General features: G+C 37.1%; 1 protein-coding gene and 1 long non-coding RNA gene across 7 annotated transcripts; one reads left to right on the forward strand and one right to left on the reverse strand.

Annotated features, from left to right (window-relative positions):
* Positions 1–114,031: 114,031 nt before the first annotated feature.
* LOC127029470 (uncharacterized) lies at positions 114,032–119,387 on the forward strand. The gene is made up of 3 exons (XR_007768201.1): positions 114,032–114,070; positions 118,062–118,152; positions 118,601–119,387. It is a non-coding gene; the product is annotated as an uncharacterized LOC127029470 (long non-coding RNA).
* A 49,818-nt stretch (positions 119,388–169,205) lies between these two features.
* On the reverse strand, positions 169,206–857,769 carry PCDH9 (protocadherin 9). Of its 6 annotated transcripts, none has more exons than XM_050901157.1 (8): positions 854,734–857,769; positions 851,495–851,516; positions 661,244–661,265; positions 559,947–559,973; positions 500,401–500,423; positions 487,600–487,607; positions 416,571–416,772; positions 169,206–169,579 (listed from the first exon to the last, which is right to left on the reverse strand). In XM_050901157.1, exons 1-8 carry the CDS (start codon positions 857,767–857,769, stop codon positions 169,206–169,208), a joined length of 3,714 nt encoding a protein of 1,237 aa, XP_050757114.1. The 6 variants fall into 6 exon arrangements, with proteins under 6 accessions (XP_050757114.1, XP_050757106.1, XP_050757124.1 ...); XM_050901149.1 differs by lacking the exons at positions 487,600–487,607; positions 559,947–559,973; positions 661,244–661,265; positions 851,495–851,516 and adding exons at positions 447,942–447,949; positions 550,892–550,908; positions 670,868–670,895; positions 785,966–785,980 and having other exon boundaries at positions 500,401–500,414; positions 854,714–857,769; XM_050901167.1 differs by lacking the exons at positions 487,600–487,607; positions 500,401–500,423; positions 559,947–559,973; positions 661,244–661,265; positions 851,495–851,516 and adding exons at positions 522,251–522,270; positions 689,209–689,236; positions 744,131–744,167; positions 758,889–758,905.
* Between the last annotated feature and the right edge of the window lie 295,664 nt (positions 857,770–1,153,433).

A 1,153,433-nucleotide genomic window follows, 5' to 3' on the forward strand; every position in this document is an offset into this window, starting at 1 on the left:
CTTAAAGAGTGAATGTCATTGTTCCTTTGTGTCTCTTGCAAAATGTTTTCCTTAAGTGGTATTTAAAATAAATTGCACATTCTAATCTTAAAGAAAGGACAGGGCACCCTAATTAATGCTAGAAAGTGCATGTTTTCTTGTTCTGTTTTGGTTTTCTTTTAAGGATCTATATCAATAACAGATTCACATAATTGGCCTTGTACTGTAGTGAGGGAAAAAATTCTAGTTCCACATTGCTGTGGAAAAGACCAGATAGATCACCAAGGTCACAGCCCCTTGAACCATCCTCACTTTGTGTATTATTTTTCTCTCCTGACAAGCTTGTCCACTAAGCTACATTTACCAGGAAACATCCTATCCGTATGAGTGGGAGATCTGAATGTAATTCTCAGGATAGCCAAAAGGGGTTAGGCTGCTAAGCAACATTTCAGTATTCAGGAAAAAAAGAAAAGAAAAAAAAAAGCAAAAAAAGAAAATCAACAGGAGAAGCATAGAAATAGGGAAATGAAGAACTGATTTCCACAGAAGTATAGGGTTATTATATAGAATAACCATGAGTATGTTGTCCTCATATTCATCTTTGCTCAACTTTATACCTCAGCAACTGCTTTTGCTAGACTAGGTTCTATCATCAAAAACATTGCATTCTTAGCTTCTCTTTGTTCTGTTAACCTCCAGAAGGCTCCAAGTTGGGAGATACTGGTACTTTGGTATAGAAGAGATCATTTCAACTTTAGATCAGCTAATTATTCCCACATGAAATTGCCCTTAGTGGAGGTCATGATTTAACACAGGGCACATTGAATTCTGTGTGTCCAAGCTGAAATTCAGTGAAGTAGTGTAGTTAGCATTTCCAAACTTCAGACATTGAATGATCCCAAGTGATCATAGTCCTAACATTTAACTGTTCCTACAGAAATACACAGCTCTGGTAAGTTGGCAACTGTAAAATACTGTACTGTGGTATGGCTCATTATTGCCCCAGAGAATAAAGGCTTTCCATCAGAGATTGCATTCACATAATGTTAAGGCAGGAAAACAGTTTCAAGTCAGTAGTCCAAGCTACCTACCAATCCCAGCTGGTTAATGTTAGACAGCAAAGCTCCTCGGAGACACCCAGGTCACACAGAATTCCCTAGAATAAGATATATACCTGTTTGGGTCAGACACAATGTACCTAACCCATTTCAAACTGCAGATAACTAACGCAGTGAGGATCTGTAATAAATAACAGCACAGGCTTGAGTTTCCTATAAGGGAACCTGAGGGTCACTTGGCTGTGGGTTTAGTAAGTAAAACATAGCCAAGGAATGTATTTGAATTTGAGCCCACACTCATGCTCAAGATTTGTGTTCATAGCCTGAGTGCTACCCCAACACATCTTATGACACGTTCCTAACCTGTTCTGACAACTGATGTTTAATGGCTTCACTACAATGTTATGAGAGTACATTATGGTTGACAGGGAGTTGAACACGACCAGCCAACTAATTAGTAAATACCTGGTTTGGTGTGTATCCTAATTCCGAAAAAGCAGCATTACACTTCAATGTTCAACACTTCTTTACAGATTCAGTTGTCTTAAACCTCCTTAAGAGCTATTAAAATGTCATACAATTTTGCAGCAAGTTCTTTAAATTCTTATATCAGTAGTACAGCACAGTGCAAAGTGTTACCATTACTATGTATCTTCATATTTCTTAAAATTTCCTGCGTGTAGGTATCACTGTATTTCTGGATAACAACTGTTTAAATACTTGCACATTAAAAATGTTAAGAAGTCATACAGGCAAAGTAAACATAAGAATTTTTTTTGCAGGGTCAATAAATTCTTCCCCATTCCTGTAGATTGTGTGGCTATTTTGAATTTTTTTTTTTTATACATTTAACCACTAAATAAGATATAGTCTCTGTGACTCTTTGTGCAAAATTCTAAACTATAATGGCTTTTTTTTTTTTTAACTTAGTGCTATAAATCCCCGAAAAAAGAGAAAGGAAATTTTTCATGGAAATGCTTTCAGAGCTTCAACTACAGCAACTCTGTGACATTATTATGTAAGAATTAAATAAAAGTGCCATCTCTCTGCACTGTGAAATGTAGAATTCCCAGAGGGGAGTTTCAACTAGATCACCATCAGGTGTTGGGGAATGTTCATTGATGATGTGAGAATTGTTATTCACAGGCTCTTTCAGCAGATCTTCTCATCACTCCAGAATTTTAAAATCCTTATTTATGTCAGCAGGTCATTGAAGTAGAACCACATTTCTTAGGGAAGAGGTGATATATACAATAAAGTGGATGAATACATTCCACTGAAGACTAATGCAACTTTTACAGTGCCATCTTTTTTCACATTAAGGCATTTCTGTAGATTATGAATGCTAAAGTCATTCCTCTTAAGTCATGATAAATGGAGACCGTTTACAGTATCTGCACCAAGACCTCTTACTAAATTTTTCAGGAAAGAACATCAAGTAAACCAGTAAAAGCAATTTTTACAGTTTCACTTCTAAAAGTTATAATTGCTTACATACTGCAATAGAACCCAGAATTCCTATCTGACTACTGGAATTTCTTATGCTAGGCAATATATAAATAATGTAAGATGAGTACAAAAACTAAGATAGTTTCCCCACCATCACCACATGCACAAGTAGAAGAAATGGCCGGAGAACCTTATATAATCCTGATTGAATTCTTTAAAAGATTACTTTTCATCATCTGAGATGAAATTATTCTTTGTATGTGGGCTTTTACACTATTGCTATTGAAATCAGTACAGATAAAACCATGGAAAGTGTTCAAGTGAATCTGTGTCGTTTTAATTTAAACAGAAGTATTCATATGGTCACTCACAGTGTTTCAGCCAAGGGAGTGGCTAACAGCATTCCCAATGCATATCTGATCATGCCTAAAATACAGAAAAAAAAAAAAAAAGAAAAAGTGGGCACAGATAGGGAAGTACAACCTTTTTGATCTTTCAGTATTCTGTACAAAATTGAATTGTGCTTCCTTATGGACAAAGATTTACTTCATCTTCATCCTGGAGGTGAAAAATTCAATATTGTGTCATTGGCAGTGTTGATTACAGAGAGAGGAGTAAGGTTTGGAAACCTAAGTGAAGGGGTTTGAAACTGTCAATAAGGAATGATGGGAGTGGAAAGGGTCAGTGGAGGTTTGTAGGCTTAGAAGGAGATAAGAGAAGCAGGGTCCAGTGGGGTAAAGATAAGTGAACAGGAGAGGTCAGTCCAATCTTTTTAAGGATGATGGTGGCAAAAGGAGTGTTGGGTGTCAACAGGGATTTGAAGACCTGCGGATCTGGGATGGAATGATGCTACAACCTTATATCTTCGATTGAGGAACAAGCATCCTGCTTGCCAGCAACTGCTTTCTTCACAAGTATTCCCTTTGGCCCTTCCTCTTGCACAATTTTGTCTATACTTCCTAACCAACGTAGCAGCTCCTTCTCAAGCTGCTACTATTTCAGTAGGGAGGATCTTGCCTGATGTCTGCTACCGTTGCAATGATGAGATGAACTGGGAGAAAAACAAGCTGTAGTGTCAGGCCAAAGATCCAGAAGTGAGTGGCTGATCCTCCTACTGCTGTCAGGGCGTGAGATGGTGAAGATGGCTGCAAAGCCTATATCCCTCCTCCCCAAACAGAAGTCTCTGCTCCCCAGACCTCAATCTCTCTCTCAGTGATGGTAGAGGATTATGCGGATGGCACAGAGGAAAAGGGCTTTTCAGGAAGCGCGTGCTGATCACACAGATGATCTTTAAGCTTCGTTGAAATGGACAAAGCCAGCAGTCTGCCTTGGTTAGGCTTATCCACGAAACCTGCAGAAGATGTCCTCTTCATCAATATTGAGCAGGAAGGTAGGCAGCAATTTTGAAACCCCAGTACCATAGTGATGGACAAAATGTGAGAAGGTATTAAGAAAAAGAAAATTAAAGCTGGAAAATCACATATTCTCAAAAAAAAAAAGAGGTAATATAGACTTAGCTAGATCAAACCCCCATGTAAATTCATGGTGTCAACTAGATAAATATTTAAACAGCAGGCCAAGTAAAGAATAATACTTTTGTATTATTTGTATTAAACTCCTGACTCCTCTGCAATTTGCTGCCTTTTTTTTTTAAGGTTTAGATCACATCTAAACATCATGTTTAATTGCCCTTTGTTATGACTTTGTTCATTTTTTTTCTGAACACTTTTTTGGTTTTGCACATGACAACAAGTTTTAGGAATGAGTTCTCCACTTTAATATGCTTTGTGTGACAGTCTTTTCTTTAATTAATAATATTGGCTGCTTGTTCTCATTTGGTGTCATCCAAATCTTACACAGTAAATTTCCATTCCTTATCTATCATCTGTATGTCATACATTGTATCATGGATCCTTATTGTATCTTCCCCTTTCTCTTCCACCTTTCTCCCAGCAGCCTTAGAAGTCCAAGGTATTTCATGTTTCTTTGTACAGAAACTGTTTCAGACCTTTCCTTATCTCTCTGTTTGTGTAGTTCTATTGCTTATACTTCTGTTATGTAATATTCTATGTATATTTTACATCTATATCTACTTATATACTTAGAGAGAGGAATAGAAGACGTGAGGTCATCAGATCTGCATATGATATTCAAGGTGTAAGCATGTGATAGCTTTATATAATGGCATATTATGTTTTTGGTTAATTCTTTGTTTAACTGTGTTTCATAATCTGTTTCACATAGGAGTAAAAAGAAAAACAAAAGGCAATCAATTGTGCCACAATTGCTAGGTTGACTGCACTTATTCCACATAAATGCCAGAATTCTGCAAAACTTCCATGTAAGTTTCCTCCTCTTGGCAAGGGCAACCAAGGTCTTCTCCTTCTGGATTGGAAATTTATGCCTCAGTCTCCAAAATTTATAATGATTTTAGTTATTCTGTACCTGTACTCCTGTCTTTTCTCAGGGGTTAATAGGGAATTATTTAGTGAATTAGCTAGCTCTCATAAAACAAAGTTAATTTTGAACAAAAACAAACCTATAAAGCCTACCACAAAATAAAAAGAGATAAAATTTAACATTCTTAAACAGATAATCTCTCAAAAATTTAGTCAATCTTAACCAATCAGTATAGGTAGGACTAAACCATTTTGTTGTCTTGGCCAGAGCCCCACATCATTTGTTGAATTGAGTGTGATCTGTTCTGTCCGTAAGTCAGCACTGCCTCTTAATGCAGTTTCAGGTTCTTTGTGTTACCAATCTTTCTGAACATTATAAAGGACAAAATGTTATTCCTATTGGCTGTAAAACTTCAAGGAAATTGAATTCATTGATACAGACTTGGGAACTTGTATTAATTACCCTTTCCGTGACTCTCTTCCTGAAAATGTCCTTTGTCTGAACCATTTAGGCAGGAATACAATTGGAAGCAGATAAATAAAAATATATCTGTCATAAAGAACAACTATGCAATAGTCTATGAATATTCTATGCTTCCAAAGTATCTGCAACTAAAAATTATAAAAAGAGCAACTTGAAGTTAAGAGCCATGAAAGCAGAAAAAAATTCTAATCTAAGCTTTGGTTCACAGATGTGAGGCTCCTGGGCACCAAATGTGGTACTCAGAAGTAGTATAAGTACCAAAATTCAGGTCTATAATCCTCAAAACATCCTGAGAAGAGATTACTGACACATAAGATTGCCCTAGGAAAATTCGCAAGTTGCATAGCATGCTGCTGTCATGAACGGCCAGGGCTGCTACCATCTTGGCATGGCTGAGCTACTACACACCTGTTTGATACTTAGCCCCATTAGTAATCCGCATAGTCAAGGCCTCAGATGGAATGGGAGATATTCTTTAGTACAGCTAAAACACACTAAAGCATCAGGTCAACACAACATTCAGCAGCCATTGCTACTTTAATTGAAAAATGTGGAAGTGAGGATTGAAAAAAGGAAGATATAGTTATCCTTATTAAATATCATACCATTTTTGTACTCATTCAGAAACTAGGAGATACAGCCTCAATATCCTTCTCGGCATGAGGATGTTCAAACTCAGAATTCTCATCCCAAGCTTGAGGCCAGTGGCAAGGATCAACAGGTTAATTCATTAGAAGCTTCTGAGGAACCTGTGCTGATGAAAAGTAAAGGATGCTATGCTGTTCATTCAGTTTATAAAGCTTTCAAACTAAAAACAACAATCTGTTTTCTTTTCCGGTCATACAGGCTGACTGGAAGACCAACGAGAAATACGGTCAATTCCCATAGAATAAAAAGGTAGTTGTCAGTATCTATGATAAATTGGACATATCAGCATTTTCCCCTCTTTTTCTCCTTAAACCTTTATAGTTTTATAGTCTTTTTCTAATTGCTTCAGCTAACAAAGAAACATTTACTTTTTTAATTCTGAACAAGAATCTTGAACAACCTCTATCTAGACTATTTATGGCCATACCGGTATCATGTAGAAAAATAAACTATTCCAAGAACTTATACGGATTGCTATATTCTTATTCTGTTTCCTAGGCATCCATTATTAAACATATTTAGTACCATGATACTGGGCTAGAGATCTGGTACACCTGTTCTTACAGTTCCACAGGAAATACTTTTCCTCTCTCTGAAAGTATTTATTAATGCACTACTGCTAGTATCCAAAGGATAATATTCATAGAAGCAAGAATGCATTTTTTACTTTTTTGTTTTCACGTGTCTAACTTGACTGATTTGTTAAGTAGTTTATGATTAATTTATGTGGAAATTACAGGTATATTCTATTCAGTGGGTATTAATTTATTTTATAACTACATCTACTGTAATGGTTCTATTTAATGTATCTTTCTCCATCAGAGAGAACTGGAACTGAAATTCTATCGGAATGGATTCCGTCAGGATTTCCTCCACCTTTTATTTTAATCTTTACCCAGCCCTATCACTGTAATCCCATTCCCCCAGAAACATCAATAAAGATTTTGGTTTTGATGAGGCCACATCATAGTTTAACAAACATTTTTCTTGTTTCTCTTTTAACCATTGATGTGATGCACTTTGTATTGACAATCAGTGTTTTTATATTTATAAATTTGCAGTTAGAAATTAGTTGTTGGTTATGAGGAGCATCTGTTCTACCTATATTTGGCATAGCTGTAATTGGGATAATATTTGCTAACTGAGGAAGACAGGGTAGATTACAGCAGAACAATTCTGAGACCGTACTAGCTGTCAAACTGAGTTATAAACCAGTTTTCAGTGTCATTGATCTTTATATGAAACTTCCATCACTCAGTAGAATCACTAGGGAATGCAACTAACCTAAGAAAAAATGATACTCTTGTCCCCCTACTTTTTTTTTTCTTCATCTGACACAGTAGAAAAGTCACCACTTGCTGTATTTGCAGAAGCATGCACGAAACGAGGCATGTTCACCTAGTATTAAGGTTCAGCATTTAGCATATTGGTAGGTAATAAGTTTGTGTTAGCTACAAACATATTCTAGTTCATGTATACCCTGCTAATCCTTCATTTGCTGATCCTTTCTATGAGAAAACTTCTTTGCAGTCAGCATAAATTCCTTTAAAGTTGAATTAGAAGGTAAAGCAATTTACTGGAAATATATTTAATATATATATCTAGTTGTCCATTAATTAACATATTGGCACCTTTACAAATTTTCACAATTGTCTGCTTATTTACACAGTTTTATAAAATACTTCTGCTGTTTATTTAGCTTAAGAAAATATGCAGACATCAATGACAGTATCCATAAACAAGCAGTAGTAATGAAGAAAACAAAAGAAGTTTTGGGGCAATCATTCATTTAAAACCAAAACAAAACAAGCTAAATCAAAGGACAGTTGGAAATCATCCTGAGTAACACTCACTTCATCTAAATTTAGGAACTATTTATTTCTCTATACATTTACAGTACCCAAAGATGTCTGAGACATCTTCATGGAGCTGGTAGACACTAAACAACACTAGCTGAAAACCCGTTTTCTATGTCTGAAGAACAGAAGAGCTACACTAACAGCATCTTGAATGGCAATAGATGCCTAGTTTGATCATCTGAACTCAGCACTAGCTGTCTGAAATGTCTAAATATGAGCAAGGTGTCTAATTTCTCATTATAGAAGGTCCCTTATGTATTATACTTCCACAAACTCCTTCACAAGACATGCCACAATGACTTTTCAATTAAGTATAATCAGTTTTGTCTGATTAGGTGATTGATGCCACCAAGTACAAAGTAAAGGGTGGAAAGTAGGTAATGGGACCATAAGTCATGCAGGTAGACTAGGAAGAAATGAAGCACTAGTTATATCAATACTGCCAAAAGAAATTATGAACATAAGAAAATGTCCAAGCCAGAAATTCATATCCCCATTGCCTTTATGGTATATCTGTAGCTAAACAGGGGGTATTTACAATTTTACATTGATAGCCCAGCCTGAGACTGCCTAAAATGCTGTCTGTCATGTAGACACATGATAATTATGCCTTATAGGGATGATCCCACAGACAGCTAGTTAGTCAACTTGAGATTCGTCACTTCAGACCCATCAAAATATGTGGTGACTGATTAGCTAATCTTAGTGCTCACAGTGTAGACAGGACTGTAACAGGGACTATGATAAAGAGGATTATGCACATAAAGTGTTTGTGCTGGATTGTCTGACAGTCCCACAAGGGCTAAATCTGAGTACTGGAATGAACAAAAGTACAGTAGATGGGATGACAGGTTTCAGTTCAAAAGGCATTTCAGACATAGCCACTTGACTCTCCCACTTTAGCCAGCTTCCTACAACTTAGCACGACTCTAAGTACAGATACTGTCTGCTTTTTCTATCACATTCATCTGCATGTGGGGTGGAAAAGATAAAGAGTGAATAGACAGAGGTGAGGCTTCACTTTCTATAGCTAAACCAATGAAGAAAAAGATGTGATCAGCAGTATATCTCACAGATATAGGCTTCCATTTCTAGTCCTAAGTGGGTTATTTCTAATAGCTATATATTCACACTTTTACGTCTAAATAAAACAAAACAGAGATAATTTTTCACCTAGTGACATGGTCCAGATCGCACAATCAAATTCGGCTCTCCTTCCATTTGCCCCTTATAGTGAGTAGCCACATCTACACATTCTTACTATTAACAGTACCTGAAAGGCACTCTGCTAGGAACTGTACCAAGGTATTTTCTGGAAAAGTGCTAAGTGAAACAGGCCATTTCTTCCCAGAAGTTTGATAATGATTGAACAAATGCTTTGAGCCTGCTTTATGTAGATATCTTGATTACTCGTCCCAGTCACATACTGGTAAGCCCAGCTGTAGTTGGTAACAGCCACAGAAATGTAAAGAAAGCTTTTCTTTGAGATAAAGATAATACTGTTGAAACTAGTGGTCATAATCAGTGTCCTTCATTTAATACTGTAGAAACAATAATGCTTTCTGAAACTCAGGTATCTGCAGTAGGCAAAAGTCTGTGGTCAGGCAAAGGTACATGAAATCTGCTCAAGAATATGACCTAAATGGAATGAGAGCATCACTGAAAATTTCTAAGTTTATCTGTAAGTGCATAAGTAGAAGTACCAGCAGAGAGAGAAAGCAGAGAAATAATGATGGGTAAGTGCAGAAGCCAGGTAGTAGCAGCAGAATTTGGGGCAGGGGGGGACAGGGGCAGGCTTTTCGGGAACTATATGTTGATCAGTAGAAAAGATACAGGAAATAAAAGTGAAGTCCCTTGTTATTTGAGTCATCTTCCATTCAGGGACAAAAAAAATGTACATCTCTTTTCTAAACAACCACAATTGCATCAGAAACTCCTGATTCAGTTTAATAAATTTCTTCTACTGGAAACAATGCAGTGAATCCTGAACTTTGACTAGTTGCTCAGGTCAAATGGGGTTGTATTATAGACTGCTTCCAAAGCATTTTTTAAAAAGCCCTGATAGTTAAAAACAAGACAACAGATGAATAGCAAAAGTTTAAAGTGTTCTGCCATGAAAGCAGGCAGCTTATTGATTTGAACTGTATTTAAAATGAAATTATTACTGTAGCTTATTTGCTGCATTTGGGTAATTTTGATTGGAAAAAAAACGGTAACCAGAAGTCTTATATTATAAGTGAAAGATCTTGAAAAGATCATATTGTCTTTCTCACTGAGCACATCAGCAGCAAAATTATTCTGCCCAAGGCACAGGAAACAAATATTGTTAAGTACAACACTATTCCTGTTATGATCTCTCTACTGTCCTCAAGGACTGTCATGTTTCTGATATCAATTTCTTGATATGTCACTTTTTGTAACAAGTCTTTGTGCCCTTGTACACACTCAGCCTGTTCATCTGCGTTCACAGCTATGGACTTTCAAGACTGGAGGGACAACCAAGGACAATAGTTCTTCCTGAAGCTCTAGTGCTGTACTAAGAATAAACTACCTCATTTCCTAAGAACGCTGAGCCTACTTGCACACTAGGATTAGACAATGAAATGAAATGTATTACTGTCTTTGACTTATTCTCAGTAAAATTCAAAATATCTGAATTATAATTATCTGTTAATAACCTCTCATATTTATGTACAGTCTCATCTTGTGCTTCATACAAAAGCCTATCACTCAGACTCTCTAAGGAACAGGGAATGAATTTCACACTTGGTAAATATTAGCATTAATAGAAAATATAGCTATATCATTATTACTAATAATCATTTATATAAAACTATAAGATGTGCTATGCTTTACAAAGAAAGAAACATTCTGAGCTGCTGAAGTTACTTAAGCTAAACAAAAGACAAAGTAAACTACTGCAAACCAAGGCACAGGACAGCTCTCATGAAAGCTAAGGAGTGTTAATTTTCACAAAACAAGGAGAAATAACATATAATATGTATTTTAAAGGAAGTCTTTAAAAAAACCCATATAGATAAAAACAAGGTTCATTCTAGTTGTACAGATGCAGTGTGTACAGTTGGTGATTCATATCTCCAGTTTTACTTGTTGATCTCAATTGATCTCATCTAATTTTAGGTAACAAACATGTATAATTGAAATCACCCTACTTAGTCTTTTAAAACAGACATATGTCTCCAAAAGGTGAACCAGGTCTCAAAAAATTCCAGAAACACATGCTTTTTTTAGATGGAAAACCTTGGCTAATCATAAAAATATTTTTTTAATATGTTTTCTATTTTCTTCTAAAGTTTATAAGCCTACAAATATATATTGGTAAGCACGTCATATACTTTGGTCTGTATGGCAAAATGAACTATTAACTTGGTCTGTCTTGCTATCTAAAAGAGGGCTAGGGAGCAATCTAGACTGTGGGTTCCTATAGAAATTGTCTGTCTATTACTACTTTGTCAAGAACTCTGAATTTAACACTGACCTAATTTAGCCAGAGCCTTCTAGGCATTGCACTTGTATTGCAGTACAACTGCTACATAACCAAAGATTCTTCCTGGTTTCCTCCTCTGACAAAATTGTTACTATTTATAAACTAATTGATCCAATAAAGTATTGATGAAAGATTCAATCGTATTCTTGGTAGTGGGGTGGAAATTTATCCTTACCCTAAAAATAATTTATTTGTGACCTGTTTTCACCTGAAGCTATGTGACTAATATTCTGTTACAGCCTACATATACCAGGACAACATCTTGGCAACTATGATAAAAGCAAGTTTACAGAATTTCTGGATATCTTTCACATTCACCATGAAGTGCATAATGCTATTTTTACTAACCAATAAAAATTTAACAAATTTTTAAAGGAGTTGGAAACTCCAAGTCCATAATTGTTTATGTATAAATAATACTTAAAGCCAACAGTATATTAGATTTATTATAGCTAATAGTGCTGAAAGTACTTAATCAGGGTTGACTCTCCCATAGGGGTCTTTATGGGCATAATTAATATCATGTAAGAAGACTCGTTCTGGACTTTATTACGTATGATTTTAATATACTAAAAAGCTAGAACACAAGAAATGATTAGTGAGAGAATTTAAAAAGATTTATGCATCTCTGGTGAGTACCAAGATGTTATATCCAGCAGTCAGCTTGGTCTCCAGAAAATGCATTATTTTGCTACTTTTCACAAAAGTGAAGTGTTTAAAGGTTGTTTGTATTCCTTTCCTCTAGTCCTCTCTCACACACAAACACATACTACACACACTCCCACACAGACTGCTTTGCAAGGATAGTAAAAAATAATCATATTGAAACTAATAAGTGAACATATAAATTTTTAAAAAAAGTGAAAAAAAATCCCATATTTTGTCACAGGTAAGTTTCTGAACAAGGCAACCATCAGTGGGTTTAAATACTTTTATAGTATTTTAACGTTTTCTTGAAAAGATTTTTTAGTATTTGGTATCATGAACACATCCTGAAACAGCAGAAACAAATTATTTTATGTGATACAGCCATCAAAAAGATTAAGTAAAACTAATAACTCTTAGTATAGGAATAGTATATTTCATCCCAATGGTTTCAAGGGCATCTACATCAATCAAAACACATGTTTAAAGGGCTTCAGCATTATCGTTTTTATGGACTCATTCTCCATTTATAATAAAACTTAGTTTTTTCCTCAGAAGGTCTTGTATTAGTTCAAGCTTTGTTTTCAAAACTCGTTTTTTCATAAATTCTGTCATAATCAGAACTCTCCTCTTTATAAAAATGAAGAGAGTGTAGGTACACACATATATATGTAGAAAGATGCAGACTTACTCTGCATATGCTTCAAGCCAGTCGGCTATGAACCAGCTTCACTTTAGAAGGCCTACAGCCACATCAGCCCAGCATATAGACACATCAGAGTATAGAGAAACTTGCATCTATCTGCACACATCCATGCACCAGTGCTTTCAGATACTCTCAGAATGTAATTCACATAACAGGGAAGAGTGAGGACCATGATGTATCTGAAATTATACCCATTTATATTTTACCACCGGGTAGGTGGAGGTAGCCAGATTTCACCAGCCTTATTCCCTTCCTGGAATCAGGCATGAAAGCCCTCTCTTCAAACGACTGAAGATTCAGTCCTTTTTCAAGAATTCACATAATTCCAGTCAGCTTCAGCTTCTTTTTCCAATAAGCCAGTGGTGGGATTCTTCTGCCCTAGCTTCAGTTTCTAAAAGTTAAGGTCTTGATTCAGCTGTCCATTTGCAGTACTGTTAAAAATGCAATTGGCTATCCTGTCTGTGTTCCAGTTGCTACTCCAGGACACAGGTCTCCCACAGTTCCCAAGATGTATTTATCAGCCACATGTGGAAGTCTTGGATATCCTACAGCATTTGAAACAGGACAGAAACTTGTGTGTTGGATATTTAAGTCTGAGAAAATCACCTCCAGGTTCATTTAGTTTCATCCTAAGATTGGTGTCTCAGACTGTTCAGATCAATGCCTCTGGAGAAGATTATTTCTCTACACTGAATGATTGTACAAGAAGTTTAAAGGCCCACAGATAAGCATCTTTGGAGAACCTAGGGTATCCAAAACATCCAAAATGTGTTGGTAGATATGTCAGAAGACCTGTGGAAGACATATACCCTGCTTGAGTCTGCAGGTTATGCCTGGCAGACAGGTAGCTGAAGGGCATCACAAATGACATTTGATGAATATGTGTGAATTGGTCTTCAGAAGAAAACTCTCAGACACAGATTGCTAGCTTTTAGAAGTCAAGGGCAGAGTTAGACAACATAGGCACCTGGTGCCACTACGATGTCCAAGACATCCACCGAGGCTGATAGATATGATGCAGCTAGAGGTGAAGTGAGTTCCATGGGGCATCTAAAATTACATGAGACTCCTGCATGGGAGTAAATGAAATTAACAGATCTCTAAAGTGAAGCTTGATGGCTCCAAATTCTATTGAATTTTTTTATTTTGGGATCCATTCAGTTACCTAAATTTCCTTATCTGATACTGTTTGCAATGTCCTAGGGTACTTAGGACACCCAAACAGGCTGGCAAATAATACAAGGGGCTTACAGGAGGTACACTCTAGAGCATTTTAGAGGACACTAGATGCTAACAGTCAGGCAAGTAAAAAGTGTGTCTTGAGAAAAGCACCTGAGATGGTAATCCAAAGAAATTCTGATGGCACCTATCAGATTCACAGTACTCTGTCTGGAGCTGTGTTAACTGGTGAGTCCATGATTCATTTGATCTTGATGCTTTTTTAAAAGCAGATACTTGAAACTTTTGGCCTGATTCTCCTGTAAGTAATGATCCCTTTGAACTAGTCTGTAGCCTATGAAGGATGCATAATCAGTTCACAAACTGCCTGGCAGAAAATTCCTTGGCAACTGTCCATGGAGTCCATAATGTTCCATGCTTTTCTGGCAAAGGGCCCACCAGAAAGCTTCATAATATAGAGATGCCCATTACCAACAGTAACAATCCACGTTTGCAGAAATTTTACCACTTGCACCAGCATAATACATGCCAGCGCACTTAAAACTCTGAACTTATACCAGTATAATTCTCCATGTCAACATTTTTATACCAAACTAAGTGTGGCTTTTTGGTTTACCTAAAGCTATTTCCCAGGCAACACAGGATATTCCTATTCTGTGGCTTAGAAGCTATTTCAGAAAGAAATTCTGTGGAGTCATCTTTGTAAAGTAAGAGAAAGTCAAAACTAAACAATTCTTAAGTATAGTTTTCTGAACTGAGACATTTTGCCACAAAGCTTGGTGAGAATGACGTTTAAAAACCCTGCTTTTGTATCTGATAGAAAGAACTAATAGGGAAAAGAACATAGCAGATGCTTTATGTTCCAGCAGCTATAAATTGCACTTTCCTTTTGGCATTGGGAACTCATTTTGAGAATTAAAGTCTTCCTGAATGCTCAGATGCCATGGAAATTGCTACTGTTATTTAAATATGAAATCATGCCTGTTTAGATAACTTTCAAATACTAACTAATAATTTTGGTTTAATTTACTGACTTTCTAAATTCACATGTAGATATCAAAGGTAGTTTTGAAATGTATGTTATTGTGACTAAAAGATTACATAATTACCATCAGAATTATTAATTGTAATTAAAAAATCAAATAATCAAAATATGTAATAACCATCCTCTACTTACTGTAACTTTACATCATAGTAACATTTTCAGAATGAAATTGCACTGATGAGGAGTACACGAAAGGTCTACATGATCTAGCTGCCTGTGGTACTAGAGAATTCTATTCTAGGCTTATATTTGTATGTTATCTTTTGTCAAAAAGAAATAAGTGTACAGAACTCAAGCCAGTAGCCTAAACAGAAGCTTGAAGTGTCATTTGAGTTCGTCTGAGATATCCAAGGTATAAGAAGCTGGCAGATATAATACAGAATCCATGGGAGACCTGTGGAATAGCAGCTAGTGACTATTGGGGATACCGTTGGTGATTCTAAATGGTAATATGGTTGGGAAAAGGAAATGAACCCTCTTTCTCTCCTACTTGCCCCATTTGTATAATTTCCCTTCATTTGGGGAATTGGAGGATGAAATACAACTGTCAGCTGAACCATAGGATTTATGCCTTAGATATATTTATACAGAATCTGATATTTCATGTGCTTTTGCCAAGTACTCTTTTATTTCTAGTTTTCCATTGTACTGTGAGAATGTTGTGAATATCATTTTTTATCTGAATTCAAAGAAAAGGATTCTTTGTGAATATCTACATCAGAAAAGAACTACGGACTGCACTAGATTTCAAATCCAGAACAATGTTATTTGAATTATTGTATGGTAAAGATGAACAAGTAAGCTTTTGAGCTGCCAGAACGCAGGAGATCACCATAGGCTGTGGCTGTGGGAAGTAAATAAGGAAATTTTATCAGAAATACTAAAACTGTCTGATAAACAAGAATTCTGTTTCACATATATAATGTCAAGAGGTTGAAATTTATTTTCTTTTTCCACCAGCATAAAACTGAAATTTATCATAAAGCAAACAATCCCTTCAAAGACATGGAAGCATGTAGGGTACTTGATTGACTTTAGGAAGAGCAAAACTTAATTCTTGCTTTAAATAACTTAGTGTAGACATTAAAATTTCGCTCACTCTTGAGATGATTAACTGAACCACTAAGCCTGTGGCTATTCTGTGGAGTGGCCTTCTATAATTAATAATTTCACCCTGAAGCCTAGAAAGTTTTATCATAACTAGTATTTTCCATGAAAACTTGTGACTTCCATGAAGAAGTACATCTTGGCAAAAAAGAAAAAAGTAAAATAATCTTAACAAGCTAAAGTGGAAAAAGGTTAGAAGAAAGGTGAAAGAAATCTCTGGCAACAGTTATTAACAAGCAAGAAGAAATGAGTAGATGAGCAAAACATCAAAAACTTTTCCTGAGTGATACTTCTGTACATTTTGGTACAATTTGACTTTTGGTGCAATACAGCTGTATTATTCCCACTGGCTAACAAACTGCAGAAGAACGACACTAACTGTGACCAGGCTGAGACATCTCAATTATCACAGTTCTACATGACTAGGCTAAAGACACTAACCACCCCCGCCAGAGGAACAGATGATGTTCCTATGATGTTCTTATCAGATGGTGTCTAATGAGAGTGCTTCCTCTATGTAAGGACTGTATTTAGGATTCTACAGGCAATGGATACTTTATGGAGCTTAGATATTGTTTTACGGAAGTGAAGGGCTGGCTGTTGCTGAGCATGGAGAACATAGCAACCTGCTGAGAAAATTTAATAAGTACCACAAGATAAAATCTCATAACTGAGTTGGGTGGCAATGATCCTGGGAAATGCAAGCAATATTTCTGCTGGACATCAAAAAAGGTATTTTCTAAGCTCTGAGCTTTCCTATGTTTCTATATACAATGAACATACAACAGAAGAAGGAGAAAGCCAAAACTGACTATGAAAAGAAATTTGCATTACTGTATTCTCACTCTGTATGGAACCTGACTATGCTAAGACAGTGCTAAAGATGAGTCTCACTTGAAAACGTATACAAACATGCACACACATATTGCCTTGGTTTATTAATTTTGGATTTTCAAAATTCAGTACATTATTCCCTGCTCCTTTTCCTGTTCTGGGGTTTGGTTTGGTTTTTTTTTTTCCTTGTTTTATATGGGCACTATGCTTACAAGTGAAAACATATTTATGCACATGTAACATAAATGCATATAAATGTGCATATTTATACTTTGGGGACACAATGATTTTCCCCAGTTTCTTGATGCAGACTAGACTTGGTAGTGTCTGTTAAGTGTTACAGGAATGCCAATATTTTAACCAGGCTTCTCGTTGCTGAAGCAGATTCCTTTGTCTTTAATTCAACCAATCTTTTTATCCAGGAAAGCTCCTTAACTCGTTATAGTTATCAACATTAACTAGATCACCTGAAACAGTACTAGTGTTAACTGTACAGGATTTCCAGCCTATTACAAAGCATCTCTAAATCAGATAGATGTAGAAAACTAATTCAAAGCTAGAGATAAAAATGATCATCTATAAGCAATATACCTTCAGTTTTGTCAAATTACAAAAAATGTACAACTCATAATTTTTTAACTTACTAGAACATTTCATAAGAATCTTTTTATGAATAAATGCACTAAATCAACTTGAAATACTAATTTGTAGATAAACAAGAAGAAAAGGAAGAGTAATCAATCTGAGATTGTTTTAGATGTAATGAAGAAATTATTAATGAAATAACGTTTTATAATAATAAACCTTTTCGCTAAGTGTTGTATAACTTTAATTAACACTTCTGATATGAAAATGAGTAGTGTCAGCATCATGAATGATAACAGTATTGAAAAGACATGTTGAAAACTAAAGATATATGGAAATGACATCCCACAAGACTTCCAAGTAACATTTTTGTTTTGAAGTTTACTAAATTCTCAGTATGCCAAAGACCTAAAGAGTATACCTGTGGTCAAAAATGGGAATGACATGAGGTATCCTTACTGATTCTGGAAAGTTGCTCTACAGTATCTCTCGACAGAGAGTTACTCTACAGATCTGAAGGGAGGGAACCTAGTCAGAATGACTATCAGATTGAAGGAATGCATAATTTTAAGCAAGGGAATATGGCCTTTGATTCCCCCAGATAAATAGCTAACGTTTTTAACTACAATACTCTGAAAACTCGTGAGAAAACCCTTGTGTCTTCCATTGCATTACCTACAATAACCTGAACCAAGAAACGAATTAGTCAGGTGAACTGTTCCATCAAAATACTAAAGGGTTTTAGCTTTACTATGCCTTTGCTCTTTTTTGTCAAGTTCCTGCTATTAGCAATCTGTGGCAGATAACAAGTAAGAATAACAATCAGATAATAAGAATGATAACTATATTCTTATCACTTCTATTCTACTCAGCTAACCTTGATGCTTTTGTCAGAGGAAACTTGAATTGAGCTCACAGATTGACATTGCTAGTTTTGTTGCTCTGTAAAACCTAATCAGCTATCTTTGAACTGCCTACTGGAGTATTTTTCTCATTTTCACCTATTTATGCAAAAGCAGGAAGAACTTGAAATTCTGGAAGCTTTGAAATCAACAGGATAAAGGTTTTAGCCTTCCAGGTCCTGTATAATGAGCATCTAAGGGAATTAAATTAAAATTTGGGGGTATATAACACTTGCTTTTCTGCTTTAAGGACAGAAAAAGATGTACTAAGTAGAGTTCTCTTTCCTTAATATATAAAAAAAGTAGAATCGGGGAAGGTATCTGAAAGAAAGAAAGAGTGGGAAGTAGCATAAACAGTAACAATTTTAAAGTAAATAAAATTGGGCCTACACATCTCCTCAAAAATAGTACTGTTCTTGTGTCCAAAAATGAAATTAAGTGCCATTTTGAAAAAAAGTAGTCAGTCTTTCAAGTCGCTGAAATTAAATTCTCATTTATGTGTAATACCAGAAAAAAAAAAAAATCTTAAAATGAGTATTCAGTTAATAGGTAATGCCTGTGTACCAGCGTTCAACGAGATTTTGCCAAGCAGCAAGTCTGAAGAACTATTTTATTATTTAAAAGATCTGTGATGAATTCTGATAGAAAGTCCTAAATTTTTAAAAACAATTTTCAAATTAACTCATATACTAAGAAACAGATTTACTTATTTATTACTTTACTTACAAACAGATTGGAAGTTCTAAGAAAATTCTATCCATATTCAAAATCTCAAACAGTAAATGCTGGTTGTAAACAGTGTAATTTTGGGGAGTACATGGTGTATTTCAAACATAACAAGTACATTCCTGCTTTAAGTGCAAAACTGCCCTTCATCATGAAGCCACTGTCAATGCCTTTCTGCTCTCTTTCCTTCCTTTGTTTCATTGATTGGAAATGGGCACAGAGGAGGAGTGGAAGAGAACAAAAAACAGATAAGTAGTTGATTTACATTTTAAAAACATGATATTATTATATCTACATTTCACATAAAGCCTTTCATAGAACCAGGTATTCTCCTTCCTGAACAAATCCAGATAAGAAAATAAGAGCATCCATACCATATCTGTAAACTGCAGTCCAACCCAAATTTTACTTCTGATGATAGTATCCAGTAAAGGATGCTTAGAGAAAAAGAAATAGACAACATAAAGAATTCTGTTTCCATGGAATGTTCCCCTTTTCTGGTTAGAAAGAAAAAAAAAAATATTCCTTTTATTTTAAACTGACTCTTTATGCATATCTAATTTTCCTTTCTTTCTTGTGCCCTCCATTCTCTCTTCTTTTTCAGTTACATGCAAAAAGTATATGGGTGGCAAATTGACCCAACACAGGCACATAATTTTATTCAGAGTTAAGTTCTTTCCAATCACATTTAAACAGCCCCCTCCCACTCCCACAAGCCTTCACCCTTTCTTTTCACCAGTTAACTGTCATCTAAGTGAAGTATAATTAACAGAGAGATATGAAGACAGTGCACATCACAGAGTAAAATGCTTAAGCATAAACAGGAATTGTGCCATATCTGATGTTTAGCCCATGTATATAGAGATTGTGTTACTGGGTTAGCTATACTGTAGAATGATAAACTTATTTTATTTCATAACTTGAGGGGGGATAAGAAAAAATCATTGCTGTAGTCCTCTGGGGATGCCTCAGGCTAGATAAATTGCTTTAAGACTGACAAAGACATTCACAACTACAGTGACCAAAACGGAAATACTGCCATTAATGCCCCCTTACTGACCTTAAATAGTAAAAGGAATGAAATGGTAGTGTATATTGTGACTCAGAATAGGTGTCGTGAACAAATAATGGGTTATTACTTTTAGAGAGAAAGACTCATAACAGAGATACAACAGCTGTTACCTTAGATAATGCATCTTACAATGAGAAAGGAAAAACAAATACTTGATAATATTTGGAGAATTATTTGAAAAAACAACTTTCAAAGTTTTCCACGAGGAGTCACCAAAGTCTTTATAGAAAGTTTCCATAACATGCAGAAGACATAAAATCTGAGTGGCATATTTTGTTTATTATGAAGGCACTTTGTGTGCAAAGTAGGGGTGTTTGATGTTTAACTGATGTAGAAAGCCAGATTTCTTAAAGGAACCACTAGTGCTGTGTTTGTACTCTGAATAACATGGATTAATTTAGTCACTGGAAAGGTGTTTTTGATATGCATAATCTGTGCTTTATGTTTCAATTAGCAAGACTCTACGACAAATACATACTGTAATAGCTCCTGTACAGCTGTATAGAATAGAAATGTCACCATCCGCTTTTTTTAGTAAGTTGAAGAAACAATGATGAAATGAAAGGCTTTTGAAAACTGAGGAGTTCAATTAGTTTTAAAAGCCAGGCATGGCTTTGATTTGGACCAAATAACAGAGGAAGACTGCCCAGTGAAAGAACGAAAACTGTGTTCCTCTGTGCTATGTGCCTGTTTTACAATATTTAGTGCATCTCTGTTATCTAACTGAAGCAGTTATATGCCATCTTAGTTGTTCTTACCAAAACATTATGTTCTAATACATAAATTTGGCTTACCCACCTCCACATAATACTGACATTAGATAAGAACTAACACATACAAATTCTTCTCACTTCTCTACTCTTATTCAGAAATTATGTCAGTAAGCTTCAGCATAGTCTTCCACTGATATTCATTATATTACATGAAGTGGTTAACAAATGGTTTTGTAAAAACAGCATAACAAGCAGAAGCTTTTACCTCAGCATTTAGAAAGATCACAACAAATAAAACATACTGGAATAAATACATAAGGTATTTAGGCACTTATTTAAAATGTGTAATCATATTCATTGAAGTTCAGATGCTAATTCTCCATACATTTGATTAGTGGTTGCAGTGATTGTCTGTAAATGTAAATGTACTTAACCTACCAGGATATTCTGGGAACTTTTCTTTAAAAAAAAAATTAGTAAATCTTGACCTGTTTTAGCTTTTTTTTAGGATGCTTTTAGCTTTAAAATAGAAATAGATACTCCACAATCCTGAAAAAGCTCCAACCTCTTTACTCATTCAGAATGGCAAGCTTTTGTTTTATCTATGCACATAAAAGTTTGTAAGTATCTGTCAGTTTATTCATCTGTCCAGAAAAAAAATGTACATCTACAGGATCTATCTTATGTACTGACAACTTCTTGCATATCCCATTTTAAAATCTTTTTTAGTTTTTCTTGTGTGTTGTGGGTTTTTTCTTTTCTTGTTTTGGATGGAGAACTTTAGAAGAAAAATCTAATTTTATAATTTTGCCCCTCTGGAGAAGAAGGTTATTTTGCTATCTTTCTTATTTTTCCTTTCTTCTGGATCAATAATCCTTCACCCAGGACTTCAGGTGAAATCCTGCTTTTAACCTCTAAAGCTACACAGGAACTATCACATCTGAACAAATACAGCCTCTTGGGAATGTAAATAGATGCTTAGATTCTCATTATCTCTTTATTTTCCTAGCTTGACTGATTTTGCCCATGCATGCATGGTAGTGGGAAAAGGGAAAGATCTTTCAGAATTTGATCAACACTTCATTCAATATACAACAACCTTAAGCACAAAACAGCACTTACTTAAAAAGGGCTAAAAATTACTTACCCTATAGTACATACGATTCTTTAAAAAATTTTCTTAAAGAGCCTGTACTGTTTGTGCATCTATCCAAGACTGGATTCCTCATGAATAACAATTTCCACCATACAGCAAGTCTTTCATAACACTTAGTACATTACAAATAAAAATGGAAGGCAGAAGAAAGCTCAAGAAAGTAGTTATTCTAAGAAAACCATTCTTTTTTCTTAAAGTGATTGTCCAGACAAATTTCATCTCTGGTAACCAGTATATAATTCTTTCCGCAGGTGTTAGGTTATCTCCATTTGAAGATAAAGTTCAGGACAAGCCTATTAAACTAATCTAAATCTGCACTTCTAGACCAAAGGCTTAGGGAACCTGGGAGAGGGACCTGGCAGGGGGACCTGAAGGTGATAGTATTAACCCACAGTTTGATAGTATCAAAGACAGAAATGTTTCTGAGAGAGTCCACAGATGGTAATGTTCCCTCTCTGAATGTGCTTTTAAATTACATTTGCTGTCACACCTTTGGTACAAGGCAACAAGCTTTGACAGAACTTGTAACCCATTTATAGGAATATCTCAGGACAAGGAAGCCATGAGAGTAGAAATCATTCTAATGACTACCACAACTTTCTGTAATGTATATTGTTTCCAAAATGCTTTATGTTTTCAAAATCTCATATGAAAATTATCTTTGAAAAGACATGAGGGATTTAGAAGAAATATGCCATAATTCATTCTTTAATATGTCTTCCTTGTTACTTGGCTCTTGAAGAAGATACTGGACATTTGGACCCAGATTCCTTCTGTGCAACTGGAGAAATACTTTAGATTAGAACCTAAGTCATATTTTTGTCCAGAGAGAGAGAAGGAGGAAAAATCTTTCAGAAATGATGGTCAGAGGTGGACTGAATCACTTGTAGGAATATGCTATAGTCTTTCAATGACCACAGAAATAGCTTAGGGTGACTAGAGTCCTAAAATAGATACAGTCTCAAAACACTTTGTTTGAATCAGGTATCTGAAACCAGAATAAGCATTCTGGGGGAAAGCACCATTTTCCCCCTTTCTGTGTCTGTAAAATGGAAGGTAGCTTGATGGGAGATCCTGTCTATATGTGGTCAACTGACCTGATAAACTCATTTGAAGTCTGAGATGCTCTTAAACTTTGTCATCAAGAGGTGATCTGTTACTTCATGCACTTGGAAAAACAGAAGCTAATTACAGTATTCCTGAGAAACAAAAACTGGGTGTAAGAATTACCAGAGCTCTTTTTTTCTGTTGTCTTCAAGGAGAAGGATAGGAATAAGTGGAAGTACTAGATCCTGACTGTTTTCAAGGAGGTTTTGTACATCATCATCACAAAGAACAAAAGTCAATTGCTTCTCATAAATTACTTTAGATGGGATTTTAATCCACAAGTAAAATTTTCTCCTATTCTTTTTTTTTTTTTTCTTTTTTTGGCCGGTATGTAGAATTAAAATATTTTTAAATATTAAAAGGAAGTCAATGCTAGCAGTCAACAGTTTAAAACTGGTATCACCCTGATCCCAATGGGGAAAAATTGAGTGGCAGAGTCTCTAATATTCCCAAGTATCAGAGAGCCAGAATAAAGGTGTATCTACTGAATTAAAATTCATTCATTCCTTTTGGGTCAACAATAAAAGTGGAGGCTATGCAGGCAATCCACTCAAAGAAATAAATGGCCTAAACCCAGCACTGACATCCCAATACACATTTGAAAAACCCTTAACTGGCAGAATTGTTTCTTTTGCATTGAACGTATTACCACTGGTTTCAAACTTCTTTTCCTCATTTTAGACATCATAATCAGAAATAAATAGAAACTCAATACAGCAAAAACAACTGATTAAAGATTTTAAAGTCAACATATAATTATGTGTCTTAAGTAGCTCTTTTCTTCCACCCAAACTTTGCATTTTGCCTTTCTGTCTCTCAGGGTTCAGCTCAGCTCCTCTTTGCACACACAGATTCTCTCATATCCTCTTAGAGGTGCCTAGGCTGTCCACAACAATATTCTTGTTGCCTCTTGAAAATACTGCTATTGTCTTCCACATGTGCATGTTTCAGGGCCTGTTTCTCCCTTGTACTGATGAAGACTCCTCACACAGCCCTCAGCTTGACCCTTCTTTATTTCCTTGACTTGTTACATTTTCATTCTTGTAGAGATTTCAAGATACATTCATAAAGTGGCATAGTTCTTAACCTACAGATCTCTGTGTGATTCTCCTCCCCTTTTGCTATAACTTTCTCAAACTCTTACATTTCCTAAGGCAACTATTGTACAAGAGTTCATAAAGGTGTGGAAAGGTAAATATAAGAATGGAATACAGGATGGTTTCCTGAGAAGGAAAATACCTGATTGTTTGGCATGTAGAAACTATAGTGATGTGTAGATTTGCAGATTTGTAGATTTCAGTGATGATTCAGTCTATACTGTTGTCTGGCACAGTTTACACTGCAGAGGCAGAACAAAGCATATGTATCTCATGACACGGTGTATAGATAAGCAAAAAAGTACTTTTGAACTATAGAAATTCTATGTAATTCTTGGAATGAGGAGGAATAGAAAGATATTGCTATGATGAGAATTGAATAAGATTGTATGATAGTTCAGGCTGGAAGGACTTCAGGAGGTCTCTGGCTGAAAACAGGGTCAGCTATGAGACCAGATTAGTTACTCAGGGCTTTATCCAATCTGGATACTCAGTTGCAGTCCTGTACTATTTTAACAACTCCTTTGATCAAATAGAAAATAATTTACAGTTCAATCTAGTTAAATGACATTTTTCACTGAATGAAGTTACAGAAAACTATAATTTGCAAAGTTTAATACTGGAATTACAAAATAGTCATAAAATAGGTTTGGACATAACTTGGGATACCAGCATTGTGTATCTGAGCTGTACAACTATCAGAAACACCTCTTGAACTGTATTTTTAGTCTTTAGTTCTGCAGAGATTCATGTATGAGCACAATCTTCTAACACAGCCACAGAGAAATGGTTTGTAATAAGTGGCTGGGTTGTCCCAGTCCCCTTGTATTTTAAAGTTTGATGCTTTACTGCTTAAGTACTCCTGCATGTTATTCTCTTTCCCTCTGAGTTGTCAGTGAAGTTTAGAAATAAATCCGTTCAAACTGAAAACCATTTACTGCATCAATAATAGTCAGGTTTTTGTCTGAAAACAGGCAAAATACGTCTTCTATTGTATTACTGGTTTTGAAATGTCTTTTCTTTTTCTGACATTTTAATACACTTTTCTGGTCAAAAATCCTAAACTCTACAAAAATGCTATGAAAGGATCAGATCAGAAACTAGATCATACTGCTTTCTCTTAAGGGGTTGAATGTCCAAGGTATATTAATGAGTGAGGTAGTTAATGCTCTACTCTAGACATACAACAAATCAAACCTCATCCTATGGATTTCAATATAGTGCAAAAAAACCAGGAATAATATAGTATAAAGAAGTCTAGAAGTCAGTCACAGTATTTCTGTGACTCTATTGGAGGTCCATATGCAAGTTTTTGCTGACATCTGCATTGAAACCAAGTGTAACATCTCTCCTCAAACATATGCATAGGATTGGATTAACCTTAATAACTTTAGACTTCTGCTATGTAGATAGCCATATGAACTAATCATCTAGACTCCCTTAAGAATTCAGGATGAGAAATAGGAGTTTTCAGGATGTACTTGACTTGACCTATCTTAAAGCTCTACCTCAAGAGTAGAAAAAATGCTGTCTGGAAAAAGTCTTTAATCCAGACTCATGACAAAACCAGAATGCTGCCCGTAGTGGCTACATTTGGGATCCGTTCATACACACACACACACACACACACACACACACACACACAAACCCAACAAAAACCCAACAAAAAACAGCATAAAACAATTAGAGGCTTTTTTGTGATTTTTTTTTAAGATGTTTACTGCTTTGTATGTAACTACCATTTAAAAGTAAATTGTTTTTTAATATTTGTGAATTTTTTTTCTATTCTATTCTCATTGATGTTAAAGAATTCTGCTGGCAGAGTTATAAATACAAAGGCTTACACATTTAAAAAATTCTGATGTTAGTCACTTTGTAGTATAGATACATAGAAATCAACTCCAAACTAAATATGAATATTTGGAAAGTGACTCAAACTTTGAATCTGGTGATTGTCATATCAGATTTTCAGTGACTCCACTCATTCCCAAGTTCAGAAAGTTAGGCATTAGGTGTTTTGAAGGTGCAGTAATTCAATTAGTTCAGTTTCTAGTTCATACAGAAGCCTGATGGATGAACAGGAACAGGCTTGGAAATCTGTAGAAGCTCATTCACATGTGTCAATTCTCTGGAATCCCATTTCTTACAACTCTAGCTCCAATATTTTTATTATACGAAAACTATTAGCACTGTGCTTTTTTGCAAGGGGGTCTAATTATTTTTTATTTCTCAGCCACAAAAAAAAGTGTGTGCAAGTTGTTTAGACAGTTTCATTACATTTATTTTGGAAGAAATGTCTGTGTACACCTGAGTAATGCTTTACTTCAGAAAAACAGAATACTTTCCATCACACCTCATAAAAGGGGATGTATAACATGGGTTACATGGCTGAGTAACACCCTGGAGTTACATAAATTTATTCAGCATCTGCTGCTTCAGTGGTATATCCATATTAATATCAACCTGTTAATGTGTGATTTAGAAATCAAATATCAATTGTCTAATTAAAAATAATTACTAGACATAGCCCAGTAAAAAGTCAGATACATTGGAAATCATGTATTCTAGTAAAGAAATGTGTCATGTCTACTCCAGCTCTTTATGCCCATTATGATATAATATAAATTTTTATTATACATTCATATATAAATATATATATAAATTTATATAATAAAAATAAAAATAATATTAATATAAATTTTATAATGTGCACTCATACTTCATCAGTAGTTGCTGTTATTACAATATAATATAAAATGAAATAATCTCTAGCAAAACAAGATAAAATATAAGCAAATGTAAAAGACTAGTGTTACATTAAACATTCTGAGCCAGCAGATGTACTGTAATGTCAAATGTCATGCAATATCTTGCTTTCTTCTCTGTGAATAACCTATAGGCAGAGAAACATGGAAAGACTATTATTGGTCAGAAAGACTAAAATAAATTGAGTGCAAAAATTATCATTTTCGTATATTAAGGATAGGCTAATAAAACCACATCGCGTTTGTTTATCATGTATGTATCATTATGTGGTAAAATTAATCCCCTATTCATGTAAATCAATTTGCATCAAAAATCAATATTGAAGGTTTTTTTTCTCTCTTCTCAGATCCACTAAAGGTATTATTACCCAAATCAATTTGAATCACACTCCATAGAAAAGATATTGCTTCAAATAGATAAAATCTAAGTACAAAATTTCTGTCACATATGACATCCAATGATTGTACACTGGAAGATGGAAAAACTTTCTTCAATTTTTCTTTTTCTTACTCTCAGTAATGTTTCATCACCATGATTTTAACTTCCAAACATATTTTTTGATATGTTATAGTGTTAAAGCTCATTAAAGTAGCTTTTAAAAATCACAGTTTTGTGTAAACCTTGATGCTGCTCAGAAATTAACTAGAACATCATTAAATTAGGCTTCCATTTCATGTTATCTAACTTTAAAGCTCCTGAAAATAAGGAGCTTAGGCTGAAAAACAAAATGTCTGTCAATAGAGAAAAAGATGCTCTTTCAGGGCACAAGTGATCCCATCCAAAGTTTTAGTATGAGATGTGTCTGTCTTCCTAGAGAGACCTCTTTCCATCTGTTTTATAGGAGGCATAGACACCTAGTTTATGATAACTGCTTATCTTTCAGGTACCTGATGTTAGGATAGATAAAGCCAAGGATAAGTGACCTGTTTTGAACAACACATTAGGTTTAGGCAGTTATATCTTCAACTCATGCCACTGTTTACTTACTTGTGACGGCTTACAACACAAGTTACTCCCTCATCAAGGAGAGTGACCATGCTATTTCAGAAGAGCAGCAGTCTGCCTTACACTGGATTCAAGTTTAGGTGGCTTACCACCAGATTAATTGTCCATGCAAGATTATACTGATGTTTTTTTAATGAATACTCATTCATAAATCACAGTCCAGCTGTTTTTCACAGTAGGATGCCATATTACTGAAGAGCTATTACCAGGCTGGCACCTGCCCTCGTCACTTTACATCTTACAAAGTCATTTTGATTACAGTTACTGTCATTTATTTTGAAGTAGTTTACATGCAGAAATGATATGCAGATGACCAGAAAGGTCTTCAGAATACTCAACTCAGTTCTAGTCATATTATGTAGGTCAAGGAACTATACATATGTAAAACTCTTTTCAAATACTCAAAAATCCTTGCTATACCCCAATAAATAACCACTAAAACCGAACAGGAAAGTTTAACAGAGAAATTAGTCAAAGAGTTCATTAATATAAGCTTTCATATATTACAAATAATTGATAAACTGCTGCTTTACCTGACCATGATTTTTTATGTCAACTTGAGCAGCTTGTAATCTTAATTTTTAAAGTGCATATTTGCAACTAAATAAAGATTTTTTTTCTAATCTCTTTTCACCTTTATAGTTTACATGGAAGACAGAAGAATCTGGGGAGTTTTCTGAACTCTAACAATTATCTTTATAGTTCACCATATGATTGTTTTTTATGTACACACATGAAGGACCAAAGTTATCCCACCTAATATTAGAAAACTAAACTTTCCATTTCTTGTGTAGTCAGTGGAGAGAGACACACAGCATCTCTATTTGATCCAGAGCTCGGGAACACCAAAGAGCCCTTTGGATTTATATCAGCTAGAAAAGAAATTTAGGAATTCTTGCTTGGTGCTCAACATTAGACAAAAAGAACCTGAGCCTAAATGTTCGTAAACATGCATCTAGGCTGCAGGACATGTGAGATTCATTCTCCTAATCCAGGCAGATCAGATCAGACATTATTTGCATCCCTCCCTGAGTGAGCACCAAGGTTTCCTTACAAGAAAGATCACAGAGAGGAAGGAGGAAGCTGCACACTTTGTGTTGAGATACAGTCAGGTTATAGTATCTGACAGTATAGGACACCCACATTAAAGAAATGCATAACTAGACTGGCTGTAAAGCCTTATTTGGTCTGATAATAACCCATATATTCAATTTTCCACACAAACATGAACTGATATAATGTTATTTTTCTATAAATCCTTGAAAATAAACAAGCTTTTTAGAAATTATGTGCACAACACAGAATGAATTCCAAAAGGAAAAATCTTAAACTTCTTACAGCCCATTTTCATATGTAAACACTTCAAATTGCTTAGTTTTTACAGTGGAATCATCTCAATCAGTAGAGTTTTGTTTAACTTCACAGTCAACAGGAAATTGCAGGAGGACTTTTTTATTATTATTTCATGTAATTTAGACAACAATTACACTAACTCATTTACCACTGTTATTTTCTTTCAGTTTAGAGGGAAAATAGTTTGACCTACAATACAGATTCTCTTGGTATTTTGTCAAATTTATTTTACGCCAACAGCAGTCACTGATTTTAATTGAATGGAAACAACAGCTCTCATCCTCTGTGTCACATTGCTGGATTTTGTATCATTGAATTTCAATCTGGTTTCACTGGGACCTGCTGAGTGTGGCTTACGCCAACCTCTGAGTCTCCTTGCTGTACTCCTTTCCAGAGCAGCATTGTTTGCCTTTTGTCTGCTCTCTGATTAAATTGACACCATTTTACCTTTTGTGACTCCTGTGTCATTTTCTGTTGACAGCATCTAGTAATGGTAACAGACCAGTGTCCTTGTGGAAGGGGTAGAAACCATTGATTGTCTGGGTGTATTAATGCAGACCCTTTAAAAGTCATGCAGACATGGCTTTGTGCTAACTGGCAGTCGAATGGGGGCTACTGAGAGATGTTATTAACCACAGATAGCAGTCAGCACCTTCTATTCACTAGCAATGTCACTTTGTACCATTTCAGGAACAGTTGGTAGTGAAATTTGTTAAAGCAATTCTTCCCCTCCCTATACACATCCTGGACTGAAGCTATTTAAGGCAGAAGAGTGGAAATAGTGTTCTGATTAGACTGATGTTGGTAGGATGCTCATATAATTTCCAGGGAGCTGAAACACTTAATTCAATCCATCTGCACTTCACAGCTAAAATCTCTTTAGGACAACAAGATAGGCCCTGCTGACATGAGAGGTTAAATGTTTACCATGGATAGGGAATTTATAATTGCCTTTTTAGAAATGAATGATTAAAAGTGGTTACAATAAGCACCTGGTTATGTAAGTCCTATCCATAAAACACAAGGGAGATCTAATAATTATGTCAAATCCTCCCACTATGATCCTTTTAAATGGAATAGAAAAATGAAAATACCAAAGCCTTAAAATTATGAACTTTACAAAACATCTGCATATAAATAAAGTGTCTGAGAAGTGCAGGATGGTCTTTGTGCAAGCTTATATGCTGAACATGAAGCACTTATTCAGCCCCACTTCTGTTCAGCAACAAAATCAGACTTGTTTTTGTCATATTTTCAAGATTTACATACAAATTTCAGTGTTTTTTCTAGATTAAGGAATTAGCCAAGAGATAAAGTAGAAACTACAGTGGGAACTTTGTCTTCCTTCTGCTTAGTTTACATTATCATGAATAGCATAAACTAACCAATGTAATTTGAATTTTCATCAGCATTCTGAAAACGTAACTGTCCTCATATTTTCCTGAGAAACTGATCATTTCATCCTAATTCTAAGTCATCCTGTGAACAAATTAAAATGCTGACGGCAGGTCAACATTTCTGACAAAAAGTTATACTGTATAGTAGGGTATACTAGCTCATGCACAATGCCACATCAAAGTAACTGGCTTCCACGCTATACCTGTCTCACATCCAGCCACCTCTAAGCACTACTGGAATAAATTCAGCCTGTCTGCATCCACCCATTTAAACATTTCCTAATTATTGCAATACACTGTAGAAGCTGAGGGGCAGTGCAAATCCCCATTGATTCTTGTAATACAAGTAGGACCCACATGTATATAAGCAGGACCTACAAATAAGTACTGCCATATGATTAAGCCAAAAGATGGTATGTGTTGTATGTTATTTTAAGGATAATTAAAATGCCACCTGCTGTGACATTACACATGTACTAGTCCATAAACTCAGTAGAATGATATTTACTTTATTGAGTGCTTTTCTTCACAACAGTTATTGTTTTGCTCCACTGTGGCACAGTGCTGCCTGCTTAGGTTATTATTCACTACCTATGGTTTTCAGAAAGATATTTCCCATTATGAACAATGATGTCATTAGTTTCCTTTTTTTTTAGATTTTTTTTTTTTTAAATAGCAAACAGAGAGAGTTTTTATATGTCGTAGGGAAAAAATTCAAAACAAAAGGAATATTATGTCATTTGTATTTATATTCACCATAATAAGATTCATTCCAGTTTTGACACAGTGTTTTGCTCTTTATCAGAAAAATATGTGGCAATATACTGCAATTCTGTATACATGACCATAGACTATTACTAGACTATTACTAGAATGCTATTGCAGAAGAGCTCTTCAGTTGAGATGCAGCATCTCAACTGTGGGGATTTCAAACATGAATTCAGTGGTGTGTATGTTGTCTCCACATATATGCCAAAAAGCAAGTATTCAGAGCATCATTTTAAGTAAACTACGTCATTAATTAGGCCTTTGTATGGTGACATTTTTTACTGCTGTATTTGAAATACCCCATTAGATATCTAAAAATAGATATCCCTACAGTAATAAGGATATTGCAACATTTTTGGATGTTTGGGTGACATAGATGAAATAGCATCTGGTTGCAATCATAACTGATATAGATCTGTCAAACTAGCTCCTGATGGATATTTTTGTTGCTGTGTCTCCAACTCTGAGAGAACAGTGATGTCTATGACACTCAGAGGTTGCTGTAATTAAACTCTCAGTCCATCTGTGCAGAAGATTTCATAATATTTTCAAGAATAGAATGTTTTTAGTATTTGTACATCTTTATTTTGGCTTGTTAAGGGACACATTATCCTGTGTAACTTTCAAGAACAGTTTGTAAGGAAGTTTCCTTCAGAATGTTTTGCTGAAGCAGAAGGCAGCAACTACCTACAGTATTTAAAGGTTAACTCAATTCTTTTCCCTTTACAAGACTTATGTGCAGACTGCAGGATGCTTCTTCTGTAAGAGTTAGTGACAGTATTAGAACATAAAGTAGAGCAGAAAGCTTTTTTTTTCCTTTTCTTCTCTGGCATTAAATATTCTATAGCTATTAAATGTGTAGGCAGTGAAACTACACTAGGGCTAGAGGCCAAAGAATTGTAAAGGTGGAAGAAGACATCAGAAAAAAGAATTCTACTGATTCAGTAGAGAGCTGCGTTTCACTTTTTGTATGAGAAATCATCTCAAGAAAGCTGTACTACTGATTTAAACAGCTGTAGCAAAAGATATTTTGCAGTCATGAGCTCATGAGTTGGCAGATATATATAAAGTCCTCAGAATGATGGAAAACACTTTTGGACCTCAAGTAGGAGTGTATGTATTCAAAACAACTTTCAATGAGCCTTTAAAGGAAAAAAATATTAAAAAACCCTTGGAAATTACTGTAAAAATAACACCAGAAAGTAATGCTGACTAGAGAATGACTATTCCATTTCCCTATAAACTTTTAAAGTCTCAGTATCTGTTTAATACCATGTTGGGAAACAGCAAACAAACAAACAAACAAAACCACCAACACCCCCTCCCAAAAAAACTGCAACAAAAATAGTTTTCTGTCAGAAAATGAAGTACATAGAATTGTAGCATCAATGTTTAGTACTATCAATATAAGATGTTATATTATAAACATCTGCCTGAGCTTCCTGTCCACATAATTGAGTTCAACCCCTTGTACTATCTCATTCAGTTATGCTTTCATCATCCCAGGTCAATTTGGGTCATGCAGAGTACAGATGTAATGCTAGTTTTCATCATTATTGCCTAATGTCTTACAAAGAAAAGTGGAAAGTTCTTGGGTTTGGTTGAAACCGTCAGCTTTCTGCTAACTGTTTCTGCTTCAAAAATATATTTCACCAAATATATTCTAAATTCTTCCATTCATGAAGGAATAATCAAATGTGAGGTAGTCTGTTGCTTTTCTTGTAGTAAAATAAATTCAGAAAAATCAAAAAAGATTCTTACATTAGAGGAAAAAGACATTATTTTCATGAGAAAATTAGAAAGAGTTGAAAAACTTGAGAGCTGTTTTGATGAGCAAAGAAGTTATGGGCAGGGATATTTAAAAAAAATCACAGATAACTATTTTATCAATTCTAAATACTTCGTCAATAAGGCAATGCATTCCTGAACATAGGTGTTCGTAATTCATTATTTGATAGTCATCACAGTTGTGAATTTTTTGGAGGCCTACAAAGATTTTTGCCTACCTCACTAACCCATCTGTCCTCTCTTCTTCTGTGTGCTCAGTGGCACTCCAAACTTGGCTGCTGCTTAATGTTGCAGCTGCTTTTGAGCTCCTTACAAACTGCAGTTCTGTACAGCTGCTAGTGTCATCATTTGTCTGCCACCAGCCCTTGCAGCCTTGTGTAGCTGGTCACTTCCACCATAAGATTCAATAAAGGGAAGGAGGAAGTAGCAGGAAAGAAAATTATCATCTGAAGACGAGGAGCTACAGCCGTCACTGATTTGTCATTCTGTATTTTCCTACTTAACAAAAGGCTACACAGCTAATGAGAAACCAGAATTTATAATGTAATATGCACAATCAATTACCAGATGGAAATTATGTCCCTAGTATCTAAATATATAATTAAAAATAAATGGTTTTGGGGGGGGGGGGGGGGGGGAAATGTTCATAAGCAGTCCACAGGAAGAATTGTCTACATCAGTTCCCAATAACTAATTTAAACTGTTCTATTTCATCACTTTTTCTCTTCATATTTTAGGAAAGTGTATTCCACTGAAATCTCACTAGTTATTCCTCACTACATTTGACCAGGTTTTTAATACCATCTGTAAAGTTAAGATACTTATAACAGTTTTTCAAGTTATGTTGTATTGCAGTAAATCAGTAGAACCCGAAAGGAAGCTAAAAAAACAGCAAATGAAAACCAGATTCAGGTTGGTCCTCAGGATATTTTGGATTTATTAAACTACATCACAACATGCCAAGAGGTGAGAGGGTAAGTTAAAGAAACAGCACAGATAAAAAAGGAATTGAGGAATGCAAAATCAGGTTTAAGATTCCTATGGGTATTCACAGAAACATAATCTGACACTTTGCAAAAGGCCACTGTACTTCATAAAATCATAAGTTTAAAAGGGACCCCGAAAGATACGGTATTGCATCAAGTAGATGTAGTCACTACTGACACGTTTGTCTGCCCTTCTGTTAAAGAGTTCTAATGATTAAGGCTCCTAAATCCCTGGAATAATCCATTCCAGGGCTTAGCATTTGAATTATAAAAATTTTCCTACTGTCCAGTTTTCCTTGGTGCAATTAAACTTCACTACTTCTTGGCCTATTCTGCTTGGAACAAAGAATGGAAAATTATTGTGTTCTCTCTTACAGATGCCTTTTTATGCATATGCAGCTGCTTACTGCATTCACTCCTCAGCCTTCTTTTTCTCTTTTTGAACTGCACATACTAATTTGTTGAGGGTTTCCTCATTTGATCCTGTAGACTAAACTTTTGATGTTTAATTCTGCTTTTAACTATGTCCAGGCTATTCCCAGTTGCTCAAATATTTCTAGAAATATGGTGCTCAAAACTGGAAGTAGTATGCCTACTGAGATTGTACAGCACTGAGCAGAGTAGAGAGGTTGTTTCATATCTTCCAGGTTATAATTCCTGGTTACATCTGCCTATTATGCTTGCATTTTTTGATGGCCTTGCCCCATTTGATTAAGACTTTACTGAAATCAAGATGTTACCTTTGTTGTTCCTCTGTTTACAATTCCTGCATCATTTTATAAATAGAAACTGGTTGATTTCTAATAAATCCATATTAGCTGTAATTCATCTCCTTGTTTTTGTATAGGTGACTCCAAATATTTATTTCAGTATTTGTCTTGCATGTCAAAGTTAAGGTGACAGGTGTATAATTCCCTACTTTCCTCTTTTTGAAGATGAGACCAAAGCTGCTTTCCTTCAGACTTTTGATAGAAGATCATGTATTTTCAAAAAGACTTCAAGAGTTCTCAAAAATAATTGCTAATAGTTCTGAGATTCCATCAGCTAATACTTTAAATAGTGTGGGCTGAAACTCATCAGTCCCAGACAATCTGAAAACCTGTAATTTGTTAAAGCCCTCTCTAACCTTTCTTTCTCATTCAAGGATGAGATCTGATCTTGTGCTGATGTTATTGACAAACTTTATTAACCACTTGATAATAGATGAATTTTTTGTTAAAACAAATAGAAGCCCCCACAACTTTCCAGCCACATCTCTGATACTAAATAAAATATGGCATGGGACACCTATTGTTCATATTGATAACTGTTTACACATCGTTTGGCACTGATTTGGCTTGCTAAACCTCATATTGTGTGAGGCAATATGAAGGCACAATTCAGTAATTTGAACAAGACTGTATCACATTTATTTCCCTCAGATTTCTACAGTTCCCCAAAACTATTGCAGTAAGCTTTGCACTGTCCATCCCTACTACATAGCTTCATGTCATATACTGCAGCCAACAGTGCATATTTTCAGACTATATCTATAAATTCAGATATGCATAGGACCAGTCTCAGACACGGAAACACAATTCTCTGTGCTCACAAACTGCCAGAGAATCCCCTGTCAGGGTTTTGGCACATCCGAGCTATCACTGGCCTTTCATGAGCACAGTTTAGGAGTTATAACTTTGCTGTCGCCATCTCCAATAGAGAATTTGCCTGCATCCACAGTTTTGGAAGTTCAGTTTGCAAACTACACATAAGCTATATGGTGTTAGTTGGCATCAGTGCCAGGAAACGTTCCTGGCCAGGTTTACTTTGCTGGTGTAGACACAGTCTCAGTTTCCCGTATTGCAACAAAGTCCCCATATTATATCAGATCCAGAGCTAAGGGCTGTATATTGCTTATGTGGCCAGCTCATTCGTGAAAACCAGAGAACAGTTGCTAGCTCATTTTAGTTAGCAGTCTTTTATTTCATTTCTTCATTTTTGTTCTGTGTTTCCACACTTATTTTTGTATCAACATGACAGTTTCCATTTTCTGAATGTTTTCTTCTTTGTTTGAGATCAGTGAAAAACATGCAATTTAGCCAGGTTTATCACTCATAGCACTTCAAATTTTCCTCCACAAGGTGACAAAGATTCCAAGAAGTCTTTTGTACAAATTCTTATTTCTCTTCAAGTCTGCCTTCCTGTTTCAATTCTATTGCATTTCCTCTTTCGTATTCTGAAGACTATGAATGTAACCATTTCATACTTAGTCTTCCTAGCTAAGTCCCACCTCGATATTCCCAATCAGTTCTTCTCTATTAATTAGAATAAAATCTATTAACTAGAATCACATCCTCAAGATGTTTTCTATGCCTTCTGTACAACTAAATTGTTATTAATGCCTTCCCAGAATTTGTGGATCAGTATGGCCAGGGGATTCATCTTATCCAGCTGTTGAAAGCAACAATGCAGACTAAGAAATCTGACTGTGTCATTCAAAGATTCAATTATAGTCAGTGGAGAAAAAGAGGCACTTGGAGTATATCATTCACCGGCTGCATACCAACTGAGGGCTGCTCTTACCAATCAGGCCAATCGATTGAGGAAATAATTTTCGTTGAGGGAATAGTTTTGGTCCATTCACCAGTTGGATCTTAAAGGAACTACAGCTGCTCTCATCGCAGAATGTGTGAAATGACTTTTGACTAAATAAATAACTGTGGATTGCTCACTGGAAAGCAGTGAAGCAATTTAGGGTTTTCATCCTACCATACCATATAACAACTTTAATTTACCTGATTTCCTTGTAGGTGTCATTGTACAGAGACACTGATCATACTTAACTTAGTTCAAATTTATACATTCATCTAAAATTTTTAAACTGATGGTGACTGTTATTGTTTTTCTGGTTCTCTCCTATGCTACACCTGAAAGTTAAAAACATTCTAGTTGCAACATTTCTGGAAATGGTTTACTAGGTTTGTAAACAGCTGAACATTTCTGTTGTTCTAAAAGCCTACATTGGAAAAGAGTACTTCATTTTCATTTGAGAAAATGCCAACTGTGAAAGCAGGCAACATGAGCAATTAACCAAGGGGGCTTTGACTTTTATTTTTGACTGTTTGTCAAAGAATTTACCACCCACAGCCTTCTCTGTGGGTGTATGCACATGCACAGGGTATCTTTCAGGGCTGCTCAAATTCTGCTACTAAGATAGCATGGGAATTATATTTTTCATTTGCTTATTCTTTTATTCTCCTGATCTATCCATTAAAAGTTCTTTACACAATCAAGAAATACACTATATACTGGGATTAGGAATTCTAGAATGGTATGGGAACAATGTGCTTCTGCTTTTATTGAATGAAGATTTGTGCAGCCTGCAGTTAGGGACAGATTATTTTAATAGGATCAGAAATTTTGGGTATTCAGTAACTTTGGCAGATTTTCTTTCAATGGCAGTGGATCTGCACTCCTCAACCTTTCTAGATTTACTGTATATATTTGGTCTATTAGAAAATGTTACGCACTCTTACCACACTCTACTATATGAGATACTCTTCTAAAATAATAAGTTTTGGTAACTAAATATCACTCCAATACTTAAAGTTCCACAATAACGTAATAAGTGCTGGCATTTTCATAGGCTGGCATTTTTAATTGTAGGCTAAATCAGGCATCGATACCTAGATTGGTGGGAATGAAATAACAACGTTGTTATTTTTTGCTTGTCACATTACCAAGAGACTACAAGAGTAGGTCACTAGCAACATATAGGCAGATATCTCCATGGCATCAGAGAACTAATCATCCAAGAATAATAAAAAGGGATGATAGTAAGTGAGGCTTAAGCGAACAATTTCTAAAAGTTTTAAATCTCACCAGCTAATATTTATTTCTAACTAAAATAAAAGTTACCCTATAAACGCAAAAGGTCAATAGTAGACCTAAATCAGAAAAAGTCAATATAAGATTCCTTGGCTAAAGGCTAATTGCAGAAATCTCTGCATGAGTTCCTATGGCCCATGTTATGCAAGAGGTCAGACTAAATTACCATAAGATTTTCTGAATCTGCATAAATAGATGTTGTTGCCTTTTACAGTATACAACTGTAGCTTCCTAAATATATTTTTTATTCCACAGTTTAGCTTTGAGGTCATACTGGAAGCTTTTTCTCTTCAGACTGTAAGAAAGTGATTGACACTTTTTCTTATACCTTCTATCTTTGGGTATACCATTACTTTTAAGTAAAAGAAGGGCAGTGTGTGAATTCACATACTGGACTACTGATTGACCACCCTGCATCATCATCGTGGTGGGGTGACCTTGGCCAGCTGCCAGACACCCACCCAGCTGCTCTCTCACTCCCCACCTCCTCAACACAACAAGGGGAGAAAATAAGATGAAAAAGCTCATAGGTCAAGATAAAGAAAGGGAGATCACTTGCCAATTACTGTAACAGGCTAAATAGACTCTACTTGGGGAATATTAATTTAATTTATTGCTAATTTAAAACAGAATAGGATGGTGAGAAACAAAGACAAAAACTAAAACACCTTCTCCCACCCACACCTTCTTCCCAGGTTCAGCTTCACTCCTTTATTTCTGAATCATCTGCCTCCCCCTCCTGAGTGGCACAGGGGAGATGGGGAATGGGGGGTTGTCCATAACTGTTTCTCTCTGCTGTTCCTTCCTCCTCACACTTTTCCCCTGGTCCAGCGTGGATCTTTCCCACGGGCTGCGACTTTCTTCAGGGCATGTTCATCTGCTGCAATGTGGGGTCCTCCAAGGGCTACAGTGTGGATATCTGATCCACAGTGGTCCTTCATGGGCTGCAAGGGAATCTTTGCTCCGCTGCCCTCCCTCCTCCCCCACCTTCTTCTCTCACCTTGGTGTCTGAAGGATTGTTTTTCACTTTTTTCCTCACTCCTCACTGCCTGTGCAGTATTTCTGATCTTTCTTAAATATGTTATCACTGAGATGCCACCACCTTGGCTGAGAGGTTCAGCTGTGCCTTGCAGTGGGTCCGTTGGAGCTGGCTGGAACCGATTGTGTCCAGCATGGGGCAGCCCCAGCCTCTCTTCACAGAGGCAACCCTGCAGCCCCCTGCTGCCAAAACCTTGCCATCTACACCCAATAGAGTCATTATCATCTTCCATGACCGTTTTTGACTGTTCTAATTTTTTTTTTTTTTCCTAGAATGACCTGACTGTAATGAGAGATGAGATGGAGGATGCCACTAGAATTCAGAAAAGAATCACCATTCCTTGGTCCTCTTTTATTTAGCGGTGTTGTCAAATATCACTCTTCCAGTGTCATGGCTTCTTCCATTTTGTTCTCATGGCTAATAGCGGGAGGTGATACAAATCACTAACATGCATTCTGTAGTCCTTGTACACCATCCTTTCATTTAAATAAACTGAGTAAATGGAAATAAAGGACTGTGATGGACTGCCTAACACAGTAATATAGTGCCTCAGTTCATCCTGAAGCATTGTTATAATTTGAAACTCAAATCAATATAAACAGGTAATAATGCTTGTATCTCAAATATCTGTTAAAAGTAGAGAAGTACCAATAAATGTTTCATGCATTTTATTTTTTAGATAATGTCTGCAAGTTTTGCAGTTTTGTGGTTTGAAGATGGCTGAACTTGTAGCAAAATGAACTGCAATCTGCTTCTCTATATAGGGAAAAAAAGTCCAAAACCAAACAAATTTATCTAAATTAATCTAGAGACTGGATCTCCCCAGCAAAATAACAGGTTTGTTTTCTCTTATCAAATGAGTCTGAAACTTTCTACAGAGATTTAGTTTTTCTTTTTTTTCCTTTTCTTTTTTTTTTTTTTGGAAGTTGAGTGGTGTAAACAGCATTACCATAGTTTTGTAGCAAGTATTTCATCTGTTCAAGTACTAATTTTGAGGTGAATGTCTCCCTGTGGGACACAACTCAATTATGCATCAGTTTTACTTGCAATTCCTACAAACTGTTCTATATTTTACTTGAAGTTATTAAGTTTCTGTTTCAATATACCTTCAAGCTAGAAATATGCTTTTCTTCTTTCGCCTAAGTACATAATTGATTCCCATGTGATTTTTTTTAAACTGCACATTTTTATTGTGTACTGGGATTTGGAGCATGCTAGACTCCAGCATGGGCCAATCGGTAACAATTCCATTAGGAGATTCCACACTGGCAGCCAGTGGAAACAGTTGGACTCCAAGTTGCTGGTATGGCTAAAGCACTACAGTAATACTGCAGAGGAAGAGAAGTTTTCATCAGACCATAAAAAGCTGTAAGATGCCAGTTGGCTCACTGTCCTAGAGTATACACTGTTTCTCAACACATTCTTCTAGGTCAAAGAATTTGAAATACTTTGGGCAAGAAAGGCTATCATCAGTACTGCCATCACCCTCATCATCGTGGGGTTGCTACTCTTAAACAGTAACACATTTCTGCCAGCCTTCTAGCACATGAACACTCCCTTAGAATACACAAGATTTTGTATTTTAACTATGAAAATCAATAAAATAAAACTGTTTTGAACTGAATCACAAAACCTTACATTTAGGCTTCTTTCTTCTTCCTTCTTGAAATCAAGAATTCAAAATAATCCTTCAGGCTAAAATTCTCATCTGACTCCAGCCATGTAAAACTGAAGAGCCTAGTCTAAAATAATCACTTTAAAAATAGATGGTCAGCATTACAGGACAGTTCTACCCATCACATCTGCAAATGGCTGCCTTTTTCCTACTGGCAAAAGAATGTACCAATACAACTCATGTAAACTAAATATTTTAACTTTAGACTGTTAAAGATGAATGTGAAAAATATAATTTGCTGTCTTAAAATGCCCACAGTAGAAAAGGACAAGCTGCTTCATCACTGACTCAAAAACATTCTGTAGCTTGGTTGTTACAGCAATCACCTGCCAAGATTTTTCCTGTTTCTTCTGAAGTTCATATCCATGGTTTTGCAGATTCAGAGATATTTATAGCAAATAGTCCCATCTTCCAGGAAAGTGTTCTAGCCAATAGTTTATATTGCTTCATGACCTAGCCTCTCCAATACCGCTGTTACTGTTTTATAAAATACTTGGATCAATTTTTTTATTTTTTTAAATATTTTTTCCCCATGGGAGTTAAAAGAGAACTACTACTGGAGAGTTACAGTGTGGCTTTGTTGTTTGCTTTTTTCATTATATCAATGGGCTTTGCCACTATGCTATAACCTTAAGCAATTTGTCCCATCCCTTACTTCTTTGCCTTTCCTTTCCTTTTCCTTTCATGCCTCTGGAAGTCAGATTGTAGCTCGTGGCACTTTGAACAGTACTGTAGTTCTTTGATCTGGTGCTTAGCCAGTGAATTTACACTGCATGGTGAACTGAAGCAAACTGCCACAATATCCTTAAGTCAGTAAAATCCCAGGAGTAAAAATGAACTCCATTCTCCCATTAGGCTGAGCATGTCGTCTAATGGGAAAACAGCATCTATTTTATAACTATTTTAGGAAGCCTAATAAGATGCTCACTGTAAAAGAAATAGTTCTGAAAGTATGAACGTGTCTGAATTGAAAGTACTTATCACAAACTCATTCCTATTTTCTGTGTGAAACTGGTATTTCTTTCAGTGCTTCTCTCTTTATTATTTTCCCCTCATGGAATTTCTGCTTTTCTTGGATCATAAATCCATATGATTGCACAGATCATCTGGGTGCCTTGGCAAGTCTGATACTGCAAAAATTGGGTTAGCCTGCTTTACTTAAGCTGTTATGAAATGTATGTGAAGCCTACAGAAGTCTTTTAGGAGATAGCTGTGAGCAGTTCCAATATCATAAGCTTACAATCAGTTACTCAGTTTAAGGTTACTTTTAAAGGTCCTTTGGATTCACTTTTTGTTGATAGACTTTTTCATATTTTTCATATTTCAGGTTGTCAGTAGCTCGCACTAAAATATTATGGTTCGAAAATGCAGTCCCTGAACTCAGATATCAGATTATTACTCTGAGTTTGAAAGCAAAACATGACATTTTCCTAGATAACAAAGGAAGAGTCCTACATTATTGGACAAATCTTTCACAACGATGTCCTGTGTTAAACAGGAGTTTGGAAACACATTGTTATTGTTGTAGGGCATCATTGACATGTTGAAATTATAGATATTGAAGCACCTATTTTTCAATTACAATCGTAGACAGTTTATTTACTATTTACAAATATGAATAGAATTATCCACTGAAATTAAGGAAAAATAAATCATGACTCTTATGCAGATCTGTATATGCTTCTGTACAAAGTGTAGAGGACCTACTTATCTAAATGAGAGGATTGTGAAACCACCTCACTATTTTTCCAGCATACTAAAGAACATCCTGTTGACTTCAGTTAATATATGCTTCAATGAATATTCAGTACTCCTAAGAAGTTATTCACTCCTCTTTCAGACAGGTTGCCCCATAGATGGGCAACATAAAAGCACAGTATTAATATTTCTTGATGACAATAAACTATTTAGGAGATATTCACAGGAGAAATATACAAAGGCTCAAAACTAAACAATTTGTGAAAATCTCTGAAAAACAGAGGATTTATAAAGTTTAGAATGTTGTCTTCCAGACTAGTTGTCATTTTATTATGCCTTGAAATGTCAACTATTAATTGATCCAATATTCTAGGGAGACAGACTGAATTGTCCTTCCATCTGAATTTCTGCTCAAGAATTTCAGATTAATCTATATAGAGAAAGAACTCTGATACCATCAATAGATGATCAATATATTTTGCTTTCTTTAAACTTTATGTTTATTTCTCATAGATATCTGTACTGCACTTTATGCTAGAATTATATGTGGTGTTTATGCATGTATGTTTTTTTATATGTCAACTAGACCTTACGTGAGTGCTTGTCTTGTAGTAGCTGGTTGCATTGAGTTTGCGTGGCAAGGTTTTGGTAGCGGGGGGGGGCTACAGGGGTGGCTTCTGTAAGAAGCTGCTAGAAGCTTCCCCTATGTCCGATAAAGTTAATGCCAGCGGGTTCCAAGACGGACCCACCGCTGGCCAAGGCTGAGCCCATCAGTGATGGTGGTAGCGCCTCTGTGATAACATATTTAAGAAAGGGAAAAGAAGTTACAGGGGAGTAGCAGTTGCAGTGAGAGAGAGGAGTGAGAATTTGTGAGAGAAACAACTCTGCAGACACCAAGGTCAGTGAAGAAGGAGGGGGAGGAGGTGCTCCAGGCGCCAGAGCAGATTCCCCTGCAGCCCGTGGTGAAGACCATGGTGAGGCAGGCTGTGCCCCTGCAGCCCATGGAGGTCCATGGTGGAGCAGATATCCACCTGCAGCCCGTGGAGGACCCCACGCTGGAGCAGGTGGATGCCCGAAGGAGGCTGTGAGCCCGTGGGAAGCCCAGGCTGGAGCAGGCTCCTGGCAGGACCTGTGGACCCGTGGCCCCATGGAGAGAGGAGCCCACGCTGGAGCAGGTTTGCTGGCAGGACTTGTGACCCTGCGAGGGACCCATGCTGGAGCAGTCTGTTCCTGAAGCACTGCACCCCATGGATGGGACCCATGCTGCAACAGTTCGTGAAGAACTGCAGCCCATGGGAAGGACTCATGTTGGAGAAGTTCATGGAGGACTATCTCCCGTGGGAGGGACCCCACGCTGGAGCAGGGGAAGAGTGTGAGGAGTCTTCGCCCTGAGGAGGAAGGAGCGGCAGAAACAATGTGTGATGAACTGACCCAAACCCCCCTTCCCCGTCCCCCTGCGCCGCTCGGGGGGAGGAGGTAGAGAAAATAAGGAGTAAAGTTAAGCCTGGGAAGAAGGGAGGGGTGAGGGGAAGGTGTTTTAAGATTTGGTTTTATTTCTCATTATTCTGCTCTAATTTGACTAGCAATAAATTAAACTAATTTTTCCCCAAGTGGAGTCTGTTTTGCCCGTGACGGTAATTGGTGAGTGATCTCCCTGTCCTTATCTCGACCCACGAGCCTTTCGTTTTATTTTCTCTCCCCTGTCCAGCTGAGGAGGGGGAGTGATAGAGCAGCTTTGGTGGGCACCTGGCATCTGGCCAGGGTCAACCCACCACACTGGTCTTCAATGGATTAGACTCCTCAGACTTTAAATCATCAAAAGACCAATGAAATTCTTAAGTTTGATTCCTAAGCTGCACTCATGTTTACAGGTTACTGAGACTTTATACACCAAGTTATGGTATAATGTTCTACAGGGAAGATGATAAGATTAACATAGGACAGACTAACAGCTTGTAGGCAGAAACACAAATTCTCTTCAGTTGAGCAGGCAGCTATCAGAACAAGCCAAAATAAAGTAAACCAGGATGCTACCTTGTAAAATGTATTTATTTGAACCCTGAGCAAATTTAGAACAAAATCGATTGTTCTGCTTGAGGAAAAGAAAACAGGTGGAAAAAAAATGCTACAAGAAACATCCTTCAAACCAAGATATACAGGTTAAAATACTGGGCTGGGAGTGAGAAATGCATCCAATGCTAGAGAGACTATGCCAGCTCTCTGAACTACATACTTATGTAATAAAAGAAATCTGAGATACAGAAGACATCCAGATCCCTCAAAAATGACTTAATGCAAGCTTACACAATGATAATTTTCAGTACAAACTATACTTCACAGACCATAATATCTACTAGAAAATATAGGAATAATGCTCTGAAAAGTTCTCCTCTGTAATAAATTTTTTTCAGAATTCCATTAGCTCTTGATTTTGACCTTCACTCAATTCTCTGAACAGTCAATTAAAACAAAACCTACCCCTACATATGTCTTTAAATTGTACCTCCTTTAAACAGCCTCAGAGATGTTAATTTAGGAACACAATGTCAGATACACGTACACACACACACATATATATAGCAAAAAACTAAGCTGTACTTCCTTCTGCTGTTCAACTCTGTCTAAACACACCTGCTTCTGAAAGTAAAACTTGCATTTAAAATTATCTTTTCTTTCAGAATTATTGAATACCTTTTCATTCCTTCATTGTGTGATATACCTTCAAGGTTAATGAACTGTCATGGTTCCTTTTTATGTCACCCATCACCTCCATTGTATTTTTGATGTATTATTTAAACACAGTACCTGAAAACCTGATCTTTTTTTCAAGTTAAAATTCTTATTGTCCTCTTTCCTATTAAAATAATGCATTTGCAAGTCAAAGCTATTTCATCTTCATTCCTAACCAAGGAAATAGGACACTATTTTACTGTTAGTAAACTGGAAGGCAACAACTGTAAGAACGCAATGAGCTTGATGAACATGGATTATGAAAATTCCAAAATAAGAATGTATGCATTGGATGGGAGAAATGATGGTAAGAAATCCAACCAGCTAGCCAGAGTATAGATTAAAGTTCCGATTTATATATGTTGTTTGAATATCACATTATTGTATTGCAACGCAATCAAAATTATTCCCAGCTCTGATGAGATGGAAATAAATCTGAAGATACATTTTCGAGAAGGAAACACATAAGAACAGAAAATGATGATTTTTTTTTTAAGTTAATAGTACAAATTCTTTGTTCCATGTACATGAGAAAATTGAAGTGGGAAAAAGTTCTAGAATTAGGCAGTTACATTTGAAATCAACAGGCACTACACAGATACAAAGAGAAAAGTGACAACAAACCTTGAGTTAAGTGATAGGACAGGGGCAAGTTCTCCGGAATGTTGTATGTAGGTGACTAAATTTAATTTTGGCTCTGCTAATTACCTGAATTCTTCTGTGGTTCTAGATGTACTTACAATTATTTTAAAAGATAATTATTTATTTACTATTATTGTAAAATTGTTACACACTTAATCACAGGTGAGTTACGAGTGGCAGCATTACAATACTCATTAATATAATGTTGAAATTCAGAACCAGATATTTTATACCTTCTTTTAATATGTACCCCAATATCCAGCAGTGACCCCCTGAAGGCACACACATTCAAGTTATGAACTTTCAACAGCATTTATCTGTAAAGAGAATATTTTTTTCTTCTCCCAGTGTACCCAACCCATCATTTTAGCTGTTCTCATAAAAGAGTTTGGGATCATCTTTAGCAGAAATGCGAAGGCAGAGACAGTTGTATATGTAGCAGATGGAAGATTTACGCTCTTGTAAACCACACCTGGTATCTCTGTTAGGGGTATCATTTCAGAAAAGTCTTGGAGGTTTTACCATTTTTATGCATAGTAAACCAGGTGAAAAAATGATTTGTTTCTTATTGCTCTGAAGTTTTATGTGAAAAACAAAGAAAATGGTTGCTTAAATACTGTTATATTGTAGACTTTTAAATGGGTTGGTTGATAAGCATTATTTTCTCTTTCTATTTTTTTTGCCTTATACTGCTAAACATAACCCACAATTTATTCTGTGTTACATAAGGCTCACAGTGCATAACTACATATTTATTGGTAAAAAACAGATCAATACTGTGTTCACTTTGGTCATTCTCTTTCTAATCAGTCTTTTCTTTCCTGTATACTTTATCATCTTATACGGAGGCAGAATTCAGATTCACACACATTAGGCAGGATTTAGTTCAGCTGCCTACACACAGGATACTAGTGCCATTTTTGGTGTTGGGCGTTTTTTTGTCTGTCCTTCAGTTTCTGTTTCAGAACTGTACAGGTCTCCTGAAAGCATTGTGACCTAAGTACCATACCTGTGAGATGGGGTGTATACTCAAGGGCAAGCAAAATTGCAGTAGGTGCCTACATTTAAGTCAACTGATTAAATTTATGGTCAATACAGTCACTGAGACTCAAACAATTTGCTCAAATGTGTTCATCTCATGCCATTTGCAAATCCTCCAGCTGCCACTCCAGGAAGATATTGGTCTGCTTTATGTCCCATCAGTCACTTCTGTGTGTATACGTCTTGGATATCCTAGCATATCTTGAATGGCACCAGGAGCCTATATTTAGGCAATTGAACTAAGCCTTTACAGGCTAGAAAGCTATTCAGCTGACTACATTTATGTGTCTCCTAAAGGTTGAAGTGAATGATTCCCTAGATTTCCTCAGCTCCACTTTAATATACACTTGATTAATTTTTCCAAGATAGGCACATAAGCCATTTGAAATGCTTTGTCGTGTCCTGTTAGACCTCAAGTTCCAGTACAGGACTATACAGGTCTCCCATGCAGGTCTTTTGCTATACCTGCTAGCTCCACACAGACACCTTGGACATCATTAAAGATCTCATCTGACACTAAACACCTGTATGAGGCAAGTGACCAAATTTCCAGTTCCCCACTGAGTATAATGACAGCATACACAGCTCACATATCAACATGTGCATGTGGACTACTTTACTACAGTTACTTCAGGTGCTTATACATAAGTGTCTGGGTGGCATAGGGAACTCACTCTGGTTTGCTTTTATTGGTGCCAAAGGTTACATACTTTTCTGAAGGTCTTGTGTCATAACTGTTAGCCCAATGGGTATCTCGACTACTCCAGGATGTCTCAAATGCCAGCAGGTATCCATATTTAGGCAAAAAAACCCAGTCCCATCTGATTACACAGATGACACCAAACTGAGGAGATCTGTTTATATCCTAGAGACTAAGGCTGCTAATCAAAGGGACCTCAACATGTTCAAGATACTGTGAACAGAAACCTAATGAAGTTCAAGAAAGACAAATGTGAAGTCCTGTACCTGGGATGGAATAACACGATGAAACAATACAAGCTGGGCACCGTCTTGCTAGAAAGCAACTTTACACATTTTGGTGGACAGTAAGATGAACGTGAGGAAAGCGTGCTGTTGTAGCAAAGAAGACCAACAACAAACTGGCAGGTATTAGTGAGAGTCTAGCCAGCAAGTCAACAGAAATGATTATTTTTCTCTATTTGGCACTTGCAAGAACACATCTAGGGTAGTGAATCCAATGGAGAGGCACTGCAACAATTAGGTGCCTGAAGCACAACATATAAGGATAGAAAAGAAGGTTAGGGGAGATCCAACTGGTGTCTTCAGTTACTTGAAAAGCATTTATGGGGAAAACAGAATCACAGTCTTCAGAGTTGTACAGCAAAAGGACAAGAATCAGTGGACAAAGTTGCAATAAGTTATATATTAGGAAAAGTTTTTTCACAATGAGAGCAGTCAAAGTCTGGAATAGGTTGCCCAGAATCATTGAGGAATCTCTGTTCTTGGAGATACCCAAAACTCAACTGGACAAGATGCTGATGCACATGCTCTAACTTCAAAGTCAAATCTAGTTAAGAAGGAATTTAAATCAGATGATGTTTGCAGGCCCCTCTGTCGTGGTTTAACCCCAGCCAGCAGCTAAGCACCACGCAGCCGCTCGCTCACTCCCCCCCACCCCTGGGATGGGGGAGAGAATCAGGAAAAAAAACTCGTGAGTTGAGATAAAGACAGTTTAATAGGACAGAAAGGAATGAAAAACAATGATAATGATAATAATAATAATATGACAATAGCAATACTAAAAGAATTAAACTATACAAAGCAAGTGGTGCACAATGCAATTGCTCACCACTCGTTGACTGATACCCAGTTAGTTCCCGAGCCGCGATCCCCCCTCCAGTTAACTCCCCCCAGTTTATATACTGGGCATGATGTCATATGGTATGGAATAGCTCTTTGGCCAGTTTGGGTCAGCTGTCCTGATGGTGTCCCCTCCCAGCTTCTTGTGCCCCTCCAGCCTTCTTGCTGGCTGGGCACGAGAAGCTGAAAAATCCTTGACTTAGTATAAACACTACTTAGCAACAACTAAAAACATCAGTGTGTTATCAACATTATTTTCCTACTAAATCCAAAACACAGCACTATACCAGCTACTAGGAAGAAAATTAACTCTGTCCTAGCCGAAACCAGGACACCCTCACAAATGAAATTATTAAATTATTCTATAATTCTTGAATCCCATGATGTAAACCCAATCCTGTAAAGGAATTTTCAAAGTGTGAGCCGTCATTCCTTTACATGATGCTGGTGGAAGAAAATTGATCAAATTCACCTTTCCTTTCTTCTTATGGGTAACTTAGAAACAGGTAAGGCACTCAGCACAGCTTTTTTGTCATTTATTTACAGACAGGACATCTTACCTTGAAACCAGTGTATTGTTCATGAGAAAACATGAAAGAAAGACAGGAGGACTGGGTTTTGTCTTTTTTTTTTCCTTTTGCCTTTTTTCCTTAGCTCAGCAATCCTGTACTTGTGATTAGGTGTATCAGGAAAGCTGTCCTTTCAAATGTTTTCTGTAAGGCGTAAGGAATATTTTTATTGCAATATAAGAAAAAGAGGATTCCTCTGAATTTCAGTGACTATCACTTGAAAGACACATAGTTTTAAGACTCCATTAGATCATTGAGTTATTGGCTTTCTACTTTTTTGTATTAAATTCATAAGTCTCTGTAAGTTGGGCTTAACTCCAACTAGTACCATTGACAGATGGGTGCATATTCTAGCAGTATTTGACTTAGTTGTACCTGAATGACTTTATAGTCCTCTCTTACTTCCCAGTCACAGCAGGGGTACCTGCCCATGATTGTGGCAGCTAGATTACCTAAAGATAAGCCTTTTGTAAGCGTAAAGTGTTACCATCCTCACAAAGTTCAAGATGTTCATTACAAGAAGGAATATCAGTAAACTGTATATTGTTCACTACTCAAAGCAGGAATAAGTCATCTACAAGAAAGAATGTTAGATTCCTATGCACTGTACAAATTTTATAGTAAAGGACTCTAAGAGGAAGAACAACTTTGCTTTTTGGCTCAGTTACCGGAGACAAATGACAGAGGGCATCTAAGATAACTCAGTCTAAGCTTTTCCTCTGTAAGATGCTGTGAAAGCAATAGGGTATTTAAAAACAAAATTATGGAAGTTCTTGGTATTGTGGAGATGCAGCCCAATACTCTTCAGATACACAGGGTAGCTGTGCATATAGCAATGCTTTATGAGCTATGCCCCAGAGTTTTTAGCAGGACTGAAGCAGTTGGAATCAACCCATACAGTTAAAACTAATCTTGGGTGGGATTTTTGAATCTGTTCCATTTTGAGCTATGGTAGACAGTGTCCATTGGGGTTCTTAACCTGAAGTTCTCATAGTTTAAATTAGAAGAAAACACTGGTCAGGTATTGGCCCTGCTGACTCTGAAATTTACTTTCCTATTTGAAGTACTAGATCCTGAATACCTTAACATTCACATTTGCTGTAACCATGTCATTATAATTTGATGTTTGATCTGCAGAGCAAGTAATTATTAGGGCAGGAAGAGTAGTGAAGTGAGTGATATTGAGTATTTTATTATCAATAGTAACATTAGCTAGCAGTGCTCAAAGCATGAACATAGCTTAGGAGAATAAGAAATGCCTTTAAGTACAATTGCTCACATTTATGAGTTCACACTTCACTGTCTAGGCATATTCTCTAATACTTGCTCAGAATATGATATTTCAACACAAGTTTCAAACAGTTAACTCATCAATGGAATATTTATATATAACAAATAAAGAAGCGTGCATTTTTGCAAAACCAAACAATTTCTTTATTCAGGATGATCTGAAGTATTTGTTCAATTTTTGTTATTTTCCCTAACAGCAAAAATACCATGTGTATAGTCAACTGGTTCTTTACTTTCAGTGCATTTTTTCTGAGCTTTATGGTCAGTCATGGCCCACCTTCTAGTACCACAAAAACCTTTTGAGACGTGACAGTTTTTAAAATTGTTGAACATAACAGTTACAGCAGTTCTTCAATTAACTTTCTCTCTTTCATAAGTACCTGAGAAAGAGTCCTTATTTTCTGAATGGATCTGGGGTTTAACTGGAGCCTACATACTTCATACTGCTGTGTCATAACTAGTATCATCTTCTGTTCCATGCAGATTTAGACAACTTTCTATGATTTGTAAATATAAACGGTATGATTCAGTATAAATGATTCAGTTTCCCAAATCTTTTGGGGATGCACAGAAGATATACAAAGGAAATGCCATGACCCTAGAGCGGCTGACACAAGGACATGAGATGAGTCACAGGCATGATGAAATTCACTTCTGAATTTCAGATACCTGAACATTGGCATCTATAGCTATCTGAGATAACCTATCATATCTTGTCCTATCACAACTTTCTCTCCTGTCCTGTTATGCTACACCATTCAGTATGTGCTAGTTTTTACCATTAAACTGCTGTGCAGCTTTACCATGGATCTAATCTATCTAAACTTTAGGTTCCCAGTCATTCTAAAGTAAGTGTGAAGGCTTTTAGAAATTAGTGGGAAAAGGCAATATGTGTTTGATGGCTCCCAGAAAGAGGTACTGTCCTCCTAAATTTAGTTTAAGAGAATGGGATTTTCCCTCTCTAAGTCTGCAAAGAAACCACATCTTTACTGAATGCACATTTATTGCATGACACATTCACTGCATGACACATTCACATTCACAAAGCTTCTAAAATTCTAAAAAACGGCCCCAGGGGAGCTGACATGGGGTCCTGGGTCGGGGTGGGGGGAGCCCCAGAGGGGCTGGGAAGGGGCAGTGAAGCCTGTGAGTGCCCTCAGGACCTGGGAAGTGGAGCCCAATCTATGTTAATCTTCAGCAAACCAAATGCAATAAGTATAATACATTAGGGTGGTATTAATTTCAAATCTATCATGTCTGTTTGGAAAGAAGTCATAAAGGAAGGGATCTTCTTGGGAAAAATAAAAATTTTAAAAAGATTTAAATGAAGAGAGGTGTTTGGCATATGAGGAAGTTAGCCTAATAGGAGGTAAATCAGAGAAGAAAAGTTATCAAATAGCTAGACACTTCATTCTTTGAGATTGTTTTCCCACATCTTCACTCAGGAAATGAAACCCATGACATGCATATGAAGGATTCCCTAAATCCATCTACCAGCTAATCTGATTTTTACACATGTACTGAATTTGCAGCTTTACTCTCGTTCTTTGGAGTACTTCCTTTACCATGTAATTTCTCAAGAAACGCTCCAAATGGCACAATGCATGTCAGTGTCACAGTGAATGTCAATGGCACAATGAAGCCAATGTACATGGCTATATCCAGAAGTAAAAAGCCTCTTTTTTTGTTCTTTTCCTGCAATCAATGTTTATGTCTTCTATCTCCAACCCAGAGTTTTAATCATTGTTTGGTACAACCAGGCTACTTGCAAAGTGAAGTTCTTTAGAGCAGCATGAAGCATAATCCCAACGCATTTTAAATGTATATCATTTCATCTGAAGAACAAAAAGAAACATTAAAAAAATGTAACTGCCAGTACCATTATATAATCATGTTTCTCAGTTTTCTTAAACTTATGAAAGAATGATCTTACAGAGACATACACTAAATTTGGAATATGCAACCACATACAAAAAAATTTTTTCAGTAACTTTAATTTCGCTGCTTTAAATATAGTAGTTTCCTTTTTTATTATTAAAATATCTCAGAAATATTAAAGAAATACTGAAAATTTGAAAGAGCTACAGGTTTCAGAAACATTTGGGGGCAGCCCTTTCTAAATTTTTTTGCTTCCATTTTAGTAGTGTATTTAGGTATGTGAAGCTAAATAACTAAAACTAAATGAGACATGCATTTGACACTTAGCTGAGGAAGGAATCAGCCTTCTGATGCTGAAAAGCTGCCAGGAATAAAGGAGGCCCTATGTTTATTAATCATACTTCTGACAACTGAAGAATGAAAATGCTTCTTGAAAATACCAGAGCTATTTTAGGTAACACTAATCGTCCATGATATGGTAAAGCAGGCATTCACTGACAGCCAATGATCCTGCCTCACATCTTCCCAACACTGCTGTTCTGGAACAAGTAAGAGAACCAATGTGGACTTCATCTGGTGTGCAGTCTACCAGCAGATCAGTATAACTCTTGCTTAATATTCGGATTTTCATAGAGCTTCACAAAAGACTGAAACACTGACAACTACTGTTGTTCTCTTCCCAAAGTCACAAAAGACTAATTAAGCCTTTTAAAAGAGAGGAAAAGAAAACATAAATGTTAAGGTTAGGATATAAATCCTTTGGAAACATAATATTTCATTGAAGAAATATATAAACTGAAACTAACCCATTTAGCTGTTGCCCATACTGATCAGAGAGACAGACCTACCTGGGAAAAGAAAAACACTGGCCAAGCAGTGGGGTTTTTATTTGATTTTTTTGGTGGTGGTGGGGATTTTTTGTTTGTTGTTTTTGTTGGGTTTTAGTTTTGGGGTTTTTTTTAATAGCAAAGAGAATGATGGATATTAGCGTAGGGGTTTTTATAGAAGTCCTGCCTGTTTCTTTCACTGTACAGTGTATGTGTATATGGACTAGAGACCAGTCAGCTATGCCTTTATTTAAAATGCTGAGCTGGCCAGGGCACAAGTCCAAACTATTCAACAGTTAACATAGCTTAGGTCCAGGTCAAGCAGTGCTTTCTTGTAAAAAACTCGGGTATTCCTAAGACTTAGCATAAGAAAGCACTATTGCTAAGATGTTTGTTCCTATCTATTTCAACAGAGCCAACCTGTTTTGCAGAGGAAGAGATTATAGCTGTAAGGATGAAATTATTTCCATGTTATGTGGCCTCAGGGCCAAAGAACCATGCCATTCTTATTTTGCTAGGATAGATGTAGGTCTCATCCCTCCAAAGCCATAAGACACCAAATTCGTTTGCAGCCTATTTCAAATCTAATGCTTAATATTTTGCAGAAAGATGTCTGTCAGCACATCAGTAGGATGTGTTTTGCCTTCACTAGCCAGTTAGCAGAGAACTGATTCTGCTGGATAACTAATTCTAGTAAAGAGAAACTTAAGAGCTGTAATTTTACTTTGTTTCATACATTGTATTATTGCATGCACTATTCCTATATACTATGTGACTTGCAATTATGAACACAATATTGCAGCTGCTTCCACAAATAAAAGTCTGTGTCAGGAAAACAATAATAATAAAAATTGGCATCTGAATAATATATCAAGTAATGATATATGGAGAATTTTCAGTTTAGATAAGTGCTGCAACGTACAGATGTGTAATAAGAGAGTCTTACCAAAAATATCTGCCTGCTGGGCCAAATTTTCCAGCTCTGTATAACGTAGCTCTGCAGTCAATTGCAGACAAAATGTATATTCAATAAGAATTCAATGTATATCCAATGTGATACCAAACTGCTCAATTTGGAGTCATATGTACTGTTATCAACTGTGCCTTAAGCTAAACTGTAGGCCAAAAATTCAATGGCATGTTGTCCCCCTCACTGCATCTAGATTAGGGAACTCAAAAATGCTTCCCAGCTTCTTTCTCTTTCTCTGCTTCCACTCCTCAATGGAAGTTGTCGTCCAACACACTAGACTCCTCTGCACCACATATATCTATGGTTTTCTCAAGGTTGCTAGATATACTGAGGCTAAACGGAGCTAAGGCACCCAAAGATTGCCAGTCTGGATGACTAGTAACCTGAGGCACGCTGTGGCACAGCTCAGAAACTATGGACATGACCTGTGAATGCCTATGATTAGACAGAACATCAAATGCCTGTGATTAGACAGAACATCAGCTCTCTCGTGAGCGTTGTAGTTCTGTCTTTTTTCTGACAGATTACCAGTACCACAGGAATATTGCCTTAAGTAATGTCTGGACAGTTCTGATTCTTACCAAATTTATAGCTAGCAGGAGTGTTTTACATAAGTGGAATAAATTCTATCAATATGTATTTGAGCTTTCAAAAAAGAGTTTGTATGAGATTTGTTTGCAAAGCATTCCTTTTTTGACAAAATTAACTCAAGGAGTCCACCAGTCTACTGTACTTATACTGCTTTCTACACAATTTATCACTAAAAATGAGTAACAGCAAGAATAATGATGTAATCATTATATGATTTAATTTGAATTTATCTTAACTACAGTAGAATTAATTTTCCTTTTATTTGAACCATCTGCAGTTTGCAAAAATAAGATCTCTAAAGCTTGTGATGAACAAGTATAATGAAAAGTCTGCTGTTATGCTCAGATGGCATTTTCTAGGTACTTAAAAATAGTCTTTCCTTTTCTTAGCTTTTTTTTTTTTTTTTTTAAATTCATTGGCTTACATTGGTTACAATTTAGAATTTGATAGATACGATAGCTCATCTGAGCACCTACGGAATACCAGAGAGTTAAGTATCATATAAAAGAGGAAAATTTAAAGAAACAATCTTATTGGTATTTTCATGAAGGAAGCATTGTTTGATGACTGGCTAATAAAAGTCACTTTGTAATGTAATCCAAACATATTTTGCATTTTTAAATATTCATACAAAGCTTACCATAGCTGAAATACTCAACATCTTACCAGGCCCTTAAACAGTCTCATTATTGCATTATGCATTTCCCAGTTTGCATCTATATTATTATTAAACTAAAGTTATTTCAGAACTATTTTGTAGTGTTGCATTCCTTTTAAATATTCATTTCTTATTCATGTCCTTTATCAATATCAGTACCTTCTAAAACAAGTAGAAGGAATCATCTTTTGTGATAAACTTCACTTTGAACTTTTTCTGATATGAGGGCCTCCTCTACTCTGCCTAAATAAAAAAGTTTTATTTTTATTCTGCAGAGCTTTTATAACATTCCCAAGAAAGTCACTTCAGTTCTCTCTCTCCCAGATCAAATTAATTTGATCATGCATAATTTAATTAGCATTATTTATTGTACATGCAATGTACAATAAATGAGTACATCAATAAATAAGTACTTCAAACATCTAATCATATGCTATGAACTGCACTAACAAAAAAATTGTGTTATACATTTGGGCTTAAGCAGGGATATATTGTTTTGACTTTAAATGGTTCCTTTCCTTTCTTTCTCCTTTATTTAGCAGTCATTAGACATGGCTCTAATGCCAACCCTTTTCTTTTGTATCCCTCCATTTCCCTCATATGCACACACTCCAGAGTTTTGTAGTGCATGTTTGTTTACCTTACCTCTGAAGCTTATCTCTAATAAGCTTAATTGAAAACCCAAAGTCTGACCTCCTTTAAAATTAAAGAAAAATATCTGAAAAAAACAGACTTTGAATTTCCAAACAGTTTATAGAAAAATGAAGTATGTTCTTAAAATTTTCCCCTTCAGAGGCAAGAGAAAGGCAACATGGAAGACTGAATTCAGTCAGCACAGACTAATAATGGATATTTTCTCTTCTCTCATTGTTGAAATTCAGCTATGAATTGTTAGTATAAACACAGAAACTTTTATTAGTTTATCCTGAAATTACATTGTTTGCATCAATGAGGCAAATGAACAATCAATTGGGAACAGCTGAGCAGAAGTAGATATCTGGTAAGATATACAAATATTTCCACCTGTAGTGAAGAGTGTCCTTATATTTTTCTCCCTAGTATACATATGTGCGTGTGTCATACACACACACAAATGTATATGTGTCTGTGTGCACACTATGTCTGTGTATGTGCATGTGGGTGTGTGGGACACAAGCAAAGTACCCTAGCAATTGAATTGTTCCCAGGTAATTTGTTTACTAGATGTTACTCCACTTTTTTTTTTTTTAATCTGATGTGTGTAGATTTACAGATGAAATCAAAGTGTTATTCTAGTCATACCAGCAAATGACAAGGGTACCCTCCCTTTTTGTGTAATTAATTCTTTATTAAGTGTTCTTGGCACACATAAAAGAGAAATCAAACAGTATTTTTCACAGTATTTCTCTGTGTGCAATCCTGTTGTATGAAAGAACTCAAATGTCTAAGAAACAGTGTAAAATACAGACATATCCTGTCTTTTTCACCTCTCCTCACATTCTGGACATATCCATGAGTATTTTTTGTTTGCCTCTTTTCCAGTTACCAAATGATGTCATCTATTATTATCTTTATCTTTAATACTACAACTTATCCACATTTTTTCTATACTAATATTCTTGAAACAAGATGGCTACCTTATATCTTCCAGTGAATTACTTTAATTCTATGTTACTCATATATTAGAAAACCACAATATAAAAATATTATTTCATAGAACATTAAATGCCTTAACAGCCTGTATAAAAAGCAGAGAAAAAAGAAATTCTTTCACTTAATTTCATTATGTCTTGTCCTTCAAGAAAACTTTTTTTTGAAAATGTCTATCTGAAATTAAGTGATTTATCATTTTCAAATTATTTTTACATCCCAAGAGACATTAAAAAAACCCTAAAACTGGAAAACAAGAAACTGGAAGTCAAGTTACAAAAAAACCTACAATGATGTACGTGACTTAAATTATTATGCCCAAACCAAAACATGCCCTTCATCTTTTAAAAATATACATCAAGGATAAAAGACATTGTGGTGGTATTTCATACATCATTATAAGAGATCTTATTTTTGACAGGCAATCTGAAACAAAATTCTTTCTTTCATGAAAGCAGAAATTCTTCTTAATTCAAAAAAATACATTGATCAGCTCTCTGAAGGTTATTCATTCTCAAGGGCAAATAATTTTACTTTTATCTCCAGAAATATTCTCTATATTGAACTTTGGTGGTTTTTTTTTTTTAAATGTTATCCCTGAAAATGGATTGGATTTGTCTGTTAAAATGTAGACTTTTTAAGCATGGACAATTTAGCTTACAAAATGGTTTAGGACATTGTAGAGGTCTGAAAACCAAACTTCAAGTATATCCTTTGAATGTTTCTGTCAAGCAGAATGGATTGGGTCACACAAAAATGCAGACTATGGAAAGGGGCAAGAGGTGTGCTAAGAGAAGAGCAGTTTCAGCTGCTGATTTTTACAGTAATTTATACTGCTTCCTGCCTGTAGGCAGCCTAATAACTCAATCAGAGATGAAGCATTTAAAGTAAAAGGCCAATGGACAAACCCCAGGCTACTCTATGTAATTCCCAGCAGTCTTTCTTAAATCTAATACTGCTATGAGACATCAAATAATCAGCTCTGCTGCTCTTCGAAAATAGTACCAACTTACAAAATTTGAGAGGAGTGGCAACTAAGTTTCCTTATGCATTTCTAGTGAGCCAAAAATCCTGGTGTGAACTGAAAATGAAGGTCTAAATATCTACAAAAATATAGGCTATATTTTCTAGTTCAATCCTCCACTGCAGGACAGCAAAGAGGTGACAGGAGACATAGTAATAACTTGAGGAGGCAATACATTAAATCTAATTCCCGTTGATCTGCAGAAATCAAATGTTTCAGGTATTCTATTTTAAAAAGTTCTATATTTTCAAATTAGTTGTTCAGTGCTCTAGCAGAGGATTATATAATAAATCAGATCCTATGCAACTTTTGTACTTTTAGGAATAAGAAATACAGAAAACAAAAGTAAAATTTGAATATTTTATTGAATTTGATTATCCATTTTCAAAATAAATCAAATTAGTAAATTTATGTAATATGAAACGTTTTATTTCAGGATCTTGGTTAGCTCAAACTCTTTAAAAGTTAGAACTTCTCTAACTTAATTTTGATTGAACTGAGTTAGGGAGTGATTACACAAGCAGATCGCAGGGCAGATCTGAGGGTGGGGTAATGTCTGGTGGGTGGAGAGTAGGAGATGAGCAGCTGCTCTTGAAACACGAGACAGCCTTAGCTGACTGTCACCACTGTTTGTGCCGAACAAAACTGAATTTTTTGCACTTAATACTGTACAGAAGGAAGGACAGAAGACAGGAGGGAAGGATAGGATGTGAGGGAGAGCAGGAGGATGTTCTCAAGTACACTTTTAAGCAGTTGATCTGAGACAGAGGAGCAACATACAGTGGGGTTTATTTTAAATCCATGTCAATGAAAGGTACCAGACAAAGTAGGTAACTTGAAAACATTGACAAACATTTCACTCGGTAATTATTCAGTATAACACTCAGACTTTTGCATAACTAACTGAAGTCTGGAGAGCACATTGGTCACCTGTAGTTTCCTTAATCTTTATCAAATACCAATCAACACTGAGGTATCAGGGCAGGGAGAGGGAGGACAGGGGAAGGGTGAGGGCAGGCAATCCAAAACCAAGGTACTAGTGCTTGTGTTCCAACAAAATACCCTTTTCTCTTTCTTTTCAACATGGCAAGGATGATGTTTCCATGCCAAACTGTCTTCATTTTTTGAACGTATTTTTCACCCATTTCTTCACCAGTGCAAACAGAGGTCGCTATGACTGACTTGCCTTAAGTTAGAAATTAAAATGTAAACCTCTAAAATGTCAATAAAGCTGACATAAAACCTTTTTGGTTATCTAGGATAGAAGGTAGAAAGATTGTGGCCTCAGGGCAATATACTGTGCCTAAAGGCTCACGGAGTCTGCTGTCACACATTGCATTCGGATATTATTACACTGTGTCTATTGACATTATGCCCTTGGGATTTTCATAGGCCTTTGAACATGATCTCCAAGATTGCTCACATTTTAGCTATTGCACACTAATATACTGCTATAATACTCATGGGTAGGTAAAAAAATGCAAGTCTTTTCTTGCATTGGCTAGTAAGAGTGTCAAATTACCAGCCTAAACCAAGCGAAAGGGAATGCTAATTAAGAGGGCAGGATGTGTTCCAGTTGTTCTAATCAAAGAGAGCTTAATCCCTTCATAAGCTGGCTGGCTTTGTTGGAGGAAATTCTGAACAACCTTGTTACTTTTGATAACTGTAAGCCACTGACTCATGGCCCCTTGACAGCTAGCTGAGCATGTAATAACATTTCTCTGTATTTGGGGACTGGCTTAGCTGGCTTTATAATAGATTATTGTGGATGTTAAAGTGAAATGTTAGTCTTTCTTTAAAGCTCTGTATTCCCTGGTAATTAAGGTTATAAAAAGGGCACTGAACACAATGCAGCTTCAAGGTCGCCAAACATGGATACAAAAGTCTTCAGTTTGTGTAAATAAGGTATTAACCATAGGTTTATTCTGCAGCGCTAATAACTGAAAGACGGTTCTTCTATTACCAGTACATGACAAATTCACTGAAAGCTATTTTTAAGTGCAAACAAGTGCCTTTCACTTCAATTAGAAGACCCAGTAAATTTTAAGTACTTTAATAAGTAGACAGAAAAGGTGGAAATACGTTGAAAGAAAAAAGGAAAAAAAAAGAAAACAAAACTCTCAGGTAAGCAGAACACTACTGGACAGAGCACAATCAAATGACATTGCACAACTACATCTGCAGAAGTGAAGGTTACTTGGTGTAAAAAGAACCTTAGTGAAATCTCAGCTTTTGGCATAGCAAGTCTAGAGGGACTGTGAAAACTAGGATTTCATTTTAATTTTCAAGGCAGTGATGCTTATTTGTAGTTTATGTTTTCCAATCTGTGTATTCCACTGTGAATGTAAATGCTTGAAGAAAGCAGTCTCCTGTACTTTAAGTATTAAATTCCTAACAGGTAGGAGAGTAGGACAACAAGAACTACCTAGCCTGAGAATTCAAAACCCTTTATAAAAATAGGTTAAAAAAAAAAAAAGTTTTAAAATAAAGGAGTCTCTGGCATTTTGGTGAAGAATGATGGGAGGATGAAAAAGATAAAATGATCTCTAAAGGCAGCCATTAGGAATGACCAGTGTAAATGCACTCTGAGATGTCTGTGTGCACCTGCATTTATTAAAAGACTATAGCTTTGTTTTTAACAGAGCCAACATAAGAAATTCCTTACTGCTTTGTGCCCTGATCAGGAAACTGGTGCTACCTCTCAGGTCTGCTAATTCAATTGTCTGTTTGACAGTACTCTAAGAAATGTGTGAAATTACTTTAAAAAACCAGCTCCAAACATACATGCACCAATACTTCATATAAGCACTACGTGAAATGCAATGGGCACAAGATAAACCAAGAAAGGATCAGATTTGCTAGAAGGAAAAACTTTTTCATGATAAGGAAAGCAGTCAAACAATGGAGTAGTTTGTCCAGAGAGACTGTGGGGATTTTCAAGACCCTACTGAATAAAGTCCTGAGGAACCTGATCTGCCCTGTGGCTCCTTGCTTTGGTAGATTGGCCCAGAATCTTACTGAGATCCCACACAGCACTTAAATATTTACTCATAGTGGAACGGCTTCTATAAGAATGTAAGCAATTTTTAAACCTTTGATCATTGCTACAAACATTACCTAAGTATGAAGTTTTTAACAAAGCAGGTTAACTCAAGCAAAATTCAGACAAAGCACTGAAGTCCTGTTTCTTTCCTACGAGTTTAAAGAGACAGAAAGAAAGAAAATGAACTATGAAAAAGAAATATATAAGCCTTTAACCTACAGATAAAGGAGTACTGTGTCAGAAAACTACTTAAATCTTAACTATTTGGCAAGTGAAGACAAAAATTACATGTCTGGCAGATATATAAAGTTACATCTGTAGATCCAAAATTTAATTACAATGTTCACAAAGAAGACAAATAATCATGAATATAACTTAAAAAACACAATCCCCCAACATCATGTAATCATCCAAAGTACTGTTATCATGAAAGTGTATATATACATAGTAATAACAATACATTGTGTATTTATGCTTAGTTATTAAGAATAATCACCTTCTCCAAACAGAAAAAAATGCTGTCTCATTCCTGAAGTGTGCATACAAGACCTGATCCTGCTCTAAATGACTTCAACAAAACAAATTAAGTTGTACAAAGACAAAATATTGTTATGCAGCACAGTATAGATGTAGTTGCTCTGAGAACTGCTGTGAGCACATAACTGGTAAGCACATAAAAAGCGAGTAACTCTTTTTGGAACACTCTAAAAGGAAAAGGTACAGCTGCATGTTGTGAAGGCCTCGGTCTTCCTGGTAGGCTTGTTCTTAAAAGGCCTGGTAGACTGAGTCCTTCAGGGGACCTGGAGTCCACCCGATTTCAAAATCTTTTTTGAGACTAGAAGCCAGGCAAGCAAGCTGCTGTGTTGCAGGCAAATTTTTGCCAAATTATAGGAGTAGGATATAGTAGAAGGTTAAAACACCTGAATTTTGGTGTCTCCATATGTGCTGACAAATGCACATATGCGTATGTCATATTTCCCATTCAGTGCTTGCCCTGCCCTGAGCTCCAGGGCACTCTCTTTCCTGTGGAGCATTTCAGCTGAATCAAAGTCCTGCGACCAGGTAAAGACAAACAGTTTGCTGCTTTCTCCACTGCTCATCATCGTAACTATTGTAATAATAGTGCTTACAAAATATTGAGCACATAGATACTTAAATGGCAACCTATGAAAATTTATCATATGTACAGTACAGTATAAAGTAAGGTAGTTATCTTCATCCATCAGTTTTCACTCATCAAGAATTTTCCATTGCTTAGAATAAAGCAACACTTTTTGAAGGGAGAATAAGTCAGCAAAACGTCTTTTTCTACATCAGCTGAAGTTACTATACATTCCCAATTATTCATCCATTGTATAGCTCTAATTATAGTTGTGCATTTCTAAACTCTGCCAGTGTAGACTACATTTCCCATTTTGCACTGAAATAAAAAAATCCCAGTCTGAATTGTTCACAGCAGGATATCAATGCACCAGGCTTGTAGCAATTTGCAAATGCAATGTCAGGTAGTATCCCAAAACAGATACAGCTTCTATGATATCAACAGCCAAGCCTTCAACTGCTATAAACAGGCATTTCATCACTGACTTTGTTAGACAAAAATCAGTTTACACTAATGCAGAATTTGGCTGGAATTCTGTGAAAACTATTTACACAGGCTTTTATTTATGTAGCTGGTTTTATATGTTTTGATATTCTATCAAAAGTATAAGCATTAAATTAAATCTACTTATAAAACCAACACTTGGCAAGATAATAGAATATTCACTCTAAGGAGTTAATGAAGAATTAAATGATTCAATTTGTACCTAATAGTTGTCTACAGAATCTTCATAATTTATATTTATGACCCAGGTACTCATTAGTCAGTTAATAATGATTTTTTTCCCCATGGGAAATTCATCAAGAAATAAAGAGACAAGCAGGGAAATACTAATGAAAAGTTTCAACAGATTTAAGTTTTCCTAAAGGCTAGGGTAGGATAATTATTAATTATTTCTACCACTTTAGCCTGTGTGAGTTTGCGCAAAGAAGATCAGAAAATCAGAAAAAGAGGCCGGGAAGCAAAAAAAGACATTTTGGGGAGTTTTGCTTAGCCATTCTCTTAGAGTGTTATGAAAGCTTTTAGGCCTATAACTGTATCATTCCCTTTCCTCTCCCATTACTAAACTGAAGCCAAATGCCCGCCTTCTGGCCCAATCACTATTACCGAAGTTCATGATCTTATTCTTCTCCTCAGATTGGTGCTTGTACTTTTCTCTAGAGCTATGGTTGCAATTTCTTGGATTTTTGTGAAAAAGCATAAAAATACAAAACATTCAGAATTTCTTTACAGTGGGACTTTACAGATGGCTCCAACACTTTTTCCTTTAACTACATAATTGAAGAATGTCTCGTAACATTTTTGTTCTGCATCAAGATGTGACACAGATGGGAATATAAGGATTATATAAACTTACTGTGTGAGGTAATATTAATAGAATCATATTTTACACCTTCTTGAACCAAATATATTCATATTGTTAGTTCCCAAGAGAAAAATAGTGTAGCATCAAGCATAAGCATGAAGAGTGCTACATTTTGCTTGCATATTAAATTTGAACTCTGGGCTTTGACACAGCAACTTGCTGATTACACACCATTATGTCAGTCATGACAATCTGTTAGTTCAGCTGAACTAATTAAACAAATTTAATATCATTATATAAGCATAGATGTATAAACATATATGTAAATATTTACAAGACTCAAATTTTATTAATTATTGTTTTTAAAACCAATCACCCAAAGAGTTCTAACTCCTAAGAAATTAATAAGCAAAGGATGCACCATAGAAAACACCACTCCTGTAAAGTAAAAGAACAAGGAGCTTCTGGCTTGAGCTCAACACCCAAAGAGCTCACTTCCTCTTCTCTGAGGGAGGCAGCCTTGATCTCTCTCAAGAAGTGGCAGTTAATACTGCATCTCAGCTGGCACTTCTCAGCTAAGCACGGAGTCCAGCTGTAGAAACAAACCTCTTCCCCACCATTCCTGCAGGGTAATAGAAAATGGTACACCTTCACAACCACAAGAAGTGCTTGCTGCTTTCCAGGAATGAAGGAAAGAGGTGCGCTCTGTCAGCAGAACTCCATATTCATCTAGGAAATAGCAACTGATAGCAATCTGGCATCCCAATTATGTTCTCAGATATGTTTAACTTCCTGTTACCATAATACCCCTCAGTACATTATGAAGATTCCTCTTTGACCCTGTATGTTCCAGTGTTTCAAGGAACCATCTAGGATATATCTAGGGTCTAGCATTTTTACACTCAGTGGCACAACGTATGTGCAGTGTGCAATTTTTAAAATTTTAATAACTTACTAATGGAAAGGAGAAATATCTTTCCATATTTGTACATCTTTATTTCAAATCATCACTTTTTTTCTTTTCTGAAGAGCATTTGGTTTAAAGTTTATACTTACCTTATTTGTATATTATGGCTATGCCCAGAAGCCAATGAGGCTGATTTTCCGTAACATTAGAAACATTAGAAACTTCATCCATTTTCTGAGAGGACGATGTTTCTCTGTTATCCTGCCAGCCATCCACCCTAAACCCTTCTCTTTCCTTCTCACTTTCTCTATTCTTTTCTTCCCCTTACCTATATCTTTCACATTCTCTTACTTAAATCCTTTTAAATGCTACCTGTTCCAAGGAATAGTTCTCATCCTGGTATTTCCTTCTGTCTTTTAACTGTATGGGATACCCAGTCATCGTGGTTTAGGCCCAGCTGGCAAAAAAGCACCACGCAGCTGCTTACTCACTCCTCCCCCGACAGCGGCGCAGGGGGGCGGGAATGGAGATTGTGGTCAGTTCATCACACGTTATTTCTGCTGCTCCTTCCTCCTCGGGGGGAGGACTCCTCATACTCTTCCCCTGCTCCAGTGTGGGGTCTCTCCCACGGGGGTCAGCCCTCCACGAGCTTCTCCAACACGAGTCCTTTCCATGCACAGCAGCCCTCCATGAACTGCTCCAGCGTGGGCTTTCCCAGAGAGTCACAGCCTTCTCTGGGCCCAGCCACCTGCTCCGGCATGGGGTCCTCCATGGGCTACAGGGGAATCTCTGCTCCACCGTTAACCTCCACGGGCTGCAGGGGGACAGCCTGCCGTCTCACCACGGGCTGCAGGGGAATCTCTGCTCCAGCACACCTCCTCCCTCTCCTTCTTCACTGACCTCGGTGTCTGTATGGTTGTTTCTCTCACATCCCAATCCTCTCTCCGCTGCAGGTTTTCTTTAGCAGCCTTTCCCCTCCTTAAATATGCTATCACAGAGGTGCTACCACCGTTGCTGACTGGCTCGGCCTTGGCCAGAGGTGGGTCCGACTTGGAGTGGGGGAAGCTTCTAGCAGCTTCTCACAGGAGCCACCCCTGTAGCCCCTCCCCCGCTACCAAAACCCCACCACACAAACCCAACACACCAGTGTAAGAGCTTAAAACAGACCTGTTTCCCCTTCTCTCTCAAAACCCTTTTTGATTCCTCAGATATTATGTGAAATTATTGCCAATTACTCTGTTGTGCAGTAACAAAGCCTAGAGTAACTCCATTTTGTATGACAACCTAATCCAATAGGTGCATGCTAAATGCACCATTCTCAAAATGCTTCACAGATTGAACCCTTTAAGGAGCGTAGACATTTCTCCAGTTAATTTCTGGAAACCAACAGGGTTTAGGCATATGGCTGCTCAGCATGGGGCAGGTTTTGGCACGTGAAGAGGTACAGTTCTAAGAATTTGTATTTGTGGAACTTAGCCGTGCCCTGAAATTTAGGTAGCAGTCATCTTGCACATGTATTTTGGGGGAAGAAAGGAGAAAATTTTGGACAATCTTTCTAAACTAAAAGTTTAACTCTTACATCCCTCATTAAAAATAAAATAACAATAAAATATTCAGTATAATCCCTCCAAAAATCTGTGTTGTGTCACATTCAGAATTTATTTTTAAAATACTGCCTATCCTGCTGGAATCAGAAAACATTAGAAATATCATGTTATTAGAGTATATGACTTACAGAAAGATTTCTCAAGCAAAAAGTCTGTATAAATACAGTACAACAATAAAAAATCTGTGAGCCTTTCTGGCACAACCTATAACCAAAACAGCCTGCTATCTGCAATCTCATTATAGTGAAGAAAGTGGGAAGTTCTACTTCCTTACAAAGTAGTGTAAATGAAAGTGTAGTTATTAACATAAAACAGGAATGATACCCTTGAGTGAAGAAGGGGCAATCAGTAACAAAGGATAGTAATAATATAACAATCATGTTATCATCAAATGATGACTGCTTGATTGTGATAGATTAAACAATTGCAACATTTTATTACTTCATATCCCTCCTGCAGTAACATTACAGCAGCAATCATGTCATTTTTTTCCTGTAAATTTGGCACCTGCTGACTTAAAGTCATTTATAGGATGTTGTTAAGTTGGTTTCTTAATGCAGGTGCTAAGTTACCATTAACACACTTAATGACCACAAGGAATATGAAATTGGATCAATTAAAAGAGGGGGTTAGCCCTCCCACAGTTTCTAATCACATGTGGACAACCACTAATGAATTGGAGCTCTCTTGGGTATCTATTCTGAAAATCAAATCTTCTAGACAGTTAATCAATTGAGATAGATATCAATTGAGCTTGTGCTCTGCTGGATTCCACTGCATCACTGCTACTTAGAGAAAAAGAGGCCAAGTGAAAAAGGAGTGGTGGTGGAAAATAAGTTTAAGGGCGTTTATCTGCAGTAATGTATAGTAAGCAATTATGCTTAGTGTTATTCCTGAAATGCCATGAATGTTCAAATAGAAGGACTTTTTAGACTTTCTGCTGATATTTTCCATGCAAAAATAACCACAAAAGTCCACAAGCAAGCAGGATCTATTCCATTGCTCTCAGATCTTGGACACTAATACTGCCATGAAATAGCTGTTGGCTAAACATCTTTTCTGGCACAAACACAGTAAACATTCTTTTTTGCTTCCAAAATATCTACTGCCCCATATTGCCAGATGTATGCAACTCTACTAATGCCAGGACTACAGCAATGATTTTCTTATTTCCGGACTTAATTGTATGTCACAAAAAAGAGTATGTCCTGATTTAAGGAAAATAAGATGAAAAACACATAAGCCCTATAAACCCCCAAAGACCTCTGAGATTAAAAATATTTTAGTGCTTTATCTTGGACTGTACTCTAATAGTGAATGCTAATTAGAGCTGCCAAGTTGTGCTTTCAAGATTTGCTATTCATATACTACTTTATCCACTGGCCTGAAAATAAGTGTTTTGCCACTACGTTGCCTCTGCAAAACCATATTTTTTTGAAAGTATGTGTTTCAGCAATGTCACATGCACAGACAACTAGAAAGCAGTGACTGCTTATGCTGCGTGTGCGGTCCATCTCAAATCTCACTGTATTATACCAGCTTCCACAAGGGACTATGGCTCCAGTCTCATTCAGTTTATTTTTCCTACCAGTATATATGAAATACCAACCAAAAACTCTGAGAAAGAAAAGATGGTGGATTAACTGGCTATGCAGAGGTGATATACCCAGACCATTCCACATGAAAAGCCTTCCAATCTCTGTGGAGATTTGCCTCTGCAAATCCCCATTCTTGGAAGATTGACTAGCACTGAAAATTACTTGGTGAAGGGAAGCTCAAGAGTACATAAATAAGCTATCCCAAAAAGAACATATGACTTTGCTTCTCAGCCAAGAGAGTGCTACTCAGCAAAAAGTGGGAATACAGCTCCAGATGGCAGCTTTTCAAATTTGAAAGATAAAGATATTTCTCAAATATCTTGCAGGACCTGCCCACTATCTAACAGATTGGACTTCAGACTTTCAGCACTACTGCTTCTGCCTCATCAGGAATACAATGAATCTTTAATCATTTAAGTAATTAAATAACAAAATTGATACTCTTCTGACTCATCCCAAATTCCATAAATAATTGAAGTTTTTGAAGAATTTCAGTCAATAAACGCAATGGATTCTTCCTTCATTACTGAAGATGCTGAAGATGCAGCCATTGTTTATGGCTTTCTGGGAACAAGATAACACTTAAAAGAGGTACCACCAGTCATCGTATTTCTTAACTTTCAAAAATCTGGAACTGAGGAATTAATTACTCTTATTTCCTCAATATCTGAGGTCAAATCATATATCAGAATTGTTGGAATTAGCAATTCATACCTGCATTGTCAAAGCTTGCTTACTGATATTTGTGATATTGGAGGCAATACATACATATCCAGTATCAAAAGTGTAATTTTTTTCAGGTATACATTTTACCCTGTGATCAGATCAGTAAAAGTCATCTCTTATCAGAACGTTTGTGTTTCTCACCTTGAATACATAGTTCATGCCATTTTTGTTTAATAAATTACAAAGATAACAGCAGCAGGGTACTCTGCTGATCTTTGTTACATGTATAGATACTTGCCTGAAAAAGAGTATTTATATTCCCGTGGATAAGACAGTTGATACTCTCAGAGTCTTGGCCAGTGTGGGCCATGAAGGAACGTAGGTCTTGCTGTTCAAATGTCACAATGAGTTCAATGGTTTTTTTCAATATATCAAGACTACCTTATATCTTTGATGTGAGTGAATTTACCAAATATCATCTAGATAAGCATCTTATCTCTCTAAGGTCAACAGTAAAGAGTGTATGCTATACTGACATGGTACAATGTGTATGCATTCATGCTCACACCTTTACTAGGCAAAAAGAAAGGGGGGAATACCATTATATTTCCAGAATAATTTTTCTTCTGTTTCCCAGTCTCTGGTTTCCTAGCTAAGGATTAGCATTTGTTTGCTTTAAAAGTTTTTCATCTGGCTTTTTTACAGGAAGTTATCCACAGTCATTCTAGTCAGGTTTTTCTTGTACTCTTTCTAGTATTTGCTTAACCTAACTAGTGTTCACAGCTAATGCAATAGCCATTGGTGAGCGTGAGCTGAAATAACCTGCAGAACTTCCTGCAGCCCAGTCTTGTCAATGTCTGGTTAAATCCAGCTCTGTGTGGCAATCACTATTGAAAGGTCATTGTTGCCCATCATTTCAGTTTGTCCATCCTTTCTAATCTCCTTCTCTGACAAGGTCCTCATGAAATTATACCAAGATGCAGGATTTGAGACACAGAGATAAATTAGAAAAATAGTCCTTTAGAAACAATTATTGCAGGGAGGGGGCGGGGGTGGGGAGAGTATCTGATAAGAGCAACAAATACTGCACTGATGCCAATTCCTTCTTGCCCTCCGTACCTCCATTTAGAGAAATGAGCAATGTACATAAAACAGACATGCTAAAAGTAGAAATGGTATCATCTCAATATCTCCTTCCAGAATGTTTGAAGGTCACAGACAAGATAATGAACAAGAAATGCCTAAAAGGGTCAAACTGAAAAACTCTCATTAGAAACTACAGTCTCAAAATTACACTATTGAGGTCTAAGGGTTTTCCCCTTGAGCATTTAAACACCGTGAAAGAAGTATGTTATCTTAAAGTATTATAAATACCAAATCATGGTTACAGAGAACAAAGGGAATTCAAGAAGGAGTCTAAGCTTTCATTATACAGACAGCAAAATGGCAATCTACATTCTGCAATGGTAATTAACTGTGGTTAGTGATATCCTAAAGAGATGTGATTAGTTTCTAATGTATTCGGTACTTTAAAATATGTTTTTATTATCTTTATTTATTATTTATATTGAAGAGCAATAGTTTATTTTCTTCAAAACTAATCTCCAATTCCCAGAAACAAACTGACAATGATATCCATAACAGGTGAAAACATAATATACGTTAGAGGCAACAAGCAACCACAGTCCTTGGAGTAGGAGTTTAGCAGAATTTAGACATCATAGGCTGAACTTGTTAGTTCCTGAGCATCTGTCCCCTCAACTCAGTCATTTGACCTATATTAGTACTTTCCTTTTATCACTGATGCTCACCTAACTATTAAAGCTGCACCTCTATATACATCTCAGACTTATGAGTCTGAATAGATCGAAGCCTAATATCGTTCAGAACCTACAAATTACACAGCAAGATTGGACCAAAAGGAGATGATTTCAATGTTTGTTATAGTCACAAGTTAGGACATTTTCCCAGGGAGCAGAATTTAATACAGGTTATATTCTCTTTCAGAGAGAGAGAGAATTGCCTTTTGGTCTACTTTCACTGAAACAATTCCAGATTGTCAATTCCAAGTGGCGGTCCTGTTGGCAAAAACTTAGGAAGAGATACAACTCTGCCTCTATCTTTTCTTTCCTGAATGTTGTTTTCCAGATCCCATTTTGAGGTACCTGGCTGTCCTGGTATTCCGCGTAGGTGTTTGGGCACCTAAATCAGAGATGTGTGTCCCAATCCAGAATAAAGTTAAATACTTCAGAAATGAATTTTCAGAATCCTCACATCCTTTATTAGATAAAACCATTGATATTTACTAGAAGACATACTCATTAGCTCTATTTATTAGTCAGTAGTATAAATAATAGTAATTTTAATGAAAAATATCTATCTATGAGGACAAATTCCATGTAATAAATACTGTAGTTTGCAATATCAGTCATGCTGAATTTCTTTTAAACATCTTTAAATAACCACCGTTAATATTCTATGACAGGGGAACAAGAAAATATGTGGACTTCTTTGAAATTACACACAAGTTTTATCCTCCAGTTTAGTAGAAGGTTTGTAGCATGTAAAATACAGTAACATAACATATACTGGGCTGAAAATTAAAAAAGATCAGGACAAATTGGATGACATAGGAAGAAAATATTTAAAATATTTTAGATGCATGTGTGATTCTCTGCTCTCGTATCTGGATATTCAGCAGCAGAAATGTTGCACTTGCAAAATAACTGCTAGATCTACCCTCGCATTTTATCAGCAACATTCATAAAGCAGACCTTAACTGCAAGAAATTATAGACTGCAAGAAATTCACTTTACTTTGAGACATAAAACATACCTCTGGAATTTCAATCTCATTCAATGTGAGAAATTCTGTCCTATATTCCTAGACAGGGCACGTCTACCTATATAAATGTAATCACATTAATTGAAACATCTGTCTGACAGAGCAATTGATTAAAGTTACAAATCAGAGCCCTACAGAATTTTCCATTGCGCACCACTAGATAGAAATTTGCCAAGGGATATCTAACTGCCCATCAAGGAATTACGAATTTGTAAAGGTTGAGACAGGTACGATAGATGGGTGGGCATGCAAGATGGAAGGGAGGATTTATTTTTAAACGGTTTAAGCATAAAGAATTGCAGTAGACGTAGGCAATGCTGTTAAATTTTGTTCTTTCAAGGTTATCATATACATTCATCATTGTACCAAGCTACAAAAAACATCCCAATCTATTCTGTGGCAAGATAGATAGGTGAAATCGATTGGAAAATTTTTTTTTTTCTAAATACATTTTAGTTTGTTGTCTTGTTTCACAGAAATGTACAATCAAGCACAAAACAAAGAATATTTCCTGTTTCACCTGTCACTGCACTCTAAGAAATCTAGAAAGCTCTAGCTGGTTTGCTTTTTGTCTCCACTTTCTTTTCTCCTAAGTTTTCTTTTCATATGATTCACTCCCTGGCTATGACATGCCAGAGGGTACTTGTTGAGGTATCAGCAAAGTAGAAAGTTAATGCCACTTGCCTTTCCCAAGGAGAGATTCAGAAAAAAAGAAAAAAAAAAAAAGCCAAAAAAGGCCACAAATTGAGAACTGTTAGATTATAGAAGTTTGTACTCATTTATAGATTTTCTGACCAGAAGGGATCATTGTCTTAATCTATTCTGACTTCTTGTACAACTAAGCCCATTGGAATTTCACCTGAAAATTCCTCTGTCAAGTTCATATCTTCACAATGAGACAAAGATTTTTCAGTGAAAAACTGGCTTTCTTGTATTAAAGACTTCAGGTGAGAGAGAATCCTGCACATCCAAGGGTACACTGTTCTAATGATTAAAAAACAACTATTAAACAATTGCCTTTTAGTTCTATTCTGAATTTATCTAGGTTTACTTCTTACTAGTGGATCTTAGAAATATTTTCCTTATTACATTGAAAATTTGTATCTTAGAAATATTTTTTTCATGTTAGGTACTAATGGAGTGTAATCAGCCTTCTTTTAAGGCTTAAATAAATTGGTCATCTTCAGTCTTTTGCTCCAAATCAGTTTTCAAAACCTCAGTAATTTTTCATCTGTTGCTTCAAATATTTCTTTTTTTTTGAGAATTCATTTATTATTTAGATTGTAGAATGGTGCAAAGTATTAAAAAAATTATTGTGAAGCAGTCACTTCTTTCCAGTCATTCATAACTGTGGAGTTAAGTAAATCACTACTTTTGCCGTGAATTTCCATAAGTTGATGGTCAAATTGTCTTTCTAGGTACAGGGATATGCCACTTGCATTTCCATGTCTACATCATAATAAAACTGACCTTCAACAGCTGACAAACATACGAAAAGAAAGCTAAAAAAGTATATAAAATAAAACTCCAGTATCAACAGAAACAGAAAACCACTAATGAAATAATAATAATTTTTAAAAAAAGAAGCAAAACAAAAAAAAACCTTATGATAAAAATACTTTCTGCAACCTGCTTAAAATAATAATTTTACTATGAGGACTGCACATAACTTTAATGCTTACACAGTGCTATGTCTCTACTTACACACATATAAATATATAAATACACATACATACACACATATATACATATAAATATATATATATAATGTACCTGGAAGAGTTTTAATGCTATGAAACCTTATACTATCATTTAACTTGCATTATGTTAATAAATTTTGAAACTTACAGAGGAAGGCATATTCCAAAAGTTCAATGAATCATTCAATTTCCAGATGTACTTCCTCCATGTATCAGTAGATTCCTAGTGTCATGCTGTCAAACTCTGGAAGGTTGTGTTAGAATTAAACACTCCAACTCACGCTTTAACACAGGATGGAAAGCTTATCTAACTTGACAGTACTCTAGAAATAATCGTTCTGACTTGTCAAAGATGGTACATGCCAGGATCTTTACATTATTTAGAAATGAAGGAAGTTAAAAAAAAAAAGGCAGGGGGGCGGGGAAAAGAAATCTTATAAAGCCCTATGGTCAAATTTGAACTGTGGCAAAGGAGAGACACATAAACCAAAACAGAAACAAAAAATGCACAGAATCCCACAATATACATCATTTATGACTCAGAGTTTGGCTTTAACCCTTAGCTACATCTAAAATCCTATTCAAATTGAAGGAGTAAATGATAAAGAAAGATGATATGTCTCAGCAACATTTGTCAGCGAGGGGCAGTTTATCATCTGTTAACTGGTTGTAGCTGCCTTTGCAGAAGCAGCCTACAGTTGACTCTGGACATCTAAAATGTTTTTCAAAGATGAAAAAGCTTGTCCTATTCTATTGTTTATAATGCATTTAGTGGAAAATGTGTGAATTTTAAAACAAATGTCGCCTTTTCATGATGAGGGCAACCCCTATTCTAACAGTCTCATAAAATTAAAAAAAAACCAAAAAAACCTCCAAAACTTCAAACAGAAATTTGCTAATGATATTATTTTCTTCCAAGTATCTCTTATTCTGACCAGTCCTTTTCTGTTTCTAAATATATGGTTGTTTTGGTATAAACAGAGGGTCACAGCTGTGCCAGAGACACACTGATTCTCACTCTTAGATGGGAGGCAACTTACTTGAAAGCAATTAGTTCTCTTGCAAGGTTCTGTTTGCTCTTCAAACAGTAAAATGCTTAAGTGTATGCTCGGTGTGTATCTAATCATGTTGACTATGGGCCATTGTGCTTTATCAAGTACTTCAGTATGTTGGAATATTTTTTTACTTCTATGTACTCAACTAAATAATCTAGATGATAACCCCCTTTTGAATTTAGCTAATCTTAGCTAACCAAAAGGATCCCTGGTCAGACTAGTGAATCTCTGTACCAATTTTACTCAAGTAATTACTGTTGCACAGAATCCTGTCTTGTGCTTTTGTAATTTAACTACATTACATTTAAACTATATAAAATATTTAGACATATAGATTGATTCAGATGCCTAAACATGGGCATGGAGTGCCTTTTGAGACATACTAGGGTAGCCAAATAGCCATATAGGACTATTATATTTGACACAGGACGTGCAAGAGAGCTGCACCCTTCTGAACCAGCAACTAAAGACATACAAAAATACCCTAGGACTTCTCAAATGATGGTAGACAATTAAATTAAAGCAACTGAATAGAACCCCTGGTGTCTGCATTCAGGTGAAATTGCTCTTTAAGCTTTGTTGGCTGTATTGGCTGACTATAACGGAAGCTTAAACACATACCTTGTATAAGGGCCCCTACACTGTATATGCCTGTATTTGTGAATCTGAAGCGGTCTCCCAATCTAGGTGGGAAATTGTTGGAATATATACTTTATTTCAATATTTTACCTCCTTTCAGTTTCACTGACCACTTCACAACAGAAGGCTTTTTCATGGGCCACCTTCCTGCCCAGCAATCTAATCACTTGTTTCTTAGAGACAATGTCTAAATGTCATGCAGACACTCTCTTACAACTCCTACAATCTCATTCTTACTCTTCTCCACACTGGGAGACAGACTGGTTCCCACTGTGCCTTCTGGTTTGCCTTTGTGTAGACCCCAAAATAACCTGGTGGAAAGAGGCCAAAGAAAGATCTGGGAAGAATAGCTGTCCCTGGGATAGTTCGGTGTAATTTGTATTCAGTCTAACACAGTGTTAATACAGACCAAGTAAGCCCATTCAAAGATCACAAAAAAGTAGGAAGAAAGAGCAAGTGAGGTGACAGATGTCAAAACCATAAGACAGGAGAAATAAGGATCAATACTGAGGCAGGCATGACAAGACCCCTGACTGGACAAATGAAATCGGTTTTGTGTGATAACTAGCAGCCTATTAAGGATAAAGACAGAAGACAGGAGAATGGAGAAGAAAACAGAAGAAAGAAGGCCTTGACCTAACAACACAAAGAAACAAGGCAATCAAAAATAAGCTTTACTTATTTGTAATAGATGATAAGTATGGTTAGTGTAGTCCCATATTAGTTGGCTGGTGGTATGGTGTGTTATTCTGCATCTGCTTGAGAGTCTCATGATAAGCTGCAGTAGCTATTCACCCTCAGTGTGAGGCTGGCCTTTCTCAGTTCCTTATAAGCACTGACTGGTGAGCCCACTGGATGTTCCTTGGTCAGCTTAGTCCCTTTAGTAGATGGTGAGTGTCCCTTCAATCCCTTGGTGTTGAATAGGGGAGACCTGCAACTAGTGTGTAGCATGTGTAACGCCAAAAACAAGATTGCTTTTAGTGGAAATGAAGGCAAGGTGAGCAGTGATTCACTCCAGTGTCATTCTGGATATACATGGGCATAGTTGTAATGCATGCTGGGAGTCTGGGTTTTTTTATATTCTTCCCATAAAATAGTTTAAATAGTAGTTTGCAAAAATCATGAACAAGTGCATCACAATCTGAAAATCAGTTGCAGATGCAAATATGCCGTTTAAGGTGCCTAGCATATGACAGGCAGACCTAGAGATGAGGAGTGTCTTTAAAAACCTCATCTTAAATTTACTTTAACGATGGTTGTTATACCTCAGAAATGTTAACTTGGGCATTTTTCAGATCTGGAATGGCTCACCCAGACTTATTAGTGGTTTTTAACCTCACTAAATAAAATAAAAATTGGCTAGATCAGTACAGTCAAACTAATACTTGCAAATTTAACTCATTTCTGTTTATAACTTGTTTATCAAGGGTTCCTAATTTTACAAGTTTATTTGTCTAATGCCTTTGTGTATACGTAAACTGCCTATTTTCTGTGAATGTCTGTAATACGTGTGAGAGAAATTTTGGTGTTAAATTCACAACAAACATGAAAAGAAATTCTGAATAGTTTTTAAAGATTAAATCCGTTCAATAATTATTCTTTCTGTATGATGACCCGTGGCAAACTCTGGGAATTCTGCAAGGTCTGAGAAGGTCTGTCTCTAGACCGCATTCAGATCTTGCATACTTTGGGGCTTTCTTTTAAAGCTGCTTTTTGAAATTGCAGTAAAAAATACCCATTAATTATCTGGCCTGACCAGTATAGATGCAATACCACACACTTGAGGAAAAGAAGACGACACATAGGTCAAAACCAGCATTACAGAGTAGGCAAGGCTGAGAAATGTCTGTAATTTAAATGAGTAGAGAATAGACATAAATACACTTCCCATCCACTCTCAGATAAAAGACATTTTGCAACTCACAACTCTTGGAAATAAAATGTTATTGCTACTGTATCACTGTAGGGTCTGGGTGATGGTGTTCTTCATCATTCCACTCCATTCCAAAGGAGCCTGGTTTTGGGAGTCTTACATTTTCTACACTTACCAAAATACATCATTAAAATGGAGGCAGATTAGTTAAATTGTTCCTCGCTGACTCTTAACATAGTCTGAGTAACACCATCCCTAATCAGGGGAAGCCCTCATTGATCCTCTTTATATTTTAGTACTTCAATACAGAGATACTGTATAGGACACATACAGCTGGTTCTTTCACATTGGCAGTGATCCAGCAATATGTGTCTAATGCCATTTTCAGTGTCAATAAGGCTGGCCTGCTCCTCAGCTGCTGATCCAGAATGATTTGGGTTTTTCATAGGCTCATGCCTTATTTCCAGTTCTGGAACCTCCAGGGGAGGTTTTAGATACCTTAAAGCATTTAAAATGGCACCTGAATCACTGTTTTTGCACTAACTTGCAAGTCTTTCGTGTTATATACTTTTTTTTTTTCTGTGTTATTCAGCACTGATATAACTGGCATCTTACCATATAACAGATTTCTAGGCTTTATGGTAATACTAGAACAAATTATTATGATTAATAACAAAGAAGAAAATTATAATAAATAATGATAATAATAACAAACATTATAAGATTAGGAAGAAAAGAGAATGTATTGGTATAAGAAATGTGATTTGGCTGCATATATATGAGAAACAAGATAGTCAAAGTACAATACAAGTAATAGTCATATCTGAAATATATAATTATCAGAAATTACACTAAAGTTTTGTAGATTGAAGCGTGATCTGAATCAAACTATTTGCTATTGATCTGTTATCTAAATCAAACTCACTACATTAAACAGAGACAATTCCCATGACTTCAGACAGTTCTGAATGAAGACAGCAGTGCAGGATAGAACTTGGTATTCCAGTTCTGTTGGCCTTTGTCATCACCTGCTGTCTTTGTTATACACTGGAGAAGCATTGGATAAAAAAGGCAAAACTTGAGAAAAATAACTTAAGGAGATAGGAAAATATTCATTTATTTTTTTCCCTTTCCAGCTGAATGGAAAGGAGAAGGCTCGAGGATCACATTTTCTATCATCATTTTAACCAGGCCTGTAGTGATAGCAAAAGGGGCAACAGTTTGAAACTGAAAGAGGGTAGATTTAGATCTATGTAAAGAAAGACATTCTTTACAATAAGGGTGGTGAGACCCTGGAACTGTTCAAGGTCAGACTGGATGGGGGTTTGAGCAACTAAAGTTGATCCAAGTCTGGGCATCCAGACTTCTTAAAGGAGAAGAAGGCCTAAAACTCTGGGCTCCTTTCTGAGAGAGTGACCTAGCCACTAAGTGGGTGTGCAAAGATCACCAGTTATACAGAGAGAGACTGAAATGAGTTCAATAAGACTCATCTCAGCTGTCTGAATAGAGTTTTGCAAGGCTATGTATTTTTTTTTAATCAAACTGTCTTTGGTTGAAGAAATTAACACAGTAAAGTTGAAGACTACACTAAGAATGCACAGTGGTTCAAATTTCAGCCTGCAGGGAAGGTTTTGACAGAAGTCTTAGTTACCTAGGGCATATCAGGTGCCTCTGGAGTCTAGGTAGCACATATAGATTGCAGTCCTGAATTTAGGCTTATAAGTAACATTTCAGGCTCTGTAAATTACCCTAAAATGTTATCCTAGTGGTATGCATTCATCTAAGCCCTAGCATGTACCAATTTAAGCACATTTCTACTCCTCCTTCAGAAACTTTTGTTCTAGAGCACAGAGCTGCTATGAATGCGGAATTACAAAATCTGATCCTGTAATTATATTATCATGCACCTGGAACAGGGAGCCATGAGAAGTACAGCACTCGGAGCTTGTTGTTTTCAAAAATGCTGCCAAAATAAGAAGTGGTGGTGTCCAGATTTTCCAAAATAGCCTTCCAACTAGTTCTCTTCTACAAACAAGCAGTTAATCTTTAACTGTTGCAATACTTGTGTCAAGTCTTTTCCTACCTAGTTTCTAAATACTTCAAGAATCTGGGCCATTTGGCTTAGCTGGAGTGTGTTGGGATCCAGAAGCAAACCGCAATAAACAGAAAAATATGTAATGATTGAGGGGGGGGAAGTCTACAAAGGGAATTCGAAGGGAATCTTGAGTGTCAATTGGTTATTCATTATCTGACATGGAAACGCAACTTTGGTGTTACTTTCCAATGATTCATATACTTAACAATCTTTCACTGAGGTGATGTCTCATCTGACTTTTATTCCTTCCCCTTTTCTTTTGTCTTCCCTCAAGACCTTCAAAGACATTTGTGCATTATGAATTCACCCTGTATGCTCACCAACTACCTGAGTGCCTGAGGAGTTCTCAGGTATCAGTTTGAAAGGATTAAAAAAAGATGAAGCAAGGCTGTCCCTTCCAGCTCACAGAAGCAAAGGGTTAGCTTGGAGTTAAATTAGAAAAAATAAGTGCAGTGTAGACTGTTTGGCTGCTAAATCAATCTCTGTTTAACAGAAAAGGCCAGAATTTAATCATGTGACTTTGAGCACTGACCAGAAATTGTTTGGCAATGGTTGTCTATGGCTGACAATGTCTTATATAAGTAGTATTGTCATCTCCGTCTGTGTCTTTGCCTGCGTGTTATCTAACTCAAGGTCATTAGAACCTAGATCCAGTTTCTATTAGATTAATAAAATGAAATAAAATAAAATATACACCCTTGTAGGAAATTATCTAGCAAATGAGTTCCTTCAAATTCTAGTCTCAGGAGAAATATTTCACTCCAAGGCATAACTAAATAAACACCTGTTAACAGACTGCAGTTAACGCTAGTACTTTAACATTCCCTGATAGCAGCCCTAAACAGTGCTCAGAGAATTGAGATGAAACTGATTAAAAAAAAAAAAAAAGGAATGGACTGGAACTCTCGTAGCACAACTGAATTGATTAATTGCACCCTTAGAGTTCTGTATTATATATATCTGAAACTTCATGTGATCAAATATGCCACCATATAAGGATATTAAATCTGGGTAGGTTTATCACTGTATCAAACCTTGGTACAAAACTTAAAATGAAATAAGATTCAGTGCATTAGCAGCTATTATATCATTACCATCTGCCTACACAATACAAGATTCACTAACAATTCTTTTCCTGTCTTATTTTAACAGGAATTTGTACTTTGCACCTTGATTAGGTTGTTCCATTTTTTCATATTGCAAAAGCATTTTCACTATTTTCATTAGTTTTCCTCCTCTCCCCCCCAAGTATATTTTTGAATTTTAATTACTCAGGGATTTTTTTTTTTTCCAAAGGACAATCGTTACTCTTTGTAATTCTCATTGTGATGGCCTTTTAATAAATGGTTTATTTTTCCATACCAGCTTAGGGAATCTAATTCTCCAACTAGCTGAAGCCTCTGTTCACTACTTTTGTCTTATGATGATAAGTATTTGGGTAAGCTAAGGACTAGAGAAGTGAGAGTTTCCATTTCTGGGCATTTTTTGTTTTTATTTGCTTTAGATTACCCTCTTATTTCCTGTTTTATCAGAACCTATGGTGTACTATTCCTATATTTCATTATTATCTGTAACTACCACCCTTTAATATTTAATATAACCTTTAATATTACATATTTTTATCCCCATAAATAGATTTAAAATGCAATGCAATTTTATTTTAGCTAAACTAATTTCCTGAAAGATAATATAGAGATTATTACTACTTGTACAAATACATACAACACATTTGGGGAATTGAATGGTGGTGAAAGATGAAACACTTACAGATTATTTCTTAAAGGTAGAACTAATTAAATAAAATAATAGCATAATAATGCACACAGCTCCTCAGAGGAAATCTATCTGATATGTATAGTCTACACGTAGCCTTAACATGTTAACAATATTCATACTGTTAACTTAAGATAAATGAGCATGGGAAGTCTGTGTATTCATATACTATAAAAATATTTTAAAATATATATATAGTACATAGGGTGAAACTTACATAAACTGTAATTCGTTTGATGTTGATAGGAATGTGAATGTGTGTTAGTGTGTGCGCAGCAATTCCTTTTAAAATCTATTCAGCATTGTCCAGCCTGCTGTGTTTAATTTCAAAATCTAACATTTTCATAATGTAAATTGTTTGTTCACTTCTGCTTTATATTGCATGAATTCATATCCAACTTAAAAAATAATTCAGATGGAATCATACTCACAGGACTGTAGCAATTCAGAGCATTGGTCTTTTAGTTGTAATTTCATCTTTTTATTTAGTTTTCTATAATTAAACAGGACACTTTCAGAGCCTTCCTGAGGTTATGACAAGACACGACCACACTTCATGATATCCAAAATAAAGGCATCCATCCAGGCATGCGAAGAAAAAAAAAAAAATATCAGGACTAGTCCATGAATGAGAGAAATCTGTCTGAAACTCAGCTCAGACCAAACTGACATGATACTGATGAGCTGGAGAAAACACCTGGAAATTATTGCAGAATTTATATCAGCATATTTAAATGAGTGAACGTGTCTGTTCTCATCACTGGTGGTCCCATTTAAGGTTTACACCAGACCCCCAGCTGCTGGTGAATGGCCATAGTTCAGTAATAGTTAGTCATCTCTTCTTGGCCTCATGTCTGAGAGGCCATACTTTCTCCAATTAAATTATCATTATGTCTGATAGAAGGGCCATACCTGACTATAATTAGGACAATGAAACAAGCCACATGCAACAGATTACTTGTTGAATGGAGCCTCTACTTAAGGGCTTATGAGAGCAGTGCTCTGAGAAGCAGAGTAAAAGCTAGATTTATTCCATCTATGTAAGCAATGGACTAAGAGTTATACTTAATGAAAGCTCCTTTTAAAGTAAGTGAAGACTGATTTCCTTTCAAAAGACAAGGCAGATCTTAGTCGGTTTTACTCTCTGGACATTTTTAGCTGGATATCTTTAGGCTGAGCACTACCATGACACTTCTATGTCACATGAGACACTAGAGAGTCCCAAACTAAATTAGGGCTAGACTCAAAACTGGGGATCAGTTAACCTCTGAAGTAAGGCACTAACTGAACATAATTAGGCGGGGGGAGTCTGGGACCTGACTAATTTAAGTCTGCCCATACAGTTTAGTATCTAGTTGGTTTATCCTTTCTGAGGAGCAGTTTTTTACCTAAGTAGTGATTTTTGAATACTTAAAGGATCTGATTAGAAACTCTTCATTACAAAGAAGAAACTAGGAAAACTGAGGAAAAAAAACCTTTCAATGCAAGTGTGAAAACTGATCCCATATTTGGTCTGAAGCAGAACACTAGGTATTGAATTTCAATCTCACCAAAAAAAATAATCCCAAGCAAGAAGAAAATCAAGCATCTTGGACTTGAAGAGTTTAGTGCCATTTGAGATAACTTACAGTATTCCCTTCGGCACCCAGTTGCTGCTCTAGAAGCCTTTGGGTATCCCAGAAAGGTCTGTGCTGTGTATTGCAAATCCTGTGCAGGTGTCCCAGACATTTTCAGGCATATAAAATGACTCTAGATGACTATGGTTAGACAATTAAATGGAACCTCTCATTTTGGATGAGTGTTTTCTTTGTTTAGCATAAATATCCAGACAACTTTTATTCCCGTGGCTTTTTAATTTTATTGAAAATTATTAAGCCAACATGGAAACTTGGTACTTTTTGATTCTGTTTTCTTTAAAATTGAGCTTAAAGATTAAGATCTAGTGGTGCCAAATTTAGGGAACTAAAGATTCAGCCAAAAGCACAGGGTCTTTAATGACTGAGTTTTTGCCAAGAACAGGTTAATACTTTCTTGTTTCTGCAACAAATAAGAAAATGCACAAATTTAAAAGAACACATGTCAAACAGTTCCTGAAGGTCACCTGATACAATAAACACATTTCTTCATTCATGTATCCACTTATTCAGAAAATTTTCATTACCAGAGCAATGGAAAACTGATACTTTAAAAAGACAGTATTCCACCAGGCCCAGGATTTCCCTCAAAATCTAATTTTTCTTAAAAATGAATGAAATAGTTAAATAAAGGAAATGATTGGGGAAATGGCTCTTTGACCACTATGATGGTAGAGAAAAGACTTTTGTAAGGTCAGTTTTATACATACACGCTAGTACATCCAATTCCATGATTGATGCATGACTGTCCTGTAATGGTTCTGCTGTTTTCAGAACAACTCATCTTGTAAAAGATGACATGCAGCCTCCCTCATCAGGAGTCTGCAGAGCCAGTTTAATGAAGGTGAAAGTATGTGTGTTGCAGCTGGGCAAGCTTTTTAATGTTGTCACCAAGAAGACAGAAAAACCTGAAAATTCTGTGTCAGTCTTTCAAAACAATAGTCGCAGCAACAAGAAAATCAACATCTGTTGTGTATTTTTCCTTTGCTTCTTCTAATCGATCCATCAAATCTTTGCCAAACATTTGCACAGTGTGCCATAGAAATGTCACTTGAGGGTGAAAAAGAGTGTCACTTTATAAGTAAATGTCATTTTGCAAGTAAATACCATTGAGCAGGGAAAGAAAAATGACACTAAAAAAAGAAGCTCAATGGCTAAATGGCTGATGATACAAACAAGAAGCAGAGCATGTAATGAAGATTCCAGTTAATTTGTACTCCATCTGTCTGATGACTTGGTAATAGTAGATGGTAAAGGAAGTGATAGTCGTGGGTTTCCAAATCATCTCAACACTGGAGCTCTACCATTCAACAAGCATCTGCAGCAAGCAATAGTGTTTCTACCTTAGCCAGTCATGTCAATTGAAATGCCTCTCCTTTTCAATTCCTTCTTCTCCTTTCATAGAGTTTCATGTTTTGTAGAGCTCTCAAGTAATCTCTGCCTCTGTTGTCCTAGCCTTGCCTCTCCTTTTGCTCCCTTCACCTCTGGATCTTCTTTGCACTCACTTATCTACCCTAAGCACTGAGGTCCAGCTGATACGTTTGTTCAGCTACATTACCTTTGAACATTTCAACATCTCTACTGTGCCATCATTCCTATCTCCACCTCAGAATCCTGGCTACTTCTCCACCATCTTTCTGTATGCACTCTCAAAGAGGTGAAGGTAGACATTTATTTACCCTTACCAGCAAATTAATCACAAAGCTTGCTAAGGCTTGGCAAACAGAATTCATGTCTTATGCATTTAGTAGACACAGAAGCTCTTTGAAGCTTTGTAACTCTTACTTTATTATTTTAAGACTGTCTACACAAAAGCTACTTGGCAAAGCATGTATAGAATCTACGTTCAATGAAATTATTGACAATGAGTATTGATATTTGATTTAGCTTTTTGGATAGAAATAACAAATTAATAACATGAGCTTAAATAGTTTGCATAAATTTGTAAAGAAGAATGTAAATGAGAAGTTTCTGTTTATCTCAATTAATCTCCCTCTCCCGTGCCCCCTTCTGTTTCCTTAAAGTACCATCTTACTCTTCTATCCTTTCAAACCTTCTATCTAGGTTAATTGTTGCAGATTTTAGGAACAAGAACTTGTAAGTTCTCAAAGTGGAATTGGTGTCAGTATTATCCAGAAGAAAGAAATAAGTCTGGAAAGGAGCTAGCAACACACACACACACATACAGAATAGTTAGTATCATATTTAAGGCAAATTTAGTCTGCAGCTATACTAAGGAAATAATATGTATCTGCAGTGCTTGAAGAGATATGAAAAAATGTGGAAGTTCTACTTTCACACTAACTTTTCCCTAAGAATCTTGGTCCTTTATCTAGTAATTTCCACACAAATATCAAAATCAATACATCTGTCTTGTGATTTTGTTTTCTGACATCCAGCCTTCCAGTCAGTTCTACACATTTATTTGTTCTTTGTATCTCCCACTTAAACCTTTTCTCCTTAAACTTTCACCTCTGCTCTGTACTGCTTACAATCCTGGAGTGAAATTTTCTCATACCTTGGGATTGCTGTAATCCAAGCTCCTCCTCTTCCCAAAACCTGGTATGTTTGGGGTAGAGAAAAATTCACATTTCGCACAGAAAGGAATGATTTTTTTAAAAGGTCTTTTTGTTCCAAACTCCTTTTTCTCCTTCTTTGGTAAAAGTCAACAGCAGAAGATGGAAGCAGTGTCCTTGCTTCCTGCAGCAGTTTTCATTAGCTCTTCTTGCCTTGAGTGTCAAGCAGAGAAGGCAGCTTACAGGGTCTGGCTTTTTTTCTCTATGGCCTCTTTGCAGGTTATATTAATAACATACTCGCCTAGGAAATTTTGCTTTCTATAAATTTTATTTCCAGAATCTGCCATTTGGCTCACTTTAAACAGCATGCACATGATAAAATGTCTGTTTGCACAAGGGGAAACCATATAATTGGCAAACTGTAGGTTTCTACATAAACTATGCCAAAACAAAACGTATTCAATATTTAGTGCTGCTAGTGATATTCCTGAATTACACATCTGTTCTTTTGATTTACATTCTAGAGGACCAGGCAGCAGATGGAAAGAACAGTGAGACATTCAGAAGAGGACTATTCTCCCTTATAAATCTATGTAGGACCTACTAAAAATACTGACTACTGACAATCACACAGGATAGCACTGTTTATAAGTAAAACACTGAATGAAATAAATACATTGCTATTTAGGCACTTAGCAATACCAATATATTTCTGGTATGGATGATAGGTAATTTGAAGACCAAATCAGTCCAGCTGTAAGTTCTCTTACTTCTCTGCTACAAGAGGATATTTACTTTATTCTGACAGTTCTGTAAACTTGTGTGATAACCCGTCTAAGTCACCAGAAAGAGGGAGCTAAGATGGGACACATTAAAAAAAAAGTATGATTTATTAAGCACATTTAGAAATTACCTTTAAACAATTTACTGAAAGTCATGCAGTTTTTTATTTAGATTCATCCAGATCTTAATTTTGTGTATTATTTCAGTCTTTATCCATAATACACAAGGGTGTGATCCTCCACTACTGATGATGATAATGGGATTCTTGGTTATCCACCTTCAGTATGACTTGAATACTTCTGCTAGTGCTGCAGGCAAATTACTTGGCCCCTAAGGGATAATGCACTTCCTCTTCATTTCTGATAGAGGCTTCTAAAAAAGAAATAATCTCATCCTGGTTTCAGGAATGGTTTCATGACAAGATCCAAAGTATTGATTATATTTTGAATAGTTATTAACTTTAGTCAGTAGTTTTCAGACTTTGACTTTTAACTCCACCGTCCCCCTCAATTTAAGGAATGTTTTATTTAAGAGTTTAATTTTTTTAGTTACATTTGAATGCATAATATGCCATCAGTATCCACCTTAATTCCATAATATGAAAACTTTAAATAGAGCAGAGGATAGCTTATTTAAAGGTTACTGTAGTTTGAAATGTAAAATTGGAAATTACAGTGTAACATATTTTAACAGTTTGGCATCATTTGCCTTAAAGCTTCCTTTTGCTGTTAGCACGTGGTATTAAACCTAAACAGATATCACGGAAATAGAATGGATCTTTAGAAAAGGAGTAGTTATCATATATACTGAGCACGCACAAGTGAGAAATATGAGTGTATCAGCAAAGCCTTGGGAGAAAACTTGACCCTAACTCTTATGTTATAGTTTAGGTCCTCAAAGCACAATAAGAAATTAGTTTTACTGCTGCACTACGTAACCTTTGTTTACTGCCAAATTGGGCACATCACCTGATATCAGTTCAAAACACAGTACACTAGCATGCAACACCAAAAACTATTCTTGTTTACAACTTCAGCCCTAAGCTCATATAGCATTTGAAGTATGTGCCACTATGTCAGTTTAAGATTGAGATCTAGCCATATGGCTTCATCTGCCTGCATAGGACAAAACGTTTATTGAAGAATAGTAGTGTATAAAATGAAAAGGATGAAAAAGCACCATGGTCTAAAAGACCATATCGGTGCCTTCTTCTGACAGCAACATAACAGGGAATTAACACTGTCGGAAAACAAATTTAATATCAATATTTATAATCAGGAACTTCTTAAGACAATGAGAAAAACAGAATTTAATATGAAAATTTACTTCAACTATTGTTATCATTGTTAAAAGGATTAAAAAACTATAAATTTGGCTCTTCAATCTACAAAATTAATCGTATGAAAGAGTTTTCCTACAGATTTTCAGTTCTAGTTTCTACTCAGACCAGGAATAACACTTCTAAAAAAAAAAAGAATTAATATTTTTCCTTAATTTTCTATTTTGTCATAGCTTTAAAAGGACTTGAAGACACTTCTTTCTTTCTGTGGATTACTTTTGATACTCTTTATAGCTGGGGAAGTTGTCAATGTATGGTATTTGTCATCCAAGTTTTCTTTTCACTGTCTTTTAGTGTAAAATTTGCATTTAGTAAATAGTGTTACCACATTGCAATAAATTCTGTAACTCTTATTCAAACTTTGTCTCTCAGACATACAATACCACTGGAAAGCTCATTTGACACACTATCCTCATAGAGAAAGCTAGTTCATATAGTTGTCTCTTTAGTTAATGTGTTGAATATCTGAGGCTCTGTGAAAAAAAAAGCCAAACAAATAATAATGCAGCAGTGCAAAACCGCTGATGAAAAGAAGCCAAGCCAGCACCTAAAGTGAAGCTAATTGGCCCAGATGGAGTGTTTTAGATGAGATTGATCAAGCTGTGTCAAAGTCTTAGAAAATTGTTACAGAACTCACATTGACCTTTGGACATATCTGATCACAATGATCATTCATTTGTACAGAATTTCAAGTGACTAACCACTACATTTTTCCTTCAGCTCGATGTTGTTAATGGAATTGATACTTCAGCACCAGATCTGCAACTATCTGTGGAAAATTTCCTTAGTAAGCAAACAGTTCATCTGTTCCAATAAAATTTCCAACTTGTCTCAAAAATTCATTTTATAGAGCTGTGATTTGTGTGTGTGTCTGTGTGTGTGCGCGCACACGTGCGTGCACATGTGCTTCTGTGCACATCTAAAGGACTGGAATAAATTCCTGTAATGAATATGTAGCTTTCTAAAGACGGATGCAAGTTTAGAGATGGAGTTTAATCAGACTATTTGTTTTTCAGACAAGGAGTTCTGTTGCTAGCCTAGTAACTCTGTAAAAAGGGCTGGATATTTTCATAGAATACTTAAGTCACTTTACCGCTACAGTGTATGCAGATAATAATAAAGTAATACTAAATATGCTTGTAGGTGCAAATGCATGTACAACAGGTAAGCCAGCCTTTAAAAGGACCCCCACCACACAAATAATTGAAAAATAGGCTATGCATAAGATTTTAGGGGTGGTTGTGGTTTAACCCTGATAGGCAGCTAAGCCCCACACAGCCGCTCACTCAATTCCCTGCAGTGGGATGGGAAAGAGAATTGGAAGAGCAAAAGCAAAAAACCTCATGGATCAAGCTAAAGATGGTTTAAGTGAAGCAAAGCCATGCATGCAAGTGAAGGAGTATAAGGAATTCATTCACCGCTTCCCATTGGCAGGCAGGTGTTCAGCCTTCTCCAGGAAAGCAGGGCTCCATCATGCATAAAGGTTCCTTGTGAAGACGAACGTCATAAATTTGAATGTCCTCCCTTCCTCCTTCGTCCCCCAGCTTTTATTGCTGAGCATGACATCGAATGGTATAGGATATCACTTGAGGTGAGCTGTCCCGCCTGTGTCCCCTCCCACCTTTTTGCCCACCCCCAGCCTACTCACTGGTGAGGCAATGTGAGAAACAGAAAAGGCCTTGAGGCTGAGTAAGCACTGCTCAGCAATAGCTAAAACATCCCTGTGTTTATCAACCCTGTTTTCATCCCATATCCAAAACACAGCCCCATACAAGTTACTACGAAAAAAATTAACTCTGCCCCTGACAAAACCTGTATGGGGGGGTAAGGTTAGTTTTATGAATATATTTGTACTTTATTAGTTTCTGACTGAATTTGTTGGGTAAAACCTCAGTATAAATCTCAAACTAGAAATCCAGTTGGGTGGCTTCTTAGAAAAGAAATAGTAGTTTCTCTTCTCAGCATTTGTTATTCTGTTAACAGAAAGAAAAATAGACAAAAAAGTAAGAGATAATCACTACATAATCTAATAGACTCGTAGCAGAACTCAGCAACAGTTGAGAATCAAGGACTACATCCTTCTCCCTTAATCCATATGAAATAATTATCTAGCTTCCTTCCTCTAGTGGACAGAGGAAAAGAAGAACTCAGGAGGGTGATTCATGCTGTCATCAGAGAAGTGTCATAGGGGAGGAATTATCTGGCTTGAGTTAAGTTCTCTTCATAATCAGTGGGGAAAAAAGAGAAACATCCATAAAACCATTTATCATTGTACCATAAATACCTGAGATAGCTGAGGTAACTTATGCTCTGACAGCTATTATATCTCTGCATTGTTTATAACTGCGACTAAAACAATGAGCTAAGACTTAGACATCTGAGACAGATATGTTGAAGCAACAAATACCACCCTAATTGCTCTTATTACCAAGAGCGACAAACTATGATGTATATACAAAATTAACAGTTAAAATATAATTCTCCGTTATATCTATTTCTTTGTTTTAATTATCTACTTTATACTACCATAATCCATATAAATCTGTGTTCAAACAGGGTATGTTTTGTTTGTATATTCATCTGGATGAAGACCACCTTTATCTGAGTTCTTGTACTGTCTTATCCTGGGGAATATCTTAATCTCTAAGTGATACCGACGTTACTGCAATCCTTGCTATTCTTACTCCAACCTCTATGAGACTAAGGTCATATCCCACCGCTTTCTGCCCTGTAATGCTTCATTTCTTTCTCTACATTACATCAATTGCTACAGAGCACATCTGTCTTCAGAAGACAGCTGCAAATGTTTATTCTGTTCACAACTATCAATCTTCTCTTGAGAATTCACCGGTGATCAACTTGCAGTGGTAAGTATATTCTCATAGTGATCTACTATTTGGTAAAGTACACCTTGCCACTTGAAAGCTCTCCTCTGTGCTCCAGACACACCAGAAATCCCCTTTGCTTTGTGCCACCTAGTCAAGTGGGAATGCTCAGTCAACATGAAGGTACCTACAATTATCAAAGAAAAAGAAACTGCTTAAATGGAGAAGCCATATATTTTATTGCAAAGAACATTCCCATTCCAGTTCTCCCACGTTACTTTATGAGCATACAGTCATTTAAAAGATTCTCTTTCAAAGGTTTCACTCGGTTTTAGTTACAGTATCTAGTCCCTTTGTAAATGAAGACATTTATACCTTTGCTACTTATTTCACTAATACCGGATAAAAGATTTGCTGTTCATGTGTTTGTACAGACCTTGTCATTTTATATTATGACATAACATGACATATTGCCTCTGTGGTACATTTTGATAATGTCAAATAAAAGTACAGAAGACTGGAATATGTAGTTAGACTTTTTTTTCTCTTTCAACCTAAAGGCATGGAACCATTCAGACATGCAAATTATTTGTGAGAAAAGATTTTAAATAGGGTTTAGCTGACATCTACAAACAATAAGATAAAACTACAAAAGATACATTTCTTCAATGTGCAGCATAGGGCTTACCTGTTGGTTACAGTGTTTGCATGATGATGTTGTATTATCTTGTCATCTTGATCATCAAAAGCTAAGCTGTGCATACAAAAGAAACCAATCACAAAAAAATAGTTTTATCAAATTAATTATTCACTAACAGCAGTATGCTCAACAGAATACCTTTTAGATTAATATATCTGTAAAGAGAATATATTGTCTTTGTACTAAACCAAAACATGCATAAAAGTACAAAGAAGACTCTTTAGCAAAACCTAATTGAGGATAAACCTGTCACATTAAAGCCTGTTCTTGGCAATAAGGTTATGCACAAAACCTTTATGTGATTAATCTAAAAGTTTAAGCTAAAGAAGTACTGTATAATTGCTTATTATCATGAGCTTCTTACAAAATCTTAAGGGAGAATATAATTTGCACAAACATATGCTCCTTCTTAGATTACTAAATATTTCTTAGGGGAAAACGGTTAGAATATTAATGAATAATAACAACAGATAATTTCATTACATTTAACACAGTCATAAGCATTTGTTTCTGTATCAGAAATGTTAATTGCCACAATACATGAGAAGCAGTGATTTAGAAATGTTTTTTGTCTCACGTGTTTTAACATTTATTCAACCTGGCAAAAAATGTATTGTGAATCATTAGACTGATTTCACTCTTTTTAATTTTTTTTAAAAATTCACATGTATACAGGGAAAATAAACGTGTCTTATCAAGATAAAATCATTGAATGTCACATAGTTTTCCTATTAAAATAAGTTAATAAAATGTATGACATGACGTTTAAAATTTTCATAATTTAATAAAAGTAAACATTCAGAGGCATAAGGAAAGAGATGGAAAGTAACATTCCTTGAAGTTACAAGAATAAGAAATGTAGGTGTAATACTTATGTTACTAGGAAAAATGCCTTCTACTACCTGATTGCATTTCCTAATCTTTTTTGGTTAGTAGAACTGAAAAAATAAATGTATTTGAAAACAATCTTTTGAAGCAAATCGTGTCAGACTGCATCATCAACATCTGTTTCTGTATGTTTTATAGTAAAAGGTAACCTTCTATAAACCATTTGGTAACTGATACATGGGATCAGTTGGTTTTTTTAATGTGTCAGCAATTTTCTCATTAAGCAAATGTCTACCTAGTAGGACAAGACAGCAATACTAAAAAGACTTTCTATATCAATGGTCAATCCTTTTTTTCAATTTATTACTTAGCAATAGCAGATCCTACATGCTATTTAAAAGATGAATTCCTTTTCATACATTTAAAAGGCATTGTCAGCACAAATACATTTCCAATCAGTTAGAGACTGGGTTGACTCAGTCTAGTTTTGACATTTCTTTTAAGGCTGAATAATTTGTATTCACCAGAGTAAGAACAGACCAGAGCTGCAAAGGTATTAGTAGGATTTACAAGAAAAGTAGGCTTTTACTTCCTGAAAAATCTAGATACTTTGGAAGGTTGCCTTACATACTTTTGGTTAGAATTCTCCCTTGGGATGTGAGACAGATGAAAGACCTCACTGAACCTAAATCTAAGTGCCTTCCATTGGTCTGTCTAGAACAATATACTATCTTTGACAGTGAAAGTGTCTCAGGCAGTTGTTGTTGTTGTTGTTGTTATTGTTGTTATTATTATTGTGGGAGGGAGATGTTGTTCTTGAATGAACTTGGTTCCTCTCTTTATCTCCAGTTTTGAGAAGGTATTCCATCTTGTATGTATTACAGTTCCCAGAATATTTTTCATTGAAAAATATATGAGGTTAAAAAAAAGCTAAATCAACTTTTTTCTTATTGAAATGCACATTAAAATACTCTTGAAAATCTTCACTATTCAGGTGCTCTAGTATTAAGACAGATACACCAGTGAGAGATAAAAAATAATTTGGTGTTATAAATTCTACAGAGAGTCTACTGGAGCTCCAGGCAATAAATGGCCCTGTATGAGCATGAGTGCCAAAATGATGAACCTATTTTGTTTTAATCTAGCTATTTGCCAAATCCTGTTTCTTTACTCACTTAAACTGGTTTCTAAATCATTAAATTCAACACAGTTTTCCGTATCTGTTAGCCCTAAGTTTCAGGAAACTTGTAACCTTAAACTTAGTGATAACCCCTCAGTTATTTAGGGACTACACCCTCATCAGTGAGGTCACTACTTCTTCCTACACTGAGCACCTCCTGGTTTGTCTTTGCAGAGCAGCCCTCCTTCTCTTGCTGCTGCTTGACAAAAATTCTAGTCCTTGTTCTAATGACTGTTTCAGTGTATTATATTAAGTATTAATTATTTAACTTATCAAAGTAAGTGTTTGGGATGATGTTCTAGATACCTGACTTTCTAAAATACATGTTTTATTTTATTTGTAGATAAAGTAACATTCAGAGATGCTTACAAAATTCAGGCTCTCATGGTGTTACAACTATAGATATGGTTATAAGATGAGCGATATCTGATTCAGAACTTAACTTTTACAAAGACAAGGTAGGTAAAGTATAGAGAAATCTCATTTTGCAGTTAGAGAAATAAAGCATAGACCCATTAAATTATTAAGCAGTGCCTGCCATGAACTGAATCCAAAGATCTTAAAGATCAGAGCACTTTGTATGACCAGCCTTCTTTTGGAAATATGTTTGTGTATACCAGAACTATAGATTCATTTTTTCAGGCCATTTGTAGCTATGATGAAAAAACTTTTTTTTTTCCCCAATCATCTCATACCTGCACCAAATGTATTGCTACCATCCAATACTAATAGCAGGGTTCAGTTACTGTACTAAAATCTCTCTAAATATTAGCCATTGTTCAAAGCTATTCCTTTTTCTTTTCGATCTTACAAATATTTTAACTCAGCTTTTTTAAGAAATACAGAATGAAATATCAATCAGGAAAAGGACTCCAGGGAATTTATGATTCTGAATGCCATACTACAAAACAACAAATCTTCATGTATAAAATTGCATCTCAAACAAATCATTAATTTGGGCTTCAGCAAGGAGCTATGTCTGTTGAATAACAAAACATCTGTACAACTTGTAGCAAATACAAAGGAAAAATCAGTAGGCACTTGTTTCCTAAGAGACAATTGCCTTTCTTTATGTCAATGCTCATTAATTTGCAGACTTTTGCTTTCTTCAGTCAACATGACTCAGTAAAGATTTTAAAGATTCTGTAGTCTTTTATCTTACTACTTTTCAGCAAGATCATAAGACACTTCTAAAGCTTCAGAGTAAGGACTTTAACTTTTTTTTTACAATACTATGTGGCAGTTAATGATATCAAATTAGGTGTATGGGCCAAGATACTTATATCGCAAGAGGGCATTTGTATACTGCTATAGACCTGTATAAGGAATACAACAGGTCCAATCATTTTTTGTAGATAACAATGGTCCAGTCTCACTTCCCTTCATATCCATTTATGCCTCCTTGTACTATAGTGCACGGTAGACTGAAAACAGTAACTAGGGATGACACTGTCTACACCGTTTAAGACTTTATGTACATCAAATACATTTTAGAATTGTCTATATCACAGCCCTTTTAAATCAATGGCTTTTAGGTAGATTAGACTGTCACAATAATATTTTATTTTTCAAAATATTAACAAGCAACCCATATTATATTACAATTCACTGTGTCTTTGGTCATAGCACCTACTGTTCCTCACGTCATTATTTATACTGTTCTTTACCATTGTCTTCTTATTCCATTTTTACAATTTCTTTATGTACCTGCTGTTTCTGTATACAATAACACTATTTTAAAAATGCAGCAAAATAAGTGGACTGTGGACTGTGGACATTTGACTTTATTGTGTTCTATTATTTCAATAATTGACGACTGTTGCCTTAGTCATTGGCTAAAATTCAATCTAGATTAGGCAAAAACTATTCCATGTTGGGCTGTTAACACAATGGTTTAGGAAAGTAATCATTTACTAAATCCTAAATCTTTCAATTTTGTCTCCATTCTACAGCATGCCTCAGAGATTTCCCAATTAATACCAGGGAGGTTGAAATAGGTTGAAATCAAATAATCCATAAGCACAATCTTGTTAACCTAACTTGCCCTCCTTATCTCTTCATTCAAGTTTTCATTTCCGTTTCTTTTTCCTGTCCTTGGAGGTTCATTGTACGGTGTACCCGTCTTATTATCACTTTAATACTCCTATGTATAAGCTAGCTTATTTCCTGAAGTTGTCAATTCATTTCTTCATGTGCTTCATTTTTCCTAACTTGTAAGAGTACAATAAAACCTGAACAAAAACAATCTTTCTTGGGAAACTTTCTGCCATAAGAGAACACTCTAAAGAGTATTAGGTGATTATATGGGATATAGATGGTTTTCCCTAAACGATATTGCCTCTAGAACGGATCTAAGAAATCATGTTGTTCTAAATTTTCTGGAAAATATTTAGCTTTTAGATTAGATTCAAATACATATTTTTATTTCTTCTAGACACTGATATTTGGTTGCCATTGTGCTGAATCTTCATCCTATCACTCACTGTTCAGAATGTATGTCTTATGGCTTTTTTATCATGGCTTTTGTTTTAGGGAAGAGGAGACAATATCTCATAAGAGTACTCTCCGACTTGCAAACTGACCAGAGGTCTAAACCCACAGAAGCTCACAAATACAACTCCCTTGAACACTCTCAAAACAAAAAAGACTTTCATATATAATACTTTTATTTTGCAGATGAGTTGGGTTTTTTTTCCCCATGTGGATAATAATACCTGCAAACAGAAAAGCCAGTGTTACAAAAATTTTCAGTTCAATAGTATTTTGATAAAAATTGGTAGCCAGTTTTGACCTCTACCATGATACGATTCAAGACAGGCACACAAAAAACTGAGTTCAAATACTCTTTGGCACCATTCCATCATAAAACTACAGCCATTGCTATACCTTTGATTAGTACCTAAGCACTCATTTCCCTTTCCTTTCCAACTCTGAGAACAGAGTTCAGTTTCCTATGAGAATGCCAGCTTGTAACCTTTCCAGATACAGCAAATGAAGCACAGCTCAAAACGGATTAAAGAAAGTAAGAACAGACTACAGAGAAAAGAGACTATGCCTATAATCCTCCAGCTATCTTCTTTTATTCTGACCTCTCTTTATTTTCAAGCACCTTAAAATGGTAAAGAAAAAGGGCCAAATCCTGCCTCTATACTATATACATTTCTCACTGTAGTTTATCTGAAGGTAGAACTCGGCCCAAATTTCTTACAGTAGAATCTATTCACATTTAATGTAGGGCATCTCCCTTTCTCCGCAGGTCTTATTTCTCAAATTTAATCAAAATCAGTTTTTTAAAAATGTCTTATCTTATCTTCTATCTTTTCACATGAATGCCCTGACTCTGGCATTTTGCCCCTATCTAATTCTGTTATTTTCATTGTCCATTTCTAACTTCTGTGTACATGGTTTCATCTGTTCCTTCACTTTCTAGACTGTTTTGCTTGTCCTTGTTTTCCTTCCAGCTGTCCTAGAAGTCCCCAGTACAATTGTCAAAGCTCCTCCTTGTGGAATCCCAAACGTCTAAATTTCCCTGCTAGTTACTTGTTAATTTTAATTAATGTTTTTAGCTGCCCTAGAACTGAAAAAGTCACTAAGCAGTCATGCTTAGGTGCTAAAGCGTTTATATTATGTTGCTCTTTTGCTAACTCTAATATGCAATTAAAGTATTTTGTGTATTTAAAACAAAAAACCAAACAAAGTACAAACAATTTTTAATAGTATATGTTTAAAAAATGGACTAAAGGGAAACTTGTAAAAATATATATTCCTACTCTCAATAAGTTCCTTTAATATAGTACCTCCTCAACACTTACAGAATCACTAATTGCTCTGTGAAAACAATAAGAAATACGGCAATAGCTTATTCTTATTACATTCTACAGAAGTAATGTTTATGTAATGTTCCATAATTACTTTTTAGACATTTAATTTTTTTATGTTTGTATATATATATAATTTTCTGCTGCAAACAAGCTTTTCTTCCCATCTAGAGAAGGCAGGTAAGGAAGACTGAGAACATTTCTGAGATTTCTGGTATGGTAATTTGAAGATGCATTTCTTCTGTCAGTAGACACCACCAATTGCTGTAACTGATGTTTGATCCATCACACCAACTCAATTTCTCAGACAATAGATAATTAGCTAGACTCTACTTCTGGATGATTATTTCTATCTTCCAAGGCATCTCATACTATAATGGACAAAATGTCATGAATAATGAGGAATTATGCTGGTGAAACCTACATCACTAAACCTAAAAGTGTATTGTCCCTTGTCTTTGAATAAGAAGGAAATATATTTTTATGCATCAGTGGTCTCAGTTCTGTTTCATCTCTTCCTTGAGAGAGAATGTTAACATTACCTAGAAAATTAAAAACTGAAGACAAGGCTATATAAAGCTCATCCTGTATCTGAAGAAGAAACTGAAATGAGTGACGCAATTTTAAAAATCCTCAGTATGGTTAAAGTTTGTTATTTAATCATGCATGAAGATTTTTTGCCTCTGAAATGGCATGTTATAAAGTTATAATTGTATTAGGTGACTCACATTTATGCAATTACCTTAGGATATTGCATTATATTTCCAAGGATATATTTTTACTAAGTGCTGCCTATTGAGTTTATTCACATTATCTCATAGATATAGATGAGACTCTTTTATTGTCTGTTTTATGTGAGATGCTTAAAGTACAGAAATAGGCACCTTCACCACGTGCTGCGCGGTATCTACACTGCACAGCATCCCCTGAATCACTGCACGTTTTACACACAGAACAGAAAATGTGGAATACTCTCTCTCATTGTCTTCTGAACTAGTGAACAACAGGAATGTATTTGTGTTCAAAGATGTTTCCACAGAGGCTGGTACCACTGAGCAAGCAGCAAATGAAGCCAAGCCAATGGCAACGATTAGGATTTCACTCTGTTGAGTTCTTGTCACCATGTGGCACGTGACTTTTACTTGGAACTGTTTGCAAGTCTGAAGACTTGGGGGAAAGCCAGCAAGAGAGAGAGATTTATTACTGGAAATATGTGCCATTGGAAACTCCTCTTGACTTTCACTTCATTCCTTGACAATTTTTGTTCATTTTCATGCACTTCAGCACCTGGGGAGCTATAGGTGTTCTGTAAGGGATTTTGTGTGTGATATACAGATACTAAGATCCCATCTAATAATATAGGCCCTAGGTATATTTAGCACAGTTTCCACATCCATAAGGATTTCAAAGAAAACGAGAAAAATAATTTTCTGACTATATCTTAATAACTGACCCACTTTGGCTAAGAGCCTTGCTATTCTACAGAAGCATAGGTGCCCCCAGAAGATGATTCATGCAGGGGTAAGTTCTTAAATTAAACGAAATATCCCAAAACTGTGGGTGGTTCATTGCTGGATAGTATCCCAGGATAATCCATACGTGAACCTGGGCAATTTCAAGGTGACTATTGCCAGGATGCTGCACTGGCCAGCTGTTCCCTGTGGGCTTGGTTGACAGGAGCAGGGCAGCCAGGGAGCATCAGGGGCAGCCCCAGGCCTGGGCATTAGGCACCTCTCTGGGGATGGGGACAAGGCAAGGCCAGGCCAGGACACGGGCCCACGGGTGGGCCTGGCTCAGCGGGGCCCATGGCCGGGCAGGGCAGGGCTGTGGGGAGCTGGAGACCAGCCCTGCTGTGGCATCACTGGGGCAGGGGCTGATGGTCCAGGGGGTAGAAATGGGGTCCTGGGCCCTGGGAAGGTTGGGGGATCCCCGGGTGGGTGGGCAGGGGCAGTGAGGCCTCTGAGTGTCCTCAGGGCCCTGACACTATTGTGGGGCCAGGGCTATCTTGCCAAAATGAATAAGGTTTCAACGTTCAGCTAACATTGTTAAGTAAACCAACACTAAGGTATTGACAAAATTACCTAACTAAAGATGCAAACTAGCAGAATAAGGGTGAATGCAATGAAGTAGCGAGTCGCTTGGTGGTGGGCTAAGTGATGATGGAGAAAAAATGAAACTCAGCTGGCATAGTCCTTCTTTTACACCCCAAACGGAAGTGTCGTCATTGCTCACGAGTGCCAAACAGACAAGTGCCCAAAAATGTTATTTACTATAACCCATGAGATGAATGTAAATCATGAGGAGAGCGTGTATATGGTAATGTCTCAAAGTAAAGAAATGGTATTGCCTAAGGCTCACTCCAATATCTGTCCCTCATGCTGTAAATGTGCAGGTTACCACACATGCCTGCCTTCTCCCTTCTGTCTCCTCACACATCTTCCTTACATATCCAACCCTCAAACACCTTTTAAAATACTATACCAAAATTAAGACCCTAAGCATGTGGTATACACAAGCTAAACCCCTGAAGTACTAGCATACCCTAGAGATTACTCCAAAATAGCAAATCAAAGTATTTGGTGAATATCTGAGATTTTATTTTCTCAAAACTTCCTGTATTCACAAATGTTTGGATTTTGTTCTTTTTTTTTTTTTTTTTTTTTAGAATTATTGTCCCATTTAATGATTAACAATTAGAATTTTTATTTCAGTGGAAGGAGAATTAAGAAGTACTTAGATGCCACAGCTGAGATACTTAATAATGTATGAGTGTTTTGTAGTCTAATGCTTCTAACTTGACTCTTGTAATGGCTTCAGGCTTTGCATTCTTTTGTCTTCATGTCTTATACTTATAAAATGGAGAACATCCTTTGTTGAGTACTTTCTTTGCCAAGCAATGCTTTCAGATGGTGCTCAGTACAATCATGCTGTCTCTTTTAACGGTTATATCCTTCAAGAAAAAAAAAAAAAGATTGTATTTTTGGGATTTTTTTTTTATTTTTCATTATTCTATATGTCCCATTCCTTGGATTCTAGACAAGTAAACAAAAACACATTGTATGCTGCAAAGTAGCCTCAGACTTGTTTCTGACTGGAGATTAAAAGCAATGCCCAGAACATGAATGGAGCTTTTTTTTTTACCTTTCTTTTTTAAAAAAAGTGTTTTTAATGATGTATCCTTCTCTTTCTTGGTATTTTCCTTCCTAATTTGAAAACAACTGTGCACATTGAGGCCCATTCCATATTATCCTGGGACCCATGAATTGGTGGATGATGGTTTTAGAAGTAACCAGCAGTGCCAATTATGAAACTATAATGTCCAGTGAACCACACAGGCTGCAGCTCAGCAAGCTGAGTCACTGAATGCTGCGTGAGTTTAACAACAAACAAAGACTCTTTTTGTAGCCACTGAACTTTTTCATTCGTTTCTTGCTCATAAATCTTCATAGTGGCAAACAAGGATTTTAGTAGTGCATTTCCCATTGACTTTAATGGGAATCACATAGCTAAAACTCATTGCATAGATTTAAAAACATACCTGATCTTGGATGGTATTGTATGGCAAATAGTTAAACAAAATTCAGACCACACACAAAACAATTCTATATAATTAGAATAAAATAGAAAATTGTAGATAAGATTGAGACAACAAGCAACAAATATGGTAACAGAGAATAAAAATGTTTAGAAATACATTTTAATTTGGTGAAAAATATTATTCCGCTGACTTCAGCAGAGCTATGACAAATTATAGGATCTGACCCATAGATTTATGTGTCTAGAGACCCTTCTTATTCACTAAAACTATGCCTTTGTAAATGTTTAATGGATTTATTCCATAGGTGTATTTCTTAACTGTATAAAGTTAAGTTCATTAATTTTATGAATAATAAGGTGCATGTGTATAACTGACTTTTGTATTAATGTCTGGTTTTTCATTTTTAGTGAGCTCAGGATTATACTTTATAAAATAAGCAATGTTAACATGCATAACAAGTAAATACCTGAATATCCAGTACTGTTAGTGGTATATCCAGCACTGTTACTTGTACATGTAAAATCTATTTATAACTTTCTAAATATATGTCTATAAAATTTGTATTCACCTAAAGAATTGATACTGGTTCTTATATTTTATGCTTCTTTTCAGTTATTGTAGATTCTCTTGCTTTTATCTTTTTTTTCTCCCTTTTTGGGTAATGAACTTATAGACATGAAATATTACAAATTATTCTTTTATGTTTTTCAGAACATAAACATTTGTAGAGCTCAAAACTGTGTGGAAAGATGCATGTTAAATAGCAAAAATACAGCATATCTCAAAGATCTTTTTAAAGAAATATTAAAGCTCTATGCTCAGGCAAGTGTTCCTATTCCTTCTAATCATATCTGCACTTACCTGAATTGGCAAGTCCTAAGGGCCTAAAAGTTGAGAAGATTTGCCAGACCTGGCTTTATGTGTAACTGTATTGTCTCTTTAGGTAGACTGAGCTCAGACTAAGTTCATGCTACCTACAATTTCTCTCCGTTCTTTTATCAGGAAACATCAAGGTCTGCCTAGGAAGGATTTAGATGGTCTGTCTCCCAATGCCAGCTATGTTATACTGTCACAAGGACAATTGGCACAGGCAGGCTGCCAAATCAGAAAGGGAGCAGTGGGACACATCTACAGTACGTGGGGGAAATCTGTAATAATATAATTAAAGCAACCAAGAATCAGCTGGTCAAATGTAAATGTCTACTTTAGGGTGAGATTAATTGCTCCCTGAAGTCTGCTGGCTGTACTGACGAGCTAAAACCAGCCAGGACAGGACAAGCTCAGACAAGTGCTGAGACCCTGCAGAGTCAGGTCAGTGCAAAGTTTATGGCCTTCTACTACTAATGGCAAAATCATATTTACTGGGATGCACCACTATTTATGTCCTCAACTAAAAAAAGCATTAAATCTGTGATCTGAGCAGTGACCAAGTCAGCAGGAGCATTTGAATTATGCATTACTCTTTAAACTATGTACTATTAATCCCAGCTGCTTTGAAAACGCGATAAATGGTGGAGACTTCATATGTTGGGTGGCAATTTAAAATCTGGTCACTTTGATGACCTGACAGTGGATACGCAACCTGACATGTCCACCATCAGAATTCAATGCTGACAGCCTTTGCCCTAGTTTTTAAAATTTTATCTTTTATGGAAACCTTTCCGTAACTCAATTGTTTCCCCCCCCCCCATGTATGTGACATGCTGAAGATGGCATCTTTATAGGATAATTCATAATAGCAGTATTATTTTTAATTAATATTTCTTTTGTCCCTCTCTATGCTGAGGGTTTATACACATTTCATAATGATGCCTAATATAGCTATTATTAGTATAGAACAGATTGATATCCATCAGTAGTTCCCATTCTTAAAAATATTGATGACCTGTTATGTATCCACTTTAGCTTTGTTTTCACAGTATTACCCAGTAACATACATTGCTAGCTCCTTTTGAAGATTATTATTGACTGGTTTTGTTACAATTTCAATACTCATCCTTCCAGATCAAAAGACGTATTAAATACACCAAGACATCCAACATATCACTTAATCCAATCCAAGAATGAACCCTATAGAGAGCAACATTAAGCTCTTCCACCATAACAATTTGAGACTTTAAATAGACCAGATTCTAATCATATTCTAGTCCATTTTTAAACTCTCATCATGTGATCACTGAGAGAAAAAATTAGAAATACTTTAGACATAGGGGTGGCAGGTACATACTATTGATATTTTTGGGAAGAAAATTAGTACTTCTTAAAGCTTGTATTCATTGTTCTGTTGATAGGAAATAAATGAGCTGAAGAGGCTTTGTTTGCTTTCCTGTTTAACAAAAAAAAATGGCAAAACATACATGTTACATCCTGTCATCTTGGAGTTTTGCTGTTCTTTGTGCCCTCCTCTTTTCTTTGCTTTTCATTGTCCTTTGTTAACTGACAGATAATGTAAATAATTTGGTATGTATTTTTCAGAACTATTTGGTTATTGGAGAGATGTAATCATCATTTGTTACTTCAGTGGGGGATATCCACAAGTTTACAGATTTTTTTTTTTTTTTTGAAGTACAACATCTAGAATTAATTTTCTGAAGTTGTAATATATGTATTTATGACTACTAAATATTTCTGTTACAAATTTCCCCTTGGTTATATCTTACATTTTTACTTTTAATTCAGATTTAATGTAGATTTTGGTTATGCACTTAACTTTTTGACAGAATACCAGTAAAGAACATATTTTTACCATAAGAAAACAGAGTTAAACACAACATATATTTTCATGCTATATATCTTATATAGCTATACAGTATACATAGAGGAAGAAGGAGAGAAAGGAAGAGCCAACTACAGACCCTATATCACGTAGGTTGTGCAGGTTTTCTTCAACAGAATGCACTGTTTTCAAACCATATCTGTATAGTTGCCTTTTTTCCTCACTTTTTCTTTTTTTAATAAGTTGCTGTAATTACATATTGCTTTTCTAACAAAGGGTATTTTTTCATAATCTTGGAAGAATATTTAAATCATCATAAAGCCATATGTTCTAGGTAACACCCCTTAATTTATTAAGAAATGAAAAAGCAGCTGGTTAGTGTGAATGACATTTTCTGTTATGCACCAGATTTGCAAGCCCTCAAGTATTTATTTCAAGGTTGTATTTAGAGATGTCTTTGTTATTGTTACAGATCAAAGAACTTCACTAGGGGTAGAAAATATTTAATGTCTCAGTTTCCTGCAAATTGCTCTAAAAACTTCACTAATGATACATCTTCTCCTTTGACTTTCTGTTCACAGAAAGACTGCCATCCTGATAATGAGCATAGATTAATTAAAGTAATGGACTAAGACTGACTTTTGGCAACAGCTGTGAGAATCTAAATTGTGCAATGTACATAAACAGGAGACTCAAGGTGTCACTGGTCTTAATTAGTACATACAAAATTTATGTATTTGTCGTGGTTGAGCAGCCTATTTGTTTTAGTATACTTAAACTAACCTGAAAGGTTTTTTTTGTTTGTATCTTTCTCTTATCCTTTGCAGCTCCTTTGGTATATGTCTCTGGTGTGATCTTCCACCAGTTATATCCTGTTTAATTTGTTAATAAAATGTCTTAAAGTTGTGGATTTCAAGTGAGCTACCTGTTTTCTTTCATTTTCTTTCAGACAAGACTGTCAGGTGAGTCTTTACTAAGAATTAATAATTCTTTTCAGTAGTGGCTAATAAAAGATAACCTTCCATCCCTTCGTAGTAGTGATAGATCATCACATTTTGACATTCTCCTGGAATCTTGTTAATATTTGGCTTTGTGGTATCAGTACCATAACAATAAAAAATTAAGCAAATTCGGAACGTGGCATCTCCTTATTTATTAAAAAAAAAAAAAATCACCACCCTATCCTCACAGAACACTGCTTAATGTGATGACTCTTGAAACAGTTATCCTGTACCAGCCACCTTCAAAATTAATCTCTGTTGATCTCTAATGCCTGAGATATCTCATACAGTATGTCTGCCATAATGATGACTTGCATTTACAACTGTTTTCTGTAGGAGCTGTCAGTCTGACAATAGCGAGGAAGTTAAAAAAATAGTGGTACAGCACTTCCTCAACAACAGGACCAAAGCTTTATCTGACCAGACTAAAATAAACCTAAATTTAACACCCTTTCAATTAAAATATAAACTTCTCCAAATATTACTGAAGATGGCACTGAGGAATGGAAGAGTAGTTAAAATAGAAGATGAGAAAAAGAAAGATGTGTTTTAAAACACAATAAATAAAAATATATTCCCAGCGCTAACTGCCTTAAGAGAAGTAGAGAGAAAAAATTGGATCATTGACCAGTTGTTAGAGCAGTTACTATTTCCTCAGTGACACTTAGATGCTGTGGTGATATATTCTATTATAAGAACTAGAAACTAGCAAGCTAGCTAGAAGAAATTAAAATAATATATGACCTGACTTCAGTGGCAGCAGGATTAGATCTTGAGTCAGTAGGTGTCTGATTAGAATTTTTTTAAGAGCTGCCTGTTTAAAATTTATGTTTTAATTTATGTTAATTGCTTTTTTGTACCATTTTGTTATTTAAAGATGATTGTGAATAAGGTTAGCACATTTAAATTCATTATTAAGGGTCAGTTCATGGTCATTTTGCAGAAAGCAAGTGAGATCACTTTTAGATTTTGATTCCAAACAGAATGCAGCATTAGAGTGAAGATATTGAGAGTGAAATCTAGTGCACCTAATTTGGCAGCGAGGCAATCCAGGCCACCTAAAGTAAGTTTCTAAGTTTTCAATAAAGCTAATCTAGAGATATATGCATTTTGTAGACCTGCAAAGTGAAATTCAGGACATCTTAGTCAGCTGCTTACCTCTTTTCATTATACACATATTAAGGCTTGGCCACCAGAGGATGACTCAGTCTAATCTTTCTTAATGTAGGTTGGATGTCCTTCAGATGACTACAAGGCTAGACAGACCTAGACACATATGTCCCAGTGCAGATGGGATTACATGGACTGATTCCCACTTTTGTTTTACAGTTCAGTGGCTATGACACTAACCTAAAATGGGGAAAAAGACAACCCTGAAACACAGACGATCTACTCAGTTGATATTTAATTATGTTTTTAATGTGCCATACTTCAAATAGAAGTCAATGAGAGACATTTACTACAGAGCACTCAGTGGAGTGCTTAATGGCTAACACACTCAAGTGAGGATGAATACTTTTCCCAGTAAATGACTCCGGAGAGTGAAATGTTTAAACACTCACATATTCCTAAAGATAGTCAATACTGAAAAAGAACTTGTCTAGCTGTATTACATTGCATGGAAACTACATTTGACATAAATTTGTTCTGAAGGTGTTATTGTCTAAGGAGTCATGTTCATCTGCTAAGATAGGTGGGGCATCATTATTTAAAAATCATCACTATTTGATATCCCTCAAAGCTTGATCTCTGCAAACTCATTATAAAACAAAAATGGTCTACTGTCATTGGCTACATCTATACTTTTGAGAAAGTCATGGTGGAAGTTCAAGCACTGATAATCCACAGTACTCAGCCAATGTGAGCTTAATTGCTGAGCACAATTTTGCTCCTGTCAACAGGAGCTCCCAGAAACACAGCCAAAGCTCTGATTGGGGGATATCAACTGCAAGGGACCATTTTCAAGGGGAAGTATGATTGGAACAGGGTCTGGCTCCCTTAGTGTAACACACTCTTCCAAAACTATCTCAGTAGACTTTGCAAGCAGGATATAATTTCAGTTTCATACCATAAAAATACCACTCTGTTGAACTGCATTATTATAACATTATATTGTGGTTTAACTCCAGCCAGCAAGTAAGCGCTACGCAGTCGCTCACCCCTCCCCCCTCCCAGTAGGATGGGGAGGGAGATTGGGAAAAAAAAGTAAAACTCGTGGGTTGAGATAAGAACAGTTTTATATCTAAAGTAAAATAAAATATAATACTACTAATAATAAAAATATTATAATAATAATAATTGTAATCAAAAGGAATATAACAAAAAAAAGAGAGAAATAAAACCCCAAGAAAAGACAAGTGATGCACAATGCAATTGCTCACCACCCACTGACCAATGCCCAAGCAGCCATCTGCCCTTCCTGGCCAACTCCCCCCTGTTTATATACTGAGCATGTCGTTATATGGTATGGAATATCCCTTTGGCTAGTTCAGGTCAGCTGCCCTGGCTATGCTCCCTCCCAGCTTCTTGCACACCTGCTTGCTGGCAGAGCATGGGAAACTGAAAATCCTTAACTTAGGATAAGCGCTCCTTAGCAACAACTAAAACATCAGCGTGTTATCAACATCATTCTCACACTAAATCCAAAACACAGCACTGTACCAGCTACTAAGAAGAAAATTAACTTTATCCCAGCTGAAACCAGGACACATTATTATAAATATTTTACACGAAAAAAACATGCACAAAATAGTGTCCTATGGATGTGTGGGCTTCAGCTGGGATCCAAAGCAGACCCAGACTGAATTGAGTAAGTGCTAATGCATCCAGTTTGTCTTCGCTCTGTGACAACGTGCTCTAAGCATTGTTGATGAAAGCCAGTAATTTCCACATGAGCTCTGAGACAGGGATTAGTCCCTGTCTCTCCTTTCTTTTGAAGTATAGACATAGCCTTTTTCTGTGGACTCAGTCAGGAGTTAGCATCAGTACCATGCATTAACTCCATTTCCACATTTGATTCAAGTATGCTTGTCAATTCACATGGTCCCACGGAATTCTGTATACAGAGAGGCTTTACTATGAGAGTAGCTTATTGCTTCTCCAGACAGGAAAGTGTTTATCTTTCAAGGGATAGTGATTTCCTAATAGTTGAGTCAAGTTTAAGATATGACAGTTAGTTTACCAAAGGGCTCTTAGAATTTCTAAAGCAGTTAGGACAGTACACAACCTGAGGTGATATCAAAGGCACTAAATAAGTAAAAGACCATTTTTTAAAAGAGGAAGATATCAATAGAACCTCAAGAAAGGGATGCAGTACAGAAGGAAGCCTGATTTACCAAAAGTCTGTAATTGCAACCCATGGGAATTTGCATAATGGATTTGGGTAAGCATCCACAATCCATCAGTTGTGTACAGAGAAGGGAAGAGAAAGCTTTGGAATTGGATCTTACTTTAAGAAAAGTGTGTATATTTTAGATTTTATTTCTATCATAGCTGCCACTTGGCTGTACATCTTATGCTTTGGATTTTGTAATAAATATTTTCATTTCTTTTAACATATCTTGAGATAAGGATGACTTTGATCTTAAAACAGAGTAATGTTCCAGCATTCTAAAGTTTTGGATGTGCTAACTCATAATTGGAATCAGTCTAAATTATGCATTGCATCATCTAGAATTTTAATACTTTTTTGAAGAGAGTATCCAAATGGTAGGAGGATGTTTCCCAATTTAAGCTATATGGATTGGGAGCTGGTGTGATTTCAATCATTAATTACTCCAGTGTCTGATGGCACTGATTTGATTAAAGCCAGGGAGCATGCCTGACATCTGACAGTCACAAATATGGGTTTGGTAGATTGCAACTTGGTAATGAAGATTTTAGATACTGACCAGTCCATACAGCAGCTCAGTGGTGGCATTAAGGATGTCAATATCAACCAAAGAGTGAACACAGGCATCTAAAAAGCTTTGTGGCTTAACCTTAGAATGTGTTGCATATTCTGATGAAAATGTGTGCAGATTAATTTTAATATTAATAAAATAGCTGTTGTGAATTTACATAACTTTTTCATAATTAATTTTATTATGCATGCACTATTCTGACAATGTAGCATTGATTTCAGTAGGTTCCATATACAAAACACATTATTCTTAATCCACATTGACATTTTACAAAAAAAAAAGAACTGTTAATATGGATGATATCAATACATATTACATTTAATTCACCAGTCATCCAAATCTGCAGTATTCATCTTAAAATGCATTCACATTTTATGCATTTGAGATATTTACTCTAGTGGCACAGAAGGCTAAGCTGGGTGCTGTGACTGTATGTACAGGATGGTGCTGGAAATATGCCATAAATTGCCATAAAAGACTGAGTTTCAATTATAAGAATACAGCTGACGTTCAAAATAGTGAGAGTTTTGAGAAGGGAATTGGTGCTCTATAACCAGAAATGAAGCTACACATTATAAAACATTTTCTAGCGCTTAGACATATCTGCTATGTACAAAATACTCCAATAACACCAAGCTTTCTGCCATATCTTTTTCTATCTATCTCCCACATGCTATCTACTTCCCTTTTCATTTTTATTGCATTGTAATAAGTGTATTAGTTTAATCTTATAAATCTCTAGATTGGAATTGCCTTGATATTTGGGAATTCATAGGCTGTCTGGAATGAGCAGGTGTGGCCCCTAATTTAGGAATCTTCACTAGAAATCATCACTAGGCAGAAAGAATGGAGGTTTCTGTCTTCCAGATATCCCTCCATGTTAGGCAGTTCAATAGGATTCACTGTCAAAAGGTAGTGACTGGGGCATCCTCCGTATTGCCGTTGCCTCAAGAAAAGCTAAGCTAAGGGTTATGAATTATGACTTTGTTTCGTTGCACCCACCTCTTACTAGTGTGATGGGAAATTCTGATGGTAGAAGGAGAATTTAGCCTGATAACTATAGATTAGGGGGCAAGACTGTATCTCCAACATTCTCATTGTGGAGATCTGCAGTGATGAACACTTTTAGTGTGACTTGAAACCTACACAACCTCTTTGACATCAAACATGTACAGAGGTTTGCCTTGTCCCTTGTACCTTTGCCATGTACTTGTATGGCTGTAGCAGAACACAAATAAAATATGCTTCAGAAATGGATTTTCAATTAATTGGAAGGAGTACAAGATCCAAGCTTTATAAATGCAAATAGCCAAAGATATAATCACAAATATTTAGCTTTTTAAAAAATACATTAGATTTTAAAAATATTTCTTTAGTAAACTATTTTTACATTGCAAGTCATAAAAATTTCAGAATGATGAGACAGATGGCATCACTGATTTAAGCAGTTATCATAATACCCAATTTGGAGAATAAAAGGTTTGTTGAAAGTGGCTAAGGACCGTTTTTTTTTTCCCCACAGACAAGTAAGCACCAGCTTTGCAGCCATCCACAGCATCCCTATATTAGTTTTCACATCTCCATTATGTCAACAGCAAAATGTAGTAAGAAAAATCTTGAAAATAAAGCATACTTGTTTCCAGACTGCAATAAACTAGTTTCCTAAGAGAAAGAAAGCAAAAAAGTAGGTCTGTGACTCACTCTAAGAAGTCCAGTGGCTTGTAGTGTGATATATGGATTGTATTAAGACGCTCAGATGCATTTGGTTTTACGGTATCAGCTCTCTAAATTGTAGACAAATAAGTTTATAAACAGGAGTATTGGCTTACTATATCATGCAATAATTTGAGATTTTTCCCCATTTGGACTCAGTCTAACAGCTACCTCTTCCGTAAGATTGCTCCAGTCCTTCCCCTCACACATGTTTTTTTTATTTAATGGGATAACACGTGTTATGGAAAGATGAGAAATTTCTCCTTGCAGCTCAACTTTTTTTATAACTAAAGAAAGAAAAAAAAAAGGGGGGTGAGGGGGAATGTAACCCTGATAGCATTCATTTTTTTATTTCTATAGGCACTGAAGAGTTGGTTTATTGGTTTTGCTGAATATGTTAAGAGAGAACAGTTATCGTTAAGAATGGCTTTCTGCTTGTCTTGGACTCCTGAGGTTGTACAAATAAGGTCCCAATCAGCTAAATTTTCCTGCTCTAAGTACAGTTTTGACAAGATATTGAGCCAACAATCTATTCAGGATGGTCTGTATTTTTGGCACAGGACTTTATTGACATGCCACCTTACATGTATTATAAAAAAACCAGAGATTCTCATATAGGAAATCAATGGCCATTACATTTAAGTAGGTACATAGCGGAGTTATCTACATACTGCATTTTCACAGGCAGATTGTTCTGCTGTTCTTATATGGCTGGCAACTTGGATATAAGAAAGAGTAAGTAACAAAGATCACAATAAGCTACAAATCTGAAACGCCTAACAACTGCATCAGAATCACAGAAGTTTATAACAAACACATTTGAACTTTCTAGCTCCCATGTATAATTCCCACATATAAGACTTTTTCTAACTGAATTATGGGATCTGAGTAACTAATGTCCTAATTGTATAACTAGCTGCTATTATTACCCAAGCTGAATCCCAGTCTGTTCACCTAAATCTGTCTGTCAAAGCACAAAGCATAATTACTACGTAAAAGTCATCATATTCTACTGTTAATTTTCCTTTTTCAAAGATCACACTACAAATTCCAGCATCATTAAAGAGCTTAGACTCTTATGCACTTGCAAAAACTGCCAACCTAATTTTGAAAATGGATATAAAATGCTCTTGGGAGAAAAAAAAGAGTAATTTCCTTTAAAATATATAAAAAGCCTAGAATCATTTAGCTAGAAACATAGGAATATTCTTAACTGCCAAGTAACAAAAAGATTGTTCAAAAGGTTTTCTTAAAAATGAGGAAGATATATATTATTTTCTGCTACCAATGCTTTTCCAGTGCTTTCGAGTGTGAGTTTATAATGGGGAGTGAAATTCAAACCTCAGAGAAGGTTCACGTATTCATTGATTATCAGGCCAGAAAGGATCATTAGAATATCTAGTCTAACCTTCTGTATGATATAAGATTTCATGCAGTTACTCTTGATTTGAACCCCATAACTTGTGTTTGTCTACAGTGTAGTTTTCAGAAGGTTGTCTTGGAGAATGCAGTTACAGATCATATCCAAGAATGGAAAGTTCTTATTAGAGGCTGTACTTGCAAAGACTTTTGAATGGCTTCTTGAAATGTCCATCTCAGTAACTGAAAATCTTTGAATCTTTATGTCTTTTTATGTAATAGGTCAATGTTAGAGAGAGAAGTCACCAGTTCCTACTAAGGATCCTGGAAGAAATTGCACAGCACTGTGGTAACCAGACTTAGATTAACAGAAAATTACTGTGTTTCTACATACACTACTAATAAACTTACTGCTTAAAATCATGTGTTTTTGCAGTTTCTGTGGCACAGATGTTTTTATTGCAGTGCATTGACTAGAACTAATCAATATTTCATTTGAGCAAGCTAATACAGCTGTAGTTTAAACACATATAGATCTTTAAATGTATATTTCAAGTATTTTGCTTAGTCCTAGTCATATATGGATATACCAGATGATAAATTCTGCTGTATTTCAGAAGTCATAACAGAGTTTTAAGAACAAGCACAAGACTTTCTTTAAATTGAGATCACAAAATATTATCTTTGGAGAGTTGTGGTTTTTGAGGAAAATGCATTAAAAAAACCAACAGTCTGTAAGTCAGATATAAAAGGGTTAGTTCTACTCCATTGTTGAACCAGATAGCTTCATACTAAAAGAGATAACTGAAATAAAAATTTCAAGAACAATACTTGAAACATACAAAATAAAATTCTAGTTTGATTTCTTTAGCTGAAACTCCTTCATTGATTTATGATTTGGGATTAGGTCTAAAGCTGACTGGAGTCTCTCTTCAGCTTCTGTTTCCACAAAGGTAAAAATCAGAGTGCCAATATCCATAATAATAAAATTTTAATCCAGGATGTTGATAGCTTCAGGATAAGATAAATTCTTTTAAAGTTTCTATGCACTGGGGTTAAGCTGTTGTGACAGCAATTTCCAAAACCTTGGAACATCTAAACTCTATCCTTGATCTGGCCTTGAATCCAAGCTCTCATTTAAAAAAAAACTGGATCCTAACATCATCTTATTGACCCATCTTTTGATGGGCTGACTTCAGCTTGGTTATATGCTGTAACCACATTAGTTTAAAATTCCCACAGCTTTTAAATAAATGTTTAGTAATGACACCTACTCTAGTGAAGCATGCACCATCTGGCTACGGTATTTTGGCCGTACCCATGAAATATATCTCCATCCCTTCAGCAAAACCATAATAGCATACTCTCCTTATTATTAAAGCACACACAGTTTGTAACTCTGTATGTCACATAAACCTGGCAATATAGCATGGTTACACTGAATAAAACAAGAGCTTATGCTATTAATCTTTCAAGCATGTTTTCCTCTTCTTTTTAGATAAAGTCTTATTAAAACCTCAACAAAGTCTATCGGAGCAACACCTTTACAGCATAATGTGGAAGTTCCATTAATGAGTTCTTGCTGATCATCTCAAGAGGGAACAGGTGAAGGAGTTTTTCACTATACTATTTTGCATGCTGCTGCCAGCACTCTGATAACTGACACACTAGTTCAAAATGGCTGCTTCTGGCTTTCCTGGACAACAGGGATTCTTTTTCAAATGATACCTAGAAAATAGGTAAGCTATTTAAAACTGTAAAATGAAGATTTCCATGACACTCTGAAACAGACACTGAGATACAGGAAAAAAATTCAGGAAATGGATTGTGGAGAATGGCCTCCATCTACTTTAGATGACATATAATTCTCTGAAGATTGGATATCTGAAGAATCTTTTAACTCTGTTTTGTTAGTTCTTATCTAGAGTAGATCATCAGTAATATTTTTCAGTAATAAAATGATTCGAATAAAAATTGAGGTCTTAGTCTTAAATACTTAACGCTGAGTTGTTCAGTGTACTGCACTTTATAAGATTCTTGTATTTAGTTGAATAGAGCTGAAACAATAGATAAGCTTTGTGTTCTGAGATCATGGTGCCTTTTAAAGTTTAAACTTAATAATGAGTAAATGGGTAGAAGTGAGTCAGTTTAGAATTTATGTTTTCAGAAACCTATATTCATCTTGCAAGTCAAAGGAAAAAAGAAAAATCTGATTCAAGGAAAAAACTAAGGCTCTTAAAAACTGCTGTGTCCCAGCTATAGAACTGGCATTCCTCCATTGCACCAGAGATGTGCTTTTCCAGATAATGGAAAGAATGTCTGCAGAGATTGCAGTAGAAGGTAAAAAATCTGTGGGTGCCTTCCATGTCTTTTTGTTACAAAGAGAGGATGTGTGGGTCAAAGTAATACGATTACATTCCATATAGACATACTGGTAAATTTACTGGAAGGAACTTCAGAGAAGAATATCTGTGATTGAAATCTCAAAGGTGCAAAGACTGCAAAAAAAGTAAGTAACTTTTCCTGTGAGAACTTCCTCAGTCATTTAACATCTGAAAACTAACCTAACCAGATGGAGCCTCAAGTTCTGAGTAGAATGAAGGAACACATACACAAGTATCTACACAACATTGGTGTCCTGGCTCAGTGACTGCACACATGCACATTTTGCATTTTCATTTTTTCAGAGTTGGCTTTATTACTTTTACAGTTAATGTTACTTTAAAAGAATGTTAAAATAAACATTAATATTGCTTAAAGGAAAAAGAGGAAAAATATGTGAGAAGTTGTATTTTGTTATTGATCATGGTAAAACAGTGACAAAGTACTGAGCTGCAACTTGACTTATTTGGCATAATGTGTTCGTGAAAGTGATTGGCACAAACTAGTATGCCTAAAGAGAGTATCAAAAACCATGTAGGAATTTATAGTTACTAAAACTTCATTCCTTCATTCACTATAAAACTCTGCTTAAAAAATCTGTTTTAAAATGTTGTAGAAAACTGGTGTCATATTTTCCTCTCAGGCTTTTAGCAGCGTTTTTCAGGTAGCATCTCTTACTTGCCTCTCGCCTAAGATTTATTGACAGTAGGGACTGTTCTACCTTGTTTGATATAGAAGAGTTTACATTACACAGTATTTGTGCTTGTTTGCTACCTTATACTGCACATACTTCTCAGCTATCTCTTCTCTCTCTTGCTAGTTTTACATTGCTATCTTCTCCTGGTCCAGCCAATACATAACTCAGTTTGAACTAAAGACGGGTTCTCATTTACCAAACATACTGAAAGCTAGCATGACTGCAATACCATCAAGAATAAAACAAGCGTATGCTTATGAAAACAATCATGGAAGTGAAGAAGCCTCTGTGGCAGGTGCACCTGCCCCGATAAAGGCCGAAACTTCTCAACCGCGGGAAGGAAAGAGTTAAACTGGAAGCCGCGGTTTGGGGCCGAGCGGGGCAGCAACTGTACGCACAGTGCCCCAAGCCGCGCGCCCCAGGTACCCCAGCCCGCCAAAACCACCTCGGCCAGTGAAACCCCTCGGTTGAGAGAAGTTTCCAGACCACTGACCATAGATGACCACGAGCCCCGATCCGACCTCGGGTATAAATGGAGCCCCGCCGGAGGGCACATGGAGTCAGTGCTCCTCGGAGCAGCGGGTCTGCAGCTGGGGGCTCTCCCCGTGGGTTGGGACGGCGCCCACGGAAACTCCTGCAGGGTGAGAGCCTCGCCTTATCGGTGAGTGACTGCGCATTTTGAGTCGTCATTCTAAGCTTAGCTTTGGTTACGGTTCGTGTAGTACTAGTTCCCAACTGACATCCTGAACCTGTAAACAAGTTGTGTTTGTCGCAGTCTTATGACCTAATATTCCTGTTTCATCTGGTCGTTATACCTCAGTACAACATAGCATTCCTGTTGAATTTGACCGTTACATATTGATGGCATTAATGAAAACTGACTTTCAAAATATGTTGCTATCAGTCTAGTGTTTCTGCGACAGCCTTACATCAAATAAATATTTGATCTGTTTTATTGTCTCCTTTTTTATATCTACTTGTGTGGTGGGTTGTCCATTGTTTAGGACAGTTCTCTTCCAGAATATGTGATTACTCAAAATGATACAATCTTTTCAGTGTACAAGCACAGGTAGAATTAACCTAAAAAAGTTTATCTGCACCAGTGTTAGTTCTGTGGTCAAAAGCTGTCATCCAGACTCCCTCTGCACTTGTTGGACAGAAATAAACACCTCCAGACAGTGATTCATTTGGGGTTAGGCTTTTTTGGTGGTTTTTTTGTTTGTTTGTTTCTTTGGTTGGTTTTTTTGGTAGGTTTGGGGTTTTTTTTAGATTGGAAAGTATTAAGCCAGTAGGATGATAAATCTATTACCAAAAGATTGTTTTTAAGGGTATAGTTTGCACCACAGAATATAGCAGGAATCTGGATAATTTTAAAGTTTTTAATTAACTTTTAAATCTTGAAGTTATGAAAGACTTTTTCCATTCCACCTGTTTTTTCTTAGTAGCTACCCCTGTAGTTACCCCGTACAGTAAGCAATAAAGGTGCCATTACTGTTGTTATCGTGAGAAATATAAATCCTGTATTGCTCCCATCTATATGGTTGGTCTGTTATAACAACTTGGTCTGCTGATGTATGCAGCATCATGTATTAAAATTTTTAAAGGAGCATTGAACACAATACATCAAAAATTAAAGGTGCTATCTTGCTTAATTAATTAAGTTCTCTGTAAATGTAAGCATTTTTAACTCTAAAGTAGGCTTTATCAAAGCCTATTCAAGATAGGCTTTGATAAAAGCCTATCAATACAAGTCTCAGCTTCTGTTTCACCCTCTGTCAGCTCCATCTTTATTTCCATATTCTCCTAACAAAGAAAGTGTTGAACTAGTGGTTAGCAGATGCTGTACGTGTCCTAGGACTGGTTGCTTTGGAGTTCTTTGAGTAGTCCTATCTCCAGGAAGCTGAGAAATTTTCAGGAAAGCGTGTTCTACATACTGTACACACTTATTTCCAAGCCTGACTTGATCAAGTTTCATATCACTGTCACTGAAGTTGTATGTGAACAAATCCATCACATACTACTTCAGTATTCCACTTTATCATTCTATACAGTTACCAAAAGCCAAAATGTATCTTTAAAAAAAAAAATCTTCTTATATGAGATTTATCATCCTACTGGATTAATATTGCCTGTTATAAGAAAATTTATAGGACTAACAAACTTGGGATCCTATTTCATGCCTTGATTGAGCTCTTTTTCATCTTATGGAAAGAAAATCCATTTGTATATTGCTTCTGTCCTTATTCCAGCCTGATTTCATCCCATTTCCCTTTGAGCTACTTCTCCCTTACCATCCTTGTTATCTAAGAAGTCAGAATGTCCCTTCTTCAGTTCTGAACTGAACACAATCTTGCTTTACTCCCCTCACTGTCTGTAGCCTACCATGAGGTTCAGATACTATAATCTTCCCTGCATGTCAGATAGATTTCTCTCAGCTCCTTGTAGCCTGTCTGATAGACTACGTCTATACTGCTAAGAAGGGAGTCAGGGATTCCCTTACTGCTACGGAATTGTTACAACAAGTTAAAACTAGCTCAGCCAAGACTAGGTCAGAAGAGTTCTGTGCATCCTGAGGGCTGTCAAGTCAGTACAAACACTATTGCCTTTGATTAGAAATGGAAATATGTTATTTACCAGGATGCAATTTCATTTGTAAATGTACTTGAAACTGCAAGTGATTTAATCAATTATATGTTTCAAAAGCTTGCTAAAGAAAGTAGGTTCAATTTGATGCACAGCACATGAAAGCTTCATCTTGAGAATTTGTCTAGTCAGGTATTAATTTACGTATTTTGTAGTTCTAAATATTTGGAGAAAAGTAGTTATAAACTGAATTACTGAACAAAAATCTGGCACAAATGAAAAACATGAATTTCTATTTTCTATATCTAAAAGGTGCTTTTAGGTCTATTTCAGACTAATGCAGAACTTGAAGATTTATTTGGAAGCACTGGGTAAAAAGAAACATGAATGAGACCTTCAGTCAAATATTTTAAGTGTTATCCGAAAATACCAAAGTATTAACCTCAATAGAAGCAATATAGTATCTCATGTGTAAGCATATTATAGTGTCCTCTGTCATGTGTGGCTGTGGCACATTGATCTCATGGTGAAAGTGTCACAGAAATACAGAAATTTCCTATTTAAAGGAAAACATCTTTGAAATTCCTCAAAGGGAAAACTGAAATCATCCTGCAGAGATCTCCATGCAGCAGTTCCAGACTTTCTACAGAAGATAGGCACTGTAAAGAAGTGGAAGTGCAACATTACCCTTTTATCTGGAGTTACTATGTGATATATCAGATGAAAAGTCAGTGCAGTTCCTCAGAAAGTAGTGGCCTAAGAATTCAAAGGTGAGAGATTAAATTTAGTCATAGAAAGCATAAGCCTGGTAAACATGCTAAAAGATAACGTAGATACTCACAAAGTAGCATATAAAACAATGTGGTTAAAAAAGATGGTGTTGTGCTTAGAAATGCTATTCTTTATGATTTCATATATCAGTGTTGTTAAAGATATTACAAAAACTGGTAGATTTAGGATGATACTGTTTCCAAGATAAGGCCTTTCTAAGATAAGCCTTTACGGTGAGACATAGTACACATACAAAAAACCAAAATAATAAAAAACACTTATATCTCTTAATAGACACTTTAATATAAAGGTAAACTTTCAAAATTTAAACTTTCAAATGAATTTTTTTTCAGGAAGTTTAATAGTTTGACAGCTAGTATCCACATTGTACAACCTGAAAATGCGTAATCATTTTCTTAACATTTATTAAAGACTGCTGTATCAGAGAATCTGATTTTTTTCTTCAAATGGATCTCTAGGATACTAAGACTTACCAAATCATAATGCAACTCATGTAATTTGTGTGCAGATGTGCTTATATGTCCAACAGTCTGTCTGTGTGTCCCTCTTCGATGAGGTGTGAACCCAAAAGACCTTGAATGTAACATTATAAATGTATCAGTCTGGGGAAATGCTTTGATCAGTGCTCCAGATGCATAGGGCACTCCTTTTTGTTAGTTACAGGGCTTATACATCTACTTGTTAAAGGAATATTACAAAATAAAATAATTTTAAAATACAAGGTTCCATTCAGTGCTTTATCAATACAGTATACTCATTATTTCGCGAAACACTGTACATAACAATTTTTTTCTATACATCAGAATTGAGATTATATCAAAAGTCAATTTGTAAAAAACCAGCATTTCTGGGAAAAAAAAAGAAAAACAAACAAATAAAAACTGTATACATTGAAAGTAACATTAGGAAAATACCAGGTACATATTTAACTGTGTTTACATTGATCAACCTGTTGTACTCTCTGGGGGAAAAAAAAAAAACAAAGAGAAACAAAGCCACATTGGTTTCTTTTAGCTTCTGTTTGCTTCTCTTTCTCTCATTTCTCATCCTTCTGTTGAGGCTGCCTTTTTCAACCACATCTTTTCTTTTCCACATTTCTACAACCATCCAGTTCCACTAGCAAACCCTAGTAGCAATTAGTAAATGGGCTGCACTTCCAGAGGGACTGTCAGCAGTTCCTCAGCAGGGCCTTTTTTGTTTGTTTCTATCCATATTGATACAACTTTTTTTTTTCCCCTCTGTCCTCCCTCCTTTTCCCTGCCCCCTCTTCCCCAAAGCATCTTCATCCATGGACAATCCACAATAAAGACCTGGAACTTGTAGAAGCAACTGGAAGCAAACAAGAGCCATCACTGTTACACAGGGCAGGTAAGTGGAATATTAGTGTCCTTCTATATACAGTGACGCTTCAGGCCTTTCTCAGTGCTGCATAATCCCATTTTTCTGAAAAGGTTTTAATTCATAATTTAATTCTATTAGTGGAGGAAATAGATTGATGTGTTTTCAAGCAGACGACAAGGAAAGACAAACTATGCTTATGGTTAAAACTATACCCAGATTTAAAAAAAAATATTCTGTCATTAAAAACATTAGATTGCAAACTGGAACATAGAATTACTAAAATATTACTTGATAAGTGACAAATTTATGCTGCTCATTGATCACAAACCATTTCCATCACAATTTAGAATGAAGGATACAAATCACAATTATTAAATGATATGTTTCCATGCAATAAACTTAAACTATCAGGCAGCACATATAAAAATAATACCTGACTTCTAAAGCCAGTTGTTCTGATTCTCATTTCCTTCAGGTGAATAGAGAGGAAGAAGGCTACACTAATGGCAGATATTCTTCCAGAGACTCCCTACCTACGAAATCAAGCAGAGGCAGGCATAGACAGGCATACCTGTGCTGGATTTCTACCTAAATAACACGAGCAGGAATGTGTCAGTCCATAGCATCACTGTCATGGAACAGTGAGACATACCTGTGCCTGCTGAAAGTGTTGCAGAAAGAACCGCTACGGTTTTTATACTCACATAAGCCTGGAAGCTGAGAAATATATTTGCAAATACAATGGACTTTTTCTTCCAATAAACCATTCTTAGTCTTTCAAAGAGCAATATAGACTTAAGTAAAATTCTCTTTAGTATTTTCATTAAGTGCTATTTTGCACCACAATTCGCACAACAAATAATTAAGTCCTAATATCATAAACACATTAAGTTTTCCCCATCTCTCTCATATATCTGGATTTATGATTTAGAGTTCTAAAAGGGCAGTAAATACGTCTGGAACACCTTTTCCCTTTGAGTAGGTCTGTCAGAATAGAGAAATAACCTAGTTTGGTAAAAGACAAGAAAGTAAAGCTATTCAGTCCTTTCTAATTACACTAGTTGTTTGTAACTACAGACAATTTTTTCCTAATCACGGGAAATGGAAGTTTTACTTTAGTTTCATTCACATTCATATTTATTTATTATTGCTATTGTTGTCTTGGTATAGAATCCTCAACCCACTCATTTCTATTACAGAAAATTTCCTTAGAACTTTTATTTACATACAAAGAAATAAAAACAGCTTTTGATCCAACTGCATTATCTGTCATGGGTTCCTTTTGTTTCCTGATTTGCTTGGATTTTTTCTTTCCCAAGGTTTCTTCATTATGCCTGAAGCATGTCCTTGTTTCCAATGTCTGCTATGTAACTCTAATGTCCCTCAACACAGTAGGACAGGCCTGGGAGTCTGATGTTGTATTTACTGCATGAACAACAACTTAATTAAGTCGTGCTTTAGAAATATCATCAGTGCTTTGTTGCTAGTATTGCACTTGGGCATGTACCACATTGTTCTGACAAACGTGTTGGGAGAATTGCTTTGTAGTTCGTCTTGTTTCTGGAGCACTACTGGCTAAGGACCCTGGAACAAATTGTTTCTATTGCACAACTGGGGATAACGCTCGCAGTTCCAAAAATGAACACAAAAGAGTCAGGATGAGGACCAAAGTTCTTTCAAAGCAGTACACAGTCTGAATCAGAATTAGACCTACTTCATTTTCATTGATATCTTATATGCCTGACATAGGAGATTATATTTCTTTTTTCCCCCTACTTTAATAATACAGAAAACCCAGGATAAAATTCCTTCTTCCATTCCTCTTTATATGTACAGCTAGGCAAGGCAGGAAACTAGAGAAGAAAGTACTTTATTATGCATTCTATGAAAGCTGGACCAGCGTTTTGTGTTCTGTTCAATTGCCTTGCACTCTGGGTGGTATATTCACTTGCATCACGTAGGTGTAAATGAAACCAGTTGGGCTTGATTCTCCATCAGTTTTCAGCAAGTGTAATTATTTGTACCTTTGTGAAGTAAGTACAAGGTGAATGTGAACTAAGATAAAAAAGACATTTTCACAATTACTGTCCTTAGATAATGTGAACAGACTGCAGTGCTAGGAGCATCAAAGTGGCAGAGCCCTAACGAAGGAAGACTAAAGCTAGTGTTCAGAGATTACTTAAATTCCATAAAAACGGAATGCTGTAATAATTATATGGGAAAACTTGTGGATATTGGAAACAAGGATGAACCAAAACCACGAGATTCCTAGCACTGTAAACCCACAACTGCTAACAGAACAGATAGCAATAAAAGGTTTCACAAAGTAGAGTTTAAACTAGATGTTACCTTCAGAACTAATTCTGTGCAGTTCATATCTCTTCATATATAATTAAATAAATTATTTGAAAAGTCTACTTAAAATTTCTGTTCTAAAGTCTCTTCATGTATTTACTGGTTCTTTACATGTTATTGTTCTAGTTGGAATACTAGACTCATAGAATATCCTAGTTTAGGCTGGGGTAGAGTTAATTTTCTTCTTAGTAGCTGGTACAGTGCTGTGTTTTGGATTTAGTGTGAGAATAATGTTGATAACACTCTGATGTTTTAGTTGTTGCTAAGTAGTGCTTATCCTAAGTTAAGGATTTTCAGTTTCCCATGCTCTGCCAGCAAGCAGGTGTGCAAGAAGCTGGGAGGGAGCATAGCCAGGACTGCTGACCCAAACTAGCCAAAGGGGTATTCCATACCATGGAACGTCATGCCCAGTATATAAACGGGGGAGTTCGCCGGGAGGGGCAGATCGCTGCTCAGGCATTGGTCAGCAGGTGGTGAGCAATTGCATTGTGCATCACTGTTTTTTTTTTTTCTTTTTTTTCTGCTTCTTTTTTTTGTTATATTCCTTTTGATTACTATTATTATTATGATATTTCATTATTACTATTGTTAGTATTATATTTTACTTTAGTTACTAAACCGTTCTTATCTCAACCCAGGAGTTTCACCTTTTTTCCCCGATTCTCCTCCCCATCTCACTGGGAGCAGTCAGGGAGTGAGCAAGTGGCTGCATGGTGCTTAGCTGCTGGCTGGGGTTAAAACATGACATAGAATCACAGAATGGTTTGGATGGGAAGGGTCCTTTAGAGATCGTCTAGTCCAACCCCCCTGCCATAAGCAGGGACATCTTTCACTAGATCAGGTTGCTCAAAGCCCTGTCCAAGCTGACCTTGGACACTTCCAATGACGGGGCATCCACAACTTCTCTGGGTAACCTGTTCAATGTCTCACCACCCTAATTGTAAAAAATTTCTTCCTTATATCCAATCTAAACCTACCTTCTTTCAGTTTAAAACCATTGCCCCTTGTCCTGTCACTACAGACCTTGGTAAAAAGTCTCTCTGTATCTTTCCTGTAAGCCCCTATGTGTTTTTTTTTTTTTTTTTTTCTTCTGTCTCTAAGTAAGCATCTGCTCAGTTTCTGGCTATCAGCTTCTTATAAAGATAAGATAGCCTCACACAATTATCCATATACCAAGCCCTTGTTATATTCCTCTGAGTAACACTTATGTTGGTAAATGTATGTGAAAGGAGTGTCTGCTCTTTTAAGGGTGTCTAGGCAACAACCTTTTCAATGCAAAAAGGGATAATAAGTAAAGTAGGAAGCCATAAACAGGAACATACAGAGCACAAACCTCACTGACAAGTGATAGGAGGGGCCATAGGAGAACCAAACCTGGTCAGTCACACTAATTGATAAGGGTATGTGGGATTGTGAAAATGTTTATTTCATTAAGATTGTCTGATCAAGAACATTATCAAATGGTTTGCTAGGGAAAATGGGGAAGCCATTAAAAAAAAAAATGTACAGAGACACAAACCTGACAGACAAACATAATGGAGACAAAGGCAAGAAACAAACCTCGCCAGTCACAGTGACTGATGGGCTATCAACAAACTGTAGGCAAACCAAGACTTTGCAGCTGATAAGGATGCAAACCTGAGGGTCCAGGATATTGGGGGTGGGGGTGTGCGGATCAGTGAGGCTGTGCCAGCTGGTGCAGGGAAGGGGGATAAGGGAGGAACAAAGCAGGAACAGACAGAAAAAGGTATAAAAGGGTCCAGTCGGGTGCAAAATGGGGCCCATCAGTAAGCTTGTCTGGTTGAGCCCTGCGTGTGATCACCACAGTCTGTCCTGTTTTATTAAATCCTTTCTTAATGACCTCTCTGTGTAATCTCACTCTCTATCCCACGTGTGCCAGTGCTGCAAGGACTCAGTGCCAGCTGCTGGGGGGACCAGCGTGAGGGGAGTGCATGCCAACTGCTGGATTCAGACCAGGGGTGTGGGCACCCCTGGCCTGTGGTGTCAGCTACTGGAGCCAGCGCGGTCTTTAACCTCTAGCCCCTGGGGCAGGAACGGTGTGTGTCCTGAAAAACAGCTACTAGAGGGGACCGGGATGAGTGAGGGGCTCAGCGCTGGAGCAGGAGCGCAGGTCACAGCCCATGTGCCTGGTGCCAGCTGCTGGGGGTGAGGGTCTATACCCTCCCCAAACTGGATGTGCATAGTGTGTGCATGTGGATTCGCTGGCAAACTCCAAGCTGGACTAGCTGGCGAGTTGGGGACCTGTGGGGCAGGTAAGGGGGCCGGGATCCAGGCAGGGTGCCAGGCAAGCAGAGGGGCTATGCCAGTGCTCGGGGGATCCGCGAATGTGCGTGTGCTTGTGAACTTGGAGAGTGTGGTGTGTGTGCTGCACTGGTGACCTTCTGCCTCTGCCAGCCCAAGAGGAGGAGGGGACGTGGCTGTCTGTGCCTGTGTCTGGTGTGAGTCCTGAATCTGGGTGCTGCTGGAGGCAGTGCCTTGTCTGAAGCCATCTGTGTAGCTACAAGCTGTGGCCATGTCTGTGTCCTCTGTGTGTGTCCGTGTGTGTCCGTGTGTGTTTCCTTGTGTGTGTCTAGGATACACACTCAGTACTGCAGCAGCTTCACTAGTGCAAAGGGGACAGCAGCAGCCACATCCCTCAGCCTGGCCAGAGTCCCCGGGTCCCCGGGCACCAAGCTGGGCTCCAGCAGCTGGGCAGGAGGGTCCTGGATAGAGGCAGCTGGAGGAGGTGGCTGCTCCTAACTTCTCTTAACTATATACTTCAAATCTGACTGGTTTCTGGCACTAGTACTTCTTTCCCTAAGGACGCTATGACCAAATAAATAAATACTGGTCCAAACCCCTCTTTCAAATTAAAACACAGTTTGTTCTTTCTCTCAGAGGCTGAGTTTAGTAATACAAATGTTAGACCCAAAAAAAGCATTCCTATGTCAAAAGACACTGTGGTTTTCACAGCAACTAGAGAGTTTTTATACATATTTATACATGTTTGTGACTGATGCAAAAATCATAAGCCATAGTGCAGTGATCTGATCCCAGGTTCTCTTCCTTCCATAACCATGTTTTCATCAGCAAACCAAAGAATTAGACTCTTCTTTGCTCAGTTTTCTCCCCAGTTTCTTCTAGCCAGTGCTGCAACCTCAACAGAAGAGACAGAGAAATGCTTTCTCAAGATTGCTACTAACCTTATGTTCAGGACAAGTACCTGAGGAACAAGACTTGCCATGAGCTTCAAGGTAAAGTTGCTGAGGAGGGCCCCAAACCTTTCCCACATTGTAAGAAACTGCTAAGATCACTACAAAAAGTAGTACTTAGGGGACTAACTACGAGAGGATGACTATTTTCTCCTCTGTATAGATCCTACCTTTCTTCCTATCCTGATGATCTGCACTCTGTAAAGATGCCATTATTTGTTGACTGTGGAAGAAGATTAGATGAGATTGCTGTACACATAATATTTAGATGGTGAAAACCTGATGGGTGATGACAAGAATCCAACCCTAATGTTCTTAATCTTTAGTAGTTAAAGATAACTGTTCTGCGGTTCAGTAAGTAGAGTTTCCTACATGTAATGGCTCCCTAGAATCTATAAAAAAGGCTAAAAACCTTGTATAATCACACCATTTGTCCAATGTCTCGATAGTCAAGTAAATGTAATACTACTCTGTAGTCCTATTACTACAGAATAATTTAAACTCTGTCTCAGGTAGCATTTCTGTTACCAAGTGTGTTACCAGACAAAGAGCTAATCATTGAAATCTATTTTTTTGTATGTCTTGAAGATCAACATGTCACACTGATGTTTCAATACATAATAAATATGTTGCACCTATTTGATAGTAGCCTTTAGTCCCTAAGGCATAACATTTGTATTTAACGTTAACTAGCACTAGACTATCAGACTGACTCTTAACAGGGGGACCGTGTTTAGGGAACTTGGGGCCCATGCAAATTAGATTTCCTTAATGTTTTCTGCAATTGTTTCCCTGAGAGGCTTGAATATTCTACAGCCTGTCTATTGCCATAATAGCAATACAACCGTAGATATATCAGCAGAACCCATGTGTACAGAAACTGTATGCCAAAAAGGACTTTTTTCTGTTAGCAAATTTGCACAATTTCCCCATGTAATATTGGTTAAACCAATAAAATATCTGGTTTTAACAGCTCAGACATTTTGCTCCAAAACGGCTGTACTAGCAAAATTATACAGTGTAGTCCAGGTCTGAATTTACTATTTAGGTTATGGTACAGATATTTTCTACCAAAAACATGATATAAAATATTAAAATATTTAATCCATGTAATGCTAAATGATGCTATTTTTTCCTTTCCCTCATTAGATCTTTTGGTTGTAGAAACATCTGCAATGTCCTGAAGAACAGCTTCATTCTTTCCATGGCTTGGATTTATTTCATGTAGCTTACATTGTCTACACTGCAGAAGTCTCTGTCTGAGCTGGTATCCCTGCCATCCTTTTGTACTTAATGAAGGGAAATAGCCATGCATATGTTGCAATATCTTTTATTTGATTTAGAACTCTAAATTAGGTCTGCAATTTAAGAGTACCTATTTCTCTTCATTGTCTATGATGGGAAACTAACTCCATAGAGCCATTTATACTGGAGTATAAGTGCTTGAATTTTATCATATGAAGTGCACACCTTGTAACAAACATTATATCCACCTATTCTGTGTTCACAATGCCAGCTCTGTAGAGAAAGGACAATTGTCTCGATATGTGTTTGTACCATGTGAAAACCAGTAAAGTCTTGATCCGTGGCAAATGTTTTTAGGCACCATGAGTAATAATACAGTGATAAATAGTATTAATACTTAAATGAATAGGTATGGACAAGTATTCTGTTCTGTAATATATACTGGGATGCAGGATCCATGAAAAATAAGTCTACATAAATTATGATAACAATCTGTCCAAAATTCGCATTGAAATCAGTGGATATGGTTGTTATATGAATTTATAGAAATGGATAAATGACACACTATAGAAAAAAAAAGTATAGAGCAATTTTTTTGGTCATGGGGCTGAAAAATACTTGTTAGGATTTTCTGTCAAACACTGCTATTTCTGTAACACTATTTCTGTATTTCTTTAAGAGACTGTAGTCTATGTCAACAAGCCTATGGGGCATTTCTGTGAATAAACAAATTCTAAAAAGAAATGTAGTTTTGACAACTGTGTCATTGCTTTGTCTTTCAGACTTGATCATCATTTCAGCTTTATATTTGGCCAAAAGCATGAAAATAATTCTTTCAAATTGGAGAATTATATCCTTTTAAGCAATCCTAGGTAATTATTTTCCTGGATTTCTTATGACCTAAGTGGTTGTGTCAGAGCCCCGTGCTTTGCTGAAGCACAAAAGCAGAAATTTTTTTAGCTGACGATGTTTTGTCTCACACTATATAAACAAAATACACCTATTTTTCATTATTAGTACTTCTTCTATTCATTTCACAGGTACTATAATAACTATAGAATAAAATATTGCAGTATCAGCACTTAAAAAGTTATTATTGTATAAAAATATGAAGTTGATTCCACAATATTAATAGTCATTTTGCAAAGGTAATATTTTCTATTTCTCTTTCTGCTTTGAAATATGATTCTAGATTTTTTACCCATATAGTCATTAAGATTTACCAGAAAATGTAACTGCTATTAATTGTGGTGTTAACTTTAGGAGGGTAAGTTCCCCTTTGTACACCTCCTGATTTGTGAACCCTGAACATTTTTGATCTCTTAGCCATAATGTAGTGCTAATAGTGCTGTAGGGTATTTTTAAGCATTAGTTGTTACAACACACTGCAGCAATTACTAAAATTATGTGCTTTTTCTTTTTTTCCTCTTGTCTTTTTTTCTTTTAAGCTGTCTGGACAGATCTTATGGATGTATTCAAACATGCACCAGGGAATGTTTGCAAAGCTTTTATGGTGTGCTTTAAGCAGCTACACATTTTTGGTTTTGAGAGAGAGTTTTGCCCTGGAGGAGAAATGCTTCAGAGATAAGAAGAAAGGGAACACAAGGACTCAGAAAAAAAGTTTCGCAAATGTGGAGAATGATTAGTACAAAGGAAGGAGGAGGAGACATCTGTTGATTAAATGATTTTTAGAGATAATTAAGTGCATTCATCCAGAAATAACAAACATTACACATCGTTTGCAGGCACACATGGCTTTCTTGAAAACAAGAGAGAATTAAACAGAGCCTACAAAACAATCAGCAGCTTGGGGCCAGTCAAAACTGTGTCACTGACATGACCTTCCAGATTTTGTACAAGCTTTTGTAAAGTAGTAGTAGCAACCAGGTGCTGTGCTAAATTAAAAGGGTCTAAATATAGATGTAGGAAGCTGAAATGAGGCAATCATTTTCAAAACTATTGTTCAACTTTTCATTTCTCAAGTAATCAATTAATATTCACCATTAATCATAATTCCATTTATTTCTGTCATTCTCACCTCAAAAAACTGACGTCTGTTTTCCAAAACAGGTTATGTATTTTTATAAAGAATTCTTCCTGCTGAGAAGCTTCTGATACTTTATCTAATATGACAGAGGTACAGAGAAGAATTCAAGGACAAGATGCACTGCAGTTCAGAGGAGCGATGTTCTGTGAACTGCAGAGTTAGGGTTACTATATATCTTAAAAAGCAAAGAATAAACAGAAAGCTATGTTAGTGTGATTTTTTTTTTTGCCACCATCATTTTTACTTGGAGTATTTGTGATTATTACTATGTTTGATACCTATTTATACTATGATGTCACTTAAATAGTCAAAAATTGTTGGTTCTTCAAGAGAAAGGACTTCTGGTCAGAGTGGTCTTCAGGAGTTCATGTTTCAGAGTTAGCACTTGGAAAGAACTTACTTCCAAATGACCTGACATTGACAAATATTTGAAATAGTTACCGTTGCAACCAAGTTTCACCATGTAGAAAAGCCATACAAGAATTTTCACCTCTGCTTTTCATTCCAGTCCCTCCTTACACATATTTACGCTCATGTAAGTCTTTGACTCTGGGCTCTGTCTTCTGTTCTTGTAGGCCGCACAGAGAGCACCAATAATAAAACTGAGAGGAGAGGGGGGGAACAAAAAACCAACAAAACCATTTATACCTGTAGCTAACATTTAATCTCTAAACTTACACATTTTCTGTATGCAATGCTAGTTTGGGATCAGATTCTATGAAGCAAGACGTGTTTTGACTAGAGTATTGTCTGTGGATGTATTTGACCAAGGTAGACACATGGTGGACAAGTTTGACCTTAGGTAAGTCACTACTGACCCTTTTTCTGACTGGCACTTTATGAGACAGTGTGGTGGGTTGACCTCGGCTGGCCGCCAGCTGCCCACCAAGCCACTCTATCACTCCCCCTCCATCAGCAGGATAGAGGGAGAAAATACGGCAAAAATCTCATGGGTCGAGATAAGGACAGGGAGATTACTCACCAATTACCATCATGGACAAAATAGTCTTGACTTGGGAAAATTAATTTAATTTATTGCCAATTAAACAGAATAGGATAAAGAGAAATGAGAACAAATCCCTCCACCCCTCCCTTCTTCCCAGGCTTAACTTCATTCTCAATTCTTCTACCTCTTCCCCCTGAGCAACACAGGGGGATGGGGAATGGGGATTGCGGTCAGTTCATAACACTTAATCTCTGCTGTTCCTTCCTCCTCATACTCTTTCTCTGCTCCAGCATGGGTTCCCACCCACGGGAGACAGTCCTTTGTGAAATTCTCCAACGTGGATCCTTCCCACAGGCTGCAGTTCTTCATGAACTGCTCCAGCATGAGTCCTTTCCATGGGGTGCATTCCTTCAGGAACAGGCTGCTCCAGTGTGGGTCTCCACGGGGTCACAGGTCCTGCCAGAAAATCTGCTCCAGCATGGGCTCCTCTCCACAGGCCACAGTTTCTGCCAGGAACTTGCTCCAGTGTGGGCTGTCCATGGGCTGTAACTTCCTACAGGGCACGTCCAACTGCTCTGGCATGGAGTCCTCTGTGGGCTGCAGTGTAGATATCTGCTTCACTGTAATCCTCCATGGGCTGCAGGAGTACAACCTGTTTCACCATGGTCTTCTCCATGGGCTGCAGGGGAATCTCTGCTCCAGCACCTGGAGCACCTCCTGACCCTCCTTCTTCACCGATCTTGGTGTATGCAGGGCTGTTTCTCTCACATATTCTCACTCCTCTCTCCCAGCTGCTGCTATACAACATTTTTTACCCTTTCTTAAATACGGTATCACAGAGGTGCTACCAACATCACTGACTGGCTCAGCTTTGGCCACCAGCAGGTCCATCTTGGAGCCAGCTGGAACTGGCTCTGTCCAACATGGGAGCAGCTTCTGGTGTCTTCTCACAGAAGCTACCCTTGTAGCCCACCCCCCTGCTACCAAAACCTTGTGACATAAACTCAATACGGAGAGCTAAAAAACCCACATATTGGGGTGAACAGATGAACTTATGAGTCAGGCCACTGCTGGTATTAGAGATGACTAAAGCTCGACGAATCAGCAAGAGCCCATGCAGACGCTCTGTTTAGCAAGGCTGAAGGAATGGTCATACTGATACACAGCGGTAAGCTACAGGGGAACTTTTCTCATATGGTTAGATTGGCCAGAATCAAATCAGTTTTCTATTAAATTATTTGCTTGTTTAGTTTAAATTTCTCCATTGCAAAACAGGAAATAAAAGTAGTGCTGGTAAGGCAGCTGTTTACTTTGCTACAAGAAGTTACAGAAAATCCCAGAAGTGAGTATCCGGTTCATCCAAAAGACTTCAGGAGTAAAAACTATGGTAGGAGAGTGTTGGCATTCAACATGTAACCAAGTGCTCCTGCAGATTCCAGGCTTGCAGTCCTTGAACTTCAGGAAAAGACATAAAATAGGCCAAATGCTAAATAGAATGAGCTAATTCTCTGCCTAAACCAGTTCTTAAATAGACCAAGGGATTTTGTTATTTCCCAGCCGTAAGAAATATAACTGCTCCTTTTCCCAAAGACTAGACTCTTCTGTGTATACATATGGCTATTTTCAAATATGTGCTAAGTAGAATGTGTCTTCCCTTTAAACACATACAATGTACCAGTATTTTCCTTACCTATTGAAGACAATGTGTTACCATAACCAAGCCAGTATGTTATCATAATCTTTACTGATTAAGAAGGATCAGAATGAGATTACAAATAGATTAACAGATTTTTAAAAAGCATCTAAAAAAATATAAAATTTTTATTTTCACAGATTTGAGGAAAGGATAACTCATTTAAAAAAAAAAAAATCCAAAACCTTAGACCTCTGTCTAAGCTCATAAAAAAGATTGAAGACAAATAAGAGACTTTAATTTTATATTTTCCTATTCTGTTTCTCTACTGCATCTGTTATCCCACAGTTTTTACTCTCCTGTTTTCATTTGTCAGGTACCTTTATTTATTTTTTTAGCACAGGCCAAACTCTTCTTCCCTTTTTCAGAGAGGTAAATTTGTTTGCTTTTTGACTGAATATAACCAAATTTCATATGTAATATTCTATCATACTGTAATATGAGCCAGATGTGGCCATTTTCCCAATTTTCTTCATTCACGTGTATTGATACATGTCAATACATGCCAATGTACTTGTCATGTATTAATACACTTTCAGCTCAGGCAAATGATTACATATTTACTAAATCAAGATATGTGCATGTTTATTTACCTGAGTTCCTTCATGTAATGAAATACCACTGTAGGTAGAACACAGACCTTCTAATTTAGGTAGACAATTTAAACACTCTTGTAGTAAAAATTTAGATGCCTGCAAGAAGAGGAGTAATCAAATTCCCTACAGAGGCAGTAAAGATTCAGATTCTAATTTCTGCATAAGAACTGGTAAGAAATGCTAGGGAAACACACCATGTTCACCTACGTGAATCAGTTTTTTCTTATCACCTTCAGAGGATAAGACTTAATCAAGTAGGGGTTTTTCTTTCTAATAGAAAAAAACAAAACAAAACAGAAGTTGAAAATAGCATCTGAGCCTACCATGGTTTTTGTAATCTCTCTACAGATAGTCCCATCCCTACATGTGAGCCCTAACTGTTGTATAAGATTAGTTTGCATTCCTCCTAACTCCATTACACTCTCATCCGTGACTGCACAGTGATCTAGCCTCAAAAAATGTAAGATCTCCTACTGAGGATACTCCACAGATTGGTTGTCACAGCAGTGCCCTAGGAGATGCAAGTTCAAAGCCTTTCCATCTGACAGGGTCAAAAAAACAAGCTTACAAATTCCTACTTCATGCTTAAGCTACATCACAGCTATCAAATGAGACATGACGTTCATACACAAATTTGACAGTGGCAAATCACATTCATGTTTTGGGGTTTCTCAGTGGACTTGGACCATGCATATGAGTCACATCTGAGTTCCAACCTGAAGAGAAGTACCTGTTCCCTCAAAACAGGCACTTCTGAGCAGGCATGACAAATTAACTGTCATTGGCAAGTGAGCTTTCAGGCTAAGAAGAAGAGTAAGTAGTGAATTTCAGGGCAAAGCAGTCCTGGAAAGTAGGCAGACTGAGATGCTGTGTGGCACTGAAGAGGGTTATAGGTGACTAAATTCCAATTAATGAGGATTTTTGTCGATTGAACTCCATGACATGAACAATCTTGTCCTCTTATTTGGAATCACAAGACAGTCTAAGCACCCTGTATTTCTTACTTGATTCAGCCTTAACATATACTTGTTTTTGGCTTCATTCTTCCTCTGTCTCTAGTATCTATGTCACAAAATCAAGAGATTAGAAGCACTTTCTTTTTAAATAGCCATTTTTTCCTGCCTTTCTTATCTGCACAGAGTTATCCCATGTATTTATGCTTTGTCCAGTTTGACTTAAATGATCCCACTAATATAGCTTTTTCCTACTACAATTATAGTCTAATACATCAAAATCTCAGGCTTGGAAATTTCTGATCTTCGCATCAACTTTGACTGCTTTAATTTCATTTTATTGTTTTCCTACCACATATGTTTCCTACACAGAAAACACTACTGTTTTCTGTGATCCTTTCCATTTCTATCTTTGGTATGTACATCTTTGAGTGATAGCCAGAGGATTATCATGAAGCTTTTTTGCTGTCTCTTAGCGAATCTGTGAATACTTACATTCTTTTAGTCTCTGCTTATCTTAAGTCAAATCAGCTTAATTCCCTGACCACTTTAGTTGCTTCATTCTTCTCAATTCATCAATGTATTTCTGATAAAAAGGTGGCCGATGTGAATGCAGGCTTGAATCTTATCACTATGTATTTAAAGTAGTTGTGTGAGATGATAGGTTTTGAATCACAATGAGACATCAGTCAAACTAACATATTACGAAGGTTACATTAGCTCCTGAAAAATTTACATTTGCCTACAAAAAAAGAGGGATACATCTTAGAGTGAAGAACTGTAACTCCTGAACAAAAGCAGATAAATCAGACTTGATGTCTTCTAACGCCTGTAACCTACACAAGTTGAGGGAGGACCTCAGCTGTAAACTCCAAGTAGTTTCAAAAAAATGAAGCCATAGTTTTTAAAAGTTAGTAATCAAAAAATACAGGAAAGGGAAAAAATCACTAGAAATTACATGAGTACTGCCATAGTAGCACTTCAACTTCTGAGATGCTTGGGGACCTCATCTCTCATTGAAAATAAAGGTGATTGATCAGTTTAAGAAAAGGACCTTATTAGATCACTCTGTTTTGTCACCCCTGCATATAATTCAAAAGATATGAATAGCTTAGCTAGTGTCCCAGTTTTTAATTCCATTTCACGCCTCCAGAAGTTCAGGTCCCCTTCAGAAAGGAAAAATAAGACTTTACATTTGTTTGATTCCTAAAGGAAAACATTTATATGTAGGTACATATTCTTCCAGACTAGAAGTGGAGCTTATCTGTACCTACTGGGTTCAGTTTTCTACTCATCTATCAATAATTTAAGTATTTCAGAAGTTCTCTAAATCAGGAATTTTTCTTGTGTGTCTCCCTCATACCTATACACAAAGAAACCTATTTACAAACTAATAAATTGTTTTTGCGAGTATCAGGCTAGAAACAGAAGCCTAGTAACTGCTTTTACTATTGGAATCACACACACACGTGTGCATGCAAATATATAGAAATATGTAAGCATATATACCATATATAAATGTATACAAAACAGATATGTAATATGTATATATTTTAATATATAATTTATATTAAAATATACATATAATTTATAAATTCTATGTATATTTAAAAAATAGCATAAAAAAGAAGTCTTTGTTCCCTTTTAACAATGTTGTGATGCAGGGACATATCTGTGACCAGTGTTCTATTACATTTAAGCTCATAAATGTAAGCATTATTCATTTTAATGTAGCAAATGCCTTTTCTATAATAGCTATGTAATTGATGCTAAACGAACTATGCTGATGGCTGTGCTTTTTTTTGTTATATATTTTTCAAAGGTGTGGAGAATAAAATCCACTCTTTATGACCTTTTTTTCTCTGTTTAAGCCTGCCAATCAGTCATGCCAATGAGTGACAATTAGTATGTTTTTTCTTGTTTATTATAAAGATTTTATTTTCATTTTGGCTGAGTCCGCAGATTATTTCTGTATCTACCTGTCGTGGTTTAAGCCCAGCTGGCAAGTAAGCACCAGGCGGCTGCTCACTCACTCCTCCCCCCACCCCAATGGGATGGGGAGGAGAATTGGAAGAAAAAGGTAAAACCTCGTGGGTTGAGGTAAGGACAGTTTAATAGGACAACACAAGGAGAGAAGAAGTAATAATAACGATAATACTAATAAAAGAATGTACAAAGCGAGTGATGCACAATGCAATTGCTCACCACCCAGAATTCAATGCTCAGCCCATTGCCAAGCCACAATTCCTCCTCCCCCCAGTCAGCTCCCCCAGTTATATACTAAGCATGACGTTCTATGGTATGGAATACCCCTTTGGCTAGTTTGGGTCAGCAGTCCTGGCTGTGCTCCCTCTCAGTTTCTTGTACACCTGCTTGCTGGCAGAGCATGGGAAACTGAAAAATCCTTGCTTAAGATAAGCACTACTCAGCAAAAACTAAAACTTCAGTATGTTATCAACATCATTCTCACACTAAATCCAAAACACAGCACTGTACCAGCTATTAAGAAGAAAATTAAATTTATCCCAGCCGAAACCAGGACAGGTGTCTATGAGGTTGTTTCGGAAATGAGTCCTGTTATCTGACTCAATTCTTTCTGGGGTACCCTGTCGTTTTTTCAAGGCCCAGGATAGTGTTCCGGGTGGTGGCATGGGGCCTGGGATATGTTTCCTGCCATCCGGTGGTTGCTTCCACCATTGTAAGCACATGGTGCTTGCCTTGGCGGATTTGTGGGAGTGTGATATAGTTAATCTGCCAGGCCTCCTCATATTTATATTTCAACCATCACCCTCCATACCACAGAGGTTTTAACCGCTGGGCCTGCTTGATTGCAGCGTATGTTTCACATTCATGGATAACCCGTGCAATAGTGTCCATGGTCAAGTCCACCCCTCAATCACGAGCCCATCTGTATGTTGCATCTCTTCCTTGATGGCCTGAGGTGTCATGGGCCCACCAAGCTATAAATAATTCACCCTTATGTTGCCAGTCTAGATCCACCTGAGCCACTTCAGTCTTAGCAGTCTGATCCACCTGCTGGTTGTTTTGGTGTTCTTCAGTGGCCTTACTCTAAGGTATGTGGGCATCTATGTGACATACTTCTACAACCAGCTTCTCTAACTGGGACACAGTATCTTGCCACAATGGGGCAGCCCAGATGGGTTTGGCTCTGCACTGCCAGTTGCTCTGCTTCCATTGCTGCAACCACCCCCACAGGGCATTTGCCACCATCCATGAGTTGGTATAGAGATGGAGCACTGGCCATTTTCCTCTATCAGCAAAGTCTAAAACTAACTGGATGGCTTTCGCTTCTGCAAACTGGCTCGATTCACCTTCTCCTTCAGCAGTTTCTGTGACTTGTCCTATAGGACTCCACACAGTAGCCTTCCACCTCCAATGCTTTCCCACAATGCGACAGGACCCATCAGTGAACAGGGCATATTGCTTCTCATTTTCTGGCAGTTTATTACACATTGGGGCCTCTTCAGCACGTGTCACCGCCTCCTCTGGTGATATTCCAAAATCTTTGCCTTCTAGCCAGACCATGATCACTTCCAAAATTCCTGGGCAACTGAGGTTTCCTATTCGAGCCCATTGTGTGATCAGTGTGACTCACTTACTCCACGTGGTATCGGTTGCATGACGTGTAAAGGAGACCCTCCCTCTGAACATCTAGCCCAGCACTGGCAGTCAGGGTGCCAAGAGGAGCTGTGTTTCAGTACCAACCACTTCCAAGGCAGCTCGAACTCCTTCATATGCTGCCAATATCCTTTTCAGTTGGAGTATAGCGGGCCTTGGATCCTCTGTATCCCCGACTCCAAAACCTTAGGGGTCAGTCTCAGGTCTCCCCAGGTGCTTTCTGACAGAGACTCCAGGTAGGGCCATTCTCCCCGGCTGCAGCGTAGAGCAGATTTTTAACATCTTGTCCTGCCCGGACTGGCCCAAGAGCTACTGCTATTTTCTGTTTAATTTGTTCAGAGGCTTGTCGTTGCTCAGGGTCACTTGATAGAGAGGGTTTACAATTAGACTGTAATCTGGAATATGCATTCTCCAAAAACCCACAATGCCTAAGAAAGCTTGTGTTTCCTTTTTGCTAGTCGGTGGAGACATAGCTGCTATTTTGCTGATCACATCCATTGAGATTTGACGATGTCCGTCTTGCCATTTTATTCCTAAAAACTGAATCTCTTGTGCAGGTCCCTTCACCTTACTTCGTTTTATGGCAAAACTGGCTTTCAGAAGGATTTGGATTATTTTCTTCCCTTTCTCAAAAACTTCTTCTGCTGTGTTGTCCCATATGATAATGTCATCAATGTATTGCAGATGTTCCAGAGCTTCACTCTGTTCCATTGCATTCTGGATTAGTCCATGGCAAATGGTGGGGCTGTGTTTCCACCCCTGGGGCAGGTGTACTGGATGCCCCTCCAAGTGAAAGCAAACTGTGGCTGGCATTCTGCTGCCAAAGGGACTGAGAAAAATGCATTAGCGATATCAGTTGTGGCGTACCACTTGGCTGCTTTTGACTCCAGTTGGTATTGAAGGTCTAGCGCTTCTGGCACAGCAGCACTCAGCAGCGGCGTGACTTCATTCAGGCCACGATAGTCTACTGTTAGTCTCCACTCTCCATTAGACTTTCGCACTGGCCATGTGGGACTGTTAAAGGATGAGCAAGTCCTGCTGATCACTCCTTGGCTCTCCAGTTGACGAATCAGCTTATGGATGGGAATCAGAGAGTCCTCGTTGGTGCGATATTGCTGCTGGTGCACTGTTGTGGTAGTGCTTGGCACCTGTTTTTCTTCAGCCTTCAGCAACCTCACAACAGTAGGGTCCTCCAAGAGGCCAGGCAAGGTGGACAGCTGTTCAGTTTCCTCTGTCTCCAAGGCAGCTATACCAAAGGCCCACTGGTACCCTTTCGGGTCCTTGAAATACCCCCTCCTGAGGTAGTCTATGCCAAGGATGCACGAGGCCTCTGGGCCAGTCACAATGGGATGTTTATGCCACTCATTCCCAGTTAGATTCACTTCAGCTTCCAATACAGTTAGCTGTTGGGATCCCCCTGTCACTCCAGAAATACAGATGGGTTCTGCCCCTTTATAGCTTGATGGCACTAGGGTACACTGTGCACCGGTGTCCACTAGAGCCTTATATTCCTGTGGGTCTGATGTGCCAGGCCATCGAATCCACACAGTCCAATAAACCCGGTTGTCCCTTTCCTCCACCTCACTGGAGGCAGGGACCCTCTAGTTCTGGTCACAGTATTCATTACTCACTTTTTGTAAACATGAACCAGAAGTCCCTTCAAGAGGATCAGAAGTGAGATCAGCCTGTCTACTCTGTCTGGGGAACTTCCTGCTGGAAACTGGAGTGGCATTTTTCCTGGAAGAATCCCCTTTTGTGATTGTTTTTGCTTGCAACTCACGTACCTGTGCCTCTAGGGTACCCCGTGGTATGTATCATCTTCTGTAACATCTCTCTTGAACAGAGGAACGCTTACTCCTAATAGCTGAGATATGCGGAGTAGGACATATCCTCTTTGAATTGCTGGAACTCCTGGAACAGTTTCTCCACAGCCAAGATGCAGGCCTGTAGGGAGGAGGAGAGACTTCCTTCATATTGCCAGAGTTGGCCAGCCACTTCATCCACTGTTTGTCCCTCACCTTCTTTCCAAGGCCCTACTGTCAATTAGTTGGCATACGACGGTGGTGGACTTTGTTGAAACTTCCACCACATGTGATGTGTGCGTTGGACTTCATCTGGATCTGTAGGTAACTGCTCGTTATCTGGATCATTATAAATCACCTCCAGCATGGCTAATTCCCTCAGGTACTGGGTACTTCTCTCCATGGTGATCCACTTGCCTGGGTGACATGTAACATCTTCCTTGAAAGAGTACCTTTCCTTCACACCTGACAGAAGTTGCCTCCAGAGGCTGAGGGCTTGTGTCTTTTTTCCAATCGCCTTGTCAATGCTCCCTCCCCTAGACAGGGATCCCAGCTGCTTGGCTTCCCTACGCTCTAATTCTAAGCTACTGGCCCCGTTGTTATCCCAGCATCGGAGGAGCCACGTAACAATGCGCTCGCCATGATGGCGGCTGAAATCCTTTTGCATATCTCGCAGCTCCCTCAGGGATAGGGATCAGGTGATTATCTCTGGTTCTGCTTCTTCCTCCTGTTCTCATGATGACCCTGGTTCACCTTCATCCCTCACTAAGCGAACTGATTTTTTTGTGTATTTCTTCTTCTGTATAGGGGTGACTGATACCGGCACAGGCTGGTTCTCTGGTTCAGCTGCAGTGCCTGTTGCCAGGGTTTGAGTAGTCACAGTGCCTGTCGCTGGGGTTGGGGTAGCTGCAGTGCTTGTCACGAGGGTCGGAACAGCTGCAGTGCCTGTCGGTCTGTTTTCCCTCCATTCCCCCTGAGGGTGCTGCATAATATTGAGCAGTGTTTGGTAGATACTGGCCAGGGCTCAGCACAGTGCGGTAAGTTGTGCTTCTTTGGAATAGCCATAGCATTTTCCTTTCAAATATTCTATCTCTTTATCAGGGTCCTATACTTGTTCAGGAGTGAAGTTCCAAACCATTGGATGTGAAAAGTTCTCTAGATACCTGCCCATATTCTCCCGAATGACATGCCACCCATGACTATCCAGCCTTGGGGCAGATCTCTGGGTGGTATTCCCTAGAAATTTTTGTGTAACCCTAAACAAGACCTGAGACACATTCAGAAGACATAGTAATAAGAGCATGCTGGCTTGAACATCCCAAGGATATTCAAAATTCTCAAAAGCTGTTGTAATTACCCTGAAGGAGAAAGGTGAGGTGAAAGAGCTGGAGAAAGTATCCCCATCTTCCCCATAGATTGGGTGCAATTACTAATAAATTCCAAGAGAGGGCGCCCGAGGTATGGACATGACAACAATGCTGCCTACAAATACCAGCTTAACCTCATGACCAGTGATGTAATCATATCATAAGCTGACATTATCCAGTACAGCAAAATGATAGTTCTGATCTCTCTCCCATGGAACACATAGGGCATATAAGAATTTACATAACACCACCATGTGAACAAATGAACTGACATTGTGACCAGCAACTATTTAACTAATATAAGAAATGCATATAACAAATCTGTTTTAACATGCTCTGGTCAGATCTGTCATTATCTCAACCCTTCGTGCCCCACGTTGGGTGCCAACAAAGGACTGTTGTGGTTTAAGCCCAGCTAGCAACTAAGCACCAGGCGGCTGCTCACTCACTCCTCCCCCCACCCCAATGGGATGGGGAGGAGAATTGGAAGAAAAAGGTAAAACCTCGTGGGCTGAGACAAGGACAGTTTAATAGGACAACACAAGGAGAGAAGAAGTAATAATAACAATAATACTAATAGAAGAATATATAAAGCGAGTGATGCACAATGCAATTGCTCACCACCTGAGCTTGATGCTCAGCCCATTCCCAAGCCGCAATCCCTCCTCCCCCTGGCCAGCTCCCCCAGTTATATACTGAGCATGATGTTCTATGGTATGGAATATTCCCTTGGCTAGTTCGGGTCAGCAGTCCTGGCTGTGCCCCCTCCCAGCTTCTTGTGAAAATTAACTCTATCCCAGCTGAACCCAGGACACTACCTCTGAATAGCCCTTACACAATAAGAACTTTGACTTAACGCAGCTCTAGGCCAGATTGCATTCAGTAATATGGAAAAAGGAAAATTTGTAGACCGCTGCTAGTCCCAAATTTTCAGAGTTCCACTATTCCAATTACTGGTTATGAGACCAGATTATTTGACTGTTATTTCTATAGAGAAATAAAAGTGTTTTCAGTCATTCAGTAAAAATGTTCACCTTTGTGAAATGTTAGTGACATTTTTCATTGAAGGAATTGCTTTTTTCAACTGGTTCTAGTGTTCAAATAAAGATAGAGTTCATAGACTACACCTGAAGCCCAAAACAAGCAAAAAGAACAGACACATAAGACAAAACAAATTAAACCAAAATGAACATGTTACATCATGTTAGCCATTAACACAATAACTAGAGCATTCACCCAGGATTTGGAAAATGTATCCTTTCTACCTGACAGGGATTTGAATGCAGATCTCATTCTTCTGGTAAAAAATGTAAGATCCTTACTAAACACTTTTTTGAAACTCTAAGTGGGATCTAAATAGTGCATAGTCTTGTGTTGACTGTATGCACAGCAGTGCATTTACCCATCCAGAAGAAAGTTTATAAAACTGATACACTAATTTCCTTGTTAATAATACAGAACCTAGTTGTGTTATTTCCACAACTGAAAAAAAAACCAAACCCATAAGTTGCTCCACAAAGAATGAAATAAATTATTAATAAGATTATGTTAATATTTAAAGAGCAAAAGCAGTGGATTGGACAGTAATGTGAAACAACATATGAGAAGATCCAGAACAGCAACGGCGATGTACAAGAGTGTCACCAAAAGAAAAGATGACAGATTGATAAAGGTGGTTCTGGAACGGTTGCCAAAGCCTGACAATCCCATCAGAAGGGACTAAACAGAATTGCAGAGAGACAGAACCTGGTAGATAATCAAGAACAGCAGGGGTACAGACTGACCAGATACTGCAGAAGATGTAAGACAAGGGGAGTCTTGTGTCCAGCAGTGGATTGATAATGGCAGATATGCTAAAAATATGTTGTATTTGCATTGCTAATTCAGTTGTATGATGCTGCCATATTTGATTAAGCTGTTTCATACTGAGTCTGTCTCACATATTCCAACTTCATGTGGTTGTACACAAGACCATGAAGAGACATAATGGAACAGAATTATTTTTTTCAGATGGATTTGCTGTTAGTTTGGATAAAAGATATTTATGTGTAATCTCACCTTGTGAAAGACTATATGTTAATGTAACAAACAGGAAATACATTCAATTACTCTAATAAGTCCGTTGCCCAAGTCACTTTCTTTTTATCTAGGTCTTGGCCAGGTACAACTCACAATGAGTCCCCTGGGAGCATTGTCTGAGTGAAAGCTATAAAAGCAGATTCCTATGGTGAGTGAAGTCAGTGGGAAGTTTTCCAATGATTTTAATAGAATTCAGATCAGGCCTTCGAGAGAGACGACCATTACGTATTTCATCATTTAGCTTTTATGTACGCAGATGTTAGCAGAACCTTCAGCCCAAATGAGGCACTCTGTGGTTCATGCAGGTATCTTTTGTCGCATTATCACAAAAAACCTAAAAATTCAGAGCACTTAACTGAGTTATGAAATATCTATTTTCTTGAGGTTACCCATGACTAGAAACAAAAACGTGATCATTAGTATCCTACAACCTAGTTAAGTGTCCTTAATAAGCTAGTGTTGGAAGGAGTTCACTGGCTCCCATTTGGCCACAGTCCTGCAGTGTTATCAAATGAGCAAATTAATGTTGTATTCCTCCAAATATGTATTTGTAGACATTGTTTCTAGGCATATTAATACTTGTTTAACTTTAAGGAGGTGCTTAACTCCCACTGACTTCGATGGTACTCAAATTAAGTAATCAGTTTGAAGCAGGTGCTTATATGCTTCCCCGAATTAAGTCATTAATTAAGTGCCATTTTTAGATTTTATTTTTTAAGATTACATTATTTTTATCTTCCAGTTTCAAATAAAGAATTAAATAGTCAATATATCATTTGGAAAAGGAATTATGGCAATGACTGTTGTAAATTAACCCCACAAAAAAAATCAAGTCCTAGTGAAACATAAAGTTTTTGCAAAATTGGACTTCAGATTGAACCTTTTAGTTCCAAAATGAAAGTTTAAACACTAACAAAAAGGTGGCTATGTAAGGCGTAATTTTTTCTGTTGATGCAGATACTGAAAATTATTCCAAGTCAGGACTCCTAGAAAAAGCAAAATACCTCACAGAACTGTAAAAACAAATGATAGCAAATAACATTTTAGAGCTTATCATGAACAGTTTTAACGGGTCTCTTTGTTTTAGAAAGTCAAGGATAAAAATGACAACAAAGCACAAAGCACCTAACACATTTCTCAACCCATCTCCTTGCCTCTATAAAAGATAAGAGGAAAACACCCTGCTGATACAGAGATTTAATTTGAAGTAAGATGCATAAACTTTGATACCTCCTCACGGGTTTCTTAACTCTGCCACAGACCTGCTATATTCTGCATACTGTATAAACACAGTTCTGAGGGTAATTCTCACACTAAAATTAGAAAAAAGAATAGCATGCATATTTAATACCTCCCTGAAGTGTTTTACTTCAGCAATAAAGCATAGCAGTGAAGTAAGAAAAAGCTTGCAGTTGCTTTCCTGAGCTGTTTGCCTGAAAGGGATCACATTGCAGCATTTGTTTTATTATGTAGAAGTGGATTCATTTGAATAGAAATGCATTTTTCCACACCCTTTTCTATTTATAAATGAGAAACAAAACAAAAAAAAAAGAAGTCAGACAGCTCAAAGATGCTCATAGACAGAGCTGATCTTTGGCAGTTTGGATTCAGAAACAGTAATGCTGTAGAAAAAACAATTCTACAATTCAAAGTATAGTATATACTTTTAACAAGCCTTCATTTTTTGAAGCAAAAGTGAAAATAAGTAGATGGTTACCTTACTGGTTACTGTAATATTTCAGCCAATGTGATTTGATTTAAAGTTGAAACCATATAGACTCATACATATTTATTAATCATTTTTTTCTGGACTCATTAGTGAACTTTCGATGAGGAAAGTGCTAATAAGACCACAGTACAGTGATATACTGTTCCCTACTATCATATTGTCATCATGAAATTACATCTAACAAGTAATTGCAATTTCTTGCAATTCCTGACGCAAAAGAAAAAAATACTATGGAAGCTTTAATCTTGCAATTTTGCCCCTATACTGACTTTTACAGGTGCAAATATCAATTACTAATAAAAGTAATGCCTATCCTATTTAGACTGTTGCAGAAGATATTTTACATTTTGTAGTAGCAAGAGTTATATTTTAAATTCATTGGGCAAACATATCATGAGATGTAACAAAAGGAAATTGAAAGACAATTGTGAATTCTGTGCTCTTACTAAATGCCAGTTCAGAATCTAAGTATAACTGTTTAATTTCTTTGTACTTTTTAAAAATTACATTCTGAAGTGTGATATACAAGTAAAAGTGTAGTACTTTGTCCTTTCCTATGTATTTTGTGTCTTAGCAGACTGCAAAGGATAGCATTCACTAAAGTAACAAAAAAATTACAGTAAATATTTTGAGGGTCAAATTTTGTTTTGATTTACACCATTTTAAGACAACAGATTTATTCCATAAGAAAGTGGAAATCAGAACAAGACTGAGACAAGAAATATAATTTAAATGCAGTTCTTCAAGCATCACATGCAGTAGTATCAAATCTATTGGCTGATTTACCACGCCACGTTTGTCTTCAGTTGTGGTGGTTTAATTTTTTCCTATGCCATTTATGCTTTGTTCAGGTTGTGTGATATATGTTATGAGCAGTATATTAATACTGAAATAAAGATATGAATTATATATGTGTATGTATAATTATGTTAAATATATATGTATATGAATATATGAATTACTGAAATAGGAACACGCCAAAAATAAGCATGAGGGTGGTTTTGGTGTAGCCCACAGTGCCTAAGTTAGACATGAAAGTTCACAAGTATCTTGAGCTTTGTCAGTTTTTTAATAGCCTAGATTCAATTATAAGCCAATGAAGTCAGCCAGGTGCTGACCACTAAGTGTAGATATTAAGTCAAGGATTGTCTTCATGAATGAGGGGACGTTTGGGTCTGCATTAATTTGAAATAAGACTAAGCTCCACTTAAGTCAACTACATGAGTTCAGCAAATCACTGAAACTTTGTTGGATATCAAGTCAGTATAATTTTTTTCTGCTGTGGATTTCAACTCTGGTAACATATGGTACCTGAAGGTATTTTGGTTTGGTTTGGTTTGGTTTTTTGTTTTGTTTTTTTCCTCTGGTGGATTCTGGCAACAATTTGCCCTCTTGAAGTACAAACTCCTCTAATCAAAACCTAAAATTATAACCAGACCCAGAGAAAGCAATGGTAACTTCTTGAAGTATGAGAGCTGTTTTCAGTTCCACATAAAAATTTCTAGAGCATTTTGAGGTTGTTGACTGTCAATATTCTCTCTGGGCATTCTCTGGACTTAGCTAATGGAAAGTTTTAAGGTTTCTGTAGTGACAAAAATATTCTTCCATTTAAGACTCTTTCAGAATCCTAGGATATCAAATGAATAACTTTGGTTTTGACACACTCAAATCAGGCCCTCCTTTCTCTTATGTTTTCTTATGTCCATCATGCCTACCTTTTACCTTCTGATAGCCTCAATATGGATGTTTCATGTACTCTAAAGACCCCACCTTCTGAGGCCTATAAAATAACTGCATGAAGCTCTTTTGTATTTCTTTACATAGAAATCTATTTGGTTAAGAATAATTTAAGTTTTAAATAATACTCTGACTTACTGAGAAGTATTCATAGCACTGTGAACAGATAAAATGCTTGCAAAGTTATACAAACATTTCACAGTGTAAACACCTCAATTCTTGTTTTGAATTGTGCTTTCAGATTGCTACTGAATAAAAAAAATAGATGAGTGACAAGTACTAGTTAAAAGACTAAAAGCAAATAAACTTTTTATCTTAATCACGTTACAAACAGATACCTATAAATAGAATGCAGATACATTTCAAGGAACCTGACCAACAGCAGAATTATACTTGGATCCTTAACATTAGTTTATCTTGCAACAAAAGCAAAATGTGTCTCGAAAGTAAGGTAAGCAAACTGTAAAGAACCAAAACATCACTTTTGTAAAGGAATTGTCAATTTTATTACATATGAAGTGGTTAGGATTGGCAAAAATATTTCATTCCACATGTTGCAATATTTAAATTCAGTATTTAATTCAAGTTTGAACAAGATTTTGAACAAAGGGATATGAATGAATAAAGGAATAGACTTTAAAAAGTGGGCTATTTAAAAAAAAAAAAAAGGAAAAAAATATATATGTAGGCATGTATAAGCTCTGTTATTTTTCATTCTGTTGCCCTGGACAGTCAAGATTCAGAATCACAGCAACATATGTTAGTTTATAAATATGCCAGGTGCAGGCGATGCCTTCTGATCTTCCACAAAATCAAGGGATCTCTGCTGAAGGGACAATAGCCACAGTGCCAAGTTACAACTGTGAAGGAAGTGACAGCATCACACAGCAGTACTTCTGGCCCTAGCAGAGGTCAGCAAACACAACCAACACTGAGGAAGGAAGTTCAGCTTCATTTGCTTCTTGCAGTTTAAATAAATGAATGCTCAAGAGCATGCTACAGTATGATCTGTAAACAGTTCACCCTTTACCATATGGATTATAAGCTTTTCTCTTCTTTACAGGAGAAAATATATAATAATATTTGGACAGTTTTTGACATTGAACATGAGCTAACATTTATTCAGAGTAATTTGTCTTAAGGAATAATGCTGAAGGAAAAAAGTGTGTAATTTTGAAATGGCAATTGTACTTTGTGTATCCAGCACTACAACAAAATAGGCTATGACTGTATTTTTATTAGGTGAATTTAATCTTCTGGCTTTATCTGTGTAACTAAGCTCATATTTTGCCTTTTATAACCCAATAAATTCTTCCTCCAGCAGAACAAGACAGGTACATTTGCAAAATAATTAAATAATATCATTAAATGATGATTTTTTTAAAAAGTGACAAGGAGAAAGCAGAGACTGACTCAGCGTGGTTGCATTTTTTTATTTGCTTTTTTTTTCTCTTATAGATTTTTAAGCTACATATGTGATTTGTCTAGCTTCAGTTCAAATTAATTCTCTTTTCCAGAAATCTTGCCCAACTACACAAGCAAATGTGAAGACAGCTAGTATCCTATTATTGATTTTTTTGCTGTCATTGGAAACTGCTGTCTTTTCGTTTAGCTTTCAGACCATGTAGTCTTTTCTTCTTTATAGCTTCTCCTTTTGACCATCAGCTCTCTAGTAAAAAACCCAACAAAACCAAAACCAAAAAAACCAAAATGAAAACCCAAACCATATTTATGATTTTTACAATACTTTTCTTGTTAGGTTATCAGAGTATTTAAATGTTAGGTATGTTAGGTCGGTCTCAGAATAGGTTTTTAAGGATAATGAGTCTAAGGGTCAAATTCTCATGAGTCTGTTTATGTTAATGAAACCATAGTCTGCTAATAACATACCTAGGCAGTGAGAGAGTTGGGACAGAATCCAGTCCTCCCTTTTTTGGCCCCTGTGAGCCAATACTAAAGCACAGTTTCACCTTCCTCCCTACTATCTGTCAGCTAAACGGTCTTTACTATCTTATGACTGTAGTGTCCAGATGCCCCAACGAAGATACAAGTAATACTTTTCCTGGTCCCTGCCTTTCTGAACAATGCCACATACATGTTTTGTTTGAGACACATGTTGTCTCTCTTTTTATTAAGTAATGACAATGATTGTTTTTACACTAGTCCAAGATGATGATAGAGAAAAGTTGCAAGTATGTGAAGTAGACCTTACTTCTCCCTTCCTTGACTTCATCAGTCAGTGTCTTTTCTTTCTTAGAAGCCATAATGAACATCCTATTCTTCCTATTATTATTTATGCTTTACTCAGTTTGATGTTCATTCAACTGACACTCATTCAGATTCTTACACATATTGTCATTGATGCAGCCACATCTAAGAGCATAAAGATATGTGTCTGGGAATGCTCAGGATGCTCATGTCAATTAAACTTACAGTGCCATAAGTTTTTCAATATAAAATAGATAGTTTTTCAATATAAAAGTTTTTACATATAAAATAGATAAAACAGAGATAGTTTTTACAGGACCATAAAAATGAAAGCTCTATGGGATGAAAGATATCAAATGACAGCATTGTCTGAGACCTGCTTTTCCTCATGAAAGTAAGAAAAGGGAAGTTGTCAGTTTACTCAGTGGAGAGAAACAGTTCTAAAGCAAGATTCATCTCATCTTAATACAGAGGTCTAAAAGAGACTGGCTTACTGACTCTGTGAAAGTGTCTATTTCTCTCCATTGACAATAAATTATGATCGAAGTTGTTAGCTCAGATTTGGGTGTTTATGCTATAGAAATACAAAGAGATTAAATTAATGCTATATCAAAGTATTCTTCACATTCCAAGTGTTCATTTATGGATGGTTTTGTCTTTATTTTCTTAAAAATGTTCCAGCATATGTGTTATAAGGCATAAATGGGATTGTACTTACTAATCATTAACTAGTCAACTTGTTGAAGTTTGCACTTTGTCCTTTGGTCAGGCACATTTCTCCTGGTTAATATCTTCATCCTCTGTGCATTATTTGTTCTTAATTGTTTTTATAACACTTCCTAGCAAGAGTCTGGATAAGTGTATGCTTATGCTTATTGTTACATGAGACCTTTCTTTTCTGCTACTTCTAGCATCATTTCTCAAGAAACTCAGACATCAATATTATTTATTTCTCCTCACAGCTACAACATTAAGGGCTTAATTCCGTTGCCTAAACACGAAGAAAACTACTGTTTTTTAAAATACTCTAGGTTACCTGAGATATCCCCTTAGGGATGAAAAATATAGCATAGTATCTACAGGAGTCTCATACTTTCTGGGAAAGGCATTGGAAATCAAAGTAGGCTGCATAGGGCAACTAGCATGACTTGCTGATCTCTTGAATGGAACTGAACTCTGTTAGCTCATTGGCTCTATAGCTATGTGAATTCTCATCAGCATTCTTTTCAGGTAAACTGGTTAGATTAGAAGTGCTAGATTTATTCTTAATTTTCTTCCTTTAAATACAAAAAATAAATATGGAACACTACTTGGCCTTCTCCATCAATCTGGTTTCTGCAAACTCATGTAATATATCCACTATAGGAGATAAAATTCCTTTTTTGGAATTGGCAATAATGCAAGCTCTGACACTTAGCCTGCATACCACAGACAAACAGACACCTAAAAGTGGGTTAGGTGTTAGCTCCAAACCTAAACGAGTTTGGAGCTCAGGCCCAGTCTTTATTTCATGCTTATTTTCATTGTTGGACTTTGTACCAGATACTGTAATACTTTTACACATCCAGGTTAACACACTAGCACCTACAGGTAGGGATAGAAATACACTGAAGACAAGAAAGATGGCCAAAAAAAAAAGCAAGCATCAAAAATTTAGGTTTACAGTTTCCTTTCTTGACAAAGTTATGTTCAGAATCACTAAAAAGTAGAAAAGCCGACACTGCCCTCAACCTAACAATGAAAACTATGGTGCTCTTTCATATGAACTTAAGCAGTATCTTTTTTTGATTTTGAATTTTTCTGCTTCTTAGGCATGAGCAAACCCAGAGTGCACCAAAGACATGTGCACCCAAGGGAAAGCCAGACAAAGTCTGAGTCTGCTTGAGCACTTTTGTCCTATTTATCACTGCTCTGTGAAGAGTCAAAACTACTCACCTCAGTCACTACTGCAAGGTCCTACAGCAGCTAGCGCAGGGCGGAGGAGCCCTTCATTGCTGAGGGTCCAGTCTGAACTCAGGAGCACAGCACTGTAAGTAGTTTTACTATAATTTCAGTATCCGCTTCACTTACACCAATCCAAGATATCATTGTACCTCATTTCAAGTATGTTTCATGATTCATATGATTATTTCCTCAAACAGTAATTTTTTTATTTAATCACTACTCTTCTGCTAAATCACCTTGGGCCTTAGATCGGTATTGAAAACCTGCACAAATGTTGAGGTGAACAAGTCACTTCCCTCACTGTACCTCCATCTCTTTGTCCATAAAGTGGGAAGTATAAAATCAATTTCCTTTGCACAGAGATCCAAGACTGACTGATAAAAGCAGTATGAAAGAAGTAGCTATTATTACCATTATTAAAAAAGGGTGAGAAGAGTTTTCTCCCTTTTGGATGGCAAATGATGATTTGTAGACACTCCTGTGGTGTTTTTCAGAATTGCTTAATAGTGGGTGAGATTTTCAAACGTACTCAGCTCAGATCTAAGTATGATTTCATTGAAGTCAATGGGAAAACTCCTGCTGACTACTATTATTGTTCTTTAATACTTACTGCTGAAGTTGGAAGAATAAAAGTTGAAGAGCAAAGCACCAGAAAAAAGATCTCTGGCTTTTATATGCAATTGGTGTACAAAAACGCACTTTTTTTGGAAGTAAAAGTTAAATGAATAAATTTAGCACTTGAAAACAAAGAAAAAAGTAATTATTAAATATTTTAAATAATCAGCACTGTAAATATAGACAAATCTGTAGAAATATATTACACCTGGAAATAATGACGTAAAACTAAAACTTAATGATTCAGTTATTGACCACATTGAAGCAGATACAGGTGATCTTCAGTTTCCATACAGTGATTTACCACGTTATTAGAGTGAACCCCAAATTTTTACATATCATTGTAGTGTTTCTGGACACTGGATCCACTTTATGAGCTTTCTGGAGAGAAGTATGCATTCAGATCCATAGGAAAAAAGCGTATCTGTCATTTTGGGTTTTTTATTGCCTTTTTATCCAGTTAGCTTAAATAGCTTGTGAGTGTACCAGCATACACACACGTGTACTTTTTATGCACAACTAGATGAGCCCAGATGTTTTGAGACTTGCAGGAAAATGAAAAAACAACAAAAATACAAGATAGATGAGAGAATGGATAGTAATGAGAATGAAATGCTCCAAGCTCCAGCTGAGGCAAAACTATGGTTAACATATACATAGGCATTTCTAAAAAGGAGGAAGTAATGTGATAATAAGAAAATAACCTGACAAAATAAGTAGGATGACAATGCAGGGGTCTCTGAGTACAAAAAAGCTTCTATGTAGTATCATAGAAAAAAAAATGCAGAAGAAATAACATCAGAAAATTGTGCTTGAGAATATAACACTTGTCTATTTTTACCATATTTACCACCATCCTCCACAAAGATGAATGGTGTCCTCATTACCATTTGTAATGTTCCTGTTAAGAAGAGGCAGTATTAGACATATTAATGTGTTTGGTTCTCCTTTAATTTATGATTCTCTCCCCACTTTAATGAGATCTGCTCTACAGCCCATAAAATAATTGTTATGGTAAACTGACTTTTTAAAATTAGCTACACACCAGTTGGTCCAGAAACCTATTCCTCTGGACTATTCATGCACAAAATACCTTTGTGTGAAGCTCTTTCCAAATGTGTAATGACTGGAGTAAGTCCAGAAGTTTGCCTGCAGAGTCTCTCTGCATGATTGCCATTGCAAACAGTCTTACAGTTTCTTTTCCCAACAAAGTTATGGTCAGGGTTACTGCAATGTAGAAATGCTGACACTGCTTTTGGCCTTAACAATGAAAACCATAGTGCTTCTTCATATGAAATTAAAGCACTTTCCTATTAAAAAAAAAACTGTTCTAAACTCTCCGTTCTACCCTGCTAGGTCACAACTTTCTGCTACAGAATTTTTACAAGAAATCTCAGAAGGGGGAAAAAATTATCAGATTTCCTGATTCTCTCTACAGTCTCATTAAGTTACTTCAGTGTGATACAGCACTGCTGTTTGGCCCCCAGACCATGTGTCCCACTGAGACAGTTATTCTATCCCAATGATTTCCTGCTGGGAGTGTCAGTTTAGGTCACAAACACTGTTTACCAACAATACTTTCTAATCAGCCCTAGGAAAAAATATTTTCCATTCCCAGAAAATAATGCATCGGGGAAAAAAATCCCCAAACCCAAAGGCAACTGAGCTATATCATATTTTAGGGGCTACATAAAATAGAGATATTGAAGAAAGTTTAATGATCAAGGCATGCCAATAGGCAAACTTCATCAGATATCTATATCGTATAAAACTGTGCGTATGCAGTTCTGTTGTCACTCGTCAAAATATGAAAGCTTCTCTGTGTGAGAAGTGGAACAAAAGCATAATGGAGAGCTCGTTTTATATCCCAGTGAAGGAGACAAAAATCTCTTCCCACTGTAGCTCACACTTTTCTTGCTCTTCAGCTCTTACAATAACTTCTGTAGAAGACAGTGGCTGCAGACAAACAGGGAGCTGATCTGATCGAGGCCTCAGCAGTCCTCCTAAATGGCTGAGCATTTTGACTTTACTGCCTGACAGCTCTACTTTCCTTTCCTTTCTCAGCAGAGGAATTTTTAGACAGGAGTTGTGATTGAAGGTGGTGCAGGGAGTTGGAGTAGTCTGCTAACGCTTCCAGAGCTTCAGCGTTTGTAGGGTTCTCAGCAGAACAGAAATTAGCATTCTTAGCATTTTTTCCTTTGTGTTTGGTTGTTTTTTTTTTTTTTCTGTAATAAAGATCAGGAGTATATGTTTGAATTGAACAAGTCTTAATCCCTGTTATAACCCGCTCAGAAAAGAACCAAACCTGATGCCTATATACTACATGTGCACACTAAATTGTACGGCTCAGCTCCTGGCTCATAGGACTGTTGCAACATTTTATGACATATAACTGTAGAATGTAAAATGAATAGTGTTTCTGCATCTGGAAGCAAGGTCTCAGTCCCACCCAAGAAAGTGCATTAAACGTTAGAATATAGAGCTATAGATCATTTCATGCTTGAGCATCTCATGTTGGTCTATATATATACACAAGATGAACAGCAAAAAGAGAGAAAAACATCCAATTTGTTAAACAAGGCACTCTCCTGGCCTCCGTCTCTTTCAGCAATGTAAGACTGAACACAGGCTTTAGTTTTAACTCTGTTGCTGTTGAAGAGGAAAAGAAAGACGGAACGGAGGGTGAAATGTGTTCCTGAAAGAGAACCCTTCATTATGCACCTTCATAATTCAGGGGTGGTTGGATCGTCTGGGCTGCTTTAGGGGGATGTGTTTCAGGGATGTACCAGCTGGCAGAACTGGCACAGGAAAATCTCTGTAGTTCTTGTTGAGTCAGTAGAGATAAGCGTAAGGATCAACATTTCCCCACCTCTGTAGCAACATGACCTACAGGAAATAAAATGTTTCATGCCTTTCTTGAATCTGTCAACAGTTTATTTCAGCAACAGCATTTCTTAAATTGCACCTTTTTTACATTAAAAATCTATAGGTATCATGCATTTCCTATAGTCAGAGGAAGTAATAATCACCCTAATAAAAACTTGCCTCTTATTTCTATAAGTAATGGAACTTCCCTATGATTTTTCTCTGAAAAATCATAAAAATTAATGGATTCACATCAAAGCAAAAATAAACTGCTGTTTAATTTCTCAGTTATACAATTTTTGTTTCTATGAATCTACTTCTCTCCAAAAGAGCAAACAGTTAAAATCAGAGCAAAAGGCTTTTGGAGGTGAAAGTGTTAAAAAATGTATCCACTACTTAAAGGAAAAAAAAAAAAAGGCAAGGAAAAAACCCCAACCACCCAGAAAAAACGTACCATGACAAAAAAACCAAGAAGTTATTTGGAAATGCTCTCCCAGTAGGATGAAGATTAGCAAAGTACCACAGCAAAAGCCCTAGAGAAACCTTCAGTTACTGGGAAATATTCAGGAAACGGGGTGGGGGGTGGGGGGGAAGTATTGTAAGATTACCCAAATTGTCAATAAACATAAACATGCAGCACTCTTACCCAACAAGACACAAATCACATCACTAAATCTCTAGAAACACCATACAATGACAGTAATCTGTCATCATACTTTTAAAAACTGCCTTAAAAATGAAACTCAAATGAGTCAGGATTTTTATCATCTTCAAGCAATAAAAGAATTGGCGAAGTGACTCAATGAGACATTTGAAATTTTTCTCATTTGAATTGCCTGAGCCTTGAAAGCTGTTTAAATGTATAGAGTATCTGCCTTCTCTGAAAATCTTAATGTCAAAATGTTATGATTGAGAAAAAAGCCCATCTTCAATCCACTCAGAAAGTCTGTTGAGATATATAAAATATATTAAATATTCAACTGTAAGTAAACATAGTTTCAACTCATTTAAAATGGAGGTGCTCCTCCCCTCTCTGAGGCAAGGAACCTCTCTTCACTTAGTGTAAAACTGGCTGATCCATCAAGTCTATTGCATAGTCAATCAGCACAAGTTTAGTTCCAGATATGCTATCTTTTGCTCCGTAGGTCTGTCATAGGGGATATAGGAAAAAGGCTTAGGGAAAAACAGGTGAAAATTTGTGAAGGATTAGGCTTCAGTATCTCCCTTCCTCATGAAACAACTATTTCATTTTCCAAGGGTACAATTTTTCTTGGTTTCTGGAGCAAAAATAAACTATTGAACTTGATATCTGAATTTTGTATTATCTGAAAAATGTGCACAATCCATCTATATTAAGTTTACTGTAATATTAATAACTAAAAACAAAGTAATAGAAATTTGTGACATAGCTGAGGTAGTAGTACTACAGTGACTGTGACTTTTGAACAGCTATGCTGTATTTTAACTCTAAAAACTTAATCCTTGCTCTAAAACAGAAGCTTAGAAAATAACACTTAAAGAATTTTGGAGAGCAGAGTCAGTCATAATACCCCAAAGCAGTATCAGCTAGACCTTTGCTCATGTCTACACAGACATGCCATTAAATGATTAAGCTCTGACTTTTTCTTGACACAGATCAGGCATCAGAAATGTATTTGTTAAACCTATGTAGATGACCTGTGATATTCTGCAGTTAACAGTGCAGTTCCCCTGTAGCATATTTTATTTGTGCTGTAAATTTCTGGCACATCCTCTGAGCATATTTTAAAATTAGAAACAAACAAATATATACAGAGAAATTTAAAATTAATAAATCCTTAGGGAGAAAAATAGACTTGTTGCATACTTAGAGGAAGGATTTAAATTCATTTGAAGTATTTATATTTGGAAGTCCTTTCACTCACTGCTGGTTTTGGTCCTAGGAGGATGGATGGGAAAGGAAGGGAAATGTTATTTACAAACACTTTTATTCATTACTTATGAGAAAGAGACTCACCACTGTATAATAGCAATATTTAATGGAGAGTAGAATACAGAGGATAGAACTTAATTTTGTCTGTGTAGCCACAAAAGGAGAAAAAGCCTGAAAGTTAATGTGGTCTCTGCTGGAGTAAGCAGTTAATGATTTATTTTATTTTTTTAAGAAGCGCTTTGTTTCTTCTTTTCTTCTGTCAACTCACTTTAAATTTTACAGAGAGTACGAAGTGAGTTAAATGTTTCTAGCCATGCCAACAAAATAATAAAGACAAACTAGTACATATACTTCCTTCAGAGTCTCAAGACATCATTTTGTGGACTTTCTATGAAGCCTTTAAGGAGACGCGATTAGGATGAGGATTAAAGGCTATTGTGGATAATGTGCTGTTTAGGAGATAAAACCTCAGAGGGGGAAAAAAGATCCATTATCAGACTGGAAATAAGCTTACACTGGGCATTATTAGCACTAGCATTATTTACTAGTCTGGACAAGATGGTAAACAATCTGATGCCCACATCTGAGGAATGCATGCAGATGGTTAAGACTATGGTACAGTCATATTCACGGAAAGAACTGGAAGCGATATATTACCTTTCAAAGAACTAGCCAAGTATGAAAAACAGTAGCAACCTAATTGACCCCATCTACTTGTTAAGTCAATTTAATAAAACACATTGAGTTGTATGCTTACATCCTCAGAAAAGAATACAAAAGACAAAAACTTCAATGGGAGCTAATAAATTTAGACAAATGAGGAGGAGATTCAGTGAATAAAAGATAAGGTATGTTATAGGCAAAACACATCATAAAGAATAATTTGAGTTGAATTACCCATATATGTTTCTGGGTTCTAAATTAAGTGTAGTCACTGAGGCTAAACACCTGGGAAGCTCACTGGAAACATATGTTTAGTTTGTAATTTAGAATTTTTAATTTGTTTTTAAAGAAAGAAATCTTAAAATAGAAAATACTGCAAAAGAGAAAGTACTATGGAAGCAGTATGTGATTTAACAGTGCCTTCACCTAAAACATCAGTCAGCTCTGATCATCCGCAGTCATATACATTATAACCAGGGAAAAAAAGAAAAAAAAAAAAAAAAAGAAAAAAAAATAGTCCAGAAGAAGACAACACAGCTACTCAGAAGAAATTTTCCATATGAGAAGTTGAAAAGCCTAGCACTGTATAGTTTGTAACAGACCTGAAGGAAAAAGGTACTTTCTATACTAGTAATGAATTAGTATAGCGTAATTTGAAGTTGGGAGCTCTCTTTTACTCTCTTCCATAAAAACAGATAAAGGAGAAATTCCATCATCCATAAATAATATTTAGCCTTTCATTCCAGCAGGCTATGGAAAGGCATGGACAGAGTTTCCAGACTTTTTTTCTCCCTTTCTTTTGAGGATGGTGGGTCCACAAAAAAGCTCACTGTAGAACTGAGGTTCACTGCAGAACTAACTGCTCTTCATCCATCTGGCTGGCAGAGGGCTTACCACATCTGCGACCTTAAAACCAGACAATGACAATGAAATAAAGGTTTTGAAACCTAGCCCCATGTGATCTTGAGCTTCTACTGGTTGCCCTTTCCTTGAAGGCAAGGGTATGGAAGGAAGGCAGCTGTTGAGATGGAACATTCCCCTTATGTTACACGTTTTCTCCATAGACAAAGCAAAGAGGGGAAATCTCATAAGTTAGCAGATGTGGTGGGGGTTTTGTTTGTTTGTTTTAAAATTTTCCTTTTTTTTGGTTATCCTGAACAATATGAACATGAGAGATAAGCTCTATAATCTTAGTTATATATAGCATTTGTTACATATAAGCAGATGTCCTCTGTCAGCATCAGCCTACTTGTTTATCTATACACTCAAATTCATAAGACATTTAACTCCCTGCTGCCTGCTGTGATCAAAGTCTGGCCCATATATGAGGCACTTACGAGTTTACAGCAATAAATAAGAAACACAAGTGCACTGTACCTGCTAAGTACTGACTCTTAACACATATGTGAAGTAGGTAAGTGGAATACTCTCTGTTTTAAACAATGGAAGCCAGACTAAAAAAATCCCAAACAAACCTTTAGAAGAAAACAATAATATTCCCTTCCCATCATTCTTCTACTATTTTCTTTTTCTTCTAAAAAGTCAAAGAAAAAATACATCTTTTTGTACTGCACCATGAGGTTCAGGAGGCAGGCTACTCTGAGGTCAAATAGCAGCACAATGTTAAATGGTAGATCACATTAAGAGTCTATAAAGCAGCACTGTTATCCAATTTGCTGAATGGTTTGAAGACATGGACTAGTGATGACATATATGACTCCTAGACAAATGTCATCTGCACCATCTGTGGACCATATTGTGCGTCAGATGGCAGGATAAAATTTTCAGTAAGAAAGTTTCAGAGCAGAGCTATGTTCCAGGGACTGTAGCCATGATCATCATAGAACAGCTGCACTGGGCTGGTCACACATCTAGGATAGAAGACACTGGCATCCTGCAGCAGCTGGTGTGCTGTGGAGTTGAAGAAGCAGCATGTAACCAGGACAGACAGATGAACCACTTCAAGGATACACTGAAATACAACTTCAAGTAATAAAAATTGCTAAGACGGAAGACGGGTAGGATTTGTACACCACAGTTGAAGTTGAAGAGACTCAGCTGAATCTAAACTTACTAACAGAAGCACGCGTGGTCTTGCTAACCCGTTATCAAGGACAGAGGTCTCCAGTTAAGAGGTCATTATTGTTCCCTGCTAACCTGTGTTTGGTTTCCTTACAGAGTACAGGCAGGAGAGGCTAATATGGCTGGATCTGGTTCCCCTATGGAGGCAGAATGCAAATCTGAACTTGGCAACTCAGAGGCATTTCTGATGCTTGTGATCCTGCACATCTGAGCAGAAGTATTGCATCCATAGTAAAGAAAGGAGGCATCAAAGAAAAAACATATATCAACAGCAACCCTTAGGACTACACATGAAACCAATGAGGAAAAGACATCCCAGTAATGCACTGTGTTTGGTTTGGGTTTTTGTTTGCTTTGGTTTGTTTTTTTTTTTTCTTTTCCACCCCTTACAATATTTCAGGACAATACCATGAGAGGTATTCTCTTCACTCCTGAAGGACAATGTAACAAAAAGAATTTGGTAAATGTCAGAGAAGGGATTCTTTTGTGAAAACCACCTAGTAGGTATTGTTTTGCACTTAAGTTGACAAGAAACTCAGTCTTAAGTGTCTACATCAATTACAGTTGAAGCAACAGAAGTTAAATGTTTAGATACTAATTTCAAAGCCTCACTTTAATTAATAAAACTAGTCTCAAGTTTTATTTTTAAATACTCAAACTAATGAATTAGTTCACAAAATTATTTTGATTTCTAAGTGGTGATAGAAAAGGCTTAATTGACTTCAATAGATTTGAGATCAGGCTTTCAATATCTCTGAATTCCTGGAAATAAATTATATGTTTACGTATGCCTTCAATTGCATTCTGGATTTACTCTTCAATCTAACAAATAAAATAAAAAGTTTCTATGGCATTTTAAAAATATTCAACTCAAATTAGCCAGTACAGAAATGAATATATATTCTTTGTACTGTATGTTATTTATTTATTCGTTCATTTATTTATTTACTTTTACATTTTGGCTTTGAAATTCTTATTGTGAAATTAATTATCAGAGGTTTGTCCTTGTCCTTCTGACAAGGGAGGAGAGGCAAGTTACAGTTCAGAGAGGTTAGGAAAGTGGTGATCTAAGTATATCAGGATGTCCATCACCTTGGTTGGTGCTGGTTGTGTTGGAGTATTGTTACATTCAAGACATCCTGGCCTCCTCAGACTCCAGTGGAACTTGTGAGTTTTGAGGACAGTGTTGAAGTCAAGAAATACTTCTATAAGTGAAAGCCTCCCAGCATATTACCACCTCCCTTCTGAGCTAGAATTATCACTACCACAATAATTCTAGCTCCTTCCAGCAAGGCTGCATTGCTAGGTTACCAAGCAACATCCCAGAGTTCTGGGGAAGAGCTTCACTTACAGCATATACACAGCAGTCCACATGCTCCATGGGTCTGACAGCCCAAAACTGGACTGCATATTCCTTCTTCTTCGGAGTTATTTCCCTATTCTTCCTCACTTTTTTGGGGGGGAAGAGTAATAACATCCGCATCAACATTTACAAGGTCTAGTACTACATCTCATGTGTCACGCATAATAGTCTCAGACATCATAGAGAGACATTCCCCAAGAAGCCATCCATCCTGATCTTGGCTACAGCAAGCACAAACATCAAGTATAACGTCTTTCTTTTCTCTTTCCCTTTCTTTACAGACAGTCAAACTCATCCCATCCTATCCTGGCTCCTTGCTCCTTTCAAAAACCCTCATACTTAGTGAAAGCAGCTGCTCTGCATAATTATCTACAAGTGTACACCCTGTGACACCCTTGAAAAACAGGATTTTCCCCTCAAAATATGGAGGTATTGCCTGCACTGATGTAAAGGTAATCTACAGCAGTGAGCAATCATCATCTGGGTGTTGCCTGAATCTGGGTTCTAAGGGAAGGAAAAGGAGTGGCCTTTCCACCAATGCTACAAAGATTCAGAGAGAAGGAGGTCCTGCAGGATTGGGAGGTTTATGGTTTGCTAAAATGTGTCACTCGCCCTGGATACCTTAGGAGATTTTGCAGCAGAGCAAAGATAGGTAGGAACAGTGAGACACTACACAAGAACATTGACATCCATTTCTTGCAGCCAGAAGGCTGAAATGCTACTAGAGTAAGACCGGGAACAAGCAGGCAGATTATATCAAAAGAAAAATGTGCTAATTTCACATACCAGCAGAAATTAAAGGTGGTAAAGAAATACATTTCACATCTGAGGAGGACTCTCAGGTGAACCTTTTACTATTTTTTTTTCATTCTCCAGTGGCAGTGTATGCACTCCTCATGGAAGTAGAGTGCTCTGGCTTGAAGAGGACACATCAGTCTGTACTCCTATGCTCATCCTAGCTTTTTGAAAGTGATTGTAGGGCTCTCGCAGGATGTCTAAAGGGGTCAGTTGTCCCCAGTAGTAGCAGTGGAGGTGCTAAGAGGTCCCTCAGTAGTGGGAGTGTAGAGAGGTCCCTTTGGCACAGCTGTGTTGATGTTCAAGGATGGGCTAGAAGAAGTCAGGGGAGGTCCTCCCACATGTGACACATTGCTACCTACACTACAGCCCTCTGCAGAAGGAGCTCATGTAACAGCCTATTGTAGGCTTACTATTTGGGGACTAATATAGCATAACACCTCTATGTAATGCTAAAGAAAGTTGTAGAGTGTTCTTGCCTCCTACATTACCTATGCTTGTTCCTAGGCAGGGCTAAAATGCAAGCTGAGGACACTCTTACTCAGTTCATAGTGCTCAGCCTGATCTTCAGAATGTCTGTTGGCTGGAAGGCAAATGTTGTGATTTAGCTCTCACCGTTCTCCATTTCTTAGGAAGAGATGAAGATGTTCCCATTCACTTGCAATTCAGGCTCAGGTGTCCTGTTTTGAGGATAAGAATCTAATTGATTTTATCCAGTGAACATGTTGATGAAGCCAGCATTTGCCTAAGTCCATGAGCAGCTTGTCAGATAGAGATGTGTGAGGAAGTTATGAACATGTGCAGAGACTACTCTGTAAGCACTAAAAAAACATTAAAAGTGATGGAGGTCAACCTTTAATTTTAGTGCCGATGGGAAGAGGTAGTGCTGATGTACAGTTGGGTGCTGTGTGGTAAATCTGCAACTACATACTGTAATTTAGGCAGTCTGAATCTTTCTATGTTAAGATCGTTGTTCGTCTTTACTCCTCTATGTAAAGTAATTGTCGGTTACACAGCAGGATTACTTGGGAGCATAAGAATTTAAGGATTTTACAATGTCTCTGATTGACATATCCTTTCATCCTTATTTGGTGTAATGACCGCTGACATGAAAACTACTGCTTGAGCTAATCCGTCTCCCACTGAAATCAAAGGGAGTTTTTAATACAGGGACCTTTGCAGAATAAAGACACCTTCAAGAAAAAAAATGCAAGTTTCACAAAATTTTACAAATTCCTCTCTAGACAAAACTGCCAGCTATTTACTTTTGGCAAAATACCAGCTCCACAACCTCAGGATCTGATCAGCTGCTGCCTATCACACAAAAAAATAAGGTAGCAAATGCAAGAGAAGGGCAATGAATTCAGAATAGCTCCTCTGTGCCCATGGCCTATTGTCATGTTTATTCTAGCATAATCACAATGCCATAAACATTCAAAATACAAAAACACTGTCACAAATGGCAGCTTTAGGTACTCTTTAGATACAGCAGCAACCAGTCCATAATAAAGCCAGCCAGACTGTTGGAAACTAGTCAGGAAATAATATTTTGGTAGCTGCATATCGTGAAAAATGCAATTTCATTCTCATTTCTATTTGTTTTCATTTTTTAATGCTTCTTTTGGTTGGCAGTTTGTTGATTTATTGGTTCAAATACCCAACAGCATCAATGAGTGTTAAACAGAATTTCTGTAATTTTGGAAATATACAGACTGAGACCTCATTAAATCAGTAGTATCCCTTTTGAAATCATCCATGTCTACTCCCAATGCTAATGTAGTTGAATTAGTAATTATGCAATTGTTCAGGACTAAAGAATTACAGAGTCTGTGACTGCAAGCTTATTATAAATAGTAATCATGCATTTGATATTCTAGAAATGTAGAGAAACTCAATTTCTTTGTACTTCCCGTACAAGAACCATATATTAACTGAATGCATATTTGTGTAGAATAATTGCTTGTAAGTTTATTGAGTTTAGCCTTTAGCATGGTAATTGAACCATACATAGTAGGGCATCCAAAGAAAACGCTGTATTAGCAATATACTTCCCTGCAGCTACATGTTTTACAAAGAAAAAAAAACATCTAAAAATCTTGAACGTATCTTTCCCTCATCCTTCCACAAAGTTTGTTTGCTTTCTCTTTTAACCAGAGGGTGCACATATTAGCTTCAATCTCTCTTTCACTGTTGTTCTGCTTATAAGTTTTCAAGTCTTCAATATTAGTGATGGGTAATTTGACATGGCAAAGTATCCAGCAACTTTGCAGCTGTCAAAGTTTGGAATAGGTTCTGCACTCTCATTCTCCATAAAGCAGAGAGCTAGTGTGTCTAAACTTGGGAGTAAAAGGTTTCTTTCTGGAGATCTTCAAACATAGCTGTTTACATGTTAGGGAACTTGAGGTTATTTTAAAAGGTTGCTCCACTATGCACCCAAAACTAAGGAGCCAGAGACCTACCTAAGATTGTATTCCCCCAAAATCCATATATCAAGAGGCTCCTCATGTTTCAAATCATTTTCAGAATGAGGTTTAGACCCACCATGAGGCATAACTGTTCACAATTTCATTCGGTGGTGTTCCTAAAGAAGGAAACAAACGGTGTGTTGCTGAATCAGTCAGCATCCGTAAGTAGGTAGTTCTGGCTGAATAAATAGATACCTGTAAATTTTGCTTTCGTAACACCGTACAGGCTTTTTTGTGTGAATAAAACAATTGTCTATATGTGGCTGCCTCGTTTTCTTTTTCTTTTTTCTCTTGGGGTCTTAACACCACATGGTGGACAGTAATTATGCATGATCTTTATCAATAATGTAGAAGAATTTGCTATTGAAGATAGCTGAAGTGTCCTAGGAGTACAAGATCATGCAGTAAAAGCATAGGCCTATGCCATTCCCTGTGGTAAATAATACTCCTGAAAAAATTCTTAAAAAAAAAACACCAAAAAACCCAAACATTGTAAACAGAATTCAAACTTTCTCTTCCCAAAAGAAAACAAACTACAAACTTACATTATAAAAAATAGAAAGTAATATATATAATCCTGAAGAATACTCTCTTTAAAGAATCTCCTTACCCAGTACTAAGAAGGATATAGTGCTTGTTACATAGTGATTAAATAGTGACTTGCAATAGAAAAAAGTAAATAATTAATTTTTCTGTTAATGTGATATTGGATTTTTGGTTTTATGTGACTGAAGTTCTTTAATCTCACATTGAATTAATTTAAATATCAGATGAAAACACAAACATCTTCACAACCCAGAGCTTTCTGCAGAACGTTGCACATGAAAAGAAATCCACCACTCACTTTATGACATTAAGCCTGTATCTTTATCAGCTCTGCCCTTTTGTGGGGGTGGGGGGTAGAAATGTCAGGAGTGTAATCTTTTGTGTACTGTCTTTTTTTTTTTTCTTTGCAAATTGGTAACAGATAATTTCTTATTCATTTGGGCCTATGGATTATTTGCAAGCTATCTGTAACTAATGATTTTTTAAGCATTTGATATTAAAAATTCACTAGTCAAACTCAGTGCTCAGTTACTGAAATTGTGTGGTATTGTTTATGGTCTCTATATACATGTGGCAGGCAGAAGAGCAATGTATCAAAAAAGATAAGCATTTCTTAGAAGGAATGTGAATACCAAACGGAAGAAATTCAGCAGAAGAATGGTACAGCCTTGCTATAACTCTGGATACCCGTTTTTCACAAGAAAATAGTGTTAAATATGCTGTGTGTACACAAACCTATACAGATAGGAGGGTCGGTTTTTACAGTGTTACAGAGATATGAAGACTTAGAACACATTTTTAAGGGCTTTCATAATAATTTTCCTCGTCAAATTCAAACTTACTCTTTTCATTGTTGCCATAGTTTACTTCTTCCCTAACAGGTACGGCCTTCTGCTATCCCCGTATGTTCCTGTCTGTCTGTTACACTCTGTCTCCTGTCCTCCATTGTGAAAGCAATGAGGTCAACAGCCTTCTTTGCTGTTAGTACCCATATGACAAGATGTCAAAAATGTCTGCATAGCTGCAGGACCACACAGATCCCACTTTCAATTCTCTACCTGAAAAGAAGCAGAAAAAAATACCTCTCTACACCCTAGGAAGGCTGTGGTACAGGTAAATATAACACAGCAACAGATCTAGCTTGATGTTGACATCTTTGAGGAGTACAGGTGGGTTCTCAAGCGATGCGAGAAAAAGCAAATTGTAGGAGGGAGCCTTAGGAAATGGCTGGTGGGAATAGTGCCCATCTGGCATCCCCTAAAAAGTAACCAAGGAACTTAAAAGAACTGTCCAGTTTGGGTAGGCACTAGGAACCCTCAACTGTCTCAAGTCCAGTCTACCATTTTATGGCACTGCAGCACTTACCTCTCCAGAAAACATCCAAGGCAATAAGGTGGGAGGGAAGGGAAGGGAAGGGAAGGGAAGGGAAGGGAAGGGAAGGGAAGGGAAGGGAAGGGAAGGGAAGGGAAGGGAAGGGAAGAATCTTTCTATGGAATATTGCAGCAAGTGAAAAGAAAGCAGAAGATGCATTTCCTTTGAACAAATACACATTTAAATGCTGGTGAAATACTGACTTTTTGAAATAAAGAAGAAAATTCCCATTGACTTTGATATAACTAAGGGTTACCAAAAACAGTTCCCAGTTTTATCAACAATAAAAGTTTGAGCTCCTCAAAGAGGCGTGCATTCTAGTTGATCCTCTCTACTAAGCAAGGATGGAAGCTGACTGTGAAACTTGAAAAAAACACTCTTTAGTGTACAAGATTTCTGACTTATCTTCTGTTAAATCAGCTGTTCTAAATATTATCCTCTGAGTGCAGAGTTTCTCCCTCTCCCATCTGAGGCTTAATATATCTTTACCTGAGAAATTAAGAATGTAGGTTCACTTATGATAGCTACAGTAAACAAACCCTAAGTACTGTATTATGCATTTATTTTATGGCTGATTTAAAGTACAGATGTCATACTAATTTCACTTGTGAATAAAGGTAAAAAGACATTTAAAAGCCATTGGAGCATTCAGAGTTACATGAAGAAATGTTATCTCAGCTTTCCTTTAAATTTGGACCATGTGTAAGGAGATAGTAAACACATAAAAAGACACATTCTTAAAACTCAGATCACTAATAAATATTGTTATAGGTATATATTTAGACAAGAAAAGAAACAGTTATAATTCCCGTACAGTACTTACCCATTTTAACATTATCACATGGTTGTACAAACAGGATTATAACAAGCAAAAGAAAGCACTTTATTTAATGAATAAATAATCAAAAGCATTGGTGAGGGTAGTCTTAAGAATATGCTGCTTCATACAGTTTAAAGTACATCAAACAACAAAATCCATAGTCCCAAAATTCCATTAAATAATACTGAGTACTTATGTGATTGATAATATTTAGTATATATATATAATCTATATATATATATGTGTATATAATCATATCATTATGAGTAATTAAGGTATCTATTTACATGCCATGCAATATTAGAATGTGTTGCAATACCTAGGCACAACAGGTGGATTTAAGAATGGCTGTGGTAAAAAAAACAACAACTTATTTTTGAAAATGAGGGATATTACTTTCTTTCAGTTCTTTCTTTTCATAATATACAGTGAGAATTTGAGATCCTTTCTGGTAGTTAAAGACATACTTTTACTATTGTACAATTAGGTAGCAGTGTAAACTTAAAGCTGTGGTTAGAGCCATGAGATGCTGCAGTCAGTTAGAAAAAGCATTCTTGCTTCAAAACTTAGCATATGACATGCATGTCTGTGATATTCTTCTCATTATGGACCCAGTCCTGTGAAATGCTGAGTCTACAAGAGGATGCTTACTGCTGTGTTCTAAAGAAATTAAGTGCATTCAGTGTCTCAAAAGAGCTGCACTGTATTTGGCAGGATAAGGATACATATCAGCACATAAGTTCTACTACAGTCCAGTGATGTGTCTATATCAATTAAAAAAAAAAAAAAAAAAGAGCTTCTAATTCTGCTTTTATTAGCATTAATTTCAGTTTCTAAATAAATGACATGGTGTTTTAAAAACCTGTAAATTACAAATTTGCTTCTTCTCAAGCATTTGCTAGTCCACTGCATACTAAAGGACTTGCTATTTCTGTTACTAATTATGGGACAGGTCCTGATACTTTGCTTCGTAAGAGGTTCAATAAAGCCTGAAGGATCAGAATCTGGCCCTCTGTTACAATCTTACTATGCTCAACTGATTGAAAACAAAGTATAGAATGGGCTTTCACAAGAAAAGCAGTTTATAATATAAGCAGCTGTGTTATATGAGGTATTATATTTCAGAGGAGTCAAACTGGAAAAAATCAATCCACTCAAGTAATGTGTGAAAAAGGGTATCTTATAATTTTATAAGGAAGCATCTACCAATGAGAGTTTTTTTGGAACAAGAGGAAAAGTCAAAGGTGGTTTTGGATTATGGGGTAATTTCATTTGATGGACGTGTCCACTAAGGTGATCAGCAGTGAAAGTTAATACAACTAATATTAATTGAGTGAGAGCTTAACTGTCCATGATATTACGGAGTTGATTCACACCTCTGGGTGATATTGTATCATGTTTTCTGTATACTAAAACGCCTTGCTCTGCTCTAGAATTGGTTTCCATTTTGAAGTTTTTCATCACAGCAGTAAGGACTGCGAGCATATAAATTAAATAAAGTCAAGACTTTGGAACACAGTTCTGCTGAAGAAGTGTATTAAACAGGAAAAAGTTGAGCATTCAGAGATAATGCCATGAGTACTCAGTTGCTTTCGCTGTCTGAACTGGCACATTTGAGCACATGTGCTGTAGAGAACTCTCAATGCTTATTTTACTCTCTGGCAAGGATACATGCCATAGAAAGTTTTATCAGCTGAATCAGGTAAATATTTTGTAGTCACAGGAAATCAGTCATCACAGACTACTTGTTCTTCTGTCTGAACTGGATATGACACCACTGCTGTGCTCTCATGCCAGTAGGAATACTTTTGTAACTTACTTTGAGGTATCAGACACTACTGCCTAAGGCTATTAGAACCTACCACTATGCCTTTTGTCATGTCATGAGTTCCATGGATCCCCTGACATCACCTATTTCCATGTCCCATGATTCTCACTGTGTCCTTCTCTTTCGTTAAAGCTACTAGTGCCTTCCTTTGTTCAAAACATCCCAAGATTAAGCTTCTGATCAATGTTGTGATCCTCTTTTCCCTATTTCTTTGTTTTCTCATGTCAGCTACATCAGTCTTTATCACTCCTGTTCTTTCCTCTCACACAAATATACATCTCCTGCTTTTATGCCATTTATGTATCCAAAGCTTCCTGAGTTTCTCCATTAGAGCTTAGTCTACTCCATGCTCAAGTCTTTAAGATTCTTTCTGATCATGATTCCTATTAATAACTTACTAAAAGGTAATAATGATATTAAGCAAGTAATGTGAATATAATTTTCTTCATATCTATTTGTTAAAATTGATGTATATTTCTGCATCCTCCTTAATTCTGCTCCATGTATTTCTTTGTCTGCTTACAGACAGTTCCTTGGGAAAGAGGTCCTGACTGCTCTATCTTTAGTAAGAGTTGGCACAGCATAGGACTAAGTAGGACTAAATAACTATATCTACGCATGCTTTCCATTTTCTATTTGGACAAAGGGCTTTGGTCAGTAACAGTAAAAATACAGGACTATTGAAGAAACCTTTGGTTCATCTTTTTGGCAGTCCTTCAAATGTGTGGATTAAGAAATAAATAAATAAAGGGCACCCAATCTTCCTAGCTGAAGAAAAAAAAGCTAGAACTGGCATCAGAGAGGCATCTGTATCATGCCAGGTTACTAACAATTTTAAGTAATGTTTAGCCTCAAAGCCAGTAAACTTGAATAGTCACCAATATTCAGCTGCCTTCTCATTCTGTGCAGTGGGATTTTTAATTTTTTTTTTTAAAGCTCCTCATCTGACATATCACTGAATTCCTGTCAGGATTTAACCTTTTAGGTTTTTTCTTTTTTTTTTTTTTTTTTTCTTAATTTGTGAGTTTTAGACAGCAGTACTAGTATTACTGATTGAGCAAACCAAATGGCTGTGAATGAATGGGCACTTACTGAATACATGTTTAGGGCCAAATCTAAATTCCATGGAAAAGTCTGGAAAACATTCCTTTGGTTTAAATGGGATTAAGATACAGTTCTCAGTGCTGCCGATATTTCCTTCCTTCCTTCCTTCTTTCTTTCTTTCCTTCCTTCTTTCTTCCTCTCTTTCCCTTTCTTTCTTTTCTTCTCTCTGTCTCTCTCTCCCTCCCTCCCCCACCCCCCGGGCCCCCGCCTCTTTTTAATAACCATTTCAAAGTTGGGTAAGGCCTTAGGAATCTAAAATTACACAGAATTTGAGAAAACCAGATGAGAAAATTTTCACCTGCTACAAATTTAAATCATATTTGTTTGTGCTCCTCCTGCACAGGTTGATGGCAGCACAAGGTATTGAAGGTTGGAAAAGAATGTACTTCTCTTTCTGTAGCAATAGTCGCATCATTTATTTTCTGTCCGTGATAGAAATTTTTTCAAATATATCGTTTAAAAAGGCACTTATAATTTAAAATAGTTGGTGCTATTTGGGTTTTCAAATAATTATTGTATTTCTGGTTTTAATATAGAACTCAGAGCACCTCTGCTTTAAAAATCAGCATGTTCAAAAATAGGTTACTTTTATTGATATGTCTTTTTCAAGGTTGTTTGGGTTTTTTTTCTTTTTTTCTTCTTTCCTTTTTTTAAATGTGCTGCAACAAAAGTGATTATATAACCACACAACCTTTCCTTGCAGGAAAGTATTTACCCTATTTTGATATGATTTCATTCTACTCTCAAAAGAAAGACTGAGATGTGGTAAGTGCTGACTTTTCTATATGCTACCACTGTACTGCTACAAAGACTCCTGCAAGGATGCTTATTACATGTGCTTAAGTATGCCGAACAAATGTGGGCTAGATTCTGTCACCTTTGCGCTGTGTAAGTAACACTATACCCAATTCAGATAACTTGTTTTGAATAAGTTCCTACTTACCATAGCAATGACAGAATATGGCCCTCAGGATTTATCATTTGCTGTATATTCCATTCTTATACATATCTATATGAACCAAATGGACCATGATATGCTTAGAAAAATAACTGGAAATTCAGAATGAAACAAAGAAACAAACCAACCAACAACAACAGAAAGAAAGAGAAATTAACAGGAATAAAGTCCCTTAGGCACTTGCCCAAGAACTAACACAACACAATCAGGAATTCAGAACATTTATTGCAAGAGCTGAATAACTAAATAACGTTGAACTGGCAAAGCAGTAACAAGGATAACTGGTTAGATATTTATTCTGTCAAAGTCATCAAACACCCCTCACAAACTGACATAAGTACTGCAATAAGCAATGCACCCCTAACCCATTTTTATGCCTTTTATACTGTGGAGGGAAAAAAAAAAGTAAAAAAAAGGTGAACTGCTATATACAAAATAATAAAGAAGGAAAAAAAAGCTTGTGTTTTTGGTAAGAATAAAATCACCTTCAGATTAGCTAAGTTTGTTACCTTAAGACTGATGTTTCACTGTGGCATAAGTAACTTTTGCTTTTTTCTGTAAGGACTTTTTTTTTTCTTTTTTTTTTTTGCATGCTATTTATTTGTGTAAATCATCTGTCATGCCTTAACAAAAACCATCTAAAAATGTTTGGATTTGGATTTGCTTTGCGTGCAACTTAGGTCTTATTAACATTAGGAGTCACTCTGCTGGTTTGACTGAGGTGACATGATACTGGTACCTGCCAGGCATTGACCAACTATGATAACAAACAGTTAAACAGCAATAATTAGAGATATAACCCTTTAGTTCCCCCAACTAGCCTAACAGGAGAATGCTCTGTTACATCATGAAGGCACAACACATTAAATATTCTGTGGCTATGGTCTAAAAACACTTGTGTTACTACAACATTAACGCAGATGAAGATCAACACAAATGCTGCTGTTTCAGCAATACAAACTGTCTTAGGTATAGACACACACCTGCCCAATTGGAAAAACATGATTATTGTATTTTGCTCCTGTAGAATTTCCTCCGTATATTCCAGCTGAGATCAATGTCAGCTACCACTCATTAAATGACAGACTGCAGCTAATTTGATCAAGGATTCCAAACTAACAGATTTCCCTCTCAGTCACCACCACAAGTTTAAATATTCTTCTTTTGTTTTGCAGTTTCCCTGTTTTATGAAACATAATGGAAGTTTTAAAAAAATTTGCTAAATTTTTAAGCCCTTACACAAGTCCTTTCATTTCTTAGTACTAAAAAGAAAAAAAAAAAGAAAGAAAGGAAGAAGAAATTCTACCTGAATGCTGTCATCATTTGCTACTACATAGAAAGAAAAATCTTTTTTTTTTCTTTTCTACAACCAACCTTTCCTCCCACCCCATCACTCCTTTTTTAACTTTTAACACAAGTGTTTTGAGTTCCTTGGAACATTGTGTGTCAGACAGACTACTAACACAGAAACACCATCACTGAAAATAAAAGCAAAACAACAGGAAGCAAATGAAAGAAAGTAAAAAGCAACTGTGAAACACAGAAATATGCTACAGTATCTTTTCAAGTGAACGTTATAGGTACACAAAAATTGTAAGTAATAATTGTTTCTATTTACAAGTATTTGAACACTGATTGACTTATAAGTGTCCACTAACATTGTTAATAGCACAATAGGTTTAATGTTTACAGTTTCAGTTGTTTTGTTTGCAATATGATCTCAAGTATAACGGTCCCAGCATAGATCAATGACAACAAAAGCACGATTTTCTAACTGGATATGCTTTTCAATCATTGCAATCCACTGAACTTTCTCGCTTTCTCACTCTCCAAATGCATCTTCTGTTGTTCATAGCAGCAGTCCAGGGTCAAAAAACAAACAAACCAAAAAAGGATATTTGCAAACTGGAGAGATCTCTGCAGATTTTAATCATGTCTATTTAACAAAACCACACAACTAGTAGAAACACTCTTTCATGTTGCAGGACATCATACCTTCCACGGTGCTAACATAAGGATATGCATATCTCTGCTAGGTGAAGCATAGTTCTAGAGGTCTACCCAGTACATAAAGCTCTGACACACACACAGTATTAGCAAGTCTAAGCAGGCTAAAGTCATTGGTCCAAAGTAACCATTTCTTATAGCTGGTGCTCCTTTGGACTCTCAACAGCTCCTGAGGCCTGTTTATAAGACTTCAAGTTGGCCAGAGGAATGTCAGTCACGTGGTTGCCAGTGTTGAAATGGCCCTCACTGGAACCATACTGCTTTCGGTCACTGAACTGGTTTCTGTTGCTATCTTCTTTCCAGGTCCTGGTCAATGTGTGTCCATTAACTAGTTTGTCCTTCTTAACCCATTCTTTCTGAGGTGCAAAGGTGGAGAGAGGAGACTTTGGCTGTTGGTATGGGCCCAAGCTGGGAGGCATCCAACAGTTGTCTGAGTGACCCAAAACCAGGCATTCTTGAGTACACATTTCTGTAGCTTCAGCTAATCCTCGTGGCCCAAGAGGCCCATCTGTAGAAGAAAAACAAACAGAAAGAAGAAAGAGGGAGAAAGAAAAAAAAAGACATAGTATTAGATTGTGATATTTGGCATTAAATTTATACATATGCCTGATGAGAAAATTAACAATGATTCTGCGACAAAATATTGTGCTGGTAATTCCTAAATGCTTTTTCATTCTGTTAGAGAGTAGTTGCTTTGTAGGGCATATACTGGCTGTACATGCTACCTACGTAGCTTCCAAAAGTGGAAATACAGTTCAATTAGCCCTAAGTTATTAGTCTCAGATCCTACTATGAATAAACTTAACTCCCTTTTTCAGTCATACTAGGAAAATAGAGATAGGGAGGTGAAAATGTCAGAGGAAGTAAACAGACCCTTGCAGATTCTGAATGAGAATTAATGCTGCTTGTAAAGGCCCACAGTTTGGATGTATTCTCTTCTGCTTTCAACTCACTTTACTGCTGCAGAGCCTTGGTGAACTAACAGCCTACCGCAAACTGAGAAACATCTAAACTATCCAAAAATGGGATTGCCCAAAGTAATGCTGTGTATGTGGGATTATTCTAATGTGTACTATTTTACAAACTTGGGTTGGTGCATAGTTCTAGACATCTATGCAGTGGATAAAACTCTGATGCACGCTCCCAACAAGTAAGAGAGAAGTTAAACTTTACTGGATTTCATATGAAACCATGAAACACTTCAAAACATTGCAACAGGAAAGAGAATAAAGTCTGTAATTCGGCTGACCATTAAATATATCTCAGCTGCTATGCAACCATAAAAATCAAGGGGTAAATAAAAAAAAAGAAGGCTTATGTAAATCTTGCGCTTTGTTCTTTGTAAATCAGGAATATGAGACCACAGGAGACACAAATTAAGTCTGCTGAGGCACTATGCATATTAAATATCCACACCATTTTTCACACACTACTGAGGACACAGCTGGCCAGCTGCAGGCATCTTGCAATCAAGCAGACAGGTCACCCATGTCTTCAGCGGCACTAAATTCCTCTCAGTCTTACTGCATTTCTAAATGGCTCAAATTGCTCATCTGATCAGACTGGATGTATGAGGAAGGGCAAGCCAGGAAAAAGGCAGAGAAATCACTTTGTGAGACTTTGTTAGATATTTCTTAATATCTGAGAAATGCTTTGTCATGATTCTTTGCTAACTGTATTATAATTTTGAGCAAGAATTTTGAGATGCCTTTTCTTGGCTTCAGAGTAGATCAACTGGCTAGTGCTGCAGACATTCAAAGAGTTAAGGAGACACACTTCCTTGATTAAACAGCCCAGTGACAGGAAGGAAATTATAGATTGATTTTTGAGAAAGAACATTAGCAGGTAGGCAAGAATAGTGAAGTTATGAAGTATCTTAAGAAGCAGTACTAATCAGAAGAAAAATGTCAGTGGTGTATCAGCAAAAAAAGTGTATCTTTATAATAATATAATTGAGACCTAAAATGATAAGTGAGGACACTCTAACAAAGATTTCTGTGTTACGATGTCAAAGAATATTTCATTCTCTTGTACTCCATGCATATACAATAAATTACCCTTAGTAACAGAATACTGAATACTGAAATTATCCCAATTAATTTTATGGAAATTGCTATTCTTTCCCAGTTGTTCATTTGTTCGTTTGTTTTTAACTGGCACATAACAACTTCCACAGTTGTTCCACAGATTATCAACCCACTGCTTTTACACACACGTATAGAAAATCAATCAGGTATATTTCTACATGTTACAATGTAATTAGTTAATCTTCTTATCTCTGAGTAGCTCCTCTTTTTGAATATCTGGAGAATATACAGTATACTGTTGATGTGACAGAATATAGTAAACCATAATAAAAGTTGCTTCTGCATTCCTTGTATAAGAAATTGTCCTATTGCTGACAACTAGAACATGAAAAATGTGTGGAATCAATGCTACTTTCCTTTTAGATCAATACAAGATGAAATAACTAAGCCAGAACCATTAGGAAAAAAAGAAAAAGCGACTGTAAAGTAGGAGCTTAGCACAGGTTTCAGTGGGAACCAAGAACCTTGATTCTAAAATGAGAACTGTGATAATTCCCTGGAAGAGAAAGATCCTTTTTTCTATAAAGCTCTTCATTGAATCCTCTAGTATGAAGTTATAATCAAACTGAGGCAGGTACTTAGTACAAAAAAAAGCAATAATAAGCAAAGGAAGTACTCACGGTATATTGTTAACATTTCCAAAGGTTAATCTATAGGTTAAAAGCTGTTTTGTTTTTTTTTTCCTGACAACAGAAATTTAATTTTAATTATTTTTTCCCCATTTTCAGAGGAAAAAAGTGAGAAGTGGCAGAACTATTTTCAACCTGCCTACTCTCACAGTACAATATCATCTTGCTGACCAAGGAGGAAAAGTTTGGCAGGGATTAAAACTTTCAAAACACAAAGAAAACCTTTCACAGAATGACACATTTCAAGAAATACAGTGCATGCAGTCTGTGCTTTCAATCTACAGTGGAATAAAAGGTTAACAGGAGAGTCTTCAGTACTATAGTTCTAAAGGGGATAAGTTACTTTTTCTGTCTAGTTAAATAAATTTCAAGAGATAAGACATTTATTTCCATTTAAAATTTAAATGAGTAGTAAGCTGGTTTTACTTAGGACTAAATATGCATGTGGCCCTATAAGCTACATGTCAAACTCTTTGGAAGATTTACTTCACATGTTTTGCTTTCTTTAGTAACAGTTCTAGGCAGTTAATGCTGTTAAACTCAGAATGGATTTTAAACATGCTTTGCTTTAGCCATCTTTAAGTTGATAAGCTTCCTAGAGAGCACTGGAATATTTAGATATCTGTTACTGTGAGCAGCAGACAGGAATGGGGTAACAATGCCGAGATGATCGCCTGTTCAGGAGGAGCAGCTCCTTGGGTTTTTTTGGTTTAACAAAATACCACTGTCCCACTTAGACATCAAAAATTAATTATTGTGTGCAAGTCCTCCTCCAGTCAGCCTTCTCTGTGCAGAGATTTCAACCAAAGGCAAGACCACGGCAGTCGTTGTAATGGGCCAATTACAATTTTTGTATGGATGTAGGTCACACCAAGTGACATTTGTAGACAGAGTGAGGCCCTCTCCTTTTAGGAGAGGACTAGGAATCGCATGGGAACACCTGTAAGACGCTTCTTTTAGCTGTATAACTGTTCAAATAGCTGTGAGGTATGGTGTACGTCTGCACACACCTCTACATATGCCTGTATGTAAAAATCTATGAATAAAATGCATGTCCAGAATTGAGAACAGGTTCAGACTCCTCTCAAGTGAGTATGCCTATTTTCCAGTACTCTGCCTCATGCTTTCCAATCTGTAAAATACAGGGAATATTTACTTGCCTTATTAAAATATTGTGAGGTTTAAGTTTACAAAACGCCTTGCAAGACTTAATCTAATATATAATCAACAATTATTATTTTAACCACTTTTGGTTTAAGCCATCACAAGAGAAAAAGAAATCCACAAAGTATTTTTTTTAGAAATGCAGTATGGTAAAATAATATATTTTACTGTTGAGCTACTACAAGGAATGATCATGCTTACTGATTCAGGAAAAAGGCAGCTTCATTCATAATGTGTGTGGTGCCTGTCACACCTGATCTCCAGTTAAGACCCTGAGATACAAGCGTCATGTTTTTGTAAATATTATTGCTAATAATGGTGATGATCATGATTTAAGGGACTCTATAAATGTCCTACTGTGAGACACAGGAAAAAGATGAAAAACAGATTGGGGAAAAAAGGATCTCACCTACTTCTGTTTTGTGTAATTATGTTCTCAAGCATAGACAGTTTATTCTTTTCTAGGACTCATTATTCAGGTTGCTATTCAGCAGCATAAAGTGAAATGATCATGAGCAGCATGATGGGAGAGAGATCTTCTGGGGGTAGCTTGCACTGAAGAGTTGGCTGTTTTGTATTGAGAAAGCATAATGTTGCCTTAATGGTAATTATCTTTCTCCTCCACCACTGCTGAACAATAGCTTTCACCCAATTTTCTGAAGTTGTTTCATTACCACATACAATGACACCACTTAAAAACCTGTTCCTGCTGCTTTAATTTTATAATTGCATTAATTTGTTTCCTTTCTTTTCATAAAAATGTCACTGAAATTTCTGTATCAAGTTTTTCCACACTGAAGTACTTCATTGATATGTGGGGGGGGGTGTTCAAAGTATTTGTTCTCTGAACAATCCGTAATACATGAGGCTGGTTATCAGTCTTGGCTGCTTGAATATATAATGACACAAGTGCTGATAAAACTGTACAAGCCATCTGTCTCTGGAGTTAAATGTTTTGAAAGCAAACACAAAAGTGCATAACAAACACTCCCTTAAATTGTCTTTGTAAATATTTATATCAGATCTTACCCAAAAATGCTTTTGTGTTGTTATTTTATTCTGTTAATAGCTGTCAAGCAGATGCATGACTTGCCTACTCAAAAGCAGACAGGTGTAAGATGGAAAATAATGTATGCCACTCAAGAGCCGGTCATACCCTAACGCTGGAATTTCTGTGTGGTCTTTTATCTCTTTTTATTATACCCAGAAGCTAAACTGCTATTTCATTGATTAACTTACTGCTGCAATTAGCAACTAGCTTCTGGTGTGTTGACCAGCTGCTTTTCAACCTGCTTTTTTAAAACTCTCTTGCTTAAAGCCAGAAAGTTCATTCTTCAATTCTGAAAGAGTCAAGACCGCAAGATAATTTCCACTCAGTGAGACTTTTTGGTCTCAAAAAAATGAATGGGTACACTTTGCCTGAGGGCACTAACATTAAGTATAGTGGATTTGAACCTGGCCATAGTTGTGTTTCAGACAATCATATTTATTTAACTTTTCATATTGCATCTTAAAAAGAAAAAAGAAAAGAAAACAACAGCAACAACATTTTCAGCTCTATTTAACCCCAAATACAGAAACCTTTTTTAGGCTTTCATGGGCTACTTTAGTAAATGACCTTTTCTGAGACCACATGTTTTTACAGCCTTCCCCACACATATTGGAACTGAAATGACATTATTACATTTCATAGAGTTTTGCAACTACTGTATATATTAAATATAAAAACTGGGAAACAGTTTATAATGAAAAAGATTATTTTGACTTTTTTTTGCTCTTAAATATCAGCCAAATAAATGAGAAAGACTGTTCTTTATTTCTAGTCTATTAAAAAAAAAATAATCCAAGACTACAAAGCCACATACATGCTGTGCTGGATGTGTTTTCTTGGTATTATTAATTAACAGCAAGATTCAGTGACTACTAAAAATATATTTTTAGTGGCTTATTCCATGGTCATTCCATCTGGCACAGTCAGTGCTGATAAAATCACATTCTGTCCCCAAATCACCTTGTTCCAAGGTCCCTGCATTCCTACCATTGCTGCTGCCAGTTTTGGTAGACTTATCACCACCACCTTGTAACCTGCTGCTTCTCTCTCCCCTTCCTGGAGCTGCATCCTCTGTACTCAGGTACAGATCAAGAAACCCCTGCTAGTTCCTGTTCCCTGTCTTGGCCCAAGCTTCTTTTTAATCACTACTGCACTAAGTAATAGTGTAAGGTTAGCTTATATCTGCATTACTTAGCAGAGATAAGCTGCCAGAATCCTTAATTATCACAATAACAGGCGGGATAGGAAGCAGGGGGGTAAGGGTGTGTGGGAGGTACTGCCCAGAACACAGAAATGCAGCAACTAAAGTACTTTCTGAAAAGACAGGAAAACCTGGCAGAATAAGATTTTCTACACAATTCTGTGAAGTACTTAAGTGATCTAGATGGGTTCCACAGAAATGTAGGTGTCTAAGATCCAAACTATAATTTCAAAAATCATACGTGACTTCTTTGACTCCATGGGCAGCTAAATTTTGAAATGCAACATTATTCAACTACTTGAAATTCTGTTTCTACACAGAATTGCCTCAGTCTTCTGATGACTGAGATTGCTTCATGTCTAAATCTTTTCAGAGTTAAGAAATTAAGTGTTCCCTTCCCTTCATATCTTGAATATCTAAATGTGTTTGGCATTTTAAGAGTACCACTAACATATGCCAACAGGTTGTATCTTTGAACAACATAGCAGTGCAATAGGCTGGTTTTTTCCCCCCTCTGGTTTATATCCATAGGGTGATTACAGAAAGGGTACCTGCCTTTTGTTTCAAACATTGTGCAGAGGCCACATGTGGTTAGAACATTTCTGGAAGGCTCAGCTCCAGTTCCCTTTTCTTCCTGATGGATTCTGGTCCCTCTCTCCTATAGAAGTACAAGAATCAACCTCGATCTTGGTAACAAGAGCTCTTCTGAGAAATGAGAAACAGTTCTGTAATCCTGCAGAGAAGGAGACTTCTTACACACCTAGGGAATGCTGAAATTACTAATCTACTGTAGAAAAGGTAGCTGTTAACACCATGATCACTTATAGAAAGTATTCTGTATTTCTTATCTCGAGTTCCTTTCACTTATAGCTGCCCCACTACAAAAACTACAATGAAAGGGATTGCTACTTAGGTTGTTATATTTTATTTCTTTTTTTCTGGTATCCTTCCTACAAATTTAATACCATTACTATTTACAAGTTTCTCCTCCATCAGTAATGGCTCTGTTGTCAACATGTTATTTTTATCTGGCCTAACTTTCTGTGCCTATTTCCAATTACTTTTCCTGCATTGATATACATGTATATAAACCTCTATGCATTTCCATGTGTGCATGTTCAGGAAGTAGTCATGTACCATAGAGTCCACCCTTTGAAGCACTGGTAGCCTAGACAAAATTTTAGTTCCTTGCATCGTCCAAGGCAAGACACCTTCCGAGAGTTGACACCTTCCAAGAAATGGAATTCACTTTACAACGCTTTTGAGAATAAACCCTTTGGTTTCCTAGACCTGCTTACCTACACATTCCTTGGAAGGAATTTTATGGCCTGTTTCTGCAGATGGGAACAAATAGGCTACTTCATCTACTGTCCAGCTAGATGCAGAGTAGGTGCCACAAGACTGTTTGCATGTTGCTAAGCCTAAGTAAATACACTTAGAGAAAGCAGATAAGGAATTTCAGCAGAATTTAGTAGTTTAGAGTTGTTAATAATCCCATGAAGTCTTCCAAACCAGCTTGTTCGGAAATGGAAAGTTCAGTCTATAGGCAGGCCACATTTACATCTCTCTGTCCCTGCCATCTAAATACACCCTTGAAATTAGTTCAGCTGTATGTTATTACATTTCTGGTTTAGTTCTGGGTTTTTTATAACAGAAATTATTTAATACTGAATTTATTTGGGACTTAACTCTTAGCTACATCTCAGAATAAGAAATACATTTTTATAGCCTAGTGTAGTTCCTCTTGGTTGCTTGAAAAGGCACAGAGGTTTAACCAAATTCTAGCCCTCAGTTGTCCATAGAAGTTGATAGCAAGCAGCCCATTCCTAACCTCTACTGAATACACCTTACGCGACTGCCGAGCTTGTGAGATACTAGGGGTCAAGTTTCCTTAGCGCTGTCTAGTCTTTATGAATAGATAGATGAATTGACTAATGTTAGACTTGCAACCATTCTGCAGGCAAGTTACAGCACTCTTTGAAATCATAAGGGCATGGTCCATGCAATCCAGGGTGTAGGAAGATGCCACAGGAGGCATTGCAAAGCAGTCATGGTCTGGAGTGGTGCTGAGCTCCCACTGAACAGCTCAAACCTGGATGATTCAGTGTTCTTCACTGGTCATAAAAATCCAGCTCTGTTACTTATCATGGATTGCACATCGCCTATGGTCAGATCTCTATGCCATCCTTTTTTTTTTTTAGAATTTAACTGGGTGAAACTTACTTTGTAGTAAAAAAAGTAGGTTCAGTAGATAATCTTGTGGTTCTTTCTGGTCTTAACAATCTATGTATCAGCAAATATTAACATAAAACTTTCACTGACAAATGTAGTCAATTGTAGCATACCCTTTAGACATACAGAAGATACAAAATAATATCTGAGATTGTTATTCTGGTTTAATGCATTCTGTCATTAAAAAACAAACAAACAAACAAACAAAACCTCACAAACGACTGCAATTTGTATTCTCAGCTTAAGTGTCACATTGTGGATGCAGACAGTCACCTTCCAGGGAGAGCAGGAGAAAAGAAATGCAAACAGAATTTGGCAAAAAATCCTTTTGTTAATAAATAAATAAAGATTAAATGTTTTACACATCTCTCATACCGATTTCATTCTTTGGTCACAGATGAAAAGTCAACATTTGCAAATGGAGATAGTCCAAATACAATAACACATGGGCAGCCAGAACAGCAGATTCTCTCCCTGAGAGGATATTGTTATTTAGACAGACTTTATGGCACACAAAGAGCAGACAGCATATCTTTATAAATTTGCACCCATCTTCAGCATGGCATGGAACTCATCCATCTTCTCGTTCACTGAAGCTACTCTTACGAAGAATGCTATCATCTCATCTAATCTTATTTCCTCAAAATTAGCATTTTTTTTCCTGCCATACATTTAATTTTAGCAGGACAATCTAACAAATCAAAATGCCACAGAGGATTCAAAAGAACCTTCTAAACTTGATTGGACCACTTAATGAGACCAAAGCACAGTCAGTGTTCAAATATTTGGAATATTCATTTTCAGCATTAATCTTTTTTTGTTATGTAGCTCTTCATTTTGCTGCCTAAAAAAGTCTTTATTCCCAAAAGATGATGATAGATGGTGATAATAAAATATTTATAAAGCATCCCATGGTTACAATCATTTACTATCTTTTTTCTCTCACACCTAAATATTTATGGTACTTGATAAAATATTTTGTTGAATTGATTTACAGGCAACCTGCTGAGACAGCACCACTTTTGACATGGTCACATTTTCTGATCTATTAATATGCCCCAAACATGAACCTGCTGTCAGTCAAAAACAACTTAAGTCTCAATTTGGAAGATTCTGTCAACTGTTTATCATAAAATCAAATTTTCGTGAGTAATTTCTACAAATTGCATGTGAGAAAAGGTAGGATTCAATGTGGAAAAAAGATATTATTCAAAATGAGAAAAACTGGCAGAATGATGTGAAACTGAGCTGAACAATATTTATTTCAACACTGTACAGTTTTGTAAACTGTTTATGCAGCTGCTATATGCCTGACCATTAACTCAAGTACAGCAGAAAAAATAAAACCAGTCAACTTGAATTTCATTTGGTTTTTATGATTTTTAAAAGAAGTCTAAATTAAAGAGTTGTTTTTCCCGATCGTTCTCTAACTTACAGTAAGAGCCTGATCTTCTGACTTGTGATAAATACAGATCATGTCTTGAGGGCAGGCATGATACCTTGTGATTTTATCGAAGTAAGGATATTGGCTTTACTAATCCATAACTGAATAAAAGCATAATTCATCATCATATACATATATATGAAGAGCTGTGCTATCTGTACAAATATATATATGTGTTTTATTTGCATATATATCACATATATTTTCTATATTTTTACTTCTATACATATTTTTATATATATATTCTATCTATCCATCTAAGTCCTTTATCAGAATGGAATGAATAGCGTGATGCACATTGAAGTGAATGTAATCACTCACAAAATGAGCACCTTAATTGCTGTGCTCAAATTGAGTATGCAGTCATCCTAACCTCCTTCTGTTATCAATGGAAAGAGAAGAATTTGCACAAAGTGATTCAGCTCTCTGAAGACCTGACTCACTTTCTGGAGGTGTGAGTTTCTATCCATTGATAAAAAGAGAATCCATGGATGGTGATTATGTCTAGCTCTATGTATTTAAAATGGATGTGATGAGTCTAGATCTTTGTGGTCATTCCAGAAGATGTTAGATTAATTCACTCTGATCACACTTGAAAATGCACTTGAATAAAGATTTTCCATTACAAGCAAAAAGGTTCCAATAGCCAGTGAATAAACCAGCAGACAACCACACTATCCAAAATACCCAAATGGTAGTGCACCTCAAGCATACTCAGGAAGGAAGATTCTGTGCAGCCTGGAACAGACTTACTGGAGGGAGCCTGCTATAGTCGTTATCTTTCAGAAAATTAATACTTCAAAATGATTCTACTTCTCCACACTTTGAAATAGGGGAAGACCCTGAAATGCTACAATTTATAAGAGAGAGAAGACTGTGATTGTTGAGGTTTCCTGAAGTCTTGAAAGTAGGACAGATCATACAATTAAAAGCCTGGAAAACATAAAACTGCAAAAAAGTGAAAATTATTAAATTTATGGGCCAGATTAAGAAAGTGTCATGGTTTAACCCCAGTCAGCAACTAAGCACCATGCAGCCGTTTTCCCCTTCCCAGTGGGGTGAGGAGGAGGAAAGGAAAAGAAAAAAAAGAAAAACTCGTGGGTTGAGATAAGAACAGTTTAATAACTAAAGTAAAATATAATACTAACAATAGTAATAATGAAATATAATACTAATAGTAATGAAAAGGAATATAACAAAAAAAAAGAAGAGGGGAAAGAAAAAAAAACAGTGATGCACAATGCAATTGCTCACCACCCGCTGACCGATGCCCAGTTAGTTCCCGAGCCGCCATCCGCGCCTCCCGGCCAACTCCCCCCTGTTTATATACTGGGCATGACATTCCATGGTATGGAATACCCCTTTGGCTAGTTCAGGTCAGCTGCCCCAGCTATGCTCCCTCCCAGCTTCTTGCACACCTGCTTGCTGGCAGAGCATGGGAAACTGAAAAGTCCTTGGCTTAAGATAAGTGCTCCTTAGCAACAACTAAAACATCAGCGTGTTATCAACATTATTCTCACACTAAATCCAAAACCCAGCACTGTACCAGCTACTGAGAAGAGAGTTAACTCTGTCCCAGCTGAAACCAGGACAGAAAGCTATCTTTGCAAGTTATTTGCTGCACCGCAAATCTATTTGAGTTTTAAATTAGGGAAAAACTTTATATTCAGAGATGCATATGGTTTTATTTACTGTCCTTATCTCCAGGATATTCTCATACATAGGGTTAATGAAACCCAAACCACCTATTAAATTTTAGTAGTTTTGTTAGCTTATATTAATCTTCTTTGATGAGTCATTCAGTAATTCTCCCCACATATCTCCAGTTCTCTTGTAAGCCCCAAGTATTGCCAATTTTCCTGTAATCTTGAAATATCACTAATAATACTATTCAGCCAATAGTTTAATATATACTTGGTAGCTTGAGAACAAATGTTTCTTTATCCTATTGCAAGAATATTTTTTATAGAAGGTATTGTATTCTAATAAAATGTAACTTTTTCTTTAAAAGGACACCACATGTCTTAAAGTTGCATAAACCTTTGTTCTTTCAAGCAAGTTCTAGAAATAGCAGTAGATTGAGTGTCCAACAGAACTTGATGAAAAAGACTGGAGAACTACAGTCTCCAAAACGTAACCTTACTGCTCTTATTATCCACCACAGAAAAGTGTAAAGAGGAAACCAGGATAGGGACCACAACAAGAGTTATCTTCTTATTTAATCACAAGCAGTAGCATTCTTCATTAAAACTAATTTTTATGGAAAAGATTATTTTACCATAAGCATACAACTTACTTCATTGTCTTACAACCTTTCCAGACTTCCAGGAGTTTGGTCCCAGATTTCAGTATATTTCTGCATTCCTATAAGTTTTACTTTTTCTCAAATCAAACAAACCAGTTTTATGAGGCATTCCTGGCTGGAGCTGTTGGTTTGTTTCTCTTCAAAAGTAACAAGTCTGGGAAAAATAGTTCCAAGTTATTAACTTTGGGACCTTTAGCAAATCTATAACATAAAGCTGCCACCAGGAACAATCAGTGTAGCTTCATTTCAAATTCTATGACTTAGTTGTATTTTTAAACATTCAGCCTTATTTCCTAAGTATTATTTTCTTAGCACTAGATTAACCTCTGTATAGCGGCAAGTGCCAAGGTAAACATTTTTCCCATGATTTTTGAATTAAAAAGAGGAAAAATCAATTGCCTACTTTAAGGAATAAATGAAAAATGAAAAAAAAAAAGGACAATATCAAAAAGCTACAAATCTTATACTCCAGACAGCAATTCATCTAAGAGCAAAATGAAAATGCAGATGCATACCATGGTGCTTAAAAACACAATGTTAATTAAGAAATATAATTAAGGCTATTTTTGCACAGAAATATGTAATTCATTCTGCAATTAGGTTAATTACAGCTATCTAAACAAACATTACATTTAAGTTGAAATGCATCTTTTTTGTGAAGCCCTATTACTAATGTATGTTTCATGTCATTTCCTTGTTTTCCTATTTTCCTTCAGTACAATTCAGACCAAAATCAAATTTAAGTTAAACTGAATTTGTTGTAAACTTGTGGCAGATGCCTTATGTGTAAGTGCTATTATGTAAATAAGTAGTTTAACTGACTTGAAAAGACCTTTTGAAGTACATTTCTATTTGCAGAATTAGGACCTAAATCTGGGAACTCATTCTCCTAACTTAAGCTACATGAATCTGAATAACTGAAGTACGTAACAGAAGAAAGTGCTTAAATTAGGTGCCTAGTAAGCTTGATTATATTGTTGATTTTGTCTTCCATTCTACACAAAAATATATGCTTGATAAATTTCACAGGACACAGATGTCAGAGATGCCATTAAACTAATCCAGAGACGAAAGAACCATTTCCTAATTCTGCTTGTATAGCGGCATCCCATTTAGTTCATTCTGTAAAATTCAGTTCAGTGCCAGTTGAGTTGTCAGAACTGCAGGCATATTACACAGAGAATACTAGAAAGTGCTTTCCTTCATTATGTCTGAGCTGCACACATGCTACAGTTCCTTCATTTTCTTTAAAAACTATGTTCATTTACATCATTTTTTCAGAAAAGATATCCATAAGTCTCTTAATGAGCTTATATAGTTTACAGTAAAACTCCCATTAAACAAATGTTCCTGAGTCAAAACACTTACATTTTATTAAACCATGCTTGAAAATTAATCTGTGCTGCATTTAGTCATTACATTCAATCTACTGAAAATTAATATGAAGCAATGTCTGTATACACTATTTTCCAAATAATTTTGGTTAGTCACACAGTCCTATTGTAATCCTTGGCAAGAGCTATACTTCCAAGCTTTCAAATCTTACCTGGAAGACTGAAGAAAAAAATCTTTGTGATTCTAAAGAGAAAATCAAACCATATTTCACATGAATAGTGTATCCGCATTTAATGGAGGTTGAAAAGTTTCTTTTGTCTTCTTTCTATTTAATGAAAAATCTCAGCAAACCAAGCCTTCCAAACCTATTACACTTGTTTTTTTACTGTATTATATTTATTCATGCAAGGGAAGCTAGAAAGTAGGCCATTCTAAGTTGCATCCAAATCTAAGAACACAGTAAAAAGGTTGTCTGAAATTAGTGCACAAAGTGCACATTTGGTAGATCTCCACTAACACATTTAGAGGAATATCCTGGATGGCATCTCTGGGTACGTGAACTTTTTTAAGCAAACAAATATTAACAAATATTATTGATTTTTAAAAGGATTAAAATAGATTGAGAAGATGTTGAAGGAAGAATTGTGACTATGAGCACAGATCATGAACACTTACACGTGTAATTGACTCTTTACATTCTCCTTTATGATAGTACACAGCTTGGTTTCTCAAGTAATCAAAAAAAATCATTGGAAGTTTGGGGAATTTGGTTCATGTGTAAAGCAATTTTTGGGCAGGAGCATACCAAGAAAAACTGTTGTTTTGCTTTCCTTAAACCATTGTTTTTGTATAATACCAAAAGACAAGGTTTAAGACCTGCTTACCTCCTTAGAATTAATTTCGTTGTTATAAAATGTGGCTAGAAACTTATATTCCTTGCCTAATCATATAAGAATCTGACAATTCCTATAACATGAGAGTTGTGAATACTTGGCAGTTCACTGGACCTTTTTTTTTTGTTGTTCCAGTTTGAGACATAAAGGTAAACAGTAATTTCACTTTCTGAATTTACTGGTTTTATTTTCCATCTTGTAATAATAATTAAAAAAAAGAAAAAAATTAAAAATCAATGCATAATATAATTTTGGGCACACACTTAATGAGGTATGCTATAGGCTTATCATGTTCAAGCTTCTGAACATAATGGGCAGTATGAACAGTTTTGTGCTTACTGAGCTTGTTGTAGAATTGAAAAACTATGAAGCAACTCAGATTAACAATGTGAATGAAATCATATATTTTTCTTCTTGCATAAAAAAAAAAAAAGCTGATTTACCAAAATATGAAAAGTAAATGAAGAACTCCGGTTGCCAGATTTAGTTCACTTAACATTTCCACTGTTTCACCTCCCTGACAGGAACTGTGGTGCAGATGTTAATTACCATTTATAGAATGTCTTGTCAAAACACCTAAGAATTATTGTTCCATTAATGACTTTGTCCTGCGCTTGGGTTCAATGACTGATTGGAGCTGAAGAATGCTGAAAAGGATCACTGACACTTGATTAGGCCACCCAGTCTTTCCCTGCAAACCCCAGCTAGCAATGCATGGCTTTGTGCCAATAATTTAACTTTAGAAGAGGAACTATTATAAAATTGTAGTTATGAGGGAATTAACAGTCACATTTAAGAAGATTATTACCTTTGTATCAAGTGAACGAATTTATTAAATGGTAACTTCAGAGGTAGCAAGTCTTTTAGAAACATTGCCAAAGACTTAAGAACGCAATGACCTACTGACATGTCAGAATACTTTATTGGTAGACAAACAGAAGTATTCCAGGACAATTTATTCGGTGGCATAACAGAGACAGGCAGCGTTTCTCCACACATTCATTGGACACATACCTCTTCTCCTTTGAAACAGGTTGGAGTTTTGCTACTATCTTCGTTGGGTGTAAAACTGGGTCTTTTATCTCTATAGAACACCAAATGAATTTTACCAGCAAGCCTGATTTAGGAAGGTGTGCACTGAAGGAAACAGATTAATTCCCTTGTGAACTACAAGTCATTCCTTTAGCATTTAGTTTCTCTATATACCACACCAATTCTTCCTTTACAAGTTCTTCAGCTCAAGACTCTCCTTTTTCCAAGTTGTCTATATATAATTCTGCTTACCCTCTTTTTGACATGTTTTCAACTTAGGTCTCATCAGTATTCCTGGTTTTTTCTCCAAAAAACTATTTCCTCCCACCGTCTTCTCAGTTGCCTGGATGATAAGTCCTTCTCTTACACATTTATATCACTGAATTTAGTTACCAGATTTCACTTAAAATGAGTGAGGGGCTTCTTTTTGTACTTCATTTAGTTATAAAACTTAAGATTACTTAAATACAGAGTCATAAGTAAGGTAGGATTCACTCCACCCTAGGGTTCAGCTCTAGAGGCAGTCACCTGAACTGATTATGCAAAGAGAAGGTTTCGTCTTGTATATTTGCAACTTAAAAGATCAAGATGATGAAATGCTACAGAGAAGACAAGTATAGGACTGTGATTCAGATTCAGATTCAAAATTTAGATGTCTACAATGTATATATCTACATGGGATTCATAGATATATGTGTTTTTCTGATCTCTCATTTTAATTAACAGAGATCCTGTCAATCCTATTGGTCTAGTCAACCCAATATAGTAATTCACCAAACCAAATGTACAGAAGTGAATCTGAACAGCTCTCTATATTATACTAACTGTTTTGACTAGATCTCCATTAACCATAAGAAGTTAAGGTACCTATGTACACACCTTCATTGCAGATGATAGCTAAATTTAGTGTTTGAATCTGGAGCTATGTCCTACCCTTGGCTTTGCCATAACACTTCATCATGTTGATCTGTTTATCTCTTCATGTGCATGCACAGATCAGGAAACCTTCCCTTACACAATTAATTATTTCTTTAAAACTAATTGCTATATTAAACCACTGACTTTTTTACTTACAAAATTAAGTCCATTGAAGTAATTCATTTTTCCTGAGCTCTGTTACTTGTGAGTGGGTTCCATCTGGACAGAACAGGGCCCCTACTCTAGCACGGCTTTCAGATTGTCTCAAAGCACATGCTGAAGTGTTTCAGGACAATTTCTCTAGAGAAAATTTTCATTTTTTCTGCATTTTGACACAAAAATAGAATGGAATTTTATAGAAATACCCGGGACAGTATTCACTTTCACAGTACTGCAGATCTCTGCCACCATAGCAGTATGGATTTCTGCAGTATTAAAGGACCAATGCTGTAGCTGTAGGACAGTGGGCCAGGCCAACAAAACTGAAAAACAGCCAAAAACTGAAAATTCCACTAATGTTAATGGCCTTGTTGAGTGCAAGGTGAGATGACAAACCCTTCAAAAAAAGTTTGAAAAGATGGATTACATCGTAAGTTGCATTTGGTCCCCCATTCAGGCATTAAGTGCTAGCAGTAATCCTGATTAAAATGGAAAATGTTGTTCCCTGCTGTGGGGAGAAAAATAGCACTGAAAGCAGAAAACACCTGGCAGATACCTTGAATATGAAACTTTTTATTAAGCACTGCATTTTTTTTCTTTGTTAATTAATCTATTTCACAGACTCAGGTAATCACTTTGCAACTTCTCAGTAGTTTGACTTTCAAAGGAACTTTACGCTCTGTCAGTTTCTATACCTGTGTTGTCAAAGAACATGGGAATGACATAAACATCTTGGTAATTTGTTCACTGCCAACTTGCATATCCCTTCCACAGTGCTCTTTTTCCAGAAGGCAGTAACATTAAAAAGATTCTTTGTCCTAATGGTTATGCATCAACAGTGTATTCTCTGGGTCTATGTTAGTTTACTAAGTCAACCTTCAGGGTCCTACTATTTTGTAGCTAAAAGATGGAGGTAGTAAGATCTCCTTGTTGACAAGGCTGATTAAGTAAGACTGCAACACTCGTCTGCACAAATGCCCACCTCAGCATGGCCTGCAGCCATCACAGCACCAACTAGAAATATTTGCTTAAACTTCATGCTAACTCCGTTGCATATCACCTAAGGTTCCCTGTCCATACTTGATGTGCTTTTGTCTGATACCTGCTGTTTACTGGGGAGGCATTTACTACAGACAAACAGGCACAATTAATCAGAGGAAAAATCCAAATTCAACACCAACGAATTTTATAAATATGTGAAGTATGGGATGAGTGCTACCTGATTGGGATGACATAAATGTACAGCCAATCTTAGAGGAGAGAAAAGCGAGCACAAGTTACCACAAATCTATAAGAATTGATCTGAAGGAATTAAACAGAATGAAAAAGGAAAATATAACACCATGACAACTGATAAACAGGAAGATCTGCCACATATATTTTAAGAATGGTAGGTAATATGAGATTACCAAGGTAAATTACTTTAATTTTAGAAGCAAAGTAAATTGAGTAAATCTTTGTGGTGGGTTGACCCTGGCTGGATGCAGGTGCCCACCAAAGCCGCTCTATCACGCCCCCTCCTCCACTGGACAGGGGAGAGAAAATAAAATGAATGGCTCGTGGGTCGAGATAAGGACAGGGAGATCACTCAGCAATTACCGTCACAGGCAAAACAGACTCGACTTGGGGAAAAATTACTTTAATTTATTACTGGTCAAATCAGAGCAGGATAATGAGAAATAAAACCAAATCTTAAAACGCCTTCCCCCCACCCCTCCCTTCTTCCCAGGCTTAGCTTTACTCCTGATTCTCTCTACCTCCTCCCCCCACGAGCGGCACAGGGGGATGGGGAATGGGGGTTTGGGTCAGCTCATCACACATTGTTTCTGCCACTCCTTCCTCCTCAGGGGGAGGACTCCTCACACTCTTCCCCTGCTCCAGTGTGGGGTCCCTCCCACGGGAGACAGTCCTTCACAAACTTCTCCAATGTGAGTCCTTCCCACGGGCTGCAGTTCTTTACAAACTGCTCCAGCATGGGTCCCATCCACGGGGTGCAGTCCTTCAGGAACAGACTGCTCCAGCATGGGTCCCCCACAGGGTCACAAGTCCTGCCAGCAAACCTGCTTCAGCATGGGCTCCTCTCTCCATGGGGCCACTGGTCCGCAGGTCCTGCCAGGAGCCTGCTCCAGCCTGGGCTTCCAATGGGGCCACAGCCTCCTTCAGGCATCCACCTGCTCCAGTGTGGGGTCCTCCACAGGCTGCAGGTGGATATCTGCTCCACCGTGGACCTCCATGGGCTGCAGGGGGACAGCCTGCCTCACCATGGTCTTCACCATGGGCTGCAGGGGAATCTCTGCTCTGGCGCCTGGAGCACCTCCTCCCCCTCCTTCTTCACTGACCTTGGTGTCTGCGGAGTTGTTCCTCTCACGTATTCTCACTCCTCTCTCTCTGGCTGCAACTGCTGCTCCCCTGTAACTTCTTTTCCCTTTCTTAAATATGTTATCCCAGAGGCACTACTACTGTTGCTGATGGGCTCGGCCTTGGCCAGCGGCGGGTCCGTCTTGGAACCCGCTGGCATTAACTTTATCGGACATAGAGGAAGCTTCTAGCAGCTTCTCACAGAAGCCACCCCTGTAGCCCCCGCGCTACCAAAACCTTGCCACGCAAACCCAATACAATCTTATCTCTCTGGACTTCAGTAAAACATGTGATGAAGTGCCATATAAGAAATTATTTTAGTTTAGCTAGAATATATGCTAATAGAACCTGTAGGTTGATTAAAGTAATGAATAGATGGTGCTGAAAGGGGAAATATGGGGCTGGAGAGAGGTACCACACAATTCGATATCAGAACTAATCCTGAATAATATTTTCAGTAATGACCTTGATAAAATTATATGCGAAGGGCTGATACAATCTGCTCCTGACACAAAACTGTGAAGTACCATCAGTAAAGACCAAGTTATTTTATCAAAAGAACTAGAGAAAGAAAAAAAGATAGGAGTCTTTCTTATTAGGGAAGACTAGGAGATTTTAGCTTGTTTCATTCAGGAGAATGAAATCAGAGAAAGAAAAAGGTGAAGAACAGGGGTAAACAAATAATAGAGATGTAAAAAGACTTTGTAAATTAAGAGACAGTGTTGCCATGAGAATAAATCTGATGACATGGTGTCTATGATAACAGACCACTGGACCCCTTCCCAACATTTAGATTCTTATACTAGCAAAAATTCCACAAGAAAAACAGTAGACTTATTTTTATTGTGCATATTAGTGGAAGTTTATGCTCTTATATTTAATTTCTTAATGTCTGACTACAGTCATGGCAGCTGATGTACAATAGAAGTTTGCACTGTAACGAAGTATTAAGACACTATAGTCACAATGTACTATTTCTAATACAAGATAGATAAAAAGATTTATAATTCCTTACAGAGAGAATATGCAGCATTAAGGATAAGTATTCTTAGCAAGAAGGTGGTTTTTTTCAGTATGAATGCTGTCCAGCATTCATGTACTTTCAAAAAATCTCATCTAGTAAAAGAAGGTACTAGAAGTAGGAAAGATCTGATGAAATATTGGCATTTGTAATTGAAGAATACCTTTCAGCTAATCATCTAGATTCTTTAAATAGGCTCTTTTACAATGTGATTCATCTGAACTCCTTTAGGTTTTACTTTACGATGAGATGAATTGTGCCCTGAAAGTGTCTACTTCTCCCTGTTGACTACTAAATTACCAAAAGTGCCTAGATCAGATGTATACATGGGATCCTTAGTTTCTACAGCTGAAGCAACAGAAGACAGGTCTTTCAAAATATCTACTAAATCAAAGACAATGTGTGTGACCTTAGCTATGTCATTTAGTTCCTCTGTGTCTTTACTGCTCATCTATAAAATGAGGATAATAGAATTTCCATACCTTACAGGGCAATGCAGTGTGTTGCGGATTACACGGCTCTCTAATACCATGGCAATGGATGCCCTATAAGTACTTAAGCCTCTTCTGGACTGTTAAATGAGGAAACCAAGAAGAACAGACAGTAAAACTCGCAAACTAATTTCTTTTCAGAGAGGGCCATTTGACATTTCCCTGAAGCAAAGCACCACTGAAGGATGGGGTTCATGTAAAGCACGCTATGATTAATCATAACAATAACAGTGATGTTTCTGAAAGAGGGGGTATCCCTCCTTCATGAATAAGAGAATTCACACAGGATATGTTTTTCTTTTTTGTCACAAGCTGTTCCATTTGTCTCATGATTCAAGTAAACAATTGCTGCATCAACAAAATAAGCCTTTGTGTTTATTGCCCACTGATACATGATACATCCTTTTAAATTTTCTTTGTCCTCTTTTAAGACAGCTATCAGGGAAATGTTTGCCAGCATTCAAATCTGTAGTGAAAAATTCATTGCAACACATTTCTAGTGTTATACTGTGACTCTTGTGGTAAGATATGTGCTTGTTTCATATATGCAAAGGTTGATTTTGATCTCATTTACACCAATATCAATTGACTTCAGCTGAATTACTCCTAATTTACCCTAGAATCGCTGTCAGAATCATCCTCATGTTTCAGCCAGAGCTTACAAATCTCCAGCAGGAAAGTGCCTTTTTATTGTAAGGCTAAATTGGCATTCATCCAGAATTCCCTGGGAGAAAGGGTTTTTTAACCGCATTGATTTAGAGAAACATAGAGGCCTTATTTATTTAAAATCAAGGATATAAATATTTTAACAGCAGCAGCAGCCATAAAAAGAAGGCAAGCATTCAAAGTTACTGCAAATAAAAAAATCTCCTGTTAGGTTGTCTAGAGCTAATGGCTGATGATAGAATTCGGAGAGTGCAGAGAAATAGGTACAAAGAAGTACTTGTCAATAATAAGAACAACAGCACTATATTTACAATCCGATGTTTAAAGCCAAAATAGACATTCTTTTCTCTGTTTGATCTCAGGAAAAGTTATCTGCAGCTCACAGGCCTGAATTTGAGTCTTCTTATGTCACTCAAAAGAAGTACTGAGATAATTGTGTTAGAGATGACAGACTAGTAACCCCTCTAGCAAGCCAGACCTGTGGGGGGGTGTCATGTTTTCTGTGTCTGGGCTGAAAGCACTCTTCCTACTTAGAAATGCTCTCTTTTGTTCTCCCATAGTGCCTGAAATTCATTCTCAAGAGATATGAAAAGTTGAAATTCATCTCATAGAAAAAAGGTCTCTTCAATTTCCATAGGAACAAAGAATCACGAAATGAATTTAAATCTTTTTTTTTTTTTCTTCTCAAGGCAGAACAGCTCAGAGAAGTCATAAACCAGATCCCCAGCTATATCAACTGTTATAGCACCACTAAAGTTAGAGGGTGTCCCCCTCAGTGTCTGTCTCTGTAAGAGACACATAAGAATAAACCAGTACTATTCAATCTCAGCCACATAAAAAACAATGAAATGAGGTCAGATTATTTGTAACTATACATTTGCAACATAAATTATTGCTAACCAGACAACTGCCAGGACAAGAAACAAAAACTGATGGCTTAATAAGCTATTGTATTTTAATAGAAAGATTGTCTTTCTCTCAAAGCATTTACACAACATTTTACTTGTTATAATAAATTATGACCCTAATTAAAATATAGCAAGTAGAGAAATCGTATAGATTAAAGAGACAGAGAATCCGGGAGACCAGGCTCAAATATCTAGACGTGCCAAATGACATTATTCAAACCATATCCTGAAAAATCAAAACCAGAGCTCTGAATCTTGAAAGCTAGTAACATTACCCATTGAAAGGCAACCAGAACTACCTTACTCCAGTTTGGCAATTCTCTTATCTAAAAACAAAATTTCCATGAGAGCAAACATATTCTTCAAGCGGCTAAAATACATGGCTAGAAATATAGATTAATATAGAAACTTTTTTTTAAAAAAAAGCTTCCATCAGAGAGACTTTTAAATCTCCTAGTGCAATGGCAAGCTTTCCCAGTTTAATTTTCAGCGAGCAATCTAAGAGAGTGTCCTAGTGATGGCTTTCATTTACAACTGCAAAGATCATTCAAATCTGTATTGGCAAAATCTTAATAACATACAGTTTCTACTTTTAAAATAATGCCTATGCTATTTGCAGATTTATCAGGAGACTAAGGAGCCTCTGTTCTACTCCATTCAACCCATAAGCCTTCATCTCTTGCTTCCTCTCAGGAACTCCCTCATTCCCCATAACATTTTCAAAACCCACTTGCTTGTCCTGAAGTTCCCCTTCTGTTGACCTTATCTATCGACTACAAACAAATAATATAAGCATATAATAAAACAGCAAGTCCACTCACAACCCAACACCAGTCAGAACAGGAGCTGTGCAGGCACAGCGCTGTCCATGTGTAATTTGCATCGTGAGCTTGCCTTGAGACCAGAAGCCTGCACACGAGCTCCCTGCAGGGGTTCCTCCACCACAACGTGGATTTGACAAAGAGAACCACAGTTACTCTTTTGATGGTGGACTTTTATATGGCTTTGTTTGCTTCTGATTAAGGTCTGCTTAAGTTTTGGAAACTGAGTCGAAGATGGACAGATGTCTTGAAGACTTTTAAATAAAAGTCTTTCATCTTTAAAAGACTTTTGAGCTGCCATTGCAGAAGACAGTTACAACTTCCCTTGTAATGTAAGCACTTTACTACTTGAGCAGTGATTAGGTGCTTGTTCAAGTAGCCAGCGACAAGCATTAATGACTTTGTTAATTATTTCCCCTCTCAAGCATCCTATTCTTGGGTCACTGAGAAAGCAGCAAAGGGAAAAGTGACTTCTGCCCAGTCTACACAACAGAGATTTTATTGAAATTAGCAGTGATACAAGCTTTTAATGACTAGCTTACAACAGAGCAAAGTAAATGGAATATAAGTCAAAAGACACAAGAACCCTCACGCACAACCCTTAGAAGTTCTGGTAAAGCTACTCTGTGAACATAGTTGCAGAGCATCTGAGATAAAAGCAATAAAAGTGTCTTTCAGCTCTGATAATGGGGATGCTGTTTCTTAGGCATAGCCACACTGTAAGCCTATCAGAGCTCTCTCTGTGTTCACACATCATTCCCAAACTTTTGACATATAGACCCTGTTAGCTGGATCCTCTAAAGGGCAAGTCATTCTTTTTTTCATCTTTACAATCAAAAGTGTTTGCTTTGCTTTTACTTTTTAAGTCATGTAGTATTTACACAACAGAGGGACAGATTCTAAAACATTCATCTTCCTTAATAATTCCTTTGTATATTTTCACAGAATGTTTACTTAGAATTTGATCCTGATTTACAGAGAATTTACTGAACCCATCACCTTCAAAACTCTGGACAAAATAATAGAATAAAAACCAACACATGAACAACAAAACATACATTCTTAAGTGCTCTCCTAGTCTACCAACATCTATTAATTCTTTTTTTAATTTCAAAACATAGAAATACCTGAAATCTCCTCCTCACAATGAATGAAATAAAATAGGGAACCTGATGTACTTTTAAATTACCTTTCTTTAGTCTTGTCTATATGAGGAAGCATTTAACACACAGCTATATTGAACACTATTGTACTAAATATACTGGGAGAGTGCAATTCTTACTCTTTATCAACAGGCTTTATTTCTGGGTAAGTAATATCTTAACTAGAAATATTGTATGACTTTTGCTTCATCAAAAGAATGGGTATGATCATGGGTATTCTCAGTACAATCCAAATGCATGAAGAGAAACAGTATCTGAAAATATAACTATAAGGAGTACAAAAAATGTTTTATTAGGCTAATTTCCAGACCATAGTCCCAGATAAGCTTTTGGGAGATGAAAAATACAACATATTATTTTCAAATTAGCAAATACAAAATATTCAAGACACTCCAGCACACTCTTCAGAGTATACATTTTATGTGTGATTAATATAAAAAAAAAAATCAGATCATAGCTAAATGTGTAAAAATGTGCCAAATGTGTCACTCAAATCATTCATTAACGGTAAGCTGATTAACATAACATATTTTATTTCAGAGTGAAATTCAAAGCCTGTTATGGCAAAACAATTTAGGCTTACAGGATTGTATCGAGCACTGTTATGCTTGACCATGCTAATGCAGCCATTTTTATTCCAGAAGCACTGGGGAGGGAAGCATGAAATCATTAGTAATTATATAAATATTAAAGCCACACAACTGGCTCTATACTGTTTTCAAATGGTAGCATCTGCAAATTCAGCCTGTAATAAACACTAATGCATCCAGAGACGAGAGTGCTGACACATGAATGGGATGCTTTGTCAGACTTGCATAAAAATGTAGATGAAGTGCAGGGAAAGAAAACCAAAGAATTCAAAGGGTTTCTTGATTGCCTTCTTTAAAATGCCAAGAACTTAAGCTGGCCTTTCTTATCTTCCTCTACATGCATGTGACACTTTAGGAGGTCTTTCTTATTGTACTATAATTCAGTAATTGTTCCAGCTCTGTGCACCATGCCTTCCTTCCAAAGGGCAGCATGAGATATATAATTCTGGTAATGAACAGCTGCATAATTTAAGGGTCGAACTAGCAGGGCACAGTTCCTTATTTGTGTTTTCTTAGCAGTTGCCAAGATATTCCAAGCCTATTTAGGAATACAATCCTTTGTCTGCCTTATTTCTCATAGATTATATATGTTGAGACTTGGTCATGTTCCAGAAAGCAGATTTTATCAGCTGAAGTACCAGAGCAAGCTTTCCTCTCATTTTGCTTCAAAGGGCAGCAGTACAGAACTATAACGAGGTAATTTTTTTTCCCCAGCCATGAACATTCTCTGTTCTATCATGCCGACTTGTTCAAACCCGGTGCTATCCCCTTTCCAAAGCATGATAGACTTAATCACAGAGCTATCAAAGGCATTTCCACACAACATTTCTCTCACGAAGGCTAATCTTCCAAACGTTAAAAAGGTCCAGGCAGCTAGGCCCTTCAAGATGAAAGCTGCATGCTGATTAATCAGCTGCTTTTTTATTCTGTTCTGGCAAGTGTTCCCTATTTGTAAATAGAAGGTTTACCCTGGATTTCCTGTAAACTAAGGAGCATAAGGCAGCTTTGGACTAGACTCATAAAGCAACAAAGCCTTCTGCTGTCGCATCCACAGGGGTAGGTTGTTTGTTCTATCGCAAACATTCTTTCAGGTGTCCTGGAGAGAATGAGCTAATCTAACACAAGCATCATTCCAACATGAGAAAATTACGTGGCAACCTCAAAGTCGCCTGCTTATTAATTACGTTCTTTGGCTTCCAGCGACACTTTAATTGTTGCTTGCTTGAGGAGACCTGTCTGCAATTTGTGTCATTGCAGAAGTTCAGGTTGGTTTATGATGTGTGGCACAATGTAACACAAGTCCCTCACAGAAACACCCTCATATTAAAGACGAATACATTTATTTATGTTGCAGAGCGCTGGCTCTCTATTCAGATAGTAAATAGGTAGCGTGAAAGAGATGTGACAGACCCAAGAAGACTAGAAATTGTCTGCAAACTGGCAGCCACTGTGGTTCACTGACAGCCCAAATTACTTTCAGGCAGTTTGGCATATCTCCATTTGTCACACTTAAAAGCTTGAGCCAAAGATATCCAATTAATACAGAACACAGTATTTCTCCCTCCTCAAAGCTGGAACAGAAATGCAAATGTTTAAGATTCACAGTGTGCATCATGTCACCTACACATCACGAAGGGATGTAAAATAGTTATAAGTAAAGCATAAGTAACTTAACTCGCATCGCACCCTCTTGGCAGCCGCTCACCTCAGGTTATCTTCTATGCTGTGCATGCCGCCACTGTACTATTTATTCCAGACAATGATTTCTCATGTAGACTGAATCCCTTCTGCTGTAAATCATGCAAACAGCTAGCACAAATAGTTTGTGAATATAACAATTATCAGGGAATGAGCTTTTGAAATATCTATCTAGACCAAAAAGGGAAACTGTTCCCTCCCTCCCCACCCCCAGATTTTGAAGGCAAGGTGAAGGTTGCTTATTTTGAAAGTAGCAGAACCTTCATGAATCAATATCAGTTTTTGACATTATTATATAAGTCCATCCATCACTGCACAGCAATAACAGCTGTATCTTTTGCTATGACCCAATGTCAGTTAATATATGATTTGATTTGAATTATTGGTAGTGCAGTCATGAGGGTCAGGTTTATATAGCTCTTGTATGGACAGAATTTTTGTTGAATCACAGGATTTCCTTGGAGAATTTCCACTGTCCCTAAGTAAGTTTACAGAGGTCCTCTTCTATCCAGATGAGCTTTTGGTGTTCAAAGAAGAAGAGAAAAAATGCAACACTTTCATATGCTATAAACGCTAATCAAAAAGACCTGTGAGGTGCTCTTTTAGATTCTCTAAGGACAAATTAGATATGTAAAATAGACACATGGAAGGCTACACTCCTGGCAATCTATAATCAAAAGGTTTGAAATACTTGTGCTTTTCAAAGTAACTGATGATACAGATCTTTTGAAAATGCAAGGAAGAAATAATAAGGGTTAAACAATGAATAAAGAATGAGGATGGCGCTTTCCCTGCTCTCTGCTATCTGAAGAAAGCTGCACCTGGCCCCCTTCTTTGTTTGTCCCCCTTGAAACATCCATGAAAAAGTGTTTTAAAGAAAAATGTTCTCAGATACTTATCTGAGTTATTGTCCATTCCCAGCCAAAACCTGATATTGAACTCAAACTGATAAGAGCTCCACTAACATTATTTCAAGGTTAGTGTAAATAATATCAGAATCCCTGGCTTTAATTGCCAATTAACATCTTTTACCAACATTTTTCCGCTGAATGCTATGGTATTTTCAACTACAAAGTCCAGTAATAAATAAAGCAAATGAAATGTTTGCTAGGCAAGATATTTCAGAACAAATTTTAAAACTAATCACTGGAGTATATTCAGTTTTCCAGATATTTTCATGCTGAAATTTTCATATATAATTTCCTCTGCTATACCTTCACCTCTTAGCATACATGGTATTCAGAAAAAGAAATCAGATGATAAATATTAAATAAGAAGGAACTCTGTTTAAAGATAACTTCTTAAAGATACTAATCCATTATAAAGAAAAATATTCAAAATTCTGATGCAGATTTTTAATTGTGTTAAGCATAAGTAGTCTTGCGAATACTGCTAAAACTATTTCACAATTTAAAACAATGCCAGACTATCAACTATAAAACAACATTTACAAGTTTAAAAATTAAAAACAAAGAAACAGATTTTTGTTGCTGTATTAAATTAGAATTGTGAATTTTGAGACAAAATGTACACAAAGTAAAATATTACTCTCCCTCCTTAGTGAACATGCTAAGCACAGGAAAGGAAATCAAATCAAATGACAGAAATTATAAAAGTTTTGCACAGCAACAGCTATTAAATAAAGTGTTTGTAAATAAATTGACTGGAAAGAGCCTATGACTAATATAACTTCAGAATGAAAAATAATTGTATTACTTTTCAGAGGATAGCCTCCAAAAGTGCAGGTGAAATTCTGTATAGTTTGGTGTTCATTCAAATTAAGTTTATGAAAAAAATCTGTATTATAATCTAATTTATTTTAACTTAATTGTTTGGGTTTACGTTCTAGATCTCAGTTATCATTAAGAAAAGAAAATATAGCTTTGCTTTTTTTTTGTTTTATTCACAATGTTGATTAGTGGAGGAATAGTTTCAAGCAGTAGTTTGCTTTCTACATCACTGACATATATGCACTTTGTTATGCAAAATCTTCAGTTAATTAGCCTTTATGAATCACTTGATGATATTCTTTATATGAGAGAAATGGGTTTGATTGAAAACAGGTGTAATTTCATGTCTAGCCATATATATGTCTCTAACAGAGATTATTTTAGATTTGGGATTATTTTTTCCCCTTTTGTTTTAGGTAATCCAGTCAAATAGCCGAGAAGGCTAACCCACTAGAGGTAACCTCTCAGTTATTTCAGTGGCTCACAGTCAGTAAATGAAAACAAACAGTGCCTGATTGAGATTGCGCCTGGGATGGTTTTCTCCTGGAACAACTTCTCCCAGGCACGGCGGGGGGGGAGAACAGGAGGCAGGGACTGTTCCCAGCAGGCAGGTAGCACGCAGCCACGCTGCTCCAGAGACTGACTGTGCTGGCTCACGTAGATGCAGGCTATCCAGTTGGTCTCATTGCCTTGACACAGTCCCAGGCATATTTATTGTATAGGGAGTCTCTGTAGCAAAATCAATAAATTGCATCAAAGACGTTGTTGTAATTTGTGTAATTTTCTGCTAATAAAAAAAGAAATGAAATTTTGGTTGTCTGGAGTTATATATGTGAGCAAACCATTAAAAATGTTCAGTTAATAAAAATAAACTTAGACTAAGGGCAAGAACTTCCTCCCCTCCCCGAGATTTTGGTCTGCATTTGAAAACCCATATAACTGTAGATGTATTTGCTACATTAAATGTTACTGCCACAAATAGTATCCTGGCTTATGTCACATTTTATCCAATCCTTGGAATTACTGCTTATATTTCACTGTTCTATCAAGACTTTTCCAGAAACGTTTGATTTTATTTTATTTTTTTTAAAGGAGGAAAAAAAAATGCCTTTCATTAGAAAAAAAGTTTGAGGCAACTTCCAGAAGAAAAGACTGTAATGAACTACCCTGTCACAAACACCTAGTGGAACTGAAAAGTGAAAACAGAAGATGATTCATTATACTTGTCTGCTTACAGATGATTGTTTGAAAGGTCACCCGGAAGAAAAATGTCCTCCAAACCAAAAAGGCATGTCTGGTAAAGAAAACGACACTTGTAGGACAAAAAATTGCTATACTTATTACTTACATGAAGAAAATAAGTTTTTCACTGTTCAAATATGTGGATTTCACTGTTAAAACACACTGGCTTTCTAGTGCAAAAAAATCCACATATAAATCTCTTACTTGCTTCCTTTATATGCACATACACAGACAACCAGGCTCTTTGATGTAAATAATTTTTTACTTAAGACAATAGAATTTTTCCAGATAAATCTACTCAATCGCACTGTGAACACTGATTATGGTATGAATCTACAATCTACAAAACAGTCTTGAGTAATCAGCTATCTTTAAAGCTTCCTCTGCTCTGGTCTCATATGCTTTGCAATCCACACTCCATTATACCCATTCTTTGCTGTAATTGCTGTCCTGCCATGTTTCCAGTGAAAAATAATTCCATTAAAAGACGCAGCATGCTCTCTCAGCTCAGAAGAACATTTTCTTCAGATAAAACCAGTGTTGTTACATAGGCTGAGAAGTAGTAAGGTTACATGAATTTAACTGAATCTAACTGGAGAATCTAGATCAAGGTTCTGCTCCTCCATCCTAAAGAAACTGTTTGTGAAATATGAGGAATTTTAAGCTAATGTAAAGTCTATAAATAATAGAAAGAATTCCCTCAATTAGTCGCTCCTACATGAGAATGTGCTGTAGGGTATGCTCTGAATTTATAACTGAAAAAGAAACTCCACAAAGGATTTATATGAGCAAATTGTACAGTGTCTCAAAACCAGAAATATTCAGCATGCAATTTTTCTTTTAAATACTGTATGTATGCTTCTTTTGTCCTAAATATGTCATGTCAACAGTTCTGTGTTTATTTTATGCACTGCAACATTAAATATCTCCTCAGCTGAAGTCGTCATGGTTGCATACCAGCATACAGGAGCCAACTGGCTGTTTAATGATAACAGAAATGTTTTGCTGAGTGATTTGTATAATAATACAAGGACACACAATTTAGATAGTGAGTTCTTTTTAGGATTTCTATACTTGGCTGTGATGTTACTGGAATCCTTCTGAAGCTAGAGGTTTAGTAAGTAGAGGATTCCTGTTAATGACAACAATAAAAAGACATACTCTGAAGGTAACACTGACTTAAGAGAAGAAGTCCAAAGAGCTTTTAATTTAAATTGTTACATTTCACAGAAGTTGAAGAAATATACTTAAATGTAATGCAGTAAAGAAAATGAACAAAATTATAGGTAACAAGCTTCTTAGTTCTTTTGGTCAAAGCGTCTCTAACTGCTAAATGTCTGCTGTCAGTAGCTGGTAATCATCCACCTTTAACTGAAGTCCTAAGTTTTAGCAAGGATAAAATTAAAGCTAGAATAAGAATTATTATTATTATTAGTAGTAGTAGTAGTAGTAGTAGTAGAAGAAGAAGAAGAAGAAGAAGAAGAAGAAGAGGAAAGGAAAAAAATATTCCTTCTTTATTAAAGACCACATAAAGTACAAGGACATGTCTATATATAATTGCTTGATCATAACTCTGCTTACAGGACACATTCAAACTTGTGTAGGCACACACATGTATGGATAAGCGTGTCTTTCTACACAGGTATACTTCCATATAGCGATAGTGAAATAAATTTAAAGAGAAAAAGAAAACTAAGCAAAAGTATTGTGAGTGACAGCTCTTTGTTGAACTTCATTGAACTTCACAGCTCACAAGTCCTTTCTACTTCAACTTTAAACTTCCCAGTTTGATAACACTGCCTTATAAATTGTCTCATAATATTATTGCTTCAGCACCTTTCATTTCTGGAACAGAACTGAAAATTTACACCACTCTGTGAACATGTGGCGACTTATTAAAAGGTAACAGTGCTCAAGTAAATTCTTCCAATTGAACTATCTATTACAGTGTAATCATGACCAAGCACACAGCCCTGATCAATACAAGGGTACATAGTTGTTGTAAAACAGCTCCACTAACCAGGGTAAGTAATCCACCATTTTAAAGACTTGAAGAACCAACCAATTAAACACTGGATAAGGTCAAATATTATTGATTGCATATTCAAGTGAAATTTCTTTTGTTGCTTTTCCTTCTTTTGATTTTGCTTGTAATCCAAGTATTATTTCCTTAAAAATACACTTCTTTTTTCAGTGGCTGCACTTACATAGCAATAGGATATGAGTGGTCTCACAGAACGACATAATGATGCATTGACTTGAAGATCAATACTGCTACAAAACCTTGGAGACAGAAAAATAAAGAGGAAAACATATTTTTCAAAATCCACTAGTGGTCTAACTTCTACAGCTTTTAAACAGCAGCGTTTGATAATCCCATGAACTTTTCTAAAAAATACCAGATAATTATATTTTGGTAATTGGAGAATACTAACAAAAGCTAATTTCAGGCTTCCTCCACAGACAGTGGAGACGGAGTCTAAAACAGTATAAGGAGCAAGAGTAAGGTGCTCTTAATGATTACCTTTCTGTGTCTTGAACATGTTAATGCTCTGCTACAGTCTAGTCCTATTCTTCTAATATACACAAAAGCCCAAGATATCAACTACAGGTTAAGTATGCTATGCATTGCTCTTTTGTTCTTTGTTCTTTTGCTGCTATAAAATCTTCAGTGAGAAGAAGTAGCTTTCACAGTTTGGAAAGCAGAAATACTAAGTGTTACAAAAATTACTCAGATGCAAATCTGTTTGCAATAAAAGCCGCATTTACTGTTCATCATTTTTCTAATCCCTTTATTCTTGGCCAAATTCACATAAAAGGCAAATTTTTATGAATCATTTTTCTTATACACTCTTCTGGGATATCTTGTCTGCAAAGTAGTTAAGATCTTTTGTGTTCCCTTTCAGAAACCTTGTAATATCACCAACATGTGGCTCCTATTTTAGACCTGCTAAAAAAAGAGAATGAAAATATTCATTCCCAGTTGGTAAGGAAATCACCTCCAAGCTTTTTTCTTGTAAGACGCTTTCTCTCTGAGCACAAAGTGTCTTTGATGAAGCTTCACAGTGGCCAGATATGCCCTACATCAAGTTCCTGAATGGGAGTCTTCAGCACAGAGAAGGAAATGGGAAACCTTGATTTCTTTGCCTTTCTGCAGTTCTGTGTGGGAGACCTACCTTTGAAGCTCCAGACTGGTAGGGACTAATCGTATACTACAGCAAACTTCTGGGTTCTCTGATTCAAAATAAGCAAGAGAGCTCTGTCAACGTGACAGTCATCTAGTGTCTTGCTTTACTTCAAGCAGCTGACTGTAATGCAATAGTTATTTAAAGTTCACTATAAGCTGTTATGAACACCGATAATGAGGAAGGTTAACAGTATTATTTATTTTATGCTTTTACAATACAGTGATTTATTATATTTGGTATAGATCCGCCCTTCTGGTTTGCACATTTTCCTTTTTCAAACACATTTAACATGCTGTCTTAGCTTTTCTCTAGCTTTCTAATACCATTTTCATTTACCCTAAAATCATTAATAAACTCTTGCTTTCTACTGCATTTTTAGGCTGCTGTTAAATTAGTCTCAGTCTCATATGCATTCTCATCTATCCACAGGTAGAATGATATGCTGGTGTATTTTTATCTGTCTGTCTCCAGAAAGCTGTGAACAGAGACATGGAAATATCACATATTTGGAGAAATGCCACCTGGCACAAATCATTCACTTGGTGGCTCAATATTGTGAAGAGAAACAACTGGCTAAATAGAAAATCCACTTCTTAGAATCCAGCAGTGCATCTGACTTTCACATTTAAGAGTGAACAAAATATTTGTCTTTGTTAATGACTTTGATGGTGTTTAATGTTTTCTCCCTAGTTTTGCCTGTCTCACTAATGTAATCTGTTATAATTTGCCTGATGATGTTTTACTTCTTTGTTTGGTTGGGTTTTCCCCCCCCCAACCCATAGCAAAAGAAGAATAAGAAAAGTTACGTCCTGTTTTTATTAAACAAGACACTGGTACTTTTTATGGGACTACATAAACCACCACAGACGATCCCTTTATACAATACTTTTAAAATTTACTTTAAGCTCAATATAAAATGGAAACTATCATAGCTTCTCAAATACACTGGTGTCCTTTAATGTCATCTGTTTCTATGGCATACACATTCTACCTGTCTATGTATTTGTGCCAGACTTTTCTATAGGTCAAACAGAAACAGAAGTGAGAAACCAATTACCTCAGCTAGCATGAACAAAACATAAATTCTATAACAGATATGCTAGATCTAATTCAAAATTTTCCACAAAATGTGGGGTTTGTTCCCAACAGAAAATAGAACTTTTCATGATGTAACTGTCTGCCATTTCTAAGAGGGAAGAAAGGTTACTGCAGACAAAAATCCAGTTAGGAAGGTCAAGCTACAGAAAGGAGCATAAAGAATCTGCATTGCAGATCTTTTGAGGTACCAGCACATATTTCTGAATTAAAATACTTGATCCTTGGCTAGAAAATACTTGGTTTGGAATTTTTGCCAAAAAAAGATTAGATTTATTCTTCCAAACACCTCTTTTCACATGATTCTGAGATATAATTTGAACTGAGTGTAAAACTTGAGTGACTTTTATTATTTACCACTTTTCTCCTGCTTATCTTAACAGGAAAGAATATAAAGGAGGAAAATGAAACTAACATCAACAAACATTGCATGCCACCAGAACTATATTCTTATGTTAGAGATTTTACAGCAATTTTACAGCAAGTGATACTGAGCAGCATTATACATGAAAAATTCTGCTGAAGTCCTACTCTCTCTGTTACCCTCTCACCATGTTTGTTTCAAGCCCAAGACAATGACAGTAGGATAGTCCATTTTGGCAACCTTAAAGATGACAATGAAGAATAATTTGCCAGAAACAGGATATCAAGTAGAAAGTCAAATGAGTAGATATTCCAGCTAAATCTGATATGATGAGACACATGCAATAAACTCCACAGGCGTAAAATTAGATTGCATTTACCGTTCATCATCTCACCTGCTTGGCCCACAGATTCTGTTCTGCTGGGACCACTTCAAATGTTCCAAATCTCTGAGCACCTGTCAAACACCTACTTTTTTTTTTTCCTTTAAAGGAAAGCCAACTGCAAAAATGATGTTCTTTTTCTTCACCACATTACGTTCATTCCTGTATGAACACCCAAGATTATACTGTAGCACTTGCAGTTACAAGTCAGCTCTGAAAAGGCTTGCACATGGAATTAAACACATTTTTTTAACTCAGTGAAACTACTTACTATGTGTAAAATAAAAAAATAGAAATAAAATAGAAAAATCCCCTTATCATGTGTTCTAAGTACATTGCCTATTGCCTCTCCTCTAAATGATTAGAGGCTTGAAGAAACTGACTCATTCTGAAGGATATGATGGACAAACGAAAGGGAAAAGTATGACCTTGATAGTCATTATTGCTTGAAGTACCACAGTCATTTAACAAGTTGTTTAAAAAAATACCTTCTAACCTGTAAAGATTTAATTAGACTGAATTTCCACAACAGATAAAGTATCTTAAGAAAAAAAAAAAAAGTTCTAATAATTGCAATTTCAATACATTTTTTACATAATTATTATTAGTATTATAGCACCTACTGTGGATTGTTATTGTTTATGGGGATTAGGAAGATCATAATTTACAAGATGTAATTATTCCTGCTAGAGACATAGTTTAATATCAGTTAATTCTTCAGAAAGACTGTCCGTATCTTTCTGCCAATGACAACTTAGCTTTTCCATCAGATACTTAATTTTATCCCAAAGCAATTCCAACCACTTTTTTTACCCCCCCTTTAATTATTTCCTTTGGAGGAATGCATGCAAAAGAAATTTTCTTCCTTTGCTACACTGTGTAGCACAATGCCAATTCTGAAGTCCTCAGTGATCCAAAATTGGCTTTGTCAAGCGAATCAGATATATCAGTGGTAAACTTAATTCTGAGAGAACCCTGGCTAGAATTATAGGACAGTAAGCACAGGAAAGTAAATGGAAGATGCACAGACTGCACACTAGCAATCCTTTAACAAAACTGTAATCTGCAACAATTTATAGCAGCAGAGAATTTGGTTCACTGATTCAATCCAAGAGAAAAAAAAAAACCAACCACATATCTCTGCAGAAATGCTTCTCCTTGGCTTAGCTCATCAGGCACATTGTTTTATTCACTGCTGTAAACAAAGAAAAACTGCCTATGCTCTATGTGCAATCCTGAAACTCCATTTGATTTCAGCAATTTCATGGTTCATGTACTAGCTGAAAGAAAATTTCTCCCAAGAAGACTACACATATGAAGCACTGCCAATCTCAAACATTTAAAATCCTGAGCCCAGGATCAAAATTCATTCTAGCTTACCAAAAAAAAAAAAAAAAAAAAAAAAATCATATTTGATTGGTTAGATAGGCCTTTTGCTTTCTTTCAGTTCTTAAGATAACTTTTCATTTCCAAGTTTCTTCCTCAGATCATCAGTACTAGGCATTTATTAATTTTTGTAACAAAAGATTATGTGCTCATGCATATTCCCATCATTCCAGACTTTTAAGAAAAATATGCTTCCAATCATATGGACATGTAACCCTAAAGAACTGGCACTGCTCTTCTTCTGCAGAAAATGCCCCAAAATAATATGTTTACAGGAAAATTTTCAACAGACTAAAGATTTGAAAAAATATAAATCTCTGCAACATTCTACTGATTTACATACTGTGGCCTGAATTCGGATCATCTAGCTTTTCTTAGCAAAGTATGCCCACAGAACAAAACAAAGAGAAATGCTGAGTGGAATGACAATGAAGGTGGCCTGCAGTTCCTTCACACAATGCTATGGAATTGTATATTCTCTTGCCCATACTATTGCAGATTTATGTCTTCTGTGCTATTGGACATTACACAACTTGCTAATGCTTTGCATGACAATAATTTACCATTTTCTCATCCGCTGGGCCCCCTACTACTACTATTAAGAAAATATAGCAGATTTTCTAGTAAATGGCTTTACCACATAATTATCCAAGCCATGGGTTTTTTTATTTGGCTCTTACATGATGTATAAGTGTTGTGCACTTTTGTCGTGATTTAACCCCAGCTGGCAACTAAGCACCACACAGCCATTCGCATGCTCCCCAGGCCAGTGGGATGGGGGAGAGAATCGGAAGATTAAAAGTGAGAAAACTTGTGGATGGAGATAAAGACAGGTTAATAGGTAAAGCAAAAGCCACGCAAACAAGCAAAGCAAAACAAGGAATTCATTCACTACTTCCCATCGGCAGGCAGGTGTTCAGCCATCTCCAGGAAAGCAGGGCTCCATCACGAGTAACAGTTACTTGGGAAGACAAACGCCATCACTCCAAACATCCCCCCTTCCTTCTTCTTCCCCAGCTTTATATGCTGAGCATGATGTCATATGCTGTGGAATATCCTTTTGGTCAGTTGGGGTCAGCTGTCCCAGCTGTGTCCCCTCCCAACCTCTTGTGCACCCCCAGCCTACTCGCTGGTGGGGTGGTGGGAGAAGCAGCAAAGGCCTTGACTCTGTGTAAGCACTGCTCAGCAATAACTAAACCCTGTATTATCAACACTGTTTCCAGCACAAATCCAAAATATAGCCCCATACCAGCTACTATGAACAAAATTAACTCTACTCCAGCCAAAACCAGCACAACTTCCAATAGCAGAATAACACCTCAGCTGAGCTGGGGGATGTGTAGGCTCTTTAAATTGTACCTATTGTACTATTGGGGGGGGGGGGGGGGGGCAGGGAAACAGGAAGATTAACTGCTCTTCATCATTTTTAGAAAGAAAATAAATAAAATAAGAAAAAATAAGAAGTCATGCTGCTTAACACTCATATATAGTTTTGCCAAGTATGTTTTAAAGTATAACAAAGCAAGATTAGGATGATCTTAAACTATTATTGTAAGAAGGTAACATAATTTAAAATGCCTACAGTTGCATTCACATTTGCGTACTTTTAGTGAATTCATGAGCTTTCCTTTAAATGCAATATTAACTACTTGAGTATGTGATTGTAGGGTCAGATCCACAAACAGAGGGCCAGTATGTGACCATTTTAGTATTTCCCTATTTAATACTTCTCTAGTACAAGACACAGGCAATGCTTATAGTGGGTTGTTTTGTTTTCTTTTTTACCAGATAAACTTTGGTAAAATACTTTAGATTAAAATTCCTGGGAGGGTTTAATAAATGTCATAGCAAAAGGATAAAAGGTAGTATTGGACAGAAATTCATTGGGTTTGTACCTACTGAAAAATTGTTAATCAGCAATACACTTGGTATTGTCATGAGTAAAAGTCTAATTAAACCAAAAATTCAGTCTTATGTATACATCATAATTAAATTGCTTACAAAAATTTTAGGTTTATTTTGAACATTAAGAAATGACAACGTAAGATCTCAATTCTAAACACTTCTTCAGAATTTCAAGTTGGGGAAATACTAAAGAACTTTCATTTAAAGGAATTGCTGATGAAAGAAAATAATGTTATTTATATCAATTTAAAATGTGAAAATAGCCACATACCTTTTCCTTTGAAATCTTAATCTCTCACTTTTTATTTAATTATTATAGTTTGCACCTAAAGGGTGCACATACTAACATATCCTGTAGAACCAAAACCACAAAATTGTTTGTAAGCAAACACATGGAGACAAATAGTATTGAATTACAAATCTGCAATAAGTGATCTTAGTTCATAAGAATTATTTTCTACTTCATTGGTAAAAATGAAGAAAGAAATAAAACCAATATGTCATCTACTAAATATGTATATCAATGACAACAATAAATTCATTGCATTGAAAAGATATCATTGAAGCCTGAACTTTTTCAGTAGGAGTAGTGAATGAAGAGATGATTGAAAAAGCTTTAAGTATTAGAATGAAAACTGGGTATAAAACTTGACTCACAGTTCAGAACACTTTATTAGTAAACTGAATTATCATAGTAAAAAAACAATCACCATGGAATCAAATCTCTCAGGAGAAGAGAGCTAAGACAATACTGAAGGTAATAACATCAAATGCTTTAATACGTATGTGTATTGTAAGAAGATGATATAGTGTCAAGTGCATTATGTATGAAGTGCTACTCATAGGCAAGAATTAAAGCATAGAATCCATGGGCTGATGATCTCTTATGGGCAGGAACACAGCATCCTGACAACCTTTCAGTGGATATTCTTGCACACTAAACAAGGAATGGTTACAAAAGTTAAAGTTCATTTAAAGAGACAAATCTCCCTAACTCATTCCATAAAATAGGCCCCTTCTTGAGAAAGCCATAAAATCATAGGACTTTAAGAAACCTCCAGAGGTCATCTAGTCTACTCCTTTCTGCAGGTAGAATCAGCTATATTTATGGCATTTCTGACAGATGTCTGTCTCACCTGCTCTTACAGCCCACCAATGACAGAGACTTTTTAATCTACTCAGAGAAATTCTTTCAGTGTGCTTCCCTGTCTGTACTGCTGGAAGATTTTTCCTATTGTTTAATATAAATCTTCCTTGCTGCATTATTGCTTTGTCTTATTCACTGTCTACATGGATAACAGACTTTGCAGCAGTCTGTTACATTTTTTGAAATGCTCATATCCCCCTGTCATCTCCCCTTCAAGACAAGTCTAATTTCTACAATCTTTACAAGCACATCATTGTTTTGAAATCTCTTCCTGATCTGTTCTGTACTCTTTCCAAATGATCCACATCCTTCAAGTTAGGGTTCTGCTCAGAATCCACTGAAAGAGCTTATTTCTTTCCATGGACTATTAAGGGAGCCTAGGGTTATTAGCCTCCCAAGGATAAATTTAATCTTTGTGAAGCACTGAAGTAAATAAATTGTATTTTGTAGTTTCTTGCTAGAAGTCTGCAATGTAAGGACCATTGCTCCTAAAATAGCTCCCTGACTGTTATTGTATGGTAAATGATGTGAATGACTTGTTGCTATATTCACAATACAGACGGTCTCAAAATCTACAGCTATGTGGCTTTATTATGTGACTAGGTTCTGAAATGTGCTATTCAGCTATTTTATTAAACTTACCATGTGGAATACTTCAGTTCAACAGATGGGAATCTCTAAGTTATGTTATGAATCAGAAGGCACTCACTTAGGGGTACAAACTATTTGAAGAAAAACTTCACTGAGAAATAATCAGGCCCTGTATGTCAAAACATCTATCCATGCTGTTCTTTTGCTCATCATTATATCATTGAGAATGCATTTAATTTTTTAAATTATTTTAATTTTTTTGTGTAACTCCATCATGTGATCTAAACCAGGATCGATTTTGGCTCTTCAGAATATTAATTTTATATTATCAGGATGCAAATTCTAAAGTTCCTTCACCTTTGGCTCTTAGGCAATATGTTGCCTCATAGCATTTCTAATGTCGTTTATTGCCTCAGAAAAATTAAAAAGAAAACTAAAATCCAAAAGTAGAAGAAAATATGTTGCTGTTCACAGCTTATTATTTCCTTAATGTTGCTGCCTGTGGGTCAGCCAGTTTTGGAGGACCATGGATCTATTATATCTACACTAAAGATTTTATGAATAGCAGCTAAAAAACACTGTACACATAGAATGGATATCACCTCTGTCCTTCTCCAGGACAGTTTGAAAGGCACTACTACAATAAATCAAAATACTTGGGCAATCCATAAAAATATATGACAGTTACAATTTTTCCACTTGTATAGCGAAGTCATCATTCATAATAGTGAAAACACACAGTATGTCCCTAAAAAAATAAAATAGTCGCGCCCTTAGGAGTCTTTTCTGAACAACAATAAAAATACTGCTGGCTATAAAATTGGTGAGTAGGTTCTGTTCTCTCAGTACAGAACTGATGAAAATGAATTGCATTCAAAAGGAAACATCCAGAAGACCCAGCGTGGAAGCATATGAACTCAAAAACCCAACACGTTCAATCACGAGAAGTTACTAGTACGCTACCTTTTGCTGGCTGTCTATTGCAATAGGTTACCTGTGGTGACTATCTATCTCATGTTGGATAAAGGGTAATAAAGGTTGGGCACTCAATGAATTCAATATGAATCTTTCAGCTGACATCAGCAGCTATTGAATTTGGCCCTAGAACAAAAAGGATTGTATGGGGGCATCTTTCAGAGAGTTTTTCTTTTATTATCTTAAAAGAAACAGCATTGAGAACAGCAGAAGTAAAGATGCTCTTTTCTATATCTCCTGGATGAATAAAGCTGTAAAGTAATATTGATAAAGTAAGAAAGCAGAAAACAGTGAGGCATGTTATTTCCTTGTAGCTGGTATTAATGGCAAGTTATAAATTCAGTAACACACACTTCTGTTTTGGTGCTTCAACCAAGGTCATCCTATGTAAAATGGAGCTCACACTCCAGATGCTGAAACGAGGAGAGTGTTTATTAATCTCAAGATTTGGTGTTTATAAGGGGTTATCGCCTTCATGACTGCCGTACAGTAGATCTCACAGATCTCTTTATGTTGAGCAAATGTTGATCACAGAAACAGGTGCATTGTCATTGTACTTGACAGAGCATGCTTTTGACATTATTTTTTAAAGTAGTGGTTTCCACACAGAGAACTCACAAATCTGTACCACAAAGGAATGAGGATAAATCCAATCTTTCATAAATTTAAAACGCATATTTCAAACTAACATTCTTGGGTAATTTGACAATACACTGAAACCAGCTTTAACTCATGTACTTGAATAGTACACAAATTTACGTAGGAAGAATCCAAGGTAAAAGTGATTAATATGAATTGTAGAATCTGATATCATCCTCCCTAATTACTACCATACAAACATATAAGTTTTATTTGTATTCTCAAGCAGCTTGATCCTGACACCTCAAACAGTTATCCCAGCTCTATCGAAGCTTTTTTTTTCCTTGCAACTGAAAGATCTTTACTTGTAACATACCCAAAAGGTAAGCCAATTCTTTGATACAGTCTCGGATCAGAGAGAGTCTTTGAGAGCAAACTGAAGACAATTCATTCAAATGGGGTACCACTCTTCTTTCTCAAATACTCAAGGTAAGATCTTCTATATTCCTATATTGGCTAACTGATGAGATAATCTACGTAATAACTTGCCCCCACTCTGTGTTTCTGCTGAATCAATACAACTCTCAATCTACACAAAAGCACCACCAGCATGTATTAACCAGATAGAACCTGCACTCTCACAATGAGTTTCTCAACTGATGTGGAGTTGTGTGCTAATCTCATAATTTCCCTCCTAGAGTCTTCCTTTTGTTCCAAGTTTTGCATCTTAACAGTAAATGTGTATAATTCAAATCAGTCTTTCTTCTACATAAATTGAAATATACTGCACAGAAATACAATGGTTTGAATTTAACAGATGAATGAGAATTGTGCAGATGATTTTTCCATAACAGAACATGTGCTTTTCATTTTAATTATTAAAAATATCACTTCACAATCCCAGATTTGAGAAGGTATCCACTTAGAACTTGAAAATGGTACTTATACACACTTTGCGGCTGTGTTACTAAATGTGCCTCAGTACTTAGATAGGATTCAAAACATTGGAATTGATAATTGTAGTTCTGTCCCTTCCCCCAGAAAACTTATACTTCTTGGAGAAAGTTGTAAATTTGGAGTAGATGTTTTAATGCCTTTTATGCTGAATTTTCACTGAAGTAAACTGTAAGTTTCAATCCTTTCATAGCTAGGCTTATTTTGTCATAATGGATGGGGTATCTCCCTTTCAACTTCCAGAGTCCAGTCTGTTACCACTGGCTATGCCCACAATAGCAAGTAGTTTGGAACAACAGGAATGGTTTAGTAAATCCCATCAGTTAGTACTAATGCCCTTTTACAAAAGCTGCTGGGTGGGGGAGGACAGTTGTTTTGAATCATATACAATCTGGCCCCCTGGACTGAATATCCCTACCATGTGTGTTGCTTGAAGCACCCAAAAGGTCCAGTGTTTGGTTCAGATGCCTTATCTCACTAGTGGTAAGAAAGCATTTGATGCTTACCTGCCAGAGCTTAGCTCTTCTCTGAAAGAAGTCTACCTTAAAACAGAATTGGTGCACCAAAACTGCTCTGCAGATCAAAACAATGCAGAAAAAAATAGGAAAAACCAGAGGATTTGCTTTAAAACAGTATAACTGATCCAAACCAAAATACTAATGCAGGCATATCCATGGAAGAATCACTGTTATTTTTTTTCTTCATCTATGCAGAAAAAAATTAATTAATGTTGTGGTTTAACCCCAGCCGGCAACTAAGCACCACGCAGCTGCTCGCTCACTCCCCCCACCCAGTGGGATGGGGAAGAGAATAAAAAAAAAACCAAAAACTCGTGGGTTGAGATAAAGACAGTTTAATAGGATAGAAAGGACGGAAAATAATGATGATGATGATAATAATAATAATAAAATTACAATAATAATAATAAAATAATTAGAATATACAAAACAAGTGATGTACAATGAAATTGCTCATCACTCACCGACCGATGCCCAGTTAGTTCCTGAGCAGCGATCTGCCCCTCCCAGCCAACTCCCCCCAGTTTATATACTGAGCATGACATCATATGGTATGGAATACCCCTTTGGCCAGTTTGGGTCAGCTGTCCTGGCTGTGTCCCCTCCCAACTTCTTGTGCCCCTCCAGCCTTCTTGCTGGCTGGGCATGAGAAGCTGAAAAATCCTTGACTTAGTATAAACACTACTTAGCAATAACTGAAACATCAGTGTGTTATCAACATTATTCTCCTACTAAATCCAAACCACAGCACTATACCAGGTACTAGGAAGAGAATTAACTCTATCCCAGCCAAATCCAGAACAATTAATAATGACCTTGACACAGCAGTAACTGTAAGCCACTTCTAAGCTGAAGGTCCTGTGTGGTAGCATTAAAAATTTCCCAGTACTTCTGAGCAACTCTTCAGTCTGACATGATTAATCAGGACACCTTATCAAGAGAAATAATAAAAATCTATGTATTCAATGTAAGAACAATATGCTGTATTTCTTTTTTTTTCCATATTTTCTAATACTGTCAATATGACACGTCTTAAAAATATAGACCTCTATCAGCTATGACTGTTGACATTGTTGTCAGAAAGTACAAAAACATCCCAAGAAGACTTCAGAAACAAAGGTTATTTTGAGGTGAGCAACTAGTGGAAAACACAAATTGACACATAGTTCTGTGAGACTAAATTGTAAACACAAAATATACTTTGGATAGGTTATTCTCATCCCTCTTAACACCTCCCTCCTTATAAGAACTTTAACACAGATGGTAAAGGGAATACGTTTAAGGCTTTTATGGAAGTAATGATGAGTTCAGTCATACAACAGACTGAAATAGGATCTTATTTGCAGCAGGATTTTTTTCTTCCTAGTGTTCATAACTGAAAAATACATTTAGGTTATATGGGAAAATAATTAAGAATAGCTACTTTCCACCCAGTGCGTTAAATTGCTAAATTTTTTGACGGCCGGAGCTGAATTACTAGTATACGCTGAGACAGGAGCCGTATTGGGAGGAAAGCTCAATTGCCAAATAAAGGATTAAAATGAAAGGGGGGGGGGAAAATCCCTGTCAGTGAAAAAAATTTGCATGAAGGAAGACCAAATGGCAATATGTTGTTATAGCCTTCAAACGTACAATTTGCAGATTGATTTCCCTGCTCTCTTTGCATACTAGATGTAAAGATTATGCTGAAATCTAGGAAAATTTGATTGTACATGTGCCAAAGTAAATTGAGAACTTAAGTCAAATGCCTACCCCTGTTGTAACAAATTCACAATGAGAAAATAGCTCTGCAAGGCATTTCTTTGTAAACACATCCAACTAATTTTGCAGCTATGTATTTTAAGAGTGTAGCCATGCAGGATGAGTCTCCCTCGCTAATTCAGTTTGTTCTTGTAACATAACCGAATTTGTGCAGCTTTAGCCTTCTGTGATAAGCAGGAATGTCACACATCTCCTTATATTTCTCTCATCTCTGTGCTATCAGTGCTGTTTGGTTGGAGTTTTTTTAATTACTCGCTGTCCCTATTTCTGGCTCATGTTTGGTAAGCCTGTGGCTGTTCCCACAGCAGAAGGTAGAATTACTGAAAACCCTTCCCACCCCTATCCCTCAACAAGAAACATTTCTCAAATGCCACCCATAGTCTGCTTGATTGATAGATGTACCACCTCTGGAGCAAAACTTGCCACTTGTATTCCTCAGTCATCTCTGTTTATTTGGAGCAGTTGACTTTCTCCCTTCAGATACTTGTCAACATTTCCGGAAGATGTTTTAACTAGCACCCTGTCAGCTGACATATCTAAAGCAGGAAGGCTGACTAGCTGTGAAAGATGTGACTCCCAACCCCAGCAAGACTCAAAGCACTGGAAACCGAAACAAACCCCTTAAGAGCATATGTTACCCTACTTACAATGAATTTTTTGTGACATCCTTTTAATTGCAGCCATATGACACTTGCTTGTAAGCCAGAGGCACTGAATATGAGTGAAAAGTCCCATGTGAAGTACTAAGCTTTGAGTTTTCAAAAGTACTTTTTAAATAGATGAGTAGCTTCATTTACAGCACAAAAATAAACAAAACTCCAAAAGCTTTTTTCCAACATAATTTTGACTGTGCAGTTGTGTAGAGTGGGCATATATACAAGTCATTCCTGACAGAAACATAAAATACTGGCCAGCAACCAGATTTTTAAAAAGATACCATTAGCAGAGTGCTTGTTTTGTGACTTACTTGGATTGGTAGGAGCAGAGTTAAGCATACAGGATTCGGACAGAAGGAGGCAACGTGATGAAGTACTTTTAATAAGTGTAATGCATATGGCACTCCAAAATGCTTTGACTCTAATGCTAGCCTTAGCTGTGCACATGTTACAGTAATATTCCCCTGGATACCAGTGAAGTTAGTCCATGTTTCATCTAGAATAAATGAGAATTTATTCACATCTAGACCCTCAAAACTTCTTTCCTGTTTTCCTTTTCTTTAAAACATCCAACAGAAGTTTCAACTAAAGCATACTGCCAAAGAACACTCTTTTTTTTCACCATCTCCATTCCTCTCTTCACCTATTTCTATATTCAAACACACTTTAAGGGATGTAGATAACAGTTACCTGACTGATTTATTTTGTAATAAGGTATGAAGCTCCAGAGTGGTTTCCATTAGCACGTCTTGCTTACACTGTGTGGGGTAGGAATGAAAGACAGCTTTATGTGACAGTGTTATGAGAAATCAGAGAGTGAGATGACATGCTGAGATACGTAATTTCAGCAAAGTGTGATTAATTTCAAAAAAAGAATTGCAAACTCATACAGTCTTAATTTTAAAAGACCATAAATAATATCAAAGTATCAAATGGGAAATGCTAGAGGAAACAGCAGCTAAGATAAAGAATGAATTAAAATTAAAAGCTGTGTATGCTAGATTAATCTCACTAGAGCTATCTGAGTTTAGCCCTGGATATAATTTGGTCCCTGAGTCAGGAAAGCACTTAAGCATGTGTTTAAATCTATCTCCATTTAGAGAAACACTTTAGCACATGTTCATCTTCAAGCATGTGCTTTAAGAGCCATTGACTTCTGTGAAACTTAAACACAAGCTTAAAAATGTAATCATGTAATTAAAGCTCTATATTGAATAGAGATGCTTCCCTGAAAGGGGGCCTTTGCCATGTATCTGCAAGTGGTTAAATTGAGAGAACTCTAGAAATGAGAGAGTAGCATTGAAATGGTTATTAGTAGCTTGATGCCTAAAAAGCAGAATAGAAAAGAAAACAGCAGCCACTTAAGCGGAATTTAAGGCATATTCAGGTACAAAAATTTTGCCTTAAATAACCACATTTCTCAAATAATCATGGTTAGGAAGAGGCTTCCTCTATGCTTGTGTGCAAGTCCCACAGATTCCTAAGTAAGTGTTTTCCTGTTTCCGGATTCCTGTCTGATTTTATTCATCAGTTAGTGTAGGCAGGAATAAAATGATTGTCCCACTTCTGTTGCCATGTTGAAGACCCTGACTACATTGTGGTTTCCTAATGGCTCTCAGGAAAGAACAAACCTGGCAAAACTGTTGTCTACCTCCTTGAAAAAACCTGCTAAAGTTTTGCAGCCTCCCATCTCTCAGGGATCCAAAAAAAGTTGCCAGCTTGAAACAACACAAAGGTGGTGAAGATTATGAAAAGAATGCCCAGTGGCTTTGAGAACAGCAAAGGTAGGAAAGAAACTTTAGCAAGATATGACTAGCCAGTCATGATCACTATTTTTGTTTTGGGGCTGATATTGAGAACAGCAGAAGACCCTGAGACTATCTGTGGCTCGTACTCTAGTTGTGTATGAAATCTGCAGAAGGCTAATGGATTTATCCTCTGCATAGTAGAAGGAAATGAACTGCCAAGACACAAATGATTTGCCCAAACTGGCACTGGAAATCTGTGTGAAGAAGGAAATTGAATATACACCAACAGAATCCCAGGTTAGCTGCAAAGACTGAACCATTTTTCTTAGGAAAAAAAATGGATTTGTAAAAATAACACAAAGATAAAAATAAAATTTTTAAATTAGAGGAAAAACAGACATCAAAGTTTTTAGTAAGTGACTAAAACAAATTAAATCAGTAAGTCTATATACACATGCAAATATTGGAAAATTAAAGCAAAGACAAAGAGGAAGAAAATACTTAATAAAAACACACAAAGAACCAGAGACATTAATTGTAATAGTAAAAGTAAAAGTAGAAATAAAAATAAACTTGGTTAAAAATTAAACTTCTACATAATAATGGCTTTGCTGAGTGAACCAAACAATTCAGAAGATAAATTGTGTGCACACTTTCTAGAAAGCACTTTTGAAATATATGAAAAAGATGATAGGGCTGAATGTGAGAAAACATATTTACAACTCCAAATTAAAAATAAAAATAAACGCAGAAAATTGATGTTTGGAAAGAATATTGTATGCAACATTAAACTGCTAAACATGAACATTCTAGTCATGAGCTGCTCTGTGTGGACTAATACAGGAGGGTATGGCTAACAGCAGAAGAGTACAGTAATTCAGAATTTTAGATATCAATGGGATTTACCTCACCTAACCTTATGTGTGTAACAGTGACATCAGGTAGTGGATAGTCACTGCAGAGCAACTGTTACCTTCAAATGGCAGTTCCTTCCTTTCCAAAATAATTTTCAAAGACAGGCAGCGTCAATTTCCCCTGAAGATGCCTGTTTCCTTCTTTTGAAGATAGAAGGATCCTGACTAGGTTAAACTTAGGTGACAAACATTTAGATGGCCAGAGTTAGATGAGAAGAATCTCACACTGTTTTAGTTTAAGGACCTTAGAAAACCTAACTGTTTTGGAAATTTTTACATTGTAGACAGTCATTTAGTTGATTAATTTAGGCCAGATCATAGCTAAATTAGAACTAGGGCTCAACACGGAACATGGCATATTTTTGTAGGAAGGCAGATTAAAACATCCTAGCAAAACCTGATCTGTCTAGAAAAGCTTTTCAGTATCAAAATAGCTTAGAAATCTAATTTACTTGCAGAAATGGATATTGTTATTGCAGGAATTTATATTGTTCCCCTGTCCAGAATCTGATCACTAGACTCATAACACTAACACTTCAGGCAAGTCTGAGAGCAAGTACAGTCAAAGGTGAGCACATCTTTAGGTAGTTCTGCATACCTTAAATCTGAATCACTCTCTGCAGGTACTGTCTTCTGTTACAAAACAGTGAGCTAGCAGTTAATAGACTTCCAGTGAGGCATCTTACAAGGTATCAAGTAATAGGACGAATCTAAGCCTAATTATATAGACAATCCTATCTGTAGACAACCTCTAATCCACTAAGAAGCTTCGCTGAAAATAGGCTAACCAGAAACTTAATTTTCCTTCTCTAAAAAGAAGTTCTTCAGCACCTCATTCCCTGATTAAAGGAGAATGCACTTTCTCGGTATTGTCTTACAAGAATTGCTACTTCAAAACTTATTTTCTATAAACATTTTTGTAAGGAAGGAGCAATTTTTCATTAGAATCTCTTAAAAGGTTGGCAGTGCCCTTAGAAACGGATTGGTTTAAAACTCAGATTATTTTTTTTCTTGTTATGTTACCCAAATTCTAAATCTTATAGTTACAAATGTTTTCTCACCTCAGGCCTTATCTGCAAATCAAGTCAAATCTGAAGTAATCTATGGTGAAAATCAGAAACAGAACAGCTTTACTGAATTAGAGCAGAACACTGAACTAGATCATCTGGCTTACACCTATTTGCTATGATTCTGTGGATGAATTATATGAAAAGGCTTCAGATTAGACATTTTCCTATTTTAACAGAAGAATTTTGTTAAAGCAGAAACAGGGTAAGAAAACCAGCTAATCCAGAAGAGTTCAAATGGAGTATTTAATCAAAAATAGCTCTTCCTAACTTCAAATATAGAAAAATCCTTATTATGAAATACATGAGAGATGAACATCAATATTTAAAGAAAGGCTTGTGATATTTCCAGTTTGCTCAAAGACATCATTTGGAACGAGTATAATTTATTGTCAACATTAACGAATTAACTCCATTGTGTTTTACTACTATTCACATCATCTTTTCCTCGTAATGAAAGGATCATCAACATCCATTTGTTGTCTTCCACAGAAAACAAAATTTTCATAATGAAAAGCAAGGTTTTAGAGGCTTTTTAAAATTCTTCCTACACACAATAGAGACATGGCCTAAAGCATCACATAGATTAAAGTAGTCTTAATTAGTTCAGTTTTTGAATTCAGTTAATTGTTAGCTTTCAACCTAATAAGCTGTTTAAATAACAAATTCTTAGCTATCAAATGAGGTAAATATCTGTCTGCAACATATTATTGGCAAATTCTGGTCGGCAAAAGTCTGAAATACGCTATGTGCTCAGCTTTCTGGTAGAGAGGAGAACCTGGGCTACTAACCTGCCTACTCACACCCACATGTGTGCTCAAACAGAAAAGTAAATGAACCGCACAAATTGAGAAGTTTATAGACAAACTGAACCGTGGCTTGGAGAAGGAATTCATCTTAAATTAGTAAGATCTAGTAAGACTAACAGAGAGAGGACGGAAACTTTTTGTCCATCACCAAATACTTTCACTCCTAAAAATTCCTAGGGAAGTACCAACCATATTCACCCATCTCACTGCATTCCAAAGGTCTCCTCAAAAAAAGTTAACACTGATACTAATCCATCTAAAATACTGTAATGCATTCATCGTTACATATATTCCTTTCTAAACTGCTTCCTAATCTGCATCTCCTAATTATTTTCACCCTTTTGCTCTCTTTCCCATTTCTCCTCCCAAAATCTCCTCTGGCAATGAATAGCATTGTACACAGAATACTAATATATGTGACCTAATGAAGAAGCTGTCTTCCAGTAGTTAATCTGCTTTAGCTTTGGAATTTCACTTGAAGGTAGAGATCTTATCTCTGATGCTTAAAACACAATTCGAAAAGAATGGAAAGGAACTTCCATTTTCCCCTGCTGGTGAATGTCACTGAAGCTGTACAAAACATTTACAACATATCAACATTTAGCTAGAAATAATCCATAACTTTGAGTCCAGTAGGCAGTTTTTACAAAATTTTGGATATGCTGATTTCCACTGCTTAGGCTTTTGGGTATTCGTAAAATTACTTCTCAACACTTGCTGATTCATAAGAACTTAAAATTCAAAACACCGTTAAATAATAATAAAACATGTCTGAAAATTGTGAGAACTTTTTGCACAACTTTAAAAAGAAAAATGAGGTAAAAATCTATCATTGCAACATATTACTGGCAAGTTCATACAATATACAACTACCTGCAACGACAGATAAATTGTAACTTCTATTATATGAGATCAGTGAGAGCATAGGACTGGATTTAGCAGCAGATATTTTGAAGAATTCCCCATTGAATTGTTCTCCTAATTGCTTTCTGAATCAGTTATTGCTGCTGGCTATTCTGGGTACATTCTTATATTTTGCTTTTCTCTGTCATATGCAAGCACTTCCAGTGTATTCCTAGTCACTGCAAGTAATATCCATCATGTGTTGTTTGCTTTGGCATGATGATCCTTCCTCACCACGCCCTTGTTCATCACATTCAATTGTTTTATCTGGTCTTAGATTAGACAGCACTTTTGGGCAGAAACCATGTGCCTGAATGCTCATTATAACAAGACCTCTAAGCACTTCTGCTTCCAATGACATCTTTTGAATGTTCATGGAAATGGTTCTTTAAAATATCGCACATAACCACATGTATTCTCCACTGCTTAGTATGTATTTTTCTGCTGAGCCGCATTTAAAAAGTCAAATAAAACCAAAAGACAACAGTATGCATATCGTATGGAAAGAAAAAAAACAAAAAACATCTGCCAGAGTACACCTAAGACTGTGGATGTCTGAAATAAACAGTAACCAAGACTAGGCTTCTGAAGGGCTGTAGGTTATATGTGGAAATTTATATGAACATGTTTACTTTTTATGTTACTTTCTTACACATGTCAACAGCTACAGTGTAATCAGTATGCAAATAGTTATCACAGACCGTCACAGACCATACACTATTTAAACAGCAGCTAAGAAAAGCAATCACTTAGTGAAAAAAATGGTAGACCCCTCAGAGGTCTGAGAAGTAGTGGTTACTCTGTACTGGTAAGGTGGAATGAGATGACAGAGAAAACCTCAAATAAATCACGTTTCAGAACAAGATTTAGAAACCAGTGTATGAAAACTGTACTTAGAGTTGCCCTAAAGCCAATGCATGGAATTAAGAGATTATTAGGTATCTATTAACAATTCCTTATAAAGAATCGGTTATTTCTCTCAAAACCTAGGAAAAAAAAATCTGGAAAATAGTCTGCATTAATCCAATATTACATTCCTCGAGTTTTACATAGGACTAATTTATGGCAAACTTATAGCAAAAAATAGAGTAATTGGTAGCAACAGGAATTCACAGTTTTTCAGAAGAGTTAAATCATATTAAACTCGTTCTTTCTCCAGACATTTGCAAGTGCTTCAGAAGTTGTTTCAAAGCAATATTAATAGTTCTATGAGTAATTGCTCCTGGAGGGAGACTGAAAATGGACCTTCCTGGGAACAAAACTATAAATGATGTTACATTCTTTCTCTCTGTATAAGCAAAAGTGGTTAGATATTAAAAATATACTTCCCAAGAAAGCTGAATTACACAGAAATAGAAATACTCATTCAAAATGTGTTTCTGGGCTACATTTTTAACTCCTCTTTATAGGAATGATTATGGAAATAACTTTGCTGAAAAGCCCCAAGGAGAAAGTAGAGCACAAAACTGTGTATTTAAATGAAAATAGATTTAAACATGAAATATTGGAATTGTTGTCATTCAACACTTTGGCAATATAATAATATTTTATAAAGGTTTTTCAGATCCTCCCATAAAGGAATAATCCTTCTCTGATTCATATAACAGTTGTTAGCTCAGAGAGTTCAGATGTAAGTATGCTACGCTCCTTTCCTCTCTTATTTCTGGCACCAAGAAACAACATAATTATACTCAGCTTTAAGGTCTGATCAGTGTGCAACCTCTGTTTTTCCTTTACATAATAACTTTGCTACAACACAAGTATCCGTGTTCTGCTGCAATTAATCTAGATATATTCAAATAAATAAGAGAGCAAAAGAAAACAGAACTTGCACATTAAGAATGAACCACGTTCTCTGGCATTTACCCACTTTATAGTGTGATATTAAAATAAAACATAAACTCTGCTGTGCATGTGCTTTACTGACATAGTTTACCACATGGTTATACAACCATTATACGTCAATATTTCACTCATGTGCCAGGCCTCTACTACTCGATTAAGGATAGTGATGACTGGTTCAAATCCTTTTCATGTGAAATACCTAGACAGTAATATTCCTAGAACAAAATGGTCCACAAAGCTCAAGATGAAACATACAATGGTGAGGAAAAGTTGACTGGTTTATATTTAGAAAATACTTGATCCAGAAGAAATTGAGGAAAAGCAGAAAACTAGTATATGCTGCACAAAATATCTAGTTTTGGTAAAGAACTTCCTGCAGAATACTTTGTCAATAACATATCAATAGATCCATCTGTCTGACCCTGCTAGGTACAAGTAGGTCAAAAGGGTGAAAATAAATGACCAAAACCCCAAGAGACCTCCAAAATAATGAGCAAATCATATTACAAACGAACAAAAATAAAGGAATAAAAAGATCTTCACTGGGACATTTTTGATACAGAAAAGACATCAGAACAAGCCTCTAAGGCTATGACTTAAATATCCTGAGACTGTTCTCTGGCGCTGAGATCACCAGCATGGAAAAGCTTGTGCTGCTGCTATTAACTCTTTTGCTCTCCAAAACAATCAGGTCAGGACAAGGCACATCTGAACTGCCTACTGGGGATGGTCTCTGGTCTGCTCTGACTACTGGACTGTGCCCAGGAGCTGCTTGGAAGAGTCTCGTTTGGCCTGGGCCAAAACCACGTGACGAACAAATCTAGCAATTTAACAATGTAGACAATTCCATTCCAGCGGCTGGAAACATTCCTTGGAGCTGTTTTATTTAGTATAAACATAGCCTATGTTGTCACTAGAGATTTGCTATTGATAGTCAAGTTATGTGGAAGGTATTTCAATTGCATGTTTATGAATGACCATATAAAGCCTTAATATAAAAGACAGATCTCTTAGGGAAGCATTGAACAGATTTCACTTCTTATGGAACAATAGCTCTTTACAGAATGCAATCAGGAAAAGGCACTTGAAGCCTCTACTAATATAAAATGCACAAAATAAACCTTTCCAGGTTTAATTAAATTATACAGTGAAAAAGTTATCATATTTAAAATAATGTATTAACTAATTTATTATTTATTATATTGATTATATCATTGAAATAATCAACTTTTATTTAGAAATATGCATTTAAATCAACAATTTCTGAATACAAGATATCCTAAGTTGTATGTTTTAAAAATCAAACAAAAAAACCCTCTAGCTTCAGAGGCAATTACTTTAAGGTATAAAGTGACACACTGACAGCAGTATTACCAAACACAGCAAATATATCAACATGTCTGTGTTTACAGGCTAGTCTACAGGCTTGTCAGACTTGCCCGAAGTAAAATATATTAAGTACAAATTTTATCAAATTACTAAAAAAACCTTTTAGACTTCTTTTTATGAGAGAATTTATGCACCAAATAAAAAGCATCACTAGAGTATAATCCAACTACAAACACTTTTTTATTTATAAGGAAACTTCCAAGTTGATGAAAAATCAAGAACAAGAATCTGATAAAAGTAACACACTCAAGACTGTAAAATACCATCAGGAGGCCCTATGTAAATAATAAAACTACAAAGCTAAAAAAAAAGGCAACTTGATTACTTGTGGAATGGCATTATAACCAGAAGATTTAATAAAAAGAAAATTGGTTTGCCTTCCTAGCTCCAGACAAATGGGTCCAAATCTGGAAAATCCCATTCCTCTTCTTCACTTTCCCCAAAACAAAACAAAACAACCAAACTCAATCTAAACCTACTTCCATATAAATATGTAATTCCTTCCTCTAAAAAATAAAATATCTTGTTTATTTTACATTAAAAAATGTGAAAGCAACCTTTCTTTCTGTTTACAGAATAAAGAAAAGTAACAAGTCCTTGGCCAAGTTGTCCTCTTGTAGCTGTGCTACAGGACATGCAGAAATTCTGTTTTGACTTCATTTAACTTCCAGAAAATAAATGGGACAGCACATGTTCAATCAAAGTGATTATATTACCTGAGGCTTCCCCCTCAAATCTGCAGCTGCTAGCTGGAAAGCAGTGAAATGAGGCCATGAGGATGAACACAATGACTTCCAGGGCTACAGAGGCACTCCTGGATGTTCCCCCACTGACAAAGTATTTGAGCTGGCAAATACTTCCTTTTGATCAGATGTTTTAATACCAGAAGATAAAATTTGTTTTGCTTGTTACTAACCGGATCTACTCTGGACATTTAAGTCATGGTAGAAAGCAGGTCCTGGGCACAGCACATCTGCTGCACAAAAGAATCGAGCAGTCAGAGTTCAAGTTGGGAGGGATCTCAGGCGGTCTCTAGTCCACCCTTGTGCTCAAAGCAGCATCAGCTGTAAGATTAGCAAAGATTGCTCAGGGCTTTACCCAGTCAGGAGAACCTCTAGGGATGGAGACTGCAGAGACCCCCAGGCAGCCTATTCCTGCTCTTGACTGTCTTCATGGTGAAAAAGTTTCTCCTTCTATCCATACATACTCACTGCCAAATATGCAGATAATTCTACACTGTTTGCTTAGTAAATCTAGTCTCACTAGTACGCATGCAGACAAACTGTATATCATGTGAACTGCATACGTGGTGTGACATCACTTGCAACTGGACAGTAGCTGTCCAGGCTCCGTGCGCTCACATCTTGAGACCTTAGGTGTGAAAAAATAATCCCTTGTTGAAAATTAAGAGTATTTGAAAATGCATAAATACACTTCACTCAGTGATCCAATGTACCATTATCTGCAACTGCTAGTGCTGTTACTTTCAGGAGATACCAACGTGTCTATAAATGAATGGGAAAAGAAAATGAAAATTTGCTTCTACATAATTGGTCAACTCTCAAAATAATACAGCAAACACGACTACATGCAAGTCATCATGCCTTCTTTAGGGTTATGTAATGAAAATAATAAACAACTTACTTTCATCTACCAAATTAATTGAAGAACAAGAGGAGACATTTCACTTTGTCAGATGTGAATACACAGGGATGTTGAGGTAGGATCCCAGTTTTCTTTGTAACATGCTTAAAAGGAAGTTTGCAAATTTTCTAGCTATTAAAAGTTACTCTTGTAAAGAGAGCTGGCTGCTCAGTTGTAATTTTTAAGTTCTTTATAGATGACAAAAAGACCTTGTCAGCAACCAAATACTACTTTCAAGTATTTTAGCATGTACTAAATCTTTTTATGATACAGCTTCTAAGTTAGAGAAATTTGATCGTGTATGTGCTCAGGTTTCTAGCATCACTGAAAGATTACCTGACAACAAAGAACCAATGATAATTAATTTGGTTATAAACATAACTTTTATCTAAAAACACCCCAGGGCAAAGGAGAAGAAAAATGAAAAAGAATTGTAAAGACACAATCATGCTCAATTAACTTACTTCGAGTCTTGCTTTCAGGAAATAAAATTATTACATCCTGATTCAGTTATTTTTTTCTGAAAAAAAAAAGAAAAGGAAAAAGAAAAAAGGAACTTTTAAAGATTTGTAGACTCTGCAGGAATGGCAAAGTTTGGCAAAAAAAGAAAATGGTTTAATAGTCTGAGGAATATCATGTAGTTCGAAAAAACTGGATTGTGTGTTTGCATGCTTCAGAAATCTTGTTAAGAAATAGTAGAAATAGTCTAATGTTTTATCTTAAAATCCCAGCTTTTTGAATTTCTTTAAATCTTGTTGAATTTACTTAGTCCATTTCTACATCAAATGGAAAAAATATTTTTCTTGTGTAAACAGACTTGGGCAGATTGTAGCAGCCCATTAAATATTTCTGCTAAGGCTGAGATTTAAATTAATTTCAATTATATGCACAAAGAGTTATGAACTGAAGTTCAGAAAGCAAAGATGTATTGAAATGCATTAAAACTGATAATATGCACCAGCTAATACTAAGTCAAAGCTAAAAATAATTGAGAGCAGTGAGAATTGTGAGAGCTGTGGAAATATATATGCAAGAGAAAAAAAATACATTCAATGGTAAGGGAAATGGTGTTTTTCTTCAGTATCCCTTTAAAATAAAACATTTTTCCATAGTTAATGATGTTGTTGTTGAAAGATGGTTATCAAGTACTTCCATATGAAGGGGCCCAAAATGAAGACTGATTGATTATAATATAACATTTTAAAAGGGAGAAGGTGGTATGGTTAGGGACTATTTTAATTTTCATCACAACATTAGGTATCAAGTTATTACTTTCTTGTAGGTATCATTAAAGGACATTTGCAAAGGTTCTCTGAGCACTATCACCAGCCAAATCTCAAGAGTAGATCACTGAAAACGAAAAAATACACCTTTTTTGAAGGATCCAGCAACTTTAATTAAACGATATAATATTCTGACTACAAATATTATGTCACCATTGTGCTAGGCAGGGCAGGGGCAGCAACAAAAGACTGAAGAATGATAAGGAAATATTGTTCTCCATTCACACCCATCTCCCTAGCTACAAAGTTAGCACATGTTCATAGCAAAAAACTCTCTTTCCTCTGAACTTCTGATGTTAGCTCTTCCACAACTCCAGCAAGTAGTGTTGTTCAAGGCATCAGTATGCCAGTTGCAGAAAACTATAGAGAAGGTAAAATGCTGTGTAAAACCATGAAATGTGCTTTCCTGTCCTTCAGATGTGCACTAGGCTCACCACTGATCTCAGGCAAAGCATGAAAAGAGGTCCATATTCTCCCACCTTATTCATTTCTAGGCCAAATCTAGCCTTTTAACCCAGAGATGGTGCAGTGTCCTGTTATATAAAATAGACTGAAACAAATAAACAAACTGGAAAACCTCTGTAATCCGTATTATAACATTTCCTTCATGGTCCTCAGGATCTGCTCTTACCTACTTTCCTCTCTGACATGCCCACATAGAAGCTTTTAGCCTTGACGCAGGCTGGGAAGGCCATTTCTATGCTAGCCTGCTACTAGGGGAAACTGGAAATAAAATTTGTACCGGTGCCAAAACCGTCAGTACCGTTCACTTAGAGAAACCAACGACCTAATGCAAGATCAGCTGTAGAAATTTATTTCTTCTAAATAGAAATGTATTTCTTCTATGTAGAAATAAATGACTGAATGAGAAAATAATGTGAAATATGACAAAATGAAGCAGATTTACCAGCTAGATCTTACCTAAAGAAGGCATGGTGTACACCAGCACAAAATCAACTCTTCATTTCCAAGCCACAATGATTTTATTTTTTTTTTTTTTCTTTCTCTGTGCTGAATATTTTAGAGTTGGAAATTATCCGGTTACAATGATAACGTTCCTAAAATTGCTAAGGATGCGATTATTCACTGATTTCAAATGGAGAAACACATACCCAATAGCATTCCAGAAATCTTACTCTGTATTAAGGTACAAGTATATTGTGCTATGTTATGTTGCCCTGTTCTTGGTATATAAAGGGAAATGAAGAACTTGTAATTCAATCAAGTTACTGAACAAGTAATCAAAATCCCTGGAGATATCTGACTGCCCAGCAGGATCTCCTTACACAGAGAAAAATGATGACGATGACGACAACGACAACAACAACAAAAAACTTTAACAATAACCACTCTGAAATAATCCACTTCAATCTGGATAGATAATTGGCATAGTCTAACAGAGTTACCATGAGTTTACCATGCTTTCAGTAGTATGACAGATGATGCGCATTTTCAATTTCGCATGTATAGAGACTGGAAAAGAGAGCCCAGAATTACAGACACCAAAGTAATAAGATTCAATTAGATACTGTCAGATATAAAAAATATATCTATCCAAACTCCCATAGACATGTATTTTAAATAGAAGCAAATGCTTTATGGTTTATAAGACAACTGGAATGGAATTCATTATAACAAAACTAAATAGCCACATCTGAGCTAATCACCCTAGGCGCCTTTTATAATGAATGAAAAATAGGTTTATCTAGCATATGATTCATTTCTACCTGAAGAAGCCATCTAGAATAGGTCAAATGAATTATGCCCTAAAATTGATATCTTTCTCTTTAATAAAAAGGTTAACCATCTCTGATGCAGGTGTATATACTGTAGATGTCTAAAGCTAGGCAAGATGAATCCCAGTCAAAATGATTAGTGAAGACACCAGTAGGTCAGTTATAAAAATCCAGTATATTGAAAAGATTTGGTCAGATTATGCTTAGGTATATCCACTGGTGCTTTTTTTAAAAAAAAAAAAAAAAAAAAAAATTAGTCTAGGAGTCCTTACTCCTTTCACTTCTCCTTGAGAATGAATTTGTGCTACACAAACCTTTGACTAAGTGTCTTACGTGTCAGTGTTTTAAAACTGCTGAAGTTCCAAACTAGCATCTAGCTTCCACTTTAAAATTGCAGTAAATTAAACAACAGTTCTTAAGTTGTCTCTAAATGGCTATAATTAAATCTTCACTCCTAATGATGCCGTCCATTCCAAGGACAAATTCAATATGGTAAGAGGTGTAGGAAAGGAGAATTATAACAAAATCCTATGGCTTGGCATACAGCCATGTGTAAAGGGCATACATTCACACTTCAACAGTTTCTGCAGGAGTTGCTGAAAGAGAATCAGTCTGGAGAGGGTACAGATGAGACACAGTAAAAGATACAACCACCTTTTCTTATTCTGGCCCTCCATACCCCTTCAACTATTTTTTATCTTGTAAATAAATTCTTGCTTTGTCAAAGGAAGCTTAACCAAATTCTACTTTATATACTTCATTCTCCAGCAAAGTATAGCCATGCTAATAGACCAAAGGTACTCAATATTAGGGTGTGTGTCCAAATCCAAGTATTAACGCATTGCCTGAGATTACTCTACTTTTCTTGGAAGCTCTTATCCTTAACCCTTGTTAGATTAGTTGTTTTTGAGGAATCCACAAAGCCTCCTCTTGTTAATATGCCCAGGTTAACAACGGATGATAACAATGGATAGGAAAGTGAGTTTTAACAGTGTGTGTGAATGGAATATCCTATTCTGAGACGACGTCGCCCCAAACCAGAGACCCCTAAAGAGGAAATTATCAGTGACAAGCTTTGCATGAAATTACCATCACTTAGATTAAACAATAATTGGATAATTGCAAAGGGACTTTTGAGAAAAGGAGTCAGTTCGACCAGAAGGATAAAGAAGCATGACATTTTGTGATGGGGGAGACACCTTGGAACAGAAAAGTGGTAATAGAGCAACTCCAACATGACACTGCCGGAAGTCATCCCACCACCATCCTGACTTCCTTCTGGGCTTAATGGGGTCTCCTCCCCATGTGACAGCATAGGCAGCTGCACTCCAGCTAGAGGGATGGCACTGCAAGGGTGCCACATGCTGGGACCCACACCTCGGAGTACCTATGTGAGCCCAATGGACCTTTTGCACCAGCAGTAGGTTGTAGGGAGCAGCATGGGTACAGGTCACACATAAAGCCAGCACACTTGCGATCCCACCGGGGGATGTGTATTAAGAGGAGAACCCGCACTCATGGATGAGATGGGGTGTGCACCTAACCATGTGGTTGTGTGTGTGCAGTTAGAGCTTCCTGGGATTATTGGAGGGCAGTTAGAAATGTGTAGGGGTACACTCACATTTTGTAGGTGTCCAGTATTATGCTTTATCTATTGAATTGCTGATACTGACCCCAAATGTATAGTTCACCAATTAGCCTATTAATTACATATAACTCAAAAATCGATAAACCACTTCGATCCTGATTTGGTTTAATCCAAGTGAGCTGAGTAGTTCTTCCCTGCCACATTTGTTGCATTTATAATTTAGAATAGTTACAACTCTGATAAAAACCTCTAATTAATTCCCACCTATCACCTACCTATCTTTTGCCCAATGAGGCCACACAAGACTAAGGATTTGTAAACTAGATCATCTCTTAGATCATCAACGTGCAGCTTGCTGAAAATTTTATTTAGCAAATGATTCAAAAGTCTGCCAAGAAACTGAGAGAACTTCTACCTGGACAGCAGTACTGAACAAGCACTAAACCAATTCAGTTTTCGCAGTACTGAAGTATGCAAATATTTTTTGTTTACATGTTTACATGTACACTTTAAGATAAATAATTTTATTTATGTTACAGTGAATCATTGTTCTCCCTCAAAGACTGGCAATACCAGGAACACACACAATAGCAAAAGTCATTGCTATGGAAGCAAATTCAATGGTCTAACAATGAGGTTCCTCAGCTTCATTTTGAAATGATTAACTGAGGACTTTTGAGGCAACCCAATTTTTTTTTTCTTCCCCATACGAGCCTTGTACTTCTATTCATGCAAAAGTACTTATGAATTGCAACTGTGATGGTGATTTTTATGATGGCTTCTCATTTAAATTAACCTCTGCTTGCTGTTATGGAGACATTATGACTTTAAGGATAAAAAGTGATAGCAAATATAAAAGTAATAGAATATGTTACTATTCTATTTTGTCAAAACCTAAGAATAGTAATGATATTGTTGTCACCTAAGAAATGTGTGTGCAAAAAGATGGCCTTTTTCTTCCACGAGTCTCAAAAACAAAATTCTCCTTCCAAACTTTGTCTTACTTAATATCTAATAAAAATATAATAATGTTGCTTCATAGACAATTTTATGCCGTAATGAGCTGGTTCAAATGATATTAGATTATATAGAAAAATAAACAAAAATAACAGCAATAATAAATTAATATTATACATTTTTAAATACTTCAAAACTTTAAAATTTTTCTTTAAAAAGCTTTGTTAATTTTCTAAACTTTTTTCCCCCATAGAAGATTCTGTCAAAATCCGTCTGATGTTGATAAAAATGGTTTAGCTGAAATGTCAGATTGTGAATTTGGCTTCTTTCCTTTCTCAAGCAGAAGGTGGAGAAATATGATGTTATATAAAATGATTATTTCTCTTTTTCTCATGTACAGACATTTGCCAGTGCTTAGATGCTATGGGGAACAACAACAGTGTAATTTTGGACAATGTTCATCCTAAACCTCTGCCAGTTTATCCCCTTATATCTGAAATTGTGGCCAGGGAGTTTATTCTGAATTTAGAAGTTAGTCTACGGATTTGGCCATCATGTATTTCAGGCAAATTAATCCCTGCACCAGGCAGTACATGGAGCAGTAACTGATCCTTTCTGTAACTTATGCCTTGCAACGTTTTTCCATTTTAAAAAGTGCTCTGGTTTTATTCCTAGATTTTACTTCCTAGAACTAGTGTCTGTCTTGCAGGTGAAAGTAAGTCCTGTTAAGGTAAAAACTGAGTGAGTAGATATACAGCTGCAAATATGAGGGTTGTTATGTGAAGGCAGCCTTGGTATTTATTTTAACTAGTTTTAGAAGTATACAGAAACTTTTATAATCTTTTTTTTATGAAGTAGATGACTAGAAAGACTAGGTAAATACTTTTGGGGAGGGTGAGTGGAGTCATTGCAGTGTAATCATAGAAAAGAATATATCTAAGAACAGAGAAGCTGCTGTGTTATTTCAGTCCCTTTTCTTCTACTAGCTATTTTCAAACCTGCATTTGACTTTCTAACACTAATTGGAGTATTGACTGACCATATAAATGCTTGCCCTCATTGTTCTACTCTCACAAATTAACTAGTGAGTGCCTCCAGTTATCTAAATAAGGTGCTGATTGATCGTGTGGAAATAATTAATCAAGCCATAGCTGATATGATCGCCAGCCATGTCAGAACTTTCTTTTCTCATTATGCTTACCTAGTGCAGAATTTAAATTTACAGCCTGTGGCAAAAGGTAATGTTTTTTGAGAGGTTTATACAAGTCAAATTACAAGGAGGAAGTCAGATTTCATTGTAATAAGACTTTAAATGAGTCCAATTACATTTTAGTTCAAACAGTCTTGTTTCAAATATTGTTCTGCCTGTCTGGCAGCATTTAATAGAAGCCAACATTGAGTTTAGAGCATTGGGGAATAATATGCCAACTTTCCTGTCTTGAATTAGTGGAAGCAGGCGTCCTTCGTGGACAGGCGCTTAAATGCATGTAATGCAGAAACTGAAATGCTGTTACAACTGTATTTCTCCTTAACGACAAGTAGACATAGTAAGCAATACAATGCCTTTTGCTGCAGCAACTCATTTATCATGAACAAGCTTACTGTCCTTCACCCTTCACTCTCCCCACCTACACACACAGGCTTTAAAAAAAAAGATCTTTTTAACTGAAAAATCAGGAGTAGCCTACACTATTACTTTGTTCAGCAAAGTACGTTACACTCTCAGTGGTCATATAAAGTCCCCAGACTTCTGCACAGCATCTTAGCTAGGAAAAGCACAGCAGAAGCGATCTTCTAAATCATCAAATCCATACTACTGCCATGACAAACGGTCGCTACTTGCTAGTCTTTCTTGACACACTGTCTTGATCCTAGCTGGCACTTCAACACAGATGTTCTTACAGAGAACTGGAATTACCTAGCTTCTCCTCTCGACACACTAGAAATAGGACGAGAAAGCTTTTAACAAAGCTGTCATAATCTTATGACAACACAAGGAGGCTGAGAGCTAGCCCCGCTACTCCCACAGTGTATACCTGCTTTCTCCAGTAGTTATACAAGAAGTCTAGAGGCACGAGATCCTGACCTAGACTAACATTTGATGTTCGCCCGAACAGTTGTGAATTTGTGCTACACCCAGAAACACACCACCACTGATGAAAACGAAACAAAAAGCAACATTTGATTCATAATTAAGAGTAATTCCTAAACGTGCATACTTCAGCAGCATTCCCTCAGACAAGTTTGGTGGTGAATCCAGGCCCTAGAGCATTTTTTACTTCAGAGTTGGCAGAAACAAAGGGTCTGTTTTAATTGCATATGAATCAGCTTTAAGCTGATTTTTACATTGTTAAAAGAGCACAATTCACAGCTTTCCTCCAGCATACAACAGAAAATTTATGCTTTTACCCTTTGAATGCAGAAAGCATGTATTTGTAGTAAGGAGGAAAGAGCTGGATTCTGCACGTTCAGATATATCCCTACGTGAATATATCTGCAAAGTGTTTGACATTAAAACATAATTACCACAAGGAACTGTCACACAGAGTATTTGAAAGCAATGCACTTAGTTTGCAATGATATATCTTTAATAGTCATTTAAGATTTTCACCAAAAGGAACAGAACACAAATCTGCAACATTGCCCAACTGGGACAATAAATGGTCATCTTGTTTCACTCATAAATGAGCACTGTTGGCAGTGAACCATTATGGAGAAATATATTACCTTATTTCCAGTGGTAGACCATTATCAAATGCTACCAGATGCTCATCTCAATTGTCAATGTCATATCTGAAGACTCTAATGATGCTGGCTAGTTTTCTACATAACAAAAAAATAGGATTTCTTCGCCTCAAAGCTGCTTATCCCAGGGTACACTCTAATTTTGCAAGCAGGTTCATTTCCTTTCTGAATGCACCATTTCTTCAAAATAGACCATGACTTACTGGAAGGTTTATTAACTGCTGCAGAAGATTGTCCTGGTAGCTCTCCGTAGCTTGATTCCCAAGAGGGAGATAAATATCTGAAATGCAACCTCACTAGTTATGCTAGCAGTATTGAGTTTATCATGTATGTAGTATTTTATGTTTTAATCATAGTACAGAATTTTAATCAAGTAAGTGTGTTTAAGAAGAATGAGTAAACAAAAAAAACTTAAAAGAGTATAAAAAATATTTATGTATTTCTTTAAAACAAACTTATTCTGAACACAGTATAGCTACTTTTATATATGTACATATATATATATATATATATAATATAAGCATACTTTCAATGCTACAGTCTTAAGTTATGGCTTAGATTTTAAACCAGCTAATCAGTTTTGGCCTCTGCTTGCAGTTTGTATGGCATTTTAAACCAGGCTTGAGTGAAGTAAAAATGCCTAGCACATTTGAAAGCCATGCAGTGCATAGCTGTGCTTTCCTAAGTGGATCAAGCCATGAGTCAGAATGTTGAATGACCATTTGGAATCGTAAATAATTAAAGGAATGCCATGAAATAATTTATTACAAATGGATTTTTAAAAGGGAGTCACTAAGTGCATATGAGTTCCTTGCTAGGAGATCTCACTGCTTCAATCACTGAATTCAAATACCATTATTGAGATCCTGCTGGGAGAGCAGCATAGGTACTTTCTGGATGGCCCGTTTATTTGCTTCCATCTCTATTCTTACTGAGCAAGTATTCCTTGCTCTGTAGAAAATACATGACTACTCAAAAGGTGGCTAGAAATAATGAGCTGAAAAGGTTTGTTAAAGCCAGATTCGAAATTGCAACTGCACTCCACATTAGACAACAAAACATTTCATCCGCATTATAATGAAATTTCATTGACAATTAATTTACAGATCAAGCCTAAATCCAAGCCTACTAATAGAGGCTTTGATAAACATACTTCTAATTATATCTTGACTTGCTGCACTTACATGGAGCGTGTCCTTTTTAAATTCACAGACCCCTCTCCTGCCCAGGCACAAGACACCCCAGAGTCTCACTGCTCTTAGCAGCATCACATTCAGATGCAGAGGGGCTCCTACTTTAAGTAAAGCCCTGTATAACGGCCATGATCTTCACCACATTTTAATCAAGGGTTTGCCAGCACTTCCATTCTTGTCAGGGTGTTGTTACTCATAAAGAATCACTCTGGGCTAAACATAGCACTTAGTGTTTTAGACCCGAAGAGCATATATATTTATAGCATTTAAAATAAATAAATAAAAAAATCTTCAAGAATTTTTACAATCTAAGTGCACTAAAGGAAGGAGATACAAACAGTTCAAAACTTTATCATCTTCCACAACAAGAGCCTACAATTTTCACCACATGTGTGATTTCTTTAAACTACCACTACAGTTTATTTTAATAATTTTCCTGGATCCAGAAATTGCTGTCATCTCTCTTTTGTTATGTGAACAAAGTAAATCTTTCAAGCACATCAGTGTCAACACGAATTATCAGTTACAGTCACATGTTTCATTGCTTTCATAAGAAAAAACAACTTATTTCACAACACCTGGCACAGACATTAATATTCAGGTTGAGTGTTTCAAGTAAGTGTTGCATGGCAAGAAGTTTATGTGTATTCTTTGATGCCAGAATTTATAAGTGTTCTGTATGTGAATGACCATGCTCATGACTTCATGACTGGCCTACAGCAACCTATAAACAACAGAATTAATCTGCAGAATAATTCATCATATACTGTGTAGAAATGCATTTTAAGAGTCCAGCCTTGCCGACAAGATACCAGCATGCATACAAATATTCTTGCTTCAAGTCCCATGGTATTTGCATAATTGTTTGTGAGAGCACACAGCTAGTCTGGACATTCAGAAAACATATTTGTTATATTATCTAGGAACTAGAGAGCTTCTTAAGCTTTCTAGATACAAGTCATATTCATATTCAACGGATCCTCTTTTAATCACAGTATTTTACTTTCATTGCATCCATATCTCTTCATCCTCTTCCTTACTATACTGGGTTATTTTGATTTGGGCATCCAGGGAAGCAAAAAACACTGGTTATGCATGTGAGGCTATACAACTGCAAAAATATGCTCTGGTGCCTCTATTTCCATTAGGTCCATCGGATTTCCATTTTTTGCCAGGAGCTCACTAACCAGGATTATGTATGAGTGCTAAAACAAATTCTGTAAGGATAGCCTGTGGTAGCCACTTGGACAGAGATTCTACTAAAATAAAAATATGGAGAATTCATATAAAATAGCTGCTTACAGATGCCCTAAAGCTAATGCCAATGTGACATAAGGACAAATAGGAATAGGAATGACAGGAAAATGGATAATCTTATCAGTAGATTCAGACAAACAGAATAGAAAATAGTAATAATAAAAATAAAACCATTTTTTAGATTTGAAATATTATACAATTCTACTCTTGCTTTCAGAAGCAGGTAAAGAAGCAGGTAAAAAACCAGCCCAGAAAACCAGTAATTCACTATCATGATATATGTATAATATGGGCTCAGTAGGAGGGAATTAAAACTGTAAATGATAACATTAAATAAATAAGATTAATTTGCTTTACCCTGGTGAAACCATATGTGGGAAATAAATTAGAGCTAAATTAGGTGATTAGATAATGTGGTGATGAAGACTAAACAAGTATCTAGAATGAAAAACTAATAGTAATATATTGCTTGTTGAATATTTAAAAAATGATTTATTATTAAATAACCATACATAAATATTTATTATTTAAGTATTTAAATAATTAAATCTATATGTCTGCATGGAACAGACTTTTTCCACTTGCCTGATCTTTTAAACATGTGAATTGATCGAGTCATTTCATATTTTTATTGTTTTGTTTTAGAGAAAGTAGTAAGAATTCATTAATAATGTTGATGAGAAAAGTTAATTAGAATGTTAATGAAACCAACACACCAAAAAATGCTAAGTTCTTTCAGCACTGAAGCTAGACACTAGACAAAGCCCATTCAGTTTAGAGGATAAAATAGAAACATTTATAGTGACAAAATAATAGCACATTTGTAAGTTATTGCAGAGGCAAAAATGACAAATCTATTAATGCACTGAGTACTTGATATGGATGCAAAGAACTGTTTGTAAATAAGCTTTAAATAACCCTTTTGAAAACTATCATGAAACACGTATTGTGTGAATGCTATTTACTTTAAAGGGTGTTGTATTATTTTGAAAAAAACCAACCAACCAAAAAAACTCAAAAAACACCCCAAACAAAAACCGGATGTTTTTATGAAAAATTCAATCCTAAAAAAAATGTTTGTGAAGAAACAATGTTGAGACAAAATGATAATATATTTCCAAAATAAGGTTAGAACTCAAACGGGACTTGAAAGATTATAAAAATAGACTGGCTGAAATAAGTTGGAAAAATGATAATTGAACTAAATCACCAAAGCCATGTTAAAACTACAGCACTGAAGCAAGAGAAGATACCTGTCAAGAAACAGCATGGAATCGAAACGACTAAAGACTGGAGGAATGTAAAGATCATTTTTATATCAATCTTGAGTTATATGAAAGGCTTTCCTACCTAACCAAGGATTGGATCCATCTATGCAAATCACATTCTAGATACAGACAAATGTCTAGGAGGATTTAAAGACATTTGACACCAGATGAGACCTTGATTCTTTCATTAATGTAAAAAAGAAGTTACAATAAAAAATTAGGAAAAAAACCAACCTGGTGCAAAAACAAATGTGAGATTATTTTTGTTTTGGATGCCATGTATGTTTCCCCTCAAAACACAGCACTTGAATTATTTTTTGCTCTACAGGTACCAAATCTTGCCTTGAAAACGTACCTCAGCCACACAGAGGGATCAAATTCAGGTTGTTTGGAAAAACTTAAGCCTAGTATTTCTTAAAATTTGAGTGAAACAGCTTTTATTTTTCACACTTCATAGGTTTAATTATTTTAATCATTAGACATGTGAAAAGTCATATGCGTATTGTCTTTTGGGGTTCTGTGATGTGATAATCCATTAGTGTAAACATATATTTATTATTAACATTTCATAAATGATGTTAAGCAAATCCACTCTAAAGTGTGAGCAAAGCACTTTGCACATTGCATTTCTATGAACCACCCAGATTCTTCATTCTGTTTCTATATGAATATAAATATTTTTCAATTGACTAGCCACTTGCCAACTGGTCAACTAAGTTCCTTATTAACCAAAAGTTCTTTCCATCTTGTACAGAAAACCCTGTACTGGATTCTAAAATTTTACAGAACCTTGTCACTCTGACACTACCCACTCAATACCTGCTCGGCAACAGAACAACTGATAACAAAATAGAATAGTAAAGACAAATCTGTAAACGAGAGAAGGAAAAGTTTTTTGTGTATTCTCTAATGACTTACTGTTCTGCCAGATGAGAAACAGGTGCATGTGCTTAAGAGTTAAAGCTATTGGGGCAACAATAAGTGTTCTTTAGAAAAATAATAATTTGCCATCGGTTGGTCTCAGCCACGAAGTACTGTGTATTTTATTTGCAATGCCTTCAACAATAATTAAGACCTCCACAGAAAAGCAGAGAGTCATGTTAGAAAGTGAACATGCAGTTTTGTTTCTATTTTCTGAGATGCAAATCCAACCTATTACTACAGAGAAGGTGGCCTGAGATATATAACTTTATTTCAAGATCCTTCTCTGCTTCTGCTTGGTGTAGCTTTCTGTCCTCTGACTGTTCAGGTTGGTCCATGTTCCCCTGTGACCTGAGGCAGAGCTGCCGGACAATCCAGTCCATCCATCCCACTGCAGCCAGTGCTGGCCATCACCAGCTGGCTAAATAAAGGCCTGATTTAGACGAATCATCACTTTCCTCTTGCATGTACGGTCATTGTCTTGGATCTGCATCTCTGCTTAAAAGCAAATCGTCTCCTGACTCACTGTGATCTCAATGGGCAACCTGTACCACCCGTCAGTGCCAATCTGTATGTTACTGACTGACACATGTTTTCAATTCCAGGACAAGGGACATTTACAAATTTGAATACACTTTTTTGGCTGAAAACTGGTTTTTTTCTGCTGAAGAGTAAATTAATAAGCTTCCAGGAAAAAAGCTCAGATCTCATGATTTAATTTAATTCAATTAAGTGGAAATTCCATCTATTTATTTCCCATTTACAACATACTGAACTTAATTAATTTTGGTGAACTCCTTTTATATGGGAAGGAAATGAATACAGAAAATGTGTGGTTAAGGTGCTTACTGCAACTGCAGAGATCTGAGTCCAGTTTCCCGATTGCCAAAGACTTCCTCTGTAATCACTGGCAACTCATCTCATCTCCCTCTGTCCCAGTTCTCACTCCTTTGCTTGTTTAACATATCCTTTTCACTTACTGTTGGTATGTTGGCTTTTTTAACAATAGAGGCTTTTCAGAACAAAAAAATCTGTTTCTAGGATGAGAATTATTCTTAGAGTTATTGTATATATATATTGCTTTGTGTGTATGTGTGTGTAGGTATATCTGTGTGTAACTATATCCATATCTATACCTATATCCATATATATATACCTATATCCATACATACATATATCTACTAAGAATGATCTTTGGCCAATTCATACATAAGTGTGTCTAAGAATTTATATATATATATGTATAGCTCAATCAAAACAAATATTAGATCTATGCTAACAAAACTGAGTATCAGTAAAGATAAAGTTTCTTACATCTAGCATAGCGCTGTGTGTGAAATCTGTAGTGAAAGGTAAGTGAATATAGTAATACTATGCAGTCCATAGCTGACATTCATTTCTTTTGTGCTAAAATTACAGTACTTTACCTAATACTAGTTAAAGCCAGATGGATGTACAGAGGGATATATATTGGTATAAAGCTACAGTTTTAAGAAATGTGCATAAGTTTTATGAATCATTTAATTATTATTATGCTGATATAAAATCAGTAAATAGCCTTTCTGTAATTTTAACACACAAGTATTTCTGCATAAAGCAAAGCGTAAATATTTATGATTACACACCTATTCATAATATTTTGTTATATAGGCCAGCTATTGCCAAAACAAGCCATATTATAAGTCCAAATGTTGCAGGCAAAGGGGAAAAAAAGGTAAACACATGGATGGATAGGTGAAAATAAAAATAGATAACACACTGCAAAACTAGAAACTAAATAAAGGATGTTGTCTGTGACAACCTATTTATAATACTCAATTAGTAGCTGTTTAGCAACAGACATATACAATAAATTAATTGTATTCTTGCTTACTAGATATGGGAAAACTGTACCATCTGAGAAGCAATTTTAGCTCTGAAGACCAAAACTATGAACTGAAAATTCAGAGCAAATAGAGTTATAATAGTTACTCAGCAGTGCAGCTACTTCATACTACGTATGCCAAAACTTTCTTTTGAGGTCAGAAAAAATCCAGTATTTTGCATCTTTATAAATGAATGCAGATTTTTCTGTTGTGCTTTGTACTGATCAACTGTATATGCCAGTGTAATTTGATTTAACCATTAATATTCATTCTCCTAATTTAAGTATTTGAAAGTTATAATTATTTGCAATATTGTTGTTGATTGACCTGGATTTTTGATTTATTAAATCTTCTTAATGGATAGTGCGCAGATGTCACTACTCATGTTGTTATAAACTAGAGTTCCTATTAATGCTGACATGCCATGAAAAATGTAATATGTTAAACTCACCTACGCTAAAATGCTTTATTCCTAGCACTTTAAATCAATACCATGTTTGTATTTAATCATACAAAATGCGCTTAAAGCACTAGAATACCAAAACTTAAAGTAAAAGAAAGACAATATATCTCAGACTTGCCAATATTAATATCCTGTCAACAAAACAAATTATAAGAAACTAAGTACAAATTGGCTTTATAAAGTACATTATTTGTATTCACTTTCAAAACCTTCATGATTTTGTATCCTGAAGATCATGCTGTTTTGATGCAGCCATGGTACAGCAGGTGATTTATAGGCAGACCATTTATAGGTATTCTTTATAACTACTATTATAAAATGTACCAGTATCTATTCAAGACACCTGTATATCATTGACAGCTAATAGATCAGAATAATAACTGCAAATGCTTGATCTCCTTCAATACCTAACAGTTATCAGGTTTTATGTGTGTCTCGTGAATTAAAATTCTTTTACAAGGCACACCAGGAACATCGACTCTAAGCGGATAGAAGGTCAAACCAAAGACAAGGGTAAATCTGGATCTTATTAATGACTACTGTTTCTATTTCCCACACTCATTTTTTGTGTAGAAAAGTGAGTTTGCCACTCTTACTGTTCACATGCAAGAAAATCAGCATGATTGCTTTTCAAATTCAAACAGCAACAAAGATTTTAATTAGGTTACAAGCATAAAGTAAGTTTCATCAGAAAACACATGTTAGCTTGGCTGTCCAATTCTAGGCTGATTTTGTCGACCTGGCATTTGGAAAACATTATGGTTTTTTTTCTGACTGATAACTGAGCCCATTTGAGAAAGAGTAAAAGCACCACAAATGCATAGTATGATACCATCAATTTTACAGTCACTTTATATCTCAGGACTGCACTAATATATTCTCCGCTGTTCCAAAATTTCAACAATGGGCCTTTCATAAAGGCATTCTTACAGAACAGTGCCTGGGCCCCTCATTCAAATAAAATCAAGCCAAGGCTTCCAAGGAAAACTTCTGGCCACAATTCACATGACCTACACACACCAGTTAGAAAAAGAGACTGCCCAACAAAGGAAGAAAAAGAAACAATGTCCCTTGGAAACAGACCATCTATTCAAGCAAAAAATGAGATACACAGTACTGCTACAACTGAAAAGACCATGTGTAAAGAATACTAGAGGGTAAAACCTTCCGCTAAAGCGATGTCATACTACCAGCTGACCTTCACACTTTCACCTCCAGTGTAAGGCGTTATATACAGTACAGTGTTTGAAGCACTTACAGAACTAACAAGGAAGAGGAAAAGAAGCAATTAGTATGCTCAGGCACAGCATAGGAAAAGAAAAAAAACCCAACAAAACAACAAACACCCAAACTGCTATGAAGCTACGTAAGAGCACTATGTTACAGCTCACTCTCTCCCTGCCTTCCCCCTCTCAGTGCTCTTCCCTGCATATTAAACACTGGGTTCAGTAAGGGACAGAGCTTTTTGGATTCTCTAATGGAGAAACATCCTTTTTCCATTCCAAGTACATTATATAACTGTGTAAGTGATGGAAGCCAATTCCACTGCCATGCCCTTGAGCAGCGTTCATCTAATGCAAACAGCCATGGAGAAATCTGCTGCTGCCTCACATGTGATCCCAATCTAGAGAAAACATAATTCAGGACTTTGCCACACATCATAGCCTTAACCATTTGATTATAACTTACTGATTTCATAGAAAAAAAAATGTTTATTTTCATTGTGCCTGGTTCCAAAGTAATTAAGTAAGCTCCCTACAGTCATAGCTGATCTCTTATATGAAAGATTTAGCTTGACTGATTGCAGGCAAACAGTTTTGGTTGAATCTCTAACAAGATTCACACTGATATTTAGAAATAAAGCAGAAGCTTAAAGTGTTCGCATTTATCGGCTATCAGAGCAGAAATTTACTTATCTGAACCTGCTGACCATCTACTGCAGTTTATATGCTAACATTTCCAATTATTATTTTGCAGGACAGTAAGCAATGTTTCCTTATGCCTTGGAAAAAAAAACCAACAACAAAACCTCCAAACAAACAAACAAGCACCCCCCACCCCCATTAAAAAAGGCTTTCAAGTATACTGTCAGCTAGCAAGTACAGAGTTAAAGACAAATAAAGTTGCAAGGAATGGATTCTTAAGTGGCAATTTTTCTCCATACAAAAGGGTTGTTTATGCACCAGCTTTTGAGTCTTACAAATCCTATCAGCTCTGGTGGCCTCTGATTCCTGGGGTGCAAGTTCACAGAAGACCCCTAAATTATGCACGTGGCTTGGCACGAATAGTCTTTAAATGTATTTGTTTTTCCTTTGTGTAATGGAGAGAAATTAATTGATTAAAAGGGCATGGTTAACAAAAACAACAACAACAACAAAAAAAAAAGATTGAGAGACTGGCAAGAAGAAAGCAGAAGCTGAGCATTCCCCTTAATGGGAAGACTGGTCCAGTTTGTTCACCTATGGGAAAGATGGTGTATTGCAGTGAAGAGTAACTAGAGCGCAAGAAGCAGGCAATGTCTGCTACTGTAGTTTTTGGGGGGTAAAGAATCACAAAGGAAAAACTATTTAATGTTTCCTGATATGAGGTGACTAAGATTTCTAGATTTGGTAGTAAAAAACTAGTTTCTCTGAGGCTGCTGCAACTGTTGGCAGTAAATATTAATCATGGGTTGGCTACTATCAAATAAGTAAACTACATGCACAAATCTTTAAAATAAGGTTAAAATTGTGGATTATTTTTTGGCACTTTCAGTTACTCTACTGAGATTTTTAATGCCATTTGAATGCTAAATCCACACTAGTGTTGCTGCCCGGATTAAACATCATTTTCATTGATAAATTTGAGGCTTTAGCAGACTGAAGGCGTGGGATTTTTGTCAAATAACTTCACATATCAATGCTACAGAGGTGTCTGTATCTGAACACAAGTTAGGCTCCTTTATAGACATTTCAGAGAAACAGAAAATTCCTGGATGTTATTCATCTCATACTGAAGGGGATATCTAAACCAAGTCACATGAATTGTTCCTTAAAAGTGCCTATTTATCTCCACTGACAATACAGAGAGTGACTGGAGGTGGACACCTACAGTTCAGAAGAAACTCATTCCAGATCTTTTGCAGCAGCGAAGCTCTACCACAACAGAAGTCAGCACTGAACACTGAACCTACCTAACATTTTTGTTGCATTAAAAAGGAGTCTGTTTGAGATTCCTCGACACTTTGGACAAAGCTGTCATATGCCTCAGACATCTCAGTACTAACATTTTTTACAAAATCATGTGCAGTGTTAATACCTTGCACAGGGGTTTTCCTAAAGCCAGATAGGTACAGATGTTAAAAAATGAAGTAATAAAGTAGATAATAAGTAAAGAACAGGCACTTTTACACATACCCTCTCTTTCAAGAGAAAGGAGTCTAAACTCAGCACATCTGGGCAGTCAGTTTTAGGTTTCAATTTTAGCCCCTGATCAGGTGAAGGATATCAAAAAGCAGTAATGGAAAAAAGGCATTTTTCTTTAGTTTTTGTTCTCCCTGTAGTGGAGTTGTAAGCTACTATTTGAAAATCATAGTTTTATTTCTAAATTATATTAATACTAAAAAAAAAAAAAAAGAGGTCAAAACCTTGAATGGCATAGTCAACTTTTCAAAAAAAGAATCTTCATGTTGCATTTTTCTTTGAGTCAGCTTTGACATGGATGACACAAGACAAGGATAGAAGGCATAAATACCACGTTGATGACCTGTTAGTACCCCAAATACTGGTCAATGTACTTAAGAGTTCACTAGGTTGGTTTTTTTTCAAATTCACTTGCTCATTTATTTTTCTTTTTCTTTTTAATTATTATTTCCATTTTCTGGATAAGTTGCTTTGGTTTGAAATAATTGAACCCTAGAGTTCCAGAATAATGGAGGTCTGGGCACACCTGGAAACCAGCCAGGTGTCACAATTTTCCCCTAAACTGCTTGCTGAGCAGGTCAGCAATTTGAGGACCGTGATACTGCTGAGTATGAAACTAGAAACTAGTTACTGAGAAGCTATAAATCACAACTAAAATTTAGGGCCTACTAAAGAGATTAAGAAAAAGAAGCATGTGATGCTTTTGATACCCACAGTGCAGTAGGGACATTGCTTATAAAGGAAAAATTGTTAGAGCATTAAGACTCTTTTCACGAAGATAAACACAGTACTGTAGTTTGTTTTATGGGTTATAAAGTATCTGCTTTATGGTTTATAAAACCTGATGAACAAAGTCAGGAAACAGTACAAACAGATATTCCAGGGTTAGGCAAATACTTCAAAAGTTTCTGGAGTTGGTGGGAGAAATGTTAAATGAAAGGGAAAAAAAAAAGTAACTACAGCAAAGAAATGCTGATATAGTTCTAAATGCTAAGTATGAAGCTATTTTTTTCAGTTCACTGAAGGATATCTGAAAGCACTGAAAATACAGTTTTATCTGGGTTTGTGTGTGTGTATATATATAGATATATCTTCATATAGGATGTAGAAAAAAGTCAGTTAAATGCCAAAGATTGGATCAGCCTTAACAACAGTGATGCAACTGTTCAGTAGTGCTATAGGAATACATAGATAAGAAGAAATAAACACAGAGTATATCTGTACTGTTAAATAAATGAGACTAGGGAGCAAACTGGAGCGCTAGCCATCGTGACTGCAGAAGCGTTTGCAGCATTCTAACCAGGAGGCCTTCAGTTACCCTTCCTAAGCAGTGGAAAGGGCCTGGTGTAGCCTCATATTTCCACAGCCAAATTAAGGTCTGCATAGTTAAATGCCTAATCTTGGGTAAGACGCTTCGGAATCTTGGAGAACTGAGAGATTCAGAGAGCAAATGAGTACAAATGTGTAAGAAGAAATGTAACAGAACAGCAGAGGAAGACAAAATTTATGTTTGAAATGCTGAACAGTGAGGTGTTGATAGTCTGTGGAAAGAAAAAACAACCTTACAAACCTGTTAAGTGAACTACTGTGATCTTTTTTTCTCAACAGGTGGCTATGAGAAAAAATACATGCTTAGGTGATAAATTGAAAGCAAGAGCACCAGCACAAAGTTCATGAAATGCTGTAGGAAATTTTAAAGAGTTTTTGTTCTATACACTTTTCTAATAAACCTACTCTTCTTACTTTTGCTGGAAACCTATGAGAAACTTCAAGACCAGCAGTTTTTATCCTCAGTCTCATATATTGCCACATTATGTCTTTTCTCTGCAGCCTAAAAACCAAAAAAACTCAGCAAGCAAAAACCCTCAAGAAATTCAGAGCATATACATATGCAAGATCTTGATTTTTCAGATAATGTTTAGATTGTATATCCTTCTATTTTTTACCTACTTCACGTTTTATTTCATATTAATCTGAATACAGTCCTTTAGATACTTCTAAGAGCAATGAAACTGAAATTAATCATTATACACTACAATTTGGCTTGCTTCCACAGGAAAAGAGATAACAATATTCCACCGTAGAGGATTTTAAAGGATTAGGGTTTCTACTTCTTTTAAAAAAATAAATAAAATCTTGATGTAAAAGGAGAGCCTAAGGAAATACATAAAACACCACTTCAGTTTTTACCTTCACATCACTGCACAAGAAGTATCAAACCCTACTTTAGAGAAGAAGAAAAGAGGAGGAGGAGAATCCTACACAATTGATAAATTAAACTTCATGCCTTAAAACCTTTCTAAATGAATGACTAAACAATAAAGCATTATACAATGAGTGTGTGTTGTGGGTGTGATGAGGGGATGTAAGTGAAGGACAACTGCACTAAGCACTTTTGTGGAAAACAGGAGAAGTAAAAATATCTGTATTCCCATCATTTGTCCCAATCACAGTGATTTGACATAAAATAAAAAACATATAGTAACATCTCTCCTGACATAGTCAATATGTGCACAAAGACATGTATTTCAGGACACATGGGATTAGACTTTCATGTTTATCCTATTAGTGCTAGAAGAGGCAACTAACTCCCACAAAACCATGTTTTAAACTTACAGCTGGCTAATGCTTGCAGTATGAGGGGTGAGAAAAAACTACTTAAAATTCTGTTTAACCTTTATAAATATTATCAGATACTGACTATAGGGCTTCTGATGAAGTAAAAAGAATTGTTAAGCCTAGCATCATGTTATAGTTTTCATACACAATTGAAGCCTCATTGAGTTGAACAACTTTAACCTTAAATTTCTTTGAGAATTTCAAAGAAGAGCCTTTAGGCTTGATCAGCCCTCAAATGCTTTCACACTTAGCTCTTATTGACTTCAAGGAAGTTGCTCAGGTATGTCTAATGGAAGATTTGGGCCCTCAGTGCTAAATTGTCAGACAGATTAAAATAGTGGTATGCACTTTTAGATAGCTACATACAAAGACTATACACCTGCAATAGCCAAGAAAAGATTAGTGAATATACCACTGTTAATCATTGAAAATCTCTGCAAACATGTTTATAAACTTGACACACCATTGAACATATTTTATAAATTGGCATCCTGTTTTGGCATTTTAGTCTATACCACTTTAAAATATACTTTTAACTTCATGGCTTTATTGAATATGTTATAGGCAAATAGATTTTACATTCTATTTTTATGGCCTCACTATAACAAATCTTTATTTTTTTCCACGCAGGCACCATTCAGTCCCAATTCAATTGCTATGATTGTTGCACTTCTCAAATACAGCCAGCAAGATTTGCTCTGAACTTTAAGATTCTAACATTCCTGAAGAAAAATTCCATGACTCACAAGGCACAGTGAAATGTGTTTCAGCTTTCCATAAAATAAGCAGAAATCTAATGAAAGCAGATTCTTGGAAGTATATAGTACATGATTTTGGTAAATCTGATTCCCCTCACAAGTCATATTATGAAGTGAAGAAGTAGATCAACATGAATAATAACAAGTAGAAAAAAAAGTCCAGTATTTAAATTGCAAAACAGTTAATTCCATGTGCCAATGTTAGTAAAGGTCTTAGTTCAGTCTTACTTTGTTCAGAAAGGTTTGCTTATCGTTAGTATCACTTAATTTCTGCATTATTCAATTCAAATTCTACATGGCATAATAAATAATATATGACATGACAGTAAATATCTCAATTTCTACTTATTATTTTCATAGAATCATAGAATCATCGAATCGTTCAGGTTGGAAAAGACTTTTAAGATCATCAAGTTAACCTAGCACTGCCAAGTCCACCACTAAACCATGTCCCTAAGCACCACGTCTACATGTCTTTTAAATACCTCCAGGGATGGTGACTCAACCACTTCCCTGGGCAGCCTGTTCCAATGCTTGACAACCCTTTCAGTGAAGAAATTTTTGCTAATATCCAAGCTAAACCTCCCCTAGCACAACTTGAGGCCATTTCCTCTTGTCCTATCACTTGCTACTTGGGAAAAGAGACCGACACCCACCTCACTACAACCTCCTTTCAGGTAGTTGTAGAGAGCGATAAGGTCTCCCCTCAGCCTCCTTTTTTCCAGGCTAAACAACCCCAGTTCCCTCAGCCGCTCCTCATAAGACTTGTGCTCTAGACCCTTCACCAGCTTCATTGCTCTTCTTTGGACGCACTCCAGCACCTCAATGTTTTACGTGTAGTGAGGGACCAAAACTGAACACAGTATTCAAGGTGTGGCCTCAGCAGTGCCGAGTACAGGGGGACAATCACCTCCCTAGTCCTGCTGGCCACACTGTTTCTCATACAAGCCAGGATGCTATTGGCCTTCTTGGCCACCTGGGCACACTGCTGGCTCATATTCAGCCAGCTGTCGACCAATACCCCCAGGTCCTTTTCTGCCAAGCAGCTTTCCAGCCACTCTTCCCCAATCCTGCAGCGTTGCATGGGGTTGTTGTGACCCAAGTGCAGGACCCAGCACTTAGCCTTGTTGAATCTCATACAATTGGCCTCGGTCCATCGATCCAGCCTGTCCAGATCCCTCTGTAGACCCTTCCTACCCTCAAGCAGATCAACACTCCCACCCAACTTGGTGTCATCTGCAAACTTACTGAGGGTGCACTTGATCCCCTCATCCAGATCACTGATAAAGTTATTAAACAGAACGGGCCCCAATACTGAGCCCTGAGGAACACCACTTGTGACTGGCTGCCAACTGGATTTAACTCCATTCACCACAACTCTTTGGGCCCGGCCATCCAGCCAGTTTTTTACCCAGTGAAAAGTATACCCGTCCAAGCCATAAGCAGCCAGTTTCTCCAGCAGAATGCTGTGGGAAACGGTGTCAAAAGCTTTACTAAAGACTAGGTAGACAACATCCACAGCCTTTCCCTCATCCACTAAGCAGGTCACCTTGTCATAGAAGGAGATCAGGTTAATCAAGCAGGACCTGCCTTTCCTAAACCCATGCTGACTGGGCCTGATCACCTGGTTGTCCTGTATGTGTCATGTGATGGCACTCAAGATGATCTGCTCCATAACCTTCCCCAGCACCAAGGTCAGACTAACAGGCCTGTAGTTCCCCAGATCCTGCTTCTGGCCCTTCTTGTAGATGGGTGTCACATTTGCTAACCTCCAGTCAATTCCCCGGTTAGCCAGGACTGCTGATAAATGGTTGAAAGTGGCTTGGTGAGCACTTCCACCAGCTCCCTCAGTACCCTTGGGTGGATCCCATCTGGCCCCATAGACTTGTGTGTGTCTAAGTGGTGTAGCAGGTTGCTAACCATTTCCCCTTGGATTATGGGGGCTTCATTCTGCTCCCCGTCCCTGTCTTCCAGCTCAGGGGGCTGGGTACCTGGAGAACAACTGGTTTTACCATTAAAGACTGAGGCAAAGAAGGCATTAAGTACCTCAGCCTTTTCCTCATCCTTTGTCACTAGGTTTCCCTCCGCATCCAATAAAGGATGGAGATTCTTCTTAGCCCTCCTTTAGTTGTTAATCAATTTATAGAAACATTTTTTATTGTCTTTTATGGCAGTAGCCAGATTAAGTTCTAGTTGGGCTTTGGCCCTTCTAATTTTCTCCCTGCATAACCTCACGACATCCTTGTAGTCCTCCTGAGTTGCCTGCCCCTTCTTCCAAAGGTCATAAACTCTCCTTTTTTTTCCTGAGTTCCAGCCAAAGCTCTCTGTGCAGCCAGGCTGATCTTCTTCCCCGCCAGCTCATCTTTCGGCATGTGGGGACAGCCTGCTCCTGCCGTCCTTTAAGATTTCCTTCTTGAAGAATGTCCAGCCTTCCTGGACTCCTTTGCCCTTCAGGACTGCCTCCCAAGGGACTCTCTCAACCAGGCTCCTAAATAGGCCAACATCTGCCCTCCGGAAGTCGAAGGTGGCAGTTCTGCTGACCCCCCTTCCTTACTTCTCTGAGAATCGAAAACTCTTATCATTTCATGATCGTTATGCCCAAGACAGCCTCCAAACATTACATCACCCACAAGTCCTTCTCTGTTCGCAAACAAGAGGTCCAGTGGGGCGCCTTCCCTAGTTGGCTCACTCACCAACTGTGTCAGGAAGTTATCTTCCACACACTCCAGGAACCTCCTAGACTGTTTCCTCTCTGCTGTATTGTATTTCCAGCAGACATCTGGTAAGTTGAAGTCCCCCATGAGAACAAGGGCTAGTAACTGTGAGACTTCTCCCAGCTGCTTATAGAATATTTCATCTGCCTCTTTGTCCTGGTTGGGTGGTCTATAACAGACTCCCACCATGATATCTGCCTTGTTGGCCTTCCCCTTGATTCTTACCCCTAAACACTCGACCCTTTTGTCACCATCAGTAAGCTCTAGACAATCAAAACACTCCCTAACATACAGGGCTACCCCATCGCCTCTCCTTCCTTGCCTATCCCTTCTGAAGAGTTTATAGCCATCCATTGCAGCACTCCAGTTGTGTGAGTCATCCCACCATGTTTCCGTGATGGCAACTATATCATAGTTTTCCTGCTGCACAATGGTTTCCAGCTCCTCCTGTTTGTTGCCCATGCTGCGTGCATTGGTGTAGCTGCATTTCAGTTGGGCTATTGATCCCGCTATTCTCTCCCCCTTTTTGGGGGAAGAAGCCCTAATTCCTACAAAACCATTCTCAGGTGCTTCTGTGATTTCTAATACATCAATAACCCTTGTGTCTTTGCTGCCGCATGGATCTCCATCCCCTAGCTCCACTGAGACAGCAGACGGAAGGACCTTGCTAGCACACTGTCCCTCAAACATTGGCGTGCCGCCCCCAGGCTTCTCTAGCAAGCCTGTTTTTATTCCTTTCCCCCTTCAAATCTAGTTTAAAGCTCTTTCAATGAGCCCTGCTAACTCCTGTGCAAAGATCCTTTTCCCCCTTTGAGACAAGTGTACCTCATCTGTCGCCAGCAGGCCTGGTGTCGTGTAGACCGACCCATGATAAAAAAATCCAAAATTCTGCCAGTGACACCAGGCTCGGAGCCAAGTATTGATCTGCTGGCTCTTCCTGTGTTTTCCCTCATCATTCCCTGCAACTGGAAGGACAGAGGAGAACACTACTTGTGCTCCTGATCCCTTAACCAGTTGTCCCAAGGCCCTGAAGTCTCTCTTGATTGCCCTCAGACTTCTTGTTGCAACTTTGTCATTGCCTACCTGAAAAATCAATAATGGATAATAATCTGAGGGTCGTACCAGAGTAGGATTAACGATTTAATTAATTTTGAAATTAAGCAAATTAAAGCATGCAAAAATAGAGATAATTCTAAATATACAAATGTAATGCACCTCCCTTTATCTTGTAAATGTCACCCTTTATCTTGTAAATGTTTGAAACCTTTTAAAAAATTCCTCCTTCCACTAAGCTGAGTTGATTGCAAAGGAGGTTAGGACAAGGAATGAACAGTGGAAGTGAATATTTTTGTGCTGCCTTTAGTCAGCTGAAGGGGAAACAGGCACTTTTGTAATTAGGTCTCTTGATACATTAAAAATTGACTGGAGAAGGTAACCTTGACTTACTATTTGTGACTAAAGTACTATGTATATTTACAGTTCTGTAATTATAATTTCCTTTGGTGTTTAAACCTTGTAATAAGGACAGATGTAACTCTCCTGAGTTCATGGAAAACTTAGTCCAGAAATGACTTTCACCCTGTTTTATTTATCTTACAGTATTATCTTATCTTTTGGGTGTAGAACCTCTACAATTCCCTTGAAAGCACATATAAAACTCCGGTTTTACAGGCTGAAAGTATAGATGTATCAGTAGAGATAAGACAGACTTCCTATGCTTACACTTCATGTTCTTCTCTTTTTTTCATTTTTTTAAGAAAAAAAAGCCATCTAGTTAAGCAGCTTAGAATGCACTGATGTGAAAAATCCCTCAGAATTCAGTAATGATGTGTTCGTCTTTCTGCACATCTGCTTAAATTCCAAGTCATGATGAAGAACCTATAAAAATTCCAAGTCAGTGGGAGAGAGAGAGACACTCGCAAGTGTTAAAGCACTGCTGAATCAGTATTTCCACTACAGACTTTTTGTGGCTAAGGCAGCACAGCAGTTATAGTCACAATTGCCCAACTGGGACATGGGAACGCATGGGCGACAAATACAACCAAGGAGGCAGACCTGGCCTGTTTCTTGTAGTTTGTTCATGCTTTGTTCAAACCTCACAAAGAAGGAAGGGTGAACCTGGTCTTTGCTGATGTCAATTGAAAGTTTTGCCATTTACTTAAAAGGTTCAGAATTACTTATCATCTTTCTACTCTTTTTGGTTTTAACAGAATCTTTCCCATTAGGAAGCAAAACCTTTCTTTTTGTGTCTGAAGACGGCCTTAAGCAATAAGTCAAAGAGAGGAGATCCATACTACTCATTAATTTATTGGATCTGTTGATTTTGAATCCAATAAGTAGAACTTTAAAGTGGGCATTACTTTTGGCTTGTGTAGCTAGCAGGAAGTAAAAGCAAGAAGTTGCTATGAGGAAGAAGAAAAGATGTCTCAGTGAGAAGAAAAAGAATAGAAGAGTGTAGAAGAAAAATAAACCCCAGTAATTTAGTTCTCAGGACAGCATATTTTTAACTGGGCTGTGTTGAATCTAACAATATTTTCCTTTCCAACCTTTCCAATGTTTTCTTAGAATTTTGTACAACTCTTAAAATATTCTATTTTTTCAGTGATTTTCCATGAATAATCATCTTCATTATAAATATTAAAAAAAAAAAATAGGTAATGTATTAAATCCCAGGCCATATTCTTTCTCTGTTGTCTAAGCAAACCTTCAACTGATATCACTGACTGCTCCATTCTCTGTTAAGGAATGTATCTCCACATCATCCTAAATTTATACCCAATTCACAGACCATGATTGAACTGGCATTGATGGGTTTGTAAATGAATATGTGTACTACTGGGCAATGAGGTAGGGAATGAAATTCATAAAGGCTAGATGCAAAGCCTTTGAAGACATAAAAAAGTCAATTGATCATTACATCAAATTTTCAACATCTATTTCAAAATACAACCATACAAGAAGGTGCAGCACTGTTCTGTTAGTCTCAAGTTGGAAGTTAGCCTGACGCTGCATTCATCCATGAAGTTTTCTTCTGACCTACAGTACTGCAGTGATACTGGACAGAGCAACTGATGCAGGACCTTGCCCCTTTACCTCAGGTGTGTTTGATGAACCAGAAGAACCCACGGAGCTTGGAAAATTGGTTCCCATTGGAATGACTGTGGTCATCTTTTGCTTTTATTATTTTCACCTTTTTTATCATGCCTGACAATTTTTGTTACAAAGAGTTTCTTTAGACACTGGGCAGGAGAGATAAGTATTTACTGTGCAAATAAACACAGTTAGAAATATTCTAAGAATATAAGACTCACTTTGCCCTTGGTATGATTGTTATAGTGAAATAGAAAATACATATTTACGATATCTTTCTCCACAGCCAATCTCAACAAGAACCCTGAAATCTCAACATATATTCCTTTTGGCAGGCAATAAAACACAATTAATAAATAATATATACAGATCATTATAACATTTAAACTGTCACACTAGAGTTCCACTGTGTTAATTAGATTACAAGTAGGAAGCAAACAAGTGATTCAAGATAAACCATATGTAAATAAACAGCTAAAGATTTGCTAAGGGACAATGCTGAAATTATCAACTTAATTAATTCTTCCTAATACCAACCTCCCAAACTGATTTTAAATCTGTACAGGAATGGTGTGCAAATTATATACAAATGCAAGAACTATGGTGGGATTAATGAGACGTGCTTTTTCTGTAGAGAACGGACATTTTTCAGAAGAACCAGGCTGACACACTGGGGTAGGAAGAAGCGTATCTTAAATTGCCTGAGTTGCCATAAAGGGTAATAAATGTTGAGTGAGGCACAACCATACATAGATGGGTTTTTTTGTTTAAAATATTATTTTTCTCTGGAATTTTGTATCTGCTGTTAAAGTAACTGATACTTTGTTTGAAGAAGGCTGTCTGATCATTAAATACCACTGCTCAGAGATATTCAGGGCAAAATGCATTGTTGCCTTATCTGCAAGGTAAAACAGTTTGATATATGTGAAATCATATTCTGCAACCCAATCTACAAATGAGAAAACTATGGAATACAATTTTATGAGAGATAAAGAGTGAAGAACTTACATCTTAAACCATACTCAACAAGTACTTTTATGTACGCTAAATAGCTTTGTTGCCTAGTTTACTCCCATGTCCTTGTTCCCTAATTGTCATTGCTACACAGATCTCACTTGATTTGTAACTTTCTAGAGTAAACCAATTAATTGGTTCCAAAAGAAAATCTGTGTACAGTTCTGAGGACAGCTTGCTCCAGGGATCATTTGTACAGACACAACTACGTCAGATTTGCTTCCTTTGGCCTACACAGTCCTCTAACATGCTTCCCACAGGTTGTGTACCTGCAAGCGTTCCTGCCTGCCCTCAGGCCACATCAAAGGAGAGGCCACCCTCACATCTTCTTTTGTGCTTTAAAATTCTCATGCTGAGGACTGCAGCACACTCTTCGTAGTATTTCAGACACCCTGAATTGAGAAAGCACTCAAGAAATGATTGCTTTGCCTTAGGATGATACAGGCATTACAGAGAGCCAGGACCGTGTGCTATGTAGCATGGATGCAGCAAGTCTGGTCTGAGAGGGGGTAGCCCTGAGTGATGCTCTGCACATGAGCCATTCTGCACTACTTGGCATGGGATCAGCCCCTTGGGGTGTGTGCAGGTGCAGCCAACTGCTAAAAATGAATCCAAGGTGAAAGCAGCACTAGAAAGTGGCAGCTGCTACCAGATTTCTGCTACTTGCTCCCTTCATAATACTACCATGAAAGTCTTAAATCTCCCTTGAAATTCTGGAGATTATTTTCTGTTTAGGTGTAAATATTCACGCTTGTACTCAACATTATTGTAGTCAACACCTCAGCTGCACACCCTTAGAGAAAGAAAATAAAACAAAACAAAAAAAAGCACATAAAAACCAAGGTCTACTTTATTGCACTGCAGCTGAGATTTATAAGACATGTTGGAGGTAATTTCACCACTGTCTATATTCCAATGGTACGTGAGGAGAGTATGTCTATAAGCACATACATACACAGAGAAAGACAGTGTAAACTTACCTATCTCATCCTCAAGGCACCTATAAAGCTATCAGCTGAAGGGGGCATGAAGTATATCAGGCCTGGTTTCTCCAGGCCCATTCACTTTCAGGAGCAGCGAAAATCTCATCACTGAAGGAATGCTAAAATGCGACATGTTGCAAAGAGACCCAAATATTATACCATCTGAAGCAGTCCAGGTATAAATTATTACCCCGACTTTCCGTAAGAGTATGTGTACAATTAGATGCATAGTTAGCTGTAATGGAAGAGTATCACAACAGAATTAAAAAGAAGATGAAAGCTTACAGAGTGTAAGTGTCTGACACCAGCCTGAATCTGCAAACAAAAACTGACTGGCATTTTGTAGTATGAGCATCCTGAGTAAATATTTCCCTTGCTTTTCCTCAATAACTCTGTCCATCTATGCGATAGCTTTCATCCCTCAGTGTAGACCACAGCAAAGCTCACAAAACAATTCCCAAAGTTTAAATGGAGCCTTAAGTGTTACTTGGTTTTGTGCCTCTCCCTTCATTAGGGACTGCACTATGTGGCATACCCCACGGATCAGTCTCTTGTGATACAAGCACCCCCAGGACGGCGACCACATTCAGCATTAACAGAAGCACTTTTACTGCTCTGCTTTAGGCAGGGAAGCTGCATGTCCTGACCATGAGTCTGTTGCCCCGTATCTGCAATGCTGTTTCTCACAGATAATGAGTCGTACAGAACAAACTAAAGGAATACAAGGATCGATAGCAAAAATGAAACACAACAACCAGAAAATAAACCACATGAAGGTACACTAAATGATTTAGTGTCATCTACCAAACTGGAAACTCTAGAGACATGATCAGTCTCTTCAAATACCTTCAGGGTAATAATATATAAAAGAAAGAAAGGATTTGTTTAGTCTAGAAAATGGTAAGGACAGGGGGCATTTGCCAAAAGCAAAGAACAGAAAAGTGGTGGCAGTAAATAAGAAAAAGGTCTTAACTTTAAGATCAATTGGTTGCAGAAATAAGCTCCTTAAGGGCACTTGGTCAAGGCACTATCATTGCAGATGTTATGGCAAAGGCTAGATAAATCATAAATTGGAATGATGTGACGTGGTTCTGCAAAGGGCTGAGTAGCTGCCCAGTCTGATGTTTTTTAGCATTATTATTGCACAAATAATATCATACATACAGCTCACTTGCCCCTGGGTTTCACATTTTCATTGTAACACAGGTCTAAAAAAGACCAAAGATGGGAGAGACACTATTAATTTCAATGTCCAGCTGTTTATGTTTTGAACATCTCAAGAATTAACTGTTATATTTTTAGCATCTCATTTAGATACTGCTGAGACTCTAATTTTACACCAACTTTTTATGCATAAGAGTTGAAATATTTGTCAACACCAGCTAGATTGATGTTAACCACAAATCTCATTGTTTAAAAGTAACTTTTTGGAGCATGCCTTTTTCTTATGAAGTTACTGTCTTTGGCAAAATCTCATTTGCATTTTTTCAAATGCTTTTGAGAGATGTGGCAAAGAATGACCATAGAAGTATAAACTGTTAAGGAGCAGGCATTAAGAAGGAAGCCATTTTTTGCTTTCATGAATAAAAATTTGTAGATGAGCCATTATTTAAACCATAATTTTTTAAATGAAACAAAGAGGAGGGAAATCTGAATCCACTGAAGCCCTGAACATCTTGTGTGAATTCCTTATTTAAAAGAAGACAATCACAAAATTCCTTTGACACTAGCAAGATCAGGATTTCATTAGATTTCATGGACATCAGCTCCCATGAGTACACAGATTAAAATGATAGGATTAAATAAACAATAAACAGATCGTGTAATGCTATGAATTTATGCTCCTAGTAACAACTAAATCTATTATGTGTGATAAGGTATTAAACAGATCCAACCAACATTTAAGTACTGTACCTTTTTGCAGAAAGAAAGTGTAATTTCAAATGCACTTTTTTGGTTACAGCGATAGGAAATTACATGGAATAGGGATCAAATGAACATGTCCATATGCCAAGCCAGTATCACATAACAGCAAAGGTAACACAACTGCCTGCACTGTAACTGTGTTGTGTTACTATGAGAACAAAGCTTATTTACAGGCTCCAGAGAGACAAAGTCTGATACCAGCAGCTAATAACTAACAGTACAATATTGCAATACTACTGGGCTAGCTAGGATCATTGAAGAAGACCATGTTTGGGGATTTTTTACAAAGATGATAGATGAGGTTTACTTTCTTTCTACTAAACATGTGGAGCTACACTGCCTTCAAAGCAATATTTTCTTTACTACTTTTCTCACTGTGCAGTGTCCAGAATATAGCAAGAACCAATTTTTACTCCTCTCAAATATTACATTATGATCACTTCTCAAAAACAAGGTCATTTAGGAAGACCTGGGAAATAATTGTCCCCAAACCTTATGCTCTAGTAGTCATTATATTAAATACTGTTTACTAAAGGAAAACTCATTTTCTTCTTTACACTCTTTGTGTAGAGGTTGCAAACAAGTTCCCTACTCTTTAATCTTGCATCAGATTTCAATGTTTATGTCTTTATATGATCCAGATACTTAGTTACAGGCATAAAACATTAACCTTGTGTCATATGAAGCATTTGTTACAATCTGTTTTCCTAAATACATTTTAGAAATGTAATAAAAATAAATGTTAAGAAAACAGTGTGGCACCTAGATGCTGAAAATAAGTAATGTATGCTGGATATGGTAAACTTGTGACTTTAGATTGATAACTCCGTGAAATTAAAAATGCTATTAAAAAGTAACTTCACTAAGTGCCCTTGTTTCCATTCTGTGGGGGGCTTACCTTAAAATGAATGTGTACTTAGAAAGTGAATTAGGATTGGTGATTCTAGTTAGTGATTAATTTAGCATGTGGGTTTTTTTCAGGTACAGCTCCCAGAAGAAAAATACTATTGCATACAGCAGATATTCTAAAGCATGCTTTTTGCTTTCAGTATAAGGAGCTCAAATTGGCTTCTGTCAACTCTTATCTGCTTTGTGTTGCCTGATACTTACTCCAATATGTGCACAGCTCCCACTACTGCTGGAGAAAAGCAGTACTGAAAATGTTATTCACAGCGTTCAGCAATTTGGGCAGATGTACACCAAAGAGATTACAACGCACAAGGATGCTAGCCAAGAGGGTCTCTAGTCCATCAGTTTTCACATGAACTTAATAGTTCAAGGGACATGTTGTGGCTACTGCATCTGCACTGTATTAAACATATGAAAAGTCCAAATATCAAAAAGGTCTTTTAATAAATTGCAACAAATTATTTGTTGCAGTGATGGGAAAATGGTAGGGCACTTGCAAAATTGAATAAACAGTTTGGGTAGGAGGGAAGCATAAAGAGGCTTAGAAGAGGAGGGAGAGGAGGAATAATGAAATAGATACAGGGGGAAACAATAACCAGGAACAAGAAGACAGGAGTTCATGGAGTCTTGGAACTGCCCAGACTTTGGAATATTGGCTAGATGTGTGATTTCTTTTGCCAGCTTGGTAAGGAACCCCGCTCCAAGTATTTCATAGTTACTATTCCCCTTGATTCCACTTAAAAGTCAATCACAAAGCTAGTAGGATTTGTCCCTCATACACATCTCACATGTTTGGCTTCAGAAGTGCTTACCATGATTAGAGCAAATCTGCATAGTTCAGTGTAGTCTATAATCTATTTTCCATAATTTAATCAAAGAAGCGTTTCAAATGTTCTTTAAAAAACTGATCACAAGATGAGTTGGACACATTTTTTTTTTCCATTTGCTGTAAAAATCATAAAGAAATTAATAAATATTGTATTCCTTCTCTCTTTTTAATCATGGTGATCCAACTAGATGTGAACATATAGCCATGAGTTATTTTTTCTTGAGATAAGGAAAAAAAAAGTGTCATACTCTTGTGGGTTAACCCTGATGGGCAGCTAAGCACCACACACCTGCTCGCTCACTTCCCCCCATCCCACCCCCAGTGGGAAGAGGAAAGGAAGAATAAAAGCAAGAAAACTTGGGGTCAAGATAAAAAAAAAAACAACAAAGCACCCAAAAGAAGATTATAGAAGGAATTATTTAATAAGTGGAAGAAGAGAGAAGAGAAGAAAGCAAAACAAAACAAATGATGCAAAGGCAATTACTCGCCACCTCCCAAGGGTAGACAGATGCCCAGCCAGTTCCCAAGCAAAAGATGGCTAACCCTCCTAAAACCCCCTCTCTTCCCTTCTGTTGGTGAGCATGACGTTATGTGGTAAGAAGTATCTCTTTGGTTAGTTCAGGCTATCTGCACAGTTGCGTCAACTCCCAGCCTATTGTGCTCCCCCCAGTCTGTTCACTGGGGGAGCAGAGTGAGAAGCAGAGGTGGCTTTGATGCCGTGCAAGCATTATTCAGCAAAAGTTAGAATATTAGTGTCTTATCAGTATTGTTTTGGTCAGAAATCTAAAACACAGCACCATATGAGTCACTATGAAGAAAATTAACTCTGTCCTAGCCAGGCACAGTACACATACATAATATTAAAAGTTAATAATAGGTTAATTAATTTAAAGCAAAACATATCATTGGGTATTTCCCTTCAACATCAGCACAGTTTCCATTTTAAACAGAGGTTTCAAGGCTATATTTTACAAATTTTCCATCTACCTTCAGATTTTAAAACAGCTTAATTCAAACTTAAGTTCAGTCTTTTTTGTGGGGTGTTGGGAGGTGGGGAGGCAAAGAAAAACCCTGTAGACACAGACTAACTGTAGCAAGAATAAGTTTTTAGGTTAAATTTTTACAGATTAATAAATCACTGAAAGAACTGGAGTTTAATATTTTAATCTTAGCAATCATGCCTGCTAGCCTCCCTTTACGATGCCTCTAAACTATATACAGAATGATATACCTATTGTGAGTGTTCTCTGATGTTGTACTGCATAAATTATCAACTTAAGTTGATAGCTGTCAGACAGAAATAAAGATAAAGCACTATATGTTTTAATTAATACATTTATTAAATGAAAATCAGCAGATTATCAGATAAATTAAAAAGCTAACCTATAAAAATGTATAGTCATCAATTAAAAGTTTAATTCATTAATATAAGGAGAATTTCAGCAATTTTTTTTTTGCATTTGTAGTTCTTTAATTATAAAAGAATAGGTCAAATTATCGTGCTTTTCAATGATGTTCATGTAAAAGTTACATGAAATTAAAGTGCAATTAAAGAAGGATGAAATGAACTTTTAGCTTTGCAGGGCACTTATGTGGCTCCCAAGAGAATAAATTAGGGGAGTAAAAGCCAAGGGCTTTATGCCAGTGTGGAAATTGGTTATTGCTAAGTAGAAGAGTATTAAGCAATGAATAAACTAACAAAATGTGATTTTTTAAACTTTTTATTTTAGTGGAATTAATCAAGAAAGTTTCCATCAAAGCTGGCAGAGCTATCTGTCTTACATGATTGACCGATGCAGATTTCTGTCATATGTAATATCATGCACCTTTGTGTGAGCAGCTAAATCAAGCCTTAGGTGCTTGCTTACTGTGGCTAAATCTCCACTGACTATAATGGGAGCTTTCACAGCTGTCTCAGATGTGGGCACCAAATGTAAAGTACTTAGTGTTTTTCCTGTCTGTATACATACCTTTAGGGGTTTCTATTTCCTAGGAATTGTAATCTTTGGGTTTGCCCCTCAAAATTTTTTCCTGAGTTCAGCTGGCAGCAGCAACATGGGATGGAGAATTGTATGGAACACCCCTATTCCTTGCTTGATTTCAGCACTCCTGCTCTTTGTCATTATATGTTTAAGAAAGATAAAATTAAGCTTGTTCCCTTAGAAACACCAAATTCCTCGTTTCTATCTGGAATGTTCTTGACTATCACTTTTTACATGAAGACATGACAGAGGAGCATTAACCACAAGTAAAAATAATAATTTTTAGATTTAATATAAAGCTCACAAATTTCCTAGGAATCACAAAATCAGTGATAGTTACAGTGTCAGTGATTGAAAACATTTAAAGATCTGTCACTAAGACATTATCATTTTCTCTTACAGGTTTCTCTTATGGTTATATCAGTCCTAACTAGTCACATTATATATTTTCTTTTAAAAAAATTCACTTCATGCTTAAAAATTTAGAATATTATGAAATGCAGCAACTAAAATAAGTAAATCACTTCGAGATGATCCAGGGGAAATATCATTATAGCAATCAGCGCTAACAATTATGTTGTTGAATAATACTATATAAGCAGCTTGTGAGCTAAATAATGTCTGCATTTATCAAGGAAACTTTAAAAAAAAATATAGAAGACAACAAGCTCAGAAAGATACAGTCTTTTGGAAGATCCAGAGGAAGTTCATTTAGATTAGCTTTTCACATTTTGCAGATTTAATATGACAATAGTCAGGTATTTTGATTATTTGAGAGGTCCCACTCGTAGCATCTATCAAATTTTTAAAAGTAGTAAATAACATTATTGAATGTGTTTGCCATTTACACAGAGAAATTAATTCATTCTGTTTACTGTATTCTCTTATTTTTGCCTTAAAGATTAAACAGAGATCAGTATCTCAGGCTTAGCTTTCATGACCCTGGATGAATAAATAGGACAGCAAAGAGCTATATTCATAACCTTTAGATCCCTGAATTTACGCATCAATGAAACATACTTTGCCAGAGAAGGAATTAAACTAGAAACTGCCTCTTAAGGAAGGGATAGAGAAATCCATTAAGTCTCGGCTGGATTCCTTGGTGTTTCAGGGAATGTCAACAAATTAGCTTTTGTTATTTGTGCCTCAAACAATTACAAGCTCAGTGATGTTTAGAATAGAACCTAGTGAACTGAAAATGCAAATCACAAAAGAACAATTTAAAAGAAAATATTTAAGGTAGTGTAATTAAAATAGAATTAAAATACACACAGCAATGCTTTAATCTCAAGGTTCCTTGAGTTCAACATCTATTTCAGAAAAGGCAACTTCATCTCATTTGTGGGGAGAGGGGAAGTAAGAAAAGAAACACATTGGTGGAGGCTTTAATTTTTTACTTTAAAAAAGCAAATGAGTGTTTAACAACTTCCTTTTGGCAACCAATTCAAAAAATTGTTAACTAAAAATATGATTAGCTTCCTTTAACTGCTGTCACCCAGATTTTAAATCTTGCATTCATCTTTTTCCCAAGTTTTAAAATCAAGTCAGCTGTGTCGTCTGAATTCAAGCTGAGAACATATTTGAACATGCCTTAGAAGGCAGCATCTGCTAGTCCTACTCTCTTCCAGCACAGGGTGCCAAACTTATGATCAGAAAGAAATTAAAGAAAATGCACTTTGTGTATGGAAAGAGTAATTTTCACTTTCTTTCATTAGCTTTAGACTTTCCACTGTTCATTTCTTCTTAATGTCTTGCCTATCTGTATTATGAGATAGAAAGAATCAAGTTTCCTTATTCACCTGCTCTGCACCACTTGTTTCCTCTTTTTTCTTTTTATTGTATTCCTCTTTAACTATCTCTTTTTTTAAAATATTCCACTTTTTTTTTTTTTTTTAATGCAGCCATTAACAGACTTGCCTTAATGGGAAATAGGCAGAAAAGGAAATATATATTGTCTTACATATTATAGTTTTATAGTGACACAACATGACACACTTCTGGAGATACCAGGGAAATCATAATCCAAAATGACAAATGTCTGTTAAAATAGTTTCAACGTTGCTTCGAAGTAGGATTTATTGCATGTTTTAAAGATATAGAACTCCAATATGACTTAACAATACATGAGGAAACCAATATCTGTAGCAAGGAGAAATTAACCATTATGTATAATAAAACGTGAAGCAGCAGCACATGAAAGAGACTAAAAAATAAAGGAAAACCTGCCAACCTAACCTTTTAAATTTCACCACTGTTAAACTCTAATAAGAGTACTAATGATGCACTTAGAAATCACCGAAACACCATACTGCATAGGACAACAGCATCAATAAAAAGGAAACATATTTGATTATTTTTGTTCTTATTTATTGATAAACTATTTGGCAAAGTATAGACTGCTGAACATGAATATAAGAACATCTAGTAGTACATAAGATTTTTTAGGCTTTGTATTTGAAGTATGTGTCCGAGCTCATGTGTTTACTGAAGCATACTCAGTGCCCATAGATATGCATATTATTTGAACCACTTGAGCTCCACGTCTCTCAAAAACAAGATTATCATGAGGTTCATAAAAGAAGCATGCAATCAGACACTTCTTTCACTCCAGGTTAAATTATAAAATATTTGTATTTTAGGGGGATGATAATTGTAATATTCCAAATGGTCACACAAAAAATAATGGAAGGAATAACATTTGAGCTGAATATTTCAGATACAATTAAAAAGTGTCAGTTACCCATGAGTTTTAGCTGTAGGCTGGTAATTGAAATGTTCTCAGAGAAAGAGGTAATCTAATGTTTTCCAAACTGTTACTTCATCACTGATAATGCTACAAGCTGTATAAAGAGCAACAAACAAATCCCTATGTTCTTCTATGGTGGACATAAAAAAAAACTATCACAGTTGCAATGAAGAAAATATTGAATGGCTGTGTGGGAGGTTTTATCAAAGCCAGCAATATTCTGAACAAAGGTCTTATCATATACTTGCTTCTGTATCATATTAATTGGTTTCTTATCACATTAGCCAACTCCTCTCTTCCTAATGGCATACAAAAGTGAATAATATGTTAAAACGTTGATAATACTTTAAGACTTATTAACAACTTTCATGAGATTAACTTCTTCTTTTTTCACTAGCACAGTAAAGCGGTCAGATCATATACTGTCAAGTACCTTTCATATCATATTAGTTTAAAAGAAATCATTAAGACAAAAGGCAGGCCAAAGATATAAGTGTCTCACTGTTTAAGTAACTTTCTAAGTATACAGGCTTATATTTTATTACATTAGATGACAGAAAGCATTTCTACTGGCAATATTTCCCTCACATCATTAATATGATGATAGATGATTACGTTTCATATAACAGTCAAACAAAAAGCAGTCTTAGCATCCTCCCTTCACAGTGCAGCCACTGTAATAACTCAGGTTCCTGGAATACATCCATTGATGTATGACTATTGCATCAAGGGGTGATGATGTCCTCAGTCCTTTTTCTGTATTTCCAGTTGGTTGCTCTCTGATAACTGACTACCATACTAGCATGGTATCTTAATTAAGGAATATGTTGGAGCTGGTACGATCGCTGACAAAGGATATAAACGTGGCTTTACAGCTGTGGTTTATTCATTTGGATAAGGAAAATATTCCGAGTTGAATTAACACAAATTTAAAATGAAACAATGTTTTTGAAAAGTTAGAAGCTGGCAAATTTCCTCATACAAACACATCTCTATTCATTAAGAAAGCTGAGCAGAAATTGCCAAAGAGGGAGTTCTCATAAGTGAATATGTAGGATGTATTATGTCATTCTGTAATGCAAATGGTGCATAATGCAAATGGCCTCCCACTCTCCTTGAGGGAACGTGGTGCCGTTTACCTCAGGATCCAGCAGAGCACTGGGAGGGTGATGATAACATCAGCAAAAGAAGATGGATATGAGAAAGTTTGTATGCATCAGTGCTCACTGTTTTATTACTGGGAATTAGCAGTATTTTAATAAAACTGTCTATAAGTGTTAGCAGTACTGTAATTTAACTAATAATAACTTTGGTTTTATTTTGACTAGACCGTTCAAATATTGATTAAACAATCAGTAAATTCCTGGTGCTTCATAAGGTGCATTTCCTTAGTCAACACAAATTTCACAGGGGATAGCACGTGTCCATAGAAAAATTATCTATAGAATGCCTATTGCACTTAGCGTGTACACCAAATTTATTTAGCTAAGCATAAGCTCAGCACAGGTACCCCTCTACCTGTGACTGTATTAATGGAATAATCTGTATTCGTCATTTGAATCTGCAGACGAGACGTCTATCTGCTATTATCTGCGTTAGCATGTGGGCAAGAAAAGGGTAAAATGAACCCAAAGGCATTTATAAAAGCTATATCTATGGGCTGCAACTTTTTCTGAAAATTTGGGAGAGGTGGGAATGAGTGGATGGAGACACAGTCAAGGCTTTTACTCACCTGTCACCCTGAAATGGCTAGCACAGCTGAGTTAGTGCAGAAAGAAGCAAGGAATCAGATATCCACAACTGGCATAGTTTGCTTTCCTTTAGGAACAAGGTGGACAAAATGACAGCTATGATTTTCTAAAGCACGATCTAGTCTCAGCTCCTGAATAGCAAGAATTGCACTTCCTTTTTCTAGAGGCAAAATTTCACTGCAGTATTTCTTCAGCAGAAGCTGTAATAGAGGTACAGTGTTGCAGATTGAACTACAGTCTTGAAAACTGTAGCAGTGACCCATTATCTAAATTTATTTCTTTTTTTAGTCAGCTGTGTTAACAGATCTCTGTAGCATTCCACCCTCTGGACTGTAGCTATAATAGGACAGATAAACTTAATAGGTAATAAACCACCTATGATTCCCTCCCTTTCAAATACATAATATTTGCATATGAATGAAAGAAGAACTGTGCCTCAACACACATTTTAGGCATGGCTTAAATTATAGTGCCCCAGATTTCCTATTTAAATAAGTTTATAGAGCCTTTGTTTCCTCCAGTTAGATCAGGTTTGTTAATTTTGGGTTTAACATTTATTTTCCTAAGAAAAATACCTTGAAGTAGGAGATGCAACAGATACTATATATTATCCCCTAGCAGTAACCTGGAAATCAGTGGATTAAAAACAGAATACAAAATCCCCCACCAAAACCTCCAATAATCTAGCAAAACCAACAACCCCCCAAAATCAAATAGAAATAAAATCAGCAACTTCCCAATATATATTGGTAGAGATGCATTTAGGAAGAGATTGAGATGAAGATTCAAGTTATATAATCATGAAAAATAAGCCTGTAACCTGTAGTCTTTCTACTGTGATATGAGAACATTTGTCTTGAGTAGTACTATAGGTCCCATTTCTAAGAAGGAAAGATAACAGATATGCAAACATATATCTATGCCTACGTAAGTATACATTTACCTATGTATTATGTGGTTGAATATATACATTAATAGATACTTATATGCATGTATTCTGCTAATATCAGTGGTTTATTTTGATACTGTCAAAGAACAGTATTGTATAAATCTATTACTGCTCACATACAATTTCTGTAATGTAATCATCCTTAAAATTGAAAGCAATAAAGGTATGGAAAGAATAAAAAATTAACTAACTTTATTTTTAATAGGCCTTGTATATACAAAAATTTGATAAGAAAATAAGAGTAATATTTAAGAAAGTAAGGAATTAAATGACATAGTTTTAGCTTTAGAAACTTTTTCAAGAATTATGTGTATTTCACTAAGAGAAAATTAAAGGTACTGTGTTTTCCTAAATGTGTAGTCTGAACACTTGCCTTCAGTACCACACCTTGCTCAAGTTAGTATACTTGGCTACCCCAGTCATTTTCTGCTGCTAATCTAATCAATCTCTCTGTAAAGTATCATCAGCATCATTTTGTGGTCCCATTACAGTCTTTCCGAGGGGGCTGAGTGTCCCCATCTGTTTCCACATGAATAGTCAAAACATTAGACCATAGAGACAACACGGGTACAATTAATCTTATGTACTTGAAACAAAACTACTATGTAGGCAACAGAGCTAATCAGTCTAGTTTCCTTTATAATCAATGGGGAGAAACAGATGCTGTTATCATGAAATTTATTTGATCTCTTAGATATCTGCTTTAGGATAAAATGAATTATGCCTAGAACTGCCTTTTTCTTCTGTAGCCTGTAATCAGAGTCTAGATAGGTAGCTCAGACATAGATGCTGCCTGTAAGATAAATACCATCTCTTTTTGCTCTCTAAGTGTACCTACTTCATTTTTTTGGCATATTGATTTACATAAAATGAAGGCTTTAGAGTACTCACTCCTGATAAAGAATAAAGGCCCTGTTCCAGTACCTATTTAATAAAAAGTTCAAACAGGGACAACCACAATGAGACAGAGAGAAACCCAACCCAAAAGAGTCAATAAATTGATTTGTTTTACTTACTCTAGAGAGACAGCTCTGAGTGTCTGCTTCACCTCATTCATGGCAATTTTGAAAAACAGGTATTACCTATTCTCTGAAAGTATAGCAGTCCTCAGAAAAAAATGGCCATTCTGAGGTAAATAGGTCTCACTTTCTTCTTGAAGAGTTTCAAAAGTTTTAGTTTTATTAAATGCAGACCACAAAACTTAAAAAATCTTGAAAGACTTCACAGAATAGAAAAATAATTTCCCATTCAAATAGGAGATCAAAAAAGATTTTAAGAAAACAACAACAGTGTGCCTCACAATAAAGTTCAATAACTGCTACGGGTTCATCTTTGCCATTTAGAAAGTAAATTTCTCTTCAATCTGCATAACTTCTTCAGCCAAACTTGTGGTAACAGAAACATGCCAAGGTCCTAGTTTGTCCCTTTGAGCAAGATGGAAGTCAAAGCATTGGAGCTAACTATATAAATGAGAAAAGATAAATGTATTGACTGATATTTAAGGTGACTTTAACTGCCAAGAAACAGCATTAGAAGATTCTCACTCTGGCTCTGCCTTGGCGTAGTGTCAAATGTGAACATAGAGCCAAGCCAGCCACAGGTGCTGAACTCTAATTTAACTTTAACTTTTATTACACTGCTCACCACATTGTGGCCAAAACAGTGCACATGCCAAATCTTCAGCTGGAACCAAAAAGGCTCTTAATTGGCCACCAAGGGTGAAGACAATAAGAATGAAGTCCTGTTTTATTTCCCATTGGGAGACTGAGAGTCTGATATTATAAAGTACAACGATGAGTTCCAGAGTCCCTCCATGTTTTTGGCTTCCAACAGTAGTTCCTCTCATCTTCCAGATCATTAGACTAGGCAAAATGTTTCCTTCTTCATTTTTTATTTATACAAAATCCAGGAAAATAACTATACTTATAAAGTCAATATTAATCCAGTCACACACACACACACAAAAAAAAAAAAAAGCAGAAAGCAAACCCCAAACCAACCCTCCTGTTAGCATGGCTTTAGTATGTTGCTATACTAACAATGATCCATTCCCTGTCATTCCCAACAGCTTTCCATCCCAGCCTGATATTAATCTTCCAATCTGTTCTACAGACAAAACTATAAGCAGTTGAATACTTAAACCAGTGTGGCCTGTGCTTTTTTAAGTCACCAGGGCAGTATCAGACAAAGAGAACAAGCGATTAATCACCAGGTCACTCAGTCATTTGTGAAGATCCTCAAGTGCAAGATTCATTCACCTAGGTTAGTCTTCTAAAAGCAAGTTGAACATATCACCCATGCTGCCTTTATAGTTAAAGGAAATAAAAAGCCACTTTGAAATTTAGGTTAATAACACCATTTTAAGACAGAGTTAAATAATTGTCTGAAGGTACCTATCTCCTTTGTCTACAGAAACATTCTGGTAGAATAGCTTGACTGAGACAACTAATTGCTAAATAACTATGGATTTCATTGTAACTGAGTTCACCAGGAACTAAGTACCTAATTGTCTTTCTTCCATTAAAGGACAGAGGAAAGAGGTAAAATAACAGTTATTTACTGATAAAAAGGTAAAAATAATTTTTAGTTCTGCATAAAGCAGAACAAAATTATTACAATTATTTTCCATATAGATTCCTCATACATTGTTTCCTCACTCCGACTTTGTGATGTTTGCTGGCTTTTTGGATGCCTTCTTTTTAGCCTTTCTGGAATATGAACCACAGGAAAAGTGGAATTATACCATTTTAATGTACAAGTATCATGCTTTTGGTGACACTGGTGTCTGGTATAAACATCAATTTGTGAACTGAAAAACTTCTCAAGTCTAGAAATACCAAATGCTGATCAGTTTGCACCTGTTTCAAGAGATAGGGAATTCCTGGAAAATGGTGGCCTCTCTTCTGCCTTGACAGTCTTACTATAAACAAGAAAAGCTGTTTGTTCGAATAGCAAAATTTTGATATAGGCTTCTATGACCTCCTCTCAAATCTCTGTAAAATATTTAGATTTCAATTTTTATTACAAACCATGGCTATTTTCTCTGTATATCAAACATATATTTAAAAAAAAAAGAAAAACAAAAGCATCTTTTCTGAGTATATTTTGGCAAAATAGCTATTTACCTGTCTAAACACTAACCTGCGTACAACATTCTTACTACTTTTTCCTTCCAGCACTAGGTTTTAAACTAGCATTTGACTATCCTTGAAACAGACAGTTAATTTTCTCATGTCAGCTTTTCTTGTAGCTCCTTACCATCCAGAAAACTACCTTTATTTATGTCCAATTCCTGGATGCTGCACAGCTGATATTGCAATCTGCTGATACCTGATTTTTGGACAGCCAGTTGTACTTGTCTCATAACAAAACACTCTTGCTCTCTAACACACTAAGAATTAATATTTACGCTTACTGAACTTTTCAGCCTGTACCAGCAACTTTAACATAAGCTGTCCAAATCTCCATCCACCCTTGACTGGGAAGATTAATAATAATTCCTTTTGATCAGAATTACTCTGTTGGCCAGCAATGGTTTCCATGGTAATCAGGTGGTAGACAGAGCTGAAGCAGATTTCATCAGTTGTAAAACAGCATTAGAATTATCCTACACTTCTAATTATATCTTAGTAGGACTGACTTTTACATACTGTAGCTCAGAGGCATAAAAAGAAGACAGTTTTAACTATTGGAAAGCTTCCACAAGGAAAGAATTGCTGTGCCTTCTTCTAATAGCTGGGGCTTTTGGGGGTGTTTTGGGGTGGCTTTTTTTGTTTGTTTGTTTGGTTGGTTTTTTCCAGGTAAGAGTGTTGTGAACTAGAGGATTTCTATAAAATGAATGAAATTCGATGAACTACAATTAAGATGCACTTGCTGTATAACACTGAGACTTTTAGTCAGTGTTTCATGTGCTAATGGGAGCAAATCAAACTGCTGCAGGTCTTAGGAATTTCGTGTCAGAATAAATCATATATCTTCAAAAACAGTAGTTTTAAATGTGAGGATAGGTGATTCCAGCAGCAAGGACAAACACATTTTCCAGCTCATGCTGTAAACATTTGTATTGTTATTACTATTTTTTTTCTGATTATTTCTGTTTGTTTCTTTAAAGAAAAAGTCCTTGGGAAAATCCAATATGAGATTTTTATTCCACAGTCCAGCTGGTTCCCCTGGCATAGCAGTAGCCAGCGTATAATAAGCATGCCAAATGAATACTTAATCCTTATTTTAGTGGCAAAATCAAGAGTTGGTTGATGCATGTTTAGAATATAAATTAAACTTGAAAAGAAGACAGCTGAAAATTACTATATATGGCTACATTTACCACAGCACAGCTTAATTCAAAGGATGGTGGTGCATTTACAGTAAGTATTCCTGGAAGCTCTAGATAGACTTAGGAGTGAGAGAAGGGGGAAGAAGAAGGGAATAACCAAGAGCTCATTACATGGAGTTTATTTTGCAGTTGAGAAAGACATGGGATAAGGCTGAATGGAGAGAAAGAATGCATATTTGATGAGACTCTAGGATGACAAATTTGGCGGCTTTGGCTCAAACTTGAATTTTCAGCCTATAGGCCTTGTGTACACATCTGACTGCTAGCATTTTTATTACATGAACAGCTATAGCTGTACATACTCAAAATCAGAGACTCATCTTTGAAACCGTGACCCTCACAGTAAGGCATGTAGTCAATAACAAGAAATGACAAAAGGGAATGATAATGCAACTTTTCCTTCTAGTAATGACTGTAGAAGTTGCCATGAAAGGACAGAAGAAAGAGGTCAAAATATTGCGAATCTATAATTTTTCAAGTCATTGAAATATTGCAAATCTACAATTTTTCAAGTTTGATATTATATAAAGTTTAAGACTACTAAAATTCATGCCAGAGGTAATGGAGCAGGCCAGAATATCATCAGAAGTCAGTTTCCTAAATATACTACCGGAAATGTAAACATGATTCTAGTTCATGGAGTATAAATGATCCGTGAGTGCACACCATGAACATGCTCTGCAGCCAGGAGATACCAGGTGATGGGTAGAGGTTTGAGCTGTGAGGCTGCAGGCAGGTGCTGGCAGGTGGAAGACCCCACAGCAGGATTCCTCGAGTCCCAGACTTGTGGCTGCAGGGCTGCCAGATCCTCACTGCTTTCTATTCTTGGAAGAAGGAGCCCAAAATCCTTGGCTTAAGTCATGTTCTTCAGCATTGCAGTTACAGTAAGGATTCTTGGAGCATCAAGGAACTCCTGCTGCAGAGACAAGACTCCAAACCTGGAAATCTTCCAAATGTGATCTGAGATCTGAACCTCCAGGATGGTGCATCCAGAGGCTATGAGCAGTTAAAGAATCATTCTGATGATTGTGGAGAAACAAGCATTGCTACTTCCATTTTTCAGGTCTAATTTTGCCTGGAGATGAAGTCGTTATTTACTATTAGTTTTATTAGTTTAATGCCCAGGACATTCAGTCAAATTCAAGGACCTAAATGTGCCTGATACAAAATAAAAGTGGAATAAAAAATATCATGTGAAAAATAAGGCTTTAGGACAAGGCTTAGAAGACAGTTAAAAAGGAATATTATAACAAATAATAAGTTGGGAGAAAAAAACAGAAAGAAAATGAAATAAAACATTTCAGAGTACTAAAAGGTATAAAGACTGGTAAAAGGACTATGACCTTTCAACTTCTGACAGACCGTTAGTTTGTATGTGATCCAGTTCATTAATATGTCCAAACGAAACATCATTACTGACTGATGGCTATTCAATTGCTTATGAAAATTGATCCTATGGTCTCAGTTCACTTCCTGTTGGACAGATATCTGCATGAAAACTGACATTCTTGTTGACAGTATCAAGAAGAATGCCATGAATAGAGCAGAGGTGGAAAAAAACCTGTAAAGAGATTTGATTTCTTGCAGAAAACAGTTTGTTTTGTTGGCTTTTTCAATATAGGACTTTGAATAATCTTTCAAAAGATATTCTTTGTAGCTAATCTCAGATTGACAGCAGTACTTTCCTCAGTAGAAATGCGGTGCTCAGCAATATTTCAAAAAATATATGTAAAGGATGGAATTCTGTATTTAAATCACTTTCATTATTCAAAATTTACTTTTTTAGAGGTGCCATTTTTGCATTAGGTAAATGGCTATTCTAGTATTTACAATATCTCACAAATGCTTTTATCCTTGTAATAGATTATTCTGAAAGCAGCCCCTACTACTAAATAGTAATTACAGACAAATCTAATCTTCTTCATGAGCAGTCTCATTAAATTCAGTATTATTCCTAATACAACTGTGGATAGTTGTAACCCTAAATATCTTTCTGAATCAGGGCAAAGCTAGAGTAAAGTAATTTGTATAAGGTAAACTGACAAGACTATAAGGGGGACCACTGTACACCAGACTTGAATAAAGGACACAAAGTTTAGCAAAAAACAGTCATATGCTTATCACTCCATTTGTTTAAGAGGGAGGACACAGAGCAAGCAGCAAAGGAAATAAAATGAGTTCCAGATTTGCCTCGTAATTTGCAAATGTTGGGTAATTAACAAATTAAGTTTAACGTTGCAAGGGAAAGCACAGAAGAAGGACAAAAGTGTAACATAATTAGAATCACATTAGAGTAAGAAGACTGAAGACCTGATTCTGCATTTATCGAAGGCAATAGCGAAACTCCATTATTTTTGACTCAGGCAAGATTGGATCCCTTAAAAAACTGACATGTTTCCAAAATACCTAAACAATGGCTAGCAGCAGCAAAAGGAAACAGATTGTTCAGACGTTGCAAATAGAACACAGCTAATAGCAGCACAAGGAAACTCAATCATATATTTATTAGTGAGAGACACAATGTACCATAAGCTATACAAAATCTTCAAGGACCTCTGGATTCGAATATTTTAGAAGCGAGGAAAATCTAGATTTATACTTTCTCCTATCCATTTAATAACAACTGAATTGTAATAGAAATATCCTGGGGAAATTCAAAAGAGATGTTTCTATGTGAGATTTATCTGACTAAATCTACAACTGAGAGAGAGTTCCTTATACTCAGTAAAAAGAACTAGTATTTTTCGAGTATGATCTCATTTCACTACCAGGTAGCTGTTTGCAATAAATTAGTTGAATCATATCCTAGAAAAGCCTACTTGTTTTCAGTAACTAAAGAGGTAATCTAAGTAACAAAGTCAAGTTAGGTGAGATGAATCTCACAAGATGTGTAACTGGGGGGGGAAAAATGCAAAGTACATCACCTGGTTTAGGGTAGGAGCACCAGTCTTTCATAGGGTTAGCTAATCACTACTGAAGATCCTTGAGTGGGGACAGGAGACTCAAATTAATGTGAGCGTCTGTTATGACCTGTATCATACATAACATGTATTGAGACTTGACAAGTGATCCTTCTATGTCATTATGTTCACACAGAAAATATGAGGAACCAAAGGCCTCTTTCACCCCTCTGCTCTTTGCACAGAAGAACACTCCTTTCCACAATTTAGCCTACAACAAAGCCAGCCTCAGACCAGCCATTTGCATCATGACAGGAAACATGCTAATCACTGAGTTCCCCTGAAGGGCAAATTGTGCCTGAGCAACCTGACTGCCTTCTAGATGAGAGAACTGGCTGAGTGCGTGAGAAGAGAATGGTGGATGTGGCATACATTGACTTTAGCAAGGCATCTGTCACAGTCTCTCATTGTATTCTTGTAGCCAAATTCATGAGCTATGGACTGGATAAGTGGACAATAAAGTTGGAGAAAAATTGGTTGGACTGTTGGTCTTAAAGAGTGGTGATCAGCAGTAAAAAAGCTGACTGGCAATATTACTGGGGCAAATATTGTTCAATGACTTTATTAACAACATGGAGGATGGGAGAGAGGACACTCTCAGCATATTTGCAGGTGATACAAAATTGCGAGGAACAGATGATACGCTTGAGGGCAGGGCTGCTATTCGGAGGGACCTGGACAGGTGTGAGGAATGGGCTGACAGCAACATCATGAAGTTCAACAAAGTGTAAAATCCTGCATTTGGGAGGGAGTAACCCAATGCAATACTACAGGCTGGGGGCTGGCTGGATAGAAAGCCACTTGAAAGAAAAGTATCTGAAGGTTCTGATGGACAAATTGAACATGAGTCAGCAGCACACCCTTGCAGCAAAGACAGACAACTGCAATCTGGGCTGCATTAGTAGAAGTGTAGTCAGCAGGTCCAGGAAAGCAATCCTTCTCTGGTTGGTAGTTGTGAGACTACATCTCAAGTGCTGTGTCTCGTTTTGGTCTCCCCAGCACAAGAAAGACACTGGTACACTGAGTGGGTCCAGCAAAGGTCATCAAGCTCGTGAGGGGAATGGAGCACATGGTGTGCAAGGAGAGGCTGTGAGAGGCTGTGAGGTCTTTCCAGCCTTACGAGGAGAGGGCTCAGGGGAGACTTCATTGCTGTCTTCACATACCTTGTGGGAGGGCACAGAGAAGATGGACCCAGTCTTCTTGGAGGTGCATGGTGACTGGTCTGGAGGCAATGGACACAAGTTGGAGAATGGGAGATTCTCTAATGGGGATGTGGGTTTTTTTTACCATGAGAGTGGGCAAACACTGGAAGACATTATCCAGAGGGACTGTGAGGTCTCCACAGGGATGTCAAGACATTAAAAATGCAACTGGACATGTTCCTGAGGAACTCTCTCTAACTGGATGTCCCCTGAGCAGGGGTCAAACAGAGGACCACCAGCGGTCCTTTCCAGTCAATAACGTTCTGCTTCCTGTGAGTATAGCTTACTCTGATGAAGTACTCTCTTGCTTCTGAAGGCAGAGAAAGCCATGAAGGCTTTTGCTGTTTACTGCATCTAGCAGAAGTAATACTGCAAGAAAAAATCCTAGTCAGGTCTGTCCCCGGGTTAAGGGGAAAGAGTTATGCAGACAGTTTAAAAACCTTAAAGTTGAATTAAAAAAGAAAATGTATATTTGCTGGCTCTCAGCAACGAAGACAAATTCATATTTAGTTCAGATAAGGGCACTTCAAAGAAATTGGTTAAAGAGGCATAAATGGGACTGAAGAAAAATAAACTTGACCAAGACTTAAGGAACCAATGCTGTATGGTAGCCAAAGGAAAATCTATGTTTGGAAATAGGGCTATGAAAAAAAGATAGAGTTATTTAAGGAAGTAGCAGATAGATACATAGCAAGGGCTGTTTGTGGAGGCAGTAATGTATTAGAAAGGATTAGTTCCTATGTGATTTTGTTTTAAAGTAGTTGTCCATTGCAAATTAGCTAACAGATTTCATCTAGAAGTACAGTAAGGTAAAGCTGTTTAAAGAACAATACTTCAAATATCTTGTCTTGCAGGCTGCCACTGAAGGTCACACTTGTTTAGTCTATCGTACAAGCCTATTTTCAATTTCTATCATCTATCCAGCTTCCTGTCAGAGGACAGGAGCCTAATATAAAGAAATTAAACTGTGAAGACAATGTCTTTAATGGAGTTCAGAAAGAAATGTGTGTTTCTATACTAGGGATAAACTGCAAAAGCATCTGTTCCTCTCAGTGAAATTGCCTAAGTTTAGTTTATGTATAAAAAGGGGCAGTAGGCATTTGAATAGGAATATGATCTGCTTTTCTAAGAGCAACTACATGGACAGCCACAGAGCTCAATAATTTCAAAAATGATAGCTGCTTTGTGGTGCTATTAAGTAGTCAAAAGAATCTGAAAAAAGTAAGGATTGTAAAAGCAGTTTCATAATTCAATACTTTACACAATGAAACAGTTACAGTTTCAAGATTAATATAGTTTTGTATAACTCAGAATACAAAGCTATGCTTTCTCAAAACCAGACTTTTTTTCTTCCTTGAAATTGTAATCTTGAAGTACCTGCTAACAACCAGTGTAATTCACTGCCCTTTTTAATTTTTTTCACTCACAATTTAATTAATATTCTACAAATGAAAAATCCATATACCATAGCATAATGAGCATCAGAAATTAGTATGAATCTTTTCCTTCCTTTTCTCATTCCCTTCTGTTGTTGGTAAACCCCGGTGGGCAGCTAAGAACCACACAGATGCTCGCTCACTTCCCTCCCACCTCCCAGTGGGATGAGGGAAGAGGAAAGGAAGAATAAAAGCAATAAAATTTGGGTGTCTAGATTTAAAAAAAAAAAAGTTTAATAAGTGGAGGATAAGTGGAAGAAGAGAGATAAAAACAGAGCAAAACAAGTGATGCAAAGACAATCATTCACCACCTCCCAAGGGCAGACAGATGCCCAGCAAGTTCCTGAGCAAAAGATGGCTAACCTTCCTAAAACCTCCTCTTTTCCCTTTTATTGCCAAGTATGACATTATACGGTATGGAGTATCTCTGGTTAGTTCAGGTCATCTGCACGGTTGTGTCAGCTCCCAAGCTATTGTGCAACCTCCAGTCTTTATACTAGGGGGTCACAGTGAGAAACAGAGAAGGCCTTGGCGCTATCAAAGCTAGAACATAAGTGTCTTATCAGTATTGTTTTGGTTACAAACCTAAACCACAGCACCTTATGAGCCACTGTGAAGAAAATTAACTCTATCCTAGCCAAGTACACCTTCTTTCCTTATCCCTTCCCTTCTCTCTCTTTCTTTCCCTTTCTTTCAAAAACGGCATCTCCAGCATGCTGTGATTTGTACTCTTTTGTTCTCAGTAATATAGTGTTATATATATCATTATATTTCACTTCTGCATGCTAACACTGAATATAATTTCTCTTTTTCAGACCTCCTGAAGGCTGGCTCTTTATGTTCTAAATATAAGCTCATAGGAACACACATTCCTATGCCTAGCAGACAAGATCAGTGCAAAAGTACTTGTGCATGGTTTATCACTCCAGTCTTTCCTGAAACCGCTAGCTTACAAATATGAACAAGGGCATTGCTTTTGCAAAATAACAGCATAAATTGCAAAGTAGGTCATGAAGAACTGGCCTTCACTCCTCCCAAAAATTCAATAAATAACATTTGTATTATTGGAAAGGTACTGAATCAATGAAAATGTTGTATTTGTAATTGTTTCGGAAAAAACTCCAGCCCTCATATCAGTATCCTTCAGTTATGTCACTCAGAGAAAGTACCTGAGGGTCACATGCAGTGTTTTCTATTCCTTTCATGCAGCCAAGACAGATATATTAGAGTAAAATATAAATGCTTTCTTTCAACTAGGTATTACAAGCTAATAAATAGCTGACCTCTGTCATCATAGACCCAGACTGCTTTAGACTTTTTAATAATTTTAGCCTTGCAATATCTTTTTTCGTAATGAAGTATTAAAATTTGTGTTTCAAAGATGGAAAATTTAGGCAAAGACAGACCAAACAAATAGTGCACAAAGTCCGGTGGAAATAGAATGTACCTTAAGCAGGAGGAGCAAAGAAATCTGATTAGTATCCAGGTACTGACAGGTTTTGCCAGGAAAGCTTATAGCTGCCTCAAGTTCTGCTATTGCTCAGACTTAGGGGCTACCCCAGAGGCTACTTTACTTAATCTGAGCATTTCAGTATCTGTTTCACAGTTGAAGACCATTTGAAAGTCAGAAATGGACCTGCACCTGAGATTCCTAAGGGACCTTATCTGATAGGCATGTCTGATAGATGGACACCACTGAGTTCACTGTAGAGGCAGCTTCTGGCTAATGTTTCTTTGTTTTGGTTTTTTTTTTTTAAATAGGGAAAATATTAGGCAGGGGTGAGAGGCACAGCAACCTTTTGTTTCAGAAGGGAGGGAAGCTAAGGGAAGGAAAGAGAAGGGAAAAATCAAGATGTAACTAAATAACTTTGGCTTGAGTTACCACTCATCAGTTGAGTGTGTCAAATTTGATGTTTGTGAGCTATTAGCATGTTATAAAGAATAGACAAGGTTTTTTTGTTCATACCACGGTTGCTGTGATGTTTTGTGTGAGAAAACCAAAAGTGAGATGCATCTCGCTTATCTTTAGCCACCTAAAAGCTGTGTATCTACTACACACTACTGCCTCAGATCGCTCTATATCCAGTGGGGTATTTCCAGAGGACAATTCTTTAATTTCAAGATAGCTGTCCAAAATAGATTATATGACTTTCTCTTAACACTAATCTCAGGAGTGGAGAAGACATTTTCTGTGTGGTAAGAAGAGCTTGATTCACTACTTACCTAAAGTGTTGCAAAATGAGAACAATACAATGCATTCTGCTTTTACTTTACAGGGTGTGACGGATGCACTCGACTGCCCTTAACCAAACCAACAGCAGTTTGGTACAGACTCCAAAGGAGGTAAAGGCCTGAGCCGTAGCCAGGCCAAGAACCCCTCTAGGAAACCCACAAAGGAGCAGAGCAACACAGTGAAAGTTGTGGGTACAAGGAGTCTCGTGCATACCTCTCCCATTGTATGCAATTTGACTACGAGCCAACCACTTTATCCCATAAATATGACAGCCTAAGTAAGCCTTCTTTGAGCTCTCCCTGCCAGGCAGCGTGGCTACATGGTGGTGATCTCCAGCAACGAGATCTTTTACCAACGACAGATCATTGAATAAGCTCAATTTGAGTTCTCCCTGAATGGTAACCGGACTGCACGCCAGGCAACTCTCCCCTTGAGCAGGGACACCTCTCAATGTTAAGACATACTAGTCATTTAGCTTAAATAAGTAAGTTTTAAATAGAATGAATCACTTAAAGTTATAATGTTGTGTGATTTAGTATGCTGTTTGCTTAGCTTTACTTACTTAGCATGAGTAGCTAGATTTGCTGAAGTCTTGGGCTGCAAGCTGTAAACTTTCACTTAGATTTACTGAATGTGTCCCTACTTAGTCAAAACAGGGGCCTCCAGAACCAGTGTAAATCAGAAGATAAGGAGGCTTCAAGGCTACAACCGTCAACAGCACCTGCAACTCCACAAGATAAGAAACGGCCTGTCTGGAGACAGTGAAGGAATCCAGTAAGGAGTCAGAATGTGTCAGGCCAGAATCACTATTGGACCAAAGGGCATCCAGAAGACATGTGAAGAGAGTGTGAAGAATGCATGAGGGGCAGGTGAATAGTCTGTAAGGGTATAATTGCCCAGGGATATCTTTGTTCAGGTCCTTCCTTCCTGCCTGCCTGCCTTCCTTCCTTCCTTCCTTCCTTTTCCTTCCTTCTTCTTCCCCTCCCTCCTTCTGTTGGTCCCTCCCCAGGGGCACCCCGCTAGAGCTGATCCTGCTGCTGTTCCACTCTATTAAATTATTTATTTTTATAAGACTCAGTGCCTGACAGTTGGGAAACCAAGGGCTCAGACTTCGGGGTGAACTAACACCGGACACCTGGATGGATTGGTAAGTGATTAATAGCATGCTAAACTTGGAAATCCTAACTAAGTGATATAAAGGAATGATTGTGCACATATAATCTTTTAGACATAAACCGTTCACCAAGTCTGAGACTAAGTCTGGATCCAGCCGCACCTAGACTCCTCTCTGAGGAGTTCAGAAAGCAAGGGGGTCCATTCTGAACCTCGTGACTCAACAGGAGGTTTTCCTTACCCTTTGAATCTCTTAGATATAAACTGTTGACCAAGTCTGGGACTAAGATTGGATCTAGCCACACCTAAGCTCCATCAGGAGTTTAGAAAGCAAGGGGGTCCATTCTGAACCTCGTGACTCAACAGGAGGGTCTCCCTTACCTTTTTGCATCTCCGATCTCCATGTAAAACATTCTAAATTGATTTTCCTTTGTATGTTTCTCCCATGTAGCAAGTAATAGAGTGAACCTTGCCATTGAACTCTGTTAAGTTGCATTTTTACAGATTCTTTAAGGTTCCTAAACCACTCTTCTGCAACATAGGGTGAAAATACTCACACTCAAGTAAAGCTATACAATCATTCTTAGGATCAGTATTTTAAGCAGACTTCAAAATATTTTATTTTCCCAACTAATCTTTCGCTCCTTAGAAGACAAAACTGACTCTGTAAATACAGATAATGTCATGCTTTTCTTAAATGTGCTCTTCTAAGGCTTTGTTGACAGCATCTAGAAGATTCCTACATCCAGTGATTAAGCTAAGTTAAGAAATGGTTATACTGAATTATAAAAAATTGGCCCAGAAGGGAAAAGATTTGAGGGATAATGAGAAGAAGTGAATCCGTCCCACCCCAGATGCTGAGCACATGTTGATATGATGAACTTGCAATATTCATGTAACACTCAAGCACATTTGCAGCAAGCAATAGTCAATCATTCAATAAGATATGCTTGATAGGTTAGCAGGTTAGGAGTATATTTTCTGCAAAATTACTGAGCATATATAATGTTAAAACTAACTGGTATTGAAAGTAAATTAGGTAGTTAATTATTTGTTTAAAAGAAATAAAATATTTTACTGAAAGCATTAGTTTTCATTCTTTCAATGGTTTGTTGATTTGTTTGAAGTCTCAAAGAAAGCCCTATTTCCATGTTGATCCCATGAAATCTTAATGGAAGGGATAGGAAAGCAAATCAAGGAAACAGCAGGGAATTCTTTTTCATTCCTCTGTCACTTTGTCAACTCTGATAAGCATGTGAACTCATTCTAAAAGCAGTTCCAAATCCATGAGGTGTGAGTTCATTGACAGGAAATCAGTAAGTTCAAAAGATAGTGCACATGTGATTTTTTTGGTGTCTATCATCCTTCCTGCCACAACATGGTCTTTTAGCTCTATACCGTGTGAGAGTCTCAGCACCGACAGTGCAAGACTGGCTCATGGCGTTCTCATTCCAAGAGACACAAAGCAGATGTTTCCAGCTACTACCAGAAATGCATACAGTAATAGTGCACTCAGCCCTTGCTTGTATGCTTAACATTTAGAAAGCAGCAGCTTTCTGTTTCACACATAAAAACTCCAAGATGCATGAACTATGAAAAATGAATCATCTTTTGTGCTAAATTTGATCAACTCCAATCATGCTGTACATATATTCACGCAATCATATCAAAAGGAAAGTCTACATCTAACCTCTTCACAATTGCAGTACAGGGGATATTTGCAATGGACAGCCATTTTTACGGTCCTATTGGTCTATGTTTACAGTATGTAACACCATTACATCAATTATAATAGCTCTGCCTCTTTGTGACCTGATTCCCTGAGGCTTAGCAGTCACAGGAGGTTAATCTAGTTTTCTGATTTTTTATTTACTCCAAGTTCCAGTATCTTTACTTTTATGCAAGTTTCCTAGGGGCTGTGCGCTGGAGTGGATACATGCACAATCTCTCATCCTCTTTATTTCAAGCATAAACTCAGACCAAAATAAAAGCCTAGCTTTTACAAAGCTCAGTTACTACAGGAAAATGATGGTAGAGTAACAAAAAGTCATTAAAAGTAAACAAAATGGAGGGGGGGGGGGGGGGGCAAGCAACCCAAAAAAAAACAAAACCAAAAATTGTGTGACTTGGAAATATACATAATTTAGCTCCTGTGAGCCTCTGGGATTCTGAGACCCAGCCTACAGCCTTTCTTCCAAATATTTGCTGACAGGAACCAAATTCAAAAATCTACCACTTGTTTGGGAGGATGGGAGGTGGGGGATATCTCACTCCCCATTAACATTACTATAATCTCAGTGAGGAATGAAATAGCTCCTGTACCTTGAGAAAAGGCCTCTGGGTAAAAAAGCCTGGAGCTATTTCACTCACACCTGATGAAAAAATAATACTATATGCCATTACACATACAAGTATTCCCAGCACCTGTCTTGTAACAAATGCATAATAGCTATTTTTCTGCAAAGACTATGAACGAATAAAAGATCCTATTAACATCTTGAGACTTAACTCGAATACAGAGTAGGTACATATATATTTAAAAGAAATATATTACCTTAAGTGCCATTTCAAGTCCCAGAAGCCCACTTAAATGACCGTATAGATAACACTGGCTGGAGACATGTTTACTTTGCACAAACCATAGTTCAGCTGGATTATCTGCAGGCATGATGTAGCTGACAATAAAATCAGTAGCAAATAAAATGGTCTATCTAGTATCTTATTAGGTGATCCCTTTAGCTGTATCCAGGGAAGATTATTTAATTCTTGACTATGATAAATGGAAAAGAGAAATTTAAATATAACTAGTAAATCTTCTGTAAATTGGCAAGCATTTTCAAGACAGCAATTACAATGAGGAAAGCTACTTTTAAGTGCATGTCACTCAAGCTGATGTGGATTTTTTTTCCTCATGTGGTGATCATCCACTCATCTTCCTACACTTCCACTTTTAAGCCTTTCTCATTACTCCTTTGGCTCTTTTTGTTTCTCTTCCATTCTATACAAAATGTAATTTTATGCACCATATACTTAGGTATTTTAATAACATTCTGCAAAGCCAAGTAAATTATTAGTAACTCAGACAAATGCGTACACGATGCATTGTATTTGTTTCTCCTGCAAGTCCTCGAAACAAATTTTAGACAATCCTCTTTCCTCAATAATAGTGAAGTAAGCTAGTCCAATTAGTGTCACTGGGTATCACTACAATATTAATTTCCATTACCCACTCTTGCATGAGATGATATGGTGATGATACAAAATAGTATTACAGAAAAATGTGTCACCTAGCTGAAAACCCTGTTAAATGTAATAGTACTGCCAGTGAGGAAAGGTTTATTGAATAATGCTGTGGTAATTGTTTGAATCAAGGGCAAGATAATTTTAATTTAAAAAAAAATATGATGATGAATTTATTTTCTATATCCTCCTCTTTCACAGTTCACTTGTGTGGGCTTTGCTTAAAGAAAGATAAACATCTACTCCAAAATGAGACTCAGTAATATTAGAGATAGTCAGAGAAAATTCATTCTAATAGACGTGAAAATGAACATACTTCCTTACCACTTACATGGTATCTTAATTACCACTTACACAGAGATTCATCACAAAGTTAATACTAAGACACTTTTCTTTAAAAAAATAATAGTTTAATAATATTTTAAAATAAATGCAAACATTTGAAAGTTATACTTTTCTAAAAGAGTTTGATTTAACCTAAATTTTATGTAAGCACTGGGCTGACTTAGGCAGTAGTTAAAGATGCAAGTAATTAGTGCTACGAAAAGAGATTCAAAATGCATCAATGCAAGCCTTTGTAAATAATCATTTGTAAGAGAAAAAGTATTTAGAAAAGGAATAACTGTTGGGGTACTTGGTCACCTTTTTCCTTCCTCTCTGTTAATGAGCTTTCATATGTTGCTACAGCTGACTTAAAAATGAGAAGAACTTTTACTAATGCATCTGGATTTATTCCTTTGGGATTCAGTGGCAGAGTGCTGCAATTTCCATAGCTGTTGAAATAATTCCTCTTCCTTGGTTAACAACAGCCTGTTTATTGATTTCCTAGAAACAGAAAAAGTATTCTGTCTCTGATTGTTGGCTATTATGAATAACTTTAACTGAAGGTCCTATTGTTTTGCAATGCAGTCCTTAGCAGAACTAAGTATACTAATAAGGACTAAGTATGCTAATAAGTCTTTTTTACGCAGGCACTTTACATAAGTGTCCTCAAGGTAGCAGGTACCTTGCTTCAAATATTCACCACAAATACCAGTAATGAAATGGATAACAATAACATACATTTCTTCCTTTATAATTCTTCCTCTTCTGTCTTCTACACAGAGAGTCCTTTATTTTTATGAAAGCAATTTAGATCTAAGTATTTTAACAAATTAAGGCCAAACTACAAACACAAGGTGTTCATTTTCCTCAAAATATACTCTGTTCTATTGTACTAGATTAAGAGATCCCATAACTGAGCCTTCATACCATGACATTACTATGAAATAGTGCTTTATTCTGCTAAAGAATTTGGGGAATGAAAGAATGAATACTGCATGGGTCATCTGGCTTATTAATCCTATGATCTGTACTTCAGGATCACGAATTTATGTAAAAGAACGCTATTTTTCCCTTCTGATTACCATCAGAAGTAAATACACTATGCCTTAAGAATAAATCGATTAATAGTTGTTCTCCGTAGACATAACAAATCATAAGCATTGTTTGCTAGACAGAAGTAACTACCATATGCAAAAATGTCAATAAAGAGCATGAATATACTTGTGAAGACAGAAAAAAAGCTATTTTGTGTGTATCTTTCAGTTTGACTGGACCAGAGAACACTTACTCACTTAATGTCAGACTTCCATCCTCCTGTCCTGGTAATCTGCTGGCAGTGCCCTTGGAAGAACATGTAGGAGGATTACTTTTTGTTTAACTTCTCTGCTTAACTTTCACAGCATTTGCTTACTGTGTTGTCAGTAAACACAGGTCTTAAAGGATATGCGCTGCTGGAAGGATAGTTAAGTGCAGCATTAAGCAACTTTTCCTCAATCTCTGTGTAATTGCAGGTGGGAGTGAGTGGATAAAAACCTATATTTCTTAAGCAGAAAAATAAATAAAAAAAAGATTGAGCAGAAATTAAAGATAAGTAGCTGACAGGCAAAAGTCTCTTGTTTTGATGCAGATTTCTCCAAGTGCACTGCAAGTCTAATTTATTTGATGCCCATAAAAATAAACGATTGACATCTATCAAGCCTCCTCTAGATTTAAATTATTATTTCTTTGTATGATAGTATCTGTCCAGAGTTCTTGACTGAGACCAGGTATCCAAGATTTTTTTGCAATTTGTGAGACAAGCCATTGGCTAATATTACCTACACACACAAAACAGTCAAAAAATGGAAAGACAGATGGAAACAGAGGCTAAATGAATTGTTCTAAGTCCTATAATAGTCAGTGGCAGATTTATTAAGAGAATTCAAGATTTCTTAGCCATATTTCAGAGGTTTTACATTGTGCAACCAGTCCTTTTCACTGGATAAAATCGTTAGCAAGGACAGAGGGCTCTGTAGCCCTTATTTTAGTGAGAATGGGTGTTTTACTTCACTAAGGACTGCAAGATCAAGAGGAAGCAATGACTGTTAAGGAAAATTGAAGTGTTTGCAAACTCCATTCTCCCGTTGATAAAGAAGCTATAAACCCAATTGAAATAGCCAGGCACATGAAAATAAATTGATCATTCTGAAATTTCTGATTATTGTATAGATTGGTGAAGAAATTGATTTACTGAAGGAAAACACAAACTTGAGTGAGAAAATCAAATGCCTTTGCAACACCTCCTCGTACATGGATTCACTCAAACATGGAGACCAATAATATCTTTTTCCTTCTACTTACAGAACATTGACAATTTTGATTTGCATTGGCTAATATTGTAAAAGAGTTCTGTTTAGTTGCACAGCTATGGAAGCATGAAAATACTTTGATAGCAATTATTTGCCCTTGGTGAAATTCAGCGAAGGATTCAGAAGCTTGCATGCTTATAGCAAAAATTAATTTGTGTTCATCTGCCAGAGACACAGGAAGCTGAAAATACACTTTTATGGCATTTACCCATTTTAAAATAAAGTTTTGTTGGAAGACAACAGAGTACTCAGCATAAACTTCTTGGAGCCTTTCTATTTTCTCTTGATTTAATAAAATTGTTAGAGTATACATTTTCTAACAAATTTCTGACCAGTTTGTGATGTTTGGTTTCTTGAGACTATTGTGCCATGTTTCTTTATGGCATGGAGAAAGATGGAGGAATTCCACAATATCCACCATTCTCAATGGAAGTATGTTTTTTAAGAAGTACTGAGACCAAGGAGAGTCTTTTTTTCCCCAGTCCTGGCAATGAGCAGACAGTACAGAATAAGCATTTCAGCTCTGACATCTTCCTACCGTTCTGATGAGACTTTACAAAAGAACTGATGTTGCAGGCATGTAATCAGTTTTTAACTCATTCTTGCAACATTACTAGCTCTCTTCCTATAGAGTACCACATGGAAACTGAAACAGATTTAATGAAGACTCATTCAAAATATTATTCATGGTATTACTAAGCAATAACAAGATAATTAAGCTATAATATCACAGAAAGAGACCATCATTACTTATTACCCTGCTTTCATGCCTCTGAAGGAGAGATGTAAGCATAAAAATAAGATTATTCATTTTAGACAGACTCTGATTTCTTTGTTTATAAATTGGAATAGAAAACATACTCTTAATTTCTGTGGTATGGCTACCATTTCACTTTCTTTGGACCCTCCTGCTGAAAAGGAGGTAAAAGACAAGTGAGTAAGTACTTATCTCATTTGAATTGAGAAACCAGTTGAACACAATAAAACTGCATCAACAGAAAAATATGACAAAACTTTGATTCATTCTGGAACATTATCTGAAGACTGTTTGCACTGAGTAAACTGTGACTTGCCAGAAGTACGACTCCATTTTGTACAGAAGATGAACAGCCAGTGTGTCCTCCCCATAACAGTGATATGGCTTATATGTTCTAGGACTGCATTTCTTAGATCAGCTTAAAGAAGAACTCACCTAGTATATACTCTCTTATGTAAATCATTCTTGGTTCAGTATATTAATTGCCAAAAGAAATCTCCAAACTACCAACAATATCTGAATAGTCTGTGTTTCAGAGGATGACTTGTAACATCTACTGTCAAAACCCTGACATTTTATTTAGACGAATGCAGTAACAGAATGTGAAACTAAAGCAATATTGTTCAGTTACTGTAGCTAATAATAAGTAAGGAGTAGCAGGAGAGCATCCTGATCTTCACATTTTTTTGCTGGAGAGTTTTCTCTGCTTTGTACTGACAATGCTGCCAGCACAAATTTAGGGTCCTGCTACATCCTGGGTAGAAGTGAATCAGTCTCCTTTAAGTGGCTGCCTACGTGGATGGGCTGACCTAGAGCAATAGATTCCATCCAGCTGAGCAACACAATAATGCACATGCTCAAAGGGCTCTGCTCCAGGGAAGGTTGTGTGTCACACCACTAAGTACAGCTGTCAGCAAGTACATAAGAGCAGAGAGGAACGGATGAAAAGGCAAATAAAATAATTATAGGTATTCCATATGACTTGAAGACAAAATACATGGCTTTTTAGTGATACCTCCATAGCTGTTCATACTGATAGATTCTGACATGATCAAAAGGTCTGTATTTTTAAAATGGCAAGAAAAATCTAGAGTGTCTTTGTTCAGCCATTGTTGTAGTTCTGACAGCTACCCAGTATGAAAGTCAGGAATTAGCTCAATGAAACTATAGGACAGACTACCATTTACAGTAATAGAATTAGTACATGGATGCACTGATGTGTATCTAAACATTTTAAATTAATTTACTGTGTCACTATCCAGCAGTTTCAGTACAAGTTCATGTCTCTCTTTTTTTATCATAATATTATCATCTAGCATAAAATTCTTTCAGATATTCAGGTATTTAGTATTGCAGCAATTAGTAAATATCTTCCTGTTGCATTTCAATTTAAATTCAGTATCACACACTTAGTGCCAAATTGTGATATCTGCAGATATTAAAAAATTTGCATAAACACAGGGAAGATAAAAAAAAGGAGTAAAGAAGGTATAAATGTGTAGCTTCTGATGCTCTAATTTTTTCATCATATAATGCAGCTGCATCCTGAATTTGACTTTAAATTGTCCTGCAAGCCTCTTGGCTACAATGATATGTATGTTACAGTTTTGAAACAAGTCAGTAAGTCTGAAAAATAATTTTGCCGTTAAATTAGATATTCTAGCATTCTTAAATCTAAATCACTTCACTTTTTTGTTGTTTTGTTTTTACTATGCATAACATTCTAAAATTTTTGAGACTTAGTGAAATACATACTGTAGACATCACACAAAAATTTTCAAAGTTTATTTTCTAAATATTTGTAATGGATATCCATATATCAAAAAAACAATATCAAAACTGGATTAAATAATGAGCAAGAAAAATCTAGGTTGTCTGTGAGCCTATATGAGGGAACTGAATATAATATGGAGAAAGAGACAAGGAAAGGTGAATTGCCATATAGTTATTAAAATTAATGGTAGGAGCCAGTTATAGAGCTGCATTTTTTTCTAACTGCTAGGAACACCTGAAAGACTTTACCTGCCTGAAGTGATTCTAACCCAAGGAATCTGTACAGAAGACTAATCTATATTTTTCCAATACAGATTGATTGGCAAGAGTACCATTCTAAAGTAGTGATTATAAGAGATGATGGCACGCAGAGTTAAGAAAACAAGTTCAGGAAAGAGAGAATTTCAATGCTGATAGTTAAGCTGAGATTTAGAATGAGGAATTCTCAGAGTACATTTGTTATTTGAAGTGCTGCTGACTTAGAAAGCCGGCATCACCTGCTTCTTCAACCCTGGTTTTCTCTCTGCTCTCCAACCACAACATATGCCTTCTGGAAGCTCCCATTCTCAGGTCATCATTTTCATCCCATTTAAAACATGTTCTGTTGTCAGTGTTACCAACCTCAATATTCTGTTTGCTTGATTGGTAGCCCTCAAGGCACGCAGGAGCAACCTGTAAATGCACTGTTCTTGCATTAGGATCTGCTTTACTAATCAAGTTCAACCCAAAATAACACAGTAGCTAGAGAGGTACAGCCATCACTTTCACTCGATTACACTCACAGTTAGAAGGCGATTATTATTACAATCATTTAATAATAAGTAATTAATGCTGGGGCTCATATTTTTCCATGAGCCATAGTGTGCTAAATACATGCTATGCTTAGATGAACATTTATTGTGAAAGTATGCAATGGTCCAAACTAAGTGCATACTTAATGCAGATCTTCAGCTGGTGTAAATGAGAATAGTTCCATCAGCTATAAGAGAATAATAAGCTAGATCCAAAATAAATCTCAGGGAAGAGATGCTGATCTCCTACGTTGGTGCTAAAGACAGGATTTTGAAAATGCTTTCTGTTGTCAAGCCCTGGAAGCACCTACCTTGCATCAACACCTCCACTTCGGACCCTGTACATCCAAATTAGTGCAGAACTAGGAGGCCCTGCCAGGGAATATCTCCTGTTGATTCAGGCCTCCCTTCCACTTTGAAATCATGGAAGTCCATGCTCAAAGCCTGTCTAAGAATGTCAGTAATGGCAATAGGAATTGCATAGGGTGCCCCAGTGCCACTGCTGAGGCCAAACCCATCAGAAAACTAAATTGCAAATGTAACTCCAGGCATTGCCAACCGGTGTCCCGCAAGACATGCAGAAGCCTGGCCATTGCGCACATTAATTCACCACCATAGAAAAAATTGCTTTTTCAAATCTGAAAGCAGATCAAAGATCATATTTTATTCATGGCCTCTTGCACAGCTTCTGTTTCAGTAGATTTAGAGATATCTATCACATTCAGCACAAATAAAAGTTAAAGCCATTTCCACAAAGAATGTTAACAAAACTTTTTTGTGAATTGCAGAGGAAGGACATAAAAAAAGAGTTGAGGCCTGCTATAAGTGCCACTGTTGTGTGACTAGGCCTGAAGGAATCATGAAAGGCCCAGAAGGGGAGAAGGTAACCATGGTCCTGCAGGGGAAGATGAAATTCTGGTTTCAAATGGCTGTCTGTTGTCACAGACAGGATAAATGGCTTGACAGAATCTAGTGGTCTGTCCAGGATGTTTATTTTAACATTCTTGTCACAGCCTCCAGGAGTGTTTATGGGTTTTACATAAAAAGAAACCGAGTCCTGGGAGCTGGGACTAGAATCACATGCTCTTCAGTTTTGCCACCTTTCTAGTTCTTCTGAACTTCTGTCTGTGCAGTGGTCCATTTTCAGGAGAAAAAGAGAAGAAGATTATAAACCATATATCCCATTTTTGTGGATAAGTCTTCAGCCTTCTCAATTTATGAAATAAGATCCTGCCTCATCTTATTTTTCCATTCCAACAAATATTTAAATAGATCATACAAGTACAGCAGACAAAGAAGAAAAGAGATTGAGAAAGTCTTTATTCAGAATATGTCTGTAGCCCAGTACTTGATGCAATCTTGTAGGAAACATGCATTCAGGTTTCATCAAGCACTAAAAGAACCTAAAGAAAACTTTCTCACACGTTGAATGGTTCCTTAATCAGTGAACGGTTAAAAAAAAATGTGCAGAACCTTCTTATTCTGTATTTTGTGTGAAGAGATTGGCTTGAATCCCTGTTTTCAGGACATGTTCACCTATGAATCCAGTGAGAGGGACAATATTCTTGCAAAGGTGAGGCTTAAAGGACGCTCCTCTCAGTGCTCAATGCAACCCCAACCTAAATAGGAGCCTGTAAATTCACTGGGTTTGTTGCTCCTCTCTCCTCTTTCCCCAAGCAAATCTGTGCACTCAAGCTACTCAGTAGAAAATGCCAAGTGCACAATAAGCTACTAAATAAATTAAAAAATGTCTATTTAAAGTTCTTACGAATCACACTTTTAAAAAACTACTCTTTCTTCCTTCTGGGGCATAGGTAATGCACCAAACTTACAAAGAATATCTAGACACTTGGGGAATAAGTATTCTTTAAGTGAACTATTGTTTCTTTATAGAACTAGCCTTATAACTAGTAATATTTCCCACAGTACATTTCCATGTTTCAGTGTGGTGCTGGAATGCGCATGTATCTCTGTATACTTATGATGTGTACTAAAAATGGTAAAAGTTACTAAACATTAAAAAAAAAAAAAAGAAAGTACTAGCTGCACATTCATAGTGTAATGAAGGCACTCACCTTTCTCTGATTAACTAGAAAGGCTATCAAACTTAGAAAATGGAAAAGAAGAAAAAGGATTCCCCCCCACCCTTCCATTGGTAATAATTATTCATTGTATGCAGAACAAAGAAATAAGCAAAATTAAACAAAAATGTCAAATTCACTTTATCTTCCTGCCATCTTACTGTATGTAGATTAAAAGCATTCTGTAAACAAAAAACACTAATATATAATTGGGAGACAGAATTCACTGCAGTCACTTTACAGCTGCACAGTGATAACTTGTACTTTGTCAGCCAATTATAGAGCTTACACTAAAAAAAAAAAAAAAAAAATATCAGAAGTTACAATTACTTACAAAACACTTAATTGTCCACATCAATGTTTTTGTGGTTTACTGCAATGAATAAAATCCATGTCATTCCATTTAAGAGTGATGTCCATAAAAAAGTCATATGCCAAAGACCACAGATTTGAAAGACTGAGGTCAGCCTTCCAAGCTTTATAAGGAGGAACAGCCTTATGCCATGTTTAGATGAAAAAGAATAAAATTAATTTATTTCTGTGGTACTCAGTTTGATTTGCACATTTTTGTTAGTAAAATAGGTTATTACTTCAACACATTTTCCTACTATATATCCCCAGAAAAAGAATATGAAGGAATTCATACATGATAAGGTGAATTTTCTGTATTTTCCGTGTTACCTAATGTGAATTAACCACCAACATGGATAAATATGGACAAAAAAGTTTAATGTAAAATATGTTAAGCAAAAAAGAAATAAACACTACAACTGTTTATTCAAATGGACCACTACAAGATCTCCAAAAATTCTTGGTTCTGTGGAATTACAGTCCTAGTAATAATTAGGCAGGATGTGATCTACTCAGTAAACTGTAGTGGCCCAAGCTAAAGTTTTAACATGCCTGCCTCAGTCACTTGATACATGTCAGTACAGATCAGGGAAATTTTGAATAAATTTTGAACTCACTAGACATATTTTGTGATCACAAATATGAACAGGCATTCTGCAGTCTTGATATGTGTTAGCTTATTGGTAGAACCCCTAGTATATATCAGAACACTGTGCTGCTGAGAAGTTGCAAGGGGATCGTTTTGGGAAGGGTTCTGTTCAACAGCAAATGCAGAATGGATCCCCTAAGACAATTAAGGGGGGACTACATGGAGGGTTTCCTGGGTGATTTTTCTAATGTTTGTAAAACTGAGCAATTTTGAAATAAAATCTAACTATATACAAAGATATGGAAGACTGATTATGAGGTTAACACACCCATTCTCCAGGGTTCATTTTGCTAATATCTAAATTCCATGAAATTGGAAGAGGGGCAGTGTTCCAGCTCTGCCTCATTAATGAGATGTAAATAAACACCTTGATATCTATACTTCTGAATGTGATAAAAAGTACAAATTTATTGACACTCTGTATTTGTGTTGATTGTGCTCCAGGCTCTCTCTTTCATGTTTCCATTCCATTCTGAAGGACATTTTTTTTCTTTTTTTCTTTTTAGTCTTTATTATCAAAACACATTACTTGTTCTTTGCTCTCAGGCAGAACGACTCCTTGACGTTAGAACCAACAATAAAGACAAATCGGAATTAGAAATAAGGTGTGATATTTTAATTACAGTTTTTCAAACAGTGAGGGTATTAAATAAAACCAGACTTTTGTTGATAATTGTACTGAATACTTAGTTACTGAGCTTTTTAAACAAAATTAATATTCAACATTTTTTCCTAAAAGATAGACTAGCCTTGGATACTCTTCTTAAAGATCAAGTCAGTTCATGAAACTTCCACAAGTTTTGTTATGAATAAAGACAGATAAAATAATAACTTTTTTCTTCTTTTTTTCTATTTTTTTTTTTTTAAATTCTGGACTTAAAATCTCAGTGCTGATTCCCAAACCACTGTCTGGTCATAACTTCCCACAGTCATTCTTCACCAATCCATTTTCATAAGATTTTCTCAGGCATTTTACAAAACACAGAGTAACACTAAACTAATTGAATGCACACATCCAAACTAAACAGTTCTGGTGCAGAAGTTGGACTTTTTATTGGCTTAGCAATAGTCCACTATTCATCGGACTGAAGTTAATTCCTTGATGCTTCCTTTTTCTCTCATCTTGAAATGGAGTTCTCTCAGTTAACTTCCTTGTGGCTAAGCCTGTCTTTCTTATAAAACATCCAGAAGAATTGTGACATTTCTTGGCAGTCTGAGCAGTAGTGTCAAGCACTGAATGAGCAAGCATTCAGTGCTTAGCCATGCATAGCCATGGCCTCATGCATAGCCGTGGCCTCAGGATTGTTGCACGCTGGCTAGGCACTGCAGAGAAACTTGCATTGCTATTTCCCTTTTCAAACTAAATCTCCAAATCTGCCCATCCACGGTCAGTTTGCATAGGGATGAAGGCTCAGTTTAGCCAGCTTAACTTCAGGTAATTACTGAAAACACAGTAGGTTCCTATAGAGCTCTATGAAAAGACACAGACTCCTTCCAGAGGATGAATGAATCATCCTTTGGAAATGCCTATTTCTTCATGGAGAAAAACTAGGTAATTGTGACCCTGATTTCAGTGCTTTTAAGAGCACTGAAATTAATTTCAGTGTTTCAGGTAACTGCCTTAAATCAGATGGATAAATCCAGGCATAAATTTACACTAGAAGTATGCTAGGGCTCCTGTTAGAGATGCATAGGAGTAAGGCAAGAGACAAAAAAGATGTTCATACCGCATTGTTAGGACCAAGGAAGATCTAAACTACAGAGCAGGAGGAGACATAGGATTGAATCATATGGGAAAGTATTTTAGGGAAGTAAATACTGTAAATATTTTAAATGTAACAGGTTTTAGTGAACAAATGAATTTTTACTGAAAGGCATTTTTCTGCTTGCAAGTTTTCACTGTTTTTTTACTGTACAAACAAAATAGGATTTCTGTCTTTTTAAAACACCAAGGAAACACTGACTCTTCCTATATTACAGTGGAAGTAAGTCACAGGAGAAAGACACAAAAAATCTGGAATGATGACATAAATTCTGAGACCCAGCAGCATACTTGGTGTCAACTGAGACCACAGTAATAGGTCAAACACAATGTCCTTTGCACAAAAGTGGAGATAATTTATTTTTTTAAGTAAGAATTCCTCACAAAACCCCTAAATATTTAGGAATGGATTTTTATTCTCCCTGTTTTTAATTTAAACAAACCTAGCCATAATATGAGAAGAAAGTAACTGAAGACTCTCACATCCTCTATATTTATTCAGATTTGTTGCTGTGGGTCAAATTCTGTCCTCTGATGCACATCTCAGGAAAGATTTAGTGTCCAGAGACTTGCAAGAGCATAGTCTCTGACGGATTAAATTTGCTCTAACCCTAATTTACTTCCCAAAGGAATTTTTGCCTTCTGATAGATTTGTACAGAGATTTCTGTCCTCAGATGGCACACCAATGCAGTTAACCTTAAATCAGTGACAATATTAAAGCAAAAAATACCATGAAACGCTTCAATGTCTTTTCCTACATAGAGCAAGTTTGACAATGGTGTGTTTCTCAGCTTACATTCTATCAACAACAAGAAAAAAAAAATTAATCACAGAAGTCAAGAAGGATACACAGATGTGATATTCTACATGACAGGTGCTCTTCAACACTGGACTATACACCTGGTTTCACAAACATTCCTCTCAGGGAACACGCAAAAGAACAACACAGTTTCTTTTAACCTAGAAACCAAGGTCTACTTATCAAGGAGTAGGAGCAAATAACTCAGAATTCATCCCAGAAAAAGTCAGGACATGACTGGAGCATGTAGCCTAACCCATGAAGTGGGATTCAGTCTTGCATTGCATCTCAACTTTGAAATAGCCAAAGAGAGACAGATCTCTCCTCAGTGAGAGAGTTGAAATATCTGGGTCCATGTTCCTGTAAGTCTAGAAATTTCCTTGGGCAAACTTCATAGGCTTTCTTGCAATTTACACCAAAGAAAAATATGGACTCAAATCTTTCCATGCCACAGGTGATATCTGCTGAAATATCAGGAACACTGGCTCATGAAGATTTGATAAGTAAATTCATTAATACTTCCAAGATTCTCAAGCAGAAGGACAGAAGTCCACAAACCCAGATATTTCAGACCAGAATAACTCCAAATTAATCCTCCAGTTTTTTGTGATGGATAGAAAATACATAACTGTAGGGTAAAAGAAAGTGAGCCACTATTAAACTGCACAGCTTCTTGCCACCACACATATGTTTGTATATTGCAAATCTTTAATGTATTAAAGTTAGCAGGAATGTAAATAGATTTCCTGAATTCCTCCCAGACACACTGAATTTCTGATAAACAGACTGTCAAAATATTCCACAGAGCTTCCTCTATTTGATTTTTAGGTAGCTGTGAAAGCACTTATTTTTCAAGATTCTGCTACAACCTGAAGGGACTGGGCTCTCCATCTCTCAGTTTTCTATATTTTATAGCATTGTTAGCATCATTCCAATTATGTTTGCTTTGATCTCGATGCAAAAGCCAGAATTCTGAAAAGTAGTAAGGACGTCTTACTTCATGTATATCAATGAATAATTCACTATGAAGTCACTCACAGCTCATTTATCAGTATACCTCACCTTTATTTGGGTTGAAGTGAACTTTTAAAATCACCAAGCAGTAACTTTGGAAAAACAACAGTGTTTTGGTTTTTTTATTTTTAAATCAGAAAATAAATAATATATTTTAAATTTTAATTAAAAAAAATCAGAAAATAAGTAATTAATATATGTAGGCTTTACAACATGTGAAAGTGAAGAGAAAGATGACGAGAATGGATTAGCATCAGTCCTAAAGCTATAGTTCCTTAGCTTGGCAGATCCATGGGCAATGACATTCTGTAAGAAGAATCTGCAACATCATATTATGTTCTTTCTCTTGCTTCCCATTTTATTTTGTTAATATTCAGTGAGTGTGAGCTATATTAAAGACAAGATTTTCCCTATGTACCATAGATTGAGAACACTACCTAACAGATCAGAGAATGCAAGAAGTACAGTCTGCAAAATGGAATCTGATAGACTTTCCCTGAGTCTAGTACTCTATCAAACCCATTCCTAGATGTTTTTTTACATCTAGAAATCTGTAGGCATCTAATGATGCTACAACACAGAGTTACAGCAATTTCAAATATCTTTTATTTTCTCAGCTTCCTTGACAAAAATCCCATTTGGATGTGATCAGGACAGTCCAGAAAAGTATGGAGGTAAGAAAAAGGTTTGCGTTTTTTTTCTTCTGTTTTTCAGTCTTCCTCCTGATTAAACTAAAAAAACCCAAACAACCAAACAAAACAAACCTGCCCACAGTTTTTCTGTGGATGCATTAAGAGCTTACTTATGTTTTACTGGAAGAACCTGGAAGTCCAGTTGTCTCACTGAAGAATTGGATGGGCAGCAAAAGTATCAGTTCTATTTTTTTGGTGTACCTCCAAAATGCTAGATTTAACCCTCAGATTATTTTAGCAGCCTGTGCTGAGAGAGGAATGACTTCAACTCTCCATTACTCTTGGCTCTCAAATTGTTGAGCTAGAGTTAAGCTTTTGTAACAGCTTTTTCAATCTTTTCAAATGTGCACTTGAATTAAGAAGTGCAGTCAAGTTGGTAAATTTAAATTGCCTTGACTCTGAAAATGTCAGTTCAAGCTGAAATAAAATTGTTTTGAAAACTAGTAATTTAATACAAATTGACTATATTATAAAGTAAGCATATATTTGAGTATGCAAGCCCCATCTAATGCTATTCATTATACTCCCTGAGAACCTGTGAAAAATTAATATTCTATACCACTTTTCCCTAGGAAACAGTATCAAATATATTATCACATGAAAGGAGAGAAAATGTGTGTTGTAAACCCACACAATCTGATGACCAATTTTCTTTCTTGTGTTATTCCCACATAGCAACAGAAGCATAGTATGTATGCCTCCGTAGGTACTGTCCCTTTCATCCTTTGTCAAACAGCCAAGATTTGTAAGGGACTAAAACCACTTCGAAATTCCAAATTATGCTGGATACATAAAGCACTCAGATGATTTTAAAGAAACGCATTTAAGTTGCTCTGCCTTCTCTGCACAGTCATTGGAGCAAAAGAATCACCTTAAGGGCATTTCAGAATTGAAATGGGCAGAGTCACTGGGAAAGCTTGTCTTTCTTCACTGTCTGGTCATTAGCACTGATAAAATAAAATGAAAAAGATCTTCTGGATCGCAGTTCCTTTGGGACTCGTTGAGGATATTCTCAAAAGATCAGCTTACCTATGTGATACTATGCACTCAGCACCTGACTCACACTGTCATCATCATCTGCTAACTTCACTATCCACTTCTGTCTGATTTTGCAAGAACAGTGTAGCATTCAGTCTGGCGCAAAAACCTGCAGCACAGGCTATTTCTTTAAAATGCTGCATTTTCTCCCATTTTAAATAACTCAAGCAATGGGGCTTCCACCTCCTCCCCTGCAAGACTATTAGCATTGTTTTCCTCATATGCTATTCTCTTCTGTATTACTAATTCACATATTTTATTATGTTCATTAACAATATGCATTGCTGTAATAATAGGTATTTAGTACTCCTTTCCTTCAACTATCAAATTTTCTTGTGAGCATGTAGTTATTAATGCTTTAGAGACTTTGTCATAAGCACAGTATCCAAACTGGGTATTTTTTCACTGTAGCGTGACTACACTTTTCTGGTATTAATTTAGCCTTTCCTATACACTTCTTCGCAATGATTATTGGCTTTGCTTTGCTGGATTATTATTCTTCCTGACACTGTAATTGCTATCATATATAGCAATCTGTTTATAAATAAACATGTGGATGAACAGCAGAAAACAAGCCACCAAAATAATGTAATGAGGAGCAATTTGCATTTAGCAGAACATCACAAAATTGCAGAAAGTAACGAGAGGGAAATAAATATTTTTCATATTATATCCAAAACTCTAAACTTCTGTGAAGAATCCGAGGCTTATTGATCACTTACTGGGAGCAAGCTCTGATCTGAGATAGGGACATACCATTAACCGTGTCAGTAAACCAGACTTGACCACAAATAGTGCTGCCTGGGAAATCATTTTCCCATCAAGATTTACTTTGTAAGTTTACATAAACTTTCTCATACCACAATTGAACAAACAAAGGCCTTTCAAAGTTTCTCAAGAGTAGGGAGAGAGCTATATCCACTCCAGAATGACAAACAATGGGCGAGAAGGGGCCAGCGGGGACTGGAGCCATGCATCCCCCAGGAGGCCAATGTTCAAGTCCCTTACACTAATGAGGCAAACCAGGGGCGTGAACTTTTCTCTACATCCCAGTGAATGCCAGTTACCGAATGTTACAGAGTAGGTATTTCCTCTCTCTTTTCTGAAAATGATCGATGGATGTGGGAAATATTTCTTGGGACAATCTTCACTGGAAATGGCATGTTTCTGAACAAACTATGATTTTGCTGAATTTGTGTTTTCTAACAAAAAGCCCCTCTTTCTTGAAAAATCAGTTCTTACAGTTCCAGCTGTATACTAGAAAACAAAACATCGGGCTTGGCAGCAGACCACACTGAGCCAGATTTCAGCTGAAGAACTCTTGCCCCAGTGTAGCTTATCATTACAGAAATGGTACATCTTTATTTCCTCTTTGCTCACAAGATACTCAGTATTTGTGTTTCAGAATATTTTCCTCCATTAAACATTTTCCCCCTAATTTTCAATTTTTCTTGTTTCTTGCCCCCCACCCCCTCCTTAACTTTGCTTTCTTATTACTGGTTGTTCAGCATTTTCAGCTACATAATGAGAGAAAAAAAAAAAAAAAAAGAGGTTTGGTCTTTCAATCGAAAAAGTTAGAATACTTTTACTCTATTGAGAAAATATGCAAATATTTTTCAAATTATTTTATAAACATATTTCAGCCAACAGTAGTTATTGGAGAAGCTCCTAATGAAATTAAGCTTGTGCCTTAGAGCAAGCTGAGCTCTGTTGATTTATGCAGGCAAAGGGTCTGACCCCAAGAGTCCTTGCTATAACAGAGAGAACAATAAAGCCAAGAAAAGACTGTCTTTACCTGGACATACATCAGTATATATTGAATACTGAAAGCCTGGAAAGCAACATTTCACTCAGATTTATAAATAATTTCCTTTCCTCATATCTTCTTAGAAGAAGCCAACAAATTAAATAGTTAGATATATAGTCATGGTTGACAATTTAATTTATTTTAATGAGGACAACAATGTACCTGTTTTCAGCACAAAGAAACATTGCGCTTTGACAAAAGCACATTATGTTGTCTCACAATGAAAGTGCTGCAGAAACAGCTATTGAAAGCATAATAGTATAAAGTGAAACTATGACCAAGATCTTTTTTCTAGTGTCATTTTATTTATGAATATTACACATCAGAGGTTGCTGGGGCATGGTACTCTTACTTACAGGTTCACTAAAGAAGAGAGGGATCATAACTTAAAAAAGAAAAAGCTTCAAATACATTCAGCATTCCTCCCTCCCTAATCGTGAATGATTAAGTATTAATCTACTTTCAGCTATTACTTTAACCACTAAAGTGATAGTATTCTTTAATTCATTTTTGTCACAATTTTAATAGTGGTAAAATGTTAGGGAATAAAAAAAAAATCGCTATCTGCAGTTAGCTTCCACTAGAGCCGACTCTACCAGGACAAGGCCAGGCCAAAGACAAGGCCTGATTCTGCACGTACTGACATCTTATGCAAGTCCTGGAATTCATTGTGACTGCAATTAATATGTATTAGAGTAGTATTTGCCTGAGAAACATGAATGGTATATAAGACAAACTCAGCTGAAACCAGATTTACTATCTACTAAACTGTACTAGTATCTGTCTTAGCTTACAGGTATCTCCATTTCTACTTCTACGGAAAAAACACCAATTAAGCAAGGTCCTGATGGATGGAGATCCTCAGAAATTTTATTACTTTTTTTTAAAAAATAGGTTTCTCATATAATGTATTTCCTATGTTGTGTTCTAAATCCCTGCATTCAATATTAAAATATTATCTTTTTTTCTGATATTTGTCAAATGTTTCTGGTACTGCACATGGGATTTGAAGCTGAAATACAGGAAAATTTGCACCATTCTCTTCCTTGGCCAACTCATGCAGCTGAAACAAGGAGTGGTGCTGGGAAGGCAGGGAGCCACCTGCTCCCGCACCAGCCTCTGCCGCTGGAAGAGGAGACTTACTGGCAAAGACGATCTTCTACTTAGTCCTTCACCTGATCAGCAGCAACCACTATAGGAAGGTGAAAACACCAGTAAGCCATCTCAACTCATTGAAAAAGGGACCCTTGCTGACCTCCAAGCCAGCCCAGCCAGAGCCAGGGGAATTTAGTGAGCAGCTGAGCAGCTGAGTCAGATATTTCACTATTTTTTTGGTATGTCCTAAAGCAGATTAAACACAGCATGAAGCATGATTGTCTCAGTGTACTTGCACTGCTGGACACTGTCTTGAGAAATCAATCTTAAACAGCAAAGCTTTGAAAAGATTTATACAGTTTGAACAATGAGAAATCAAAAGGCATAGTAAGTTGATAGAATATAAACAATTTGATTTTGGATCATTCCCTGTTCTCAGTTTCCCAGTCCACACAGATGGAAATAGTATTTGTAAGCAAAATTAGGAGGAAATATGCTGACTGTGTCTTGTTGAGAATTAAATCCCTAGCAGTACTTTTTGTTGGACAGAGCAGAGTTATGCAGTCTAAAAGTAGAAATGACATCTTTCATGGCCACCCTAAAAGATGATGGTTTCAAAGTACTATTAAAAAAAAGACTTACAGTTCCAGAAGGGTAAAAAGGCATAGGAATTTCAAAAATGTCAGCAATGAAGTGTGAAACAAGATTTAGTTAACAGCAAAGAGGACTTTGTTTCTTTACTTTGTAACTTGCGACGAGGCCCAAGTGCAGCACAACGTCCTGCGCTATTAAGTAAAGAGATTAGATGTAAAGATGGAAACTATAATTTAGTGCATCCCATTAACGCCCAGGAAGATGTCACACTTCTTGAGGATTTTCCACTAAAAAAGATAAACATGGACGTATGGTACAGGGATCTGACCACTGCTCACCACCCCACAGCCCTCTATCACTGCAACCCCTCTTGCATCTTGTCCCTCACACTAAATTCTGAAACCAGATTTTTGTTTGCATAATGCCCAAAAGTCTCCTTAACCTAACCTTTACATAATCTTCAGAGGAAGGTTACTTTCACTTCACATTAAACATTTATTCCAAGACTAAATTACACAGCTGCTTGCTTCCACCAATAAAATTGTTTTGCTGGGTGTTTGTTTATTTTATTTAGTTTTTTTTTTTTATTTTGGGGCTTTTTTTCTGTTTCTCTCTTATGTAATGGTGACAAGCCTTAATGAACATATGCTGCCTCTTAGTGTATGAGCAGTCCTAGCAATACACATTAAAGTTAAACTTGAATTGCTTTAACAGAATTCCACCAGTAACTCCTGAATAATGCATTTATTAGACTCCCTACAATATAGCCCATAATTTACTGTACAAGATGTGATAAATGACAAAAGATGCACTCTTCAGAATATTTGGAATGTCATTTGGTATTCATTTCACATGTTTTCTTATACAAAGTACCTTACAACACTTACCATCCTTGCAAAATAAAACCTAGCTCTAGTTATTAATATCTTTATTTAAATGCAGATCTTGATTTCCCCTGGAGACTGGTAAAGCTCCAGCATTGAGCTATCAGGGGAAAAGCAAACTTTGAGTCATATATTATCCGCAAAGAAAGGACTTTTCTAGGGTTTGGTGGATTGCTTTTTTTGCTCTTTTTTTTTGTGTGTGTGTGTGTGTGTGTGCTGACAATCTATAATTGTACATGTTTACCTTTAATACCATATTGTACTTTCAGTCATAGGACCCTATGCAAAGCAACTGCTTTTGTATCATGAGTCAGTATGCAGATTACAGTCTATAAATGTAACCGTAATAGGGATGATAATAATGCTTGGCTCTCCTATAGCATTCTCTTATCACCATAATTCAATAAGTTTTAAATGGAGAGACAATTATCTTTGGTTTATGGATGGAGAAACTGAGGTACTGAAGAAACTTAAAGATTGGATTTCAATGTTTGGAAATCAAGTTATTAATTTTTCTTTCTTTATAAATTGTTTATTCCAGGAGACTCCAACTGTTTAATTGAAACAAAAGTGTTACAAAGGCGCGTAGTGGGTGCTGACTCAGTGTGGTTTCTTCTCAGTGTGCTGTCAGCAGACTAAGAACTGGTACAGAACAGGAGAATCTATTTTAAATGTCTCATGTCAGGGCATTTAAAGACTAACTTTTTTTTCCACAAAAAATTTTTAACATAGACACAATGAAGTCAACCAGTACAGCCACTGAAATGGAGTCCCAGGTATTTTTCCTTACTATGACACTAGACTGTAATAACCACTTCTTTAATCACATCAAAAACTTTAATTTAATCACAGTACACGCCCCCCTCTCCCCACCCTCCAAAGCCTGAAAGAAATGTTACAAAGCAGTAGATAGCAGAAAAAAAGTTTTGTGATTTAAAGGTAAAATCAGAATATCCCTGGTGCACAATAGCACGGGTTTGCAATCTTATTTAAGATTTGAAGCTGGTAAGTGGTTACAGAAATGACACAAAAGAAATTTGAGATGCAGAACACTTCCTATTAAGAATAGGCAAACAAAATATCTAAAAGAGGAAGATACATTTTCTAGGTATGGTCATTTGCTTCATACTGCACTGGTCGGCACTGAAACAGAGGATATGACCTATTTTACTTCTTTTCTGAAGTCAAAAGGACCTTTCTTTGTACAAACAGGTGGCTATGTTGCAAAATAAAGATGGGTGGTTTGCAGAGAATAGGGTTAGTATATATCTTCTAATAAGAAAGAGCACCACAAAGGAGAAGGATTTAATAATCTGATTGAAGAATTATACTCACCTGATACTGAACAAAGAGTGGAAATCAGAGGAAGAGGGTGCCAACTTACCCCTACAGGTTAGAAGATATGGAAACATTCTAGATGACAGAAGGGAGGTGAGAATGAACAAGACAAGAGAAACACAGGTTTAGAGGTCCAGGGAAAATGCCATATGTGGAGAAGGTCCTCCTATAGGAAATAAATCCTATTTCATGGGAAGGAACAGAAAATAGCTGAAAACAGTTGCCTGTCTAGTCTTGCAGGATAACCATAGAATCATAGAATCATAGAATGGTTTGGGTTGGAAGGGACCTTAAGGATCATCTAGTTCCAACTCCCCTGCCATGGGCAGGGACACCTTCCACTAGACCAGGTTGCTCAACCATGGCTGCTCACAAACAGAAAGAACTTAGTGAGTTAGAAAAAAAGGAAAAATATTTTTTCAAGGACTCATTACTGAGGATAGAAAGAGTATCTTGCATTAACAGACATATAATAAGATGGATTTTTTTTTTTTCTTTGGGTGGGATTCAACTGTCTTCACTTAGGAATGTCAGCAATGTGCTGGAATGTCTAATGAATGAAAAGAAATAACCATTTCCAGATGACTCAGCTAATCATTAAATGAGTCCTACCCCTGAACATGAGAGATGGTATTCCAGTTAACGAGACTTTATCCAGGCTTTTTCTTCCACCAGCAGAGAGATTCCAGATGATTACTCATTTCATTTTAAGAGTGCCTCTAAATTCAGAGAATGGAGATACCTTTCTCCACTGACTATAGAGAAAGCCTATAGAGCAGCTTAGACCAGATGTCTGACTTATATTACTAAAATAAATATTATCCACAGCATAAATACAAGATTATTTATGTATCTCCAGTCACTGCGCAAGAATTTATTGGTGATGGTCCATTTTAGTACAAGTGCCATTTATCCATCTGAATTCATAGAACTTGTGGGGAATCAGCTGACTCAGCCAGTCAAAGGACATTAAACTAACAACTACCAAGGAGGGTGTAAAGGAGAAACAAATGAACACTCATTTAGCAGAAAATCAAGATGTCAAGAATAAAATTAATCAAGGCACCAAGAAGCTTGAACAGAAATGCTTTAGTTGCCTATATATGAATGCTAGAAGCCTGGGTAATAAAAAAGAGAAATTGGAATTGGAATTGCTCTTTTATGATCTAGTCGGTATTACTGAGACCTGGTGGGAAGATTTGCATGAGTAGAATGTTAAAATCACTTATATACTGTATTTAGGCAGGATCTAGTGAGCAAAAAAGAACAAAGGTACCTTATATCAAAAAAGGGATATTACCTGCTCCTGAGTTCTCTGGTAACTCAGAAGAAAACCATTTTGCATGTTCATCGTTTCATGCTCTAACAAACAAACATACAAAAAAGCTTAGATAAGGTGCTAGTTGGTGTCTGTAATAGACCAACAATTTAGTCTAGGAGAAAGGATGGTTGACCTGTAAAGCACTGATTTCTGCTGCATAGGTGGAAAAACTACATTACAATGTGTGACTTCAACTTGAATGGCATATGTTGGAAGTCTCATGATCCTTATGATTTCTAAAAATTATCAAGAAAAAAAATTGTAATAAAATAAATGTTGCATCCTAAATGTTCTTTGTTTGTTACAGTTACCTCAAACAACCAAGGAATTCTAAAAATACAGACAAATGTACACACACACAGCCCCACCCTCCCCCAAAGGCTGCTTTTTTGCACAAATGATTATGACTTAATTACATCTGTCACAGGTAAAAACCTGTAAGTCCAAACAAGTAAGATATGCATTCTCATCAAGTTTGTGGATGACACCAAGCTGGGGGGAGCAATCAATATGTTGGAGGACATGACTATCGTTCGGAAGGATTTCTACAGGCTGGAAGAATGGGCTTCCAGGAATGTCAGGGAATTAAAAAACGACAAAGTCATAGACCTGCATTTGCAAAGGCAGAACCCCCTGTGCTGGTGCAGATGGACTGGCTTGGTAGCAGCTCTGCTGAAAAGGACCTGTAAATCCTGATGGACTGGAGGCTAAGCTTCCTTTAGCAGATATTTATTATTCTTCCTGACTATTTTACTGTAGCACTCTCAAAGACTCCAGTCAAGAATGGAACTCTAAGTTAGCGTTAGAGTATGGCATCTACGCCACTGAAAATAAAACTCAAACTGATCATTCAAGGCCATAAAGCCAGGAAATATATACATATTTTTCACTTAGAAATTAAGTAAAATTCATGAGTTCACTAAAAAACATCCATGGAACTTGGCATAGCATTTTTAAAGCCGGTTCTTAGGACATGAATATGCTTTATTACTATTTTTCTTTTCCGTTCTGATGTACATTGTCAAAATGACATACTGCTAAGGTTTAGAAAACCCTCTGCCTTGAAGGAAGAAAAAATGCTTTCCTTCTTAACTGGCAAACTAGTATGAAATAGATTCAATAAAAGGAATGTGAAACATTCCAGGTAAGTTATGTTTTGAAGATTAAAAGAAAACTAAGCAAAGGCAATGACAAAGTTCAGTGTTATGGTGCATAACATTAATCCATAGGTCATTCTCACAGCAGAATTAACCTGTTGTTTTTTTTTAACTCCTGTGTAAGGAATTCAACAAAGCATTACTAAGCTATACAATGAAAATACTAATTATTGCAATGCATCATTTCTCTTCTTTGTCAATGCCTACCTATGTAGGGCTTTTTTGGTTTGGGTTTTTTTTTTTTCATTTTCTTTTTTTTTCTTAGGGAGTCACGCTATACTAATACCATTGCATGCTTTACAACAGTGGGAGGCTGTGTAAGAAATGAAGTGCCAATGATTGAGCTTCGAAAAAATGAAAGGCAGAAGGGAAAAAGAGGTATACTTTGGAAGATTTGGAAATAGCTTCTTGCATAGCTGATATAATGCATATGATGTGAATTACTGGCTTGAATTAGAATGTTTTCCTTTTTCTGAGATGAATAGAAATAGCAACTTTTATTTTTAGTTATTTGGAGTGTAATGTTTCTTTCACTGTGATTTTTGAAACTTGATTTTAAAATTCATGGATTTTTATGAAAATTAATTTAATTTACAATAGAAAACCAGATTTGTTTTATTAGTACGTGTTCTTGTGTTCTTTCTGTAGTTTCAGTCAATTTAAAGATGGCTTAAATATTCTACAACGTACAATTTTCTGAGCCTTCTAATTATACCGAGACTCCTCCAATATTAAAACTTTATTCCCTTACAAATTTATAAATCCGAAGTTTCCGTAATATTATTTCATTGTGCTACAAAAAAGCAAAATACCATCTTATTCTAGATGGTCCTCACAGAAATGGTGATTACTGGAAAAAAATTAAGAATACCTTCACAGCTGCAAAAAGTTACTGAAATACTTGGCTCCATAGCTGCATGTGTTCTGCCATCTGAGTTAAACAGTACTAGAGAGTAACAGTAATTGTCAGCTGACCTTTTGATTAGACCTAGTCCTATTAAATGTGATGACAGTAATCAATTGGTACTAAACAATGAGCAAAACAAGCAAAAAAATTATTTCATTAAATGACCTTTTTTAACAGTAATAGCTCGAGAAGGGTACTTTTGTTTTTAGCTTGGCTGTGACAGAAAAGTAAAACAAAATAACTCCCTCCAAAGATGTCCAACTGCAATAAGGACAAAATCACAATGGTTATCTAAACCCAACTCTTAAAACAGCCTGTGCATTTTCCTGTGTAGCCCTTCCTCTTCCATTGTCCTTGTCCCTTCCACCCCAACATGGCCCATCAAATGCCAAGGTTGAGTGGAGAACAGGAGCCCAAAGAACTGCATGCAGGTCAGCGCATAAGGACACTTTGCATAAGGATGCTTCAGCTGATGGAACTACCTGTTGAATGGACCATGTACAGTGATGCAGACAGTGATATCCTTTATGGACAAGGTAGGGGTTTCCAGTTGATAGCTTTAACTCTTGGAACAGTCTCTTTTGTCAGGGAAAAAAAACCTTACTTAACATTCATATATGACAGTATGTGCTTCATTTGGTTATATTTCATTAGTTATTTTTCTTACAGTATATTAAATTGCTATGGTAATGAATTTTTATGCTGACCTGAGGCTAGCTATTTTTATTGCAGGGTGTTCCATTCACTCTTCCTCTGAGACAGATCTGACCATTCAGTTTTGCTTCACAGTCCCCTAACTCTGAAGCAGAACTGCTCACCTTTTAAAACAAAAGTGGCTCCCCTCTGGGTAGAATAACAAAATAAATTGATGGTACAGCATATACAAACTTATTTCAGCCTTTGGAGACTTGCTTACTGCCTTTCATACTCAGACACATATAAACATGGTAATTCACTCTGATTTTATGAATTGTCTCCTGACTATCATTGGGGAGTGATGGTTAGGCAGTGCTAAATGAAAGCATCTAAGGCAGGTTGAGAATGACTGCAGTGTGTCTCTAAAGATAGATGAGTTGGCAGGTAATGTTATAAATTACCATCGGGTGCCATTCACAGACGATAGGAGCTTCATCCTGCATGACAGTCATTGATCTGATGCAGAACTAAGATGCAACCTTTGATGACACTCCTTGAGGATAAAAGGTTATGCTTCACATTTAGTTATGAATAATAAGGTCATGTTTTAATTAAAGTAGTATCTCAGTGGAATATTAGGGCAGTGAAAATGTACAAATTAGTATGACTTGTATAACAATTGTTGCGGGAAAACAGCCTAGTGCTGAAGATAATAATGTAGAATAACAATGCTATTACATTAATGAGGCAAATAACCCACCTCATTAGAAGGAGCTGAACTATTCAGACCCAAAATTAAAAGAAACAATATTTTTTGAGTTTACATTTGACACTAAAACTGACAAAACAAGAAAATTTACATTTAGGTAAGAAATACATAAGGCATACACCAATATTTTGCGATATAGTAGTTTCAAAACATTTGAATTGAGAAATATTTTGTGCAAAACCTAATATTCAAGCTAAAAATAAGCTTGGGATTGCCTGCTTATAGAGGTTTCTGAGTCTTCTTTTCTGGGCAACTCAAAGAACTGTTCACAATTTTCTTTCTTTTGTACAGTCCCAACAACATTCCTGACCAAGTTTTCTGAAAATAAAACTGGCCATATAACAAACTTACATATTTACAAACTGCTATTAAATAAAAGCTTGCAGCAAATATTATTCATAAATATTTGTGAAATTTCTATTATGTAATGTAATAAAATATAATTCATAAAAGTTTGTGTGGGTGATCCAGCAAAATACTTAATCTTGTGCTTAAATAAGTCATCTAACCAACACCAATTTTAGAAACTTAATTAAGGGATGTAGGATGGGATAGAGCTACTATGCAATCTAATCAATAGTCAATGAATAGTACATATTCCAACTGATAACTCCAAAAGGTGATTTTACTCACTCCAGTCTCAGGAATTAACCTGTCATATAGCAAGTGCTATAAAAGGTCAGGCATGAAGATTTAACAAGAAAGTACCACTGCTACCCTGTGCATTCTGTCAGCATCGCAAACTTTATTTATTTATTTTGACATACGGCAAAGCATGTACCACCAAGCCTGTCTTTCTTCCCACCCACAGCTGTTCTAGTTTATAGTGTCCTCAATCCAATCTAAATGTTCATTTTGCAATTACTCTGCTGTCAAATGATAAGTGAAATATAGGATATATACACAGTAAGTACTTAATAGCTTTAAAAATATACTTTCCATCATAATGTCACCAGTTGCTTGTCAGAATTAGTAAATTTTAAGATGTTTAGTGCTCAAACTAGCAGACCACATCCAGATCAGAAACCAAGGATACTGGGTCTGCAGGAGGCCGGCTATGCAAATGCCTTGAAAATATAAATTGCCCTGAAAAGGCTGAAAACACAAGATCAGATTGGGAGGTCAAGAGATTATGGAAACGAGCTGTCCACCTCCCGTGGTGCACAACAGATTTTCATTTCCTTTGCTTTTCCCAACATGACTGACCAGCCATAAAGCAAAACATAGTTACTACAGATACAGCAATGCTTGCTGCGGGGCTCTTAGTAAGTCTGGGTGCATATAGAAACGCAAAACCTCAGGGCAACCACAGGACCAGACCAGTTACTTTGCACTTCAGAACTGCCTTTAAATCAACCAAAACTGGGATAGAAGCTGTTATGAATTTATTTATAGCTGTCATACAGACATAATCCACAGCTTTGCAGGGCAGATAAACAACTTTCTCATTCTGACAAGAAATAAGTGACATTCCATATGAAAAATGTAAATCTACTGAATATTTATTTTGCATATGCTCTATATTGTTGCTCATATCAGATTATAGCTAAAATTGTTAAATTAACACATAGAGTGGACTGAGAATCTTCTTCAGAAAGCCACACAGAATTCTCCAGAATCATTATCTAAGCTTTTAGATCATTATTTGTTTCCTATAATTTTTATTTCAACTCAGTTTCATGATAACAGATGCATGCAAAATTAAGAATATTAACTATTTAGCATAATGTGGTAGTGATTTTCCTTGCTTCCAGTTTTAGTGAGGCAATGCACATTCCTTGCTTAAAGAAAAATAAAAATAAAATTTAGTATGTTTTAAGACATATCCTGAGTACTGATAGTCATATTCCATGCTACAGACTTCTGCACTATGAGGAACACAGGGTAACATCATTTTTATATCAAGGTCTTTTTTCAAAATGTTACTTGATAGCAGTACCTTCCAGATTAGAGAAAATATTCAGGGTAATCATGGGTGTACTTGGGGATTTGGTGGAAGCACAAAACAATTAGATATAGCTGAGATAGATACATATGTATATATGTTGATATAAAGTAAACATGCAATATGTAGCTATCCCATTTACTTCTCGAGTGGAAAAATAAAATTCAGTTAAAGAGACTAGCTAGGAATAAAATACTGTTTTCTGGCAATACTCCCATTTACATAAGCCTATTCTTTCTGCCTTTTTTTTTTTGATACAAAAGATTTGCCTGTTTCATACTAGTCCATCCTTTCTTGTGCAAAAGTATGGATCAAAACAAGAATCGTGGTCAGTATTCTTCAATTGAAATCAGTGAGAATTACATCAATAGTTTTAATGGGATGAGATCAGGATCAATATCTGGATGATATTTGCACTATTAATTTGTTTTTGAAATATGCTCAGAAATTGTGGTTCCTAACCCAACATAAATGTACTGTATTCATTGGGGCACAACAACATTCTATCAGTAAAAGCTAAAAACCTTAACAGGACAGACTGTCATAAACATTAAGCTAAAAAAATTGCATGCAGAGGTTCACCTGTCACCTACAAATCCGCAGCCCCTGAAATGGTAGAGGTTTATCTGACACACACACAATTTGGATCTGATTCCCAAATACTTCATGGTAGAAGCTCAAAAAGCCATTTTCAAGCAATCCAACAAGACATATAATGAGGAAATGGCAACAGATTTCTATGTTGTTGAGTACACTTACACAGCGTGTGGAAAAGTAACAGATACCTGACTAGAAAATAAAAAGAAATAAAGTTGCAAAGTAAAACAAAAGAAAGAAATGACAAAGAAAAAGCCTAATAGCATATACTTTTTAAGCTGGGGGCAAAAGAGGCTTGAATGCTGAATTTCCAGTTGCAACAGCATAGTCCCAGTAAATGCCAATATTAATACAAATTTCCTGATAGCAAAAAGGTTTTTGAAAGTACAGAATATTGTTTGAAGCTCCTCTTAGTTATGCCTCAGTAGAAGAAAACATATAGAAACATACTGAAGATCAAAAGTCTAAAGAATTATCTTCCTTATTAATTAATTAATTATAAAATTATATTTTACCAATGTCTCTGCAGTATGTGTTTCAAGGATATATTACCAATATTTTAATATGTTCACTTCAGTGCAAATAGTATTCACCCTTTGGTGACTGTTTAATTATTACCACATATCAGGAAGACTGCCTTCCTTCATCCCTTTGGCAAAAATAATATTCCATTTTGTTTTCTTTATGTAGGCACTTACCCTTCAAAGAGGTAACAGAGAGCATGATCTCAATACATTTTTTAAGAGGAAACTTGACTTTTTGAAGTACAAAATTGACCAATGCGATTTGGTAAGAAATATCAAAAGGAATTATAAATCACATCAATGATAATATTTAAAAGCCTCTCTGGATTTACTTATGTATTCACCTTTATGCTACAGTTAAAACTAATGCTATGTTGAAGCTTCTTTTAAAATCTGAAAAGGATGTTGTATACTGAAGACTACGGTCTCCTAAGTTTGTTAAAATGTATTAAAATTAACACTAGCATTTCATTTCTGCTCCATTTCCCTTTTGGGTTACATGCATTTTCCCTTATTGTGAAGCACACAAAATCTATTGTATTGACAGTCATCTACATTTGATATGTTAATTAGGAAGCCACCTTATCATTGGGTGAGCCAGCAAACTTTCTTTTACTCTACACATTAGAAGTCTCCTCTAAATGAGTATTTCACAGATTTATGTTAAAGCCATAAATGATTCAAAAATTGTTTTAAAATCACAAGGACAATTATCAAGGGGGGCTTGTTTTGTTTTGCTTTGTTTTTTTCACTCAGACCCAACTGCTGATTTCAATCAAAGTTCTGTTTTTATGACTACAGAGACTCTGCTAAGTGATTAGGACCACATCCAGCAAAGCACTTAATATTTAGGTTTGGAATATATAAGGAGATCCACTGATCTCAGTAAGCTACAGGAATCAATCTATTAGAATAAATTTGAAAAAAACTAGCACATTTTACTACCCTTCAAAATAGTGAAAGAGCAATGATGCTCCCTCTCCCAAATATATATGCCTAATTATTACTGTTTTGTTCCTTTCTATCCCATATGATAGGAAGCAAACTAATACGAACAATTATGAATTAGTATGAGGCTCACTATTTTAAATATGTTTGCCCATTTTTACTTTCCAGTCTGTACTCCTCTATTTCATTCCTCCTACTAATTTTTGAAATCCAAATGCTAAAGCCATTAATTTTATTAGAAATATTACAGGAAAAGTGGGCAAACTATCCCCTGGAAAATATTAAAGAAAATTGCACATAAACTTGCCCCCCAACACACAGACACAAATATCTATGTGCAAATATCTGTATACAGACAAGATACCATTTATGAAACCAAATGGAGCTAAGCAGGCAATAAGTGAGATTCTAATCTGAAACTATTCAAAGATACATTTCTAAATCAATTTAAAAAATATAATTTATCAAGTTTTCATTGTTTTAGATAAAAATATTATTTTTTAACAACTCACAGCTCTGTTATTTTATTAAACACAAATAACAATTATTTATGCACTTTTGTGATTGTTCAAGACACATTGCAATGTTGCAGCTGGGTAACTAAGAGATCATATAATTATTTTGCTGTAACAACTTGTCAGTGTCAGATTTATGCCATGATACTGCACCATCAGGACTCAGGGGTCTGTATTGGGACCAGTACTGTTTAATATCTTCATCAATGACAGAGACAGTGGGATTGAGTGCACCCTCAGCAAGTTTGCAGATGACACCAAGCTGAGTGATGTGGTTGACACACCTGAGGGACGGGATGCCATCCAGAGGGACCTGGACAAGCTTGAGAAGTGGGCCCATGTGAACCTCATGAGGTTCAGCAAGGCCAAGTGCAAGGTTCTGTACCTGGGTTGGGGCAATCCGTGGTATCAATACAGGCTAAAGGATGAAGGGATTGAGGGCAGCCCTCCCAAGAAGGACTTGGGGGTACTGGTGGATGAAAAACTGGACATGAGCTGGCAATGTGCGCTCACAGACCAGAAAGCCAACTGTATCCTGGGCTGCATCAAAAGAAGCGCGGCCAGCAGGTCGAGGGAGGTGATTCTCCCCCTCTACTCCACTCTGGTGAGACCCCACCTGCAGTACTCTATCCAACTCTGGAGTCCTTAGTACAATAAAGACATGGACCTGTTGGAGCGTGTCCAGAGGAGGGCCACAAAAATGATCAGAGGATGGAACACCTCTCCTATGAGGACAGGCTGACAGAGTTGGGGTTGTTCAGCCTGGAGAAGAGAAAGCTCTGGGGAGACTTTATAGCAGCTTTTCAATACCTAAAGGGGGCTTATAAGAAAGATAGGGGCAGACTTTATAGTAGGGCCTGTAGCAATAGGACAAGCAGTAATGGTTTTAAACCAAAAGAAGGTAGATTCAGACTAGATATAAGGAAGAAATTTTTTACGATGAGGGTGGTGAAACATTGGAACATGTTGCCCAGAGAGGTGGTAGATGCCCCATCCCTGGAAACATTCAAGGTCAGGCTGGATGGGGCTCTGAGCAACCTGATCTAGTTGAAGATGTCCCTGCTTATTGCAGGGGGTGTTGGACTAGATGACTTTTAAAAGTCCCTTCCAACCCAAAGCATTCTATGGTTCTATGATTCTATGATTCTGTTCTCGCTATGCTTCAACTGCATTTAATTTATTGTCATTTCTCTTTTTTTGCCCGGAGTGACAGGTCCCTTTCCTTTGCACCAAACTCTTTTCTAGATCTTGGACATCATTAATGAAGGTTCAGCCTATGAAGATAGCAGCAAAGACGAGTGCTTGGCCAGCAGGTTCCACTACACTAATTGCAACAATATTGTGGTCAACCATGTTCTGCTCTGACCCTAACCCTAGAAGACTTAAGGAGATACCCCAGAGAAAACTAATTTGGGGTTAAGACAAATGTAAGTAATTCTGACCACAAGTGTGAAAGTCCCAAGAGTGGATCACAGGGCCCTCAGCGCTCGTAGCTGGGCTGCAGGTTGAAATAGTACTGCTCTGAATCATTTATAGAGAAAAAAACATGAACTGCAAACCCAGGAAAATGTGAGGGATGCATTTCTCCATTATCCTCAGGCACTGGCTCTTTGTATGATTTTACATATGCTGCTTGTTATGATGATATTGATTAGTAAGTCAACAGAAGCTTTCACAAGGGACTGCAGATCTCTTTACTACTGCTCTGTAATATTAAAATGTCATTACTAAGTCACCAACTTTTTGCCCTGCTGTAATGTTATTCTCTGATGATTGCCTGCCTGAGCTGAAATTTGAAACTGTCACCCACAGACTTGTAGAAGTGATTCAACTTCACTTATAAGGAAAGTGAAATGAAATATTCATCCCTGGACTGCATTTTAGGTTCAAACTGACTGAAGTTCCTCAAGGCAAAATGTACTTAAGTCATAGAAGATTTTTTTCAGTTCTCAAAGTTCAGGATGTCTATTTATCAGGGCTGGACAGTCAGAAAATCATTTATCTAGAACTTTTGTACACAGATATTCTTTTCCCTGCTTTGCAGCATGCTTTTAATTATTTTGGCTAGGTAAACTCCTTCTCCAACATGGATTACTTTTAGCACACTGAACATCCAGACTGATCCCCTCAACATGTAGCTGTTCAGATAAAATGACAATAAATTGTGGAAGAGCTTAAGTTTGGACCATCTGAACTTCCTTACAGTGGTGAGCATTTCCGCAGGTAGCAGCCTTTGAAATTAAGGCAAATTACTTTTGCAAATAAGTGATTACAGTAATGACTAAAGTCCAGTTAAATCTTCAGATGCATGTAATGTCTTGAGACTTAACTCAGCTTCCAATTTACAGATTCACTTCAGGATTTACCCACTCTGAAACAAAAACGGTCTGAGTAAATAAAGATAAAATGTTAAATTCCCCCCTAGACAAGATTTCCTCTGAATACAAAAAGTGGGAAAATTTACTGATCCAGAACGTAGAAGCAAAGGATTCTTCCTCACAAGGGAAATTCTTTTTTGGGTAGTTGCAGCCAAATTAATGGAAAATGGCCCACAGACTTGAAATTTGGTTCATTTACAGAGGTCAGCGGGGGAAACACTAGAGTTTTCTTGTTTTATTCTCACTATTCTTGCTCTAACATTGGGAATCTAGCATAGGATTTGGTCATTTTTAATGCCATATGACTAAATTTCACTGAGATACATTACATTTTGGGAGTATCCCAAAGCCATATATACTCACACAGCAAAAGAGTGAGCCATATACTGCAGGTACCAACATGGAAAAAGCCGTCAAGAGACTTAGTAAGCTGCTAAGTTCCAGGCAGCCTCAGACTAACTGTATCCAGGCAGCAGAACAGAGGGGAGGCAGAGGGATTTGGGAAAACACTTAGTTCATGGCTGTCCCCCCACGACCACTCTCAAATGACACTGAGAAATAAGTAAAAATGGCAATATTTAATATCTTCCCTATCTACACTACTATCATCGTGTAGTCAAAATACTAATAAGCAAATATGAGTTTTATAAATTGCAAAATCAGAAAAATAGAAAAGTATGTGACACAAAAGCAAATAAAAGTGCAAATGTTTATGCATTCATGTGTTTTTCTAAAAATTACAACCATCTCAGATATCCAACTTCCTATGTGTAGAAGGGCTTTCCCCTTCAAAATTCGTTAGCACAGCATTTCTTTCTCTCTGTGTAAGATAACTTTGTGTTGTATGTTAAAGATACTTCTGGACATATTTTATGGGATTCCTCCTTGCTTTACCACAGATAAGGTGTAAAGGTTGAGGCTGGATATAAAATAATTGCTAGTAGAAAGACAATGAAAGTGGAAAAATATTTTTGGAAAATCAGCAAGATATATAACACATATTCAAGGCTCAGGCTGGTACTGGATTTAAATGAGAACCACTGGCTATAATGAATAGTTGTTGCCTTTAGTGAGTACTGGCCCCTTTATCTCTAGAGTAAAACCCCAACTTTAAATTAAAAAATATATATATATATGTCAAGAACACATCAGCCAATAGCCTGATTCAAGCACAAATTCTAACCCTTGGTTTAGAACTTCTGACTTAAGCAATGAGAGATTTCTCCTAATATTGAAGTGTGGATTTTCAGTTTCTCTGGTTTGGTCAAGAAGACTAAGAAAAGCACTGAAACCTAGTCTAGGAGTCTTAGGGTCAACTTGTCATGTATAAAGGGATTTTTTTATTTCATTTTTTAATGAAGGACTCAGTATGATTACATATTGTTCAATTTGCAGGTAGAATTTCAACCCAGTAAGACAGCATAATCAGCAAGACTTTTCTTCTAGATTACATTCCCATTTTTACAGGAACTTCCAACTTCTATTAAACTAATGATCTTCTTTGTCTTTGATCCATATCGTACATACGAGTTCTGCTTTTCTAAGATTTTAAAATACGAAACAGGCTTGTGTTTAAATCTCTGACATTCATGCTTATCTTCCTTGTATGACGTAACAGTATTTCTCTCCCTAGGCTTCTCATCTATATGAAAGAAGGTCTTGGCCTCATGCTTTTCCTCCCAGTGCAAAGTACTGTGTAGGAAAATTACTTCTAGATTAAACTTTGCTTCTGCCTAAGCAGGTGTCAGAACCAAATTATGAAAGGACGAACTCAAATTACTAATTGCAGAAAACACATGTTTTCTCTCTGCTTCTTTTTGATGAACAGCACAGCTAGAAATATTTAATTATTGTTTAATTATGTTCACCAGAAGTATATACAAAAACTATAAACTTCCAGGGATGAATTCTGGGAAAGAAATTTTAATCAATGCTGTCAATGCAGAGAATGTAATACTAAAACTTATCTGTCATTAGAGATACTTTTTTTTCCTATTAATTTATATTCATAACAAGAACAAAGAAATTCTTCATGGCTCCTCATGGATCAAAATTCCTACTTAAAAGAAAGGGAAACTAGTTGAAGAGGATACAAGTATCAGTAATGTGATTGAATTCTTTATCCTCTGGCATCATGAATTGTCCCTGAGTAATGGCTAAGGCTTTGTCCCTAAATCATTAGTACATTCTCTTAGACTGTGTGTGTACCTCAAATCCCAACAGATTTTTCATCTCCAAGGTGAAATAATAAAAGCAACAAAATCTAGATATTAAATTCCCCTTTCACATGCCAGACAAATTAATTCTCTCATTCTGGGGCTAAGCCTAAAGTATCTAAAGATAGGTACTTGGAAGAAAGATTTCTTGTTTATCATGCCACTACTTATAATTTCCCTCCAATTGATTCAGAGAGATTCAACACAGGACCGTACTTTACTATGCAACAACGAAAAAAACAAACAAACAAACAAACAGAGTTACAAAAGCATTACAATTTCATAAAACATAAAGTGATTCAGGGTTTCTGAATTTCATAAATAGTCTTTCATAATGGAGATCCTTTCCTTGATTTATGGAATCATCTTCTATTTCCAGTCCTTTAGGAGCCCCAGAAAAGATACTATGTTCAAACCCAGTGGTGAAGAAAGCTGGGTACCTAGGTATTATAAAGACATAATTTATCAATTTTTTTACATAATGAGCATATCTTTCTAATATCTACAACAACCCTAAACTGAATTTTGAAGGTTCCAGCAAGCTCCTTTACCAAAAATAGGAAAAAGAAAGGATCATTTTTCTTTTAAGTTTATATAAATAAGTCTTTTTTTTTTCTGCATGTAAGTTAAACTAGATCATGTAAAAAAAATCTGTCATCACCCTTGATAAAAGCATTATTATATCCTTTTGGATGGTTCCATTTTATCTCTTGGTATACTTCATGCTCAGAATAAATTGAGAAATACTTTTTTTTCTATGAAGGAAAATTAATACATGTGCTGCCATTTTACAAATCTGTAAATCGAAAATTAAATTCATGAACATATGGATTTTCTACTTTCTCAGATACGTTACAGCACTTTTATTAGTTTAAAGTGATAATTTGGGACACAAAGAGAGAATAATCTCACTTAACTTTAGAACTCTTAAAAGTTACAAGTTTAAATGTGCAGTAGTCATGTTAGTGTCTTTTATGATCAATGTGGAGAATCAGAGAAGAGTACAGAGGTGTCTTAAATAGTCATCTAACGGATTGAAAGGGTCACACTCTTATAGTGCCTATGTCCTTTCACTTAGTACAAATATGGTTGAGTATGTCTTGTTCCATGGATGACAGCTAAATTTAAGAAGTCTAAATTAATGTAGATCAAACTATCCCAGGGTGTATAAAACATTTTTCCTAATGCAACATTTTTTTCTCTAATGTTATAAATGTGACAAAAAAGTATAGATTTCCAGCTGAGTCAGATATGTAATGTAATTTTCTGAAATACCGAATAGAAAACTAATGAAAAAGTAGTGCAATCTCCTTTGCCTGTACACAAACATCACTGTTTTACCTCAAGAAAAAAATACCACTGAAATCAGTTAAGCTATTAAAATTAGTATTATGGCTTTTAAAAAAGCGCAAAACAAAGTATCTATGAAATGGTACGGACTCATCTACAAAGACGAGATTTACATGAAAACTCACAGAAACCATGCACCAGTTCTTTAGTTCAGAATCATATTGACTGTCCTAAACAAGGTCTGTTTGGCTTTATGTATTATTTTTTATAATTCTTTCATCATTGCAATAAATAATGTATGAATTCACATAACTTGAAAAAAAAAGGTACCTGACATATCTCTAAAACCACATTTTTCTACTAGGACTGGACAGAGCTGTGATTTGAATTGGAAAGAAGAGGCTTCCCCTTTCTTGGAATGTGGTGGAATGATCATGCCTAATGAAAACACAAGCAAGAGTCAGCTTCTTGCAAAAAAGCAATAGATGGGGATTAATGAACCGGCCAAATTCCCTAGACCCTGCTAATAAAACATCTTTTGCCTAGGCAAATTGTTCTGTAGCAGAAAGAAGATATCTTGTACATGGATCTGCCTGAATTCTTGCATACAAACTGTTGTGAGATTACAAAACTGTGGGTTGTGACTTTGGTATTAGAAGGAACATTGTTTGAGAGATTTTGTTTAAAAATTAGCAAAACTGCTTACTCAATTACTTTAAAAGGAATGGAATAGATTTTCCAGTCCAGAGACAGTTTTATGTTAGTAGCTAACCATCAAGCAAGCTACATTATTATGGTCCCTAAATCTTTTATTCATCTACCAGAATGTAGATTACAATAAAATTGAAACTTATACTACCCAATACTGAATACAGTTCAGTATAGCTTGCTTCAATAAAAAACACGCCAGAAAAAATCCAAAAACTTATTGAAATGAGTTTTCTGGACTGTAAGCTTAGTCTACCAAAAGAAAATTCATGCATACCAACAGAACAGAACAAAAATGCAAATTGTTTATTTTTAAGAAATTGTCGCAAACAACTGAATCAATAAAAACCAAATAGGTACTAGAAGAATGGTGCATTTCATTATTCTAATGATCTAAAAGGTTCTTGATGTTTAATTGAGGTGTCAAGAACATATCATCAGTTTCTTGAAGTTCACCAATTCCTCACTCACACAACTACTGTATAATGACTATTTTCTACTATGCTTAGCACTGCAATTATGGGCACCATTTAGAATCTATGCTAAAAAGAGACAGTTGCACAAAGCAATTTATGCAATAGTCTAATTATTATCAGTGACATTTCAGAGCAGCAATTTCCTCATACCGATTTGACAAAACTTGAACCTCTCAAAAGTATAAAAGTTTGCACACGCTAAAAATGTACACTAGGATTCTTGTATTCATATTGAAATTTACTATAATACAAGTGACACTGTATGCACGTGTGCAGTGTAGCATGCAACTAATGTCTACAATATTTTCCCAAAAATCAGTAGCTAAGATTGTGCTTTATTAGGTTTCGACTTACAGTATGAAGCTATTATTGCACAGGACATGTTAATAACAGAATTATTACTGGTTTGGTGTCTAAAAGTCACTATGCACACGATATTCAGACATATGCACAAAAGGATGTAAGTAAAGAAGAGAATTAGAACCCTCTCATCAGAAGAACCTCTTTTCCATTCTTCTTCTTTCCACATCTCCCTCATCCCCTTCTTGTCTTTTTCAGGTGGGCATATGCACCTTAACTCTTACTGGTGCAATAGGACTTACTTAGGGCTAAGGCATACGAACAAGCAAATGAGGTTTTACAAACACGGGTGAGTCAACCCATCTGTGTAGTAAGTAACCATCTGCATGTGCTTAGCCCACAGCAAATGCAGGTAAATCCATATGTTTAAAGTTCGTTGTCAGTTACTGCAGTGCAACTGATGCATGATAACATGTTCTGGCTGTAGTAGTAGTTTCATTCAGCATCTAGCTTAATTGTCCTTATTGTTCATTTCCAATGGGTTCTGCAGTAAAGTGGTTTTTTTTACTGCAAGTAGATGAGGATGAAAACTCCAATATGAAGTTCTTTGCCTCAGCTGCTATGATGCTTAGCAATAGGTGCCATATATATCAGCACTTGTGAACGTAAGTATCACAAGACAACAAAATATTAATAATATATTTTGGACCCTGATACCTATCAGGGTTACAGTATCATCTTTCCTTTAGAGTGTTATGTTCCTCCATAATTTAACTTGCACAAGAACTATCAGCAAACAGGACATTAATATCAACTATAGTAAATATTACTACAGTACCTGTTCCTATCTTGTTTTCCATAAATATATTTTACTCTCAATCAATAATTTCATTTCATAAAAACACATTAATCATTTTGTTCTCTTAGCTCTCCAAACAAAGTAACCTTCTCCCTCTCTAGTCTGAATTTGGCACAAGTCAAAACTACAGGACTCTTTTTTTTTTCTTTCCACAGAGAAATATTACTCTGACAATTTAGACTTTTAAAAATGAGAGACAAATTACACTGTCATTTACCTGGACATTGATAACAGGATGGGTGAACTGTCTATGAAATTTAAACTACATCTTAATGTAGGACGTATTTTGCTGTCAACTCAGTTTAGACATCTTCAGTATCTTAAACAGCAGTCATATCATTTTGTAACCCCAATAGAAGAGATATGCACAATATTGTCAGTTTAGGCACCACACATATGCCAATATGAGTAATATGACTACTATTCTATTTTTTCTTGCAGTTTCTGTGTTTGGGACTTTTTTTTCCCCTGGGATTTTAAGGGCATTTTTTTATTATCTTTTGGCTTGCAGTGACAGATATACAGATGGAAATCAAATTATCTGGAATATCTTACATTCAGTGATTGTGTATGAAAAGTAAATTTTTCTTTTTTTCAATATTGTTATCCCTAAAGTTTTGTTTAAAATTTTAACTTTACATACGTTACATAGTAATTTAAAAAGCATGAATATTTTTTTCTGTAGCCTGTTTATCTTTGGTGATACCTGTTCCGGTACCTGGATGTCTTTTACATAACTTTGTTCTCCAGTAAAATTCCGATGCCCTTGCTCTTTGCTTTAGACAAAAAAATGAAGCCTATAAGCTGCAGGCATATCAATCAAAAACAACAGAGTCAGCACTAAGTCTAATAATGAAAACCATGATTTCATAAATCATCCTCCACATGTTGGGGTCATCTTTTAAAAATTTCTTATCAGGTGCAGCTCAAGATTTCTCAGACTCTCATTCTTCTTTCTTTAATGAAAACAATAGGAAGGATGTCAGCATACAAATGATGTGACCCTCTTTAGCTTAAAAATATCCTGAAAATGAAAAGATTATGCTTTGTTTTGTCCTTGAAATTGTGGAAGTCAGGATTTCTACCTCCCCTCCCACAAAGTTCAAAGAAAAATTTTCTCTCACAGCTCCATAATGAAATAAAAGCATCTAATCATATGTGGACTTAATTTAATAAACTGTAGATTTAATTTAAAGAACCTGGTGCTATAGAAGACTTTCTCTACTGCCTGTATCCAGTATATAACAGTTTGTAATTGTCTAAGTGGCTTTTGTTACTGTATGTCTTTAAGCAAACCAGGTGCCTTCTATTAATGGAATTACATATTTTTATTTCCATCGACAAGTTTCAACGCATTACTTTACATTTTAGACATTACTGTAGTTTGGAAAAACACTAGCAAAAAATAAATTCATTGTTCTGTCTTTCAAGCCTAAAATATGAAAAAAGATAAGTATGGCATTCTATCTCTGCTAATAAAAAGATTTGTCAGCCTTCACCTTCTGGATCTGATCCCTCACTGCCTTTCTCTACTTTTGCACTCACACAGCCTGACATAACAACAACTTGCCAAATTTCATTTTTAAGTTTTTGCAAGGATCTAATCTACTCCCTCATGAAACAATTCATTTTCTCCCAGTAGAAAAAACTAAGAAAAATCAGAGGCACAAAGACCTATGGGAAGGAAAAATAAAAATATAAAGAAAAAAAAGCCTTTACCAGTTTCTATCTGTAGAACTGAAAGAGAAGTATCCCTCAAATAAGAGAGTTTTAAAGAAGCATTGCAAGACAGCAGTAATATCTATCTTAGTTAATTGCACCTGTACTGTTCTGTAAACAAAAAGCTGGGTCATGTTTTGCTATTGATTTACTAAAATTAGAAGAGTTTCTATGTTAATATGAAATGGACCATGATCATTTTTTTCAGTTTCACTCTTAGAGAAGGATACAGACTTTGGATGTATCTGCACTGTTGGCTGAGATGCATCTTTAAAAGTAGACTCAGACACTGTACAGAGGGCAAAACTGCAAGAACAGATCCAATTTGATCAAAGTATGCTTTCCGAAATAACACGTATGTGAACTGGGATCACGTTGGCTGAACTATATACCACCCTTTATGAAAGACAGATATAGTCATTGATTGCAATGAGAAATACCAAGTTGTCGATGCTATCTTGAAAGGAGCAAGATCATTTCTGTGATATCACAAATTAAAGTCTTCTTACCATTGACTGAAGCAATATAATTAGCACAAAACTTACTAAGATGAAGAGAGGGAAAATTCCAGGAATGGTTCACAGGCAAGAAGGGACAATGTCTCCTGAAAGGTCCTGACAACTATATTGCAAATCTGACTTAGGTCAGACATCACCCTGACCCAGTGATGTCAACTCTGTAGCACCTTGCCCCTACATCTAGGGATTTAGGTCACCCAGCACAGCTTTGCTGCCAGCACATGTGAAATCCATAATTTGAACTGCTTAAATGCTATTTGGTGGCAATCCCTCTTCTGAAGTCTATGTAGAAGTCTTCTGAGTGTTTTGCCTCAGGTAGATGTTGTTATTAACTTTATAAAGGAGTTTGAGATACTACACTGCAAAGTGAACAGTTTGGATACGAGCAGACCGTATGACTTACTAGTAAAAATAATTTGACTTTCAGCATTCGATCACTTAATAAGTGGTGGAAAACTTGAGAAAAAGATGTTTTGGTAGGAAGCTACTATTTATCAAGAATTCCTCTTTTCTACTTTCTCTGTCAGAATTTAGGAGCATATCTGTATTAAACTGCCCTGAACTCATGGGAAGTTTCATCCGCACTGAACAGTCTTTGGGGGCCTGTCCCCACTCTGCCATATATGAACCATGATGTATCCTGAACCATCAAAGTAAAAGTTAAGATTAGATATATTTGAAATAAGATTATTTCACCACTTTCTTGATTAACAACCTGTCTTGAGTATCAAATAGTACAAAATACTTCCAAAAACAAGGGAACAAATAGATTTTAAATTGTTTAATAAACTGCCAGTGACACAAACAAGCTCAGAAGTCTCTTTAGAAGGGCAAGAATTGACTATAAAGAGGTGGCAATGACAGTGATCAGCCAGTTCCCCCTGCAGAGGTCTTGGATGATCTCATAACTTCCATGTCAAGAAAAAACGGTGCAGCATATTCACGAACTCAGTAATTTCTATAAAACAGCTGAAATATCTCATCATAGCTACTATTGAATTTACATAGCTACTATTGAATTTACACAAATGCCTGAAACCTCTTAATGGAGGATGGAAAAGGTGCCAGCTATATACAGAGAAGCAATTGTGTGGCCATGACACCTTGGAGTTTTACGGCTCCAGGCTGAACAATCCCAACTCTCTCAGCCTTTCTTTGTAGATTTTCCAGCTCTCTGATCAGGCCTTTTGGTGGCCCTCTTCTGGACCTGCTCTAACAGGTCAATGTCTTTCTTGTACTAAGGACTCCAGAGCTGGACGCAATACTCCAGGTGGGGTCTCATGAGAGTGGAGTAGAGGGGGAGAATCACCTCCCTTGACCTGCTGGCCACGCTTCTTTTCTGTGCAGCCCAGGATATGGTTGGCTTTCTGGGCTGTGAGCTCACATTGACAGCTCATACCTAATTTTTCATCCACCAGTGCCCCCAAGTCCTTCTCAGCAGGGCTGCTCTCAATCCCTTCATCCCCCAGCCTGTACTGATACCAGGGGTTGCCCCGACCCAGGTGCAGGACCTTGCACTTGGCCTTGTTGAACCTCATGAGGTTCACATGGGCCCACTCCTGCCTATGAGGGTTAACCTACAAGAAGAATGTATTTTAATCTGTCTATCTATCTATCTGTCTATCTATCGCGTAAAATACATGAGTTTGTATGCATATGTACAGAGAATGTATATAAAATATATACAAACAATACATTGTATATATGTATACTCATTGAAATGTTTTCATTATTGCAGGGCACACATAGTGCTGTACATTTGCAGCAGATTTAACTCATTTTGAGTAAAGGTTTTAAAGAAAAGACCTTCAAAAGCATAAGCATTACAACTTTATTGAGCATCTAGCCAGTGCTGTATCTGAGCAGCTGCTTCTATGCGAGTCATAATCTTATGAATCGTGGAAGAGTCATCCTTTGGATTAGCATGAACACAATACAAAGCAAAATCCTACTCTAAGCAAGTCCTCCAAAGTTCTGTGCAAATTAATTGGTCTATAACATAGGCTGGCAATAAATATTTCAGCACTTCATGCTAAAAAAACTTGTAGCTAGGAACCAATACACTTGACTTCTTCTTAAAATGAAATATAGACATTTAAAATGCAAGTTCCAGGCAAAGATACAGTCCATCACTTTACGATGCTAACTGAAGAGACAGACATCTAACCTCACAAGACAGATTTTTTGTCGTGAAAGCTTTTTGTGTGCCAATAGACCAGCACCAATCTAAACCCAGAATACTGTGCTTAGAGAAATAGACACTTAATGTTGCCTTTTGCACTCCACTTTTTTTAAAGATTTCCTGGTTAATCAGAGGTATCTAGTGGATTACAAAATTTATAATCTTTTATTCCTGTATTCTGTGGGGCTAGTGTTGCTAAGCTGAATACAACACATGGCAAAACAGGATGGTATTAAAAGAAATTAACTGATCCTTGCTAAGGCTAAGAAAATGTCTTTTTAATATTATGAGAATTCTTTACATGTCATCCTAATGTGATTTGAATCCCCCTGTTTTAAAAGGAATTAGTGTATCAAAAAAGATTACTTCTCTTTTCTCTTTCTCATTTATTACTAACCTAAGGAAGTATGTAATAATTCAATTTAATTTATATTTCCCTGAAGAAGTGCAATTCAATGGATAATACATGCGGAACTTCTGTATTAATAACACCTAGCTGGAGACAGTAGAGTACATATGGTACGTAGTGGTTACAATTAAGTAGGAAGACCTGAGACAGAGGCATTTATATCAGCAGCTTTGTACTGCTTAGGAAAGTAATGGACCCTGAGGCAAAGCTGAGGGACTTCTTTATCTGCTATGATTAAAACTATTGATAATTCCCAAAGTGTTAGCTTAAGCCACTGTTCCACATTTTATTGCTTAAGATATTAATGAGAAAATGGAAACACTGCCTGTGCTATTTAGTTAATACCAGAAGTCATATACCATTTGCCATTTATTCACAATTAGTCTACATTACTGTTGTTGATTTCATGTTTTATGAAATGTTCTTTGGCTTAACTCACCTACTAAGAGAGTATAATAGCATTACGGGTATGCCAGGTCTTTTGTGATACCTGAAGATTATTGTGACTGCTTCTACAGTTTCACCTATTTCTACTTGTCAATATTTGGATATTAATCCAAGTTAGAATAAAATTTGTGGTTTAGATTAAAATGTTGCTTCCATATATGATATATTGATTATTTATAGAAATATTGAAATGTTGAGTACAGTAGAGAAATGCTGTCTGCAGAGAGTGGTCCCTGTAATCATTACACTGAAATGATGCTTGACACTGATCTCCAGTCAACACACACTTTGTTAACACTGAGAGTTATCCTTTCAAGTGGGATGAACACTTAAATATTCCATCTAAGCAGCAACACATTGGAAGAGCAGGGATCACTGGCTCAGTCAGTCACATGAAGAAGCACAGTCAGAAGCCAAGCAATGAGAGTTGAAGCACTAATTATAAAAACAAAGGATGAAATGAGTTTGTCAAGCTGCGGTGTCTAATGGTGAGAAACAGTCATGACAGTAACTCTACAGACTGGCTGCTTGGGACATGAGATAGTCAAGAATATCAGACTCAAAAATTCACTTCTGATCAGCAACAACCCAGTAAAATTATAAAAAGTGTACCTAGCTATTTAATAGGTTAAAGTTATTACTTTGTCTCCCTAAGCATAGGGAGACTTTATGCCGTTAAGTTACCACATTGAAGCCTTTGACCCACCATCTTTTCCATGTTAATTGTTCTGATTTTATCGTCAAAAAGACTTTTTGACAGATGTCCTTTGTTTCTATCCTGTCTGGGATGCCTCTTTTTATGTCCGGTCAGTAAAATAATCAAAGATTTAAAAAAAAAAAAAAAAAAAAAAAAGAAGGACCCCATACTACTAGTTTGGGAATATCTGAAACCGTGAAAAATAATTCATGTTTTAATTTAAAATGAGTCTTTGCATAAGAGTTCTCATATTTAACTAAGATCGTGTGGACACACCTGCAGACTGAAATAATTCACTGGGTGAAGGTGTCATGTCACTTCTCAATGTTCATAGAACAGGAGAAGCACCCAAGTATGTGATGTCTAAAGACTATCCCATTATTCCCATTACATCTCTGGGGTGGTAAAGTCATAGTACTTTAAAATAAGGGCTTAGCATGTTTTCGTATGTATTTATACCTGTAAACATGTCTTCATTTGCTCTGACAGCCATGGGTAAAAGCATAAAATAGTAATGCTTTGGGAATAGTATAGATTTGAAGAGAAAAGGATCTGGCTGGTCTGCTGGCAAGATTCAGAGAAAAAACAGATATCTCAATATTTTCTTTTCTGAATTGGTGCTAGCCATTCAGATTAGAAGAATTAAATTATAAGAAGCTTAACATGGTAGGCTCGAAGGTAATAAGAGACTATTTGGAATGAGACAGATGAGATAAGAGATTGTCTATTTCTACCATCTATAAGGTGCTCAACAGCTAGCTTGCAAGCCACCCTGTCTGAACAAATGGGCCTACGCAGTCAGATTTGCCTCTTACCCATACGCTTCTCACTTTCCTTCAGAGCCAACACTCTGAGGGAAGAGGCTGCAGCATGATACCCCCACACCAGATTAAACATGGTTACATATTTCCTACAGAAAATTCCAGTTACGACGGGAACAAGTTTTCAGACAGAAGCTTTTGGCTTTCACTAAAATAACCACTACATAAATTTCAACTTTTCCGTAGAAAACAGATGTATTTCATACCATATGAGACCATACATACTATACCATATACTATGACTATAAATATATATAAATATATAAAAAACATTTCCATGACTGTGGTGCAGAACCTATGTTTTACATACATACAATTTTGCTATCACTCTTTATCGGCAAAGAAAAGAGAATAACCCTTGATTATTTTCAAAGGGAAAATTTTAAAATTTGCAGAATTGGCAGAAAAAAATTATTAAATATTTCACCAGTGAAACCCAAATATGTTATTTATTTCTCAAAATGGTATGTCTTATATATCAAATGGGATAGATAGACAACAAATGCAATATAATATCTCTCTACAGAATTCATAGATCTATGCTGATGTAATAGTAACTAAAATTCCATACTTACGTTGAAAGTACCTGTTATGATTATTCTGGTTTATACCCTTATGGAATATTCCTTCCTTTAAAATTTTTTGTTCTACAATAATAGGGCTCACAACAGGCAAAACTTTTAATTTTGAATTGATTGCATGGTAGACCATCTGTTTTAATTTCTCTGACCATTGTCAGACCTTTTGGTGACATGGCTGTAGACAGCAGCCATAGCTCACATTTGGGTGTCTTTTCAAGACAGAAATACTAACATGTTTAAGCTGCACAACTTACTCTTTTTATTTGACAGATCAGTGGCAGTCCCATTAAAATAAGATATATGCTTTTACATTAGCCTGACAAGGGATTACACTAAATAAAATGTTTTTGACTGGCATGAGTTTCCTATTACTCAATTTGTCCTTTGCTGCCAGAACAGGGATATAAAAAGGAACATAACATGAAAAGTCCTTGTCCTCAGGCTCCTTGAAATTACTTGGAGGCCAGCAGTCCTGAAATTCATATATATTCTTTATTTAGGCTTTACTAGTATGCTGTTTTCTAATCATGATAATACTAACATTTAAATGCATTTATTTCTCAAAAATAAATACCATTCTGATTGATAATTCACTAACAACAGTTTTATATTGACATTTTTGCATGTGCACAGAACTATTCTTTCATCTCAGATATCCATCTAAAAATAGAATTTTTGTCATTCAACATGTTATACTATTATTTTTCTGTTGTATTTTATTTCTCTGCCAAGTCAGAAGGTAAAAGCTGATGAACTTGGGCTGTTTCATGATATTTTTAAGCTAAAAAAAGTGATACTGAACCAAGGTCACCAGTGGAATTGGTCAGTTAGCAGCTCTGCTCTCAGATGGATAGTTCATGGTCTGGTTTCTAATGTGACAAACATTACATCATTCAACACTTTATGTGACCTTCAGAGAATTCAGTCTTTGTCACTCAAACTAAAGAAGAACCTCAGTCAACACAGAAAGAATTATATAGGTCACCAAATAGCCTGTCTTTTTTAAATGAGCCAAAAGAAAGGTTCCCACCTGCTCAAGCAAACATACAATGTGTGTCTTGATTGGAAATCACTCTTGCCAATTCTTTTCCTGCTTAGTGGAAAGGACACATCAGAGTTCAGAATTTCCACATTGCCAGCTGATATAGCCACCAGGAAAAGCCAAAAGCTAAAATAGGCCTAACCATCCCACAGGATCTTTCAGTCCATAGCTATAAAGTGTTGCTTCTTCATACCGCGGAAGAGAAAAATCAAATTCTTGTGGTTCAGAGAGGCACAAAGTAATAATTCACAACTAAATCTAGTCTTTGCACGTCTTATCTCTGGTTTTGAATCAGCAACTCAAGCAGTTCCTCAGTTTCCATGGAGTCAGAGGTTTCTGCCTCACCAAATCAAAAGTGTGAAATAATTATGCTTTACATCTAACAACTCAAGTGGGTTCACACTGGCTACCCACTTGCAGACACTGAATGTCTAACTCCTTTGATCCAACTATACTAGCTCATTAAGCAATATTTTCTCAATAATTTTTTGTATGTAAACATTGAACAAAAGGCTAAATATTGTACTAAAGAAGAACTGAATACTGCACAGCAGGGTTTGATGATAGCAGCCAATTGCCTCCCCTGCAGTTGGAAGACAGCTTGGGTAACTATTCCAAAGATTAATGAGCAATCAGTTCTAAATTAAACCAGGACCTATGTTTAAATCTTTTCCCTCACACCCTTTACAAGTCTGAATTTGAGTTACACTCACAGAGATAAAATGCAGTATTTGGCTTTGTGCGTTGTAGAACATTATTAGCAGAGTGAAAAATTGCTTCTTTAGCATTTCCTTCACATTTTTCAGCTTTTATTTTCCTGAGCGATTTGAAAGGAGATGGACCGTCATGAGGTTTGCTGCTTCTGCACCAGGCTATAAACAGAAGTTTCCTGTCAGCCATTTCTAGAAACTATACAATCCCATTTTGAAACTGGAACGGAACTATCAGATCTGTGAGACTCACAACTGTTCTGACACACTACTTTCATATTGAGCTCAGTTTTTAACTATTGACAAAGCATTTGGGTAGTATGAAACAAACAGTATAGTGAACAATGCGAAGAAGTGTCATTGAGGGCTTTTTGGCAGCTCAGTAAATAACAAGTTATTTGTGTCTATGCAGCCTCTGTAACTCTGCACCTCTACCTCTGTATCAGTTCAGTTTCTAAGTACAGTACTGATACAGAGCACAATACTGATAGGTGTTAGGTGCACATGTGTACAAGCATGCAACAGTAGTTACGTATTGTAAGCATCAAAGTAGTTTTCAGATGAGACTGAGTAAAGGTGTTGTAGGATAAGAATACCATTCTAAACATGACTGCTTTTGGATAGACGGCAGACCTAACAGAAATCCATTTCTTACACAATTCTGTTCTAATTTCCTGTCTCTTTCCCTTCCTCCTCCCTTAATTCCAGCCTAAAAACATGAAGCAGGAATTAAAAGACACCTCAGAGACTGCCATAGAGATCAGAGATGCAAAAGTTACCCTATAAGAAAAATTTCAGAACATGTTAATTTGCTGTGTAATTTCCTCTTCCTAGTGTGAATTTACCTCATTTTGTCCATGCACAGCTTACTGTGCATGTATGTATCTACAATAAGGAATCAATGATATGTACCACCAAATTGTGTTTTTTACTTATTCTTTGTATTGTGTAAAGAGCAAAACCACAGAAGATAATTTTGCTGAGTTTAAATCTGCTAAGGTTCTAAACATCTTGAGATTAATTAAGGTACAATGAATCACAGAGTAAATAGGATTAAGAATGTAATGTGGTTTGGTAAGATTCAGAAAAAAAATTATCACAGCGATACTGGCCATTTTGATACTGAATAGCAGTCACATCATGTGCCATTCTGACATTCAGAACTGGATTTTTCCTTCTCACTTTCCAGTATATCTCAAACAAAAAAGACATATTTAGTTTACAGGGTTTTTTTAAATAACTATATGAAAGAAAGAAAAAACAGCATTACATCACTTATCATTTTTGTACCTTCTTTCGTATAAAAAGTTGACAGTAAAATGTAGAAGTTTGGTTGGTTGGTGGTTTTTAAAGTAGTATATCTAAAGAAACTTCCAACAAAAGGCATTCTATTCAATGAAAAAACCCACCTGTGAAAATTACAGCATACCACAACTGTGTTACAATACAGCTATTACAGGTCAACCAGGTGATGGTGGTTAGATAATATACGATATCTATTATGGAGTTCAGTTGTTATCTGAAAGCACACTCGTGAGCTTTGTGAAATAGATAAGAGGAAGCATTTCTGTTTTGGTGGAAAATACATGAACTGATCTAATATATTTAGTATTGACAATGTGCTTAATACTATACAAAATACAGTAGCTTTCAAAAGTCTGCCTTTTTCCTATTTGGGAAAATCATTATTATATGATTAACTTCTCCTGATACTTTCCATATACTTATGTAAAATCTATTGACATTGATTTTTTTTAAACATACATACAGTTATTACATACATACATTTCTTTTAAAATGTAGTTATTCTTAAAATCAAGCTAAAAAGGTGAAATCTCAGTGAAATTAATCAAAATCTGAGATTTTTGCTTAGGTGTTGCTAGCTAAATAACCTCATTAGAATATCCACCATTACTAGAAATTTTTTATAATCCTGATATAATCAGTTGAACCTGGGACATACATTGCTCACCCACATTGGGTAATGGATCTCTGAGCTGGAATACTATGTCTGTGTTCATCCTATCAGCAGAGCTGGGATACAGAAACTTTATGTCTGTGTTCATTTTCCTGTCAGGAGTTATCAGTTAGGCACAGAGCTGTGCAAAAATAGTATTGGTTCTTCTAGACCCAAGATATGCCAGCTTAGGAGTGTCTGTACCAAACTCACCTATATCTAGATAAGTGATTGCAAAAAAAAGGTGAGATAGGACTTGTCTGCAGCCATCACCAAAGATAAGCCAGGAGACAGTATCTTGATACCTTGATTTCATATGTGCCAGCATCCTTTCCACCTCTAGTTTCATGTATAGTTCTCTGTACATGTCTAGTTTCAGTACATAAATGCTGCACAAGGAGAAAAAAAAGTCTCTGTATTATATAGTTTTTGAGTGCTTTCTTGGAAAACACCGCATGCTGGAAGACTACCACAAATCTTCCTGAAGGTGAGTACTTTGGGGTATTTTCATATAGCTCACCACATGAAATGTTTATTACTGGTAGCTTAAGTTTTCCCATCATAAGCTAATGTTAGCAATTTATTTATCCATCACTATTTAGTTATGTAAACAAGAAACATGAGTCATAAATAGGGAGACAATCATAAGTAAGTTCTTGTTTTTGAAAAGCTCATGTTCACGTTTTATTACCATCGTGTTAGAGAAATTATTGTGTTATATTCAAATACATGGAAAGTAATGGAAAATGAAAAAGGAGTTGAATTGTCTGTGATAGAGCTTCAGAGTTTAATAAGGAACAATGTTGTACAATGGTTATTAATTTCCTTTAGAACAAAATATGCCCTTTTCTCACACACATTAGATTATAGTTTTGATTTTGTTTTTCATTACTTGTTGATGCTTATTTACTTTGGGTGACTGGCTGTCCAAGTGTGTCAAGAATATACCATTTTAGAAGATTGGTTCCACCATTAAAGAGAGTTTTCAGAAATGTAGTCTGTTTCTTTCATATATTGTGATTGAAAGCTTGACACATTATTTCACTTGTCTAACTACCTAGCTGTCCCACTGTAGTTTCCACAAGAACAGCAAGTGCTATGCTTCTTTACTTGGTGCTTCCTTGCCACCCCTCTGTCCCCATTCATCATCTCTGTCTGCAAATGGTCAGCTCTGAAGGACAGATCAGCCACAAGCCCCCAGAGGAGGAACAGATGAGACATACAAGGAAAAAAAAGAAGCAGGGACACTGCTAAAGGAAAGGAGACAGAAAGACTGAGCAAACAAGTGAACTAAGAAGAGATTAGGAGAAGAATGTGTCAGAAAAGATTAATTTAAAGAGATGAGGCAGAAGGCATAAAATTAGGAATTTTTGTGGAACAGCTAGAGAGACAGGTCAAAAAAAAAAAAAAAAAGAGAGAGAGAAGAAAAGGAGAGGTGAATAAGATGAGCAAAGCCTTTCAACATATATCAGAATAGCCCTAGACTAAAAGTAAAAGAAACGTGTCAAAAAAGGGAAGGATAAAATAAGTGGTGAGCATAAAGAAGGAAAGACTTGGTAATAAAACACTAGAGGAGTAATTTATGTAGAAATGTAAATGAGCTGGTTAAATGCATTGGTTGGAGCAGACTTTATCCCAACAGACTAGGACACCACCTTCAAAATGTAATTCCAATGTCACCTGCAGTAAGGACCAAATAAATTATATGTCACTTTACCCAGGGGAGGCAAAGTTCAGTTTGCCTACACTGCTGAGAAGCTTGCTGAGAGCCTACATTTGCTTTCCTTTGGAAGTTAAGACCATTCAGCCGATGCTGAATCATATTTTAATGAATGCACTTTACATACACGGGTTTAATTAGTTATATTTTACACAGAGCTATCCTGAATGTCTATTTGTTAGCATGGCCCATGAACTTATTTTTTTCTAAAGTTTATGGTCTGATTGTTGAAAATCAGGTTACTTACCTGGAAATTAAACATTTTGTGAACATTAGCTGAAATTTAGACTTCAATTCCCATGGGAGCTCATAAGGAATTTGAAAATATACAGTTAACAGAAAGGTTAATCAAAGGTTAATAGTTCTTATGACTGAGCAGAGTGGATAGAAAGTAGGGACACTTTAGTAGCTTTTTCACATGTTAGCTCATTTCGGCTTGAAAGCTCTGAGGGCTGTAAAGTGACTATCCTACCTTTGTTTCTCGGATAAAAACAGTCTAGGGACATACTAGGGCATTAGTGTCTAATCAATTTGTCATCAGTTGAGGAAAAAGTGCAAAAAGCTATATTTAGGAAATCAAAAGCAATCTATGTAAAAAGTATGACACAGATTAATCTTCTAAATAGATGCTGAAAATGAGTAATCAACCCTGAAAATATCTGGCAAAATTCTTACCTTGAAAAAGTGTAAATAAAGACATTGGATATTCTAGTAATTGTAGATATGCTGATATTTTACAGAGGATGACAAAAGTCAGAATAGAATATGTAGAGAACAAAAGAAAAAAACAAACAAAAATAAATTAGGCTAAACCAATGTATGCCTGTGTTACTGAATCATGCAATACATTTCATGTTCTTTGATAAAAAATCTTTAAAAAACTATAAAATTAAATGTTTATATGGGAAACTTTTAAGAAAAACAGAGTAAATTAAGGGGTAAATCACAGCATTTTCAAAATTGACAAAAGAGAAGGAGGAACAGCATCAGAAACTGCCCAGTCTTACAAGAACACAGGTTTGACTTATTTGTTTGCCTGAAGGGATGTGACTCTTTTTTCTTCTTCTTCACAAAAGGATATGCCAGAAACATTTCTGGGAGGTCCTGTCAATCTACTCCATATAAACAATTAAAAATTAACTAGAAGAGAAACAGCAAGCTGCATGTTTATCTCCTGGATGGATGCTCTAATCATCAGGCAATAGCAACATTTTCACTCTTGGGTCCTATAAGTATTTGAATAACTTTCTGTATTGAGCAGAATGTCTGCAGCAGGATGTACTGAGTAAAATCCAAGTCTAAAATCCTTAGACTCTAGTATTTAGCGACCTGTACTGAAATATGAAAAATAGTCATTTAAAGCTCCTCAGACATAGAATGGATCTTGCTCTCTGCTTCTTGTTGAAAAGTTTAGCCCCTGAAACTTTGTGTAAAAGGAAAGTCACAGAATCTTTTTCAGCTCAAGATAATCACTAAATGCTATCTGAAATTCACAAATAGTTCCATGATAATGGAAACACAAGTTTTGAACATAATAATTATTGAGAAAATGTCATTCAGTTCCAGAGAAGACAATCTGAGAAAATACAAAGGAAAGAGAAATCTTAGATTCAGCTCTTCAGTTATCCTACATCAAACATTGTATTGGTGATGGAATAAAGATGAATTAGAAGACATTTGGCTGGCTACCCCATTTTCAGGTACTGTAGCAATAATGTAGCTCCACTAGGTTCCTCATGAACGAATACAGCTCCATTAAGATCAGGACTCTGAGAGGACTACACCCTTGCAATCAGTATTGTTGGGTGTTCTTTGATGCCTCTCCAATGTGCACTAAGAATACTGGATAGCCAGTCATTCATCACACAGCCGATCAAGGATCACAAATGACAGAAAACAAACATACTCTGTATCTCACTTTCCTCCTAAACTGCACTTAACTCCAGTGACAGTAAAGGGGAAATAAAAACAAACAACATAATTGAAGAAATATCAAATATGGAAGACAACTAAACTTTAAAGTAATGAGAGGGGGTTTTGTTTGGTTGTTTTTTGTTTGTTTCTTTGTTTCTTAATTCCCTTATGCATAAGAGATTTTTTTTTTTCCTAGAGATGGGATTCTTTTGATTAGCTTCTTATTTCTGAAAAATGTTACAAGAAAACACTAAGTAGCTAAAGCTAAGTTTATCTTACCAGTTATTGAATTGCTTAGGGAACTTTAGAAACACACAGTTCAAAACTGGCCTGATAGAAAACCTGTATATTAGTTACAGATGTCCAGTACTGTCTCTGATATACACATTTACTATCAGTATTTTATATCAGCTGCCAGAATACTATTCAGTCTTTTGTTATAAAACAGAGAATGTGAGCATCTACATAATTTCTGTATTATCAGATCAAACTGGGCAAAATCAGAAGACCAGCCAAAAATTGGTGTCAATTTTAAGACATCCTGTCTAAGGTTAAGGGTGGATTTGAAGACAGAGCACCTCCAGCAAAGCTGACTTAAAGCTGACAAAAGGATTAGGCTTACAATAATCACGATAATTTGAATTTTGGATTTTTTTTCCTTTCTCTCTTCTCCACATCGGTCAAGCACATACCTTATGTTTCCTGAATGAAAGCAAAAGCATGCAAAAAATAATATTTACTAAACATTGCTAGGATGATACCACAGATTATACCCACTATAATCACATGGGAAAAGCATGGCAACCATAACTTTAATACCACACAGTCACAGCTATTGACCAGTGCTGATTTTTAAAATTACTTTAAGAGACTTTTTTTTTTCCTGATGGACATTTTTCAAATCTTACAATGGCGATACCCAAGCAAGCTGTTCTACACACATGATTCACAATTCAGAGTCTGAGGACATTTTGCTGTTTTTCACTACTAATACAAGAATTCAGTTTTCACCTTCCTGTTCTACTACACAGTAAAAATTGAAAAGTTCCAAAATTAGAAGAAAAGGGTACATTTGCACTTTAATCACCTGTCTGGATTTGCTGCACATAAATCAGACATTCAAACCCCATCAGCATATCAGAAATTATACTCATAGTCTCTTACTGATATCACTTAGCAATCTTATATGTTATGTGCTTTATGTCACAGAAATTTATGGAATCTGGTTTTGAGGGTCTGTCTTTTTTAAGTTTGGAGTTAGAATAAAGAGAAGAAAAAAGGAGCTTTAACTTTGTGATTTGTTGGAAATAAAATTATATAAACACAGACAATTATAAAAACAAAACCCTTCAATGAAATAATACTGTACAATATTACTAAAGAAAAACACCAACAAAAAAAAGAACATAGAAAACAAAGTTATGCACTGAAAATGCCAGATACACCTATTTGACTGTACATATGCATAGGATTTACTCGGTCCAAGACAGGACTGCTTCATGTCTCCATGCCAGCACTGGCACCCACTAATCCTCAATAAAGCTTTTCTGACAAAATTGCTTCACAGTATTGGCAAACTTTCAGGAAATATGTGATTACTTAAAACTTCTGTTGTGTAATTCTATGAACCCTGTACAAGTTGTAATCGCTCCCAGAGTACTGTAAGTCAGTGTCAGTGAGAGATTTAGTTGGTCATCCTCTGGATGTGTGTTGAACTGTTCTCTGTTTTAACATCATATCGTCTTACTGCATCTTTATAATTGGTACATATCTATTTCTCATTTCTTAATGCTTACATTGAGCTGTTGTGGAATATTGAGTTTATATGTACACACTAAGCTTTTTGTGTATCACAAATATCACGTGATGATAGAAAAAATCCTTCTCAGTGCAATGACCTCTTTATACACTGACATTGATTAGAATTATAAAGTGGATAGAATTAAAGTAAAAAATTAAGTATGTTCCAAAGTAGGACAAAATAAAATCATGTAACAAATCATCCTCATTATCTTCAGAAAGCTTATAAGCATCCACCATCATAATCTAATATTTCTGACTAATTTCTCATAAAAGGAATACTGAGACACAGACTTGACAGCATAAGCTTAGCAGATAAGGATCATCCAAATACACTAATTTTAAAGCTAAATACCACTATTTTGGTCATTTATTTGATCTTATATACAAAAGCAGTAGAGATTCACCTACTGTTGTGGTTTAATCCCAGCCAGCAACTAAGCACCACACAGCTGCTCACCCCTAGCCCCTCCCAGTAGGATGAGGAGGAGGACTGGGAAAAAACAGTAAAACTCGTGGGTTGAGATAAAAGCAGTTTAATAACTAAATTAAAATAATATATAACACTAACTAATAATAATAATAATACTATAACAATAATAATTTTAATGAAAAGGAATATAACAAAAAAAAGACAGATATAAAACCCAAGAAAAGACAAGCGATGCACAATGCAATTGCTCATCACCCACTAACGGATGCCCGAGCAGCGATCCACCCCTCCCAGCCAACTCCCCCCAGTTTATATACTGAGTATGACCTTCTATGGTATGGAATATCCCTTTGGCTAGTTCAGGTCAGCTGTCCTGGTTATGCTCCCTCTCAGTTTCTTGTACACCTGCTTGCTGGCAGAGCATGGGAAACTGAAAAATCCTTGACTTAGGATAAGGCTACTTAGCAACAACTAAAACATCAGAGTGTTATCATCAACATTATTCACACACTAAATCCAAACCACAGCGCTGTACCAGCTACTAAGAAGAAAGTTAACTCTATCCCAGCCAAAACCAGGACACCTACCAATCTCTTTTCCATACTTATGTAAAAGTACTTACTACTTTTTAATAAAAATAATTCCAATAATCTTCAACAGATTTTAAGGAGTGGTTAATATATTATGCTTGTTGGTAAAGTGTGCTTATGGTTAAATACCTTCATCTTCAAAAGTGACATTTAGTTCTCCTTATAATTCTCCTTTAATCTCTGAAATTCAGTTTTAAAAATTTGGATCCTAGGAGGATTTTAAAATAAAACAACTAATGACAGAAACAAAAGAATAATAATTATCAACACAGATACATTTGATACAAAAGCACAGTAAATATGAGGTGTTCTATAACAACTGAAATTTTTAGTTATATATATATAAAATATATAATTATTTTTATTATATGATTTATCAGAATTTAATCTACCACATATATATCTTCAGCAGCTCATGCTTCTTGCTAAGAAGTCCCTCCATGCTTTTTGCTTTTCAGAAAAAAAGAAGTCTCATTACTCCATATAATTTTTCTAGCATAACTATTTTGAAACCACTATTTAGAAAGCCTTGAACCCAGAACAGTGAGTGCAAATAATACTTGTCTGAAAAGATATGACAGTCTACATTTTTCTCCCAGTACACTGTAACTACTCTACCTGGCAGATAGCTTCTAAAACAGCTCACAGCTCCCATTAAGAAAAAAGTATCTACTTTTTTCCAAGCACTTTCTTTAAACACTTCCATCATTTCCACAATCTGCTGGCTCCTATAGCTAGGTAGGGATTAAAATCTGCCTGGCAGTCACTCATATTAATTCCACAGAGGAGTGGCAAAGTCAAATGGTGCACCACTGCCAAGGCTTGAGTGGCACTGCTCCCGCACAGTCAGCTTCCCCGGGGATTGATTGCTACCACAGCAGCAGAGAATCTCTCTGCTAATCTCCTTTAACTGTTGTTGACCTATCCCTGCCATCCCCTCCCAAGTATACAATAAATCAAGCATATTTTACATGAAAAATGAAGTAATTACTCGGTGAATCCAATGGCTAATTGCACACGGAAGCCTCTGGGAGATGTGGGACAAATCCATGTCAGATTTCAAAAGGCAGAGAAAAAGGAAACTAAGTTAATAACTCTTCAAATACTGACAGACTGAGAGGGATTGAAATGCGCCATTTCTTCAGAGAAACCAATACTCCGCTTAAGGGAAATGGAAAATTCTAGCTATATAGTTTAGCTTTACAGCAACAACAGGAGTGATTTTGAAGAAATACTGTACCAAAAGCAACCAGTTTCTGGAGAAAAATGTCATGGGGCTACAGCTTCTTATGTCAGATATCATTATTACATGTTATTTAAAGTAACCTTCTCTTTTTTATACACTCCTCGCTTTCCACCTGCTCTGCAACTGTGTACTTCTGGGTCCCATGATTCCTCATTCAATTTAATTCAGTTCACTTGCTGCCTCTTTCCCCAGCTGCTCTCTTGATTGCTCCTTATCCAGCCAAACCCTCCCCAAACTCCTATTACCAATGTATCTCTCTGGCTGCTTAAATGCCATGTACCTGAGCTAGCCGGCTTTCTCAGCTGCATTGTGGAGGGAGAGGAGAAAAGGGACTGGGACAGGGAGAAAGCAGGTGAAAGACAGACAAATTGCATTGTGCATTGCTCCCATTTGAGTTCCTAGCCAGCCTTTGCTCAAAGCAGATCACATCAGGTGTGATTAGTTTCACCCTTGCAGCTCTGACCTGAGTGAAGTATTTTTGTCATATTTGAGCATAGCATCTCATCATCTGGAAGGTACTAGGAACTGTAAGAGATCAAAACATGCTCAGTGACTTTTTTAGAGGTAATAGTAGTGAAGTCCTGGTAAGTATCTACTGAACATATGTTCTTTTTCAACTTGGCTAAATTTGCTTGGATTGTCACAGGATAGCAAAAGAAACATCCATGACACAAATGCCACTCCTCTGCCAAATTTCAAGGTCGTTTACAATTTAGCTTTGAAAAACAACACATTTTTCTCCAGCCTAGCTGCTGGAAACAGCTGAACCATTTTGGCGGATTTTTTCAAGTTGTCGTCCTGAGGTGACTAGCCAGCATGGAAAATTTTAGCCTGAATAGTTATAGAACCTGCCAAGCCTCATATGTTTAGTGTGAGACACACATTTTCACTTATTTCCTAGGTGCTCCCATAGCAGTTACCTTCATCTCACATAGCTGCAGGGCAGTGCTGAGGTCTTGCCCCGCAATTCAAGACACCATCAGCAGGATAGAGCTGATCAGCTGATGAGGGTTTTTTTAGTGAAGGGAAAAAAAAAAGAAAAATAAAAAGGTTAAAATAAAAAACTTCTCAGTTTTTTTAAAAGTATGACATTAAAAAAACTGCATTGACTCTTGGAAATTAAATTTGGATGCCTGTGTTTCTCTTTATTGGTTAGACTTCTCAGCGGGGGCTACAAGCCTGGTTACATCAGGGGAGATAATATCATGAGAGAGAAAAAGGGGAACTGAATTCTCTTACCTACAGTTTCTTTAGCTACCTGAAATAAAGCATATTTAGACTTAAAAGGCTTGGATTAAAGATTTTAGTTCAGCAGTGGAGCTTCAAGACTTTTTAAAAGTAGAAAACAGGATATATTTGCCCAAGAGTTACAATGTTTTAATACAGAGAAATATTCAAAAACAAAAAGCAAAAAGCTCTTGGGCATTGGAGGATCTGAAGTAATTGGATTTGATCAGACAAAGAGGAAGGCAATTATTTACATAACAAAAAAAAAATCCACAGAGGAAAAATAATCTTCCTTTCATGATATCTTAGAAACAATCAGACATCAAAACGTTACTTTCATGCAGCCATGTTTTATTGTCTCCTTAGGCTTAATCAACATGCAGGAATGAGTTGGAGATACTCAGAAATTAAAACTTCATTCCTGCTATCTATGTTTCCTTAAGTCCTCTTCAAAAAGTTTAACTTTGTTAGTCTAATGTACTTGCTTATATAAAGCAAACACAGTTTCTTTTCTTTTTAATATAACAAAACAACAGTGACACATGTCACATATGATAAATGATACAGGTAGTATTACAGTTGTTGCAGCAAAGATGTTAAACTTGGAAAGTTTGCACCAATCAGTACTACAAGGTGAATAGATAGATGGGCACATTCAGTGGACATTCTATTATATATATATGTGTGTGTGTGTATGCCAGAAAGGAGAATCTTTATATTACTCTTACCTCTTTTTAACAACTACTTTTTCAAAACACTTCTGATTTTAGTTGTTTTGGCTTTCCAAAACCAAATTTCTGTCATCATTTCAGAGCACCTGAATGTCATTGCATGTCAAACTTAAACAGATAGGAAAGACAGGAGTAACCTACTTTGATGCATTCATATACCTCATGGGTTGGAGGAAAAAAATGTTTTACTCTGCTGTTGATTGGTTAGACAGAGGAAGGACACTCAAAAGAAGAAGGTAAATGAGTTTGCTCTGAGTTTTGTGCTGACATGGCTAGCACTTCAGATAGCCTGATTATGTATGTAAAAGCCTGAACCACAGAAACGACACAGGGAGTCAATGGCAATATATTAGTGTCACTTAAAGATATTGGGGTGGGGGTGGTGAGAAAACCTGAAGAAGTTCAGAAAAATGAAAATTTAATGCTGTACAAAATAGTCCTTTTCTATCCACAAATACTCCAATTTAAAATTTCTGAGAACCAGTATTCCCTTTTAATTGTATTGAAGATGGACATCTACAAAATTACATATATTTACATGATCAAAGCCCAGCGATGTCATATTAAATCCTAAACATATTTTCATATTTACATATTTAAAACATTTTTCTGGCAAAATATTTTGCCACCAAGGAAATGCAAATGAGTGCAGTAAACATACTATCTTCTTAAATACTATCCCTTTGCAGAGAAAATGCAATTTGGAATAAGAAAAAGGAACTAAGAAATTTGTCTGTTTTCAGAAATGTGTATGTGTCCTAAACTGTACCAAGTGACATTTCAGTATAATTTTTTTATATTACTTTTTTTTAAAGTTTGACATACATTTTTTGTCTTTTCTCAATAATAACCCCCAAAAAGATGTCGCACGTTTTATGCAGTGAAATGGTATGGTCTCAGTGCTGTTTTCTTGCACTGTAATCCAAAAGAGTTTACACTGGGTGGAAAGTATTAAACATGCTTTCTGAAATACTTTACTAATCACTTTTTCTTTTGAAATATTTGTATAATCAGTGTGGAAACTGATTTTTAGAAGAAAATTTTGTTTTCTCCTCGCTCACCGTCAGTACTTCCACACTGTCTCTAAAGGAAACACTGATTTTCTCTTTAACTTCACGTTTGTTTTCTTAATACTTATTACTATGCCAATAGTTTTCTTTAAACCTCATAAAGGACAACCTTAAATCACCACAGAAAAAAACATACTGCTACTTATTGAACCAAATATTCAACCTCTGAACCTCTTGCAACTCAATTCTTGGTGTAGTCCTGATACAAGACTAGGCAGTGATAAGGCTGTGAGTTTGACGATAAAGCGCTGAATCTGACACACTAAAGATAAATGAGAATTACTGATAGAAAGCTGCTCTACTTTTGCTGCACTGTCTGTGAAGGTAGGTTCATTTCCATCTCCCTGTCAGGTACCTGAAAACAATGAGTCTTATCCCTCCTTAATCTCAATGGGTTACCTTCATAAGCTCTTTAAAAGTTATATATGGAAGCTGGAGTAAGCCGATTAGCCATGGTTGTTTGCAATCGGACATCAGCAAAGTACATAATAATACTGCAACATTACTGAGAATACAGAATGAGGATGGTACCAGTGGAAGATATAGCAATGTTATTTAAGACACAAAAGGGTCACATAAAACTCAGAAAGTAGCCATGCACATTTTCAAATATCTTCTCTTCCATCCTGAAACAGCCATTTAAAATTTCCTGACTTTGAAGAGGGCAGCTTTGCTGACACTACTCAAACTACAAAACCTTCACTGTAGATCACTTTCTAGGTAGACATTTACTCTTTCTCAAATTCTGATTTTCTGAAGTTCTAAAACAATGATTGATAGCACTCGTTTATGTCTATTAGGTATATTTTATTGAAATACCATCTGTATGCCTAACACTCTCCAAAGTACATTTTGTATTTTTTACTGGATTAATGCAGCTTTTAAAAATTCACACTAGCATTTTGTACTGGAATGTTCCCTCACTAATATTTGTACTGTGACAATAGTTCAGTTATGATATATATATCTTCTCTATCTAATGTGGCAGTAAAACCAATATTGAGCAAACTATGATGCCTAATATCCCCTTCTGAACAGATTTTAGCCTGCCTTGCATCCTTTGAAATGGTATCTGTGTTACGTTTGCCCATTCGTCAGTCCTGAATAACACTGAAAATTGAGAGCACAGAAAAAAAGAGGGAGTTGATTAGAAGTAAAAATAAGGCAGAATAGCATATACGTTAGCTAAAGTTCTGTATGATTCTCCTCTGAGATTAGACAACCTTTTGATTTAATTTTTCCTGACAGTTCAGTATAATATCATAATAGACAGAATGTCCTTGGTTATCAATTTTGCTTCCTCTCACCGTCTGTCCTTGTCTAGTGCAGATGCTTTGTCTGGACCACACCATTTTTTAGACAAAGCAAATAAACCAGGAGGGTTTTTACCCACAGTTTTAAGTGAACGTAATATAAAGGGCCTATCTGTGATTTTTGTTGCAATTCAAAGTATTGAATTACTTTACTTTCTTTAACATACAGCATTGTGGAAGGGGAACTAAGATATATGGTACCTGCCAATAGTTCAATGAGCATACATGGCAGTTTTCAAGCTTAGACTTACCCCCTATTTACATTAGAAACCCTCAAGGGTATGTTCATATATGCGCATAGCCCAAGCTCTTAAATATTCTGAGCATGTTAGCACGTTTCTGTAATTGTGTTGACCAAGTACAACCACAGCCAAGCACAGAATAGCCCAGACTATACAGTAATTCCTAAGTATAGTGTGGGTGCTTTGAGACTTTTCCACAGCTGTGCTGTAGAAAACAATGTGATCAGAAATAATGGGTGACCGAGTTGGTGAAGTAAAGCCCTTCTTCACCTTGTAATATAGATATAGCCAGAGATACTGGCATAGTCACTTAGAGGTATAAAGGCATCTAACCTTAGGGGGGCTGATGACAATTAACCTTAGGGGAGTCGATGATGGGAGGTTGATGACAATTAAATACTAGTACTCAGATCCTGAAAGAGGTTTTAATGACATATCCACAGTAACACATGATATTTGGGGTGGATTAGGTCGTACAACATATTTATACAATTGAAACTAATTCCTAATGCCAAAGTCAGAACAGCAAACATTGGTCACTCTTCCTTAATATATTCCTCTACACCTGGACATGGGGAAAAAATAGAAATATTTGTTAAAGGGTTTCTCTCTTGACTCCTACTTTTAGAAAGAGAAACCGTGCTAGATTTTGGGCTGCAGACTTGCACATTGTAATCGTAATGTTAGCTTTGATTATATTTAACCCACACAATGTAGTCCATGTACAATGCTAAATATTTTCCAGGAACATCATGAAAAGGATAAAAATTATAAACACCTTTTAAGTGCTACATGTATGAAGCTATCACCCTATCCTTAAAACAGTGATATCTTTACATTTCAACTTGCAACAAAGATACTACAAAAATGTACATTTTTAATAATAATGATTCTTACTTATCTCTTCATCCATAAATCTCTAGTGCTTTGTTAATACAGTTATTTTACCCCTGGGAAAACAAGACAATGACAAGTGACATCTCTTTTCCTATAGTATACCAGTAAAGATGGGGGGAAAACTCTCATTTGGCATGACCCAATATCTAGTCACCCTGTTTCCTTAGCATTCTTTGAATGTTCATATTAGAGAGGTAGATGGCAATGCAATATAGGAAATAGGGTAGATGAACCATTCTGATTAAACAGAAAGTGACTACAATCTTTATAAGAATATTCAATTATTCTTTTGCAGTTATTGTTCCACAACCTACTAAAAATATTTCTAGGCTTCCAAGCATATTCTAATTTCTCAGTCTGGGAGTTGCACTTCTCCCTGGAAAGGCTCAGTATCCTACTCTTCATGGTTCACATGCTTCATTACTTGCCATTTCTTCATTGTAATGATTGCAGAGGTTTTAGAGGTACAACAGAGGTAATCTAGCTTTGAAAAGAGCTGGGGATGGATGGAAAATACTTGCTCTTCCCTTTTGTGCATTTAAGGTGTACAAGAAATGCTGTGAGAATGAGAAATTGATTGGCTGCAGTTTAAGCCACCAGTAGGAATCTCTCAAGAATACACATGAAAGATGTTTTTAACTAGGATGATATCCAGACCCCTTTGAGATTGCTGATTTTTAAACTGATTCCTTTACTGTTTTTATCCCATTAACTAATGCTTCTACCGGTCAGTTAGCCATACTGAAAATCTGAGAGTAAATGTACTGGTAAACCAAAGAATGCATAGAACTAGTTCTGTAGGTTGTAAAGAAAATAATTTTATTTGATTTAAACCAATAATAACTACTACAGAAGGTGGTGCAACTAAGACCTGTCTAAGCTCTGATTGCACATTTGTTTCTGTAGCACTGAAAGGTAAGTGGAAGTCTTTGTGAATGACTCAAAGTCCTTTTAAATCTATGGCTATGTACAATTTGCATATCCAAAGAACAGGCTAGTTACATTCTCTTTCCTACCCAATTCTGTACACTCACATTAACTCTTGTGAATGTGGATATGTACAAAAAATCTGTATAAAAGGTGGTGGATGACTACCTACTGAAGTGGCAAATCCTTTTTTAGCTCTCAGTGCAAAAGGATAGTTTTGCATTGCTTACAAATATTGCCCTGTGCCTTTCTGGTCCCATCTGGCTTTCAGCACTGTGAGATAGTCACCCATCCATATATTCAACATGGCCAGTTCTCTTTCACTTTAACAGCAGCAATATAATTAGTCTTGTCTCTTTTAAATTATAGTAAAACCAGTTAATTAACTACATAGACATTAAACAGACCAATATAGGCAAAGACTGACTGGCTATCATTGCCAACAAAGTATTTCGGCTCAAGTATCCAACTACTGCCCTTTGGATGGAGAATCACCGTGGTGTTATCCTTAATTTATCTCACCATTTGCATTTATCTAAAATGTGATAAATAATAAAAACAAAAGGGACTGAAGTTGCTAAAATGATGTTCTTGAAAAGTGCTCAGACTGAACCTTATTAAGAGCTTGTTCCCAGACATCCTGAAAGGTTTTGTTCTTATTTAGATTTTTAAAGGCAAAACATAAACAGATGCATGGTTGGTTTGTATTAAAAAATCACGTGTAACAGAGAGCCTACTGGATTTTAATGCTGGAATCCAGCATTAAAATAAATTTTTAAAACCCCAAACATACACCCAGTCACACACCCAGTTCACTAGCCCACTTTTCTGGTAGCTGTATTTGGGAACAAAAGTGAACAGGAATAAGATAACACATTTTTAACAAGATATTTGATTGAATGACCCAGTCCTCCAACCTTACTCCTGGCTGTAAAAGGGGGATATAAACACTTCTCCAATCCTTTTTTTTTTTTTTTTTAACTGTTTAAAACAAAAAGATTTACTATAAATTTTTTGTAGCCCCTCACACAATGGGGTTGCAATAGCACTTGAGGTTTCTGGTGTTTCTTGAACACAAATAAAGGAAAGAAGGGCTTTCTTTTATTTTTTTCATGAATACTGTACATATACATTAATAAGCTTTCAAGCAGTGAATTAGAACATCCCAAAAGATAAACTGTATGAAATCTTCTGATGTAAGGATGTAGTGGTCTGTATCTTTACATATATATTGGCCGTGCGTGAGACAGTATAATGTAGAGTAACCATAGCAACAATACAATATGTTGAGTAAATCAGCTTGAAAACTGTTGAGTGCATTAGATATGCAGGCCATAGCGGGTTTTTTAATGCTGTTGTTGGATCAGGCCCACACTAGTGCTTTATATTAACCAGCTCTATGACACATAAAAAGTCCTTAAACCTTCCCAAATTAAGCAAGAATCACTTCAGGCTCTAAAAATGATTGCACACTTGAATACAGTTAGGAGAATGTTTTGTTTGTAGAATGCTTTGATGATAAATCCTAAGCAGAGCTTTTAATCTACACAAGCAGTAAAATAAAGTGCAGGCCTGCACATATTTGTATCAGCGAAAATTTGGAGCAGTATATTGTGAGCGATTTTGAAGAAAACACTATGTTGAAAGTATGTGGTTAATGCAGTGTTCTAAAAAGCAAATAACAAAAAAAACCCCTTTTAAAACAAATTTAACAAGACAATAGAAGTTCTGAGATCTAAAACCACAACTGTTTTCTATTTATCTTCCTTCAAACTATGACCTACACATTTTTTAACAGCTGAAAATCTGTGCTGATCATAAAATATTTGAAAGGAAAACTAGTGCCCTGGTTTTGGCTGGGATAGAGTTAATTTTCTTCTTAGTAGCTGGTACAGCGCTGTGGTTTGGATTTAGTGAGAGAATAATGTTGATAACATGCTGATGTTTTAGTTGTTGCTAAGTAGCGCTTATCTTAAGTCAAGGATTTTTTTTCAGTTTCCCATGCTCTGCCAGCAAGGAGGTGTGCAAGAAGCTGGGAGGGAGCAGAGCCGGGGCAGCTGACCCGAACCAGACAAAGGGATATTCCATATCATAGAACGTCATGCCCAGTATATAAACTGGGGGGAGTTGGCCAGGAGGGGCGGATCGCTGCTCGGGCATTGGTCAGCGGGTGGTGAGCAATTGCATTGTGCATCACTTGGCTTTTCTTGGGTGTTATTTCTTTTTTTTCTTTTTTTTGTTATATTCCTTTTCATTAAAATTATTATTATTATATTATTATTATTAGTTAGTAGTGTATTTTATTTCACTTTAGTTATTAAACTGTTCTTATCTCAACCCACGAGTTTTGCTTTTTTTTCCTCCTCCCCACCCCACTGGGAGGAGGGAGGGGGAAGCAGCTGCGTGGTGCTTAGTTGCTGGCTGGGGTTAAACCACAACAACTAGAGAACTTAATCTAATTCCTGGGATTCGATCACATGGGATTAGGTTTCTGAATGAGTCCATAAAAATGAAGCAAATAATTACATCCTCATGGGACTGTATCCATTATTATTTTTGTTAATTTATATGGTTCTTGATGTATTTTGTATAACAAGAACATTATAAGAACAGAGGACCATATATTTTCTCTGTTACAATTAAGTAAACTGGTAGTTAATTCAGATTTTTGGCAACCCCAAATTTATCATTAAGATTTTAATTTTCATTCTATTTACACAAAGAAATGGAAAAATTTCTTAAATACAAATATCTGAGTAGAAGATATACGCTCACTAAACTAATTACATCACGTGAGGTTCCTAAGTTTTCCCATCAAATCCAAAGTAAATCGCTTTGAGCTCTCAGCAGTTTAGATCCTTCACAAGAAAAACATGCAGTGAGTTTCAGTGTTATTTCAGTTGTCATATTTTACCCTCTCAAATTTAATTGTGATGAAGTCCAACCCTCCTGTATCCCTTAGTAAACATCATTGGGGGAAAATAACTGGTTTTATGTGTCTTTCCTTCACCTCTGCACTCCATTTAGCTGTAGGCAGTGTTGTGGAACAGCAATAGCCACAACACTGTTGCAGAGATGGAAGCTCGCATTGGTACTCACGGACTTTAGGGTGCTTCTACAAATGTACCAAGGTAATCTGTTTTCAGAGTTATTGAAATGCACCACAAATTTAAAAATAGCTTTTTTGTATGGAGTGACAAAAGATATAGTCATTAACACCCAGCATCATTTTTCTTTCTTTTGTGGTTGCATAAGAGACGCTCAGAATTTTTTTTTTTTCTGTTCTTTCCCATGGTGCCTTCTCTCCCTATGACTTCCATAGACCAGCTGTTTCAAATCATGTTTTTTTACTAAACCATGCCTATAATAAAAATCTTCAGATAAAAGATGGACCAGGTATGTCAAAATCCTCTAACTAAATTCAGGTTGCCCGTTAGGAAGCCTTCATACCCCGTTAGCTGCTATAAGGTATACGTGATGACTGAGAAAGCAACCTCTGACCCACTGGCTTTTTCATGCTCTAACTAGTAAGTAGGAAACAACAGGGGTTGAGGGGAACTCTATGAAACAGTGCTCGTCAGAGCGTGACAAATTGGAAAATGGGCTCTTCTGTATTCTGTAATGACAAGAATATTTAATAGGCTATGTAGGGGGTACATTAAAAAAGATGTTAGCTAGCCTGAAAGTACACTCCTGGGGTGAAGTCCTAGTCCCACTGAAGTCAATTGCAAAAAGTTCCATCAGATTGAATGGGGCCATAATTTCACTCCTGGTGTACGCCCAAGTGAAAATGTCTATTTAATTTTACAATGGATAGGAATTCCGATGTATGCTTTTTGATTCTACACAAAACACTGAAAATACCTGTTTAGGTAAAATGGCATAGGCCAGCATTACAGCTCCTGAGGCTTAAAATAAACCAATTTAATTTTGTCTTCCTATTTCACCACTCTCAAGAGTCTGCCTTTAGGTGCTCAGTGGTGAGTTTTGTCAGCTGTGCTTTTTTATCCCACAATTCAACAGGGTGTAGAGCACCGTAAAGTGGATTATTGAAAAACGGCTTGCAAGAGTGCAAAATAAAATTTATCTAAGTAGGCTTTTTCCCCCTCTTGGCTCATAACTCCAATATTAGTAATTTTTCTCCTACTGACATTTATAAGAATTGTGACCACAGAAAGACTGAAAAAACTACTGTAAAGAAGTGATCCAAGGGCTGGGGCATAAACCTAGGATCTGTGTTCAAGTCCTTTCTCTTCCAGTAATATCTTGGCAAAGTCACTTTGGACTCAATTTTTAAAGGTGTTAGGCTTCAAGAAATACAGACAGGCACCAGATTAGGTTTTCAAAAAGCATTTAAGGTGTCTAACTCTTTTTAGCTTCTATGCTGACTTTACAGAATGGGGGAAAAGGTACAGATTTCTAAGATGGCCATAACAGAACTTGCATACGTTACACGTGCCTCATAAACATAAAGATATCGAACACTGTGAAATATTTATGTACACATAATTCACAAACATCTAAACAGTCACAAGACAAGAAAGACAGTGACAATCAGGTCCATAATTATGATATCTTTCCTTAAAATGAGCAGTATCTTATTACGCAGTCTTATTTATATAAATAGATATACTGGGTGGTAAAGTAATAAAGTATAAATAAAGGTAGCAGACTTGGCCTGAAAATGATTTTGTTTTCACATGCAACATTAATAACCATTTGGATTAGACTAATGTACTACTTATCACTCTAAAGTGGTGTACAGGGAAAGGAGGAATGGAAGAAATCTTAGTGTAATTATTATTCTTTCTAAGTGAATTAGTATGCTTTACATGTCTGTTTTCTTTAATCTACTAGTGTAAAGATCCTTTTTTGCAAACTGCTGAAGAGTTCATTTCATTAATCCTTTAGGAAGAGTTTCTGTCAGATGCTTTAACTAATGGCTCTTAGCCCCCGGATGAGTTTGAAAGGAAAATATTACTTGGATCAATAATTAAACACCTGAGTTTTGGGGTTACTTTTTTAAAAAGGAATTATATATTATTATTCTTGTCAACCTTGCTTGGCATTGACTAGTGACTTTAGAAATCTTGTTATAAAACAAACCTTTTATTTGCCATTGGCCATTTCCTTTAAGCTTAAATGTCCTAAACATTCTGCTTTGGAGAACATACCTTCAAAGTGCTCTTTAATCACTACTATATTAACTGCTGTCAGTAACCAGCCACTTCCATGAATGTTTAATACTGGGATGACTGATTTTTACTAAAGTTTGTATTAACTGTGGGTAAGTAAACAATTACAGTCCAGAAAATCTATGAATAAAAGCCATAAAGCACACATTGAAACAGCTTAAATTTCTCTTTTTCAGTATGACAAAAGCTCATATATTAATTCTGGTCTGCAAATGAGCCCATCAATTATAGATCCTGAACACTGTTATTACTACTTTAAGATAGATTTTAATGTTCTTACTCATATTGGGTAGCACTTCACTGTGAAGCAGTCTCATTATTGATTTTAATAGGACTATTTATTAAGTTAAGTAGTTTTCAATATGAGTCAAGCTTTAACTATTAAGTATCTATTCACATAGTCTAATTAGGTATTTTAAGTAGGGAACATCTACACTAGCATTTTAGTTTTGATCAGGAGTGCACTTTTGAAGGGAATCTCTTGAACTTCCCATTTACTGCTCTGTGGCTCACAGCACAGAGAATTCTTGGAGCACACAAACAGAATTTTTCTTGGATGAAATTAAGATACAAAAGACACTCTAGTTGCCACCATTAACAGTAATGGGTACTCATTCATAGAATCATAGAATGGTTTGGGTTGGAAGGGACCTTAAAGATCCTCTAGTTCCAACCCTTCTGCCATGGGCAGGGATACCTTCCACCTGACCAGGTTGCTCAAAGCCCCATCCAACCTGGCCTTGAACACTTCCAGGGATGGGGCGTCCATAACCTCTCTGGGCAACCTGTTCCAGTGTCTCACCACCCTCACAGTAAAGAATTTCTTCCTAATATCTAATCTAAATCTACCCTCTTTCAGTTTAAAACCGTTAACCCTCGTCCTATCACTACACTCCCTGGTAAAGGGGCCCTCCCCATCTTTCCTGTAGGCCCCCTTGAAGTACTGGAAGGTGCTATAAGGTCTCCCCGGAGCCTTCTCTTCTCCAGGCTAAACAACCTCAACTTTCTCAGCCTATCCTCATAGGGGAGGTGCTCCAGCCCCCAAACATCTTTGTGGCCCTCCTCTGGATCCACTCCAACAGGTCCATTTCTTTCTTATGCTGGGGGCCCCAGAGCTGGACACAGTACTCCAGGTGGGGTCTCATGAGAGGAGAGTAGAGGGGGAGAATCACCTCCCTTGACCTGCTGGTCATACTTCTTTTGATGCAGCCCAGGGTCAAATCAGAGCTACTCTCAAGAGTACACATACACACCGCAAAACATGTTCAGTGAGGACACAGAGTCCTCAACACCACCTCTTTTACTCTATACATCTGTTCCTACTGGGCCACTCCACTTACTGCTGTAGACATATTTCTAATGCATTCTAACCATTAACAGGCATTTAATCTAAAAGATGAAAATAAAACCAGTCCAGAATAAAAACTCTGAAGTGTACACAATGTGAACACTGTACCCTTTGCCAATTTATTTGTAATGGTCCACACTACTTAGTAGTCAGAAAATAAAATAGGATCCTAAGTTCCCTATATGCTTAATGGAGATAGAAAGCATCTCTAGAGTGGTGATTCAGAACTGGCAAGTCAGTGATATAAAGGAGACAGTGTTAATCCTCTTCTGTGACTACTTTATTCCTTTCTCTTTGACAGCTGGGTGGCTAATTTTATGTTTTAAGAATAACAGTGCAAAATAATGTAGAAAAACTGCTAAGGAAGGACCTCAGGCTGGACAGTTCCAAGATGCTCTGGCATAGAATGTTTCAAGTAGAGCGCTGAACACTAAGCCGTCAACAGGAGCTGTAAAACCATAAGCATCTCCCAATTATAATTTCATGACTTATAAACACTTTATCTCTCATTATCATTTTAAGAGATTGCTACTCTATTTCTATCTACTTATCTCTCTATGTCCAGCCACTGAGCTCCTGCTCACTGCTAGGTTTCATTCTCTCACTTAATGTTTATTTCCATCAGCAGTTGATTCAGCTGTTGGCCTAACTGATGGGGTGGAAAGCTTAAGTGGTGAGGGAAAGAGAGAAGAAAGGGAAACAAGATGAAAAAGTAAGCCTGATTTGCTTCTGACAGAAAGAAGCAGTGTTTTTAAAGTGTTTCTGCTCTTACTTAATATGTAGGTCCCATACCCATCATTCATTCTTAGTCTGTTTATTATGTCACTGTATACTGTAAAAATAAATAGCATTGCTGTATTTTTATTCTGGTTTATTTTCAAGCTTGAGGCTTTTCTTGTGTTTGTATGCCTCTGGTTTTTTTTTTTTCCACCACCTGTTGTCACAAAACTACAAGAAAGAGTTAAGCCACTGCAGGAGGAAATTTCATATAAATACTATTTCACAGCTATATTCTATGCAGGAATATGGACAGAGAGATAAAGTTTGAGGAACAAGAGCCTATGTCACAACGAAAATCTTCCTGTTTCACACAATTAGCTAAAAAAAAGGAACTCAGCTTATCTCTGCTGTAAGACTTGATTGAAGTAAATCCGAGTTCTATATAGTTGGGCTGTGCTCAAGTTGTCCTCAGTGGCACTTCATATGTGTAATAAAAGTATTGTTTATACTTTGTTCTTAAGAAAAAAAACAATATTCACTTAAGATGACTATAAAACCATGTGGGGTTGGGGGGGCAGGGAATGGACGTATGAAAAAATAATTGGGATTTCAGAAATAAAGGGGAAGTTTACACTGTTAAGATTGTTAGACACAACTTTTTCCTACAAACCTCATTCCTACAAATACAGCAAGCAGCTGCTTTGACCTTGATTTTATAAATGTGAAATTGTAGTTCAGTATTTAGACAATTCATTGTGACGAAAGACATATAATCTCAGCAGAAGAGTAATACGTCAACCAGCATTTTCTTCCTGAAGAAAGGAGAAAAATTTATTAACTCTTTGTTAACAGAAAAAAACCCAAAAAGCATTAACAAAGGGCAATGAAACAATCCAGACTTCAAATTCAGTCACTGTGACACTTGCATCTTAGACAGCTATAGCAATTCTGACTATTATTCATGGCTGGTTCTTGGATGCAGCCAAGGACGTAAAATAGGCTATGGCTTAGTATTTGTCTCAAGTCTGCACCCTAATTCACAAATTGAACATACTTTAAAATCTTTAATTCCAGACTATAAATTTAATCTCTTGATACTCACTGGGTTTCCCAGGCCTAAAGGAAAGCCTCCTGAGTTCCAATACGTCAAGTAGACAGAATGGCAGGTTACAGGCAGCAGCAGTTGGAAATCTGCTTGTAGCTATCTCAGCTTGTAATTGCTGCTTCACAGCTGAGTCCAGAGCCTGAGTAAATGAGTATTCCTACTTCGTTTCATACGTTGGAGGTGCAGCTAAAAGTATAGTTACCCATCTGAGCCTGATGCCCAGCTGCACTTCCTAAGTAATACATGCACCCGCCTAGGTGGGATGCAGGTCTCAGGTGTGAACCAGCGCTGTTAACTGATCATGAATGCTATACTAGTGCCGCTTTCTCTCCAAGATGGAGAGAATCGTATTGATTCTCAGAGGATACTTGGTCTGCTGGTTCCTGCTGAGTGAAAGCGAGAAAACTAGAAAACTTTCACAATGGTAATGGTAGTTTCAGTTGCTACTTCCCCACCAAAAGAATCCCCACCCTAACTTGTCCTTTGCTCTGTCCAATAACTGTCATTGGACACAGCAGATAAATCAGTAGTCTTGCCTAAGCAAAGGTAAAGATTTAAGATCAGGACACTTAACAGCACATAACTTTAATCATACAACTTAAATTAGGTTCCTAAAGAAGGCAGACTGTTTCACTTATCATTCTCAAACCTAATTACAGCTCCCGAGGTTGGTTCTGAGATGAGAGTGGTGTCAGAGCTGGTACAAAATGGAAAAGAATATGCACACTCATCAGTCCTTTATTTTTAAGCAATTGGTTGAATATTTTGATGATGTTCAAACTGCTGAGCAAGCTGATCAGTTCAGTGCCAGCCCGTCTCTCACTGTAAGGAAGACAATTATTTTGCAATTCTAAAAGGTCAAGTCATTTAAATTAAATATAAATAATTTGCAGGACATGACACACAGCAAATAAAATGTACCAAGAATCAATATACCACAGAGTTGTTTCTGATTCAAATAAATCAATTGGACTATCACATAAAGCCTACCTTTGCATGCTTTTTTGAAACAGAAGAAAGCTTCAAGTACGTATAAATCAGCCTGCTTAGTGCCATTTCTTATTCTCACATTTTCAACTGTAATACAAAATAAAGCGTCCAGCTACTTGGTCGACTGCCAGGAGCCCACTTCTCAGTAAATGACCAATGCTTTTATTACAAGTGAGATGACGCAAAAATGGACTACTCTTACAAACTCTGGTCCTTCTGCATCAAATCACAGTGCCCGTGGAGACGGAATGCACTATGCCTTTCTTTGTAACATTTTAAGGTTACCAATTACTCTTTTGCTAGATATACACACTATAAGGATAAAACCTATAACAGATTTGAACTGTTATTTTAATTAGAATAAATGAGTGGTTTAGCCTGGATATCTTTGATCATTGTCATGTTAACAAACTGAATAACAATGAAGTCTTCGAACAGCAGGCTCTGCTGGGATTTCTGTAGCTTATAATGTCCAACTACAGCTAAAACCCGCTAAGCCAATGCTTTTGTTTCTTTATGCAGTTTCATCATAAAGGTAAATGTTATCCAGTACAGTTACACATTAAACACCATCAATGACTGTTAAGTCTTTTATAGAGAATTGTCACTGTCAAAGGCTAATCTTCTCTCCTTTTTATCATTATTTTTCTGCTTGACAAAAGGCACAGATAGGGTTTATATGGATACAGGCAATGGCTTCTCACACTCATTAGACTTATCCTACTTGTCTAGGTAAGAGACAAAGGTGCACTTAAATAAAGCTTTCCATCCTAATGACACATGAGTAGACAATGCAAATGTTCTACTCATGCTTTTCATTAATTTAGCTCACTTTTGTGTGCTTACTTTCCTATCTATCTTCAAAGAGAGAGAATAGGAAAAGACAGAGGCAAACAGTTATATAAACTCGCATACATTTTAATGTTCCACCACTGCTAGCACTTTATTGTGTCTTGAAGATGCTGATATTTTCATAGCAGACATTTCAGATCACAAGATGAACTGTTTGTTCTTTCAGTCCCCAAGTACAGCTCATCTCTGCGTGTTCTATTTGATTTAGAAAAAGCAAAAACATGTGACAGCAGGACTTCTTATCAAATAAGGCCAGTAGTTTAAAGAAGCTTTAATAGCTTTAAAAAACTAAAATAAGAAAGCCTATCATCCTTCAAAACCCCTATAGGTTTTACAAAGTGCTGGAAACAGAGTGACTTTCAGTGAGCAGGTGCTAGGCATCTGACAGAGGAGTTCACAAAATATAATAAAACTTTCTAGCTAATAATGAAAAAAAAAAAAAATTCTCCTAGATCATTACACAGAATGGTTAAAACATACCACAATTTGACCTTGCAGACAGAGTCATCCAGAACTGTAAAACAGCAGAGGGACCTCCTTGACACTGCATCATCATCATCATCATCACTTCATCATTCCCACAAGCTCACTGGTATTGATGCACTGCTTCAAAACACAGCCACGTATTGTCACCACTCCGCACTGCAACTACCGAGCGCCTTGCTTTCAGCCTCCATTTGACACAATGGGCCGTGTGTCCTTAAATGCCCCAAACCCTGAGAAGAGTGACAGAGAAATCTGTGGCCAAATTACTCCTCTCACTGTGAACACAACACAGTATCTTACTTGAAACACAAAAGGAAGGAGAAGGGTTTTCTTTTCTTCCCTTACTTCCCTTGTTGCCACTGCTGGCCTACTGACTCAAGTCCTGCTGTGGTCCTGCAGAGAGGGTTTGTACATCCAACACGTTTCCTGTACTTTTTACCAGTAGTTTACTGGATAATTTAGCATTTTTACTAGTGAAGTTTACAGATGACAAAAAGATTGATGGACTAATAAATACTAAGGACACGTTACTTTTACAGAATGATGCGGATCACTGAGCTGAAAGGTCCCATTGAACAAAATGCATTTTAATAGAACAAATAAAAGCTAATGCACCTGGGAACTAACAATTCAAGCTGTACATAAAAATTAGGAGCCTTAGAAAACCGTGGCTTTGAAAAGGATTGTCAAGGCTCTGAGGGCACTCACAGGACTCACTGTCCCTGCCCAGACCCCCAAGGGCCTCCCCATACCCTGCCCAGGGCCCAGGACCCCATTTCAGCCCCCCGGGGCCGTCAGCCCCTGTCCCAGCGACACTGCAGCAGGGCTGGTCTCCAGTTGCCCACAGCCCTGCCTGCCTGGCCATGGGCCCCACTGAGCCAGGCCCACTCGTGTGCTCATAAGCTTGGCCTGGCCTTGGCCTGTCCCCAGGGAGGTGCCTGATGGCCGGGGCAGGTGCTGCCCAAGTGCCCCTCAGCTGCCCTGCTCCTGGCTGGGGGGTGGGATGGGCCCTGGTTGCCAGCCCCCTGCCCTGACGGACCCCATGGGGAGCCCCCACTGCTCCTGGCCCCAGGAAGCCCCCAGCCCACTCAGTACCTCAACAAGTATTTGGGAATCAATATGAATAATTGCTCTCAGTGCTATAAGCAGGGGAAATATTTTAAACTTTGCAGACTTGACACTGGTTGAGATGATAAAAATTCAACCAGGCATGCACACTTCAGTAAATATCAAGAAAACACAGGAGCCAGCTCAGAGGTCATCTATGAGAAAAGTGAGTGTACGACTTGGTCATTGTTTGCAAGTACTTGCACATCCAGAGTGAGAGGTCTGATAGTGGCAAGTTTCAGTCTTCCAGACTGAAAAACAATATCAAATGGCTTGAACCTGAATTTAGGCAAATTCAGCCTTGAAACAAGACTTGATTTTTCCAGCTGTGTGGGTGAGTAATCACTGGATGACAGGATCACGGTAAGGACTTGCACCAGGTCCCGCACGTGTTGTAACCATAACTCACCATTACCATTTGAAGGTTACTCGTCTTTTGGAAGGATATCTTCCAGTGCAGATGTAGGAAAATATTCCTATAGTATGAATTCAAGAGTTCACCCAAGTAACAGTGCAATCACTGGATTTCTGAACGCTTTGACTTTCCTCATCCAAGTCAGGTGCTTGCTCATGCAATCGGCAATTTATCCACACTGCCCGAAAGGAGGGGGACTGAAAGTCACTCAAATAAAACAATAAGCACTCTAAAACAATGATATGGGGTGCTTTGAACATCTTTTTCTTTCTGTATAGATATAGAATTGCAGATCTTTTGATCTGTTCTGTTTTAGCTTCATAATGCTTAGTTGTGTTTAATTCTGTGCTGGTGCTATGCTTGTTCAGTACTTATGTAATGGGCTGAGACATAGCCCCATGTTTCTGTCTAAATTTGACTTTTCCCTCCTTTCTGGATTTAAATCATCTATGACCATTAATATCATAACTTGAGAGAAAAAGTAAACAGAGAAAAAACATGAAGTTGCTGGATTTGCAGGTTCAAATGGTGCACGTTACACCTTCTTATATCTGAAGATATAGGAAAATCTGAAAATACAGGAAAAAATGAAAAATGAGCTCACACAGGATGTAAACCTCACTTCACTGAGCATATTATAGAGACTGGTAATGGGAATCACATTGGTATTGTGATTGAACTTTGAATTGTATATTACAATTGCTACATTTTGCTAAGTGTAACCTACATTTGTGTTTTCAGTATATCTTGTATCGCTCTGCTAAATCAGAAATCTTGTGTAACATCAGTTGTCTTCAAATAAGTAAATTTGATATTAAACATTACACCCTCCACGTGTGGAATATCTAAAAGAACTTGATCAGAGAGTATTGGACTCTGATACTTTATAATAAGTAATAAATTCAAGTCTCTTCGGTAACCACCTGCAGCTCTTGATACAGAGGCTAAGCCAATTCTAAAGCTGGTGTAAATCAGAGTGGTTTCAGTTGTGAGTGAAATTGTGCTAATTTACACTAGCTGAATGTCTGATATGTGAAGTTCACAAGATACGGAAGACTAAGCACATGCTTAAATGATTTACTGAATTAGGATTATAATGAAATTTACTTATTGTTAAAGTGCCTTCTCTCCGTCAGACTTGGGAGGAAAAAATAAAATCTTACGTAAAAAGTATGCTTACCTGATTTTAGACATGCAAACAAAGGAAATCTCATAGCTCCTTTAGAGGCTGAGCTGAGGAGAAACAGCTGAACAGCAAATCACATAAGCAGGAAGATTCAGAACAAGGTTAATGGCCACAGAAACTTATACATAACTTTCCCATCATCAAAGAGTTCATAATACACTGGGAGGAAAAAACTCTCCCTAACATGTATCTGGATATAAATAACACAAAAATTTTGGGGTGTTTAAGGTACCATCTCATATTTTGCTGGTGTTTTTTGAGCTGTGTGATACATTTTTCTTCTGTTTCCCATGGCAGTCTCTTTCTCTTCGTCAGTCATGGATTTAGTAAGTCTAATAGATTATCATGTTGCCATAGCTGAATAGGTGCTTAGCAATGGTCACTCAGAAGTCTTTTTTTTTCCTGATAACTGGAAGTAGAATAGAAGATCCTTCTTTAAAAAAGGTTTGTCTTTTACAAGAAGATAACCTCTTTTTGCTAGCTCCCTGGCACTTTTTTCATGGAGACAGAAGCCCTTCAAAAGGTGGAACTGATTGCAGGAAAGGACAACTTTATCACAGTTTCTTTAAATGTATGTTACCCTGGAAAGGCTGCAGTTTAGTTAAACTAAGTTCATGATACTTATCTTTCTCTGCAGCAGTGAAGGGGAGAAGCATTCTGTGAGCTTAGAAACTTCATTGACAGTGTGAGAGCCTATGAAAATCAGACAGGGCATGCTCTCCCTCACAGGGATCTACAACTCTAAGAGAAACACCTTATTCCCTCCTAAAACTAAATAGAATCAAAGAATGGAATAAACGTAAGAAAGAATACAAAACCTGGTGATCAATCTCCAGATTGGCAACAAAATTTCTAAATGCCCTAACATTATTGAAAAACATCTGGTAGATTAGCATAGCACATTTGATATGGGTGTGCCAGTTTTGCCAACTTAGACATTTCAGCAAGAAATTAAATTTGACCTGAACCATGTATCAAACTATCACTTCCATTCACCCAAATTAAATGCAACTTATGCTGTCCGAACAACGTGATCAGCAAATTAGTTATTAGGTATTTCTTATACTGCATCTAAAGTTTAAAGTTCTCTGAGGAACTCTTGAGGTTAGTCTTACATGTGATGCCACTGAGGACACAACTAAAAGTTTATGTACACTTACACTGCTGACAGTCATCAAGGAAAAAAAACAAAACAAAAAAAAAAGAGAAAAGGAAAAGCTCTGAAAACTTGAACTACTTTTGTTTCTCTTTAAGAGCAATTAACACATATTCCTAAAGGAACTACTGAAAGAAGGAAAGAAACTGAGGATTCCCTTTGGGGAGGATAGTAACTGTAGGAGGCATTAAATATGCAAGCAGCCATTAGGCATGATTAAAGATTAATTCTGTGTCATAGACAGGACCTGGGGTCATTACAGGTCACGACTTTCATCTTAATTATTTGGCTTACTGTTTTTATTTAATTAGCTTAGCTTAATGAGTCTTTGGTTATAGATGTCTGGCACACTGGATTATTGTACATCATTTATTAAGTAAAAGGCTTAGCTATTTAACTTCTTCTTAGCAGATAACTTTCACAATCTCAGCAATAAGATTCTGGATAAAACCAGAGGGGATTCTATCTAAGAACATAATGTTAAGATCTTATTTACATCTTCAAAATCAGCATTAGAGGTTCTACTGAAATTGGTGGGACATGTGAGCTCATAATTTGATGGTAGTATTTTGGTGCTGCCTATTACATTAGCTACATTGGTAAAATTCTCTGTAAGTCAACACTCATAGCTCTCACTAGGCACTGTGTATTCTATGGGCCACGTCAGGGTCTTTCAAGTCTTGTTCAAGTGTTCTGTTCACCGTTTTTTAACACAATATATTCAGTCAGAACTTAAAAGTACTGATTATGTTAAAATTAATTTAAATCATGGTTTTTATCTAAACTGCAATAAATATTTCCATAATAGAGATATGACCAAGACCTTCACACACTTTTCAAATAGAAAACATTTTCTTATGAATTTTTTTTAATTTAGTATTTACATTCTGCTTTAAAGGCCTATCTTTTCTTCCCTTTAAAGCCATAAAAACTAATAGTTCATTTAATTCTCCTACCTCTTCCTAAACATTGCCTAACAGTCAAATAAATCACAAGTAAGACTGAATCTCAATGCAATTTTTTTTTGTTCCTGTTTTAATTAGAAGGGTAATTAATCAAAAAAATAATAATTAAATAAAGCACCTGTAAGAAGGAAAGGACCGGGGGAAAAAGGCTTATGATGCAAGCATAGCTAGAGGAACAGGAGATTCTCTTTCTTCTGCTTGTCAGATCCTCTGTCTTCCATACCGGAATGAAAAGAAAATTACCCTGTCCTTGAAAGACTTGAAAAAATAATCAAAACTTCAGGAAAAACATAAGTGAAGGAGGGTTCCCTTTCTCAGTGCCCCCCAAAATGGATAGACTTTCTCAAGGCGAAAAATAGTAAAAACAGGACAGAAATTTTCCCGTGAATTAAGAGTGCTTTTAAGGCACAGCAAATACTAGGGAAGAGAACTAAGGCCATTGTGGCCCTGAATAAAATGAAGACAACTAAGGCTTAAATCAGACTTCATGAAATTCACAGAATTAACATTAGAATAAATTTGCAGCATATCTGGTGCACAAATTAGCCAGATATACTGGTAAGCTGCTAGATAGCCTGGTATATACTAGTTTAGAATCTTTAAGGACGCTAGGAATCCCAGTTCATCTAACAGTTACATTCAGGATTGCTGAAGGATGAGGCTAAGGGACATGAAGAACAGGGAGAAGATGATAGCCCTAAGGTCATGTAATTAACATTTTTTGAAATAATGAAACAAATTATAGTTCAATAACTTTTTTGTTACTTTCAATCCTAGAAAGTTTTTGTCAGAGATAGCAAGCATGCTTGTATGAGCACTTTGGAAAGGACAAATATTTTGCCTATGAAAAGAAAACTTTATATTGAAATATTTGGAGACGGATCAAAAGAACAAAAGGCCCTAGAAAAAAGAAGGGAATGCATTTCCTGGTATCAGGCCTGCCAAGAGAATGGAAAACTCTATCCGGCAAATTTGGCATTGATTTGTTTCAGTGTTGGTACAGCAACAATAGGACAGATGTTCTTGGCCATTGATCCCTGTAATCGTGTTATTAAAAAACTTATATCCAGAAAGAAAGTTAATGATTTAATGGACTCTTAACAGTTAATGATTTAATGGACTCTTTTATCCATTGAGCCCCAAATGCAGCCAAGTCAGCTGCAAGTTCTTAACTGTGCATGAAGGATGAAGCCATTCTCTTGTTATGAAGCTAGTGTCTCTTCAGCACTCACTGATGGCTGAGCAACAGGCAGATTAGCTCCTAATTGTTTACCTTGATAGTGACCAGAAGGCTTACAACAGAATAAATCTGAAAATTAAAATTCAGAGGACACCAAATTCAATGGCAGCTATTAGCAGTGCAATTAGAGAGGTTGATTAGAAATGTTTATGAAAGTTTTGCAGACTGTGAGTTTGTGCCAGACTCTGAAAAAAAAAGGTCTGGAACAATCTGAACTATAAAGCTGCCAAGACAGTATCTTCTGAAAATGTGGCAATTGCACAGAGGTCTATCCGATATGTCAGATAGATGAACTATTTAGGGATGACAAATTCTACCAGCTGAACAACACAACCTTGGGGACTGACTTGGGCAAAACTACTTAGACTAGGAAAAGAGTTCAAACAGGCTAAATTTTTATGCAATGGCAAATACTTGTGACATGTATAACTAAATGAATTTGGGGCCAGGAATTAGCTTTGTACCTAAAGTTGCCACAAACTGAGCCTCTGACTTGGTACCCTCTCTTCTCCACATAGAAGGAAGCAAATATGATTCAAAGATGAAAGTATCTTACTTTAGTTATTAGGTATTTAACTGAAGACCAGATCAAGTTAAATCAAAGTTGAATCTCCCATACTCTTCCTCTGCCTGAGCTTATACTGATAAATTCTGCATACCTACCATCTACATCATTTCCTCTGTCACTTATTTCCCTTCATCAGTAAGTTCTTTGGCTTCATTCCCATCTCTTTTTCCCTTCTGAATTTCTGAAATAAGGACTGTGCCTCACTACAGGGAACCTGCATTTAGTTTGGTATTAAGAGAGCTTTACTATAAACACATGGTGCACCATGCACAAAGAGAAAACTGATATTTTGGAATGGATCCAGGATCTATTTAGTTCAATATCCTGTGTCTGACAGAGGAAGATATCAGAAACTTACAACAGTCAGATCTAAGGTTATTCAATCTAAAAGACAGAGAATATTTTAACCTTAAAATTGAAACATTCATTTCAAAACAATGGTTTATGATTTGTTACAAGAAGATAAATGTGTTGTTAATATCATTATTTCTTTTTTTTAAAACCTCCTCAATATTTGATCTAAACCACATCCTGTCTTAATGAGATCTATAATCCATTTACATGTGCATGAAAAACAATAGTAAACCTATAAGCATTTCTGGATTGCACAACATTTAATTTCAATTTACTGTCCTCTTTTTCTTGTGTACAGAGACAAGTAGAATTTGCCATGTGGAAATATGTGATTTATAACATAAATTAGAAAAACTATTATAACGTTCCTCATTTACTCATTTTCTTTTGCAGTAGTTTGAGTTTCTTTCAACAGAACTTTTCCACACCCTTCAGGATTGCATTATGTATTGTTGAACCTCTTTTTGTTCTGTGATATCCTTTAAGATACAGGATGGTCAGTATTACACAGTGTTCTAGAAGAGGTATTTGAAGCATTATTATATCTTTTCTATTCTTTACTATCCCTTTTTTTATACATGCTAAAAGCTTACTTTTTTCTTTTTTACTACATCTGTATGTTAAGCTGAATTGCTCCTTGAGTTCTATACCATTACACATTATACATATACTTTTTTTTTTTAAGTTGGTATATCCAATTTAAAAGACTATAAATTATATGATTGAATTCAACTATAAGCTATTTTTCCTACAATTTGAATGTATTCTTTAAGCTTCATTTACCTTTTGTTTCAGCTCCCTTGGACAGCTAAAAAACCCCATGATTTCTCTGATCCCAACAAACATCTCTTTGATGTTAAATACATCATCTGCAAATGTATCATCTACCTCATTTCTCTCTGTATTTTCAGGCTATTAATATGGATATTTAAAACAAAGGTGAAAAGTAAAAGACCAAATACAGAACCTGAACTCAGCCTCATTGCTGAAGTTTTCCCATGAGAAAAAAAAGCACAATTTTTTTTTTTTTGCATCCTGTTTTATCCAATATGTGAGCTGTGACAATATTTCACTTCACTATGTGTAAGTACTTACTTCTTTTAATAACCTGTCAGAGCAATAAGAATTGCTGTGTTATAAGGATATTAACAAAATTTTAAAATGAACCAAATTTATTGATAATGGACTATTGCTGGGTCATCAGGATATTCCTCCAGTTATAATCCCATATTGTCAAAGAAATTCAGTACTGACGGTCTTTCAAATAATTGTTAATGCTCTGTTTTTCTCAAAACAATAATGTTTTTTTTTTAGATTTCACCATGTGAGAAAATTGGAAAAACGCATAAAAGTAAAACTAGAACAATTCAGAAATGGCCATCACAACTCTCATTAGCAAAAATGCATAGTCCAAGGATAATGCCACAACAGCATGATACTGGAAATGGTCTCTATTTTAGGTAGTAAACAGACAGGAAAAAAGTCAGTGGTTGTTAGGAGGTGCGTTTAGTTATTTATTCAACACTCAGTTCCCTGTGTGTTGTATTGGTAGCTTATCTTGAATATATTCCTGAACATAAACAATAGAAAGAGTCAATTTTCCATATCAAGGAAGAGAGTATGTTAAAGCTTAGTAAGCCTTTTATATTCAGCAGCTAGTTTAATGAAGTGTTATAAACAATTTATATGATTGAGTTTTCAGGGGAAAAAAGTTTCCTCCTTTCTATTTTCTCATTTTGCATAATGCTTTTCCTAAGGGAATGGCATGACGGAATGGGGAAATCAATTGTACGTCAAATTGTAGAGACACTGACACATTCCTCTAGATCACTAAAGTTATCAGGCAGTAAGCGAAAAGTGTATATAATTTGTCCATCAGAATTTGTGAAAATATTATATGACAATTCATTAACCCACAACAATTCTAATCACATCTGGCACTAAAATTTTGTATCTGTCTTGCTAACAGAACATCACCAAACCAAATTTCTAGAGGGATAAAAATAGCGCAACATAAGTAAAAATCTAGTTTCACTGAGGAGAAAAATCTGCTTAGTGGTGTCATTATTTTTTTTTCCCCTGAATTTCCTGGTGGTTATTTGAGGTTAATTAATGAAACAAAGTCCCACAAAAGATGGAGTCAACATTACAGATAGAAAAAATGATGATATGAAATAGAAGAAGTAATGGAGTGATAATAACTGAACAAGGAATTGATTCCTTGGAAGAAAATGTATCTCCACATAACCGCATAAACTGTGACGCATCAAAAATACAGGTTTGTTTATTTAGTAATGAATAAGCTGAATTCACTGTACTGTTACCCGAAACGTTCAATTGTGTATTTTTTATGGATACTGATGTCATGACTGGTATCAATACAAAGTGGTTATAAACACCCAACTTACCATTATTTAAGTTTTTTTCATAGATTTTTTACTAATTATTTGTAATACTTCATTCTCCATTTAAGATTCTGACTCTTCCTGTTATACAGTGAAAATACACCATCTATTTTAGAATTTGGTATTGACTATAATCGCTATATGCACCAAAAATACAGATCAGAGAGGATTTCAGCAATCTTCCCCTTATTCATAGAAAACTATGCTTACTTATTTTCTTTTTCTGAAGCAACAGTATTTTTACAGATTCAATTCTCATACTATGATTAAAAAATAAATAAATCTGATAACATTTCCAGAGTGGTCTGTTTCTGCTCTTTCTATGCTTCGGAATTCTTTACTAGTCAAAAACATTTCAATGAAAAAGTTTTGTCTTTGGATTTTAAATGAGGAAAATCCATAGCACTTGTGATTTGATTGGAAAGAAAGGAAAAAAAAAAGGAAGAAAACCAAACGCACAACAAGAAATACTTATATGCTTCAGTCAGTTTTTGGATTTGCGTTATCCATGAGGAATGAAACTTTCCTTGTGATTCATATATGAAACTAGTATTGCCTGGACTTGTTTTATTCATGAGTACCAGATGAGGATCAAAGCATGAAATTAGAGATGGTAGCTCACAGGAGGAAGATGTGAGGGCAAGGATATAGTGAAAAGGTATTGCCTATTGATGAGAAAAGCAGCCATATTCCTCACACTCTGAAACCTGTACTTTGTGTTTACGTTTGTCCTCAGACTTTATATATATATCCTAGAGCTCACAAATGTAGACCTAATACATGAGACTGGATGGGATTTATCTGAGGATATTAAAAGAGCTTGCTGATATGACTGACTGCAAGGCTGAGGATTTGGCTAACAGAAATCTCATGAAGCTCAGCAAAGAAAAGTGCAGAACTATGTACCTAGGACAAAATAAACCTGTGCACTGATACAGACCGGGAAGCAGCTGGCTGAGTACCAGACCATCTGAAAATGATCTGGGTGTAACAGTGAACAGCAGGTTAAGTAGGATCGAACTGTGTGCTCTCATTGCAAGTGAGACAAACCACATACAGGGCTACATAAGATAAACTGTGGTCAGCAAATAGAGGTAAATTATTATCTTCTTCAACTCAATCCCAGTGAGGCTGCACTTGGAATATGTGTCCAGTTTTGTGTCTCAGTTCAAGAAAGATGCTGGAAAACTGGGAAGTACTCAGTGGAAGACAACCAAGGTAGTGAGACAACCTGCCTGCCAGAGGAAATTGAGGGAGCTGAGTTTGTTCAGTCTGATGAAAAGAAGGCTAAGAGGAGGATGAGCCTACAGCTATCTGAAGGACATCTATGACAGTAACTGTCAAACTCTTGGCAATGGCAAATTGTCAAACAAGGAGCAACCGCTATAAGCTGTAACTTGGGAGGTTTACATTTGGCATTAGGAAAAACTTTTGTACAGCACTGGATCAGGTCACACAGAGAAGTTGTGAAATCTCCATCTTTGGAGATTTTCAAGACTTAGCTATAGAAAACCATGGGTAACCTGATATAGTCAGTGTTCAAGTGTCCTGCTTCTTGACTTCATTGGGGAGGCTGAACTACACAACCTCCCGAGGTCTCTTCCAGCTCATATTTCTGTAATGCAGATACGCATCCTCCTGTAGGTGGAAATACGAGTAATGTTTCTTAGGGAACAGTAGGAATAAATACTAAAATAGAAAGATGCTGAAGCTACTTGGCCACGTAGACTGAGTTTTAAGTAAAGCAGGGACACTATGTCCTGCATTGCTAAAGTAAAAGCTGTATGTCCTCCTTATTAAGGGAAGCCAGCATTTGGCTAGCTTTCTGAAGCACTTTCCTTCAGCCTTACCTAAGATTGGGAACAGTTCTCAAAAGGTTCTAAACAACAGAATCTAAGGAACAAAACCAAAATCAGTTCAATTTGCGATTTGACCCAATGTCATCATTAAGACAAAAATGGCTTTTTTTAGTTATTACACATAAAACAAAGTGTTCCTTTTTGACAACACAGTACATTATTTTAATGTGTAATTTCCTTAATAATTTTTATTATTCCTTGTTAATAATATATTATTTGCTTAGGCATAACATCTCGCTTATGTTGCACAAAACACAAATACAGGCCCCTAGGTTAGAAAAAAGAAAGGATCCATTATAAATTGAAAAATTTAGATGTTGTTACATAATCTGTATGATAGTCACCAACTATGGTAATACAATGCTTACACATTAAAAAGTAAAAGGTCATATTACCAGATCTAACTCTGAAGTTAGCCCTGGTTTGAAGAGGCTAGGCTAGATGACCTCCAGAGATTCCTTTAAACACGAATTATTCTGTTAGTCTATTATTACTTATAACAAATTATGGAGAAGGAAAATAAATGAAAAGTACTTCTAAGACTCACAAGCTTTGCTTAGGGCTGAAAAACTACCCTGTTCATAAGTACACACACAAGAGAAGCCTAGATGATATAAAGTGGGGAAAAAAGCCTTTTTTTTTTTTTTCACAATTAAAGTACCTTTAAATCACTCAAATGTCAACAGACAAGTCTTTGAAAGAATGACTGATGTTACATAACAGAGACAGTAATGTGTTGTAGTGTGGCAGGGTGAGCTAAGGACACAGCTTTATTCTGCACTCAAAATGTCTTTGGTATAGCGGGTTGAAGTCAAACCCTTAATGTGAGCAAAATGTGGCTTTTATGTGTTAATAGTAAGACAAGTGAGGATACACAAACACACAAATGAATCCTCGACATTTTTAAACTCCTTTTCTTCTCTTCATATCTAATACTTGCCTTCACATACCATTATGTCAAATCAGGTGCTATAGTGCTACCTGATGGATATAATCTAATGTGACAGGTTACAATGTAGCACATTATTTGGAAAATTGCGAAAAAGGCAGTTGTTATGAAATTGGTTGTTAAATATGTCTCAGGTTTGTTTGGTTGGTGGTTTGGGGTTTTTTTTTGTCTGTGTGGGTTTTTTGGTTGGTTTTGTTTTGTTGTTATTTTTGTAATCCATGCAGAAGAAAACCCTAAGCTGGCAGGTTTTATTTTAAAAAGCATAATTCATCTCTAATGTAAGAGCTAGGGATTTCTCCACATGCAGCAGGTGTTTAAAAGGTGTAAACAATTAGAGATGGGATCACTAAGCAGACATTCCCTCTAATGAGCCAGCAAAAGGAAAACTTGCGCCTGTTGCAGTGATGGTGCTTTCTCCATTTTCCTCATAGAGAAACTCCAGCTAAGCTAAAGCATATCTCTGTAATTATGAAATAAGAAATAAAACCAAATAAAACCCATGTTCAACTACTTTGAATGGATACAACTACAGCTCTTGCATTTTACCTTGTTTGGCTTTGTGTTCCATTTTTAACATTTTAGAATCCACAAAACGTGTTGGCAGCAGTTAGGAATAGGAAGACTCTGATGATAACCCTTTCTTTCTCTCTCTTGTTCTGGTATAGAGCACTCTTTTTTTCTTTTTTTTTTCCTTGAAGGATTACTCATGTTCATTTTTAAGAGCTAAATACCCTCTTCAGCAACAAAAGCTAAAGCTTGCAAGTAAATTTCCCAGAGGTTGATGAAACAATTCTGCTTGGACATTAGAGAACATAAGCATTTGGTGGTGGGTTTTTTTTATTATTTATTTATTGTCTTTTGATTTACTGTGTTAGGTTTGGGCTTCAGGTAAGAGACAGGAAAAAAAAAAGATATATGTCTCTCACATCAAAGTAAGGCCTGCATACTCAGGTTTTCAATCAGCCACAGAAATGAAGTCTCTAAAGTCTGATTCCACCTTAGAAATTTCACAGACAGAAAGGGGAGCAATGGAAAGACTTAGACAGATTAGAATTATTTAAGAAATTATTCCAATAGCAAGAACTACTTAATTATATTCTTATACCTATGATGCTCTTCAACTATGGCAAGGTATTTTGATATTGTAATAACATGGGTACTGCAAGAATCAGGAAAAAAGAGAGGAGTATATGTATTATGTATTAATATAATATGTTAATAACATGAAATTTCAGTACATACCTTGGTAGATTGTTCCTAGATTTTTTTTTCCTTAAAAATTTGGAATGGCTTCCACAATATAACATGTGTCATGGGATTGACAGCAACACTGAATTTAGGACAATGAAAGTATCAATAAATATATCACTTATGTTTCAGCACAATAGACACAGTATGGAACACTGTATCTTAATATACATATTGATAAAAGTATAGGAGACCTAATTGCTGAACATTCAGAAGAGCATGACTTCATTCTCTTTTGGAAGATCCCATCTGCATATGTTCGATGAAGCAGAAGAAAGTTTTTGGAAGTTTTCCACTATAAAGCTGAAAAAGTATCCCAAATGGGATTATATATACCCAAAATGTATACATACATATGCATGTACATATATACGTATATGTATATATATGGAATATCTACCTTTCCATTTCAATGATGGCAAAATGTGACAAGGTGGTATATTACTAAGAATATTTGCATGACTAATGCATGACTGCATTAATTGTTGGATAGGTCAAAGTTAATAAAAATAGGTATAAACTGTAGTTTTCCAGATTTTCAGAAGGATTTGGTTTGTTTTTTTTAACCCAGAAGTAGATGTCATAACAGATACTGTCATGCATTTCTCCATAGAGCTACAATGGTGTCCATCATTATAAGTTTCTATATTTCTATCATTTATATTTCCATACATCAAGTGAAGTGAAGCAATATGCAAATGTATGGGCCCAGGGGAAGAGATTTTCTCATTCTCTGATCAATCTTCAGAACACTACACTGTATAAAAACTGTTCTAGTCCCTTGATATCAGTGAGGATACAAGATGTTTTTATTACAACAACCTGTTAAATAAAAAGTGTAATCTTGGGTTTGAGGAGCATAATCTCAAAAATAGCATCTCAAAAACTGAGCAAAGAGTACTTGAAATTTCTGAAGGAAAACAGCAACTGCTGATATACAGAAGAAAGAACCATTCTGTAAACCAATGCAACCGAAAGGGATATAGATTTTCAAGTACTGTGAAAGAGGCTTCTTTCACATCATAGTTTTGCATCAATACAACCCCACCTTGGGGTGGGGGGGAACCTCTTATTTTATTAATTAGTATTTCTATGATTATTGCAAAAAAGATAAAGTGCCTACTTATTATGCATCTTATCATAATCTGTCCTAAATTTCTATCACACTTTAGTATCCATTCAAGCATCACAGTAGGGAAAGTGTATTATTACAACCATGAATCTTAGGTGGCATTTTGCAAAGGTTCATCCGTTGTTACCTTCCATTAACAGCCAAATAATCCAATACGATTAGCTCTGCGTGTCCCCTCTGGAATTATTTAAAATTCAGTCTTCTGGTATTATCTAAAGCTCTAATAAGTTGGATAGGGGAAAAAAAAAAAAAAAATCCAAAATGATGCAAAAAACCTAGTACCAGGGTTTATCTTGGATTTATTAATTTTTAAATTTATTATTTCTTATAATTTTCAGAGATGATATGTCCCTAAAGCTAAATTTCTTCAAAGATATGCCCAAAACTCAAGGGACTGCAAAACTTTTATATCTAATTGTATCAGGGTTTTTTATGAGGCTCATGCACATACACTTTCAAAAAAGCATAGCTGAACTCTGTAAATACAATATTTTCAACCTCCTACAAATTAAAAGCCTCTCAAAGGAAAGAAAAAAACAAAAAAAGGAAAATAATATTGTCAGAATTGCCTAGTGGATTTTTCAAGTTTTCCCATAACAAAACATCAGTTAAAGAATTCCCAGGTTTTATATTTACAAATCCTAATCATTGTGGTTGATTCCTTTAGTAGATTTAGAGAAATCTCTTAGAAACAAATAAGGAAGAATTTATACCTGAGCATAAGACTGACATTTCATAGCAGAATAATCTTTCTTTATATTTTAGGTCATTCACAAGCTCACTGGAAAGATGTCGAATAAAGTAGCAGCATGAATGTTTATATCTCTGTGAAAGACACTCACTACTGACTAACACCCCTGCATTTTCTATTACACGATGTCTAATTAAGCCCCATGATGCCACTCTCAAATCTGACAAAGCAGAGATAATTCTTGACATTTTCAAAAACTTGGCTTATGTTCCCCTTCTTTTTACAGTGACACAAGCTGGGGCTTCAAACTGATAATGACATTGCAGCAAGTTTCTGGTTTTTTAGTCGTTTTCACACAGTAGTTTACTCAGAAGGAATGGAATCACACAGACCTTTATTTGCCTTTGCAATCTTCAAGCACAGAATCACGGCAGCCAAAAGACCAAATTTTGCCCTTACTTGCCTTTGTTCAACTCCCACCAAAATCAATGGAAATTATGTGTTATGCTACCCAGGGAGTGATTGGGTCCATAGCACACAGAGAGAAGCGCCACAGCACATATGAGGTGATAGGTCACGTCACTTCAATTGTCCCTATCTTCTTTCAGTACTAGGCAAACATCAGAAGAGACAAACATAAAACAGTAAAATAGCAATAGTAATGCTCAGTGTCCTGGTGCTCTCCCTGTCACTGCTGCTCCTCCAATCCAGCCATAATGCAGAATTTTCTCTACCACATGTGGTGCCTCACATCTACCTTTCTTGGGCAGCAGCAGGAGGCAGATCAGCAATATTTGGAGGCTGTCTTTAATTTAAGACTCATCTCTTTAACATGAAACTGTGGCTTTTCAGATAGAAGAATAAAGACAAGGGTGAAAAAGATCCTGCATATGCTTCTGAAATTATGAAAATTAACAGAGAGGAATATGTTTTCCTTTTTTTAAAAAAATCAGGTCTTTTCATTGCTTTGTTAGCATTACTTAAAGGATATCAATTCCCCCTTCCCTGTCCTGGTAATACCACTGTGTTCTTATTTATTTTACTGTGTTCACTGTGACACTAGCTAGAGACTACACAAGATCAGTTTCTCCATTAAAAGAAACAATAAAAAGAACTGGTAATGACTTACACAATTTTTCCACAAATGTCTTACAATGATTAAGAGCTGACTTACAGATCTTAGGGGAAAAAAAAATAAAACTCAACTAAAATTACAGAAACCTATACAAATCTCATTAGTGTATGGTTTAAGAAGGCACAATTTGCCATTTCGTTTCTCAGTCAAAAAGGGCTTAATCTCCTAGAGTTAAGACTAATGCAAAAATCATTAATATTTTCAACTGTAAACTCCTGAGACCTGTGCACCAATAGCAAAATGTCTTGCTTTTCCACAATTTTCTTCTAGAAATTGCTTTAATACAGTTTCACAAGAAACATCATTTGTTCAGATTGTGTCCCAATTCACCCTGCAAACACAGACAACAAAACTAATTATTTTCAATCCCAACCTTTGCCCAACTATATCTTTTGAAGGCAGACACCAAATTGGTGGAAAATTACATCTTACATTGGATTTCATGCTTATCACAATTTTTCCCTATCTTTCTTTCTATCTATTTGATTAAATCATTTCACATCTTTCAGAAGTCATAAGTTACAAAGAAAAAAAGAATTCACCATAGAAAAATTTAATGTGTATAAAGAATATCCCCATTACAGTTGTGGACTTAGTCATTTGAGCAGTCAAGCTAAAGAGAACACTGTAATCTAACTTATTCCTGAGCAACAGTAGAGTTTCACCAGATGTAATCTTCTCTCTTCCAACACAAACTTAAAGACTAGAAGATAAAGCTATTTGCAATGAGTTTGTATTTGCTTTCGTTTATTATTCTTATTACTGTAGCATTAAGGTTCTAGTGAAACCAGGTGCTGGGCAGCCATGAAGTAAGAAAAGGCTCTGGACTAAGTTGATTTACACTTGAACTGGAAAAATCAGGCACAAAGTTTGAGGACAAACATAAGCCTAGAGTGGAAAAATTACTTATCCAAGACCATGGGGAAGGTTAGTAGTAAATTCGTAACAGACTTCAAATTCATACAAGCCTTCAAATTTACATTTCAACTCCTTAGTGAGGGGTCTACATTGTTCCAAATAACTAAACTCAATCATTGAAAAGATATATTTCTCTCCTTGCATTTAAGTGTCAAAGAACTCTCACTAAAATCAGACAGTTGAGAAAAGGAATGCAGAAAGCTAAGAATCCAAAGAAAAATTACTGATGGATAAAGACAAGAAGTGATACAAAAAGGAAAAATATATGTATTTTTTCTATTTTTATTTTTCTATTTTTAAATGAAATATTAAGTCTTGCAAAATTCTCTGATCAGCTGTAATAAATACAGTTCATTGGGATTCCATTTCAATATGGTATTTTTACTACTGTTAAGAAGCTGGATTTGGGCAGTTCACTTTATAAGAAGGAAAAGTATGAAGAAGCTCCAAAGTAAAATGTAATAAATTCCTTTATTTCATGCAAATCAATAAGGTACAGTAGCTTATTTTCAGTGTTTCCTCCTGCTTTTATGTTGTGCATCTAACCCTCTCACATTTAAACGGTCAAAGACATTCCCCATAGGACACACACACAGACATGACAGTGACCTACTTCCTTTTGTAAGGAGACTATGTATACCCTTGCTATCAGTTAAGTTTTAGGCTGTATATTTTCCTAATAATCATATTGACCAGAACAGGCATATCTATTTGTATATATTTGTAGACTCTGTTAAATTCTCTACTGTAATGCAAAATAAACTACTGCTCTTCACATTACTGCAAATAGACCACAAGAACTACAGGCCTGAAAACTATCATTCACTAAGGAATGGACACACATGAGAAGTTTTATAAATACATTAATATGGCAGATTCTTCTTTCACCAAAGATAACAGTAAAGGTTCTGTGTGAACTGTCCAACATTGGGACTGAAGACTGCAGTTTTCTCAAGCAATTTTACAAGACTATTTTCATGGCAATGAAACAGGTGAATCCAGGGTTGATGCATTTCTATTTATGTGTTTTTCAGATCAAATAATTGGTAGAAAAGATATTATTTTACTTGAAACAGATTCAAATGAGCTGCTTTCTTGAGTCTTTCTTGAGTAACTCCTAACAATGACTAGATTGATTTGACAGCTTGGCTGTTCTTAGGTAAAGCTGGATGACAGTCATCCACAAAAGCATTTGATTAGTTTATCATTACCTGTGTCTTTGTTTAGCAGATATTTTCAAAGTACTTTGCCTCAGTACTCGGTGTAATTTGTCACCATATAATGTGAAGTGGGCAACTCTGTTGTTCAAGTTACTGCTAAATTCTTTCAACATTTTACAGCAGTTTCTTTCATCACTGAATATAAGTTTAGATCACCTGTAAAGTACAATATTTGGGTTTATTTTTAAAATAACTCTGGAAATACCTGGAAAATTAAGTTGGAATAAATGAATGTTAGGTAGTAGAGTTGAAGAGAGAGGGAAGGAGAGAATAGAAGTAAAACAATATTTTCGAAAGATCCCTATGTGCATTATTCATACATTAGTCCCAATGGGCTGTGAATATCCAGCAATCATAGCATATGTTGTGTCATGTTCTACCCTAAAATTGAAGGATAATACCATCATGATAATGAAAATATTGCAGTGTGTCACCAGGTAAAAGTGTGTTTGCAAAAAGAAACATTAAACTGTCAATAGTAATAGCTTCAAAGGACAGGATAAGCACTGCCTCACCTATCGAATCAGAAACCACAGTATTATTTTGGAGTAAGCTTTTGCAAATAAGTATTACCTTTATACGGTAACTTAAAACTCAGGTGTGACCCCACAAAACCACCAACACACTTGGCTTTCTGTGTTTGTGAAGCTGTCTGTTTCATGATGGACAGCTGATGTTTCTTTTCCTCTTACTTATGGAAGGCTAGCTTGGAAGGATTTAATTCAAGATAATACAGCTTTTTATTGTAGATTGGCTATTTCAAATTTTTACCCCATTACAATTTTTGGGCAGGTGGACTAGTTAATCTAGGTAGTCTGATCATGTGTTACTATAGATAATCAAATGCTTCCCAACATATATGGCAAGAAGGAATTAAATTACTTAGCTATTCTCTGACGTACTGCATTATGCAGTAACATTTATTTGTCTAGAAAAGTTAGTGTTCTAGCCTGTATCTCCTAAATAGTACATTTGCAAGTTTTAATCTGAAAGAGAATTCATTTAGGTTAAGCAAAAATGCTGTTATGATAGATCCACTTTATTTCCTTACAACAAAATTAAGATTTAAGAATTTTTTATTAACACTAATAATATACAATAGATATGCAGTTTTATACTAGTGAGAAAAAGATACTATTTTTACTAATAGCAACAAAGTATATATATGGACATAAATAGCATGGGTACACATTCTATTATTACTTTTATATCTACTTGTAAAATTCTAGATGTTGGACCAGATTTTTCTAATCCCAACCACTTCATGCAGACTGGGTGACAGTACACTGAAGTTAGGGAGAAATAGCAGAAGAAAAATGTGGAGCTTTGCCACAGCATTTCTTTGCTCGCTCAGCTTCTGCTAGAAGAGTCTATTTTAGCAGTTGGTTGTGCTAAGTCCTGGAAACAATTTGCTGAGGTTGGAACAACTGTACTGCTAGGAGATTACAATGGCTTACTACCAGAGAACTTGAATTAAAAAAAAATACCACTAAACCTTTCAATGAAATTGCGATTTATCTTTTAGCAATTGCAAATTTTCTAAACAAAGGTAATCCAAGTGTAGAAGCCACAAGGATTGGAACTTTCCTTTGGGACCTCTCCATGGACTATGCAATGTCACCCTCAGACTCCCCCCAGTTTCCCCCTCCCCTGCTCCTCGACCTGTCACAACCACCTGGCAGCGCAGGAGAAGCATCGCTTGAGTCAGACCCAGGCACAAGACAGGAGTCCAACCACACTGTTCTAAGTCACTACCTAGTGTCTAAATAAGGCCCTAAAGCAGTTAACTGTGCTTGACATTTTTGCTGAACTACATTTATTTTTGTTGAAACATTCAGAAACTGTCATGATGAGTATTTTCAGTTTGATATACAGTAAAAATGGATTAGCATCAATCTAAGCGAAAAGAGATTTAAGCTCATGATATGCAACTGCTGTTCTAATTTTAACACAAGTTTTCCTTGAGCTAATTCTATATTCAGCTTATTTTTTAAAGAATTTCTTGACAAGTAATTTTCTTAAAATATAGGTGACAAATACGAGTAGATTATCTGGGATATCACTTAAGTGAAGTCCAGTGTATTCTTGGCTCACTGTGAGGATACGTTGCCTGAGAATATACAATAGCTGCACAAGGAAAGAAAGAAACATGTACTTTCCAGTCCCTTGCTGTCACTTTGTTATCACATACAGTGAAGCTGCATAAAAGATATGGCTATAAGATCCAATCCTTTAATGATTTCTTTCTTAATGAAATAGCTCTCAAGTTTCGTTTGAGGAGAAAGACAGCAGCCTCTACATCTGGGTAATTCCCCTTCACCCTAGCCCCCATTTAACTAATTAAATGTTCTTCAGAATTTGAAATCACTAAGTATAACAAAGCTCCTGAGAATCATAAGCAAAGTCAGGAGGACATCTCAAACACAGGAATGGTTAGTATAGGACAGTCTAGGGAGTACATGATGCTTTCAGGATCATTTTGTACTGTACTTTAGGGCTTTAATAACCCTTCCAACAATGTTGCACCAACTGCTAATCAATACCAATTATTTTTCTCACCATAGAAACCAGGTTTAGTTAACCCCTTGAGTGCCTCATCCTGAAACAAATAGAGGATATATTTTTTACATGGATGAAGAAAACAGTCCATCCACTACAAGGAAGTTATTCCTGTAACAAAAGTGCTTCTACATCCAAATGTTGGATGAACATACAGTCATTCAAAAAATTACTCCAGTCCACCAGTTTAAGGCAACGTTTTAAAATTATTCATTTAAATAAACAAACCAAACATTGTATGCTGCTATGATACTAATCCTCACAATGAGAGAAGTGGGAAAAGCTCCTACCCTTGGGTGTCTTGCACTGTTTCAGTCACAAGGGACTTCCTACAGAAATTTTGGTAGAATAAGCAAAAAACCCTAATGAAACTCATTAAAAAAGAGTCTTTTTTCTTACTAATTACTTTTTTGAATTGCATTCAGCTCAAACGTGAGTTAAAACAGGTATGGGAACAGTTATTTTACTGCCAAGTTATGTCATTAAAAACATTTTCATTTTGCATGCAGGTCAGAAGAGAATTTACATAGAGAACACTTTGCATTACCAAAACTGGGGGGGAAAAACCCACAAAAAATCTCACACCCCAAAACAACTTTTTGTGCAACATTCCCTTATGCAACTACATATTTTTACAATAACAGCCTAAATAATTACCAATGTAAGTAAATACTTCTTTTGGGTTTTGTTCAGCTTCATACTAGACGTAAGTTTTCAGACCAAACATCCAAGTAGACTGGTCAAGATTTTTTTTTTCTGTAACTAGGCAGGCAGCCAGTAGAATTGGTGAACTATCATCTAAATATATCAAGGTCATAAATATTAGTGTTCAAGTTATTTTCAAGTAACTAATATAAAGGCAACATAAAAATAAGAGTATTGGAAATGAAAGGTATTAAGAAAATATCTATTTGGTAGCCTTATTGCTACTACACATTCTCACTATCTGGTAATGGAAATCTAGATTCTCCTGAAGTAAATGCAAATCTCTGCTAAGATTCCATTAATGTTTTATGTCTGTCTGTCTGTCTATCTATCTCTATCTATCTATCTATCTATCTGTAAGCATGCATGAAATGTTTAATTCTTATAGACCAGCAGAGCTTTGTATATATTCATTCAGTACAATATACCATCAAATGGGAATAAATTAGAACGCAAAATAGTTCAACGTGATAGAACAAAAAAGTAATGACTCTTTAAGATCAAAATAGAAAAGCTGTTCCTATAACACTTCACAAAGATGAGAATTCTAATAGGACTGAGAGAGAGAAAAAAAATAACCAGTGCTGTTGAACACTCTTCTGCAATGGATTTGTCAATACATGTAAGTAATTGGCTTTACATTGCTTTGTTTAAGCTACCTAAGCTAGTATATCATTTAAGTGGTCATTTTAGAAAGTGAAGCTGTCTATACTCATACAGGACTATGTAATTACTCAGAATACAGTGCAATATTCCTTCACTCTCAGTACACTGTATGGAACTATCTGAAACAGTTTTCTCAACCCAATTTAACCAAAAGCAGAGGAACAGAGGTTCTAACAAGCCATTGCCCTCTGGAGCTGCCACTGTTCTCTGCATAAACTTGAAACACCATTAATCTTTTCTGACTTTCATAACAAACTGGCCCACATTATTACTATTGTTTGCCATATCCTTTGACTCATTGGGGGCTATAAGCTGTTGTAATGAAGTATATTTCAAAGCCATGTGAAACTTTGTTTCAGGTGTTCTTGAAAAGTTTTCCTAAGGAGCATGAATTTTTTATGGTGGAAGGAATATAATTTGTACCGGCTTGACAGGAATGTTTTGCCAAAAAAGAAAATTAGGGACTGATGACAAGAGGAGGTGAATCTTGCTGGAAGTTTTTAATAAAACTTTCTAAGGATTTTTTTTCTTAATGTTTTAATTTCCCCTCTGCTTTTTCTAGGTAGTACTAGAAGGAAGACAGAACAAAGGACTTGGAATCTTAACAGCTTTTTGAAACACAGAAGATAATAATGCTAGCAAACAGAGAATGTAACTTCCTTTTATTACTTGCTCAATCCACTACAACCAGACACAATAACATAAAACAACATAATGTCTTAAAAGGAAAAAGTAAAAAAGGCCCAACCAAACCACGCAACACCATTTGTCTCTGCTTTCATCATTATAGTTGTCCATTGCTTTACTAAAATACAGTCTTAATTCTGATGCCACACAAAAAAATGATGTTATATATTTAAAAATATAATGTATTCCTGTACTTGAGAACACAAGAGTGCTTACAGCTGGCAACAACTATGACCAGTTTGTATTTAAACCCTTCTTTTTACTCTGATAGTAAGAGAGGCCACCACCTGACGTTTCCTTTCTGTACAGAAAGCCTTTTTTCCTGTGGTCCAGTTGATGTGATGACTAACCATTGTAACTTCTTCCACCATGGCATGCAGTTCAATTATTAGGTTGACACTACTATCTCCTAACTAAAGTATCAATACTTCCCTTTTTAACCACTGATACCAAAATACTGGTGGATATTTAAAATAGGAATTTTGTGCGTACCTGCACAATTTTTTTTTTTTTTTTTTTTAATTTAAGAGAGTACTGAGAAGTGCTGAGTAGAGAGGGGAGAAAGAAACCAAGGATTATTTTTCCAAGGAAAAGTTCCTAATCCAAAAGTTGAGGCTGAGGGATAACTGAATACAAATTACAGGCAACTCAGTGAAAGCCCTTGCCAGATCTAATACTTGCTCTGTTCAGTGTATCATTACACTTCTATCTGTATCAGAAACTGAGATGCTGAGAGGGAACAAAAGCCACATCAAAACATAAAAATCTGGTAGGATTTTACACTAGGAAAATGAGTATTTGGAATTTGCAGATAACTTTAAAAAATATTTTACATAAGATGTAAAAGCTCAACATTTTTTTCTGAAGACTAAACAAAACATAGAATATTGAAAGACTTTTTCCTCTGGATTAAATTAGGTCTTTTTAGGAGGTTTACTGAATTAAGTTCGCCATATTTCTCTCAACATCTTTTGTGAATTGAAATTGCTAGAATGGATTGGTGGCATAGCAGAGGGAATGGGAGAAAATCCCAATGAGACAAAAAGCTTCCATCTGGATTTCATTAAGCAGTCATTTTCTTATAATTTACTCTATCATTTTAAATCATGAAAGTCATTAGATGTATTATTACATAATGATAATTCTCAGAGATTATTTAAAAAGTGTAGTTTTACTCAAGCATTTATTCTATTGTTGCATGGACTAATATTTCTTAAGTTAATTATCTGAACAACAACAACAACAACAACAAGTTATTCACTGATGGTGTTCTGCCTTGAATATGTCAGGAATTTCACTCAGTTTGAATCAATCATTGATCTAAAAGCTAATATTCGCTAAAATGTAAGTGACCATAATTTTATATACTTTTCCATATACAAACAGAATATGCCACCCACCAACAAACATGTGGTATGTACTGAAAGAAAACCCTATTACTTTTAATTAGTTATGAAAAATAAATCTAAATAAATATTGAAAATTACAGTAATGACTCAATTTTGAAAATATTTATTAAAACTTCAAAACCAGTTCCACTCTGATAAAAAAGGCAGGGATTTTTTTTATTTATTTGTTTGTTTTAATTGTGACTAAAAGAAAAATTAAGGAACTGCATCTTGCATCTTTAGCCAAAATATTATCCTAGTACATCAAATTTATTAGAGAAAGAAAAGAATTTTAAATAATCTGTACTTCTGTGTTTGGTCTTTATGCTAGATCACCGTCTCCACATGGCAAGCTAGTTGGGACTGAATTACTCAACCATCTTCAAATTCATGAAGCTTGGATGCCAAAAACTTGTATTCTCTTGAGAGACTATTCCTTTGCAAAGCACAAATAACTGTCCCAATTTCATCTTTGTGAACCTTTCTGCAGTCTAGGTCTGTCTCTTCACTTTTCAGAGCTTTCATAGCAGTGTCCAGTATTGAATCACCTTTTTTCCTTCCTTGGATATTTCTCTTATTCTTGCTTTTTTTACACAGTACCAATATGGATATACAGAAGTTAATCAGGGAGCACAGAGGGCCTAGCACTTAAATACAGCCAGCGTAGGTATAAGCAGTGAGTGCATTACTGGAAAGCTGTATCTAGCTCTGGAATCCTTGCTTCCAAAATAGTGCTGAAAAAAAGAAAAAAAAAGAAGGGGGGGGAAGCAAAGTTTTAAAGGAATGAAGCAACAGTTTAAAGCTGCTCTTAAAATGAGACATTTAATACGGTCTAAGTTCTGTGTGAGAAGACTACATGGCACTTTGATCATAGGCTACAGTATTCATGTGGGGAGAAGATTTCTAAGAGAATTCAGGCTGTGTTTAACAGAAGATATGGGCTGGCAGCAAAGATGATACTGTTGTAATTTATGAATTCTAAATATTGCAGCTACTATAGAAGCAGAAGCCTATTTCAGTGCTTCAAATCAACAGGTCTCTCTCTCTCTCCCCCACAGAGTTAAATATTAGGGTAGGGGTTATCTATGGAGACACCAAGTTATGAACTAACCTATCTTTACAGTCTAACGTTGAAGAATTTTATAATTTCACTGAAGTACTTAGGAAGGAATATTTGTATTCTAATAAAGGAAGGGGAGGAAAAAAAGCTTTTAGTGAGGGGTGAATTGAGTGCTTAACACTTGTTTCAGTATACAGGTCGATTTTAATTTTGTGTTAGGGATTACAGAGAAATCTGTCAATAAGACAATGGTACAGAAAACACCTGAAGGCAGTAGAAAAGCAACTCTTATCATCTAATGTAAAAGTTCCCATGTAAATTATATTGAAAGCAAAATAAACTTATATGTTGTTCAAACAGACTATCTAGATTTCCATACTTTCAGAGGCATCAGATCTCTGGCTGGTTCAAACACCTGAGTTCTAGATGTCTTACAGAAAACAGACAAGAAAATTCCAGGTATACAGAACAGCTACATAAGATCACACATATAATTGCAAAAGTACAAGTCTTTCCTCAAAAACAACCCCCAAAAAACAGTGCCAACAAGAGCACTTGGAATTAATATAACTTTATAATACTTTGCATATTACTCTAAATTCACCTTCACTGAAGCAGCTCTTATAAGACATTTCCATTACATACACACTGACAAGGCCAGTGACTTGGCAGTTGTGTTTCTCTGTGCCAGTTCTGCACCCTCCGGGTTTTGAGGGGAGCCACTTCTGAGCACAGACTGAAACCTCTCACCACCACTAAGCATGCTGTCACTCACATTCCCTTTGTGTGCCCCCAGCAAGAGGACAGGAGTAGTAATGTTCTCTTCTAAGTCCCTGTTAGTAATTGTTCCCAAATAAATTAACTGCAGTGCACATTACTAGATTTCTTAAACAAAGTAGGCATTTAATATCTCTTGGCGCCCCAAGACGGGAACTGTACAGAAAGTAAAAGATGGGATTAAATCAGAGCTTATTAGGACTTATTTTACCAATTATGCATACATCCTTTGCATTTTTGCCGTACCTCAAGAACACGAAGATCTAAACTACTATTCGAATACACTGACATATTAATTATGGAACACTTAAAACTCAGTGACTTAATCAAAATGCATTTGTGTTGTAATTACATTACCAATTACATTATATTGGAGAGAAGACAATAGGAGGAATGATCTGAAAGCACATAGTGTGATACAAACTTCAGAAAGTGATCATTTTGGGAGGGGTGATATTCGTGGAGATCCCTAGCAAGACAATGTAAAAATCCTGAGAAGAAAAGCACTCAGAGGATGATGGAAGTATAAGCAGTGAACGGTTTACAGAGCACTAGTCATACAAGAAAATTCTGATAGCTTTCTGGTCAAAAATTAAGAATTTTAAAGAAATCCAATCCAATTAAATATAACATAAGCTTTCAAGAGTATTTCCTGAAACCATATTTAAAACCAGAATTCCATTGAAATGTGTATTTCTTATGAGTTCATTTCCTAAGAAAAGAAAAGGTTATAAAACTTTTGAAGTAAATATCCATATTGTGATCACACTGTTATTTGAATAGCGATACTTATTCCCTCTTTGAAAAGATTGAGAATTGCAGATGAAAACTCTGTTTAAGTAACATTTTCTTCCCAGATTCTGAAAATTTCCCTTGTATCATCTCCTGAATGTAATATGAATTTCCATGAAATACGGTTCTAGTCAACATAATATCAGATTTCACAATTTGTTAGTATTAACATTGTATTTGAGGTCATTGTCAAGATGCAGTCAGTTTGCTTAAAGACTATAACAACAACCAAACAATAGAGCTGATAACAGTTGAGGGAATAAACCTTAATTCCAACTGTATATTTTTCTCCAAATACCCTTAATGTACCTTTTTCTTCCTAATCAAAAGAAAAAAAAATCATATATTAGAATATGTCATCTCTTTCAAAAAGCAAGGAAAGTAGAGGTAGGGAACTTAAAGCAAATGTATGAGGAATAAGCATAAATGCAAAATTTTTAAAGAACTTGAGAAGAAGGTAGAGTACATTTATTAATGTATTGTAAGTATTGACTTACAATTTATATCTGAAGATTTATTATCATGCAATTCCTAGCAAGTTTCACAGCTACCAAGTAACTGAACTACATGTTTTGATATGCTGCAGGAATAAAGCTATTACCAAGGCAACCAAACACAATATGGTGTTTACTGTACTTTGTCTATTAAACTTAAGCATTTGCTTAATAAATTCACATTTACCAACCCATTATGAGACCTGTATTTTAAAAATGATGTTTTCCTTCCTGTTTCCTTGACTGTCCAAATCATTCCAGCTTCAGTGCATACATGATTATATTTGTATAAATGAAAACTAGTGAGTTGTATGCACAGGGAAAAATGCAACAATTTAAACACAATATGAGATTAAAAAAAAAAGTGTTTATGGAATATCAATAAATAGAAAGCATTTCCATTCAAGCGAAGAACCCAGTAATATCCAGTTAAACTGAATTGCTTGCATAATTCTCTTACTTAGTAGAAAGCCACTAGAAAAAAATTTCATCCTGGTTCTAATATCTTTACTTGTATATAAAACTAATCTAGTCCATAAATAAAAGCAATTATTTAAAAGGCAGTATTCACCATATAATTTTTTGGCCTTCATAAAGATTTATTCCATTAAAACATAGTACAGATGCTTTTCATCTCTGTTATTTAATGCATGTTTTGTTGATTTTTATGTTTTTACTGTTTAATATCAGTGGCAGCAGGCCTGAAATTGTCCTCTACTCATTTGAGTATCACAGGAATTTGTAGGGTAGTAAAAACTGTGAAATTTTCAGGTAAAATAAAACGTGGAAGTGAAAACCACAAACACTTGAGCAGTTATTAATGTGAATTTATGGAGCTAGAATGTGATAATTTGCTTTTTTTTAATGAAGGTTGGTCAAAATAGAGTTGGATATGCCTGACACAATTCCCTTTACAGTCTACCCCCTCTGACAGACTTTCCTGGAGCATATTCTGCTAACCAGCCATTTGCTAGCTGAAGCTATTGCTTGTCAAGCTGTCCGAAGACAACCGCTCATGAGTCAATATCTCAGAGGTACCAATGACACAAATACATCTAACTTCTTTGAAGGTAATTTTAATGACATACATTCTTGATTTTTGAAGTGTATGACTGATGCTTGTCATTAGTATTCAAATTAGGCAGTGGGTAATAGCGGGAATTTTCCTCCTATCAGAAGCTCTTGGATTCCTCAGCATTAAAAGCTGTGGTTCAGTTGGAAGAGACTGGAGGAGGGAATACAGTCCCATTGATGATCACACCTGAGCCACCAGGCTCCCCAGCTGGATTAAAATGAATTTATAGTAATTACATTGATAGATACTGCATAGAAAAAAGTGGGTATGTAGTTGCCTTTCACTGCTGTGGTTATTGTTTTTTAAAATAGACTGGTTTAATAGGAGGCCCACGGATGCATGTAATCTGTCAAAGTACAGTAAACAGGAACCCTTAACAACTTCACTAAGTATAATCATTTTAACAAGTAACTTCTCTTTGCTGCAATTAAAGAGTTCCAGTTGCCAAACTGGAGGTTAGCATGAACGGCTGATAGAGCAATAAGAATTGAGAAAGCATGAACATTTTCCATGTTGTTTGCGGAGCTGCTAAAAATATTTTAATAGAAGAGGTGTTACCTTAACTGATCCCCTTTACTATGTGACAGAAATTGCACTGCTACTGATAATCCATACTAATGTTAAGCCATCATAAAACTGTTAAAAAAAAAAATCAATTACAATCTGTAACAGAAAATGCTTTGATGTGACAAAAATGTCATCTGTAGAGAGTTATTTAGCCAGTCTGCCTGGGAAGATATTTCTAACAACTGTTAAAGAAAGATAAACAATAAGTATGTAAAAAATATGCTATTGCTTTGTAAATTTATTAGTGGTAATCAAAATTAAAGTTGCAGTTCTTTCAGGTTAATTAGAAGATCTGAAAAGGTTTCTTGTTTCAGATTGTTGAACTGATATACACAAGTATAGTCCCAGTCCCCATGGGTCATTATATAAAAAACTACTAATGGGACAATCCCTTTTACCAGCCTTGGGTCTTTCTACTCCATTCTGCATGGTTGAAACCACACTAAAACTGAGAAGTAATGTGTTTTGTTTTGGAATCATAATTACATATTGACAAGTTAACTGGGGTTAAACCACGACACTGTGAGACCTAAATCAAGAGGATTTGGACTATTATGTGAGTATCCTCTTGGGCAAACCTAAAGGGACATAAATTATTTTGCCACATAACTCCTTTTCAATTTTCCTTTCTTAAGTGGCATTAAACACTTTGAGAAAAGGAACTATAGAAATAAAAAATGCAAGACACATGTAGCATGGATATCAGAAAGAGTTGCTACATATAATTAAAATAAAAATAGATATCCTTTATTAGGAAAATGTTCAATGAAAAGCATTTTTATTACCACAAAATGTCTCCTCTTGCTTCTTAATTATTTGTCTTTGTTTAGGTTTTTCCCTTCTTAAATAGTTCTGATGAAGTTTCTAAATCCTTACTAAAAACCTTAGAGAAAGATCTAATTTACTGAACAATTACTGCTGCTAAATTATTAGTCAGAGTGTTTTCAAATCATTCACTAGTTGATAAAATGGAGTTTATGAATAACATATAGTGAAGAAAGGAATCATTCAAAGATTATTTTTTTCTTGTAAGCTCATATAAGATGGCAAAATTGAAATGTGATTTACATTTAAAAAATATATTGCATGTATTCAGGAATAACTAAATGATTCCGTCTTGACATACTGTAAAACCACTCCTTAGGAGCCAATTTTTACATTTAAAATGATGCATATCCTCCCTGTCTTCATATTGCGTTTAGTCTTTATCCATATTTTTCATTTAATTTCAAGAACATGTCTATACAGAAGCAGTAAATATCAACTATGTTATACCTGGCATTTACATGCTTCAAAAAAAAAAAAAAAATATTGCTACCAATCTTTTAGCTTAAATTTCTAAGCAAAAAGTCCAAGAAAAATATCAAATACAAGAGATTCAACAAAAGGAAAGAAAATAGAAAAATATACACCTACCTAAGTACTCACAAAGTGCAACAAAAATCTTTAACTTTCTGAGAAAAAGAGAAAACTTCAGTAGAAATTCGCTGTTACATAAACAACATGAGGAAGCACTGAAATAACTTTGGAAATTTGTATCTAATCATATGAATAACATAAAAGTGTATCATTATGTATGCTTGCATCATTTGTTCTCCTGCAATATTTGATCTTCTGCAACTAAATCTCACTAGGAAAAAAACACTGTAAGCACTGTTGGGATTAGTTTTACTGAACTCGTATTAAATTTACTTTACAAGTATAAAAGTATATTGCTCATAGTATGAAAATTCAATGCAACTACTTTTTTAAGGTTAACTTTAATTCTTGCTTGAAGGTTAGGGTTTGCTTATATGGGAATATAACATCCCTGTATACATGTTTCACTGACTTGGGGTCCCTAGTCTCTGTCAATGGAACATGTGAGGTGCGGTGTGTCATAGCTCATGTCTGCATTTTGATTACTTGTAAAGCTCCATAGCAACTGAAATAGAAGCAGCCTGTTCTAGCAACAGGAGATTGCTTTCACATTTTACTAAGATTGGGTGTTCCACTTGAGCTGTATAGTAGTGGATGACTTACTGGTTTAAAAAAAAAAGAAAAATGTTTACAGAGTAAAAGTTTTGACTCTTTATAAACTTAGATGTATGACCTTCAGCAACCTTTGCTGATGCCCAGTAAGGTATCAGTTTCAGGGGGAAATAATCGAAAGAAGATGATATGATTGCATATTAAATTAATAAGCTTTAGGGATTAAATTTAACTAAAAGAGGAGGAGTAAGCATGAATCTAAATCAGAGAAGAGGAACAAAAACAAAACAAAAAAACAAACCAAAGAGAAGCAAAATGACACAATTATACGGTGATGGCAATTCTGAACTTTCCCAAGGGAAAGTATACAAAATCAAGTGGATGAATGAAAACCTTAAGGTTTCCCACATGGAATTTTCATCAAAATGTTCCTTAATGAGATTGTATTTTGATGACTAAACCCTTTCCTCCTCTCCCAACTATAAATAGCAAAACCAGGGTGTTGGATGATTTTGAATTCTATTTCTGACCTCCTTGGCAGGTTTCTACACTGACTGTAAAGCTTTCTTTTATCCTAGAAGATATATTTACAAAGGGAATAGTGAACATCCACAGTTTCTTTCATCCTCACTGTTCCTCTTCAGTGTAGTGAAGCCCACAGAGGAGTTTGGTGTGGTTAGAACTGAAATAGTTGAAGCAGCCAAGAAAACATTTCAATTCTCTTTATCCAAACTGTTTAATGTGTGACCACCCAACAAATCATTGTCTGCCTGCAGACAGAAGGCTAGAGGGGACAGTCATTACCCAGGCAGTACCTGGATGCTATATACATAGGACACAAATTCTGGTTCACTCATGCCTGCTATGCCCCATGACCAGTTGGATGCCTCCAAGTGAGAGCTACATGAGCATACCTTGAAAGCTGTAGGTTGTCTTGTAATTTTCTGCCTATTGAGTTCTTGGTTCTCATTCTTGATTCTGAACCCTACCTCTTCAGTTTGCATCCTTGAATTGTGCTATTTTATGCTTAATTCCTATCCCTAGCCATTTCACGTAGGTTCTAAGGCAATACTGCCTACTTGTTAGTCCAGTTTCTGCTGATTAGTTGAACTCTGAAATTATTTGGCATTGCACTGAGGTCTCACTGTGTCGCTTTGGATTGGTGCACACATATTCACTGATATACCTGTGGATTCTGTGGCCTAGCCTAATCATTAACCACGCTTTTGGCTTCTTCTTCCTACTGACTACTTCCTATCATTTTTGCTTTATCACTCTCCCTAGTGCACCAAACCTGTCTACAGGCTGAATTCAGGCCAAGACTAATAACTAGGCTTTATCATTCATATGTCATAAAACTGTGGAACTGCTGTCAGTGGGTTGTCCAATCTATGTTTCAAGAAGGTACACTATAAAAAAACCTTTTTCTACAATTGCTGCATCTTCTCTGCACTCTGGAAAGATTGCACCAGTTCTCCCCACTTACTACCTTGTTGAAAGCATTTGTTCTCTACTATACAGGGCCAGTTCCTTCCATTATTCTTCCTCTCTACTTTGCTTTCCAGATTTCCACACGTAGTGAAAAACATTAACCCAGGAAAATACTCCAGGAGCAGGAAGAGGATAGGCTGTTACTTCTCTTAAAGCTTTTCTTTATACATTACATCTTTATGGCTATAATGTATCCAGTGGTGTCTCTAAGAATATAGAAGCCTGTGGTAGGACAAGACTCCAGTATCCCACTTCTTTCAGGGGAATCTTTCAATACTCATCTCTCTGACCCAAGGAATTTTGCATTCCTTCCCCAAAGTAAATCCTCTGTGCAATCTCCCACTCTCTTGGGTGATGTTCCATTTAATAGGCTATTATGTAAAACCAAACTTTCCTTATTTTATTTCCCCGGCATTGTTAATGCCTCAGCTACTTATTCAGGTCCACAGAAGCTATTTACATTTAATCTTAGAACTGGATTTTTAATTGTGAATCACAGCCTCACTGTAGAAATATAATCGGAATCACAAATGGACAATTAAATCTAGTGACATACAAAATCTTTGTTCTGACCATTTCTAATTCCCGATCTTGGACATACTTTTCCTCAGCATACTGACATCTTGAATACTGTTCTTTGGTAGTATGAGCTACATATAGATTGTGAAAACTAATTTTATAAATTTTCAGCTTCCTGGGATCAGGTATATGCCTCAGCTGTTTCCTAACTCCTCAGCAGGGCATCAGCTGTGTTAACTAATGGTTAGCCACATAAAGGAAATCATGACATACAAGATAGGAGAGAGTAACAGAACTGTGGAACACTCCAACTGGTGTCTATATCAAAACCTGGGAAAACTGGACTGTAAATGGCATAATCATGTACCCTCCCATCAAATATAGGTGCCTAAATTCTCCTGTACGTTTGTTTATTCCTAAATCAAATACCTAAAAATTTATCTCAGTGTAACTGTTCAAGAAGATGTGGTGTCTGATTCCTGTACACATGATCTATGCTTTAAACTATTCACAAGAAAAACATCTTTATTCAAAACGTGAATCATGTGAAACTTTTAAGTTGAGAGTTTCATTTTGCCATTAATGAACTTGTCCAATTCCAGAGAACTTCAATACTGTAAATGAGGACAAAACATATCCCTTAATTAATTGCAAGTCACATTCATAATAAATACTGTAATTTAAAGTTTGCTCTACAGCTATTCATTGTCAATCAATATCACACTTGCTTGGAAGAAACAGATATGATGTTATTATTAATAACATCTTGATATTGCTATTCTTTACATTCAATAATCACAGTTTAACAAAATCCCATGAGGGGTAATGGCCTCAATTGGTTTTACCAGGCATTTTTATTCCAACTCTGAAAACACAAAGCAAAAATCTCTTGTGCTGATACATAGATTCTGTAATCGGGACAATTTATTCTGGGTTTAAAGTAAACTTTTGACTGAAGCACAAATCTTCCATAGGATTTCAGCGTGCAAATCTATGGATTTAAATTAGCAGAAATTATTTTGAATGATGGCTCCTCTTAACATCAGGGGAGTGCTTACCTCTCTCACTTTACTTTGTACGTGGCAGGCCTCCAAAACTCCTACTGTTAAATCTGAATTAAGTAGTCTTAATATGTATGATATTTAACATTTGCAGAAGCTATGCATTAAACCTGTAGCATAAAACTTCTACTTAAGGAATGAATCCAGCACTTCAGGGCTTTACACACATTTCTTTATCTTTAATTCCTCTTGCCAAGTGGATGTTTAAGTGCAAACTGTATAAAATTTCACATCACCTGGATCTGTTTCTGCAAGATTAGTGGAATAACATCTTAGTCTGAAACTGATCTTTTTTCCTCCGTAGCTTTTTAATCTCTGAACTCTAAGGCTTGTATTAAATATGAAATAGGAATAATGAGTTTTAATTTTTAAAGACATTAAATACCCTGAACAAGCTGGTTAAGAATTGTAGAGCGACTTTGTCACCAAAAAAGAGCTTAGCAAATCCAGTAAAGTACCACATTAGTTTTCTATATGCATGTTTATATATTTGCTATGTTATCAATTTCTGAGAATGTGTTCATTCCTTGAAATTGAATTTCTTCTGAACAATGTTAGATGAAAAATGAGTGAATGAAGTCCTATTTGCCCACCCAGTATCTTGCCACTACACTGCAAGTCATACTAACTTTTCATGTACTACTCTGCCAAGGTGTTTACATATTCTGAATATATGCAACATTTAATAACAATGTTGTTAATAAGAGTTTCTTTCCTACTTGTATCCCAAACAAGCGGATTCTTTCCTTCCTTAATACTATTAAAAGACCATGATGTAATTGGGGTATCAATGTAGATTCAATATAATGGTCATTTCACTTCATTCATTTATTCACATTTCTCAACATGAATTTACATTCAGTTCTACAGTCTTATTTGGCAATCAAAATTACATGAATTAAATCTCTAAATAACAACTGTCAATAATAAGGTGTTTATTTAGTAGAGAAGGTATCAAGATATATGTAGTTGCATCTCATTTGAGAAAATTGATAACGTGTGATAATCTGGGTCACAGTCCAGCACTTTTCCCCCTTTACCCATAACCTCTTTCAGGACTGATGTTTCTACTGTCGACACTAGTAAGTGCCTGGCAGACCTGGAACTACTGCATCAGTGCTTTATGATAGCTCATACTTCAGTTGGCATATCAGTGTGATTTTTTTTCTATTAATATCTCTCTTTTTGTCAAATGGTGTTAGCATTGTAGAAGAAATAACGCGACAATCCCTGGTCTATATATACTTATGAAAGTATTCACAAAGTAATGGCAATCTCAGAATCTGTACCTAAAACTGTATGCGTAATCTGGTCTAAAGTAACTGTCAGTTGTACAAGTGGACCAAAGACAAAAAAAGATAGGAAGAGCTTTCTATTCTGCTTTAGATCTAAACTGATGGAGAAGGGTAGACAAGAGCTAAGTGGACTGATGAAATGTTCTATCCCTTGGATCATTTCAAAGGGATCAAACATATCCCAGAATACTATAAAAGGGACAACAAGTACATTTTTAATAGGGTCCAAAGTAAGGATGATGAAAAAAACGGTTAAAATCCCAGTGTACAGTAACAGCAAGATAAATAAGACCTTGTAATCTGTGGGCTGCACAGCTGTTAATGGCAGTTCAAAGGAAAGTGAAAGGTCATGTATTGTCAACTTTCCTATAAATAATCAGTCTTTGACTTTAGTAGTGTGGTGGGTTGACCTTGGCTTGCCACCAGGTACCCACCAAGGCACTCTATCACTCCCCCTCCTCAACTGGACAGGGAGAAAAAATACAACGAAAACCTCGTGGGTCAAGATAAGGACAGGGAGATTACTTACCAATTACCATCATAGGCAAAACAGACTCAATTTAGGGAAATTAATTTAATTTACTGCCAATTAAACAGAGTAGGATAATGAGAAATAAGAACAAATCTAAAAGCACCTTCCCCCCACCCCTCTCTTCTTCCCAGGCTCAGCTTCACTCTGGACTGCTCTACCTCCTCCCCCCGAGCAGTGCAGGGAGATGAGGAATGGGGGTTGCAGTCAGTTGATAACGCTTTGTCTCTGCCACTCCTTCCTCCTCACACTCTTCCCCTGCTCCAGCGTGGGGTCCCTCCCGCGGGTTGCAGTTCTTCAAGAGCTTCTCCAGCGTGGGTCCTTTCCATGGAGTGCAATCCTTCAGGAATGGACTTGAAGGGTCCCCCACAAGGTCACAGGTCCTGCCAGGAACACGCTCCAGCACGGGGCCTCCGCAGGCTGCAGCTTCCTTCAGGGCACATCTACCTGATGTACACACACGGGCTGCAGTGTGGATATCTGCTCCGCCATGGACCTCCATGGGCTGCAGGGGGACAACCTGTCACCATGGTCTTCACCACGGGCTGCTGGGGAATCTCTGCTCCAGCACCTGGAGCACCTCCTCCCCCTCCTTCTTCAGTGACCTTGGTGCCTGCAGAGTTGTTTCTCTCACATTTTGTCACTGCTCTCTCCCAGCTGCTGTTGCGCAGCATTTTTTACCCTTTCTTAAATGTTATCACAGAAGCACTACCAAAGTCGCTGATTGGCTCAGATTTAGCCAGCGGCAGATCCCTCTTGGAGCCAGATGGAACTAGCTTTGCTTGACATGAGGGCAGCCTCTGGCATCTTCTCACAGAAGCCACCCCTGCAGCCCCCCCACTAGCAAACCTTTCCACATAAACCTAATAGAAGTAGCTGCAAGGACATTACGTGATAACAAATGATATAGGCAGTGGTGAAGATATGGAAGAGTGTTTCTGTATTAAACTAAAGATCACTCTATGAGCAAAATGTTAAGGTCCTCCCACAGTACAATTTATTGTCCCACAGTACAATTTATTGTACACTATACATTAGAAGATAAACATAAAATAACACTTCTCACTATTTACTCTCAAATAGGATTACAACACAGGCCACACTACCTGCTATTCTCTCCAAGCAATACCTTAAGGCAAACTGGGAAAGCAAAATATTCTTGATGCTGAAGACTATCTTAATACCCATTTTCCATGTAACTGCTGTCATCCTAACAACATATTTCCAACTGTGAGAACACAGATAGCTTCCTGCAGAGCTTCTAATCTCAGGGCCATTTTGCAGAGCAGCCAAGAGGATGTGCTAGCGTAATGAGAAAGCTGGTAACTACTGCCTAGAGATATAACACTTCATGTCTGCTCACTTCTCAAGCTCTGTTGGCTTGAAACAGGGATCCTAGGTTGGCTCCTAAATCTTTCCTTCCCTAGATAGCAACACATTATTCTCACACCAGATAGCTTAACTTACTGGCTGCCTACAGAACCCCTGAGATCCCTTTTAATTATATACAAAACTAACACACAAGGTCCATAAAACACTTCCAAGTCACTCAAGACTGTTAACTACTTGGATTTGAAGTGAACATGCTTATGTTTGGATTAAGTTGGTACTTATGTTTACACTGCAGGTGAACCCAAAATATGCCAAAGATCAAGGGGGACTAGTATGCACAGGGTTGTACGATGGACTTCAAAGTTAGTGTCCCAGATTTGCTTCACTTAAAAGACAACATAGGGTTATTTTGGGGAAAAGATTCTAAAGTACATAAAGAAAGGATGTTATTCCAGTACTTTTTTCCCCCACAATAAGTTTAAAAAAATCTTTTTGCTTGACATAATTTCCCTGTGGCATTGTGCCACCTCCACATAGCCATCCATAACTCTTCTCCTGCTTGAAACAATCTTCAACATGCCACTCTTGTTAATGACTGAGATACCCCCTGATGGTGCTTAACATTTAATAGTGCTAGAGCTCCACGTTTGCCCAAACAACCTTTTCCATTTACCTTACCTCAAAGGCGTTCTAATTTTTCTTCAGAGACAGAAATCCTTTAAGCCCATTGTATCCTTAGGCTACAAATTTACTGAGATTTAGGTTTCCAATAAGAGCGCTGAGATGAATGCCACCTTCTCATTTATGAATCAATTTTTGGCCATCGGCTTTTCAGTGTTATTACTTTTTATTTTATTTTACACTCAAAGGAGAGAACCTCAGGAATACATACATACACACACACACACAATGTTGGGGGTGGGGGGGAAGGAGGACAAACTTAAAATCAGAACTGAATAAAACATATGATACATTCTCCTCAACATATCCTAAATACAGAAACCTCACATAACATGTAGTCACAGATATAGCATCTGTCTCATCTTCAGGACTCTTGTTTTGATCATCAGCTCTTACCACAAAGGCAAGCATGCTATTTCTTAGCATCATGAGCTGTATTTCTATATAATGCTTGTGAGTAGTTAAAGAAGCACTTTTCATGCACCACAATTCTACTGACACTGTCATCCATCTTCAGTGGTTAGCATGTTTTTGGTCTCAATGAAGACAACACTGTACTTTGCAAAATTCTGTAAAGAAGGACTAGCACATGAAAAAATTGTATTTGCCTGAACTAACTAAAAATCTAGTGCCCCTCCTTTGTAGCTAAATTTCAAACAGATGAAGCAATAAACTGAATGGTTTAGAAAGCTTAGTTTCAAGTATCATGATTTTCAAATTACTGACTTCTGAATTCTGTTTTATTTTAATAGTGTTTTGACTGAAATGAATATTGAACTTCATGTAAAGCCCAACAGGCTAAGCAATTCTAATTAGTGAATTATGTGGTCATGGTCATGTGTCAGGTCTAGATAAACTATAACCGAATTTTTACTGCTTGCTGGGAGTCAGATACTATTCTTGCTGTATGGCTCAAAATTCATCCCATTAGAGGAATACCATGAAGATCAAAAGATGGAATCAATCTTCTGTCAGAAGTTAGTTTGTCATGGCAGAACTCTCCTTGGCTACAGAAACACCCTGTGTAAAAATGTTGCCATGCTAACCAGGCAACATGTTTGCCAAATCCTGATGGCATGAGCAAATTAGAATTTCAACTGCATTTATGACAGCTGTAATATTACCTTTAGTTACAACATTATATCATAAGAAATAATTTAACAATAGGACTAGGTTCAGTTGATGGGAAGGGAGGTGTCCTGAGAGTTCACAAGCTACCTAGAAATCTCAAACAACTGAGCAGAATCTTTCTGGAAGTGTGGCATTTGGGAATTTACCTCTGAAGATTTTTCTGGACAGACAGAAAACATCTTCCAGGTTAGCTAAATTATGATATTAATAAAAAACAATGACATGGAGCTCAATATCAGCTATATATATGCTTAAAGGATACTCCTGGTGAATGGGTGACAAGGTCCCAAGAGACTGCATAAAAATTGAGACTCTGACCCATGGGATGTACTATAACATAAGGAGTCAAGGCTCTCTCTTAATGCCACAAAACCTGGCACCCTGACCAGACTGCTCCATTTATCTCTTATTCTCTGGGTTTTATTCATGTCTTTATTCTGCTTACTGTATTCTACATCTGGGTTTCCAGTTGCACAGACAGAAGTTGGAAGTGATGTAAGCAATTGTGGGCTTACACTCCTAAATATGTCTTGTAGTCAGATTAGGAAAAAGAAAGGGGAAAAAAAAAATCAAAGAAAACCAAAATAAAACAAACCAAAAACCCTCTCAAGAGTGCTGTTGCTTGCATTTGGAGAACAGGTCTTGCATAGCAAACATCAGGAAAAGCCATTTTCAAAGGTTATCTGAACTCATGTTAAATAGTTGACTATTCAACCAAGCGAAAAATAGATCCGAAGGATGAAATAATAAAGCACCAGGGACAAAAGATCCACACACTATTTAGCAGAGAATGAGGCTCTCTATAATAGAAACATAAGCAGAGTCTCTTACAGTACTTTGAAAAAAATGATTGCAAGCAAAGCCTTGTGAAACATCAACGTATTCTGTGACAGCTGTTTACAGTTTTTCCTTTTAAGCTGTTCACAGTTGTATGTCAGGGCAGTAATTTTAGGAAAAAAGTAAAGATCTGAATGCTTTTCCAGATACAGGCATGCAATAAAAATATAGTCACCTGGAAATAAATTATAATGGCATTGTTGGGTTAAAAAAAGTTTTGTGCAATGTGAATTGAAAGACTCTAACACTTGATTTTTTTAAAATGCATTTTTCAGGTTTAGATATACATTATTTAATATTCAGAATTCATTTTCATAGCTTCTGGATAACCCTTTCAGAATGGCAATGCATTATATTTGAGAGGGGAAGGAGGGAAAGAGAATACAGTACAAAGCATCTGCAATGTCTTCTGCTCCATTTCGAGAAAAAACCCCACAAGTATGAAAACCCAACATTTTTTGTTCTGATGAAGCAAGAAAGTGAGATTCTTACAGTAATGTGTTTAAGATAAAGCTAGATACCAATCCAAAAAGTAGCACTCCTACATGTTTCAGATAGCTTTTGGTGCCCATATCTTAATTTTGTTTTATGACAGTAATGCAGGACTTCTGTTTTTACTTATGGCTGTTGTTTTGTAAAGACTGAAAGGAAAAATGTCCTTTAAAAAAATAATATGAATATTGCAAAGCATTGTTGTTATACTCTATCACTGTGTAAACCAGTCTTCAAAATCTCTAGGAAGCAGTGTAAATGAGGTGAGTGATAACACAGCACAGGTCATTTGGAACCTATAAGAGATTCTATTGCACAAAGCGGATTGGCAAATGTTATAGTTTTTCTTCCCAGGCTCCCTCTTACTTATATGGAAAGCAAAATCTTATACTATGGAACTGTTTTATTCGAATGGTATGGTAACAGCCCCTGTAAGGAGCTGAAATGGCAGACTGACTCAGACTCTCTATAGCTTCTTCACGTAAGAAAACAGGAAAACAATCTGTGCTTAATAGATTCTAGTTTCTTGCTGCTGCCTCTCCCTGCTGACCCTAATATAGGTGAGACACAGCCTATTATCTTTGGCTTTATGACTCCAATAATATTCTCGTATGTCACTAAGGAAGCTTGCCTTCCTAGATGGGAAACACTTACAGAATAATACAGCTCTTTTAGGAGAAAGCTTGCTGTTCCGCATGGAAAAATTTTGTTGAGGAAGCAAAGGCTTGAACAAAACCTCGGGTGGAGGCAGGGGGAGGCAGTACTTCTTTCAGTGTAGGTCCTGTTCTGAAATTTTATACTTATGAGAGTTGCCTCAGCGACCTGACCGGATCCTTCTCTGAAAAGCAAATATATATACATTCTAAACATTAGTTTCTCAAAACTTCATTGTGTATAATTAAGAGTTATGACATCTTCTGCCAAAACTCCTCACATATATCTGTATGGTAATGTCACAGAGTTAGTATCTGACAAATTTTTCTTACATGCAAGTATGGACTAGATAGACTAGACCATCCTCAGGAAGATAAAATAGAAACTGAGACAGTGGAAAGCTAGAAATTAAAAGAATATAAGATAGGTTAAAACCCGGCCATAACTTTTTAACTGGGATCTTCACTGGTAAGGATGAGTATTTATAGAATAATATTTTTCTCTAAACTCTGCAGCTATTTTCCTAGGCAACTAGTTTAAACTACCACTTGTGGTGGGTGGACCTTGGCAGGCTGCCAAATGCCCACCCAGCTGCTCTCTCATTCCCCTTCCTCAACAGGATAGGAGAGAAAATAAGACAGAAACACTCGTGGGTTGAGAGAAAGATGAGAAGACTGCTTAACAATTACCTCCAGGGGCAAAACAGGCTTGACCTGGGGAAAATAAATCTAATTTATTGCCAACAAAAATAGAGCTGGGTGTTAAGAAACAAAGGCGGGGGGGAAAAGCAACACCTTCCCCTCCCTTTTTTCCAGGCTCAACTTCACTCCTTCGTTCCTGATGTGTGGATAAACCTGCTCCAATGTGGTCTTCTCCAGGGGCTGCAGGGGCATCTCTACTCGCCTGGAGTGCCTCTTTCCCTCCTTCTTCTCTCACCTTGGTGTCTGTGGGGCTGTTTCTCTCACATTTTTGCTCAATTCTCGCTGCCAGGCAACTTTTTTTACGCTTTCTTAAGTACTTTTTCCCCAAGAAGCCACCATGTTGGCTGAGGAGCTCAGCCGTGCCCTGCGGTGGGTCCGTTGGAGCTGGCTGGAACTGGCTGTGTCCGCCATGGGGCAGCCTCAGCCTCTCCTCACGGAGGCCACCCTGCAGCCCCTCACTGCCAGCATCTGGACACCTACAACAAATACATCTCTATATAATCCTGGAAACCACATCCAATATATTTAAAAAAAAAAAAAAAAAAAAGGAGGGATGTAAAAATTATTACGTGAAGGAGGCTGAAGAATATGAGAGTATTTAGCAAAATAAAAGTGTACACACTTGTTTCATAGCATAGAGCCAGGCTGAGTAATGAGACAGAGACTCTTTCTATGTAGTTGCAGAGAATTTTTCATATATTGTACTGATTTACAGTCAAGATTAAACATGAAAAATGAAATATTTATCTTTTTAAAATCTAGTTGAAACACTTGAGCCAGAAAGGTTAAAAAAAGTTCAGAGAACAATCACACAAACAATTTAAGGCCATGATTTATGTAGCAGGTTCGGAGTGATAATAAGCAAAACTGCTAATCAGTGCCCACAGATATTAGATAATAAATTCCATAGGTTGAAATGGGTATTTGTAGTGCAGCAAACATTAGTTTAATGATTGAATTAATCTTAACACAGAGAAATTCTTGCATGCCAAATTTGTTTACCACATAACATGCTAATGAAGAAAAAACTGGTAGGTATTCTTTACCCTTATGAATTAAAAGTGTTATTTGGGAAGAGCTGAAAGGGCATTAAGTGGCAAAATTTTGTAGGAGACACATGAAAAGATTTGAGCAAACAGGAGATGGCAATAGATAAGGTACTTGTTCTTTATTACACTTCGTATGGCTGAATAGAAATTATTTGATTAGTACAGTGTATCAAAGAACCTACTATGCAAAACAGATCTAGAAATAACCAAAGTGCTTCATAATTAGCTGATCATTCTGGTGTTTCCTAAAATAACATTTGTTGGATAAGGAGGAAAAACCATGTATATCTGTGCACACACGGCTGGAAGTTTAGATGTCTATGCTAATTAACTTTTTATTCCTGATCATCAAACAAATGTGCTTACAATGATAACTAAGGACAACTTTCCTCAAATGTCTTGCCTGAAAAGTCAACACCTTGAAAAAACAAACAAACAAACAAACAAAACTCCCACAATGAAAATCATTGCTTTTCTCTCTTTCAAAAATGTCAGTTTCCATTATGGGTCAAACCCAACTATTAGAGTAGAAACTATTTTCAAGTTGCTTGCAGTTTGGCCCTTTAATACACAGATCAATGGCCTAGTCTGACAAACCTTTCAGAAGGCAGATTATCAGCAAAGCTGATCCTCAACTACAGAAAGAAGCTCAAGATTATTTTCAATTATTTATTTTCGTTTTCTTTTTTTAACTGGTCATCTCTCAGCTATTTTAAACTGGGGCTTTACTGAACTATCATCCAGAGACATACGATTAGCTACACCAGTCCACCCTTTTTGATTGTGACTGGCTGATTCAAATGATCAAAGCTGTGGAATAAACTCCATCAAAACAAAAACACTGTTAATGACTCAGGTAGACACTAAACCGAAGTTTATAGTCTATTATCTGTTCCAGTGGAAAAGAGATTTTAATTTCTTCATCCAGTAAAATAATTTAAATGATCCAATTATTTAATCTAGGCTAAAAAGTAATATATGCCAAATTTATTTGAAAAACCCCCAGTATTTTGTCATCTTTACCATATTTTCCTAAGACTGCATATACCACTCTGTATGCCTACCACATTAGAGATTCATTTGCATATGACTTATACTTTAATTTCAGATGCACTGAACTGAATGTATAGAAATAATACACATTTGAGGAAGTAATACCACATATGATATAAAAAAGAAAAGAAAAAAAACGCAAAACCCTGTTCTTATACTACTGTTAACGTTAGCAGAGATGCACAATACGCAAATATTTCCTCAATACGTTTCGGAGGTCGGTGCTATCTGCTCTTAAGCATTACAACTGGCACCATGACAGTTTAACACCATTGGCTAGTCTAGACATGCTCCTCAGATCTCATAGCCTCAATCTAATTATACAGTTTTTTAACGGGCAACCAGGGCAGAAAAGTAGAACACTGCTGTCAGTGAACTGCCAGATTTATGAGATGCCATATACCTTGTGGCAGAATACAACATTGAGTAGGCCGGCATCTTGTGATAGGCAAACATTCGACAAGACCAAAAAGGAAGGAGGCTGAATTAAGCAATATGACACTCATCTTTCCCCCAACTAAGTGCTTTCTTTCTCAGTTTGGGTTGTTTTCCAGTTTGCTCTGGAATTTTGCAGTCTTCTGAGGACAAGCATTCTTCCCTTCAAGTTTGTTCAGTTGACAGAATGATTCATGGACATTTTTGAGGCATAAATAAAACATCTTTCTGATTTTTGAGCAGCACAGAGCTATTCTAAAATGTTTCAATGTACATGGAAGAATTACCTATACCAATGTCAGTTCCCCGGCACTGCATTTTTCATATACCATGCCTACGTTGTTGTGCACAATCTATCCAGCTGGCAGTTTACCTGACGCCTTCCAAGTCATTCCTTTCTCTGCCTCTCCAGTAACACCAGTCTAATCTCTCTCCTTTTCTTTCCCTGCACTTGTACAACAGAGTAGGCAATACCAACAGTCACTTCTGGACCTGCCCCATTGAAAAATACACTCTATCTTATCACCAACCCAAACATATTGATTTCTAAATGAAAGACATGAGATACAGACAGACATCAACATACAGTGCTACCAAGATTTATTCTTCTAGTGTATGAAGACCCGCAGAAGTTGAACTAAATTAGACAGAAGAGTAGAATATACTTTTAGTCAAACAAGCAAGCAAGAGAGAGATACAGACTTATAAAAGGTCACAGAAAATGTTCCTCCAAAAATGAAAGACTGTGGCCCATGAGTCTCTTTTGTACTAAGATATCTTCCAAAGGATCAAGTTGTTATTTCTTAAATGTTTCTTTAACTTTTATTGTGCTTTTATAAAGATTTTTCTTTTATTTATTCATGTATGTTCTTGTGGAAACAGCTGATCACCCTTAAGCCCAAAAGCGAATAAAGCATACAAAGCAGCTTACTATTTGGCCATTCTAGGATTCTTCATTACTTTTTGCTTAACCAGACTTCTTTCAAAGTATAACTTTTTCATAATAATGTTGTAATTGTTTGCAAAATAACATGGATAAACTCACAAGTGTCTCTAAAGTTGCCTTTTTAATCCTATTCCCCTCTTTTGACATGACCTCTTCTTCCACCATTTACACAGAGAGTAGCTCAAAAATGCTGTCTGACTTTCAGGATAGAAAGTGAGTATTAATACACTTTTTTAACACCAAAGTATTTTGTTCTATTGAGAGGCATGACTCATATTATAGGCTAGAGACTTAAGTGTGCATAATGTATAATTAGGACTAAAGAGACTATTTTTATTAGGTTTCTCAGAGATGAACTGGACAGGCATCCTGTGCCTAACACAGCAGTCCATATATTCAGAAATAGAGCTTGTAAGCATAGGCTTCTAGCTAGAATTTCTTGAAAATGTGACCATACGAGTCTGATTAGACAGCACAGAGTATCAACAGAACATAACCACTGATGTATCAGGTTATTTTTAACTATGTCCATCTTTAAGATCAGTCATGTTATCTTTTTAAATGCTGAAGGGAAGCTGGGTAGCCAAACGTCAGTATCATTAGTAAACATCTAGGTTATCTGAACATCTCTGTACCCTAGCTGAATGTGTTATATCTATGCATGTCAGTATGCATGGATATGCATGTATTTATCTTTTACAGCTGGCACAGTGACCTATATTCATCTGTAACATATGTTAGATATTTTCACTCTTCTGCAAAAAGTATCATTAATATGTCTCCAAACAGTGTAGTTGCTCATGCAAATAGAGATTTATATTATTAACTGTCTATTTACAATTGAAAATATATGATTTTCATTCATAATGAAGCAATAATAAAGGACATGTATGTATAGTATTAAAAAAAAAAAAATTAGACCTTGAGTAATGGCACAAAGCAATTACCTCATACTATTCCTTTCATTTCTCATGAAAAGAAATATATAAACTGTGAAACTATCATTCAAACAACTTATCCACTGTGGTGTGGATGATTATTTTTGAGTCATTTGGTTCCTCTTCTGAATGATCCAAGTAATCTGCAGTTAAATCAGCTGAAAAAGGCAGCAGTGCAGGGAAATTTTTGATTACACTTTTAATTTCACAAGCTAACCTACAAATGACTTTAAAATTGCTGGTAACGCTACAGTACTACTAACCACCTACACATTTTTATTGAAAGACTGTAGCTACAATCCATTAGTTAATGACTATGCTGTGCTTGCCAGATCATATTCACACTCACAACAACTAGTAAGTGGCTGGGTTTCAAGGGCCGTGCAATAACACTACCAATTAAAACCTGCCTCTTTTGTTATGTTTTTGCAAAACCAATACATTTAAAAACAAAACGAAACAAAACAAAACAAAAAAAACCCAACAAAAACGTAAACCCCAAACCACCCAAACTGTATTGGCTTCTCTAGTGAAAATAAAACCTATTTTGTATGCCTTTGCTGTGTTACAGTATAAGTCTTCGGCAATCTTGAAATATGTGCTTGCATATTTTAAGTACATTTTAAATTGCAACAGCTTACGTGTTTTGACTAATAAATTGTTTTCCCTTAAATTCAGTAATTGACCACTGCTCTTTAACAGAAAAAGATTTGTTAATATTCAGTAAAAGCTAAACATCAAAACTGGTCAATTATTCCATCACACTGTAATGTCAGTCACATACAAGCAAAAATGAAGGACATGTGAAGAGATAAACATGCACACAATGAGTTTTTTGGATTAAAAAAATATGCAATGATTATAAAGTTGAGAAGGTTTTCATTTTTTTCCAGTTATTTTAGATGGATGAATCATTTCTAACTGATGCTTTTACTTGATATAAATGTCTTCAATAGCTATCTCCATGACATTTTTCCATAAATGCAGCTATGCAATGAAACACTTCAGTACTGTTTAGTAAGGATAAAGTAAAAGAAAGAAGTTATTCAATCTTTTTCAGTGAACTTAAACACTTTCTTTAGATCTTGAAGACAACACAGATCTAATCTAAAAGAGTAATTGGGCATATCACCAAAAGACCAAAAAGAACCCTTCTCCTAAACGGTAGGCACATAGAACTTAATTTCAAGTTTTATCTTGAAAATGACATTTTTGTGAGTTTTTCAGGGTGAAGAACTTTAAAATCACCATAAATATGCTGGGAATATTTAAACATGCAGTATTTGGACGGTAGTTAAGTAATGTAAATTTCTTTAAAATGATAGGTGAGTTGGCCCATGGAGAAAGAAATATATGTTACTAAACAGTGTGTCTACATTAACTTTCAGGAGTGTACTTCTGACACGAATCTCCTAGTCATCTCCACTTGACACACTTGGGTTTGTATTGTGAAGCCCTTTTGGAGCACAAGGATGGGATTCCTTTTGGATGAAATTAAACCAGAATTATTCTCCAGTAACTAATGGACATTCAGTCCATGGGACCACACAAGTCCAGAGCAAACACCGCAGAAGTGTACGCAGTAAACCTTGTGTCCTTAGCAAGAGCTGCTTCACACTCAGACCTGTTCCTACTGTGCTGTATATTACTTGCTAATGTAGCTATAACCACACTGATCAAGGTACAAAAATAATATGTAGGTATATGCAAGAAAATATTTTTTTCTACTTTCTCCCAAAGATGACCAGATGTTACTAAACAAAGAATAACATTTTTTTTTAATTTTGTGGCGATGTAGCATGGGTTTTATATTGAAAATCTTTTTGCTAATGCTGCAAAATTTCCTGACCTTCCTGAAGAGTTAAAGTATTATTTATGTCTTTATTTATCTATTTAATTGATTGCAGATGGGAAAAAACAAGGTTTCAGGCTTTGGCAAAGATTTTGTACCTATTTTCCTTTCCTTGCCAAAGGTAAATATGGCCTAAGTCTGGTCACTTATGATGTTACCACATCTGGATGACTTCTTTCCGGAAGGCATGCCCTCACCTTGCAACCAAAGAATAAACAAATGAAACATGCTGTGCACGGTGAACAAAGTAAGTATTCTATTATTATTTTCATTCTCCCTACTTCTTTTAACACATGTTTATCTGGATCAGTATGAAAGGGGATAAAGCTTTAGACTAAGAAAAGATTCAACTGTTATTCCTATTTCTAGAAGGTTTACTTATATATGGTTTAGACTGTAAATATTATTCCTTATTTGTTTTCAATCTACTTAATTCATCTTTCCTCCCCCTCCTCCTCTTGTTTAAGACAAACAGATCAAGTTTGTGCATAGAAACATGAAGCATTCCTTGGGTAGGCAAATATTTCAAAGAAAAGAAAATATTCAATACCTATATAACAGATAACTTTCAGTTATATGCCTTCATATGCATGGATTTCTCCTTAGATTTGCAACAAAGAAGCAAATATAAAATCTGAGAAAAATAAAAAGATGAACTCATAAAATAAGCATAATAAACAAAATGAACACCTAGTCTCTGGACAAGACTAGGTCAAATCTGAAGACACTGGTATATAAGCATATTTCTTAAGATGACACACTTTTTCTACCAAAGGACTAGATTTCCTTCTTGGAAAGCAAAAGATTATCAAGCTATTTGCTTTAAGGAAGGAACTCAATATCCTGTGGCTGGATGCCATGAATGTCCCATATGGACATTCTTAAAGAGACAGTCAAAATGCAAAATCTTCACTTCAAGACATGTTATTTTCAAAATGGCATGAGACTTATACTACTTACCAGCCAATATTTGGTGGTTGTTTGGAGGAAGAAAAACTGATTAGAAAACAAAAACATTATTAGAAATCTTTCTTTAGAACTGTGCTTTAAAAGATAGCATGTTTTAACTTCAGTTATACCAAAAAAGAGGAAGAGGAAGGTATGCAAATTGGTATTTGTATTCAATTAGTACTGTAAAAATGAGGCAGGAAATTAAAAAATGCCCTTTTCCTTTGAAAAATGTTATGTGCAGGTAGGTAAGAAAGACTGTTAAATCTCCCAAAAGATAAGATTATTCCCTTAGCAACAAGAACAGCTGGGATTCATCTCACACAAAAGGCTGGATTTGTTGGAATCAACTAAATTTAGGTGTCTAAGCTTCCCCTGTACACAATGGCAATCTAGTCAACCTAGTCTGGAAAACTATGCCTCTCACATTAAAGTAGACACAGATGTTTGGTAACTGAATGGCTCTCTAGATGCAATTATGATACTGGCTAGGTCTCCACTGACTACAATTAGAGCTCAGACTACCTAACTCACATCTGAATGAGTTATAGATACATAGAGAGGTTACATATATAACACCTGCACTCATATCAGTAGTCACCTAAATGCGCTAACTTCTTTTTGAATGAATCTCAACCTAAACCTCACTTCTCCTGCCTAACCATTAGCATGCAATATCAGTTTAGAAATATCCCAGGGTACCTAAGATATTTGCATGTGGATATCAAACGTGAAAGAAGAGCATGCAGTTAACAAGAGGTAGGTAACCTCAGGGTATTTCAACTAGGACCAGATGCCCATGTATAACAAATGATTTGAGCCCTACAAATCTGCATTCTGGAGCTAAATTCCATCCCAAATGTCTATATGTGAGTTTGGTGTTTGAGCTGCTATTACACTCAAAAGAAATATAGTAAATGGACTCTAGAGCGAAACTTAGCCAACCTGGTTTAGGTACCTGCTTTAAGATGAAATGAAAGCTTTAGTACTCAACAAATTAAAAAGGGAGCTTAGACACTTAGGATAAAATTTTAGATCTCTACATGTAAGCATCCAAATTCAGGAGTCTATAATATGGAGTCGAGTTCCGTCATCAATGACTGGAACTAACACACATACCTCTTGACTGCTTACTACAGCCTTCATTCATAACCTGTGGTGGGATATAGGCACTTCTGTACAAAATTTACTTGACCAATTTCAGACATCTACCTTAGGAGCCAAAGTGCTTTCCATATATAGCTTCTTCCACTGCCCACACAAAGTATGGGGCTAGACAGACCATTGGTCTTATTCCTTTATTATGTTCTTACAAAACCTACCATGGTCTATATCTTTCTATGTAAAAAGTGTTTAGGCAAACTATATTGAGTCTCAATATAGTTCTCTTATAGTTGTTTTTGGTGTAATTTGAGAAATCTTTTCATTACCCTGCCTGGTTTCCCATAGAAAATAGCTCCAGTGGCATATATGCCAGATGTGGATGTATTGCATACACTATGGCATCACAAATGGCACTACAGTGTTATGTTTAGGGAAATGGATTAGAAACCAGTAGCTTGGATTGTAGATATTTATGTTTATTTTGGTATCTATACTGTGTATAGTACTACACAAGATATCCTACTATAAATTTTCAAGTTTATAATTCTTTTACCTTAGAGAATACAGATTTTTCTTTCCTTCTTTCTTCACATCAGTATTGCACAGTCTATACAAGACAAATTTAATTAATTGATAGGATTGCAGAATCACAGAATGGTTGAGGTTGGAAGGGACTTCTGGAGATTGTTTAGTCTAACTTCCCTGCTCAAATCAGGGTCAACTAGAGCCATGTCCAGTTCGATTTTCAAAATGTCTGAGCATGGAGACTCCACAATGTCTCTGGGAAACCTGGTGCAGAGTTCTATTGCCCTGACAGTAAGAAAGTGTGACTGTTTTTTTTTTTCTCCTTATGTTTAAAGAGAATTTATTTGTATTTCAGTTTGTGGCCATTGCCCCTTCTTTTATTTGGTATACCACTGAGAAGAGTCTGGCTCTATCTCTACTCTCCTTCCCCCCACTCCATCAGGTATTTGCACACATTAATAAGATCCTCCCTAAGCCTTCTCTTCTCTGGGATGAACAATCCCAGTTCTCTCAGCATCTCGTCATGTGACAGATGCTCTAACACCTTAATCACTTTTGTGGGCCTTTGCTGGGCTCGCTCCATATTTCCATTTCCCTTCTGTACTGGGGAGCCCAGCACTGGACTCAGCACTTCAAACGTGTCTCACCAGTGCTGAGCAGAGGGGAAGGATCATCTCCATCAACCTGCTGGCAACACCCTTCCTAATGCAGTCCAGGAGGTTGTTTTCGTTTCTTCAAGGGTGTATTTCTGGCTCATGGTCAGTTTGTTGTCCACCAGGACTCCCAGTTCTTTTATTGCAAAGCTGCTTTCTAGTTGGTCAGGCCCAAGTTTGTGCTGGTGCAATGGGGTTATTCCTCCTGCATGGAGTTATTCCTCTCATTGGAGCCATCAGCAATTCTAATTCTACTTATAACTTGTAACCACTTGAATGCTAAAATTAACAATTCCATGCTAAACTTGACACCTTTATTCTCACAACTATAATCTTTCTTCTAAACAACTAAACGATTGTCATTGTGAATAAGAGTTGCACTGCTAAGACTCCATTAAAAACAGAATGTGAAACATCAGAAAATGAATCTTAGTATCAATGTAACAAAGAGTCATAGCTGGCAATAAAAGCTTTCATTTAGTTTCAGAAAAAGCAACCTCGAAAATCTCAAACAAATATTGCTGCCATAATCACACTATCACACCTTTAAAAGGTACATTGTCTTGAATATAGTTATCTGATAGAGCGCCTAGAATGCTAATAAAGCCCTTCTAATATATTTAGCCATGATTAAAGATATATATATTCAGTTGTGCTTTTTACTTTTATCCCATGGAAAGTCTCTAAAGAATAGAAAGATCTGTTTCTGTTCTACTGCTAAAAAGTACTGTTAAATAGCATGCTCATGAGACATGGAAAAGTACCCACTCAGGTCAAAACAATGAATTATAAAGAGAGAAACTGATTTTAAAAATCTGTGATTTAGAAGAGTTGTGCTTTATTTTTCTTGTGAATATTTAACTTGAAACTGTTGACTATGTTGTTTATCTGTAAGAGTGTTAGAAAGGACTGAATGATTCACTATTCTTTTTTGTTCAGGCCAGATATGGGACCAACGTCAAAAAAAGAAAACAAAAGTGCTCAAGAACAAAATATTGCAACATTCAAAATACTACAAAGGACTAAGCAATTTATTACAGATCCAAGATGACTTGAGCACCATGTCTAAACTTGGACACCAAACATCCAGTTTATCAAATAAAAGGTGAAAAGTTGATTCAGTTGAAGTCAGTAAGCATCAGAATACTGTTTCCTCTGTCACTGAAGATCATTAAATCAAGGAATCATTCTGAAACATATGTTGTAGATACAAGCAGAAGATACACACTTTTTGATAAGTTATTGGCTAAGATTTTTGACCTGTATTATGCAGGAGGCTGTACTAGTCAAAATAGTCCCTTGGGTCTCAAATACCTATGCACTTCTGGAAGTCAAAGACTTCCTGTTGACAAAGGGCAGTACAGTCTCACAGACAAGAGCTAGACACTGAAAATAAATGCTTTCAGACTGGGAATACGATACCCACTTTAATACTCTGGTGGGTTGACCTTGGCTGTTGCCAGGTGCCTACCAAGCTGCTCTATCACTCCCCCTCCTTAATAAGACAGGGGAAGAAAATAACATGAAAAAGCTCATGGGTTGAGATAAGGACAGGGAGATCACTCACCAGTTACCATCACTAGCAGAACTGACTCAACTTGGGGAAGATTAATTTAATTTATCACCAATTAAAAACAGAGTAGGATTGTGAGGAACAGGAAAAACAAAACTAAAAATACCTTCCCCCACCCCTTCCTCCTTCCCAGGCTCAACTTCACTCTTTCATTCCCTAGTCTTCTGACTCCTCCTCCCCACCCCTCCCTGCCGAGTGGTGCAGGGGGACAGGGAATGGGAGTTGCAGTCAGTTGACAGCACTTTGTCTCTGCTGCCTCATCACACTGTTCCCCTGCTCCAACACTGGGTCCCTTCCAAAGAATTCAGTCCTTCATGAACTCCTCCAGTGTGGGTCCCTTCCACAGGGTGCAGTCCTTCAGGAACAGACTGCTCCCGCATGGGTCCCCCAGGGGCCACAGTTCCTGCCAGGAGCCTGCTCCTGTGTGGGCTCTTCATGGGCTGCAGCTTCCTTCAGGGCATACCTACCTGCTCTGGGGTGGGGTCCTCCATGGGCTGCAGAGGACACCATGGTCTTCTCCACAGGCTGCAGGGGAATCTCTTCTCTGGCGCCTGGAGCACCCTCTCCCCCCCTCCTTCTTCACTGACCTTGGTGTCTGCAGAGTTGTTTCTCTCACATTCTTCTTACTCCTCTCTCCCAGCTGCTGTGCAGCTTTGGGCAGCAGTGGGTCTGGTTTGGAGCCAGTGGGAACTGGCTCTGTCTAACATGGGGGCAGTCTCTGGTCTCTTCTCATAGAAGCACACCATGCAGCCCCCCTGCACCCCCAACCTTGACATGTAAACCCAATACAAACACCAAGGGAAATAAATCTCTGGACTATTTTAAAATACAGGTTTGATTTAAGAAATCTTGTGCGAAATTCTATGCACTCTGCTATGGCAGAGGTTTGACTAGATAATGATAATGCTTTAAAACTTAAAAAATCTATGAATCTCTGCAGCAGATTTGGGCTTACTGTGATAAGAAGAAAAGACTTATAAGAAAAGAACTCTTACCAACAGGAGAAAATAACTCTTAGCAATTCTTTAAATCAGTCTATTGTTTTAGCCTGCACCACTGGCAAAAGTATCTGTGGTTTTAAACAGTCGTAGGTATATCATCAGCGATGGCAGTCACAGGCATCATCTTTCGTCTAATGTGCAACCTTCCCCTTCCTTTAATCCTCTAACCCTTCTAAATTTTTCTTACAAGTCTGAATAGTCCCCATGCCCCACCTAGCCTTTTCAGTTCACTGCTGAGGACCTGCAATTTCTCATCTTGGATGGCAGTAGCAGCTAGAAAGTTCAGACACATTAGGTGTTCATCTTAGAGAAGCGATGGGACAAGTTCCCCTCTCGCTGCCCATTCAATGGCTATGCCATCCTGATTTACACTCCATTTAGCTTTGGCGTATGGGGGAAAAGAGAGCAGAACAGGAACAGATGTTGCACAGTGGCTTTTCTAAACCAAGACAATTTTAAAATCCTCACTGTAAAGAGGCAGCAAAGAGATGTAAAGAGATAGCAATACCTCTTATGCCTCTCAGATTTTATTTATCTTTTTAAAGAAATAAGTGCACGGGCTAAGATTGAATTCAGACTTCAGACTATTTTATAGCTCTTCAGTAGGCTAATTCACCAACTTGACTCCAGTTTTTCTTACTCCTACTTGCCTGTAGCTAAATGTGACAGTGTTAGATTCTGTGTGAGGTATGAACTTGTGTTTAATGAAATGGAGGAAATGACTCAAAGGCAAATGTTCCTATTTTAGTTCACATAGAGTCCTATATTATGAAAACACAAGAATAACTATGGACAGTGATTTATCTAGAGCTAAGCATTAACAGAGTAACATTTCTTCCTATACCTTAGGATGTTCAGCTATGGACTCCAATATTGCCAAGACAAGAAACTTTTGAGGCAGCAAAATGAAAGGCAGGATTAAGCAGAGGGTATGCCCGCAAGGTTAAACCATCATCACCTACTGGGTGTAATGATAGTGACACTGTAAAACCAAAGCTCTTTGCATGAAAGGCTTAGCTTCTCCACATGGGACCCTATCATATGACCAAGTGTAATACAAGACAGTTCTGTCATTACTCTGAACTTTAATCATAATTAAACCACTGACACAGAGATATTCCTACTTATTACTGGAATTATAGTATGATTTAATACCCCTGACATCACTTGACTAAACCACCATGGTATTAGGTTTATTAAAATGTGGGAACTCAGATATTTATCAGCCACATTTATCCACACAATTTTTAATGTACTGGAAATAAAAAAGCTATCCACAAACAGTATTATTGGTAGACAGCATTATAACATTACTTCCAAGAATATGGAATTGCTTCGGAATTTGTAATTAATAACTTAGGACATAATAGAATATTCTACTTAATTTGAAGTAGAATTACTAAGTAAAAAAGATGACCTTCAAAACAGTGTTTTTGTTACAATTTTTTCTGCAGCTCCCTGTTTTTATAAAGCTGTTATTTTCTGTTATGTAACATATATTGACACTACTTATTAATGAGGTGTAGAAATTAGGCAAGCATTTACTTAGCTTCATAAACATATATCACAAGATATAAATATTATATTTCTGTCTGGTTTTAAACCATTGGAATTATTGCATAGATTCATCCACAGTGTATAGTAGGCTTTCTCCCTAGAGCAGTTCTAACACTCTACTAAATATATGCTATTCCTCTTTATCTCTTTGAAGAAAAATGAATCACATCCACAGCTTGCAGCTATCAAAATGTGATTTATCAAGCATTTTCATGAAAGTGCATTTTTCCCCTTCTTTACACTAGGAGGCACATTTTTCCTTCATACAGTTCTATCGCACAGCTCTGCCGCATGAAACCCTTAGATACCTTAACAATTCCAACCTAAATTTAAGTCCCTGACAACCTTTACTAAACCACAGTGAAAGAAGAATTCTTCACTAATAAGGTGGGTATTTGTTTTTATGCCGATGAAAACCACACTTATAGTAATGAAAAATAACATTCTGCACCTGACTGCTGGCAAATAAAACCGCAGTTTTCTTTTTAGTGATTATTGAAGAAATAATTCACATTAAAACACATCAGACAGCTGTACACTTTTAGTGTAACTGGTGATAAAGAAGATGCTTGTGTTAAAAGTGCACTTCCTGATACACACATTTTAAACCATTAAAAAGCAGATTTTTTGTAATAAGAGAGGCTATAAAGTCATACCAGTAAATACAATTTTACAGTAATCTTTTTTTTTTTTTTAGATCCTAAAGAAACTTTATGTTTTCTAAATTCTTATCTGATATACTACAAGGTAAAGAACTTTAATCAGCTGATTGATCTTTGGAATATCTTCCTTTAGTTTTTATAGGAACTGTAGTATACACACCCTCCAAATGCAAACGATAATGTTCATTTGGAGAAAATGTGAGGTCAGCATTCCACACACCAAAGCAGAGTTCAGATTATTCAAACCCATTAGTTCCCAAGAAATTATAGAACCTCCTTTATGGTATGTGCCTTGTTTTTTGTTGATTTTTTACAGACTCTCAACACTATAATATTTACAATCTTTCTCTTTTGTTTGTCATCATGGTGACAAACAACGTAGCCAGGTAATGTCATGCAGCTTTCCCTTCCTCTTGACCCATGCTTCTGGCAAAGTTGTGGTCAGCAAGGTAAGGCTAAGGTTGTTAATCACTGCATTTAAATGCAATCAAATGTTGTAACATACACAAGGCTTGCTTTACAAATCAATATTGTATGCAAAATTAAATCATCATAACCATGACTCTTGAATAATGAGACTTCCTGTAGTAAATTTGAATTAGTTGTTGTTATTATCATTTAATAATGCATCGCAAAACCACAGTGCTCGTGTCACTCTGTAACATTAAGTTGTTTTTAAACACGATGAATTGTTGCTCACTGATGGAAGAATTCTTATAAAGTGTTATCAGGGTGCAAATGAGACAAAGGTGAAATATAAGGAAGTTGCAACTGGTGGGTTAACATCATAGTCCTCTGACAATCAATTAATACTGATCAACTAACAATGGTAAAATGGAAAAGATATCTTAGTGAACTGAATGAAACTCTCGAGTTAAAATAAAAGACTCTGTACAAAGAAGACAGGTTTGAGTGATGCAAACCAAATTTGGACTATATACACCATTATAAAAGTTTTTATAAATTTTATTTTTACTTCATATTTCTATCTGATTGCCTTTCCCTCATAACCACAGTGACAATGTGTGGCTGACAATGCTAGTGTTTGGTGTCTCTCTTCATTTCAGTTTCCCCCAGAGAGAGAGATTGTTGTTTTAAGATTAGCTAGATGAATGTACTCTCACTGTGTATGTTTCTTTCATTAAATCATGTAATTGTAGCTCTTGTGTCTCTGTAGAAGCTAATGATTGCAAGAAAATATGGCAATAAGGTTTCTCATACCTTTGTGTAATAAGTTATCAAGACTTTTATCTCTTTTTTTTTTTCTATTTCAGGTTTTGAAGACCTGGGCCTTGGTCACTCTTCAAATATAATTAAAATAGCAACATAGTAATATTGAGAAACAATGGCTTCATTTTTATTCACATAACTTCACAGTGTACAATAATAAACCACACAATTCACTGAGCATTAAAGCCATTAAACAAAATTGCTCTCACCATGAGGCAAGGACTTTACTATCAAGATTAACATCATATTCCCATGAGCTGAAGCAAACTTTTACTTAGAATGAACTTTCATAAAAATGCAGTGGGACAAATCTGTATTTTTTGTGTAGATTTTATTCTTGGAGATCATTAGAAAATATTCCCATAAGCACGTCTCTTTCTTTTTAGTTGAAACATTTAAAATAAAAATAAAATATTGTTTTGCAACATTTATCGTCTAAAACTGGCAGCAGTACAAGTACATGGTAATGCTGCTACTCTCCACTAAGACTTTTTCCTTACTTTATAGCTGTATCTTTTACCTTAGCATGCCCCAAGTATTTTCGTAAACAGCAATCCCTTAAACAGCCACTGAAATGAAACTACCTCTACTGTTAAATACAACTATTTAACATTTCACTGCAATAGAACTAGAAATTCAGTTTAGAAGTGTCAAAGAATACAATGTTGAAATGATACTACGTTAGTTATTTTAAACATGAACATATGTAAATACCCACAAAGTAATTTTGCCCAATCACTAGATAGCATTTTTCTCTTCTGAAAATTGCCACAGGATCTTCAATAACCATAAACTGCTTCAAACTCCATTTCACATCTCATCCAAAAACTTGTGCTTCTAGTAGCAAAATAACTTTTGACACAATGCCTAGGCAATAACTTCATACTGAATAAGATATAAAAGTCAAATCCATCCAATGGGCAGCACCACTCCCTTCCTGCCTTGGGTTTTCCTAGGATGATTTCTGTCACAGTAATGACCATATCATTCCCTTCTTAGTTTGTGAGATTTGATGAGATATGGAATGCACTATTTCAATCTCTGTCCTAATTCAGTTTGATAAAAGGTGAAAAAACTATACTTCAATATTTCACAAATCATCAGTACAGCTTGATGGTTAGATTTTCATAAATTTGTCATGAATTTAGCATCCCCAAGTCTAAACCAGGTGTAACCACAGACATATTAGAACTTTTTACATAGCTTTTAAGAACACTTATTCACTCTGACTAGTCTTCTATTAGTCTCTTGTCCTGGTTTTAGCTGGGACAGAATTCATCTTCTTCCTAGTAGCTGGTACAGTGCTGTATTTTGGATTTAGTATGAGAATAATGTTGATAACATACCGATGTTTTAGTTGTTGCTAAGTAGTGTTTATCGTAAGTCAAGGATTTTTCAGTTTCCCATGCTCTGCAAGTGAGGAGGTGAACAAGAATCCGGGAGTATAGCCAGGACAGCTGACCTGAACCAGCCAAAGGGATATTCCATACCATATGATGTCATGCTTAGCATATAAAGCTGGGGGAAGAAGAAGGAAGGGGGGGACGTTTGGAGTTACGGTGTTTGTCTTCCCAAGTAACCGTTATGCGTGATGGAGCCCTGCTTTCCTGGAGATGGCTGAACACCTGCCTGCTGATGGGAAGTAGTGAATAAATTCCTTGTTTTACTTTGCTTGCGTGCGTGGCTTTTGCTTTACCTATTAAACTGTTGTCCTGGTGTCAGCTGGGATAGAGTTAATTTTCTTCCTAGTAGCTAGTATAGTGTTATGTTTTGGATTTAATATGAGAATAATGTTGATAACACACTGATGGTTTTAGTTGTTGCTAAGCAGTGTTTATACTAAGTCAAGGATTTTTCAGCTTCTCATGCCCAGCCAGCAAGAAGGCTGGAGGGGCACAAGAAGTTGGGAGGGGACAGAGCCAGGACAGCTGACCCAAACTGGCCAAAGAGCTATTCCATACCATATGACATCATGCCCAGTATATAAACTGGGGGGAGCTGGCTGGGAGGGGCAGATTGCTGCTCAGGAACTAATGGCATAGGTCAGCGAGTGGTGAGCAATTGCATTGTGCATCGTTTGTTTTGTATATTCTAATTCTTTTGTTATTATTACTGTAATATTATTTCTTTTTCTTCCTTTTCTGTCCTATTAAACTGTTTTTTTCTCAACCCATGGGTTTTACTTTTTTTTTTTATTCTCTCCTCCATCCCACTGGGTGGGGGGAGTGATCGAGTGATCGAGTGGCTGTGTGGTGCTTAGTTGCCAGCTGGGGTTAAACCACAACATCTCTGTATTAGGGATCAATAGATCATCATGATTAATATACTTTGTTTGCACAAGGTGCTTGACGCAAAATTTCTACAACCACTTTTTTAATAACTTGGTATAAAGTTTACTGAACCCATATTTCCTAACTCTCCTGGAGGATTTTTATACCACATTTTGAAGAGATGTGCAATTCAGAGTCGGTGAAGCTAATGTGACAGTGCCAACACGCAATGCTGCCTTAAAACTCCTCTCTGATCTTGTTAAATCTTTCACACATCTCATATGTGGTCAGAGAATTAACAGGATAATTCCACTTAAGCTCCTCGCTTGCTTAAGCAGACATACATTCTTGCTCCAGAGTTAATCCATTCATAGTTGCTATTCTTTTATAGTTCTTTGTATTTCTACAGATTTAGGGTTTAAGATCATAGTTCCAACAACATTTCCATTTTGGTAAAGAAAATAAAATGCAGGTGTCATATTCAGGAAAAAAAGGAAAGGAAAAGGAGAAAAGAGAATAGGAAACCAGAATACAACTCTAAGACAGTAAAGCATTTCAAATTGTTTCTTCGTAGAGTTTCACCTAACACACCCTCTCGGTCTTCCCATAAAAAGTATGAGAAAAATGTTTCTAAGGTCAATATTCCACAGTTCACATTCTCATCTGCCATGATTTAAATGTCATAATTCAGATCCAGCTCTGCCCAAATGAGAACATGGACCTTAATATTGTTCATCAGATCCCAAGGCCACCTTCCCTGCTGGTTTGTACAGGCCCAGTGACAATTTAATCATCTATACAAAAGGGAGAAATGCCAAAGGGAGAAACTAATTCTTATTTCTATACTCCTGGGATGCAACAGAACTCAAGTTCAATTACCTTCCAAGAGCACAGATAAGACTTTTAACCTTTGTCTCCACATTCTAGACAGAAAACAAGAAGCTTAAGGGCAGCGTTACTGCCCCCTCCCAGTTTTCAGTATGTCCAAGTCTCCACATTCCAATGCCAAAATACTAGTCACAGTATTGGGTAAGACCTCGCTTCATTTTTTAGTATTGACTGTCACAAAAGCACTGCAATAATTTAAATGTATTATAGAGAAGAAAAGAAGAAGAAAGGCAGAAATTCCCAAATCAGACAAACTGCACATACTTAATATTCGTATGAAAACGCATATTCAACAGTTCCAAAAAGCAGAATATCATGCCATTCCAACCTAACAAAGAAACCTTGTGTTTCTTGCTGTTAGAAGGTGGAATTGTAGGTGTGTTATAGAAATTTGGATTCTTTAAATTTTTCAGTGCTTCACTGATTTACTGTTTTCTATGTCAGTCTAACAGATAGTGCAACCTCCATGTCCCTGCTCTTTAAATTTATATTTAGAATGACTTTCCTAAAACAAAGTCCAATGCTAAATAGCAACAGCATCGCAAACATCAAGAAAAGCTTGGTACCTTGTAGGACTTCCTTCTTCCCAGCTGTTCTCACTTACTGTGCAATTAATATGGAGCTGTTTTTTCTCACTGGATATATCTTTGTTTCTACAGTCAAATTACAACATGAGGCACTTCAGGCAAACTACATTATTTCCTACCAATTGTTATGAGCTAACATGACCAAATACTCATGCACGTGCTTAAAAACATCTCTACCATTGCAAAGCTCGAAGGGATGAAAAAGAAAGTAACCGAGTTACCAAAGCGACTCAGATAAGCAGAGCACTGACGGTGACTCACCCGAGTTGGGGTCGGAGTTGCCATCAGCTTCAGTCCTCTTGTCCGGTGAAGCCTGGTCGTAGAATTCGTCCTGCGGCTGAACCAGAGGGAGAGGGTGTGAGATCAGGGTTCCACCACCCACCGGCTCGTGGTCTCCCAGACCACTGTCACTGCAGCTTTCCTGGGAGCCATCGGGGAGGTGAAATGTAACACGGCGCTGGGACTACAAAGAAGAGCACAGGACACGCTGATTAGTGCTCTTCTTTTCTGTTCTCCTGACTTTTTTTTTTTTTTTTTTAATTTTGACATACAAATAGATTCCTGGCAATGCTTATGAGGCAATTGTTATTATCATGTTTGCTTGTTGTTATTTTTCTTTTGGCTTGCTTTTAGAGCAACCCAGGGAAGACGGCAGGCAGGAGAGCCAAATTTCAAAGGTCTGCACATGCTCATCTGTGAAGTAAGCTTCTCATAAGAAAGTGATCAGTAGACAGTTAGGTATATTTCTCATAATTTTAAAAGCATGATCTATAAAAATTCTTTCTGAGAAGAAGAAACCATCGCAAACTATGTTATGAAAAGCAAATGACATCAGAAAATGTAATAAATAGATATTTCTTAGGTTGCAACCTGTATTATCACTGTTCATACTTGAAAAAAAAGTCCACCAAGTTAAACAAACCAATAAAAATGATTGTCATCTTCCAGGAATAGAAGGTTATATAAATACATATCTATAAGGATATTTAACTGATATCAATTACCTAACTAATATGGACATTTAGGATTGATAAGATATCTATGAAATCACAGTGGTCAGCAAAGAATCACAGAATGCAATGATGAAATAAACAATTATAACTCTGGTAAGGGAAATAAAAATAAAGAGCACATACTTTTTTCAAAACAACACAGTGAATGAGAGCCAGAATTACAAATTTTCCTGAACTTCTTAAAAAAACCCCTACAGTCATCGCAAAAGAAAAAAAAATCTGCAGTGTACACTGGGATTAGTTAACCATTATTGATTTTGAACCTCTATCATCTGGAGAAATAACCCAACTTTCTGAATTGTGGCCACAGAATGATACAGTGATTCCCCATGAGCTCCAGAGCCGATAGCACTGCTGTGAATTGTTTAGCAACAGCAACTGTGGGATTCATGAAAGGAATATTACAGGTCTTCATGGATCAAAATACTGTGTCTTTGAAGCATCGGAAACAACTAGTTCAAGAGTATCTCAAGAGAGCGGTTAAATTAAGTTAAGCACATCTTCCCACAAAAATGAGTTTCAGCAGCAGGGAGCCTCAGTGATCTGGTTAGCCAGATAGGTTTAGAATAAAGAAGAGATTCACAAAGTTTGCCTTAAACTTAATAACTGTTTAGTTTAGTGGTTACTTTCTTATCAATATTAGCCATCTGAAAGTTATGGGTTATATTTAAGCTAATCATTCAAGATTTCTACAGAGTCAGTAGAGAAAGGAACATCAGGAAGATACTGCAACAGGTATCTTCCACTAGTTACCAATTTTTAACTAGTTAAAATCAGGTGTCCAGTATCCATCCCAAATCCAAGTAAGTTTTCCTGAAGTTAATGGAAAAAGCATCAGGCCCTGACTCTCCTTTTTTTTGCCCTGACTCTTTTTTTCACACTTTTTTTTTTTTAATGAGGAAAACCTCAAGTTAATAGTACGAATTGTATGTTTGTTTATTAAAAACTATTTGTTAATGGTAATTGCTACCATTTTATATGATGATCAATATCCTCTACTAGGTTTCTTTTTATTCATCTCCCTTGGGTGGACATAGAGAGTTGATTAAGTCAATTTTGGATTACTGTGTAATTCAGGGTAGAAATAAATGTAATACTATTTGCTCTTGGCTGTGATTTTATAATTAGCATTTTGCTTTTAAGTTCCTTTTCTAGCTTTAGGATTAGAATCCAGCTGTAGAAAAAACCAAATATATCCTCTGAGTCATTGGGTTGTATTCATTTACACCAATAGAGGACCTAACTCTATATACTATCACTAAACAAACTTTTACCTCAAACTTTGTTACTTTTTCTTACAACTTTTTCATTCTGGAATTGCCACCCTGAACAATTTTTTCAGAATCGCTAGCAGGCTCTTTCCCTTCAATATGAACAAAATAGAAATATAGCTGACAATATAGCTTAAAATCTTCTCTTTCTGCATTTATTTTCAGCAACCCAAATTTAGAGATCTGTTTTTCCAAAGTGAGAACTGATGTCACTAGTAAAATCAGTAAGAAGCGCAGGAAAAGGAGATTACTTTCATTTTTTTAAACTAAAAGACTCTATGAGAAAATATGAATGACTGAGAAAACAAATCCTTAAAGTAAGGGAGGAGATGAAAACTTCAATTTAAGATTCTGCAAAATAATTAAACCCCTGTAATTAATTAACCATCTAAATAAACAGAAAAATACATAATTACAAAGATGTCCAGTTTCATGAGTTATGTAGTAAAAATACTGATCTTGGGTAACAAAAGCTCCTCATACTAGCCAAAATCTGCTCTGACTCTATGCTGACAGGGACCAGTCAGCCAGTAAAATGGCACAGGCCTAACAGTAATACTGGCAACTTCTTAGCTGATAGTGCTATAAATTTTTAAATCCATACTTTAAACGATAAGAAAAAAATGTATCGGCTTGGCTTTCTGAGCCTCCCACTAAGGACCCTACAAATCTTAAAGGATTATAAAAAAATCTAAAGGTCACGTAAACAGTGATCCAGTTCCAGAGATGATGAATGGACAGCATGCAGTCCGTCAAGAAACTTTAGACTAAGCTGTGCCATCAAAACAATGACGGGAAAAAGCCTTCTACAAAGAGAGATTCAAAGCAAATGTTTAAGCTTAGGCATATCATATTAATTGCAAGGGAAGACTGTCACTCAGCCTACTGGGAGCTTATGATGGTTTTAAGTAATGTGATACATGGTTGCCTTCTCCAGCTGCCTGGTCCAGGACCCTCCTGCCTGGCCACTGGAGCCCAGCCCCGTGCCCGGGGACCCGGGGTCTCTGCCCAGGCTGAGCAATGCATCTGCCACTTTCCCCTTTGCACTAGCAAACCAGCTGCAGTACCGAGACTGAGCGTGTATCCCAGACACACACACGGACACACACACAGAGGACACTGACAGGGCCACAGCTGTGGCTCTGCAGATGGCCACAGACAAGGCGCTGCCTCCAGCAGCACCCCCATTCAGGACTCACACCAGACACAGACACAGTCAGCCATTTCCCCTCCTCCTCTTGGGCTGGCAGAGGCAGAAGGTCACCAGTGCAGCACACACACCACACTCCAGATTCACAAGCACACGCACATTCATGGGTCCCCCGAGCACCGGCACAGCCCCTCTGCCTGCCCAGCACCCCTGCCCAGATCCTGGCCCCCCTTACCCACCCCACAGGTCCCCAACTCGCCGGCTGGTCCAGCTGGGTGCTCGCTGCACACACACAGTACTCACACACTCGTCCCACAGGCACCCCACACTCATGGGTCCCTCCAAATACCAGCACAGACTGTCCATGCGCCTGATACCCCTGCCCGGACCCAGGGCCTCCTACTCCAGGTCCAGCTTGGAGTTTGCCAGTGAATCCACATGCACACCCCAGGCACACCCCATGCACACCTGGTTTGGGGAAGGCACAGACACTCACCCCCAGAAGCTGGCTTTCGGCACACGGGCTGTCCCCCGCGGTCCCGATCCAGTGCTGAGCCCCTCACTCATACATTGAATTTCTTCTCTCTACAATAGTATCAGGGACTCCTCTTTCCGAAGAAAATGCTACAACATGCTTAGACTGTGTTTGTATTTATCTACTCCCTTGTGCAACCAAGTGCAGCTTTGAATTCTTTTTACCTAAAGACAGAATCAAGTTATTCTGAGTAATGAGGTTTATAGTTGGTACAACACTGGGACTAATAATAACAAGTAATTACAACTTTAATTATGCTACAACATATGCAGGATTATATACAGCATGAGGTAGTGTTATGGTTCAGGTCCACAACACTTGGCCAAAATTCAAATCTAAAATCTGTGACATATTCAGTCATAAACCATCATTTGTGGGGGGGAAATATGGGTTTTCTTCAGGTCCTGAAAAATATCCAGTCTTTATTTTTAATCAGGAAATATCACATCATTGTTATGTGAAACACAAAACTGAAAGGAAAATTCAGTCAAAACAATATGATTTTAACCTGTGCCAAAGTAATTTCAATATATAATTCAGAACAATTTGACTCAATAGGTTTTTGAACCTGGGCTGAGTTTAAAAATCAGGAAAACAATTGATATCAGTTACATGGAATCATTCTTCTTTTAATCATCTATTTCAGCAGATTCTATAAAGCTCATCTGGGTGAAGCATGACTTCACACCCACAAGAGATACAGAGAAGAATTAATTCTATATCTTAGATGGCGATAAAGGATAGCTAACTCTGGTGCTGATAAAAGGACAGTTCAAGCGTAGTAGGAACATGGTTTTTTTCTGTTTGCAGACCAGGTGGTCAGCCAGTCGATACTTTTTTTAATCATAATAACAACCAAAATTATATTACATCAACCACACATGAAACTGGTCTAGCTGCTTCTTTCCTGCTACAACAAAACCAAATACATACCTAGTCCTTTCTAAAAACTGTAATTTGTGGAATTACTGAATATAAGTAATAGCTGTGGTACTTGAAAATGGCAATAAAAATATCAACAAGATCTCTTGAGTGGAGGGGAGAAATGGATGGTAGAGGGTGGGGATATTCCTAATCTTATTGATCAAGCACAGAACAGTAGAACCTGTGCTTGACATAGCATATTGCATTTTTCTTCATTATAATATTTTATTTGGAGATACTGAAAACATTTTAAAAATATGTTTTTGTTGCAGCTTATCATTTTCCCTTCCTTATATTCTTCTGTCTTATTTTTCTCACTTCTGTTGTCTTGATATGAGGAATTCAGTGGTGCCCAGTGACAGAATAGGTAATAATGCACACAAACTGAAACACAGGAGGTTCTGAACATCACGAAACACTTTTTTACTGGGAGGATAACTGAGCACTGGCACAAGCAGTCCAGAGAGATTGTGAAGTCTTCCTCTTTGGAGATATTCAAAAGCCATCTGGACATGATCCTGGACAATCGGCTCTAAGTGTCCCTGCTTGATCAGGGAGGTTGGACTAGACGGCCTCCAGAGGTCCCTTCCAACATCAACCATTCTGTGATTCTGTGATTCTGTGATTCTGTGAATTCTAAGTGAAAATAAAAGAAAATCTAGAAATATCTGGAGCATTTTCATAATTTTCCAGTGCTGAAAATGTAATTTTGCACTGAAGTACTTTATTTCTGACAATCCAAGCTGTATAAAATGTATTCTGATACCAGAATTTGTAATTTCATTCCATACAAATCTATTGCTTTGGAAAGTGGCATAGAGCATTGTTGTGGTTTAACCCCAGCCAGCAACTAAGCACCATGCAGCCACTTGCTCACTCCTCCATCCTCACAGTGGGATGGGGAGGAGAATCGAAAAAGAAGAAGTAAAACTCATGGGTTGAGATAAGAAAGGTTTGATAACGAAAGTAAAATAAAATAATAACAATAATAATAAAAAATAAAATAATAATAATAATGAAGAAAAGAATATAACAAAAAAAAAAGAGGAAAGAAATAAAACCCAAGAAAAGACAAGTGATGCACAATGCAATTGCTCACCATCCACTGACCGATGCCTGAGCAGCAATCCTCCCCTCCCGGCCAACTCCCCCTTGTTTATATACTGGGCATGACGTTCCATGGTATGGAATATCCCTTTGGCTAGTTTGGGTCAGCTGCCCCGGCTATGCTCCCTCCCAGCTTCTTGCACACCTGCTTGCTGGCAGACCATGGGAAACTGAAAAATCCTTAACTTAGGATAAGCGCTACTTAGCAACAACTAAAACATCAGCGTGTTATCAACAGTATTCTCACACTAAATCCAAAACACAGCACTGTACCAGCTACTAAGAAGAAAATTAACTCTATCCCAGCTGAAACCAGGACAAGCATTAAAGATACAATCCTGAAATCCTTACTTAAGCAAAAGAATTGGTAGGAATTGTACCTCAGCATGAATTTCTAGAAAAGGTGGGCCAATACCAGTGAGGTTTGGGCACTGATTGTGAGACTAGACTTTTTGCTGCTGTCTTATTTTCCCAGAAACCCCCATACACAGGCAGAAAGTGGGCTGTAAATAGTGTAAGTTATTTTGTTGACCTGAGTGCTGAAAGTCTCAAGTAGAGGAAAGATCATGCCATGTGATATCGAGTGTTTGAAATGTCCTATGGCAGATGAGTTATGAGCTGTGTTGGAAACAGAACTTTAACGTAGGAGGTATAAACGCTAGTTTTCACAACTGTTCAGTGCTTTCCATTGTATACTAGCTTCTAAAATGCATTTTACTTCCAATTATGTGGTTGAATCAAATAGCAAGTTACAGAAATCAGCATTAAGAGGAGCTTAGGCATGGTGAGGTTGTTTTATTCTGAAAACCAGACTTTCAAGCTTTGTACAACTATTGTATTGTTTTTGCTAATCAGGGATCCAAGAAATAATTATACTATTGTTCCACTGCTGAATGTCTCACAGGGACAGATTTGGCTGCAGATCCTATCCATTGTTATAAAACAAGCTATAATTAAAAAAACGTTTCTGCACTGGGTTGTTGCAAATAGAACCTGCTGAATTTTAACCAACTGAGCTGGCTTCCGAGTTTACAAATCAGGTACTTTAAACAAAATGCCCTTTTCTCCACTCAATATAGTTGTAAGTTAAGAGCCTTGATTTCTGTCCTTGATTCTCCAGACAGGCAGAAGTCACCAAAATATCTGATTCACAGCAAGTCAAATTAAGCTTTACAGAATGGGCCATATGTTTGCATATCAGAATATATATTCAAGCATGACACATCTTCAGTTGTCATTGACATCTTTGATTTCAGATATGGAGATTTTGCATCAACAAAAATTCTTTCCCTTTCCTTTCTGAACTATTATGCCATACTTTGTGTTAAGACGACAAAGGAATACTATGAAGGAAAAACAAAGACAAAGAAAACATTCTGGGAATATTTTTCTTAGGGAAAGATTGTTGAAATGGAAGCTTAAAAGAGAAACTTGAAAAAACAATTTACCTGTATGGAAAATAAACAGAAGAATCTATACATGACATATTTTACTGAAACTTAAACCCCACTCATGAATAAAGTCAGAGAAGAAACATTAAAATAAGATCAAGTGTAAACGGTAGACAAATACTCTAAAAAGCCTATGAAATTATGATGATTAAGAAGATATTGTTTATGCACAAGTTTAAGAAAATGTTGTAAGGACACAAGAAAAAACTATGCTTCATTGGAGGTCCTCTGTGGAAGATGTCTGTTTGATAAAGTTTGTTCCTCCCAGGATCAAAGCAAAGACTCCTGGTTCATGTACTAAAACATGGATCTAATCTTTTTTTATGAGATCAAGCCTGTAAATAGAAGGAGTCGAGTCACAAAAACCAGACTAATAACAGTTTCAGAGGGGAAGAGAAAAGATGTGCTGGGCACCACCAAGCTTTAAAATATAGTTTTAACAAACTATAGTTTAAACTCTTCTTTTCTTATAAGATAAACCACATTTTTCTCTTAAATTCCTATGCTGGAAGCACAAACAGTGCACCTTTTAATGGGGCAAGATTGTGATCTGGGATAAGGAGATTCTTTTTAAACTAAAATACAACAGGAAACTTACACAAAAGACATCTATGTTTGTATTTGCTCCACAGAAAGAATTGGCAAGGCCTTTGAATTAACATATGGTTGTTGTATTAGTTTGTTTTATAAATAAACAATGGTTTGTTGTATATTTTTTCAGTTCTGATTGACTTAATGAAAGTCACCTAAAATCTACAATCTACCTTCTCTTGTCCAAATTGGAAACATGAATGAAAATATACTTCTGGACTGTGACCTTCTTTGAAAGTGTGTAGTTGTAGTGTATCTCGCAGGAAGGGCACAAAGCTCCTCAAATAGGGTTTCGTATAATTCAGCTCAGTGATCACTTATACACACCTTCTTCTTTTGTGTTTCACTCAAGCTTATAAAAGAATATGAATCTGAGATAAAATCATTCTCCTTTCTTAGCAAAAGCCACTCTTGCTTCTCCCAGATAGTCTTGGCTTAACTCTGTTATGTACAAATTGTGCAGCAGATCCCTGCAACTTGCTAAGAGAAATAGTTGGGTTTTTTTTCTTGGCTACATCTGAACTAAACTCCCTCGTGCAGTCCCCATGGCAGTCCTTATTCAAGGATCCGACTTGTATCACAGGATAACCCATTCTCCATGCCTATCTTGATATCTTTACCCACAGAACCAAGATAATGGAGATAGATAAGGTTTCCATCGATGTCTCAGGCTAAACCAAGAACAAAAAAAGAAAAAGCAATTCATACTGCATCTTCATGCTACATCTTCATACCATGCTATATATATAAATAGCTGGAGTGGTTAGGTATTTACTTGTTTTTTCCCCCTAAGGTAACAATGTTGGTATTGATTTCAGAATGCAAATTGTTGTTATACCAGACAATCATTTGATTTCTGATCAATTTCACAGTACTAAAATTTCATAGAAATCAGTAAATTACACTGTAATATATTAAAAGGAAGCATAAATATAATCACCTATTATATCTCTCTTGCTACTTAGGCTGCAGAGAACTGGCCTTTTCTTCAGGGTGAAAAATACTATCAGTTACAGTCTGCCCACTGACTGGGGAGGAAATGACTGCTTGATGGTCCCAAGCACATTTAAACATGGGGAACAAACAGCCTCTCTGGCTGGGGAGTTGTTTTAGTTTTGCAGACACAGTGAATGAAGAAAGACCTGCAGTCAAATCCTGTGGTTTCCATCATCTTTTGAGGTAACATCACTTTCTTGCTTTGTTTATGTAGTGATGTTCCTTCATTTTATTTCATGAAAATATAGTCTTTGTGCCATAAATGCTTCCTGGGTTTTGTTGGAATTTCTTTTTTTTTTTTTTTAAATTGGACACTTTAAAGACTGACAAACCTTTAACTAAAGACACCAAACACAGGACTATCACGTATTTTATTTTAAGTTTTGCCTTCCTAGTATCCACTTAGCAGGCAAATACTCCTTTTCCTAATAAGCATTGTTATCTGTCTATGATAATCTTGACTGCAAGGTAAATTTGACCTAACAGGAAAGCTGAGTGTTACAATTTAATATAGTCTAAACCACAGTATTACCTTGTACAACTTGGGAGTCTAGTAAAATACTAATAAATTTTCAACATTTTCAGTCTTAGCCCCCATTCTCCTGGATTAATTATCTGAGACTCAGGAAATCAGTTCTAAGCCTACAATTATGCAAATTAATATCTCAGATGCATGGAAAGGCAAATGGGGGGAAGAGATGCAAACTGCTGTACACAATAAAACATAAATGAAAATAGCCAGGTGTGCTACCAGTAGACAACTAAGCTAATGTTCAGAAATATTCACCCAAATGGCTAGGTGTTAGTAAACCACAGTTTGCTACATTTATTACATGTTTCTTACCAGAAACTCTGTGGGAAATAACCTTGAGAAAGGATTCATTAAAGATGTAATAATTTTGTAGATAATTATTAACAATTAGTGTTGTATCTAGGATAGTTTTCTAAACACATTTGTAGTTAATGGAGAAAGAAAGGCAGCTCTAGTGAACATTCATGCCATCCTAAAAAATATATGATTGTAAAATAACAGTAAAATGCCTTTTTGAGGTGTCTGTACTCAATCATTGACTATAGATGATGAGGTAAACTTAGGACATGTCTTAGAAGACTTAAAACAGATTAATTCCTTTGACAACTCTGTTGTTATACTCCTTGACAGTAGAGACATATGAAATTCAGTTTTCAAATTTAAATGCCCAAAGTTAACCTGCCAGTAAGAAAAGGTAGGTCTTGCACTATGTTCATAACTATTTAGGCACATGACTTTAGCCATTCAACACTTGAAATTTTAGCTTCCATTAAATATTTAGGATACAAGAACCTCAAGAAACAGATCTCACTGATAAAATACTGCACTGACTTATCTGTTGCTCTGGCACATTTTATAAGAAGAGTTTATTTGTATTACAGCATGCAAAGAAACTCACATATAAATAATTTAGTTGTAATAGAATTATGGTTTATGTGATCTTTAGTAATTTAAAGATTTCAGTGATCTTCAATTTATTTGTTTAGTTTGATTTTGGCGATAAGTTCCTCCTAGCAAGACAGATAATGCACATTACAAGTGCACTCAATTGAAGAAGCATTGCAGAAGCATTGTACCAATTATAACAATGACCAGCATAACTTCTTTACACTCTGAGAAGTTTTACATTAGTAAAAGCATGTGTTGATCAATAATGTATAAGAACTACTAAAATGTAGAAACAGCTGTTGCTGAAATTTTACAAGTTTAATTATAATAATAAATTTGCCCTAATTTACATTCTGTAAAACTCGTCTGGCTTCAGTAATGTGAACAGGGTAATAAAGTTTCTGGAACTTTCTTTTAACTATAAATTACATTTTTAAATGTGAGAAGAAACAATTGAGAATATTTCCCATCTGAGGAATGTACATTATCTGGAGGCTGCTTATAAAAATAACCCTATTATTGTCATATATGAAAATATTGACTGCTATATTTGCAATTATATTTATGTTAACATAGATTAAGTTTATAGTATTTAATGACTTACAGAAGTATTCCATTAACCAAGGTTTATTAACTGTATTGAGTAAACTGATACATGTGGTATCATGTCAATATTCATTCTTGATACTGTGTCTTATTGTTGAAGCTGATAATTACTGTGTTACAGAAGTGTTGTGTATTTATGCTTTCATCACTGTCAGTCACTACAGCAGATATGCAGAGTTATGCAGTACCAGGAAGCAGGAAACTTTCCAGAGATCTTCAGGAAAAAGAAAGATGTGATAAAAACCCCTTTAGTATTCTGTTCCATTAGCATTCTTTACTACGGCATACAATCTTTGAAATCAAGCAGGCCACGGCTCTTGTGTAAAGGTAGCAATCTTTTGTCTGGGGTGATGCAACCCTCACTCTATATTAGAACTAACCTCAGGATTTGAATATTTCTTTTTCAACTGTGTGTATAAGAGGAAGAAAAACATACTTCAAAATCCACAGATTTAGCAGCAAATGACCAGCTGTCCACTTAAGAAGTTTTGTATCATCATAGCGCTTTAAAGGTAGTCAGATTAAGACTGTTTTAAAAGAAAAAAGAAAAATAAGAAAAGAAAATTTGAAGTCCTTTAAACAATTACACTCTAAAACAACCAGTGCTCATAGTAACATCATGATGTCAAACTTCACTTTTATTTATGCGAGTTTGAGGAAATGCAATTAAGAAGATCATATTGCTCCTCAATAAAGCAAGGATTAATACATGCAGAAAAAAAATGAACTTTCATAAGGATTCTAAGGCTATCCTCTATTAGCATGGGGGCAGGAGGAGGGCAAGGAAAGAGGCTCTCAATTTAGGGATGCTGTAGGGAGAATAGTACATTGCCTCCTGAACGAGTACTAGCGTGCGTAACGGGTATCTGTCACTGACAGCTCACTGGGTTACAATTAATTCTGAGTCAGCAGTCATGTCTTCTCCTACAAGCACGGAAAGCAGAAACAGCAGCAGCATTGCCCTTTGAGGATAAGACCTTTTACATGCTATGATTCTGTAAAGCAGCTGCATATCTATTAACACAATGGACACTACAGCTGTCACATTAGATAAATGGATCCACATTGGAAAAGCTGAAAGTGGACACAATTGTCAAGGATAATATGGTTAAGCTGGTGCATCCTGGGAAAGATGCAATTTCTATAATATTTTAATTTTGAAACTAATATTATCCCAATCGATTGCACACGCTATAAGTTAATTAAAACACTCCTGTTGTTAAAATATATCTGCATCTCTACTAGAAAAGGAACTAGAAAATAACGTATTTGCACTATAAAACCCTCTGTTTTCTTACTTGGGACAGGATTCCTTAGGAACTGCTTTCCTAAGAGCAGATTTCTAATTTTTTTTTTTTTTTTCCTTATTTGAACTCCCAAAGCTTTGGAGTTTTCTTTTTGCATATGCAAACACATGCTACAGAAAATGAAAAAATAAATAAATCCCCAGCTTTTCACTTAGGATTCTTCAGAGAACAATACATATCACAAATACTGACTACAAATTCTTCTTCCACCACATATAACACATATGTACATCTGCCTGGTAATATCTTACGATGTCAAAGCTGGGAAAACTAAATCCACAGAGAATGTTAGGACTTTCAGTGCTTGAATGGGCTTTTTTGTTTTGATAATTGGTCTTTCATTACTGTACCATGTTGACTATTGGGGCAAATCTCTGCTACATGAAATTATAGTCCCAAATAAGATGCAAAATGAAGAGTAAGCATATTAAGGTGTTTCCACACAGAGATTTCTAGAAAAAATATAAAATATGCTTCAGCAGCTTAGCCAGTAAGAAAGCTAAAACCTCATTTATTAACAAAAACAATGAAAAAAGACAGAGGAAAAAATAAGGCCTTTTTGCATGGAAATCAGCTATACAGAGAAGACAGTGGTACTACAGTACTATCAAAACAGCAGATACTCTTATAGGTATCTTACTGTGAAAGTAACTAGTTAGAAATATATTTTCTGCTGGCCTCAAGTAGAAGTCAGATGAGAGCTGACAAGAATCACTATTATTATTAGACTTCATCCAATTTTCAGTATTTTCCACAAATTACATATGGCATGCTCTTGACACATTAGAAGTTATAGGGAAAACAAGAACTCTGACTATCATTTGGATAGTTTTAGAAAATGCTGCCAATGCCATGGGTCCCCTTGGAATAAGCCAAAAGATAAGTTTAATAGTCCATGTTCATGTTCTGGTGTTGATGATCTAACCTAATTTGTGCCAGCTGAGTTTAAACTCACACTGGTGAGTTTCTGTCCTTCTTTCTTTCAGTGGTCTGAAAGAACAACTTTGCAGAAGTCTTCGAAGTTACATCAACTGATGCTAATAAACATCTACTTCTGCTTAGCTTCTATTGGAAAGAGACTCGCTAAGTCACATATTCAAAACTACAGACCTTCATACGATCTTGGCCTGTGACTTCTCCGACATTACCTGTCTACAAAATTGCAGAAAGCAGGACATTGGACAGTCACTTTGAACATAAACCATTTAGTGATTGGTGCATATTTTTTCAAATTTACATACTAGCAAGTTTCTCATTTCACAGAATTTGTTGGATTCCATCACCTTTGATCCCAATGTTTAAAACTGATGGACTTATTTGTGCACTTTCCACCTACAGCACATGACCACATCTATTAATACAGATAGCCAAAGACTGCTGACTTTTGAGCCCAACGTTTACTAACATTTCAAGGGTAATTTATATGTATTTTGCAAATGCCAGTTTTTCATTAGGCAAACTGACAAGCACAAACCTTCTATTTCACATTTTATTTTATGCAACAGTATTAATTTAAATAAAAACATGAACAACACAGATGCGCAAAAGAATGAAATTGCACTTCACAAAAATATTGTAAAGGTATATGCACATGTCCTGTGTGTCTTTGTTTTCCAGAGAATATTAAAAAAAGTCCAAAGAGGTTGTATCATCTAAACCTGAACCAATGGTTTATGAGTATTGCTGTTATGTCATGATACATTCTACTTTACATTACTAGCTATCTACAGAACAGACAGGACACATTTCTGAGTGAGAATTCAGCATTAGAACAATTATTAAATAAATGATATCTATTTATGGGCAAATTGAACTGAGTTGCATTATTGTTTTAACATCAATTTCTCACATAGTAGTAGATCAGGATCCTTTCTGATATATACAACTATGACAGATGGAAGAAAATGCATGCTGGTACTTTGAGATTTAAGGTGTTATCAAACTGTAGAATACAGCACAGAGCTCAGTGCCTGTGGAAGCCACCTTATCTCAGTGTTCACAGGTTCACAAGGCATGTAAAGAAGGCATCCAGACCCCCTGGTTTGATCTCTATTGTTGACAGATCACAGATATGGAAGTCTGAGATATTTCCACAGGAACTGCAAGTATGGTGATAACTAGTAAAAAATGGCAGATAACCATGCCTGCTTCAGCAACAATCTGAAAATTGAAAGGTTTTTTTTAGAAAGAATGAGCAGAGGAAAGATGTCATTATTACATTACAGTTACTAGTAATATAAAACAGCAGTGAAAAGAGCAGGCAAAACAACTTCAAGGCTGAGAAAATTCTCTGAAATGGAGACTTTAATACTTGTTCACATAATTTTGAATTTCATTTGTAGAAGGAATAAACATGGACCTAACCTAGAACCTAGTAAAGTCACTGGAAAGTTTCCTGCTGATATCAATGGGATTAGGATTGGTTTATCAGCATTTTCACTAGCACTGAAGCTAGTAAAATCCCAAGTTTTTCTTGTCATCTAAGAGTCATTGTTCTGAATGTTTCTGACTTTGACCAACATTTTTAATCTAAATTACTTTACTCACAGATATTATCTTCTGTACTGAAGACACTCATCATACATAATCTACTTTTTTGCCTTGTGGTGTTGGATTTTCTTTTCCAGTGTATGCTAATAAGTGTTCTTTGGATATAAAAATTTAAATCTGATTATGGCTTCTTAAACAAGCTTTAAGTATATTAAATAATCACTTAGGTTTGACATTAAGTGTTTTGTGTGTTAGTGTTTTGTGTGTGTGCAGATTTCTGTGCTTGAACTTCCTAGAATCAATTAAATATATATTCTTTTAATAGCTTATCTCTCTAGTTTCTAAAAGGAGATCAAATTCTTATGTGTAATTAATGAATTATATATGAAGCATGCCCTCAACTTCTGAATTACACAATGGCCAAAAAAACGTAGTCAAAAATTATGCGGCAGTCAAAACGAGATCGACATTTCAGTATGAAATGACAGGCATGTTTCATTAAAGGCCAAATCCTGCAGTTATTCTTCAGAAGGTAATGGAGGCCTTGCACTGCAGTAAGGATTGCTGATTTCACTGACAGGTAATTATTCCATTAATACCTCCATTATGCAAAGACAGACGGCCAAACTACTAAAGTGTCAAGCATCCATCACATCTGGCCAGACGAGTCCTCACATATATGCAGGTTATAGAATAGCCATAGAAGTCCCACTCAGCACAGATGTATTCCCTTTGCTCCTTAAAACAGCATACACATTGCACCGAGGCAGAGTGACAACAGTTGTAACAATGTACTGGGGAAAAACAGCAGGTAGGCTAATTAGATCAGTCTTTTTGGTATCAGGCATTTCTCTGGAAGATTTCCTGGACCTGGGGAAAAAAGCAAGCAAGACTACATTTGGATAAGTGCTTATCACAAAATTATCTTTTTCCATGGGAATAGTCATAGATAATATTTATTGTAACTAGTTTTATTGAAAGGAATACAATCAAAATGATTAAATAATTCATTCTGCATCTAATGCAAACAAGAGCCTAAAACATGTATATATAACAGATTAGAGAAATGCCTTGTGTGCACTTTGAAAAAGACCAGAGAGTATGGGCTTTGCTCTGTAGAGGCAAGGTTATTTATCATTATTTCTTAGGAAAATGCATAGTTCAAAATCTCTAGAATTGAAACTAGAAACCCTCTGGGTAATGTATTTTGAACAGCAGTCCTAATAACAACAGTGAAAGTAACAAAAATAATCCAACATCAAACTGTACACGGTTAACTTCATAATGAGGAAGCCAAATGTTTCCCACACTAGGAAAAAATTGATATGGTACATGCCCTGGCTTGACAGATGGAAGGAAAAGAAAGACAGATGTGCTCTAATTTCTTGATTTTTTTTTCTTTCATCTTCCCCCCCCACCCCCTCCATAAGATGACTATCAGACATAGATGAAACTGCTTACTCAATAATACTGGTTACAGATATTCACCAGAGCAGTAATGCCGAATATCCTTTAGGACTTTGCCCACTAGTATAATCTCAAATGATATTCCGTAACAAGCAAAATGACTAACAGCTGGCACTTTCCTTAGAAATGGCAAAACACGAACCAGGTCCAGTTTGTGCAGCCCTTGTAGAGGGGACCATCTGGAATGCTAGCCTGAATCTTAACGATTAAAATCAGGGGCCAGGTCAGACAAGTAGCATCTTAAAGAATTCATGATACTGAGTTTCTAAGCTAAACTGAAAATGACAGAGAAGCTAACTTGTGAGAGGATATAAGTAGTCATTCTCACCCAGGGGATGGAGGGTGATCATGTGGTTAAAGTACAGGACATGGAGTTAGAAGGTTGACTCTGTGACAGATTTCATGTGTAATAAAATGTAAGTCACTGTAATCAATAGAAAGTTTCCAATTAGAATCAGGTACCTGGGGTCTATCTTCCAGGTACTGAGAACCTCCTGACAGTGGACAGCTGCTGTCAGCTGCCAGTGATGTGAAACACTCAACATTTTTGCTTATTGGTAAGTTGGAAAGATCATTGCCTTTTTTCAGCTACCCATGATGCTTATGAAAGCTAACATGATATTTGCAAATGAATTTAAGACGCTCAGATGGCAAATGCTATCCAAAGAATAAATACTTTATTATTTTATAATTTGAGGTAGAAGAAATATGTTTATAATTTCCATTTACTTGATTATAAAAGGCTTAACACTGAGCAGGGGAAGGATGGAAGAGGAAACAGAAGACTGGCACTGTGAGAGGTAATATGCAAATAACATAGGAAAGAATGCTGTTCCCTCACAAAATTTACAATCTGATTGAAGACTGGATGAAGTAAAGACAACAAGAGAGCCATGGGGAAATAACAAAGGTAGCAGTAATGGCTCCATATGATTACTATGGTTAGCTATGTGTCCTGCTTGATGGATCTAAATCATTATGCTTTCTGGTTGTTTCTGGGGATATACTTTCCTTCTGGGGGAAAAAAAAAAAAAAAAAGAAGCTGCAGATCTTCCTTTGCTTCTTTTCATAACCTATTTCTCTTTTCTTTAATATCCTAATTTCACTTTTATGATGATGAATTTTACTTTAAGATATTCCTTTTCATGCTTTGATTTTTAAAACAATAACAAATAGAAATTACATTTACTCCTCCCCTCTTTAGACTTTTCCTTGTAAAATTCAGTAGTCATCTACCTGTAAACAGCTAGGGAATCTTTGGGAAAATAAACATAGGAAGACCCATTATCAAGTAATGGCGAGAACGGGATATTCTGCATAAACACTTCTATTAAATGGTTGTGAAAATACCTAAATATAAGTTTTCCAATAATTACAGGAGTTGTTTTAATCTTAGAAGAGGTCATTAGTCTGTGATACCACTCAGCTCACTCTGTTTTCAGGCTATCCTTTATTGCCACTTTAAAGATATTTTTAACTAAGATTTCTTCAAATATACAAAAATCACTACTAAAGTGATATGATACCATATATGAAGAGTCCAAATGAAACCATAGAACTATTCATTTCTGGAAAATTATGAATACTTATACACACTACATTATATGGACATTTATCTATGATAACATCCAAATAGCGCTTATATAAATAACGGTGTGAAACTCCTCCAAACCAGCAACTCAAAAACTGCTTTACTCAATGCTGCTTTCTGTCTAAACTCAAATATGACAAACGTGTGTGTTGTGCCAGCCTACAGAATAAATACTTCAAACAGTACCAATGACAGTTTTCACTGGTATCTAGCACAAAGACTCTCTATGTTTACTTGTGTTTGTGTTTAATTTCATATTGAGATGATTAATCAGAGTAAATGTCTTTATTTTCTGCTGTTTTAACTTCAAGAAATGATCTCTTCTGTTTTTATCCTATTATAAAGATCGTTACAAAAATGGGAAACAATTAACACTGGGTTTAATGCGTGAATGCCATAGAGCTGAAGTAATTGCACTCAAGGTCTGCTAACTTTTTAATCAGGCATTTGGTTGCAAGCTGCTCACGATGGATTCTGAGAGAAGAACTAACACAATCTAGGCAGCAAAAGCAGGTATGCCAAAAAAGCAGACATGCTGGCAAAACCAATGAAAGAGTTTAGAGGGTAAAGGAAGCAAAAACTAACAGAAAATTCTTCTTAAAAGACTCTTGCCTGGGATCCAGTCATAACTGAGTGAAATTAATTGAGGTAAATGAGCATAGAGAGAGTTTTTTGACCAAAATAATTAAGAAATATGAACAGCAAAACCACAAAAGCTCAGCCTAGAGAAGACTTGCCAGTCAGAATCTTAGTGAGTAGACTTAATTAGATTGGGGAGTTGAAATTTTCACATGCATTTTGCTACATAAATAAATAAGAAATACCATGAGAGGTTTCTGGAATTACAATTAGAACACTTACTATTCTCAGCATTTATGCTTTGTTTTGGAGAAAAGAACAGATACATTTTTATTCCTATTCATTAAAAATATATATATTTCCTTTCTCTAATAAATCTATTCTCCATGATTAAGAGAGTCCTGAATTCAAAAGTGCTTACACAGCATAGCACTGGGTGCACTTATAAATTGCATGTGTTGATGAAGACTATGGCTACACACACAAGTCTGTAGAATCACAATTATGTCAAAGAAGCAAGTGTATCCATGTGCAAGAATATAATCTAAATGAAATTTGCATGCTTACATCCCTTTTCAAGTGAAAATACACCTCCCTGGTTCATATACAGTACTACAACAGCAAACTCCTTTCAGGATTGCCCTCAAGGAAAATTTGGTTAGATTTATATGGTTGCATACCATCTTTGAGGTTTGTGGGTTGTTTTTCTTTGTTATCGATATCTTTAACTAAATCATCTATGTACCTAATTTCAATTATTTTGGCACACTTCTATACAAAATCCATAGTTTATATAACCTTATATAGCAGTTCTGCATCAGGATCTTGACCAAACTCCCTAAAACTTCTAGATTAGAAATAGAAAACCATATTGATAATAAGGTTCTGACCCTTGTTAATGCAAATCAGGAAAGAATCTCACTTATGAATCAGTAAGCACCATCCTTCTTGGAAAAAAAAAAAACTAGATAATAGGTAATGCAAGAGGTTTGGAAGGTTTATTTCACAGGTATCTCTGAAAACCTTGTACAAATAACATTTTTTAAAAGACTGCCAAGAAACAGAATTGAGTTGAAACCCAGGCATTTCTAGAACAAAATTATTTTACAAAATCCTAATCCTTCTGCCTAGTAACAATTTCCCTGTAAACTCCAGAAACAGGTTTCCTATCTTTTAGGCACACTTTGGTGAAGAACTGACTGATATGTCAGCTTCCATGCTTTGTTATTTCTAAGACAAAGAAGGCAATGATGACTTAGAACCAGACTAATATGTTATGTTAAAAGTAAGGGTATCCAAACATTGTTCTAAACCCTTGCTGTTCTTTTTTTTTTTTTTCAGATGAGTAAATCCTACCAAGTACAAGATGTATTAATTAACTTAGAGAGTCACAGTATACAGATGCCCACATCAAAACACATGGATCCAACAGCGTCACTTCAAATTCTTTTACAGCTGGCTGAGTACAGAAGTGGTAGGATATCAGAAGCTTTAATCATTGCCCTATTTGCTTTAATCAATAACATCATCCATTCTCAAATTGTTTACCAACACTTGAAAACAGCAAGCTGCAGCAGCTTGGGCACCAGCAGAGCAAAATAGCAAGGATAGCTTCTAACTAAGGCAGATGACCTGAGATGCCTAAAAGTTTTTCTCTCTTCCAATGCCTAAATGGCAGCGATTTTGCAAAGCAATACCCAGTTCAATGGCCACTATCTCGCCTTGGGATAAGTATGGAAGAACAGTCACATATTTGTGAATCTGCCAACACTCCAATCACAGCTTTCTCCTTTCACCTTCCTTCTAACAGCTATCACTCAGTCGCTCTACTGTCTGTCATCTGCAGGTGAAGGGTTTTACAGAAATGAAAGGCAGTGGTCTGGCACAGGGCCACTCACACACTCTCACAAAAAGACCCTTAATCATAAGGGACTTTCACATCGCTCTGATCTGGGAGCAATTCAGGATAGATGCCAGAAGGAAGAAGAACAAAGAAACCAGCATTTGAAAATTCCCTCGGTGGCTTAATAATACTGCTGAGATGGCTTTTGCCAGATTAAACAGACATGCTCCTTTAGACCCTAAATATTGCTCTGAAACTAATTCCCCAAGCATTGTCCAGAGTTTAACAAGGGTTGGGATACCGACAATCAAACTTTCAAGTAATTGTTCAAATTCCAGTGGAGCTGGCTGCAGAGACAGCTAGAATATTCAGGTCTTTCCAGGCCAAGGAGAGAGAGGGCAGTTTGATTTCTTTGCAATTGTTGCCTTTAAAGGACTTGGACAAAGCAATTCCAACACAACAGCTTACTTCTAAAACGCTTTAAAGTAAAGGATAGGTGTGGGGGGTAGTGAACTAGCTGATACTTTTTAATGGTGCCTACATTCAGCACAGCATTCTGACACTTCAGGAGAACACTACAGGAGCTGCAATACATTAGTGAAGCCTGACAGGGTAAAGATCTTCCTTCACTTGCCATTTTGTTTTGAAGTGACAAGAAAGCTACAGGCAATAGAGGATTTGAAGATGAGGATTCTATCTGATATTCACATGAAGCATCATTGTATGCAGTCCTCTAAGTGATGTCAATAATACAAAACATAACTGTGTATAGGCAGAAAAAAAATCTTTTAAAAATCTTAGAAGCATATTTTGAAAGTGGCTAATGCTTTAGCTTCCTACATGCCAATACTCACCTACATAATTCCTCTGAGACATACTCAAATGTTAAAAGAGCCCATTTGCCTATCTATGTTCATTCAGTTGAACACTCAGCAGGATCACTTTCTTGTGATGTTTCTAGTACTTGGGTTAATTTCATTACACTCTGTGAGATACTAATCATAAAGAAATATCAGGATATCAACATGCAATGTAATACTTAATTCCAGTCCACTTATATGGGTGAATCAAATTAACGTCAACCTGGAAATTTGCTCTGAGTTATTAGCGAATATATTCACTCCTTCCAGGCCCTTATCAGCTCCTACAGAATCTAAGCTTTTTAAAAAATTCTGAAAAGAAGGTCTCAAAACTATAAACTGAATGAAGGCAATGCGGTGCTTGCTTTCTAAATCAGCAGACAGACAGCTGGAGTGCCACTGCTGTAACCCAAAGATTTGACAGGCTACAGCCGAGTTAAAACTGACAAGAGCCTTTTGTCATATTTTCCTGCTGCTATTCAAAACTCACTGAGCAGTAGGAGACTGAAGAGAAGGAGGTTAATTTTGCTCTGCAGCAGTTTAGACTATGGAAGACTGAAGAAAGTAAACAGTATAGGAATGCTTCATTCCTGTAAATTGCAGCATATGTGATTTGGGGGAGATATGTTAGCAAGGCAGCTACTTTTTCAGCGAGGCTTCATAATGTCTTTAAATCTGTTTTTTTTTAATTTCTTGATTTCTCTCCTTTTAACAGTAAAAATCCAGGAAAACAAGCCTGAATGTCATTTTTAATGCATTACGTTGTTCCAGAATACAGTCATTTATGGAGAAACAACACTTTCTTTTGTGTTTTGGAGCAAGATGTAAGAAGCAATAGTTAGACTGCCATGGGGACATGAGCTAGATCTCTGCAGAGGATATAAGGCAGGTATACTGTGACCAGGGAAGTGGCAAGGAAGCTGAGTCTAGAAATAAAAACATAACAGGAGAGATGACTGAAACTGGACAGAAAGAGGAGAATTTGAGTCACGGAAGCAGTCTGGAACTTGTAGGTAGGAAAGAAGAATGAAATGAAAGGCAGCACAGAGATAGTGGATAAGACCAAGGCTGTATGACAAGCCAAGGACAAAATAAGAATAGATATCAATTCTTATTTACCAGTGGGAGAAGAGGAAGGTGGTGAAAGGAGGCAGACGTTACAAGGAATTGGGAGAAAAGCCTCTAGCTGGCCTGCACAGTTAGGACTAGGAAATGGATGGAAAAGACAAGGAGAAATCCACTGAGAAAAGAAACTAAGATAAAACACTTCCTGACTGAGTGCAACAGGACAAAATTTAATAGTGAATAGTGTCATAGTGATCAGAAATGGATACTTTGTTTCAAATCTAGGTATTAAAAGATATAGGTTAAAGGATTAAAAAATGTCCCCTGGAAAAGCTGTGTGATGAATCCCACTCTGAATTAGATTTTGTCCTTGCCTTCACCATACAAAATGTGTATATGGTACTAGGGAAGTTGTTACACTTTCTACAAATGACCAATTAGGGTGAAAAGAATATGTTACTTTTCAAGTCAGTGGAGAGAAATGGGCATTTTCCAAGGATGCCACGTTTAAGACATCATCCTTAAGATGAGATGAATCACTTCCTGTCAGTGCCACTTACTTTCCATTGACTAAAACCAATGTCTACATGACCTCCTCTAAGTAAGATGAAATGTTACTGAAGTCAGGTAATTTCACCTTTAGTTTCTGTTCTTTATTTCCTGAATGGTTAATTTAGGGTCTGAGAGTTGAGGTCATGCATGCAACAGTGGCTTATGTTTCACTTCTTCAAAGCTACAAAGGGTACTAATATCCTTTTGATTCTGCACTGAAGAATAAATGTGTTAATATTTGCAAAGCATTCAGATACAGTAGTGATAAATGTCATAGCAAATTCCATGAGAAAACTAATAGCTCTGTCTTCAAAACAGGATATGAACACTGCAACAAATAACATCAACATATAGTGAACAACAAGGAGGAAGGCAAATACTGAGGTTAGCTCATTAACTTGGACTGAATATTTTGTGCACTGAATAGGATCAAGATTCTCTGGAAATAATGATGGATATATGATTAGGTAATTAAAGACTGTATTGTAATTCCTACACACAGGGGGGCTGAACTGAGTTTTCAGTAGCAACATTAATACTGGCTTCTGGGTGCTAGATTCTGCAACATTAAAATGATGATTAAATATACTTTGTTCTTAGTGGATATACTCCAGCAACTTGCAAACAGGTAGGGAGAGAGGACGTCTTGCCAAGACATCCACACAAGTATGAAATATAGTGCTGCTAGGGGGAAGAAGATCAAAGTAATTGGAAACAAAATCTATGCTTTCTATACAACTTTTTTCAATCATCTTTGCCAAGTCTTTTTAAATCTTTTGGAAATATGGTTCGTTTTTTCCTGTTTGTTTTATTTATATCCTCTTTATCCTAGCCCAGGAGTTTTAATTGCTTCTCTTCTTTATGAATTAAAAACAAACTGACATTACAAAGACATTCAAGTTTCTGTTTTTCACTCTGCCTGTTAAAGCCATCACCGGAAAACACTATTTTTGACCATACCTCCATTAAACCAAATGCATATTTGTTTCACATTCCCTCACATTTTTCAACACTCACTGTTTAGTTTCTATTTATAAGTCGCATGGATTGCAGACTGAAATGCTTCCACAAAGGCATACTTGGCTCAATTTGTATGCTAGTCTAACTGGCAAGAAACAACAACAGTGTTCAGGACTGACTCTCTCCTCTCTTTGGAGAGAAAGCCGCTGTGAAAAGTGAACCTATGCACGCAGTCATTGAGAAATCTGAAAGTGCTGTCATTGGAAGTGACAATATGGCTCGCTTAGTGAGGATTTGTTTTGAATGTGCAGATTCAGAATTATTTACTAATTAAAAATGTTTTACCACAGAGAAACCCGTTGAGATTTGCCTCTTGTTTCCTAGGGTGCAGGAGCGTGAAATCATGGATGAATGAGCTATAGCACCATAATTTGCTGCTGTCAGTTTAAATGAAAAGGTCTGAAATGAACTGGTGAAATTAGTTCACAACATTTTTACCCACCAGTAAATGCAATTTAATTTTATGGTAAACTGTAAAAGCATACCCACCTTCCGCAAACTTCTAATCTTACACCAAACAGCAGAATTATTTGCCCTATATCCTATTCCATGCCCTTTTTAGGCTGGGCAAATGAAGGTATCAACCAATTGACATTGAATTCCCAATATCCAGCATTGAGAAGAATATGTTGCTTACATGTGAATAAGGCCGAAATTCAACTACGCACACAGAGAGATCCTACTCGCCCCTCTGCCTCCTCCCCCACACATAGTAGGCTGAGGCTGTTTTATTCTGATGTTTACTGTGCTGAAACAAATAGCAGCTAGAAAGAAAGACCTTAACTATTGGGGTGGAAGAAAGAAAGGACACTTGCTGGCAGTAACAGATATACATGTGACTAAAGAGGACTAGTATCACTCTTACTAATAGTAGAATAAAGTCACTCAGCTGTGAAATGACTCATAATTAGGATGACCTCATTCAAAACCCAGTTACAGCAAGATACTAGATAAGCAAATCAAAATCATCACTTCAGTTCTTTAAAGACAGATAGCATGCAGTATCCATCTGTTAAGAGATACCACCTGTTCTATCAACTCACTACATTGCCTCAAGTATTAAGCAGGAAAGTCAATTAAGTCGATCCATGTGCAAGAGGACCTTCATGGAGGGTGAACAATTGTTCTCTGCTACCCAGTATCTCATCCCAGGAAGGAAGAAACAGGACAACAGGATGTCAGACTCCATCTCCACCTCTTGATTAATAATATAGGAGGCACTGAACAAATATAACACAGTCTATATAAAAAGTGGGTTGTCTTTTGTTATCAACACAAGGTCATTAGACTCTGTGTCATACCCAGAAATAAACCTAATGAAGTTTTTTGTTGTCTTCCTCTGAGGAAAAGCTAAATTTTATGTGCCCAAGCCCACCGTCACCTCAAAATGCTCAGTTACCAGCACACGTTATTTCAGCCAAAACATAATAATAAGTTACGTGCATAACCTGTGATTGCCAATATATGCATGTTTACACAAAATACACATTGCAGTGTATAAAGAAGCTGTACTCCGTGATTCAGACTCTACCTCTATGGCTGGAAATCAGTATCTTCACATTGGGTTAACTATTTCCTTGCAGTCAGCAATCATGAGAAGGAAATCTAATATGCCGTCTGGGCAGAAAATGGCAAAGGGCTATTAGTAGATATACAATCATGTTTATGGGGAAGAGAGAAAATATTCTTCAGGAAAATCCTGAGATTTATATCATAACTGATTTACACTTATAGGATGCCTCAGTGAGGTTTAATTCTTACAAACGTAAGGTGGGATTGGATATAAAAGTCACGCACATCCCAAAACCTCTTCACTGAAGACACACTTAAGCGACGTAAAGCTGACATAAGAAGTGAATCCCAACTACATAGCTGAGAAGTGATTTTGTAGCCTGATGCCTGCTAAATACAAAGAGTGAGAAAAACCTCTCATCACCAGAAAAGCTGACAGGGAAATCACTCTTCCTGGAATCTAAGAGGTAGCGTGCCAGGCTGAGTAACTTCTGCAAAATCATGGCAAGACTGACTTATTGTATTGATGGTGTTTGATTAGGGAGGGATGTGGTTCCCTTAGTTAGTATAACATTGCTAGGGAAACCCTTAAAACCCCTGATTAATATTTAGTAAAACTAAAAAGCAAAAGGAGCATTAATGTGCCCTTCAATGATATTCATTCTCTTTAGCTGGATAAGATTTCTCTATATACAAGCATAAGATTTCTCCATCTGCACGCTGGTGCACTTATATAAATAGAAGTCAACATTTAGTTTTAATGTGTAGGTAAAAATGTGGTTTAGTCTTCTTCAATTTTTATGTCCGATTTTACGTAGTTTTTTTCTTCCCTTTTGGATAGTGACAAATATGAATAATGATGAATTGACTGGGGGGGGGGGGAACAAACAACCAAAAAAACAAGAAAAAAAACCCAAACCCAAACCTGCAGACCCCTAAAACCCCCACCTTTCACAGTAATATCATTCTTTTAATAAAATGTTTGTAACAGACCCATATGATTATAAGGAGAACAGTTTTGTACCATACAAGACAATTTCATTTTACTGTTTCAGTTATCCATTTCTAATATAGTCAGAAGGTGCATTAGCACCTCCAACCAGATTTAAACGGACCTGTGGAGTCACAATGAGATCACAGCCAACACAGGTCCTCATCTACACTGAGACTGGAAAGGAGGAAATTGGACAACAACGGTCTAAAGATCCTGTTAGACATAAATTCTGAGGAAGATGAAGAACAACATTCTATAGAATAAGTTTATGACAGCTAAGCATATGTTGTTGAAATTCCATCAAAATCCCAGTTTTGCCAATTGAGAATTTATTCCATGAAGCTGCTTTTATATTTTTAGTTTCTTTCTGAGACTAAGAGATTTACAGTCTCTCAGTCAATATGGGTGTTCAGGGAAAGTTTTGTGTTCCTGAAAGATGTTTACCTGTGTCTGATAACATAAATGTGTATTGGATTATTTTTCCTTAAACAACTTTATTTTGGCTAGGACAACATTCCTTTTTAAACTCTAGTTCTTAAGAAAGTTATAATCTCCATCTGAAGAATTCTGTGCATTTAGAATTTGTTTTTGCATGTAGGAACTGACCTATGGGGAAATGAGTTTGCTAGTTGCTGGTTATTTTGCAATTTTCTGATTGCTTTCCTTATTGTTATTGTGTCACTTAAAATAATGATATTTTAAGTAATGTTTCTTTCTAGATTCCTTCCCCTAGGTCTGTACATCCAGATATTACCTAAATTTTAAGGACTCTTTCTGTCTGACAGATTTTAAAATACATTTCTTATACCTTGATTACAGCAGCATCTCTTCCTCACACTACAAAATGCAGTCCTGCTCCATTCATTTCCATTCAGAACACTATCACAAAGATCATCTAACTGCATTATCCCTACCTATGTTTTACTGACAATACATAACAATTTGAGTTAAAAAGAGAAGAATAACGCTTATCCACAAAATTCTTCTCCCCTAAATGCATGTCTGTTGATCTTCATAAGGTATTAGGCCCTTCTCGCTGCACAAGGGCAGCAGAGCTAGCAGTGCAGCATCCCACATCACAAGACCTACCTGCTGAGTAAATCTTCAAAGCAATAGCAAAAGCAGTCATGCTGCTCAGTGAAGGAGAGGGCATGGGGAAAAGGATGACAACAGCTGGAGTGAAATGCAATGCTGATGCCTCTGTACATATTTCAGGAGCTAGATCTGGTTTTCAGTTATCTTTATTTTGCCTCCAGACATCTGAGAGTGGCAGTTGTTTTCCTGTCTGGAATATGTGTACAGAAAGCAGGCATATTTCCACACAAGCAAAATTATCCCACCTCTGAGGCATTTTCTAATCAGCTTCTATTCCACAGTAGTTTTTCAGCAAACTTCAATGAAGCCTCCACTTCCAGCCTGCTGTGACTGAAACATACTGTTCAACCTGTTATCAAGGACATGCAACCGTTTTCTCAAGTAGCATTTTTCACTGGTACATATAGGGTCCAGGATAACATGGAAATGGGTTCAGACCCTTTTGGAAACCCACTTACATTGTGTTTTCCAGAAATTCCTCAAATCAGTGGCCATAAAGGACTCAGTTCCTTACTCGAGACTCAGTAATAACCTTTTTCAAGAGAACTTGTTCACAGCATATGTAGCTAAACCAAAACCAAAAGACTCTGAAAAAGAACTAACGTCCTCCGTATATAACAGTTCTCATTCCTGAGAACAAAAACTATGAGCTTTTCGTTTAGGCGAGCCACACTCTTGAATGTACTGTTCAGCATACTTCTTTCAAGTATAAGTTTACTTTCCAACAGTTTTCTTTTTTCACAAAACATGCTGGCTACAACATGAGGTGCAGCTATTTCAGATTCCTTCACTGCTGCTCTTCTCTGGCGTACAGCGGCAGGCTGAGTCTCTTCACAGCACTGGGATGCTCATAGTCTTGTTCTCAGGCTGCAGCCAAGCAGAAGGTTTAGTTCAGCATTTATCACCATGATCTGTGACACTGGCACTAGCTTTATCATATTTCAGGAGTCTACATAGTTTCATATGGTTTAAGGTGAGAGGGGACTATTAGATCATCTGTTCTGACCTCCCATATATCATAAACCATTAAGCTTTACCCACAAGCTCTTAAATTAAGCCCAAAGACTTTAGTTAGCACTCCAGTTCTCAGAAGACTAAGCTTGTTGCCAAAGGCAGACAGAAAATGAGAAAAACAGATGCTACCAATCCAAACTCCTCTGCAATGGCAGACAATTGATTAAGTGAGATAAGTGATTTATACACACCTTCTCTGGTGTTAAGAAGGCATTTGCTGTAGTGGCTAAAAATTGGGAAACATGAATTTTATACCCTGCTCTGGTTGCTGACTTCAAACAAACTTCTTCCCCTTTGTTTGCCCCAGGTTCTAATTTCTGAAACAGTTGTAATTAAAATTTCCTTTCTAAAAGTTTATTATTACATTGTTCATGAGACGATAGACTTATTAAGTACTTATATAAACCTCTTGTCTTTCTTTAAGTAATGCTTAGTTGGGAAAAGTCTGGGTAGCACAGTCCTTTAGTATAGCATTGCTATTTGCTATTCTGTTTCTTAATTCAAATCCTCTGCTAGCTTCCACGGGGCCACGAGGCAGTAAGTGTACAGTCTTCTGGTTCTGCACCTTGCCTTTTCTGTCTGCTGATGTCGCAGTTCACTAATAACTGCCACCAAAAATGAGATGGTCCATTCATTCAATCTAAATTAAAACCCCATAGGAAGGGGAAGAAAAATGCAGGTAGAGGATTGTTGTGGGACTACTGAGTTATGATAAGAGCAATTCAAGGTTAGCAGCACAATTTCACCTTGTAGTAATTCATGCTGAAGAAAAAAGCTGACGCAAACTGAGAATGCTGTTCTGCGTACACCTTACTTACAAAATGGCAGTCTAATTACTTCTACAAGTAACTTTTTAAAATGTATATTAAATGCCTAGAGTATTTTGAGAAAAAGAAAATGTTGGAAGAGTTTTCTACTGGAACAGGGAAACAGCTCACAGAGTGTTTTAATTTTACTGAAATTTTGTTTCAAAGAAGCAAAAAGCTGACGATGTCGACTGTCTTTAATCTTTTCTTCTGAAATTGCTATTCATAGAATTGAAAGAGATCTACTAGGTTAGCAAATCCAAACCCATGCTGTCACAGGCAGCCATGAAATGTCATCCTGTTCTATTTTCTATTTATATGATTCTGTGTATTACAGTACAAAATAGAATTTAAATAAAAGTGACTAATCTGAAATTTTTTTTTTTAAATCCCTTCATACGAATTTTCAGATTTAGTTCCAATTCAGAAGGAAGACACATTTCAAAAGCTCGAGATTATTCATGAAAAAATAAAAAAAAGGCCTTCAAAAAGCTCTAATAAAAAATGCTTCTTATAAATGGCAGCCTTCTTGTAACATTTTTTCCACTGCTCCAAAAATTCTTTCAAATAAATCTGACAGGGCAGCAAACAGGAGAAAGAATTGGTAGCAAATAGTAAGTGCAGTTCCCACTGTTCATCTGAGAAGAGAAACCAGCAGAGAAACAGTATGTAAGTCTGGTATGAGTACTGCAATAAAAGCACAAAAGCCAGCTCAGCAGGGTATGCTACCATCTCCATTCATGCCTAGGTTAGTTCCATGCAGAAATCCCTGCACACGTAAGTTAGAACATACTCCGTTCTCTAGGTCCACACTGTGCATCTGACAGTTTCTGCATGCCACACGTTTTAGACTACAAGCTGTTCTTTTATGCTAAACTGCGACTCCACCATACAGGCCCGTGAAAAAAACTCATTGAATTTAATATCAACCAAACTTCCTTTTAAGCAACAGGGGGCAGCATGTTTAATGGATGCCAAAGCTTCTAAGATGTGGCATTCAAAGCACTCACATCTGGAGGAAATATGCAGTATTTTTACTTTTTTTTTTTTCTTTCTTCATTTTATACTTCTATTTTTATCTTCATGCAACATTGCTGAGAAAAGTATTGCAAAGCTAATGAGTAATGAATGAAGGGGAAAGTGAGCAGGTGTAAAACCTATTTTGCTTGTTGGTGCATGACAATATTTTGTATGAATAAAACGTTTTATGTCTTTTTTCTTTGCAAAGAATTCAAAATTCTAGCATTTAGAAACATAATTCTTGATCGAAAAAAGTGAAGCATAACTGGAATATACAGAAACAGCTTGGGCAATACTGCTTTTGGATCAGATTTGAACTCTGTTTTGAAAACAGCAGTAGTGATCCAATTGTTTGATGCAGAAGTCAAACACAGAAATTACTGTATGCCCCTGCGATTACAGTCAAAGTCTTGCGGGTTTTACCAGTCTGCTTAAATTCCGAGGCTCCTGGGTATCAAAGATAAGAATTATACACCATGAGATGTTTTTACGTCAGTGTTAAACTAACACACCTAAATCTATTTTGCTTCCCAAAGTAGTTTGCAATAAGTAACTTTGTCTTCAATTATATATTCAGATGGGAATTTCATTTTACATTTTATTCATCAACAGAAGAGATAAAAGCAGGTAGAAAATACTTGATACCAGAGTTTTATTGCAATAGTAAATCATACCTCTGCTATAAAAGTTGAGGGAAGCATTATGTGAGGTTGTGTTACACTCCAGGATTTTATAGCCTTGAAAAAAATCAGCAATAAATTTGAATAAGGCTGAGGAGGAAAGCAGCTGGAGATGCAAAAGAGAAGTGACACCTTTATACCATACTTCTGTTTACCGTTTATCTGTCATTTTTACCTCCACATCTTGAGATTAGAAATCTTTTTTGCATAGATAAAATGTCAGTGACAACTTTTTATTTTAACATCTTAGGCTGTCGATGACACTTTGTTTTAATAACTTCCGAAGAACTTCTAAGTATTCTGTTTTTTACTTGGTAGAGAAATAAGAAATACAGAAGGGAAAAATGTTTGCAGATGAAATACTCTATCCCTGTTTCCTTTTTTAGGTAATTAAAACTAGTGCAAGTTAAAAGAATAACCAACAGTTTGGAATTGTTTGTTTTAAATAATATAAATTAATATGGGTTACTCCAATTACAATATCTACGTATAAAAATATAATTGATAGCTTGTATGCATCCATGTTTTAGCTAGAGCAAATTCCACTACTTACTATTATTAGAAATAAAAATACTAAAATCTGAGGATAATACAATTTCGATACTGACTTCTTGTTTTGTTTTGCAGGGGGTGGGCGAGTTGCAACACCTTTCAGATAATGCTAGTAAATCACTTCAAAATCTAATCCTGAGCCAAACTATACGCTTAATCCTCTTCTCAATAGTTCCAGAGCCTATAATGCTAGCAGTGATTTTAATAAAGGATTTAGATACCTTTGTAGCTAAGGGTCAGTGTTTGTTTTCTAAATTCCTAATTTCACAGGTTTATAATTTACAAATCCTTCTGAGCTAAAGATATTCTCACAAATGCATCTGTGGGTATTTCTAGAGTACTAGAAAATTCATGGCATAACAGAAAGCCTTTCCTTTACACTTCCCACTGACTCAAGTTACTTTTGAAACTAAATTTCAAAAAGTTATTGCAACAAATTTAATGACTGTCTTTTTTAAACATTAAAAGCAAAATGTACTTAGAGTCATTCTGCAACTCATTGAAGCTAGAATTTTTTTCATCCTTTTTTTGGGGAAAATTTTTCCCATCCCTTATGCACAGAAAAATCCCAATTTTACGAACATTTTCTACAACGATCTTTGTTGTATATCTAGGACTTCTATACACAAGCATATATCCCTGTTTCTCCTATAACAATTCTGAAATACAAAGAAATTGAAAAGGCCATTCTCTGTGGATAGTACTTTGTGTAGTTTTCTAGTAGGTTCACCATTCAGAACCTTTCATGGGCTATAGTTAGAGACAATTTCACCTCCTATTTTATAAATAAGAAGGTTATATTTTAAGATGTTGATTAGGAAAATAAATTAGAAACAGTTGAAACTGAAAGTGACGAAAAGTATCTTTTGCCCTTTATGAATTTGAAAATACTGAATGTTAATTGTATGTGAGTTATGCCAGGCAATTTTAAACTTGCATAAATAGTAAATGCTGTGCACATGAAATGCAAACACTTTCCATGCTTGACCAACCCCAAGTCTGCACCTGTTATCTTAACAGGTTTAACAGGTGTGGCATTAATATAACTGTGGCACCAACATCAGCCGTAATTCAGGTAAGTTTTTCATGGGTAATATACTCTTTCCCCAAAACCAACGAAACAAAAACCAAGAGTATCCTTCAAATCCTTCTTAACCATACATGGAATAATTAGAAATTATTAAAGTTCATGTTTCACTATATTTAAAAATAAATAAATCTTTTTTGAATTAAATCTAGATAGCTTTCATTTACAACTTCAGTTAAAGATCTGGCCTAAAATACACTTCACAAAATACTTCACAGTTTCACAGCCAACGTATCTCTGTCTGCACAGCAGGTCTGTGTATTTACATGTCTTCGTAAACATGTGGATGGGTAGGTAGGTAGATAGACCACAGTCTAGAAATGTGCACAAAGATTTTACGTTATACAAAATATTCATAAAGATCTATATTTGTGTCTCATTATCCAGGGAAGGTACTGAAATGACAGTTTTGGATTCTGTAAAAAGGGCGGGGGGGTTGGGGTGTGTGTGTTTCTTTTCATTTTTCCACAGATCCACGGAACACTGCCAAAATAATAATATACATAGAAAAGAGTACCAATCTGTATTATTTTAACCCTCAGCTAGCCAAATATGTTCTATTGAATATTTTTTTAATAACTTCGTTTTAAAGTAGGCAAATCAACATCATTTACCTTCGTCCAGCAGCTCACAAAATGACAGATTCAGTAAACTTGAAATGACAAACACAAAAATCTGCTCATGAAGGAATGTAACAAGACATGGCATTCAATCAGTTAGTCTGAAACTTTACTCCCTGCCTCTCACTTGTGCACTATATAATTTCCTACTATAAAAATGCAATATCATCATCATGTTTAGCAACTTATGAACTGAAATGGTGTGGCCGGATAATGAAAGTTTCTAAAATAATCTTGAGAAGTATTATCAGGTTACTAAAAGGAAAGAAAAAATCTGTGTTTTGGTTTGGTTTGGCTTGTTTTTTTCAGCCAAGGAGTGGCTGTTTGTGCAAGTCTGGTCATCTAGAGCAGTCCTCAGTTAAGAATCCTTTAAGAATTTCAGATTTCTTGTTTCAGTATAGAAATTGATGAATATTTTGTGGAACTAATGAAATGCTATAACCAAATGTCACTGTCTCTAGGATGAATCACATTGTATAGGGGCTGCTTTCCATTCTTATACTTTGAATGAGAGACAAAATTTCATACATTTTACCACTGGCTGTTAAACAATGTGAAACTTTTGGAGCAGCATGCATCTCAGCTAACAACAGTTATTAAAATTAAGGATCTAATCTCAGCTAATTGTCTAAACCAAGTTCAATGTAACTTGTCAAAAAATTAATGATAAAAAATAAACAAAGTTTATGATGTATTTGTATTTAGATACAAATATATCTAAAACGGGTGAGATTAAGCAGCTTGTAGAGGCGCCTGTTTCTTTCTACTTCATCAGACAATTGTAAGGTGCCTAATTTTTCAGACAGTTAAATCTATTAAAGGCTAGCCCTCTGCCAACAGTGTTCTAGGTGTGCATCTGCATGATGTAATTTTATTGATAACTGGATTGTTTCTGTGATGAGTATTTTTAAAAAATCAAATTTACTAATACAGAATAAAAAGTGAAAATAATCATTTTGTATTGAAAGTTACATTTACAAGTCTGCATCTCACTGAACCAGTGTTTCAAAAGACTGTGAAATGTCAAGAATAAGATTTTTTTCATGCCTGAGGAAAAAAAAAGTTTGCAAGTTGTCAATCTTGTGGTTTTAATAGCAAATCCTGAATTTTCTAAATTAATTTATTCATTTTTGTGACCACCTGTCTCCTGTTACTGTCAAAACTGATTCAGGTTCTCTGAGTGCTCAGAAATCTTAGCTGTGACACTGTAAAATTTTAACTCTTTCAGACAAGCGAGTGAGGAACACCTGTACGTGTACTTCTAATAAACTGGCTTCTTGATTAAAAGAAAGGAAAAAAAACCCAAACAACTGAAAGACAAGGGTAGCATGTTAACATGAGTCTCTGGTCTCTAGCCTTCTTTCAGTGAACTCGGTGGGGGGTTTGACTACAGAACTGCAATGTAAGGTACTGAAGTTAACTTTTCTTTCAGCTGAGCTCTTTGATGATACTCAGACACAGCTGTCAAAGTTTAGAGAACTGTGTGTTCAATGTATTTCAGTCTTGAAATCTAAGAATCAGATGTGTAAGTTGAAATTAGACATCCTGGATAACTTACCCTTAAGTTTTTATTCAGAGGCAAAAGTAGTTAAAGAGAGAAACAGGCATCTCTACAGAACAGTGCATCTATTTTATCTCCTCTGACCACAGAAAGATGACTCTTCTAAGATGTGGGACTTAGATGTTTAAAGCAAGGTAGAATAAATATTTTTCTTAAGAAAAATCACCTTGCTCGCCTTTCCAAACCACTTGCTGGTTGAGGATTTGAAGCAGTGGTGCCAGCAGTGAAAAACATATCTGCTGCTTTAGATTAAAAAATCACTTAATTGAAATGTATATAATTCTACATTATGTTAACATTAATTTGAATTCAAATTACATTCTCAACATCTGGTGCTTATTTATGAAAACAGAGACATAAAATTGCATCCAAAGCTATAGTATACATGCAGTGCACTCAGCTAAGAGAATAACTCTTCTGACGTGTATATAAAAATAGATAATGCATACTTATCTCACAAAAGTATTTGAGGATTGATGTTTGCAAACACTTCCCCCCAAAAAAAGTTCCAATTATCCTCTGAAAAAAAACCTCTTTGTTGATATTCAGTATTCCTGAATTTATAGGACTTTTAACTCACAGCCATTACAATCAACGAAAGGAGAGCATATCGTGGAAGTTAGTTGACTATCGTAATTTCTGTTTTTAACACTGTCCTGTGAACATGCCTCATTTGTCTTCTACCGCTATAGTGCTACAAGCCAATCACAAAAATGTATAGATCAATTTTTTTAACCAGGTGATGCAATACAGTCATTACTTACCGGTAAATCTTTAACACAGTCCTGATATTCTGTGTAAAATTCAATTCTGGTGAGTCATTTACTATGGGTACCTTACAATTTTGATTCATTCTACCATGCAACTTGAAGCACAGAAGCGAGACCTAAACTAGGAGTCTATTTAATCTAGGCTATCAACTTGGGTGCCTCAATTAACTGCTAGAAATGAAAGCATGAGCCTTCAATTTGTTGTAATGGCAATCCAGATTTATCTTATTGCAGGGCTGGATTCATGCAGGAAGATATCATCCATACATGATCAAGCATGCAAGTACCTGGGAATTTGGTTCTTAGTGATTTTTCTAAGTCTCTGTGAACAGTGTAAAAAAATATTCTTCCGAAATTTACCACATTGCCTTTTATTATCTTCTATGAAAAAATAATTAATGACATTGAAGCATTATAAAAGAGATGTGGCTTTAGATTATATAGATAATATACACAGCTACATAAATTTTTCAGTAGCCTTAGAGAACCAGTCTTAAACACCTTCGGTAAAAATTAGGCTCAGTATGTATGCCTACATACACATATCCTGAGAAGAAAACAGAACATGCACATGCTCTCAGGTGCTGTAGCATTGAAGAATTTTAGAATTAGAGGTTACAGAGGTTGTGCCCAAGAAAATACTGGTTTATTTTAAGGTTTTTTTGGGCTAGGTAAATAACTGCTTCTAGCCACGTTTTATCTGTGGGACACATCCATAGAATGATACCGCACTATTAATTATAATTTCCTGTTCATTTTAATGACATTTGAAAAGCTTTTGTAGCTCACTAAATGAGCCGCTTGGACTCCTTTTCTGCCTGGTTAGTGACTACAAGCAAGTAACAGCGTACAGCAGGGATAGTCTAATTACTGCCAAAAGCAAAGGTCACCTAATTCCAGGCAATGCAAATAGACTAATTATATTGTTTCTTAAGGTGTCTTCCAGACATGTGTCAATCAGCAAAAATAGCAAATAGCAGAATAAGAAGTCCTATACCAGCATAAATTCCACATATTTCCATTTAGAATAATGCAGTGAAATGACACCACATGAAATTGGTTGATAGGGAATTTAATTACTATGCTTTATAAAAAGGAAACCATGGGATATTAAAAAAAATTGGAAACTCTTTCTGTGACCTTTAAGTAATTAGTGTTTCATAATTATGTACATGCAGTCTGTAGTTACTTTTTAAAAAAACCCAACAACCCACCCCAACAAGCCACACATTACAGTTATTTTCATTTTTATTCTAAATAAGGAAACTTCTTATTGGACCAATATTTTTCATTGTTAGTCAGGAAGGAAAGAAAACAGAAAAGCACCCACATAAATTAAACATTACAGAATTCTGACTTCTGCTTTTAGGATTACTTGAGCTCTATGTACATTATCTTTAAATTTTTATTTAAAACCTTTGGAAAAATTGCACTAACTGTCAGTGACACACATATCCAAATCAGCAACAGATATTTCAGGGTGTTCACCACATGGCTTCAAACAAAACCTCTCGCTAGAACAACAGTTTTAGTTTAAAACTGTCACTGTTCCTGATTTGAAAATTCGCTCAGAAACATCTGTCCCCAGCAATAGAGAGAGCTCAGTGCCAGCACACCATACTAACACTGTATTATTCTACCATACAGGTAACACAGTCATTAACAGCAAGAATTAAAAAAATAACAAATTATAATGCAAGACTCTGTTGAACAAGCAGTCAAGCCCATGAATGCTATACATTATGTGATACTCAGCTACTATCTATCACACTAACTAAAAGTACTGCCTATCCTGCTTTCACGCATATGCCTCAGTAACAAACCATCCACTGGCTCCTGTGGATGATACTGAAAAATAGCACCAGCTCTGAGCTACTCGCTTAATTCTCCAGCATGAGTTATATCTGAAAGAGCATAGAAATTTCCTAATGTATTACATATGTTTTAATTCTGCCTTTCAAAGTTACTTAGAAATGCCATCTTTACTTAGACATGAGGCTTACAAAGGCTTTGAAGCTGCTGATAGGCAGCACGTATGGGTCCACAGTACCAGCAAAGCCTATTTCAGAGCACTGGAAAAGTCAAACTCTGAAATGCTGAGACAGAAGCACAGAACATGAGAGGGTGCAGTCCATCCTGTCTCAAGGGCTGTCAAGAGGAAGCACAAAAGAAACAAAACAAAACAAACCATCCAACTCACTGCTCCTGGTATTCTCTAATTTGTCGGTGCATAGGCTACTTAGAAAACAAATACTAGAAAAATGTTACCAGCAAAACCCATAATACCTGAGAGAACTGCTAACTTGTTAGCTCACCCTGCAGCTGTCATTTAAATTTGGGTTGAGGACATGTTGCAGTACAGGAGTGGGCTGTCTGCTAATCCCACAATTAAGTAAACTTCATTTTTGATGGCAAGCCTATGAGACACTTCCAATTTGTATTTTTTGGCCCAATGGGCAGTCACAAACTATTGGGCTAGCACCAGTCTAGCCCAGACACACTGTCGATTTACACAGCTTAACCAGCAAGTCAGGCTTGTCGCCAGTCATTGTTCTCAAAGGAGTTACACAATACCCTGTCGGATACAAGGACAAATAGGTAATAGGGAAGAAAAACTAAAAAAATCTGCAGCTGCACATTCTGTGTTGCTGTCTCCCATTCTCAGCATAGAACAGTTTAAAGATATACACAGTGTGGTGTTACATCCTATAAACTGTCATCCCAAAGTAATGTAATCACAGTGCCATTAGTTTGCAGTGCCTGAGTTCATTCTTCATTACTTAACTTATTGTGCTGAGTGTCAAATTAGTGTATTCACATTATAATTGCAATTCTACTGATACATGATTTTCTATGGATGTAAGTAATTGTATAGGTTCATAGTAGTGAAAAATGTATTTGCTTTTATCCACCAGTTTTCTATCCTACTTAATTAAAATTTCAGAAGAAGCAGAAGCAGGCTTTCATGTGGTGAAGTGTCCACTACAATGTTTAAATGAATAATTTACTATCCAAATTGACTGCACCGATCATCTAAATTTAGAGATATCAGACTTTTAGCAGATGGTACACTACAGACAGTAACTCTTGGTCGAAAGTGCTTCTGGAATATGCAATTTGCTATGGTAAACTGGTCCATCAAATCAATCTGGCATTCTGCCTCTGGGGAAGGGTAGTACTTAATCCTCTATAGAAAGATGAACTTCTCCCATAATACACTTGGTCAATTGTGCAATGCTATACATTCTTGAGTGGAAGAAAAAAAATCTGTATGCTTTCAGGTAAGTAGAATTTGTTATGGTATCAACTGGAAGATATCCAATATCCAAATAAATTATATTTCATATTAAGGGTATGACCCTAATATCCCTTAATCTTATTGACATAAATGGAAGCTCTCTACACACAGTATTTTCAGGAGTAGACAACAAATTGGCACATAGTTTAACAGTTAGGATATAGAAAGGAAATTAAAAGAAACAGAAAGTGTGCATGCTTTCTATTTTAGGTTAATGCACTTCTAAGGACAGGAAATACTATTGTGGTTATTCGACTTCCTGTATATTATAGATACTACACTTTAATTATTTCTGCTTCAAATTCAATATTTAAGCTTGATTTAGATTATATCTTTAAAAGAAAAAAATGAATAAAGGTCACATTTTTATTTCCAGTGACAGAAAATCTATCAATTGCATCAGAAACTAGTTTCCAGGATTAGTTAAAATATCCAGCTTATTTTTAGTTTGATTTGGTCTATGTTCTGCTTTTAGCCATTACATTTCAACATTTTCCTGCCTACAGACTTAATAGACCAGCATTAACAAATTTTTATTCTCCGTGTAGGTATTTATAGCTTCTAATCAAATATCTACTAAGTCCACTTTTTTTTTTCCTGACTAAGCTCAGCTTTTCATTGCAAAGCACGTGTTCCAGTCCTTTCAGTCATTTCTTTGTGCTTCTTTGACACTTGGTGTTTTGTTTTCCTAACCAATGGCAGCAGAATAGGACACAATATTCATGAAATAGTCATACTAATGCCAAAAGCCGGGGCAATATAATCTATTGAGTCTTACTCAATATTTACATAGCCACATCTCTAAAAACCTTTCACTTTTGTGAGCTCACATTCCATTGTTTATCTAGTATTTCTCTCTGTAAATTTTTCACTTTGTGAAAGTGACTGCTTTCCTGAAGCAGTAGTTTCCCATCTGTAAATATGGTCCATCTTCCCAGGATTTTACAGTGCTCACAGTGGAATTCATATCATTTTACCAAGTCTGATCAGAATTAGCCATTTCTGGCTTTATTACCAACCACTTACCAACTTATGTGGCACCAGAAAACTGTATAATTACTGAGTTTATAATTTAATTCCTCAACACACAAAGTAACAGAGAAACAAGAACTAATTTCCCTCATGGAGCACAAATGCCCTCTTGGTTCATTTTCTTCACGTTCGAAAGTTTAGCTCTCACTTTATTTGTATAATCAAATATGAAGCCGTTTGGTCATGCTGTTCACACTTGATGCTGGGAAACCTGCTACATAGTCAGATAAATCAATAAAAGAAATTAAGTAACTGGTATCACAAAATTTCTTTTTACCTTCAGTTCTTCAAGGACACATCAGTAATGCACTAATGTTACAAAGAGCTCAACAAGATCATCCAGAATGGTCAGTTCACAGGATATTAAGATCCACCTGATGTCAAGCAAAAATATAATTAAATAAGCCCTGATGCTCCTTAATCAGATGATTAGTGGGTTTCCCAGTTCCCTATAAACATTACTGATACTGTATGCACCTTCAGATCAGAATAAAATATCTAATAGTTTGCAAACCTGAACTATATTGTCCCCAAATTTCCTTTTAGCTGCAGTGATAGCAGGTATCTGTTATACATTTTTAACTTGTCCTTTTCTGGACAGTTTAGTAAAAGTGCATCCCACTTTGCTTGTTCACTTCTACAATATTTTCCTAACAGGAAGAAAATATGAAGAATTGTTAGGATAGTGCTAACTCTGATCTATGTTTCCAGCTTTGTAAGATTTATTTTTCCCCCCTTTGCTCAGATTGAGCACCTATTGTTTTCCTCTCTTGTAATGAATACCTGGCAGCAACAGCTGATAACAAACCCTACTAGCACTGTATTTTGACAGTTGAAAACAGTAGCAAAAGCTTTGCTATTCTATGCTAGTTTGAAAAAAAATCCATTTGATTATAATACACAATAGAAAAAGACATTGTTAACAAGCTGACCATAGTAAGACATAGCAGAAATATTGCAGACTGGATGCTGCATTCTTTACTTCCTATTTTAAACTGTCACGTAATGTCAATACACATTGGTAAGAGCTGCCACTCTTGATAGATATCTGACTTTCATCATGATGTAAAATGGCCTCACAAATAATATAAGCATGGGTTGATTGAGTTTATAAAACATACTAGGGCCTGTTATGAAAGGTGCTATGAAAATTGTCCATGTTTTGTACGTCCTGAGCCATCTAAGCAAATCAAGCATACTGTTGCAGTTTCCAAAAATGCCATGGATGTATAAAATTAAATGAAATCTATTGCAACAATGAAGTGATACAAAGGGAAAAAAAAAATTTGCATTTAAAATGAAGGGTTGATCTAGAGAGCAGAATCTGAATATACTAATTAATACTGTTCATATAGCATGCTATTAAGAGATCTTAAAATCTAATGTTTGAAATGGAATAGTTATTTTTAAGTGCTATATCTTTGAAAGCAAGGGGAATTGTTCCCAGAAGAAATAGTTCTACTTATAATACACGTAAACTTACAACTCTGCAAAGACTTGCAAAAGTCTGTAAGATCAGAAGAATACATAGGAAAAATTTTTTCTGTTTCTGACTTCCTCCAGTCTTATTGGAGATCTCCAAGGAAGTATATTACAATCCTTGAACCTTTCCCAAAGAGGCAATGGCAATAACAATGCCAAGTGAGTGGGGTTTTGAATAGAGGTGCCTTCTTTCTAGGTGAAATTGATGTATACTGAGCAGTATTCCTCCCTTCTGATTGCAATCTTACGTGACCTTGTAACACACAAAATTATGAGGATAAACTCTTCTTTTAATGAATAATTATATTTCTGTGTTATAATATGCTATCATAATTTAGCATTTGCAAACATGTCTTTAGCAAGTAGCTGATCTGGCTACTGATATGAGCTCTACGTTGGGTTGCACCTTAAATTAACCTGGAAACAATCTGGTATAGGAAGGTGTCATTCTGCTTGATATGCTTTGTATCCCTTTATGAGCATTTGACATCTGCTCTCCAAATCTGCTCTGGCTGCCTGTTGTTTTTCAAGTGGAGTTTGAAGTGCTGGTTTTGACCTATAAAGCCCAAAATGACTTGAAGCTTGCTTTTTTGAGAGACTGACTCACTCACCATGTGTTAAGATTACTGACAGCACTGAAGCACCTTCGAGTGAAAGATAGGGAACTAATGACAAAGTATATGAGTGCTCTTTCACTGCAGAATTCCCTTCCACACCTATCTGAAGTGATCTAAATTTGTTAATCTTTAGAATATATCAAAACCCCATCCATCTATACAGACATGTAGGTAAGATTGCTGTCATGAAAAGTGAAAAGGGGAAGGGATTGTTTTCTGTGTACTGTTTTCTGTGGCCAGGGAATGACTGTTGCCTACTGACTAATGTTCCTGTCCATCGTGAATGGCATTTTAATTTGTCAAGAGCACCAATAGGTCAAAAAAGATATCTGAAGGTGTTCTGAAGACAACATACAGCATTTTAACACTATATATACAGAGACAGGAGCATTAGAAATAGCTCCATGTATGAAAGTGAACCTAACCCATCCCCCCAAAAAAACCCCAACAAGCCCACACTCGCTATTAATTAAAGTATGAAGTAAAGTAAGGAAGAGATAAATGTTATGCTGAATGATTCTACAAAGTAATGGCAATTACTACATTATTAAAAGTCAGGACATATAAAGATATAGTTATAATTGCACTCATAACTAAACTAATTGCATTCTGATAATTTAAAGACATTTAAAACTAATGCTGGTTTGAAACCTGTTTAGGATGTACATTCATACCTCCTGCCCTGCACAAGTACTTCCATTAGCACCACCACTTCCCCCCCCAGAAAAAACAAAAAAACCCAAACCAAAACGAAACAAAACAAAACAAAACCAAAACAAAAACCCTGTCACCTGTAGGTGTCTAGAAAAGACTTCTACAGCCCTCTAGTGTTGCCAAACTACAGACCCTGGCTAAAAATAGACCAAAGCAATGCTAACTTCTGCCCCACACCCTGAAGGAAACCCTGCTGACTTTGCCACTGCTGGGCATACAAGTTATTCAAACAACTAAAATCACAGCTCTGGCAGGATGAGTTACACTGCTCTCACTCTCTTATCACCAGGGAGATGGTACCAAGTGGCCAAAAGCTTAGAAGTGGTCTTTGCAAACAAAAGCATATTCACAGAAATGAAAGGGAAAAAAATAATATCAAAGATTCAGGTTAATTTGCTGTGCACATATTTAAAGAGCTGACTGGAGAGTTTATTATGCCTGATTGCAGGCCTTCAGCAACAGTGATAGCTCGTTTCTCCTTTTGCTCCCTCCCTGCTTCTTTCCCAGTGAGTTTCCGTTGACAGAGCCTACGGCTATACTCTCAGAAATCATATAAAACCTGACAGTGCCAAAATTTCAACCGCAAAAAGGTGTTTTAAGGTGTTGCCTTTCAAATCTAATTTTAACAGACAACTGTGTTCAGCGAGCACATCCCAGGATGGCAGTGCGTGGCACTCGGCTGCCCATGGGCTGCAGATGGAGCTGTTGACAAAACAGTTCAACTCACTGGAGATGAGCTGGGCTGGCACTGAGCGCTACAGAGCTGCAGCTCGCTTTTACAGCTGCAGTGCTCTATTATTATTATTGCTATTATTAATATTATTAATATTGTTATTGTAGTTGTTGCTGTTGTTATTACTTTTAAGTGTCTCTGCACAATTGAAAGAGTACAATTTCAAACCTCCTAACCTTAGAAAGCCAGAGCAAGACTCCCTGGCCAACCTTCAAGATAACCTTAAGATAAGAACATAAAAGCACATTAACAAATCTGGACAGATGAATAAAAATTCAAATCAGAAATTAAGTAACGAAAAGAGAGATATACAAAGCATCAATGTTTCTGCTACCAGCATTAACTCCTTTTCGAAAAGAGCTTTATGAAACATAATTGGTTTCTACAGTAGGAAAAAATTATGTGCTACACACTCCCATAAAAATTGTATTTACGAAGTAAATGTTTGTGCATCAGAACATCTGAAATGTGCAAGCATTATTGATAGGAGAGGTGTAACAGGATCAAATTCACACTGTTTAACTGCATATTGCCACTTACTACAGTGGTACACACATCAGTGTGCAGACTGACTGCTGTAGCACAACAGTTTATTTTGCACTTGAAATTTCTCATAAATGTTGCCTGGAGATCTCTGCAGGGAACTAACAGAATCCCAGCTGTTATATTTACTAGCAAGGAAGTTAATTCAACCTTCCTTTGGACAATTCAAATTAAAGCACTGGGTCATAATTATGCATCAAGCAAGAATGATGACACAGATGATCTTCGTGTTCTCATGCTATTGAAAAAAGCTACATTGTAATTAGTGTTGCAAGCATGATAATATGTTGCTACAGCTTTGAAACTCCTCATACTTTAACTTGAGCAGATAAGCACAAAAATAAATAATTCCCTAATCTGAATCAAAGGTTTGGATTAGAATTCACAAGTCTGGAGATTAAGCTGGATTTTCTTATTTAGTTAGTTAAAATGCTGAAAATATACAGTCAAATTCTATTCCCAGTTACTGTAAGATTTCTTCAGTATATGTGAGAAAGTGTGGTCTATTAAAATTAAGTGTGGTCTATTCCTGACTACTACTTCATTAAAAGCTTATGAAACCAAATTCCAAACTCATTCTGCTGCAAGATGCATGTGTCAGTGGCACTGCCCCTTTATGATTGTTTTTTAAATTATACTCAAGTATATGATACACATTCTGCAAACACTCTGAGCGTAAACACCATCCCCCAAAGCTAAAATTATCTACATCATAGACTGCATATGACTTAGTGAGTCAGTATAGAAAAAAGTAGCAAAAGAATAAGGTTACAGATACTATTTTACTAGAGAAATTTAGGAGAGTTAATGTCCAATAGTACACATAGTAATCTTTTATTCCTGGCTTTTTTGCATTTACCCTGTATCTCCTAAATTATATTCCTGTTTCTGCTTGTTTGCTTGTTTGTGGTCTTTTGTTTAAACTGGATGAAAAATTTTGACCTCTGTATACCATTAGCATTATAATAGCCCTTTAACTATTTGGTGTTCAGATCACATTAATTTGCTTCAGTTTCCAGCTTGCCAAAGTACATTTAAAGCCTCTAACATGTTTGTGCAAGATTTAATTCCTTCATGCTTATAAAAGTTTTTAATTCCTTTATGAAAGGCATATAACATAATACTATGTTGCATTCCATAACTTTTATTCAGGATGAAAAATGGGAAGTTACGAGTAGTTGTGGAACATAACAAAACAAAGCTTAAAGAGAACCCAAAAAATCTGCAAAGTACCTTGCACTTGCCTTGCAGGATTTTACAAGGAACATTCGAAACAGGCACCATTCAGTGTCTTATTTTTGAAAAATCCAAACTCATTGGATCTCCAAGAGAAATCTGCTGTAGAGAGGAGGATACCCTTACACAACTCAAATGTTGACTCAGCCTCCGGGCCATGATCAGTCTCTGGCTCTCTTTTATTTAGCAATGTAGAGTCTTAAATTCACCTGTCACTTCTGGAATTCTTAGACCATATTTATGGCACAGGCTGAGAGTTAAAGACAGCATTATCTAGTTGTGGGGAGATTTAAACCAATAAAATACTATATAAACAGAAAACTAACTACAGTGATAATATAATTAAAGTTAAGTCTTACAACAACATGCAAAGTTCTTACAGAAGATCCCAACTAAGTCGTTCAGTATACTCTGATTTGCAGTCACTGAGGATTAAGGTTCACCGCTGTCCACTTAATTGTGCAAAGACACGTCTGGGTGAAAAGGAACGTCACAGCCCAGCAGAGCATGGTGAGTAAAAGTGGATTAAGAAATGAGGTCAAAGATAACTAGTAAAATGTTTGAAATATATAGACAAAGGGGAAGAACTCTTAGGAAAAAAGTTCCATAAGAAAGTTGCCTCATGATTTGATAATGGTCTTGATGCAGGGGAAAAAAATGGAAAAGTTGAAGAGGATGAAGTCAGGATTTCACGGCTTATAAAAACTTCTGCACAATAATACTGTACATGAAAAAAACCAGAAGAAAAACACAAAATTAATCATCAACAGTATTGTAAATAACATCACAAGCTAAAGGAAAAATCTTACAGAAGGATGGTAGCTATACTACAGGTTTAAAAAATGCAGTTTGATGAGATCTAGATATTGGAGAAAATGCAAAAAAATTTTCAATAGATTGACATGGAAGTTGAGTAAAAAGTTTGGAGTCAATATTACTGTAGTCAAATAAGATATGACCAGGGTAGCCTAATTTTAAAATATGAGTGGACAGGAATATTTTTCTGTAAATGTCTGCTTTCATTTCTAAGTTCTTATATTCCTACTTATTACTAATGTCTGGTTTCAACAAGTCAATACATGTATATTAAGACTGTACTGTGTTTAACACAGGTGACTACTGTGAGTTCATATGTGCAAATATAATCTTATTGTTTTATTTTAATTGGGAAAACACAAAATTTTGATTTGGCTACATTAAAATCAATTACTGGAGTGCCAACAATATACAGGTATGTTGTGTGAGATCTTAGCCCTGTTGAACATTTTACTAAGGCAACAGGTTGTATATTTTTAATTTAACTTTTGACATTTGTCTCTGTATTTTCCATTTATTTTATTAAAATAAGAAGAATTGTGTTAATATAATACAAACACTATTTTTGCCATATGATGATCCATAATTAGAAAAAAAATAAAAAAATTCTAAGAATCTACAATAAACCAGAAATTATTATCAAGCATTATTAATGGGCATTGGATGTATTTGTTGTATAAGTAATGAATATTGCAATGATTACTGATATAGTTTCCTGATAATTACACTAAATACATTGCACACCAAATAGCTAAGAAGCAGACCCAACAATTTTTGCATAATTCAGAATGTATTCAGACATAATTTGAAAGGAACATGTATCAAATTGAACATGGGAAAGCATTTGAGGCGTAAATGATACCTATTAACATGCAACGCTGGTTAAATGTGGGATGAGAATTGACAGAGTTCATAATAAGGATCTAAGGGGAATGAGGTAGCTGAGGAAGAAGCTGGTGTTCTCTGAGCCAAGAACTCAAACGCACAGGTGTTTGAGAAATATCACACTATCTTCAGTGATCTCAAGAGCCTCACCTTTGTGTGCCACTCAGAATAGCAGCATTCCTACAATTGCCCGATTGCCCCCCACCCTTTTTTTTTTAGTACTAGCTTATATAAAATTATTTAGGAAAGGATCTTACACTGGCTGTCCTCTATGTTTTTCTCCTTTAGTATGTAGAAAGTAAAAAAAAAGAATTATAACTGTTTCTCTAGCAAATGAGGTAACGTATCAAACAAGTGAGAAACTTGTAATAGGAAGTCGATGGGAAGTCTAGTGTCTGCTATGAATCCTGTTGAATGTCATGAATGTTGATTCTTAATTTTTAAAGTAAGTAGCGCTAACTGTAACATCCTGTGTTTCTATTTACTTATCCAAGCCTGTATTTACCTAGTCGTTGTCAACTGCTAAAAAAATGCTTTTTATAAATGAGTCTTTAACCAACTAAAAAGAACATCACTCTACTATTGCTTAATAATAAAACCATTTCAGTATGTCGAGCCAAGTACATGAGCAAAGAAGAGAATCTATAATGTTGAAACTTGTATTGGGTTTGCGTGACAAGGTTTTGGTAGCAGGGGGGGCTACAGGGGTGGCTTCTGTGAGAAGCTGCTAGAAGTTTCTCCCATGTCCAATAAAGCCAATGCCAGCTGGCTCCAAAACGGACCCACCGCTGGCCAAGGCTGAGCCCATCAGCGACAGTGGTAGCGCCTCTGGGATAACATAGTTAAGAAGGGGGAAAAAAACTGCACAACAAACTGCAGCCGAAGAGAGGAGTGAGAATATGTGAGAGCAACAACTCTGCAGACACCAAGGTCAGTGAAGAAAGGAGGGGGAGGAGGTGCTCCAGGCGCCAGAGCAGAGATTCCCCTGCAGCCCGTGGTGAAGACCATGGTGAGGCAGGCTGTCCCCCTGCAGACCATGGAGGACCCCACGCTGGAGCAGGTGGATGCCCGAAGGAGGCTGTGACCCCATGGGAAGCCCGCGCTGGAGCAGGCTCCTGGCAGGACCTGTGGACCCATGGAGAGAGGAGCCCACACTAGAGCAGGTTTGCTGGCAGGACTTGTGACCCCACAGGGGACACATGCTGGAGCAGTCTGTTCCTGAAGGACTACATCCCTTGGAAGGGACCCATGCTGGAGCAGTTCATGAAGAACTGTAGCCCATGGAAAGGACTCACATTGGAGAAGTTCATGGAGGACTGTCTACCGTGAGAGGGACCCCATGCTGGAGCAGGGGAAGAGTGTGAGGAGTCCTCCCCCTGAAGAGGAAGGAGCGGCAGAAACAAAGTGTGATGAACTGACTGCAATCTCCATTCCCTATCCCCCTGTGCCACTGCAGGGGAGGAGATAGAGAACTTGGGAGTAAAGTTAAGCCTGGGAAGAAGGGAGGGGTAGGGGGGAAGGTGTTTTTTAAGATTTGGTTTTATTTCTCATTATCCTACTCTGATTTGACTGCTAATAAATTAAATTACTTTTTTTCCCCGAGTCGAGTCTGTTTTGCCTGTGATGGTAATTGCTGAGTGATCTCCCTGTCCTTATCTCAACCCATGAGTCTTTTATTATATTTTCTTTCCCCTGTCCAGCTGAGGAGGGGAGTGATAGAGCAGCTTTGGTGGGCACCTGGCATCTAGCCAGGGTCAACCCACCACAAAACTATACCTTAATTTGTGAGAAGATTCATTCAGTCTTGTCTTGGGGGCAGGGAGAAGGGAGAAATCTGATCTGAATTTTAAATAAAATTCTACGATAGTGAACTACCTATTCACACTAATTTTATTTCCATTTTGCATCTACCCATCGTTCTTGTGTTTACTAGAATAACAAAAGAAGCCATTAAACAAAACAAGATGGCAAATTTTGTAGCTGTTCTAACCGTATCAATTTTAAGCTCATATATGCTATGGTAAAACCATGTATCAGCTCCTACTGTGCAATGGCTGTTTTATACAGTTTGACTATGTGATGAAAGAAACTAGTTGACATGCACTTACCGTATTAAGCCCTGGCACCTGCATTGCAGACACTAATCAAAGTGCTCCTTCAGAGGGGTGAAAGAATCGCCATTTGTAACGCAATAATTAGGCTGGGTAGAAGGGCCTGAAAAGTAAATCAATCTCGTCTGCTCTCTAAATCTGACACCATTCTCTAGGCAGATTGTTAACATAATGAGACAGAAGCCTACAAGAGGTCCCATAAAAGACCTATGTCTTTTTTTTTCCCCATCTTTCTTTATACTTACAATGTTACTAAGAGCATAATTACAGAAAATCCTACCCTAAGTCACTGGCATAAAAGCAGCTATTTCTAAGAAGCTCATCAAAAATAAGTTGGCAGAACAGACGGGCTATATAACACAGCAGCAGGCTGACTCTATTTGCCCAACTGGATGAAGATTATTTTAACCTATTCCCTACTAAAATTATCATGATAATGTCTGACAGGGAAAAGTAATAAGTTCCTATAACATGGCAAGAAAATAATTTTGGCGAATTAATCTGATTCTCTGCTCACACTGGGCAAATGAAGAATAATTCCACTGAAATCAATATTATTATTACAATTGTGTGAGAAGAGAAGCACGTCCAATGTGATTACTGTGACTTTTAAAAAGGAAACCAGTAACAGAATAGCAACATTAATGGTAAAGTTTTTAAACAGACAACTTTTTCTTGTACAATCTTTCAAATTGCAAGAGCATAATCTGATTTAATAGCCAAAAATAAGCAATTCCATTTTCCTTGGTAAGACAGTTGCACCACAGTTGATGCTTTGTAATACCAAAAGCTTAGGAGTCTTTGTTACAGAAAATCCCTTGTGGATGTTGTACATACTTATGTCAAAAATCACATAAAAACATATAAGAAAATATAAAAATAAAAATAATCTATGCTGCAAGTGGTGGAATGCAGTAAGCAGATATTTGTGTAAAGCAACAAAGTGAACGGGATTAATCTTTCTTCTTTCATAGTCAAATACACATTAGTCATTATTTTCCCTTATTTGCCATAATTTCATTTAATCACTCCCATTTACATGTTGTAACTGTGTAGCCCGGTAATACAGTATTGTCACTGATAGTAACAGGCGTAAGCTTTGCACTAAATCCGCAAGGCTTCTGGACTGTGGCTTGTCAGGCGCACTCTGTCTGAGCATTCCTGGACCTGCAGCTTTGTTTTACTTAGTTGAGTTGTGACAGCAGTTTCTCTAATTGGCCAGGTGACTATGGCTAATCTGTATTACTTTTGTGTGCCTGTGTATGGTAGAACCATATTTTTGCATAGATAGCAGTAACAAGCAATTATACATGGAACGAGATATTTATGACTCTGACATGATGATGTAGATAATTACTGGCCTAGTACGATAGCAGCAGCCTTGAGAAGTGGGGACGCAGCATGTGGCACAGAGGACTTCTAAGTATAACTTCTAAGGCATATTCAGTTAAATGACATGGTTTCCAGTGGTTTTGTTTTTTTCAGCTGTACATCATACTGGTTCTTTCAAATATCCTTAAAATTCAGGATACTCTATGTGACCAACAAAGACCAATAAAGACCACTCAATAATTACAAAATTTTTAAAATGTATATTTCATACATATTTCCTATGTACCTACATTCTCTCAACACTTTGATACAATTTGTCTCACTTTATATGTCTAGAAGTTGTGTTTCAATGCAAGCTAGCCAGCTTGTCTTCTTTTGCAGGTATGTCCAGAGCATGATTCCTGTGATCTATCTGACAGACGTTAAAATGAGATGAACCATGTTTGGTAGGCACCTACTTCTTTACATGGATTGGGTCATTTGGCTCACGTTTGGATGTCTAAATTCAGGTAAGGAAACTTAGTAAGAAAGTAAGAAAGGAACAGTGTAAACGTGTCAGATTTTCTGCAATCTTTTTTGAAAGTTTATTTGTACACAGGATGTGTAAAACTTAAACTTTGCAATCAAAATCTCGCACAGACTGCCTGCTGTGTCTGAATCCCATTGTTCAATGAAGATTTTCAAAACAATCTCTTATCCCGTTTCTGTTCCTTTTACAATATTATACCTTCACATTCTACACTGTTTCGTTGCGTTCGTTTTTTTTAATTCAGAAACTCTGCCTTGCAAACTGTAAATACCAAACAGAGAGGAAAACATCTACTGCCGAAATGGCTGCACAGCACATGAAAGCTATTAACAGCACACAGAAGCTGTATACAGTCATTCAATATGACAGGAAAAATTGAATTGAAAACTAACTTCAGTCTGAAACCTGGATAAACAGTGTTTGGCTAGGACAACACAGATTCAGTGCTGTAAAACAACAGATTTGACTATGTTAGATCAAGTTTTTAGAACTATACTTCACAGAAAAGACAACAAAGTTTCTCTGTTCCAACGCCATTACGAATGCTCAGCATCACTTTATCTAGAAGAGCAACACATAAAGAATTGCTCGTATACTATTTATAAGATTTATCAGATTTATCAGAACACACTGTTTTAATTGCATTAAATAATAGCAGATTTGACTGTGTTAGTTATTTTACTATTTATTTACTGGTCAAAATGGAGATAATGTAGGGGGATTTTGGATGGAAGGGAAAGTTATCTTTTTTCTAAAAAGTTGAATTTTGCAATGGACATTCTACATTTTTAGAAAACCATGTCTGTATCATGTAATATTACACAGTATTTAAAATTATGTTTTAAAATATTTAGTATATATTTTTCAGGTTTTAGTAATTTGTTCATGGCTTTCGTGTTGAAAAGAATGTTTTGGGTTTTTTTTCTCAGATGAAATAAATGAAAAAAAATAGCCTTTTTATTGACAGACTGATGTATAAACATGTTGCTGATTTTTGCATAAAAAGAATATATCAAATAATTGTCTTAATTTTTCTAGGTGGCTATAACCTTCACTATATCATACAGCTGTATTTCAGTAAGACAGAACCCAAGTCTCAAATTGTATGTCACAAGCACAACGGTCAAGAAAACCAGACCTTTTCTATTGCTGTTTTTCTGTAAGCTTCCAAATATATACATACAAATTTGTACATATATGTGTGTGTATATATATACACACACAGAACATTCATGTTTTATTGAATACTTCAAATGAATGCAAGTTTGCAAGTTGTGCTGATCTTGTGTTTTCATAAGATAATATGCAGAAAGTAAGTGCAAAGTGATCACCATAAACAATGTTTTGCCTTTTGTAAAAACCCTTAGCTGAATTATCAGGGAAAACAATATTTCAAGTTTATTTCTTAAAGAAGGAAACTAAAATCATTTCAATGAAAACAACACGAACATGAAAAGACTACAAAGAAAACGGCAATCACTACTCATCGTATCCTAGAGGAGAACATGCCTCTCCTTTCTGGATGGCTGGCAGATAAGAATCTAAGCAGGCCAAGAGGAGTTAAAATCCCTTTAGAATTTTAGAAAATATAATTAAGGTAAAAATCTCTTCCTCAACGCTGCTGCAAAGCTCTTATCTGCAGTCCTGATCTTTATTGCATGTTTTGTGCTCCTTTGTGTACTGCCTGAGAACAGTTTATGCAACATATGCAAAACACAAGAGAAGAACCCCAACTGCTGCCATGAGTTCACATGGACCCAGCACCAGACTGGCTGAACACTGGCATCTAACCAGAGCAATCTCAACACTTCTCAGGATATCAGGTGAAATTTAATTTTTACTGCCTTTAGTATGACAAACATTTTGCTCATCCTGCAACAGGGGTAGGGGCAAACCTGTAGGAGAAAGCCAGAAGGAAAACAGCTCTGGCTTGCTGCCACCACGAAGAGTGAGAGTAGTGAAAACTGCTGGTACCTGAAGCCTGTCATCAAGCACACACACCCTCAGATGTGCACACAAGACCTCTTTTGGGAGCAGCTACAGCCAGGCTGGTTTCCGAAGTCTTACGTTTCCAAAAATAGTACAGCTAAGGGCATTTTGCTGTTCCCCTCCTTTCACACTTGCAGTTTTGGAGAGCAACAGGAGCAGGAGTGGTTTATAGTAAAAGGTTTTTTTACTCTGATTTTGTCCTTAACTGCACTTCCAAGGAGGTTCAGACAGAGATTTAAGAAAAGAAATCAACTGTGTGTATTCTCACAGCTTAAAAGAGAAAGTTGCATATCTTTCTGACAATCCTGATTCAGTATCTTCGTTTTTTCCCAGATAAATCGAGAGGACTGATGCTACAAAAGTTGACTAAAAACATTAATGATGAGATGTGTCCATTTTAATTGCTTCAGACTAGCAATTTCCCCTGTAGCTTGAAAGTCTTTGAGAGCGCAAAAAAATTCAGTTAGAGGCCAAATTCTGTCTCTTGACTGCAAACTGTTAATATAGAATAACTTCTCTGACAGTAGCCCAGTTATTCATGATTTATGTAACTAACTGCAAATAGGATGTTGACAATTTCTTTCAATTAAGCTGGAAAAAAAAAAGAAGTCCTATCTAATACTGTGCAAGGCCAAGTCCAATTAAAAAAACAGAACTTGTTCTACACAGCAAAAGCTTTTGTACTGCTTTTTTTTAGTTTTCCAATTGAAAACATGTCCCTGAAGAAATACGGACCCTGGAAAACGTGACCCTGAATACAGATGTGTCTTATTTTGGGGTCATGCTTTGAATAGTAGTTCTTGGTTATTCACAGGCCGAGTGGCTCTGTAGTTAGTTCAACAAACTATAAATAGGCTGTTCTCAATGGCATTTTGAGATTTAAAAAAGTGACAAGAGTGCATTGGAGCCTACCAAAAATTGCAAGGCCTTCATAATAGTTCAACAGCCTAAAACATTCTGGATCTACCAGGCTGAAGACTGCATTTAACTAAGTATTATATGCAGGTATTAGTTATAATCTTCCCAAAAGTTTTGTGTGACAGCCTCAGCTCCCAATTTTGACAAAAGGACCAGGACAGGTATGTTAGATGCTCTTATTCCTACTGACTCTTACTGACATGTTATTAATGTCTCATTTGTGATTTTTGTGGAGAGCCAACCTAATTTAAAAAGGTGTGGCAATCTGAGATATACTATAATCTGCTAAGGTTGTGTTAGCTAAAGGCTGGTAAGCTTAGAGGAGCCAACAGAAAGGGTCTGCTACCTGTATTTATGTTTTGTAGCTCGGAGCTCACCTCCAAAGAATAAGAGGGAAAGACAAAATATTAAGACAAGAACTGTGTGTTATCACAGATGTATTTTTACTGGATAAAAAGCAGACCTTCAGACTACAGCCCCGATGCATTACTTGCCTAACCGGCATGGGCCTAGTTATCACTGACTTTTGTTGAAGCTGCAGAACTTCATGAAATTTGTCACCTTGGAGATGAATCCCTCACTTTTACATGCTAATATGCTCCCTTAAGTTTTCCCTGTGCTCTGTTCTAGTTTTCAGTGAAACCTTTTATCAGAGCCATTGTTTTTAACAGATGAAACAAAGAGACCATCAAGGCAAAAACTGACCTTCAACAGAAATTTAATTAAGGGAGAAGCAGCTAATAAATTTGAAAACCTTCTAATTGCAAATTAACCCCTGACTCACCCACCTGATTATCAGTTTAGCTTTGATACTACTTAATTCTGTCCACACTTGTAAAGAAGAAATACCCATCACTCTTCCCAGCCAGCATTTGTTTCAATCTGAGAATACAACAGGAAGACTATGGGTCCAGTTACTAAACAGCGATAATAAACCCACCTTAATTGCTTCAATTAGATCATCCACAGGGAATCACTTTACACAACCTATAGGGATTAACAGGCTCTTCATGAAACACTACAAACAATTACACAGGGATGAACAACCATCAAGAGCTGGTGGAGGAACAGAAGTTGCTATCTATAGACAGTTTTCTCAATTACTCTCTGTGCTCATCTGTGGGGAGGAATTATTCTTCACCCAAATACAAATACCTAGCCAGGACAAGTCTGATGCAGATTTCTGTAAAGACTATATACTGGACATCTCTGAGGATCACACTAATATTAAGCCCAAAAGAAAATGTAGTCTCATCATACTGGATGTGTCACAAGAGCAGGTGTTTAGTATTTTGACATCGGCTTTGTTCAGCCTACGTGCCTTGCCCTTTTCAAATTGTCGTCTCCTTGTCTTTTTTGAGAGGTGTTTATTTGGCATAGCAAGAGAGTCAAACAGTGTAAGTACAGAAAACCAAAGAGATTAATGTTCATAGAAAGCAAATACAGTGGAAGTATTTCTTTTAATGGATAAATATTTAAATTGTTTTAAACTTTATTTGATCATTTTTGTGAACATGATATTTTTAAGTCACTTCTATTGGCAATGAAACTTCAGAAGATGAGAAATAAAAGAGTAAACAGTGCTTCCTATGTGGCAATTTATATATGTGGTTAGACACATGCACATGAACTTAATATACACACACATTGTAAGTATCAAAGAATACGCACATACACAGGAGGACGGGATGGAAAAATGTGTGTTAAAATTACAAATACCCTAGGGATAACAAACTAATTGTAGAATTATGCTCTGGGCACCACATCCAAGTGGGAAGGAGGCAATCTCCTGAATACAGAAAACTCTGCCTTACAGCTAAAACTCTGGCATCTGCCTGCTCTAGAGAGACCATGCAGGACTCCACATGCTTCAGTGAAACTAAGCTTGTAGACTGAAACTTGCCCCCCAACTAAATTTATGGTGGTTGGGTTGAGAAGTCGATTATAATTCCACAAAATGACAAAGTAGAAGCAGTCTTGTCACAACTTAAGAGGTCACAGTACATTCTGGGATGTGATCAGAAGTGAGACAGAATATTTTAGCCATAAGAAAATCCCCAGGGCTTTTTAATTTTGCCATAAGCCTGGATGAGCTGGTTGATTATAGCATTTGACAACTTACATCCCGTTTCAGGAAAAGAAAGCTTATTCTGAAGCAACGGATTGGTGACTAAAACCTTCTAAGAAGTTCTGGTTGCAAACGATACAATTGCTCTTTAACTGCATCTCGGTCACAAGCACTTAACTTAGCATATAAAGTAGCTTTGGGTTCTTTTTCTTCCACCTTTTTCTGCTACATGAGACCCTTACTACATGTCACTTACACTGTACTTCCCTGACAAGCTGAAGCTGCAAACAAACAAAATCCCCACTATCTTCCTTTCCTTTCCTAACCAATATTTAATGAAGTAGGAAAATAGCACAAAATGTCTCTCTGATAACATGCCCCTTTTACCACGGGCTGGAAATAAAAATGTCTAAGAAGTTAAATAACATTTAACCTGAAATGTCTTATATGGCCACTTGACAAAGACATTTTTCCCAACGGGTAAACACCGTCTTTTCATTTATCGGTAAGAAAGGAAATGGGCCAAATGAATGAACACCTGCACTCGGTCCTTGAATCAGTATACTTGAATAACCCAAATTATCTGCTAGCTCTCCAGAGGCACAGAGGAAAGTTCTAAAAGTGTTAGGCTGGGTTGGGTTGGCGGCAAGGAATGTTTCTGATCATTTCCAAATGATGAGTGACATCCTAAAGAAAGAAGTATAGAAAGTAGGAAATGATTGCCTGAGAAAAGTAGAATAAAACCAGCACCTGCTTTACAGTCAGACAGACATTACAAAGGACGGATAATGCTTCTAAGACTAATAACATTCCTAGCACTCAAATTGGGGAGAAGAAGAGTTTTATCTACTATATGAGCAGTCTTACTAGTATATATCTTTTGCTCTTCCGACAAGCCTTCACTCCCTCTGTCATACCACACTACTTAATTTGCAGCTATTGCCAATTCAGTGTTTCATCTAAGCAAAGTTGGCAGAATTTCTACAGGAATGTAATGTTCACATTGCACAAAAAAATGATGATTCATGTTATTCCACGGTGCAACTGAGATTGAATTTGATGCCCTTTTTTGAATCCTTGTTCTCTGGAGGTTGATATGGAGAAGTAGGAAGCGTTTTGAACTTAAGAACTACTCCTTTCAATGGCAGCGACTTTGCTGTGCGGCCTACATTTTCTACATTCAGGGTTGATTAAAATATCATGTTGCTTTATTTCAGATTTTTATTCTCAAAATTTGTTTCTAATGCCAAGAGCATTAGGAAAGGAACTTTTCAGTACTTCAGAAGAAATATACTACAATAAATAAATCTAAGACTTAAGAAAATATTCCATATTATTTAGTGTATTTTATTAAAAGTATAAAACTTCTTTTCTTGTACAGCAGCATTCAGTTTTTCTCAGTGGTGTTTTCCATTGATGGTGTTTCTTGCGTTTGGAGTTTTGGGGCTTTTTTTAATTCATTATTATTAAACAATGGTTCTGGTTTTATTTTAATTTTTTATTATTTTTGGGTACGTAACAAAATTAGATTCACTGCATTAGCTTGACTCTCTGAAGAATGTCTGATATTGTTTCAACTTAAACAAAAAAATTTGAAAAGAAAAAAAACCCATGAGACAACATGACAAGAATGCCTTCTTTGCCATGTACAAAATTACGCTCTTGGTGTGAAACAGACACATGTTCTCCATCTGCAAAGACAAGTGCCTTTGCCATGCCCTTCACTACATGAAGGTTTTACAAAGCTATATCCACTGCTTGTTTGTATCCTCTTCAACTGCATGAAAGATTAAAGCAAATAAAATTTGTATATTTAAGGGGTAACGTACTATCATCAAAGGGAAAATGTTACTAAGGAAATGGAAAAACCTTTCCAGAAAAAATGCTGAACATATAGAAGGAATAGTAGTTTAAGTAAGTAATTTAGCTAGGGATGCTCAGAGCTAGAAATGTGATGGAATGAATTAATATTCCAAAACTACAGGAGGGAGAGGCATATCCATTCTCTTCCAAGAAAAAAAGCAAATCTAACTTTTTATTGAAAATATACAAAAGAAGTGTTGAGATTTTTTTTGGTAGCAAAGACTTTGGCAACTGTTCAGAAATGTTTTGGGGGGTATCAAAAATTATTTGTTAAAAGCTAACACTGTGGTGGTTATGTGCAGACCTACAGCAGCATGTGGTACCTGCCACAAACTGCTTACAGCGTACGGACAGGATTGTGACATTTGCTGAGCATTTACACAGAGGAATAATGGAGCATAAGGTTAGGTTGCTCTCATGCTGAGACCACTGCCCATCATGCTGACCAATACTGTCTCATGGCTCCTTTCTGATCCCCCATGGCCTGGACATATTTATTATCTCTCATCTTAGACTGTGCAGAGACATTTTAAATGAGTCACAGTGGCAGGTGGCCCTTATTAATACCTCTTAGGATGTGAAAGCTGCTAGAATGCTTAACCAGAGAGAAGAAACCAGAAGGTGGGACAGGGAAAGGTCCTGTGAGGAAACACATGAAAACAATTAAATTTGGAAGATAAATATGTTTTGGTGTCATTTGAGTTAACAACAAAAGTATAGTCCAAGAAAAGGACAACTTTGGGTAATAATAGCTCAATATATCTTCTGTTCAGAACAGGGTGGGGATTTATAACATTTTGTACTATCCTTGTAAATAGGTAACAAAAATCACAGATGACCTTATTGTAACAGAGGATGAAATTATTATAAAGAAAGTTAAAACTATGGACAACAACGAGTTCCATTTGACAACTACAGCTGGAGTAAAATAATTCTAAACATTGATATATAATGGAAGCTGAAAACTTTATTAGCACTGGTGTTGAAAAATACTTTCCAACAGAGGCAAATTGGCTGTGTGTTTTCCAGTGCAAGCTTAGACTCCAGTAACAAAAGCACCATGGAATAAAAAGAAAATATTCTCTTTTCTATTCTAGCTTACTGCAACCATAGCTCAATTATATGTTCATCATCCTTTTCTTGAAAGGAAGTTCAGACAACAGCAACAGACATGCCAGTAGGAGAGGTGCATATAGTCTATATCGAATTTAAAACCACTAAAGCAAAAGGAGTAGAGAAATTATTATGGAAATGCAGCATGCTGTAGAAATAATAGGTAAATACTATTCAAGAAAAATAATACCAAGAAATTAATCACTGGCATTAACTTGTTTCTGGATCAGTCTTACAAGATTAGTGTAAGAACTTAACTACTTTTAGCAAAGCATCAGAACATACACAATAAGTGGCAGCAGGAGGTGGTGTGAGTGATACACTTAATTTTTTCCATTTGCAAATGTCTGATTACTCTGATTGGCCCTACACTATTCAGTATCCAGTATTAAACACACATCAAAAAAATAATTTAAAAAAAAGCCCACACTGGTTAAACATGGGCACTCTTAGAGTGCCCAAATTAACCAGTTAACCAAATGAGTTTTGTTTTTAAGAAAACATGCCGATTTGTGTTTGAAAGTTCTACAAATGATGTTTATGGAATCTCTATTTTTTGCCACTGACTGACTTAAAAATCAATTGATACACAAAACTATGAATACAAATGTCTAAAAATATGAATGTACACATGCACACACATATAGTCTCATGTACCCATGAAAGTGGAATGTGTCAACATCTGTATTGGGTCTAGCTGAGATGGAGTTAATTTTCCCCACAGCAGCCCTCATAGTACTGTGCTCTGTATTGGTAGCTAGAAAGGTGTTGATAACACACCAGTGTTTTGGCTACTGCTGAGCAGTGCTCACACAGCATCAAGGCTGTCTCTCCAACATTGCCCCCCCACCAGTAGGCTGGGGGTGGGCAAGATCTTGGGAGGGGACATAGCCAGGACAGCTGACCCAAACTGACCAAAGGGATATTCCATACCATATGACGTCTGCTCAGTATAAAAGCTAGGGGGAGGAGGAGGAAGTGGGGGGCATTCGTTTGTTTACGTTTGTCTTCCGGAGCAACCGCTACGCGTACTGAAGCCCTGCTTCCCGGGAAGTGGCCGAACATTGCCTGCTGATGGGAAGCAGAGAATAAAATCTTTTGTTTTCCTTTGCTTCCACGCGCGACCTTTGCTTCTGCTTTATTAAACTGTCCTTATCTCGACCTACGAGCCTTTTGTTTTATTTTCTTCCCTTGTCCAGTTGAGGAGGGGGAGTGATAGAGCGGCTTTGGTGGGCACCTGGCATCCGGCCAGGGTCAACCCACTACAACATCAGAGGGAAATGTGTTTCGGATGTCATTTTCAGAGGATAGAACATCATAAAACACTTTAAAAAAAAGTATCTCCAAATTCATAGAGTGCTACAGTAAGTCATAGATTTTAGGTGATCTAATTAAAATTAACTTATTTTAGTCACTGGAGTGGTCACTTACACCATCCAGTTTTAAGAACAGCTTAAGTTTTAAGGACAGTTTTACTGTACAAAATTAATGCTTGATTGCCAATTGCTGTTGCTGCGACATATAGAGGTATACAAAGAATTACTTTTTTATGTATTTATGAAACATACAAATATATTTATAAAATATATAAATATATACAGAGAAAGAATGACATATAACATTTGGCTCTACTTATTGGAAGTACTTACTAAAACCACTTTTGGAATGTGTTTACATTTCTTTTTATATTAATAGGTACATCACCTTTATATGTGCAAGGCAATGTTGCTGCATAAGAGAGGATGAAGTTCTGGGCCCAGAGAAAGCAATTACAGTTCTGCTACAACAACAAGGAAATTAAAAACAATAGAAAGCACAGCTAATTCTCATCTTTGAAGGAACTCAGCACCAAAATACTTGTCATACACTGACACTTTGATGCTCCTCACTCCTCAAGCTGAGTCACCAGATCTTCTCTGTCCTTAACTCTTATATTGTTCTATACAGTTCTTAAGGGGAAAAAAACAAACAAATATCACACTTAGTCTTGAATTAGAGTTCTATTGTGTACCAGTTTGGGTTATTATACATTAAAACAAGGAAGCCAAACAATATTTGGTATGCTGTTATCTTCTAGAGAGGAAGTAGATCTTCACATGCTTTCAGCTCTAAAAATTTGTCTAAACAAGGAGTACAAATATGAGATTAAGTACCTAAAATCAGAAAGGAAACCAGAGTCCTCAATACAGCATACCTGGTGAAAGAACTCAAATGAGATCAACCATAAAAATACAATAAGGGTTTGTGGGAGTTCCCTAAAAGCTAAATAGGATTCATGGGGAAATTTTCAACTTCTTGGGGTTTTCAAGAGAAAAGGCATCTGGAGGCCTCATCTATTAATCCAAACATAATACGGTGATATTTAAAACTGTTATTTCAAATAAATGTACTATTCAAATAAAGCATACAAGTCCTTTCTACTGTCAGCAATTATGGAAATCTGGATACACAAATAATCAAAACCATAATCAATTTTTCATCAACGTAATACTATTTTACTCGAAATGTGTTTAAAAATCTTTAGAGGTCTCTTATGTGTGCTTCTGGTTTGAAATGTCTGAAGTTACTACAGAAAGTTGACTGCAATATTTGTTGTTATTGATTATTTCAGGAGTTGGAATAGGCACTTAACCTCTGCTTGTGAACAGCTAGATACATGTGAGATTTGAACCAAACTACCAAAGCAACAGCTTTATTTTATCTTTATACCTGTTTCTTAGCTCCCACTTTTCATGATCCCTTTCCAGCTCATGAAACAACTATTTTTTTCATTATAATCTCCTTCATGGGTTACAGAACAGGAGCCATGATAAAAAAACTCTCACTTATGAATTGGAATTTTATTGTTTAACCAACTATAGTTCTGAAGTATTAAAGCAGGAATAAAACTTGAGCTGTCCTAAATGGAAATCCAGAACTAATTTTAACTTCAGACTGGTCTGGTCCTTCTTATTTCTCAGTGTCTTACTTATTTTTCATTCCTATTCCATGTCCATCCTCCAAAAGCAATTGCTGTGGTTTTAGATTATTAGTAAAGTAATTCAAGAAAATGTTATCATGCTGATTAGCTAGAGTAAATGCTGGCTGGTTTCAGTCTAAAAGTTATTTTTGATCTGGGGTTCAGATCCCAATAACTGTCTAGAAAATAGGCTGGCATGCAGATTAAAAAAAAAAAAGCTGGCCTCTGCTCACCCTTAGTTTAAATTAATACTTTTTTCAGTGTAGAGAACATTTGCTTTGTTCTTCCTGAGGTTAGTTCCTGTCTTGCTTTAAATCACTGCTGGAGTATATCTGCCAAATAGGCTGCACTTGGCAAGTCAGTCATGCATTCCTACAGAATGGAGAAAATGTACCACGTGCCGTCTCTTCCCCCTTTCCAAACCTACCACCCTTTCGCAGGCTATTGTGAGCTAACTTATGCATTTTCTGACCTTTATCCACTCGAGTCTCATATTTCGGTCTTAAGCAATGAAATCCAGCACTCATTTATTATACAATTTAAGCAACAGAAATGTTGCATATGAGACTGCAAGAAGAAATGGGAATGAAACTCCACTTGTAATATATCAAATGCAAGCATTATCCAGTTTTCTAAAGTCTGTTGTTTTTATTTTTATAAATGCAATGCATCATGTTTTATTGTAATGCTCACTAGTGTACTACTAGCTCTTATTCCGTCATTTAGTTTAAACTAAGAGGTTTATCAAAGTGCTGTTGACTCCACACTAATGAACATTTAACCTTTAACTAAAGTGGTTTTAGAGACACAGCTCTCAGGCTCACTTCCCTGAGATAACTCAAACACAGTTATTGTTACTTTTGTTGTTATGTCAACAATATCAGATGGTTAGGGGAAAAGAAAAATCATAGTTCATTCTATTCCTGTCATTGTTAGCAAAAGCCAAAAAACACTGGAATAGAAAACATCTAAGCAGAGCCTTTAAAAATACCCAGGTTTGTCCTCCTAGGCTTCCTGGATAGTCAGTAATGACAGGTAGGTATCTTGATAAATCAATTCAGATCTCAGTCACACTCTGACCACTGAAACTTGGAGCACCTGCGCTTGTGTTTCAGCTGTCTCAGTTAAGTGCCTCATATTAAGTGACATGAATCTGGGCCCCAAGTGTCCTCTTTCTGTTATGTGAGTGGACTAGCTCACACCTTCTTAAAACGCTGTGCATGTGTATGGATTACTTACTTAGCCATTATACTTATTCAGGAGATAATATACTAGCTACGTGCAAGAAGAAATAAAAGCTTCCCACAGAGAATTCTTCTATGCACAATGTTATTTAAATCTATCGCTACTTCTTGTATACCAGGGGAAATATTTTCTCAATATTAATGGAAGAGAACACTTCTCTTTTTGTTTCTGAAGATCAAGCATGATTTTAGAAAGGTTAGCCAGGAAAGGGAAAATACCTTGACTGTTTTCCGTGTCTCACTCTATTGTTTTTTCAATTCATCTGACTGTCCATCTGAAATAACTTGCACAAACGATGAAGAAAAAAACTCTCCACAAAACTTGGAGAATAATCTGCATTTAAATACAATTTATACTTTACAAGGACTATGTTTGGTCGTTGCCTTAATTACATAGTCTTGCAACATGGAGATATTTTAAGATTTAGACAAAGGTTTCCTATACCGTCAACAATTAAAACCATTTCTAAGATGTTATCACTAATGATGTTAATACCAGGTTTAATCGTGTTATTACTTTCATCATAATCTTGACCAAGTCAGTTGGGAAAAGACTTGTGCTTTTAAGATGTACAATTATAAATGTCAACTGCACACAAGTCACCTGCCTTAAATACACATGATTAGTCTAGCCTTTCTTTCAGAGGGACAGGCAAGGGCAAGGAGATTTCTTTTCTTTTGTTTTTGAGATGAATAACAGAGAGTGGCTTCTTCTTCGACTATTAGATTCACAAACAATCCTTTTATAACATGAAGCGTAAGAAAAAGAAAAAAAATTACCCTGTAATACAGTAACACAATCTTATGAAACGTGCAAACTGAAAATTTCTTTCTGTAAAAGATAACAGTTAAGAGGGCTACAATTAATTGTTAAACCGCAGTCAGGTTAACAAATGTAAATTATGCCATTTCCCCCATTTATGCAGTCATAGTACTACTGTTCTTTTTTTCTTTTTTTTTTTTTTTTCTGGGAGGGGGAATATGTTCATTGCAGCTATTTTTACATAGTCTTTCAATGAGACTGAGGGACTCTATAATTTCTTACAAATATGATCAGGCAAATATAGATGTTGTTCTATATATTGGTTAATATACGGTTCTATGTAGTGGTCACAGAACTTGCAATTACAAATACTCATTGACTATTACTGAAACAGCAATTACTTCAACATTTTTTCCAGCAATGGAGTGAAAAATTACTTACAGGGATCAGAGACTTTCATTCTTTGTATAAACAGAGGTAACTATCTAAAACAGAAAAAAACCCCACGTATGACTGCAAAACCTGAAGATCCTTTACAGCCTTCTCTCCCTCCTAAATTCACATCTTTTTGATGAAAGAGTAATTTTTTAGTCTGAGAATTCACCAGGACTGAATTCTAAATTCGTACTGCAAATGCACTGGGAAATGTGCACTGCCTTTGTTTCAACCTCACTCTCAAATCTTTTTTCATGCCAGGAAGTGTCTATTTGCTACTCCAAGGAAATCTCATGGAAATGTTCACTCAGAACTTTCCCAATATTTAAGTCAGTTATGCATGGCATTATTGTTTCTATGGACAGTTGTACTGGGTGTAAATGACAAGGTTTTGGTAGTGGGGGGCTGCCTTGTGCCAGGCACAGCCAGTTCGAGCTGCCTCCAAATGGACCCACCACAGGACATAGCTGAGCCCATCGGCCAAGCTGGTGGTGTCTTGGGGAAAACGTATTTAAGAAAGAGCAAAACACTGAACAAGAGAGTAGTGAAACTGTGAAAAACAGACCTATGAATACCAAGGTGAGAGAAGAAGGAGGGGGAGGATATGCGCCGTGTAGCGGAGCAGAGATTCCCCTGCAGCCAGTGGAAAAGCCCACAATGGAGCAGGTTTATCCTAAAGGAACTGCAGCCCATGAGAAGGACCCATGCTGGAGGAGAGGAAAAGTGTGAGGAGGAAGGAGCGTCAGAGAGGAGCTGTTAGGGACTGACCACAACCCCCCATTCTCCATTCTCCTGTGCTGCTTGGGGAGGTGGGGTGGAGGTGGGGAAAGGTAGAGGAGCCAAGAGTGAAGTTGAGCATGGGTAAAGGGGGAGGAAAGGTGTTGGTTTAATATTTGGTTTTGTTTCTTACTACCCGAATCTACTTTAATTGGCAAGAAATTAAATCTTCCCCAAGTCAGTAACTAGTGAGCAACCTCCCTGTCTTTATCTCAACCTATCAGCTTTCTCAAATGATTTTCTCCCCCTGTCCCACAGAGAGGAGTAGTGACTGAGCAGCTGAGTGGGAGTTTGTTCCATAGCCAAGGCTATCCCACCACAGCAGTGAAATTAAACATAGATGTATCACTCATATGACACTATAGCAATTCTTCTAAAATAAGACATGGTTTACGTCCTTGGCAATGTCTTTAATTTTGTTGTCTCACTTTTGCAGAACGAATCAAGTCTGTAAAATTTGTTTGTTTGTTTTATTTTTAACAATAAAACACACCTAAAGCTGTATGAGTGCAGGCAATTGAACACAAAATTAATTCCAGAAGGTTTAAGTATTGTACTTTGAGTTAATTTTTTTTCACAAATAGCTGCATTGGTACTGTACATAATAGGATCACGAAAAGGCCTGTGTATCCAAAAGCTGTTCCTTTTTACCAACTGTAACAGGTAGCCTAATATCACAAGCAAAAAGCAATATAACCTTGTATTACTCTTAATTAACAATTAATATGCAACAGCATATTACCTCTATGAAGTTTGTGTCTCAAGCTTTCCTTCACCTTCAAACTTGTGGTTTTTTTCAAGTTTTCCTTAGCAAAAACTATTAATACTTTCTATAGTGGTAAATATTTTTATCATGGCAGTATTCAAAGATCTATGTGGCAAAGGCACTCAAACCCATTACTTATACTTACTAATAGGGAAAATTGATATGAAAGATCTGAATACTTCTGTGACCAAATAAATCAGAAGACAGATATTCACAATGTAAGCATAGGATTTCCACGAATACTAGGTACAGATAAAACAAAACAAAACAAAAAATCAACAAAAAAACCCCAAGCAAACAACAACCCAAAAACCCCCAAAACACAACACGCACACACACAGATTGATAAGGAAGGAGAAAGCAAAATTTCCTTTGAAATTCTGAACATGAGATAAGCTGGCAAACTTCTTAGAGATACTTTAGGAAAGAAAGGAAAAAAAACTTTATGTCCCCTCCTTTAGGTATTCTTAAATATTTTTGTGAATTAGTCCTGTAACCCAACTGCGAAATGATACTGAGTTCTAATACCAAGTACTTGATAAGTATCTTAAGTATGAGATACTGTATATGCAGCAAGGGACATCTTAAGGCTAATTGCCAACAAAGCATTTCAGCCTTACCCATCTAAAATTAGTCACCTAAGCCTCATCTACATATACAGGCTCCCTTTTTATCCAGTCCAAAGACTTCTTCCAGACATTTCCCACCACTCTCAGACATCTGGTTTTGAAGGGTATTAATCACTTGGTGTCAATTTCTTTCCACTGACCATAAGAGACACTAGATGTCCAGTTTACAATTACAATTACTAGATGTCCAGTCAACAATTCTTAAACAACTGAGTTGGGTGAGATAATTCCTACCCAGGCTAATCAGAGGCAATCAATTTCTAGAGAAATAATATCTTCTCTTTGCCAGAGGGAAGCTAATGCAAGGTCAACTTTATAATGTATAGGGTTGGTTAGGTTTCTTTTTTCTTTGCTTTTGTTTGCTTTGCTTTCCTTTTACAACGTCCCCTTTATCTTTAATAACTTTTGATTTAAACCACATCACAAAACTAGTTCCACAGCCCTCCAAAGGAAAAAACACAGACTAAGCACCAACACAGAGTTTGGAAGGTTTACTAGGATTTTAAAAGCCAATCTTTGTAGAAAATTGTTAGCCTGCAGGCAGTGGTGCAAACTCTAAAACAAGCTACTTTGTAGTTTACCTTATTGGACTTCTATTTTTTTTGTTTTATTTGGAACTTTAGAGGGGATCTTCTGGTTAATGGGTACATTCTGAGACCGCGGGTTAGACTCATTCATTACTTCAACCAGGTTAACACCAGAGGGAATGCACTTCAACCAGAGTGGCATAAGTGGTGAAATGAAGAAATCTATTAATTTATTTTGTTGCAGAGTGGAAATAAGACTATTTTTAAATATAAACAGCATAAACACTGAACTTTGACATTGGAACTTAGAAAAAAGATCTCTCATTTAACAGACTACTGTATATTACCTCATTTCATAGGAGTAAAGAATAATTTCACAGCCCACCAAAGCAATGAGGAACTGCAGTGAAAATGTGAAAATTAGCAATAAAACACCAGGGTGTTCAGCTATAGTGTAAAATATCCTAATGAAATTTTCACCTTGTATCTTTGACCACCCAGGAAGTAGCTTTAATTAATACAAATTGAAGCCTCATGTAATGAGGGAAAAAGTATATATTTTGGAAAAGATACCGCACTGTGAAAATTTTCCTCCTGTTTGTTGCAGATTTTTATCATGTGTGACCATGAAAAAAGTTGTTTATAAAACAGTAACTCTGAAAAACCCTAATTAGAAAGCATGTACACTGAAAAGACATTTGTTTATGTATTAAATTCCACCATGTGAATCAAAAAAGTCTATCTTTTCAATGTAGCCTTCTCAAGAAGTGAGACTTGATCCTCTGTGGTGTTTTACCTTGAGTAATCATTTACACTCCTGCAAAGACAATGTAAATTACTGCTAAATCAGATTATCTTCTCAAATAAGACAGCAGTCAAATAAGGCAGCGACTGTTATCATAGCTCCTGTGAAGTCAATAGCACTGTGACAATTTGTGTGAGCAGAAGCTCTGCTCCTGAGACTACTTGAGCCACTTTGCACAGGTGTGCCTAACTTCGCAGAGCAAAGAAGAATCCACTGGTAATCAAACAGACTGAGACTGGCAAGTGCCAGAACGTCATGGAAAGGCTGCTCAGATGGAGAACTTCAACACATTTGACTACAGGGTGGTTTTGCAGAAGAGGGAATTGATATTTGTTCATGAAGGGCCCAACACTGTGTCAAGTTCTAGTATCAACATCTGCCCATCATGATACGCTGTTTCTCCAGGACCTACAGCTTTATACTGTCTTCAAGAGAGTTACCACAAAGGTGAATGGGAAGAGTTTAGTCCTGAATGATTTTTTTTTTTAATATAAAACTGCATTTTTCCAATGAAACAATGAAAAACTGGTTACTTATTTTTCTTCATGGGTCTCCAGATTGTGTATAAAATATATTAAACAATATAATTTAAAACAAATCAGGCTGAAATCTAGTTCATAAATGATACAGATCTTTTGATAGCAAGAGATTATATTTGTCTTTTCAGAAGAAAGAAAAAAGTATAATGTCCTTAACATTTATTTACTTTTCAAACTGAAGTATAAATAATTTAGTGCTGATGAGACTTCATTTGAACAACATGCAATTTTATAATCTGTTCCTAAGTAAACTGATTGTTAACTGTGTATTATGCTAAGGCAGGTCTTTTACATACTATATCTGCCATATCCGCTCTTTTTACCCCTTTGAGTTTCCTCTTATACTATTAAAGCTTTTACCAATTAAAATAAGTTTTTGGATTGGGTTTTGTGGTTTGTTTTTTTTTTTTAATAACCAGAAAATCCCTTTTTGGTTTTCCTGAGACTCCATCAAGTAATTTAGTCATAAATAAATTATGGCAAAATAAGGAAATGTAATAAAGACAGCTATAGATAGTGTCTAGATCAATATGAACATTACAATTTGCTTTCACAGTCTTTTTAACTCAAAGAAAACCCTTGCCACTAGCACAGAAAATCATTGAGCTTCCACTCCACCAACATCTTCTCATTAAGAAATTGTCACACAATGTGATGAGAAGAATTTTTTCAGAACTTCAAAGAAAAATCGTACAGCATCGTTCTGTCATGCTCATACATCTTAAGACAAAGTTTTTCACTTTAAAAACATAATGAGGCTTTAAATGTCATTATGATGAAGATGCAAGGGGGAAAATACAATAGAAGAGAAGCTTTTTATGCACTTCTTAATCAGGGAATTTTAATAATTATTTAGTTTTTTTTTTAAATCAAACTGTCCTTAAAACACTCTTTGTCACTCTATCTCAAACCACCTACTCTCTTTTAAGACATTTTCAGTCCAAGGTAGTGTATTCTCCTAAAACTGTTGTGAAAGACCTTCTCCAATATCTAGAAATAGAGGCCTCCACATTATCTAGTTGTTTTTTCTTTATCTCTGGAGTAAGTTAATTTCTAGCTCTTTCTATATCCTCAATAATGTACTTCCTCTCGACTTTTAAAATTATAAATTTCTCTTTTCCATACATCTTTGATCCTAAAAGGATGTGAAGCTCGCTAGTCACCAAAGGAAATCAGCATGTTTAAAACTGAGTATCTATTTAAATTACAAACAATATAAGAGGCTTACACAATTCACTTATATCAAACACGAGATGAAAACTTTCTAGTATTCCCCAGGCTTAGGATAATTATTTGTGTCTATTTGTAATTCTACAACTGCTTTGCACAAGTAACAGTTCTAAACACAATTTTGAGCTTTTTAGATTCCACAGAGGAGCCAAAGCCAACAGACAATATTCAGCTAAATACCCAGGCAAACCAAAAAAGCAACCAGACAATAAACTAAAATGAACTAGAGGTAGATAGCTCTTTTCCATAAACAGAAAGTTTTCTGAATTACAAGATGGTAAAAGACAACAATAATGTATATGAAATATGTAGTAGAGATTTTATTTTCCATGCTTTCGAAATGTCAGAACAACTCAGAAATGTAATCTACCAGGAATATAACCTGAACACTGGAAATAGGTGTGATGAGAAGAACAAATCCCTTTTAAAAATCAGCCACCTAATCCTGATCTGTCAACAGCTGACAGATTCATGCCAACTTCCAAGCATGTCCAGGACTCAATTTTGTTTATTTTGCCACGATCTATATCAAACAGTCAAGCTATTTTAAGGTATACTTTAGGATGGAAAAGCCTCAAATCTCATAGTCGTACTGACAGTTGGAGGCTGAGAGGGACAAATACTGTATGTGGGTTCATTCTAAAAAAAAATAAGGAGATTAACATTCAAAGTCCTTAGTGAGAAAACTGAGAAAACATCTCTGTTACTGTGTTTTCCTCATGTTTCCAGAGTTATATTACATTTGTCTGGAATGTTCCTAAACTTGTAAAATAAAAGAAATGGTGAAATTTCTTTTTGAGCAAAAGTAAAGTTAGGAAAAATGGCTGCTATATAAAAGTTTAAAAAAATGCTTGTTTTCTATACAAAAATACATAATCCCTACCACAGAGCATCCTTGATGAAAGTATTTTGTTGATTAATAAGAATCAATTCCTCACTCACATCACCAAAATTATAATTTGCTCATCTCAACCACTGAAAAGAGTAAGATACAGTAATTACATTAGGTGCATTGGAGTCTTAAAGAAGTAAAAGTTGATTTTATTTCAAGAATTCTTTGCAGCCTGAATAACCAAAGATTTTGATGTTCATATGTATTACTATTTTTCTGTTTTGTTTCGTGCTTGTCTATGTTCTTTAGTAGACTCTTATAACCCTGATAGTTTGTGTCCAAGAGCCCAGCGGGCGTGTAAGAAAAAATGTCTAATATTTTGGATACAGACAAGAAATCACACTTACACCCTTACAATTTTTGAGTGCACTGTTGTAAAGGACAAAAAGGGCTTAGTAAATATCTTTAACTTCTAAGGAACAAAAACATTTTCGAGCATGCCGTAGCAAAGATACTGAACTGCTTTAAAATGCAACAGAATAGGGTTTCAATTTGTAATGTGGTGTATTAGGGGTGCAAAAGAAGATCACTAAAATCACTGTAGTTCTTCATTTGCCTTCAGTTGATTTGGAATTAAGAGTTTTGGAGGATTTTTTAATATCTGGAAGTGCCAAATACTAACAATACATTTATTGTAAATGACTGTTGATTACTGTAATCATGAATTCACATCCTACCTCCACTGTGAATAATATGTTAAAGTATTTTGATGGAGTGAGATTACTTCTCATCTTCAGGAAGAAACTAGAGAAAGTTCCACAGAGATTTTAATCACAGGGACAGTATCTGTATAAATTGCAAAAATCACACCTTTAAGTTTTTCTATGTTTTTTACCTTCCAAAAGTATAGGTCAAGACTGTCTTACTCATCTCCAAAAAAACTACACTATTTACACTTCTGAGTCTCACACATATCAGAAACCACAGTGCTTATAACCTTGCATAACGATTAGTCAGTATAAAGGTGAACACTGCAGTGCGGTAAAGTACTGCTAACCTTGTATTGGTGAACTTGTCATAACAATACTGTATCAAAGACATGACTTTTGTTTTGATTCCCTCAGCTTTTACTAGGCACACTAGGTTGATTAATTTTAGCTATTCATAACTCCAGTTAAACTCCATTAAATGTCTATAACCGAATAAGAATGTTAAAAGTTTACTTCAGTTACTCTTCCTGCTCTGGACAGCACCTCCCTTGATAGAAAAACATGAAGAAATTTATATCTGGCAAATTGAATTATAAGAAAAGGCATTATCATATCATTCATTACAATTTCATGCTTGTTTTATGAATTTTCTTTTCCCAGCAAACCTCTTAATAATGTTCTATTACCAAGTACTCAAATTCTTCCAATACTAAACTTTTATTTGGGTTCATCAATTTGTTTCTTTAAAAATACTGGAAGATCCTAAGATTCTTTTCTCCTATTATCTCAAATATTTTAAGAAATCTTCTGCCTTAGTTCCTGATCATCTGCAGAGAAGTTTTTGGATCCCATTTATAGAAAAAAAAAAGAAAAAAAAAGAATAAAAATAATATCTAGGCTCTTGTATTTCCCCATGTACTAGTAAATGAATTATTAATTTGTATTCAGTCTTTATCCCATCACATATTGGACAGACACTACCATATATGCCTTAATTAGCTCAATTTTAATTTATCAGCATTTGTTTGTGTAGGTTATATAATTTTTTTCCATCAGCATGCTTATGCATTTTATATAAACCTTCAACAGAATTATACAAGAATTAGCCATAGGCCTTTAACTTCATGGTTTATTGGCCTGACTGTCAATACTGGCAAGGTGGGGATGATGCAGAAATAGGATGAATGTTTTTGAGGACGCATAATTTCCTTAATGTTGTAATGATACCATTAGCTCAAGAGAGAAGGAAGATTTATTTTTATTTTTATTATTATTATTATTTTATAGATTCTTATGTTTGTATTTTTATTTAAAGGAAGCCAGGTAAATGTAAAAATCATGGATTGCAAGTTGTTTAGAGACGCTTTCCATCCTTCCTATGACAGAATCAGAGAGGATATGGAGGATTTCTGCAAAAAGACCACAAACAGTCTAAAAGAGGCTGCACATCTTTCTATTCCTTTAAAAATGGCAAAAACAGATGCATGTAAAAATGCAATTCTGTGATATAAAAAATGAATATTCAGAGTCTACTGAGTGCAAAAATAAATCACTCAATAAGGTTAAAAGAACACTGAATTCTGGGAAACTGATAGAATACAAGCTACAGCACAGATAATCATTAGGCAATGAGAAAGATCTGGCAAGATTTCTGTAACAAAATTAATGCTGATAACTCTGCATCATCAGTTTAGAAGTACAAGTGGGATTCAGGATAAAAAAAGAACCATGTCCTGTTTAAGTACCGACAGCATATAATACCATATGTTGAAAAGGACACTATTAATAGGCCAATCTTTTCTGTGAGATGGAGAAATACAGTTTAACTTACATAAGCTGCAAAATTATTAAATTCAGAAGTTAAAACTTTGCACACTATCAAAGCATTAGAGGAATCAGTCTTAATTATTTGTAAGGAAGAAAGGCTTAAGTTAAAACACAGTTCCTTAAAACCAATCAACAAATAGAAACTCCATGACTTGGTCCAAATTATATTTTCTAATTATCTATCATCTTTCCACCAACTGAGGTGCATCTCCATCCTTTCACATAATCTCATTATTTTCGTAGAGAGTTTGTTTTCTGTGGTCACTCAGCCACTTGGGACAGTTTTCTCTCTGTAGCTTGACAAGCCTCTATCTATTTTCTTGCTGTTCAGACATGATCTACCTCTCTGGAAAAATAATTACCTGCTACATTTGGATTGCTTGAGGTTTTTTCCTATCTCTGCAATTGTACAACTTTATACCTGTGTCAATTAACTGAACGGAATAGGTATTTATATTATTTACTAATCACAAACTTGCATACAGCGCAGGAGAAACTTCACTGCTTGATTTAAATCTGTAGAATAGCTCCCTTAAAACCAAATCGAAACAGACATGCCACATTAATGCAGAATATTATTTGACTAGGAAAAATGCAGACATCAGTAAAAGGATGTCTGCATAACATAAAATCCTGTTAAAAAATCAGTAAGTTATTAGTTCCAAAATTTGTAACCTGCAGACCACTGTCAATCCATTGTCAAACCAATATTTACAGTCTTTCCTTCCATTTCTAGCCCTTTAACCTCCCAATATCCAACTCAGGTCCTAAGAACTCCCTCCTAGCCTTCCTGTTTAAGTTAACTCTTTCTGATTCAGCCGTAGGCTGGTTCTAATACCCACTACATATAAACCATATTTCTTCCTGCAGCATTTTGACTAGGAATCATTTTAAGGACGGGAAAGAGAAAAGCAGCTATCATGCTGCTGGTTCATGTTTCTCGTCCTAGATGTACCATATCGTTCAGCAGATCAGATCCAACTGAACTGTCCATGCTGTTAACTCAGCTCTGTCCACAAGGAATTTCTAGGGAATTCTGCTGTGAAACATAATTACTTTCATCTTTTGTTTTTCAAAGTACCAATAAAATTTCAGTCACATCTTCAATTGTTTTCATAGCTAATCACTTCAAATGCCCAAACATTTATTTTCATGTACACTTCATTACCATGTACCCAGAGGAAAAAATAAAAATACAAGAAACCAGATCAAAACATGTCTCTCCTAACTATAAGAAAAAGCAGCAAGGAAAAGATAACAGAAGGCAGAATACAGCTACCTGCTTATGGGAATTTTTCAAAAATGCAAATTTCATTAGGACCAAAACCAACAACTTAGTTTATACAACTTCCCCAAAATAATTTTTAAGAGTAATAATTTTGACCAGTCTCCCATTTGCAAATGACATGACGCGACAATAGACACATACATATAGAAAATCTATTTCTTTGTAAAAACAAAGAAACCATTTCTCTCCCTCTAACAAAGAAATCCCTATACATTTCACCTAATTCAGAGGACTGAAAGGAATCCTGAGGAGATGCAGAGTATATAATCATGGAAGAAAAAGGCCATTACAAAGTTCAAAAGATCACATTTTCTATCCTTTTTCCCCTCTATAGAAACAATGACACTTGTTTCTGTCCTAGCTGATGTCAGTCTAATTTCAAAAACTCTCATCAGTGAAGTTTTCAAAACCTTCCTCAAACCTCTAACCCCGTGCTTAGGCATCCTTACTGTTACAACATATTTCCTAATGTCTAATCTAAATCCCCCTTGCTGATTTTAGTCTTTATTTGTTACACCCACACAAGTTTGGTATTGTCTTGATCGAACAACCACCATTTTTTACAACTTCCCTCATGGATTATATTTTCTTTAGACATCTGATCATTCTCATAGCTCATCTGTAGTGAACTCTTTTCAACTGATCCACATCTTTCTACTCTGGATTGTCACCAATTGAGCCTCATCCTTTCAATTATCTAATATCAGATAACAAATGTATGCTCTGTCAACCCAATCTTTGTACAGAAAACCTATAATGGCCAGCATTTCCCTCAAAGGTTAGATTAGAAAAAGAAAATGCACTAATACGTGTACCACAATCCGGGTTATTATTGCAGATTGACACAAAGGACAACCTACAAGGACTCAGGTCTTCATCATGTTAAGTATGGTATAGCTGAAACACTTTTAATTACTGAAGTGTACCAATCAGTAAGAGGCTCTAATATATGCATTTTTTCACAAACAAAATATTTTATGTTTTTTGAAATTAACTTATAGAGAATCCTGGAACACAGGTACTTTTATATATATTTAATTTTAATAACATTTTCCAGGTAGGATAATTTAAGATTACAAATCAATCTCATATGAAGAAAAGGGCAGAATATATAGGAAAAGAGGAAAAAAAAGTCTGTAATGCTTTATGGCATTGTTTTAATGTATACATGTTTACATGTATTACATACATGCAATTTTGGGGAGACATGTATGTGTACTCTTCAACCAAAGGTGTCATTGCAGTTTGCATGTGCTATATGCATGGGAGCGCATACGCACTGCAGCTCTCACAGCTTTACTTTGCTAATTATATCTAGCAGACTCACATACTGTGGTAACAGGGAATCTAGCATAAACAAGTATTTTGCAAGATTATGTAGGTCTTATCACACCCAGTACTGAGTGAATGAATTGAAAATTCGGTTGAGTATGTCAACAGGAGTCATCCCTTTGACTGCAGTTCTGACATACCCATAAAGGGATGAATAACTCCAGGGACTAGTTATCAGCTCTGGGAGGTGCAGCTTCACATATTAAAAGGACTCATTGAAATATATTAATTAGGCCTCCCCAAGAGTTAAATTAGCTAAATACAGATAAAATGGATCTCTCACTGTATCAGTAAATACGATAAATTCGGAAGCACAGGTACTTTGGAGATTCCATCATGTTCACAGTTTCCTTCAGTCCAACTAAACAATGAAATGTTGACGTTGTTGCTCATTCCAAATTTGTTTCTGTGTCTTAGTTTAGAAGAAATCTTTGCAGTTTACCCAGTCTCCAGAACTGAAGCAAATTGTCAATATTTTTGCAGATACATTTCCCAATCTCCACAATCAGCCCACTGGACTGGAAATGTGCACTTTATTTATATGATTTGCAGTTGTTTATGCTCCAGTATTTTCCTCTATTTTAAATATAGTGGACAATTCTACATCTATCTCAGTTTTACACCTATGAAACTTCTTTAATTTCAAAGCTCTTTGCTTACATAACAATAAAAGGTGAAGCAGGCCCCTGACATATTTCCTGCATATTATATGTAATTCTCTAGCCTGTGAGATACTAAATTACTTAACAAGTCTCCCTATCACTAGTTTAATAAAAAGTTAGGAATTTTCTGTGTTTGTGTGTGGGTGCACAAATGTGTTTAAAGTATGACTTTCTGAAGAAGATGGCAGCCTTAATGAACTTGAGCAAGATATATATATAGATAGCTATATATGTGTGTGTATATATATCTATTCATATCTATAGATATGCATATACATATATAGATATATATATCCACACACACACACATCCCACAATAAATAAAAGCCCAACAGTTCACAAGCAGCACAGTATTATGATACATTATAGCATATCTCACACTAAAGATTGTTGTTATAAGGTTATGATGTTTCCTATTTAAGTGGGTTATTTTTCTTTTTTTGACTACCTCACAATTCTGTTGTGTCATTTTACATTAAGCAGAGTTAAATGAAAGTTTGGGGAAAAATAGTAAAAAACCCTATAGAATTACATATACACAAACACACGTGCATAATAAATATATATATGTGTGTTTGTATGAATAATCAAGGAATAATTCTTGATATCCCTTGGTACTCAATGATTTTTTTTTTAGGGCACCACAGTATTTCACAGAGATCAAAACCTTTAAATGGATACAGACTTAGAATATCATTATGGACAGAGGGACATCAGGAGTTAAAAGAATTTTTGACTAGGGGATTTTGTTCTATTTTTTCCCTACCCCCCCCCACCTGGAAGAAAACTGCAGAACCATTATCTTGATTAAAATGCAAAGAACTTAAGTACCTATTTTATTTTCTTATTTCAGTTTTCTCCATAGCTATAGGTTATTTACAGCACATTTTTGTCATTCTCTTTAGCTGTATACTGTGACAGAAAGAATCCTGCTCACAGTTCCCATGATGCCCTTCTATTGTACCTATATGTACCTCACTTGGCCTTTCAATTTATTCCTGTACTAATGTTTCCTTTCCAACCCTCCTCATTTTAAATAAGCTTGGGAAAAGTTGTTTCCGAAACAGCGATTTAGCTCATTTTATGGGCCTAGAGGAATATAGTTAACTGATTTATTGCCCTATGGATGTTGTAATTGTTGCAAAATATGATGTATTCCCAGAACAGTGATATCAGTATGTCATTTGGAAAATATGCCTCCCAGCACTCCACAGAAATTAACGAAGCATCATTAAATAGTTGCAGTTCTTAAGCATGTTATACATTCCAGCATGCAAAGAGTTACTGACAAACTTCAAGATGTCAAGAGGTTATATTTGTCAAATCAAAGCTAAATATAGTAATAGCTTCTGAAGGGGTGTTTTAATAACATCCCAAGTTTCAGCTCTTTAACATGCATTGTAACTTTGAGAACCTGTAACAGAGAATGAGAAATGGTTGGGCTGACTTCAAGCATGCAAGTAATTTAGGAGTCACCATATAGCTATTACAAATTATCAGGAAGAACTCTCCCAAAATTAGGAAAACTCACACAACTAAAGTTACTGCTTTCAAAAGACTTCCTTGATAACAAACAAGCAAAAAAAGAAAAATAAATACTAATCCTTCTCTAATAACAGTTTATAAGATTCTTTCAGAATACATATACTCAAGTAGAAACAGGTTGCTTTTATTATCATTTGTAATTTGTCAGATGAAATTAAAAGATAGGACAACATTTTCAAGGCCAGGCAGCAAGCATTTTCAGTATTCTCTAAAATTCAGATTTAGATGATTACATAAAACACCTGGTTTAAAAGATACTGAATGGCTCCTATTTGAGCATAATTTTGAAAATTAAGCCACAAGAAACACATTTTCAAAAGCTGGTAAAATTAAATGAGTTGAAAACTACACTCAAATTTGGGAATCTAATTTTTACCCTATGTTAAATATTATTCTTGTAATGTAATCTTAGATGAGGACTCAATCCATACTTCAGCCAAAGCTCATTAGCTGTCCAAAGTCCCACATACTATTCTGTAATGTGGCTTGACTATGGTTAAGTCAGCAGAGTCTTAAAGGAAAATCAGAAACAGGGAGATTCACAGCATTGTGAACTCAATCACAAACTGACAGAATTAAGAAGGAGACCAAGGCTCCAAGCTTACCTTTAGAAAGGAAATCTAACTTTCTAATCATGAAAACATTATCCTGGACATCTGATTTTGACTTAGCCATCTGAATTAAATGCCTTTTCTAAGCAGAGTTACAATATACATGTTACAGCATAGGTTTTACGAAAACAGCTTGGTTATCTCATGTGACACAGATTATTTGCCCTTATAATATGAAAAACTTTCATTTAATGGTCCATTCTTGGTATTGGTTGCTGATGCTCTGAATAATACCAGTAACCCCAAAATAATTACTATTTATGATCTTCATTTTCTGAATCAGTTTATTTAAGCACTGCATAAATGGAGCACGCTCAAGTTTTCATCCCAACAGGCCAACATTCCATTATATGTCATATTTTTGTTTACAAGGTACTTACTAGTCTCCATATGGCTGGTATTCTAAGAAATATTGGAAGCATTAATAGTCTGTCTTTACTTATGCCAGACAAATGGCTGGGAATTTATTGATTGAGACTTTTTAAATTTCATATAATGATCTGTCAATCAAAGTACAAGCAGGTATTCTATTATGGTTACTAAGTACTTCATTAACATTTCATATTACTTACTGTTGTTAAACTACCAGAGCAGCAAACAAAACACCTTAAATGGCTATAGACACAGTAGAAAATGGACATGGGATGTGCGAGAAATACTAGCAATAAGTAAGTAATCACGGAGACGTGGTGGGATGGCTCCTATGACTGGAGTGTTGGAATGGAAGGATACAGGCTCTTTAGGAAGGACAGGCAGGGCAGATGAAGAGGGGGTGTCACCCTCTATGTCAATGATGAGCTGGAGTGCATGGAGCTCTGCCTGGGGATGGATGAGGACCGAGAGCCCGTGGATCAGCATTGAAGCGGGGGCAGGGACAGGTGACATTATAGTGGAGGTCTGCTACAGGCCACCTGACCAGGAAGACTGAGCGGATGAGGCCCTCTACAGACAGATAGGAGCAGCCTCACGTTCACAAGCCCTGGTCCTCATGGGGGACTTCAACCACCCTGATATCTGTTGGAGGGACAACACAGCAGGGCATGAGCAATCCAGGAGGTTCCTGGAATGCGCTGATGGTAACTTCCTTCTCCAAGCGATAGAGGAGCCAACAAGGAGAGGTGCTATGCTGGTCCTTGTTCTCACCAACAAGGAGGGGCTGGTGGGGAATGTCAAGCTCAAGGGCAGCCTTGGCTGCAGGGACCATGAAATGGTGGAGTTCAAGATCCTTAGGGCAGCAAGGAGGGAGCACAGCAAGCTCATTACTTTGGACTTCAGGAGAGCAGATTTTGGCCTCTTCGGGGATCTGCTTGGTAGAGTACCATGGGATACAGCCCTGGAGGGAAGACGGGCCCAAGAAAGCTGGTTAATATTCAAGGATCACCTCCTCCAAGCTCAGGAGAGATGGTTCTCAACAGAGAGAAAGTCAAGCAAAAACACCAAGAAGCCTGCATGGATGAACAAGTAGTTCTTGAACAAACTCAAACACAAAAAGGAAGCCTACAGAGGGTGGAAGCAAGGACAGGTAGCCTGGGAGGAATACGAAGAAACTGTCCAAGCAGCCAGGGATCGGGTTAGGAAAGCCAAAGCTCTGATAGAATTCAGTCTGGCCAGGGACATCAAGGGCAACAACAAAAGCTTCTATAGGTACGTCGGTGATAAAAGGAAGACTAGGGAAAATGTGGGCCCTCTCAGGAAAGAAATGGAAGGAAACCTGGTTGCCCGGGATATGGAGAAGGCTGAAGTACTCAATGACTTTTTTGCCTCAGTCTTCACTGGCAAGTGCTCCAGCCACACCACCCAGGTTGCAGAAGGCAAAGGCAGGGACTGGGAGAATGAAGAACCGCCCACTGTAGGAGAAGATCAAGTTTGAGACCACCTAAGGAACCTGAAGGTGCGCAAGTCCATGGGACCTGATGAGATGCATCTGCGGGTCCTGAGGGAACTGGCAGATGAAGTGGCTAAGCAACTATCCATCATATTTGAGAAGTCGTGGCAGTCTGGGGAAGTTCCCACTGACTGGAAAAGGGGAAACATAACCCCCATTTTCAAAAAGGGAAAAAAGGAAGACCTGGGGAACCACAGGCTAGTCAGTCTCACCTCTGTGCCCTGCAAGATCAAGGAGCGGATCCTCCTGGAAACTATGCTAAGGCACATGGAACATAAGGAGGTCACTGGTGACAGCCAACATGGCTTCACTAAGGGCAAATCATGCCTGACAAATTTGGTGGCCTTCTATGATGGGGTTACAGCATTGGTGGATAAGGGAAGAGCAACGGACATCATCTACCTGGACTTGTGCAAAGCATTTGACTCTGTCCCGCATGACATCTTTGTCTCTAAATTGGACAGACATAGATTTGATGGATGGACCATTCGGTGGATAAGGAATTGGCTGGATGATGTCACTCAAGATCCATAAATATCTGCATAAACCACATATTCCCTTTTGCTACATACTATCAAAAGCAGAAGGCAGAACAATTTTTTGCATGTAGCCTGATGATATTCCCCTGAAAATGTGAACAAAACAGTCACCTCAGCAATATACTTTAGCTAGTTGAGAGTACAGATGCCACCCATACGATAACCTAAATTAACAGCATCTATTTTAAAGAAGGAAAACAATAACAATAATAATAATAAAAACAACAACAACAACAATAATAATAATAATAACCACCTTATAGCTTCTAATTATTCAGGAATCAAAGTATAAGTTTCCAAGGTATACAAAATCATGTCAAAATAGCAAAAACAAGTTAGCAAATTAGAGAACTATCCTTTTTGGTCTAAAGTAAAATTTGCATAAATTATCATTAAAACTCTATTATTTTACTTTAATTCATTGCTTCATGACAACAGAAACAAACAAAAAAATTAAAAACCCACATAATGTCATCATAGTTCCTTCCTTGTGATAGGTACACTCAGGTTATAATGGTGGGTATGAGTCCAAAAAACCACTTGGAAACTGGGTGGCTATGAAAGAGGTTCTCAGAAGAACTCAGAAATATAAAGCTTGAGGATCTTTATTTCATGAGATTCTACAAATTCTACAAAATAAAGTTCTACAAAATTATTGTCCAAAGAAGGCCTTTCACTATACAAATGGAACTTAATACTGAAAATCTGTATTTCAATAATCTGGGGTGGGGAGGGGAAAGCAAATCTTTCCACAAACAATAAAAACCTTTTGTGAGCATGGTGGGGTTTTTAATTTTCTCAAACAAGGAGAGTGCTATTGTTCAGTTACGGACTCTACTGCCGTTTATTTCATTTAGAAGGCACTCATATACCAGGGTGATGGACGGCAGCCTACAGTAAATAGATTAGGGTAGAATTAATGCTTGCCTTCCCAGTTAAAAGCCTAAGACTTTGTGAAATGGAAAGGGGCTTGGTCCTATATTCTCCTCCTCTCAATTGGTTATTCACTGGCTAGCTGACAGCAAAAGGAAGTAACCATCCATCATCTTCAATGGGGAGCCAAAGCAAGAAAAAAAATCTTAATAATGTTCTGACAAAAACAGCAGGGAAAAGGCAGTGTAATTTTCAGATGCAAGAATGATACGCAAATCCTTGATTTTTATCACACCGCGTATCAGCATAGAGAGCTATTCACATCTGGTATAAAGGAGAACTACGCACTTTTTAATTTACTCTTGAGTCTTACTAGTTTGAATACCTCCTGCATCATTTTGCAAGGTAAAACGACAGCACTGAACTCTGACCAGGACAAAACCATTTATGTAGTAAAAGTTTATTGACTGAGAGCATATGAGTCTTATTAATTTGACTTCAGAATTCAGACAAGAAAGAATGACAGTTATCCAGCACCTTAGCACAATGATAATGATTTTTTGCGTTGAATTAATAGCAATGAAACATGCCTGATTTCAGCAGCTGTTGGAAGCAGCAGGGTTGCTCCAGTCAGAATAAAGAGAGACTTCCACCTCCCCAGATAAATGTATTCAAATCAAACAGTGCATACCAACAGACGGCAGTACCCTGCTCTTATGTTAACAGTGATTAATCACATTGCTGATTGGTTCTCAACTATCTTCACTTCTATCCTCGCTGTGGACAAGATCACTGAGCTGCTCATTAAAAGAGCTGCACATGAGCTGCAGGAGGGAAGAATGGCGATCCCTGAAGAATTATTATAATCAGTATGAGGCCTTTTCAGCACTTCATATAAGCTTAACTGAGGTCAGGTGTCAGTGATTCCCCACACCTCTCCTGAGGCCAATACCACTTTGCACCCCGCTACTGATAATACTGTCCAAGTAGCACAATTCAGTTTTATTGGTGGAACATTTGTAGGAACTACTGCATGGGGAAAAAAGACAGTTGACTCTATATACTTAATAAGTGGTCTGCAAATACTGGAATATGTGAATACAGAAAAATGGATAGGATATGGGCCAATAGTTACACAGTCATACTAACTGGATAAATGTCACAGGCACATTATTATTTAACCCCTCTTCCACTGTCTGTTATTTTAGCCTTCCACAAGTTAGGCATCCAACCTCAATTATTCATCCAGTCCAACTCTATAGACAAAAGAGAAAGATCCTCCAGAGAATAATTCAAACATCAGAAATTAGATGCCCTAGACAGCATGATTCACTCCCTTGAGATGCTCGTTTTTCTACACCGACCATAGACAGACCTGGGATGACTAGTTTTAACCTAGCACCTAACTTTTAGATGGCTAACTTTTGTAAGAGAAAACAAATTTCTCTGAAAACAAATTCTGATTTCAGTCACTAGATTCTTTCAAGTTGTTGACCAATCTGTTTCTATTGCTGATTCTTGGTCTGCAGGCTTTGGTCAGATTGTCAGAAGTATTTGTGATATGACTGGACGTTAGACCAACCTGACCACATTTGTCCAGTGTAACGCTGGCCTTAAGGAGATCTTCAAGGATCATTGGTGTCTGCTTTCAGCTGGATTTGTATAAGGCATTGAAAAGGCCCTGTATTGATTGAATTAATTTACTATTCAGCATTCTTCCAAATCACCTTCTTCCCCTGTTTCTGCTCTCTGATCTGACACATGTATTGGTAGCTCCTAAAATCAGATCTATCTGAGCTCATCCACTGCTGTAAGAAACCTAGCTTCTGAAAACTGAAAAAACCTCATCTACGTACAAAATGCTGTGGAGGTCACCTCATTAAAGTTTTGCTGTAAGTTACTGAACGGTAACAAAACAGACAGTTTTAAAGGCATCTGTTACTTAGCCACACATCCTTGTGGATTTTGGTCTCTGTAACTCTTGACAGCTGCTTAAGTCATTACCATATCCTCATCAATGTAATCAGTACCCTAAGGCTGCCCTACCTCTCAAATTCACAATCTGCAATGCTGCTCACTTCAGTGCTTTGGGGCATATTAGCAACTCAAGCTTTTTCTGCTTTGATGTGCATGTTCTGTACCACTGACCCCAAAATATGCAGGTCTAATGAATTGGCTTTAATAGTTTTCTTACCCACTTAAATGTTTTTGTTTTAATTGGCTATGCTACCATGTGTCCTGAACTACACTGAAAAGTTCACAGCATAGATGCTAATGGTGCCTTTCTAATTACTGCATAATGAACAAAGGTCTGTCAGAACAATTTCAGAGGTTAGATTTCACAATTAGGAACCCCATTTTAATAAAAATCAACCTAAAAAATTCACACACTTAATAGAAATAATCTACACCACAAAATAATATTTTAAAATTATCTGAGTTTTTAAAAATATTTGTATAAATTCTTCTAGTTACACAAAATTACGATTTTCTTCATTCCTTTTTAATCTACCTGCCGACAGCCACAACCTCAGCTTTATCACATTGTCCCTGAAGTGTACTTAACTTTCATAGATCACCTCTCTGGGGCTGAACTTGATTTCTCTTTTCATTTACTTTAGGGAGCGCTGATAACTGAGGGGCAGGGTCATGCCATCTACTGGCAAGTTTTACATCCAGGCTTGTATGAAACAGAATCCAATGATTTGTCTTAGAAAACTCCAATGCTTTTTCAAAGTAAATTCTATTTTTTTCCAATATTTCCAATTGCATAGGTATCAGTAAAGATATTATTTCTAATGGAGGCCGAAAGTGTAGCAGCTGGTCCTATTTCATCCCCTGTGCCACCTGCTTTGTGCATCAATGGCGCTAGCTAAAATACTTTTGTATCACTGCTAGACTGAAGACCTGAGATCATGATAACATGGTGAAAGTTTAAGATTAGGGTAGATGAAAAGGATGGAAGGCCTCCCCATAATGTCAAAAGACTGTGAGTTAGGCATGAGCAAGGTCCAATATCAGCAATCTCCATTATAACACCAGCTTTCTGCTCCCTTCATTCTCCTCATGTTACATCAGGTTTGACAATTGGGGAGTTTAGCAGAATATTCATACACCTATGTTACACACATTAACTCTAATTAAAACAACACTTGATGTTAGGATAGTTAGTATGGTTGCACTTTTAAATGTTCAGCCACCAGAATATTTGAAGTTCAACAAGAAAAAATGTTGGGGCATTTCACTACCATTTCCACTTAAACATTTAGACACAATTTCACAGCAATGCTGTGTGATATCACACTTTTATTCCTAAAAATTCCCTCCTCCTTTTTCCTAGAAGTGAGTCACAGTTCCAGTGGGTAAACTTTGATTTTTTGATGGAATACAGCAAGGGAATATCACTGAGACACAACAGAGGAAAGGACACTGTCAGATAAACCAATATAGCTTTCTATCATGCAGAGCTGACACAGGAATGGAGGGGTAAGTGAAATTCCCAACAGTCTTCAGATACTATTCCACTTACTGGACACTTTTGTGACTACTTAATGAAGCTTCCATTCCTGCCTGCAGATCCTTGTTATATAACAAGATTTTTCACAGGTGAAAGTGAGAAGGAAAATATGACTTTATATCCAACTTCCTTATATATGCATCCTCTTAAATACATGCATTAATGAAATACAAACAAAAACAAAACCACAAAAACCCAGTAAAATGCTAATTCAGAATGTGTTTAGAATTACCTGAATTTCAATTTTGTGAGATTGGACCAAAGATAATTGTGGTTTAACATGAAAAAAAAACCTTTAAATAATGGCTTTAGAACAAAGGAAGTGTTCACTCTCTCACTTGGTACACATTTACATTTAATTTTCATGCTTAAAGGACTTGCATTCCAATCTCCAAACTGAACTTTAATGCAAGCTGTGGGTAAAGAACATCATCTTCATTAAGCATCAACCAGCAATCAAACAAATAAGAACATTTCAAAGTAGAATTCCCACCCTGCAGGGTTCCAGTGAAGGAAATAATAAAGTGAAATATGAAAAATAAAACTGTTCTTCAAGAAGAACAGATCTAATTAAAAGGAAGACCTAACAACTTCATGGATTAATTGGGAACCAACTGAGATAATTAGACCTCTGGGAGTAAGATTACACCCATCATAAACTGCTTTTTTCACAACTACAGGTTAAGTGCTTAAAGCTTTAATTGGGGGCAGCACAAACACGAAAGTGGAACTTGCACAGAAGAATTAATATTTGGTGAAGCAATATCCTGAAGTACTTTGGCATCGTTAAAACCCACATTATTATTTTTCCCCAAGTGCATCGGATTCTTGGAGCCAAGTTGACAGCCGTGGTTACAATTTGTACCAATCAAAAAATGCTCACACTATTATACTTTGACCTATAAACCACATGTAGCTACTCTGTACATTAGTAGTTCAAATGCAGTTTCACCCCCTGTGATTACAGTTTAAATGAGCTGTTATTTTAACACATACATACACCATGATAGTTTCTGCAGTCAAACCATGTTTTTCAAGAGAAATCTACCCTGAGAATACGACACGAAATTAAAAAAAAAAAAAAAAAAAAAAGAAAGAAGAATCTAAAGACCTGGCAAACTGCTGCAAAGAATAACTGCTTCTCAGAATTGCTCCAAGGACTAATTTTAGTTAAACCATTTGAAACAGAAACAATTTAATACCATAATACAAGTGTCATGGAAACTTTGGAATCCAGCTGACGAATTGTATGTCCATTAGACAACTTGGAAAGCACAGTAGGAAAGCTTTACTAATACAACACAAAAAGTGGTCAGAGTTCCTGCTTTAATCCCCCTTTAGCGGCAGGAAAACACCTGCAGAAGAAAGAAATTACATATTTTCTAAAAGCACCATATGTTCTCTCTTAAATTATAACATTCAACATAAAGACAATTTCTTTTCAATTACAAATTTTATTTGCATGCAAAATAACCTATTTCAATACTAACCATCTTTATTTTTGAGATTATATATAACAGGTGAGATGGCTGAATTCTGTAAATGTTTTAAAATACCATGGAGTATACGTGGGATTGGATTTACTGTGATATAATTTTGGTGTACAACAAGTTATGTGGTCCATAGGAATCCAGAGAGTTATCGGCGTAATTAATCACACCTAAAAATATAATCTAGAAAAGTTTGAAGAATGTTTCTGAGATGGGTATTTCAGTGGGCTCTAAACATGTTACAAGGTGCTTCTCTGAATACACATGGTATGGCCCGTTCAATTTACTAAAATATTTTCAGGAGGTCTCAAGCCATTCTTGGATTAAAATAGGAAAAAAAAATGTGTCTAACACTCCTTTCTTGTAATTGCTTCACATTCACTTCATCTTGTCCCAGTCTTTGTCAAGCTGTCAGGCTCCAGCTGTCAGGCTCTACCTGCATAATTAATCTGTAGTTATCCATTTAGGCATGATGAGTTTCTTGAAGACTAAGAACTACCCTACAAGCCTGATATGGTTACTTCAGTTGAAAGGTATCTTAGGGAATTTCACCCACTGCTTTTTGTTTGAGCTGCTGCTTGGATGTGCCTTGATTCTTGCCTATTTTACCCTACTTACTCTCTCCTGCTGCTACAGCTCAGGATCCTCCCTTTCCTGCATTTTAAACTCCACCTAGTAGCGTGAATCTGGGATGAAGATGAAGCAGGGGTGGAAGAAATTGTTCAGATCAGTGGCATCCCATCATCATGTCCTACAGACCGGCAGATTTCTTGGTTCCTCCAGTTCTGTGATGACTCTTCTGGCCTCTGACCGTGTTCACACTTTGCTCTTTGGATTGGTACACTTTGCAACTTTTCTTGTTCATGATTTTTTCTAGCTCCAAAAAAATCTCTAGCTTCATCTTATTAGAACTATACCATGGAGTGATACATTCATTGACATAACTACAGATGTCAGTTTTAGTCAATGAAATTGTGTGATAAATTTGGTATAACACCATGACTTAGTAAGATAACAATAAACACATCGTTAATAAGTGGAACCTAATTTGTAACTTGGTGTGAGAAATAAACATACTATAATAAAGTAGATCTATTAGGAATCTTATCAAACACAGTATAATCTTGATCTCTCAAAACACAGACAAAAATCTCAAAAAACATTGTTAAACTATTTATAAGTGTATTGCATTCGAAGCCAAGATTGTCAGTTGATTCTAAGTATTTCTATATGCCTTCTGGATTCAGGCACTAATGAACCAACAGCTATCAGCATGACTTTTGCTGAAATACTGTTACATTAATGAGTTTGGATCAGCTGCTCAAACAGTTTGGCTGAAAAAGATGTCTGATCAGGAAATATATTGGGGGAGGCGAACATAAATGTTAAGTTTTAGCCCCTTAAATTTAGTTGATTGCAAACATGATGCCCAAAACCTTTTTTTACGTTCAGCTTGATTTGACACTGCACTGAATAAATTAGACTGTATATAAAACTGCCTTGTTTATCTTTCATGCAAAAACACTGGGACAAGTTCTTCTCTCTATTATACAATTCATAACCCAAATGACATCCTATGTTACACCAGTGTAAAACACTGGTGAATTTGTCACTATCATATTGGAGTCAGCATTATTCAAACCTAGAACTTATTCCCTCAGTTGTGCTATATCTCTATATTATCCTGTCTGAGATTGACACAAACTCCAGTGGGGTCACATATCCCTAGAATTAACATTCTGGTGTGAAAAGGCAACAGGGATTTACATATGACATTGCTTAAATTAATTCTTTCTGTTGTCTTCAGTACAGTACTTCCCTGGAGCACCTTTAGTCATTCAATCCACATGGAATGAGAAAGCTTTCTGTATATTAGTCTATTAAAGGAACCAGAATATGAATCACCAGTCATGCACCTTGACTTTAAGGAAAACTTCCTCAAATAATGGTAATGATTAGATTATACATGAATGAATCACCCTCTGCACCTGTGAGAAGGTAAAGATGATACACCTGAAGCTGATGGCTCAGCACTATGTAGACCAAACAGTGTGTTTGAAAAGGGAGGGGAAAACCATGTCTATCATCTTTTCACCTACACATTACTAAACTGTGTCCTTGGGGGACATTCAAGCTAATTTAACTGGAAAACCTGAAACTGAAATTCCAGACACAGTATTTTAAAAATATTTTAGTGACACTTGTCCTATATAGGAAGCAGATGCATTTATCTAGTTTAAGTCAGACACCAGCACTTGGGATTTGTTCAGCTCCGGGGTTGTATCATAAATTCCTTGAGGGAATTCACAATTCACCAAATGACGTATTGTTATTATCACCAAAAGTGAACCATATTCAACAAAACAGTACTCAGTGGGCAGCAATTCTGCAGTGTATAATTATAGTTGCCGTTTCCCATCCCAGGATTAAATGTGTTTTCACTTTTCAACTTCAACAACGACAAAAAAACAAACCCACCTTTCTCCACCCCTTGAAACACATAAGGAGATTAGTTTTAATACTTAAACAATTCTTTATCTTGATTCTTTGAATAAATCCCACCTATACTATTCTTTCATTGGAACATCTGGATTTTCCTTCCTTTCTAGCATTACTCTGGGTTCTGAGGTTTGGGGTTTCTTTTGTTTTGGTTTTTGAATATATGACACTGCTACCAAATATAATTATCAGCTGCATCTACATTATAATTAAGGTCTTGTTTCTCTGTTGATTACTGTAAATGCCTTGAAAAAAAGAAAAAAAAAACCCTATCCATCTCTTTTTTTTAGCAGTATAAAAGACTGTGTTGCTCCAGTTTATGAGTTATAGCATTTTATGCAGTATTGTTGGCATCTTCAGCTAGCTAAAATCCTCCGTATTTCTCACCTAAAACCTAAGGTCGTGTTCCATTTTCAGTTGCACTTGTATAACTTCAGAAAGATTCTCTCAGTCTACAGACTTTGGAAGTCCTTGCAGATAGATAGAATGGATGAGAGTCCTATATTTATGTTGGAATAAAGGGCAATAGACCTAACTTATAGCTCAGGAAGTTTAGATGTGGTTTCATACGTGAGACCACATGATATTCTTTATTGGTACAATAGGATTAAAGGGTCCTGCAGTACATTGAGCATCCAGCAATGAATACTATCTTATCACTATATTATATGTCCTGTCATTTAGAGAGCATTGATGAGCATGCCCATACAACAGAAGCAAACACATGACATATATATCCTTGAGCAAGCATTGTCTGAAATACCTTTGGAATAATCAGCAACATAGACGCATTTATGCAATGCTGAGGAAATAGGTCCTTGGCTTTGCACCAGTAAAATGTGACCTAGTACATTTGCGCTGTGATGTGCCATCTGATGCAGATTTATTTGCTTGCATTAACATTAGCTCACAAATCCATATATCAGAACCTATATCATTATGTTACTTTTATCCTAGTTCAGTGTGGAATAAATTCGTTCTGTTATACCTCTCCTGATATCCAAAAGTAGGTGTGCATTTCTGTGCTAGAGGAGAAAGATGTGTGATGACAGTTGTCCTGAGGATACTGAAAACCCACAAGACAAAGATTCTCATTCTGTCTTTTAAACTCCCCTCCCCTTCTCTTTCTCTTCCTTTTTCTTTTCTTTATGCCCATGTGAATTGTGAGAAGATAATTCACTCCCTATCCATGTCTTCTCATCTGAAATTTTTAGTAACCTACTTGGCTGGGTGGGTTTTTGTTGTTTCTTTTTGTTTTTCTAAAGATGAGATGCTCCTTAAAATCTTTTGAAGGTATAGCTTTGCACCCATAAAACTTTTAGCAGTGGCGGTGAGATTATGAATAGAAATATGAGAGATGGTATCTCTGACTACCAAATATGGATGCAAATCAAGTAGTCAGATGCAGTTATTCTACTGACCTAGTTTGTAGGTAAGGAATTGTGCATCTGTTCCTCCACCTTTCTAAAAACATGCAACTGAAAACCGCCTACCACACCAACGAAAAACACACATGCACTCTCAGAATAAATTTAAGTATGTTTGTAGAAGAGTAAGAAGAGTACATGAAGTTGCTATTTGCTTGGATTCACCTTGTTGTTTAACACCTACTTGAAATGACAGTAATTCTGGAGTTGCTTCCTGCATCGAACTGCAGACTTGAACTCTGCAGCCTTTCTAATTGGTCTTGCTTGTCACACTTAATTTGTTCTGATTTTATTTTAAACAATTATTAAATACAAATGAAAACACTAAAAGCTATTTTGCTCTATTAGCCTTGTGCATTCCACTCTGTATTCAGGCCCTACATCAACAACTGCTGCAGCAATACTGTTTCTTTCAGGATAAAGACAAAACACGGACTACATCCAACTTTTAATCAGCTGTACAGATGGGTTTATTTCACAAATGCACTAGGCTGCACAGATGGAAGTTTCTGAATGGCTGACAAGGTGTTAAAATGGTTACTGAGATTACAAAGGAATAAAAAAGCAGCACTGGAAATTATAATTAGTAGGGACTCTATCTCTTAAGGGCTTATTAGTTCAGAACTTAAATTTTGTCCTTGGTGTGCGGAAAATGATTTGCAGAGGGGAACACATATCAGATAAGCTATGATAACTGCTTTCTATCCCTTAAGAATACACACAATCTTACAAATATCTAACTCAACTGTTATACCTGATACAATACTCACTGAAACCAGCCAAAAGCATGACATATTTTTGACTATCCAAAGGCAGAACAAACGGAGCAGCAGTTTGTGCTCAGTGGCATACTGAGCAGCAGTTAAAAAAAATCCTGCAGATATCAGTGGAGAAAAATAGCTTTATACACGCTTAATGGTATTATGCTTTTGAGCAGTTTTATTATAAACTCACAGATATTACGCCTAAAAAAGTTAACTGAATTATCATACTTGACTGAACAGGTTACAGCATTCATCACCTCATGGAATACCATGTCAATTTACTATCATGATGCCAAATGGTCTAAACTGTGTTTTGGAAAGAACACAATAATAAAAGAGGTCATGAATAACTGTGATCATTACAGATTCCTGTGCTCTTGTTTGCAAGAGTGGAGGGCTGCAGAGACAATGCTATCTTTATGCTAAGAGCACTAACCTTTTCTCCATCTTTAATGTTATAAGTTTTGGGTCATTCAGGGATGAAATAAGGTATCATAAGAGCCTCTGCAATCTCTTCATATATACTGAGTTGGGGAGAGTTGTGTATGGGTGAATCAGAAACAGACTGTCCTAATACACTGGAAGCTGCACCGTAATTTTATGCAGAACTTTATGCTGAAAATTTTATTCAAAATATGCTCTTGTGAAGATCTTTGATCTTTCAGTACTATGAATAAGAGATGTTTATTGTCCAAAACTCTGGTTTGCCTTCCATGCTAAAGACTCAGTTCTGCAATGAGCATAGTACATAAACATGCATACATGACACCATATAGACAGTAGATGCCTTTAAATGGATCAGATTCAGATAAGGGAAAAAATGTTTTACTAAATCTCAAAATATACAATGAACAAGAAAGACAGGAGTACTCATTTTAAAATGTAGCTTAGAATAGAAGGGAAAACATCTTTAAGAAGTAGACATTAAATTCAAAAGAATCATGGTGTGACTGGCATGATGGAATAGTCAAAGATGACACAAAGGCAAAAATATTCCATATTTGGAATATTTGGGTTTTTTCATAGAAAAAAGCAAGAAGATACAAAAGGCTGTAGAAGTCAACTTCATTCTGATTCTAAGCAAAGTGATACGTATCTATAGGGATTTAGATATAAAAAATAAGGCAGACATGAGTAGGAGGGAAATAAGATAACATAGGTTCATGAAAAACAAATTCAGCCAAACTAATACAATTCTTTTTGACAAGATTAATTTATGTATAACAAAAATAATGCTAGTTATTGACATCAGTTTCTATTTAAAAAAAAAAATATATATAAATTCTGTCTCTCCACAACATTTTACTAGTGAAACTAGACACTAAAATCAAGTCTTTACACATTAAATAAATAAATAAATAAATGGCTAATTAGTAAGTGTCAAAATGTAAAGGTAAACATAGAATCATTATCAAGCAGGTTTGTTTCTACTGCTATCCTTCAGGTCCCAAATCTTGGCACTGTGATTTAAGACTTTCATAAATCATTAATTTCATGAAACAAAGAAATTAGGGATGAAGTTTGCAGATGACATATGGATTAGGGGAAAGTGAATAAACAAAACAAGTGACTGATTAGGAGGAATTTTGGATCACATTGGAATCTGAGACCAAGCGAACTATGTATTTTAACATGACCAGATGTAAAAAACATAAATGTGGAACGGGAGTGGTGGTGGGCAATGAACAAACAGAAAACCTTACGCACCATGTTTACACAGCTGGGGAAGTAATTACATCCAAGAGGATTTGAGGGCTGTTACGGATAATCAGCTGAACATGAGCTCCAAATACAAGACAGCAAACAAGAAGACCAACATGTTTTTACATACATTATATTCAAAAGACTTATATAGTTATTGCAGATTTTCATATTAAAATATGACCAATGCATTAGGGTTTTTTATTTCATGCAGGGGCAACCATTACTAGAATATGGTGTTCATCTGTACATCAGGAAGAAAACTAATAGAATGAGGGAGTTCAGAGAACTATAGAAGAGAGTTTCAAGGCTCAAGAACTGCACCTGTGAGAATCTCAACAAACCAAATAATAACCTTTAATTGTATTAAGAATTTGCTGATAGGAGATGCTTTAGTCTGGCAAACACAAATACAGCAAGATTAAATTACTAAAAACTAAAATTCAGCATACTCAGAATAAAAGGTATTTACATTAATTTAACAATAAGTTTAATTATAAAAAACATATCAAAAGTTCTGGGAGATACACTGTCACTGAATATTTTTAAAGCAAAACTATTTTCTTCTAAAAGAGAGATTCAAATTAAAGGAACAACCAGTAAGAGGAAACCCTGTAGGCTTTGTAATGGAGAAATGCATGTTAGGCTATCACATGGCCCCTCCTGTCTGTACAAACAAGAAGAAATACGAAATAATATCACCGATATGTTAGTAAATTTATTTGGTGAAATATTGAACTAGATAAAGCCTACATAATGTCTGTCCACATGGCAGGATCTACATTCCTTAAGAGGTAACATTGACAGACAGGTGTCATTCCATTGTCTAAATAAATTGAAGTTAACATTTTAGTCAATATATGTAATGGCTTCATACTACTCTACAGAGTAATCTAATGAAATGCAATTAGAGTTTTGAGTTTCTGAGGTTGATTTCAGTATAAACTTATTTGTAAATAATTGATAGTGTGTAAAGATTATGAAATTATTAAATAAATTTATAAAAATGCATGACTTCCTCATTAAGGAGTACAAATGGTAGATTAATAGTCTTATCACCAACAGATTCAAAATACAGCCTTTAAAGAGAATATATTTTATCTGCATAGGGAATCAGATGTTAAATTATACACCATGCACATCAGCAAATACTAGGATGGAAGACTGTCAATGGAAATATCAGTGATCCAGGAGGTTACGTTATATTTCATCAGTATCTACCTTTTTGTTTAAAAGAAAATTGCAAGGTGATGATGTGCTTGGTAAGGAATGGTGATAGACAGTGGAGTGGAGTGCTAATGCGCCATCTCTCAAATAAGAAAGAAAATCAAGACCCAGATCACTGGGGATTGCTTAAAATCTCATGAAGTATTTATTTCCCCATATAAAAAATACTATCAGTGTTAGACTTTGTGACCTTTGCAAACTTCATTTTGAGTAATTAAATTTTGCCCAACTCAGACATCCCCAAACTTACCTTTATCTGACAGCACGATCAATTACTCTATAGGCTGCCCATTGCCATAGCAGCTGGGAATTAATTTTAAAAATTAATAATATTAATAATAATTTCTATAAACTTCCCACCCTTCATGAAGCATTGCTGCTTCCTACAGAAACATTAGAAAATGCAGTTTAATGTCTTTAGAATATAGAAGGACAGAAGTCAGTGAAATGAAATACACTTCACACGTAGTCTTTATTTCATGTAATTTTAGATGTCACAACTTAAGTCACCTAGTGTAAACTACTTAGATAATGTCCTTAGCTAGACTTTGAAGAAAAACCACACAGTTCTAGAAGTAAACCACCACCTAACCTGTTAGAATTTATCCTCAGATCCACCTGCATCACTACCGTAACTACAGAGGAAGCTTAAATGACTGCATGTGACATGAATCCAAGCCTCTGTTCTCCAATTTCGCAAAAAGATACTTCAAGGCTGAATTTTAGACCAAAAGCGCATGCTTTTCTTTCCTAGAGAAAGAGAATTACATATTAATTACCTTCTTTTTTTTTTCTTTTGCATACTAGTCAATTAAAAAAATCCCATGTAAATTTAAGAGCATAGGAGTGAACTGTGGTTTAACATACATATTTTTCCAAGAGACAGGAAACCTCTGTAAGTTCATGCAGTCCATTCATGACGGAGTTCTTGATGACTAAAAGAAGGCATACCTCCTGCTGATTTTCAAGGAGAAGGAAGAGGATCATCAGGGGAACTGTAGGCCAGTCAACCTAGCCTCACTAACTTGGCAAATCCTCCTGGAAGCCACATCCAGGCACATATAGTAGGAGGAGGAGACTGGAAACAGCCTACATGCATTCACCAATGGCAAAATGTGCTTGACCAACCTGATTGTCTTCTGTGATGAGATGGCTCCCTTGGTGGAAAAGGTGTACAGTGATGCTAGCAAGGCTTTTGACACTGTCACCCACAGTATCCTTACAGACAAATTGGTGAGATATGCTTTGGATTGGTGGACTACCAGGTGGCTGGAAAAATTGCTTGGACTGCCAGGTTCAGAAGGTTGTGATCAGAGGTGTACAGTCCAACAGGTAGCTGGTTAATAGAGGTGGATAATGGGGTCAATGCTGCCTTTGCATCTGGTATCTTGACTAATAAGCTGGATCAGAGTGCATCCTCTGCAAGTGCACAGATGACACCAAGCTGGGGACAAGCACTCTGCATGCTCGAAGGCCAGGCTCCTATTCAGAGGGAGCTTGACAGGCTGGATAAATGGGCAACAGGTACCTCAAGAAGCACAGCAATGGCAAACACGGAGTCCTGCCCCAGGAGGGAATAACCCCATGCAGCAATGCAGGCTGGGGACCAACTAGATAGAAACCAGCTTGGCAAAAAAAGGACTGAGGAGAGCTCATGGAAAACATGTTGAATATAGCTGAGCAGTATGGCCTTGCAACATGGAAGGCCAACTGCATACTGGGCTATATTAGCAAAAAAGTAATCAGCTTGAATTGAGTAGGGATTCTTTCCTTCTTTTCAGCACTTGTGTGGCTGTATCTGGAACAATGTGTCCAGTTTTGGGCTCTCTGTTTTGAGCTGGGCTTTGGACCTTCAGAGATACCTTCCAACCTAAAATATTTTATGACTTTATGACTGCTTCTTATGCATATCTCTGCCAGATCCATTAAGGACACAATTCAGAGAGAATTTTATACTTCAAAGCTTACAGACTTGGTTGAAGTCTTAGAAACTTGTAGTCCTACAGACAATGTGACTTTTCACACAATGAAGGACTTGATTTCACCCAAAGTCTTGATGTACAGGTAACGAATACATTCACTGAGAGCTGGGTCTACCAAGTCAAACTGGGTGAAGTACAGAAGACAGATGAAGAAACATTTCAGTGTTCTTTCAGGTCAAATTAAAAACTCACATTTTGAAAAGCTGAATTTCCCTCTAGTTAATCTTGGAATACCATGAATGATAATATGGATGAAAGTCTGCAACTGCTGAAAGAGAACAAGCATCACAGAATACTTCAAATTTGACATTAATCCAGAAGACACCCATATGCACATCTCAGTCTTACAAGATGTGATGGCTGAGAAACAAGTCTCTTGTTCCATGTTGTTGTTAGCAAAAATTATAAGACATGAAATGGAAATTACTTTTTCATGAGCAATACTATATTTTTGACAATTATTGGCTGGGGAACTATTAGAAAATAAATAAACCCTCTGAGGGTTAGAAGAAGGATAGTGATCTATCAAACACATCAATATATTATGCACTCCTTGAAGAAGCAAACAAAACAAACAAGTCCAAACTAAAAGATATATTCTGTGATGAGCTTCGGTAATACATGGTGCTTCAAATGCACAACAGAAACATTATTGTGGGTAACAGAAGTGCATAAATAGTAAAGAAAATATGTAAAAAACAATCAGGAAAGAGACTTATTGGTATTAGTAATGGCAGTAAAAGCAGATTAGTTTCACCATATCTAAACTTCTGGCCATGAAAATAAAACTGTTTCTTGGAATACACATTCACTTGAATTTCAGTAGATGAGATGCAGTAAATTACAGTCATCCCTAGCAAAATTACACTTTTTTTTTTTTAAACATGGCTATGAGAAAATTCAGGTGGTTATGATGGCTAGCTTTAGCACAGTAATTATGTGGTTATGACAGTTACTCAAGAAACAGGAAGCCTGGTCCTCCCAGTCTATACTGAAGCCCTGGAGGATGTCCTGATCACCAGGCTAGAATATAAGTATTCTCTGTTCTTCCTGTAGAAATCTCTTGTAAAATTAAGAATGCAGAATTTTTAGTCATGAAAGTAAAGCAAATGAGGCAGCCTAACAGCACAAGCACAGACTAAGGAAAGGGAAGTCCCTGGCTCCAGTCCCTACTCCCGAGGATTTTATCTAATGCTGTTCAAATGGAAAAAGAAAAAAAAAAGTAAAAAGAAAGTGTTGAATGGATTTCCCCCTCCTAGGTTAGTAATCCCAACAAAAGACAATGGAGCTATGCTTTCTCTTGTGCTGTCTTCTTTTGGACCCATAAACTTTTTTGTGTTAAATGTCACTTTTCTATCATATTGACATTGGATGAGAACATGAGAAACAGTAAAAAAAAAAAATTATCTTACGATTTATTTTAATGTGCAAATGGTCACCAGAATATCATTCACGGCATGTGTTGTTCTGCACATGCCACTGAAATAGCTATACCCTTTAATCACAATTTTGTTTAATTCTCTTAGCATAATAAAACACATTGCTAAAGTGTCCCTGCTATCAGTAACACATAGTGGCTGGACACACGGTTTTCACCAGAACTGTGATAATAAATTATCCAGCTGCAACAAATCTAAATGTGCAAGGAGACTATTTGCCAAGAAGACAACTATGCTGGCTAAATGAAGGAAACAGACAAGAGGGAAGTAGAACAGGATATTCTGGCACTGATTATTTTAGCATACTCTAATGGACATTGTACTTGTTGAAAACAAGAAGCAGACTACTGGATACATAAAAGCCTTGTCATACAAATGCAAAGGAAGTTTTTAACTAATGGCGGTAACTCATTTCACTTCATGGCAACAAACAGAAGGCACATTTCTCTTTATTTTTTATGCATTTTTTCTCTGATTTTTTTAAGTGGGTTCCACTGGATTTTATTTTGGTGAATACCTGAGGCAGTTTTTATTGCTTAACAGCTTCCTTTCATCAATAAACATAAATAGGTATTTTAAATTTGAAAGCAGAAAAAAAGATGGAAACCTAATTTCTCTGAGAAAGAATTGCACTGGAGATTTTACCATCTGGTAGTGCTTGATTATTGAAGGGTTTTTTTCATTGGTTTTTGAAAAATACTACTACATTCAAGCAAGTAGATTAAATGCTATTAACTTTAATACCTTTTTAAACAAAATAATCTGTTGAAGTGATAATGGATTTTAAAGTAAGTATACTCATTACGTTGGTTTTTACACCATTGTGGTTTCCCTGTTGGCCACATGATTCTCTAAACCTGACATTGTTAATTACAATTATAATATGTGGTATGTGAACACTTGATTAACTTCATACTATATTTAAGGCAGACATAAAGGTAATTGAAGAATTCTACCACCAAACTTAGAGGGTGTTATCACAGAAGCCCAAAAATACTGCTTGCCATTTCATTCACTTGGAAATGAGCTGCACAAGAGTTCCAGAGCAAAGCTACCATCTATTCAAGCCTTGAAAATCAAAGTTTTATTTGAAAGGCGATCAGATAATTCTACAGGCATGAGACAGGCACTAGAACTCGTCAAATATTTATTGATGAGAAAGGTCTGAAGCTGTCGTGCTTTTACATGTATACCCCAATTTAGATTTTTAGTTACTTTTACTTGAAAAATTGGCTCCGACTCTCCACATGGCTTGAGGCATAGTTTCAATACTACTATTTTGTGTCAAAAACACCTGTCTTTTTACTTCAGTGCCAGAAGGGCTTAGCATCTTGTCAGTGAAGTAACACAGCCTGCACATTTATAGGTGTCACTCACTTTACCATCTGTTTTTTAGGATAACAGTCACCACTATCACCCAACCCCTCCAGAGGCTCTAACAATCTTTATGGATTAAGGTTGAGATCTACACTGAAGAACAGCTGGGATATCCCACCACTTTCAGCTCATTTTGTGTGTCCTTTAACCTTAACTCTGTGAATACCTCATCCTAAATGAATTCAGTAACTATCCCTCATGCAAAATTTTTGGCAGTAGCATCCTACCACTTCTTTAAAGTGTTACAGCAAATAATGGTCAAACAAAAGTCTGCACGTTGTACTCTGAGAGAAAACTGCATGCATATAAACACCAGCCCTCGCACCATGTCCAAACCTACACCACAGGCAGCTTACTTCTAATCTCAAGAGATAGGAGCAGCATCGTCACTAATCCTAAATTACATTTCATTGATAAAGTTGTTAATCAGATAATTTGGCAAATGGATTAATAATAAATACATATAGTATGAAAATCCAGTCTTAATTTATCTATTAGTGAACAAAAAGGGGTTTACCTTAAAGAGGTTGTGGGGTTTTTTCCCCCAGAAAGTACAATTTATTAATCCTTAAGTCTCATTAAAATAAATAAATATATAAATAAATAGTGCCACAGGCCACATTACACGCCTTTTATGTACCAGTCCAGCTAAGAATTTTTTAGAGACATACAGGACCAAAGTCAGAAGAGATACAGATTTTGATGTAGGGGTGACATCTCAATACTGCTGTGAGAAAATGTATAAGCTAGTGGCGTTTAAGTTGGAGTAGCAGAGAGAAAAAAGTTTTCCTTTAGAATAGCATTTAAAGCATGTTCAACTGTTTGCCTCAATTGGGGACCTATATAATCCTAAAATATGAGATAGATTCAAGTCTTGCAGTAGGACCAAATGGAAGAGATAATATTAAGCAAGTACCCTTGTGTGATCTGATATCTATATTCTTCCAGAAACAATATGACCTTGACAATTCTTTGGCACATAAACATTGTTTTATACTTTCTCTGATGTTAACGTATTAATTAAGAAGCATTTATGTCACCTATGACTTGTCCTTGGCCTGGAAGTAGCACTTTATCAGTTCTATAACCAGGGAGGGCCAAATGAACATTACAAATACATTTCTATGTTAAAATCCTGGCAAGGGCTTTCTAATGGTAATGTTTTGGTTGTTAAAAGCTTAATGTCCTCAGGTCTAAAGGAACACAATGAGAACAGATTACGAAGGTAAATTTTCTGCTAGCTGAATATCTTCCTGATAGATATCTAAATGTATAACCCTGTCCAAATTACCTGGGATAACACAACCTCCTCTTTTTTTCTGTCTCATGCATCATAATATACCATTCACACCTTATTATCCTCTTCATTGCTTTCCTTAGAATAGGACATGTGTAAGGGTGGACAATGATCAGCGAGACTGCCCTGAGCAGCTATAAAGTTTCAGATGGAATCTCCTCCTTTCCTTTTATAAAGCAGGCAGACAGCTGCAGCTGCTGTCCCACATTTCTCCATAGCTGAGCTACCTGTCTGCCAAGCCAGTTAGTTAGAGAGTTTGAAAGCAACGGTAAACATGCTCATGTTGACAAAATGAATTTCTAAGCCAGAGTATACTGTGCAACTGAGAAAAAATATTTTACACTAAATCTGAGTGTAGGCTGGAGCTATTAAACAGCACCTTTTGGAGAGTTTAAAGAGATAATTCTACTCTCTCCCCCCGCTATCTTGCCATGATTTGTTTCAGCTTCCTGAATGAAATCTGTTCATTACTCTGATGGGAGATGGTGGATGCTGTCCAGCCTTTCCCTTGTACACTGAACCCATTGGGGCGGGTTCTTCCTCTCTTCCTCTTCACATTAAATTTGCCGCATTAGTTATTCATTGGTGAAACCATGTCTCTGTTACCAATGTAGCATACCTTCAAAAGTAATTTAAGCAATCATGTTAACGTGGCATCACTAGGACTCTGTAATTACTGTGGTCTGCATGGGGACATTGTTTTGGTTGTCATTAGATGTTGGTTAAACAGCGCTGCTGGCATTGAGTTGTGGCTGGCCAGTGTTTTTCCACCAGGCCCAATTTTCTTCCCATTTTGAATTGGAAAAGAAGCAGCCTGAAATTCCTCAGCCAAGTCAGCTTGTTCACTACATTATGACATTTAGGCTGTGTAGGTGGAGGGAGTTGAGAGTGGTACTGCCTTACCATCCCTGTAAAACATTTTAGTCTCTCACAGAGCAACACAGCAGTGTCAGCGCAGTGCTCTCATTACTGTGGAAATACTACGTGTAGCCATTAGTCTTCTCCCTTCAATTAGTGACAGTCAGTTAAGCTGTGCCCCCAGCCTGCTTTAGCTGTTGGCAGCATTGCCAAGTCAAACTTGTCTCCCATTTGGAAAGTAAACTGGGGAAACCTACTGTTCAGCAGCCACAGTCTTTGGCTGTGAAAAGGAAAAGAGGACAAGGGCATAGACTTGATTGAAAATATTATGCAATTAATTTACAGGTAAGCAAATGGCACTGGAAAAGATTAAGGAGAAGATCTTAATGATACACAGATGACACAGTGTTAATATGATACAACTTGTGGAGCGCCACTTCACAGAGTTCCTCTTGTTTTATCTTATTCATTTTTTTGGTTAGTTTGTTTTCAGGGGTGTGGGAGAAGTTATATACACTGGGACAGGTTTGAATTAAGGAATATTGTTAAGAGAGCTAATTTTTTTCAACTGGACATATCAGAACAGATTTAAAAGGTCAGCTGTAAAAAGCAGTTCTGTCTTCCGCAGGTAAAATCCAATTCACATTGGCAGAAAAGAGGATTCTCTAGCTTGAGTGATAAACGAAATGCAAAACTGAAGTTCCTCTGATAAATCCTGTGGGGCAAATAGTCTACCAAAATAAATGGGCATAGCCTAACTGATGTTAAATGGAATCTCATTTATTGATAGAAAAAGAGATTTGGGTGCTATATCTGTACAAGAGATCCCCTAAACGTTTGGTGCTGAGATATGATCAGACAAGATCAAAGTTTTCCTATGTGTTAAATCAACATGAGATTTTAGATTTAAAAAACACTATAAACTTTAGAGTGTTCAAAATAATGGCTCAGAACTGCATTTCTACCATCTTGAATACAGAATCAAAAAGCTTGAAGCCAGATAACAGGGAAAGCTTAAGGTAATCTGTACACTTTGGCTCTGAAAACATGATTTTTATCTGTATTTGTGCTGTAATTATTTTGCTGTTTTGTTTGTCCACGTGAAACTAAAAGCTCATGGCTGTTAAACACCTTAGTATACATAAACTCCATCACTGCTTCCATTGTTCATTCTATCAAAAAATCCTACATTCTTTTGATCAGTTCTCTCTAAATGAGCTACTCCTGTTAATCGTAACTGGAGTGCTGAAATTTGTACAAGCTATGAAGGAACTACATTTGTAACAGTTCAATGAATGAAATTACTTTTGCAAGGTATCTTTATATAATAAAAATAAACTTTGAGCCTATCATTACATTTCTTTATGGCTTCAAAAACAATAATCCTAGTTTGCCAAGTATGGCAATCCGGTTAACTGCTCTAACATGAAATAGCATTTTCAAACAAGACTTCTTCAGGTTATCCTTTCATGTGAAAATACCGTATGCAGTTTTTACTGCTAAAGGTCAGGTAATAGAGCACTTGGACTGAATAACAAGCAGGGATCAACATACTGCAAGTAGTCTGCCATCAAAACACTTCTGCTAAATGACAGATGGCTGGCAAGCTGTAAGGAGCCCACTATTAGGACACTTTAAAAAAAAAGAAAAGAAAAAAACAAAAAGAAAAAAAACCCAAACCCCTAACAAACAGAAAGAAAATTATGAGCAAGATCCACATATTAATGTATCCATATTGGTCAGTCACCTGTGGGCATTTGACCTACTTCCATGATGTCCTCCTACAGTGATACAAGCCTTTCTTCTTCTCAGCAGGTAGTAATCTTCCAGGAAGAACTGCTGAGAACTGTCGGTATCCCTACTTGCGGATCTCTCAAATTGTTTTTGGTGATACGGGCATTTCTGCAGTGCATGTACCTTTTGCTCCCTCTTAATTTTCCATTTTCTCCTGACAATCCAGAAACAATACAGCACAAGAAGATTATAAAGTCTGAGAGAAAGGTCAATACTAGCTGCAGTGGCAAAGTTCTATGCACCTTCAATATGCAGCATGTTCAGCATTATTTTTGCATATTTTATAATCATATAATACAGGTCATTAGTAGTTTGTTAGAAGAAGAACCGTTTTGGGTATCATGTTTGATTTATGTTAGCTTACTGTTCCTTGACATTGTATATTTTCCACTGAACTCCTACCTATGAAAAGTCAAGAAATCCATATTATCACAAGGCTCAGGGATTCACTTGCCTACTTCCACTTACAAAGTGCATTAATTTAAGCCTAATACAAGTAGATGTTCCCAGCTGCTGATGTGCAACTCCATTCATTTTCAGCTGTATAGGTGCATACAAAAGAATTACCTTATCTGTTTAAAACCAAAATAAATAGATTTTATATTCACAGTCCAATAAAAACCTCAAAAAATCAGAGTTAGCAAATGTTGCTCTGAAAATGTCTCTTTCAAAAGTAAAATCTCTCTCTCAAAAGTAACTTATTTATGTCCTTCTGCCTCTCTCTTTTCTCAGATTTCTAACAGAAAATAGAAGGGAAAATCCTTCTGAATTCATAACTCAGGTAACAAATAATGAAGATAACAAAGTCTTCATACAATAACCAAGTTGATTCTAACTGTAGAAGCAGGATTCTAACTGTAGACCAGGATGTTAAGAATATTAGAAAATCCATTCTCTGTCATGATAATGATTTCATATTGCGCCACTGTAGGTCAAAAATAAAAGAACAAGATATGTTTCAACCTCAAATACTCTTTGGGACTGATTAATACAATTATACACAGTTATATTTGCACTACAACAAATTTCCATCTAAAGGCAAAATGAAGTTTACAATCGCTCTAGGCTCTGCACAAATTAACACTTCATTGAATATTAATGAATTAGTCTTTGTGACCAATTGCTATGCAAATAATACTTGTGTCAGAATTTATAATTACATTTATTTCAAGATAAAATACATGAATATTAACATAAAAAAGACTTCCACAATAAAGTGAGTAAATCAATTAAGACACATGCCACAGTATTACTAAACTAATGGTTTTGTTGCTGATTTTGCACAACTAGGTAACACTATTTTTTCATACTAATTTCTAATGATTATGAAAACTCAGTAGTATCCTAGAATTTTACCTCTATAAACTGCATTTGGATCTGGTTTGGAATCAAACACAATTCTTATTAGTTACATCATACATCATCCTAATTTATCAGTTAAAAGCAAACTGATACAGAATATTTTTGTTGACTTCATCATACATTTTATATCACCAAGCCTAAGATTGTGTAATAGTAGGTGGAAGCTACATCATTGCTTGCCTCCTTTTTCCCGCAATGATGAGCTTTTTTTAATTGTTTATGTGATGCTTATAGAAGTAGCTTGCAGGACCAAAAGCTGAATGTCTTTGTACTTCCAATGCAGCCTTGGGAGAAAAGAAATTGCCATAAAATCATCTCAACACTGAATAACTAATATTTGTTCTACAAAAGTCATATTAGATATCAGTTCTCTTTTCCTGAATTGCAAGATTGTTTCAACATGCTCCTAAAACACAGTCTGTCAAATAAGAGACATAAGTTTTCATAATAAAACTTTAAATATAGTTTATGAAAGGTGGGGGGAAATATGTCTCAGGTTTCTCTGTTGCTCTGCGAGGAAACTCGGATTAAATACCTGTGTTTTGCCAAGCCCATGTGAGGTAAAGAGAGAAAAATCATTTTCTTCTAACTTTCTTTTTACAAGAATAAGCCATAGTAGAGACAATGATAAGAAAAAGTAAATAGCTAAGAAGTCAGAGAAGGAACTAAAATATTAGCAGCAATAATACAAAGTCTGTATTTTTTTTTTTTTTAATTCACCCCATATTGTGGAGATTACACTAACAGAGAGCTCTTTAATCTAACGAAAGTGTCATAAAGTATGGAAGCTTTTACTAATCTCATGGCATACTGATGGTGTTGAGGTTATTAAAGTGAATTATATAGTTTTACAAATGGGATCAATTTTGAGTACACAGTAAAGTCAGAAGTGAATTTCACTACTATGAAACAAATGGATATAATTAATTATGGTGTCAACCACTCTAGGACAGGGCATCATGCCAGCAGAAGACTGAACAAGGATGTGTTGTTTTCCACCTTCTGCCATAATGGCAATTGTTTCCTTGCATTCTGTTTCTCCTCTCACTTTCAAATAGATGTGTGATCCCCAGCACAAGAAATAATTTTAAAAGCCATCAAATTCAGAAAATGTAATATATATTGCTATCGCTTTGCACTGTTGCTGCTGCAGTGGTGAGCTACTGTGAAATACCTACCACACAAAATGAGCTGTATTAACCAAGTATCCTTGTCCGAAACAAATTTACAATAACTATCACTCTAATTTCACACCACTGCAACTTCGTAATATTCTGAAATAGGAAAGCTTCATCTCCCAACTCTACAGAGTTAATGCTGAGCTATTAGCCATGCATTAGAGGAGGGACTGGAAGTCCCACCAGCAACTTAATGCAACCACTGTAGCCAGAGCCATGCACTCAATGAAGCAATACTTTTCCTTTTGCTGTCAATCTTCAGTACCAGAGCAGCAGGGTTTTATTTTATCTTTCCTTTTTTTCCATTTCACAAGGGTATTTAAAATTTGATCACAACAATGGTTCAGTTCATATGCATATTACAAACTGCTTTGGGGACTGCTCAGTGCAAAATGGGCGGATAATGTTACAGATTAACTTGACTCTGGAGTGTGAACTGTCAGCTATATCCTCTAGCTGGGGAAAAGATTTTAAACACTACCTGGAAAATTGTGAGGCCTAATCTTTCTGCTGTGCTAGCTTGCAGTATAATCCGAATAATGTGAATGTGCTTTCCATCTGACTGAGGCAGGCATGCTGCTAAGTGATTTGAGCGATTTGCCTGGTATAATAACCAGTTTTCTCTGTCTCACTGGATGCCAGGAACTTCCTGAAAATCTTCGCCTATGGCTTGACACAGACTGCTGAGTAGCCACAAAACTGTTTGATAAAAGCACCAGTTTTGTCCAGTATAAATCAATAGAATCCTGCTGCAATAGCTGTATTTGACTACAGCACTCAGCTGTTATCAAGTAGGGGACCTGTTCTGACTATTTTAACTTCAGAATACGTATCTTTTTCCCAGCTGGTCTTCAATACAGCAGGAATGGCTGTGGCGTGTGCTCAGTGTTTTAGCCAAAGAACGTTCAACATTCACAGCACTCCACTGGCCTCCAGACAAAGATTAACTGAAAATGCATTTCCATGCAGATATCAAATTATTTTACTAAAACAGAGTATACAAAGCATGATTCCTCAAATGTGAGCTCTTAAATCTGAACTGGAAAGATTTTCCAGTAATTTCACCTGTCCTTCCTACCTGACGCGACCCTATTTTTCCAGGAAAACCTACCACAAATAGTCACGTCTCACACAAGTAATTATACACATTCTTGAAATTAGTTGAAAGAATTTATTGCCAGTGAAAGGAAGCTGGAAAACATCTCCTAACACCAATGTTCAAAATGTTATTGTCCTCATCTCCTCTGTACTTTTTACTCATGAAAACACTTTTTAGGTAACAAGACAAAATATGTTTTCTGGATAGACTCATGGCACAGTAAGAATAATCATCTTTGTTCTCCCTAAAACTGAAATTACTTCTGGAGAAAAATAATACATCTTTTCTAAAGTTCTATGCCACTAAAGCTAGAAAAATGCCACAAGTTAAATGTTTCTTATTCTGTTATTATTATTTCTTGTGTCTTTCCATTTTTCACTTTATACCTTGCAGAGCATGGAGATTTGCCCAAAGCATGTACAATCCCAATATGTTGGTCTAAGAAAAGGACAAAGCATCTGGTGATAGCAAGAATTTCTTTTTCCTTGAAATTTCACTTACAACATGGGGCTGATAATCTTTAATAAATTCTTGGCTCCACTGAAGTTGATAGAATTTTTGACCTTTATTCCAATGAAACCAGTTCTCCATTATGTGGCAGACTTCTATAATACAAGGATATTTATATTTCCCTATGGCATAAATGTGCTATAAGAATAATTATATTTTTGAGTTTACTCAGCTATGAAACCAGAAGTCTCATGTAGTTTTCTGGTCAAGCAGATAGTTCTTTTACGTTCCCCATGCCACCTGGCGTATTGGGAAGGCCAATATCTGTTTCCTTCCCAATTGGCCTTGGGAATATTATGAAAAAACACATAAGATTCCAAGCTCTGCTTGACACACTTATTTTCCAAAATTTTCCAATACTCTTCCATATAGGCATCTCAGTGTTACAAAGAAATTAATTATGATTCTAAGCTTTTATTTTACATATCTGCAAACTGAGGTTCAAAGATGTTAAATTATTTGTAGCCTGAAATAGTGAAAAAGAACAGCAGGAAAATCCTCCAAGGGTTTCTATCACTTAGTTGGGTGTAAAAACCACCTCTAAGAATGTGAGTAGCTTGGATTGGGCTGCCCTTAACAAGTAATATGTCATAAGTAAAGGATGTTCTCTTACAATGAGTAGCAGAATATCACAAATCAGGAGGTGGCTGGCAATTCAAGCATTCATTGTATATTGAACAGGCTCCACTTTGGACACAAAACATGCAGAGAAACCTTGAACACTTTTCTAAAACACCTCTAGCTTTTCTAACCTGATTTGCAGCTGACTTCCAAATTTCAGTTTGCATAATTTGAAACCAAGAACTTAATTTTCCGTTCTGAATCAGGATGTACAGCACTGTCAGCTGCTTACTTTGACCCGAGTTCCTGTGAGAGCCCTTACAAGTTATCCACACTATCCTAATAAAAAAGTGAAAAGATAAAACTCTACATATCTGCCATATTAAAAGAAAGAAAAAGAGGGAAGAAGGGAGGGAGGGAAGGGGAAGGGAAATGAGAAAGAAAGCCTGCATGTGCCCAATGCTAAATTGTAAAAAAAAGAAAAAAAATCAGCTTGAATATCTGTGTGCAGATATGACATGCTAATATAGCCAAACACAGTAACAGCCAAAGAGCAGCTGCTGCTTAGCTGCCTCGAGTGATTTTAAGTAAAGTTGTCTCCTAAGCACACACAGTTAACTTATGCACACAATTTCTGTAAGGTTTTCCAAAATGCTACAGGAGATTCAGCATGTTCAATACCACAAGGTGCGTCCTGTTAGGAACAGTTTCCCCATTTCTCCCAATGACAACGTTTTTCCAAGTCTCTCCCTCAATTTTTCAAGTAAATTATCTGTGGAAAATTGAAATTTACTCCTTTAGATGAATAGATATTAAGAAAAAATACAGAAAAAAATGTGTTAACAGTTTTCATAAACGTATTCAGAATAGTTTTGTGATTACCAAAATTCCTACTACTTTGTGATTAAGGCAGACTCTCATGATTTTGAATTGTTGTTCAGGGAAAGAGGGTTCTGTTTTAAACTCAGTGATTTCCATCTAGACTTCATGCTCTAACATGGTGAAGAAAGTTCATACCTGTCTAAATTTTCAGAACATTAATATCTGAGTATTCTCCTGTATGACCAGTTCAGTCTGTGTCTGCTGAATACACCACCTAGGTCCTATTTAAACTTGAGTAAATTATAATGAGACACTCCTTTTTAATATAAATTGAGTTTAATTAGAACTTTACTAGAGATTTAACCTTTATTTCATGCAATGGAACTGAGTTTCAACCTATGTTAAAATATTCTTGCCTCCAAACCATGATTTGGTTTTACCATAGCCAAAAAGGAGGCCTGTTGCATGCAGTAATTAGATGCCTACTAAGCAAGAAAATTAATATTTACTTGCCTGGAACACAGACATAAGCACACTAAAATAGCATAACCAGGTACAGTATATAAACATATTTATTTTAACGTAGTAAAAACATTAATAACATCTTGCAATGCAGCTCAGTTTTAATATATAAATAATAGCCTTAATTGCAAAGGAGCAGATGGAGTTGTGATATAGTGGCACAAAGAGAGTGCATAAAAAATGTGCAAGTATTAAACTCTGCAAGATAAGAACTGAGGACGCAGAGTAGGCAAGAATGATGTCTGGTAAAACCAAAATAACCCTGCAGAGAAGGCAGGCAGGGTGTCTGATGGAACCAGAATAACCCTGCAGAATATGCAAAACCAGAACAAACCCTCATCCCAAAAATAAATGTCAAGAGAAGCTGAGATCACCCAATTTTCTTTTGGGGAAGAGGCAGAAGAGCACAGAAAATCAATGGTGTTTTATGGGGAAGGATGGGGAGGACAGAAGGCGGCAGGCTCTGTTCTGACTTTCCCTCTCAAATTGTTCTCTGGACTGATGGATTATAGCTATCAGTATGAACTAAAATGGCATCACTTCAGTGGCATTGTACACTTGCAACCAATTTAAGATAAGCTTGTTATAGGTGATTGATAGTGATTAAGTGCTAACTAATGGCAATGTGCATTGTTAACGAATCCAGTCAATCCAGTCAGGAGTCATTTTGAAGCTTGAAGCTGGCTGGTTTTGGAGTCTTCTCTGATCACATTCCCATCACACTGTTCTCTTAACTTCCTAGCATATAGAGATCTACCTATATTCAGTTGCAATGTTATGTTTACATTCTAAATTTTCATGGGACTTTTACAAAATTTTCTAAATGTTTAAAGATTCATCACAGTAAAGCAAGAAGCAACATGAAACATATACAGCTCTTCCACCTGACACTGTTATTTTCTTACAGGGTAATGTTGTCTTTAGGAAGTTCCATGGTTTTGTAGTGTTTTTCTTCTCCTTTCTGTAATCACCTTGGAAAGACATGAAAAGCAAAGGTAATAGCGCCTATTTTTCTGGCCTATATGAGTATATGACATATGTGTACACGTGTACATATGTACATCAGATCCAGGGAGTATTAGGATTCATTTCTTTATCTAGGCCTGAGATGACTTCTCAGTGTATGAACAATCACTTGTGGCATCTTGAAGTCACTGCATGTGTGTACACACACACACACACACACACACACATATTATTATCTATTTTGTAGATGCATAGATGCTCTTTAATAGTAGAACAAGAGACAGAGACAGAGAATATGGTTCTCACATCTCTCTCATATTCTAAAATAAAATCATTATTAGGTGATCATTTTACAGAATAGATCGATTTATATATACATAGTTAAAGCTCCTCTCCCCTCCTAATTGTCTCTTCTTTGTGGATACCTCTGTTATCATACAGTAGCATTCTATGAGACAGACCTGCAATTAATTCTCTACAGAATAAATGCTTTAGCATACAGAAAAGCATAGCAGAAGAAAAAAGGAACCACACCAAAATCCCCATACTTAATGATTTTAAAAATCTATACTCCACTCTCTCCAGCAACGAACTTTTCAGTGTATTAAAAGAAAGAAAGGAAAAAAATAGAGATAACGACTATATTTTCTCCTTATTCAGTGAAATAGTGTCTGATATTTAATTCTACATCACCGGAATAGTTTATGGAAATAGTGATGCTAATGGTGAGGCTATCAGTGGGCTCGTTAATTTGTAGTGGCTATTTCTCCTGACCTAATTTCCTTTCCCGCTTGAAAACTATTTGAAATTTCATCTGACTACAATCAGGTTTATTGGAAATATTAATGTCTGTGCTCTCCCCATAAGCCACCAGAGGAGTAATTGACTTGAAAGATGAATTACAACATCTGCATTAACAGAATATAGAGTTGTAGTGTGGAGTCTGGCTCTTTGTCCTTTGCTGCCCTACCTTCCTTCACTCTGAATGTGATTCTGACAATTGAGAATTTTCTTTTTTTTGAGAGAGAGACAGCCCTACGAGAGCATCATTAATAACACACATTACACACTGTGGTTTATAATAGACAGTTGTTTATCCAAAGGTTGGGGAATGACTCTTGGAACTTACTTAGTCTCTGAAACAAATTGGAATCGCTATGGACTACAGAGCCCTTCCTGATATTCATGAGTGTGTGATACAAGCATAATTTATTAACATTATGTGCCTTAAAACTAAACAAGAGAAAGGAAGGAAATATCTACTCTTTTGGATAAAGAATATTCTCAAACTGCTCAGTGAACATTCTTCCAGTGAGAAATTATTATGAGAGGGGGAAAAATCATTAAAACCTTGTGTGTAAGCCCACACTGAAGTCTGTCCTACTTACAAAAGTGTTTATGCATGCAAAAATCAAGCACACAAAGAGACACTGAATGCAACTTGGGAACAAGAATGTGGCAAGAATCTGTGGCTCCTCCAATTCAATGCTCATGGTATCTGTGCCCCATGTCTTTAACATGACACTGTTATATGTAAATATAACTTTCTATGACAACATGAAATTTTCTTTAAAAAATTCAGTACAGAAATACAATGCTGATGAGACTTCAGCATTTTCTGTTGTTCTGTAAAGAAGAAAAATGTAATACAAAAACTAAAAGGAAAGTCAAGAGAAAAACATTTTGGTTTTGAAGATTTACATCTGTAAATGATCTAGTTTCTTCCTCTCAAATAATTTTGTAATCAATTCTTACCAGTGTTTTAGTACTTGCCTTCTTATTATTCATGTTTTCAGGATAGCACATGGACAACAGGATTTGGGGGAAGGAGGCAGTGGGAAAGGTTATTTATTATCTGTAACAGAACTGCTTCAAATACCTCTCTCACCATGTCCATCTTCATAGAAGAACAGAGGATGAAAGGATAATAAGAGTTTTCCATGATACAAGGCTTAGATCTCAAATGGAAAAAAATACAAAAGCTACTTTCCTTGCACTGAGTGAAGGAACCAGACAATTGATTAGGCAGATAAATGAACCAAATTAGTCCGAAGGCTATTTAGTTTTTCAGACACAAACCCTAGACAGCTGACCAGAAAGTCAGTTCAGCACTGACATTATCATCCACACTATCAATAAAAGTGAAACAGTATTAGCAGGCTTCTGTGTTGATTTCTTCACTCCAGCTCCTTCTGTGACCTCCAAAGCTTCCTCAACCCATAGACTATTCCTACATCTTTTGGATCATCTTCTGAAACTTGTCTCATACTGATGTGAAAAGAGAACAAGACTTAAATCTTGCTTGAAATGATTAAATCATCAAAGTTTAATAATAACAAAAGCACTCCCTCTTGTTCTTCCTATGCCTTAAAACTGAATTTTCCATTCTTAATGCTTCGTTAATGAAATGCTGTTGATATACATTTGGCACCATGTATAGGCCTTTATACCATTTTTTTGAGTAATCATTTCTGCCTTTATACTTTTTGAGAGATCTTCAGTCATAATGAAGTAGTTAGACACTTATACAAGTGTTTTTTATGACAGAATGTTTCTACTTATAAATATATAACAGTTATAAAATTATGCAGCAGATTGGTAAAGAAGTCCACAATTCATAAATCAATTTAATTTATGTGATTTCCTGTTAGTTAGCTCAGATGTTTTGTCCAGTTAGATTAGGCACACAAATAATTACGTCTCAATTACAACAGTTGTTCTGGAAGCTGTGTTTATCCCTGTAGACATCAGCTTTAAAATCACTTCTCTCAGCTCCCCAAAACCTGTAAAACATTAGGAAATCATTACCACAATACTGTTTCCCCAAAAGAAGAGATAGTTCTGCTGGTCACAAATAAAACCATTCAGAATATCTGTGCTTGGACTTGGACGTTCATGAAACATAAAGATTTATTGTACTTCTGTTGACCTTAATTTCACCTCAGTCAGTATAACCTCTTGGGTTAATAACTCCTGATGCTCACCTCCACAGAAGTCAGTATCACAACAAGTATGTGATACCACCTGCTTCAGTTAAAGTTGAAAAATAGTTTCCATTATAGCTACCTGTTTTCACACTCCCTGCTTATTGTTGCCTCAACAGCACTCTGGATAACTAGAAGCACTCAAAAATCTCTGCTCTATCCCAGTTATTACTCCATAACACAATTTTGTTTCCTTGGCCAAAGATGTGGAATCACGGACAAAGTAGTCACATTATAGGTGGTGTCTAAAAGGTCTATGTTTAGTTATAATTCTGATAGCAACTTTCATCAATGAACAGCTTCACATTTTCTCTTCAGCTGTCAGCGTTAGCAAGAACTACATACAGTGAATATCCATTTTGCTGATGGCGTACTGTCAGAATTTCTGTTCTTAAGTTTTCTCACTTTTTAAGCATGCCTTTGCTTGATAGCAATGACATTTAACTGCTGTGCCATAGTGGGTTCTTTACCCTTATATCAGAAAATCACAGTTCGTTAACTTATTGAAAGGTTTTCTGGTTTCTAAGACTTAAAGAACAATCATGTGGTTTCTGTTTACTTTCAGATGTTTAGTTATGGCAACATTTAACAATTCATTCCAGAAGGAATAACAACATGGTATAAAAGCTTTGTAACTTCTAAATCACATTTTCAGACATTAGAAGACAGGTAAAACTGGATTAAACACACACAAAAAATGTTGGATGGAAGGGTATTTGAGGTCTATCCTCCATTTTCTCAATTATCAAAAGGCTGTACTAAAACCAAAGCAAGGTTCAATTTATCTAACCTACGTTTTCACAGACTCATCTCTTTTTCACTGTGGTATCACCTTCTTTCAGAGAGAAACTCTTCAAGATTTTTTTACATTACATCAGTTACTCATACAGTAAGATGGAATTCTTCCTTTTACCTTCCTTTTAGGATATAGATGTGTCAGTCCTTCAAAACTAGAAAGTCCTCCAAAACTAGAAAGTTCTAGGACATAAACAGAGATTAAAAGACATTTTCAATGGAACTCGAAACTTTCTAAACCATTTTTTTCTTTCTCTGTTTTGCTTTCTAACAAATTCCTATTTTCCAAGAGAAAAAGGGGTGAGATATTTTTGAATACTTGCTACAGCAAGTGATTATTACTCCATCACTATCATACAAACTCAATGGTGGGAGGAATGGAATTTCAGGAATCTTTTTTTTTTTTCTTTTTTTTTTTTCTGGTATCTGCATGATGGACCATTACAGGAGGATAATTCTCTGAAGCTGAATAAAATGGAGATTTTCCCCCACTTTAAAATACTGTTACAATATTTTGTTTTGGTCTTACACAATTTTTTGAGCAACGGAGATCTTGCAGTGTCTCTCAAGGTGGCAATTCAACTGCAAGCAGCAAATGGTATTTATAATTATTTTTGTAAGAGAAATAGAGGAATATTGAAGGAAAAAGAATTACATGCAAGAGAGAGCCCATTTAAACTTTAAAGTGTAATGTAGATGGCACATCCTCTTGAAGTCTGCCCCTCCTCTTATCGATCACAGTTATCAATGTTAAATATAAATGGACAACTGTACTTCTGTTCAGGAAGATGGAAATGCTATTGAAAATAGCAGAAAGAAATGTGTGCTAATACTGACTTCAGCACAACTTTACATTTAAGTCTAAAGCCCCCAAACTTATTATGGGGAAAAGGAAATTTTCCACTGGCACAAACATACCCTACAGACACAGCATGCATCCATGGCAATGATAATTCTGATTTCAATTAGAACTTACTAGCTCTCTTGTGCCTCATTTTTACAAGGAAAATAAAATTGAGAAAGGCATCGCTGTGATTAGCTCCTACAGTCACCTTTTCTGAGCAGTCTGAAGTGACAGCCACAGGGGTAAAAATGATTGTACTAAAATGTCTACTAATGAGGCCCCTGTAGTACTGCTCCAAGAAGGACCATTATATGCTACATTTGTCAATTTCATCTCTTTGGCTTTCTTTTTATCATCTGGAAAAATACTGATTAAGAGAGGGTTTCTTTTTAAGGCTTTATTCTTGTTTAACCTTCATAATAATGTTCATTGCCTTCCTGTACAGCTAGAATGTTCCAAACTAAAACATTAAAATGTTCCATACTTCCTACTGACTTTTCTTGGTTTCTTGAGACTAATATATACTTTATGATAACAATCCACAAACTTTCTGCTGGGTTATAGAAAGGGAGGCATGAAAAATACCTGCAAATATCCTTATAAATGCAAAGCAATGAGTCGAATGGAAAATAGTAAAACTTTTTCTGTTCTTGTGGAAGACATATTCATGACACAAGTCCTAATATCTCTGAGATGAACAAACAAAAAAAGAAAAAGGAAATGGGAATTAAAAATAATAAAAATAATTTAAAGTAAAATAACTAAGTAACTAAGAAAGAAAAATTATAAGACAAAAAAAGAAAAAAAAAGGAGTCATAGGAATAGGCAGTAGCTATTTGAGTGACTACAGAGGAGGAAGAAGGAGAAAACCTGATTTCCAAACATGAATGATGACAGAAACTGATAGTGGAATCTCCTACTGCCATCTTTCTGTACAGTATACTTGATAAATAGATATAAACAAAATAAAATTACTGCATATATGGCTCTTAAGAAGCAGCATGATTAGTACTTGTGCACAAACTAACTAACAGTTACATTCTAGGAAAAGGACAAGGTTCTTCAGGAACACACATCTTATTTTTTTATGTCCCTAAAACTGTAATATTAAGCAGCAACTTCTTTTCTTGTGTTGAAATCTAAGATGGTGGTAAAGAGAAAACTGGAACTGAGTAAGTGACCAAATAAGGAACTTGGGCTTCAAAAAAGAACTACAACACTCAAAACTGAAGTTTGATTTGTTCATGTCATAAAACAATAAATATAAAGGACCACTGCTTTGTAATAACTTTAAAGATCTATAACAGATTAATAAAATTATAACAGATTTAATAAAACTACCAAAAGTATCATAATGTCTCCAAAAAATGGAATTTAAAAAAAAAAAGTGTGTGTGCACTTGTGTGTGTATATATATATATGCATAATTTTTTAAACTTTGTGAGTTCAAGCACATGGTCATTATCAGTTGTAACTTTTTAGAATGCTCACTAGGCTAATTCAATCTTTACAGAAATATTTTTGATGGATTACAAAGAACTAGATGAAATGAGGGCACATCGGTCTTGATTAATTCTGTTGATCTGTCAACTTTTGAAAGATGCGTGCATTTTAGAAACATGCAGCGTGGAGTGAGAAGTCTGGAGTCTTGAAAAAAGTGAGAGAGAATGAATGCTCAGTTTTATCTTCCAGTAGATAAAGACTTGAAATTATAGCTAGTGGGTTTATATATCTACTTTAAATACCTTAAAAATTTATTAGGATCTGACATCAGTAATGCCAATTAGAGATTAAATGTCTTGGTTTTGTTTTCCTTTGGTTCTCTCACCCATTCTCTAGGCAATAGCTTATTTCTTTTCCTAACAAAATAACTTTGTATACCTGATTAGTCACTGTGTTTTGCAGACTTATCATGTGGTGATTAGACTTTACACTTTGCACAAGTGGGTTTTCAGATATTTTTTTGTTCTGGTTACAGAAATCCAGTATTTATGTATGCCAAGTGTAATCTTCCATAGCAAGGAAGATTAACCTGCCACTAATACTACTTGGCTTTGTCTCCCTATACGAAAGTCTCAGATTTCTGTATATAATTTGTATTTAAGAGATCTTCAAACACTGAGCCTACCTCATCAAAGATTACTTTATACTTTAAATATATATATTTGTAGACTATATTGACGACTACTGTCCTGAAAATGGAAATTAAATTCTGTTATCAAACCATCAGACTGCTTTATCAAACCAGCTTAACGCTGAATTACTCCATTGTCTAAGATTTTAACAGTATATTTATTCAAGGGTATGTGTTATGTTTTCCTGAAGATGGGAATGAGCATGAAATATAGTCTTCAGTACTCATACAACCCAATTTGAAAGAATCTAATGAGTTGAGACTTTTAATATCTGTTAGATATTTTGGACTCTATGGGGATATGATTAGGGTGTTCTTTTCTTTATTAGGTAAAGACTGCAACAGTTCTTTTCATCTGCCAGTTTCCGATTATTAAAATTGCAGTGATTTATTTCACCCTCAATATTAAGCTGTTGCTTATGAAACTTTAGCCCTTCCACCAAAGTGAAAGTCCCATTCATTCTGGATGAAATAAAGATCTAAATCCTTAAATCAGCCTCTTTCTGCGTCTGTCTTGTCTGGCTGTGAAAATGTAAAAGCAGTCACTGGAGATACAGGGTAATCCTTTCCGCATATTACATGTTTAGTTAAAACATTACTTCTTTTTTATCATGCGTCATCAAAATTCTTTCAGAATCCTGTTTGGCTCTTTGCCAAAAGAGACACAGCCAAGACTCTACTCATTTCGTCCTTTTGGTCTTAACAAGAAAAAGTAGTCCTTCCATTCAGCCTCCATTTTCCGAATAGTCTGCTGAGAGTCCAACAATTCCCATGTTGGCAACTGTAAATCCCACAACTATCCGGTTCTAAAATAAATCAGAAACAAAGCCACGGCAGGTCTATAGCCTTTTTTAAACAATCCAGCATGCCCTGTAACGAATGTATCCTACAAAAGAGCTCTAATGTTTCTGTTCTGTCATTAAACAACTTTTTAACAGCTTTGGTTGATTCTAGCATTATACTAATATTTTGACTTTGCTGTATAAATTGCAGCAGTGCATACCAACCAATTTAGCCCAGTCTTACCTATAATTAATTAGCGCTACTTTATATCTTATCATAGCACATAATCCCAGGACTGAGGACTAATTTCCTTTTCATTTGCCATACTGTACCCCCGCATGCACACGTTAAGAAGCATTAAGTACTTCCCTCTAAATCTTTTTCACCCCTTTATAAAATAGAGACCTTCTGACCAGTAACTATTCCTCTGTCTCTACTTATGCTAAATACAATCTCATTTCTTTGAGACTTGCTAGATATTCTCTAACTTGTATAACTTTTCACACTGGTATCACAGTCTGACTTGTGTAGTTATTTAATGATAGTAATTTTCTTTGAATATTAAACTGCTTGTTAGATGCTATTAAGCCAATTCTGCCAGTTGAATTTAAAAAAAAAAAAAGAAAAAGGTTTTGCTAACAGAGATATTAATTGATCAAAGAGAATGTAATTCAATACGCTACACTTTACTCCCTTCGATATAGCATGCTGAATACCTCAGTGCCCATCCCATTAGTCAAATGCAGTTCCTTTTTACTGAAATGTTTCCCCTTTTTTCTTCATTTAGTTTGCAATGTAACTGTACAATTTCTTTCAATTTATGTAAATCATATTCAAATATATATAAGGTAGAATGCTTATACTGATAAACTGTTGTCAAAAATGTTTAGGACGCTGTTTGAGTCATTTTGTTCTGAAGTATGACTGCAAAACATGCAGGTCAGTACTGAACAGTAAAAATACTGAGAAAATACTGGTTGACGAGTAAGGAAGGTAGGAGAATGACAACACTGAAAGCCAGATTTTGATTTTATTTCTTTCCTTTTAGAATCTTCTGATAATTTTTCTTTATCCAACTTCAAAATTTTTACTGTTTTTAGAAAATTGCCCTGGCACTATTACATTCTCTCTGAATACAGTTGTGTGGGTTTTATTGCTTCACACTGTTGAGTGGAAAGGATTTGCCAGCTTGGGAAAATGCCAGAATTTGCATTTTAATAAAGATATGTCAAACAATAAACTTGCTCAACATCCTGTGACAGATCTGGTGAAACTGTGTCTTGTAAGTGTGTATTACTGCACTCACTACACTTTCCTGTGGTTGTTGTTTTAAGAGCGACAGAGCTAAAAACAAATTCATGCATTCACTTCTTTTTCAGCAATACCTGAATATCTGTTACTGGGGTACCATAACTCAGTTAGAACTGCAGTGATATGCAGGAAATCTCTCCCAATTTCAAGACCTAGCCTAAAAAAGACATAGTTTGGAGTTGGGATGAAGGACCAAATTTCACCTGCATCATGAAGAGACAAAGCTGTTCAGGAAGGCAGCTGCAATTAGAAAGTGGTTAGAAACCCAAAGATCTAGCAGTGACCACAAGATGAGAGGGTGCAGTGTGAAGGCAACTGCTTACAGTTTATAAGACTTTTCCCTTTAGGTATTACCTTTACTGTCTATGCACCTGTGAAAATACAGTACTACACCACAGTCACTCAAAAAAAGAAACAGGCTTAAAAAGCAAAAATCAACAACTAAAATCAAAGCCATTAATTATTTTTGAAAATACTACTATATCCACCCTACACACCATTAACAATTTTACGACAACAGTGGAAGTTGTCAGAAAATGACTGAGAGATATATCATAATAGTTTGACATAACATAAGCAGAGCCAAGCAAGTGTCTTTTGGATTCAATATATGAAAACTGGAAATACTAAGTCAATAGGTGTATTACTGACTCATTCCAGTCTTCTTTCTGCCACATTTTATTCAGTTACAAGTGGTAAGGAAAAAAAAAAACCACACCCCCTATATCCAGAAAAAAACCAGGATCCCTGCATTTTGAGTATCTTATTCCAAAGAAAGTCTCTGGTATTTAAAACATTGCCCATAGGAATTCTTAATGCCACATGAAGCAAATACCCAGTGAAGGAATTGCTGTGGAAACCAACCAAAACAAAAAGATATTTTATAGCACATCAACTTTTCAAATGGAGCATAGAGGTGATGAAGAATATTTCTTTGATCTCTGCTTCCATAGACACAGAAAATATAACAAGCTTACAAGATCCTGGGTTTCAGTGAAGTGCAAAAGAGTAAGTCAGAAGCTCTTCCCTGAAAAACCCCACCTGGTCAGGCAACCTGCATTTGAACACAGGAATTCACCAAAGCAGCGATCACCACATTTTTCGTATGATTTCTTGTTCTTATTCACTGAAAAATTCCAAGTAAAGAAAGATCAGATTATTGCTCTGATTACTACTTCTTTGCTTTCATTCCTTTGCTTGCTGGCCGATAACGAAGCCAGTTGTGCAGGGATAGACATGCTGGAGCAAACTACTCCGTAGTCTATCTCTGCCAACTTTCAGTCATAACTGCAGCTTTAATTTGTGCCAGCTTTAAAGTATCAGCTTTCCTCACAAATTCTGAGTCCTGTTTTCCACCCTAAACAGCACTCCTTGCAAATGGCATGAAGAAAACTACAATTATTTGGGTACAGTGTGCTTTATGATAAGGCAGTAGTGTAGAGAACGTCTGTTGTAACTCCTTATTCAAATCCAGTCATAATTCAATGCTGAAATGTCATCATCTTTAAAAGGGAACAGCATCTGGCAATGACAGATACCTAATTACCTTCATGTAGTGATACATTTTTCATGCAAATAGTGGATGAAGTTTAGGTGCACCATAAGCTAAAATGTAGAAGCACCAAACCTATTCTGCCCATAAAAATTGTGTCATTACATTTGATAGAGATGCCCAAAAGGTTTTTTAATAGCTGGTAAATATTCTTAAAAATGAAGATTAAATTTAAAATTATTTTATGGTTTTAAACTGAGAATAATAAAACTTCCTGACACCCACTATTTGCTCATGTTTTCTTTGTAAATGGTATAGCCTTTGAGGCATAGCCAACCATTCGCTATGAGGAATCTGATCTTGCTTAGAATTATAGACTTTTCTATAACTTTATATAAGGGTATTAATTAATAAGAAAATCTCTCTAACACCCACACAGCTGAAATTTCTTTCTTTTTTTTTTTTTTTTTTGTGATGCTCATTACTTTAACTTTCAGATTTTATAATTCACTTTTGGACACTAAAAGTGTTACTTTCACTTCAGATACTAAACAGTCTTTATTTCCAGAGCCTTCATCCCGAAAAGTGTCTATTTCAAATTTTCTGTTGAGGGCACAAGTTCTTAGAATAAATCATGGTGAGCAGGAGAGAGAAGATAGAGTAGTAGCCTTGCAGCTGTCTTTTTTGGTACTAGCAAAACATATTTTCTATCAAGTTTCAAGTATCTTAAGGATTTTTTTTTTTTAAAGGGCTGTCCTGGTTTCGGCTGGGACAGCGTTAACTCTCTTCTAGTAGATGGTACAGTGCTGTGTTTTGGATTTAGTGTGAGAATGATGTTGATAACACTCTGATGTTTTAGTTGTTGCTAAGTAGCGCTTATCTTAAGTTAAGGATTTTTTTTCAGTTTCCCATGCTCTGCCAGCAAGCAGGTGTACAAGAAGCTGGGAGGGAGCATAGCCGGGGCAGCTGACCTGAACTAGCCAAAGGGGTATTCCATACCATTGAATGTCATGCCCAGTATATAAACAGGGGGGAGTTGGCTGGGAGGGGCATATCATGGCTCTGGCATCGGTCAGTGGGTGGCGAGCAATTGCATTGTGCATCACTGCTTTTTTTCCTTTCTTTCCCCTCTTCTTTTTTTTTGTTATATTCCTTTTCATTACTATTATTATTATGATATTTCATTATTATTATTATTGTTAGTATTATATTTTACTTTAGTTATTAAACCATTCTTATCTCAACCCACGAGTTTTACCTTCTTTCCCAATTCTCCTCCCCATCCCACTGGGAGTCGGGGGGAGTGAGGGAGCGGCTGCATGGTGCTTAGCTGCTGGCTGGGGTTAAACCACAACAAGGGCTTTTTTTTCTTTTTTTTTAAGTTTGTAGAACAAGAACTGCAAGCTTCCCCTCAAAGCTTCCAACAGAGATCAGTAAGAAGCAGAGTCAGAATATTTTATAGACAGATGCTCTTGCAAACTTCAGCATGCCAGCTAAGCCATAGTTGGCTACAGTTTTAAAATCTCCTGGAACATGAAATTGTCCTTTCTCTAAATATACCCCCTTCCAAGAGCTCTGAGGAGATGCAAAGGTACTAAAAAGATACAGGAGGTGCAAGGTGGGGGAAAGAGGAAGGGAGTGGGTGGTAGCCATGTGAGCTGGCAGACTCTACTGGAAAAGGACCAGCGTGCCATCTGCCAACCTATTAGGCCAGCACTAACTGCTTAGATAGGGGACTACAGTTTGCAGCTATAGTGAGGGAATCAGACAAATTTATTTACATGATCTGGTTGGCAATTAGTGTGCTTGGAATGAGGTTTTCTTATAATGTGCTGAACACATTACTGCATGGGAGTCATCCCACTTCTAGCTTCTGCAAAAATTACTTTCTCTGTATTGTCAAGGAAGTGAGTTACAGTTCCCTGTATAACAGAATGGTCTGGATTATGAGAGAACACTCTGAAAGGGAATAAAACAAAAATACCGGTTTCTGTATTCAGCCTTCCTTACTTAAGGTAGAAGACTAGTTGCCTAAGTCTCCTCTTCAGTCAATGGCCAGGCATAAGTACCTCTGGAAGGCTGAACTTGTAAATGAAATTAAATGTACATGGCCTGAGTACTATATTCATATCTGAGACAACAAGGTAAAAAAAAAAAAAAAAAAAGAACTGCCAAATGCAAATTATCAAAGGTTTAATCTATGTTTAATTTTGCAATTATTTATTAATTATTGAACTGTAGTTCAATATAGTTGTTATTCAAGAATTTATAACCATTTATCGTGTTGCATAACAATGTATTTGTATAAGACTAGGTAAACTATTTTGCTAAATAAAAGCAGCCTCAAATACTAGACCCCTGATCATTCCCCTTGCTATATTACCTTTTGGGTCTGTTCTAGACAGTTTCAACAACCTCTCTACAAGCAAATCTGCCACAGAAGGCTTTAGGTATAAGTGCTGTTGACATGAACCACTCAATGTCAGAGCCGGAGAGCTGACGATGATATACTCTTTCAAATAACACTACAGGCATGGTCAGTATGTTTAAAAAATACTTCTAAACTGAAATAAAACCAAATCCAATAATTTATTTTTGTTTTTACTAAACAAAACTTTTATTTTTCCTGAAATCATGCAAAAATGTTGTGCACTAATTCGAGGAAAAAATTAGTCATACTCTTGTCCAGCTGGACTAGATTTATATGATGGCTTCAGTCTCAGGCTACACTTAAGAATACTCATAGTTTTCATGTGATACAAAATGTGTGAGAGAGGTGAGAGGTGGTTACAAGCATTAAACTACACTTTGGACCAGTGTGAAGAGTAATTGAAGTTGTTGATTTTAATCTTTGAGTACCTTTATAGCTTAGATCTTATCTTCCTTAGAAGATACCTCTTTATCAGTGTCAGATGTAGCAAGAGATCGGAAGAAATCTTGTTAACAATCTCTTGATTCACAGCTGGAAAAGCCAGAATATATAAAGACTCTACAGAGGTAACTATTTGGAACTTCAGAAAGTTTGTTTTATCATATAAAGAGTGACACCATGACAACAGTTTCAGAAGTATAGCTACTACTTCTCTGACTCTTAGTCCAAACATTACTCCAAAAATCACAGTCAGTGACAAAAAATATTTAGACACAATGTAAGACATGGATTTGCCTTACAGACATGTGAATGTATGCTACGTTCAGCCTAACAACAGACCTGAAAGAAAAGGACATACATGATGACATTTACCAGTGTGAAAGAACAAGAGACATTCAACAAATTGCCGTTCAATGAATTACAGAAATTCTGATTTTTTTTCTATGCAGATATTTAATGTCTGGAGAATGCAATACACAGTGCTTTGGCAAGTAACATATCAAAAGAACAATCAAAAATGAACTGAGTAAAGACCCTAAATTTCTATTTAAGGTACAGTTAATATTCTGACCTGGGATTAAATATGATGTGTTTTTTAGTTCTCACAGCAGTTTCACTTCTTGGCTGAGATTCAACAATAAGATACAGATTTTGGATTTTAAGCACCACAGAATAATAAACAAATAAATATAGCCACATAGCTCTTCTTCTTCTAGAAGAAATTATTTCCCACAAGGCATTCTTGAGAACTTTGTCTAATCTAGCTTCAGATATCTGAAGAACTGACCGATACTTTCCTTGCTTTTTTCTGCAATATTTACATAAGCCAATTTAAAAATATCAACACTCATTGTACTGATATTTTCAGTGAAATTGATTTTAAATCCCTTCTATGTACAAATTACTGAGTAAATGCCTCTTTGTAAAAAAAGTTAAATAATTCTGCCTTCCAAAGATATCCAAAAAAGCATTTTTAGGGGCTATATTTTGCATATCCATTTAGCGCAAGCTATATATACTTATTTAAATTGAACTTTCCTTTAATGCCAGGCCCTTTTTTTTTCCACTTTCCTCAACACATCCAATATGTCAATATCTTTCTGATATTGAAGTATCTAGATTGGGAGTAGACTTCACAAATCCTGTGGATGAATATATTTTAGAAGCATTAAGTCATGAGCGGAAGAGCTCTCAATCCCCAGGTGTAATAAATCAGGAAAGGAAGGCAAGAGACTGGCATGGCTGAGTCGAGACCTGCTGGTCAAACTAAAGGGCAAGAAGGAAATGCACAGGCAGTGGAAGCAAGGACAGATATCCTGGGAAGAGTATAGGGACGCTGCCCGGTTATGTAGGGATGGGGTCAGGACGGCCAAGGTGCAGCTGGAGCTGAACTTGGCAAGAGATGCAAAGAATAATAAGAAGGGCTTCCATAGGTATATCAGCCAGAAAAGGAAGGTCAAAGAAAGTGTACTGCCCCTGATGAACAGGACTGGCAAACTGGTAACAACTAGACGAGGAGAAGGCTGAGGTACTCAACAAATTTTTTGCCTCAGTCTTCACTGGCAATCTCTCTTCCCCACACCTCTGGAGTGGATGGACTGCAAGACAGGGACTGGGGGAGCAAAGTCCCTCCCACTGTAAGAGAAGATCAGGTTCATGACCATCTGAGGAACCTGAACACACATAAGTCTATGGGACCTGACCAGATGCATCCCAGAGTCCTGAGGGAATTGGCTGATGTAGTTGCCAAGCCACTCTCCATGATATTTGAAAAGTCATGGCAGTCAGGTGAAGTCCCCGGTGATTGGAAAAAGGGATACATGACACCCATTTTTAAACACGCTAGAAAGGAGGACCCTGGGAACTACCAACCAGTCAGCCTCACCTCTGTGCCTGGGAAGATCATGGAACAGATCCTCCTAGAAGCTATGCTAAGGCACATGGAAGACAGGGAGGTGATTCGAGACAGCCAGCATGGCTTCACCAAGGGCAAGTCTTGCCTGACCAACCTGGTGGTCTTCTATGATGGAGTGACTACATCAGTGGATAAGGGAAGAGCTACAGATGTCATCTATCTGGACTTCTGTAAGGCCTTTGACACAGTCCCCCACAACCTCCTTCTCTCTCAATTGGAGAGGTATGGATTTGATGGGTGGACTGTTCGGTGGATGAGGAATTGGCTGGATGGTCACATCCAGAGAGTAGCGGTCAACAGCTCAATGTCCAGATGGAGATCAGTGATGAGTGGTGTCCCTCAGGGGTCCATATTGGGACCAGTACTGTTTAGTATCTTCATCAATGACAGAGACAGTGGGATTGAGTGCACCCTCAGCAAGTTTGCAGATGACACCAAGCTGAGTATGCGGTTGACACACCTGAGGGACGGGATGCCATCCAGAGGGACCTGGACAAGCTTGAGAAGTGGGCCCATGTGAACCTCATGAGGTTCAGCAAGGCCAAGTGCAAGGTTCTGTACCTGGGTTGGGGCAATCCGTGGTATCAATACAGGCTAAAGGATGAAGGGATTGAGGGCAGCCCTGCCAAGAAGGACTTGGGGGTACTGGTGGATGAAAAACTGGACATGAGCTGGCAATGTGCGCTCACAGCCCAGAAAGCCAACTGTATCCTGGGCTGCATCAAAAGAAGTGTGGCCAGCAGGTCAAGGGAGGTGTTTCTCCCCCTCTGCTCTGTGCTGGTGAGACCCCACTTGGAGTACTGCATCCAGCTCTGAGGTCCCCAGTATAACAAAGACATGGACCTGTTGGAGCGGGTCCAGAGGAGGACCACAAAAACGATCAGAGGGATGGAATACCTCTCCTATGAGGAAAAGCTAAAAGAGTTGGGGTTGTTCAGCCTGGAGAAGAGAAGGCTCTGGGGAGACTTTATAGCAGCTTTTCAATACCTAAAGGGGGCTTATAAGAAAGATAGGGGCAGACTTTATAGTAGGGTCTTTAACGATAGGACAAGGGATAATGGTTTTAAAGTAAAAGAGGGTAGATTTAAACTAGTCATAAGGAAGAAATTTTTTACGATGAGGGTGGTGAAACACTGGAACAGGTTGCCCAGAGAGGTGGCAGATGCCCCATCCCTGGAAATATTCAAGGTCAGGTTGGACGGGGCTTTGAGTAATCCGATCTAGTTGAAGATGTCCCTGCTCATTGCAGGGGAGTTGGACTAGATGACCTTTAAAGGTCCCTTCCAACCCAAACCATTCTATGATTCTATGACTGACAAATTAGAAACTTCAATAAATAACATCTACAACACCAGAAATTCTACCATATAATCTCTAGGAGTACATCTTGCCAAACCATATGTTTGCTTTATTTTAAAATAGGCTTAGAGGCTAGTGTTTGACTCGGTTCAGTTTTTCTGCTACTTCCATACCTAGTTCTCACTTGTTAGTGACAAAGACAGCAACTATGGATTAAAATCAGCTACACTGCCTTTACCATTTACAGTTTTAAGTTCATTTTTGAGGCTGAGATTCAGCTGACCTTAGACATACAAAAGCTGGACTTTGTCCTGGAAATGAGTACACTCCTGGAGCATCTCACTTCACTTATCTTCGAGAACTTACTGAAGAAAAAAAGAAATGTTCTCTGAAAATTTACACCTACTCTAGAGAAAGCTTGTGATAACTAGCTTAGAATATACAAATACCTTTTAGGTAGACAAAGGTAGGAAAGAGGAAGCCCATCCTTAGTTTTCAAAATGTAATGGATGAGAAATTAGCCCCACAGAACAACACAACACCTGAAATGACAAGCAATCTCCCTCCATGCTCAGACATCCCCCAACTGCAAAGCAATTCCTTTGATTGTTTTTGGTTCAAGATCAGCTGATAGATCAAATGAATTGAAAAGCTGTCCTTGAATGTTATTCCTTATCCAGATCCTGTGCCAAGCCCCGAACAGATGGATCAAGCATCAGATTCAGCATTCCTGAATTGGGATCTGAAAGGATGAAGGAATATTTGAGTCCCTGAATTAATTCATTTGGCCTGGCAGAGGCTGTGAAAAACAAACAAATGGGCAGTAAGAGTATTTTATTTTCTGGGACCTAAATGGAGGTCAGCTCGTTCAATCTAAGTTTCTAGATGTATCAGATGGTGATCATTACTTAGTTCATTACCTACCTTTATATTAAGGGGTTAAATATAATGTACTTTTTTTGGTGACACTCCCTATGCAGCTCATATAATTTTTACAGATTTTGTTTTTCAAGACAGAGCAGGTTGATAGAGCTGTTGCAAATTTATTCCGTACAATTGATGTATGAGTTTAAATTTGCACAGGAAAACTTGCATGAAAATTTGTCATGAATTCCTTTCCTTCAAAATTACAGATGTTCACTGTTCCCAGAAGTTTTACTCTCCTAAGTCATCTTCATTGATATAGCCACAAAAAATCTATACTTACAAATCATGAGAAAAAAAGAGAGACTTCTGAGAAGGCCCTTCCACTCTATGGACACTCATGTATAAGCTTGAAAGCCTGATTTCATTATTTTTTAATCTTCAGGTGGAGTTAAAAATGAAATAAAAATCAATCTTAGTGCTGTACTCCAGAATGAAACTTGACCTTGCAATTCATCTGTTCCTACTGTGCTTACAAGTTACAGCTGTCCATCTTTCTTCAGGCATAATTTGACATTTTACAAAAATCATGGTAAAGCTTCCACGGATTTCATGCTAGCATTCTGGGGTTCAATAACTTGTTTCAGAGAGCCCAGGCAGCAGTCCATCTTTCGACAGATCCTGCCAGTGTTTGTAAACCTAACGTCATTAACGCTTGCAATTCAGAATGCCTCTTATGTGGGGTGCTGAGCTGTAGTTTGTTTTCACAATAAACTAATTTATATTTTCCTCACAGAAGCAAAGACAACAGAATCTTTGTGGATTACACAGCATGACCTGTATAAATAGAATAAGGAAGCAGCTGGTTCCAAGGGAAAGAATCATGAAGTATCACATGATAACACAATATAACGAAATATATGCAGAATTGAAGCTGTGCACCCTAAGTCTCATTACACAAGACGTGAAAAATTGCCATTGACCTAATGGAAGTTGCACATAATATGCAGACAGTGATTTTAGGCCCTCTGAATGCTGCAGTATTAGGATAAAGATTTGGGGCAGGATCATATACTTTGTAATTTTCAATCCGTTGTAAGTCTTAATCTAGTCACTGCAATAGAAGTGTAAAACAATCTTTAGAATGATTAGTTCTTTATTTCAACGTGTCAAATTTATTTCAAAATCAGTATTACTTATTATATAAGTATGAAATGCTTGGAGGGGAGTATGTTCATTGCAGAGATCTTAGGGCCTTTAATAATACAAAAACAATACATGTGTTCCTCTCTCATCTTTTTGTTTTATTTTGTTCAAAAGCTTCCTAACGCCATGTTTCCACATCTTTAAATACCATTACAAAAGAAATTTGTAACCTGACAAATGAGAAATTTGTTTCTAAATATGCCACAGATCTCTGTAAAGACCCGTAAAGGACATTAGGTGTCTAGGTACCTACTCTCAAGGTAGACTTCATGAAGAAGCTGCACACCTAAATTCTGTAATATATTGAGCTTCTTGGAATGGAATTTGCAACTGTGTGCTGGGACAGGCAGATAGTGCTGGTCATGGAGGAGAAGAGCTATGCTGATCAATAGGAAACACCCAATAGACGTATATTTCTCTCCTGGACTTGATCATACCTGCAATCTTGAGCTAAACATCTCTGTGAGACTACAGTTTAAAACTTAATTAATTCACTTCTCCTTTAATTTCCATGCATTTGTTCACAAAAAAATTGTCTTTTTTCTTTTTCTTTTTTTTTCTTCTTTTTTTTTTTTTTTTTTTTTAAATATGGGAGTTGGGTTAGAGGTTACAACCTGAATTTTTGCCCTGGATTCTATACCTTTCTTTTAAAATTGCTTTTGCATTAAAATCTTTGGGCAAATAACAGTATTGGAACTGAACCCAGAAAATGAAGAGCACACACTTGCCAGAATGACTGAAAATATGCTACTAAGCCATGATTCCTTTTGTTTGAGCTCTTTCTCTTTTCCTACACCGCAAATCTTGAGGTCCCTGCCATACAGAAACTGCACTAGCTTCAAGGAAAGGCACTAAGTGTCTGTGATGCTAGATTCATTGCCCAATATGATTTCACTGAATAAATACGATACGTTCAAAACTTTAATTCTGCACATGCGAAGTAAAAGAATATGCACTATGATCGTTATGTGACAGGTCATGACACATGCTCCTCCCTGGACAGTGCTCTGCTCTGTCCCAACAGAACGCTGCACATCACTGTGCTGGAGTCTGTATTGCAGATTGGCTCTGCCTTCGTCCATCTCCAAGCAAAAATGGTGATGACTGGCTGGTGCTTCATGCTGTACTCAGCGCAATCATCACATGCTACGCATTCGTAAAATCCACTTGCTGGATGATATATCTTCTCACAGGGATTGTTCACAGAGGTGAACATTTTGTGCCTAAACATATCTGGAATTCACAGGTCTGACAACAAAATATTTAGTTCAGCCAGTTAGGGTGTTGCCTCTGTGCATCCACAGTGGCAGATTTTTAGATAGATAAACCTTACCTGAAAAACCTTAGGTACTTACAGACTCTCCAGCATCAAAGCTATAAAGTAATTTGGTTTGTTTTTCCTTTGAATTGCCTTCTACAGCTTAGATGCTAACCTCTTTAAACACCAATCTAAGTCTGAAAATTTGCTCTCTCACTGTTTCTATAGTTGTTCCAATTTTTAGTTGTACTTCCAACCTTAGATAAAAGCCAAATTCTCATGCCAAACACTTATTACTTTGATAAACAGTTCTCTGCTTACATGTATGTACATTCTGTTGTCATAAAAAAATAAAAAATGGCAGAAGGTAACTTAAAATTACTACGTGATTTTAAAAAAAGAAATTACCCCAGCTAGCCAAAGAAGACACCCCAAAGGAAATTTAAGGAAGAAATCCCATAGGTCAATTTGAGATTTGTAATGTTCATGAAAAAAAACCAAAACCTCAACCCCAAAAAACAAAGAAACACTTCTTGCTGATATTGTAATTAATTTCAGTTTTTACCTCCTTTGACAACAATATGGAAAAGACATGGCCAGCTGTAATCACAGACAATGATGAATTATTTCAGTATTAGTATAATTAACTTAACCTCTTAGGGTTTTCTTCGTTATCCTTTGCATACTTTTTTTGAAGCTGAGGGTCACTAGCAGTTCATAGGCCACCATTTGAAAACCAACTATGGCCTTATGTTCTGGGATTAATATTGAAGTAGTAATTAAAGTACAGTAAGAAATACAGAAAGATGATCTAATTTACTGCTCCCGGCTTTTCATTCCATTAAACTCCAAACTTACAGTGAATAACAGCATGTCAAAGCAATCTCCAGTTGCTTAACGAACGCCTAGCAAAAAGGTTTAGGTAAAAAAGGGTAAGCTTTCACTTTCTGAGTTCTCCTTTCACATTGGAAATATTCTAAATGTGCTGGAAGGGCTTAAATGGTTTCTCTCTATAGTCTGAACTCGTGACGTTAAACTCAAAACCAATTTTGCATTGACTTTCATCAGAGCAAGATCAAACACCTACTCTTCCTTCAGACCTACTTCCAGCAGGAAACATTCAGCCAACTGGAATAAAATAAAAGCATGACATAAGAGGTTCCCCGAAAGAGCCTTCAATGTTAGTCGTACCTGTAATGGAACAGTGTTATCAAAAGGTGTTTGCCTTCGACACAAAGCTACATTTCATAACCCATGGCTGCAACGAGTATTGTGCAGCGCATCTGTCAGGGGCCTTCATGCAAGTAGTGATCTTTGCTACAAGCAGGCACCCATCGCTCCCACCTTCTCCCAACATCATGGTGTCTAATTTTTGTCCCTCTAGCCTTTGCTTTCTGCCACTGTAATACTGCCAAACGCTATTCTGTTACATATTGCTTACCCTGCCTGGTTTTTGGTACCATAGACATCTGGAGGCTGGATTTACATGGTAAAATGGATAGGGGCACTGTCAGGCTCTCAGAAAATCTGAGTTCTGTTATCAGGCCTGTTGGTGACTTCCTGGGACACTTTGCTCACTTTCTTAACTGATCTCTGCATACTAGCTTTTACATGAGTAATAATATATATAAAAATAATCTATACACATGGCTATATGTAGATAACATTATAGCTGAGAACAGTCTTTATTTGGTTTAGGTTTTTTCTTTCCCCCCACTTAAATCCATTAGTAAGATGGGAGAGGGAAATTTACATCATGTTAAAATAACTGTCTTAATTTCATTGCTAACATTCAGTTTAACTAATTGCCATATTAATTCATCAAGAACATTTTAATTTTTTTTTTAACACAAAAAAGGTAAAGAAATTTTGTGGAAAACATGAACTGGCCCACATTAATTTTGTATGTAGTGAGTATGAATAATGTATTTTTGTACTTATCATTTTGTGTTGTATAAATTCGTCTTTGGCCTTTTACCTTCCACCAATGATATGATTTAATCACTAGCCTGGTTTAAATCAGCAGCAGTGAAGGGTGTCAGAGAAACAGGCATAGCAGCTGGAATCTTGTCAGAAATTCTGTGTTAAATATCTATTTTTGCTGGGTTTTTTTTTTCATTTGATATTTCTGACTTTGTAACATTATAGTATAAGGTAACAAGCAATGCTCTGTTAAGCATACTAATTCTCCCCTCCCAGTATCAAAGCTTGATAGAATAATGTCATGTGATATGGCAAAAGGCTGGAGAATGAGGAATGAGTAAAACAGAAAAACTGAACCTAGATGTCAGTTTGGCATGCAATCAAAGCTGTCGACTTCTAACCACTGCAGCTGTCTAGGCTTTGGTTAACCTCTCATTGATTTCCCCAAATAGGATTTCATCTAAAGCACCGAATTAAAAACTGAGACTGAGGGCTGGTTCTGTAAATTGAAAAGTGTACAAATGAATTGCTAGCAAATATACTTGGCAGCTTTCACTTTTGTAAAGCATCTGATTCTGAACCTAACAAAAGTTGGTAGAGGTTAGGTTGTTTTTTGGGAGGAGGGGAAACAGAAAGAGCATTAAGCAAAATGTAATGATTCATTTTACTCTATGTTAAGGAAGTATTTAGTGAGTAAAGGGTAGTTATTAATGGATTTATTGTTTCTGACAATAGAATGGTATAATGAAAAAAAAAGCCCAGTGGAGATCATCTGGAGAAGAAAAAAAAGAAGAAAAAAACCCCAAAAGCCAAAAAAAACCCCTCTTGTAATAAATCCCTGTGATCTGCAGTACATTGTCATGCTGAAGAACATGCAGTAACAGCCATTTCACTTTGTGCTATTTCCTGATTGCTACATTCATGTACCCAAGCGTATATACCCAATCTTCTAAAGGAAGGTCCAGGCTGTGAGGGTTTACAGTGCTGCAATATATAAGACATATGACAGCTCAAAACAGCACTGTATTAAACCCAGAAAATTGATTTAAAAGAATCAGCACTGTTGAAACATTTCAGAATAAAATACTTTCCATTCCTTTCCTACAAAGATCACTGACTGCTTATCCACTCTATCCCTATCCATGAAGCTTCATTAATCCTAAACCAGAAACAATTAATCTGATACATCATGCATGCAAAAAAATTGAAACCTCTCTCTTCATATTTTGGATCCTCAGAGGCTACTAAATTCACTACAAATGTTTGATCCTACTCTGCTCAAATCAGGTGAATCATCACAAATGAGGAAAACTTTTCAAAGCTACTAAGTAATGTCTGTGTATCTCACCCTGATGAAGGGAATAGTAACAAAGCTTTTACCCAGAACAGACTAAATTTCTACAGATGAGAGGAATCACTGGCACATACTTGGGCAACTTCCAGTTCAGTCAAATAGAGTGGGTAAAATCCAGAAGCATTATGAAGGTCAATGGCAAATGTCCGCCGACTTTAATCAGGATGAAGGTATCCTTATCTATGCTTCTTCAGTCATTGACAAAGATGGTGCTGAACTACATTTTATGTATCACTTCTGTTTATCCCCACAAGACATTCTTGATAGCCTATACTGACATTTCATGTCCTTATTCAATTTCTGCATCTGAAAGCTTATCAAATTCTGCCCTCAGTGACAACCATGTGAGCTGTTTTTTTACAGGTCTTGCTGAGGACATAATCTGATGCCACATGGCACAAAAAAGACGGACAAAAATGTTAGGCATCCATATACCAATTCAATCTCTGTGAGCAGAGTTTTCCCAAGTTTCTTTAACAAATTCACTGGATATGATTTGGAAAAAATGACAAAAAAAAAAACCCCAAACAAACAAAAAACCCAAACCAAAACAAACAAAAAAAACCCAGGATGAACTTCAAGGCTGTGTTTCAACTCTAGGCTTAGACATCCAAAGTTAGGCATGCACAATATAGGTGCTTAAGCTCCAGTTAGAGGCAATGAAGTACTAAGACTTCATTCAGTTGTCTAAACACGGGGTCTGCTAATATTTAAGATACTATAAAGTATGCTGCATGTGCATGCTCTCTAATACAGTCAACTACCCACTGAGAAGCATATAAGACAGGATACCTAAGAAACAACATCTCAGGTAAACATAAACAGAAAAAAAAAAAATTCTTTCTGTGACACTATAATCTTCAATCAAAGGAAATGCACATCCCCCCCCAGAAGAGTAAAATTGATATTATTGTGAATCACGCTTGTACCCTTTTTTTATCCTACTCCACCTTTGCATTTAACACTAGATCGTAAAACCTTTGAATTATGGAACATAATGTTCTTTTTAATTCTCTCCTCCTCCAAGGGAATATGCAACTGAAAGCATTTCCTTCAGTATGGAAAGTAAATTTATTTTAATAGGTATAGGACAGATGAAGAAAACTTGTGAAGAACTGTTTTCATGCATACTTCCTCGCCTCTCCCACCTACAATGATAATTATTGGTTTAAGAAAACAAAATAGCATAAATAATGGTACATAAACAGGAATGTCCAAGAAACTTCTCATACAAATATACTATCAAACAAAACCACTTGGATAACATCTGTGGCATCCTCCTCAAAAAAGACTGGCATCTGAGTAACGTTAAATAATAGATATATCTTCCTTAAAATATCCAGATGAATGAAAATGATCTTTTTTTCCCCCAAGAAAAGCAGCTTTTAAACAAAATAAATCTGTCGGAGTATTTAAAAATGTCTTTTTTGATAGTACAATTCAGTACTACAGTTCAAATGTGTTTATAATACTATATGTTCATGATTTTTAAAATTTATTTTATGTATGATTATAGGAAGAAAAGAACATGAACGTTGTATCTCTTTAACTCCTGTGTTTTGAATCCCTATACAGGACCAGCCTTTCCAAAACATTTCAACACCTTCTTTACAAAGAAGAATAAACCACCACCATCAAATTGGCCAGGCATATGTATGACTGCTTTCTGTTTCACACTTCAGTGATGTTCAAAAAAACAAAAACACATTGTACCATTTGAAAAATCAGACTGAAAGATAAGAGTGCCAGTAAAGCATGTAGGAGGTAAAAGCCAAAGACAATACTCCCAAACAAAAAGATAATTATTCAGGACTTTAAGAAGTTTTTTACATTCTCCTCTTTCTCTTGCTGTGCACAAATGCATAACAATATATACAAAGTGTCTGTTCTCTTCATGAACTTGCATACAGCATTTAAGCATGGGCAGACACTAAATATACGCATAGATATTTTGTATGTACACATTAAATATACATATAAAAATATTTCTATGTCATGTTATATTTAATGAAGTGGGGCAAGACCCAGCCTTGCAGAGAAGCTTGGTAATCTAGTGAAAGGGGCTTTAAACATCTGGAGATGGTGGACAAAGGATCTGAAACTTAGAGGAGGGATAGCAGAAAGCGAGAAAGTGCTCAGGAGCAAGCATGACACACGAGGAACGTCCCCTGTGAACACTGCGCAGCTTGGGGGCTCACCTCAAGTGCCTGCACACAAACACATGCAGAGTGGAAAACAAATCGCGGGCAACCCATACAGGCTCCTCAGGACAAGTGAAGAGGAGAGGTTGCGCCCCATGGAAAAGGGCAGTTCGAATTCACGGAGCTTTGCACTGGAGGTGACCAACCAGTCCAGAGCCGATGGGTCAAGATCAGGGTGGGTGCAGTGATGAGTGTCTGATAAAGACTGATTGATCAAGAAGAGGAAATGAAGCCTCCTTTAGAAAACAGGGGGAAGCCTCACAATCACAAGGGTGGTTCTCAGGGGGGATACGAACAATCCCGACATCTTCTGAAAGGGCAAAATGGTGGAGCACAAAAATTTCAAGAGATTTCTGGCAAGCATCAAGAACTGTTTTTTTGATACAGGTGTACAGGTGGCTGACAAACTGACCAGAGGCAACACTCAGTTGGACCTATTACTCAAAATAAAAAAAAAAAAAAAAAGGGAAAAGAATTATAAACCTAGACTTTTAGAAAAGCAGATTTAAACTTGTTCAGGGATCAACTTGTTGGGGGCTAATGGGAGACTGCCCTGGAGGGTAAAGAAGCTCAGGAGAGCTGATTGATCATCAGTGACAACTTCCTCAAAGCACAGGAAAAGTCCAGTGAGATGCCCAGGAAGTCGAACAAGCACAGCATAAGGTCAGTGTGGATAATGGGGAAATCCTGACTGAACTCAGCTGAATTACAAAAGCCAATACTCTCTTGGAGTTGATACTAGTGAGGACTATGAAGCATAAAAAGAAAGTTATACTATCAGCAAAAGGAAGACAAAGGAAAATGTGGGGCCACCACTCAAAGTGGTAGGGAACCAAGTGGCAAAGGACACAGAAAAAGCTGAGGTACTAGATGCCTCCTTTACCTCAGTTTCTACTGGTAAGGACTGCCTCAAGCCTCCCAGATCCTCTGAGCCTCTGCCAGAGGAGACTGAAGAATTACCCATAGTAGAAGATCAAGGTAGAAACCAATTAAGTAAATTGAACATAGGACAAGATGGGATGCCTCCAACAGTGCTGAGGAAGACAGACAATGTCATTGCAAGGTCACTGTCTATGATCTTACGAAGGTCTGGGTGATCAGGGTAGGATTCTTATGACTGGAAAAATTGCCTGTTTTTGAAGAGAAGGAGGAGGATCATTGGGGGAACTGTAGGCCAGTCAACCTAGCCTCACTAACTTGGCAAATCCTCCTGGAAGCCACATCCAGGCACATATAGTAGGAGGAGGAGACTGGAAAAAGCCTTCATGCATTTACCAATGGCAGAGTGTGCTTGACCAGCCTGATTGGCTTCTGTGATGAGATGGTTGCCTTGGTGAAAAAAGGGTACCTTGATGTTAGCAACACTTTTTTTTGTCCATACTAACAACTTGATGAAAATGGGGTTTGGATGGGTGGACTACCAGGTGGCTGGAAAAATTGCTTGGACTGCCAGGTTCAGAAGGTTGTGATCAGAGGTGTACAGTCCAACAGGTAGCTGGTTAATAGAGGTGGATAATGGGGTCAATGCTGCCTTTGCATCTGGTATCTTGACTAATAAGCTGGATCAGAGTGCATCCTCTGCAAGTGCACAGATGACACCAAGCTGGGGACAAGCACTCTGCATGCTGGAAGGCCAGGCTCCTATTCAGAGGGAGCTTGACAGGCTGGATAAATGGGCAACAGGTACCTCAAGAAGCACAGCAATGGCAAACACGGAGTCCTGCCCCAGGAGGGAATAACCCCATGCAGCAATGCAGGCTGGGGACCAACCAGATAGAAACCAGCTTTGCAGCAAAAGACTTGTTGGTCCCAGTGGACATCCATTTGAGCATGAGTCAGCAGTGTGTCCTTAAACAAAGGACAAACTGCATCAGTAAAAATATAGTCAGAAAGCTCAGGGAGGCAATTCTTCCTTTCTATTCAGCGTGTCGTTCTCTTTACCCAAGTAACAAGTGATAGGATGAGAGGAAATGGCCTCAAGTTGCGTCAGGGGAGGTTTAGATTGGATATTAGGAAAAATTTCTTTACTGAAAGGGTTATCAAACATTGGAACAGGCTGCCCAGGGAACTGGGTGAGTCACCATCCCTGGAGGTATTTAAAAGAGGTGTAGATGTGGCACTTAGGGACATGGCACTTAGGGACACTGCTGACTTGGCAGTGTTAGGTTTACAGTTGGACTCGATGATCTCAAAGGTCTTTTCCAACCTAAATGATTCTATGGTTCTATGTATGACACTGCATGTAGAATGACGTGTCCAGTTTTGAGCTCTCCAGTACAAGAAAAACACTGAAGTAAGCCCAGCAAAGGTTTGCTATGTTGTTCAGGAGGCTGGAGAGTATAAAGAAGGCCTCTGAGAGCTGCATGTGCTCACCCTCAAGATGTGAAAGTTATTGCAGTTTTAGCCACTTAACAGGAGGGCCTGGAGAATATGTAGCCAGACTCTTTTTGCACAGTGATAGGATGAGAAGTAACAGAGACAAGTTGCAACAAGGAAAATTCTAATTTGATATGGAGGAACACATTTTCACAAGGATGATCAAACGCTGGAACAGGCCGCCCAGTGAGGCAGTGGCAAGCCTTGGAGATAGCCTTGGAGATATTCAAAACTTGATTGGACAAGGCCATGAATAACCTGATCTAAATTAGCCTTCTTTGGGTAGGACATTGTATCAAATGACCTCTGAAGGTCCCTTCCAACTTAGATTACTCTATGATAATAGAACAGTACTCCATGCATATAGCAAGACTATTAAGAATAATCACATGCCTAGCCTTAATATATTTAATACTTTTCTTTTTTATGTAATATTTCAATGGATAACAAATCATTTTTTCTGTGTAATACACAGAAAAGCTAATCATACCTCAAAGCTAATCTCTTTAAACATTACACATTTTAATATTAGAACTATTTTTAACTACTTAAAGTGTTCTGATGATGCTATTAGAAATAGTATCAGATAAATAATCTGACAGAGACGGTATGAAAAGAGTTGATGTTGCAATAACTTCAAAAAACTGCACTACTTTGTATATAAGCTTCATTTCCACAAAAACAAACAGGAGATGTTAAAAAAAAAACCCAATAACAACCACAACCAATCAAAAAAACACACCAACTTCTCCCTCTACTGTCTCTTGTATTGGTTTCATTAAGGTCACACAGAAAGTACAGCTAGTGGCTTCAGATCATTCTTTCAGGGTAGAGGGTGATTCAGTTGGAGGCAAATCTATTTGCAGGAAACAACTGACAACCCCAAATTAATCTAGTGTATCTTATAAAGGGATCACTGAGTCACAGAAAGTTTATGGAATTTTGAGAAAGAGGAAAAAGTTCAGGAAACTTGAGTCAAACCCACATTGTACTGTCCTCTCTTCCTTCAGAGTGGAAATCCTCAAGTGAAGGACATTTTCAGAATACAGATTGGAAAACCACAATAAAATTTGATTGCAAGGATGTTTTTTCTAATTGTGGTTATGACATTTAAATTAACACCAACAGTTTGATTACTCAACTCTTCTCCTCCTCCATGATGGATAAATATTTAATGAGAATAATCTCCACTGTGATCGTGAACAGCGTAAAGAAGTTAATTTCGCCTCTATTTTTTCTCAAGTCCCTGAGAAACCAGGTATAATCTCAGGAGTTACAGAATAACTAGCTTTCCTCCAAATCTCTTTGTAAGTATTTACCAGAAAGCTAATATTTATTTAGATATACCTAAAGGAACTTTACTACCCCTGGAGAAATCCTGCTGAACTTTACACAGGGCAACCATATTTAGAGTCAGGAACAGTACAGAATAAGTGCAATTTTGGACTTAAGCTAGGTCTTCAGTCTTAGTTACAGACGCAATTGCTCAAAGCCTTAGTCTGCCTGACTCAGATGTACTGATAACACCTCGTTATCAGTAGCACTGGAAGGAACACATGAGGCTCCTTTCAAAACCTGATATGAAGAAATCCACACAGGGGACTATTATATTATTTCTGCTAAGAAAATATGCCTCAAAAATATCTCAAGAAATCCAGCAGCCAACGAAGTTATTATTAACCTACGACTTCTTTTTAGTTCTATATTTAATTACAGTATATTGTATCATGAAGAGAAGCTAGAGGTAGAAGAATGCTATTAAAACTATATAACCCTTCTAGTGTAGGAACTAGAGTAGATCCCCAACAGAGAGGGGGGAAAAAACAACCAAAACCCCACATATTTTAAAATATTAAAATATTACTTAAATATAAAAATTCATGACTGACACTCTTTTCTCTTATATACTATATACAGAGAGAGAGACAGAGAGCTATAGGATAAAGGAACATCTTATTATTTTATTCACTAAGAATGGAAGCATTATACAGTTTAAGAGAGAAAGAAAAACAGGAGTATATTGAAGTACTGACAGACAGCAGCATCCTGCTTCCAATGGCAGACTCCTAGCAAATGTCTTCACCCAGAGACAAAAAGATGCACTCTTTATACAAGATTATGATTTGCACTAGATGCCAAAACAAGGGTGAGAGAGAACATCTAGATTTACATTCCCGTATGAGCCATTAGACCTGTCATAAGAACGCTCAGGCAGACACTAGAATACTTTTCCTTAACATCGCAAGAGAAAAGAGCAGGTGAAGAGGATAATATGTAAGAGCAGTCTGGAGGCACAGTTCATCATGCGGACAGAGAGACTTGGCCTAACCATTTCAATTAATACATCTCATATACTTCAAATTTTCTACACATATCACGCTCTTAATTTACTAAAACGTAAGGGAACTAGTTGATGAAAGTATTGGAATATTGTATAACAAAACAAGAATGGATCTGTCTTCACCCCAGTAGGGCACTTGGTTTTCCATATGCTGCTTCATGTGCTTCTGCTGTGCATCTGTCTCACAGAAAACATTAGATGGTTAGATTCACTATCAATTACAGGCTGGAATAAGTTTGATTTCAATTACAGCAGGAGAGGAAAACAGCTGGGATCCCTAAGGGGAGGTGCAGACACCAAGGGGGTGAATCAAAAATCAGAATGGTACATTGCATGCTGCTAATTAGGGAGAAAAATGAAGTCAAGATATATATGTAAACATTTATTTTTATATAAACCTGAGGTTGCTCAGTTTCACTTCAACCACATTTGAGACAGAAGAGTAATACCTCATTGACCAGCATCTATTTTGATTCATTTGAAAGAGCTGCTTCACAAGTAATTTTAATGATGGTTCTAAACCAAAAAGCAGCTTACATTTGAAAACAAAGTCATAATAAAATCTAATTACAAAGAAGATCAGTGTTTGTCCAACATCCCTGAATTACATTCAAGTTAAGAGATTTCTTTTACCAGCTAATAGGCACAGAGAGTTATGATCAGAACAAAATACAAATTGGGGAAACTTCTGACAGGTTTAATAACAATATCTGTATATGCAGATTCCAAAAAATACAATGTACAGAGCATTCCTCTTCTCAGAATCTTGACTCTAGCAATTATTATCATCTAGCTTGAACAGCAGAGAAAAAGTAACGTCTTTTTTTTTTCTTTTTACAGGAAAAAAAAAAATCCTGCATGATCTACTGTTTGGAAACCAAGTCATTTATATGGAACATATTCAAATGAGATACTTGAATCTCATTCTTTCCTTTAACCTTAGCCCATTTCCTATAGCTCTGCATCTCTTTCCTCTCTTGAAGAAAGATTCTGTTACTTTAGGACAAGCTCAGTCATAAGCTTCATGGTCATAATATATCCTTCACAAATCTGCCTCCTGCTTTTGATTATTCCATGTAGTTTTTCTCCCTCTTATACATGCATACTCACAGATTTTTGTGTTTATGTGGGGTGGGAGGGGGTGTTTCCACCCCAAAGGAACAGATGTTAATGTTATCAAAGCCAAAGTACCATTATATTCCTAGAAGGGATCATTTTGAACATTTCACAAGATAGAGTCTACCCAAAAGCATTGCTCAGATAAATGGGACCATGAACACATCTGCCCAGCTGCAAATAACAAAAATAACCTGATATGAGAGGGAAAACAAAGCTGCATTAGCTGAACTCCATCATATAATTGTTGCTGACTTCACACTTCTGTAACACATTTGGGTTGGGAGACCAGAGTTACAGAAACCTCAGTGATAACTGCTAGTTGGCCTTACATATGGATGATATCAAGGAGATTGGCCTGAGGCTACGTGACTAGTGAGGCCACATGGCTCACTAGCTTGGCTTATAGTGGCTTACACCAACAACATGATTTATAAAGCAATAAACAGTTAAGACAATAACTCCTCATGATTTATAAAGCAATAAACAGTTAAGACAATAACTCCTTACATCCATGGGCATCCAGCATCACATAGGAGGCTGAGCCTGAACCGTGCAAACAGGAGTCCAGCTGACAACCAAGACCCAGACATGTTGCGCAGTTGAAGTGAGCATCCTGTACCCCTGCATACTGGTCTGAACTGGGCTGGAGGAAATGCAGCTTTGACTGGTGTCTGTGTGTGTGTGTGCGCACGCATGTATGTGTGTTGTAGAATAGGTTTCTTAAAAGACAAATCGCTATCCACGCGCTACCATCCCTCCCACATGCTAAATACATTTTAGATTATTCATCACTGAGTGTTGTGTTTCCATTCCTGCATCCATCCCACCCCAGCCCAGTGCCCCCACAAAATCGTGCTGTCTGAACTGCTGCTTAATCAGCTACACCAGACACTTACCCAAGAACTTCTGCATCTAATCTTTAGGTCCAGCTACCATCAACATTAAAGGCAATGACTAAAATTTAACTTCAAGAAACAGAAAATCCATTAGGTCTGAAACTTGTTTTAAGAGGGTTTTTTAGATTCTACTACATACAATGTTAATGGAGATTTGCTTTGCCGAGAATCCTTTAGAAAGAGGCTGTGTAATTGCTATTTAGATGAGCAAAGTACTCACAGGTAATTCAACAGTTTTTTAAAAAGCAAGAATACAACACATCTTTATTCATACTCAACAATGCATTGCAAAATGAGCAGTCCTCATTCACTCTACAGACCATCAGCATTACTTAGTTATTGCTCAGACTATGAAGATCTATCAATATTAAAATGATAAAAATATATTAAAATACTTTAAGTGTTTTCCATAAGTAAAGGGTTGGAGGATTTTTTCAAAGCCTAACATTCGCATAAATGGAAAAGAAGCTTTAATTAAACTGATTAGCCAGACTGCTGTTGTCAGCTAGAAAAAAAAGCCCAAAGTTTTCCATGCCCAATATCAGCTTGTAGAGGAAAGAGTATAAATTTTCACATTTTTTAAAAACCTAGAACAGGCATGAGAAATAGTTTACCCATTTGTTTAACTCTCTTGAAGTATTGAGCCTAGCTGAAAAGATTTGTCTGACAAAGAGCAACAATTCTTAGGGAAAGGCTGAGAGACTTCCATAAAATCCTCCAGAAATTAGCTTAAAAGCTTAGAACTTTCTTCCTGTTTAGTTACTTTAGAACTTACTTTCTAGTAATTAACATCCAACTTCCATGAAAAAGATTTCCCTAACACCTGTAACTCTTGAAAGACCAGCTTTTACAATGTAATGTATAGAATAATATACTTTCCCTCAAAAAAGTGGACTCAACCACGAAGCATTACATATATATTGTTCTTACAGCTTTAAATAAAACAGTACGTAAGGACTCTTTATTTTGTAATTAATGTCCAATGAAATAAAATATTAGAAATGACAGCTTCTGCTAAAACATTACACTCCAGTACTGATACAAAAAAAGACATCCCAAAACTGAGCTAAGAGCTTAAGTGCATGTTTAGTCTCATATGGTACTCCGCTGCCTGAATCCACCACAGTGTGGTCTAACCATTCTCCATTACCTTAATAAGGATTTATATATAGCTATAGGCACCTAAATTTCTAGTATCTGGAGCTGAATAGAATAGAATAGAATAGAATAGAATAGAATAGAATAGAATAGAATATTTCAGTTGGAAGGGACCTACAATGATCACAGTCCAACTGTGAATCCCACCTATTATTGTTCTCACTTTAAATTACTTTGTCCTAACTGTGTAAAATGGCTTTTTTCATTCAAAATTTCCTTCAAAATTCTTGTGTTACTGAATTAATATATAACCTATATATAACCAGCATCCTCTATCATTAGAGAGGAGATAGATAAGATAGATATCTAGATTTATGTATCTATATCAATTTTATAGTACACTAATAGATATTCAACAAAGTTTATTCAGAATATTTTACACTAAAAAAATGAAAGCGATTCCCTTATCTCTGAAATGTCTATATTGAGGCTAAAATAGCCTACTATTTAGGCTAAAAAGTCAAATACTCAGTAGGTAAGTAGAAAATATAGTTTTAAATGTAATGTCTGATACTGGAAACTCCAGTTTCCAGGAAATTTTCTTCTTCTGATGTAGCTTAAAGCAAGTGCCACAGAGTGCTTAGTTTTGGGGAAAGAGCCCTATATTATAAAGGAAACAGCTTTTTACTGTAATCTTGTAGTTTGAATGGTTGAACAAATGTAATTAAATGTATCATCAGATGCAACTAAATTTAAATTGCATTTATTACTTTTAACCTTTAAAACAATTGGAAGTTCTGAACTTCTACATGGAGTTTTCTGGTATCAATTTTGGAGAGACTCTCTTTAAAAAGCACAAATAGTGGACAGATACTACAGTCCTTTATTCCACACAAAAAACTCAGCATGGAAACCGACGGACTAGACTGGAGTTCTGCACAGAGAAGAAACTATGCATCTAAATAGACTATGGCTCCTCCTTACTGCAGGGCTTTTGAAATCAAAGCATTGAACTCTGGTTCTTCTCTGATTACTGCTTCTGAAAGTGGAGGACAGACAGCATCTGCCAGACTCATTTTCTTAGACGTCCACATGGTGCTCAAAAGGAGATTGTAATTTTCCTTGGCTTACTGTGTTGGAGTCCAGAGCAAGCATTAAACAAGACTAACAAGAGGATGCCTGGAGAAAGGTACTATTCAGTAGGCCCACCTGTGAACCATGAATTGATCTGATGGGCAATAGCTAACCGCTTGCTTGTCTGAGTAAAGGTAAGAGAAAAGGTCTTACTATAACCTTCAGCTGAGCAATTCTCTCTTCCCCATGTCAGATGCTACCGCACAGTTCTAGTTCACTACAGGCGTTACTTCAACTTCACACCTGTGTGACAATATTGAAAAGAATGGAAACACACTTGCATAAATTTGCAGTAATGCACTTCTTACGTGCCCTGCAGTAGTTTTGCCTATTGAATTCAGTGACAGCAGTACCCAAAATACCTATCTTAAAATTAAATGTTTATTTTATTTATTTCAGTGGATCTGATATCTTACCACCCATGGTTTGTCAGGTACCCAAATCTCCCACAAGTACTTCGGCATATCTCCAAAATTCAGTGCCTAAAAAGCAATAATATTTAAATAAAAAAGATGTGTCATTCTTACTACAGATCTTCAGATGACCCACCTCCCCAATGGCCCCATATTGGTAATATAGAAAGCAAAATGTGAGCAAATTTCTCCTGAAGATAGATAAATAACTTTTTATGAGGGTTCACAAACTTCAGAGGCCATAGCCTAATGTTACCAAACACATGCGTGATAACATTTAAAATGCTACATCAAACATCAGTTTGGTTTCTGAAGGCTGATTGTATAACATTTTGCTGCAGCCAAGCAACAGATTTTCAGATGGGTTTTTATTGTTCTGTTTAGTGAACTACCAAGTGAAATCGCTGTCTCATAATAAGAAGAAACTTTTTTTTTTTTTAGTTTAATGCACTATTAAGCTTTTTATTAAGATATTATTAATCAACCCTGAGACTCTAAAAAGCAAAACCAGCAGATTTTTAAAACTGCAATTAAAGCTGTGTTTAATGTGGGAGCATTAATGGATGTTCATGCTCTGTTACTAACTGCTGAATATAAATAACACTATGTACTTCAGGTTCCCTCCTGAGTATAATACTCAGACACCCCAAAATATCATGCCTCCAAGGACTCGAGTCATAAGGACTCTGTGTGTATGTGACTGTAAGAGAACTGTGGAGGGAAACTTCAGTAGGTTACCAAGTTTGCAGAACCTTCAAAACTGCCTATTCCTAGAGGAACTGAATTGGTTATCCAACCTGACAGCAGAATAGTACTGCAATAATTCTGAACAATCTACGTCAGAGCAACACCTGCATCTGGAAGGGCAGTCAGAAACTCAGGTATCAACCCAGCAGTAGGCCTTTGTACTGTTTATTTGAGAAAAGAAAGCTTCCCAGAGAGAGAACATTACATTAAGAGTAATGTTTCTGGAAAGTCGGACAATTTCAAATCCATTCTCTGTAGAGTAATAAGCTCAAATTGCAAACAAGCACTCTGTGCATCATATTCAGAAAGGACATTAGTATTCTGTACAGAATGTTTTATCCGCTCCTTTACCATCGTGCAGTGAGCAAAATCCTCAGAAAACTTTACATCAAATAGTACTTTTACTCGTAATGGAAAACACATGTCTCTTCCAAAGTACTCCCAACAGGTACCTCAGATATCTCACACAAGTTCTGTGTTCTTGGAGAATTATATCACAGTTCTGAAAGCTTTTTCAAGAAATCCCCCTGAAAGCAGAAAGTCATCTTAAGTATTTTATCTACCAAAAATATTCTCCTCTGATATCTGAAATCACATTTCCAACTAACTTCAGGAAGTCCCTTCTTTGTCATCTAAAATTTCATTTGAAGAAAAACAAAACCAAAATGCTTTACACAAGCAGAAATGTTATTTGGTCTTACACTCTGAATGAAAAGGCACTTACACAGTCCATGGAGATTAATAAGTATAGCTTAACAGAAAGGTAAAAGCCACTGAGAATGCCTCATTTAAAAATATGCCTGTATCTCCTCTGATATTTTACATATGATTGTTTTCCTCATTTACATGAGTACAAATGAAGAGCAATTCACCCAAAGGCAATAGAATTAAACTGGTAAAAAAGCAAAGGTGGCATCCCTGTGGATCAAGCTCTCTTTTTAGAATGTATATTGCACAGTTTTATCCACCTTGATAAAGTGATGAGTTTTTGAAGGCAGACTCCGTATTACCAAATACCTTCTTACTTGTTAGAAAGTCACCTTTACAGAAATAAGTCACCTTTGCAGAAATAATAAGTATTGTTTCCTGAAAATAATTGGAAAGGAAACACAAGAGTAATTTCAATAACAACAAATAACGAATGTTTCCTCCATCCTCTTTGCTAGTTGAAAGCTTAGAAAGACGATCAAAATAAAACAGGAAGGAGCGGGAATAAAATCTCATTCATATAACAATTTCAGATTGAAAAGACAAATGCATGGCATCATTAAATACGATGCCTTTTTTCTACATAGCTACTTTCTCAAAAAGCAGACTACTGCTATATCTGAAGTGAAATATGTCTGTCTCACTTTGCCTTGCTTTTGGGAATGGTTAAGATCATTACTTATTGCAAGGCCAGCAAAGAGAACCAGGGAAGCAACAGCTTTGCAACAACTTCTCTGGCTCCCCATCCTTCTACAGCTTCCCTGTGCCCTCCAGCACGTGGCAGAAAGCTGTAAAGAAAGTGGTTCCTGCTCTCAGTCTTACAACCAGTGGCAATTCCAACTGGAATTAAACTTGGACCATACTCTTCACCCAAATAAATTACAGCTAGAGGCTGAGGGAAAAAAGGTTTTAATATGGGGTAGGGGGCAGGGGAGGGAAGAAAAAAAAGTAGCTATAAGGAACGAGTAACATGAAACATATTTTTAAGTATTATAAAGAATGGTTTGAAGTTTTAACAGATGAGTCCCTTGTCCCTGAGGTCAGTGTAGAAAGTACTCCCATCAGCTGACGACCTAAATTCATGATTCCCGAAATGGCTCATGACTGCCATACATATAAAATTCAGGGTTGGATTCAAGAGATCTTAAGTATATATAGCTTCTTCCCTAAAAGGTGTTCAAAAGTCAACATAATTTAAGGTATCATAAAACATGCAAGATTTGTTTCTGTAAAACTTAGTGCAGTTTTATCTTTTTCTTTCCAACTGTTTCTCTATTTCATGAGCTGACATTGGCAAAATCCTTCAACCAAAATGCACACTGGCTTTTTATTTCATTTATCATCCAACATTTACAAACAAAAATGTTGTGGGAATATCTGGAGCTAAACAGTTTGGATGGAGGAGGGAAATGACAAAGTCAGCATCATAGATGAGACTGCAATCCAACAGCAAGGAAGATAACACAGAAAAAACTTGCCAATTGCTTTTTCCCAATAAAATGAACAGATAGAACCACAGACCTCTAAGAGTAATGAAAACAACCTACTGTGTCATCATTTTATGCAAGAAAGGGAGAGAGAAGATTAGCCTAAAACTCCTACAATAATATGGATTTTTTCAGCTGACAAAAGCAATACTATATAAAATCTTTTCTGTGCTTTATTTCTAATTACCTTCTATCCTTTAATGAACAAGAAAGCACTTGATCTTGAAAGTCCTTGTGCAGTCAAAACTCCCACTAAAATTAATGGGATGTTTTTTCCAGCCTAAGAGCTCTGAGATCAGTCCTCAAACTTAGCTCTTTCTAAGCTTCTTCCATTAATCAAACTTCTTCATTTTTTCCTCTCCTTTTCTGCTAGGATCATATATTAAAAAATACAGACACCAGAAATCATAACCTTGCCTGAGGAAGAAATCCTGCTGTACTTTGTTACTCTCAAAAGTTTAGCTCACTTTCACAAGTAAAACCCCAATTCTGAAGAACCTTGGTTACCTGGACACCAAATACTTAATTATGGCCTCTTCAAACAGTTCGTACAGATGTTGTCGCATAGTGCCTGTGGAAGTTAAGCTGTTTGAATTACACAACTGAAATGTGTGTACACAAATTTTCTAATCAGGCAAACCTCTCTGAAACTAATAGACCAAAACATAAGGGACTCTGAACAGCGTCGTTTCTCACTCCCAGCAAATAAGGAGTTAAGGGACTGAGGTTCTATGCCCATTTCTCCCATCTAGCCTCAGACAACCTGCAACATATGTGTGACATTTCAGTGCCTAAAAGGAATAAAATTAAATCCTTATTTGTATGCCTCAATAAATCACTGATTTGCAGACTGTTGGTCACTCATTTCAGGAAAATTACAATTCTTACACAGTTTAAAAAAACCCAACAACACAACAAAACCTAGCAAGAAATTTCTGTATTCAAAAGAATTTACTGTCTTTTTGGCTGTAATACAGTAGCATCATTACCCCACCATAATTCTCAATTTTCTCCCACTGAAATAGTATAGGAGGCTCTTGCACAGAAATAAAAATAAAATACACCACAACCTGTCAAATCAGGTAGTACTAACAACAGTGTCCTAAGAAAAACTATGAGACTTGTTTATGGCCGATCATTAATAGGCCTTAGCAAGGATAATTTCCTTTGTCCATTTTTACACTCCAACAGCACAGTAGTGTATATGTATGAGAGAAGTGACAGGACAGCACAGCATTTAATTGCTCATTTAGAGAGCCTGTGAGAGGCTGTACTGCACCGGCATAGAGTCCAGAAATGATACAGTTCTGCATGGATTCTTACATAGGATTATATCTTCCTGTGAAGATGCTGTAATATCTGTGAAGATTCTGTAACATTGCCTTCATTTATGAAGAATTCAAGCATAATGAACTACTGATCTTTTAATTACAGTGAAGAAATAAAAGATCCAGCAGATGACAGAAAGAAGGAGAAATAAGGATGATGGACTGATTTGCACTTTGACACATTAATACATATACACACAAAATACCTCCACAATAAACATTCAGTTGAAGAAGCAGCACCAGATAAGTCCTTGCCAACCCACTGGGTTCTCTTCTTTGCCAGCTGGCATGGTTTAAATTGACTTCAGCATTCTTTTGCCTACAGCTTGCCTTTATTTTTAAATGCTGTAATTTACAGAACTTGAAAATGCACAGAAAAATATTAAATAAATAATACCTGCTGGTGATGGTTGCTCATCATGGAAGAGGAAAAAACCGCCAGAAAGCAAAAGCAGTAACTACATCAGTTACAGAGATAAGCAATTTTGCTTGTTTTCAAAAACAAAACCAACAAAAAAACCCACACAGGCACAGTCACTTTCTAAAGGATGAAGTAAAACCTTAAAAGGCAAATTGTAATTTATTAAAAACAATGAAAGTAAGAATATAATGTCAGTGTTAGAACTGAAAGGTTCACATGCAATTATTTTGCTGTGTGAGCAATCAAGTATGGTTTTAGAAAGACAAATGAACACTTTGTTAGATAAAGAAACCAAGTACATTTTTCACTGCCTTTTTTTTTTTTTTAATCTACTCTAGAATCTGTCTGAAAATCTAGTAAGAGAAATGTCTTGGAGATCACAGAGAAATTCTACCCCATCAGAAGAAAGCAAAAAGAGACTTCAGAATATGATTTCAGTTCTCAAAGCATGTGCGCTCCCCCATGCAATCTCTGTATTTGCAACATAATACTCTACGCTATCAAAATTTTACTGTTAGAGTCATGTCTCTTAGTCATCATTGCCTCACAGACCTATATTCCCTGCCTTTGTCCCAGACTCCTTTGTTAGGTAAGTCTCTGGTACTTGACTAGTAACTGTTAAAATGAGATGTAAAGAGGAACTAACACTGCAAAGACAGTACAAACATAACAGCAAGTTCACCTTTGATATTCTACAGTGAATTCATTGCTCTCATCTATTTATTGTCTATGTAATGTCTAATTAACGCTGATCTGATGTGAGACCATTTGACAGGTATAAAACTTTATCACATGTAAGGTACTGAATATATAATTTCAACAGAAGACTTTGCTTATTTTGAACACAGACATCTAGATGCAATCCACACAGAAGGACAACATAGTCCAATTATTAACTAAAAACCTCTTGGCATTTCTAGTACAGTGCAATTCTTTACGGCTGAAATGGATCTGGACTGACTGTTAATGATGACAGTTTATAACTGGTTTCAGCCATAAAAGATTATATTATCATCCTGCATATATCAAATTATTGTGGTTTTTTGCTTCTTCAGTGTTCCCTAAAATTATGATCTGTGAAGCCTTCCATCCTCATCCCAAGGGCAAAGGAAAGACATGGTCCTATAAGACAAAGAATAATGTGTGGTTCTTGAGAAACAGATGACCACTGTTTAGGCTTGTGTGGATTACTCCTACATGAAATAAATTGGTGGTTTCAATTTAGCTCAAAGTAGATGTGATTTATCTATGAAAAAACACAAGTAGACTACTTATTGCTAACTCTAAGGTCAAAAAGATCAAAGATTCAAACCACTACCTGACTAACAGTGACTGGCTCTTTGCACTGCTGTTCATTGCACTGCACCTATTCTGTGGATACACTGTGACAAAAGTGGATGATTAAGGTCTACATATCACCTCTCATGACTGTGAAACCCTCTTCAGGTGAAACTACAGAAGGGTAAATTATATGAAAGCACAGCAACATCCAGGGGACAGATTGTTTCAGTAGCTGCAGCATTAAGTTAGCAAACTGTATGCAATGGGAGAAAGAAAAAAGAGCACATTTTTGTACTCTCCAGATATTTCTAAATGCTAAGTGACAGTATGCTAAAAAAAAAAAAAAAAAAGAAAAAAGAGAAATGAAATAGAATCTCTCTTTAAAAGCAATAAAATCTCTCTCTCATTTTCTCTTTCTCTCAGAGGCAGCATATTATGTTGCAAAGGACAATCCTTTATACCTCAGAAGAGGACTCTAGTCTGGTGGGAAGACTCTTAGTCATGCAAAGCTACATTTTACTAAAATCCCAAAGGTAGATGTGATTCAGCTTTGAAATTGGCACTATCATTCAATGTACTAATTTTTTCCAAATTTAATGCTTTAACTTCAATCCTGTGAATTCTATAAGCTCAAATCCATGCTGGGAATAAACATACACACTGAGACTTTCTGGTAATGATTTGCACAGGTAGCACTGCAATTCTCTGTTATGAAGTGAACAAATTATGAAGGGAGCAGCAGCCTTCTGGTTGAGGAGGAAGGGTACAGTTAATTATTGTTGCAATTCAAAGAAAGTAAGTGTAAACTTCTGACAATAGTCAGAAGAAAATCATAAGGAGTTTATTGTGATCAGTTTATTTTTCTCACTATAAAGAATAGTGATAAAGTATTCCTAATGAAGACCATCAGGATATCAAAGAAACAAAGGAATGCTTGAAAGAAACTTCAGAAGTTACCCTGATTACAATGCCTAGGATATGATTGACTGAGCCCACTGTTAGTAACTTTTCCCTTTCACAAACTGAAAAAAATATTTTGTCAAGATTTACATAAAGAACCTACATTGTTACAGACATTCCTATTCAATTATTCATATACCTTGTTTCTAGTAAGTCTAATCTTATTTTCTCTTCTGTCTGAATGTCACAAATTTTATCCCAGTTCTTACACTGATGTTAATATTAGAAGGAGAGGAAGGGGTTGCGCTGAGGTTTAACCCATTACGTACTTAGTAATACAATTAACACAGCTGCCTGCCTAATCAGTCAAAGGCTGATTCATCCCCTAAGATATCTTAACTGATCTGTATTGATCCTGTTGTCATCCATTATCTCCATATTAAGAAAAAAAGAAATTACACCTTCCGTATTGCGCTTGTTCATAAACATGACTACCATTTTAAATAAACAATATAGTCTTAAATCTCTTTATTTTTTTTTCTAATTGTACAAAAGCCAAGATTAAAGTTAAAACAGAAGTCAATAAATAAATACTGTCTTTGCAGTAATTTGGATAGCAAACATGTTCCACTCATGTTAAAGAACAAGATAAAAAAGATTTTTCAACAAGATAATGCCAAACTGAACTCAAAGGTCTAAAATCTTGGCTTGTTATACCATCCCACACTAATCCTGACATTGCCAGCAGTTGATTTGTATCAGTGAGTATTACAATATAATGTAATTAGTAATGGTAATATTACCACAAATAGTATAAACAGCCCTGCTCTACTGCCTTTAAATTAGTTTTGTAAGCATGTTAATAACATACCATCAAGCATCAATACAAATCCTTGACAGTTTCTTGAAAAAAGATTATGCATGTCTAAGCAATTTTCTCATACACAGGTTTTCTTTAGAAAACATGTTGTCACTATTCCATTAGCTCAAAAGGGAGTGTATGCATAAAAGAATCTCTGCTAAAGAAGTCTGACTGCTAGCCAGGAAAGCATATGTTCAATAGTCTGTATTTACTGCTGGCTGGGATAGGGCTGTAGGTACCACAGCATCAAATGAATTTCTTCTTTAAAAGATGTCTAGCAGTGCAGTGAACGCTTTTCATTTTCAAAGGGGGAACCCTTTGAATGGCACAAAACCTCATTTTGACAGTATTTCAACAGGGACTGTTGGAATGAAAACAGAGTAGATTAACAGATATGTAGGGCAGACATCTTAGGTCTGATCCAAAGTCTCTGAAGTTCACCAGAATTTGGATGGTGTCCTAAACTCGTCACCTTCCTGAAACCATTAAAAAAGAACACACACACCCCCAAAAAAACCCACCAAAACCAAACCCAAAATGAAATTCATGTATTTTTGCTGCATATCCTACCATAATTTGAGGGTGCCCAACTCCCTACAGTCAAATGCTACATTATTGGCAAAGGTAGAAACATGGTCTGTAACTCAGTTTTCCAACTTGTATTATGCTGATCTGCCCTCTGGAAGTGCCACTCCTTTTACTATAGATGGAGCCCAGCGCAGGTGCTTGAACTTCAATGTCTATCATTCTGCTGTCGAAAAGTTCAGCAAGAGGAAATCTTATCATCATTGTTCAAAGATATTTTCCATTCCGTCAGACAGTTGGTTGATTTGATTCACTTTCCATTTTGTACAGAACTATTAGCTTAATAAGACATTCAGAATGCCAATAGGTATCCTTAACACTATGATATGAAGCATATAAGGTTAGAGAAAAGTCTGTTTTGTCAGGTTAAATTGTACAGAGATGGAAAACAGATTTTTCTCTAATCTCATTTTTTTAGAAACAGTGGAATCATTTTAACTCAGTGTTCTTCAAAAGTTTTTATGTCTATAGTCAATATCTTTCATGGAATATTTCAGTCCAAATTTTTACAGTTTGGTTACTGAAAGCAAAGATATAATGGAAGTGTGGGCCTGTTTTTATTTTTGGGGGGTGGGGGGGAGTGGGTAGTTGTGGTTGTTTCTGGGATTTCCTTTGAAGGTACACACAATCTTAACTATGGCTATTATTGGTGGAAATTTACATTCACAGGTATACTCACACAGTTTCTCTGAAAGAAATTTCATGTTACTTGACTGTATTAAGTATTTTCTATGTTTCTACTTATCAATACCTTCACAATCATTTTACTGAAATCATAATCTTGAGTAACAAAACTTGCCACTTCTGACTTTTAAATTTTACCTCTTGCTTGGCAAACCAAGACAATGGAAAAGATGGGTGAGCCACCCTAAACAGAATCCTTCCCTTGACCCTCAAATAAAGCTCTCTTGCCCTTACATAGATGGGTCAATCTTCTGTTTCCATTTCTGGGGCTGAGCTGAAATTTTACTGCTGTTTGCCCTGTTTTGATTTAATTTAATATTTTTACATTTTAAGTGGCTGATGTTTAACAATTAGCAATACTATGCTAAAATAAGCAACAATTTTAATCCTTGAATTCAGGGTCATCATGAAGTCATCCCTCCTGTAGTGAAGTATTCCACTTACAGAAGAGGAAAAAAATCCTTGAAGATCCCTACCATCTAAGGATTGCTTAGACTGTGAAAATTAGAGATCTATTACATCTTTCATTTCCATGGCAGCTGGCATGAAAATACAGAGAAACAAGGTATGACTCTTCCTTTCCCTCCCTTCGCCTAAGACAATCATATAGAACTAGGACTGACCAGGATGATAGCGTTTTGTGACTCAGTTTCAGTTTAAGCAGCCAAGATGAACCCCTTCATTACTCTTAAGCTACTGACAAAATATAAAAACCATTCACTTGATTAGTCTATTAACAACTTTAAAAAAAAATCAGTTGTGTAAGTTTTATATTACATTGACATTTAGTGTCCTATTGCAAATCCAATATTCCCTGATGTGATACAGAATCCTCTGATGTAATATAGCAGCTGATAACACAGCAATATATTTGAAGCTTTTATTAACTCTGAAATCCAACACAACTTTTTCATTATTTTTCATAAAATTCAATATTATTTTAAGAAAATATTAGCACACCGATGAATTTAGAATCCATTTTACCATGATAATTACTTACGTCAGATTTTACAAAGGTAGATTGCAGTTAGTGCTATGATACAGTTCCTATGTTTAATTACACAGAATCTTCTAAATTCTGAATTTAGGATAACAAAATAATTTAAGAAATCCTCAACTTAAAATACAAATGATCAGTTTAGTGCCAAAAGAAAATAATTTTACGAAGTCTGAAAGAATCTGTGAAAATCATGTTAGAAGTCAAAGACAGGGAAGGGAAATGTATAGATTAACTTTTTTAATTGCATAAATTTTGCCTAGTATGTTTTACTAAAAAGCATTTGCTGCAGCAGTATTGCACAAGGTTCTTCAAATTAATTATATGGATCATTCAACCAATTTTTTTACTCCTCAAACAAATTCTAACCACCAAGTATATCACAAATCTTTTTTCCCCACATAGCTTTTATTTGAAGTGTTATGTAAAGCAGGTCACCCTATGTTCTCTCTCTTTTATATACATATATTACTTATTTATTTGTATTTGGATAAGTAGAAGGAAGAAATCAAATTCCTGGCCTCCATTTGATCGGGGACTGGAGGAAAACCTCAACAGTTGAAAGCAAAAGACTAAAATTTGAGCTAAAGATCCACATTAAGCTGCCTGAGACTTTAAAATCCTCTGTGAAGATTAGGTACTACAGAGGAAGACCCTCTCACTTTTAAAAATTTCTAGCGTGATTTTCAAGCCAGCATCACTTATTTACTACTTCAGCATTAAATTACATAATCTATAGTAAGTACTATGATCCTAATTACAGCAGAGTCAGTCAGACCTTTTCAGAACTGCAGAAATTAGGAGAACTGCCTAGCTTCCAGGTCCAGACATGTACAACATAACTGGGTGCCATGACTAAGACAACCCCATCTCATCAGGTTTCTGCCTGACAGACAGTAACCTCAACTAGAAGGAAAAATAAAAAAAATAAAAAAAAACCAACAAAAACTCAAACAGCCATAAATATTTGAATGTGTCACGTGACAGGCAGTAGGTTGTTGGATCGGATGACCTCCAGAGGTACAGCCATACTGGTTCAGGTCAAGGACCTGTCTGGCTCAGTATCCTGTCTCCAACCATCTTGACAACTTCTGTGAAATGACTCAAACTCAAGAACACTCAGTTATCTGGATCTACAGTGGGTTTATTCCTTCACAGGTCTAAAAGAAATGTGTAATTTCTTGTGTGTATACATTATGCAGGATTGGTCATTCTTCTAGAGAAAAAACCAGGCAGTTCTTTATTTCAGAAAACAGACCCCAAACCAAAATTTACAACAAACAATTCATGCTGGTCCTAGGAAAAGCAAGACATAAGCAAGCATCCCTCAAGCTTTCTCCCAGCTTCTGATTATTTGAAAATCAGCCTGATAGTTATTTAGAAACCCACAAACTTTCTCAATAGTTCATACTTATTCAGGATAATTTCTTCAACAACTGATAGAAGTGATCATATGAGCAGAAAGAAATTAGCTAAAGCTGAACTGACCTATACAGGCACCTGTGAGGCTTTAGGGTGTGTTTTTGATTTGTCTGTTTCTAATTCTGTCTTTAATAATGGCTCCTACATAGTGACTCAAACTGCACGTATTTTGGACTCTTCACTATTACTCTTTAAGCATCTAGTAACAGAAAAAAAACAAACAAACCACGATTTTAAGAAGTCCAGTTGATACAAATAGTAGCAACATATTAATTTAGTATTTTGTCCATACAGTGATATTCTCACTATTACAGAGTTCAACAGAAAGATGCTACAGAATGTCTTTAGCTCAGAACACTACATTTCCCACTGTGTCTCCCATGACAACCAGGATCCTCTGAAAACAAACTGTACCACCAGAAGGCGTCAAGAGTAGTAGAAAGAATTTTCATTCTTCCTTCTGTTTCCTTCACCAGAAAAATTGAGCTTCAGCACTTTCGGAACTAAAAGCAAAATCTTAGTTTTCTCTTGCAAATTCCTACATACAAATGAATCAAGAATTGCATCAGCATACATTGATAAATATAAAGAAAAACAAACCTGACTACCTAATTCACTTGTTGTAATAGAAATCTTCAGATATCACTAAAATTGAAAATGCAAGCAACAGAGCAGGATACAAGGGCAGATACCAACAGAATTAAGCAGTTGCCATTTGCTAAACTCCAGAGTTTGGCAAACATTCACAAACCCCAGCCAAAGCTTTTTTAAGGGAATTTTTTCATTCTGTAAACTTTCATCGAGGTTTATGTGATCTCAGACTGCACTGCCACCAGAAAGACAGCCCTCACTTTTTTCTCTTTTGCTGGGCACATCCTTTGCTGTGTCAGTACTTAAATCACATAGCTCACCAGTTATGTCAGTTCCTTGAACTGACTAAAAACTAGACCTGCCTCCCCAAATTATTATTTTTCCCAGAACAGCTGAACAATCACTAGTTCTGACACAAGAGAGGTGGCAGGAACAGACAGCTGGAGGCAGGGAAAAGAGCACGACTTGCCTTTTTGGCAGTAGTGTGGTCAAAACTGATGCCGAGAGATCAAAGAGAAAGCTAGAATATTATATGACAGGAGCTGTATCTCATTCCGTATTCTTCTCCTGAACTGGAAGAGCATGAGATGAACATGAATTCCCATTAGAACTAGCTTTATTATACAGCCAGCTAACACCAGTACTTTTTCACTATCTGGAACAATGATCTGATGATTTATGGTATTGGAAGCTAGGCTATCATTCCACAAGGGGCACATTGAGCAGGAGCTTGACTTTTTAAAACTTAGGAAAACAAGTTCTTTAAAAGAACAAGTAGCCACAGAACCAGAGGATTTGGTCAGGAGCACCTGCCAAAGTAGTCACTTTGCTGTTCCCTTGGGAGCTATTAGAGAAAAGGTTCATCAGACATCTACCACAATAAAGCCCATAAAAGGTGCCTATATTGCATTTAAAGAAGGAAAGAGAGCCCAAACAAAGTGCTCATAGTAAACTATAACTGCTTGCTCTTCAGGTCTACCAGATGACTTCTAATTTCACATTAATGGGAGAGAAATCACAAAAAATAAAATGAAAATATGTCTCTATGAATAAAATGGATAAGCCATTTAATATTAATCCCGATTAACAAAACAGGGCAAAGAACCTTCAGGAATAAAAGGTAATGATTTTTCCTATCAGTGATCCACCCCTGACAATTACTGGAAGTGTAATTCTAGAAAATTCACTTAACTGAAATACTGCAGATTTAAACTGTTTGCCTTGAATATTTACTGAACAGGATCAGTAACCACTTCTTCAAATAAGTGCCTGGACTTGGAGACATACTGTGGTCTTTCCTTCCAGAAAGAGCAATTTGCAACAAAACAATCTTACAACTAAACTTTCAGGGTAGGTACATTTCTATAAGTTTTATAAAACTTCAGATTGCACTTGAAAACAGCAATCAAAACTTCTGATTTAGACCTTTCTTTTAAATCTTTTTTTTTTTTTAATGAAAAACTCAGATTGTACAATACTAGGGATTATTTAGGTGAAGATCCAAAAACTGACACAGTGAAGTACAGATGCATTTCAATCTCATTGTTAGTCATTATCCCTAATTCAGTGTCAGCCTTATTATCTACACATAGTTATTAAACTGATGTCTTCATAAATGCCATAATGACAAACATTGAATATATCCTAGAAATGTTAATGTATACTCAAATAATAAATGTATATCTGAAAAATAAACCATTTAAAGAATGTTTTCACATTTCCAGAAATTTGCACAGATCTTCTTCCCTCTCAACTAAAATAAGCTTTTGGCTTTTCCAGAAGTGGCTGTGAAAATAACTTGTGAAAGGTAGGTCCTCAGAACAAGAATTAGAAGAGGGGAGCCAGAACATCAGCAGCAGCCTGTGAAGTTAAATTCATTACCTACAAAACCCATACATCAGCAGTTATACCTAAACATTGTGTAAACTATGTATATGTCACCATTCTAAAAGTAACTTTCCAACCACTGGAAAAGGCAGTATTTTCAACCACTGAAAAAGGCAGTATGGATGTAAATAAAATCCCTATTTTATTTTTAAATCCAACATACTGCTTATCTTAAGTCATTTCACAGTGTCAAGGCCCTAAAGCATTCACTTCTGACTGAGGTTTGTTTTACTGTTTGAGATCTGAGCTAAATTAAACTCCACCATTTGATGAGCTGCACCAATCTGATCTTAGAGCTTCTGCTGTACAAATGCCCAATTCCCTTGCTTTGATCCCTTCTCTTGCTGAAACAGATCCAGTAATCTCTGTCGTACACTGAAACTAGCCTCAAAGGAGAAAGTATTTTCTATGGCAGTTCTAGGGAGACTGACACCATTGTTAGACATTACTAAGCCCTCAGATATTCAATCTCTTCCAAGTCAGTGAATTTAAAAAGAGTTCCTTGTAGCACAGGGTTCACTGTTTGATATTTTGCACTTGAATGTGTGCCAACTCACCTTTCAGCCCCATTGGTTACTAAGGTAAAAACATTTGTATGGTATTTGTTCATTTTTCTGAAATAGGAAGGTTATTTCTCAGAGTCTAACAACCTTCCCACATTGATGCGGCAGGAAGGTCTAGCATTCCTTTCAATTAAAATGCTGTGGTTTTCAAACTGAGTGAGAAATTTGATAATGTAGACAGTACATGTAAAGCCTGTGGCTTGCAAATGGCTGAGAACTTGCAATCCATCATCTAAAACAAAACCTATAAGAACTGTCCTAGCATGAAAGATATCTTTCCCAGAACTATTATCCATTGGCATCCTGCACCATTTCACACTGCTACACTGAGAAAATATGAAAGTATTCCCAAACCGTTCAGAGAATACAAATGCGTTTGGTCTTTGATTAATTGCATTAAACCCACAAATGTGAAACCTCCACACAGAGAAATGGGTGAATAGGACACTTTTTTCCTCTTTTATTTTTGTCTTGTTATAAAAATGTCACAGTTTTCACTTTTAGGAAAGATGCCAGCAATGCTGAAATACACTGAAAATGTCCAAGTGTTGGCCAGAATGAAAGTTTTGCCATGACTGTCAAGGGTTCCTATAAAGGATATTGGGGGTTGGGGGTTGTGGCAAAGAAAAGATGAAACTATGAGATTTTCAGGGTGATTTTTTATTGATAATACTATGCACTAAATTTCTTCTAAGAGTTTTGGGTTCTAACCTTTCCCATGCCCCCAGTATATCAATTCCCTTCTTGTCCCATTGAAATTAACCTATTTTTCAGTTTTCAGTTTCTCTTCGTATTATGTTCTGTCTCTTCAGACATCTTGGAAATCTGCTTATTGCACCTATGCCAGACACAGGAAATCTTACTGCGTTGCCTTGCAAATCAATCAATTATATTTTGCTAGCAGTGAGAACAGCAACCCAGAATGAGTAACATCTAATCCAAAATTAGCACTTTGAGTTTGATCTGTACACACTGAATTATTGAACTATAACAATTGACTAAGAGAATTTAAGAAGATATTAACATCTGTGACCATTTAATTAAATTTGTATGGATGGCATTCATCTGGTTTCTGGCCATACCAATATTGTGGGCCATTTGCAGCTGGAGGAGTCCTGTAGTGTGTGTCTATATTGTCAAAGAGAAGCAAGCACCTACCATAGATGAGATGGTAAAAGTCCTGATGGTAAAGGTCCTTTTTTTCCCCTCTAACTACAAATGCAGATGTCTGTACTTCAACAGAAATGTGAGAGGCAAAAAAAATAGGTTTGAGAGTGTTTACAAAATTCCTCATTGCAAACCATAACAAATTTTGCAAAGTCATTGAAAAGAAACAATTTACCAGAAACTAGCAACTGTGTTAATCAAATTTTACATATGATAATGCAATGCTTGGTAATCTACACTTTGGGCAATGTCATTGAAAGGGTTCAAAGTTCAGATATGAAAGCCTCTTAAATCAGATTTTTCTGAGAAACGTTCAGAATTAGAAGTGTCTTTTTTAGATGTACTGCCATATGTTTGCATATCTGTGAGGCAAGAGACGTAGTTTCTAGCGTATGTGTCCTAGCAAATTATTAAATGTAATGGGGTAGGGGAAAGAGTACACTGCAGACTACTTCAGAGTAACCAACTCCGCCTGTCATTTGACTGACTCAGAAAATAATAAGAAAAAAATAGGAGAGTATAAAAACCGAGTTTTCAGGAAATATATATGATTTGAGAACAATGACCTAATAGTCCAAGCCATTTGATCTATTAACAGTGTCTGGGTTACTGCAGAACCTCGAGGTCTCAGCCTAGACTGAAGTTCCAATGCTACAAGCAGGGTGACAACAGACAACAGCCTTGGGGAGGGGAGGGGGAAAGAAAGACAGAAGAAAAGTAGTATAACAGAAGGAGAACCTACACATGAAGAAATCACATGAATTACATTATTTTTACATGCAAAACTGTATTGTAGAGCCAGTATCTTGAATCCAGAACATTAGCCACAATAACATTCAAGATAACAGTTTTATTGCGAAAATGAATTGCTAAGATCAATTTACCTCAATATAAGAAAAAAATCACTTGTATCAAATTCAAATGAAGGGGAAGTTATGATGTAATTAACAGGCAAGAAATGATGTATTATTCACATCAAAATAAAAACTTACAAAAGCTTATGGACAATATTGACAAGTTGGATGTATCCGAATCCATAAGACCTGACAGGATTCTCCTGAGAGCGCTGTAAGGGCTGGCTGATGTAACTGTAGTCCACTGTCTATAACTTGCATGGCAATTAGATGAGGTCCCTGATGGCTGTAAAAATGCTATCATTACATTCATCCTTAAAAAGGCAAGAAAAATGACCCAGAGAATAATGATATGAGCCTCAGCTATGTCCCTGCCTACAGAAACATCATGGGATATGCCTCCCTGGAATCCTTTTTCAAGCACATGAGTACAAGAAGGTAATCAGGAATGTGCAACGTGAATTTACCAATAGTAAGTCATGCTTGACCAACCTGATTCCTCTGATGAAATGTTTGGCTGCAAAGAGCAGTGGATGTAACCTATATTGACTTTAGTAAGCCTGTAGATATTACATCCCACACTTTCTTCATATGAAAGTTGAAGAGGCATGGGCTAGAAAAAAGGATTGTTAGGTGGTATGAAAGTTGGTTGCATTGCCATGAAACCAAAGGCTGGGCATCTGGCTAACAGCTGGTAACAAGCAGACTATCCCAGTGGTTGATATGTGGTCCCACATTGTTCAACAACTTAATTTACAGACTGGACTATGACACAGACCACACCCTCAACAAGGTTGAAGATGGCAGTAATGTCAGGCGAGCGCTTGACACAACAACTAGAAGAGACTTGATCCAGAAGAACCTGGATAAACTTGAGGACTGGGCCAACAGAAAACTTATGAGACTTAATAAAGAAAAATGCAAAGTTCTAAGAAATAACCCTATGCAGACTGGAAAGTGGTTGGATGAATAACAGCCCTGCTAAAAGGGGTCTGAAGTTTATGACTGATGTCAGGTGGAATGTGCATCTCAAGGCAAATAAGGCAAGCTGCGTACATTAGGAGCACTGTAGCTACAAGTTACTATCCCCTTTTACTCAGTATTGTTGAGATTGCATCAGTAGGGATGTTGAAAAACTCAGGAGATTGCAGCAGGTAATGTCAAGACTTGTGTATTATTATTACTATATTACTATTAATTGTTATTACATTTCTGTATTATTATTATCACTACACTTTTTAAAAAGGTGATTATTCAGAAAGGGTAAAAATAGGTAACTGATCTTCAGTCACTGATGTATGACAAATAGATGGGAACCATACTTTAAGTCATGTTCCAGGACCAAGAAAAATGCCTGTTGTGTCTATGTGGCCTCTCTCAACATCTAACAACACTATCAGTATTTTGCACTACTATTTTAGAAACTCCAGGACATGGATGCATAAGGATAGATAGATGGTAACTGAAAATACCATGTAACCATACTGACAAGAGGCTTGTAGTTCATATACCGTAATTTGCACCTCCACGAGATTTTTTGGGTAGGGGGATATTGAAGGCAAGGGAGTGCAGAAGGGGAGGAGAGTTATTAATAAATCAATGAAGGCTGACAACAACTGTTTTAGGACTTATAACCTAAAAAGAGCTATTTTAATCTGGAAATGAGTTTCGCATATATACAGAGAGAGAGGCAAGCATTTTCCAGATTTTCAGATAAAATATGGATGGTTGACAGCCTGCAAGATGATGATTTGGTTTGCCACCATCCATTGTACTTTGTTTCCATAACTTCATATTTCTTTTCCACAACTCAAAGTGCTTTCATTGGAAGTGAACAAGAACAGCATTTGGAGAGTGTCAAAATAGCTTCATTTGTCTAATGCTGTATTGTTCCATAAAATCGTACTTCCTTATAACTCATCAAATTATATTGATGAGAGTAGCAATGAGCAGAAGGACAAACTAGCAATTATATTTGCCAGGTAGCTTTAAATATTTAAAAACCGCATATGGAAAATTATATCACTACAAAGCAATACAAATAGGGGAAACCAAAATTGTCCTCAAAAATCTAATTGTAGCTGTTTATTTTAAAATGTATACTTACTAGAATGGTAACATCAGTAACACAGAACAAAAGATGTTAAGAAAACGGAAGGAAATGTAAGATAATCATGAGAAATTCATGCAATTGCAGCTACGTTTAGATGCCTTGGTTTGAAGATCATTCAGTGCAAATAAAAACAAACAAGTTCTGAGACAAAAGGCACAGCAGAGGCATGTGGAAATTGAAAAGATGGTTTGGATTGCACAACATCAGGAGGTGTACAATCCATGGTGGGCATGAGATGATTTCTCGGGGAGTTTTGGCATACCAGAACAGAATTCTTCCACTGTGCTCACTTGAAGAACTGAGAATGGGACAACTAGCACAGCTGCCTATAAAAAGATTTTGCTCTGTGAAAGTCACACAGAAGAGCATCACTTATGACAGCAATAGACTTGGAATATTTGTAGGAATTGTGAAACTACTGAACTGTCACATAATGCTGTCATGCAACAGATTTAATTTGCCTTTGTGAAAATTACAGAAATAACAGAAAGGAGAAATGAATGCTAGGCCAGCATATTAATAAAACAAAAAGAAAGAAATAAGGACAGGAGAGTTTAGGAAGAGGTTGAATGAATAATAAAGATCATGCTAGCCTAAGGCAAACAAGGTTTTCACATCTTAGAATGTGAAACTATTTTCTCATGTAGTTTATTTTCTTAAATATTCTTGAACCAAATAATTGTTTTCAGTTTCTTAAGAATTTTCTCATTTAAAAAAAAAGTATTTATTTTTTAATTTGTTGTTTTCTATATTTCTAAGAGTATCTTTATATATGTCAAGAGTTCAACACAAGATGGTGAACACACAAGTCTTCATCTGTATCTTAATTGAAAAGAATTCCAGTAAAATCAAAGGACATATGGAATAAAGAACTTATCTTGCTCTGAAACAAGACTAACAAATAATTATTAGATAGGGTTACATAATTTTTCATTTTGCCCTTGCCACTCTCTAAATTTAGTCACCTTCTACTTGCCTGAAACTTTCACCTACTTTTTCATAAAGTTTTCTTGTCTTGGGTCTACTGGAAGGAATTTTTCCTTGTTGATGCTTGAAAAAGTAGAAAAAAGACACAGCTCAAATATTTATTAATATGCCATAGGTGAAAGGAAAAACCAAAACATTTTTATAAAAGAAACATTCTTTTAAATTTTGCTACCCCTTCTTTTGAGGTGGTTTGGCCATGAAGCTGAAATCTCTTAGTGAGCTAGGATGCTGAGGGGTAGTATTTCTAAGCAACCTGATGGCTACTGCTCTTGAATTTATTGATTGAATAGCTAGCAGGAAGGAAAAAAAAAAAAAAAAAGAATAAGCTTTGAATATGCAATACAGTTGGGAGGGAGTTAGAAGTCACTGAGATATTGCCATTTGCAGAAGTATGCAAACATCTATAAGTGAAATTCTAACTGCATATCTAAAGAAAGAAACACCATTAGTGTTTGCTTTGAGTCCTGAAATTAAAAGACTAGAATGAATTGCAGGACGTCATCCCCTTGCTTCCTACTCCAGGACACAACAAACTCTGTCAACGGTTTTCTTAACTGATATTTATCAACTCTGCCCTTAATAAACCCCCAGTGATGACAAGTCTTCTGTCTCTCCAGGTAATCTGTTTTCAGATTATGATGCTTTACTACTATTATAGCAAAAAAGTTTTAACCTGAGTTTTCAATGCTGCAGTTTAAGCTAATTACTTCTTGTTGTATCCACCATGGACATAACACAGAGAACAGATTTTTCCTTCCCTATTTACAGTAGCCTTTTACATGCTAAACTTCCTGCATAGAGACAAATGTGATGCAGCCACATAGGGCCTGATTCAATGTCTGATAAACTCTGTACATAGACACTGCTCTAATCATTTATTATAAGTTGCGCCAGATATCCCATAGAGCCATTGCTGTATTTTTTCCAGCAGGAAAGGTAGAAGGAGAAAAACTTCTATTGTTATCTTTACTTGTATGAAACACTCAGATACCACAGTGATGAAAACCATATTAGAAGTTAGATAGGTTCCCTACTTTGTTTCAAGAATAATTTGCCCTGTTCCAAGAATTGCAATGGCAGCTGTTATTTCCTGGTCTTCCCAAACCAACCTGTAGAAATGTCACCTACATCAGGCTTTGCAATATGCACAGGGTAAGCTGTACCAATGAAATCTAATCAAAAAGCTATACTATATAAACAACCTGAAACAAAATTAATAATAAAAACAAGTTATTTAAAGAAAAAGATGAATATGCTACATAACTATTGACACAGAAATGCTTTCCGGTAATTTTTCCTTTAACAATGTATCTTTTTTACTTTTGAGTGTAAGCAATGATTACATTAATATGGTGCAGGTACCATCAGAAAAGTCTGTCCTAGCCGTATTTCCGAGCCTAATGTAACAATTAGTCTTTCTCAAACTACAGGGTGTTTTTTTAGACAAAATCCAGGTATGCCTACTAATTTTCTAATTGTCACTGCTTATCAGTCCTTACTCCCTCACGGGCAAGCAGGTTTTATTTTTAACAGTAAGAATAGGAACCAGAAATACCAGATAGAGGAGCAGGATGAATTTTCTTATAAAGGATGAGAAGGAGAAAAAGGAGAAGCTGTACACACTTGTTACACACTTCTTTAGGATCTTGAAGCATTGTCCCTACTTACTCCCTGCATGGCTACATGACCAATGAGTTGCTTCTATAATTATCATCACTACCTGTTTCTTGCCCCCTAAATTCTTGCACTGCAAGCTTCAAAACAAGCTTATACAGCTTAGTGGAGGAGCAATGTATTGAATTTTCAGGTTTTCCTGAGTCACATCAGGATATTGAACATGCTGGCTTTAGCAGTCAAGACATCTGTGAGTGTGGTCTCCTTCCCTAGCAGAACACTCAGTCAGTATTAACTATCAGGCCAAACTTAAAGAACATATTTGTTTAAAACCACATTTCCAATGATGAACTGTACTATAGCACTATGTAAGAACAGAATTCATTATTAATACTATTAGGATTTCCCTCAGCTACTCTAGAGTCTTCACTTCTGAAACTAATTAGCCTCTAACCAGCCCCAGGGTTGTTATGCCTTGAGAGTTCTCAAATATGCACCTTTCTTCTCTTATCATTAAAGATGCTACTACAGTTACTCAGAGTACTGGTCAGAAAGACCGGCCCTTTTCTAGACTAAACCAAAATGATCACCTGCTCCTTCTGCTTCACAGTTCTATGTTCCCTTTTTCTCTGTCATTGATTACTGAGATATCACCTGGTAATGCAGAGGATTAAGTTTTCTCCTGGTCCTGATCCTCAGGAACATTTAATTAAAAATGTTATTATAGACTCTAGTATACTTCTGGTTTTGGCCATTTAACCATTACAGCCATCTGAAACTGGTGAAATTTTATTGACTGTATTATTAGAATTATGAAATTTACAACCTTTTCTTTTAGATTTATACCTTTTATTTCTCTATCAGTATTCTATCAAGACCAAATGTCTGGGAATGAGGTCTTCAACCAAAAAATATTCCCCTGGGATATGCTATTAGTTTTAGGAGGAAATCTTCTGGAGACTGTCACAAAACCTAAAGAGGTTCATCTATTGTTACCCTTGCTCATGGTATAACCTTGTTTTCCCATTTTCAGTAAGTACACAAGATAGCCTGAATGATAATTACTGGACTTGCTAAATTCTGGAGGTATTTTTACTTATTGATTTTTTAAAATTTGTTTTCAGAACAGTCAAGTACAAGTTGTATTTGCAGAGCAAAAGAGAAGGGGGGGGGGGGGGGAGAAAGAAGGGGGGGAAATGCTATCCAGCCATGTAGATGCTGTTGATAAAATTTATAGCTAAAAATTTAATATGTTTAGGGCCATGATGAAATGCTTATCATCAGCTTGCATTGCCTGTAGTTCTTGCTGATTCCAGCCCGCTCAGCGTATCCTGGTAATGAAATGAAATGGCATGGGCCCAGTGCCTGCAAAATAAAATTCATTTCATTACAGTTTGAGAGGCTTTCTTTTTCTTTTCTTTCTTAAAGGCTGGACTCAGGAACATACAGATCACAAACCTTTATGGGATTCTTCTTTTTTTTTCTTTAAAAAAAAAAAAAACAACCTATGGTTTTTATCTGTTACTAAAAGGATAACCAATATCTTAAATTTAAATTTACTGGCAGTGACTTCAGTACATCCTTCCCTTAAACCCAGCTATGGTCTCATGACTTCTGAGCACCTATTTTAAGAAATTCTATTCAGAATCAATGTCACCATTGATTGGGTAATATATTGGCTTCTTCTTCCTCAGTTCCTCCTTATTTACTCATTTACCCTTACCCAGCCATGGTGATTCTAGCTTAATAATCATTTAAAGGTTACAAAACACCAACCAGGATCCATTCTCACTGGACCTCTTCACTGGGGGAAAAAAAGAAAAACCCAAAATCTGATTTCTGATACCACAAAACAAGAATGGTTTTGTTTGCTTTGCTTTTATGTTGCCACATATAGCAGGTTTTCCACAGTGATAAATCTATGAAGAAGCATAACTGACACACAAAATTAGACTATACCTAAAACGCCACATTCTAACAAACATTACATCACTATGATTCACAATGTTCCTATGAACTAAATCCTGCTACAGCAAAGTTAATCTATGTAAAATGATGTGCATAGTTTTGTTCAACAGCACTAAGAACAGGATTAGCCTGTTAAGCTCTGTTTTTACTGTGCTCTCCCCTCAAAACTTTTATTTTATTTGCCTCCCAAATAAAACTGTGTTTATTTTTGCATTGAAAGCACACTTAACACTTCCCAGAGTTACTGTTAGTTTTAAAGCCAAATTCAGACCTTGCATTCACCCTACAAAATCATGTATTTCCATTAAATAGACTACATAGGTGTCTCAGAATTTGGCCTCTAGTATTTCATGCCTTCAACAGTAAATTGAATGAGCCAAATGGATCCATATTTCTGCCATATAAAGACAAATTTTATAAAGAGATATGTATTCTATTCTCAAATGTGCTAACCTTTCTTTTTCGGGACAAACCAAAACAGAAGTCAGTCTGAAAGCTTTTGGCATTGATAACACAAAGAAACGATTATTTAATTTGTATTAAAACTAGACAGGAGCTGCAGAAACTCTCCACTGAGGTGTATTGCTATTTTATGAGAAAACTGACTTTTAAAAGCAGAAGATGAAAATACTTGCATTAATAATCTTCGAAAGGATAGATAGGTACAGTGATTAAAGTGTTATCTTAGGGCTTTAATGACCTGGGTTCAAGTCTCTGTTCTACTTTCCTTATCTGTTTGAGACACAAAGCTACATGACTTGTGTTCCCAAACTAATAAAAATACCCAGATGCTGATGTTTCCCTGTCCTTGAAGATACTTTCAAAAGTTTTTTTATGTTAACTACTTCTGGTAGACACAGACTTGATCCAACTAAAATAAATGAATGCCAAGTCGACAACATTTCAATATGATACCCAGTGTAAAAAAAACAGCTTCCTTGGAAAAGCAGAAGCTCCTGAAAACCATTTAATGGCTTTCTGGTATTGTCAGGTAAAATATCTTGGATTTGAAACATCTACTGGATAGAAAGCTACAGAGTCTTCTCTGTATAGTTACTCATATGCATAGCATCTAGTAAATATAATTCATACTTAATGGTTTACAACCTAAACCATTTTCTACCTTTTTTTTTTTTTTTACCTCACCTCAAACTAATCTATAATCCCACTTGTCTGTCATTTTCTATTGTCAGACCCACTCTGAAGGCCCTCATTAGAGCAAATGAGGGGATGAGTGGGCAGCAAAGTTACACAGTACCAATTTGGCTTTACCTGAAAGAAAAGTGCAGCTAAATCTGTTGAGGGAGAAAAGCCTAACACTTTCAAAACAGAATTACATTCAGCAAGGTGCTGAAGAAATTAATTGTTCTACAGGATTGGGTTACTGACCTCATTAAAAGCCCCAGGAACAATCAACTTTCTGAATTTTTTCCTGATATGTATCTGCTGCCCTCTGATAGCACATCCCTTGTTGGTAAATTTAACACAAGTCTTTTGAAACAGTAACAAATTGCTTTCTCCTGTCACTTTCTAGGACCTTATAGTGATTGTCATTCACTCCTCCTTAAACTGGATTATATTTCTTTAAACTATTTCAACTCTCCACAAGGTAATGATTTATTTTTTTCTGATTTGCAATTCTGGCACTCTAAAACATCAGACATACACCGGATTATGGCTGCTACAAGGGAGATCTGGGCATTTTACCAGTAAATCTGACCAGCTTCAATATCATTAGGATGATGACACTTTACTGCCTGCTTCCCCAAACACACGCCACCTCCTTTCATTTAGCCTTTGGTTTACTAGCACTGCTACTGAGCTTAATGAACCAAAATACCTTTTCCTGCATTGGAAAGTGTAGCCAGTCATTAGAAAAAATGTAGTCTCCAAATTTGTTTACAATAGACCCCTTTTTCCCAGAACAGGAAAGAAAGTTGGAATGGAAAGAGTTTTCTAAACTCTGGCAATGAGATTAGAAACTCAGTTTTATGGCCTGTATGGATTTGAATGCAATGACAATTATGGAGAACAAGCATTACTGACCTCTGATGTATATTTGGCAGTCTATATTTCAACAAGAAGGTCACTACTTTTTTTACTGAGCTGCAAAGAAGAGAAATCTAAGTACAGAACCAGGAGTATCAGTGGTTTGGCTGGCTGAAATATGTAATAGTGATTGCTGTTACTAGGGACTTAACATGGGATGAATACAGATAGTCATGTAGATAAGGGTCAAAGGAACTAGAGAAAAATGGAATGGGTAGGAATCAGCAATGAAAATGCCAGTCTGCATTCTGAAAGAGACACAAAGAATGAATAATGTGGCAAAAGACATCTTTCTCCTAACAGACATTGTTTTCTTCTTAGACACACATTGGTGGGTGCAAGAAAGTGCACCCCTTCTCCCATAGTGCACTAGATACATATATACATAATAGATACATAAAGATTGCTTATTCCAGCTGCTCTCTTAAAAAATAAAAATATATAGTGTATGTAAAAATAATTTTAAAAAATCTGCTGGAAGTGTATCTACAGCCAGACTGTAAGTTGCTGCACTTATTAATGTATCAAACATTTATGATTAATAATAACCTTCTCATGACTGAGTTAACATGCTGCAGATTTCAGAATGAGTCAAGTCAATCCAGGTTAAGTGATTCACTCTGCTGATTATTTTCCCTCAACATGAATTTGATGAGATATGTTGCCTCTGGAATCTGTTATCAATAACTGCTACAACCTCCAGCCACAGCTGAGGGCTCAGAGCCATAAAGTACTGCAGTACTGCACAAAAAAGTACTGTAAACACTGCAGTGAGGTTTATTGAAGAAGTCTTGATTACCATGACCGTAAACTCCTCTAACCACAGCCAGTACAGCAAAAGGCAGTTACAGAATTTATCGAGTCTTGTTCAAACCAAATATATATCTACCCTCAGTCTTCATTTTTATTTTTCTTCACCCAGAAGAACATAATTTTTTGGTTTATCACAAACCTTCTGTCTGTTCTGTCCTCTAAGTCATTTGTCACACTCCTCAAGGTCACAGGGGAGTCTCAGGGGGAAAGCATGTGTGTTGATTGATTGGTACTGTGATGCCTATGTCTACCAGGGCTGCTAAATGAGCTTCTCTCCCCTCTCCCCATACTCTCTTGCCTCCAAGCAATGATGTGATTGAAGGGGGGGACAGGGTGGAAGGAAGAGGGGGGGACACCTTAAAGGAAAAAAAAAAATCTCGCCTGTGAATCCTGTTAAGAAGGTTCATAAAGCAGTATTATCCCTGGTGATCGAACTATCTTGTATCACTAATCCCTGACCACTTGCTGGGTAACAAAAAGGATATACCTTCCCTAGAAAAAATAAGATACAATAAGTTTGAGAGGAGTGAGAGAACAAACGAGACAGAGAGAGAGACAGAGAGACACAGCGCATAGGAATGAGAAAGAGGAGAGTGCAAGAGCGTGAGTGAGAAAGGGAGTGTAAGAGAAAGAGTGCACACAAGAGAAAGTCAGTGAGCGAGAGCACACACGAGAGAGCACATGCGAGAGAGCGAGAGCAAGAGAAAGCGAGTAAGAAAGTGAGTGTGCAAGAATAAGCAAGCAAGACACTGAGTGAGAGCACGTGCAAGAGAGCGCATGAAAGAGAGTGCACTTGAGAAAGTGTGAGAGAGAGAAAGCATGTATGTGAGAAAGAGAGAGTGCAACACTGTGCGCAACAGATATGGCAGGAATAGTGCAGAGGAACGTGTGAAAGAAAGTAAGACTGAGAGCAAGGAAGAGCGCAAGGAAGACAAAAGAAAATAAATGAAGAGAAACCAAACATGGAAACTCCCTTCCTGAAAACAAGACACAGAAATGTCCCTCTACGGCTTAGTAGTACTTACAACATTATTTAGAAAAAAAAGCATTTCAATGCTTCTGGTAACTGCATTCCTAATATATATTAACTACATTGAAAGTACATATACTTACGATTTTGAAATGGACACTGACTATATCTGATATATTAGATGAAAAGCTGTGCTCCTCTGAACAACTCCTTCCTGTTCATCTCTTTGAAACTCATAAACACATAGGCATGCCATCAAACAGATTGTATCATCTGCAGCATCCAGAGGCACCATTTTAATTTCAGAGAGAGAAGAAATTTGAAAGATTATGACTGCAGAAGGCATCTGTGGCTTGTGGATTATCATAATATCTCCAATAAAAAGATCCCAGATTAAAACAAAACTCACTACCATAAAAATGCTAAATAAAAAAGTCAGATTTCTTAGATTTCTTACTGATGTATTTGTTCTTCATAAGGACGTCTAATAGCCAGTATCTACAGGGGTGTTCTTCTGCTGCGTTTCAGTCACATCAGCAGTAAAGAAACCACAGATATTCGTGGTGAAAACAGAATGAAAGAAACTGTCATTCTCCTTTCACCTCACTGATCTGTCACTTATACAGTATAATAAGGTTAAAAATTCCCACCGTTCTCTTTTTGCCACCCAGCTCATACTCTCATGCAGCAGGACTATTAAACACATTAACCCTTAAAGGCCTTTCTAAGTCACCTCTTCATGACTGGCAGGTTGTGCCATCTTCTAGGCATAATTCTGCCTAAACCTTAAGGCTAGCTTGTTTTTTTTTTTTTTAAGTTCCCAGCTTCTAATTTTGTTCAATATCAAAAACATTGGCAGTTCACAAGGTACGTGAAGGTATACCTCTTAAGAACCTACCAATATTGTCTTGGCTTCTGCATAACCTAAAAAAAAGTGAAAGATATCATTATCTCCTGTACAAGAATTACCCATTAAGAACAGTAAGTCTAATTTTATGTTGTTAATACAGCACAGTGTGCAAAGGTTCAGCTGTAGCCATCCATGCACAAGCCACACAAAATTTCAGTATATCACCAACTGAAAAATAGATGAAAATAGAACAATTTTCCCACTGACAAAAATATAGCCATAGCAAAAATAATTAGATGCAAAATTAGTCCACTTTTAGTAACACAAAGTTACAAAAAAATCCCTTGTATGAAAATACCAATTTTCTGTGCAATGGCAAACTCACACAATTCAGAACACAGGAATAGTAATAGTATGACAGTACATGCAAACCTCTAAAGCTTTCTTACTGCTAAAGCTGGAAAATACATAAAAGTAAGCACTTTCCAAATCTCGAGTTGCACAATGAACACTTAAATCAGTTAGGAACAGATATTGTTATAAGATTTACTATTAAAATTATTATGCTGAGTGATCAGTTATACAGAACAGATGTCAAAACCTAAACACTAAAAACCACTAGTCTTGTACAATTTTGAAAAGTATTGGCAGGAGAAATATAAACAGCCACTCATTTGTAAATGCTATGCTGAATTCTTTAAAAACTAAAAAACGTAAGAAAAAGGTCAGAAATAACGGACAAATCATTTAGAATGAACACTTAAACTATTTTTTTTTTACTGAGCAAAATCAATTTCACTAAAAATTTATTTCACATTTGTCATTAGATTTGTATAAAATCTGAAAGATAAACCTCAGGTTATATGGGCACATCAAATACTTATTAAGAATATCTAAAGTTTTCAGTACAATAATTGGGATTACCTCACAAGTCAGGAGTGAAAATAAACAAGATGTCACCATGAGGCATTGCATGTCTCTGTAAATATGGTACAGGATACATTATAGACACACAAATAAAAATTACACGGGCAGTCCTGCTATAAAGTAGAGCAAGGATCTGTATTTTTTTGATTGAGAAAGTCCCTGAAGTACAAGTTCATCTTTTCTGAGTGTTTTGGTTTGGTTTTTTTATATACGTATAAATAAGGAAAATCTTCTTTGATATATATTCTAAGTCTATATGTCATTTTTTGGGGGCAACTCAAGATGATTTTTTCAGTGCAGGGTAAAAGGTAATAGCAAGCACGGTAGTATATGTGAAAACAAAGCATTGGTGATGTGTATAAGCATATGTGTGGTTTCTTTGCTATAACAATAGAAACATCTGCTTTGGGACATTTTTGGCTACTGACTGCAGCATACTGTTAGCTAGTTTGTCTATATGTCAGTAGAGAAAAGAGAAGTTGCATGTAGTAAACCCCATAGGTAATCAGCAATAAAAAGAGAAAACCTTAAAAAGAATTAGTTTGCAGGAACATCCCAAATCTCAATGCTATCACAAACTAATCCACTCAGTTGTAAAATTATACCGGAAGCTTTTTACAAGTAAGCTTTCCTTGGCTAACACCCCTTACCTTTGCCTAGGACAGATATATTGCAAGCAAAATATTTGTCTTAATCTTTCTGTTTCTAGAAAACACAGAGGAAAATCAATTAATGTTGTAATAACATTTTTTTTTTTTTTACGCTCAGCATTAAAAAGTGTTTAGTCTGAGTTCCAGGGAAGGGAATGTTGCTGTCATCCTTATTTCACTTATTTAATCTAAACTAGTTTTTTACCTTCTAAATGAGATCAACTTTTTGAAAAATTTCAAACCCACTTTAATCTTAAAAATTATTTGCAGCATTTTTCATTCTATTGCCCCTCTCAAGTTATATTATAAAATGATTGGTAAGTTTAAAACTGATTGATAGTTTATCATCACAAAAGGTCCAAAGTCTGGTCTCACTCTCTCCTTTAAAAACCAAACCACTAGAAAATAAAAATTAATGGGAACTAACAAAAGTACACCACTGAAAATGTCACTGTTTCAACCGAATTTTTTACATCCTCAACTCCACACCTTTACTTCTGTACCATCTAGTTAACATTCAACTAAAAGTTAGACATCTGTCTTCAAAAGTGTCAATAGAGTACACGTTACAAGCTTGAATAAGAAAGTTATAACAACAGCGTATTTTACCACTTAGAGCTTCTGCATCAGCAAGGGTATTTGCTTTGAAAAGCATCAGGAACACTTTCTCAAACTTTCTTGTTCCCCACTCATAATCACTCAGAGCAAGTAGCAAGCACTTTTTCGGTTTTTTTTTTTTAAACTCCTTCCTTCAGCCTGTCTCCAAAGTCTTCAGATCTATGGCACCTCAATAAATTATTCAGGCCCATGCTGCTCCCCATCTTGCTCAGTTGTGGGACTTCCTGGCACGCATCCCATTAATATCCACGGACATGTGCACAACCTATGGAAAATCACGAGCGTTTGTATGTTAAATCCCTCAGCCTGCATTAATCATAAGAGCATACAGCTCCAGTTCCCTTACAGAGCCCTCACGGGGCAGTCCTGTTCCCTTCCTCTCGCTCCTCTTGTTTCATGCCTAACCTATGCTCCCATTTTATAAATTTCGATTCCCATCTTCTCTCTTCTCCGTTCCAGTTGTTTATTATAGCTCAGGACAGCTTCAGTGCAAGATACTGGAGCTGTCACTTGTTCTAAATCCTCCTCCTCCGCCTCCCACCCTCCCCCTCCGCGCTCAATTCGCTCCACGAACAGCTGCATCACAGCTGTCAGGGTGAACGGCAAAGATGTCCTTTTCCGATAAGACTGCGCCTGTGGCACACAGAGTTCCTTTGAACAGCTAATTAGCAGGACATAGGCCACGGCAAGGTTTGGTGCCGTCCGTCAAGTCTTCTGCCAATGTCAACACCATCAGCTGAGCTGTCACATTTGGTTCCTCATTGAGGGGGACTGGTAAAGCCTCTTTTTATGGCTAAGGAAAGGTGGTGGAGTATGGGTAATAGAGAGAAAGTGGAGGCTCAGGCTCTCTCAGTGTTCAGTAAGAAATGTTTCATATGCCCTTTCTATGCATGTGTTTAGTCTCTTCCAGTTAGCTCCTCTACTAAAAACTCACAACTATGACAGCACAAGACACAAAATGCAAAGGTGGGATAGACTAATTTTTTGTAGAAATAGAGGTTAATACACCTGTAACTGGCATTGTATTTGTGATCACAGTTTTTGGAAACTATCCTCTAAAAGTATTCATCTCCCCAAAAAATTGTATTTTTAATGAATAACAACCATAAGCATACAATTTCTTGTGATTTTTTTTTTCCTTCCATAGCAAAGCGTACTACATATACACTGAGCATTACAAGCACATGTAATTAGCTGAAGCCAAACTCCAGTCAAAATGACAACCTTTGGACTGCAGCTGTGTTTTTTTCAAGAACATGAAAATGTAGAAGGGAACAAGAAAGGAAAGTAAATCTCTGATTAGGTCACTATAGAGCAAAAGGTTCTGGGATGTCTATGGAGAGCTGCCATATTTAATTTCAATGGTTTTTAGACATCTGAGCTGTCAGAGCTAAAGCATAATATTTAACTATGACCATTAGTGTAGGCATGGTGCTGTCGCATCAGGAAGATGCAATCTGAGCACAGCCATTATGCCAATTTTTAAAATATAGTGCAGTTTAGAACTGTAAAATAATTTAAGTTGGAAGGGAACTCAGGAAATCATCTAATCTAACCGCTCAAAGCAGAGGCTAACTTCAGAGCAAGACCAGGTTGCCCAGGGTTTTGTCTAGTCAAGTTTTGGGAATCTCCAAGGATGAAGATTCTCCATTGCCAGTTTTAGCTTCATGCAGCGGAGCACAAAATGGCTCTTCTCTCAAATCACACCTGGGAAAAGACTATGCCTGTGGCATGCAGAGTTCCTTCAAACTCTTACTACCAGTGAAGTCTTTGTACTTCACAAAACACAGGCATAGCTGTTGCCCAAGTTCATGTAAGAAAAGGACATGTTTATCGCAGACTTCTGAAAAATATCATAAGTCTATGTGTTTTCAATGCAATATCTATTGAAAAAAAAAAATTCCAGAATATCAAAAGGACCAAGTTCCTACTTCAGTAGGAACCCGCTCCAAAAAGGTTTTCTCATTGCAGTCATTTTTTTAAACTCTTTTCGCCCATTTATTTCTTAATTGCATTTTTATTTCAGAGTAAATACTTGAAAGAGGCAAATCTCAGGTTTAGAATTAGTAGCTATGAAACCCAACTGTTGTGATGAATAAGCTTCCAATTTATTTCTCCCCTTAGTTTTTATTGCTCTTTTTTCATTTAATATTGTTACATGAAGACAGAGCAACTACCTTTATTTTCACTTGAATGATTTGCCCATCATAGTTTCAAATTAGCTCCTTAAGTGCCAATATCCAATGTATGGCACAAACACACATTTTTTAGCAAAGAAAAATTTGACTGGGTTGAACAGGAAAAAAATTGGAATAGAACTATTAGAAAAAAATTGTTTTTACATTAAAAAATATGGATGCAGCAGTACTACCAATTAAAATGGTTTTATTTCCATATGGCTATAATTGATCACTGACAAAATTAACCTCAGCTTACAGAATATTTTGTGTGATGCCATGCTGAAACAAAAACAAAGAAACAGACAAAAAAGTAGGCTAAATTCCCTCATCTCCCAGAAATATTTTTCCCTTGTTTGGGCCTTCTACCTTCATCAGTCAACTTGGCGGTGTCTTCAGTAACCCTGTTTCTGGGTGGTAGGATTTTTTATTTATTTTAAATTAAAAGAAATATCTACTTGAATAGAAGCAATTAAGTTTTATGCTTCTTATTACTGAGAGGTAATTGGAATGTGGTTATCAATCAGTTTCACAAAGGTACAGGCATATACTTAATTTCCTCAAAATCTGAGTTACATTTCCAGGTAAAATATGGCAAAAATATTTCTTTCTTTCCATCAAAATGTTACTCCTGATTTTCATTTAATTTTTTTTTTAACCTCCTTATTTTCAAACATCTCTCCCAGACATCTGCACCCAGGAATTTCATGCTTGCCCTTCCTGCCAAATTTAAAGCTTGAAATTCGCACTCATTAAAATCTCTTTCCATCAGTCTTTCAGACTTTGAGAACTTTGATTTCCATCTGATATTGATTTTTCGGATTTCATCCCTACAAGGAAGAAGTCTTATCAGAGACACTCATACACTGCACATCGGATGACTTGGTAAAACTACATCAGCTGAAGCATCAAAGACAGAGACAGGGAACAGCTACTTGCATTGAAACACAGCCTAATGTGACTTCCAGTGGGATCTTAATTAAGATCACAGCATTTGGGAAAAGTGGAGTATTTCACCTAATGCTATTTTTCACACTTCGAGTTCAAAATGTTTGCCTAAAGTGGACAGTATAAAATTATTCTATATTTTGTCTTCTATTTCAAAACCGTTATCAAATAGCCTAATTCAAAAGCTTTGTCAAAAACCTTACTATATGATCAGTTTTATACACTACTCAATTGTTACTTCATAAGAGTACCTCAGAAAACAAATGAAGTGCATGCATTTTACTTCCCAGATGAAAATTAACAATTCAGAACGACAGAAATAGCAAAGAAACAACTACTTTACTTCAGCTGTCAGCTGAATTCAGTGAAATGTAAAATAAGATTTGGTATGTCTAAATGCACAGAAAAAAACAAAAAATAAGTCTTTTTCCACATATAAGTGCAGAATGGAAGCCCATCAAGATCCACAGAATACAAAGACAAAATACAGCCCCTGATCCAGCAGGCACTTAAACCACAGATTACAAAGGTTAAAAACAAACAGAGAAACAAAAAACCCCACACAAACAAAAATAGGTGATACATACACAATATGTTTGTCCTGATCTTCTAGGGTTTTTTTCCTTATTATTGAAGGCCACGTAATAGGCTAGGTCAGCTCTTGGCCAGAGTGCAGTAGGACCATTCTTATGCATGCTAATTGATTCATCAAAAGAGATGGATACTGAGATTAATTAAATACTTTTAGTTAACATAAATTTTCACTCATTCATTCATACCTTCAGTGAAAAAAATTTGTTGTGATGGGAAGAAGTAAATCATTTACTCATTGTATTTCTAAAGTTCCCTTTTTAAATTCAGCAGAATGAGGTAGCAGCTATGGAAGAAGCACCACAACTGTGTGTTTGAAACGTCTGAAAATACACAGATTGTTGTGGCAACTGCCAGAGGACACAGGCTGAACCAAGAGACAATTACCGGAAAACCAAAAATGCAATTGTTTTAACAAAAAGAGGAGTGAGGAAGAATAAATATGTAATGTCCTCTGTGAAGGAAACAGGGGAAGAAGGGGAAGCTCTAGAAACATCCACTAAAGAAAAAAAAAAATCCCACTCGAAGGGTGAGAGGGGAGAGGAATAGTAATTTTTTTCCCCATTTTCCAGCCAGTTCTACACTGCACTCAAATTCCATTTGTTCCCAGATGTAAAGTGAACTACATTAATTTTCCACCTGCTTTCACATACCATTAAGCTTCCTGAAAATAAGCATTATTCTATAAATCTGCAAGGATTTCTATTTTCAAATACTTGTGATTCACCCAGTTACTACAGTGATGTGACCCCTAATTAAAAGTACATTCTTAGATAAAGAGCAGACCACCTGACATTACAAAAAGATTTAAAGCACTTCTGGAGTTCACAGGATGAATTCTAAACCCTTTTGATGCTGGATTTTTAATTTTATGATCTCCACACTTTGTTTGACTCACCTGATTATGCCCCATTATGACAAACATTTACATAAGTGCTTAACCTTACATAGAGCTCCCTCTCTGTTTATAATGATCTGGTTTCAGTTCCTCTGAATTGTGTCTCCTATTTCTTCCAATCATAAGGAATTGATTTAGCCACCTTCAACCACAGAAGAAATCCTCTCTCATAGAAAGATTCACTGTCTGTGTTGAGACTGAGTAAAATTTGTGCTGGTCTCATGGAAAACCACATGTGCAGCTACCGAGGTGCTGTCCTTTGAGAGAAACGAGATATGGCAAAATGTTCACCCCAAGCTGGAAGTATCCCACGTATATCAACTTAGACACAGTCATTTACTTCACTGGCAATACTGATAGGGTGATTTTTTTTTCCGGAAAAAATCTCTAAGTCATGTTTCTGAATAGCAATTCAAGAAGATGGAATTCAAAAGGAATTCTTAACTCATACTGGTGATAATTAATCATGAACAGCAGACTCCTTGTTTATCGGGTTGAGATAAATAACAATTATAGTTTGTTTTTATTACAAAATTCATTTTGTTAAAAGTTTTTACAAACAGAAGATCAATGCAATGCTTTTTTTAAAAAAATGAAAAAGAAACCCCTTCATGGAAGTAATTATTTTAAAATAAAACAACAATAATAACCATTCACACTTTATTCTGAGGCATGGTGTTTAATGATACATACTTGACTGCAAAGTAATGAGAAACTCAATATTAAAAAAAGTGAAATGTTTAATCTGTAATTATTATTGTGTAGATACCATACCAGCAAAAGGTAAATAACCTGTAACAGTTTTATTTCTCAAGAAAAGATCAAAAAGTATATTAAATAGAAGACCTGTATAACTTTAAGTTGGAAAGAAAATGAAAAAGAAAATACCTATTTTTACTGCTCAGTTTTACAAAACCTTACATTCTATTACAGGTAGGACAGATCCCCTTAGAAATCCATTTTTTATCCTTTATTCACTGTACAAACAAGTATGTAAGAGAAGCAAACACTGCCATCAATTAAAATAGGATCTCTGTGTATATTTCCATGAATGGCAAGGCAGCAAACTCAGTTTGAAGGTTCCTAATTCACACTTTAAGATATTACACTCTGTTCGTATGCTGTTCCATACTGGTTTTTATTTGAGCATGCAGTAAAAGCTGTTGCCAAACAGGGTTTGTTTGAGAAGAACATTTAATAATGTAATAAAAAAGGGGGATAAGAGAACTGCACTAATGCCTTGCTGTACAAAGGTTAGAAAATGCAAGAAAAGACTGATTTTTGAGGGGCAGAGGAATTGTCTCAAATTTTCAGAGAAAGTGAGTGCATGGGCATGTATGCCTCATAATCCATATTTCATAGAATAAACTTCAGGTTTGTGAGTACACAGAAACAGAGATTTTAATTTTTCTTGAAGTTGTAAACCACTGAGCATTTAACACAGTCACTTATACTAATCAAACACAAAACACACACAAAAAGAAACTCTTTTGTGTTTCTTATCAATTACTGATATTTTATTTTAACTTCCTAAATTTCTCCCTTCCTGTCTTAGACAAATGTACCTTCAGATACACAAAGGGGTCTGAAGGGATAGAGGAATCTAGAGAAATACAGATCATATTCTTATAAACACAACTGGATGAGCCAAAGAAACATTCAACTACTTCCTCCCTGTTTTGTTTGTTCTAGGGGAAAAAAACCACACACAACAAAAAAAACACAACAAAAAACCACAACCACCACCCCCAAAAAAACCCACAACCAAACCCAACACTGAAATAGAAATCTATACTTTCCTCACCAGAAGTTTAAACATATTTCTCTTCCAAATTTAACAATTTATATTCCCACTGTTTCTGAGCATATGCCTACACTGCAGTCCCAGGTGCGACTGCAATCGGACCCCAAATATAACCTAAGCAGCTTGGGGAATGATGGTAGTGGAATGAGCTGAGGACACTCCAGCTGCTAGACTAGTCTACCCAAGCTCCAAAAGGATGCAGGGGGAGAATATTTCAGCCCACACTGAACACAACATTGCCATAGCTAAATTGGTATCTACTTGATCAGGCATGTATATATATGCTGCAACCATATTGTTGGACTGCAGCATAAGATCAACCTGAGATACCACTAGGGGTGTTTGGGAAGTTGGGTTTTTTTCTTCCTCCAACATGGGGGCAAAAGAAAAAAAGCTAGTCTATCTCCAATTTGTGCCCCATACTCCTGTAACTGCAATGGTAACAGACAAGCTCAATCCTCAAATTAATCTGTATTTTAGGAGCTTCTCCACTCAGATCAGTCTAAAGCAATGCATTTTTCATCCTATTCCTCTGCTGCCATTGCTGAGATCACCATGAAGTTCTGTATAGTCTGTATAGTGCCCAGTTAAGCATTTCTAGAGAATCCTAGTCCCAGAGACAAACTATTTTTGGACATGTATGGGTAGATGAACTCTAGCAGCTCAAGTTAGTCCAGGGGAGTCAGAAGACATATTCCAACTTTCAGGTTTGTGCTGGAATTTTACATCTCCAGGTTTCCAGCCTTTCATGTTTGAATGTCTTCTGTGGACCAAAAGAGCCGCATAAAAGAAACAAAAACAAAAAATCTTTTCTGATAAGACATGGTTATGAGCATAAAAAACTTAAAATGCCAAATGATAAACTAAGGCTAAACTACTCAATTAAATTAAAGAAAGTGAAAAAATGAGAAGTTAAATTCATCCGTATCTAGGTACCTTCTGAAATTCCATATCTGCCAAAACAGACTCTCTTCACAGTTGGACAACAGTGTTGTACACTGACACTATTGCCACACTAAATTTGAAACTTAGAGGTTTGTCACAACAATTTTGAAATTGAGGAAATAACAGATAAGAATGGCCTAGCTTTGTCACCTTTATAGATTAAGTAACTCATTCCATAAGTAGTTTCTTTCACAAGAAAAAAGGCTAAGTGGAGATACCTCCTTCTTGTTGGGAAGCACTTAGAATTCAAGGACAAGTCTTTAATCAAATGAGACGAGAACACCAAAAAAAGGTATTCACAATATTTTATGAGATGACTGAGTTTGATACTACTAGCACATCTGCTAATGTTGGTTGGTCTTATGAAAGGTCTATGTTGCACGTGCCAATAAACTGTATACTCTAAGTAAACATTTCAAAATATTGTGTAAATTAAGACTATCCCATCCCTCCAATGACAGGTACCACGAGCCCAATGTGCCTGTGATGCATTGTTGATTATGTAATGTGGAGCTGACCTGGGCATGCTCAGTGGTCATTTGTCAGAGAATTCTGGAAATCAGATTACTGAGCTAAATAGAAAAACAAAAAACAAAACCCAAAAACTGAACAAAATAGAAATAAAACAGAAAAGCACTAAGCTACCTCTGCAAGAAATTTGCAACTACGGAATCTAATAAGAGTTGCCAAGTTTAATCAGTACTTTGAAATGCTTGACTGAAAAGCAGTATTTCTGCAGCATATTTTTAGGACCATTTTACCTCATGGCATTAATGTAAAATATTTTTCCCTTGTTTAGTTTTATATAACCAGTATTAATAAATTAATAGTGTATAGAAGACAACATTAAAAAACCCACAAAAAACAGATGGTTGAAAATGGCAACAAAGTTAATGAGGAAACAGCAACATAAAAGAGAACCCTCCAAGTGATCAAGGAGAAAGTCAGTGACACAAACATGAAGACTCCCTAGAAACATACCTCATAATGTCTTTTTCCAGACTTCTGCAAATGAGAAATTATCACATAGGGATTTCATGCACAGTTTTGAGAAGAATACTGTCAACTTTGATAGGCTGAGTTTCACTGAATTTGACTGCCAAATGATTGTGAAAAACTAGTCAGCTACTCACAGCTCAAGGTGATTATCAATAACGAGCTTCACTGCAGAAAAAATAACATCAAGTGCTCCAGACAAAGCAAGCCACGGAAATCACTGAAAATATCTGTAAGTCAGAAAGTCCTATAATTTTACATGGGAAAGCTGAATTGTTCATAAAAACTCAGCTCCAGACTATGGATCTCTGTTAAGAGTTCTGCCTAGTTCTACATTACTATACACTGACTATATAACAAAGTCTTCACTGCCAGCTATCTAGGAAATTATGTGACTTTAAAACAGTCCAACTAGACTACCGTTATTTACCATACACACTGCTATATGTTACAATTCTTAAGCTAATACAAAACGTGACTGCCCAATTCCCAAGAGAATAAGTGAGTACATAAACCCAAGCATCTCACATATTCTGTTCCTTCCTATTTCTATGTTGCTGGAAAAGTCAAGGCCTTGTTCCCCGTGTTCCCCATCCAAAGGCTATCAACATATCATGACCTATTTACATCAGTTACTGACTCCTATTCAGATGGCAGCAGTCTTTAAACCCACAAATAATACGAATCTCAAAAAGATGACAGATAATATGTAGTTGGGTCATGGACTGTCACAACAGGCAGAACACAAGGCCAAGATGAGAGCTGCAGTTTTGACCCTACAGTGGTCCAAATCATTGGCAGATCAGAACTCACCATGCATCAACAGAAGAAGTGTGGCTCAGCATTGAAGAGAACAGAGTTAGGACTTACATCCTCCCTACTGGTTTGTGGCAAATTTATAAACAATTCCTCTTCTCAGCTAACTGCAACAAGGAGTTTGGAGATCGAAAGAAAGGACATCATAAAAATCCTTGCTCATTCAAAATGAATGAGTCCTCGCCAGACCCAGATCAAACTTCTCCTAAAATGGTATCTTGATCCCCAGTCTACCTACTTATTGTAAGTCTTTATGGGTTTTGCAGCATTTTTTCTTGTGACAGGAGATATTTACCGATGGATACATAAGCTAAGAATACTTCATAATAATAAATATGCTTAAAAATTATTTACCAACTTCAGTAGGGTAATGCTTTGCATTGAAGGTCACTGAATAGGACCCTTAGGTTCTACTTTCTTGCCAGCAAACAGCGTACTTTTACAGCAGTATTGTAAAACTCTAAATGTTTTCTTTTGAAATGCTGCTGCTTTTCTATCTTGTGAGAGACAGAATGAATTCAGAGGCCTCAATCGCACAAGCAAGTATGCTTGCCTGTTATAACTGCCCATTTTCCTGAAGAGCATGTAATTTCTCTGAAGGATCTGCTAAATTGTAACAAACAGTATTTCTGAAAAGTCACAATAAAACACGGGGTTTTAAAATACCATTAGATAGTGCTAGGAACTTGTCAGATCCCACACAATTCATTCCCCCATTCAATGACGCATGATATTCAGTACATAATGTACTTATGCTTTTTGTTTGCAAAAGAAAGACATTTTTTCCTCCCATGCTTCTGACCTTTATTCTTATTATCAAATACTCTTTCCAATTTCATTGAATTATGCAAAACTACCCCTGGTGAGTAATGTCAGAAGAGTTTTGTCCATCTCTTGGAATGAGATATTTGACACAATTTATGCAGTCAGCTTATGTTTCCAAACTCTACTTAAATAATAAAATAATAGATTCAAAACCAGTGCAAAACCAGGAAAAAATTACAGACCTCTATGTTTTATATCTCAGGATTACCTATTATATCTAATCAGTAATTAAAAATAGCTTAATACAAAGAACAGTTTCTCTAACCAAGTTCAGAGATTTCCTTGTCAGTACCGGAACTGAGCACTTGTCGGGGAAAAAGATGCTGATAGCGACTGAAAGAAAAGTAGAATAGCCTGAATTTGATTGTACTTTATGATCCTTGTTACCACTTTTCTGCAAGGGTTTATCCAACTTTGAAATATCATTATTTTAAGATCACTAATTAGGTTCCTTATAAACAAAGTCATTCAATCCAGGAAGACATTTCTTTCATTTTAATTATGTAATGACTATTTTCAGTGATTGGCAAAAGTTCTTCCAAATGCTAAATTCAATCTGTATTCAATCAGGGACAATCTGTACTGCCTACATAGCATTACCTCATCTCACTAGCTTTTACAGCAGCTACATGTTATCTATTGAGATTTTAGGATGTAATTTCCTGTGAATGACAGAAGCTGATAACAGTCCAAGTCATGAAATTGAGAATGATATTCACTTTTTGGAATATTGAAAATATATGCTACATCAATTACACAAATAATTGAATATTTTTGTTTAAGAAGCACTTCAGTGCCACTAACCTGCTGGAAAGCAATAGCAGCGTATGCTATTATTTAGTTGCTCCACCTACCCTTCCTACAAGATCAACATTGTTCACAAAAGATCAATAGAACCATTATAAAATGTGTTCGCTATAATTAAGGAGGCAAGAGTCTTATATTTATGCTGCAGGATGCATTAAAATACCAACAGACGTCAGGACTGAGTTAGCACTCTCTCAGCTACACCAGTTATTCCTCACTAAACCATGTTTTATTTATTTATTTGCTTCAAGTACCACCAATTTCTACTCCCTCATTAAGAACCCCATGCTCTAAATTTAAAAGCCCTGCAGGAAATGTATTTCTTCACACCCTTTGGTGAGGAAACAGAGTTCAAAGAACACAGAGTAGAGGGGATAGGTAAGGACTATCCTTTATAAGGACTCCACGTTCCTTATAAAACAAAGTGGGGAATTTCTTCATAATTAAATAGGGGTCAAAATAGGGCTTTCTTTTGTGGGTGGAGGAAGGGAATCAAACAACCATTTATGTATGTTTATAAATACATACACACACACACACGCACGCACATATCCCATATGCATATATTTATATAGTTTTACACCTGAAAAGGATCTTACTACAGTTAATAGCCATTTTATTCCTGCAAATCACATAACTGACTTTTAAATTTTTGTAGGGCTGAAACCTTAAGATGGAAGACTGTGATTTCCATTTTGCTTATTCAACAACTTTTGTCAGTAACAATTCTTACAAAGTTCTCAAATTATGTGTTTATCTGAAAAAGGACGTAGATTCTTATCCACTATGCCTGATGCACACTCAGTCAAGTTTGGCTCATGTTAAATACTCTTGGAATACATCTCAACCAATTTGAATAAGCACACAATTACTCAGACAAAGATTGAAGTGTACCATGAAAGGCTGTTGGACCATAACAGCAAATAAATAAATACAAGTAAACATATCCTTGCAAATATCACAGTATAATAATAGTCCAAGAAGCAGAATATTTACAAAGCTGTAATTTCTTTTTAGTATCATATAGTAGTAGTGTTAAGTATCTGCACATATGGTCTGCAGAATATTGTCATATTCTGAATTGTTATCAATGACTTATAAATCAGAGACGCATTAAGTGTGCACAAACACATCTATAAATCCTTAAGGCTATGAGATTATTATTAGGTGGAAGGCAAAAAAAAGAAATTTCTTGCAACTATGTACAACACAGTAATGATTTAAGGAAGTCATCAGAAGGTCTTCTACTGAATGTTCATCTGCATGTCTATACAAGACCAACAGAAATTGCAATTTCAAGAATTGCTAGGTCTACAGAAACAAACTCACAGTGTTTGTTGGCAGTGAGTTTCCTTTTTTTTTGTAGTACCAAGTTTGTTATGTCACACTCTAGAAAGATGCTTAACACTGTGTTAAAACAAGCATTCAAGTTTTTCTTAAAGCTAGAAGGATAGTCTCAGAAAGAAGATATGCTGACAGAAATAGGATGAATCACAGAAGAATACCATACATTTTCGTTACAATTAAACCGGTCAGACTTGCAACTGTACCTGTTGCCATAAAAAATTATTTATTCCATTATGCAAAATGACTGGTGTTTTTTAAATGGTATATCGCTGAAGGACATTCTAAAATAAGTAGTATATCTGGAAAAGGATTTGAAAGAATTTAGCACCAAAGTCAAGTGAAGCCAAACAACCAAATGTCAGTCCAAGTTTGTTTTTTCCTTTAGGCTTGAAGCAACTTTACCAGCAGAATCCCATCCCAAATAAATACATTTATTGTCATAAACTTCTATAATGAAATATTGCACAACTTTATATAATTGTACAATGCTGTATTGCTCCAATGTAAAAAAGGCAATTTACAAGAGGTGGAAGCAAGGACAAGTTACAAAAGGAGCAATTTAGAAGCGCAAAGGAATGGTGTTAGGAGAGCAAAAGCCCACCTAAAGCCGACACTTGCAATGGACATCAAGGACAGCAAGAAGAATTTCTACTATGATGCTGATAGCAAAAGGGTGAACAAGGAAAATGTGGGACTGTTACTGAATAGTGCAGGTATTTTAGTGACAGCAGGCACAAGCAAGGCTGAGGTACTCAATGCTTTCTTTGCCCAAGTCTTCACCAACAAGGGCTCCCAGGCCTCTGGGAGGAGGGACAGTGGAAAGCAACAATCAGCAGTGGATGAGGATTGAGTCACGGATATATGTCATGAAAAGAATAATTCCGTTCCTTTAACTCTGAAACTGTGATAGTAAAACTGAATTGAGACATAAAGATATCAGATATTGATAACTGTTTTTCCACTGCATTTTGTATTCCAATTAGAATACGTTTAGAACACTCAGCTCCGCAGCATACGTTCATAATTACACACCTAAAAATATCAGAGAAAATTACTTAAACCAGATCTATTTTTAAATGTCTTGTTTCAAAGTGAATAAGAAAAGAGAAAAAATAAACTAGTATTACTTGATAATACTTAAATTAGAACTGACTCAAGTTTAACAGTGTATTTGTTGCACATGTAACAGCCATCATACTAGAAATATAAAAAAACCACTATTTCAGTTACCCATTGAAAATAATCCAGCAAAGGTTTGCAACTAATATATTAAATGTACGATTACAATGGAATTGTTGGTGATTTAATTAAGAACTGAAGAACAGCACCCTTTTTGAAACTAACCCAGCAGGTTCCTAGTAAATGATCTGTAATATACAAGCCAGACTAGTTCAGCTAAATTCCAACAAAGCATTAAGTGTGCCAAGGAAAAAAAAGCAGAGAAACAAGTGATTGGAGAATGGTAAGCAAAATCTTACACTTAGGAAAGCCAATCTTGTACTTCAAAGTCCAGCTGCAAAGATTATTCACATTCAATTACTGTCCATCTCTCCATCTTACTATATCTAAACCGGATGAAATTTCAAGTCATTACTCACAAAGCAAAAGCAATGCAGAAACAAAGTCATTAGTCACAAAGCAAAAGCAATGCAGAAACACTTTGATATGGATCACACTTTTTAGATGTCCTGTGCCTGTTTCTCAGGTTTGAATGGTTCATAACCATTATATTTGAATTTTATACCCCATGGGTATGCATTTAAAAAAAATTCTCATCAAAATATACTTTGAACAATAATGGGATCTGCCTTGCTACTTCCTCACATACAGTTATTGTCTTGCCAAAAATTTATTTCATAGAAGGAAAATGCAATGAAAGGTTTCAAATTACAATAGGATAACATGCTGGACTGGCTCTACAGATCTGCATTACAGGCCACTGTGATTTCCTCAACTTTATGCTTTAAATAAATTGAGACAAGAAATACAGGCATTTGTAACTTTACAACCAGATGAATACGAATGCTATTTTGGTCCAAAGACTGCCTTAGGAAGAATACATCATATATTTTCATTAATAGCTAAAGGAATTCAATCCATTTGCTGCTAAGTAGACTGACTCTACTGAAGAACTGAAGCGTTTTAAGTATAGTGAACATACTATTCGTATCGTACAATTTTATGAACTTATCTTTACACCACAGAATTAACTTCTTTTGCATATTTAATATGAAATATGACCTTACTGCAGTGCTAAAAAACCCCCAATCTCCTGTGTAGTATATTTCAACAGAAATTTATTTCTGAAACAGGTGAAGTACAACACTGTAATACTGGTATCTGATTAAAATAAGTGATTGCCTGTCTAAATATGGAAACTAGCTGTATTTTAGCTCAGAGTTCAAATTTACCTCTCGTTATAAAAACTGTAACACAATTTTAATGGAAGTGCTTTCTAAGCACCTGTGACAATCCACCCAAAAGCAGATGCATTTCAGCAGCTGTTATAGATGTGATTGGACATGTAAGCAAACAGTTCAAACTACAATTTTTCTTCAAATATGTTTAGAAATTTATGGGAATAGAAAGCTAACAGAAATATGATTTATTTTAGTAGATTTTAATCATGCATTGAGGTCTTAAAATTAGGGACGTTCTGAGCACACAAAAAACACCCTGTTCATTACCTGCACAAATACGTGTGCATGCCCACACAAGTGTTCATTTTAGATTTTAGATAGAGAACATATTCTTTATTTGGACCTTAGGACAGTGAACATTAAAATCATCTTTCTATACTGTCTATGCTTTCTTCTCTGCCAAGTTTGCAGAATAAACAATTACAAGCAAGCTTCAAGGGGGGAAAAAGATACTAAATATGAAGACAAGAAGACTTTCAGTGTGACTGAAAAGCTTGAGTTTTTGTCCTAAGATCACTGTTTTTTCCCTCATTTTCAATCCACAAAACAGTCTAGCCTGCTCTGAAATTTTAAAATCTATGAAGCCCAAAGGGGTACCAAAGCTAAGGTCTGTTCCCTCAAGAACAAATAAAATCTGTCTTTAAGATGGAGGGAAAAATGCTACAGTAACCTACAATTGACATTCATTCTGCATCTGTTCAGGGGACAGTTTTACTTTTCCTATTCTGCTGATGGAAAAAAATCAAATCCATCAAGTCATTGATAGTCTTAGAGATTTCAGTTCAGTACCATTAGCGATCTGATAACCATCAAGAGAAAATAAAATAATTAGTGTCAAGACCTAAAATCAAAGGTATGACATGAAAATATCAGTTATTACTTGGACAGAGCTCAATAGCCTCTGACTTTCACCAAGTGTGAAGCACCTAATCTTTTAAAATCAAAGTACCAGAACACATCTAGAGAAAACCAGATTATTTTTCCCAAAAGGAATTATAATCTGCTTACTGGGTTTTTCTCTTTGGTTTTGATTTGTTTGGTTCAGGAGAAGTAAGGAAGTTGCACAATGGATTTATCTTTCACAGTGAACCAGAATCAAGAACTGAAGCAGTGTCGAATAACACAAAACTCCCCCTTATGCTCCCACCAAGCGTGAGGGGGAGTTTTGGGTGGGGAATGAATGCAGAATCATGTCCTCAGGCTTTACTCACCTCTTATTTGGAGCTCCAGTGTAATTGTAACTGACGTAAAAAAGGCCAAAAACCTGCTCCTGCAGCAGTGCTTTGACTGGAGAGCGTCTTATTCATGCTCTTCAAAATCATATTAATGCCAGTGTATTTTCAAAGGGAGATTGAAATCTTCCTTCAATTCCACCATTTATAGGGTCCTCCCACATGACCCCGTTCAGTTCTCTTTTAAAAGGAGCAGTAATGGCTGAACTATGCCTTTGATCCTGCCACCATTTTTTTATATTCTAGCAGTATAGAATTGATATAGTTTCAGGGGCTGCTTTGAGAGTCTTTTTGTAGTCGGGAGCTCAATAATTCCCGCATTTAGGCTGCAGGAGGATCAAACCACAGTAATATTTCAGGCAAGATCCTTATCTTGATACAGGTACAGTCTAACTCCAGCCACGAACTCATAATAAACTGCAATACTTAGTCTTTCATCTAATTCTATAAAAGCTTGATATCTCTTAAAGAGCATATCTTAAATATATGTGAGCCACATTTCTTTTCATATTCACTGAAAACTGATCTCACAAGCTTAGACGGGGGAATTTCCGAATGAGAGATATATTGGATGAGGAAGAATCTATAAACTCAGCCACAGAGGGGAAAAAAATTCTCTTTGAAATCCTTTCTTTGTTTTAGGCACAAAACCTGTACAACCTCTGCACAGCAATTTTAGAGTTTATTCTTTAAATCCAAGGTCATGTAGCCATAGCAGCTAGCTCATGCTCAGAGGGGAGGTAATCATCCTCTGTTCTTCCCAGTAAGTGCTCTTTGCTGAGGTCAAAGAAATGGGGCAATGTAACACTGGAATCCATTACAAATTAGCATAATGTCACCACCTCTCTCTGTGACATTTAAAATGAGCACAGATGAAGGACAGCGTGGAAAACAATGCAATTACAAGTATCTGGATCCAACAATAGTTCTGGGAACGAGCAAGGAACTGGAACTGCATGTAATGAATCCTTTAACAAACTCCAGCATTCCTTGTGTTGCCTTCTTTCTCTGTCATACTATTAAACAAAACAAAACAGAAAAAACAAAACCCAGAAATTCCAGTCAGACACTCACTTCTGAAGGCAGGAAACCTGAATGAAACAAGCTTTCATCATGTACAAACACAAAAAGTGAAAATACACGTAAAGCTGAGAAGAACACCATCTCAGCACCACAATGCAGCACCACTGTGAGGCAACCTGTGAAGATGAGATCTCTCTCTGACTCTACACTGACGTCTAATCAGACTTCAACACTGCTAAAAATTTGCAAAAAAAAGGCACAAAATATAAAGAAAAGGGAAAAGAAACATAGAAACCCCAGAAACAAAATATGTTATCTTGTGTTACACAGTCCAGTAGTAATTTCACCGTATTTTTTAATCAGCTCTGCTCAAAAATACAGGGAAGGAACATAAGTACAGGTCTTTACATATCAGGACAGAGTGAGAAACAACTCAGCTCCTTTTCAATGAAAATTAGCAACTTCCATTTCTTCCTACATGCTCTACGCTTTCTGAAAAAAAAAGTGGAAGTAGCTAAAAACTTCAGTCTTAACGTATTCTCAAAACATTTTTAATTTTATGTCTTTTCTGAAACATGATAGCTAATTAGTTATTTGATTATCATAATCAGAAACACTAATCATTGCAGTCTTGATGAAAATTCAGTGATTATCCCAAGAGGGTTGCGGTCCAGTAAATGTGTTGACAGGCTATTTGTTATTATAATGGCAATGCATCATGATAACATATAGTAGAAAACAAAAGACAAATACAGATTAATACTATCCATGATACTTCAATACAAGAGAAAATCTAATGTGACCTCCAGGTCAAATTATGTGGTTCCTACTCAAGCAAAATTTCTTATAACATCAGTTTGGCATTCAGAAGACTGTAGTCTCCTAGTGAATGAAAATACAAATCCCACTAAAACGACCAGCAGCCAGTGCCAAGCCACATCATGATCTCTCCTTAAAATTACTGCACAGTTAACTGAAAAGTTAAAGAAAGTCTGTTTTATTGTTTAGAAGTACAACCAAAATATTGCAAGTACAAATAAAATATATGAAACAGCATCTCTCCCTTTTATAAAGTTTTGTCTCTAAATCCTTCAAACACCTAAAAAATTATTTATTCTATATAATCATTATTATATACTTCTACCTTTATATTAAAGCAACCTCCCTTTTGAGAAATACTTAGCAATACCAGACCTTTTCTTGTGAAAATTACAACAGAAAACTGACATTAGCTAAACTGCTTTTCCCCAAGAAGTTGCAGTTTGCCAGCCCACTTGAGGATTTATTTTTAACCCCATTCTTTCAGCCTCTAATTTCTTATTTCCACTTTCCGTTTAATAAGCTGAAAGTGGAACTGTTCAGAGATGAAATAGTCATGGAGTTGCTTTAAAATACTAAATTACTGTTATCTGCTCCATGAGTTGGAACCCTTTTCTCTCCTTCTCATTCGTGCCTTTTTATTTTTATTATTTTCAGCAGGTAATATTAAATGTCACCCAAGCTCTACAAAAATACCAATGTTATTACTTTTTCTTTTTTTCCTCTTTCCCCTTCAAGACTAACAGCTGCCAGAATTGTGGCTGTCAAAACTGGCAGCTGGGAACTTTTCCCATACTTGCCAAAGAGTTGATTGGAGATATGCAAATAACACTTCTCCAAAAATGGTCCAAGGGGTCCCAAGAGGCACAACTGAGGTTAGATACTTCCTTTACAACTCTGTGAAGCCACTGTATCTTCCGATCTCCCAGAAATAGAAAGCAAGAATTCAAGACAAAGAGATGTCATTTTCACAATGACTTCATAGAGTAGCTGTCTATCACTCTACAGTATAAACGTATATGGTTTCCGTTGTCACAGTATCCAAGCAATCTCAATATTTCACATACATATACTCCCACCATGATTACCAAATTTAGAAAAATTATTATTGTATTTTAAGGCTAAGAAACTGAGGCACAAAAACGCAAAATAAACCTGGTACAATAAACATAAATTTTATGGATTCATATTAATGAATGGAAAATGAGATCTCACAGAACATCTACTTCAACTGCATAAAATGAAGAAAAGCAATTATACTTGACTCATTTGTCAGACATTTGGCAAACTTGAGGAAAACTCCAGGAAATAAAATATCCGTGGGTAATTTATTCCAGTGGTTTACTGCCTGATAAGCTTTTACGTCTTTTACCCTAACCTTAATCCGTAGATTAACCTAATCTATTCTTCTCTTTCATTCGATGGCCAAGAAAAGCAATTGATCATTGTCCTGTTTGCAACAAATTTTTGCGTTACAGAGATCTCATATTTTCTGAGTCTTCTTTTGTCTAGATTAAATAAAACAAATTCTATCAACATTTCTTTATAGGTCATGTCTTCAAAACCCCTCATCATTCTTACTCTTCTCTTTTGGACTTTCTCTAGCTTGCTCAACTCTTCCTTAAACCATGATGACCAAAACTAAACAACATACTAGATATGGCCTCAGAAGCACTGACTTGAATAATTATTTTCTTGCACACAGTAATCTTGTTCATATATTTTGCAGGATCACATTGTTAATTCATGTTTTATTTCTGACCGACTATCACCTGATTAGCCAGATAGTTTTGGCTTGGTGCATTTAATTTCTCCTTTCTGAGTGTAACATTTCCCACAAAACTTGAATGAATATCAACCTGTAACTTTAAAGGTTTTTTCCAAAATTTTGAATGCTGATCCCCAACAAGTCCCCTGCACATGTGAACTTTGTTAAAGCCTTGATTTTATCTGCAAGTTTTACAAGGATACATTAGTCTATCATCAAAATTATTAATGAAAACACTGAAAAGAAAACCCTGTCCACGACAGATGAATGCAGGACTCTGTTGACGTGTCTTCATAATTTGAAGGGAGACTAATAGTAACTGATTGATTCTTATACATCACATGATATCAATTAAATGGAGTCCAAGTTTGCCTACAAGAATGTCATGTGGGACAGAATTAAAGACTGTACTAAACTCAAGATGGGTTACATCTACAGATTTCTATAGATCTGTTACCCTGTCAAAAGCATTCTAGAGTTAAATTCACTTCTTGTAGATATTAATAGCTTGCTCTAGACTATTTTCAAGGATTCAGGTCAGACTGGTTATGATACTCTGGTTCTCTTTTTTTTCTTATTTTGAAGCCCAGTAATATATTTACATTCCTCTAACCCCCAAGGGCTCCTTCAACCTCCATGAGTTCTCAAAATGTAGAAGATTCAGAGAAAGCTCTCATTCATTAATTTTTACTTTTATTAATGAATTTTATTTTTTAAGGTGTTTCTTTTAGGCAGCCATACTTCAGGACGTACCTCACCATATACCCTATGTCCTCACATTTTTCATGTACCCTATGTACTCATTAAAACACTTCCATTGGTTATTTATCTGGTCAAATAATTCTGTATGATGGTGCATGAAGACTGAAGCAAAGAACAGCACTGAATTCTTCAGCTTTCTCTACATCATCCTATATTTGCTCTCTTCTTCATATTTTATAATGGAAAGATACTATTTTCTTATTTTTATATGTCTATGAGATTGACCTAGCCTTTTCATTATTTTTTTTTCTACCACTTTCTAACTAACATAGTTTTCACTTTGCCTTACTTCATTTTATCTTTATTTCCAGGTTATTTTTCTATTCTTATGCTTACTTATGTATACCTTTCTTCCATTTTTATATGATATCTTTCTGGTTCAGGTTATCAAAGAGCTTCTGATGCAGTCATAATGGTATTTTACAGTGTTGCCTGTCTCTTTTGCACCTGTCAAAAGGGTTTGCAGCTGTACTTTGACCAGAGTGTGTGTCTCCAGTTCTCAGTATACCTCAGATGATCTTCCTCAAGGAGCCTACTTATCTATTCCCTAAATTTGTCGAAGTCCATTATCCTCATTCTACTGTTATGCATCTTTCTCTCTGTGAGGAAGAAGAGTGAAATGTATGTTCCAAGTGTTTATTCAAACATGTTATTCAAACATGTTCAAAATTTGAGTCTTAGAGAGTTGCGCAGGGTCACAAACAATTGTCATGCTCAAACTAATAAACTCAGGTCTTTAGAATGTCAAAACGATACTCCACACCCTATCCAACAACTCCCTTTTTCTTTGCAAAAACTTTTGCACTTTTTCAGGAAATCCCATGTGTCTCAGAATAACCTTCTCTCCTTTAAGTACTAATGGTTGACCATTCAAAAACATGACTAGTATAAATACTGTTACTATATTATCTAGAGGGAAAAACATTTGATAACTAGACACAGTTAGCATTCTGTTCTGTGATTACCATCTTGAAGAAGCTTCACTTGCAATTTGAATTCAGAAGTCCTGGGAAACACAGTTTTTAATACTTGCTGCAACTGGGAAAAAATCAATATTGTTTTCTTTAAAACTATAGAGAATAGATATATGGAACAAGATGAATACTAATACAATGGGACTCCAGAAGACTGACTTGGGTGCCAGACAAACTATGAAGTGTTTTAAAATACAACCACAACATGAAAGGCAAATTTATTTAAAGAAAGACAACAAAAAAGCATAACTATAAAAGAAATCTTGCATTATTAGAAGGCATACAATTTGTCTGATAAGGTGCAATTTCACTTTGCCACTATTTACATCTTGTTAGCTATTTCACAATAACTACTGCAAGCCTGGTCTTACTCCTTTGCAAACAGGAGGAGGGTAAACACATTCTGTGGGGTCACTGCACACTCAACCATGTGTCAGCATACTGTAGCTGACATTTGGGAACCTAAACCTTGGATCATGTCAGAGAAACCATTTGTGTTGACATCGTCAAAACCAGTTCTCATCGATCCCCAGCTATCCCTGTTAGGATAGCCTGAAAATATTTTGGCTAAAACATTAATTCCCTTGAATTTTTAACATATATAGTGTATTTTGTACATGCCTAAACAAGACTGGAGTGATGAATTTTGCTGTCTAACAGAGGTGGTTTACCTCAGCAAATAATTTCTCACATTAATAACCTTTCTTACAGGAGTTGAGTGACCTTGTATAAACATAGTCGCTCTTTCTATCAAAAATTAAAACATGTAGCATGATTTGACAATCCATCATTTTCCTTCCTACAAAATAATAGAAAGAAGGTGCAAATCCCAAATGTGTTACATAAATTATGCATGTTGTCACTACAGAATTCTGAGAACATATCCATTTCTGTAGTTTCTAATTGGGCTATTTACAGATAAGATGTTTCCCACTGGGAAGCAGTTAAAAATAAAGACAGACAATTGTCCCCACCCCACCATGACCCCAATCCACCAAGAAATCCAATATAAACCCACAAAGATGGCATCACTTTACAAAACAGAAGAGCTTTTTTAAACTTTTCCTTGGAAGTACAGGAATTGGGTCATGTTGCATTTAGTAAAGATGGACATCAAGGGCCTGCAACCGTAGGAAAGATATTGTTATAATACTAAGTCTGAATAAGGCTGAACTTCAGGATGCATTAATATGAAATGGGATGGTTTTGAGGGTTTGATATGTTCAAGAGTTTGAACATAATCCCAAATATTAGTTGGCAATACATATACTTCAATAAGAGAGCAAGAACAAAGTATCAAATGAGTTCCCACAATCTAAATACTACTTAACAATATGTCAGAACTGCTTTGTAAAAGCTCTGTCTGTGTCTGCTCAGAACATCAAATCTAACCAAACATTTCAAGCTAGTAAGCAGAAAATTGGGTTTCCAAAACCAATTCCAGTATTTAAAATAAAGGATCATACACAGCATTAAGCAAGATAGGTATCCTACTAATTTCAGTCAATACTAGCAGGATCATGTAGCTCAGTACAAGTGAAAAAACAAAGACTTTATTTATTTTTTATGAGCATAGCTAAAAAGAAAATCACTGAAAAACTGTCCCAAAAGATAGATGAAGTTGAATAACGGATTTAAAAGGAAAAAAAACAAACTGTGATTTTAATAGTCTTTTATGCTATTGAGATCAAATCACTACTCTTGATCTTAACTAATGTTCCTATCACAAGTTTGGTTTTTGTATTTATGATAACACAATGGTAATAACTTTCAATTTCAAGTAATAAAAAATGTAATTTGAAATCTAGTATTTTATTCATGGCGGTTACTGAAAAATATGTTTGTAAACATAATCAAGTCCTTCTGGCTTAACTCATTCTCAGAATATCACCCACAGAGTTACTAACCCTGACCTATTCCTTTGGAATAAAGCACACAACAGAACTCAGTATGTGAAATGTGTGAAAGCAAATGTAAAATAACCTGGGTCAACAGGGCTTATTTATGGCTACTGGATAATGTAAGTCCAAAAAATTTCATAACAAGCATACAGAAAAGCTTTTTTGTCTCACCTCAGCCATCAAGAAGCATTAAAAGCAAACAAGCAAGCCAAACGCCACAGTTTCTTAGTAAGGATATGGAACATAATCCTCTACAAAACTACTTACATACTAAATTTAGTATTCACTAGTTCAATAGTGAGTGCAAGAGTGTTTCATAAAAAGCTAAAAGAGGCAGAGAGATGGATAAATAAAGATATGATTTACAGTCAGAATTGTATGAAGGACTTAGTAAAACTGAAAATCTTTGAAAATATGCTAAACTTTGGCTAACTACAGAAATTTAGGTTTCAGCCCAGACTCAATGAAACATCTACTAAAACAAAAGCAAACAACTGCACTGACTGCATCATTGTTTTCTATTTTGTAGTTGGTATTTCATAATGTGACAACAGTCCAAAGACTGGATGAGATTCAGTTACCTAAACAGAGATGTCTAATGCCATTTAAAATGCCCCAGAGACTCCCTTACATGACAGATTATGACATATCTGCTGTCTCATAGGGTAGATAGAATATAGGACTATTAGGTCAACTACACTGTTCTAGAAGAGCGGCATACTTGGGGTATGCCAGGGCATCCCAAACTGCATGGGACAACTATGTTCAGGCATCCGAATTCCACCCAAAGTATCCACATTTTTATTCTGTACTTCCCTGACACAGACATTAGCTAAGAGACTTTTTTATTGTTTCCAGACATGTAAAATTGCACACACACTTTTGATTTCACCGTTATGCACAAGCCTTTCTTTTCCACCAGTTCAGCTAATTTATTAGAGCTTTAAAATAATGCCAGTGTAACAATTTCTGTTCATGTTCATTCTGATCTTAGCCTTAATAGGTTCATCCTACATATCTTCAGGCAACTAACTATGGTACTTACATTAACTCAGTTTTTGTTCTAGATTCTTAGCATGATTTAACCCACCTAATATCTGAATCACCTTCTGCAGTTACCTCTATTTTCCTTTTAACTATCCCAAAGTGCTAAGTTTAGCACTTTAGCTGGCTACTTAATTTTAGAGGGACCCACAGATCAGCTCTCAGGTGTGGCAAAACTAAAACTCAGGAGAGATGTACGGCAACTGTAACAAGCTGGCTCTTCACCTTCATGCTCCCCTCATCTCAGATACACCAAGGGCTGGGTGGCTAATGACAAAAATTACTTGGTGGTTTAGGACTGGAACTGAGAATGAATTGCAGGCATGTCTCCATGCAGTATAACTGGAGTCAGCTGACTAGGATGGGATGGAGACAGTGGCACTTAGAGCACAAAGGAGAGGTCTTGCAGGAAGAAGACCTCAGACATGAAGTCTCTTATTTCTTATTAAAAATAAATCATTTATTCTGCAAAACAGCGGCACAGCTCTCAACCTTAACTCTTTACCCAATTCAATGTTAGAGCTATTCATTGCTCTATTGCATTATAGTTTTCTCAAGTCATTCTGAAAATATGAAGAGACTTGATCCTAAAAGAGAGCCTTTGGATATTTACCCAGATTTGATTAGAAAAAAATAAACATAAACTTAAGACCTTCTCCCCAAAACCCAACAACCTCTCCCACCCCATACAGGCATGAGGATATAAGATCAATACTAACCCTGCATTACACTCTGTTACTGCTTCAGGGCTTTCTACGCTTATCGAAAAAGTAGATGGACTATCATATGGAGCACTGTCCCCTTCTTTTGCACTACAGCAAAATCACAAACCCTCCTCTCAAGGCCTGAAGGTTTTGCTCCTGCTCTGTGCTCTTCCTGGTGCCCACGGGAACAGCCAGAAAGTACAAAAACTGTAACTTCCAGTAGAGAAAAAAATGCGTTTAATTCTGAGGGTTCGGTCCAATTCTCAGAGTTCATACAATAAAAAAACTGGTAAAATACTGTCAAGACTTTTCTCTCAACCTATATTAATTTTTTATACAATCTATTTGATTAGAATTTATTTAATTAAAATCACATTATCCATTACGCGAGTCACTGATTCCCCAAAATGCAAGGTTACTTACTTTGAATAACTTACAGAAAGCTCTTCATTCCTGAAGGAGACAAACTAAAAATGTACTTCAAATTGAAAACAAACAAATAAACAAACAAAACAACAAGGGAAGGGGGCAAATGCTGGGAACTCAGAAGGGAGCTAGAAGTATTGTGAAAGCAGAAGTGGTAATGAAGCAGAGAAGACTGGAGAGAAGTTGACATTACTGGAGGGCTCTCCCAGACAACAGGCAAATGTGGGTTTACCGCAGTGGAAGAAGAAAGACAGAATAGGCTTAAAGATATAATTTCACAACAAATCAGGCTTCATTCTTTCTACCCTTTATGGAATATGTTTTTGCTGAAATTCTGTTTTTTAATGCAAACCCTTCAGACTCCCAAGAAATTCTCCTCATGCACCCACACTGTGTTTTCTGGCTTGAATAAGTTTGTTAGTAGATAAACACTGCCGCTGCCTCATGCTTGAAAAGTTTTGAATGTAATTGACTGTCAATGATATGATGATTTATAATGCAATCTGCTGCTACTTCTGCTGCTGCAGATAACTCTAATTTGCCTCTATTGTATTAGATATGATGAACTTGACAATCATTTTCAATTTTCCTATTTGGCTTTCATTCAGGTTGATGTGGCCAGTAACAGTGAATTTTCATTGTTGTCCCTCGAAAGCAATAAAGGAACAGGAGCTTGTTTTATATGAAGCAGTTGGCTGTTTCCAAAAGACTCATTTATTGTGTAATGAAGCTTCTGCCAAGCAAAATATTTAGCAAAAGTGTGGACTGAAAGTTTTGTTTTAATTCTTTATGTTTTACTGAATCAAATACTGGCCCAATTGTGCTACATGGAAAAGAAGATAGGTGACAGGGAGAAAAGGAGCCTACAAACATGATGGACACTGTACCAGCTGGTTAAGATTACAGAGTTTCACAATTTGGTCATACTCAGACCTGGAGGCTTTGGCTTCTCTAGGGAAGACAGGTGAAAGAGATCGAGATGTTCATGGTTTCTGTTTTGGAGGAAAACCAATAAGGTACGGAAAGGGAAAGTGATAGAAAAGACCCCAGTGCACAGAAAAATGAGTTTAAAGATACGCTTCCCAGACAAGCAAGTACCATTTGACAACCCTTCAATTTACAGCTGCACTCTCTTGTGAGGCAACTACTCAGGAAGTTAAAATATTTTATTATTACTAGTCATAGAGATAAGCAAATCAGTCTTAAAGTGACACACATTAGACTATGAAAAGACTTTGTGGCTTTGGATAACCCAGCTTCCAACTTCTCATCTGTATTTTCTCTCCTTATAAAGGAAAGATAATGACACCTGCATTTGTCCTAACTTGCTTTGGTATGCACAGACAAAACGTAAGATGTAAAAATGACTTATTTCCAGTCCACATAACAGCTTCTATTTACGGAGTTGCATCTGTTTCCTCATCTAGCAAAGTATTCATAATCAGTTGCAATGCAGTTGTAATGTCACTCCAGCTACCACACGGAAGAATGAGCTGGGTCTTATTCTGCCTCGTACATCACCAAAAAGGACTAGCATCTAAGTTTCAATAAGTGAACTCTGTTCTGTGGGTAGGAGAAGAGAGACAGATTTAAGATCTCAAGTTCAGTTTGAACAGCTGGCAGTTAGAAAAATGATTTTTTGACTTGCAAGCTAAACACATTTAATAGGGAAATCATTGAGAAAGAATAAATATGGAACTCCATGCTGTCATTTTCACATAGTTACCTTTTTGACTGTAACTGCATTTCAAGAATGACATGGTTTACAGTGTCATGCTTTCTGTGTATGAGCATTAATACTATTATCATTCATCCACAATAAACTATACTGCTGTAGAGCTTAATTTAGTTTCCAAATAATATGAAGGAACTTTTTTAAAAATAAACTTTTCAGAAGCTTAGGCCAAGTTTTGGGGAAAATTAACTGGTTTTCTCCTTTTCCCCAATTCACTCATAAATAGCAATCATGCTTTACACTTGTTCTTACTTACAGTATAAAATATCACCAACAACAGCATAAAGAACGTTGTTATAAAATATGTGGAGTGCACAAATACAAAGGTTGAGAGGAACTGATATTGTTTGCTGGGCACTTGTTATAGTAATTCAGGCTTTGAAAGCGTTAAGTGATTGCTTTTCCCTTGCAAAAAAATTGTGAGAATCTGTAACTAGACCTTGAGCATACCCTTTAAACATTTTACTTCTTTAGAAATAGGAAACATTTTTATTAGTTGAATGATATGCAATTGTTTTCGGAAAGGCTTAGGAATTATTTTTTGAATAATTTGTTCATAGAGGTTGTAGAAGAAACAAAAGATATACCCATCCTTGATCAGCTTAGGGGAAAAATGCAAGCAATCCTATAAAGTGTCTTCAACAACATGAATGTATATTGTGTAATTAATATGTAATCACACATCAGTGAAGCAAGCTGCATCACTTCCCCTTTACTGGCTGGAGTTATTGAAGAAGAGATTTCAGTTGGAGACAAATGTGAAACTGATTACAGATTCTAACAGGGAATCAGCTAGAACAGTGAAGGTAGTATTATGATGTGGAAAAATGCCTGCAGTTACATACAGATAGGACATAAGACAACAATTTAACAAGATAAAATCTTTTGCATGTGGCCTATCTTTCAAATAGAATTTTACTTTTAGTCTCCAAGTAGAATTCAAAGATGCTCTGCACTTCTGCTTTATTCACACAGAACGACATTTGCGGATAGAAACTCAGCAGTGATCTGTGGCCGTACACCATGACAGACTATATGTATTGCATTTCTCTACACCAGGTAAAGTGTGGGCTCCAAGTACATATGCACAACATTTTCTCAGTCTTGAAACTCAATGGTCAACTTCTTAAATACAAAACATCAGCTTCAACAGCCCTCGGAGACAAACAAGCAAGAATCGCAACTGCATCTACAGAACTGTGGCCCATGCATGCAGGCATAAGCTTTACTCTTTTTTTCCCAATGAAATAAAAAGAAAAGATCTTTCCTTCAGTGTAAAAGCAAGCAAAATTTGTGGTTTAGCAAAAATCTTGTTTAGTATAACTGGTTTATGTCAGTATGCAGTGCTTCAAAATGTAAATGCTTTTCAGTCCCAGAAAACAGAGGCAAAACAAAAGAGAACATTTGACTGAGAACAGAAATGTAAAATTACACTGTAGCAACAGTGCAGAAACTTAGCAAAAGCTACATGTTCCTACAAGTTTGGTATCATATACATATTTGCTATTATCTTTAGGAGTTTTCAGATGATACCTTACTCAAACGTTAGTAAAGTTGGAAAAAAACCTCCTGAGATACAGGCTGGTTATGGTTGACATACTAAATTGTAATTCTTCCCCTTCTGTCTACCGTGTTATTTGTAGAGAGAGGAAGAAAAAATAAAGACAAGCTCTTTTCGGTGGCTTGTTTAATCTGCTAAAACCTATTCAAGGTAATCCCTGCTCCACAGTGGCTCCCAGTGGGAGATGTAAGCTGGCAGCAATACAAGCATTCTCCCAAAAAACTGCAACTGAGACATCTCTTTTAAAACACACTCTAAGAACAGGGAGCTGAGCTTTTTTAAAAAAAAAAGTATTTTTCTACATGCAGTTGCCAGTATGGCAACTCAAGTTAACAACAGAAGATGAGAAATCCCCTGTGCCTTTATGTGATAACATTTAAATGGCAAGTTGTTGAAAAAATTGTTGAAAAATGAACCACCACACATCCATGAGCTGAACACATGGTTCCTCTCTGGAGCTGGCCTCTGGGGTTTCAATCTTGTAACCATTTTAGCTATATAAGTAAAATTTCAGCCTTCTGTACTCTAAGCACCAGATTAAGTTTTTAGGAGGTCTGTATATCTTCATCAGGACAGTTACATATCCTAAGTGTTTTACTTTCCCTATCATACCAACGAGATTTATGAATATCAATTTCCAGGCAGAAAAAGGTATTCACTCTTTAAACCAGAAATCCTTTGAAATTTGGTGTCTCTATTCACTGCTCTATCAAACAAAGAAAACAAAAACCACACACAAAACAGTGCCTGAACACATCACACTGTATACAGCTCCTCTGAACTGTGGTAAGCACTACCTGAATCCTGCAATGTGTACAGAGCTCAAAAAAATGAAGTTATTATTAGAGCTTTTATGAACACATAAAAGCAATCCAGTGATGAAGGAAGAACTTCCTAGCATTTTACAGTGCAGCTTTGCTACTGAAGCAGCAGCATGTAGCTAAAGAATTCAGTTTTTCTAAAGAGATATTTCCGCATGCACACTTTGATGACAGCAACATAAATGTATTCTAATCAAAAAAAAAGGAAAAAAAAAAAAGTCTTCACTATTTTTCCTTAATGTTATCCTTTCTTTCTCCCCTTCATTGCTACAGAACACACAGACCAACATTTTCAAACCTGACACTTAACGGCTCAGCTCCTGAATCCATATGGGGTATATTTAACTGCAATTTTTATTCAATTCACTATGGGTGCAGACACTTAGCTTTACACACCAGATCTGAAAGCACTGGTTATACTTCAGACAAAATTGTATCACTGGGTGGGAAACCATAATATCAGAACTGGTGAAAGACTGTGTTCCTTTTACATTGTACTACATAGCAGAAATAGAAGAAATACTTAAAAGGCATTGAAAGAGAGGTGGTGTGGTGTGGGTTTTTTGAGAAACTGAACTGTAAGAGTGAGAGAGAAAAGGGGAATTTAGCTGTCATGCAAAGAGCTGGACTGCCAGCGTCAGAGACAGTTTTCATTTATAGAGAGAACTGTAAGCAGTAAAGAACACTAGCATGCTTATTGTCAGTGAATAGCCTAATTTACCTTTAAAAGTACCTCTGAAAATGAAAAGAAAGTCAATATAGCTGTGATAACTGAACTAATCTTTGCAATCTCTGCTCAGATGAGAGAGAAAAATATGTATAGGGGATTCCAAATCTAAATCTTCAGTCTACGTCATTGCAGAGGTTTCTTACCTAATTTAAATATTTATAGTCATTTTGTTGTTGAACATTGTATTATGAATAAATAGCAATAAATGTATTTCCTGATCTATACCTTTAGAGGGTGTTCTTAGTGTTTCAGTTCTCAGACGTCAAATACTTTCTCAAACAGAAGTGGCAGTGGCATTTGCTAAAACATGTATTTTGCCAAAATGGCATTTAACCAAAACCAAGTTTCTCCCATCTCTAAGCCTTGTGTTCTACTGAACTTCAGTTCCATATTGGCAGCCCTGTCGTGTAAACCACCTGGAGCTGGGGAATCACCTGGCTTCTGGTTTTCTTGATGCAGAGACAAAAGTCCCTGTGCTGATGGAACCGTGCTGCATGCATTTAAGCGTGTCTTAGGGGCCTGATTTACCAAATTGTCGCACAGATTAGCATCCAGTCAGGGTGTGCACCGACACTTCCTTTATCTAAGAAGAAAGGGTTAGAAAGGGGGAAAGCTTGGAATATGAAGGTCTTGCGTTAGTTGCAGAGTCAGAATGTGACCAGCCAATACGTGCATCCAGCCCTGGGGCTTTGTGTAGCTAAAGCCTCAGGCTCATTTCCAGGACCTGACCTTGATCTGTGGTTTCTAAGCCCAGTTTTCTAATACAGTGCAAGAATGCCAACTTAAAATACAAAATGGATTTAAGATAAAACAAAATGTTTTCTTTAAGCGTCCAATATAAAGAGCTATTTTCAGCATTGTTTGGCTTTTTTTTCATTTTTCCATCTATGTAAAATACTGTCCTGTTTTTCCTGTTTAGCAACTTGAATTTCAAAATCGTAACCTAAAAGAAAATGCTCTGGATCAAATCCTTCAAACTTGTAAATGGCTCTGAACTTTATAAATGACATCAAAAAGAAAAAAGAAAAAAAAAAAAAATCTCTTACAATCACAGGCTTTGGAGTTGCATGCTGTTCTGGTAAACAATGTTCAGGTGGGATAATGTTTTTTAATACCAGTAAACATCATACTAGTTAAACCAAGACAACATTCCAGTGCTGTCAAAAAATCTCATCACAGAAGTTGACACATGGTGGTAAAGGGCTTGTATCACTTTATGGGGAATAATAGCAAATTAAACAGAGGGAATGTTTAGGTGCCTATCCATGAGGGTTGCATGCAGAACGGGAAAGGATTGCACAGGTGCAGTTTCACCCTCCACCTAATTGCTGCCTGCCACTGAAAAAGGTAATCCCAGTCCTCTTCATCTCCCAGCACTCCTGCAGCTAAGAGATAGTTGGTTCTTACTGATTAGTGGAAAAGAACATTTTTTTTTTCCTTTTAAGGGATACAAGATAAGCAACAGGAAGCACAAGGGCATAAGGGCTGGGAGCATCCTTGTTGGCAGCAGCCTGTAATTACATCAGATTAGGTATAATGTGATACTATGCCCAAGGCCATCTGAAGTTTTAGCACTGCCCATTACATTTTGGTAGACAGAGAAGACATGAAGGGAAAGCTCTGCTGTTTACAAGAACTGCTGAACTACGTATCTAGATGATGGAATTGGAGATTATGGGAACCATTTGCTAAACAAGACAGTCAATGCACCACAAATCCTCCCATCAAGCCACAGGTCAAGCCTATTATTAACAGTATCTTAAAGAAAATTGACACTTTAGCAAGCTAAAGTTTGTTCAAACCCCAAATTTTCTAGTGTGAGGGTACATGTACTCCTAGCAATGCTTCTGTGAATAAATTAGAATTAACCTCCAGTGTATCATCTCGTCTACCAATCAAACACTGCTCTCTGTGTTGCAATAAAAGTGAGGTTTCAAAACAATTACCATGAGTTCTTCTTGCCCACTATTTAGTCTGAGGCTGCCTCTACCGTTCTGACTTTGAAGACTCATAGATCCTTGTTATAAGTAATAGCTCTATTTACTGGCCCAGGCAATTACTGGTTGTACCTGACCACAGATGGTTTTAGTCAGAAGCCACAAGTACAAGCACACCAGGCTTAGCTCTCCTGTTTAAAGCTCCAGTCAGGAGGTCACAGATGATACTGGAAAATTTGTCCAGCACACTGATAGTAACAGAGAAAGACAGGTAAATAAAGCAAATTTTTTCTCTGTTGCCCCCAGAAACTTTCTGAGTATTAACCAGCAGCTGTCATCATAGCTACAGAGATAAGGACAGGTGAAGACTGGCATCAGTATTGCTATAATAACTCCTACATTTATTCTCCTCCAGATTAAATGGTAAAGCATGCTCTGGCTACCTCTTTTCCAAACACTGCCAAAAAAAATGGCACGGGGAAATATTTTATTGCACAGAATTGCTAGTTCTCATTGAAGTTTGTCTTTTTTTTTTCTACTCTGATAGACTGACAGATCTTTCAAGGATTTAGCATCTAGCAGTCTGTTAAGCTGACAATAGTAAAAGGTTCAGGATGGAGGGCGGGGGTAGAGGGTGAGAATGACAATGAATAAGGTGAAGAGAAAGGAAAAACAAATATTCTTGTATAATACCTAAAAGAACTCCCCCCCCCCCCCGCCCCTTTAGAGTAAAATTCAGTCTGTGCATCAGTTTCTACACAGAGGCTATAAATCCAAGTTATATAGCCACATACCAAATGCACCAAGGGAAGCCATTTCTCTTTTTTCTTTGATAAGGTGTCCCCTTCTGCCACTACAAGACGAGTAAATTACTCCACCTGTCTAACTGATCCCCAGTATTCAGCCTGACACTGACAATGGCAGTGCACCTGTTAGTGTGATGGACAAGTGATTGGCAGCATGGCATTTGCTGCTTTCTATAATAAGTTGGTTATTATACAATGATGTTGACAATCTAGAGAGACTACAAATATTAAAGTGTAACTAGGTACAGGTTTGAAAAAGAAAAAAAACCAGGTTATGGGTGAAATGTGACCCTGAATAAATTTTATGCCAAAGGCTTCTTTCATTTTGAAAAGAAAAATATTAAATTTTAAGTATGACACTTTTTCTTAGGAAAAAAATTATTCTATTTACTTGTAGCCACCAAATGTCAATTCTGAGTTTTCCCATAAACTAAGCACAAGATTGCAAGTCACTGCCTTGATCAGCTTCTCAGGCACATTGCATCTATAACGCAAAAAGTGTAAGCAACTATAGTTACAGTCTTTGTAAGAATACGCCTTCTGAAGCCATAGCAAACTACCACTTTGATGCAACTATTCCATTTTCTTCCCCATGGTCCTACTCTGTGTCTCCCTTCTGTACAAGCATCACTCTGGACCAAGTGTCACTGTGCTGTTTGAGAACAGACAAAAGCTTCACCAGCTAATAGCAGCTGGAAGTCTGAATGGCCTTGGTATTTATCAGAGTTACCTAGGACGCCAGTCTGTAGGCTATAAAACTTACTGACCCACCTTGAAAAACAGAATAGAGCTCCATTCTGGTATTTAGCAACTGATAAGAAAATTTCAGGCAAATGAATGTTTCATTTAAATCCAGCATCTTGTTTCCAGCTGTTACCAGTATCAGGCAGAATAAACCCACTGTACTAATTAGGCACCTTTGAGGTCATCTCATCCCTATCTTATTTTCATCCCAATTTTTAATAGTAAGGAACTAGTTTAAACCTTGAAATGCAGAATTTTATCCCCAATATTATTCTTGCTAGCATTACTTATCATAATGATTGATATCCTTGCTCTTCATTTAAATGTCTACAAACTTTCTAGGAGTTTATGGGTTTTATTATGTCAAACTGTAATAGCTGACAGTGCCAAATTGTTACTGTTTTCCATGAGAGCATTTCACCCTGGAGTGTGTTACTGTGATTAAACACAGGCAACTCATGCAAATTATAAAACCTGAAGATTATGATGTGACACCCCAAAACCTATAGAATTGTAATTATATTGTTTACATAAATACTACTTGACTTTCCTTTTCCTTTAAGTGCGATATAATAGATCTATAATGATATAGGTCCTGTTCAGCAAATGACATAGTATATGAATTCTACATGGTGTTCTAATTAAATTGCTAATCCTGGTCCCAGTGGCTACATTTGTCCTAGTAATCTGAACAGCAGCAGGTCACAGCCTTGAACTCTGGCACATATGTATCCGCACAGTCAAATTGTTCACTAGCCTGTAAACTGTCCACTGTTTGGACTGTGAAAACTTTTTACAACCCCTTAACATGGTTCAAGCTGTCAGTATGGCTTGAGATTGCTCTCCCAGCAGGCAACCTTTTTTGGGGAAGGAGAACAGACAGACAGGGAAGGTGGACAATAAATGTTTAGGTGTATGGCTGTGATCAGTGCTGTGACATCTAAATAATGGAATTTTCCAAATGCTTTTGTTAACCTCTAATCAAAACCAACAAATTCTAGACAAATGGACAACACATGGAAATATGTGCTTTAAATCAACGTTTAAGCAGTAAGCCTTAACTGTCCTCCTCATACCTAGATTGTTTTCAAAAAAGAGAATAAATGCATCGTGTAACCTTACTAGAAAACTTCCACATCTAATTTTGAAGTGCACAGCTTGAAGTTTTTCTGCAAACAGAAGGCTAATTGCTGATTCATGATGTTACTATTAGAAAAAAATTCTACAAGATTCTAGTCATAAGATCTCCTGAAAGGAAAAATAGTAAAGCTTAGAAATGAAATTATCATATTGTGTATTCACATGACACCATTAACAATTCATGTATTTATTAATAGCTGATAAATTAATAATGTCTTAATAAATTTGTAATCCACAGAACTGATTATCCACAAATCTTATAATTCAGCATTTAGGTTTATAACCATGGGTTTCAACCACATATTGCATATTCTACAGATCTGTGTAAAGCCATACATAACACATGATATTCACAACTGCAACATGCTCAGCAAATACACTGAAATAGCTTCTAACCCTTTTTAAACATTAGGAGGTATTTCAAATAATTATTTCTTATATATAGGTGTTACTAATATGTACATGCACACACAGAGACACGTATATACACACACACGTACAGAAATACTTTTCTGTTCTAAGTTTAGTAGGGGAAAAGTCACTAAATTAAAAGAATGCTGAAACAAGCAGTTACACAATCTAAATGACTGCTGCAATGCAAAATCCAGTCTCACAAAGCTTGCATAGTGACTTGAAATCTATCATTTTTTTCCAATCTAAATGCTATTTTTCAATTCAGTGGGTCTCAAGCTTTTCAACAAACTGGATCAATTTGAAGCTACTCATTCAAAAGGGCTTCTTAAATGCCAGTCCTAGAATTCAACATGACAGAAGAGACAAAGAGTCATCTTCATTTCCAGTCACAATCAGCTGTGTGCACAGCCTCACGTCAGCGTAGGGCCACTGGACTGTGCTGTAGGCGCAAGTCACTCGGGAAAGAGCAAACAGCCTTCCAGGTTTTTTTCCGAATTGCAACTAGGGCAAGAAAATTAAATAACTTTTTAAAATACAAAGTGGTATTTTTTAATATCACTTCCTTCGGACAACTCAGAACTATTATACCAGGATACGAATGGATGAAGTGATTGCTTTTTAGCTAAGCAAATGGATAGTGAGCCCTTCCCACGTACGGGAACACTACCCACTTTCAGTGACTTCACTTGGCCAGTGCTAAACTCAGTCCTCAACACATAGTACTTTAACCTGCGTAAGCCCTAACCATGCTCAATTGCAATTATACAGCACAAGCATATGCCAGAGGTCTTATACCAGAGATCTGGTAACAGTTTGGGAAAGAATGCAGTCTCTGATGGCTGTGAAAAACTGCTGCCATGATACCGTGCTTGTGAAGGGGGAGGTGGTAAATGAAAGTTCAAAAGACTCTGGAGCAGCTGCTCTGTCTCCAATGCACACCTTTACCCACATAACTGAACTCTTTGATCTCTTGTAGAAATTTGGCTGCCTTACGCTGTTTGCAAGCAGAAGGTACATCACTGCAGATCCATTTGTATGCAGCTGATTTGTTTCTATACAAATGCTTTAAAAAGAGGAAAAAGAATGAACTAAGTGGAGGAAGCACAGCTCGTGTTTCAATAAAAGCCACAGAAACAGGAAAGTACATTAGGATTTTTATAAGAATAGTAACAAAAACACAGAAATGGAAGAGATTCTCAAATATTCAGAGGACTGAGAAAGTTCTTTCTGTACTGGTTTGGACATTTACACGTAAAAAGTGTAGGACCAGACAGAGAGAGTAGGACAATGGAAGAAGTAAAGGTCTATTCAAAGACTTGTACTACCTCTAAAACCTGTCAATATAAAGATTTGAGAGACAGAACACAACAGGCATACTTATCTTTTTTTTTTTTTTTTTTACCAGGCTCTGCTGGGTATAACTTTGCTCCCTAGCCTTTCTGGTTTTTTTGTTTTGTTTTGGTTTGGTTTTTTTGTGCCATCATCTTCTCATTTGCTGTAACACAAGCTAGCAGCAGAACTGGTATGTTAACTGGATACAGTGCCCCACCTTCAACTCTTAGCTCCTTTGAAGCCCAGCAGAATGCTACCTCTCATGAGATGGCACCCCATCTGTCCAGGTTTTTGAAGCGCTGAGCTATCCCAGCCAAGCAGACAGCATCCTGGCACATCTCTCAGAGAAGGCTCTCCACTCTGCTGTGATGCCACAGCATCTCAAGTGTGGAAGGTTAATAGTATGAAAAAATTATGAAATATTTTCATTTCTAGAGAAAGTAAAGACACATTGAGCTGGCCCCAAAACGCATTCTGTTCTCACATTTAGCCGTTGGTTTATGAACTGTGTCACAAAATAAATTAAGATTCCTGAAAACAGCACACCTGTGTTGCCCTTTTGAAGCTCAGTTGCATCAAAACAAATGAGGGCGTTCTGATAGGTGTCCTTTCCACAGTACAAAAAAGGCCATAGGTTTTGTTCACAGCCAGTTCTGCTGTGTTGTTTTGTTTGCTTTTTATTTTCCTTTTTTACAATGTTTCTGATTGATAGTTATATCAAAACTGTGGTAGTAATCAACTGGCAAACAATGCTCCAGTGGAAAAATACAACAGAATTTAATACAGATAAAAATAGAGTTCTACAGAAGTTTTTCTAAAAATGCACAAAACAACCATGGTGTATGGGCATCTTTTAAATCTACCTACTTAATCTTCTAACAGGATTATATGGCAAGACAATACACTGAAAGTGTTAGGTATGGTACTCAGGTATTATTTCCACTAGCAGATATTCAGTTCAATAGAGTAAGTCACTGAAATTGTTATCCATGACTGTCCCTACATATGTATTCAACTAATATAAAATTTAGACATGTATAGTAGGCAATCTGAATGTGGCTCATAATATTCTAGATTTTATAAAATGTTTAGAAACAAATTATTTAAAAATGTTACATCCTAGTAACTCCATGGAGCTTTGTTTTGGAAGGCCATCCTGAACTGTCTCAATGTGGGGAAGACCGAATCATCAACTAATGCCTTGTCCTCTGTTTACATTGAACATATGATAGTTATCTGTGAAAGCTACCCACTGTGTATGTCGCAATATATATTTTGCAAAACAATATCATTTTTTGCCAGAGAAGATAAGATATAGTAGTGTTATTTTCTTATAGGTCTCCTTTTGTCGTATTCTTTTTTCCTCACAGCCTGTATAACACACCCAGGTACCAACTAGGTTACATTAGCAATTTGATAGACCCAGCTTCCGTCAAGATTTCAGTCAAGAAACCTATTAAATCTACTGAAAATGAATCTTTTGACAAGTCATGCTGTACTCCTAGTAACAGTTCTATTCTTTTGTCGTAACAGATCTCTTAGCACCATCACACAATTGCGAAATCGTTAAGACACAGTCCCTCTTCTTTAAAAGGTAAGAAAAATCAGAAAAAAACTTCTCTAGTAGACGACTATATGCTATTGACTCAATACTAAATAAAATCATGTTGTACCAAAAACACATTCTACAGTTGGCAAAGGTCCTTCTACTGGCCATTGCTATAATTTACAGCAGAGAATCAGAGTTAGCATATACTATGTTCATGTACTCTTTTCTTTACCCTTAATCAGAAGATTACTTTTTTTTTCTCTTCACTGAAAATCTGAAAGCCAGTGCTAATTAACTGTAAGCTATGATAGCTGCTAGAATGCAAGAAATTTCTTGTCACCTTAAAGGCTCTCTAGATATTTTTGAAGTCTGGGTGTAGAGGCTTAAATTTTAACCCTAGAAGCAGCATTACAATTAGAGTATACCAATTAAAAAATCTCCTGAACCAAGAAGAAAGTATTTTACTGACTTCACTGGATTTTGAATCTGGACCTTGAAGACTGGTACAAGAGAACATGACCAATGGAACTGGCATTACATAAAGCCCTAAACATTGTGTTACTCAAAACCTTTCTCTGCACAGGGGTGCATTCAGAGCTTTTCTGCAAAGCACAGAACAGCTACACACCACACTAAGATCAATCAGATCAATCCTTAAAAATTTTCTTCATGTGTATAAGAGGAGAAGTTGAGGAAATACACCATCTTGCTGTACAGGATCTTCAAGCAAACATCTAACAACCTCCCCAAACATTATGATCCTGCATTTAGCATTATTAAGCCAAATCTACTGTGATACTCTGTTGACATCAGTTTGTAGTATCTAAATGCCTATGAAGGCTCATTAACACAGTCCTATTCAAAAAAATTCCCTAAGTGGACTAAAACTACGATATTACAAAGGCTTTTTCTAATTATGAGCAAATCTTATAGTTAAAAAAAAAATCAAACTAAAAATAAATACGAGAGAGAAAAAGAAAGAAGCAAGCTTTCTATGCATTTCTTAGTCACATCAGTTGTCCTGGTCTGTCCCTTCAACTACACATGTCTTCTCCCTGGAAGAAAAGGTGAAGTGATGGATTTTGCATTCTGATACACTATGTTCTTTTACTTTACTCATAAATGCCTACAATGATGCAGAGAAAGAACGAAGGGGAAGGCTTATCATTAATTGTGGGCATTGTGCCAGTTGACTCCCTCAATACAATGCCTTCTCAAAATCTGAGGAAAATGAAATATGTAAAGGAGAAGATCAGAAAGCCTACAGAATCTTTATGCAAGTATTAAAATGAGAGGCAAATCAGATGAGCGTGTGTGTGTGTTTTTAAGAAATTCTACTCCACACAAAGAATAGGAAATTAATTAACTGCACAAGAAATTCTGTGTGCATACACTAGGCTTTTCGTCCACTGACAAAAGAAATACAGACACAAACATTTTTACATTGCAAATGTACTTCCTAGGTTAAGTTGAGTCTTTATAAAAAAAAATGATCCTCAACATTGCTAATTAATAAACATTTCTGAGTAATTTAAGCTAGAAACCACAGGTTTTTGCCTGTTGTGCATGTCAAAGTATCTAAGTCTTAATACTGATTTAACATTTAACGTTAAAAGACTGGCCACTATTCTTAGTTTTCAACACTGCTCAGAATGCTAGTAAAAACAGAACTGTCATTTCTATAAAAAAACCCCAAACACAAAGTCACACTGGATTGATTTGCTTTAAATATTTGGGGATCTCATTATTTAGCTGAACAACAGTTTTTATCCAGTAAGTTCTCCCTGCACACTTTGAATGAGCAGCTCAGTATGACAGAGGAAACACAACATTCAGAACAAGTCATTCATATGTGACAATATAAATGATTCCTTCAAATGTGCTGATGAAAAACATATTTCTATTTGTTTGAGGTATCACACATCATAGTACAGAATCCTTTAGACTGAGTCCATTCATCAAAACCAAGCAACTATGTTAGCAGACGAGTTACTGGAACACTACGCAGTTCTTTTTTCAATAGCAAAATTGACTATATTCAGAGGTTAAAAAGTAAATAGTAGAAATTGAATTGTGACATGAATAGTATCATTGCAATATGATAGAAAAAAGACAATAAACGAATAATCATGTAGCCTTTCTCCTAAATGGGCTCCTATTGAAAGTTCCCAACAAAACTTCAGTAGTACAAAATTTATCTCACATCTGTTCATATTCACTAGCTTCCCAGCTGAATCTGATACATTATAAGAGAAAGTTAGAATTCATGATTTTAGGCAAAATCTGGTTTTCTTTTGAGGTTTTTTTTAAAGAAAACAACAACTCTCAGTTAATATTAAGCTCAATTTAATCCTTAATGTAAGACTTTCACAATCCCTTAAAAATAAAAATGTGATTTAAAAGGAAAAAAAAAGCAATCAAGCCCCAACAGCTGTATGCACTTTTAATCTTCAGGAAAGCATGTGTTCTGAGAATCATGTTTGTTTTTAAAACATCTGTAGGCTTTTTATAGAAAATTACATTCTCCAAAACCAACATATTGCAATCACACATCATACACATTGGCATTCTCATCTTAGGCACACCATACCGATACTTCATCTAATACTGATATAATGAGAGTATGCACCACCTACAAGTTATTAATGCAATTAGAACACATTTTTTACTTGACAACACTTTTGTTTGTAAGAAGAAATAGGATTATTTTAACTAAATCCTTATTTTATACCACAAATCATATACTTTTTTTTTAATTGCAACCGCGAACAGAAAGTAGAAAGCCACATAATTCCCATTTGAACATAAGGTGAGGATGATGCGTATTTACAAGAAAGTATCTGTTAAAGAGATAACTTCTTTCTCTTTCTATGCTAACTTCAGTATAACAGTTCTTAATGCATTTGGCATACACACCTATCAATTGATCAATGCCTATTGAGTTACGTAGCCAAGTCTGGGAAAAACATGTGATAATCAAATCTCTCTATCTAAGGGTATATTTGAAGCTTTCTACTATCGTCTGAACTCTCATGCTCTTCGGCATTTGGCTTAATTACACAGATGTTTTCACAGATGAATACTGACTTTACCAGCTACTCTTGCGTGGAGTAGCAGGCTGCTGACAGGTGGCTGTACCATACTCTCCATTCTTACAGAGTAAAGCACAATGCACTTCACAGGCTGGAAAGTCAGTGATACAAATTGCTCTTTTGCACTCTGGTGTGACTTTTTGCTAACTACAGTAACACTGCTTGCAAACCAGACATTTTTATACTTATATGACACCCCCACACACACACTCCACAAGACAGCAGTAATGCTTTGTAATTCATGCACTGCTTCCAACAGAGGAGCAGCCGGCTTCCACTGACTCACCTTGCAAGCGGATGCTCCCATGCCGGCGGGAAATGAAAATTGATTCCTGCAGATATGCTGCACCAGGTGGCTCAACTATTTTTGCCTGAATATGATGGAGATGGGAAGGGAAATGGGAATGGGGGTCTGCAATAGAGAAGGGTCTGCACTGGAGAGGTAGTAACAGCATCACTTAAGGCAGAGTGTCTATTTTTGCTGTTGCAGTTCCCAAGTCAATCAGATCCAAGGAAGAACACAGGTTGTTTCTTTACATGTTAAGTAGGGCACACTGATCCTGTCTAGTAATGAGTAATCTATACTTTCTGTGCCTCCCTCAGAGAATCTGTACCTTAACTATGCTTCAAAACAACCCAGAGTTGTTACTGCTACTGCTACTACAGACCTGTAAACCGAGGCACAAAAAGATCAAGGCACAGATTAGAAGAGTGTTTTGGGCATTCAGAAATCCAAACACTTAATGTTCACACATGTGCCTCTACAGGCCTGAGATAAGGACCCACATTTCTTAGGCTTTCTCAGGTGCAAAATAAAGTATTTCCAAATTAGACATCTTTTAAATTGGGATAGGAGACACTGCAAAAGCCTACAGTGCCAAAGTCCATTTCATCTCTACATATATTGTTAATTATTATTGCTCTCCTAGAAAGAAAAGAACTGGTCTCCTAATCCAAACACGTCTAGCAAATGTTCAAAAGTTTCTGTCAAGATAAGTTAGTCTTAGAATTTTATCTCTCTGCTGGCTATTAAACCTGACTATAAAAATGTTAAGATGTTTTTCCTGGAGCAGAATTTAAAGACAACACACTCAAGTGACAAGGTCAAGTTTTGTGAGACGAAGAGAATGAACGTACACAAGGTCCAGATTCCCAGTGGAGTGTGAACAGTTAGAAGTGGTTCAGAGAGAGATCTAAAACAAGTCCCTTCTCTATTATTGATGAAAAACCGATTTCCGTCCTCACTTCAGTAAGGAATAATAAATAGCTGGATGGTATATGACAATTATGCTAACTCAATCCTGTCTCTTTGTTGTCTAATCAGCATGATAATGTATGCAACTCCTCAAGCAGCCATGCTGTAAATATGTGACTCAACGACTACAAGGGCAAGTTATGAAATAAAATCAGAAATTGAATGTAAGAAAGGCTACTTTCTCTTTTTTTTTTATACCTTCCACCATCATTTAGCATGTACAGAGCAACGATGTTGGTCAAAATACAAAAGTTGAATGTGAATTCATGTGAATAAGAAGATTAATTTCTCCTTCTTACCCAAAATATGAACAACATATTTCAAGCCTCACTAAAAGTTATTAAAAAAAATTAATTCCAATGGTATAGATTCACTGCCCAAAGTCACTACATCTGTTGTGTAACTGCCTTGAGCTTTGCTATGCAGTTGCATAGCCAGATTGAGCATGCCCAGCAATATGTTCAGCGAGCGATGTATTTCAGCTGTTTCTTGTCCTTATGTATATACCTGTTTTGACAATGCTCTAATATGAAGAACATTCCTGTCAGAAGCAATCCTGTTGCAACTATAATGTATAGCGTTTCAGAAAACCATGCAGAAGAGCTAAGGAGGTTACTGGCTTTAGGAAACATTGTCTTAAGCTGTTTAATCAAATCCTTACCTGTATTTACCATGTGAACGGCTGAGCAGTAAATCCTTCCAAGCCAACACTTCCCATTCACTGCCTAATGTGCAAAGGGAAAGTATGGGTTTATATACACAGTCATTTGCTTTATTAGAAACCGTTACTGAGAGCCCTTTGGGAACATTAATACCTGGTGGTTATTTTCTGCTTTTTAATACTAAAATGAAGACCTCAGTTTTTATACATGCAACAATGTTGTTGTTATTGTAAAAGCAGATTTGTGTTATTCAGACTTTACACTGTTTTCACAGTAGGTCTGGTTACATGAATTCTAATTATCTTCAGCAGAAAAAAGTGGAAAATTCTTGGAGTCATGAATTTCTAATGTATAACAGTTTCTTCTTTGCAACTAACATACAGAGATGATACAGAAGATACTGTTTCCCCTTCCAGAAAGAAAATAATTATTTTCACAGAATTTACTGCAATAAAAAATTGTTTATTTGTGTAAGAGATCTTACTGGTTAACACCAAATGAGGCCTCACAAGTTTTCAATCTGATAAAAAACCAGATGAATTTCTTGGAAAGCAGCTAACAGCTAAAGATGGAAAAAGATATTTTAGATAAAAATTCATAAGAACATACAGTTCATCTCCAGAAGCAGTTGGAGCTAAGACTCTACCCCAGCAATAGCTCAGTCACATACTTAACTTTGTGCTCTGCGAGGAATCGAGGTGACTATTTCCAGCTCCTGAACCAAAGCATGCAGTTTTGTTAAGGAACAGGTTAACAATCCTGATTTTTTACTATTTTTTTTCATAAACAGTGACCCTATTCCACTATCTGAAAAAAGTTCTTCAAAAGATATTTCCTCCAGCTCCCATCTATGTGAATTTGATTACAAGACTATGGTTTAAGATTTAAGTATATCTGTTCCAAAAAGAATCTATCTTTATCTTGAAGCATCTCAATCTACTAACCATAAATTTCTAGAAATAAATTGTTCTGACATCCTGCCCTAAGAAGGGTGGAGAGTAACAGATGAGGTAGCACAGCAATATAAAAGCTTTCCTCACTTTTCCTTCATAGAATTTATGGCTTTTCTACCCACTGTTGCTTGGACTCCTCCTCTTTTCCAAAGTATTTATACTAGTCTTTCCCCTGTGAAACCGTTTACATGAACATTGACTGTCACCTTTTATTGTCACTGGATTCTTACATCAGGAACAGGACTCCAGACAACAAAAAAAGGTGGGAGGGTTACTTTTTTCATTTTCGTTTGTTTGTTTTTAAATCACAGTAAATGAAATACCAACTGTCACTTTAAAAGGAACTTGGGCAGTGCAAGATGCATTTTGGGAACTTTAACCACAAGACTGAATGGGTAGTTACCTGCTTAAAATGAATTAACAATCCATCTGAAAACACCAGCCCTGATTTACAAAAACCCTTCTGTTTACCAGACTGGGCTATTAGCTTAATACATATTTCTGTTTTTAAACTGTTCTGTTTAAACTTCTGTTTCTAAGGTTCACATTACTCATACATGAACCTTCCACTGAAGAAATGATATCCCCACACAGACCAGTTCTGACCTTACTTAAAAGGCAGGAGGTGACAAAAATCCGGTAGATTACTAACATACTAATTGTAGATTACTAACCTTTCGTGAGGAAGACAAGAGTAAGGTTTTTAGCTCCAGTATGCCAGAACAACACTACATTCAATATTTAATATTCAGTACTTCCTCAGCTTCTGACTTCCAGAGACAACTAAAACTTCTCTATCTTCAAAGCTGTGTTTTGGGATGTACTTAAAGTAGTTAATTAATCAAGTTAATAAGTAAGTGAGAAAAGAAGTTTAAAAAGTGATTGTGCTCTAAAGAAGAGATAAATTGGTCAAGAAGAAATACAAGTATACATTTCAAGTGTAAGCACCTTGTCATACTGGTGCATTTGCAGTAGTTAGATAGCAACATTCGTAACACCTATTTTCTACCCCACTGGAGTTTCTGCTACCAGCAACAGCAGAAAAGTATTCAAACCTTCATGACTTTTGTCTTTGAGAAACTGCGTCTGTGTCCCATTATGAACACGAGCAAGTTAATGAACGCACATTCCCAAATTTTTACACGTCAAGAGCTGCTTACAGGAAAGCCTGTAAAAGAGTAAGTGTATGACCATTAAGACATTCCTATAAAATATTTAATATGTTCTATCAGTTCTATTTCTTGTGGCTTCTCTATCTCCTATCTCACTCAAATTTTTGCTCTTCTACCTTCTCCTTCTTCCTCAGACTAGATTTCTAAGATTTCAAACACTTGCTGAAACATCAAGGGTCAAACTGAGGCAAGCATGATAGGAGAGAAAATAATTTTTACTACACTCCATGAAGTCCCCAGACCACATGCTGGGCATTCATGCTTTACACTACTGTGGAATAGTGCAATGGGTGGATTTTATATGAAGTGGTGGATTCCAGTCAAAACAAGCAAACACACACTTCTCAATTTTCTTCACATTTAATTCCATAGCGGAACATCCATCTATAAAAACTTAAAAAATGAGGAAAGTTTCCTGAATGCTAACCTCTTCAGATAAAATTATTATCTTTAAAAGTGACTACATTATAATGACAAAGGAATTAATTATTGTAAGAGTGGAATCTAAAATAAACACCTCTTAGATTATTTGTTGGGGAGATGAGAGCCTGTTTGAAATGCATCCTCCTCTCACCTAAGGAAACTGAGCAGCTTAGGACTTTTGCCATACTCCTGTGTCTTCATAAATTTTATGCTAGACTCATCATCTAATGACGATATGAGTCACTTTGTAACAGTATGTTTGAATGCTGTTGGTCTAAGATTTACAGCATAGAGTCTTAGTGCCCTACATTTAAGGCAGGAGAGAGAGTTTCATTCCACTGTTCAGTGCTATAGATCTCATTGTTCATAAAAAACAATAAACTGTGGCAACTGATGATGTTTAACCACTTAGGTTTCCGCTCTATAAGAGAAAACAGAAGCTGACATGAGCTTGCAAGCAAAGCAGTCTTCTACCTTTGTCGAATCAAATAAAATATGAACTTTAAAGATACTTTAGTGCTCTAGTTTCAAAATGAGTTGTTACTTTCTTTTGTAGCACTGCTAGAATAAAAAAGAAGCAGGTTCTGTTGGATATTCATCCTGACTAGTCTTAGAAGTTGAAACTCCAGATAGACCTATCTTCATTTAACCTATAAATATAAATCTGTTTCATTTAATGTAAAATCTAACTCTGATCCAGAAGGGAGAATAAACGTGTCAAACAGGAATTTAGTAAGGAAAGGAGTAGGAATGGTATCCTGCTTTTTACAGAAAGTTTCTCTTTGTCAAGATAGAGGCACCACAGTTGTAAGGGTTGTAAACAACATATATCATACATTTTCTTCTGCACTTCCATAGTAGAGAATTTAATTTATCCTCTGAGAAATAAGTTCATGTATATTTAAAGAAAAAAAAAAAAAACAACTGCTTGAACTATGCAGTATTTTACAGTTTATGAACCTCTTATCTTAAAAATATACAATTTTCCTTACAACCAGCACTTCAGATAACTTACTTATTAAAAAAAAAAAATCAGTCATAGCAAAAGGGGTCATTGCAGCTGAGGGAGCAGACTATGGAGGATCAGAGGCAGGAGACCACTTGGAAAAAGAGCAGTCCGGGATAACCTTCTTCTCGTCTGGCAATGTGTTTAACCCTTAGCTACAGCAGATTGTGAGTTATACTGCTGCGGATGTTTCATTTATGCAGACCTTGTGAAAATATCATAATTAGGCTATTTTCTCTGATGGGATGCTGGTCACGGTATACTTTCAGAATCCAGATACTTAATTTAACTCCTTGGGCAGAAATTCTGTCAACATGTTCAGATATACGACATGAGAGAATGACTAGGGATGCTCTTTGTGCAGTAAAACTCTCACACTACTGTATAAGGTGGCACTCACAGTGAGGCCTGGGTGACAGATACCAGATTCTCTAATTTTGCAAATTCAGTAATAGCTGAAGCTGCTTTGGTACCATAGCCACAGAGAATAAAAAAAATAACAAAGGAAAAGATAGATAGGTGGGTGGCTATATTTCAAATTTAATTTTCATCTAAACACTGTTTGCTATGCATGCTTCCTAGATATGCAGAGTCAGAGAAATATCCTTTTTTTTTTGTTTATGTACAACACATTTTTCCTAGTATGAGGTGGCTGAAAGGTTTAGATAGAAATATCTATTCCTTATGAGGTAGCTGAAATGTTTAGAGAAGAACACATATTCCTTACTGAAAAAGTGTGACATTTTCAGATTAACTAATTAAGAAATGTTTGAGCACATCTTTTACTCAAGAGATGCAAAGCCCAAGTAAAATACTGGGGTTTTGCTAAAATTCAGAAAATATTTGAGATGCTCATTAAATACAAAATAATGTAGATATATTTGAGAGACAAAATGTGATGAAAAATCATCTTTAATCTGTAAGATGATAAAGTTACGAATATACTGATATTTTTAAGATTTAGGAATAAATCTTAACTGATGCCTTAATGAAAAGTTCTCGTACTGTGCAGTATACCTGTTAGTTCAAAAGGAACTCTGTATGTAAGGAGAAGAAAAGCAATAAAGAAGGTTGAGAGATTAAATCCAACCACTTTACAATTCTGGAATATTTATCTATTTATTCTATTTTTAATTCATTGACCAGCTTCCTTCTGTCTGGCCCATTTGGCATACACTTTTTGTCTGACCTTACTGTCTGGAGATCATCTCAAAATGACAACTGAAAACACAGCATGATATGCAGTATGCATCCCTAGCTTACTACACTTACTTAGAAGAAAACAATCAATAAATAAATAGAGAAGAAACATGGGGAGGCAAGATCCCCTCACAATCACTTTTAGAGCAGAAAAGAATAAAATGGTGAAATTTTGTATGTCTCATTAGAGAAACCCATATATAAAATAGATATGTACTTATGTCACATCCATGTACGTAACTGACTACTTCACTTCTTGTTAAATGAACTGCATACCTAAGGATAAGATTCTCCACTAGCAGCATGCACAGACCATTACACCTCTACATAGCCAAAGAAGCTTTTGAAAAAAATCCAGTGTATATATAGTACAGTTACACTAATACATACTTTGTCATGGAGATGTTAATAATGACCTGTAATAGTTTAACTGACATTCATTTATAATCCCCTTCCATCTATGGACCAAAAAAACTTCCAGCATTAGTATTATATGAAAGTGTATTTTTTATCATTATAAAGTTAAAAAGTCACTCTTGTTGGAAAAAATGACCACCCTTGCCTGTTTTACTGCTGTCTATAGTTGCCATTTGCTTTACTTAGGGCTGTAAAAAACAGATTTCTGCTCTACAGCAAGAAGGATGCTGCTATTACCTGTGAGCTGTAAACCATGTAGCACACTGCTTAGAAAAGAACTACATATTTCGATAGGGAACCAAGAGAAAATACAATTTGCTTAGAGATTGCCAATGCTTGAGTAAGGACAGTGTTTTGTTTAGCTTTGCTATTTTAATAGCCAGTCTTGTATCTATTTATAGATTATCTCACCTTTAAATAACTGACCCCATTTCTTCTTTTAAGTTGGTTATTTTTTTGTATAGACATGCTGCTTGTTTTAGATGGGTATCTTTTCAATTTTTTATTTTTTTTAAATAAACAAGTAAAACTCATCTGGGTCATCTCTGTTAGACTTTCTTAAAAAGAAAAACAAATCAAAGAAAAACAGTTTGCTCATATATCAATATAACACAGCTAACCATACACCATTAGAATACAGACTGTATATATACACACATGCATCTTAATTGGTCTAGCAGATTCCCAAACTGTTCTTTACAGCTCTTGAAGAAATAAAATAAGTTAGTCACAAAGCTTTATCTGAACAACTAGAGTAGGTTTGCCCTGTCTCTTCTGCTTCCTATTTTGAGTCTTTCTCTTTTTTTAGGTCTGATCTTCCCAGCTGGAGAGCTCAGAGAGATTCATTAAACATGGCACAGGTGATTTCTAAAACATCCCTGTAGCTACTGACAACCATTTTCCATCTGAGGACTTCTCACTATCCAAATTTTCAATTTCCTCAGGAGCACATTTTCATAATCAACCCTCACATCCCTATTTAAACTTGCCACCTCACTGTCTGCCACTAAAAAACTGTGCAGTTCCAACCCAGGCAGTAATACTGGGGCACAGGTAAGTGGAAATATGAAGCCACACACTCCTCTCATACACAGGCAGAAAGCTTCAGTGATCACCTCAAAATCTGACTCCGACTTTCACTGGTTAACCTGCTATCCCAGAGAGTGAGGTGATCCATGAAACATCTCCTTAAACACTGCATTGTACCCTTCTAAGCATTGCACTGCGGGGATTTGTGCTCCGTAACAAACTTTTTTTTCTTTCTCTCCATGCCAACATTCACAACAGGTCATTCTGGCACATGTAGCTTTCCAAAGACACTAAAAAAACATGCCTGCAAGTGCAACCTTTTTCTTTCAACAAAATTTTCCAAAACATTCTTACAGAGTATGGACAACTGGGCACTGACGACTGTGGTGGGTTGACCTTGGCTGGACACCAGGTGCCCACCAAGCCACTCTATCACTCCCCTCCTCAGCAGGACAGGGCGCGAGAAAATAAGGTGGAAAAAACCTCATAGGTCAAGATAAAGGCAGTTTAATAAAGCAAAAGCAAAGGTCTCACGTGGAAGCAAAGGAAAACAAAAGATTTTATTCTCTACTTCCCATCAGCAGGCGACGTCCAGCCACTTCCCAGGAAGCAGGGCTTCAGTACATGTAGCAGTTGCTCCAGAAGATAAATGTCGTAATAACAAATGCCCCCCCTCCTCTTCCTTTCTCTTAGCTTTTATTGCTGAGCACACCTCATATGGTATGGAATATCCCTTTGGGGATATCAGTTTGGGTCAGCTGTCCTGGCTATGTCCCCTCCCAAGATCTTGCCTACCCCCAGCCTACTGGTGAGAGGTGGAATGTTGGAGAGACAGCCTTGATGCTGTGCGAGCACTGCTCAGCAGCACCCAAAACACTGGTGTGTTATCAACACCTTTCTAGCTACCAATACAGAGCACAGCGCTATGAGGGCTGCTATGGGGAAAATTAACTCCATCTCAGCTAGACCCAATACAACGATTCTTGAGGAAAAGGTGAATTTCTTACTACACTACCTAAGAGAGCTTGATAAAACTAAGCCTGCCCATTTATGCAAATAACAGATAGGCTATATCGCCAGAATTGATACAAAAGCAAGATTTCAAAAAAACAAAAACTTTTTCGGCAAACCACCCAAGCACAACTTGGCTAAAATAAAAGTTATTCTACAGCACAGTCAGAGATCACAGACATGAAAGCAGTTTTATTCTGATCAATACTGATATGGTTCACAGAATCACAGCAGAAAGCAGTCAACCAGAGTCAGCTATCGGCCAAAGAAATCTGACCTCCAGGGCTGGTATCCTGTCATGTCTGAGACCCAGTCATAACCAAACAAAATATTGTTCACTCAGAAATTGAATACTGCCACTCTAAAAGCTGCCTTCTAAGGAAAGGGGTGAATGAATTAGCAAGCCAACTAACTTCAAAGGGTCCTTTACAGAGAAGACATATGTAAATATCAGTGCTTTGATCAACAGTGTCCATCACCTGTCTTTCTCCCAGAACAGTTCTACTATTTGTCATTAAAAAAATACACAATCAATTATAGAATAGGCAGCTGCTCTAAATATTGACTATTGGGTTGAAATACACCTAGCAAGCTTTTGAAATTTGCATTCCTTAAAGAATGCACTACAACTTTAGGTTGAGACACAGTTTGTCTTTAACAACCTCTTATACTGAAGGAGCTTCATGGGAATTAGCCCATCTTAATTTTTAAAATCACGGATGATAATGTTACTGAAGAGTTAAAACTTCATGTTATAGGCTATTTTCCATATATCTGAAACCATCTCTTTACAGTTTACAGAAAAAGATCACTACATATAGACAATATGTTATAATCAGGAAAAAACCCAAATTAAACCAAAACCAAAAACAACAACAACAAAAAAACCCTCAAAAACAACCACCCCCACCCCCCAAAAAAATATGCAGGACTAATATTTGAGAAAACTGATTTCTTTTCTAGACTCTGTTAACTCTGTAGCATTCCACCTCCCTGGGCCTCCAGCCATGCTACATGGAGTCCAACCTGACTTAAGGATTCTAGCTGATAAGAGAATGCAATTAGTTTACTCCCACATCATTATGCAATGTGGTATGCAACGAAAGGGATGCATGAAAGCACTGCCTTTTCTGTCAGGACACATTTTTAGAGCCATTTCACCTAGAAAAGAGGGTCTTGAGCTCTGCAAGCAATGGAAAGCACAGGTTTACTGTTCAACACAAGACAGCGCATAGACCCTAATCTAGCCCTTATCTCCACCAGGTACAGCACACACCTAGGAGGAGGCAATAAATTAGATTCACCACCAGTGCTAATTCAGGCACCATTAGCTCAGAAGTTATGCTATATTCTCCTGCTCCACCTTCAGGATGAGGTCTCAAGCCATTGCTGAGGCAGACTGTACAAGAGAGGAAAGTTGTTGTCTGATTGCTTAGAAACTTCCCACGAGAAATGTCTTCTTCGAGGAGAAAGAGGGTTTCTCAGAGGAATTTGCGGGCATAGCAGCATACCTTGTCCAGGATGGGTATCCTATATCTACCACGAAAGCCTGATTTACTACTGTCTTGATCATTGTGTAGTGATCTGTACCTGGATAAATGAGCATAAAATGCTGTTTTCTTCTAGTTCAGTAGCATTTTTACACTCACTTTACACCATGGTAAACGATTACACACATTGCAAAGCAGTGAAAGTCAGGTTTGAAAGGCGTTACTTTTTACCTGTCCTTTGCCATTTCTCAGCAGAACACAAGTATAAAAATGTTGCCAGCCGCCTCCAGTAAGAGTCACTTGGCTCCATCTGAGAATTTCAAAGCATTTTGCAAACAATCAATTCCCTCCACATACGCACAAAACAAAAAAACCCCATATTATTATAAAGTCAAGCAAATCGAGCCACAAAAAAATTGCCTAAGGTCAAGGATAAGTCAACTGAAGAAACTTGTATATCTCCAGGAGACCTAATTCCCAATCCCCTGCCCTAACCCTTAAGCCACACCTGCACTTTGTAATAGCATCGTCAGTAAAGGCCCTCATTTCATTTTCTATGTATTGCGGTTGCTCCATCTCTCCTTTTCCTTTTCCCCAGGCCTTAGAAAAGAGACATTAATCCTCCTCTGATACAAATGTCTGTTTTTCTGACATCTTGATGTTCATATAGATGTGGTTTTGCACCTCTTCTTCGCTTTTCCTCACAGTAAGTAAAGCTTAAGGTGTCTGTATGTTGAACGAAAGGGTAAACACAAAAGCAGAAAGAAATAAGAAAGATGAAAAAGAGCAAGATAAGCAACAGCAAGCAGTTCCACAATTCTCCTCAACAGATGATGCTGCGCTGTGACAAATCAGGCTTGTATAGATTCTGTCATAAGCTAACAAAAAGACAATACAACTTTCAAAGGTCATCCCTGTTTTCAAAATGCTGCATTAAAACAAGATGTTGCCTTTAATTGCTTTTTTTGGCCAACAACTATGTACTTCTTCCCTTTTTCAAATGCTGACATGAGTCAAGTGTCTGTGAAACACAGTTGCCACTCAAGGAATTCATACGGCAGCTAATTTCCATAGAAAATACAAATACCAGTAAGGATAGCAGCAGCACTTCTTTTTTGAGGTGGTGCCATTTATCTGATAAAGGGGCCAATCGGACCATGTTTTCTTCAAAGAAACTAGCTGAAATCCCCAATCCTTTTCAGAGAAAAGGTCAGGCTCAGCTTTCAGACATGCTTATATTCAGCTGCATGTGAATTAAGAACTCACCAATGCATAATTACCCCTCCAGTAGGTGCCTTCCCAGCAGGTACTTCTTTTAAAATCACATTAATTATTAGGCCCAAGTGTGGCACTAGCTAATCATATCACAGGTTATAGAATTTCATCATAAAAGTCCTCTTTAAGAACATCGTATACGTGCTTACAAGTGATTTTAAAAGTGTGATTCCAATGTTGTAGCAGTAATGCAGACTAAAACAGGTTTATGTATTTTCCATATGTCCCACAGGAACTCATCTTAGAATTTCCTCCTCTAAGACACTTTAGCAGACAACCATTTTTCTTTCCTCAATGCCATTTGTTGCAGTAAACTAGCACTTGTTTATCTGAACTGCTACATGTGCATAAGGAAGATGTGATTATCTATGTCCTTTAAGTCCCTTTCTCTCTCCTTCTTCCACCAACCTGCCAGCATCAGGAAATTCACAGCATAACAATTATGACACTTAGCATCAAAAGCATGTAGCTATGACCCTACTATTTTCTTCAGATACAGTGAACATTTACAAGTCAACACTTTGCAAGACAGAAAGCTGAACTGGATCTCAACATAGCATAAAAAAACTACCACATTGCGACGCATGTGCAATCAGCCATACAGGGACTTAAACTAAAAGTGGCCTTATTATGCAAACAGTAGTCTCTGGTATGCAAATAAATACAAACAAAGCAAAACACGGAACTCTTGAATAATATCAGCTGCTGCTGGCAGTCAAGAAATCATTTCTTATAATCACCTAAAAACAAACAAGACCCCCCCATGTTTTAAACGTGGTTGTCATATATACACCTAAAGGGATCACAGATATGACAGGAATGCATTTAAAATCCAAATGCCTTCACCCATTTCTTTAATAAATGGTGGCCCTCTAGAAGCAGACATTCTAATTAATCTATCCATCTTGCAACTGAGCCATCACCACCAGTACAGCTACGTACTTGCATTAGGGTTACAGAATTTAATTGCATAAACCAGTTTACAAAAGCAGAGTAACCTAACATACACGAGAGTAAACTTTAAGCAGAGGACAGATGCAAAGGACAGACAAAGGATGGAAACTGCAGTTTTTGAAGAATTATTAGCTGCCTCCACTTACTTTTCCCCCTGCCCCCCTACTAAAATAAAGAAGATTAGACGAGAAATACACATAGTTTTGAGAACAGCCAGGAGCCAGTACTGCAGAAGAGACTCTACGTCCCCTTTTGTTTTAGAGTTCTTGCAGCAGCTATACTGAATCTGCATTACAATGCTTTGCCTCTGGGCAGCAGCAATACCATAGTATACTACGGTTAACTATAAATGTTTAATCACTGCCTATGATCTCAGCGCAGTCCACCAGTTTCATTTTGTGAGCATGGGCCAAGCTGTGCAGAAATATCCTAAATCAAGGTTTAACAGCATCAGTTAGAAATTACTCTGGCTGTGAATCCTCTTATCTCTTCTTATTCATACTACCCAGCTCTGAAGGCAGACTGCTTTTCCAGCACAACTGTTAAACCTAAAGATGCACCCCACAATGCAGAGCACGTAGACAAGCAAATTAACTCCCAGGCACATTAATGTTATCTAGACCTCAGTGATATCCACACTCCTACAAGCTACAAAGCCAGCTGTCTGTTCTCTGTGAAGCTGAAAAGTCATAGTAGGACCCAGAAAAAGTGAGAAAATGAGATTGATCAAGTTCATTTCAATAACGCTGTTTTCCATAAAAAGAGGCTTTTTGGTAAGTAACTAAAGAAGAGATTTCCTTCTTCACTGGAAGTAAAAGAAAAAACAGGAAACAAACAAGGCAGGATATAATAGGAAGGTCCATTATATGATATGTTAAACTGAATTTTCAGGCCCCCGGGACATAAATAGTCTAAGGGTGTAACGAACTGACATTCAACATCCTGTAGGCTAATTATGAGCAACTGCACTAGTAATCCTGAGTGAACTATTCACCTTCTTCATTGACAGAAATGCACTGGTGTAACCTGACTTTAATAATGGACTGGTATCTCCAACATTGTGTTTTAATGAGTTCTGATTTGATATTAGTAACAGCTTGCCCCATATTAGTGTACTGGTGATGGCCTCCTACCGTTTCTCTTTGAAAAGAAACTAAATTAGGATCATAGAACAACAGATTTTGTAAACTCTAGTGAATAATCTAAAAGACAGGCACTGATCTATAACGAATATATAGGACATTAATACGAGGATAATTTTGTGGCTCAAAAGTTAAATAATCAAGCCTGTGCCTGTGAAATGTGTGCCAGGTATTAACATGTGTCTATATTTTAGACAGTTAACTAGATGTATAAATAAATAACTATTCCTGCATGCAAATACCTTCTCTTTGCAAAACTACATAGTCCTTCACCAGGTAATGCTATTTTCTTGGTACTCGAGTGGATGATTCTGCTGTGCACATGTGCATTTTGTGCATTCCTTTTAGTAGTCATTTAGTTGTTTTACCTGAGTTTGGAGAAGATACCATTGAACAACTATTTCAGAATATTTGGAAAATTACTGCATCGTAAAGCCCCACTGCTTCACCTGAGGTTAAAATGTACTTTTCAAAAGTGTCCTTTTAAATGAAGGGCCAGCGTTGCTCCCCCAAACAAGTACCACAGTCAGTCATGCTCAGCTGCTCTCAGACAGGAAATTGCTTCTTTCTAAAGAATGTTTTGTGATTCTTTGGCTATATATTTTTTTCCACTCTAGCAAAATGGAGTTTCAAGAGGTTGTACTGGTAGAAGGCACAAGGATCCTCTCTCTAAACCAGTCAGAGTAAGCCACTCAGATATTCCATAAGTAGAGTTACTAACTTTATTTAAAGATCTCTCCCACACTCTGCAGGCCTTGTTTTGGTTTATTCCACTCATTTTTATCTGACATTCCACAAAACGGTTTTGAGATTTGTACATTACCCTTTGCCTATTGCTTTAGTAACGTGCATCTTCCCTTCAACATTACACAAAACTGCTTAGATACAGGCCTTCCCATATCGCTTTCATTTTCAAAGAGGGGGAAAAAAAAAAAAAAGATCTTTGAGGAGTCAGTAAGAAAACCTTGGAGTGTTTGTCTGCTTTCAAACATTATGCATCCTGTATAACAGGTCAAGCTTTTAACTTACTTCTGCTCTCTGCTCACTGTAACACGGCGGCAAAAAGATAGGGGCCCAGATCCCAGCTGCAAAAACACAGGATGCATTTTGGAAGCCCGCTCTTCTCACCTGTTCCCTCCACTGAAAGCAAGGGGCATGCCTATTTTGATATTGTTGTCGTGAAGTGCTCATTAAATTATTGCTCATAGCAGGGGGCAAGGATACTTTTGACTAAATCTGTTAGCCAGACTCCTGCAGTGACTCTCCTCTGGATTCCCCAGCAGGCGTCTCTTTGAAGTGCTTATAATAAATGGAATACAACTGGGAGAAATCAGAAAGGGCAATGTTGACAACTGTCATAGCAGGTTACAGCTTGAATGGCAACTGAGCAGAAGGTCTCTCTCTCTGTCTCTCTCATACCTCAGATCTCCTTAGCATCATTTCTGGTAGGCATCCAACCTCCATTAGCAAGAGTTTCTGGAAAATTGCATTTCTCCCTAAATTCTCTCTCTCTGCTGTAAACGTAATGCACTGTTCCAGGCCACCAGGTCTTCTAGATGAAATGGTTTTGCAACTGTAACAGCATATCCACTATGATAGGCAAAGTGCCAAGATATAATTGGTGATACATAACAGAAATTACAAGCAATATTAATGGAGGACATATTTCAAGGAAAGACCCATTTTCATTCCAGAAGCATTTTTATGCCATTATATAAAGGGCAAAAAAGTTAATGCTACTAAATATGGTATAATTCCTCAGCAACCATTTTTATCTGATGAATGCTATATATTTATGCTGTACTGCAAATTGCCTCATCAATTATCTCATTTCATCAGCGCTAGAAAATTCAAAATATATGACAACTTTAAACTATCCACTAATAGCTGATAGTTTTACATACTACTTAATGTATTGTGAAAGCACAGATGTTTTTTAAATAAAACTTTTTTATATACTAAAATACACATGCATACTACCTTAGTTGGTAATAATAACTGTAAGTTCCCCTGCAGTCAGGAAAATTCTATCTCATCCCTGTTCCAAGGGTTCCAATATCTAATAATATTTTCAGCTCTTGTTAATACATTGCTTTGCAATATCAACCTCTAAGGTGAAGGCTTAAAACCCCAAGAAAAAGTTAAGATACCTAACAAAAGCTGTTTGAAGGCTAAATATAAGAATCAAGGAAAGCAAACAAACAAAGGTTAAAGAAACCAGATTTCACACACAAAACAACCATGGTCTAGTAAGGTGAAAGGCAAAAGCCACTTGATTTGAGATTCCACTTTTTCAAATCAGTCTAGAAAATTCCTGTTATAGCAGAGGCTGATGCTACACAATCTAATAGGGTTTTACAAATCCTAACTTTTATGATTCTACAAAAAATGCCCACTGAGTTAGTGGTAATTAAAGCACCTCCAACTGAAGGATGCTAAAATGTAAGCTAACACTCTGAGCAATAGCAACTCATTGTGTTCTTGTTCTGAATGATAATTTGGTGCATGTGTGAGACAACCCTGAGGCCTAACCAGGACTTCCCACGGAGAGAGGAGGAACAGGCAGCATGGTATGAGCCCCACAGCAATACTTTCAAGTGCTGTATTTCAAAAATAAATCTCAGATTATGTATGGTAGAGAGGACACAGGGACAGAAGCATTAATTAACCCTCCAAAGAACAATTTTAAGTTTTCATTTTTCAAAAACTTTCTGAAATCCATCATTTATAGAGTAACTGAAGAACAAGAATAAAGTATATTGGTACACAAAAACATAGTAGTGACGAAAACAGAGCCCTGCTAAACTGTGCAAGAGATTGTGCCAAATTTGAAGAGAAATAGCAGTTTCAACAATTTCCACAGAAATGAATAATGACAAACTATCTGGGGACTCAATTTTACTCAACATATGCATACACAGAGAAGATGATCTTCTTGGACGCTGGGGAAATGATTTGAAATAAGATGTCACACATTCTTTGAGGTCACTCCTCCTAATACAGCGCTGGGTTAATGTCACTGGCCTTAAAGTTAGCTGTCGTACTATTTAATTGCAAATTCCAAGCTAACCTAAGTTTTCCTATCATGTTCCTGTCCATCAAACCAGTGTAGCAGCTATTTTAAGGTTGGCCATGTGTGGGAGATCACTCATGCTGAAAAAATTGCATCACTGAAATATTTATCTAATTAATTCTCAAAACAGATTGAAACATAACACAAAACAAAAAGTGCAATTGTACAGTTATAAAGAAATATCACTTCTCATCTTGGCTAGGGACCAGAGACTACAACTTCTATGCTTGTATAGCTTCTCAGTATGCACCAATACATCTCTCCTCCATGCCCACAACTCCATTCTCCAGTTGTCTGTACTGTGGACAGATACTAACTTATGCACTTGGCGGACCAGGACTTGGAGGCACATTCCAAAATTTCCCACTTGCTTTTGACACGATGTTACGCTACCTCAAATGTTGCCAGAGATAAAAGACTCAGTACTCAAGTACACAGAAGTTACTACAACAGAGAGAAATTGAAAGTCAAAAGGACTCTGACTTTGGCTGTAGGTGATACTGGACTCATACACAATCGTCTTTCCCAAATCTGATTCAACATAATTGCCTTCAGCTTCCCTTAAAGCAACAAAGACATGCTATTTCTCTACCTGCACAAAAAAAAAAAATCCATAAACATCACTAAGAAAAATGGTTGAAAAAAGGCTCAGATGATTTACCCCAGCAAGATGGCAGTCAGGCTAGACACTGACTATCCATACTGTCTCGGTGTATGGTCACGAAGGACTCTACAAGCAAACGGTTTGCTGTAAAATCTGTTGACTACATTGATACTTGTTTTCTAAGCAGCTCCTTAAATCTCTTATTGTGTTCCAAAATGTTTGCCCAAAGAAAACAAGAAAAATTACTAAGATATTCCTTCTATTTTTACCCACCATAAAAAGTGAGACCATACTAAGACTTTGCTGATTCCAAAGCTAGCCTTTCATTTTTGTCTTGTTCCAGAAGAAAAAGGAAAAAAAAAACCCAGCCCATATTTTAATAACAGCGATTCAAATATCATCATATGAAATGTATATTTTCCAAATTTGAAATTTTAATGATCCTGTTTTTACATTAAAAATGTCTACCACTGAAGTAGAACCTAAAATCAGCTACCAGCAAAAACTTATCTGAAAAAGTAATACAAAATTGGTGCAAAGGAAATTAAAATCATCTTTGTAAATAGCAACAAGACCTTTAAAATTACTCACGTGATTATTTGTTTTCTTATATTTTAAGATTTTTGCATTGCAAAGGTACAGTCACAACCACTTTAGTAACAGCTTCAATGGTTTAAGATGTCAGCATCCCACAGAAGTGCTAGCAGAAGGGATTGTCTGAATACTCCTTAATCAATTTAAGTAGAAAACCTTCCAAAACACCTCCACTGGTCTTTTAAATTAAGCTGGCTGGCTGTGTACTGTAGCACTAAAAATCACAGAAATTCCTATAGGTGAAAGTAGCAACTCTCAATATGTGCATGGTAACAAAGACCAAAAAATAAAATATTTTAGGAAAAAAAGAGAGAGAGGAGAGAAAAGAGTAAGGTTGCTTTTACTGAGACAATGATTTGGAAGGCTGCGACGCATGAAAATCAAAATAGTTGCTCTAATGCAAGCTGAGGATTGATCTTCTATAACAAACAATAGGAATTTTGAGAAGTTGGCATTTACACAATTAAAACTCACCAAAAATTCAAAATGACAAATCCAGCTCTAGTTTCAAACCCTTGTCTAACTTTAGGGAATCTTTATATCAGCATGCGCCAAAAAGTATTTCACTGCCTTTAGCTGAGTGACTAAGCGATCTGTGCAAGGTAAACAGTTTGCTGCTGGATTTGTTCCCCTTTTCCAGTCAGCTTGAAGTTGTTTGTGCAATTTGGCCTTGCCAACAAGTAGCTACCAGAGATGCCCTGAATTTTGAGTTAGTATGAAATTCATCGCTTGCAAATACTATTTGTATATATATGATCTCCATCATTTTATGAATATATACCTTTTAAATAAAGATTTTACCTATTTTAAGTATTTATCCAGTTCTCTCAACATCAGCCTGAGTTATATCAGGGAGTTAAGTCCAACAGGCGGTTGGACTAGATTATCGTTGTGGGTCCCTTCCAACTGAACTATTCTGTTCTATAATGTTTATTTTAAAATAATAGTAGCATTAATAATCATTATTGCAGACACATCAGTAATAATGTTGATCCCTAAGCATACAGAATAGGTGCTTGTCATACAAGATTATCAAACTCCAATTTTGCATGCACCAAGATTTAGAAATTGAAGCATATACATATGCTATTGCCAAACAGCATGAAAGATCTCAGAAAGTTTAGCTCTGGCATTTTTATTTGGCTCTCAGACTAATATCCAGAAATTATATAATAATCCAAATCCTACTTTGGGGTACTTCCAATATTCAAAGGCAAAAGAAAATGTATGTTGGAAATAAAATGTTTATTTGCAGGCTATGCTGGAAGCTGAAGTGGTTTTTGTACCTTAATAGGAAAAGAAAACACATTTTTATGGTAAAAGGTAGGTGTCTTGGTACAAAACTGCAATTTTAAAAATGTCTTCCCAGATGCTGTCAGACCCTGAAAGTGTCCAAGTTACATAGCTGTGGCAGAACCTTCATTTTAGAGATCATTAGTTATTCCCAGATCTTACCCCAATATTTGATTATTTAGGGACTTGCTAGGTTTTGGGACAATATACTAGAACTTCGCTTTTCTCTTACTCATTACTAAGCTGCCTGAATACTCATTTTAGTAACAATATGCACTGAGACTGAAAAACAATGCACTATTTTATATCAAGTTCTGTGAAGACAAACTTGAGATTTAAGGATAATACTGCTGTTCTGAGAGGTACAGCATCGTTGTTGATTGTGCTGTTAGATGTTTATTTTCTTCACCAGACTTTAGAGATTGAATCATTCACTGCATGAAATGGCACATGAGTTTCATAGTAAGGAGAGCTATAAAAATAGTCTAAGCTAGAATTTGAATGCAAGGCATTAAAAATGTATATGTTGTTCTATATAATGCAAATACACATTAATCTTAGTGAGCACTATCTTTTTATGTGTAAAAACCAAACTGATCAATGGGATACAAATGGAAAAGTGAAGTGGTTTTGACTTTGGAAAAGGCAAAAAAAAGAAGTAAGATTTGTCCTCATCCTAATGCAAGAAAAAAGCTCTCTAATAAAAATAATAACAATAATGATTCCTACTTGTATTATACTTAAAAAGACCGTATTTCTCCTTTCTGTTTCACAACAGTAAAAAAGGACTAGTTCTTATTTTTAATATTCTCATTTGACTAAATTAGAGGATTAACTGAAAGACCCAGATAAGATACAGCTAGTTCAATTTGTTCAATAGAAACATGTTTTGAAAAAAAATCTTTCTCTCATAAATCTTAACAGTGAAATATATAAGGAAGAGAAAAAGTAAGAATCTCTTTTACTTCACGGTTGTGAAATTAATTACAGAGATAAGTGAGTTACCAAGGGTTATTCAAAATCTTTAAAGAAGTTAGAGACTGAACACCAGATCTCAGCCCAGTGTTTTATCAGCATATCATTTTTATGAGTGGCACAATATCAGATCTATTGTACTATTAAAAAACCACATACTTACGGCCTCCTCTAAATACACAGCCTATTCTAGTGGGAAACAAACAAACAAACAACCAACCCACAAGTAAATATCAGGAGAAAGAAAAATCATTTTTCTGTATAAATCATGAACACATAATCTTTCTTCTCTTCATAAATTTGTATGCTACCAACACAATTTTGATCATGGAACCATTCACGGACATTCTTACAAATGAAGTACTATTCAAGAAATCCTGCTTGCTTGTTCAAAATGCTGGATGTAAGCTCTCACAGAGCTTATGGCATGCATTTCAGACACACAGATAGAACCCGGGGGATTAAACACAAAACTTACACTGGCCTTGGGGATACACCAAGGAAGTACTATACTGGGCAAAAGTATACCAATTCATAAAGGATGAGGCTCATAAAGGATGACAAGGCCTCTTTGTCACTCAAATACATAGGAGCTTGAAGCATATTTAACTCCATATCACATTAGCAAGATGCAGCTCTTTTACTGATCATCACTGGACACACATCACTTTGGTTGTCCATGACAGGCCTTCTGCTTTCAGCACCACTGTGCATTTGATCTCAGTTTCATAATGGATAGCAAAAGATCATGCTAAAATAAGCAAGCAAGGTCAGTGATGACTTTTACTTGAGACTATGTGTATACATTGCCTAAGTCCACCAGCTGTATGTATAGTGGCAGGATTTGCTTCCAGATGGATCAAGGGTGAGAGTATCAGTTGCGCTCCAGGATCCCTGTTGATTGGGATCAAATCCATAGGTCAAGGAAAAGAAATCTTGGCTGTTCAGAGGCATCTGAGGGGAGTTTCCTGTTCCCGAGGGAACTACATCTAGCAGGCTATAACAAGCAAAGCCTGGTGAAGTATTAAGGTTCAGCTACAGTTAAGTTCTCTTTTCAAGTGAAAATACAGTTAAAAACAAACCCCAATTCCAAACATAAAAATGTCTCACTCAGCTAACATTGGACCTACCTTCAGAAATAGTTTCACCCTGCACTTCTGCAGCATTTCTATTAGCATGATCCCTTGCCATGGGACAGCAGATGCTTAGTGCAGGAACTCCTGGATAGGTTTCATCCTTTGAATAAAGGTTTTGCACCCATTTTCAATTACAGGAATTCAGTGTATGACAAGGGAGAAATGGTTAAGAAATTATAGTATGTCTACTTAATAACAGCTTCTCCAAAACATGAAGAAAAAGCTGTAAACTTGAACTTAAATCTTCCACGTGGAAGCATGCTGCTTTATCACTGAACCATTAGTTTATTTTCCCTTTCAACGAATTCACTTCTGAGACTCTGAGAATAAAGATACACATATCGAATGCACTGTTCTCCCTTTATTAAGCAAAAATGATCTTGCTTCAGTCTTAATTGTATTTTCCTCAAACAACAGGAAGAAATAATTCAAACCAAACCAATCCAAATATTCTTTAACCCCAAAATTAAGAGTTCTAAATCCAGGTAAAACATTTTAGTGTTGATTCGTGATCTACTGCAACTGCAACTACAAACTGCCTTCACAAAGACGTAGGAAAAAAAATTCAAATTAATATACAGCAGTTAAAACACACCTGAAGAATACTAAACTAAATTAAAATAAAACACTAGGAAAAAACCTATTTGTTTATCCACTTCAGGCCTTTTTAAATCAAACTTGTTCTTATTATGAAGAGGAATGCCTTCTAACATAAACCTATGCAGTACTTTCATTGGTACAATAGTACAGGTAAAGCATTAGAAATTAGTAGAAACGAATTTTCTTCCTCAGAGGAACACAATATGATACAGCTTTACATCTTAAGAACGGGTACATCTTTGTTCTGAGGGAGAATGAAGCTGAAGGGAAAAACAAACAAAACAAAGCCAAAAACCACCCCCAAAACCCAAAACCCAAAACAAATCCCCCAAAACCCCTGCACAGCTCTCAGTGTATTTTGAGGTGCAAATCCCCAGGAGTCATATTACCCCTGTGGTGTAAACTATACCACAGTTGCTACTGCTCACATTTTCACATAATAATGTATCCATTATATCAGTCCATTAAGGACTGCCCCATCTAGCAGATGCTGAGTAAGCACTTCAGGAAATAGCTCCCACCGTGCTGCCCATGCCTACATTGCTTGCAAAAGGAAAGCTCACTTCAAGCTCATTGGGAATGTCTACTTAAGCTGTAGTATCGCCACGGAGGTCGCCCGCCACAGTACGCGGTTGCTAGACAAGCACTAAGTGGACAGGCAGATCTGGGATCTCACTCAGTTAGCAGAGAAAAGGAGTGAATATTACCTTGGCTCTGAAGAGGACAGAGGGACAGCCACACCAGAAGAAGCTCCAGATACCTAACACTGACATCCAATTTCCCCGTTAATCCCTGAAAGCCACAAGTTTTGCGGTCAACATTTTCTGCCACTACCTGTGTGGAAGCAGCTCACGAATGAAGAACGTAGGCTGGAAAAGCCTACACTGAATTTCCATGACTATTTGAAGCATTCCCTGTCTCCTCTCACTCTCACCTGCTCCCATGAACACAGCTGAAAGGAACAGTAGTGGAGGACTATGGTCATCTCACCGAAAGGGTAAATGATAGATTATTCAAATTAGGTAGCATGAGCTTACCTGACTATGAGTGGTTGCTTTTATCAGTTCATACATGACTAAACAGCTATAGGATGATTTTTCTCTGCTTATTTGAAGGAATATGTGCTTTAAAGACCCTGCCAGGCTATCCAGCACTGTAAAAATGAATTAAGTTTCATTGAAGTCAATGAAGATCCCATTTACTTAGTAGAAACTTCAGTTGCTACCACCTTCCTGGAACATTTTCATCTTGAGATGCCAAAGTGTGGAGAACCCAGTCCCACCACTGACCCAGCCTGGGATAAGACACAGTGTCGCTATATATCCTGTAATATGTAAAAGCAGCAGAAGAAAGTGGCAAGATGTCATCACTGTTTCAACACCACGCAGAGAGAGAGCAGAAAATACAACTTTTTGGAATACTCATCAGTTTGAATGAAAAGCTGCACATTATTTATGAGACTTGTGAGAAACAATCCATTGTACTGAACAACGATAGTCAATCCTAGATATAAATTCTCCGCTGGTCGATAACCACTATACCCATTCCCTTAGCCATGAAAATGACCTGACAGAGCCATAAATTCACACATTGTCCATTTTTCACAGACAAGCTCCCCCTCCCCCAGACGGTCTGCAGTGCACCAGCCATGACATCGGTGTAAACATTTACTCATTTATTATTTTATGCTGACTGCTTTTCAGCTTCCTGACAAAGGACAAGCAAGTAACAATGGTGATATAACCTGGGCCAGATTCAAGACCCAAGCGCAGGCTGAATATAGGTTTCAGAGATGGCACAGTGTGCTAGCACTTCCTATCCCAGCAGCACACTCGAACTCACTAAATACGGATTTTCTTTTAACACAAAAACTTCCATAAATCCATAAGGTTTCAGTTTACGCATGCATAAAACAAATTCGCTACCTACAATTTTCTTTCAGAGAACCAAACAAAAAAATCAGTCTAAACTTACTGAAAATCTTAATAATGCCTGGCATTGACCCAAAATCTTTCCGAAGAGCCTGACTCATAATTAGTACATTTTCAATGATTTGCCCCTTTTGGGGCCAGTGTTCTAATGGGTTTTAGTGCTAGCAAATCAGTGCTAGGATTTGTTCTGTGCATTAACATGCACAGGGTGTTAAGCTACTTATTTGTAATGATACTGTTCCTGTAGGAAAGTCTTCCTTGATTGTTAATGATACTTGAGGCTCTTAATCTTAAAATGGAGGGGGAGAGAAACTGCAGGGTGTGGCACAGTCTGCTACACAACTTGTCATTTACTGAAAATAAAAACCTCACTTAATTCCATTGATAGCACTCAGAATATTATAATAGGCTTTTAATTTCCTAAACAAATTGTGTTTTAAGAAGTTGGAGCAATCTCTTAAATTACACTATTTTCATTGTTTATATTTGTTGTTGGTTTTTAAGCTAGGACCTATTCAAAAGTGATTTATTTGAAAAGAATAATTTGAAGAAACTTTGTCTTACCTTCTACTACTCTCACATCAATTTATTCTTTTAAAAATTAGCAGCACAAATAAAAAAGAACAGTAACATCTTATTCCTCTTCCAGATTAAACCTTAAAGACTGCTGCATGATCAGTATTACTGCGCTGCTGCCAAATAGTATATACTGTTGATACACTAATTGGTTTATTGACTACTTCAAAGTTTTACAACTTTTCATTCAGCCCAATGTGCCCTTGTGAACTCATCCAAAGAATTACCAGGTTCAATAACCTAAATTACATTCATTAATACTATTATAGATATATGTAATAAAAAAGAAAAAGAACACAACTATTACCTTCACACAAGTAGTCCTATTGACTTCAGTAAGACTGATTTTACAGAGTAAAAAACTGCCCAGATAATCCAGACTTTGAATATCCAAAATAAAATCCGTATATGCACAATATCAGACTTCTCAGCATCACAAACTGTAATAAAAGTAAACTGGAAGAAAAAGACCTGTAATGCTTATTGACATGTAGCTACAGTCAAAGATGTTATGACATCCAGAAAAAAAAAGTATGAAATCTGGCTGACTGGTAAAGTATCATAAAATAATGTCATGCCAGATTGCCCTGATGCTATCAACCTTTTAAAAATTTCATTCCAACGTTCCCAAAGTATTTTGAAAATATAAATTGCAGAAAAAAATAAAAATGTTCTGTCTTACCTATCCAGTTTGGAATTCAAATAGAAAGTCAATTTGACAAATGTTCTGTAAAACATAAATTTCAAGTTTGTCGCAATTCTGTTGTTACAGAGTTGAGACTGCACAGAGATTGCAAGAAAGGTTCTGGACCCCTTGTAAGTATCAAGCAATTTAACACAGATATAGACACACCATAAGAGACATCTGTGGGACCTGAGCTTGGCTCTTCCATGGGAAGCACTGTCTTTACCTTCTAGAGACAAAATGTCAGTTAATATACAAAGTATTATGTCACAAGAGAAGTAATTCGATATTTGTAAATAGACACATGTATTTATAGACATACATATATAAAAGGGAGTACTGTTGACTAAACAAAAACACGAGTAGTAGAAAAGCCTCTAAGCATAACAAAGAGATGTGAACTCAGCCGATGGTGCAAAAGATAAAAAAGACAGGATTCAGTATTAAAATAAGACACTTAAAGGAGGTCAAGCGACTTAGTGAATCAGCTGCTGACCTCATATCAAACTCAGTCCTAATCATAGCGAATGAAAATTGCTGTTCGTAGATGGCTGGAAAAGGCTTTAAGCCATAAACCCATTCTGGACTTAATATGCTACGCACAAAAACTGGAGAACATATTATCATCCCCTACCCAACTCCCTGAATTGTCTAGCTGCAAATTATATAAAATCATCCTGCATTTTCACTCCCATTAATTGCCAGTCTATATCTAAATGAAGATATAATTACATTTGTAATAAAATACATAAAATCCACTCTTAATTTAGTGCTTTAGAAATCATGTAAATACCTAAGGTAGATAACCCTGTTACTTCAAATACCTCTCAAAGAGTAGCCTGCCCTTATGAACTGACTGGAGTGCATAGGGAGGCAGAATGAGTTTGGTATTTTCTGTTCTGTTTCAGCCTTAAAAAGGTCAGTTCCAGTGAGAGAATAACTCTGAGAAAATTTCCCTAAATCCAGCATTTATGGAAAGAGAGAGAGACAGACACCCACATGCATGCTGACTCTACAGTCCTATTCTTAGAATATTCATCTACCCATACACTGCAATATGTTAAGGTTTCGTCAGAAGCATTTTTGGACCCAGTAACTCACCTGTAGCTGTCATTATCCTAAATATTTCCTTACTGAGTGGCTATACAGTCACTGTTCCCAAAGTGCATTACACAAGTTACTTCAAAATTGTTGCATGTATGCTGTCAAAATACCTGAATGCCACATGCTGAAAACACCTTCCAAGTTATCACCCTTGTTATTGTGGTTGTCAGACATGGCTGGTTGCTCCCGATTAACTCAGGCACTGTACATAGCACCAAACCGGCTAACACAGGATTTGGATTTTTGAGGATAAATGCCAAGATAATACACTGACGCCATCCCAACCCACCATCCCAAAGTGTCAGGTGCAAATCCATTTATGAACGAAAAAAATCCTTCAGTGGTCAGTTCCCTGCTGGAAACATGCAATCCCCCAAAACACTGGCACTGGCAGTAAGTCTGGCCCCATTCTCCACCTACATCTACAACAAACCCATTTGATGGTAAGGAAGAAAGAAAGTCACCAGATGTGGTGGCTGGTGTCGTGGTAACTAACTGTTGGAGTCAGTTATCCATACTGCTTGTAATCTGGCTAAAAGTTCCTGAGGCTTCACCATCTGGAATTTTTTGCATAGCATCTCTAACAAGTTATTTTCTTTTTTTTTTTACTATGACTAGACTTCAATTAGCAACAGTTTGGAAGTAAGGCTGCCCATTCCTTTTCCTTCAGGTGAGCTCTACAAGCAATGCAAAATAAAGCTTTTTTTTCTTTTTCCTTTTTTTTTTTTTCTCTAGAGTGAGCTGTATTAGAAAATAAGTTGGAAAAACAAATACACTAACATGGAAAAAACTCAGAATGTAACAGAAATAAGAAAAGACTATAGACAAATCTCTCTCTTGCCTGCTGTGTCTCTTCCCCATGCTTTCCTCTCAGATCAGCTAACTTTCAATAGCTTGCCACATTGCAAAAAACTGTAGAAGTGACTGTCCCTTAGGGAAGAAAACAAACAGAAAAAAAACCAGAGCAACCTTTCCCTCCATCCCTCCTACAGCTTGGCTGCACCTTTGTTCCCTGCTCTGCCCAGCAAACTCCAGGTCTCTGTTGTGTGGCAAGTCCCATCCTTCATTTTCACTTTCCTCTTCCCTCTCTCCTCCTACCCAATGTCTCTCCTCCTACCCAATGCTGCTCCCAGCAAAGGGGTAAACACTCTCTTGCAGATATTCGCCTGAGCCAAAGTGCAGAGGCCAGATCAATGCAAAATAAGAGTTTTTTCCTCAACTGCCCGGTCGCTATATTTTTAAAGAAACATACTATGGTGAATTGCAACAAATAAATAAAATAGAAATATTCTGTTATAAGGACTTTTTCATGGAAATTTAGTCTGTCTATGGACTCTTCCAGATTTTTATTTTTCTTTACAGTGCTTTTACATCACCATTTACTGTAGTGACTCCATCATATAACTTGTTCTAAATCTCTTACTAAACATGGTATTAAATTCACAGACTTACAAGATTACATTCTATTAAGTTGTAGAGTTAATGAATTTCTTCTTTTTTTTTTTTGTTATCCTAATTTAATTCTTCGAGGGTTTTGACTTGTTTGTCTTTTTTTCGCAGATGTCCTTAAGTGCATTTGTAGCACGTGTTTTGTACTGGCTAATTAATTTTTTTTTTTAATCAAGATAATCACAAAGCAACTGGGCCAAGCATCTAAGATTTTCCATACATATGTGAATTGTGCTGTTCCAAATAAATTGTTGGTATCTACAGTATCAAAAACTCTGTACCATACACGTACAGCAGATGTGTTTCAGCTGTTGTCTTGCACAGTATAAACCACAGACAGAAGTAGGTCCACAGACAGACTCTCACTGCTGGGTACTAGCCAGGGGAATTGAAGACAGTTTGTACATCACCCTGCAGACCAGGACAGCTTCACATTAGTGCAATGTACTATGGAAAGGGAGTTTCAGTCTATAATAATGAGTATATTCACATATCTATGTAATAGTCAAGTTTACCAATTTAATCTCATTTTCCTTGGTGTATTCAGTTTGGTTCAATTAACCACTTTAATTACATTGTATAAGTCTAAAAAGTGCCCTTTATTGGGCAATATCTTGAAATAACTGTTGGGTGTTGCTGTTGCTGCTAATTTAACATATAATATTTTCCATTAGTTAAATACTATAGCTAGCGAACAGATTCCAAAATTTAGATTTCATTATCCAAATTGTATTTTCATATGTGCAAACTCTTTAAGAAACTATGCAATTCATTCCTCATCTAATTTTTTCTAGTAATGAATGCAACCGTCTGATAACGGAAGTAGCACTTTATAAAATTAGCCCATATCCCTCTGAAGCTCCTTCACACTGCCACTTTCCTAAATACTTAGAGGAGTTTACCTGCTCTGGTGCACGCTCCTCAGGAACACTGAGCCAGTGAACATGTGCACTACTACCAATACTTAAAATAATACCATCTGAATTTGTTATTCCTGCATGTGACACAGTGTCCTGTCTCAAACCCTTGATTTAGCAGTTACTGCTATGAACTTCCTCATGACCTGAATTCCTTGGCCTGTTATTAAAAAAAAAACCAAAAAAACACCCAAACAACAACAAAAACACCTTCCCCCTCAAAAAAAAAACCCAAAACTCACCAGTTAAATATGAAGATGTTTTAACCTGTGTACCATAGGGATGCTGTCTTTAATATCAGTACGCTTTAGTTCCAAACTTCAAACAGCTGATAACTATTCCTCTGCAGGAGACCCAATGTTTTCCTACAAGGAGTAAATATAGTTTTCCAGCAAAACATCTCACAGAAATCTTTTGTTATTGTTGTTGTTTCAAAACAATTTAGCTGAATAAATAAAGCAGCTTTCATTCACAATATGCTGTATTTGATCAGGAAAATAAGAACACAGGGTTTTGGAAAGACAACAAGCTTGAGAACTTTTATTAGTCTCTCATAAGGGTAAATTTCTGTATACATTGCCTTGCAAAGATTTGATGGTACCTTAACTGAATTTGATAAACATCAGGAAAAGAGACCGCAGAGGCTCTCAAAGTTAGCCAGGAAAAAAAAAAAATACATCTAGAAATATCATAAAACATTTCTCAGCAAAATGTTCATTTTCATTCTTCTCTGGAGATAGGGAAACTTTGATAAATTCAGATAAAACTGATTGAGCTTAGAGAATGAACACCAAATGCTTATCCATGTTATCTTCTCTATCAGTTATCAGGAACTGCATTTTGGAAGATTAGAAAAGCCCTCCTTTCTCTCCTTCTCTCACATCTCCCCCCGGCTCTGCACGACATCGGCACATATGCACTCCTCTAGTAACTGTCTGAAGCAAGTAAAAATCTCTAGCTAAAAACAGCAACGCACAATTTCAAATGTTTTTGGAGCTGAAGTTACACTTCATTACTAATCAAAAATTTTCAGAGTTTATTCAGAACTTCTGCATAAAAAGCTGGTGTTCACCTAAAGTGTAATCTTATTCTGTAAATTACATTCATAAACAGCATAGAACACTTTTGCATTTTCAATATGCCACAGGATTCACTATCAAAATTTTCTGAATTTACAAGTCAATAGACAGTCTTTCAATCTATCTGGTCCTTGCAGACTCAGCATGCTACTTGTAAGCCAAGCTGTTGTCCTTCTGGCTTCGTATATTGCTGCCAGCACTAAAGATTTGGCAGACAAAATTCCTCGCTCAGTAGACACAGCACAGTGGACTGGGGTATGCTGGACATTCCCAGCAGATATTTCAGATGGTAAGTTAAGTGTAGCTCCACGCTGCAGTACAAAGCAGCATCAAGGCAATTTACTAGCTGTAGTGCATTCATATCATGTTCCTCAATGCTACCAATTCTAGCTACATAGGCAGTGTATATAGGTCCCGCAGCCTTTACAAAAATATACTCTGAAAAGAGAACATTATTAACATTCTGAAAGATGAATGAACTAGAAGACCATCCACTTTGTTCTTCCACAACTCTCCCAGCTTTACAGGGTTAACAATAGCATTAAGGGGGGGGGGGGGGGGGGGGGGGAGGGGGGGGAGAAAAAGAAACAACAACAACAACAACAACAAAAACCCCAACCAACTCCCCCCAAAACCACATCACCAAAGAAAAAAACCCTCCACAAACAAAAAAAACCACTTTTAATACATAATTTTCTTTCTTCAAATGAAAGATGCAAAAGTGATCATAAAAGAGACCAGAGGGCAGCATGTGATAAAAGTTCCATTCAATCTGTTTTTCAGAGTAAAGTGGTGCTTAAAATATCATTCTGCCTCGACTAACCACTTATTTTCTAAGAAAAAAATTGAATGGGATGATAAGATGTCATTGCTTGCAACAGTAAAAAGGAACTGAACACAGAGACTCCAGAAGGTTTTCTCCAGCCTTAAGTTCCCCACATGCTGTAAATAGGCATGTTGTCTTTTCTCTATATTCTGTTCTAAACTTGCCCCACAAACCAACTGTCATCCCTGATGCCTGCAGCTCCGTTACCAGGAGAAAACACCAACATTATCACTAAGGATTTGCTACTGGATCAATTCTGTAGGTGGTGTAAATCAGCATAGTTTCAGTAACTTCAGCTAAGTGATGATGATTTATAATGCCCTGAGGATCTGGCCCTCTGTCCTTATTACTTCATTAATCTGCATATTCCTGCAATGTACACCAATCTTTTTCTAAATTACTTTTACTTCAACCTACCTGTTATAAGTCTGATGTGGATTTATACAGAGTTCATACCATACTTTCTTACTTATTTTTGAAGAAGCATTGCCCTGAATCTGTCCATGGTCCATAAATGATCTATATGGCTGATTGAATCAAGCCTGAGCTGGTAGCTGTCAGCAGGTATGAATTCAATTTCGCAAGACCAATCCATTAGTATCTAAACACTATTAATAGAGTGGAGAGGGAGAAGCACATTTTTTCTATCCCAGGGAATAAGAGGCTGGCCACTTCTGGTAGGAAGGTATTTGATCAGGTCTGTCAGAGCCAGAAGACCATGGTGAATTCCTTCTCATAATAAAGAGTAGCTCATTCCCAAGAGAAGAGAAAGTTGGTGTAAGGAAGCATGTTTTATCATATTCTTTCAAGACATCACTGAAGCTAAGAGCCCAGCAGGATTCAAATGAGGTTTAGATATTTATATAGATAACAAGACCATCAACTGCTACACTGGACAGTACATATTCTTTTTTGTAAGAAAATAAACTCTCATATTTCAGTGCATAACCCTGCTACTGGAAATGCAGGATAGAAACAGGCTCAGTGGAAATGTTGCTATGTTTCCATTTTGGAGCTTTCTGTAGTTCCCTTAATTTCCCTCTGACACTGTGTATGATAAAAAAGGACCCTGAGGGAATACCACTCTGATCCTCCATGGCATGGCCTGAAAATCAAGGAACCCAGTCAGTGAATGAAAACCTAACTAACTGCTACATTTTATTTGCAAATTTGGTTTTGAAAAATAAAGTGTTGTGTTGATCCCAAGTTTAAAGTGAGGCACCAATAACCCACATCAAATTTATTATGTGGGCATTTAAACACCTCCAGAGTCCTCTGAAAGTAGCACTAACATGGAAGAAATAATTTAGATGGAGTTATAAGAACTATTTCTTCTGCCTAAAACCTGATGTTTTTCTAAAAGCAAATGTCCTCAAAGCATTCTCTGCAGAAATTTGCAATGGTTACCTTTAACAAGTCAGCATTTTTCAAATGTTACAATACTGTAGATCTGAAATTGTATTTTTCGTAAACTTAAAATAGAATGAACTGAGACCTCACATATCATACTTTATTAACAAGCCCAGGGTTTTAAATAGCATGTCCAGCCACAGGAGGTATTTAAGGAGGGACATAAGATTCCATACCCTAAATGAATGAATATTAACATCGACTTGGAGAAGGTTACGATTATATCAGGCTGAGAGCACTAAGGGAAAGAAAAAATGTACTTTGGCTAGGCTAAAGAAGGACTGTCAGTCAGCAGCAGCAAAGGTTTCCTGCACAGATCTAGGCATTGGGCAGAGTGCAAGGAATGGGATTTGTCACTCCCAGATTCACTGAAATAACTAGCTCCAAGAGAAGGAGAGTTAAAGGTGACCATACTGTAATTGAGGTAATGTTAACTGTACATATGAGTTACACACCTAGGGAATGGGAATCAACTGAGTGTACAATTTAAATAAAACTCACACCTTGCTGATTTCTTAAGAGTTATTTCATCGCAGTTCTAACAGGTAAGGAAATACAACTTCTTAACCATCCCGTCTTCAAAATTTATTTTGGGCTACAAAAGGATATCTTACTCATCAAGTAAAATTTTCTTCAATAATAAGGAATACTGTAATAAATGCCTGCCTGCCTTCCGTAGGATCAGAATAAATTTTAAAGGGCCACTAATTCATGCAAACATTTGCACATACCATTCTGCATCACTGCAGTGTTATTGCTAACCTCATAAATTGAAGTCAAAAAAGAAATACTAAAATTACTGTGCTCTCTCATTTGCCTATATGGAGCCATTAGCAAGATACTACTTTTAATAATTTTTCCTACAGTTTCTGGGAGAGAGAATAGTTGCTAAATGTTCTGATTTTCCCCTAAATATTTCCAACTTGATAGGTTTGCTGTAGCTATTCTTTCTATGCACTTATTGTACATCAAGGAGAAATCTCGTTATCATGCCTATCCCAAATGCTTATCTTCAGTCAAGCCACCCACCATTGCTCCTTCCATCCTTTAGAAAATAGCATTTCTTGGGATATAGTGACTGTTCTGTAGACACACATGCACTGAGTTTGAATCTCCCGCTGTGTTTCAGGAATGACTTCACTGAAATTGCATGGGTCTTCACAGAATAAATATTGAGTGGATTTCAGTCACAGCAATATCAAGACATTTGTTAGACTAAATGAGAATGCACGAGGAAAATGAATGGGTGAGCCACTTAAAATTTCAACCTAAGTTTTCTATGCTGTAATCCCTCTTCCTACCTCCTTTCTTCTCTCCTCCTATTTCAAAATCTTAACTTGCTTGTTTGTTACATCTTCAGTTTTACAAAAAAAAAAAAAAAGAAAATATTGCTACCTGATTCCCTTCTAGCTACAATAATCCCATTTTCCTACTACATTTCCTATCTCCTCAGCCCCAGGCTTCTTATCTGAAGTCACTACATTCTCCACTAGTAAACTATCACTGCTCGTCACCTGCTGTGAATCACAAAGTCACTGAAGAAACTAATTAGGGACCTATAGCTGGCAGGAAGCAGTAACTGCTTTCTGCAGCTCCTTGCCCCAAAATAAGAGCCGACACAGAATATACCTTGCTAGTGAGCTGCTATGCATTCACTGGTCAGTGCCTATTGCTTCTCAGAGATGACCATTCACCATTGGGAGAAAAAGGTCACTGCCAGCCACTGACTGGCAACTGCTGTGTGCAGAAATGGGTCAGCAATGATCTCCTACCACAAGATAAGCAGTCATTGTGTGTTCAAATTTGAAAATGGCAAATACTGCAATAACGGCAGGTGGCACTGATGGGTGGCAGCATGGCAAATCCAGTTTGCAGCACCTGATAGCTTACAGTAGTGAAATACCTACTTTTGTCAGGATAGACATCGCCATTGATAGTTAGTATTCATGTCAAAACTTGAAACAGGCTAGTATCAGTTAATGATAAGTAGTACCTGTTCTAAATACATGGAGTCCCCACTAATCAAGGCTAAATAATTACTCTTTTGTAGCAATGGAGGTTCATCAGCCCTTCACCTCTTTTTATCATCTTATGATATCCCCATGCCCAAGTTTTTCCCTTACATTTTGCTATAATATCCTCCCACCCTATTTCTACTCTTTAGTAGTGCAACATAATTTTCCAGCCGCATATCTTTCTATCTGCAATAACCACAACAGCTGCATTTCCCAAGCCCTTCTCTTCTTTTCTCCACCTACATATGGGTACTCAGCCTATGATCTCTCTAAAAGCTGTTCAGCAGATAAACTGGAGCAGCAGCCACAGCTAACTGCTGCCCAGGCAATGATTACTTGCTACCTCACTGTCTTTTCCTCGCCTGCAAGCTTGAGAGGCGGTAGCCTTGGTTTATGGCAAGAATGAGGAAGGCTAAAGAAATGCCTGGATGTGTCACATGAAGTATTGGTTGCCAGGGGTTGGTTTAGATATGTAATCTTTCCTAAGGTTGATTTCTTTAGAATCTAGATAATAATAGATGTGGTTGTTGTGGTTTTTTTCCCCCCCCTTGCTTTTCAGGTTATATCACAGATTTTTGGCAAGGTCCCGTCTAAGCAGACTTACTTTAAAAAAAGAACTGGTAAAAAAAGATCTTAAGTCAGCTCCTAAAGTTCTGGAAAAATGAATGCCCCAATTTCCCACTGTTTTGCATCTCACATAATGTGCTCTTATCCAGCATTTGTAATCTAAACATCTTACTGCGGTCATCAGCTTGATTTGTATTTTACAGATGTAGAAAATCGATAATGAAGTGAATGGATGCTCAGTAAGATAGTTTCAGAGCCAGGAGTGAATAACAGTGCTTTGAATCCCTTTCCAGTGTACTATGTGTGCAATAATAAAGAACTGTGGAGATTGCTGTGAAACAACAGACTCACCCCAGTTCAACTGATTATATAGAAAAGTTTGAAAAGAAGTGGAAAATCAGGCCCTGGATGAGACATAAAGCAAACAGATAAACCAAATGTACCTTCCTCCTTTATTAACTTTCTTAATGAGGTTATCTCTGACTATCGGAAACTCTAACGAGACCAACAACCATCTATTTTAAATGCCAAGCAAATGCCTGTTAAGCAACAGACTCCCTCTTCGTAGGGCTGATGCTCTCGAATCCTAATAGTAACTGACAAGACTTCCCCATCTGGACTCTTTTTTTTTTTACTTTGCATTTTGAGTATGTGACAAAGCACTGTGCAAGGGATTGCCTTTACAAGCAGAGCTGTATGTTTTCTAAAACGGGTGAACAGCATTGTAATAACATATGTGGAAAGATCAAAATGCAATTTCTTTTTATTATTCCTATTATTGCATTCCCCTACACAATGGCAACCTCTTCAGAGACATCGTCTGCAGCATAATATTGATTTAATGCGCCACTTCATATGCCTGCCACGTCCTCAGATTAAAGATTTAAATTAATATGACAAGTGAAACACTAAGAAATTCAACAAATCACCAGATAGGCTTATCCACACAGGGTATATTTTCTAGTAAAAAAAACCCCAAACAAACAAAAAAATCCCCAGCCCAGCAGCCACAGCTTAGGTGTAGGCCAGCTTTAATTTGCTTGATTGATCTTGAGACCTTTGAGCACAAATTCTTTATTCTCTTATTAACTATTATCATTATTGGAATTTATAAGGAACCTATAAACCTATTAAACTGGTCTTAAATGTTTCAATCTATTTATTGAACATACCAGCAATGAAAAATTAATTATTAAACAACCACCACAGGAAAACATCAGTGGCCTTGTCACCTCAGAGCTAGATTGATAGCATGTTACCTTCTGGAGAGTGGGGCCCTGCAACACTCAAATATAAACCTTGGAAGGGTAATGCTGAGTATATCACAGCATAAGTCACATTTTTAATTTAATGTTTTATTAAATGTTAGATGGAATAAATTTATCCAGGCCTCACAGACTCTGTCTTAATAAATGAATTGGCACTCTTTCAGATGTAAAAAATGGTCACAGCTTCTCAAGGGCATCAGAAACCCTGAAGCATAAGACACCAGTAAATACAAAGAGCAAAGGCAGCATGGACAGTGATATATTTGCAAGCACTGCGGGTGAGCCAACACTTTCAAAATGCTGAAGCTAACAAAACAAGGGCAGTGAACTCCCAAAATGGGAAAAGCACCTGCAGTAAGAAGCTGTGCTTGAGTGCTGTTGCACAAATGTGTCCACTACCAAAAAAAAGTGGAAGGGGTGTGGGTTTATCACCCTCCTGCTACTATATTTCAGGATATGTTTGTATGTTTAAAATTTCATGAGCAGTATTAATAATTTATTTTTCTCCTGTCCTTTAATTTTCTAAGGCTAGACTTTGAAAACAAAAGGCAGGGAGATGATATATTCTCTCCCTCCTCTGCAGTTATCTACAGCACCTCCACTTGCGTTTCCCTGTAGAACTGCTGTCATTAGTAATATATAATTTGGCTAGGAAAAATGGTTACAAGTTCCTTAGTCAAAACCAATATGCCCCTGCCCTGGCACATCCCTCCAGAGACATCCTAAGATTTCCGCAAGCAGCTCCATTTCGAAAACACTTGGCTTACATAAGGCAGGACAGCTCAACATTACCACTCAAGCAATGAAAGGCTTTCACAGCATAATCGAGCTGTACTATATATTTCCACAGACACTAAACTAAATGATTGTAAATGACTGTTAAAACTGCCAGAAAAGTCCCATTCCCCCGACTGTCAAATAAAAAAAAATACTTAGCACGCTTTTTTTCCAGAACTCTAAAATGTTGGTGTTCAATAGCTATCCATTTCACATTGCCACACATGTTACACTGCTAGCCAGCATAAGAACAACAGGTTCCAATAAGCAACACACAAAACCACAGAGAGCAGTGAGTTATGCTAAAAACATCTTCTCCTGCAGTCTGTGCTTCTTGAATTCATGCAGCGGGCACCCTCCTGCTGAATGCACAAGAGCATTTGAATGAGGAGGTAAAAAGGAAGAGGACCCTGAAACTTCCTTTGAGCCTGGCATTTTTCCAGAAAGTCATGAAGTAAATTCCCAGCATGTAAACAATATAAAGTGAAAAAAAAAACCAAAGCGCCTGATTGTGCTTATAAGTTCTAAATACATGATGTTCTTGATCGAACTACAAGACACTTGCCACCCCACTTATGAGTCCTACAGCTGACGTGAGAGGAAATTAGGAGGACTTTATTCAAAAAAATGAAATGTGACTTCACATAGACATAGGGTTGCATGGAAACATAAGCAGAGAGATGAACTTGCAACCAGTAAAAATGACAAAAAAAGAAAGTTGAGCTACACTATACTTCATCCTATCTGTCTTTAGCTAACCCAAGGAAATATATTATAACCTCAGATGAGTAGTCACAGTTTATAACAGAAATTGCATATTTATATGGAAATTTTATTTTTGTATTCAAAATGTGAAAGAAAAGGTATGAAGCAAAAATGTCCTTTTTTCTCTTTCATTCTGTGAGGATAACAACTTAGACATTAGTGGGCTTTCCTGAAGTGTACAGCACTGGATCCAAGAACGGAAGCCAGTTTTGAAACTATTATGCAGTATATATTTATATGAAGAATACACAGGGTTCAACAAATAAATGAGATTAATAATACCTTGAAGTTTAGTTTTGCACTGGTTTTGTCTGGAGTAGAGTTAATTTTCTTCACAGTAGCTTGTATGGTGCTATGTTCTGGATTTGTGACCAAAACAGTGTTGATAACACCCAGATGTTTTAATTGTTTCTTAGCAGTGCTTGCACAGCCTCAAAGCCTTTTCTGTTTCTCACCCCACCCCACCAGCAAGTAGGCTGGGGGTGCACAAGAAGCTGGGAGGGAACACAGTTGGGACAGCTGACCTCAACTGACCAAAGGGATATTCCATACCATATGACATCATGCTCAGCATATAAAGCTGGGGGAAGAAGGAAGAAGAGGGGGACGTTTGGAGTGATGGCATTTATCTTCCCAAGTCACCGTTACTCGTGATGGAGCCCTGCTTTCCTGGAGATGGCTGAACACCTGCCTGCCAAAGGGAAGCAGTGAATTAATTCCCTATTTTGCTTTGCTTGCATGTGTGGCTTTTGCTTTACCTATTAAACTGTCTTTATCTCAACCCACGAGTTTTTGCACTTTAACCCTTCTGATTCACTTCCGCATCCCGTTGTAGGGGAGTGAGCAAGTAGCTGTGTCGGGTTGAGCTGCCTGCTGGGGTTAAACCACAACCAGTTTTTAAAGCAGTTTTTAACTATTCCGGTAACAGGTATAACACCTTTTCTGTTTTGTTTTGTTTTGTTTTGTTTTGTTTTGTTTTGTTTTGTTTTGTTTTGTTTTGTTTTTTACAATGGCCACTTTCATTTCACAAGTGTTTTTCTTCTTTATTACCAAATCACCTTTATTTGGTGGTGGGAAGGAAGATAGACTCAGTTTTAAAGGAAGTTCTTTCAACAGAAATTCTTTTAGACACAGTTTCAGCTACTAAGGGAAACCAGTTGCTTTAGTACTTTCTAAGAAACTACTGCATTTTGACTGCATTTTTGAGGTACACTGCTTTGTAACTCAGGCATATAAAAATGTTAACACTTTTAAGCAAGAGTAAGTGTGTACATAAGCAAGAAAATAAACTTGTTTAGTATGCATGTTACAAGATAGCAGAAAATCAAGCACAGCATAAGTAGCTCAAAATGTTCCAGCTGCATCTAAACTTACCCTCTTGGAACATGACTCCATCTTCTGCCCAGTCCATGTGCCCTGATTTCCATTCCAGAATTATCAGGACACTGAGAAGAGGATATAGCAGATGTCCTTCTGTTGCCAACACACAAAATTTGCATCCTGTTGGGAATGTGCTCCCTGACTTGGACATTTGCAGGGCTGATATGTCCAGTGCTACAGATATAGTCATAGTGTCTGGCTCCTGCTCCAGATTGAAGAAAAATTTGATAGTGGTGGAATGAAAGGGCTTATTTCTTTACTCCAAAGCAAAGAAAATAGTGACTGATTGCAGCAGTTGTTACCCAAGGATATACTCTCAATCCAATTACTCTCTCTATTAAAATGACAAAAAAGTATGGGAAGTTAGGCAGCAGAAGGACTATAAAGTGATAGTTACAATAATAAGTAAATCTTAATCTTTTTCTAGTGCTTTAACATTTAGCACTTTCTCTAGAACTGTAGAAATCTCAATATTCAGTAGTTATAAAGCTCACATTGCTAAATATGTGACACTGCAACATGTGTTAGTTCACTTTCTCTCTATTAAGAGGTAAAATTTATGAGCCTGTGTAAAGAAAACTATAGCCATCAGATATCAAATACAGCCTGTGCTTTTTCTGTAGCCAACCAAAAGATCACATATTCTTGTTGAATAGGATAAATGGCCGTATAAATTTATTTCAATATTTTCAAGCAGAAGATAACTTGCCTAAGTATTTTTCTTGCCTGTTACCAAATAAAAGAATGCAAGCTGAAATTCACACTTCTCTGCTAGCAAACAGGTAGCCAGCTGAAGCCTTCTGTCCAGTAAGAGCAAACAGACTTATAATAACTGGCATAGGACGCTCAATTTCATCCACAATATAATATATACAGTACCATTATGTCTACAACAGCTGACTCAGGCCAAATCTAAATCCAAATCTAAAATATGATGCAATTTGGGAAATCCACATACTGTCAAGAATGTATTGCTCTACTCCAATATAGTGTACTTCTGTAAAAGTAGCCACTAGATACAGATTGATATCAGACTATCTGTACTATCAGTACTTACAAATGGGAAACCCTGAATCTACAACCTGTGACTTGCATATTAGCTTTACCAAAACTAAGGATATGAACTTTCAAAACTTTGTCAACTGAGCCAATTTACAGTGAGTCAGCAAAGTGAAAGTCCATCAAAGAGAACAGCAAGTGAAATAATGGCTTTACCAATTTTAACAGAAGAATTTGCTTCCCATTTCTCCCCAAACCACAATACTTTTATAAGGTGCACAATAATGACAGTATCTAACACAAAATTTCTCAGAGATATATGGATCTCAATAGATGATTACATGTCAAATGTTTTTATCCTACACAAGATAACAGATGGATAGGTAGATAGGTAAATGGATAGGTACAAAACATTAGTATGCGTGTGCATATATGTCCGTGCATGACTACAAAGCTCCTTGGCAATCCCATTAAATGCCAAAAAGACTTCTAAATGGATGTTAAATACAAATTAAAAAATTGAAAGTCTGTGACATGTCGAATGTCTGTCCTTTAGTAACCTTTGGTTTTGAGGATGAAAAATTGAGATTTGCCATCCACTTGTACAGTGACTAATGAGCTAATAAATTTACAGACAGATGAATGCAGAATTCTTGATTTCTCTTTAAAAAGGTGCCTACAACCCAAATGAATTATTTTAATCAAAAACAGAAGAGCCATAAATACTGTGAAAGGACTACATTTTTAAGAGCTCTACCCAACCCTTATGAACATAAATGAGACTGTTTACTGTGGTACCATTACTTGTGAGTATAAATACTTGCTCTTTTACTAAAGGCAACCTTTTTTAAAAAAATGAATTCCCAAAAGTTGTGTGTATTATAAATGCTTTCACACATGGAAATCATAGGGATTATAGATTATAGTCCGTATTAGAGTAAGAATTATTATCCTTGGTGACTTTGGGCAGGTGCTTTCATTCTTCACTCTCCCATTCGCCTTCCTATTCTTCGCCTATGAATACTATTTTTCTTGTAAGCTCTTTGAAGCAGGAATTATTTATATACGTACTTTAGTGCTCTAGTATTGACTGGGGACTCCAGGAACAATTGTAATACAGATATAATAAATGTATGTATGGATATTCACAGTTGGTGTCATACCTACACTATTGTTACGGTTACCTATGAAGATGCTACTTGGTTTGGAGTATGTGCTATATCAAACAAACTGATCTCCCTTTTGTCAAAAAACTTCTACTCTTTTCTAACAGTTTCTAAAGTTCACTATAGACTTACTTCGTTTATAGTCTTTATCACTTCATTCCTCCCTTTCTCCCTTCACTTGTCTCCTTTCTGTCCCTCTGCAACATATTGCTACTGTGGGAGGTATTCACACTGTCTAACTTTAGTCAACTAATTCAGGGCTCTGAATCACCCTATAGGAGTGCCTACCTCATAGAATATGACTATATATGGAACAGACATTTTTAAACTTAGGTGTTCTAATATGTACTTTCTTCAAATACCCCAAGGAGCTTGGCCTAGGTTGTGTTAATATTCCACTGTATAAAACACTGCCTGTCAACAGTAAGCGAATTTATGGAGTGTTTTGGTTGCAGATATTTTTGCACTAGCTTAGCACCTCACTTTCATTTCTCTCACCTAGATTTAACACAGTAAGCACACTATCTGTAGGAAAGCATAAAAGAATAAAAGAAAATAAAAAGATGAAATGCATATGGTATTTACTCATGGAATTTGCTAAAACATTAATAGAATTTAAAAAGCACATGGCTGCTCAATAAATTGCAGCATTCAACCAAGGAGGCTGCAGCTGTGAGTAAGACAGTACATCAGTCCCATGCCTAACCATGTCTTGACCTTTCTTCTGAGACTGTCAACAAAGGTGCCAATTAGAGCAATGATTAGAGCAACACATTTTGTGTCGTGCTAAACACAACTGTTACCAAGGGGACAAAGATCATACATTTTGCTTAACATTGGATTCCTGATTGGCTCAACACAGATCTTCCACTGACAACTACTTTGGTAAGTCTCAAGATGAGAAGCAGGTAAGTGCACCATTCGCATACTTTTCTTTTGATCTCTTGGGACACAGAAAAGCTTATACTGTAAATGTCTGAATGATTTCCTGGTACATCGTTGATTTTGTTTAGTTTATCATCTCTCTCACACAAATGAAGTGATCTAAGAATTTACTAAGTTCCTTTTATATCAGGATTTAATGTTAAAACTATTTGTTTCCACATATCACATCTAATTATGTCAGCCATAAATTATGCATCCTAATTCAACATATTGAGAGCTGCAAGCCAGGTATTCAAGATCAGCTTCTGAAAGCCTCCCCTTCAACCAAGCCATAAGAAAAGGCTTGATCAACATATGTATCAACTATCAATTTATTTCGTTAAAGAATGTCAAATGTGATAAGCTGATTAGAGACAGAAAAAGAAGAAAATAATTTTTTTATCAAAAGTTTAATTAAAATGAGTGGAATTAGTTTTGCTCAACACAACACTGTTTTTCCTTCCTAATCAGATCTGCTTTCCACCACAGTAATTACTAGGAATTGACCATCTAGGGAGAACCACAAGGATATGGAAAGATGCAAGATCTGTCCAAGCAGGTTTTAAGTATAAGAGGTATTTTAAATTGAAAGTGTATAAAGGCATACAGACTGACAGTTATGATAGGGCTACTTGGATTTACCAATTCCTGGGAGGTGGGAAGAACTTATATAACATACCCTATTTTAAACCTTGCATTTCTCAGTTAATGTTATGGACAAACTTCAAACATTTGGCTAAAATTGACAAGGCAGTTCAGAGATGTTTGCACGCAAACTAACTACTGCTTCATTAAAATTCTTCTTTTACAGTTAGGCACAGGATTAAAATGTTTCCTTACCATTCCTCTCCTTTGTAAATTAAGTACTATGGCATATTTTTTTTCTTTTGGTGAGAAAAAATATATTGTACAATAGCAAGCTATGATGTAACATTGACACTATTATCAACACTTCTGGCTGTACTCTAAATCTTTAAATTGCTTTCCTAAAATAAGTCTGGGACAAAAAATTCCAGTACCTTGAATATACACATACTTTTGAAGTTATAAAAAGAAGTTGAATTGATATATTTTTACTTTTTAAGGAAAAAGACAGTACAAACTTTATTACTTTGTTCTTTTGGGTTGGTTCCCCCCTGCCTCCTGCAGCTCTAACTTACTATTACATGAGTGGCACTGTGTTGTACTGGCTCAATGGAATATGAAATGGAACCTAAAAGTTAAAAGCCAATCATCTGATTTCACTGTTCAAAATCAGTAAGATCCGAAATTAAACAAAAAACAGATGAACAATGAAAAACAAATTAGAGTGAAGCTATTACAGTTACCATTGCTATTAAATGACAAGGCAGTTAACTTCTATGAAGTTACACACTAAAGACTCACTTTTAAAATAAAGATATTATTCATAGGGCAGCATCCTTTTTACAAAACTACAAAGATAAATATAAAATTTAAACCTTCAGACTAGAACATCTTGAATTTTAATGACACTCTTGTTTGATATGCTTTTACAATGAATGGTCAGTAAGAGCTTGGGAACATACCACAAGAATTTCCAATACTATATTTAATTTTGATAGGAAAAGATTAAATATGTCCAATGATTCAGCCCTGGGTTCCCTATCCATCAGGAAAATTCAAAGGAAGCACTCTGATAGTTATGTTTTCAAAAGACAATCCACTCTAGGGATGGACAACATTCACATCTGCTGATGTTCACATGTTGTTAACGATACACTAATATACTTAAAATAATACTTAATATGGATGAACAGGATATGCACATCTTGTCCATAGGCAAGACCTAAGTATCTTGTGAAATCTGTGTTTGTTAGTATGAAGACATAGAAGTTTCTTTTAGTAAGATTCAGCTAGATCATTTTCTTCTCTAACAGATAAATGGCTGATACTTTGTACATTACCTGTCAAATACTTGATTTGATAGATTCTCCATTTCTCAAAGTGGAATCGGTATGGAAAAAAAAAAATATTTGAAGTTAATGTAATAATTAATGTATCTGTCCATCTAGCTTTACTGTTTTCAGCTGTTTCCTTCTGGGAACCATATATAATTCTGCGCTGAGAGTTTTGACTGGATGGTTTGAGGATTACAGTTTGCCTTACATAGACAAGTATAATTAAAAGTGTCAGGAAAAAATCAATGTCTTTGAAAAATAGAGTGCCATCACACAAAAAAAGTGAAATCACAAGTGATTTGAGAGTGTTCATAAAAAGGAGCTTTTCAACTATAACTTTGTCACATTTGGATCAAATCTGAGTTCCACTGAAGTAAAAACCAAAAGTCCTATTGATTTTTACTGATACATTTTTTACCTTTAAGTGAATTTGTAAGAACTGAATAGAACAATTGCATATGTTTATGTCTTTATGATTGTATATATGTGGAAAATCCCCAGTAAGGGCAGCAACAATACATTGTCCCAGTTCTTGTTTAAGTGTAGAATAGCTGAGTAAGGATCTTACACAGAAACTTTTTTATAGCTGTGAATCTCAGGAAGAAAAAGCAGCTAAAATCCAGAAATGTTACCTTTTGTGCCTCATAATTCTATTAGTTTGCTTAGCCTAAAGAAAAAAAAAAATCATAACGATTTTAGGATTTATATGAACTTCAAATGCAGAGGTACTCAAAAAGCCACCCAAGCCTGCTCCCAATAGTTACAGAAACTCCCATGACCTGAAGCTGATGGGTTTCTTTTCACAGATTTAAGGATATGAAACAGGACCTTCCAAACAAAAGGTATGTTAGCCAATATATTCCTTCACAGCTTATTCCCACTGTGTTGTTTCACTTATTATCTTGTACATTAAAATTATAACTATTGATACCACTCTCCAAGAAGAAGTCATTACCAGAGACTAACAGGATGGAGGTAGGGAAGGTATTAAAACATTTAATTTGAAAAATGCAGCATCTCTCATGGGTTCTGATATTCTACTAAAGTCTGGGAAACACAGGTGGATGTACAGCCTTTTAAGGAAAGGAGAGAACCAAGAAGCCTGCCTGAAAAGCACTGATAAATCTTTTCTATGTTCACATTAATTTTGATATAGGTTCTAGAGAAAAAGAAAAGAAAAAAAAAAAAATCCTGCGAAAAAATGTGCTGATTCTGCACTGGATTATTATCAGGATATGGATTTATTTCAGACAGCATTTTAATGCTTATTTATCGATACATTTTATCATGGTGGGTTTACATGAAAAATAGTGGGCTACAGGCTTCATTTAATGAGTGACAGCCTCCTAGAGATACTGAAAAGTATTCTGTGATATTCTCCCAAATGGCAATGCACCATTAAAAAGGCATATATTTATCTCTTAATGCTATCTGAATACACACACATTTCAAGAGATATATTAGCCCACAGCAAATGCAAAGCATGGATATTTTCCGTATGAAGCCAGCAGCAGGCATGGTATTCTCACTGTTTTCCATATGCATTGTTTCTGCAAAACTCAGCCTTCATCACTTAACGTTAAGTCATTTTCTTAGGTTTGGCTGGCAAACTGTAAAGACTTACATAACTTTTTATTAGGTTGCTGCTTATTTTGCAAATATATTGTGAAAAGCATTCAGCTTTGAATTGTTCACTGCAGTGAGCTCACATTTTTGGTATACTTTTTTTTTTCCTCTACATTAACTAAATGGCACACAATACAGTCTCTGTTCTTATATTTGATGCAAAAGCATCATTAATATAGCATTATGTTCATTAATAGGTGTGACTGTACAATTTATGTTCTATCCCTGTCACTTTATTACGCTGCACAAGCACTGTGGTATTTTAGAACCTTCCAAAATTAAGTGAAGAGCACCAAGTTTTCTTCCTGTTCTTCCTTCAAATAAGAAACTCTATTTATATTTTTGATTGTGCTGTGTTATACTGATAATTTTTGTGTTGCTATGCATGAAAAAAAAGGTCAGGGTGGCAAGTTTTACTGTTATTCTCTTATAATTCAGTATCCTATATTTGACTATATCAAAATAGCTTGCTCAGGGAAAAAGAATATATATAGAATATATACTCATATACACACACAGATATATATGTGTGCATATATATATATATATATGTATGTATAATTGGTCCACAGATAGCCATAGATTATATTCCATGTTCTGCCCTCAAATCTTATTGGGCTCCAGGACTAGTTGTAGAGAGGTTACTAGCATTTTAATAGGCTCGTTCAGAAAAGAAAAACTTGATACTTGTTGTCAACCTCCATTCCACCCAAAATAGTTTGGTTTAGGGTTGGGTGGTCTATGGTATGGAAAATACTGTATTTCCTCCAGATAAAACTTTGGCAATATTGTGAGAAGTTCTAGTTGTCCTTATAGTTCCTTTACCAAACAAGTAGAGTCTGAGTTGCAGGTGACTGATCACATTTCCACCAATATGTTCAGCATCTCTTTTAGTGTCCGTTCTGAATTCAAGGCAGTGGCATGCATCTGTGCAAGGTGTCCCAAGCAGTCTGAGGAGCCTTCCTCTGTGCAAGCAATCTTCTTTGTGAAGAAAGGTGGTGGAGTCTGTTGCATACTGTAGGCAGTCAGGGTTGATGAAGCAGACATAGACTCTCTCAGGGAGAGGATGGGGAACACTTGAGAGAAAAAGAGAGAGATACCAGGAAATAAGCAGGCCTAGGGGATGTCAGGACATACAAAGCCTCAAAATAAGTTTGCCTTTCCCCATTTCCACAAGAACTTTGGGGATTCCAAATTTTAAAATATCTGGTTCATATCAGATTTTGAAAGCAAATCTGGAAAATTAACAGCTGCCTAGACCTTACCACTAGTTTCCTTTTTTTCCTTATTTTCACACAAAGTCTTAGGTGTAAGAAGTAGACTCTTATAGTCCTGCTTATTTAGACTGATTATATTCCTGGTTTTTAGGATTATCACCAAGATAGTGTTAAGAACTGCTATGTTAAAACCTTGCTCCCATTTTAATTTTAAATGTGTCTGCCCAACATACTGAGTGAATTAACTACTTTTCCATCCTCTGTCCTTCATTTCCATACTTGTGGTCACAAAGAGCATAGTTGTGTCTCAGAGATTTCGCTTTAATTGTGAAGGTATCCGGCCCTTAATCTTGTTAGAGTAACTGAATAAATGTGGCAAGAACAATGTTCCTCTCAAGAGACTAACTCAGTCTCCATCTCAGAGATTAAGTCATTTTGGAATAGGATGCAAGATGAAGCAAAACTTTTCTCAAAGATAAAAAAATGTATATATATTGTCAATTTTCATTATAGCAAAAAGTTAACAGCAGGGTGCTTCAAGGCACCACACAAGGACCAGGTGTTAAAAATATATTAATTAATGTGAAAAAAATGAGTGAACAGCAATGTTGCAAAATTTGCAGATAACACAAAATCTGTTAACCAAGTCTGAAGAAGACAAAAAACTTCAGAGGTAACTGACCAAGCGAGATGGATGGGTCATCTTAAAAGAGGTGAAAATCATTTATTTAAATGCAAAATAATGCATATTGGTGAAGAAAAAAAACCTGTAACAAAGGTTCACTTTGTTCACTCATTCACTTTACCAGAGATCTCAATTAAGAGCGCCAACTTAAGAAAAACACCTGGGCCTCACTGCAGACAGCTCAATGAAGAGCCCTGCTCGATGTGCAGCTGCAGTCAAAAAAGCAAGTAAAATGTTAAGATGCATAAGAAATGAGTTGGGGAATAAGAAAGAAAATATAATGTCATTACATGAATCAATAATTTTCCCTCCTCTGGAATAGTGTGAAGTACTGGTCACCCCATCACAAAAAAGATATTACTGAATTAGAAGGTATTCAGAGAAGAGTGATTGTGATAATTAGGCATATAGAGAAGCCTTCATATGAAAAGACTGAAAAAAATTGGAATTGTTAACCTTAGAAAAAAAGATGAATAAGGAGGGATATGATGAAAGTATAAAAATGGTAAGTGGCAAAGAGAAAATAGATCAGGAGCTTCTGTAGTCCTGCATCTCATAATTCAAGAACAAAAGGACACTAAGTGAAAGTGAAAAGCAGCAGCTCCAAATCTGATAAAAGGACATACTTTTTAATGCAGCACATAATTAGATTATGGAACTCAATGCCACAGGATGTCACTGATGTCAAGACCTTACCAAGATTCAAAGAAGGACTTGGCACTTACATCTCTTGATATTCTTGGGAATCTTACGCAGACTAACCGTTAAAAAGTTTTGAAAGAGAGGTTATGTGCCATGTTTCATGATTTAAAAGACAATACTTTCAAAAAGAATTTGGAGAAAAGTTCCCTGGAAGTGGATTTTCCCATCTCTGTCTATTTGATTATTTTGTTCTTTGCTTTGCTTGTTTCGCCTGTATTTTCTCTTGAGACATCTGGGCAGTCTTGGAGGGATACTGTGTAATAATGAATCACTATTCTGAACCATTTACTATTATCCTAGTATCTTAGTATCTCCTGTGAAATCCTAGTATTAGGACTTTGGTCTTCCCTTTTGCAGAATAATTGTCCTATGCTCTATTGTATTCCACTCCACTCCATTCCAGTTAGCTGACTGGATTTGTCACCCGTTGTCAATTAGTATAACCATTGCCGTAAGCTATATAGCACTGTGCATGTGTTTGGAGCAACTGTGAAATTTCTAGATGCAGAACCAAATACATTTTTGCTATGGCAGCTATACAATTGATTCCATGTGTCCCAATTGTCTTCAAGCCCTACCTTAACCTCCAGCTATGCTATTGACATCTTGCTTCACATCCTGCAGCTGGAAAACATACGCAATGTCTCCAAACAACAGACACTTTGCTTCTTATGCTTCCTATTCTCCATAGTTTCCTTACCACATTTTTTTCTCCTTTCTGCCTGTCTTGCTGCTCAGAGAGATAAGGTATTCTTCTTCCTCCTTTTGTTCTTAAACTATTTCTTTTCTAATTCATTAGCTTTTCTTTACCTAGTTCTTTCCTATATGAAGACTTTCAGTGCAAGTAAATAATGATAGGCACAAGCATAAAAGAGCTTTTCCTCAAATCAGATCTGTTAACTGAAAACTGAATCAAAAAAAGAGTGTGAAAGATACTTGGTAGAAGCAGAATCGTTGATTTTGAACAGTATTCTCAAATAATTCTTCCTTCCACCGTTATTAATTTCATTATATTCTCAAAGGGGGTGTGAGGAGGGGGGGGGGGGGGAGAAAACCTTTAAGTATTGTAAGTATCTGTTAGAGGTTTTGGAGGAAAATGGTAGTAGTCTATTTATTATTATCAGTATTATACCAAAAGCCAATTAAATTATATAGCATTAAAACGACCCACAATTTTCAAAGATTCAGATTCAACCAACTTGTCAGAGGCCTCATTCAACAGAAGCTATTAAACTAGATAGCAGGGAGATAAACCATACGGGTACCTTTATAGAGGTTCAATTAACTGTTACTATTGCTTTCATCTGACACCTACCCAGCACAAAACCTGGTAAGTTCTGTGGGGGTTTGAGGGTAACTATAAAGTAAGTGAAGATATTGGGGGTGAGGGCACAGAGCAGCTGTGTTTGTAGGGCTAGCTGGGTGAACAAAATGCTGGAGGGCTGTAACTGCCTTGAAGAGAAGTCGAATTCCGACAGTGCTTACGAAATGGACACTGCAGAGAGACTGTGAAGATACCTGACCCAGGGATAATACTTGAGAGAAGATGGGTAGCCCCAGTTGAGCTAAGATGTGACCAGCTACTACAAAGAAAGATGTGGTGTGCTTTATCTCCTCTTCTTCCCCAACAACTTCCATCACTGGAGGTTTTCAGGATGCAATTGGACAGGGTGCTAGATAATCTCATCAAGGCTCCCTTTCCCACAAAAGGTTGGACCAGATGATCTTTCAAGGTCCCTTCCAACCTGGGCTGTTCTATGATTCTATGAATTGCCTCTGCTTTGGTACTGTTTATTTTTCTCAACTTTCAGATGCATGCCTCACTAACCAGACATGGTCCTATGATTATTTTCCCCTTTTTTCCAGGAAAAAATACTAAAGTAGCATAAAAAGTTTATGTTCTACCTTTCCCATCTTGAGCTGGTATATCCTGCACAATGCTACAAAGCACCATGTGGATTACATATTTGTGTCAGTGCTGCCTTTTGAGACATTCACACTGCACTCACCATATGGTTTAGATATGTCTGAGCGTTTACAGTTAGTCTGCAAGACTGGTTTTAGGCTGAATCCAGTCCACAGGACATGCGCTGAACACTGGCATAAATATGCTATTGTAGTACAACGTTCAATAGCAAAAGAGGAGGAGCTGGTTAGCAACAACAAGGAATTTAATTTTAAAAGCCTAGAAGAAATGGATCCTATATTACGTGGGATAATAAAAAGTATGAATACTGCTGGTCTCACAGGAATATGAGAGGTGTTTCCAGCCTATGAGTATTTACAAATATGAGCTCAGGATAATTGGTATGTGTATTGTTCTTCACCTTTTAAATTTTTATTAAGACTTAATTCTCATTGATAACAATTCCACAATCATGAAACAATGAAATACTTTTAATTTGAAAGCCACCTACTGGGAAAAGAGTGCATTGTATTTTTTCTTATTAAGTACTACATAAATGCAAAAAATATACCCTAATGCTGCATAAATACTGTATTTCCAGCCATATTTTGTCCATTTTATTTTTAATAACAACCACTTAGTTTTAAGTTAGCTTCTTTCCTGATATTTCATATTGTGAAACAAGTAGCAGAACATCTTATCAGGAAGAGTGGATTTAGCTAAATGATCACTATTTTGCAACAAAAAGTTTTCACCTAGACGCCCATGCTACATTTTCAAGTCCACCAATCTACCTTTTCAAGTCAAGTCCTCTGTTCTAAATTTTGTCATCAGTCAAAAAGCATGGCCTGAAGTAAAATATTATTTTCATATGAAAGTCTACACAATTACTGAAAACTATTCCAACTAATTTACTTTCTCTTTCTTAGCAAAGAAGCATAAATGTCAGGCAACTATTAAAATAAAAGATAAAATATTTTGTTACGGTTATGCAAAATTAGGTTTCCCACAATAACATTACCTCATTCGTGTTACTCAAATGCATGCTATCTTCTTGTTTTGCATATTAAATCTAAACAACATATTGTGCTTTTTTTCCTATACCTCATATTGGGTATGTGTTATTTTGTTATACATTGTGCCTGCTATGAACAAATAAACACACTTTTCTTACCATTAAAACAATCTTCTCATGTTAGAAGTTCAGATCCAATTAGATTAGGTAGAAATGTGCATGGAATGAAATATGGATGGGATAGACTTTAGCATCTCAGCTGAGGAAAGGGCACACTGGTTTTTTTTGGTGTCACTGTATACTTGAAAATGAGTTTGGGAAGAAGTACCAATGAGAAGTATATCACATCTGCTTCCATTATGGCAAATGTCTTTTCAAACCAGAAAAGAGAATTCATGCCTATTTTAAATGACAAAAAAGTGAATGTGCAGAATGTTACAAGACCCCACTCAGCACTTCTAAAAAGTGAACCTTCCAAACCTGGAAATGTCACTTACCCAATTACAAGTTAGGCTTCAGTACCAAAGGTGAAACTTAGGGATACTTTTGAGCCTACTGAAACAAAGGCCTACTGAGTTTTATGCTTTCCAGTCTATTACAACTTTATCTATATAATATACACAATCATATTCGATTCTATGTAGAACTCGTTCATTTGCTCTTAGCTTTCTCTACACACTATTTGGGATTTGGCACACACTACACTTTATTCTCAGTCCAAAAGAAGTGATTTTTTTTTTTCCCCTCAGTACAGGAGACTGAGCTATGCCTAATGGTTCTGAATTGGTTTTCCTAAGGCTGAAAAGCTCCTTTTTCTCAGACATTTCAATCAGGAATGGTGTGATTGGAAGACACCAATGGTAAAGGACAGATTTTTTATTTTGTAGTTTTCATCAGGACATAAGCCACATTTCTATGAAAATTGTTAAGCAATTGGAAAAGCTTAACCATACTTAATATAAGTCTAAACATAACTAATACTTAAGTATACTTATAAATGTAACTTGTACTTAATATAAATATACGGTTTATGCATATATACCTTTTTTTTTTTTTTTTTAAATCCTAAAATAAACCGTAGGGTCCCAGCAATAGCAAAGATAATAACAAATTCTCTGCTTCTACTGTGCTAGCATAAACTTAACTCTGGGTATTACTGCATAGAATATGATCTGTTACTATTTCTTTTGTCCACATCTACTGTCTGATATGGAATGAACATTAAAACTTTCCAATATTAAAATGTAGGTAATATCAGATTTGTAATGGCTTCCACAAAACTACTCATGTCTCAAACTCAGCCTCTAGTCAGGACTCCAAAGTGTCCAAGGGCCCGGATGTGCAACACTTATCCATATAATTAAACCCATGATATTCACTACTTATATGGGTAAGGTGTTTGAAGGATGAGGCCTGAAATAATGATTTTGCTCTTAGCCAATACTTATTTAACCAGGAAGGTCAGTTTTCTAAGTTCTAAGTTTATATGGGGCATTACAGAGTGGTCATCTTATGCTATGCAGTGGACAACTGCTACATAGGATTTTTGTTTATTTATTTGTTTTCCCTCATATTATCATTGCTAGTAAGAGGAATTATGAAAAAGCAAAGCAACCTCTGGGACGATAAGAATTTGTTGAACCACTGCTGAGACAGACTTTCTGGATCATTCTTTTACTTAGTTTATGAAATTTATTGGATTTTCAGTTCATGGTAACCAGAGCTATCTCTTAAACTATTCTTCTTCATTTCCCTTCTCCTAATCTCCAAAACCGTCAGTGTTCAGACATAAGAACAGGTTTTTTAGCTCACTTGTTTCTTCCAAAAGATCTCAAAGTAGAAAGCAGCCAGTTATCTCACCAGAAGAGAATGCAAGTGGACACCATTATCACAAGAGGCTTCTGTGACTTCCCAGCATAACTCCTGAGGTACTTAATGCCTTCTTTGCCTCAGTCTTTAATAGTAAGACCAGTTGTTCTCCAGGTACCCAGCCCCCTGAGCTGGAAGACAGGGATGGGGAGCAGAATGAGCCCCCATAATGCAAGGGGAAATGGTTAGCAACCTGCTACACCACTTAGACACACACAAGTCTATGGGGCCAGATGGGATCCACCCAAGGATACTGAGGGAGCTGGCGGAAGTGCTCACCAAGCCACTTTCAACCATTTATCAGCAGTCCTGGCTAACTGGGGAGGTCCCAGTTGACTGGAGGTTAGCAAATGTGACTCCCATCTGCAAGAAGGGCTGGAAGGAGGTTCTGGGGAACTACAGGCCTGTCAGTCTGACCTTGGTGCTGGGGAAGGTTATGGAGCAGATCATCTTGAGTGCCATCACACAGCATGTACAGGACAACCAGGTGATCAGGCCCAGTCAGCATGGGTTTATGAAAGGCAGGTCCTGCTTGACTAACCTGATCTCCTTCCATGACAAGGTGATCCACTTAGTGGATGAGGGAAAGGTTGTGGATGTTGTCTACCTAGACTTTAGTAAAGCCTTTGACACCATTTCCCACAGCATTCTCCTGGAGAAACTGGCTGCTCATGGCTTGGATGGCATACAGTAAAAAACTGGCTGGCTGGATGGGCCCAAAGAGTGGTGGTGAATGGCGTTAAATCCAGCTGGCAGCCGGTCACAAGTGGTGTTCCCCAGGGCTCAGTATTAGGGGCAGTTCCATTTAGTATCTTTACCAATGATCTGGATGAGGGGATTGAGTGCACCCTCAGTAAGTTTGCAGACAACACCAAGATGGGCCAGAGTGTTGATCTGCTTGAAGGTAGGAAGGCTCTGCAGAGGGATCTGGACAGGCTGGATCGATGGGCCAAGGCCAATTGTATGAGATTCAACAAGGTTAAGTGCCGGGTCCTGCACTTGAGTCACAACAACCCCATGCAATGCTACAGGCTTGGGGAAGAGTGGCTGGAAAGCTGCCTGGCAGAAAAGGACCTGGGGGTGTTGGTCGACAGCTGGCTGAATATGAGCCAGCAGTGTGCCCAGGTGGCCAAGAAGGCCAATAGCATCCTGGCTTGTATGAGAAACAGTGTGGCCAGCAGGACTAGGGAAGTGATTGTCCCCCTGTACTCAGCACTGGTGAGGCCGGACCTTGAACACGGTGTTCAGTTTTGGGCCCCTCACTACAAGAAAGACATTGAGGTGCTGGAGCGTGTCGAAAGAAGAACAATGAAGCTGGTGAAGGGTCTAGAGCACAAGTCTTATGAGGAGCGGCTGAGGGAACTGGGGTTGTTTAGCCTGGAGAAAAGGAGGCTGAGGGGAGACCTTATCACTCTCTACAACTACCTGAAAGGAGGTTGTAACGAGGTGGGTGTCGGTCTCTTCTCCCAAGTAACAAGTGATGGGACAAGAGGAAACGGCCTCAAGTTGCGCCAGGGGAGGTTTTGATAGGATATTAGGAAAAATTTCTTCACCAAAAGGGTTGTCAAGCATTGGAACAGGCTGCCCAGGGAAGTGGTTGAGTCACCATCCCTGGAGGTATTTAAAAGACTTGTAGATGTGGTGCTTAGGGACATGGTTTAGTGGTGGACTTGACAGTCTTAAGTTAAGTTAAGTTAAGTTAAGTTAAGTTGGACTCGATGATCTTAAAGGTCCTTTCCAACCTAAATGATTCAATGGTTCTATGAACTCCTGAAATGGGATGAAGGAGTAGAGATGGGGAAAGTCCTAAATATGTTACAGTTTGAGTTCTTCAACATCTGGATGATGAGGTAAGGTACATTTGGGCTATGGATATTCTGTCCTCTACCCAAGCTCATAAAGAACTGAGACTCGCAATCACATAAATTCTCCAAGGGAATGAGTCTGCTACAGCTGTAGTTATTTGTATGAAATTATTTAATTCTCACTAGTTATTAAGTTCTGTAATGCCCAAGTGGCAAGATTTAGTGATAACATAGGCTGCAATTGTAGTATGTCAAAAGCCAAAGGATAAGCTCTCCGCTGTAAATGAGACGATGCTGAAGAACTGAGAGCTGGCATTTGGCCAAATCGAAGATTTGTATAGGACAAATGGGATGACGAAATAATCTTAATCAGCAGTGGATAATTTTTGAAAGAGATAACAAAAAGATGTTATTGTTCTTGTCAACCTTAACATTATCTCTCATTGTCCTTAATTTCTCTGGCCAAATTAGAAGTAGTATCTGTTCCTAAACTGTCCATGCCAGCCAAATTCCAACACAGTTAACTGCAAATAATGAATAACCTATAAAGCAACTATTATCCGTGACTTTGGATGTTTTAGCAAACTTTTTCTAAAGCAGTGATTATGATTGTGACTCTTTGCCTTACCAGAAATCAGTAGCAGGTGTATATTGTCTGTAAGAAAGCTAGTATTTAGTCGATTTGTTACTTTGCTGTGTGCTACTTATCTGCCTAATGTCTTGGGCAATTTACAGATTTAGTCTTCATGAAAGTGAGATATTTGAAATAGTAGGTTGGTCCCAAAATTCTGCAAACAATTACTTGTCAGCATCCTCCTATAGCTCTGCCAAGCTACTTCTCACATGTCCTAATGGGCAGTACTTTGGGCTTTGCAACAGCAATTGGCCTGTTTAGACTATAATGAGCAATCACCTGAAAAAGATACGGCTTTACTCAGGACTCAGTGAGGTGCCTATAACTACTCCTTGTTCAACAGGACTAAATACAACATTATAGCACTTCTACAAGAAAATTTTATCATGGTTCACTCTGGTTTTTTGCACATATTCACCAAGTTCTAATTTGGAAAATTTTGTCTTTTTTTTATATTGGGAATTTAAGTTAGCCTATTGGCAAGGAGATATTAACCAGAGCAATTTCTCAAGGATTTGAAGTAGACAGAACAAGTCTCTGAGTGAAAGGATAGAAAGGCTAATGAAATACATACATCAGAGAAGGCAGTGTGCAAGAAGGCAAACCCTGTTAGAAATTCACTCTGTAGCTTGAAAAATATTTATATTTTTCTCTACTAACCTGTAAGCAAGTTATTACTAATACAGAAACCCATTGATACTTACAACCTTAAAAAAATAATAATACAAGAACGCTTAATTATAAGGAGGGATTTTATGGAACAGAGTTACAATTTGGCCATTATTTAGGAAGGTCATTATTTGCCATTTTTAAGAGCAGTTTAACTATACCTAAATATCTATGACATTATACTAAACATCCCCCCAGTGACACTCAATCTGTCATTCTCAAAGTACTCTGCTGCCCTCAGAGGAAGTAATAGATAGCATTTTAATAAATGAACGAGCTACAAAATCACATTTCACTTTGAGGAGACTTTCCTACTACTTTGCTCTCTACATAGAAGTGGCAGGTACCTTCACCTAGGGGCCATTTTCTATGTGCTTGTAGACCAAAGGGCTCTATTTGAAATCGCAGCAAGAGTTCTCCCTTTGCCCCTCCTCATTTAACAGAAAGTTTGTACTGTGTAACCTTCCACAGAGTAGAGCAGAGGATTCACAAGAGTGAATCCTCTCAGCTTGAGCATGTAAAACTCTTTATTATTACCATGACAGAAATCTCATTTTCCAAGCATACTCTGTCTCTTGCAGAATATACAAGGTTTAAATGCAGATGCAGTCAAAATCTCATTAATGACTCAGATCAACAGCTGCCACTGATCGTTAAAACATAAATGCAGTGACTTCTAAATCTTAAAATGACACAGTAGCTGTGCATTTTGGGAAATGAGAGAAACTCTGACTATAACGTAACAATCCATTAATATTTTCTTCCTGCTACCTAGGTATTGCTGAGAATTTTCTAGTTAAAATGAAAAGAACAACATAGCTTTCATTAGACTTTTTGAAACTATCTGATGAAAAAAAGAGAGATGTTCCAGGTTTTTCTTGATGTCTATCATAAGCCACTTTCTTGATGTGTACGTAGTTTTGCTTTCACTCTGCGAAGAGTTGCTTGAAAAGAAACTTGGAAAGCTCCTCCCTTTATTTTTAAAGCATAAGATTTTGTAAATCCCTACTTTCTCTAAAGTAGAATATCTTACTGGACTACAAATTTTGAAATACAATGACTTTTTTATATAAATGAACCTAAACCATCCCTTGCTAGTAATGGATTAGAATGCAAACTGGGCACAAGTTGCAGGTAATGGCCACTAGTGGGACCCACTGCCTTCATCACTTATCATTGCAAATAATGTTACCTGGCAATCAAAGATACAGAGACAAATAAAATAAAAACTAAAAATAATTTAACATAAAAAAAATCAGGTGGCCATCACCTGAGATCCCTAACATTCATAAACAAGTAGCTCATCTCTATTTCTCAATTTATATTTAAATCCTATATATTTAATGGGAATTGAGAAAGAGCCGAACAAAACAAAACAAATTAAAAAAAAAAAAAAGAGTCCCATTAAGAAACAAGAAGAAAAACAACTACAGATAACAAAAATTCATGGTTAAAAATATTTTAGATCTAAATTTAACTCATAAAACCACAATTTGGAACAGGTGTTTATGAAATCTTTTCAATTTGCTGCGACATGCAATATGTGATCTGATTGAAACAAAATAATAACCAATCAAATCATTGTCAAGTACCTAAAATGACTGTGTGTTGCAAATGAGTTCTCAGGGAAGTCAATGGGAATTACCAGGTGACACCATCCCAAAATGCCTGTGACAAAGAAAGTGCAACTGGAGTTTTGCATGGCAGTAATACTAGCTGTCTAGAGGGGCAGCATTTAGAGGAAGGCTAACAGCTGCAACCATTCCCAAATCCAAAAAATGGGAGAAAGCAAACATATCCCTCTCACAGGTGTAAGCCATCCACCTCAGAAAGCTCACCAATTCACCTGCCAGGCATGTTGAAATGTTATTCCTTAGGTAAACTACCTCCAGTACCACACGTCCCAGTCTCTGCAAGAACTGATGCATCTCTTATTGTTCAGGAGGGTTAATGAGCAAACTCTTAATAAATGACTGTTTTGCATCTTTTTTTTACATTTTGGTGATGTAAATACTACCTTTTTGATCTGTTAGTGTTTTGATATTACTCTGTGTTAAAGAAAGCCAGTAGCAAATCAGGCCTCAAGAGTTGTTCCTCATAAACTCCTTGTGATGTAAATGGCTCTATCTGGTTTAAAGTAAAAAGCAGCACACGCAGGGTAACACCTTGGGAAGAAAAACATCTTTGCAAAGAGCAAGTAAATTCAAGCTCATGAACAGTACTTATTTAGTCATTACAAAAGAAAAGTCCCTCCCTTCTCCATTCACCTCAGCCTGAATCACAGTCATTATTTCAATATACTTCCAAGAACAAGCAGTGCGGGTATGCTCCAGGGCTCTGTACTGGAAGACTAAGGAAAACACTGACAACAAGCTGCAGACTTATGATGCATGAATGAAGCAAATGTTTGTCACATGGCAGAAAAACCCACTTGCCTCTTACAGCTAGACTTGTTTTGCTGTTATTCATTATTTATCCTTTCCCTCACAATCAAGAAAAACAGCAAGATACTTGAATATTCTCTCAATTTCTTCTTGACTTGTAGGTCTTTACCTACATATCAAGAAGCCACAGCCTCAGGAAGCTGTCTGTCTCTGTACACCAAGGAATATTTGCATGACTAGCATAGCAATTCTGTTTCAGGCATTTGACTTTTACAGTTTAACCGTCTTCATTGCAAACAAATTGCTTAATGGCTTTGGGTAGCAAACACATACAGAGCTGTGCCAACTGATCAAAAAACAGCTGAGTAGGTATGACCTGTGATCATATTTATTGGCATTTCATTTAAAACCTCTTCTGAATCATCATTTGCATCATCATCTAAGTCTGATCTCTTTTATTCAATAAGTCAATGTTTCTTGTCTGCTTGTTCTAAAAACAACAAGAAATCAAAATTCAGGACTCTATTCCTCCACTCAAAAGCTTGAGAGTCAATAAAGATGTGTAGGAAGAGATTCCTCACCTTCATTAAAAACACGGTTGAAGGGAGCAAAGCTCCCTAAAAGTGGAGGAACACAGGGAACAGCCCATCCACCAAGAACATAGGTAGAGTAAAACAATAAAAGCTGGCAGTGCACACTGGCACCACAAGACTAAATCCCTTTTGGCTAAAGTGCCTTAAAGATTTCTATAAATGAACAGAGATTTGACAGGAACTCAGGCAAACCTCTCTGCGTACGGCAAGTGCTGAATATCCATGGCATTTCTAACAAAATGGTGTATTAAAAATGATGTAAGAAAAGATCATGCTTTTGAAGCATGAAACAAGTACAACAATCCATCTAGTTTTTAATATACTGCAACAATTAATGCTGTCGTGCATATTTTATCTTGAATGTTTTGCCATTACTGGAGAACTTGCTTGTTGTTTCTGTTAGAAGAAACAAAGGAGTCATCAAAAATTTCCTTCACACAATCCTGTTTACTTACAGTAAATGTCAGGACACCTGACTTTGTCTAAAAATTGGATATAAAATACAGCTTTCATGCTCAGAAATAAACATTATCAGCAAAAAAACATCCCTAGAACACAGAAAGAGTTTTGTTTTCTTTTTTTTTTTTTTTGGCATCTTCACAGCTGAATGGCCATGACTACTGCTCCTGCTTTTAGCCACTCACCTTCACAGCTGCAGCCAATAAATCCACGGGCCTCTGAACTTCTATTTCAGAAATACCTTTTATTTCTTCAGGTGGGTAGGTACAAGTTCTGCCATGCGGTCAAACACTTTGTGGCACAGCTACTGTTTCCAGCAGTGACTACACAAAAGAGTGTTTAATTGTTCCTTCTGTGTAGCCTGAAGGAAGTATGGTGAGCAAGTCTACCCACCAATTTAACTAGGTCTGTGAACAAAGTTAGAGATCAAGGTTAAAGAACTTAATTTAACCCAGTTTAACAGACTGGTCAGACCCACTGTCAAAGGTCTTTCCCCTACCCCCCCTTTTTTTTTTTTTTTGACTGCCTTCTGGATTTCATCCACCACTGAAAACCAAGCTTTTTTTTTCCTTGCTTTTTCTTTTTTTGTTTGGGTCCCCCCCCCCGCCCCAAATGCAGAAGATCCGGTAAATCCAAGTAGTTACATATGGCCTTTAAAATATATTTTGCATAGAAGTACAAATTTCTAAGACTAGTTTTCCATAATATTTGGGGTATTTTTGAGACTATTAACCTACAATGTGAAGGTCTTATATTAGATGCAGGGCAAAACTACATGTCTTTAAAAATTTAGCCCAGAATACTCAGTGATATACATTCCAAATATACTTCTGACCACAGACTGTCATTCCTATTTATATTAGGAAGGAGACCTTCTTTCTGTCAGTCATCAAAAACTCAGCATCATTTTCATCCTGACACCAAACTTCCCTCCAGTGTAAAGTAATTATCTATTGAAGAAGGCTACAGCAGCTCAAAATATTTTAAGTTCACATGGTGAAAATACCTGTCACCAAGAATAAATAGAATCACATTTCCTTTAGATGTGTAATAACTGCTTATACTTCAGTCTTGGAATTTGCTTGGACCATTAACAATAATTAAACAAAGTGCTCATATTCACTCTGTTTTAATATTGGTTTAAGTGTCCACAGGAAAATGGCAATGTTTAATATTTAAATATCAAACACTTTGATTAAACATTAGAGTGTTAAACTAATATTAAGGAAGGCTGAAAACGAGTTTACAAAACTGTCCATAGGTCTTTTGGGTTGCAACTGCCAAAAACGCTTTTTGAAATTTGCCATGTAAGTATTTTTTCAAAAAGTAGCCTGATCCCAAGCTCACAAATGTCAACTGTAATTAATAAGCAACATTTCAAAGCCTGTACTTAATGCTGGGCTGTGCAAAAAGATGTATGTTTACCATAAGAAACAGAATCTGCAGGATTCTGACTAAAATCAGGTATGAGTGTAGCAGCTCAGAGAGTCAGGACAAAAGGTACTCAGCATCGACTCACCCTACTTACTTACTCTCTCAAACAAATAATTAATTTACACTCCTCCTATTCTCCTAGAAATAAATGGAATTCCCTAATAGAAAATATTAAGCTGATAGGCCTCTCAGTCAGTCTGCAACTTTCTAAATACCTGAGGAATTCCCCTAAAATCTACTAGGGCTGGTCCAAATAAGCTTCTACACCTTAGAGCCATTATACCTCCTCTCAAGATTCATCCTTCTCCTTTCTCCAGAATTATTCTACATCAATCATTTATAAGAGTTCAGTCCTGTTTCTCCTGAAAAATCCCATCACAGCAGTTTGAACACAAACTTCCAAACAAACCTGCAGGAATTTTTCCAAACTCAAAAAAAAAAACCCACGCAAAAAATTGAGAGTTCAGATTTTGAATGAATTACTCATTGCAAAACATATCCAAAGAGGTTTGAGACCAAAAAAAAGGAAACAAAACAAAACTCAAGAAAAGCACTCCCTGGAAACCAGCTATTCTCAATCCTGAAAAGCCACAGGGATTGCAGACAGGGATAAACATCAGTTGCCTGGGTGCAAATGTAAAAGCCTTCACATTTACCCATTTTACATCATAGCTGCAAATTATCAAAGTGCAGTTTCCACTGTATTAAGGAGACTGCATATTATGCTTCTAGCTTTCAGTCACGTTTAATAAAGAGAAATCCTTCTACTGAATGAACAGTACCCCCTGGCTACTTTTAAAATAATCCATTGAGAATACTACAATATTCCATATATTTATAAAAAGTATTGTGTTTCTTTAAGGAAATACCCCAAAGAAACATTACTCTCCTTTTTCATGTATATGGAATAAAACCACAAATACTGTAAGTTTAGTGGTTGTTTTTCTGGTGGGGTGGTTTGGGTTTTTTTGGCTTTAATTATTGACAACCGTAAAAAGATTGTTTAAGACTAGCTGTGTCAGAGTTTTGGATACCAAGTGTGACAGACTCTGCAGGTGTACAGTGCTTTGCTTATTGATACAAATTGAATCTGAACATAGCAATTTATTCAGCAAATCAAACCAATCACTGCACTGCAGTTTTCTCTTTCAGCTCTCATTTCCCAACCAACTACTCTTAACCACTTTGCTACTTCTGCTTTACAGCAAGGTTTCAACTGCCATTAGGGGTTGTTTTATGCTGAGGTATGGGGGTTTAAAAAATTTTAAAGACTGCTATACCCTTCCACTGCTGCTATTAAGTGCTGCATCATTCACATCTGTTCCATACCAGTTGCCTATCTCCAAACACGCTACCATTAAATGTATTTCTCTCCCTCTTACCCTAGTAAAAAACTAATCATTTTTATGCCGTGCAAAGCATTTAAACAACTTGCAAGTGAAATTTATTCTAATAAACTGTGAATATTTCTCCAAAGAACAAGATTACCTCAAATCCTTCTTTTTCATTAAGAGCCCTACTGAAAAAGAGGTTCTTTAATGCAATCGTGTTGTATGTTATTTCATTAAAAGATATTTAAGCTAACCAGTCCTCTAAAATAACCAACATGAAAAGATCAAAGAATGAAAATTAACACCAGATTGCCCTATAGATATATGAGGAAAGAGAAGCAACCAACTCAGGAAAAGCAGACTGGCAGCCAGCTAAAGGGGGAAAAAATAGAGCAATCTTACAGTGTTGAGCCAATATATAACCCTGAATTAATAGCTAGCCTTGGCAAGGCTCAAATGTGAAGATGCTCACATCGGGCATCCCAGACTTGCTGCTACCGGAGGTTGTTGCTATGGTAACCAGTGACAGTCAGCCAACAATAAAATGAATTTAGAAAGGATAGTTAGGAAATACTGAAAGGAAGAAAGAAAAAGAAAAGAAGGAAAGAAGTTTGATGTCTGTAAGTAGATGCACAGTTCCATCATCTGCCGCTTGCTCTACGGCAGCAGAGGAATCTGTCACCGAAATGGAGCCGAATTTCCATTTTACCTCCGTGATATTCGAAGGATATTCCTGCCTGTATGAGTTTCTAATTGAAAGAAATTATTGTCTCATTCACGCAACAGCTTGTCAGTGACTCAGCAATCCAGCAAATTCAGCCGCCTCTGAAAACTGCATGGAACTGTTAGCACATTGTTTTCATCTAAACTGTTTACAGGAAGCCTGGAGTGGCCCATTTCTGTCTTTTGCCTTTAAATCAGCCTGGGGATGGTTCCACCCTGACACGTAAAAGGGCTCAATGGAAGAAGCATTTGTCACTGAAACAAAAGGATTTGGAACTTTACAAATCTGGTGGAAAACTCGGTTGATTTTTTTTCAAACAAAGAACAAAGCAGAGACTGGTCGTTTTAAAAGCAAAATTTGGTTCAAGGGAGGCTAGCTGGAACTGCAGTCAGTGGACCATAAATCACAGTGCCCATGCCCAGCTGTGCAGCACTGCATGGAAGAAAAGGTTTTGGATGGCAGTGTCCCTTAGCGATAGCTGCGGATGTGTACGCCAGAGAGGTAGTTATTGTTGTTTACTTGCTGTGCTATCAACGTGGTATGCTAGAAAGCACACTTTTTAGGAATCAGTGTGTGTGCACTATATTATCTTATCTCTCACAAAACATCGTCCCAGCCCCCTGGAAAACTGCTGGAGTACTGGCAGAAAGAGATAAAAATGAAGTACTATGTCTGGTAAAGCTGAAGTGCTGAACTAGATTTCCCTACAAGCACCTTTTCCTAAGATTGACTGTACGCCATGATCAAGAGGATGAACAAGAAAACCTCGTATTCAGCCCTAGAAATCTTCAATGGTTGATTTGTGTGCATGCATTTTTCAAGCCTAGAAATGGCACAAAGATGGGTAGAGACAAAAAAGCTGTGAGATAGAACAAGCATGGAAGAAGCTGTTATTTTCAGAGAATAAATATCTAGAGAGGCATTTACACAAAAATGTGCCTTTGCAGAAATAGCAGGCACAACCACAGTTGGAGAAATTGGCCAAGTTTGTCTCCCCTTCCAGCCCTGGGAGCATGAGGGCCCATGTCATTTCACTTGCCCTTCTGAGGTTGTGACTTAGGAAAGTCACTTAGCCATGCTCTGCTTCATTTTCTCCATAAGTAAAATGGAAAAATACAGACCCACTCAGCTTTTTAAAAGTGTTTTCACGTTTAAAGAAATGAAAAGTGCTAAGCGAGTGGTAAATATTGTTTGAGTAGATTAATACTTGGGTGATCAATATACATTATGAGACTGCTCTTACTCATCATGTTTCCCACAGCTAAAGGAATGCAAGAAATAATAATAATACGATTATAGCTGGTAGAAATGCCCCTAGTGAAGGCTGCCAAGTTTCCTAGAACATAGGGAAAGCAATGTTCTCATTTACTTACACTTTAGTGCAACTTTTACTGTATGAAACCAAAATTATGCCTGTCTTCTGAATCAGACTGGCTCAGGGTTTTTATTAACTGATGTTTTGTGTTGACTTGATTTTACCAAATATTTCAGTGAAATAGTTTTTTATTGGTTTTGAAAATGAAACAAATTAGAACCAAGTCATTTAGTAATACTCATAATGAGAATTTTAGTACTTTCTTTGAAGAGCTTTATGAAGGCTTTGAGCTACAACCTGATACTAAGCAAAGAAAGAGTACCGAGATCGCAGAGCTCTCTTTTGCTAGATCCACAAAAACAAGTCCAAATAGATTTCATCAAGTTACAAGTTTCAAAAGGTTATATGCATTCCAAAAATAGGTCATATGTTTTTTGGTAAGGAAGCAGACTTCAGCTACAAGTATATGAAACATTTCTACAAGCACAAGCAAGAAAAATAATGTTCTAAATATTTGGAGAGTAACCTTGACAATGCCAAAGTATTTTCGAATTTTAGATTTAAAACACGTGACAGCAACCCTGTCAACAAATACTAATCAGAGATCAGAAGTATCATTATCTAGCTGATTTTTATAGAAAGCAGGCATATGGTAGAATTTCTTGTAGTTTCTTCACATTCAGAAAGGATAGCAGATATTTTTTTAACAGATAAGAGCAGCCTGTTATTTTTTGGTACGTGACTCATAATACTCACCTAGATGATTACTATCCCTATAAAAAGCTAGATCATCCAAAGTAAAAGATGAAAAGTAAACAGAAATCTCTCATGTAAAATCCCTTGTTCATTTATTTCTACTGCCTTTGAACCCATAGGAATAAGTTCAGTGGTCTGCAAGAATCATACCAGAAGCAGGCCCTCGTGGAAGCCTATTGGTTCCTCCAAAGCTTTTCAAACCCCGTGGTCTACCTGCCACCCTCCTTTCTCAGAGGGCCTACATTGTAGAAGTCAAGGGTGGACAAAGATGAAGCTATGGAGATTTTCACACTGGAAAAAGCAGTTCCTCCTTTCGCAGATGGTGGCTCCACAGTCCTTTTGCAATTTGCATCCTCTTTCGAGAGCTTCAAGAGAATCGTAAGTGTGAGTAACTCTCACACATGCAGAATCGCACACTTATAAAAAATCAGGAAAGGAAAAAAATCCTGTAGCTCAGAATATAAAGTTGTTCTGAGAGGACAGGTAGTTTTTTGAACATCAACATATCTTTGCATGTCTGTAGTTTCCCAACATTTTCTCACTGTAGTGCCAGACCCTCCCTGACATAAATCGTTGCTTAAGTTATTAAAAAACTTGGGGCAAGCCAACATAACAAAGTACTTCCATTTAGACAAAGCTAGCCTGACATAAACAAAGGTGCACTCATTATAAAAAAAAGAGAAGGTAAGCCAAGAGCTGAAAAAACCAAGCACTTTTAACTCATAAGTGAAATAAAATCACTGTGATAATATGTACACTTAAAAAGGTAAGGTAAGAACTTGCTAGTTAGCCATCTGATCTAAAGCCAATGTTACATTAAAGAGTAAGAAGAAATCCACAAGAAACATCCATGCAATACCCACTGTTGTTAATTCTAGGGATAAACATTACTTCTCAATAAGAAAATACAATTTTTTTGCTCCTTGATTTCATTAAATAATGAAAACATTTGTGCTTCTTTTAAGTACCTTTGAAGTGTTTGTCACTAGTCCTAATGCTTTACAGAAAAAAGTCCCCTTTTTAGCTTTTAAAGTAAGAACAGTTAGATGCCAGTCTTCTAGGAAAATTGGGGTTTGCCTTTCCCGAATTCATTAATCACTGAAGTCCACCTAACACTGAAATAGTTCCTGTATGCATGAAATATGAGAATGGAAATACTTTTTACCTGCAGTAGATCTGGTTTTGTCTTTATCTTTATTCATTTAAGGAACAAGTATGTTTTATTTATCTAAATACAGGTTATGGGCCAGCAGCTTTTGCTTATGGACCTTACCTCTCTTCAGGGGCAAACCAGTGAATCTGAAGTTTGCCAACAGGCTGTGGATTCAAAGTATTATATTTTGAGTACTCCTTCTGCAGGAACTAGATCCTAATACAAGAGGTGCTGAGAAACTCAGAAAGACTCTCTTTATCTTCAGTGGGAGCTAGGTGTAATTTCTGTATACCAGTTATCTCAAGATATGTATTCAGACAGTGGAGAAAAAAAGAAGGGATTATCACTTTGGAAAATTTAGCTCAAATTCACCTTTTTCATATAGTTGCTAGTTAATCCAGAATAAGCATTTTCTAAATATTTCCTATATATTTAAAAAGTAATTTTGTAATGTTCTTTCTCTAATTTCTTTTTAATTGTAACTGAAAAGGAAACCATACATACACAAGCAAATTATTAAGAATAAAAAAGAATCCTGGTAAAACCACAAGCAGGCCAAACTCCTTTTATTTGATCCTTTGCTAACAACAAACCAAAAGAGTTTGACCAATAAATGGCCTAGCTAATTTTTTTTTTTTTTAAATTGAAACTTCTTAATTGTCTTACCTGCAGAATACTCTGCTTAATTATCTGCCTGCCAGTTTCTATCTGCATCGGTGCTAGGAAGCACAAATGGCCTAGCCTCTAAACCTACTAATCTGACAGTCTGACCCCGATAAATCAATGTTATAATCTATAGCTTGCTGCCTTTTGCTTTAGCTGTCTGTTGCATGCTTTGATGAATATCTGTCTTGCAGGAGAAACATATGAAAATTACATCATGTGCAACTGGTTTGAACTGTTGTGCAACCATGGGACGCTGAGCCACTCTGGGGAAAAAGTTAAAATGAACTACAGTAGATAAATGTCAATTTCAAGGGTTTTGACATTATATTATATTTAAATTAAAGGGAATGTTATTCTGGTTCCTTCCTGCTCTGAACCTGCTGGTTTTTCCGTTTCAGAAGATTCTGATAAAATACATGATCATCCTCTACTAAGGCTCTCAATTCCTCTTCGGTGCAGACGGCAGGGTTTATATGATAAAATTTTAATGACCATGGACCTGCATAGCAATGATGTGAGGTACCAGCACATTTTCAATAATGCTAGGCGTCTGTGAGGACTGGCATCGGATGATATTCCTACTGCTGAATTCTGCGTGTCCTAAGAGGCAGGCTTCTTGGAGATAGAGGCACCACCAGAGAAAGCTCCATTATCATGCAGCAGTCGTACAGATGAAATGGAGATTTATGAATCCCTGCCAAAGAAACTATACTATGGATTGTAAATTAAAATGGGGGCTTAACACATAGTGAACTACATGCTAGAGAGGCTGATTTCCAGATTGCCCTGTCTATTCAGGCCCAGGCAGCTGTAGAGACCACCCCTCGTTAAGCGGTCCTGAGCTCTCCATGAAACTCAGACATTCTAGGTTTGAAAAGGCAACTGCCAAAGCTTTCATAGTCATGGCGAAAAAAGGAATCCTCAGCTGTTTCAGCAGGCATTTTACTTGCAGCATATTATTGTAGTATGGTGACTGGAACATAGTGGTTTCGTTCTCAGATGTAGTTCCAATGCCTTCCACAGAGAGACTTCAGTTTTACTCCTCTGCAAGTCATAGTGCGTTGCAAGCTCAAAGGACCAGATTTTGGTCTCTGAATTACTGCTGTTGTTCACGAATCACAGTCTTCTCAGATCTGCTACTGCACACTGGTAACACTTCCACCTGAATTACTAAATCCAAATAATTCAAATTGTTCACTATGCTTTGGTGAGCATCTTTTGGAAAACTCCTCAGGGAAAAATACAATTTTGAATGAAAAGAATTAGATCATAAGATGTGAAAAAGTTTTTAAAAACTCTCAAGAACAGCAAGCCTGCCCCAAAACCTGTAAAGTAAAGGGATAAATTCCACACCGCACTACCTCTCTGCGTATGCCAGTGTTCCAAGTAGGATGCAAGTGATACACCTGTAAGACTCATCTTGAAATATATTCAAATATGCAACTGGTATGTCCAATGGCTAGGGCTTTCTCAGGGAAAGAGAAATGCATAGCATTTTTTCCAATAGACCATGAACCCAACACAATTATTTCCTTTTCATTTTCCACCCATCTAAACAAAAAGCTCCACATAATAAAACACAAAATAAATTTAGTCATCACATATATCAAGTCAGCTTTGAGAGGCTCACTCTCCCACATTCTTTATTATATCTTATATTCCTTTGGAAATTGGCTTACACCCTTAAGAAAAAGACAAGTTGTCTTAGCCCTCCTACCCTTCCCAAAAAATTGAAAAAAAAAGTAGAGAAAAAGGGAAAACCTTCCTCCGACTGCCCTGAAACAGGAAAAAGAATACAAATTAACTTTCTTTTCTGCTTATTTGTACAATTTAAAATGATAAAATTCACTTCACACTTCAAACCTCTACAAGGACATTTTGCCTCAAGTGAAAGTAGTTCCACATGGACCATTTTGTGCTTGTCTAATGTGTAAATGTGCTGTTTCATGTTGAAGTAAGTATAAGCAACTATACGATGCATATACAGCAACTCAGCTATCACTTGAGCCCCACAAGTGCCATGCCCTAAGGCATGCTACAGGCCATGCTTCATAAGGCAAGCAAAGTATTTTCAGTGGACTATCTGCAGTGGCATAGCATATAACAGAATATATTCTAGACCTGGTGAAGCAGTTCCAGAAAATACATTTTTTCTGGAAGGCACAAGGATAACACATTGTGAGGCCATTTTTGGGAGCTTATCCGTCATGTTTTAAAGCACACAAAGTTCTACTACAAAGTTCTGAGTAAGAGATCTGTTCCTTGATTTATTCTCATTTTTCCATGAACACATTTCTGTTGGCTTTCCCAGAATAGGAATATTAAAGACAGCCAGCACACCACTGTCTTCCCACCAGTGGTGAAGTAGAGCTGGCAAAGCACATATGGGTATGACTCTATGAATAAGGGCCTTTGTAGTAAAGATCTTCCCAGCTCCACAATGACTAGTACCAGGCAGCACATAGCACTGCTAATATGCAGTGTGACAGACAATGATAGTCTGAACTGCATCTCCTCAAGCAAAGGCAAGAGAATAGCGACTTTCCAACCTCAGGAGGTTGCAAAATGTAAACCAGACCATATAACAGCACCTGGAACCAGTCATCCCAATGTCTTTTGATTTAGTCACCTACGACTGCAATTTCAATGGCGTGCACCACTGCGCACGCAGGAAAGGACGCACAAGTGGAGCACAACATGTTGTGAAGAGCAGGTGCTACCACTCATCATCACCATTTGCATCAACAGCCCTGTCCGTACCCAGCTCTCTTCCCGCTGGTCCAGACCTTGGTCTGACTCCCAGCCTGGCCTCAGCCAGTCCCCAGGGAGGTGCCCGATGTCCAGGGCTGGGGCTGCCCCCACTGCCTCCCAGCTGCTCTGCTCCTGGCTGGGGCGGTGGGACCCTGCCCTGCCACCCCCACGGGGACACCCCCAGCTGCCAGCCCCAGCCCACAGGGAGCCACTGTCCTGCGTAGTGCCAGCAGCAACCAATTCCAGAGTACAAGAGATGGGGTGACCACAAATACCTATTTAACAAAGCAAAGAAATGGTCATGATTTTAGCAATAAACCCAAAAGCTCTTCTTAGTTTACGCCAGATTTTTCTTATCTAGTTTCACAAGCCAAACTCTTCACCTTGTAAATGCCCAGAGTGATGCTAGGTAAATCCAAGTGCAATTTTCTTTTTTTTCTTTTTTAATTGTTCTGGTTGATTTGTTTCACACAGCAAAGCTCCTCACTGAGATGAAGGCTCCTTGTACACAAGCACCTACACCATGCATCTGTAATCATACCCTGTAAATGGCATCAGCAAAAGAAGGGAGTGACATTTTTTCCTCTTGATCACAACAGAATAAACAACATTTTAAAGGTTAAATTATTCAAATTCTGCAGTTACCTGTAAAAAAAAAAATGACGTCTCTGCTGTACCTTCAGATTTCTTACATCCAATTATTTTGATTTTTTTTATCCTGTCCCAGGCTTCTTGACTACTGCTGCTTAAGGGCTAAAAAAAAGTGTTGTAACTAGTGGCAACTCATTTACTTCCACTGATAGCTACAGCTCCCGATACAAGGCTTTCAGCTCAACTCAGAGAAGTTAGACGAACTATACAGCAAGTTAGTAAAACAGAAACAGACAACACCTAAATGCATATCACAGTGCCTTGTGCACTAAGAAAATCCTATTTGGGTGTCAACTTTAACTTTTTTAAGGTCACACAAATGTGACAGTCATGGGAAAGATATATGCAATGGTACTTAAAACAGCCTCTCTACAGATTAAGGCAAAATAAAACAAAACAAAACTAGGGAATTCAGTCTGAAATCCAGTTTTAATTGATGTAAATCCCTGGAATCCCACTGTTGCCAATGCTACCAGTTACTGCATAAGGTTGATGGAACCATACTGGCTCACACTAGCAAAAAATCTGGCCCTTCAATGACAGAAGAGACTATATGGTATTCAGAAAACACCATACAATTTGTAAGGGTTTACTGATTTTTCATTTTCTGATCCTGTGGTTATCTATAAGAAAAGTAAAACAAAATGAAACAAGGGCTTCTGCAAAGTACCTGTGTGTGATTGTGCAAAGAGAATTTAACACAAAGACTCCCCTTCCTTAGTATCTTTCCTGTCAATCCCTTACAGCCCACTTCCTTTGCCTCCCACAAGCACCCCTGCTGCTGATCCCCCTGCCTCTAGCTTTGATTTTGCATAGATTACCCAAGATGCCAGTTTACGCATGAAGATCCACTGTTCTTTCACTTAAAAAATACAGCAGTCTGAGAACTGAAAACCACAGAATATGAGTCCCAATCACTTTGTCTATTCCTTATCAATCCATGAAAGCTACACGTTTACATCCAGACCTTTTGATCCAGACCATTCTTTTACCCCTTTTTCTGATGCTGTTCCATTTCTCAGGTTGTAACACCATTAATTTTTTCACACTTTTATGAAGAATAGCTAAAAGGAATCAGGGAAAACAGCCATACCACACTGTGTAAAGTAACATTATGACTGAGCTCATAAAAAGAGATGCTGACTGAGGAATTTAAAGTTTTTCAAAACTTTTGATCTTGTTTATACATGTGAAGGTTTGATGTGAAAGCTTGATGTCAACTGTAAAGAGAAACATCTCTCAAGACAAAAATAAAAAACAGACCTCCTGTTGAAATGTACCAATGATAACCAACAAGTTTCTGATCTTGAAGAGAACATCATGCAAGTGTCTTGCATTTAATATTATCTTATGCCAAGCAGCCCTACTTTTTCTTCTCATTATATTTTCTTCATAGATAAGTGTTTGGTTTCACATATTTGATAAAAAAGAAAGTCACTGGAGTAGATGTTCAGTAAGCCTTATTAGAATAACTACCCTGTTATATTTGCTTTGCACATGGGTCCTGAGATAACGTGCTGATTTGTGAGGACCCATATGCAAAGTAAATGTAACAATTATTCTTTTCATTTGTGATAATCACAATTATTAGTAAGCAGATTCATAATAACCCCTTTGTATTTAACTGTGAGCTCTAACCCAGCTGAGGAAAATCTGAGCCTGTCATTTCAAATATTTCTAGATTTAATTTGTTTTCTGTATTTATTACTTTTAACTTTGGTTGCAAAATATCAGTAGAAAGAAGTTATTTAATATTTAAGCATTATATGCACAAAAAGATCTTAGTGCAAATCAGTAGAGTTTTTCCCTTCTTGCGATGGTATCACAAAGTATAAACCAACATCTAGCATCTAACTGGATTTGTTAAAAACTGAACTACTTTGATGATATTATTTGGTGATAATAGACAAATGATATTTGAAACATTTTAGCATTAAAGGGATGCTGGTAGTCTTTGTTTCTAACAAAATAATCTTTATATGTATGCAAAATTCTTACAAATAAGATACAGTATTGATTCTATATAACAAAAGAATGACTTGCATATTTGCTTCTAGTGGCAACACAAAGGGCTTTGGAAATGGTATCATTATGGAATTCTTCTGGGTTTGTGGGTTTGGGGGAGGGGAGGAAGAGGTCATTCTTATTTTTAAAGATAAATCCAGAGACAGCCTAGATATGCCACATGTGAACAAAAATTGCTGTTCAAATGTCACTCATGACCTGACACAGACAGGGAAAGGTTGACATACATTTTAAAGCATACAGAAAGGCTAGAGAAATATTTTACCTTCAACTAGTTTATTCATCTTTTGTATATTCAGAGAGGTTTAAAATGCATTCCTATCCACCTGTCAGTGTTCTTCTAATGAACCCTTCGGCTATATCCGTAGAAGGTAATGGAAAAGGTTCATTATACTTGCATGGAGCAACATAAAATGAATGTTCAAAAATCAGAAAAGATTACAGGACAATTTATTAGTGTTTGCAATGTTAACATGTATTTTACTTCTGACCTTGGTCAGACATTCAGGTAAATTTGTATACATGGTTTTAAAATATGATTGCTTGATAAAAGCAAAGTATGACAGTACATCAGCAGCAGAGTATTTTTAAGCATAAGATCTAATGGGTTTCTATATACACAGATATATTAACCCCATGTGTGAATCACACATGTTATAGGGAAATAAGGTCAGGAACCTTGTGTAAAAATTTTAAAATGTTAGTGATAATAAACCAAATGCAGAAGTTCTTTAATGACAATGAACAAAAAACTAGTGGGGAATGCAAAAAAAGTGGCATATGGAAAAACCACATAGGAAATAAGAATATCCCAAGTATGCTGGAAAACCACAGTTTTCCAGTGAAAGTGATTAACTATATTGTATATTTGCCAAGTATATTATTTGCATTTCTGATTTCTTTAAGTCAATGGGTTCTCCCTAAAGGCTCCATAAAAGAGATGAGTTTTGAAGAGTTATTTGAATGAAGACAAAAGACAGTGATTTAACTCATGAATAGAAGTCTACAAAAGTTAATAGTGAGAGCCAGAATAAAAGTCCAGAAGGAGAAAGGTATTAGGATGAAATAGAGGACAAGAGATCCGTAAGAGACACTCTGTAGTAAAGAGAATTAGACAAAAAGCAATCTATAAAAATAAGCGACTGCAGAGCTGGGAAGAGCTTTGAAGGTTTTCAGTCTAATATGAAGTCTGTTTGCATTAACACGAGTCTTTTCATTGACTACAGGGGATTTCTGATCAGACCATGTGAATTTCACCTTGATGATCTGAAGGCATTTTCTTTTTCTTTAAGCCATGCTAACAGGAATACAGCCTGTGTCAAAATATCATCATAACTCTAAATAATGTAAACTGTGTATCTGTGACTTCATTGTCCAACCTACAGTTCATACCTTCCATCAAAGGTAACATAAAGTGATAAATGAATGCCCTGACGACTTTAAAATTAGTATGTACTAACATACAGAACTACTCTGTTCTTTTCCAAACAGATCAGCAAGCAGAGCTTGCTAAAAGTTACCGGGGATGTTGCTATTTCAATGTGCTAAAGTTGCCTCACCGGAATTCAGTGAATCACAATTTAACACGAAGAACAAGGACTCTCCACATAATCCAGCCTGTATTTTCTGTGTATATGTATAGTTAAATCCTACATAAACTGACAACATTTTAGATTAAGACACACAACATCTTACAGTCAAATGAAATGCCCATATACTAAAATGTAATTTTTTTCCTGAAATTGAGAGTTGTGTAGGCAGTATCCCATCTAAATTTAGGTTGGGTGTTCTAGAATTCTAATAGCAGGTAATCTGAAGTGCTCATTAGAGATATACAAGTAATTCATTACCTAAGTGTGTCTAATTTAACCATATTTTCCCCTTGAATGAAGCCTGCCCTAGTGGAAATTAGTGATCCAGCCCACACAATTCCAATCCTGTCGGCACTTTCAGTTTACATTTGCAATTTTTTTCAGAATTCTAAAAATTACTCTCTCTGTCTTCTCTTCTGATCTCCACTGGGTATTTATATGCAGCAAGTATAATTATGCTTTTGGCAAGCTAGTGAAAATTAAACCCTTACGAGCAAGGGGAAAAAAAGAAAGGAGGGTGAGGAAGCAAGGAAGAGAAAGAAAATCCAGTTTAAAGTGAACTTATCACAAGCTTACTCGTGTATAAGCAGGAGGCAGCTACATGTTGTAATCTTGCAGCACAATTCTAGGAGATGGTGACATTTGGCTCATGCTTAATGAAAGCTGAGGATGGGTATTTTATTGATTTGAACAGGGAGTGTATCTACTGGAAGATACTAAAGTAATGACTTTGGCAAGTTGTCTTGTTTTAAATATCAAATCATCTGCTCCTAAAAATCCAGTCTCACTGACAAGCAGAGATGTATCTTGTATGGTAGGTCTTGTAGCACTACATACACTATACACTCTGAGCTCTGATTTTCATACTCATCACTTTTGCATTTTTTTTCCTCGGTAACAAAACAACATCTCCTGCTAGTATACCACCCTGATGTCTATTTTAATTGAAAACTTTACCAGGCTTTGTTCTTTCAAGAGTTATAAAAACTTAACTCAAAGTGAAGCAAATCGTAGATGAGGTATTTGGGGCAATTCAGCAGTGTAACACTTTCCTTCCTTCTTCATACAGTCCAGCATCTTCACAGTACCCAGGAGCCTGAGAGCTAGCAAATCCCACCATATGGTGTACAAATGCACTGCTTCAGAGAAGGAAGGGGCTGTGAAGAGCCTTTTCCTTCAACCCTCAGAAAAGCACCAAAAAGAAGCCTATTCCACACAATGACTAAATCCAGTCTACAGAGTGCATCCTGCCAATGGTCATGAAAGTCTCTACAGCACCGCCAAAGGTAGCCCTAACTGTTGTACTCACAGGACAAGCCTGGGATGTATACAATTAATTTCTGAGGAAGACTTTGTGAAACTACCCTACCTTTACTGGCTGGGCAGAGCAACACCAACTGTCCATCCTGTGCCAGTGTGTCTTTAACAGCAGTCCTCACACTCTCAAACACAACCTGAACAGTTTGCACAGTGGCAAGTTTTTCTACTCAGACGTGTCTTTCACAGCTAATTCCTCCTGAAGAAGAAGCCACCATAAATCTCATAAAAATTTCACTCCATAGAAAAAGCTGACAGTCTCAGCTGCCTAATTAGAGCAAAGAAAGGCCACTTTCAATGGCTGAAATGTCAGCAGCATAACTCCACAATAGTTTTAGCAGACAAAAGTATTCTGTATGAGTGAAACCATCTGAAACTGTTTTGTAGTGTGTATAAACTATGGGTTTGTTCGGCAGAATATATATTGAAACGTGAACACCATAGATGAGAAAAATCACAGCCACAAACAGTTAATGGATTCCTTCATACGTCAATACTCTTTTGTCATTATAGTATACTTCTGCCTACAATAGTGGTCAAAGATAATTTACAACCTGCTGTAAGAGAAACTATGAAGAGAATTAGCCATCATGGTACTTCTCTTCAAATCCGCTTGCCCCTGAAATGGAATAAACAAAATTCGGATTACTGCAAGAGTGTGTGTTTTGCACACAGAAGCCACAGAAAGCAGCATTAATGCAAGCCTGCTGGGAAAGTACAATAAAAATAAATCAGAATGAAAGAAAGCACTGTGGTTAATACATAAGGATGGAAAGCCAGAATGAAAGGTTAAGAGGTGGGAGCTTAATGGTTATTGTCCTATCATATTTTAAGAACCTGATCTTCATTTTGCCAAGGTAAATGTAGTGCCAAGTAAACACAGGTCCATATTTCTTAATACTTACTTATGAAGATGTTGGGTGTTATTCACTTGGCAGAACAATCCTTAAAATAACAAAACATGTTTTGTAAGAACATTGTGTAAAGTGAAGGTTAAACTGAGTTACTTATTTATTTAGAGGGTTCTTGGTTGATAGCGAATGATGCAACACATATGTAAGTGGAAGCAGGGTGGGAAACTGTTACATAGACAGGATCATGTCTTGTGATAAGGAATGGATAAACCACTTAATTGAAGGGGGGGAGTATGACCTTTCAGCAGTAAATCAGTATCTGAGTTGTGAGTCTTTAATCACGATTTTGAGAAGCATGAAAAGTTGCAGCCAGAAAAGCTGTCCTGCCAAGAAGAAAAAAAAAAAAAAGGGGGGGGGGGGGGGGGGGGGGGGGGGAGAAAAAAGAAAAAATAAAAAGAGAGAATATATCATGGCCAGAAAAAAATTGTTTTACTGAATAAACTCTGGATTTGGCAGTGAAAAAGGTTTCAGTGTAAATTAAAGTTTGAATAGTCTTGGACTAGATGGGAAGCTTTGTCAAGGGAAGTTAAGAAGACACTACTGTAAAACAGAAAAAAATGACAGGGAAGTCACTGAAAAGTGACATTTTTCTTATTACTGCAAGTTCTATTCAGCTTTCCTGAGGAGTTCCTCTGACTGTGTATTCATTGACCCCAAACAATATTTGGGACCATGCTTGCTGCAATAGATGAACTGCTGATGAATCCAAAAGAGAGTTTTAAGGGCTCCCATCAGGGCAGTTAGTCATGCCAGAGGTGCTCTGTGAAGGAGCCTGGAGACTGAAAGTGCTGAGAGGTCCAATTCTCGCTGTATTTCTCTCCCATTCTGCAATGGGGACAGCCTCAAGTATCCCGATTCCTATCAGAGCCACAGATCCTAAAACCCAAAGTAGCTGATCACTAAACTGAAGTTGCTGGTCTGTAAAGAATGCCAGCTTCACTGAGCAACTGCAGGGAGCTTATTTAAATTCAAAACACTATGTGCCAGCACTCTTGAAACTTTTTTTTAAATTTTCGATTCAGCAAATTGCAAAAGGGTTTGTTTTTCATCCAGTTCAGACTGAACTTTTTCTCAAACCGTAAGTTACCCAAATCTGGATTCCTTTCTTCACAGGTTTCCAGTGTTACAGGCTATTTAAATCACCCGATAGAGATTTCAGCTTTACCTTTTGTAGTTCTTATGGTTTTCTTCATACATTTAGTCCATCCTTGGAGTGCATTATTTGCATTATTAGCTCCTAGTTATTCCCCATTTACCATAAAAAAGCAATCAATAATGTCATTTGAAAGTGAAAGTTAGAATACCAGTTGGTTGGTTTGCTAGTTTTTATACAGCACATGCAGCTCTGTGAGAGGCTTAACCGATGAAGCCCAGTTTAATACGGCTTTATGTCTGGCATTTCAATTATCCCATGCGAGCCCTGTTTTTCAAAGCTTAGGGGGTTCAACAGCTCTCTCTTGTGAGGACTCGGATGTCTAAAAGTATAGTTTATATACTGTATAAAGTATATACATCTAACCTCTGACAAATTTGTCATATTTATCAGAAGACAGACAAAACGTGTTCAATGTCTAGATTAGTGCATTAGTAATCACAAAACTTACAAAGAGCTTATAAGTAATGTCAACTAAATGTTTTTTCTCATTAATGAATTCTTACCAGACAACTCTATTTCTGCAAACTCAGTCCTCTGCAGACTCCCAAATCTGCTCCCGTGCCTGTTTCCCTGTACAGTAGCAAGTTTTACCCTAAGTCCTTAAAGCCAGACCAGTTTCTGCTTTCTGTCTCAGTGAAGCTTTCACCTTTCCTTCAGAGCAAGCAATGATTACCTCTGATTCTATTAAAATGCATTTTATATATTTTTCAGGCAGGATTATTGGCTGATTAATATGCACCTCTAGTTTCAGAGGTCACACTGGCTCTTTAAAAAGAAGCACTTTCTCTTTTGGTCATTTGAATTTATCAAGAATTATGCAAGATAATAAACCTAACCTGGAATAAACAGTGAAAAGAAAATCTATAAGACTGTAGCTATCTATTACTATAGCTTTACCTTTGCAAACAATCCTTGGGGTTTTTTTTTCTGAATTTAATATTATTAATAACTTTAGTGGACATGTAATCTTGAATGTGCAAGGCATTAAAAGATGTACACGAATCCCAGACAATGTTTTATCAAAAAAAAAAAAAAAGAACAATTGCCTTCAGTTATGTGAGTTTTGACATCCTGAGCAATGCAATCATATTTCATAGGACATTTTGTATCTTTTATTTGTCAAAAAAGAATATGAAAATCCATTTTCCACTGTGTTGGAAGTGACAACTGTAATAAATAAATATTTACTGCAGGTAAATATTTTTGTCTGAGGATAAAAAAGAAAAAATTCATTCAGACTTGGGTTTTTTTTGCAGATTGAAAAGATGGGCATCTATTGTACACCACACATATACCAGACAGTGAAAATCTGCAGTGAAGACTGGCAAGCCGATGTGTTTCTTACACACTACGCATGAACGTTCCCTGTCTTACTGCAATGACCTTATGATCTCTGGTGCCAAGTGTTCAAGTCCCAGCTGTGGATTTAAACTCAATCTCATTTTGAGTTTCCATTCTGTTGGCAGCGGAGTCATTCTTCACTGCACTACTCAAGCCAGAAAAGGCTTCCTGACTCAGAGGCAGACTCAGATAAGCAATGGCTATAAGAGAAGTTGTAATTGCACAAGCTCTTTCTTTCCCCCAACAGGTATTACTACAAATGAGCATCATTGAAAATTCTTCCGAGCTTCAACAGGGTAGATGATAACCTCATAGGCAATTGCGAATCTAACACGCTGTCCAGATTAGCAAAGCAGACAGAAAAAAGGCTTGTGTTATTTAACCCCTTCCCAGCAAGCATGGATTTTTGTGGTAGGTTTTTTGTTTTTATTTTAAGAAAGGCTTCTGAGGTAAGGAAGATGAGTAGGTAGGCCTCGCCTGAACATTAGTGAAAGTTGCACTGCTGAAATAATACAGCAGACTGTTAACACCACAGAATCAGGTAACCAGAAATTAGGGAATGCCAGAGTAACAACTGCTCTGAACCCCCTCTGTTCTTTTCCCCTCTCTGTACATAAACATTGTGAATGACATCTGCTATTTCTTCTCACTGAGTGCACAGGTCAGGCACTGCTTGTTAAACAGCAGCTATTCTGTGCTTACTTTATCCTCACTATTCAGTGAATACACCATACACCCTTTCCAGCATGCTGTTCAAATCATGACTTGATACCAAAATATTAACTTCCTTAGGGGTTCTTGATTCTCCCACTATAGCTTTTTAGTTCTTTCTAAATATTAACAGATTTATCCACACAACATCACTGTGCAGTGTGCGGTAGCATTGCTGGGCATATTTCACAAAGGAAAGCTGATGTGCATCTGCTGAAACCAAAAATAAAGAGGTGTGAAATACATTTCAGAGCTCCAGGGTCTTGCTTTTTCCAGCGGTTGGCACTGCGCAGCCTCCCACAGGCTCTGAACAGATACCCCTCGGCCTCGGCTGCCGGGGCAAGTGCAAGGCATTCTGCACGTCAGAGTCGGTGCATCGCAGGCTGTCACACAGATAATAAGAAACGCACAGCAAGCGAGCCTTCGCTGAAATGAAAACTTCATTTAAGTCACGCGTCGCCAGGCTAACTTCAGGCATAAAAAAGTTCTCTTTCCTAAATTTCCTTTCCAGCCAACGAGGAGGGTGACTTAGCATATCTGGCACAGGCAGCAGATCTGCCTTTCTCACCATCAATATCAGAGTGATCCTACAGAAGCAAGCTTCTAGCCTTCCAGTTAGCCCTCATGAATATTTTCTGAGTTTCTAGTTCATAGGTCTTTTCCAACTCCAAGCTTCTCATCAACCTGTCTACCTACATTTTCCTCAGTGACCATTCCTGTCCAGTCTCTGCTACTGCTCTCCCAGATTCATAAGCCCTGTTTACCTTGCCAATATCATTCATCGCCTTTGCTCTTATCTCCAGTTTTCACATTCCTGCCCAGCTGCAGCTGCAGTCGGCACCACCCATGGGCCACCCTATGCCTCTCAGGAGGCTCCTGCCATCTCTTCCTCCTGCTGACCGAGGTATCTCTTCCCTCCAACTCCCCCGTTTCCTGCTTCACGCCTGCTCCTCACCTCACTGCAACCAAGTCAGACGGCAATTCTCAGTTCTGTTTGGACATCAGGTGGACAAATACTGAAAACACAGAAGAGAATCTCCCTGTAGAGACCAAGAGCCCTCTGTGAGTACCATATTGGAAGAGAAGAGCTGCTCACCCTGATATACACGGATATAGCTATTTAGGGATGGTTCATGTGCAGTCAGGTCACACCAGTGATTTCTGAAGAGATAAAGCAAGCTCAATTCTGACACAAATCACAGACATTAGCTGCCAAATGCTAATGTTGCTACTGAGCCAGGGCAAACTGAGGTATTTTTAAATGTGTATGAGTGGACCAAATGTGGGTGGTTTTCCCAAAGAAAGAGTAGAAGATACATTCTTACCAATCCCAGGTTCATTTTCCAAAGCACAGAGGGACTGAATTTCCTCCAGTAAACAGTTACAAGAGGGTTGTTTGGGTTTTTTTTTTAAATTTTATTTTAATAATATATTTTACCTCTAAACATTTTCAAAAATCTGAGCCTAGGCAGATCTTGGCAAGGGAAAATGTCGTATAACTTAATTTTGGCAAAGTTATACGGAACTGAAGATAGTCTCCTAGTGAAAGGTTCTTTATTCAAGAAATGATGTTACCACTTCACCTACGAGAGTTTGCTCATATGCGTAAATTTTCTGGATTTGCTTAACAGTAATGAATCCCTGTGCTGATACACTCAGTTGTTCTGGAACATTTCAAACAGCTTTTACAGGCAAAATTACTGCACTTGATGGCCCTAACTCAGGATTCCTGATACATGCACATTTCTGTTTCATTTTAGTGGAGTTTAGCCAAGTAAAGTGTAAACTCTTGTTCATTGTTCTGATAGAGGATTAGTTAGACCTCCCAAGCTAGCAGTCCATCTGCTCTGCCAGCTAATGCTATTGTCCCGGAGACACCACCTCCTTCATTGTTCCACCGAACAATCCATGCCAGCTCTTTTCTCAGCTGACACTGACAAGTACATGTCAACCCGTTTGCATTCTCCCGCACACATCTGTGACATTGAATATAGCCTTTCATGGTTTCAGGCAGTTTAAAGCCTAGTAAGAGCTAGGAAACATGATACTAGAAAAATAAGAATATACTCAAGCTTCTAATTGCATCAGATTAGTTTATCTCATCAATGTAACGTCCAGATTTGTGTGTTTACTTTGCTCCCTTCTGCCCTTCTCTTCCTAAAGACATACTAGATGGCATTGCAATGTGAAATAAAATGTTTTAAAGCATTCAGCAAATTTAAAATACACTTACATATAAAGAAAATTGGATTCCCTACCATAACATGTTCCGGTAATTTTTTAAATAGATATAAGAGTAGAACCTCTTTCACTGAAGACTGCTTTTTGGGTTGAATCCACAAAATGGAAGGACCAAAATAAGGAAATCAATTCCTGCCAGTAGGTCCCTGAAAAGCTCTTGCTAAATGAACTGATGCAATCTCAGTACAAGACTTACAGTCAGCAATGACAACAAAATTCTCATTACTCCCAGTATCTCAAGGAAAAAACAAGAGATTGAGTGAAACTATAGTTGTTGTAGGTGGTAGAAATCCAAGTTTATTGATAAGGCACGGACCAAACTCAGTGCTCTACCCCTTACCATGTCTAACACCACTTCATTCAAACCTCAGGTGAACTTCATGTGATCCAAAACAATATAGCCTTATTTGCCAATGCCAATTAGTCAATGACAGAAAAGTGAACAATGTAGACTGATAAAGGCACTACACTTTAAAACAACAAGCTAAAATTGCAGTTGTTGCCTACAACACACAAGTATTTAAGGACACAAAGAAACAATACATCTACTCATTGGCACTGTGTCTGTATAAGATACTAAAATATAAAACACCTACTTTTGCTGATTCATCAGGCTCTCAGGGAGTGTTATTTACTGGATATTCCGAAAAAGAGCCAAGCCTCCAAACCAGAAAGGGAAACAGTGGCTCTCTGTCATGCCAGACCACATTCTCAATGTGTCCTTCAAATGGCTCCTATGGCGGCTCTCAGCCTCTGATGGGGAACCACAATGACCACAGCTCTTGGACCAGGGCAATAGGTGATAGGTACTAGCTTTATAACAGTATAATAAGGGGGAAACCCAATGCATTCTCTACAGATAGTGTGCACTCTTTTAAAATCTTAATTTCATTTACGTCAATGTAAACCCGTCTCCAGAGATTTCTCTAGAGTGAATTCTGCCTCCAAATAGGAGGCATCTGACAATTATCCACCAGTGTCCCAGTTTAACTAAATTGGTTTTAAATTGGAACAACTTGTTATACAGAAGGGGGAGTTGAAGGGGGATGCAGTTTTGCTTGAGACACATGATTAGATTTAAGCATTGAAACGGAAGGTCCCATCCTCTGGACACAGGCTATATCAGACCCATACAGCCGCTTTTTTTTTTTTTTTCCTCCCCCTCCTCCTTTGTTTTTTTGCCTTTTGCTGAAAAGCATTTCAGCAAATGAAAAATCTTAATTATATTTTTTTACAAAGAGAGCAAAAGCACTCATAATTTGTTTTAACACAAGCAAGTGAAGCAAGGTGACATATCATCAAGCATTCCCAGACTGATGTATTAAAATGCTTTTCTGCCAACTCCTGCCCTGCATCTATGATGTAAGACTTCTCCTTCATTATTACTTTTTATTATTTTCCCATGCAGATCACTGTGACCCATGCCTATCTTTGTGAATGCAATAGAAAGTCTCTTCCATCACAGCAAATATTTTCCTTAAACATATAAAAGGTTTGTTCATTAAACATCCAAACAGAACACATTCCTCAGTGAGGAAACTAGTTCTCTGATTTATCTATAACAACCCAAAGAACAATGCTAAAAAGATGCAAGGAAGCCAGTGAATCAACAGTATTTCCTTCTTCCAACAAGAGGCCGCTAGTAATCAGATGTCAGGGAAAAGAGAAAGAAACAGGAATATTTTCACATAAATTATTCTATAACAAAAAGAAACCTGTATATATATATGTATATACATCAGCTGAACTTTGTCTGCATTCTCAGCGTGGATGGCTTTCCCATCTCTGGTGTTAATCTAAGAAAACAGATCCATCTGGTCCTGACTGCTAAAGTATAGGAGACCCCTCTTCAACAGCAACCAACTTCTTCCAAATTGCAAAGCATTCCAGCTCCCCTAGATTAGAAAACAGTAGACTGGAAAATTGCAGGAGATTGGTTTCTACAGACTGTTTACAGCTGCAGTCTGCAACAAGACAGCTATGACTCGTTCTGCAAAGGAGCTTGCCTGCAGCAAGTGCCCTGGAGGTGAGCGAGGGTCTTCTGTTTGTTCCAATAGTAGATCTCTAGAAAAAATCAGTGTGATAAGTCTGGAATTGTGTCTTCCTCCCTGTCCTTCTCCAACTTTTAGTAGTATTATTATTTTTGCTCAGGCAATCAGCCTAAATATCATTAAGGAGACTAGAATCTTGGCTGGATTTAATAAAAATATTATGTGGAGAGAAAAAAAAATATCCAAGAAGTAATGAAATAACAAGGAATTACTATAAAAAACCCTCCCATAATCAGATACTGCTTTTATCACATCATATGCATTAAACTTCTCTGAACTGATGTCCTTTTCATCCTAATGTACTAAATTAAATATCTGCTCCTTGTAGAATTTGATTCATCTAAACTAGATTAAAATCAAATCATGAACAAAATCAATTTCACTTAAAGTACAATAATCCCAGCCCACTAAGGCCTCCTTCTAGTAATCACAATAAATGCTGTCTCTACTGCCATTGCCATCCCTTATTTTTCCCCCTAGCCTTTCACTGGATGCATAATTTTCATATCATATTATAAATTATGACCTTGTATATCTTATTCATATCTTATTAGAGCAAGTTGGCCAAGAAGCCAGAGGCAAGACAACCTCATTCAAACATTCCTCCAGGGTTTTCAGGTCAAGTCATTTTTTAAATTGGGATTGGTATAAACCTCAAGGGATTTCTTGATTTAAGAAAGAACTACAAATATTTAAGCTGTCTTGGGGGGATTATGCTGACATTGGATCGTGGGATTACCTCTCGCATAAGACTCAAAGGATTTGGACTAGTTTGGCATCTCGTCAGAAAACTGGGCAAAAACGCTTCTTACGCGATGTTAATCAGATATTCAATCATTCCTCGCTGTAAGCGTGTCAAAAGGTAGCAAACAAAGGGAGAGGGAAGCAGTTGCTTCAAGATGTGTAGGAAACAAAAGCAATCCTCTGACATGCTGTAGCATTTTGGCTTTTTCATAAGGCAGCACAATTCCTGGTGAAAATGGGCCAAAATCCTGAAAAAAAGCTTCAAATCACTTATATACCAACCATCTCAGAGTGTGCCCCTTGGATTTGCAGTTGATCACTACCAGCAAGGTGGTATCTAATTAAATACTTTTAGTAATAATTAATAATACTTGGCACTTCTACGACAGAGCACCATTTGTCTCGGAGCACTTTAACCTAATAACCAAGTCTGACAACAACCTTCAAAAACAGGAAACTGTAATTGTAGCTGATGTAGTTGGAACTGCAAGAAGGGTTTAGGCAAAACCCCCTCTGTCCTAGTCAGATCCAGGCTCTGACTCAGATCTAAGGCCAGGCTTGAATTGCAATTGAAACCATCCTGTCAAGAACAGCACTTTAATAAATTCTCTGACCATCAAAAGTAAGTGTGAAAAATGTCATTCTCCTTCAGTAATTTCCTTCTCTCTTTTTGTTTCTTTTTCTCCTAAAGCAGAAGTTAGAGGGGGAAAATGACAGGAGTTAAAGTCATTCACCATTGGAACAATAAAAGGAACAATAGCCAGCAACATCCAGAAATAAAATGGCTACTTGAGAACTGTACCTGCTCGGTTCTGCCAAATGTAAAGGGTCAATGCCAGACCATCATACCGAGAAAAATATTGCAAAGGAAAATGGATTTTTTACAGAAGGAATGTCAAAAGGAAATTAGAAGTCGCTCTCAGAAAAGGCTAATAATGTCTTGTCAAACATGGATCCAATCCCCTCAACTAAAGTACATTTTTTTGTAAACTTATTCAACAAATATAAAAAAAAGCAAACCACAACCCTAAACTCACATTTATTAATTGTCCAGTGTGGAAAACTGAAGGGGTTTTTTGTTTGGTTTTTTTTCCCCCTTCAGTTGCTTCACTGGAGAATGAAGAAAACGTCCTTCTTCAAAGGCATGCTCTTTACTCTTTCATCCAACCACAGCATCATCAGACACATCTCTACTCTCTACCTGTGTAGCCTCACATATCACCTGTACAACATATTGTGCAAAGACACAATCAAGGTTAGTTTCAACCTGCAGAGGCAGAAGATAAAGGAGACTGGACTGTGATGGGAAACCTAATCATAAGTCTGTACTTTTTAAGGGCCCCTGACAGGACTCGCTGTTGGAGAAATCTATCTTTTGATGCATAGAAAGCTCTTACGTGACAACTCCATTGAACCAAAATTTAGCTGTAATAATCTCTCTTTCAAACACAGGCTTTCTTCTTTGTATCTTTAATGCAGCACAGGAATCACACTGTACATAAAAACAAAGATTGTCTATGCTGGAGAAAAAAAAATGAAAAGAAAAAAACCCAATCCTAACTCAACTTGACAGGAAACTACTTTCCACTCACTCATGAAGAGATTCCAGCATCACTGACAACAAGCCCTGCTGATTGGGGTCAGTCACTTTTCAAGCCCAAGGGGACCGTCTTTTCCAACTTCAATCACAGTCTCATAACCCCCCTATAAATAAACATACCAACGAACAAAAAAAGCGGGGAGAACCAGCAGTCACAATCCACATACAACAGTGGCATCCATTAAACTGCAGTAATAATGTTTGTGTTCTAGGAAGTCTGGAGAGGAAGGAATCAGTCTCCTTCACACAGATGAAACAAGCTTTATTTGAACTGTGTTTATAACTTTGAATGGCTTGGTAATTTTACAAGCACATCTGCCCAGACAAATGCATTATAAACACTAAACACCATCTGAGAAGCTTCTAACTTTTTATGCTCACAAAGAAAAACTGCAATAGAATGTGTCAGATGTTTAACGCAAAAATGAAAGTTCATTTTTAATGCTGATTTTGGATAAGATTTTGGTGCTTAGGATTCCAAGGACCCATTTTTTTCATTGAGTCTACAACTGAGTTTTCAAGCAATCTTTCTGTAGAACAGGAAAACATAAATCATGATGGTTAACCAAAAAGTGTAACTTATTTCATATTAGTCGTATCCCAAAATACTGATAATTTTACAGGGGACAGCAACACTGTTTTAATTCCTAGCATTGTGTATCCTGAAACAATCCTATGTGAAAGCCTATATGTGTGTGGAGGGGGGGAAGCAGGAAGAGGAGATAAGAGATTAACATTAAGAGATTTCAATTTATGGATCAGAAACTGTTATATTGAATACATATGAACTCAAATGTTTATATGGCTTTTTCTCATAAAGGATCTGTTGACCATTTTATCTCTTTAAGGATTTTATGTGAATAGGAAATATTCCTTTGGGCAGTCTTAAGTCATCAAAGAAAAATGTGCACATGTATTTCTAAATTTCTTTTTTGCTATTTAAAAATTGATCTGCATCCACGGCTATAGATCAGTTTCTAGACATAGAGCAAGTATTAGTATCAAAATACCCAAAGGAATCTCTTTTAACATCAGTATTTCTGAGATTAAAAACAAAAAAAATAATAAAAAAAAAATCACTATTTTGGAAGTCCATGCCAGTGAGCACAAAAAACCTAGGAACTGTTTACTCAGTCCAAGAGAGACTTGCAAACTTCTTTCCACACATGCCATAACTGCCAGCAAAGAAGCAACCCAACATCACAGCATTATAGAAAGCTACCACTGATAGAACCTCAGGACATCATCTTGTCCATCTCCCTGGGCAGGATTAAGTACGTCTAGTAGATATCTGCCTAAGCTATACTTAAAAACTTACAGAAATAGGCATTTCACAGCCTCCTGCGTAACCCATCTCAATGCTTGGAGAGTCTTTTTAGTTAAAAGTATGGTATAATGCTATATTTTGTCTAATGTCTATGTAGGCACCCAGTGAATTAAGTTCTGTATTCAGCACAAGTACTTAGCTATTCCTTTAGTATTAGCCCTGTGTGCTGGTCATATGGCATCTGCCACAGGCTCTCTCTATAGTTATAATATAAAACACATGGGGTCAAGCACTGGCACACAATTACCAATACTCATTCCATTGGTCATGCCAAATAGCATCTCCCAGGTAGTGCCTAAGTATCCCATGTGAAATCGGAGGAACCAGTAGCAATTTCCACCTGGCGGTACAAAGCAGACCATCCTCTTTTGGAGGAGGGTTGAAGAACAGGGGAGAACTTAGCCATATGGATGCAAACTGTGTTGCATTATCTGAGGGCCAAAGAATGGGCCTGAATGTTTTTTTTACTAATATAGTCCTAGCCAAAGGGAGAGAACATGTTTCTGTTAGAAAATAATTCAGACTAATTAATGCTATTCTGTTTTTCTGCCAACATATAAGCATAAAATTAGCATTCTGTAAATATTTAAGATGAGATTACATTTCCTCTGTGAAATCACATTTCTAACCTGTTCCAAACAAAAGTACACGCCAAATCCTTGAAAAAAGAAAAACCTTCACCCTATTGAGCACCTAATTTATTAATAAAAAGAGCAATCCAAAATTAATATTGCTGTATATGAAACTTCAGCCTTTTTCCTAGTGCTGTCTGCTTCTGGGAATCCTGTGTACCAAACTTGCAAGGTTTAACTATTTCCCTTATACCTGCGTTAGTTGTATGAGGCAGCTGTCCCAACAAATCCCATTCAGTGCTTTCTCAGCAGGTTCACTATCTATCTGAACTAATATTGCCAGATCAACACGCAATGCTGTTCCATGAAACAGGACACTGCTTTTTTTATCACATGTCAGTAAAAGCTGCCTTTTTCACAGGAGGCTTAATGGTGAAGGATACACTTTCTCTTGTTATATTGGTCTAACTCCACCACTGGTAACAGCAGTGCAAGTCATGGCCTGCAGCCACTCTTCTAATCATAGTGCTAATTAGCTCAGGATAAAAGAAAGAAGGACTAAGCCTTTGCAATACTCAGTGGTGACATATCTGTCTGGCACCCAGTTGCAGGACTGGGTAGATCTGTGATACGTTGTCAGGTTCTCCTTGCACTTCAAGTGCTTGAGAATAGCTTTGCAAAAGCCAGCAGCCTGAACAAGGAGATGCAAAAAGCAATCAGAAGGAAGGAGAAGAGAAGGGGATGCGTAAATCCCACCTCTCAGAGAGTATGTCACCTAACTTCAGGCTGAAGTGCCTCCTAGCACACTCCCTCCCCCTTCTGGAGTCAAGTGCTCCAAAAGGAGTAGGAGTCATGTCATGTCTTTAATTCTTAAGCAAAACTAAGGAACGGGAATGTCATCTGTCCTTGCTACTTCTTGCTCTCTATGCAAGCATGCATACCGTGTCCTGGGCAGGGGCTCTAGTGACAGGCTCTCTGAACAGGTGAGCAGAGGCTTAGTCTGTCTTCTTATCCTGAGAATGCCAACAGGAAGGGGGCCCAGGAGGAAGAATACCTGCTTCGAAAATACCACATGCAAAAGACAGGGCTTTTAGCAAGCCAGAAGCTTCAGTACATGAACAGCTGTATGCATATATTGATGCAGCAGTGTTGGAGGTTTTATCAGCAGATATTTTGGCACATGAGGACTTCAACATAATGGCAGCTATCAAGAGTTTTCAGAATTTCATTCCCATCTAAGTGCTGAACATACCCACATAATCTGTGATTTAAGTGATTAAAGTACTTTAGCCCAAAATGCTCAATGAGTTTGTGGGGTATTTAAACTATGGCTTAGAGAATTGCCAAAGCCAGAGGAACTCAGTTGTTTGGAAAAGCTCATAAGAATATTCAGAAATTCATTTGTGTATGGCATGACTCAAACTATTCTGATGACATTTGGAAGTACAGCAATCACTTCCCAGCACTGGCAAAGTAACAGATTAGTAGCTACTCTGAAATTCCACTGGGTGTTTGAAAGGTGATATTTTCTATCATGTCGGAGCATCTGACATTTCATGTTTTCTTACCAACTAATCCCAATTTATTAAAGCCAACAAAGCAAGTGTTTTCATTAAAATTGAGTCAGAACATCTCTTTTAAAGAATTTACAAATGAATTCTAATCACCTACAGTACAACCTTAAGTTAATTTTCCAAATATTTTGGTAACATTTTATAGTTGTCGATTTCTTTGATGTCTCCTTTTTATGAACTTACATCATATGAAGCTGCTGGTTTCACACTTTATACTCACTTTTTAATGCACGTAATCATGTTAACTGGTAGTTAATTTGTTTTTGATTGTTAGAATTACATTTTCAAAGACCTTTTAATCATTTTGAGAATGTTTTCTCCAGCCTGTTTACAAGGCAAAGGGTTTGATCTCTGCAATAGGAGATTTTTTAATGAAATCGTTATCCCATTTAAAGGTGGTGACTTCCTCTGTCACAAGCAGTAGCACAAGAACACAAATCACAAAACATTTAACATGGTGCATACGGAAAAACATAAATGTATTAAACATAAATTTGTAAACAGAAATCCAAATAGATTCTCTTACAGTAATAATGTTGTGGAATTAAGAGAATTTAATACAATCCTTTGCTTGCAACTCCTTGCAAAACTCACTTACATGCCCATGATTTGTTGTTTTTTCAAGATGAGAATTCAGTTTTGAAGATCTGGCTTCAGTTTTGAAGGAATGTGGGCAGGGGCAACTCAAGCCTCTTCCCATATATCTGCGTTAGGTAATGTCCGAATCATTAGGTCAGTCATTACCGAACTGTACACCCACTCTTCCTGACTGTCATTTGGACAGAGGTTTTTTATCGCATCAAATGTATGTTTGATTCTTTTGCAAGCAGCCTCGCTGGAAATTACAGAAAGGCCACAATGACTTGTTTTCTTTTGCAATGTTAAGATATGTTTTAACACTTGGCATTTTTAACCACAGCAACAAACATCCAGCAGCATCCACTCTCGCTGCTGTTACTGCCTGGGCCTTCCTCTGCCCTCACTGCCCTCCTCCAACCAGGCACAGCTGCCATGTGGATGACAGCTACAACTTTAATAAACAGAAAAAGGGAAAGTGGAAGCAAGCAGGCAAAGAAACATCAGCTTGCAGCCTTGCCAGTCTTGCTCCCTTGCCTTTTGCTTTTCTCAGACTGGATGAAGCTAGTAACTAATGGAGCCTGCAGGGAAAAGAGGAGTGCTGGAAAAGGGGGGCATACTGGTCACTAAGGCCACCAGCTACTGCTCTGTATAAAAAAAATTCTGCACTGATGTTAAAATGCATCATAACGCATAAATTAGAGCCCAAAATTAACTGCTTTGCTGCAGTCTACTGGTACTGTGTGAGCCGTCAAGATTGAAGCAATTATGTGCTCAAAGGAAATAAGATACAAGCTGTAGATTTAATGATAAGTTAAATTTGTTCCTACTTTAGGACTGTCACATCTGAAGTTAGGAATCTCCTCAAATTCCCTGTAAAGAATAACCCCAGCATCTGACCTAGACAATGTCTCCCCAGAAAAACTGGCTCTAAAATTCAGGGCTGTCCATAGGATGTCATTAAGCATAAGGCAGTGTCTTCATTTGCCTTCATGCATCAGCAGTTAACTCATTATGCTATACAGCTTTTGAGAAATTCCTCCTATAGGAAAAAAAAAAAGTCTAAAGTGTAAATCCACCTCACTGTGCAGCTGCACTAGCAGTTCTCAGTGGCTTAAAAAGAAGCATCATTGACAGGCTTTTAGAGGCAGCTGCATCCTGTCCTCTCAGTCTTAATGCATTGCGCTGGGTAGGGCTAGCTTGTGGGAAGGAGGGAAGGCTGCTGCTGCTGAAAAAGCTGGGGATATGAAGTAACCAAATTACGCAAGATGTTTAGGAAAAATTTGGGGTGAAAGAGCATGAAAATTCAGGCACATGGAGATCTACTGAGCAAACAAAACCTTTTTAATAAAAGAAAGCAGCTGTAGTCTGTGGGAAAAGCAGTATGGGAAAAAATTATTTTGGAACACTGTGTTAAGTCTCGAAATTGGACTTTCCAGAGGAACTTGGTTTATTATCTAATGAACCACCTGGTTATTTCAAATGGAAAAAAAAAAAAAAAGCTTAATTTTAAATTACAGTTTAGTTCATCGATCTTTTCTTTGTAAATCCAGCTCTTTATAGGAGTGCCTGTAAATAGAAATAAAAGCCTACCAATTAATACATTTCACCTCTACCTGTTGCTAAGTGTTTCTGTGTATACAGTAACTTGTGAACATTTATGCTGGGGAAAAAAATCTATTTTAGCCATCAGCTAAAAGTTGTCATTAAGCTCTTGAAATTGGTAACCTTGCTACTGATATACTCATAGAAGGATGGCCTTTTATTTTTAGGTGAGTCTGGCATCAAATCATTGAATTATGGATAAACGTGGCTTTGATATTTCCAACCTTTTTCCAACCCTTTTAGGGTAGATTTATTTCAGTGACTATTATAACATTACATTATTTGTTTACAGTAATTGAACTGAGCAATCAACACAAAAACAATGTGTTTGAGAGCTTCTCCACTTGTGTTGCAACAGTCATTTATTAAATTACACACAGATGTCATTCAACTCCTTGAAAGGACTGCCCTCAGGTTCAAGCCTCGATTACATGTATACATTGACATTCTATTATTAATCTTTCAGCCCTTTTTATGTCCTCTTACAATATCAAAATGAATTTTCAGTTTTCCATATTTCAACAGAATAAACACAGTCTTCTTTGGGGTGGGAACTGAAGTGGTGGAACTGAATCATGATTATAAATCAAAGCATATTTCTGCTTCTAATTCAAAATCAGTTGGGGAATTTGACATCATAACCTCTTGTTTTTCTGGTTTCTCCCTTTCATTTTGTACTGCTTCAGTCCATCTCAGCATGGCACAGTTACAACACTAAATTTACTTTCTGACAAATGCAAACATCTCCTCCTAACACTACCGCCTACCAAAACATGAAACTAAACTGAGCAGAGAAGCCTAGACTGTGGCAACTTTAACTCAGAAGTAACTTGAGGAAATCGAACTCAAAGACATTCCTTTTTTTTTTCTTTTTCAGCTACCAACAATCTAGGTCAGTGAATTTGCATAAACTAAAAAGCAATCTGGCAGGTATTACAAGGAATCCCTTGCTCAAGAAGCCCTGGAAGTGTGAAGAAATAGTTTTAGTAAAACCACGACTAGAATTTGCAAAAGGTTCTGGAAAGATTCCTGTTGTGTTGTTAAAGGAGTTTGCCAGTGATCACGCATACAGCTAGAAGACTTCAAAGATATTTCTTTCCCTTCTGAGTTCTACTTCCCTTGGAGGATTCATTCTGTGACAGAAGTAATAGTTAATATTAAAACCTGACATACCTGGATTTAGACCAGTGGTCTCCATTTAGGACAAGCTGGTACATGCCAGTAGCAGAATCCCTACAAAGAAAACTGACAAGTTCAATCACTTTTATGGTAATGTTGGATGGTCAAACTGACTCTGATGGTATAATGACTCCATTTTTTCCCTCCTTAAGTCTGTCATGAGTTATGGCTAGACCCTGAATTGCAAAGAGAATTTAGACATAACCTGACCCATACTGAGTAATGGGACTCTGCTAATCCTGGATAACTCTGTGCTAGATGCATACCAGAGCTTTTAAGACAGGTTTCACATCTTTGGATGTTCCTTCTGCTAGCTGGAGGGAGTAAGAGGACAGACACAGCCTAACAACATATAACTGGCCAACTGGAACATCAAACCGGCTACCAGTAGAGGAGACACTTCTGAAAACAATAATGAACGGCTTTTTGCTGCTTGTCAGACTTAGAAAAATTAAAAAGCTTCGTGAAAGCAGAGGATCAACTTCACCTGGGAGAAATGAGAGAAGGTAGGAATAGAACCCATGTCTATGGTTTAGAAATCAGTGGCTTCCAGGCCTCTGAAATGCTAGCTGTGGATCAATGCTAGTCTCAGGAAGTAAATCCCTGATGACTTTTAATGGCTAAAAACATCAAATAACTTGATTTTATCCAGTTTTTATAAAAAAAAAGTCTTCCACTGCCCCCTTACGCTCTAGAGGAAAGAGATATTTGCATGGTGTTACTGGGTAAGCACAAAAGGAAGAAGGAGAGCACCTCATGTTTCCCTAGGTATTGAGTGACCTGAGGAGCTTGCATCTCCTTGGGTGGCAGCATCATCACAGCCTCCCCCTGGGGATTAGTAAACAGCCTGAGTTACTTCAAGAGCACGCAAACACTTTCCAGAAGGAGAAGAGAAAGCGCTGCCAGGGCATAAGGACCCTCCACGCTGGGATATTATGCCTATTCCAAGCTTAAGTAATCAAAATGCCTTTAGCAACCATTGCTCAAGCAGTGCGTGTCCTCCACTCTCCCTCCCAGAAGGCTTTAAGAGACATTAATTGAGTCATTTGTTTGTAAACCAAAGTGTATGGATAGCATGGGATTAGGATGTATACTTAATGGTGGGTAAATGTCAAGATATATTCTCTTTAGGTAGATTAAATTCCATTCCTTTTTTTTCACTGCAGTAAGTTATGCAGCTTTAGAGAAGTAACAATTGTTATGGATGCCGCAGCAGGTATTCAGCCATTTAAAAATAATGCAACATTTCCAATTTGCAGTCCCAATATACATTGGCTTAGCCCTATGATTTAAAAGCTAGGCCTTAATTGTCTTCTAGCCATTACTCTTAAAATGCAGAAACCCTTTCTTTCTCACACCCATTTACAGTCTCTCTTTTCGCTTTCTTAGCGACAGTGTCCTAGTGCCTGAGGTAATAATTTATACAGTGCAGAGCGGCTACTCTGGAAAACAAAAGCAAAAGTTACTGCACATAAAAAAAATAGAGCTTCAAAGAGAAAAAAAAAAAGTGTAAGCATTTATTAGAAAACTTTTAATAGTAACAAAACTGGGAGACAGGATTCCTAAGCTCAACTGGATGTTCTGGGTCCCATACCAGGGGGTATACACAGTACCAGTCTGACTGGTCAGAGCTTTATGGCTGTCACATACCTCAGGAATATATGCCATAGCAGGTAATGCCAAATGGAAATGCTCTTACCCTTTCAGCCCCACCAGGAAACCCATACCTGCATACAGCCACCACCTTGATCTTAGGGAAATCATTGGAATGAAGATACATCTCTAATTTACTTGGTTTGAGTTGAGAGAAGGCAACAAGGCAGACCTATACAGGCCACTGCGACAGACAGTCTCTTCAAGGACCACTGGAAAGGCTGTGCACCTCAGCAGACTCTAGCATACACCTTTTCACAAGGAATCAGCCTTTGCTTCACTGCCACATGCAGTCCAGCTCTTCCAAGCAGGGCTCCTCATTTCAAAATGTAAACCTAGTGGTACCAGCAATACCACATTCCTCATGGTCCTTTTCAGTCCTTGCATTTAAGGCATGCATTGAATCTGCCCCAGGGCACGTGGAAAGCAAGAAAACTAGATTTCTGGTACTTCCCAACTGGCACACTAGTATAATGTTAAACTACTATATTCCTGAGTCTACCTATGCCACACAGAGGGAGTATAAAGCTTAATTAATTTATGTTTGTAGAGTGCGAGCTTCTCAAAAGGAAGACACGATGTAAGTAGAAATTACTCCTATTAAATCAGGTATTGGGGGAAATGATCACACACTGTGGACTGAAGCTTTCTCCTCTGTTCTTTAAATAGCGAGAACGCAGGCAGCAACGTCAATGGAGACTGCATTCCTCATCATACATTAGCTTACCCATAAAGTTCAAGCCAAAACAAATTCTCCTGGCACCTGTTCCGGCACTTTGTGTTGCAAACCTGAGCTGGAGACAGGATCCACTCTTTGTAAGTAAGTGCAGACTTTTCCTAGGTACTATGTGTGGTCTCTGTGGGGGATGAATCAGTTGTCATGGGTACTTTCTGTTTACAATCCCACCAACTGGAACTGGCGTCTGCTACAAAAAGACAGTCTCTTGTTGAAAGCAAAGTACTTAGGAGCAGATCTTGGCTAAAGGGATGAAAGAACTTTGAGGGGAAAAAAACAGATCAAAGGAAATGAAGAGAAGGAACCAGAAAAAGAAATCTCAATATTAGCAGAAAGAGAATTAAAACTTTTATACAGATAAGTGAATTGTTTATGTAAATAATTCTAAAATTAGTTATCACAGTCTGGTAATTTGCCTCAATTGCCAAATATGCACAGTTATTTTCCATGTTTGTTAATGTTATAATGTTATCTCAAGTAAACTAAGTACCAAAAAAAAGTATATGAATTCCCGATCATAATCACTGACTTCATATTTAAGCTGAAACAAGTCACTTAATCTTCCTACACAATGGGAAATACTAAGATGTGTCTGTTTAGAGTGATGTTATGCGAATTACCTAATATTTTGTGGTGCTTTAGAAGGGGCCGTCACTCTTCAAGTATAGCACTACCGCAGAAAGCACAAAGGTGAGATCCTAAGTATAAGTCTTATTAGTTACACCATTAACGGTGTGAAAGTGCAGTGAGGATAAGTGAGGGCAATGATCACCTTGTGCTTTGTCACAGTGCTACTTCATGTATCATTGCTTCCTTTATCAGAGCAGATCTCACTCATAAAAAGGGATTCCAAGCAAACATGAAAGATAACAAGCAAGAACGGAAAATGAAAGAGGAATATTACACTGTTGTTTCTTTTCTCAGCTGCTAGCACATCTCAGAATAATATTCGGCTCACTTCAGTGTTACATTGTCATTTTTTTTCCCCTTCTTTTTTCACTCCAGACTTCGTTTGCATCTCGGGCCTGAGTTGCAATGCCTTGGCATACTGTCAAAGCATCAGTATGAAGAAACCACAAAGCAGTAGCTTCACTTGTATAGCATTTTTATTTTATCATTAGACCAACTGGACATCTCTTCTATGGTTGCTAGGCAGAGAGAGTGTGTGCGTGTGTGCCTGCATGTATGTGTGTACATGTAATGATGATGCCCAGCCAAAAATATCTGTGACCTTACCAGCCACATAAAACCTAGGAGCCACAGATGTTATTGAGAAAGAAAGCTAACTGGCTGCAAAGGCAGGGAGGGAGGGCACGAACCATCCCAAATCCTCGGGAAACCATATTCCTTAAGTTCATATCCCATATGTGACCATCACCTAACCTTTAACTCCTGAAGCTTATGTTGCTGCTCTATATTGTAAAATAAGTATCACATAATTCAGACCAGTGCGTAAGGTAGGAAGCCTGTCAAACTCCAGTTCACCTTTCTCTAGCTTCACAAAGAATTTTTAATTAGTCTGTCCAGACCCTACAGATTACTTTGCAGGCTGTTCCTTTCAGCATAGTCATCTGAACAAATTTTAAAGAGATGCCATAGAACTTCCCCTCAAAGTGAATTTTGAAAAGAGTTATCGAAGTTGTGCTGTCTTGAGATACAATTGGAACGTTTTCTACTTGGAATTAGAGAGAGGTTTCAAGTTTGCTTGAGACATATTGTTTTCCATTGCTCATTTCCCCATACCTTAAAATGCCTGTACATATAGAGAGCAATTCTTGGTGATAGCTCTAGAGAAATGGTCTAATTGAAGGAAATTTACGGATTCCTGGAACTAAAGGAGTGTTATAAAGCCCCAGGGAAATGGCTCCAACTTCCTTTCCCCCACCAATAAATCCCCTAGGAGTGTCAAGGTTGTTTTCTCTATGGCTTACCAACCTTGATGGATGAGTGCAGCATAATCAACAACTTAGAGAAAAACTGGGAGGAGCTTTAATTACAAATATAAACATTACCAAAGTAAGCACAAGTAAAGGGTTAGTTTAAACAAGGAAAGCGTCTATGTAGCAGTGTGGGAGTTAAGGGATAACTCTTCTGATATTGTTTGATTTTTTGTGCTCTGTCAGCTACAACACCATTAGCATATTTGGAGAAGTTAAGAAAACCTAGTGCTTTAAACAGAAGGATTTGCATGCATTTATGAAAATACAGCACTGCCAAAGCATCCCTGTAAACTAATTGAATGAATGCACTGTTGCTATATAAGATTAGCAAAGAGCAGGACATGATTCTTATAGAAATGCTACGGTATCACGTTTTTGGAGTGTATTTATGGCTTGCCCTTCCAAAAAAAAAGGAAAGGAAGAGAATAAAGAAGGGAAAAAAAAAATCAAAACAGCTAATGTAAAACCACTTCTACCGAAGTGCCCTAAAGCAGCTGAAGCATTCAGCAGCCAGCCAGATCATTTCATTTCCTCTCACAGAAATCACTCCAGGGTTTTTACAAAACAAAGCAAACAGTGAATATATAATTGTGCAACATTGTTTTAAAATTAAGGAAATTCAACAGTACAACAGCTGAATGCTTACAACATCAATGTGTTGTTTTTTTCAGCTTGCTTTTTTCTTGTTTGTGAGCTGGTGTTCACCAGTACTCATGTGTTTTCATCTGTCTTACTAGAGGAATCTACACTGTAATGAACAGAGTGTTTTTAGAAGGGAATAAGATAACCACAGTTTCAAGGAAAAATACTAAGATGTTTCCTGAGTGTTCTAATGAAAGTGATGGAAAGGTTTGCAAATAGTGGTGAAAGAAGAAATAGATCCACTCTTTGGTATACTTGATAGTCAAGTTTTTCCATACTTAAGATCATTAACAATTTTCAAATATATCAACAGTTGCTATAAAAGGGAAGACAATGGATTTGGAAAGTAAAGAGCCAGCTGTGAAGAGGACTCTATGGACTCAAAGCAAAGGAAATGTAGGTTAGACACTAAGAAAAAAAAAAAAAAAACAACTTTCCAAGAGTAAGGATAATGATGAACTAAAAAGATTATATAAAAAGAGACCATTATTTTCCACCACTGGAAGTTTTTTAAAACATGTGTATAAAATATTTATCAGGAAGGATTTATAGACAGGAGAATCTGTCTTTAGGCAGACAGCTTTCTTGACTGCATGATCTTCTCTGTCTTCTGTCAGAGAAAACTAGACAGGAAGAGAGAAAGCCATTTTAGCTTAATAAACATTCACATATTGTTCTGAATCACTACCCTTAAAGATGACTTGTCCATGTTACATGACTCAGAACCTTCTTCAGAATTTATCTGGGAAAAATTTAAACCTATGTGCCGAACCACAGGTGCTGTAACAGAGCTTTAGTGTGGGATTTAAGAGACCTACATCCTATTCCTGATGTTGCCCATGACCTAAAAGGTGATTCTGGTCATGACACTCCACTTGACTGTCTCACTTTCACAATCCATAAAATAATATTTACTTTCTTGTTCATGTGCTTCTAGATCTATTGGTGCAAATCCCAAGTCAGAGCTACATATTATTATTCTTGTTGTTGTATTGCTATTACTAATATTAATATTAATTATTTTAACCTGTCTTGGCTGACACAACTTTTAAATCAAGCTAATCAAACAACTTTTAAAACTGCACACCCATGATGAAGGTTTCTATTTGTTGTTGTTCGATATTAAGGCAATGTGAAAACATAACCATAATGTAGCTATGTTTAAGGATTTTATGTCTGTTGTCAGCTTAGCCTCAGCAGAAGTATCTAACTTTCCCTTCACATGCATTGGACCAATAAATAAAATATATCTAAAAACTCTAAGCAATGCAGAAGTCATACATATGCCATTTAATGATGGAACTAAAATCTTGAATGAAAATGTATCTTTGGACAACTCCGTCTTCTGGGCATTCACTCAACAACACTGCCACTATCAGGAAAATAATCAGTGCTAGCAGATGTACCAAGGGACTGAAACTCAACCACCTGTTACATTACACAAATACTCTCTGGCATAGTTTTATTCCTGGCCAACTAGGCCTCTCCCAAACTATATTTTAGACAAGCTTTACGAGTTAACAGTATTCTCCACAGGCAATTTGCCTGCACTCACCTTCTTTTGTAGACTAGCAAATTTTAATAATATGGACATGGGTCACTCCATGACAGTTGACCTCATTGGCATGAACAATCCCAGGCACATTTAATTTCCTAGTGCAAATCTTGCCAAGCAGCTCTTACATTAAATAAACTAATTTTTATTCTAGCTTGAGCCAAAAAGAAAGCGAATGGTTTCTTTTAATAAAAGTTTGCTGCAGCTAATTGGCTGCAATTTTACTTCTTAATCTATTGACTCTGTCCTTTAACTAAATGACAGCTTGATGTGCAAAGATTTAGGAACCCCTTGTGTTACTATTAAATAGGTGTAACTTCCTCACATTTGAGCTATCCACACACAACCTTACAATCTTCTGTTAAGGCAATCCAATCACATGATGTACTTTACAAGACCTACTGGTTTTTAAATACCCATGTCTACAATATTTTTCATCAATTCAGCAAACTGTAGCTGGCTTCCCTTTAGTATAAAAGTTTCCTTTCCAGCGGTACAAGGAAACTCACAAATAAAAAGTCAGAATCACTCTTGTTGCGTCAGGAAGGTGTCTCCCTTGTAATGACCATAAACTCTACCACTTTTAATGATCAAAAGTTGACTGCACATGGCCCAGCCTAGTGGCCAATCTGCTTTATTATGCTATCACCACATCTCATAGTCAGGTAAAATTTTAGCTTTGTAATATAGCTGTTTAGGCTACTTAATCTTGGGACTACTCATTTGTAGCACAAGGTGACCTTTAACAAAAGCTTGTCCTTCCATGGTAGTGAGATGTAAGTGGACTTAAAAAACAGACAAGTGGTGATCTTCATGAACTGAAGATGTAGTAGTTTGCATCTCATTCAAATGACAAGTATACAGATTAATAACTAATGTATTATTAATATGTATTTATTTCCTCTGCTGTATCCAGTTTTATAGAAGGATGCATAATTAATGTACTATTTTAATCACGCTATAATAACTAAAGTCTCACAAAAGCAATATACAACTGGGTTTCGTGCAGTTAGCGATGTCTAGTGGGAAGCATTTTCATGTCAACTATAAATAAATAATTAGAAAGATAAACAAAATACATGTCACTGGCATTATTAAGGCAAAAGGTCTTTCTATAGTTTTGTTAAATATCAACAAGAGACTCTGTAAGGTTTCATTTCTGTTGTTTGTTTTTAAACAAGCCACTTGAAAGAGAATGGATTGGAAAAACTCAGCCACTGAATTACTGCCCTGGCCTTCTTATAAGGTTTGATGTGCCTCAGTGGTTTATTTCTCATAAGCTGCTCACCCAGCAATGGGGAAAGCAAACTGACAAGAAAAATGGTCAGCAGTGGGAAAAAAGGGGGGGGATGGAAGGAAGCATTGATTTCTCTAAATGGAGAACGCAAGTTTACACACTCTAACAACAAAATGCATGGGTGAACAAGGAAAAGCACTAGCCCCAGGACTGGCAGTCCACTCTAACTCATGATAAAGTAAATGCATGTGATTTGGCATCTATCTATGAAGACTGTTGTGCTTCTTCCCTTGTAGCGGGACACCTTTGTAAAGATCTGCACTGAAGTTTAGTTATGTGACCCTAAACTGAAATGCTGTGCTGCTTTCAAATATTACTCCCTACTGTCTACTGTTAATATCTAATTAAATATTAAAAAATAATAATGACCAAGTTATATAAATAAATCTATTTAGCATCAACTATATCAATACTGCATGATAAGAAACCTCTCTAGTAACTACAGAAGATTTGAATTTTCTAATCTTCTTAATTGTATAGGCTATTATTTTAAAAAATCAATAGCATTCTAATACATTAAAGTGACGTTAGCAAGGTCCTTTAAAATCTAAAACCAGCAATAACAACCAGCAGGACTTTTGTCCTTCACAAATGTTGTAACTCTTAGAATTAGAAAATACTCTGCTTGCTTTCTATGTGAGATATTGATGCCTCTGTTTCTTACTGTATTCTGTCATCATTATGGCTGTTTTTCCATTTACTTAAGTGTTATCATCAGCATAACATGAACATCAGTGAAGAATGTAACTGGAACCAACTACTCTGCCAGTGGACAAGGCCACAGTTCTGTTAATTTCCATGAACTTTTATAAATAATGCCAGGGGAAAAAAAAAATGGAAATCTAATATTTGGAAGCCACTTAAGTCAGTCTGTTATAAGTGCCAAAAATAGGACCAAAATCTAATTATTTAAATTGTAACCCAAACAGTATTGATTCCAGTTGACAGAAGCATTAATGCTCATGTCCATGATGCAGCCTTATCAATGCTGAAAAGGTTGCAGGATTCCTATGTCAATGACTAAGAAGAAATTTCTATTGACTATAGAGAATAAGATGTGGGATGGTTTATCTGGCAGTTTTATATATTTCTTTACATAGAGTTGATATTTCTGGTTAAGGGACGATAAAATGACAACCAAGCAGCCAAGCTGAATCCCCTCAAAGTTAGTAAAGCTTGAGGAGACACCATAGAAATAAAGAAGAGAAATATTCTTTTGGGAACAAGTTGCATGGAGTAACAGGATGAATCCCAGCTTTGGCATAGCACAGCTTCATGTACTTCTTTACCATGGGCTGTGCCAAAGACCCAAACATCTGTAGTTTTCACTTCAGCCATAATCAACAGGTTTGAACTGAGCCATTTAGTGTCAGTGGGCAGGTATGCATCGCCTTTTACTATCTTGGTCTTTCTTTTGCTGTTCTCTGTGATTTTCCATTGTGTCCATCATTCATGAACTTTTGAATTCCCCTTAAGCTTTTAACCTCTACTTGTAAAATATGAATTTACTTTTAGCTTATATATTTCTTTTTGTAAAATATGAATTTACTTTTAGGTTATATATTTCTTTTAATATGGTAAAGTAGTTTCTCACTCTGACGGTGATGTCTGCTGCCATAATCAATTGCCAACAGAATGCATATTACTATTCTTCTTTTTATTTATTTTTTAAACAAGAATTTTCTTGGGTTACTTGCAAGGAGTGGGATAGAAGGATATAAAATTTTAAAGAGAAGGGTTCCAAAGATACACTTTTGTGAAAAAGTAGTATCACTTGGGACTGCCTGCACTTGGGAAGGTTAAAATGAATCAACTAAAACTATGAAGTTAATGCAGAGAAATTAAAACACATTAAACTGTATGTAGATGCTCTCATTCTGAATTAAAATGCCTTTATTTTTTGTAGTTTAATCCTCCCTTAAGCACTCTACTTCTCAATAAAAGTTTCCATATAGGGGCTTAATGGTCCTTAATTTAGCTGCATTAACTTCATACTTTTAGGTGTTCTCCCACATAGAATTGCCATAAGATATCTAACTACTGCATTTGCTTGGTGATTGCACAGTTAGGAATATGCAAGGCATATCTAAGTGGTGCCATTTATAACAGCATTAATTTGAACCTCAAAACTATTAATACAGAACTATTAATGCAAAACTGTGGACACTTCAAAACTTCTTTTAAAATCCGTGCATCTTTTTAAACAGTTCTCTTCAACGGGAGAGCTCAAAACACTCTGCAAAATACGCAAATATTGTTGTTCCTATTCTTCTGAAGAAGTGAGGCAACAGAATTTAGGGTGAAACCCATAAAGGAACTCAGCATCGTTCAGGTCTTCCCAAGTCTGTCACTTCCTGGGCAAATGCTCCAAAAGAAAGACAGCACCACTTTATATTCTAAATGTATTTTGAATGAAAGTGGCTGTGGTCATGACTACTTGCAGCTAAACTCACTGCTGTCTGTGTGTGTTAAGCTCCCTTGCTGAGCACCTATCCAGACCAGATCCCCATGGGATTTAGGCACAAGGATGCTTACTTTGTAAATCTAAATAGGGTAAAGTGCAAGCTGGACTGCTCTTCCAAGATCACAATGCTTCTGGGAAAATCCTGACAAAGAACTCTTGGCTCATTTGGAAGTCTGAAAAACGAAAACCTACACCGCCAAATGTCTAATTAACATCAAAATCATGAAATATGCTAACAAGTGTGAGTAAAATGGCTGGTGAATATTTGAGAAGTTGATAATGGCATAGAGACACTTTCCAGGTTTACTGAAAACCAGTCTAGGTTGGAAGAACAGTGCATTCCGGCATAATTAAATATCTCTCAGGTTGTCTTTTGGGAAAAAGAAAAGAAATAAAGGAGTTCAGTTCTACAACCCAAAGGGACAATGCCCACTTTATGACAAAAAAAACCCCTAGAACTAGCAGATAGAATTGGTAGTGTCACCTGGGATTTTAGCCCATGGGCTGGCTGATATGGGAATTGTGAGGCAGAGAGATGAGATAGGAGAAGATTTAGTCTGAAAAAAAGAAGGAACAGGGCTTCTGGCAGCAGAAACATTGAGAGAAATGTGGATTTTTTTTGAGACTTTAAAAAAAAAAAGAAACAGTTTGTCTTAGATATGCAGAGGGAAGCAAAAAGAACAAAGATTACACTAAGGTTATGGTCCCAGGAGGCAGGAGGGATAGTGAAGTTGTAAATGGAGACAGAAGGGAGGCAGAGGAGAGGGACTGAGGGGAGAGATAAGAAATGGTTTATGTTACAACAAGTCTAAATGTCATGCACTTCTCTTCCCCCCTTTCAGCTTAACAAGTGTTCTGAACCACAAGAAACATGGATGTTATCGGGAAGGTAAGGTCTTCCCGAGGGACTACTGTCATGGTGAGATTATTTCTTTTTACCTCCCCAACACTGACAAGTACACTTTTATAAACAATGTTCTGCTCTTAAATCATCTAATTTATGCCTTAATAATTCAGAGGTTTCAGAAAATATTTAGCAAAGCAATATTTACCATAGATGCTGAACTAAAAAATACCCCAAAAACACAAAAAACAAGGGAAGAAGCAGTTTCAACTCTGAAGTTATGAATGTGAAGTAAGCAGATATATCACTACAGATGTATTGCATGATTGTGTAAGAACAATAAAAACATGTACCTATACAGACAACAAACATTTTCATATTTGTACCTGAATTCAATGTTCAGGTGTACTCGAAAGCAGTTTAAACTGCCCTTTGCCCTTTCCCCCTTCACTCAGGGCACATTTTCCCACGCCTCCTCGCCTGCAGGTACCAGTGTTCGTCTGACCCCACAGGAACCATATTTAGCTCACTCAGCCAGAAGAAAATTACTTACTTTGTTTCAGTATGGTTTGTTTTCTGTGGACACGGCAAGCAGCAACAGCTCACAGAGGTCAGACAGAGCAGAGGATGGGGACTTGCACCTGGGGGCAAGGGAGGAGGTACTTCCGCAGGGCAGATTTTGCTGGTTCATACTGCCAGTGACCCTCAGCAGAGAGGATCCTTTTCTGAAAGGGTCAAGCGTATGTTTGCAGTTCTGCAGTTGCACAGTTTAACTTTGTTTTTCCCTGTGATAATTTTTTTCAGTTACTCCAGAGTTGATCCATATGTGTGGAGAAGTACATTTATGCACCAGTAATGGCTTTCATTACAGTTCTGTGGTTTATTTCACATAAAGGTGAAATGTGAAGGATATTACCAGGTAGTTCTCAGTTCTCAAAATTGTTCTGTTGTTTCCTTCTATTACTATTCCATATTTTGTTTTTCCTTCCTCTTCTTTCAAAATCCAATAGTACAATCAGTGTGTAAAGTTAGTAGTGTTGAAATGAGCATTTCTGTGACACTTCTCGTTATAATGATTGGAAGTTCACTCTCCACTGATGTTTGTTACTAAGCAAGTGAAGAGAAATGAACCCAGCTTTTAAACTGTGCCATGTAAAAATCAATTGAAGAGAACAATAATACTGCTGATGTTTTGAAAATGAAATCACTTATATCTGGAATCATTGTGTACTTACTGTATACACAGAACTATCAGTCTTTCTTTTAAGTTTCAATAACCTCTTCCTCCACCCCCCTACAGTATTTTTAACTTACAGTGGTTCTGATAACATCCTCAATGTACTGGGAAATTTATCAAGTTGAGGTCTTACAGAAGCATCATTCTTTCTGTTGCTTTGAGTAAGGGGAGATAATCTACCAGTGATCAAAATATTTTAGCCTCAAATAATGCTGGTTCCTAAGTCCCTTGTGAAAAAATACAATCCACTACAACTGAAAGAAAAGTATGGGAATCACGCAACATCTTGCACAAATGGCAGAGAAAAATTAAGACAGGTAGACATGCTCCAAAAGAGTCAATGAAATCATCTACACAAAAGCTACCATCATAATTGGCAATGCAAGTCTCTCCTGCCCATAAGAGACTTCATTTTTAAACACTAAGAAGCTCATTCATGGGAGAGTTGTTTTCAAAATTAATTGCAACCATGCCTCTATATTCCTCCAAGCTTCCATGTTCATTCAAGCACAGCACAGCTATGGCAGAAATGGGTGTTATTTTTCTTTAGGAATCTGTCTGGCCTTATGTCTGTTTAAGTCATTTGTCACTCAGAAACTGCGTTATGTGGTGATACTCTAAAATTTTGAAAGAAATGCCAACCTTTTAAAAAACACACAGTCAAAGAACTATATAAATACTTTATTGGTAATTCCGGATTATTACCAGGATGTATCCAAACAGGAATCTCAGAATAAAGAAGCTATTATGTTCTAAACAGATGACAGATAATTATGATAATTACCAGCCAACTTCCCATCACCCCATAGAGGATGACCCTATCCAATTTATTCCTTCTCAGGGAAGGGAGTCATGTTCACTTCACCAAAAGTTAGCCTGAAAGCTGAAGTCTAGACTTTCCCCACAGTTACTGGAAGCAGGTACCATTAGAAGATATTCCTTCCCTCCTATCATAAATTCATACCTGTTAAACAGCTTGTTTGTCTGTATCCTGTCCTTTCCTAGAAGATGATTTCAGAATTCAGAGTGATTTAATATGCTTTGCAAGACTTCGGACTACCTTTCAAATTCAGTTAATGTCTACACCTATGTTAACATCTGGGAAAAGGTCAGACAGACAGATTTCTCCCAGAGAGCTTGTCTACAGAGAGGCATGCAGCAAAATTATTCTGTATTTAATTTTTAAAGTAGATTATTTGAACTACATTAAATCTCTGGTAGTCATAATTCATTGGGAAGGGAGTTAAGTTAAACCAAATCAAGGCAATTTTTATTCTGAATGAACATCTATACAGGGACTTAATTAGGTTTAACTAATCCACTTTAAATTCGTTTTTACAGATTAATTTTCCTGAAAGTCTCCATCTAAATAAGCTTTTAGTGAACTAAATATAGTTTCAGTAAATTATTACCAAAAACTCATTCTGTTTCAAACACGGATTGTGTTTTGGTATGTATTTTCCTGTTAAACTTTGACTACCAGAATATATCACAGAGACAACATGGCACTAATCTATTTAAATGTCACTGGTAAACTGACTGGCTTTTTTTTTTTCATGAAATGGTCTTGTTTTTAACGGATTAGTTATTTAAAATAATGTTTCAGAGGCACTGCCACGTCAAAAAGAGGTGTGTATGTTTTTGCAGCTGATTATAAAATGTCATCTTTTTTTTCTTTTTGTGTTGTAAAATGTTAGTTAGACAATACACAAGGAACATTCTCAGATAGTCCTGCATAGCAAAGGCCTTATTCCAGCTAATCTTTACCCCGTTAAAGTAGCAAAAAGCCAGACCCAAACGAAAAACAAAGTTAAAACACTGGTTATTCTCCAGTAGAGGTATTTTGAACACAAAGATTTAATTTGAATTAGTTTAATTTAAACTGAGTGGGTTAATATTTGGAGAAATCCATACAAATATCATCTTCCCCCCCCCCCCAAATAACCTGCAGTTAATTTCTTTAGAAATAAGCAAGGACACTGTATCTTACTGAGGGACAAAACTAAGGAATAGCATGTGGTTTAAATGGTTCCTCATACGTTTAAGGAGTGTTTCTTCTTTCTTTCTCTGCATGGGAACATAATAACCTCAACATTTTGGAAGCAGAAGAGGGTAATGAGTGTTAGGAAATGTGGCCTCTATCCCCAGTTCTCTCTTAGCTTTCTTAGTCTAATTTGGGGCAAGTCATTTCCGTTCCTGTACCTCACTTTCCCGGTATGTAAACTCTGGCTAACAATATTGAACTCCTTTGTAAAGTACTCTCAGATCTATGGCTGAAAAACATTAAGAAAAGCAGAATACTGTATTACTATTTTAGTATTAAGGATGAAACACTGACACAATGATATAATCAACAGATATTAGATGTGTTCAAACTACTAGCAGGGAAAAAAATACTGTACAACGATAGAAAGTGCAAACTGATACATTTACAATAGAAGACTAAAATGATAAAACTTCATATCTGTCTGAAAAGCAATTAACCTAATACTTCCCCTGGATTTCAACAAAATGCATTACAGCAGAGCTTAAAAGGGAGAGGGGCCAGGGCGGGTAAGGAATTATGTCCAGGTCACATGAATTGATGATAAATATAGTAATACTACAGCATTCACCTCCAACTGACTGCTTGGAAGCTGATGAAACATTATAAACACAAAGGTCATTGCAGCCAAGAAATGAGGTGGATTCCCAAGATGGAGTCACTAAACACAGAGAACCCTCAGTAGTAAAATAAAGAGCTGTAACATAAAAGTTCTCTCAAAATAATTGTCTTTGTTGCTGAGCTGGCTTTACTCAAACAAAACTACAGGCAGAATTATGTGTATGGGGTAAAGGCTAGGACACTTAATGACATCAGCTTCAGTCAGGAGAGAGTTCAGCACTTTCCATCCTTCACCACCCCAAAACAACTGTCAGACAAGGAAAATAAAATAATGAATCTGAACACTAGAATATGAATTTGAATTAAGCAGTTAGCAGTAGTAAAATATTTATTATCACTTTGCTTAGTGCTATGAGCACCTTCAGTGCTTTCTAATGTCAAAATCATAGGAGGATCTTATACATTTTTTTACCCAACACAGAAGAGGTCTCCTTGGCTTATAGTAATGGACTTCTGGAGCTGCTTCCCTAAATCTTAAAGCTGCCAAAAAAATGTTTTCTACATCATTTTTCTCCACATTATTCTCTCTTAATTTTTTTTTTTTTTTAAAGAGACACTAACATCCTTACATTAATATCTTACTGTGAAACACAAATTTTTCAGGGAAGAGAGGGAAGGCTATCAGCACTGTGATCCCTGCTCCATCAGCCTCCATCATTACTTTTCACATTATTTGATGACTGGAGACTATGTGTGGTAGGGGATGCAGGCGGGGAAGTGGGAGAAAATACATAGTTCTGATTCCATTCCAAATTTATAGTAAAATTAATTTCCCTGTTCTTCTGGCCCACAATCCACATGCCTTCTCTAAAGCAGAGGCACGATTTAGCCAGGTTTACCCTCTGTCTGACCTCCACAAACAGTTTATATCTGAAGCTCAGTTAGGAACAAGCTTTAGCAGCATTGCAAGTACTAACATACACCCATAATATTTCTGCAATAGAAGAATATTCTGCCATTTTCTCTAGTTTTTTATCCTCCAGTATTTAAGAACAGTCTATTCCTCTTTCTAAGCATAGGTGCCACACTCCTCTATCTGATCTATGACCCGTGTATGTTTCAAAAAACTATGCCAGTCTTGTGCTTTTTTACCGTCACTCAAAAGTGAAATACTTCTCTTTTTTTTCCCCTAAGCAGGAATCATGTTGAAGTTATCTGACACAACCTATAGCTTGTCACACAAAGCAGAGGAAAAAGCATGAAGGGACCTGTGGTGAAAACAACAGGCCTAAGTGGAACGCAATATAAGGGGCTGACACTGCAAACTGGATAACATTCATGTTCACCAGTTGCAAATAGAGAGGGAGAGAGACGATTCTAAGGATAATAACTTAAAATACACTTAAACCCTTCATTGAGCTTCTTCTACGACCAAAGGTTAAAAGTAAGTTTGAAACCTTGTTGTTATTGCCTGTGCTCACCCTCAGGTAATAAAAGAACCAATGAAATATAATAATGGGTCCCTCTGCGCCATGACACTGCATCACATCTATTACATACCTCAGGAATATCAAACATACTCTTATGGGGAATTCAAAGTCACTAACATGTGTTTTAAAAAATGAAGCAGCCACAACATTTTTAAGTGTTTTTCTTCATTCTTTCTCTCTCAGTTTTTTTTTGTTCTTTAATGATTTATCAGATTATCTGTACATCGTGAAGTATTTATTTTCTTTCTAAAAAATGTCCGTATGAAAAAATCTAAATAAAAATGTCTAGTATTCTCACAGCTGCTCTTACACCTTGTTCATAGGTTTTCTCACCTCATCTCCACTCTCCTTAGTTCATTGGCCCCTCTGGAAAGTAAACTGTATATTGATATATAGTTTTGATTGTTAATATCTCACACTCACTTTGTATGAGACTAAATAACTAAAGCAAAAAAACCCCAAACACTAAAGGGTCTCCTGAAGTAATCCCCATGTGATTTGATGTGAACTAAGGAGCTGAACTTGACTCTGTGATATTGATTTAATGACAATTAATACTGACAGTCTTCCCTTTAAAATTCTCAATACTGTGTAATGCCATGAAAATTTAGATGTTTATCTCTTTGAATTACACACACATAACAATTAATGCTAATGAAATAACATAATAACATAAATAGTTGTGCTAATAAACCACAGTTCTGTCATGTTAAGAGTTTTGCTTAGAGTGGTGTATAAATACCCTGAATTAAGCTTCAAAACACACATAGGAACTAGGTATTATTATTCCCGGATTACAAATAGGAAAACAGGTACTGCAAGATTGGTTTGCAGAGTTCAACATGCAGGTTTCATTCCAGAAAGGTATTACTGCAAGTAGTGGGATTTAACCATGTGCTTAAAATTTCACACATCCTAAACACTTTCCTGACTGACGCCTAGGTGTGTGTCAGTGACAAAGCTGTAACACAAAACTTTGGCTACCAGTCTCAAGCTCCTAGCCATTTGTGCAATGAAGGTAAAGAGTTGGCTTAATGTCTGCATATTCTAAGTGTAGATATTGTTCAGCAAGCTGTAAAAAGCATGAAAGGATAAAGTACGGCTTATAAGGTAAGCACTGTAGCTTCTCCTTGGTTTTGAAAAATAGTAATTCAGATTTCTTCCAAAATCACGTTCTCTCTCTCTGTTCTACATTTGACTCCCTATTCTTTCCCTTTTCTTTCAATCTCTTTAAAAGCTGCTAACATCAGCTGCTTCTTTGTGGATTTTTCTTTTTGCTTCGTTGCCTACAAATTGCTGTAAGCTCTTCATTCCCTACGAACCTGTTCAGCTGGAGCAGAACAGCTGTACAGCAGGCTGTTCCTAGTACACCTCTGGAAAATGTATAGGAAAATGATAACAAGCCATACAGACTAAATTTTTTTGTCTTCTGAAGATTTGAGAGGGGATATACATTTATATATATTTAAACCTGCATACATCTAAGCAAATGTACAGTTGGGAAAGATAAATAATCATTAAAATACTGGGTACATTTCTCCAGAGAGTAAAAAGTCTAAAATTCTCAGTCTCTGATTTACATCCCCCAGGGTGTCAGAGGATGTCTAACCATGTCAGCTGGAGTGGAAAAACACTGCATGTCAGCCCGAGAAGGCCTGATTGCTATAAAACAAATGTCTTTTTAGTTCCTCACCTCCTTAACCCTCTCCCCCATACAAAAAAAATGTTCACTCAGCTGACTCTCATTCTTTAACTTCTTGCTTAGGTTCAAAAGATAATGAACTCCAGTACTCATTTTACCTCAAAAGATAAATACATTTTCAGAAAAAGCATGGTTGGGTTTTTTTCTGGTTTTATTTAAGTAATCAAAAACAGTAAGATGAGAAACTTGAATACAAGTCTCTGAATAAAGGACAGACTTTTGCAGGGTAGGAGAGAGAATGTGTGAAGAGGAATAGTTTTGAGTTTTGTTTGAAATTCTCCAAAAGGATGCTTCTAGCTGAAGAAAATTGACCCTGAGTTTCTGATCAAAAGTTCAAAGAAGGAGATGGAAAGATTGCTACTGACTTCTAAGTGTTATGTCTAAAGAACCTGGTTTAATCCAGGAATGAACTTCAGTTTCCTCCGACATAGACCTTCTAGTTCAAACACATAACATGAGCAAGGCAAATCATCATTTCTAACAGTGATGCTACTACTGTGCTTTACAGGTCTACATGAACATGTTGGATAAATCAAGCTATACTAACGGTCTAACACCCGTGACTGTAGTGGTGCTCTTAGTTAGCCTTAGAGGGGGTGGGTTCACCTTTGCCAGATGTTTAAATATCTTCTGATATACTTCTTTACTGGAAGCTTTTGTTAGAACAATATTCTGATAGCCCTATAACATTCAGTAGAGAAGAAGCCTCTTTTTTATCTTTTTTTTTTAAGCATTTCTGACTGTCTCAGAGGGAGAAACAAACAGGAAAGTAGCATCAGTGAATGACCCCAAATGACAGAAAAATTATTCAATTCTGATCCTTCAGTAATATCACAATACAGGTTTTTGGTGCCCTTTTCTTCCCTTTCTTCCTGTTCTCCATTTGCTTCTCTAGATTTGAGGCAGTGCTCCCCTGCTGGCCTCTCCAGGCTGCCAAGGACAACGGGGAGGAGGCAGAGGCAGCTATGCCCTCCTCCCCATACTAACTGGTTGCCTTTCATCCTGACATCAAAATGCCTCAAACAGGGCACTTCTGAGACAAGTATGGGACCAGAGGTAGCCTGGGGGCTCTGAAGGAGATGAAGCATTATTTATGCTATGGCTAGATACCAGAATATTTGGAGGTCCCAGTACACCTGGCAGATCTCAGTGCTACAGACTTCACCATGGCCAAAATGTCCTTGGGTCTCTGAAGAACTCCATGAAGCCCTATTGATTCTTGTCTGAAATGTTTAATGGTGTTGGGATACTTGGAGGATCATAAAATAGCATTAAAAGATTTTGGTACAGCCCATTGTTACTGGAAAACACAGCATTTCTAGAGCTGATGTCATCCAGCGCTCACACATAGGAGATCACACTACAATCTGAAAATCAAATAAAAGCCCAGAGCAAACCCCTGATAAAACACAAAATAATAACTATGGGATGGCTCATTAACTTCCAAAGTTCCTAAGAGGTTGAAGATCTCTGAAATGTCTGTCCTTCTGCAGTGCCTGCAAGCCTGATAGGAGATTTAATGAGTCCTCTGTATCAACACAGAAAGAAAGAAATGTTCTCTTATTTCCAATTCAGCTAGCTGTCTTTTTACCTCCGTAAAAATACAGTTATGCCAGAGATTTAACTGCAATTTAACAGCACAGTGTTCTTTTTCAGTAATATGGATAAGAAGACCAGCTTTTTAACAATTAAAAATGGATGTTTTTATGCAGTAGGGAAAAAACCTGCAAATTAAATTTATTCTAGAATCCATTTTTATTACTATTTTTCTCCAAGGAAAATAAAATCGATAAGAGGAAGGATTTCTCAATATGAGTAGCAGGTCTTAATACTTCACCATTCAAAGTGTTGAAGTTTACTTCACTAAATTCTAGCCCCTGACAATAGAATCTTCTTAAGATGATGACCTATGCACTGATAATTCTACACACAGCATGTTCGATATCTACTGTAATTGTACATGCAGTTTGGTTTATTTTATTTCTTACTCAGAATTACCTTGGAAAGTTACAATATCGAATTGAGACTAAAGAAATGCAAAAGCCTCTAGAAGCAAAGGGAACAAACTGTGTTAAATTTAAAAAAATTCTGCTGTAACATAACTGCTGTGGGGATGGGTGTGAGGTGAACAGAACCTGAGAGTGTAGGTGGAGAAGGATGCAATCATTTCAGTCCTTTTCAAAAATATTGAACAAATGTTGTGGACCTGATACTATGGCCTAGATGGATTCTTCCTAATTTCCAGAACCCTGCTAAATCACTAAGCTACCTCTCTCTTAACCTGACCAAAAAGGAGCAAAGAACTAGTGGGGTTTATTTCATCTTCTTTGTAATAATCTGGCCACAACAATTGTCCTTGACACTGCATTATCAAGAACAAATTACTGTGTAAAACCAAATAGGAGTTTTGTGTTTTGTTTTTTTTTTTAATCTTATCCTCAAACATTTTCTTTTTAATAGTGAAAAATTCAAAATTTTATCTGGTGTTGAGGTCACTCAATACATTTGCACATACAAAATTATTATTATTACTACTACTACTACTACTACCTAGAGTTTAAGATTCATAAACTGAATAGATACAATAAAACAGGAAAAGATAATATTATTATGGATGAAAATTGGTTATTAAAATTAATGTGTATCTGAGAGAACAATGTTTACACGGGTACTGTGGTACATACTGGCTAGTTACTTACCCCTTGAAAATTTAGGTTTTGTTTTGATTGCCAAGTAAAGTCAAGTTCTATTGCAGGAATTACACTGACCCCAATGCACACTATCTGCAGCAGGTTTCAGCATTAGCTAAATTTTACTCAGCATTTGCACAAACCTGCAACTTAATCAACAGATAAATGCAAAAGAGTTTTATTGGTAATGAAACACAGCCTAATAAAGACACAAGCAAGGTTTAAGAAGAATGGAAAATTTGTGAAAAGTCTTCTCATGTTACACTGCCCCCAAATAAACAATGAAATCTGAGATGTTGTTTAGGTAGGGTAGATGATTGTTTTCAGTTATCACGAGGCTGATGGGACTGTTGCCTCCGCTCAGTTCTTAGATTTAGTGGAACGGTTATAAATTTTCTGGAAGATGGTGAAAGAATGTTGTAAATATGACAATGGAGGGATTAACACAATATATTTTCTGAAATAGAAAGCCATAAAGTGAAACAAACTGGGGTTTATTTTCTTATTAGTTGGTTGGTTTATGTTTGCTTTGTTTGCCTGTAATTATAAACTATTCAAAACAGTATTTGATGAACAGAATGATGAAAGCTACAACATATATACTCTTGCATATGTCAACTCTTTCAGGATTAGCTTGGGGAGACTGATTTGATCCTTGGGATACGTGGGGCTGTGATAAGTAAGTATCATCTACACTCAGAATTACCTGTCTGATGATGCTAACAAACAGCATGGATATTAGATACCCAAGGCTGTAACAGCATTTCTCTTGTTTCACTCGCTGTGCTGCCTACAGCAAGTTAGCACCTGATGTACCTAACGAAGCAACAGCAAGAAGTTCATGGGATTCAACCAAGAAAATAAAATTAAAAAAAGAAGCCCCACCCTGGTGGCAATAACATTATGCTATTTAGATATTGCTGAATTAAAAATTTTTCTCCCCTCTTAGACAAAATTTACTGTCACTGTAAAATGCAATCTTATGTTTTCTATTCCTTAGAAAATATTGTAGCTACATTTTAGGCTGTTAAAATCTCACAAATAATTTAGATATCTTTGGCATGCAATTTAGTTATCACAGCTTTAGTAAATTGCCTGTAAGTGCTTATGGTACATTAGCAGCCCTGGCATCATTGACAACCTGTATTATAACAAAGGGCAAGTTTTTATTCCAAGTTGTCTAGTTACAACAAAGCATCCTGAAATCTCCTATGACCTGATAGCAGAGTATTTTACATGGGCATCTGATGCTGTATGTCCTTTTACTTATATATCCAATACAAGCCTCTTGATATATTCATCCTGCAGAACATATATTGTAAATTGAAACATTCAACTTAACTCTTAACTACATTCTTCCACAGTTGTTTCCCTCCTATACACACACCAAAAGACAAATCTCTCCTCTAGCTGTGGAGTCTTCCTTTAAGTTCCCCAGGGCAGATTTAACACATTTTCAGCACTGTAAATCTCAGTCTCCTCTGGTCAGGAAGCTGCTCTTCCAGTATCTAATAGTAAATATGAATAGTTAGAGTTCATATCGTCATATTCAACACTCTTGTCCCATCTGAAGACAAAAGGATCCAGGAGTATATTCTCTTGGTTGACAACTTTCCCATTCTTCAGCTCATAGGCAGCCTGCAAACTGCACATACAATGGTAAAAGCTCATTCTGCTTCAGGTGGTAGAGAAATTTTTGAAGGACTCACTTCATGAAAATTCCCTAAGTGTCCCCACTTAACTGCTTTAAACCATCTTCAGCCATCTTGTAGTGGTGTTACTGTGCCATAAGGAACAGTTGTTTCTAGAAGGTCAAACAGATGCTACTGAAGTGTTATAGAAAGTGCTGTCACAGATATTACCAAATCCAATTTTAATTTTTACATTTATTTTTAATTCTACTAGTGAAATTTTCATGTAAAAATCATTCTGAGATCATGCCGCTCGAGTGACAATGTGAGAAAGAGAAACGTATTTGCAGTAATGTACTGCTTAGTAAGACATGTATTAATTCAATTGTAGCAGGCCTTCATCGTGGCCAGTATACGTGCGGAGAGGAGAGGAGAGGAGAGGAGAGGAGAGGAGAGGAGAGGAGAGGAGAGGAGAGGAGAGGAGAGGAGAGGAGAGGAGAGGAGAGGAGAGGAGAGGAGAGGAGAGGAGAGGAGAGGAGAGGAGAGGAGAGGAGAGGAGAGGAGAATCGTTCAGCTGGAAGGGACCTACAACGATCATCTAGTCCATCTGCCTGACCAATTCAGGGATGACCAAAAGTTAAAGCATGTTATTAAGGGCATTGTCCAAATGCCTCTTAAACACTGACAGGCTTGGGGCATCAACCACCTCTCTAGGAAGCCTGTTCCAGTGTTTGACCACCCTCTCGGTAAAGAAATGGTTCCTAATGTCCAGTCTAAACCTCCTCTGATGCAGCTTTGAACCATTCCCACACGCCCTGTCACTGGATACCAGGGAGAATATCTGCTAAGTATTTAATTTTTTTAAAACAATATCAGGAGTAAATCTAAAGGGATGATATTAACAAATTATGAAATTTATACAAGGGAAGGACAATCAGTTCAAGTTAATTCTGAAAGAGATAAGATTGTGATGTTATTTTCATTCTTTTTTGTTTCTTTTTAACACTTTCATGTTAATATCATGTTTCATGATACTCTCATCTCTTGTGGTAGACCAGTTATGACTGAAAATTTCTAGATGTGCTAAAAACCATTCCAGCTTATAAAAAGTCCTCTGTAGTAGACTAGAGAATCAGGAATGTTCACATCATCAAATCCTCTAACTAACTGATCATGCCAAAGTGATTTCCAATTGCTAAAGTGTTCACTTTCACTGTGTGTGAATAATGAGGGGTGGAATGTGTCACTCAGCAAACAAAACTGTCAAGTTTCTGGAGTTCGACTTTTCCTGATTTTGGCTTGAATGCTTTTTTTTTTTTTTTCCCTTTAAATAATGTGTATTTACTTGTATAAAACTTTCCAGGAATACCAGCAATTTGACTTTTGGCATGAACATGAACACAGGAAGGTCAATGAAAAAAAAAAATCTCTTCCGTGGAAACTTAAACTGACCTACCGGGAGGATAAAACATAATTAAAATATCCACTTCCTGCACTAATCAAACCGAATCTATTCAAACTGACTAAGAGGAGGACAAAGGAAAGTGTTGTTCTGCTATCCAACAGAGAAAAAAAGTTACTGACAGATGACACTGCAAAGCCAAAGCATTTAATGTCTTTTTTGCATTAGTTTTAATTAAAAAGGTCAACAATGAGGAGGTGACTAGCATAATTAATACAAACAACAAAGGAATGATTTCAATTAAAAATAGACAGAAAAGGTTAGAGAGTACTTAAGTAAATTAGTTTTCAGAACAGATGTGCCTGATGAACTTCCTCCTAGGGTATTCAGAGAACTAGTAAAGCCATCTCAGAACCATGTTGCCATCAGAAAAGCAGTCTGTGAAGAACACATGAGGTACCAATAAAATGGAAAAAATGAAAATGCAATACTCATCTTAAAAAAGTAAGGAAGCAGGAGCTTGGGAATAATAAATCTGTCTGTCAGCTATTAAGTCTCAGAAAAGTTCTGGAACAAATGAACAACATGATTTGTAAGTAGCTGGAAATATGAAAAGGAGGTAAGGAACAGGTGAAATCAGTTATTAAGAATTAGTCAATCCTTTAAGAACAAATCATGTCAACAGAATTAAATCTCTTCACAAAATGGTAACAGAACTTGTGGAGAGGTGAGTTGCAAGCAAGGTCATTTATGTAGCTCTGGCCTTATAGAAAATTCTCAAACATACAAAAAAGAGAAAAAGGGAAAACTTGTCTAAGTGGTACTAATATAGTGTGGATGTAAAACTGATTAGGTAACTGTATGTATAGTGTAATCATGACTAAGCTATTGCTAAAAATTTATTTCTTTTTTTTTTTTTTTCTCTAGCAGCCCTGTTTAAAGTTTTAATAATAATGTGAGTGATGGAGAGAGTGCTTACTGCATTTAAAGAATACACGTAACTGGGCCTGCCAGTGTGCTGGAAGGTCAGTTAGAATGCAAAATTCTAAAAAGCAGGAAGAAATCTGTACAAATGCAAGCTACAGAACAATTGGGTGGGTAGAGGTTTTTCAGGGAAGGATCTGGAGATCTAATATGGAAATAAATCAAAAGTATCTTTCTGTTGCAAGACAGAAATCCTATTTACATATCCTTGGATACGTAAAACTGAAAACTACCTGCAGGATACAAAAGATACATCTTCTCCTTTGCTCCAGTTTTGGGAAAACCTGAGATGGATTGTTTCTGTCCTGTTTTGGGCAGCTCAAAGATATACGAACCAACAGGAAAAAGTCCAAAGGAGAACTATCATGAGTCTGATCAACAAGGAAAGATCTGAGATTTAACAAACTGAGATTGTTAAAGCTAAAGAAGGGACTGAAGATAAAGATAATAGCAATCTTTTAACATATAAAAGGTATCTCTAAAGTGGAATGTCTTGTTCATGATAAAGAATTAGTAAAATTAAATTGTAGCAAGATGCTGAAAATCGTTCTACCAGTAAGGAAGGTTACTGAAACACTAAAACAGATTGCTAAGCGAGCTTTGGAGTTCCCACAGCTGGGAGTCTTTAAGAAACAAACATCTGTCAGGAATAACCTAGGTATAGTCGATCTTGCTTTGGAAGGGACTGGATCATCAACCGTATTATTTGTCCTGATTTTTTTTCAGTTCAAATTGAAGAAAAAAAAAATTACTTTTTTTAGAGAAAGTCCTGTAGTCCTTTACACACACAGCCTGCCAGAAATACTACCTGTATGTTTAAGAATTACTATAAATCATTTCTGCAGAGTCAAGCCCTCACCGCTGTAATGCCATAGGTAGCTATCTATATCTGAAATTATAGAGAACTCTGGAATTCTTTGCTACTTTCTCAACCATTACTTGATCAGACCATTTGTTTTCAGACTGGAGAATAAATCAGGTTCAGACAGATTCAAATTTCACTGAAAAATTGCAAGAGTGATTCGAATACGGTATTTTAAAGCTCATGCATACAGTTTGAATACGAAACTCAAAAATGAGTATAGGAAATTCAGCTCTGAAACTAGAAACTGCTACAAAAACTGATGCTATAAAAATACTTGCACACACAGAATGATGTGATAATGAGCCATACATCAGAAAAAAATTATAGCAGACAATATGAACGGAAAGCATACTTAAACTCAAAAGGACACCTGTGCCAGCGTTAAAAATGATTTATTACATGAATTGCTGGTCAGAGCAGACAATACGTGCCTACAAGAATAAATCAAGAAAGGGTCTCCTTCCACTCAAAATTGGACTATTACAGGCATTTCTAAATCAGTGTATCATCTAGTGCAGTAAAATTAACTCAAATTAGCATACTATAAACAGCACTATTAAGAAATTTAAAAGCTTTGACTAAATGAAGAAAAATTCAGCTAAAGTCATCACACAAATCTTAATTAAGGCTGCTGTCTTTGAAATACAAAAGGAAAACAAAACCACAACCCTTGGACAAGTTGCTGGTATTCTCATGCAAGTCAATAAAAAAAATGTACTGTAGCTCTGTTGGCAACTAGTAAGTCAACAGTTATATCACCCAGGTCAACTACAAAATAACCCTTTTGTGTGTGTGTAACCTATCCTCTCTGGCTCCACTTTCTTATCATATTCCAGTATTATAACAACTGCATAAGTAATAAATATATACATATGCGGGCATACAAATGGGTTGAAGCAGACTGATACATGATGGTAGAGCATACCATTTCAGAACATTAATTGCATGCAATAAAATTTCTGTTTTAATTTTTTTTCAATCAAGTTTGGTATTTTTTATTAAAGATTATCAACACATTCTTAATTTTTAACTGAAGTACGTAGTATCTATTTTCAGAATATTTCAATCATTTCACAATTAGCAGACAATATTTTACGAATATGCTCCATAAAATTTATTAAAATGTTCTCCTGGATAAGAAAGGCTCAAAAAAAGTCAATTTCTGTCTTGTAATTTTCCATTTTCTTATTTTTACATATATGAAACATTCACAGGGGAATATCATGCAAACCTTACATTTAAGAAAAATTTTGTGGCAAGAAAAGGGAAACAGAGTAAAATAGCATAGTCGTGTCTGAACACATGGCTTGAATACTCATTACCCTGAAATTAGAAAGGATTATTTGGAAAAAGTAGCTATAAATCCTATGAATGTGACATGGAGACTTCTGAAATAGGTAAGGACTTACACTGGATTCCAGATTTCCAATGGTCCCTAGATTCCCTGTCCAATACATTGAGTCATGAAGAGGAAGCAATGTACCACAGAGGGTGGAGAAAATGCTGGGGCATTTCCTGAGCAGGGGAAAATGGATAGACTTCCACCCAGATAAAAGAGAGTTTCATGTCACATCAAGGATTTTTTTTCACTCAGGATTGAAGAACCTGTGGTAGCAAAGGATTTAACAGCGTCCCTAATTCTCACAGAGTCGCATCAAAGCGCCCAGCATGGACCATGAGGACTGCAGACTGCCAACCTATTCCCTCTGTGTGGCGAGTTACAAACTCCTCCTGGCACTTTTGTTGAGACCATTTTCTTTATGACTTTAAGAGCTGAAGCTTCCCTGAAGAAGAAAACAAGTGAAGGAATAATGTGACTGTAAACTTGAATTATCCTATGTAGATGAACTGGTCTTGCTGAATCTAGATCAGAGAACATGTGAAAATATGCTCTAAAACACATTCACTTTTTAATATTCTGCCATGGAAAAAAGCATAGCCTCTCTTGTATCCTTGACTGAAATCACATGAGAGAAGACAGGAAATTAGGAGCAATCTCTTTACATTGTTTCTATACATCTACAATTTCCTTATATTTATCATTATAAATTACCATGCCGTAAGACTACTACAGAAAGATCATGTTCAACAGGTGGCAAATCCCATCAAGGAAAATACCTGATATTTAAGATACAGTGATATCAGCTCTGTTGTGTAGGCAAGCCTATGAAATTGAACATATTTTGTTCTGCACTGATCTACATCAATATAATGTTATACTGAGTTCCTCCTAGTCAAATACCTGATAAATGAATCAGTTACAAGAAGCAATTGAGTATAAAGCAAGCCTCTGAACAGGTTTCCATTGCATTTGTCACTGCAATAAATGAATAAATCTTTCAAATCACTACTTCTGGTGCATCCCAAAAACCCTCATCATGAAACCTGAATTACAGCATTCTGAGATATAGAAGGTTGCTTCTTGACAAACAACAAGAGTGCTAATTGTCTTGCTTTGCCTTTCATCCTCAGTAATTACTTTTGTTCCATATGGTGACAAGCTAAGTGCCTTCTATTTGCGTGCAAAAAAGCAGCGTGATCTTCTGATACCAAAACTGCCCACATTTTATGTCATGCAAGAAGCTGGATTACCAAATCAAGTGCAGTTGTGTGGGCTTGGCAATATCATGACAACTTTTGCTAAAATTTTCCTTTGTCGCTATTACAGTAGAGCCCAGTAGAGATAAAAATAGTGGAAAAGGCAGTATTAAAGAAATGCTTCTTATCTTTTTACAGGATTGCTGGGCTTCTTAGTTCTCTGTACCCTACTTAGACTAACAGGTGCTGACCATTCAGAAAATCAAGTCTGTTCAACAACCAATTCTGACTCTTGCCTGTGGAGCTGGTAGGGGCAAAAGCAAGAGCAAAAAGAGCAGGAATGTTAAGCCAGTTGATAATAAAACAACAGTGCCCCCTACTCCTCCAGCTTCACCCTCGGCTTACGCAACTTTAAGCTGGTCTTGCTGCAAAGACCTATTTATCTGTTTCTTGCTTTCCTCACTGTTACCAGAAATGGAGCTAAAATAGTGAGAACAAGAAAATTTGGAAAAAATCCTGGTGCATACAATAACGAATGAAAAGCCTTTTTATGCTTGCTGTAGCATTTTGTAAACAAAGGGAGGAAACTGCCACTTTGGGGCCTTTCTGTCAGAAAAAAAAACAAAACCAAAAACATGTTAAAAGTCTTAAACAACATTTTCTTAAGAGCTAAACTATGGTCAGCATCATTTCAGCTAATTCCTAGAGCAAATAAATTTCACCCAAATTATTTACTGCAAGTCTGGAATACAGACAGACTGTCCCAAAGGTTAAGTTAATTTTCCCCAATTTAACTCACTCTCTAAAACCCACACAACTTTGAACGAGGATCTCAGGAAACAAATCACTAAAGTATGAAACAGCTTTATTAATTCTTTGTAATCACAGCCAGCACTTAGGTAGAAAAAACATTCAGGAATATGCCAGCAGCTTGCTGTTAAGGTAGAGTTAAACTAGTAAACTTGAAAAAACTGTTCATATCAGGTTTTCTTTAAAATAAAACCAAAGACTTAAATAATAATATTATCCCAGGCTATTTTTTTTTAATTTTGAATTAAAAGCTTAGATATAAACATTTGCTTGTGAGGGGAACAACTAAAATACTGTGAGATTGAGCTAAAGTAGGCAGCTAGTAAATTAAAATAACTTGAACATATGTCTTAATAAACAAACAGGGCTTAAAGAGTAAACATGGTGAAATATTGAAGATAAAGAGTAAATTTAATGCTTACCTTCTTTATAATATAACAATCTAAGGAGTAAAAATAGTGTGCAAAGAAAGTTATGTACTTTGGCAGTTATGTCATTTTTAAATAACACAAATTTCATACTCACCCTGTAGCTCAGTTTACAAATCACCATATTAGGAGGTATTATACCAACTTTCCCTTAAGTTAACCCTGAGCGCATTTTTCACCTTGCAATACAGATACAGCCTCTAACTACTGTTTTTTATTAGCAGCTATCCTCTCCCCCATCCAAGTGTGTAGCTCTCTCAGACAAACTCACACACACAAAAGAAACTTCTTAGGCTTTGGAAATAATGCAAAGATCAGACTGCTACTCTGGTGTTTTGAGACCCTCAAAGCAAATTCCTTGAGTGAAAAGGCAACCAGAACATACTCTGAGCACAGCAACAGGGAATAATTTTTTTTTCTCTTTTTTTTTTTTTCCCAGTCTTCATCTTGTAAAATTACATTATTCAATTACAACTCCCAGGAAAAGAGAGATTTACCTAAAATGAGACCCCTGACAGGGTTTAACAGGACTCTTGAAAACCATCATAGGCTTCTCCTAAACAAAGGGTGTAACTGGAGCTGCCATATCTGAACTTAGTGCTAATGGTTTTCATCTTTTGCACTTTAGGGCTAAACTGAATATTTTATAGAGAATCAGTGTAGGAAACTCTTGAGGGAAAGTAGCCTAAGAGATTCTTATAAATCAATGTTTCCTTATGTATATTTATTTTTCCTCACAATGCTCTCAAAAACGGCAATTTTTTTAAAAATCAAAGCCTCTCTTCTTCCCTTAAATAAAAGGCCAAAGCAAGAACAGATTGTGAAGCCATTATATTCATGAAGAGAAAAAGAGAGGTTAATTCAAAATTCTATGGTCTGTTGAACCCAATATCCGCACGTTCCCCAAAGCAACAACAAACGCACCACGGAAACTCAATCAAGGCATCAAACCCACTCCAGCAAATGTGTTGTGCCAACCCATTATTAATGTTGCCTCTCAGGGAAATTCTGTATCAGCATGAACTTGCTGAAAATATTTTTCACAAATTCACATTATACTATTTCCTTGACATTAAATGCCAAAGACGGCAAATTAGGAGAGGCCTGAGAGAGGGGAGAGATTCAAGGATAAGTTCTGTTCACAGAACCGATCTGATGAACAAACTGCAAAAGTACGTTCAGAAAGGGTTTAATACACTGACATTAGCTGTTGGCGAATTTGACAGGTTATAGATAAGTAAGTTGTCCTTGTGAAGACAGCTTCTGTGGACTTGTTTTCCTGTATTCCTCCCCATGCCAATCACAGAAACAGGAGTGAAATATCAGTGAACGAACATAGCTGAATTAAGCCATTCAGCACAAGAGTATGGAGCTTAATTGTGTTCCCTTGCATCTTTTCCTACTGCCAAATAAAAACACCATTGTCCTTGCTGAAGAATTCCCTTTCATGTCTCAAGGATCTCTGCCAACTTAGTTGTGAGAGTCACACTGCATGCCCAAGTGGAAGTGAGGGGATCTCACGTCTTCAAATTTATCCCTTCACCGTCTTTTTGGCAACAGAATTTGAATGCAGTAGGCACTGCTGAACACACCGAGAAAGCTCATTCAGTAGGTGCTTGCACAAAAGAAAAAGTCATTTAACAATTTGGATGCCAGCTACATACATGTTGTCTAAATATGCATGCTAAATGCATGCTAACTGCATCTCAGCCTCGCAACTTCAGAGTACAAATCTTATCTGAGGTGATAATGCAAACGTCCACTTTCATAGACGAACAGCTGCAGTAGGTGGGAGGGGGAGGAAGAAGGGAAATACTTTCCATAATGTGACCTAATTAAAACTGTAGATTATAAAGGAAATTGATGGCACAAAAGTTCAGATATTAAACACATATTTTTAAAGATTCAAAATCATGTTGGGATGTGAGTATTCATTAGCAGGCTCTGTGAGACCAGGGAACATTAGAAGAAATTTCACAGGAATTTTCTGTAATGCCAGTGACTGAATCGCTCTGAAATCCCACAGGTTTTTTTTAGAAAAATGTCATTCAATGAAACAACAGCAACAATGAAACACGGCACCTCTGAAACTGTTATAAGTCATTATGGCTATCATCTGGCTATCACTGATACAGTAAGTCTGTCACACATAAACATTATTTAGTAATCAAACTCAAGTTTTACATCAGTGGTTCCTTTTTTTCTTAAAAGATCACTTATTAAAAGAAAACATGACATGTAAAAACATGTTCACTGAGGTGAAAGTGAACAGTGACTTTGCTGAAATATTAAATAGCATATTGAGGTATGAAAAACACGATAAGGATAATTCATTCAGAAGGAGAACAAATAGAATTCTGTATTCATTTCTTTAAATGTCTGCACTGAAAAATCAGCTCTTGGCATGTGTCATGCAGCTGGGACAAAACCAGTCTGTAATTTCATTCGGTGCTCCAGTTGGATTTGATTTCCTAACACCTCCTGCAATAAGGACAAACTGTTGTTTTTGCAGAAGTCTGGGCAACTAACCCTACAGAAAGCCTCTAAAAACACACTGGTTGGGAATGGAGGAAACTGTGAAATGCACAAGCCAACAGTTTTATTTGGTAATAAATTCAATCTTTTGGCATAATTGCCATATGGCACATGATTTTCTTTCTTTTTTTAATGTTTAGCAGTTTTTCATTAGAAATTTGTGTTTTTCTTTTGTTTTTAGAAATCCCTTTATTAGGGCAAACATGCTTTTCTTACTTTTCTGTAAAGCCCAAGGGTCTGTCAAAGGTAAGCACATATTCACAATATCCTGCTAGGTGGATATATATTTTGTTCAAAATCCTTTTAAGAAGAAAGCAATATCCAGATGAAGATGGATCAGAACCAGGACTGTAAATTAAATCAAACACATAAAAAAAGAGATTTATAGCACATTTGCTCCTTCAATTTACAGCTCATTTATTCTAAATACCTCTTCCTAATGAGTAATTTTCTGGATGTCACCACAATTTACTAGGGTCAGCAACCAAGTGTAGTACAAGCAACATATTTAAATTAGTTTATTTGGTCAGGAAAGAGCAATATAACTTGGCATATATCAAGAAATTATTAATTTGGCTGTACTGAGGGACAAAAACATTGCTGCTGCAATAGAGGAGAAGCAAGCTGGAAGTAAAGTATCCTTTTTGATTGCATAAATGAGATTCCTAAAAAGGTGCTGAATAAATGTGGATCTAGTGTCATTCTTCCATGGAGGATATCAGGGTTCCAGCTGCTAACTTTAAGTGTTTGGATTCAGACTGTGAGAAGCATCAACCAAGATCCAGGCTAATCTGCATGCATCAGGCAACTTGGGTCCCCGAAGAGAAAAATCCTGCCCCTCAGTTCTTATTCCCTCTTTGCACCCAAGGTGCCTGACACCCTTTATCAAATTATTTCCATGTGGTCCAAGGAGGGAGAACAAAGACAGAAGAGTGAGACAGCTTTCAGTTTCTGACTCTCCCCTTCTACAGACCAAAACTGGAAAAAGTATCTCAGGCTTAATATTGTTCTTTTTGCTACTAGTTTCCTTATTGTGTATTATGAAACTACCATTTATGTGCGGGCCTAGGTTTTCCCTGCACTGGAGAGAAAGGGAGATTAAAAACCTTTTAATTAGAAAACTATCCTGTTAATGCTAAGAATGACAAAATCTTATAGCCTGATGAATTGAAGAAAAGCATTATATGATTTCATAAGTCTGTAGTTCCCCATTCATGACAATGTGCAGCATATTAACAGTAAGGAAGATATTTCTTTAAAAGAAAGCAGGAAAATACTTCAGGTAAAATCATAACTTTCCTAATTTCTCAATTCAGTGGGAGTTTTGGTATGTGCTAAACTTGCAGTAAAAATGAGTTATGAAAATAGCTGTCATACAGGCCATTTTCAAAACATGAATAATTCAAACAAGTTCCTAATTTTTTCCTCAAAAAATATTAAACTCCGTAGCTTGTACAATTAATGCAGCTGAAACAGTGAGACTTTAAAAGCAACCACTTATTCTATACAATAACATTTCATTGGAATTTTTATTGTGTTTATTTTCATGGATCTCAATAGACAATATATCCTGTGCAAGGAAAAAATGTAATCCATTTTACCAACAGTGCACAGTCAAAAGAGAGATGGAGTTTGCACTTAGCATGTTGTGAATGAAAACTGAGAATGTATGTAATAAGCATCTCTAAACCTTAATGAGTTATTGAGCTATGTGTCTCCTAGTGTGTCAGTGATTCTTTTTAATTTATTTTCTAGTTTCTACACAACTTTTCTGTAGGAAAAGAAAGCCCAAATGAAATTAAAGTTAAAATATACAATGAATTAGAATTAATAAAAAGCAAATGCTATTGAAATTAAAACCATATTTGCCCCAGGGTAAATGCATAGTGAGAATCAAACCAGGAGTGACTATGGCACTGAAACTCCAGCCAGAATCGTCCCTGGGACTTCCAGAAAAGGGAACTCCTCACAGCTACTCTCTCCAGAGGCACATGTGCATACAGAGGCAGAAACGATAGCTGCTGCTTAAAATACTGAACATTTTTTAAACATCAAAGGCAAATGATTTTATTTCCCCTCAAGATTAACTGAAGGAACTCAAACAAAATACGTATCTTGTCCTCACAGTTCTTCTGGCAACCACAATTTTAGCAAAACCATCCTAGCTCAGAATTTGGATGGAAAACATCTAAGTCACAAATAGAAGTCGGAAAGAAGTATGTGTATATGGGATAGAAATACAAATACTGTCAGACAGATTGAAAAAATATCTAAAAGATTGTAAAAAAAAGCTGTGGACCAAAGATTCGGTTCAAATGAAGGGCAGGGTTTGGGCAACCACAATTAGGTTCCCTCTTCCACCACAGGCTTGCTATATAACTTCTGCTAAATGGCTTAGAGCAAGCAAATTCTTTTGTGGGCCTTCCAGTCCTAGAGCTGGAAGTCGCCTCTACCCATAAGAAAACAATTCTTACTATGTTTAACATGTTCATGTCTTCCAGATCCTGTCTTGCAGTGACAGAAATATCACAAAACAGTTCTGCTGCTTAACCATCATTGACACTGAAAAGCTTTTCTAAACATCTAACCTAAAACCCCCTTCCTTCTAGTTCAAATGAGTATTTTTTGCTTATCTAAGTTGGCTTACTCACACTCTCAAGTGACCTTAGTATAGAGACATACCACACGAGCTGAGCTACATCAACGGATCATGTCTAATTACACTTCAATTAACATTGGCTAAGAGTACTCACACAATCTGTTAGAGGATGTGCAGTGACAATGAAGCCTCTGTAACTCAATCACATGTCTGATCTGGGCATGAAATCCATTCCCTTGCCTTCTCAGGACTGAGTGCCTCCTTCTCTAGTCCATCCAAATCCATGAAGGAGGCTTGCTAGACCACTTTCGGTAGTAAGCACTCCTGGATCACACCTAACAAATCTGGCACCACGCATGAATAGTTGTTGCTGTTTCATCTCACAGGTTAGGGCACATATTCTGAAGTGGGCTGAAGCCATTTTTCTTGATGGGAATCAAAATGATGAGTGTTTCCCACTCTCCCAGGGAAATATTCATACACAAGTTATATGACCTATACAGTGAAGTAAAGTGGAATTAAACTAAGAAAAGCTTAACCTAATAGTAGCATTTCACTACTACATCATTGCTGCATTCAGAAGAAAAGGACAAATGAGAGGTGGTTGGAAAAGTAGGCTAATGCTCCAGAGTGATCAACTCAGAGGTGACAGCCAGTGGTCAAAGAGCACTCGCATACAGTTAGGTAGAATCACTAAACCAAAAATTAAAAAAAATAATATAATTTTATTCACTCATTTCCAAAGTGATTAGGAAGTATTTGTTGTCATTATCCCAGAAATGCATACCACCTTGACACTACTTGTGGCACTGTAGTCCTGTAGCTACAGTACTACCCTGCAAGCCTCAGAAGAGCCCTGCCGGAAAAATACCAGGGAAGACTTCCTAATGATACCAAGTCTGCCAGACTTGAAGATGATCTCTCAACAAGAATGACTGAAACACAGACACTTAGCACATATGAGATATAGATTCAGTCAGACTGCTAGAAAGTAGAGAGCTGCAAAGAGCAAAAAGTACTGGATAGAGACAAATGCCTTCTAACATCTTTCTTCTATTCACCCTGAAATAAGCTAAATCTCCTGGTGAAATTGTACAATTCTAAAAAGTTGGAGTCCTAGAAAATTCTGACTAATAAATAAAAATGCAAATGTATGTTCCCACTCAAAGATTAATATAAAAATCTAGTCCCTCCCTTAATTTTTTTCTCTACTTAGTATTCACTACATATTTGACTACACTAGTTAAATGTGATCCTTAGCACTCAGCCTAACTTAACAACTTATTTACACCTACATCATGAGTATCTGGCGAATCCAACTTCCTAAAGTATGTTAAGTTGCTTTTACGAGCAACTTAACTTAGCAATTGTGATGGTTTTGGCTGGGGTAGAGTTAATTTTCTTCATAGTAGCTAGTATGGGGCTATGTTTTTGATTTGTGCTGAAAACAGTGCTGACAGTACAGGGATGTTTTAGTTACTGCTGAGCAGTGCTTACACAGAGTCAAGGCCTTTGCTGCTTCTCTCATTGCCCCACCAACGAATAGGCTGGGAGTGCACAAGAAGTTGCAGGGGAACACAGCTGGGACAGCTGATCCCAACTGACTAAATGGATATTCCATACCATATGATGTCATGCGCAGCATATAAAGGTGGGGGAAGAAGAAGGAAGAGGGGGACGTTCGGAGTGATGGCGTTTGTCTTCCCAAATAACCGTTACACGTGATGGAGCCCTGCTTTCCTGGAGATGGCTGAACACCTGCCTGCCGATGGGAAGTGGTGAATGAATTCCTTGTTTTGCTTTGCTTGCGTGCGTGGCTTTTGCTTTACCTATTAACCTGTCTTTATCTCCATCCACAAGTTTTCTCACTTTTAATCTTCCGATTCTCTCCCCCATCCCACTGTGGGGGAGTGAGCGAGCAGCTGTGTGGTGCTTAGTTGCCAGCTGGGGTTAAACCATGACAGCAATGAAGAAAAGTTAGGCACCTTCACAGGCTTACAGAGAGATCCTGCCTGCTTACACACCTTAAATCTCTTCAGTAACTGCATAAAAATACAGGCACTTAGGTCAGGAGAAATAGTTCAGTAGGCATTGAATATTAAAGCACAAATTAGGTGGCGACTAGCAAGGACATCTAGGTATTTGTGAATGCATCTATGTGCTTTTCATTTAAAAATCATGATTCCAAGCGAGCCAATGGACTAATGTCTATATGTACCTGTTACATTTTCATAGATCAGTTTTCCTCTTCTGTGTGTGTAAGCCATAAGGAAAGCATACTAAGGTTAATCTTGGTACCATTAAGTGACACATAATGAAATATAACATCTGCTTGCAATGTGTATTAGAAGAAGAAGGTGCAATTTCCAATCAAAGCACTAGTTTTTGGACAAGTTTGAACTTACTGGTTCTGCCAAAGTTCTCAAAGCTTCTGCAAACTTTAATTAAGATTCATAAAATTTTGGTGATAAGTATTAGAGAAAATATAGAGAGAAAGGGAAGAGGAACTTTTGAGTAGAATTGTTAAATGATTAGTCCAACATCTTATAGTAAGTTAAAGGCAAGTTAATTAAAACAGTGTCTCCTTATTTTTTACAAATTCAGGCTGGGATTCTCCTGATCCCAAGACAGAACTTGGACAATTTTTCATAGGTAGTTAAGACAAAATAACAATCCTGAAAACCCATTTTCTACAGTATCTATGAACCCATCTACCTTTCTCAGGTACCGTATCTTGGTGTACTGGGTGTACGTGGCAAGGCTTTGATACTGGAGGGCTGCAGGGGCAACCTCTGCGAGGAGAGGCGGGGGCTGCCCCGTGCCAGACACAGCCGGTTCCAGCCGGCTCCAACTGACCCACCAAAGGGCACGGCTGAGCCCTTCAGCCAAGGCGGTGGTGCCTCGGGGAAAACAGGTTTCAGAAAGGGCAAAATGTTGCACAGGCAGTGAGGAGTGAGGAAAAAAGTGTGAGAAACAGCCCTGCAGACACCATGGTGAGAGAAGGAGAGGGAGGAGGTGCTCCAGGTGCCAGAGCAGAGATTCCCCTGCAGCCCATGGAGGAGACCACATATCCACACTGCAGCCTGTGGAGGACCCCATGCTAGAGCAAATTTATCCTGAAGGACTGCAGCCCATGGGATGGACCCACGCTGGAGCAGGGGAAAAATGTGAGGAGGAAGGAGTGACAGAGAAGAGCTGTTATGGACTGACCCCTACCCCCCATTCCCCATCCTCCTGCACCGCTCGGGGGGGGGGGGGTGGGGGGGGTGGGGAAAGGTGTTGTTTTAATTTGTCTTTGTTCTTCACCATCCAACTCTATGTTAACTGGCAATAAGTCAAATTTATTTTCTCCCATTTCAGTCTGTATTGCCCATGACAGTAATTGGTAAGCGATCTCCCTGACTTTACCTTGACCCATGAGCTTTTTCATCTTATTTCCTCTCCTGTCCTGCTGAGGAGGGGGAGTGAGAGAACCTCTGGGTGGGCGTCTTGCATCTGGCCAAGATCAGCCCACCACGCTTCATACACTGAAGATTCCCACACATTTAAGGTCCTGCTTCTGAAGACACAGGGAAGAGGGTCAGTTTCGACAAAGCTCAACAGTTTCACACCCAGAGCAGACTTAAGCCCCATTAGGATCAATAAGCTAGATATTCTTCTGCCTCCTTTTTCTGAGGGCTTGATCTTACAGGCACTCTCAAGCACCTGTGGCAGATCGAGGTCTATACAGAGTGCCACTGTAAGTGCCACTTAAAAAATAAAACCTGGCTGCAGGAAGAACCATTGGTCCCAATTATCCAGTAGTTCAAGCACTGATGTAACATGTGAGAGGATACAGTTCAATCATCTTTCAAGAGTATTCCAACTCCTATTGCCAAGTAAAGTGCCATAGCCATCAGACTATGAGCTATGATGGGGTATTTTTCACTCCTGCTGCTGAAATCGTACATGATGATCCATAAGACACCCCCTTCTCCCTGCTATTAGCTTGCTTAAATAGCTCTCTCCTCATCGCAGTAAATTTTGTGGATTCCACCCCAGACACGGCACTCTCCCTGTGCACTACATGGGTGGCTACAGATCTAGCCAAGGTTCAGCCTCGGAGACAGACATTCATGCAAGAGTTTGGCATGGCAATGCTCAGGATACAGGCCTTGCTTCCTTTTTCACATCTCAGCATGACTGCTTCCTCCACAACTTACATTAGAAAAATAAGCACTGTGTGAGTTTAATGATGTCTTCGCTTTTCACTGACAACAGATTATGCTTGTTAAAGAGTTTTTTGTTTGCTATTGTTTTACATCTAGTTTCCAGCACTAGCTGTTTTTATACACTTCTTTCCATTCAGCTGAGCAAAAAAGCTATAGTAGTAGCTTGAAAAAAACAAAAATGCTTCTTATTCATTTTCCTCCACTGCCTGGGAAACAGATATATGAAACACTATGAAAGAGATATGAACTATTTTATTTTACAGAATTTTCCCCTCCTCCACCATGGACCCTGCATTTTCTGTTAGCGCTGGAAGGGTGGTAAGTCTATGTGAGCCAGGGCACTCCTGAAAACAAGATTATAAACCTCAAGTGGCTACAGCAAAGAAATATATATTTTGTTTAAAATAAATGGAGAAACTCTTGGATTATAACTGGAGTCATATGTTATAAATCAGCTTATTGAGTAACGCAGCCTTGGAACAATCACTGTTCTGGGACACAGCCTTCTACTACATACTGAAACGTCCACAAAACCAGCTACAGTCTATGTTGCTAATAATAAACCTTGAAAAACTAGAAATGCTTTTCCTTCCTTCTTGCTGGCCCTTTTTAAATGGCTTTGGGTCTAACCCTTAGGAATTACATAAGCCAGACATAAACTAAAAGCAATCTTGAAGGCTAAACCAATAGGAATTTCTTATATGCCCTTTCCTGAACTGGTGCTTTCTCTGCTATCATTAACGTATTATCTTCCATTAGTGGAGCTTATGCTTTTCATGCTGTGAGAACCTAAACTCCAGACAGAAATGCTAAGATGCTACATCTGCAGGATAGGACTCTCCTGTGCTTGTTAATAGTGTAAAGAAAAAAGCAGTACCAAATCTCATTATCATCAGAAGGACGAGAGAGTCTCAGGAATTAAAAATAAAAATAAAAAAAAGGAGGGTCCTCACTGTCAAAACAGGGGCAGTTAGATACCCTGAATTTTCCACCACTCCAGACACGTCAATCAAAGATAACATAATGCAAGAATATCTGAGTGACACTTCAAGCTGCATTCATAAGCAACTTGCCTCATTCAAAGTCAATGAACAGACAGGACTTACAAGCCCACACTGGAAAGTTATTGAAATGTGACTGACATCTCAAAGGAAAAGTGTCAACGGGATAGCATGACCCTGTGCTGAAACACTGCAAGGTTAATCAAAGTTATGGCAGTCGGGAGCTAGAAAGACCCTACCTTAGACTGAATTCTTGTAGTCACAGCAGTGATAGGGCCACTATCTCCTTTCACTTCCTCTCTGTCCTGGTTTCGGCTGGGATAATTTTCTTCTTAGTAGCTGGTACAGTGTTGTGTTTTGGATTTAGTGTGAGAATGATGTTGATAACACTCTGATGTTTTAGTTGTTGCTAAGTAGCGCTTACTTATCCTAAGTTAAGGACTTTTCAGTTTCCCATGCTCTGCCAGCAAGCATGTGTGCAAGAAGCTGGGAGGGAGCATCGCCAGGGCAGCTGACCTGAACTAGCCAAAGGGGTATTCCATACCATGGAACGTCATGCCCAGTATATAAACAGGGGGGAGTTGACTGGGCGGGGCGGATCACTGCTGGGGCATCGGTCAGCGGGTGGTGAGCAATTGCATTGTGCATCACTGTTTTTTTTTCTCCCCCCCCCCCTTCTTTTTTTGTTATATTCCTTTTCATTACTATTATTATTATTATTATTATTGTTATTGTTATATTTCATTATTATTATTGTTAGTATTATATTTTACTTTAGTTATTAAACCATTCTTATCTCAACCCATGAGTTTTACCTTCTTCCCCAATTCTCCTCCCCATCCCACTGGGAGTGGGGGCAGGGGGGAGCGAGGGAGCGGTTGCGTGGTGCTTAGCTGCTGGCTGGAGTTAAACCACGACACTCTCCCACTGACATTTGGACCCCAAGTTTGTATCATTTGTCCGCTCTTCTTTTGGTTTCATTTTAGAAAGATACTGGTGGATGTCACCCGAGAGAAGATTTTATACATCTGAGTAATGATAGGTCTCCCTTTTCCTCCTCTGGGACTCACTGTGCTGTTAACGTATGATCTAAGATAGTAAATATACCATCGGGAGATTAAAAGAAAGTGCTACAAATTGTAGAGTTATTGCTTGAAAGGGAGTAGGTAAAGTCTGACTTAAAGGACCAGTAGAAGTCCTCTGAGCTTCCATGGAGCAATAAAGGGAGTAGGTAAATGCTCAGACTGTTTCTTAAAGTTTCCTATCTCCCTAAGTCCAGAGAGTTCCTGACAATTCATTATTTACCAGTATCACATCAGGAAATATATTACATGGCCATATCTCCTTCTCTCACCACCCCACCCACCCACCCCCTAATTTTGTAGGTCTATGAAGACATTTTTTTTTCCCATTAATTTGTGTAAATATGTCAGTAACTATCATTTTTATTCAGTGCTATTATGGTTAAAATGTGGACCAGAACTATCCATTTAGCCTAAGCACACTCTGCAAAGTAACAAAGCTAGTTATAGAGATAAATTAAAGAATACAAGATACAGCCAATGCTATAGTTATGTTCATATGCTTATGGTTACAAAATGCAATCCTTAAGTAATTTAAGCAAGCATGACTTACTTTTTTACCAAAAAAAAAGGAATTGTCTGGTTTATTTTCTTCCTGGATGGCATATTTTTGCTTTCTTGAGTTTACTTCATATGTTTCTTGTTTTCTTATTCTGTCAGCCCATAGCATTATCTCACAGATACAAATAGCACCTTCTTGACACTGCATATCATTAGCTAAAAATGCTAGTGGCCCTATTCTGTTGGTTTCATTCCCTGCTCCTCCTCCTTTTCTAGAAGGCAGACAGTCTAGAAAGTAAATATGCTTCTTCCCTAGAGCCTAAGGACCTAGAAACCTTTTTCATTCCACAGACTCACTGTCTCATTTCTAAATCACTGCCTGCACTGAATGTCACACAACATTTCCATTATGGAATCAGTCCTCCAGTCAATTATTTAATTAAAGGAAGATTTACCAAATAATACCCCTTTCTCCTCTAGTAAAAAGACAACAGCAATATGATAACAAAATATTTATTTTTTTATTATTAATTATTTTTTAAACCAATGATGGGGAAACTTCAGATAGGGGAAAGATCACCTTGAGAATATATCAAACATGACCAGCAAGGACTTTTCTTTTAGGAAGAATAATGGTTTAATGTTTAATTAATCCTATCCATTTCTGCATTTATGGGAAGGCGGAGAAGAAGAGTCTGCTTTATAATGTGGAAAATTAAATATTAAAAACTTTGTGCCTATTTGACTTTACATTTTCTTGTTATGAATGGGTATTTTCACTTTATTTCACTTTCTTCAAACTACAAGAGACAGAAGCAATTACTGCAGCTCTGCTGAACAAAGGTATTCTCAATGTACTTCTGATACTGCCTTGCCAATCCCAAAACAAAACAAAAAATTAAAAACCATTTAAAGTATTAATGGAACCTTTAAAACTCACATTCAAAGTGACGCAGGTTACTCAAGATTAGGGAAGGCCAGGGAGAACTTCAGAAAAGCTGAACAAAGTTATGCGTTTAAGAAACTCAACAGATAAAATTCAGTGTAGACAAGAGGCAATACACACTGGATGAAATAATGTGAATTGCCCCTATGTACAAATGGGTTCTAAATTAAGTGCACCTATTCAGAGAAAAAGATGTGGAAAGTATTTTGGACAGTTCAATAAAACCATTTGTTCCATGTACAATGGTAGTCAAAAAGCCCAACAATATTATTAAGGCCTGAAGAATTCAGAGTACTAAAAGAGAGAACAATAATGAAAATAAAGCCTTTAAATACAGTGACCTTAAATAGTCTATGTTCCTGCCTTGTCTTAAAAAGCAGATTCCTTTTTTTTTTAAAAAAAAGGTCCATCCAGAGGAAAGCAGCAAAATAATGAAGATGGTTAAAAATATGACAGCTCCTGAGCTGGGAGAAAGGATGGAGCAGAGGTATGAACCACCTCACTGAGTCACTCACCTAGCAGCCATTTCTGCTTCCTTTCCACTTCTGAATGGTACCTCTGAGAAGTGCCCTAGTATCCCACCGCTGTGAGAGCCTGGACCCGCTGCCGCTCCAGCACAGAGCCCACCCTGAGCCCCAGTCCCTGCATGGTTCACAGCCCTGCGCTGCCCGTCGCCGCATCCCCCCCACGCTGTGCCTGCAGCCTGGGGCAAACGGCCCTGCACCGGGAAGAGACGAGGTGCTGGCGGGCACCCACCTTCACCCTCCTACTCACCGCATGGACAATGTGCAGCAGGGCAGGCTCAAGCTCAGATGCTAAAAGTATGTACGTTTTAGTACGTACTACTAAAAGTAGTACGACTAATGAAATCTTTATTGTGGGCCTTAGATACTGCTGGGTGGAAAACTTCTAAAAGGAAACTTCTTCCACATTTCTCCCCTAGCACAAGATGGTCCCCTCTCTCCCTTGTGCCATCCTTCGTCCACTTCATCCTCTCTCATGTCCTAGTAATTTTCTCCTGTATCCACTTTTGACTCAGTTATCCTTCCTTTCCCATCTCTCTTTGTTCACTCCTTACTTTCTGTGCCTCTTGTCTTCACAAAGGTCTTGGAGGTTAAACGGAGCCTAAATTGAATAGTTTTAAGCCTCCCATAGTAAATCATCTCTCCCTTCCACTGCTGAGCGCTTGATCTTCCTCTCGAGAGATACAGCCCAGCAGGCTGCCAGCAATTGGCTGCACGCTGTGTTGCGCCCAATATTCTGAATCTGATTTGTTCAATTCACATTCAGATCCCAGTCTGACTACAAGATTAAAATCCACTGTCTTGTCGCATCTGCTAGCGGCCACTTCCTCACCGTCTGGTTTTGGGGCGAGAATGCCCTGATGTGCACTCTTCTTGCTCGATACAGAAAAATTATCATTACTGAACTTGAATTTAACATTGGTTTAGATAAAATTTGCATGGAAAACCTTGACCATGGGATCTACTCTGGTTCACATTAAAATTACTCAGGAATGTCACATAGCCTTATTAGGAAAATATTAGTTGCTGCATTTAGCTTTCTGTTTCTCAGTTTGATTTAAACCAGAGTGCCCATGTCACTGTTCCATTCTGACCTCCTCCCTCTGTTACTCAAATAATGCTACAGTGTCAATGTACTTCCCCTCTCCCTGCGACCACTTAAACTTTGGAATCCTTCTCCCCTCACACTCTCAGAGGTCTACTCACACTCCTCCAGAATTTCTGGTGACTGCTCTTTATCCTTATTGATTACTGTGAATTTTCTGCCTTCTTCCGTGCTGGTTTTTTTCCCTCTTTCAATGGTTAACGAAGCAAGAACAAGAGCCAAAGTCTGCCACCCATGTGTCTTTGCCGTAAAGCCCATTAATTTCTAGCCACTTTGCATTTGGTTTAGCGTTGCTGGTGTTATATTATGCACCTATTACGAACTGTGACGCCTGTGTGTAAATGTCAAAGGACACAAACCTCCATAAATACACGACACTAATAATAGTCCATCCAGAACAGGCACTGAGACAACTTTCATTTTATATTATTGCCTGTAAGTGGGACCTAGCATAGACAGCCCTGACAGGCAGCCTGGAGGCCTGAATTTCTAATTGTAACTTTGCTATTGGTTTGTTCAGCAAAGTTAGGAGAGCTGTGTCCTTCTCTTCCCATCTGTAAAACACGGTTAGTCAAGGTTACCTCCTCTAAAAAACTTTTAAATCTACTCAAACAAATGCCAAAGTAAGAACTAAGTATTTGTTATTTTTTAATCACTGAGAGGTTTTAAACAAGCCATTCTTACAGAGCCAACCCCAAGGTTATACTTGAGCTCTCCTGATTAACTGCTATTTTATAGGTACGTATAGCCAGTATTTTGTGTAAATATATACTGGTTTCTGTGTCTCTCAGGTGTTCTGGCTAAGAAGCTAGATGTTTGGTTACAACCCAAGAGAAGATTTGTGACTGCAAAGCGCCCTAACTTTTCCCAAAAAAAAGGACATCATTGTAGAGGCTAACTCAGTATGAAATTTAGAAAATGGAGTTGCCTGGCAAGGAATTTATTATTACAGAAATCTTGAAAGAAAGTAAAGGTTTCAGATCCAAACCAGATATTGCGGCCAATAAACTGAGGATCAGAAACAGGCAAGAAGTTGGCCTCCCTTCTAATGAAATTCCATTAGGGACGCTGATAGACTGTGACTGCTTTTCTTACTAACTTTATTAATTAGGACCCTCAGGAAATTCAAAAGTAAAAAAGAGGGTGAGAGGGAATGTTTGCCAGAATTGCTGCAGCATGTGTCAAACCCCCTCACTTTTAAGACGTGTACACAAACCAGTAACGTTTTATCTATTCCAGCACAACTGAGCTCAGTGGGAAAATTCCACTGAGTTCGGTTCACATATCAATTTACACTTAAAGGTAAAGTGGTAAAGTGTATTGTCTAAATGAATTGTTTTTATTACAGGTTCTGGTTTGTCTAAACAGCATGGCATTCAGTACATTAAGGGTGCCATACACAGGCTCAAACAAGTTAATTCTGTTGGAAGGTATGAAAAAGAGAAAATAATAATAGGTTTTTTTTTCTTCTTACTGCTTATTTTTACAGTTTCCAGAAGCAGATTAGGATCTTCAAGACACTACTTCTAACAGGCATAAAAAGCAACACCTTGCATGCTAACTCAGTTTTGGTTTTGTTGTTGTTTTTTTTTTTTTCTTTTGGAAAAAGTCTAAGTAGTTAAAAGCAAAAGGGGCGGGGGGAGGAAAAAAAAACTAGGGCAGAGGCTGTGCCATTCCTGACTTACATCTGCCCAACCCTGATAGCTCAACGATTACAGAATCCATTTTTAGAGCAAGTAATTCAGAGAGGTTTTTTTAAAAAATAAATATGCATTTCTGATCTGAAAAATTCAATCTGTTGTGACAAAAGCCAAAGGCAGCCAGACCTTTGAAGTACTCCTTTTACTTATATTGAAATGATACTCCCTTTCAGTATAAGGAGTACCTGAAAAACTCAACAGGTTCTTAATCATTAAAGCAAGTTTATATTTGAACTAACACTAGACCAAATATTTTTTAACGGCGAAAACTCAGAATCAGCTAAGCAAAACAACAGAAATAAAATGGGATTATAAAGAATGTTCCCTTCAGTGTATCCCAAATCATACATTTGAAAGCAATTCCTTCTCTCTAGGCTTGGTTTCAGACCAAATTACTTGATCGGGGTTGCAGCACACTCTGTGCAGTACCCTCTAGGTCCCTCAAAAGTTTTCTTTCCATCACCTCCGCACTTCTGCAGCACATCTGCTCCCTGCACTTTTCACTAGCTCCCTGCCCTCTGCCCGTGCTCCAGGCTCCTGCTTAGCTGCCACGCGCTCTCTACCCTCTGCTCTGGGATCTCCCCTACACAAGAAAATAAAGCTATCTCTCTCCTACCTCCTCCTTAGAGGAACAAAGAAATGAAAATAAATGCCATCCATCACACACATACATTCAGGAACCAGTGCTGTTCTCTGTTCTTCTCACAAAACATCAATGCAGGCAAGAGAGCTTCATGATGATAATTGGGACAACCACACTGGAACATACATCACTGTCTGCATCTGGTGCTATTTCGTATGCTCCGTGCGAGGATCTGAAGGGGTGACATTCCAGTGGACAAACGGTGTTTCAAAATAATACTAATTTATTCTGCAGCCTTGCACAATCTGCACTGAGAGCTAGTGGCAACAGATTGAACGGTACTACAGATCTCTCCAGCACAGACTCTTCTCCTACAAATGCAGAATTAAGTATTCATGAAGAGATTTCAAAGGTCTAAAATGACTGTAGAGCTTTCAAGATGCGACACTCTGAACTACGACACTGTCAAATAACAAGTCATAACTGGAAAGGCAAAATGTATCTCCTGAATATAACAGAAACATAAGAATAAATGATTGGCACTAAACAGAATAGTTCTCTCCCCTTCCAGCCTTTTTTTTTTTTTAATCTAAGCATACAACAAAATGGCTGCTAGTTACACTTTTCTGATCAAGAGAATACAAGATTGTCTTAAAAAAAAAAAGCTTTTGAAGCTTTTGAAGCTCAGATTGATCCTTCATAACAAATGTTTTATAGAGAATACAATTTTTGAGACCAATTTTTATTACGTACTTTTTTTGGACTGCAAAACCCCTCAGAAATCAAAAATAAAAAAATACTGTGTTTTACTCAACTTGCATGCACCAAATTCCACCAAAAGTTTCCTTAAACAGAGCAATATGGAAATGATCTAACTGAGGTAACCTAAAGCACTCCAGCACAGCTGGACACTTCCTATAAAGCACACCTGAAGAACCAGGCTGAACTCACAGTTACATATATTCATTGGGGTAGCACTAATATGTGTTCTTGTACAGGAATAAAACAGATGGAAACTCAATGTGGCAATACTGAGAAAGTCACAAACCATCTTTGCTTAAATTTCTCCATGCCAGGAATAATAAAGTCCAAGAGACAGATGGCCTAGACCAGGCAAAGGGCACTGTCAGTCCAGCTCTACAGTAGTTTCCACTACAGAGGATCATGTCGGAATATAAAGCTGAATTTGTAGCTTTGCTGGACGCTGGAGGAGTACTGTCTGCAGTGAGTATTCAATGAATACGCCATTTGCTAGTGTGTGACTGCACCCTGTCGTATGGACTGTGCATACTGTGCACACCGTGGAGAGGTGCAAACCCACATACGCAGGTCACACGCTGACTTCAGATTCGCTGTGCCTGATTTTTCATTACTTTGCACGTAAAATCAAAATAAACCATACCAACGTAAAAAACACCCTCGCTCAAAATCCTTCTTGCATAAGCTTAATTTGACATTCCTGAATAAAGGAATGGAGGGTAGTTTTTAACTGGATCAAATTACAGGGCACTGCTCGTTATTTGAGGGATTGCTGGGAGATGAAAAGTGAGTTTGACTTCAGTTTTGCTTATTATCTGGAGAGGGAAGGAGGAGGGGAGCATTTATTTGTTTCTTTGGCTGGAAGGGTATTTTATGACACATAAGACGGCAAATGCATTGACGTATTTATTTCCCAAGGGAAGTGACAAATCAGTATATACCAGGAGAAACTTTGTCACTTCTAGAACAATCCCTTTTCTTGCTGTGGGTGACTGCATATGCTCTGCTAGCAATTTTTTTTTTTTTTTTGGTACAGCTTTTATGATGTTTGCCATTAGGTTACCAACATCACAGATAAAACACCCCCCACACAGAGCCAACACACGCAGACACACTCGGGAACTTGAGAGGGTTCTGGTTTCTTAGCTCAACTTAGAGAAAAATCAAAGCTGTTTTATTTTTCTCTTCCTGGCATCTTCAGCACCTCTTTTTCACTCACAGTAATATGATGTATAAAATGTTTTTCAACCACAGATTTACAAATAAATGTTGGAAACAAAGCAGTCCTGGTGTATTAGTTTATCTTTTTCATATATACTTTCTTATATATCCCATTAGTGTGCCATATGAGACTAACGCAGTGGCTATGGATGCACCGCTTTGCTACGATAAGTAAAAAAAAGTTTCAAAAGTAGGGACTCAAAGTTGTTCTATAAAACCAAAGCTTCCAAAGAAATTTTTCAAACACTGGAGATGATTATCTGTGTATGCATATTTAGGTAATTACACTTATTTTTCATTACTTGTAATTTTGCATTGAATTATAATTCTCTAATTTGATACCTATAAATGTCCTTTTGTTTATTTTTCAGTTCAGGTTTATTTAAAGCACATAATACCCTAACTGTATACAATGCTTTAAATACTGCATTCAGAGCCGCAGGCTCTGCCCTGAGAAAGTGTCCTTTCCAATCTGAGGCAAAGAAGAAAATGTGTCATGTTAGTCTCCTTAACTGTTTTACTGTTTTCATCTTGCATTTTTTACATAGGTAAAATTCTGTATTGTGTGGGCTTGGGGGGGGGGGGGGGGGGGTTGGGTTTTTTTGAGTTAAGTTTCCATAATGTACGCACAGGCACCTCTATGGAAATGTTTCTCCTCAGAAAGTTGGTACATGAAGTAGCTGCTGAAATAGAATGGACCAAATTAGATCAATGGGTCAAATTCATATTGAAAGTAAAAGAGCACAATTCTATTGCTTTCAATGAAATTCAATGAAATTCAGGATTATAGCACAGCACCATAATATAAAAAGATCTTATGTGATATACCATATCTGGCAACTGTGGAATTGACAGAATAAATGACAAAATCTGTCTGCACAAAGTATGTCTTCAGTGAGCTGCTGCATTGATTATAAAAGCTGCTGGAACTTGTAACTTGTTCCATATGAGTAACATACATGCAAGCAGCTGATGTGTGAGTAATTTACTTGAATCAGGTCTCTTCATTGCTACACTTCAGCTAATAATGAAAATGCAAAAGTTGTTTGGCACAGTAGAAAGCTCCCTTAGCTGGAGAAAAGCTGTTGGGTCCAACTATTCACACTATTAAAACACTAGAGGGCTGCACACCTTGAAATGTCTGTACAGTTCCATCCTGTTATGCAAGCTGGCTTTCATAGTTTCTGCTGTCTAAAGAGATTTCAAATTTTGCTTTTCTGTAGTGTCGCCCGTTGCCCTCCCCCCCATTCTGCAACAGCAGAGGTAGCATTACTCAACTATCTCAGCTTCAGTTGTACCTGCAATGGGACAGTAAACAGTCTTTTTTCTAGAATTTTCTTCCATTTAAAATAAGCATATTGTGGTCCTCTATAACACTATCCTCACTCACACTGACTTTATTTCAGGCTCAATTCTGAAGTCACATAAGTGAAAAAAAAGACTCACACAATGAAGATAAGCAATATCTGAAGAGAGAAACTTCGATTTCTGTTTTGTATATGAGACTGATTGAACTAAGTGAAGCTTCTTGATGTAGCAACAGATTATTTGTTGTGATAAACTGTCCTTTGTCTCACCTTTGCTGGAGCAGAAGTGAGAATAAAATGACTGAGTAAAGGACTGCAAATATACCCCCCTCTTTTTTCCTCCCTCCTCAATAAAGGGAAAGAATAGTCAGGTCAAGGGAAGTTGCACATTTCAAATTTGCTTTGGATCAGCTTTCAGGATTTATCATATATTTTGTAGCCTCCTCTGTGCTTTTTGGCTCTTTTAGTCAGAAGAATGCATGAGCATTTTGAGGGAGGAAGGCCATGTGGCTTATAAATAAAATATACATGCAGCTCCCTAGTTGCAGGGAAGAGTTTGAAAATATCACCCAGGTGGACTCAAAATGTTCTAAAACCAAAAGGCAAACAAAATAAATATGAACTTGGTTATTTTTATACACTGAATGCTCTCTGAGAAGTCTGGAGTGCTTGAGGTTGTCACTGTTTGTTTTTCTTGCAAGCAGACTACTGAATTGTGCTCTCTGCTTTGCCTGAGGAAGGTAAAAACAAATAAAAGTCGCTGAGTTTGTCTGCAGTGGGTCACCTTGAAAGGGGCAACCCTTAAAGAAACTAGTTCTCTGTAGGAGGTGGTTTCTGAGAAAGAAAAAATATATACGGCTTAAGACTCAGGAAGACAAAACAGAAATATATTTGAGAAGGTAAGCATGTAAAGCAGGTATTTTCTGGGTAAAGCAATATGCACAATCAGATAAATATGAGGAGAAGGCATGCAGGTACACAGCTATCGACTCGGGGGAAGAAAGGCTCCAGCAGTTTATTTTATTTGTACCAAAATGAAGGAAGTTAGTTATGCACACTCACTAAAACTGGCCCAAGAGCACAGTTTAGAGAGGAGACAGGTGGGGAAAAATACAGCTTTACAGCACTGAAACGTTCAGTAATCCATGAAAGAGAGGTGCAAATGAATGCAACAAAACCAAACTTCCCTATAAAGCCAAGGGACTGGCCAACTACTTTTAGTTCTGGTGTTATCTAAACGATATGCATAAAATTTCAAAATTTACTTTTAATATTCAAAATTATTAAAAACATTTGAAGAAGCTCATAATCAAAACTAACATCTACCAAAATTTAAAAATTCTGTTGACCTGAAAAGATTTTTTTTTCATTTTTCTCACCAGATATTTTAAATTGGTATTCAAAAATAAAGGATGCATTTAGTGCAAGTTCTATGTATTTCAGTTCCATGGGAGTTCATAAATACTTTACAGAGTAATTCTGAGAAACTTCTGTCTTTGTCTCTCAATTTTACTGTCAGCCAGCACTCATCTGCCCCTGCTAAAAAAGAAGTGGAGTGATTTTAAGGATTTAACTTCTGAAATGGGACTTAAACTATGTATGATCAATAAGGTTCCTGAACCTTCCAGGCACATACAGTTAAATAATAAAAAAAGCAACTGTCAGTCTCCTTCATTTAAAGAGCATGAGATGTTCATTTGGTTACTCTGACCAATTCATAAACAATGAGTGCAATAAGCCTAGTTTCTTTCCCACAGCACATACATCTATCCTCTAGTGACTTACCAGCTGTGGAGATGAGAGCTTAGGAAGCAAAGTTATTATGCTCTTATTAACTAAAAACCTGTCCTCAGCAGTTAATAATATGTCACAAATTAAGAATAATTAACCTCAAATCCATCCACTATGTTTCTGATAGGCAGGACTGAGTTAATTTTATCTTCTGGGTTTAGACAAGGCAGATGAATTTTGATGACAAATATTTATATTTCTTTTAGGAGCCCCTAATTTGATCTCCTTTGCATTTCAGCTGTGGGCCACAATAACCTCACCTGTTCCAAAGCTCATCTTTCAAATAAGGATGTTTAATGCAGCACTACGCATCTAGATTTGGAGAAGAACTATATTATGCTCATTATTTTTTCACAGCAGACCTCTAACTTATTCTCCTTCCCTTTCCTCTTTTGCCTCAGCAGAAGAACAGTAGACAACCCACAGATGAGAGTTTACAGTGGAAGAATTGCAATACTGAATATTCACTACCTAATCCTCCACCTTTTCATTCATAGATATCTACAGAAGGAGTGAGTGGAGCAATTATATGTCCCTAAAAATACCTGAACCTTTTTTCACATCTGTCCTCATTTTTGTCATCATTTTTATAAATGTAGGCCACACGGGGCCTCCAGACTATCCCTCTTTCCTTTGTCAGCATGCATTCATCCTCAAACCATTTCTGCCCTGAACACAAAGACATACACATAAAGTTACATGAAGAGGAAGATATACTGCTTCGAAGAAAAGATGCAAGAGACCTTTCACTCTTCCTTCACTCTAGTCACATAGAGGCTTGGCTGATCACAGTAAAATCTTAGGACAAACCTGAAAACAGTCATTCAAGTATTTTTAAGGAGTTAAAGTTACTAGGATCACTGCTTCTGTAGGAATTCTGTGAATGGAAAAGTTGTAGACTCCTGTGAAAGGAGTCCAAACCTATTCAAACACAACTCTAAAAAATGTTGTCATCCATTTAGGAATTTCCACCTAAGACAATGCAAGTAATCAGCTCCTCAGATTCTTATCTTTATTAAAAGAACAAAGACCTTAAACAAAATGTACTGGATAAATAATCTATTGCACCAATAACCATTATACTGCCTGAAAGAATGGCTTAGCAACAGTACTCAAGGTACTTTCAGAACCAGGAGTCAACAATTTCATTATGAATTCTGCTAATTTACTTACGTTCTGACAGAATTAAGGATTCTGGGTTTTTAATACTAATTTTAAAAAAATGGGTTTTCCAAAACTGGATGAAAGCAATAAACAACACAAATGGTAAATCACAGAGAGCTTCGTTTCCTGGTGTATAATGTAATGGGAAAACCGACAACTAACAGCTGACCTCTGTTTCCTTGCTTTCTGTACTGTGAGCATTGAGGTGAAACTCTCAGACATATTCCTTTAATTTTTCAAAAGCAAGAAAATGAATAAAATACCCTTTCAGTGATCTTGGTATTTAAATAAATGACATTTATAATAGGAATGCACTTTTGCCTCCACTTTAGAACCCTTTTTTCTCCTTTCTGAACAGCAGTTGCCTATGACAGGGAATGACAGACCATTTCCATTTCTATCTCTGATTCCTGTAGCCAGGTCATACTGTCACATGCAGAGGGAGAGGGAGCGGGCAACTCATTCTGGCACCAAGGTCTTATCTGCAGTAGCCAGTGAGCTGATGGACTGGCACCCAAGACCAAGCATCCAGGCCCACCTTGCCCGCATGCGAGCATCCTATAGCAAAGTAATTCCATTAATAGCCAAGTCTTTTGTTTCTGCACTCAGCTGTATTTGATGAGGACAGAGCCCATGATTCTTTGTGCTAAGATGTTCCAGCATTTGCTCCTCGTCAATTATGAGCAAATTTGGCTGATCCTCAGGGAAAATGTAGGAAGGCATCAGAGGACCATGAGCATTTGGGTGGCTTTGCCTATGCTCTTCCCAGTGTGTGGGCAAGTTCTGACCCAGGAGAAGGGAATCCTCAGCAGACTCCATCTCTCTACTTTCAGTCTAGACCTACCAATCTAAAAGTGTTTATTTAAAGTGTAATGCCAGGCAGATAAGGCTAACTTTGAAATTAATTGTGCAACGTATGCATATTTGTGAACTTATTATGCAGCTCTCTTTACCATTTCAATGGGCTATTGATACCAGCTTAGATGAAGTTTAATAAATGAATACAGTCTTTGGACTAGTTTGCAGTTTGAGGCTGCTGGCAACTATATAAAAAAATCCTTACAACAAACCATACAATTCCTCAGCACTATGATCCTATACATCTAGGAACAGCTATTGTGAGTGGCAGTGGCTGTCTAAGAATATCTGCATGTTTATTGTTCCCCCTGAGGCAACAAGCATTGTCTGAAAGGAAAGCTCTGTGTCTTGACTATCCCTTGAGAACTATAATTACAGCTATAGAGGAATATACCATACTGACTCTCAAGTAATTGAAAAAGACTGACAGGCAAATGCTTTCTGTGTCCATTGCTCTGGGATCAAATGCACAGGCAGTGGGCCAATCTAGCCTCAGAGTCAGAGGATTGACTATACCAATATCAATAGAATTATAGCTTTTCATATTGTTCCTGATTTTGGCCCAGTGCCTTCAAACAGAACCAAAATAAGTACTGAAAAAAACAAGCACTGCATTTCCAACATAGTTAATTCTGAAGAATAACTGCAGCTTTTGGCATACATCTGAGTGCTTTTTCTAACTAAACAGACCATATCTTCTGATAGAAACCAAAGTCCATAGACTTGACAGAGAATCCAGGTTGAGGACGTGACTGACTGAAATACACAGGCAAAGATATATAGAAGAATTAAAGAATCTAAGTCATGCTTGAAGTTTTACAGGAAGTTCATCATAAAACTCCTTGAAATTGTTAGGAAAATATCTCAAGCCACAAAGATCCACACCTAAAACCAAAGAGATTTAAGGGAAATGTCAAAGTACAAAATATATATGTGAAGAAAATAATATGAACAACAAGATTACTTCAGATTAAGTTGTCATCACAATGTAAATGAATTAGGAGTATTTACATTCATGGCTCTCAGAAATTTTTTCTGTAGGCAACCAGGATAAATTAATGGTCACCTCTAAAGCCAAAGCAGCCTTATAATTTATTGCAATGGATTAGGATTTTACTTTTGGTTCAAGTTAAATTATTTTTATGCTCTAAGTGAATTCCATGAGAGACAAAAAATTTTTGACAAATCCAGTTTCATCTTCTGAGTCAACCTTCTCGGAGACAAATGCAAATAGAGTCAAATGTTATACCATCCCACTTTTCCCATTTTTGTATTTTAAAAGACCAGTCATGAATTGTTGGTTTGCCATTTGTTGGTTCACATAGATAATGGAATTCATAAAGAATTTTACTAATTATCAGTTAAGGTAGTAATAGTTTAAGAATTTTAATTAAGAGAGAACATTTTAGGTATTTTAATAGCTAGAAATGGACTGTCATCCTTAATAAGAACAGTCTTTAGTATTTTGTAATGCAAATTAATCTTATATATGGGTATCATCAGAAATTTCATCACCAACTTTATGAATTACTTTAATGTAAACTCAACAGATTTCTTCAACATGCTAGCAAGAAAATTCCCTAGCACAGTATACAGATATTAATCTCATTTCAGTGTGAACCATACAGCTGCATTTTCTAATCAGAAGTAAAAGACATCATACTTGGGATGATCTCCTCTATAATTTATCAGTAACTGAACATGCAGCAACAGAACTGAAAATATTCATGGATATAGCAGAACTGTATTAGTAGCTAATTTACATGGTTTAAAAACCATCAAAATTGAGGGTGAAATGTAAATCAATGTAAAATTAAAAGGTAAAAATGTTCTCAATATAAAATATTTTAAGATGTCAAAGGAATTAGTATTTTGCGCTTTTTTTAATTAGGATTTGCAGAATAATGCAGAGACATGGGTTCCCTTCCATCTCTACTGTTTCAGTTTTGAAGTTCTTTAAAGGAGGTCTTTTTCCATTTTGAAACAAGTAATAAAACAAGAGTAGCTACAAGTAATGTCAGTAAAAGCGATATCAGCCATATCACCAAGATTTTTAAAGAGCTGTTTAACACATCATCTGATATTGCCAAAATGGAGCAAAAAAAAAAGCTATCTACCTTGCTTTGAAATGCTCCATTAGCTTTTGCTCTGCTAAATCAGCATTAGTCAATTCTTGTGAAAGAGAAGACAAATCTAAAAAATTAAAACTGTGAGCACAAGAGATAAATAATGGGCCAGGTCAACATGAGAAACAGCTATTTGAGCTTAACCGGGCTAGAATAAACCAAGAAAACTAATCTAAGCATCTTGAAGGACTTTATTGAGAACAAGGATTAAGAATGAGAGGCTGGCCACGGACATCAGCAGGTACGAGCGATAAGAATTCAGAAAGAGGACCACACAGGAAACTGTTTTCTTAGTTGGAACCCCCAAACCCTCCTAATCAATTTTTTCTGTACTACAAGGTGTCCAAACTCTTTTACCTCCCATACTCTAGTGTATTTTCTCTGTTCCCTGACTTAATTCAATGTTTAGGTTACTCACAATGTCTGACTGATTAATAGCCATACTTTTCAGACAGGCACAGAGAAGAAATTATCTTTTAAAAGGCAGCCTAATATATCCTTCTTTGTTAAATCTTTGATCATTAAAGTCTGTTCATGTTAAAAATTGTTTAGCATTGTGCTTGTGTATGACAATAAACACAGGGTTACATTTTGTAAACAACTAAAAAGTCTTAATTTGGAATTTTGTTAAAGATTTGGTATTATTTACTGGGTTTCAGTGCTTTCAACATTTATTGTACTAATAACAGCTGCATTTATTTTGACAATGATAAACTGCAAACTATATTCTGATACATTTATAATGCTCTGTAGGCATACAATAGATTGAAGAGTGGCAGAACAGAATATAATAGAACTGAAAAGACAAAATACTTGAGCATCATTTTATCATGCTAGCAAACCTTCACTACACTCATGAAGACAGGAAGAACAAAGGTTTTATAATGAAAACTTGAATGGCTTAATGACAGCACTTCTCAACTCCTCGTCCCTTCATATGATGTTCTAAAAGCAGTCTGACCAACCAGCTCTTCGGAGAAAAATCCTTTTGAGAACTGGTCCTTTTGAGAAAAAATGCTTCATACTGTTCCAAAATGAGTCAGACCCAATTTTAGTAAAACTGTGTCTGGTATTCTATTCGTTGGTGACCTTATTTCAGATGAACACCTGCTCTTCCCTTCCGTATTCAGTCTCTTCAAGAGATACCTGAAAAAGCTGTGATGTCAGCCTCTCACACAAGCTTTTCTCCTTCTGATTGCTCTTTCCATCCTACTCTTAATACTTTGTAATTTAAGGTACTTCATGGGTAGAAGTATTGGGGGGAGAGGGGGGGGAATAAAATCTCACACATGACCAATATTTCCCAGGACACAATGTTTTTATATCTTCTTATTACTACAGAATGGTGTCAGTGGCATCATCTACTGGAAATAGACCTCTTAATTAAAGAGGAATGATAAGGTTCAAATCCAAGCACAGGCTAGCTTCAGTTTCAGTTCTGTCTATTTCACATCCTTCTTAGAAACACTGCCTCCCCCCAGTCTTGCAATGTTTTTCATTCATGTGAAGTTTCTAATTTTAGCTTTCATTTTCACCTGGTTTGTTTCTTCTACCATAAGAGGAATTAGCATGTTAGTTAGCATGGCTATATCCTTTACACTCCTATTTGCACAAGTATAACTTCCACTGCACATAAAGTGTTACAAGAATAATTCTCACATTAGCATAAGACAATAATTTATTTTCCTTGAGTTTTAAAAAGTCTTCTAATAGATAAATTCAGATGCATGCATAACATAGCCCTCACGTTTCATACTGTGGCAAGAGTCCAGCACCATAAAGCAAGCTCTGAACCTTCAAAAATTCACCAGTTAGCAGTCCTGTTTCACAGAATCACAGAATGGTTGAGGTTGGAAGGGACGTCTGGAGGTCATTTAGTCCAACCCCCCTGCTCAGGCAGGGATACCTAGAGCTGGTTGCCCAGGACCATGTCCAGATGGCTTTTGAATATCTCCAAGGATGGAGACTCCCAGCCTCCCTAGGCAACCTGTGCCAGTGCTCAGTCACCCTCACAGTGAAAAAGTGTTTCCTCATGTTCAGGAGGAACCTCCTGTGTTTCAGTTTGTGTCCATCGCCTCTTGTTCTGTCACTGGGCACCACTGAAAAGACCCCGGCTCCCTCTTCTTTGCACACTCCCTTTAGGTATTTGTACACATTAGTATGATCCCCCCTGAGCCTTCTTTTCTCTAAGCTGAACAGTTCCAACTCTCTCAGCCTTTCCTCATAGGAGAGATGCTCAAGTCCCCTCATCATCTTAGTGGCCCTTCACTGGACTCTACGTCCATTCCTCTCTTGTACTGGGGAGCCCAGAACTGCATACAGTACTTCAGGTGTGGCCTAAAGAGTGCTTAGATAACATCTAATGCAACAGAATCCATCTCCAAGACTAAGGCTCCTAAATGGTATCGCAGACCAATAAAACAGTAAGTTAAGTATCCAACCACTGCAATGTCAATGTATTCCATTTACTTAGGCTAGGAATCAGTCCTAGAACATCAAAATTACAGCACTTCTGCTGTATAAATTTATTTCAGTCATGCATCATGTTATACTCACAGCACCGTAACACTACAGTATTGCAACCATGTTATTTTGTCATTTGGGCATTCTCAATATCAACCATCAAACCACAACTGTGTCGGTGGCGTAATGATGGTACACAAGGAAATACACATCATCACCATCTGAAGGATGATGATCATCTGAAGGATGATGATGATATGTATTTCATGACACATATTTTTCTTCCATTTTTTTGCTTTTTCTTTGTAGTGTCATTTTTATATCAGTAAGAGTAAGCACACTCTTCAATGAGAGGCATTGGTTTTAGCTAAGGTACACTTACACCAAAGAATTCCTCACAACATATTGTTTTGGACAGCTTGGAAGCAGCTCACACAAGTTATGAGTGGAGTGCTAAAACTAATCTTCCTTCTATTTCACTGTGAAATTTCTACTAAGTTACAACTTTATTATGAAACATCTAGCAGTCTTTATTTTCCCATTTCTAAGGCTATATTTAACTAAAAAAGATTTTTGTGTTAATTTTGAGGAGGTTTCCTCTCCATGCCCATTACAAATGCAAACATTTATCTGATTCCCTCTTCCTCTTCCCTTCCATTAATATAAATATCTTAGCATAAAGATTTACATATATAAAATATACATCTCTGTGTGTGTGTTTTCTAGAACATTGTATATTGCAACTAGTAGCTTAATTGATGTCAGTGCAGTCATGATAACTCACATCAACTAAGAATCTGGTCCCCTTTTCCCAGACATGCTTTTGTTCATTCAGCACTGCTTTTGAACGTGCTAGGATTGAATTCCCTGAAAACAGCCAAATTTAGAACAGGCACAACACAGGAGCAATGAGCAAGCTTTCTTGTTTGTCCTTGCTTGCTCTCTCCTTCACAATACCCTTGACCCAAAATAACCACTCCTAGGCATGAGATTGTAAAACAGTCTCAATACTCATTCAGCTTTCCTTTTATTGTTGTCTGTAAGCAAATTAATGCACATAAATTTTTACCTATCCAGCAGAAATTGAATCGATCCAATATTAAATTGATAATATATGTATAGCAGAGACAGCTAAACAGAAATTTGTTTTAAAAATCTTTTCAAAACAGTTTTCTTTACTAATTTATTCTGATGTATTTGGTTACACACTCTATTCATACTCAGTCATATTCACATTGAAATTCTAATTTGAGTTAAGATTCTATGGGTTGTCTTCCAGCCATCTGTAAAAACTTTAAGACAACCACAGATAGACTGAAGTAGTTGGTTTCTATGCCACATCTTAAATGATTTTTGTGTATATTATCCATCAACATGGAGAGCATGGGGAGCAACTATTACAGGGTTTTTTTTTGTGTGTGGTGGTGGTGATGGGGAGATCATTAAAAGAGAGAGAAAAAAGCAGCCATATACAAGTGAGAGAGACACAGCCCAAAGGAAATGACAAATCATCACTTTTTCAAACTACTTAAAGGTGTTTGCTAATATGGTAGCAATCTGCTGTGAAGTCAAGCTGTAAATAGATTCTTTTGTGTTAGATTTGCATGCACGAGATGTTAATCAGTTGAGAGGCTCAGACATTCATGTTCCTCAGAATTACAGCAAAAAAGCTCTCTGACATGTCTATAAATGGAAATACTCTGAAAGAATTGTAGAGAGCACTTTGTCTCATTTTTATGTACAGAAGATTACCTATCACATGTAAAAGATCAAAAATATAAAGAAAAGCTTAAGTACTTGGCTAATTATACACTAGTGCACAAACTATGCGGACATTGTTTTGTTACATTCCACCTACACATAGCTAAAATTCAGCAGCGCAGGAGATGTGATCTACCTCTAAGCATTTGGATTACCAAGCAGTGCACTTTCTGTCACAATGTTCCTGTTCAGCATTCATCAGGTATATGAATACTTGAGTGGACTCATAGTTATTGTAAAAAAGGGGAAGAGAACAAGGATTTCAAAGCTTGTTCCCTTGACCACCCTTCATTTCTAGGAAAAGACACTTCTTATGCCATTTATCATCGGATTATAAGCAAATCTTCTAGTGAGAACAGTTTCTATATCCCAAATGCCAAATTAGAGACTCAGATACATGGCACGCACCACTGAGTAGCTTAAACAATCAACTTCTATGCTGCTATTTTTAATACATGCAGATACTAAACAGGCAACTGAACTTAAGTTCAGCTCTGACCCTCTCGATATGTTGAATTCCTAGTCTTGTTTTCTATATGAACAAATCAAAGACCTTGTGTATGGCTATTATGAGATACCCGATTCTTTCTTTGAGGTCTGCCCTTACCACTTACATGCGACCGGATTTTTTAGCACCCCCTTCATTCTTATTCACAGTTTTTACTTCAGAAGTCCATCCACTCTCACTTCAGAAGAATGGAGCAAGAATCAGCTTGCTTATGAAGTCATGGTGATTACTATGGTTTTTACTTAAATTTTTTTGAGTATTGGATGGGTGAATTTGGCAAGCTACGCAGAGAAAATCCATGTTTTAAAGAACTTAATACCTAAGGCAAATGGTAGCATAAAAAGATGCAGAAAGGATGTATTAAAAAAGTGCCTTGGAATGTGCTACCTCTTCAAGAATCATAAAGAAGTGAGAAAAGAATGAGTTATCTCTTGCCAGGTGAAAGGGACATGCAGCAAGGAGTCAGGACAAAGGGTTTCTTTAACTCCAAAAATGCATGCTGGGGAAAAAAAAAGTTACTCTAAACAGTATTCACTTTCACAGTATAGCTTTTTTGAATGTTTTTTATCTCTGCAAATCCTAATGCAAATCACCTTACCAACTGTCTCTTCATAGCATTGTCTCTGTCTTCTGTAGGTCGTAGACTATAGGGACCACCCAGGTCTGCAAAACATCCCAATGACCTGAGTGCAGCTGGAGGATAAATCCACTCACAGGTAAAACCCAGATGATCCACCATTCTTCATCCAAATTTCCACAGGATTACATTGGTATGGGATCCCTTTTGTGCTCCCGTGTAATTCCTTAGTGATGCTTCAGCTTGTGCAAATAAAAAAATATCTACCATAAATGTGGGTACTTTATTTTTTCCCATAACTGAAACTAGGGTGGGCAGACATTCCCTCCTCTCTGGAGCTATGTACTTGGATATTTAATAGCAGGTCATCCTGGTGCTGTAGGTCACTTCATGCTAGCCCCTCACTCAGCTGCTGCAGGGAAATGACAACATCATTGTATGACCAAATCTATGACGGAATTCAAAAAGACCCTGACAAGCTGAAAAAGTCGTACTCACTCCATGACAGTGGAATTATTACTTTCACTTTGCTTATAGTAAAGGAAGTGAAGAAGGAAAAAGCTGGCATATCCCCTAAGGCACTCACCCAGGTAAATTCTCACCTGGCTGCCCCCTCATCTGTGTTAAATCCATGTTACATCTTAAGACAGGTCTGTTTTGATAAATGATGATTTAAACAATGATGGAGTCAAGACAAAGACTTTAAGGTTTCCTAGTGTAGGCATCCTTTAAGAGTCAGACTGCAGCAGGACGTGCCGGGTGTCAGTTTGGAGGGAGTGGACAGGGGTGTGCCTCAGTGACCTTGCTGTGAGAACACAGGGGTTCTGCCATAGCAGAGGATTAAGCATTCAAGGCAAGATAAAAGTATCTTATCCTTAAACAAATGTCCCTTTCAAAAGCTTAATACAAAGCAGGTCTAGAAAGTCTGCAGCTATAATGATTTCATGTTTTGCTGATCCCAGCCTTTTCTACTGAAAGACTTTTTAGTGGTCCCTAGTGGGAAGTTGAGATCAGCATTTAAATGCAAGTCTATCTTTTTAACATAAGTCCTCAGCAGCCCAGTAGCTCTCAGTGATACTCAGAATTTTTAAATAGTTATGCATGGATACAGACATATATATATATGAAATGCATATCACACTCCTTTATGGCTGATGACTGTACATTCAGACTATTTTTTTGCAAAAGAATTGTAATTTCTATTGTTTTTTTTTCTCCTTTTCTCTGTTAATGAAGATGCAAAACCACTGCCTAACGATCATTTTTCTTGTTTGAAACACCTCTTTTCGCAGACAGTTAGGGACCAATTATAGACATTTCCCATGTCCTTCGAATTTGTACACCTGACGTACATGCCTTCCTCTCCTAGGTAACAGGGATGCTACATGTGTCGTGGGGAATAGGAGGCAAACACACTATGTTCTTTCTAGCCCTGTATAAGGAATCCTTACCACCTATTTTAACGGGATAGATAATTTTTACTGTAAACTAGGACCCTCATGAAAGAAAATCAGAAATCTGAAACATAATGTATCAATTTAGCTTGTGCAACTTGTATCTCCTATAGCCATCATTTTCTTCCTCTTTTCCCTTCTGCAGAAACTCCAGACAGCAAAACTCTTCTAGGCAAAAGGCTAACAAAATCCACTTCCTTGTGCTGTGCATCCTGCTGGTTACACGATTTAGTACTAAAGAAATTTTCTTTTTCATTGGGAGGCCTTGTGGAAAAGCTGATCAGTGCAAAAGGTTTCATGTTCTAAGGTTAAAAGGGCCACTAGCCTGCTCATTCAGCTCCTTCTCTTACTTTGTCATCTAGAGAAGCTTGGCTAAATCAATCTCAGCCTCCCTAAACACAGTATACCAGACAAGCACACTCACGTGGTGCTTCTGTATCTGCACATTGCAATTTTACTTCCCACTGTGCCAGTGAAGCAATGCATGACCTTGTCAAACCTCATCAAGTAGTGAACATGAACATCAGGATCCCCAGCCAGGGCTCCAATACCCTTAAAGTCCTGGCTTTGAAGGGGCTCTTCCACACCTTCATTAGGAACAGCACATACTGCAGTTTCAACACACGGTAATGTCTCTTGGCCTTTTTTTAGCCCATGCTTTACTCGATCCACTAAGAATCTCAGTGTATTTCCCTGGCCCTTCAGTCAGTATATGCCTCCTTTCTCACCTGCTGCCTACTCTGCCAAATTTCTGGAAGATTCAGTTCAGAGTTGACCATCAAGAGCTCCCTGAGCCTCTTAGTTCTTCCACGTTATTTACCTGTGGCTGAACACAAGGCATTTAACCTCTCGGCTTTGATTTTTGTCACTTGTAAAATGGAGAAAATAATCTTTAGTACCTGCCGTGAAAGAAGTCAATATTTATTATTGATAACCAGAATGTACAACCCAAGATATCGTACTTGGGCCTTCATCTTGCTTCCCTCAAAATCAATGCAAAGTTCTCATTGACTCAAGGAGAGCAGCATGTAGCCTTTGCTTCTTTATGAACCTAGAAATTCTGTGATAACTGAGATATTAAAGCACTGGTAGCCACTGGCTTTTAAATAGAATTTCAGTAACAGTCATGACTTATCGCCACTACTGTCTCAGAAAAGAACCAGGAGAATTAATTCAATTTTGGTTTTATCAGAGAGGTAAACATTTTTTTTTAAAAAGCACCGTAGGAATTGTACCTTATTGCATGCATAAAAGCTGATCCTGTTCACACAGCAGTCACTGAGAGTGTGAACTGGCTTCAATGCAATAAGGATAAGACTTTTATTAAATCTTGTGTTATCCCACAAATTAAATGATTGGAAGGATTTCAATCTAGCATAATACAAGTCTGCCCAAATCTGGAATCACAGCAGGTTTTTTTTCCAAATCAGTGGATATTACTACTTATCATTGCTCACCGTAAGCTACTTTTGTTTTTTTTTTTTACAGACAGCAACAGCGACAACAAAACATCTTCTTCACCCCAGGAGTTTCTAGTCTGGAAACACAACAGGGACAGAACAAGAAGGCAATAATGTACAATAGAAGTGGGGAAAACACTACTTAGTTGCACAGGTTCCTGTTTTGACTTCATTTTAAAGGTTCCGTAAGTATTTTTCTGAGGGACTTTAAGGTAGTTCGGAAAAGTATCTCACTTCAGGAGGAGTTCAGTCAGAAAAGAAGAAAGGCATGTAGAGGTCAATAATGGAAGTATTTCTAGAAACGACACATTAGAATTGAGTTAGGTGACTTATGGTACAGCAGAGTATCATGTCACCTCTACAGAAGCAGTTAGATCCTCTGTCTTTTCAACCAGGATACGAATGTGAAATGTTTGCTGGATAAAATCAAGCATGCTTATGTAAATATGATCTTAGATAAACTTAAGAGCCACACCATGTCATAGAGCTTATAAAGCTCCTGAGCCTGCCTCATTTGACTCTATCACATTCAGAAGAAAAATCAGCGCACCAAATACACAAAAGGAATAAACACATTCTGCTGCCTTTGGGCTGAGAGTATCATCCCTCAGCTAGCTTCAAAGATGAAGTTCTGAGTATTTTCGGGGGGCTCCAAGCAGATGCAGAAGCCAGCCCCAGCCAAACTCTCTGCTCCAGTACCAAAATGGAATAATGAATTCCAGGCCTGGTTCTCTCTGAGATGATAAAATTAGCAATATACTTCTCACGGCTATGTATCCTCAGTATCTGAAGCCATGCTGTGCCATTCAAGCCGCTTTATCGATAAAAAAGTAAAACTGAAGGAATGTCTTTTTCACAAACATACGTATTTTTGCTTTTATTTTACAGTGACAACATAAGGGCAGTCAGATTCATAGACTCCATGGACAAGTAAAAGAAGTTTTCAAATCTCTGATTATATCAAGCTTCTTTCAATATGAAAAGATCTGAGCATTTTCCTGAAAATATCTTCAGCTTCAAAATGATTGATGTCTCTGCTGAATGGCAAGACAGGAGAGCAATCTGCAAGCAGTTATGTCTGAAGGAAGCAAGAAAGAAAGGCAGGAAGGAAGGAAGGAGGGAAGGAAGGAGGAAGATATATGGTGTGTTTGTATATCAACTTGCATGTGCGTTTATGCACAAAAAATAACTTTTTTTAATAAGGATTTTAATAGACATTAATATTTTAGAAGAAGCCATGAGTACGTAGGAATATCCAGCAATATATGTTGCTAATACTGGTGTCTTTTATAACATAAGATAGGAAAACTGAGAAATAGGGGATACCTCTGAAAAAGAAATAGCACTCCACAAAAGAATACAATTAGATTAGAGAAAACATCTAAATGTCTGAAATTGAATAATACTTTCCCTTTTCAAAACTAAAATAATACATACAGAAGATAGATAGCTATCTGATTGCTATTCACTATTTTTTACTCACTGAAGCCTCCTACCAAGTTAATGCACCCAGGCTGCACACATATACATGGCTAAAGAAAAAAAGCTCTGTTTTTTAACAGTGACTATTGTAATTAGACCTGTCCATACATGCAGAATGATCAGACAGTGCATATTAGGCATATTAGCTTTAATTCTTCAGGTATGACCACTTTTTCTTACAACAACCTTTCAAACATATGTGGTATCCTAGAGTCAGTCGTGCTTGTTTTACCCCGTTACCAAGTGTCCCTTTTGGGCCTGGTCCCCAGTTGAGTTAGCATCCACAAACTCTGAGTTCTGGATATCCATGATTAATCCCAGGGGTTCATCATCCCCTGGGTTTATAATCCCAAAATATCAACCACTATGGAAGTAGGATACTGCTGAGATTCAGTGTAGCAGGCACAAAACTATAACAATATATGTAGCTCTTTTCTCAGTATGTAGTGTACCTTCTCACGCTGTCGTTGAACCGTACAAAATGAAAGGTTCATCCAGCTTCATATACTAAACAAGAGTTGGGCACATCCAGTATGTTTAGCGGCACAGTCCTTGTCAGTTTTAAGCCAACTATTGCTGTCATAGACAACACTGTGGCATAGTTCAGGGGTTACCTTGGAATGGGGACAGTTCCCAAACTGCAGGACAGTGGTCATCTTGATTTTGGGAAAGACAGTCTAGCTGCATGGATGTGAGCTGTGACACACTGCTTGTCCTCAGAGCTAAAGAACAGGCTTTAGCTGTTTTATCTATTTTTATTTTATTCATTTTTATTTTATCACTCTCTACAACTACCTGAAAGGAGGTTGTAGCGAGATGGGTGTCAGTCTCTTCTCCCAAGTAACAGGTGATAGGACGAGAGGAAATGGCCTCAAGTTGTGCCAGGGGAGGTTTAGTTTGGATATTAGGAAAAATTTCTTCACCAAAAGGGTTGTCAAGCATTGGAACAGGCTGCCCAGGGAAGTGGTTGAGTGACCTGGAGGTATTTAAAAGATGTGTAGATGTGGTGCTTAGGGACATGGCTTAGTGGTGGACTTGGCAGTGTTAAGTTAACGGTTGGACTCGATGATCTTAAGGGTCTTAAGGGTCCAACCTAAATGATTCTATGATTCTATGATTCTATTTACTAGTCTTGAAACAGACATTGAGCAATTTTTTGCATCCTGTGTGGCTCTTTAAAATTACAGATGCGTGTAAACATAGGCACATCTACTCAAGTCATTGCTTAAATCCTCACTGTGTCAGTCAAGATGATGCTGTCCCTTGTCCAAATCTATAGAATCTGTGATACTATATTCTTTATGAAATCTTCCAAAACTGGGCTATTCTCCAAAAAGTGGCATTTTTTCACAATGAAAACAGAGAAGCACATATTGCCAAAGGAAGAATGAGCAAAGAAATGGCATTTACCTTATTTATTTTTGAGAGCAAGATGACTGACATTATTCTACCCCTAAGTGGAGGAAGAGGTTGAAGTGTAGCAATAAAACTTGTCAAGAATACTGGTGAAGGAATATTTACTGAAATTTGCTAAAGGAGTAACCACAACAAAATAGAAAAAAGCACCTTACAGATATACATGGACATAGAAGATAGTGGCAGAAGGGAAGGGAAGGGAAGGGAAGGGAAGGGAAGGGAAGGGAAGGGAAGGGGAAGGGGAAGGGAAGGGGGGGGGAAGGGAAGGGAAGGGAAGGGAAGGGAAGGGAAGGGAAGGGAAGGGAAGGGAAGGGGAAGGGAAGGGAAGGGAAGGGAAGGGAAGGGAAGGGAAGGGAAGGGAAGGGAAGGGAAGGGAAGGGAAGGGAAGGGGGAAGGGAAGGGAAGGGAAGGGGAAGGGAAGGGAAGGGAAGGGGAAGGGAAGGGAAGGGAAGGGAAGGGAAGGGAAGGGAAGGGAAGGGAAGGGAAGGGAAGGGAAGGGAAGGGAAGGGAAGGGGCAATCAACCAATTCAATTTTATTCTAGAAATATTCCAACATTGCTGCAATTCACAGGGGAAAGGAGAAAAAAAAATCCCCAAAACCCATTAAAATATTTTAATCAGAAAATCAACAAAGGACTGTCTTCTCAGCAAAGTTCACATATGATTGTGTCTCAGCTTCCTGACACATACCTTTCCAGATCATTGCTCTCAAAAGACCAGTGTCTCACAAAAAGCTTTCCTAAACATACCGTCTCTTACCTTGAAACTCTGTTTTCTATAACACCACCAAGTTCTTAAATAAGGCTGGTGTACACATTTGTTAGGGCTCCCAGTTTTCATGTCTACTTTATTATAAGACAGTGGAATTTAAAGCTGTAACATTTTTCCTCTATAGGTCTACAATTCTTATGTGGGAATCATGTCCATGAAGACACATGTCCATGTGTACTTGTATTGATGTGAAATTAATGAAAGAGACAATATTATTGCTGACCGTATTTTCTCTCTGCACCCATTATCCATCATGTTCAGAGGCACAGTAACATGGTAAACTGCAGAGAGCTGTCACTCAGATACACATAATTGTACCTCTTTTATGCACAGCAAGCACAAATAATATTATTTAAAACAAATGTAAAATAAAATATTTGCATAAAGGATGAAAAATGCCTCAATTGATCAGGCTTATCTGTACTGTGAGTGCATACCACACCATGTTCTAGGTATTTGTTCTGAGCATGCCTGCAACCTCTCATTTAAGCAGTCTTAGATATCTACTTTCCACAGGAATAATGCAGAATAAACCTTACATTTATCCCTAAAATTTAACTTGAGCATATTTCAGGGGGAGGAGGGGGAATTAATTTCCATTATTCTTCCCTTTGTTTTCTTTACCTAACAACTTGCTAATATAAAATGCCTGAACAGTGCAATGAGCAGATCTCTAAGACTCCTATATCCCCGGGGAGTTTTTCAGCCACTAGGATATACAACCAAGCACCTTCGTGTTTGCTGTCCTAAATCCATGAATCTTGAATCCCTGGGTGCACAAGTGGCCCAGTTTCAGTAGAATAAGAACATTTTAGAAGGAGGGGTTTTTTAGGTTAATTCTTTCTCTCTGTTTCTTGTTCAACATCAAGATTGATATACCATAGGCATTCTACCCTTCTTCCCTTTTTGGTCTTTGATTACTAGAGAGGTGTCAGAGAGTAGCAACTGTTTGAGTGCTAAAGCACTGACTCACAAGATTGAAATTCAAGTCCTTGCTCTGAAACAGACTTCCACATGTTACCCTGAGCAAGCCATAGAAGCAGCGCGTGCCTCAGTTCTTAACTGTAAAATGCAAAACAGAAAAATCTTTAAAACCATGCTACATAATATAGTATAGTACATGACACAGTACATTGCAGAATATGAAAGGTAATCATATCCTATGGCAACAGCAGCTATATTCACACTGTAAATATAAATTAAGGCTAGTTAATCCCAGAGAGAGGGACATATTTTTCACAGAAGTGTCATAGATTCCAATCAGCTCTAATACCAATTGACTATAAGTCACTTGTGATCCTTCTGTTGGCATCAGTCTGCTTTAGGCTAAGCTCTTTCACAACCTTGTGATATTTGGGCTTCCAGTACTGAAGGTATTTCAATTAATTTTGAAAGATCACTGAGATCTTTTCAACAATAAATAATTCTATCCGCTTCTGTAAAACCCTTTGTTTCCAACCCTTTAATTTTTGCCATAAAATACCTGCCAATCTCCCTTCTCAGTTCTGTATGAAATATAGAATGGAAAGTAAAATGGAATAGGAAAAACAAAAATGGTGATGCCAGTGAGAGTTGCAAAAATGCAGCATTGATAAAAACTCCCGGGATAAAAAGCCAGTGTGAAAGATGCGAAAAAAAGGAAAAAAGACTGTTGCTACCTGGAGTGGAAGTCGGATAGTACTTGAGTAGCTGCTAATCAAATATTCACTGTAAAGCAAAAGAAGAAACTCACTGCAAAAAGAAAACTGAAGGCACATGGGAGAGAGAAAGGGAGTATGTTTGAAATAGGAAAAAGAGCCAAAGGAGGAGAACACTGTACATGCTAAAAGTCTCAGGGATTTGCCACATGACACATGGACGCGTGGTGAGTGAGATATTCCTTTAATGCTCAGCTCCACCAGTTTTCACTGACTTCAACAAAACTTCACATCATACCATGTCTCAGCCTGTTATAAGATCCTTAGTTGCATCTCTCATTATTTTTTGCCCTCTCTCAACTCAGCAAAGACATTCGAAGTTTTCTAGCTGCCTTGCCTCTTTGTCCATAGGTGCTTCCTTACAATCACGACAGTTATAATTCACTGTGAAGCTTCAAGTTTGTCAGTGTATTACAGAGTACAGTTTTGAGCCCCACTAAGGCTTCTAATCTTTTCCAAACCAGCCCTGTTTCTCATAGCTAGAATAATACCTTGAGCCTCTTGAGCCAAGTTGTTCAGTGTAGCTGAGCGGCATTAGTTGTTAGGGCACAGACGGCATTACCATGTCAGGAAGCAATGTATGTTATAGAAAAATGCCACCATTCACTGTGTCATTAGGTCACAAGTGCTCCTCTTTCTGAAAAGCCCGATGAATTTAGGTGTATTACTCAAGTCCTTCCCACACTGCTTCCACTCCACGTTCATCACCAACCAGTCCTGAGCGGTCCCAGCACTTCCCCGCAGCAGAAACACACTCCTGCTCTTTCTTCACCTGCTATAAAAGCAGCTGAAAGAGTACAAGGCAGCCCCTGGAGACAGCCAGGGCTGGTGGGACGCTCAGCACCGCGGTGTCAGTCCAGCAGGACACCTGGGTCCAGGCTCATCTCATCAGCATTCTGCTGCAGAGGATGTGCTGGCAAGGGAGCACACGCAGATTGTCAGATTGGTCCACAATGCTCCCTACCTAGTGAGAGCCTTCTTTGCGGAATACAAGATGTATACACGTACAAGAATGTGTTTCACAATGAGTATGTTTTTACGCGTAATTATTTATGAAATATTTTCATTTCTAGAGAAAGAAAAGATACGTTCAGCTGGCCCCAAAATGCATTCTGTTCTCACATTGCTCTAAAACTTAATGACGAGGGCCAAGATTAAAGGTGTAAACATTCGTATAGTTTGGCAGCAAAAATAGATTAAAATCACAGAATATGTTTTCTATTTTAATTTTATATGTGAATTTACATTTGACTTTATATGTGAATAATGATATAATTACTTTTACTGAAGATAAAAATCAGTGCTGGCAACTTTGTTCTTTATCTGTATATTTTTAAAAGCCTCTACAATACCACCATGACAAGATTCTCTTCTCACATGGCCTAATTCCTCTCACGGCTCTGAATATTGCCATCTCAGGATCTAGAAGGTTGAGAGACATGTTTTTCTGCAGATGGCATGAGAGAAAAATTAAGATGTGACGTAGAGAAAGGTGTTAAGTAGCAACAGACTAATGGAGAACATTTTGTCCTACTTTTGAGGAGCACATCAGGAACAGCTTGTTTTTATAGTGGATCCGAAGTATAATCACTGCCACTATATGATTGCTGTAAGCATTGCTCTGCACTAATCACTACCATTTTATTGTGAGTTTTGCTGAGCATTTTGTAAAAGATATATTGCATTCCTTTTTTTTGGCACTTATCTTGAAAATGAATCAGACATATCAAAAACTCTAGACAATAAATAACGATTAAGTTGTACCTTTTAACATTCTTGGTAAGTTTCAGACATTTATTGCTTTTCATTTTAACTAGTTACCAAGAATCAAAACACTGACTAAATCTGCCAAGAATCAAAACACTGACTAAATCTATGTATGGATCTCTTCTAGGTAAATCACAATAACGAAATAGTGGAAGGAAGAGAAGTCTTTGATGCAAAAGCATCAAAGCCTTGAAGCACCTATTTCTAAATCTGCAGCATTCATCCATTGTTGCCATAGTAAAGACTAAGCATTTTGAAGAACGGTTTTGTAAAATTATATTCACAAATTTCTATTCAGATATTGATCCAATATCCATAGAGAGTCACTGCAAACACAAACCACGAGAAATCTATTTAAAATCTTCTCTTCCAAGCACACCACTTTCCTTCAGTCTTGCCATCTCAGTTTTAAGGAGTAAAATAAAAAATCTACAAAACCAAATATTAACTGTCCATCTAATTCTCCTCCTGGCAAAGAAGGAAAGAGAAAGAGAGAAAAAAAACAACAACAAACCTGCAAGTAACACTTGATAGTCGTATTACTGAATATTCTACTGAGCAGTCCTCACTTACTATTTAGAGAGTTAAAAACATCCAAGCTATGCAAAATCAGTTTGCATACATCAAACAGGGATACACTGTGTACATATGACTGATGGGTTGGGGGATCGTGTAATCTGCTAAGCTTCTGGACCTGCTAAATGTGAACTGGCTCTTCCAAAATCTGAGCAGAAGCAAATATTTCTGAAACAAATATTTATGAATCTAATCGCTGTTTGCCACTTGAGAAAACTGGCCATTAGAAGCGAGCCCTGACTCTCTTGAAATCATTGAGAGGGCAGCCATTTGCTTCAACAGATCAGTATCTTACTGTGGATTAATCCTGGTATAAAATGAATTGTATTTCCACCAAGCTGATTGTCAAAATGGGGAAAGAAACCTGATTATTCTTTTAGTAAAGCATTCAGGGTCCCTTGTGTTCTGCTTATAGTCTTTTGTTGCTATTTATGGATTTGGACATGCAAAGAGAGGTAAGGAAAGGGTTTCCTCCAGGATACAAGCAGTTTATTCTCTGTCAGCCTCCAGTGCTGTTCAGAATTTGGCACAGGATCCCCTACAAGCTCAACATTTGAGAGAAAGCTCACCACAGCCACTTGGGATCTTCTCAATACTGTTTCTAGACAATCTAGATTTTGTCACAATGCCTTTTTCATCTATACCAGATTTTCCTTAAACAAACAAACAAACAAACAAACACAGAAAAATATTTCTGCTTTGTTTCATTCCCTTCCCCTCTCCTTAACTGAGGAAAATATCCTTCACTGTTTCAGAAGTCTAAAAATGAAACATCTTGCAATGTTCCAGTATAAATCTGAAAGCATAAATAATGGCATATATCTATATTTGTATACACTTCTATCTGTATTCTGTGTAGATACTCAATTCTCTCTATATAGATATGCATGCACATATATATCTTCATATTTGTTTTCAAGCATGTAAGGAACAGGATTTCATTTCATTGTTCAAATAACATGTACTAGCTGCATCAGCCATCAAGTCCCTCTGGCTTTTAGCCAACTACAGGCGAAAGTTTATTTGTATCAGCAACTGCAGCAGCCTAAGTAAAGGGCACCCTTGGGGCTTGGCTTGTGTAAGTGGGGCTGTCCGTGATCACGGCACAGCGGGGCCGGCTCTCGTGGCAGAGGATGCTTCTGGGTCCTTTTCCGCGCGCTCCCGTGGCACTGCGGGGTGGCAGGTCGGTGTAACGAAGGAGTCGCTTTCCCCGCGGTGTTATAGTAAAGGTAAAGCCGCTTGTACTCCCTTAAGAAATGTTTTTCATCACTTCGAAAACACTATCTGTGGGAAGATTGTTCCTCTGACACACGAAGCAAGCTCTCCCTCCCCAAATTGGGAGTGTTAGGGATAAATGCTGAGTATGTGTGTATGTGTGTGTATAACATCCAGCCTCTTAAATTTTAATCGACCTCATACATAAGTTTCTCTGGTGATGGTGTAAGTGTCGGAAATACAAAGCATGCACACACACCTCCCAGCAAATGAAATGTGTCAGCAAGTGCTGTAATCAATAACAATATAATATTCTTTCCTAAATAATGGTACAGCAGCAGAAGTGTGTAAGACAGTGATGAATTATTCAGCAGGTCTGCTTTGCTGCTACATTGCTCCTTCCATGTTTTAAGCTTTCCTACAGCTGAAACACCTGGCACAGCACTCTCTGACTTCATCTTCTTCTGAATACCTAAATCTCTTTGTTCCCTCGTATAAAAATTAAGTAACCTAAGTGCCTAAAGCTTTAAACAGTCTTCAATGGCAAAATTGTGTGATATCTCGAAGTTTTTAAGTACCTTATTTCTACTTGATAGCTTCACATGGAGATTTGCTATGTATGTTAGCAGGCAGCTGCATATTAAATATTTTTAAAAGTAAATGCTTCAGACTATGGAGAATTTAATTCACTAGAGGGTGTATGACATTCTGGACAAAGTATTCATTAAAAGACACAAGGCAGATGCATTCAACTGGTTAAAATGAAAGCCCAGGTTATGAAATGCTTATTTAGATTGAACAGTATGCTACTCCCATGGAGCTAGAGTTGGTGTAAGATACTGTTTGGCATTAGCTAGAATACAGTACATACTAATTTAGTTTTGTAAAATAAAATGATGCAAGATATTTTCAGTCACCTAGTGCTCTAAAAATGCATATATATTTTAAGTACATGTCTTGCAGCATGTAATTGAATACAGATTATTATATGACCTTTATAATACCGAGCAAGTGTTATAAAAGTTAAGCTATACATGCAAAACTGGTTCACAGAAGGAAGGTAATTTCTGCAAGATGAACAGGACAAAAAAAGTTGAAACTTTTTTTTTACAGTCTCCAAGAAAGTTGATGCATTTTGTTTCTGTTGTGTTTATTTAAGCTATTCTGGAAATTATTTAAATCTTTTTCTGGGTAGCGACACATTTGTATCTAGAGATGTTCATCTAATCTGTCATTCTGCTAGAAATGGTGAGATCGCTCTTAACGTATTTCATGTGCTGTGCGCAGCTCACTTTTAAATGCCACAAGCAATACAAATCCGTCATCTCTCCTTGGGAAGCTGCCTGATTCTGTAACACAGCTTACCACTAAGTAGTTTCTCTGATACTCAAGCTATATTTCTCCTGCTTGATTCATGTTCCACTTCCCATTACTTCGCGTTAACTCCCTCTGCCCCTGCTATCAAATGAAGGAGGTCTGATTCCTACCTGTACTAACTGCTAACTGCTCTGAATGGAGCAGCAAGAAATAAATAACTCCCCACCTGAGAAAGTCACCTCTGTGATCTCCCCGCCATCACGCCATTCCTTCGACGCTTGCTGCTGTCCACTGTCAGAAGCAGGACCTTTGCTGTGACCCCAGAAAGCTATTTTCCTCTTTTAGGAGACACCGCTGGATTGCTACTGAAATACCACATCACTCATGGAGGAATATGATGTTTTTAAACAGGCAGCGCGTTACCTCTCGAGCTCTTGCATAAGAAAGGTTTGTAACAACAGTTTCACAGGCAGCTAAAACGGTTTGTTGCCATGTGCCTCTCAGCGGCTGATCTACGAGCTCGTGGTGCAGCCATCAAACAGTGTTGCTGCCGAGGAGCAGAAAGGATGCACGTGGAGTAAGGTCACAAGGTTTCGACCTAGATTTCAGTCAGCAGGAGACTGCATCAGAAAATAAAAATTGGACGTACTTCAGTGCCCTTGACGAAAAGGCTACAGGCCTGAGTGAATGAGGAAAATAAGGTGCAACCTTGCCTTTGTGCTGCTCTATGCGTAGCAGGAGGAGGGAAAGTGTGCGCTCGTTTGTCTGCAGTGGTCTCTGTGATCATGCCTTCAGGAAAAAAGATCTATGTATGTCAAACAAACTGCTGCTTTGAGCAGAGAAAATAGGTATCATCTGACTAACGACCACTGAAACAGAAAATCTTTGTTAAACAAGCTATTAAATTTTAATAGTAAAGTTTGGAAAGGTTGGCTGGGAAATCTATGAAAAAATACTTACGCAAAAACACTTATGCACAAACTATACTTTCCTACCAGAATCGTTTCTTGTCTCTCTCTGATTCCAGAAGCTGAGAGACATGACCTGTCTAGTCACCGTAATCATTAGAACAGGTTGACAAAGAAGCAATTTTCTTAGAGTGGTTTTATTAACTTTGGCAAATGGAAATTAAATTAACTGCAAGTTTTCACAAATGCAGTTACTCTAGTAACTCCAGAACATGAAGGAGAAACAAAATGCATTAAATATAAATAAGTACATGAAGATCATAACTGTCCCTCCCTGCATCAAAGTGAATGAGCAAATAATATCAGTTCTTCTACCTAGAAAATAACTATTTTCCATAAATCTTACGTGTCCTCAGTACAAAATAAAACTCTTGTTTCTATCGAGGAGCATAATTTACTAAAGGAAATAATGACAAGACCACATATGAAAATATATTGTAAACTGTTATCTGCAATTCTTCAGTGAAATGATAAATCAGGTTATATAATCTCAGGTGACAATTCAGATCTATTACAACTATCATCTGTGTTTATCCAAACACTTCTAATCTTAAATCATCACAACTATTACTTCACTCCTTCAAGTTCCAGTGAAATTTGTATATTAAATGGGCCTCATAAAACAAAGTTACAATTTGCCAACTGAAAATGGTACAACAATGAAATGATCTAATCTTATTTTAAAGGGCTTTTGACAATGGTTGCAATAGCTCATTGTAACTATCCTATTTGTGCTACAGCATCTTCACAGAAAAGACCTAATTTCTTTTAATTTCCTATATTATTGAATTTATTAGAAGCACTGAATTGAAAGCTTCCCTATCTCAAATTTACCAGTGATAGTTTTTCCTGTGAAACTTTTACAGGAATTTTCATTAGTATAGATGTAACTAAAGCAACAGAGGTTAACGTCCAAAATATTTCCTGAATACTAATGGATGGCCAGTACTGCTGATGAACAGAAGCCAAACTTCAAATTATCTACTTCAGATGGACATCCAGAGGCAAATCTAGCTCTCATTCCCACCTTGACACAGACAGATCCTGTTCACAATGACAAGAATTTGCTTAAAAAACAAAAAGCGTTTGCAGGAAAAAAAGCCCTTGTGTACATCAATAGATGAGGGAACAGATCATTTGCAATACATCCTACCATGTGAAGGAGACCTTGTAATGGGTGTCAAGACAGAGAGCATGTTGAGATGGTAATGTGTTGGGCAGGAAGCTTTGTTAGGAACAGAGAAGCCAACCAGGATTTGAAATCATGTTTTTAAAACTGACATACAAAAACAGCTCAGAACTTTAAATAGCAAGAAAAAAAAAAAACCACCATGACAAAAAGATGAAGATGTCTACTCCCTCCTAGACTAACCCTAGGGGTTTCCAGTGTGGAGGCCCTGTACTTCATGCTCCTCTTTCCAGTTCCTTGGTAGTTAGGCAAGACTTCCTTTTCACAGATATCACACCAGGTAGAACCATTCCTCCTAAATTAACCAATCTCAAAATTATATCTTCGCTACTGGATTCTAGGAATTATGTGACATATAACCCCAGCTTCAGCAGAGTTCAAAGCTTTTCTCTATGCACACTACTGAGACACCTGTCCTAATGAAAAACAAATAAAATGGGGGTGTGTGTGTGTGGTGTTTTTTAATGATCTTATTTGATAAGTAACTGAATAGGCTTAAGTAGGTATGTGTTCATTTTCTATTATAGCTACAAATTTCTTATGTCATCTTGGCCAAATCACTTAATCCAGCATGTTTGCCAGCTCAGAGGAAAGGACAACAACTTCCTATTTCACAGAAGACAGCAACAAAAGCTAAATTCAAACTGTCATGCTGAGATAGTACATTGATAAGGGCAACAACAGCTTCTAACCACATTTCTGATGCCACCAAGATGGCACTTCCATTCCTCACCATCATGTAGTAGCTCAGCCTCTGGAGAGTCCTTTCTTGAGATACAGATCTAGGAGATACAGTCTCTTTCTTACACAGTAGTAAGTGAACCCAGAAGTCCAGTGCTGCATAGGAAACTACTTTGTCCTGAGGTTAATTTTTAAAACAATAAAACAATTAAATATGAAAATTCTAATTTCCCTGAGCAAATCTTTTTGTCTTGAGGCAGGAAAGAATAAAATCTGAAAATCTGAGTAAAAATAGGGGTTTGTCCTTGTATATTCCTTGAAATACGTTCTTTGCACATGCATTAAATTCTTCTTTAGCTACAAGTACTCACTCATAGACACTCGCAGACTGTTTAGAGCATATTTTAAAAAAAGACAACTGTAGATATTAAGTCTGTATACACCAGTTCTAAACTGGCAGTATTCATTAAAACAAAATCAGTTAAATTAGTCTTAAAAATAATTTTCTTTTTCACTATCATTTTTTTCATGGTAAATATGTAATTTTAATTGTGTATTTCATCTGATATGATATACAAATGTATTTAATGCAATTTGTTTTGCAGCAGTTCACATTACCTATATTCCCAAACAGAAAAACAGTTCCTGAAATTTATGCCATTAAATGGAGAAGAAACAAGGTCTATGAACATCTTTGGATACAATTCAGCCCACTTAGAAACATTTCAAAAGCTCTTTGTGGTTCACCTCATAAAGCTTCTGCCTCTGGTCCACAAGACTCCTGCTTCAGAAGTCTCCAAGTAAGATGCATACACAGAAAGATACATGACTCTCTGTATAAAGGGCTGTATTTTACAGCACCTGCACAACAAGATTTTAACATAGTGTGGAGCCTTTTGGCAGTACTGCAGTAAAAATCTACATTCGCCATCCAACTATTGGTAAGATTCATCTTGCATGATGTTATAACAAGATGTTTATGTTATAAGTTGGGGTAGTCACTAAACTGCCTTGTATAGCACAAAAAAACAGGAATCCCTGAAAAATGATTCATCTCATTTACTTTGCCTGCCTGGTTTAGGATGGATGATGCTTTGGAGGTGCCTCTGTCCATTGACTGCATAATGAATCAGTGACCACTATGTTATTAATGTAGGCAGCTCCATGAATTAGGATAGTTCCAGGCCAACATCTGTACATCGTATCTCCCAAAGCACATAGGAAAAATTATCATATAGCTTCTCCCCATCTCACATCTTCACAGTCCCCCCTTGCCTCAACAACTGCGATCTTGACACACTAGCAGTCCTACAAAACACTTATGCAAAAGATAATTGACTTGGTTTGATACTTTCATCATATTCCTTGCTCTATGCTCCTTTAAAGGTTGTCTCATCTGTATTATTTACTTTGCCATAGAAATTATTTTTTTTTAATGTTCAAGAACTTTCACAGCTGACCTTCCACCTTTCCGTCAATTTTTCTTCCATACTGAGGGTTTGACCTCTGTCTCTGATGAGCCCGTGAGCCCAACTTCTGTCTCCTATGCACTTTCAAACAAATACCTCTCTATATGTGTATCAAGCCTGGTGAAATGCCTCCTAGCTACCCACTTAGAAAGTTAGTTCATTCTTCTTTTTAAAATTTTCACTTATAATTGTCCTTTACCATAAAATAACTCCTCATTTTTCTGTTTTCCACTGTCCCTTTGATTTTATACAGATTTTAATTCTGTGTTATATGTAAGTGTTGGAGGCAGGACACATCTTTTTGATCTCTGTACAGAATCCAGTCAATGGATTCTTGTTTCTAGGTGTTATATAGTGAAAAAACAGATAATAGAAATACTAACTTGAAAAATTAGCATTCTTTCCTGAGTCTCATGTCTTCCTTTGCAAATGGAAAGCATACTGTTCTTTTTCTAAATTTGCCTAGCCTTCCCTTTTTACCACAATTTAACACTGGAGGGCTCTATGAATTGTTTTTGATAGGTACATAAATTTACTACATTACAGATTGAAAAAAAGGTGCCCAGCTTTGTCAAATATAATTGAATAAAAGCATCCTAATTTTGGTTCTTGCACTGGTGTCTCAGCAGAATGTTATTCTTGTTCTCTGTTAGAACAATAAATATAGAACAAGGAGTTTAATGGTATTCTTTTTTAGACCAAACTGATGGGGTGAAGTAATTGCTTTTGGTGCTCACAATATCTGTAGCTGGATGAATTTACAAGGAAAGCACTTTAGCCTTAGAGCAAAATTATGAATATGTATCAGGCTCCTGCATTACATTTATTGTCTCCAGTACACAAAAATCAACTTTGGCATAACATGAAGAGAGAATAACCAACAAACTATCTCCTGAAGTAGAAAACTATTATTTAAAGTGACAGTCTCACCCCTCTTTTCCTCTAAATAAAGGACAAGGGTCTAAAACAATCATCTATCCTTTTTCACCTCTCTCTGTAGTCTGTTCACAAGGAGACTGCCATTAGGCATAGCACTGCTGACACCAACATTTTTATATGATACTTCTGATGACAGCTATTAATGCACCATCAATAGGAGACTTACAATACTAAACATGCATTAAGGAGCTACTACTTTCTAGCTGTCTGGAATTTCTCTAAAACAATCAAGGGAACTGGCAGAAGTCCTAGTCTGCCATCACGTATAAACCAAAACAATTTGCATTCATCTAAAGCAGCAAGGAATAAGGCTTTCTTGATGCTAATCAGGGGGAAAAGTACTCTTTAAAAGCAGATTAATCTTCAGATTAATAAATGGTTTAAGATCATACATTCAGAGAGAAGATGACTGAAACCTAAATAAGTGGATGACTGTACAGCAACTGATAATAAACCTTCAAATGAAAAAAATACAACTGAAAGGACTGCAAACCGATAAACTAAATATGATGGACTCTCACTGTGGATATCACTTACTGTCTGACAGTATTGGGCAAGTCTTTCGCACATTAGTTACAAGCCATGACAGAAATTTTAGTCCCCCAGATTTCTCTTAACGTGGAATATATGATTTAGGAATCATTTCAATACATAATGCCTCTACTTAACTTCCAGATGATATCACTTTATGGCACTGCTCTAGTATAGTAACATAGATTTAGAAAGCTGATATAAAATGCTTATAACCAAAGGGAGAGAAACAAAGAACAGGAAGAAGTAGAGACAGATGAAAAGAGTTGCATGTACATTTTGGAAAAACACACAATGGCAACTAATGCAAAACTAAGAAATATACAGAGAACCACAAAACAGACATCCTAAGCCATATCAAAGCTATGTTTTTATGCAGTGTACTCAGAAAGAGTACTATACTCAAACTGCATGCCAAGAAATACCAAGCATAATGAGGCAACTCTTCTCAAAGTCTATTCCTAAAATTACAAGCCTGTCATATTCTAAAAAGTATTATTTTCTGTGTGGGTTTCTTCTTTATTTTGCTTCGAATTTTCCAAAGTTTGGGAAAGGGTTGTTTCCACATGTAAGACTTTGTTTGTGTTCATATCTGGAAGCAGATCCTAATTAGGAAAATTAAAAGACTGATATTTTCATGTGCATCTAAATACCTCTCATAATATTCTGTCTGAGTTTTATTTTCATTTGAAAAGGAAAGAGCTTAGACTGTTGCTGGGAAATTAATCCTTGCTTTCACTCCTTGTTTTGGCTCCTCAAACAGAAACTTAACTTCTGAAAGGTTATTTTTTACTATAATTGCTATAAAGAGGCTGCCCTGTAAAAGAGCCTTGTTTCGTAGTCAGACAATGGCTTTATCAGAGAGCTTACTGTCCAGCCATTGAAATGTTCATGTCAATGTCAAGTTGAAATACCATCATACTCATGCCGAGTTAACGAGAAAGAGTGTTCAGGCACTTACTGGAGCTAAGAGTCTTACTCTTCTCTCTTTTACATGCTGTTTCTGAGCCAGCTTCACATTTGATACAAGCCAAAATTGTTGGGAAACAAAATGTGTGATGGCTTTGGTGCCGTATAAGGAAAAGCACTGTGAGCAACGATTTCTAATTCCTGCTGGATAGCAGGAAAATCTGCGGAGAAGGATCTTTTAGATCTTTCATAACCACCATTAGTCACATAACAGCATGTATTCTCTTCCCTTTACCAACCAGTGAAGATGACAGATCTTGTCAGACTTCAAGAGAGTCAGCTTTGTCGCCGTCACGCTCCCTCCTTTCTAGGCTGAACAGGGGACAGAGAGAACCTGGGCATTTTTTAGGACAGTCTTTCCCTCTCAGGAAGTGGAGACCTCACAGTGACGGTCCAGAGCAGTAGACGTGACCTCTTACCCATCGAGATGCAACGGCATGATGCCACTGGGTCCGTTTTGGAAACAGCTATTGTCTTGGCGGCAGGGTACTTACTGTCTTTGGAGGCTCGAGTTTTTGGGGAGAGGACTGGAAGATGAGTGTGCTTTGGAGAGTTCTAGAATGGGAAAAATCCTGATTCACTAAGCATGAGATCACTGCAAGGCCATCGCTCCCAGGTGCTAGTATTTGCAGACACTGCAGTAATTTAGACTTCACAGGAGCCAACCCGTGCCATCTTATGAAATCAGTCTACAGAATGATCAATTACCTTCCTCCGTACTGAACTGGATCCAGGATGGAGCAGACTGTACAGGAAACTATCACTTTAAAAAAAAAAAAAAATCCATCCAAGGTACGTTTTTAGGATGATGTCAACTAAGAGATACTACATTATCTGGAGAATGTCTGAGAGAGACAGCAGGAGTCAAATAGCTACTGCTTTTCATCCAAGAGTTCTGGCCATTAAATTCTCATGCTAAAGAGTTATGTGGATGGTGGGCTGGACACAGGTATGACAGTAGGAGTGATGCTATAAGCTGTTTCTTCCATACGTTGTACAAGATAACTGGCTGGAGTTTTTTAAATTGATTGACATCAGAAAGTTTGAGAGTTCCAGTGAGACTCCTTTGAAAAATATCATATATTCTTCCCATCATTGCAAACCAAAAAAAAGTCTTTTAAACAATTTTTAAAGAAAAAAACAAAGAGGATGAAAGTTCCCTTTTTCATAAGTAAGCAAGAATCTATTACACCAGTGGTCAGCTAGGCCTACAGAGAGAAAAAACATTCTGTTACGAGGAATTTCTGGTATTTATTACACAAAGAAGAAAGGGAATCTTTTTCAGTCATATTCATGTCAAAGTTTGCAAACATCTGTTTACAAGGACTACGATGCCCAGGAGCAAAGTAGTCAGAATGGAGAGGCTAACAACTTGTGTTTTGGATAGGATGCTTAGCCCTGTCGTCCTTCTCACTGAGGGATCCCTGGAGAGATCTGGAAAAAAGATTTGTGTAAGTCACTTGCCCTGGACAAAGCACGGGGCATTTAACCCATATATTTCTAACATATTTGCCATTAAAATGTAAGGAATTTCATCCACACTTGAAGGAAAGCAACCCTGCAATGCTTAGATGGATGTGGATTGAGCTGTAAAACTATTTTTCACATTATACGTTTTAAAAATTGAAATGGCTTTCTTAAATGAAAAAAGGTTTACTCTTTCAACCTGAACTAAAAGTTCAACTCAAGAGAAACTACTTTACTATAGTGGAACAGATTAAATGGGGAATTACTTTTCTTATTGTTTTTATTCTTTAGAAAAAGTCTTTTCTGGTAAAAAAACAAGAGAAATCTTTGTGGAATAAAAAAAGAGCAGAACAAACAACTTGCATGCAATTTGCACAATAAAGACTTGCTCTACTAAACTGAATAAATAAAGCAATCAGTTTTAAGAAAGAAAACTTTCTTACCAATTAGACAGATAATTTTCACCCCCAGAGAATTAATTTTCCCCAAACAACTGTATTGCATGCCTGTCGTCAGCCAACACCACTTTTCAGTAAAGTGAGAGAAGTTTCCACATGTTTAAAATATACATACAACTGTATTATTCTGAAAATGTGTCAGGTATTTCTAAGTTTACAGTTTATATAATGTGATGGTTTTTTCATTTCACATAGCTAATTTCCATTCATTCTTAAAGAGTAGCTACAATATTGAATTTTATCAGAAATGTATGTATACATACAAATACACATTAAATGTACACATTCACACAAATAGCATTTCTTTGTGCATTAGTACATATTCTGAGCATCAGAAGAAGTAACAGATGCTCCAGTGTCAAATGACACAACTGGAAGCACACACTGCGTTGTACTGTGGCTGATACATACCCAGTTCAGACTTCCAGATCACTCCTTCATGTAAGTCTCTGTGTATGAATGACAGCGTAGAGTTGGTGGTCTCCTGGCAGAAGAACTCATTCTAATACAATTTAAGAGAAAAGCGGCTATTTCATAGGAATCTGACTCTCTAAGGAGCTATGATTCACTTAGATTGCTGTGTACATGGTATGCTGTACTGGAAGTAATGAGGAAAGAAGAGAGATGCTGTGGTCGTGACACTCCATGTACTAAATGTGACCTATATGTCCTTTAGTTTAAAGTTCAGATTTCAGGTGAACTGTGAATGTCAGATTACTATATGAATTTATGATCATCACTCCTTTTGCTCCAGGGATCCTACTTCCCTCGAGGACGTCATAAAAATATTTGCCCTGTCTCAACCTTTCATTTTGTTCAGCAAAGATCCATTGAAAAGGTATCTGTATCACAGCTGCAGTCCAATGTCAGCCAAAAAAAAAAAGTACAAAAAGTTCTGCTGAGCTGCAACTCACTGCACTGAGCTGAACAAAAGCTTCCTTCCTGAAGAACTGCAAAGGCTCTACTTCTGACAAAAGCTTGCTTTCTTTCCTAGCTCTTTAGGATTCAGCATCATAACTTCAGGGATAGCTGTAGACATTCAGAGGTTATGTGGAGATTTCCGAGATCTGAGATTCAGTTCCTGTTATATTTCATAAATCACTGCGCTACCTTTCTATGATACTTTTATTTTCAGGTAGAGAAGTCAGCCTGCTGAGATAAACCTTTCTGGAGACAGTTGTCTTTAGAACTGGCATGTTACTCTGGGGTTGTGTTCATCAAGTGCACTATCACTTTCCTTAGAGATTCATAAATTAATTTCAGGTATTATACAGATGCAATTTTAAACATGGGTTTAACAATTACTATCATTTGATCTGGCCTCTGCAAACACTGTGGGTCCATTCCTGCCAAATTCTGATGCTGAATTTCTAGCCCAAATCTAAGCAAGGTTTAAATGTCTTGCAAGCTCCTTCCTTGATCTCCTCGTAGTAAACATAGTGGGAAGAATCTCCTATGATTTTCAAGACCAATAAGTGCTACTGTTAGGAAGGATTTTTTTGCTTCAGTTTAAACGCTGGGGATATCCCTCACTGTAATGTTGATTCATGCAAAAGAATAAACCGAGCACATCTACTTGTTCTTTTTTCAGCACCTTAAGTAATGGAAAGTAACATAATTTGAAAAACTTGTTCATTTTAAACTTGTGTCAAGAGGCTAAACTATACTAGCTGCAATTTTAATCACAGAATATACTCACATTTGTCTGACTTTATGAGGTACATGAAGTATAGGGCCTATTTGAAAGAAAAAGGTCATAAAAATGGGTCATAAGAAACTGAATGTTGTCCAAATGTAGCAAGCTGGCTCAGGTTTTCACAGAATTATTTGGAGGAAACAATATTGAGTGCTCATACTAGAAAAGAAATATGCAAGGCAGAAATAGAGTTCTGGTGTAAAGATTAATGCGGTGCAAATAAAAGATTATTGTTTAAGTTAAGCAAATCTATCTTAGCCTCATCTCATAAATAGCCTCACATTTACTCTAACATCCAATTTTCATTCCCATCGTAACAATTTCAAAGTTAAAAAATGCAGTTCAAAATTCACAGCACAATAGACAGTTATTCTTCAAACCCATTAGCGTGGAATCAGACTTAAAGCAGCTCACATTTAGCACGTATTGTATTTTTCCCCACTGAGTTTATAACATTAGGACAATTTATTTTCTTAAGTGCACATGATCTGTTGAAATGTCCTTCAAGTACTTCAACCACATTAAAAAAATGCCAAGGAAAGCATTTATATATGTAACTGAAGCCTCTCATATTTGACTTCTTTTTTGTATCCAAACAACTACCAGGAGAAAGCATTATCCACTCCTTATCTTGTGAGAAGGCCAGCGAAGTGCGATTACAGCTGGTGGATCACTAGCAACAACCCTGACACTGAACCTCTGGGGAAAGGATGGCATGCAGATGTAGCTCAAGTGGTGAGATCAAGGGTGAGGCAGCCTTGCCTAACAGCATTACGCTGCCCGTAACTCATACAGCCCCTGGGTGGCAAAAGGTCCATCCAAGCTCTGTAGCTCTAACTGCTGTAGGAGTGCAAAGGAAGTTTTGCTTTCCAGTGAAGTAAGGGCAGCTTCTGTTAGTTCCCAGTGATAGCCTAGCTTTCAACAAACAGTAAGATATTTTCTGAGATGTTTAAAGTATTTAAATTCTTGCTCACCGGGCTTTGTGCTAGGAACACTGATACAATACCAGACGCATGAAACAATTTGTCATACTCACATAAAAGGTTGGACATTATATTTACCATTCCATTATTGAGTTTTCAGCTTGAAAATTACAGGACTTGTATAAGTACAGTCATACTGCTTTGAAGAAGGAAATGTTGTTTAAAATATTCTGGGCAAGTTATTTCTATGAGGTAAAAGAGATAAAACAAACAAACAAACCAACCAAGCAACAAACCCTTTAAACCATACCAAACATTAAAGGAAACAAAATGTTAGAATTAAACTGTCATTGGATGACTGCTTTTAAAGTTCACTGTCTTCATTAAATTCCCCATGAAGGGGTCCAAAGGCAGAACCTACCTAAGTATACATAATTGGCAACACAGAACTTTAAGATTTATGCTTGCTTTCTACAAAAAAGCGTAATCTAACCATGTCATATCTAATGTGTATGCAGTAAAGATTGACAAAAGCACATACAATGGTTTTCTCCATCTCCAAATTATTGAGTTACCTAAAATGTTCTGTGTGTGGGAAAGTTATAAAGAATTTATGGAAGGGCAATGTCTAATTAGTACCTGAAGTTGTACTGGGCTGCTGATTCTAATTAATAACACTTCCTAAGTGTGTTCAAAGGCATTTAAGTAAAATGAAAGCCTTCAGAAATGCATTGAAGCATTTAATGCCTAGATACTGTAGTGATAAGCCTGCTATAAAAGCCTAAAATAGGTTAGACAGATTAGACTGGCAGATAAAACAGAAAGAAAGAAACCATAGGCAAATAAAATACACAGTCAGGTATGAAAGAGACAAATATGCTTGAAAAGAAATAAATACAGAGAGAGAAAAAAATAATTCAATTCGAGGGAAAGCTTGTGCTTGGTTATAAAAACACTGTTTGTAGTAGCATAGTTTTAAATATCATGCATGCTATAAAGGAAAATGTATCCATATAACATAGCTGCTCTAGATTACAAACACCTTTTTTTAAAAAAACTTTAAACTTTTTTTTATAAAAGCAATTAACATTCCCTGGGGGAATGTGTTATGACATACATGTGTTATACTGAACTAGCTCCTTCTCTGATCAAACATATCAAATCCAAATAATCTGATCCTGCAAGAAATATTAGTATGCTACAGCATTAGTATGCTTAGTCAGTGGAGCAAAATAAGGAATTGTAGGTCATCTTGTGCTGTAAAAAATGCCAAATGGCTTGTGAGACCCTATTCCCTGTTTCTTTACAACTATATACGGAGCTCAGATGTAATATCTAAGTTGTAGACAATTAGGATTAGGTGAGATGAACCCCACCCTGAACATGGTTCTTGTCTTTCAGGTGACACAATCTCTGAGTAGAATTTCACATGCTTACATAAATTAGCATATTAGAGAAAAAATACAAATATATTATACACATAAAGTTTGGTAATCTGAAGAAACAAAAGGCCAAGCTGCAGCTGAAGCATCCATGAGATCACGTCGGGTTTTCCCTCTTCCTTGTACACCCACGCCAGTAATCAGGGTGTCACAGGGGAGGAAAGAGATTGGTATTTACACTGCTGGGTGTCCAGGAGGGATGATAAGAGCCCACTGAAGTTGCCGAGTGACTAAGGAGAAGTGAATTATACCTTTCCAAAGACTGACAGAGTGTGTGCCACCCTCCTGGGATGTGTATTCAAAGGTGTGCCACTCCCAAGAAACCAAAGTGTGTGGTCTGAAGGCTGCACGCTAGCAATTGCTGCAAAATCTGTAGCGGTCATTGGGGATGAAGGAAGGGAAGCTCCAGAAGGGCTCAGGGACTTTTTTTGTTGCATTTTCAGAGCAGCCTGAACACTGATGGAGAAACAACTCTGAGGCGACGCTACTGAAGGGGGGAGTGACTGCAACCGAGCAGCAATGAGCCCCCACGGCCCACGCTGAGCAGAAAGCTCATCAGCTGCCCACCGGGCCACGGACCTGGCCTGTTTTAACACTTAACCAGATTCCCCAGGGCCAGCCACACGATCAGCTCAGCTTCAGCTAAAGAAAATTCAGCGGAGCGGAAGGGAGGCGGAGAATCCCTCGCTCTGCGAGGCAGAAAGACAGCGAGGCGGAGGCTAAGAAAGTTCCCCATTAGATGACAAGCAATCCTCCCTTTTAACATTTTTGTATGACTCTAATAGCAGTTCCTCCTGCATAAACTTCAAGCAGGCTGGATCTGTGTAAACATCCTCCCCTCCCCTCTGCTGCGCTGGGCCTCTCGCTTGTCCCCCGCCGGCAGCTGTGGCTCGGGAGGCAAACAGTGGTCATGCTGTTCTGTGCACAATGACAGACAAATAAAAGAACAAGCAAGCTTGGGAGATTTAAAATCTAGAGCTGAGGGACTTCTCCGAGTTTCACTGCGCCTCTGTGATCCTCCCACTAAATGCGAGAGCTGTTTTCTTCAATAAATGAAGCCAGTAATAAACATCTCTCCTCGTGTCTCTCCAGAGCCCTTAGGGAGCTCTGCAACAGCAGAGCGTAGAAATTTGCAGAAAGGTGTCCTCTGATGGATTTGACTTACATGGCACCAGTTGTTATAAACTGCCAAGAAATGGGAAATGGGATGTCTCATGACACCCATGGATTCCAGCCATTAAAAATCGTTGTATCAAATGCATATTTGAGCTTTATTTCAAAGAAGTGTTTGATTCCATCAAAGTTTTTGAAGCATAAAGGTTTATTTATAAGGACTTTTTGCCTTTCATACCTTCCTTGTACACTCAATTCAAAGTTCCTCTCCTTAAGGGCTTGAAAAAAACTTGTGCGTTAATTAGCAAATTTAGATTTCAAAAAGTATTTTCTCACAGAATAATGAAATTGGAATATATTAAGTTGAAAATATGATGATGTTTCTAAGTTGAAAAAGGCAAGACCAGGTGGTAACCAGACCTCACATCTGCATAGTCAGAATAAGTACGATGGAGGACACGTTCAAAGTGTCTGGTCTCAGCAGGGTATTATCATGATACATATTGTACATGCAGAACCTTACAAACTCTCATAAATGTACTTTTAAGAACTGAGAAGTAAGTGCTTTATAATCTGTAATCAGCCCAACATTCAAAGCCTGCTGAAATTAGAGAGGATCTTCGTCTTTTCAGTAGGCTTAAGGTCAAGTCTTTCACACTCAGTATTTAAAAGTAAACTCAGGAAAGTCACTGTTTGACCAGTTCTTGCCTTTCCCCTTCATAAGAATCTATCTGCCCAGCCATTCTAAAAATCATGCAAGTCTCCTTTAAGAATAAATACCAAGTTTTTACTACTATCAGAATTACACCTCATTTAAAAGTGAGCTGAATTTCTGTTTTATCTTATGCATCATCAGCAAAATTATTTATCTAAATCTGAACTGCAGAATTTTTATTAGTAAGCTAAATGTGAAAGTCAGAAACATGGATTGTCAGAGAGCTGGCAATTAGAAAAGCCATCTTTGACTTCCTACCTGCACTGACAGAAAAGTCATTGAGAGGAAGTACAGGACTTTACAGGGTTTTCAGTCATTTTTCTGATCATATTACCAGCAATCTTATCTCTCTCAAATATTTGCGTGCAACTTGGAGTGATGGAAATGAAAACCAGTATCAAGAAGGACGTAAAATATCCCCAACATGGTAATTCTAATGCTTATTTACAAAGATATGTTAGCTCTTTGTACACTTATCAGCTCAATGCTCCACAAAGTTAGTGATTCCAGCGTAGTTAGTTATAACTATCTGACTGCACTGTGTAATGTGGTTTGGACATGGATCCAACAAACTCTGGGAGGATTCTGAATGCCGTTTGGATGATCTAGGTAGATGTGTTGCACCAGTATGCCAGCTCCCACAGCAATCACTCACAAAATCTCTATTATTATCAATGGGAACATGATAGTTGTTGCTTCATTTTGAAAATAAAAACAACAACAAAAAAAGTGTTTTTCAAGTCTTCAGTATTTATAAGACAGAGATAATGCCTGCACAACAAAAACTGCAATGTCATTGAAATGAACTGGAACCTTATGGGAGGAAGTCACACAAAACTATGTAACAATTTTCTGAAACAAAAAGGTAGGTAAATGACTTACCTGAACAGGGAAAATCTAAGCCACACCAAATATATCATCTTACTTAAATTATAAGATACATGCGCACACACCCACACAAATTTTAAAAGGGTGTTCTACACAAGGTTATTATATATAAGGATATATAATATAAAAATAAGATAGGGATTACTAATTTCTTACATGTTTAGTCACTGCCAGTAATGACATAACTGTAAAATCTTGTAAATAAATGGATCATTACAAGAATATAAAGAATAAAAAGACTTTCCAAAAAACTCTCAAAGTGGAAATAGGTATAAAGACTAAGATTGGGGAAAACCCAAAAATCAAACTTCTGAATGGTTCTTATTCTGTTTGTTAAATATTAAAGGAAGAATTTAACTATACCAAACATTAAATAAAAGAACTCCTGTGCTATATAGTTCATGCACAGCAATGCTAGTGACTTATAAAAGACCTGAAAGTATCTTTGGCAGAATTTTATCCTCAGGATCCTCTAACAACTCATTGTGTATCCTATGTTTATATACTGTGAAAGGACAAGAAAAGCCAAATTTACCGTGGTACAGTTTTATTAACTTTAGCAGATTTTTCAGTGATGGAAGAAGTGGGCCTTATATCTTGCATTATTGTTGATTATGTTATGGTCTTATACTTCATATCACTTCCTTTAGCACTGGCAGTGTGGTTAATGTTGTAGACAAGCAAGAACTGTATCTTCACAGACAATGCTATGACTGTCCACTAACGGGTAACTTTGAAATGCTGGTAGATTTTTAGTTTGCATACATGTTTATACTTGAGTCAGACCTTTGGGCAAGTACAATATGTCAGAGGAGAACTGGGTAAAGATAAATGTTGGTCTGCAGTTACTGTACTGTCAGTAACTGCATGCATTAATAAACAATCGCTTTGGCTTCGATCCTTCCCTGTGCCCTGGGAGGATACGGGAAGTGACGAGTAACAAGTTCCTGGTCCCTTCTTCTCGACCCCAGCCCCCTGCCCAGCGCTTACCAGGCAGTTCGAATTTGTGTCACTGACAGAGGGCTTTTCATGAGCCCAGGATGAATGGATGCCTCTACCGTTGGTTGCTCCCACTTCTGCCCTTCTCCTGCACCCAGCATACCCCTAAGGAGACCAGTGTCACATTTTGAGTTGGAGGGAATCGCTTGAGATTCTTTGGCTCTTTGTGAATAGCATATCAGTTATCACACCTGTTAATCTTTAGATGCACCCTATGTATATTTATTATTACTATCAGAAAAAAATATTATGAACAATTGATAAATTATATTAAATTAGAGTGGGTGAGGCTAGATTTTATTTCTGTTGGCATGATCATCACTTTTTTTTTGTTTTCATTATGCCTTCCAATCAAAAATATCGATAAACTTCTGTGTTTCAAGCCCAATCTTCTCTGATCTTCACTTCAGTTATAGCACTTTTGACATTCATATGATACAATACAGATTGAGGACAGCTTTTAGTTTAAAATTCTCTGCCAGCTGCATCTTCCTACAGTTTTGTTTACTGCCTGACATACTCAAAATTCTGTCTCTGGTTTCCTGAGATACTTCTCAACTGGGGACTTGATCTTGAAACACATATACACACAACTTTCTTTAATTTGCTAAAAGTGATTGTCTGTAGAATTGGCGCCAATGCTGTAAGATGTTCTGCAAATGCAGAGAGCAAGGCACATGGGATCTGGCTGTGACAGTACGCTCTTGAAGTTCTTGTCTATATAAACAGTGTTTGTAATCAAAATACTAAATCAGACACTAACAATAATGGGTGATGGTGTATTTCATCTCTTTTACTGATAAATTGATAATTAAAATGAATATTATTCTTCTGACATTTTAGCATATATTCTCCTGAAAATTTGAAATGATGGATAATTTCTCTTTTGATGCCTTTTATAAAGCTTCTTCACTCCTTGTATCTTTTTCTACAATCTTTATCATCCTTTTCATATAATACTCAAAAATGTCATCTCAGGATAACCTTTTGTTTGACCTTTCAGCAGATAAATATCCTCTAAAGAAATCAAACTTATATTTTCCAATTTCCCACTTTCAAATCATCAAGAGCAGGAAATATACAAAGAAATACTATTCTGGTTCTTGTTCATGAGCTCAAAACACCAAATTACCATTTGACCCATTTTAATAATTTAAAACTATTTTTCTTTTCTTTTAATCTCAAAAATGTCAATTAAACACTGTCAGTTATAATGATATCAAATGACATATCCTACTTCCTTTGATGAAAATGATTAGTTTAGAAATGCAGACCCATTTTTATGCATTTATTAATCATATCCTTTAAAAAATGAATAAACAAAGGAACAGATCTAGTATTTTCAAATACCAAAGGTTAAAAGTACATCATGGTATCAGTATTGTCACTGAGAAAATCCGCGGAAGATTTGGATTGGGCCCATAAGCTTAGACCAAATGGGTCTGGTCCTGCCTAATTCCTTATTTTAATGGCTGGAAAATAATGGAAGAATGCTATTTAAAGTACTGCCTTTACATCAGTGAAAATGGTAAAAGTCAGGGGAGGCTTGGGCCAACTGACCATTGGTAGCTGGTGACTCACTGTACTAAATTCAGCCTTCTAAAAACCTAGCTGGAAAAAAAGAAAGGGGGGAGTGTGCAGGGAAGGTGGAAAGTAGCCAAATTGTGATTTAGAAATAGTCATCATTTACACAAAACAAGAAAGTCATCTACATATTTAAAAGCTGGCTCACGGGACGACACAAAGGGAATCCTATACGAACTCTAATTGGTGTGTCTCTTCCCATCTCCTCCATCCCAATTGACTTCAAAGCTATTTTTCATGTGCAACACCTATGCACTGAAATTCTATAACTGCAATATTTGCCTTAGGATTGATTAATGTTATTGGAAACCCTTCCAAATACTACTTTCTGTTATTTCTAGCTGTATACAAATGAAACAAGTTTCTTCCGAAGCTCATTGAAACTTCTCTGAGTCTTCCCTTGACTTTGCTCTGGATCTGGCCAAATATGAAGAAAACATACTAGATAACTAGAGTTCCTTGGTAACAGTAGATGGTTAAATAAAATAAATAAATTTAAAAGTATAGATGTACTTTGTTGAATGTAGTTCAGAACTTTCCTGCCAAAAAAATTACAACTTTGAACGTTACTTCCCAGTGGGGAAGACTGGAGAAGCGAGACTTAAGGCAAAAGATATGGGATGATAGGAAAGATAGACTGATTTTTACTTGCTGTTGACTTAATTCTTAAAATATTTTGGTTTGATTTCCAGAAAATCTGTAGAGCAGGACACTTTCTGGTAAATGCCATAAGAATGTAGTGACACCTCAAATAATTAAAAAATGAAAGGAGACTTCTGTATCATACATGAAACTAAGACAAGTGAATAAAGATGGAATGTGACTAGAAATTTTTGAAAGATCTCAACCTAAATGTCACTCAGCAGACAGATCATGGTGGTCTCATGTCAAAAGAATCTTCTGCTATCAAGATCTGTATCTTTGCTCAGCAGAGGAGATTAGCAGCAATGAGGAAGAACAAAAAAACCACTGTTCCAATGTTTAGCAACCTCCTTCAGTCAATCAAGGAGCAAAGTGCACTTTCTACGTAACAGCATCTACACCTCTTCACCTGGCCAATCTGGGACTGGCCAAAAAAATGAGATATCTTGGAGAGTATCACTGAACTAAATTAATATAAATTAAATACATGCTCTGAGTGAGTTCAAGTATTTGCTTTCCCAGATGGACAGAATTACATACGTGCATACAATGACAAAAAAATTTTAACAGTGTTCTATGCAGTTATTTAATGACACCAGCTGGTTCTTGGCAAGACCTTGCATTGCAATTGCCTCACTGAATATTACTTTAAAAAAAATGCAAATGTTTTCATTGAAAAATCTCCAGTTTCAAAGAGTGAAGTGCATAGCTGCACTATAGTTTGTGACAGACTGTATGATGACTCCAACCAAGGCTGTCTCCTTGACATGACGAATAATGCAGAAAACTCACAATGTTTTCATTTATCTCTTTCGGTTTAACTGCACCTTGAAAGTCAGGATGTCAAATCAGGAAAACCTTATTCATAGTGACCTGTGCATCAGATCAGTACATCACTTCTTCCTTCCCACTTGTAAATTGTAAAAAACTTCTGATAAACAACTTACTCAAATTGATTTTCAGTTAATGCAGATGCTAGTGGATACTATTTTCAGCAAGAACTCCCTGTCCTAAACTCCTAGACTTTTAGACTGAAGTCAGACCCAAGCTTTTTCAAAATGAGTACTGATAAACCTTCATCGAATTAGTGGAAACTTAGAAATGCTGGTCTCAACACTTTTGATCCTTAATTCCCTCAAACATAGAAAGATAAAAGGTTTAATGTTTGGAAAGCATTTTGAAATACTGACAACAAAGAAAGTGTGGACAGTATCCAGAGCCTCTTCTAGAAAAGTGCAGCCACAGCCCTATAACTACTGTTATTTCTAAGATAAAGGGTGATTCAGATGACCCTCCCAGGGCCATCACCTGTACAACACCGGACTTCCTCTGTAATCAAGTAACTGCAGAGTCAGACTGGGGAAGACATTTAAGTGACTGCACTCCAATGATTTTAATGGGGCATAGACTCCTAAATACTTCTGTGGGAAGGACTTATAGTGCAGAGTCTGCCTAACCTTAGCTATCACTAACTCTTCCCATTGACTTCATAAGCAACCCTGGGGAGTAGGATGTCTGAAAGCCTACTGCTGTTTTAAATCTAAAGCAGGTATGTAAAAGTAGATGCCCTGACTTTTGCTTCAGTGATTCTGATGAGATAAGAGAAAAAGAAAGTAGTCTGGCTCCAACCTTCATTATGATTTTATGTAAATTATTTTAAGTAAGGATTCTTACTCTCCAGTGCCTGAGGATCCTGAAGTTGAATTACTTTTTAAAGCTAGTTTAGCAACCTTTCAAAGATCTCGCAAGCAAACTTTGTATTTGCTTGGAAAGCCACGCTTAGGGCAGGTGTATGTGTGTCCCAGTATCATAAAAAACACCTTTAAATACCTTAGTGTTCTTCTTTTTCCATCTACCTCTCCACACTTGCATTATAGAAACAGTAAATTCTCTCTCATTATGAAAAAAAATCACACTGGAGAATTATTTATGCAGATAGGATTTTTTTTACAACATCTATAGGCTGACTGTCTATTTAGTCGTTATGAAATGTTATTCAAAAGTCTCTAAAAAGGACTACCTACAGGACTGTCTAAAGAAAAATCTAAAAAGATTGTGGTGATGGATGATAAGGAACAAAAAATTAGGGTAAATTAGCTTGCACATTAGGATTTCACAGACATTTCTACAGAACCCTGCTCTTTGTACTAATTTTATAGAATTTCTTCATAAAGGTAGATCCTTGCAAATTGTCTCATCACTGTGCCTGAATGAGCTCTCAAATTACAAATACATACATACATACTAGAAAGCATTCTCCTGAGGCTGAAGTTCTGGCATCAGGCTTAGACAGGAAAGGAAACCATGGAAAACAGAAACCTCAGTCCCGAATCCTAAAAGGTTACTGTTCTCGGTAAAAAAGCTCAGCTATTTACAACACGAGGCACAAAAAGATACCAAACAGCTTTCCCATAGCCAAAAGGAGTAACACATCTGGCTTTGATATTCATTGCCTTTCCAGCAAATGGCTGTGCTAAGTTAGAATTTTCAAAATGTCTATCTCTTTACATATATAGATTTAATTTAATTTAAAACAAAGCTCATTGTATAAATGCATTGCAACTTCAAAGACAGGCTTTTTCAAAATTATAGTATGAGAGCTTCCCATGGTTTCCATGGAAATGACCTTTCACTATTTCCATGGTAATGGATCTAGTTTTATATATTTCTCTTTTATGAGACTTTATTATACCAACAAAGCTAACATCCAGAATACAGTCCTTAACTTATGGATGCGAACTCACTGAGAGAAATAATCTGACTCCCAAGCCCCATGGGCACGCTAAGCTTTTGTATGTCTTTTTAATACTGTGTGAGTAACAGAGTTTTGAAAAAGATCACCTACTACATATTGTCAGTAGAGAAATGCTGATATATTTTGCTCATTGCTATGTTCCTAAAGGAGTCTCTGGATTCATCTGCTGCAGTCTTTTCCAGACTGCTCCACTGCTCCCAAAGGCAGAACAGCTGGAAAAAAAGAATGGATTGAGAGCTCAGAGTCTGTTATAAATTCCAGGCTGTTGATCATATCCCACTGTGAAATAAATATTTTGCTAGTGTATTTATTGAAAATCTATAGGTCTTTGAAATTGCATATCCATAGGCTTGTTGATCTCTCTTTCAGAATTTATGCTTGAAATTGTTTTTCTCTTCCCTTTTTCATTTTTTTATCATTATGGTTATTGTTGCTGTCATCGAAAGCTAAAATCCTCTTTGTCACCCTGGAGACAAAAAGAATGGAAGCAGTGGATTCAAAGCTGTAATACTGAGAGCAACAGAGCAACCAAGGTAGCCCTGTCCCCAGCATCCTTGACACCTAAAGAAACCCAGCTAGACCTAAGGTGTTAAGTGGCTTAAGGTGTTATGGAGATGGGGCTTGGACAGGACTGCCTCCCACTGAGGTTCACAGATAAAAATCCATACCCTCCGGAGTGATGTTCCAGTAAGGTGAAATTTGGAAGAAAATTCCAGAAATATTTCAATAAAGCTTCTTCCATCCCAGTCACAATATCTAGGGTTTAATAATGAAGCAAATCCTGCCCATTCAGAAAAAGTAAACAGAAGAAATTGTGAAGAAACACTTATAGAAGCGCAAATTCCTCAGAGAATGAGAAAAACACATAAACCTGATAGAGCAATTTAGTTTGAATCATATATAATTGGTGATGATGCATAAGAAAGAAAGAATTCTAGTCTGTCACTCAGATTTGAGTTTTCTGGGCTAGCCGTTAGAAAAATATCAGTTTATAGAGTAAGCGAGACACGAGTCAGACACAGGTGGCTGCAAGAAAATTATTGCAGGCTACAAAGGTAAAAGAGCCACTTTTCAGCATAAAATTTAATTTTAATGCTCTTTCTTTTTTTTTTAACTAAAAAACAGGTCAAAGTAGTTGGTGGTTAGAGGGCTTGCTCTTAGAAATGTCCTAAGAATTAACTCCTTCACCTGCTTCAAAGGAGATAATGACCAACATATAAACCACTTGTCATTAAGTGGTCAACTGGTATAAAAACACATATATTACTTTACATTACTGTTAAAGAATAACTGAAATGCTAGGATCATCACTTACACTTTTTGTTAAGGTGCTGCAGTCACAATGACTATCAAGGCTTCAGCCTGCCATCACTGAAAACATTCAGCTCCATTTAATTCTATTCCTTACACACTTCTAAATGAAGCGCATTGCAAGTAATTACTTTTATTCTATATATTGAACTCGCAGCCTTGACAGAGAAATATCAAGGCTGGAAATACTTAGACAGAACACTCAAAGAAATAGAAGGTCTGAAAATACTGACCTCATCTAGCTTTAAATCTCTACAGGGTTCATGTCTATACATGAGCTACTTAACATTTAAGGTTAAATTCACAGGACTGATTTTTGGGCACCTACTTCAGGATGAAATGAGATCAATCAAACCCCCAAATTGTTTGTTTCTCTCCACTAACTATAAAGGATGTCTAGGTGATTAGATCATTCAGTCAGATGAATTTAATCCAAGATAACTGGAGAAGCAGGCAGCTGATAATACTAGAGGACAGCATTTACTTCTCAGAAACTATTCCTCTTACATAGCATTTTGTGTCACCAGTTATTTAGAGAAAATAGTTAAGAGGGTTTTAAAAATGATTTTTCTTAGTGAAGTTCGTATTTTTATTGATAATTCTAGTATTTTTTTTTTTCCTTAAAATCCTTAAAATAGGTCTGTTTAAAGAAAGCTCGCAGCCTTTATTTAAGTGAAATATTTCCTTTTGGCAACCAGTTATTTTTGGATATGAGAGTGAATTATTTTTTCCCTTAAATAATGCTGATTTCCCATTTATTTCTACTGTAGCTTGACATTCTTGTCACAGTTACAAAGACAGACTACCTAATTTCTTGTCATGGTCTATAGCAAAGATGTTTACAGTGGTATTTGTATAGTGATTTGGACCAGAATAGTAATATACTATTTCCATTTTTAAAGGTATAATTCCAGGTGATGTCAACATTTGCCTCCAACAAGATAATACTGTGTCATCCTGACAAACAGCTGTATCAGCAAAAGAGACTATCTAAGAAAGAATATTAATTAGAAAAAAAAAAAAAAATCAATAATTTTGCAAGTCTGGAAAGACTGGGCCAGCATAAGAGAAAAGAAAACCACAACAAAACAAACCCACAAAAAAGCCATGTCAAAACAATTTTTAAAATAAAGCATAAAAACACAAGGAAGCACAGAGACTTAACATTGTTGAAGCTTTCTTACTGTACCTCTGTGGTATGCATGTATGTCACCACAGAGTAAGTCTCCTATCAGAGACTTCTATAAAAAGAAACATATCAATTGGAAAAATAATTGTTTTACAACCAGGATTTAAAAGTATACAGGGAGATAAATACCAAGTGTACCGGTTGTAAAATGATGTCTCCTAGTCCTGTCACTGAAGAACACACAACTCCAGCTCCTTCCACCGCTATCTCCCACGAAGGACAGAGCAGTGACATTCCTGTTTGCAAAGAAAAAATATCCTAGGATAGGTTCTGCAACTGGCCTCTGTGGTCACCCTCTCTTACTAAGGAACGTATGATTTTCTAGCACGAAATGAGACTTGTCTCTGTGATCTCTGAACATGCCTTTGGAAAGGCTACTTTGAAGAAGCTGGATCAAAAAAAGCTTTCCAAACCACTGATAATGCTATTGTCAGCCATATTGCTGTGTACTATCAGACCGAAAAAGTAACGTTTCTGACAGCAAAATGAGCTCTTACGTTATTTTGTAATTAACGTATGTTCCAAATGATAGATTGTGTTTCAAGTATTTAACATTAAAATAAGAAACTAAAAGCAAAAGGAGGGATGATGTGACATTTCTGGAATTGGATTCACTGGTATAATCTTTCTACGCTATATTTTCTGATCCATCTCAATAGCTTTGTAACTGGTTAAAGCATGCCCCATGCCTCCCAACTGTAGGGACTGTCATAGCCATTTGGATTCAGAAAAGGATTATGTTCTCCACTGTTTTAATTAACATATTTCTGGCCATACTCAAAGCAGTACTGAGCAATTTCCATTTAACATTTCTCATGTATCTGAATTCTAATCCACCCACTCCTTTTGATAAGACATTGAGTAGTGACCTGAAAATAGTGCAGCAAAGAAGTTTGAGAAAGAACGGGGGGGGGGGGAATTGCAGTGCTAAAAATCTGTTAACCATTGGTTACTAATTTAAACTGCTGATGATCTAACAACGGAGCTGGAGCTAAGACTCCTATTGATTAGCTAAAGTTGGCAAAACATTCACTCCCAAATATAACTCGCTGTATATAGTTACATTTACAAGGGAAACAAGCTATAAAAGGAAGAACAACTCTGCCACATACTAGTGGCAATGAATGCAATAGCTGTGAAGCTCTGCGATGGGATATGACATGCGTTTCTCCATACATTTACATTTTAAAGTTTTAATGAAAGCGTATTGTCAGGGAATGCCGAGCCCACTATGTATTTTCCCTTTGCAGTGCTGTGACAAGATCCTGCTTCATTTTACAAGCAAGAAAACATTTTGTATTAAATGCAAAGTGAATATGCAAGAATGAAATTGAACAAGTTCCTCCAGCAAATCTGCTCCCCATCAAAAATCTAGGGCAAGCCTCTTTCAAAGACAAAACCATTTTACTCCATTTCTTATGAAGCAGGCTCTTATTAGATATTTAGACACTGGCTGTTGGAAAATGCCCTCTTTCTTCAAGAAAGCTGCAAAGTAAAGATGCTGGAGCACTTCCTGAAACCTCATCAGCAGAATAATTTCTTCTATTAAGAAAATAAAATTGAAAGAAATACATGCATATAGAAATAACTGACTGAGTCTGACTGTTAAATGCCTTTTAACGTCTAACTTCATGGATTGATCGTATCACTTGATATACAAAAACCTGCAACAACTAAAAAAATGTAACGTTCATAAAATCAAAATAAGATTTAATTTAGAGCTCTTTCTGTAGGGTATTGTTTTTGAGTTTATCTATGTTCAAAAACTAAATTAAATTCTTCCCCTGGGTTCATAATAAACTATGTTTTTCTTTTTTCCTTTGATGATGGCTATCAGTGAAGAGATTTTAGTTCATCCTACCCCACCTCCTGCTACAGCTGGCTTCCATCTATCTCTTTTTTTTTTTTTTTGGCCAGAATCGGGCTCTTATTAAGCTAGACAAGGTTTATGTTGGTGTATGTATGCAGTATGAATAAATGGCATAGAAACTGGCACTCTTCAGTCTCACGTGTAGCTCTTCAAAAAAATCCCAATACAAGAAGTCTGTCCTACTTGAGGAAAGTTACCGTACCCTCATTTGACTACACCTTTGTTTTTACCACCATTTTACCAAGATATTGCAGTATTATAAAACTTTATAAAATGAAACTCAGGGTGGGATTTCTGCTTATGGACACCAGGGATCATTTTTCTGTCACTGAGATTAAATTATTTAAAAATGAACGCAGGGGCCCTCAAGCTTGGCTAAAGTCAGATTCTGCACAGGGGAATCCACCTATTCAGCGCTGGATGACACAACCCCTGGCACGCTAGTGAACACTTACAAGCGCACTGTGCGATATTGAAACTAACAGGGACCCTCGCAGATTTAGCTGTCAGCTAACATGAGCCTAGGTTACACAATCAGGTTCTAAATTAGGCTAATCACTTAACTTTGGCAGTAGCATTGCAATAAAGAGTCATAATTCATAACGGAGAAGGCGAAGATGTGAACCTTAGCAAAAAGACACAAAGTCATACATCAAGAGACAATCATGGGTCTCAAATACCAGCAAGCCAAGCAGGCAATGACTAGCATCAAACCAGCCAACAGACAATGCGCCGACTTTCATTCCTGATGACAGTGAGTGTTTTGTTTATTCTGTTGTGCAATGATGTTGGTGTACAATTTCTGGTCTCTAGCTATATTTGCAAGAAAAGTACATGATCCTACCTCATTTTGGTTATGAGTGTTTCCTCACATGAGAGTACTTGAACATCCATTCCCATTTCCAGAATTAAAAGTAAAAATGGTTCTCTTGTTTGGACTATCAGTGCTTCACTGTAATTGAGTGTTGAGTTAGCCCTATAGCAGATCTTTAATGAGATAAATGTTATTAAAGACTGAAAAAAAAGCCAAGTATGGTGAAACTATCTCTTTAGAGATCTGAGAGCTCTCTTTAGAGCCTGAATTTCAGATTCTTTTTCAAAGACAATTCAAAACTGTTCTTCAGTCTTTTATGAAGGAGTCAGTCGAAAAGAAAGATCTGATTTTCTGTAGGAATAGCACCATTAAATTTAAGGCATTTCTAAAGTAAAGTATTCAGCTGAGTATTATCTGCCATTAAGATAATTAGGTCTAATTTTGCCTTGGACCTTAGTTGAAGCTTTGCAGTGGGAAATAATTTCTGGAAGAGTTTTACCTATTTAAACAGACAAGCTAAATAGGGGATTTTGAAAGACATATAGATTTCTAGCTCATTCTCAAATCAGATTTACTTGACATCAGAATTACATTTTTAATGTGCAAAAATCTAGCTAACCATAGTTAAGGAACTATACTGGGATTTCTGAATGGGAACTATCAAGCTATATATGTTTTCAGATATGCAGATCTACAGTGCCAGTGAAAGCATCTTGCAAAATTACAATCTCATGATAATACAGGTATGCCATATGGGGTTGTCAAACATGTACATCAATGACCTAAAACTGTCCCACTAGCAATTTTCATAGTGACATCAATGGGACAATGCTAAATATTTTTTAAAATCTTATCCATAAAATTGAAAGCCCAATCCTCTCTTGGTTAAGTAAACAGCTAAATAGTAGCAAATTTCATGGGGAATAGACTATTTTATCCTCAAAAGAAAAATTATACCATCCTCTTGCTTAACCTTTTCAGTCACTGCTAAACATACAGCTAAATAGAAATTTCTATTTCTGAGCAAAACAATTGTCACTTTTTTCCCAGATGGGGAAGGACAGAAATGAAAAATAATCGTTATTCTAAGCTCTACAGAGCTTAATTACGTCTTTACTCAGGCAAATTCCCCATTGAGGCAACCAACTTTTTTACCTCAATAACTACTGAATCATCTAATAATAAAACAGCATTTAAAAAAAAGACTTAGAGAATAAAAATGAAAGCTTGCAATAGATTTGACTGTATACTGTACCACTGCATCTTTCTCCAATATTGTCATATTTATTTTTTATTTCCATTGGGAGCTATAAACCAGATTTTCAGATATTCTAAAATAAACACGTTTTTCTCTTTTTTTACCCCACTATTTCATCCAACTCATTCCGTATTGTCTCCTGGATTGAGGTGATACACAGAATATAGTATACATTTTATCTCACCCTTCAAGTCCAATACAGAAAGTTTCTTGAACCCAGACTGAATCTCCAGCAGAAATTATGGAAGTACCAGGAGATGCTGTATTCAACGGAGCAGCAATCCCTAATTTAATGAAGACAGCTCTTAAGTAAATGGAGATACTGTATTTTGTGATATGGCACACCTGATTTAAATCATGATGATGTTAAACGCAGATTTACACATACTCAAGGAATGTGGAACTAGTCAAGGTACCAGTTTAAAAAGATTTCAACAAGAAAATTCAACACAAAGCCTCAACATTGTACAAAACAACTTCTGAAACTTTATTGTGAATTTTAAAGTACATTTAGAAAGGATCTTATCCTTAATATCATTAATTAAAAATAAATTTAAAAGAAATCCACATACTAGTAGTTTAAGCAAAGTTCAGTACAGACTTTTTGAAGTCACAATATATACATTGCATGAGAGTGCAATAAGCTTCCAATTACATTAGGTATATATTTTTCAAATAAAGAGTTTTGATTTGACATGTGTGAGAGGCATACTGTTTACAATGAAAATGTTTTACAAAATATAGCAAAGGAAAAATGGAATTGAATACATTCTGAATGTACAACTACTTTATATCCTTTTTAGGTAGTTCTTTACTCAAAGTGTACAAAGGTCTGTTTTTTAAAGGACACCTGTTTGTTTGCACTGTCCAACACTGATTAGAAATGATAGTTTTAAAGATTCATTACTATACATATCAGTGAATTCTTGTTCAACTCAATGGCCACTACAATGAAGAAAATATTACAGAATCATTGACAGCATCTTCTTCTCTCCTAAACTATGCATAGATAAATACATAGCAATGGTGCCTATTACTACAATAAAAGTGAAACACTTCACCTGATTTTTGCAGCTATTCTTTGCATAAATATAATGCATTATATATATATTACTTAATTTAACAATCAATTGATTGCTTATTTTAACACCCAGTAACATATAGAAGTACATACACTGCTATCCTTAAATATTTTCCACTCTGTAGTGGCTCATAAGATTAAAAAAATCAACACTGTAAATTCATAATTCTCAACCTGGGGGAAGAGTATCCCTCAGATGGACTGATACTACTTATATAAGTTAAACCATATTATGAATCCATAGCGTCCACCTCCAAAATACATAACAGGAGTAATATAGTATACTGTGGCTACTAACTACTGCATAATCATTATATAGGAAATCGTCACATCAAGTGTTTTACATTTATGATTACTCATTACATTACATCACACACAGAGCAAAACTCTTCCCAACAGATGGACCTCCTTTTCCATAGTTTTTCATGTTTTAGAGAAAAATCATCACACAGTGACAAAGTTATGTCGAGAGGTATGCAAAATATGTTTCCTTTTTCAGGATCGAAGAGTGAGCAGCAAACTACTAATTATTTTACAGTCAGGATGTAAAACTACATCTTTAAAGAGAAAGTAAAGTTTTTGGCACCACAATTAAACAAACCATGTATTGGGTGTGTGGGACTGTCACTCAAAACTGTGGGAAAAGCATACCAGAAAATTAGTTAGCCAATAATGAATTAAAAGTTGTACTTTTGTTTCAAACAGAGCACAGTAGGGTTATGTGATTTGTGTCCAACCACTCTGCAATATGTTATCTGAACAGCTCAAAGCATTGCAAAGGACAAGACAGCTTTGCATTCATTATTGCCAAAATAAAAGGAATATGCTGAAATGTGTAATAACCGCCGGTGGATTTTCAACCACCACCAAGGATGTCTGGGACATTAAGATCTGCAGAAGAGAGCACGCTATTTCTTTTAAGCACATACGTAGGGTGGACAAAAATCCATGCTACGTGGATTTGCTTACCTACTTTTTCTGGACTTCTTCACCATAGCTAAAATGAAGCTTCTTGCGCTGAAGAGCCTCACTGTCTTTTCAATATAACTGTCTCTTCTATGGAGAAAAAGTTTACTCTCTCTCTGCAAAACGCTACCTAACAGCAGTGATCACTTAGAGGGCAGATGCTCCAATTCAGATGTAATCCACTTTTGGCTGGGCTGTCATCCTTGTTAACAGCAGGAAGACATGCTAATAATTTTGCAGATCCACCTGATGTTTTTAATTTTTCCTGTCCACTAACCCTCCAGAAACTTCATGGTGAAAAGCTATAAAAATATGCCCCCCGATTTTGCCTAATATCCATGCAAGAGGAGGGCAGCATGCCCACCAACTTCAGTCATGCTACACTTGCCTGTCCACCACACGCAGCAGCATGCAGGGTGAGACCTATGGATTGCCTTGGGAATCCAAAGGGAAGGGAAATGAGAAGTCCCTGGCGTGGCTCCTGGAGACAAGACAGGTTTAGAGACAACACTAATGGCATGCTGACAGGCTGTACTTTAAAACTTCTTTTTAAAAATAATAATAATAACCAGAAGCTTTACCAGTCAGAAACCTGCCCAGTGTTTCTGTATTAGAGTGTCACTTTAGGTTAAAAAGAAATCTTTTAGCTTACATTATGTGGCACATTTTTTCCCTATTTCTGTTTTAAAGACATAAAATAGCCCACCCCTTCCTTTGATATCTTCAAAGAGGATAACTGAAGCCTTCCAGGATCCTTGACAGCTTAAGTATACAGTAGGAATAGTTGACAATTACATTTGCTTTTCCCAGTGTGCAGAAAGGATGGCTAATGGAATTAATGAATCGTTTACTGTTCCACTAGTAAAAAGTCTAAATAACAATATGACCTTCGCTCAATGCTGCCAAAGAAGTGTTTCCTTAAACAATTCACAATACATGAGAGGTGACCTCAGACACCAACTTATAAATGTGTTTGTGATTTTTCTTCTTGAATTTTCTCTCTCTTGTGTAGATCTACATAGATAAAAGTTTAACTGTTTGCACCAGTTGCTATTTTCCCTAATGACTAAGTGTTTATACCAAACTGGGAAGAAAGGAAAAGTATCTTGCTCTAAAGGCTAAGTTCAGCTATCATGAACACAACATAAATCTAAAACTTCCACTTAAGTCAAAAAAATACTCCCAAGTTCAGATTTTTCTTAGAGAGGTAATAAACAAAGTTTAATAGATAAGTTCCTTTGCAAAGAAATATTAGAGTTTTAAAAATAAAGCTGAAGAGTTCTCTTCTTGCTTCTCCTTGTTTCTATTTCATGTAAATCCACTGCCATCAGTGGTGGGATTCTTGGTTTAAACCAGTGTGAAAAGAAACCAAGTATCTGTTAACAAACTTCTCATGTTTCGTAGTGCTAAACAGTTTATTAAAAAAACCATTAATATCCCACAAGAACTTGGGGCTAAGATTGTTATTGATGTTTTGAAATGGATATTTATCAAAGGGATAGAGGGGGTTTATTTAACATCAGGTCAGCACATGAATGCAGACTGCAAACCAATTTTTATATATATATATATATATTTAAGTTCTAAAGCTGGAGATACTCTTCCTAAACAGGAACTGTATTCCTTAATTATCTTTGAAGAGAAGGGTTGGACTAACCCTACATTTTTAATCTTTTTTAGGATTTAGTTTAGCAGGATAAGAGGTTATAGCAGAGTAAAAAATGATTTAGTACAGTGCCTACAATCCACTGATGCTTAAGATAGTTGATCATCGAAATACTTAAAACGATAGTATTAAGTGATTTATGCAGTTGATGACATAAATGTTTATGACAGCCTTAGCCACATAGTTGCATCTGCTTGACTTTCACACACTTTATTTGAAGACATGCATGTGTAAAGATCAGTAGCAATTGCCAATTTGCCTGATGTACCACATCACCATACAAAAACTGCTACAGATTTTCCCCCTCAGGTGCAATTTTGTCATACTCCATTAATCCTTTCAATCCTCCCCCAATCCTGTGGACTTGTTATTTAGTAATCCCTGATTGTTGTGGTGAGGAAACATTGGAAAGTCTCTGCTGTCCGCAAGGCAGAAAATTACAATGGTCGTCTATTAAATTTGGCTCTTACAGTGCCCGCTTGGATCAAGCCCACTTGTCACAATCACAACCAGTAGCCATAACGTCAGGACAAATTATCACCAACATCTAAAATGTCAATTTTAAACTAATTTTGTGTCTCACAGTGTCTCCTCTTCAGTACCCAGACACAGGCAGAAGCCCAGCTGTATTTTTAAGGAGGGGGAAAAAAATCTTAAATCAACATATCACATAGGGTAGCTTCATTCACTTATGCATGTCAGGTTTTCAGTTTTCAATTCCCAACTGGGAACTCTCCCACATGATTGCAACCTATTGTGCAACTGAACAACTTGGCTTTCTTCCACTTGAGTCAGTTAAAGAGAGATTACTGGGAGCATTCCTTTCCAGGGCTGCCCTCGTTAAATACGAGATTCTCTACAAACACCAGCATTTCTCTTTTTAATGCAATATTTTTACACCACAAAGTAATCTATTTGTCTGGATCTTCTCTCTCTCATACGCACATGCACACACGCACATGCACACACACATGTACATGCACAAAGCACAGGGTTTCTATCCCAAATCAAGTATGTGTATCCCTATCTTTTTTCCCCATATAGACAGAAGTCAAATTCATCTATTTTTTAGGAAAACATACAAACAAAAACCAGTCTTTCAACAGCTTGTTTAATTTGAACCTGTAAACCTTAGTTTAATTCTACTGACATGAAAAAGTAACAGCTACAAGCTCCCAGCCAGGATTTGTGATTGATTATCTAGTGAAGCCTTTACAGAAAAGCTTGTTTGCTTATTAGTTGTACTAAGGTCTGTATTCAGTGACATATCCAACCACAATCTTTAATTAAGAAAAAACTGACTAAATATTTAGATACTTTAATTCTAAAATAAAATAAATAGGGAAATAAATAAGCAAATAAATCACAAAAAAAAATTAAACAGCCAAAGCTTCACAATCAACCATAAAATAGAGGAAATTTTAAAATAAACCTCTTCTTAGTTATCGCAGATATTTAAAGTTGTAATATTTTATTTCTCAGATCTGACTTGTCTTTTGGAAGTATTGTACTTTCACTACTTTCTCATCCTTCAGAAGTCCAGCAAGATCTTATCCTTTCCACCAGAACAGCAGTCATGAGTGTGATTACATGATCTACATGCTCGCCACACACCACTTGCGTTTCTTAGCATATTGTTGCATGAATCAGTCTTTCTCACCCATGGGTGCAGCGTATACTGCCTCCAGATCACTGAGCTAGTTTTGTTTGTTTTGATGTACACAGAGCATAACATGTGGAAAATTCTGTGCAGAATTATATTTAAGCTTGATGGGACTACTGAAGCCTAACCCAAACGTAACACATTCTATACTGAAAGGCAAACTGGAATTATTTTCTGTGACTAGTTTTAAAAACAGTTGAGATTTCACTGTCAAATTTCAACATTTATAATACTAAATATAATCACAAATGATCTACCAGTAATACCAGCCATGTGTCCTTGCAACACTGTTCGAAACAGTGGGATACTCTTATGCTAAAACACTTAGCAAAATGCAATTTCTTACATGAAAATAAAAGGCTCAATGCAATTAGTTTAAGAGATCTTAATGCATGCTGAGCAATGACACACATTCAATACCTGATAGAGAAATCTCACTGGAAAAGAAGGTTTGGGTCTCTAATTCTGACCCTAGCAGCTCTCTAAAGGTCATACTAGTAGTAGCAGATACCATGTACTTCAAAACAAGTCACACCAATCTGCACTGCTGCCTACATTAGCCCAAACTACATTTGCACATGGACTTTGCCTAAGGAGATGCTCAGGACAGGCCTTCTCATCAGCACAGGCAGGACCAAACCATGCCACAACCAACCATACAAGCCATGCTGATGACAAGGGGTTTACCTTCTAGCACAATGCAATAGTGCTGCACCCCTACACATTGAAATTGTGCTACCTGACAGCTCACACTCAGTACCAGCGTGGTGTTTCCCTGACTGAAATTTTGAAAGTATCTGCCCAGATCCTACAGGACCAAAGATTCATGTAGTTGCAATCCGGAAGACTTTCACATCAAGAAACAAGTATTAAAATGCAAGTAAACCCAAATGGAATAAGAAATATTCATGTGGAGGTACCTTGTGATCTCTTGCAGTTAGAAACTCTCTCCTATCACATGCTAGCTGATGCCTTAATGACATCCCTAGCTGTTTTAATTCTCATTTAGACTGTAAGCAGCAGGGATACAGTCAGGGAAGTGCTTGCTAAGGAGGAGCCTGGCAGTTACAAACTGTTCATCTCTTCTGCCTTCTATCATGCTTTTGTCTAAAGGCATTCCTACAAGAATATATTCACCTCTGATGTACATATGTCATAGGTCTCTATGGGATAACCTTCACGTTGATTTGGACAGCAATTGCACTAGATTTTCAGATGGTTCACTGTAATGTCTGGCTTCTGTTTTTATCCTGTAAAATAAATCTTCAAATGTCATTAAAATAGATCCTCAGCTGTTTTCATAAACAAAGAGATTGTCCAGTACTACTTGAGAACTTGGCTGACTTCTCAACTTGAAAATGTAAAGCAGTTTTGGGTTAGTCATAAGAAAAGTAATGTTGGTCTTTCTGAAAGTGTTGAAAATTACTTTGAACTGCTTTCCTATGACTCCTTGGCTATTAACTACCTACCAGTGCATGTTCTTCAGGCAACATGAATAACGTACCTTTGGCCAGCATTGTGTCTTTTCTTCAAGGTAGAATCCTCAGTATATTTCAATAAGTATATATAATCCTGTACATACAAGCACATGTATATATCTGTACACATATCTACATATGCACATGCATAGTGACAAGGCGACATGATAAGTGACGTATTCACCTTGTTTGAATTATTTTAGGCCTAACTAAACTATTGCAACTAAAATAACTAAACTAAAATAACTAAAACAAACAAACAAACAAAATTAATAGAACTAAGGTAAGCAGCTAAAAAATATAAGACACTATGACACACTAAAAGAATCGTGACTTTGAGATGATGACATAGTATGAAACTTGATCAAAGTGGCCAGTTCATGGAGTTTCTCCTTGCACAAAACAGCATCTACCTACCTGTTATAGTTTTAAGACAGTGTGGCTGATGTCTTGCGAATTTTTTTTTCAGATTAACTACTATCATCACTAATGTTTCCATTTAAAATGTTCTAACCTCTTGTCATGGCTTAACCCCAGCTGGCAACTAAGCACCACACAGCTGCTCGCTCACTCCCCCACAGTGGGATGGGGGAGAGAATCGGAAGATTAAAAGTGAGAAAACTCGTGGGTTGAGATAAAGACAGGTTAATAGGTAAAGCAAAAGCCGCGCACGCAAGCAAAGCAAAACAAGGAATTCGTTCATCACTTCCCATTGGCAGGCAGGTGTTCAGCCATCTCCAGGAAAGCAGGGCTCCATCACGTGTAACGGTTACTTGGGAAGACAAATGCCATCACTCCAAACGTCCCCCCCTTCCTCCTTCTTCCCCCAGCTTTATATGCTAAGCATGACATCATATGGTATGGAATATCCCTTTGGTCAGTTGGGGTCAGCTGTCCTGGCTGCGTCCCCTCCCAACTTGTTGTACACCCCCAGCCTACTCGTCGGTAGGGTGGTGTGACAAACAGGAAAGGCCTTGACTCTGTGTAAGCACTGCTCAGCAATAACTAAAACGTCCCTGTATTATCAACACTGTTTCCAGCACAAATCCAAAATATAGCCCCATACTAGCTACTATGGAGAAAATTAACTCTACCCCAGCCAAAACCAGCACACCTCCAAATTAGGGCACCTTTCAGGTGAAGTAGCAAACAACACCCTTAGGATTTAGTTCTGCGATCCTCATGAGTTTAACATGAGGCAAAAGGGTAGGCTTTTCAAAAGCACTTAGTATCAATTATAAAATTGCCACAGATTTTAATAGAAGTCTTTTCCTAACCCTAAACTGTTCTGATATAAAAACTTCATCCCCCTATGAACTTAGGATTCGGCTACCTTGTGCACAGAAGCCAGTGCAGCTACTTGTAGATCAAATGTTATGCGTAGTCAAGTTTTCCACAAACAAGCCCAAGCAGGTAATGCTATCGCTGTTACCCTAGCAAATAAGAGAGTCATTGCAAAATGATGATGATCATCTTAAAACAAATAAAGGGAACGTCAAATCAGGGAGCAGTTTAATATTCACCTTCAACAAGAGGAAGATGTTAATTTCCAGCTGTTTCCATTTTTAATTGATGAATTTTTATGTAGTGAGTGAAAGCCAGCCAATTTTCTTCAGAGAAGTGGTCCTATTCTCTTAACTCAGTAAGAACTATATGCTTCTTATTGGTCTACTGCACCATGGGGATGGGATAAAATATAAAAGCAAGGATTTCTTTATTCTAGCTTGGAAAATTAACTGTTAAGCTCAGTGGGGGCAGAAAGGAAGGTGGCATTTAGATACAACTAATTTAGTATCAAACCAAAGCAGAGAGCCTTCCCAGAGAAGAAAGAGACCAAAGGGAACACAAAATTGTACCTGAATTATTTCTGAGTCAATTCCTATAAAAGCAGAACTTTCTTTTATGCTCAGATGGATTACACATTTCCTTTTATAAAATGCACATTTTTCACAGTTTTTAAAGATAATGTAACGAACAACAACTGCTAAGAAAGAAAGAATGATTTTTTTTTTCAATACATTAAAGTGCAAGGGTCGTCTGAAGATGAGGCCTGGACTGCTTTTTAAAAAGCAGATTGTGGGATAGATCCTCAGTTGATATGAAATGACATAGCTCTGTTAAGTTTATCGTTCAATTAGAATGCAATGTAACTATGATTACAATTTGCTTACATTACCATATGTTAATAAAATAACAAACACAACTTGTAAATTTTGTTCCTTGCTTTATTTTGGCTGCTTTTAATTGCTTGGATTTTCTTTAATTGTAAAGAGTGTATGTTTGAGGGGATAAATTCTCACTTGTGCTGTCAGACCCGGCTAATCATTCCCTACTTATCCACATTTCTAAAGACCTAAGATTTTGCTTGAAAAGAGGCTTAGAAGCAATTGTCTTGTGTTCATTAATCCATAAACATTTGATTTCAAATCAGATTGCCAGCAGACATAACCTCTTTGCATTGCTACAACAGAGACTTGATTTGATTAATCAAACAGCTCTGATTCACTGAATTGTCTCCAGAATAGTTGTCCCTGACAATACTATGCAAATAACTGCTGATGTTGTATTGGCATTCTCAGCTTTCTAAAACTGTTATGTTTTCCTCCATGAAAACATCAAAATTTTATATCTAATTCAACAATTATTCTACATAAGGGCCACTGCATCTAATGTACATAGTCTTTAATCCACGTTCAATTCTTGGCTTTGAAAATAAGTGCCACCTTTAAGATGTTGTTTCTCTATACCTCAGTTTACCCTCTACTGAAATAGCAATAATGATATTTCTCTATTCTAAAACACTCCTAAATTTACATAAACCATATAAACATTTTTTTTTTAAATTTATTTTTAGGCGCTATGCAACATTATATCCCATATAAGTATTTTTGCCTGTTCTGTTTGAAATAGCTCTCATTTATACAGAATTAAATGGATTGTTTTAGGAAACAGGAAAGCTTTATAGTCTAAGATTTCAAAACCAAATATGCTAATCAACCCTACATAGTTAATACTAACTGTTGCTAAAACAGTACAAGCCAGTAACATGCAACTGATGTATAATTCACTTCATAACAAATAATGGTTACTCTGTGGGAGTATTTGCTCATTCTCCTGTGAAATAAAGCAAAGGTGAAAAACAGTGAGCCTGCAGTTAGGGCAAGAGAGTAAAAAGGTAAGAATACTCTTGTTACCTGTGGTTAGACAATAGGAAGAGAAGCTAAAGCACCTTAAAGAGATAGAAAAACTAAGTCTGCAGCCTCAGCAAAAAGAGCAGGAGTCACAAAACTTTCATCAATAGATTTCTAAAAAGTGACAGTTCCCAAGCCCCAGAAAAAAGCCTCATGGACTTCAAAGACCAACAGGATTCATGGACAGAAGGCTTCAGGGGAAGCAATAAAACCTGTGAAGGAAGCAAGTATCTATTTTTTTCCTAGGCTCTCTTAAATACTGCAGTTCCCAAATGAGTGTTGGTGCAAGTATTGATGCAACCAATGGTTCACCCTGCTGGTTGACCCTGAAGAGCACTATGTAACTCGCCCACCGATAAAGACTCCTCTGAACCTACTGAGACTTTTGCTTTCCAGGAGAACATATTCACAACTAAAATGGTCAGTTCTTCAGTCAAATACCTACATTAACTGAGAATAGGCAAGACACCTCAGCCAGCCTACAATGACTCTAGCAAAGTGCAGATTGGTTAGATTACACCATTTCTCACTTTCCATTTGACACAATCTGTTTCTTCTTCTGACTCAGAGAACTGAAGGATGAACCTTCTGGTATGACCTTAGTCTAAGCCCACCATATTGTTTTGGTAAGCTTCTTAACAAATACTTCTGTATATTAAACTGAGTATTTTCAGTATTCCTGGAAGATAAATTAGGTTACAAGCATTCAGTGTACATGCAGCCTCCCCTCATTCACCATGTGATAAGATGATACACTAAATCACTCATGGGATTACTGACAAGGTACTTATATTTCATAATTTATATGTATTAACATCAAAAATATGTATGTTAGTACTTGCATCAGTTACTTGTTTATGATTTGTGCTAGATTTTCCTTGCTGAAGTTTTATGTATTTATTGCATTTTCAACCATAGTGTGTGTATTCAATGGTAATTGCTTAAAGAGTTACAGAACAGTTGGTGATTTCTTTTCAGATTTTTGGCAGAGATTGACGTCTCAGTACAAGTGGAAAAAAAATGCTCGTTTGTTTTAGAAATAAAAAGTGCAACTCTTTTTGTTAGTACACTGGTAAAAATATGAGTAATTTCCCTGGAGAAAAGGAAGCAAAATGAGAGGAAAAAAGGACGCCAGAGTTTTAAGGAAGAGCTGCAAGATCCTCTCCACACCTCTAGAGGTAGTAAGCCTTTCTACATTAGCAATCTTGGTTCAAAACAGGGACGTGGTCAAAAGTGAAACTTCTTTTAGACTTTCAGCTACTCTCAACTGGGCTTTTGCCCAGCATGCAGATTAGCATAATACGCTGTCTGTGTTAAAAAAAAGGTCCACGACTTGAAACAGCGGGAGTGCTGAAGTCAGAACAGAGTTGCTTGAAAGAACTGAATAAGGAAGTCTGAATGTTGCATTTATTTATTTTTGTTTTTATTAACAGGAAAGATGTGTCCCATCATAGACTTGTATTCAGTCCGAGCATCTATTACCTGACTTTGAAAATTACGTTACATTGCTTGGAGATGATTCTCACAGCCTAAGCTTAAAATAAGAAGTTTCAACTCAATTGAAATGCAAAGACAAAATACTGCATTCCTTTCCCAGCTGAGCTTTTATTTAATGTGCCAGATTAAGAAGCTTGCTCTACTTTACTGGATCAGAGTCAACACAGTTTGTCCAAGAAACTCAGAGATAAGAGGAAAACAGGTCTTAATCAGGCAAAATTCTCAATAAAACAAATGGGCATTTTGCCTGAGTATGTTCTGCAGAATTTATCACAATATTTTTGCTTCAGCTAAGTCTGCAAAAGTGGACTGCTGCTTTCATACCTGTATTTTGGGACAGCTACCCCAATCCAGAAGAGAGTAAAACGAAACTTCTCCCTTTCTGATGTTTGTTCTTATCAAGATTTAATCAACTAGGAATCCCCTAAAGAAAATTCACACAGCAAGTTGGAACAGCATAATCTGAAGCTCCAGTGGGTTTGGATTAAGTATAATGCATCTCACCATTGTGTTAAACTACCTCAAAATACCACAGATCCATGGAGTAGAAACGTGATTCTTTTGTCCCCCATGCTTAGAAAATAACGGCATCTCTTTTATAACTGCACAAGTTCCTGTTAAGGGTACAGACGATCCTAACAACTCCACTCAGAAGTATTTTATTCCTTAAAACAGTGGATGTAGCCTGATTTGCATATTCAACTGTTTTCATCAGATATGCCTCAATTTTTTTTCTGTAAATTTCATGCTGTCCTGCTGTTCTTAAGATGTTAAAGTATCACAAATATTAAAAACTGAAATTCAATTTACGTAGCTTGGAAATTGCATTCCGGAAATGCTTATCTTCAGACAGTACCTAAAAAATGCTGTCAATACACATAAGTAGCTCAAAAGTGGGCCATGACAGAAAGTCTCCATGTAGTATCAGAAATTATTTCAGCGTGCCTAAAACTACTCGCTGCAGGTCACCCTGCAAACAAAGTAAACCAAGAAGTCAGAGCTACGTATTAGGTACACAGCTATAGTAGAGCTATGCTTATAAAAGCATCAGATTGGCAACTTGATGGTTAAACTGGTAATTGTGGAGAGGGACTGAGCTCCAGTTTCCCTAATTCTTGCTTTTTAAAGTGAATTAATGCTTCGTATTAAAAAGCAGAGATTACTCAAGAAGCTGCAAGAGAAGGATGGGTGCCTCAGGAAAGAAAAAAAGTGTCTTAGAGATCTCTGAGTCTCCTGCAGACTATTGCTTGTGGGAGAAAGAAAGAGGGATTATCGCACAGACATGAGGAGATAGATTCAACTCTTGATTACAAGCAAAACCATCAGTGAAATAGCTGTAATTTCACAAATATAAAATTAATGGATCTGAAATCAGAATTGGGCTCATAGCTTTTACACAGAGATTACTACATGCAGCTCTAACCTCAACAAAAAAAAATTTCACCTGGGAGTAAATGATATTAGCATCTTCTTGGCCTTTTTCCATGACTATAAAATGGCATTAGTGTAAATGTGACTCAGACTTGGGATCCCTGGTCACTGTCGCAGCCAAGAGCCTAAGTATATGAAATCTCCTTGGCTCTGGTAAAACACTAGTGCTAAATTCTGGGAAATGATAACACTGATTCATCTCAAAACAGTCTATATATAACAGCAAGACTAGGCACACATAAAATTATGCACTATCTTGCCTCAAGGTTAGCAACATATTCCTAGTAGAAGGAAAAATGTTATTTTCATTCCCTGCGATCATGTGATAAATAGCTGTAGGGCAAATTCAGCAAGATCTCTAAGGTTGTGATTTTACAATATAATGAATGTATGTCTAGCTTTTTGCCACCTGAAAAAGCAGCAAAACAAAGCAGGACTCATCAGTATTTCGCTTATGGCAGAAATCAGACATTGTCCAGAACCCTTTACGAGACACACTACTACCTTCTTAACTAGTTTGATTATAACATTGACTCCAATACTTCAACAGCTCAGCTTTCCAGCATATGGCATAATTGGAAGCAGCAGCCAGCAGGTATCACATGTGAATGGGAAATGTCTCTCACTGAATAACTACTGGCTGAACCAAATACGTGGTCTTGTAGGTAGGTTTGTGGGGGAAAATAAGAAGAAGAAAAAGGAAGTATATTGAAAACGAGAAGATCCTTAGATGGGTGGAGCATCTGTGCAGGATATGAGGCAAGCAAATTACCTAGAAAATTTAGAAGTAGAAAGTACAAAAAAAAGTCATTCAGTTTAGATCAAAAATGAAGAGATGAGACAACAGTAAAGGAATATTTTAAGAGCTATAAAACAACTGTTTATCCAGATTGCTTATCTAAAATAAACATCAAATCTTAAAGATGGTTTTAAAGGCATGGTAACCCTTCGGTTCAACAGCAATCCAAACCTATGGACAATTTCAGGAGACACTTTAACAAAGGTGGGAGACACACACTGAGAAGTGCATTCTTAGGAGCAGGCAGACTCAAACTACAGCACAAAAAAATTGGAGAAGGCAACTCATGCTCAGGACTGCTCACCTCGCTTGCAAAGGAACTGGTATTCGTTCCTATTCTACTCATTTACTGTCAACATGGAGTAGACTGTGGATGAAACTTTTTATTCTGATCATGCTTCCTATGAAATACTGCGTTTTACGGAAGTAAAAATTAAATACAGGCACATCTATACCATCACCATCATGACTTAATGGCCTGTGTTGAATTAATGTTTGATTTTGATGTTTCATATTACTCTACTTTGGGGGGATGACTGAGTTATAACCATTGTATGCAGCTGCAATCATTGATGCAATCGTGCATAGTTTGCAAAATGGTAGCACCAACATTGAAGAAGGTATGAAAATGCATTGGAATTATACCAGATGGTAACGCAAGCCTGGCAGGAACTTTTAGGGGTACCGCTGCTAATATCACCAGGGGTATATGTGAAAGTTCAACAGGGGCTTTAATTCAGCCACAGGACCAAATTGTATGGTTTTGCCAGACAGTAGGGCAGAGATTCACTTTGCATCACTTTAGTAGTATAAAAGGACCGAGAATAAGTACACATGTAATTCATATCCTCAAAGGCACCTTTACATTGAAAGATAGTGTAACATGATTTTACACTGAAGTAGGTAAAGCAGTATAAAATCCTCCTAATGATAAGGTATTGTAGTTTCACCTGTACATAGCCAGTTGAGATCAACCCCAGGTGTATTGTTCAGGGTTGACCTTGACCAGCTACATCAAGGTACAAAATACCTGCTTCTTGTCTCCACAAGTATTTTACATTTAGACAGATACCTCACAATAGCAATCTTGATGTAAAACACACCTTTTTTTTTCAGTGAAGATAGAGCCTTAACAAAAATGAGAAAAAGGCACATCATGTTTAAAGAGTAATGAGTGTACAGCACAGTCCAAATGTAAATGAGATCAAGCCTATCTCAGTCAATTGAGTTGTGCAGAATAACACAAAAACTAAATTTCTGCCTTTGTATTTTAAAAGATTTCTAAGAGCAGCAAAATTTACAGGAGAAAATGTCAAACAAATTGGCTTCACAGATACAAAAAGTGGTATACGTTTTTTGTGTTTACAAGATTGCATCTTCTGGTGCAAGAGTTAATGCACTTTGTGAAAGTTATTATGCTGTGGCTTATAAGCTTCAGCTGGATGTGGTGGCAGTTCAAATTTCATGACAGAATGCTAACTTATCTTTGCTATTGAAAAAACTAATGAGCTGGTAAATAGTTGCAGAGCGATGTTACATGCAGTGATATGCAGGTTTTGCGGGTTTCTCATTATCTGTGTAACTGTATACACGTAAAAGTAATGAAAACCCAAAGCAGGCAGCAAAACCTTAAGGCTTTAAAACTGGAACAGAATTGTGTTAGTGTTTTCTAACGGAAATATGATAAATTTAAGCAATCTCAAAAAAAGTCCCTTGATATTTCAGCTAGGGTTTTCTGCTAGGTCTAAGGTCTCATGGGCAGTGCTTAGGTGAAGATCACAATTAAGCTAACATAGCCAATTTATTCTCATGCTGGTTTTATTCTAGTCGAGGCAATGGCATAATGTTAAGCAGTCTTAAGGATTCTCTTTGTTATGCTTGTTGCCTATGGCTTTTAGTTGAAGGTGCTATCACAGCATCCCTATCAGACTCCAAATGTCATGAGCAGTAGCAAGCAGCAGCACACAGTGCAGAGGGCTCTCCTGACCCCCAACTATCTTTACGGAGGACAGCAGGAAGTAAAGATATAACACTCTTCAGTAGCTAGAGGCTTCCTGAAATGAAATTCAACAATACTGAATACACGCTAGGCTTGTATTTAGCACGAGGACATGAAAATGTTAAAAAATACCAAGTGTGCGATAACGAATGCAGAATGTTTTTTAATGTGGTCACCACTGATCCAAAGAATGAAAGTCCTGAAATCGGGAATTACTTCTGTGACATATTTATGACAGATAAAAATAATAAATGGCAACAAGAAGTACTTTGTCTGGAGCTGATCTGCACCATCTATAAAGTGTCTTTTAGGCATTGCATGAAACCGCTCTGCTGAAAAGTGCTCAGCATGCTGCTTTAAACAAGCAGACTCAAGGATCACTGACATTCTGTATATCACAGCAGCACTGCCAGCTTTCTTATTGAAAGAATAAGTTTTCCTCCAAGTCCAGACATCCACACTGAGCTTTTAACCATTTTGAAATGTAAAGATACATGAATGTTTTCATCTCTCATCCCAATCTCCCTTTCAAATTGCTGAATTCAAGAAGCACTATCCAGTTACTGAGTTGCCATCTCCACTGTTCTGCTTTGTGATTTACATTTTTTGCTGTTGTTTTCAGAATCAATTTTCTATCATAAGTCTTAGTGAGATACCACACCTGTTACAAATTGTGAATGCATTATGCCATCTGTGAGAAAAGTATGAACAATCTTATTAAAAAAAAGCAAGCAAGCAAAACATATATTAAAGAATTATTTTGTCTACTTGTTTTAACTATGACAGATAGAGGATGGCTACAAAAATAGCTGGTGAAATCCAGCAGGCTAGCTGGTACTACAGTATTGCACAGTATTCCAGCAGCTGTAGGTGTAGATAGATACAGAGGATTTTGGTTGTGTATGTCTATAATACAGATGTTAACTGCTCTGAAGGAAAATGATTCATACAAGCCATTATACCATACGAAACTAGTTTCACTCCTCTGTAATGCACATCTAAGATGCCTATATAATATCAATTACAAGCAAATCAGATTTGGTCAGTATTAAAATGTAGGTGCAGAACACTACAAAACCAGTCATCTCTGTTCATCCTATACCTGCTTTTAGTACTTACAAGTCCACTAAATTAAACATACTTCAGATTTTGACATGCAACTTAGGGCCAGATACATTTACTCCCTCAGTTCCAATTATAACCAGAAGGAGCTGTCCCAGCTAACATCTCTGCAAATCCACGGTTATGAAGTTAGGCCCTAGTTTCTCCTCTGCCAAACTTACAGCTCAGTTTTGCAATCCAAATGTAGTATGCCACCGAGCTACAGAGGGAAAATTTGTGTTACATATTGCAGGCACGGATTTTCTTCTCAGATTTGTATTAATAACTATAATTCATTCTAATTTGATTCTTTTAAATCTACTGGAACAAGTCAAAGCAAGTATCTATCTAGTTTAGAAAGTAGTTTACTTCCCATATTATGCTTCTATCCAGATACACTTCCAAATGCTTCACATCTTTGAATCTTAATGAAGCCAGTTGGTTCATTAAAAGTCCTTTACCTACAGTAATGTGTGGCTACGAGTTGGGTGTGCTACAACAGATCATGCACAAAATGTGCTACTTCTCTACTGTGATAGTTCATTTGAGGGGAAATCTCAGATTTCTAATATGTGCATACATATGTTTTACGAAAATAAGTGTGCTCAGAGAATGAAAGAGGAGATTAAAAAGAGAAACAAGAAAGGACAGCGACAACATCTCATAAAAGAGAGAGATGTATTTAAGCATCAGCCAAATTACACTATTTTTCATATCATTTATAGTGGAAGCTTGAAGACTAAAATACTCCACAAGCCATTAGTTTCCTGGTACTCTGTGACAGATTAGAATATTTCTTAATCAACTGCTAAAGCACAGAAGAAGGCCAAAGCCTAGATTTGAGCAAAGCTGAGTAACAGTGAAATCCAGGGATGTTCAGCAGGGATGCTATCAATAGACACATCACAGAACCTCAGGAAGTGCATCAGTTTCTTAAAACTCTTGAAAAGCACCTACCATTTTGACAATATCTTAGTCCAGAATTTGAAAAATCACGTTAAGAAACAAAAGTTCTGATTTGTAATCAGGGAAGCAGATTAAAAACCCAAAAATGTTACAAGATTCAAATTACTTGCTGAAGGTTCTGGACCACCCTTTTGCCTGGAGGCACTCTGAAAGCCTACACAGCCCACTCAGAAGTGGTCCCGCTCTACCGGTTGCATATTATGGACTGCATGAGGTTTGTTGCAATGTATTAATTCCATAGCAAAAATGAAGAAAAACAAAAGTAAGTGCATTTGAATCTCATTCATACAATATATTTCCATCTCATTCACATGACATTGACATTCACACAATTCATAGCGATAGTCACCGACAGCTTCATTGTCCACCTGGACTGTACCAGTACTCTCAAAAGGATGGCCATCGGAAGTCAAGACAAACAGGATCGGAGCGAACCAAGGGCGGCTTCCCTTCACTATAACCATGTTTCTCATCTGTTTCCACAGTATAGACAAGCATTGCCATTTTTAAGTCACTGCAGTTTGAGGAAGAAAAAAGGGGTTGTAAAATAAAAATAAGATGCCAATCATAGTAGCGGATCACCTATCTTGTCTCATTTTGTATTTCTGCTGATTGACAACCTGGTGCTCTTGTAGCATACAAAGGCAAAAAAAATCAGGCATTCATTTCAAACTGAAATGTTTGACAGATGTAACAGCTTTCTGAAATGAAACTGATGAAATCTCAAATAGGAAAGTCCATCTCCTGTACAGGGGAAAGATTAAATTTCAACAGGCAAGGTTTACTGTCCTTAGACAGATGCAGATTTCATTTATTTTTTTATTTATCTGGCAGTTGTTAAAAATATGGGAGATGACTAGGGCTTTGCTATTGGTGCATAGTCTACCACCTGCTGCTCTGGATGCCGCAGACTTCAATGCAATCCATGTTTCAGGGTACTGTTGTCACAAACTGAAGGCAATTTCAAATTCTCTTACTGGTAACACTAGCACTTCACTGTTATTTTGACCTGTATTTTTGAAATGGCAGAAGTGAAACAATCTGACAAGTGACTGAAAATTCATACTGCTATAGACACATACCTAAACCAGAGAGGTAAAAGAAGCATTTCTACACTATAATGCGAATGGCCAGATATGACTGAGGGTAGTGATCAAAAGGTTACAACTTCCTTTTTCTCTACTCACATTCACAGAACAAGGTATCAAGGAACATGCAGCGCTGAGGAAAAACAGAAATACTCAGAACAGCACCAAAACAAAATAACTGGTGTTTCATTGCACCGTCTTCCTAAAATAGACAGCTGTACGAATGGCCAGATAACAATTTAATAAAAAGTCAGTAAGAGTCTTTCTGTGGATTCGAGAGCCTTTGAATTTGAGCCATAATCTAAAGAAGACCTTCCCAAAGGCAACTGTGCACATTATACATTTTTGTGCGCATATATACTATTCAAATAATACCTTTACTTTAAAGAAATACATACTCTTAAAACCCTTCTCTTAACTTCAGTGAGAAAACTGGACTGGATCATACTCTTCACTGGATCATACTCTCCATCAGCTTTGGCAACCAGTTTAAACCAGCATATTTTCTTTAGGGTGGAGTAAATCATGAACCCAGTGAAGCAGACTAGGTCTGACATACAATTAGAAGTTAGACAAGATGAATCCCACCATAATGTCAACAGAATCAAAATCAGGTACTGTGTGCACAGGCACTACCAGCTAAGTATACTGTTGAAAATTATACAAATTACACTTTTTGTGAACATCATTTACAGAAATTAGGCTAGATCCACAATCAGAAGTTGGGCACCTGAAGCAACCATAACATTCAGATATATTCATTACATGCTGCAAGGAGAGGGACCGGCATAACAACAGTATTCCCAAAACCTACCCCACTGAGTGGAAAGCTACTAAAAACAGGGGTTAAATATCACTCCCCTTCAGGCTCTACATCTTATTCTACACGGGAAGGAGGTGTTCTCTTAAATCAAAATTCACAAGTCTGCATCCTTTTCTGGAGCTCCTGGACCCCTTCCTGTAAAACCAAACTTTTGTTAAAACTTTCTTCCAGAAAATACTGGTAGGAGAAGATAGAGACATAAACCTCAGTGGTGAAAGTTTCCACCATGAAATTCAGTAGCAAATCCTTTTTTTCTCTTAAGGAATCTGAGTGAACGGTCCCTATAATAACCTGATATATAGGTCATATATAGAAATATATGTATCCTACAGATGCCTTTACATCAGAAACACAATTGCCTCCACAACCTTATGTGTTTTGAAGGAGCACAGACTATGAGACAGAAATTTGCATCTATCAGGTTTAGCCATTTAAGAGATTTTACTGCTAGCTACCAATCAACAAGAGGCTATAAGAATGGTAAATACCATTCACAACTGAAACATGGTCTTCCTCTTACTTTTTTTTGTGTTTTAAAGGCTATATGACCATATAAGGCACAGGCTAAAGTAGCTCATTTGATCAAAAACATCGTACAGGCAGATATTTAACAATTTTTAACAATTAAGAAAACTAATCACAGAATTTTCTTACTAGTAACACATGAAAGCCTAGGAGGTACTAAGAATCTCCTGCAAAATTACAAATAAAAGTAGTTGTATCTAACACTTAATTTGGCTGGAAGGAATGAGGGAGAATGGACGAATATCAGTTTGAGGCTGCTAAGTGTTTTACAAATCAATATCAATAGCTATCCTCTTTCAGCTATCAGCCAGTGAGAATATCTGATTTAATTTTTTGGAGTGGGAAGAGGTTGCTATTTTAAAATGCTACCTAGATCTTGTTTCTGCGAACCTGGGGGAGGAAACAAAGGAAGGAAGAAAAATCTGACAGCTGATCCTCCACATTTTATCAAATTCAGCTCAAAATAAAATGATTTTTAATTCACTTGACTCCCGATTAATTTTACATATTTTTTAGAATTTGGAAATATTATCTCAACATCATCCTATTGCTTTTACAAAGAAGTTAACATCAGGAAGAGCTGCAGATGGCATAAATCAGCAGACTTAGCCCAGTTCGGATTTAGCTTCAAACGTTGAACTGTTACTCTAAGAAAGGGCTCCTTATATTCCTCTTGCAGCAAGAAGTGTGCATATTCCAGAACAACTTTCAAGTAACAATACTTGTGCAAAAAAAATTCAGTGTGGCATTTCACAAAAGAAATGGCAAAACTACAACATCAGCTTATAGGAAACTACAGACACTACACACCAACAAATCCTGACAAATGCTGAATTACTCAATTTTCCCTCTGTGCAACAGAAGATGCAGGACAACCCATGCCAAGACTTTAAAACAAATCTCCCCCGCAACTCACTAGCTGCAAAAGAAACAACAAGAAGAAACAAAGAATGGGTAACTTTTGAGACTGGTACAATTCAGACACCTCAGTATGACTACAAATCAGATTTTTAACCACCTTTCTCTGTGTTATCACACATAATTCATAGTACTCACAAAAACTGAAAACTAAATTGAGAATGCAGGCCAAATCTTTCCAAGATTTGAAAGTCCAGATTTTTTTAGTAAGATCAGTATGAATTTAATATCAAAATTATAGTGACCCCAATGCTTCCCTGAATCCGTAGGTCCTAGGAATAATCTACACATGTTTTTGTATGGCTACAACAATGTTGCTATACAAAACAATTTCATTTATTTATTTATTTGAAGTTTTCATAATCACATGACCAATGTACTAGTGCAGTAATACCAACTGAAGGTGTCTTCTGTCAGTAACGGCTATTTCTGTTTCCAGAGAGTATTGCTCGCTAGAACACAATCCATTACAACAAAATTATTGCAACTATATTAGAAGGAACTTTTTTGTATGATATTTTAATTATAAAGGAACAGTTAAGATGATATGCATTTTGCGTCTAGACAAGCACTTAAAATCTCAGTTAGGTAAGACGCTAAAGCCCCTTATGTTGCAAATGTCTTGCTAAAAGATGCCAACGGAAATGAACAAAAGATGCCCCCCTCCCCCCATACTTCAGTAAAATATGATAGCATCCATTCATTTCTTATCTACAGCCTGGGAAATCTTTTTCCAGTCAATGGAATGTTATCTCATGTAAACCAGAAATGAACTGATTAAATGCCCACATCAGCCTATTGGGATAAATCATTTTATATACATTCCACCACAGGCTGGAAAGTCAAAGCAGTAATAAAAGAAGAAGAAAGTAATATATGATTTTGCGTGTGTTTGTTTTTCCTTCAGCGAAGACATGAACATTACAGAATGTATGTGAGATGGCTGTACTTGAGTAGCAACTGAGGAAACTTCTGAGTATAGATTTTACAGACCACCATGATATTTTGTGGGAGAAGTGATATCAAAAATTCAGGTATCACCTGCAATTCCTGTTAGAACTTTCAGAACATGGTACGTCCATTTTGTCAGTTACATTCTGTATGTTCGCTGCAATTAAATGCTACAGTAAGAAGATACAGTATCTCCTGAAATAAATGAAACTTGAACTCAGCTATTCTTGAACTGAATTTGCCTAGATGAGGACTGGTCCATCAGGTATTATGTATCTGCCCTTGTACAGAATATGTATAGATGAGCAGTTCTATTGCAAAAAGAAGAATCCTAGAACTGATGAAACAATCTTACTTAGGACCTGAAACCTGCACTTCAGACAGGTAGACTGTGCCCATAAAGAGTTGCTGAATATAAATGGGTCACAGTTTTCATATCTTTAACATCTGTTGTTTATACCCAAGAAAGCACATCAGGGGCAAGAAAATTAATTCCCCAATTGCTGTCAACCGAGTTAGGGAACAGCAATAAACAGCTTACTGTAAGCCTCTAGCTACAATAAAATTGCTGTCAATAAAGTGTGGCTAATACGGTTTTGCTGTGCTAGAAGAATAGATTCTTTGGAAGTAAAAATCTGAAATGGAAACTAAAAAGATCCTCCCTTGTTCCTATATACAAAAGAACATTATCACAAAATTCCAATAGCATTAAACTCTCAAGATCCGGTTCTCACTCCCATGTGTGGCACAAATTTATTAGCATTTGTGAAACTTTGGCTTTGCACATTCAGGACAGATGAGACCCCAGTGATTCTGATAAAAATCTTTTGCATGGGAAATGTTTGAAGAGAAATGAAACTTGCTAAGCTTTTACTGTCTGTATCTGTATACACAAAATGTTCCCTACTCTAGTTTAGCATTTCTACTGTCACTATTGAAAATGGTATTATAGCTTAGGGTTATGTTCAGATTTCCATTATAACCCCCAGTTTTCACATGCTCTTAACTTTCTGAAAAATTCTTCTTTTCAGCTGAAATTTTCCATGCTTGGTCTCAGCTCAAAGATGAATTTCTTTAGACAGTTGAGCAAAATCTGTTAACCTATTTTTCAGTTATACAAGGATAGAAAAAATACACTATACATTTTCACCATTTCTAATATTTTAGTATAGATATAGATATATAAATATACAGAACTAGAAAACAGTTGAATTTTACATGCAGACATCTTCCCAGGTGACTAGTCCTCACCCAAGACTAATATCCATGCTAACACATAAAACAAATTAAGCATAAAAAAGAAACAATGGAATTGTATTTTTTTAATACTAAGTGGTAAAACAAGGCCACTAAAAATAATACCGCGCACAGAATTATGGAATGCTATGGTTACAGAATTTTAATATTTGCAGGTGATGCAGACTCTGCACTGCTGTTCCAATGCAGATTTCCATCAATTTACGCACCTTGAAATTGCCACTCTCAGCATATCAAATTAAGAGTCATTAATGTTTTCAGCTTTTCTCTTACACAAACCCTAAAGTTACAAATTTAAATACTCCAGAGTAAGATAACATCAATTACATTTGCCACAGAAAGCTTAAGTGATGTGCATTGATCAGCGGGAGCCTGGCTACTCGTTCCTTGATCAGGCAAGAAGTCCATTGACTGAAAAAGGAGTAAAGCAAGCTCCATAGAGCTTATGTTATTGACTATATGATTAAAAACATACCTTAGTATGGAATGCATTTAATGTGTCAGTCAAGCCCCAAATCCTTAATTTCTGCCATCAGAGCACAGAAATAAAAGGACAGTGTTAACATACATTTAGCTTTCCTGAATCTACTAGAACTGTGCACATTTCCAAAATTTATAAATTACCATCTTGATTCAGAAAAGTGCTTAGAGTGTGCTTACGGCTGTCTTTCTTGAAGACAACATCTGAAGTCATTTGGACTTTAAGGATCTGCTTCAGTCCCACCACTTTAAATGAAAGTTAAGCACATGCCTAAATGCTATTTGATTAGGAATGAAGACTGAAGGTTTTGCTCATAACCCATACTGATACATATTTTTAAACCTGTGTTATTTGTCACTGCTGTACTTCAAATCTGATTAAAGGAAGTTCTTATAATTTAAAACTGGGATAACCATGGTAAATTGGCCCTAATTTCTTTCATTATTTAATCTATTGTTAATCTAATGACACTGAGTAGGAGTTTTTTGTCTGTTTATTTGCTTTTTATAAGAGGTCTTTCACATAGAAGAATACAACATGTCGTCTTCTACTGTATTTCTATGTAGCTGTTTGGTGTAGTGACTTACTAATTTGAAGTGCATTTTAAAGTTCAATCAAATACTGAAAAGAACACTGATTGAGAAGCCTGCATAGATTTCAGTATTCTTTATGAGTCATAACACTGATTTTGGAAGCTTAGCTATATAAGCTGGTGGTGTGCAGCATCCTTTCCATACTCCTAATTACGTGAATTAGCATTTAGAACAATCCCAAGTTCAAGTATTCAAAAATGCTCTTTTCAGAGCATCCACCAGGTTTACTGCAAGATAGGCACTTGAAGAAGGCTTTGGTTTTTATACCGGGTACTTCTGAAACATCAGCCTGTGCAATTCAAAGTGACATGTGAAGACTTAACCACAGAATTTCCCCTAAATTTATTGACGATTGCACAGAAATTGCCCAGCAAAAAATACTAAGAAATTTGTATTGAACAATCTATTTTTGAATTCTAAAAGCTTTCTGACTTAGGACCCAGTTCTAACAGATTTCTAGGGCCAAGCTCCCATTAAAAGTAACAGGATTTTGCTTGAATGAAGTCCAAGTGTGGACTTGGGTCTCAGCTCTCTATTAATATTAATGTATCTGCAAGATACATTGCATGTGTATTTACCTTGGACTGAAAGAAACTGTAAGTAAAAATGGAGGATGCTAGTATTTCTTAGATATCTTTTAATCCTATATTTCTTCTTTCCCTATCTTAACATCCTCCACAACAATTCCCTCAGCCTTTGCAAACCACATAAAGAAAACTTGCCGAATATATAGGTAACTTAATACAACTTCTAACATTAGATACACAGAAATTAATTATCTTAAACCTCAAGAAAACAGTACAGTGGCACAGAACTAAGTATCTCTTCCTAAAGGAATTTTAAAAAATGCTTTTCAGATACTGTGGCATTAGCACACACTGCTACTCAGTAAGATTTTTAAGTCTGAATACTTTGCTTAAAGGCCGTACTCTATCATAAATCTAAAAAAAGACCTATGAAAGTGTATTTAATTCCTGTGCCAATGAATATTAGCTAAAATGCATCCTAATTTCAGGAGAATTACAGACAGAATAATAGGAAGACTTCTAATGATTACCACCATTGCCGGCTATGCTCCTCCAGCCAAAAGTGACAAGGGGGCATAAAAAGGTTACGTCCTGTAACACTCATTATTGGGGGAAAAAAAAAGACACTATCTCCTTCCCCACAGAATAAAAATACACAAGCTCAGTTTAGATAACTGTCTACCTAAGAAAGAGTTATATTTTCAGTTACATATAATATTACAGCTTTTGCAGGGAGCGATCCAAATCATATGATATGAGTATCTGCTGACTTCAAAAAGGATTCAATAAGACTTCAGTGGAATTTGAATCAGGTCCATATACAGGTATAACGACTGATACTATTATTAAACTGAAACCAGTGTATTTAATGTAATGAACACAGGTAACTCTGAAAATACTGCCAGTAGGTTTTGTTTGGTTTTTTTCTTTTTTTTTCCTCATATTCAATTTCACTGTGCAGAGCTTATACATTCTGTCAGGTAAATAATTTTTGGGGTCTTAACTGCCTCTAGATGCTGTGGGGGATTAAGTCTGAGCTTCCTAATAGAGTTTGGAAAGCTAACTTAAGCTAAATTAACAACATCTCAGAACAGAAAAGGAATGTGTGGGCTGGGGGTGTTACATTTTGTAACTAAAACTGGGGAGAAAACTTCAGCCGATTATGCAGAGCTCTTCTATAAATTTGTTGTTTTTTTTTTAAATTGGTTCTTTTTTTAACTTATGCTGAAAGTATGTGTACAGTGCTGTGTAACAGCCTCAAGACAGCTCCGGGAGTATACCCTTTTTTAAAGTCATTAGAAAGGTTAAGGTTTTGTGAGAATCTTCTGCGATGTTTTCAGTGTCTCATTGTAAGTACGAGTTGTTTTAAAGCAGTTACTTTAGCAGAACTGCCTCAAAAGTGCTTGTTTTATTCTTAGCATCTTGTTAGTGTGACACCTTACAGACACCCAAAGTCAAGACACAGTTCTGGGAACGTCACATTCATCTCAGATAAGGCTAATGCAACAGCAAGAGGGTGACTTTATCCTAAACTTGGCTACTGTCAAAATCTTTTTGCAAAGACAAGCCTAAATGTGTCTCACTTGATTCTCTAGGATTCATATCCCTAATAAATTCAGACAAATCACCATCACTTGGAGGGTACAGCGCCAGCAGGAATATGAACGCGACTCCTAACGCCTACAAAGTCGGTGCGGCGAAAGCGAAGCACTGAGGAAGCTGCCTTGCAAACACGGAAACTTAACTACTGACCACTCCAGTGCAACTATCATTAAATAAAAGGTTCTTTGGCTGTAATATCGGCTTGATCCTTCCCTCCCCCCCGCCCCCCCCCCCCAGCTACTGCAGGGCTGGCACCCGGCCAGCATAAGCGACGTAGTACCTTAGTGCCATCTACAGGCTACACTGACAGGCTAATTGAGTGGCAAAAGACAAGCACCAACAAAATAAATTAAGACAGCGCCGCATTTAAATCTTTATTAGCAAGGAATTATTAGACCTAAGAAAAACTAATGCTGGATTTGGTTGAAATATGAGTTTCTCAGCCTCCTAATCCCTCTTCATATGGCGTAGTTCACAGTTTAAAATGAGTTGTGACAGACCACTTATGCATTACTAAGATGAGAAAATATTTACAATGGGCTGACTTTTTCTTCTGCATAATTCAGATGTATTCAGAGAACGCATTCCTTTCAAAAGTATGCTTTGGCCATTTTTTAAAATATGCAACAAACTGTCTATGCGATACCAACTTTCATCTATTACAACAAAATCATTTTGAACTCAAAACAGAGGAAGACTTCCGTATGGCTTAGTTATATCCTACCAACAAACCACGTGCTTCACAGATGAAGTAGCTTGGAAATTTGGCTGTCTTTGTTAGGGAAAAAAATTAACCCCTTCAGTAACACTAACTTAGCAAAGTTCCAAATTAGCTTGAACTGTAAAAGAAACTCAAGCCAACTCCCTTTGAAATTTGAAACTGAATGTACACATTCCTTCAACCTTGAAACAGTCAAATTTTCTGACTGAAATTTAGCATATAAGGAAACAGTTTTTCTTCTTCAATAACTTTTACATTTGGACAGTCAAATACTGGGGAGAAAAAAAAAAGTCTTTTTTTTTTTTTTAGTTTTGTTTATGCACATGTATGTGCACATGCACAGATGCATAACAGTCCTTTAACAATCAGTATTCTTCAAAATCCAAAGTATATCAGAGGCATTTTGCAAATGCATGGTTAAGCCCCAGGTAAATGATAAAGGGGTCAAGGGTTTTTTTGTTTGTTTTTATTTTTTTGTTCCCCCCGTAATGTAACTAAATTAAATTAGACTGAAACAAAAAAAACCCCACAACATAGTGGCACTTTTAATACTGGTTGATCGGGCACTTGTATGCAGTACTTATAGACCAGTAAAAGTGCTCGTTTACCTGTCTGGTGTGTAAGGGGCCCTTTGTCTTGAAGCCTCCTTGGGAACTGCACTCTGAGGCACTGAAGTGATCTGAACTAGTGGAAGAGCGTTTGGAAAGGGTGTCGCAACCACCAACAAAGGTGTTGTCCAACGGGAGTTCCTGAATCACATGGTGCTTTTTCACTGAAACTGGAGTGTCAGGTTTGAGATGAAAAGCAGACTGCGGAGAGGCAGATTTGTAATGCTTGGCAAGATCAGGACTGTTAGGCTTAAAGGTTGTTGGTGGTGCTGTGCCCCAATCAAATCTTCCTATACTTTGCTCCTCCAGCTCTGCTGGAAGGCTTATTGTCCCGTTGATAGGTTCATGAACTGCATCATCAGGTTTGGACTCCTCAATGGTCACAAAGTTCAAAAGAGAGCTCTTCGGAGATTTCCTTTTCTTCCTTTTCTTTTTCTTGTTTTGCTTGTTCTCCTGATTGGGAGACATCCACTCAGCACCTTGCTTGCTCCTCTGGGCGGCTTTGAATCTGGATGCATGTCGACAGCGAACGAGAACCGTGACAAATATCACCACTATGACAACCATGGCACCTGCCACAATCGCGATCATGATCGTGAGATAGTCCTCATTTTGGTAGGGTTGGCTACTGTCCCCTATGTTCCGGTCCAAAGGTGTTTCCATAGTTCTGCGTATCAAGTCATAAATATAAGAGGCATTTCCAGCAGTGTCATTTACATACAAAAATACAAGCACAAGAGTATGCAGGGATTTGGGATAACCCAAATCACTTATGTTGACAACTAAGCGATGCAGCCCCACATCATTAGGAGTTGGTTTTTCTTCCAGAGTGATATTACCTGTCACTGGATCAATCCGAAACAAACCCTTGTTATTTCCGCTTACAATTGTGTACTTAAGCTCAGCATTCATGCCAGTGTCTATATCCACAGCAAAGACTTCGGCTACCACCGATCCTGGAATTGCTGAGAGTGGCACTAGTTTAAAAGAAGTATTAGAAGGTGGGTAGATGACAACGGGGCTGTTATCGTTAACATCCATGACGTTTATGGTTACTTTCGCTGTAGAAGAGCGAGGAGGTTGTCCTCCATCCACTGCCTTAACATCAAAGGTGTAAGAGCTCTGCTGTTCTCGATCAAAAGAAACATTGGACTTTATAACTCCAGAGTATGGATCCAGCACAAAGTTTTCATTGTCATTCAGGATGGAAAGGGTCACTGCTTTATTTTCCCCAGCATCTGCATCGGTCACTGTGATCACCCCCACCGTGCTATACTTTGGTAAGTTCTCCGATACGAAAAACTGGAAGTGATTATGAGTAAATTTGGGACTGTTGTCATTTTCGTCCAACACAGTAACAATTACAGCTGCTTGACTCTGCAAAGGAGGGGTGCCATTGTCTCGGGCTGTAACAGTGAAAATGAAACGTTCCTGCTCTTCTCTGTCAAAAACTCTGGAGGCTGTCAAAACTCCTGTCTTTCGATCCAGATCGAAAAAGGAGGCATTAGGGCCAAGCTGATAAACAATGTCTGCATTTTTCCCACTGTCTTCATCTGTGGCACTAATAGTTGTTAAGTATAGACCACGCCGGTTGTTTTCAGAAACTGACAGCTCAATTACAGGCTGGCTGAAAATCGGAGGGTTGTCATTTTCATCCTCCAGTTTAACTCTTACCAGGGCAGTCTGGTTCAAACTGGGCTTGCCAGAATCAGAAGCAACAATTTTAAAGCTGAATTCTTTGGTGCCCTCATAGTCCAACAAGGAAGAGGTCTCTAACAAATATTGGTTGTCGTAAACTGCCTTCAAGTGGAAGGGGACCTCTCTCTCAATGAAACAGATCACTTTGCCGTTCACATCAGTGTCCTTATCTGAAACCGTAATTAGGGCAATCTTTGTATTGACGGGATCTTTCTCAGATAAGTACACTGTGCCATTGATGGGACTTATTATGTACCTGAGGTCTATGTTAGGAGGGTTATCGTTTACATCAGTGACATTGATGGTAACGGTTGCCCGGGCTGGCGTAGAGCTACCATCGCTAGCCAGCACTGTCACTTTGTGAATAGCAGTCTCTTCTCGATCTAAGGACCTCTGAACTGTAATCAGCCCTGTGGTGTTGTTTAAAGCAAAAAATCTTTTGGTTGCAGGGGCGACTTGGGCACCAAAAATATATCTGATTTCTGCATTGCTTCCTATATCTGCATCTGTAGCATGAAGCTGAATTACAGAAGTGCCTACAGGGGCATTTTCTGGTATATGAACCTCTACTTGACTCTCTTTAAACACTGGCCTGTTATCATTGACATCACTTACTGTGACTTGCAGGATGGCTGTGCTGGATTTCTGGGGGGTACCTCCATCCTCCACTTTGATTTTCATCACGTAGGTGTCCTTTTGCTCTCTGTCCAAGTTCTGCTGCACGATCAGCTGAGGCCATTTCTCTCCTTCTGGAGTTTCTACAATATCCAGTCCAAAGACACTCTGCCCGTTTAACAACTCGTAGTGCTGCACACCGTTGAAACCTGTGTCAGGATCTGTTGCTGATGGGATTGGAAAGCGACTGTTGATCAGAGTGTTTTCTGGGATGGAGATATTGATGACAGGGGATGGAAACATAGGTGCATTGTCATTAGTATCCTTTACAATAATTTTTATTTTGATCAGCCTAAAAAAGTCATTGGGGAGAATCACCACTTCAAGTTCAAAGAAACACTCGTTTTCTTCTGCATAGGAAGCTCCAGCACAGAGTTTTTCTCTGTCTATTCTGTTAGATGTCGTAAAGATTTCCCCGGTGTTACTGGACACTTTGACCAGAGGGGCATCCCCTGCTTTAGACACCAGTCTGTAGACAAGGCTGGCACTGGTCCCCGTGGCAGCATTGATGTGAGAAATGTTCAGGTCCTTTGGTATGTTCCCTATGGGTACGTTTTCAGGCAGCTCCTCTCTAATAGTGTAAATAAGTTCTTGAGCTATAGCAGAATCCAGCCTTAAACAGGCAATCAAAGCGGCCAACAGGTAAAAATCCCTCAGGTCCATGATAATGTTTTTATTCTCTTTTCCCGGATTTTAGGACTTAAAGGTTTCCAGAGAGGAATGATGCGCGATTTGCAAGAGGAGGCATGCATGGACTGCAGGATGCATTACATCTCATTTCTTATTTGGAGACAGCACTGTCAACACAACCACACAGAACAGCATTATTGTTTTTTTTTAGGCATGACAAATCCACAATCCCCAACTACTACTTGTTTTTGCAATGCACACTTTCAGCAGTACATTTTCCTACTGCTCCCTTTTAAAAGCAATCCCTCCGGACAAATGCACCAATATCCCGTCGGCTGCATTTGCACAGAGCGAGAATGGAAATAACTACTTGCAGGATTAAGGGTAGCTACCGTTTCGACACGTACTTTCTGAATAATTTCTTGGTACACCGTGTAATCCGTAACGTGCATTCCCCCTCTACCCTCCTCCACCCAGTCATTTGGTGCAAGTAAAAAATCTTCCCGCACTACTTCTCGATTCTAACTGCTATGTCAGCTGCCAAACGTAATTTGCTGCTTGCTTCCATACATATTTTTTAGCTCTTGCAAACCAGATTTTTCTCTGCTTGTGCCTTGCATCCCCCTCTATAGCTATGGTACTGGGAAATAACCACCCGGACATGCTGCTGCTGCAGCAGTCGTCACTGGCTACTTCACATCCCTGTTAACTGATGAGACAATAACAGGACTTACAGTTTCTTACACTCTCAGCTCAATGTTTCCTCTCCAGATGTTGGATAGTTTCCCTTCTGTTTAATAACCTTAAACTTTCTTTGTTTGTTTTTAAACACAGCCTAAATCAGGAGGCTGGAAATTCCAAATGCAACTTAGGAGCAGCCAGCATGTTTACAGATGGGGGGGGGGGGAATGTATTTTCTGATGACGAGAGGAGGAAAAAAGGTGCAGCCTTTCCCCATTGACACTGATCTCCCTTCAGGATGTTATTAGCAGCTGCCACACATAAATACTGCAGACTAATAATGCAGGTGAAAAAAAAAAAAGAAAGCGACAGACAGACTTCTGTTTGCATGCTCTGCTAACTGCGAATTATCCAGGTGCAAGGCTTCCAGCACCTACAGTTTGGCAGAACTGGGCAGCCCCTAAGCACTAATCTTATCTGCATTAAGCTGCACGATAGCTGATGCCCGTGATTACTTCCAGCAGAGTGATGCAGGTAGGGATGCAGAGACAGCGAGAAGGTGAGCCTTTGCCACCAACATCAACTGAATCCGAAACACTGATTCTTTCCCTAGAGAAATATACTGCGTGTTGGCTTTTTTTTTTTCCTTTAAATGAAATGCATCACAGTGTATGGGTAACTTTGCACTTACGTTGGTTGTCTACCTTTGACGATCTGCTGCAGCTAAGCAATGATCTGTTCCAGCAGATACAGCACAATGCATCTGGTAAACCACCAGTTTTGGAGAAATCAGCAGCAGCCAAACGCTTCCTCCTTGAGATATGTGTTGCTTCGGGGTGGCAAATTAGCAACTCCAGGGAACAAATTCACAGTTCTGTCGTTAGTCATCCTCTCCACGTTTCATTTCTATTAAGCGGCGATCCTTCGGGTGTTGAACGTGCACACAACAACCCAAACAAACAGCAAGCAAAAATCCAGTGCACTTCTTTAGACCGGGGGTATTTTCCACTCTGCACTGCACACAATTTCCATCCCTCTCTCAGCAGAGCAGAGACAGCTACATGAAGTCTGCAACTTCTTACTGGAAATGGCAAGAGTTGGTCTGGCGGTGCTTCTCTCTCCCTCTTTATCTCTGGGGTGATAGTTGCCCACAAAAAAAAAAAAAAAAAAAATTAACAAAAAAAAAAATCCTAATAGGTTATTGCTTTTAGTGACGGGAGGAAGCGACGGCGCTTTCCCTTCTCCCTCCCTCCCAGCCTCTCTCCCTCACACACGCTCTCTCCTTCTCTCTCTCTCTGTCTGAACTGAAATTCTTGATATAACTCTCAATAAGCCCAGAGGGAGGGTGTGAGCGGCGCGAAGCCACCCCTCCCGCCGCACCGCATTGGCCCGCGCCGGCGGGGGCGGTGGATGGCGGAGCGCGGCCCTGGCATTGGCCGCCGGGCACGTCGCTCCGCGGGCCGGCCGGGCGGCGGGGGTGGCCGGGCGGCTTCCGCGGCTCCGCGCTGCGCGGAAGGGGTCGGGCGGGATGCGCGGGGCCGCGCCGCGCCGCAGCGGCTGGGGGGGGGGGGGGGGGAGCGGAGGCAGGCACGGCGCAGGGGTCGCGGCGACCCGGCGGGCGGGCGCTCCGCGGTCGGGGGCGCAGCGCCTCGGGGCTGGGGGGGGGAGCGCAGCAGGGGTCGGGGCCGCCGCGGTGGGCGCGGAGGTGGGCAGAAAGGATCATCGGGCTTGCGAGTAGCCCCGGGGTAATCCGGAAAAAATGAGGATTTGATGTGGGTTTGGGTTGGTGGTGGGGCTTTTTTTTTTTTTTTGGGGGGGGGGGAGAAAGGAGGGGGGTGCCTTATAGCGCGCTTGGGGGAGTGAGGAGCGCCGCCGCCCGCGGTGCGCTTGCGGGTCCGGCGCGGAGCGCTGGTGGGCGCGCAGCCTGCGCGGCCTGCCGTGGGGCCGCCCGGCGCCGCGCAGCGCCGGAGGAAACACCCTGCCCCGGCCCCCCCTCCGCGCGGTTCGACTTTATATTTAATACATGCCTTTTCATCTATAATTCACGCTGCTCTGACTCCGGCCCTGTCTCGGCTCGCATTTACGCCTGCACACCTTTCTCCTTCCCCTTCCCGAAGGGTCAGCCGAGATACTCGCTGAAGGAGGGAGAGAGCTGCTCTGCTGGTTTGGGTTTTGTCTGCTTAAACATTGAACTGGAAAACGTTCCTCTCTGTGGTTTGATAAATAATAAAAGTGATCATTTCGCCTTCCCCCTAAATGACACAGGTAAATTATCCAGCTAGCCACAAAGAAGCATCACATGCCTGGAAGACAGTGTAATAAAATGCCAATGTATTACGATATGAGTGACCTCAAAGTGTGACAAGAAGATGATTATAGTGCATTATATATAGTGCATTATATGTAGTGCCTTTTTCAACGTTTTCTGAAGCATGAATGAACCTTCATTTGACTGTGCTTTTATTGCTAGCTTTTCTCAGCTTGAACTTGCAAGCCGTATGACACAGTACCTATCCAATTTAGTATGCCCAGGTATGTGGCTATGCTGGCTGCTGTTTCTGGTTAAGCCTTTCAAATACACATGCATACAAAAAACAAAGATAAAATCAGTACTTTTTCTGTACGTGGTACTGTATCTAGACAATTTACACATTTTCAGTTGATAGCATTGGCCAGCTAAAGATCCAAGTTCCTACCTTGAAGATTTTACATTTTCAGATGCAGGCTCCTACCTTTAGACTCCCATATGCGTCTGCACATACAACACACCGTTAACTAATGGTGGAAGCTGCTTGTATCTGTCAGGGGTCAGTAATTTGCATGGCTTGGTATTGCGTGGTACATACTGATAAACGTACGTATCCTTGCTAGTCATACAGATGCAGACGCTGTATGTGAACATTGCGCATCCTGTAATCCCATGATGTGTAAAGATTAAACACTCCTAGTTTTGCTGTGCTTTGTATTTGTGTCCAAAAGACTCCTGTTACAGATATACACAGCAAAAAATTGATCCTGGTTTTGATGACATCGAGTAACGGTAGCAAACGGAACTGAATCTAATAATAGTTTAAGAAAAACGATCATTATGTAATACAGAAAGGATGGCTAGAGCCCCAGCATTGAAAGTCAAGCAAGTGACTTGAAGGAGCAACCTTACTGCCAAACCACTTAGAAATAAGAATTCTGTGAATGAATTAGGTATGCAGTTCTTTCATCTTTTAAAATACAAAGCAGAACAGCCATTAATAAAGAAGATAATTAGAACTACTAGCATTCTGTGTAATGCAGTCTGCGTCTGAAATACGGCATGTTTATGTATGCGTTAATAATGCACACATTTTTCCTGACACTAGTCATATCACAGCAGTATGGCATCACAGACATTTTATAGCCTCATTCTACTAACATCATAGACATATAACATTCTTATTCTAATCACACCATAGTCATTTCAATGTCACATTGTAGTCACATCACATAGCCTGGTAATAATTATTTAACTTTATTGCTAAGCTGAATAGTTTTCTGTTTGCTCAGGGATGACTTTAACTTGTAGTCAGAACTGATTAGCACATGCTCATAAATGAGCTCTTCTCATGTACACAGGGTTAGCCTCATGAAAAGTTAGGATGAGAAAAAAAAAGTAAAATTTCAATGAACTAGTGGCTGTTGGATTTAAACCCAACACGGCCACAAGTCACAATAATAGCATATTTTTGCTGTTTTCTGAAGTTGTTTTAGAAAGCCAAAGATATTTACGTGCAGAACTATCATGTTTATGTGCTTGCTTTAAAATGCTGTAGTTCTTTAACTGATTTTACATTATTAACCTCATGGAAGAAGCAGGTCTTCAGACCGTAGTATTTGCACAACAGATTGTAAAATTGAGGCCCAGAGTATCAAAGGGGCTAGAACTGTCACAATGGCTTCTAATAACGGGAGAAAATTGATAGAAAGGGCTGAATTCCTGAGCAGGAGTTGAAATCGCCCAGTGCAGCCTTACACTGCCCCTGAAATGTGAGGACCTGCTCTGAAACATTTCCCATGTTCACTTGAGTAGCCATGTTTTATCCTCCAGTAAATGTTTATTCGCTCACTCTTATATTTGAGAAAACTGCAGTATTTGATGTTACGCTCTCCTCAAATGCAGCTATGTACCATTATTCATACTGTTCCTTAATAGTTTCCTTTCTTTACCATGATGTATTAGGCTTTTGTCTGCATATAAGAACACTGGACTCCTAATCACATCATAACCTATTAAAACGATTTCTGTATTGTAGCACATTAACTATTCATCCACATCATTGCTTGTTATCTTTGCCTCCATATTATTATGTATCAAATTCTTTTCCGTATCATATTTGACTCAAATTCTAGCATGCTAGAAACTGACTCCAATTATACTGTACTAGCTATAGTCAAATTGCACTAAATGGAATTGCTTACATTGTATCATACTGGCTACAGGCTCACACAATACATTATACATGAAACTGATTCACATTATGCTTAGCTAACTAAAGACTTTAATCTCGAAGTGTTGAGCATAAAATGCTATCATTCTTCACTGAACTGGCTCTGGTCACTTGATCATTTTGTACCTGGGATTGCCTCTTACAGGCTGTTATTATTAAAGCAAAATGGCTTTTCCTCTCCTGCAGTTCTCCCACTTTCTGTGGAGAGCTGATTCATATGCTAATGAACGGACTCTTCTACTTCATACCATCGCACTGCAACACTGGAACCTGACCTATGGTGCACCTATAGCATGTCCCCTTCAGTCCAGCGTAGTGAAAAAATGCTTTATAAACATTTGCTTGTGTGTTCAAATAGCAGGTTATATGTGCTAGCTATTTAGCAATCCTTAATATTATCCCTGGAGGCCTTGTTTCTTAAATGTTGCTTAAATCATTAGCAAATACAGCCTTTATCCCATCTCCAATAGGAAATATTCAAGGCCAAATTGCTGGTTCTGCCGAGATCTTTCAGGGTGTTCCTGATGTTGTTGTCCCCGGAAAGAGAAGAAGGTTGGCGTTCAGTGTGACAGGTAAGAAGTGAGGGCTGCCCCTGTTACAGATAGTATTATTTAATCCATGAAGTAGTCCACCTCCACAGGGCAGACATTTGCTCTGCTCAAACTAGCTCTGGCGTTGCTCTGTCCTTGACTCGGGCTTCTGCCACAATTCAGTCTCATGGTAACCTCAGGAAATCCACTTCTTAGGAGAAGTACTGGGCCAAAAAGTGATCCTTATCATCTGCTGTGCTCCTAACCCCCAAAACTTCAGGGAGTCTATGAAGACAAGAGACAAGAATGCCACAAAGACAGGAGCAGCATACGGAGAGGATTGTGGAGCCTGTGTTTTCTGCATATCCTTACAAGCGTGTTTCTCCTTACAAGCATGCTGCTTTTGTCCAGACTTTATACACCTAATGGTTTGGATTTCAGGAGCTTGCTTCAGAGTTTCCTTCTCTTCTTGGGTGTAGGGATTGAACCTGGAGTCTTTATTTACATGAGTAGTTCAAGTGAAGTCAATAAAAATATTTTTGGTAATGTAAACCATACATAACTGCAGCATTTCAAAAACCCAGGTAATTGAATTATAAATTATATTTATTTAATATACTAATTTTTATAATTTCAAAATGTAATTGTTTTTCAGAATGATTGTGAGAGCTCTAGGAAAGGAAAAACACTTAAGCAAACAGTTCAGGACTATATATTAATCTGTACTCTTAAATAAACAGCAATAGCTAAGTCAGTTAATGATGAATAATTTAAGCCAATCGAGCTGCTGAGAGGGGGTGATAGTTGCAGAATCAGACCCTTTTAATGTGTCTTTCTTCAGGAAAATAAACTCAGTCTGTGGATAATCAAATCACAAAAGGGGCAGGTGACGACCTTCATTCCATTTGAATGGCAGAACTAAATTTAACTGAATTTGCCATTTTTTTTTGACTGACAAAGATTGCAAATGTCAGTTCATGGCTCTGAAGGGTCTACAAATGCACAAGCTGAAAACTGGCATTTTGCAGTGCCAGTGTTTAATCCCTGTCACTGTACAATACAGCAAGGTGCCGAACTCCCATTAATTATTGCTGTTTATTTAAAGGTACAGATTAACATACAGACTTGAATTGTTTGCTTGAAAGTGTATGGGGTTTTTTTCTCCCTCACAGGGCTTTAGTAACTATTTAGTAAAACAATAAAAATCAATTTGGATATGGCAAAAAGAGAATAATAAACAAGTGCCTTTTAAAATGCAATTATTGGACCACTTAAAAGAGATGTAATTGCATGTGGCACAAAAAGAAAAAAATGTTTTATTCTTTGCTATCCTCATGATATATATTATGATGGAAGTAGCTGATGAATCAGAATACAGAAACAAATTCCAACCAGTGTGCTTTTGTGTCAGGTGAAAATATTCCAAGACCTGCAAATAACCTGATGTCTTATTGATGCTTTATTGTTTAAAAACGGGAGAAGGAAAAAGACAGGAAAAGAAAGGAAGTCTAAAGGTTTTCAGACAAAACAATGTCGAAGAAAGCTTTTCTAAAGCATTTTCATTTCCATCAAAACGGTAATGTAAATCTGAATGATGGAGTTATGCTGATGCAATGTTGACAGGATCAGAATGAGACCCAAAGCATGGAATGAGACCTCCTTCAGGCATTTACTTTGTTTTTCTTCTTTCAACTTCTGACCTGCTCCTTCTTGCACAGAAAATAGAAAATGCTCAATTTAAATCAATACATATACTCACACTAACTTGCATTAGTGAGACTGACATCTTTGCATCCAGATTTGAACCCAAATATCTTCTGTTCTTCAGTCCTACTCTGATGTCAGTCATGCCTCACCATTTACAAAAGGTTACTAAGGTAGTGAAGCTTGATTATACTCTATGTCCTCTGGGGAAAAAATACTCATTTGACATAGACCTGGCTTCATTCTTTAAATTACAGATAGGCAGGCAGACAGATGACTAATTTTTGTTAGTCTGTTGCTGTTATGTGCTGCTTCTTATTTCTAACACTTTTGCTTTTCTTAATGTTCCAGTTAAACCAGAGGGTCTACAGTTTTGAGGTTTTATCTTTTGGGAGCGGTATGTTTTGCATTCTGATGGTAGAAATACTGCAAAAGCTACACCCTTTCGTTGAGCAGATTATGCCCATCTATTTATCATGCATATGCACTGAAGGGAAGAGCACAGATTCCTGAACCGCATCGCTTTTCCGTGCCCCAGTGGCATGGCTGTGATTCTCAAAGAACCTTTGTTCTTCAGGGCTCGAGAGCCGTAAAAGAGAAGGTGTGTGTCTTCCTCCTATGGGTGGCAGAACCCTGACTCTGTACATGCCACCATGTTCTGGGGAAGTACTTTGATGTAATTTTGGTTTTCTGGAGGCTAATTCCTGTCAGAGCTCCTCTTGATGTGGAAGCCAGAATTCTGCAGAGTGCCCATGCAGAGCTGAGCCTGAAAGAAAGGATTAATCCAAATGAAATTACTGTCATTAAAACAATGGAGGAAAATTACAGGTCTGTGTTTGGTATGCATTCAGGGAATAGGAAATGTCACCAAATATCTTTGCATTCATTTACATTCTCTTCAATATCCTAAAAATATTTAGATTCTAGACAAGAGAAAAAAAATCTAAATGACCACAATTTGACTTCATAGGTTTTCACTGTTCCATTCAGTGACTTTATTGGCCAAGTTCCTTAACAGGCAGAAGTTACTCAAAGTCTTGAAGTAAATAATGTGTTATCATGTATGTGGTAAGTTATAACGTAAGCAAAGTAAAAATATACAGATAATGGCGCAGTACTTTCTCTTCATGGGAACTTACTGGGCATTCGTAGTCGGAAAATAGTTTAGGGGAAGAATAAGACAGAGTTTCATTGGTTTTCCTTTTTTACTACTAATAAATCACTGCTTCTGCCTCCCATGTTGACAAGCAGCAGATGTTTCAACACAAACTCCATCAAAGTTAGTCATTTTGTCCTCTTCCTTATCAATGTTTCTGTCGCTCTGAGGACGACATGCCTCAGGAAATAAGTAAGCACCTATCTATAGGGGCATCACTCAGTCATGCTTAGGCAATTATCACAGCAAAACACACCTCAGACTGATCAATAATTGCTTTCCTTGTCAAATTTCTGGATGTCACAAGCAACACCAGAGAGAGGGATCAGACCAGAGCAAAGCCTTGTCTAGACAGGTAGATTAGATTGCTTTTAGTCCTAACAGAGGCAGGAGGGTGCTGCAGTGGTCCACAGCAAAGCCTAACAAGGCACCCATCTCCCTCTGCCCAGCAACTGGGCTCGGGCAGACTGAGGTGGCGTGAGCAAGGAAAATCCTCCCTCTGAGGGAGGACACCTTAGAATCAGAAAAATCCAGTATTAGGAATCACTTGGAAGTGCCATAGTTTTTTCCTAGCAAAGTTTGTTCTGACATATGCCAGAAAGTTGTTATTTTCAGATGGATTTACAGGGATCAGTGCTTAGATTCCCTTTCATATCTCTGTCTTTCCCCTTTATCTTTTTAAAGCTTGGATAGACTGAAGGCCTTCTGGCTGATTAGCTTATATCCGTGCTTGCAAACCTCAGGCCTGTGATGAGGAGAGGATACTTGTTTCCAAAATATGATATTTTGGAAAACAGTAACTCAAGTTTATTCAGAGTCCTATTTAGACATTCTTTTTCTGTATAGTATATATCTATGTAACTGTTTGTCACTGAAGACGGTAAATTTGTGCAATAAAAAAAGAAACCTACAGATTTTCTTGGACTGAAACCTCAGATGAAATGCATGTGATGCTAGGAGAAGACACATGAAGGTGTAATACAAAAATGATAAGTTTATCTCATTGCTGTAATTGGGAGGTCTTTTACTTTCAGGCATTACAAAGTATGTCAGTCACTCTAAAACCAGATCCACCCTGCCTATGCTATTATCATACCAGCGAGGAGTAGTAATTACAAAGCCTTTTTTTTTCCCACCGCTGCACTGCTGTCAATCCCCCAAAACACCTGCGAAATTTAGTAAATTTCATATACTGAACACCAGTCATTTCAAAGGTGAACTTCAGCTATTGTTTGGTTTACATGACTGTTCAGCTGATTCTTGACTGAGAAACGTAGGGAGTCTTATTGAAGAGGATTTTTTTCATATAGCGTGAGTGCCAGAGGACTTCAGTATATAGGATGAGAGTAGCCAGTTGTATTCAGCACAATAATATGCTGTTCATTACTGACAGAAATAAGAATTTTTTTAATCCGGAAACTATGAAATTCTTATTAACGTGATTACATTGAAGTGAATGAAGAGACTGTCTCTGCTAGCCCTAGAGATACGTATTTTTTACAGATGGTATAGCAGGAATCTTTCTCTGTACACATACCTATGCTACTATGAGAGAACCAGTGGAGTTGTGAGCATTCAATTTTCTTCCCCACTAAGTATTTGGTCTTGAATCTAAGTCTTTGAATGTGAGTGAAAATCTCCATTCCATTGATAAAAGTGTTTGTTACCGCACTTTGGTCTGTGATGGGTCAGTGCCCTATACTTTCTCTATGGAACAACTATCTAGGTATTCCTCAGCCAGCCCCATCCATCACTTGGAAGCATTTAATGTAAAATGCTATAAGGTAAAAGTTAAAGCTTTTGCCAAATCTTGGCATTCTTTGGCAGTGACACATCTATGGCTAAAGCGTAATGTCTCTATTTTTGTTTTTTTTTTTTAATTAAATGCATATAAGCTTCCAATCAGGCTACAGAAGTTGAACCTAACTGGTTCTCTTTCAGAAACTCATATGTTTCAGTTTGCCTAAAAATGGGGGGAGGGAGGGCGGGAGGGGAAATTGGCCTTGAATCAGAAATGTGCTCTGCCTGAACATGGGCTTTAAGGCACTTGGAACTCATTTCAAGATCAGGACCTGCATGTCTTAGTAGTATTAAGAGGAAGTAATGTTGAAAACCCAGCTCCTCCCCACAAAATACAGACATGAGGCTCATTTTCATCATTCTTTCTTTAATTGTATGAAGTTAGCATTACAAATGATTATGTCAGTGTTCCCACATAGCCGAAAGCAGCTCTGATTTAAAGTATGCTGTCACAAATTCTGTTCTCATTAACACTGATACTACTTTTTCTGTTATGAAGTAGATCTTGCATAATACTGTAAGACCACTGAGAAGATATGTGGTTAAAAAACCAAAGCCTCAAAAAACAGATCTAAAAAGATCTTAAGTTGTCTAAAATAAGTTATGGACGGAATATAGGTATCTGCCTCGTAATGCAATCCTGAAAGTATGAACTTAAATGTCATCAAACTGGAGGAAGTTTCTCCACAGCTTAATTCAATTTACATAGTTAAAATTTCTGAGAAGCTGAACATGTACTTTTGTGGCTGTTCAAAAGCCTCTTAGTCTTGGCCTGTCTGAGCAATGCATATCTCAAGCCCTATCAGGTTCTACAAACAAGATGCTTTTCCTCTTCTGACTGGATAAAACAGTGCATGCCTACAAAATCAAGCCTTGTGTAAAACATAGTGCGTTTTGTTTTACCTTATTTTTAAGCACAACCATGAAATTTGTGTTTAAATGGTTTTAATATTCTTTTAGCCCAGAAGGCACTTGCTCAGTTTTTGTTTTTATAGGCTCAAAATCACAACTCCTAATTTCTGGAAGAACATCTTAACTGTGTCTCCTGACGATGCTGTTCACTTTGGTAATAGTTAAAGTCCTACTGGGACAGGTCGTGTGTTGTGTGTGTGTGTGTTGACTCCCAAGCATGGTGGATCAGGCTGGAGGGAGAGTCTTGGCTTACATTCCCTACTCCATGAACTGTGTACGTCCCCTGCATGAAACAGTCATTGAAGAAAATCCTGCGTAGTGTCAGTAAGCCTGACCCTCCATGAATAACCAACGAGTTGCAGATTAAGATACTCTGCTAATGGAAGGGTGGTGCGTGCTCGAATCGCACAGGGCAGAGGGAAAAAAAGCTCTTGGCTCTCCCGCTTCCTTGGAGAACTGTCAGGAATTTCCAGTCTGTGATTCAAGTGCTCTTGGTGGTTCATTTACCACTTCTAAGAGGTCTATAACAGGTAATTCAAAAGCATTCCTACTAACAATTACTTTCAGTTTCCTAAACAGGGCTCTCTGGTTCTTTAAGAGAATCTGTAGGGAGGTGCAAATTGAAAAGTTGTTCAAAGTATTGCTGCAACGTGTATAGCTACATGCTCTACATGGGCTTGTGGATAAATCACCATGGTAGTTGCAGTTCCTCCTTCTCTGACTGGTTTAAAGGAAAGACTGGCCTCTCATTCATTTTTGAAGGAGAGCACTCTGGAATTTTTCACTCTTCCCATGCGTTCCAGAGGCAACCAAGGTGCCCCTGCAGGGGACAGACAACTTGAACATGGACATTTCAACCACTAAATGGCTTCCTGGAGCTCAACCTAACCTAATTTACTAGCTCAAGTCTCATAAAAATTACCCAGACACTTTCCAAAATTTTGTCTACTGTGAACTGTGTGATATGGAGGCACAAGGGGAGTTTTTGGTTTTTTTATCAGAGAAATGTCAGAGAATATCTTCATTATCCTGACTTTAAAAAAATCAGAATTAGAGAGTAATTAATCCTCCTTGAAGACATTTACATCTAAATAGCAGTAACTGATCTAATGAACTCAAATTTACTGTGCTACAATGAATGTAGATCGTGGAACAAAGAATAGTTGGGAAAAAAGATTAATATTTATACAGTGTCATTTTTAAACAAAGCCATCCAGAATAATTAAGTATGTGTGTGTATGTAAGAAGGAGTTTCAGTAATTAGGAAGCATTCCTATAGTACATTTTATAGCTTAGGATGCAATGAAAACTATTTTAATTTTATTTTAAAGAGTGGTCCTTTCTGTTGAAAGAAAAGTACAAGATTTTTGTTTAGTTTTATAGATAAATATAGAAGCTTTTCTTGTTTTCACTGAAACTGCTGAAATCTTGGCCACTGACGTCAAGAAAGCAGGCTTAGGCTCAAACAATACTTGTCAAATGTATTTCGTTCAATTTACAGCTATTTCTTATAAACGCCTGCACATCTTCTAAATGCAGTAAACAGTGTCATCTAGAGGATATTTTTAAGTACTGCATGTCATCGACAACATCTCTTCTGCAAAGATTTTGATAGGCAAAGTGAAAGCATGAAGCTAGACAGTTGCCATAGTAATTATATATACATTTTTTTTTTAAAAGGTATTATTGAATACACTCTGCTTTCAGGACACCAGAAAGCCTAATACACTGTCACAGTAAAATATTTGGATGCCTTAAGGCTGTTCATTTAATCACAGGCATTTAAAGAAATTAAGCTAACATCCACTATTACTGTGAATCTTTGGTTTAGTTCAGTTAAGGTGACAAAATATTATGTAAAATTGCCATAACAGAAAATAAGGGAATAATTTGTAATATCATGCAGTTTTGACTAGTGCATATTTAAATAATTGCCTTTAGTTATTTGTGCTTAATATAATGTAATTCAAATTACACTAAGAAATTTGTAAAAAATATTTTTAAAACCTAACTAAAACCAGCAAATAATAATTGTTAATTCATCAAACAATAGTATGGGACCTATGGCAGGAAATGATCTCTTTGAAAGGACTTAAAAGAGAGGCACATTTTGAATGTCATCTTACATTGACAACTTGACATTACTAAGAAGTTTCTGTTTCCAACCTTAGATGCAGTGAGTGGCAACAATTAACAAAACCTCATTCCATCAACAGGTGATGAGTTATACAGGTCTTCCTCTCCCTTTTTTTATAATTCAGTTCTGCCATTTTCTGGGTTAAAATTTTTATCAGACCTTTTTTATTTAAGAAAAACAACTAACCAACCAACCAACCAACCAACAAAACTATATGTAAATAACAAATTGCTAGGAAAAGTGTTATTATTTGCCTTAACTGAAGTTGCATTTTTTTCTGTCTAGACCACAAACATCTTCACATCCTGCAACTCTCTGCTATCCCTGCTTTGCCAAAGAAGGACTTATAAATTTTATGTGTTATCCCACTCCTGCTTGTCACAGTTTCATATTATTTTGCAAGAATTTAAATATCTAAGGCTGTGTCTAATTTCAGTCATGGGTCAGGCAAGAGTGCAATCTGTATAGAACTTGAGTGCAATGGGTCCATTAGGATGTAACTTAATATCTGTTTTACAAATGAGCTGCATTAAAAACATACCATTGCTTAATGAGGCTATAATGTTAATTAAATGAATTAAAAATGGTAATATGAAATAAAATCAAACAAGACAGTTACATGATACAGGAATTTAATTATAACAAAGTTTCAGTAAAGCTGTCAAGTTAACTAGTTACAGATAAAATCTTTGACAGGATAATACTGGCTAAAAAGCAATTTTCCTTTTGTAATTCTGTTATAATTAAAGTGACCATCCATTTTGAAGGTTGACATCACTTGCATTCAACAATAAGCTTACATTTATATGAGTACATATTATGGGAGTAATGATAGTATTAGAATGGTGACTGAAGTAATTAAAAACACTACTGCATCCAGCACATTATTGCCTGACAAGAAAAGTTGCAAACACTTGCAGGAATGAAGCTAAAGGAAAGATGATGCCTGTCAGATGATGCTTTTCCTATTCTAGTGACTCTCTCATAAGGTTTGGTGACAAGGATGATAGGACTGTAATCTTCTTTGTGATCAAGTAACAGTAGTAACAGTAATTAAAATAATAAAACGTGCTATTTCAAACCCATTTGCATAATCAAAAGACCTTGCTTTCTCAGGTAAGGAAGAGACCACAGAGCTGATAGTACACCCAGTGATGAGGGACAATGGTGGAGGGGATGGGGGAAGTGCATAGCACCCAGAGCTTCTTCCTGAAGAGACAGCAACCACGGCCCCGCAGGGACAGGTGCTTCATCAGGCAAAACTCCGCTGGATTTGGATGTTTGCCTGGTAAACACGTTTATAAGGAGAAAACAAATGTGTTCCCACAGTTGCACAGAACCTTTCTTATTTCATCCACTCTCTTATTTTCAGATGGAGGAGCATCATGAGACTGACTGCTCCCTGTGCAGAACTCGAGAGGCAGCATACGCAATACAGGGTAAGTTTCTGCATGTTAGTACTTCTAACATGATCACTAATGTTTATATATCTCCAGAGGGTTTTGGTGTAGGAAGACAGTTGCTCTAGCAGGGTATCTGGAGGTAAAGTGTGAACTCTAATGAAAGAAGTGAAAAAAGCAAACAGCTGGGCTTCCTATCTCGAGATAGCTGGGGAAATAGAAACAGTCCATAGGAGCATCAAATAGGAAAATGTGTTCCCTTGCAGTAGATTTTTTTTTTTTTTTTGGTAGCAAAGTAATGCTTTATGCAATTTAGCTGTAGAGATGATAGACGTTTAGGAAGCACTAGGTAGCAAAAGAAGTGGGAGTATTCTGACAAGAAAGGGCTGTAGTCAGGAAGGCCAAGAACAAAGCAGAAACAAAGGCAATACCAAGAGAGAGGATATAAATTAGGAAACAAAAAGAGAAAGAGAGCAGCATCTATGTAAGTTCGGCATAATTAAAACAAGATTTTTGATTGGTGGTTATACAACCATACTTTCAAGCTTAACTGCTAGCTCGATATGAATATTTACATTTAATATGTGCTGATATTTGATAGTATCACAGTGAAGTTGTACAGTCGTCAAGTTGTCAGTGGCCTAATGCCTTGACCTCCTGTGTCCTTAGAGAATGATACAGTTCAGTGTTAAAGGCACTGCCAGAGTGTCTCAGACTGTCTCCACCAAATAGCTTCAGTGCTTGCAAAAATGGTTTCTGTGCTCGGTGGAAAAGATCACACAAATACAATTGTCCCAGGTGTGAAATCTCAAAGTAAAATTCTTGATGTAACTACTTCCTAAAATGTAACTTTTGCCCAAAATTAGTTTTGTTAGCTCATTACAAATGAATATTTGTATTAAAGTGGGTAGGGATGTCCATGAGTTATAGCCATGCCTAAGTGTCCTATAATCATCTGCACTGCTGCTCTGTTATATGCAATGTTGGGGGGTTGTTTCTGTTCATAGAGAGTTTATTTTTCTGAAGGGCAGCCAGGCATTTCCATTTCCACACGTAGAGATCACTGGTAAAAATACGATAGTCTTTCATGAATTCATTTTTGGGAGAGACATCGTGCAATTTAAAAACTGTAGGAAGGAACAACCCTGACAAATCACATTTTTCCCCTCTACGCTTCAACAACAAACACTTCTTGCTCCTGTTTTTACTTGCTCAGTAATAGTTAATTACATGCCGTATTGAAAATACTCCATTGCACCGACAAACAGTTGAGAAACAGCAGGAGTTTATGAAGCAAATACCTGCCCTTACATACCAATTCATGGAACGGGGAAGCTCTCTTGCAGACAGCAATAAAGATGAGGGTAAAGAAGATAGTGAGAACAAGCTTTAGCTGATGGTGTCAGAAGATTGTTGCTGGAACCATCTATTAAATGTGGATTCCTGGTATTGGACTGGATAATCACACTGAATTGATAGGATAGCACAGCTAGCAATGGCAGGAATATGTTTGCTGAAAATTTATGTCAAGGTTGTCTTGGAGCTGCTGGTATCATACCAATATAAGATTTCCTTGTCTGTAGAGATGCATTTTGTCATAAAGATCTGGAAACTTACCATTTCTGACTGCTACTGGTCAGTTGTAAACACATTTGAAACTGCTGCCGTGTCATACCTAACACTGGCATCAACAAAAATGCAGTTCTCAATAAAAGAGCAGGGCAGGAAGAAAGACACGTTATGATTTGAGGAGCTGAAAAGCTTCATATTCTCAAATGGCAGCTTCAGAAGCAGCTTATACCTTTTTTTTTTAACTTTTTTTCTTTTTTTCTTTAAGGAAAATGCCAAAAAGTTTGATTTTGTGTTTTTAGCTTTTGGCAGAGTATTCTGTATTGGGAACAGTTTGCACAGCCACAAATCTATGGACATAAGAGTGCTTGCATTTCTGCTGTTTGGGTTGGCAATTTTAGAGCATATATGTCCATTAATAATTTTCAGACATTTTCAGTATGGAGATACACATTTAGACCTTCAGGCTTATGCTTGCTTTTCAATGATACGAGGAGCTCTGTTGTATGTGTGTTCTATCTTTAGTTAGGTGAGACTCAGACAAGCTGAGGCTGTGTCAACAGTTTGTCAAAGACTACATACTCCAGCATGTCTTCAAGCCTCACTACTGATCACCTAGTTAAGGGACCTTCCTGGAGTGCTCTGTGGCTCCCATCTAGTCTATGTGCTCAGATTTCTTTTACAAAAAACGCAAAGTGCAGAGGAAGGAAAAAAAATGGGAAAGTTCATCATTTTCTGCTGTGGAGTTGAGCCTGCTGCAGACCCATCCACCCAGAGAGTAATGGTAATCTACAGTGGAAATACTGCGGATTTGTATTCCCACATTCTGGTTGGATTCTGCTTCTGAACATCAAATTCAATGTTAGTTAATAAATGTCATGATCTTCTGCATGGGCTATCTGAAATCTGAAGTCTTTACATAGCTGCATGTGTTACGATTTGCAGAAAGACGCCCTCGTGGAACTTCCCTCTGCATTCATACAGTAAGAAAGCAAATGACAAAAAGAACTCCCAGAGAGAACAAAAGGACAAAACCAAAGCAAACTCAAAAAATGTTGCTTAGCAATGCATCCTGTATCACTCCAGGGGGATGGTCTTTGCCACAGATATTTACATGCTATAAGTAGGATTTATTGAAAAGCAGAGAAACATTTGCGCAAAGCCAAAAACATAAATAAATGGTATATTGCAGTTTTTTCCAGTGCTGTAAAGATCAAACTAGAAGAAAAAACACAAGCAAAAAAATACATGTATACATGCATTTTTAAAAGCAGATAATTTGGAAAATGTATTTTAATTTTTTTTTTTTTTTTTTTTGCCTTACTCGTCCTTTCTCTTCCTACACTATTTTTGCCATTTGGTTCAATGCACGACTGATAGGGTTTATTAGGGTTTCTTTTTATATTTGTAACTTTGCACCTATAAAAGCTTCAGAATGGTGAAAGAAGGAATTCTTTAACTTAAAAAAATTGAGTGTTGGAAGAGTGGCAGACTAGAAAAATTACAGGGCTTAATATTTCTTTTGGTGCTTTCATGACTGTTTAAGGTACTGAGGGTCTGGAAGAATGGAAAAGGTGGAAAAAAAAATCCTTCAACATTGCTCATATTATTGTATTAAATTGCAAGGAGCAAGAAAATAAAAAGAAGGTAAATTGAGGACATTTCAACATTTACATTAATTACTGTCTCCAAATCTTTTGAGGATTATAATTGAAAAAATCTGTAGGAAAAAAAAAAAATTAAATCTATAGCAATTGTCTTCATTCTTCCAGGTATTTTTTTGTAGAAAGCCTTGCCTGTTTAGACATCTCCCTTTCTCCCATTTATGGTCCACTTCCTTTCCGGCAGACTGCTACAGACCTCATTCCAAATTGATGACAGTGTACTTTTTATCCTTTCCCTTCTGGTGCAGCACATTCAAATGATAAAAAGACTTATCATGTGAATATGCTCACTGAGTACACGAAACCCAGGCATCATGTATATTAGTTTTCCTCATAGATTGATTGGTGCCATGCTTTAGGCTACAGGTTTCGTAGTTTCCTGTGAGGTAGATTTCCTAGCGCAGCATCGTACACTGTCTGAGGTGTATTTCACAGCTTTTTGTAATTCCATTTTATCTCAGCATTTTATCAGGTATAATGCATAGCATTTTTAACAGCAAACTCTTGCTAGGAACATTTTACAGCGTAAACTTGCATATGTATGAAAATATATAGAGATGGCAGGGCACGGATGAGGCAGGAGGTAGAGAATATTTTTAACCTCTAACATTCTCAACACTCGGTGCAAAACTCTATTTATTTTATAGTGGAATTTGTACATGTCTTCCAAGGATAAAAAAAAAATGGAATTTAAGGCACAGAAAGTGTCATATTTTCGCTCTAATATTACAAGGCAGAGACACCTTGCTGTTTGTGCCAGCAGAGATTACTATGTTCTTTTATCACTTTAGAAGGAATCCTTCTGAGTAATAAAAATCCTCGGTACCTTCCTGATCTGTTCTTCTTAAAGAAGCAAGTTCTCTGCTTCCTGGCTACACAAGTGAATGACATTTTACGATGTAAGAAATGTGGGAGAAATACACATAGGATTAGTTGCTTGTCCTCCAGTAATCTCTTAAATTCTTGTAGCCTTTCCTACCGTTCACCACCCTGTCACTGTGACATGTTAAACAGCCTGAGTTATTTGTTTGTTCACAGTTTCCGTGCGCAGTGTGTTTTGTTGAAAGGCTGCGCCGGACAGCAAGGTCAAAAGCTGCTGCTTTGTTTTGTCCTGGATTTTGCACCCTCCGAAGGGAGAAGGAGACGGTATTATCTCTGAGAGCGAGCTTAGAGGCTTTGCTGGAAAACCTTTGGCAAGTGCAGGGTGGAGCAGGCAGGGAGCCTGCAGCTGACGTGCGAGCCGGCGAGAAAGCAGAGAGCACAGGCACAGAGGTGACGGAAAGGAAACTTTCTGAGACAGTCAGAGTGAGTCTGCTGCAATCCACGGTGAAAACTGCTGGATGGAGAACAAGGTCAGAAGGGAGGATGGGCACAGTGGATAGGGGAGAGATTTGTTTTCAAACGATGTAAGCTGTTTGCCCCGCAAAATCTTTTTCTCTGTTGTGATAGTTACCTTGTCCTACCCTGTGACCTAATGAGTGATTATTTTTAACACTCAAAGCCCTGTTTTGTGGTTTGACGTAAGGAATAATGTTGGTACACCTACCTCGTGGCTCTGGCTGACTCAGTGTCACATCACACTGACCAGCAATTTGCACAATGAACAGCCTCTCAGCTACAGGACAAGAGGAAAAACTTACTGCATTGCCAGTCTACATCCAGAAGAACTGAGGTGGAAAAAGACTTAGTGTCAGTACGGTTTCCCAAAACAGGGAAGGGGATATGAAGGTAACATTTCTGAACTGGATGCAGGGGAGAGTATTTCTTCTCTAGTGCCAAGTCAGCTGCTGCTGGGAGCTTATTAACCTCTGTGTATGACCATTGAGGAATGAATTCCTATCAGTTTACAAGGCATAGAAAATGTTATAAGGCAGAAGATGGGAAAAGACATGATAGGACAAACTGAGAGCAGTCTGAAGGGCACATCTTTTTATTAAGCCTGCCGAACATTGCCTCCTGTAATAGCAGGCTGCAGAACTTTCCAGGTTTTGTAAATAACTCAGTGTTTCCCCTATTACAGTAAATATACAGCATATGTTTAAGACTGGGCCTTTTTAAAGGTAACTTTAAGAACCTTACCCTCCATTCCCTGGTTTCCCACAGATGTGTGCTCTCAAGCACAAACACCTTTACTAATTATATACTAATAGCCTGACATTGACGTAAATTTTATCCAACCGTTCCTAATTGCCGTTGGAAAGTTAGAAATGTGAATGGAAGTGCAAATACCCTTGTAAAAGCAAAAGGCAGTCAGTCAGTCGCGGGTCACAAAAATGAGGCTGATGATAGGAAAGAAAAATACTGCCTTTCAGTAACTTTGCCCTTCCCAAAGTAAAGTATAACCAGTTAGATAATGACTGTGCTAACATTATTCTAATTTGAATGTGATTTTTGTAAATGTTGGAGGGAACCACATGGGAAATAACTGCAGAAACTTAGACAAAAGAGAATCAGGTCCATGGTGATACATCCTTCTGAGAAGTCCACAATAGATGGATAAGAGAATCTATTCCATTGCAATTCTGGCCTGAGATAAAGTATCTATGCATTGCCTTACTGTGTATATCTAGTAATGGTGTCTTCTCTCCTGACTTCAACATTTTTTTTTTCTACAGCCCCCTCTTTACCACTCTTTTTGTGGAGAAGTGTGGGTTTGTAAGGGATTCCTCAAGGAAACAAGTCAGATGATTACTCAAAGCATGAAGGATTTCTTCTGCTTGAGTATGAGAAGTGACGGTCTCCAAAGGACTTTTCTACTGCCTGCCAGAGGACTGAATAGACCCTTGCCATGATCTTGGGGGCTCCAGAGAAGAACAGGTAGGTGCAACCTGCACAGGTTTTTCTCTCCACTGAGTATACCAAAAAATAATAGTCTCTTGTAGCCAAGCTTTGGACCTTGAATTCAAGAGGGAACATACTGCAAAAGTCTTACAGACCACAGGTTTCCAGGAAAGGAGTTAGGCAGAAAGTCCATAGGCTGACTAGACTGTAAACTGATTTGATGTGCGTGTGTGTACTTTGGTGACTTGTGTGCATCCCATTTGTCATAACCTTAGTTCTTTTTTGCACAGGTTTAACTTTTGTAATGTATAGTTATCTCACACGATTTTCATTTTTTTACAGAAATTATTATGCACTTCCATTTTTTGTACCACCTTTTGGAAATATTTTGCTGATACATTAAAAAAAAATCACTTTTCACGAAGTATTATTACATAAAACTTAAGTAAAATAGTGCAAGTTCAGTTTGATAAAAATGAAGATAAAAATAAGAGAAAGAAGCTCTTTTTTTCAGTATTAAAAAACCAAGATATCCTATGTGATTGTTTCTCAGTGTTTTGGAGAAGTCTCTCACCTCTGTCAACTGAGCCATGGTGATGCTTTCACAGATAACACGAAAACATGTTATCACTGAGTAATTTCTGACCTTATTCAAAGATATCTCTTTCTTTACTTTAGTCATCAAAAAGCTCTGTGCACTGTTGTGCAACACCCTTGGTGCCGACAATACTTTGTTGCTGGTGAGCTGAATCTCCAGCACAACAGTAGGTAGCCACTGATCAATAGCAACCGAAGGCGACACGTTTCCAGAAGACGCTGGCTTTGAGCTTCTGAACTCTCTGGAGAATGCAGAGTTTGGCATGAAAGACACCCGGAATCTTAAACAGCCTTTTTTATCCCCTGATTCTGTAGTTATTACTGATCTATGCAGCTGTGAAAGCGCTCTCTTTTTCCACCAAGCAGTGCTTGCTTTATGAACGTCAAAATGGCACTTTAAAAGGTGAATGTGATCCAAGCAGCAATCGCGTTCTCCTCCACAGTTCCCGGCCTTTGTTGCCAAAACTATTGTTTCTATCATTAGCTTTATTAGCAGTCTAACTTAATTAGCTAAATGACATTATTTAGTGGCAAGTTCTCCAGTACATCTCCGCTAACCATTGCATATTTAATGTGGATTTTGTTCATGTAGATAGGCTGGCAGGTGGGCAAAAAAGAGATGGACAGAGGACAGAAAGTCCAACAGAGGGGCCCTTCCTACCCAAAATGTTTAACCAGTGAGGATGCAAAATGAAAGGACAAGGACTGTTTCCTATGGTGGATTTCATTATTGTCTTTATTTTTGAGGCACAAGAGTTAATCGCTGTCAAGAAAAACATGCTAAGATGGCAGATAGGCAACAGGTGATGTATTGAGTGAAACTTGATTTCCAGGTGCTCTCGCCCAGGCACAGCAGGAGCATCTGCCACCTACCTCTTTCCTTTCCCTTACTTATTCCGTAGAAGAGCAACTCCCACGTATTGTCCAGACAGTTGTAGGAGCGGCTTCTATCACGTGCTCCCCCTGGAAATCTTTTTCATAGGGGAAATAAGAACAAGGCTCCAGAGAGTTAATTGCATTCTCCTAGGGACAGTGCAGTACTCACAGTACCACTTAGTATGAGACTGCCCAACATATGACAATGGATGATCACTACAGGATTTTATTGTATTTAGTGCCAGTGCCATTGCAGTGGCATCCAGTGCTTGATAGCTATCAAAGGGCTGTTTATATACTTTGCTACACTACTTCGATGGATATTGTGCCTTGGCTTTCATTTCCCTGCACTGCTTTTTAATATAACTTGTAATCCTGTGAGATCGACTTAGATCAGCTTTATGTAAAAGCGTCTTCCAGTTCCTTCACTGTGTATTTAACTGTTGCTTCCTTATGCAGAGGGTAACTTTCCTAGATATTTCTATCTGGATGTGCCTGAAAAAACAGAGTAATGACCCTTTTATAGTTTCCTCAGCAAGAAATCTAACCCCCTTGCTGCCAAAAGATACAGGGAATTTTTCAAAGTCCTGTTAAGCATAAACTCTATGCAGATCATCCCTGGTGTATTTGTAGGGGTGTGACCAGATGTATATATCCCACCACAGAACCAGCCGTATATCTACTAGGTTATGGAGTATAATATATTCTGATTGAAAACAGATTCACATCTGTAGAGGAAATGGAAGAGAAACAGTGAATTTCAGAAAATGTCCTGGTTTTGGCTGGGATAGAGTTAACTTTCTTCTTAGTAGCTGCTACAGTGCTGTGTTTTGGATTTAGTGTGAGAATAATGTTGATAACACGCTGATGTTTTAGTTGTTGCTAAGTAGCGCTTATCTTAAGCCAAGGACTTTTCAGTTTCCCATGCTCTGCCAGCAAGCAGGTGTGCAAGAAGCTGGGAGGGAGCATAGCCAGGACAGCTGACCTGAACTAGCCAAAGGGGTATTCCATACCATGGAACGTCATGCCAGTATATAAACAGGGGGGAGTTGGCCGGGAGGCGCGGATCGCGGCTGGGGAACTAACTGGGCATTGGTCAGCAGGTGGTGAGCAATTGCATTGTGCATCACTGGTTTTTTTCTTCCCCCCCTTCCTTTTTTTTTTTTTGTTATATTCCTTTTCATTACTATTATTATTATATTTCATTATTACTATTGTTAGTATTATATTTTACTTTAGTTATTAAACTGTTCTTATCTCAACCCACAAGTTTTACTTTTTTTTCCTTTCCTCCTCCTCACCCCACTGGGAGGGGGGGAGGGGGAAGTGGCTGCGTGGTGCTGAGTTGCTGACTGGGGTTAAACCACAACAGAAAAGAAAGTAGGAGGAAATAGACCTGGACATGGAGCACCGGGAACTGTCGCAGAGGTCACAGCCCACTTTCTCATGGTTGTGGTATGTGCAGAAAAGAAGGGGTCAGAAGCCACAACTCAGATATTAATTGTTTTAGACATCTGTGTTTGTGGCCTGGTCATCCTGTGAAAGGACTTGCCATTTCATTGAATCAAACTTTCTGCAGGCATATAAGAATTCAATTCACAATATCCAGTTGAGGCCTCTCACACACTGAACACCCGGCCAATGTGCTAAAACAATCAACTGAAGGACCAGCAGCATCTAAAACCATAATGCAAGACAGGGACTGAGCAGGAAAGACTTAGGATGCTTCTAAAGTCCCTTTGGTAGGACTCTGCTGGACTCAGATGAGACTGTTTTAATAGGAAGCCCTTAACGGTCAGATCTCAAATGTTCTAATGCTTTATCTCCACGCTTTGTCTTCGTACCTCATAAATAGTTGAACAATTCTTCAATTTTGCAGCTGTTATTGTAATTAGCAAGCTAAATGACTTCTGCTTTTAAAACCGTGAATCACAGTTAACTGCTTAATGTTACTGCCGTAAACATGTGCTTTATTGACATCTTAAACCCTTTCATTGTGAGACTGCCTTTTCTTTCCTTGCATATACCTCTGTTAATAACAGTCCCATGTCCCTACCCAAGTAAGTGGCTCATCAAGCAGCTCTCATCCTAGCTGAGACAGTTAGTGATCAGTGGTTTTGTAAGTCATTTTTCTCATGCATTTGTTTATGTGTTAAGGGCCTAATTTAGCCTTCCTCTTTTCTAAAACTGTGGCTGTAGTTCACCCTGAAACTTCACAACGTGTTTTGCTGTGCTCAGGGGAGTAAAAAAAAAAAAATCAGTTGCAGACAATTCTCTCATCTCAGAGATTCTTTTCCACTACCAGTGCTGAACAGTTATGTAAATTAAAGAAAAAAAAAAAGAGGAAATCTGCTGCATTTCACCTATGGGTGCTTGCATTTCATTAGTATCTGAACTCATTCCTTTGTTTATAAAGGAGTTTGGGTTCTTTGATATGAATGAAACAGATAAAAGTTGTTGTTGTTGTTGTTACCAAATCAAACACATTCCTGGTGAAACTCCACTGTTTTTATCACATTTCAAGAGGGTGAATTCATTCTAATACTTTGAAAATCATTTTTAACTAGAGAAGGACTGGAAATAAAATGGTTTTTTATTTACAAATACTGTGTATTGGTCACTGATAAAGAGGAAGCATATTCTGCACAGTTATGACATTTCACTTACCTCTCTGTGTGGATGTGAGGTCGTCAGAAATGGATACCTTCAATCTGCATCTCTATGTACCTAATTGTAATTATAGTATAGTAATGTGTTGAAATTCAGATGCTGTGCTGGATATAAATGCAGCACGATTTCCTTCTTTCCCAGGTCATCAGGGAGATTGATAGGGATCCAGAGAAGAATGTAAGTACTGCAATACCTTACTTTTGAGAGCCCTGCAGACAACCTATATTTTCTCCTTTTTCAATGCATGGGGAAAGTGAGGTGTCACAGAAACTTGCAAGCTGAACAGGGATTCACATGAAATAGTCAAGCTCTTTGAAAATACTGAGGATAGAGAAGGGTAGGACCTCAACCCCTTCCTCAAGAAGACATAATTATTTCTCTGACACACGAATTCTCTTATATAAGAGCCTGAGACACCTCTTTTACACACCGCTACCCAAAACCTGACAAATAAAAACCGAACAACAAGAAAGCCTACAGAAAAGTCCCAGCTACTCTCAATATAGTAATAGAGTACTCATCTCAAAGGAGGCCAAGGTTAGAGGTGAGGATTCAGTTCTCAGAGTCTCTGTCCTAGGAGACTACTAAGATACTGGATAAAAGCGTTTTGTGTGATGCTGTTCAAACATGTAAGAGAGCTGACCATACTGGCAGTCCCTGGTGAGACCAGCCATTTAACAGCCTTACCAGGGCATAGGCACAAAGCAGTGTGGTAGCATCAGGACCTCTATTATGGAGATCATTGGACAGGGAATAAAGGGTCTTCAGTTGCCTATAGATGTAGGTGGCAGTCCAGCAAGGCTTCTGAGCAACATAGTAAAGCCACAATGTTGGTGCTCGGTGTGCAAGTCCCTTTGTAGATGTAGCCTAGTATGGCAGTAACACAGTCACAGTACTTCCAGCACCAAAATATGTTTATGGGAGGTCACTAGCATACAGTCTAAATTTGTTGTGAATTCTTCAGCATTGCAGGCTACATTTTTTTCTTAAAGTTTCCAGATTGCACAAGCCTCTAGTGTAAGCTGTTGTCCTGTCATTAACATTACACATCAGGGTATAGACAGCCTCAGTTTAAGACTTTGTTTACTAAAAAGATGAAAAGGTGCTTGTCATAACTGTAAGTAGCTGACCGTGATCCAAGCAGCATTGACAATAACAATTTCTTATTCTCTTCCTATTTTATCTGCATTTAAGCAAACTGAAGAAGAAATTTAAGGACTGTACGAGACTCTCAGAAGGCCATGTAGCTTGTTGAAAGATCAGGAAGAAATATGTAGCAATATTTAGGAAATGACTAATACCTTCTGGAACAAAGCTTTCCCTTTTGGTAAAAGCCATTTCTGTTTTCCTATTGGATTCCATGAGCTGTCAGAAACATGAACTAAAAATATAGAAATATTTTAGAATAAAAGGCATATTCTTAGTAAGGCTTATGCTGCTCTTAGATCCATCTGTCTTCTCAAAGAGATTTAGTTTCTTTCTTCACCTGAAAAATATCAGAATGAAAAACAACAAAAAATTATAACAAGAAAGAAACAAACACATAACAAAATATCAGCAAGAAAGAATGTCAATGTCTCTGCAGAGACAAGCATTTCAATTAATTTTTGAAGTGTTTTGGGATCCCTGTAAAATTCTGCAATTTGTGAAATAAAGAATTATCATTGCTGTAAGTTGCAACATAATTTCTAAATGCCTAAAGAAAAAAACAGTATGGAAATGTCATTAAGGAATAAAACTGTTTAAATGTTCAATCTGGACAAGTTGTCCCAGCTCATTCCTTTATTGATCAAGCTCTGTATGGAGGAAATGTCAGTGCTGAAGGTGTCAAAGAATCTACATTTATGCATGTGCTGGTTTTGGCTGGGGTAGAGTTAATTTTCTTCATAGTAGCTAGTATGGGGCTATGTTTTGGATTTGTGCTGGAAACAGCGTTGATAATACAGGGACGTTTTAGTTATTGCTGAGCAGTGCTTACACAGAGTCAAGGCCTTTGCTGCTTCTCACTCCACCCCACCAGCGAGTAGGCTGGGGGTGCACAAGAAGCTGGGAGGGGACACAGCCGGGACAGCTGACCCCAGCTGACCAAAGGGATATTCCATACCATATGATGTCATGCTCAGCATATAAAGCTGGGGGAAGAAGAAGGAGGGAGGGGATGTTCGGAATGATGGCGTTTGTCTTCCCAAGTAACCGTTATGCATGATGGAGCCCTGCTTTCCTGGAGATGGCTGAACACCTGCCTGCTGATGGGAAGTAGTGAATGAATTCCTTGTTTTGCTTTGCTTGCGCGTGCGGCTTTTGCTTTACCTGTTAGCCTGTCTTTATCTCAATCCACGAGTTTTCTCACTTTTACCCTTCTGTTTCTCTCCCCCATCCCACTGGGAGGGAGGGAGCGAGCAGCTGTGTGGTGCTTAGTTGCCAGCTGGGGTTATACCACGTCAATGCAGATATGGTATTTATTACTACACAAATATTTAGACATTTAGATGACAAAGAACTATGGGAAACAATGTACCAAATTTGTGTGTCATAACAAATATTCAGACATTTAGATGACAAAGAACTATAGGAAACAATGTACCAAATTTATGTGTCATAAAATGGTGCTGTCGAGCTCAGTGAAACTTCCAGGTGTAAATGGTGTCAGAATTTCATTCCATACCTCTGTCTTTAGATGTCACCAGCAGGGAAATTGATTTCTTTTTTAATTCTAGGGGGACCCTTCCAGCTGTTAGACAGAACTACTAGACAGATCAACAAGAAGCTGCAAATGGGATTTTTCTGTAGCTTTGGTGTTACTGAAAGTCGGACATAACTGCCAAAACTATTGCTTGTGTTGTAGAACAAATTCTTTCCTGATGTAAAATGACACAATTCCATTGACTCCAATAACGTTACCCCCAGTTTATGCCAGGAGAATATGTAGCTCTTTATCCATTTATCTATAAGCTGGTTGCTGTGACTTAATTTCAAATGAATTATGTTACTGTTCTTGGTCTGTGCCCTTGCAGCACTTTATTACTTAGAAGGCTAGTTCAGCAGAAATAAATAAATATGTGATTTGCAGTCTCAGCAAATGTCCTAGCCAGGAACAATGGCCTCTCTGCAGTGTTCCAGACTAATTGCCCCCAATTTTCTGCTCTAACCTTCATACCAATTCATTCCCTTCTTGCACTATTCTCCTTACTCTTTTTCCACCCGATCCTCATGTTCAGATTTTCTCCAGTGTCAGCAAGTCTTTAACCACCAGCTCTTAGGTATTCAAATTCCTTTAGAGAATAACTTCCTCTACAGTGATCATAAGAAACGTGTATTACATTTAAGAAAGTACATTATTTAAGAAAAGAATATACTTTAAATCTTTCCTTGCTAAGCTCTCGCCCTGAATTTTTGTGTTTGATAGTATACCCTAGCATTTATGATAGCAAATACTGTCATTGTAATTGTGTCCTCTGCTTACTAGTACATCATCATCCAATGTTTTTCTAATTTCATAGTCAAAATCTGCCATCAAATATTATAAGCAGTTTAACTGACATTCATACAAGTAGGAAGATTTTTCAGCTTATTTTAAGGCTGATTGGCAGCAACTTTCTGTTCAAAAACCGAATGCAGTAGCAATAAGTTAATGATAAGCATTAATAAAATCGTGCTTGAGGTCACTGCTTAGATATTAAGGACCTTTTGATGATTAGAGAATGTGTCTGAAAATTGTTCTGGGCACCTATGTAACAGCCTGTGACTTTGGAAGGCATTAATCCAGAACATTGGCTTCATTTTCTCATTAAGTCTTCTCCATTATAGGAGGTTGTTTGTGAGGCCTGTTGGAATCAGTGGTGCACAGGAAGGATGAAATTAAAGAAACTGGTCTGAGTGAAATAAGTAGTTCCCAGCTACTTACTTTGGGGGACACCTGCTGAATTTAACAGAAATGGTTTCCACCTGCATTTCTGCTGAGTAGTTCAGCCAGGTGTGGAGCCTCAGTCCATGACCTTTGTGTGCTTATCCACTATGAAAGGCCATGGATCGTTCTGTTGAATACACTATGTAGGTAAAAAGTAGAAGAAAGATTCATGAAAGCCATGATATCTGTAAAATGGAAATGTTATGTTGTTGTTGAATTCTTTTATTAAGTCTGGTATAAGAAAAAAGCACATTTTACATACAAGTGCATGTTTTCAGTTAGGTAAATATTCCTGACTGGGCTTGCCTCTCTCTGTGCTATGTTGAAAGTTAAATGTTAAGCTATCTAACGTTGATATGTTTTCCAAATATATCCTTTATCCTTCCTTCCCTTCAGGTTTCTCCATCTTACTCTGTTCAGCTCCTGCACCAGTCTGGACTGGGGGAATTCTATGCTCAGTTCCTACCTTTTGGATCATATCCCTGTCTTCCTTATTGCATGGTTAAAATAACTATACTGTATCTGACTTGTGGCTTATCTGACCTGGTGTTCTCTTTCTGGTGTCCCCTGTGGACACTTAAAAAGAACCATTATGAAACAAGATTATTGCTATGGAAAATTTTACTCCTGGTCTCATTTAGTTAGCATTGATATAACTTCTGATAAACTCCAGAGTAAAAAAATAGAATCTTGCATCATTGCTTTCATATTGTACATAGTTCCAGTGTCCCTGTGGTGCTCCCAAACACAGAATCATAGTATAATGCTGTCTTTCCTTTAGTCTATATTTTCAAGGTTTTGATAAAGTCTTTTCCTTCTGTCCTTTGTCAGTGCATCAGGCCATATACTCTGGGTAACTTTTTGCAAGCATAGTTATATTCACCAGGGTTTAAAAACAAATTCTTAGATAACTTGACTTTGCTGGGGAAAAAAAAATGTGTAGATGTTGTTCCTATCTAACACAGTTTAAAAAAGGTGATTTAATGAGATTTCCAAGAACTTCTTAGAGTATTAACTTTCCATCAGAGAAATGTGTTTGTAAAATCAGACTAAAGAAAATCTTTTTTCAGTGTAGGTTGTTGATACTGCATTTATATCATGACTCTAAATGTAGTCAAATGTACTTTAAAACCAAATGTTATTGAAGTTTTTGAGATGTCGAGGTAATCATGATACTAGTCTTGTACTTCAGTTGATGTTACTTTGCACAGCCTGGTCTGACTTTGTCTTTACCCCAATGCTCTCCCACTCCCTAGTGCTTATGCATGTGTCCCTTCTTTCCTGCCCCACGCCCCATGGCTGACGAAAGCAAGTCCTGTCTCTCTTCAGTAAGATATCAGGTACGCTATTTGTGTTGTGCAAATAAGAGTCAGTACAATGAACAGAATGAGGGAAGAGAGCACCTATAGTGCAATAGCCTGGGTAGAAAACACAGTCTCAATACACCCAGAACCATTTGAAAGCTGGACCCTAACCAATATGTTGGAAATGTTCCTGCTGACTTCAGGACAGCTATTCTGTATGTTTGCTCTACAGAAAGTCATGCACATGTATGAAAATATTAACTTATAGAATCACAGAATCATAGGATAGTTTGGGTTGGAAGGGACCTTTAAAGGTCATCTAGTCCAACCCCCCTTGCAATGAGCAGGGAGATCTTCAACTAGATCAGGTTGCTCAGAGCCCTGTCCAACCTGACTTTATGCAATATCTAGCTGAAGAATGTAAGGAATCTTCCTTCTTTTTCCTCCGTACATTATCCTGTATTGTAGATTTTTAAATATTATCATGAGGAGGTTTTTGTTTGGTTTTATGGTAAAAAAAAGAAGTTTTAGAATGCTTTTGTTTTGTTTGCACTTTGTATGAAGGTGTGATGTTTATATTTTAAGCTAGTATTACCAAAAAAACCCAACCACAAAACCCTGACAAAAAGCTTTAAATCATTTCATGCCCAATTTGGCAAGTTAGAGCAATGGAAATTCAAGTGAGGCCAAAATAAATTTCCCTACTTTACAAGCAATTTCCATATTTTAGGAACAATTTCAATTACAAGTTTTAAATATACATTTATTTGATATAGGATAGTTCTTGTAAATTAATTGAGCAAGAAATTGTTATTCCTCTTATATACCAGTCAGTTTCTTCCAAACCAACCATTTCTCTCTACCCAACCCTGACTAGCTTCCAAACATGCATTCACTGTAGGTCAGGTTCAGCATTTGGCTTTAAGCCTGGGCCTCTTTACTGAAAGTCTCCTATGTATAGGGAGGTTGTTGACTTTAATCTTTTCTATGGGTACGACACCAGTATCAGAAGGGTTAATTTATTACTCTAAAAGTGCAGGCAAATTTAGCCTATCATTTTTTTTTTTTAAGTCTGAACTCCTAAAAAGATTCTTAGCATTAAATATGAAACGTGGCTGCTTTGGAACAGATACTTTATTTCTGAGTTTGATCAGAAAGTCCTTTTTGTTTACAGTTTTCCTGAGTTTTCTTGAGTGGCCAATTATACTGAATATATATTCAGGCTAGTACACGTTAAGAAATTCACCAAATTCTGTGCTGTTGCCCTGTTTTGAACAGAGTTCAGTTTGGCCCCTCTTATATTCTTAAGAGCTTTCCGTACAAAGTCGCCTAACGTTTTTCCTCCTAGGGTAAGATAATCCGCTCTAGTTTAGGCATAAAAAAAAAAAAAAAAAAAAAATTAAATCTCTCTGTCTAACTCACCCTATTCTTTCTTTATAGTCAACAAAGAGAAATGGGCACCTCAAGGGAATGATTCATCTCATCCTAAGGTCGGTATCTAGGATAGGTCAGATGGATTGCCCTTTGGAGGTGCCAATTTCTTTCCAGTGCCTATCAAGGGAACTTGGGGTGACGGGCTCAGTCCTATATCTGTAACTTTTAGATGTCTGAAGTTAAGTGACATAAACTGTTCTTCCTTATCATAACATTTTCTGAGGATATGAATAATTAATTCCCTTCAGAAAATATTGCCTTGAAGACAATAGTGTTTTCACTGAGACCCAAAATGTTAAAGACGATTTAGTGTACATATATTTGGAATATTATATGCTGCTCTGGCAGAATCTTGGGAGATTTGATGAAGCAAGCAGAGTGAGCACTGGTGCTCACAGGAGCATTACCTGTACTTTTGGACACATGTAACCAGGATTTTATACAGAAAAATAAAGATTTAAAATGTATTAGTGGAATTAATCTCACTTACCTTTAGAAATCTACAGTGGAGAAATCTACATGTGATGTAGCCTTTGTAGGCTCCTTTTCTAATCAAGGGACAGAAATAAGACCTTTCAAGGTGCAATACTTCTGACCTATTTTAGACACTTACTTTAAAATGAGATGAACGATGGTCCGAAAGTTTCTGTTTTCCCCACTGATTTAAAGCAAGACTAGTGAGTGTGATTAACTCAGGTACAGATACCAGATGTATTTCTCTGTTATTCATGGATGGATCAGGAGGAGAAAATAGTATCAAATGGCTGTGAGTGGCCAAAAAGTTGTGCTGTAAATGTGAGGTCTCAAAACTGTTTTGTGACCCTCAGCTCTTTAGTGTTGCATAATGCTAATGTGTTGCTGTGACATCATTTAACAGCTGTGACATTGTACAAATATTTATAGCTCAAATGTGACATTGATTGATGATAAAGTCAATTTCAGCTGTGTAGAGACAATTATTCCACACACTGTTACCTATGATATCATTTTTTTTAAAAAGAGCTTGGAACTGATTTACAATGATGGTAGAAAATTGACAACAATGACATGCTGAGAACTTTTGGTTAACGTCTCAAGATTTTGAATATAGCCACACATCATCATGAATACTTTTATTTATAAACTGATTTTTACATTTTTTTACAGTCTGCTGTGCCATTTCACAGGCTGGAAATACTTTCTCTATGAAAGCTTTTTTTTTCAGTGCTATATGCTTCTCCTTATTCTGTCTGGGTTGTTATGTTATATTTCTTCTTCCTAAATTTGAGGAACATATTGCTTTTATTGTTCTAAAATCCTTCATCAGCCTGAAATGGATGAGAACATTGGCAAAGTATTAATTTTTGTTGTTTACATGGAGTTCATGTAGATATATAAATATATTTAAGAAAAAAATGTTTTCTTTTTTTACCTCTCGCAAGGATATTGCTTTGTAAGCCTTTAAGTAATTTTACCTTCCATTTCCAGATATCTTTCCTTTTACTTCTGTATATCTTTCCCACAACAAATTGCCCAGTCTCTTCAGGTCACCTTATAGTCTTCTCCTTCACAGTGCCTTTATTCTTACACTTTTTTAGTCATCAACCATTTTAATCATGTCTGTATTTATATGTGTGCTAAGAAAACTCTGCCAAGACAGAAAAACATTATGAGAAAAACAAATAATAAATAAAGCAATGATTTTATTTCTCCTTTTTACACTGGGACTTATATATCTTTTTTGTGTTTGAGTATTAATTTATGAATATGATATTATTTTTGTTTCACTAAGCTAAGGAGAGCCAAGCAGCCTTGCCTTTCGTACTCTACAAATTGCTGCATACAGGCTCTAGAGACACAATAAATAACAATAAAGTGACACTAAGAGAGAATATGTTCTGGGATCACTTGTGAGGTCCGGTCCAATGTCATTCACTAAATGAAAGTAAGCAAGAGTCTGTTAGAGAGGCTGACATATGACAGCCCAACCTTTCTCCACTTTACTAATTTTTAGGAAAAAAATGCCAAGAGACAAGAAAAGATTTTCAGTGATACAAAATAACATGGAGAGGATTATATCAACCACTGAGTGATTTGCATTTTTACTTTCTCCTTGTTATTTGTATCGCTCCAGTGGTGCTCTACAGACAAGTTACAAAAAATTACATGACCAGTGATCTGTGGATAATACAATCAAATCTTTTCTTATTTTTGCTAGGAAGAGCATTAGGCCACTGGGTAGAATGGGATTGAAGGATGGGAAAGCCATTTTTATCTGTTTGGATTTATTTTTTTTTTTTGTATGCCTGGAGATTAAGAAACTACTGATGTGGTGCAAACTAGGAAGAGTGTGCACCAAAAAAAACCCCACCATATGTGGAAATGTATCTCAAAAGCACACAATTCATCACTTGTTTATTCTAGTTTGATGCCTTAATTTTAGGTTGTAAAGTTTCATAGGTGCCCACACATGCACAGAAGGGGCCCCTGCGGAGTGAGGTGACCAGCACTCACCTGTGCTCCATCATGACCTGGGCTGGTGGCAGATGGGCACCTCAGGCGAGCCCAGCCCCACAGCCATGCTCACAGCATTCCTGAAGCACACCCAGGGTATGGGCCTTGTCTGGAGAGTAGCAGCTGTGGACACTTCCACTGAAATGCAGGGCCAGAAGAAAGGTGTTCCTTCAGCAGTACTCAGCCAGGTAGCTCCCAGTTCAAACAAATTGCAGTTTAGGGAGGAAATGAGAAACCTAGTGCCAGGTTTTTTTTCTGCTTAGTATTTAAACCCACACCTTCCTCCTGAGAGATTTCTCCAATTTTCAGGTGAGGGAAGAGCCGTGGCAGCTTGCCTTGTCACGGATGTTTCCAGCTGTTGCACCTGCACCAATATACAAAAAGATGTGAGATTCCTGGGACCAGAGGGAGACAATTTAGGAAACTGGGCTTAGCAGATGAGTGGATGGGACACATGGCTGATAAAAAAAGACTTGCATTCGAATCCTTGTGCCCTGAACTGTTTATGCATTTTGACACTGCATGGTAACCAGATTAGAAAAGCAGAAGCAGACTGACAACGACCAGAACCCAATTTCCTCCACATCCAAGCAGCGGACAGTCAAAACCTGACTGCCGAGTCATCTTTCTCTCCTGTTCTCCACCTGCCACCACAAGTCTTGCATTCTTTTTCATATGGTCATCCGGCTACACATGAAAGCCAAACGTTGCACTCACCCAGACTAAAATGCAGATGTGAATTTCCTCAGGGTGAGTTGCAAACTCAACACAGGTCCCTCACTGTTTGGGCGAGTGCACTTAGCCACTAGCATAGTGTATACAGTCAGAGAGCACCACTGACATCTACTCTTTAATGAATGTAAGCCTGCTCAGTTAAGCCTCCAAACTTTCAGAAATGGGCCTAGCCTCTGATCCTAGATTGATAGATGCTTCTTGTCTCTGAGAAGGGAGGTCTGCATCCAGAAATATGCACGGAGTGTTTTCTATTGACTAGCTTTATGCAGCTCCTTAACAAATGCAAAACAGTTTTGTAGATCATCTTTCTCAGGCTCTATCTAGTCATTGCAAAACAGTCTGTGAAGATGCTTAAGTCAGGATCTCTCAGCCTCTCTGTTAGGGCCAGGTGTCTGTGTCTGGGATGAGGTGAGACCTGTAGGGTCAGGTCATCATGTTGTATAGGCACTAACCAGCACTGCATTGGTAAGTGCTTTAGATTCCTCTAAGCAACTGTAATCTTCTTTCTCCCTTTGCATCACAGAGAACTGAAGGGATACAAGTACAATTTCCCTGAAGGGGGTAAACACTCAAATCATACTGTGATTCATACTAATCGTAATTATTTCATGTATGTATACGTTTGTGTATATTTCTGTTTCGTAGAGCTATGGATGTAAGTCTAGTGATTCCTGAATCTCCCGATTCTGATTGCATTACAGTTCTAGTACTCAGTATAATCTGCCTGCACCATCCATAAAAGAGTTAAAGGAAAATAGAAGTCTTTTTTACTTTATCAGCTTGGTAATAATACAGGGTTTAATTGACCTCTCGGCAGCAGAATTTCTAATTCTGAAATAAGTGAAAAGTCAGGGATCTTAAATTTTGTGTTAATAGATCTTAATGAATCACCCTGAAATAGCTGGCTCAAACAAGTCAGAACACTGTCAGCCAGCTCAGTTTGCCAAGAATCCATTTCTCCTCTAAGAGATAGATGAGGTTCCTCAATGTGGAGAATGCAGAGTGCTAGTGTTATGCCCTTTTATTTTAGAGTTGATTTATTCCAGTTGTGATGAAAGGTCACAAATTTCAGTGTTCCTTTTTTGCTTCCTTCAATTCTTACAAATGAAACTCTCTAGAGTAGGGCTAATAAGACATATGAGAGTACACTTTGTGTCAGTCAGTTCTCCTACCGTTATCTTTGTGATTCAAATGACCATTATTAAGATATATTTTAATTTTTGACATTTGTAATGTCTATATTGTAAAGTCCAATCTAGTGTCTAGTGAGTTAATATAAAACTTCTGGATCACTACAGTGGATTCTGAATCAATCCCTGTATTACCTACCATCCTTAATCTTCTTCAACGTGCCCTTTGTATGTTGACCTTGGCATGCCAATGAATTCCTAGGGAAAAAGTGTACTGGTTCAGTAAGTGTCTATCTGCCAACTACATGACATTGGTTAGTATGACACTGTATTCTGCAAATGACAGTTGGTCTTAATTCTGGAACAAAATTAAATTCAAATGCTTGCTGTTGATTATTAAAATCTTCAATGACTTATGTTTGGATGCCACAGGGAGAAGAATGGACTTACAGATTATGATAATGAAGCTGATAGGAGATAGGTTATAAAACCAGTTTCAGAGCTATGAAAGTCCTATCCAAAGGAGATCGAAAGGATTGTGTAAAATTATTCTACATTATATTCTTATTTAACTTAATAGTGATGAGTAGAGGAAAAGGCTGGGGGAAGGAAAACCCGGAAGATTCTTACTGGATTTTATTAAGGGTTGTCAGTGTTTCAAAAAGACTGTTTATCATAAAATAAAATTCTGGACTGAGGCTTAGTGTGAGACCAAACATGTGAAAAATAATAGTCCTCAAAATTATGGGACAAAAGAAGAAGCTGTAGGAAACAAAGTACGGTGGAAAATTTCCACTTCCATCTTAAACAAATATTTTCAGGAAGGGTTATCTAAAGAACAGAATCCCATGATATGGCATTGTCTTTGGGATACCTCGATTCATTCTTATCTGTGCTTCTAGATATTCTGAGGTGAATTATTTCCTGAGCTTTTGTTCCAAAGTCTATAGAACAGGGATAATGGAAATTGCAATCGCAATGTTTTTAAGCATTGTATGGTGTCGTGGTTTAACCCCAGCCAGCAGCTAAGCACCACGCAGCCGCTCGCTCACTGCCCCCCCACCCCTGGGATGGGGGAGAGAATCAGGAAAAAAAACTCGTGAGTTGAGATAAAGACAGTTTAATAGGACAGAAAGGAATGAAAAACAATGATAATGATAATAATAATAATATGACAATAGCAATACTAAAAGAATTAAACTATACAAAGCAAGTGGTGCACAATGCAATTGCTCACCACTCGTTGACCGATGCCAGTTAGTTCCCGAGCCGCGATCCGAGCCGCTCGGCCAACTCCCCCTGTTTATATACTGGGCATGACGTTCCATGGTATGGAATACCCTTTGCTAGTTCAAGTCAGCTGCCCGGCTCTGCTCCCTCCCAGCTTCTTGCACACCTGCTTACTGGCAGAGCACGGGAAACTGGAAAGTCCTTGGCTGAAGATAAGTGCTACTTAGCAACAACTAAAACATCGGAGTGTTATCAACATCATTCTCACACTAAATCCAAAACACAGCACTGTAGCAGCTACTAAGAAGAAAATTAACTCTGTCCCAGCTGAAACCAGGACATATGGTCAAGAAATGAGAAGAACACAATAAAAAGTTAGCAGCCACAGAGGTGAAAATGCAGCTTTTGCTACACAGGTTGCAGGTCCAGTGAATAGTAAGAGATAATCAAATGGCACAGATGTCTTAAGTGCAGCGATAATACTTTAGAGAACAATTGGCCAAATTAATGCAAACAATCCATTCATAGACGACTACTTAAAATTTTGAATATTTGAGACAATAGTCCTATTACGCTGCTCTGGAGAAAAAAACTACCAAAGAGTCCCAGGGCTGGGAGAGCCTCCAGGAGTTCACTGGGCCATCCTGTTACTTGAGTCAGCTCAGCCTGTGTAATTCATGACAGCTGCTTAACTAGCTTCAAGGCCTCCAATGATGGAGACTTTACAGTCTTCCCAGAAAAACTATTGCATGGGTTTGCTATGTTTATCATTAGAAATACATTCTAATGCCTCACCTCAACATTTCTTTCTTCAGTTAAAGACGATTCTTCATGTTCAGCTCACTAACTCTACTCAATTCAATTCTTGCTCAATTCTTCTTAACTTCTGACTTGAAGACTGTCATGTTCCTCCTCAGTTTTTTCTTCTTTAGGCTAAACAAATGCATTTCTGTTATAGGTTATACCATTTAGGTATTTGATCATTCTTATTTTTCTCTTTCAGACTATCACCAATTAGTCCACCTTTTTGAGGTATGGCATTGAAATTTTATTGCTCCTAGCCAAGACCTTGCCAGGGCTGTATTTGTCCATGTGTTTGTTCAATATCAAGGCAGTTCTTGTTGCTAGACCAAAGAAAGGAAAAGTAATAATACAATTTACTAAGATCACCATTGATGAAACTTGTGCAACTCTTGCTAAAAGAGTTTTTCTCTTTCTAAACTCTAATAACCCTATAGAGTACACGTAGTTTTATTAATTTCTTCATATTTTATGGTATTCGTATTTCATTCATGCATTCCCTGAAATAAGCCCCAAATTCTAACATCGAGCCATTTCCTATTATAACAAGGAAGGCCTTACAGCCACTTTTGTTCACAGTATGCAGAAATCCAGAATCTGTTTCATGTACGTGAAGTCAAAATCCAGCACTTTAAACTGTAACTGTGCCTCTACTATGATATTCATAGCTTTTTATTATTTTTAATAGAATTCTTTTTGCTAGAATTTGGCTCAAAAATGTAAGTTATTTAACAGATATAATTAGGTTGCTAAGCATTAACAGTTAATTATCATATTAATAAACAGTTATTACTCTCGTTCTATACTGAACCATGCCAAAGCAGCATTATTATGCATGCATTGCTCTTAGGCAACGTAATTGTCCTTAAAGGAAATCATTACAATTTAAATGAAATTGGGAGCTACTGGTTAGGGAAGGCTGTAGGGCATGCACAATACATACTAAGCAAGGAACTGTAATTTCCCCAAATCACATCTTTTCAGTAATTTCACATCACAGGGCTATCTCTGTTTAGTTAAGAGGAAAACAGTTTATTTTTGCCTTGCAATTTTACAAGGGCATTATTTAACCAAGGACAAGCCAGTCCCCAAAATGGAAGGCAATGCAGAGTCACTACATCATATTATTTAATATGGGTTAGTAAACTATGACCATAATTTAAAATTTGTTTTATTTCAGACTATAATCTAAGGAATGGATTTGCTGTGGCACTGGCACATGCTGCCCAAGCAATGTGAATCATAGACTGAAGGCTACAAGTACCCTGAATGACATCCGATGTAAAATATATTTCTGTATAGAAACAACTGCGTCTCTTTTTGCTGATTAGATTTTTGCTTGCTTTTGCATGCTCTTTCTCTGTGTTTAACAGATACATTAAAGACTTGTTCTCCTCTATGACTTTTTTTTGTCATACGGAAGTTAATTATTTGACTTAATCTCTTTGTCATCTGTTAAAATACAAGGAGTTCGAACATTCATTCCTGGAATCTTCTTAGACTGATAACTAATTAATGTTTTATACTGCCATAAACATTTCCTTAGTTTAAGTGAATGACTCACATTTACGAAAAGGTTATAGCATGTGTGGGTGCTAAGGAATTTTCAGATGAATTAGCCAATAGCTCAAGATTAACTTTATTAATAAGCATTATTTGACAAATGTGACACATGGCAAATTATGTGGCTCATAAAGTGCTGTAAAAGAAAACAATCTATAGCCTGTCTTCCTCTTTTCATCAGCAAAACATATTAAAACTTTTTTTGGCAAAAAGAGTGCCAAAATAGTTAAGAAAATTCCTCTAACCCATACTAGCAACATAAGTCTGCTTTACATTTGTGTTTTCGTACTGTTTGAACCTTTCTTCTTTCATATATGCTAGGCTAAAGTAAGAGTGACTCATCAGTATATGGTTGAATTGTGTCAATAAAAAAACAGAGCAGTGATAGAGATCAAGACCAATACAGAATAGATACATCAAAAATCTGTCTGGGCCTCTTTTTCCATACTGAAAAAAACCCCAGTAATTACACACGGTTTGTAATAAAGCTAAAGTAAGTCACAGTGCTGTTCGGAGGAGTGATATTTTTATGTCTACATTCCAGAACTATGATAAGAATATAAGCTAAACTACACACAAATTGAAACCAAATGTCTTTGACAAGAAACTCATTGTCCTGTCTTTAATAAAAGCTTTTAAGGGTCAGATTCTTCCTTCCTTGTCCCCAGTGTCAACCTAGAATACTGTTCTGAGTCCTTGACATAAACCAGAATAGAACCTGACCTCCTTGCTGCAGAGGCTGCACCACCAGAATAAGCTTGTGTGACTTTCTAAAGCCATACTTACATTGTTTTCAAAACCATTAAAAATAACTTTTTCATATTGAGAACTGCTATCAGTGGCATTCATTATTTCTAGCTTTATTGGCATTTGAAGCCTATGATTTACTGCTAGTATCTGAATTTGTGACCTTACACAATGTTCTTGTCATTCCTGTTTTTTACTTTGTGCAATTGGACTGCCTATAAAGGAGGGTCATCAAGGCTGTCAGTGAGGGGTTATGGCATTACCATAGCTGGCACGAGCTAGGGAGCAAGAACTTCTGATTAGATGTGTGCCACTGCCAAAAATGCCAGCTGAACAGAGTTCAAATTACTGCTCTGAAATAGGTAATAGGCTCCTGACTGTAGAGTTGCAATTACTGTAACACTCATATTATGCTACCAAAATGCTTTAGTGTTAGGGACTTACGGAGAACGTGTGCAGTTCACAGCACATGTTCTAAGGCATTTTTGGTGCAGAGTCAGGCCACCACATTCACATTTAATTACAAAAATCAAGGCTTGGCAATGAATTCCAGAATTGTTGCTTGCATCAAACTTGAAGATAAATCAAAGAGCTGGGCAATAGAATCTAGTCATGTAACTGATACCACTAGAGCTACTTGATGGGATTTGATCCAAAGCTTTATTCCAGAAGGAATGAGAAATGTTTATCTCATTAGTTAGGAGGATGTATGGCTCATGTGTGTCTATTTACAGTCTCCCACTTGATATTATAATAATGGCTTTACACCTGAGTAAAATGGCAGTATTATAAGGCAATATTCAGATAAGTTGGGAGTGCTTCATTTGAAGCCAGAAAACTCTCTATAGGCAACCTCGCGAAATAGAGAGCAATAATCATTTTGTCTGATCCTCTGGAACCACATGTGTCGGAAGGACAAGAGGTGGTCTTGTCCAAAATGTGGATCATCAATACTGGACAATAAGCTGTGGGAGATACAAGGAAGGATAGTTGATGGATAATGGTTGAATAGCAACAGCTCTTCACGATCATGAGACAGTATCTGTTGTCAAAACATCCTGAGGTGGGAACTTTCACAAATAGCATTGTTCTATTATTTGCCAGTCCATTATGGATCAACCTTTCCCTCCCATTATCTTAACTTCAAGGTTAATTTTTGCGTTCACTATTTCCTGTTCTTTTTAAAGCCAGAATTATTACTAAAGAATCAGGAATTATTACTTATCAAACATAGGCAGTTAATATAAATTTCCCCCAGTTCTCCAGGTGAGAGCTTGACCTAGTGTTTCTATTTGATTTACAGAAAATACAGCTAACTAAATAATCCTACCAGAACTATTTTACAAGCAACAGTCCCTGTCAAAAGGTAGTATCAATAAAAGGGAAGTATTTGTATGGAACAGCATATTCATGTTTTCTTTGGGGGAATAGTGCAGTGCTTCTCATTTCCTGTAACAGTGCAGCACAGTAATAGTAACTCAGACAGTATTACCAGTCTTGCATAGGAGTGGCTGCATGAAGATTGTACATAATCAATTATCCTTGTTTTTGATATTACTAACATGTTTTTTTCTTCTCTACGAAAATATGAGTCAAAGGATCATGTCAGTAATGACTGTTAGTAGACCTCCGTGCTCCCTGATGTCAGCCAATAGTTCCCAAAGAAACTTAGTGTGAATATACTTATTAACTGGTTTTAGTGAATCTTGGAGTGTAAGTTTAGACTAAGCTGTACCGGTCAGCAATCTGTGCAGATATATTTCTTTTAGCCCCAAGAGTTACTAAGGAAAGATACTACTAGCAATAAAACTAATTAACATTTCATCAAATAGATGCTGTATAACACTATGCACAAATCACTATCTGTGACATTTTTGAAGAGGTATAAGGTAGCAGTATGGGTATTAACTCTGAATCTTAATGATGACTGACTGCAAATTTAATGGATTTTGTTGCTTTAAATTTTATCAGGAACTCTTCATTACTTTGGGAAGTACTGATTCTTAATACTAAGTCTAAGCAATACTTCTCTTAAGTTTTTTCTGCATTTGTGTCATTTTCTTATAAGACATCAAAATGAGCTTGAGAATATTTCTTTAATACTAATTGATTTTTAAATGCTATTATTTTGCAAAGGAATACTTTCTTTTGCATTTAAGATTTTTTTGCAGGGGTAAGGCTAATACTACAGTACTTGCTGCAAAAAAATTTCCATACAAAGCCTGATTTTTCCATCTCTTTAATTTTAAAATCATAAAAACTATTCTTCTTTTTAGGTAGTTGGATTTCTACCATATTTGAAATGAGCTAAATAGTGGGTTCCTATTTCAATCCTAAACATCAAAACACTTAGTAGACTTCTAAAAAAAGTCTTTCAATTTTTCCTTCTAAGAGGTGAGAAAGCAGGCAAAGAGGAGAGAAAAAACTTAGTATATCAATGTAGTTGAGACTCACCTACAGGATCAGAGAGCAGTTGATTGAAATCTAGTTTCAAACTCCACTAGGGCTTAATTGTGAGAGACAGAATGATGCACCTGCTGAGGGCAAGGATGAATTTGGGGGGGCTTGCTCCTGTTACCTGGTAGAAAGGGTCCTCAGAAAAAAACTTAAGGCCAAAGAGGCTTTTCTGTGGAGAACTGATTATATATAATAATCAGTTGTATTGTAGAACTGATCATATACAATACAGCAACACATTAATTGTCATAATTAAAATACATCACACTCTGGATGAAAACAGTGGAACACTTTGAATTTGAAAATTGAATGCACTAGTTTAGTTAATAATTACAGATGTCTTTGTTGGCCAATGAATATCATATGCTTTGTAACTCCTATGTAGCTCCTAGTGTCTTACTAGGCTTGGAGGATATGGGGTGATGTTCTGGTAAAAGCGTATGCCATGAAAGCAGTGGAGAAAAAGCAAGGAGAATGCAGCAAAGGGAAGGAGACCAGATTAAGAAAACAAGTGGAATGGTGGAGCAGTGGGAAACTAAGAAGCGAACCTGAGAAACAAGAAAGTGAAGGGGTATTCCAACACATCTGTCCTATATGAAATGCAAGCAAAACCTTCAAAGTGAAATTTTACATTTCAGAAGCTTGCTTTCTTCCCTTCCTTCCTTTGCTGCTTAGGTTATAAACTTTTCAGAGCAGCTGGAGGAAATCAACCCTCTGTATGCTTGAATGACTCTCTGGGCAATACAAATGAGTCATCAATGAGTTTAGTGTGCAGCAGGAGAAAGATGATACTGGAAGAAAATGTTCCGGTGCGTATTTGTGTAGTGTCTAGCATAATGGGCCTCTGCTCCTGACTGAGGCCTCTGGGCATTCCAGTGATGTAAATATTAACTAATAATAATAAAAGGACAAGCACTTTATTTGCATCCATGTTGCCATCTGTTGTGTAGACTGAATCAATATCAAGTACATGTTTAGCTTCGTTTACTTTTCTCTAAGCAGTATACTTATTTGCTGCAAAAAATCTGACAATTTTAAAAGCTTCCAGTAAATTTTTAGCATTGACAGACTTTGTCAATGTTTTTTAAATCTCCTTGCTAATAAGCAGTAGCCGTAGACTGGAATTGGAAGTAACATATGGATACAGTTGCTGATTGTGCTGCAATTAAAAATATATACAATGATAATCTTGATCTTAATAGATGTTCTTTGAAAAGAATGTGCCAGGCTACTTACACAGCAAATAGAAGTACTTTTCTTGGATCATGTAACATAACTGATGTAGATTTTGCTTTCTTTTTTACAATATATTAATAAAGTACAGTGCCAAATAATCACTGGTGTGTTTGGAAGGACAGAGGAGACTACCAAACTGGGCATGGCTGTTGACTAGGCCATTGCCCTTCTCAAGCAACTGTGCAAAACAGTTCTTACATTACTTCAGGTACTTCACCTGAATTTTTTCTCCAAGTAGTAATGGTGTTTCTGCCTTGGGGTCAAAGGGATACCACAGACTGTGAATGTAGCCAATCTGCTGTACAAGAGGCTAGATTTAAGCAGTCTTGGCATTAAACTTGGCTTGGGGAACAGAGATCTGCCCCTGGCTGCCTTATGTGTAGATATGGTCTTGGATTTTTGCACCCATCTATTTCACGTTACTCTTACAATATGGAATAAAACATGACTGATAAAGACTTCGAAATATTAAATAATGGAAAGAATGATATGTTGCTAGAAAGTTATATGGATGCTTCTAAACTAGAAACAAGCAAACAAACTTGTGTTTTAGTATGTCCAAACATGTGGTCACACGCTGAATAAATTGGAAGATAAGAAATTATATTCCAGGGCCATGTGACTGGGGAAAAATAAATTCAGTTATCAGAGGGTTCATCAGCTGCATGTAAGGTCCTATTAAGACACTTGAACTGAAAGAACTAGTGTGAATATTGCATACACAAGCAGGACAATACTGAGTTGGTGTTGGGACTGCACTCTGCATTCAGCAATGGTGGAGTAGCTAGTACAGTGTAGTCTCTTCCTAGTGTCTACATTTCAGAGGACAGACGATCACAGTGACCACTTCTTGCTTTATAAAATAGCACGTTTTAAAATATTGTAAAAGCAAAAAGATCTTAGTAATATTCTGAAATTTGGTCAGTTGGGCTCAGCTGTCCCAGCTGTGTCCCCTCCCAACTTCTTGTGCACCCCCAGCCTACTCGCTGGTGGGGTGGTATGAGGAGCAGGAAAGGTCTTGACTGTGTAAGCACTGCTCAGCAATAACAAAAAACATCCCTGTATTATCAACACTGTTTCCACCACAAATCCAAAACATAGCCCCATACCAGCTACTATGGAGAAAATTAACTCTATCCTAGCCAAAACCAGGACAGTCATATGTCTAAATTAATCTGTTATATATTTCCCCTCCTACGTGGTCAGAAATTTTTCCCAAATCATTGGCCAAGTAGGTGCTTTCTAAGACAGCTTCTCATTACTTTCTCATCTAAGATAGACCCACGTAAGGCCAGGGTAGATTTATTGTACTGTAGGGGATGGCATAGGTGAATTAATAGACATTCCACACCATTAATTTCTGTGGGGAAAGTCCAAAAATTATTCATAAGGTCATCTAAATTAGAGCCCTTCCCATTAAACTCACTTGGAATCTTTTTTACTTGCTTTCATTCTGCTGATATATAAAGGACTGTAAATTGGTGCAATCATTATGCCAGGAGGCAAGAAGAAGGTGTAAGTTAAAGTAAGTTGGGAGCCTATTTGACCTGTATTGTCTTCAGGGTCCTTGGCGTGCAAACTCATGCAAATCAGCTTTCTCCTGTCAGCTTTAAAGGAAATTCACAACTGTGTATCCATACAAAAAAATGCTCATATGTAAAATAAACTCAGTTTGTTAACATGAGGCTTAAATTGGCATAACTTTCCAACATATCACATATAAGTCATTTCATGGATTCATACCTTCTAAGGCCAGAAAAGATCATCTTAATCATCTTGCCAGACTTAACACAGGGCATGGGACTCTTTGAGCTAATTTTTGATTCAGCTGTAATAGATAGAACTGAAGGAATAAAGTGACAGTCATTTTTTATGATTTTCAGCCCCTTGCACACTTTCACAATGAAAATGCAAAGTCCAGAATTAAATTCTCTGACAATACAGCTTTCTTCCCTTAGCTAGCTTTCCTGAATTCACAAGTGTCTGTAAACTATGTGCTGAAAAGTACATAACTAGAACATAGATTTTAAGAGAAAAGTATACAATTATATTTTAAAATTTCCAGTGAGAAAAGAAAGGATCAAACATAAAGCCTGGGGAAAATTAATAATTAAAACAGTACTGGTTTCCACAGTACCAGCAGAACCTAAGGACAAGTCAGTAAGACTAGATATAAGAGAATTTGATGTATCTTCACATGCCTTTTTAAAGCTTGACCTATAATTACCAAATACAGCCTCCTGAATATGCTGGAGGATTTTTTCTTTTTTTCAGTTCACGGCCAAAACAATTCTGGGATGAATGAAAGGAGGATAGTTCAACAGTAAAAGAGTATATTTTGCTTTTGGTATGGGTATGAATCTTACCCACTGACTAAAGGTATGATTTTGTTTAGTTGCAGCATGATTCATTAAATGAATTCTTTTGCCAGAATTACAAGTGTTCTGGGAACTCTGTTTCTTTAAACCCAGAGAAAAGGCAGAAGAACTGGAATCATGTTCACATCTCCAGCCAGAGCAGTTAGCACTGAAAAGCATGACCTATAGTCCAGACTTTGAAATGGGGGATTTTATGTTTGTTTGTTGCCAAGGTGGCCTATTCTGATGCTGCATCTTGACAGAAATTGTTTAAGATGGACAAGGGGCACAGAGCATCTGTTGTTTATAAAACACAGTAACCGCAATAGAGAATGACTTTGGGGACAGCATGAGAAGCCGAGTAATATCCCCTCACTACAGAGATAGTGGAAGATGGGACCTTGCTTCAGAACAGGTATTCAGCAGGATAATACTGAAGATACTTAGGGAAAAGAGTACAGAATATGGCTATGAATCAGGCAAAACACAGACCCAAAACAAATGCAATACCATGCTGCTAGCAGGGAAACAGACCTGCAGTGTTTGCCTTGTGAATATGTTATGAAAAAGATGTGTTCTTGAGAAAGTTCACACTCTTCTTTCTCATTGTAGCTACCACAGGGTATGGCTAGATACATGATAAGAAAAAATGACATGGTCTATCGGGTCAAACTATTTGTTTGGATTTCCCACTTGATTAGTATAGGTGCTGATGACTGTAATTTCAGAAAATCTCAAATGAACAAAAGGTTTAGTGAAAAAAGGGTAAATACAGCATACTGCAGACTTGACTTTCTGGCTTGATCTCAGACCTGTCTCATCACTGTAGACTTGCCCAGAAATTGCTGGGCTATGTCTGACGCTTCTTGCTGTCTCCAGACCTGATCCTGACCCTGGCTTGCTGATGGCTTCCCAGCTTGACCTTGGATGTTCCCCATCCCTACAGACTTGTCTGGGGATCTGGACTCTTGGCTGATCCTGGTTATCACCACCAGACCTGTTCTGCTGGTCTAAAACCAGGCATTTCCAGTTTTGGAGAGTATGGGTATGATAAGAACAAAAAGATGTTGAGAATTTTGCTGCAGTGATAACCTGCCTGCAAAAGTCTCAAGAAAAGATATTGAAGTGATAAGGATAAAATAAAAGGCATGAAAGGAAAGGGGAACCAAGTCCCAGCAACTTAAAGGTTGTGAATATAGCTAGAAAAAGGAAACTGAGCAGTTAGAGCCTTTGTCAGCATATCAGGTAGCAGCAGCAGTAGCTGCCTTGTGTCTGTACAATGGCTTTCGATGAATGACCTGTCTCAACTCCTCATCCTTTTACTAACCTTGTGTCCATCAGTTGCAGATATCCATATCTAGCTCTACAGTGAATTTGGCATTTTGGGTAAAATAAACTTTGGGTCCTCTTTACAGATGGTATTAAAGAAAAATAATGCCACAGGCATCAGAGTTACAAAAAGGGGTGTCATGCATGAGCTGTTTCTCCTTTATGATCAAGCACAGTAGTAACAGCTGGAGGAATTCAACCTTGTGTATGCTTGAATGAGTCCATGCGCAATACAAATGAGTGATCAATGGGTTCAGCATGCTGCAAAAGAGTAATAGGATTGAAAAGCAGTAGGTACTAGGAAACACTGTAACATCTCAATAGTCTTCTATGGAAAGCCTCGTTACCATCATGAAATTTTGCAAGGAGCACAGAACAGGTAAATGGCTTTAATATCTGTTTTGATCATTCCTGCTGAACTAGCTTTTAGAGAAAGAATATGCAACATGTAGTAAAGCACTTTGAAATGAGAGGGGCGAGAGCTTATGAGAGCTCTGCCAAAGGGCTGTCACATTTGCTAGTAAAAAAAAGGCCAGATTACACTTCTAAAACTACTGTTCCAAGGACTCCTGGCAAAGGGGTGAGGCTGACCTCTATGCTGCTATAGATAGCTGTTCACAGATAAGGTTGCTCAGTGTATGTCTGAGTGCTTTAGAGAAAGAGAGGGAAAATAAAGAGACACCAGAACTTATCCCCAAACCTTAAAGACTACCCAGAAGAAACTGGTTTAAGAGAGATATTAATATCAGACCTGTTTCTTTTAATACTGGTGTGATTTTGCTTTGGGGTGTTTTTTTGGGGGTGGGAGGAGAATTGAGTGAATCTTTTTTGTCGATTTGGTTTCCCATTCTAGTAGACTACCTTAACAAACAGAATATAGTTATTAAATGTCTTCTAGTTGTACTCATAATATTTGCAGGCATTCTAGTGAAAACTTGCTACTAGAAATATGTTTACTGCTCACATAGCAAATATTTGAGAGAGTAAATTATGAATTTTTAATCTAAGATATTTCCACCAGATACCTGACTTCATTTGCATTTATCCATTCATTGAACAAAATTTGTATGTCAAGAAAAATAATATTGCAATTGAATAAACAGTTCAAATGAACAATTTAAAATCCATGTTATTGAGAGAAAATATGTGGTGAATAGTCGCAGGTAATGAATTTAGTTGAGAAAGTATTAAGCTACTTGTGGGCACTTGACACACGGAAAAGAGGCTAAATGTTATTAAATTATTCACTGTGAATCATTTGCTCTACCATACTCCCCTAAGTCACTCTTATTTTGATCTGATCATATGGTGCCAACAGAGGGTACAGTGCCAGAGGAGTGTGTCATCCTTAAAAAAGAAGGTTTTTTATTATTATTATCTCATTTTAGTGATAAGCATTGAAGTAGCAGGGATGTCTACTGACAAGCAGGAATTTTGTATTGCTCAGGGCACTGTCAGTAAGAAGAGGCTATCTCTATTTAGCACTAATATGTAGAGACTGTACTTCATAAAAAAAAGAGCAAAAGATTTTTTAATTGTGAAGGTCATCTTCTATCTAAATGCTTAATGGATGGATGGAGAGAGAAGGTTTCAATATATGGCGGCAAGGCAAGGAAAGAAAATATAGTTACTATGTCATGAAACTTTACAAGGTAAAAAAAAAAATCTAGAAAGCTCTTGTACAGAGATATAAAATATTATAAGTGATAATAATCACTATTTCCTTGCATTCCTATTTCCCTCTAAAGCTTGGTACCTGCTCTGGTGGGATTGAACTTTGCTTCATATCATCATGGAGAAGAAATCACATAGTATTAAGTAAGACTGAATTCAAAAGAAAAGGATACATGTTGAAAGGATAATTAGCTATTACCTATCCCAGGTACATTTTCCCCAGATACAAAGGGGAATATGTACTCCTAAACTTCTCTTAGCTTGAATATGTTTCCTCACTGCCCGCTGTGAGTACATCTCTGGTGTTAATCAGTTTCAGTTCCAAGTTCCCTCCAGTGTGCAGGTCCCCTACCGCTCCAGATCACATGAATGGTAATTCATGCTGAAGCTCACGATGCATCAAGCAGCTAACCTCCAAACATATCCAGAAATTTTTTTTAAAAGGTGAGGTAGACAAGAGTGAAGCAGGTTTGTTTCCTCCCTTCAATATTATCCTGACCTCATACATGCCCTAACTATACACCCCTGGGCACACAATACATGGCCTCACTTTCATGCTGCAAAAAGACCACATTGGTGAGCTGCAGCAGAGCCCTCACATTATTCACTTTGTCCTTGGGAGAAAGAAAAAAAAAAAAAAAGATCATTACACCTTGCCTACATGAGTCTCAGAAAAGATCCAGCACTGATTTCTATGTATTTTGGATACAGCCAGTCTGCTCTAGTGAACTAGTGCTCAGCAGTGTGGAGCACTATTGTCTACCTCTTGGTCTGTAGGCAGGGACCACTCCCTGGGGTGGGTGCATTTAGCAGTGTAGATATAACCTCTGGCATCCTTTCAGGGCGCAGGTCTCTCCCTCTGTCTGTTACTGCTTCTCATAAGCAGGATGAAACATTGCTTGGTGTTATTGCTTCTGCTCAGCCTCTACTGTCATTTAAACACCTTTTCCCACAAAAACATGACAGTACATTCTGGGTTTACAGTCAATCTTCAGAGACACATATAAATGTATCATGCTGTGCTAATGGAAGACCAGACCACGTAAAACAATAAATACCTGCATACGCTCCTCTGCCTCAGTTTTATCATGACTGGTGAGCATCCTTAGGTTTTGGGAAAAGGCTTGTAAAAGAGCCCAAGACCGTTCTTTGCGTTTCTTCTGGCATACAATATTTCCTCCAGGCCATGAAATATCCTTGCATTTCTGCAGCTGACTTTCTCCTTTCAGCCTCTCACTCCAGCCATACAAGACGCTATGTGAACTGACTAACCCAGGGGAGATTCTCATGTATGTAATGGAAAGAGACCTGCGTGCATGCCCTTTTATCACTGATGCATTGGTTGTTGTGGATGGAAGTTAAGTTGATGGCTAGAGAAAGCTCCTGTGCTCTTCATCAGGTCCCCTCCTATGGATAACTGGTGGACAAGGACTATGAGATTTATTATGGAGTGCACCCATCTCGGAGAGGAGTCTCAGCAAACCTTTCTGTTACAATTGTCAACTGACTTTTTCAGGTAATTCTCAGACAAGTTACCAAAGCCTTTACAGGGTAATCTGTTACCAAGTAATGCTATCTTTCACACTCAAACTTAAAAGAAAAGTATTCTGGGTTGCAGGCATCTCTTTGTTGAACATTATCCCATTTAAGTCATCAAAGTTTAATGACTCTTGTTGTCTGCTCTGTGATAAAAGCAAGAATTTCTCATAACACCACCTGTGGGATTTAGCTCAATGCTGAGCTGAAAGTCAGCAGAAAAGACATGCAAGGCCCAGGTTCAAAGTGATGTTTGCAACCTGACACTTAGTACTAGCACTGTGTACTAGCACTGAATATGAAACATAGCCTGTAAACTGTAAATAGACTGACTTCTTAACATCCTCATATACTCACTGGTAAAGCGATTTAATATGCATGTAATGCTTTATGTTGGAGCATATATGCTTTTATTTTGAAAATCAGCTGTAGAAAATTAACATTTAAAACTCAGGAATGGGTCACTTCCGAACATTTTGAATTCTCTGAACACTTGTAAATGTTTTTTTTTCTTTAAGATTCTTGCAAAAAAATCTATAACTAGCTATTATCTTCTAATATTTGAAGTAGGCAAGTATGTCTAGGGTAACAACAGGCATCTCATTAAGGAGATTAAATGAAAAATTAGAAATAACCTTTAAAGCAAGAAACACAAGTTTAACATCTTTCCCTCTGCTCCCCATGACTATAATTCATACTAATTTCCTTAAGGTACCAGTCAGTGTTTCACGAGAAGTGCCTTGACAGAGAAAGGTATCATGTATCAGGTAACCTTTGTATTCTTGCTGTGGCACTTCCTTTTCACCCACTCTCTGCTATATATGGCTCAATTATAATTTCTGAGACTAAACTGTACCAGGAGAAGGCCAACTGGAAACAACTTTCATTTGTAATTTCTATAAGACATAATGTCTTCTGAAAATTGTGAGTGGAAGTGTGTGCTGCTGAGAAGGTTTGCCCTGTGTTTAAAGAGTATGACAAGTGTCCTCTCAGGAGCTTAGTCCAACAATCACTGGAATAAATGGGAATGTTATTTTTTATTTAACCAAGTGCACGTTCAGACTTCAGCAATGAAATGTAGAGCAGCACAGTTCTGTGTCTGATTGTAAAAATGCTTTTTAATCAGCACCGATAGCCAGCTATCTCCTTGTCCTTCAGACGTGGAATTTCACATTCCTCAGTATCACTGCCAGATTCTCTCCTCAGATTCAGCTCTAGTTCAAGCACTTCATCAAAGCTTCAACCCTTTGAATTTACAGTTTTCTTCAGAAGCATGGTGCAGGTGCAATGATAGGACTGAGAACTTGGACAAAGCTATTTTCTGGGTATTACAGATGAAATGTATAACCTTTAGAACTGACTTTTAGAACTGATCTTACATGCTATCATCTGGAGGTCAAATCGTAGGGTCATTGGATGGAAAAAGACCTGGAAATAATCCAGTTCAAACCCTACGAATTGTAGGTAAGTGTCCTGTACAGGGTCTATAGAACATCTACTTTATACGACCTTGTATATCACAGACCACGTAACACATTCTAGCATCCTGTTATGAAGTGAAGATTTATGGTAAAAGATCAAAACTCTCAACCATACAGTACTTCAGAAAGAAAGCAGAATCTCTGTCCATGTCCAGGATTCCTGCAGTCAGAGGAAATTTGAGAGGTAGAATTTTCACCATGGGCTTTTACCCACATATAACCCACATGTAGTACTTCTATTACCCAAGCTCCTCAGCTTATACTTTCTTAAAGTGGCTTGTTATTTAGACGCTATACAAGGAAAGTACTTCCTTTGGATAGGGAAAGAAGTCCCCTTCATAGGAAAAATTGCTTAATGCCTCCCAGATGTGTAAGAAAAGTGAAAAACAATAGCTCATTTGAGGCAGGGCTTATGGCTTAGTGAGCTTATTAGTTCTCTGAATGAAGAGTTGTCTGCCTGGCATTTCTTCAGTTTCATTTAATGTACAGACAAAAAAACCCATAGACTAAAATGAAATGTATTAGGCTGCTCATGCCAAATAGCAAAAGGAGAGGAATTTAATAGTCCTTTTAATGTCTATCAAATATATGTTATTTTAAAGAATCCTAGTTTCTCGGGCTATCTTTACTATTCTCCTCTCTGATATTCAGTGTCATTTGATTTGTTTGCAGGAGAGGATTTTAAAGGAAAAGTAGAGCTAATTTTCTGTGTCAGCTTAACAAATAAAATTTGTGTACTGTGGATAGCAATCATTAAAAGGATCTGTCATTAAAAATTGATCTGAGATGAGTTCTCTTTGTTAGTCTTTTGATAGGAGATAGTAATTAGAATTGTTTGAAGATGAGTGATCCTATGGAACAAAATATGCCGTATTGATTTAGGAAACCATTAAAGAACACAGACACAATTTTTTTTCTATTTTTCACACTTGTATGCAGGGCATCCCCTTAACTGAAAATATGATTGCCATCAGCTGATTACCAAGGAAGCTTACATATCACTCACTTGGTGTTTAAATGACTAAGCTACAAGAGTCAAATGGTTTATTGAATTAGAAGGGTAATTGTAAATAGGGCTTCAAATCTCTGCACAAAGTTCTTTCATGGTACAAGAAACTTGTAGACTAAATCAGCTGGTTAGTACTGATTGCTCCAGTAGTCCATTAAGTGTAGACACCTGTAACTATATTCAAATATTGATATGGCATCATTTGCACATGAAGAGGAAGAGTAGGTTGGTAAAAGTTGCCCAAAGCACCTCAGACTTCCCAAAAATCTGTGATTACAGGAGCCTCTCTAGACCTCAAGATTTGTATCTTAACAAGAAAAATAACATCTTAAATTCTTTTAAGGACTCCTTCCATATGATGCATAAAATAATATCAGTTCTGGTTAGAACACAACTATAAATACAGGGGAGAACTGCGAAATTATCTGTGTAAAACTGGATTCATGCATTGGAGCTATTAGATTGTTCACAGCTTTTTCAATCTTTAGAACCCTCATTAAAGTATCCTTGACTTAATTCTGTTTAAAAAAAAAGTTGCAATTGACACTCTAATGCTGCCTTACTTAATCTTCATGTATAATTTATTCATCATACACTGCCATTGCTAAATCATTTAAGAATAAATTTTCATTGTAGAAGAGGAGCATCACTGTAGTTAGATCATTATGTATTTCCAAGAAAATGTATTACTCTAGAGAGAAGAAAATATTTTTAGCTTTCTTATCTTCAATTTTTTTCCAGTGATCTCTTTTTGTCTCTCTTGTGTTTATCCTTCATCTTTTAAGCTCTCATTCAGAAAAAGCTTGGCAAATGCTAAATTTAAGGATCTGCTTAAAGTTGATGAGACTGAAAAAAGTGGTTTTAGAACATGGTTAATTATTTTGCTAAATAGTGATATTTTCACAAGTTAAGGACTCAGAGAACTGTCTATGCTTGCTCTCCTTAGTGTAAAAGTCACTCATTATACCTTCATTATTCTCTGTCACAGTATAACTGTACTGCAACTGCAACGTAGATTGGCAGACCTGTACTAACTGTTGTCCAGGTAACGTAATTTAAAAAAAAAAGTGAAATCACATGACTAGCAAACCCACCCATTAGGCTTATGTTTATGTCTGTGAGTGTGGGTGGCAATACTCTTACCTAATTTAAGTCACCAAGAAAGTTGTGTAGTTAGTTTAAACTTGACAGCTGGGTGGAATTCAGTTCCCAAAACATTTAATCTAGTGACATTTTAAATATCTTGGTATGCCTTGTGTTGCTTTCAGCAACAGCTCCAAAGGGGTCTCCAAAGGGGTCTCTTTTGTCATGTCTGCCAACCCCATCTTGATGTCTCAGGTATCCTAGAACACTTGAAACAGAGAATCCCTATTTTGAGGCAACTGAACTTCATCTTTGACTCTTCAAAGGGGATTAATTACCTTCTGGAGGTGTTCTCTGTTTTCATGGGATAAACAGAGTTTGGGGCAACTACTTTGGACATGGTGACTAAATTTTAGGTGACCGATGTTAGGTGAAATAATTTCTTTTCCATACCTTCCATAGTAGCTGGCTTAATAATCAGTCTCTGCTCTGTGACATAATTATATGTTCTATGAATAATACTGAAAAGTATATCAAATACACTACATTAAAACCTGCAGTAAAGTATATAAAATATTAGTATGAAGAACAGTGTGTAAAATGTTATAACCTTTGATCTGTATGCAAGTTGGAGGGCGATTTTGGTCTTCAACTTGTAATGGCTACATTTTGTTGCCCAGTTTATAGGCTTATAGTATGGCACTTGCTCTAAATCTATGTTTCTTAGCCTCCTCGAAGTAAAGTGTGAAAAATGAAAACATGAGATTTACATTAGAAAGTATATCAATTACCTGTGATAATAAAGCCTATGTAATTTATATATATATGTGTTCTAAAAACTTTACAGAGAATACTTCATAAGCTAGGGAAAGGGGGATAGAACAGCATAGAAGTATGATTTCTTTTTGCTTAAATTTGTAATATTTTTTCAGTACTTTATGGTACCTTTATTTTAACATTATGTTTTTGCAGTTGTGTTTTATTACTTAGTAGGTGATCATGACCTAAAATGATCAGGTCAATAATATAGGTCAATACATGGTATTTGAACTATACCTGAAAGCTACATGATGGTGATCAAGAGTAGGAGAAAGAAATAAGTAAGTGAGGTGTTGGTGCTTTACATAAGAATGTTAAAGTTTCTGATTTTTAGGTTTTATTAATCTTCCTTTAGAATACTACAGTTCCCTGACTTTCAAATTTCTTATTTCTTGCAGAATGTTCTAATAAAGTTTTTTTCTAAACTAATGGAGAGACATATCTGAAAATTAGTGTCAATGATTTTTAAGGGAATTTGGTTATTTTTAGTAAAAGAAAACTTAATCTAATATTTCTATTTATTCCTAATTCTGTCTTAAAGTATTCTTAGGCAGGAAGATGCTCCAAAGGCCTGCTTTTGCTGAGTACCTGCTAAACAAAAGCTCTGACAGCAGCCCAGCTCCTGGGAACCTTTTAAGCTCTGCTTCTTCCCTAGCCCTGGTAGTTCTGTCTAGTCCTGTAAAGCTCATAAACTCCTCACTCCTCAGTGAAGACAGGAGAATAAACCACATTTGCTGTTTCTACAACATGCTGTTTTGGGGATATGCTGTTCTGAAATACATTACGATAATGTAACAAATGCAAATTACCACTGATTTTACAGCTTCTCAAATCTCACAAATGCCTTGTCCAATTACCCTCAAACTTTCTGGGGAAAAAAAAAATTATCTTCTTTCAGAACACCACACAAGAGAAATTTCTAATAGAACAGTCTGATGTTAAAATTAGATGGAAGGGCCTAATTGAGCTTATAATGGAGGGTACTTACAACTTTAGCCATGGAATGACTACCACAGCTCCATAATACCGTCTATTTCAGAAGATCAGAAAGCTTTAGACAGCCTGCCTGACAGAGTATTCAGAAATGGGGCGCAAAAGTACTAGCCAAGACAGGTCTGTGTTTATCACTGTGCTGATATTGCCACTTATTGTATATCAAGAAAAAACCCACTATTATGTTGACTAACTAAACATTGCCCATATTTGTGTAGAAAATCTATGAAAGCCAAGTGGGGACTGTGTTTATTAAAGCCAGCTGAGTTATTATGTGTTTTCAATTATATAACACATGACAAAATATGATAAGAATCTGTCCTTAATTCACCTATTAAACCAGTTATTTTTCAGCTTTCGGCTAAGACACAACCACTCTTCTTAGCTGGGCCAGCTCCATATTTATACACATGCACACACATTTGTTTTGTAACACATCTGAATGTCTTGGACAAAAACTTTGCCCATGGGAGTAAATAGCTTCCCTCCTACACCTTTATGCCTGAACTTTGGCCTTGGAAGACCATTTTTATGCAGGTAATCAGGCCTGCATTAATTTCACTTAAATTTAGATACCTAATCTAAGTGGCTAAACTACGACCAGAGCTGCAATAGGTGATTCAAATCTCCACTGACTGTGTGAGGAGCTGACGGGAACAGTGCTTGGTTAGATACCTAAAACTAGCTGGGATAAATGTTTTTCAGTGTGCCTAGTCCTCCCAAATCAGGTGAGGCGTGAACAGGAAGAAAGCGGAGTGTTGACTCCACTCCTCAACGCAGTGTCAAAGACAGCTCTTTCTTGTAAAGGGAATTGCCGTTTGCTGCTGGATTAGACCAACAGAAATTTACTATCCCATTGAACGAGCTGAGGAGCATGGGTATGTGTCTCAACGCATCTCTTTCTTGCAGTGTCTTTCAGAGTTACTGACCAATGGACACGCTGCTCCTTTCTCAGTTTTAAATTGAATCTTTAATGTGGTTTTAGTGCATTTTTTTTTGTTTTGTTTTGTTTTGTTTTCTCTTCCGTATTTTTAAGACAAGTGGAACTGAGGAAAGATGCAGCCCATGGAAGTTTAGGAACTTCTGGGGTGCATATGATGGAGGCTATGTGTTTTGCTGTTTAAATATCTACACAGTGGTGACTGTGATGGTCTCTGTCGTAGCTGAACATTTCTACTAGGTTCAATGCTTGTAGCTTGTGAACAACTGAACAAAATGAGACTTTCAATTAGCTAGTTAGTTTTGTTGAGGCACTACACCGTTCCTATAACAGAGTAGTACAAAGATTTCGTGCTTCTTGGATTTCATTAATTTTCTGGTTTATATTTCAGTACTTTATTTTTTTTTAGGCTAAATCCAAATCAGCTATAGGTAAATAGAGAATGTTTTTAATGGTAATACCAACCAATGTGTCTATTCAACAGTAAGATGAATTGTGCCTTGAAGAGTGCCCGTTTCTCTCATTGACTGTAAAGGGTGACAAATGTGTTCAGCTAAGGTGTAGATAACTATACTGTAGAGCTATAAAACTGGTTGAGGTGGGATCACATCCTTACTGAGCAACAACTTTTGGTTCAGAAGTCCCGTGAGACACTTTGCTCTCCCCTCTGTTTCCTTGCGGGTGAGATGTGTGCATTGCACTGCGGCGTCAGTGTCAGACAGAGGCCGAACGCAACTTTTGACACAAGTTCAGGCAAGCGCCATTCTGAAAGGCTGGGGTTTTATGAGGCCCTAACTGTGCTGAGGTAGCGAGTGCTAGTTTGCTGACTCCCAGTTATGAACTAACCCGATTACATTGTCTCCTTTTGCAGGACTGCATTTTTTTGTGTGTGTATAACAACAGAGGGAGTGTCAGTGACACACATCTGGTAGAGTTCAGATGGTGAAAATCCTATTTTCCTGTTTGCAGTCTGTGTCTGTGTACTGGTGCAGGCTCGGGGGGGGGGCTGCAGGGGTGGCCTCTGTGAGGAGAGGCCGGGGCTGCCCCATGCCGGACACAGCCGGTTCCAGCCGGCTCCAACGGACTCACCACAGGGCACAGCTGAGCCCAGCAGCCAAGGTGGTGGAGCCTTGGGGAAAACAGGTTTAAGAAAGGGTAAAAACTGCTGTGTGGCAGTGAGGAGTGAGGAAAAAATATGAGAGAAAGAGCCCCAAAGACACCAAGTTGAGAGAAGAAGGAGGGGGAGGAGGTGCTGCAGGTGCCGGAGCAGAGATTCCCCTGCAGCCCCTGGAGAAGACCACACCAGAGCAGGTTTATCCACACATCAGGAATGAAGGAGTGAAGTTGAGCCTGGAAAAAAGGGGGGAGTGAGGTGAAGGTGTTGCTTTAAATTTTTTTTGTCTTTGTTTCTCACCACCCAGCTGTATTTTAGTTGGCAATAAATTAAATTAATTTTCCCCAAGTCAAGTCTGTTTTGCCTGTGGCAGTAATTGGTAAGGGATCTCCCTGTCTTTATCTCGACTCATGAAGTTTTTCATCTTGTTTTCTCCCCCGCAATGGCATCAATACATCAGCGTTCTGTCTATAAAATTGCAGATCCTTCTGTTCTCTTCAATGCCAAGAGGGATCCTTCCATTAAAAAATACAGTAGATTCCCAGTTAGTGTAAGTCAGTCTAGAAGTTTATGTCATGGAAACAATTTTTGAAGTTCTGTCCATAAAGACATCATCTCTGAAGCTGCCTCGAATTTGAGGTGGTGACAAAGACAAATGTGTAAAATATGTTTTCTCTTAAATATAGCACATTTATTTTTTATAAGTGGATGTCTCTTCCTGTAGGGATACAAAGCACATGTCTATTGTGGTTAATGGAAACAAAAAGAATGAACTGCCTGCTAAATTTTGAGATCATTTTAATAATAACTGGTACTGTAACTTGTCAGAAAATAGAAAAAGTCCAGAAATTTTAAGAAGCAGCAGTTTTCATTTATATTGTTTGGATGAAAATTTTGGAGTCTCTTCAGCTGGAAGTACAGCATTTATTTTTGTTATGATTATTACATTGTACATCTATCCATGCCACGGCACTCTTGGCATGGGTCTGTTCTCAGCCTCGTTGTTCTGCTCTTAGGTAATTCATTCCTTCTTGAATTTTGCTGACTCTTGTCTCTGAACCCACCAGACTAATTTATCTCTGGATATGGCACTACATGTTTTGTTATGACAAAAAAGAGGAATTACTGATGGTCACAGCTGGTAGATTTCTGTTGGAGGAAGATTGAGAGACTAATTCAAATCTAGAAAGCAGCAAATAATGCTTTGAAATGTAATGAAGGCTGTGGACCTGTACTAAATAAACAACAGTACATATATTACTGATGTCTCTTTCATTTAGAATTTAACATAAAGGAGTTAAAATTAAGGCCATTCTATGCAGTGTTCAATAGAGCTTTACTGTATTTTTTGCATATAAAATATATCTGTGCCTAGAGACATTTTAAGACATCTTTATTTCTACCTGGCGCTCCCATATATTTTATTTCAGTTATATTCTATACTGTATAGACCCCTGTCTACAAGTGGTGCCTTTGAGAATGTCAGGCCTTGGCTATGTGAATAATCTGTGTGAAAATCATATTTTGTTCCTGAGGCTTACAATTTAGAACCACTGAATATTGGCATGGGTTGCAAAAATGTCGAATTCTCGATCGTTTGTATCATGATTGTGGTGCTTTTAATGCACTATAATAATTATTGTATAATCTATATGTTACATAGCTATATGATATGTTTACATGGTTACATGATAATTTAAGCTGCAGTATAGAAAGTATTCACAGTCAGGATGTCACTGAATTGTGGATTAGCTACAAGCGTCCTGAATACGGAAGGATGTAAGAATGGATTTTGTCAGTATCTGTAGCATGCACCATCCACCTTCTCTCTCCTTCAGCAAGGCTTAACTAGAATGACTCATAGAATAGCTCAATAGCCTATTCAGATAATTTACCTACACTGACACACTTAAGAAAGACGTGGAATTGTCAGTAATTTACCTGCCGTGGTAATTAGTTTGCTGTATTAGCTATAAATATGGCTCATAGTGTATTCACTATAGCTCATTGTCTATTTAACTCTTCCACAGTCAGCTATTTTTATGGTCTGACCCCTGAAGTTAGCAATACTGCTGATCTTAAACACCTGTCTTATAACAGATGCCTATTTCTCTCTATCAACCAGACACCTGGTTATATAATATTAATAACATATTTTTTAAGTTAGTGTGGTGGGTTGACCCTGGCTAGATGCCAGGTGCCCACCAAAGCCGCTCTATCACTCCCCCTCCTCAGCTGGACAGGGGAGAGAAAATAAAACGAAAGGCTCGTGGGTCGAGATAAGGACAGGGAGATCACTCACCAATTACCATCACGGGCAAAACAGACTCGACTTAGGGAAAAATTAGTTTAATTTATTGCTAGTCAAATTAGAGCAGGATAATGAGAAATAAACCCAAATCTTAAAACACCTTCCCCCCACCCCTCCCTTCTTCCCAGGCTTAACTTTACTCCCAATTTTCTCTACCTCCTCCCCCCCGAGCGGCGCAGAGGGACGGGGCATGGGGGTTTGGGTCAGTTCATCACACATTGTTTCTGCCGCTCCTTCCTCCTCAGGGGGAGGACTCCTCACACTCTTCCCCTGCTCCAGCGTGGGGTCCCTCCCATGGGAGACAGTCCTTCATGAACTTCTCCAACGTGAGTCCTTCCCACAGGCTACAGTTCTTCACAAACTGCTCCAGCATGGGTCTCTTCCACGGGGTGCAGTCCTTCAGGAACAGACTGCTCCAGCGTGGGTCCCCCGCGGGGTCACAAGTCCTGCCAGCAAACCTGCTTCAGCGTGGGCTCCTCTCTCCACGGGGCCACGGGTCCGCAGGTCCTGCCAGGAGCCTGCTCCAGTGCGGGCTTCCCACAGGGTCACAGTGTCCTTTGGGCATCCACCTGCTCCAGCATGGGGTCCTCCACGGGCTGCAGGTGGATATCTGCTCCACCGTGGACCTCCATGGGCTGCAAGGGGACAGCCTGCCTCACCATGGTCTTCACCACGGGCTGCAGGGGAATCTCTCTGCTCCGGTGCCTGGAGCACCTCCTCCCCCTCCTTCTTCACTGACCTTGGCGTCTGCGGAGTTGTTTCTCTCACGTATTCTCACTCCGCTCTCCCTGGCTGCAACTGCTACTCCCCTGTAACTTCTTTTCCCTTTCTTAAATATGTTATCACAGAGGTGCTACCACCGTCGCTGATGGGCTCGGCCTTGGCTAGCGGCGGGTCCGTCTTGGAACCCGCTGGCATTAACTTTATCGGACATAGGGGAAGCTTCTAGCAGTTTCTCACAGAAGCCACCCCTGTAGCCCCCCCCCCCGCTACCAAAACCTTGCCACGCAAACCCAATACAGTTAGTCCCCCTCTCACTGGCTTAAAATTTGAGACTTTCAGGTTGTAGTAGGATGCAGTGATTCTTAATGATGTGTTTAAAAAAAAATAAACAAAAATACACAATATACTTGATAGCAAATGAGCTGTGATAATACTTTTCTTCATCTGTTTTTTACAGACAGTCTTGTAAGTTACTGCTAAAACTCCTGTCTGCACCAGAATCATGCCTGGAAAGTTTCCACTCCCTCCCTCTAAAAGACCACCATCTTTCTTCCCCCAACTTTTGCCACTGCCAGAACGTACAGTGTATATCTACTTCCAGACAAAGATGGTAACTGAGCAGCACCTGTGAACCAACGTACTGTGAACTGCAGAATGACAGGCAGTAACACCTAAAGGAACCTGCCCAGGAATTTGAACTCTGAACACATACTCTGTGTTTGCTGCCTGCAACCACCTGTTCTCTGTGTGAGTATATATTTATACACATACATGTATCAGACCAAGAACAAATGGACTAAGGAGCTCTTATAATTTTAATAATGGGGACAAATTCAATCTCAGAAATTTTAGTATCACAAAGAAAGAAAAGTGGTTCTGTTTGTTCCTTCCACCCCTCTTATATCAGTGAAGAACCTTTGCAATATCCTAAAGATGACAGTCCAGTTTCCAATATTTGGACGTCTGTTAGCACTGCAGTTCTTTAATGATTTATACTCAGTATCCATTCCGTCACAGACAGGAGAAAGAAAACAGCTTTTAGAAAGTCTTGGATACATTACCACAATAATTGTATAAAGGACTCTGGAGCACAGACAAAATACATGAAACAGAGGAACATTCACTATTCACTCAAGAAGCACGAAGGAGAAGGTCAATGTTTGCTCAATAAGGAAGGTCAAAATAGGCAGAAGGTAGAGGGAATTCACTGTCAAGACTGGGGTGCAGAAAATGGAAATTGTTTTCCTAAAGTGTTAGTTGGTATCTCTAAAAAATCTAGATTCTTTTACAGATGCATTTTGCAGAATGCTGGTAGTTAATAAACAGATGGCTACATAACAGATTTCGGCTGGAGAGTATCCATCAAGGGACAGAAGAGTGGAGACATGACCTTGTGTTTTGAGGCAGGAGTAGGAGAAAAAAACAGTGTGCATCCGTGCTAAGTACCTAGCTGGAAGCCTGCAAAGTCAACTTGATTCAGTGAGCTTTGGAGAAACAGGAGGTGGTCCAAGTAGTTACCTGGTGACTAAACATGGAAGTTACCTTAATATCAACCAAAAAAATCTGGGCTTGAATATAATTTTTACCATTTTTTTTAAGCATAAAGCTCTTTGCTTCATTAGTACAGCAAGCTGGGTTGTTATATTTCACAGCTGTGCTGAGATTGACAGTAACATTGCAGCAAAATGAATATAGGTTTGTATTTGGGAAGGCAGATACTTAAATCTCTGTAATTAGGCTTCAAAAAGGAAAATAGTTAGTGGTAGCTGTTTGAAACAGTGCTGTGCCAAGGGTTGTGCCTTTCTGAACCAAAAGGGTCAGATGCAATCACTTCTATTACTTTTGAAATGCTAATTAAAGAGTCTATCAGCATCTTGAAATACTGTTTCAGTAATTATGTCATGTTATGAAGATGGCATTCACTAAAAGAATATGAGAAAAGATTTTTTAATCAATATAAGTAGTAGCAATAAAGACTGGCCAATATCATCCTTATAGAATAATACTGTATATCATATTAGTAGAAAGTAATTTACTGTATAAGACAACCTTCTTCTATATTCTAACAACAAAGAGGAAGTTTTATTCTCCACTCACTGTTTCAGAAAGCCTTGTGCTTTTGTCTGATGAGAACATAGACGAATGGCAGTTTAAAAGGCAAATATGGTGACACTTGGTCAGATACAGAACAAAATAGGGCCTATTTCCCTTCAACAGCAATAGTTTTCACAATTTCCAAACCTTTCCCTGGGGAACTTCAGAGAAAATCAGATGTAGACCATAATCAAGTAGAAATGTACAGGATTAAGGCTTCAGTGTTTGTCACCTTTCTGAGGGCACACTGAAAAATTTATGGCAAGTTTTTTCCAACTTAATAGTTGCAAGAAAAAACCAGGGTTTTGTAGTGATGGTTTAGGTATTGATGATAAAAAAAAGGCTGATTTAGGCTATTAAAGCAGGAGTGTTCACCATCTGGAAGAGCTATATAGTATATAACATCTGTTGATTTCACTCTCCAGAACATCACTAAAATACTTACAATTAAGAAAAGCAGTGACTATGTATAAACATAGTTGACCATTACTGGAAAAAACACCCTATAACAGATGTAATTTTGATACCATGTAATTCAACAATGCTTCATGCAATATTAATGGCCCTTCGTAACGTATTCTAATTTTAAAATTCATTACTAAATTATTCAGCAGTCTATAAAACAGATGTATGGCACTGCAGCACCCAAGTTGCTGTATCCATTATAAAATTATATTTTTATAATCTACATGGAATTTGTCCTTTAAGTCTCATACAGAATCAACGGATGTTTCCAGGTGCTATGACTCACCTTCAGTTGCCTCACTCCCCTGAAAGGTTTCACTTGTGTTCCTTTATTATCTGTTTCAACATAAAATGTCAAGGTTTTACGGTTAGTTTAATTGGTACTGTTGCTCAGAGCTTGATAGGCATATATTTTAGGAAAACAGAACACAGAGAAAATGTTTTATTTTTCTTGTAATATCTATTTGCATTTGCTGGAGGTTAGAAGTAACTTCTTTGTCCAAACATACTTGATCTTTCACTCAGAAAAGGTATGAACTAGGAACTAACCTTACACTTTTGAAAGAATAGCTCAGGTTCCTCCTATAGGTAACTATACGCCTTTGGATGCTCTTTGCACCTTCATCTCCCATGAATGTTGCAGAAAATGTTCTGGAGGAAATTATATGACCTGGGTTATAAGTCTGTATGACAGTTTCGGTAGCAGTAGAGAAGGAGAGGTGATTTTTTTTCCTCTGTTGTGTTTGAATTGATGACAGGATGACATGACAGAAAATTTGGTTGAGCTGTTTGCCTTATTACATGGAATAGCAAAAAGTGGGGAGAGAGAGATATTTGTCTAATTACAGTAGCTGAAACATGAAAGCTGATGAGGTAAAACAGACAAAGCATAAGAGCAACAGGCTGTGCAAAGTACAACATGGTATACCAGCAAAGAAGGAAAAAGAGAGTTGATTTTTAAATGCTACATCCATATCACTTACTTTAAAGTCCAAGCTAAGCATCACATCCAATTACCCAAAAAACTGCATGAAAGTGTACATAAATGTGTCCGAACAGGGTCAGGTTGCAACTTTACTCAGATTGTTCAATAAACATGTTTTCACGTGCATTTTTGCACTATTCTGCTTCAGGGTCTGGGGGAGAGCAAGATCAGAGACCCTAAATATGCCTAGTGCAATCACAACAGTGATTCAAACCAATTTGCTGTTGGTGTACCTGACTTAGGTTTGATATCCAGATCGACTGCTAAGATCGAAATCTTACTGGGCTGGTATCATGTAGTCTCTAAATGGATCAAGGAAGCAGGATAGTCTGCAACAGTTAGCCTGTTGTGGGTATTGTTAGTAGAGATAGTTTCAAGTTAAATGCTTTGAACCTAGTCTGTTTTAAACTACGGTGAGGGCAGTATAGGCATAATCCTTTACTTGTGTTAGAATGCTTTTGTATGACCAGGTAAACATTTCCATTGTTATTCTGTAGAATAGAAGCAAGACATCTGCAGCATGGTAGCTAGCTAGAACGCATTGTGATACACAGAACCTGTGCACTGAGTATTCCACAGCAAAGATTTGACTCACTTGGCAGTCTGCACCTAGAGCAGAAATATGCCTGATGCAGGATTCGTCCCACATAACATCAGAGAACCATCAATTCTATATCTAAATCTGAATGAATCATCCTATCTCCCCCCATAGTCATTAGCCAGAAATGGGAACCCTCAGGAGGCTTTTTTTCTGATTTATCTTAGATGCCTATTATTGGGTGGGATGAATTCCCTTTTGGAGCTGTTTGCAAAGGAAGCTAGGATGACTAGCACAGACATAGACTGAAGATGCCTAAGCTAGTGCAAATAAATTCTATTCCTGTTGCAAACTCCTCTCCACCCCCCCATAATCAGAATTATTCAAATATTTAAACTTCCTCCATGAAGTCTATATGGAGCTTGGCATACTTCTATCATTTAGCCTTTAATTTTGAAATCTCTTGAGAAATATTACCTTCGTTTTCTAAATTGTTATTATTCTTAAAGGAACCCTGTGATCCCTGGGAGTGAGATGACATTAGAAAAAACAATATCACCTAGTACATTAGGAGTGAGACAGATTCCTCTGGAAAAGAAAACCTGTCCAAAAGGTTGCAGGGTGAGAACAATATAATAGCTGCAGAATCTGCTTTTCTTTTTTTTTTTTTTTCTCCCTTGAATAGGCAATATAGGGAAAATTGCTCAGCTATAGAGTTAACTAGGAGTAATCCCAAATGGCAGGAAGAAGGGCACTTCATAGTCACGTAATCAACTGAAACAGCATTTAGAAAGCACAGACAGCTGGCCCAGTCCAAACATCAGCAGCCAAGTGGGAGAGTTTGTCATTCTGTAAATGGCAAAATAACAGACACCTGACCTGAAGATAATAGGTTAATTGCTTTAATATTACATTTTGCATTGATGTTTGTTTTAATGTTGTGATGGATGAAAAGAGGTCATTTTTCTAAAAAAGCAGGCCTTCCAGAACTGCAAATGTCTGCCCAGTGGCCTGATGAAAAACATCTCTTAGGTGATAAAATGAGTTGCATGCAAATGACAAGTAGGCTTGATGTGCCCTGAAAACATTCAGCTTGGAGTGACCTGTGATCATAAATTACTGGCATGCTGCATCAGATCCTAGACTTGTAATTTCATCAAGATCAACAAGATGCAATCTTGAAAACTGTTTGCATGATGTGAGGACGAATTGATGCCCTTGTCCTTCCAGACTGTTGGATCTGATGCTCAGGAGTCTGACTACTTTGTGTCTCTAAGTAGCAGTATAGGGCCATTGTAAATAATTAAGTAGAAATTTGTTACCCTTTTGTCAAATGTATTTCTGATGTTACTCTTCCTCCGCCTCCATTAAGAAATCCCTTGATTAAATTTTAAAGTCTTAAACAATTTGAAGGGCTGAGAGCACAGGACACAAACTACAGTCTGAATGTTTTGCACAGGAAAGTCATATTCTCTCTGGGAGAAAAGAAAATAATGTCAAGTATTTAATATGCAATCCCGTGATTCTCTTTCAAGACATAATGCTATAGATTTGATTACCAGCTCAGTGGCTGGTACTTGTAGGTCATTTATTTTCTCATCTATTTGCTTTTAGAGATTCAGAATTTCTCTCTCAATACATTTACAAATGTTTCTATATAAATAGAATGTATAGCTGAAAACTTAATCTCATGCAGTTACCTCAAGAGGATGCATATAGAATAGTTCATACAAATGTGGACTCTTCAGAATAAATGTTGCTGTTCATAAGTTAAAAGCCGTAATTCTACCAATAAACCTATTCTAAGTTTTCTGAAGTGTATAAAAAAGCTTAAGAAAGAGATACAATATTTTTACGAATAAATGGGAGCTGAAAAATGAATTACTCTTATCTTGTTTTCTGCATTTGGAGACATGATTAGTGATCATTCTTTTTATTATATACCTCTTTAAAAATATATATACATTTATAAAACACACTCATTATCATGCATGTCTTGAAGTAGACATATAACATTTATAGTGACAAAAGCCATTTACTGTGCATTGAACAAAGAACACAATCTATACTCAAGGAAGAAAAAAACATTATCAGGGAGGAGCATATATTCCCACAGCAGAGAGCTTAATTCTGGAGCAGAGGACATATCATTAATGTTGACCTATTAATGCTAGCAAAAATATTGCTGTGCAAGCCTAACTGCTCTCACACAAATACATCATTAAGTGTTTTATTTTTATTCTGATTTCCTTAACGTATGTACACTCAGTTACAAATAGCCTCCATCCCTTAAAGCTATATATCATTTTTCACCTCACTCCAGTGAAGCAGTAGAGAATAAAAGCGTCCTAGTACAGTATAACATTTAAAAAACACTCCCATGAGTGACAGCTCCTCAGTCATCATACCACATTTGCACTCCCTAACTAGAATGCTGTGAAAAATGACAACTCCCTGTTACAGTTTTATTTACTCCCCCAGTAATATCTGGACTCCCATTTAGAAGATTATAGTCATTAATATATATTGCAGTCAGTGTATGCACTCCTTAGACTTTATATTTGAAATATACGTGCACTAATTATTTGCTTACAGAAAATGATGACTCATCCAGTTTTCACATCAGACAGATCTAATTACATTTCATAGAATCATTTTCCTAATTACATGCTCCCATTTCAAAATTTTACAATGTAGGGACAGACACTTCCCCTAGTTAAATTTGTAAAACAAACTCTCTGTAAAACAAATCTCTCTGCCTCTCCTCTGCCAACATCTCATTATCCCCCAAGCTTGATCCACACTGCCTCTCCAGCTGAGAAGCGCATATAGTTTCTTCTGAAATAAAGATACGCTGTTTCTAAGAAAACCTCAAGAAAACCTACATATGTACCACCAGGTACATCTGCATCTTCTTCTAACCAAATGAGCTGACTCCACAGATAGCATTTTTCAGTGTCTGTCAGAGAGCAAGAAAGGCCTAAATACTGAACTTCAAAAACATGTTCAGCAACTGTTAGTGGCTGCAGGCTGTATAATGAGTACCACAGAGAACATTGTAAACTGCAAGCTGAGGAAAGCTACAGGCACGATGGACTACATTATATTGTCCAATGCATGGTAGACATAATAGACATAGAAAAACATCTTTTATACACTTGTCAGAGTTGTGGTCCAGCAGCAGATTTTTCTCTTTTAGTTCCTCCACTGGGAAGTCTGCAAATCTTCTGAGTTGCAATTGCAAAAAAATACTATTTTTTTAAATAATTCTAACAAGTTTTATGATATCTGACGTCCAGTTTCTACTCTGGACACTGCTGATCTAAATTTGGCGAGCTCACTTGAAGTCAGTGATTATTTTTGGCAGAAGAGCACAAGTGGGCCTGTGTTATGCAATATTTCACTAGTTGTCAACTACACTTAAAAAACTCAAGGGAGTGATGCCTCTTGAACAGGTGATGATATAGGAAAATGAATTATTTTTGAGCATTTGGTATGCTCTTTGTTTAGAACCTTTAACTCACTTACAGTAATTTATATTGTAATGTTTACAGTAATTTATATTGTAATGTTGAACGTACAAATAAACATTTCCCAGAAGAACTTTTAAAATAATCTTTTTGATCCACTTTCATAAAATTTTAATGTACTGATCTTCAAGTTGCTTTGCAATTTCAGCATTGGAATAGTCTATAAAGTACCCACAAAAATTATAAGCAGATACTGTAATCCCAGTACAGCTCCGTGAATTGTAAGACTAAGTTTGCCTGTTTGTGGCCACAGAAGATCTATACTACTGTCACATAACTGGGGTGTGGCTGAGCCAAATTCCAAATCAAGTAATTGCTTTCCGCCCCCTGAAGTTCATCTGCTAATTTTAACTGAATAAAGTATTAGTTTTCCTTTTCTGTCCAGACAGCTGGTTTGCTGAGTGCTTTCAAGTATGTCCCAGGATCCTTTTCAGAGGTGGCTGGACCTTGCTTGTTTTGATTTGTTTATGTAAGTATTGTTCTACCATGGCTAATTATTTCCTATTTAATATTGCCTCTGACTTGCTTTGAGCCACAGCAGTTATTCACCTATTTATAAAGGAAAGCCCTTAGTATTTGCTAGGTATTAGCATGGCCAGTTATTAGCATGCTGTGGTATGTGAACTACTCAAGGACAAGAAGGAAACTTTGGTGTCATAGGCACCAATTACTGGCAAATTGTGAGGTAATTGATAACTAGTCTGCCTCTGTTGCCTAGTTACCCAACTAGTCTGGCCTAGTTTGGGCAGAACGTGTGGTCCAGTGCTCATTTAAAAAAGAAAGGGCAATATAAAACAGCTGTGAGAACATGATTTTTTGGCATATACTGTTGTGGAATTTCCTAGGTGGAATATATAGTCACAGGAACATATATATGGAATATATAGAGTCACAGGCACGTTGGTCTGTGACTGTGCCACCATTTCTTGGTGAGTTCTGTTATCTCCATTGGTGGAACTATTCATTGAGAGTGATATTGAGAGTGTTTTTCAAGAGGTTCTCCCAGCAGCACAACTTCAGCTGATACTGTGCCGTGAAAGCTTTTTCGCTTGCACTCAGTCCTTATTTCAGGGGTAGCTTCTCACACTGTGGTATAAGGATTCTCTGCTTATCAGGCATTCACTCCTATGGCATTTCTTTATATGAGTAGGTAACAGATGCATTTACTTTACTCTTCCTGGCTGGCCACAACACTTACAAATGCATTATCATAAATCTCTGCATGTATATGTGAATAATATCTTAAAAGCAAGGGGAAGAAAAATTCTACTGAGGAGACAGCTCTTTTAGGCTCTAAGGAAGGCTTGGTCTCAGTGCAGTCTTACACTGTTTAGATCACTCAGTTGTGTGTGTATATATATATTTTATTTATAATTATGCCTTTGTGAAAACCTTGCTGTTTATCAAAATATTGTAAAAAAAAAAAAAAAGTGTTTAAATTCTTGACTTGGTTTAATCTCAGAATCATCCCATTAGTTTACATAGCCTAGTTTGGAGCCCTGTTTGTCATCTGAATGGAAGAGGTTTTTTGCCCTTAAAAAAGCAAAACCAGAAAAGAATTTTTTGAAAGGTAGAATGAAGTAAGATTGTCATGTTATTTGGTAGGTGATTTAACATTTGAGCCTCTGTTATTTGCATATCAAAATGAGACATAAAAGCAGCTTGAAAACAACAACTGCAAAGCAGTAACAAGAAGCTACCTACCAAAACTCATATATAGGACTGGGATAGACTGGTCTATTTTATATATTTGTGTCATTCTTGAAAGCACAGAGAAAAAAAAATTGTGTATGGAAACATCTGAGATTGCAGCTCATTGTAACTGCAGTTGCTCATTACTGAAACTCTTTTTGCATGAATTTTTCTGCTCTTGAGTTTTAGTCCTTCTAGAGTTTCCTGTGCTCTCCCCCGCAACCCTTTTTTTTTCCTTTGCACTTGCCTTTTTAACTCAGTTGAAAACTGCTCCTCCTTCTCATGGGGGAATAACTGTCCCTTTCTGGGTATTGTTTGGAAATGTAGCTCTTTTGACAAATATAAAGGCAACATTAGGCTGTACATTTTATTTTTAAACCAAAACAACATATGCAGCTGACTCTAATTTTCTATCATTAAAGAAGAATTAAGTAAGTGGAACAAAGAACTCTGTATACAAATAACAAAATTCACTTTCACCTAGACATGTAGTCACATGGACCAGCTGGTATAAATTGACATTGCCTTTAATAGAGCTATACCAGGTGACACCAGCTGAGCATCTGGCATCTATTTAAAGGATAAAGTATAAAATCCGTTTGCTGTTTTGATATATGTCTATACTTTCAATGAAGAGAGGGTTGTTTGAGTTGGAATATCAATCTGCACGTTATTAGTTAACAGATTAAAACTAATCTGAGAAGCACTGGTTATTACATGCATATTTGGATTTTAACAAGTCTGTGTTTTTGCAGAACTGTGAGTAATTATATGCCTGACTGAGTGAAATGGGATGAAATAAATCAATAATTTATTATGAGAATTTACTCATTGATTTAGTGTGCAAATCATCAGTAATCATACGTACTGTGCCAAAGAGTGAGGCGAGCTGAGCGCATTAAAAAGTCTTATATAAAACTCGACTCCTTAGGATAGTTCGGTTACATGATTGACAATACTTAAGATTCTTATAGCCCTTCATTTAGCTTAGCCTTAGTAAGAGATTGTCCTTTTTCTTGAAGTCAGAGCACTATTATCCATGCATTTTCTCAGAGATGCACTTCTCTTCCATTCTCACACTTGCAGTAGTCTTTCAAACTCTGCTCTTCCCTTTTTCTTTGTTAGATTTTAAAGTCTTTTAATTGACAAAAAGAGTTATTGACATTTTTTTAATTCGCAAGAAAAGTGGTGAGGGTTTGGGGTTATGTCGTTGTCAATGTATAATTCCCATTTGTGTTTTGTGAATACTCTGTTGTGTTTTACACTTCGTTCTGAAGGTAACATTAAGTGCAGCTTAGAGTATTCATTTTAAAGCAGGAGGTTGACACATAGTGAAGAGACTATAGCTGGGAAGCTTTGATAGAGCAATCAAGGGCCATCAACACTTAATGGCTCTACACCAGTGGATCAATGGGCTTGCTAGCAGCAGGGCCATTGACTTCGAACAACTCTCTGCCCAGAAGCTGAAAGGGTGCATGTTCATGTCAGAGCTGGAAAATTTGCAGCATATGCGCAGGGGGTTGAAAGGAGTCACAGCCTGTTTTAAAAGGGGAAAGTTCTCTCTGCAAACAGGAAAGTTGATTCTTCAGTAGCCAGGTGAGCAGTTCAACAAGGCCAGAGGGTTGTTTGTCTCGAAGACATAGCCTAAATCCTGAATCCACTCTGTTGTTAAAGGAACAGGAATGGTAAATGCTTTCTGGGATGTTCAGTTTTAGATAGATTTATGCTTTATTTTTTAAATATGAAAGTGTATATGCATGTTTGAGAAACTGCATAGCTGAGCCAGTGGTTCTTCCTTTTCCTGTGCGTTGTCCCTGAATGTTGCCATTGCGAAATCAGACTACACTGCAACACAGAAATTTCTGTCAAAAGTTTCCAATTCAAATTTTTGTAGACAGCTGTGTCTCAAGGAGGCTGATACACAGGTTTTACAGTGTTAGTAGCAGCACAATATGGTGTTCCATTACATAAAGAGGATCTAACTTGATTTTGCACTAAAGAAGTTTGTCCAAGAAAGTTTTCTGGAATTTATGATCAGCCATTAACTAGCATTAGGAGATGTAGAAATGTATGGGATCCAGTGATTCAATCCAGACCTGACATAGAGTGCAAGTAAATAGTCTCAACATATCTGTGTATCTGTAGAGGGCTTTTGGTTTTGTTTGTTTACCTGGGGGGGGGGGGGGGGGGGGGGGCAGTATATGGGGTTGTGCATAGGTGCATACATTTTCTTCTGGCTAGCAAAAGTCAGTGGTGTGACAGTTGCTTAGGTAACTGTATGTTTTATTTAAGAGCTGAAGAAATATGTGGTAAATGGACTTTCAGGATGAAATTCACTACTTTGTGCAAAATGGCTGTGAAATTGGATGTATGCAGGGAGGTAATGGGTAAAAGGTACACTAGATTCACAGACAGAACATGCTTGAGAAAAAAGGTGGATAATGGAATGTGGTCATTAAAATGGGAATGTTTCAGGGGATAGATACGTTTTCAACAGTGGTATTCAAAGGATATATCATAGAGAAGTACAGAGACTGATTTTTTTTTTTTTAAAAGAAGCATTTATATAATACAGACAAACCCTACAGCTTGTGGGCACTGATATCACATCAACACATCACAAGCTTTTTATTTAATTGAGTGTGATTTAGGAAAAAGCATTTAGAACACAGTCTGCTCCATCACATCAAATCAATTTAAATTAACAGACCAATGTTTCAGCTGTAAACTGATGCTAATCAAGGACAAGATGCTAGAAGCTACTAAGCACCTCTTGTAAGCTTTAAAGAATTTTGATTTCTATTTACTACAGTGGGAACAGAGTCATGATCCACATTTTTCACAAAAAATTGGGGTTTTGTAGGATTTTTTTCAGGTCATATCCAGTTACTCTCACTGTTTGGTCTAGATTTGCCACAACTGTAAGTAAATGTTTAACCAGCTTTTAGGTAACAATCTGAATAGGTGATATTAGGCATGTGATGAAATCGAGTGTGTTCTTAAATGGATAGTGATTTTTGGTGTTATCATCTGAATATTCCAGAACCATTTTTTAAAGGAAATCTTTATTTTTTTCTTTAAGATTGAGACAATTAAAAATAACTCCAGCAGAAGCAGTCATTAATTAAATCCTTTTATAATATTTCATTCTCTAATGCTACTTGAGTAATTAAACAATAACAACAGGAAGAAAATTCCCAAATGACGCGTTAATCTCAGTTCCCCCCCCCCCCCCCCCCAGCCGCCTCCCCCCCTCCCCAAGTCCAGAGGGACAAGAGGTTTGTTGGGCCAGCTTTAACAAATGGATGTGCAGTCCCTGTTACCAGGGCTACAAATTGTGGCCATCTTTTCTGAAATCACTGAGACAAGACTACAACAAACATGAATTACCTACAATTTTCTTATTCCAATAATTCAAATTCACATTTACATTGCTGGGGATGAGTAAAGGAAAGTATGATTCATGTTGCAGTGAAAAGCTATTAAGGTGTAAGATTACTTAGGCTTTGAGTGAAAGGTGCCTGTTACTGTAAATGTGGAAAGCTAAAATAAAATCTTCGGTTAGATTAGAAGATGTATTTAAGATCTTTGCACCTATTTGGCTAGAAATGTGTGCCTGTCTTTGAAATTTTACTGTCCCCCCAAATTTCCTAGTTTATTATTAGTACATTGAAAACAATCTCATTTTCAACCAGGTCTAAGTACTATGGGTCCCCCTCCTCAAAAAAAAAAAAAAAAAAAAAAAGTATAAGAAAAATCTAAATAAATCTTCTCCAGCCCTTCAATGACTTCCTAGCAGTGAGCTAGAAATTATCTTAAACATGAGCCAAGCTGTTTGCAAATGAGGGCCTCCTCCTTTGAGGATCTGTATTCATTCCACGGTGCTCTAAGAGCCAGACCTTTCTGTCCTGGTGCACCTTGAAGCAGAGGGAAGCACTGTATGAAAGACATACTTTCTGCAGCAGTTTTACAGCTCTGCACTTTAGTGACTGATGTGTCCGTAGCCAATGCTCTAAGAACCTGGGAGTCTATCCTTACTTCGGTATTTTAGAAAATAGCAATCTGTCTGTCTTCAGAGCTTCACTGTATTCACTGCAAGATATTCGCTGCCGTGCTGCATCCCTCCATGCCTTCACATGTGGGTCATTGGTGTGAAGGCTATTGCCCTTTCTAATGAGGCAATGAAGGCCTATGGCATTTGTACAACATTATTCATTTTGATAGCTTGAATAAAGGAAGGTGGACTGAGGCTAGGATTCCTCTGACCCAATAGAGTTCATCTTTAAAATTGGCACGTCTACATCTGAAATATCAGTGGACTGTAGGCAAAGAAATTTACGGTTCGAGTCCTTAGGCAGAAATCACATCACCTGTGGACATACGAATCACACCCTAAAATTTTCATTTTTCTTTCTGTTGACTTTGAAGGGAGTCTGGAGTAGTCAACTCAAACCAGGTATCAAAGCTGTAGGTGATAGAATCAGTTGAGAAGACATCTCAGTGTGTGATGGCACCCAGCACCAAATCAGTGGAAATATACTGGTCTTGGATTGGGCCCAGAATCAAGACTGGCTCCTTTCATTATCCCATCTAATAATTTTTGAAAAGATCTGGCTCAAATATTTTAAATTGAACAGTCTTAAGTTTAAATGCACTTATGAATATAAAATATTTCATAATGGATTATCACTAGCAATAAAGGAGTAAAAACTGATTTCAGAGTAGATTGTACGTTAATGTAAATTTTTATACTTTTACTTAAAGTATTTATTGGTATGTACATTAATAAATGTATGAAATAATAACATTTTAAAAAATCAAATTACTTGAAATACACTGTTTTGATGGTCTGGACTGAATGTATTTGGACTCTTCTTTTGACTGTTAATTTCAAAAGTTTGTATTTCTATTTAAATTCAGAATTACCTCTTTTATCTTCAGTGAAATATTAGGATATGCTAGGAAAGAAACAAACAAACAAATCAGCTTCTAAACAGTCCTAAATACTAGTTTTCCAGTAGTAGTCTACTGTTTCTTTATCAAACAGATCAGATGAATTATTTAAAATGCATTTAAATAACAGGAAAAAAAAAAGAATTCTGTTTGAAATTAACACCATCAATTAAACAATAAATGTGAAAATTTGTAACTTTTATTCTAAAGAATGAAGCAGTGTTTGGGACACCGAGCATTAAACACTTTAGGACACTAAATAAAAGGAAGAGATATATTTCAGTGGTGGTTGTAATTTTGTGCGTTTGTCATATATCCCTTCCACATGCTTACTGCAAGCAAGACCAAGAGAGTATTTGTAGCTGCATGTCCTCAGTCTGATTTGAAATGTATTAAACATGTATTAATACATTCAGAAAAGTCCTAACTGCTTTTCCAGTACGCCAGGGTGTATACAAATAGTAAACACAGAGATTTCATTTCACAAATAAAATCCCACAATTCTTTTTTTGCCAAACAAGGGCTTTTAATTAGAGAATTTTCCATCATAAGTAAATTAAGAATAAAAGGTGTCATGAGATCAATCCTTTCAGCTCCTGAATGCTGATGAAAAGAAATGCAATAAGCTAAAGTGTAAGAATTCTGGTTTGCAAGGTGAAATCCAGCTTCATTATAATCAATGAAAAGCTTTGTTATTGATTTCCATACAGCCCAGATTTTTCCTGACACCATTTGCTAAGTACCTGTGCTAATGGGCTTTTACATAGCAGGGGGGATGTGTACTGTCATCAATAGAGTAAGCAAAGCTGCACTCTTGTCACTGAAGAGAGCATAGGTGAGTGGGAAGTAGCCTGAAGTACAGTTAAAGCAGAACAAGGCCCAGACACAGATGCTTTATGTGCATCTACTGAATGCACTAAGATGCAGCAGAATAACGTTTAGATTTGCATTTTCTCCCACTGACAATCACTATTCAACAACGCTTTCTGTGTGCTTTCAAACTCATGAGCAGGAGCAATCATGAGTTACTGCCACACTGTGACAACCATGTTCCCAATGAAACTTAGCCTCTCTGACAAAGCTGCTGAAAGCTGCATACCTTGTACCGGCCTCGGCTTTTGAAACACTAAGCTCCTCTGTTCATGTATGGGTTTTGTGTCATGTACTATAAAGCAGTATCTTGAACAGCCTTACTTGTGGCTTTGTTATTATTCCCTTGCAACCCTGGGCGGAGCGCTTCAAAATCTTTTGTTTTCTTAGCTTGTATCACACACTTAGAGAATGAATGTAAGCAGAACTAACTCCAGCTTCAATTGTGCATAGCCTACAATTCAAATTACTCCAGCTATGCTCTGTTTTGTTTAAAGCAGCTTATGTTCTCCTCTTTGGGAAATAAAAGGTTTTCTATAATGGGATAAGGGAGAAGACATTGTTAATTACTCATTTTCATTTTCAGTAACCTTTGGTTCACCCAGGGCAAGGCCAACTCTTGTTTGCACAAGAAATAGATACTTATTTTTAGCTTCAATTAACCGTAGCATAGACACCTTTTAAATGTCCCATTTCAGGTATGAACAAACCTTTTAGACTGTCTTACAGAGAGGTGGGAAACTTGAGTTACAAATAAAACTTCATGTATTTCACCAAAGCCTTCAGGATCAAAGTTTATTTCTAGTTTGGAAAGCATCTCTACAAATATTTAACTTCAGTGGAAGTCTTCGGGTATTCTGAAAGTGCTGGCTGGTTTCCATTCCTAATTTCATCTTTTTGATGATATAGGAATCACTGTGTTATGACTCTCTCTCTCTGCTTTGTTTTTCACTATATTGTGCTGACTGAATTCATGTGGAGGTACTGGTGTGATGCGAGGCATGCGCTAAATTTCTTCCCTAACTGCCTAGCATGGACTTGATCAAGGCTACTTTGTTCCCTCTATGTGCCCGAGCCTCCTCTGGTGTAATCTACAGAACGAGAAAGAGGAGAATAAAGAACAGAGGGGTTCATAAAATGATGACCTTCTCTGGGTATGTGCAAGGAGGCATTGGTTCAGAGGGGTTCTCCCAAGTCCCTCACTTAAGACAGCCGTTGACACTGTTTCAATAAACTAATAAACTTGATATGCTGGTGGAGAGCTTTGGCAGGGAATGACAGTTCTGTGCCATATATTAAAAAATGTGTAAAAACTTTGGTTGAAACATCATTTAAATATTATTTTCTGACTAGCTACTCGGGTAGTTGAACTGAAATGATTAAATAACTGAAATAACTGACCTAACTCAGCAACTTCAGAAATGTGCATCCAACCTGGATCTTTGATGTGAGCATTGTCTGGTTATCAAATTACACCATCATTGCTGCATTGCTGTTTTGCTCCTTAGTTTTTCAAGGAGACACTTACAAAATGCTATGATGATTTTTCTGTTTAGTCAAATGCAGTGATGTACAATCTGTATTGGTGATGGCAGGTCCTAAAATTTGCTAAGGACAATCAAGCGTAGTAACAGTTACATTCCAGCCACAGTGATATTTTCCCAATGATTCAAAACAACTTCAGGAACACTAAACATACAAGAACTATGTTTTCTTCAACCCAAGTGGTTACCTTTACAGAAATATCCTGAAACATGATACAAAACTATTAGTATTTAAATATTTTAAAAGGTTAGGGAGAAGAATGTCTAAGGCAACAGAGAGCTCCATGAACTCCAGGGTACACGAGATAATTTTTTTACTTTCGATAGAGGTTTGGAGTAACTACAAGTCATCCAATTTCTAGCTGCTTCTTTAATAGTAAAACTGAAATTATTTTGTGGGGTAAAACCTTTACAAATATATATTTTTTTAAATTTCAAATAAGTTCTGTTAGAGTTCAAAGATATGTGGAAAGTATTATTTTCAAATAAATATGTAATTCATTGAATAACTAATAATCAGCTTTGTAGCACTTGTACAGATTTTAAACAATCTAAGAAGTTGAAGGGCATCAAAGTTATTTCAGAGTATCACTTTAGAGAATGACATTCTGAACTCAGTAATTGCCAGCTAATGTATGTTAATAAGAACCTTTAAAATCTGTACTTTTCCCCTACCTCTTTACAGAGTATCTGGGAAAAAAAATGCAGTCTGGAGGTTATGAAACTTTGACTTCTGTCAATAAGGTGGCCATTTTTGTCTCTTCGGAGTTTCTAATGCTGAAAAAGTATAAAAGACAGACAAAAATCTGAAGCTGATATGGGCAAAATTCCAGAGTGTTCATGAAAACAGTGTCCTAATCAATCTGCAAGTGAAATATCAGGCAATTAACACTGAAAGCCTGTTTAATTAGGATGAATCATGTAAAAGGAAATGTTGGGTAGTTCTGTTTACGCAATCATTATATTTACCCTTTTGCTAGAGCTATAATTCAAAGTTTCTACACATAAGTACTAATGTTGTCTCATTTTCCATAAAGATTATAAATTGTTCTGCTAGTTAATTCTCAGTGACAAAATGAATCATATGACTTATGTAAATAGCTAATACCTAGGGTGTCCTAATGTGAAAAAATAATCAGAAAAGTTTTTTTATGACATAATCACACCCTAAGCATTTGTTAACCAAAATCTTAGAGATCCATAGTCTATTTTCTTGTGAGAATAAAATGCTAACCAGTAGTTGGTTGCTAGAAAATGAAAAATCTGTACACATTTTATCCAGTACATATTTAATAAAGTGTTTGTTTTGTACAATATATCCATACATAATATACAGGTTCTTTATAAAACCACACTTTCTCCAAAGGCTGTCACACTTTACATGGTATGACTTTGCCAGTGTATGGCTCTGCAGAGCTAATCAACAACTGACATGGAAAAGTCTGCTGGAGGCATCTAATTTTTAACCATTCTACCCTTCCTCACATGAAGAAGAGCAAATATTGACTTACCGTTTTCATGATCCGTGGTGACCAGCTGTATACTTGCTACCTGAGGGGAATATTCATAACATTTTGTTCATATGAAGGTAAAGTAGCGAGAGACTTACAGTTTTAGCTTTGGTTTCCACGCCTGTATTTTAGAATTCTATAAAAAAGCATACAGAGGATTGAAAAAGAATGCTTGGAAGGCAAATAAATAAATACAGGGTTTCGCTATGTAATGCTGCATGCTAACTGCAGCTGGCATTTCAGGGCAAGCGGTGAACAGGCTTGTGGCAGACCCACACAGAGTTTGGACTTTGCAGATAGGGACAAGGACTCTTCCTCTGCTGAAGAGCTATGTTATCTACCACAAAGAAAAACATGCTGGTGAGAGAGATTCTCATTAGCCTGCTCTGCTTAGCAGGTGTGCTGCTGCCAGCTGTGCCAGCTGCAGCTTAGTGGTGGCCCTCAGAGTCAAGCCAAGGTACAGTCAAGGTACAGCACAGCGGCAATCAGCTCTTTTGTGACAGGAACACAGTCTTTCAGATAATCACCCATAAAGTTTACTCTATGTAAACATTTTGAATGTTTTTACTGCTATGCAGCACCCAAAAATAACAAAAAAGTAGCTGGAAACAGGGATTCAATAGGAAGTTGTAAATAGTCTTAAAATAGCAGGAAAATTATGCTGGATAATTAGCAGCAAAAGACAGCATATAGCATCACTAGCTGTCAAAGATGTAGAAATTGTACTTCAGAAGTTTTTGTAGTGCCAAAAAAGTGTAGCTGAAGAAATGAAACTGCAGATGATCTAAAATCACATTTGCAAGAACTGGAAAGTGAATCTTCTTAGTGGCTTATTGCTATATATGTTGTTCCATCAGTCACTTTACATTATTCCTCATGTCAAGGTGTTAGTGTCAATTTTTTTTTTTTACTTATGCATCCTTTTAGTAGGTAAGAAAGCTGATTAACTTATTTAGGAGGTAATTACCTAGACAAGAATTAAGAGTTAGACTGTCCCTGGATCTTTCACATATGCTCAAAGGGAAAGAAGAAAATGAGCAGCCACTGTAGTTCTGTTGCTTCTGAGCAATAGTTCAGTTCAGGATAAGACCCTTATGCCTTCATGAGCAAAATGTTTTACCAAATTATGTTATTACCAAGAATTGATTTACCTTGAAATAAAGCAATACATTAAAACTGATATATCTGTTCCAATTGTAGTTTGTGTAGATAAACTCTGAGCCATTTGCCTCTTTAAAGGCAAATTTTCTTGATTCTTCTCGTAAACATTTCTTCCACAAACGATGTGCAATCTGAATATCAACATGCATGTTCCATGACCCTATTCTTAAAACAACAGATATAAGACTTGTGCAGGTAGAAGCAGTGCCTAAAGCTGTGCTGTTTTGCACACAGGATTCAAGATTCACTGGGCAAGAAAGAGACAGGCAGGTGTAAGATTTTTTTCAGTCTGTTATATGTGTTAAAATACAGAAACAGCCCCGTGAATGGGGAATGGAACTCTTCTCTCCTAGGTGAATCCCTAAGTACCAGACTATACAGTTTTCTAAGATGTATGGTTTATGTTTTCTGAAACATTTTCCCTCCCCTCCCCTCCCCTCCCCTTCCCTCCTCTCCCCTCCTCTCCCCTTTTTTCTTTCCTTTCCCCCTTCCCCCCCCCACCCCCCCCAAGTGGTTTTATTCTGGACCTATGAGTTTTTCTAATTTTTGTCATACTGGTTCTCTCCCCTATCCCACTGAGAGGGGATTAAGTGAATGACTGGGTGGGGGCTTGGTTGCTGGCCAGGGTCAACCCACCACATTTACTTACTGGTTTAGATTATGTTGCCACGCACAGTATAAATGGGGAATGCGAGGTAGTAAGTCTTAGCGGGCCATATTCCAAGGAACTGGATACTGACATATCTAAGGCTTATGTTTCTGAATCAGCTGAAGTTCTGCATTTTCTGTGAGAGAAGAAACTCAGAAACTCAAAGGTACAGAACATGCTGGAAGGCTGCAGGTTGTGAAGTTCATCTGTATTTGGGATTTCTCAGCAGACAGGGATTTTGAGAACTGGTGCACTGATGAATAGATGAAATCAGTGCTCTCAGTGTCTAAATCCAGAGGGTACAAGGTACTTGTTGCACAATGGCTACAATAAGAGACAACCAGATACGGAAGTTATATTGATTTCCTTAGGCAAGATCGTAGCTCCTATGGAACTTATTAGGATGTGTCTTGTTTACTTTGTCTCTGCTGATTCTGTATTGAATAATCAGAGTAAAGAATCAAACTGACTTCAATGAGACTTGGATCAGATCCTGAAAGACTGAATAAGAAAGTTCCTTTTACTAAAATTACACAATTAATCCTTCCTCCTGAATTCATTAGTTATTCTTTACACCACACCTGCTTCTCTAACAAAGATTGTCCTTGGTACATGGTTAAAACAAAGAGAAAACAACAAACAAACAAACATCTTCATTCTTGGCACTGAAAAATGCTATTTTGTAAAGGTAAAAATAGCACAGAAGAGGACATTACTGCCTTTCTTACTGCTTACATTTATGTTTTCAGAAATACATAAATAAAGTGTTCAGTTTACTGGAATCTTTTTTAATGCAGTGTAATCTACATTTTATACGACACGTAATATTTATTCAGACATATTGTTGCCAAATTTGGTATAGAGAATAGAAACTAAACACTGTTTTTTTTCCTCCCCTTAAATCTTATTGCCAGAATTGTGTGGATATAGCTTTATGTTATCAGCTGTCTTTGCTAACACCTTCATCAAGGGAGCATAGTAAAGAAGCAGCCAATTAAACCAATGCCAGTTCAACCTTCAGCATGGTCTCTTCTCTTTTCTTGCAGTGAGATAGTCACCCATATGTAATTCTCCCATGATGGAATGAAGGCTGCAATGGATAGTTCTGTTGCAATCTGTCTCATACATTGGTTTCTCCAGCAGAAACTGGTGTAAATATAAATGGTTAATTTAGTTTTCAAGGATATAAAATTAATTTTGTGGTCAGGCTCAATTATTAGGCCACAAGTTTTGGATTTGAAACATCCATGTGCCACTGTGCTTTTTTACGTAATTATGGGTATGCTGAGCAGGCCAAACCCCAAGAAACACTCAGGTACGTAACTCCCATTAAAATCAGTAGAAATCACGTGCCTAGATGTTAGCAATGGTGTAGGTCTCAGGCTCTGTAGCTTAGATATTACTTATACTCAGTGAGTCAGTTCTGCATTTGAGATAGAATGGCTGAGAGAACATATCTTTACCTCACAGAGACACTGCTAAGTACCTTGCACTCGTTAATAGTTTCTATTTAGCTTACTGTTCACTGTTAGGTAGGTAAACAACAGACACCATATGAAATTCACTGCTTTACTAGGAAATATATTAAATAATTAAGATACTTCACAGAAAATGTACAATGCTTTTTAACACAGCACTAACAATTATGCATTTTTAGCAGAAGGAAAAACAGTATGAGGCATAATCTGTGATACAGCACAAGAAATTTGTTTTTCATCATCTTGTCAAGATTGATAGTTAAACTTTTTAAGATAAAAGTCTAAACATTGATGAGGAATTCCTTATTTCTTTGGGCCTCTTAGGACCCCGTTAAACTAGTTATGAATCAGAATGGTATCAATTTTGGACAATGTCTGTCTGAGAACAACCTAGGTCTTGTAAGACAAGTTGAACTTATCCCTGGTATGCACTCTCTTCAGCACTACCTGGAGCTGCTTAAGCCTTTTTACCCTTGGAGATATCTAAATTCACTTTTCCAACTTAAAAGGTGCAAAAGTTCATGAGAACATTGGATCTTTCTGCCTTCATTATAAATACCACAGAGACTTCTGGAAACCTCTGCCAAAGATGTGAAGTATTCCTTATTTCATTAGAAAGTTATCTATATTACTAGACACTAAAACTACAACATACTACTCATAAACTTTTTTTTGTGTGTAGTCAACCCAATGAATATCACACATTGTGAAAGGCTCAGAGTGCGTTCAAGTCCAGTGGGAGCCATATGTAGTGATCGATATTTGCTGAACTCTCAGGGCTCTTAACAAAGATTTTGCTGCATGCATAACTGGCTAGGCTGTGCTCAGTCCTTCCCCCAGCCAAAGGTTTACAAGTTTTTCTAGCTCTAACTGTGATGGCAAAAAGGGCCGCTCTTTATCCCTTGTTGGAAGTTACTGTCACCTCCCCAGCTCTTCCAGTTAACTATTTTTTTGGTCTCTCTCTAATACATGTCAGCCAAAAAAAAGATTATTCTAGGCAACTTAAAATATCAGAACCTATTTTATCTGCTGACTAATTAAGAAAATTTATAAAAGTTAGTAGGCATAGAGACCAAACTCCTCTCAGTTGAATGCTCATATCAGTGGATATGATTTGTTTCTGCATTTCATCTTCTGAATTCTGTATCAGTTCTGAACAGTGGTCTATCCCAGGTTCGGGATTCAAACCAGAAGCAGGCTGGAATTTCTGTTTTAATCCTGAAGTGGGGTGCCTAACAACTGGAGAGGTTTGCAAGATCGGATATACATTCTGATATTTAGTTTTTCTTATTCTCTGGCTCCACCAGACTCATGAAACAGATCATTTGGATTGCCTTATTAACTCTAATACTTCCTCAGAGACATGTCCCTTCTGCAAGGAACATGATTCTGGAATATATGTATTGAAAATATAAGATTTAGTGTACCAAATATGAAAATCAATCATTTGTTTTGTCTGGCTAGATGCATTTTTAGCGCAACAACATCCTTTTTTTCCTAGTTTATAAAAGCTTTTCTTGTTTTTATCTTCCTCACATCTTTCTCATATATTCATTTGGTGGTAATAAGCACACCATTGGAAGTTTGGAATTTTACATTTCACCTTTCATTACTTGTATTTTAGTGTTAATTCTGCTTCTGCTATAACAGTAATCTGTGCACCTTTGTCTCATTTTAAATAAGTAAATGTTATCATTGCTTTAGTGTGATAGTTTACCTATATTCAGTTTTCCACTGCTTCACCAAACAATTCATCTGTGCTAGAGGTGCTGCAGTTGTCCTTTTTTCTTCATAGTGCTCACTGTAGCTGTCTGCAAACGGATCCAATTGACAGCTTTTTTTTCATTTTTTTAATGCACGTTGTCGTAACCTATACTCATTTTGATAAAATTGGTGTACTGTTGGTGTTCCTGAGCTCTGAACTGTGCATTCATTTGATATTGTGTGCCTTTTCTTGGATTAAATTAGAATTTTTCAGTCTTGTCAGAGTATTTCTGTACTTTCTATACATTTAATTATTGACTATAATTTAATTTACTTGATGAATTTCTAGCTACTTTGTTAAGGGTTATTTTTAATTCAGGAATCTCTCCGACCCTTTTCTAGTACTTGGTCAATTCTTGTCACTCATCAGAGATAAATGACTTCTACCATCTCTTAAGAGTTATCACATTCAAAAATTTTGTTATACCTTTTTTTTTATTTCGCCGTTTGAAACCCTGTCTCCCACATGCTTAATTATATGCAGAATGCCAGAATTCTAAAATTTCTCGCTCTTTAAAGTAGCCCTTGATGATTTAATGGGAAAAAAATGCAACAAATGCAATGAGACATGTGATCATATGACATAAGGTTGCTTTCTTTGTGTTCTTCTGCACTGGTGCTTGTTGCTCAGAGACCCTGGGTGAAGCACTGATTCACCTGGCTATCATCTTCTGCATTCTCAGGGATTTTTCAGCACAGATACAGTTTTTAGCCATTCATTCCTCTACTTCAGGCTACTTTGAAGTTGGTGATTTTTTGGGAACTTTCATCTCTTCTTCAATTTTTACACCCCCCCCCAAAAAAAAATATTTGAAAGAACAGTTTCCAATGCTACAAAAGTGATAAGTAGCTCTTAGAATTAATAATCTAGATTTATACAAGATAGGGAATTATGGGAAAGAAACTCTTAAGTTTAGCACATTCACTGAAATACAGGCTTCTTTTCTTATTCAGGATAAGGGTAGTTATAAGCAATGCTGAATGTATGTATGTTTCACCAAAAGTAGCACTGAACTACATATTTCTCCTTAATTAAGTGCAAAATAACAGCACTCTTCAAAAACTCTTCAGATATTATGGTCTCCAAATAGTTGGTAGCACAAGCAGGAAAGATGAAATTTCAGCTGAAACTGGATCAAAGCCTTCCATGTCACCCAACTCATACTCGTACACATAGATAAGTGCACATAACTATGTCTGCAGTCATAGCTCCTAGCTGCTGGGGCCCCATAATAATAAATGTAAAAGCCAATAAGTCAGCTATTCGTAGATTACTCTATATTTAAATGCTAGCAATAGAATAGTTTTTCCTCTTTCCTGCCTCTTATGTTCATGTCGTTTTCATAGAGAATCACTTTTCAGGCCAAGTTGTAAAACAATTCTTGCCTCCAGCTGTCACAGGTAAGGTAAAGTCCATCCTTTGATGGATTCTTATTACTTATTAAATATTTAATAAGCTCTGAGACTAGTTCAAGGCTGTATTTCACTCTTCCCAAGTAATTTTGGTGCTGCTTGTCAAGGAAATAATACAAGCTGAATGAAGGGCACACAGCACTAGTTAGCAGTTTGCATACATGTCAGTAATAATAACTTACAGACGTATAATCAGGTTTTTTTTTCTGTTTTAGCTTACACCAAGTTGCATTTTTAAGTATTACCCTGGGGGGAAAAAAATAAAAGTGCTGAAAGCAGATGCAGGAAACAAAAACCCAATAATATCCAACCGCTGTGCTGTAAAATTGAATTTAAAAGGACTTTTTTTCCCTTTTTTTTCTGTGATTGGCACAATTTTTAGCATATTAAGAGCAGCAAATAAGGTCACTAGGCTCAACAAGCAACCTCCTGTTGTTTCCCTTATCTTTAGTTTCTTGCTTTTCCTCTCTTTTCTGTCATCTCTTTGTCTAATAAGCATTGACTTTCTTATTTCAGAGGCTCTATAATATTCTGAACAAAGGAATGTAATCTTGAAGATTTTCTTTATCACCATGGCAAAGTCATAAAAAAAAAATTCTCTGAAGGTGCATCCATTTTTGAAAGCATAGTGCAGAGCTATTGAAATAGTATTGCTGGTGATTTGGAAAATATGAAGCATTATTTTGTTTTATCTTGAAACTCCATAAATTAACTTCTGTTTACACAACAGTTACCGCTTTACAGTGCCACTCTGGTGCTCAATATCATTGTCTAACCACAGCAGGTAGTGTGACCAGCTTCAGACCAGTGTGACCATTAATTCAGTGGGAAAGATCATAGTTAGACAATAACTACTTTCGTCTCTTGAAGAGTAGTTGTGATCGATAAAAGGACATTAGCATAAAGATGGTACAAAACAAAAGTATTGAATAAAACATACCACATTTGTTGTTCACCTGCTGAATTTGAGGTTTTCTAAATAAAATTTGTATCTTAAAATTCACACCTATTTAAATATTGGCAATTAAAGCAGCATTAAAGCTAATTAAGAAAGAGGAAGCATAACAAGGGTAATAGGTCTTAGAATCTTTAAGTAAATAAATTATCATTGGATATTTACACTTCTGAGGAACTAAATAAAATCACTAAAAATATGATTGTTATCAGGAAATAGAATATAGCATTCAGTTTTAGGAGGTTTATTTGACAATTACATGGGATATCATTGACATAAGTTCTTTTAATTCTCTATTAACAGGTGAAAATTTCCAGTTAAAAAATATTGAGCTGCCAGAGTCAGCTAGATGAAAAAAAAATGTTGAAATTGGAAGCATCAATATGTTATTTAATCACTGTCAAAACAATTCAATATTTCTCTTTTAGACAAAGTACTGTCCTGTTTTTGTGGACAAGTACATTCTTACTCAATAGGAAATTGGATCAGAAATTCCTGTATTGCAAATCTGTAGCATTGTAACCCAGTAAATATATTATTGCTATTGTCTGTGACAGGCTGCAGACCTAGAATAGAAGGGGGAATAGAGACATAGGGTGATCACAGAGGCCTGGAAAATAAAGGCACAAGGTGAAAGCAGACTCCAATGTCTTTAAACCACTCACCAGTGTTTAGCTACTGGTCTTCAAAGGAATGCAACCTTGGGAGCTGGGAAAAAACAGTTATAGGGGTGAGAAAAAAAAGAGTGAGCAAGTATCCATTATGTGTAAATCACACCATATACAGTAAATTCAGATGTATGGTGGACTTGCAGGTGAAAGAGGGATGTAGAATGTGATAATATATGTATAAAAATGACCCCTAGAGTGAGGAGGAAGAAACCATTAACATTAGCATCATACTTCTTCCATCACAGGACTTAGTACGCTGATGACTTGCCACCCCAAACCCCTAAGACCTGAAGCCATTGACCATAGAATGCAGAGGAGCAGTAGAAGGCTGAGCATAATGCCAGAGAAAGGGGTAGATGCTACAGAGTTTGTGTACACATCATTCTACCTGCATATGATTTGACCTAGAAGGGTTAAAATCAATGTAACTGGAGTAATAGTTCTTTGATTACGCTGTTAAGACTTTAATGAGACTAACAATAAATTCTCAGCTTTGCATATATGATGCGTTCCTTTTGGCCATAACAAGATTTTGTGTGTAACTGGTGGGAATTCAAGTATTCTGTAATCTGAATGCAACAAATTGGTAAGAGATGCATGTAACCAGAATAAAGTCTTTTGTTCTTTTTTATACTTATCAAATATGTAATTAAAAATACTCAGGCTTGGATATTTTCTTTTTCAAATATTTGTTATCATAATTATTTTTTAAAAGGAAAACCATGCCAGTCTTATGCTTCTCTTCTCAAAGCTATTAATCCTATCATTTTGCTCTCAGCTTCATACATTTCACTAAACTGAGACAAATTTTGAAAATTGACTCCGTTCTCTGCAGGTACACTTGGCACTTAGTGAGTCTGCCACCCCATTATATATCCATAATTAGGCTGACTAGGAAAAACAAAGTAACTTTGCCTCTACAATTTTCCCCCACCATCCATGGCTCTCTGTGGGTTAACATGTACAAGACCCTTTGCTGAAACAGACTTCAGTGAATACCGATTGTCCTGTGCTATCCATCCTTAGGCTCAAGATCTTATGATTTGGGTGAAGTGAAATTGCAAAAGGGTAAAAAAGGAACATTCAGTGTAATGTACTGTTAATTAACTATCTGACCACTGGTTTGTCAGCACAAACTAGCTTTCTTATACCATGATTACAGTGGCATAACTGCATCTCCTGAAGTCAATGGACAAAACTGTTTCTTTGAAGCTTTCCACATATCTTCAATTTCAAGCATGAGTTCGAGGAATATATTAATGAAACTACACAAGTACGTGGTTGTAGCAGGGCACATCTGATTTGTTCATGTACTGCTTCTTCAAAAAGTGTGGGGCAAGCTCACAGAAAGTAACAGTCCTGCACTCTGGGTCAGATGGAGACATCTGGAGAGCGTGGTGCTTTCTGCCTGCTCCCTTGCCACCTAAGCATTCGCCCACCAGGGTGAGGTGCCTGCAGCTCAGGACAGGGTGACAGAGGCCAAAAAAGGAAACCAAGTAATGGCTCCTGAAGTAAGAATCTGCAGTTCTCCTAGATAACAGATATCTCAGAAAAGCAGGGAACAGATGCATAACTGCTCCTCAAAATGAGGGAAAGAAAGACTTTTTCCTAGGGATTGAGAGGAGACAATGCAGAGCTTGCTGTAACTCAGGGAGCCCCTGAATGGTTTCTAGACTGAGAGCAAGACTGAAGGACAGGTGCCATAGTGCAGAGGCTTAGATTGCTGGACAAATTTCCGAAAAATTCTTGTGCTCTGGTTTGAGGTTTTAGTTGTCCCTCACTTATTACTGATTCTGTTGGGATGAAAATGCATTCTGCTGTTTATATGTCTCTCTACTTCAGAACTCTTTTTTGCTGTCCCTGAATAAATGTTAATCTTAACTTGTTAGTGCTCATTGGGTAAACTTTGGTAAATATGGGGGGGAAGGAATCCAATGAAAATCCAAATGAAGGCTGCAAGACAGTTTTCTCATATAAATGCTCTGCAGGATCAAAAGAAATTATATCACCTGATATTTTTAATTTTTTAATTGTAATACTATCCATTTTTATGTGAGACACTAAAAGGTTTGAGCTCTTGTAGGTTATTACAGTTAGGAGGAGAACACGTTGAGAGGATCCAATGCCTTCTTCAGGTAATGTCTGTATTTCCAAAAACCCATACAAAATGTTGACTTGCTGCATGGTACGAGAAATGAAATTAACAAGAGACAATTTTCTGGCTTACTGAAACATGTTTACTTCACTGATTATGCCCCAAAATCTTTGTAGTCTTTTCTCAGAATTACATTTAATCTGATGGTTAGATTGCTTCTTTCCTTCTCCTCCCTCGGTTTTTGTCGTTTTTCTGTCTTTTGTCCTTCTCAATTCTCTCTGACCTCTGCAATTTTAACATTATATCCCAGAGGCCTTCTGTCCAGAAAGCTCAAGTGGCTAAGTGACTACAATTATTTTGTTTCAATTTCGAGGCTTTCCTAATAAGTTTAATAATTTCTGCTATTTTTGATAAAAGATGCAATTTGTCCTACTGAGTTGGAGAGGTTTAATCAAACCTCTAACAATGTTCTCCCAGTATTTTTTTTTGAAGATCCTTCTTCAATTACTGTATGTATAAAAATACAACACTATTCTGTGGCCTGTGCTATTAAGCATTCTGCAGTTCCATCTCTTTTTTTTAAAGCAGAATGGGCAATGTCAGCCATGATATGAATGATTAAAATGCCTCAGGCTTCTGTGCAATAACATAAGCATAGACTCGGGGCCTAAGTGAGCTAATTTTCATTTTCTGTATATTGCTGTTCCTTTAGTTTTAAGAGCATTGAGGACATTGATCACGTGGAAACGCTGAGGTGAAAGCCTCTGCTCTGTGATTAAAAGAAATCCAAAAGAATATACTCTAAAACAATTTCTAAGAAAACCTACATAAAGTAATTAACCTCAGTAGAATTGGGGATACTTCTCCAAGAGAAATTGTAATATATCCCTTGCACGAAGTGCAAGTATTGTAAGGCAGAGAGAAATCTAGCTAGAGGCATTTGAGAAACGCGGTGGGACAGTGCAGTTTTGGCTGATAATTAATTAAAAGGAACACATACAATAACAATAAAGAAAAAGTAAACTAAATTCTTAAGTATGATCTCTTTTCACAGGCAAGGACCGTGAAGGCTGATGAGCAACCAGCAATACTGAAAATCAATAGACTAATGTATTGGGTCTGGCTGAGATGGAGTTACTTTTCCCTACAGTAGCCCTTATAGTGCTGTGCTCTGTATTGGTAGCTAGAAAGGTGTTGATAACACACCAGTGTTTTGCCTACTGCTGAGCAGTGCTCACACAGCATCAAGGCTGTCTCTCCAACATTCCCCCTCTCATCGGTAAGCTGGGAATGGGCAAGATCTTGGGAGGGGACATCATAGCCAGGACAGCTGACCCAAACTGATACCCCCAAAGGGATATTCCATACCATATGATGTCTACTCAGCAATAAAAGCTAAGAGAAAGGAGGACGAAGGAGTGGCATTTGTTATTTACGACGTTTGTCTTCTGGAGCAACCGCTACGCGTACTGAAGCCCTGCTTCCCAGAAAGTGGCCGGACATCACCTGCTGATGGGAATTAAAGAATAAAATCTTTTGTTTTCCTTTGCTTCCACATGCAACCTTTGCTTTTGCCTTATTAAACTGCTTTTATCTTGACCCACAAGGTTTTTTTTCCATCTTATTTTCTCCCCTCTGTCCAGCTGAGGAGGGGAATGATTGATAGAGCGGCTTGGTGGGCACCTGGCATCCAGCCAAGGTCAACCCACCACAATTAAAAAGCAATGAAAAGAATAATTTTCACTGTGTACAGAGGAAATATTAGTTGGTGAATAAAACTATGAGATGATGTCATTTGGATTAAGATAAGGACTATATGAATAATCATGCATAATAGGTAAGAATAAAAAATAAAATGTGTAAATATTCACACTAGTGAACGAACAAAATAGTAAGCATCTGGAGATAAGGAGAACCATTTATGGTGTTCAAGAAGAGGAACTGAATGTGCTCTGACAAGAAAAACTCAGAAAAGAAAGGGAATACTTAAGTGTGCCAAATTTGGACTATTCATACAGAAATAAGAGCTCTGCTGCTCAGATCTTTGAACAGGAAGATCTTTCACAATTTGGTCTCTCTTTTCTACTCCAAATTCTGGTCCATGAAGTATCTGAGAATTTTAAACATTCAGCAACGTCAGCCATATCTATCACATGGGCACAAATCATTTTTATTTCACACACGCTCATTATACAAATGATCTGTGCACACAATAAAGGTAAAACTTCACAAATATATTAATTATTATGCCTATACAGTAAAAATGTTCTGCATGAGTAATGAACCTGTGTACTGGGTGCAGGTGTCCTGGTGTTGGCATTCGGAGGCTGCAGGGGCGGCCTCTGTGAGAAGAGGCCTGGGGCTGCCCTGTGCCAGACACAGCCGGTTCCAGCCGGCTCCAACGGCCCCAGCGCAGGGCACGGCTGAGCCCCTTAGCCAAGATGGTGGCGCCTCAGGGAAAATGTACTTAAGAAAGGGCAAAACGTCACACAGGCAGCGAGAAGCAAGGAAAAAAGTGTGAGAAACAGCCCCTCAGACACCAAGGGCAGTGAAGAAGGAGGGGGAGGAGGTGCTCCAGGCACCAGAGCAGAGAGATTCCCCTGCATCCCATGGTGAAGACCATGGTGAGGCAGGCTGTCCCCCTGCAGCCCATGGAGGTTAATGGTGGAGCAGATATCCACCTGCAGCCTGTGGAGGACCCCATGCCGGAGCAGGTGGATGTGCCCTTGAAGGAAGTTGCAGCCTGTGGACAGCCCACACAGGAGCAGGCTCCTGGCAGGAGCTGCAGGCCATGGAGAGGAGCCCATGCAGGAGCAGGTTTACTGGCAGGAACCTTGGCCCTTGGGGGACCCACACTGGAGCAGTCTGTTCCTGAAGGACTACACCCCATGGAAGGGACCCATGCTGGAGCAGTTCTTGAAGAACTGCAGCCCGTGGGAAGGACCCACGGTGGAGAAGTTTGTGAAGGACTATATCCTGTGGGAGGGACTCCATGCTGGAGCAGAGGAACACCATGAAGAGGAAGAGGTGGCAGAGACAAAGTGTTATGAACAGACCACAACCCCCATTTCCCATCCCCTGGCACCCTTCCAGGTGGAGCCAGAGGAGCTGGGAAGGAAGGAGTGAAGTTGGGCCTGGGAAGAAAGGATGCTGGGGGAGAGGTGTTTTTTTTAATGTTTTTTGTCTTTGTTTCTCACCACTCAACTCTATTTTAGTTGGCAATACATTAAATTAATTTTCCCCAAGTCAAGTCTGTTTTGCCCATGATGGTAATTGGTAAGTGATCTCCCTGTCTGTAACATGACCCACGAGTTTCCTCATCTTACTTTCTGTTCTGTTAAGGAGGGGGGAGTGAGAGAGCAGCTGGGTGGGCGTCTGGCAGCCAGCCAAGGTCTACCCACCACAACATGTATGTGATTTTCAGGGCACATAAGGTTTGCTGTGAATGAACAGGCTATCTATAGGCAGCAGATTGCACACCATCTTGGCTGGGCGAGAGACGTTGTGCATGAGCTACATAGCATGCATGGACATATTTTTGTCTGACAAATTGGCAGACACCTACAAAGATTTGTAGTCAATCTTTATTCCCGTGTTTATTATTTAGTTTGGCTGGAAAATTTAAATAAAGTTAACATGCTTTCTTAAAAATAAATAAATAAATAATAATTAAAAAAATATAAAGCTCTCTGAAGGTACTAAACCCAATTCACCAAGGTGAGCAGCTCCGGTGCCGGCATGATCCACAGTGGAGCACTCTAGCATGGTGCACAGCAGGGTTTCCTGAACCGGGGGAACCTCACAGGGAGCTGAGAGACCCGCCAGGAGCCCACAGCTCATGTGACAGTGGCTGACAGGACCTGGGCAGGGTGAGGAGCAATGGCGGCCAAGCCGCCCCACAAGTATAAAAGAAACCCTTAGGGACTGCTAGTGACCAGGAGTGCCATGAACAGGGCGGGTAAACAGGGTGGACAAACAGGGCATGGCACATCAGCAAGGGTGTGGCGTGGCAGTTTGCATGGCAGTTTGCATGGAAGGGCGCGCAGGAAGGGCGCTAAAGCTCTGCCAGCTCAACCAGGGAAGAACAGTATCCACCTGGCAGAAAGCCATGGCCTCTCTAAGCTCTGCACCCACCATGACTGATGCAGCTTCCCAGACAGAGCTCCAGTGGGAAGACGCTGCCACCCAGGTGCCATGCTGCAGGGTGTGCCCTACTCTTATGCCAGTATTGGACGGCAATAGTGAGCGCACCTGTGGGAGGTGCACCCTGGTAAAGGAACTCCTCCGCTTAGTGACAGAGCTCCAGGAGGAGGTGAGTAGGTTGAGGAGTATCAGGGAGTCCGGGAGAGAGACAGACTACTGGAATCGCATCCTACCTTCCCTGGGACAGGCCCAACAGGCAGACAGGATGCATGATACGGAGGATTCCCTATCCTCTCGCTGCCTGGCTGAATACAATATCTTAAGGGATAGGGGGCAATGGCGACAAGTTCCTGCCCAACGCAGCAGGTCCGTCTCCTCTGTGACTATCCCACCTTCCCAAGTGCCCTCGCATAATAGGTATGAGGCTCTGCAAGTGGAACTGAACAATAATGAGGATGATGGTTCATCTAACTTGGAGGTGTCACCAAGGTTAAGTCGGCTTATGCCCTGCATCAAAACTGCTTCCATAAAGAAAAAAAGATGGGTCATTGTCATAGGAGACTCCCTTCTGAAGAGAACAGAAGGCCCCATATGCAAACCGGATCCACTTCTTAGTGAAGTCTACGTTTGGATTTATGAACTTAATTTGCCTTGAAGCAATGCACATAAATGAACATGGGAAACTCAGAACTGTCTTACTTCTGTAGAACAAATATAAGCATTTTTAAAGGCTCCTAGACTTTTATATAATTTTATTGATTATTTTTTTTTTCTGTGCCATAAACTAATAGACTTTATCCAGCTCACTGAAGGATATTCACCCAGGAGAGGTAATTCAGTGACACAACGTATCCTTATCTCCCTCCTTGCCCCATGGCAGAGCATATAGGACAGCGCTAGTGGCTGTGCGAATGGTACAGGTCATGAGAAAGTGAGCAGGAATGCAAATGGTTTAAGCACTTACGGAGGTAACAGCTTTTCATAGTGATAATCCGGTGTCCAGTCATAAACTGAGGATGCCCAATGTACTTGCTAGCACCCCTGAGTGCAGCAGTGGGCCTGTGCCACCCAAATTACCCCTGCAAAAAACAGCTGTTCTTCTTGAGGGGGATGTACCCCAGCTCCCCTCACACTACCACCCCCGTGGAAAGCTGCCATGCACATCTCCATTTACTCTGTGTCATCCTTGCATTTATGGGCAGTTAGTTAGGTGTTGTTACTTACCTCACACATTCTGCAGATGTTAACACTTTCAGATGTGAACATTGACCCACATAAAACCACAGTAAGTTATTTTTTTCCACCACATAATCACTAGTCTATTTTTTAACTAGTTCTTTATCCTTTTCTGTGTCATAATCTGGATCTCTGAAGCTTGTAGTTTTAAGCTGAGGCCTGTCATGTAAAAATTGATCAAAGGCTTGCTACAAATCCAAATAAAATATATTATATGCACAGTCATTATCAACCTTGCCTGTAAAACGAAGATATAGGTACAAAAATCTTAGGCTGTAGCGATGTATTTGCAAGCATTACAATATGATCTGCTACAGAGGGCTATTCTTTCAATGTTTCATTTGTAGTATATATTGTTCCATGGAAAAGGTAATCCTTAATAATTTTACTCTGCAAAGTACAAAAAGAATGCCAGAGTAATTAAAACATAATTTAAAAACTGCAGTTTCTCTTTAAAAACAGTGGTGGTTTTGGTTTAGGATTTTTTTGTTGTTTTGGTTTTTTCTGTTTGTTTGTTTGATCCTGTATATTTGAGATAGAGAATTTTTTTTTAATTTGTTGCCGAATACGGCAATTAGAACTCTTATGTAGACTTCCATGTGTTTTAAATTGTCTTGTCACTGGGGATAGTAAAAATTTTGGTTAGAGGACAATAAGATATTGTTCTGTGAATCAGGAGGCTCATGTTCTTACTAGTGAGAGAGAGTACTTGGGTACCCAAGTCAATTGGAGTCTTTGCATGATTTCTAAATTATCTATGTATTTTTAAAAGATGCCCATCATGTCAGAGATACATGAAAAGAGTCACAGAACAGTACAAGGAGAAACTCAGTTCCTCACTGTTGTTTTTAAGCTTCTTATTGCTGCTGACCTCCTTGGTCCATTGTTCTGCAAACTGGCTTATGGCAGAGCTTTTTGTCAGTGACTGAAAAGGGACATTGATTTTGGCAGTTGCTATTCAGCACGGCAGGGACAAATGTACTATTTGAGAAGGTACTAGCAAGGAAATTGCCATTAGCATATCCCAGTTCCTGTACAGATACAACTTTAGAGTCATTCAGTTCCTTTAAAGTATAGTCCTTTGGGAAAGGTTTTATGTCACTTCATTCCTTTTTGGATAGCACTATACCATTCCAGAACTGGTAGGCTGGATCTCTTCATTGAGCCCCATATTTCCTGATCATACTAACGTGACAGGGATAGCAGAGCTTGGCATCTGTGAACTCTTTCACACTGATGTCAGTAGTTTATTGTGAATGGCAAAAACTCTTTCCTGCAAAACAAAATCTAATTTACTGGTTCACACAAGTATTCACCCATTTCCTGGTTCATGGAATATAAAAGAAAGGAAAAAGAAGAAGAAGAAAAAAAGCTTAATATCTATGAATACTAGCTACAATTTACTTACTTTTCCCACAATTTCTAAACTTTCCCCATACCAATTAACCGCACAACTATCTAGAAATAGGATTACTTTCTCTGTGCTCTGTATGTCTCTTTCCCGACATGTGCTACAACTTAGTGACCTTCTTATTGGGTCAGCTGCTTCAAGCCTCTAGAGGCTTGGTTTATGGTTAGGAAGAACACCTTTGGTTACTTTGTGAGACTTTTTCCCACCAAAAATTACCCATTATTACACAGAATCATAGAATGGTTTGGGTTGGAAGGGACCTTAAAGATCTAGTTCCAACCCCCCTGCCATGGGCAGGGATACCTTCCACTAGATCAGGTTACTCAAAGCCCCATCCAACCTGGCCTTGAACATTTCCAACGATGGGCATCCATAACCTCTCTGGGCAACCTGTTCCAGTGCCTCACCACCCTCACAGTAAAGAATTTCTTCCTAATATCTAATCTAAATCTACCCTCTTTCAGTTTAAAACCGTTAACCCTCGTCCTATCACTACACTCCCTGGTAAAGAGTCCCTCCCCATCTTTCCTGTAGGCCCCCTTGAAGTACTGGAAGGCCACAATAAGGTCTCCCTAGAGCCTTCTCTTCTCCAGGCTAACCAACCTCAACTTTCTCAGCCTGTCCTCATAGGGGAGGTGCTCCACCCCCCTGATCATCTTCATGGCCCTCATCTGGACCCGCTCCAACAGGTCTATGTCTTTCTTATGCTGGGGGCCCCAGAGCTGGACACAGTACTCCAGGTGGGGTCTCATGAGAGCGGAATAGAGGGGGAGAATCACGTCCCTCGACCTGCTAGCCACACTTCTTTTGATGCAGCCCAGGATGCGATTGGCTTTCTGGGCTGTGAGTGCACATTGCTGGCTCATATTCACTTTTTCATCCACTAATACCCCCAAGTCCTTCTCCACAGGGCTGCTCTCAATCCACTCATAGCCCACCTTGTATTTGTGCTTGGGATTGCCCCGACCCAGGTGCAGGACCTTGCACTTGGCCTTGTTGAACCTCATGAGGTTTGCACAGGCTCACCTCTCAAGCCTGTCAAGGTCCCTCTGGATGGCATCCCTTCCCCTCCAGTGTGTCGACCGCACCACACAGCTCGGTGTTGTTGGCAAACTTGCTGAGGGTGCACTCAATCCCACTGTCCACATCGCCGACAAAGATGTTAAACAGTGCCAGTCCCAATACCGACCCCTGAGGAAAGGCACTCGTCACCGGTCTCCACTTGGACATCGAGCCGTTGACCGCAACTCTTTGAGTGTGACCATCAAGCCAATTCCTTATCCACCAAGTGGTCCATCCATCAAATCCATGTCTCTCCAATTTAGAGACAAGGATGTTGTGTGGGACAGTGTCAAATGCTTTGCACAAGTCCAGGTAAATGACATCCGTTGCTCTTCCTTATCCACCAATGCTGTAACTCCGTCATAGAAGGCCACCAAATTTGTCAGGCACGATTTGCCCTTAGTGAAGCCATGTTGACTGTCACCAATCACCTCCTTATTTTCCATGTGCCTTAGCATAGTTTCCAGGAGGTTCTGCTCCCTGATCTTGCCAGGCACAGAGGTGAGACTGACTGGCCTGTAGTTCCCTGGGTCTTCCTTTTTTCCCTTTCTAAAAATGGGGGTTATGTTTCCCCTTTTCCAGTCAGTGGGAACTTTCCCGGACTGCCACGACTTCTCAAATATGATGGATAGTTGCTTAGCCACTTCATCTGCCAGTTCCCTCAGGACCCACAGATGCATCTCATCAGGTCCCATGGACTTGTGCACTTTCAGGTTCCTTAGGTGGTCTCAAACTTGATCTTCTCCTACAGTGGGCGGTTCTTCATTCTCCCAGTCCCTGCCTTTGCCTTCTGCAACTTGGGCGGTGTGGCTGGAGCACTTCCCGGTGAAGACTGAAGCAAAAAAGTCGTTGAGTATCTCAGCCTTCTCTATATCCCAGGTAACCAGGTCTCCCGTTTCCTTCTGGAGAGGGCCCACATTTTCCCTAGTCTTCCTTTTATCACTGACGTACCCCCATAATAAGCCTTGCTCCCTTTTCTTGTTAGTATTCTCTATGATAGCACCTTATCACATCATACTTATATTCTATTCAGTTTCTTTCTAATAGTTAAATTTGATTAATTCAGTATATGCAGGCAGATAAGATAAAGTTCTTGGTTTTATCAAGATCAATGCAATTTCCTGAGTTTTCATATACTGTGAGCTGATACACCATGCAGAAAGAAACTTGGAACTTTATTGTCTCCAAAGCGTAAGAGAGCACATGGTGTAAAAATAATTTAAAAATTAAAATTTTTAGGAAAAGCTATGATAAATGGCAAGGAAGGGATGGGAAAGAAGAAAAAAGTTGTTAAATACCACACTTTGAATGTTACAGCAGCAGGATGGATAGCTAGTGAAGGATAACATATTGCTAGAAGATAACATACTCAGCTAGATTTTTGAAGCATTGCTTCTACTTTTTACCCTTTTGCATTTCATTCTCTCTCCACTTCATATTTAGTTGTTGATTAGGGATGTTTTCTGTTACTAAGGGGTTATGAACAAAATTTAGAGTTCATGAAAAGGGCAACTGGGGAGTAATATAGTCAGAAGTCAGGGTGAGGATAGGGAAAAATGATACTAGTAAGCATAGTGAGATTTATGAAAGAAAGCATCCTACCACATGGTTTTGCTTCCCCTAAGGACATACTTATCTTGAAGAAACCTGATTAAAAGAATTGGTAGGATTCTAAAGAAAATCTTATATCATGCTTGTTGTCCTTTTGTATTGGGTTTGCTTGGCAAGGTTTTGGTAGCGGGGGGGCTACAGGGGTGGCTTCTGTGAGAAGCTGCTAGAAGCTTCCCCTATGTCCAATAGAGCTAATGCCAGCCGGCTCCAAGAAGGACCCGCCGCTGCCCAAGGCCGAGCCCATCAGTGATGGTGGTAGCACCTCTGGGATAACACATTTATGAAGGGCAAAAAGTTACTGCACAAGAGCAACTGCAGCTGGAGAGAGAAGTGAGAATATGTGAGAGGAACAACTCCGCAGACACCAAGGTCAGGGAAGAAGGAGGGGGAGGAGATGCTCCAGGCGCCAGAGCAGAGATTCCCCTGCAGCCCGTGGTGAAGACCATGGTGAAGCAGGCTGTCCCCCTGCAGCCCATGGAGGTCCACGGTGGAGCAGATATCCACCTGCAGCCTGTGGAGGACCCCATGCCGGAGCAGGTGGATGCCCGAAGGAGGCTGTGACCCCATGTGAAGCCCGCGCTGGAGCAGGCTCCTGGCAGGACCTGTGGACCCATGGAGAAAGGAGCCCATGCTGGAGCAGGTTTTCTGGCAGGACTTGTGACCCCGCGAGGGACCCACACTGGAGCAGTCTGTTCCTGAAGGACTGCACCCCATGGAAGAGACCCACGCTGGAGCAGTTCGTGAAGAACTGTAGCCCGTGGAAGGACTCATGTTGGAGAAGCTTGTGGAGGACTGTCTCCCGTGGGAGGGACCCCATGCTGGAGCAGGGGAAGTGTGTGAGGAGTCCTCCCCCTGAGGAGGAAGGAGCGGCAGAAACAACGTGTGATGAACTGACCAAAACCCCATTGCCCATCCCCCTGTGCCGCTCGGGGAGAGGAGGTAGAGAAAAATTGGGAGTAAAGTTAAGCCCAGAAAGAAGGGAGGGGTGGGGGGAAGGTGTTTTAAGATTTAGTTTTTATTTCTCATTACCCTACTCTGATTTGATTGGTAATAAATTAAACTAATTTCCCCCAGTCAAGTCTGTTTTGCCCATGACAGCAATTGGTGAATGATCTCTCCCTGTCCTTATCTCGACCCACGAGTCTTTCGTTATGTTTTCTCTCCCCTGTCCAGTTGAGGAGGGGGAGTGACAGAGCAGCTTTGGTGGGCACCTGGCGTCCAGCCAGGGTCATCTCACCACACCTTTTTATCATCAATTCGTCCCATGAAGAACCTGTGGTCTTATCATCAACAATGGAGTTATACCATGGACTTGCTTTGAAGTCATAAGTATATGTGCTGACAAGCTTCCTGATAGTAACACCAGGACTCAGTTCCAATGATGATAAATATATTTTATTTGGAAACTGGGAAACACTGTTGTGCCTCTAAATTGTGTTTGGCTACCTCTACCGAGAGTGTCCGTGAAGTTGGAGTTTTGATTAGTTATATGGACTTAATTCCGTATTGCCTCTTTCTGTACAGGAGTATTTCTTACAGTACACATCAACACATAAGAGTACGCCATCACAGGGGAACAGGGTGGAGTGGCTATAAGAACAAACCACACCATTCAGGAACATAAAATCTAAAATTTATTTACTAAAGAGGATAGGTATAGTGGGTGTACAGTAACCTCTATTCTAAGATTTCTGGGACAAGCATACACTCTGTACAAATGTACTCATGCCAGCCGAGGCTCCTAGTCCTCTGGTCCAGTTGTGTCTGGCACCATAAAACTGGGGGACCAGGACACTCACTCTGACCTTTCGATGGGGCTGGGGGCTGACTGGCAGCCTGGCCCCTACATGCAGCTGTTGCCACTCCAGTTTAGCCTTCTGCATGGTGTTGGACATCCATGGATGAGTTCCACTCCAAGGAGCTAATGATATAACTATTATTTGTTTTGGATAAGCCCCCAATGGCCTCTCACCTAGCCGCAGGTCAGTCTCCTTGATTTTTCCCATATCTTAAGCCAATAAAGCAATTGCTACATGAGTGACTGTGACACTGTTGTCTCTTCTCAAGTGTGTTACAAGGAAGTAATGTTGTTACCGTTCATCTGTGCTTCTGTGTGTCTTTCCTGTGCAGATCTAAACCATTAGAGCAGGGCCAATGTAGTCCAGGCTGGTGCTTTCAGATAGGCCTGCCCATGACAACTATCATTGCTTCTTTGTTTTCCCCAGTGGATGCCAGAGCAATCTGAAGAGGTGGAACCAGGCAGATACAGTTCAAGATTCATGTTGTCTGAGTAGTTCTTTTGGGTAGGTTTCACTCATCGGTAATGTCTAAAACAACATACTACTGTTGCCACATTACTATGCATTATAACTTTTAACTGTATATCAGTGACATTTTTGAGTGTCAGGAGGATAATCTGAAGAACTGGGAAGGCATCGATAGGCACAGTCTAGAGCATGCCCTGATCCTGGGAATTGTTGTTTCTTCTTGACCATGATCCCAAATTAATACACAACTATTTCCCTAACTCAGGAAGTATTAATGGAGATTTTAAATGAATAAGATACCAAAAGAACTTAGATCAACATGGATATCATTAAACCTATATTATCTTTTCCTATTTTTATAAAGGAAATCAATTAAATCTTAATTTGGTTCACTTGCTGTTATTGTCGTTTGATAATCATAGCTTCATAGATTAATTTTAATATTTGATGAGCCTATATCCAGGAATTTATACTGCCAATAATAATAATTAATGATGATAATAACAGTCAGTTTAGAAGTAATGTAGTAAATTAATACATAAACGTAAGTCTGGTTTATACAGACAAGTTCCAGTTTATAATCAAGGAAACAAAGGCACAGAGTGGTGAAGTGACCTCAACATTTTGTGAATGGTAACAGGCAGCCTGCAACATCGCATTTCTCCTGACTCAGAACCCAGGGGTTCGTGCACTCTATCATGCTCCAGGATACACTTAGAATTCATTGTTCCTTACTGTTAAAAATAATTATTTAATGAAATAAATACCTACCTTATCACATATCTCAGTTATTAGCAGAGTTAGTGTACCAAAATAAGATGATGAGTACATGTTTATTTATCTGTGAATTTAGAGTTCTTGATTTCTGGACTCTGTCTTACAGAAATATTGCAGGCAACATCTCTTATAGCTTTCTGAAGATAGTTATCTCTCCAGAGGTAAGGTGCAGGACAAATCTTAGGAGGTACAGAAATGAGATCTTTCTAAATAGTATTGAATTGAATGTAATAGTTTATACATATCTAAGTATTAGATTCTGTACTTCTTAAAATTCGTGGACTTCAACAGAAGTTTTGTGTGATGGGATTTGAGAGATCAGGCTCAAAAACTTGTAAACTTGGAGTTCCCAGATGATGAGCCTGTATAAGGCATTGCAGAATCAGAATTATATAGCTGGTTCTGTGCAGAAAGACCACATAATAAAGTGTCATATTTTACATACTGTGTAAGAACTTGGAATGAACCGTACTAAACTGAGCAGAGATGGACCAGGTGAAGCCAGGAATGAACTGCCTGCAGATCTAGCACTAATAAAAGGTGATTTCCAATTACTTGGCCATTCTCATCTTTTAAAATTTCCTCTAAAGTAATTCATCTCATATTATGGTATAATATGAACATTCTTACTCATGTTATCAAACTTTTTTTCCCTATGTTAGTTTCTTTACAACTGATTTTCAAATTATAAGGCATATGAAAAATGCGTTTAATCTTAGAAGTAACTTAACCTAAATAAGTTCAGAATTCCTTTGGGAATATAAAACAGTTCATCAGGTCTACAATTTTTTTTTTTTTTTTCCCCCAGGGAAGAAGCTTGCTGATTTATTTATAATATTTAAAACCAATTAAAATGTCTTCTAATTATTAGGAATACTTAATCTTCTCTAAGGCAATATAAGAATGAAAATAATTCAAATAACAACAGAGAAATTGAGTCTAAAGAATAACTATACTAATTGTAAGACATTATTAGAAAAAAACTTCTGGGAAATTTACCCACAGTTTTGATAATGTCCTCTGGTTGCTAAAATTGTCTGTATTTTCTATTTGGAAATATATAGGAAAGGTATAAAAAAAGTATATGCTTATAAACTTTTCCCAAGTAGTACAGACTAGAGAATTTGGGAGAGAAAAAAATGCATACTTGCTGTTTTATATTTATATAAACTCCATAAGAAGTACCACCTACACTGTAGCTACGCTACAGCATAGTTTAAAACTGTTGTGTAAGAACCTAGTTATTCAAATGAAAAATTAGTGGCTACAAACTGTTTTTGTAATCTCTACAATGTAATTATCCTGCCTGGTTTATGAAAGTCTGGCAATATTTTCATGTGTTCCTTTGCAATCAATTTATTAATTAAAAAATTAGGTCAACTCCACTGACCTAATTAACTCTAATAAAACCAACTAGGTCACAATTAAGATTCTCCTTTCACATAGGTATTTTCTGTCTCTTTAGTCTTTAGTTTAGTGTCATTTGTAATTTAAGTCTGGAGGGCTAGTACAATTATTTCACGCTCTTTGTATTTTACTCTCTCTGTCACCTGATCTGCTTATTTAAAACAACATGAGTTGCACAGCTAACAAAAGCCAGGGACAAAATACTTGAAATGCCAAGTCTAACATCTGTATTATTCATGTCATTTGAGGTCTCTATGAAAATATAAGGGAGAACAAAATCTGTGCTAAAGAACGAGAAGAGTCTTCTAATCCTCACTGTATTGTCACTGCGTCTTCGAGGAAACCAGAAAGGTTACTGGTTTACCTGGGCTGAGCTTCAGGAATTTGTCAACTGTCAGATTAGGAAGTGTTGATTACACATGTGTTACTGGGTTAGGTTTGTTGCACTGAAGAACCATGTTGTTAAAAACCACTGTCTGCACTACAGAAAAAAAATAGCAAGTTACTTCATAATTAAATTAAAGCAGTATCTCTATCCAAGTATAACGAGTTTCACAGCAAGACCGGGTTCATCTTTTGTTTTAGGTTTATACTTACAAGAAGCTTGTTGGAACAGGATGCTGAGGTGTGTAAATATCACTCTACAGAAAGCTCCAAAGCATTTACTCTAAGCTATTTGTCTTGGTTTCCACTGTAGTTGGTTAACGGGGGAAGATAGGCCACCTAGGTGATGCGTTATCCAACTTAGGCACCTATTTTAAGAGGGGATAAGTCACTATCTTTACATGTTTATTTATCTCTGCTTCATGAGAGACCTAAAATAGCTTAGATAAGGTCTAATCTTTCAGATAGTTATTGTAAGTTGAGGGCTATAGTAAGTTAATCATCACATTGAATTAATCATGCTTGTTACAGTCTGACCATAGGCCAGATTGTCTAATAACTTCTTGTCCAGAAGAAATCTATGATAAATAAAGTGAATAACGCAACAGAAGCTCTGAATAACCCCTGAAGAGAGTGCCCCATGGGAAAACAGGCAATCCAGAAAGACTTAGCTAGGAAGTGTCTTAGTTGTAGGAAGAAATGTTGAAAAACAGAGAAAATCCTCTTGCTTCCAGAATTCATAAATATGTCAAAAATCTTTCTGTCAAGTAGTTAGATGACTCAGTTAATTCAAAATAGCAAAATAGTGATTATATCTGGTGTGAAAGTAAAAATACCAGCTGAAAGGTGATCTAATGCCCTCATAGCACATTTTACATAGGTCCTAAATTTTGCTGTTTCCAAAATTTTTACTAGAAGAAAATGAAAAGTTACGGTAATGGGTTCCACTCAAAAGCCATTGTTGGTAACAATCAATGTCACAAAGCTCCTTGCTCGGACAAAGATGACTGCAGCACTGCGGCAGCCATGATCACTGTGGCAGGTGCACCTGCCCCGATAAAGGCCGAAACTTCTCAACCGCGGGAAGGAAAGAGTTAAACCAGAAGCCGCGGTTTGGGGCCGAGCGGGGCAGCAACTGGAGTCACGTACGCACAGTGCCCCAAGCCGCGCGCCCCAGGTACCCCAGCCCGCCAAAACCACCTCGGCCAGTGAAACCCCTCGGTTGAGAGAAGTTTCCAGACCACTGACCATAGATGACCACGAGCCCCGATCCGACCTCGGGTATAAATGGAGCCCCACCGGAGGGCACATGGAGCCAGTCCTCCTTGGAGCAGCGGGTCTGCAGCCGGGGACTCTCCCCGTGGGTTCGGACGGCGCCCACGGAAACTCCTGCAGGGTGAGAGCCTCGCCTTATCGGTGAGTGAGTGCGCATTTTGAGTCATCATTCTAAGCTTAGCTTTGGTTACGGTTCGTGTAGTACTAGTTCCCAACTGACATCCTGAACCTGTGAACAAGTTGTGTTCGTCGCAGTCTCATGACCTAATATTCCTGTTTCATCCAGCCATTATACCTCAATACAACATAACATTCCTGTTGAATTTGACTGTTACATATTGATGGCATTAAAGAAAACTGACTTTCAAAATACATTGTTATCTGTCTAGTGTTTCTGCAACAATCACCTTTTTATATAATGCACATTGTAAACTACCTTCTAACATTCACAAAGAGGATTGTGGTGTAAACACTATGTTCTGTTTCTTCTGAGAGTACTTAATATAATTAAAACCTCCAATGTATGAATTGAATATGATTTTGGCAGACTACTTCGAATTGCTCCACTATTCTTATCTATTTATTTATATTTTTACAGATTTTACTTCAGAAAGAGATATTATAATCAAGTTGAAGCTAATGCATGACTGTCGTGGTTTAACCCCGGCCAGCAACTAAGCTTCACGCAGCCGCTCCCCCCTCCCAGTGGGATGGGGAGGAGGATCAGGGAAAAAAGTAAAACTTGTGGGTTGAGATAAGAGCAGTTTAATAACTAAAATAGAATATAGTACTAACAATAATAAAAATATAATAATAATAACAATTGTAATGAAAAGGAATATAACAAAAAAAAGAGAGAAATAAAACCCAAGAAAAGAAGTGATGCACAATGCAATTGCTCACCACCTGCTGACCAATGCCCGAGCAGCAATCTGCCCCTCCCGGCCAACTCCCCCCCCAGTTTACATACTGAGCATGATAGTCTATGGTATGGAATACCCCTTTGGCTAGTTTGGGTCAGCAGTCCTGGCTATGCTCCCTCCCAGCTTCTTGTACACCTGCTTGCTGGCAGAGCATGGGAAACTGAAAAAAAATCCTTAAGCGCTACTTAGCAACAACTAAAACATCAAAGTGTTACCAACATTATTCTCACACTAAATCCATGACCCACTATATCAGCTACTAAGAATAAAACTAACTCTATTTCAGCTGCAACCAGGACAATGACTTAACAGCACTAATTCACCAAATAGTAAATAACCATAAAAACAATTGAAAAACCCCCACAACCTTTCCTTTTCAGAAATCCAATAAAGTATCAATAATCAATAATTTAATAATGAATTATAGTTTTCTGGAGAGTACATTACACAGTTCCCTTACATTTTTTTGCCTAATAAAGGATAGGTAGAGAATGGTCACTATTATTTAGATGGAAATTTCTATTTTGTATATGCAATGCCATCCTGTGTCTGTTTATCCTTCCTCCTGTTTACCCATCAGTACATTACAATTCAGACTACAGCAAGTCACAAGTGATTGTCCATAAATCATAATAAAATATGTCACATAACATCTAGGTTTTAGTGTAATACCTGAGTTATCTGGTGAGACAATCTGGACATTTAAATTGTATGTGGTTTTCTATTATCTAAGAAACAACCTAGTTTTCCAGATAGCAACTGGGATACACTTGCAAATACAAAAAAGCATTAGGGAAGAAACTTTTGTGTTGTAAAATTCTTTATTTCCTCATGAGAAATGGATATAGAGTATTTTCTGAGCATAATGCTTTTTAAAGGGCAGAAAAGTAGGAAAAATAGTGTAATGATGTTAAGTTATGTTGAGACAACACAAGTTTTATCAACTATAGATATCTGTATATATCTCTGTTTCTAAAAATGTTATTCTTGTTACTATGGAAATTAAATTACTCTTTATTTTAACACTTCTGCATGTGACCTTAACTCTGTAAAATGAGGACTTGTTATGCTGGAGCAAGTCTAACATGATTTTACTCGATGTACCTAATAGCAGCTTTAGCAGCAGGATTAGCAAACGAAGTAAAGCAAAACACCAAGAGATGTGACAGAACTTTTACATTTTTTCTTCCCTGCCATTAGTATATTTTTCTTTATCTTCTTTATCATGGAAGAAACTGCTTGTTTCTTATACAATATAATAAAAAAAGAACTTTGTATTTTACTTGGAGAAAGACAAAAAATTTTCAGAAAACCAGCCAGTAGAGTTACAATGATACTGGATTTTAGGTTTCTTTTTTATTTAACCAAACTATTAGTAATCAGGGCAGCATTCGTGCACAAACCAGTTAAGAACTGGAAAAAAATTGGAAAAGCCTAGGTTACTCAAGGCTTCTTCTGGGGACAGAGAATGCAATAACCAATTGCTCATCCCAGGCGAAAAAAAAGCACAGCTTGGAAATTTGATAAGTCTATAAATATTCCTGAAATTTCGCTTTTAATGAGATGGATACATTTGCAAGCCTTTATATGCTAAAAACTCAAAGATTCTGGGTGGTTAATTCTTTCACAGAAAAACTGCAGAGATGAGTAATTGCATATCCAGATGACTAAGAAGTATCTTAATTAAGCCATAAGGAGTTGGATGTTTCCAGAATTTGTCAGCTATGTTGATGAAAATTGAATTTGAAACATGTGCATTGCTGTGCATGGAAACACTAGCTGTAGAGTAGAAATTATGACATCTGTGGCAACATTTTGTCAATATCATATAGATTAACATGTAAGGATGATGTCTGCTCAAGAAGTGTGGTTTACCCAGTATGAATGGAGATCCATAAATTTGTCCCTTACCTCAAGTTGTGTACATGGCTTTTTAGAGTGGCAGACGCTATCTCCAAGGAGAAAATTTATTTAAAAACTGATAAGAAGTATCAGTCCTTTAGAATGATCCTGTTGTATCAGATCAACAGGATAATTAATTATTGAATAGAAAATATTCTGCTGTTCCTCTGTTTCTTCTGATGTGCAGGGTCTTAACAGTAACCTTTTTTTTTCCCCAGTAAGAGTGATGAACTAGGTAGCTGAATATTGCAATTGGATGACTCATTGTAGTGTGTCTAAGGAATTAAATCTCAAAGAATCTTTTATCTGACTTCTTCTGTAGCCATAAACTTACCTGTGCTAGACGTTACTCTGAGTTAGTGACCTGAGTAAGAACATTTGGGATTGATGATTAACTGGGGAAATACTTTTTTGCTTTGTTTTTTCTTTAAGTTTGGACTGAGTAAGACTACATAGCATACCATTCTGCTTCTAGAGTAGATGTGATTAATTTCAGCCCTCTACATGTCAAAAGAAACACTTGTGCTTCTTCATTTTGTATTAAAGAGTTACTGTTCCCCAGGTGGGAGTCATCACATGACCACATGTAGACTGCCACAGTGAAGACAACTATGTCTGAAATAGTGAGTGTATGCTCCCTTACAATCAGTGAAGAGGAATAGGCACTTGCAGGACATGCATATAGCATCCTGAAGTATACAATCAGCAGAATTCAGATTGACTGTTTACTAGGTCTTATCTCTCTTCATTGACTATAAGTAAGTGACATTTTCCAGTCTTTTTAAATAACCAGAGTATGATGTGTAAACTTGATGAGGAGGTTCAAGGGAGAAGGAAGAGCAACAGAAATATATTGCATTAGGCAACAGAATGATTTTCTTCTTAAAAAGTATAGATTCTAAGGGTTTGGTATTTATTTTCTTTAAAAGACATGGCTGGTCCCTAAGAAGCTACAAACCTGAAATTATAGCATAGCAACGTGTTTCCATGCATACAGTGGTTCTCAAAGTTTTGAAAATGAAATCCACCTTTGCAGGGTCATGTGTCTTTGTGTGCCACCTTCTGCATATAAATCCAAACTAAACAGTTTTTCCTTCAAAAATTTACTTTTTATTAACCAATCACTTCAATTTAAAATGAGTAATTTTATTTTTAGGAAAGATCTTGCATTCACCTTACCACTTATATAAAAAACTCAATAACTACCATCACATTACAGTTTCTTGGCTGAGGTGGCAACAGATTGGTTCCTTCAGGTTAGCGAATGAAGAAGACGCTGGAATTGCATAAGAATGTAAAGTAAGAACCTTATGATGTAAATTAAGGACCATACAGTTTTGTACTTCGTCTCTGTTGATAGCAAATAATAGATGCTTTAGAGAAGAGTGTTGGAACACAAAGCTGTAGTGTAGGAAGCACAAAATATCACTTCCATTAACAAAGCTTCCTATTTATGCATTTTTTTATTTTTGAACTTATCTGGTGACTTTTGTATTTCATATAAGTTTTTGCCATCTGCTACATTCTATAAAAATCAGTTCCACAGTTTAACAATGCATGGTGTGATAAGTATGTTCCCCTTCTTTGTTGTTTTGAAAACTTACCTGCAAGTGTTTATGTTAAAGGGGTGGCTGTTAACTACTTTTAATTGCTGGCACTAGCATTTATGCCTGGGCAGGGGAGTGAACACTGCACTGCTCCTCTGTTTAAAGCTGTTGGAAGAAATCAAAAGTAGTAGCTCCACAAAACATTCTTGTAATTTCAGGTGTTTCTCCATAAATAGAAAATATTACTATAGCCATTGGAAAGTAGGTGTATTTGCATAAGATTCCCATGAAAATATATGAGGTTTTATTTTTTTAAGACCAGATATTTTAAAAAAAATCAGGAAAAAACCTCTCTTTAAAAATTAAAGAGAGCTTAATAAGATTGTTCTTTTGGACAGATAATAGAAAATTTTATGGGTAGTTGATGAAAGAAAATGTAGAATGAAAGACTGATGAAAGAAAATGCAGAAAATGGAGAAAATACAGTTCTTTTCTATGAGGAATACATTCAGAAATCATGGCCACAGTAATCTGAAATCACCAATATAAATGTGTAGAAGTAAATAATACTGTTCAAGCTCATGTAAGGAGTTTTTAATGTATGCAGTATATAAAGAATACAGCTCACTTATACCATCACTAATAATTTTTTTACAAAAAAAGAAATATTTGTTCCACGAATAATGTAAAAAGATGTATAATTTAATAGTTTTGATCTTCAGTGGCACAAAAGGAGAAAACATATTGGGTTGGTGTATTGTCACTTTGGCTGAAGCATTGGCAAAAAGCTTTGCTTTAGCAATTGCTTTTAATAAATTACTGCCATTATTATAGTGAAGTGAAAACAATGTTCATGCTTTTGCCCCTGTTCATCCACCTTGCAATACAGAAGCTGTAATTTTTTTCTTCTTGTGTTGGGGTAGTTTTCCCTATAGAGGAACTCTAAATCTTGGCTGTCCCATAAATATGTGAACATAAACAGTGATTTATTGCAATTCAGCTCCTGTTTTGGTGGAGAAGGTTTATGGTGCTGAGAAAACTCATTAATCTAATTCACAGCTCATAGTATAAACATAACCTTTACAATATGTAACAGCAGAAATTATGCGTGGTTATGATTTACTGTTTGTGTTTTGGAAGGCGAAAGAAGTGTGAACTTGTTTTGCCATTTCCAGTTTTAATACTCATTGATTAAGTTGAAGAATTAATATGAAACTGCTATAAATAACAATCTATGTGTATTTACTTTTTGATACAAGTTTTTTTTAAATATAAAATATTAAAATTCAGAAGCTATGAGAACAGTGTACTGAGTCAGACAAGCAACTTTAAAAAGCATATTCCAAACAGAATTGCTATTAACCGAATCATTTATTACGACAGTAAATCTGGTTAAAAGATAGATTTCTGAAGTTGTCTCTTGAACATCTACATAACACAGAAAAGTGAGAGATTAAGTAACTGTGTTGTAGTAGTGTTAAATTGCTCTTTAGGTTTTACATACTTAAGTATGCATATTTTATTAGGATTCATATTCTCACTGAAGTGGAAAACCTCAATTTTGAATCCAGAGTGGCTGTTAATATAATAATTGTAATATATTCATATCATGTAATGCTATTATGAGTTTACCTATGCTTCTACTGAATTTTAAGAGAAACTTGTGCTGCTTGAAAAATAGGCATATTTTTTGTTAAACGAGCAAAAGAACTACCAAATTTTGGTGTTTCTGTTTTCAGTCACTGTGCAGAAAATCTTGAATATCTGAAGAGATAACACCTATAATTATGAAATCTCAATATTTTTTATATACATTCTGGGATGTTCTTAATATGTTTCTCACACTTTAACTTTCTGTAATATTGTCCAGAGTATTTTGCAAAACGTACGTAAGTGATGTCATTGGAATGTTGCATGGTTAAATATATTTAGTTGAAGTCTTTTGAATATGTTACTGTTTATATATAGAAAAGTTAAAAATATGTTATCAAGAACTCTTGACCAATCAAATCATAGTTCTTTTAGAGAGCCATGTTTTCTAAGACACTATTTTAATAAAGAAGTCATGAAAGTGAACCTTACATAATATTTATGTTTTTAAAATAATACTGATATATTATTAGTAATAATAATCTTTAAATAATGTATTTTACTATTCAGAAATTATGAGAAAGTTAGGAATTATTGCAGTAATAAACTATATTGTAAAATGTGACTTTCCTCTCATATTGCAAATCAACATTCAATTTAAATTCACTAAAATTATGATAAAAATTCCTATTGGAAAGATTTTATTATTGAAAGCCTTTAATTCATAAACACTGTAATTCTTTCAAACTGTAATAAAATATTGCTGACTAGAAACTATTTTACACAGAATGTTGATTACTTTTAGTTCATCTTTCATCTGAGCCATACCACCATTGGTGATCTCCTTGTGACCAAAATTTAGTTCTATGAGTCATATCTTGTTTGCATTTATAAGATATATGGAGGAAAATGATATCTCTTCACGTACTTCTTTACAGTTTTTCCCGATTCCTTTCTTTTGTATGGTGACAGTTTCTTTATAATACAAGAAACTCATTTTAAAGTTTCTACTGATGTAGTACATATTCCAGCAATGTAGCTGTAATATGCTATTTGAATTTAAAACATGTTTATTAATTTACAAAATTAGCTGGTATTAATTACTCAACTTTCCTTTCAAGCTGTGAAAGGAGGAAACAAACGACAGCCATCTCTTCAACAGTTGTTAAGAAAATACAACGGTGTCTCTAGTGACATTGAAAGAACATAGATACTCTTTAAGAATTAATTGCTAAAAAAAGGAAAAGAATCAAGAGCTAGAAAACATTTTTGTAAATTATTTAGTGACTTAGACATTTAAAATACTACTTTTTTACCTTCCTACACATTCATCTCTTTGTGTGTACTGAGTAATATGTTATTCCAAAAGTTAAACAGAAGATATTTGGATGACTCTGGGTGAAGTTTCTATGCAATGTGAGGACACTGAGGACACATCAGTTCTTGCAAAGAGTTTTAAGTAATAGGATGATTTAACCTGAAATTCAGTACAATTTGGCAGATAATTTCCCTAGCATCTGTTTTAATTTTCAATATTAAAGCTGAGCAGTGGAATGCATAAACTGTTTCCCTTGTATTACTTTTTTTTGTTGTTTACAATATATTTAACTGTCATGAAGAGATGATTAAATATTAAAGAAAACCTTTTAGAATATAATGAGAGATGTTTTCAGCTGTAAAATATTCTAGAATCTATTTATTGGACTAACAATTTTCCATTTCTTCAAGCAATAGCAGAAGAGCTCATTACCAATTCTGGATAAAAATATATTGAGTTTTGATGGACTCAAGTAATAGAGAGCAGTTGACCATATTGCAGAAGTATGAATCGTAACAGTGAAATGCTGGGCAATGTATTTTGAAGATTTAAAACATAAGGGCCATATACTGACCCTAAATTGTATAATCAATAATAATGTATGAACAATGATGTAGTAATATTGAGAGTTCTGCTATGGAATTACAATACCCTAAGTGAAGCAGTCTGGCTAATAAGAAAAAGTTTTCTTGAACGCTAACAATCAAAACTGAACACTGGCACATTTCAAAGAAGGGCTTTATATAAAGCAAGCCAGTCTAAATCTAAAAAGCTTAAGGATGTATTTAAATATTGTAATATCCATAAATCCATAAATAAACCCATATAGTGTTATACAAATCTCCAAGTACATTTCCCTAATACCTGAAAATCAAAAGAAGACAATTCACTTACAGCTTTAGTAAATCAGGCTTAATCATTCAAACCTGAAGATAAATGATTACGATCAGATGGAAGACATTTGTATGACAGAGTTATTTCCTGTCTAGACTAAATTTAATCACAGCAAGTACCATTTCATGTAATCCTACTCAAATCTATTCCCATCATTCACTAATTCATTAGTGAAAATACTCAAGATGAAGAAAATTTAGAACATATATTCCAATAATATATTTCAATGTTATATGTATCAATGTCTCTCACATATAGTGTCTTTCGCAGTATCCTGGACAAAATGTCCAGCATACAGCTAGGTAAGTCCAAGATACATTGAGTGAGCAATTGGCTGACAGGTCGGGCTCAAAGAGTTGTAGTAAATGGGGTTACATCAGGCTGGCGGCCAGTCACCAGTGGGGTTCCCTAGGGCTCAATTTTAGGGCCAGTGCTCTTTAATGTTTTTATAAATGATCTGGATGCAGGAATCAAATGTGTATTAAGTAAGTTTGCTGATGATACTAAACTAGGAGGAGCTGAGGACTCCCTTGAGGGTAGAGAGGCCTTTCAGAGAGATCTGGATATACTAGAAAGCTGGGCAATCACCAACTGTATGAAATTTAACAAGAGCAAGTGCCTGATTCTCCACCTGGGATGGGATAATCCTGGTTGTATGTACAAATTGGGGGATGAGAGGCTGGAGAGCAGGCCCGCGGAAAGAGATCTGGGGGTTTGGGTTGATGGCAAGTTGAATACGAGTCCACAGTGTGCCCTGGCAGCAGAAAGAGCCAACCTGTCCTGGGGTGCATCAAGCACAGCATAGCTAGCTGGTCGAGGGAGGTGATTGTCCAACCCTACACTGCACTGGTGTGGCCCCACCTCAAGTACTGTATGCAGTTTTGGGTGCCTCAATATAAGAAGGGCATCAGACTATTACAGTGTGTCCAGAAGAGGGCAACCAAGATGGTGAAAGGTCTTGCAGGCAAGACTTAGGAGGAGCAGCTGACGTCACTTGGTTTGTTCAGCTTGGAGAAGAGAAGGCTGAGGGGTGACCTCATCGCAGTCTACAGCTTCCTCAAGAGGGGCAGCAAAGGGGGAGGTGCTGATTTCTCTCTAGTGACCAGTGATAGGACACGAGGAAATGGAATGAAGCTGTGTCAGGGGAAGTTGAGATTGGGCGTTAGGAAAAAGTTCTTCACTGAGAGAGTGGTTGGTCACTGGAACAGGTTCCCCAGGGAAGTGGTCACGGCACGAAGCCTGTCAGAGTTCAAGGAGTGTCTGGACGATGCTTTTAGTCATATGGTTTAGTTTTAGGTAGTCCTACGAGGAGCAGGGAGTTGGACTTGATGATTCTTATGGGTCCCTTCCAACTGGAGATATTCTATGGTTCTATAATGTCACATGTACATTATCCTACTGGTTACAAAAATAATTTGACTGATAAAATTAAAAATCTACTAATGTGTATGCTTTACTAATGTGTACTTGTAATTGTGCTTTCTGATGTCTTTTGAAAAGAATATCTTATTTTAATATAGTATGGGGGGTTTTGTTTTGTTTTGTTTTTTTAAATTGTCTTCTGTCGCGATCCTGATTTAGGATCCTGCCGACTATGCCAATTTGTTGCGAACAGAGTGGTTTAGATCACTTAAAGAATCACTGTCAAAGATATTAGCGAAAATGATTTTTTTTTTTTTAATGCGAATTTGTAAAAGTGTGACTTAACAAAGTTCGATGGCAAGGTTCACTCTATTACTTACTATATGGAAGAAACATACAAAGGGAAATCAAGTTAGATTTGATTTAGAATGATTTACACAGAGACTGGAGACGCAAAAGAGTATGGGAGACCCTCCTGTTGAGTCACGATGTTCCAAGTGGACACCCTTGCTTTCTAAACTCCATCTCAGAGAGGAGTCTAGATGCGGCTGGATCCAAACTTAGTCTCAGACTTGGACAATGGTTTATGCCTAATAAAAGGGATACAGAGGGTAAGGAAAATCTCCCATTAAATTATTATGTCAGTTTATCAGGGAATGAGTGATTATGGATCCTATACGACTTTAAGGTAGCAGTGATTTAAGATTTATTAACACTGTTACAGTAAATTACAAGATTAGGTTAGAAATCATTCTAACAATACTTAATGATCAATCAATTACCAGAGTAATTTAATAAAGTTTGGTATCAGCACTACAAAGTTTACTAAATCAAATCGTGCACACACACAAACACACACACAGAGATATAGAGGTTAACCTATAATAAAGATTTTTCTCTCTTGGCCAATTGTAATAAATTATTGGTACCAAATGATCTTTAAAGACCTTGCGAAATCCAATTGTAGTGAATTACTCACTGTTCTCCTTTGTCAGCATTTGTCAGCATACGATCTTAGACCCTTTCTTCTTCGTCGGCATCTTTTGGCAGACAATCTTCGAAATCCTTGCAAAAGCTACTCTTTAAAATCCTCATGACATCTGCTACTTAAAATCCTCGCGGAACTACCTTAAAAATCCTTGCAAAATCTACCCTGAGAGGTGTCCCAACTCAGGGGGAGATACTGGGTCACAGCCTGCTGCGATCCTGGAGAGCTCCAAGGGTCTCACTTAGGATCACTATTTATAGGATTGCGAGATGATTGACTTTGATTAGTGTATTTCTATTCTGGCCATCATTCTTTCTTGTCAGGTAATTCTGGCACCCTCCAAGGTGAGCCATGATCCAAGCAGCAAGAGTGTCAGGTGTGGTTCCAGGCAGCAGGAGTTTCAGGTGTGGTTAGGGAGTACCTAATCATCCTAACTCACTGTACCGTAGCCAGGACAAGAAAGTACCAGACTGTCCCAGCTCACTGCACAAGAACGCAACGGTGACTGGTCCTGACATTGCAATGTCGCCCGGGGCAGGGGCTGCACGACCACATCTTCCTAAATCAGATGAAATATCAAATTAGAAGAGCAATGAAGCTGGTGAAGTGTCTAGAGCACAAGTCCTATGAGGAGCGGCTGAGGGAACTGGGGTTGTTTAGCCTGGAGAAAAGGAGGCTCAGGGGACACTTTATTGCTCTCTGCAACTACCTGAAAGGAGGTTTTAGCAAGGTGGGTGTCGGTCTCTTTTCCCAAGTAACAAGTGATAAGAGAAGAAGAAACAGCCTCAGGTTGCGCCAGGTGAGGTTTAGATTGGATATTAGGAAAAATTTCTTCACCGAAAGGGTTGTCGAGCGTTGGAACAGGCTTCCCAGGGAAGTGGTGAAGTCACCATCCCTGGACGTGTTTAAAAGACGTGTAGATGTGGTGCTTAGGGACGTGGTTTAGGGGTGGACTTGGCAGTGTTAGGTTTACAGTTGGACTTGATGATCTTAAAGGTCTTTTCCAACCTAAATGATTCTATGATTCTATGATTACTATATGACAAGCTTCACAGAAGTAGATGGGACAGTTTGTGAAGACAGATATTATATGGTAAAAGAATATCTGAAATCGGTCTACTAGTTAATTTTTTTACATAAATGTCTCTGATGGGATAAGAATGCTTAAGTAATAAAACAAAGACCAAATTGGTAAGAAATAAAAATACAATTATATTAATCTTTTTAGAGGGACTATATTTTAAAAACTTTTCTCTATGAACAAACTCCATTATTCACGTCTCCACAGGATATAATTTATACTCTCATTCCATTTTTATTAAGTCCTGATACCTCCTTCTGGAGAACAGTTGAAAAAGTTTTTTTCTAGGTTATTTCCCTATAAGAAAACAAGAGTACAGTGAACACTCATTCCATCTAAAGTATGCTAATTTACTCAACTTTTTAGCATTACACTGATTGTCACATAGAATCTGTCCTTAGAAATATTTTCTACTGAAAGCAACATGGGTGTGTGACATTTATGCTATATCCACCCCTTCCAAAAATTAAAATACTTGACAGTAATTTTTGGACTCAAAAGTTCCATCAAAAAAACGTATCACCAGCATGCTTTTTTGAATCGTGATATTCATATATCCTAAGAAAGGCATACTGTGGGCTTAATTGAACAGCATCTAAGAGTAATTCTGAGGGATCACCAACTGTGTCTTCACAACTCTAGTTCTAGGTGGGAACATCATGTAGGAGTACAGATTAATCTTTTAAAGGTGCCTAAGTTGCTTCACTAAATAAAGACCCCAGATCTCTCTAGCTCTGAATATTCCACTAGAAATGGATACACCTGGGGCATTATGGCACTTATTTTAGGCCAACATGGACTGGCATTAGGACATTCAGATTATTTAATTCAGAATCTCATCGAAAGATTGAGATAAGCATCAATTCTGGGTCTGTATGATCCCATTTCCGTCCTTTCAGTATCTGAAGGCCATTTTTCATGCATTTTTCTTTTCCTAGAGATTAATTCTTATATCATCTTTCAACAATTTGCCTGGAGTGAGATTCATTTCATGTACTCCTAGATAGGTAAACATTAGTCTAAGCTAGTTGTATAAAGCTCCCCAAGAAGAGAGCTCCCTCATTACTTCCTCATGCTTTTTCAGATCTTTCGCAAGCAACAGTTATATCCTCTTACATTTTTCCAAGAAAATTTGGCATGAAGAAACATAAAGTTAGGAGCAGAAAACACCTTCTTAATTATTTCTACTTTTTATTAACGTAACTGAGAATTACAAGCAAGCTGTCAGCTTCCCCTCCTTTCATGAATCAGAGATTCACCAGTACTTCAGGCTGAACTGAATTCTTCCTTCTCCCTCTCGCCAACAAGTCTTCAAATGCAATGGAAGATTCTGCAAAGGATACATTCTGCTTTGAGATAGGCTCGTCTTCCCATGCCATGTACTCACACTGAGAAGGTCTGTACCAGACCACACTTACTATACCTTGGATAATGACTATGGAAGGGACATTTTTGTCCAGTTAGCAATAGACCAGTAGTTGGTAATGCTCAACTGAGTTGAGTGACTCTCAGTCACTCTTCTGCAAGATATGAAAGACCTTCTTTGAACAGGTCAGTCATTTTAGAATACAGTACAGGAGGATATGCTTGTGCAGTCACTATTTCCACAGATTGACTGAAAGAGTTCAGAATGTGTATATTTCTACACAATACGGACACAATAAGCCTATTTGTAATACTGGGGAAAGGATAATCCCATGTAAAGATTTCTCTACTGGAAGTAGGAATCTTCTTCATCTTACCACCATGAGTCCAAAAGCAGATGCAGCCTTGATCTATATAAGGGCTGGTACAGCAATAGGAACTGCAACTTCATCTCACGATGCAAGACTATGCACCACCTCTGCTTCTGGTAATTTGGTAGGGATGGTAATAATGAGGCATACAAACTTGAGTTGTCTCTGTTCCTTTAAACTCTTGGATGCAAAGCACTCCTTTTCATACTGGAGAAGTGCTGGCTTCTTGTGAAGAACCTGCTACCACCTGGAACATAAGAGTTTCCAGACTACACAGCTACATCTCTAGAGTGTAAGAATAGCTTTGCAGCTTGACTCCTGCTGCTGTTTCTTGATTAAGATAAGAGTGTATCCGTGTCTTTTTGTTGGAGACCAAGAAGCTGTAATGGACAATTGTCTATCTCCGAGATCCCTGCTGTCACCCTTGAAAAGAAAGTTGGGATTCAACAATAGGATCCTAATCTTCTCAAATTAATTTTCTACTTCAGAAGAAAAGTTGGTAGCGTTAGCGGGACATATGTAACTAGTTGTTTACTCTTGACATTGTAGTCCTACATATTGTTAATGGTAGCAAGCTGTGCATTGCATGTCAGGATATTTCTTCACCTGTCTACCTTGTTCCCTCTCTCATCCATTATCTTTGTTTCTCCTCTTTTCACCCTTGGATAGCTGATCTCCATGAAGAAAGAAGCCCATATATCTCATTATTTCACATTTTCCTCCTCACAGATGGTAACCCCACCTGCAGATCTGCCCTTTTCATGCCATTACTAACTTCATGCTCTGTTTAAACTCTGTTATGTTTGCAACCAGGTCACCTGCTGAGGGAATGGCTACTTCTGACAAGACCCAACCTCCTATTGAGCAAATGAGCTACAGACACAAAGGCCCAATTATTATTAAGTGTTAGCATAATTGTAATTATAAGTAGAGTGTTTCATTATAATACAGCTGTTGAGGTTTTAATGCATCCCTGTAATGTGCTTTATTAATAAGCTGTATAGAACTGCTGACTTTACAATTTTCTGGATCACATTTATGATAACAAAAGAGGTTATGAAAATGAATTCACTACGGGAGCCCTACTGTGTTAGTTACTATGATTCACAAGTTTATTATGGTAATAAAGCAACATGAGACAATAATGTTGGGAACTGAAATACACTAATGATGCTTCATATTGTTCCAAAAACATTATGCAGAAGTGGTAAAAAGTGTTATGACTTGCAGATAGTCAAATGTAACAGATGTCACACTACTGAATAAAAGCAAGAGAGACCATACTGTTAGCCCCTGATCTGTTTGCTGCTTCCTCCCAAGTCTTCCAAAGTGAAGAGAATGTTTAAGTTGGTTGGTTGGTTGGTTGGTTGGCAGAAAAAGATGATTTTTATTAATTCTTACCAATTTCTAAATCAATATTTAGGTGAGGAACTGTGTGATCTTGTCTTCACTAGATGTTTTTTATGTAAATTTATTGACACTTGGAAAACAGGTCTCTGGAGCAAGGGACAAGATTTTGAAGGCAATATTTCTACTAGTCTTAAACATATTTTCAAGTTAACTGTTGGCTAGTTAAAATTGCTCAGGGTAAACCTACCTCCAGTGGCTTTGAGAAAATAAGAACAAGACAGATCAGAACAACAAGGCAGATTTATGACACTCCTCCAAGTTTTTAAGTAATGACAGAGTCCACTGTCCTGGATAAACATTTTTATATGACATTATCACATACTGTGTTTGATTCACTCTAAGCGGGGTTCCAGCAAGACTCACTCCAGCTGAGTTAGGATTAATCAGAAATGGGTGACACTTTTTAAACATTAATTTTCATTAATCTGGGTATAATTGCATTGCAAACAAGAAAGCACCAAGGAAATTACTGTACCCTGATTGCCCGTGCTGCTTAATAGTTAACTGCATCTTTGATTTTTGCTTTCAGCTTTTTTGACTAGTTTACTCAAAGACAAATCTTCTCTGAAGGGCATCATTCTTAAGGACTGTGGACACAAATTAGCATGTGACACTTAGCATGAGGACCAAGTTTTGGGCTCTGGTTCTCTTTTGTTAAGCAGTGTAGACCTATGCACGTATATTCACATGTGTTTATATAGATATATAGTCTTCATATAAAAATACATTTTTACATTAAGCGTTTACATATGTTTAGTGCAATAGACCTGTATACAGTGTGCAGAGGAATAGTAGTAAATTACTGTTGCAGCAGAAAGTACAATATGCATTAAATGTACTGCAGCATGATAAGAATCACAGAAAAATTCTGATTTCAAGCGAGATTAAACTAATGAATAGCAAAGTTATAAAAATATAATGTCTGTCTCAGAAACTGTATGGAACTCATTGCTATAGGAAATATACAAAGCCAAGAAAAGAAAAGAAATTAAAATGGAGTATTTACCTGCAGATAGTGGTAGACATAGAATCTGGTGTCCCTAAAATCCCCTATTTTAGGGGACTGCTTAACACAGCAAGTACTTAATTCATTAGACATCTACTTGAGTATCTAGTTTTCATTATTCTGAAAATGCCTTATGTACTTAATTTTGTTTGCCAATACATGCTTTAGATGTGTTTTCTGATGAGATGGGCAATTTTTGTCCAATTGTAAAATTTAATTTCAAACTACAGTTAGATGGTCCTCAAAAAAAAAAGGGTTCTGAGACTAAATTTGAAACCATCAGTCTTTTTTGCACTCAGCTGTATGTACTATTAATCAGGCTCTCCCCTCTGGTTGGTCTTATGATGCTTGCATGCTGGACTTCACAGTTGCCTGAAGTTAACTAGAGAGCAGAAGATCAATACTCTGTGTAATCGTGGTTGCAACCCACTGTTGCCTTTATGGAAATGACTAAGTCCCCTCACAACAACCTCTTTGAGTGAATGCTCAAACTAGTAGATTATTAGGCAAAAAGTGCTTTTCTCCACTCCTTTAGTGAAGAGGATTAGATGGACTGAGTTCCAAGAAGCTTGAGGTAGTAATTTCCTATAATTTCCCTCTAGTAGAAAGAGCTAGATAGTTGACCTAATTAACTGAGTTTCTTTTTGAAAGAACTCATTTGAAGGTTCCTTATACATTCAATGAAAAAAGGCAGACAACTTATCTGGATGGACTGTATGTCTTTCTGCTTGTCTTTAAAGGAGTTCCTCCTTTGACTCAACAGAGAACTTTATGTTAGATAAACTGAATTGCCTTCCTGGGGCCAAATACCTAAAAATTTGGTGAGGTAGTTTTTAAAGTACATGGCTAAACTAGGATGCTGTGGAAGAATATTCTGTCTTAGAATCATAGAATAGTTTGGGTTGGAAGGGACCTTTAAAAGTCCTCTAGTCCAACCCCCCTGCAATGAGCAGGGACATCTTCAACTAGATCAGGTTGCTCAGAGCCCCATCCAACCTGACCTTGAATGTTTCCAGGGATGGGCCATCTACCACCTCTCTGGGCAACCTGTTCCAGTGTTTCAGCACCCTCATTGTAAAAAAATTTCTTCCTTATGTCTAGTTTAAATCTACCCTCTTTTACTTTAAAGCCATTGCCCCTTGTCCTTTCGCAACAGACCCTATTAAAAAGTTTGTCCCCATCTTTCTTATAAGCCCCCTTTAAGTATTGAAAGGCCACAGTAAGGTCTCCCCAGAGCCTTCTCTTCTCCAGGGTGAACAACCCCAACTTTCTCAGCCTTTCCTCATAGGAGAGGTGTTCAATCCTTCTGATCATTTTTGTGGCCCTCCTCTGGACACGCTCCAACAGGTCCACATCTTTCCTGTGCTGGGGGCTCCAGAGCTGGACGCAGTACTCCAGGTGGGGTCTCACCAGAGCAGAGTAGAGGGGGAGAATCCACCTCCCTCGACCTGCTGGCCACACTTCTTTTGATGCAGCCCAGGATACAATTGGCTTTCTGCGCTGCAAGCGCACATTGCTGGCTCATGTCCAGCTTTTCATCCACCAGTATCCCGAAATTCCTTCTCTGTAGGGCTGCTCTCAATCCCTTCATCCCTCAGCCTGTATTGATGCCAGGGGTTGCCCTGACCCAGGTGCAGGACCTTGCACTTGGCCTTGTTGAACCTCCTGAGGTTCACATGGGCCCACTTCTCAGGCTTGTCCAGGTCCCTCTGGATGGCATCCCGTCCCTCAGGCGTGTCAGCCACATCACTCAACTTGGTGTCGTCTGCAAACTTGCTGAGGGTGCACTCGATCCCACTGTCTCTGTCATTGATGAAGATATGAAACAGTACTGGTCCCAATACGGACCCTTGAGGGACACCGCTCGTCACTGATCTCCATCCGGGCATTGAGCCATTGACCACTACTCTCTGGATGTGACCATCCAGCCAATTCCTCATCCACCGAACAGTCCACCCATCAAATCCATACCTCTCCAATTGAGAGAGAAGGAGGTTGTGGGGGACTGTGTCAAAGGCCTTACAGAAGTCCAGATAGATGACATCCGTAGCTCTTCCCTTATCCACTGATGTAGTCACTCCATCATAGAAGACCACCAGGTTGGTCAGGCAAGACTTGCCCTTGGTGACACCATGCTGGCTGTCTCGAATCGCCTCCCTGTCTTCCATGTGCCTTAGCATAGCTTCTAGGAGGATCTGTTCCATGATCTTCCCAGGCACAGAGGTGAGGCTGTCTGGTTGGTAGTTCTCAGGGTCCTCCTTTCTACACTTTTAAAAATGGGTGCAATCTTGAATTAATTGTCACTGAATGTTATAAGATTCAATGGCCCATGCTTCACAGTGCTGATCCCTTAGAAATCTGGTGTGACTCAAGGCAACCCACCATTCTTAGACACTTCACTTTTCAGTGATTATTGAGCAATGCACAGCACCAAAAAAAAGATGAAATGAGAACTGCAAAAGAAGACTGGAGTCATGAAAAATTTCACTAGACTTAAAAGTGTTTGGAAATGTGGAAGATTTAAACTTCACTTGAAATGTGTAACAAATCAATGACAGCAGAAAAGAAGACATTTAGAGGCAGTCTTATTTCTAAAGTGGCTATTTCTGAAGCATTACCTGATTTTAATACTGCTCAGTTAATTCAAGCAGAAGAGGCTAACTATATAACTATTATAGAAATGAGAAGTACTGCACTTCATGTAAAATAGATGGAAAGATGCTTTTAATAGAGTTTATTAAAATAAAAGCAGAGAAAAATTTGTAATGCATCTATGGATGAGATCTCATCTTGCAGTTTGGGGGAGTAATTGGAATCCCCTATTACGAAATAGAAATACAATGAAAAATCAAAAAAACCACAAGACAAACAAACATTAAAAAACCTGGATGAAAACAAAATAGAGATAACAAAATAAGCAGAATTTGCTAAGCAAAGGAAATTACCCAAACAAAACTGAATGTGATGGAGAATGGATAGGATTCATGAACAGTTGGAGAATATACTATGAAGAATGATACTGAAACAGAAAGATAAGGGAAATTCAAAGTTGGAGTCCTTCCAAAACTCTGCATGGCAGATGACCAAGCCAACACTTAACATTTGGGAAAAGACAGAGGAAATTATCATGACCATAAGAGTTTACAAGTATCAGAACAGAATGTGCGTTATTGACAAAGTGGATAAAGTACCATTGGTTCAGAAGAATTATTTGTAAGATGTTATAGCAATGAAGGAATGGCTGAAAAGTAAATAGGAATTGTACTAATTTAAATTGATACAAAAGGCACTGTGTGCCAGAAATAATGACATTAGTACTGTTAAAGAGATCCATAGGTAACAAAAATTAGGCAGGTTAATTATTTGGGTCTTAACCTGGTTATTTTGTCCACAAACATAAGTATGTTAGATAAATATATGTGCAAATATATAGAAGAAGTTGCAATTTTTAATTTCTACCAGCAACTATACCACAAATAATTAGATTATACACGGTCACTCACTTGACTTCAACATAAATGAAAAAAAAACCCAACCACTGAGTATGCAGACAGCACAGATGAAGATTCTGGGAAAGTTCACCATACACTGAAGTAGAGTTTAAAGAGGACCTTTTTTTTAATCTTAATATCAGAGATTGAAGAGAAAATTTATAATTACTTCATACACCTTATTGTTATTCAACCATAGGAAAAATGCAAAGTCATGGAGAGATGAAGAAGAAAACAAGGTACTTATGCTTACTGATAGGCTGAAAGAAGCAAATACCTAGAAAATGAACTTCATTTAGCTACAAAGAGAAACATTTTTTGAGCGATGGCTGATGCCAGATATTTTCTAATTTGAATCAGCATCCAGGTCCTGGCATATGACCATAGAAAACTAGAGCTCATGTTTATGCACACTGTATAGTTTGTTGGAAAGTACCATTTTGTCTGACTGCTGTATGATATTCAGCGCTTGTTGCATATCACTGGGAAATGCAATGGATTTTTTTATTGCATAGAGACAGGTAATTTCTGCACAGGTGATGTTTTGTTCTGAGAAGTGACAGTAAAAGAGTGTGGCCAGAGACTCCAGGCAGTTCTGGAGAAAGCCATAGCTTCTGGGCTAAAGCTAAATAAAAAAAAATTAAGCTTTTCTTATTGGAAATATACCTGGGAAGAGATTAAGATGTAAGAGAAGATGACAGTAAAACTGTTTTGATCCTCAGCATGCCTACCATAGCAGAGAAGAAAGGACACTTCGTGGTAAAAATAAACTCTGGAATTCTGTGGCTATATCAGTAACCCCAGAGTGCTACTGTGAAAAATTGTCCAATAAAGCTGAGATGTGAATTCTAACAAAGAATTTAAAGAATTGAAATGTTTTTTATTTATTTCTTTTTGATGTTTTTATAGTATTGCATAGCATTACATAATTGTTCAAAAAGATTAGTGAACCTTAGCCTTTCAGAACTGTTGTGATAAACAGAAAACTAAGGATATGTGTCTGCTGTAATACAGAAAATGTATCTTTGCAGGCCCCATGGTGGTAGGTTAGCTGCCTGGGAATTTTTTACAGTACACCTGACTTCCTGCTCTGACTGCATTGCAGTCATACCTTAATTTATTCATAGTAATACATGAATGTTAAAAAATAATGTTTCATCATAGCTGGTTCTAAATGTCATGGATTATTTAAACAACTATGTTCTATTGTGTTCAAATAAAGAAGATAAATCTGTTCTTAGTGTTAGGTATGAAAAGCTTCACTTTAATTCTAGAGGGAAATTCGTAGCTAAAACTGACCATAAGCTGTTTACTGCCAATTTCTGGGATTCACTGCTGAATTTCAAATTGTGTTGGTAAACATCTTCCATGATAAATGTATAGATTTCCACCCTAAATGTACAGATCGGATAGATTCTGGACTTCCAGATCCAATTTCTAGAGCAGTATTTAAGTATTTTTGAAAAAACAGTGACCACCTAACCTTTATGAAACATCTAGAAAACACCCTGTAGAGTGCTTTCATTATTTTTCATGATTTTTGGTCACAGTCACATAAAAATCCACTTAGGTTCCACTTCAAATGTTAATTTTTAATCTTTATTTTAACTTGGTTTTCAGGTGAATGGTTGCATATTTTTCAATGTTTTTCAGATCACCTTTATATATCTTACTGCCTGAAAAAGTAGAACACTTTCATTAGGAGCAAGTCAAGGTATTAGGCAGAAATCATCGCTTATACAAATGGAGCCCAAATAAAATCTAGAAGTTTCTGAAAAAAGTATTTTTTCTGATATATCTCATGTTGCACTGAAGTCAATAATGTCCTGCTATTCAAGACCTTGTAGGGAGCTAAGTAAACATAAGAATAGTATGTATGGCTTGCAATGTAATCCATTAGTCCTGTAGAACACTGGTAGGACCTCAGCTGGAACATCAGGTGGAATTTCTCTCACCTAGCTTTATATAGCCTCAATGTACCATCAATGTCTGGGTTGAACAGCGTGGAAGATATTTTTAAAAGCAAATTTCATTTCATCCAAAGGTAAGAAATCTAAAATGATTCAGATGAAGCTCACCTTGAAATACCTGTTTCTCTCCAGTTTGCAGAAAGGAAGAAGACAGTAAAAAGGAATTTTTTCTGACTCCAAGAAATGAAATAAATATTCTGCAATGCCTGGCCTAAGTAAAGTCTCAGTAGAAAAAGCATTTTTCAAGAAAGATGGGGCTCAGCTGGAGAGAGTCTAGAGGAGAATGATTCCAGCTCTAGAAAACATCATCCAGGAGGAAAAGGAAATCTGGCGATCTTTCAATCATTTGTCCTTTTTGACAATAAAATCCCAGTCAAGATCAGAACTAATGGAGCTACTACATAACACAGCAGGTGGGTGTTTTTGTGTGTGGGTTGGGGTTTTTTGGGTTTTTTGTTGTAGTTGTTGTTGTTTGTTTGTTTTTGTTTGTTTTTTGTTTTTTTTTAAAGGAAGGTCCTCAGATACACGTGACAGTGTCAGGCACTTGAGAAATTGATTTCACATTCCTAGCTAGTTTTAGGTCACGGATGAACTACGTGTTTTGTAAAATAAAATATTTTTTACATTTTAATGTAGTGGATTAGTAGTTAATATTGTATGCCTAAAAAGGGTGTTGTGAGAGATCATAACTGGTCTAACATACATCAGCTGGACCATATTTTCTGTTCTCCAGAGGTTCATGTTGAGTACTGACAACCAAAGCTCATAAACTAAGTGAAGCAGTCTACTGACAGACTTAGCTTTCAGTGATTTCTGAACAACATAATTCACCATTTTCAAGGCTAAATAAATGTAATTAGGAAGTTTACCAAGGTTTATTTTTAAAGATATTTGGGATTCAAACAGTCTTGAATTTTAAAAGCTCATGACTCTGAATCATGTTTTCATGTGAAACCAGGAGATCCAGGATGTATGAGAAAGCTTAGCAAAGTCTCTGTAGGTCAGTACTTAAACAGCTGCGTGAAAGTAAGAAGTAAGTTGTACACAAGCTGTGAGTGATAAACTGTCTTCTCCTGACTGGCAAAAAAGAAGAAATACTGAGACTCATCTGAGTTTTTCATTATAACCAAAGATACAATGGTAAGCAAAAGCTCTATTATCTTGGAAATTCCTGGATTAATTTGGTGGAGTCAAATTGCCTAGGGAAATGAAATAAATTTAAAAAAGCCTTCCCATGTCCTCTGTGCTCCTTGAAGAGGGATTTAGATCTCTGATTCCTGCTTTACATATCAGACCTCTGACTTCTGAGTCATGTGAGTGTCACTTACAATATCCTACCTTATGCTGAGCTTCTTATGTTGAAACTATGTGAATAATCAGCCCCAGCATTCACTTGAGATGACTATAGAAAGCATGTTATAATGGCAATATCTGTCAACTTTGCTTTCATTACTGTCTGTAAAATAAAAAATAAAAAGTAATTCTTTGCTATTTTTAAAGGAAATATATTAAAGCACTGCTGGGTTTGTTTTATTTTTATTTTTTGTTTAGTTGTAAAAGAAAGTGGAATATCAGTGAAAAGCAAAAGGGAAGAATTCAAGTGTTTGGATTTTTAAATGCCATGGCATGATTATTCTAGTTCCAGGAACTATCTATATATTTCAAGTAACAGCCCTTACAGAAAATGTCTTTCTGCTTTATATATAAAAAGTCAAAACAATTGCTTTCAATATAGATGACTTTTACATTTGATTAAGAACAACAACAGAATCACTTTCTAAGGCCTCTCAGCTTGAAATTCTTGTCAGAAAAGCCCTTAAGTGGAAGTATTTAAAGGTATACTGCCTAAAAAGAAATAGCCAAACTGGATTCCCAGGTTTGTGTATCAAAGGCATAGCTAAAACTTCCACCATTTGAAGAAAATTAAATATATTAGTATATAAAAATACTTTATCATAATAGAGAATAATGAATTCAATAAAAATTTACTTTTTTGTTGTCATAAAATTGCCTTTTTTCAAAATAAAAATTTTGATTTTGTAAGCACTTTTTTGGTAGTAGGTGACTGTACAGGTAGTAGAAATATACATATATTTAATTTCTGATCTCCAAAATCAGCAACTATTACCATATTTTGGAGAGGAGCTTCTTTACATGAACTTAATGATTCAGAAAGAAAAGTGTCTGACTCTTGTAGGTGTTTATGTCCAGTTTAAAATTGCACACAATGACAGTAGCTAAGATGAAATTGCTGCCCAATTATGAGCAGTCTTTGTGTGTTACAGATTTAAACACAAGAGGTAATATGGCTGAGTACAGCAGCACTGGATGTGTGGTAAATCCCAGTGCAAGATACCATTTAATTCATTGCTGTTCAACATTTCACTCTCAATATGCTGTAGCACTTGAAGTCCTATGGTTCTGCTCTGTCAAAAATTGCTGCAAAGATTGTAGTTTTGCTAATTTGCTCAACTATTTTTGCATCACACTAACCTCTGAAAAAGGTGCTATATAGAAAAACGAGGCACTATTGTTTGCTTTCTATTTGTGACCAGTATGAACAAATCCCCAAGCCTCTTCTCCTTATGCAAATAAAATCCTAAAGAAGTGCCATGGAGTGACCTTGGGATTCAGCTGAAGCATCTGGAAAATTTTGATCTACTCAGATTTCTGAGAATCACATTCATTGGCTTTGTTTTGTTATGTAAACATCTTTTGGAGCACCAGCCAGGTCCCAGAAGTACCTTTTAAAGCCTTATATACATGTGATTTTATTCATCACCTCAGTCAATGGTATTGAAATTTCATAGTGAGAAGAGTCAAGTCAATAATTACTACAGTTCTTTGAGGGTCTGTGTTGTCACAATCAAACCCATAAATAGATGGATTAAATATTTGCTTAATCACTCTCGTCTAAGCAACATTATGGTTTAAAAAGGACAGTGATATAGCAGCTGGAACCTTTGAACCTCAGGCCACAATCTCTTCAAGACTGGACCTTCAATTAATTATGGCCGGTATGATAAGCATATTCACTGGGTTTAATTTAAGGTTTGTTTTCAGTTGACTTGAGTAGGTGTGAAGAAAGAATAAGGAGCTGTCTCATTTTTTTGCTCTCCTTCTGTCACAAGACTTCTTCCTAGGATGTATCTGTTAACTATCTCAAAGAATTTGAGGAGGGGCAAGAGTTCATGATTACAACTTTACTACTCAGTTGCAGAGCACTCACAGTACTTGTTTATAAAACATTGGTGTATACAGGAAATAAGACACACATTTCTGTTTATCACCCTCTCTTTGCCTTCGTATGTCTTCTAAAACAGTCCTTTATTATGTCTAATTTAGAATGTAATAGACCTATCTTTTAAAATATATTTGCATATAAATGGTAATATAGAGATATAACTTTTTTCAAGAATCAAGGAGAATCAGACTTAGATCATTAATCAAAAATAACAATACACATGTAATTTTATTTATGTCATTAAATATTCATTGGATTGTAACAGTTTATTGCTGTTACTTAGCCAAAGTAGATTCAAATGGATGGCCAAGAGGTCACTGTCTTCAAAACCCATAATAATCCTTTCAGGCATCCATTCCCATAGGAGCACTTAAAACTGAGCTTCAGTTTATTATTGTGATAAGATAATTTAAAGTTCTAGAGAGCTAACCCGTGGAAAGGCCTGTACTAACCTCTTGGCACTTTTAAAGACCATGAGCTAAGAATATTCTACAGCAGAGTACTGATGAATTCTCCCCCGTGCCCCATTTTTGTTTCATTTAGCATAAAATTTGTAAAACTGTTGAATATCTGGCTCTGAGACAAAATCTTTTTCAACCTTCTGCTATTTACTTTTTACCTTTTTATCTGCCTGCAAAAAAAAAAATACTCTTGATTTTATCCCGCTTTAACTTCTATATTTCAGTTGTAATGTGCTCGTTATTAGTACAAGGGCAAGTACACTGCAGCTTTCATTTTGGCCAAGGCCTCAAGCTACATAAAAAGAAGGTTGAAAAACTCATATTTTTTGTCTCTCCACCAATGCGATAAATAACCTATGTGTGTCCTAAATGGCACCTGTCTCTTTCTTCTCTTTTTTTTTTTTTTTTTTTTTGGTAAAGTTGAACTAACAAAGCTATCCTAACCTCACGGGAAGAATACAAAATCAGAGCATTGTGAATTTGTGAGTGACTGCTCTGTTGGCCCATAACACTCACTAACATTAGCCAGGCCAAGTGTCATACAAAGAAGGCTCAAGCTTTTCTGAATTCTACCTGCCTTTTTCACTTTTTAACCACCTCTGAGACTTAGAGCTCACTTTGGAGGAGAGTGCTTGACTGTCGGAAGTATCCTCCTCATGAATCAGAAGCTATTCAAGAGCTGGATGTTGAATATTCTGAGATCATCTGAAGCTGCCTCAATTGGTCTCAAGAGGGCTGTTAGTGTTAAAGATATCAGTGTCATAATGCCAGACTTGATCTAGAGAGGCACAGTGAGGTCAGAACACCAGAGCAATGGCATGAGTCATTACTGAAATGATGCCTACATGACTGCTATGGTTTTAATGTCCCATTTTTTGCTGGTATACAGTGATTATCAACAGTGCAAAATCCCACTTACTTACATAAAAAATAACTTTAATAAATAGCGCAGCTATTAATTTTTAAAGAAGTGATGTTTAGCAGTGCTAAGTTAGATTATGAAGATGTTCTTGCAACACACTTGAGAACATAACAGAGATAAAACTGTAAGGGTAGAAAATGAGGTTACGCAAACATTGTATTTAGGACTGGAAATGAGATATGCAGTCTTAACTTGTTCTATAGTCTATGCTGTGCAGGTGATTTTGTCATAGATGTCTTGTGTCTGAATCTTTTAGTAATATGTATTTTCTCTTCCACTCCCCAGCAGTAGAAATATTTATTAATATTATGTTATATACACACATATCTAGAAGAAAGTTCACAGTTCTTTATATTTCTGTTAGAGAAAACAAGAGATGTTATCTACATCTTGTACTTTGAGGACGTGTGTGATTGTCCTCAGTTCCTGGGAGAGCTGATTCTTCAGCCGTTCAGCCTTCAGAAGAGTTACTAATTTTCTCACCAATTAGCCAAAGTAACTGAAGCTCCTTAAGACCCATCAGATTTCTCATTCTAATTCAGTCACTGACTTGGTGTATCAATTACCTCATAATTTTTAGCAGGTATCTTAAATGTTGTCTTAAATTCCAAGGTAGTGGATATGGCATGAAGACAAAGGATTAAGAAATGAGTGTGTCCATATGGTCAGTTTCTTTCACAGTTTTGCTCCAGGGCATTGGTCCATTGACTGTGCAAATTGCACTCATACTGGTTTGCTCCTGGGCTTGCTCTGTTCTGAGAAAGTCAACTAGTTGTCTTTGGAGTAAAATTTGGGCATGGTTTAAATTATAGATTTCAATAATGACAGCTGCTCATAGACATCAGCTGTGTCTAGACAGATACCAGATATACTGGGTATGTACTGTGTTCTTCTTTTTGGCCTGGGCAAACCTCCACAATTATTCCAAGAGGCCGCAAAAACTCTGCAGACATATCCACCAGCTCTTCAATTTTCATCTGGTAACTGGGATGAAAACAAGATGCCTTACCCCATCTTTGTGCTTTCAGGTACAATAAAAAGCAAATTAAACATTAATATTATTAATTTTATATTGCTGTGGCTCAGAGTTGTGATGGACTGGAAAGAATAGCGAAGTGCATACTGTTGAAACCAAGAAGACAGTTGAACAAGTGTTTTGGCTGTGTGAGCAGCCATTTAAATACAGTGTACTCTAGCAGGCACTTTAAATACTGCATTGAAAAACCTTATTATGGATTTACAGCACTTGAAAGATGAAGCCTGATCCATATAAAATAAAAGACAAGAATAGGTATGAATAGCACTTTGGCAATTCAAGACAATTGGAAGATGACAAACATTATTTGCATTTGTTGGGGTTTTTCTTTTTTCCTATTTCTACAACAGACTTATTTGTAAGAGAAAATAGCTGGAGAGATAAATTCAATACTGAAGAATTTTTTCGAGACCATTTAATCTGTATTAATGTGACCCCATGCTGCTATCATGGCCAGTGAGACCTATGATGACATGCTGAGTAAATGCTATTTGTAAAACTTACAACTACCTGGGGGCAGCATTAATTATAGCAAGCAGCTTAACTCCAGAAAAGATAACAATCAATTGGTGAAGCTTGAATGAAAACCACATGGCTGCTCTTCAATTCATGTTAGAAAAACAGAATTTGTTTTCCTGGAACTGGCTACTAACTGTATACTTTTAAAAGATACAACTCTTTCTCTATTTCTAAAATACTAAAGAATGTCCTGAATCATTTAGGAAGTGTTATGCATAGGAAGAATCTCTACCCTTGTGATCCACAGCCTGAGGGATGAGATGTAGCCTTTGTAAGGTATCTTACTACAATTCAGATTCAACTGTACTGCAGCTGTTACTGTAGTTATACTTCCGTAACGGACTAATCGATTGTTTGACTGATTTAGGGTAAGCAAAGGAGTGAAAGATAAGAGATGAGATAAATTGTTTTGCATTTGAATATTGTCTGTGTGCACATGTTGAAAGACTAAGGCAGGACACATCACTTGAAAGGACCCCCCAAAATTTGGGGAGGACAGCTACAAGGATGGTTGATGCTCTCTCTGAAGGTGTGCAGAGTGTTTTTATTAGGAGTGAAGAGTCTTCAGTTACCAGAGAGCTTAGTCAATATAAATAGTTATACAAAGTAACTGTTTACCAAAGAGCAAAGATATTTTGAAATATAGACCACTGCATCAATTCTTCCACATGTTTTAGAAGCTGGTATGACTATAATGGCTATATTGATATGGGAAGTGGTACAGACTTGCCAATACATGCTACTCATTAAGGGTGGTTTTTTGGACTGAATGAACAGTATTCAAGTGAGGGGTCAAAACATAGGTGTAATATAAACATACTTTTCCAGGTGAAATGAAATATTTTATTTATTGCTGGCTCAGATATTTGTGTCTGACCTCTAACATGTTTTTTCATTGCAGGTCTCATCTAGAGTTGAAATTATCATTTATGTAATTTTGAGCTGTGGAATACCAAAATCTGTTTTAAAGAAGCAACCAAGCATGTGTTATCTTCTAGCTGATTTAGGATTGGAGAGCTTCGAACAGAAGAATTTCATCTATACTGTACCATGATTTAGCTTTTAATAAATGTTACACAAGTATATCTTTAGGATTTAGGAAACGAGTCAAGAAGAGTAGAAAAAAATCCATGCAAGATACACTCTTATTAGATACTTTTTTTTTTTTAATGACTAGCCTAATTCTAACCTTACATTGGTTTTAAATTGCCCTAAATGTAATGACCTCGATCAAGTTATTTTTAATTTACACAGGTATAATTGAGATTTTGAGTAAGACCCAGATGTGCACCCATGATTGCTGCCGCACTTGGCAGTCAGTTTGTATTATTTCTCAGCCAAGTTTAAGCAATGAAGCCATCTGATTTCTGAGAGTGTAAAACAGATCTTTTGTGTTAATGCTTCTTCCAGCAGCTGCAGCAGTACAGTATGACCTCCTAACTGAGCAGATAAGAATTTTCCTGAAATATTGCACTTTCTTTATGTCATAGTTTTTCGTTCTGGTAGAAACTCTTTCTTCAGTTCTTGGGCTCTGTTGCAGTCAGGATCAAGGATCAAAGAGTTAGAGTTGAATTATCTTGTACTTCCTTATACAAAGATCACAAAAATATGAAGAATGGAGACAAATAATAGATCACTATTATTTTGTGCTACTCTGTGTATTTGTTTAGTGCTAGGAACCAGCCATTTCAAGCAGAGATGTATTCCTGTGAAAATGCCTTTCTATTAGTTTGGTAAGAATTTCAGACGTTTTGAAATAGATCTGAAAATAGCATAAAATATCACCCAATTTTTCATCTCAATACCCATAAATAGCCTCATCTGACTCTATGGAGAGTGAAAGTATCTGGAAGCCATCAGCTGATAATGAAAAGATACAAAACATAAATTCTGTTTTAGAAGGTGATTATAAATATTATTCAAACTGCTGGCTCTTGATGGGTTAAAGTCCAGTCATTGTGTGAAAATAGGCATTGGCACTTCTAAACAAAGATTTTAATAAAAATGGAAAGAGAATTCTTCAAACCCTTCAAAATAGTTTTACTTCTAAGTGTGAAAATCCTCATATCATTCTGGTTTAGAAACAGATATCTAGGATGTGCAATCTCCCTTTATTCTGAGAGATCGTGAATCCAAACTTGTCTTCCATATATAATTTCTTCAAAGATATCCTGCTTTCCGATTGTCTATGCCCTTCTTGGTGTTAACTGATTAGAGATATGGGTGGACTGTATGTTCTAGGCTTCTGTAAAATATAATAATGATTACTGGATATTGATAGAAAATTCTGAAACAAAAGATCTGCAGAACTGTTTGCCATTCCCAAGAATGTAGAAATGTTTTTGTTTATTGTGAGCCATGACTTTATTTTGCCATGTCCTCCATTTGTTTATCAGTCCTGCCATTGCACAGCAGTTGGTAAAGAATGACATCACAGTTCTCAAATGTCTTTCATGCAGTTTCTGTTGTATGACTGCATTAAGCTTCATAGGGATAACTTATCACATATCACACTTAACTGAGTATTCTCACATATTGCCTCCTTTCTGTAGAGGTGTTACTGTGATTATTTCAAGTATAAGACAAAGAACAATTTGTCTTACTGGTTGAAATGAAACATTACTTCACAGATACCTATTTCTAACAGCACTGAACTTTTCTTCAATTAGTCCAGAATGAATAGTCTCTGATAACCCTACTGTGAAATTACAGAAAGAGCAGGCAGATATTCAGCTTGATTTTGAATCTCATCCTTTCTAGTTGTAAAGGAATCCAAACAGCATGCCATTTATCATATCCTAAATTAAACAGCTGGAGAGCTGCTATAATTTTTCAGTGGACTGTGTGTTGTCATTTGCAAGGTTATTCAGAAATCCTTTGGTAAATGAACCACATGTGTATATGCTGCAGCTCTGTTTCCCTACAAAAGCACACATTGTCCAAATGCTGTTTCCTAGTTGATCTACCTTTTATAAATTTTGCAAGTCATGCAAAACTGTTACTCTCTGAAATATTTGATCGCTATTACTATTGCTTTCCTGCTGTGCAACGTTTTGTGTCTATTTTAGGGTCAAATCCCTCACAGTTTGTACTTACTTTTGCTTAATTTTATGGAATACACTTCATGGCCAGTTTACCATTTAAACTCAGTCCGAGAGTATATTACTCTGTTAATTTTGTTAATTCAGCAATGTACTCAGGGAATGTTTCGTTTTCCTTCTACATCTGTTAACAAACCTAGAAGCACTCTACACATACCAATGGCTTTAAAGATGGAAAATTATGCAGGATTTCTGATAAAATTCAAAGTTTACTTGTGAATTCAGTAGAATGCAATGTGTCTTTGCAACAAGTAATAAGTTAATATGAAACACAGGAAAACCATCAGCTTTTTACTCCCCCTCCCCCCAATAATTTCCTTATATTGGAATGAGTTATTAAAAGAACTTATTTATCAGATATTTAGAAATATCTGATGAATTACCACCAAGAAGCTAAGAGTTTTGGGGGTTTGGGGGCCTTTTTAATTTTTCTGAGTCCTAGTAAACATAATTTCTCCCCAGGTTTCTTATCATTGCCTCTCTGTTCTACATTCAGTTCTACTCTTGAATTAGAATTCCAACCTTATTGTTATATTTGTGTTTTTTCTTCTTTACACAATGACAAGCATGTGAAAGATACATAAGGGAATAGCTGGGGCCTGAACAGATATGTACAAGCATGTGAGGATTATTAGTTGCTCTAACCAGTTTTTAACATTTTTTAAATCACAGATATGATAGAAATATTGGAATTAATGCATCCTTGTTCCTATATGTTACTGATAGAAACCTTACTTTTCCAGTACTAATGTCTCCCTGCATTTACCTAGAGATCAGTTAGGAGCACAAAGGAAAACCTAAATAGTAATTGAAAATAGTTTTTGATACCACACTCCTATGCAGTCCTCTTTTACTAATTGATCTTGAAGACCTTTTGTCATGGTTTAATCTCATCCAGCAAATAAGCACCACACAGCCGCTCGTTCACTCCCCCCTGGTGGGATTGGGGAGAGAATCGGAAGAGAAAAAGTGAGAAAACTCATGGGTTGAGATAAAGACAGTTTAATAAGTAAAGCAAAAGCCATGCATGCAAGCAAAGCAAAACAAGGAATTCATTCACCACTTCCCATCGGCAGGCAGGTGCTCAGCCATCTCCAGGAAAGCAGGGCTCCATCACGTGTAATGGTTACTTGGGAAGACAAACGCCATCACTCCGAACATCCCCCCCTTCCTCCTTCTTCCCCCAGCTTTACATGCTGAGCATGATGTCGTACGGCATGGAATATCCCTTTGGTTAGTTGGGGTCAACTGTCCCAGCTGTGTCCCCTCCCAACTTCTTGTGTACCCCCAGCCTACCCGCTGGTGGGGTGGTGTGAGAAGCAGCAAAGGCCTTGACTCTGTGTAAGCACTGCTCAGCAATAACGAAAGCATCCCTGTATTAACACTGTTGTCAGCACAATCCAAAACATAGCCCCATACTAGCTACTGTGAAGAAAACTAACTCTACCCCAGCCAAAACTAGCGCACCTTTATAAAGAAGATTAAAATCAGTAACTAGTTGTAGGCACTTAGAAGAAAAAGCAGATGAGTAATAGTCCACATGGACATGATGCAAACAATCTTGACTTGGTCTTATTTTCTTTAACAACAGGTTGATATTCCTTGTGGGTAGGAAACCCAGAATCTTCAATAGGCATGGTGTTACTCTTTTTCTTCCAGTATTCTCAGAAGAAAAGAAGGAAAGTAATGTCTTCTAAGCAAAGTTTTCTGTCTAAATTCTAGATGAAATATTTTACGTGTGTGAGGATTATTGGCCAAATGCTATCAGGGAATAAATTATAATGGTTCATTGTCAAAATCCAGGAATGTACTAGGAGGTCTGTGATTGTTACGCAGGTTCAAAAAGTGAAAGAAAAATCCATGGCAGAAAAATCTATTGCATGATATTGGATAGTAAGACATCATCTATCACTCAGGAAGTTCCTGAGGTACCAGTTGTTTGAATCTGGGAGAGTATTCTGGGGAAGTAGAATTGTATACTTTCCCTTAATTTTGTTCTTTTTGCAGCAATCTGTTACTGTTATTCCAGGAAACTACGGACTGGTCAGCCTCACCTCAATGCCTGGGAAGGTGACGAAGCAGCTAATCGTGGAAACCATTTCCAGGCACATAAAGGGAAAGAAAATCATCAGTAGTCAGCATGGATTCACCAAGGGGAAGTCACGCTTGACCAACTTGATCGTTTTCTATAATGAAATGACTGGCTTGATATATGAGGGCAGAGTAGTGGTTATTGTCTACCTGGACTGCCATAAGGCCTTTGACATTGTCTTCCGCAAGATCCTCATGGAGAAGCTTTTGAAGTATGGGCTGGATGAGCAGATTGTGAGGTGGATTGAAAACTGGCTGAACAGATTGGCCCAGAGGGTGGTGATCAGTGAAACAAAGTCTAGTTGGAGGCCAGTACTAGTGGTGTACCCCAGGTATCAATACTACGTCTAGTCTTGTTTAACATCTTTGTTAATGATCTGGATGATGGGGCAGAGTGTACCCTCAGCAAGTTTCCTGATGACACAAAACTGGGACTGACTGATATGCCAGAGGGTCATGCTGCCATCCAGAGGGATCTCGATAGGCTGGAGAAATGGGCTGATGGGAATCTCATGAAGTTCAACAAGGAGAAGTGTAAAGTCCTACATATGAGAAGGAACAACCCCATGCACCAATATATGCTGGGGGCCACCCAGCTGGAAAGCCGCTTGACAGAAAAGGACCTAGGGGTCCTGGTGGACACCAAGCTGAACATGAGCCAGCAGTGTGCTGTTGCAGCAAAGAAGGCTAATGGGGTCCTGGACTGCATTAGGCAAAGTATTGCCAGCAGGTCGAGGGAGGTGATCCTTCCCCTCTGCTGAGCACTGGTGAGGCCACACCTGGAGTACTGTGTCCAGTTCTGGGCTACCCAGTACAAGAGGGACATAGACATACTGGAGAGAATCCAACAAACAGCCACAAAGATGATTAAGGGAATAGATCATCTCTCATGTGAGGAAAGGCTGAGAGAGCTGGGGCTGTTTAGCTTAGAGAAGTCTCAGGGAAATCTTATTAATATACATAAATACCTGAAGGCAGTGTGCAAAGAAGACAGAACCAGTGGTGGTTTCAGTCGTGCACAGTGACAGGACTAGAGGCAATGGGCACAATGGGCACAAACTGAAACACAGGAGGTTCCTTCTGAATGTCAGCAAACACTTTTTAACTGTGAGAGTGACTGAACATGGACACAGGTTGCCTAGAGAGGCTGGGAGTCTCCCTCCTTGGAGATACTCAAAATCTGTTTGGTCATGGTCCTGGGCAGCCTGCTCTAGGTATTCATGCTTGAGTAGGGGGTTGGACCAGATGACCTCCAGAGGTCCTGTCCAACCTCAATCATTCTGTGAGTTAACTGAAGGTTAATGTAGCTGTTCTTATGATGAATTCTGCATGGTATCTCCTGGGTCTGGTACAATTTAATAATTTCATTAATGACTGCAGTGGTAAAATAGATCGTATATGTATATATGTCATAACTCTGCAGATCTAATTTTGGGAAAATCTTGGTGATTTGGTCTGAAAAACATAGAATGTTATTTGATAGAAATGCAGTGTATTGCAACAAAATATAATGGGGTTATTATGGATCACAAGCTGAACACACATGGAAAAAATCATGCTGTTGCAAAAAACCCTCCTAATATGATATTGTGATCTATAAATAGCATAATCTGTAAGATATATGAAATATCTGGCAAGTTTTTGACTTGGTATTTTGTCTCAGTTTAGTTAACATGTCTAGAAAGTTATGCACCAGTTGGAGACAATCTAGAAAATAGTAGAAGTCAAGAAAAATGCCTAATAATTCATTATGCTGAATAAAAATCATCAGAAGAGAAAAGTAATTGTGGTCTTGCTAAAAACTTTAAAGGATGCAAACCAAGAAGTTTCAGAAATTTATTTAATTAAAACAAAAATTAATTGCGTTATATGAGACAACAGTATATTGCAGCATTCACAGTAATTTTACTTTAGGTAAAATTCATAAATAATTACTTTGATCAAATGATAATTTTTAATTTTACTTTTATAAATACCCCAAAATTAGCAATGAGCTAAAGAAGGCCAAAGAGTCTGACGAGAAGAGAGTAATCATCTGAAAAGTGAAGGCACCGGGTCCATGGGATACAGCATGTATTTTCATTGCAGTTTAGACACAGCTGAAAACTTCTGTTTTGCAGTCACATATAACTGTCAGCTGTATATGTATCCTATAAAAGTTTAGCTTTTTATGTCAGTGTAAGGTAGTGTCAATATTTAGTGTGCTGATGAGAAGTATATCAATATATGAAATCCAGATTCCATTAAAGTCATCCAAATCTGTGCTCCCCTGAAGCATGTTTGACTTGAGTAGAGTTGCATTTAATTACAGACATTTAATAAGAACGTAGCAAAAATTAAATGTAGCTTTGTTAGTCATTAGTGGTTGAAGCCTTGAAAGAATATAAATATTTAGGATTTCAAGAATAGTTTGCAACAGGCAGGAGCAAAATCTTTCGTATATATTAGACCACATCGCATAGAAAAGATCTACACATCCAAACACATATGGCGTCAAACAATAACTATAATAACTGTAATAACTATAACAAATATGATAAATATAATATAATGTAATGTAATATAATATAGTATACCATGTTTGTAGAACTCAAATATTAATTTGTTTTTAACCACCCTCAAACATTTGTGGGAAGATACAATAATAAAGAAAATATGACCAGTCAAACCATCAATATTCTAGTGTTCACAGAATAAATCTTTTACACACATAATAGAGTCTTTGTGGGGTTTTGGAATATTTAAAGCTGGAAAGCATTATTTTATATTCTGTATTTTTTTCAGGAAACTCCTTGGCAAAATACTTAGATTTGCTTGTACTTGCTTCAGTTATACCATTAATAACTTCAGTTTATGTGCTCCCTTTGATCACAGATTCAAGTCCTGTCAGGGCTGACTCATATTGCAGATGAACTGAGGATAAACAGCTTGCTATTCAGTTTTCGTAGGAGGTATTGGAAGTCCTGTTCACCTTGCCTTGACACTCAAGATTCTGTGCCAGACAGTGTGAAAGTTGCACTTTTGCATAACTGTAATTCTGAAGCCTAGAAAATGGTAGACTTACCTTTATGTGATAGTGATACTACTGCATTTTTCTGACTTGTTTTTTATTTCCTCCTTTCTATTCCTCAGTCTTTCTCAGGAGTCTGCTTCCAACTCATCTCTACTGTATTTCTTTGGGGACAAACCCAAACAACCCCACAAATTTATTAATTTCATTTCATGCTGATCTAGTTACTAGAGGATCACTGTAAGTACAGAGGTGACTATTTATCCTGGAAGTGTCTGTAAGCTACCAGTATCTCTCTCAGATCATCCTCTCCTCTGGATGCTGTGCAAAGTACTGCTCTTTAAGGTGGAAACTTTCAACTTCAGCATGGTAGCCTTTCAGTTATGAAGTTTATATATTCTGAGAATTTCTTTCTTATTGTTTGGGAATGAAGTTTCTCATTCTTATGGTTTTCTGTATTTTAGGCAATAACACTGAACATGAAAAAACTTGTAATTATAGGTGTAGTATAGGAGAGACATTTCATGGCTGCTATGGCAGAAAAGTTGGAAAGATAAACAGCACGTTTCAGACGCTTGATTTAGTCTGACAAATTTGGAAACGAATCCTTGTAGAGAAGCCTTAGATACAAGTTGTTTTCCTGTCCTACTGAAGAAACTTCTCAGAAGTCTTTCAGAGTTTCTTTCTCATTTATATTCTGTTGCACCTCCTTATTTACACTTCCATTATTATAATTCACCTTTAAAGCAGAAGTTGAATTGCAAATATATATTCCAGATGCATCTTGTTGACCTTTCCAAGACTCATGAATAGTTGGTGCCGTCAGTCAGTTATACTTTGATGATAAAGCCAGCCAATCAGTCCTAGAAAACAATACTAGGACAGGGGATCTCAACCATTATGGGGCAGGGTCATGCTAAATCTTCCTAGAGAGTTTTTGGGTCTCACTGTTAGAAATGGGAATTTCAGTAAAGAAATCACGCTTCTGTCAATATACAATATGAGAGTCCAAATTTGTGTTCATTTTTTTTAATAAGTGGTTTGTAGAGGCCTAGTTACAAATAACAGGGACAGTAATTAGTTCTGAAATACAAACTTTTTCTTTAGCCACCTGCCTCAGTACCAGATGCACATTGACCCTTTATAACGCTCATATTCTTGGAAACACTGAACTAAAGAACATAATAGTTGAAGGGGTTTTTTTCCCCTAGCATGACAACTTATGTTTGAACAAGTGTTTGATACAAAGAGTTCTCTTGTAGTGTCTAAACCTATCAAAATAAATTAATGAAGAGGTTTCTGAGCTTGCAAAGACTATTCTTTAAGGAACTATACAGGATTTAGACAAGATTTATTGAAACTTTGGTTGGAATGACAGCTCAGCATCCACTTTGAAGTAAGTTCAATTAAATTAGCATTCCATCACAGGATATTAGTTTCATGCTGCATAGAGAAATTATAGGCTGATATTTGCATATATTGAAATCCACAAGGGGAACGAAGCATATAGAAAGAGGAGTAAGCAGCAGTAATAATCAAATTAATTTGTTGTTATAACTATCTAGCAAATATACAGCAAGCTAAAATAATTTTTATAAGTAGTTCCAGTGAAAAATATATCAACTCATTACTGAAAGATCAAAAATTGCCTTGCTATACTATACTCTCTCCCTTGCTCTAGGTTTTCTTAGGCTATTAATTTCCTGGTAAAAATGAAAAAAAACCCAACCAAAAATCCAACAAAAAACCGCAGGAGACACAGCAATATAAAGCTTTCAAGAAAACAAGACACTTTTTACAATGACTTTCATTTATTTTTTTAGTGAAGAAGAACGAATCTAAAAAGTGTTTAATGTATTGCATAATGATTTCAAAGTTTTTAGGTGGGGTTTGTCTCACTAAGTATAGAGTTTAGATGTGTCTATCCGAGCTTTTCATGCAGCTCTTACTTCATAGTCAATAAAATCTGGTTGATATAGTCAGTGGAGTCTCGGGCATGATTCACCTCATTGTAAGGCAGGCATTAAATTTGTTCAGAATAGCTGCTTCAGAAAAAGTGTTCCTTTCTTTTTATTCACTGTTAAGAGACATTATGTGACTAAACTAATTTGGTAACATCTATAAGATTTGTTTTCTAGGATGGTGCTTTGGCATCTGGGTTTATCCCAGCAATTACTATTGCATGTTTCCTTTTTTTGTGCCTCTGTGTTCTTATTTGTGAAAAAGTATTTCTCATACTGACATTTATTAAACTCTCTAGGACAGATGGATGCAAAGTGCTATAGAACAGTTATTTCATGGATTTCTGACTTTTTACTGATGAAAGTTGCATTTGGTTTTAAAAGAAAACATTAGGTCTAAGATTATAAGATTTAATATTAGAAGATTACTGAAGTAATCAACAGACTCATTTTCCCATATTGAGGAAATGGAAATGTTAATTCCAGCTCTTTAGTTTCCTCCTCAAAAGATGATATTCGCTCCCCTCCTACCTTTTTTCACCCTCTCTGTCTGTGTCCCTATAAATCATGCTCACTCCAAAACATAAAGTTTTAATGGCCTAAGCGAAAGCAATTTTATCTCATTTTGAAGAATATTATTTAACACAAGATTCTGATAAAGTGGTACTTGGTGTCTGCGGCAAGATTTTGGTAGCCAGGGTGGCTGCAGGGTGGTTTCTGAGAGAAGAAGCCATGTATTGCCCTGTCTGGACACAGCTGGTTCCAGCCGGCTCCACAACAGACCTACTGCAGGACATACCTGAGCCCATCAGCCAAGTTGGTGGCATCTCTGAACCAACTGGAGGAGTTTATGGTGCTTCTGTGAAAACATATTTAAGAAAGAGTAGAAAATGCCAAGAGAGAGGAACAAGAGGCCAGAGCAGTAGGTGGTGCTCCATGGCGGAGCAGGTTGTCCTGGTTTCAGCTAGGACAGAGTTAATTTTCTTCCTAGTAGCTGGTATAGTGCTGTGTTTTGGATTTAGTAGGAAAATAATGTTGATAACACACTGATGGTTTTAGTTGTTGCTAAGTAGTGTTTATACTAAGTCAAGGATTTTTCAGCTTCTCATGCCCAGCCAGCAAGAAGGCTGGAGGGGCACAAGAAGCTGGGAGGGGACACAGCCAGGACAGCTGACCCAAACTGGCGAAAGAGCTATTCCATAACATATGATGTCATGCCCAGTATATAAACTGGGGGGAGTTGGCCGGGAGGGGCAGATCGCTGCTCAGGAACTAACAGCATCGGTCGGCGAGTGGTGAGCAATTGCATTGTGCATCACTTGTTTTGTATATTCTACTTCTTTTAGTATTATTATTGTCATTTTACTATTATTGTTATCATTATAATTATTTTTCCTTCCTTTCTGTCCTATTAAACTGTCTTTATCTCAACCCACGAGGGTTTTTTTTTCAATTCTCTCCCCCGTCCCACTGGGTGGGGGCAGTGAGAGAGCACCTCCGTGTTGCTTAGTTGCTAGCTGAGGTTAAACCACGACACAGGTTCACTCCCAAAGTGACTGTAGCACTTGGGTAACTCATGCTGGAGCAGAGAAAATGAGTAAGAAGGAAGGAGCAAGGGAAGAAAAGATTAAGGAACAAGGAACAGAAGAAGGAAACCACTGTGCCCTGACCCCAACCTCCTGCGCTGCCTTTCACCTCACCTAAGGGACAGATTGTAATCTGCGGTGATAACAAGGATATTAGAGGCTGGGAAGGGGAGATGAGAGTGTTTGGAGTGAAGTTAAGTCTAGGAGAGGGAGGAAAGGTGTTTTCCCTAAGTGTTTAAATGTTTGTCTTTGTTTCCCGATATCTGAATTAGTAATTAAATGTTTTAAATGAAGTTAAATTCCCCAAGTCAAATCCATTTTTGCCCATGAAAGTAACTGGAGAATGGTTTCCTTGTCTTTATTTCGACCCATGAGTTCTCTTGCTGTTGCTCTTCATAATTTCTCCCGTGTCCTGCTGGGCAGGGTGTGGGCCAGAGAGAAAGAGAGTGAGCGGCTCTGTGGGTGCTTGACTGCTAGCCTTGGCCAATCCACTACAAGAGCACACTTAAATTAATCAAAACATGAGAATCATTCACATCTTTTGGATGTACAGCTGTCAGAAGTAGCTAGCCTTGCAACTCAACAATGCCTGGGCTGAAATAGAGCCATAGATATTCTTACAGTCAAGAAATGACCTAATCAGGTTGAAAACTAATTACAAATCAGAATACATTGTCAAGAGAGAGAATATAAAATATGAAGTTTTTTTTGTTGTTTTCTTTCTTTCCCAGAATAGGCCCCAGAGCTTGCATTTTAGATAGCAGATCATCTACTTGGTCAATCACACACAACAAATAGACAGTTTGTGTCTATTTGTGATAATTGACTACTATCAAAACATATCCTTTAGTATTTTTAAATAAATAACTGTTCTTTTCTGTAAATACAGGGGTTTATTTTGCACTGACCTAAGCACCCTAGCAACCACCTTGGCTTATTATCTTTGTTTCTTGCTTTCTCTGTTTATGATTGGTTTATGAATAAAATCAGTTCATTTCTCACACTGAAGCTATTGGCATCTGGACCAGCAGTCTGCTTCATGAAAGTCTATGTACTATAAGAAAGAAGACAACTCAGCATCCTAAATTGTAGCAACAGATAGTATTTTGTGCCTGTGATCATTAAGTATTCTATTATGAGATTGATGAAAGGAATTACCACACCCCTATTAAACAACTTACTGTTACAGCAGAATTTTTGAGTTTATAAAACTTGTCAATTGATACAGGTCAAAGTTTGTCTTAGTTTGGGAGCCATTAAAAAGTATATGCAGGTTTTGAACTGGTCTGTGATATTAGGACCAGACTCTCCATTCCCAGAGTAGCTTCACAATATATTCTAAGACATCATCTCTAAGCCAGTTTCCATTTTAAAAATGTTTGGAAACTGAAGGGTCTACATTATGAACTAGTCAAATTTAGTATTTTTACAGGAAAGTGAAATAGACAGCTGCTGATGCTTACATTTTGGGAATGTGCAACGTGACAAGACAACCTAATAAATTCTCAGTGTTCTTAGAATACCTCAGATATATGCAATAGCTATGTCATGGTGTGAAAATATTCCAGTTCTCATTTCTACTTCTTCTTTACAATTATTGAAAATCTTGGGCTATTTTTTATCATCCTGGGAAAGATTAATCCTATTTATGTGTTGAAAAATTGAAGTGAGCAATAATGGAGACCTTATTCCTTTCTTTCACATTGTTTGCACTACATTTAACCTAAAGATGAGGGAACTGAAGGGAGGCATAGGATCTAAGATATTAACAACACGGAAACATTCAAGGTCAGGCTGGACAGGGCTTTGACCAACCTGATCTAGTTGAAGATGTTCCTGCTTATTGCAGGGGCGGTTGGACTAGATGACCTTTAAAGGTCCCTTCCAACCCAAATTATTCTATGATTCAATGAAAAACTAATAATAGTCCAGCATAAAATGAATATAAGGTCACAAAACAGTTTACTGAACTAATGCTAAGAGTATGACGTACGGATATGACAGAGTACGACATAAAAGTATGGTGTAAGAGTATATCCTGAACTGTATTTAAGAGAAACAGTGACCATACGCCCATGTCTAAAAGCATTACTTAAGTGCCCAAGCTCCTGAAGGAATTTTAAATCTTAAATCCCTGTCTGACAGGAATAAAAAAATGCATCTTTGGTCAGCTGTGAAAATTGATGAGAGGGGTCTCACAAATCCTTTTTTGTGTACTTACCATTGTTTGCTAGGGATCTATCAAGTATTACCAGGGTGGCTGCTGTGAATTCCAGATCTCATTCAATATAAATGGAAAGAAGGTACATAATTCAATGTTTGATATTTCATTACTGATCAGACATGTAACTTTTTAGGCCTTATATTGTTGAGTGACAATGTTTATATAGTTTTTTGAATGGAGGTCCAATGCCTCTGCAACAGTCTGGGAGCTCACACTAAAGGCTTCCAGTGACATCATGTTACATTATTGGTGTTCAGCTGCAGTGAAAAATAAGGGCATTTATTTGTCTGTTTAGAAACATGGAAGAAAATTATTCTGCTCTGAAGTAATGTGGTGTATTGGGTTTGTGTGGCAAGGTTTTGGTAGTGGCGGGGCTGCAGGGGCAGCTTCCGTGAGAAGCTGCTAGAAGCTTCTCCCATGTCCAATAAAGCCAATGCTAGCCGGCTCCAAGTCGGACCTACCGCTGGCCAAGGCTGAGCCCATCAGCGACGGTGGTAGCGCCTCTGGGATAACGTATTTAAGAAAGGAAAAAGAATTTGCAGGGAGTAGCAATTGCAGCTGGAGAGAGGAGTGAGAAGATGTGAGAGAAACAACTCTGCAGACGCCGAGGTCAGTGAAGGAGGGGGAGGAGGTGCTCCAGGCACCGGAGCAGAGATCCCCCTGCAGCCCGTGGGGAAGACCATGGTGAGGCAGGCTGTCCCCCTGCAGCCCATGGAGGTCCACGGTGGAGCAGATATCCACCTGCAGCCCGTGGAGGACCCCATGCTGGAGGAGGTGGATGCCCGAAGGAGGCTGTGACCCCGTGGGAAGCCCACGCTGGAGCAGGCTCCTGGCAGCACCTGTGGCCCTGTGGAGGGAGAGGAGCCCATGCTGGAGCAGGTTTGCTGGCAGGACTTGTGACGCCATGGGGGACCCACGCTGGAGCAGTCTGTTCCTGAAGGACTGCACCCTGTGGAAGGAGCAGTTTGTGAAGAACTGCAGCCCATGGGAAGGACTCATGTTGGAGAAGTTCATGGAGGACTGTCTCCCGTGGGAGGGACCCCACGCTGGAGCAGGGGAGAGAGTGAGGAGGAAGGAGCAGCAGAGACAAAGTGTGATGAACTGACCATAACCCCCATTCCCCACCCCCCTGCATCACTCAGGGGGAGGAGGTAGAGAAAATTGGGAGTGAAGTTGAGCCCAGGAAGAAGGGAGGGGTGGTGGGAAGGTGTTTTAAGATTTATTTCTCATTACCCTACTCTGACTTTTGATTAGTCATAAATTAAATTCATTTCCCTGATTTGAGTCTGTTTTGCCTGTGACAGTAATTGGTGAGTGATCTCCCTGTCCTTATCTTGACCCACAAGCCTTTTGTCATATTTTTCTCCCCTGTCCAGTTGAGGAGGTGGAGTGATAGAGCGGCTTTGGTGGGCATCTGGCATCCAGCCAAGGTCAACACATCACATGTGGCTTAGCCACTGCAGTCTAACCTTAAATTTATGATTGGGTTCATAAAAACTGACTACGTGGTTTCTTTTAAAATGTTTCAACTGCCCTAGATAATTACATTACTGTACTTTAGTAGATGTATTGTTCTATGTCCTATTATTAAATGAAATATGTTTCGGTGTCGTGGTTTAACCCCAGCTAGCAACTAAGCACGACAGAGGCGCTCTCTCACTGCCCACACTCAGTGGGACAGGGGAGAGAATCAGAAAAAAAAGAACCCCCAAACTCATGGGTTGAAATAAAGACAGTTTAATAGGACAGAAAGGAAGGAAAAATAATGATGATAATAATAATAATAAAATGACAATAATAATACTAAAAGAAGTAGAATATACAAAACAAGTGATGCACAGTTCAGTTGCTCATCACTCGCCGACAAATGCCCAGTTAGTTCCTGAGCAGCGATCTGCCCCTCCCGGCCAACTCCCCCCAGTTTATATACTGGGCGTGATGTCATATGGTATGGAATACCCCTTTGGCCAGTTTGGGTCAGCTGTCCTGGCTGTGTCCCCTCCCAACTTCTTGTGCCCCTCCAGCCTTCTTGCTGGCTGAGCATGAGAAGCTGAAAAATCCTTGACTTAGTATAAACACTACTTAACAACTAAAACCATCAGTGTGTTATCAACATTATTTTCCTACTAAATCCAAAACACTGCACTATACCAGCTACTAGGAGGAAAATTAACTCTATCCCAGCTGAAACCAGGACATTCAGTATGAACTCTGTCTTGCTGAGCCAGAAACTGATAGAATTCTGATTAAAATATCAGAAAAAATATGATCATATGTAGCCAACCTGCTTTGACAGTGATAAAGAAAACTGTCTTACTGGAGAAGATCTTTGTCATCGTGTTAGAGGAACTTTCATTGAAACTGCTACCTAAATCAATTTCCAGATCTGAGAACGTGACAATGAACCACTATAATTAGACCTATAAATAAGTAGAAAGTTTAGCATCTCAATTTCTTGGCTATAACAGAGGTTTGGGACTACAGCGCTTTAAAAATTAATTATTTTTTCAGTCAAATGAGTAAAAAATGGGATCCTAATTAGACGGTTAAAATACATTGGTTGTTTTTTTTAATACTCCAAATTCTTGGTTCTGCTACTAACAATATGTATTGTAGAAAAGTGTTTTTTATTGTTGATGTTGTTTTGCATGTTTTCCTTTTGCTGTTGTACTTTTCCAAAACTTGGAATAGTGGAGAAGGAAAAGAAAAAAGTAGTAGCAGTCATCAGGGGGAAAATGCCTTGATTTTTACTGTATTTTTCCTATGCCATTGAATGGCATAAAATGTAAAAAAGGGAGAAAGGAGGAAAGAGAAACTTTCACATTTTCATAAGAAACTAAACTACTTCATTAAAGATTTTTATTATAAGCTTTTTCATAAATGACTGTTTTTATATATGTTTTAAACTGAATCAGATTACTTATCAGTGCTAGTATTAGCAACTTCTAGTCTACACTAAAAGTAATGCTTTCCTAATGAAAATAAAAGTTGACACTAATAATATTTGTGGGTTAATATTAAAGAAACTACTTTCAGCTCACTCATATACACTTTGCAAGCAATATTAGCGGTTTCAACTCTGGAATAAAGAAACTATAAATTGCACTGCAAGCCAAAGACCACCACCTCCACCCCCACCTCCCAATATTTCCATTCATGCCTAGGAACTAATAATGTATTAGAAAAAAATGTCTTGGTCAATGGCAGAGCCAACTATCTTCTCTTTTGGAAAGAAGATTGGAAGCCCAGGCAAGGTAAGAGAAAGATGCCTGTAACTTTTGTAGAGGATTTGGATAAAGTTGTTTGTTCTTGAGTCAGAATTGCTGTCTGTATTGTGGAGCAAACATGCTCTGTCATGCGCCTGCTTTTGCAATCATCCAGACTGGAACACGTTGTAATTCTTTCTCTTTGTGCCCAAGTTTCCTTCCAAAGGAAACCTTAGCGTACAGAGACACAATGCATACCCAGATGTCTTTCTGGCATGTATCTGGGATGCTTCCAGATCATATACTTATAGATCCAAGCTTGTAGAGCACACCTGTCCTGTGGTGTTGATGTGGTCACTATTTATTCGTTTAAAGCAGTTTGGATCAGGTTAGTTTTTATCTCTCATTTAATTTTTACTCTTGAGTAGTTTTATCATTAATTTCAGAAGCAGTGGGTAATGAACAACATTTCTTCATTGCTTTTTCTGTGCTAAATAGCTTAATGATACTTTCCTTCTCCCATCTTTCCTCTCTGTTCAGGCACTGAACAAGATTCTGCAGATTCCTGAAGCACCAAGAAAATACAACAATCTCTAAAAGAGATTTAGAAAAAAAAAGGAAGCTAAAATAGGAAGAACATTGAAAGTGCCTCAGGAAAAAAACAAAAAAACCCCATCGCATCATACTTATTATGCATGAGCATAGGGCTGGAGCAACACTTTCCATGTATTCATATTCTGTGATTCGTTAATAGAGACTACTCAACGGTTGGTCACATATAATTCAATTGTACTCAACTAACATTACGATTATGCCTCAATCTTTTTTTTGATGACTGGCTTCATTAAAAAGAAAAATGAGGGGAAATAATGATTTTTGGGTTGTTTATATTTGCTTGTAATGCTGGTTTGCATGTCATGAAATTGCTAGATAAGATTTATATGAAAGAAGTTTTAGATTTGTCTCTGTATTACACAGTAAACATACCAGTGAAAATCAAGAAGGGATAAGAGATCAATCTAGTTAATGTGACAGAAGCTAGACAGGATCCAAGGTGTGGGAAAAGCAAGGACCCAGCAAGCAGAAGAAATAAAGGGAACAAAAAGGTAAATTTTGAGTGGATCCCAAATGGTTACTGAGCACATGACTGAGATCCAGCATTTTAACTTAAATATCAGCATTGGTCTGTTTAGACCAACAGACAGATTAAAGGCAGCTGGCAAAGGCATAATGTGCCAGCTTTAATAGTGGCACAGAAATAGTGGCAATGAACTAGGGAAATGACTTTAGATGATCACCAATAATTTTAATTGATGAAGAAAACTCATCCAGTGGAAAAACCTAATTGGCAAACTAGTGAGTAAAAGTGATTTAATGTGTTCTATGGATCAGAAAATAAGACCTGGCATGGAGTATTGGCTATTAGTGCAGCTGTTGTGAAGATGATCTGCATTGGAAAATTGAACTGAAAAAAGCCACCAGTGAGTAGAAGCTTTGGGAAAAATATTGGCATTTAGCAGTATTTTCTGCAAGAAGTTTAGGATTTTTGTTCTCCTGAAGTTACCACTAATCACACAGCAAATCATCATAAGGGCACTGTAAGAGTCAATAAGAACATACAGTGATTCGTTAGGATTCAAAATATTAAATGAACAGCAAAACCAAGAAGGTTAGACCCATCCTGCCTGATACTCAGTAAAGACATCTATGTTATCCTGTTGTTTTAAAGCACTAACCAGATGAAATTATTGAAAAGGAGTGATCATACAGATGAATGAATATAGATGAGTTGAAAAAGAATGTTATAATTTATTTTATAGAAATCAATGTCTAGCTGAAAAAAAGAAAAAAAGGTCCACGCCACAAAGTACGTGTGTATGTGCTAGACCCATAAGACACTGAGAGGAGAATCTAAAGCAGCACTTTGAGATGTGACTGGAGGTGTGACCTTCCAGTGAGATGGAGGTAAAAGTCTCCTAAATCTATTGATATCAGTAGCAGATGAAACTATTTATCCTTTTAAAGTGGGCAATGAACATATTGCATAATGAGGGATAGGTTTCTTCTTACCTGCATTCTGATATGTGAAAATCAGATATCTAAATCTAAGCCCTCTTTCTTCCTTGCCATGGAAGTGTACCGACCACATAGTGGATGTCTAGCTCAAAGTTAGGTGCCTAACTTTTATGTTAATAAAGCTAAGTGATATGAATCCCATGTTCTGTGTTAAATTTTTGTATGGCTAAAGATATCCAGATATTTTTCATTGTTTGACAGCTTTTAGGGAGGCTGGTGAATTCACTGGGAACATTTGAGTAGTATTTTATTAGTGAAATGTGGGCTTATCTCTTCTTCTCCTTCTTGTGAAGTAAACCCTGATCATGATAATTTAAAACATTAGACTACCCAAGACAGATTGTAAACTATGAACTGTCATCAGAGAGTTGGAACTTAATATTTTGTTGCTATGAGCTAGCTATCTACTAACAATGTTGGAGGTTGCTTAAAAAGAAACTTCATGTCTTTCAGCTATGATGATCACTTTATGACTGAATTGATAAATCAAATGTGCTATTTTGTGCAAAACTAGCCACGCTTAGCTGGCAACTAAAACAATAAACTGAGACTGCATGTATGCAGAATGTCACCACACTGTCTAATGTGTCAAGTCCTACACTGAGCAGAGCACTTGGATGAAAAGGAAATGGATGGCTAATGACTAGTTTGGCATTTTAGCTGAGATTTAGAGAGCCCAGAACAAGAATCTGTTTATAAATGCCAAAATCACTTGCAGTATAAGAACAAATGTACAAGTTCAAGTCAAATATTTTTCCTCCTACTGCTGACTATGTGCTATAAACCTTTCCCCCCGCTAGGACTGATGAATAAATACAGTGTTTAATGAGACATACTATTCTAAAGAATTATCTAGCATGTGTTTTGTGCAAAAGGAAGTAGTTAAGGCCTGCATATTTTGAAACAGCTTACTGAATTTCAGTTTAGCCATTCTAATATTTAATTGGGATGTTGAATATGTTTATTGGCTTTCAGTACTTCACAGTTACTGAAAGTGATACATCTGATTGATGATAAAAGCCAATTTCTACCATCTTATATAAAATAGCATCTTATTTTAAGTCTAGTGCCACTGAAATCAGAAAGACATCCTGTGGAATAAGTGGCTGTCAATGGTGAATAAAGGTGGCAGGAGCTAACTCAATGTCTTTTTATTTGTTTATAACATCTGTTTGGAGAGGGTACAGCCATTTACTACTGGCTTTATATTCATCTGATCTGCTGTACCTGTGGTTGGCTATCAGGTAAGGCAAGTCACTGTTTGGCTTTAAAATCCTCTGTTAAAGCTGGCTTGATTTGATTTAATCTTGATTTATTTGAAAGATCATTGATTTTTCTTTACTGTGGAACTTTTGTTTTGTTTCCAAACTCTGCCGTGCTTTGAACTGGGTTTGCTGTTAAAAAGCCCTTTTGTAACATAAAGTTGTGGTAAAAAAAACATTGCAGGGAGGTTACCTGGAGACTTCACAACGTGACATTTCTCTGTAAAAGTACCATGTGAGAAGTAAACAGCAATACAAGAAGAAAAATGTTCTTTTAAAAAGCACAAGCCTGCTACACGAGATAAGCAGAGGGGATAATGAATGTTATAAACCCTGAAAATTACTGCTTATTTTAGAAAAGTTTATATGTCAGAGAGGAAAAAAAAGTAGATTAAAAGAACAGAGTAATTTGTGTACACAAAACTATAGTTCTTCCCCCAGTTAAAAAGAAAACAAACTCAAATTTCATCACTTAACTTGCGTTCCTTTACAAAGAGGAACATTCTGGTATTGCTGTTCAGGCTACCAAGTGTCATGTATTGTCAGCTCATGTGGGATGTTACTTTGGTACATCGCATATTTGTTGGGATCATCAGCTTATCAGTAAGTAATACTGAGTAAATAGGTTTTATTTAGATTGCCAGAATTCGTTCTGTAAAAAGCAGGAATAACAGTAGAAATTCAACTGGAGCAAAAATATAGCTGTGAATTCCCAGAGGAGGTGATTTATAGGATAAGAATGTTTGTCCAACTGCCTTTTGCATTCAGTCCTTAACATCCCTCTTGTCGGTGCCAAGGGTTTTCAGTGGGCACTTGACTGCTAAGGATTGGAAAGCAATCTCAAACCCATTTCAAACACTAATGTCAGACACCAATGAATCAAATTTTCCCATCCTTCATCAAACAAACATACTTAGGCTTCTTCCAAAGTTTTCCAGTCAATGGCTATAGAATTTGACCTCATAGACTTAAGTACTGGTCAAGTCAATCAGTTGCTTTGTTCTGTTTTGTTTTAATTTTTGTTTTCATTAAAGAATCTCTTCTGTTTTCATGGGACACGATTAATGCTGAACCGTGATCCTACCAGATGTATCCAGTCTCTGTACATATGTATATATAATTTCAAAGGCACACAAACTGAAAACCTCTGATTTTGTAGGTCCAGACAAAGGAAGTTATACAGCTGCACTTTCATCTCCACAGACAGTCTGTAGATGCAAATAGAAGAGGCAGTGTAAAAACCAAAATTTTCTAAACTTTGAATTCTTCACTCAAAAGTGACCTCTTCTAAAATCTTGTCCTGGAGTTGTTCTCCCTGCTTGTCCTCGAGTTCTTCTCCCTGCCATCAGAGACAGAGACTGTGGCTCTCTATCCTCAGTACAGAAAGGGAGAGACACCTCTATGTAGACATTCTTTTGCCTCATCTTTGGTTAGGTACCAAAATATTTGGAATAGGTTGGGAGTGCCAGTTCTTCTCTGTTGACAATTCAGACTATAAACAGGTTAGATGTTTAACCTTAGGGAAGTTAAAATTCTGTCAGATGAGTCCTACTATTATAATGGTTGGACTGGATGATCTTAAAGGTCTTTTGCAACCTAAATGATCCTGTGATTCTATGATTATTCAAATACATCATGTGTCAAAGAATAACCATTATGAAACTCTCCTTGTATTTTACATTTCATTTAAAAGACTTTTAAAGTTTTTAAGAGGAATTTCTTTTTATTTTTCAATGCCTCAACATTGTCCTCAGGTAGATGACTGTGAGCCTAGATTAAGATAAAATAAAGCACACAGACCTGTGCTGCACCTATGGCAGAAGTGTCAGACCTGACTGAAAACTAAACTTCTTCCACAAAAAAAAGGATAAAATAAGCAGATGAACCCAACAACAGGGCTGATTAACAAGACGTATGATAGGCAGCTGTGAGACTTAAAGGTCATTCCTAAACATGAAGCACATTTACCCTTTTAGCTACAGTGCTGTGGTCTTGTTCAGGCAACAAACCCTTGAGATTTCACTGTTACCCGTCTATGTTGAGTTACATTGCTAATTTGAATGCCTAGTGATTATGCTGTGTTATGATATCAATTGAAAGGTCAATGAATTCAGGAAATTACTTTCTTATAGCTTATAAGACAGTCTTCTTGTGATTTTCAACAAAAATTGGGTAGTTGATTACTTTCCATATTACATAAGACAACAATCAGGGAACACAATGATAACATTCGGAGAGAGATATGAAGTACTTGCTACAGGTTTTAAAAACATAAGATTAATGAATGAAAAAAAACAATCAAGGTTCCCCTGTAGAAAACATTAGCTCTATTTCATATACTGAATAAGGCAAATACAAAAAATATAAAATTTGTTTTAAAAGCTCCATGGTTCATATGGTTTTTTTCCTCTGCATTTTAAAAAGTATAAGAGGGTAAAATATGTATGCAAACAGATATGGAGAAATGTATTAAAACAATGTTTACAAATATTTGTTTAAATTCCAGATGGGTGTTTGCTTTAACTGTTTTCAAACTGCTTTTATTTGCAAACTGCAAATATTTACAGGAACAAGTTTTTACTTGTAAGGATGCTTGGGGGAATATCATTTTTTCTGTAGATACTTACTCATATGAGAAGAAGGGCATTCACATATGGACATACGTATTTGTTACTTGCTGTTTGCTATTCTCTACTGTTCTCTTTACAGTCAACTATACCAGAGGCAGAAATAATACCATGTGATGGTGATGACTAATCACATACAGCAAATTTTGAGTAGCTATAGGAAGCAATCCACAGGCTGCAATTGTTCGCATTTATTGTCCATCAAACAATTAAAAATAACAAATTTATAGAAAACTAAATAATGAAAAACCTATTAGTAATCAATGGCAAAAATGGGCTATTTTTTTTCCCTGATGATTTATTAATTTTAAGGAGCTTTTTGCAAAACAATTTCTTTCTTTCATGTAGAGCTTTTCTGACTTGGTCCTTTTAGAGCACTGGCTTTGGCAACACTATGAAAAATTGTGAAATTGTGAGTTCACATCATGTCTTGTATGAAGGTCTAGTGTTAAATTAATTTTATATAGAAAGTGAACAATCTGTGCTTTACTATTCTAGTACACATTTGGAGGTTAAAACATATTTACTTGTGAACAGGTCCACTCTGAAGTTACAGTTCTTTTCTCAGAATTCCCATGTGAAACAATTTGTGTCATTTAAGAACTTGAACTTACAAGAAGCTAAGCTTTCAAGATCAGATTTAACTAAGCATTTAAAGTATGTCCTTAATTTAAACATGAATAATTGCTGATCATCACTTTGCTGGATGGAGCTGTGAAATCTTTCTCTTTCTTTTTTTTTTTTTTTTTTTCCATAGGAATACAATTTGAAACTTGTCACAGCTTTTGTATGTGATAGTAAGTTTGTGATTCTGCTTTTTGACCACTGTTGTCAGTATAGCCCTGCATAATGTTTTCTGCTGCTGTTGTTCTTTATAATCTGTATGTTATTTCACAGAAATTAAGCTAATAAAGCCTTTGTTTGTGGGTTATTTTCCTGGTGTTTTTTGTTCTCTATGCAATATCCATTCATCAGAAAGTGAAGAGAAGCATAATAAAAAATGCCCCTCCCACAAGGACCAAACAAACATACTCTGAAAACAAGGAAGCATTAAAAATAAATTGTATGAAATTATGATCCAATTGAATTAAATTTTTTTATTGATTTGGTTTGTCTCAGATGTGAGCCTCTTATTTTCTTTGATCTGATCCATCCACTTATCTGCTAAAATATTATTTGAGTTGAAATCTATTCAAATCTGCAATGTTACAGACACCTTTCAAAGCTGAAGGTATTTGAAAACGCTGACTATGTCATCCAATATATTTCATCTTCTAGTTCTTAAAATCCAATAGCAAAGCCACCAAGAACTGAAGAGAGGGAGGAACACTCAAGGAAATATTGATTTTAAAATATTTTGTCAACAAATAGATCTTGAAAATTGAAATGTAAAATGTACCTCTCGATATGTAATAGAGTAAATGAACACTCCAACGCAAAGATCTGTTTCTAAGTATCTCTGTCTCATTATCAGCTCTCAGTGTAGACTTTAATTTCTCAGTAGGCTAATAAAGTCCTTTGAGGAGAAAAGAAGATTTTGCAGAGGGGATGTACACGTTCATGCCACCAGCATATGTATCCAAGAGCTAATTTAAGTCATACACTTCTAGATAAAAATATAATGCTAGAAGAACTAGCAATTCTGACTGCCATGCATTAAACGTTTCTAAACTAATTTTATCTAGCTTATGTTAGTAGTAATCAATATCCATTATAATAATCCAGTAAAAATGCCCATCACTTGAAAGTGTGAAATATTTGTGGCATATGTTTACAAAGTCAAAATCAATTTGATTTACAGTGGTAATTCATTTCAGTTGAAATTTATGCCAGGTAAACTACCTGTTGAAGAGTGCAATTTGAATTGCAAACAAATGCTGCAACAGCACAACTTTTATAGTTTTCTATAAGAAGAGACATTGCTCGTACCCCATATGTGCTTTCCTCCACCCATTGAAGGTTACCAGACCTCTGCATTGTCAATGCTAAACATAAGAATAAGTATAAAAGGAATAAATGATATAGCTGTGCCAACACATATCTGTCATTTTTGAAGGGCCAGTCCGGAAGTTTTAAAAAAATTTGGAAGAAGGGAGGAAGGATTCAAACACAGCTACTAGTGTACCTAGCAGTTAAGCCGAGCATTCATTCGTGATGCTTTTACAAAGTGAAAGGACGTGGCAGTTTTAAGAAGAAATATTTATTGTGTACTTGTCTATAAGTGCGACTAATGAAGCAAGAATACTGAATTCTGTGGTTGTGCAAGGTAGAGAACATAGAAGCAAAGTGGTTTCCCTGAACTTTCCTAGTGTTGGCTGGATGTTTTGAGTGACCTTCCAACTAAAATCATCCTACTCATTTCCAATACATGATGGTCATGAGATACAGAAAGCACATTTTTTTCTAAGCTGGACAATACAAATTCTCCGTCAGCTCTCCTTAAGAAGATAAAAACAAGCAGAGAGATGCCTGTCTGCTTCAGAGAAATTATGATCACCAAATACACATAAACCTGTTTGACCTGCACTGAGCCTCATGAAACAAATTAACCATCCATCTGGCAGCCTTCTCTGACCCTTGTTTTCAGTATTGCTTTCATGGAGTACCTGTGTTTTCTACAGGTAGAGTTTTTTGCCCTCAGACCAATCGGCCATATAATGAGTTGTGTTTTCAGAGGTCTTGGCATCTAGAATATTTAGGGTGCTAGAATGTGACAAAATAAAAGTACTAGAAATTTCTTAAGAGACAAAATGATACTTCTTTTTGTCTAGAATATAGAACAGTCCAGCTTTAGTAACATAGAATTTTGTAAAATTCAACTGTTCTGTCATGCAATATTTTGTAATATCTTGTAAATTTGCCATGATGGCATTTAAATTTATAAATAGGTCTTAAGCTGACATTTGTTTTATCACAAACCATTCCCATATATAACCCCTGAACCTGAACACACAGGTTTGGTTGTAGCCTTTAGTATCCGGAATCCTTCATGATTATTGTTAGAATAGTGCCCTGCAGGGCTCTTATGAAAAGGTTAAGCACTTCAGTACAAGTTATACCCTCAGTCTTGACTTCCAGACGTAACCATTTTATTGAAACTAAGTAACTTACTTTTTATCTTTTTTTTTTTTAACTGCTGCTTAGCTTAGTCAATTTTTATTTGGTAATTAAATATTGAAATGAGTTAATGGCTTTCACTTTGATAAATTATCTCGTTACGAGTATATAGCTGCATCATCTGGCATAGGCAAAAAGTGATGGTAAACAATATGAATACTCAAAAAGTACTTACAGTGTGAAATCCATTTTTTAGAAAATAATATCTATTCTGCCAAAGCCAACATTGCAGAGAGAGAGCAAAAATTCATAAGAAAAAAACCATTCTGAAGATAGAGGAATCACCTCTGAATACTGGCATTTCTTTCACAGTTGTTCATAGTGTATTATGATCTGAAACTGTGAAAACCCTAATATTTCTTTTAAGGTCCTGTCACAGGTGAAAAAACAGCTTAAAATGTGAATGCTAACATGGCAGATAATTGGGTGTACGTGTGTCTGAAAATTTTGATAAAACTTGGAGTGAACAAAAGTGGCATGTCCTGAATCCTCCAGTTGACAGTGACATGAGACAGAACTACCAGTCAGGAGGCTGATCACGTATTGTTCTTCTGCACACTGACTATTTAGATTTAGGAAGAAGTGGTCTGAAAGAAGGTGAAGATCTTGGCTGAAGGAAAGATCCGGGAAGTGGGGGAATATCCCAGAGATCAGAAGGCTGTGTGGAGACAAACGCTGGGGGATGGCCAGGGACTTTGGGCAGTAATACATGAAGCTGGTGACTGTGAGCAGCAGCATGGCAAGAACCAACATGACTTTCTGCCCAGCCGTCCTGGACCAGCAGTGACCTCCCTACAGGGAAGGGATGTCAAGACCTATTGAACAGGGAGGGGAGTGAGTGACTGAGTGAGTGTGTGAGTGAGTAGAAGTGGAGTAAAAGCTCTAATCTGCTTGGTTCTTAAATAAACCCCAGGATCTATATCTACTGTGAGTTGCCACTTACTCTGTCCTCACCCATGACAGATCCTTAGAGTGTAATTCGTCTTACCTAAGTAGACATCTACCTCATAGTTATTTTCAATAGGTGACACTGCTGTGCCCAGATTTCCCTGTTTCTCCCTATTGACTATTCAAAACAACAGGTTCAGATATGTCTGATGGAAGAGAGAACAGTTGCACCCTTGGTGATATCATTGGTCATTCAAATATATGAAATTGATGAGCTTTCTTTTTTTCTCACAGGCTGAAAGACAAGGCATCTGCCCCTTGGTGAAATTATTAATTTCCAGCTGGAATGAAAATTAAGAACTTTTCAGATACTTAATGCAGATAAGAATTTTCTGAAAAATCAGTGCCTGCCAGAAATGTGAAACAAGATTATTCTAATTTTACATGCGGTCAGATGTATAATATCTGGACCTGGGGGTCCTGGTGGACAACAAATTGACCATGATCCAGCACTATATAAGATAACATTTTACTCATTCAGAGCTTTCACTGAAGCTCAGGAACTAACTGCTGCATGAAGAACCACTTCTTGTTTGTAAGAGGGGAAATTATGCTTCTTGGATCTGGTGCAAAAGTGGTCTTGAAATGTGTTGTGGTTTAACCCCAGCCAGCAACTAAGCACCACATAGCTGCTCACTCACTTCCCCCTGGTGGGATGGGGGAGAGAATCAGAAGAATAAAAATGAGAAAACTCATGGGTTGAGATAAAGACAGTTTAATATGTAAAGCAAAAGCCGCGCACACAAGCAAAGCAAAACAAGGATTTCATTTACTACTTCCCATCAGCAGGCAGGTGCTCAGCCATCTCCAGGAAAGCAGGGCTCCATCATGCATAATGGTTACTTGGGAAGACAAACACTGTAATTCCAAACGTCCTCCCCTTCCTTTTTCTTCCCCCAGCTTTACATGCTGAGCATGACGTCTTATGGTATGGAATATCCCTTTGGTCAGTTGGGGTCAACTGTCCTGGCTGGGTCAACTGTTCTGGCTGTGTCACCTCCCAACTTCGTGTGCACCCCCAGCCTACTCGCTGGTGGGGTGGAGTGAGAAGCAGCAAAGGCCTTGACTCTGTGTAGGCACTGCTCAGCAATAACTAAAACATCCCTGTATTATCAACACTGTTTCCAGCACAAATCCAAAACATAGGCCCATACCGGCTACTATGAAGAAAATTATCTCTACCCTAGCCAAAACCAGCACGAAATGAATAGTAATTTTTCCATTTATTTTTGTGGATTAACATTAGACTCTTAAGCAGAGCAGATTTTAATTCACTGTCCTGTTCAGTTCAGGAAGTATTTTTATAACAAAACACCTAAATGGGAATGCAGACTTGGTTTAAGATTTCGAAGAAGTAATGATCGGCTCTCAAGGCTCACAGCTTTAACACTTGTCTTGTTTCATTCCAGTCAGTTATGTAAGTTAGCTAACATCAAAATTACTCAATACTAGAATGTTCTTGGAAAACTCAAAGAGAAAAAAAAGTTAACACATTGACAAGAAATGGTGCTGTTGACTCAGTAAGTGGCACTTGAATATCTGGGTGAGCACTAACTCAAAGATCAGGATTTTGAAAGGAGCTCATACATAATTTGACATTTCTTTGGGGATTTTTGCCCTTTATTGCAATGAAACAAGACTGTAATCATTGGTAATATCCTAAATGCATAAAGAAGGGTGAATTAAGGGCTTGATAATAATTATATATGAGATGCTTTGGAGGACTACCCTTTAAATACTGGATAAGTGAAAGTAAATTACACACAGTATTGCTTTACTCTAACTCCTACAGTTCTGGTTTGCTTATGGAAAAAAAAAAAAAAAGGTTCGTATGTATCACTTTGCCCCAGGAACAATTTTAACAGCTTCTGTTACAAATTGCTGCCAGAGATTGACCGGAACAGATATCTGGTATGCAAGGGTCATAATCTCTCTCTGTATCATTCCAGTTTAGGCCATCATATGTCTATTCATTTAGATGAGAACTCTATTACGAAGTTGTGTAAATTCATGTAGATCCAAGGCAGATATAACAAAAGTGGTTTTGTCAAAAAGGCAGGCAAACAGGGTCGTGCGGTAACAGCTTCGGAGCCTTCAGCTATAGTTTATTGCAAACTGTTTTCTTCTGGGGTAGCTTTGGCCCCAGACCTTCCAAACTGCGAGCAGTTTCTGAGAAAGACTGATTACACCCTCTCAGTGGAGAGTACAGTACATAGGAGCTCATATAGAGAGGTTATATGGACAGCTGAGTAGGTAACTAGCATATTCAGTTGTATTTGGTTTGTGCGGCAAAGTTTTGGTAGCAGGGCGGCTGCAAGGGTGGCTTCCGTGAGAAGCCGCGAGAAGCTTCTCCCATGTCCAATAGAGCCAATGCCAGCCGGCTCCAAGACGGACCCGTTGCTGGCCAAGGCTGAGCCCATCAGTGATGGTGGTAGCACCTCTGGGATAGCATATTTAAGAAGGAGGGAAAAAAACATGTGCAACAGCAACAGCAGCTGGGAGAGAGGAGTGAGAATATGTGAGAGAAACAACTCTGCAGACACCAAGGTCAGTGAAGAAGGAGGGGTAGGAGGTGCTCCAGGCACCGGAGCAGAGATTCCCCTGCAGCCCATGGGGAAGACGATGGTGAGGCAGGCTGTCCCGCTGCAGCCCATGGAGATCCATGGTGGAGCAGATATCCACCTGCAGCCCGTGGAGGACCCCACGCCGGAGGAGGTAGATGTGCCCGAAGGAGGCTGTGACCCCGTGGGAAGCCCACACTGGAGCAGGCTCCTGGCAGCACCTGTGGCCCTGTGGAGAGAGGAGCCCATGCTGGAGCAGGTTTGCTGGCAGGACTTGTGACACCATGGGGGACCCATGCTGGAGCAGTTTGTGAAGAACTGTAGCCCGTGGGAAGGACTCACGTTGGAGAAGTTCATGGAGGACTGTGTCCCATGGGAGGGACCCCACGCTGGAGCAGGGCAAGAGAGCAAGGAGTAAGGAGCGGCAGAGACAAAGTGTGATGAACTGATCACAACCCCCATTCCTCATCCCTCTATGCCTCTCAGGGGGGGACCAGGTAGAGAAATTGGGAGCGAAGTTGAGCCCAGGAAGAAGGGAGGGGTGGGGGGAAGGTTTTTTAAAGATGTGGTTTTATTTCTCATTACCCTGCTCTGATTTGATTGGTAATAAACTAAATTCATTTCCCCGATTTGAGTCTGTTTTGCCTGTGACAGTAATTGGTGAGTGATCTCCCTGTCCTTATCTCAACCCACGAGCCTTTTGTCATATTTTTCTCCCCTGTCCAGTTGAGGCGGTGGAGTGATAGAGCGGCTTTGGTGGGCACCTGGCATCCAGCCAGGGTCAATCCACCGCATAAGTAAAGGAGGTATGTAGTCTTTCAGGATGGAACCCAGAGTCAATCTTCCCACAGAGCCAACATTTACCTTCTTTCCTGTCCTTTAACTCATGAAAAATCATTCCCTTGTGGAACTGGATTGTTTGAAATAGTCTTCTTTCTTTCCCATAATTCAAAATTGTGTTGGATAAGGCAATCAAGTCTATATGAGTTATGTGAGTGAAATAATTTCAGTCAAGCTTGTAGATCTCTAATAAATAGTTTGCTGTAATACAAATCCCAAAACTTTTCAAATGAATAAAATAATTCTTTACAAGAGACAAAAATTACTGATCAACTCAGAATGAGCATCACATATTGTAAGACTGATCAAAGAGACAGCAGCAAGTATAATATTTGCTGTTTAAAAGATTGAACTTTCGTGCAGATATTTTAATTAGAAAGTTTCTGGTTTTGCTTTGTAAAATATCACTGCATAACTTGAAAATTTACAAAATAAATTAGGAGTGTGATTAGGAAGCAAAATAGTGTAAAAATTCCATAAAAATAACTTGAAAGAAAAGCGTTAGATTTTGGGCTTTATCAAAGAAAATAAGCAGGAACAACAACAGAAGTTAGTGAATATGTAATACAATTCACTGTGAAGAGCAGAAGGGAAAAATAAGAACCCAAAGTGGAATGCACGTCAGCTAACTTTAGACATTTATGTTGCAATATCTGCATTTGCATTACTCATCTTGCCTCCATTTATAGTCAATAGAAAAAAATAGGAATTCCAGGATGCCATTAATTTCAACCCAACACGCTTGTTTAACGATTCAGTTGCTGAAGTTGACTAGGTATCTCCAGGAACATAAGATATAATTTTCTTGAGTAAGGCAACCATTTTACTCTATTCACTGTGTAGAAAACCAATTGGAAATGCTTAAAATCTATATCCACATGAGTCGAGATTCAGTCTACTTAAATCAGGCATCCAGCTATCTTGACTGATAGAGTAGGGAGCCAAAATGAAGTGACAGATACCTATGTAACCTGAGATGAGCTTTGTATAGCCTTATTCTGAAGTCTGGTACTAAACAGAGCAAGTCAGTTTTCAAAAAGATGATGGTAGGATTATGTGATACCTTTGCAGTTAGAAATAGTTTTCTATGTATAGGGGCAGGATTCAGTTCCACAAAAAATTACTCACAACTAAGAGAATCCAAATCTACATGGAACTGAAAGGAGATGCCCTGCTGTAGCTTCAGTTGCGACAGTTGCCAGTAGGTATAGCACAGTTAATCTAAAGCAGTACTAGACATCTTTATTTGGGCAGTTCTACTCTCCATGTGAATGAGTCCCCATGGGTAACAAAACTGAAGGTTTTGGTTGCCTACTGTAGGCATCTAGCGTCATTTTAGCACTGCTGAGTATCCTGTTTAGCCTATAGATGCTGACATGAACAAATGAAAGTTTTCTGTAAGTTCCTTGTGGTATCTACCAGCACCAGATGAATGTGTTGCATGACTTCAGATACCCATGTTTGTCAACTGAATCGCACTGTAGATGTTTAAGTTCCCATTGACAGGACTGTAAATATAGGGGTCAATTCATTAGTCCACACGTAGTTTTCTAGGGCCAATGGACATGTCCTTGGATATCCTACCTCGCCTGTATCTACCACGCTAGAAGGGTATTGGTCTTTGCAAGCTGTATCTCATATCTACCAGAAACTTGTTTGGCTGCCTTGGATGCCCTGAGGATGACTAAAGCGCTCTGAGTCAGTACTCAGAGCAGCTGAGTGTGAGCATCAAAATCAAGCTCTGAGGAGCTGCATCAATGATAAGGAAAACTTGGATCCCCAATTAGAGGTGTCTGTTACCTGGCACAGAATCCTGCCTGAGTACTGTGTCTCAGTGACAGGCATCTAGTGCCTGTGACAGGCATCTAGTGCCACCTGAGAGGACCCCAAATGCCTGAGACATCTGTATGGAGCTAACAGATACAGCAGAGTACTTATGAGAGATTCATAATCTATTGGAGTGGCAGCCAGAGGCTCGGCAGGATTTCCAAGGAAATCTCAAACAGAAAAAATTGCTATATGTAAGCAACCACATTAAGCCTAAGAGCTCTACTATGTACCTTATTTTCCATATTTCTATCACTCTTTTTTTCTAGTATAATATTTAAAGCTGCTAAAAACACTAAAAATAATTGTAAAACAAAATATTGCTGAGTACAGACAATAATGGAAAGCTTTGTTGCATTGGGAGTGGGAGAAAGATTGTGGCAGCTCCCTTTAGACCACTTCTGTAAATGGATTTCTCATAGAAGAGACCATATGCCTAACATTAACACATTTCCTTAAACCAAAGAAAAATATGGTCAGATCTTAATGTCATGGAAGACATTTAGGATTTTGCCATTGACTTCAGCAGGGCCAGGAATTAGCCCAGGGAAATATTGATATATATTTTCCTTTCCTCTCATTGATAAACCACTTCTGTACAGAAATTCTAAATGAAAAATTTAAGAAGAGACAAAAGAAAAAAATGAGAATAACTAATGGTGGTACTTCAGTATTTTGAGGTCAAAATCTGTGGTTTCTATGAAACAACGTTTTAAGATTTTTAGTTGTATCATTGAAATGAACATTGAAATTGTCCAGCTTTTACAATGCAAAGAATCATTAACATTGTTTTTGGCTATGTTTTTATTTTAGTGCCATATATAGTTGATCTGTTTCAAGGGTAAAGACTTTAACTCACAAAATCCCCCAAAATTTTATGTTCTTGATTTGGCATAATCTGATGCAAGGTGAAGGGTGAGAGAAGGGACAAAATGGGGAAAATGGGACCATGGAATTTTTTATAATGAAAGTTGTATGATAAACATGATGTATGTTATAGGTATGTACATTTTATATCTTCTTTTGCTTCTAGCTTTATATTCATTTAGTGGCTGTATAGATGGAGTCTAGATTGAGATCTGAAGGGCAGGAGAAGCTAAACAGAAATAAATCATTTCGCAGCAGAGATTGGAAGGGGAGAGCAAATTTTCGTTTTGAGGCTGAACAGGAAAAGCTGGAGCTGGGCTAGTTGGAGAAGGAGGAAAGGGATGCATGACAGTTTGCATATTCACTGAACACAGTTTGCAAGACATTTACGTAAGTGGAAGTGAGGAAGAGGGGATTGACTGGGCTCATTTCAGTTGCCTACAGAGGCCACTGTTATGGGAGAGTCTGCAGAGGCCAGGAGCCTGGCTGCCAGCAGCTGCTGCAGAAGGTCATGGGTCTCCCATAGGTCCTACGACACAGAGAGACCAGGCCCATGTGGATTTCCTTATACCTCTGGGTGACTCAAATGATGGTCAGTTACTGTGCTTAGACAACTTTGACGGAGAAAAAAGACAGGGTGACATTTTTTTAAATACATGAAAATAGCTATGTTGTAGGCATCTACATCTGTGCTAGCTACTTTAGATACTCTTTATAATTGATGGAGACAGAAAGCACTTCTAGATGTGAAGAATCTTTTCCAGTAATGGAGCTCTGAAAGAAATCAGGTGAATAGGTCTTATATGTGACTGTTTCTTTCCATTGTCTGTAAAACAAGCATAGGCTGAGAGGTAGGCATCAGCACTTAGAAAGCCACAATTCTTCTGAAGTATCAGGTTCAGGATGGAGTATCACGCATTGCTAGGGCTGTGAGCAGGGGATTGGCATACCAGTTTAAGGGTCTAAAGAGAGCCAATTGACATGATGAATTAATTTTAACAGCAGAGCTGGGAAGGTTGGATTTAGAGGAGGCAATGAAGAAGAAAATGTTGATAAGGAAACCAGAGGCAGACATCTCAAGCCCATGAGTTAAGAACTTTTGCCACTCATAAAGAAAGCTTTATTCTTGGACTGAGAACAAAAGAGTTCTCATCCTGTCTCTGCCACTAGCTTAGTGGTTGGTGTCGTGGTTTAACCCCAGTCAGCAACTCAGCACCACGCAGCCGTTTCCCCCTCCCCCTCCCAGTGGGGTGAGGAGGAGGAAAGGAAAGGAAAAAAAAAGTAAAACTCGTGGGTTGAGATAAGAACAGTTTAATAACTAAAGTAAAATATAATACTAACAATAGTAATAATGAAATAATGAAATATAATAATAATAGTAATGAAAAGGAATGCAACAAAAAGAAGGGGGGGGGGGGGGAACCAGTGATGCACAATGCAATTGCTCACCACCCGCTGACTGATGCCCAGTTAGTTCCCGAACCGTGATCCGCGCCGCCCGGCCAGCTCCCCCCTGTTTATATACTGGGCATGACGTTCCATGGTATGGAATACCCCTTTGGCTAGTTCAAGTCAGCTGCCCTGGCTCTGCTCCCTCCCAGCTTCTTGCACACCTGCTTGCTGGCAGAGCATGGGAAACTGAAAAGTCCTTGGCTGAAGATAAGCGCTACTTAGCAACAACTAAAACATCAGAGTGTTATCAACATCATTCTCACACTAAATCCAAAACACAGCACTGTACCAGCTACTAAAAAGAAAGTTAACTCTGTCCCAGCCGAAACCAGGACAGTTGGCAATGTCTGTTTTAGGTATTGGTGCCTCAGTTTCCTCAGATCAGAGCAGGAAATTACAATGCTTTAAATAATTTTACAACATATTAATGTGAAATATTACAGAAAAATTTCTAACTCTACAGACTGCTTTTTGTCTCATATTTGTCAGTTAAATTCTGGAAGAGGCCAGTCTGAACAGTACATACAAAATTACAGAAAATGACTATTTGAATTACTAAGAGGTGTAACAAGTAATAATAATAATTTAAAAAAAACTCCAGTTACAATAACTGACTAAGCCTGTTTTAAAATGATTTAAAATCCAGTTTGAGGAAATAATCACACATACACAGCCTGCTGTTGTGGCTTTTTAATCCAGTAGGTGTAAAATTGAAATCCTTATGTTACTATGGGAGAACTATTTTAGGTAATTAGGGCAAAGCCTGTGTAAGATGTGCTAGACATAAAACATCCAGGATAAAGAATTAAGCTGTGATCAAAATAGGATGTTATAAACTTTGCAGAGTACAAGATTATTTTAAGTGGTGAACTACATTAGTTTTGAGCAGGTTTACATTATGATTTATATGATTTTCTCTAGCACTAATACATCAGCATTTGTAGCCTCCAGTTCCTACCTTTTCCACTTCCCTGTTCCTTATCCGTCACTATGAACAGCATCAGCAATAATCCTCTGCACTAACTGTGGAGGCACCTTTGAATCTTGATTTGCTCTTGAGCTCCATTTAGAATCTAAACTTTGCTGTGGGTTATTGACACGATTTCGAGCTGATATCTTCACTGTATACATCTAAATGTTGCAAAGGCTGAATCCCATTCTTAAGCAGCTTTTCTTTCTACTTGGGGACTGGATTCAGCTCCCAAATTGTAGATTGTAGATGTTGATTGCAGATAATTAAATTTAATTGTCTCAGTGCGCAGTTCTACATCTATCTAGGTATTTGTGTTACCATTACAGTCAATGAAGATCTAGCAATAACTAGTGAAGGGAGTTTAGAGAGCAATTCAATTCACTGGAAAATAGTTATTTTTGTTCATTTGAAGTTTTCGAATCTCCATTAATTAAACCCCACCCAAAGACCTTAAATTTTGGTATCTAAATATAGCTATACAGGATCTTCCTCTGTGGTACTCAGAAGTAGCTGCTTATTTCATCTATGTGGAAAAGTATCAGGTATTTTCTACAGAAAAAAGTGTATGTGAAAGGTGGGTGCCTAAATTAGGCAGATTTCACTCCACCTGGAGACTTGCTACTGCGGCACTGTGGGATAGCTATCCACAATGCACTTACATAAAAACATATAGTGGAAGTACTAGAGAAGGATTAAAAGTGCTATTGTCATGGCAAAAACTAACTTGCACATATTACAAGAAATTACATTTAATATATCTAAAGTGACAGTTATAATGTAGTTAGAAGTTGGTAGAAGAAGAAAACTTGTTTTCCAACAACAGAGAAGACTGTGGAAGGTTACCCTGGTCTAGAATTGCTGATTCTTTGCTTTTCAGATCCTAGATCCAATTAAGACTGCATGCAGCCAGTACATTGTGAAAAGGAGAACTTCAGTAACTCACTCCAAAGGCAAAGTTCAAGAGGAAAAGAGTACCAGTACCATCTGTAGGTAGACTAAGTTGCTGGATTGATTTTGAGTTGAGTAACACAGTAGCAAGGTGACCCCATCTTGATGAAGTATTCTGATAACGTATTCAGAGAGCTCAGCAGTCGTAAGGGTATATGAGTCAAAAGATGCAATTTAGGGACAACCAGTACAGAAACAGATATAAAAGAGTTTAATGACAGTATAAAGGTCAGTAGACAGAGGACAATGGTTGCCTAACACTAGAAAGGAATATGCAAGCTTCTCTGATACTATTGGACCAGATATTCAGGCCTGGCTTTTCATATAAGGAGTTGTTCAGGTATGCAAGGATAGATGTATATAGACATCTCTGAGTATCTGACCTTTCCTACCAGGAAAATTTCAAAGTGGCAGAAGTTTGAGTTTGCTAATGTAAAAGTTCTCAGTACTGATATTGAATAGATATTCTTCAGTTTTCATAAAAGTACTTAGAGTTTGGTATCAGAAATATTTTCTTAATAGGTCTTTTGAAGGAATTCTGTTCTTCCAAAGCATAGTTTTAAAGGCTGTTAGTGTAGTTATATCACATACTACAACTTTCTGATTCTCGTGTATGTTTTGTTTCATAGCTAATTTAAACTATATGAAATACTCAAACTGAAACTTGTCCAATCATGTTTGAGTGAGAAAGCTTACTGTTAACTTAAGTTCTAGGTGCTGACAATCACTTTCACAGACAGTTACTTTGTAGAACATTTTATAACTGATCAACAAAATTATGTGTAATATACAAAACACTTTGAGCACTTAGATCTTAAAAAGTCAGAGAGATCAATCATTTTCACATAAACATTTTTCATACATTATTTCTTTATGGCTTATCACAAATAGTAATTAATTTCATGTTATTTTCCATTGATTTCTCTGGACTCAGAGGAGAAGTGAGGTACTTCTTGTCATGAGATTGCCATGAGATATTGTAGCTCATGAACAGATAAAACTTTTTTTTATAATCTATCTCTATTTTATGGATTATTGAGCCTCTAGTTTATTGATTGTTGAGGTAGAGACAAATTAGTAGATGTTAATAAGTGAATAGCGTAGAAAGGTTTGTATGAACAGCAATGGTTTCAGGCTTTCAAGGGTATGTTTAGTTAACTGAAAAGTAGAAAATTTAAAGTTGAAAATGAAAAAATATCATTGCAAAAGAACATTTGTCTTGTAGAACTCACTGCCAAGATGCTCAAAACAGTGTGAAGAACAGTAGATTTCAGTCTTCCAGGTTAATTTTTTTTCTTTCAGAGGTATCTTGAACAGAATCTGTATGACTAATTTTATTTACTTTATTTATTCTGATCTTTCTACAGATATGTTCAGAGAGTGTAAGAGCAAGCCTTTCTTTCAGGAATGCTGGAAGTTTGTTTTTCTTTGAAGTACCATTGTCAAGGCACTGCAATAGTTCACTCTTATGGAAAGGTTAAAGCAAAACACAATGTTCTCTTTGCAACAATATTCCAAAATAATAGTAGTAATAATAATATATGCAAATACATACATGCACTCGTAGAGTGTAACACCTCCTCAAATTGAACTGTAGCTGACTACATAGAAAAGGAACTTTATGTAATGAGAATTATTATATCACCAAGGCCAAGAGCTTGGCAAGATTCAGAAAGTAATTTGTCACTGATGAGAACATCTATAGGATTAAAAATAAAAACTAGTAATTTAGACAGAATGCAAACTTGTATGCCTCAGGTCTCTTGTAAGAGAGTTAAGAAAAGACACTGCTGGGAACAAAGAATTGAAAATTCCCCACTTCATTGCTCAAGCATTTGCATAAAGAAGTAATGGGCACTGGAGATGTCCATACTAGAAGGGATGCTGAACAAGTGGAAACCTAAATCTTCTGCTATGTTATTCTGCTGTGCTCCTGGTTTTAGTTTCAGACTCAAGTCCCATCTCAGCAATGATAAGTAAATCCTTGTAGAAGACTTGCAGATCTGTTAATAGTCTAGAAGTGCTGTACTCTCTTGAGACTCAAATATACCATAAGATGAAGAAAATATGAATGACATATTCTATGTGAGTACTTCCATTTGCTTGATATTGGAAAGTAAAAGCTTCCTTTCTGAGAGAAGCTCAGTCAACCCCTGCCTGATAACAAGGCTACAATGTGAATAAATAAAATAGAGTTTGAAGGATAGTGTCATATTAGTAGCTTTGGTTCATACAAGCACAAATAGAGCTTCACAGCATTATAAAGACAGAAAAAAATAAAATCCCCCCTGCCCCAGCAGATCGAATACCTAAAGTCTGTCTTTAAAGACCCTGTCACAAACTAAAATGAGAACTGGAATATTAACTTCATACAAGACAGTGACTTTTGGAGTTTGAATCCAATGCCTTACTATCCTCCAGCATGAGTCACGCACATTGTTGGTTTATTTATAACAACCGCTTTGTGCAGTAATGTAAATCATTATTAAAAAAAAGAGAGGGAGTTAATACAGTGACCACAGTGACCACAGCTTTTCCACACTTCTTTAATAAGAATACAGCTCCGAGGGGCCTTCAAGAGCTAACAGCTCATATATCAGTGACTGTTGACAAAGCACGACATAGTATTAGTCCTTAAACTACTTTTTCAAACACTGTGATCACTGACATCAAGAGAAACTCATTCTTAATGCATAAATGGAAAAAAAGTGACAATAAGGATATAAGCATTTAAGTCTGCTGAAGAAAGGAAAAACTCTCAAAATTCTGAAGTCTTCTGAAAAGATTGAAATATCAAAGAATTAAAAATCGTAGACATTGTCTAAAGCAAAGACCAATACAATGATAGTGGAAGGGCAATAAAAGTAGCAGGACCTGGGTTTTGAAATTTGCAATAGGAACCTTTGTTTCAGCTAGCTTTTCTGCTCTGATGAACAGAATTCTTTTAGCACTCGGGCTTACATTTTCCAATGCTACATTTTCCAAGGGTACAAATTCCAATTTTTATACCAGCTCAATGTTTGCTTTCTATCAGGAAAATAAGGTTCTGAGCTGAGTGTGTGAAAAGAGAGACCTGGAGACATAATGACTCAAGATATTGGAAAGTGGTATGTAGGACATTCCAACTTTCTGGTATCTGTTTAAGGGAGTTGCAATTGACTGCAAGTCTTTGTCATTGGATGGCTATTTATTTCCTTCATTTATGTGAAACAAGGTGATGACACTGTTTCAATGTCAGATTCTTCTTTACAGATGTTCACATAACAAAAAACTTGCACACTTGTTTTTGGCAGTGCTCTCAGAGGGGGCAAAGATTCATTAAGCACAGTTCTCTCTTCTGTAAATGTGTTTCCTTTAGGCAGTGATAAGACATATGATCAATGTGGAAATTGCAATGCCATTGCTACTGTTTTGTCTTTGGGATCTAGTGAAGATACAGACTCAGTGGAGGTTTAACTTGTACCTGAGGGCAGATATAAGCCCTCTGAGGAGAGGTTCACTTTACATGGCCATCAGTTCAACAATTGCTAAGAAATTATATGATTCATTCAGTTCCTCCCTATTTTGAGAGAGATATTCTGGAAGTATTAGTGCTTGTTAGGGCCTTGGTATGCTGAAGTGCTCATTGTGTTTAATGAAGTGCCAGGCGCAGAATGATTTGGAGACAAATTATGAAGGTACTTCAAATTCTATAAGCCATAGAAGTGCTCAGCAATATTATACAACCTGCCACATCGGAAATATTTACTAGCTGGCAGAAAATAGAAGGAATAGAAATACCTAACGTTGCTAGGTAAATCTAAAGGTAAATGACAATTATTCCTAGCTTGATCCTAAACTGTGGTCCAATAGTGCTTCTCAGATCAATAGATACCCTTTCCAGCCTGTTCTTTTCTAACCCAAACTTTTTTGATGTCAGGTTCTCTCAGCATTTTTTCAAAAGCCACTATATGGATGGTGTTCCAGCTGTAATAGCAATTAAACTTGGGGGGTCTCCAGAATCGAAGCTGTATATAATTGCCTCTTATAAATTTGAACAATGACATACTAGTCTTGGATTCAATATCTGCTTAGAGATCATATTCTAAAGTAATGATTTGTGTCTATGATACTGTATGTCTTAGATATCAGAGCCTGGACTAGCCATTGAATCATAGAATCACCGAATGGCTGAGGTAGAAAGGCATCTCTGGAGATCAACCTAGTCTAGCTCTACTCGGAGCAGGGTCAGCCAGAGCAGTTGCTCAGGGCCGCGTCCAGTTGGGTTTTGAATATCTCTAGGGATGGAGATAGCCTTGATAGGCTCTCTGGGCAATCTGCTGTAATGTTTGATCAATCCTGCAGTAAAAGGTTTTTTTTCTTATGTTTAAGTGGAATTTTCTGTATTTCAGTATGTGCACAGTGCCTCTTTTCCTGTCACTGGATATTACTGTGAAGAGTGTGGACTGGTTTTCTTTGTTCCCTGCCATTGGGTATTTGTGCATATGGATAAGATCCCCGGTGAACATTCTCTTCTCCAGGCTGAAGAATCCCAGCTCTCTTAGATGCTCCTCCTATGTCAGATGTTCCAGTCTCTTAATAATCTTTGTGGCCCTTTGCTGGACTTGTGTCAGCATGTCCATATTTCTCTTGTACTAGGGAGCCTAGAACCAGACACAGTACTCCACAAGTGTCTCACCAGGGCAGAGTAGAGAGGAAGGATCATCTCCCTCAGTGTGCTGGTGATGCTCTTCCTAATGCAGCTCAGGATGCTGTTGGCTTTCTTTGCTGCAAGGGCACATTGCTCAGTTGTGGTCAACTTGGTGTCCTCCAGGACACCCAGGTCCTTTTCTGGAAAGCAACTTTTCACCTTTTTGTCCCCCAGCATGTACTGGTGAATGGGATTATTCCTCCCCGGGAGAAGGACTTGTTTGCCTTTGATGAACTTCATGAGATTCCTCTCAACCCAATTCTCCAGCCTGCCCAGGTCCCTCTGAATGGCAGCACAACCATCTGGTGTGTTAGTCACTCCTCCCAGTTTTGTATTGTCTGCGAACTTGCCAAGGGTGTGTTCTGTCTCATCATCCACATTATTAATGAAGTTCTTAAACAGTATTGGCTCAGCATTGACCCCTAGCGTACATCACTAGTGACTGGCTTCCAGTTGGACTTCATGCCTCTGATCACCACCCTTTGAGCCCATCAGTTCTGACAGTTTTCAGTCCACCTCACTTTCCAGGTATCTAGCCCATACTTCATCAGCTTGTCTATTAGGTGTCACAGAGGCTCACACAATCAAATTAAACAAATGTTAAACTCAATGAAATCTATTCTTCAGGTCAAAATCATTTAGAACTCTGACAACATTAGTAAATAGGTTAAATGATGTAAGGGGGAATTAATACTACACAACCAACTTAAAAATTCTTAAGCTTTAGAAATGATGACCCAAAATGCACATATCACTCACCTAAAAGATGAGGGCTCTCAACCTGCAGGAGTTACCTTGGGCGGTGTCCCAACCCAAGGGGAGAGTCCCTGACTGCAGACCCGCTGCTCCAAGGAGGATCAACTCAATTTGCCCTCTGGCAGGGCTCCATTTATACCCTAGTCGAATCTGATCTGTGGTCAAATAAGGTCATGTTAGTCCTCACTGGCTGAGAGCCAACACTTCCTTATTCTTCAGCTGAAGTGTGTATCTGGCAGGGCAGCTCAACCCCCAGACCACAGCTTCTCGGTTTTTTTCTCTTTTCAATGGCCGAGAAGTTTTGCTCTATATCCAGGCAGGTGTACCTGCCACATTAGGTTATTATGAGACAGGGTCAAGAGACCTACTAAAGTCAAGATAAACGACATCCAGTGCTCTCCCCTCATCCATCAAATCATTCATCTGATCATTAGAAGGTTAACAGGTTGGTCAGACATGATTTTGACTGTGAATCCGTGCTGACTACTCCCAATCATCTTCTTAACCTTCGTATGTCTGAAAATGGTTTCCAGGATTATTTGCTCTATCTCCTTCTCAGGGAACCATGTGAGGCTGACTGGCCTGTAGTTCCCTAGATCTTCACTCTTGCCTTTCTTGAAGATGGATGCGATATTTGCTTTTTTCCAGGTTCCTCAGGAACGTCTCCCAGTTGCTATAACCTTTTAAAGATAATCACGAGTGACCTTGCAATGACATCAAACAGCTCCCTCAGCACTCGTGGGTGCAGCCCATCAGGTCCCATTGACTTGTGCATGTTCATTTTTCAAAAAATGTTCTCTAACCTCCTCCCCTGAGGGTCTTTCTTGCTCCAGACTTTCACACAGGTCTCACGAACCTAAGAATCCCGAAGTCTGATCTTACCAGAAAAGACTGGGGTAAAGAGATAGTGAATATGTAGGGGTTTTTTTAATGCTTTATCACCAGGCTCCTCACCCAATTCAGCAGTGGGATCACATTTTTCCTAGTCTTCCTTTTACTAGTGATAGAGCTGTAGAAGGCATTCCTGTTGCCCTTTACATCCTTCACCAGATTCAACTTCAGGTGGCGTGGTGGGTTGACCCTGGCTGGATGCCAGGTGCCCACCAAAGCCGCTCTATCACTCCCTTCCTCAGCTGGACAGGTGAGAGGAAATATAACGAAAGGCTCATGGGTCGAGATAAGGACAGAGAGATCACTCAGCAATTACCATCACGGGCAAAACAGGCTCAACTTGGGGAAAAAATTAATTTAATTTATTACGAATCAAATCAGAGTAGGGTAATGAGAAATAAAACCAAATCTTAAAACACCTTCCCCCCACCCCTCCCTTCTTCCTGGGCTTAACTTTACTCCTGATTTTCTCTACCTCCTCCCTGCCAGCGGCAGTTCATCACATGTTATTTCTGCTGCTCCTTCCTCCTCAAGGGGAGAACTCCTCACACACTTCCCCTGCTCCAGCGTGGGGTCCCTCCCACGGGACACAGTCCTCCATGAATGTCTCCAATGTGAGTCTTTCCCACGGGCTACAGTTATTCATTAACTGCTCCATCATGGGTCCCCCACGGGGTAACAAGTCCTGCCAGAAAACCTGCTCCAGCGTGGGCTTCTGTCTCCATGGGTCCACGGTTCCATGGGTCCACAGGTCCTGCCAGGAGCCTGCTCCAGCACGGGCTTCCCACAGGGTCACAGCCTCCTTCGGGCATCCACCTGCTCTGGCGTGGGGTCCTCCACGGGCTGCAGGTGGATATCTGATCCACCATGGATCTCCATGGGCTGCAGGGGCACAGCCTGCCTCACCATCGTCTTCCCCATGGGCTGCAGGGGAATCTCTGCTCTGGCGCCTGGAGCACCTCTTCCCCCTCCTTCTTCACTGACCTTGGTGTCTGCAGAGTTGTTCCTCTCACATCTTCTCACTCCTCTCTCCCACTGCAAATTGCTGCTGCGCAGTAACTTTTTTCCCTCCTTCTTAAATATGTTATCCCAGAGGCACTACCACCATCGCTGATTGGCTCAGCCTTGGCTAGTGGCGGGTCTGTCTTGGAGCTTGCTGGCATTGGCTTTATTGGACATGGGAGAAGCTTCTAGCGGCTTCTCACAGAAGCCACCCCTGTAGCCCCCCCGCTACCAAAACCTTGCCACGCAAACCCGATACAGGTGGACTATGGCTTTCCCAGCTTCATCCCTCCATACTTGGACAGTGCCTCCATATTCCTTCTGGTGTACCTGTCCCTGATTCTACCTCTTGTATTGTTCCTTTTTATATGTGGATTTAGTCAGGAGCTCACTGTTCATCCATGCAGGCTCTGCACCTTTGCTTGACTTCCTGTTCATTGAGATGGACTGTTCTTGAGCTTGAAGGAGATAATCCTTGAAAATTAATCAATTCTCCTGGATCTTTCTTCTCTGCATGTCTGTTTCCCATGGGATTCTTCCAAGTTGATTCTTGAACAAGCCAAATTCTATGCTCCTGAACTTCAGGTCTGTGATCCTGCGATTTGCTCTACTCCCTCCTCACCAAATCTTGAATTCTACCATCTCATGGTGGTTGTCATCTAAAGCTACCCAACACTATGGGGACAGGAAGGTTCTTTTAAGGATCCTTGATAAAATGAGAACTGGCAACAGGGTTGTAGTTATACTTAGAGCTTTATTGTCATATGAAAATTTTAGCAATCAATCAGCATAGCTTATCATTGTGCAGAATTTCTAGCCATTAGCATAGCCTTCCTATTACCTAAAATTTCAGTTACCTAGACTTTTCAGTCACCTGGACCCTCTGCAGCTTGCATCAAATTCTTAGTAATCAGTGCGCAATACAATAATTATAATCTAGACTCTGACTTTAAAAAGTACATGAGTCACTCAATCCTCGGAGGAAGAAGAACGGTAGAGGTGCTGCAAAGTTACTCCAGCCAACAGTGCAGGTGGTCCCCTTTCCCCTTCCTTCATGGTGCAGGCCTCCCCTTTACCACACCAGGAAGCATGAAGTCCTTAGCAGTCAGGATGCTGTTGGATCAGCTTCAAAAACCTTGAGTTAGTGGATTCTGAAGAGGCTGCCAGGCAGTCAATATGCAAGAATTTTGACTGCAAGAGACAGCAAGCTGCAGGTGGTAATGGCTACATAATGATCTTTATCTCTTCCTGTCCATTGCTAAGTCTGGTCCTGCCTACCTGTTGCTCTCAGTTTGACCTAATGGTTCTGCTTCCAGGATACATCAGGCCTTAGCATGGACTGTGTGTTAGTCAAATCTGAGCAAGAGTTGAGTGAAGAGTCACAGGAGGCATCCCTGACCACCAGGGGATCACAGGTTTTGCCATCCAGAACATCTCATGTGCTGTTACACTTCCCTGTTCCATAACAGGTGTCATCATCTCCTGGCAACATTGCGTACCAGGCATCAGGAGCACGGGATACTGGTCAGGTTACTGCAGCTAAAGCTGCCTTCAGCCTTCAGATTCCTGACAAGTGCTTCCTTGTTTGTATAAGGTCCAGCAAACTGCGTCTCTCCTTATTTATCTGTGCTAGGAACTTATCATCAATGCTCTCTAGAAACCTTCTGGTGCTTGTTCTGTCCTGTGCTGCCCCTATTGACCTATCTTCTTGGTGTTTCTTCAAGTGTCTGCTTACTCGGTTGTATATCAGGAGTCCTCTGACTTTCTTCCATGTCTTTGTGATTCCTTATATTTGTAAAGGTTTGTATACTACTTAAAAATCAATGTTGCATAACTACGTTATCAACTTCTGGTCTCTCCATGAGCTTTGCCCTTTTATGAGACTCTGTTGCCTTCTTTTCCAACTGCTACTCCTTGATCACAGAGTTGCTCGTTGGCATACCTCTAGTTCTGACTTTTGTGCTCTAATCCTGTCTTTCTAATGGTTTCAGTCTCTTTTTTTATGTCCTGAAGATAAGATGAAGTATAGATTCCACTTGAGAGGGTTCTAGGTCAATGAAGATGGAGTTGAAGAGAATACAGTTTTTCTACTTGGAAGATTCATCACAAATGTCTTTAAACTGAGGCATTCTTCTAGCTTTCTGCATATTGTGTTAAATAAGTAATGCAACGTGTCCTAACATGCTTGTTTGATCATCAGGAAAAGCTATATCTTGCAAGAACTGTGCTGCTTCTAAAAAATTAGGCAGGGGATCAGAAGTCAGGCAGTGCAAACCATAATGAACATGTTATTAAAGTATCAGTTCATAAAACAGGTTAATAAATGTTAAACACTTATTTTGGGCTCAGCTTAGTCAATTTTTTCAGTAACAAATCATCAAATGATATCTTTCCCTGTCAAACCACTTAAGACTTGTTTTGCTGAAAATGGTGGTGTTTGTAAATAGCACAGTCCAAATTACTTATTTTACTTAAAGGTTTTTGTTTAAATGTCACACCTATACATATATATTTTAAATATACATATATTAAATTAGAGACATGATGTTTGAAAAGCTTTAATTATGTACTAATATTCATGTCAAAAATTGATAAATCACTAAATTGTTTGTCTTAACATCAGTTAAAGTTAACAACCTGAACTTTTCTGCATAGCAAAAATGTTGAAATGTCTTATATTTCATATAATTCTTATTAGCTATTCAATTATTTTAGAAGAAACATAATACATAACTGCATAACCTGGTAATACAGTATGCATACCTGTCTAGGAAGCTGCACTACGTAATACTGTAAACTATTGTTTCTGAATAACAGAATGAATCCATGAAATAAGTTATGTCTAAATAGCATTAAAGAAATACTACTATTAAAGAAACATTAAGGAAATTGTCCAGAAACTTCATTTGTTAGTAGCTTCCAGAAAATCCAAAACATTTTAGAGGTCAACTAGAAAAGCTAAAACATTCTTTCTTTCTTCCTCTCCTCTGGATGTTAGATGACTTATGTTTCCTCCTTTCAGACTTACAAGGTTATGGGTCACTTAATTTTCTCCTTCTGCATATGTCCAAAATTGCTGTGTGAACAGCCAAGGATCTATCTCTTAGCCTGAACCTCAGTTTTAGTTGTAAGCTAGGCAAAGTATATGCACATTTAAGGAGGACCTAAATGTATAGATAACCTGGCAGCATGCCTAATACTTCTTAATAGGATTGAGTCTTTCATGATAGGCAGTTGTAGATGCAATATGTAAGAAATGTATAATAAACACTCACAGGAAGACCTTTTCAGTTTCAAAAATGATACTGTCAATGGGCCTGAAGGCTGAACCGGACCAGGATCTTCCCTGCCTCCAGATCTTCCAGTTATGCAGTGACAAATTTCATAGGTCTGTGATGGGAATATGCAAGCCATGGCCTAATTCAACAGCATAATTAGTCTACTCTTCTTGGAAAGGGCAACTGTGCATTGCAGGCACTGTATGCATTTTATATTATACACTCACTGGATGAAAACCAGAACTAAACTTGATTTACAGGTCTACAATTCAGCTTTTAGGCAGCAGAGCATTTCTTAAGTGAAAGATGATAAAATCATAAATGTATTTTATAAAAGGTAAATAAGTTATTTCCCTAATACATTATTTTGTACCGTTGGAAAAAACCCTACTCTGGCATTATTATATATTTCAGAAAAATGTATTTAATAAGTTCTATTTTGCATAATCATTTTCATTTGTTCTTGCATAATTGTCCAGAAAGATGGGCCAAAAACCCTTTAGAGCTCCCCGTCATTCTGAAGAGAGATGTGCACAAATTTGAAAGGCGGGGAAAAGGACTTTTCTTATGCCAGGAAATTGTTCTTAGGACTTAAAATGGGCTTTAGAAATGTCATTTTCAGAACATGACTGGAAGTGAGATTGCAGTGCCAGATATTAAGCATAAAAGCATATTATGTAACTTTTATAGCTCTCTTTTGTGCAATGCCTTTCTATGCTGATTAACTGGAAAATTCTATCATTGTCATTTTGTGGCCCAGAGTGCAACGTGATGTTATTTAATAAGATGTATAACCTTCCTGCCTGCCTATTCTTGTCGGCACCGTTAAATGGGGTGTACGTACATCATCATGACTGTGGCAATGTTTTTTGTTGATCTAGTTATGGTTTCCAAAATACTTCATTGCAAGAGAAGTTGACATTATTTAAAAAAAAATCCAAAAGAGAGAGAAAATAAATGTATTTAACATTAGTTTCATTACCTCTCTTTCCATAACTTTACAGTACATTTACTGAGTCAGGAAAGAGAAGGATAGCTTTCAAAACTGCCTGGGAATTAAAATCAGAGAAGCCAGTGACCAGCTATAGCATTCTCCAATTACATTTCAGGGAAAAAGTCCTTGTGTTATGTCTTCTACTCACTGCTCTATTGCTCATTTGTAAAAACAAACATTTGCCATGAAGACATAACTGCCAATTTAGACTAACTAAGACAAATGAGATAATGCGGCCAGTGGCAGCTTTGAGTTGACAGACCCAGCTGAGTGCCCAGCTCCAGGTAGAAAGCTTTCTTTTCCTGCCAGAAGGTCTATATGCTAATACTAACTAATTTGCCAACCTTGCCCCTACAGTGTTTGACAAAAGGAGAGCGTACCATTTTGTTACAGATGTGACATTAATTTGGATGTAAACTAAAGCTGGAACAGGTAATCTATGCAATCTTCTAACTGAGGCGGTCACAAAAATGTAAAACCTTGCCTGGTAAAAATAAATACAAAAATACATAAGTGTGAAGCACAGATTATTTAAACACAGATGATGATGAACAAATGACAAAGTCTATAGTAAATAATGAAAGAAGTAAGACCACTATAGTCTGCAACTTCTTATACCCCTTTGGTTTAATATCCTTACCTTAGCATTAAAAGAAGAAATAAAGGATTTGCCCAAATTCCAGACCCAACACAAAAAGACCGCTTTTGACCTGATACTCATTTGAAGAGCTGTAATCAGAGAAAACTTTTCAGAGTATTTTGAAACACCTTGTTTAATTAATTTCTGTCACTATTATTTTTGAGGGAGTTTTTTCCTAAAGGAACCTTCCCCCCCCCCCCCATCCCTCCCCTAAGCTTCATAAAGCAAAAATAAGTGAGAGTGAGGCAGTTAGGAATATTGTTAGGAATTCCAGTTAGGAATATTGTTTTGTTTTTTTTTATAAATGTTTTAATGCGCAAAACTGCATTTATAAGTTCATTCCAGATACGAGGTTTAAATATGGATGAGAAATGCATTTTGTAGATATCTAGTACACAAAATAACAACAAAAAAACCCCACGTGAATGTATACATTTTTACTCTTTGAGGTTGTGAGAAGAACATGTGAATTTAGAGGCATATTATCACATTTTTTTTTCCACTATGGAGTACAACATGGCTGATGTGTAACACTACTTATAATGTTGCAAACAATGCTATATATTATCCCTAACCACAATGGAGCTGCTGATGATTTCAATGGCAGTTATGTACGTTGACCAAGGACATTATATGGCCTTACACTAAGACACCTCATAGAAAAAATACTGTTTATATAATTGTTCAGACTTCATCCTAAAAATTATCCACACTCAGATAATTGAAATAGCTAGGAATATAATGTCATTTTCCTCCTATTTATAATGCAGCCATTATAAAACCCTTCCAATGTGGATCAGTAGAATTGATCATTATCTATAACTAATGCACTTGAAACATATATATGAGTTTATGCAGATTTGCTAAATGATCCACGAATAAAATATAGGCTTTCTTTTATGAAAAACAAACAAACATTATATCAGGTAATTATATATCTGACCAGCTACTTAAAGAGAACTTTAATTTTTTTAAAGTTTTATAGTTTTGCTTAATCTTCTATAGTTTTGCCCTAATCTACAGTATTTTAAAAGCTATGTAAACTAAATAACGGGAAAAATATTGATGCAGGTCCCAATGAACAAATAGAAGAATGTATTCTAAATTTAAGATAACCAAATTCACTAATGCAATGTGGTTTCTGAAGTATTTTCTATAACATCTTAACTTCTGATATGTTAAAATAATTATTTAATATTATAGAGTGAGAATCAGTATCCCTTACTCAGATTTCTAAGCTAGATGAATGCAATGTTCTTCTGTAAACCTTTCAATACTCCTGCCCTCTCCCTTGACAAACAGGAGGAACTCAGTCGTTTACTGTGGGAGAACCGGTTTACTAGATGCCCACAATTTATATGCAGGTTTGATTCCAACACTAGTCGTTATGGGAATAATTGTGAACTCTACTGATTTCTGTTTTGTTGTTGTTGTGCAAGTTGCTAAATCTTTACAGTTTTAAACAATTGCAATTCTAGCTTGTAATTGTTAAGTGCATGCTGTTACCATCATTATAGCTCATATCAGTAGTACTACTGTCAAATACTAGGTACTGAATACTGGGACAAGCATAGGTGAATTGGAAGATCTCCAACTACCTTTTAAGGACAAAGAAAGCTCTTATTACAGTGTGAAGGACTGAACAGAAAAGGCTTATCAAGTTGCATTTCATGTTGCATAGTGATTTATCTCAGGAGCTCATGAGCAGGCTTCGTTTGGCATACTTGTTACCTAGTAATTTGCAAGGAAGATGCATATATATATAAAAAAATTTGCTAAACCCAGCAGTCAGACTACTCAAGATGTGTATATAATGAGTCTTTATGTATCAAATATGAAAAACTTTAAGAAAACAATCACCCAAAGACTTACAGCTTTTTACATGAAATGGTACAATGATTCTTGTAGTGATCAGAAAAGAACACATCACAAATTAAATAGTACAACTGGTTTGAAAGAGATGACCATTGATGTCATGGTGTGTTCTTTGGCCCGGTAGAGAGTAGCAGACTATTCAAGAATGACTACACAGCATAATACAATGATATGGGCAGTTTAATGATTTGTAATTCAGTATGATGATTTGGAAAACACTATACTCCAACTTTGAAAAGATAGGCAGGATTCTATCAGTTTAACTATGTGTTTTATATTTCCCAGTCTTCCAACTCTGCGAATATTTTTGTTAATTTTATGTGTCTCTTGCAATATTTTTGATCATTCATTTTCTCGGTACAATTGATAAAAAGTAGGCTAGCACTGGGAAAAGCACAGATTACTACAAGTTCCAGTCGAAACAGCTGGTTTGATGATGATTTTCTATTTAGTTATGGTTTAAGGTCTATCAGTCAGAGAATTTTAATACATTTAAAATATAGTACATGAATTGTGCGTATATTCTTAATTGTAATAGTATGATCACTTATGTCGAGCATTATCACAGTTTAAGTAAATTATATCAACATATTGGATCTCATTTTACTCATAATCACATTAAAAAGAGATCAGGCTTATCTGGCATTTCTGATTTTTTTAGTACCCTTTTGATCACCATTGATTACAGAAGTCATAGTTAAGTCTTTAATGAAGAACTAGTCTGCTGGTTTTGTTTTATGGTCTACTTGTGGACAATGCAGTATTATGTTAAGTCTTTTTGTTTCTTACAGGAAAAACAAAACTGGAATAAAAGGTCTCAAAATGCTGACACATTTCTAACTTAATATACTTTTTAAAGTACCTAAAACTTTGGATTCCCCGAAATGAAAACTGACAACAGGAGCCTCAGATATGTTCAAACAGCCAAATAACGCTTTGTGACAGATATCTGTCTTTCGTCTGTTCTTGAAAGAACTACAGTGGAGAGAAGACAGAAAGCGTCTTTTACCTTCCCTGTAGCAGTGCTATTTTGTACAGGCAAGGAACTGAGGAGGTGATAGTCACGAAATCCTAAGATATTTCTTTCTCCATGAAAGCAGAGATTAGCATTCAGTTCGGACTAATTTGTTTATAGGCTGCTTTTTGTGGTAAAGAGTAGTAGATGTATAAGGTTTAGAAACTAACTAAATTAAGATTAGCTGATCTGGGTGATTACTTTGCAAATAGCTGGTTATGTTAAGTTTCTACATTTGGATGAATAATCACTTGAATGTAAATTCATCTTCAACTCAGAATGAACTTGAAGAAACAAAATAAATATTGGGCGGAAGTGATAAGCAAAAGGAGCAGAAGAGCTCCCTTAAGAAAGAAAAGCACAAACTAGTGATATATCACCTGGAAAATGAAGGTGGGAAAGAAGCGTAAAATGACGTGGTGCCTTTTGGATGAGTAGTATTTTATTAAAAATAAAAACAATGAAAAGTACATTTGGAGAGACTTTGAACTAAGATAGAGAGAAGAGCAGTGGCTGTAGAGTGAAGGACAACTTGTTATTTTACTAATGGAAGAAAATAAAACAATCTCAATTTAGAGCACAATTTATCACAAATTATTTTATAAACCTACTATACAGATAATATCATTAGTGCATATGAGAGCTCTTTATCTTTTGTGAAGAGAAACAGAGTTCTCCAGGGGTCAGTTCAGAGAAGTGATTTTATATACCTATTTTAAAATTAAATGTGTTACTGCCTCTAACTGCACCTTTCTCTTCATTGAGCATAATTGAAATCTAGACAATGAGTTCAGATGTAGACATCAAATACAGATGTCATCTCAAGTCTAGCTGTCTGAAGACAAGATGTACCCCTGCCCAGTTCATATTACTCATTTGGAGTACTAGAAATGATATAGGTCTGCTCCTGGAATCAGCAAAATTATTGGAAAGGAGAAGCTGATTCTATTTACAAGCCTCATTTACTTTGGAGAACATACTTCACTGATTCCACATATGCATGTGCAGAACTGAGCAAAAATGGCAGAATCAAAATAAATTAAATTAAATCTACGGTTTCCAATTTTTTTTTTTTTTTTACTTTTTAGAAAAACATAGCATAAAATTCTTGTGAAACAGAAGAGTTTGGATGTATACATACCTGTGAACATTTGGGTCATATGTGAGGATGGTAGTACTGCCAGTTTTTTAGGCTGCCTACTCCTACTTTTGCAAGTCACTGTTCTCAACTGCTTATAGCTCTACCAAATTTCTGCTGTTCAGCTGGACTTTTTCAAGCTGAGTGTAAGACTAGGTGATATTAGTGGCCTCAGAAGAAGGGTACCTCTGATGACTTGCCAGAAAACATCTGTGGAAGAATCCACAGGGGTGATCACCATCTACACATTGCTGTTAGGGTTTGATTTAAGCTCCTGCTGCTCTCATGATTGCCACTATTATTGTTTGATGGCTTCTGACCAGGGGATATCACCATGCCAGACATGTAGTCTTTTGTTCCCTCTGCCTTACTGGCTGACCATGTCTACAAAAACTCAGTCTCCAGCTAGTGATCCATTGATGTTAACCAACTGACCTGCAAAAATCATGGACTTTTTCTTATTTTAGCATTGTACCTTCTTATGTGTAATAAAACTCATGTTAAGTGATGTAGAAGTGACAGTCTTTTGCACTTCTGTTTTCTTTTTTTTTTTAATTTTCATGAATAGAGGGGTGCCTTTACTCAGTACTCTACTTCCTAAGCAATTACCTCCAGCAGTTGGTAGATACTGAGCTTGAATAAAGGTGTGCAGAAATAGGTAAAAAGAAATTATCTGAGAATGATGCCTACAGAATAGTTTCTTCAACACCTAAGACAGACTTATATTAAAAAACCCTGTTGTTCTGAAGTTGTTTTTATTGAGAGTTATATATTTAATCTTGAAAAATCATTCTTTGACAATTTTTTCTTGGCATTTCAAAATAAAATAAGGTATGCCATCTCACACAGCACTCTGAGGTTTCATGGTGGGGTGGAGGTGTAGACAGGCTAATGCTGTACCATTCATAATTTGGCCAGGCTGCCTTTAATAGCATCACAGTTGTAACTTTACATCTGCTTTAGTTGAAAACTGTTGCAGTCTAGAATATAAATACACTAATCACATATATTGATTATGGTTACTTCCTTTTCAATTAACTACAGCTGTAGCCTTCGTAAATGGATACATAAAATTTAAAAGGACTTGTTAGCTTGTTTGACAAGATCTAAGCAATTTCATAATCAGATTATGATTTCAGTGTGCTTATTTTCTTTGGCTAATAAGCTATGTTTAAAATCTTTGTTTTGAGATATGTTTTTCTTACATAAAGGAAGTATTCAGGACCAAGTGTAAACCAAGTATTTCACATACATACTTTTAGTACGATGTATTCACACAGTGTCACTGCTGTTCCTGCTGATGAAGACTGATCTTATTTTCTTCATGTTCATTCATTTGCTTGTACTTGAACAACTTAATGGAACTACGGAAAAGCAGAATTTCAACACTCATAACACTAAACAATTTAGAAAAGAACAACTGGAGAATAAAGAAGGTCTTAATACTTCAAGCCCATGACTGATGAGATTTGGCTTTTCATGTATTTCTGCTTAAAACTTAGAAAAATTGTTTTCATTGGTGGTTATGAAACAGACATGACTTTGCTATGAAAAAGAACGTTTAGTTTTCTTTGACCTAGTGAAATAGGGATAATAGCATATCCTTTTTATGTTTGTGGGGTTTTTTTTAATTATTACTTAAACAATAAACTGTTCAGAGTGAAGACAGGCTTTCAGAAGTGTTTAGTACAATTTTGCCTCCATCAAATTATGTCATCATTACTGTAGTGAAGTAATAATTATAGTAGTCACACCAAATAGTCTGTGTACTTTCCACAGAGCATCAGTGCTTCACTGTTTGCAGTATTACAATACTTAGTATTATGCAGATCTCCTTGAATTTTCTTTTGGAATTTGCATCTAACAGAGAAAGCATCTATCTTTTGGCTTTATACACATTCTAGAGTGCGGTGTTTCTTTCTTCCCCACCCCCACTCCCAATATACAAGTATGCAATCCATAGAAATTATATGCATTAATGGTTTCTCTCTCTGTTACAAATCACTAGATGCAGTTCTTCATCGCAAATTGACTTCTCTCTGTAAAAAGTATCAATTCAAGGTATTCAAAATACCAATTCAAAACACCAGGGCAAATAATTGTAATCTGTAGCCCTGTGTCCAAATCTTTTGGAAGTGTACTGAGCAATTATTCAGCATTCTGTCACCAACTGAGACTTCTTCATGTAACATTATAAAACTGGCTGAAAACAATGAGAATGGAAAATTTAAAAAAGAATGTATTTTCAACAGTATTCAACAAAAACATGATCTGATCCTTTTTTGACCTCTAAAAACCAATACTGCATCCCAAAGATAGGGCATCTCTGAGTACCATATAACGTATAATTTGTGTTTATATATCAACCAATTACATACTTTATACAGAGGCACTAGTCAGCTACTCCAGTGGATCAGGACTGAGTGTTCTAAACTGTTTATACACAGATCAGTTTCAGATTTTGCTTTATTAAAACCTAGTTTGTATATGAATTTATATAATAGCACATAAAGTAGAATTCATGTAATGTAATGTAAGCATACCAGAGTTAAGCTAGGCATATCTGAACAGTGACTTTGATGAAATAATCTATTGGTGAGGTGAATTGCTCTCTTGTTGTCAGTCTGTCTCCACTGACCGTAGAGGTAGCAGGAGGTCCGGTCCTGGTTAGGTAAATATAGTTTTTGTGAACGATAATCTGTCAGGGAAAGAAAGTGGACCTAGAGGTGCATTGTGACTTCTTCAGACTCGTGGGAAAATGCACATGGAAAATAAAAAACAAGTCTCAGAATTATGCTAGGGTAATGAGAGAGAGACACCATATCCATATGCAACCATTTGGCTCCCAGAATAAAATTTATAATTTCTCATCAACTGCTAAACTTCCATCTACATCTTAGGGAAAGAATTCAACACTAGGAAACAAGATTTCCGTTAGCCAGCACAGTAAGCAGGGAAACACACAAATTAGCCAATAGAAAACAGCAGAGGGAACTCAGGCAACTCCTTCACTGCCCAAAATTCACTGGTTATTTAAGATGATGACTAACAGGGTGAAAATTTCTCCTTTTAGGCTGACAGTCTTTCTCTGTATGGACAACTGGATCTTTTCCCCCTCTGCCTCTTTTGAAACACGTCTGGAAGTGTCAGTATTGTCCACCTTTCATATGATAGCCTAGAGCACACATTCAAGATGTAACAGATCTCATTTCTGTGGCTTCCTCAGCCTGAGGCAGTTCAAACCTGCATTTCCCGGGAGAGTGACTTAACCAGTGGAAAGGGAGCAAGTATTCTCTCCAGCTCTTCTGACAGAGCTTTTACACTGCAGCTGAGAATTTAAGATTTATGGGATGAGAGAGAATAAGCATAAGAAGTTCCTTGACTCTTAACCCACTGATGGGACCATTCATCTGAGAAAGTGGCTTTTTTTGCATTTTATTTGTATAGTATGAAATGGAAAACACATAATCAGTTGTAGGAGCAGAAATCAGATTTAAGGACTTTCTTGCTCTGAAATTAGTAGTCCAATTATCCGGCTACCAGGTCATGCCCCCTATTCTGCCTTCCCTATGTTCCTAAGAGTCTTTCATATCTTTCTGTGTGGTTTTACAGATTTAGCAAATGTGGAGAACATACATTCCTTCTTTCCCAGACTGCTGGTTAGGTTCTTCTCTCAGGAAAGCAGAAATTAAGATTTGAATCCAGAGGAAGTATTTAGAGACTTAAGAGGACACAAAATCTAGTGTTTTTCCATCTTGAACATAAATTCTAACCACTAATCTGTTATGCAAAATTGAGCACAAAAAATAACACCTATGTATTGGTGTTAAAAAATAACACCTATGTATTGACACACTGTATGTATGTCAGTACACCTATGTATTACCAGGTGTTATTCCACCAGAGGTGTTACACAAAAATTGATGTCAGCTCTGAGCTTAATTAACTCCTATAGTGTGGGTTAGCTGTGGTCAAAACCTGGTTCAAACACTTTTATAGACATAGACACAAAACCAACTACTTTGTGTGAAATAGTCATAAGCAGAAGAGAGTCTTGACAATTCTAGTCATAACCAAGTGCAGAATTCTGGGCATGAAGCACATTTTATTAGATAAAAAGTAAGTATCTGTTTTTCAAATACCTACAGAATTAGGCAGGGTTTTAACTCACCTTGAACTTAACTCCTGAATTGGTCTTCTGGGCTCAGCTGCTTATCAGGTCCACCTTCAATGCCAAATTTTAAGAGGAAAATAATGGTCTAAAGTCACACAAACATTGTAAAAAAATCATAAATTTGGGAGATATCTGAAATATTTTTCTAGTATCTGATATTTCTTGTATACGTGCATACCATTGCATTATATTGTAGTTTATTTTTGTTAAAGAAGCCCGTATGTCTATCGCTCTATTGTTTTTTGGCTTCTGCATTTGTATCTTTGATTATATCAAGATAAATATGTATATTAGTGTTCTGTCAGTAATAGATTTGTGAAAGTAAAATTTTTTTGACAAAACAGAAAAAAGAAAGAAATATATTACCATATGACCATCATAAGCTAAATGAAACTGTTTATTTGACTGCATATGAAATATGTCTTTTTATTTTTGAATTTGTTCCAATAATTATTCTTCCGAATTGAAATATGTTTCATAATGACACAATTCCAATTAACAGATATTTTTCAGATTTCATATTAAAATGATTGGCCAAATTAAAACTTTTCTTCCCTATCTTTTAGAAACTTTTAACAAAAAAATGAAACAAAGAATCTTAACGTATTAGATTTCATAGCCACACAGAGTCGTCACTTGTAATCATATGTACTATTCAATTTAGTAACACTATAATTAAGATTACTTGTCATCCTCATCATATTCATGATTCCGCTCTAGAAAGTGTAAAGCTCTGAGACACACGCAGCTGTCCCATTTACTCCAATGGAACTTAGATCTTGTTGAATCAAGGCCATGAGGATGATGACAATGTTAGTTCAGACATATTTCTTGAAACAGATCATTTCCTCTTTCACTTTTTAATTATTAATAGATTTGTAGCAAGCCTATTTGATACACTTTCAGGCCTTTTGAAGCTTCTTTCTTCTGTACTTAAAAGAATGTCTACTTACATTTGACAAAACATTTTAAGGTTTAGATTCAGAGAGATATCCCTATACTGCAACTGTCCTTAAGAATCTGCTTATATTCTATCCTTTTTGAAGTTAAACTGAAACCTTGTCTGCTTCCTGTGGTGGGAACAGACCATGTAAAGCCAAGGACTGACTGGATAATAAAGGAAGGAGATTTACTCAGTTAGAGAATCACATTCCATTTACCACGTTTGTGGCCCTCAGGTGATGGTTACAGAATAATGTCAATTATAAATTGAGAAAGAAGGTTGCACATTTACTGTTTCTTTAAAATTATATTCATGGTTATAACAATGTGCCTTCAGAAAGTGGTAACAGAGCCAAGCAGCCTGAAACCAAGGATGTACTGATTAAGGTATACAATAGAAATGTTAATCAGATACATTAGGGAGAAGGGGAAGGAAAAAGAAAAAGCCCTCCCTCCAACAGAAGGTAGGAAAATCCTGTTTAGAGAAAACACAGAAGGACCTTTTGGAAGGAGGAGATAAGTGGATATAGTAGAAAGGATATGGTAGAAAGGTCTGGAGTTTTGCTTTGTGTCCTTCCTGTCTCTGATACTGGAGAGTAGAAGAAGGTGTCAGCATACCTCAGGAAACAGCCTTCAGATCAAGAGTTTCCTTTGCCCTATCAAGGGCTAATTTCTGAAAAGGAAGTGATAATTATACACTGACCTTTAGGGACTGCTGCTTTTGAGCAGCATTCAGTTTTCTTTAATTTATTTTTTGTCTGTTGAGGATGTAGGAACTAAAGTATCAGTAAACACCAAAGATTGGGAGCAAAGAACTTTTCTGGACTGTAGTTTGTTCATGTACACACACCACCACCACCAATTTGCTAAAAGGAGAAAAGTTTTGGGTTTTGAGAACTAATCAAAAAGCAGGACTGCATATTCAATTAATCTGTAGGTCATCTTTGCAATTGATTAGAATAAAAATTATGGTGAGATGCTGATGTGGAAAGAAGGTAGACTAGTAACCTGAGGCAGATTTACTAGAAAATCAAGCTGCACTAGAAACTCAGCTAATGAGCTAATAAAAATAAAATAAAAAATCCTATTAAAAGACTGAAGAAATCCTAGAAATCCATACATTACCTAGGCTTTGAGAAATGTGATGGGTAAGCAGTATCAGTGCAGTCAAAAATACTGGATAGACCATGAGACAGCTGAGTTTATAGATGTTCATCTGAAATGTGTAAAATATTTTGAAGATTATAACAATAAATTATTGCAGACTTGTATTGAATCTGAAGAAAACCAGTTCAGTTCTTTTGAGTTTGCCGTTGGCTAACCTAAACTGCATCAGTGTGGGGTGAGGTGTGGAGTATCGAGAAGAAATGCTATAAAAACTCACTTATACATCCATGAGCCCCTGTGTTGAGTATTCATTAGAAATGATAGTGACAGTAACAGTCACATGCCATCATCCCACACAGCCTGTGTTACAAAGGCCATACTGGAATCAAATTAAACATTGATTTCCCAATTTGACCATCTGTGGTATCATTTTCAATCCTCACGTAGTACTTAAAATGCATAACTTAAATCTTGTAAGGAAGCTGTGTTATGTTTCTCACAGTAAAGTTGTATAAAATTCTACTAGTCTATCTCCAGAAGGCTCTATCAGACAAAAGGTGGATCCAACAATGTGCTAATTAAAAGGAATGCAACAGAAAGATGAATAAAAAATTTTATGGTGAAGGGAAAAGAAGGTAAAGTGAGCTCCCTCAGTATCAAGAATCCATCTATGGGAAGGTAATGTTCTAAAGGAGAAAGCAAGCAAGACTTTTGCAGTGTTTCCAACAGGAATCCCTCAGACATGATAATCGTCCAGATTAACGATGTGTATCTTTTGCACTCTTAATGGCAGAGTGATCACATTGTGCATACTTCTGAGAAGTCTTTGTCTCTTGGTTCCGGCTATCAGATATTCCTGAAGAGGGGATATTACAAGTCAAATGGAGATCTGAAAAGCAAGTACTTGAATTTCAGGGGTTGAGGTGAACTGTGGAGTCTACCTTCCAGGAAGGAATACTAGGTGGTGAAACCCTGCCCAGAATGTGAAACTGGAAGCTAAAAGAAAAAAAATGTGTCTCAGGTGCTAGTGGGAAAGCAACTGAGTTATTAAGATCACATAGCTCTTATATCTTGATCCATGGCCAGAAGTCCAGCCCTGTGGGATAAACCAGTGCAGAAAAAATGCTATCTTAGATCTCTGTGTCTCAAGTGATACAGTGGGCAATGTGAACTGCAGAAAATCTAACTGAGCTTTATATAAAAATCATACTGTATGAAGACCTATTTTAATCTTATGGTTAAAAACATTCTTAGTTTATCACTACAAATATGAAAATAAGAGAGTATTTTCTAGAAATGAGAATATTTGGGTCACTTAATTTATTACAGTTGGTCTACTTGGTCTGCATTATCAATAACTTTTAATTATATTCTTTCATACAAGTACTTGAACTTCTCTAGAAGAACATAATGTCTGGTTTCTTTGATCAATTAATAATTTAGATTTTATATATTGACATATCTTTTATTCATAGTCCTAGCAAAAGCAAAAATATCCTATGGCAGTCTAACAGTTAAACTACCTATGTGGTGAAAAAAGATAAGGACAAAAATACTTAAATGAAATATCGACATTGTCCTTTTTAATTATATTTCATTAGGGATTGTATTACAAGTACATTCTGGATGACTCCTTACTTACACACAAAGATAACATGAAAATTGGTCTATAAGCTTTACACAAAAATAAAAATGAATATTTTAAGACAGCTTATGTTGTGCACATTTTCTGATTGGTTGTTAATATTCTTAAAGCATAAATTAATTTCAGTAAATATCTTCCCTAAAGCACTCTAAACTGCCAGCTCATGGTGATCCAAGTTATTTGCTCTAAATAATTTATCTCCACATAAAGCTAACATAAGATTTGGTCTAGCAATTAGCATGACAGGGTGGTTGTTGTCACATTCTCCTACTATAGGCTGAGACTGATATATTCGCTGAGGATTTGACGGACTGTTTAACAACAAGTCTATCTGCCACTGACAGAAGTCTGCTCTGGTACCGTTCTGTGAGTTATATAGGTCAATGACTCGTACAGCTTGGTTAATACCTCAAAAACAGTCTTTATGTACTTGCTTAAATAAGAGATGGAAGTATGCTTAAGCTGAGTTTGCATCCCCTTTGTGCTAGATGTCCATAAATATTTCATTGAATAAGCTTATTGGCAGGATGTTCACGAAAGCAAGTTTTAAGCCTGCATTAAGGAATATGAATGTTGGACCTTAAAATATGAGTATTTGTCCCATACATACAATTCTCAGAATTATACATCTAATTAGGAAACAGATGTCATCTGACTAGACTAGACATAAAAATGAGCAAATTACTTTATGAGAAGATTCTATTTTTTACTCTTTTCAGAATTTCTATGTATTTAGTAATTTTTCAGCAGTCTCCATCAAGTCAGAAAAAGTAAGAAAAGCCAATAACAATAAAAAACAGAATGAAAAAGAATATTTTAGTGAACATGTTAAAGACTCTTCTTTTTCATTAATTTGAATCTGACATAATTTATCCTTTAATTTTAAATGCTGAAAGTCAAAACATAGGAATTTTCTGCTAACTCCTGCATATTAGGAAACTGAATCACCAAAAATATCCAGTCCTTACTACGAAGCACAGAGTGAGCATGATATTTCCTTGAAAACAAGATAAAGACTCCTGAGGCAAAAGAAAAGTTTGAGGTCACTCTTGCAAGTGAATATATCACATGACAAAATAAAACCACTACATTCTTTGAGTATTGTTTATACTATCAGAAGTGAAAATTTAATTTTGTGTGTGCGTGTGTGTATGCAGTTACTTGAGTCAATTGGAACTGCATATTACTAATGTCTTGGTAAGCGTTGTAATTAGATACTGTTGAAACACCAGTAGTTTTAAGATCAGAAGAGACACTTGTAGCAAGTTAGTAAGAATTCTTATACTCCATTGAACTTCTACAGACTCACTCAGCTCCAAAAAATGCTCAAAAGTGGATGATCCTTTTAAAGTACTAGCAGTTAACATCTCCATGAATATTCACATAATTTCCAGGTATATTCGAGACTATATCTATGCTAGTGAAAACAGAGCGAAGGCGTGGCCCTGGAGCACAGGTATGTGATAATCCATAGTTTTGCACTTTGATGCACAACACACAGGGATGATTTGGGGAACAACGTGGGCCAGGGACCTTATCCAGTAGCGTTATTGGTAAGGCCATCCTTCTCAGGGAGAGGGAGACACTTTAATTATATGGAAAGGAGCTATGATTCTCCCTCAAGGGTCAGAGAATGGCCTATGGCATTTCTTATTTATTTGTACAGACATTACTAAAGACAGATGTTTGTCAGTACACTGGGGAAAACCTGATGTTATAGTTTTATTACAAAAAGTAATGGAATCTTAATTTTCTTCCGCAAAAAGCTAGGCGTCTAATAACATTAAAAAAAAAAAAAAAATCTTGGAGACCTGCTCTGTTAACACAGAGCAGCAGTAGAATATTTTGGACTTACTGTTCCTGTGAATAACAGTAGTATATGCTCTGATTCTGCTCTTCAGCTGTCTCTATAGTGTACTGAAAGTACAAAAGTCCATGAAGGACATGAGTTTTGGCAAAAAAAAAGAAAAAGGCAACTGCAATAAGTAATTTTGTTACTATATTTCTTAGTTTTTTTCTATCAAATGCGTGTTTCTCTTGTTGCTTAGTGGTAGAACTGGTAGTCTGTCTATTTTGACAAGGACTATGTTGTAGGAAGACATTTATAACCTGAGACAAGAAAATCTCTGGATTAAAAAAAAACCCTTAAAATCTAACTGAGAAGAAATACAGAAAAGGATGTCTTTTAGAAAAAGATCATCCTTTAACCTTCCAGGACTTAATTCCACATACTATTTCTTCAATTTGAAATACCAAATTGACAAAAAGTGATGCAATATATGAATATTTATATTTTGTTATATTTTTAAGTATACTTAAAGAAACTATGCTTATTGATGTTTATGTGTGGCTACTTGTATTTTGTAAATATAGAAGCTGCGTGCATGTAAGAATTTCACAGCCTACTAGAAGAATACTAAGTGCAACCACAGAAAGAAGTAATTAAGAGATGCCTACACTGTGCCTTAACAGCTGGCTTTGAATATTTCTGCTGATTACAGCAAGGGATTTCCAGGAGGAAAGCTGTGCAGAATGGATTTGAAAATTTTTGTTTGAAGACAATACATTGCCACTATGACTCAGACTACTTTTATTACCATGTCTGGAACTTGTCATTAGAGCCTTGATTAAGTTCCCATTTCTAGGAGAGTAAGAAGACTGCAGCATGACAGTAATTCAAGATTTCTAGAATCATTAGCTTTTTTTCACTTCAGCTAGTGAGGTTGCATACCAAGAGATGAAGTACAGAATGCATTGACTGCATTTGTTAGTAATCTTTTCCTGACCGCAAAAAAAAAAAAAAATCCTTTTGGTATGTAACTTCACTAACCAAACAGACAACATGCAGCCCATTTTTTAGATCTGTTGACAAACTTTCATACTCCTATTTGTAAGCTTTAGTTGTTTCTGCAGTCATGTTAAGCCATAATAAAAGATTTTTTTTCTTGCAAGATTTTTCTTCCTTTTCAAAGAAATACAGTGAAAGGAGGCCATTTAAAAATTTCAAGAAAGATGGTCTCTATTCTGATCTCTAGTATATTAAATTTAAACTAATTTTAATCCCTCGGACTCAGTATAATTATTTATGATTTATTTTTCTGAAAGAGAGATCTAAATCTGAGCCCAAACTTCAAGCAGTTCCAACTTGTGAAAGCCTATTGATCAAAAGATTACAGTTATTCCCTAAAGATAATTATGGTTTTCAGTCAGGTCATGACATGTCATAAAACAACATCCAGGGAGATATTACCCTTTATACAAATTACCCTTTTGTTCCTTCCAAAGGGATCACCGATGACATTTAACAGTTGCAAGTGAATTTGATATTGTTCTGCATTAAAATACGTAAAAGTTGCTAACATTTTGCTTGTAAATGGAAAAGGATGAAAAAGAAGAATAATACACGGCAAGCCTGATGCAACATGAGCATAGAGTTATGTCATCTTTTAAATGACATCTATTCAGATTTAAATATCTGCAATAGATCATAAATGTTTTTGTAGTTAATTTAATTAACAGACTTTCCTAGGACCAAATGTTTAACTAGCCTTGTGTTTGTAGAACATTCTTTCCTGTGTATAAAGTAATCATTCTGCGTATGGCTGTAGGTATTTGGTAGCTGTTGAAAATTCAGTCTGCATTTAAAGTCCATTCTCAGTCTTACATGTTGCCATGATCCCAGTCACATCAATGCCACTATAAAGAACTTATGTAAGCTTCTGATGTAAGGACTACTCTAAAAATACAGGGGAAATTTATTTACTTCATTGAATTTGTGTCCATGCCAGGATTTTTGATACTTTTTACCTCAATATAGTGATTTCTTATCTGCAACTTTACTGCATGAATTATTTTAAAAGAATCACTACTATTTATTACACATCTTGATATTCCAAGATGAAAGATGTTATCAAAATGAAAGGTATTATTATTATAATTCTGTAATTCAAGAACATGGAGTCCTTCATGCTTTACTGACTTATATGTAAAATCCACATTCTTTGTCATTTAGCAATTATGCTATAAAAATTACAGGCTTGGAACTAATTTTTTTCATTAGCATAAGTATTTTGATATCAATATTTTGCCAATACAATTAAGTTTAATACAAGAAATTAGAAATTAGAAATTATTAAGCCATTTTGTCTATCCATCCTTTGTGGAGTTTGAAATAAAGTTTGCCTGACACATATTGGTTTCACATTACCATTATATGAGTTTAAAGAAAGGTCATGATTATTTTTGGACTATTACTGTTCCAGTTCTCAAAATCTTTTGGGAAGTGGATGGGCATATCTTTTAAGGTGTCACAAAAAGACAATAAAAGGAAATTAAATGTAATGTAGATACTAACTAAACCAAAAGCACACTGAAAAACTCCTAGTAGAATTCATTAGGTGCTCCAAGTTGTATGTTTCTGAACAGTCTTGTTAAGGGTGAGTAGCTGAGTGCTGTTGTGGTGCCTAAACGTAAAGAGGATCTTGAAGTAGGTATTTATTTCAATCATCTAGATCTCTTGAAGATCTTATCTGATGGGTAGGCTCTGACTATTCTCAGTATACAATGGCAAGTGTATATAACAGAACAACAATACAAAATTTCAATGAAAAATAATTATTGACCACTTTATTATATACTAATGCAGTTATCTGGGAGAGAATTGTAGGGGCTCATCTACCTCTTCCATGTCCTAGAACCCTTTTCTGGTCAGCAGATGACAGAGAAAGGACACATGATTATACTGCTCAGTGACTAATAGGATATTTCCTTTCCTGTTCCAGATATGTGTTTGGCATTTTAAGCAATGATAATGTAAGGGAAAGTACACAATATTTCTGAGAGACAAAAATCCATGTCTCTCTTCCTGAACATCTCTTGACTCTTTCCATTGGTTTGGAAACTCTTTATTCACCATAAATAAATCTGTGATTCCAAATTTATTGTAAAAGAAATGTAGGCACCTTAGGACACCTGAAGAACTACCTGTTTGAATATGCTCCCAAAGAACATTATCTCAACAAAAGGATTCTATATTACAGACTATGGAACCGAGCGGGACATTTCTACTGCCTACTTAGCTTCTCTCTACCTCAAAACTGCACAGACAAAGCTTATGATAATCACATTAAAAAAAAAACCAAAACCGAACAAACAAAAAATCAAAACCCACAGAACAAAAACCCAGTGATGGAGATATAGTTCAGTACTGCAAAGAGGAGAAAATATAAACTCCCAAAGGGATGATTAATCTCACAAGAAATCCAAAGAAGACTCCATGACTCGAAGTTAAAGTCAGGAAAATACATGTCCAACATAGATTTAAGTAAGAGCCGTTATCAGTTGAAAACAAACTGCAAAAGGAAACATTAAGTATTCTATTCCTTTTAGTATTTCTTTCAGGATCAAACAACATTTTGAAAATTATCCTTTTCCAAAGTTATATGACCTGTTTATCTAATAAATCATATTCATGATCAGCTGTTTCTGTCATGTCTCTAAAATATATATATATACACATAAGCATTTCCAGCTGTAAGAAATTCCCAAAGTGCTCAAGAAAAAAGTGTGTGTCTATGCATAGATTAGTATTACATCTTGACCCACTGTAACAGAATTTTGTTAGTGTTTACAGTGGTGGAAACTACTGAACTGATTTTCCTTAGAGTTGGATACAGAATTTGTTGAGTTTCTTTGAAGGAATTCCTTGCTCTCTGGAGAATGCACAAATCTCTTTCCTGGCAGGGAGAAAATAATCTTTGCACTCTTCAGAACATATAAATCTCTTTATGAACAGTGTATCTTGTTGTCCTGAAAAACAATAATGTGCACACTGTATAGTTTAAAATAGTGGAAAATAATTTAAACATATTCAGATCAGATGTGAATGTCATAATTTTGACTTTTTAAATATTACTGGTGCTTGAAGTACAATCAAATTCCAAAGCTCAGCTGTGCACCTCAAACATATCCCCCTCCTCTTCCCCGCCCCGAAGGTAAAATCCAAGATGTGCACCAACCGTACACCACACACATGTCCGGGTTTCCATAAACCCAAGCTTATGGACCAGACAGCTCACAAGAGACAACCTAAAAATAGTGCCCTTTTCAGTTGTTCTCAGGCATGTACTTTTATGACTGCAGATGCAGAGTCGTAATAGTTTTGTCATTTATACTAATAAAAAACCAGTTAAGAATTGTTAACAAGTTATTGGTCATCCATGTTGTCAAAACCAAGATGTATGTAGTGCAAGACTGATTTTACTAAATTTAACTAAATCTAACTAGATTTATAAGCATTTATAGCAAAACACAGGTCTTAAAATGGTCAGGTGAACTGAACCTTTAGAGAGCCTATTTGTCTCTGTTAGCTGCAAAAGGATGCCAGACAGCCATTTCATGTACAGGTGTCAATAATAGTAGATATCTAAAGTTAAGCCCTCCCCACCTGGAGGGGAGATTTCAGGGTATTTCAGAAGCTGAAAAATGTGTCTTACAGAGAGATCTGAGAATCTTATTTACCTTATCAAAAAAAGGTCAGGAAGTAACCTAATGCACCTTTCCAAGTCACATAGAGATAGGATTTATGACATTAAAGATTACCTTAAAATATGAAAGCAGATCAAAAACCCCTAGTTGGAGGTTGAATGCATACTGCAATTACTTTTTTTTCTTTTTAAAATAAGAGCAATTTTCAACAAAACAGGTTACCTGAGACTGGGGTGCATTGTCTCCGTCCTTGAAGACTTTTAATTGAATGTAAAAAAAAAAAAAAGGTGGCACAAAGAATAAGAATCTCTGTAACCTGTATTGCATGCAAGGCCAGTTGATGGTAGAAGTCCATTTTAACTTCAAAATCTATTAATATGTAATTAGCATTAGTTATTACACAGCCACTGCTGAGGAATAATCTGTTGGGATATACTTGTTTCTGTACTTGGATCCTTCAAGCAGTTCATATACTTTCTGTGCTTTCTAATCTGACAGGTTTTCAAGACTTAAAAATGATCTTCTGTTTTAAAATTTTGTTTTAAAGCCATCTTACAAGCTCTTCATTACATAGTGTTTTACTGCTATTAATAAAAATCAAAATATTTTAATGGTATTTTATATGCTATTGACAAGATAATTTTATCTGAAGAATTTGCTTGGCCTCTTCTTTGTATTAGCCACTCATGACATAACAGAAGAGAGATGTTTCACAGATGTTGGGGAATAAGAGCTCATTAATAATTAAGATACCCAGTTTCATAATTACATAAACTATATTGATAAGTACCACATAAGGAATTTGTTCTACTACATAGGGCTGTAACGAAACATGACATTAATAACTAATTTGCCTTGGCAAATAACTAATTTGCCTAGGCTTGCCAGGCTAGTGAAGACGGCTTTAAACTAAAGTTGCTGGGGCAGGGGAACCTCAATCCATCCCACTTCTACCAGTTTGATGCCAGTGCCAGCAATAGATACCCAGAGCCTGGAGAAGGATCACAGGTCAGCAGGAGAGCACCGGAAGAGCAGCACAAAGGAACTCCAGCCACTCCAGCCAGTAAGTCACCTTCATCGAGGGCCCAACTTAAATGCCTCTATGCAAACACATGTAGCATGGGGAATAAACAAGAGGAGTTAGAGGCGTGCGCACGCTTGCAGGGCTATGATCTTATTGGCATCACGGAGACATAGTGGGATGGCTCCTATGACTGGAGTGTTGGAATGGAAGGATACAGGCTCTTTAGGAAGGACAGGCAGGGGAGATGAGGAGGGGGTGTCACCCTCTATGTCAATGATGAGCTGGAGTGCATGGAGCTCTGCCTGGGAATGGATGAGGAGCTGACGGAAAGCCTGTGGATCAGGATTGAAGGGGGGGCAGGGACAGGTGACATTATAGTGGGGGTTTGCCACAGGCCACCTGACCAGGAAGACTGAGCGGATGAGGCCCTCTACAGACAGATAGGAGCAGCCGCACGTTCACAAGCCCTGGTCCTCATGGGGGACTTCAACCACCCCGATATCTGTTGGAGGGACAATACAGCAGGGCATGAGCAATCCAGGAGGTTCCTGGAATGCGCTGATGGTAACTTCCTTCTCCAAGTGACGGAGAGGCCAACAAGGAGAGGTGCTATGCTGGACCTTGTTCTCACCAACAAGGAGGGGCTGGTGGGGAATGTGAAGCTCAAGGGCAGCCTTGGCTGCAGGGACCATGAAATGGTGGAGTTCAAGATCCTTAGGGCAGTGAGGAGGGCGCACAGCAAGCTCATTACTTTGGACTTCAGGAGAGCAGATTTTGGCCTCTTCAGGGAGGTAGAGTTGGTAGAGTACCATGGGATACAGCCCTGGAGGGAAGAGGGGCCCAAGAAAGCTGGTTAATATTCAAGGATCACCTCCTCCAAGCTCAGGAGTGATGCATCCCAACAGAGAGAAAGTCAGGCAAAAACATCAGGAGGCCTGCATGGATGAACAAGGAGCTCCTGGAAAAACTCAAACACAAAAAAGAAGCCTACAGAGGGTGGAAGCAAGGACAGGTAGCCTGGGAGGAATACGGAGAAACTGTCCGAGCAGCCAGGGATCAGGTTAGGAAAGCTAAAGCTCTGATAGAATTCAGTCTGGCCAGGGACATCAAGGGCAACAAGAAAAGCTTCTATAGGTACGTCGGTGATAAAAGGAAGACTAGGGAAAATGTGAGCCCTCTCAGGAAGGAAATGGGAGACCTGGTTACCTGGGATATAGAGAAGGCTGAGATACTCAGTGACTTTTTTGCCTCAGTCTTCACTGGCAAGTGCTCCAGCCACACCGCTCAAGTCGCAGAAGGCAAAGGCAGGGACTGGGAGAATGAAGACCCGCCCACTGTAGGAAAAGATCAGGTTCAAGACTATCTAAGGAACCTGAAGGTGCACAAGTCCATGGGACCTGATGAGATGCATCTGCGGGTCCTGAGGGAACTGGCAGATGAAGTGGCTAAGCAACTATCCATCATATTTGAGAAGTCGTGGCAGTCCGGTGAAGTTCCCACTGACTGGAAAAGAGGAAACTTAACCCCCATTTTTAAAAAAAGGAAAAAAGGAAGACCTGGGGAACTACAGGCCAGTCAGTCTCACCTCTGTGCCTGGCAAGATCAAGGAGCGGATCCTCCTGGAAACTATGCTAAGGCACATGGAACATAAGGAGGTGATTGGTGACAGCCAATGTGGCTTCACTAGGAGCAAATGTCACGGTGGCTCACACAACCAAATCAAACAAGTGTTAAACTCAACGAAATTTATTCTTCAGTCAAAATTGTTTAGAACTCTGACAACTTTAGTAAACCACAGGTTCAACGATGTAAGGGGAAATTAATAGTACACAACCAACTTAAGAATTCTTAAGCTTTACAAATGATGACCCAAAATGCACATATCACTCACCTAAAAGATGAGGGCTCTCAACCTGCAGGAGTTACCTTGGGCGGCGTCCCAACTCAAGGGGAGAGCCCCTGACTGCAGACCTGCTGCTCCAAGAAGGTTCGACTCAATTTGCCCCCCCAGGGGGGCTCTGTTTATACCCTAGTCGAATCTGGTTTGTGGTCAAATAAGGTCATGTTAGTCCTCATTGGCCAAGGGCCAACACATCCTTATTCTTTGACTGAAGTGTGTACCCTGCGGTCACAACCCAACTCTACCATGTGGGTGGGGCGGCTCGACCCCCAGACCACAGCTTCTATTTTTTTTTTCTCTTTTTACTGGCTGAGTTTCACTTTCAATCAGGCGGGTGCACCTGCCACACAATCCACCCCGTGACCACAGTCACGATTCGACTGGTTTCCTTAGAGTGGTGGTACAGTCACCTCTTATCTCCAAAGTTAAAAGGGAGTGCAGTTTTGGTGAGTTTTAACACTCATTGTGGATCATCATTCCTTTCTTATTCTAAAGTTACACTGGGATATCTAATACATAAACAGGTTTTAAGGGAATATACTTAACTGTTAATACAGATTTCACTACCTCACATTTAATACAGCTTATTATAATACAGATTACAATAATCATAACTACAATCATTGTTAAAGATTGGAGGAGGCCGGTTAGCAATCCCAACAAAGAAAATCCAAACATATCAAAAACCTTTCCCAGCCAATTAGTCCTTAGTGCAGCAACAATTGCCTCTGAGTCTTTTGCCACTTTCTTCATTTTGTTGATTGGTCCTGAAGTGGCATTGATATGTTCGGAATGTGGACACAGCAGTTGTCCATCAACATGTTCAAAACTCCACATACACCTTTCTCCTCTAGTAGCATCAAATCCAATACGGCTCAATTTTGGATGGTCATTTTACTGGTATGTTGTAACTGATCGTTCAAGAGCCCCAAACTATCAGATGTACCGTTGGCTAAGGCTAATAGTTGTAGACCTAGTTCTAGAATGCTCTGTTCGTTTCATACCGGAGCAATTCCTAGCCCAAATATTGACTCCATTGAGCACTATATTCAGTAAGTCCCTCATGGAATTTTGGGGCATGGTGTAGTACCATTCCAGCTCCACCCTGTGGCCTCATGGGTGGGCTGAAGAATATAATTACATCTGGTGTTCCACACCAAACTAGCATTTACCACGCCCAGTGACCAACTATAGACAATATAAGTATAGCTTCCTCCTCCAGCCTCTTTGAACCTCCAGGTATAATTGTTAAATTACTCCCATGTAAGCTCAAGGGCTAGTGTTATATTGATATCCTGCACAAAAATCAGTAGACGGTCTTCAGCTGACTTGAGGGTAGGTAGGCAAACCATTACAGAGGTTAGGTTCATCATTCAGGCGAATCCCACCATCATTTTTGCTACCACGTTGTCATCCAGATCTTCGCTGTCCATGCTGGCCACCATCATCACTGCCAGTACGAGCACCAGGATGGTTCGTTTCTCCATTGTCCTGTAAGAAAACACAAAGTTGGGCCTTGGTCTTTTAAAACCTGGTCTTGGGGTTAGAAGTCAGGGATTATCCACTGGGCACTTATACAGTGAGTCTTTCCACTCCCATCTAGGGCTTCCCAGGCACATAAGCCTCCGGGTTTTGCCGGGATCATAGGAACAATGCCAGTGGAGGGCAGTTTCACCATGATGGGTTGGCCCACATGCGTCCTTAGCAGGAACTGGTCCCATTGATTGTCCGGTATGGGATCATTGCCCGTTAATGGTCTCTTAGGACAAAATGGTTGGATTTTTGGACTTCAATAATTTCTCCACCAGTTATTAACAGTAAAAACTGCTTGTGGTAACCGTATGTTCCAGTTATGGCACAAGACATCAGCATGTCTTTTGATCAAACCATTGGTTTGTTCAACTATACCGTTAGCTTGGGGATAATATCATGTGTGAAACACCCATTTGATGCCTTGCCTTCGTGCCCAGTCTTGCACCACTGTGGCCATGAAATGCTATCCATTGTCACTTTGAATACATTCAGGAATAGGTAAAATATTAAACCATTCTCACAGAGCTTGGACTGTCTGATCTCCAGTGGCTGTGCTAATGGCCGTGGCCACAGACAATCCCAATACCACCTCTACTCCTACCAAAACATATTTCTTCCCATGGGATGGTTTCAAAGGGCCAACATAATCAATCTGCCAGGTGCTCCAAAGAGCCTTGTCTTGTCTGATATGCTGAGCCGGGGCTTGATTTGGGTGATCAGCCTTGAGTCTTATTCACCATTATGGGCAAGCCATGAGGATTGCCTCACAGGTTTTCATAGGTACTGGCCAATCTCTAGATTGACATTCATAATAAAGATCTGCTTTCCCTGGGTGGCCTCACTTAATGTGTAGCCATTCAGCTAATCAGTCCCAATCTTCCTTCTCACTGGTGACCGCCCTGATTTGGGCCAGGTGGTCCACCTGTTGGTTCCATTTCGCAGTGAGGTTCTGTCCTGTGCGTGGCCCTTCACCCATCCCACTTTCAAAGGCTGGGACCTCCCTATTGCCAGAAGACATTGCCATTCCTCTGTCCTCCATACCTTTGTATGACCTATTTCCCATTTACTAGATTCCCACTGACATATCCATTCTGTAGCACCCTTAAAGGTTGTGTAGGAGCTGGTATAAATGACGGTAGCACCACTCTCCATGGCCAGAAGAAGAACTTGTAACTCTCCTACTTGTGCACTACCTTCACCCTCTCCTTTGTCTTCCTGGTACCAATTTCTAATGCTACTGCTTTATATTGCCACCTTGATCCCACTCGATGGGCAGATGCATCGGTGAACCATACTCCCTGCATATCTGAGCCTGCCACAAATTCAGGTGCTTCTTAATCAGAGAAGGTTTGTAGGGCCAACCCAACAAGGTCGAATCAGAGTTTACAGGCTATTGTAGTCTGGAGGCCTTGACTGGGCCCTCTTTCAATGGGAGCAATTGGCTAACCCCTTCTAAGTATGCATACCATTTCCGAACCGTGGCCTTTTGGGCTGCTCCCTTGGGAGGTGGCGATCCATTGAGGACTGAGTTTAAGAGAGGAAAAGGACCCTGTACTATAACATCTTGTAATGTGTGCAGCTTTTCAGCCTCTTTAACTGCTCTAATGAGGGGAAGGACCCCCTTTTCCCAATCTGAGTATCATTGCTTGGTCTCCTTAAATGAAGTGGAAGAGAACAATAAAGGTCTAGCAGGTCCTCGCAGTCTCTTTTGAAACACGCCACAGTACAAAACATGTACGGCAAATCCCCACTCCACCTTTAACAGATCTCGCAGGTGGGAGAGGTCCAATCCCATTCCCTATTCTTTCAAAGCAAGTCATATAGAGGGTGAGCAATCACTGAGAACCCCAGTATATGTTTCCTCCAGTAGCCCAAAGTACCTAGCAGCTGCTGTAATTCTGTCTTACTGCCTGGAGTCTGTCTCTTCTCAATAGCTAACAGGGTGTTGTTGGGTACTGCAACTGCTCCAGCTATCCACCAAGCTCCTAGGAATTTAATTTCTTGTCTGGGACCTTGACATTTAGAAGGCAGAATGTCTAGCCCATTCTTAGTCAACAAATTCCAGATGGCTTCAGCCACTTGCCCTACCTGTTCCTTGTTACCTCCACCAACTAGGATATCATCTATATAGTGATATATATATGTATGGACGCCTGATGGCACTTCCACAGCATCGAGAAGTTTGGCTAAGGCATTATGGGCAATAATGGGGCAGTGTCTGTATCCTTGGGGAAGTCGATTAAAGGTGTATTGTGTTCCCTCCCAAGTAAAGGCGAACTGGGGTTTATCCTCTTCCCTTAGGGGAATCATAAAAAACATGTCCTTAACATCTAGAGCGGCCGTCCATAGGTGGGCAGCTGCCTGTATTGCCATTACTATTGAGGTTATGCTGAGGACGACAGCAGTTAGTGGTGGAGTATTACTGTTTAATCTCCTATAATCAATTGTTCAACACCACCGTCCATCCAATTTATGGACTGGCCAAACTGGAGAGTTATAAGGGGAATGTGTGCAGCTTATGATCTGTCTTTTCTTGAGGTCGTTAATAACTTCTGAAATACCCCGTTTGGCAGCAGCTGGCAGCAGATATTGAGAAACACAGGTTACTCTAGATTGCGGTAGTACAGGAGCAACCTGCAAAGTTTTCACATGAGTAGCCTCTGCCCCTCTGCCTCCAAAACTCCACACCCTGCCATTGGGTAGATACCATCATTTGCCCACCAGCACGTTGAATCCTAATATATTTCCCTTATAAGGGCTCAAAGTCACTTCCACAGCCATCATTCTCTTTTCCCCAGGTAGCCAAAGTCGAGTTCAAGCTATGGGACTTTTTTCTCCTGCTCCCATCACTCCTATTATGTTTATAGTCTTTCTTAATGGTTTGATTCCTAACTCATCAGCTTACTGTTTATTTAAAACACTAATTTGGGCTCCAATATAAATTGAGGATACTAAACTTAACCGTCTTGGACCCACAGGGATATGTACATAAGGTTCCTTGTCAGCAGACTATTGGCAAGAATTCACCAAGCAGATTGGGCAGCCTGAACCCTAAACCGCAACTTCCATTTTTTTAACTCTTTCAGTTCCCCTCACAGTGCCGTGAAAGGGTTAAGTTTCCCTTCCTGAAGGGGTGCGGTTGCTGGTGTTTCCTTTTGGTCTCTAGTTTTCCCCTCTAGCAATTCCACCAGCTTCTGGATGCTGCGGGTGGATTGCCCGCGCAACGTTGCTTGCAGTGCCCCTAGCGTTAATGCTTTTTGCCAAAGGTTGTTCCTTCCAGGATCATAACTCTGACCCGATCTACCTCGGGGAGGGGGTTCAGATTCCCGGTGGGGGGGCCGTTCGGGGTGCGGCTTTCAACTGGCTTGCCGGACCTTCCTGTTACCATCCACGCCACCGCTCAGCTCCACCCATACCCTTTCGTGCCTCTGAGTAACTATATTGTGTAACACTTCTGCCCAGGTTAACACATGCACGAGCAGATTCTGAGGGTTTTGTTGATTACATTCAATGGCCCTCTGAATCCTTTCTCTAAGAGACCAGACATATAGTTTTAAGGCATCCAGCAGCCCTCTAATAAGAGGTCTAAGGTGGCTGGGGTCCACCAGTGCAGCCATTGGTATCCCTTGCTGCCCCCTTTCATACATTGCCTGAACACACGCGGCTTTTTGCACTCCTTCCGCTAACTCCAACAATCCCTTCACCCGAATAGTACTAGGTTCCTCTCTCTCCTTGGGCTCCACACCCCCCAGCCCAATAAGCTACTCAAGACGTTATTGACTAATCACCTGCCGGTCCGTCACTCAGAAACACTCCCAGTCCCCAGAAACCCCTCGCTTCATCATCACTCAATAGTATCTGATCTCCCCCCATTAAAGAAACTCTACACAAATACTCAGTTTTGGTTTCGCCCGGCATGCACATAAACTTAGCTTGTAATTCACTGACCTTGGGTCCTGTCCAAGGTGTTGTGTGGATAGTGGTTCAGGGGTTCCCACCCTGCAGACCCATGTGCCTTTCCGTTTTAATAAGGGGTCACACATCCCTTTCCTCCAATTCCTCTACTTCTTCAGAGCTATTTTCATCAGGGTCTCCCCAGACATCCACATCCCAGTCCTGGGGGTCCACGCCTGCGATTAACTTTCAGATTTGGGCAATACTGGGGGGCTTGTTTGCTTGTGCTAGCATAATTTCGATTTTTTGTTCTAATAGAAGTGTCTGCTGTCTTTCTCGTTTCAGTTCTGCTTTTAAACAGTCTATTTCCAATTGCTTTTTAAAATTATCCTTTGCCAATCTGCTGGAATTATTATTTTGTTCTTGTGCTTGAATCAAGCAGGCACCTAGGATGGCACATCTTTACCATCTTTGCCATCTCGACTATTTCTGTGGCATTGTTCTATACTCTCTACGACCGCTGCTGGGTCAGACCACTTCTCCTTCACCCATTTTATACCTGGGGGAGAAGGGCCACAGCCATAGCCTCCGTAATAATTCCTCTATTAACATCATCCTGCCAACTACGCTAATTTAATGTCACGAAGGCTCACACAACCAAATTAAACAAGTGTTAAACTCAACGAAATTTATTCTTCAGTCAAAATCGTTTAGAACTCTGACAACTTTAGTAAACCACAGGTTCAATGATGTAAGGGGAAATTAATAGTACACAACCAACTTAAGAATTCTTAAGCTTTACAAATGACGACCCAAAATGCACATATCACTCACCTAAAAGATGAGGGCTCTCAACCTGCAGGAGTTACCTTGGGCGGCGTCCCAACCCAAGAGGAAAGTGCCCAACTGCAGACCCGCTGCTCCAAGGAGGATCGACTCAATTTGCCCCCCCAGTGGGGCTCTGTTTATACCCTAGTCGAATCTGATCTGTGGTCAAATAAGGTCAGATGTTAGTCCTCACTGACTGAGAGCCAACACATCCTTATTCCTTGACCAAAGTGTGTACCTGGCAGTCATAACCCAACTCCACCATGCGAGCGGAGTGGCTCGACCCCCAAACTGTGGCTTCTAGGTTTTTTTCTCTATTCACTGGCTGAGAAGTTTCGCTCTCAATCAGGGCGGGTGTACCTGCCACAGCAAATCATGCCTGACAAATTTGGTGGCCTTCTACGATGGGGTTACAGCATTGGTGGATAAGGGAAGAGCAACGGACGTCATTTACCTGGACTTGTGCAAAGCATTTGACACTGTCCCACACAACATCCTTGTCTCTAAATTGGACAGACATGGATTTGATGGATGGACCACTTGGTGGATAAGGAATTGGCTTGATGGTCACACTCAAAGAGTTGCGGTCAACGGCTCGATGTCCGAGTGTAGATCAGTGACGAGTGCCTTTCCTCAGGGGTCGGTATTGGGACTGGCACTGTTTAACGTCTTTGTCGGCAACGTGGACAGTGGGATTGAGTGCACCCTCAGCAAGTTTGCCAACAACACCGAGCTGTGTGGTGCGGTCGACACACTGGAGGGGAAGGACGCCATCCAGAGGGACCTTGACAGGCTTGAGAGGTGAGCCTGTGCAAACCTCATGAGGTTCAACAAGGCCAAGTGCAAGGTCCTGCACATGGGCACTCACAAGCACAAACACAGGGTGAGCGATGAGTGGATTGAGAGCAGCCCTGCAGAGAAGGACTTGGGGGTATTAGTGGATGAAAAAGTGAATATGAGCCAGCAATGTGCACTCACAGCCCAGAAAGCCAATCGCATCCTGAGCTGCATCAAAAGAAGTGTGGCTAGCAGGTCGAGGGATGTGATTCTTCCCCTCTATTCCGCTCTCATGAGACCCCACCTGGAGTACTGTGTCCAGCTCTGGGGCCCCCAGCATAAGAAAGACATAGACCTGTTGGAGCAGGTCCAGATGAGGGCCATGAAGATGATCAGGGGGGTGGAGCACCTCCCCTATGAGGACAGGCTGAGAAAGTTGAGGTTGGTTAGCCTGGAGAAGAGAAGGCTCCAGGGAGACCTTATTGTGGCCTTCCAGTACTTCAAGGGGGCCTACAGGAAAGATGGGGAGGGACTCTTTACCAGGGAGTGTAGTGATAGGACGAGGGTTAACGGTTTTAAACTGAAAGAGGGTAGATTTAGATTAGATATTAGGAAGAAATTCTTTCCTGTGAGGATGGTGAGGCACTGGAACAGGCTGCCCAGAGATCTCGTGGATGCCCCCTCCCTGGAAGTGTTCAAGGTCAGATTGGATGGGGCTTTGAGCAACCTAGTCTAGTGGAAGGTGTCCCTGCCCATGGCAAGGGGGTTGGAACTAGATGATCTTTAAGGTCCCTTCCAACTCAAACCATTCTATGATTCTATGATTCTATGAATTTTTCCCTCTGCTGTGTTCTGCATATGCAAATTCTAACTGCAGACCTCTCTGTGTGTGTGCATTTATTTTTTCCGTTTATTTTCTTTTAACAGAAGTCCTTGAAATCTCTGGCTACTTTGATCATGCGTTTTTGACAAGCAGCTTTTGTTTGTTCCCCCTCCAGGCCCACATTCTCTGCTGTGATATGTCACTACTGGTTGTGTCAATCATGCATCTCCACAACAAGTGCTGTTCGAGAAGAGCAGAGAGTGATAGTTAAAATGTCTAATCAATTTAAAAACATATGTTATTACACTATAACACTAAACAACACATCATTGTTGTAGCAGTATAGATGTGTTTAAGACCAGCGTGTGCATTCTAATCAAATTACATATGTAATGAAGATTTATACAAATGACATATATTCTGAAGCATTTTACAAAGGCTCAGTCTATTCCTTTTTCGGTAATTTTTGAAATTAGAACTAATTAGAAATTAATAATGTGTGGTGGAGGGAAAGGAAGACAGGAAAAGTAATATTCTGGGAAAGACAAATAGAAGAGGATGCAGGAGGTTGTGCTCACATAGAAAGTGCCACCATGGATTGTATTATATTATGTTGCTGCGAGAAAGTTCCATTAGGATTAGAAATTTTAGATTAAGAAGGACATGTGCCGTATTACCCTCCATGAATTAAGAGAAACTTGTTGTCCATCTCTTTTTGGAACTGGCAAACTTATACAGCTGCTTACAAAATCCTAATATTGGCACTAGAAATGCATATTACATTGATTTGCTGTAAAGCACTGCAAGGAAACACTAAACTTTTGAGTGGTCTCTGCAGTATATTTTCTTGTTTTGGGTGAATAGAACGTATACAGCGGCTGTTGTAGTACATCACTAGAATTAGTTTCCTGGGATTAGCATAATGCTATTCTATGAATCTTCCTTTCCATTTTACCGCTTCTGTGTGGCTGTTTGTTTATAGAAAATCCTATCAATCACCTGGATTCATTAAAAGTCTGCCTAAACAGCACAGTTCTGTATAATTTTCTTTACCATTATTTTTAAAACTGTGCATGGGAAACCAGAGTCTATGCAATTTTTTATTCAGTATAACACTCTCCTTTGAGACATAGAGTAGATTTACATCAAGGCTGATTACGCTAAGATATGATCAAGCTGCTAAAAAAGTATGCAAAAACATCTACACTTTTCATTAAAAAGGATCATTTTGATGCAGAAAAGTTGTTTGGTCTGGGATAGCAAGGAAAATGTTTTGCAAATGCTATTCCAGAATAATGATATTCAGGTACTGCCTAACAACCCATTTCAATATAAAGGTTTGGAAACACTCTAGAGAAACCTACTTCTGTAGATACAGATTTAAAAACTGCTTTGAAGCTTGTTTCCAGCAAAGCCAGGTCTACTGGAGGGAAAACTCGTTTTTCTCTCACCTTCCTTTCTTTCCTTTGCCCCTTATCCAAGTGATACTAGAAATGTATTTGGCTGAATACAGCTCCGATCTACAGAATTATGTATGTCTTTTAGTGACTTGCACTGAAAGTTACATGGTTGTAGGAATTCAACTAATGTAAAAGAGCTTTGAAATATTCAATACATAATTAATTTTTTTCACATTTAAACAGGAAGAGTGTTGTCCTTATGACTTTGTGCGGGAAATATTCCAAGTCCTTTTAAATGTGTGTGAGAAGGTGAAGCTGTGAGTTCACTGGATCCAATGGAAAAAAATTATTAAAGGGGGCCAAAATAACATCTTGAGTATTTCATAGAATCTTTGGTTTCTTGGAATAATCTTTCTGAAAGCTTTTTAATTTTCATGGCTATTTACGAGTTAGCTGTGTTTACCTTGGTATCATAGTTCCTTGTTTTCCACATATCTTCCATCCCTTGCTGTCTCTCCCACTTTAGTTTTATAGTTTCAATGTCTGGACATGGATTTAGTCATGTTCTCCTACATATTATAAAAAGAAAGGCTCTAAAGACAAACAGCATGCATTTCCTCTGCTTTGTGCAAATATTTAATTCCTTTGACGTAACTAAAGCCTCAATAGAATTTCAACTCCATGGACAAAATTCAGAGGTTTCCCCCCTCAGAAAAAAATTATTTGAAGTAACCTTTCTAGTAGCAATGAGAACTAGAAGAGGTTAATTAAACTAAGTGAATTGACCTCTGAGGATCAACATGAGAAGATGAGATGCATACTCATAAATCCTCTTTTTCTCGAAGAATTAGTGGAGGAAAAAAGTCTATCAGTAATGTAGTCTGAATAGAAAATCAAAGTTTATTATTTTTCGTGTTTTAGTCAACTCAATATATTTTAGTTTGTTTATTATTTTTATGTGTTTAATAAAACCTTCAGTTTGTGTAAGTTAGTGTGTCAAGCATGTAGTATATTGGGGTATTTTGGTTCATCTCCATTTAACCTGTAGATGGCATCACTACTACATTTACGAATGGAACTATCCAAAACAGGGGTGACACCTCCTGAAAAGATGAAGTTTCTTAAAACACTTCAATACTCATCATAATGGATGAAATACATTAGAAACTGTGATTTCCCTCAGTATTTCAGTGGCTTTTAGGTCATTCTGTGCACATTTTGTGGACTGTATACTGAGACATCTTTTGGAGTAATTTTGTTAGAGGAGGGACATGATGTTAGGTAAAACACATAATGCTTAGTTTTCTTGACTCTTGAGTATGCTGTCCCAGTTTCTTTGCCTTTCTTATCTTCATTACTCGTATTGAGATAGCATCTCTGAGGCATAGGTGCCCTTTTATGTGTTGTACAAGTATAGGAAAGAGAAGTTTCCTGCTGCATTGCTTTTATTCTTCAGGAAGTACTGAAGTGGAGACTGAGGAAGCAATCGATGAAGGGTTTTTACCCCTTCTGCCTGTTTTCTGGGTGATCATGGCTCAGGGTCACGCTCTCTTTGTGCCTCAGTTTCCAATGTTCACAAGTATTTCAAGCTGAAATCATACAGAATGGCCAGTGCTTTGCACCTGAAGCTTGTTTTCCTGACTTGATAATCAAAACAACCCATTGGAACTGCAGGAAAATACATACTGGATCTTAAGGCCTGAGGTCATAATTATGGTTATTGTCATGGGACAGTGTCAGAACACACTGTAAATAGTGTTGGGTGGAAATGTAGTCAGAACAGAAGAGTTCTACCAGAATCCTAGCAAAATACATGGTTTCTGTCAACCTCTCTAATACATAGTTTAGGGCAGAATTTGTGATCAACAGCTCTCAGACATTTCCCATATTCATTGCATTAATCTGCTTACCTTGCATGCAAGAACAGCAGTTAAAAGGGTCTGCGATAATAAAACCTATTTGAGATTTCATCAGTAACTCCTGCCATGTTTTGTTGAGTTTCTATCAATAAAATGTATATAAATTCCAGGGAAATTTATTAAAATTTTAAATAGCTCAGTGATATTGTTTCTTGCTGCTGTGATTAATTATACTGTCCACATGGGGTCAAACATCTAGTCAACACACTATTGCAGATGTAACTGAAGTTTCTTTGTCATTTTGGAAACAGTTTTATTTGACTTTGGATAAGGAGAAAATAAATGCAGGAAAAAAAGGAAAACCAGAAAGAGTATTCTGGAATACCAGTTATCCACTGATGTCCTTTGTATTTGATGCACAGGAAACAAAAATTGTATGAATTATTGCAACTTCCTTTCCCTTCCCCTCCCTTCCCCTTCCCTTCCCTTCCCTTCCCTTCCCTTCCCTTCCTTCCCTTCCCTTCCCTTCCTTCCCTTCCCTTCCCTTCCCTTCCCTTCCCTTCCCTTCCCTTCCCTTCCCTTCCCTCTCCTCTCCTCTCCTCTCCTCTCCTCATTTTTTCCCTCTTCTCTCTCTCTCTCTTTTTGTTTTGTGGTGGTTTTTTCTTTCCTTCATTCTGCAAACTCATTCCTTCTTTGGCACTTGTTGAGCACAATTATTACTGGTGAACTGAAATGACTAACTGGTGAATCTGAGCTCCACTGCCCATTTTATTGATTGTAAAGAAAAGTTCAAATGACTATTCAGCTGCCAAAAAAAAAAAAAAAATCTCTTTTGCTGACTATAATTTGCTAGCACAATAAATTATAAATAATGTGAGCTTGCAAATCCTGGACAAGTGTTAAATGCTACTGAAGGTGAAAGGAATTTAGTGTGAAAATACACTGCATTTGTAATTGGAGAAAATACCCCTTTAAAATGAGGCTGAGTGAAAGATTGTGAAGTGAGGTGACTGTAGTTTCCAGTGGTTCACTGTTCTGCAAGAGGACATGCACTTAAATTAGGACACAACTGTATTTACTCATGTGGGAGCCATTTGGCAAAAAATATTTTGCACATCATCATTTGTTGTTTCCTTCTTTCTACCTAGTGAATGGCTGTTATTACCTTTTGTGATCCATCACAGCAGGTGTCTAGCTTTGCTTGGACCTCATTGTGTTTTCGTCCTGTCAGGGTTAAAAATTCAGTGAAGAAGGCAGTCACTTTGCTGTAAACATTAATACTAAGTTGCCAGATTCTCTGGTGTGAAAACCATGTTCCTTCCCTGATACACCAGACACTTCCATAAAGCACGTGACCTACCACAAGTTGGCACTAGTGACTAGTTTGACTGGTTTCCCTTGCATAGGTTCCTATGTAAAACAGTTACCTTCCTAACACGAGTTTAAAAACTATCAACTCTTAGGTAAGGAAATGTGTCCATCTTCCCTAAAATTTGGTGTATACAATAGTGTTGGTGAGCAACTACCAGTTTTTATTGGAGAGAGTTGGGGTTGTTCAGCCTAAAGAAGAGAAGGCTCCAGGGAGACCTTATTGCGGCCTTTCAATGTATAAAGGGGGCTTATAAGACAGACGGAGAGAGACTTTTTACCAGGGCCTGCAGTGACAGAATGAGGGGCAACGGTTTTAAACTGAAAGAGGGTAGGTTTAGATTAGACTTAAGGAAGAAATTTTTTATGAGGAGGGTGGTGAGACACTGGAATAGGTTACCCAAAGAAGTTGTGGATGCCCATCATTGGAAGTGTTCAAGGCCAGGTTGGACGGGGCTTTAAGCCCCCTGATCTAGTGAAAAATGTCCTTGCCCATGTCAGGGGGGATTGGACTAAGTGATCTTCGAAGGTCCCTTCCAACCCAAACCGTTCTGTGATTCTATGATTCTATGATTCTATGATTCTGTCACAAGTCTTTTAGCTTGCCACTGCCTTCAATCATGGCCAGTTCTGCTTCTGCATAATTTCAACCAGCTTACAGTTTTCTTCAGTGACCTGAAACTTATGCCTTAATAATTGAATTTCTTCTTTTATGAAACTCCAGATAGTAATTTTTCTTTCTTTCTTGTCATGCCAACTCATATTTAACCTGATACTAAGCGCCAGTTCTGACCCACTGGACCCTGTACATGATTCTCATTCAAATAGACTCTCCAGCAAGAGCTTTACCTGTCTCTTGCATGCATTTAAATGATGGTGACTGATGAACTGCAAGCCCTCAGTCTAACTAGGTTTTCTGACTCTCAGTCTCTCTTATTCATTTAATTCAGGTACCCACAGTTTTACTTATCCCATGGGTTTGCCCAGCTGAAAGGGCCTTGTAGTTTTCCTGAAGGCGATTCCACTTTCTATGTCTTACTCTACTCTTTTAAGAAGTGCCTACATTAAAATACCTGTGACCGTCTTGAGATGAATAAGTAATGTTTGAACTGCTTCCTTCATGTGTGAAGTAATATTATTTAAACTTGAATATAATTTACTGAAAGTACATGTATTTACACTAAGGAAACAAATTTATTTCCCCAAAATATTTACCTATTACTGTCTATGTGTTTTGGGAAAATTAGAGTCTGAGAAATAAATGTTGTTTTGGATCAAATCAAGCACTCTTGAAAATGACATCAGTATAATCTAAGTGAGTTATCCACAGACCAGTTTAAACTGTAAGGGCTTTTAAGCTTCTGAGCTGCAGGTTTTGCTTTATGGCAAGTTATTATACAGTAAGTGCACAAGAGACAACATGATATGATTTCAAAGACTAATCTTGGCAGATCCTCAGCATTCAGATTACTTGTTCTGAATGCAACAGAACATGTAGTTTGCTATGCAATACTTTTGTTGGTGAATTTTCTTTCATTTTATTGAAAATATGCATATACATACACTCAAATACAGTTTTGAAAATGAACACATACAAAAAATGAACTGCTGCACCAATTGAATCATAAGGTAAGTTAATAAATAATAATAATAAAAAAGTTGCTTCAGATGAATAACAATAGCAGCCTTGCAACACATAGCTCTCCTAACTTATTTTATTCTGTATATAAATGAAATGTTTTAAACAGTCAATTAGTTCTAACCATATGTCATTATATCAAAATACAGCAGACATACAAATGTGACACACACATAGATAAACTACAGTGCATATTACAGCAATGTAGACATAGCAATAGTGGTGGTATTATCAGCTATTGAGGATAATAAAATTGCTCATTCCATTAAAATCTACACAACAAAATACACCTTCAAGAACATATTATGGTAGGTATTTTAAAATTAGTCATCTTAGGGAGACGCTTAATTATTACATACCTAAAATTAATTATGAAATATCTCAGCCATCAGAAGAAGTAGCCAATCAATTCATACTTTTCTGTTTTATGGTTAAATACTTATTTTCAACTGTACATAATATTGGAGATTTTTTTAAAAAAAGATGTAAAAGCTACAGACTACTCTTTGTTAAAGTAAATGGTGCTAGATTGTTGCTTATATCTTTAGATGTTTTATACCCATAAGACATAAATGTTTTTAAACACAGAAAGTTTATTTTAAGTAATGTCAGTAGTTTTAAATGTTTTTGTTAACCCACCACCACCTATACTATGTTAAGATAATCTTACTCAGCCAAAAATAGTTAACAGCAAATCAAGCAATAGAACCAGTATACCTGTATTTCTATTGTAGCCATATTTGATCAGGTAACAACCCAGATAGTGTGTGTTACTATAAGCTCAAATTTAATTCATTCTACAGAGCATACATATCAAATAAATAATAGTTCATCCAGATTGTCAGATGGTTCAATTAGCAGTATTCAAAACATTTATAGTTTTTAAATACCATGTCAACATAGGGCAGTTTGCACAAAGGAAACCACAAATCTTGTTATGATTTAAAAGAAGAATTTCCTTAGACTACTTGTAGTAGTCTAAATGAAAATAACAAATTTAAGTAAATGAAAATAACAAAGTCTGATACTATTTTGCAAAATTATTCTGTAAAAGATTTAGACCTCAACTACTGAACTGTGTCTCTTAAGCCACATCACTAAAAATGGGATGATGGCCCAGTTAGATAGCTTTCTTTAAATTATTTTCAAAATTTTATAACAACCTTGAAGACAATTAGAAATGTCTAACAGGATTCCATAAATCTTCTGCCTCACAGCATATTCTTTTCTAAAAATAGCTTGAGATAATGACAATTACCGTGCACTACATACAGGTAACACATTTTCTACCCAACAATTCTCTGAGTAATTTTAGTGGAATAATAGTGGAATAATAAACACCCTCTGTACCTATCTCTTAGGCCTTGGCTTATAGTGTGGATCCCCTCAAATTATTTTAGTGTCCAATCACAACATGTTGCTGTATTATATTTCATATTTTAGAGCTATTCAAATCTGTCTTAATTTCATCTTGATTTTTAATTAGAACAAGCTGATTTTTTTCTATGTGTTCTATAGCAGTTTCTAATTTCTTCATCTTCAGAAAAAATATCCAATTTCAGTTTCATTGTTTAAATAAGCTGATATATGGTACTTAATGTAACGATTTCTTTTCCAGCTGCCAAAGAAGCCAGACGGGTAAAGAGATAGGATACAGGCAAGAAAATGGGATAAATGACCTGAGAGGTGAGGACATATTTAAAGGATTTGGTACTTTCTTTGCTTACTTTACTTTCTAGAACATGATCAAAATAGTTCTGTGAAAAAATAAGAAAACTCATTTTTCAAAGACATTAATGGAATTTTAGAGGCAGAGTGTGCCAGAAGAAGCAATATCTCCCATTAGATCTTTATTAACTGAAAAAATAGACAAGCTTTTGGTTCCAAATTGCTTCATCAGCCAGTGCAATGTAGTTCCTGTAGGAAAAAAAACAACACAAAAACCCAACACTTTTTTAAAATGAGAAAGTTAAGCCAGCTCTGCTGTATTACTTATTCATAAGTTAACAAAGGCTGTGAAACTGTTCTTGTGAATGTTACAGGATCCTTGCCTTTGTATTGCTGCCTCTAGATCAGAGAAACTTCCTTCCTCATGATCAGAATAATACAAAAGAAAGAAATAGGATGTGTGAGCACACTTGGAGAGCAATTGGCAGCCAAGCTTTAGCCATTTGAAAGGGCTAAAATATGGCTGAACTTCTTTCAGATTGGGAAGAGGCAAAGCAGATGGCAAGACAAGAGGAGTGTACAGAACATTTGAGGAGGAGGGGTTAGAAACAAGTGCTACGATGAAGAGGGAGCTTATTTTTTATTTTGAAAGTAATGCTGAGGTGTTAGAGTATGATCAAAAAAGGATGTAAAGGTGAAGAACATTTGAAGTTTACTGATTAGATGGAAGAAATTACACAGTCAAAGCAGCAATAGAAAACTTATAGCACCATAAGATTTAATGTTTCTGAAAGCTCAATAAAAGGAGCCCAACATTTCTCAAGGACAAATAGGCAGTATTCCAGGTACATGTAAACCACAAAGACAACCTTCTCTTTTCCAGAGACAAATTCTGAAGGTGAGTCAATGTCTTTCTGTTGACTGTGAGATTCTGGAGAAAGTCCCAAAGTAAATTAAAGAACAGATTTTTTTTTTTTTTTTCCCCTTCCATTTTTTCCTTAAAACTTACAAATTGAAAACTTTTAACTCTCTGCCAGTTCTAGACATTTCTCTGGAATATAAACATCTATCGCTGCCAGAATATTTAAAAATGTAACTTGGATAAAATGGAAAATAGAACTAGATGATATATATCACAGTTCTTCCAAGGTCGCATCAGTAGTAAAGAGATTCAGGGAAATTCCAGAACTCCCTCTGCAGAAACCTGAGACAGGAACATAAGAATTCAAATAGTAACCCCTGAGAAGGCCATTGTGACATGAAAATAGGAATAGGATCTCATTCCTGGGTTTTTCTCAAACAGAACTTTTGGCTTTCAACAGAAAGCCTAACGTTTTAGGAGAACCAAGCCTTTCTAGTGATGGTCCCTTTGAAATGGCGAGAAAGCACAGATCCCATTGGCATCTTCATTTTTAAAAATGTCTAGGTGTATTCATTGTGTCTCTTCAGGCTCTACATATTTTGCCAAATGCTTGACTTCAAAAGCAAATATTATCTGGATATGGACTAAGTAAGAGCCGCAGGATTTGGCATATAATGGAAGCTTAATGATACATTTAAAGTGAAGAATATATCAAATACATTTTTACTTGAATTTCTGCCTAAAAATAAAATTGTGAAAATTTCAGATATGTTTCATTTGGGTCACACTGTCTGCAAATCCATTTGGCAGATTATAGCTCAAGGACAAAAGTAAGCAGGTAGGAAATGATGAACAAGCCTTTTCCTTTTGATAGTGCCCATGTTTGCTGTTATAGAAAACACCAAATCTCAACCATCTTTGTAATTAAGTGAGTCCTTTTTTCTTACTCCTCAACTAGTTCTGCCATTCTTCTGCCCTAGGTTGATGTATATAAAGCTTACAGGTCTATACCTCAGCCAATTATCCTTTTTGAGATAGTAGACTGAAACAAGCTAAGGATGATTCATTGGCCTGCTAAATGCCTAAGGGGAGATGGTTTGGCTCTGTAGATACTGATCATTCTCCACAGACTATGAAAAAGCCTGGAGTGATTAGCTCAAACATACATGCCTAGTCAGATGACTAGAAACCAGGGCAGATTAATCCTACTTTTATTTGCTGGCAGCTGCCAGAAGTCTTAACATCTATGTAGCTCAGTGAATAATTTCAGATAGGGAATGCATTCAATTAACTTCATCTGCCTCTCATTTCTAATCATAAGCAGTCTTTTATGTTCTACTCTTAAAAAAAAAAAAAGATAATTTATAAAGTATTCCTTAGCCTCTCTATATGCAATATAACTTTCCAGTGTATAAAGCTCAGATGTATGGGTTAATTTTCACTGGACATTAAGGTTAAAGTCAGTTTGTGGTACTGACATACTAATTTCCTCCCAAAATTCAGGTGTATTTTTCCATTCATTTTCTGGATGTAAAGTAATTCTGCAGAATACCCTTAGAAGACAAACAAAAATAAGGAAAGCTCAGCTGAAACACATGTAGAGTCTTTAACTGTTTATGAGCGTATGGAGTATTCTGTCATTTGCACTCGAAAGGAGGAAGGGAGCCATTCCATTTCAGCGAATTTGACCACTGTGATTATTCTTACCATTTTGTAATTATTCAATAATTTGATTTTGTCGTTACCAAGCATTAGTGCCCAAGGCAGCCTGTGTAAGTTATCTTTCAGTTAAATTCTTTGTTTTTTATCTCTCTGTCTCATAAGTATTATGCTAGTACACTGTCTGGAGAGAGAGAGAGAGAGATGTATTGGGTTTGAGTGGCAACGTTTTGGTAGTGGGGGGGCTACAGGGGTGGCTTCTGTGAGAAGATGCGAGAAGCTTCCCCTATGTCCAATAGAGCCAATGCCAGCTGGCTCCAGGACGGACCCACCGCTGGCCAAGGCTGAGCCAATCAGCGACGGTTATCTGTGATAACATATTTAAGAAGGGGGAAAAAAAACCTGTGTGGCGTCAACTGCAGCTGGAGAGAGGAGTGAGAAGATGTGAGAGAAACAACTCTGCAGACACCAAGGTCAGTGAAGAAGGAGGGGGAGGAGGTGCTCCAGGCGCCAGAGCAGAGATTCCCCTGCAGCCCATGGGGAAGACCATGGTGAGGCAGGCTGTCCCCTGCAGCCCATGGAAGTGAACGATGGAGCAGATATCCACCTGCAGCCCGTGGAGGACCCCATGCCAGAGCAGGTGGATGCCCAAAGGAGGCTGTGACCCCATGTGAAGCCCACGCTGGAGCAGGCTCCTGGCAGGACCTGTGGACCCATGGAGAAAGGAGCCCACAGCTGGAGCAGGTTTTCTGGCAGGACTTGTGACCCTGTGGGGGACCCACGCTGGAGCAGTTAATGAATAACTGTAGCCCGTGGGAAGGACTCATGTTGGAGAAGTTGGTGGAGGACTGTGTCCTGTGGGAGGGACCCCACACTGGAGCAGGGGAAGAGTGTGAGGAGTCCTCCCCCTGAGGAGGAAGGAGCGGCAGAAACAACGTGTGATGAACTGACCATAACCCCCATTCCTCGTCCCCCTGTGCCGCTGTCGGGGAGGAGGTAGAGAAAATCGGGAGTAAAGTTAAGCCCAGGAAGAAGGGAGGGGTGGGGGGAAGGTGCTTTAAGATTTGGTTTTATTTCTCATTACACCACTCTGATTTGATTGGTAATAAATTAAATTAATTTTCCCCAAGTCGAGTCTGTTTTGCCCATGATGGTAATTGGTGAATGATCTCTCCCTGTCCTTATCTCAGCCCACGAGCCTTTCATTGTATTTTCTCTCCCTGGTTCAGCTGAGGTGAGGGAGTGATGCAGTGGCTTTGATGGGCATCTGGCGTTCAGCCAGGGTGAACCCACCACAATATATTTTTAATATATATATATATTCCCCTCCCAAGTTCTTGTTTTCTCATGCTTCTCTATGTTTTATTTGCTTTTGCTGCCTGTTGAAATATTAGAGAAACTCCTCCAAATAATTCCACAGGTTGGTTGAGCTCATTTTCACGAAACTGAGGTCTTTCACACCAGTTGAGAATTTGGCCATTTGCCATGTAATTTAGTAGAACAATTTTGATTGATGTCCATTTTAGATCTTGCCCCAGATATTTTCTTGTACGTAATTTTTTTAGTGATAAATCATTTTCACTGTGTAATAAAAGGTATTTAGGAATACTATTAAGTAAATGAACTAATGCTGCACAACCTAAAGTAAGAGGTCAAATAAGTGGCACTATTTAGCTTGGCAAAATATATATCAATCTCAAAATTAAATTAGAAATTGAGAATATTTTATGTGTATATAACCATTTATGTTATACTACATTGGTTTCATTCATTTTTGAAGGAAAACACACACTATATTGCCCCAAAATTCTTTGTATAGAATTTATCTCAAGAGTCTATTTGACTGCTTTTATTTGCTAATGAAATATTAGTATTGAACTCTTGTGTATTTTAAGTGATTTATGTGGTTATTGTTGTCAGCATCAACTTTATTCCTGAGGCCTGATGCTGTGATATTGTGTTCCCTGTTTCCTCTGGTGTTTTGATAAATGTTAAGGGAGTACTGCAGAAAGAAATTGCAATTATTGCTCAGGTAAAAAAGTGACTATGTAGACAGTCAATATATTTATACTGTACTGTAAGTCAGCAGTATTTGTGGGTCAAAGATCAACTCAGTGACATACCTGTACGGAATTGCTTGAAAGCTTCTGCAATTATATTTTGTTTCGTTTCAAGCTTTTACCATTTGAAACACTTGAAGACTAGTCACTTTGATTTTTTAAATTTATTTTTTATTATTTGTACTATTACTGACACTTACCATGGATAGAGGCAACTTTAAATAAAGTACTTAATGAGCACTTCTAATCAACTCTAAAAGTGAGAATATGACAACTGTAGGGCTTGAAAGGACATGAGAAACCACTCACTATTCAGTCCAATTCTGTATTGAAATGGGATCAGGTGCACTGATGTTGTCTCTGACAAGAGTCTGTCTAACTTGTTCTGAAAAGCCTCCAATGAAAAGGATTCTACACTGTCCCTAAGAACATTGTTCCAGTGCTTTACAATACCCATATGGCAGTAAAAATTATATTAGAAAAATGTCATCACTGAAAAGGATATAGAACATGAAAGCTCTTTCAAGGGGCAAAGTAACTTTGCCCAGTGGATACTCGATAAAGTTTAAGCCGTAAAGTGAAAAGCAAAAAGAAACCCCACCACCCTTATTGAAATGAAATATAAAAAGAAGTGTACAACAAAATGTAACTCTGCAGGAGATGACTTGGCAAGGAAGACAAGATAAATATATGCAATTGTACTTTATTTGACCCAAAATAGTGAAGTCAAGTTCTTAGAACTAATTTTTCATCTGAAATATCATTCTTACAAGTGCAGAGTGCCCCTTAAAAGCAGAGGCACTGATTCAGTGTTGAATCAGAGGGGAAAATATTGCCTACTAAATCACTAGTACTATTTCTTGTACCATCTAGCTTTTTCTTGGAAACTTTCCACTAGAGCTGACTTCAACCTTTCTAAGCAACTAAGAACAGTCAGGATCACAGTAAAAACCGATGCAAGTAGAGGTCTTGTGAATATAAATTCACAGAAATTGCAGTAATTAACTGCAATTAACTATTTGTTAACAATTACCAATATTGTATTAACGACAAAAATATTTGGAGATGATTGTGTTATGTCTTTCACTTACTGCTGGGAATATGAGGTAAAATTCAAAATCAGTGTAGAACAACTTTCCTTCTTACATCTTTTTTAGACAGGTATGATACACATAATTGAAGACAATGACAGATGACTTACTAGCTGGCCTGGAGATTTTGGAACAGATCCGGAAAGACTACAATGGTGTCTAAAGTAAGCGAGGCTGAAATTTTGTTGCCTAAACTGAAGGAGGTCATTGAAACTGTCTAAGTTATAGTGTCTTTGGGAAATGTTAAATGTTTGGAAAAATGCCCTGATTTTGAAGATATAAAGCAGATCTCCCCATTGCTTCCATGCTTCTTGTATTTGGGACTGTAAGCGCTGCCAGATTCAACAAAGGGTGTTGAAGGCCATATAATTAGAATATTTCCTGAAAAGTGGAAGCTTGGGGTTGGAGTCAAATCCTATCAAGTGCAAGAGTTGTATCTGAGCTCGAATTTAGGTCATCTGTTTCCTTGCTGTGAAATCTGATACACAGATAGATGTCAATTCTTCTCATTTCTTGCCTTGCCTTGGTGTTTTCTCTCCAGTTAGGTTCTACTTAGGCTTCCAATTTTGTGGAAAAAATTTAGTTGTTGATTCCTGTATTAAGGAAGGTGCCTATTGTTTAGAGAACACTGGGAGTTTAACTATAATATAATTTCTTCTTGACTAGTAGAGCTCTCTAGCAGTCAGATCTACTTAGTGGATGTTTGAAGTCTCTAACTTTGCCATGCATTATAGACAGATTTTAAGAGCGTATCTTTGAATGATTGTTCAGACACATAATTTTTAGGAACGGTGAAGCCAAAAGTTGAAACTGCCTTCAGATGCCAATCTAGTTGGATTAAAAGGAATGGAAAGGGTCCATAGTTACTCTACAATTGAAACTGGGTGTCCTAGGGTCCCTGTCTATAATTTCATAAGCATGAATAACCTGTTTTCTTTCCAGATTCTTATTAGTGTCTGAGTGATACGAAAATAACCAATCTTAGCAAATTTTCCTACTTTTTCTAATATTCATACAGCTACTTAAATATGAAAATCATCCATAAGAAGTGAATACTGATTAAAGTTGTTTATGGGACTTACAAATCTACTCATTTTGATGAGTTATTAATGATAGTTTAACATTTAAAATATTGAATTAAACTTTTAAAATGCCTTATAGAGGACAATATTGTTTGTATATTAATGTCTTTAAACCTTTTCTTAACTTTGGGATACTGAAAGTAGATGCTGATACTGAGGAAGACTATAAATTTCTTGTAAAAATTGTGTTACAGCGTGTGCTTTGAAAGAACATAAATATCCAGAGCATTCTTCACTTTCCTTGACATTGCACAGCTCGTATGTCTTTTCAACAGACACAGAAGTATAAATAAACATATTGTAAATTTGAATGCACTTTGGCTTGAAATGTTATTATATTTAAATACAAATTTCTGATCTATCACATTTTCAATTTATATATTTGACATCCCCTGTCACTATGAAACTGATCTACTGATGTAATAATAAAGTATGGACAAAATTTACTGTAGGGTGCTAAAGGATATTAAAATTCCCTTTTGAATCAACACAAAGACAGTTTTCAGTTTCACAATATTTAGACAAGAATACCAATATTTTTTTGACTACTGTTACGTAGTACAGAGGCTACAGAGGCTGAAACATATACAAGAAAAATTGAGTCAGATTTTCTAGCTTAAAGATTAGCACCCACACTGAAGCTTTTCAATGCTGGCCTTACAGCACTAGTAGGATTGCTGGACACCCACAAAGCTGTTTGTTTTAGATCTTAAACAGTAAATCTCTGTTCTTTTTTGCTTTTTGAGCAGAGTAGGCCCCAGTTCTGCCATTCCCTTCAATTCTTTCACTGTTATCCCTTCATGTGTGGAAGTCTGCTGGCTGAGATGCTTCAGACTCCAAACTTCAGTTGCTATAGATACCTCCATGGCTTAACCACATGTATTCTTTCCAACCGTTTCCATTTTTGAGTGCTCTGTTTTATAATTTGCCTGTTCAGGACCTGGTGGAATAAGACAGAATCTGCTCTACTAGGCCTGCTGACCTAGTCACACTTCATTTAACAGGAATAGAGGAATCCAGTGTTATGAAAGTGTGCTGTGTTGCCTGCCTGTCATAGCTTTTCTAATGTCAGTAATCTCCTCCGAGGAATCCTGGCACACCTTTTTTTTTTTGTTTATTCTAGAAAGATGGAACTGGTTTTCTAGAACAAAACACAGAGTTCATAAGATCAAAGCAAAGTTTACAGTATGGCCATATATTTTTCTAACATTTTTCTCAGATTTACATCTTTCTTCTGCTGATACAATTACTCTGTTTATTGATGCTGAGTCCATTAAGAATGAACTGTACTTACTGAAGTGTGACAATATGGTTATGATATTTATGTTTCCTCCTTTTTCACATATGGCAGATCTGTATCGAAAAAGTTTCCACAAGATCAGTCCTATGACGTATGACATTTCTCCTCTACTTTTCATCTTACATGACTATGAATATAGTTTTGGCAGCTTTAAACTTAATGAATGCTATTTCGTATTTATTATGCATTGACAGTAGAGTTGATATTGGAAAAGACTCAACAGAATGAATTTTCTCTGTGGATATCATACTAGAAAAGAAGATAATTTCAAAGAAATTAAAAAAGATGCAGTTTTCCTTCGATGTCCCAACATTTATATCAATAACAGTATTTCTTTTGTTGTTGGACTCTCACTGTCAGTCCTTGAAAAAATAAGTTATTCAGTTCATAGTATCCTCTCTTTGTTGTTGAGATATTGTAATTTCAGTTTCCATTTTTATCCTGTCAATTTAGATCTATTTTGTTGAAAACCAAATCATAATCTGGTTTATACTGCTTAGCTTATTTTTACCTATACAAGCCATATTTTAAGGAATTTCTATTCTAATTTCATTTGATAATTTTATCTGGACTTCAAATTCTGGATCACTTGGATTATTCCCTCTGAGGATGAACAACTATTCATTGCTATGTAAATTCAAGTGCATGGGGTTTGTGCCTTCTGTATTCCATTGAAGATGAAGTATCTTACAAAGCCTGGAGGAAAGCTGGCCAGCTCAATGAGATTCCAGGGTTCTTTTTATTTTGTTTCCTTCATTAAGGCAGGACAAGTGAGGTGTAAAATCTGTAGAAGCCATTCTTTTGTTTCAGACTATTGTAAGATCTCTTGGATATATTCATATAGTATAAATTATTTGTCTTTATTTTTTTTTTGAGACTATTTAAAAATTCAGTGCTTGTACCCTAAACTGTGATTTATGCTGCCAAGGTAATGCACCAAAAGTACTTTCATGGTCAAAGCTTGTACTTTCATTAATCTTCACTGGGCTTCCCCCTTCTTTTCTCTGATCCACCCATGCCATGTTCATCTTGCCAGAAAAGGAAGAGGAGAGGTTCTCCATCAAAAGGAAGTGGCACAATTCTCAGCAAGAGTTATAAGATTGTATAAAATGTCATCTTGCTATAACTTGAGTCTGTATTGACAGCAGTGATCCATCTAGATCAAACCAACTTCATTCAGAATTGGAATGTCTTTGGTAATTGGTTTCCGATTTAGGACCTTCTCCACCTGAAAGATGGGAATATTTAATCACTCATCCTCCTTTCTGTTTATTAGGTGTTTCACAAGATAGGTATTCGCCAGATCGTGTATCTGAGGGGTGTTTTACTCTAGTCTCACCTTTTCAATTCCTCCAAGCGTATATGGTTGGAAGAGTACTGTGTCAGTCAACATGATCCTGGCCATATTTGTCACTTTTCACCATAGAATTTATCAGGGCTATAAATTCAGATTCTCTACCTGAGACCTTTCATTGTGAGGGACAGTAAGGTTGGTTTTAAGAAAGTTTTAGTACTTTAGTTTGTGTTCTGTCTAGGACTCCAAAATGTAGGAGAGCTGACAGTTTTAGAATGTGATTCATCTGATAAAATATGGATGTCTAATCTAGGATGAAATCAACTGCTCTCTAAAAGTTGTTCCTTCTCTTCCCATTGACTGTAAAAAGAACTGAAGGTATCTAGTTGGGATGTAGATATTTGTCTTGTAAACATCCACATTCAGCCAAATGAATTCACAGTAGTAGAGACTGTCTACATTTGAGAAAGTGATGTAGGTTTTGTACTGTCAAATGCCGTTTGACTCCCACAGGCATATGATATCAGTAGGCATTTCCACTTTGGAGTGCTATGGCTCTTGGATTATTTCTTCACTAAAATAATTCATAAATTGTACCAGAAATTCCAGGAGTAAGGATGGGAAACCCATGTCTGTCTGTGTCAAAAACAATTGTTAGTTGTGAGGAATAGAACCAGTCACCTTCCTGCTCTACGCCTTTCCATCTCCATGAATCTTGCATTTATTTCAGCACTGACTCATCCCTTCCTGACTACAATACTGTCCAGCTTCATTGTGATGGCCAGAGAACTTTAAAACAGCAGCAAGTTTAAAATAAACAAAAAGAAGTACTTCTTCACCCAACACAAAATTAAGATTTAAATAATAAAATAATTTAAATAATTTAAATAATTCAGATTTATTACCACAGAATGCTGTGGAGGCCAAAAATATAAATGGGTTCAAACCCATAAAAAAATTTTAAAATATTTAAAGGAGTTCAAGTAAAGATTAAACACATTCACAGAAGAAAAGTTCATTAAAGGCTATTAGACATAGTGATGTGGACATTATGTTGATGATGTAGAAAAGTTGTGGCTCGGAAATCCCAGAGCCGTAGTTTGTTAAAAGTTGGGAGAACTATCAATTACACTTGCCTTTTTTTTTTTACTTTATTTTTGCTCTGGCCATTGTTTCTACTCAATTTCTCAGGAGAGTGTTTCACCTGAGAATACTGTCAAACTCAAAGCCTTCTCCAAATAAGGATGACATGAGAGTGAGATCCATGTAAATCCAGGTGTAATAAATGGGAAGAAAAAGGAAAAGAAAAGAGATCAAGATGAGGTCAGAGGTTCAAAAACCATCAGGGACTCGAAGCAGAGCACTCTGATAGTTCAAATGCTATTGAAAGGCATTTAAAGGACAATGCAATCCTCAGGCACAGTCAACACAGGTTCACAAAGGGAAAGTCCTGTCTAACTAATTTGATATCCTTCTACTATAAGGTCACCTGCCTGGTGGATGATGGGATGAGAAGGTGGTGGATGTAGTTCTTCTGGATTTTAGTAAGGCTTTGATACTGTCCCTCACAGTAGCCTTCTGGACAAGTTGTCCAACTGTGAGATGAGCATGTACGCGGTGTGCTGGCTGAAGAACTGGCTGAAGGGCAGGACTCAAAGGGTTGTAGTGAATGGGGCTACATCTGGCTGGTGACCGGTCACCAGCAGTGTTCCTCAGGGTTCAATTCTAAGGCCAGTCCTGTTCAATATATTTATCCATGATCTGGATGCAGGAGTGTAACGCACCATTAGCAAGTTTGCTGGTGATACCAAACTGGGAGGTGCTGTTGACTCTTGAGGGACAAGAGGCCTTGCAGAGGGATCTAGATAGATTGGAGCATTGAGCTATGATTAATGGGATGAAATTTAACAAGTCAAATGCCGGATTCTGCACCTAGGACGGAGTAATGCCAGGCACAAGTATAAATCGGGAGAGGAGTGGCTGGAAAGCAGCCTGCAGAAAGGGATTTGGGGGTGCTGGTTGACAGCAGGCTCAATATGAGTCAGCAGTGTGCCCTGGCAGCCAAGAGTACTAACTGCACCCTGGGGTGCATCAAACACAGCATAACCAGCCAGTCAAAAGAGGCAATTATCCCGCTGTATTTAGCATTGGTGTAGCCTCACCTGGAGTACTGTGTGCAGTTCTGGGCCCCACATTTTAAAAAGGATGTTGAGGTACTTAAATGCGTCCAGAGAAGGGCAACAAAGCTGGTGAAAAGGCTGGAAGGCATGTCCTAAGAGGAGCAGCTAAGAACTTTGGGCTTGTCTAGTTCGGAGAAAAGGAGGCTGAGGGCGACCTCATTGCTCTCTACAGCTTCCTGAGGAGAGGCGGTGGAGAGGAGGTGTTGATCTCTTCTCCCTGGCATCCAGTGACTGGCCACGTGGGATGGCTCAAAGCTGTGCTGGGGAGGTTCAGACTTGACATTAGGAACCATTTCTTTACTGAGAGGGCAGTCAAACACTGGAACAAGCTTCCTAGAGAGGTGGTTGATGCCCCAAGCCTGTCAGTGTTTAAGAGGCATTTGGACAGTGCCCTTAATAACATGCTTTAACTTTTGGTCAGCCCGAATTGGTCAGGCAGTTGGACTAGATGATCGTTGTAGGTCCCTTCCAACTGGAACTATCCTATTCTATTCTATTCTATTCTATTCTATTCTATTCTATTCTATTCTATTCTATATGACTCCATAGAGATGTGCAAGTTGCCATAAATGATCTGTTTGGAGGCATGAGAATACCTTTCCCAGGAAAAGGACCTCAAAGTTCTGTTCTGTCCTTCGCTGCTTTTGATGGCTAACTTGGCCACAGTCAGAAGGAGACTAATGAGAAAGTCCCTTAGCTTTGCGAGGTCTCAGATAAGAATTATATAAGCAAAAAGATAAAAGGAAAAGTAGCAGAGTCTGGAGGAGACAGAGAAAAGTCTGGGACCTGATATACTCAGAGTATGTGTGAAACAAGATCTCCCTTGTGGCCTGGAAATCATATGTGCAGATGACCTCTTCAGGTGCATGTGTACCTGGAATTTCGTGAAAAAACCTCCAGATTCTCTTGTGATAAAGGCTGATTTTATTAGTATCAGCACCAGTTTTCAGTAATGCCTGGGTGGGATGGGCAGAGTATAGGGAGCAGTGGTGCTTAGTGGTAATTTTTAATTTGTGAGTTGGAAGTGGAGAACTTAGATGTTACTTAAATGAAGGGGTGTCCTGTAGGCAACCTGAGGAATTCCTGGGACAAATTTCAAAAGTTGAACACTAGAAAATAGGAGGAAGAAGAGGAAAAGGACTGTTCTTCCCTGGGATTTGAAGTACAACAGTCTTATAGGAAACAATGCTCTTCATAAACTTTAATGTAAAACTCTTGGATGCATACCAAAGTGCTTATGGTCATATCAGAGCTCTTGGAAGTAGGAGAGGGCAGTATGGACCAAGGTATTTCAGGTTAGGTTACCTGTACTGTACAAAAGTCTCTGCAGGACCTGAGGGTTGTGACCTGACTGCTATGGTAAAACAGGCTCTTCCTCTTCCAGTCAGTAACCAAGGCCACCTGCAAACTACTATTCTGAAGATTTACGGAATTTTTACTCTAGAATTTGGATTGCCTTGGGAAATGCTTTCATGTCCTGTCCTTAAATTTAGTCCACCTGGCTGAAAGAGAAGGATGAGTGACAGAAAGCTAGATACCAAGAGTGGTGGTTTGGTACCATAAGCGCATGGTACATTGGGCAAAACATAGAGACAGGGATCTACCTTGTCACCTCTTTACAGATGTTAGACCAAGGATCTAGACATAAGAATTGGAGAAGCTTGAAATGGGAAGGAAGATTCTGAAAAAAAAATGGATACAGATGCCATCATCTAGGTGGGATATGAAAAGAAGGTGGTTGAGTAGTAGAAGCAGACTTCCAGAGGACTTTTTGTCTAATATAAGGGGAGGACAATGTAATTTTATGTTGTCATAGTTCTGTCATTCCAAACTGAATTTTGTGACCTAATCCTAAAGCTAAAATGATTAGGTTGGTCTGAGTGGTCTACTCATCCAATATGTTTTGCCTGTCTTAGCTTCCTGCTCTCTAATTTTTGCTGACTGTTGCCATGACAAAGATAAAAATTGGCACAGCTGGAAAGTTTCTATTAACTTAATTTATGTGGTACTGTAAAAATTTCTTATAGATGCCTAGTTTGCCACCTTCACAGAAAAGCATAGCAGTGCTATTGGCAAGAGGCTTTACATTTTTTTATATTATGTGAAAAATGTTCCCCTCTCTAAGTATTGGAGGGCTTAATAGTGTAAGTGTTGCCAAATGCTACTGGAGAAGGAAGTAGAGCAAATATAATTTTCCACAAGGGTAATGAGACCTGATCAACAAAGTTGCAAACCTGCCACTAGCAAGCCAAAAGAAAAAATTCTAGAGAAATTGATTTAGTGCCGGTGTTCCTACCTGCTGCTGACTGGGTTAGACTACGGTCTTGTCATTGACTTCTGTGCCATAATTTAATTATAGAAGTTCATTCTTTCTGGATAGCGCCATCCTTGGAGCAACATAGTAATACATCATCGGCTGTTGATGATCACTAATGATGAATCACACTAATATATCATTAGTTCTGTCACACAGGTGGCTTTGCAGATTAATTTCATCAGAGCAACGACCTGTGATGATGATGCATTACTCAAAGGATAATTTTGATAAGAATGGGTCTTACATCATTTTACATTCAAATGTGATTTAATTTATCTAGAGCTTAATTAGTATACCTTCAAATAATATAACTGACTGGCCAAAGCAAGAGTGTTCCTGGAAAATCTGGACAACCATGTAATACATTGGGGCTAGCCTATATAGTTAAGATGAAAAATGGTCTCAAACCACAGAGAAGCTAGAACTATGAAAGTAGTGAAATGCAAGGTTTCTTACGAGTATTGTATCGTTGAAGAAAAAGTGTTAGAACTATGCAAAAATAGTGCAAAAATACTAAATCAAACTTGACTATCACTAACTGAAAATACAAAAGAAGGCAAAAACCTGTAATATGTATAAAAGAAAATTGCAGTAAAATAGAATATTTACTATTAAAATTTCCTTTAAATTTTGTAACTCAAATAGCTGTGATTGCTTGAGGAAATTTTGGAAAAGTAGAGAAAACTACTTGCTTTCTTAAATCTTTTCCTGATACTTCCTATATATCTTATGGAAGTATGGATTTTTAATTTTTGGTGAAACATATTATTTTATGAGTTCATTTTCTATTAGCTTCTTTTTCCATGCATTCTTCCTTTGATCTTCATCAAGAGGGACTCATTAACTTTCATCTCCCCAGTAACAATACATCTTTTCCACACAGGTGTTAGTTTTTCTGAACTCCATTATCATGGTACAAAGCATCCATGGTACCTCCACATCGTAAAAGTTGTGTGCAGTTCTGGTCATCCTCTCTTCGAAAAGAAAACTAGAAAAAGGATGGCAAAAGAAGGTCAGCTTTATAAGAACTTCTGTATGGGGAGAAACTTAAGAGGCTGGGATTTGGAACATAGTATTTATAAAAAAATAGACATCTAGAAAGGAAGGAATGTTTGAAAAGCTGCACCAGAAATAAAATTGTCTACTATTTTTCCCCAAAGAAGAAGAGAAGACATGCAATAAAATTCTCAAGCATTATGTTTAAAACAAAGAGAAAGAAGTATACTTTTCCTTACAGCACAGTTTAGTTATGGAACTGAACACCACAGAATGCTGTGGAGACCCAAAGCATAAATGGGTTCACAAAAGTCTTAAACAGATTGAAACTGAATTCAGCTTTTGGCCCAGGAAGTCTGTAATCTACTATTTTTTTGGAAAACAAGAAGAATTTGTTCTACCCATACTTAACTTCTGCCCTTAAATATCTGCTACATTAATGTTGCTCAACAGAGGTTACTGGACTTTTGATCAGACCTGGTAGTGACATTCTTAAACAACACAAGATTTCTAAGTGATCAGCCTTTGCCTTATACTGGCATTTCAGGAATCAGGCAGCGAGTGCCTGGGATCAAGTCTGACAACAATAAGATTCTGTTTTACCTAGTGCCGTTAATAAATATCAGGACACAAATTGTCAGGAGTTGATCTCAGCTTTTGTCTATTCTTTGTCATTAATTCTACATTATTTCATTGGCATGATTTCTGTGGTGCATTATTGTCTGTAGTAACCATTTACATTACTTTCATGAACACTCAAGAACTGAATTCAGTGTTATGTGAGCTATTGAAAATAGATTGAATAATTGGCTTTAGACTGAGAAAGTAAGAACATCATACGTAGGTTAATGATTTCTCTATAACAAAAAGGCCTTTGTGAGGAATTTTTCTTTTAAGTAAATAGATATCAGTATTTTTAAAAATTCGTTATGTGTAAATTCAACAGAAATCAGAGATGATATACAAAATTTGATTTTCTCTAAAAGCTTCATACAGAAGGAAAAAGTTCTACTTTAGTAAAAGAAAATGACTGAAAAAATGACATCATGGGATTCCTTTTCTCATCTTTCAGTGGCTGAAGATTCAACTTAGTCACTTCTCAAACAAGAAACTGTCTTTTCTGCTACTGCTAGCTCTCATGATCTGACACAGAATGTACTTTCTTCCACAGAGAAGGGTCAGAGAGTCACTAGTACAATCCCATGTTTAGATTACAACCTGAGTGACATGAATTCAGCTACTCTTATTGTTCCAGTGTTCCTGAAGTGTCTGTTTGGTCCTAAAAAAAGTTAAGGTCACTTTCCTCCCTTCTTCCTCCTCCCTTACTAAACTCAGTATCTAGGCTGAGTTATATGAGTTTAATGAGTTTATAAATGAATACATGGAAGAAACAGCTCTTTGAAATGAAGGTGTCATTTACAGTCACTCTTCTTCAGGGAGAATCAAACCTGAAAAAAAGAAATACTGCAGAAGGAGCTGCATAGTTGGAGGGCTAAAAATTTAATGGTTTGGTTTTGGGTTTTGGGGTTTTTTTTAACAGACAATTTAATGTAGTTATTCTGTTATCTTGTACTGCTATACGTAAGAATATGTTAGTGGGTGAAATTTTCTGTATAGAAATCATATTATCTTTCAGTAGTGGGATATGTAATCATTCTCTGCTATAGTGTTATTCTAATACTACTTTAGATTCATTAATTCCAATATTAAGGAAGAAGATCATGGCTCTATCTCAGAGAAGACATTTATTTCCAAATGTAATGTGTGTGAGAGAATGAACTGGGGAACAAAATACCTATGATAATTAAACATCCAAATTAGTATTTCTGTAAAAATTCCAGTCCTTTGGCAAAGTCAGAGTTTGAAACAGCTCATATATAATCCAGAAATAATTTAAAAGTCTTAATATATGATAATTGATGCTGATAATGATAATATCTAACAGAAAAAAACTTGAACTGTGATCATTGATAGTAAAAATTTAAAAAATCTGATTTTTTTAACATCAGCTGACATATAATTGAAGAAAAATAAATAGAATTCACATCTGATGCATAAAAGTGCACTGATAAAGAAGCTGTAGCAGCAGAGAAAGAAACACACATCACTGGCCTCATCTCACGTGTATCTCCTGAAGTTTAACATAATTGTGCCTAATTAGTCTAACCTTATTATGTACGTTTCGTCTGCAATGGATGACAAGTATGCATTCCAGGAAGCCACTACTCCTGCCTTAAGACAAGTAGTATAATTGATTCTTTGAAGACTGGTATACGTGTTAATATGAAAAGAACTAGGCTACTAGTCTGGACAAATAAACTAGTTTTTTTCATGGCTAAAATTAGGTAAAACAGATCATGCTGCTGGGGTGGTAATCTGTTCCACACTGTTGATACCTAACTGTAGGGGTCTAAAGGCAGATGTCTATATAGGAGCTAAATGCCAAAACCCAGGAGATCCTGTCAATATAGGAAATATAACTGAGAGAAAAGACATCTGGCTAAACATAGATGTCTGTTGTTAGAGTGAACTGAGTAGCTCTTCAGAATTCCAGTAGGTTCATTGATCATAGGCTCCCTTTCAAGCCCAAAAATGGGAGCTTAGAGCTCTAGGTCACATGCAAACACCTACATAGACATCAATTTTAAGCTGTCTACAATCTGAGTTAAATCTTACTTGTGGGGCCGATTCAGTTGCTGAAATGCAGGCATCTACTGCCATTGGAGACATCACAAGATGTCCAAGCCATTCACATTGGTCTGTGGTATACAGAGCAGGACCTAAAGGAGGTCCTTGCCCTTCTGGAACAACAGCTAGATGTTAAGTGAGAATGACAGATCATTTCATCTCAAAAGAAACAGTACAAATGATGAGAAGGATGACACTATTATCACCTGTTTCTGATTTTTCAATGTGAGATATCTTAGAGATGCAAGACCTGTTTTCATGAAGTCTAACTAAAGCATGCTAACTTTGACTGTAAACTGCAGACTGACATCTGAAAAATGTGAAACCAAACAACTTTAATCATGTATTTACCTCCCCCTTACTCAAATATATCTCTCTTTCCTGCTGACTCTGTGCATTCTGAGTGAAAAAATACAAATACAAAAATGAACTGCATGAAAATGAAATTAAATTCTTGCTGGAGATTTGATAGTGTAAAAAGCAGAAAATTCTGATATTAAATTAAGCCTTGCTGAGTCTTGAGAACAGCTTTACAAACATTTTCAACTGGAATGCATTGGTATGATTATAGGTCAGGAAAAGTCTTCCTGACTGGAGATCAGTAACCAGCTCTAGTATATGACTTCAGCTAAACTAAATAAAATAAAAAGGGATATTGCAGAGCAATTTGGAATAATCTCAAGGAGCATTACCCATGAGATAAAACCACACATATGTTAAAAAAATTAACATGTACTGTACATGTATCAAAGTTCCTCTTTTGTCAGGGAACTGACTTTTTTGGAATAAAAGCAAAATTAGCTTCTTTGTCCCATTCTTCCCTTCATTTTGTAGAAGATTTTATATTTTTATCTCTAATGACTGCATAAGATTAGAAAAAGCCTTCATGCCTGAAAGAAAATTTTATTGAGACTCAGCAGACACTTTTTGGGTGGCTACTTTCCATCCTGTAGCATATTCTCAAAGATTTTCTGATAAAATTTAATATCCTGTTTGACATAGGAAACAAACAATTTGGCTGAAACTATTTTTATGGAAGAGTTACCGCTACAATATACCTCAAAGTCAATAAAAGGCACAAAATAAGGTTAGGCATTTACCTGCTTACTTTATCAGGAAGATCAAAATCTATTTAAATCTCTTTCCAAGGTAGATGATTCTCCTTGCAGAAAGACTTCGGAGGTTACAGAGAAGAAAAAAGTCTGGGACTCTCAGTGAATTTGATCAAGAAAAGCCCTGTCTACCATTCACAACTGATAAATAACATATATACCATGTAATTCTTAGAGGATACATTTTTCATTAGAGCCACCACTGACAGTCCCATCCTCCCTTTTGATTTCCTTGCACCTTGGCTCCAAAGTATTTTGTGCTCTTTTTGAGTTAAGAAGGATTTCCATAGCATTGACACAGTCAGAATGAAAGCAGATTTTTTTGCAAGCTGTAATAAAAGTCTAAATACACTCCTCTGCTTTCCCATGGCTTGCATTTGATGCTCTGCATTCCCAAACAAACAGCTGAGAACTATTTCAAGCAATATGTAGAAATGGGAAGTTAAACCTCTTTTGCTGGGTATTGCAAAGGGGGCACCTCTTCAAAAGTATCTTATAGAAAGCAGTTTGATTCTGAATATTTTAACATGTCACCATGGCATATGAACATCATAACCTAGCAATGCACAGTCTCCTTTGTCTTTAAGAATGTTGAAAGGAATGAAATTATCTGTGGTAGGAGGTCATGGGCAGAATCCTGCCAAATTTTAGACATCTGCAATGCAGACACCTATATCTGAACAAGGGGTCTAGAATTCCCTTAAAGGCAGAGACACTTGCAGTGCAGAGTAGATTTCATCCTAACATACTCTTAAAAACTGATTAAATAAAAAAAAGTTATCCCCTTTTTTCAGTTGAATGTCTAGTGGCATACTAACATACCCAAGTCTTAGTGTGCTGGTGTAGTTTGTGCACTGTACTTTCCCATCCCATGCAAGGCACATTGCTTCAGTTTTTAGTTTATTTTTAAAAAAAGGAAATTCTTCTAGCTATGACCGACTCTGAAGATGGTATTCACATCTTGGTGGTGTTCTGATTATAGAATATAGCTCTGAACAGACTTCTGTCCTAATTAAACGGTGGGAATAGAAGTCCTTGAGGAACATCCTACAACAGAAGACTCCATAGAGTTGAAGTGACTAAACTAAACAACATTCTCATTAAATCTTAATGAGAAGGATTGTCTCATTTGTGGATGTAAAACTTATAGTAACTGTTTAAGTCACCTGAAACAAATAATCCTTTAACATATAGATGTTTTTTTATTGAAGGGGGCTAATTACTTAGTGTAGCTCAACATGAAATATTTGTCAGTTGGAGAATTTTGCTTATGCTGGAGCTAGGCTCTGTGGGATCCTACTGTAACTGTGACAATGTTGATTTTTTTCTAATATTGATTAAAAAGATGATTAAGGATATTTTCAGCAAAGGGAAATGAAAAGAGCACAGACATTAGATTCTTCATAAATCAAGATTAATCATGCAATGCATTTCAATTAAAAATACAACAAATTTTCAGAGTTTCAAGCTTCACTGCGCAGCATGGGGGTACATGGGTTCTTAAGGGGTTTTGTTGTTGTTTGTTTCTTTTTGAATTAATTGAGTATGGGGCACTGTGCTTCAGAATATGTTTCTAATGTGATTGCATTTTTTTTCTTAATGCGTACGAAATTGATCAATGGAAATACCACAGAGTTATATTTTAGTTTTCCCATCTGATTATTTGTTTTAATGGCAAAACATTATTCAGATAGAGTTAGAAGTACTAGGTGTTACTGATATGACCGTGGTCTTATATTTTTGGAGATAACTGACACTTAGCTTTTATAGCTGCTATGACTGCATCAGTAATGCACACAGGAATAATTGTTAACTGTCAAGAACACAATGTATTTCTAATCATATTCCATCAATGACATATGTTTTACATTGTTAAATCATTTTGGCTGAAAAACAGAGGCTCAGAATGGAATATAAAAAGCCTGTTCTTTCAGTTTCTTTGCATTATTCATAAATGCAGTACCTTGTCAGCACTTAGAGTGTAATCAAAACATAAATGATGTACGAATATTTTGTGTTCAAACTGCATGTAGGATGTTCCTAAGTTACACAATACATTGCATTGTCTTTTTTATAGTCAGTATAAAATTTTAACTATGTGTGTCATAAGTTCTGTAAAAGCAAGACGTCTACTGTTTCCTTTCTGTTCTCTGATTCAAAAAGATGAGTTGAAATTAAAGAAAAAAACCACAAAAGAAAACACACAAAAAAATCAACAAAGTATTTTATCCTTTACCATTGTATCTCATTCACACTCATTATGCTGTTGCATGGTATAACTTGATATAATTTTCAAACTAACTCTCATGAGCACTGTTTTGAGTGTTTCAGAGATAAACAACATAATGAATAAATACAAAAATGCCATGACAGCCTTCTTTTTGTGCAGTGAAGAAAAGGATTATGAAACACAACTTCTGGATTCTAACAGCTTGGAGTCTCTGACTATGTATTGAAAGCTGAAGAAAAAAGAAGTCTAGATTCTGGAGAAATTGTGAAAGAGCAAAAATAAAACAAAATTTAACATACTGTAATTCTACAAAAAGAAAAAGAAGAAAAAAGGGGATGCAATGATTTACAATTGAAAATGTGGGAAGATAAGTTAAAAGTATTTTTACTGTCCATTTTGAGGGACAGATTACAGAAAAATATTCCCCCTATTATATTCCTCCTAGGAAATTTAGAAACACCTTAAACTTTAACTGAAGCTATAACAGAATACTGTTCCTTGGAAGAAATTTGCTCCTATGCATAAATCCAACAGAAAGCAAAAATTTTGCTGTATATTTTGCTTCATTGGGTTATGAGGATTAATTCGAATACTGGCTTTTTGATGGCTTTTTGTGCTAGAATAAATATCATGCTTTTCTGTACCTTTCTCAGGCAAAAAACTGAATCTACTTTCAGTTGTGAAGTTTCATAACTTGTAATGTCCACGGTTCAAAATATTTTCACATTAAAATGACAATTAAGTGTACACTTGTTTCTTTTCCTTCCTTACATTGAAGCATTTTGGCAAAACATCTGATAATAAGCTTTTGGAGAGAAACATACTTTATTTTGCAGGATAGATGCTCAAATTTAAATCATTCCCTATTCCAAGCAACTGCAATATCCTGCAATCCAATATTCAAAGTGTAAGGTAACATCTTTCCAAAATCACAGCTTTCTCATAGTAATTATACAAACACACATATGTATATGAAATCGATACTTGGCTTTGTTAGCAATTTTTTTCTTTAATATTAATTTTTCCTTATTATTTTAGCCCACATGGGACTAGATACTGTACAAACACAGAACTAAAGGATGCTTCATTGTCTTACATGTTCTTCATCAAAATCCAAGATTAATTTTATCACTTGGTTTCGCATAGAAAGATTACTTTAAGGGACTGTGTTATGTCAGCATGTGGTATCATCAAACCAGCAGCCTAACTGTTGTCAAGACTTTTTACAGCAGATTAGGGAATAATAAAGAGATATTTTTCAGAAGTATTTGGGGAGCACCTCTCAAATATGAAAGAATGTTTCTTAAAAAATTTCATAGTGAGCAATTGAGACTGATCAGTTGGAGATTGGAGTCAAGGTAATAACAATGAATAAGAGCAAATACAGAGGGTAAGACAAGACATTGAGAGGCTAAGCACCTTGATTTAAACATGCAGAAATACAGGAAACCGAGGGTTTCAAAGGGTTGAGTGATACAGCCAAGGATATAGACTATGAATAAAGTTTTTGCATAGTGTTCTGATTTACAGTGAACAGGGCCAGAAAAAAAGATGTTCTACTAGTCAATAATTAATACAATATTCTGTCTAAATGTTTTGCTTGCAGGAAAACTCTTATCTAAAAAACATTATACAATCTAGAATTGAGACCTCTTACTTTCATAGAATTATAGAATCGTAGAATGGTTTGGGTTGGAAGGGACTTTTGAAGATCATCTAGTGCAACCCCTCTGCCATGGGGCTGGGCTCAGTTTTAAACCTTTGCCCCTTGTCCTGTCACTACAGGCCTTTGTAGAAAGTCTCTCTCCATCTTTCTTATAGGCCACCTTTAGATATTGAAAGGCTGCAATAAGGTCTCCTCAGCACCTTCTCATTTCCAGGCTGAACAACCACAACTCTCTCAGCCTTTCTTCATAGGAGAGGTGTTCCAGCCCTCATTTTTCTGGCCCTCGTCTGGACCCACTCTAACAGGTCCATGTCTTTCCTCTGTTGGGGACCCCAGAGCTGCATGCAGTATTCCAGGTGGGGTCTCACGAGAGTAGAGTAGAGGGGGAGAATCACCTCCCTTGATCTTCTGGCCATGCTTCTCTATATGCAGCTGTCGTGGTTTAACCCCAGTCAGCAACTAAGCACCATGCAGCCACTTCCCCCTCCCCCCTCCCAGTGGGGTGAGGAGGAGGAAAGGAAAACAAAAGTAAAACTTGTGGGTTGAGATAAGAACAGTTTAATAACTAAAGTAAAATATAATACTAACAATAGTAATAATAAATATAATAAAAAAAGTAATGAAAAGGAACATAACAAAAAAAAGAGGGAGGGGGGAAGGAAAAAAAACAGCGATGCACAATGCAATTGCTCACCACCCGCTGACTGATGCCGAGCAGCGATGCACCCCTCCCAGCCAACTCCCCCCAGTTTATATACTGAGTATGACGTTCCATGGTATGGATTATCCCTTTGGCTAGTTCAGGTCAGCTGCCCTGGCTATGCTCCCTCTCAGCTTCTTGCACACCTGCTTGCTGGCAGAGCATGGGAAACTGAAAAGTCCTTAGCTTAAGATAAGCGCTACTTAGCAACAACTAAACCATCGTAGTGTTATCAACATCATTCTCACACTAAATCCAAAACCCAGCACTGTACCAGCTACTAAGAAGAGAGTTAACTCTGACCCAGCCGAAACCAGGACAGCAGCCCAGAATACAATTGGCTTTCTGGGCTGCAAGTGCACATTGCCAGCTCATGTTTAATTTTTCACCAGTACCTCCAAGTCCTTCTCTGCAGGGCTGCTCTCAATCCATTCGTGCCCCAGCCTATACTGATACTGATGATTATCCCAACCCAGGTGCGGGACCTTGTACTTGGCCTTGCTGAACTTCATGACGTTCACATGGGCCCACTCCTCAAGCCTGTCAGGGTCCCTCTGGATGGCATCCCTTCCCTCTAGTGAATCAACTGCACCACTCAGCTTGGTGTCAGCTGCAAACTTGCTGATGGTGCACTCAGTCCCACTGTCTATGCCATTGATAAAGATATTAAATAGTATTGGTCCTAGTACACACCCTTGAAGGACACCACTCATTACTGGACATTCAGCAATTGACCATAACTTGTTTGACGCAGCCATCCAGACAGTTCCTTATTCATCTAAGAGTCCATCTGTCAAACCCATGTCTCTCCAATGTAGCAGCAAGAATATTGTGGGGGACTGTATCAAAGGCCTTACAGAGTTCTAGGTAGATGACATCTGTAGCTCTTCCCTTGTCCACTGATGCAGTCAGTCCATCGTAGAAGGCCACTAGATTAGTCAGGCATGATTTGCCCTTGGTGAAGCCATGTTGGCTGTCTCTAATTATCTCCCTGTCTTCCATATGTTTTGACATGTCTTCCAGGAGGATCTGCTCCATGATCTTATCGGACATGGAGGTGAGGTGAGTGCTGAAAGGCTGAAAGCCTTATCTCACGGAGGTGAGATGAATGCTGGAGTAGTTTGTGAAAGTGCTCTAACCACTATAATAGCAAAAGGCTATTTGACACCATGATCACTGACATATTTTAAAGAAAAGAAGCCAGCTCTACTTCATCAGGTGCCCGTCTTCAGAGAAAGGCTAGACAGACTGGCTCCCAAGAAGACATAGGTGCCTAGCTTCTACCATTTCTCTGCTTAGCCAGTGAAGAATGATAGTCATCTAAGATAGTAACTCCAAGTAATAAGAACTTGTGATTGATTTTCTAAGACCTTGTATTAGGAGACTTCAGTCATTGCACTAAGGCTAGATGCCCAACATCTGTGCTTAACTGAGGTGTCCAGATTGTGCATTTCAGCCAAAATTCCAAACACAGTCAATATACCTAATGGAGTCACTTTTCAATACCACATAATGAGCTTCACAATGCTCTCTACATCCCCCTGGAGCATCCTAGCCTTTCATGAAAGTCTGGGAAATACGATGCAGGAACTACAGAAAAGCCACCTCTAAGCTAGCACATGGAAGTCAGGCAAGATATGCCAAGGCATCTCAAATATTATTAGACACATATGTCTTTATAAATGGAGTACTATTTCTTTTAAAAGCTTTAGCCATCCTATAGCCACACTGATCATATGCACTTGTTCTTTTTTTAAATTTCCTCTCTCTGCCATTGCTTGACCCTATATAATACCAGTTATGTTAGTGGGCTGAACCTTCACAGAATACTGACTGCAGTATTCTGGGGGATCTTGTATCTTTTGATCTCTCTACATGTCTCTACATGCTCAATAGAAATGTAGCAGTACAACTTTCCTGGCACCCTTCCTTGAAGTGGAAGTCAGACTGTGATTTTGCCATGTCTGTATGCACTGTGTGGTATATACTTACATATATATTTACAAACTTACATATACAGGTACTGAAGATGGCTAAAATCTGCAATTTTCAGAAAATAAACATAAAAAATTCTATTTTGTTAAAGAATTGTGAAAAATATTTGAAAAATCTTGCCTGGGTTATAAGTATTCAGTCATAAAAGTTATGTGTTAAGCCTTCTGTACTATTAACGACTAATTGCTAAAGGCAGAATACGAAATTTAAGATAAGACTGCAGAGTCAATGTTTTTCTAAGTGAAACAGATGAGACCTAGAGTTTCCATCTAATAAACTTAACTTTAAAATTTGGAGTAAAATAAAGCCTGGAACAAACAATGCCTGCCTAAAGAAAGTAACCTTCAAATTGTATTTAAAAGTGGATCTAAAATGGATAAGTTATTTAAAATGAGAAAATGCTGGATCTAAAACACATTGTAAGGAGTTTTAAATACAAATAAAATACCAATACGTTTAATTATATGCAATTAAAATATATTTCAACCCCCAAGCAACATTTGCTTTAAAAGACTACTTACAGAGAAATAAAAAATGTTAATGAATTCTAAAGACTCCAGTGGCATCATTTAAAAACAATGTAGTGAATTTATTCAATTTGACATGGAAGATAAATATAATTAAATAGGAAAATGCTTATTTTGACTTGAGACTTTCTTTCAGAAGCCGTGTATCACTAGTGTGGGGCAATTTTCTCTTTAGCATGTTTACAAGAAAAGTACAAATGCATTTAGTGGCAATGGCATCAGTTTCACTTAAACAGTGTCAACAAAGACATATTTAGTGTTAGTAATGAAAGTAGGCTAAATGATATTGTTCCCACTCTATTTGTTGGAAAGGCATTAAGGAACAGCAAAGAAAGATGTACAATATGTACAATAGGTAGAAAGAGATTCAAAATAGCCCTGGCCCCAGTGGTACCCATTTTAAGTATCTAAATGAAATATAGACGTATAGTGCATAATTCAAAATTTGTCTCCTATGTAGAACATAGGAAGAATTTTGAAATCACAATGAATCATAGAATTGTAGAACAGCCCAGGTTGGAAGAGACCTTGAAAGATCATCTAGTCCAAACTTTCATGGGAAAGAGAGCCTTCATGAGATTGTCTAGCACCCTGTCCAATTGCATCTTGAAAACCTCCAGTGATAGGCGCTCTATCATGTCCCTGGGAAGGTTGTTCCAGTGACTGATTATTCTTACTGTACAAAATTTCTTTCTTATATTGAAATGAAACATCTCCTGGAGCAACTTGTACTCAATGCCCCTTGTCTTCATGTGACTTCTTGTGAAGAGAGAGCCTCTGTCTTCTTTGTAGCTGCCCTTTAAGTACTGGAATACTGTGATGAGGTCCCCTTGAGTCTTTTCTTCTCCAGGGAGAAGAGGCCTAACTCCTTCAGTCTTTTCTCATAGGGCAGGTTTTCCAGCCCTTTGATTATCTTTGTGGCCTTCCTTTGAAGCCTCTCCAGTCTGTCTGTGTGGGGCCAGAACTGGACACAGTACTCTAGGTGTGGCCTGACAAATGCTGAGTAGAGTGGGATGATCACATCTCTATCTCTGCTAGTGAATCTGATAATAAGGCCTCATTTTTCAGAATGCAAGACTGAGAAGAGATTAGAAGACAAGAAGTTTGTGCATCTATCTCATAGGTTAAGAGTGGAAGGGAAGAATATAAAAATCAAAGAAACCTGGAAATGTAGAGATTTTATTTTAATAAAATTGTAGGATTTACGTTTTGATTTACTAATAAACAGAATCAATGCTATTCTTGTATATTGAACTATTCAACCTTGCTTGCTATGCAAAAAGTTGTCAGTATTACAGTGCACCCTGAAGGAATTTCTTTACATCTAAGGAGTAACACAAAATACAAATGAAATGTTACATAGTTTAACAGGATGTGCTGCAATTCTCTTGCTGTATTTTAGAAACTATGCAAATAAATGTTCATAGTAGGAAATTGCTAACTAGTCATTATTTGAACTGTGTGTCTGTTCCTTAGAATGATTTGTATTTAACAGAATCAAATAAAACTTTCTCAGTTCAGTAGTTTGCCACCTTGTATTTAATATTTAATGAGAACAGTAAACAAATGCTTATATTTATACTTCACATCTATACATAGATAGACATAGGTACCTGAGACTTCTGAAGCATTCTGTATCAAATATTGGTTTTCTTAAACTTTAAAGGCTTGTGCACTTGGGATCTTTCAGGAAAAAATTAGCTCAAATTAACTTTCAGATTAAATTAATTAAACCACCCCAAATAGTTTTGTTAATATTTTTATAGGCCACTTCATAAATTTAGATAAATTCAATTTCTTTCGATATGAGCTAAATCTGGTTTAAGTAATCCACTTTAAATTCAGTCTTAGTTTGAATTTATTTTCCTGAGTCTCCCTATGTAGCCACATCCAAGGGCAATGTCTAGAGTAAACTAAGGAACTCTTTATAGCATGGATGGGGATAACTGTGCTAGTTTTAATCCAATGAACACAGGCAGCGCTCAGCTATATTTTCTCCTGCAAAATATGAATAAAACTGGTCAAAGCGTATAGTCCATTACAATTTTGGTTACAATAGACTCATTTACTGAGAAATTCATAGTTAATACTATGCTGTTATTGTAAAATGAGCATTAAGTTCAGTCTCATTAAAATTTTACACAAGAAAAGCATTACATATTCTAAATTTGTTTCATATTTGAAGGTAACTGGTCAAAATATTTTAAACTTTCAGGTGCTTAAAATGGTACTCAAAATTTCTACAGATCTCAGATACATTTAGCCATAGCAGTCATATTGTGAAAATTTCAAATTTTGCATATCACTAAACCCTACTACAATTTAATCAGAGGTTAAAAAAAAGAACCTCAGAAAATGCTTATTTAACAAGAAAAAAATCTGGTTTTCCCCAGTTACTTTAGTAAATCCAGTTAACCACTGAAGTTGCTTGCATGTTTTTCATTCATGTACAGTACTGAGACTGATTATTGTTTACAAATGTTCCCTAGAGAAGATGCTGTTCTAAAAATAGGTGAAGAAAGTTAAGATGCTTCTGGTAAATTACCTGTGACCATCTGTCCAGATAGATAGTTTTTGTAGTTTTCCAGTTTCTGCAACCTGATTCAGTCCTATTTTCTCAATAATTATTCCTCTATCAAAATCCCCATGCTACCAAATGTCCCAAGGTTTCTTCCTTGCTCTGGTTGCTAGGTGTGACACCTACTTTGTGCAAGAGGATTTTACATTCTGGCCATCTTGACCCTATAACGAGGGCTTTAACTTTTCTTGATTTTCAGCATTATTTAGCTGCAATTGATTATTATATCTGATCTCTAGCTGCTGGTCCAGAAGGTGCAGCTCTCCTATAACCTGTGTGTCGAATTTTCCAAGTGTCATGGATGCCTTGGATGCTTAGAGAATTTCATATGGCAGTAGATGAATATGCTTGAGCAGATAAATATATCCCTCTGGAAAATAAGATTATCCCAGCAATTCAGACACAAATTTCAGAATGAGACAGAAACCATATATGCTCATTTATGCTCATATGAGCTCAGAAACTGTATATTCTCATTTCTCTTTATTGACTACAATGGGAGATTACAGTAGCTACCTGAGATTTAGACATCTAACTTCAGGTACTTAAGATTTTGTACAGGAATTCTATTTCCACCTTCATAATGAATGCTGAACTAATTTAGCTACTCTAAAATTACATTCAAAATAGACATTGAAATATACCAGGATATTCAGAAAGCCAGAATTCTATTCACAAGCTGACATAGTTATTAACCCCAATTTGTCACACTGCTCACATTGTTTATAATGCTTTACACTGTCATAATGTTTTGTGTTCTTCAGTATTGTGACAAAAAACTGCAAAGAAAAAAAAAAAAACAAACCCCCCAAAAATGAAGAAAGAAAGGCTCCAGGGAGAGCTGGCATGGTATAGAATAATCATCACAAGATCTTTTTGACCCTTCCTAGCCGTTTCTTTGTTGAGTCAACCTAAAAGTTATTTACAGTGGTATTATATGATACATTTTGGATAGGAGCTATGTTCAGATGTGTGACACATCGCAATCAGATTCTTGAAGCTGGTTTTTCTACCTCTACAGATTTGTCAGTGCAAAAGAAGAACTTTCCCTGATGAAACAGAGATTTCTGAGGCATCACTGTTTCCTCAGGAAGCTGAAGAACTGACAAGAGCATGTTATGTGCCATTTATTACCAACAACACTGAAAAGGCAGAGCTTCTCAACACTTTCTTTGCCTCTGTCTTTACCAGCAGTGTTGGGCACCAGGCCTTGGGAATAAAAATCGAGGTTGATGCAAACACAGACCCACTGTCAGTGAAGGAAGAGTTGGTATGTGAACTGTTACAGGAGCTTGACCCCTACAAATCAATGGGCCCTGAAAATATTCACCTAAGGGTGTTAAGAGAGCTGGCTGACGTCGTTGTGAGGCCGCTCTCCATAATCTTTGAGAAGTTGTGGAGACTGAGGGACATTCCAGAAGACTGGAAGAAGGCTAATGTCAGTCCCATCTACAAGAAGGGCTTAAAGGAGGATCCAGGAAATTATAGGCCCATCAGTCTTACTTCAGTCCCTGGGAAAGTTATAGAATGAATCCTCCTGGAGGCTAACACAAGCCAAATGAAGCACGTGATTCGGAAAAGCCAGCATGGATTCACCAAGGGCAAATCATGCTTGACAAACCCGATCGCTTTCTACAACAATGTAACCTGCTTGGTTGATGTGGGGCAAGCAGTGGACATTGTCTACTTGGATTTCTCCAAGGCTTTCAATATGGTTTCCCACAGCCTCCTCCTGGAGAAACTGATGCGTTACAGTCTAGACAAGCAGTCTGTGCGGTGGGTGGGGAACTGGCTGACAGACCGCACCCAGGGGGTGGTGGTAAATAGCTCCTTTTCAAACTGGCAACCTGTCAGAAGTGGGGTCCCCCAGGGATCAATATTGGGCCCAACACTGTTTAATATCTTCATAAGTGATCTGGATGATGGGATCAAGTGTACCTTGATGAAGTTTTCCGATGGTACCAAACTGAGTGGGGAAGTGGACGCTTCAGAAGGGAGAGCCACCCTGCAGGAAGACCTGGATAGGCTGGAAGAGTGGGCTAACAAGAACCTTATGAAGTTCAACAAAGACAAATGTAAGGTCTTGCACCTGGGAAAACATAATCCAGGAGTGCAGCACAGGCTGGGATCTACCCAGCTGGGGAGCAGCTCTGCGGAAAGGGACCTGGGGAGGGTCCTGGTGGACAACAAGCTCAATATGAGCAAACAGTGCGCTGCTGCAGCAAAGCAAGCCAACAGGATGCTGGATTGCATCAACAAGGGCATCACTAGCAGAGATAAAGAAGTCATTATCCCACTCTACTCAGCCTTGACAGGCCACACCTGGAACACTGTGTTCAGTTTTGGTCCCCACTATGCAAAAAAGATGTGGACAGGCTGGAGAGGGTCCAGAGAAGGGCCACAAAGATGACCAAAGGACTGGGAAGCCCATCATATGGGCTGGGAGAACTGGGTTTGTTCAGTTTTGAGAAAAGAAGGCTTAGGGGAGTCCTTATCACCATGTTCCAGTATTTAAAGGGTGGCTACAAAGAAGATGGAGACTCCCTTTTTACAAGGAGTCACATGGAAAAGATGAGGGGTAATGGGTACAAGTTACTCCTGGGGAGATTCCGATTGGACACAGGAGAAAAATTTTTCACCATGAGAACAATCAGGCATTGGAATAATCTCCCCAGGGAAGTGGTGGATTCCCCAACATTGGGCACTTTTAAGAGTCAGCTAAACAGAGCGTTGGGCCAGCTTGTCTAGACTGTGCTTTTGCCAAGAAAGGTTGGACCAGATGATCCTTGAGGTCCCTTCCAACCTCGTATTGTATGATTCTATGATTCTATGACTGATTATCTCCTTTACAGTCTATAGGGAGGTCCGTTGCAACCATTCTCTTAATGATGCAGTAGAACAAATCTTTAGACTTCACTGTGTCGTACCCCAGGAAGAGAGAGAGAAAGCTGGATGGAAGTAATTTTTTCATATTAGGGCCATTCTGATAACAGAAAAGCTGGGACTTGGCTATCTGGAGCTTTTATCTCCATCCAATAACAATGATGTGTTATTGACTTCAGCTGATCACTTTTTCCAGTCAGTTATGACCATGACCAGCCTACACCCCATTTGTTTTAACTGACTTTAATTTTTCTGGTAGCAGTGGTTTGTCTGGATTCAAGACGATAAAAGATTACAACCGCTTTTGCTTTTCTGAGATCAGCTTTGGTTTCATTAGGATTCTACTAGATAAGCTAATGTAGCTCTGGCTTCATTTTATGCGTGCCATTGATTAGATATTGCAGCATTTCAATACTTAGAAGGGGCTTATAAGAAAGATGGAGAGAGACTTTTTACAAGGGCCTGTAGTGATAGGATGAGGAGCAACAGTTTTAAACTGAAAGAGGGTAGATTTAGATTGGACACAAGGAAGAAATTTTTTACAAGGAGGGTGGTGAGACACTGGAACAGGTTGCCCAGAGAAGTTGTGGATGCCCCATCATTAGAAGTGTTCAAGGCCAGGTTGGATCGGGCTTTGGGCAACCTGATCTAGTGAAGGATGTCCCTGCCCATGGCAGGGGGATTTCACTAGATGATCTTTAAAGGTCCCTTCCAACCAGAACCATTCTATGATTCTATGATTCTATATTCTAAATATTTCCTGCCTTAAACACTTCAGAAAGCAATGTCATTTAGATTCTCATATATTTTTTAATTTGTGTGTGTGTTTGTATGTGGAAGTACCTATGTTAATACACAGTTTGATGGACTCAGTGATGAAGTCCTAGTTCTGTCTACTCATTTGGATCAAGATTTTATCTTGCATTTTTAATGTTCTTGTAAGACAACTAACTTCAATAATTGTATATATGCAAGCAGAACAAGTTGCTCAGTGATATTTTAAACCACAAGACCAAATTCCTTTTCTCACTGGGGAAGGCAAGGAGGGGAGAATTGCCCTGTATGTGAGTGAGTAGCAGGAATACATGGAGCTCTGCCTAGAGACAGGAGTTGAGCCAGCTGAGAGCTTGTGTGTAAGGATTAGGGCAGTCTAACATGTTGTTGTGGGTGTCTGCTATAGACCATCTGACCATGAAGAAGAGGTAGATAAGGCCTTCTTCAGATGACCAGAAGAGGCCTCATGTTCACAAGCCCTGGTAGTCATGAAGGACTTCAACAATCCTGGTACCTGCTGGAGGGACAATCCAACAGGACACAAGCAATCCAGAAGGCTTCTGGGGTACACTGATGACAACTGCCTGACACAGGTGGTCAAGAAGCCAGTGAGGGGAGACATTCTGCTGGACCTCATCTTTAATAACAAGGAAGCACTGGTCAGAGATGAGAAGGTTGGAAGCAGCCTTGGCTATAGTTACCATGAGATGGTGTTCATAATCCTGAGAGGAGGGAGCAAGGCAAACAGCAGGATCTCAGTCCTGGATGTCATGAGAGCAGACTTTGGCCTGTTCAGGGATCTGTTTGGAAGAATCCCAAGGGATATGGTCCTTGAAAAATGAGGGTTAGAGGACAGCTGGTTGATTTTCATGGATCAAGAACAGTCCATCCTGATGAGAAGCAACTCAAGCAAAGACAGCAGGACATCTGGATGGGTGAATAAGGAGATTCTGACTAAGCTTAAACATGAAAAGGCAACATACAAGAAATAAATTCAGGAACAGGTGACCAGGGCGAAAAACAGAGACACTGTCTGAGCATGTAGGAATGCTGTTGAAACACAGAAAATACTTTTTTTCTCTAAGGGTGGTCAAACACTGGAACAGGTTGCTCACAGAGGTTGTGGAGTCTCCATCCTTGGAGATATTCAACACCTAACTGGACATGGCCTTGGGCAACCTCCTCTAGCTGACCTTGCTAGATCCCTAGCAATAACTTCCAGCCTTCATCATTCTGTGATTCTGTGACTCTATTATTGTACATGTATTTAGCTTTTCTTAACCCAGGTGGAGTTAGACTCTTCATGCAGAAAAACTGGAAAATGCAGTCAATAAGCCACAACTCTCATTTTAGAGTCACATTTTTAACCATATACTGTTGTACTTCCACTCTTCTCTGAAAATAAATATTAGTATTTTATTCAGAATTAAGTTAATATAGAAAAATGAGAGAGGAATGAAAATAAGAAAATGTGAATATGAGCTATCAGATTTCCTGCTGGAAAACACAGAATAAGGTAAGCAAAACTGCCAAGGTCTGGTAAGCAGCTGAGTTATTAACAATGACAAATTGCCAACCATATTGCATTTTATTGGATATGTGACACCCTGTAGGAATCTCCTGCTCCACCACATGCAAAATGGAACTGATATAATTGTATTGTTCGTTCTTGTGTTGAAAAACCCATTTATTCATCTTCAGCCAAATTCTACCCACTATGTAGCACTTTTAACAAACTCCCCTTCTTTTTTTTCCTGACTCTGAAGTCCTCACAGTTTCAAAGTTTTTTGCCACTTTTAGAAATATGTGGCAAAGTTGCGGGGATCCTTGGGCAAAATTCTCCATTTCCAGTTCAAATATGATTCTAAATTCAGTCTGCCTAAGTAAATTCATTGAGGCCAGAGGCAGAAATAGGGATGTTTTGTCAAACCAAAAAAGGCCAAATGCAATGAGGAAGGGTTGCGGATCCTGCTTTCCAAAATCAGTCAGAGAGAGGTCTTCTGGCATGGTACACATTATGTGCTTCAAACAGAGGGATTACAACTCTGAGAACCAAGGTGTGCTCTCAGTGGTCTAAGTACAAATGGTGCTCACGGGGATGTATGCAGGTAGTCTAGATGATGTCATTTTGTAGAGATCTGGCATTTTCTGATATCTGCTCTCATACAGACGTCAGAAAAGCTATGGGATTTGATGAGTTGGTATGCCTCCAGTCTTGTGTACCCTTTTGAACTAGGACAGTGTTTGATTCTTGTCTGGTGCTTATTTAAAACTTTTTTATTCAGGGTACTTTATTCAGGGTATTATTTGCTATATTTTTTCAAAGCAACAGAATTCCAAATGCATGTAAGTTGTAAATTTATTGTTCTTTTTTTTTTCCTGGTCTGATGAAATTTATTATAAATCTGGCACTTTTTTTTCCTATTATATACATCTTTTGTGTTTCTAGGTCTATAAGAATAAAAATTTTATACCAAGCAACAAAAAAAGATACCATATTTTTCCAATTTGTACATTAAATACCCACGTCATTGAGCAAAAGTATTGATTTCTTCAAAGCTTTCTGTAAGTTTTATTTTATCTTCTTCCATATTCAACTCTGTTTCTAGTCAATTTATAAATAAAAATAAGCACACTGAAAAAAAGAAAAAAGTTAAATAATGCTAATTGTATTCTTAGTAAAGTTATTCCAGATAACTGAAAGCTTAAACTGGTCTGAAGAGGAGACTAGTATCTACTCTCTAAAACTAGTCATAACAAATACTTTACAAAATATTTCTATCAATAGATGTTACTGGCACTAGAAGTGATTTAAATGAAAATTGATTAAAATATATAATTGAGATCAGAGTCTGGGATTTCAGCTTTAACTTCTTTTTTTTCCTCTTTTTTCTTTTTTTTCCCCTTTGTGAGTTTTGTGGATTTAATAAATATGTTGTAGATATATACATCTCACTACAGGAATAATAAAAGTAACATGAGTGTTGAAGTGTTATTTTAATACAATTTGTTATTTAATATGTTTGGGTTTTTTTAATAGAGCTGTCCCATGGTTATTAAAACTCTGTAACAGCTTCTTTCAAGTTCAAACCTCTAAATATGGATTGTATTTTGGAAATGGAATTGCAGACTGATGAGATATTTCATTTATAAAACTGCTGACAGAAACATAACGGTGGCAGTCTGCCTGTAAAACTTTATTATATTACAATATACTGTACTTCTATTAACCTGAAAATGGTCAGAACTGATTTTTTTTCTCATGAAGGGATGGAGCGCTCTCTCTCTCCCCCCCCCCCCCCCCCCCTTAAATTTGTTTTTATCAGGTCCTATTTACTAGGCCAGATCATATTTCTTGAGAAAAATCCAGTAATATTAGCCTGCTTGGAATAAGTGGTATTAGATTAGTAATGTTAAAAAAAAAAAAAAACAGCGTAGTGATTGATATGATTAATATGCTGACAAACTCATTTTAGCTGCAGATGTAAATTTGTATGGATGTCATAAAAGCTGGGGGTTTTATGCAGAGTGTTATTGGGTTTTAAGCAATTTTAGATGAGGACCCCAGTAATATTGGGGGTAGAGACAGAAGACAGAGGGACAGAGAGAGAGAGAAGGGGAGGAGGAGAGGGAGAGACTAGAGATTAGACATTAATGTTCCTGAGCCTTCATCAGCTGGAGGCATGTTCAAGGCTCTGCCTGTGCCACTGGTCATTAATGACACCTCGGGGACTTGGATATACGTTTAGGACTCCCTGCTGGCTGAGGTTGCATGCTGCAGGAGCTCTCTTGACTTCTAGCTCTTCAAGGAACCAGATTCACTCAGTGTTGCTGCACCATAAGGCTTGACATTGGCTGTCATATATTTATTTATTGCACCACACAGTAGTAACAGTTATAACAATGAAACTGTGGACCAAAAGACATAAAAGGATATTCAGTTGTCAGTAAAGGGGGAAGTGATAAACGAAAACACACGGAGTCACATGCCTGGTAGACAAGGGGTAATGGAAACAATGCCAAAAATCCAAAGTCTCCAATTATTAATTGATGGGCCATTGAGATACTGCAGGCACAGCTTTGGAGAGGGCCAGCCTGGTCTTTGCAGCTGATAAGAGGGGGGAAACCAGAGGAATATGAGGATTTGGGATACTTGAGGGGGGCTTGTGGGACTGTGCAAATTTTATGAAGGAATGTTTAGCAGGAGGGGACTGGGGAGGAGCAAAGGAGGATCAGGCAGAAGGGGTATAAATGGGGCCACTCGTGTGTAAACCTGTGCTGGTCAGTACACTTGTCTGACCGAGCCCAGCGCCTGATCACCCCAGTCTGTCCTGTCTTCTTATTAAATCCTTTCTTAATGATGTCTCTGTGTAATCTCACTCTCTATCCCATGTGTGTCAGCACTGTAAGGACTCAGTGCCAGCTACTGGGGGGACTGGCATGAGGGGACTGGGTGCCAATTGCTGGGGTCAGACTGGGGGTGTGGGCAGCCCTGGCCTGTGGTGTCAGCTGCTGGAGCCACTGGGGTCTCAGCATCAGCTGCTGGAGCCAGTGGGGTCTTTAACCTCCAGCCACTGAGGCAGGAGAGGTGCGTGTCCCAAAAAACAGCTACTGGGGGGGACCGGGGTGAGTGAGGGGCTTGGCGCTGGACCAGGACCACGGGTCACAGCCAGTATGGCTAGTGCCGGCTGCTGGGGGCAAGTGTCTGTACCTTCCCCAAACCGGGTATGCGTGGGGTGTGTGTGTGTGGAATCGCTGGCAAACTCCAAGCTGGACCAGCCAGCGAGTAGGAGGCCCCAGGTCCAGGCAGGGCTATCAGGAGGTTGGAGGGTCCACGCTGGTATTCGGGGGGACCCGCGAGTGTGGGGTGCCTGTGAGACGAGTGTGTGAGTGCTGTGTGTGTGCAACGAGCACCCAGCTGAACCAGCCGGCAAGTCAGTGACCCGTGGGGTGAGTAAGGGGGGCTGGGATCCAGGCAGGGGTGCCGGGTGGGCAGAGGGGCTGTGCTGGTGCTCAGAGGATCCACGAATGTGCATGTGTTTGTGAACCTGGAGAGTGTGGTGTGTGTGCTGCACTGGTGACCTTCTGCCTCTGCCAGCCCAAGAGAAGGAGGGACGTGGCTGTCTGTGCCTGTGTCAGTGTGAGTCCTGAACGTGGGCGCTGCTGGAGGCAGCGCCTTGTCTGTGGCCCCCTGTGCACGCACAGCTGTGGCCATGTCAGTGTCCTGCGTGCATGTATCTGGGATACACACAGAGTCTATTTTGGTCCATTTGGCCTTATTTTTGGGCAGCTCAGCCGCCTCCCAGCACAGCACACAGAGTTGTGTGAATCCTACACTTCAGCACATAAGTTTCCCATTTCTGTTTTCTGGGAACTGGGAAATGCCTAACTGAAAATTCAACTTCTGGAGCTAGACTCCTGAACTGTAGGTACCACAGCACTGGTCTCGACTGCTTTACTTTTTCAGCTGCTGCTACATGTCTAAAGACCAAATTTTTAAAGAGTCATCTCAAAAGGGTGCGCCCGTCTGAAGATGAACACGGGTAACCCAGACTTCTTTTTGTTCCTCACTCATGAACATCTAGAGCCATCAGAGTACCCCTGCACTAGCTTGAGCATTACTCAGAGCTGCCAGCTGCCACCCTAAAACAGCCTGGTGTCCCAAAGGTCAAGTGACAGCTCTCAGCTCCCTGGGGATGTTTCGGATGCCTTGCAGCCTCATTAAGGATGAGATTTTTATGAATAAGCAAGTGAAGTGAGTCTCTAGCAGGTATGCCATTTCAGATGGCAGAAACCTAAATACAGGTGAGTGCTGACCAAACATCATGGTGTAATTACTTGTTAATCCATGGGTGTCTAATGTCATACGAGATGTGCCATATTGGCTGCTCTGCCTGAAGGCTAGCCACCACTTCAGTACAACATAGGTCTCCCAAAGATACTGCACCACATCTCACAACCCTAAGTAGATGTCTCACATAACCTAGGGTGTCCAAAAAGGCAGTAATGCTTATTTTTGGCCAGCTGCATTGAGCCAGACCTGTCTAATTTTAGGTGAGAAGAACAGTTGTACAGACTCCACTGACTAGACCTCATTGTGTAAGAATCTCAGATTCTTATCTCGTATGTATTTCGTATATAGACGTGAATGTAGTTATTTAGTGTTAAGTGTATACAGTATACAGTTGAATTCTACCTCTGGGAGGATTTTCAAAGTATCTACACACCTAAAGCTTCCAGAACAGCTGCTTGAATACTTCTGAAAATTCCACTTGGCATGTAAATACACTTAAATAAAAATGAAATAAAACTTTATTAAAAAATATCCTTGAATGAAAAACAAAGTAGACAGCCCTTATTTTTACTTTTTCTATTTAATTTTAATTTTTTATTGTAATTTTAGCAAATTGTTAGAGAAACTATCCTTCTTTAAAAAAAAAACAAACCCAAACTGGAAAGTTCATTATCTGCAACTGCACTTTATTGCTTGTTGTTAAGAAGCTTTTCCATTTCTCTTTCTGAGCTATATCACATTTCACTTGTTTGCTTTGCTTATCTCAAGTAAAGGATTGGAAACAGCATATTACATAAAAATATGTTCAAACACAGCAAATGTGATAATGAATACTCAGTCTGTAGAAACTATTGAAGAAACAGTTTTCTGTAGATAAAAATCTTTGCATTGAATACTGGTGCCACCAGCTTTATTAATTTCCAGTTTATAATATTTGTATTGACTATAAAATGATACTGTAGACAATAGTTAACTATGCCTTAAATTAATTGGACTTTTTTTGAAAAAAAAAATCTAAATTCAATTTATTTCAAGCTAAATTGTTAATATATGTTTATTAGATATTCATGTCTCCATTTTTGGTTCTTAGAAATAGTGCTGTTCGGCAATACTACTGTTCTTTTTTCCTTTTCCTTTTCCTTTTCCTTTTCCTTTTCCTTTTCCTTTTCCTTTTCCTTTTCCTTTCTCTTTTCCTTTTCCTTTCCCTTTCCCTTCCCTTTTCCTTTTCCTTTTCCTTTCCCTTCCCCTTCCCTTTCACTTTTGTCTTCCTTTTCCCTTTCTCCTTTCCCCTTCCCCTTTCCCCTATTCCTTTTCCCTTTTTATTTTCATTTCCCCTTTGCTTTTTTCCTTTTCCTTTTTTCCTTTTTTCCTTTTTTCCTTCTTTCCTCTTCCCCTTCCTTCCTCCCTCTCTCCCTCCTTCCCTCCTTTCCTAGCTTCTTCCCTCCCACTTTCATTCCCTCTTTCTCTCCTGTATATTTGGCAGATACACACCTATTTTTGTTTGTTGAGGGTTACTCCATGCGAACATGAACAGTATTATTTATTGGCTATGTCTTAGCTGCTAAATAAAAAGGAACCGAGTATCTATTACAGTCTTGTCTATGTTGCCTTTAGGGAGGGGCCCTGCTGTGAACTCTGCACTGAACTGTGACTTGGCAGTATCTTGTAGAGAGCTAGTTAGAGTGATCCAAACCAGGCTGAGAGAGCAAGTTAGCAATTAACCAGTATGAATTAATTGGGGATTCAATGCTTGATCTTACACCCTGACCTTGTTTTACCTGCAGATAGATGTACCCTGTACTACACTAAATTAAACATCGAAGCTATCTCATGGATCTGTAATAATGATGTGCTTGGTTTACTCTTGTTTAACCAAAACACCTATTAATGTCTAGTATCATTTCTCCAAACAGAATAAAGTCTCAAAATGACTGAACCATTTGATTGCATAATAAATATGAGACTATATCTTAAGTGACTTGCGGTGTGCTCTCTGTCTTTGTCCCTTCATTGTGTAAATTGGGGATTAAGTCAGCCTTTAGGGAGGAGAGGAATGGTGCACACACAGAGTCAAGTCTGATAAGGGAGATATACACTATCTTGAGGGATAACCCTGGAATGAGCAGCCAAGTTCTCCAGTTTAGATGGTGTCATGGAGCCCTCTGCAACCACTGGACGTGTGTTTTGAAAATCAGTTTCTGCTTTTGTACCACATGATAAGTGTATTTTGTGCACTATTCACCTCTTTTAATCCAGAGAAACCGGAAGAGTTGTTGTATAGAAGTCTTGCTGACTTTGTGCTGCAAAACGAAAAAAAAAAAAAAGTGCTGTGAACTGTATTTTCTTTTTCAAGAATGTATGCTTAGCCCATGGTTTTAGTTTCACAAGGTAGAGTGAATGCAACTTGCTGGCAGACTAAGTATGGCTAGTAAGAATTAAATGAAAAGATCTTGAATGGAAAGAATCTGTTCGTGCAAATGCAGATCCAGGATCTTTTTTTTTTTTCAGATTCTCCTGATGGCAAAGATCTAGAGTTATTTTTTGGCGCTGTAAGTAATTAATTATTCTTCCTTGGGAAAGTCTGATTAAAACTTCTGAAACATTATTTCATAAACCCTTAAATATTTCTGTTGTTATCTATAGTGAGCAGTTTACTGATGTGGACTAGATAAAGTACTTGCTTAAATAATTTTTTAATAGTGTCACTAGATAAAGTACTTGCTTAAATAATTTTTTAATAGTGTCACTTCATTGAGTGCAAAGTATCACTATGGCATAACAGTGTTTTAACACAGTGGAAATTTAAGCCATTTGTGAGCTTCTGAAATGAAATGATTGGATTAGTTTTTGCAATTTAAAATCAGATTTTCTTTGTGACAGCAGTTCCATTGTTTCCTAAAGGCATATAAGCTTGGTAAGCTCTCTTTTTGTGTGAACTGGATGTAACATTTAATGTCTTTCAAAATGTGAACTGATATGAAGGCTTAATATTTTGTAGTATGTACTCATTGGTATCTTGGGTAAGTAAGAATTCACTTCAGCTCGTAATGTCTCCTGACTCCCATAGCATCATGCCACCCTGGCCACAGCAAGGGTCACAGTACAGTCCAAAGAAGAATTTCTTTTCTGTAGCTTGTGTTAAGCATGGAGACTTAAATACATGGGTTCCACCTGGGCTGACTGTAGTTATCTTTTAGTACTCGGTATATTTTTCAATGGTGATGTAAAGATATCTTCTTGAATGTCAGCAGTGACAAGCAGGAGAAACTTGCCTGGGCTTACCACATACATCTACTTTAATTCTTTGGCAAAGTGTTTGTTACATGCCATCCTGCCTTCTTCAGTAGCGCACCCTGAAATGAGGATCAGGTGCTTTGTATCAGTGAAGATAACTGTTGACAAGCAGATCTGCTGGGGAAATTTATTAGGAGCATATGAAATTTTATGTAGCTTTTACATATATATTTATAACTTTATACATAACTTTTAATATATAAAATGTATATATATATAGTTTTATAACTATATGTATATCCTATAGTTATATACATGTATATGTATATCCCTCTTGATATAAATTTACTGCCTCTTGCTCGTATTTGCCAGATACAGACAGCAAACATGACTTGACATGCATATGAGGCATAGCAAATTTTAAGATACTCTAAGGATGCAGATTTTTAGAGTACTTAAGTTATTTTTTAAACTGCAAGCCCTCCTTACTCATAACTGTATTGAAACTGGTGCTCTGCTATAATGTCCCATTGGTTGTGTGAGGTTTAAAGTGTTGGTATAATCCCTGATTTTAGAATTTGTCTGCTCTGTGTCTGCTGGCTCTAAGCAAACTGAAGGATGCTGAGTTGTGTTTCTGATTTTAGTCATACTCTGGAATTGAATTTGCTCTTCATCCTGAGTTTTATTAGTGCACTGCAAACAACATTTATTTCCAGCAAAGACGTGCAAGGCAAGGTATGTGTATGTGGTGGGTAGCTGGGGGTGGGTAAAGAAATGGAGGAAATTATTTCTATAATGGTTTCTGAATGTCAGGATGCTTCTGCTAATATATTTCGGTTTCTGCTGAAGTTCACCAGGAAGGAATTTACTTGAAACATTTTTGTCCAATGCTTGCCACATTACTATAATGTAAAATTGAGCATGGGTCTTTTACCAATTGTGGGGTTAACTAAATTTCTAGCAGTAGAAAAAAAAGTAGAGTGTTTACTACAAAACTGCTCATCCACCAGTATCTGTCAAGCCTGAACCCTTGATAGTATTTTCAAGCTCAAAACTTTCTGTCATATGTCTAGACACCTTGTGTTTTGGTGCTGCTGTATAACAGTACACATGGCACAGCATTGATTGTTCACTGCATTATCTATTGAATGATATGCTAGGTTGAGTTTGTCCCTCTTACTAACATCATCCCGCTGCTGAATAAAAAAGTGCAATTCTTGTGTTCTTTGAAAGTAAAAACTGGTCTAGTTTTCTTCTCATGGGCAGCTTTCCCCAAATACCTTTGCCTTCTAAACTCCAACTCTCTTAAATTGATTTTTTTCACAGTAATATTTAAGCCTTATCACCTTTACCTTGTAAAAGGACAAGATAAAGTTTCTTATATTTGTGAGGATTACAAAGTGAAATCAAATATACTGCTTGAAGTCAGATAGGCTTTTTGCCACCAGGTCTTCTCCCTCAAAATTTTACTCCTGGCCAAAGACAGAAATCATCAGGTTGGCAATTCAGGCTCTTAGCAGAACAGCTGCCGAGAAAGGAGATAAGAAAAAAACAATTATTAAATCTTTACATCTTTTTTTTCTGGACAAAAAGAATGCTGAACATTGAAGTTTTCTGTTCATCTATTGTCCTTGCTTAAGTTCTTTGCTTTATTGTTCATAAAACAACTCTCTCAAACTCTGAAAAACAATGTGAAATAATTTGTTTCAATATATGCCTTGAAAATGCAGGACACCTCATTGCAATAATACTTAACCTCAGTTTTATTCTGTTTTCACACTTTGTCTCAAATTGTTTCTTTTCAAGAAAGATTTGTTTCTTACTGGAACAAATTTCAGCTTTCACTTCCTTCTACTGGAGAGCTGCTTTTCATAATAGTTACTTTGAATCAATGAAAAACAGTAAATATCAGAAAAGGGGAAATTTGTCTGAACAGTCAAGCCTAATTTTGTTCAATCTTTGCATTAGTTATTCTTTCTGGAAAATGAAAACCAAGGAAGCTTTTTTATCAAACAGATATAAGTACTTGATTAGCTCATAATCTAAGGTTTTGCTTTTTCATGAAACTCTAATCAAACAAGCTTTTAAAACATACTCTTATAGTCATGTGCATGAAGTTCATTTTAAGTCCAAACAGGTAAATCCTTTTGCAGGTTATTTTCACCATGTTGTTTATAATAGATGCACCATCTGCCCAACATGTCTACTTCAGACCCTTTGACATTATGAAATATATAAGAGGTCATTTCCTATTGCCTTGGACAACATTTTATCTTCCAAAATCAACCAATGAACAGGTAAGTGTGTATTTCAAGGCAATTCCCTGCCTCTCAGAGGTCAGCGTGGTTCAGTGGTATTAGACTTCACTGTTTCTGAAGTGCTTTGAAATACCTCAGGAAATAAGTAGAAAATATCACTGTGTTAGGGTTTTTTTTTTCTGAACTGAATATAGAAAAGAAAGGGAGACTTCTTTGCTGTCTTTCTGAGAGATTTAGATGTTGCCTTACTAGCACAGTATGAACCACAGCCCAGTCATGTACATATTTAGAAAACACAGACATATATATGTATATATACACACAAAAATATGTATAAACTGGGTTAGGAAGACTAATCAAAACCATACAATTTTACTGAAGAACAAATGGTGTAGGATTTACATTTGCTGGTGGCACTGCTATTATAGATGTTTGCAGAAAACTTTATGTGAAACATTTCTGAGTGTCATACTGGATTTGACCCAGAAAGAATACAAGACTGTATTCTTGAAAAGAATACACCTGCACATTTTCAATAGTCAAACTTTTGTTAATGTCTACGAACTTCAGTTAATTCAATGTGCATAATAACAGAGATTTCAATTTTCAGATCTTATGTAACTCAGGAAGTAGAAATAGAAAATAAGACAACAAATCCTAGTTTCCTATATTTCATATTCCTTCATTAACTGCATTTGTGTATACTTAAAATAGTTGGAACATTCCTACACTGTATTCAATGGCCCAACTGAGTTTTAAAAATTAATATAAAAAACCTTAGCTTTTATCATGATAAACACTTTAAAAATTGTACTTCAGTCTTTCATTTGTTTTGTGAATACAAATGTAAATAAACAAACCTATGAGGTATAACATGTGAAAACAATATCTAATGATATATCTGTATGAGACAACTATTCCTGTTATCCATAGCCAAGTAAAGTGACTCCAATATGGACAATAAACAATATATTACCTATTTTCTGTTCTTTCTCTTGCTAAATCATAAACAGTGCTATCTCAGAATGAATGAAATATGACACTAAGGTGGTTTTTTTTTAACATCAGTTCTAAAGGAAAATCAACAGAACATATAATTTTCTCTAAAATGAAGAATCTAAATTCTGTGTCTGCTGCTCACTCATTCATTGCTTCTCTTAGGAAGTTTAGGAAATTAGGTTGGAATGTCCCCATCTGAAATAATGATTTAAACAGGTCTGACTTGCATTATCCATCTCCTTTCTTTGCTTCCTTTTATAATAAAATTTACTTGTCTTATGCTTATTAATTTTATATGTGGGCATAATTGAGATAGGCGGATGAAACTTGACACCTGCATGAACTCTCCTGTATTTTGAATGGTGATGCAGCTGAAGACATCAGCAAGAAATATCACTTCTTTTTATTAGCCTCTGGCAGACTTAATAAATATCCTCTTTACCTGAACCAAGATGACCTTTTTTCCATCATTTAGAGTATTAACTACTAATGATCGTACCAGGACTCTAGTTCATTAAAGAGGACAAGTAGCATGAGATGCCCGATTAAGTTATTACTCTAAAACCAGTGTGGACTTATCATTAAACATCATACTACAGATTTGGGTAATAATGCAGCTCACCAGCTGTCTGTTGACAAGAAGGTGGGCTAGTAAGTGTGGAGGTAAATTCAGTATGCCATTCCAAAATTTAAATTCCAAGTAATGATTTGAGGACTTTTTGGTTTCAGATAAATACAGTAAGAAATTGTATAGAACTCGACAACCAAAGCACTAGTTTTTACTCACAATTTCTGGGAAATTATTCACTGTGCTGAATTTAAATCCTCAGTGAATTATCTAAGGCAATTAGGACATCACAGCTTTTTCAGTCTGACTGTTAGCAGCAAATGAAGGCTGCAGCAGGTTTATGTAAAATTAGAACTTGCTAAGATTTATTATAGTCTTCAGCATTCATAAAACCCTTCCTGTTAAGCCCTCCAACAACATGCTGTATCCTGGCAAGAAACCAGCAAGTTATGATAGCTGCCTGATATTAATTAATAATTTAGCCTTTACAATTGTCCTGGCCTTTATCCTAGAAGTGCTTTTTGTGAGCCCTGGCAGTTTATTAGCAGATGCACTGCAGGTAATTAGAAGATGTCATCTTCATATGGCTTTGTTGCCCATTCACCTATTTAATAAAGCATTTTCATTGCTTGCATTTGGCTTGTGTTGGAACAGGTACAAAAATACTTGCACCTAAAGTAAGATATAAATTCCTTACAATGGCTCTATTGTCATAGGAACTATATGTAGTGAAACAACTGTTTATTTAATGGGAATACTAAACGTGAAGGAAGAGAATGAATCTTGATTCGATTCCTCTAACACAGGACATTAAGAATTAAAGTCAAAAAAGGATGTATGTGACAGTCTGGTCATCTTTTTATCACTTTGAATAAAAAAATGTGAAAATTATTTTGTTAAAAATAGCTTCAGTAGTTTTAGGTTTTAGTACACAGTGGTGTTCTGAATATTTTTTCCTCTCTTTTATTTCTTTTTGTGTGTCTAATATCTGAATGATGAGAGAACGAGCCATAACACAGCAAATAAGTAGAGATGTATTTGGCATACGTGAAAAGCTCACAGAAATATTTGAGGATTCCTATTACAAATGTTCAGACTTATTTTATCATGTTTTGAAAATTTTTATTTCAAATTACTTCAATATACTTACTGTTTAAATTAGATGATTGTATGTTATTTTTCCCACAGAGTGTGTTTCCCTGCCATGTATGGAAAGGCATTTTGGGCATAAGCTAGTTGACATGAGTTGTGGTATACTGTACACAGAAAAAGCACATTTGCAGTTCTCGATGTAAAAGTTAATGATTTCCAGCTACTTAATATGTATTACAATGCACAGTAATGATTTGTAACCGTTATTCTAAAACCGTCTTTTCAAGTGTGAAAATATGACACTATTTTACATATTTATATACTATTTTAAAATGTAAAATATAACAATTATTTAACACTTTATAAACTACATATAAATTCAGTTGTAACATAAAATATACTACCAATACCTGTCAAAGTAACAGTTTCTAAATAAAAACAACAACAACAACAAATTCCTCATACTCTTATTATCTTATCTAATGAATGCGAAGAAAAATGCAGTCAAGATGTACTGAACGATGCATATGGAAGATGACAGCGAACATTTGCTATAAACTACTTGGCCTATATAAAAGAGAAATAAATAAATTCTAAAAGCAATATATTCTTGGTCTGCAGAGGTCATTTTATGGAAAGAAAACTGAAATTCCTAAACATTTGCTAATAACTAGCTCAGGCAGTCACAAAATCCACACAGATTTTCTTAGATTTGCATATTTGAATGCTTGACAATTTAAGAATTGCAAACTCTTACTAAAGCAACTAGGTTTAACTTTTACAGAGCATATGAAAATTATAGGTTAATGTATGCCAGTGACCTCACAGTAAAAACTGAGTAAGCAGAGAGTAGTAGCCTGGAAATATTAAAGAAAATTTTAGTGGTAATTAAACTCCAGGATGAGTATAAACCTCACAAAGACAAGAAATACGTTGCTATTTATATATTTAAGACAGGAAAAATGATGAAATATGTTATTTCTTAGTATTCTTTTTGACTTAACCATAGTGGCTACATGAAACTATTTATGGTACATGAAAATGTAAGCATAAGCTCTTTCGTCTTATAATGGAGTAACTTTTACTTCGTTGGTATGTACTCGTTTCTGACTAAATCAAGGGAAGAAACTTTCCACACCTGCTTGTAGAGTTCTTTTTGTCAATTGCCTCTCACCTCTGTTACTATGGGACCATTTGAGGGAATTTGTCATGAAAACTTGCTGCAGCTCCAGGAATTTCTACCCGGACAATGTACAGTAAGACCTAAACTTGACCTAATTCTAATCCAATAACATCAACTGTTTTTCAGAAGTAATTGTTAACAGGTACCTTTGCAGTACACATTGGAATCACATTTTTGTCCTTTTTATTTTTTAAAGTACCACAAGTCTCTGCAATTGTTGCAATATTCTATATCAGCAAAATACAATTAAATACAAATAATGCCCTTTCATGTTTCACTAATTAAGAAAAGAGACTGAATGGAAATATGTAGATTTAGCCACCAATATTTTGAATATTTTGATTACAGTATATTTGTCTCCACTAATAAATTTGTCACTGTCACGTTGTGTTTTTGCTTACTCCTGTTCTTTCTTCTATGATGAATGACATCTGTTCCTGACAGACACAGTATGTAGAAACAAAAAACCATATGTTTAGATTACTGAACTTTTTGCAGGATACACAAAACCATACAAACAAAAAATAACAAACCTCTCTCCATTTTTCTTTGGTTTGAAGACTAACAAAAACTGACTAACTCCAAGCACATACAAAGGTGAATCCATCCCCTAGTTGTTAAAATCTAAAAATTAGGTATCTATCTAGTGTAATCTAATCATAGGATTGCATGTAAACAAAAATTTCAGTGAGAATGATTCTGAATTACATGCAGTCATTGGGTTTTTCTTGAATATTAAAAAATATTGCATACGATGAAGAACATGCAAAGTGGAAGCAGAAGTGACAAAGTGACAAACCTGAGGAAATCCAGCTGTAAGTCAATAAGTACGATGAAAAAAACATACACAACAGCAATGTCACATTTGCTTGATGGCTCTTTCCTGCCTATAAGCAGTAGTTGTTCCACACAGTTGACAGACAAAACATAAAACTTCAGACTTGAGTTCACTAACTAATATTTAACAATGATCCTTGAATGATGAGTCCAGCAGAGAAATGAAGTAATAATTGGAAATAAATAATTCTGTAATGATTCGGTTGCCTTATTCAAAATCAAGGAATGGAAAAACATGACAAACAGAGAAATCTTCTGATTGTTACTTCAGAATAATCTTTGCTTGGATTAATTAAATTCCTGTGTTGAAGATGTAGCTAAGAAAATTTTACTTGGTAGTTCAGTAGAGAATTATTTCTCTCTGTGTGTGCACGTGTGCGCACCTGCCTGTGTATGTGTATATGTATATAAAAACTACAGTGCAAATAGCAGAACAAAAATGTTTATTAAGCCTTTGTTTATCTCACAAAAGCTCTTCACAGAATCAGTGGAAAGAACCTTTGGACATCATTACTAGTAACATATGGAATAACTTATTCTGTAAAGTTCATCCAGTTGACATGCTTGTCCATCCATTATAGCCTGATAACTAAAATCATGGGAAAAGGTGAAACAGGTAATCCCTTTTTTTCCAATATATTGTTTAGTGCACTGTTTAAATCTATTTTCATGTATGCCTTTAGGAATATAGATATATATGTGAAAATACACTTTATCATAGATAGCCTACTGTATGGCATTTGCTCATTTGCTACCACCTAAACCTCACATGGCTGAATTTCCATTTTGGGAGTTCTTGTTCATCCATTCAGGATCTTCAAAATCACAATAATCAGGGGCACTAATTGGATTTATTATTGGTTTCAGCAATATGGAAAGAGTTATCAACCTTCTTCTGATAAACTGTTTGTGTTATTTAACATAATCACTGACAGTTATGTGCCTGTAGCCATATCTACACAGGAATTATCAGGCTGCATGTTACGGTTTTGGATAATAAAATCAGTTTCATGCTGTCTCAAGCAGCAGGTTGGGAAAGGCTTGCTGAAATTTGCTTAAAGGCTTCAAATAAAAAATGGGGAAAATTTGGACAATCATAACTCCACTTCATGCAGAAGATAGCCAAAATACAGAATCATATCACATGAAGAAACTCTGTCACATCTATTTAAATTGTCTTATTGGCAGATAGTGTTTCTGTCACATGAAGAAAGAAGGTCTAATAAAATTGAAATAAATTTATCCAAACCAATGAAGAAAGTCCAAAATAAATCTGTAAAAGGACAACTCTTAGATGAACTGATAGGCTATCTTATTTGTGAGAAAATAATCCTTGTAAAATTATGTATTTATAATCATATGAAAGCTAACAATCAAAATTAAAGTTGGGAAGTAGTTGTGGATTGTCATCCTTGACAGTAATGGATAACAACAAGCTTTTTCAGTGATGTATGTGTGTATATATATATATTAGCACAAGCTCTGATCAACTTTAGCAAGGAAGGAAGTACAAGTAATTGTCTCCTTTGGAAAGAGTAATGGCTACAGCCCATCTTTCAATCTCCAAATACAGAAAAAATGATTACAGTAAGATTAGCAGGAACTATAATGACAAAAAATATGATTCACTTCTATTAAGTTGCCTAGAGGTTAGCTGGATCACCAACACTGGAATAACATAACCAAAAGAAAAAAAAAAAAGACATTCAACTTACTGTCATGAAGGAAATTGGGAATTGTTTAATAAATCATTCATTGTGTAGAGACTATTATATAACTCAAACAGTAAGGCCACAGGGGCAAGCCTACTAATTAGCTATCAGTTTTCCTGCAATACTTTAAGTGAAAGTTATCTTTTTCTTCAGTTTTTGTCAGGAGCAGACATGAGCTAAAGATGTTTTATTTTGATGAAGGCAAGATGCTCAACATCCTCTGTCAGGAAGCTTGTTTTATTCCTGATTGCTGCAATGAGCTATATTACTGAGGAAATGTTCTGTCCTTACACATTTGTAGATAGATGGCTTTAGATAACAACAAGATACCTGAGTGAAAGGTTAACAGAATTGTACTTTCTGTGTAATAGGTAGTGAGATTCTCATTAACTTAGTAAACGGTTCAGAAAGATGTCTGTCTACTGAGATAAAGACTCATCTGGCCTCTTAGGAGTAAGAGAAATTTCAAGGAGTTATGTGGATTAATTGTCAGGAAAACACTTACTCCTTTGGCTGATGAAAAATGAAAATGAGAAAAGGAAGAAACCTGAAAAAACTCAAGAATGTAATTTATATTCATTATGCTTAAGTCACTTTAAGTTTAGATGAGGTATTTCAATGTTTCTGCTCAGCTGTATGGGCTGGATTTCAGAAAACATTAAATAAGTTTCAGCATATGCTGTCTGGCTTTTGTTTTTTTGGTTTTTTTAAGGGAAGGTAAAAGCCACAAGTTTTCCTGCTGATGATGTCTTAAATGGGAAAAGGAGGAGATTTTTATCTTGACAGTATGTTCACTTTGCTTGACACATTTCTGGTAGAAGCAGTGGCTGCTTCTCACCAAATAAAATTGTTCAAGAAGGACAAAACAAAGCAGAAATCCCTCTGCAACAGGGAAAGCAATATGAGAGAGAAAAAATAAATTAATTCAAACTGTGATACCTACAAACTCTCCTCTCTTCTGTGAAACCCACAACTCTTTCCTTCCAAAATACATTGCTTCTCCTGAGACTTAAAGGAGTACATTATGTTAATTTTCACAGTGTAGACAGCTCACTGAATCAGTACGGGTGAGACTCAGGTCAAAGTTAAAACACGTTACACATCTAAGGTAGGGGGTCAACTAGGTTACCCAGCTGTAGGTGCCTAGCAGCATTTGAGATGCCTGAGGGTAGCAGAGACATTCCTGTGGAACAAGCAGGTGTGATACACAGCTGGAGGACACGTGTAATTTGTGAGGACAAGCATCTCAGAAGGTATTAGACACCTATGCATGGGCAAGTGAGCTAAAACCATAGGTATCTGAACTCCTTTGTCCTGGTTTCAGCTAGGACAGAGTTAATTTTCTTCCTAGTAGCTGGTATGGTGCTGTGTTTTGGATTTAGTAGGAAAATAATGTTGATAACACACTGATGTTTTTAGTTGTTGCTAAGTAGTGTTTATACTAAGTCAAGGATTTTTCAGCTTCTCGTGCCCAGCCAGCAAGAAGGCTGGAGGGGCACAAGAAGTTGGGAGGGGACACAGCCAGGACCGCTGACCCAAACTGGCCAAAGAGCTATTCCATACCATATGCCATCATGCCCAGTATATAAACTGGGGGAGCTGGCTGGGAGGGGGGATTGCGGCTCGGGAACTAAGTGGGCATTGGTCACCGAGTGGTGAGCAATTGCATTGTGCACCACTTGCTTTGTATAGTTTAATTCTTTTAGTATTATTATTGTCATATTATTATTATCATTATCATTGTTTTTCATTCCTTTCTGTCCTATTAAACTGTCTTTATCTCAACTCATGAGGTTTTTTTTCCTGATTCTCTCCCCCATCCCGGGGGGGGGGGGGGGAGTGAACGAGCGGCTGCATGGTGCTTAGCTGCCGGCTGGGGTTAAACCACGACATCCTTTTACAGTGAGTGGCTGCTGAAGGCTTGATACAGTTGTCTAGTGTCATCTGAGATGTTCTAGGGTATTGTGTCCGACCTTCAGATGCTGCTTTAGAAGACCATAGACCTCCTAATGGGTTTACTTACAAAAAAAGCAGTGCAATGGGGGTTGTGGTAAAATGTGATCAACTTGCTTCATAACCATGCAATTAAATGAAGAGTTTCACATGGTGCTTATGGCCTTCTAGAGCAGCAACTGAAGGTCACTCACTGTAAAAGAAGTTCATAATCAATGTGGTTATGTGATATAAAGATTATGTAGGCATCATGCTTGCTTTTTATGTTATATACATAAATGCTTATACATATGCATGACAGGTACAGACAATCGTATGAAAGAGCAAGAAAACGCCTCAAGTAATTAATACCTCCCCAGGAGAATAAAACCAAATACACAGTAGCACTCACAGATTCAGAAAACCTAGTCTTTTCTACAAGAACTGTTCCTCAGACATTGACTTTGGAAATAAAAACTTACACCAATACTGTAATCTGAAAATTAAAGCCTGAAGTTTGATAAGGAAATTTAATTGATGCTTCTATTTCTTTTTACTCTGTATTAATAATGCCTTCTATTTTCTACTAAATATGCTAAATTTTTAGTACTTTACTAATAGAGTTCATTGAATAAATCTAACAAGACTCTAAAATATTTTATGACTAAGTTAGTAAAGAATTACAGTTAACTAAAATGCCATTGGTTAACTCCTCAGTAATCAATTAATATTTGAGGAAGCTATACAAATATATTCTAGGATATTTTATAAACAGCCTGCAACTAAGTCCTTGTTTTCTGGAAGGGTTGCTGAGAAGTAAGGGATTAACAAGGGATTTGAGGAATGATTTTACTGATGTGACTATTTAGATGATCTTGGACAATATTTTCACTTTAGTAGAAGGCTGAGTGGACTTCAACTCTTTTTCTCTATGTGATCAGATAGGGTGCATATTGGGTGACAAAGATTTTCCCCGTGCTCTGTGTTTCCAACCTTAAAAAATACTCTAAAACACACTGAGCTGAATTTATTCTCTGGGGATGTACCTGCCCACATCTTATTAAAATATACTGAATGTATTTGTAAAGAATTGTCAAGACTCCATTAGCTCAAACTGATACAGTGAATGGTATTAGTGGCCATTTTAGGCCATTGATTAGTCTTCCATTTTTACAGGACTTTCCCCTCTCTCCACTCCCAATGCACACATCCCTGCCCCTACGTAAGGATAAAGAAAAAGACACTGGGCTACTTGTTTCAGCTCTGTAGTTCACTCTACACTTCTCACAAACAGAAATATATAAAATCAACTGAAAACTACACACTGTTAGGGTCCAGTGGTATGTTAGGTATAAGAAACCCTATTAAAGCTAATTAACCCAAAAGTTTAAAGCTAGAAACAAACATATATATATATATAAAAAAAAAATCATATAGCAAAATGCCATTATAGGTGAATAAACTGAGAACTAATTGTACATAAATTGTAATGAACTATTGTACTGTTTGCTTCAAATGTTCTTTTGATATATTCAAAATAGCTTAGAAATACAGTCTTCTGAGGGAATGATAAGACTTAATAAATGGAATTATTTTTCATAGGGAGCTTGTATTCAGGTCTGACATTTCATTAGAGAGCTGAGATTAACTTCTGACAAAAAAGAAATGGACAGATGTATGGACTAAAGTATATGGCAACAATGACAGAAAACTGCAGATAGACATATATTAGACCATTTAAAACTTCAAAGCAGACACACATTTATTTATGGTCTGGTTTACATATACTGAAAACCTTAAGGAGGTTCACACCAGTGTAGAAAGAGAAAGAAATTAAAATTGATTGCTGCCTGCAGAATGAGTTAGAGGAGAAAGTTATCATATCTGTGTTTTATACACTGTAGCTAATACTGAAGAGGAGGAGTATAGCAAGGAGGTGTTGTCTACTTTCTCTGAATGCATTTAGAGGTAGTGATGAATGAACAGTGTATCCAGTGTTACTGTTTGGATGGAAAAATCATCTTAGATCATTGTTATTTACTCAGTGGACACCTGGAGAACAGGTCAAAGCAAAGTCATCCACTAACTCTCCTACTGGAAGTACAGGGTGTCATTTCTACTTCTGTATATAGCTTTGATCCTTGGCTCAAACACTCTTGTGAAATGAATTAAAGCTTTATTTTTTAAATGTCACTAAAAAATGCCAGTCCCCCAACCCAAACTTCTTTCTTTCCATTCCAGCACAAGGTATAGATTCAAACAAGATCTACTATTCAAAGATATCTAACCTCAAAACAGACTCTCATCTTTCCTGTTATCCAGCTAATACACCCAATCTGGACATCATCCTTAATTTTGCTGCTCAAGCTAACAGCACAGTCCCAGCTGCAGCTGCCACTATGATGTGTTCATGGGGCATAGTAAAATCCTCTTGTAAGGAACTTCTAAATAATAGAGAAGGAGTGTGAAGTGCAACACTTTCAGTTTAAAGGCAGCATCACAGAAAGGTGCACTGATAGTGGTGAAGAAACAAGTAGCTAACATAAACTTTAACATACAGAAACTTAGAAAATTTGCTTTTCATTAAGACTATTGAAAAGCAGTGCCTCGTGCTGAAAAAGGATGTTTTCATTAAACACAGTTGTCACAGTAAGGGTAAACAAAACCAATAACCCAAACCTAGGTGTAATATTATCAGTATGGTCAATACTATCAAGAAGCTATCTCAATGACTTGGTCATTCCTGTTCTTCCCATGCACCCCAACCCAATGCATATGTGAAGTTTGTGATAAAGGTTTTTCATCTGGGGCTGTGACATTCAATTCTCACAGGATCAGTCTGTGAAAGGAAAATGAAAACCACATTCAGGGCTTCTGTAGATTTTATTCATCTGCCTATTATCTGTAGAGTCTGTTCTATCAATTAGGATTTACTAGATACGGACACTTCCTGCTATAATGAGCAAAATCTTCTGAAAGGATTTATTTCTTTATCCCTTGTGGGAGAAGAGGAACGGTGAGGGAGAGGAGCTGCTGAAGGTAACATACAGGGATAAGGGACCATGCAGAGGTACTGCCTAGTTCTGGTTGATTGCCTGCTATAGTTCCTACTCAGTAAGGTGCATACTTCTGGTTTGATATGCTCTGACTTGCTTCTTGCTAGCTCAGTAGGATGTGCAGCCTTCCAGCTGGGAACTGCAGCAGAATGGCTTTAGCAGCCAGTGCAGAATGCTGACAGCAAATGTTGAGTTTAGGCCTCCACAAACTGAGAGTCCTCTCCAAGTGGGACCTGTGAGAGTTCAGACTGTTTTTCCATCATTTTCTCCTTTCTTCCTGTTGATTTGTCACAAATGGGTGTTTACTTCCATACCCTTTGTTAGTTTTTTCTTCATAACACATCCTAAATCTTTGCAGCAGCTTTCCATGAACATATAAAAAGCAATAATAACAACAGTGAAAATCAGGTTGAATGTCCCATAGTGAATGAACTGCGAGCATAGACACTGCTTCAAACACTGACAATGACTGCTTAAAAAAAAAAAAATCAACGATAATATAGTCAGAAAAAAAACCCCCAATGACAGTCACAGTCTGTTTTTCCTTGGAGAGAAAATCTATACAATCTTAGGAGAGTCCAACCAAATAGTGATTAAACCAAAAACAAAAGAAAGACTATAGTAAACCTGGGCAGCAAAGACTACATAAATGATTTTAACACGGAGTTCTCTGACATGATTCACCACAGGGAATTTATGGAACTCCTAAACTTTTCTTCATCTTGGAACTCAAATATAAAATTAAATTCCTTCTCTGAAAGCTTCTGGAAAAAATAGCACAAGTACTTCTCAAATGCTTCCCATGAGCCACAAAAGGAGGAAACTCACCAAGAGTCATGATAGTCAATGATATCAAATAGTCATGATATTCTAACCCTTCAGGATTTATTAAAAAAACCATCTTTCTCTCAGGTAGGTATATTTCCTAACTACACAACACCTAACTGTAAACCAAGAATTTAGTCACAGGAGGTGTTATCAGCCTATACACCAATATCCCATCCCAGAGTGGCATCATGACTTGTCTTAAATGCCAGTAAGAGCAAGGCCAACTCTCAGAATCCATGATCAAACATACTGCCTTGCATATGTGAAATATTTCATATACTGTACCATATTCCTTCATAGAAGTGAAATATATGGCTGCAGCTAAAAATCAACTTTGCTCTATAATGAACTCACAAACCATAAAAGGTTCAAAAACCTGCTTACCATGGTTAATTTTTTTCAAAACAATCATGTTCTTTGTGTAGATCTACATAACTTCTTAAGGTAGATCTACAAAACGTACTCAAATTATGAAACTGTGAACTAGAAGGTGTAATTCTACCAGAATATAAGAATCTTGGACTCTGGAAAGACACTGGTTTTATATCACATTGCATTTTTCCAGTGAATTCCTGCACAATTAACTTCTTATAGTTCACAAGTTATTATTTCATCTGTTTCATAGTTGCTTACCATTCTTTTTTTTTGCTAACTATCTTTCTGCACTACAGATATCAAAAGTCTTTTTACAAGTATTTACTGTAGTCAAGTCAGCTGAAATTACTTGCAACTTATTTTTCAATTTTATCTACACATTCTTTTCATATTTGGGGTTCAGAGCTTATGAAATATCTCATCTGGTCAGTGTAAGCATTTCAAGTTTTGTTTCTGCCTTAGATATGGTAATTTACATTACTGTTTTTCTTACTGACTGATCAGCAATTGCTATCATATTCCTTACCATCTTTTTTGAAAAATAAAGTAGAGTATTTGATTCTGCTGCCATATTCAGATTAGCTCCTTTCTCAACATTTTTATGTGCAGCTCTCTTAGTTTTCTCTTTTCTCATTCTTTTTTATTTATGTGGTTCAAGAACTTTTATTACTTGTTTTAATTTTCTTTCCAAGTTTCAGCTCAACTAGGCTTTTGTCCATTCTCGTTTTATTTTCGCCCTTTTTGACCTCTGAGACATAGCTCTCCTTGCTGATCAATCCCTTTTTCTATTCCTTTTAGGTTCTTTATTTACTCTTCATATCCTATGTGAGGTGTTTCTTCCTCCAGAGAAGTCTGTAGCCCTTTCCTGCTAAGATTTTTTTTCCTCTTGCTTGCAATGCAAGCTTCAAATAGTGTTTGCACTTCTGACTTAAAATAATTCCACGCTTCTACTATGTTCAAATCCTTGAGCTCTTCAGTTCAGTCAACCCTAGTAACTAATTTCTTAGTTTCTCAAAGTTTGCTCTTCTAAAACCCCAGACCTTAGCTATATATTCATTTTTGTTTGTATTGCAATTTAAAATGAACTGAATCAGCTCATGATTACTTGATATAAGCTTATTTTTTACAACTAGCCCCTGTACTGCTCCTCCCTACTGGTTACTTAAAGTAAGTTTAAAGTAGCATGAACACATTTTTACTTCATAGACTATTTTGTACGTAAATTTGTCAACTGCTGCATTCAAGAATATTTAAAACTTACTGATGCCTATGGGGGCATTTATTTTCAAATTAATGTCAGAAAATTAAAGTCTCCTATAATCATATGCATCCTCTTCTTGCTTCTTTCTTTCATACTCTTACAGAGATCACTGCTGCAACTCAAATTTGGATGTTGGGGACTAGAGGAAGGTCCCATTAGTATAGTTCCTAAACATACCTCTCCAGAGTGACTTCTGCCTCAAAGGATTCTGTTTCCTAACTATGGAGAAAAAAAAAAAAAAATAGTGAATCACTATGTTAATTTTTTGTTTGCTTCTTTTCCCTCTCCATTTTTCTCCCTTTCTTTCTGTTCTGCAAAGGAAGTTCTTATTCTTTTAATTTATTGTCCAACTTGGTTGTATTATTAGTTAGATATTTTAGTTGTTTGGGTTTGGTTTTAACATAGTTCTCAATCAGAACAACCGCAATCCATTTTCTGAAATACCATGCATAATAATTACCTCCTGACTTTGTTTTTGTGGTTTTTTTAATATCCTTAAGTTTTTATTTCCCCCCATTCTTATATATCTGGTTTCCATGCTTCCATGTATCAGAATTTGCAGGACTTCACAGACTACTTCCTAGGTTAAAATTCCATTTTTGATCAAGTCAGCGTGAATCCTAAAATGTTATTTGTTGAGTTATGTAAGCAGAGTCTGTTATTTGAGAAGAGTAATCTATGTCTGAATATTAAACATCCTGAAATGCTCCTGCTAGTACCAGTCCCTGAGGTACATGTCAATCCTCAAAGATTTTACCACATTTTTCCCCTCTCTTGCAGAAATAATGTAATTTTCTGAAATTCCATTTCCCTGCAAGTCTTCTTTTTATATCCTAGGCATAATCAGTCTCAGTTCACATCAGTGAGAATTTGATAGTATCATTTATTCTTCCAATATGACGAATAATATGTATCTTCTTCCTTACCACAAAAAAGCAACAATCTGGCTCTTGCATTCTTTTTCAAAGGCAAATCCAGATTGTGTGATTCTTTGCAAATTAGGCAGTCCAGGGGAGATCACAAAGGAAAGAATGAATGTTACTGTTAACATTTCTGTGCTTTAATATTTCAGAGAAGTCATTTCAGAGACACCATTTTGATATTATGTTTAAATTGACCGATGAGGCCAGGTCTGTCATTTCTGGATATCAGGTTACAAATATATTTCATAAAAGCATAATGCCTTCTAAAATTACTAAACCAAAAATAGTCTAAGATTTTGAAGTACTGCAGCCTGTGTAAAGATGTCTATATTATCCTGAAGAAATTAACAAAATGATAAAATGTTATGTTGTATAAATTTTTTACAAAGTCATATCTGTGCTTCTGGCTCAGAACTGAGAGAGCTCTATAAATCTAATGGAATACAGAGTTCAGAATTAAACATTGTCATTAGTTGGCCATTTTACATAAAGTTGAGTAATGCACAAAACTCTCACAGTTCTCCTGAAATCAATAATTTAGATATAACTTGGAATTTAAAATGTTCATGTTCCCTTGATGTAAACACTCCTATGGAATCGAATTTAGTTAAAATGTATACATCATCAAGATATGCAAATATAATCTGTGTATGTAAATGCAAAAGTGATGATAGGGAGGATACAGATAGGCAGCATGGCTGCTTTTGGTTGAAACCTGTTCTAAAGCCCTATTAACTGCAACTACAGCAAACTTCATTATATGGTATTTGTTACAAATTCCATGATACTATCTAAACATCCTTGCCACATTTGAATATTTAGGTATGTCCATGCTAGTTAGTATTCTAATCATTAATGGAAATGCACACAGGAAGTGGAAAGAAAAACTCCATCAACTTTCTGCCTTCAAAAGTTCTAATTGTTTGTTTAAAATTATTTTCTCAAAGGAGAGTCAAGTCTCAGGAAAATAATTCCCCAGTTTTCATCACTTTTTAATCAGATGTGGTATGTATTTGATTTTCTGCTATTGTGCTCTCAGTTTTTGATTCTCTGAAAGAGTTACTGATTGTGAGAATTTTATAAAACATTTTAGTCTATTAGACCACAAAATTCAGTGCACAGAATATTTTATCAAGTAAATTTATAAAAATGTCTTGGATATGTCAGACCAAACATAAATCCAACATTTAGCAATCTATATAGATGTTGACTAAGCCTTTGAAGTCACTATATATTTTTCTATTGATTGAAAAAAACAAACAAGCAAACAAACCCAACAAGTCTTTTGTTTCCTTTTATGGATATATTCACAACTGCCTATGTCCTGGTGCCATAACCATTCAGAGTTCTATTTCACATGGAAGCTTTGGTAGTGTTTTTTAAATATAGATTGTCTTCAGTACCTTGTCCAGAAAGACGACATCAGATAGCATTCCCATGTTTACCATGTGCAGCCTTGGAGAAATGAGACTTTGAAACTATCTTCTGTCCCAAACTGATACTTAAATGTTTATACAGAAGGAAAAAATCCAATAAGAGAAAGTGAGACGTAACAGAGTAAGAAGTAGAACCCCATGTGAACACATCTAATAAACAGTCTCTAAGAATTCACAATGTGGTCTATATCCAAACACAGAAAAATATAACATTGTTATTGTGCTTTGCAGCTGAGGTAGTGAAACACTGAGAAATTAAAGGTTGAATCTACCAAAGATTTTAGATGCTGTATTGCCTACTGATTTTCAGAAGAGTCAGCTTAACCCACATCCACTCCATGCATCTTGATCAGATAGATAAGATGAAATGACGGCTGAGCTGCTGAGACCTGCAAAGGGGAAAGAAATTCTGGACATATTTAGAAGCAGAACTTAGATATTCGGGGAATATTTGTGGCTAACTTCTTAGAGTTTCTAAGGGTTTTTTTTATTTATTTATTTGTTTAATTTCCACAACAGAACTATTATATTGCTTCGTGGATTTCAACCTAAGAAACTTTTCCAAGGTCAGACAGATGTTTGTGGCAAAGCTGACAAAAAGCCAGGAATCTCTTGGGTCCAAGATCAATGCATTAACCACAATATTACCTTCTCTCACTAGAAGTCAGACTCAGATACTGTGTCTAGCAAGCTGCCTTAATTGCCACAATTGCTTACATACACATTAGAGTGTGGAGAACATTCTGATTATTGCATGCAACATCTGCAGTTAATTTTTATATTCGTTTACAGGTCATCACATTGTGCAAGATTTGCAGATACTAAATAACTTCTCTATATCTCTGCCCAAACGAATAGACTAGTCAAAATCCAGCCGTCACTGTTTATGCTTGAATGATATTAGAAGCTTTACAAAGCCATTAATGTCTACCTGACGTTACCTGCTAAATATTCATAAATGTCAACAAACACCTTTCTTCTTCTGATTATATCTTGGAATACCGCCTATTTCACTGGCTTGAGTGAAATAAATCAGTATAATACTTCTGATTTTATATCAGTATGATTGGGGATAATTTTATAAGTGAATATTAAATAATGAAGTATAAAAAGATATAATAAGACATTTTTTAATTTTAAATTTGCTGCAACGTTATTAAAAATATAGGCTATTTTAATGATTAAGTTCTGAAGAACTGAAACGTTTCAGTTGGATTCAGTATCTTCTTTTCATCCCACTTCTCCTTTTCTTTAAATCCCTCCTACTCCCAATATGTTCAGAAATCATTTTACCAAGGCCTTCTTGATGTTAACTTAATCCATTTTATAGCAGCCTAGCAGTATGAATGTCCATGTTGTTCTGGTTATTTTTACTGAAAAAAACATATTTACTCGCAAATTCATGGCTAGTAAATAGCCAAGCAGGACTTTCTCACATCTAGAACAGAAATGATAATCAAGCATTCTGAGTAGGTTTTTTTTTTAAGATACAGTGTTCAGGAAATACATTGTTTTGCTTTACATGATCTGCAATGATGCAAGTTATGTAAATGCATATGAATAGAATCATGAATCTGTCACTTTTACATGATAAAATATTTTAGATCTTCAAACTATCAAACGTGGTATGCTTATTGCATCCCCAGGGTGTTTCATCCTGAGGGAACCGTGGGAAATAACCCTAATCTTGACAGTGCTGAGAGCCTCTACTGATATCACAGCTAAGAAATTCAGGGATTGGGTATTCCTAGTGGTTGAAACTAGTCTTTCTTAGTTTCGTATGTTTGGCCTCACATGCCAGTCCAGATCCTAAAGAGTGTGAAGCTTATTCAGAGGCTGCTAGTCTTTTCCCTTCCTTTCCCTACGAGATTTCTTTCACCCAGAATTAAGCTTTTTATTTGGAAATGGAAGAAAGGTCTTTGTTTGACCACAAAGTTAGATACATAGATCATACGGGGTGTGGGGAAATCTCTTCTTTGTCTCCTAAAAACTCTTTAGATGGGTCCTACCATAGAGATTGTTGAAGACCCAGTCCTAGCCGTGTTTATTAATGTAAATTCTGTATCTTAATGAAAGTTGTGAATGATATGATGCATCATATCTGGAAATTTGTCACAGAGAGCCTAATCCAAAGGAATTTCAGGTAACTGTTAAACCACATTAAAATACAGGCCAGCAGTTTCTGCATGCACAATCTGGTAGTTTTTTCCCATATTCTTTTCAGTTTTAAACACTGACAGGACATTCTTTTGTGGATTAGTTAGAAACCTTTTTAGGAGAACATTTTGGCACAAATTAAGTATATGCTTTTACTTGAAACGAATAGAACTATTTACTTACTCATTCAATGGGAGATTCTGCACTAAGCCCAAACAGATCGGCAGTTTTTAGGACATTTCTTCGTTTATGACATCAGATGCAGCTGACAACTTCTTACTGATCACTTAGTGCAAATGGCATTCTGCCACAACTACTAAACCTAGATAAAGATTTCTAACTCTAGGGTGCTCTGGGGATAAAATGAGGCTTTTAAAGCTGTAAGTAATTAGCTGAAATGTTTATAAAAGAAAGAAAAGTAAGTCTGCTGAACTTTTTTTAACTGAAGTATTTACAATTTCTGACTGACAAAGCTCTTTAATACATTTTTTGTGTGGGTGTACCAGCTGTTCTATATGTAAAGTTATACTAAGACTTTTCCATGACTGTTAACCATTACAGAAATGCTTCCTTGAAAGGAACTATGCCTTATGGTATAACGTCTGTCTATCAGAAAGTTTTTTTTGCTTTTTTTTGTTTTTTAATGCATAGTGTAGTTTTCACACTATCTAACTTCAGGTACCTCATTTACATGCCTAAGTTGGAAAGCAATCTCCTCCTGAGAATTCATATCTCTTAAGCTCACTTCTGCCCACTTAAGTCAGACACTTGATAGGAATCAGCCATTAACTACAAATGGCTGTGAGAGGAACTAAGTGGGTAGGTGGAAGTATCTCAACTTTATGTAAATTTTAATGTACCATATATATGTATGCCATAATTAGAAAAGTTTGTTAGCATTTATAAGTAATCAAAGCATTGTAATAAGGAAAATTGTAATTGCATAATATAACATGCAAAAAAAAATAGTGGGCTTGAGAAGAATCTTATGTGGGTTGTACTGACTCAAAGAACACAGAGAATAGATCTAGTAACATCTGGAATTTGCATAAGAGGCCTGAAAGATTGAGTATATACTGCCTAATCACCTAGCCGCTGAGGTGATTCTTTTTAATGAAAGAGAGCCAGGGATCAGTCCTGTTCGAGAGGCCACAAGAGCACCAGCTGATTGGGGAGAGCCAATTGAAGCAGCCCAAAAGAGCTGCCAAGGAGACAGCTAAACAATTAAATATTGTGGGTGACTATGTCTTGATCAAGTGCATGAGCTTGTCTCTATATCTCATTTATTTAGCAGTATTGGTATGCTCTGAGAGACTTACAGTGAGATTCTTACTTGCCCATTTAATATTAAAGACTGAATAGAGGCTTGCTACACGGCAGTTAGTACTGGAGCCTCCGGGTTACAAAAAGTTCTTCATTTCTGGTGTAACGAACATTTTTTCATTTATATGGACAGCTTCAAAAGGAGAGATGAAAATAATAAGCAAAAGGTGAGACAGACACTGCAGTGTCTCCCCTGAGCCTTCTCTTCTCAAGTTTGGGCCTATTTAGCCTAGAGAAGAGAAGGTTCAGTGGAGACCTTGTTGCTGTCTACAACTACGTGGTCAAAGGATTCAGAAAAGGCAGAGTTAGACTTTTCTCAGAGGTGCACGACAGTAGGACTAGAGGCAACAAATCCAAGCTGGAACATGGGAAATTTCCATTAGATATAAGGAAAACACTATTGCCAAAAAGGTAGGACAGCAGCAACACAGACAATGGGATTGCTACCCTTGGAAGGTGTTCAAGACCTGACTGGACACAGCTCTGAGCAACCTGATCTGATTAGCCCTGTTTAGAGCAAAGAGGAGCAGGATTAGCTCTTCTTTGGAGTAGGTGGCCTCTTGAGGTCCCTTCCAACATAATTTTTTCCTAAAGAAAATGTTTCAGACTAATGATAAACTTTGTGGCCAGGACATTTACCAGCAAGTTTACAAGCCTCTTTTAAAGAATGTAATCTGTATTTTGATTGTCCATTTTCAGCATGAAACTCAATATTACCTCCAAGAAATCCATAAATATTAATACAACAAATTAGTTAAGATATATTCTTATTCCTTTTTGGAGGAAAAATTTTGACCAGCTCTTTCAAGGTGTGTGCTTTAGTATAATTTATTTGAGAATTTATCTGATATAACAACAAAAAATAAAGTATGTAGGAAGAGTGGCTGTATAATTTGTTATAGCAGTCAGGCACTCCTAGGTGTTCAGTAGTACATCTCAATTGCACTGTTATGCCAAATGCTGCATTCTTTTGACCTCCAGAATAATGTGCCTAGGTGTGCTATAAATATTAATAGCCCCTTTAGTTTCCTATACAATTATTTGAATCCTGAATGGATACACAGTAAAGGACTGAAAGGATTGCTGATGGAAATTGTGGGGGGAAAAAAAGACGTAGTACAAACACTTTAAGTAATTCTAAAACAAGTTTCATTTATTCTGAATGGATAAACTGTAATTTCAGAGATTTTAGCAATGGAGTCTCAGACGTTCACCATCCTATAATATCTGCAGAAGTACTGGATTCATCCAGAATGCTTAGAAGGCTGATGATGTACAAGACATTGTAATGGTGGGTAAAGGGTAGATTAAAATTAATGCACTTTTATTTAAGTTAAAAGCCTCATTGACACAGCTAACAGTGAGATCTTTCTTTCCCCAGGTTCTCTGAAGATGAAGGCTGACTGGTCAGCCAAGGGGCTTGGCTTCTTCTGTGCTAATGGGAGAAAGGGAAGAATGGCGTCTCACAACTCCCTGAGCTCCTGTCTGAAGGCTGGTTTCCACACAGAGGAGCATTGTGGTTGGATGGCTTCTTCTTCCCCTTGGCTCCTGACCTCCTTTCTCTAGTAATGTTTAAATCAGGAGTTTTGTTCCTTGAAGGAAAAGGAGGACCATAGCAACCAAAGGTTGACCTGGGAACTGCTGTCCTGGAAGGACGAAGTGTGTTATATAAGTATCATTTTTCGCTATTTGCTGCATGCAGTCAGTGAGAAAGGATGAACAATCTATTCTGGGTTTTATGCTACTCTGAATCCACTCATTTCATGTAATTGCTTATGATTCATCTGCATGTAAGTAACACAAGGATCTTTTCCTTGCTGCTTGCTAAATACAAAATTCTGATACTTGTTCCATTCTTTTTTTGTGTTATAATTGTCAATACATATCTGTTATATGGAATAAAGCTGTTTGATAACATTCCTATATCTCTTGAAATCTGTTTCCCTTTCAACTCCACACCTTCATCACCAATATAACCATAAAAAAGCTCCAGATAAAATGTGCTTTTTCCTACTTAAACTAACATATTTAATAGCTGAAGTCAGCAGGCTGAATATATATCTAAATATTTTGAAAAGACTTTCTTTGAATATCCTTTGTGGCATTCATTTGAGAATGACAGGCTAAAAAAGAAAAGGCTAAAATTTGCCAGGGAACTTTATTATTTATTTGCCAAAAAAAAAAGAAAAAAAAGAAAAAAAAAAGCTTGATGTATAGATCACAAGAAAAATGCCATATTTAATTTGGTCAAAATTAATTCACTTCTCTGGAGTAACACCTATATTATTGGGACTCATACAGTAAGTCACTGACAAAGACTTTAGAACGCTAATGACTGAAAGATAGCTGTCCTCCTCCTAGTATTTAAATATACTGAAGTCATCACCATGCTTATATTGATGATACTCTAAGGCTTATATTGGTGATACTCTACTGATTTCAGATTATATTTATTAATTTATGCCTGATATGCTCCTGAGGAAAAAGGAAGTTGATCTGATATTAGTCTGAGGACTGAAATGCAGGGCTTCCATACAGCTTTTCTCTAATTTAGCCATTTTTTTTCTACACTCTAGTTCTGGATATACAGTATGAAGACTGGTGTATTCTGTTACAATTACTTAAATGGAGCACAGGAATCTGGGTAGTCTCTCTGGTTTGTTTTTTGCCTAACTTTTCATTTCACAATAAAAGTGAAAAGAAAGACAGAAATCCTTTCACTGTTGAAACATCATGACTCAGCTGTTGCTACTCCCTCCGCAGTGCATCATTTCCAAAAGAGCTTGGAGAAGAGGGGGCCATGCCCCCTATCAGAGACTAGTATGAGCAGAACAAGTGGAATAGGTAATGTCAGAGCCAATGCAAACAGAACTTGACAACCTTAGAAGTCAGTAGCTACACTGACAGCTACATTGCTCCTGATAAATAAAGGGGGCTTCGAATCTAACCATGCCTCAAAGTCAAGTGGCATGAACTGGCCCACAATCATACTGCTTAAAGGCTGCCTCCTCCCTCTCTTGAGAGCAGATTAATAATTGAGCAGAATGCTCAAAGTGGGAAAGTGTCCAGCATCTGAGCGCACCTCCTGCCTTTCTGCCACAGTAGTGTAGATATTCTCAGTGAGTCTGGAGCCGGCATCAAAATTATAAGGAAAGACCAAAGGTCCACATCCTGGCTGGAATCTGAGCCAAGGATCTGAAAAAAGACAGAACTAATTGGAGCAAGATGCAATCCAGACCACTCAGGGCTGGTACACTCTCCAGAAAGGGATGCACCTTATCAGCATTGGTCAGACAGAAGCTTTTGGGAGGTAATCAGTGTATCAGTCTTGTTACTGTACAACTCACTGGCTGAAATACAGGACCTTCCATGCGCGGTCTGTTTCTACAGTGTTTTGTAGGCTAACATACAGTCAGGCATCAAAATATGTGAAAATGCTCAGCTTTGTGTAAAATCCACATAAGCTCATTTACATTGGAAGATCTCCACACCTAGAAAGGAGGAGGGAAATTAAAAGGAAGTAATCTTAAGGCTGAGTGTTTCTCTAGTTTCTTGTTATTTTAAATGGAAACTGGACACCAAAGTTGGAACAGAAAATCTAAATGTTTCTGAGGACCTGGTGTTGGCTTTTTTGAATAGATGAACAAGGATCTGCACTGAATATCTCCAAAACTTTCCCAATTTTCTGGATCTGATATATAATATCTTATAATAGGTCTACTTTCACTAGTGGGAAGTCTATTAAAACTTTTAACTTTGCAACTTCTTACTGGAAGTTTGGGCTGCTAATTTGTTATTGAGGAGAGTGATACCAAAAGTACTAGAGGTCAGGAGTGGTTTAGCATCATTTTAAGGAGAGATGACAAATATGCTTAAGAACAAAGGAGAAAATATGATCTAGCAAAACTCTAAAATTATAGTTGAAATAGAAATTATTCCAAAAAGCACCTGCCCCTCCCCGTTTTTCCTCATTGCTGAAACATATTTAAGTCCTGATATATCAGGGATAACAATTTTTGTCTCATCTTGTATTGGGTTTGCGTGGCAAGGTTTTGGTAGCGGGGGGGCTACAGGGGTGGCTTCTGTGAGAAGCTACTAGAAGCTTCCCCTATGTCTGATAAAGTCAATGCCAGCTGGCTCCAAGTTGGACCTGCTGCTGGCCAAGGCTGAGTCAATCAGCGACAGTGGTAGCGCCTCTGGGATAACGTATTTAAGAAACGGGGGAAAACTGCAGCCAGTGAGAGGAGTGAGAATATGTGAGAGCAACAACTCTGCAGACACCAAGGTCAGTGAAGAAGGAGGGGGAGGAGGTGCTCCAGGCACTGGAGCAGATTCACCTGCAGCCCATAGTGAAGACCATGGTGAGGCAGGCTGTCCCCCTGCAGCCCATGGAGATCCATGGTGGAGCAGATATCCACCTGTAGCCCATGAAGGACCCCATGCTGGAGCAGGTGGATGCCCGAAGGATGCTGTGACCCTGTGGGAAGCCCGCACTGGAGCAGGCTTGTGGCAGGACCCGTGGAGAGAGGAACCCACACTGGAGCAGGTTTGCTGGCAGGACTTGTGACCCCGCGGGGGATCCACACTGGAGCAGTCTGTTCCTGAAGGACTGCACCCTGTGGAAGGGACTCACGCTGGAGCAGTTTGTGAAGAACTGTAGCCCGTGGGAAGGACTCACATTGGAGAAGCTCATGGAGGACTGTCTCCTGTGGGAGGGACCCCACGCTGGAGCAGGGGAAGAGTGTGAGTCCTCCTCCCCCTGAGGAGGAAGGAGCAGCAGAAACAACATGTGATGAACTGACCCAAACCCCCATTCCCCGTCCCCCTGCGCGGCTGGGGGCAGGAGGTAGAGAAAATAAGGAGTAAAGTTAAGCCTGGGAAGAAGGGAGGGGTGGGAGGAAGGTGTTTTTAAGATTTGGTTTTATTTCTCATTATCCTACTCTGATTTGGTTGGTAATGAATTAAACTAATTTCCCCAAGTTGAGTCTGTTTTGCTCGTGATGGTAACTCGTGAGTGATCTCTCCCTGTCCTTATCTCGACCCATGAGCCTTTTGTTATAGTTTCTGTCCCCTGTCCAGTTTAGGAGAGGAGTGATAGAGTGGCTTTGGTGGGCACCTGGCGTCCAACAAATTCTTCCAACAAATGAAACAACTCTGAACAACGCCCCCCATCAGATTCTTTGATTTAATCTGTTAAAGCATGAGGTTATTTACCTCTCTAATGCGCTTTGTGGTGAGGTTGTGCCAGCCGGTTCCTTGTTTGGAGTGTCAGTTTGACTTTTTAGTAACTCATCTTCACCTCTCTGAACAAGAGGCTTTTGCTTCATATCCTATTAGCTGATGGCCATGATAATATTGCGGACTACTAGTAATGAGGGTTCAGTGGCTGGATGTCATGAAGGTACCATCTTTAGAGTGAGATCTTACACCACATTTTCATTTACAAGTTTCTGATTATTTTTGTCAGACATATGTTAAAAATCCCATAGCACTTTGTGATTTGGCCAGCTTTCCTTATCTAAATTAATACCATCACAGACTTAATTAACACCAATATAAATATTCACAGCTGTTTGTATGATAGATCTGAATGTAAAATGCTGTATTTGCATAAGCTGTTACATTACAGGCTTACAATTTATTGCTTTCTTAAGGGGGATGCAAGTTATATAAAAATAACCAAATGTAAAATGAAATTAAACAAGCTGATACTTATTTTTACTTGCATTATTATTAGTATGATAGTTCTATCATCTGTATTAGTGAGAAACTTTTGCAAATACAGAAAAAAATGATGCACCATTTTTATTTATTGTACAAACATGAAGGAATATTGTTGCTGTTATTATTTAAAATTTACACCTAGGAAAAAATTCTCTTTCTTCTAGTAAAAAATGTTTAAGTTGTTTGGAGAATACCCTTTTTGGGGAAAAGTCTTCTAGATATTTCCTGTATTTACCTGAAGTTTTCTTCTGTGAAAAAAATAATTGATCTCCTTAAGGGAAAAACAACAACTAGAAAAAACAAACAACAACAAAAAACCAAACAAGAATAATCACACTCTGGACTATCTCTAGGACTTTAAACAAAAAATGACAAAGTTAGAGTAAACTTTCCAATTATCTCAAGCTTAAAAGGTGCAAAATTTTTGGTCACATCAATATAAATTGTTTTCTGATTTTGTCATATTAAGTCACCATAAAGCCTTCTAAAACTACGTGAAGTTAAATATAAACTGAGGTATTATTCAATGATTTCTTGAGAGAAAATATTTCAAATATATTGTTGGGGGGGTTGTTAGGATTCTGGGAATCATTCTGAACCTGACCTAGAACTTTTTATTATGTTCTTTAATTAACAAAATAATTTTTCCTGAGTTAGTGTTAGTGATGGTGATCGCCATTAAAATAAACACTGAGTAATGTAAATATAAATAGTGGTCCTTTAACTCCGTGAAAAATAAAGGTAAACATTAACTTTGTTCATGTGAAGTAATATGGCTTTGAGACAATGTATTACTCTTGCTATTTTAAGGATATTTTTGTTGCTGGTAGAAAAAACTACTGAATCTATTAACTTCAAGTCTTTGGCAATCAGAAAATGAGGAAAAGTCATACTTTGGGACAACAGGAATATAAGGGCTGTAGGCAATAAGGAAGGAACAGTAAACAACCCTTGTAATTTAAAACTAATAAGGAAAAAGGTGATTTCAATCTGTAATGGCGTTTTGCTAGAAAGCATACCAGCTGAACAGCAGAATTAGAAGTATTAAACAAAACAAACTATAACAAAAGAACAATATTGAGATGGAAAAACCAAACTCTCAGAAGTCAAAACTGCCTGCTAAATCATAATCTTTTCCCTCTTGAGCATGATAATACAGCCATTACAAGCATTCTATCAAATTATTTTTATTGCAGACACTTCATACAGTGAATGAGTAGTAGTTTTAAAATGGACAGCAATTCAGTACTTTTTCTCTTCATTGTTAAATGTTTTAGTCATATATTTACAGCACAATATTCAAAATTCCTTTTAAAGGTAGACTTGGTATATTTAGTTATTATCTTCATGGGCTTTCCTATAATGCTTATTCCTCTAGAATCTGAATGATTCAAGAATTAATTCATCTTTATACACTCCATAGTGAGGGAGAGATTGTCTTAGATGAGGAACTTAGATGGAGACTGAAAAGATACATTGATATTTGAGGGTCCCACTTGATTAATGTAAGTCTTGATTTTTAAGAGAAATCAGCTTCCTACAGGATTTTATGTTCACAGCAGAGATCCATTGGCTTTAATTGCAACTGTGAGTACTTACTGTTAGTGAAAATGAGACACCAGGGTGTCAGTGTGTGCACCAATAAAAAAACCAAACCAACAAAACCCAAACGTAAAGTTTGCTTTAAGGGCATAGCAAATTGGTAACAGCATAAGTAAAGAATCCAGTTCTTTGCCACACTAATCAAATATCTTAACCACAGAATCTTTTTTTTTCTCCCCCTGAAAATTTTTGCTCGTACAACTTAACATACCTTCAGCTAATTTGGTGGAAGTTTTTGTGATTCTTTCACTACTTCATTACACTGACTGTAACACAAGTGTATTCTGTACAGTAAATAGAATAAAGTTCCTGCCAAAAGCATGATTAAACTCCCCATATTGATGTGAATCTCAAATCGTGCTCTTTATGGACAACCTTATATTCTTTTCTTAATTTGTATCTGCCATCTGATTGATTGATTTTTGACCATTAATAATCTTTGAACATGAATTTTTGATGTGTAACACCCTTCTTTATTAAAGGTTAATCAAAATCAGTGCTATAAGTTAAGTACTTTGTTACTGCAACCAAAATCTCTCATCCTCTGCCACTTGAGCTGATTGACTAGCTAAGAATATAAAGTGTGCTCTCTAAATCAACATTCACAAGGGAAGGTACCAGCAGTAGATTTCACAAGTATTTGCTGTTATTTGCATTCCCCTCAAACATTGGAGGGAATTATGTTTTGGTAAGACAGATTCTATTCCCCAATTTTGTTTGGGTATGCCTGTCTAAACTTCCTGTTTCTCAATACTGTATCTTTATCATCTGAATTTTCATTCCAGCCTCATCCTTCTAATGTGGACAGTCCTACCATTCCCCCCCAATATATGTTTATTCCGATGTCTCTTGATTGTAACTACTACTGCCATTTTTCAGTAGTCCCCATTTATTCTGATATTGCCCCAGAAGTCCCTACTTGATTTTCTTTATTCAAGTGGTTCTTATTCTTGCTATCTTGTTCTTCATATAATCTGTCTCTCCTACCTTCCTCCATTTGCTGTCTTTACTGACTTCCAATCCCATCCTTACTCCTTGGGCTTCTCATTCACCCAGTCACCAAAATGATTGTTCTTAATTACGTCTTCACCATCTCCCTTCTGTAGTTTCCTGTTTAAGCCTTTTAAACAGAGCTCCTCCTAAGGGTTGCTGGTTTTCTTTTTTGTTTTTTTCTTTTCTTTTTCTCTTCTTTCCTTCTTTTTCTTTGCATTTATTTATCAGCCTGTCTTTGCTCCTTTCTTCTTTTTCAGTTAGTCCAGCTTTCTTTCCCAGGACCTGGTCTCTATTTCTATCCCTACTTCAGGCAGTGTGGTCCTCATACTTCTTTGCCTCTTTGTCTTGTGGTCTGCAAATGTTATTCTAATGTCCTGCCACTGAGTCAGAAAGCTTCCTCTTCTGTGCTGATTGGGTCTTTCTCCAAGATAAGATGCTGGCCTGACTGACACAGGAATGACAGAGTTGAAGTTCTTATGTTCTTTTCCACAGAATGCAGTGATAACTTTGTTCCTAATTCATAAAGGGTACATCTTTTGAAGCAATTAATGAAAGGATGGGAATGCTATTAATTTCACTTGTTATTAGCTGTAATGCAGATTTTGGAATAAAAGGATAAGCCCCAAGAAAAATTTGAAAGATCTCTAGCAGTTTTCATCAATGCTTTAATTAATAATGAGCTAAGGCTGTCTCACTGATCACAAAAGAGAAATGCAGAGATCAAAATCAACCTGGAAATACAGGTTTCATAGTGACTCTCTGATATTGTAGTGGATATATACTAGATATATGAAAGAGGCAAAACCTATTTGGTTAAGAGAGAGGCCGTTCTGCATCATATCTTATTGATTTACTCAATTAATATGAACAATCATGCTATCACAATTATGACAATATGAAAGGGACAACCAAAACATTGTACTATGTGCAACACTGACGGAAAAAGAAAAATAGTATTATTAGTTCTTGTCCTACAGAATTTCCTTTCTATCCCACAGCTTGCCCTGCATATCTTCCATTATAAAAAATAGGTTGATATGGCTAGCATCAGCTTGAAAGAGCTTCTAGAGTATAGATTCACAGGATCTGTGCCTCCATTAATTTCTTTTTCCTCATTGTTGCATTTGCTTGATATATTTCTCATAGAGAAACCCCTATTAACATTGCAATAATCAGAATTTTTTTTCTGTAGACAACACACAGAGCAGCATATGCATAGTTATGAGAGTCATCTTAATTTTAGCCACCTAAATGTTAGGGGCCAGTTTAGCCAGGTGTCTAATGTATTTGTTAATGATTTTGTTGCTGAGGAAGAAAGATAAATACCTCCAGAAAAATTTTCATCCCAACTATGTCAGACGACCTACCTTAGGACAGTTATTTCTCTCTCCACTGATACGGAGAGAAATATCTGCCTTCAAAGGCAGGACATCTGACATAGCTGGGATGAAAACTGATAGCTGGGATAAAATTCATAGTGGAAATGAAGATTCTCCATTGATATGGAAAGAGTCTAGACAATTAGTTTAACTACACAAATGAACACAGATGAAACAGCATACTTTCTAACCTAGTAAATGACTGGTAATGAGGAGATGGTTATGTAGCTTATGTCCTTTGTCCTTTAGTCAGAGGCACCAGCATCAGTTATAACAGTTAGGTTGTGGTATAGATATTTATCTGCTGTAGTTAAAAAAGGACATCATATTGTTATCAGAGAGTAAGAATTTTCAGTTCATACTAATCTGTCTAAACTCAATAAACTTGAGTATGAACTCCTGGCTCTTATTAAGACAACTGTTTGGAGTTTCATTGATGACTTCAGGGAAACTAGATTTCACAGATAAAATCTTTATATCCTACACAAACTATCTTCCCTCTGACCAAGGTTTCACAGGAAGAATGTGTGAATTATTTCCCATTCCTGTCTTTGATAAATAAGGTAACAATTTTTTTTTTCCTATTTATATTGGAAATAGTTATTGTCAGTAACCAATACGTGAGGTGCAGTTGTAAAAGCGGTTCAGCAACACATTTAGTATCAGTTGTGATGCTGACATATCTAGAATCCCTTAGAGTTAACAGAAATTGTTAATTATATCACTTTCAGTAGCTAAACTCTAGGAGCTGTTACTTCTTGAGTAAACAAACTTCAATCAGCTATAAGGCTTTCAGGCCTCACTAAGGATCTTAATAAAAAAAAAGTAAAAGAGTTAACTGTTTTGAAAGGCACATGGACTTTGTAAATCTTTTAGCTATAAGACACATAAATCTTTAAACTGTAAGGCATCAATGTAATTAACTGGAGTTTTAAAGATATATACATTTAAATGCATATAAAACAAAGTAAAATGTTAATTTTCAGAGAAAAAATGTATCTACTGAAACCTGTCACAAACTGGCACCTGAATAAAAGTTTTCATTTTTGCTGATACTGCAGTTTTTATTGCAGGTAATGTTTTACCATATAATCCATAATTTTAAGAGATGTATGAGCTCTGAAGTGGGCTTGGATTAAATGTTGAGGTGTTTTGAGAAAGGTATGACTTATTGTTGTGGTTTAACCCCAGCCAGCAACTAAGCACCACGCAGCTGCTTCCCCCTTCCCCCTCCCAGTGGGGTGGGGAGGAGGAAAGAAAAAAAAAAGTAAAACTCATGGGTTGAGATAAGAACAGTTTAATAACTAAAGTAAAATAAAATGTGCTACTAACTAAGAATAATAATAATAATATAATAATAATTGTAATGAAAAGGAATATAACAACAACAACAAAAAAGAAATAACACCCAAGAAAAGACAAGAATACAACTGCTCACCACCCACTGACCAATGCCAGAGCAGTGATCCACCCCTCCTGGCCAACTCCCCTTGCTTATATACTGGGCATGACGTTCCATGGTATGGAATACCCCTTTGGCTAGTTCAGGTCAGCTGCCCTGGCTCTGCTCCCTCCCAGCTTCTTGTACACCTGCTTGCTGGCAGAGCATGGGAAACTGAAAAAAAATCCTTTACTTAAGACAGCGCTACTTAGGAACAACTAAAACATCAGCATGTTATCAACAGTATTCTTACACTAAATCCAAAACACAGCACTATACCAGCTACTAAGAAGAAAATTAACTCTATCCCAGCCGAAACCAGGACACTTATGTTTGGTTTTAAACACTGAATCTGTTGAAAATTCAGAAGCTGAGTCTGGAAAATGCTTTAAATCTAACAGTAAAAATGAAAAAAAAAAAAAAAACCAAAAAACCAACAGGCAAAAGCAAGAAAGCTATAAGCAGTTTTGGATCTCCAGTAATTTTGTGTATGGCATTTGCTTAGAGAGTCTACCTTATTTCAAAAAATATTTTTTGCACTAAGAATTTGTTACTGAATCCATCCAATGTTGTTATAATTCATAGCAAAACCTTCTATTGCCTGTGGCCTATTAATAAGGCAAACACTCAAAGTTTTTCAACAGGTTGTCTACCAGAGTAGGCAAGAGTACCCCCCCTGTGGAAAGGCAAGATATCTATATTACTCATCAAGCTAATGAAAAGACATTCTACTGAGCAGTACCTGAATAAGAAAATTGAACAAAGTGAAAATGAGCAGTGGATATTAAAATCATGTGACTAACTCAGTACAAGCCTTGGCAATACCTTAGTCTTGGGACCATTAGGAAGAAGAAATAATTTCTCCCCTTAAAAATATGTAAATGGAGGTAATATGGGGTATTAATACTTTCATTTGTTCTTAATCTGCAAGGTATTTTATACTGATGATAAACTGTATTTCCTTTGAGAAGTTGCACTGGATAGTCCTTTAGTAAAAATTTTATTTTTATTTTGATGCCTAGGTAAGTATGTGCATTCTCTCTAATGCAGACCTTATGTCTCTTATTCATAAATAAATTATATCTTATGTTTGAATATCAGGTATATTTTTCTAAGCATCTGGAACTAGAATTGTAAAGGTCATTAAACACATCCATATAATCAATAGTTGTATATTCATATGATATTTTTCAAGCAGTAATGTCCAAGTCTAGAAATTAGTACATACATATTAGTTTATTTGAAATACATATTGTTGTTTATGATAAGTATATAATAAAAAGAAAATCAAAATGGCATTTAGAACTCTGAAGAAAGATGTTCAAGATTAATTCAATCTGCTTGTATGTGCAGACCGTGTCTTTAACTGATGGTTTTATGTTATTATCTCTGCATAGCTTCCTCCCTCTGTCAGTGCACAGCGAGCCAGCATAAAACCAAATTGGAACTGGAGTAAATTTCAGATATTCATAGCTGTGAACCTGTGTGAATAGAAAATGTTTCTTCATATGACTCTAGAGAGATTGCTAAATGCTCTCAAAGTGAAAACCAAAGTTGTGATTGGACCGGAGGGCAATATCTATAGTAACAGACAAAATGCAGCAGGGGATAGGCAGAGCCAATGGTATGCAATTATATATTTTGTTTCACATTTGGTATGCTCCCTAGAACAGCTACAGTTAGTGCAAATCAGATTTCCCCTGCCTATTCCTATCCATGATCTGAGGGATAGCATGGCTCAGGGACTATTTCAGGGGACTTCAGGGATAAAGTACTCTCTTTGGAGGGAATAGAGGGGTTTAGCCATGTGAACACAAGCTGTGCCACACCACTCACCTTGAGGGCCAATGAATAAGGACTTGTCATTGTATTTACTAGCATATATGTGAGTCAATGAGAGTCTTGAAGTGAATCCACTCATTCTTTTCCTTCTAGTGAGTACATGAAAAATACCAGAACTTTCAATTTCTAGATCTAGGGTTTAAGAAAACACAAAATAATAAACGACACTTGGTAAACTTTGTAGACAGAGAAAATTCAGACCTGTTAGATGTCATAAATGAAACAAGTTAAAAAGAAAATGTCCATCATACCCAAAGTATCTTTGAGGATTATTTACTTCAAGTTACTATTAGCCTATTTTAGAGATCCAAAGGCACTCTGAAGAGTTTGCAACAACCCAGGAAGCCATTCAGAATTGCTAGACAATTTCCACTACATTTGAGGCTTGGCTGTGCATCTGCTCTCTGGTCTTCTCAATAGCTTTCCAGGTTAAACTTCTGCAAATGTCTTCTTTGCTGTGTCACTCAATTTTTTATTCCTTCTTTGCTGTGTCACTCAATTTCTTTATTCCTCTAAGTCCTTCAGCATTTTCTTACACACTGAGCACAGCAAGCTCCTTTCAGAGAAATATCCATCTCCTCAACTCTTCAGAGTCCCATCGAGCCGAATGTGCAGTGGCCGTGGAAAGGCAAGCAGTCAGGTTTCTTTCCTCACAAGTTCTGAAGAAAGCATAAAATACTAGTGGGTATAGTAGATGGTAAACAAACAGAAAATAGATCGTACTACCACAATGCTATTAAAAACACGATTTCTTTCCCCCAAAACCTCAGTATACCATTAGAACATTTAGAAAAACTATTATCAAAGGCTAATCTTACAGTTCTTATTTCTTGCCATGGAGATCATTGAACAGATTTAAAGCACATCCAGATTACTAAAACTGCATGGACTGTGAGGATCAACTGAGGGAATAAGACTCATTCAGCCTAGACAAGAGGTGGCTTGAGGGGACCTAATAGCAGCCTTACAATACTTGAGAGTAAGTTACCAAGAAGATGAAGCCAGAGTCTTTACTGAGGTGCACAG

The sequence above is a fragment of the Gymnogyps californianus genome, chromosome 1, assembly GCF_018139145.2.
Source record: "Gymnogyps californianus isolate 813 chromosome 1, ASM1813914v2, whole genome shotgun sequence".
Classification (NCBI taxonomy): Eukaryota; Metazoa; Chordata; class Aves; order Accipitriformes; family Cathartidae; genus Gymnogyps; species Gymnogyps californianus.

Excerpts from the sequence above, each read along its gene's own strand:
- PCDH9 (XM_050901167.1), bottom strand. The coding sequence starts at position 857,769 with ATGGACCTGAGGGATTTTTACCTGTTGGCCGCTTTGATTGCCTGTTTA. Across the intron at positions 689,237-744,130 it reads ACTTGTCTCAGAAGTGCCCT|TCCAGTAAGATATTCTACTT; the intron begins GTTTGAGGCATT and ends CAAAATTTGTAG. Across the intron at positions 416,773-522,250 it reads CTGACAGTTCACACTCCAGA|TCCCAGCGCCGTGTTACATT; the intron begins GTCAAGTTAATC and ends TCTTCTTTGTAG.